This window comes from Balaenoptera physalus, assembly GCF_965194825.1.
Source record: "Balaenoptera physalus genome assembly, chromosome: 18".
NCBI lineage: Eukaryota > Metazoa > Chordata > Mammalia > Artiodactyla > Balaenopteridae > Balaenoptera > Balaenoptera physalus.
This window is the reverse complement of record NC_138899.1, coordinates 22,176,356-23,329,788: the sequence shown is the minus strand read 5'-3', so window position 1 is coordinate 23,329,788 and position 1,153,433 is coordinate 22,176,356. Positions and strand designations below refer to the sequence as shown.

Below are 1,153,433 nucleotides of genomic sequence, written 5' to 3'. Positions count from 1 at the left end.
TTGCTTTTACTACCTAGCTTTTTTTTTTCACTTTCTTCCCATCCACTGACTGTGAATATAACAAACACTTACCTTTTATTTTTTTCCTCCCAGTTAAGTAAATTGTTCTTTATTATTCATATTTGTATCTAAAACCATATGTAAACAATACCTCACTGAGGTGGGGAATAAAGGGAATTAATTATAGGTGAAATCATTTCCCCTGCTATGCTCTGAGTGCTACACTAACATGAACTTCTTACTTCTTATGTGAATTGAACTTAAGACTCACTTATGGCTATCCAGCAATATGTGACAGAGCTGTGCCTGAACCCAGGTAACGTGGCTCGAGAGACATCTTAACCACTGCATTATGCTACCTTGTTCTTTCTTTAAGCTAGCCTAGAATTTAAGAACATCTTAGAAGTAGTATTGGCAAAAGTTTCTTCTTTTCCTCTGCATACCATTGATCCTCCCTACAGGAAGAAGGGTGATTTGTTTTATTAATAGTGAACAAAATTGGACATGTGTTAGTCTCCCCTCCTCCTAAGTATGTTAGAGGTCACAAGCACATTTGGTTTGCTCCTTGTCCTTAGTCTATTTTGGCAGACCCAGATTGTCTGTGCAAGACCTCACTCTCCTCACAGGTGGACCATAATTTCCAGACCTGGAGGTAGAAGTGTCTTCAAGTTCAGGTCATGTTCTCTAACTCAGCCAGACTGAGAACAAAGCTAATATGTTGCTCATCAGTTTACATCTGTGCCTATTATTCAATTGGTTCAAAGCTAAGTTTTGACCACGATGTGATTAATTTCTAGCATTATTCCAACTATTAACACTCATTGAAAACTTACTCTGGATTTCTCAAGCATTTTTTTTGTAACTTCACTTCTTTGTCACTTCAATACAGCAAAACTATGATGCAGGTATTAGTATACCCATTTTACTCATGAAAAAACAGTTTCTGACAGTTTACCTATCTTGGCAAATTTATTTAACGTACTACATCTAGTGAATAATAGAGTTCTTTTCAAAGCCTCACACTCTTCATGTTTTGCTTGAATAGTAAATAGCTGATGGCCTATCAGAAGCTCACTGGAGTGTTTAATATGCCTCCCCCCAAATTATTAGAAGCTTGTATAAAATTGCATTGCAGAATTTTGCCCTCATTTCATTGTCTTCCAGGGTATAACATTATGTGAGGAAATTTCCAAAGACTAAACATCCTTGTAAAATATTGTCTTAGCTGGAGGAAAGTCAGATTAAATAAAGATAATGTAGAAAGTGATATAGTCAATGAAATCAAATTATTTAATTCTCTTTTTCTATTTTACAGTTGTCTTTAGTTACTGAAGGAGTTTTGCCAATGGTACCTTTCCTTTGTGTAATGTATACTATAAAAATAGAATTGTCTTTAAATCACAGTAGTGGAAGGGAAAATATAGAAAGTTTAACACATGCACCCCCCCCACACACACACACACATATACAGGACACAGACAAACGCACATGTTTACTGTTAAAACTGATTTATAAAAATATTTGTGGAATGTTTTAACTTTTTATATTGTTTTGGATTAATGATACACTTGCATATGTGGGTGTTCTAAAACATTCAAAATTGTAAATGTCAAAGGATTCTATAGTCATCTAATCTATGCAATTCATAGAAATTTTCTTTATGCAAAAAACAGTGTTTATTTAAAAAGGTATTATGAAAAACAAAGCTTTTTCTCTAAGATCAGGAAAAATATAAGGATGTCCAATCTCACCACATTTATTCAACATAGTATTGGAAGTCCTAGCCAGAGCAATAGGCAAGTAAAAGGAATAAAAAGCATCCAGATTGGAAAGAAGAAGTAAAACTGTCACTATTTGTAGATGGCATAATATCATATAGAAAACCCTAAAGACTCCACCAAAGACCTATTGAAATAAAATAATTCAGTCAAGCTGCAAGATACAAAATCAATAAAAATCTGTTGTATTTATATACACTAATAATAGATAAAGAAAAGATAAATAAATTATTAAAGAAAGAGAATCCATTTACAATGCTTGGTGTTAGTCTATTTATCTCTTGTAAAAACAAAATACAGTGTGTGTGTGTGTGTGTGTGTGTGTGTGTGTGTGTGTGTGTGTGAAAAAAAGAAAGAAATTTAAATAATCTCATTTACAGTTGCATCAAAAAGAAAAAAATACTTAAGAATAATTTTAACCAAGAAAGTGAAAGGCCTATACACTGAAAATTATAAGACACTGATAAAAGAAATAGCATACTCATAAAAGGGAAGGTAATCTATAGTCATTGACTGGAAGAATTAATATTGTTAAAGTGTCCATACTATCTAAAACAATTTACGTATTCAATGTAACCCCTATCACAATTCCAATGGTATTTTTCACAGAAATAGAACAATCCTAAAATTTGTATGAAACCACAGAAGACCCCAAGTAGCTAAAGTAATCTCGAGTAAAAAGAAGAAACCTGAAGTGCTTCCCTGGTGGCGCAGTGGTTGAGAGTCTGCCTGCCAATGCAGGGGATACGGGTTCGGGCCCTGGTCTGGGAGGATCCCACATGCCACGGAGCAACTAGGCCTGTGAGCCACAACTACTGAGCCTGAGCGTCTGGAGCCTGTGCTCCACAACGAGAGAGGCCACGATAGTGAGGGGCCTGCCCACTGCGATGAAGAGTGGTCCCCACTTGCCACAACTAGAGAAAGCCCTCACACAGAAATGAAGACCCAACACAGCCAAAAATAAATATAAAAAAAATAAATTAAAAAAAAAAAAAAAAAAAAAAAACCTGGAGGCATCATGCTCCCTGATTTCACACTAAATAACAAAATTATACTAATCAAAACTGTATGGTACTGGCATCAAAACAGACACATAGGTCAATGGAACAAAACAGAGAGCTCAGAAATAACCTATGCTTATATGGTCAATTACTGTACAACAAAGGAGGCAAGAATATATGAGGGGGAAAGGACAGTCTCTTCAATAAATGGTGTTGGGAAAACTGGACAGACACATGCAAAATAATAAACTGGACCACTGTCTTACACCATACACAACAATTAACTCAAAATGGATTAAAAATTTAAATGTAAGCCCAGAAACCATAAAACTACTAGAAAAAAACATAGGTGATAAGCTCCTTGACATTGGTCTTGGCAATTATTTTTTTAATATGAAACCAAAATCAAAAGTAAGAAAAGCAAAGATAAGTGAGACTAAATCAAATTAAAAAGCTCTACACAGCAAAGGAAACCATCAACAAAATGAAAAAGCAACCTACTGAATGGGAGAAAATATTTGCAAGTCATGTATCTTGCATACATGGGGGTTAATATAAAAATATAAATATAAAAAGAACTCATACAACTCAATAGCAAAAACATAAAAAAAAACCAAAAAAAAAAACAAAAAAAACTTAAGAAATGAGCAGAAGATCTGAAAAGACATTTTTCCAAACAAGATATCAGATGGCAAGGAAGTACATGTTAAGGTGTTGAACATCTCTAATCATCAGGGAAATGCAAATCAAAACTACAATGAAATATCACCTCACACCTGTTAGAAAGACTATTAACAAAAAGACAAGAGGTAAATGTTGGAGAGGGTGTGGAGCAAAGGGAATCCTTTGTGCACAGTTGGTGGAAATGTAAATTGGTGCAGCCGTTATGGAAAACAGTATAGAGGTTCCTCAAAAAAATTAAAAATAGAATTACCACATGATCCAGCAATTCCACTTCTGGATATTTATCCAAAGAAGATGGAAACACTAATTCAAAAAGACATATGCATCCTCATGTTTATTGGAGTGTTATTTATGACAGCCCAGATATAGAACAACTTAAGTGTCCATCAATGGATGCATGGATGGATAAAGAATGCAGTCTATAGTCACCATGGGATATTATTCAGCCATAAAAAAGAATGAAATTTGCTGTTTTTGACAATATAGATGGACCTTGAGGGCATTATGTTAATTGAAATAAGTCAAAGAAAGACAAATACCATTGATCTCACATATATGTGGTATCAAAAAAACAAACAAACAAAACAAGCTCATAATTACACAGAACACATTAGAGGTTGCCAGAGATGGGGGTAGGTGGGTGGGTAGAGGGTGTCAAAATGTACAAACTTCCAGCTATAAAATAAATTATTCATGGAGATGTAATATATATCACGGTGACTATAATTAATACTGTATTACATATTTAAATGTTACTAAGAGAGTAGATCTTAATATTTTTCATCACAAGAAAAAAATTCTAACTATGTAAAGTGACGGATGTTAACTAGACTCATCGTGTTAATACAAATATCAAATTATTACACTGAACATCTGCAACTAATATTATGTCATTTACACCTCAATTAATAAGAAACTTTACCAGAGAATTACATGATATTAAATTCCATTGAGGAATGTCTCAATGTCTTAAATGTCTTAAAGCTGAACTAAACTCCACTTTGATGTAGCTTATGCTTTCTCAGAGATTCATATCAAAATTTTGAGAAGCAAAATTCACTAAAATCTCCTGCTAAATAAAATAAAGCATTGACTTTTGAGTCACATAAATAAGAGTTGATTTTGACTCCGCTATTGAGCACCGATGTGGCCCTGAGCAATTTAAATAAACTTTAAGCTCTTTGTTCTTTTTATTAAAAGTGGGATAAAGATGTCTAGATATGTTCTGAGTATTAATTGAAATATACATAAAACACAGGTATATTTTAGGTGCTAAAAAATGTGGGTGGTAAATATTGCTTAAACTTTCACTATTTGTAAAATGATTCAGCTAACATAATAACAACATAAACTACAAAAGAATGGGATGCTTTACATATACAATTAAGGAACATATTCATTTGTCCAGAGAACCGTAGACTTATATGTATGGATCTAGAATGCCCACTTTCCACATGACAGTAGAAATGGCAGTTATGTCTCTTATTAGCAGAACTTTGCCAATATTTCTCATGCTGTATCAAGTTACATTGTTTTGAATATCAGTTTAGAAAAGGGAGTTCTGTGGTGAATCAATGCCATAGTAACTCATAATTCCTAAATTTGAATTCTACCATGCTCAAAGCATATCCTAACTATGCACCATCTCAGTAATATAAGAAATTAGCTGTCAGAGCAGACCTGAATATACTCTTAAAATACAAAGCCACTGTTTTCTATTTTTTAATCTCCATTAGAATGCAGTGTTTAAGAGTATGGAGCTTAGAGTCAAACAGCCTAGGCTTGCATTATTACTTTAATATTTTCTATCTCTTCAGTTTTAGAGAACTCAATTGACATGTCTCAACTTGAAAGACAGGGTGGTGACACCTACCTGGACATGTAATTTTAGGACATCATAGAAATCCAATTTTATTGAATGAATAAATGAATGTATTTTATGAATAATTCTGAAACCACTGTTCTTTATGGTTTTTCAGGCTTAGCTTCAAACATAGTCATAAGATGATTGTGTAGGCACTTATGTAATGTGACAGAATTTTCCATCTCATAGTGATATATGCAGGTGGCAACAGTATTGCAGAGAAATGTCTTTATGTTTCTAACCCCTAATAAACCGTTCAGTATGTGTCCCCCATTGTTCACTTTCAATATCTGTTTTCTTTCAATATCACAGTAGTTGCTAGCTCAATTACAAAAGTTTCTTTTTAATATAGCAAATATGTTTTATTTCCCTAGATATTGTAATATGGAGGCATAAATAATTTTGGCATTAATGCAAAACATTTATTGAGCCTCACTCTGGGCAATGCTTATATGTGACAGGTGCTTAACAGTGACGGATTTGATCCCAAGGAAGTTAATTTATTCAGCCACTGGGTTTCTATTTGGAAAGTTTCCCTAAAAGCTCTCTTGTAATAGCTAATTGTATTTCTATTTTATGTTACTTGAAAGCCAGGGCTGATATTTATTCTGTACCTGGTTTCCCACCACATGTATCACAATAATAATTCTTGTGACTTAGAGCAAATATATCTTTATAATTGCTTGTAGGATAAGACAGCATTCTTAGGAGAAGAGAAATCCATGTTTTTCAGAGAAACAAATTCAAGTTATTCCTGTATTAATAGTTTGGGAAGTAGAATAAGACGCCATAGATTTACCTAACAATTCGAAGTTACAAAGTAGATTTAACTTCTTCAGCAGGTCAAATGTGATACTAAAAAAATAAATACAGCTTTTCCCCTAGCTAACAAGAACGCTCACAGGAATCAGAATATTTTAGAGCTCAAATGTTTTTTATATTCTGGACTTACCTTCATTAAAATGAAGTCTCCTGTCCCATCGCACAATGGTGGCAATTCACTTGGATGTTACATAAATAGTGTAGAAAGCACTGAGACAAATTTCTAGGAAAGTAGGTACTTGGAGATATAAGTAGAGTTCTTCAATCAGTACCTATGACAGCTGCAGCACTAAATATTCACTTAGTACAGACACTCAACTATGTAAGTCAGGTACAGAATACTAAGTTTTGTACAGCTGCTTCCCTGTTCTCCCCCCTTTCAGCAAAAAGATGTTGACTGTTTTATATAATTTTTGTTTAAATTTAAAACCTATATGACACAGCATGCAAATTTATATTGATATTCACATTTTATTTTATTATGTTTATGTTAATCTTTTTTGAGTGTGAACTGAGTATGAAAATAAATACTTTCTCCACATGATACTAACTTTTAGCATTCACTACCCTTACAGCTATGATTTTGCTGTAATACAAAGGCTAAATTTCACTGGAGATAATTCTAACCATAGTTCTGAGGTACTCTCACTTTCTACAATGTTCTTTTAAATTGAAGGGGACATTCTGTTCCAACACAGTCAATCTATATTATACTCCTAACATACTCTTACCTCGCTCTTGATGGTGTTTTAGTTATCCACATTAACACTGTACTTCTCTTGAATTATGGAATTAAGAGCGGCAACTCTACTGAAATGACTTGTACAATGCTTTCCACATGAAATGGCTTATTCAATATTAAGTATTTTTTTAGTATAATCAGATAGCACCTCTACATTGACATCTACCTGGATTTCTTTATAGCTTCTAACCCAGAAATACACGAAATGGCAATTTTGATGTAGAAACATCCCTTCTGGGAACTTGGTCTTTTTATCGTCTATATTTATTTGTACCTCTCCTTTGGTGGCCTCATCCCATCTCCTGGAACTAAATGCAGGAATGAGCCCAGGTGGTAACATCACTTAAGTGTATACCATTAGTCCAGGTCCTGCTCCCCAAACCCAGACTCAAGTTGAAGCTTCATACTCACTGTTTGCTACGCAAATACCGAATAGTCGTCTCAAACTCTGTGTGCCCCATCTGAACTCCTGCTTTTCTTACTAAACTGCCCCCACTTTTAATCCCTTTTCAGTCTCACATCAGGCAGTAGCCATACTTCCAGTTGCTTGGTCTGAAATTGGTATCGTCTGTGCTCAACAGAGTTCTCTGTAACCAGGAATTGACCATTTTCAGCACTTCCACTGCTGCCACTAAGTTTGCTGTATAGATCACTGGAATAACCTTCAAAGGGGTTTCCCTGCTTCTACCATTACTCCTACCTTCTATTCTTTACAGGCCAGCCAAATGACTTTTTGAAATGCAAGTCATGGCATGTCACTCTTTTGCTCAAAATCCTGAAGTGGCTCCCCATTTAACTTCAGGTTTATTGTCTGCAAGGCTCTACGTAACAAAGTCCCTATTATCTTACCACCTGTCGAATCCCTCTCTTAGGTATACAGACAGCCTTCCTTGATATTCCTGGAACATGCCAGGCTTGCGCCTGCCTCAGGGACTTTGCCCTAATTGTTCCCTCTACATGGACCATTCTTTCCCCAGATATGCATATGGTCAACAGCTCCACCTCAGTCTTTAATCAACTGTCACTTTCTCAGGGACGCATACCCTGACCACCTTACTTCATAACGCCACATTCCCACACCTCCCTCCTCCATGTCTTCCCTCTTATTTAGTTATACATCCCTAACTTACCTGGCTGTTTTTATAGCACTTATCACCCTCCGATATTCTATATTATACCTGTTTTATTTTGTTAATTCTTTTTTGTCTATCTCCACTAAAATTGTACAACATAACATTAGATATCACCTTGTTTTGTTCTGATGTATCCAAGTGCCTAGTCAAGTGCTTGCAGGTATATAATGAGTAGTTTTTGAATGAATGAATAGATTTCTAATTTATCTCAAATCATGCAGCCCAAGTGTAGCCTGTAGCTAAATATTACGTTCAAATTTTTTCATGACATTCAGTTGCTATTTTAACAATCCCAATTTGTATAAAAATTAAGAATGCTTTAGATACTCTGGAAACTCAAGTCTTAAGTATGTCTTGTTACCTCATTCACATTGAATTGTCTTATTTTAATTCCCTTTTTGAAAAAGCGAGCACTCGTTTATCTCATATATTCATTGTGGTCACAAAGTTTATTCACAGCAGGATCTTTCTTGAGATGATTTCCCTTTTATCTCCAAGTCTTTTTTTATATTACCTCATATGCTACTTCTCCCTAATTGCTTCAGATAATGGCATGACTTATCCCTGCCTTAATATTTTTCTGCTTTAACTTTGTTTTCATTCCTTCTAGAATGTGAAAGAATCACTTATTTTCCTAAGTTTACTTACATAGCCATGTTAATTTGTGATTTAACATAAATAATAATCAGTTCATAAATGTGAATGGCTTCTTTCAATAAATTATTCTAGATTATGAGTGAGGAACCATCTGGTTAGAACTCAGTGGAATCAATTTTCAGCATCACGTTCCCAAAGTTATGGATGTGATTCCCTGACTCATTCTGTGTTAAAAAATATGCCCAAGTGTTGTTATGGAAGACAAAGTACTGGTGTCAGTGGTCTCCTTGCAGAATGTCATTATAAGCAGCAGCTATGCAACAATGAAAGTGTAGCTGGCAGTAAACCATGAGCCATACCAATTACATTTGAAAGTAAAATATTCCCAGTAATGAAATATATTAATTTACAGTGAAAGCTATTGAAATCTTTGGAAAATGAGATTTCCCTTACCTTGGTGCACCTCAGGGAATTTTGTATTCCTGCTAACCTATTTGCTTCATGTCTTAAATATTTTGCTCTCTAAAAATGATGGCTGTGCTGACAGTTCTCTCTTCCTTCTCTGTTTGAAGAATATCTCAGGTAATGGAGATGAGGTTCCTAACTAACATTTCACACTAACATTTCATTTGTGGACAAGTATCTGTCAGATATGACTCTAATAAGACGCTCAAATAGAGATGTGTCACAAGCAGTGACCAATACCTTCAGGTGGTAGAACTTTCACACAAGTCATGTCTATCTGAATCATCTAAAGATAACTTTTAACATCTTCACAAAATTGAAGGTTATATTATGCAAGAGAAAGAATTTCTTACCCTCAATAAATTTCTGTAATAGGAATCATTCAATGTGATAGTATGCTACAAAATTTGGTACTTTTTAGCTATAGCAATCTTGAACCAGCTTCATGCTGAGTAAGACCATACATTTCAAGTAGAACTTTTGATAGTGGACCACAAATAATCATTTATTTGTTAAAATTTTAAGCTAAATGAGTGCATTTTATTAACTTAATTACCTTATTAAAATATTTTTGTTAATGTCTATGTACTGAAGTGGGGAAGAATTTATTTATAATTAGGCCTGGTTTGAGGCAAAATTATGATATTGCTACCATTTGTTTGTCAATGCTGTGTTCTTCTGTGGCTTTCAATGTCTTTCTCCAAATGTGCCCAAACTTGTGACTCAAATCTTTACCCAAGCTATTCCTGCCTCATAGTGCATATGTAATGAATAGAGTTGTGTTGAAACAATAAACAAGTGCCTATCTTTATCTGTATCTATGAACAAGGTTTATCCATCACTTTCTTTATATCATCTTCTACACCAATAAATTATAACTCACAAGAAATGATCTGATATAAATAAATACATTTAGCAAACTAAAACTTTGATATAAAATATGGTTGAAATGATATCTAAATGATCAGTTTCTAAATGATTGAGTTTTCTTTCTTATTAAAATTACTGTAAGTTTACAAATTGTTATTATATAGAATTTGGCCAGGATGTACACACTGGAAACCCTACTCTCCCTATAGCTCCACGAGGGAATAATATTCACAGATAGTAAAGCAAGAAAAAACAGATTCAGCACTGTAGTCCTTTTGTTAGAAGTGGGCCCCATGGTCCAGTGTGGGATTTCTGAATGCAGGGTAGAATCAGGTAGTGTCTTATTTTTCTGTGCAAGAGAGTTCTAAGATTCCATGAACCAAAGCAGGCCCAGGGTAACACAGGCAAACCCACACAAAGTCTAGGGTTATACAAACCGCAGTCTGAAGAAAGAGCACATTTGTCAGATTCAGAGGAAAACGAGTGGTAGAGGAACAAAAAGCAGTGATTCCACAGAGTACGGGGCCAGCTCAGGCGTGGCAGCTGTCTGCCTGCTCCTCCACTCTGTGCTAGGATAAGAGAAAGCATCCAACAAGTGCAGGGGAAACTCTGGGAAGACTAAAGAAACATCAGCGCTCAAACCACTGAATTTGTATAATATCATGGATATTTTAACAAGACCAAACAATATTCTCAGCCTATCTTTTCTCTCTGCCATTTCTAAGCGCATATTCACAACATTTTTCAATAATATTAACTACAAAATCTTCATAATGGATTTCAAAGTGCCCCTCATCACCCTAAGATCAGAAAAAATTTTAGTCTAACTTTTGCTACTTTTTTCTCCCACCAAAGGCATTCATTTTTTTTGAAAATCTTGTTATATCTAAATGTTATAAAGAAAAAAATGCTCAAAATTTCAAATTTTTGGTATAGTTATGGTATTGTGCATATTTCTTTACTATTCTTTACCTATGTTTGCATAATTGATATCTGACTATATATAATTATGAACTATTTATTCTGTAGCTCTATGTTTATATTTGAAGATGTTGTTCTTAACACCAAGAATACAGCATTGATAAAACAAATTAACTGTTCTCATTTTTCCAGTGTAAGACAGGCAATAAACAAAAAAATGAATATACCAGAACAGAATGCAAAGAAAATGAAAGCATAGTAAGGGGAAGATAGCTGTGGGGAACGGGCTAGGATTTTCCACATCAGTGTTGCTGAAGAAGAGTTCTTGATAGTGTGACGTAAGTGCAGAGATGTAAATATTGGGAGCACTTTCCATATTCTTAAAATTCTAATGCCTATTTTAATGGTTTCACAGTATTCTTCTGTATTTATGTGCTATTATATTTAGTTAGACGCCTATTGTTTGAATTTCAGGTTAACTTTTTTATGATATAAATGGACTGCTGCCAACATATATGGTGTAAGACTTGCTCACACTTCTAATATTTTCCTTAGACATTTAAATGTAGATTTACTATGTCAAAGTTTAATATTTACAATGATCTAGTAACCAATGTTGGTCTGCTTTTCAGAATGCATGTAACATTATGTGTGGTTTCTAGAAGTATATAATATTGCTCAGCTCCTTATATGAAAGTCAATATTGTTGATTACCTTTTTCATTTTAACTAATTCAATAGAAAAAAAGGTAGGTTTTTTTTTGTCTTTGTTATTTCCCTGAATACTAGTGTAAGTGACCATGTGGAGCACAATTTTTCTTCCCTCTCATTTTGCAGTTTCTGTTCAGGTGTTCAAGTACCAATAGATCTATCAATTATTTTACTCTGACTCTTTACTGTTACCCTTATGCTTACTTACTCCCAGTAGCTTCTCATTATTGCACAGTAGTTTAGAAACTCTTTCTGTAGCAACAATAAATTCTGCAAACAAAATTTTATGCCTCAAATGAAAAATAAGTACAGAGACCCAGTGTATTCGAAGGGGCTCAGAGATAAGACATCCAACCTCTTGCCTGACTACCTGCTCCACAGTGGTCTCAAATGGGTTCCCCTAAACATTTTTTTTTTTTTATATTCCACAGGAAAAAGTATATAGTTCTTAAGATTCTCCATGGCTTTGCTAACTTTAAAACTCATTTCTATCTCTTGTCTCCAAAACTCTAGCCATAGACCTCAAATTGCAATTTCCCCATATATGTCATAGTCTCAGTTACTTTCTTGCCTTTTCCTTCTGGAGGGGATGCACTCTCCGCACATGGTCCACTTCAACTCCAAAACTACTATCAAATCTCAGTGCAGTAAGACTTGCTCTCAACTCCCTTCCAACCTAGGTCAGGCATCCTTGTTCCATTTTCATGATGGAGTGTATCACTCTCAGCATACTTCTATTATTATAACCATGTATTTACTTTTGGTCTCTTATGCCAAATTCCTTGGTGATGCAGATGATGTCATATGCATTATATTTGTTTTCAGCATTCAGTGGATAATCAAGAAATGATTCTTAAATAAATGGAAACAGGAAAGGTCTTTACCTTTCACTCATTCTGACATCTTCCTAGAATCCCCAACAACATTCAAACAATTCATCTCTCACATCAATGCCTGATTATTTTTAGAGAAAACTTCAATCATGACACTTAGTGCTAAAAAACATTCAATATTTTCCTCTTGCCCACCAAGCTAAATCAAAATGGCACAGCTTGATTTTAAAAGTCTTCTATACTACAGTCCCAGTCTGATATTTTAGCCTGTTATGGAGATGACCTGCCTGCAAAATCTGTGAACCTCTCAGCATTTTCTATTTCCCCAGCATCTGCCAGTAGTCATTGCATTATGAAGGACTTCCTCTTTATTCATAATGTCCATCTGCCTTAATCGTCTTCCCTGATACCTCCCAATTGGAGGAGAGCTCTACTTCCTCTGAACTGTTACATGACTTTCTAATTCTCTTATAGCACATTATTTTTGTTTTTGTTACATGCACTTGAAGATCCTTCATTTCTGTGTCCCACAAAATCATGCTTATATTTCTATTCACAGTAATACCATGTTAAAATGATGAGTTTCACAGATTTCTTATTTATTTGCAATACAATGTTTTAAATATAGTATGTGATCCATACATATTCATGGAACTTAATTAACAAATATTTGACCTAAGAATGAAAATATACCACCAAGTCATTACTGGCTTAGCTAAATAACTATTTTCTATTTTCACTCTCTCTGAATAAGTATTCTTCTACTACTTTACTTGATTCTCCTTGAATCTTTCATTACTTAACCTCATGGATGTTAACTGTATCTGGTTACCATTACACCTAAAGAAGATGAAACTTCCATTTTGTTAGGTCATATTCCTATATTGATAAAAAAACTAATATTGAATAGCTGTTCTCTTTTCCCTGTTGTATTTAGAAGATCAAAAACTACTTTAAAATACTAGATAAACCTGAAGTATTTAATGGTTCCAGGAAATGAGTGAAAAAAAAAAAAAAAAGATAGTAGCAGGTCAAAGAGAAACAAGAACCAACCTTAAGAAGTATTCTGCGGCCAAAACTGGTATGGTTTGAGCCCCAAAAAATTTTTAATGATAGTATTGGATTATAAAACATAAGATAAACATTCATAAGTATGTATAGATATGAATAATTCAATCAAATATAGGAAGAAGAAATAGCTCCTCATTAAAGAAAAATTTATATTAACATATGTAGGACTTTAGGAAACCCAAAATCGCTATTAAGCGAACACCACAGTAATGAATTTTCCAGACACAGTCAACCAAGGGATGCTAAAATCAGTGGGGATGAAAAAAGTCTAGCAGCCAATGTACAATATGATGACTACAGTTAATAATACTGCAGTGAATAGTGGAAATTTCCTGAGAGAAAAGAATTCAAGTATTATCATACACACAAAAAAGTTGGTAACTATGAAAGGAAAATATGTTAGTTAGACTAATAAGTATTTTACTGTGTATATGTATATGAAATCATGTTGTAAACCTTGAATATATAACATTTTTATTTAAAATTTTAAATTAAAAAAACAAAATCAGTGGGCAAAATTTGAATAGAAAGAAAATATTTGCATAAGCTCAATATTTATACCAAGATGTTTATCAATTACAAAGTAAATAAGTAACTTTACAGTCTGGCCATTAAGTTGGTTGGCCAAAGATAATATAAAATCAAATGCCTACATTTCTACTGTATCTGCAAAGTATTTACGTATGAATTCATTTTGCCCATTTATAATCTATTAAGAAGAAATGCATTGAGATTAAATTATATACAGAATTTAAAAATCATGTTTGACCATGTTTTATATCCAATATTTTTAAATATATACAAATCATATTGCTGAGAATTAATAAAAATCAGTAATTAGAAAATTATTCAGCATTTGAGGGGGTTATTCCAAATAACCAAGTATTTTCATCTTATGGACATATTAGTTGTTGCTTTTGTGTGGCACAGGACAAAAATCTGCTTGGCATATCTTATTGTTATTTATTAAACTAATAAACATGTCATCCGATGTATAGTAACCTTGTGCTACCATCTGTTTGTGAATAAACAGACCTTTTTCTAGCAAGATAAATGACTAAATCTTTCTTCATATTATAAGTAAAATAATGATCCATGGTGCAACAAGTGAGGTCAATCAGAATCTTAAAACTATAGCAATTCAGCAACCCTTTTTAGGTAACATGCCTGCAAAGAGAAACTCCCAAAGCTACTGGATGTTTATTAAATGCAACACTGCTGATTGTGCTGGGCAGACTCCTTCACAGATGGCACATGTTTAGCTACCATTTCTGCAATGTATTGCCCCAGGGCAGATGTCCTACAAACAATCTTATTCCTTAGTGATTTGCTACTTTATTTACAAGGGACAATTCAAAAACAGATAAAAGACAAAATGTCCTAATCTTTTCACCATACACTTTGGTCACCTGACCAATATTCCTGCCATAATTCTAAAAATTCCCCAATGTAAGGTATAAATGAAAACAGAAAACTACTTTATATCAGAACTAATATTACAGCCAGATTCCTTTAATCTCTAAGTCAACAATTTTTTAAAGTTTAAGTATACTGATTAAGTACAGATGTAAATTCATGATCATTTCATTAGTCAGTTATCCTCATTACTATTTACTATTTACAAAACAAATGATTTCCCTATTATGCCCTAACCTAAATAAAGTCCCTGTTCCTTTGCATATTTTAATATACTGACCTATTTTTTCCCAATAATTTTAGGAAAATAAACTGAAAACTATTATCAAAAAAGTTTAAACCCATCTGGTAAAGGAGATTTTACCCTGTCACTTTGGCAGATGTTTAACAGTGGAATTATGTCAGCATAATAATACATATCATTTGAGTTTACATGTGGGTGTGGAGGAAAAATAACTTTTTACATACATAATCTTTATTATATACAAGTTTATATTAATTTGTGTACCCCTTCCTGCCTCCTTGTGCTCTGCTCTCCTGTTACACGGTCGTGGTGATGGGGAGTAGAAACACGTTGGTATGCCTATGTATTGTACTTACATCTAGAGTCAGAAGATATGGAAGAATCATTTCTCCCAAGACTGGTTCCTCATGGGGTTCCCCACGGGGGCTGAGGGAGGAAAGGGTGTAAACCAGATACTAAGCCACATTGACTAAGGAGCATGTTACACTAAGATTCTATACTGGAAGGAATGGTTTGATTTTTCCTCCTTCATACAAAGTTAATTTATGTTTGATAAATGAATAAAGAATTACTCTATTGTCACCATATTTGATGTGTTTAGCTTATTCTTCTCTGATTTACAGTTAATAATACTGATGTGTTTAGCTTATTCGTCTCTGAAAGATGTGTTCTGATGTGTTTAGCTTATTTTTCTCTGAAAAACACGTTCTGATGTGTTTAGCTTCTGATGTGTTTAGCTTATTCTTCTCTGAAAAACACCTAAAGGGTAGCCTGTTAGAAACATTTGATATTCCTTTGCTTTGTAACCAAAACACAAGCACTCACCATCTCTGTACTATAATTCATAGAAAACACATTCACTCTCCATACCCCATCTGTCTCTTCAGAATCAAAAAACAGTAAAATTCTTCTGTCCGAATCTGTTGGCCAGATAACCACATTTTCACTCCGAATTCCATGGCAATTGATTTCAGAATATATGTTCAACACATTATCCTATATTCATAGAATTTTATGTTTGAGGGGCTTAGAGATACAAAATATACATCTGGTCACATTTGTATATCTCTAGTAAAAATTAGACAAAATTCTTAGCTGAAGATGTCTTTTACAGGATGATGAAGAAATACTTCAACTTTTCTGAAATTTTTTTTTTTTATTCTATTCATGTCAGGTCCGAGTCTAGAGCGGAAACTAATTTTGTTCAGTCTCCTCAGTGGAATCCAGGCTGTCCCTCAAGAGCTTCCTGGAAGTTCATTAAAGTATCCAAGCTTGAAAGCACAAATAAGGGTTAATTTTCAATTTTTAAAGATTTTAAAAAAGAAAGTGAAGGAGCTACTTCAAAGTTATTGATTATTATGAATATTACTGGGAGTCCAATCTGATTCATTTGTAACCCCATAACTTGTACATGATTCTCTTAGTTTTTAATGTGCTTTATATTCATAGTGATGACTCAAGCTGCAGAGTATAAAACAAAAAATTTCATTATGGAAAGTTTCAAATAGTTTATGTTTTTGTTTCAGGATTAGTGCACTTACCGATGAACTGACTAATCCCTAAGATCTGTACAACAATAATATATAGTTGAGTTTATGAACACTCATTGCAGGAAAAAGTTATCTCTTGACAGTCACATTTTATGAATCACCTTCTGCCCTCCATGTAAAAGTGTTCACAAGTGAAATACACTGAACTTGAACAGAGCCTATGAGTAACGATTAGAAATCCAAAGAAGAAAATTTCAAACGGATTGGGTGTAAACCATCCAGGAATGTTTGGAGACTCAAAGATTTTGTTGCCACTAAGGTAGGAAATATTATCAGTTTGGATAATATGTCAAACATGAAAATGTTGAAGGTATTGGAATTATTTAACCTAGGGAAGAGAAAATTAAGACTAGTTTTTATAACCATCTTTAAATACTTGAAAAACTGCTCTTTCAGTCAAGTCAGATAATGTTGCATGCAATCTACCTGAACAATCTCACTAGCTTGAAAACAACAACTTATTTTCCATGCTACAGGCAAGCTCAGGTAAGTGGCAGTACTCACTACAAGTCCTCTCTTAGGGACACAAGATGATAGATTTTCCACCATGTGTAATATTGCTGGGCATCATGACCATGGATAAAGAACATGGCACATGATGTACCAGCTATTCACAGTATCTTCCCAGATAGCTATGCCCTCTGAAATCTCTCATATTTCATTATACAAAGAAAGTCACAAGACCATATTTGGCTTAAAGGAGGTGTGGAATTGTAGTCCTACAATGTACCCAGAAAGGGAAGAGTCAGAAATGTTAAAAAACAGCACTAACTACCACAACTGCCATGCAGAAGATTATAGCCCCTCACTCCCTGTAAAACAGGCAAGTTGATGTATACATGGGTATAACACTCCCAAAAGTATATGCAGATTCTTATACCCCCCCAAATTATGCATAGAACTAAGATAGGTAACATTTATTTTAATTAAGTAAGTACTCTATAACTAGGTAATATATTTATAATTCAAAGGTAAATATTATACACAGAGTAATCTTCTTCCCCTCTGTCAGTCATCCTACTCTCCCACCTTGTATAAGCAACCATATTTCTTACTTTGTGGTTCCAGAGATTTTAATATTAATTCAAATATTTATTCTTAAATATCCTTAATAGAAAGGAAAATTCATAAAAGCATATTACAGTTATGTGTGTGATTAAGCCAATCATTTAAATACCCTTTGGCATAGATAAGATTTATATAATTTAAACATTCTTAAATGTGAGCTGTAATGGTGTCAGAGTTTCTCCCAGGAAATCACTGATACGAAGAGTGCAAGTTTAGAAGAATGATGTTGAGTTCTCTAATATGAAAAACTGTAAATGAATGGAATTTTTGTACTTCATTATAACAATTTCTAGCACAGTTCTACAAAGATTAAGATGTACCAGTATTTTATAACTTGAGATACTGATTTGAGATATTGAAAGTAGAGAGTGTATATATCTTCACAATTGATCCTAAGAAGCATCTTGAATTTTGATGATCGTTCCATCTGTCTATAACTTAAACAGTACATTTACACTTCCCTCAGAGGTCAATAAGAAAGATTTCCAAAACCATGACCTATACATGACAAACAATGAGAGCCCCTCATGTTTTTCTTATGGTTTAATAGTTAAGAGAGTAGATCTGTGATCAGACTGCTTCTGTTCATATCCCAACCTGGCCTCTTAGGAAATTTGTAAACCCCAGTGATATAGACTGTTTGTATACCCCAGTTCTTATGCTGAAGCCCAATCCCCAATGTGATAGTACTGGGAGGGGATTAGGTCATGAGAATGGAACCCTCATAAATGAGATTAGTCACCGGAGAGAGCTTTCTTGTCTTACCCACCATGTGAGAAGACCATTGTCTATGAACCAGGAAGCTTCCGTACCAGACACTGAATCTGCTGGTGCCTTGATCTTGCACTTCCCAGCCTCCAGAACTATGAGAAATAAATTTCTGTTGTTTATAAGCCAATCAGTCTATGGTATCTTGCTACAGTAGCATGAACAGACTAAGATGCCAGGCAGATTACTTAACCCTTGTAAACATAGGTTTTTCTTATCTCTAAAATGAAGAATAACTATTTTATCTTAATTTATACTTTTTTTGTGAGGATTAAAGGCAACCACAAGTACAAAACTGAATAGTGGAGGCATACAGTAATCACTCAAATGTAGGTAGTGTTATTATAGACACTTATGCCTTAACTTTTTATTTTCTCAGATTAAAATTTGATCATTTCCCCAGTTGTATACTCTTGCTTTCCAGTTCTGTCTATCAGCCTTAGCTATGATACTTGGTAGAGATTCTCATACACTAACTTCTCTGAGTAACTATTGCTAAAATGTGGCACCACAGATCACTGGGACCCACTGTTAGTCTGAGTGACTGTTGCCTTTTTACAGAACTTTTAAGGGCTTACAAGAAAAAAAGGTAAATGATTATAGCTGGTAAAAAGAAAAGGAACATGCTTGAAAGATAACAGAAAACGGGCTCCTAATAATCCCTATTCCAAGCCTGCATGTCTCCCCTGACTCCTCCTTCACTACTATGGCTAAGTACTATGTCTCACGTTTGCTTTCCTTCAAATGTTGCTCTCTCTAATCCCCCTTTAAAATTATTAAAATGTGCTGTTCTCAGCCCCTTTAGCAATCATTTATCGAGCCATTTCTATTCTGAGTCTGGACTCAGATTACCTTTCCATTTTTTCCTCCTCAGACTACCCAACTGTTTTACAAGTTGAAGCGTTGCTTCAACCCAACTGTTTTACAAGCTCCTCAACAATGATTTGAATTTCCTATTTTTGTGCCTCTCAACTTGTGAATCTCTAAAAATGTTTCCAGTTTCAGACAAAACCTTGGCTATTTTTAAGATACAAATTAAAATGCCATTTAAAAGCCTCACCTATTTGCCCTTAGCAAGTTTTCTTCTTTCTCTTAGTTGCAATACATGTTAAACTCTACCAGATATTTAGCACTTACAGAAGAGATTTTAAGCTGATTACTAAATTGATATTTAAGCTGATTACTAAATTGATATTAAGATATATTTAAGTTGATAGTCTTGCCACCTGTATTTCTTATACCTTACTTTATCCCTAGAGTTCCTAGACCAATGTTTTTTCATAAATAAATATTTTTGAGTAATCAATCTTTCATTCATTCTGAAATGAAGATTTTTCTCTCTGAATAGATACACATATGTGCACAAATGCACACCTGTGTGTGTCTGCGTTTGTGGATATATATCTGTTTATGTTCATGTGTGTGTATGAAAGACTGATCCAAATGAACACAGATACTATTCAAAGCTTTTTCATTTGCTCTTCAAGACAAGTGTAAATGGGAGAGTCATGGCCAAGTAAATATGTCCAATCACATGTTCCATGTTTTGGATGCAGAAAGTAAAGATGAAGTACACAAGCAAGTTAGCTCTGATTTTGGTGTATAACCATATCAGCGTGGAGTGCATAATGAGCACATGTTAAAGCACTTTGAGAACTGTTCATCACCATGCTTTATACGTTTAACTTGAGTATGTTTTTCAGACTTGCAGTTCCAGATCTGAATGATCATCATTATCTCTTGGGAAGGTTAATTTACAAATTCCCCAATCCCTGTATCATGGATTACTGAATCACTGTCAATAACCTTTGGAATCAGCATTTCTGGAATGCTGTCCAGGTGATCCTTTGGGAACCTTTGTTTCTAAGATACAGAAATTCTGCAGGCAAACATGAAAGAGTCATAAATGTGTATTTTTGCCACTAAGGGTAGGCTATGCTCCTGTCACTGAATATGTAAGCATTATTATATTTGGAATTTTTCTCACCAATCCTTAGTCACTTTCAAATTCTAGGAGCTTTGAGAATATTATAAATTTCCATGTATGTATTATATTCAAAATAAAAATATTCTTCAGAGTTGATGTGGATATATGCAAATGCATATTTCTGAAATGTATTTATACTTTACATTTAACAATTACAATACTAGCAATTCGGGAACTTTTCTAATTTTTCACATCTCTACTTAGGATAATATATTATACAAGCAGATGTACAGAATAAGAGATGCCTACTGGAAAAAACAAAAAATATGCACAAGCTAAAAGCTGAGAGTTATGTTTTATCTGGGTACCTTACTGAGGACAATAGCCCAGGAATCAGCCACTCAGATAGCTCTGAGGAGCTGTTCCAAAGACGCAAGGGAGGAGTATAGAGAAGTTTTTACTTGGAATAAACAAAAACAAAAACATGTAATTGAACATCAAAAGGTTACTGCTAATCACAGAAAACAGAGATCTCAAGTTAATGACTTTAGTGCTTTTCTAGTATGGGAAGATGCAAGAGTCTGGGCTTATTGAAATTATTCCTTAGATAAGCAGTTTAACTATCTAAGGCCAGTATCCTGTTTTTCTCCATCCTGAATTTCCCTCAGGGTGCACCATTAGGGGTGGCTTCAGTGGCTGAGGGCTTGATGGACGGCAACATTCTTTGTTTACTGGAATGGCAGGCGACATTTTTTTTTCTGTCTACAGAGGGCTAGCCTGGGCTGATGCTCAGTAAACTTACAATGAGCCATTGTTGAGTGAATACATGAAGGTCCACAGTTAGCATTTTGTTTTCTGGTTCCTAAAGTAATACTGGAATTGTTTTAAAAAAAATAAAGAGAACTCCTCTACGCTGTCTACAGACAGGTTCACTTTCAGTCAAAATTCTATCTCTGCATGCTGATGGGAGAAGTGAAGTCTCTTCAAGCGTTTCCTAACTGATGTTTCTGGATGGACCCAGATTAATGATGTGGAGTCAAGTGAGGACAGGTAGAAGGATGTCACCAAGATTACAACTTTATTTTACTGGGATTGTTACAGGAGAGAGAAAGGGCTTTTAAGAAACTTTGAAGACTAAACAGAGACCTCATGTATCACACAACACCTGTCAGTGAGGGTTTTCATAAGCGCATGAGGTAGTTGATCTGTAACTGTAATTCTAATAACCAAACTGTATGGTCAGGCTACTCAAGGCGGCCATTCTCTTGCTCTCTCTATACCCCCTGCTAGACCAGTGCCTGCTTCACCCACATCCTACTCACATGACTGACCTTCCTACATACTTGCCCCAGTGATTGTGATTGTGTGCTAGTGATTGTTCTTATCACAAGGGCATTGAGGGGTGTGCCCCTCTGCTAGTTTCCCTGGTAACCCATGAGCCATACAGATATCAATTCCCCCTACAACTGGCAATCTTCTCTTCCCCCAGGGAGGGGAGACTGCTGCCATGTCCTGCTCGCCTTCTGCGGCACAAGATTGGGGTGGTGCTCCAGGACTTTGCTCCACGACATGTAAGATCCCCCTATCCATTAAACCACTGGTGTGGCTGTCACTGACTCAGGGCTCTTTCTTCAGTCTTAAGGCTGGGCAAGTACAGCCTTTCTAGGCCTGCTGGGTGCAGCCCAACACAAACTTATATGTGTCTTTTAGCGCTTACAGGTCTATTGTATCTTCTTTGCATTTTTGAACTCAAGCAAGGATTATCCTTAGTAATTGATAAATACCAATGGAAGGAAAGGGAGTCACCAATATACAGTTGTTGGGGAGAAGTACATTTTCCTCTACCCTTCTAGATTCTTCTTGCTGGTCTAAGAATGAAATCGACATGAGCTAGGTTGACAGGAGAAAATCAAACAAAAGTTTAATAACATGTAGACATGGGAAAGACCCAGGAAAACTGAGTAATTCACCAAAATGGTTGAAGCCTTCACTTAAATACCATCTTCAGCTAAAGACTAAAGAGGATGTTGGAGATAATGGTTTGGGACTTCAAAGGAGAGGAAAGAAATTCACATGGAGATGGAAAAGCAAGTGTTTGGGTAAACAAACATTTATTGGGTCATGCAAAGACAATGGATACTGAGTAGCCTGATTTCTAGGCCCTGCTGAGTTTCCCCCACTATGAGTAGCCCCTATTCTCTGCAGATATCTCTGGTGATACCTCTAATCAGGGAGCTCTTTATTCTTTCAGGCAGCTAAGGGGAAGGTCACAGTTTCTTTCTGAGTCTTTTGGATCTAGATTGTTTTCAGCTTGAACCAATCGCATGCCAAAGAGACATTTAGGGGTGGCAAACTGTGCTCCCCTACACTGTCCAACCACCTCCCCAAAACAAAATTCAAAGCTTGGAGGAAACCTTGTGTTGACTGCTACAATGTGAAAATGCCTATCTGTGTTTTGAAATAAAGGAAATTTGTGTCAATGACATTAAAGTGATAGAACCGGTTAGGACACAAATGTAGGTAACTCCAAGGCAAATACCTGTTATTCACATTTTAAAAAGTAGGTCCAGGACTTCTATGAGTTGAAATTACTATTGAAGCAGTTTGCCTGTAATTATTACTTTGACAGAGATTTGCAAGGTTTAAAGAACCTGCTGTCAACTTCAGAACAACAAGGGGTGGGATAATGAGTGATATTTATAAAGAGAACCAATAGGATCTCTTTGATGATTTATTTACTTCCAGAAAAAATATAAAAGATGCTCTAAGATGGCATATAAAGTTCTTAACTTTTACTCTAAGTTTACTTAAATGTATTATAAAATAAGATATTAAGAAAATACAGATAAATTGAACTGAAGAACTGCTTTTCTGAGAAATTATAAATAGAAATATTTACTTTGTTTTGAAGAAGATATCTTCATAAAAAGGGACTCTGTGTTTTTTTCTTCACCTCACTACAAATAAGAATCTAGCACTTGTAAGTTGCTTACTACATGCCAGACACTGTTCAGAGTGTTTTACATATATTAACTCATTTAATACTCACAATAACTCTATCAGGTAGGGACTTACTACTTCATTTTACAGATATAGAAGCTGAGGAACAAAAAGGCTATGGGTGCTGTTCAAGATCACATAGTAAGGGATGGAGTGTGAGCCGGGCCTGAGCCATCGATGATGTTTGAGAAGGATGGTACCATGAGACAGCACATGAAAGGCTTAAGCACATGGATTCTAGGGCACAGACTACCTGGGATCAACTATTGTAATACCTGAAAAGGTTCTAAGATCTTTAACTTAAAATGTCCTTTTAGAATCCTCTTAAATATCACAATTAGGTTAATCAGCTTTTTAATATCACATAGCCAATAAATTTTGGAACTAGGAAGAGAAAATAGATGCTCTAAGTCCTAATCACAAGTGCTACTGTAGTAGAGAGCCTGACACCATTTTTGAGGTCTGACTGCTGACAGATTTTAGGTCGCTCCTCTGTCCCTTGCCCTCTAGACCCATATTTGGGTAAGATAGGAAAGCCCTACCTCCTCCCTTGATGCAGATGGAAATATAAATTGCTAAAGCCCTGACCGAAGAGCTGGAAACTTGCCCAGCTTCATCTGCTGACCACAATAAAAACTCCTAATCCAACCCCAACCTCTTTGCTCAAGACATTCCCGATCAGTTTGGGTACCAGTCTTGTCCTCCCCCCAAAATCTCTTCATGTGAGCAATAAACCTTTTCATATTCTTGATGTGTGTGTGGCATCATCAGACTTGACTTTCAAACCAGTTTTGGGTGAGGGGTTGGTCTAACCCTCTGCTGGGTCACCACAAACATCTAACCAATACCTACATTGTAAGAGCTAAGTATTAATCATTTTCACTGTATCATTATGAAATTAACAGATAATAGTTTTCTGAGCTTGGCCTCATGTAAATACATATTTGCCTTGAAAGGTTCACCTTTCTCTCCTTTTAACATATTAATATAGTTAAATTTGAAGCCTTAAACCATATACTCAAAATTTTATGAAAATAACTGATAATTATCCCAGGATAGAAAATGGGATCATTTTATTGTCAGTTATAGCAGGTACTCAAAAAATTGAGTTGAATTATTATATGATTGAGTAATTCCACTTCTGTGTATATACCCAAAAGAATTGAAATCAGGGACTAGGATAGCTAGCTATACACCCATTTTCATAGCAACATTATTAACAGTAGCCAAAAAGTAGAAACAACCTAAATGTCCATTGACAGATAAATGGATAAACAAAATGTGCTCTACACATACAATGGAATATTTTTCAGCCTTAAAAAGGATGAAATTCTGACATGTGCTACAACATGGATTAACCTTGAAGACAATTATGTTAAATAAAATAAGCTAGGCATAAAGGAACAAACTTAATGTTATATATAATTTTACCACAACAAAAATTAAAGTTTATAAAATTACCCCAGTGGCATCTTATGGCATTTCTGTCTTTTCTCATATATATATTCTTGAATTTGCAATGCCTTTTCACATGTTATGTGATCTAAACAAGACTTTTGTCCCAAATGAACATGGTGGATTGAGTGGCTTCCTGAGTTTTGATATTCTTTCCTCTAATAGGGAGGCTCCAATTCTAATAGGGTTTTTGAGTAAAGAATATTTCCTCCACATGAATTTATAGAATATTACTGCCAGTATTGACTTCAAAAAATTAAGGTAACCATAGTTACATTTTTCTTCCTTGCTTTCTCCCACTACATGGTTTAAAAAAAAAAAAAAAAAGACAAGTAATTACATATTATACATATTACACTTAGGAGTTAAATCCTATGAAAACTATGTTTCTACCTATACAGATTTTTAATATTTTCCAAAGAATATATCAAGTACCATGGGCATGATGAGCAAAATTCTTTCCCTGAATCTGATTTACTTTTTCCCTGATCTAATATAAGCAGTAGGGGAGTAATATATGCCGTCCCAAAATGTCTTTTTGGCATGCATACAAAAAAAATGTTGCCTGCCATTCCTGTAAACATAGAATGTCACCCTCCATCAAGCCATCAGCCACTGCAGTTGCCCCTGATGGTGCTCCCTGAGGGGAATTCAGGATGGAGAAAAAGAGGATACTGGACCTAGGTAGTTAAGATGCTTATCTAAGGAGTAATTTCAGTAAGTCCAAACTCTTGCACCTTCCCATATATAGAAAAACACTTAAATCATTAACTTGAGATGTCTGTTTTTTGTGGGATTAGCAGTAATCTTTTGATGTTCGAAGACATGTTTGTTTTGGTTTTGGTTTTTTCAGCAAAAATTCCTATATACCCTGGCTTCTCCCTTACCTCTTTGGAACAATTCCTCAGAGCTATCTGAGAGGCCGTCTCCCAGGCTATAGTCCCCAGTAAGGTTCCTGAATAAAACATAACTTGCAACTTTTAGGTTGTGTGTTTCTTCAGTCAACAGGTATGTGGATTATTTCACACTGAAACAATCAAGACCCAAAAGGAAGAAACTTTTACCTCCTCCTTAGGTGCCTAAAGAACTTAGATGGAGGGCCGGTTCCAAGAATAGAGCTCTCACCAGAGATCTCTGCAAAAAATATGGGCTAGGTGTAGTGGGGGTAACCGGGCCTAGAGATCAGAGTCCATTCTGTTTCACTGTCTCTGCATGGCCCAGTAAACATTTTTTTTTTTTTTTACCAAAAATTTGTTTTTTCATCTCCATGTGAATTTCATTCCTTCCTTTTGAAGTCCAAAACCACTACCCTCAATATCCTTTTTTGTCTTTAGCTGAAGATGGTATTTAAGATGAGGGCTCTGGACATTTTCCTGAGATACTCAGTTTTTCTAGATCTCTCCTGTGTATACATGTTATTAAACTCTTGTTTGATTTTCTCCTGTTAATCTGTCTCACGTCAATTTAATTCTTAGACCTGCCAGGAGAACCCAGAAGAGTAAAAGAAAATTTCCTCCTCCTCAACAATCAGTGTACATTAACAAAAAGAAAGAGAACTGCTTTCCATTTATATAGAGAAGATCAAATTTCATAAAGATCCACAGAACACACCAAAAAATTAGGTGAAAAGAAGAGATACCTTATTTTATACATGAACAAATGGGAGGTGATTCACCCCGCTCATCCAAAATATAAACCTAAATTATCAGAGGAAGACTAGGATGTAGGATATAAAATTGACTCATCATTATATTTTTATGGGATAAACATGAATCTTTATGCAGTTTCTTAAGTATGAGCAAAACTTGTAGTGGTATTGATTGAGTGGGCAGGGAAAACAGTAAATTCACTACTCTTTCCAGGGAAGACTTAGCCTCTACATAACAGTAAATTCTATTTATTTCTGCAGTCATCTCAAATCAGTAGAAGTGAGCATTTTAATGAGGAGTATTGAGGTCATCTTTGCAAACTAGGGCTTGCTCTGATTGCTTCCATGTCCTCATCCCAAATGCTTTAACATTAGAGGTGAAAACCCTCTAGTCATCTTAATTTTCTTCCACTTATTTCAGCAAACAGACTGCTTGCCAAGTGAAAATAAGACATTTATTATGTTATGAACTCCATCAGCATAATTAGTTATATTGTAGTCTGATACATTACAACAGGGCTTTAGGGTCTGTAGAATTACAATAAGGAGTAGAGCCTGAAGCCATGTCTTTTCTTAAACAGTACATTTGAAGAACACAAAAACTCTTATCATCTCTTCCAACAAATACTCAATTCAGTTTTCTGTGTTTCTATGCACTCTGAGAAGACTATTTTCTTCTTAGAAGGGGATTGGGGTGGGTATGGGTACCAGTGCATATTAAACAGCCAAACTATCCTAACATAAAATAACACACTTAAGTATTTGTTATAGGATTGTTACTCTAAGACACATGGATTTTTAGTATGCTACCATTCAGAGGGTATTTTACTCCCTTTTTGGAGCTTGCTCTAGATGATCTATCCCCTTTCTTTTTCTCTTTTTTTTTTTTTTTACATCCCTAGGCTTACTAAGAAATTATGCGTCATATTTTTAACACATTTCCTTTGCCATGAAGCAAGCCTCTGAAGGGATATACTTTGTGCATTATAGTTAATCATATTTTTATAATAGATACTATTTTATGTTATGCAAATTAAAATACATTGCAATTTTAAAAAGATAATTATGTAGAAAATCTTGCCATATAGGTTTTTGTATCTCATTCTTTTTGTTCAGTTTTTATAGCACCTATTCAAAGCAGGGATCTTAGAAATGGATGATTTGTTTTACTGTCTACTTAGTTTTAACACAGCATTAAGAGTGTAACCTAAAAATGTATATGATAAATTATGAGTACATGTGAACTGTTTCTTTTATCTAAATATTTAGAAGTATAGAAAAGAATTGGTACAAATTGTTTAACTTGCTTTTGCTAACTACAGATATATTAGTGTCTATGAAGAAAGTGATGAAATTTAGATCCCCTATACTAAGACTCAACTCCCTCACAATCAAAGTAAGTTATGGCATTATCATTTGCTAGCTTTTTATGATCTTAGATGTAATGTGGGCATTAAAGTTATTATAATCCTACTAGCATATGGTCACTAAGCATATTAATGGTCAAACTGAAATAGGAGAGAATGGGCAGGGCACCACCTTAAAAAGAATGACATAGCCCTTGAGGATAGTCATAAACTGGTTAGAACTAACTAGGTCCAAGATGGCAAAGATTTGACTTCCTGTAGACCTTGAGCCTTATTATATGCTCATTGTAATACATAAGCGTATGCTAAATGACACAGCACGGGCAACATGACAGTTTTGAGACTAACCATAAAAGGCTAAAAGGTGGATGGTGGCCCAGTTCCTGGAAATCTCTGTCCCTTCCCCCAAATAGTTGGAATACCCCTCCCACTTGTTAGCCTATGAAATTACTCAGCATATAAAAATTAACCACCCCACATTTAGGGTCCTCTCGCCTTCTGAGATGGCCCACACTCTGTGGAGCATGTTTCTCCCAGGGCCATTCTTGTTTTTTGAGATGGATCACATTCTATCTATGGAATGTTTGTCTCTCTAAATAAATCCACTTCTTACCTATCAGTTTGTCTCTCACTGAATTCTTTCTGTGAGGAGACATCAAGAACCTGCGCTTCATTAAGTCCTGAGACCAGGTGTGTGATATTAATTAAGAGACAGGGAATTCAAGTCCTAATCTGGGTTTCGGCTGGGTTCAAGTCCTGGCCCATGGGTTCAAATCTCAATCTGAGTTGTGTGGTTTTAGCACTGTGAAACTCAGTCATTGATTTGCTTTGGGGGGTTTTATATTACTATACTTATATAAATGCTTTTAACCTTTTATATATGTATTTGTTAGTAAGACAAATACGACTAAATAGGTGAATGACTAGTGTTTTAAACCCCTGCTATCCATATCTGAGATTCTACTCTGCTCTGTCTTAATCAGTTTTTAAAGATTCTCATCACCTCTTCCTTAAAACACCTCATGAAATGCTCTGAACATAAGGAAGGATGCCTTAAATGGATATCTATTCAATGCAATTGGTTTGAAAAGTGATTATTTTATTTTTAAACCTTATCATCCTTTATTCCTAGACATGTTTAGCCATGCAACACATTCATTTATATTAGAGCAAAGGGAAAAAAGTAATAAAGGAGTCAAGAGACAACTGGTTTTATAGAAAACAGTTAACTCTGAATAAAGACAGAAGTTACTGATCAAAAATAAAATTCCTAACCTGACCCAAGGCCACTATTTTCATGGCACAAGACCTGAAGAGAGAGAATGAACAGTTGCTAAGTGCTGTTGTTATTTGGAATCTGAGTACCTGAGGTCTTTTATTTACTTTTTCTCCACATGTTCACATAGTAACCATTAAAGGAGGCAGGCAGAGCACACATAACAAGATTGTAACTTTAGGAAGGGAATATGGAAGCACAGAATCAGCAACAATGAAGTAGGAAAGGGATCTAACGGTCTTCCAATGCAAATCCCTCATTGTTACAATGGGTAAAATAAAGCCAGATATTTTGACTTGCAAAAATGTGACCAAAACACTCTTAGTATTCAATACACTCTTAATAACTTCTCTTTTATTCTCATTTCAATTTTTGAATTTACTTCTGTTGTTAAAAAAAAAATCTTTCCAACCTTCTCTTCCCAAGCATGTTTTATTGAAGAATCCAGTTTAAAATAATCTGCACACAAAATGCCACAACCCCAAAATGTATGTGTTTTCTTTCACTTTAGATTTCTGTGGGCATGAGCCATGAACACAATCTCAAGATAAAAAGATTTGAGGCTAATACCTTTTATATGCTGTGTATGTACCTACGAAGTAGATGTGCTAGATTTTGTTGCTAAAGACTGATGCCTGTTTAGTCTTCAACTTAATGAAGTTTCCAAAGTGTATCACTTTAATATGTCCTGTGAACTTAAAAATATCAATTAATGATCACCCATTAAAAGGGAATCCAATCTTTGTTTATAATATTAAATAGTCCAGAATTTGTTTTATGACTTCTATATATGCATTGTTTTTTATGACATAAAACAGCAAGACTTTTTAAAATAGTATATGAATATAGTAGGTAAATATGGTTAAAAAACAAAATGTTTATCTTTATAGTTTATACATTAATAGTTCTTAATTGCTCGAATAAAAACAACACAGGAAATTTTAACCAAGCAGGACACTATGAGGCCTTCCCAGGACAGACCCTTCCTCCATAGCCTCTACTTTAGCTCCTCTCTGAAGTACCTAGATAATAGTATCTAATGCACATTCCTGAGTTGTTTTACAGATGCTAAAACCACCACCAAATGGAGGAAATTAACTACTTGATGACCATGAGCATGTAGCCTTCAGACCTACTGCCCCGTATGGATTGATAATGTTAACCCCTGTGACACTGCCCTGTTACCTCACCATCAATCAATTAGAGGATTGTGCATAGGGTGATCACATACCCTGGGACATCCCCTCCCTCACCTTGCCTTTAAAAATGCTTTCATGAAACCCATAGGGGAGTTTGGGTGTTTTGAGCACTAGCTGCCTGGACTCCTTACTTGGCACCCTGAAATAAATGCTTCACTTTCCTTCACCACAACCAGGTGTCAGTAGATTGACTTTACTGTGTGCAGCCAATAGGACCTAAGTATGGTTCATAATAAAATCACTATGTAAGCAACTTCTAAGAGTAACCTATGTATCAAAGGAAGATATACAATGATTTTTAAATCTCAATAGTAGTAATGCCAAATCTTACATAAGTTATTGCCACTGATTTTAATATATAAAATGAAATATATATTAATGCAAATATATGTCCATAATTTTGATGTTAATAGGTTAATTCTCACATGAAATGATGTTAAGTATTTATATATAAAGATATACTTAAAGAAATTGTCTCAGATAAGATGCTTTCCCTAAATTATACAGATGCTAATTGGGAAGCAAAATTAAATCCAACTTTTCTCTTTTTGCATGCATTGTTCTTTTTAGTACATTTGTTGGCTCATTACACCTCATCTACTTTACAATAAAATGAGGAATTTTATAGTATTTTTTAGTATCTAACAGGTATTTTCATATTAGCACAAAGTAGAATTTTGAGTACAACACAAGACAAAGCCAAATAACTTACATGCGTTAGTGACTAATATTCTTTAGCAATAACAGGACTATCCTCTTAGCCATGCCTGAGTCTCAAATGATTCCTTTACTCACACTGTTCATATTCAGTTTTTCCTTTCAATTATACCACCAGCACCAACTGAATTAGTTCCTACCTTTCAAATCCTATTGCTATCATTTTACACACACTGCTACTCTACACCAGAGCCTTAGCCTCTGCAGTGGGAATTCACACCAGGAGAGGCATCAAGAGGTATAAATAAATGTTACAGATGCATTTTGTTAGGTTAATGTGTATAGAGTTAGGTAAGTGTGTATCTATTAAGTTGAATGATGGCTTCCCATTAGCTTTAATGTGTTCAGATGTGTCCTGATAAGATAAATATCACCTGTGCCTTGAATAGGAGCAAAGCAAAAGTATGGAAAAGTTGAACCCTTCATTTGCCCTTAGTTCAAAAGCCTCTACGACTTGGAGGGCATCAAAGACTTTTACAACAAGAACATATCTTCCATGAGGTCCAGCTGCTATGTCATAAAATTAGTAAACTGGGGCACCATGTGGTCATATCCAAAACACTATTTTACATAAATGATGAAACTATGACATGTGCAGATCAACAGAGAATCAGTGTGTTACAAGCTTCAAATTTTTCTCCTTTGGGCCAATTTTTCTCCCTTTAGTGAACCCTACACACAGCTGATAATTGAGTTTATTTGTAGTCATTGGGCATGCACTGATAAACAAGACATGGTTGCTACTTTGAGAGAGAGAGAGATGAATGGAGAGTATACACATAAATAATCACAATGCAATGTGAGAACTACACACCAAGATACTTAACTGTGGCTAAATGATCTGATTTGTGTAAGGTTGTAGAAAAATAGACCATCGAAAAACATGGAAAGGTCAATTCTTCAACATCATCATCATTGTAACCATTATTACTTTACTAACAACACAATGCAGGTGTGGTGAAATATACTAAGAAGATGTAAAAAAAATATGTTAAAATTATGCAGTATTTAAAGTATGGCATGTTCAAGGAGATTAGAGGAGTTCAGTGTGCTTGGATATATAGAAAGAAAGAAAAAAGTATACAGAAAGCAAAGATGAGATCCTGAAAGAATACATTGCTATTGGTAGTGAAATATCATTGCAGATTAACGTTATGGAATATCATAAACAGTTGTTTTAAAAAGCAATACTGTCAGTGATAAAGAGAACACAAAGAGATGCGCAGAGATATTGAAAGTAAATGGCATAGGGGTCTCTAGGAACAGTTATGAGGTTAAATGTAGGGATGGAGAAAGGAAATTGATATGGCAATTTGGGGAATCATTGTGAGGATTGTGATACTGAGGACATGTGAGAGAAAGTATTATCCAGATAGTCAGGTTTCCAGATTGTTTTAATTGAGTATATGACAGTGACTTTGAAAGAGTTAATGTAAAAAAAAAAAAAAAAATGGAGGTTAGGAAAATAATTAAGGTCAATTTTAGAAATTACAGGTCGAAATAGTATAGTGAAAGAGAGAGCACACAAGCTGATTGGGAATGCATTTAAGAATAACAGAATATTAAAAAAGATTATGATATGTCATATCGGCATGCTGTAGGAGATAAGTAGAGAGACCTTTTTAAGGAAAGCATAAAGTCAAAATCAAATCATACTTAAGAACTGAAGAAGATGGGGGTGGGATGAGGGAGAAAGAGAATCAGTGAGATAAAGAACTAACTTTTCAAACATTTTGGAATAATGTTATATTTACAGAAAAGTCACAAGAATATCACAGAGAATTTCCATAAACTCTTTACTCAGCTTCTTCTAATATAAAGATCTTATATATGAGTTTCTAATTACTTTAGCAACAGATTACCACAAAATTAGTGGCTCAAACCAACACTAATTATCAACTTACAGTTTGGTGGTCAGAAGTTCAAAATGGGTCTCAAGGTGTCCTCAGAGCTTTTATCCTTTCTGAAGGCTCTAGGAGAGAATCCAGTTTCTTGTCTTGTCCAGCTTCTAGAGGAAGGACACCGGCATTCCTTGGTTTAGGGCTCCCTTCCATCTTCAAAGACAGCAACAACCAGCCGAATGTTCGGGCCCAGGGTAGGCGGCCCCAAAATTAATATGCCTCTATGGCATATTAATTATTTTGAACTAAAGTTACCTAAGAAACAGTCAATGCAAGAGGCACACTCTCTCTGACCCTCCTTTCTGTCTCCCTGAAAGCAAGAAGTAAATCTCTTCTGTGAAAGGTGCACTCCCTGAATCTGAAGGTAGAATGATACCTTTATCGCCAGAGAATAGGGAATTTGGAGGGAGAAGCATGTATAAGCAAATCTTGTTACTGCTTTAATTTTCTATCCAAGCCCAAACTCTCTTTAGATTCTTCACTAACTGAGCACCCAAAAACCTAAACCACAAGAGGGGTAGGGGGAAATTTTCCCTTGCCTGCCACGAACCTTTCTTAGGCTACAAACTGTGATACTAACTCTCCTCCCTTCCTTCTCCACATTTAAGAGACCTGTGATTACATTGGGTCCACCTGGTTAATCCAGGCCACTCCCCCTAATTTAAAGTCACTTTATTAGCAAATCCAAAGGCCAGCTGCTACCTTAATTCCCCTTTGCCATGTAATACCACATATTCACAGGTTCCAGAGATTAGAATGTAGACAGCTTTGGGAGAGGGGGCCATCATTCTGCCTACCATCATAACTATGGTTTCTTTGCCAAAACGAAAAACGTAATAACATAGGCATATTACTATTAACTAGTATCCAGAATCTATTTGCACTTCACCAGTGTTTCTACTATTGCTCTACGGCACTATTTTTTTGTATAATAGGGAAGCCAGAGTAGTAACCTGCTCAAAAATGTCTGGTTCAAAAGTTTGTGTAAAATGAATCCCAGGTCATAGGCATGGTCATTCGCAAGTCTCATCTCATACAAAGTATCCTTAAATGCAATATCCCAGCCACACTGAGGCTCATGATGACCTAGAAACATACACAAAATAGCAACCCAATATTCTCTTATTTTAAGATATAAAAATTTTGAACAAGTTAACTTGGAATTTTCTTTTTACTGTTCAACCTTTTGTTGCCCATAGGACCCACTTCTCATTATTTTCACTCTTGTACTCTAATAGATTATTTTTTGTCTGGATTACTCAATAGCTACCTAATAATTCTTCCTACTTCTGTTATTTCCCATCACAATATATATTCCACATAACAGTTCACGACATCTTCTTAAAATATCATGTTGCTATCATGCCCTGAAACTCTGAAGGCTTTCTTTCACACTAAGAATACAATTCCACCTCCCTATCCTGAACTAAAAGGCTGAACATGATCTATCTCACCCTCCAGACCTCATCTTCTATCACCATTCTTCTGGTTTATTCTGTTCTCAACTTTACCAAGCACATTCTGTCCTCACTGTTTCTACCTAATATTTCTTCTCCTTTGAATATTCTTCCTCTAAGTATGTGCAGGCTTGCTCTTTATTCCTTTCAGATCTCTGTTCAAATGTTGCCTTTTTATAAGGTGTTCAAAAAGAAATCTAAAATAAAAAGTCCAATAAAATGCCAGTCTTTTCTCTCTTTTTCACTTCTTTAATATAATATCATTTAGCACTACCTGTATATTACCTTTAAATATTAAAATAATTAAAGTTAAATCAAATTGCATACAATGAATATAACAGTTAATATTTCCAATTATTATTTGCATGGTTTCTAGATGCCAGGCATTGATCTAAGCATTTTAGATTAAATACTTTGCTCCCAACAACTCTCTGAGGTAGATAGCATAATTATCTTTCTTCTACAGATGAGAACACTGAGGCACAAATGAGTAGGCAACTTGCCTGAGGATACATGGCCGCTTAGAGGCAAAACAAAGCACCCAACCCTACTGGGCTGCTTCTGAATCACATGATGTTTACCACTGCCATGCTGTCTGTTAGGTAGGCATGAAAAAAAAAAAAACTTTAATAATTGTTAAAAAAATATTCAAAATAAGTTTTACTTTACCCATTTCTATCAAAAGATTTGGGTCAGTGAAATTTAGGATATTTCTAAGCACCATCTTCCTTCCTTTCAACAACTGAAACTTCAGCTTTATCCAATTACTTTTACTCAATTCAGGCCCTTTCAATTTATTCTCTTGATTAATGTATGTATAAAATAGTCTGAGAGCCTCTCATACGTCCCCCTTGATCTAATTTTCTAATTCTTATGTCTAATACAGGCAATTTATCTCTGCTCCATGGCTTTTGTCTTTCTCTTAAGGCTGCCACGTGCTTAACCAAATACACTACTTTCATTTTACAACTCTTCTTGTGTCCCGTAACTGAACTCTCCCATCTGAAAGGAAAGTTCTGTAGGTCCCATTGCATTGAATAGTTGGATAGTGGGTAGCTGGAAATCCAGGAGCCTAGATGAAGACATTCATGTATATATGGGTCAATGCTCTTATGAAATATCTGCTGCCTTTCGAGGTATCAAAAGTAAGATACACACCAACAGTAAAAGCCCACTTTCAACATAACAAAAATATTTTATATTGCCTACTAATATAAAAATAGGACATTCTATTAGTATAGGCAAGTGCATTTTTCTACCATCACCTGGCACAGTTCCTTGAATTCCCTTTACACTTTGGTACACACTTGGGAGAACTGGCTCACACAAGGTAGTCCTTGGTAACTTTAACCATCAAGTAACTGAAGTACTGCCAATTTGTAACTAGTCCCATCTCCTTCAGCCGTTACACTTAAACCCAGATTCTTATATATCTTGCTGATAATATATCGTGCAAGATGGTGCATAACAGGAAACAGCTATAATCTTATAAACATAGACTCTTGTGACTCATCAATAGTTTCCATTTCTCTAAATTCTTATCTCTGTAGAATTAAACCTCTAATTAATTTGTTTAAAAAGTTCCAGAAGAGCACATATTTTGTCTAGGATAGGCAGGAAAAAGTTCACTTCAGTTTGCTGAATGGATGTGTTGGCAGAAATGATGGTTAATGTAATGACCTGTGTTATAACTGTATAAGAACTAAATTGTAGACTACTTTGGGAGGATGCTAAAAATCCATGCAGGATTTGGAAAAAATCTAATGCAGGTTACAGTTTAAAAGGATCTATTTTGATTTTTCTCAAAGGAAATAATTATTTTCACTCAGACGTACAGTGTATGGTGCTTATTGGCTTAAAATTATTCTCTTAGTGACAAGATAATTCTTTTACTCATTAAACTGAAGTGTTCTTAGCACTTAATATCCAAGCTTATAATTCCTGCAAGCATTCTGTTTCAATAATATTAGATGTTTTGACAGCATCAGACAGGCCTTGCTAATGTAGCGTCAAAATACTTTACATAGCATGTGGTTCATTTTAAGGAGGTCTTTTATATTTGAAAGACACCTTACCTCCTGATGTGATAAAATGTACCACAATATTACTATAAAATATCTCAAATAGGAAATATATTTCTTGACACTTAGAAGAAATCTGTGACTTTTTTTCTCAAACTGCCCTTATGTGGCCAGTTGTATTCAAGTACTGTTTCAGTAAGATTCAGTATGGCAGTTTACCAAGGCCTCTATAAATAAGTGCTGGGGGAAAATCATCACAAAACCTCTCTAGAGTCTGAGCTGGCCTGATAAGAGATAACTCAACAAAAATATGGTTCAGACAAAGTATCTTTGCCTACTATGCCCGTTATATATTTGTACCCTTTCCCCTTATAGAATCCACATCTGTCCTCTATGTGCCCCCATCAAGCTCATTTCCTTTGTGTTGATAAAGGCGACTTGGAAACACAATAGTATTTCAGTTAGATTTGGAATATCTTCCCAAGCAGAATTTATGATGACGTCTGGGTTATAGGGAGAAATGATTAGTCCATTTTACCCTTCTCTTTAAGTCTGAGCTAAATATAGAAATGAAAATAGAACTGGAAAGGGAAGTGGCATTGCATTGGCAAGAGAAGCAGAGGCATCCACGCAGGAATTTGAGGAATTTCTCCTAGGTATAGTATAGCTACTAGTAGATTAAGGGGAAAGTCAATGGACCAACCACTACTCGTAATTGCTTGGGAGTTGGGTAGAAGATATCCACTCCAATACACCTTTACTAGTCCGGTTCTAACTCCAAGGATTGAGGATCAACAGCAAAGTTATGGAATATACCATCATCTCTGAAATTGTCTGTGGTAGCACCTGTTCCAGGCCTACATTTGATCTAGCTATACACACCAGGCAAAAATAAGAAACAAAGATAACTAATTCCACCATGAAAAATGGGGACACTGCCCTACTTCATTCTCAGTTACCATACCAAACATAATTCATATAAGATTACTGAGATAATCAAACCAATTTTTTTGACTGAATCTAATTACTGTCTTGACACTCCATTTATATTGGATTAATCTTACCTGTTCAAGTAAACCCATAAAATTTGGGAAAAAAACTTTGTTAAGACTCATGCTCTTCCTGTTATCTTTCTCTGGTTGAACATAAGGGTCAAGGGTTTGCATTTAGGCATTGAGACCTGAGATACTGTATTTCTAAGAAACTCAGCTGCCCATTATGCTGGTAGGCAGGACCAGACTTTGAGTAGCAAAAGACTAGATTAAAGTCTCAGTTATATATTCAACTATGGTGCCTTGAGATGTTTCATTGCACTTTACTTGCAGATATAGTAATCTTTCCCCACTAAATAATCTGTGTTCTCCACTTGTAGGTCTAGGGAGAGTGACCATATATCCTGGTTTCCTTGAGATAGTATATGCCTATTGAACCAGCTTAATTACTAATAGTACTTCTGATTTAGCCTAAAGTACCTTAGTTTGGTTGGTAAATAATATTACCATCTTAGATCTAGGTGACTTCTGCTACAGAGTCCCCTCATTACAACTTTGTGACTACTTTAGAACAATTGTTCCTCTCCTCAAAGCAATTCTGTTCCCTCTTCAGTATCCTGGGACATTCCGCTATTCGACTAAGCCATAGTGATACTGACTGAATTTCTTCTCAATTATCCAGAGGGGAAAAGAATATAGTTTGATGTGTCCTTGGCTTCTCAAATAGTCGTTGGCACCTATCATACTGCTTAAGAGTTAAACGTGACATTGGGGTGGTGGGCAGGAAGCAGAGCTACTTCACAAAAGCCCTAACCACTTCTAAATCTTGATTCATTTTCTAATATATCTTTTAGACCTCTTAAATTATCTACTCTATTGGTGGCAAGGCATGGGTGATGGGAGGAATGAAAATTCTGATCAATTACATTTTCAAAATTATATCCTACCTAAAATTTGCTTTAAAATTTCAAAGGACAGAATTTTATCCTTCTATTTATTTGTTTCTTGAAAACTCTATGGGGGCAATATCATCTCATGTAATCCAGTGAGGAAACAGAAATCTAAACATGATCTATGTTAAATGGTACTTAAACTCTTCAGGCCTCAGGACCTATTTCTTATGGCCACTGACTATAGACCTGTGTCTCACCCAGTTTCATAAAGGTTTCTAAAATTTTGGTGGAAAAACAAATATATAATTTATTTTATATATACATATGTATAATATATATATAAATAAATATCAAAGTTTAATAGCATTTGTGTGACCTAGGCATGCACTGGGAATAATAAACCCTAACATTAAGGATTTAGATCAAGTTAAATCATGGTACACAGTAAAAATAAACTATTCTGTGGGAATGAATACAGGAAAGGTACCAGATATATGCAATAATACTATATTTTTTGAAAAAGGAACTGTCAGGTATCAGACAACTTTTTTTTTTTAACATAGACAATTGTATCAACTAGTAATACATTTAGATTAAAATTTGACTAAAATATTTTATATAAAATTATTGTCATAAATCATATAGTATCTGAACTCAGGATAGAGATAAAAAATAGCAATGCCAAATTAAAAATTAGAATTGAGCCAATAATTTAGGTGTTTCATAATTAGAATCAGTAAAGGAAAATATAAAATATTCTCCAGAATTTATAGACTTGTGTAAAGAAAGGAGATGATAAAAGAACAAGTAATAAAAAATAGATATAAGCATACATATAAAAATATTTCAAAATTAGAAAGGAGATCTGAGAAATAAACAATGAACAAAGATATAACAAAAAGGAAGTCAACTATTCTTGAGCTGAAGATCTTTGAATAAGCACAACTGTAAAGGTTCATCAAGTATTACCAAAAATAAATTAACAATATTCTTAAACACATTTTGATGCAAATTTTGGATTTTAATGATAAGAAAAAAAATCTGTAGTACTACTACCTATATATGCTGAAAATAATTTAGCTCCAGAAATCAACTTTAAAATATTTAAGTAGAGAAAACAATGGAGCACCATTTATGTAGCTTGAAGAGAAAAGGTCCGTAAACTGATATTTTCATACTCAAACCATTTGCAAGGCCTGGTAAGAGATATTACCAGAAATGTAAGGATTAGAAGATAAACTACTGGAAAAGGAGATATTATAATTTGCAGTTGATATACTTGTTTACATGCAAAATCTAAAGAAATAAATTGAAGATTTTGGAGCTCAAAGCATAATTTTGCTGTCTTTGAAGATGTTATATTAATGTTAAAAGAGTTATTAAATTATTAATTTGGAAGTAAAAATAAAATGTGCAATAGAAACAAGAGTATAAAGTAGCTAAAAATACATTTAGCAAGAAATAAGCAGGATTCATAATAAGGAAATTATACACTTTTAAGAAATAAAATATTTGAATAAAAGAGATAGGATACAGATAAGATTTTTTTACTTTGTTTTCTAAACCACTTGAGAAGTTAAAATTTCTAAATATTCCCATTGGAAGTTTTAGAAATAATAATAAAAATATTTAAGCTTTGCATTAAAAAATGAATGAGAGTGTCAGCTTTTTAAAAATGAATAAAGAAAATACATAATAGAAAGGGAACAAATTTTGATCTGTAAGATTAGGTCTGAGGATCTAATGTAAAACATGGTGATTATAGTTGATAACACTGTGTTGTATAATTGAAATTTGCTAAGAGAGTAGAGAATTCTTACTAAAACAAAAACAACAAATAAAAAGTATAACACGTGAGGTGATGGATGTGTTAATTAATTAGATGCGGGAATCTTTTCACAATGTATACATATATAAAATCATCATGATATACACTTTAAATATCTTACTACTTTATTTGTCAATTAAATCTCAGTAAAGCTAAAAGAAAATAAATATAGAAAATATTCAAGGAAAATTGGAATAAAAACAAAATGAAACATTTATATTCCTGCCATCCTACTTATAAGAATTTTTACAATCAAATTATAAGACAAGTATTTTTAAAATATACATCATTGTTTATAAAGTCCACAGAAATGTCTTTCATATGGTCAAATTACATTTAATAATTTAAGCATTCATTCTCTGCCATACACCAGAGTAAACAGTAAATAATTGTTCACAATCAGGAACAAGGTAAATAAAAACCCTTCTGCCCCTATGTTGTAGTAAAAGAAGAGGCAAACAATTGTGCAAATTAAAAGACAAAACAAACAAACATAAAGCTAGATAGAATAATAGTAAATTGTATTAAGTGATAAGAAAACAAGTGCTACCAGGGAATCCAGAAAGTAATGGGGAGGTATCACATCACTGGGTTATTTAGGTTATGTCTGAAAGGTAAGAAGTTAATAGACCAAAATCTAGAAGGATACTCCAGGTAAAAGGAATGAATAGCCAGGGCAAGACCTTGGTGCTCGATATGGATTGGCATGTTGTAGGAACTGACAGAGAGTGTTGTGGCTGGAGCCCAGTGAGAAAGGGGAAGCCGCAAGAGATGAAGTTGGAGGAAGAAGGTTGAGCTGGGTCACTAGGTCATGTTAAGGAATTTGGATTGTATTCAAAATCTAATAGAAAGCTCTTACAAGATATTAAAAAGTTGACCGACATGATGTAAATTACAGTTTTTTGAAAATCACTCTGGTGAAGAATGTACGAGAAAGTCACTGGAGAAAGCAGTTAAGAGGCTATGGCAATGGTCCAATAATTGACTGTGGCTTGGACAAGAGTGTTACCAGGAGAGATGGAGAGAAGTAAAATGAATTAGAACATATTGCAGAGTCAGAAAGGACAGAATTGTCATTGAATTGGATGTGAGGGTCAGAGGGTGGAATAAAGCATGGCTTTTATTCCTAAGTTGGTATTTGGGTGGATTTGATTGCCCTTTAGTAAGGAAAAACTGGTGAGAGGCAAGTTCGGGGCAAAGAGGAGAACTTCATTTTGGAGATATTAAATTTGACATAGCTTAGAGACATCAAAGTAGAAGAATCAAGTAAACTTGGATTGTGACTTTGGAATTCACAGGATGGATCTAGCAGGAAGAGTGCCTTTGGGAGTTATAAGCATATAAGAACGTATACCGTGCACAGGGTGATGGGGAGGAGATGGGGAAAAGAGCAATGAGGCATCTTACTATTTAAGAATCAAGTAATATTCAGGAAAGTAAACAAAGAAATAGCCCCCTTTATTGTCTGAGAAAAAGCTGGATCATGTAACGTCACTGAAGCAGTGAAAATCGTGTTTTGACTGTCAATTATTTGAAATGTTCTGAGAATTCAAATTAAAGTAAGAATGGACAATGTCTGTTTCTGTTGTATCTGGTAATAAAAAGATCATTGTTGACATTGATAAGAAGCAATGATAAAACAATTACAAATTGGGATAAACTATTTTTGTTACAGAAGTTTTAACGAATATAAAAACAACATTTCATATCTAATTACCTGGTAATTCCTTCAAGGATATTATCATTAAGAAAAAAAATCAAGAAATGTTTAGAGAGCTTTGTATACAGGCATGTTTTTCAGTTATTTCTAATATACAAAAAGTGGCAGACTACCTAATATTCAATAACAGAGGATTGGTTTTAAAATGTACACTCATAAAATAAAGTGTTATAAAATTATTAAAATCATTTGTTAGAAGAACAATAACTGATTTCATTGAGGATGATTTTGGTATGTAGTTTTTAAACTGAAGGCCACAAAATGATATTAAAACTATGAATTTGTGTAAATATGTGTCTATACGCATCAATCCAGCTAGGCATCCTTTTCTTTTTGACTTAACTGTATTGCTTTATGTTCAGAAAACTTAGAAAGCAATGGTTTAATTCATTTGAAACATTAAAAGTTTCTTTGTGGCTTAGTATGTACTAATTTTATTGAGAATGTTCTAAGTGTGCTCAAAAAATGTTTCCTTCTCTTGGTTGTAAAGTCCTTGGATGTACTTCAAGGTGACTTTTATTAATTCAGCTATTAAATTTTTCAATATTTTTGTGTATTTCTACCTGATATTTTCTGAGGATTTGTTAAAATTCTCAACTACTATTTATCTGTTTCTATTATTATTTATCTTACAGCTCTGGCAGTTGTTGCCTTATATATTCTGAGATATGTGATGTGTGTGCATATGTGTGTGTGTGTGTGTGACTTCTTTTTTGGCTTTATAGTATATCTCATCAATTTATTGCAGCGATTGTGATATACCATATTCCCTCATATTTGCTTCTATATACAATATATTATTTTTGTCTCATTTTTTTCCTTTCCTGTCTTTCATTGGATGGGTTCACTATTCCGTTGCTATGAAAATCATGCATTCTGTTCTAATTTTTCTTGTGGTTCCCCTAACTTACTGAAAGTCATTCTTATGTTTATGTATCTCTAATGATTATTTATGAAATTAAATGTAGTTAAGTGGAACCACTACTCAAAAACACACTCACCTACCTCTCGTTTCCACATCTTCTGTCCACCATCGTTACTGCTGCATTACTATGGTCTGGAATTTCAGTTCTGGAATAAAATATAATGTTTAGGCACTCAGACTGTTGTAGAAAACAATATTTTACTAAGCTATTTACATATAATTTTTCCTCATATAGATTTTTATCTTGATTTTTCTCTCCTTGAAGGAGTGTGTATCCAGAAATAAGTCAATCTTTTGCCAGAGTTTACATGGGATAGACCTAGTTTACCCTTTGACCAGTAAAATTATAAATATTAATCGATTAATTAATAATTATTTATCACCTATTAAAAATTAATGCTAGGAAGTGTCCTAGTTTGGATGATAAATTATATGAGTACCCTCTATAAGAATTTTCAAAGAGGATAATGAATTAAACATTCTGATACCTTGTATTTCTCAGAATAATTTCCCCTTTCAATTAAATGAGACTTCTACTGGATCTAAAGTATAGGTTTGAGGTTTTGTTCATATGGCACTTTGAAGATTTTACTTCAAAGTGTTCCTCCACTTGTCATGGATGATGTTGAAGTCATTTGTCCATCTAAACTTATTTTTTGTAGGAGAACCACTCTTTCTTCAGAAATAATTTAGAAGTGTCTTTGTTTTATAGATTATAAAGTTTCAGTGAGATGTACTTAGCTGTGAGTTCATTCCTCATTTTTTAAACAGCCTTATTGAAATATAATTGTTACACAAAAACTGGACATATTTAATGTATACTATTTGATGGATTTGAAGATATACTCTCACCTGTCAATAAACCATCAGCACAATCAATATAATAAATATATCCATCACCTCCAAAACTCTCCTCCTGCCCATTTGTTTGTTCATTTGTCTGTTTGTGTGTGATTTGTGTGTGTGTGAAGACAACTTGAGATTCACCCTCTTAATACAAAATTTTGAATGTTCAGTACAGTATTAACTATTGGTACTATGTTGTACAATAGATCTCTAGAAATTATTTATCATGAATAACTGAAATTTTATAACTGTTGAACAACAAATCCCCATTTCCCCTTCTCCCCAGGCCCAGGTAACCATCATTCTATTCTCTCTTTATGTGAGTCTATTTTAGATAACTTATATAAGTAGGATCATGTAGTATTTGTCGTTCTGTGACTGGCTAAATTCACTTAGCATTATGTCCTCTAGGTTCATCCTGTTGTCCCATATGGCAAGATATTTTTTTTCTTTTTTTAAGGCTGAATAATATTCCATTTATTTATGTATCACATTTTCTTTATTCATTCATCCATCAATGAATATTTAGATTCTTTTCATTTTTGGCTTTTGCAAGTAACGCTGCAATGCACATAAGAATGCAGATATCTCTTTGAGGTTCAGATTTCAATTCTTTTGAATATATAACCAGAAGAAGGATTGCTAAATCTTATAGTAGTTCTATTTTTAATTTTTTGAAGAAGTTCCATACTGTTTTCCACAGTGGCTACACCATTTTACATTCTCACCAACAATGTACAAGAGTTACAATTTCTTCACATCCTCGAGAAGGAACACTTCCTTTTTCTTTTGTTTACTTTTTTTTTTTTTTTGATAGTAGCCATCCTAACAAATGTGAGGTAACATCTCATTGTGGTTTTACTTTTCATTTCCCTGATAATAGGTGATGTTGAGCATTTTTTCATATATCTGCTGGCAATTTGCATGTCTCCTTTGGAGAAGTGTCTATTCAGGTTCTTACCTCAATTTTAATTGGATTACTGGTATTTTTACTATTAAGTTGTAAGTGTACCTTACATATTTTTAGATCCAAACACCTTATCAGATATATGGTTCGTAAATATTTTCTCTCATTCTGTAGGTTGATTTCTCACTTTATTGCTTGCTTCCTTTCTTTTTTAGGTGGTGTAGTTACATTTGGAAGTATACCTTCCTCTTAAAGTTTTTGGAAGACTTTGAGAAGGATTGATGTTAGTTCTTCTTTAAATACTTGGTGAAATTCACTGGTAAAGATATCTAGTAGTGAGATTTTCGCTGGTAGGTTTTTCATTATTGATTCAATTCCTTACTCATTATTGGTCTGTTTAGACTTTCTTTATTATTCTGTCTATGTAGGTATGTTTCTAGAAGTTTATTCATTTTTTCCTAGTTTACTTAATTTGTTTGTGGCTAATTGGTCATAGTAATTTCTTATGATTTTTCTATTTATGTGTATCAGTTGTAATATTTCCTCTTTCATTTATAATTTTATTTATCTGCATTTCCTCTCTTTTTTCCTTGTTTTTCTTATTTTAGCTAAAGGTTTACCAATTTTGTTGATCTTTTCAAAAAGCAACTATTAGGTTTTTTTCTATTGTTTTTCTATTCTCTAATTATTTCTGCTGCAATCTTTATTATCTCCTTCTTCTATTAATTTGGGGGCTTAGTTTTTTTGTTTCCTTGAGGTATGAAGTCTTTCTACTTTTTAATGTAGATATTTAACACTATAAATTTCCCAAGTATTGTAAGTCATTTGTTAGAAATTGTGAATGTTGATGTTATTTCTCTAGCCTGAAAGTTGAGACTTTTGGAAGGTGATTAATTCATAAAGGTGCCTTTGTGATTGGAATTAATGCCCTTTTAAAAGAGATTCCTGAGAGCTAGCTTGTCTTTTCTACTATGTGAGACCATGGTGAAAAGAAGGCTGTCTATGAACCAGAAAGTTAGTTCTCAGCAGACACTAAATCTGCTGTCAGATTGATCTTGGACTCCCCAGACTTCAGTCTGTAAGAAATAAATTTCTGTTGTTAAACCACCTAATTTATGGCATTTTAAAATAGTGTCTTGCACAAAGACAATAGTTTATTCCTGTTTCCTAAGTTTTCCCCCAATGTGCTTATCCAGGATCTCATCCTGGAGGCAACATACACTCTATTGTCATGTTTTCTTAGGCTCCTCTTGCCTGTGACAGTGTCTCAGACTTTTCTTATTTTTATGATCTTGACAGTTTTGAGGAGTACTGGTCAGGTATTTTATAGGGTGCCCTATCGGAATTTGTCTAATGTTTAACTCATGATTGGATATGGATTTTGGGGAGGAAGACACCAGTTAAATTGCCATTTTCATCATATCATATCAAGGATATACACTATCAACATTACTTATAACTGATGAGGCTGATCTCAATCTTCTTGTTGAAATGCTGTTTGCCAGGTTTCTCCATTGTAAAATTTTCTGTATTTTATTCTTTTCCATACTGTGCTGTATCAAAGGAATTTACTGTGTAAGGCCCACAACTAATGACTGGGGAGTTATGTGCCTCCTCCTTGAAAGTAAAGAATCTATATAATTAAAAATACATTTTTCTGATGGTAGATTTGTCTTTCTTCCCCACATTTATTTTTATATCATTGATTTATATCTGTATGGAATCATGCTTATTTATTTTATACTTTGGGTTTTAACTCAACACTACTTATTTTGTTGAATGAGTTGCTTCAGTTTTGGCTACTGGGGGCTCTATCAGCTGGCGCCAATTTCTCTTTGACTTACCACCATTTTTGTATTGTTTTTGAGCACTCCTTTAGTTTCTGGACTACAAGATATTCTAAGCCCATCTTATATACTGCCTTATTCTATCCTACAATCAGCCATTTCTCCAAGGAGTTTTAGTTCCTTTTATTGGAGAACGATATGAGAAAGCAATATCTGGGAACTAGGTGTGCTCATTGCGAGTGGGATGTCTTTGCTTCTAAGCCTTTCTATCAATATCTGAGAGCAAGGAAATACATTAGTGTATACCAATCCATATACATATATGCCATCCATTTACTTAACTGTTTAATTCTAGTAAACATGTGTGGTGGTATCAGAATTGTTAACCCTGAATGGAAACAACTTTATCAACTAGAATACAGTGGTCATATAAAGTTCATTGGGCCTTTAATCTTACAATCTCCACTCATTTCCAAAGTTACTTAGATCATTATCTTTTCCTTGACTCCTTCAGTGTTGTTTCATACAATTATAATAGAGTTAAATTATCTTGTCACATTCGGCAAGAGGACCCCCCAGCCTCCTAAATAAGTTTTTTTAATTTGCATGTAGTAAGGTTTACATTTTTTCCTGTAATGTTCTATGGGTTTTGACAAATACATAGCATTATTTGTTCACTATTACTGTATTTACAGAAGAGTTTCATTGTACTAATTTTTTTTTTTTCTATGCATCATTGTTCAAATGATTTTTTTTTTTTTTGGTCTGGTTACCCTGAGCCAAACATAAGAGATAGTATGGAGTTCACTGTTCATTAGAAAAGAGGAATTGAACTTTCCAGTTTAGGGCAATACACACAAAAATATATAGGAACGCAAATGCATAAAATGTATTCAGGGAGGGGTTGATAGGCTAGACTTTGTGGAGCCCTTGGTTCATTTTACATAGAAGGATTATTGGAAATAATATTGATTAAATAGATTGTAGTCCAATTCCCTTGGAAAACCAACCAAATACCTTTTAGATTTTATTTGTATGGATTTGGGAGCTACTAAGGTTTTGGAAAATAAACTCTCTAGCCTAAAAACCTTTAACATATATTTAGTCTAAACTCCCCAAATATAAGAAGCTACTGACTCAAGAAGCTACTGTTCTCAAATAATTAAATACTGACAGGAATCTGGAATAGCATTTCTATCTAAAAATGATGACAATGAACCATTCTCCTGTGAATTTCAAACATTCTTAAATCAGTTAGGTAAATATCACATTTTTGTGATGTTTTCATTTACAACTCTGTCAATTAGCACTGCTCAGAAATGTACTAAATAGTCTCTAAGTGGCTTGGAAGAGTTAATGTCTCCCTAAATGCTTAATTTGTTACCCAGGATTGACAGAGGCACAGACACAAACAAACAGATACCAATAACATTTAGTAGCACTGAAATAAGGTGAAGAAGAATCTAAGCATTTTCCTTCATCTCTTCAGGGCATTATTTCTGTCTACTGCTCACCTGCTCTAATTATCCTGGCAGCTCACTTACATTACATTTTTTCTGCTACTAACAAGATGAGCCAGATTTTTCCCAGTGCCAAAGACACAGTATCATCAACAAAAACGTCTTGATGATACCGTAGTGACTCCAGAGTGTTAGTCCATCTCACTGGGTGCTTATCTAGGTTCCAAGGAATAGTATGCTCCAAGGGAGAATGTAGCTCAATGAGAGATGGCTTTAGTACACAAGTGATGGTACCACTCAATTTGCTTTTCTTATATTTACTTTAGGTAAACATTGGCAAAAAGACTTTGATTTTGAAGCAAACGTAGCACCACACCTGCTGCTCATGTTGGGCTGTTTTCAGGTCAATTAGTGCCTCCTAAATTCTTAAAGCAGGTGCTAATCTGGTACTTAAATTACTGAGACATTTGGCGTATTTTCTCTGTAAAGAGAAGTTGGAAGTACTTTGTATAAGAGTTTAAGAGGATAGATGAATAAACAAACATTACTTTCCCTTATTAACCTTGTGGTTTTTATTAAATGAGCAACATATTAAAAATTAAATCTTAGTTTAGAAGCAGCTTAAGCAGCTTTCCTCTTAAAGAATAGAAAACACATGACTAGCACATCTTGATTTGCTTCTCCACGTTAAAGTTTTAATTTCTAATTTAATCTCTAATTTGTTAACACCAGTGTATTAGGGAGTAAAAATCAGTATCTTCTTCAATATGGATTCTACTTTTCTTAATGAGAAGATTAAGAAGCATTATTATTTAAGAAGCATTTTAGAAGAAGAATTCTCCATGAACAGATGTGTGTTTCAGAGACAATTCTGACAGGAAAAAAGAAAAGAAAAACACTGCATGCATGTAGTCATTCACCAAATACCCATGGGAAATGTATTAAAGTCCTGGGTCTATTAGGGATTTGTTTAAAGAGAAGAATACAACATAGGCCCTGGACTTAAGTCACTCAAAGTCTAGGAGAGGAAATATAAACAAATTACAATACCCTATGAGAATCCCAGGCAGCTATAATAATATGCAGGAGTATCATAAGAGGGAGTGATCAATTCTATCACAGTTTATAGGACACTAGATGAGCTTTGGGAAAGAGATTATACCTGAGCTGGATTATGAAATATGAAATTTGAGTTTTTAAGAGTATAAAAGGGAAAAGAATGTCTGGGCAAAAGAAGAAACAAATTCAAAAACAGGAAGAGAGCATCATTCGCTTGGAGAAATAAAAACTGTACAGTACAGTTGGTATAAAATCAGTAGAGCAGATCAGCAATGTGGGAGTTGGGACTAGAAATTTAAGGGCTAAACAATGGTGTGACTCACAAAACATGTTAACCAGCTTAAATTTTTCCTGTGAGTCAGTAGTTCTCATAATTCAGCATGCAAACATAACCTTAGAGAGTTCGTTAAAAATGCAAATCCTGGAACTTACACTCCGAAGATTCTCATTTAGCCGGTCTGGTTAAAACTCAGGATTCTGAAATTTTACCAGGTCTGCAGGTTATCTTAAGCCATACCATTATTTGAGAAACAGGACAGTAGATGATGGGGGAGCTTATGAATGACATTAAGCAGGGAAGAGCCATAATTAGATTTGTGTTTTAGAAACTATTTGAGCAGTGACATTGATTACACAACGTAGGATGAAAGCAGAAGTGAGGGAGACCAATCAAACTTGTTAATTTGTTCACTTAAAATGTGTTGAACATCAAGTATGTGCCAAGACCTGTGCTGGTTATCATACATACATCACAAGTCTCCTGATGAGATCGGCAGATTTTTCCAAAGTCTGCACAGCTCAGTTTGCACAGTTTACACAGCTCTCACTGTGACCTATGAGCTCATGCGAAAACGCTTGCATAACTATTTTACTGATTCTCATGAAGAGCCAAAAAGTAGAGAGCTATGAAAGCAGTAGGATTTTGTACCTCTTTTGTGGGAAGGGAGAGTAAGAGAGTGGCTTAGAAGGTCCGTAAAGACTTTTGAGTGGGCTGGCAATCCACAATTCCACATAGGCTATACAGGAAGGATGTGTTTGACCAAATTAGGGATTTGGGGATAATCAAAAAGAGCAGTTTGGGGTTATTGTAGAGATCATATACGTGTAATCATTTGATTTTTATAATTAGGGAATAATATTCTTACCCTGAAAGGTTATAGGTATCAAATAATTGGGCACAGACCACATATTGCTAATGGCATTCATTGTTTTTTCCTCTAGATGAGAAAATATATCAGTTCCGTTTTTATTACTTTGAATGATTTCAGAAATGGTTATTTATAAGGAAACAGATCATAAACTTTAGAAAGCATCTTTCCATTTCATACTTCCCTGTCCACCTGAGTCTGACTGAGAACCCAGGGATGGGCTTGGTAAGGAGCAACCCTGCTGCAGCACTGCCCCAGCCCTTCCCCCACCCATCAACATGCCTCCCTATGTAGCCTGTGACCTCTCCTTGCCTTCACTGATAGTTATGAAGTACTCCTTTCCTTTTCTCGTACTTCAAATTTAGCAGACGAAATGTGAAGTTTCTCTAAGGAATCACTGGTAATACAATAGGGGCAATGATGAAATGAAGGTAATTTCAGGATATCAGGAATAACAAATTTAGGAGTCTGGGGTAAAGGTAGGCAGACAAGAGGAAAGAATTCCTGGACCTGAATGTAGAACACGGTCAATGAGAAGACTTGAAATTTTCAGGACATGTTTTTATGAACATCAACCTCTCAGTAAAACTGCAGACATTGTTTTTCTCATGGCTCACAAGGTTCTTTACAAGTAGTAGCTCTCAGGTTTTTCCTTGGTTGCTGAAAAGCTTAACACATTTGTAAAGAAAATTAAATATTTTACTGCCTTACTATTATTTTTTTTAGAATTCTATATTTGTTGCATAATTGAAATAGATCTAGATCTAGATATGGATATCAATATCCATATCTAGATCTAGATTAAAAATTTGCAAAAATGCCAAGTTTTAAATTATCACCTTATGGAGTTCCCAGCCTTCCAAGAATGTATGCACCCTCTATTTCCCTTGTGCTTTCCTCGTCAATTCGTGAGACTTTATATGTTTTATTTAAATACAAGTTACTCTGGCAGGGAAACTAGATATTTTTTGAGTTGGATAGAATGACAACAGCTTAATAGCAGTTAATATTTATTGAATATTTACTGTGAGTGAGATAAATGCTCTTATTTCTAAGTGATTGACATGCATTAGCTCACTTCCTTCAAAAAATAACATAAAGAAGTAGGTACTATTATCAACTCCCTGTTATAGTTGGAAACCTAGAGTAAAAAGGATGCTTTTCTTTGACATTGTTTTCTTCACTCTATTCATTTATCACTCCCCCAAATACTTTTTAATTTCCAAAGTCTTGTTGACATCTCTCATCTTCTGTTACTGTGTCATTCACTCTGTAGTTGTCTTAATTATTTGTCTTTAATCCAACTGCCGCCATCATAGAAGAAGCTCAGTAGAGAGCAGAGATAAATCCATGTATCCATCATGTTTAACCAGAAATCCACAAGTCATTTTCCACATGAGAAAAATGTATGTAATTTGTGTTTTATTTGATTGATGTCCAATGTAATATTGATGTTAACAGCACAAAGAAGAAGCCCAATGTGATAGTCCTGGTCTCCTAAGGAGCAGAGGTCAAGTGGGATTACACATTCAAGAGATATATTAGGAGAAAGGCTTGTGAGGCACAAGGAAGAAGGACCCTGGGACATCTGAGAGAGGTGCAAGTGCATAATGCAGGTCTGACCCTTCTGAAGGAGAGAGGGAAGGATGGTTAAGTGGGAGAATCCTACACTGCCATGCAATTCTAAAAAATGTTTGGCAAGGCTGATGAAGAGTTCTTGAGCCACAGTTGCCCTTCTGAGGGATTATTCGTCCCTTAGGAGTGGGCATGATTTAGTATCACTGCTGTGTCAAGGCACTGGCTGGAAGCAGCCCATGAGAGGCATTTCCCTGGTGCAAACATCATGATGAATTTCAGGGTGCAGCAGCTGCAATCACAGTCCCTGCAGGTAGACGTCTCTGTGGTACATTTTCATTGTCACTACAGCCAACAGTGATCGAGAATCTAGGTTAAATATTCATTTTCTGTATATACAAATCATGCACATAACTCATGAATCAAATAAGATGCTACAAGATGGAAAAACTTAATGCTTTTCTATTTCCTTTAGTCGTGGCTTTACAAGGAGACAATGAATGTGAATTTTTTAAAAGGATTTTGTACCAGGCTCCTTAGGAACTAGAGGTAACAAAAGTCTTGCTTGCCATCAACAGATGAATGGATAAAGAAGATGTGGCATATTTATACAATGGAGTATTATTTAGCCATAAAAAGAATGAAATAATGCCATTTACAGCAATATGGATGGACCTAGAGATTATCATACTAAATGAAATAAGACAAATGGAGAAAGAAAAATATCATAGGTTATTGTTTATATGTGGAATCTAAAAAAAAAGATGATACAAATGAACTTATATACAAAACATAAACAGACTCACAGACATAGAAAACAAACTTATGGTTACCAAGGGGAAAGGGGGGATGATAAATTGGGAATTAGGGATTAACATATACACACTATTATATATAAAATAGATAACCAACAAGGACCTACTGTATAGCACAGGGAACTGTACTCAATAATTTGTAATAATCTATAAGGAAAATGAATCTGAAAAAAATAGATATACATGTATGTATAACAGAATCATTTTGCTGTAAACCTGGAACTAACACAACATTGTAAATCAACTATACTCCAATACAAATTAATTAATTAATTATTTAAAAGTCTTGCTTCTAGCTGGCCTACTTCCTTAAGCCAAATATCTCCTAGATAAAGGAGGTTTTACTTCTACAAAAGGATGAAGATATTGATTAGATGGAGAAGTTTTGGGACAGAGATGATGAAGATAAATGTATTCAGGTAACAAAACATTGCTGGAAGATTTGGAGGGTTTGGATATAAAAATAAATTAGATTATTTTGAGAAAAATGGAAAAAATAAAGTAGGATGGGAGACTGACAATTCAAACAACTTTTATTTTAATTTAATTTTTTAAAAATTTATAAGATCACCTTGGAAGAAAGATGGAAAAAACTAAGTTAGGGAACATTGGGTAAGAAATAGTATATTACATTAGGTTAGCGCTTTTGCAGTGAAGTGTATGGATCTTGTACTCAAACCATCCTCTAATTAGAATTCACCCTAAGATTTTAAGGAGGCAGGTGTTAAAATAATTAGCAGTGTGTATAACTATTTAAAACTTGAAAAAAGAGAGATTAAAATCTAGAACATGCATACACATATTTGCTGGTCTTAAAGAGAAATTTTGCTATTTCCTCTACCTATTGGACTATAGATTATGATTTATCTTTGTATGGTAGCTTCTTTCTGAATCTGTAATATGCGAAGGATTAAGTGTATTAAATATAGCCTACTGGCCTAATATGACTGTTGACAATTACCATGCTTTGTCTGACTTCCCAGTTACTCTGGATCAATGCAGAATATTTTCACTCTATTCTTTCCCATCACCCTTTGCCACTTAAAGTTTAAATAAACTAATTTCATAGCAAGTTTGCTTGTTTTTCCTTCTCCTTTTTACTTTCCTGAATTGTTCTTGTGTTTTTTTTTTTTCTTTCAACTGTTTGAAAATTCTAAATATTATTTTGTTTTTCTTACTGGATAATTTTCATTTCTTATCAGTTTTGATATATCTATCACTATCTGAACTCTTTCTGATTAAGAATGATTACTTAACATTCCTTTATCCCAGAGCAACTTCCATGTTGCATTTTGCATTATTAATTCATTATTTTTTATTAAACTCTGTGCCAAGCTTTCTGATCAACAAATCAGACAAGGCCTCTGCTTTCATCTCATCTGGATTCTAACAGGAAAAAAGAGACTTTTTACATGCATCAAAATAAAGCATTGCAAATTGTTATGTCTAAGGAAAGAAATAAGTAGTGAGGTGTGATAAAGTAAGTAGGGTCACTAAATTTAGATAAGTTTTCCTAAATGTATTTACTGAAGTGTTAAAATTTGTTTTTTAGCACATTAGTTACCATTGGCATATAAATTCTATTCTTAACTCCTGTTCTAAGTATGTCATAAATCTGAGTTCTTCAAGCTAGTTCTTTTAGACTTATTTTGGTTTCACCTGGTATCTGCTTAATTAGGATGATTGGCACCATTAGTAAAAATAGATATCAACCCCCAAGGTTTGTTAACTATATTTAGCCTAAGGGATTACAACCCTTCGCACAGTGTTAAAGAATAATTCACCTTGCGTATATTTTGTCATATCAATGAGTAATTCCTGAATGCAGGGAAAACGGCTGTCCGTGCACTGGTGGGCCCATTCCCACTGGTGTCTGTTGTCAGCTGAAGCTCTCGCGTGTGCGTCCCAGCTAGGATGTGCTGTAGTGACTAAAATGACATTTGGCAGCAATGCACTCTGAGGCCTAACTGTTTTGGAGAAACTAGGTTTAAATGTCTATATTGCTCCTTTGTGCCCAGCAGGAAATAGCAGTGTTATCTCTTCAGGTTTAACCAAAGATCAGTACTACAGTACTATTCTATCAGTATTGATAGAATAATATAATTATTCTATCAGATAATGATTGAAATAACCAAAAGTCCGCCACCATTTACAACGTTAAATCACCTGTCTACTATAAATACAAATAAATATGAGTAGTAAAGGGGAAATAGTACAAAAAACACTAATCTGAAGCTTTTACCAAAGAGATTTTTTATTCCTCATAGGATAGAAATCTACTTTTTTTTTTTTAATGCAACAATTGGTAGCAAAATATGGAAAGAGCTAGGCTGGGAATTAAGGAGCATGGTTCAGATTATTAGTCTGCTACTTAGTAGCTGTGTAATAATGGGCAATTGACCTGAAGCTGTTTATCTATTTGTAAAATGTGGCTAAGAGTATCGACATCACAGAATTGTTTAAGGATGAAATATTATAACGCATATGAGGGCATCCACCATGAGATTTCTCACATGGTAGGTTTAGTTGCCTTTTTTTTTCTGGATCTCTTATTAAATAGTTATATGGCTTTGGGTGAAGGAGTTGAACTTTCTGGGTCTCAGTTTTCCCATTTAAAATAAGAGAATGAGTTGAACCATTCTTTGACCTTTCTACTTTAGAATTCTGAGTTGTGGTAAGGAAAAACTTCTGACAGAGTTGACTGTTAGTTAAGGGAACTGTTTCATGAAGTAGTCAATGCCCCGTCCTGTCACTGTGTCTATGGAGGATGACGTTTACAGTAGGGTTCCATTTAGAGAAGTTTTTAAACTGGTAGACAGCAGTTGTATTGAACTGGGACTGCACAGCTATTTCTTTTTTTTAAAAAGTAGGCAATAATTAATTCATGATTTCAAAATAAAAATAATGTTTTCTGGTTTCTCTTAAAAAACAGCAGCATGGAAACTGCTTGTTTTATTAAATTGAATGGCAACATTCAGCTGAAGTAGGGTCATTTGCCCCTTTAGAGCAGACCTACTGTAATTTTTCAGAAGTCCCATCAGTGTCTTCATTGTGTCTTCAAATCTCACTTTTATATGACCTGCCCAGATCCCATAGGTATTTGAATTTGTGTTTCCCAGTCTAGAGCTTTAGGGAAAAGAACTAAAGAATTCTTCTGACTCCAAATTTCCATTCTTAAGGACTTTAAAAATACAGTTTGTGACAATAGCACCAAATGACTATTTATTTGGGGGTGGGATTGACATGACAAATGATTAATCATTATAAAACATTAGAGTTCTTAAAACAACAACAGTGTGTGCTTATTTGTAACTTGATCATATTAAGATGATTTTATAAATTTTTTTCAGGACATAGAGTGTCAGCTGAGAGAACACTGACACCTGATAGCTAAATAATCCAATTGAAACTGGAAAAATTTTCTTCAAGTGTAGAACTTGAACATGCAAACATCAATTTCTGAACTGAAAGAAAACATACTGTATAGATTTTGAAGGTCCACATATCCACAAATGTACTTCACTACATTTCCCAGCTGAAATTTTAGAAACAAGGCTGTATCTTTTGACCTTCCACAGTAATGAAAGTTTCTATATCCAGGACTTTCAAACTCTGGGAATTCTTTTTTGAACCTCCATTATAAGTCAGATAGCTAGTCATTCATATAGAAATGTTCTAGAAAGTTTATACTTTTTTTTGTTGTTAAATTATACATGGTATATTTAATCAGTCTATTGAGATAAGGAATGCAAATGCTGTATTCCTATGGGTTAATTCTTCTGGATGAAAGAATTCTTACCTTTTGAGCAAATTTCTAGTGGGAAGACATTTAATGACCAAAAAAAACCCCAAAATATTTTAAAGAACAAGAATAATATGCAGGGAGGAGCTTCAAGATGGCGGAAGAATAAGATGCAGCGATCACTTTCCTCCCCACAAATACATCAGAAATACATCTACATGTGGAACAACCCCTACAGAGCACCTACTGAATGCTGACAGAAGACCTCAGACCTCCCAAAAGGCAAGAAACTCCCCACGTAGCTGGGTAGGCAAAAGAAAAAAGAAAAAACAGAGACAAAAGAATAGGGACGGGACCTGCACCAGTGGGAGGGAGCTGTGAAGGAGGAAAGGTTTCCATACACTAGGAACCCCTTCGCGGGCGGAGACTGCGGGTGGCGGAGGGGGGAAGCTTCGGAGCCGCGGAGGAGAGCGCAGCCACAGGGGTACGGAGGGCAAAGCGGAGAGGTTCCCGCACAGAGGAGCGGTGCTGAGCAGCACTCACCAGCCCCAGAGGCTTGTCTGCTCACCCGGCGGGGCGGGCGCGGGCTGGGAGCTGAGGCTTGGGCTTCGGAGGTCGGATCCCAGAGAGAGGACTGGGGTTGGCTGCGTGAACACAGCCTGAGGGGGGCTAGCGCATCACAGCTAGCCGGGAGAGAGTCCGGGAAAAAGTCTGGAGCTGCCCAAGAGGCAAGAGACATTTTCTTGCCTCTTTGTTTCCTGGTGCACAAGGAGAGGGGATTAAGAGTGCTGCTTAAAGGAGCTCCAGAGATGGGCACAAGCCGTGGCTATCAGCACGGACCCCAGAGACAGGCATGGGATGCTAAGGCTGCTGTTGCAGCCACCAAGAAGCCTGTGTGTGGGCACAGGTCACTCTCCACACCTACCCTCCCGGGAGCCTGTACAGCCCACCACTGCCAGGCTCCCGTGATCCAGGGACAACTTCCCCGGGAGAACGCACGGCACGCCTCAGGCTGCTGCAATGTCATACCGGCCTCTGCCGCCGCAGGCTCGCCCTGCACTCCGTACCCCTCTCTTCCCCCGGCCTGAGTGAGCCAGAGCCCCCAAATCAGCAGCTCCTTTAACCCCGTCCTGTCTGAGCGAAGAACAGATGCCCTCAGGGGACCCACACACAGAGGCGGGGCCAAATCCAAAGCTGAACCCCAGGAGCTGTGCGAACAAAGAAGAGAAAGGGAAGTCTCTCCCAGCAGCCTCAGGAGCAGTGGATTAAATCTCCACAATCAACTTGATGTACCCTGCATCTGTGGAATACCTGAATAGACAAACAAATCATCCCAAATTGAGGAGCTAGACATTGGGAGCAATGATATATATATATTTTTCCCTTTTCCTCTTTTTGTGAGTGTGTATGTGTATGCTTCTGTGTGTGATTTTGTCTGTATAGCTTTGCTTTTACCATTTGTCCTAGGGTTCTGTCTGTCCGTTTTGTTTTTGTTTTTGTTTTTAGTATAGTTTTTAGCACTTGTTAACATTGGTGAATTTGTTTTTTGGTTGGGTTGCTCTCTTCTTTCTTTCTTTCTTTTTTTTACTACTTAAAAAATTTTTTTCTTAATAATTATTTTTTATTTTAATAAATTTATTTTATTTTATTTTATCTACATCTTTCTTTCTCTCTTTTTTTTCTCCCTTTTATTCTGAGCCGTGTGGATAACAGGCTCTTGGTTCTGCAGCCAGGCATCAGGGCTGTGCCTCTGAGGTGGGAGAGCCAAGTTCAGGACACTGGTCCACAAGAGACCTCCCAGCTCTACGTAATATCAAATGGCAAAAATCTCCCAGAGAACTCCATCTCAATGCTGAGACCCACCTCCAGTCAATGACCAGCAAGCTATAGTGCTGGACACCCTATGCCAAACAACTAGCAAGACAGGAACACAACCCCATCCATTAGCAAAGAGGTTGCCTAAAATCATAGTAAGGCCACAGACACCCCAAAACACACCACCAGACGTGGACCTGCCCACCAGAAAGACAAGATCCAGCCTCTCCTACCAGAACACAGGCTCTAGTCCCCTCCACCAGGAAGCCTAAACAACCCACTGAACCAACCATAGCCACTGGGGACAGACACCAAAAACAATGAGAACTACGAACCTGCAGCTTGTGAAAAGTAGACCCCAAACACAGTAAGTTAAGCAAAATGAGAAGACAGAGAAACACAGCAGATGAAGGAGCAAGGTAAAAACCCACCAGACCTAACAAATGAAGAGGAAATAGGCAGTCTACCTGAAAAAGAATTCAGAATAATGATAGTAAAGATGATCCAAAATCTTGCAAATAGAATGGAGAAAATACAAGAGACGATTAACAAGGACCTAGAAGAACTAAACAACAAACAAACAGTGATGAACAACACAATAAATGAAATTAAAAACTCTCTAGAAGGGATCAATAGCAGAATAACTGAGGCAGAAGAATGGATAAGTGACCTGGAAGATAAAATAGTGGAAATAACTACTGCAGAGCTGAATAAAGAAAAAAGAATGAAAAAGATTGGAGACAGTCTCAGAGACTTCTGGGACAACATTAAACGCACCAACATTCAAATTATAGGGGTCCCAGAAGAAGAAGAGAAAAAGAAAGGGACTGAAAAAATATTTGAAGAGATTATAGTTGAAAACTTCCCTAATATGGGAAAGGAAATAGTTAATCAAGTCCAGGAAGCACAGAGGGTACCATACAGGATAAATCCAAGGAGAAACACGCCAAGACACATATTAATCAAACTATCAAAAATTAAATACAAAGAAAAAATATTAAAAGCAGCAAGGGAAAAACAACAAATAACATACAAGGGAATCCCCATAAGGTTAACAGCTGATCTTTCAGCAGAAACTCTGCAAGCCAGAAGGCAGCGGCAGGACATATTTAAAGCAATGAAGGAGAAAAACCTAAAACCAAGATTACTCTACCCAGCAAGGATCTCATTCAGATTCAATGGAGAAATTAAAACATTTACAGACAAACAAAAGCTAAGAGAATTCAGCACCACCAAACCAGCTTTACAACAAATGCTAAAGGAACCTCTCTAGGCAGGAAACACAAGAGAAGGAAAGACCCACAATAACAACTCCAAAACAATTAAGAAAATGGTAATAGGAACATACATATCAATAATTACCTTAAATGTAAATAGATTAAATGCTTCAACCAAAAGACATAGACTGGCTGAATGGATACAAAAACAAGATGAATATATATGCTGTCTCCAAGATACCCACTTCAGACTTAGAGACACATAGGGACTGAAAGTGAGGGGATGGAAAAAGATATTCCATGCAAATGGAAATCAAAACAAAGCTGGAGTAGCAATTCTCATATCAGACAAAATAGACTTTAAAACGAAGACTATTACAAGAGACAAAGAAGGACACTACATAATGATCAAGGGATCAATCCAAGAAGATATAACAATGGTAAATATTTATGCACCTGACATAGGAGCACCTCAGTACATAAGGCAAACACTAACAGCCATAAAATGGGAAATCGACAGTAATACAATCATAGTAGGGGACTTTAACACTTTCACCAATGGACAGATCATCCAAAGTGAAAATAAATAAGGAAACACAAGCTTTAAATAATACATTAAACAAGATGGACTTAATTGATATTTATAGGACATTCCATCCAAATACAACAGAATACACCTTCTTCTCAAGTGCTCATGGAACATCCACCAGGATAGATCATATCTTGGGTCACAAATCAAGCCTTGGTAAATTTAAGAAAATTGAAATCATATCAAGTGTCTTTTCAGACCACAACGCTATGAGACTAGATATCAATTGCAGGAAAAAATCTGTAAAAAATACAAACACATGGAGGCTAAACAATACACTACTTAATAACCAAGAGATCACTGAATAAATCAAAGAGGAAATCAAAACATACCTAGAAACAAATGGCAATGAAAACACAACGACCCAAAACCTATGGGATGCAGCAAAAGCAGTTCTAAGAGGGAAGTTTATAGCAATACAATCCTACCTCAAGAAACAAGAAACATCTCAAATAAACAACCTAACCTTACACCTAAAGCAATCAGAGAAAGAAGAACAAAAAAACCCCAAAGTTAGCAGAAGGAAAGATATCATAAACATCATATCACAAATAAATGAAAAAGAAATGAAGGAAACGATAGCAAAGATCAATAAAACTAAAAGCTGGTTCTTTGAGAAGATAAACAAAATTGATAAACCCTTAGCCAGACTCATCAAGAAAAAAAGGGAGAAGATTCAAATCAATAGAATCAGAAATAAAAAAGGAGAAGTAACAACTGACACTGCAGAAATACAAAGGATCATGAGAGATTACTACAAGCAACTATATGCCAATAAAATGGACAACCTGGAAGAAATGGACAAATTCTTAGAAATGCACAACTTTCCGAGACTGAACCAGGAAGAAATAGAAAATATGAACAGACAAATCACAAGCACTGAAATGGAAACTGTGATTAAAAATCTTCCAACAAACAAAAGCCCAAGACCAGATGGCTTCACAGGTCAATTCTATCAAACATTCAGAGAAGAGCTAACACCTATCCTTCTCAAACTCTTCCAAAATACTGCAGAGGAAGGAACACTCCCCAACTCATTCTACGAGGCCACCATCACCCTGAAACCAAAACCAGACAAAGATGTCACAAAGAAAGAAAACTACAGGCCAATATCACTGATGAACATAGATGCAAAAATCCTCAACAAAATACTAGCAAACAGAATCCAACAGCACATTAAAAGGATCATACACCATGATCAAGTGGGGTTTATCCCAGGAATGCAAGGATTCTTTAATATATGCAAATCAATAATCTGATACACCATATTAACAAGTTGAAGGAGAAAAACAATATGATCATCTCAACGGATGCAGAGAAAGCTTTCGACAAAATTCAACACTCATTTATGATAAAAACCCTCCAGAAAGTAGGCATAGAGGGAACTTTCCTCAACATAATAAAGGCCATATATGACAAACCCACAGCCAACATTGCTCTCAATGGTGAAAAATTGAAACCATTTCCACTAAGATCAGGAACAAGACAAGGTTGCCCACTCTCACCACTATTATTCAAAACAGTTTTGGAAGTTTTAGCCACTGCAATCAGAGAAGAAAAAGAAATAAAAGGAATCCAAAACAGAAAAGAAGAAGTAAAGCTGTCACTGTTTCCAGATGACATGATACTATACATAGAGAATCCTAAAGATGTTACCAGAAAACTACTAGAGCTAATCAATGAATTTGGTAAAGTAGCAGGATACAAAATTAATGCACAGAAATCTCTTGCATTCCTATACACTAATGATGAAAAATCTGAAAGAGAAATTAAGGAAACACTCCCATTTACCATTGCAACAAAAAGAATAAAATACCTAGGAATAAACCTAACTAAGGAGACAAAAGACCTGTATGCAGAAAATTATAAGACACTGCTGAAAGAAATTAAAGATGATACAAACAGATGGAGAGATATACCATGTTCTTGGATTGGAAGAATCAACATTGTGAAAATGACTCTACTACCCAAAGCAATCTACAGATTCAATGCAATCCCTATCAAACTACCAATGGCATTTTTCACAGAGCTAGAACAAAAAATTTCACAATTTGTATGGAAACACAAAAGACTCTGAATAGCCAAAGCAATCTTGAGGAAGAAAAACAGAGCTGGACAAATCAGGCTCCCAGACTTCAGACTATACTACAAAGCTACAGTAATCAAGACAGTATGGTACTGGCACAAAAACAGAAATATAGACCAATGGAACAGGATAGAAAGCCCAGAGATAAACCCACGCACATATGGTCACCTTATATTTGATAAAGGAGGCAAGAATATACAGTGGAGAAAAGACAGCCTTTTCAATAAGTGGTGCTGGGAAAACTGGACAGCTACAGGTAAAAGAATGATATTAGAATACTCCCTAACACCATACACAAAAATAAACTCAAAATGGATTAAAGACCTAAATGTAAGGCCAGACACTATTAAACTCTTAGAGGAAAACAGAGGCAGAACACTCTCTGACATAAATCACAGCAAGATCCTTTTTGACCCAGCTCCTAGAGAAATGGAAATAAAAACAAAAATAAACAAATGGGACCTAATGATACTTAAAAGCTTTTGCACAGCAAAGGAAACCATAAACAAGACCAAAAGACAACCCTCGGAATGGGAGAAAATATTTGCAAATGAAGCAACTGACAAAGGATTAATCTCCAAAATTTACAAGCAGCTCATGCAGCTCAGTATCAAAAAAACAAACAACCCAATCCAAAAATGGGCAGAAGACCTAAATAGACATTTCCCCAAAGAAGATATACAGATTGCCGGCAAACACATGAAAGAATGCTCAACATCATTAATCATTAGAGAAATGCAAATCAAAAATACAATGAGGTATCACCTCACACCGGTCAGAATGGCCATCATTAAAACACCTACAAACAATAAATGCTGGAGAGGGTGTGGAGAAAAGGGAACCCTCTTGCACTGTTGGTGGGAATGTAAATTGACACACCACTATGGAGAACAGTATGGAGGTTCCTTAAAAAACTAAAAATAGAACTACCATACGACCCAGCAATCCCACTACTGGGCATGTACCCTGAGATAACCATAATTCAAAAAGAGTCATGTACCAAAATGTTCATTGCAGCTCTATTTACAATAGCCAGGACATGTAAGCAACCTAAGTGTCCATCAACAGATGAATGGATAAAGAAGCTGTGGCACATATATACAATGGAATATTACTCAGCCATAAAAAGAAACAAAATTGAGTTATTTGTAGTGTGGTAGATGGACCTAGAGTCTGTCATACAGAGTGAAGTAAGTCAGAAGGAGAAAAACAAATACCGTATGCTAACACATACATATGAAATCTAAAAAAAAAAAAAAAAAGGTCATGAAGAACCTAGGGGGGAATAAAGACACAGACCTACTAGACAATGGACCTGAGGATACAGGGAGGGGGAAGGGTAAGCTGGGACAAAATGAGAGAGTGGCATGCACATATATACACTACCAAACGTAAAATAGATAGGTAATGGGAAGCAGCCGCATAGCACAGGGAGATCAGCTCGGTGCTTTGTGATCACCTAGAGAGGTGAGATAGGGAGGGTGGGAGGGAGGGGGACGCAAGAGGGAAGAGATATGTGGACATAAATATATGTATAACTGATTCACTTTGTTATAAAGCAGAAACTAACACACCATTGTAAAGCAATTATACTCCAATAAAGATGTTAAAAAAAAAGAATAATATGCAGTAAATACTAAGAAGTCCAGTAGATCAGTAAACATATGTAAAAGAAAATTATCCAGCTACTTTCAAGTTTTACCAGTTTTCCCAAATTTATCAGACTATCTCCTATTCACTATTTCATTTCATTAAACTTCATTTCCATATTTATTTAGAGAATTATTCAGGAACTATAGTTGCTGAGAAAGTAGCCAGGTATTTAGCAATCACCAGGAATCTTTGCTGATTCATCTCCATATTGTAACACTGTGGGATTTTCCTACTCAACTAATTGCAGTGCACATTCGATGATTCAACCACCAATTCCACAGGTACAGCTGAACTCTTTGAAGCTACAATTGCTGAGTTTTAAGCTGCACTATAGGTTGTACAGCTTGATTTTCTGATTAGGTTGCCAGCTTTAATAATTGAGCTCTAAATGCAGTACAATTTATTAATCAGGCCTTAGTCGTTATTGACAACAGTTGAATGTTTAACTCTAGATTTTTTTCATTTCCTAATCCCATTGCCTCACATATTAATCTGAATATAAATTTTAGAAGAAATTTTAAGTGCCAAATTCATGATATGACTCATATTGACAACTTTGTAAAATAGAATTATTTTTAATTATAAATGTAATATATAAATAAAATTACTTTGAAAAATGAGAATAAAATTATTTTATCATTATAAAATAAACAGGAATTTATTTAACTATATCTTTGCAATATTTAAAATTTTCTATTTTCTCACCCCCAAAATACATTTCTATAATTCTCAATAGATCATATAATGTATCTTGGCTATGGAAATTAAAAAGTAATTCATATATATATGTATATATGTATACACATTTATGTCTGTATATATCTATACACACATATGTGTGAATGTGAATACATATATATAAAATATTGATTTGTGACATATACTCAGTTATGAAATTGCAAAATATTATAGCAAAGTGTTTTTCCAAAAAAAAAAAAGAGAAATAAATCTGACTAATCCAATATTACACTCAATTTTGTTACTCATAAATTATTTTCCTGACAAGACTGCTCAGGGTATAAAGATTCAGTCGTGCATAACAAAAAATTGCCAGAGATCTGCCATATAACATTGTGCTTATACTTAAGAGTACTGTACTGAGCACTTACAAACCTATTAAGAGTAAAGAACTCATGTTATGTGTTTTTTGCCACGATAAAATATATAACATTTAAACAAGAAGAATAAACAACACCTAACTATAGCTATATTACAGTGGAGATAGTCAAACTCTCATTCACTCAGGTAATACTTTCGGGCATTTACAATGTACCAGAGATGTTCACACTGGCAAGAGTTATAGACAAAGAGAATAACAATCACATGAAAGTTTTATAAATGCCATGATCATAAATGCACACATTGCTTCAGGAACAGGGGTGTAAAGCAGGTTGAGAATTGACTGGAAGTCTTTCTAGTGGTAAAGGGGCATAAACGAAAGAATGATTGGAGTTTACAAAGGACCTTCCAAATAAAGGAAACAGCATGTGGGAAGGCAAGAATGCCAAGTACCATGGCAAATATGGCAACATCATGCTGCAGGCAAATCATTGCTTCCCTTAATTTTCTTAAGTTATACACTGACTCCTGAGAACATAGTAGGTTCTATTCCTCATTCTTAATGCACAGTTCCTCACTAAAAGTGTATTTTTATATTATGACATAAATCAATTGACTAGGAAATATATTCAAGATACCTTAAAATAATAGAGTGCTTCACGATTTTCAAAAAGCCTAAATTTGTTCTATTTCATGCCCCTTACAGAAATTGACTGAGATGTGATAGGCAAGTATTATCTTAATTTCAGAAATAGACATGGAGGTAAATAATGTGTTCAACCACACAAACCTAGTAAGTGACAGAGATTTGAATCTTTAAAAAGACTTTTTTAGTCTAGGGCATAAATGATGGACTAGAAACCAGAGGATTTGAATCTGGATGGTCAGATTATAGTCCAAGCTCCACTACTTACATGGTGTGTAGGTTTCAGCGACTTTATTTAAACATCTTTGAGTTTGCTATCTTATCTGTGAAATGTTGTCAGCTGCTGAGAGAATTAAGGAAAAAAATATTTTTGATAACTTGGCACATAGTAGAGAGCAAACTAATAGAATTTCCATCCTTCCAAGTCATATGTTCATGGCAATTACATTAATAAAAATCTCAGTTAAATTGTACTATACAAAAGAGTTAAAGTATTAGAACGTATATCTCCATTATACTAATATTAATCACAAAAGATATATTGCCAATGAGGTTTTGATTTTTTTTTATCTTGAAGCAATCAAGCACTTTTCACAAAATAAAAACACCAGAAAATCAAAACAACAGTCTTATTTTAAAGTGACCAATAATGTCACTCAAAGACAACAGAGCAAAATTTCATGTTAATGACAGATTAAGAGAAAAGTAACAAGTAAAATCTTCATGGCTGGGTTAATTTTAAGTCATGTGCTTTAAATCTCCTTAATAGAAGTAACTACTTAAACACTTTTTTTTTACTTAACAACATATACACTTGCACAATATTCAGGGCAATCAGTGTATATGCAAATTTAACTACTAATATATTCATTTCAATCAGTAAAGTATGCAATAACCTAACAGTTGAAGTATTCAGCTTAGGTAGTAAACAGTATGCAGCTGGTTCTATAAAAATAAAATATGACTATAACATAAAGGAAATCTACAAAATGTTTAGATCTCAAAACTGCTGTCCAAATTTTCATCAGCTGTATTATTTGATAAATATGTTAATCAGTAGCAAATCAGAGCAATTAACCGTTTGTTGGGTTTTTCTACTTTCAGTTTTAGTGACTTAGCCTTTATCAAATGAAGCAATGTATATTTGTAAAATCAAAGACAAAAACAGAAAAAAGGAAAAGAAAAAAATAATAAAACACTCTAAAATGTTGAATGTCAGGATATATTTCTCTTTCACATGTATAATCTTTTTGGGCACCAAACCTAATGCCTGTGAATAACGGTCATAAAACTGTTATTGGCTTTTCATAGCTCCCCTTCTCTGGGTAAAACCATGTAAATTTTGGTTGTTAATATCTGGCATGTAAAATAAATCATTTAAATATTTTCAGAGTTTACAAGACTTAAAACTAGATCATTTATTTAACCCAAGTTTATAAAAATTATAAATCTAGAGTTTGAATTTGTAATATATAGTTATAAAACCTTAACTGGCAATAAGCTGTCACAGGGGAGAAATCCTTTAACCTGGTGTATTTAGATAAGAAATCTATTTGCTACTCTTTCTGTCTTAAATACTTTATTTGAGTAAAAGACTTTATTTTCTTTTTTTAATTTGTAAATATAGATGTCCCAGTTTGACTTTAAAAACTACGTATTACTTTATATTAATTCATGAAATTGCATATCAATCTATTGGAATTTTTCTCCTTTCTATCTTAGCCATCTAAGCAGTTATTGGACATTGTCTATCTCTTGGAAAGCTTGACTGTGATAGATGAAGACTGTGGACTATCACACTCCAATGCCAGGCTCCTAGTGGCAAGAAAGAAGAAAGGTAAAAACTATATTTCATACTGTTTTTGTAATCAAGCTGTGGATATTTAGGAGGATGAGCTATTTAGGTTTTGTCAATCAGATGCACTCTCATGAAACTTGGATTCACTGTAAGTTATGCACTGAGAGGCACAGGGAGTGGAAAATCTATTTTGCTGTTATGGATTATGGCAGAGGTGATCTTGTTTAGAAGCCAGGAGCTAGATAGCAGCTTCTTGATTTTTGGAGAGGCACAGGATTTGGAAAGTGTATATGGTGACAAATTTAGTATTCTGCCTGATCTTGGCAAAGGCAGCAACTCCTTCTATGGCTGAGTCCTATGGATTATTCGGGGATTTGTTCTTAGAGCAACAGACAATTGTCTCTTGATTCAACCCTCCAGGTCACTCTAGGCATGTGGTTTAACCATGAATTCCCTTTTACTTAAATGAGCCAGAGTAAAATTGGCTGTCCTAAATAGAAAACACCAGTAAAGAGTACTTACTAGAGAGAAGTAGTGTTGCATGTGAATCTAAGCAAAGTGTAGTCCTGTCCTAGTAGTACTGGTATCAGCTGGGAGTTTGTTAGAAATGCCAGATCTCAAGCCCACACCAGACCTTCTGATTCAGAACCTGGGTTTTAACAGGCTCCCCAGATGGTCTGTATGCACGTTAAAAAGGTTAAAGTTGCAATCTCAAAAATAAGTGAGTAAACAAACAAACATAAATGTAAAAAAAAGGAATATTTTGGTTTGCTGGAGGTAAGCAAAAAGTGGGTGGCAAGGGCTCAGATACTGATGGCTGGAAAATATGGGATGCACAATATGAGGTGGGTGGCAAAAGAGTCAAATTGTTTCCTGCTGTAAGTTGGAAGGCAGACCATGTGCTTAGGCTGTTAGGGCGAAATAGAAGGAAAAATTAATAATATTGGCATATTTAGGTTGTTTCCTGCAGCTTTCAGAAACATTCCAAAGAAATGGATATTTCAAAAAACTAGAGGTATTTTGTCTTAAGCACAGATGGAAAAGTACATGGCTACAAAAAAGCCTGAGGATACAACCTAAGTTGCCCAAAAGTTACATGATTTGGAGCATTCTAAGGCTTAAAAGCCAATTGGAGCTATACTCCTGAAACCAAGCAGGCCCATGTAGGGGCCTTCCCAGTGACAGACCCCTCTGTGTCCCCGCTTGTTGTTGATTGGGAAAAGAGGCTATGGAAATACACTGTGACCTCCCTACGAGTGAATGCTTGAAGAAGTAAAGAAGGCAGAAACAAAGACAGGACAGCCAGGCAGGAGAATAACCATAACTTAAACAATAAATCAGTCTCAGGGACTCCCAGTTTTGTTTCAGAGGTAAAGATAAGTCTGACGTACAGCCCTAAGTTGTTTCACAGACACCAAAACCCCACCACCAGGTGGAGGAAGTTGACTGCATGCTGACCACCAGCAGGTAGCCCTCAGAAAATTGATGCTGAGGGCTACCTGAAACCAGAAAATTGATGCTATTGACTCCTGAAATGCCACCCTGTTCCCTCACCACCAACCAATCAGAAGGATGTCCAAGAGTTGATCCTGAACCCCACGACCCCTTCCCTCACACTGCCTTTAAAAACCCTTCCCCGAGGGCTTCCCTGGTGGCGCAGTGGTTGGGAGTCTGCCTCCCGGTGCAGGGGACATGGGTTCGAGCCGTGGTCTGGAAGGATCCTACATGCCGCGGAACGACTGGGCCCGTGAACCACAACTACTGAGCCTGCGCATCTGGAGCCTGTGCTCCGCAACAAGAGAGGTCACGATAGTGAGAGGCCCGCGCACCGCGATGAAGAGTGGCCCCCGCTTGCCACAACTGGGGAGGGCCCTCGCACAGAGACGAAGACACAACACAGCCATAAATAAATAAATTTAAAAAAAACAACAAAAAACTTGACCTTTAAAAAAAAAAACAAAAAACATTAGAATCTCTAAATGACATGTATACCTTGTTTAAAAAAAAAAAAAAACCCTTCCCCGAAAGCCGTCATGGAGTTCAGTCTTTTGAGCATGAGCTGCCTGTTCTCCTTGCTGTGCCCTGAGACAAATGCCATACTTACCTTCACCAACCTGGTATCAGTAGATTGGCTTTGTTGCATGGCAGGGCGAGTGGACTCTGGTTCGGTGTGGTAAAACTCCGAAGTACTGAAGCAGGAGTGAAAAGTGGCTGCAGAAGTACACCCAAGTAGAGATTAAGACCATAAGCTCAATTTTATTTTGCTTTTGGGCTTGTGCATGCTCTTCATTAAATGTTTGCTGGAAGACAATGGAATCTAGCACCCAGACTAAATCTGATTAAGTGTGCTGTCTTCTTGCCCAGGCCTTCTGAGAGTTGTTGAAGACAGAGAGGGTGAGCAGCACACAGAGACAGCATTTAAAAGACAGGAGCATTTAAGATTCCAGTCTTTGCAACATGTGTGGTAGTTTTCCAATGGAATTGATTCAAGATAGGAGAGAGGAACTCTTTTTGTGCTTTTGAGGTAGTGAGGTGACTATATTGCCAAAGGAACTTGTATGGAGTTTGCACAACTCACAAAGCAATCTCTCCACTGCCCAAAGCTGTATCTCCAGAAGCATGTACTTCCCAAAGTCCACCTCATGTTACATTATGCTATGTTGTATTTTCTTTTGTTATGAACATATCTGAAACCTAACTATATCATACAATTCTTAAGGATTCAAGACACACTCATCTTGATGATTGTCCTAAGCATACAAAGATAATTTTGCAAAAAATATTACATGTACAAATTTTCCAAAGAAATAGAGATGATGCTGATAAATTTTCCCACAGAAAGAATAATGAAAATGAGGTTGATCTGGAATAAAGACAGTTTCATTCATTCAAGAACATCTAATGAACTGCTACCATGGCCAAAGATTCTACTAGGTGGTCAGAATAACAAAATTCTCATTCCAAGAAGTGTCCAATTGATTGGTCTAGGACAGATATTAAAATAAATATTTTATAAATAATGTTAGAAAACTTACAAAGCAAATAAGAGCGAGTGACTACTTCCTCTTGAGGCCGAGGATGAGGCAAGGAATGTTTCTCAGGTGACAGAACTTGAGCTGAATGTTGAACTTTAAGTAGATGTGTACAAGGAGGAAGAATGGGGAAATCACAGTCTGGGTAGTGGGAAAGCATGAACAAAGACTGCAGGTCATGAAACTATATAATGAGCTAAGTAGTCAGTGAGACTGGATCATGTTGTTCTGGGGGTCAAGACACGGGCGAGAGTGATGTTCTGGGATTAGAAATGGTGGAATTTGAATGCCTTGTTAAAATGTTTTGACTTTATCCTCAAGGCAATAGGGAGAAACACATAATTTTAAGAAACGAAGTGGTATTTTTTATAAAGGTTATTTTAATAAAAGTGTGAAGAATAGAGTGAAATAGTGTCCTATTTAGCAGAGAGAAAGCAATTAGAAGATAATAATAATAAAATAAAATAAAATAAACAAGACCTAAGGATCCTCTTCTACCCCAAAACAGCAGGTATGAAAAGGAGGGGACATGTTCTAGAGTGGTTAAGAAGGTTAAATATCATGACTTGTTCATAAAGTGGATTTGGGAATACAGAGAAAAGCAGGCATCTAAGATACCTCAGTGTTCTGGTTGACTGTGGGTGGGTAATAGTGTCTTTTATTTAGTCTACTGAGAAGGATCAGGTTTACTTAAGGTAAGTTGCATTTGAAGTACATAAAAGGCATAATGGAAATAGTTTGTACTTCAGAAACACGGCTTGTATTCTGCTCTGGCTCTTACTAAATGGGAGGCCTAAGCAACTTAGTTTCATCTCTTATATTTTACATCTGTGTAAAATAGATGTGATAAAAAATTGTTGTGAGAATTGTACACACATGGTCCTTTACAAGTGATAGGTGATGAGGAAAACTATCACCGTCACCTTAAAGGAATATTCATGACACTTTAAAATACTTATTTGGATTTAGAAATGATTTCTGTGTTAGGGGGCATTTTGTAGCTTAGAAAAGATAACATCTTTGGGATCTGGAAATCTTAACTTCACTGCAACATATCCAAAGGTGATCAATGCTCAGCCACTTGTGAACATGAATGCAATAAAAATATGACTAAGTCATTAGAAGTGCCCTTAAAATAGCTCACCATTCTGTACAAGGAAAATAGAACTGACCTCAGCATCTTTTATTTAAACAAGTTTTAAAAGGAAAGAAAGCAGACAGCTATTCATCACTTTTTCTGGTCATTTATTTCTAGATTATCCAAATCTTCCCAAATTTGCCACTATGTTTTTTTGGTTTATTCCAATAATCGATTCAATTTGAGGTCCAAATCAGTTATTGGGGCAGTTGTGTTACACTTGCTTTTCAGATACACTTAAGTATTAACAATGTACTTCGAAATTATATTAGGAAAATATATCTCATTTTCAAGACAACATTGTACAGACCATATGAAAACACTTTCTGTATAAAGTTCATATTTAAAGCCAAAATGTTAAATGCAGGTGGGAAATTAATAAAATAAATGCATCAATTTATTTATCCAAAGAGCTGTATTTTCATAGGCCAGGTGGATTGAAGAAAGGTACAATCCAAAAGTGTAAGAGAGAGAACTCTTCCATCAGGAGATTGAAGTTTGGATGAATTTTCAATGGCATTTTAGCACTATCCCAGCACCATACAATTACTGTAAATTTTCTTCTCTCTCTTATCATCTATACCCAAGAAGATTGAACCCTCTTTAGTGGCTTTTCTATTCGCAGATGATTCACAAAGCTGTGTTTCCAGACCAGACTACTCCTGTGAGCTGCAGACATGCAGCGGATTGTAACTAGTTACCTCCACAGCTGTATGTATATCTAGGCACTTATTTATCCTCTAACCTGCATCTCCTAAATCACTCAGGTGGTATGTGGTACAACCTGTTTTCACCCACCAGAAACTTGGGGGTCCATCTTAGAATATTCCTCCTCTCTATAGGGAAATCATCACTCTTAGAATATTCCTCCTCTCTATAGGGAAATCATCACTTGTTGACCAAGTAGTTTTGGCTCTATTTCCACACCATTTAAAAAACATTTTTCATCCTTTCTATTTACCACTTTCACTGGAAAATTCCAGGTCCTTGTCTCTTATTCAGCCAAGTTTTTTTCCTGCCTCTATTGTCAGTCTTCCTTCATTCACCTCTCTGGAAATGTGTCTTCTATACTCAAGGCATAACTTTTTGAAAAGATAAATATTTATTATGTTATCTCCTACTTAAAAACACACCGAAGGCCCATAAACGCCTATAAGGATAGAGTCTTCAGTATATCCTATAGAAATTCCCTGATCTAGCTCCTGCCTGTGTCTACAGCTGCATATCTTGCCAAATGTCCATCCAATTTTGCTATTCCCAACTACATAAAGTTCCCCAATCACTTCAGATTCTGTCAAATCCTGTGATTTTTCTTACCTCTAAAATTTTCCTGATATCCTAACTTCTTACCCAGGTCCCTTCAGTAGAACTTCCCATTCCCTTACCTGTACCTCTCCTATATCCCACACATCCTTTTCCATAACAACATGTTGTACCATTATTTGCTAGTATACTTAACTTGCCCCATGAGGTTGAATACCTTTATGTTAATATGCTGATAAATGCACTCAGGTCCAGCATCTACTGGTAATAATAATTCCATCATTCAATACCACTTATTGACCACCTACAATGCATCAGGAAATGTTGAAGAACTGACTATATTAACTCATCACTCTGTTACACATAATTTATGAGACAAGAAGAGGCTGAATAAATTGCTTCAGTTCCCTCACTGAATGAGTATCTGTGCCAGAATTTGAACTGAGTCATACTGTCTCCAGAACCTGTAACTGTCTTTCTTGCTAAGATCTATTAAATGATTATTGACTAGATGACTGAAATATATAAACACCCATGATTTTGTGTGAGAGTTGATGGTTTTATTTTTACTTAAGGTACATTCAGGAAGCAGTGAATTGTCAGAAGTTCTAGCTTATTGTGATAATTGAGTTAATGCCTATGAATTACTTAGAACATGTACACAGTATGTAGGCAGTAAATGTGTTCTGCTATCACATCTGTTTTTTGAGACTTACCTATAAGCTGGGTACTTTAATGGCCACTTTACATAGATTTTCTATTTTCATCCTTTCAGCAACTTTGAAAGTTGACATTATTTTCTCCTATTCATCAGAGAGGAGACAGAAGATTAGAACTTAAGTAGTCCTCAAATGTCACACACATGGTAAGTGTTAGAAGTAAGATTTTAACATAGTTCTAGCCATCCCTAAAACTTAAGTTTCCTGTAGTTCAGATGATCCAGTAAAAATTTTGATTAAATGGTAATATATATGTATATTTCTTGTTCAAAATTTCTTTATATGGCCTTTGCTGTATCATTTAACTTTGAGACAAATTCTACCACTTTATTTATTGACTGCTGTTTTATATGCTTCAAGGCAAATAATTGTCAAATACATCAACATTTATCATAAAATAATTAATATAATCTTTCCCTTTAAAATAATTTTTTTCTTCATGTGTGACAATAACTGTTAAGGTACATTTCCAAGTAGAAAAAATAACTTGAAAAACAATCCGTTTGAGAGAGTGAGGCCTGTTTGCATAATTTGATTTTTTTGTTAACTAGATTATCTTTGAAATATTATTTTAAAACTCTGAAAGCTTATTAAACTGAACACATAGAGCTCCAGTTTCTATTTCCAGACTTAGATACCCCTCAACTGCTGTCATCATGCTGTTAATTGAATGTTTGTGTGAAAATGATGCGTTTTCAACAGCAAGAGCAAAAACATTGTTCTCAACTCTTTGATTTTGGTCTCTTTTTTTTTCGGATATATCTAAAGCTGGTTATAACTTTGTTTCTCAGTCTCTACTTAATCTTGGCTTTTGACTTTCTATCTGACAACTTCACTTTGGTGTGTCACTGCTTGTCACTCTGCTTTAATATGTTTTTCTTCAGTAACTTCAAACACTGTAGCAGGCTCTCTAGCATTATGAATAAGAGAATATTTTTAAAATATAAAGAAAAATGAACAGGGCAAATTAACTCTGAAGAACAGAATCCTCTTGATGTATATTCATCGTTTCAAAATGCTGATACCATGACAAAAAATAACTACAGTGTACCAGGGAGAGTCAAATCTGTAAGACGTGAAAAGACTTAAATGAATATAATAGAACAGAGGATTCTGCAAAGATAGCAGAGTAGGAAGCATTAAGAATACTTCTCTCCACCTCGATGACAATATGTCTGATGTAACAATATCAGAAATTGGAGTCTACTGATGGCATGCAACTTCCAGAGGAAGGCTTGGACATAAGTTGAGTTAATTTCAGTCAGTTTCATGACTGAACCCCTCAAAAAAACCCTGGACTACAAGACTCAGGTGCACTCACCTGCTTGGCATTACCTCATACATTTTGCCACACATAGACACTAGGAAAATTGAGCATATCTTTGTGACACCACTGGGAGAGGACACTGGAAAGATTGCCCCTGGTTTCTACTGGTCTTCACCCCATGCATCTTTTCCCTTTGCTGATTTTACTCTGTATTCTTTCACTGTAATAAACCAGAACCATGATTACAACAGCTTTTTTGAGTCTTAGATTTTGGGTGATTTATTAAGCTTATGGGTGATCTTAGGGCCAGCAGGATTTGCAAATTAATAAATTATTTTTCTATGGCACTATTAAAGTAACATAGGCTCCTCATTCAATTTTAAATGCATAATTATCCTCACATGATTTCTCTCCCTCTCTTGCTTTTTTTTTTTTTTTAGCCCATGTGGTGGGTGAATCTAGAAAATTCTAACTGGTGTAATATTTTTCCCTTTTCCTCGCTGTAGCCGGGTAGGTGAGCTGATCTGGATCTGCCTTGTCACAATGATAAATTTCCTATCTTTGACAAACTTATCCCTTAGGATTATATTTTGTATTGTGTATGAAGATAAAAGTCTTCCCTTAAGATTAAAGCATAAACCATACACAACAATCAGGATTTTACCGGAGCTGTGTAGAGGAAGATACAGGTCCTTGGAGAGGGACTAGAAAAGTTGCATTTGGATTCCTTTCTACTATTTTCCCTCATATGTATAGCTCATTGGGAACCCCAAGAAAATGAAGAGTAATTTGCAGGGGAATATTTTGTTCTGAGTTTCCAGGAAACTATATCTTCAAATAATACCAAACACTAATTTTCTAAATGACGAGGCTTCCAAAAATATCTTAAGCCTTGCAAAGTGGAATAATAGTGCTAATTAGTGCTAATTATTTGCAATAGATATGTCATACAGGGAAAGCACTCAGTAGTTCCCTTTTCATTTGCTGGCCATGAGAACCAGTGAGTTGGGTGATCACGGTCTTCTTTCCTCTCTAGCTCATGGCTTCATATGTCATTACACAATTAACCTCTTTGTACTTCAATTTTTCCATCTACTTGGTAATAATGTTGACTTCAAAGGAATGCTATGACAAATAGTTCTATATTTTAGGAAATTATTTCTTCCTATTAGTCTGGAGTTAATTGTTGCTTTTTATTCTGATGATAAGTTTCCTTAAAGGAAATAGGTAACAAACCCCAGAAGTAGTACGTATTAGTACTTTTTGTGGGGGGCTATTTCAATGTTGTTTTCTAGGTCTTTATGTTGAATAACAGGCCCAAATGGCCACATTAGTAGCAACAAACACAGTGGTTCATAAGTGGCAGTGCAGGGATGACTGTTTCCTCCATGTGATGCCATACTCTATCTAGAAGGCGCTAGTCTCAAAGCAATGATCAGCACAACGTTAATCCTACTTTTCTTAATAAGGAGAAATTATATCTAGAAAAGCAAAGCTAATGTCAATATCCCTCAACAACAAAAGATTATTTCCTACAAACTCTAACTCGCCACAGTGCTAATATAAATCTCTCCTAAATTCACAAAACCCAGTCAATCAACTATCTGTCCACATTTGGAGAGTTTATAGTAAGTTCATTTTTAGTTTCTTTAATGTCATTTTGATTAATTTACTGAGTTATTCACCAGGTAATTTTCCTAATTTACTTATTTTCAGATGTATGACAGACAATTCAAATACATGGAATGTGTTCCATAGTACTATTAGGCTTGCTTAACATCTTCCTCTCAAAAATCCCCAATTTCACCTTAGTTATATCTACCAAATTAGGCAACAGCATGCTCTAATAAAAAAAATTATTCCTTCACACTTTTATAGTATGTATACACTCAAGTAAAGTAGAATATTATAATTATGTAAGTAATATTATCAAATCAGAAAAATGTATTCGTTTTTTTAATCTTTATTGAGGTATAATTTATTACAAAAAATGGATGTATTTAATCTATACAGTTTATGGGTTTGGTAATCAGCATACACCTATGAAACCATCATGATAATCAATATCCAAACAAACATATCCATTATTCCAAATGTTTCCTCCTACTCTGTGTTTTATTTTTTGTTTATTTGTTTTGTTTTGTTTTTGTGGTAAGAATACTTAACAATGGAATTATTTTATCTATTATGCTTGCTTTAGCTATTTATAATAAACAGATTAATCTCTAGAATTTGAAAGACACTTCAACTAAGAAATCAAAGCCACTATATTTTGGTGGTCTATTGTGGTGATGCCTAACTTGTGGTTTTCATCATTAATGTATCAATAGTTGTAGTAATAGTGAGCATTTATTTTGACTTGGTATAAAAACATACTTTCTTAACAATAACATACGAAATAGTAACTGTTTATCCAGAGTTTACAGGTGGGAAAAGAGAGGTCAAGAACATACAATTAGCAAGTGACAGAAGTGGAATGTTTACCCCAAGTTACTCAATCCAGAAGTAGCACTCTGAACCACTTTCCCATGCTTTCTTCTGTTTATTGCTTTCATAAGAATGGTATTAAAAATAAAAATGTTCAATGTATTTTTAGATTAAAACCATATGTTATTCACATTTTATAAGACATTAATGCTACTATTCAACTTAGTTGACTATGCATTCATTATTTTTTTTTCATTATTTTTATACCTAACAAAGAATGTGTATCCAATACTGAGCAAAAGCCTAGCCTTGTCTATCTTGTCCTATTTATTAATCAAAAATTTTTTTTCAGCAACATAATGAAATAAAAACAGCAGTAAATGCTAAGAATTGAGTATCTATTATGTTCTAGGCACTGTTACTTGTATTAATTTATTTAATGCTATTAACAGCTCTATTGGTAGGTACTATTATTTGCCCCATTTCACAGATGAGAACAATGAAGAACAGAAAGTTTAAACAAATTACCAAGGGTCATTCAGTTAGCAAAACGAAGAGGAAAGTTTTGAATTCAGAAGAGTCCACCTTTTGTAGCTTTCTTAGTTACAAAATAAATAAGCCATGAGGATGTAATATTCAGCATAAGGAATATGGTTAATAATATTGTAATAATTTTGTATGAGCACAGCTCATTACTGGACTTACTGTGGTGATCATTTTGTAATATATGCAAATGTCAAATCACTATGTAATACATCTGAAACTAACAATATAGTACCTCAACTATATTTCAATTAAAAAAAAAATCAAGACACATAGAGAAGTCAAGGAACTGAATAAAACAAGAATATACTGAAAATGAATTTGAAAACATTTTATTTGAAAGATAAAGTACACAATAACAGGATACAGTCTTTTTAGATTACTAAAGAAATACTTGTGGTATCTTTGGGAAAACGTTTATTTTTTATTTGCTTAATCCTTATTTCAAAGTGATTTATTCTTTGGTCTAATAACTCATTGAAATATTAAAAAGTTTGTTTTCATGAAATAAGATACATGACAATTTTCAAAATAATTTATTATACAAATATCTTTTAAAATGCCTAATATGCATGAACAATTATCAAAATCTTTAAACCCAAAGCATCTGGGGTCTTTTCACATGTCTTGAATTATTTCTCAAAATTTTAATTATAGCTTTCAGTTAAACACTGTATTTATGAGCATCAACTTTCTTAGTATTCTTACAATTCTTCAATTTTGTAATGGATATATTAAATTCTAATACTTAAATTTGGGAATAATGGAACTAATTATCTAACACTGACAATTGATTTATCAATTGTGTTCCCTCTGTGTATTTTATTTGATAGTAGTGAGGAACAGGAGAAGCTAAGCAATAAAAAATGCTTCAAAGGAGTTGACACGTTCTAATTTAGTACTTACTGTCTGTCAGAGAATAGGTTATGATTTAAAATTTTGATCTCTCATTTGCATGATAAAGTGAAAATAAGTTCTTATTAGTTCTTTCATATTGCAATGATTTTTTCCTCTACCTAGATTTTTGACAAAGAAATCAGTAATTCTGAATGTTCTAGAGCTTCTTTTTAATGACACTACTGATAATAAGGAAAGAAAAGGCTAACTACTCATGTTTACAACTAAAGCTGCCTTGAATTATTATAGGAATTTATTCAAATGTTCCATGAATAATACATATGATTACAGGGTTAGTTAAGAAAAATACAAATACTTCTTTTTATTCAAGTAATAATATAAAAAAAAAAACTGATGAATTTTATATTAGTTATGCTATCTCAAACTGTAAGGATAAGAAGTTGGTAGGTCTACAGAGCTGGGAGTTTGTTGAATGTTTGTGTGTTAAGGAACTGCACACACATATACACAAATACACGTTAAGAGTGGTGTAGGTCTATTTAAACATCCACCCAAGCTCAGATGTACACGTTCATTTATTCACACGTTCATTCAAAAAGTATTTTGGTCTCTAACATGTGCTAACTCTCATGGTAAGTGCTGGAGGTATAGTGAACAACACAAACATATTCTATGTTCTATTTAGGAATGGGTGCAGAGAACATTGCACAGGTAAATGAAAAACTACAACTCTAATAAGTGCTATGTGTGGACATACACTTAGTCTCAGTAGTGGGTGTGGATTAAAAGCGCTTTTGAAAAAGTGACATTTGAAGCTGAGAGATTTCACTAAGTGAAGAGGAAGAAGAGTGCTCCAGAGTGAACACAAAAATATCCAGTGATTAAGGAGTTAGGACTATATTCTAAGAAAAATGGTAAACCATTGAAGGACTGGAATAGTGACAAGATCAAACTTATGTTTTGAAAATTAATGTCTACTGTTTGGAATGGGCATGTGTTGGAAGCAGGAGGTATGTTTCCCAGTGTGCTTTAATCACTTGCAATCATCTAAGAGAATGATGAGGGTAATTCTGATTAAAATGGTGTTAGTGAGGAAGGATAAAAATTGAAAGATTCTCGAGTTATCAAAAATGAAATTTGTTTAAATATCTTCTATGAGATGGAACATTTAGGGAGAGTCAAGTACGATATGCAGTTTTTAGATGGAAGAACTAGGTAAACAATGTGCCAATCACTAGCAGAAAGAACATGAGAAGACCAGGTAGGATGAATGGATGAAAAATCATGAGCCATACTATGTTTAGTTGAAGTATGCGTGGATGCAAGGGGCTATTAAAGTAGTTGGAAGCTGATTTATATAGGAATCTCTGGATGAGATTAATACCTTAATAAAGTAATGATAAATTATTCAACTTCTCTAAATAATATGCATTTACTTTGAAGCAATGTGCTGCAAATCAGATCAATCAAGTCAGCTGTTTAGGTGTATTTATTAAATTCTTTAATAAAATTGTGTACATGACTATTGTCTTCAACTACTAAAAATAACAGATGACTTAAGGAGACATTTATTAATGTATGATAGGTTTTCTTAGAAAGTAAATAAAAGTATATTGTAACTAATGATAATAATTTTTTAAATGTATTATTAGGAGCAGTAATCAATACTAATTTAAAAATAATTGTACACACTGCTGTATTTAAAATATTTAAAATAGATAACCAACAAGGACCTAATGTAAAAAAAAGTTACTATAGTAAAAAAAAAAAAATAAGAGCAAAGCAAATCCAAAGCAAAAGAAATAATAATTGGAATAAATATTCTATGCCCTAAATATAGGAAAAATAATTTACTTTTTAATTGCTTATAACACTTTTATCAAATTTGCAAAGTTGATCATATATTAAGTCACTAGGAAACATCAATGAAGACTGATATATTTTGTTAAAGTTAAGCTGCCCTTTTGGAGCAAAATTAATTTGTGATTACAAGTGGCTCTGAATTTTCCTAGTAAATGTGATGTACATAAAACATACTTTATTTTCTGAAGCACCATTTGATATATGAGAGTAATGTTAAAAAATGTGTGAATGCATTATGTTCTTTTATCATTTTATTGAAGCTTCAGAGAAATTTTCTTTGAAAATTTACTATAGATTATATTCTGACCTGTAGGTCCTAAACTTTGTTCTATCACAGTGGTGTCTATTTGTTTGATTTGAATCTCAAACAATATTTTACTCCAGAGAATCACCCTTCTTTGCTCTTTCCTTTTGTTGCCTCTCCTTTCCCCTAACTCACTCCCCAAAGGCCACCCTAAGTCTGACAAGACTTCCCCAGCCTCTCCCATTATTTCCTGTTTCTCACTAATCCCCATTTCCCAGCTGGAACAGATTTATCATTTATCAGTTTTAAAGGTGCTAGTTGGTTGAACAGGATTAAAGGCAAAGAAAGCAATGAAATAAAGAAAGGGCAATCCTTCAGGAGATTTTTATTATACATTTATTCCAATACTGTAAAAGTTCTGAAATAGAAATCACATATTCTGACACCAATACCAACAAGTCAATTATTCAACTTTTGCTGAAAATGCTTACTGAACATATTTTTTTCTAGACCTAGAGAGCCTTATGCTATTTCAAATTTTGTAAAAACTTTCTTTTATATATTTATAATTCTCAAGAGGGGAAGAAAACAATAAATAAGTCAAAGCTTCTATTTCAAGAATTCTTGGTGTAGTTCAAAGGCTTTCTGAGCAGGTAGAATATGAATATAATGACATTGAAATTGATACCAGTAATTTTTGCAATGGAATTGCCACCTATATAAAGGAATGTAAGAAGATAAAACATGGAACAATTTCTTTGAAACTAAAACTTCATTGACTACCAAAAATATTGCAGTTGCTGCAAAAAATAAAATAAAACAAGCAACTGCTAAAAAGATCTCAAAGTATCAATGGAAGAAGAGATTCTTTGAAGGTAGAGTCAGATAAAAATATTTGGGAAACCATAAACAAAACAAAAAGACAACCTATAGAATGGGAGAGAATATTCGCAAATGATGCAACTGACAAGGAATTAATCTCCAAAATATACAAACAGCTCATACAGCTCAATATCAAGAAAAAAAAACAACCCAATCAAAAAATGGGCAGAAGACCTAAATAGACATTTCTCCAAAGAAGACATACAGATGGCCAAAAGGCACATGAAAAGATGCTCAACATAGCTAATTATTAGAGAAATGCAAATCAAAACTGCAACAAGCTATCACCTCATACCAGTCTGAATGAACATCATCAAAAAGCCTACAAATAATAAATGCTGGAGAGGGTGTGGAAAAAAGGGAACCCTCCTACACTGTTGGTGGGAATGTAAATTGGTACAGCCACTATGAAGAATGGTATGGAGGATCCTTAAAAAACTAAAAATAGAGCTACCATATGATCCTGCAATCCCACTCCTTGGAATATGTCCGGTGAAAACCATAATTTGAAAAGATACATGCACCCCAGTGCTCATTGCAGCACTATTTACAATAGCCAAGACATGGAAGCAACCTAAAAGTCCATCGACAGATGAATGGATAAAGATGATGTGGTACATATATACAATAGAATACTACTCAGACATAAAATAGAACAAAATAATGCCATTTGCAGCAACATGGATGGACCTAGAGATTGTCATACTGAGTGAATTAAGTCAGATAGAGAAAGACAAATATCATATGATATCACTTACATGTGGAATCTAAAAAAATGATACAAATGAACATATTTACAAAGCAGAAATAGACTCACAGACATAGAAAACAAACATCGTTACCAAAGAGGAAAGGTGGTGGGGAAGGGATAAATTAGGAATTTGGGAGTAACATATACATACTACTATATACAAAATAGATTAACAACAAGCACCCACTGTATAGCACAGGGAACTATACTCAACCTTTTGTAATAACCCATATGGGAAAAAAATCTGAAAAAAAATATATGTATGTAAATATATATGAATATATATGTATATGTATATGTATAACTGAATCACTTTACTGTACACCTGAAACTAACACAACATTGTAAATCAACTATACTTCAATAAAAATCAATAAATTTAAATTAAAAAATCTGGGTTAGCTTATAGTTATCTCCTCACAAATCTTAAGAATAATATTGAATCAAACAAAGACTTTTCAACACAAAGCAGGGGAGAAAATACTTGCAACTCATATATCTGATAAGGGATTTTTAACCCTAATATATAAAAAGCTTACAACTGATTAATAAAAAGACAAATATTCCAATTTAAAAATAGGCAAAGAATCTGAATAGACCCTTGTTCAAAGTAGAAATAAAATGGCAAAGAAGCACATGAGAAGACATTCAATATAATTAGCCATCGGAGAATTTCAAATTAAAACCACAAAAAAAATATCCTTTTTACACTCACTAGGTTGGCTATAATCACAAAGACAGACAGTAACGAGGGTTGGGCACATGGAGAAATTGGAACCCTTGTACATTGCTGGAATATAATGTGCTGCAGTCACTTTGGCAAACACTTAAATATTTGAACATAGTTACCACATAACCCAGTAATTTCATTCCTGTGCATAGTTGAAGAGAATTGAAAAGATATGTTCATGCTAAAAATTATCCATGAATATTCATAGCAGCATTATTCATAATAGCCCAAAGTGGAAACAACTTATATGTCTATCAACTAAAGAATGGATTAAAATATGTGATATATCCATAAAATGGGATATTATTTGAAAATACAAGGGAATGGAGTACCGAAACATGCTATGACATGGAAAAGCTTTGAAAACACTACACTAAGTATAAGCAGTCAGTTACAACTGCATGCTAAGTGCAAGCAATAGGTTATATATATATTGTCTGATTATATTGATATGAAATGTCGATAATAGGCATATCTCTAGAGACAGAAAATAAATTAATGGTTGCCATGGGCTAGGGAAGCAGGAAGGGCAGTGACTGCCAACGGGCACAGTGTTACGTGTTAGGGTAATGAAAAAGTTCTAAAGCCACTGAATTGTACTCTTAAAGGGCAATATTTTAACGATAAGACTTTCGCTTTTGAATTGCATCATGCTAAAAATCACTAATTTCTCCTTTCCCATTATTACATAAATGTTTCTGGAGACATAAGAAAAGGCAAAATACAAAATTTTCTGTATTTCTTGTGGCAGTTAAATTTTATTTACAAAAGGAAAGAAAAAAATAAAAAATAAAATAAAATTATAATACACTTTTTGAAATAAATTGGCACCAACTTCCAAGTGGTAGTAAATGAGTTTGGCTTTCTTCACTATGTTTAGCTTAAGCATTTAGCATTTCCTTCCATCAGAGAATGGATTTACTCACTAGTCAACCATTAAAGTACCTCATTCCAATCCCGATAGGGTTTTGGCAGCGTCACTACCTGTCCTTATGTCTTTTGGAAACAAAGCAGAGTGTAGAAATGAATGGTTCAGAAGCACAACGTCTACAAGGGGACATCAGGAGAAAAATAATACAGGGTGGAAGAAAAAAATACTGAAATACAAAGAGAAGGAAATGTCACTCTGAAGTCTAAAAGAAAAATAAAACAATTGTCTATTATTTTCTAGAGAAAAATGAGGAAAAATTCACACAACTTTTAGCTTCATGTCCACGATACAATGTAAAAGTATCTGTCCTTTATGAATCATGGCAGGAAATTATAAAGAAAAACACTGTGATGTTATAAACCGATAGTTAGCACCGATAGCAGGACAATCACATCCAAATCAGACCCATAAGTTCCAGTATACACCCATATAAGTTTCAGATAGAGTAAAATTTAAATGTAAGAAAGAGACTATAAACTTTAATATAGATTATTTTAAATGTAAACTTGGAACAAGAAAAACATTTCTAAGTGTAATCCTGTAAAAGAAAGTTTGATATTTTCAAATATAATAAATAGAAATGTAAACTTTCACACATCAACTGAAATGATAGAGTAAACTGAAAAATAAACTATGAAGATAGTTGGAACATTTATGGTAATAATGATTGAATATCCTTAATTTATCAAATTATCTTATAAACCAAAGTGTCTGTTACACAGATTATTTGTGTAAATTTGAGGGCGGTTGGATTTTAAGAGGCTGTAAAACTGAGACTTCAAATACTACTCCTCAGAACCCAAGTCCAGTTTTTACCTCTGGATTGCCTCTGGGTGTTTTCCTCTTTCATTTTATATTTTCTACTTTACTTGACCACTGAAATAAATATTGATGGTACTCCTTTTGTGTGTACTTACTGTAATATATATCTGTTCTATTTTTAGAATAATCCCTGACCTTTTCAACTAAGGGCAATTCATCCTCTTTTGAGATTTTTCTTCCTTTTGTATATACAACAAGGGAGAATAGTCAGAATTAATGTTAATAGCCTGTCTTCACAATTTTTGTACACGTGTTTAAATTTTATTATTCAGGGTCAAAATATATTAGCATTTTTGTCTTATTTTTACTTATTTTTTCACTTTTGTTTCCTTTCTCTATTACTTTCTTTTTCCAATATAATATTTTTTCAACATTGAAGCTGAATATTTGAGGATAGTACTTTGATGATGCCATCTAACACCATTGTTTTGAAGTGTGATGCATTAATGTGAATTTTTTTCATTTTAGTCACTTTAATTATATGCTGTGAAGACTAAAGTGGAGTGAGGTTTTGTATGGTGTGATACTCAGAGTTAGAATGAGAATATGTTTCTCATCTTACTTGAAGATAAAAATGACTGACTGCAAATGGTTTGTGTTTTATGCTACATAATGATGTTGGCTTATAAAAGTGTTGAAGTGTCTTCTTAAAAAATAGCCCTACCACAAATTAATTGTTTTCAAAACAGGTACATCTCGATTACTCTGTGAAAATTTCAATGTCCAATGTCTTTTGTTCAGGCACTTTAAAAAAATCTTTGTTCCTCATACAATCTCCTGGACTTCCTGACCAAGGATGTGCAGAATGATGGTTTGGCTCTCAACTTCCATTCCACCTTGAAGATGAAGGAAAGCTGGAAATCCATACTTCCCATCCTTCATTGTTACCAGGGTTCTGGGAGTGAACTTGGTTGCATCTTTCAGGCCCTTTCATGAGATTCAGAAGGCTCTATCTTAGATTAATCAGCAGATTCTGGCAAAACAGAATGCTAGCAGTGGCTGAACTGCCTGGTCTCTAGTTTTGTGAGAGTGGTAGATACCATGGTTGCTTAATGATGATGATCAAAGCCCTAAATCTGGATTTCAGCTGCAGTGGTGTGACCTAGATGCAAAAAGCTTGTGACAGCCTCTTACCTCCCAGTCCTCTAGCCTTTCAATGATTTTTAAGCACTTGATTTTTATTATTATTATTTTTATTTTTACCTAAAATACTAACAGGGGTTTCTATTCTTCACACACTCCAGATTAAACAAGTCATAAAGATCTGTTCTTGAGAATGTGAGATATTTTGTGTTGGAGGAAAGCTTGTATGCATAAGAGACTATTTAGAGTTACTTGTGTTTTATTTACCACTTCACTGAAATCATAATTTTCAAAGGCCTACTATTCTTTCATTCTGGTTCTCTTATTTGTAAATAGATAATTTTATGTAAAATGAAACAATCACTATTGTTTGATCATCTCAAATTTAATAGAATACCATTAAACAATCAGCTATTTAGCTATATTTATATGTTTAATGCTTTTAATTTTATTTTCAATAACTTCAAGTGCTTGGCAAGGCATTGTAACAAACAAAACAAGCAAATCTTCAAAATACTTACAAAATTTCTTAGAAATAATACATTAAAGGGAATAAATTGATAGGAAAAATAATATTTGCCAACATTCCAATGCTCTGAAATGTCATAAACATTCTAAATAGCAACCATACAGAGATTGTTCTAAATATTATACAGAAGTGTCCATGTTTAAACTGGGTTTCCCTAATCATCTCTATATTTAATTTTAAGTCTGACCAGATTTGAAAAAACACTTTGCTCCTAAGAAACAGATTTACCGGTGGAAGTTAAGTTTAACTGATCAATTATTTATGATGATTTTATTGTTAGTTCCTGAGATTTCAGACAGGATAGAGGATGCAGAAGCCAAGGGTTATTATCTCCACAGGAGACTCTAGGTGTGCTAGAGATAGGCCCCCTATTCCCTTTTTCTTTCTTTCCCTTTCTTTCTTTCCTTCTTTCTTTCTTTTTGTTTTCTTTCTTTCTCCCTTTCTTTCTTTCCTTCTTTCTTTCTTTTTCTTTCTTTCTTTCTTCCTTCTTTCTTTCTCCCTTTCTTTCTTTCTCTTTCTCCCTTTCTTTCTTTCTTTCTTTCTTTCTTTCTTTCTTTCTTTCTTTCTTTCTTTCTTTCTTTCTTCTTTCTTCCTCTTCCTCCTCCTCTTCCTCTTCTTTTTTTCTTCTTTTTCTCCTTCCACCTCTTACCCCTTCTCCTTCTCCTTCTTCTTCTTCTTCTTCCATTTCAGGACGTCAGTTGTTTCCAAGACTGCATCCTTCAGATGGATTGGTTTCACAGCTCATGTCTTATGCATTTCAGTCTGTCTCTACTTGACTAGAGCCTACTATTTTTAGCCCTCTAAGGATATATAATGGTTCGTAGAGAATTTCACTACCTTTATCTTTTCCCAATGTGGGGGCCTCATCCAATCCACTGGGGACCTATATAGACAAAAAAGGATGAGTAAGGGAGAATTTACTCTCTTCCTGTCTTCAAGCTTGGGCATGGGTCTTCTGGGTGTGTCTGTAAGGCTGTTTCTGGATGAGATTAACTAAAGTTTGGACAACTACCTCTATTAAACGTTTGAATCAGAAGACTGACACACCCAGAATCACGTTTGATCAAATATCAGGGCACACTGTGATGCAGTCAAGTTGACAGATACAATTAACAAGTCCTAATAATACCTCTAGCAGTTAGTTAAGCATTTTCTCATTAACTCATTACTGTGCATTTCATAGAATATATTGATATCAACGTAATTCTACTCTGTCTCAATTCTCTTCCTTTATTGATGGGTAATATCCCCTTCTAACAATCAGATTCTTACAGTTAGAAATTTAAGCAAACACGGAAAATCTGTCATGGTTTGGCTCCTTTCTCCCTTTATTATTCACATCTTAAAACTTATGTGACCTCCAGATGGAGAATCCATTTCATTGCATTCAAATAGATTTCCATTGGGTTTGTGCTCTGTTTGTGTGGTCCCTTGTGTCTAAAAGAGGTGAATTACGCCTAGGACTGCCATGAAAGTATCATCTTTGATGTTACAAAGAGAAGTACTCTGGTCAAGCCTGTCAAACAGGCAAAGTTTATTTTGGAGGCACTGGCCATTCTATCTTCCAGACAGTATACATGTTTTAAAGCCAAAAGACTTGGCTTCAGATAGCAGCTTTTTCAGTTTTTAGCTTATTCAAGTAACTTAACCTCTCTGAACTGCATTTTTTCCTTCTAAAAACTCTTGCAGGGTTATTGTGAAATTAAATGTGTGACATGCCAAGTTATTCCAGCCTCATTCTCAAACAGAATCAAGTTGAATGGTGGTGAAACACATATTTAAAGAGAACAGTGTTGAATTGATTAAGGTAAGAAAATTTGCAATCTGTTTCTTCTCCTCTTTCCTTTTTTCCTTTCCAGAATTAATCTCTCTAATAATTCTCCTTCCTTAATTTTCCAATGTAAAATTTTTTGATACTGTTTTCTGGAATTCAGAAAATGACCACACACCTCTATGATTATACAGACTACATAAGTTATGTGTCAAGGACAGAGAGAAAAAATATTTTAAATGAAACATTGAAAATACAAATCTTAAAGTACTTCTATTTATCTTTCAATTTACAGTAAAATATTTATTTCTATAATGTTAAGAGAGAGCCGAACCAGGAAGGTATTAAAGAATCAGGCAATTCATAATATACAGCATTGTTATTATAATAGGATGTTAGAAACGTGGAATTTCACACCCAACCCAGATTTCTGAATCAGAATCTGTGTTTTAATAAGATCCCCTACGTGATTAATATTCACATTAGAGTGTGAGAAGCCCTACTGTATAAGATTTTATAAAGTATGAAGATTCTTATGTGGAAATTTCTTTCCCTTAGAATACTTTTCCCTGAGATGTGGCATTGCCTACCCCTCTAGTATCTAACATTATGAATTCAACAGAATATGTGGTGATTCTGTATTAGACTGGTTTGTCTTATGACTACTTAAAGACAGAGTTTTCTGAGGTAGTCACAGCTATAATGTAGAAATGAAGGGATCCTGGACCAATGACACCTCCCAGAGCAAGTGATTTCTTTGGACCTGTTGACCCTTTTCTCTTTCCCATCCACCATACTTTTGTTACAAATGTCCTGAAAACTTCCCCAGTGTTCTTGTTTCTGCTGCTTTTTCTGATAATATGTCTCTTACTGACAACTTGTAACAAATAAATTTAAGTTATGGGTTATTCTCATTTCATTGTTATAATTATTAATTGGATGATATGATTCTTCCTTAAAATAATACCACAATCAGTAAGCAGGTTTGGGAAATCTTCGAGAATTAGTCATATACTTCTATATCTAAAAAGACATCACATAGATTCTGTCAACTGTACCTACAATACAAAATACTTTATGCTCTGCTCCAAATGGAAGTGGTCACTAGACTATTGATAAATTTTAGTTTGATGATCAAGTACAAAGATTATTCCATATCTTGACCTCATTTTCTTGACTCTGCTTCTAGAATTAATTTCCACTGAAAGCAATTATCTGAGGCATGAGCATAGGTTACATGGACCTCTCCAGATGAATTCTGATTACTGTTTAGTTTAGAAATGCAGTGGTTTTAGGATGTTGTTTTTACATATTTTCTCTAGCTATCATTTTAAAAGAATTGAGGAATGGCAAAATGTAAATTAAAATAATAGCTAGGAATTTGGACTAGTACATGGTACAAAAAATAAATAAGGATGATTAAAATGATTATAATAAAATATTATATAACTTCTGGTATTCTTATTAGTTTGATTGGGTCCTTTTGTGATTTTCTATAAGATTATAACAATCTATCAATTTTCATTTTTATTGTATAAAATATATTCATATGTGTTTAAACTTATCTAGCAAAACTAGAGGATAAGTTATGCTATAAACTTGTGCATATTTTTCATGTAAATGCTTTTTTTATTGATACATTCTTTGGAAAATTACCAAAGTATAAGTATTTTTTCTTTCCTACTGGCAAAATGCTCATATTAAGACACAATCTATTTTATCTCATACATACATTACATTTGAAATCTGACAAGAGAAGGTGAAAAGTCACTTAAAGTTGTGTATGACACATTAATTAGAGTATTAATCTGCAAAGAAAGCTTTCCAACTTAGAAATTTGAAGAAACTTCTGAGCAAGACTTGATTATTGTAGATATTATTTCAGCCCATTATATCTAAGAGACTCTGGGTTATCAGAACTACTTATATTAGTGAATAGCTTAGTGGTAAAATAAGTAAACATGCAGTATTTAAAGCTATTTTTTCCTCTCAAAAATAACTTTAATTATGTAATAAATGTCTACAGAAGAATAAAGTTACCAGTTTCAAATTGTAATTAAAAGTGAATCTGATAATAACTCTTACCACATTATTGTATATCCTGTCTTTTTAATCTATTCAGTTATATATCTGCATATATAGAGAAATATGTAGAAAGGTTTATGGTTTTTAAACAATTCACACAAATGTTATCACACTGTTTGCATTATTTTGTATTTTATCATTATTATATAATTAATTCCTGCACATACACACACACACACACACACACACACACACACACACACACACAGACACGTGAACCTAAACAGTTTAAGTGGAAATTTCAGAATAAGAGTTAGTCTAAAACTCACTAACATGTTAAGTCTGAATCTTTCCCAAGTGTATATTTATATCACACATATTTAGAAAAAAGTTAATATTTTGGCTCAGAGCAATAAGGAATCACATAGTTAATAATTTAACATGAAGTCAATTAAATAGATATTTTGTTTTTAATATGTTATTTTTCATTTTATGCTGTCAGATAACCTTTTATTAATGGGCTATTTGAATGAACATTGTTTGCCCACAGGAAAATTAAACATAAAGTAGCATTCCTGATTCTTATTTTCCTTCACTATGTAACACTATCCACAGTAATTCTGTTGCTGCCTATTCTATATACACACATACCTCCTTTCCCCTTAGGACTTAAGCCATAATTTATAGGATTTAATTTTATTTTTACTATTATGGCACCCAGCAGGGATACTTTGGAATATTTTTATAGATTAATAAAAGCATTCTTCATCAAGCTACCATCTGCTAGCTTGTCAATTTCATCTTACCTATGCACAATGAAGTACTACAGGGCTTATAAAACCTTCTCAACAGCAGAGTCAGTTTTGGCATGCAATAATCGTGACTTTTTTTCTTCCTTTTTCTCATCGTTGTCTACAGAAGTGATAGTATTACTCCTAGGGACTTGAAAGAAACACACTCAAGGATGAGTGTTGACAGACCACAATCACAATACTTTCCCCTTCTTTTATGTGATCTGGAACTGTTCAAATTTCTCAGAAGTTTTTTATATAGATCTTTAGCATAGGTAATTCTGTATGGTATCTTAAGTTCCATAAGCAAATTTGGTTGCTCCTCTACTAAACTGAAAATCTACATTATATAATTTTTTTGGTTTAACATGCTAAACATTTCTGTTAACAAATATTTTATTTGACTGCCAGACATTTAAACATGTGTGAATATCGATGAATAAGCTTAACATAGTTTATCAGGTTTCTTTTTTTGTATAAATAGAACTTATAAAATAGTCATTAGCAAATTACAAAAATGAACAAAATTATTGAAAACAGAATTGCATACTGGAGGATTTTTGTTTTTGATTTAATGTTATCTTTGTTTTTGCTTGATATTTTTTCTTTTCATGTCTTGTTCTGAGAAATATCTAGGTTTTCTTCTTTTTTCTTTTAGCATAACTACATTTACTAAGTAAAATTTTTTTAGAGAAAAGTGAGTTACTTCTGTACATCAAGGCAGAAGTACAAACATTATCCAATTTAGATACAAAAAAAAGAAAGCACACTTTGTAAAGAATACATGTAAAGTGATGCTGGTTTCATAAACAAAATTATATTTACACACTAATATTTTAGCCTATTCATGAAATTCATAATCATGTTGTTTAGGATATTTCTTATAGTAACTTTAGCTTTAAATTTCAAAACACAGATATACATAGTAGTTTCTCTTCATTATTCAAAAATTACATAAAAATCATATTAAAACTTTAAATTTTACTATCTATCTGTTTTCTAATATATCTTTGGCAGTGTTCTGGCAGAATACTTTTAGATCATAACTCTGTTTTTATAGAAATATAGTCTTAATCAAAATATTTATGAATTTTATTAAAAATTGTCATATATTTATTATTTGGATGATGAAAAATATGTAATGCTTACAACCTGAAATAATACTTATTTGTCAAAAAGATGCCTATAATTCAATCACAAAGCAATAAATAGCTATAGTTTAAAATATAAAATGCTACTACATGTCTATGAGATTCAAAAAGGGAATAAAGGTTATGAAATAATTTTGTTATGCACTTGAAAATAAAACAATGCTATTGTTTTATAAAATTAGTTTTTTTGATTAATAGTTATCAAACATGATCTCTTAATTTATTATGTAAAAAATAATTGGAATAACATCTAATTGACTGCATCTTTTACTACAACAGACTGTACTTTGTAAAGACAGTCCATTCAAATAATTCCTATTTCAATTACCTATTTCAAATAATACACCATTATATATATATCCAGTTAACCTCCTTTTATTTCTACATTGTGTTATCTTTTGTATATTCTTAAAATTTTTTCCAAATATATCACAAACCTATGCTTGGAAGATACTGATTGTGTGAGCATACATTCTAAGCAAGTGGTATAGTGTTTTGTGGCAATGTTATTTTCACATTTATCTTCATTGCAAATAGGGGCCAGAGAGCAGATCACCTAGGATAAACAGGGAGGCACACCAAGGAGACCAACTTTCTAACTGCTAACCAATCCCAAAGGAACAGAATTTACAAAAAATGAGCACTGCTCATCTGGAGGTCATATTTAATATTAAATTGAGGGACTTTAATTTAGAGGTGGATAAGGAGCTGAGTATGGAGGTGAAGGTCAAGGAGTTTACTTCTCCTTTCCCACTCACCTGTTGAGAGGTAGTGTGGTATTATAGATATTATAATAGGTATTTTGGAATCATGAATTTAGGATTAAAACCAACTTGGCTTTAAATCACAGCTCTCTAATTATTAACTGTGGGATAACACTGCTCTAATTTTCATTTTTCTTATTACAAAAGTAGCACATTTTTTGTGTGCTGTAAATCAGATGGAGTATGTGAAACAATCTAATAGAAAATGCATTGAGTTCACTACTTCTGCTACATTTTCCTAAATTAATTCTTTGTAAGTCATAGCAAACATGTATTGGAATTTGTATCACAAATGCTTCACCAGAAGTTTGATATTTTTCTACATACTCATTTTACTCCATAATATATATGACTGACTTAAATTTAAATGCAATTCTAATTTCTCTCCTTAGAATGTTTCTTCTGGAAAACCTGTACATCCTTGGTGATAAACACAAAGTGTCTCATTTAATTTCCTCAATGTGTATAAGCTAAGTGCTGTTTTTATTCTGTTTTTTCCAATGAGGAAGCTGACACTAGAGATGAAACAACATGCCCAAGTTCACACAGGCAATAACTGATGGAGACTGGATCTGAAGTTAAGTGGAACACACTTTTTTCTGACTTCATATATGAGTACTCAACACGTGAAACTGAGAAAATATCCTTTCAGTTATTGTAGAATTACAAAATATCATGAGGATTTTCCATATCAACCTGCCAGAAAATTTTACTTCTTTTTGCCCCATCAAACTAGTCCTTCAAATTTTGTTTCCACTTGCCAATTACAGTCACCCATTCTTGTATTGTTCCTGGCTCTGTGATGGCCATACCAGGCTTTGGGCCAAAGAAAACTATGTCTGCTACTAATGTCCTCCTAGGCCAGAATAGATGGAGTTTCATCTATTCTGAATCTCTTTATTTTTACTGGAGACTTTGATGTCTTGATTATATGCCTTGTCAACCTGTCCCTGCTATTGCTATCTAGCTAATTCTTTTCTTACTTTTAATTATCAATATACTACTTGCTTTTGCCCTATGTGTACAACACACAAGTCAAACTGATCTGATGAATACAAAATTAAAATGAAAATCTACTGCGCACCACATCCCATTCCATTTCCCAGAAATAATTGCTGCTGTTCTTGTTTCTATAGTGATTACAGCCACTCTCTCCATGGGTAATACGTTTCTCTCGTTCTTGCTGACAATTAAAAAATTGAGCATAAAGTGTATGAAGTACTCTGCAGACAACTCTCATCTATTTCACGTGGCCATTTTCAATGACACCCCTAACCTCTAGCATCAGAATCCCTCAAAAGACGCCAAACTGCAAAAGAACCCAGAACTCTCTCATCTCCTTTTCTCACTCCCTCTCTCTCTCCATCTTGCAACATGCTGGTGATTGGCCTGATATATAGTTTTGAGGAACAGTGTTTGAGAAACAAGGAAAGAGATCAATGCTAATAGCTCAGCAATTGGTGTCAAAATACACAAGACAAAAGGAACCAGGTAGACAAAATACTAGAGGAAAAATTAAGATAAATGGCCAGACAAATGATCAGAATTCAAGCTTTCTTTTAAAAGTATAGACTGATATTTTTTTCTTTAAGTATGTGTCCATAAATTAAAAATGTTTAAATGGAGTACTGTCTAGTCCCCCTTCTTGAGTTTGTTGATGTAAAATTGCCATGAAAGAAAAAGGGGAGGGGGGAGGCAGGGAGAGGCAGGAGGAAAGAGATAGCTGAGCAGCATAGCTAGGTGGCAAACCAGAGATCAGCTTAGTTTCCCACTGAACTGAGTTTGATATGGCCATGTATTCCTTAATTTTTCCTCTCAACAGAGTAGACTGTGGAAGGTAATCAAGGCAAATAGATACACAAGACAAACTGATACTAGCAGCAGCTTTCCATGCTCCATAAGGTACTAAATATCTTGTCTGCTGATGACTCCTGTTTTCTGTTCTCCTTTCTATAGTAGGCTTACTCCATTGTTTTGTTTTGTTGTTTGCCCTTCTGGCTCTCCCATAGGTAAGATTTGGAGAGCAAAAGGAGAAACAGTATGTAGGCATCTATTATCTTGATGAGAGAGCCCGATTTCTGATTATTTCCTTGTGTTTTAATCATCCACCCTGTGTTGTTCTATAATATTCTTTTCTTGTGTCTTTAAATTGTTTTCCTACTGGTTGCTGAAACATCAGAATTACTCTTTGGTTGGTTTAACATGATTATAATTATTATGTTCTTGACTTTTTTTTTGCTGTTGATTGCTTTGCTGAGTTCTGTACCTCCAATTCTGTCTTAACTCCAACTTCTCAGTTCTTCCATGGTCCAAATGGTTGAATTTCTTAGATTTCTGTCAAGTATGTCTCTCATTTATTCTGATGACCTATCTTCCTGTCAAAACTATGCTAATTCTCATAATCCAAGGGCTGAAAAGCAGCACAACAAATAAAGAAACATAATAATTTGTGAGGTGAAAACAATTTAATTACTGCTCCAAATTGGTGAAAAATGAGTTTATATAACTTCCTTTTTAAAAATTCTCATATTATGGAGACATTTTGAATTAATATATAGCTTTAGTAATTTTCCAGTAACCAGGGTGTTTATGAACTGCCTGGTCACATGAAGAACTGTAAAGCACAGTCATTCAATAATTGAAGAAACTTACTACAAAGCATGACATACATGAATCACTTTCTTACAATGAGACTTGGAATACAGCCTGTAGTTAAAGGCACACTGAAACTTATTTTTAAAATCATACATTCCAATTACATTAATATATGGCTTCTTAAACCATTTAGCAGTGACCTGATCAGGATAAATAGGTCATTTTCTGGGAACTAATATTGTTCATTGAACACATTCTAAACTTCATTGGATTAAATGAAATAACACCAACATTTCACCCCTTAATATATTTGTAATTAAAGTTATATGTTCAAAACATACCACATAATTTAATAAATATTTTATTTTGAACCCACCCATGGGCCAAGCACTTCTCTAGGTACTAGCTGTGATAGAATGAAGGATAAAATATTGCCTTGTCCTCCAGGAAAGGGACTTAGAGTCTTGCAGGAGATAAACACACATAAGTGACTACAATATAACAGGTCATGATAAATAGTGCAATAGACTCCAGTATAAGAAATGATGGTTTTTTTCCCTAAAACACAGAGCAAGCAAGGAAGGAAAATTTATTTCAGTCTGTCATGAGACCCAAATTGCAGCCAGGAACAAAAGAAACTGCAGAGTTGGATTCTAGAAATGCAACTCAGGGAATATCTAAAGAGCATGTAATAGTTAACATTTTGCTGAATGTAAGTAACAAAGTTAGTTGGGCTAGTCTCAGTTTAAAGATGAATTTGTTGTAACATACTGAGGCATCTCACAGAGCTCAACAATAGGAATTCCACTAGATCTCAGAAAGTTGGAGTCAGGGATTCATCTGCCAACAGATTTCTCGTTCCCTCCATGGTCTCTGTTTGCCTTTGTAAGAATGCTCATTAATTTCCTTCTCTTTTCAAAACGTAGGTTTTTCTTTTATGTTTCACCTGGTCTAACCTGTATATTGACAGATTCTTGTTTTTATATGTAAGGGTTTCAGCTACCATGAGAGATACTGGACTTATTTTCTAGTTCTATTTTCCAACATTTCTAGGAAGAGACTGATTTACACAATTTGGCTATCACAGGTCCTGTGAACTGGAGTGGGGTTGTAGGTATTGTTCCAATACAGAAGAAGCTGCAATCAAGTAGGCAAAAAGAAGAGGGGCACTTTCTAGAGCTGGAATGCTTAGAAAGTAGGCATTCCTGTAAGTGTCCACTAGAAGATGGATAAGTCTGGTTAATACTTCTGGAAATGGTTTAGCTACGAGGTTTCTAATCAGGTGATTACCCAGGAGTCAGTCATTATGATATAGATTCATAGTCTATGAATATTAATAACCAAGAATATTCACTAGGTTGTGGGACAAAGGCTAATTTCCAGTGATAAGACCTGGCAAAAATAAATGAATACAGCAGGACCAAAACCACTGTATAATTTTCAGAGCTGCATTCAACTGTTGGAGGAGGAAATAGGGAACCTGGCAAAGGATGACTCCTGTGTTTTTGGCTTGAACAACTGAAGAGAGAGTGGTACTAATTTCAGAACAAAGAACACTGGCAGGTTAATAAACTTAGGTGGAGAAAATAATTTGTTCCATTGAAGTCATGTTCAATTGTAAATGACAAATAGAGATAAAATAGGCAGTTAAGAAGAGTTTTAAAGCCTGGAGGGCAAGTGGACTGTTTGGACTTGGAGGAGAGCTGGAATAATCCTCCCATTTACCAGGAGGGAAGACAAAGATCATAATTGCAGACTGAGGCTGGGTTTGAGATTTAGAGATAGCAATTTAAGAGAGTTCCTCCCCAAATACTTTTATTTTCTCAAGCAATCTGAGATGAAGACTTTAGCTAAGAGGGAAGAGGTATAGCAGCTGGATGCATATAGAGGAAAGAGCTAAAGGAATATAATCTTGTTGGTATAATTATCCTGGTGCTATTAAGAAATTGTTCTTCTCAGCAATGTGAGGAAGAGAAGCTTAGAAAATGTTTTACATTTCAGTAATACTATAAATAAAGCAAACATCAGAGTAGCCTAAACTCTTTTTCAAGCTTAATGCAAGTTCTATTTCCTGGACTGTGCTAATGTCAATTTGGTTAGGATGGAAACTATGTTTCCCAGACTTTCTTCCGCTCTATGATTCAAAGTTAGAAATGATCATAAAGAGACTTTGCATGAGATTTGGAAGGCAAAACTGAAGCAGTGTCCATTTTTCTACAAAGGTCATTGTGTTCAGATATCGTGAAAGGCACAAAGGTGGGCCCCAGCCATTCTCTGCTCTGCATTCAGGTTGTCTTCCCAGCTTCTGGTCCTGTTGACTAATAATGGCCTTGTCACCCCAACCCTGGGCTGTGAAGCTACAGAGGTATTAGCTGCACAGAGTCCCTCTTCATGAGCTTCCCCCTTCTTAGGAAGATGGATGTATTTTTTTTTCCATTATCTCTTCAAAGGTCCATATTGTCACCTGTCAGTCCTTCAAGTAGAATCTTTAGTGGCTCTGACTCAAACTTTCCGATTGCCCCTTCCACTTTTGTATAAGCACTTCCAGTTCCCAGTACTTCCTCTTCCCAGTACTTCCTCTTTTGTATAAGGTTTAATTCTTTTACTAAACCCCTTAATACTGAAGTACTCATCATGATTCTGGTTTTCTCACTAAACCAAATATATTATTTCTGATTACAGTGTTTCCCTTTAATATTCAAGGTTAAATTTCTGTGTTATACACTAGTGAAGACCTTAAATATTGATATGGGCCTCAAATTGTATGCAAAGAAGCTACCTTTAGGAGTTGAGATCGATGTTTCATCCAGGAGAACAAAGTGCTTGGTTTGCATGCAGCAGCTCTTTGGTTGAGGCTGATATTTGATTTTCAGGAAAAGATACATTAAAACAATTTTCATCTAAGACTTACTTCAAATCAGGAATGTGCAGAATTTATGGATTTGTGGTCATCAGTATGGAGAACACACTTATTTACCTGGATTTCAGATTGCAATATCATTTTAAATGTTCTAAGAGGGGGCAAACACTAGTTTATGGGTTTAATGTCCTTTAAAATGATAAGTCACAGGGCTTCCCTGGTGGTGCAGTGGTTGAGAATCTGCCTGCCAATGCAGGGGACACGGGTTCGAGCCCTGGTCTGGGAAGATCCCACGTGCCGCAGAGCAACTAGGTCCGTGAGCCGCAACTACTGAGCCTGTGCGTCTGGAGCCTGTGCTCCGCAACAGGAGAGGCCGCGACAGTGAGAGGCCCGCGCACTGCGACGAAGAGTGGCCCCCGCTCACCGCAACTAGAGAAAGCCCTCGCACAGAAAGGAAGACCCAACACAGCCAAAATTAAATAAATAAAAAATGATAAGTCAGATACAAGTTGGTAACCCTTGGATGGCTGCTTCATATTTTCTTCCTAAACTCATTTAAAACTGTTTCAGGTTTCAAAAATGAACTGACTCAGTGATGGCCACAGTTAACCATTTTAATTATTGTGTCTTGTCTTTGGGATTCTGGTCATATTCTTGGCCCTAGCATTACCACTTGACTTATTTCTGTATTTTCCATTGTATAGATTTTAAACAATGGTTGCAAGGTATCTGGGAACTCCACTGAGATCAAACAGAGTGAGACAGTTGATGTTATCAATGAACAGATAAAGATAATTTAAGCCAGTGCTTTTTACTTTTTTTTTCTTTTGGAATCAGTTAGCAATGTCCATTTTTAAAAAGAGGTTTGCAACCAGCAGGCCAAAAATAAACAAGGAAAATGGTAAAAAAAAATACATAAATAAAGGAAGGAGGGAAGATATGCTGAATAAAATGGATTCTCAGAGGCAAATCTAGTATTACATGAAAGTAAAATAGGGTCAAATATCTACCTAAGTAGGGTAGTTCTAGGGAATGTTTTCTTTAATTGTTATTGGGGTGGGAAAGGATCTTGGCCCTAAAAAGTGAACTAGAGAATTTTCAGAAAGTTAATGAGAATGTCCTGCCTAGGTGAAGCTAAGGTATACAAAATAGTTGCTCCTTAAAATCTGTAGACATGAATTTAATAATCTGCATAATTGGGTAATCATAACTTGATAAATAAGGGAGTAATTTCAGATGGTTAGTTAAATTTGGACATATTTGAAAGGTATGTATGAAAAACGTTTTTAAATCATTTAAGTAGCATCAGGTTTTAAACTGACAGTTATTTTGAAGTCGAAAACAATAATGGTTTTCACTACATGGTAAATGCCTGTGAAATAGGAGGAAGTTACTGAGAGACCCTGAGAGACTGATAGGTCAATTAAAAAGAACCATCACGGCCACAATAAATGGAATAAACTTATGGAAGAATTTGAAGGGCAGCAGTGGGGCCTGGAACCCATGCCATCCTGGTTCAGATTTAGGCAATTCGGATGGCATTGCCAGTCTCAGCTTGTCCCAGGCATCAGAATGGGACTTGAAAATTTTTGAGGAAAGCATTCCAAAGTTTGGGCCCACTGAGGCATGAAACCTGGGCAGGAGCCCATTTGCCAGGGTCTGAGGGAAGTTCTGCTCGTGATAACTTCCATTAACATCCATTTACTTGTGCAAATTCCTTTAGTAAAATCTCTTACAAGTTTTTTGTAACACTTTTCTTAGTTGCAATTTTGTATTTGTTGCTGTTATTCCCCGCCACCCCCCACCCCCCTTTGGCCATGCTGCTGAGCAGCTTGTGGGATCCTGGTTAATCCTAGTTCCCTGACCAGGGATCGAACCTGGGCCCTTGGCAGTGAAAGCATGGCGTCCTAACCACTGGACCACCAGGGAATTCCCTGTTGCTGTCATTATTAAATTAAGAACTTTCTGTGCTAATACACTATAAGTTTCATGATAGCACAGGTGATAACGTGTTTTGTCTTATTTCTTTATCATCTAGTTCAGACTAAGTCATCTTGCAATAACAAATCCAAATATCGTTAGCTTACAAAAACCAAAAATGTATTTCTCATTTATGTTAATGTCTTTTACAGGTCAACCTTGGCTGTGTTCCAACTCTTCTTCATTTCTGAATCCAAGATAAAGAAACAGCCTCTGCCTGTAATTATTCAGACTCACACACATGAGAAAACAGAGATAGCAGAATCTCGTGGTGGCTCTTAAAGCTTTTGCCCAGAAGTGGCACATGCCATCCACAGTTACATTTCATTGGTAAAAGCAAATCACATGACCAGCATGAGTTCAAGGGAAGTGTCAATATAGTCCTCCAACAAGAACAGGGTTGGTTCAAAGGAGAAGCAAATCCTCTTTGATAAGATCTAACAGAATCTGTCCTCTGGTTCAAACATTTAGTTTCCTCCTGTAAGCACACAAAGAAATTCTCTTCCTTCCCCTAGGTAGACCACTCAAAAGTCCCATTCAGTCATGGCATAGATTCAAAGTTCAGGATCTTGTGATGGTCCCCATATTTGATTTGAATGTGGTTCCTCTTGATCCAGATTTATTTATTTATATTGTTTACCTATATTTACATCTCAGCATGTTTGGTTTGTAGTAGTTGCACAATAAATGTCAACTAAGTGACTAAATAATTCACAAAACAAGGCAAAGAAGAGTATAAAGTGTTTATAATATAAGCATTATAGAAACTCAAATGATGAGATCAATTAAGATTGTTATTTCAGGGAAGCCTGGAAAAGTAGGGTATGAGATGGTAAGAAGGTGGCATTTCCAGAAAATGGAGATGAGGAAAGCCATCACAGAACATTATCTTTATGAGGCAAGCTTGATGAGGAATCTGAACGAAAATGGTGTCTTTTTATAAAAACAACTATGGTTTCTAACAGCTGATATATGAAAATCTATTTTTAAATATTTCTAATAAGTAGATTGAAATATTCTTTAGCTAATGCATATGATTTTTTTGTATAACTGAAACTAAGGTTGCTCATGTTTCCCTCAGAATCTTTGTTCTCTTATCAAACACACAGAAGAATATCCTCATTAAAAATGACACTGGCGGGGCTTCCCTGGTGGTGCAGTGGTTGAGAGTCTGCCTGCCGATGCGGGGGACACGGGTTCGAGCCCTGGTCTGGGAGGATCCCACATGCCACGGAACAACTGGGCCCATGAGCCACAACTGCTGAGCCTGTGTGTCCGGAGCCTGTGCTCCGCAGCAGGAGAGGCCGCGATAGTGAGGGGCCCACGCACCGCGATGAAGAGTGGCCCCCGCTTGCCGCAACTAGAGAAAGCCCTCGCACGAAACGAAGACCCAACACAGCTAATAAATAAATAAATAAATAAATAAATAAATAAATAAAGTAGCTATTAAAAAAAAAAAAATGACACTAGCAACAGCAAACTCACAAACAAAATATTCTGGCTTTACTCTCCTCACGGTGATTTATGATAATGTACTTAAAGTGTCTACCCAAAGCATTAAAATGATTGAGCGTCCCGAGATCACAAAATAATGCCACTGAGAAGTTAAATGAATGATAGAAGAATACTAAGAGGGCAGTAACGGAATTTTATTTTATGACTGCACTGACCTTCTCTAAATTTCTGCTCAATTCTTCCTTATCATTTCTGATATGTTAGTCTACATACCTAAATTAAACACCTGTCTGTAAACTAAATTCATTCACACAGGAGGAAAAAAAAAACTGTTGAATTCACCATATGCAAGTTTGTTCATAAGCTTTTAAACTTTAAATCTTGATGCCTCTCCTGTGAACAGTAATTAATCAGACATGATGAAGCAACTTAGTAAGTACTTAACTGACATGTCTTTGGTGTATTTCCTCTATCTCATTCAACATTCAACAAATACATATTAAGAACTGGCTATGAGTAATTCCTTGTGCTGGGTGCTGAGTTTTTTATTGAGGAATATGATAATGGAATAAAATTCATAATGCAGCACTTTGCCTCTGCGATGTAGTAGATATGAGACCTTAGGCAAGTTGTTTAACCCTTTCTGTGCTTCAGTTTCCTTATTTGAAATACTACGATGTTAACAAATTTCTCTCTCAGAGTTGTTATTAGGAAAAATGAATAAATGGATGTTTGCCTGGAATAGCACCCAAATGTTAGTTACCTTTTATTAATATTATTAGAAAATTACAATAACAGTGTGATTAACAGATATAATATTGATAGATATCAATCTCTATAGACTGTAAAGGAGGGCTTAACTCTCTTTTAGAATGAGGTTTCCTGGGAAAAGTAATTCTTGAGCTGACTATTGACGTCAGATTAAGAATTAACCTGATTGGTAGAGCAGAAGAAAGGCAGTCCAGGAAGAGAACAGTGTATGCTACAAAATAAACGTACAAGAGCATAACACATTTTGAAAATTGCAAATCATTGTGCATAGCTGGAACCAAAGTTTCAAGAGGAAAGCTTATGTAAATGGCGCTAGAAAATATTTCTCAGGGCCAGATCAGAAAATAACTATTTCAGGTTAAGCTTTTTACCACAGTTTTTGTTATTTTACCTATAAATATACAATAGCATATCACTTTTGGAAAAAGTTGTGTATGGTATGTGGAAAGTGGGTATCAAGGTTAAAAGTATTAAGATAATAATTTAGGATGTTATTATAAGACTCATATGATAATGATGAGGCCTTATACTAATATTGAAAAATACATTGGAAAGAAAGGAGGTTTCAGAAATGGGATTAGTGGCAGGGATAATTAGGGCAAAACACTGGCTTATCAAGGAATGGCAGAAGAGCAGACTTTTTTTTACCATCTCCAGAACATCCAAGGAACTAGAAAGGAGTGACATCATGCCAACAATGGACAGCAGAGAGTGTCAAGGAGGGAGTTATTAGCTGTGCGATATTCTATTGAGTGTCAAAGAAAAAGGATAGAGCAAATTGAAACTGCTCTGTAGAATCTTGAAAGTGTGACAATATTAATAACCTTTGTTAGAGCATTCCAGTGTGACAATCATAACCAAAATCATATTTCATTACTCTTAAGTATGAATGGGAGATAACATTAAAACACATAAACAAACATCAAAAATGCAGCTACTGAGAGCAAGAAAGACAGAGTGCTTTCCAGAGAGAAATTGGAGCAAGTAAATATTTCAATAAAAGGGGGATACACACATATATATATATATATATATATATATATATATATATATATTCCCATATTCTTCCTGGGTCACTAATAGAGTGGGACCCCAGAGGCCATAAAGAGAAATAGGATACTTCAGAATACTGAAGAAGGGAACACACTTCTACTGAGGAAAGTAAAAATAGAGCAAAGATGGGAAAAAATGTACATACATATATAGGTGAGTGTGAAGCAAGGCAGGTGATTAGATCTCTATTTCGCTATTTTTTTCTCTTTAAATATTAAGAGAAAAGTAATTAGCAGAAAGTAATGGAGGCAGATCAGTGTCACAGGGAAGGGTTCAGAACTTTAAGATGGTAGAAATGTTTGGCAATTGCTTAATATTAGCTAATCTAAGTCAACAGTCACCAGAAATAAACGTATATTCAGTTGGCACTTAAAATTCCAGAGATTCTTCAAAACCACAAATTAGAACTGGTTTCAAAGAGTTCGTTTATTGATTGTTAAAGTTCCTTTTCAGGCAGTATTTCATTGGGTAGGATAATGTGTAGAGGAGGAAAAGGAATGTGAGTTATATTGATCAGCAATTAGAGTTTTTACATCATACATGTCAAGGATAAGAAGAGATAAGGAGGGATAAGAAGTTAAGGATCTTGGACTTCCCTGGTGGAGCAGTGGTTAAGAATCCACCTGCCAATGCAGGGGACACAGGTTCGAGCCCTGGTCCGGGAAGATCCCACATGCTGCGGAGCAACTAAGCCGGTGCGCCACAACTACTGAGCCTGAGCTCTAGACCCTCTGAGCCCCAACTACTGAAGCCTGTGTGCCACAACTATTGAAGCCCACATGCCTAGAGCCTGTGCTCTGCAACAAGAGAAGCCACCACAATGAGAAGCCTGCACACTGCAACAAAGAGTAGCCCCCGCTCTCAGCAACTAGAGAAAACCTGGGTGCAAGCAAAGACACAATGCAGCCAAAAAAGAATTAAATAAAATGAATAAATAAATTTATGGAAAAAAAAAAAGAAGTTGAGGATGTTTTCAAGAATATCATGAGGTCTTTGGCCTCGGAATGGGAGTGATGGCAAGAGGCAACTGATAGCCCAGCACAAAAATAATTTGGTTACAAAATTAGAGATCTCAATGAGGACAGGGATCAATTTGTCATCATAAATAAAATGGGTTAAGAGTTCAGAAGATGGGATATTTGAGTTTACATTTTCAGAAGTGGATCAGCCTGAGGAATGACCAGATCCATGAAAATATCCATGGGAATAGGTTGTTGCAATGAAACGAAGGTGAAAGCCACTGATATAACATGGTGAATTAACTCTATTTGCCGTCTTCTCATTTTAACCAAGTTTTATTTCAATTAATTTCAGTTCACATGACCTTCTCTTGCAAAATCCTCCCAGAACCATAACAAAAGTAAATAAAAGAATAGTTTAACTTTAAAATCAGAATCAATTTAGAATAATGAGCATGTGAAATCTGACTCAACATATTAACCATACTTAGCAAGTCATTAACTTCTCTTATCCTCAGTTTTCTCTAACTGTAAAATTGTAGTAACAAATGTTTCATCAGATTAAGTTTTATAAGAGTAGTTATACATGTCAAAACACTATGTATCCTATATGAATGTTCACAAATATTAGGTATGATTTTATTTATCATCATCATCGGTATTAGTCAAATTCAAATTATCCGTACAAAATAAGCACAGATGTTCAAAATACAGACTGGGACTAATCAGCTATGATTGATCTCTTCTCCACCCAAGAAATATGAATTTGCTAAAAGTTGTTAACAGATTATTGTGGGACGAAACTTGAATTGCTTCCTTCTGAAATCAAACTGCATGCTAATGAATGCTTGCTTTTTCCTTATAAAAAACTAAAACAAATACATGTAAACTTTTATTCCTTCTAGAGAATAATGATTGACTATTGATCTTGTTCTTGATAACTAGAGTAAAAAGCAGCTAATTATCACAATTTAGAACAGTTTGGGACTGTGTTTAGCTTCATGTAATGGCAATGTGACCACCAGTGACTCCTCACATTAGGACACATGAAAAGGCAGGCAGCCCAAAGTTGGAGCAGAGGCTCCAGGGTACCAGGGCTGTTCCATTTCTACTTCACCATCTTTAGCAAATGGCATTTACTTTCACAGTCACCTTATCGTTGCAAGATAGTGCTCTACCTAGTGTTTCATTTTTGCAATCCATGCCAGAATAATTATAGTAATAAATAAACAACAAAAAAGAAATAAGTGATGCTTGTATCAAGAAAGCAAACTTTCCCAGATATCCCAGCAGAAAATTCATTGGCAATAACTCTGTCTCAAGACAGGACTAAATTGCAAAGGAGGCTGGGAAATGTAGTTTTTCAACTGGGAACTTTGTTACATTAGACAAAATGGAGACTTTGGTAATAAGAATGTAGAAGAGACTAGACATTAAGTAGGCAACCAACAGTCAGCCACATTCAGTGCATGCATTTTGAATTTATGACGATACCAAAAAAAGAAAGTTACATGAAATATTCTACATAATTATTGAATTACAAATTCATAATAGGAACATACATATGGACAACTACCTTAAATGTAAATGGATTAAATGTTCCCACCAAAAGACACAGACTGGTTAATGGATACAAAACAAGACCTGTATACAGGCTGTCTACAAGAGGCCCACTTCAGACATAGGGACACATACAGACTGAAAGTGAGGGGATGGAAAAAGAAATTCCATGCAAATGGAAATCAAAAGAAAGCTGGAGTAGCAATTCTCATATCAGAAAAATCAACTTTAAAATAAAGACTATTACAAGAGACAAAGAAGGACACTACATAATGATCAAGGGATCAATCCAAGAAGAAGATACAATAATTGTAAATATTTATGGACCCATCATAAGGGCACCTCAATACATAAGGCAAATGCTTACAGCCATAAAAGGGGAAATCAACAGTAACACAATCACAGTAGGGGACTTTAACATCCCACTTTCACCAATGGACAGATCATCCAAAGTGAAAATAAATAAGGCAACACAAGCTTTAAATGATACATTAAACAAGATGGACTTAATTGATATTTATAGGACATTCAATCCAGAAACAACAGAATACACATTTTTCTCAAGTGCTCATGGAACATTCTCCAGGATAGATCAAATCTTGGGTCACAAATTAAGCCTTGGTAAATTTAAGAAAATTGAAATCGTATCAAGTATCTTTTCTGACCACAACCCTATGAGACTAGATATCAAATACAGGAAAATATCTGTAAAAAAAACAAAAACATGGAGGCTAAACAATACACTACTAAATAACCAAGAGATCACTGAAGAAATCAAAGAGGAAATCAAAAAACACCTACAAACAAATGACAATGAAAAAACGACGACCCAAACCTATGGGATGCAGCAAAAGCAGCTCTAAGAGGGAAGTTTAGAGCAATACTATCCTACCTCAAGAAACAAGAAACATCTCAAATAAACAACCTAACCTTACACCTAAAGCAATTAGAGAAAGAAGAACAAAAAAACCCCAAAGGTAGCAGAAGGAAAGAAATCATAAAGATCAGATCACAAATAAATGAAAAAGAAATGAAGGAAACATTAGCAGAGATTAATAAAGCTAAAAGCTGGTTCTTTGAAAAGATAAACAAAATTGATAAACCATTAGCCAGACTCATCAAGAAGAAAAGGGAGGAGACTCAAATCAATAGATTTAGAAATGAAAAAGGAGAAGTAACAACTGACACTGCAGAAATAGAAAGGATCATGAGAGATTACTACAAGCAACTATATGCCAATAAAATGGACAACTTGGAAGAAATGGACAGATTCTTAGAAATGCACAACCTACCGAGACTGAACCAGGAAGAAATAGAAAATAAGAACAGACCAATCACAAGCACTGAAATGGAAACTGTGATTAAAAATCTTCAAAGAAACAAAAGCCCAGGACCAGCTGGATTCACAGGTGAATTCTATCAAACATTTAGCGAAGAGCTAACACCTATCCTTCTCAAACTCTTCCAAAATATAGCAGAGGGAAGAACACTGCCAAACTCATTCTACGAGGCCACCATCACCTTGATACCAAAACCAGACAAAGATGTCACAAAGAAAGAAAACTACAGGCCAATATCACTGATGAACATAGATGCAAAAATCCTCAACAAAATACTAGCAAACAGAATCCAACAGCACATTAATAGGACCATACACCAAGATCACATTGCATTTATCCCAGGAATGCAATATCCCAGGAATGCAATATATGAAAATCAATCAATGTGATAAACTATATTAAACAATTGAAGGAGAAAAACTGTATGATCATCGCAATAGATGCAGAAAAAGCTTTTGACAAAATTCAACACCTTTTTATGATAAAAACCTTCCAGAAAGTAGGCATAGAGGGAACTTACCTCAACATAATAAAGGCCGTATATGAAAAACCCACAGCCAACATCGTACTCAATGGTGAAAAACTGAAATCATTTCCTCTAAGATCAGGAACAAGACAAGGTTGTCCACTCTCACCACTATTATTCAACATAGTTTTGGAAGTTTTAGCCACAGCAATCAAGGAAGAAAAAGAAATCAAAGGAATCCAAATCGGAAAAGAAGAAGTAAAGCTGTCACTGTTTGCAGATGACATGATACTATACATAGAGAATCCTAAAGGTGCTACCAGAAAACTACTAGAGCTACTCAATGAATTTGGTAAAGTAGCAGGATATAAAATTAATGCACAGAAATCTCTTGCATTCCTATACACTAATGATGAAAAATCTGAAAGAGAAATTAAGGAAACACTCCCATTTACCATTGCAACAAAAAGAATAAAATACCTAGGGATAAACCTAACTAAGGAGACAAAAGACCTGTATGCAGAAAATTATAAGACACTGCTGAAAGAAATTAAAGATGATACAAACAGATGGAGAGATACACCATGTTCTTGGATTGGAAGAATCAACATTGTGAAAATGACTATACTACCCAAAGTAATCTACAGAGTCAATGCAATCCCTATCAAATTACCAATGGCATTTTTCACAGAAGTAGAACAAAAAGTTTCACAATTTGTATGCAAACACAAAAGACCCTGAACAGCCAAAGCAATGTTGAGTAAGAAAAACGGAGCTGGAGGAATCAGGCTCTCGGACTTCAGACTATACTACAAAGTTACAGTAATCAAGACAGTATGGTACTGGCACGAAAACAGAAATATAGACCAATGGAACAGGATAGAAAGCCCAGAGATAAACCTACGCACATATGGTCACCTTATCTTTGATAAAGGAGGCAAGAAAATACAATGGAGAAAAGACAGCCTTTCAATAAGTGATACTAGGAAAACTGGACAGCTACATGTAAAAGAATGAAATTAGAACACTCCCTAACACCATACACAAAATTAAACTCAAAGTGGATTAAAGACCTAAATGTAAGGCCAGACACTATAAAACTCTTAGAGGAAAACATAGGCAGAACACTCTCTGACATAAATCACAGCAAGATCCTTTTTGACCCAGCTCCTAGAGAAATGGAAATAAAAACAAAAATAAACAAATGGGACCTAATGAAACTTAAAAGCTTTTGCACAGCAAAGGAAACCATAAACAAGACCAAAAGACAACCCTCAGAATGGGAGAAAATATTTGCAAATGAAGCAACTGACAAAAGATTAATCTCCAAAATTTACAAGCAGCTCATGCAGTTCAATATGAAAAAAACGAATAACCCAATCCAAAAATGGGCAGAAGACCTAAAGAGACATTTCTCCCAAGAAGATATACAGATTGCCAACAAACACATGAAAGGATGCTCAACATCACTAATCATTAGAGAAATGCAAATCAAAACCACAACAAGGTATTACCTCACGCCGGTCAGAATGGCCATCATCAAAAAATCTACAAACAATAAATGCTGGAGAGGGTTTGGAGAAAAGAGAACCCTCTTGCACTGTTGGTGGGAATGTAAATTGATACAACCACTATGGAGAACAGTATGGAGGTTCCTTAAAAAACTCAAAACAGAACTGCCATATGACCCAGCAATCCCACTTCTGGGTATATACCCTGAGAAAACCATAATTCAAAAAGAGACATGCACCACAATGTTCATTGTAGCACTATTTACAATAGCCAGGACATGGAAGCAACCTAAATGTCCATCAACAGATGAATGGATGAAGAAGATGTGGCACATATATACAACGGAATATTACTCAGCCATAAAAAGAAACGAAATGGAGTTATTTGTAGTGAGGTGGATGGAGTTAGAGTCTGTCATACAGAGTGAAGTAAGTCAGAAAGAGAAAAACAAATACCGTATGCTAACACATATATATGGAATCTAAGGGGAAAAAAAAAAAAAGGTCATGAAGAACCTAGTGGCAAGATGGGAATACAGACACAGACCTACTAGAGAATGGACTTCAGGATATGGGGAGGGGGAAGGGTAAGATGTGACAAAGTGAGAGAGTGGCATGGACATATATACACTACCAAACACAAAGTAGATAGCTAGTGGGAAGCAACCGCATAGCACAGGGAGATCAGCTTTGTGCTTTGTGACCACCTAGAGGGGTGGGATAGGGAGGGTGGGAGGGAGGGAGATGCAAGAGGGAAGAGATATGGGAACATATGCATATGTATAACTGATTCACTTTGTTATAAAGCAGAAACTAACACACCATTGTAAAGCAATTATACTCCAATAAAGATGTAAAAATAAATAAATAAATAAATAAAAATTAAAAAATAAATAAAGTTTCAAAGCAAGTTATCTCCCAGGATATTCTATCATAGACGTGTGTTGATGATCATGGAATAGAATAAACTCTACTGTGTTGATTTCTAAAAAGCATGTATCTGAAAACTTTAAATTCAAGCAATTTACAGAATTTTACTCCAATGGTTTCCAAAGTTAGTTGCTTGTAACCAATAGGCATACAAGAATATCTATTGGCAGCAGAAAGAAACTATTCAACTTCTATTTATATGCAACTTTACCAAAAATAAGAGAATTGTTTTTCCCAACACTTAACATACAGATTTAATCTCCCTTGCTAAATGCCAGCTCCAATAAGTGAAGTATCCTGAGGGATTAGGGGACATTTTGCAATAAACAGGGATCGAAGACAGTGCCACTAGAATCTGTTCATTCACAGTGTACTGTACTATGGAAAGAGCATTGATGAATTGAAGGTTCGGAAATGTTGACATATTTATATGATTTTGTTACAGAAGTTATTGCCTGCGCAAACTCTCACATTACCTGCATGGGAAATTTAGAAACTTTTTTTTCTTGCTTGTTTCAAAGTTTTGAAATGAAAGTTTCAGTTGGTTTAAACCTATATCATAATTTTTTTTAATTAATTATTAATTATTTTATTTTATTTATTTTTTTATTTTTGGCTGTGTTGGGTCTTTGTTTTCTGCACGAGGGCTTTCTCTAGTTGCAGCGAGCGGGGGCCACTCCTCATCGCGGTGCGCGGGCCTCTCACTATCGTGACCTCTCTTGTTGCGGAGCACAGGCTCCAGACGCGCAGGCTCAGTAGTTGTGGCTCACGGGCCCAGTTGCTCCGCGGCATGTGGGATCTTCCCAGACCAGGGCTGAACCCGTGTCCCCTGCATTAGCAGGCAGATTCTCAACCACTGTGCCACCAGGGAAGCCCTATATCATAATTTTTAAATGATATCTTCCAATTAGTTTTAAGGAGAACGGCTACCCACAGGGAACTATATTCAATATCCTGTAGTAAATAATAATGGAAAAGAATATGTATATACACAAACGTATATATATGTATAGATATAATTGAATCACTTTGCTGTACACCAGAAACTAACACAACATTGTAAATCAACTATAGTTCAATAAAAACAAAACCAAACCAAAGAGAACACCTATCAAGGAGGGTGACAATTTTCTTTCCAGAGTTAATAAATTCATGCAACTTTTCTATTTTTCTGATTTCAATTTATTGATCTTCTTTTCCTCATAAGTGACACAACTTTCAGGTATGATGATCAAACCAGAAACAGAGGAGTATTTAAGACAAGAGTTATTTAGTACTGCCCTCTTATTTCCTTCCTCTACCACTGCAGACTAAGGCAAAATATTTTCCAAGACTAATTTGTAGCTTAGGGTTGACTTGTAACCGAGTTCTAACCATTAAAATACAAGCAGTGGCTGTGCTGGAAAAGAATATTAGAACATGCCTCGTCAGTCTTTTGACTTTTGTGCCCCCTTACCGTAAAATTTCACCTCTAGCCTGGATAACAAACATAATGGGAAAGATGCAGCAACCATTGTGTGAACATGAAGATGAAAGTCATATACTGGAAAGGACAGAATTGGAAGACAGAGGGACAGTAGTCCTTGAAAACAACCTTGAACAGATTCAGTAGCTCTGGATTTCCTATTTTTGTCGTTCTTAAAACAAGAGAAAATGAAACTCTTATTTGTTTAACTTATTTTAAAAGCATTATTGCTTAAAACCTAAACTATTTCTAAAAAATATTTTTAGAATTGATGTACATTAAATTAAGAACCAGACTTTTAAATAGTTTAGTTATCATTGATACTAAATATTTATAAATTATTATATAAATACTGTTGATGTCTAATTAATACTAACTAATGCAGAATTTATACTGTAAGTACTTTTACCTATTTTTCACTCCTTTTTATATTTTGCATATTTGAAAGGCACTGGATATATTGGTATAGTAGGAAATGTACTTTAAATTCTATATACATTCAAAAAGAATTATCACAATGTAAGAGTTTGTAGAGCACTAATTTAAACCATTCCTTTAGCCATTTTTTTTCAATACAGTATCTATTGAGAACTCATTGTATGCTAGGCCCTGTGGTGTGTGCTAGCAAGGTAATTTAGTCAAGTAGTTAAAATATGACTTATGTTGTTGGTTGAAAGGTGATAGGCGCAGTTATATGACTAGTATTATAAAAGTGTTTTAATCTTTCCTTTTCTAAACATGTAAAGCATTATACACACTAAGGAACTGTGTGACATATGTGGCTTCTTAGCATATAAAGACACAAAGTCATGCTTACTCTTAAATTCTTCCAACAACATGGAATTCGTATACAGCTCATTGCCTTTCATTATAGTTACCTCTTTACTCCAAAGGTATGTCTTCTCTACCATGATTTGAATTCTTCAGAACAATGAGTAACATTATCCATTCACCATGTATACCTGGGTCTATTACTATGCCTGGTAGGCAGTAGGTATTAAAAAAAAATCTGATGCATAGCTGAATACATTAATTCATTTATTTGTGTAAGAGGTAATTACTGAAAACACTTTGTGATAGAAGGGATTTCAGTGCAATTGGTGTAGCAAAGATGAGAAGAAACAGTTCTAGCCTCTGAGAGCATACAGTTTAGTTAGGAGGGCAAAAATTAGTACATGATGTATTGAGTAACATACAGATGTACTGACAAGTAAATTATAAGTAAAAATGAAGGAACTCTCATACCTTTTTGAGAGAGTCAGTACAGAGTGTTATTTGGACTGAACTTGATGAAAGAGTGGAAATTTGCCAAGTGGGCCAGATAAAACAATCCACCCCAGGAAGGGAGAAGAGTATGTGAAAATACAGAGGGCCTGACCCATGGTGGGTACTTAATAAAGGTTTGCTGCATTGAACTGAGTGATTCTTACCAGAGTAGACTTGTGGAGGCCAGGGGAAGAGGTGTGTTTTGCCAAAGTGTAAACCTAAAATTACATTGTGCCTATGTCAAGGTTTTAGGTTTGGGGATAGGTGTTTCAAAGTAGTTCATGGGAGTTTTGAGATTTTTACTAATCTAATTGAATATGCTCTTGGTGCTAGAGTATAAATATATCCTAAATTGAATTAAATGAAAAGGCACAGAGTTTCATGATACAAATGTTAGATCTTTTGGTATAGCACCTGAGTTTCTGTTCATTATTTTTTTTCCGCCTATTTTTTTCTCATTCATTCAGATGGGGTCATTTTTATAGTTCCATTTTAAAATTCCCTGATTATTTTCTCTGTCTCTTCCATTCTGCTGCTCATCCCATTCCCAGAGTTTTCTGTTGTTGTTGTTTTGTTTTGTTTTAATTTTAGCCATTGTATTATTTTCCATTTGTTTCATCTCCATGTCTTCTATTTCTTTGCTGGGTGTTTCTGTTTCTGCATGTTTCAAGTGCATTCATAATTGTGTACTGAAGCATTTTTGTCATGACTGCTTTAAACTATGTATCACATAATTCTAATATTTCTGCTAGCTCAGTAAATCTCAGTAATGACATCTATTGATTATATATATATATATATATATATATATATATTTTCATTTAGTTTGAGAACTTCCTTTTTCCTGGTATGACAAGGAGTTATTGATTGCAACCTGAGTATTTTTGTGTAATATGTTTTAGTATGACAAGAGGTTATTGATTGAAATCTGAATTTTTTGTGTGTTATATGAGTCTCCGGATCTTATTTAAACTTTTCCTTTTAACTCACTTTCTCTACACCACTCTGGCAAGGGAAGGGGTGGCACACTGTCTCATTACAGACAGGTGGAGGTAGAAGTCCAAGAAGTCCAAGTTTCCCTTGATACCTGAGATGGGGGTTGCTCTTATTTAATGCTGAGCAGTGGTGGGCATTCTAGCTTCGCATGTGGTTTCCAGTGACACTGCAGTGAGGGTGGACTTTCTGGCACAGAATATGGTAACAGTCCTGATTCCTCCCTTCTAACACCACCTCATGGTGGAGGGAGGCCATGCCTGTTGCTGCCAGTGAGGGGTGGTCCAGTCTCCCCATGTAGTCTCCTCTGACACCACAGGGTGTCAGGGATGAAAACCTGAGATCACCATTTGCCTACTTGGCCACCACCCTGGTGGGATGTTGGGAGACCTCATTACAGTCTAGGAAGTCTAGGTTCCCCGTTCAAACTTTGCTGGTGTAGCTGGGTGAGGAGACACAATTTTGCTCTTGTTTTTGTTCTTATTTTTTCTGTGGCTTTTGGCTGTGAGAGAGCAGTTATTTTCTAAAAGCTTTCTGTTTTGCTAAATTGCTCTTTTTCCTGGTCTTTTGTCTGGAGACAGTAGGCTTTGTTAGAGTTTTTATTGTGCCTACCCATTGGCATTTGTGGGTCATTCATTCCTTCATCTCTATGTCTGGAATGTATGAAGTAAAAAGAAATCAGAGAAATGCAACATACACAACTTGTTGCATTGAGGAAAAATATTTTTTCTCTCAGGAAAGGAAGAGGGAACATACTATCATGTCATTTCTTGGGTCCTAAGGTCACGAAATGCTCTACTTTCCTCTCTCCACCTTTCAGAATCTTCTTATGTTTTGCATACAATATTCAGGGATTTTAGTAGCCCTTAGGGCAAGGAATAGGGAAAAGTACATCTGTTTTCTCTGACACATGAATCATATATAAGTTTTAAGGATAAGTTTCTTTTCACTTAATATAGTAGTACTAATAAATGTTATCAAATACATTTTCTATATTTAATAAATCAAACAACTTTCTGGCTTTATTAGCTATCTCTGGAAAACTTTTGGGATAATAAAATAAGTCAAATTTAGGTTCTGCAATGGTTGAATTGTAATTAGTACTACTGTACAAATTTTTTCAATTATTTACAGTTGATTTATTAGCAGCCTTAGGAAGAGTGAAGATCAGAAAATTTATTTCCTAAATAAAATTGCTATGAAATAGAGTTAAATATATAATGCTTATTGCTGAGATTTTTAAGTGTAATTCACTATTATTAAATGTTATGTCTTCAAGGAAATACAGTTGTAGAGGGTCACCATTAAAAATTAATACAACTGCAACTTTCTTCCTCAAAAAAAAAAAAAAGAAAAGAAATAAAAGGAAGATTACTAATCCTTATTTTCCTATTCTTGTACTTTTTTTGTAGCTATAGAAATCAGGTCAAATCTTGAATACATTGGCACCACTGCAGTGATACTTCAACAGCCTACCTCTTTTCTGGACCTTGAATAGAAATGTTAATTGGAAACTTCCTTTTAGAGAAAGGCATGACTCAAAATTGTGATTTTCTTTATTTAATTGGGAGTATATCTAGAGATTTATAGCTCATTATTTTAGTGAAAATAAGAGAAATGCAACGTACACAACTGGTGCACTGAGAAAAAAAAATTTTTTCCCCTAAGGAAAGGAAGATATTTTCATTCTTTTAATTCCTAAATAATTAAGCATCTACTATTTAAGTTAATTGATAGTCATATAAAAATAGTTTGTCATGACAGAAACCTGAGCTGCAAGCACATTAGCTTGAAAGGGTTTTGCATCCATCACCTACTTTTATGTCAGGGCTTCAGAAGCATTGAAATAGAGGAAGGGAATTGCCTTCCAGGGTTGTCTTTACAGTTGTCAAACCTGGAAATAATATGTTAGAGTACGTATGTTAGGTGTTAGAGTACTCTCAGACATTGTGATTAATTGAAGGTTGGCTTACTGACAAAAGACTTCACAGAGTCATGTGTTGGGAATTCATGAAATAGCTTAGCTTCTCTTGTCTTTTGCACAACCTGCTAACACATTTCAAATTGTTCCTCAAAAGACAGATTAGAGAAAGAGAAACTCAGCCTTTGGCATAACTCTATTTTATAGCTTTATAAATCATATACATAATTATATAGTTACCTAGTGTATATATAGCTGTATATATGTGTACACACACACACACACACACACACACACCCCTCTAATAATATTTAGTTTCCCATGGTTAGAGTTCCAAAGAATGTCAAGCTTTCTTGTGACTCCAAAGGCTTTAATGATGTCCAAGTTGTAATTAATCAAACCAATAAATCCTAACAGATATCTGCTGGGATAAAGGATGTAAGAGAAAGCAGTTGAAGTATCTGTCTTCCAACACTATTATTATATAAATAAAGTTTAATCATATTGTAGTATTGGATGAGCAAAAAGGGGATTCATTTCTTTTAGAAATGTTTCTGTTAGTCCCTCAAACACCATCACATTGATTATAAAAATGACAAATGACAATCTACTAGGTTGGCCAAAAAGTTCGTTTGGGTTTTTCCGTAAGATGTTAAACCCGAATGAACTTTTTGGCCAACCCAATAGAAAGATGTGGGAAGTAAATCCCATTTGTGAAATGGAAGGAAATCTTGTGAATCAACTACAGAAATGAAGCTGCTAAAAGTAGGTCAGAAGGGTCCATCCTGCTTACTTCTCCCATTACCCAGACACCAAAAGCATTAATGAATTGTATGAATTTAAAGTAAACCCTGTCCATCCTATTTTCATCTGACAGAGTGTTTTTAATGTGTATACGTTACTGTATATATATATGTAAGTACATCAAGAACAATTATTAGTGTTTGAATACCTTTGGATTACCTAGATGCATCTCAAACTCCCATCCCAACATCACAAGATTGAAGTCAGGACTGAATCTCTTAAAAAAATTTTTTTTTCATCATGGATTTTTTGCATTAATGTAGATTTTTAAAATGTATCAAAATATAATTTATATTTGTTACTAAGTTTTTTGACCCCCCCCATCTTAAATTTGCACCTGAGATGACTGTATACATTTATACCTAGTCACCTCATACATGCCCAATATTTGAAGATGATGGGTGGAGTGTTTGACTCAGACACATCTTTTCTTTCTCCTTCAAGATGTCAACTGAAGAAAAACACACAACCTAAAAGTTGGAGTTATGTTTTATTTGGATACCTTACTGAGGACTATAACCTGGGAGACAGTCCCTCAGGTAGCTCTCAGGAAGCATTCCAAAGAGGTTAAGGGAGGAGCCAGGATATAAAAGAATTTTTGCTGAAAAATAAATGTAGTAGTTGAATATCAAAAGATTACTGCTAATCACAAAAAACAGACATCTCAAGTTAGTGACATTAGTGCTTTGCTATGTATGGGAAGATTCAAGAGTCTGGGCTTATATAAGTTATTCTTTAGATATGCATCTTAACTATCTAGGGCCAGTATCCTGTTTTTCTCTATCCTTTATTGCCCTCAGGGCACACCATCAGGGGTGGTTGCAATGGCTGATGGCTTGATGGCGGGCAACATTTGTTGTTTACTCGAATGGCAGGTGACATTCTTTGTTTACTCAAATGTCAGGCAACGTTTTTTGTCCACAAAGGCATGACTCCTTCAGTGCATTAGGGCAGGAAGGGGAGAGAGACTGGAGACAAATATACCCTCCCATCACTGACCTTTTGTATACTCCTCTTGACCTTGACTGTCAGAGCTCTCTGGTCAATATTGACTGTCCTCGGTATCACACACCTGATGCTGAATGTCATTTAGAATGTGTGTGTGTGCCTGTGTGTGTGTGTGTGTGTGTGTGTGTGTGTGTGTTTGTATGCATGAGCTTCTTAGAATTACATGGCACCTCAGCCACATACTCATGTTACGGGAGATCTCACTGTGGCTCAGCTTCTCAAATTCTCCTTTCCCCTCACATGATCTTGCCTCTTAAATCGTCCCCAGTGTATGTTTTCATTGGTGGTTCCCACATCAGCTCCCTTCCCTGGACACTTGAAAAACAAACATTCTCTAAATTTAAATATACACATATTATTTTGAGTTTTTAATATGCTGATGGTTTTACTAAGCATTTTTTAAAAGAAAACTTTCTAATTTAAAGCTGAGAACTGGAACCAATGAAAAGAAGAATGTGAAAGGAGGTTTAGATTGGTGGTGAAAAGGAATTTCAAAGAAATGTTTTTATATTTAATATTTTAAATTTAATATGTAAAATAACTATTTTTACTATCTGGCATAATATTCCCCTCTTTCCATTAAATAATTTGCTTACTCGTGCCGTTTATGAAAACGACCTCATCAATCCAAGTTTCTCATAACATTTTTACAAAATAAATTATCCTTTTCATTTTCTGGTTCCCAAAACACTGTATAGAAGTCCATAACACTTTTCAATTAGGATTGGCATCTTAGCAGTTGTTTTAAAAATAAAGAGAAAATTTAAATATACCATATGTTAATTGTACTCTATGATTGACACTTTTAAGGACAATATTCCCAATACATTTCACAACAATCTAATGAAGTAGTTATTATAATTGTTTTACAATACACTTGAAGTACTGAGAGGTGAAATGATTTTCTCAAAGTGACATAACTTTTAATGTCAAATTTCAAATCTTGGTCCTGATTCTTTGCCCAGAGTGCTTTTAATTGTAACAATCTATGAAGAATATTATGAGAGGAACCTTATAAAGACTAAATATTTTCAAATTGGTTTTCTATCTGTTTCTCTTTGAGGATGTTTGTAATTACTGGTGTGATATTTTATAACCTAAAATTTGCAGACAATAGCAAAATTATATGTGGAAGTGCATCTGAAGCAGAATATGCATGTCTAGGTCTCTGACACTACATTGTATTCTCAAGGTGACTAAATGGAAATGTGACTGCAGGAGGCCTATTTGAGTCATGCCAAGTACAGCATATTGTCTAGCCTTCTTTTCCCTGCTTATCTCCTGTGGGTGCTCAAGAAACTAAGTTTGGGGTTGAAGGATTAGCCTCAGCAGATCCACTTATTTGATTAGTGTCTTGCCTGCTCTGCTTTTACTCAGGTTCATTGATCAAGATGATTGCATTCTCTGTCCTTTGCTGGGCAAGTCAGGCAGAGGAAAGGGATCATTTGCTGAGATGTGAGTCCTTAGGGCAGGTCTACGTCTTTGAACACACACAGTCAATTGGCTAGTTCACTATGGTGTTCAGTAATAAAAATAATAAAACAAGTCAAATGGCCCCTCTGTTAGAAGGAAATTCCACTCTACTCTGATTCTCAGCCGGGAAAGTTGGACTTTCACATAGCTAGTGAAACTGTATTAGATGGTGGAATAGTCTCCCCAAAGAAGAGACAGATGATCCACAGCTTGGAGAATTTTAAAGTGAAAAGCACACAGCCTGACAAAGGAGAAAATAAGAAAAACTTGTGCTGTCTGAGGATAGCCAAATGTGAGTTTTCACTTGGCTTCTACTGTCTCTAATTTAACTCTGTTGCTTTTAAACTCTAAAGGGAAAACAATTTTGTATTTTTTTCAGGATTTGGAGGAAACATGTCAGCTTTGATGACAGTACAGTAGAATCATATAGGAAATTTTATATATCTCACACTGAAATATATTAGTCAAATTCTTATCAGGTTTAAATGTGTTGTTAAAATGAGGACTCAGTGCATTTGATAGAAAATGTTGAAATATGAGAGGTATTTTCCCAATGGAAACTAAAGGCATATTCTGAGTCTGTGGAGACATGTCAGTGCCTAAGGCACTGAGTACACAAGAATTTTTTGGCAGAGATTATGGGAGTTCAGAGCATAACAAAACAAATAAGTCATTACTAATTCATTTTGGTTGTTACAAGTGAAAGTTTGCATTTGATGGACCAGCTAATGAAATCAGTAAAAATTTAAATTAAGAAATACTGTATGCTAACAAGAATAATAATTAGTTCTAATTTATTAACTTTTCTTTTTCACATTTTTGTATTAAAATGTATCATCCAAAAAATATTCCTGAACCTGTAGCATTAACATCCCCTAGCAGACCTGATTTAAAATATCCTTAATATGTCTGCCTCAATCTTCTAGTTTATATGGTAAAAACTTATATATAATTAGAGCCACAAATGTATAATTCATGGTAATGTAATGAAGCTTATGTTTCACTATATAAATGCTTCCTTAGCACATTAACGGTATAAACAACAGTTCATATGGGATCTAATTTGAAAGAAAGCAGTATTTTTGAGGTCTTTATTGCATATGAACAAATACATTTTAACTACAAATATCCCTTTGTCTATTAATTCCAGTAGGATTTCTACTCGATTACATCTTATTTAGCAAATAGTTCAGGATGAAATTGAACTGCATTTATCTTTTTTTTTTTTAATTGCTTCATGCATTCTGTTATTTAAAATGGATTCCCCCCTCCTTGAATTCATTCACACTGGTCGTATTTTACGTATGTGTGAACATATTTCTTCTCTAAGAACATGTTGCTCTTCAAAATTATGAATTTAATTATTGTATATTTTACTAATATAGCCTACCAATGATACAGAAAGTCTTTAGAGCTAGCGATATGCCTCAGAATCTGCCTGTTTTCAGTGGACATATTAAGGTAATAGACTTTTGTATATGGGGCTTTTCTAATGTTTGTATGTATTTTATATTTTCCCAATCTGTCACTATGTTTTCTCAGTTTCCTACTAATTCCCAAACCTCAGTTCCCTCCCTGCAAAGGAGAGACTACTCTAGCCAACCTCTTCCTAAAAATGGATATGACAAGATACTTATTCTCTTTTAAGATTTTTCTTTTTTTCTATTATGCTTGAGAATTTAATTCAGATAGATTTTACTTAAAGTACTAAATGAGACATAGAGTTAAGGTTTTTTTTTTTTAAAGAGCAATTTTAGGTTCCCAGCAAAACTGAGAGGAAGGTACAGAGATTTGCCATATACTCCCTGTTCCGACACATACACAGCCTCTTCTCCCCCCATTATCAACATCTGCCACCAGAGTGGTACATTTGTTATAATTGATGAACTTGCACGGACGCATCATAATCATCCAAAGTCCATAGTTTAGATTAGTGTTCACTCTTGGTGTTGTACAATCTATTGGCTTGTAAAAATGTATAATGGCATGCATCCACCTTTGTAGTATCATACAGAGTATTTTCGCTTCCCTAAAAAATCCTCTGTATTCCAATTAGTCATCCTTCAGTTTTCCTTAACCCCTGGCAACCACTGGTCTTTTTATTGTCTCCATAGTTTTGCCTTCTTCAGAATATCATACAATTGGGATCATACATTATGTTGCCTTTTCAGATTGGCTTCTTTCATTTAGTATTATGCATTTAAGTTTCCTCCATATTATTTCATGGCTTGATAGATCATTCGGTTTTAGCACTGAGTAATATTCCATTGTCTGGATGTACCGCAGTTTATTTATTCATTCACCTGTTACAGAAGATCTTAGTTCCTTCCATGTTTTGGCAATAAAGCTGCTATTAATATCCATGAACTGGTTTTTGTGTGGTCATGTTTTCAACTCCTTTAGGCAAATACCAAGGAGCACAATGCTAGATTGTGAGGTCATAGTATGTTTAGTTTTGTAATAAACCATCTTCTACTGTCTTCCAAAATGACTGTACCATTTTTCAATTTCACTGCTGATGGGACTATTTTTAATATCCTCTTTGATGAAAAGCCTGTAAGGTCTAGTTATCTATTTTTATTGTCACTTGTGATTTTGGCATCTTATATAAGAGGCCATTGCCTAATGCAACATGTTTTCTTCTAAGAGTATTATAGTTTGAGTTCTTATATTTAGGTCGGTGATCCATTCTGATTTATGTATGCATGTATGTATGTACATGGTAGGAGATAGGGAATCAACCTCATTCTTTTGTGTGGCTATCCTGTTGTCTCCATACTACTTTGTTGAAATAACTATTCTTTCTCCTTTTAATTGTCTTGACACCCTTGTCAAAAATTAATTGACCATGAAGAGTTTATTTCTGAACTATCAATTCTACCCTATTGATCTATATTCCAATTTGTATGCTAGTACCATGCTGTGTTGATTACTATTGCTTTGTAGTAAGTTTTGAAATCAGAGAATGTGAGTCCTCCAATTGTATTCTTTCGCATATTGTTTTGGCTATTCTGTACCCTTTGGTTTTTCACATGAACTCCAGCTTCATTTTACCAACTTTTTTTTTTTTTATTTTTATTGGAGTATAGTTGTTTTACAATGTTGTGTTACTTTCTACTGTACAGCAAAGTGAATCAGCTATACGTATACACATATCCCCTCTTTTTTGGATTTTCTTCCCATTTAGGTCACCACAGAGCACTGAGTAGAGTTCCCTGTGCTACAAAATATAGGTTCTCGGGCTTCCCTGGTGGCACAGTGGTTGAGAGTCTGCCTGCCAATGCAGGGGACACGGGTTCGAGCCCTGGTCTGGGAAGATCCCACATGCCGCGGAGCAACTGGGCCCGTGAGCCACAGCTACTGAGCCTGAGCGTCTGGAGCCTCTGCTCCGCAACAAGAGAGGCCGCGATAGTGAGAGGCCCGCGCACCGCGATGAGGAGTGGCCCCCGCTCGCCGCAACTGGAGAAAGCCCTCACACAGAAACGAAGACCCAACACAGCCAAAAATAAACATAATAAATAAATAATAAATAAAAATTTTAAAAAAAAATATAGGTTCTCACTAGTCATCTATTTTATACATAGTATTAATAGTGTAGATATGTCAATCTTAATCTCCCAATTCATCCCACCCCCTCTTCCCCCTTGGTATCCATACATTTGTTCTCTATGTCTGTGTCTCTATCTCTGCTTTGTAAATAAGATCGTCTATACCAATTTTTTATATGTGTTAATATACGGTATTTTTCTTTCTGACTTACTTCACTCTGTATGACAGTCTCTAGGTCCATCCACATCTCTACAAATGACTCAATTTCATTCCCATTTTACCAACTTCTGCAAAAAAAAAAAAAAAAAAGCCATGTGGGATTATGATAAGGAATGCATTGAATCCATAGATCAATTTGAGTAGTGTGTCCTTGTAACAATATTAAATCTTTCAATCCATGACCTTCTCTTAACATTGATTTAGTTCTCTAATTTCATTCAGACATATTTTGTAATTTTTGTTGTATAAGTTGAAGGGAAACAAAATTTGCCATGCCAAAATGTCTCTTTGGCATGTAGATTATTTCAAGCTAAAAAGAATCAAGTCCCAAAACATTCAGGAAGAAACTTTGACCTTCCCCCTAACTACCTAAAACAATTTAGATAGAGGGTCTGTCCCCAAAATACACCTATCACCAGAGATCTCTGCAAAGAATATGAGCTAGATGTGGTGGAGGTAACAGGGCTTAGAGACCAGAGTCCACTCTGTACCACATTGTCTCTGCCTGATCCAGCAAACATTTATTGACCAGATATTTGCTTGTCCATCTCCTTGTGAGTTGCCTTCCTTCTCTTTGAAGTCCCAAACCACTATCCCAACATCCTCTTTTGTCTTTAGCTGAAGATGGGATTTAAGATGAGGGCTTCAGTCATTTTGGTGAGTTACTCAGTTTTCCTGGGTCTCTCCCATGTATATATGTTATTAAACTTTTGTTTGACTTTCTCCTATTAATCTGTCTCATGTCAATTTAATTCTTAGACCAGCCAGAAGAACCTAGAAGGGTAAAGGAAATTTTTTTCTTCCCCAACAGTGTCTTGCACCTCTTTTGTCAAGTTTATTAAGTATTGTTTTAATGTTTTTGATATTTATAATTGGAATTGTTGCCTTAATTTTATTTTCAGATTGTTTACTGTTATTATACAGAAATATACTTTATTTTTGTAAATCAATCTTTTATCTTACAATGTTACTGAACTGGTTTTATAAGTTCTAAGAGTTATTTTGTGGATTCCTTAGGACTTTCTGTATATCAGATCATGTCATCTACAAATAAAGATAGTTTCACTTCTTTATTTACAATCTGGATGCCTTTAATTTCTTCTTTTTGCCTAATTATTCAGAATAGAACTTCCAGCAAAATGTTGAATATGGGTAGTAAGGATGGATATTCTTGTTGTCCTGATTTGAGGAAAAAGCTTTCAGTCTTTCACCGTTAAATATGATGTTAGCTGCAGGTTTTTGTAGATGGTCTTTTTCATTTTGAGCAAATTCCATTCTATTTTTGTTCATTGACTGTTTTTTGTTATGAAAAGTTATTGGACTTTGCCAAGTACATTTTATGTGTTTATTGAGATGACCATATGAATTTTGCCCTCTATTCTGTTAATAATGATGTGTTCTATTCATTCATAAATTACAATTCTTGAGTGGCTTTTCTTTCTGACTCTCTGTGCTGGCTGGATTGTGCTATAGGCCAAGGTCCACTTTAAAGGTGGCTGATTCTAACTGTCACCTCTACAGTCTTCACATGCAGCTCATGGTGTCTATACTTATGGGGATGTAATATCAGTAAATTTGCAAATTTGGCCTCAGGTTCAAACCATGGTCTCAAATTTTTGGTTATTTGTAATAAACAGGATATTTTTAGCTCTTGCTGACTGTTCTGTTTCTTTTTTGCTTAAAATTTGAGGAGAGAAAAATGTGACTAATTGGTAATTTTTTAAATATTGTAAATTAGATATTTCCAATGGCTACTAACTAAGAATCTAAGGTATAACCTTATTTTTTCCAGTTTCAGAAATAATTGCATTGACTTACCATTTGGGTCAGAGTTAAATATTGCCACAACTTAAATAGAATCCTCAAATATGCCTACTTAAAATTGGCATTCAAGTAAGATTCACTGGACATAAATTTGATTAAGTTGAAGGATTGCTTATCCCGATCTAGCCAAAAATAAATCTTGAATTTATTCCATGCATTTCTATTTTGTGAGAACAAACATTTTCTGTGTAAAATGATTTCTCGTAAAATCAAAGTTAAAATACTTTAACACAGAACCAGATATTAACATGACACTATATTAAATGTAATCTTACTCCTATTAATTTTATAGTTTTTATTAAATAAACTTGTAGTAGTTTTAAGTTTCATAATACATTTATGCATAAGGTATTTTAAAGTGATATCCCATGTCTATAAATATTAGGTAGTAATCCAATTTAGAGTAAAACAATATGGAAGCTGTGCAAGATCTCTTTTTCTGTTTATGCTAGTTTTTTACTTTAGTCAAATTTGAGAATTTTTACTGTGAATAATCTAGACTGCTTGCATGTGCCTGGGCTGGTCTGACTCCTTAGTGTTTTTTACTATCTCTGTTATATCTTTCTGACTCACTGCCTGGTGAATTCCTAGCCCTCCTTTTGGGTACAACACAAAAGCAACAGTCATTGTCCAGCTTCCCATTAATTTTTACCATTAGCCAGCTGTGCATGCCCCTAGGTGTTCAGATGTACACACACACAAACACACACACACACACACCCCTTTGCTTTCTACTCTGTGTTCCTAGTGTATGTTTTAACTTCTATATCACTTTGCTCTCTTATTTATTCTGTTAACTTACTTCCATTCTTATGTTAAAATTTCTTTGAGAACAGGAACTACATCTCACTCTGCCCTATGTCTTCCTTTTCCAGCTTTCTACTTAGCTCAGAGTACCTTTCCTTGATTCTGAGTTGAACTGAGTAAACACACAACCTGTATTATCCAATTTTAAAATGAAGTAATGTAGACTAGCCTTCTGAGTTTATGCTTTTCATATGTTAAGAAATGTTTAGAAACTCCTCTTTTAAAAATATATGAAAGGCATATTCCTTTTTAGGACATTAACACATTTTATTTTAGATATTCAGGTTTCTAATAAGGAGTTAATGCCTTTTTATGTTAGAAAATGCAATGAGAAATAAATACGTACTTAAATTCTTTATACTATGCATTTTAATTTTGGAATGGTTTGCTATTAATACCCATTGTAATAACAGTAAATTCAATTCTTATTCTATAGATAACTTCATGATTCCAGTTTTCTCATTGCAATTCAGTGTATTTCCCAAGTGACAGAACACTATTTTAAAGTAAATTACTATTCCCACTAATAAAGCCAAGTCTATTCACACAATAATGTAATCAATAAATACATATTGATCTCCTATTATGTGTCAGGCAATAATTTGACTACCAGATACAAAATTAAAGATTTATGTTTGTGCCTCAGAAAGAAAAGAAAAATAAGTACCTGAAATACAGGATTATGGTGTACAAGAACCTGTCCAGGGAGTAAGAGCCATAGCTGAGTCCTGGCATGGCCTGAGCAAGGAGGATTTTGTTGTTGTTTTGGTTTGGTTTTTGTTTGTTTTAACCTGGATTAGGCTGAAGGATATGAAGGAATTAAGTAAATCATACTAAATGAAGTAAGCCAGACAGAGAAAGACAAATATATTATATCGCTTATATGTGGAATCTAAAAGAAAAGGAAAAAAAATACACAAATGAACTTATTTCCAAAACAGAAAGAGACTCACAGACACAGAAAACTAACTTATGCTTACCAAGGGGGAAAGGTGGGTGGGGGGAGGGATAAATTAGGAGGCTGGGATTAACATATATACACGACTATGCATAAAATAGATAACCAACAAGGACCTACAGTATAGCACAGGGAACTATACTGAAGGTAAAATAATCTGAAAAGGAATATATATATATATATATATATAACTGAATGATTGTGCTGTACACCTGAAATTTATACAATATTATAAATCAAATATACTTCAATAAAGAATTAAAAAAAAAATGATCTGTGGGGAAGAACACTGAAGACAGAAGGGAGAAAAATACAAAGAAGCTGAAGGGAGAGAGAGAATGGTGTGTTGGAAGAACTGTTAAGTATTCAATATTTCCCAGTCCATAGCTGAGCTGTAAGGTACTCTTGGTGAGAAAGCAGATACTGGCAAAGGAGAGTTAGTACAGCAGGTTTAATAATGACTCCCAAAAAAATATCCACGCCCTAGTCCTTGGAACCTATGAATGTTATCATCCATGGTCAAAAAAGTCTTTGCATGTGTGATTAAGTCAATAAGCTTTAGATGGGAAGACTTTACTAGATTATCTGGGTGTTCCCTAAATTTAATCACATATATCCTCATAAGAGGGAGGCAGAGGGAAATATGACACACACAGAGAAGAGGAGAAGGCAATGTGGCCACCAAGGCAGAGACTGAAGTGATACAGCCACAAGCCAAAGAATGACAGTAGCTACCAGAACCTGGAAGAGGCAAGGAATGGGTTCTATAGAGCTTCTGGTGGGAGCACAGCCCTGCCATCACTGATTTCAGCCAAGTGGTACTGATTTTGGATTTCTGGCTTCCAGAACTGTAATAAATTTCTGTTATTTTAAGCCGTGAAGTTTGTGCTAATTTGTTACAGCAGCCCCAGGAAATAAATAGTTCATGAGGGCCAATCCAGGAGGGTGGGAGCTTGCATGGTAAGCTAAGTAATTTGTACTCTGATTAATGAAGACATTTTTTAAAATAAGAAATTCATAATCATAAAAATTGAATAGGTAATGAAAAATACATCTTCAGTTACAATGCAAGTGTATAATCTTACCATGTATGTTTTTTTAAAAATAAGGGTTTTCTTTTATGTTGATCATTCTGTCTACATGTATATATATATAAATTATTTTTTATGTCTGCATGCTTTGTTTCACCGAAAAGGCTATGAATCTTAAAATTATCAAGTCATTTTTCCTTTTGACAATGTTATTGAATCTACCCATATGCCATAGGAAAATGTACAAACACATAAAATACTGCACACAAATGTATAGGCCTTACAAAATCTGCTGAAACAAAATCATCTACTCCATGGGAAGTCATAGAAACTTTGGATAGGACAGATTTTAAAACCATCGATTCCTGTTAAAACTTGCAAGTCAACTATTTGCCCTTTTCAGCATTTACTTTCCAATTCTTAGCAAGAGTGAACAAAGAGCAAGGAGAGAACTAGAATACTGTATCATTTGCTGATAATAAGTTAAAGTGAAAAGCAATTTGGTTTTACTCCCTCTCTAACCAGCAGCATGACTTTGGAGAAGTTACTTTAAGGTTTTCTGTTTCAAATTCCCATTTATACATTTCTGCAGCTACATAAGGTATTTCTGTAAGGCCTGTTCCAGTTGTTCTATTCTTCTATTTTTCTGACTACCATGTTCTACTTCTCTATGCTAGAGAAGTAAGACCAGATAATAACTTTAGAACAATTTAACTATTCAGGAAATGTTGACAAGGCGCAATGCAAAGTTAGAGAAGCCAAGAAAGAAGTGAATCGTGAAACAGTTGGCAATGCTGTTCTTTCCTATCAGTTCTGAGAAGACTGTTAGATCTTGACATGTAAACTTGCTTCCTAAGAGCATATAGGCCTTCTGGATCGTGCTATACACTATTTGATTCTTGCTAATCAGGCAGATGCCTAATTCCACCTTAGGGTGTGTTAGTTATTGAAAGTCTGTTTCATGCGCACAGTCTATACCACTGTGACAATGGTCAGTGCATCTTGAAAATAATCCCTCTCGAAAATAGAAATAAATGTACAAACATATCTGGCTGAAATGTGCACAGTCTTCAATACTATCTATCAGTCTATTTAATTAAAATAGCTCAGGAAATCAGTAACCTACAAATGGTATATCTGGGAATTCAAAAGAGAATGGCCTGCATTTAATATTGATTACATGTCTGCATTCTCACATTTTCCTATATGTTAGGATTACCTAACTATGAAGGATGAACTAGAAACTGTAGATTGTACTGACTATGTTTGTTCTGCACAGTGCTTAGCACATGGCAGTGGATAACAAGACACTTAGTATATGTTTTGATCAGATCTGATGACTGAATTATCCTTGTTTTTCTTCACATCATTTCATCTATAACAAAGCTAAAATTTAAATGGTCTTTATGAGTCTGGAATATTTATTTTGAAAGAGAATATTTCTATACCAAGAATAAAGATTTTAATATGGTTGTAAACTCAGTACACTTCATTAAATCTTATATTCCTCATGTAAACATTGGTGTTACTTAGTCTGTGGCAATCAACTACAGCACAATTTTACAATTATTTATAGAATTAAATAATTTTGCCATTATGCATATGATACTGTCCATATTTCATTTATGTATGCATATAAAGATTCTAGGGAATTATATACCATATCCGCTTAAAATAAAGCTTATTAGTAAAACTTCTATATTGCCTAACATTTCAATAAACTGTGCCAAAATTTATAAATTAAATTAATATAATATGCATATTATTTCTAAATATTAATGATGTAAGTGCCTATTTTAATAAAATAAGTTTTCATACTTTATACAAATTTAATTTTGTAAACCAGTTAATATCCTAACTGCACTAGCCAACACGATATCTAAGTAATAATATAGCTAGTTTGGGGGCTTCCCTGGTGGCGCAGTGGTTGAGAGTCTGCCTGCTAGTGCAGGGGACACGGGTTCGAGCCCTGGTCTGGGAAGATCCCACATGCCACGGAGCAGCTGGGCCCGTGAGCCACGGCTACTGAGCCTGCGCATCTGGAGCCTGTGCCCCGCAACGGGAGGGGCCGCAATGGTGAAAGGCCCGCGCACCGCGATGAAGAGCGGTCCCCGCACCGCGATGAAGAGTGGCCCCCACTTGCCGTAACTGGAGAAAGCCCTCGCACGAACCGAAGACCCAACACAGCCAAAAATAAAAAAAAAAAAAAAATTAATACATTACCTATAAAAAAAAAAAAAATAATAATAATATAGCTAGTTCGTGCAGTAAGCAGTAATCACCTTCCATTAATCATTTTGAGTGTCATTTTTATAAATCCAAATTTTCACTTTTGGAGTGACTACATTCAAACATACAACTATATAGCTATAATCAAATTATGAAATTATCATAAAAATGAATTAAATCATTAGATAAAATGGGTTGAGTCAAAATTCTGTGCCTGCCATTTTAAAGATAGTATTCTTTGGTATTAACATTATTACTTCACCCATTTGACAGATTGCAAATCCAGGTAAAGAGAAGTAATGTGATTTGCCCAACATATAAAGGAAACATTCTGATTCAACCATCACCAGCAATGCTTATTTCTGACCTCCCTTATTTACAGAACAAATGAACAATGTAGGAAGCAAATAAAAGAGACTTATTGTAACAGACATACACATATATGAATCAAGATGTCTGATACAAGTATATCCCAAAGCACTTAAAAGTTCGATCAAAATAACTTACTCAAGGGTATTGGCAATTCTGATTCTGTGGATAAGAATGGACTGCTTACACCGTAGACACCAGTCACCCCTTTGAACCAAGCGAGGATATAAATCAGCAAGCAAAGTTTTCTAAGCTTATTCCAAACAGAACTTTACACCCAACAAAGCTGTAACAAGCAAGAACATTACGTGGATCAGCCTACTGTGCTTCAAGCAGAGGAGGTAGCTTTGTTCAACCCAGGCTTTGAGCTGACCTGGGGCTTAATAGGCAGTCACAGCGCCAAGCTCTGCAAACTGCAGCACTGACCATGGATCAAAAAACAAACTCCTCCAGCATCCATGTCTTTTGCCAGAGCTGAACACATAGGCTATTAAAAATGACAGTGTTATATAGGTAAGAAGGACACATCATCTGGACATATGTGTATGCAAATATTTATGTAATTTCCAAACAATGATGGTATAGATATTAATTATAAATAATTACAAATTTATCTAATTTGTTACATTGTTATTTAAACTTTTTAAATAAATGTGAATTTTATGAAAAAGAACAGAATGTAGAAACTGGAATATTTCTCAAGGAAATAATATCCCATTTTTAGAATTTGGAAGCAATATTTCAAAGTAATAATTGACATTGACATAATGGCATTGCATGTATACATATAGCATGAATTTGAAGCTGGTTCACTCACTTAACACTTGCTCACAAGCATCCTAATAGAAATCATCTGTTAAGTCATATGTATATATATATATATGATGATTATTCAACAGACTGAAGACGCAGGAAAAAGGAGTAGGTGTCAGTTTGAGGTCGTATTAAACTTTGTGACAAAGTCTTTGGTTTTCAGACTAAAGTCAATTATAAGAAAGAGAAATTCACATATCAGAATTTGGTTTGGTGACAATATAACATGGCATTGTCTTTAATACTGGATCACAGAAATGGATATCTGTTCTTATGTTTTACAACCCCATAATTCCCCTTTATTAGAAAAATCTCTGCCTCACAAATATTTAAATTGATTCATTGTTTTTGACTATAGTCTCCCTACTGAAAACTATCAACTGAACTGCCAGATGAAAACTTATGTTAATCGAATTTGCCATATTTACAATTTTGATTACTAAAATAACATTACACTACATTTATATTCAAGGGATACTGCATCAAAACAAATAAATAACAGAGTATGATACAGATGTACTGTTAAAAGTTTCTAAATATAAAACAATGCTGATGATTTATTAAATTGTGAATCACAATTTGAAATGGTGGACCACAAAAATAGTTACTTTAAATTTTGCAGATATTATTTGGAACTTTAATACATGAGAGATAATCCTCACTCAGAGTATTGACTTCTACTGGAATGTTTGTGAGAAAATGTTAGATGAACTGGCTTCAAATTTGTTCTATATGTATACATGCAATGCTATTCACATAATAGCATTCAATTACTTGGAAATATTTCTTCCAGATTCTAAAAGTGAGCTATTGTTGCCTTCAGAAATATTCAGTTTCCAACATTGTTTTTTCATAAAATTCACATTTATTTTAAATGTTTAAAACAATGTAACAAATTAGATAAATTTGTAATTGTTTAAAATGAATTGATCAGCTTAAAGTTGGAATGATGCAGTAATCAAACTATTCCATCTGACAGATAAAAGCAGAATTTTAATTCTAGCAATAAAGTTATCTGTGACTTTTTTTTAAGACATTATTTACTCTCTCTGTAACTCAGAAAACAAAATAATCACATTCTACTCAATGATATCTAAAACATATAAAACATCTAAAATTTGACTTTGCCATTGTTTAAAATGTATTTACCAGAAGCACAACATTTTCACCCACTAGAATTGATTATACTAAACAATAAAAAGCTGCACTAAAGAGCTACACGGGTTGAGGTCAATTTTTCAAGTAAAATTGGCTCTTGGCCTTTCATAAACCTTTAGAGAATAGGAAATACAAGCTCATTTATGAGGAAAGATTTTCTTTACTTACCCAAATGTAGTAGAGAAACTACCCTTGAATGGCTTTGTTTATGCATTGTACTGAGTATTGAGATACTATTTTATGATACTCAGAAGCAGTATTACCTAAAGGTATGGAATTTTTTAGTATATAGATTATGCATGTGTGACTTTAGTTTTATGAAGAGCGATATCATGTGCTTAATTCTCATTATCAGTGGTAGTAAAAAAGAGAACACCTTTTAAATAAAATTATATTTAAATATTTTCCTCATTCTGTGAATAAAACTTTTCTTTAGTTAAATTTAATAATAGAATTTATGCAAAAATGGGGAATATTTATGATATGGAGAAAAAATAGTACTTAGGTGAAAGCCAGCTGTTTCATTTCACTATTGTGTGTGCCAGAAAAGCTAACTCTAAAGTAGATTAAAAACTTAAAGCATAATGTTAAACAATTTAATCAAGTTGATTGAAATATCTTCAGGAAATCATGGTAGCATGTTATTTCTTAGCAAGACTCAAAGAGCACAAAGCACAAAGTAAAATTAATTAGTTTGACCACATTAAAATAAATAAATTCTCTAAGAATTTAAACAAAGTTTAAAGACAAGCCACACATTGTGGAAAAAAAGTTATATACAATCCATATAACTGAACGATGTCTGTAAGGAACTCTTAAAAATTATAAGCTGTAAAAAAGATGCAGAACTTCTCTAATCATCAGGTAAATGTGAATTTAAAATAATTTGATGAAATTGTTCACCCAATATTTTTGCAAACATTTAAAAGTCTGAAAATAATTTTAATTTTACTGGAGCTTTTTGAAAAATCTATTTTACAAGGCAGTGACTTAATTTTGCTTATATTCAACTGTATATCCACTTATGCAGACAACATTTATTGATAATCACCATTTTGATTTTAATTAGTAATTACACCTCTGTCTATCCCTTGGTCTCTCTCACTCATACACACACAAGCACACACATGCATGCACACATGCACAGACATGCACACATGCACAGACATGCACTTACACACAGAGAAATATTTTTTCAGATTTTCTAATCCATTGGTACATGGTTGCTATTCTCTCAACTCTACCACTTGTCCATTTTGTACTTTTTTTTTTTTTTTTTTGGAATTTTTTATTTCTCACAGGGCCAGCTTTATAATCTTAAATTTTTTTCAAAATTTTATGCTTATGAAAGAATAGTAAAACCAAATTGTTAAGATTTGTGAGTGATCCTACAGGAAATGTGATGAAAACTGCATGGACATTGTTTCAGCATTTGCCTCGTTACCTGCAGCCTCACTAAGCTATAATTTAGCTACCTCAAAAATAAATAAAACCACACCAATAACGGAGTCCCCTTTAGCAATTAAGCTAATTCCCTTTATTTCTTTACTACAAAATCTTTGAAAGAGAAGTCCATGAATATTTTTTCTTCTGTTCTATTTCTCTCTGGAACCACTCCAATAACCTGGTTGTACGAAGAAGTCAATTGAATGATATCTTATCAAAGGTAACAATCACCTGGAAATTATTACCTCTCATGATTAATTCTTACTTTTTGTATAGTTTCACTTATGAGCAGTATTTGATATAGTTGATCACTCTTCCCTTCCTGAAACCATATGTTTTTTCTAAAAGTTTCCAGGACATCATACTCTTTTTCTATCCCACTGTTTACCTCTTCCCAGTTTCCTTTGTTAGATTCTCCTCATATCAGTGCCCTCAAAATACTAAGGTATCTTAGAGCACAGTTCTAGGATGTCTCCTTTTTGTCTATCTTATCCAATCTCAAGGCTTTAAACACCATCCATAAGTTAACATTCCTCACTTTATATTTCTTCTAAATTCTTTCGTTGAACTCCAGACTCATCTATCAAAGAGCCTACTAGAATCTGTATTTGAATGTCTAATAAGCATCTCAGCTTAAATCTCTTTAATTCCTGATACAATGCCCCCCTGTGCCCAGACAGATTCTCCTTCAATTTCATTCAACTCAAAAAATGGCAAATTCATATTTCTAGTTGCACAGATCTAGTCTATTTCTCTTCATCCTCATTGCAAATACTAACACTGAAAAGTTCATTTTTATGGTCAGTTGGTTTGTGTCAGATAGCAGAAGATACCAATCTTTGAAGTAGTGGAGGTCAGGAAATCTGATTATATTTTTATATTTGTTTTTCTTGAAGATTCTCATATCTCCAGGCATCTGGAACACTAATGATTTATTTAATATTTTCCCAATTATTTAAAATAACCAATGCTTTTTATCTTGTACTTTGCATTCAATTTTGTTGGTCTTTTCCCCTGATGTTGTAAATTAAAAAAAAAAAATCTCCTTATAAAAGGAAAGTACTTAGCCTTTTATAGTGTTCTTTTGTAAACCATGGAAGCCATTTTTAAACATATGGAGATTATTGGACACGGACATTTGTCATTTGTGTGCACTATAGAAATATAAAAATAAACAAGCAAATACTGATATCGGATTAATCACAAAGAGCTCTAATTGTTCTTTACAATACTTGTATAGTGAACATAAATAAAAGTTGAAATGGGAATGGAGATAGAATGGGAAGGGATGATTTCTGGCTTGTCTGTAGCTTTATGTCTCCTTTAAATACTGATGTGAGTTCTAAGAAATGAAGTTTCTCCCTGCTCTTAAGAAAGTATAAGGGAATTTTCATAAAACGTACACAAAGGAGTCAAGTCCGTATCAAAGAAAATCTTCATATGTTGACCACAGGTGATAATGTACATTAAAGTTAACCCTAACGCAACTCACAATAACTCTGGACATGTATTAAGAGAACATCACATAATGAAGTAGGGAAAACCCATCTATAAACTCCTGTAAGATTGTCTTGGTTGTTTGAAAGTTTAGTATTTCCCTCTATTGTGTGAATACAAAATATTTCCAAATAAACACATTGGTTATATCTTTGCGTATTTCTTGAAAAAAAAAAAAGGAATTTAGATTATAAAGTCTCTGAAACTTAAAAGACCTTCTATTTGCTTACAGAGATTAAAAAGCATTTAAGTAAATCTAAATAAAGGAATTCAACAATTTCCTACAATACATAAATTTAGCTCTAAATGCTATAAACAAGCTATCCCTTTAAAAAGTTTCAGACATTTACCTGAGCTGTAACCTTGAAAACAAATTTTTAAAAGTTTAGCAATGAGATAAAACCACTGTAATTCATAAAATAAGAAGCAAAGAAAGTCAGGTTAATAGCAAGCTGGCAAGGAGATGAGAAAACATAACATGATTCTAATATGTTTATGCTACATTTGAAGATTTTAAAGCTATATACTAATTTGCATATAAATACAAATAAATTACATAATAAGTTCAGGAAATATTTCTAATCAAGGCAAATCTCTGAGCAACTTTAATTTTTAATAATTTTTGTTTAAAAACAATTTTCTCTCTGATTTTATCACAGTATAAAAATTAAATGATTGTATAAGTCTGGGTCTACTTCTGCACTCTGTTACAATGATCTATTTTTTTTTTATTCTTATGCAAGTACCTCCTTGTCTTGATTATTGTAACTTTATACAGGTACTGGTGCTCCAACTTTGCTCTTTTTCGAGATTGCATTGGAAAATCTACATCTTTCTCACTTCTGTATAAATTTTATAATTTGTCCATCATTTTCTACAACAAAGCCAACTAGAATCACAATACAGTTCCATTCAATCTGTAGAACAATTTTGGAGAACTGTCATCTTAACAATTTAGTCTTATATTCATAAACATGTTTATTTTCTTTTTTATTTAGGTCTTTTAAAATTCTGCTTAGCAAAATTTTATAGATTTTAGTATACCATTATTATATATCTTCTGTTGAATTTATTCTTTTTTACATTTTCATGTTGTGGATAAACAAAATTAAGTGACACTCAGCAAATACCTTTTGGCTAAACTATTAAATATTTGCCAGGTTAATAATAGCCAGTATATGCTCCACTGCATGCCCTGGATGGGGCTCAGCACAGTCCTTACACTGCGTATATTTTTACTGCAGGCCTCAAGCTATCACCATTCTCACCCTCTGACACTATGAGAGCTCTTTTGCTGGTGGGTCATGCACCTCTCCCAGGAATAACCTTGCTTTGCTTATGCCTGAGTGAAAAATAAACATGTAACATTTTTATAAATGCTGCTTTGATGTGGTGTGTTTTGACATCCAGTACCTTATAAAGGGGAGGAGGTCGTGCTCTAAGCCACAGTCCCAGCAAAGAGCTGGGTGATACTGTAACCTACATTATTGTAAATAAAATTCTTCTTTTAAATTTCATTTTCCATTATTTCCATTTGTTTGTCAAGTGTATATAAAAAATGGAATTAACTTTTGTATGGAACACCTTAACTTTGCTAAATCACATAATGTTCTCGTTGTTTCGTAGATCTCTTAGGATTTTCTCTGTAAACAATCATGTCTCTTGGGAATAAAGACAGTTTTATTTCCTCCTTTCCAACATTTCAGAATTAGCAGCCTTTCAGATTGGTTTCTTTCATTTAGTAATATGCATTTAAGGTGTGTGTACGTCTTTTCATGGCTTGATAGCTCATTTCCTTTCAGCCTGAAAAATATTCTATTGTCTGGATGTATCATAATTTATTCAGTTTATTTATCCATTCAATAACTGAACGACATGTAGTAGAATTTTTATTATTCATATATATATTTTTGTGTGTGTGTTTTAACATCTTTATAGGAGTATAATTGTTTTACAATGTTGTGTTAGTTTCTGGTGTATAACAAAGTGAATCAACTTTGTATATATACATATATATGTATACATATATCCCCATATCCCCTCCTTCTTGCGTCTCCCCCCCACCCCCTCTATACCACCTCTCTAAGTGGTCACAAAGTACCGAGCTGATCTCCCTGTGTTATGCAGCTGTTTCCCACTAGCTATCTATTTTACATTTGGTAGTGTATATATATCCATACCACTCCCTCACTTCGTCCCAGCTTACCCCTCCCCTCCCTGTGTCCTCAACTCCGTTTATCATATCTGCGTCTTTATTCCTGTCCTGCCCCAAGGTTCATCAGAACTTTTTTTCTTTTTATATTTCATATATAGTGTTAGCATACAGTATTTGTTTTTCTCTTTCTGACTTACTTCACTCTGTAGGACAGACTCTAGGTCTATCCACCTCACTACAAATAACTCAATTTCGATTCTTTTTATGGCTGAATAATATTCCACTGCATACATGTGCCACATCTTCTTTAACCATTCATCTGTCGATGGACACTTAGGTTGCTTCCATGTCCTGGCTATCGTAAATAGAGCTGCAATGAATATTGTGGTACAAGACTCTTTTTGAATTATGGTTTTCTCAGGGTATATGCCCAGTAGTGAGATTGCTGGGTCATACGGTAGTTCTATTTTTAGTTTTTTAAGGAACCTCTATACTGTTCTTCATAGTGGCTGTATCAGTTTACATTCCCACTAACAGTGCAAGAGGGTTCCCTTTTCACCACACCCTCTCCAGCATTTATTGTTTGTAAATTTTTTGATGATGGCCATTCTAACCGGTGTGAGGTGATACCTATTGTGGTTTTGATTTTCATTTCTCTAATAATTACTGATGTTGAGCATCCTTTCATGTGTTTGTTGGCAATCTGTATATCTTCTTGGGAGAAATGTCTATTTAGGTCTTCTGCCCATTTTTGCATTGGGTTTTTTGTTTTTTTGATACTGAGTTGCATGAGCTGCTTGTATATTTTGGAGATTAATCCTTTGTCAGTTGCTTCATTTGCAAATATTTTCTCCCATTCTGAGGGTTGTCTTTTTGTCTTGATTATGGTTTCCTTTGCTGTGCAAAAGATTCTAAGTTTCATTAGGTTCCATTTGTTCATTTTTGTATTTATTTCCATTTCTCTAGGAGGTGGGTCAAAAAGGATATTGCTGTGATTTATGTCACAGCATAGGCAGAGTGTGCTGCCTATGTTTTCCTCTAAGAGTTTTATAGTGTCTGGCCTTACATTTAGGTCTTTAATCCATTTTGAGTTTATTTTTGTGTATGGTGTTAGGAAGTGTTGTAATTTTATTCTTTTACATGTAGCTGTCCAGTTTTCCAGCATCACTTATTGAAGAGACTGTCTTTTCTCCATTGTATATCCTTGCCTCCTTTGTCATAGATTAACTGACCATAGGTGCATGGGTTTATGTCTGGGCTTTCTATCCTCTTCCGTTGACCTATTATTTCTGTTTTTGTGCCAGTACCATATTGTCCTGATTACTGTAGCTTGGTAGTATAGTCTAAAGTCAGGGAGTCTGATTCCTCCAGCTCCTTTTTTCTTTCTCAAGATTGGCTATTCGGGGTGTTTTGTGTTTCCACACAAATTGTAAAATTTTTTGCTCTAGTTCTGTGAAAAATGTCATTGGTAATTTGATAGAGATTGCATTGAATCTGTAGATTGCTTTGGGTAGTATAGTCATTTTCACAATGTTGATTCTTCTAATCCAAGAACATGGTATATCTCTCCATCTCTTTGTATCACCTTTAATTTCTTTCATCAATGTCTTATAGTTCTCTGCATACAGGTCTTTTGACTCCTTAGGTAGGTTTATTCCTAGGTATTTTATTCTTTTTGTTGCAATGGTAAATGGAAGTGTTTCCTTCATTTCACTTTCAGATTTTTCATCATTAGTGTATAGGAATGCAAGAGATTTCTGTGCATTAATTTTGTATCCTGCTACTTTACCAAATTCATTCATTAGCTCTAGTAGTTTTCTGGTAGCATCTTTAGGATTCTCTATGTATAGTATCATGTCATCTGCAAACAGTGACAGTTTTACTTCTTCTTTTCCAATTTGGATTCCTTTTATTTCTTTTTCTCCTCTGATTGCTGTGGCTAAAACTTCCAAAACTATGTTGCATAATAGTGGTGAGAGTGTGCAACCTTCTCTTTTTCCTGATCTTAGAGGAAATGCTTTCAGTTTTTCACCATTGAGAACAATGTTGACTGTGGGTTTGTCATATATGGCCATTATTATGTTAAGGTAGGTTCCCTCTATGACTACTTTCTGGAGTGTTTTTATCATAAGTGGGTGTTGAATTTTGTCAAAAGATTTTTCTGCATCTATTGAGATGATCATATGGTTTTTATCCTTCATTTTGTTAATATGGTGTCTCACGTTGATTGATTTGCGTATACTGAAGAATCCTTGCATCCTGGAATAATTCCCACTTGATCATGGTGTATGATCCTTTTAATGTGTTGTTGGATTCTGTTTGCTAGTATTTTGTTAAAGATTTTTGCATCTATCTTCATCAGTGACATTGACCTGTAGTTTTTTTTGTGACATCTTTGTCTGGTTTTGGTATCAGGGTAATGGTGGTCTCGTAGAATGAGTTTGGGAGTGTTCCTCTATGTGCTATATTTTGGAAGACTTTGAGAAGTATAGGCGTTAGCTCTTCTCTAAATGTTTGATAGAGTTCACCTGTGAATCCAGCTGGTCCTGGACTTTTGTTTGTTGGAAGATTTTTAATCACAGTTTCAATTTCAGTGCTTGTGAATGGTCTGTTCATATTTTCTATTTCTTCCTGGTTCAGTTTTGGAAGGTGGTGCTTTTCTAAGAATTTGTCCATTTCTTCCAGGTTGTCCATTTTATTGGCACATAGTTGATTGTAGTAAACTCTCATGATCCTTTGTATTTCTGCAGTGTCAGTCATTACTTCTTTTTCTTTTCTAATTCTATTTATTGATTTGAGTCTTCTCCCTTTTTTCTTCGTGAGTCTAATGGTTTATCATTTTATTTATCTTCTCAAAGAACTAGCTTTTAGTTTTATTGATCTTTGCTATTGTTTCCTTCATTTCTTTTTCGTTTATTTCTGATCTGATCTTTATGATTTCTTTCCTTCTGCTAACTTTGAGGTTTTTTTGTTCTTCTTTCTCTAATTGCTTTAGGTGTAAGTTTAGGTTGTTTATTTGAGATGTTTCTTGTTTCTTGAGGTAGGATTATATTGCTATAAACTTCCCTCTTAGAACTGATTTTGCTGCATTCCATAGGTTTTGGGTCATCGTGTTTTCATTGTTATTTGTTTCTAGTTATTTTTTGATTTCCTCTTTGATTCCTTCAGTGATCTCTTGGTTATTTAGTAGTGTATAGTTTAGTCTCCATGTGTTTGTATTTTTTACAATTTTTTTCCTGTAGTTGATATCTTGTCTCATAGCTTTGTGGTCAGAAAAGATACTTGATAAGATTTCAATTTTCTTAAATTTACCAAGGCTTGATTTGTGACCCAAGATATGATCTATCCTGGAGAATGTTCCATGAGCACTTGAGAAGAAAGTGTATTCTGTAGTTTTTGGATGGAATGTCCTAAAAATAACAATTAAGTCCATCTTGTTTAATGTATCATTTAAAGCATGTGTTTCCTTATTTATTTTCATTTTGGATGATCTGCCCATTGGTGAAAGTGGGGTGTTAAAGTTCCCTACTATTATTGTGTTATGTCAATTTCCCCTTTTATGGCTGGTAGCATTTGCCTTATTTATTGAGGTGCTCCTATGTTGGGTGCATAAATATTTACATTTGTTATATCTTCTTCTTGGATTGATCCCTTGATCATTATGTAGTGTCCTTCTTTGTCTCTTGTAATAGTCTTTAAAGTCGATTTTGTCTGATATGAGAATTGCTACTCCAGCTTTCTTCTGATTTCCATTTGCATGGAAGATCTTTTTCCATCCCCTCACTTTCACTCTGTATGTGTCCCTAGGTATGAATTGGGTCTCTTGTAGACAGCATATATATGCGTCTTGTTTTTGTATCCATTCAGTGAGCCTGTTCCTTTTGGGTGGAGTCTTTAATCCATTTACATTTAAGGTAATGATCGATATGTATGTTCCTATTACCATTTTCTTAATTGTTTTGGGTTTGTTTTTGCAGGTCTTTTCCTTCTCTTGTGTTTCCTGCCTAAAGAAGTTCCTTTAGCATTTGTTGTAAAGCTGGTTGGGTGGTGCTGAATTCTCTTAACTTCTTCTTGTCTGTACAGGTTTTAATTTCTCTTTTTAATTTGATTGAGATCTTTGCTGGGTTGAGTAACCTTGGTTGTAGATTTTTCCCTTTCATCACTTTAAATATGTCCTGCCACTCCCATCTGCCTTGCACAGTTTCTGCTGAAAGATCAGCTGCTAACCTTATGGGGATTCCCTTGTATGTTATTTGTTGCTATTCTCTTGCTATTTTCACTCTTTTTTGTTTGTATTTTATTTTTTGATAGTCTGATTAATATGTGTCTTGGCATGTTTCTCCTTGGATTTGTCTTGTGTGGGACTCTCTGCACTCCTGGACTTGACTGACTATTTTCTTTCCCATGTTAGGGAAGTTTTCAACTATAATCTCTTCAAATATTTTCTCAGACCCTTTCTTTTTCTCTTCTTCTTCTGGGACTCCTATAATTCAAATGTTGGTGCATTTAATGTTGTCCCAGAGGTCTCTGAGACTGTCCTCAATTCTTTTCATTCTTTTTTCTTTATTCTGCTCTGCTGTAGTTATTTTCACTATTTTATCTTCCAGGTCACTTATCTGTTCTTCTGCCTCAGTTATTCTGCTACTGATTCCTTCTAGAGAATTTTTAATTTCATGTATTGTGTTGTTCATCATTGTTTGTTTGCTCTTTATTTCTTCTAGGTCCTTGTTAAACATTTCTTGTATTTTTTCCATCCTATTTCCAACATTTTGGATTATCTTTACTATCACTATTCTGAATTCTTTTCAGGTAGACTGACTATTTCCTTTTCATTTGTTTGGTCTGGTGGGTTTTTACCTTGCTCCTTCATCTGCTGCATATTTCTCTGTCTTCTCATTTTGTTTAACTTACTGAGTTTGAGGTCTCCTTTTTGCAGACTGCAGGTTCATAGTTCCTGTTGTTTTTGGTGTCTGCCCCCAGTGCATGAGTTGGTTCAGTGGCTTTTGTAGGCTTCATGTTGGAGGGGACTGGTGCCTGTGTTCTGGTGAGGGGGCTGGATCTTGTCTTTCTGTTAAGCAGGGCCGCATCTGGTGGTGTGTTTTGGAGTGTCTGTGAACTTATTATGACTTTAGGCAGCCTCTCTGCTAATGGCTGGGGTTGTGTTACTGTCTTGCTAGTTGTTTGGTATGGGGTGTCCAGCACTGGAGCTTGCTGGCCGTTGGGTGGAGCTGGGTCTTAGTGTTGAGATGGAGCTCTCTGGGAGAGTTCTCGCTGACTGATATTACGTGGGGCCAGGAGGTCTCTGGTGGTCCAATGTCCTTGACTCGGCTCTCCCACCTCAGAGGCTCAGGCCTGACACCCAGCCAGAGCACCGAGACCCTACCAGCCACACAGCTCAGAAGGAAAGGAAGAAAAAAAAAAGGAAAATAAAATAATGAAATAAAATAACAAAAATAATAATAAAAAATGAGAGCAACCAAACCCATAAACAAATCCACCACTGATAACAAGCACTAAAAACTAAACTAAGAGAAACATAAAAATCAGAGACAAATCAGTCGCAGACAGCAAACCCCAAGTGTACAGTTGCTCCCAAAGTCCACTGCCTCAATTCTGGGAATATTCGTTGTCTATTCAGGTATACCACAGGCGCAGGGTTCATCAAGTTAATTGTGGGAATTTAATTCGCTGCTCCTGAGGCTGCACGGAGAAATTTCCCTTTCTCTTTTTTGTTTGCACAGCTTCTGGGGTTCAGCTTTGGTTTTGGCCCTGCCTCTGCGTGTAGGTCACCCTCAGGCAACTGTTCCCCAGCCAGACAGGAGGAGGTTAATGCAGCAGCTGATTAGGGCCCTCCTGCTCACTCAGGCCAGGGAGACAGAGGGGTACGGTAGTCATAATTGGAATGTGGGTGAGCCTGCCGCAGCAGAGGTCAACATGACATTGCAACAGGCTGAGGCATGCCGTGTGTTCTCCCAGGGAAGTTGTCCCTGGATATTGGGTTCCTGACAGTGCCGTGCTGCATAGACTCCTGGGGTGGGGGGCAGGTGTGGGTAGTGACCTGTGCTTGCTCACAGGATTCTTGGTGGCAGTGGCAGCAGCAATAGCGTTTCATTCCCGTCTCTGGGGTCTGAGCTGATAGCCGTGGCTCACACCCATCTCTGGAGCTCCCTTAGGCAGTGTTCTGTCTTCTGTGGGCTCACAGGGAAGGAATCCCCTCTCTTCGCGCACCTTGAAACAATGGTCTTTTGCCTCTTTGGCAGGTCCAGACTTTTTCCCGGACTCCCTCCCAGCTAGCTCTGGCACACTAGCCCCCTTAAGGCTGTGTTCATGCAGCCAACCCCAGTCCTCTCCCTGGGATCCGACTTCCAAAGCCCGAGCCTCAGCTCCCAGCCCCCACCCACCCCAGCGGGTGAGCAGACAAGCCTCTCAGGCTGGTGAGTGCTGGTCGGCACCGATCCTCTGTGAGGGAATCTCTCTGCTTTGCCCTCTGCACCCCTGTTGCTGTGCTCTCCTCTGTGGTTCTAAAGCTTCCCCCCCTGCCCACCCCTCATCTCCACCAGTGAGGGGACTTCCTGGTGTGTGGAAACTTTTCCTCCTTCACAGCTCCTTCCCAGTGGTTCAGGTCTTGTTCCTATTCTTTTGTCTCTGTTTTTTCTTTTTTCTTTTGCCCTACCCAGGTACATGGGGATTTTCTTGCCTTTTGGGAAGTCTGAGGTCTCCCAGCATTCAGTAGGTGTTCTCTAGGAGTTGTTCCACATGTAGACGTATTTTTGATGTATTTGTGGGGAGGAAGGTGATCTCCACTTATTACTCCTCCACCATCTTGAAGGTCTCCCCATATATATTTTTAAAAACAGTCCCCATTTATCGTGTTTCTAACTTACAGATCTGTCCTAAAAACTGAAGGACATTTCTGAATTGTATAAATCTATTATTTTTTAAAGAAATTGGACCTACTTAAAAATACTATGAAACCTAATGATACTATGGTTTTATTTACAATATTATTATTCTTTCAAAAGTAAAATGTCAAAAGTAATGTTTTGAAATGATTTTCTTTTGAGAATAGCCAAATTCTAAGTGTGCAGCTAAGCAATTATATAATGTCATGACATATAGTTGTATTTTATCATTGGCAGGTAATTTTTTCATATTTTTTGGCTTTCTATAGAATATTATATGACTGTTTACCAAATATGAGTGACATTAGAATCTTCTACAAGCTTACTTCAAAAAAAATACTAAAAAGTTATGTCACTGTGTTCCCTTACATTTTAGATCTGCTGAGGGTAGGACATTTAATCTTCAGAAATAGCACTTGTTTTCACAAATGAGTATTACTGTATTTTGATTTATCTCTAATAAGAGTAAAAATTATAGACAAACATTTCATATATAGCTTGCTCACATGATATTATTATTACTAATATCATAATTGTCTACAGAGGCACTATTCTGAGAAGTATACACAATAAAAAGTTTAGAGTTCATCACTAAAGCTTTGTTACAGCTACACAATACTGTGTCAAATTCGTAGTTAACATTTTATTTTAGTTGTTTTGTTCCTTGTTGATCTAGAAACTGATATTTCAGCACTCTAGAGCAGGGTTACTTTACAGTTTATAACAAAATCTAATACTTATCAGATTATATATCTACATCATTTCTATCTTTACAAAAACAGTGTTTATTACTGAATAGTAAAGCTTTTCGAGTGTAGAGAATATCATGAGATTTGCTGGATAAATTAACTGCCTTGCAAATGGCATAAGAAATGTCACATTTTATGAATCAGAGTTAACAAGATCTACAAAATGGTATGCCACAATTTTCACAGTGCATTACAGGAATATTCTATCTGAGTATATTGCAGCCATTCATGATTAACTTTCAAAGCATCAGCAAAGAATCTTTCTCTAGCAAGTTTTAGAGGTGATTTCACCAAGATTACTCTAAATATTGTGAATATACAAGAGGTTTCTATATAATATGCATGAGTGAATACTGAGAAAATGTCAAGGAATGCATTTTGTCTGAAATATACCAATTTCTTAATTTTTATGACATTCTTATCTTTAGTTTCCCAATGAGGTATTTATTGTACATTGCTATTTATTTTAAAAGGCAGTGACATTTGCCTGAAGTGCTTTAAATATATTTCTGTATATTGAAAACTTTATGCATCTTCAATATTCCTTCCATAAATGTGAGTCACATAAAATCTATTAAAATGCTGTTTATACAAATTAGCATTTTGAAGGAGGTTTTTACATTGTTTTTGGTGATCTTATTTTTGAAAGACCATGTCTGAATGAAAAATGTATCATGCAATCTCACCATAAAATCATTTTTTCCTTTAGTTTTATTAATTTATTCAATCAAAGGAAATTAATAACAGGGACAAAACCTGTATTGTATGAAAACAGTTATTCCCTACATGATAAAAGTTAGTTTATATTAGAACTTAAGAGTTCTCATATAAAAATATGGGCCAAAACCCATAAACCATAATTATTTTTACAAAACCATCAATGTTTTTAGGAGAGAAAGAAGATAATAGAAGTAAGAAAGCAGCTAATAATATAAATTGATGTCAGAGGAGCTTAAGAAAAGAGTATAATTTATATAGTTAATATCTACCTTAGCTAATTAATTTGTTTTTTTCTCTCCCTGCACTGCTGTAGTTATCTTATAATGTATTCTAGATTATCGAGATCTTCATACTCCATTCTTGCTGAAGATAGAACAAGATAATAAAATCTGTGTATGCTTGGTAGCTAAGTTGTTACAATGATAAAAGTGCTACAGCGATAAAAATGATAAAAGTTAAGGAAATAATTATGATTATTACAGCATCCCATACACATGCAAAAGACTACCTTTATCTCTATATTTAAAAATCATGACCTGTTTCATTATAACATCTTAAAAATCTCCTTTAGAAATGGAAATGCATTGGCTCATTACTGAAGCTAAACAAAGCCCATATCTAATAAGCTAGTAAGTTAAAATAAGTCTTTATTCAAAATGGAAATCATTAAAGATTATTGCACTGTTTTTAGATGCTACCAGATAATGGTTATAAATGTTCACTAAGAAATTGTATACACTGATTAAATAATCTAGACTGTGAGGTGTCTATTCACAATTCCCTACATGAATAATTTAGGGGGCATTGTGAATGCTGCTTTTAACAATCTGTGGTATTTGTTTTAAGACCTCTCCTAATGTTTGTAATTTAGCTTCACCCATGCCTCTTCCTAGCAGAGGATGGAGAGTATTAATATTAAGGCAATTAACAAAATTTCCTAGATCTTATAGGACAGATTATAGAACAGCCAAGACACTACAAAATCTTACTGAGTTAGGTCTGGGAGCTTTTGTGGCATGTCTCATGTGCTGTGATCCATATCTCTTTCTTTAGCTGAACTCATCTCAGCCATGTGCTGTGTCACTGTTTATGAGTGTTTCAACAGGATTTGTGAACACCTTGATATAGATGTTGATAAATAAACAGTATTGATGCTTCAAAACCTGGAATTGTATACTGCGAATTAGGGAGATGAAAGCCCATTTTCCCCATCACTAAAAATCTTGGACCATGATAAAACTAGATTTCTAGTTTATGCTGTAGAATAAATTACAATATCAGGAAATACCCTAATAATTCGCAACTATCTTTCTTTTTATTTCTTTGTCGCTACTTCCCTTTTTTCTGTCTTTCCCTCCTCCCTCCCTCTCTCCCTCTCCCTTTTCTTCCTTCCTTCCTTTTTTCCTTCCTTCCTTCCTTCCTTTATTTTTATTTTTAAATATTGCTCTTTCTGTGTATGCTGTGATCAGAAAGTCATGCTCCCTCTGGCTTCAACCTTCCTCAATTTCCTTGTCTAAACTGAACAGATTTTCCCCAAAAGGCATATTTTGAATTAAATAGTTTATTATGTCACATTTTACTAACATCAGAGGATAGAATGTTGTCATGAAAACCACATCCTTTTATGTTAAGAACATAAGTCAAATTTTAAAAATGTTGAAGAAAAAAGATTCAGTAATCTAGTTGTCAGATAAAATGAGGGCTAAGAACTGACATTTCAGTTTAACAATGTTTAGATTATTAACAACACAATGTGTGTGTGTGTGTGTGTGTGTGTGTGTGTGTGTTTTAATATAAAAGAATAACTTCAGGAGGGAGAGAGAGAGAGAGATTTTGAAATTGAATTCTTAGAGGGATATGAATAGACAAGAGAGGATGGGCTAATCCAAAATGATAGGATGACCTTAAGCAAAAAGAGAGAGAGCTTATCCTTAATTACAGGAATAAAAGAATATGATTGGGTTTCCCTGGTGGCGCAGTGGTTGAGAATCTGCCTGCCAATGCAGGGAACACGGGTTCGAGCCCTGGTCTGGGAAGATCCCACATGCTGAAGAGTGACAAGGCCCGTGAGCCGCAACTACTGAGCCTGTGCGTCTGGAGTCTGTGCTCTGCAACAACAGAGGCCGCGATAGTGAGAGGCCCGCGCACCGCGATGAAGAGTGGCCCCCAGTTGTCGCAACTGGAGAGAGCCCTTGCACAGAAACGAAGATCAAACGCAGCCAAAAATAAAATAAATAAATTAAAAAAAAAAACAAAAACAGTAAAAAAAAAAAAAAAAAAAGAATATGATTAATGATACTGACAGATTAGTGGATTATTTTTTCTCAATAAAAAGAGAATGCTAGTCAGTAAAAGAGAAAATGTGACCAACCAAAGCAGTGAAGAATGTGGGAAGTATTTAACTAACTTGGGGAGAAAGGAGAAAGTATACATCTTCTAGAAGAATAGGGTAATAAATAGACTGTGAGACACTGATACGTTCTCTGGGCAGCATTTAGGCCCTACTTGAGATGAGTGGCATGGATTTGAAGTGAGATCAGTTAATTATTTTGTATCTTTTATCCCTATGCAGGGATATCCTGTAAATTATTTGGATATGTAAAGGGCATTGGAGAATGTGTTAAATGACTAGGTTATTCTGTGCAGAACAGACGAGATATGAAGACTACTAATTACATTTAAGTATGTGTGTCTAAAACTCATATCATTGCTCCAGCTGATGCGTTTAAGAAAGAAGACACAAAAGAAAACTATATAAAAATAGCCATTCTTAGATTCTTTATTGGTTCTGTATGTGCTTATAGAGGTCAGTGAAGTCTTCTTTCCTATGGAGTTAAGGATATTTCAGGTGTCTTTGAGCTTGTAGATGGACAGTGTATGAAATGATTATCTATATTTTTGCCTCCATGAAATGAGAAGATATGCGCTGTTTGTGATCGTTGCTTCTGTTACTATGAATTTTTAGTGAGACTTATACCTTACTAGCAACACTCTTTTTTGTATGTGTATTAGGATGTAGATGGCTGAAAAAATGCAAGGCTTAAAATGTACATACTTTTATTTAGCTATAAACTGTTATATTTTTATAATCTCATACTTCACACTTGAGATTGTCATCTCTTCTGCCCTCTGCTGATGGGATTTGCTCATATACATTTCAAAGCCTGCTCTCTTTTGTGTATCAGTTAAGTTAGGAAAGAATTTTTAGTTTACATTAAAGTTAAATCATGCAACTCTTTTTCATTTATCCATAATTATTTAGTTATTTTTACATAAAATTGAGGAGTCTAATGTGTCACAATTATAAAGAAAACCATAATTGGGTTAAATATATTTTCTACTCTCATATCTAGCAAATATCAAAATCACTATGAATGAATTTACACTGATGTTTTCAAATTATTTTCATAGTTTTGTTATCAGACATATGATTTAAAATCCGGATACAATAATAAAAAGAAAAGAATGGATTAAAGCAACAGTCTGTGTTTGTCATGTGGGCTGTATAAATTATAATTTATAGTCTATTGGCTTTCACATTCTTAACCTTGAACTGAGAGAAGAAGCAAAATGAAAAATGAAGTGTTTCATGCACACTACTTTTGTCCAGATAGCATACACCTTCAGTGATTTGTACAATAAGAGGTGTTCTGTTCTGTGTGTACTTTATGTTTGCTCTCTTGTTTTCAGTTATTTTTCAGTTCTGTATCTTCTTTAGGTCTCATTTTTTGTGGTAACTTGCTAGAGTTCTTTTTTTTTTTCTGCCATTAAAAAAGTAAAGAAATTTTTACTCCATAAAAAAAAATCACATTTTTCTTACAAGGAAAATGCGTCTGGCAATAAAATAAGTATATTTTGAAGCTGTTTTAAAAATTTTTGTTATGTTGAGGAGGCTTTGTTTCAGTATGCTCAAATGTTTTGAAGTTACGTAAATTTTCTCTAAAGTTGAAAATAAAACTAAATGTATAATAAATTCCTGTCAAGGTTACAGTAGTAGTCCTTTAACATGCAAATATGGTTTTAAATCCCAGCTCTGCAACAATCTAAGTCTTTATTCTTTGGCAAGTTATTTTTCTTCTCTGTCCCTCAACTTTCTCCATGATAAAACAGAGATGATAGTCTACCTCAGTGAGTTAACATAAAGATTTCATGAAATAATACAGGTAAATTACATGTGATAGATTGTGATACATTATGAACATTTAAAAAATATATTCACTGTAATAACAAAAAGAATAAATGCTAAACTAGATAATCTTAAGAAAGCAAGACATAATTAGCCATATAACATATGGCTTAAAATTTATACACATATCCATATTGCCAGTTCAATTATAGCTGAATGGGTTTTTATCTGAAATTAATTCTTTAGGAGACTATAACAAAAATTATACCAGCCAGAGTATTATCTTAATAAAATATTCAGCAAGTTCAGGATTAGCCTTTCCTTAAGCAGAGAGGTTGACTTTACAATCCAACTACCAAGAGAGATTATTTTCTGATGACATGGAAAAGTATGAAATGCCACAAATTTGTTTAGTTAACAGATACATTCAAGAAGTTATTAGGTGTTAGGCATGATGTTATATAGTGGATATATATCACTGAATGAAACAGTCTGTCCCCTCATAAAGTTTACTTTGATGGAACTCAAGATGGGAAGACAAATAAAAAGTAAATAAATCAACAAAAATGAATGTCATTAAAACTATTATAATTGCCTTGTTTTAAAATGGCAGATGCTGAGATGATAGAGATTAATAGGGTGGGAGAGAGCAGGGTTTCTTAAAGTAGTCAAAGTAGACAGAGGTCAGAGGAAAAATAATATATTAAATGGGAGTCAAAGAATGAGGAAAAGCCAGCCTTGTATAGAGAACATGGGAACAGTAAATGCAAAAGTCTAAAATGGATGAGTTTGGGTGCTTTGGGAACCAAAAGTAAACCAATTTTCTGCAGCATATTAAAGAAGACAGTCATTTGAAATGATGTTGGAAAAAAATGAGAGGAAATCATGGCATGCATTACAGACCATGTTAAGGAATTTGCATGTTATTTTCAGGGCTATGGAAAGTCATTGATTAGTTTTAATCAACAAATTAATAAGATTAGATTTATAATTTATAAGGATCCCTTTGTTATGTGGAGGACTGTTTTAAGGTCTGTACTATGCTTTGAAAATACTTTGATATTGACAAAGTGGTTTGTGTGAGAGAGAGAGAGAGAGTGTGTGTGTGTGTGTGTGTGTGTGTGTGTGTGTGTGTGTGTGTGTGTGTGAACTAACATTATACTACAAAACAAGGGGAAGGTATTTGTAAGTTTAACACTTATAGTGCCTAAATCAATAATTTCCACTCCTAAAGGGGCTAGTTAACATCTTAAGGACCCTGATCAGGAGTCTTCACTGTGGAAACTATTCTGCCTAGCCCTCTACATGAAGCTATTTAAGTCTACAGTGGGGTAGTTATTTTTAACATTCATTTTTTAACTTTTAAAGAAATTAAAAAAAAATAGTATACCACTTTGCTCATTTAAAAATTACATTTCAGATATTTTGTCAGAAATTTAAGTATTGACAAAGTAGTAATTTTTACTGTATTATGGTGGCATTTTAAAATTAAGCCATTGCCATTTCCAAATTAAACTACTTTAAAAAAATACTGCCAAGAGAATCTAAATATAAGTCATTTGATACTCTCCATCATCTACTTAAAAATACCTACAAAAACGTTCTTTGACAGAAATTTTAAAGATTTTTCTTTATCTATTATTCAATATTTCCATTTATTTTCCCACAGAATTCTATCTAAAAATGTACTGCATATTCTCACAGGGATAAAGGTGCTCTAATAGCATTTAGTGGGCAGAGCCTAGGGATGCTAAATGTCTTGAAATGATTGAAGCATCCTCAACAAAGAACTGTCTCACCCCAAAATTCCAGTAGCATTGTGAAATACAAATGGCATGCTGTGTTTTTAAGTAATTCTATCCCTAGTCTCCTGTAATAAGAGCTCCTCTCTCTCTTTATTGTAGTGACCCAAGGTTTCCACTAACTTTTCTGAGGGCTGCAACTATCCTTAATCACTTCAGGTACAATCATATAGAAGTCTAGGCTTTCCAACTGGATTTATTCAGTGTTAGAACTTTAGGAAGAATGGGTCCTATAGATTTAGCACTACACCAAGTACTATAATATAAGCATGATCAACACAGGGTCCTTGCTAGCAGGTTGCTCATATTATAGTGGAAACAACAGAGATTTGGTCCAGTAATGATACCAATGTGATAAGCACAACAAAACAGTTTATAATAAGTTTAAAACCTGATGGCCTTTATGCATTCCGCTCTAGACCTCATACATGTAAATGTAAGATCTACTCTAGACCTCAAGAAACAGGAAACCAGCAGGAGATGTGTGTCGATTGGTACTCAAGAGTTACCAATATTTCAAAATTGTAAGTACCACAAAAATATCTGGATATGTGTCTTCTTTTAAAAATAAAGCAAACACAGAGCAACAGCAAAACAGGTCCAGATTTATCTCTTGGCAACGGCTAACCAGAGATGAGTTTCAGATCCCTACTTTAGATAATATCTGAGCTTCCAGTTTGCCACAGACCTCCTAAATCCAGCTTCATTCACTTGTGTTACCTGCCTCACTCCTATAGGGGTTTGAATTTATACCTGATCTAGATCTTCAGCAATGACAAAAATTTTCTTTGATATCAATCAACACTTTTGATTGATATATTTCTCCATAATTGCAGATAATCTTTACATTTTAGATTGCTTTCATATTATTATTTCTATATTGTTATCATGTAATCATTTATTAAGCATTTACTTTATGCTATATATTATGTTTCATATACTGTAAATGATTTAATATATGTAAGCAATTCATTGTGAGGCAATACTACCTGCTTGATTTCATAGTTTTGAAAACTGAGACTTAAAGGAATTGGCCCATTTGTCTGAGGTCATCGAAGGTGTGATTGAGCAGATATTCTACTGCATATCTGTCTCACTACAAAACCTACATCTTACCAACCAACCTGCTTTAATTATAATATATGATTTATTATATAATATATAATATATGATTTATTTGTTTTTTAGATATTATAAACAACTTGCAAATCAAAACATCTTTAGGTGACTCAAGATGGCTAAAATTAATTTCTTGGTATAATAAAGAGCCCAAATCTCAATACTAAACTTCTTTATAAAAGTTATTCGATTTGTAATAATTTTAAACCTTTGTGTCCTTCAAAAGACAATAAATCTAGCATTTTATGATTTCCCCTTAGAGGAGAACAAAATTTGTCACTTCAAAATGTTTCTGGTATGCAGATAATTTCTAACTGAAAACAATTCAGACCCAAAAGACTCAGGAAGAAACTTTGACCTTCCCCCGACTGCCTGAACACTTAAGATAGAGGGCCTATTACAGGAGTAGATTTATCAACAAGGTATCAGCAGAGATAACTACAAAGAATATGGGCTAGGTGTGGTGGGGAGAATCTTAAAGATCAGAGTCCATTCTGTGTCCCATTGCCTCTGTATGGCCAAGCAAATATTTGTTTGCCAAACATTTGCTTTTACATCTCCATGTGAATTGCCTTCCTCCCATTTGAAGTCCCAAATCATTACCCTCAACATCCTCTTTTCACTTTAGCTGAAGACGGCATTTAAGGTGAGGGCGTCAGTTATTTTGGTGGTTTAGTTTTCTGTCCCATGTACACATATCATTAAACTTTTGCTTGATTTTCTCCTGTTAATCTGTCTCATGTCAATTCAATTCTTAGACCAGCCAGAAGAACCTAAGAGGGTAGAGGGAAATTTCTTTCTCCTTGACACCCTGTTAGACATAATGATACCACTTACTCCCTTTCTTCATTCAACAATTATTGAACCCCTACAGTTCATTAGGTACTGTAATAGGAGCTGGGGTAAGAGCATTGAACACAATTCCCAGAGAAATTAAGTTCCAGTTAAGGAAATAGAAAATGATGAAAAATACCACCTAAATACAGAATGAAATGCCAGGTTTCATAACAGCTATGAAGTAAGTAAAGGATGGTCGTGATGTGGTCTGTCTTAGAAAGTGTTGTTTGGGCAGAACTCTCAGATAAGATGACGTTTGAAAAGAGACCCAAATGAAACAAAGTCACAAATGGCATGAAATCCTAAGAAAAGGCATTTTAAGTAGTGGGAATAGACTTCTCTGAAATGGGAACATGTTTAAAACACTGGAACAAAAGTCAGAAGTTCAGCATGTTTCAGTGTGGCTGGAGGGGCAGAATAATAATAAGCAGTCAGATCAGCCAGGTTGCCTGTGGGAAAAATGTATGTTATTGGTTCAGGATGAGATATTTTCCACTCCCAATGTTTTCTCTTAAGAGAGATCCTGGTTCCCTACTGCCTTCTCTGTTCTGTGTCCCATGAGCCATAGAGGAGTTGGAGTTTTCTGATTTATTTCTTTAGAAGATGATTCCGTGCATGCACTAGTTATATCTCTCTCTCTGTCTTTTTCTTTCTTGGGAAAGAGTCTATCTTCAGTCAGCCTGACTTTTCCATTTCTCTGTTCCAGGAAACAAAGGGGAAGGTTCTGCTCAAGTGGGATGTGGATGGGGTAGGATGTTGTAGTCTTAGACAGCGAGATCAAATATCAGTGATAAGATTATGATTACCTTTTTAATGTATGTATGATGACAAATCAATGCAGGTTTCATTTTTAAGTGATCAGCTGAACCCAAACTATTGGAAGTCTAAAAAATTCCAAGAAAGGAACTCAGGAGTGTGCTAAGGTAAAAAGCCCCAAATGTGAAAAGATGGCTACACTTTGATCTAGCTACCACATAATATTTTGTTAAAGGATTTAAGAGGTACTTTTTTTTAGATAAGGCTATTACTACCTTTCTACCAGTGGGTTGGAGCGTTTGGCAGAAGCTCTGCTAAAACAAGTACAAGTGATGATTTTCTCTTCTTAAGAGCTATAAAGCAAGAGCTCTCTTTAGAGAAAGATACCAAAAATTCAGAGGCATAAAATACCCTCTTTATGCTATATAAGAGTCCATCTCTTTGAGTTACTTAAAAGAGAAGATACTGAACAAAGATCCAAACTGTGAAGGAGTTTATTATCACATGAACTTGACTCAATATAGCTTCACCACTGGTTCCATCTCAGCCAGCATTCTAAGCAAGAGGAAGATAAGTCTCTTGTCTATTATGTTTTCAACAATAAACCCAGAATCTAGTACTATGTCTGGAATATTTAACACATTGTTGCTAGATGAATCAATATTATTGTGTGTTTGTGTGAGAAGGAAATCTGGTCTAGCATCTGCTTCATTGTCCTAGTATGATGTATGTATAATGATCTGCATATGGAAATGAGTGGCTATTGTGCTTTGCTTCCTGAGTTTTATGTTTAACCTGTAAATTTTATATATAATATTAATATTTTACATATTTTAGACGGATCTGTGGGTATATTAATTTTTGACAAACAGCAATCTCCAAACACATTTAGAACATAAATTTTGGAAGAATGTCTCCCTTAGTGCTGCCTGAAGACATCTGACTTGTAAGCAATAGAAAGCTATTTCCCAAAGCACCTTTGACCCAGACTCCCTATCTAAAAACACAAAACCAGATATGTGTTAACAGTAATTCACAAAAAAGTCAATTAAAATGTTTTAGCAGAACAAGCAAATGAAATATCTTAGAATAAAAATATATGTAAATCAGGTTTGAAAGCAACAGACCATATTGCAAGTTGTAGTCTATTTCAGCCAGCCTTTTTATAGTAGCAAATTCACTACACCAATGCTATCCAATACTTTCAAATTTAATTTCTGCATGTTATCAATACATAAAACCTACTTTGGAGACCTAGAAGAAATGAAACTTCTTTCCTGCAGCTTTTCCTGCTTCCCCGTTTGTTCGTATCATTTTTTATGCTGCTTGCTTCTATCTATTTGTTCATGCTTTGTTTATTATATATTTAAAAAATTTAACCCACAATATAATGAATCATTTTTCTCCTTAAACCCTCTCCCCTTCCCATATGATACCGTAAGCTCGCACAGGTAATTGTCAGAGTCCTACTCACTACGCTATTCTTTTTCTTATCGTTCACAATCCCAGAACTTTTATAGAAGCCAAAATAAGTTGATTGGATTTAATGATCTGTGATAAAAGAAAACAGGAAAAAAATTAAATAATGCTAGTATTGATGCTAATAAAAATAATAACTGAACATTTACATGACTAATAAGAGTTGCAATCAGATTTGTAATATTAACAAATTCAAAATAATTAAATGCTCCATGTATTAGCCATAATACTGGGCATTTACATAATTATTTTAGATCAAAATATTCAATATAAATCTACCAGGGTTTTAATCAATCACAGTGTTTTACTGGCTTGGCAAAAGAAAGCTTTCAATACATTTACTGCAGTGATTTTGGTCCAGGTTCTGACACTATCATACAATTCTACGTTTTTTGGTCATGGTTTCTTTATCTATTGCCTCCTCTCATGTGTTCTCTTTACTTTATCCTCCTTCCACATCCTATCACTGAAAAATCTCAGGAAGAGTCAAATTACTGACTCTGATTTTTCATAGTAAAATATGAAGCCCACATTTCACTGCTTAAGGCACATATTACATTGATGTAAAAAACTGACTAATAAATATAATTTTTGACCAATCCCTGTTAATGATGATTTATCAGACTAGAAATTGGAATCTATTACATTTTTTAATAGGAGAGGTCATAATATATGAGTTAATCACTGGATACCTCAAAATACTCACAGAATTATATTTTGAGAATATTAAAATAATAAGGGTTATTTAATCCTGCCATTTTCTTAAAGAAGAAAGAGATACTGGAGACAGCTTTGCATTGTCAAATTATAGATTTTTAGAATTTAAACATTATATAGAATTTTAATATAATCCTTTTACTCTATAGAGAAGGAAACTGGAGTCTGGACTTGTTAAACATCTTGTACATTGTTCTTCAAGTAGTGTATGAGCTGGGCCTAGAAGCTTCAGTCTAGGCCCAGGTTCTTCTGGTTTCTGACCCTTCTTATTATAAAGAGGTTGTTCTGAGAACAATTCTTTTATTGTATTTTTTAAAAAGACAAATACATATTATAAAATATTTTCTCAAAAACAGAAAATATGTAGAATTCTCAAAAACTTTTCATTCATATATTACTTAGTCTGTGCTTAATATTTTTTCCAATGGTATTTTGTTTCAATAAGACAAACTACATTTTCCTGTCACTTGGGAGAGACAAATTTTTGGCACTTTCCTCAGGATGGGTCATCAGATACAAGAAACTTTCTATATTGACTTCTTTGAGTCTAGAATTCACATCTTGCTCTGTTTTACCCTGAATTTATGTTGGCACATCGGGCCAATCTCAGGCTGGCAGTAATGGAGATTTGCAGAATATGGAGTATTTGATGGTTGGTATGAAGCCATTAATTAAACCAGGAACACTCCATTTTAAGGAGGATTAACGTAAGTAGTTCTACAACAGATGATTCTTTTAAAAATTTTTATTCTTTTAAATGACCTAGCTTACATCATTAAAAGTAGTCTGTGTGCTTAGGTGAGATTTTTAAAATGTATTTATGTGTCCCAATTTTGGGGATATTAAACTTTAAACCCCTGCAAACAAGAACAAGCCTCAGACGTAAGGGCAAATATGCAAAGGGCTGCTCATATTTATAGTAATTCTAACATAAGATCGATGTTATACCCCACAAACATGGTCACATAAATTATTTGGAGGTGATGACATAAGCATAATAAATCATGCTATAAATCATCATTTTCCACACTGCATTTGAAATATTGTTACTGTGGAGGAAAATTCATGATATCTCTTGTCTCATGAATGATATCTAATGAATAAGGGAATGATTTAAAATGCTTGATCTTAAGAGTTTCTAAAATCAACACTTAATTTTCTTATATAAAGTTAAATCTTGTAGCATCTACAAAAACTTCAAAAAGTTCCTTAAATGTTTACTCAATGTAAAATGAATGGATGTCTAATTCCCCTACTGAGAGTATGGCATGCTATGCTATGATTTTTGGATAATCCCGCAAACTCTTAACAAGTAAATCTAATTTAAGGGGGATACACTCACTCAACAATTTTTTGGAACACCCACCTGAACCAGAAATTATGCTACGGCCACAGACATACTGGAAAACAATACAGAGTTTGCCTTTCCTGTCGTCATCGGAGTTTACTGCAGAGAAGGCTGTCTCAGTAGTATCTTAATAACTACCAACCTAGACCATCCCTGAAATGCTTCTTCTAATTAAATCCTCTATCTTTCTATAGTGTGATTATCTAAGCAGTTGAGCTTGATATATTTCTACTGTTAAATTTAGTAACATCTTTATAATGTTTGTTACTGTTCTTTGCATATCTCTAGGGAAATTTCTAAAACTCAAGTAGGCAGGGAGTCGATAAATTCCAAAAATTTTTATACAAGGTGATTTATAATAAAAGGGTGTTTTTAGTCCTTTGCAATAACAAAACAGAATACTGCTGGCACTCTAGAAATGGGGAAGCCAAACAACTACTAGGGTTGCTATAATGCAGGGAGAACAAGAAAGGAACAGTAGAAGGGGCACATTAAACCAAGGTGACATAAAGCCTCTTACATATGGGGTCCAGAGACCAGTTTCTATAAGATAAAAGGAAGGACTTTATGATCCCAGACAGTATTTAAACCCAGGTACAGAGATGGACATTTGTAATTGGCAAAAAGTAAAGGAAAAATATGGATTTTCTTTAGCCTAGTTGAAGAAATAGTGATTCAATAAACTAACACATCAATATGGTCTATAATTCTAAGACATATGCCATTAATAGAGTTGAAAGATACTAAGATGGATAGTTGAGACTTGATGGGAAATGTTTTAGATAAAAGAAAAGCTGGCAACAACAAAGCTTATCTCTGAGTCTCTTTTAATGTAAGTAAAACCTTTAACCCATAAACTCATGTGTTACTTCTAGGGACCATAGACAATGTCAGCCATCATAACTCAAGGTCTCTACATTCACTCTGTACCACTTGGCTACTAAGTTACTAAGAGGAATAGATGTATGAGAAAGCAAAGTGGCATTTGTTAACACAAACTGTTACTTGAGATTTATGCAAATAGAGAGGATATTAGGACCATTGTATTTAAATATCCTGAAAAAGATTGTTTACTAAAAAAGTTTAGGGCTTCCCCGGTGGCTCAGGGGTTAAGAATCCGCCTGCCAATGCAGGGGACATGGGTTCGAGCCCTGGTCCAGGAAGATCCCACATGCCGCAGAGCAACCAAGCCCGTGTGCCACACTACTGAGTCTGTGCTCTAGAGCCCGCAAGCCACAACTATTGAGCTCGCGTGCCATAACTACTAAAGCCCGTGTGCCTAGAGCCTGTGCTCTGCAACAAGAGAAGCCGCTGCAGTGAGAAGCCCGCGCACCGCAACGAAGAGTAGCCCCCGCTCGCCGCAACCAGAGAAAAGCCTGCGCGCAGCAACGAAGACCCAACGCAGCCAAAAATAAATAAATGAATAAATTTTTAAAAAATTATAAAAAAAAAGTTTAAATGAAAACTTACCCTGAAAGAAGCTTTCCTTCTTTTTCTTTCTCATTGTTTTTATTTTCCTTTTCAGTCCTATTCCAGTTTCCTGAAGGAAACGCAGAGAAAAGACTCAGATAGCACTGTTTCTCAGATACACATGCATCAACCATATAATTTTCTTATTAGATTATAAAATAAATACTAGGCAACATATATAGTATTTGGGGGAAATATTCTATGGCTTGAAATACACAAACAGAACTACAAAATTTTAAACCAATATAGCATAATAAACAGAATTAATGATTATAGAATAAATACTGCTTCAACCAGGTTCACTTAGGAAACATAAAGAGAATGGATTAGCATTTTGTTAATTTAATAGGATAATTAAATTGGTGAATTTTAATCACGTACTTTTTGTTTTATTTCAGTCTTTAGTAATTAACCATAATAATGAAGGAGAAATTGTGTAATTTAGGTTTTTCTCCCTCCTAAAATGATAGAAATTTAGGACACAAAGATCTATGGTCAAGAGCATAATATCTCCCCCAGTGGGACTGCCAGGTAAAATAAAGAACACTCAGCTGAATTTGAATTTCAGGTAAACAACAATGACTACTTTAGTATAAGTAAGTCCTAAATATTGTATGGAATACTTACAATAGAAAAACTATTTGACATTCACCTCAAATGTAAATTTAACTGGGCACCCTGTATTTTTATTTACTAAACTCTGGCATCCTTATCCTGTAATCTCTATGGCCTTATTTTATGTTTCAAATGCATGCTTTTCTATTTACATCAAGCTAAAATAAATATACTGGTTCAGAATTTACAAATGTCTTCATAGCTGAATCTTCCAATATTCCTAAATACCAAGTTAGAAATAAGAGGAGAAGGAATCAGAGGTTTTATCCTTAACATGCGAAAGGGGGTGAAATTATGCCTGAGGTGTGAGTATTGGGAATAATGGGAGTATAAACAATGTAGTGAACATCATCAGATAGAGAAATAAATGACAAGGTATGGCTTTGTACATAGACCCTATGACATCTTTTCTGCGACCTTAATCAACAGAAAAAAATAATTCCTGCACCCAGCCATTTTCTCTCAAAAGAATCACAAATTCTTTATTTATAATGAAACCACATTGGCCTCAAGCCCTAATACATGAAAATGAAAATGTGCATGCCATCAATGTGGCTATTAAGTAAAGGATTTTCCCCTCAGTGGAATTCATTTTTTTTGTTTGTTTGTTATGAATGAACAAATAGGTCTTTGTGAACTGAATTGGCACAGCCAGAGATTACTGCTAAACCTTTTTTTGTGTTTGCAGTACATCCATTGTGAAGACTAGAAGCTACAATTTGTTTGCGTGTCTTTTTCATTTTGATTTTCCCCCCCTTTTCAGGTTACTTTGCCACTAACAAGAACAATAATGCCAGAGGAAAAGATAACTTGAATGAGACTGCATGAATGCGTTTCCAACTAAAATGAGCAGAAAATGAAAACACTTTAAATGAAGTGCCTCAAATAAACATTTAATTTAGGATAAGATGGCAACCGCATATATACCACCATATCAAGTATTGAAAGAGCATTTATTGAATAGCTGAAAGACTCATTTGTGGGAAAATAGATGTAGCTCTAAAAGTGAGCTGCTGAGAGTAAATATGTAAAACCACATTTAAGCGGCATGCAATTAACATGAATTTATACTAAAAAATGAAAAATATGATGAGATTTTGGGGAATTACATATCTGAACAAGAAGCTGTTTCGTTTTTCATCAAACACGAGCCTAACTGTACACTGGATGCTCTTTAATGAGCTGTAGATTTCAAACAAACTAGATGGTTTTCCATTCATACATTAGGAAAAGTAGATGCACTATTTTCTCAATCCCTTCTACGTCTTTCTTTAAATATCCTTTCCTTATCTCCTCTACATGTTTAAATACCAGTCTCTCCGGCCCTAATGATTTTATCCTACTTTATTCTCTACTTTCTTCTTAATAATTCCTGCTTTTTATACTTTCTTCCCTCTAAGTTCTCAGGTTTTCTGGCATTAATATTTGCTCTGTCCCTTGTCCATTATTTTATAACAGTCTCTCTTCACTCATCCTTATATTTATTTCTAGCCACATAATTCGCTTTCACATAATATCTGGGCATTATAAATATTTGTGTAGCTACTAAAACTGTGACCCTAACAAGGAGATAGAAAATTTCATATTTTTAATACATACAGAAATGATATTGCTATTAGAGTACTTTGTAAATCATAAAATATTTAATAAAATTATAATACTTGTTTTTATTAGAAGTATTATTGGAATTGTTGATGTCATATCACACATGACTAGAATAATCATCTAACAGTTATACCATGTAATGAACTATATTTATATAACTATATATTATATAAAACTGTAACTATATGTAAAATTATTTTAATAATATAAGTATAGGTCAATCAAATTAAAATATATAACTGTTCCCAATAAAGTAAATAGCAAATGCACTGGTAAATGATAAGGATGTCAAAATGTTAAGCAATTTCTTTTTCTCTTAATATTGCTATTTTTATCAAATAGGGAGGAAGCAAGTCTCAATGGATATGTTTATAGAATAAAAATGGAAGCTGTTCTGATTGCTTCTAGAGCCAAAGACATTAACAGAATAGAAATTACAAGTGATTTGTATCTACCGCCAAATGTTTTGTTGGCTAATATCAGTTATATTATTTTCTGCTCATTCAGCATTCAGAAGATCAATTAAATTTAAAGAAATGAGATTAAAAGTGATAAAGTGGGGGAAGGGTAAGCTGGGATGAAGTGAGAGAGTAACATTGACATAGGTACACTACCAAATGTAAAACAGATAGCTAGTGGGAAGCAGGTGTATAGCACAGGGAGATCAGCTTGGTGCTTTGCGACCACCTAGAGGGGTGGGAAAAGGAGGGTGGGAGGGAGACACAAGAGGGAGGGGATATGGGGATATACGTAGGCATATAGCTGATTCACTTTGTTATAGAGCAGAAACTAACACAACACTGTAAAGCAATTATACTCCAATAAAGATGTTAAAAAAAAAAAAGTGATAAACTGGTTTTAGTTTTCTGATCCAATGTTAAAAAGAGAGGCCTTCAGTTACTTTACGCCTAGTTTAATCCTCAGTCAGGATACTATTTGTTTTATTCATGCATCTTCCTACATAAATTTTGAATATTTTGTATCTATTGATCACAGTTTCCAAATCTTTTAAATTTTCTTTAGACTTATGGTCTATTTTTCCAATGGTTTTTAATGGAATGTCAATTACACACTAAAATTTTTTCATTCCTGAAGATAAAATATAAAAAAACCTTTAAATATGAAGCCTAGATCAAAAGCCTATTCTGTCATTTAACTCACTGATTTAGTTTTCATTCCTTCTAAACTTTAATCATCTATATATCAAGCAATAAAAATATAAACAGGGTTCCAGGGAAGGCATCCTGCACCTCTCGAAGCCAAATCCCAAGACTAGAGGCTCTTGGCTCTATGAACCTCTCAACAATCCTCTTTCCTCCCATTTCCATGGCTGAGATCACTAATTGGTAAGAATATAGCTTCCTGTGATAACTCTTTATCTCCCCCATGTGTTTAAAATTTCTCTGATGGAAGATGGCAGAGTAGAAGGACATGCGCTCACTCCCTCTTGCAAGAGCACCAGAATCACAACTAACTTCTGAACAATCATCTACAGGAAGACACTGAAACTCACCAAAAGAGATACCCCACATCCAAAGACAAAGGAGAAGTCGCAATGAGATGGTAGGAGGGGCGCATCCAAAATAAAATCAAATCCCATAACTGCTGGGTGGGTGACTCACAAACTGGAGAACAATTATACTACAGAAATCCACCCACTGGAGTGAAGGTTCGGAGCCCCACATCAGGCTTCCCAACCTGGGGCTCCAGCAAGAGGAGGAGGAATTCCCAGAGAAACAGATTTTGAAGGCTAGCGGGATTTGATTGCAGGACTTCGACAGGACTGGGGGAAAGAGACACTCCACACTTGGAGGGCACACACAAAGTCGTGTGCACATCAGGACCCAGGGGGAAGGAACAGTGACCCCAGGGGAGACTGAACCAGACCTACCTGCTAGTGTTGGAGGGTCTCCTGCAGAGGTGGGGGCAGCTATGGCTCACCACAGGGACAAGGACACTGGCAGCACAAGTTCTGGGAAGTACTCCTTGGCTTGAGCCATCCTGGAGTCCGCCATTAGCCCCACCAAAGAGCCTGTACACTCCAGTGCTGGGTCGCCTCAGGCCAAAACAACCAATAGGGAGGGAACGCACAGCTCCACCCGTCAGCAGACAAGGGGATTAAAGTTTTACTGAGCTCTGCCCATCAGATCAACAGTCAGCTCTACCCACCACCAGTCCCTCCCATCAGGAAGCTTGTACAAACAATCCTCTTAGATAGCCTCATCCACCAGAGGGCAGACAGCAGAAGCAAGAACTACAATCCTGGAGCCTGTGGAACAGAAACCACATTCACAGAAAGACAGACAAGATGAAATGGCAGAGGGCTATGTACCAGATGAAAGAACAAAATAAAACCCCAGAAAAACAACTAAATGAAGTGGAGATAGGCAACCTTCCAATAAAGAATTCAGAATAATGATAGTGAAGATGATCCAAGACCTCAAAAAAGAATGGAGTCAAAGATCGAGAAGATGCAAGAAATGTTTATCAAAGACCTGGAAGAATTAAAGAACAAACAAACAGAGATGAACAGTACAATATTATTAGTAAAACCTCTATATTGCCTAACATTTCAATAAACTGTGCCAAAATTTATAAATTAAATTAATATAATATGCATATTATTTCTAAATATTAATGATGTAAGTGCCTATTTTAATAAAATAAGTTTTATACAAATTTAATTTTGTAAACCAGTTAATATCCTAACTGCACTAGCCAACATGATATCTAAATAATACTGTAGCTAGTTCATGCAGTAAGCAGTAATCACCTTAAAAGCTTTTGCAAAACAAAGGAAACCATAAACAAGATGAAAAGACAACCCTCAGAATGGGAGGAAACATTTGCAAATGAATCAATGGACAAAGGATCAATCTCCAAAATATATAAACAGCTCATGCAGCTCAATATTAAAGAAACAAACAACCCAATCCAAAAATGGGCAGAAGACCTAAATAGACATTTCTCCAAAGAAGACATACAGATGGCCAAGAAGCACATGAAAAGCTGCTCAACATCACTAATGATCAGAGAAATGAAACTACAAAACTACAATGAGGTATCACCTCACAACAGTTAGAATGGGCATCATCAGAAAATCTACAAACAACAAATGCTGGAGAGGGTGTGGAGAAAAGGGAACCTTCTTGCACTGTTGGTTGGAATGTAAATTGATGCAGCCACTATGGAGAACAGTATGGAGGTTCCTTAAAAAACTAAAAATAGAGTTACCATATGATCCAGCAATCCCACTACTGGGCATATACCCAGAGAAAACCATAATTCAAAAAGACACATGCACCCCAATGTTCATTGCAGCACTATTTACAATAGCCAGGTCATGGAAGCAACCTAAATGCCCATCGACAGACGAATGGATAAAGAAGATGTGGTACATATATACAATGGAATATTACTCAGCCATAAAAAGGAAAGAAATTGAGTCATTTGTTGAGACATGGATGGATCTAGAGACTGTCATACGGAGTGAAGTAAGTCAGAAAGAGAAAAACAAATATCGTATATTAACGCATGTATGTGGAACCTAGAAAAATGGTACAGATGAACTGGTTTGCAGGGCAGAAGTTGAGACAGAGATGTAGAGAACAAACATATGGACACCAATGGGGGAAAGCCACGGGGCGGGTGGAGATGGTGGTGTGCTGAACTGGGCGATTGGGATTGACATGTATACACTAATATGTATAAAATAGATAACTAATAAGATCCTGCTGTATAAAAAATATATATATAAACAAATATGATGGACTGAGGATGTATTAATGGTAATCAGATTATCAAAGTACCATGCTTTAAATTGCATGTCATTTCAAACCATTATGTGACCTTTCTAATCTAATTACTTAATTTTTGCCCAGATAAATTTTGTTATTGAGTTGGAGAAAATTTCTTTTCGTTTAAATCCATTAAAAAATCTCCTGGTTTATATAAAACCCCTGATAGCAGACAGAACATCCTTTTCCCTGTTACAAGTGTTTGGAAGCTGTGTTGGGGCTCCTTACATGTTTCCTTTTATTCCATTTGGACTTGTTTTAACAGCACATATAAACATATAACCACATCAACTTAAAAGGACAGATTTTCTTTGAAAGGCATGTTAATACATTAGAGACCTGCTCCCTGACTACCTTAATAACAAACCGCTGTAATCTTCAACAAATATTTAGTTACATTTAAGGGGAAAATCCACAGACTATATTAGGAAGATCATGCCACCGACTTCTAAAGTTGTAGTAAATCTATGTGAGAGATACCATAGTCATTTGATCTGATGATGTCAGAGTCTGGAGAGATAAATAATCAAAGATATACTTCAGTAGACCAGTCCTTAGTCTATCCAGATCTTCTGTCTATATCTAATAACATCAATAACCATTTTGTGGAAGGATTGTGATTGTTATGGTCTGAATGTTATGGTCTGAATGTGACCCCCCCAAAATTCATATGTTGAAATTCTAACTCCTAAAGATGGTGGCATTAGAAAGCAGGGTCTTTGGGGGGTGATTAGGTCATGAGGTTGGAGCCTTCATGAATAAGATTAGTCTTCTTAAATGGTGCAAATGAACCTATTTACAAAACAGAAGTTGAGTCACAGATGTAGAACCAAACTTGTGGTTATCAAGGGAGAAAGTGGGGGGGGGGATGAATTGGGAGATTGGGATTGACATACACACACTACTATTTATAGAATAAATAACTAATTAAGAACCTATACTGAATAGCACAGGGAACTCTATTCAATACTCTGTAATGACCAATATGGAAATAGAATCTAAAAAAGAGTGGATATATGTGTATGTATAACTGACTCACTTTGCTGTACATCAGAAACTAACACAACATTGTAAATCAAGTATACTCCAATAAAAAAATAAATTAAAAAAAGATTAGAAAAAAAAAAGATTAGTTTTCTAATAAAAGAGACCTCTTAGAGATCCCTCACCCCTTCCACCCTGTAAGGCACAGTGAGAAGGCACAGGCTGTGACCCAGGAAGAGGCCTCTCACTGGAATGAGACCATGCTGGCATCTTGATTTTGGACTTCAAGCTTCCAAAACTGTGAGAAATAAATATCTGTGTTTATAAGCTACTCAATGTGGTATATAGTTAATAGCAGCCACATGGACTAAGAGAGTGATCACGTCACACTTTTCATTTTGAAAATGCTTGCTCTGAAATAGAAAACTTGAAAATGCTCACTTCTCAAAGAGTACATATACACTCCATGGCTTTACTCTTCCTTGGCTGCTTCTGCATTTCCTAATACAGATACTCACAAAAGGTAAAATAGCTGACATCATCATTAATATAACTAAAAAAATAGTACTTTACAATATAAAATGGCAGATACGTTTCTAGCCTTGGGTCTTATTTTTCCAACCAGTATCTTCTATGCCAGGTTCTCTGGCCAGTTGGAAGACATGCCCCTGATGTACACATTCTCCTCTCTCCACTCCTGTGGTCAGTCTCTACATGCCTTTTGATGCTTCCTGTGGTGTTGGTACTCTCAATAGCACTTCCATTACCTGTGACACTGACAGGTGATCTGATCTAAATCAAGCTTTTCTGCTTATAGGCAGGTAAGAAAACAGCTCAGGCAAAAATCTTGGAGCGTAATAATCTGTAAATTGAAGCAGAAGATTTTGAGAGTCACAAGCTAAGTTCTATTCTCAGTGCTGTCTTGTTAAAAGAGATTCCTTAGCCTATGTTTCCCTTATGGATCAAGTGTTCAGAAATAAACAGCTGGGACCCAAGGCATCTGCATGGCAGGATGAAGCTTTTGTCTCTCACAGCAAAGAGCTTCCAGACCCCTGCCAGCCTGGCACAGCTCTCCAGACTAGAGGAAAGACTTTCCTTAAGCACTTACTCACAGAAATCATGCTTTGATATGTTATTTTATATGTTACTTTTTATCCAAAAAACCCCAGAAAATTATCCCTACATTTTTACACCTGAAAAAAGGATATTACAGTGAATTTTATTTTTTTTAGGGTACGAGTATGATACTGCAGTTGGCACAGATAATAATTAGAAACAAGATCTAAAACCTCACACGCTGGTTAAGTATGGGCTAACAGAATTAGCCTGTGCCCCTTCAGGACTGTGTACCTTCAATGAAAACCAAGTATCAGGACCAGGAATTAAACTTCCAGGAGCCTCTGGAAGGCAAAAATCTGTACTTCTCAGTGACCTCATAACTCTTAGGCTGTTCATGTCCAAACTGAGACATATACAGACATTCTTTTGGATGTGATGGCAAATCTCACCTAAGTCGACCTCAAAATCTGAGAGTAGAAATGGATTAGAAACCACTAGCATATAAAGAGATTAGACTCTAGTCAGTAGACTCTTACAGCTGCCGTAGGGCCATCATCAAACCAGATTGTAGCCAAAAGTGAGACTCTATCTAGGACTAAGATTCTCCAGGGATGGCTTCAGAGGGACTCTTGAGCCCAAATAAACAACGGGCCTTGATAGATCTCATTTTAAGGCACTTCGTCAACAGAATATATCATACCATTATCTACAGATGACTGGATATATTTCAAACCTTTAAGCTGTTATCACGTCTTAGGAAGAATAGAGCTGAATATATGAACTACTGACTGGACGAATAAGCAGCCATTTGACCTACTTTAAAGTTACATTTTCACTAGAGCACCAATGAATTCTAACGCATGAGATATGGTGAGCTAGTCTATGTTGAATTTACCCACGGCTTACTTTCATGGAAACATTTTTACTTTCCAGAGTATTTGGTTTTATAACTAGGTCTGTGACCTGCTAAAAGTTCTACTGCTTTTTGCATCAGGAGACAGTGATCATAATATAATAAATTTAAATCAACTGTGTATTTGTGTGCTAAATCACCTGCATACAAACCATCCATAATTCTTTTTGAATACTACCTTCAAAATATATTCAGGATCCCAATATTTACTACCACTTCCAGCGCTACCAGCCTCGTCAGAGACACAGTTGCCTCTTGCCTGTATTACTCTAATAGCCACCCAGCTGGTCTCTGGTTCCAATTTTGCCATCCTTCCTCTTCAATTCTCAACACAGCAACAATATTAATTCTTTTAAATCTTAAACCAGATTTCAAATGCTCTAATGATTCTCATTTTTACTTACAGTTTAAGCCTAGGAGTTTACAACTAATTGCCTATGCAGTTCTATGCAGTCTGGGTTTGGACTCATTTCCACTTCTTTAAATCTTTTTTTTTTTTTTTCCCTGCTCTAGCCACACTGTCTTCTTGCTGTTTTAAATATTCTCTCCTTAGATGCTTTGACCTCACAGTTCCCTTGCCTAGAACCTTCTTTCCTCAGATAGTTGTATGATTAACTGCCTAACTTCCATCAAATCTTGCCCAAATATTACTTTTTCTATGAGACATGATGATCTTCCTCTCTTTTTCATCCATTTTTATCCCTATTAAATTTCTCTATTCTTTTCCATAGAAGATTTCAATATCTAACACATTGTATATTAGCTTTTGATTTTGATCATTTATCACTTATTGTCTATATTCACCTACTATAATGTGAGCTACAACTAGGCAGAAATTTTCACCTCTTCTCTGATGAATTTTAAGAACTTAGAACAGTGTTTCATACATATTAGGCTTTCAAATAATTATCTGCTAAAATAATGAATAAATGTATGACATCAGATTCTACATTATTTACAGACATAAGAACAGACGCCATAAGAAACTTTTTGATTTACAACTTCAATAGTTGAGAAATCTCTCTCCATCATGTGTGTCTTTATGTGTGTGTGAGATATATTTACACTGCTAGGTCTGAATTGTGTCCCCCCCTCCATTCACATGTTGAAGCCCTAACCCCCAATGTGATTGTATTTGGAGATGGGGATTTTAGGAAGTAATTAAAATTAAATAAGGTACAAGAGTGGGCCTTAATCTGATAGGATCGGTGACCTTATAAGAAGAGGAAGATAAAGAGATATCTCTCCACCATGTGAGGACACAGCAAGAAGGCAGCCATCTGCAAGCTGTGAAGAGAGATCTCACTAAAAATCGAACTCTGCCAGACCTTGGCCTTAAATTTTCTAGCCTTCAGGACTGTGAGAAAATAATTTTCTGTTATTTAAACCATGCAATCTGTGTTATTTTGTTATGGCAGTCTGAGTACCTGCATTTCCTCACTTAAGGTACCAATACTATGTATTTGTGCTTCCTTACCTATTGAGAGTGATTGTCATAGAAACATCCTTACATTGCTTGACTCTTCTCTGGACCCACTCACAACTGCTACTTTAATTCTGGTTGGTAACTGTGGAACCAAATACAGAGGAAGGAAGAAATAAAGAGAAAACGCATGTTATTACTAATTTTCATTACATGCCTTGTCCACCCGCCCCTCCTACTCCAGCCTCTCATGCTAAATGTTGGAAACATCCACAAAAGGGAAAAGAAGAGAGAGTCCTGTTTTCATTTTCTTGTCTCTTCTTGCCTTACACCCATCCTGTTCCCTGTTTTGATCCTATCAACTCTCCTGAGTGCCAATTTTTAAAGAGGTAATGAGGGCAAAATGTAGAAACTGTGAAGTGTAAGAAAAGGAACAAAGAGCAGAGCAGAGCAGACTTCTTCCAGTCCTGGCCGTCAGTCAACACAATTCATATTCTCCTTGACCCCTAATATTAGCTCGGGCAATTCATGCAGGGCTTGTAATAAATGATTCAAAAATCTCAGTGGCTTAATTCAATGAAAGTTCATTTCTCACTCACACAAAGTTTATTTCAAATGTTTTTGGTTGGGGAACTCGTGGCTCTACTCCAAGGAGTGATTCAGGAATCCAGACTCCTTCCAACTGTTGATATCACCATCTTTGATATGTGAACCCCAGTGACTCAAAGGAAAGTGAAAGACTGTAAGGGAGGTATATGGTGACCCACATCATTTAACTTTATATTCTATTATCCTGAACTTGTCTCACGCGGATGTAAAGACACACTAACTGCCCATCAACACTCCATATGCAGGTCCACACGTCTTAGGTGTCCTACAGGTCATCTGTTTCTGCCACACACCCCATCAGTGATTAGGATTTCTCTTTATTTCAAGTGCCTGTCTATTTGTCCACTATGTTCCCAATCTCTTTCATCAACTTAGAATTTATACATAAGCTAATAGCGCCATGTAAATCAGTCCGTGATCGTGAATGTTTAAATTGCATTGAAGAGATATATTGGTAGAGCTCCATGTTAGGCTCTGAACACACTTCTTCAAAGAATTATTGTTGAGTAAAATGGCTTGGTTTTATGTTTTTATGAGGACAATAAAATACATCAGGGACATTATGGACCAAATAGGATTTCGTGGAATGGAATTAGAACTAAATCACCTCATGTAACAACAATTATGGAAAATGTTTCCAATGAAAATTTATATTTAATGTTAAATAAAGTATATAAATTGATGCCTGCACATAATAATATTCTGAAGGAGCATCTAAATAGAATTATGTAGGGACATGACAATTTTTTATTACAGAAGCAAAGTGATAGCTGTGAGGGCACAGAACTGCTGCATACACATATATTCTTTCATAGGATAATTTTTAAGATAACTTTTTGTTTATTAATTTCCTTTCGGAAGAACAGCATTGGATTTTTTTCCCTAGAGACTGTAGTATTTTATCTTGATGATCTCAGGTGATAGCACAGTGTTTGGCATTATCTGTGGAGTCCCAGTACGTGCTAATTTGAGTTCCCCACTTGGAAAGAGGATTTTGTTTCTTTCTGCTATGCAGAAAACAGCTAAGAGCTGCTGGAGAAAGCTCACTGATTTTCATAGGTATAATAGAGAAAGGCGTTCTGGATCCATTTCTCTGATGAGGCACACAAACTTAACACAGAAAACTAACTCTGCAACCATTAAAATGGCAACAAAGATTATTTTAAACAGGTTCTCTAAAGAAGCAAAGATAAATTTGGTGGAGTCATTTTTTTAAGGGAAAGTTCTAAATACAATTTTTTTGTTATGGTAATGTGGTAAAGGTACCATACTCATAAATAATAATTGAGAATTCATTAGCATAAATCTATGAGCTATACTGCTTTTCATTTTTTAAAAAGATATATTATGGCTTTGGTATTTTTATGTTTATCTCTTTTAATTTTTTCTGATTATTCAATGATAATTGTTATTTTTTGTTCCTTTTATAGAACGTATTTTATTTCATGCTAATCCATACTTTAAAAAATTTTTCTACATTCATTATTATACTAGATTTGCTTCTATTATATTGCTCATTATTTAGAGCTTGTTTTGTGCCAGGCATTGTAGACTGAAAGGAGAATGCACATGATTCCTGGCCTCAAGAATGTAGGGATCCATGACAGAGGGAAAACAAAAAAATAAGTAAAATATAAGGGCTTGAATATACATACAATAGTGGAATACACGAGTTATATTCCACATGAGGAAGACAAATAATTTTTGAAAGTGGGGGAAGAAGATGTTGTAAATGGAGAAAAACAACTGCAAAGAGACTATGTCATAATTTAGTTAAGTATGTTACATAGTACCTTTGTTTTTGTCATTGGTTAATTATTTGTCATCCTTAGCCAACTGAATTAATTGGGAGGTCAACAAAAGGACTTATTCATTTACAAAATCCTAGTGCAACAGTGTCTGATTTTGACTCATATTTGTTGGTCAGTAAAGGATTATGTGTCTGCTGAACTGGCAAAAAGAAACTACCTGATCTATGTTGATTTACCCCATGGTCTTCTAATGGATGTTTTTGGGACTATTGTGCATTGTGGTGATGACATATATTATAGAGAAGTCATATTTCTCTTTCTGAATTTATAGTTGTTGAGGACTTAACTATGAACCTAGTTTAATGCTTTTTATATTTAATTGTATTTAAACTTATAACCTGCACTTTGAGGTAGGTTCTATTGCTATCTAACTTTTAGAGATAAAACATTGAACCTTAAAGAAATTAAATGACCTGCTCAAGGTGACACACATCAAATTGGGGCATAAAAAAGAGATCAGATAACATATTCTGATCTCTTAACTACAACATTTCTACCCTTTACTTTTTCCCCTTTCTAAAATCATTTTTCATTATGGTAGTGTTTTTGTTAAGGTTTTACTGTGTCAAAATTAATTGTTCTCTCAATTTGATCTAATAATTACTTCTATGCTAGTAAGTATGGCATGACTAATGACTCAGATTTATTATATGACCTCAAATGTTTGGTCAGTTTTTACACAAACTAAAATAAATATTAATATATCTAGTTAGGTGTTTTTACATATATTATCCTATGTATTATGCCCAAGAAATGTATATATTCTTAATATTATACCTATATCATTATTAGGGAAATGGTAGAAAACTAGTTGTGACTTGCTTAATGGTAAAATAAGAAAATAATGTAGAGTAGCTATAGAAAATAAATAAATAAAAGGTATTGCTTACTGTGATATTTACTTTATAATGGGACCCATGAGTATGAATATAGCAAGAAATCTGAAAAAGATTAAGAAAAAGATTAACACCAAGAATTACAGAGCTACCAAGAGTACGTAGATATAAATATGGATATATCTATACCTATATTCATATCTATATACACAGTTTTCACTAAAATTTTTGTTGAAATTTTCCTAAGTTCTTCTCTCCAATGGACCAGTGTTTTCTTCCTGTCCATTCTTAATTGGGAAAATATCCTCGCCTTCTGTAGTACACGTATATTAGAGTTACTAGCATTTACAGAGCTTAACTTGCTTTCTGATAATCCCATTTCAAATTCTCAAATTTGATAGTCTCATGATTAGATCATATGTACTTTCCAAGAACATTCAGTTATCCAGTCATCAGAGAATAAAAGTCATGCAATACAAATACTGCTGCTGAGGAACCATCCCTCTACGTGGATGGAGCAGTTCCTGGAAAAACAGAACCTAGTCATAAAATAAGTTTTCATGACATTACATCCCTTGATTGCTCAGTGCATACATCTTTTTTCCCCTCAATATGAAATTCCACTGAAGAAAGATTTTATCAAAATATAATTATCTTCAGTAAAATCTCAAGAACATCTCCATTTTTGTGAGGCAGCTCAAATCTAACCAACTGGCTGCATTCACAAGCTATGATATGAAGCCACTCTTTTCTAAGTCCATGATACTAAGGTGACTTCCATATTTCTATTAGTGTACTCTCATTTTTATGCAAGTATTATGTTTTTATTCTGCAGAATATGGACACTTCCAATAATCCCAACATAATCATTAAAAATACTAAAATGTAGCTTCCATTTGGAATCAAAAATGTAAAAGAAATAAATTTCATATTGTAGATTGGTCAATGGTCTAAAATGTGTAATATTTCTTGTTTTAGATGGAAAACAATGTGCATGATAACATCAAGTATCAAGACCATCTATCTGACTTCCTTGGACTGTCATTTTGGCTGCCATAATATATTTCCCTGGCCCAAGGGTTTTTAAGACCACCTATGAGAAAATAATTGGGGATAAATTCTGTGTGTGTGTGTGTGTGTGTAGGGAGTATAGAGAGTGCGACATGATTACTGTCTTTATCTTGTTTTGAATCAGTGAATCAGGTGTCAGAGTGTTTTGAATTTTGTTGGTTTGATAGTAATTTGTTTTCATTCCTTTTGTTTAGTTGTTTTTTCCCATTCTTGGCTAACTAAAATTGTGTTTAATTACAAGCCAGTTTTATTTAGAGGTAGGGGGCAATTTGCTAAAAGCCAATAAAATTTCAACTACATATAAAGACTACTGTTAATCCACCCAATTTCCAAGTTGTTAGAGAACAGAATCTGATTGGCCTCAGGTCAGATGCCCATCATTTTTTTCCATCAGCTACTGTCAGGAAGGCAGGTTAGGCATCAGCATTGTGGTTGCTAGGGACCTACCCTGTGAACAAGTTGGATGCTTACCATTGAAGAATGGATAGGCAGAAATTTCAGTATATAAATTCACTCAAAATTCCAATACTGTATCCACCAAACCAGTATAACTATTGATTAAATGTGCAAGTAAAAGATGTAACCCTGTGCATTTCCAATGAAGAATTTAGCAAGAAAACTGCAACTCTTTATTTGATGTTACCATTTTCCACTTTTTCTTGCAAATAAGAAAAATCATTGGGAAGTTATTGAGCACTCTGAGATGTTACTGACAGTCTAACAAGGACTTTCAATATTCTTTGTGGAATCAAAATCAAATGCAGGCGGGGCTTCTCTGGTGGCGCAGTGATTGAGAGTCTGCCTGCTAATGCAGGGGACGCGGGTTCGAGCCCTGGTCTGGGAGGATCCCACATGCCGCGGAGGGGCTGGGCCCGTGAGCCACAGCTACTGAGCCTGCGCGTCTGGAGCCTGTGCTCCGCAACAGGAGAGGCCGTGATGGTGAGAGGCCCACGCACCGCGATGAAGGGTGGCCCCCACTTGCCGCAGCTAGAGAGGGCCCTCGAACAGAAAAGAAGACCCAACACAGCCAAAAAATAAATAAATAAAAAACCAACAGTAGGGACCACAGATTAATATGGGCACAACCAGAATGAAGGATCATGACGTTTAAAAAAAAAAAAAAAAAAATCAAATGGAGGAACCAAATTGATGGAGATGCTGACAATAAAACTGAATTGGAAAGAAATCATGGCTGTTTGGGGGATATCACAGGAGAAAAGGCGTGGTAGAAGATTCTGAGAAAACTATCAAAAATATCAGTGTGATGTATTCTGCATCCTTAGGACTTTTAAAGTTCAATCCTTGAAGTAAGCAAAACTATTTTTCTTCTTTCTTACTCTTTTATCCATCATTTTCTTTCCTCTATATTTTTTCTCTTTTCAATAAGAAGTACTTTTCTTTATTGACGATATAGAGTTTAAACTACCTGGACACAAAGTATCCATTGTGGAAAGCTTTACGTCTGACAGCTATATTTCAGCCAATGAAAGAACAACAAAATAATGGCTTCACTCTCCCTTTGTTCCTACTTTGAAGGCAATGCACACTACAGTTCAAGCAATAACCCAGTACACTTGCTATCAGTCTGTGCGGTTACTTTGTGCCATCTTTCACTATCCTTTGGCTATCTTTCCATTTATATATCAGGAAAATAATATTAATTATATGTAATCTCCTACTTAATAAATTATAATGATATAATGGAACTGTATAGGATTAGTAAAAATAATGAGAGGATTCTAGAGACACTAAAAAGAAAAAACATCCAGGATATACTGTCCAATGAGAAAAAAATTGTGTTGTAATTTTTGTTCACATACATTTATAGTGTTTTGCATATTAATATATATAGAATTATACATCATATTTAAACACTATGTCTCTGTGTGATAAGATGGCATGATACTTTTATAGATCTGTGTTATATGTGATTCTCTCTCTCTATTTATATGTAAATGAAGGCTTATATTGTTGTAGTTATTTTACTATGAGTGGGTTATACTTTTTGAATCCATAAAATAATTTTTAAAAACCTAATTGGTTATAGTTTTTGTAATAGTTGTGTAATCTTTTCTACAAAATACATTGATAAAAGTACAGAATGATATTCCTATGTATGGGCAAGGAAAAAATACAAATAAATAAAAAGTAGATTTTTTTTAGTGATTTGAAATTTTTATTATATTTTTATCTTCAAGTTTTAATATTACAGAATCACATATAACTCAATTTGAATGAAATTCTTAAAAACATAGCTACATAATTAATTTACCACCATATGCTGAATTGCAGTATAAAATGTTTTAAAAGATACTATGAATAAAATACAACTGTAAGAGTGTAAAATAATCATAAAAATCATCTCTATGTGAATTGTGCTCCATTAATATTTTGATTCATCTTTCCAGAATAATAAACACTTTAGGCTGTCTATTTAGCTATTTCTCATTTTCCTTAGTGAGAACCCTACAATTTCACCTATTACCTTGTTGCTTGGGAATATAGACTATGTCATTTGGAATAACACTGGTGATTTATCTAATCTGGCATTCTCTGTTCTAAAAATAAATTTTAAAGATCATTCTTCCCTCTGTGCTTACGAAGACAACATGGTTTAGAATTTACAAAAAAGAGTAGAGATTTATCTTAGGCAAGAGTATACCAATTGCATGTGACATTTATCCTCTCCAGCCAGATGGCAGTGGGATGGAATTTGGGTCTTTCTTTTTCCTTTATGTATTATTCACAAGCTAATTTAATGTTCAAATGATAAAACCAACAGCAAACCTGAGCAATTCCATTGTGTAATTAGACAGCTCTTTCGCTGAAAGGAAGAAAAGTTTCTAAGTTTCTAGTCAATATTATTGTTGCATTATATTTTGTTTAATAGTTTTAATAACATTAATAACCATAACTTAACAATAAATACATAATGCTCACTAGCAAATATTCCATGAGCTGTTATATAAAATTAATGTTTCACTAAGGCGCTTTGAATTTGCTGGTCAGTTCCCTTCCCTTCTGCCCCTATCCTGAAGAAAAAATAGCCTTTGACTTCTGGATGTTTAGAAGTGTTCCAGCAATGATGGGACAAATGGTAGAGGCAGTCCTAACTTGGTAGTAATATCACTGAGAATCGAAAAACACAGTTACGATAAGGAAGGTGGCATCCTTAAAACTGAATTTGGCCCAGAATATATTAAAACCAGTGTGAGATTAGTTGACTGTCAGTGTAATTTTCCTGGGAAATGTATATTTTTTCTTTAATTATTTAGACAACTCAAATGATTGGTTATTGTAAAATATCTGCTCAGAAAAAAAAAAACAAAAATAAAGCCAAAAAACACTGCAAATTCTTCTTTTAAAAAGTGGACATTTAGTAAAAATATAACACTTTAGAATAATGACAAATACCTATATAGATGTTAATATTGCCAGGAATATATTAAATTTTTCAACCTTCAGTAACTTTATGAAATAAATGCTGGAATTATCTTCCCATTTTAAAGGGATGAAGAGTTTAAAAACTTCCTCAGAGACACATATCTAGTTAGCTGAAGAGTCAGGTTTGAATCAAACATTCTGGGTCTAAAGCCTGTACTCTCACCAGTTTTGTCATCTAGCTTTTCAATGAAGAAAGAGTATTCCTTTAAAGGAAAATACATTTTCAGAGGTGAAGGCATTATCATTAATTCCATTAATTGGGCTTTTGAGGGAACAAGAGGACACTTGAGAGCTAAATCGACCCTTGGATGCTAATGAAAAGCATTAAGTTGTTTAGACTAGATCAAGTTCTGTTGATGCTGACAGGTAACATTGAGTCTATTGTGATATCTGGAATGCCAGAGCCATTTCAATACAAGCACATTCTAGAAAATTAGAAAGATACATTGGGGAAAGAGAAATAAGAGATAAATGAAGGTGAACATGATCTAATTTACTGTACTAGGAGAGGTTCTCAGACAGATTAGGGAATCTTCTGACTGTGATTCTCTGCCTATAGACAACTCAGCATTTTAGACTGGATACTTGGAAGAGGTCTTATTCCTTTGGGGAAGTAAGTAAGTCAAATGTTGGTATATTATGGAAAAAGAAATTCCATTCAAATTCCTTTTAAGCTATTTACTTGATTGAATACATTTTGGCCATGATAGGCCGTGATCAGGTCAGTGACGCTGAGCACCAGAGAAACTAGATGTATGCCTGTACTAAACCCATAACTTTTCAGGTTATGGGAAGTATACCTTTCCCTCCCTCGTTTCTTCACCCCACATAAAATGTCTATATCTTTTACCTCATCCTCTACACTCTACTGCCCCTGACCCTCCTAATTTTTTCCCTTAATTTCATTCCTTCCCAATTGCATCAGACTCCTAAGATGAGCAACCTAAGTATGTCTCAATTCTAATAATAGCTTCCTCCATGCCTTGGTACTCATTCCTATTGGGAAGGATTGAGGAAACTATTTACTGAGAAGAAAACCTCTTCAATTTCATTAATTGCCATGTTATGTCAGCCTTCCCCACATAATTTGTGAGTTTGTATCCCTTTGAAATCCTAAAAGCTCCTAGGTTAATTACAGACTATGTCTGTCATAGCCCTAGTTCCACTAGATCTCAATGTCTTATATAACATCTGGATTAGATGCTTAAAGATAATGAACAAAAATAGGGAATATAGTAGGATAAACATTAAAGAATGACTTTAATTTTAAATGTATCAAGATTGAGCTGTTTATGAGACATCTGTGCAGAGGGTGTCCCATAAGTACTTAGAGAAATGCAGTTAGAGCTCAGAAGAGAGAGAATGGCAAGAAAAATATAAGTCAGAATCATCAGCCTAAAGATTTTGTCTCAAGCTAGAGGCTTTACTTGATTATCTAAAGCTCACATTTTGTATTTCTTTCTTTTTTTTTGAGAGTCCAGTAAATTTCACTCCTTGTCCCTATTCAAGTTACAAACAAATTGAGAAATAAAACAGCAGGTTCAGCAGATGAAAGACCAAGAGATCATTTTGATGACTCATAAAGCTCGATTGGAAAACACAGCTTGATTTATGTATTAATGGGCCTGACGTCTCCCTAATTATACTAGAGTCTACACAGGATACCCCATTCAAGGGAAATGCAGAGTCTGCAAAAATATACCTCTATTTTTTTTTTTTTCTGTTGATTTAGTTTGAGTAAGAAGAAAAAAATGGACTGAATTCTCTGTGCCTAGGTATCTTCCTAAAATTAGCTCATTTCAGAAATATGGACCACTTGCTGTCATCCCATCTCCCAATATGGTAGTTAACTCCTTTATATTAGTTGGAAAAATGGATGGAGCAATGAACAAAGGAGAAAAACAGAAACCTGTGATAGACAATACAGATTTTAGAAACAGAAATCTCTGTAATCGGTCAGAAATGTGACCCAATTAATTGAATCTACTCCAAAATCACACATTACTCAAGATTGAAAGTTTCTCAAATTATTTGCAGTCAAATTGTCCAATATGGCCTATTATAAATTCTGCAATGAAATCAGGTGACACTGTGAGAAGTATTGAACTAAAAAAATGCCATTCACAGAGTCATGCTACATATTAAGACATTTCCTTGAGTAAAGATAAATGTCCAAAACCCAAACTGCCTTGCAGGTTAAAGCTCAAAAATATTAAATGACAAGTAGTCAAACCTGACCTAAATCTATCTTGCATTTGTCTGTCAAAAATCCAGAAATTTGAAATCATCCCTATTTCTTATACAGATTAGTTTCAGTTGAAAAGATTTTCAAATTTAGGTAGAGTTAGGGAATCATTCAGTAGCTTTTGCCTTTGTGTTTTCTCACCCAAGAGCTGTACTTCCTGTAGGAGCTCACAAATTGAATTAGTTTGGTGTTCTATCTTTTATTTCATTCACATCAAATAGTTCAAAGGGTTGATAGAATACACAAGAGTTTTTCCAGTGCTGGCTCCTCTAAATCATTTAAATCAGCCCCTAAATCATTTATTCCAGGCAAAATTATATCCTCAGATCGCAGTGTTACAAAAGACCTATTTCTTTTGGTTTCTAACTGAAAACTGGTCAGTTCTTTCCTGGGTCCATCTCTTTTGTGTAACTATTCAAAAGCAGTCAACACAGCCAACACACAACATTAGGTTTCACTTTTCTAACCACTTCCCCCAGAGCTTCTAGTTAAGCAGACATGTGATATGCATCCTCAGTTACTACAGGTGATAGTTTTACCAAAAATTTTGCCTCCCACTGCCAACTGTACTATTAAAATCTACAAGTTTGTTATTTCTATATCTTCCTGATCAACTGAAAATTTTGACAGGAAAATACTGACTCTATCTCTAGTAATGTCATTTTAAAGACTACTTTATTTATTATTAAATTACCTGTACCAACTTCCCTTTGGTTTGTATCAGTATTTTCGTGATATAATTCTTTTCTCTGTTTTTTACCATTTAACTCTCTGTGTCCTTATAATTTAAGTAGCTTTGCTATAGACAAAATATAACTTTGGTTTTGAATTCAACTGACATCATCTTTCATTTCAAGAATTTATTACATTTATATTGATTTACAAGTCTATGATTTTACTTTGTGTTTTCTATTTGTCCAAATTGTTCTGTCTCTTTTTTTCATGGTAGACCCAAATAACAAACTTTAAGAGGGGCTAATCTTATTCTAAAACTGTAACTAAAAAGGGCAGGAACTGAGAAAACAAAACAAAAAAGCATTAGCATCTGCCTGTTTTCAAGAGAGAATTGGCCTTACTCTAACAGAGAAGCTATAATGTTCTCCTCTTTGTTATAAACAATTTCAGAGAACAATGACAGTCTATAAAGTCACTGTGATTATGATGCATAGGACAAAAGACAACTTTATAATAATGTCTGAGCACATACAGAACTGAAAAGAAGAATTCCAGATGTCCTAACATCAAGTTTTTTGTTTCTTTAGGACTTAGAAAGTACTTGGCAAAATCCTTTCTCATCTTTAAAACCTTAGCATTTTTAAGATTCCACATGTAAGTGTTACAAGGAGATAGGGAGGTGGAGGAACAGGACAGATGCTGTTCAAGGGTACAAACTTGCAAAAAGTAGTAAAATAAGTCTTAGAGATCTAATGCACAGCATAGTGAATATAGACAACAATATTGTATTATAATAATCAAACTTGCTAAGAGTCTAGAACTTAATTATTCTAACCGCTAAAAAGAAATGATAATTGTGTTACATGATAGAGATGCTAATTATCACTATAACACTTATATTACAAAACATAAATGTATCAAATTAATATGTTATACAGCTTAAATTTACACCATGTTATATGTCAAATATATTTCAGTTTAAAAAAAACAGCATTTTTTGCTCAATGAATCACTGGCTTTAGATGGAAGCCTCTAGGCTACTCTTTTAGCTCGCTTTTGATATTTCTTTTACTTTTCCTTTCATCTTTTAATTAATTTTGAATTTATGTTTCTACTCTGCTCATGATTCCTCCAGAAATTTGAATACCCATGTGTTTAAAAGTCTAAATTTGATGCACATTTTGTCTTACAATTAGCATTTTATTAAATATATACTACTATAATTGTTCAGCATATTAGGGCTAATTTATTTTAATCTTATTTAGATATTTGTTGTCATGTTTTATGTATTCAATAATTAGATATACGTATTAGCGTAATTTTCTTTGTGTATTTATTGGGTTGGTCAAAAGTTTCATTCGGGTTTTTCCGTAACATCTTACGGAAACTTGTGGTCAACCCAGTACATCTCAGAGCTTCATTTGAAATTATAGTCCTTCTTTGTGAATCATAACTTTATGCTTCCTTTTAATGTGTAGCTTTTTGGTAGCAAATTCAGTTTTTATTAATTTCAAAGTATCTTAGTTTTACCCTTATTTTTGTTTATTTGGATATTAAACTGTAGGTTGAAAGTGATTTTATCTGCACAGATTTTTATCAAATATCTTCTGGCTTCCTCTGTTGTTTTTATAAAATCACCTATTAGTTTAATTGGTATTTCCTTCTAGGTAATCTGTTCTTTCTTTCTGAAGGCTTATATGATCTCCTAATTATCTTAGGTGTTCAGCAGATTTACATAAATGTGTCTAGGAGTTAACTTCTTTTTACTGATTCTGCTTGTTATTTGTTGTTCTTTCTGAATATGAGGGTGGGTCTTGTTTACCATTTGAGGAAAATTCTCATATATTATCTCTTTAAATCCTAACGCTCATCCATTCTCTTTATTTGTGCATTCTGGAACGCTAGCTAAACATATGCTAAAATTTTCACTTTATCTACTGGGGCCCTTATGCTTTTAATGTAAATATTTTTGCTTTTTTTTTTTCTAATGATCTATTTTCTACTTAATATTCTTTTCAGCAGTGTCTATTTTGCTTTTAATAATTTGCTATGCTGTTCATCTATAGTACTTTTTGGTTCTTTATTGATCAGTTTTGGTAATCTCTTATTATTTTGTCAAAATTTCAAATTCTTTTGACAGGGCTGATTCACCTTTTTGCTTGCCATTAATTTTAGGCTGGCTTGACTAGGACAGCTGTCACCTGAACTTCATGTAAACTTCCTGCACTGTAAGCTCATTGCTCCATCTCATGCCCAGTCCTCGGTCCTATGTACCAACCACACTCTTCCCTACTACTGCAGTATTTGACGCAGTTTGTTGTTGCACTGAGCCCCCCAGTGGCTTTTAGCATCCCGCCTGCCACCCACTCCCACCCTCAACTCTGTCAACAACTACCTTCTCAAGGTCTCAGCTTATAAAACCTTTGTTGACCAAGAGAGACGCATCATTACTGATGGATATTTTTTCCTTAAGCATTTAGTAGTTTTTAATAGTGAATATTATTTTCCTTGTAACATTATTTTAAAAATAATTTGAGACATGTTGTATGAAAATGAATTATGCTAGAGGGTTTTGATTTTAGGTTCCTTCTGCCTGTGCTCTGTGTGATCCAGCAACTTGAGACTTTAATTTTTTGAAATGGAATTTCTCAGGCAACACAAGAAGTGTGAATTTTGGCTTCCATCCCTTTAATAAATGATGACTTCTGGTTATTAATTCTCCAGAACATGAGTACACGTTCTCATAAGCTCTGCTCCATACAGAGCACAAAGTCAAACATACCAGTCTCTTTTGCTGCAGTTCTGCAGGACTTTTAAAAATTCCCTTCCTTTGAGAATATGGACTAACGGAGGTCCAGATTTTAGCTCTGAGTGACAACATGGCTCTTCACATTGCTAGGATTTGCTCCTGTCACCTAGATGGGGCCAAATGATATCTAGCTTCCAGGTCTTCAAAGATTGGCCATTACCATGCTGTAGGGTGTGTCTACTCTGCAACCTGTCTTACTTCACTAAAAGAGGAAACACGTTGTAAAATAATGTTTTAAAATGTATCAGAGTTTTTAGAGAGAGGTTGCTAAAGAAGTTTTCTCTATTTTCAAATAGATACACAAATCCAGAGTTGACTGAAATGAGGAAGTAAGTTATTTTCCTATATCTGCCTGATGCCCTCATCCTTTTAAGCCTATTACTAACTTTTTTGCATTAGAGGCTAGAATTTTTTATGACTAACGGTTATAGTTAGGTAGTTTTCAAAGAAGGAGGAAAAGTTATCAGAAGATCTCTTAATAATAATAGAGATAAACTTCCTGAATTTACCTCTCTTGCTTTGTGTTTAGGTATTCTGAGATTCACTAAGATTAAAACTATTTTAATGATATCTTCTGTAGGAAATTTTTTAAAAAAATCACACGGTATAAAAAGTGATAAGCTAAATTTTAGTTATATCTGATACAGTATGATTTCACCCCTTTGAACTTAAATTATTAGAGCTACAATATAACATATATAATTATCTAGTTTAGATATATTGGTTTTCTGCACTGAATCTTTTTTATAATATTATATATTCTTTTCATAGGAGAGGTTTTCAGATTGCAATGCCATCTCTTATACTGAAGGTCTGCTAATTTATGAAGATAAATAGAATTGTTTAACCTCTTCCAAAATCATGATCATGTGTGTGTGAATATATATAGTGATACATATGTCTCACCAATGTATATGAATGCATAAAGGCAATTCTTTTAGTTATTGAAAATATAGAAGTGACACTTAACAAAAGTCATGCTATCACACTACTGTTAACATATTTTACTGGATCATAATGCCTTTAAGCTGGTCAGAATGCTCATGGATAATTCATAAATGCAGATTATACTACGTAGAGCGTTTCCTATTTCATTTTAACTTCAAGTCTCTAAACAATTAATTGGGGAAAATGTGTGCAATAGATATTTTAAATTAAGCATTATTGCCTCTATTAATAAAGATTTCATACAAATTGACAAAAGAAACTGTAATCCTTTATGAGATAAACAAACAAAAAAGATCACATATCAAGTAAGCATAAGAACAATGTTCAACATTAATATAAACTGAATAAAGGCCAAATGTTAAAAAAAATTGAGAATGTTCACCTATCAAATTTTGGTCATTTTTTAATGAAAATATTCAGAGATAGCCAGGAAAACATTGTCTTACATTTCAGGAAAAGATATAAATTGCTGCAACATTTAAAAAATAAATTAGGTAGTTTCTATTCAAAACTATTAAAGATTTTGTTACCAAACCAGGTTCCCTTGCCCGACAAGCTGCAAGACAAATGCTGAGACCCCGAGGTTTGCAACAGAGAAAGGGTTTATTCACATGGCAGCCAAGGGAGGAAAGGGAGAACAAGTCTCAGATTCTCCTCCTTGAAGGCGAGGTGCTTGGAATATTTATGGGTGAAGCGTATAGGGTGGTTGGAGGTGCAGGGGAAGGTGACTGGTGGTAGGAAAAAAAGTGAAGTAATTCCCGCTCTGTGCAGCCATATTTGACTTAAATGCTTCTTCATGGGATGCATGTTCACAAGATGGTGGCATTAGTATGATCTGAGCATAAAGTTTTGGTCCTCTAATGACAAAAGGTCACCTATCAGACAAGCAAGTCTATCCTGCACAGACCCTAATAAGCCACGTTACTTCCATCCAGTTTCAGCACTTTTGCTGTGCTGCAAGGGAGGGGTTTTTAACTAGCTGTTCTCTTATCTGTTGCTCTATAAGACAAGCTCAAGAATTTCTGTTAATCACCAGTTTCTGTTAAGCCTATGGGGTGTGGTTTCAGGATTTTTTTTTAACCTTATGGGTCATGGTTTCAGTTTCACATACATTGACATAATTAAATGTTTATGTAATATTTTTTACAATGTTATTTTAAATTAAAAATTTAAAACTATTTAAACATCCAATAACATAATAAACCTTAAATAAGTCCATACATACATCTTTATTATGAAATATTATTGTTATATGTCCTTAAGCATGCATGATTATTGAGTAACAGTAATGGCCTTAAAAATTCATGGAAGATAGTATTAAATGAATAAATTGGGATAAACTATATATATGTTACAGGATTTAATTATATAATCATCACACACATACACATGTAACAGGTAAGCCTATGAGAAAATACAGCATTATATGCCATTATGGCTATTTTTAGGTGAAGTGCTAAAAAGTGCTCTTTTATTTTCAAAGAATTTTTCTAATTTATTATCTAGAATAATAAAAACATGCTGAAAACATGGACTGAAGTAAATAAAATAATTCTTGTCTGCGTCATGTACAATGACACTAGAATATAACCTTTTTTTTTCTACAATGCTGATAAAGTCATTAAATTATTAGGAAACATACTTAATTCATGGATCGAGATAGGTTTTGACTACAGAACAACCATGGAATTTTAAAAAATGCATGCCTCTGTACATAATATAATATGATATCAACAAGCTCAGACTAAGGCATAGTAAGAGGAAGATAACTGATTTTAGTAAGACAAATACTTATAAGATGCTTCGTTTGTATATGACATTGAATTGGGAATATAAAGTCATAGTCATCTCAGATATTATAATTAAGAATTGGGATTGGCCAAGCACAGAAATGAGTTTCCCACATGAAGTAAAAACACATGTATTCATAAAAGGGCAAAGGTAAATACAGGCATTCAAGTGAAAGAGATCCTATGTCACATTGGCGAAATCTAGATGGGATATAGTAATAATTAATTTAAACAATTTTTAAACAATTTTATTACTTCCTGTAATATTTTAAAAGCAATTAAGTAGAGAGAAATTAAAAATTGTCCAACTGTGACTAATGAATGCTCTTAGTGGTAGAGTTATGATTGAGCATCTATAGTTGGATTTCTGACTTCTAAAATTATTGCATATAACTTCATATCATTAATTATTTTTAAATCAAATTATGCCTAGTTAATCAACTAGTTTAAAAATTCCTCTGCTGTACTCCTTCCACTTCTTATTCTTGATCCTCAGAGGTACTTTTAATTCACTTATCTGTGTCTTTTATTTAGTTTTGAATTATTTACATTTTATTTATATGTCACATACAACTATTCATTGATTTCTGTTTTAATTCACATCACATTTTTTGACTAACTACATGGGAATAAGTGATTTAACTTTAAAATATCTACCCCCTCCACATCCATTCACATATACCTGAATAATTTTATAATATTGTGAGACAGACCAGTGGTTAGGGCTTACTATATTTGGAGTATAAAAATATAATCAATAGCTGAGCCATACTCTACTAATTACCTCTCTTTTCTTTGATAAACTATCTCTTATAGATAAAAATTGTTTATTTTTTAAAATGTGTTTGACTGGTTTCTTTGTGCTTATCAGTATTTTTTTTCCTCCAACTCTCTGCCAGAAGTGATATCACCTACTGAAATATTTTAATGCATTAGGTAAACAAAATGTGTGTGTGTGTGTGTGTGTGTGTGTGTGTGTGTACCTTCCCTCCTGGGCTATGCCTCACCCCACTACCTAGTTGGCTGATATTTAGGCAGAGCTGATATTCTGAGATATACCTTGAAATTTCCTTTGCCTCTCACCTGTGTTTGATCTTCACATTCCCAATCTTAATTCCTTCATTTCACTGGAACCTATATCCAGTGATTTTCTGATAAAATGGGCCAAATAAGAACAATTTTTTGATACTCAGACATCTAGAAAAGTCTTCCTTCTTCTCTATGACTTTTCTACATATCTGTTTCATACTTTATTCTCTCTCCTTAAATTTCCCTATCTCTACTCTCAGATGATAACCTTGATTCAAACATCACTAAGAAGACTGAAACAATCAGAAGGAAACTTCAGTCTATCAGCTTCTATCTATCAGCTTGAATCTCAGTTCATATACTGTTCATTCTCTCCTGTTAACTAAAGATGCATGTCCTTATTCCAAGCAAAGGTAAACTCTCCATAATTGCCTGATATGCCTTAGACCCTGTTCCATCTCAATTTCATAAAGATATTGCTCCATCAATTTTCCCATTTTTTTTCATCATCATCATTTCTCTCTCTCTCTTCTGGATCATTTTCATCAGCATACAACCATACTATTATCTCCCATCTAAAAGAAAAATTGGCCTGATCTCTCTCTTCTTTCAACTACTATCTCATTTTTCTTCTCTTTTTTACAGCAAAACTTTGTATTTTTTTAAAAGTTATTTATTTCAGCTTATTCTCTCTTAACCATCTCCAGTTAGGTTTCTGCCCCTATCACTTCAAATTTACCATTTGATAAGCTTCCTTTATCAAGTTAACAATGATTTCTTGTGAAATACAATGGACTTATTTCAGCCTTCCTTTATTGGCTATCAGTGGCATTTGATATACTGGATAACACTCTTGTTCTGAAACACTTTTTTCACTTGGCTTCTGTGACATTCTTGTAATCTAGTTTTCCTCGTACCTTTCTGGTCATTTCTTTAGCTGGTCAGTCTCTTTTAGCTGGTTCATCTCACCAATGTAAAAGTGTGCTTCTGGGCTTGGTTCTTCATTTTTTTTTTTTGTCGCCTTGCTCACTCCCTAGGCAATCTTATGTACTTCTCTCATCTTTAGCTACCATGTACATGATGACGGAGCAATATTTTTAAGAAATGAGGTGGAATGGGGTCCAAAGCATATTAGGCAATTATGCAGAGTTTAGTTTTTGCTTGGAACAAGGACAACACATCTTTTTTCTCTCTATGCTCACTACCTATGCAATCGTATATATATTTTCTTGTCTTTAACTACCATGTACATGATGATGATTCTAATCAGAACTTCTCTTCTGTGTTCCATATCTACAGTTATGATGACCTTGACATATCCTCTTCAACGTTAATCAGGCATTTCACATGTAACATTTCTTAAATGGAGATTGTGATAGCTCAACACACATGTGCAGCCTGTGATCTTTTCCATTACACTAAAGGGCAACTCTATTATTTCAGTTGTTCAAGTTAAAAATCTTGGCATTATTCTTAACAACTGTCTTGTTTTCATACTCTATATCCAGTCCATCAGCAAATTCCAAGAGCTTTACCTTCAACTAGCCAGAACTCACCCATTTCTCCTCACTCACATTGCCACCACTCAGTCCAATCCACCTTCTTCTCTTGCCTGGATCATTGCAGTAGCCTCTTAACTGATGTCCTTGACTCTGTCCTAGCCACAGTATGTGTGCCAAAATTTATGTCTAAAATGCTCAAACTCTTCTGCTGGCTTTCCATTTCACTCAGAGTTTACCCAAAGCTTCAATATGATCTTCAATATTGAACATAACCCCACTTCCACCCTTAGTTTTCTGATCTCTTGCCTTAATCCTCTCTTCTCTCAGAGATTAAAGCACACTGGCTTCTTCCTATATCTTGAATATGCTATGTTGTATGTGCAGTTCAAGTTCTAGACTTTTCTTTCCTGTAGGACTCCTTGGAATACACTTATCCAAGAAATTCTATTTCTAGATTACTCCCTATATTTCCTTACTCAGAAACCCACTTTCAATGAAGACTTTATTTGTTGTCCTCAGCACTTATCAAGATCTAAAATTCTCTATTTTTACTTATTTATTTTGTCTCTACTATTAAAATATAAACTACATTAAAGAAGGACTTGTTCTATTTTAGAACATATTTTCTCCTTAGTACTTATAACAATGCCTGAAGCATAATAGCTACTCAAAAATACTTGGACAATAGGATAAATAAATGAGTGAATTGGGTTGATACTCTATATAAACAATTGTAGATTGGGAAATTTGACCCATCAAAATTTTGAAGAAAGTGCTTCACTATCTTCTAACTTATGGTATTGGTGTGATGAAATAAAATGTGTCTTTTTTCCCCCTATTCTTTAGATGATATAAGGGCTTTCTCCTAAAATTTGAATGATTTTAGGGCTTTAATCCTAATGTTCTAATGTTTACATCAGTGTGGGCTTTTCTTTGTTTATCCACAGCTTGCCACTTAGTGGTGGCCAATTTCAAAAAAGAAACAATTATCTTTTAATTCTGGTAAGTAAAATGCAATCCCTTGAAAATGTCTTCCCTGGCACTTACTCTACTCCCTCTTTTTGGACCTCTTAATAACCACATAGTACAATTTCAGCACTGGTTCTCTAATTTTCATATCTTTTCTCTGCTATTTCCAATTTCTTGGTAGTTTTGTTCTCTAATATGATATATTTTTTCAACTTTATGTCCCAATACTTATCTTGATTCTTTTCATTACTGTCATCATATTTTTTTTTATTACCAAAGACGTCTTTACATGTTCTCAGAATATTTTGTTTTATACAGTTTTCAGAATAGATACATAGAATACCATTGTTTGTTTTTTTGTTTGTATTTTTGTTTGTTTTTGGATATTGAGTATAGCTTTTTTTAAAAAAAAAAGATCTTTTCTACTTTATACATTGTCTGTTTCTACATTGGTTCTTCACTGTGTTAATTAGTCTTTCATATCAGAAGATTTCCTCAGTTCAGTCTACTGATTCCTTGTTCTCTGTCCATAGTTGATAGTTAAGAACTCTAAAATTCACCAGAATCTGAGGGTAGCAGGGCTTTGGATGGGAAAATTTCCATAGACTAATCTGGCTGGGCCCCTGACTAAAAGTATCTGCAATTCATTATCTCTGATTAATTTCCTAAAGAGAAATCCTTCATTGTCCTTTCTGTGCTCAAGGATGAGGGTATCTAAACCTCCTAGGAGATGCAGAGCACACAGATGCTGGGCCTTCTCAACTTTCAGTGTTCAAGTTTCCACACTTTTCTCTGTTTTTCAGCATGTGTTTGGTGCCATCAGCTGCGTTTGGTGCCTCCAACATGATGCCTGTTCAAACTCTCCAGAGAGTAAACCTCTAGCCTGGATGCACCAAAGAGGGAAATTTTAGCTCCAGATATACCCACACTTTCAAGATTACCAGTGCCAAATTCCTGTGGATTTCTGGGATGCTGCCCTGCAGATGGGTTTGTTCCTAGGCATTTTTTCCTAGGATTTGTGTCTCAGCTTTTCCTTATCTGATAAATCTGTTGCCACTTGTGCATTTATCGCCAGCTTCCAGCATTTTGTGTATGTTGCTTTTCCTCATGTATCTTTGACCTTGTGAATTTTGTCTCCCCATCCCCTCCCCCCTCTGCTTTTCAATCTTCTTTTTCTTACACTATTGGAATTTCAGGAGGCAGTAGATAAAACCTATGTATTCATGGACTACATTTGTATCACTTATAATCGGGAGACAAAATGCTTCTTTCCTGCCCCCACACCCAAAAGAAAGCAGTGGTCATACAAAAGAAAGTTAGAGAAGTTGAAAGCTATATTTTAAAACTGAGTTTAAAGAATTAAAATTTCATATTAATATATAATGTTTATACTTGAACAAATTACCCTGTCCTCTCTTTCAGGCATTGTGGTAAATTTACATAAATGTTTTATACTATATTTAGTCAAGATAAAACAACAACAATAGCAACAAAATCAATAAAACAAACCAAAAAAAAAAAAAAAACAAACCCAAAAACCAATAGTGTGGGTTAGTGTTAATAATATACTATGAGGGGGGCTTCCCTGGTGGCGCAGTGGTTGAGAATCTGCCTGCCAATGCAGGGGACACAGGTTAAAGCCCTGGTCTGGGAAGATCCCACATGCCGCGGAGCAACTGGGCCCGTGAGCCACAACTACTGAGCCTGCGCGTCTGGAGCCTGTGCTCCACAACAAGAGAGGCCGCGATAGTGAGAGGCCTGCGCACCGCGATGAAGAGTGGCCCCCGCTTGCCACAACTAGAGAAAGCCCTCGCACAGAAACGAAGATCCAACACAGCCATAAATAAAAAAATTTAAAAATAAATAAATAAATAAATTTAAATAGCACTTGGCAAACAAAGAGAGGGAAGAAAAATATTAAAAAAAAGTCCTAAAAATGAAATATCCTTAAAAAAAAAAAAATAATAATAATATACTATGAAAAAACAGAAGCTGATAGTTTATAAAAAGAATTCTAGAAAATCTGTTATGGTATTACCTTAGATAGTGTGTCTTTCTGTAGATTGGCTTTAATTTTGGGAATCAATCCCATTAATGCATTAATGACTAGGCAGAATTCAAAATGTTAATTCAGTGCCAAATGTTCTGACTGTGTTAAATCTAAGTTGGCAAATTATTTTCTTTACATACTGGGAACAATTTCTAAAATTAAATATGAAGGTCCTTTGGTAACTGTGTAAGAGTTCTTACTCTAAACCAAATCTGAATGTCATTACCTATTGTAAGAACTTGCTTTTCAATGGCATCATCAGGAAACATTATGTTCTTTTATTTCCATATCATGTAGGTGCCAAATTGAATTTTCTGATGTAATAGTCCAGCTTATTATATGTGGCCTTATGCTACATTAATATCATTATGAGCAAATAAACCAGTGAAAGAAACAAAGAAAGAAGAAAGATGGTAAAGAAGGAACAAAGGAAAAAAGAAAAGTTCTAATTTAATATTTTCTATAGATTTTTACATGTCCTTATGACAGGACAGCTCATTTCAAAGTGCATTGGCATGACATCATTTTTATTTTGTCTCTAAACAAGACTCTATAGTTGGCAGAATAGACTATGTCCTAGTTTACATAAAGATATATAAGGAAAACATAATAATATATGAGGAAAACATGGCTAAATTTGTATTAGATACAAACTTTTTAAAAATTAATTAGTTCAAGGTTTTTTTCAGTAATGTGTGTACATCCCTTATTACATATTTTAATGTGGACATCCTGTAATTCTTAGACTTTAATATACAATGGATAAGATATGTTTTTAAAACCTTAAATATTTCCCAGTTTTCTAAATATCCACATTTACATGCTTAGCACTTTGGTTTTTAATTATATCAGCTTTAGTCACCAGCATATCAAACATTTAAAACAGGAGACGTTCTGATCCTTCAAAAAAGGTAGAATTTTAATTCAGTCATTTTTAAAATTTGATTGAACCATGTAGTGTAAGTTTCATTTTCCTCCTTAGATCATCTGCATTACTGTCATTCTAGGGTAGCTTAAAAGGCAAGGTGGAAACAATTTCCCACTGGTCTAGTGAAAGATTTGTTTGAATTCCTTTTTTATTTTTATTTGTTAATAACTATGGTAGCAGTGACATAGCCAGGCTCCAGCAGAGGCTGCTGCCTTGGGTCAGTCACATCTTTTGATGTGGAAACAGCCTCCTTAGGATCAAAAAGAAGCAGTGCAATCTTGGGTTCTGATTTCTGTGCATTTCTCCTGTTAAGAAGTCCCTTTATGAAATAGCTATGGTTCAGAAGGGATTTGGGGGAAATACAGAGCATTTGTTTTTAACACAAGCACTTAGCCTGACACACTTGACTAGCTCTGAGGGACTGAAGAGTCACCAGATGGAGGAACTTGGCAACGTGAGTTATTTAGGGCGGCTTAGAAAAGAACACTGAGGACAGAAACCATTTCGGCTTTACTGAAGTCCTGCTTAGTCCAAAATACTTTCTATCATCTGGGTGAAAAATAGCTCAGAGTGAGTCAAGGAGAGGATAGTAAATAAACAAACACGGAGTAAAAGGCTCAGGAAAGCATACCCAAGATAGGCTGAGATAGAATACCCAACCTGTGTGCCAATATGGCCCTCTGAGTCTGAAGTGAAAAAATGTTTAACTTAGGTCAGCAATTCCATCAGTAGTTTCTATTTTTCTCCAGCCAGAAGCTCCCTGACATAAATACAGTGGAGTCCATCAAAGATTCTTGAAAAGGTAAAACTTCAAAAGAGAACTGACAAAAATTTTATGAAACTTCATTTTGCAGGTGGATTTTAAAAGGCTGAACAGGGGTTGGAGGTAATCCTCCCAAGATGCATCAAAAAGCTTAAACAGGTGAAGGGAAAACACTTCAATCTGAGATTGAAAAGGAATCATTGCTGCTGTCTTGGTTATTTAATGTTTTCTCCAATATAAATCATTTAAACTAATTCACATTTGGTTACTCCTGAAATTCACTGCTTTGGAATAAAAAGAGAGAGAAAGACAGACTATCCACTGGCTTTGCTTTATTTCTGTCACTTTGTTCTTATTGTTGTTGTTTTTGTCATTCTTCATATATATGATATGTGAAATTGTTAGCTTTCAGTTTTCCAAAACTCCTCCTTCTTTTCCCACCATTTTTCTTATCTGAACAATACAAAATATTGAAGCCAGTCTTTGCATTGACTTAGTTAATTAAACCATTTACCTTCAATTTCCTTTTTTTTTTTTAAATGAAGGACTGAAATCAAGGATCAGTTAAAATAATCTTCATTCCTAATTTAAAAACTCTTATTGCCAAGGTTACAACCACAAATGTTTCTATCATAAATTTTTGCAACATCATATAATTAAATACCTATAAAATTCTCATTTATTGATGTAGCTTAATTCCAACACTCCTTATATCCTTGTTAAGGTAATATAATTTATATTTCAAAACCTCTTAAACTTTTGGGGTGTTTGTCCCAGATGAATAAAATATGCTGGGCTAGAATTATTATAAATGCCAGTTTTACTTCCTTTTGAAAGATTAGAAAATATAATTCACGTTTTTTAATCAATCAGTTATCCTCTGCTAACATGTGTCTATTTTTGTAATGCATTACAATGATGTCTTGGAAAAGCTCATTTCAAACATTTATTATTATCAGGAAAAATCTCAGAAGGACTTTCAGTCTCATCGTTCTTTAGCTATCATTAGATAAAAGGAAAAAAATGCTATATTTTCCCTTGGGTTTTTCCTTTCTTTTTGTTGCTATTGTTGATTGGGTATTTTTCTTTTTGTGGCTTTAGGCATGGACAACTTTGTTAATTTCAAAAAAAAAAGTACTGCTTGGTGAGTCAGGTGGCTCAAATGAAGTGACTCAAGGAAGTGAAAAATGTTCATGTTGTGTTTGATGCTTTTGAAATTTTCTATGTCAAGATGGTTTGCCCAAGGACATATTTTCCCACTTTCTGTAAGTTGTTTTGCCACACCTGCCAACTTATTCCTTAGACACATTTCTCTTTATGGTGCTTTTTCAAAATGCTTTGCCTAGTTTAGTTGAAGCTTGTAAACCTCTTACATTTTTTAAAGCTATCACCTTTAACTTGATTTTATTTTAGAGTAAAAAAGTGATATATCACTTGATATATTTCAGATGTTATTAAGCAAAAATTTTGTGCTTCCCTCATGACCATATGAGCTCACTCATCGAATCGTTGCATTTGGAAAAACAAATGATTATCATAGGATTTTTCTTTCTTCCCTTCTTCTTTTTTAAGAATTTACCCTTAAGAGATATAAGTCAATTATCTTTTAAGTTTTTAACCTTTAACAAAGTATACTTTATTTCCTGTGGTAAGACAGTGTTTTCTGTATTGTGCCTTTCATAGACATCATACATTTTTACTGTAGAGGAGAAAGTATAGCATTTATTTACTGCCTACTCTATGGCAGGCACCATGAATGATTTAAAATATATATTCTCATTAAATACTAAGGCCATCATATATTAAGTCTATTTAATAATTAGAAATCTAAGGTATTAAACATGTAAGCCAATTTTCCAAAGTCATAGAATTAGTATCAGGGACAAATCTTTATTTCAAGTGTACATAATTGCCAAAAGTATATTATTTTCTTGACTTTATATTATTACTGATGTGGTTCGACCTATATAATACTAAGCATGAAATGACTACGTAAGAAATTCTCCTGAACTCCAAGACTCAAAGGGAGTAGGTACTTAGTGGTGATACAGAGAAGTGATGTTGTGCTTTGGTGAAGTAACTTTCTCAGCTTAGACAAAAACAAGAAACTGATTCTTCTCATTAAAATCTTATTTAAACATTTTCTTCTTATACCAAATCACCACAAAGAAGACACACATAAATATCAAGAAGATGCAGAAAAGAAAGCATTTGAATAAAGCAGAATTCAATTTCTATGTAAATAGTCATTCTAGGGGCAATAAGTGAAACAAGTACAGTGGATCCTCACTTTCCATTGATTCTGTATTTGAGAATTTCCCTTTTCACTAAAATTTCTGCGTGACCCCGCCTTGCCAGATCAGTACTTGTGGGATTAACATATTGGGATTGGGATTGACATATACACACTACTATGTATAAAATAGATAACCAACAGGGATCTACTGTATAACACAGGGAACTATACTCAATTTTTTTTAATAACCTATAAGGGAAAAGAATTTGAAAAGGAATGTATATATATATATAACTGAATCACTGCACTGTACACCTGAAACTGACACAATATTGTAAATCAACTATACTCCAATTAAAAAAAATAAAAGTTAAAAACAGAAACAAAAACAACAACAACAACAAAATACTCATGGTGTTTTCTGGTCATTTGGAGACATTTACAGAATGGCAAAAGTTCAAATTACTCAACACATATTTACAGCTGATCTCAAACAAGATGATGGCTTACCTTCTTGCTTTAGCTCTCAAACTGTAAGCAAGTGTCCTTTTTGTGGTCTATTTAAGTGTCACAGTTCTTCTGTTTTTGTGCTTTTTGTTGATTACTTCACTTTTTTAATTGCTCCTAAGGGTAGTATCAAAGTGCTGTCCATCGTCACTAAGTGCAGGAAAGATCTGATGTACCTTCCGGAGAAAATACATGTCTTAGATGAGCTACATTCAGGCATGAGTTATGGTGCTATTGGCTGTGAGTTCAGTGTTAATAAATCAACACTATATTAAATAAGATGTCTTTAAAAGAAACGAACATAAAACAAATTTATGTGTTGATTTGTTGACAAAAATGTTAGGACTAGGAGCTTGCAGGAACCTAATTCTGTATTTCTCCTAGGAACAATGGTTCAGTATTCACTAATTCAGTTTTTGCAGAGACTTTATAGAACATAATTACTGGGAATAACAAAAATGTACTATAGTTGGCATTCTTCCAAAACATCAAGTGGGTAAATGTAGGTTTAAATGTACGATAATAAAGAACTAGAACTTTGAGATTATTCATCCTTTCAGTCCCCAAACAAGTACATTCTATAAGTTGTAATACAGTCTAAAAAGAGAAAATACTACACAAGTTAAAAAAAAAAAGGAAAATATAAATATCAGCAGAACTTGAAGGAGGAAAATTCCAAACCAGATCAGCAACTAAATAATGATATCATGACCTAATTACTCAGTGTCTTTTCCCTTCTATCTTCTTTTCCCCCTCCTCCTCTATCCTTTTCCCCATCTCACAGCATCAGTATATATCAGAACTTGTTGATTATTCCTTTATAATGTTCCTTTTTTTAATACTTTGTCCTACTGTATATAAGTTAGTCTTTATTATTTCACACGCATATTATTAAGATAGTTTCTTGCCTTAAATATTCAATTAAAAATCACCCTTTATCTCTTCTCAAATTATTTGTTTACTGTGGGTAAGAAACTTAAATACCTTGAACATGTTTTTTGAGGACATACACAAAAATCAAATATGTGCACATCTACATATTTATAAAATGCCATCTTGTATATGTTACTCATTTGATAAGAAATCTTAATGATGTACCAGTGCATGCAGAATGATCCCCAAATCAGTTGAATGTGTTTGTCAAGTGCAGAATAAATTGTGTCCTTGGTGATGATGAGCCAGATTCTCCAAATGGTTGCCTATGCTATATGGAAACTCCTGTGTGGTATCATTGTGGGATGTCAGGAAGCCACAATTACCGAGAGGGGAGCGCTATGCTGACAATAATAGAAACTAAACGAATGACAACTATGTTTTAAAATGAAAGACTAGAAACACTTGGGCAAAACCAAATTTAGTTTAGATAATCTGTTATGAAATATTAACTAGAATATCTGAGTCAAAATTGAAAATTCAGTCCTTCAGCAAGATATTTCATAATTTACTTCATATCTTCAAGTCCCTGCCTCCTGCAAATGGAAGCATTGCAAGAGAGAAACACATACTGTCATAAGATTCATACAAACCCCAAACTAAATTAAAGCTTAAGTGAAATATATTAGAAGTCCTGTTCCCATTGGCAGTAATTAGCCTGTTTGTCCATTTTTCCCAGGGAGAGACACTGAATTTTGTGATTATTTATGACAGTCACATCTTACATGAACTATTGCAATTTTTCCATTTAATCTTTAAAGTAACTCAGTTAAACTTATATTCATTTTAAAGATTTGGAAACTCAGGTTTAGAGGTGTTAAGTGACATAGCTGGTAAGAGGAAAATTAATGGTTAAATTCAGCTTAGTCGCTTCCACAGATCACAATTTACCAAACTTCTTTTCCAAAGTAGAAAGTAACATTTTTGAAGCCTAGTGGTATAGTGAAAAACCACATGACCCTAGATAATCCCACAGATGACACCATATTATGAAAAACATGTACTTGAATTTATTTCATCCTTTGCTTTCAGAAGCAGGAATTATCATAGATTAAAAATGTGACCTGTATTGAATACTAAAACCTATTTTTAGGTTTTAGTATTGTGTATTGAACACAAAATATCAGTGCAGAGTGTTTTGTATCTACATTTATGTTACGTACTTCTTAAGAAACTCTATAATCGTTCATAAATCCTGGAACATTATTTAACTGCTTGGTAAAATCAAGGTTACTATTTCCTTTCCATGCCTGATACAGTTTTCGCAGTTAAACATTGAGTAATTAGGATCCTGATTTTTTTAAATAGATATTTTTACGTAGTAAAACAAGCTCATGCTATCAAAATATAGGATGAAATAAACAGATATGATATTTTTCTGAGTATATTTTTAACATAAAATGTTTCTCAAAGATGTCTGTTTTACTACTTGTAAAAAAGGAATAAAAATAAGAAACATTTCTAATTATATTATCGGTTAGCATATGCACAATATAAAACAGTAATTAAAAGTCAGAGACAGAAAAATGTAAAAATATGACCATGACTATTGGTCTTACTTATTCAAAATATTTTAAATGTTAGTCTTTTGTTTCTTTCAAAATTATTTGTTTATATGTATATAAATGTTCTATTAATGTTTTATATTTCATACCATCTGAATTTCACATCAGGAATTTGTATTCATTTCATATTTTCTTATATTCAAGTTGACATTCTTTAAATATACATATTAATTTAACAGTGTGATTTGGTAATACATAACTATTTACACTGTCTCATTTATGAGACAATCTGATCTCTACTCCATATCCATATCTATTTTTCCCAAATAAAATTCCTCATTATTTTTATAAGATTGGTGCTCTATTCAACAGGTCATGGTTATAACAGTTGTTATTTACCATTAGGCTAAATGAACCTAACTTGTATATTACCTTTTATGATCTAGTCTCAAATCACATGGTGACTTAATCTTCTAGTAGAGGCCGTCACAAAGGCCCACTCAGATTCATGAGGAGAAGGCATAGATTCTTCACCTTGATAGGAAGGTGGTAAGTTTCTTGAAGTTCATGTGGAATATAGCCATCATCAGAAAGTACATTCTGCCGCAGCTGCCTTCCTACTAAATGGGATGACAGAGATCAGCCGTAATTGAATAAGGGTGTCTAAGTGTTGTTGTTTTCTTGTTTTCCTTTTTTTGTTTTTCTGGGTTTTTTTAGTGTGGTTCTTAGTTCCTAGCTGTTGGGCCATAGTATATTTTCTTCATTTGCTCTCTCCTAGCATTTTCGTTTTTGTAGGCCTGTGATTTTCAAACCTCCTGTATCCTAGTGAATTAATTAAATTACTACATATTTGAAAGTTCAATATGACTTTTAAAAATATTTTCAGAGTATAATTCCCACAATTTTACTGTTCCATGTGATTTAATCAATTTTCAAGGATTTTTCCATATTTAGTATAATCCATAATCCACTAAAAATTGTTTTCTTAAAATTGCTGTCTGTGGTTTGACAAATGTGTGTACATTATATACAAAAAGCATATGATTATTGATGGTAAATATATCTGAATGTATCATCTAACCAATCCCTTAAATCAACAGGTTATTAAAATAAAATATTAATATACTAAACTAGTTGCAAAATGTTGCCTAGCTAGTTAATAGAAGAAAAAGAAAGCATTAATTAAGCACCTATTTTTGTTACAGGGTCTGTGCTGCAAGCTGTGAACATAAATAACGCATAAATACTCTTTATTCCCTTCCTTCCTTCCTTCTTTCCTTCCTTCCTTCTGTCCTTCCTTTCTTCTTTCCTTCCTTCTTCCCTCCCTCCCTCTTTTCTCCTCTTTCTTTCTTTCTTTTCTTTCTTTTTCTTTCTTTCTTTTCTTTCTTTCTCTCGTTCCTTCTTTCTTCATTCATTCATTCATTCAACAAGTATTTCTCTACTGCGTACTATTTGCCAGGTGCTCTCCTAGACACTCAGAATATAGCAATGGATAATATACACAATATTCTCTGTTCAAATGGAGTGTATACATTTTAATAAATTAGAAAAAATACATATATACAGATTTTTTCATGATAAGTGCCATGAGGTAAATGGAGTAATATAAAACAGAAGATGATAAGGGGAAGCAATAGGGTGTGGGGGGACGATGGAGATTTTTATCCTTATGAACCTTATGTTCTTATGGGAACAAACACATGATAGATAATTTTTATGTAGTATGGTTGGTGTAGGTATATTTGGTTTGTCACAGAAGCATACGAGACACAAAGAGCTAATTATGCTGTTTTATATGTTAACTTTTATCAGCTTCAATGTATTTATCTGTAAAATAATATATCTATCCTAACTTTCCATAATAATATTCCATCTTAAATATATATGTGACTAATTATAAAATAATTATTTGTTATTTAAGTTCTTAAAATGCAAAGTCTTAAGTACCAATGTCTTTGATACCAGGGTTTTTTGCAAGGTAGCTTAAAATAATCAGCACTTTATAGTTTTTAAAAATGCTAGATTATATTTTATTTAGTAGCAAGGAATTGTATCACAATACAACATTTTTTATTGTTTACTAGAAATAAAGTCATTCTGAATTTCCAATTGCACTTAATGCTAACATCTAAAATCATTTCCTGAATATTAAACCAGTTCTTTTCTAAAGGCAGTAGTATACTACTGTACTAGAAAAAATGAATTTTTATTCTGTCACACCTCTTTGGAAGATTTTCTTATACTAGAAAAAACAAGCAATCATAAATATAATTTTCTATGAGCATAATGTAGGTGATAATTTATAAGCACCTTTGAAATTTTTCTTCAAATTTGTTGATTATACTCTCATTTGTATGACATTGCTGTGTGAAATTATTTTTATATATACTTTTATAATAATAAAACTATAAACAAAAGTAGTAAATTAACATAAGCACTGATATATAAAAAGGTAATTCTCAGTCTGTGCATACATGAGAAAAATTGTTTATTAATGCTTCCTTTGCAGATTATAGTTGAATAGAAAATAAAAATTAATAACATATTTCCTTCTAGTTCTGCTGGTGAAACAAAGTATTTATGACGAATCTACTGTGATGCATTAAATGTGCAGCACTAGTGCTATTTTAGATCAGTTAGCCTAGATCTATTTTGATAATTTATATTAACCATCTATTTATTCTCGGTTCTCTTCATTGTGTTATACATAATTGACTAAAGAGAAGGACTAGTTCACTGCTTGCAGAAGGATAAACTATTGTTTGGAAATTTCAATCATGAAAGGAAAAATATTTGGACAAACGATAAATGCGTATAGGGACTTTACACGATTCATTTATCTAATAATTCCATACATGCTTTTTTATTTATAAAAATTCCAAACCAATATATTTTGAGGCAAAGCCTTTTGAACAGTCACAAATAGTTGTTTCATGTTCTCTATGTTTAAGCCCTGAGGGAAATACAGAAAGATACATATTTTTTTCCTTTTAAGGTATGAATTCTCCAGTTGAGGTAAGGCATAGTACAATTATTAGCAAGACTTTTAAAGTTAGAGGGATCTGCAAAGAGTCAAGTTTTGGGAAAGTCACTTCACCTCTCTGAATTTTTGTTTTCTCATCTATAAAACGGGGATAATCATAACTATTTTACAGTGCTATGGGAAGTAAATTGATAATCACTATGCCTAATATTTAATAATTGCTTAAAAAGTGTTTTATATTATAAGCCATTATTGTTGTTATTAACACTGGATGTTCTACAATCCAAAACAAATTTAAATTTAGCATAACAATGCAATTTTTCTATAAGAGGCAGAGAAGATGGCTATCAAATATTGAGTGTTAACTGTGTTTTAAAATATAACCCGCTGAGAAGTCAATTGGAAATGTCATTTTACATTAAGCACAAGTATTTGCAGTGATGATGATTATGGTTATTTGGCCTAAGAATCAAACCAAAGATGGCTTTTAATCTAGAAAGAAATGAAACATTTTTGGAGATTATTCTCTTTATCCATTATTGTTCCTTGACCATATTGTATGTATTTGCATGTTGGAGGAGAAAAAGGAAAGAAAAAAGGTTGAAAAGGGACAGAGTAAAGATGATTGTTCTTACATATATTTAGAAACCACTGGTTCAGGAAGGAACAGACTCATATACAGAGATGTTAGTATGGACTCAATGACTTTTCACTTCAGGAAAATCAGTAGTTAAACCATTTTTTTTCTCTCTGTATGGAAAGGCGTTTTTCAACTTGTCTAATTGATTAACATCCTGAAAATAATGGAACTACATAAGCTCCAACTTTCTACTTCTGTAGAAAAGCTGGCTAAAGTTACTGCGGCATAAACATTTTTTGCCTGGCAGTTTATTGCACTCCATGGGCCGTTTGAAACAATGAAATGATGACAAAGATGTAAAATAATAGAAGGATAGTTTGTTCAGTTTATGAACCTATGTAAATTACATAAATAGCAATGCTTCTCAAACCTTGTATTTATGAATCAACTGGAGAGGATGCTCAAATGCAGTAGGGGTAAAATGTACTTCCCTGGTGGCGCAGTGGTTGAGACTCCACGCTCCCAATGTAGGGGGCCCAGGTTCGATCCCTGGTCTAGAGAACTAGATCCCACATGCATGCCACAACTAAGAGTTCTCATGCCACAACTAAGGAGCCCGTGAGCTGCAACTAAGGGGCCCACCTGCCACAACTAAGACCTGGCACAACCAAATAAATAAATATTAAAATAAATAAATAAATAAAATGCAGTAGGTATGGTTTGGGACCTGAAAAATGTGCATTTCTTACAAGTTCCCAGTTGGTGTGGATGCTGCAGGTCTGTGAACCAATATTTTGATCAGCAAAACTTAGAAGATAGCATCAAGAAGTAGAATCAGATTAGTCTGAGCCCAGTCTGAGCCCCAGTATTCTTTTCATGTTTAAATACTTAGAATAAATATATTCTTACTTTATTCTCATATTCTCTTTTTTTAATCATTTACATTGTTTTTTTTTTTTTTTTTAGTTTTTGTATTTCTTAATTAAAAAAAAAAAAGTAACCTAAAGTTGGTAACCTCCTGGGTTGCTAAAGATAATGGTAAGTGAACCACGTTACCAAGCACATTAACCAAGCACATCAACCAAGTGTATTTTAGAGTAAAAGTTATATGTAGCTGCCTCAAACACATTTTGGAATAAGCAGAACCTTATGTAATAAATAGAGTTACTTGCTGCATTTTTAAATAATTCAAATACACGTTTCTACTCTATTTTAAGAAAATCTGTGGTGGTGTTTTAAATCCTACTAATTGACAGAGTTTGGAAGAATCAATGATACAGCTGAGCTGGAATTTGAGGAAAGACCATAAAAATAAGCAGTTATGTCCCAGAAGAAGCTAATCTATAAAATGAATGCTTGGTCATGGTTTCCAGACATTTCAGTTCTAGGTCTTCTGCCAAATAGGCAATTGACAGTAGGGTTGTTTAGGTGGTATTTTTTCTTATTTTAGGACAAGGAAGCCTAGGCTTAAATACATTAAATTGTTTTTCCAAGTTCCCAAAGCTAGAAAGAACAAAGTTAGGATTCAAATCCAGGTTGCCTAATTCCAAGTCCCTCACTCTTTTGACAAATGTACCTGAGGTTATTAGAGAGACTTCCGATACACTGATGCATTGAATTAGGCATTGGTAGCTTCCAATCTGATTTCTGTGAATAATTTGGGGCCAAAGTTTGTGCTTGTTTTAGGTATATTTCCTAAAGTTCCACCTTCTGACACAACTCTTTATTTCTCTTAATATGTGACCATTTGAATAATATAATTTATTTTTTACCAAAGCATTTTAATTTTATAGCCCTTTTATTGCATCCCACATCAAATCTTGGTAAATTTAATATTGGTTAGTAAATATTTGTTTTCAATTTTGTCTTCACAAGCAATGTATATAATAATACATTTCCCTGAATTCTTGATCTCCTTTTGTACTATCCATAACAAATCAGTATTAACAAAGATAACTTTTAACTTCAAATGAAGTGAAAATTTAAAATAAATTCATTTTCTTTATATTTCATAATGCATCAGAACATTTTTGGAGTATTTAAAGACAATAACAATTCTAAGAATATTTTATCCCCCTTAGGTAATATATATGTATTTCATATATCTCAAAGTAACATAATAGTTTGCCTTCTCCTTTTATATCACATTAACAGTAATTGAATCAGAAATATGAATATTAAAATTCCACCCATTTATCAGTGTTCACAGTGGTGGATTTTCACCCTCCTCTCACAATGTAGAAACTTAGTGAAAAAGAAACTTTGCTGCAATGCAACAGAGCTCTACTTTTTTTTTCCCATTTGTTCAAAAGGGATTTTATTCAAAGATCTCATTCTCTAATGTGGAAAGGAAGAATATAATAGTCATTTCCCACATATCTGACCCAGAGAATTAAAAAGTTGATCTTTAGTGTGCAGTCAGGAAAAGAAAAAAAAATCTGTAGTCATTAGCAAACCCAAAACCATTCGGAATTCATGCGTTTTTACATTGTAATTGGAGTCGTGACCTTAGCAAAAAGTCAGAGATAAATTATTGACTTTCATCCATGGAAAATGTTGGCTTCTAATACAGAAATTTCTAAGTAAGTATCGGCTATCTTCAAATGCCCATTTTCTCTAGCAGCGGCATTAGACCTGCTAGAAGTGTTCCTTAATGTGGTCTAATTGACAGCCTGAATGTGAGGCCGAGAAACCTCATCGCCCCTTATGCTAACCATCAGGGCCGCTGTCCCTGGACAGAGAATAGTTGACGGTTTCAATTACACCAGGATCATAAGATCATTGGCTGGTTACTTTTCAAATGATCACGATCACGTTTCCAAACGTTCATTCTTGTCACTTTATATGGGAAGTCATCACTTACATATGAGAATAAGACAAGAAAGAACTTAGTCTTTTTATGAAGCTAAAAAATCTCTAGAGAAATTAAGAACTTGATGAACTTATATCATGTGAGAAAACAGGAATCACATAAATTATCATTGTCTATTTGGGGCAGCCCACAATTATATTTGATTAGGAAAACATATTTTAACCATAGTAAAATTTTCATTTTTACTGTATCCACCCTATTTGTATATCTACTTATGAATAAAAAATTAGTTTTTAAGAAGGCAGCTTTTTCAAAGGTAGTAATCTCTTTTTACAGAAATTAAGATACTTTAAAATTTTCTATATTATTGGATATATACATATAAATTAAACCCTAAAATTAAAAATTTAAACATAAGGTTTGAAAAATTTATGAGAAACATTTTAAAATAACCTTCACATTCTCTTTTTAGTTCAGTCTTTTTATCATATTATATTGGCAAAAATTTTTATATTGTTTTAATTAAGCATTGTAGGTTTTCTTAGTCATCACCAACAGGTAGTAGGGGAAATCTCACTTTGTATATGGGGAGAGAGGTCGATAATTTGTTTATTTCATATGATGAATTCTTTATGAATTTGTTTATTTCATATGATGAATTTCTTTATGAAACACAAGTAATGTACTTCTAGTTGAAAAAACATGTATCACAGTCTAAATTTAGAGTGCCATCTAGTGATGAATAAGAGTTCCATCAGCTATAGAATTTAGGAAATATTACTGCTTGTATAATGTTAACTTCAGTATAGATTTCTGTTTTAACCTGGGCAATATGACTTAGCATATTCAGTATTAATCTAGTGGACAACATGATAACTTAATGAACTCTAAATTGGGAGACATTTTAATTTAAAAATGATTTAAAATACATGCAGTATGTTTAAACTTAGCAACAGAGAAATTATTTTCATGTAGATTAAGAATGAAATAGATTGCACTGGCATTTACACTAAAATATTTGCAGTTAATTAACACTCACTGACCATACTCAAGGTTACTAAAGGTCCCCCCAAAATGTTTGTTGATGGATTAAATCAGAGAACAAATAAAGAATAAATGTTTCAAAACATATTATTTCAAATGTCTGTATAAAGCAGTAACAACGACAGTTTTAAAAATAAAACTCCTATTTTACAAAATTGGTCAGCTTTGAGTATTTTCTCCTTTTACTGAGTGATTGATTTTTTTTCTAGAGTATTAAGTCTTTGAAATTAAACATAATAATTTATGAAAAGGAAAGCAAGGAACACAAAAGTTGGCAAAGGAAAGGAAAGATAAGGAAAGGAAGAAAAGGGAAATGTGAATGAAATAAAGATTAAGGAAGAGAGAGCAGGAAAAGGCAGGGAAGGGAAGACAGCTTTATTGATGATCTGCTCTGTGACAGCTATTGTAACAGATGCTATAACACATATAACTCCATTTCTTTCCACCCTTTTTAGTAGGAGGGCAACTGAGACTTGGTTAGGTCAAGTAACCTACTCAACTGCTTCAAAATTTTATTTTTTATATTAATCTGATTATTTTTTGCAAGTGTTAAATATTGTTCACCTTCAAAATCTATACCATAAATGTTTTAACAAAGTAGTTGTAACAATGTTTTGCAAGTTTTACTTATTTAGAGATCTAGATTAGTTTCCAGAAGATCTACATTCAGATCATAAGCTTATTATTTATTTACTTTTCATGGGATTTTGGCAATTTACTAAAGCATGTGGGAAAAATAACAAAGGTGAGAATTTTCAATGACGTCTACTTCAGATCTAGTTTACTATATTAAATTAGTATTTAAGCTCATTCATTGTGGTATGGCTGGCCTCATGTTGCTTGCTTATGATATTTATCCACAAACAAAATGATTCTTTTGCTATAGATTAAAATCAATGGACCAACCAAAGAAACCAAAAAGCAGGTAAATCATCCCGAAAGAGTCAGGACTGGTTCGCCTTTAAGCTATAGGATCCTCCAGTAACCAGTGTCTTCCCTTTATAATCGCTCAAGTTATTATGGGGAAAAGAACAGCAGGTTTCAGAGGACTTCTATGGTTCTAAGGGACTCTGTGGCCCCTTGATCCCACTTGACCCAATAGCTGTGTTCTAAATCAGTATTCTGCCATAATCACTGATTTTAAGGCTCCCCAATTATACTCATTCATGGATTCTGTTCAATGTAGAAGGCATTTTTCTTAACCAAATTAACATTTTTTAAATAAATGACATGGATTCACATTATGTCCTAAATGAAAAAATAATCTTTTATTTTTAGAGATCCTTTATCTGACCAAGTTTCTGAAAGAATAATATAGTTGATGCTTTCAGGGCAGTTTCTTGAAGGGTACTGATATGGGATCTATTATATGCCAGAAAAATGGCTTCAACTCCTATCAAGCCAGATAGCATTGTTCTAATTTAGTATCAACTTCAATGTGATGATATTTCTCTGGAGATTTGCCAATAACCTGCTGTCATCATAGGAAGTGACTTTGGCTCAGGCATTTAGTCAGGGAGCAAGTCACAGGGGACATTTCAAAATGAGCAAGGCAGTCTCTGCCTTCAAGGATATGGAGACTTTTCTGTAGAATATTAGTTTGTTCGTTTCACCTTGAGTAAAGGAAAAAGGAAGGTCATGCTAAATATGTTGTCTTAGAATGCACTGTTTTCAGTAAATGAATCAGGGATAACTTGTAATTGTCAGTAAAAATTGGTCTTGAGCAAATTTTATTACCTAGCAATAGTTGATATTTGCTGTCTTTCAGTTCTCATTTCTAACTCTAATTTCCTTTTGGAAAATCACTGCTTCCCAATTTCTGTAACCTTGACAGAGTTGTAAATCTTGGTGCCTATCCTTACAGTGCAGAACCTTAGGGGAGTCCCCAGAAGGTTCTTCTATTGGATCAACTTTTTTCCAACCTTTTCCTCCACTTCCAGGAGATAATTAACACTTAGTCAATCAGATGCTCTAGCTAAGGATCCTAAACGTTTACCACGTAACTGTGAACAGAAAAAAGGAAATGGCTTTGAGTTCATTCTTTGCAAACAAGAAACTCTGAACAAGCTTTCCCTCTCAACTGCATGATCATGACTCCTTACTAATCACACAGTTGGGTTTTTTAAACTTAATTATTTATTTATTTTTGGCTGTGTTGGGTCTTCATTGCAGTGCACGGGCTTCTCATCGCGGTGGCTTCTCTTGTTGTGGAGCACTGGCTCTAGGCGCGTGGGCTTCAGTGGTTGTGGCTCGAAGGCTGTAGAGCACAGGCTCAGCAGTTGTGGCACATGGGCTTAGTTGCTCCACAGTATGTGGGATCTTCCCGAACCTGGGCTCGAACCTGTGTCCTCTGCATTGGCAGGCAGATTCTTAACCACTGCGCCACCAGAGAAGTCCCAGTAATCACACAGTTTTAACATGAGCACTGAGACTTGGGATGAATATTTAATCAGAAAATAACTCACTAGAACCCATGGAACCTCACTTTGAATAATTTGTAGAGTTCCTGGAAGCAGGCGATACACCTTCTAAGGGAAGGGAATGGATATTAACAAGAAAGCTATTTTCAGAGAGGTAGTTTTAACAATCGCCTGCTAAATATTTCTGATTTCCAGACTCCAGAAATATGGTTTTATTGTACTCCTTGGCCCCTTTAGAGTTGAGTGGAGCCTTGTGACTAAGTAAGACTGAGTGTGAGCAGAAGAGATCAGTGCCGTTTCTGGGCCACAGTATTTAATTGCTAATGCAAGATCCTCCAGGACATACTTTGCCTGTCACTTAGTAACCAGCAAAGCTAAAATGGTAGCTCTTCTGTCAATTCAGGTCCCTCAGGGACTGTGTTGAGCAGTGATCTGACACCCCATGAAGGATGTGTTAACTGGGTGAGGAGTCATCTTTTGTTGTTTTGGCTACTGAGATTTAAGGGTTGGTATTTCAATATAAAACATCATAACATAAAACAGCATATCCTGACAAAAACAATCAGCTATTTTCACTAATAACGTATGTCAGGGCCTCAGCCGAGCTGGAGAGAAAGACATGAGTTGTCAGCTGTCAATTAAAACAACAAGCCAAAATGAGACTAACAGTCAAGACTTTAATCACTTACTGTGATATTTTAAGCAGGAGGTTAAACCAAAGAAAGCACCAACTCCTCCTCTTCCATTTTCCCCCTGTTGAAGGTCTGTTGGATCAGCCCAGTCATGGGCATGATATCACCGATGAGGGAGCCTGGAACAAAAGGTTCCTATAGTTTTATGAACCCAGGGGCCAGGGGCGAGGGAGAGGGAATATCTAAGAGTGGGAAAGTACTGAGAACTGAGTCAGAATGGAGAAAAGTGTCTTCAAGTTTTCCCTCCCCCCTCCCCTTGTTAGAAGGCCTCAGCAGAGGCACCTGAGGAAGTTGTTGGCCAGAGGCCCCAGATAAAGAGGCTTCTGATTAATGCAACTGGGTTAGGAATGCAGATATGCATGAGAGTACGGCCCCCCAGGAGGTCTGAGTCCTTGACTGCAACTCCCTTCAGAGACTGCAGTGCACTGACTGTGCACCAAGCCAGTGTGGGGAGGGCAGCTTTCCTCTATGATGCTGCCAGGTGAAGACTTTGTAATGATCTATAGTTAGGTCTGAAAAATCACTCACAGGATTTTTGGCCAGGAGCCAAACTCTTCAATATATACTTACAAGACCAAGAATGTATCTGCTTTGATGTTAGAAGTAGGGAATTGATAATCATTATTATTTTTTAATGACCAGAAATTTTTTTTAACCAATCAACTTATTTCAGTTATCTATGGCTGTGTAACAAAGTGCCCCAAAACCTAGTGGCATAAACAGTCATTTTAATTTGCTCACAATTTGAGGTTAAGGAATTTGGAAAGGGCTAACCTGAGTAGTTTATCTGTGATCCTTTTGGTATCAGCTGGAGTAGTTGTGACAAGGATGATGCCCTTCCAAGATGGCTTCTCCATTCACATATCTGTTGCCTCAGTATTTGTTAGTTTCTCTTCTCTCTCTGTAAATTAAATCCCATAGTTATGATGTCTCATCTTCCAGGGTCTTTGTATATGCTTGGATTTCTAAGGTTTCTCACAACTTGGTGATCCCAGGGTAGTTACATTTCTTTTATGGTGGCTGGCTTCCAAGAGGGAGGAAGTAGAAGCTAACAGGTCAGTTAAGGAGGACACCTAGAACTAACACAGAATCACGCCTGCCCTTTCTTTTTTCTTTTTTTTTTTTTTTTTGTCAGTACAGTCACAGAACGCACCCAGTTCTAAGTGGTTAGAAAATTAAGCTCTACCTCTTGCTGGAGGAATGGCAAATCACATTGTAGCAGCACATATGGAATGGGAGATACTGTTGTGGTTACCTTTGGAAATCAAATCTGTCGTGCATCCCATGTTGGTGGGTTTAGGAAGACTGGAATACTAACTAGCTCAAAGAACATCTGAAGCAAAGCATTTATATTTCCTAAGAGCAAAAATATATACAAATTACCATAACACAACATATACATATAATATGTTGTGTAAGAAAAAATAGGATGAAATGTTTCTTTTAAGGGATAATGTTTATTTCAAAGGGAGGCTTTATTTTAGTTCTCTATTGCTTCTATAAGAAATTCCCACAAACTCAGGGACCAATAACATCTCCTATTTTTTATCTCACAGGTCTATAGCTCAGAAGTCCAGGTGGGTTTAGTTGGTTTCTCTGCTCCAGGTATTATAAAGCCAAAACCAAATTAACCACAGGTCGGGGTTTCCTACTAGAGGTTGAGGAAGGATCTGTTTCTAAGCTCATGCAGGTTTTTGACTGAATTCAGTTTTTTTGTAGTTGTCAGATTGAAGTCCCTGTTTCCTTGCAGGCTGTTATTTGGGACCAGTTTTTGCTCCTATAGGCCACACGTTCCTTATACTTTCTATGTGGATCCCTCCAGCAACAAGGAATTGAGTCATTGTGCTTTCAATCCCTCTGACTTATTCTTGTGCCATCTCCAATTCCAGGTGGAGACGTGCTTATCTTTTAAGGGCTCATGTTATCAAAGTGCACCCACCCAAATAATCCAGAATAATCTCACTATTTTAAGGTCTGTAAACATTAGGTGCATTTGTAAAACCCTTTTGCCATGCAGCATAACATATTCTTAGGTTGCAGGGATTAGGGCATGGATATATTGGGCTGGCCAAAAAGTTTGTTTGGGTTTTTCCATAACATCTTATGGAAAAGCCTGAATGAAATTTTTGGCCAACCCAATATTTAGGGGGATATTCTATCTATCACAGAAATAACAAAAACACATTTGATTGTGTTTTGACAGATGAAGAGGATATTTTAGTGCTATAGAAGTTGAAGATATGGTAGAATGTGGACTGTCTTGAATTTATGCAAGGAAGTTTGAACTAAATGTTTTTACTAGAGTTATAAGAATGGTATTGGAGCAGAAAATAATATGATCTTCTTTGTATTTTTCACAGATAAATTTACTGCAGATGTGGAAGAGTCTTTAGTTAGAGGAAACTGATTCAAGGTTTAAATATCAGGAAGAAATAATTATATATTGTGGCTTACTACTAAGATTGAGAACAGAAAAAGAGAACAATTTCAAGGGGTAGGAATGAAAGTATTTGGTGATCAACTTTTTCTTAGTTATAAAAGGATCTTGATTGACATATGTTTTGCAAGTTTACCTAAAAAGATGGGGAGGACATGGAAAAATTTGGTTTGAAATTTTTATAATATTATAATTTCAATTTGGTTGTAATTTTAATGATTTTGAGATGTGCTTAGGCTATCTTCAAAGAGATATCCTTGAGGTAACCAGATGTATTAATAGGTCATGAGTTCAAGAGAGAGATAAACTATGCAGAGGTACTCGTGGTCTTCTATTGCCTTTTAAATAATATAAATAATAATTATATTTATATTTAGAAGACCCATGTCTTCTAGAAGTTTACAAGGACACCTTGGAAAGCATTTTCCACCTTGTCTTAGTCCATTTGGGTTACTATAAGGAAATACCACAGACTGGGTAGCTTATAAAACACAGGAATTATTTTCTCACAGTTCTAGAGGCTGAATAATCCAAGATCAAGGTGGCAGACTGGCAGGGTGAGGGCCCCCTCTTCCTGGTTCACAGCCAGTACATTTCCACTGTGTCCTCACAAGGTGGAAGGGGCAAGGGAAATCTGTAGGATATTTTTATTTAAAGCACTAATCCCATTTATGAGAGCTCTACCCTCATGACCTAGTAGCCTCCCAAGGGCCTCACCTACAATTACCATCACCTTTAGGGGTTAGGATTTCAATGTATGAATTTTCAGGAGCCATGAATATTCAAACCATAGCACATCTTTCCCCATAACATACCCTCAGTGGCATATTATATACTTTTTCTTACTATAATAATTGTTTTTTCTTCCAATTGGCTGGTGTTAATAATGCTTGAGCAAAAGCACATCTTCAGGATTTATTTATTTATTTATTTATTTTTTATTTTTTATTTTTTTTGGGGGGGCTGTGTTGGGTCTTCGTTTCAGCGCAAGGGCTTCCTCTAGCTGCGGCAAGTGGGGGGCCACTCTTCATCGCGGTGCGCGGGCCTCTCACTATCGTGGCCTCTCATGTTGTGGAGCACAGGCTCCAGACGCGCAGGCTCAGCAGTTGTGGCTCACGGACCTAGTTGCTCCGCGGCATGTGGGATCTTCCCAGACCAGGGCTCGAACCCGTGTCCCCTGCATTAGCAGGCAGATTCTCAACCACTGCGTCACCAGGGAAGCCCTTCAGGTTTTTATAATTTATCTTTTTAGCATTTAAATCCTCTTCTTAACTGGCAACTAAGATTTAGGTTACCAAATCAACAAAGTCTCTAGATGTCTTACTTTGCAGCATAAATGGAACTTGTTGTCTATTGGAACTTATTCCAAAATGGAAATAGCACTGTTAAGTGGGATGAGGCTAGATCTGAAATAAATTTTGATATCTATACTTAGGAACACACACACACACACACACACACACACACACACACCTTACTTGAGTTTAAGATTGTGACGAGGTAGTAAAAAGAAGTCACAGAATTAATGAAAAGCCAAATATATTTATGTGGTCAATAGAATTTTGCAGAGGGGAAATTATTTTAACCCTTTTAGCCTACTCAAACTGTCCTCTGACATCAGGGTTATTCTGGCATAGATGCTCAAAAGGAAATGTCCTAAAGGAGGCTGCTGCACTTTTATAACTAATACCATTGTATCCATGTCCCGTTATTCTTCTTGCTTGTTTCCACATTTGTGGAGCAATTATTTTACGACTTTGTTAAACTTTTCCACAAGACTTTCTTTTTTTTTTTTAATTTTATTTATTTATTTATTTTTGGCTGTGTTGGGTCTTCGTTGCTGCACGCGGGCTTTCTCTAGTTGTGGTGAGCCGGGGCTACTCTTTGTTGCGGTGCGTGGGTTTCTCATTGCGGTGGCTTCTCTTCTTGTGGAGCACGGGCTCCAGGCGCCTGGGCCTCAGCAGTTGTGGCTCATGGGCTCTAGAGCGCAGGCTCAGTAGTTGTGGCACACAGGCTTAGCCGCTCTGTGGCATGTGGGATCTTTCCTGACCAGGGCTCGAACCCGTATCTCCTGCATTGGCAGGCGGATTCCCAGCCACTGCGCCACCAGGGAAGCCCAAGACTTTCTTTTTGAAAAGAGTATACTGAATAGGAAAATGGTCTATGTTCTAAGACCTGATATGTATATATATATATATATACATATCTACATAAATAAATATCTAAGCCATTATTGGACAGTTTTATGTCAGATAACAGATAAATTAAAGCATGGATTATTATGGTAATGAATTGTATAGTGGGCACATTTGATTTCTTTTTATCATTGTTTAGGTTTGGTGAATTCTAGTTTTATTTTGATTTGTTTTATTTCTGGTTTTTGTATGTTTTTGTTTTTGAGAATTACTATTTTGCAATGTGAAGAATTTCAGAAAGACTTATGAAGTTTATAAATAACAATAAATAACTTGAATTAATAAAGTTTATATTTATAAAATTGGGACTTAACAGATAAGGTCTCTAGGGGCCCAGAAAAAAAACAATGTGGGCATCATCTACTGATAAACCCATTATTGTTGACACTGCTATTTGCTAAATGTCTCCAAATCTTAGGGACACCTAGAACAGACCTTGGCCTTGGTATACACCCTGGTAATTGCATGAAAACTGTTGTAATATGCTTATATTGATTAATAACAATTATATAGCATAGAATAATATCAATTTTTGACACATTGCATGGCCTTCCTATTGGTTTTCACATAATGCCATCTAATTTTGACTGCAGATTTGCAATTATTGATCAAATGTTGATTGATTCTATATCCACCTCCAAAATCTTCTTACATTTTTTCTATAATAGTAGGGTCCATTTTTGCATTTTTGCTCCCATTTCCTTAAAAAAAAAAAAAAAAGGTTAAAAACCAGGTGCCTTATTTTTGTTAACCAGGTAATCCTGCTTCCTGTCCTCATTCTTTGAATGAACTCCATTTATTTAATGAAGTAGTTTCTTAATCTCCTGCAAAAAAGAAAGAACAGAGGCAGAACTTGACTTGCATTATATTGATGTATTAATGTCACACTTGACATATGACAGTTTATTTGGTTTACAAATGGATACAAACAATAACATCAAAATGCAGAGTAAAAAATATTGGCAATATTGGCTATTATTTATACTGAACAACAGTGTTATTTAGAAGTTATGAAAAAAATCAATATGTTACTTGGAATTCAGTAGAATGCATTAAATCTCTTTTTGTTTATTTTGGCAATGAAAGGTAGATTGCAGAAGAAAAAAAACCCTGCAGTCAAACACTAATCCACTTTCTATCTAAACTTATACATATGCATTTACATAGGCACACAAATCAGTCACACATGTAAGATATCTAATGATTTTCTGTTGCTTAAAAGCTAGAATCTTACTTATTTCAAAGAACATCAGAGCTGGGGGAACCTTAAACATTACATCACTGGAGCAGGTCTTTTCATTGCCAAGGTCATAGAGTGAAAGCGATTTAAAGTAGAGTCAATTCATCTTCCAAGCCCAGTTTCCATTTTATAAGGACAGTTTGTCCCATCTATCTAGAAAACTCAAAGAGTATAATAAAAGCACATTTCTAAAATCCCAAGATCATTTTAAGGGATAATGCCCTCTCCCACCTTCACGTTCCAGAAGCTTGTTATCCGATTTTTGATCCTCAACATATTAGAGGCTTTGCTAATGGCTCTTTCCGGTGCTGAATCATCCAACACAAGAAAGTTTCTCCCTTTAGTGTGTGAAGAACCTAGAATGAGTTTGGAAACTTAAATTCATTTGATGAAAGTGACAATTATTTTTTAAATATTTTTAGTATAGACGAATATATCTATATTTAATTTTAATTTAGAGGTATATGGTTAGAAGAAAAACGTCCTTATTTTCTATCTATATTCCTAGAATGGAAACCACCAATACAAATTGCTGATCATGTAGTACTATAGGAAAACAAATGATGAATGAACTCAGGCTCCATTTAAGAGTATTATACTTAAAACAAGTCTGATATAAGTCCACACTATTTTTAAATTCCTTCATAATATATTTTGAAGTTAAGAAACTTAATTTTGTCAGATGAGCTCTATTTTCAATCACTCTAGAATTTATTACTCCTTAATTTATTAGTTTATTCAACACATATCTTTTAGCGCCTTCTATGTGCCTGACACTTTTATAGGTTATTTTATCTATTGGACAGAACAAATAAACTCTTTCCCATTGAGGATTCTATTTCTATGTCTTGGAAACTCAAACCTACAGTCTTTGTAAACTGAGCAAGAGCTAGGTAAATGTGCAAATAAAATATCTTTTTAGTCAATTTACTTATCTTTTTTTTCCAAAAGAGTATTCTATCTGGTGTAGACAGGGAGTTAAATGAGTGTGATTTACAAGTCAACGTATAGTTGAGGGGATGCAGAGTGGATCAATTAGAAATGAAGACGCTGGGGACAGTCTGCTTGGGTTCAAATTCGAGGTCTGCCATTCCAGCTGTGGGCAAGAGATGATGTTGGGCATGAAGGAAGAGGCCATATGACTTAGAGTATTATAACTTTATAGAGTCATAAATTTATTTGACTATTACACAAATGAAGCACTTTAATTTGTAGCATTTCATAAATAGAACTGAATATTTGATCTAATATAACTGTGTGGAAACTGTTTTTTTTAGAGGGGAGCACATTTTAGGCAGAGAAATTAGTCAAGAGTTCCTAATAGCCTAAGATAAAAATTCATGAGACTTTGCATAAAAATTTTAAAAATTATAATTGGAAAACACCAACAATTTTTGAGCCAGTTTTACTAAAACTCTGTATGTATAGAGTCACTGAATCTACCCTATGAGCTATGAATTATTATTATTTCCCATTGTAAAAGAACAAAGTGCAGCTTGGAGACTGTATTAGTCAAGGTTCTCCAGAGAAACAGAACCAATAGGAGATTGTCTATCTGTCTATCTATCTATCACCTATCTTACTATCATATATCTAGCTATCTATCTAGCTATCTATAGAGTTTAAGAAATTAGTTCATGTGATTATGGACAAGTCCCAAGATCTTCAGGAGGTTGAAGACCCAGGAGAACAGATGGTATAGTTCCAGTGTGAAAGTCGGTAGGCTTGAGCGCCAATGATTCAGTTCAAGTTCAAAGGCAAGAAAAAAATGGTGTCTTCACTCAAAGCCAGTCAGGCAGACAGGCAGCAGAAATTCTCTTTTACTTGGCATTTTTGTTCTATTTGGGCCTTCAACTGTTTCGATGAAGCCCATCCACATTCTGGAGGGCAATCTGCTCTACTCAGTCTACTGATTCAAATGCTAATCTCATCCAGAAACACCCTTACAGACACACCCAGAATAATGTTTGGCCAAATATCTGGGCACACTATGGCCCAGTCAAGTTGACCCATAAAATTAACCATCACAGAGATGTTTAGGAGTGTGACTAATATCATATAGTCTCTAAATGATACAGCTCAATTTTATATCCAAGTCTACTTGACTTGATAACTAGCTTTCTCTGTCCTTATATTTACTAATTTCTATAAAATAAGAGTAGTAGATATTTATTGGGTTGATTTATGTGCTGATAAGAATGAAGATACAGTCAAAGATGAATTAGGGTTCTCCAGTCAATGGTAGTGGGATTAGGGGGGGAGGAACAGACTGAGTTAACCCAACATTGAAAGAGATAGTTGATTCACTTTGGCATATAGTAATTCTTTGCTAGGTAGCTAGGTACCTAAGAGCTAGGTAGCTCCTGGATGCCCACGAGAGGATGTCAAGAATATAGTTGAATACATATGTGTAAAGCACATGGTGAGGTGAGAATAAGAAATAGGGATTATGAATTTATGATGCACACAGAGTAAAAGCAGAAAAGAAAATGATACAAAATTGTCTAAGAGGCACCAGGATAATTTGGGCAAATAAAGGGAGTATAGCCCTCCAAGGGGCTAGAGCTCAGCAGCGTTGATGGCACCATAGAGTGATACAGTCTTACAAGGCCACAAATGATTTTCATTCAATTTAGTACCTTGGAGACTTTTAATTTCTTTAGAGAGAATATTTTTAATTCAGGAATGGAGGAATTGTTGGATTTAAAATGTCAGTAGCAAATGAGATCCAGGAAACTGGACTCATAAAATATAGAATATATTTTCTATAATTTGAATGAGAGGTAAAAGAGAAAGGCAGTTTGAGGGTCAGTAGCACAGAGAAATTTGTTCTATGTAGTTTTGGTTGTTATTGAAATGGATACATACACAAGAAATTGAAAGAGGATGAGTATCTAATAGAGATAGGATCCTTTTCCTGGAGCAAATCCATGAGGAGAGAGGTGGTAAGATTATCAAAAACACTCGCATCTGGAATAAGTAGTAGACTAAGGGGCCAATATCCCAAAGCAGGTAAATTCCTAAATTCTGGATCTGTTCTTTTCCATGCTTAACATAATTATCATTTCATAGATAAAATTCAATTCCCATCAGACTATAAATCCTTCAGATTTTCACTCTCCTTCTCATGACATTGAATGACTTGTCCAGAGCAGAGCCTTGCTTGTGTATTTAAATTCCACTTACCTTTTAAGAAAATACTGCCCTAACCTTCTAGGCAATTAAAAAAAAATTCTTTTACATAATCATAATTTCCCTATCTTAATATCATGCATTTTAAATAAATTTTCCTGTTTTATCTCTCTATAACAAAGGAAAAATAACTGGACATTATTCAATGCTCTAAATAAAAATATGAAAGTGATCTTAAGTCTTCTAAAGATGATAGGGGATAGAAATAGAACACAGTCTCACTGAAAGCATTTTTGAATCATTTCTAATAAACAAAAAGGCTAAGTATGCTCTCTCTGTCTTTCAATTAAAAAACAATTTCAGATGACAAACCATATGACAAGTCTGCAGTGTCCAAAGGATCAATCAGTCCAAGGACCTCTTCCTCTCTATCAACATTCATTTTAGTTAAGGTACTGCTACCTGCCTTAACAAGTAAATCTTGATTTCTCAGACATTTCACAAGAGATCTTGTTGGAGACTTGGAAGGTAAAAATAGAGTAGAGGCCATGTAGTAGCTCACACATATTGTCACTTATCTGCTGGCTTCATTGGCATGAGGCAGTGGATGGGCCTGCAATGCCTTCACTTTCCTCTGGATCCTTTCTTAGCTTCTCATAGTCCTGGGTTCAGTAGGAGTGTTTAACAGTACCACAAAGGACTCAATTTCTACACTCCTCCATCAAGGTCAGAGGCAACAAGAACTGACAACAAGTTTCAATCCATCTGCACGGGAATCCAGCTCATCCTTATGGGTTCCAGCTTGATCTTGCATGCTCTCCCCCACTGTACATGCAGCTTCCCTTCTTGACTTGCCTGTCCTGTTTACTTTTACTTCCAGCATCACACTTGATTAGAAGAGCCTTAAGGAGACTACTTAACTAGTTCCTAAATTGCTTAAAGTCAAATTCCCATAATCAAAAATAAACAAATGAATGAATGTGTTATGTGTATATATACAATATAAATTATGCTGATTGTTCTGCTTCTCTAATTAAACCTTGATAGATATACCCAGTTTTTATCTTTAGCATGAACTGTCCTCTGTAATCTTCACTGATATACAACCAGCCTACTCCAATCAACACTTTAAATTTATCATATTCAGGTCAAAACTTCTAAATTTCACTCCAAAACTATTGTTTCACATACATGCTCATGTCAATAAAGGGATATTTCAACCTCTTTAGTTTCTCAGGTCTGGGAACATCTTTGATTTTGCTCTTTATCTCACACTCACCATCCACCTATGACTTCTCTAACAAATAAAATTTTAAGCTCATCCATGTATTTATTTCACTTTATATACTAATGAAACAATAGATTAATTAATGTGCTCCACAATATTTCTTGACTACCAAAGGATCTTGCAAGTTTACATATATTTTTAAAACTATAGGATATATCTCTTCAGCAGCTTAAAATCTAATTGTGGAAGAAAAATATCCAAACAATAACAGCAGCAACAACTATAGATTTTGCAAGGCTGATTATGAGTAAGTTTAATTAAAGATGAAGGAGAGGGAGGAAGAGGAGGATGAGGAGGGGTAGAAAAGAAAAGAGGAAGAAAAGGAGAAGATTTCTGACACATAGTCAGCTATGTAAATAGAAACAGGCTGGAGTTTTAAAGGAGCATATTGTGGATTGTGAGCTAAACCTTGACCAACAAATATGGTTTGGGTGAAAAGAAAGACAGGGAAAAGGCATGCCAATCTGAAGCACTCAGGATAAAAGTGCAAGAATAGCAAGGACTGCCAAAGGACTGAACACATGGACAGTGTGCAAGGTTAAATGATCAAGTTATCATAATACAGTTAATATAATCATGGTGCTAACAAGTACTTCAGTTAAGGATGACCTTTACCTACCACCACATATACCATTAAGTTGATCTTATCTTAGAAGCAATTATATACTAAAGGTCATTTTATTCTTTATTTTAAATGAACTTCTAATGATCAGTATATCTTAGTTTTATTTCTAACAGCACTTCTTTTCAGCGTATTATGGAGTATGCTAGTACTCTTAAAATAATCCTTACCTTGGTCATTCCAGATAGAGTCAACATGCTTATTTTGCTGTTTTGATATATTTTAGAGGTTGGGGAATTGGATATTGAAACAAAATAGAAAGTTTATAAATGAATGCACTAGGCCTTTGTAATCATAGGGGGTGGGTTAAACTGATAAGTTTGCTGATAAAAAAAGTAGTTATATGTAAAGTTGATTTCCAGAATGTTCACAGAATTATTTTTAAGTATCATAATAAAAGTTCATGAACTTGTGCCTCTATAAATTAGAAAGCTGAATACAAACAGCAAGGTATTCAAACAAACTTCTTTCAAACATAGTTTCATTAACCCAACTTTCACTTCACAAGTTTACAAGATAAGTTTTCCCAAATCTTTTATTCAAAAAAATGAAAGCAATTACTTGGGACTGTTCCATTGGAGGAAAGAAATCCAATATAGAAAACTTCTGGGAAGTAGCCTGTGCTTCCTATGAGCAAATGTGAAATTTGTACTTTTACATTATTTTATGATTTTGGATTTCATTAAATGCTTCGTTTTCTGACCAGGGCTAGTAAAGATTCTGATTCTGTGTAAGGCTGTGTAAAGCTGATTTAGTGCACCTGGCTGGTGGTGTCCTAAGTTGGGCTAGCAAAATTGGCAGACTTTATGACTGAATATGCAGAGCCTTCTTGACTTGAGAAAGCTGGGCTTTCATAAAAATTATACTGTTAAGTATTTCTCAGGAATTATATTTTCTTTGTGTATACAGTTTTTGTGAGAAATATATTATCCATTCAAAATTTGATTTGTGAACTTCTGTTCAAGTGATCAGTAAAAATTTTTAATTCTTAAAAAAAGTTTTTTCTTCATCAATAAATGGATCTTTATAACAGAGATGAGGATGAGACAAGGAAGATGTATAAGTTAACATTAATTTATAATCAAATCAATTACAGTAAAGGAATTAGAGAAAGTCTCTTAATGATCCAAATAAAATACCAGACTACAGCTTTTCATGTTAGTAAATGGGGGATGGTGAGAAGGAAGAAAACAATAGTTGAGCTGTGACATAGAAAGAGAGAAGTCCTATACTTCTGAGTCCTTGATATGTGCCAGACACTTTACACATCATTTCTCATTATTTGTTACATTGATCTTAACTGTGTAAATAATTATAAAGTGGGAATTCTAAGTCATTATGACAAAAAGCCTAGATAAGAGTAGAGCTTTAAATCTACTTGTTTGATAATATTCTGAAGGATACTCAATGCACTGGAGGGTGCTTAAGAAAAAATGGAAACAGAAAATATATTCTCAACAAATTAGGAAAGCAGAATCAAAATCATAAAGGGAGAAGAAGAAAAGAACATCTCCTTTCATTCTGTCCTATGCAAAATATTGATCACACATGGACTGGGCTAAAAAACATTAAAATATCAAATATATGCCATATATAGATATACACATATAAAATGCTATGGATGCATGTGCACGTGTGTGTGCATGTGCCCGTGTGAGAATTTAGGCAGGATGGCTGATATGTTTAATATTTTTACATTTTCTAATCATTTGGAATCAACTTAACATTATGATATTTGCAAAGCATAAGCTGAATTCTTTAAACTAGTGATTAGCATGTTTTCTGTTTTACTAGGCAGCAGTATTTAAATGAGCAATTAATATAGTGTTGATATATAGCTAAACACATTATCTGGAATCGTTTCAACTAGGTACTTCATGCACAATAATGAAGGCTATAAGCCTGACTCAGTCACTTCAAACAGAAAATGCTTTGCCCCAAAACACAAAATAGTATTTTGTAAAATGAATTTCTCTCCCTTTTTTTTTTTTTTTCTGCAATATCTCCTGTGCTTTGACTGATATTTTGGGCTCACACATTTAAAACTGCACTTAAGCAATAGTGAAAGCTTTTGGAAAATTAGGAATTCAGTAATAGCCACTTGAAATATTTTCCACAGTATAAAAATATTTACAAAAATTTTACTAGTTCTACTTAAACTCTTTAAATACACACTTCTGGATTTTTTTTTTTTAAAGAAAGCTGCATTTTAAAAAAAATTAATTAATTAATTTATTTTTGGCTGTGTTGTGTCTTCGTTTCTGTGCGAGGGCTTTCTCTAGTTGCGGCAAGTGGGGGCCACTCTTCATCGCAGTGCGCGGACCTCTCACTATCGTGGCCTCTCTTGCTGCGGAGCACAGGCTCCAAACGCGCAGGCTCAGTAGTTGTGGCTCACGGGCCTAGTTGCTCCGTGGCATGTGGGATCTTCCCAGACCAGGGCTCGAACCCGTGTCCCCTGCATTGGCAGGCAGATTCTCAACCACTGCGCCGCAGGGAAGCCCCTGGATTTTTATATAACTTTTAAAAGAGGGGGAAAAGAAAATTGCACTTTGATACCTTTAGCTACAGTTAGATTTGGGGCATGATATAATCACTACAGAATTACTATCAGAAAAAACCTGACCAAAAATTTTGACTTAGACCTGAAGGTGTCTGTTAAGGGCACATATCAGAGAGATGCTGAGCCATGACAATATTAGCACATTTATTGAGTGTTTACTATGTTCTAGCTAGCTACCCACACACTCTACACATTTAACTTATATTACCTCGATTTTGGAAATACAGAAATGGAGGCAAAGATGAGTTTGTAACTTCTTCAAACCAAAGTCACAAAGCTAATAAATGTTGGAAACTGGGTTAAAATCCAATCTCCAACATATTACATATGCTGCAGTGGTTGCCTTTCAAAAGGGATGTGGGGACCACACATAGATACAGTTTTAGCCAGGCTGAAGATGATACTGTCTTCTTTGTATTTCTTTTCCCAGTCTCTGCTTCCTGTTTTTATCCTGTCTTCCCAATTCACTCTAGGTAGATCTGCAACTAAAAACACAGTGTAGGGATAGCATCTTCAGAGTTCTGTCTTCATAGTAACTAGAGTTGTGAAAGTTACCATTCCAATGAATACTTTAGTAGAAGTCAGGATGAAAAGAAATGAAAAACAGAAGTTCTGTAAAGATGTTAATTTCTCCCAATGAACATAAACTGTGGCAGGAAATAACAGGAGATTCCCATTCTCTATATTGTCAATATCTGAATGGGGAGGAGTTTAAGTAAAAACAAGGCCAGTCATTGTCAGACCTTCAATATGGCAAACTGCCAGTTCTTTTAGGATCTTAAAGTTCAGACATTTAACAACCTGCTCTCCATTTAGGCAATTTAGTCCTTGTGAAAGGAAGATTGGCAGGAAGGAAAGAAAGCAAAGCCTTCTGTTAATCCGAAGAAAAATACATCCTGGGCACTAAGTGCACAATCTTCTATCATGATATCCTGACAAGACACTTTTCTTTATACGTGGAAAGAATCATTTACAGGACAAAGGGTAATTGAGATATTGACCTTAACCACTCCTTGATCTTAGAAACCTGTCCACTTGCTATATAGTCCCCATGGCAGCTGTGCCTATTTATTATTCTTTCAAAAAAAAAAAAAAGATCCCTCTGGATTGTCAAAGATTGAGTGTCTACACAATATGAAATTCATAAATACATACTTGGGATAAATTCTCAACTAGTGTTGACAGGCTTTTAACACCTTTTGTAGGTGTTAGAAATAAGGTAAAAGCAACATGGAGTTGCTACTTGTGAAGAAGTTACTTAAATCATTATCAACTGATCCCTTACCGATCCTTTCACTCATGCTTTTGATCATAAGGTAACAAAGAAAGTGCAGTTCTAGTCCTATGTGGAAGTCCTTAAGAATAATTTAAAGACTGTGGGCCACTCTAAAGCCATATAACATTTCATTTTTAATCCTGAGTTGAAGGAGCAATACTCTCCAGTATTTAAAACGGATTTCTTCAATGTTAAGTATCCATTAAGTTAGAAGGAAAGAAAACATATGTATTTATTCTTTAAATATTAGCCAGCATGTCCATTTCTAAAAGAGATGTGGATTTAAGTTTGACCTAATAGCTTGAAAGCTTTCTTTAAAAAATCAGAAGATAAAGCTTTTTATAACAAAGACAGCAATCACAGACCTCAATTATTTGTGTAATGTTTTTTAAAAGATTAAATAATGTGTGTGTGTGTGTGTGTGTGTGTGTGTGTGTGCTTGGGTGGGACTGGAAAAATGGTTAATATACATGTAGTTGTGGTTACTATAAATGCAATGGCAAAGGAAAACTGTTGATTAAGTTTTTTACATCATGTGCTAAGAACTTGAATGGAATTTTACATAGTTTATTCTCATTAAATCCTCACAGAAGAACCTTGGGGTACTGTGTATTACCTGACTTTTATTAATGAGAAAAAAGAGACTGAATGATTAAATATATTTTTTTTGTTTGATTAGGTTATGTTTTCCTCATACAATGGGATAGTAGAGATTTATTAAAAACAGTGATATTTAGAAATATAGGGAAATGGTCATGCTAGAAGAAAGAGCATTTATTATACCTAATATGAGTTTAAAGCAGTAAAAACACCCTATTTTATATTGCTAATATAAAGTTAATGCCTACTGAGTGTTAAATAGTATTCTGAGGTTAATTTCATCCTCACAAATGAGTAACTAATCTTAGACATCTTCAAGCTTATGAGGTCACTATTGCTAATAAAGTGTTAATTAATTCTTTTAAGTCTCACATCAGCCCTATGAGGTCAGTACTATTTGATTCCCTTGGAGGCTGAATCAGAGAAAGCTTAATTACGTTGCTTTAGAATATACATTAAAGGCTGGCAGAGACAGGGTTTGAACCAGGCAATCAAGCTCCAGAGCCATTCATCTTAAGCCTTCTGCTCTATGCCTGAAACTATATGCATTATAATTTTTGGGGTTTCACCTCGTATGCTGAATTATAGTAATATTTATTTTTTATAACGAACATACATTACTTTCATAATAGGAAAACCAAAGCAATATTTTTAGAGAGTTCTTGAGAAATGCTTGCTTAAAAAAATAGGAAGTAAAAAAGAAAAAAAGGCATAAGGTAATATGAAGACCTTTGGGATAGAAGATGAATAGTTTGCCAAATGGATAACAACTGTCAAGGAATCACCATGGTTAGTAACATTATTAGAGTTTGAGGTTAACAGTGCTATAGTATCAGGGAGTATTGTGTCAAGGAACTTGAGTAAAAGGAGGAACCATTACTACTTTTGTGCGCTCTTATTTTGTGGTTAATGATTCAAGCTGTGGTTGACTCGACACTGTGTTCGCTCCATGTCTAATAAATGCCAACTAGCATATGAGTATGAATTTCAGGTAACAGGATCAAACTTAATATGTTGTTTGATTTTTTTGTTTTGTTTTGGGGTTTTTTTTGTTTTTTTGTTGTTTTATTTTAATGTAATTTTTAAAGTAAAGTGCATAATTCATTCATGGGTAAAAATATGAAAAGTGCCCTGCTGATTTTAAAAAAATAGAGAAAAAGTTGAGAAGTATATTTATTATGTCTGCTGAAATTTTATTTAATAATGGGGTTACAAGAATGCAAACCCGCACCACTGAGCGTTCTTAACACCCTCTGCATTCAATAAAAAAAGTCAAATTAAATGTTCTTTATATTTCCTTACAACCTTCAGTTCTCATTACGTTGTGCTAAACTTTAATTTTATAAAGATGCACCCCATATAAAGAATAAACAAATGTTCTATAAAAACGTTGCATATTCAAAAATTAGAAATCTATAGAATATGTATCAATGTTTGTGTTAACAATAAATTTATTTCAACACTGATATTTTTCAGTGAGTAATTTTGCAACTGAAATATCAGTGACTTGTTAATATTTACATACTTATTTTGAAATTGAAGTCCAACAAAAATACACTGTTTTTGGAAGTAAAATGCATATGATTAAAAAAATCATTGGTTCTGAAATTAGGATACTATTTATATTTATTTTAATTGACATACAATTATTTTAATAGAGGCTCTTTCCAAATGCAGTGTGTAGAACTGTCTTTATATTTTATAATAATTTAAGTGATTGTAAAAAGCAAAATTCTTTTTTATCTGTAACTTAAATAAATGTCTCAGAGTTGACATAGGTTATAACAGAGACAAGATATCCCATTGAGAAAGGCATTTTCAGATTTCACTTAATCATTTATATCTCTATATATATTTTAAGAGAGTTTATATATTTATATATACATACATATATATACACACACATATATATATATGAATGATGGAGTGAAACCTGAAACATATCTTGATACACATTCTTCAAAGTCCCTGAAAATGTTAGTTACTTCTACTCTCCAGTGCAATGAAAAGGAAGAAAAGCCATTCTCAGCTATTAAGTGACTACAAAGAGCACTTTGCCCACATCTCAGTGGGGAAGCGTGAAATTCTTTAATACCTGGTGTGCAACAGCAGAGCAGTATCAAATCTTGACAACAGTAACTGAGAACATAGAAAGAGAGTATCTTTGAACTCTAAAATTTATCACTTTCAAACAGAAAGATTGAAAATTAAAGGAGGCATTTTCATTCTTATGACGAGACACAGAATAATCTAGAACCAGTATAACAGAAATAAGCGGAATTTTGGAAGAAAAAGAAAGGAAAAAAATAGAGCTCTTTCCCACACCCATGTAGAGCTAAAATTTTTATTATGAGCTCATGTTAGAGGATTTGCATTGTGACTAAAATCATCACATTTTCTTAAATTTAAATTTTGCTGTAAATAGTCATGGTAAAAAAAAACTTCATAAATTAATACAACACGATTCCTTTATCCACTCATCACTTAAAATGTATTTAGTTGTTTATAGGCTGTTACAATGGTAAAAATTGCTTCTTTGAACATTCATGTATATTGATCCTAGTGAACAAGTGCAAGGTATGAACTTTTTGATCTCAGGATATCTTTATAATTAAAAAAAAATTTTAAAGCCCCCAAAGATTTTGTTTATGTGGTCTATAATAATCAATAATGACTCTATTAGTAATTAAAATTAAGATATTTCAAAATACTTGCTTTTAAGGATTAAAAATTAATATTGTTTTATAATTACTATAATCGTATGCCCATTATATGTTAATGCATTTTACTGAAAATAACACATTATTTAAAACAATTAGTGAGAAGAATACTATTGTTTTATACCTTAATAGAAAAGAGCTGGATTCTCATTTTCATTTCTGCATTCAATCTGTTGCAATAAGTTTTTCATTTTTTTCTGCTTGAAGAATATAAAGAAAAGCTAACTTTGTGCAGAAATGATGTTGAAAAAAATGAGAAATATTTTAGTAGCCTTTTTCAGATAATTGTGTCTATTTTTGATACTATACTCCAACTTGACAAGTGATCATTTCTTAAAGATTATTTATAATGTAGAAATATGAAACCATATCAATAAATCTTTCATACTTTAATATAGTAAAAAACCATTACTATCTTTGAATGGATCTTTTACCCATATATGATTTTGTATCATCATATATTGTTCATTTGGAAAATATTTCTTCAATGAATTATACAAATCTTCCTAATATTGACACATTTTATTATTTGTTTTAAAAATAATTAAAATAAAAAATTGTAATTGTTAATATCTCCATTATCTTATCAGAAAAACCCTAAAGTATTGGGAAGATATAAAGCTCATGGAGATGGATACAGGTTTCTACATTTCTAATACTTGCTTGAAGTAACATCTTTTTTTTTTTTTAACTGTAAGCATGTATGGTGAAGAAAAGTGACTATTGGTATAATTTGGAGTCTCTACCTTGATTTGTGCTGACACCAGAAGTTTTTCTCACTATTATTTTTGCACCAACAGTGCAAATGTCAGTACAATTATTCTGGGATAAAAAGTGACCATTCAAAAGGTTATTCAGCACTTTGTATATTTCAGCATTACTTGTGTTTATTGCCAAGCATTTCCATAAATTATCTTCTATGATGGCTAGTTTGCACTTATTCTGGACCAATGCAAGCAAACAAGTACAGTCACATTTGTGTATTAGTCCTTTCATAAGTCAAAAGTACAATCCTAAAGACAAAATGCTGACTCAGTCTTCATGTTTTAAATAAATTATTAATTTGAAGATTTACTCTGTCATTGAAAAGTACATTGACATGATTTCTTTACTAACTTTGCATCTGGCAGGCATTCACCAGTGTCAACTATTCAAGACTTTTTCAATCTCTCAGCTTTCATGTACAGTTATCCAGCCAGTGAAATATGAAAATTTACCCTGTAAGAGATGACATGACTTCTTCAAATGACTTTCATCTTTAAAAGAGCTCATCACATTTACCTTTTAAAACACTCAAGTATTTTTTTTTAATTAGCATGATTGGTTTCAAAATGGTGCCACATTTTAACTGACACATAATATTATTCAAAAAAATCTGTGGTATAAGACATGAATCATATGATTAACATCTTATAAAGCTGAGAGAAAGATGGTCTTTGTCATATTTTCTTTTCTTAGTTACAGTTGGCCCAGTTTATTTCGACTAGTTTCCTTTTTCCATGAGTCAGAATACTCACTGAAATGTCAAATGCATCTTTTTCAGTATCTGCAATCATAGATGGTAAACCTGTGGGTTGAGAAAACAGGCTGCTGAATCTCCTTTTCTGGGCCAGTGTTTCAGCATTAACTATAAGAAAAATATATTGTAAATAAACTTTATTTTACTTAGGAGACAAAATGTTTTTATTCTAAAATATCTATTTCAGATGAAATTTAAGCATTTGGAAAAGTTTTTGAGTAACATTTTAAAAAAGATAAATGCAAAGCAAGAACCCAAAGTATTCTTAGTTGTGTTTCCACATATTTACATTTACAAGTGATTACTTAAATATTTGGAGGAATTTCTAGCATCTTACTATTTGTATTCTCTGTTTTGTCCTTTTTCTGATTCTATTTTACTCCTTCTATGGTGCCTTTTTTTTTTTTTAAATGATTGAGATATTTTGCTGTTGTTTTATCTTCCCTCGCTTAATCAGTTTATTATTTACTCTTAGATGTTGCAAAGGTTTCTTTAGTTTAGATATTTGAGTAAACATGACTTCACAGAATACGCTCACATGAGGCTCTTATTTAAAGGCAAAATGGCTGTTGTGGCAGGAGGCATACAATGTAGGCAAGCATCCGAGGACTAAGTCTAGGAGGTGTAGACACTCCCAGGGAAGGCCATTTACTACTAGGCTTATTAAATCAGTTAGGCCAGGACCAAACCAGCAGTAATAAAACTGATCATCAGTGGATGTTTGGACTTTAAACAGCACATCATAGATCTGCGGTCCTTATCTTGGCCAATAGTTGAAAACTGTACACTCAGACATCCTCAGATATGAAGATGGAACTTCATCAGTCCATTTGCAAATCAACTCTATCTTTGCATATGCTTCGTTTTACTCTTTAATAGTTGGCCTACTTTATCCTTCCCATCTAATTTAATAATATCTAAACTTAATATCATTATTCTCCTCTTGAAAAAATATTTTTCTTTATATTCTAGCCTCTTTCCCCCCGCAATGGATAAGTCACTATTCTTGTTCTTTTAATTGGTCATAAGCATTATACTTTTATTTAATATAATATTAGTTAAATATTTCTACAGCATATTTTCCATTTTATGTTATGCAGTTAGCAGTTTCCAATAAATCATTCTTGTTGAAATTAATTATTCTTTTCTAAACTAAAAAAAAATTCTTCAGAAAATGCTGAAAATAGAACCTAAATAAGATGATCCCACACTGAGTTGCATTCAAGTTACTTTTATTATAAGAATAATATAATTTTTAAAAGTATTTCTAAAGAAGGATGCCTGAATATTTTCTACTCTACCATAGCATATATTATATTCATTATCTTTACTAAAGTGTGGATAAAAAAACTATAAGTGCCCTCTGACATTTCTTCTATGAGCATGTGTTGTTGGCTTCTGATTTGTAAAGAAAACTATTCACTGTTTGCTTGATATCAATGAGTATCATTAAACTGGCATTTTAAAACTGAAATTACTTTCTATTTTTCCTATTTGTTAGTTTACTTAAACATCTACATTTATTCTTGAAGCTTTTAAAATTCCAATTAATTATTTTCCCACCTTATTAACTTTCATTATGTTTCAGATTGATGTATAGCAGTTTAACATAAAATACTTCATTTCAGTTATCCATACATGCATGAAATTTGACTACATCTATTTACCTTAGTCAACTAGTTACAACTTATGTCTTCATACTGGTTACTCATTTGTCAGGTTATGGTATAACTAAAACCACTTAAAGATCTACAGGTGAAATTTTCTTTATCGTATAAAGATAAATAATTCAAAATTTATGATTTTCCAAGACCAGCCTTAGACATAGCAAACCATCAAAAGTCAGAAATATGTGTTATTTATGAAGTGCAAAAGAATAATGTTCACCTTATTTTTCTCTACATTATAATCAGACGTCAATAAACCATGGAGCATGATATTACCTAAAGCTATTTCTGTTGATAGTTTGACATGAGCAGCAGACACCTTGATGTGTAAGCTCTCCCCTTTCTTCTTTCTCAGGCAATTTTTAAGAGATAAATTGTGAAACTGTCAGGACGTATCTTGGATGGTTTCAATAGGCTTGAACATGAGATACTTTTCTAAAATGTTGTGCTCAGGTGAGTTAAATGTCAACCATTAATTTAGTAGAGAATTAAAACATCAGGATCATTCTATGATCAAGGTCATAAAATGAGTGGCTGCCAAAAACTCAGGAGAAAAAAAACACAGATTGGGTTGTAGATTACATAAAAGACAAGTGATTCTAAAATCTGGAAACTGTTTTCACCATTGAGAACGATGTTGGCTGTGGGTTTGTCATATATGGCCTTTATTATGTTGAGGTAGGTTCCCTCTATGCCTACTTTCTGGAGAGTTTTTATCATAAATAGGTGTTGAATTTTGTCGAAAGTTTTTTCTGCATCTATTGAGATGATCATATGGTTTTTATCCTTCAGTTTGTTAATATGGTGTATCACATTGATTGATTGCGTATATTGAAGAATCCTTGCATTCCTGGGATAAACCCCACTTGATCATGGTGTATGATCCTTTTAATGTGCTGTTGGATTCTGTTTGCTAGTATTTTGTTGAGGATTTTTGCATCTATGTTCATCAGTGGTATTGGCCTGTACTTTTCTTTTTTTGTGACATCTTTGTCTGGTTTTGGTATCAGGGTGATGGTGGCCTCATAGAATGAGTTTGGGAGTATTCCTCCCTCTGCTGTATTTTGGTTTATAGTTTGAGAAGGACAGGTGTTAGCTCTTCTCTAAATGTTTGACAGAATTCACCTGTGAAGCCATCTGGTCCTGGGCTTTTGTTTGTTGGAAGATTTTTAATCACAGTTTAAATTTCAGTGCTTGTGATTGGTCTGTTTACATTTTCTATTTCTTCATGGTTCAGTCTCAGAAGGTTGTACTTTTCTAAGAATTTGCCCATTTCTAACAGGTTGTCCATTTTATTGGCATATAGTTGCTTGTAGTAAACTCTCATGATCCTTTGTTTTACTGCAGTGTCAGTTACTTCTCCTTTTTCATTTCTAATACTGTTGATTTGAGTCTTCTCCTTTTTTTCTTGATGAGTCTGGCTAATGGTGAAAAACTGAAACCATTTCCTCTAAGATCAGGAACAAGACAAGGTTGCCCACTCTCACCACTATGATGCAACATAGTTTTGGAAGTTTTAGCCGCAACAATCAGAGAAGAAAAATAAATGAAAGGAATCCAAATTGGAAAAGAAGAAGTAAAACTGTCACTGTTTGCAGATGACATGATACTATATAGAGAGAATCCTAAAGATACTACCAGAAAACTACTAGAGCTAAGCAATGAATTTGGTAAAGTAGCACGATACAAAATTAATGCACAGAAATCTCTTGCATTCCTATACATTAATGATGAAAAATCTGAGAGAAATTAAGGAAACACTCCCATTTACCAATGCAACAAAAAGAATAAACCTACCTAAGGAGACAAAAGACCTGTACGCAGAAAATTATAATACACTGATGAAAGAAATTAAAGACCATACAAACAGATGGAGAGATATACCATGTTCTTGGATTGGAAGAAACAACATTGAGAAAATGACTATACTACCCAAAGCAATCTACAGATTCAAAGCAATCCCTATCAAACTACCAATGGCATTTTTCACAGAACTAGAATAAAAATCTCACAGTTTGTATGGAAACACAGAGACCCCGAAGAGCCAAAGGAATCTTGAGAAAGAAAAACAGAGCTGGAGGAATCAGGCTCCCGGACTTCAGACTATACTACAAAGCTATAGTAATCAAGACAGTATGGTACTGGCACAAAAACAGAAATATAAATCAATGGAACAGGATAGAAAGCTCAGAGATAAACCCACGCACATATGATCACCTTATCATTGATAAAGGAGGCAAGATAGGCAATGGAGAAAAGACAGCCTCTTCAATAAGTGGTGCTGGGAATACTGGACAGCTACATGTAAAAGAATGAAATTAGAACACTTCCTAACACCATACACAAAAATAAACTCAAAATGGATTAACGACCTACATGTAAGGCCAGACACTATAAAACTCTTAGAGGAAAACATAGGCAGAACACTCTATGACATAAATCACAGCAAGATCCTTTTTGACCTACCTCCTAGAGAAATGGAAATACAAACAAAAATAAACAAATGGGACCTAATGAAACTTAAAAGCTTTTGCACAGAAAAGGAAACCATAAATAAGATGAAAAGACAACCCTCAGAATGGGAGAAAATATTTGCAAACGAAGCAACTGACAAAGGATTAATCTCCAAAATATACAAGAAGATCATGCAGCTCAATATCACAAAAAAATGCAATCCAAAAATGGGCAGAAGACCTAAACAGACATTTCACCAAAGAAGTTATACAGATTGACAACAAACACATTAAAGTATGCTCAACATCACTGATCATTAGAGAAATGCAAATCAAAACTACAATGAGATATCATCTCACACCAGTCAGAATGGCCATCATCAAAATATCTACAAACAATAAATGCTGGAGAGGGTGTGGAGAAAAGGCAACCCTCTTGCACTGTTGGTGGGAATGTAAATTGATACAGCCACTATGGAGAACAGTATGGAGGTTTCTTAAAAAACTAAAAATAGAGTTACCATATAACCCATCAATCCCACTGCTGGGCATATACCCTGAGAAAACCATAATTCGAAAAGAGTCATGTACCACAGTGTTCATTGCAGCACTATTTACAATAGCCAGGACATGGAAGCAACCTAAATGTCCATTGGTAGATGAATGGATAAAGAAGATGTGGCACGTATATACAATGGAATATTACTCAGCCATAAAAAGAAATGAAATTGAGTTATTTGTAGTGAGGTGGATGGACCTAGAGTCTGTCATACAGAGTGCAGTAAGTCAGAAAGAGAAAAACAAATACTGTATGTTAACACATATATATGGAACCAAAAAAAAAGAAAAAAAAAGGTTGTGATGAACCTAGGGGCAGGACAGGAATAAAGACACAGATGTACAGAATGGACTTGAGGACACAGGGAGTGGTAAAGGTAAGCTGGGACGAAGTGAGAGAGTAGCATGGACATATATACACTACCAAATGTAAAATAGATAGCTAGTGCTAAGCAGCTGCCTAGCACAGGGAGATCAGCTCGGTGCTCTGTGACCACCTAGAGGGGTGTGATAGAGAGGGTGGGAGGGAGGCACAAGAGGGAGGGGATATGGGGATATATGTATACGTATAGCTGATTCACTTTGTTATACAGCAGAAACTAACACAATACTGTAAAGCAATTATACTCCAATAAAGATGTTAAAAATAAAAAAGAAGAAGAAAAAAATAAAATTTGGAAACTGGAGAGGACCTCTGATATCACCTCTGTGAAATGTATGAATGACAGTGGAGTAAGAATCTAGACTTAGTTCCTTTTAAAAAACATTGGACTCTATTAATCATAGGGCTTTTGGGCTTTTTCAGCTATAGGGGTCCACTGAGTATAAGATATTTAACAAATATTCATTATTTAGCTATGAGCCAGATAAAATTTCATAATTAAAACTAAATTGTGTAAAATTATAAATTTATTTTTCTAAAAAAAAAGGATATATTATCTCATGCTCTAACCTGTTGGACCTAGTAAGATAATATAATCATTAGAGATACTGTCAATCAATGAAATAATTTTTCAACCATACACTGTTTTATTATAACAAATAAAGACTTCTATCTATTTTGCACATATTATCTACCTCCTCATGACTTCTTAGTTCCAGGCAACAAATGTAACATCCAGATTTAGCATCCAGATTTGGGTGGGGAACAGGTAGTAGAAGGGAATAGGAAGTAGTAGAAATGTATCTGATCTATTTATCTGCAAGCATTTTCTGAAATACACTTCATCTCATATTATTTATCATAAGCTTCTACGTTTGTTGCATCTGATGAGAAGTCTTTAGTCCCACCAACCTTTTAGTTACCTAATTTAGATTATTTCAAGCACCAGGTCTTTTTCAGGTCTGCTTGCTCCTTTCAGACAATTCTTTACAAATATTCAGATGAAGGTAAGGAATAATGCAAACAGAAATTCTCTCCAAAATTCTTTCTTGGGTAGGTCCTGATACTTAGTGGTGGAAGGGTTCTTTGGCCTTATGCTGAGAACTATTTTTACCACCATTTCTGCATTAAATCTGCTTTACTGTTTTCAAATGGTGGATTTTTTGTGGGTTTCATTGAGCTTAACCCCATCAGAAAGGCACACACCATGAGTAATCTTTAACAAGACTGCAGGGGCAAGGAGGTGCCGATCTTCCCTGTTCTTGTTCCTATCTCTTCTGTATGGCAAACATATTTAGTTTGGCATCCTTCAAAGCTTAATTTTTGGTTCTTTAAAACAGCAGACTCTTGACAATGAAAAGCCTTTCATTTTGAGGTTATTGTCCCTGCTTGAAGTATAAAAATCTAATTTGGAACACAAAGCTAATCGTTCATTCTGTTCTTTCTGAATTCATTTCGGACTTCTCTTTTTTGCACGTTCTTGAAAGCAATGAATGTTCCTGATCCAGTTGCAGGAAGATGGAAGATGGAGAGGAAGAAATAGATGTGTGAGTAAAAATTTGGTTTATAGGTACAAATTTTATTACAACATACATCTATTTGCACAAACTTTCTTATTTTTTCAACTTAAGCATAACATATATGCAGAGAGCTTGGCATATTTTAAGTGTACATATACCATTCAAGTAAGGAAATGAAACATAACCAGTATGTCAGAAGCTGCCTGCATGCCAAAAGTTAACAACTATTATGATTTCAAACAGATTATTCCATATTGTGGTTTTGACTATGTTTGAAATTTATATAAATTAATTGTATGTAGTTTTTCAAGTTTTGCCTTTTTTGCTCAACATTATGCTTATGAGATTTATGCATGTTGCTGACTGTAGCTCTAGTTAAGCCGTTCTAATTTCCATACATTATTCCATTGAGTAGATATATTGCAATTGATAATTTGGGATTGATACTTCAATGTTCCAGTTTGGAACTTTTATAAATCATGTTGCCATCAGTACTGTTGTATGTATTTTTTGGTATGCATGTGCATACAATTTGGTTTGAAAAGTGTTTGTCTCCAACATCACTAGATAATGCCAAAGAATTTTCCAAAGGGTTATACAAATTGATTCCTCCTTAAGAAATGTATGAGCACTACATCCTTGCCAACATTTAGAACTGACAGATGTTTTGTTTGGTTTTATTTTGTTTTAAAAGGCATTCTTAGAAGGAAACTTCTTCAAACTGATACAAGACAACTATGAAAATCCCACAGCTAACATTATTTTTCACCTGAAATCAGGGAATAGGCAAGGATGTCGATCTACTAATTCTCTTCAACATTTTACTAGAAATTTTAGCCAGAATAATAAGAAAAGAAATGAAATAAAAGCCATTATAATCTACTGGGAAGAAGTACAACCACTTTATTTCCAAACAAGATAATTTTCTATCTTATCTTAGAACATGCTACAGAATTTACAACAAAAGCTACCTGAACTAATAAGTGAGTTTAGCAAGTTGGCAGGAAACACGGCAAAGACACAAAAATGCATAGGTGTTCACTTTCATTCTTTAAGAGGAATTTTACAGAGTACATAATTCTAAATTGACACATTTTTCAGCAATACTCTGAAACAGTGGGGAGAATCCAAATAATCAACCAAGGCAAGAAGGTATGTTTTACCATTGACAATATTTAGAAATTCCAGTGCATTATGATAATAGAGAGCAGAGTGGTTTCTATTCACTTTTATTATATATTTAAATTTATTATAGACAGTGAACCTACTTATTGCCTGTACTTGGGACAAAATACCCCCTCCTTGCACATAATATTCCATAACTATGAAGATATCGTTTAATCACACCCAGCTTCCAAAAGTTTTGCTTAAAAGCAACTGTTATTCTTAATTATAAAGTATAATTGTAGGTAAGATACAGCCCTTTCCCCTTGTTATTGGCTGCTTTATAGATCTCTCTTTGTGTTTGGTTTTAGCATGTGTAAATTTCATTTTATATTTGTATTTCTTCTCAGGTGTTTGTTATAGCAGCACTTTGATCTTTTTAGCAAAATCTATATTAGTTTCTTAGGGCCATTATAACAAAGTACAACAAACCTGGTGGCTTAAAGCAACAAAAATATATTGTCTCATAGTTTAGGAGGCCAAAAGTCTGTTATAACAAATACCTAAGAAAATGTGAAAGTGGATTTGGAATTAGGTAATGGGTAGAGGCTGGAATTTTTTTTTTTTTTTTAAACAATAACAATTTACTAGGTCACAATTTTAGCTGGGCTCAGCTGGGCAGTTCTTCTGCTGGTCTCACCTGGAGTTGCTCATGTGGCTGCAGTCACCTGGACCAGGATGGTCCAAGATGGCCTCACTCACATGTACGATGGTTAACTGGGGCTGTCGAGGCTGGAAAATTTTTGAGATTCCTGATAGAAGGAGCCAGATTGCTTGGAACCTGAGACCACTTTCCCTTCTATTTCAGTCTTATGGAATGAAAATGTCTATGCAATGAGTGTCCCAATATTGTATTTTATAAGCATATAACTTGTTTTCTAATTTCACAAGTCTGTAGATGACAAGAAATTTTGTCTCTAGATGGACCATACCCAGTGTCTCTCCTGTAACTGATTTAGATGAATTTGAGTTGATTATATTTAGATGAGGTTTTGGACATTGAGTTAAACTGGAATGTGTTAAAACTTTTGGGGATGTTGTGATGGAGTGAATGTATTTTGCACATGGGAAAGACATGAATTTCTTCATGGTAGAGGGTGGACTCTTATGGGTTGAATTGTGTCCACCCAAAAAGATATGTTGAAGTCCTCAGATTAAAATATAGTCACGTATAAGCAGAAAGGTGAGCATAATAGCATCTACAAAATGATTTTTGTTCTAAAATTCAATGTACATGACCATCAGGTACAATCAATAACAAGGTTTGGTTTTTACCATAAATAAAATTGCTATAGAGTTTTGTCCATAGCTATACTGTTTATAATATATTCTCACTTCCAGGGTAAATTCAATTAAAGTAATTTATTAACATAATTAATTAAATAATTTATTAACATAACTATTCAGTTTGATCACCATAGCAAAGATTAATTGGCTGACATATTAAAATCACGACAGCTAGGATAAATTTACTCAAAACTGCTTATGATGTTTCAGGCACTTGACCCATCTGCCAAAGTTATAATCCAGAACAACCTACAAAAGGTAAGTATAAGCAAGAACCAAAGTCTCAAAGTCTATTTTGAAATTTAAAAATGGAATTTTGCAATTGCCTCCTTCAAATGGACATGAATATATTTTTGCTATATATTTTCTGGATGGCCATAAGATTTTATTTGCCAAATGGCAACCACATTAACAACTAGAAAACAAAGGAGATAAAACAAAACAAACAAACAACAACAATCAGCCCCCTAGATTTTGTATTTTCAACTTGGTGCATTACTAACTTTTTTATCTAGAGATAGAAGTGCCTATTTTACAATAGCTGTACATGGTACCTCTCATCATCCAGAAACTCCATTGCCTTTATCATCCTCTATCAGTAGTGAAAGACAAAAGAACAAATAAAGCTTGGAAAATTATTTGAAGGATTAATTGCCATGACCTAAAGTATCATCCTTAACTTCCTTGGCTATCAAAAATTCACTGACTGGAAATCATAGGTCATTATTCTCTTAACTCTCACCTGGTGAGACTAGCAGTTAACATGTCCAATAACTGTCATTTTTTAAAGGTTTATTGCAATATACAAAAATTTATGACCACCAGGTCTAAGCAGCTTTACCAAAGGAAAACCTCAGAAACAATGTAAGCATGCTCTTGAACCTCTTTGGAAAAGATCATATCAGGTCTTACTAGCCCACCAATTATCTTTGAAAGCACAGATTCCTGGATTTACATTTCCAAACTCACAATGCATCACAATCCCATGACCCAGCTGTCCTCAGTGCTTGGAAACATAAAACTGACACTCTCGTGATTCTCTAAAAGCAGATGGCATCATAAAGAATTCAGCTTTTCCAAAAATTCTGGATCACATATCTGACATTTAGACTTAAGATTTTCAGACACAAACTCTGAATGCCAGGGGCTCCTGATTGTTGTCTCTTTCTACTTTTTTTTTTTTTTTTATAACTATTTTTAAACCATTTGTTGTAGTTTCAAGTTAAAAGTTTTTAATTATCAAGGATGGAAAATTTAAGATTTTTCCCTTTGTTTCTAAAACTTTTTTTTTTTTCCAGTAGCTAATCCTTGGTATTTGACAACATTTGACTGATAGAATAAAGAACTAAAGAGAAAGAAATGAAAACTTGGAAACCTGGCCACTGTGGCACTTACCAAATTGCGGAATTTAGATTTAGGTGTTTTGTGGTTTTTTTTTCTGGCTTGGACTAAGAAAAGTCCATGTTTCTAAAGGAAGCACTTCAAGTGTATTGATGATCCACTTCTTGTGTTCCTTAGCATTGCAATTCTATATTATATCTTGTCCAGAACCATAAGTGTTTTTACATAGCCACTATCTGATGAGTGAATTCACTAGAAAAAAAAAAAAATTACACTTGAAACTCAAACATTTCCTATGCTCATGGACTTCACTTGTTCTTCAGACTTAGAAACCTGGATAGAGGTGGGAATCTGGACTCTGACATTTCAGCATAAGGATGTTTTCCTTGAGGCAAATGCTGGTAAAGAAGAATAACTGTAAAAGTCTCTAAAAGACTAAAACTGATTAACTATGACCCTTGAAAAACTTGACTCCAACTATTCCTCCCCACTAGAATTTTGCTAAATTCAAGTTGATCAACCAATAGCTGATAAACTGCAACCACAGTTTTGCTGCTCTGCCCTCCTGTCCTGTAATTAATGTAATATAATTTTCCACAAATATTGAGAATTTCCATAGTGAACACTCTTAGAACAAAACTAAATTTTGACTGATCTTCTTCTATCTGTCATATAATATATTTAAGTATCTTGATTAACTCCCTAACATTCATGTCAAAGTTGATCTCATTTAGCAATATTTAGTATAAGTATAGCTTGAGCTAATTACTTGGCTTGTTCTTTCTCCTTCCACCATAGGTAATGGCCATTTGGGTTGGTCACCAGGAAAAAAAACTAGAAAAATGAACAAGAAACAAAGAATCTGAGTTATTCAGCAAGGCAAATGTTCCATTACCAATTCTCCAAAGTAGATAGCCTAAAGATAAGTCCAGAAAGTACATTCTATTTCTTCAATTTCAGCAAGAAAATCAAACAGAAATCCAGAGTATTCTGTGTGGTTTGGGGTTTATCATAGCTAACAGGCCAGGACATTGGGTTTTCTTGATGCAGTGTTGCAAAAATGTATATTAATTATTTACAGATCAAAACAAGGGAAGAATGTAATGGTGAATGAAATTTTTATCGTATATTTGTGTAGGGCTAAATCATAGAAAAAATATTGTGATATTAAGGATTATGAATTTTTTCTTATAAGCGATTTAAAACACTAAGCTATTTACAGAGATAAAACTTAACTAACTTCTGTTATACAGATGATTTTGGAAACAGTGAATGATTGTTTAGAAATATATTGGAAGAAGATAGTTTAGGGGAAGATGATGTACACATGCTCATGGTAGTGTTTCAATGAACTGACAACTTCCTGTACTCTAAATTTGAGAGCTAGCAAAGATCAGGAAAAAAGTATCCCAGAATCATGGCTGGGGATGGTCCCTTCTCTTTGCAAAGGGGCTTACCCTTTTTTGAGGAACAACAATGAGATCAAAGCAAACTAGTCCTCATTTTTCAGACAAGTGTTTGTTGGGATTCTGGGGTAAGCTGCAAATCCAGCTGTCATCCTTACATCATTCTGAGTGTGAGGAACTTCCACTCATTTGCTTCATTTATTCAAATTTAATAGCCTCAGGCAATGCCTATTTAGCCAATATCTGTTGCTTAGAGCTGTTTCAATTCCTCTTTTCTTCCCCTTGAAAATAAACCCTACTTGCTAACATTTTCTGTGTATCGTATATGATTTAAGATGGTATATCATATATCTGGGAAAATAATGTGGTTTATTTGTTAATGTACTCACTTTTAGGAAACACTTGGCCCTTAAATCAAAGCACTACCTCTTAATCATGTGTAAATTACGTAACAATCAACCTTAGATTTTATTCTAAGATTGTACTTACTAGCTTTGAGATCACAACCAGTGATTGGATAGTTTATCAAATCGGTTTCATCATTTATAATATGGGAATAATTTGATATGTATGTATGCATATATACGTATATACATAGCTGTTTATAAAAAATGTTGTGGTAATGGATGCTAAAGTAATGTTTAAATGGTCTATGTCTTTAAAATTTTTTTTGCATATACCTACTAGTCTCATTGCAATAAGCTTTTATAACAAAATAGAAAAATACTGTGGTCTCTAAGCTGAGAAAAATCCATATTTTCAGCTTTAAGGGTGTTCCATTATATACTACATCTAAAATTATGAATAACCAATTGATCATATTTAGAAAAAATAATTCTGTATATGTATTTGCTTGACCTACTCCTTAAATATAAACCTAAACTTTCATTTGGGTTTGTAGCTTTTTTATTAATTTAGAATATGTTTTATCTTTATATGCACAATTTTTAATAGTATCACTTTTATACATATGTATTCACATCTCTATTTTTCTCAGTTCTTAAAATATTACTGACATATGTCTCAAAGTCACTATCTTCACGACTACTTGGGAATTTAGGTCATGCTGCTTCTTTCTGCCTTTGGGTGTCGTTTTACACACAAAACTTTCACTGAAAAAAATTGGTCTCCGTGCACTGTGAAGGTCCTGTATAAATTTCATGCTGCGATATTCTTTTAAAATTATAGCTAAAACACATGATAAAAACACTGAAAGTAATGAGACATTTATTTCTTCAAGTATCAGTAATTAAAGAGAATAGGAAAAATAATAAAAAGAAAATATTAACCTGGATCACATTTTTTAATGATGTTTCATACACATAACAAAATAATGAAATATATTGTTTAATGAATAATCATAATGTGAACACCTATGTAAATGCCACCTTAGTCAAGAAATAATAAAATATCAACAGCAACTCATATTCCTCTCCCCTCATCTCATGATTTTTTCCAATCACAGACTTAGATATTCCCAGAAGTCACCATTATATTGACTCTTGTGATACTCATTTTCTTACTTGCCTCTATGGTTTTCCTATGTATACAACCTTAAAACTGTACAGTTTAATATTGCCTGTAGTTGAACATTTTACATATAGAACTCATACTCTAGGCAGTCATTTTTCTTTGTTCTTTCACCTGACAGTATGTTTTTTTAAACTCTTCCAGTTGTTTTATGTAACTAGTTTATTTTCATTGAAATACAGTCTTGCTTTCTTGTTTTTAATTATCTTGACATTTATGAATTAATCACAATTTATATATTCATTTTATTGACAATTTTTTCCTCTACTATTGAGAATAGTAGTACAATAATTATTCTTGTACATCCTACAATAATTACTCTTGTACATCCATCCTGGTACCCTTGATTATGCTAAGTTTATTATGAGGAGTGGAACAGCTTGGTCTTCGGGAATTCATATGCTCACCTTTCCTATATAAAGCCAAACCGTTTTCCAATGTTTCTACCATTAGTGCATACATATCAAAATATATCTACTTTCTACCACTCTTGGGCTTGTCAGTCTTTTTAAATTGTTCCACATCCACCAACACATATGAAAAGGAATCTTATGGTTTGGGCTTGAATTTTGTGTTTATTAATGTGGTTTAAGTACCTTTTCTGATATTTATTGGCAATTTGGACCTTTTTTATTTCTGAAATCCCTATTAAGCCTTCTGCCCATTTTCCTATTGGATTCACAGTGTTTTTCTTAAAGATCTATAGCAGTACTTTTTTTTATTATTATTTTATTTTTGTGGCAAAGTATGCATATTATAAAACACTTTTAAGTGCTCAGTTCCAGAGGTAGTAAGTATGTTCATATTTTTGTGTGACCATCACCACTATCCATATCCAGAACTCTTTCATCTTACAAAGCTGAATCTCTATACCCATTAAGCAATAACTCTCCATTCTCCCCTCCCCCTAGTCACTGGCAACCACCATTCTACTTTCTGTTTCTGATTCTGACTTTAAGTACCTCATGTTAAGTGGAACTATACAGTATTTGTCTTTTTGTGACTAGCTTAGTGTCATGTCCTCAACATTCACCCATATTGTAGCATTAGTCAGAATTTCCTTTCAAGACTGAATAATATTCCATTGTATCTATATACCACATTTTCACTTACAGATTCATCTCTCAATGGATACCTAGGTTGCTTTCACATTTTAGCTATTGTGAATGAACATAGGTGTACAAATACCTCTTAAATACCTTGCTTTCCTTTGCTTGAAGTTGACTACCCAGAAGTGAAGTTGCTGGATAATACGGTAGTTCTATTTTTAATTTTTTGAGGAGCTGCCATTCTGTTTTCCCCAGGGGCTGTGCCACTTTACATTCCCATCATAGTGCATAAAAGTTCTAATTTCTCCACATACTTGGCAATACTTGTTATTTAAAAAAATTTTTTTAAGCCATCTACTGTGTGTGAAGTGGTATATCATTGTAGTTTTGATTTAAATTTCCATAATGATTAGCGATGTTGAGCATCTTTTAATGTGCTTATTGACCATTCCTGTATCTTCTTTAGAGAAATGTCTATTCAAGTCCTTTGCCCATCTTTGAATTCGATGCTTTGTTTGTTTTCTTTTTGCTGAGTTTTAGGAGTCCTCTCTCTATATTTTATAGCAATTGCATTGAATCTGTATATCACGTTTTTGGTCAACAAAATTAAGTCTTCCTATCATTAACACAAGGTGTTTTTCCATTTATTTACATCTTATATTTCAGCAATTTTGTAGTTTTTATTGTACAAACGTTTCACCTTCTTGGTTAATTCCTAAGTATTTTATTCTTTTTGATGCAATTGTAAGTAGAATTGTTTTAATTTTCTTTAGGATTATTCATTGTTAAGTGTATAGAAATAGAACTAATTTTTGTGTTTTGACGTTGCATCCTGCTATTTTCTTGAATTTGTGAAATCTTTAGGGTTTTCTACATGCAAGAGCACATCACCTGTGAACTAAGATGATTTCACTTTTCCTTTACAAATTGGATGCCTTTTATTTCCTTCTTGCCTAATTGTTCTGGCTAAAACTTCCTATGTTGAACACAAGTGGCAAAAGCAGGTATCCTTTCCTTGTTCCTGATCTTAAAGGAAAATCTTTCAGTCTTTAACCATTGGGTATCATGTTCACTGTGGGTTTTTCGTGTATAGCTTTCATTATGTTGAGGTAGTTTTTTTTACTGTTTTTCTTTGTTTTTCTATTCCTAGTTTGTTGAGTGTTTTTATCATGAACAGTTGTTGAATTTTGTTGAATGCTTTTTCTGCATCAGTTGAGATGATCATGTGTTAATTTCTCCTTTATTATGTTAGTGTGGTACATTACATTGATCAATTTTCATATGTTGAATTGTCCTTGCATTCCTAGGAGAAACCTCATTTGGTCATGGCGTCTTATCCTTTTAATATACTAATGAATTGTATTGTTAGTATTTTGTTGAGGATTTTTGCATCAATGTTTATAAGGTATATTGGTCTGTAGTTTTCTATTTTTGTAGTGTGTTTGTCTGTCTTTGGAAACAGGGTAATAATGGCCTCAAATAATGAGTTAGAAAGCATTCTGTCCCAATTTTTTGAAAGCTTTGGGAATGATTGGTATTAGTTCTTTAAATATGTGGTAGAATTCACCATTGAAGCCATTAGGTCCAAAGCTTTTTTGTTGTTATTGGGGATTTTTAATTAATGATTGAATCCCCTTTCTAGTTATAGGTTCATTCAGATTTTACATGTGATCATGATTTGGTCTTAGTAGGTTTTGTGTTTCTAGGAATTTGTCCCTTTCATTTATCTATTGGATGACATACAACTATTACAGAATTATTATAGTTATAATAATTATAACTATAATTATTATAGTTGTATGTTATAATAATTGTATGTTATAATAATTATAACATACAATTATTATAGTTATCCTTATAATCCTTTTTTATTTCTGTAGAATTAATAATAATTATATTTATTTCTGATTTTAGTAAATTGAGTATTCTTTTTTTAATCCATCAAGCTATAGGTTTGGCAATTTTGTTAATCTTTTCAAATAATGAAGTTGTTTGCACTGATTTTCTCTATTGCTTTTCTATTTTCTATTTTATCTCTGCTCTAATCCTTATCATGTCCTTCCTTCTGATAATCCTGGGTTTAGTTTTCTCTTCTCCATCTAGTACTTTATGTTGCAAAACTAGGTTGTTGATGATCTTTCTTGTCTTTTAATGTGTTTATAGCTATAAATCTTCCCATTAGCACTACTTTAACTACATCCCATATGTTTCCGTATGTTGTTTTTGTTTTCATAGATTTCTAAGTATTTTTTAAATGGTCTTAAGATTTCCTCTTTGATCCATTGGTTCTTTAAGAGACGCTGTTTACTTTCTACGTATTTGTAGGGTTTTCAATTTTCATTCTGTTACTGATTTCTAATTTTATCCTATGTGATTGGAGTAGACACTCTGTATGATACCTAAACTTTTTAATCTATAGAGACTTAATTTGTGGCCTAACAGATGATCTATCCTAGAAAATGTCCCTTGTGCACTTGAGAAGAGTATATTTTATTGTTGTTGGGTAGAGTGTCCTGTATACATCTTTTAGATCTAGTTGTTTCATTGTATTGTTCAAGTTCTCTATTTCCTTACTTATCTTCTGTCTGGTTATTCTCTCCATTACCAAGAGTGGATTATTAAAAATCTTAAACTATTTTTGTAGAAATGTCTATTTTTCACTTCAATTCTATTTTTTGCTTTACATATTTTGATGATCTCTTATTAGGTATGTAAATATTTATAATTGTAATAGCTTCCTACTGTTGAACTTTTATTAATATATAATGTCCTTCTTTGTCTCTTCCAAACTTTTTTTAAAGCTATTATGTCTGATACTAGTATAGACACCCTTAATCTCTTTTGGTTGTTATCTGCATATATTTTTCCATCCCTTTACTTTTAACCTATTTGTGTCTTTGTATCTAAAGTTAGTTTCTTGTAGATAGCATATAGTTGGATCATGGTTTTTTTTGTTTGTTTGTTTTCCATGCTGCCAATTTTGTCTTTTGCTTGGTGAGTTTAATCCATTTACATTTAAGTAATTACTGATAAGGAGGAGCTTAGTTCTGTCATTTTGCTATTTCTTTTCAATAAGTCTCATAGCTTTTTGTCCCTTTTTCCCTTCATTATTGTCTCATTTTGTGTTTAACTAATTTTTTTTTTTTTAATTATTAGCACCTTTAATTATTATTTATTTATTTATTTTGGCTGTTTTGGGTCTTCATTTCTGTGCGAGGGCTTCATCTAGTTGTGGCAAGCGGGGGCCACTCTTCATCGTGGTGTGCGGGCCTCTCACCATCGCGGCCTCTCTTGTTGTGGAGCACAGGTTCCAGACACGCAGGCTCAGCAGTTGTGGCTCACGGGCCCAGTTGCTCCGCGGCATGTGGGATCCCCCCAGACCAGGGCTCGAACCCGTGTCCCCTGCATTGGCAGGCAGATTCTCAACCACTACGCCACCAGGGAAGCCCTAACTAATTTTTGATAGTGAAAGATTTTAATTTTCTTCTCATTTTCTCATGTATATAGCTATATATGTTGTGGTTATCACAAGAATTGCATTTAACATCCTAAAGCTATAAAATTCTACTTTGAATCTATACCAGCTTAACTTCAATTATATATAAGACTCTGCTCCTTCATAGCTCCTTACACTCCACTTTCAGTTACCAGTGCCACATCTTGGATTATTTTCCTTTAGTATTAACCAGCCAGTGATAAATGCCTCTCTTCTTAAAAGATAATTGTGTGTAGTATAGAAGTACAATTCAGCAATGATTTTCTTTCAATACACTAAATATATTATTCCACTCTCTTTTCTTCCTCTTTTACTGAAGAGAAGTCAATGTAGCTGGTACTCCTAAAATCTTTTTTCTTTTTTTTAATTCTTTGGCTTTAAGATTTTTTTTTTTTCTGTTCTGTTTTTGGGTTTTCAGACCACTTGCACTCTGAAAATTATATGCGATTTATTGGAAAAGTCATTCAACAATGAGCTGATAGTCAAGCTATTTGATGGAAATTCTATGCTTCCCACTATCAGCAGCCATCTGGTACTGTTAAGTGTTGGAATAGCTTCCTTACAAATTAACAGATTTCTACTTCAGTTCTTCCTAATCTACATCATTAGAGTAATTTGGTCATTGAATAGACCAAATGAATATGAATAGAGCTCTTTTCAGAAAGAGACCATCCAGTCTCAGCTAGAGATAGATGAGTGGATTCTACCCCATCCATTTCATTCCTGGAGATGATGCATCTTTCTTTCGCCTACCAGCAACCTCAGGCCAGCCTGGTTGACACACTACTCATGTGACAATATAGTGAAAAGAAAGCAAATGGGATTCAAAAAATTACTTCCAATTAAGTTTTATGAAAATGCATTGTCTTCTTCCACCTGAACCTTTTGTGTTAAAGGTTTAGCTGTGAGCAGTTCATTGGAAAAAAAATTAATTACAGATACTGAAATGTGACACACCGATGCTACCCAGCAGGTATCTTAGATAAATAGGACAGATTGGACTTAATGCCCTCAGGCAGTCCCTCCAAAAACAAGAACTAGGTTCAGTTATTCAAACTGAATAATTGGATATCATAAAGTTCATCAATTGGCTGGAAGGCTATGTTGAAGGCACCATCAACCTGTGCCCCGCAGCTGATTAAATTCCAACAAAAGCAAACTGTTTTTCGAGTACCATATGCACCTTTGAAATCATACTTCTTTGGGGGAAGCAAGCATTAATTTGCATCTCTTCCCAAAACACAATGAATTTCACCTTAGCGATGTCCTTAAGAGACCTCAAATATTTAAGAAAATGACACCAGTAGATAATTTATCCCTCAGTTGGCTGGAAAAATCTGTAGACAATATGACTTCACTTGGCTATTTGGGAAAACTTCCTGGAAGGATAACTGATTCATAATTTGTGTGCACCCTGTAGGCAGTTATTCCCTAAAATGGAGTCACCCAGTTAGAAAAGATGGTACAAAATCTTACTATAGCTTAAATGAACAATTACAAGAGTTGGGTGATTGAAGGCATTCAGGTCAACTTCAAATCATTGGCCAGGGTTCCGGTGAGTGATAGAATTGTCCTATACTTCCTCCTTGCAGGCCAAAGTGGAGTTTGTACAATCACAAATATGTTCTGCTGCATCTTAAGAAATAGCTCAGGCCAAGTGGAAAGATCAATACAGAAACTTAAGGAAAAAGATACCTGACTTTCTCAGGTAGATGCTGATGGTTTATGGGAGTTTAGCTGGCTGTGAGTTGTTATGCTTTTTTTTTTTAACATTTCTAAAGAATTCATAGTTATTATCTCTTCTAATATTGCCTCTGTCCCCTGTCTTTTTTCCTACAGCTCTCATTAAACAATATTAGACTTCACTCTGTCCTGCATGTTTTCATTACTGCTATCCCATACTTTTATTGTTCTGAGTCTGAGTGCTCTATCTAGATGATTTATTTTGACCTAACATCCAATATTTTTTTTTCAGTCTGCTGTCAAACTTATTCACTAAGTTTTGATTGGGTCACAGATTTTTTAAAAATACTTCCACAAGTTTTATTTGAATATTTTTCAAATCATCTAATTCATGTAACAATTTCTTGTTCTCTGCAGATATGTCCAAAGTTTGTCTGTTTTTTTACATTGTAAAAATTAATTTTTTTTTAATCTGTGTCTGATAGTTCCAGTAGGTATGATGACTTTGTGGATGTATTTTCACTATTTCTTTCTGTTCATTCATTTTTTGTTGTTATTTGCGTGATTTGTTATTTCTGACTTTATATTAGTCACTATCTTTGAAAAATAATTTTTGGGTTTCTGAGTAGCTGAGATGAATCGCCTCCTTTAGAGGAATTTTGTGTTTGCTTTTGCCAGGTTCCTATGGTACTATGATCTAGACACCTCCTTGACCACATTCAACAGTTGAATTCCCTTGGTTCTCCCAGAATGTGTCCTTAAGGTGTTAAATCATATGGCAGTCTGTATTTGTCTGTAAGTTTCTAAGGCTTGGGATGGGGTATATTTATTTCTCATTCAAGTTTACCCTAAGAATGCAGCTTTAATTTAGAGAATTTGCACTTGGATTAGTCACCTTACAAGGCTTTATGCTTATACTTCAATCTTCCTTGCCCTATTAGACTGTCAAAATTATTCAACCTTGGAGCTCAGTTACTCCAAGACTGGCATATGAGCTTAGGCTCTATGTACTACTTAAGAGTGAATTCTTGCTTTCTCTTATGTTTTTGCCTGATAATTCCCTATTATTTTATCATCTCTTTAATGTTTTCAGTAAGATTTGTAAAGGTATTTTATCCAACATCTTTAGTTGTTTTCAATGGAAGAGTTAGTCTGAATAATGTTGAGTGCCATTAGAAGAAGAGTTTGCTGGAAAATGTTTTATTTGTTTTGTTTTATTATTGGTTTTAGTTTACAGTTACGGGGCATTTATCACACACCAGACATTGTGTAAAATAGGTTTCTGTTTTTAATCCTTGCAAAAACTACGGTATACATTTTAAAAAGAGGGTTGCCCAATGTCGGTATATGCACAATGAAAAATATCTATGTTCAAGAAACACATTAGCATATGAAATATGAAAACATTCTTTATTTAGATTTCTCAGAGTTACCCAATTATCAAAAGGATACATACATATGTATGTATATATATACATATATATGTCCTTATATATAAAAGAACACTATTTAGAGTACACTTTTATGATGACTCCTTTCATTGGTCTGGAAAAAAATAATACTTGAAACTTTACCTATTACAACAAGTGAAATAGTATATTCACATATAATAGTGACGGAGGCAGTAAGAAACAGCAAAACGCAATATGCAGATAGAACGTGAAATTGGGAGTCACGTTGTACTAAATTGAATCCTAGCTCCATTGTATACTTAGCTATGGAGCTTCATTCACATTGCCTAACTTTTGTGTACCCATTTTGTCACCTATAAAAGGATAATAATAATACTGGTTTTAGGTATTATTATATAGATTAAATGTTCATATGGTGGACATAAATATAAAACAGATCTTGCCATATTATAGTCAATAATCTAGTCATTAATGTTGTTACAGTGCTACTTTATTATTTATGAAATAAGAATGAGTCCAGATTCATACACTTACAATTAATTTTGTCCCAAATAATGTAAATGTTTTGTTTCATAATGACTCTGTCTGGGGCGGGGGGCAGCGGGGGGACTCCCTTAATTAATTGCCACTGGCTTATTACTACTAAAAAATTCTTAAAAATCTGATACTCATGCTGAGGCAATCATAAACCAGCAAAACTTATAATTTACATAAACTGACCTGTATGAACAAGTATAACAGATGGCTTCTGTTGAAATGAAACTAACAGAAAAACTTCCTAAAATTTCAACTATCAAATGAATGCAATTCAAACACCAAACCACTTTGTACAACTGAAGAAACGTGATTTCATAAAAAAAAAAAAAAAAACCAATATAGACAATTTGAAAGAGAATGGTCACTACTATGAAATGAATTAGTGTTCCAGAAAAGCAAGAGGAAGAAATGGTTGTCAAAAGAATTAAACCAATAAACAATAATAACCACCACACAACCCTGAAGCATGAGATCAAAGAAATGGAAATCATGAGAAAAACAAACAAAAATCATTTAAAGGGTAGATCCAAGAGAGGAATCATGTGACTAAAAGGAATTTAACAAGACAGGTAGGTATAATTGGAGCAATACTCTACAGAAAAACTTAAATCTGCAACTTAATCTCTAGCAAAACTAATGACAATAAAATGGAGACACATACATATTTCCTTTTAAATTCCTAAATATACAGGTTAAAGTAGAAAAGCAAAAGTATTTCCTATTTTTTTTTTTTTAACTTTTGTATGGAAAGAAAATCAGCCTTTTCTACTCAGAATTCACATTGATAACCAGGGAAAAGGGAAATCAATGGAACAATGTTTAAAAATAAAGGTGACTGATTTTTAAGTTATTATTGTTCGTGTTAAATGATAAAATAAAATCTTGACAAAAATGCAAGAATTCATAGTATGGTTTAACGCTTATGTGCCTGATCCGAGGACAGTACTTGGCATGTTGTGCTAAACAAAGATCATTGAAAGAGAGTAGGCATTTTAAGACAGAGAAGATAAAAACTCCCTGGAGCAGGAGACAACAGTGAGTACTGACTGTGGATCATTTTTTAAATAAATGAGAACACATACACACATATACATACACATGGCATTCCTGACACACAGAAACATAAAAGAACTTTTTACTAACCTAAAATTAAGGCTTAAAAACTATGACAGCATAAGCTAGGGTTTAAACAGGGGTTAGAGTTGGAAAGTAAATGCAGTCTAGACTCTAGCCTAGCAACTGCCTCATAGAAGATGCCAAATAAATTACAGCTATAAAAAAAGCAACTGTAACAGAAAATTTCTGCGTGGCAGTAAGAGATACCATTCCCTGGATAAAGCAGGTGATTGGAGAACATATTGTAGGCAGAAGGACCTCTTTACTTTCTTTTACTTTATGAGCAGTGGTCTCTACTGCTATATGCTTGGTGTCTACCATTGAGAATGTCTGACTTTTTAGCTAATTTTGAAAGGGATCCTAAAATTTCTTTTAATATCAGTATTGAATTTGATGATATAAAGTTCTAACATCCATTTAGGGCAACAAGAGATGTATCAGTAGACAATGGGGAGTCTGGATTACAAAAATTCAATTTCAGGTTGATTTTGTGTGAATTCGCAAAGATATTTTAGTATGCTAAAGCTAGCTAAACATTGCATTGACCAATCCCATGCCATATATTATTTGTAAGATTTGTAAGATACATTTGCATGTATGTACACACACATATATCAGTTTTACCACACACACACAAACACCTATATGTATGGTTTACACACAATGTATAAATTATTTATCTAAGAAATATCTATACATAAATGTATTGACTTTAAATTTATATTTAATTATATGTAGTTTTACTTCCACAGTAAGAGTTTAGTTATTCTAAATTTAATTTTTTTCTATTTTTTAAGCTTGAAGATTAGAAGAATCCTGTTAGATACATCTATATGTTTATCATACGGACCCATGTCAAGATTACAGAGTTAAAGTTCTGATGCTCAGTGAGGGATTATTAGGTAAACAAATATCATCCTAAATAATAACTTATTCTCATTGGGTGTTTTACTTTTCAGAAAATAATGTAAGCAAACATTACTGGGTAAGTATAATGCAGAAGAAAAAGGCAGAAAATGAAGCCGACTTATGTATGATTCAATTCAGAGATAAAAATTCAGTAACAAATGATAAAACCTGTTATTTCCCAATAGCTGCAATTCAAACGCATTGTCACTAAATATATCTCAGCCCCGTCTTTATATTCTCATACCTAGAATTAAGCTAAAGTCTCATTTCCCGCTGTGGCCACTTGAGAGAAGGACAGAGGAATCTAGAAACATAGTAAGGATCTCTTGAAAAATCAGGATGTTTAATTAATTGATTTAATTTACTGTAGGATAACTCTGAATCCATTTTAATTTCTTTGAATGCAAAGAAATTATGATAGTAAGAGGATTCAGCTTTACTCCAGTCCAGAATCAGTTGAAAGAAGTTGACCATGAGATTAAACTTATTCACCATCCTGATTAAAGGTATTAATGAGTCCTTGATTTGGCAAAATTTTTAAATCAATGCCATTTATTTTTCTTTTTCTTTACCTTTAAATTTTAGAAGCGGTAAGAATTTGAAAGTAATGCAAATATTTATTTAAATGTTTCATATGAAACTAGTCTCAGCACTTGTAGTTTCGTCCCAAGTATGTTATTCCTCATTTCAACATGTCATATTTCAAATACTCAATCAAAACTTACTTTCAGAATGGATTTCCTAAGGAAAGCTCTATGGATTCCTACTCTTTTCTGTAACAATAGTACTGCCCAGCCATTGAAACTAAAAAGTAACCTACACCTGTGGGTTCCTACAATGTACCTATATTTTCTTTCTAGGACGTTATTTGTATGTACGTACATATGTATGTATGTATTTGCTCCAAATGATATATATCCAACCTCACAAACAAAACATTTTGAGGAAAAATTTTATAAATAAATTTTTTACTTGCATATCAAGTGACCCTTGATATATATCCTTCATATATCAAATTACCATATCAAGTGAAAGAAGTGTCTCCTGTTGACATATATTTAGCCTCTATTTGAAAAATTCGCCAACATTTCCTACCTAATGAACCCAGACCATGAAGAATATTTTAGGTTAAAGAGTGTCAACTTTAAATATTCAAACATTTTCTGGGAAAAATAGCTTTGGAATTATGATGATTCAGTTGAAAAAGTTACATTGTATTAAAATTCAGCCCAAAACATTACTTATCAAAAGGTTACTTAGTCAACAATTAGCACATCTGAGCAGTTTGGGAAAGAACTATTATTGAAAAATAATTTTGTATCAGAATTAGGAGTAAAGAGATTGCAAGTATGTCTTCATTGCTATCTGAGTATATTACCTAATCTCCCTTCCTTCCTCTCTCTCTCCCTCCCTCTCTCTCTCTCTTTCCCTTTCTTTCTTTTTTCTTTCTTTCTTCCTTCCTTCCTTTCTTTTTTGTGGTATACATCTGTGGTTTGGTTTCTGACAAATTTTTGCATTTTTAATAAGAAAGATGATTTGCCTATGGAAATCTTACATTATATTTTCATTCTATGTACAATATATATAACATTAAAAGCAAAATTATTTAAAAAAAATAGTCTTCACAATTGTTACTTATAAATATAAAACCTGGGTGGCACCAAGAAAATTGTATTGCAAGCATTATTATAAACATCCCTTATTCTTTTAGCAAAAGGATATAGAGTTCTCTGGTTTCTAAATCAGTCTCATCCCACCTGACCCTATTATAAACTCAGTGCAACAGATCTAAACATAAGGAACTGAAACATTTGCATTGGTTTGGAAAGAATATATACCCACATGGGGACAGAACAAGTGAGGTTTTTATAGTTCCAAATATGTTTTCTTATTGAATTTGCACCTGCTTAAAGCTCAGTCAAATTGTGCTACATGGGCCAGTTCTATTTTCCATTTTCTTTGTGAATTAAAAGTAAAATAAATGTGCAATTGAGCCTAGACAGCAGATGGTCCGCTATAGGTATAAACACATTGTACCATATGTCTGAATGGCACTTTCAGAAGTACTTGGAACTGCTAAAATATTTCATTGTCAATAGACATATGAATATACATACACTGCTACAATTAAAGATAAAGTGACTGATTCACGTCTTACCATTTGGGAGAAGAGTGGCTTAGGAATAGGTGTGTAGTCCAAGTGGGAAACAGCAGTTTCCTTTGTTGACCCCTGATGGGATAGAGAAAAACAAAGCCAACATAAGGTGGTAAGTTTGTGGAGAATTTTGTACATTTAATAGCCATGAACAAGTAAGTATATGCAAGTGAGGCTCCCTCTGGCTTCAGAACTGTCTCTGCGGTAGCTGGATATCCTGGGAAGAAAGCTGAAGGTACCTGAAGCCTTTCTTTTTATCTCATATGATTAACATTATCTTTATTCCATTCCCAGATACTTTCCTTTCTTCATTGCAAAATGGAAAAGTAAGCAACTTTTAAAGTGACAAAGTTTAGCTAGATATTTTTACAGAGGGGAAAAACTAAAGTTCAGAAATGTTACTTGCTTTGACTCATAGGACATATCATGGCAACCAACAGCTGATCCAGGTTTTGAAGCCCATATTCAGAATGTCACATATGCTGTGCCTGCACTTTCTAAAGATATATAATATATAGCTTACCTCTATATTAAGGAGTGTTTTATTTTTTCTTCTTTTAGATGATAAGTGAATGTATAGGTACGGATTTCTTCCTTCTTTTTTTTGTTTTTGTAATTTTACCCCTGGGTGAGTCTAACCAAGGAAATGGCTTCAGATGTCACCTCTATGTAATCATCACTCATTTAAGATCCAGACCCAAATCTACAACTAACAGTTATACATTCACGTATGAATGTTCCATCACGGATGTCCCTAAGCCAACAGGAAAACAGTGCACTTTACTACAACAGTATCCTGGTCAGCCTTATGCCAATCTAGGTTTCCGTGGTATAGATTTTGGCCCTAATATGTGCACAAATCATGAATAAAACTTTAGTCATCTTTGTCACTTACCTCTTTGCCAACTGCCTATTCAATTTATGGATAGTTTTGTCACAGGCAAAGCCCACTGGTGTCCCGGGAAAAAACATGATGTAATCCAGGTGATAAGCTCTAACCTCTTCCTTTGGGCTTAGTCTAGTTTCACTCACCTATAGTGGGTTGTGTGCTAAGGCCTTGCACCTAACACGCTGAGGTAGAGTTTCCAGTGCAGAACCGCTGTGCCTGACACACCAGCATCGTGTGCCCTGCGAAGCGCTGTGCACGACACCTCAATTCAACATGGCGATGTCGGGCCGTGTGCAAAGACGCTGCGCCCGGCACCTCAGTCTGGGGCGCAGTGAGCAGCACGCCTAAGCCCCACTGGCGAGAACTCCACCCCCTCCCCGCTGACAGAAACCCTGCAAAGCAGCCCTGCCCACAGCCTTTTGGGGAGTGCATGTGCTCTAGAGCAGGAGCTTGCACTTCTCCATTCTTTGATAAAGAATAAAGCTTCCCTTTGCCTCTGAACCAAACTCGGTCTCATTCTGTTGGCTCAAAGGACACCTGGCAGAAGCACCCTTGTTGGGGATCCACTCGAAAGGCTGGATAACAGTTCCTTCTGGTGTTATTGTAATGGCTATCTAATGTTCATTTTCCTTAGCACTTCCAGTCCTAGTTTGCGGCCTTGTCCTAAACTTTCTACTCTATCATATTAAATACCTAATTAATCCCCTAAATGTTTAATGCTATTTTTACATACTGTTTGTGTTTTTGCAATTGTGCTTTTGCTGATTTAAATTTTGTCTCCATATTACATAACACAAATTTTAAAATATACTTTAAAATGTGAAAAGTACAAGAGAATGTAAGTAAATGGCTACTGTATATTTCTTCAGACATTTTAAAAATATTTGGGGGGACTCCAGTTCAAGAGGGGTGACACAGGAAGATCCTGGGCTCCCCTCTTCCCAGGGACACACCAAATCTACAGCTAAATATGGAACAACTCCCTCTGGAAAAAAAAAAAAAAAACACTTAAAAATCATCTAAGCAACTCCTACATGAGGGACCAATAAGAGAAGGCCCCTTATCAAAGTGGGTAGGAGAGGCTGGTACACAATCTCTCCATAAACCCCATCCTTGGCACTGAGACCCACAATCAGGAGGGGACTCCAAACTCAAAGTTTGTCCCTGAGGAGTGAAAGCTCTGAACCCCACATCGGACACCCCAGCTTTTCAGACCTGTTTCTGAGAGATGAGCTCCCAAAAGGTAGCTTTGAAATGCAAAGGGGCGGGCTCAAGTCCACAAGACCACAGGCTGTAATAATCCGAGAAAGGGCTCTTAAAGGGCTTGCAGGGTCAGTCTCTACGGCTTTAGCGCTCAGCTTGGAGGCAATAGATGGAGAGGCTTATTTGGTAATCTTAAAACGTTGGCCTGAGAGGGAGGCAAATAATTTAATACACATTAGGAGGCTGGAAGGCAACACCTTCACGGTCTTCCTCTGCCTCACTACAGCTCTCTGATATCTCCCAGAAAGAAACTCATACACTCATCTGGAGTCCCAGTTTTTGCAACTGACACCTGGGCATCAACTTCAGACCTCCAAATTGCCTGGCTCTGGTGGCCAGCCTGGTTTATGCTTGTAGTTCCACAGGACTGTATATATTTGTACACTTTAAAAGCTGCTGCCTGAGCATCTGCTTCCAATCATGTTGAATCTAGGTACTGAATGAGATCTCTTCTGGAACACTGAAAGTTCTTGGCACACCCTCAACTACTGGGGTCCATTAAAAATAAAATAGGCTGCTGGTACAATCACAAAGGTTTGAGAGACAACCAAGAGCTAGGCCAGGGTTGAATGATAAAGTTCATCTCCTGTGTAAGGCCACTCCTTCAAGACTAAGAGAGGTGGCTCTTTTACCTAATATATAAAAAATAACATAGAGAGTCAAGCAAAGTGAAGAAACAAACAAATATGTTCTAAACAAAAGAATATAAAACCTTAAACTGGGGCTTCCCCGGTGGCACAGGGGTTGAGAATCTGCCTGCCAGTGCAGGGGACACGGGTTCGAGCCCTGGTCTGGGAGGATCCCACATGCCGCGGAGCAACTGGGCCCGTGAGCCACGATTACTGAGTCTTCGCGTCTGGAGTCTGTGCTCCGCAACAAGAGAGGCTGCGATAATGAGAGGCCCGCGCACCGCGATGAAGAGTGGCCCCCACTTGCCGCAACTAGAGAAAGCCCTCGCGTAGAAACGAAGACCCAACACAGCCACAGATAAATAAATTAAATAAATAAACCCAAAAAAAGTTAAAAAAAAAGATCCCGCGTGCTGCAACTAAGACCCAGCTCAGCCAAATAAATAAATAAATATTTAAAAAAAAATCCTTAAACTATTGTTTTTGTATCATGCAATAAATATATATTCTGTGACTACTTTAATTCAATTAAGATTATACCCTTAGAGATAATTATGTTACATAATATGACCCACATAACCTAGAAATACTGAAAAAATAAAGTTAGGTATGTCACAAATGCATAAAATGTATGTCAATGCCTTTCTATCCTTATATAAGCATACCATGAGTAATATTTAATATAAAATTAACAATGTGTTTTCTTACTGTCTTATAACTTTGCTTTCAAAGAATTACATTACCTTAGAATAGGTCTCTTAGAATAGTCTGAGAAACTGCATATCAGCCTATCATCACAGGTAAATGATTTTTTAAACAAATGTAACAATGTTCCCAATACTGTATTATGAATATGACTGTAATACTATATACCATAAAAATTTTATAATGATTCATTCATTAGTGTATAGGCTAGGCTACCATGAGGCAATCCTACAGATTACACTAGACTACCATAAAGAAATCATGTTGCTGCTTCTTCATTATCAATATATGAATTGTTTTACCTGTAAAAATATTTTTTCATGTTATCTTTTTTTAAAATTTTAATGTCTAGTAGTGATACATATATCATCTACAGTGTTTTGTATCATATAAAACAATATTGATATAGGTACTGACAGACAACTCATCTTATAAACAGATGATGTAAACTTACAGTATGCATAAATATAGTACAGTACTGTAAATTTTTTTCTTCCTTATGATTTGCTTAATAACATTTTTCTTTTCTTTACTTTATTGTAAGAATAAAATACAAAATATATGTTAACTGTTTATATTATAGGTAAGAATTCAAGTCAACAGTAGGCTATTAGTAGTTAAGTTTTTGGGGAGTCAAAAATTATACATGGATTTTTGACTGTGCAGGGGGAAAAGGTCAATGCCCCTAACCCCTGTGTTGTTCAAGTGTCAACCATACTTGAGAGATAATATAGTACTACTTTTTTTTCCATTGTGTAAAAAACACTTCACCAGTGGTGTCTTGGGCCATGGCTGGGCAGCTTCAACCAGACCACCCTTCTATAGATGTCTTCTATAACAAGTATACAAACATCCAAATCAGGAAATTAAACACCAATACACTTCTAGTGACAAACCACAAACTCCATTTAAGTTTCACCAGTTGTCCCAATCATGGTCTCTATAGCAAAGGATCCAATATTACATCACACATTTCTTTACTTGTCGACTCTTTCTAATCACATTCAATGGAATGCTTTTGTTGTCTTTTCATTACTTTCATGATCTTGATTTTTTTAAAGTACTATGCTACAGGTAGTTATTTTATTGAATGCTGCATCAGTTTTTTTTTTGACTGATATTCATCATGATTACTTTTTTTAGCTCTTTTAACAGGGATATTGAAGATAAAATGTATATTCTTTTTATTCCATCATGTCAGTTGGTACACTATAAAAAATTGCCCTATTGTGGGTCATGTTAACTTTGATCACCAAATTATAGCAATATCTGTCAGGTATCTTCATTCTCTTTGTCTTTTTAAATTATGAGTATTTTGTGAGGACATACTTTGTGACTAAAATTACACTTTGTATAAAATTGTGTAAATTTATACTTTGTGTGAAAATTTTTCTCTGTTTCACATTTTTACCCATTACTTTTCATATTCATTGATAGTTGTCTATACCAGCTTTTGCCAGGAGGGTTACCAAATGGTGATTTTCTAATTCCATAACTTCTTCTGCATTTGTTAATTGGCATTTAATTGTAAAGATGAGTTTTTTCTTCTCCATATTTACATATTTATTCATTTATTTATATTGGTATGGACTTATGAATTCTTATTTAATCAATGAGCAACAATCTGTTACAATCTTTTTGTGCATGTTTGCTTTTAGTTGTCTCATATTTGTCCAGTGGGAGCCTCTTAAAATTAGAACTCCTGACCTTTCAGGATGTCTCTCTCATTCTTTGAGAATTTGCTTATTTTCTTTTTTTTTTTCTTATTTTATTTTATTGAGGTTTTTTTTGAGTTTTTGAATTTTATTTTATTTATTTTTTATACAGCAGGTTCTCATTAGTTATCTATTTTATACATATTAGTGTATCCATGTCAATCCCAATCTCCCAATTCATCCCACCACCACCCCACCACCCCCAGCCACTTTCCCCTCTTAGTGTCCATACGTTTGTTCTCTATGTCTGTGTCTCTATTTCTGCCCTGCAAAATGGTTCATCTGTACCATTTTTCTAGGTTCCACATATATGTGTTAATATACGATATTTGTTTTTCTCTTTCTGACTTACTTCACTCTGTATGACAGTCTCTAGATACATCCACGTCTCTACAAATGACCCAATTTTGTTCCTTTTTATGGCTGAGTAATATTCCATTGTATATATGTACCACATCTTCTTTATCCATTCGTCTATCAATGGGCATTTAGGTTGCTTCCATGACCTGGCTATTGTAAATAATGCTGCAATGAACATTGGGGTGTATGTGTCTTTTTGAATTATGGGTTTTCTCTGGGTATATGCCCAGTAGTGGGATTGCTGGGTCATATGGTAATTCTATTTTTAGTTCTTTAAGGAACCTCCATACTGTTCTCCATAGTGGCTGTATCAATTTACATTCACACCAAAAGGGCAAGAGGGTTCCCTTTTCTCCACACCCTCCCCAGCATTTGTTGTTTGTAGATTTTCTGATGATGCTCATTCTAACTGGTGTGAGGTGATACCTCATTGTAGTTTTGATTTGCATTTCTCTAATAATTAGTGATGTTGAGCAGCTTTTCATGTGCTTCTTGGCCATCTGTATGTCTTCTTTAGAGAAATGTCTATTTAGGTCTTCTGCCCATTTTTGGATTGGGTTGTTTGTTTTTTTATTCAGGTTCATTTTATTCTTTGTTTTTTCCAGATTTGTATTGGTCATTTTTTCAAAGAATCTGTATTCCTTGCGGTGGAGAAAGATATTTGGAAATATTTCTAAATATTTAGGAATGCAAGATCTGAGTACTAGATTTGCTCATTGTACAGGGGTGTCACTGCCTCCAGGATTTTTCAGAGAATAGATCCCAAAATACATGAATGTTTATACATGCATAAACACACACGCACATACTCCACACAGGCACACATATGTTTCTTTCTATACCTATCTCTATATTGAAAATTATTAGTTTACACCAAAAACTCCTTTTTTATTCTGACACCAATTATTATAGTTCATGTTGCCTTTGACTCTTTCCCTCCTTATAACTCCCTTCTCTGACAGTGAGAAACCTCATTTCATTTTAGTTAAAAATCATTATGTTTTGGCTCAGTCCCTCCCTATATCACAATCCGCAAGGCTATTCTTTACTCATACCTAACAGTCATGCTTCTGTTTACTGGACTGTCTGTAACATTGCTGAGACCTCAAACATAGCTGGGCCACGGGCTTGCAGCTCTAAACCAGAAGGCCACCTTCAAAAAATACATTGTGAAACAAGTGCGGCTATAATGGCTTTTTGCTTCACTTTTTTTTTGTACCTATTACTTTTGCCCCTAATGTTTGCTTCATCTTTACTGTGATGGAGGTACTTGTATAGATGGAGATAGATAAATTGCTAACAAAGAAGGAAAGGGCCATCATCAGCAAGACATAGTATATGCTGTAGGATGTTGGGATATGTTCATTTATTTATTGAGCTAATATATATAATATTATAAATATATTTTATACATGAAATAATATAATATATAATTATATAAACATACATATGCCTGTCTATAAGCATATATTTATGTGTATGTATATATTTTATATAGAAACATATATATACATACACACACATAGAGCAAGAAAGAGAGAAAGAGAGTCAGAGAGACAGAGAGAGACATATGGACCATCTTCTATTTGCCAGGATCTATGTTAAGGCTTATAAAAGAATACATAACTTGCCTGCAATCAAAAAGCTAAAGAGCAGGGAAATGAATATGAAAAAGAATATATTGATATGTGTGTGTCTGTATAACTGAATCACTTTGTTGTGCACCTGAAACTAGCACAACATTGTAAATTAACAATACTTCAATGAAAAAAAAGAAAGTTGAAGATTATAAAAAAAAAGCAAATGTGTGCCTATTAAAATAGTTTTTTCAATCAAAAAAAAAGCTAATGAGCAATCTACTTAGATTCAATATAGATGTCATACTCAACACTACTCTATAAAGTTTGAAAATTTATATATTTATTATAATATTTTAATATTTATCTTATAATATTTTTCTCTAATAGTTTTATAATATTCATACAATATCATGTATATTATAATATTTATATCTTATTGTGCCTAAATTAATTTCAGGGATCACTTTAAAACTGCATACAAAATTACTTCACTATCCAAAATATATTTGATTTTTTATGTGTTTGGTAAAAAAGGGATAAATAGAGGAACAAAATTATTGTCTATTGTTGAGACAAAGTAAAATAATAATGATAATGGTAATGATGATGATAATAATAAAAACTTTATACAGGTTCTCTATAGAAATTAATTCAATTGACTGCAGTTATCTTGTGAAGAGATCTACTGAGCACCTTTGTGTAGGAACACATAAGAATAGCTTATTGCCTTCCTGATTGTTCATTTCCTCTTTGAATAGGCAGAAAATTGTTATCAATACAGAACTCTGTCTTTGAAGATAATTTTAATCACCAATCACACATATAGTTTGTAAATTATCCTGAAGTACAATTCCACAGTACGTAAGAATTTAATAGAACTCACAAAGGCAGGTCCTTAGTGTCAGCTAAAATACAATACTTTCAGATGAAATTACTTTCTAAGCCATAGTTGAGGAAAGGCTAAGCAATTTTCTACAAACAATTATTATTGACTACTCTGACAGTAGCATGATGTTAAAAAGAAATTTATTACTCTGTTTTAGGTTTCTGAATTTTCAGTTTATAGCCTAACATCATGTCTATATCTGATTTCTATTAAGCTGGGAGATGAAGGAGACTGTATGTTTTCAGAGGCATTAAATAGGAGTTTAGATTTTGTTGTTAATTCAGGCTTGACATATTACAATACGTATACTAAGAAAGGCAATTTATTTAGAATGCTTACTGTGTTTTTCTGTCTTGTTTTTTAATTTGGGGGGATTATGTTTTTTTATTATTGATCTGATGTAATTATGTAGTTCCCATGTTAATTAAACTATAATGCCATAAAATAACTAGATATTATAGTCTATCATGCTCACAGAATTTTGAAATTTTCAGATTGAAGACTGAACAGTGATCTAGAAATTTGTCACAGTTTATATGTTATCTTTTACAAATATAGCTTTTATTTGCAAGGTATGTAATAAAATGTAATAATAACCAGAAACAAATAGATGAGTAGCATTTGTTGATTGTTTATAATGTGTGAGGTACTGTTCTAGCCCTTTTCATAAACATTTTGCTCATTTTGTAGAAAAGGAATCTCAGGCTTATCTAAGGTCACATAAAGTGGGGCTGAGGTTCAGAAAGGATCTGTCAACATGATTAAACATTACTCAGTACCTAGTTGTTTAGCATAAGTAAAAGAATATTTTTATATAATATAGTTTTTGCTCAGGATAATGCTTTTATGTTTTATTTATGTTTTTCTAGTTAGAAATTAACTTTCTAATTTTCTTTATTCCACTTAGGAGGACTTATTTTGGTTAACTATCTGTATTAATTATCTGTTGCTGTTGTGAAATACTACCACAAACTTAGTGGCTTAAAAGAACTCAAATTTATTAATATTTTCTTTCATCTTTATCTTATAGTTCTGGAGGACAAAAATCTTAAATGGTTTTCACTGGGCTAAAATCTAGGACTTCCTTTGAAAGGCTCCAGGAGAGAGTCTGTTACCTTGCTTTTTCCAGGTTCTAGAGGCTGACTGTAATCCTTTGCTTGTGGTCACTTCTTCTATCTGCAAGCCAGCAGTTATGACATTTTGATCTCTGCTTCCTCTGCTTCCGTTGTTCCATCTTCTCTGACTTTGACCTTCCTGCTTCCATCTTATTAGGATCCTATAATTACACTGAACTTGCCTGAATGATTCAGTATAATTTCCCTATTTCAAGATCCTTAATTTATCTGTAAAGTTCTTCATTTGTAACAGCAGGAGGGCAACGTGATATCACTGCAATGTGTCAACTCAAAGTACATGATACAAATATCTACAATGGAGCGATATACTTTCTAAACGTTCAAAGATTACATTTAAAAATGTGAGTCAAACAAATAAATCATAATAAGTGTATTCTTTTCCAAAGAATCACAGAAAAATAACTTTCTTATCTTAGAATTTTTGTTTGTTCTTTTAGAACTTAGTAAAAAAATTTTCTTCTGAGGAAAAATTGAAGGTTTTGAGAATCACCACAGCCTATGCCAAATTCCCCAAAGAACACAGAACCAATGATTCAAGGAAGATTGTGAGGAGACGTAGTTGTTGAAGGATTATTTAAAAGAAGCCCTGCATTTTATGTTCTGTGTCCATCCCTATTCAGAGAATTAAGATGGCCGAAGATTTTTACTATTTTTGGTATTAAGTATGTATCTATTGAGGAGATGTGTGCATATAGCTAATCTACACACATAGGGCCCTATAATAAAACATAATTTCATGGAAAGAATAAATTAGATAAGGTTATCCTATATCCATAGTTATTACATTTCTCATTGTGAATAGTTAAACTTGAATTCTGGTTTATAGATAAATTATTTCTGAGGTTGCTGGTGTGAGGTCATGCATAGGTAATATAGTCATTCTCAATGTATCTTGAAATTAACTTTTTTAAGCCTACAACCCTTAAAGCTAGACTTTACAAATTTGTGAATTCATGATGTTAATACTTAGAATGTTAGCTAGAGATGACTTCTCCTAACATCATATTTATTTTACCAGATACCATTTATCAAAAATCTATAACCTTGCCCTTTGCTCAAGCTGGTCTCAGGAGTGGGCAAGCAACTAAGAAGATTGTCAACCAAGTATAGAACAGAAAAGATTTATCCCACAGCCAGTGGAGAAAAAAGAAGAAAATGTTAAAAAGAACAGATATAAGGACATACTGCCATTTGATCACAGCCAAGTTAAATTGACTTTAAAGACTCCTTCTCAAGATTCAGACTATATCAATGCAAATTATATTAAGGCTGTTTATAGGCCAAAAGCATATGTGGCAACCCAAGGACCTTTAGCAAATACAGTAATAGATTTTTGGAGGATGATATGGGAGTACAATGTTGTAATCATTGTAATGGCCTGTCGTGAATTTGAGATGGGAAGGAAAAAATGTGAGCACTATTGGCCTTTGTATGGAGAAGACCCTATAACATTTTGCACCATTTAAAATTTTTTATGAAGCTGAACAAACAAGAACATACTACTTCATTAGGACACTCTTACTTGAATTTCAAGATGAATCTCATAGGCTGTATCAGTTTCATTATGTGAACTGGCCAGACCATGATGTTCCCTCATCATTTAATTCTATTCTGGACTTGATAAGCGTAATGAGGAAATATCAAGAACATGAAGATGTGCCTATTTGTATTCATTGCAGTACATGCTGTGGAAGAACAGGTGCCATTTGTGCCATAGATTATATGTGGGATTTAATGTTTTTAACTTAATACAATGTTTAAAACATTTTTTAATGCCATTGACTGTGTCAATTTTTAACTGAAGTATGATTGACTTACAATATTATATTAGTTTCAGGTGTACAACATAGTGATCCAATATTTTTATACATTACAAAATTATCACCACGATAAGTCTAGTTACCATCTGTAATCATAGAAAGTTATTATAGTATTATTGAACTATATTTCCTGTGCTGTACATGACATCCCTGTGACTAATTTGTAACTGGAAGTTTGTACCTCTTAATTTCCACCTATTTCACTCATCCCCCCACCCCTGTTCCCTCTGGCAACAACCAGTTTGTTCTATGAATCTGTTTCTGTTTTGTTAGGTTTGTTCGTTTGTTTTGTTTTTTAGATTCCACATATAAGTGAAATCGTACAGTATTTGTTTTTCTCTGTCTGACTTAGCATAATACACTCTAGTTCCATTGATGTTGTTGCAAATGGCAAATTTTCATTCTTTTTCATGGCCAAGTAATATATATTCATCATATGTACACACCACATCTTCTTTATCCATTTGTCTATTAATGGGCACATAAACTAAAAAGAGACAATTTTGTGCTAAATAAGGAGGAAAGCAATAAAAATAATGCAATTCGCAATCTGAAGCTTTTGAGAGAAATTCAAGTGAAGAATGACATCTTAAGTATATTTAGTCTTAAATTGTGGTCTGATTATAATATTTTTGTTGAAGTACATTTTTGGTGGTCTTGATTGCAATCTGTGAAGTCATTCAATTTTAATCCTAAATATAGAATTAAATTTAATTAAATCACTGTTGTGCTAGTTTTGGAAAAGTTTTTGCTGTTTTTGTTTTCTTGCACAGATGTCTCCTAATTGCCTGCTTTTAGTGACGTTATTTTAGATATCAAAAATTCACATTCACATTTAACAGCTTTCTAAATAATCAGATGTGAATTAATTTCAGTTTTTTAATACTCTATTCTCCAATTTTGGATCTTTGTTACACAGCTCTTAAAGGCCAGAAGCTCATATTTTCAATTCTGGCAGATGGAGAATTTGCAAAAACTTTTAACAAAAATGTTGGCACATATCCATTCAATATATTATGCTAAAAGTAGCTCTAGTTTTGAATATAAACTGTATTTTCTTAACAGATTTGCTGTTTCCCCCACTCTTAGTCTTTAAGGTGCACAAACCTTGTATGATATGCAAATGACCAATTACATCGTGAACAATTTAATCAGTGAAAAGCAGCTATGCTTGGGTAGCTCAAGAAGATGTGTCTCAGTGTTTTAAACTACAGCAAATCTGGGTTTTGTTGAGTTAGTGGGTGAAGGGAATTCCAAAGATTCCAGCCATTTTTCCTGGCCTATGTACTATAATCATGATTTAATGTAATAATATTTGTTGCCTTATGTATTGCGTTGCTCCTATGTTGGGTGCATATATATTTATAACTGTTATATCTTCCTCTTGGATTGATCATTCTGTAGTGTCCTTCCTTGTCTCTTGTAACATTCTTTATTTTAAAGTCTATTTTATCTGATATGAGTATTGCTACTCCAGCTTTCTTTTGATTTCCTTTTGCATGGAAAATTTTCCATCTCCTCACTTTCAGTCTGTATGTGTCCATAGGTCTGAAGCGGGTCTCTTGTAGACAGCCTATATATGGGTCTTGTTTTTGTATCCTTTCAGCGAGCCTGTGTCTTTTGGTTGGAGCATTTAATCCATTCATATTTAAGGTAATTATCGATATGTAAGTTCCTATTACCATTTTCTTAATTGTTTTGGGTTTGTTTTTGGAGGTCCTTTTCTTCTTTTGTGTTTCTCACTTAGAGAAGTTCCTTTAGCATTTATTGTAGAGCTGGTTTGGCGGTGCTGAATTCTCTTAGCTTTTGCTTGTCTGTAAAGCTTTTGGTTTCTCTATCGAATCTGAATGAGATCCTTGCTGGGTAGAGTAATCTTGGTTGTAGTAGGTTCTTCCCTTTCATCACTTTAAATATATCATGCCACTCCCTTCTGGCTTGTAGAGTTTTTGTTGAGAAATCAGCTGTTAATCTTATGGGAGTTCCCTTGTATGTTATTTGTCATTTTTCTCTTGTTGCTTTTAATAATTTCTCTTTGTCTTTAATTTTTGCCAATTTGATTACTATGTGTCTTGATGTGTTTCTCCTTGGGTTTATCCTGCCTGGAACTCTCTGCGCTTCCTGGATTTTGGTGGCTATTTCCTTTCCCATGTTAGGGAAATTTTTGACTATAATTTCTTCAAGTATTTTCTTGGGTCCTTTCTCTCTTTCTTCTCCTTCTGGGACCTCTATAATGCAAATATTGGTGCATTTAATGTTGTTCCAGAGGTCTCTTAGGCTGTCTTCATTTCTTTTCATTCTTTTTTCTTTATTCTGTTCTGTGGCAGTGAATTCCACCATTCTGTCTTCCAGGTCACTTATCCGTTCTTCTGTCTCAGTTATTCTGCTATTGATTCCTTCTAGTGTAGTTTTCATTTCAGTTATTGTATTGTCCACCTCTGTTTGTTCTTTAATTCTTCTAGGTATTTGTTAAACATCTCTTGCATCTTCTTGATCTTTGACTCCATTCTTTTTCCGAAGTCCTGGATCATCATCACCATCACTATTCTGAATGCTTTTTCTGGAAGGTTTCCTATATCCACTTCATTTAGTTGTTTTTCTGGGGTTTTATCTTGTTCCTTCTTCTGGTACATAGTCCTCTGCCTTTTCATTTTGTCTATCTTTATGTGGATGTGCTTTTTGTTCCACAGGTTGCAGGATTTTAGTTCTTTGTGCTTCTGCTCTCTGTCCTCTGGTGGATGAGACTATCTAAGAGGATCGTTTGTGCAAGCTTCCTGATGGGAGGGACTGGTGGTGGTTAGAGCTGGGCGTTGCTCTGGTGGCCAAAGCTCAGTTTAACTTTAATCTGCTTGTCTGCTGATGGGTGAGGCTGCATTTCCTGCCTGTTGATTGTTTGGCCTGAGGTGACCCAGCACTGTATGGTTCTTTGGTGGGGCTAATGGCAGACTCCAGGAGGGCTCATTCCAAGGAGTACTTTCCAGAACTTCTGCTGACAGTGTCCTGTCCTTGTGGTGAGCCACAGCTGCCCTCTGCCTCTGCAGGAGACCCTCCAACACTAGCAGGTAGGTCTGGTTCAGTCTCCTATGGGGTCACTGCTCCTTCCCCCTGGGTCCTGATGTGCACACTCCTTTGTGTGTGCCCTCCAAGAATGGATTCTCTCTTTCCCACAGTCCTTTTGAAGTCCTGCAATCAAATCCTGCTGGCCTTCAAAGTCTGATTCTCTGGGAATTCCTCCACCCATTGCTGGACCCCTAGGTTGGGAAGCCTGATGTGGGGCTCAGAACCTTTACTCCAGTGGGTGGACTTCTGTAGTATAATTGTTCTCCAGTTTGTGAATCATCACCCAGCGGTTATGGGATTTGATTTTATTGTGATTGTGCCTCTCCTACCATCTCATTGAAGTTTCTCCTTTGTCTTTGGAAATGGGGTGTCATTTTTGGTGAGTTCCAATGTCTTCCTGTCAATGATTGTTCCACAGTTTGTTGTGATTCTGGTGCTCTCGTAAGAGGAAGTGAGCGCACGTCCTTCTACTCTGCCATCTTGAACCAAGAACTGTTTCAATTTTATATTTTCTGTTTTAATTTTTTGGGTGTTTTAGATCCAGTTCTTTTTATTAATAATATAAATTTCTATAATCTCTTGACATTACAGTAGCTTTACAATTAGTATCATTCTAGGCTATAAGTTACATGATAAAGGCACAACAATTGTCTTTTGTGCACCATTGTGTGCACCATAAGTGGATAAGAGCTGCTCAATTAGTAAGTGATTAATAATACTATATATATTATTCAGATATATATAATATACTAGGTATATATGTAATTAGGTATATATTTTATCTGATATATATTATATAAAATATATATATAAGGTTAATATTCCATGTCCATTTATTTGCTAATTCATACATCAATCATTCATTATCCATTCATTCATTCATTTATATATATAATATATGAATGAAAATGATTAAAAGAGAGAGTGTTTTCAATTGCAGACCATTTCTTAGGAGAAAACCATCCTTTGAGACAGATAGAGAATGCATCTGCAAATTTAGATCAATCTCTTATTCTCTGCATCTGTTCAAAATCCACCTAAGTCTTCAACTTTAGATTGCATATAAATTTAAGGCATTCATATTGATTTTAGAGGCTTCTGGGTTACATGTAAATATAAGGTGTGTATATTGATTTGAGGGTACTCAGTTCACTGTCATCAGCATTTGATTTCAAAGGCTAGGAGCAATTTTGCTTTGCACTTATCAAAATAAGAAATGGATTTCTTTTTAAGATTCTATTATGTGTCCTTGAACTAAAAGACTTCAAATTGTTTAGGCATCTACATTATTGATCAGTTCCACTTTCTTTATTACGATAATTTTAGGAAGTGTGCTCTGTAGCTTATTCTTTAGAACACTGGCATTTTTTGTGCAGTTTATTTGACAGCAAGGATTTCAACTTTATGATCAATTTTATCTCAAGTGGAAATCAACACACAGGAGTAATAAAACTAAATCAACACATTAAATTTTTTATGGTTTAGCAGCATTTATCAAAAAAAAATACTTAGTTGTGACAAGATGCTCCTGTGGTGTAAGGGATACTTGCATGTACTTGATTTCCATTTCCTTCTTATATAATGAACTCCACATCTGCTTATATCTTTGATTCTTGGATATATTCTTCATATCTCAAGTCAAGATTTTCCTGCAGTTTGGATGATTTAATATCTTATAGCTAAGCCTGATGCCTTGCCAGAATACTGCCTCCAAGTTGTCAATAAAGCTGGACACTTCTAGTACTCAGATATCACAGGTAATAGAACTCCATTTATTATGTTGTCCTCAGGGATAATGTTATTATAAAGTGATGTAATGATCTCTTTAAAATATGCGAGTTTTATATGTTTGTTTTTAAAATGCAATCATCAGTTTAACACAAAATTTATTCAGTGCCAGTAACATTAATTTTAATATTTATTTTATAATTTATTTATAATTACAGGTAAATTAAAAAGAATTAAAAACAATGGTTGATATATGCTTATAAAGAAAATTCTAAATTAATATTATTATTAAAATAAATGTCTTTAAATATTTCTGTAATTTGAAGCTTGATATAAAAATATTTGTCCTATACTTCCATAGTAACCTGATGTTCAAATATTTTATCATTCACCTAACAAATGGAAACTATTAAGGAACTAAATGGAAACTAAATAAACTATTAATGTTTCTCTGTTAAATCATGTTTAATGAGCAGACTTTATGGAATCTAAGAATGCTAGGGAAATCAGTTATGTTGGTAGCATGTACTAATATATTGCATTCCGGATATGCTCATCAGACTATATAATACTTACAAAGTAATGCAAAATACAACTGACAAAACACACTATAATGGCATACGTTAAGTTAATGTTTATGAGAAATTGTAATGCTTCACTTCCATCAGAATAAATATAATCATGAAGTTTAGGAACATTGATGTACTGACATTAATGTGCAACTTCCACATTTAGAGGAATAAATAATTTAGTAGTTCTAAAATTCATACAAACATAGGCAATCTGAAAATAGAATAGTAAAACATTTTAAGGAAACAAAAACTCCAAAGAATTACAATCATCTTAAAAAAACCGTAAGGTACTTAAAGATGTTATTATTTTGAAAACATTTAGAATATTTGAGAGAGTCATTGAAAGAAGACAAAAAAATTCTCAACATCTACTTGATCATGAGTCAATAAAGCACCAGGAAATCTAGCTTTATTGTATGCTGTTTCCCACTAACAAAAGCACTTTGTAGGCTGGGAATGAGTTGTGGTGCGTTGGCTGCCTAAACAAATTGCAGAGGCAATAATCCGAGGTTCACCTTTGAAGATATTGGTGCTTTTTCTGAAGTTAAATGCAGTGAAGCCTATTACATTTGTGTCTTATTAACCAGCTTCAAATAGAGCTATGAAGCACTTTGTCCTCACTTTACGGGAAGCCCTAGAGACATTCTTTTGCTGCTAAATGATTTGTCTTTGACACATTGTTTGGTAAATTTCCACTTACTACAATGAATGAAATAAGGGGGTTTTTGGCATGTGTTCAAAAGGAAAGAAAGCAATTGTACAGTGTGTTTTTTCCCCTAATTGGACAATGAGAAATGGCTTAAAACATAAATGTTATGTGTCTATTTGCCCCTGGGGATTTGGGGATTTAGAATGGAAAATTGGGGTTAAAAACTAAAACTCTGTGAATCAAATGCAATTTTTAAAATAATGAATTTGCTTCACATTTGGTAAACAAAAGCTGAAATATGAAATGGTCTATATAACTATGATAATTGTCTATAATACAATGTAGAGATAATAATATCTTTAAAATTGCACCATTTTAAAATAATATTTAATTGATTCTTTTGAATCAGGATTGAAAGCACCCATTCCACTACCCAAAAACAAAATACCTCATTGGAAGTGTTGACATTGATTCCTAAGAGAACTAGTAAACCAAAGTTTGGAAAACAAAAACCACCTTTTATCAGTTGTTTTAGGCTTCATGAGGTACCAATAAAGTGTTAAAAGCATCAGAGTAAATTCCTTTCCACAGGGGCACATTAATGTATTTAAGAAATTGGTGAATTTTTAGATCAGAATTATCTGGCAGAAACTTCAAAGTCAACAGCTTCTTAAACACAACGCAGAGTAAATTATTCACTTCTTTTAAGTTGCAGAAATTCTTATTGGTTAAATAGCCATGCTCCTTGTTTAGAGAGCTTCTAGAGGGTTGAGGTGTAAAGTACTACATTATATATTTCATTGCAACCTGTATCTCCAGAGAAGGCATTCAGGTACATCATTCTCCCCTTCTGTGCACTATAATGTATCTTCACTCATGATATTTCCAGAGTATTCCAAATTTGGGAGCCATGCTTTATTCATTTTTATATCCCTAATATTAACAAATATATTTTCTTTAATTATGTACTGAATGAACAAGTAAATGAATCCATTGAATGAATGATCAAAATTAAAATCTCTTTGATCTTAGAATACAATGTAAAACACCTCAGGAATAATTGGTACAGTAATTAGTACATTTACATTTGCTTCCCTTAATCCTTCAAACAACAGTAACAACAAAAATCCAACTGGGATCTGGTATCACAAAAAGTACATTTTGTGTTGAACATGTTTATATTTCTACAGGCATTCAGTAATACTTACTAACTTAAAAAAATACTGACACCCATTCTGTTACTTTTGTGTTCCAAAAAATGAAAACCACTGACTTAGACAAGCCTCCTTATTTAGTAGCTGAAGCTATTAGGATCAAGAGACATTAAATCCCTTTGATTTTTTCACATAGGTAATTAATGTCAGAGCCAGGAACTGGTCCCCAGTTTCCTAGAATCTAATCTGGTACATTATCTTTTAGAGTGCTCTACTTCCCTATTTGGACCATTCTTCTCAGTGAGAGCAAATACAAAGATGAAGAATGAATGGGACTTGGTGGGTTGGTTGTCAGAGTTTAGCAAATAACTCAGGGGTTCAAAGCTTTCAGAACAGTTCTGGTGAACATTCCCTGAGAGTTAATGACATGTTATTTTGTTCCCTTATGAATTCTTGAAATACCAGCATACAATAGTCAGCAGCTTAGTCACAAAAGCATAATGTAGACATAGTCATACTAAGGCAACACAATTATTACTAAGAGGGCTTAGTGTGACCAGCTTAAAAAGCAACACACAATAAAAGTGGTGATGTTGAGTTTGTATTTTTAAACTTCTGGGTATTATGAAAGGGGAAAAGAAACAATTTCAGATAAGGAAGGGGAAAGAAAATAAACATAACTTTGTAAGGAAAAGAGCATATTTCAAAGATCAAATAGTAAAAACAACAACAAAACAAGGAATTTTGATAGAATTTGTATTATTTACTGCAGCATAAAAAGCTAAATAAAAAGTTATTGATGTCCTTGGAAGCAACCTAAGTGTCCATCGACAGATGAATGGATAAAGAAGATGTGTCACATATATACAATGGAATATTACTCAGCCATAAAAAGAAACAAAATTGAGTTATTTGTAGTGAGGTGGATAGACCTAGAGTCTGTCATACAGAGTGAAGTAAGTCAGAAAGAGAAAAACAAATACCATATGCTAACACATATATATGGAATCTAAAAAAAAAAAAAAAATGGTTCTGAAGAACCTAGGGGCAGGACAGGAATAAAGATGTAGACATAGAGAATGGACTTGAGGACATGGGGAGGGGGCAGGGTAAGGTGAGATGAAGTGAGAGAGTGGCATTGACATATATACACTACCTAATGTAAAATAGATAGCTAGTGGGAAGCAGCCGCATAGCACAGGGAGATCAGCCCGTGCTTTGTGACCACCTAGAGGGTTGGGTTAGGAAGGGTGGGAGGGATATGCAAGAGGGAGGAGATATGGGGATATATGTATATGTATAGCTGATTCATTTTGTTATACAGCAGAAACTAACACAACATTGTAAAGCAATTATACTCCAATAAAGATGTTAAAAACAACAACAAAAGAGTAAAAAAATAAAAAGTTATTGATGTCCTCAACATGATTACTATTCAAAGGGGAGAATAAGTACATGATAACATGTCATATGTTTGGTAATGATCTAAGTGTTTTGTAAATATTATATCTTTTAATCCTTACAATAGCTCACTAAGGTAGCTGTTATTATTGTCCTCATTCTTTCTTGGGGAACCTGATGAAAAGACTTTAAATAAATTGTCTGTAGTATCATAGGTAATTACCAACCTTGATAAGGTTGATAATTGTGGTTATTCTGATTTCAGGTAAGTACTGTCTAAACATTATGCTCTACTGTCTCTGAACCACTATGCTATACTCTGTCAAGTTGTAAAGCTAGCATGATAGAAAATATGATGTAAACAAATAGAAATTAAATAGTAAAAGAACACAGGAAAGTGTCAGTTATTTTAAAATGGGAATAGTGAAAGTTTAACTAAATTAGTGACTTAAAATTGGCTTAGGAAGTCCATAGATAGAAAAGAGAAAAAAAAATGTTGTATGAACAAGTACACAAAAAAGTGATTATTCGTGAACTGCCTCAATCCACATTGTAGCTGCAATATTTTGCCACGGATTCTTTTCTAAACTTAACATTTGGATTTTTCACCTGCTAACTTTTCTTGTCTACCACACTCAAGATTCAGTATAACTACCTAATTTTTCATTTATACACTCAGCCCAAATATGGAGAATTTGTAATATGTTCCAAGTCCCTTTCCTAAGTGAATAGGAAACAGAAATCAAGATGTAGTCCTTACCAACACAGAGTATGCAGTACTGTGTGGGATGCAGAAAAATAAAAATGTATCTGTAATTTACATGTTATTTGGTAGAAGTAAGCCCAGGAGTTAAGAACAATCAAGCCAAGTCTACTAAGGTTCAGGGAAATATTCCTGTAGAAAAAGATGCTGAAGCAAGCACTGAAAGATAACTAAAAATAAGAATTGGAGTAAAATAACATTCTAGGTCAATGAACCAAATATGAAGAATTATGGAGGAGAGAAAGACATACACCATTCTCTAAACCATGTGATATATCACTCAAAACTTCCCTAACTCTATCTGTTTGTGAGACAAAGATTTTATAGCAGATAGGGTCAAGTGGTACTACTGCTAATTGGGTCTTTCACCTGCTAATTCTTATTATTTACAAACTGTAATAAGACTTGAACTCTGCAAGAAATATCAACATGCTCAGGAGAGACTGCCATACTCTATCTTTAAAATATTTAAGAACACGAAAAACTGCAAGTGAGGCACTGAAAAGGAACTGTGATCAAACCAGGGACTGAAATAAATGGGAATAAACGTACCTTGCATCATATACCTTTCTAAACAAAGAGGAACAAAATCAAAAGTGATATGGTTGCATACGAAGGACAGAATAGTCCCTGGGAGACCATGGGGTTGGCAATGATAACCCAGGTAACCTCGCCACCCAGTTAAATGTTGCAAGTTGCATATAGAATGTGGCTTAAAAGTAAAAATAAAAAATAAAAAGGTCCAGTGAAAAGTGAAGTGATATTGTGAAAAATAATTTGCTAAAATCTTAGTGTGTTCTCTTCTTACAAAGCTTTCTTCAATTTGTGCAGCCAGAGTAAATTACTCACATTTCCATGCTCCCTTAACATTCTGTACAAATGATGATTACAGCTCTTACCAAATTTTATCACACATTCCATATTTATTTCTTTTTGTTATACAATAAGTTTCCAATTATTCCAATGAATGATGTATGAATTAATTTTTTAACTAATTAACTGATGAGAAAACTGAACACATATTTTTGGAACCTGTTCATATATATAATTTGCTTTTATACATTATTATTTTGTGAATGACTAATTTAGAAGAGGAAAATCAGCTCAAACACTTGCTATAAAATATTTCAGATAAAGTATGTATAAATATTGAATAGAAGTTTAAAGGAAAGAAATAAGCTAGTGAAACTTCATCTGTGAGATCCAAAGTCTTTTTAATATTTTATTTTCAAATTAAATATTAGGCATTTGTATTTGCTTTTTTATATGAACTAAAGTATAATATAAAACATAATGCATGTAATCATATAGATATTAATTTAGTACATAAATATTATACCCTAATACATTTTTGTTGTGATTATTTTGATTTTATAAATTTTTTATCATATTCCAGTAAAATGATCTAAGGTGGTACATGCTAGTATATTTTATCACTTTACGTATGTATCAAGGCATTTTTCTATAACAATTTACTCAACAAATAAGTACTGAGGCCCTTCCACTGAGAGTCCAAAGATTCTGGGAACGTAATAAATTAGACTAGCAAAGCCTCACTATTACACAATGTATATTCTAGTTCGGAATTATATCAGTAATTAAGCTCTCGTCATTTAGCTTCCAATCAACCCCTTGATATTCTACTTTGCAATACTTGGACTAGGATTCTTCAAACCAATTTTTTTTTCTCATCAGCTGACTTCTTTTATCTTCTGCCAAATGAACACACTATAGGAAGGTAGGAAGGAAAAAGATGGGTGTACTTTTTCCTTTCTCTTTGGTTGCTGTTTCAGTTGGCATCTCTATGTCATTGGATCTTTGCCTTGGAAGTAACACCACTTTGATCCATTTTCCAACTTCCTTTAGCACTCACAACCAATCTTGTTATACTTTCTCAGAACTATCTGAGAAATTACTATTACTAGCCAGACAGTGACCCCTGCTCAGAGCCCAGATCTGTAGGCTTATCGCTCCTGAGGTATCAGCACCAGACAGGAAGTACCCCTCCTCAATGTCTGACCCCAGGTTGACAGGGACTCTTCCTTTGAGTGTCTATCCTTGGATAACCCAATATTATCTCTGTTTTACTTAAGTGTTTTCAGTTCATTTTTCCAGACATCCCAAAATTACATAACTAATATCCTATACTAAATTTTCTCTGTTGAAATACTTAATGTGGCTTCACTTTCCCTGACTGGGTTCTAATTGGTATTAGATTCAGTACTTGCTATTAGAAATGGTCCAAAGAAAACAGAACCATACACATGTGATTATGAAACTGCTTTGTTATGTTTTGTCTTAAGGCAGTAATGAATTCATTGACAATGAAAAATGGAATATTAGTGGATTTCCCTGATAATAAAATGTATTAAATTAATACGTGTTATTGACTGTGAAGTAATGACTGCTGAAGCAAGCGCACCGGGGAGCAAGAGGCTGTTGTACATGACCATTACGTTTCTAATGATGACTACAGGATCTGATCAGTGCAATCTCTGACTCTGAATGCACCAAAGAGTTTATGTAAAGAAAATCCAAGCTTACAACTTTGCATTCTCAGCTCACATAATTGAGAAGCAGAGAGCTTCCATGGAAGCCTCAAAAGAACCACCTAACAATCTTGTATTCCTTATAGTTTTAAGACAGAGCTCACAGAATACCAGAACCAAATTGTAATCGTATAGCTTTCAGAATCACAGCATATGTTGAATTCATAGATCTCTCCTCTCTCTCAGTGAAGTATTTATTTTGAAAGAATAACACTCTAAGATTATAGACATATAGATAGAATCAGATGAGCTGAGAATATTTAATACCCAAATCTCTCTGAGCCATTTTTGCTAGCAGAAGGATACCCACTCTAAAGAGATCTATGCTCTCCAATGTCTAGGGAGACAAGTTTTACTTGCTATTGCCTGACAGGTACAATAGTATACCTTCATGGTCTTTTTTCAAGGCTATATCAATTTTCCTGCTTTTTGCCATAATCTAGTCTGCAAGAACCTTGGTAGTATTAAAAAACCACAGAACAATTTACACTGTTCACCTATATTTATGAGACATTGCTTATTAAATATAATGGCAGGAAGTAGCAATGGCCATAAAATGCTTAGTAAGAAAAGTGTGAACCAAAGGTTGGAGTTAAACCCCACAAAAATGAGGGGTCTTGCTATCTCATTAAATGATGTGAGTATTCACTGAACTAGAGCATATAAATATAACCCCTCCTATGGCACTTTGCATCATCTACTTCAAAAACAGTATGTTATACATACTTTGTATAACAAATAAGACTGACAATGTTCAGTGAGTGAGGCCGAGGGCAAGAGAAAACTATTTAGAAAGTCCCATCTGCAATAAAAGTTATGATGTCATATGAACTTTTTGCAAAGCAGTTCCATTGTTATATAAAATATCTGTGGCAAAAAAAGGGCTGTTCTGTGAAATATTTAGCAAGGCCAATAGGGCATTGAGAACTTCTAGGACTGTTATGAAGCAACATCTTTCCCTCTTCTGCATATAACATTTTTTAATTTCCTTATGACAAATACTTTCTGGCTTGTTACTGGGCCCTGTATAAATTGAAAAATGATCACAAGACATCAAGAGATCATGCAGCTTGACCTAACAATTTGGTTGGGTGTCTTCTGGCTACCAAATCGTAAGACAGAACATTCACAGAAGCCATCAATCATCTTATGTAAATGATGCGTTAGAGATCAGGTTCCAGCAGGTAAATAAGATACAAAGAAGTTTAATGAGAAGCTGCCTCAGATTCCTTTAATATCTTCTCTCAAAACATTACCACTCCTCTTCTCATGGCCTCTTGCAGAGTTCCTTATGACAAACCGACTGAAGAGGAAAGAGGAAATATCTTAGGCCTTTTGTCCATATGGTGTATCTAACAATTAACAGACTACTGCAGCAATAGAACTTCGATCAGAAGTGTGTCCTTGAAAGGCAACGATAAATGGAAATCATCTCAGTTGGCAGAACATCAATCTACAATATTTTTGTAGATCCTTTGTCTGGATCAATCAATAAATAGATGTATAGATCTATATGCATTTGTATGTGGGCAGTAGTTAGTGGTTTGGCTGTATGATCAGAAATTTGGAAAATGAGTAGAAAACAGAATTGAACAATTAGTGACAATGGGTTCATAGGACTATATAAATACACCTATTGGAATGAGAAGAGTATGAAGCTATTTGTCTACCATTGAATGCTGACCTGACAAATGTTCATCTAATTCAGAGGAGGCTTTCAATAATCGGATGGACAACATGACCTCTCTTCTGGATATGTCTTTCTCCAACCAACTTGATACTTATTTATAAATTGGCCGTGGTAGAAAGGATAGCGGCTCTGCATGGGCTAAATAATGTGGAATTTCCTCTCTAAGACTCATTTTGCTGTCTCCACTGCTAAATACCTAACTTTGCAACATCAGAGAAAAAAATACCGAGGCCCTGATATGGCACCATTCCTTGGGATGATTTCATTGGATACCATCTCATGGGAAGGGCAGTGATTTGTCCTCACTGGTTTAGAAAGATACCTTATTTATGGATTTGCTTTTCCTGCACATAATGTTTAATAGCACCACCATCTATGGACTTATTACTTCTGAACAAAGGAATTATTTGCAGCAAATAAATGTGGAAATGGGCATGTGCCATAAAATTCAGGGTTTTTTTTCACATACTGTATCATCCCAAGAAGCTGCCTTCATAGAAAAGAGGAGTGACCTACTAAAGACTCAGTTATAGTGTCAGTTGAGAATTAATTCCATGAAAGTTTACTGTTCTATCTTACAGGTATGTGATCTATGCTTTAAGATAAGTATCGAAATATGGACAATATTTTTCCATTGCCAGAAAATATAGATCTTAGAATCATGGAGTGAAATGAGGGAGGATCAAATTACTATTGCTTTAGTTTTCTATTGCTGCCATAAAAAAGTCACAAACTGAAACATTCACTTAAAATAGCACAAATTTATTGTCTCAGAATTCTGTCAGTCAGAAGTCTGGTGGTCTTGGCTGGTTTCTTGGCTTAGCTTCTAAGAGGACTGAAATCTTGTGGTAGCAAGATTTTCTACCAATATTCTATGCAATCTTTTCTGGAGGTTCTGGAGACAAATCCACTTCAAAGCTCATGTAGAATTTTTTGGTCAGAATCCAGTTCAATTTGGTTGTAGGACTAAGGTCCCCATTTTCTTTCTGGCTGTCAGCCAGGGTTTCTTCTCATCTTCTCATCTCAGGTTACCCCCATACTCTATCTCATTGAATCTCTCCTCCGTCTCAAAACCAGCAATGAGTTGTATTCTTATTCATAAAATTTCAATCTATCTGACCTCCCCTTAAGCTTCATTTCTCCTCTGCACCTGTCTGAATGATGCTTCTGCCTTCATTTTCTGTTTTTAAGGATTCACATGAATACATTGAACCCACCTAGATAATCTAAGATAATGCCACGTTGAGGTCATCTGATTAGTAATCTTAATTCCATTACCACGTTGAGGTCATCTGATTAGTAATCTTAATTCCATTACCAAAGTCCTTTCACAGAACTACCAAGATTAATGTTTGTTGAATAACTAGAGGATGAGCATCTTGATAGGGGAAGACACTTTTATAATCCTGCCTGTCACACTATTGCACCTAATAATTCATTTAGAAAGCTTTCCCTGTACCAGAAATGTTTGTTGTGCTCTTACCACTAGGGCACAGAAAAAAGGCCCACTGAACTGGAGGTTAAAGTCATCACTTGGCCATTTTGATCTCCTCGTTCCACTGAATAGGCAAAGAACACGATAGTTATGGGGTGATGTTAATGATTGTGATACCTATGAGGTAAATACGTTACTGATACACATTAGGGATAAGGAGGAGTGTGCTTAGAACCCACAGATTTATCTGAGGTGTCACTTAGTACTTCCATGTTTAAAAGTAAACATTAATGAAAAACTACAGCAAACAATAAAAGCCAGAACAAAAAAATGTTAGATCTTTCAGAAATGAATTTTGAAATAAAAAATAAATGAATTTTGTGGTCACCCCATAAGTCAAAGAACTTGAACCTGACTAGAACAATGAATTGGTAGTTAAAAAAAAAGACTGAAAAAATATCAGCTTTGTCGATTATGGGCTTACGTTTAGAGAAAAAAAACAGGATTGTAGCAGGTATGCATATTCCCCCCTCTACTTGTTACACACACACACACACACACACACACACACACACTAGTGAATATACCACACAATTTTTTTGTTTCTACCTCCTATTTTTCTTTTATTATTGTGTAAATGGAACGTTGTCTGTTAGTTAACTTTTCGTGTAGCATTTAGATTTCAATATATTCATATGTGGGGGGACTGTAACACCATTAGTGGACTATTTAAAATAAATCAGAGGTGGATGATATGATATTCTCTGTGAGTTGAATAAAATGAGTCTTAGCATCTTGCCCCGTCTTTTGGAAAGAGGGTAATAACTTCTCTGTTTGCATGAAAAATAGTTACATCTTGTTAGGCAAAAGGATAAAGTTGTATTTGTTATTGGATGGAAGTTCATTATAATAAATGTATGTGTGGATACAGTGTACCAAAAAGATGAGATATACTGGTTGTTAAACGTTTTCTCTCTGTTGCATCATATCATTTGCTCCCCAGCTTCTTAACCACTAGCCAAATAGCATCCCATGCTTATCAGTCTAAGTCTCATTTCCATTGGGCCCATTTCTCCAAGTTCTTAAAGCACTACCAACAGCCAGTTTAGTGTCTTCCTTGGAGTTTGAGCCTTTCTTTGCAGGGCCCATTCTTTGAGTTCTTAGGTTCTCGTACTCTCTGTCTCTTTTTTTTTTAATTTTTAATGTCAGCTGTAGGGGTAGTAGTCTGATGCCTGCAGTTGCAATGTCTATGTTACTTCAGTGTTGTCTTTTTGCTTTTCCAGTTCTCCAATACCTATGAAATAATTCCTTATATTTAATTCTCTACTGAAATAACCAGTGTGGTTTCTGTTTTTTTCTTGAAAGTACCCCCTCAGAGAGAGGGAAAGTGTTAATAAGCAAGTAAAACAGTATAATATTAGTTAAACATGATGTTAGAGAAAGTGAACCAGAGACAAACAGAGGTAAAGACAGAGAAAAGAAGGCAGGAAGAAAATCAGAAGAAAGGAGGTAGGGAGGAAAGAGAAGAGAAGGAAGGAATTTCATATAGTAGAGTTACGAAGGAAATAAAGCAAGATAATAGGATGGAAGTTGACTGAGGTGAGTAGTGAAATTTCATACAGTATGACTGAGGAAAGACTCTAGGAATGGGACATTTGAGTGAACACCTAACATAACAGCCTGGTGTGATACTGATAAATGTTACAGTGATTTTCCCAACAGCTTAGTAAAGACATACGATTTTCAGCATGGAGCATAACACAGTGTAATGCATGCTGCAAAGCACAATCAGTATGAGGATTTGAGCAATGGGAGAGCTGTTATGGAAATGTTTAATTCCCCATTCAAAGTTTTGAGCCTAAATGTTGTTGAAATCCAGATGGCTGACTTAAAGCATACCACAAAGGAGAAGTGTGGAATGTCCCTAAAGTGTTGGAATGTAATTGAAGTATCATCTGACTTTTCATTTGCAAGGTAAGTAGTTTTTCATGGTTTCCTTTTTATATTTACATAAAAAGGATTTCTTAGTGAGACCAGAGGGCTTAGTAATGAAATAGAACTTCTGAAGCAATAGCAGTAAAGTTGAGAACTTGTTTTCCAGAAAAGACAAGAAGAACAAAATATAATAGATAGGAGGATGAAGACCTCCAGCAAAATAAACCAGTTTCTTCTACTTTGGAGGGAATTTGTTCAGTGAAGTTTAAGTCCCTGGTGAGTAGTAATCCATATAATTTTGCAGTGTGTATGACATACATGCTTCATTGTGTCGGTGCAACCATTGCATTTTTGAGAGATAAATTGAAAGTATTAGAGATTGATGATCCAATTAATGAGATTAGCAGCAGCAGAGGAGAGAGCAAAAATTTTAACTGAGAGGAGATAAAAGTTCTCTACCTGTTTTTACATCTATTGGTAGTATTACTTTCTGGGGAAGTTAACAGGTGAAGAAAATTGGAAATGCACCGAAAGTTTTGTATTTACAGGTAAGAAAAATAATGCCATTTTAACGGCTGTCTTTATTGTTTTATTTTCAGTATGAAAGTCATAGAAGCAATCATTATGACACTGGATATATCATATTGTTGCTATATAGCACCTTAAGACAATTACACATCCTAATTGATCTCTGAGATAATTGTGTTTGGTCCATCAAACCATTTTACGGATAGTATGAATAGAGAATATGCTACCAATCTATACCCCTCAAAATTTTTTCCTGGAAAATCATGAAACACATTTTTCCCAGAGAGAAGACAAGTTAGTCTCCATATAAAATTTCTTGTGTATATAACTTCATAATAAAAATTGATTCAAATTCCTTATCACATGAATCTCCAGTACGATTGAAATAATAACATTCCGCGTTGTTTATACCATTTTACAGTTTACAGTGTGCTCAGTTCAATTTAATTTAATGTTTCTCAACATATTTGGAGCGCCTACATTATGTTTTGTGTTATTTTAAGCATAAAGATACAATGATAGATCACCATTATCTTCAATTTGCTCACATTCCAGTGAGTCAGAAACCTAAAAATGTTATTATGGAGGGAGACCTTCAAGACGGCGGAGGAGTAAGATGTGGAGATCACCTTCCTCCCCACAAATACATCAGGAATACATCTACACGTGGAACAACTCCTACAGAACACTGACTGAACGCTGGCAGAAGACCTCAGACCTCCCAAAAGGCAAGAAACTCCCCATGTACCTGGGTAGGGCAAAGGAAAAACAGAGACAAAGAATAGGGATGGGACCTGCACCAAGGATCAGTGCCGACCAGCACTCACCAGCCCGAGAGGCTTGTCTGCTCACCGGCTGGGATGGGTGGGGGCTGGGAGCTGAGGCTCCGACTTTGGTAGAATCCCAGGGAGAGGACTGGGGTTGGCTGCGTGAACAAAGCCAGAAGGGGGCTACTGCACCATAGCTAGGAGGGAGGGAGTCCAGGAAAAAGTCTGGAACTGCCTAAGAGGCAAGATACCATTGTTTCAGGGTGCGCAAGGAGTGGGGATACAGAGCACCACTTAAACGAGCTCCAGAGATGGGCGGGAGCCACAGCTATCAGCGTGGACCCAAGAGATGGGCATGAGATGCTAAGGCTGCTGCTGCAGCCACCAAGAAGCCTGTGTGCAAGCACAGGTCACTATCCACACCTCCCCTCCCGGGAGCCAGTGCAGCCCACCACTGCCAGGGTCCCGTGATCCAGGGACAACTTCCCCGGGAGAACACATGGCACGCCTCAGGCTGGTGCAATGTCACGCTGGCCTCTGCCACCACAGGCTCGCCCCGCATTCTGTACCCCTCCATCCCCCTGGCCTGAGTGAGCCAGAGCCCCCTAATCAGCTGCTCTTTTAACCTCGTCCTGTCTGAGCGAAGAACAGATGCCCTCAGGTGACCTACACACAGAGGCGGGGCCAAATCCAAAGCTGAACCCCAGGAGCTGTGCGAACAAAGAAGAGAAAGGGAAATCTCTCCCAGCAGCCTCAGGAGCAGTGGATTAAATCTCCACAATCAACTTGATGTACCCTGCATCTCTGGAATACCTGAATAGACAACGAATCATCCCAAAATTGAGGTGGTGGACATTGTTTGATTTTGTCTGTATATATAACTGCTTTCACCATTTGTCCTAGGGTTCTGTCTGTCATTTGTTTTGTTTTTTTTTTTTTTTGGTATAGTTTGTAGCACTAGTTATTATTGGTGAATTTGTTTTTTGGTTTGGTTGCTCTCTTCCTTCTTTCTTTCTTCTATTTTTTTTTCTTTTTCTTATTCATTTTTTTATGACTTTTTAATTTTTCTATTTTTAATAATTTTATTTTTTATTTTAATAACTTTTTTTTAAATCTTTCTTTCGTTTTTCTCCCTTTTCTTCTGAGCCATGTGGTTGACAACGTCTTCGTGATCTGGCCCGGTGTCAGGCTTGTGCCTCTGAGGTGGGAGAGCCAGTTCAGGACATCGGTCCACAGAGACCTCTCAGCTCCACGTAATAACAAACGGCAAAAACTCCCCCAGAGATCTCCATCTCAATGCTAAGACCCAGCTCCACTCAACGACCAGCAAGATACAGTACTGGACACCTTATGCCAGCTGAACTCAACGACCAGCAAGCTACAGTGCTGGAGACCCTATGCCAAAAAAACAACTAGCAAGACAGGAAGACAACCCCACCCATTAGCAGAGAGGCTGCCTAAAATCATAATAAGTTCACAGACAAAACAAAACAAAGCACTGGACACAGTCCTGCCCACCAGAAAGACAAGATCCAGCCTCATCCTCCAGAACACAGGCACCAGTCCCCTTCACCAGGAAGCCTGCACAACCCACTGAACCAACCTTAGCCCCTGGGGGCAGACAGCAAAAACATTGGGAACTATGAACCTGCAGCCTGAGGAAAGGAGACCCCAAACACAGTAAGTTAAGCAAAATGAGAAGACAGAGAAACAAACACCAGATGAAGGAGAAAGGTAAAAACCTACCAGACCAAACAAATGAAGAGGAAATAGGCAGTCTACATGAAAAAGAATTCAGAGTAATGATAGTAAAGAGGATCCAAAATCTTGCAAATGAAATGGAGAAAATAAAAGAAACGTTTAACAAGGACCTAGAAGAAGGAAAGAGTAAACAAATAATGAACAACACAATAAATGAAATTAAAAATTTTCTAGAAGGAATCAATAGCAGAAAAACTGATGCAGAAGAACAGATAACTGACCTGGAAGATAAAATAGTGGAAATAACTACCACAGAGCAGAATAAAGAAAAAAGAATGAAAAGAACTGAGGACAGTCCCAGAGACCTCTGGGGCAACATTAAATGCACCAACATTCGTCTTATAGGAGTCCCAGAAGAAGAAGAGAAAAAGAAAGGGACTGAGAAAATATTTGAATAGATTATAGTTGAAAACTTACCTAATATGGGAAAGGAAATAGTCAATCAAGTCCAGGAAGCACAGAGAGTACCATACAGGATAAATCCAAGGAGAAACATGCCAAGACACATATTAATCAAACTATCAAAAATTAAATGCAAAGAAAAAATATTAAAACCAGCAAGGGAAAAACAAAAAATAACATACAAAGGAATCCCCATAAGGTTAACAGCTGATCTTTCAGCAGAAACTCTGCAAGCCAGAAGGGAGTGGCAGGACATATTTAAAGTGATGAAAGGGAAAAACCTACAGCCAAGATTACTCTACCTAGCAAGGATCTCATTCAGATTCAATGGAGAAATTAAAACCTTTACAGACAAGCAAAAGCTAAGAGAATTCAGCACCACCAAACCAGCTTTAAAACAAATGCTAAAGGAACTTCCCTAGGCAGGAAACACAAGAGAAGGAAAAGACCTACAATAACAAACCCAAAACAATTAAGAAAATCATAATAGGAACATACATATTGATAACTACCATAAATGTAAATGGATTAAAGACTCCAACCAAAAGACATAGACTGGACTGAATGGATACAAAAACAAGACCCTTATATATGCTGTCTACAAGAGACCCACTTCTGACCTAGGGACACATACAGACTGAAAGTGAGGGGATGGAAAAAGATCTTCCATGCAAATGGAAATCAAAAGAAAGCTGGAGTAGCAGTATTCATATCAGACAAAAATAGACTTTAAAATAAAGACTATTACAAGAGACAAAGAAGGACACTACAGAATGATCAAGGGATCAATCCAAGAAGAAGATATAACAATTGTAAATATTTATGCACGCAACACAAAAGCACCTCAATACACAAGGCAAATGCTAACAGCCATAAAAGGGGAAATCGACAGTAAAACAATCACAGTAGGGGACTTTAACACCCTACTTTCACCAGTGGACAGATCATCTAAAATGAAAATAAATAAGGAAACACAAGCTTTAAATGATACATTAAACAAAATGGACTTAATTGATATTCGTAGGACATTACATGCAAGAACAACAGAATACACTTTCTTCCCAAGTGCTCATGGAACATTCTCCAGGACAGATCGTAAATTGGGTCACAAATCAAGCTTTGGTAAATTTCAGAAAATTGAAATCATATCAAGTATCTTTTCCAACCACAATGCTATGAGACTAGATATCAATTACAGGAAACAAATTGTAAAAAATACAAACACATGGAGGCTAAACAATACAGTACTAAATAACCAAGAGATCACTGAAGAAATCAAAGAGGAAACCAAAAAATACCTAGAAACAAATGACAATGAAAACACAACAACCCAAAACCTATGGGATGCAGCAAAAGCAGTTCTAAGAGGGAAGTTTATAGCAATACAATCCTACCTCAAGAAACAAGAAACATCTCAAATAAACAACCTAACCTTACACTTAAAACAATTAGAGAAAGAAGAACAAAAAAAAACCCAAAGTTAGCAGAAGGAAAGAAATCATAAAGATCAGATCACAAATAAATGAAAAAGAAACGAAGGAAATGATAGCAAAGATCAATAATACTAAAAGCTGGTTCTTTGAGAAGATAAACAAAATTGATAAACCATTAGCCAGACTCATCAAGAAAAAAAAAAGGGAGAAGACTGAAATCAACAGAATTAGAAATGAAAAAGGAGAAGTAACAACTGACACTGAAGAAATACAAAGTATCTTGAGAGATTACTACAAGAAAGTAGATGCCTATAAAATGGAAGAAATGGACAAATTCTTAGAAAAGCACAACCCTCTGAGACTGCACCAGGAAGAAATAGAAAATATAAATAGACAAATCACAAGCACTGAAATTAAAACTGTGATTAAAATTCTTCCAACAAACAAAAGCTCAGGACCAGATGGCTTCAGAGGGGAATTCTGTCAAACATGTTCAGAAGAGCGAACACCTATCCTTCTCAAACTCTTCCAAAATATAGAAGAGGAAGGAACACTCTCAAACTCATTCCACAAGGCTACGATCACCCTGATACCAAAACCAGACAAAGATGTCACAAGAAAAGAAAACTACAGCTCAATATCTCTGATGAACATAGATGCAAAAATCCTCTACAGAATACTAGCAAACAGAATCCAACAGCACATTGAAAGGATCATACACGATGATCAGGTGGAGTTTATCCCAGGAATGCAAGGATTCTTCAATTCATGCAAATCAATCAATGTAATGCACCATATTAACAAATTGAAGGATAAAATCTATATGATAATCTCAATAGATGCAGAAAAATTTTTCGAAAAAATTCAACACCCATTTATGATAAAAACTCTACAGAAAGTAGGCATAGAGGGAACTTACCGCAACATAATAAAGGCCATATATGACAGACCCACAGTGAACATCGTTCTCAATGGTGAAAAACTGAAACCATTTCCTCTAAGATCAGGAAAAAGACAAGGTTGCCCACTCTCACCACTAGTATTCAACATAGTTTTGGAAGTTTTAGCCACAGCAATCAGAGAAGAAAGAAATAAAAGGAATCCAAATCAGAAAAGAAGAAGTAAAGCTGTCAGTGTTTTCAGATGACATACTATACATAGAGAATCCTAAAAACGCTACCAGAAAACTACTAGAGCTAATCAATGAATTTGGTAAAGTAGCAGGATACAAAATTAATGCACAGAAATCTCTTGCATTCCTACATATTGATGACAAAAACTGTGAAAGAGAAATTAAGGAAACACTCCCATTTACCACTGCAACAAAAAGAATAAAATACCTAGGAATAAACTTACCTAAGGAGACAAAAGACCTGTATGCAGAAAACTGTAAGACACTGATGAAAGATTTTAAAGATGATACAAACAGATGGAGAGATATACCACGTTCTTGGATTGGAAGAATCAACATTGTGAAAATGACTATATGACCCAAAGCAATCTACAGATTCAAGGTAATCCCTAACAAACTACCAATGGCATTTTTCACAGAACTAGGACAAAAAATTTCACAATTTGTATGGAAACACGGGAGACCCCGGATAGCCAGGGCAATCTTGGGAGGGAAGTGCGGAGCTGGAGGAATCAGGCTCCTGGACTTCAGAATATACTACAAAGCTACAGTAATCAAGACAGTATGGTACTGGCACAAAAACAGAAATATAGATCAATGGAACAGAACAGAAAACCCAGAGATAAACCCATGCACAAATGGTCACCTTATTTTTGATAATGGAGGCAAGAATATACAATGGAGAAAAGACAGCCTCTTCAATAAGTGGTGCTGGGAATACTGGACAGCTACATGTAAAAGAATGAAATTAGAACACTCCTTAACACCATACACAAAAATAAACTCAAAATAGAATAAAGACCTAAATATAAGGCCATACACTATAAAACTTTTAGAAGAAAACATAGGCAGAACACTCTAAGACATAAATTACAGCAAGATCCTTTTTGACCCACCTCCTAGAGAAATGGAAATAAAAACAAAAATAAACGAATGGGACCTAATGAAACTTAAAAGCTTTTGCATAGCAAAGAAAAACATAAACAAGATGAAAAGACAAACCTCAGAATGGGAGAAAATATTTGCAAATGAACCAATGACAAAAGATTAATCTCCAAAATATACAAACAGCTCATGCAGCTCAATATCACAAAAACAAACAACCGAATCAAAAAATGGGCAGAGGACCTAAATAGACATTTCTCCAAAGAAGATATACAGATTGAAACAAACACATGAAAGGATGCTCAACCTCACTAATCATTAGAGGAATGCAAATCAAAACCACAATGAGTTATCACCTCACACCAGTCAGAATGGCCATCATCAAAAAATCTACAAACAATAAATGCTGGAGAGGGTGTGAGAAAAGGAAACCCTCTTGCACTGTTGGTGGGAATGTAAATTGATACAGCCACTATGGAGAACAGTATGGAGGTCCCTTAAAAAACTAAAAATAGAACTACCATATGACCCAGCAATCCAACTACTGGGCATATACCCTGAGAAAACCATAATTCAAATAGAATCATGTACCACAATGTTCACTGCAGCTCTATTTACAAAGCCAGGACATGGAAGCAAGCTAAGTGTCCATCGACAGATGAATGGATAAAGAAGATGTGGCACATATATACAATGGAATATTACTCAGCCTTAAAAAGAAATGTAATTGAGTTATTTGTAGTGAGGTGGATCGACCTAGAGTCTGTTATACAGAGTGAAGTAAGTCAGAAAGAGAAAAACAAATACTGCATTCTAACACGTATATATGGAATCTAAAAAAAAAAATGGTTTTGAAGAACCTAGGGTCAGGACAGGAATAAAGATGTAGACATAGAGAATGGACTTGAGGACATGGGGAAGGGTAAGGGTAAGGTGAGACGAAGTGAGAGAGTGGCATTGACATATATAGGCTATCAAAGGTAAAATAGATAGCTAGTGGGAAGCAGCTGCATAGCAGAAGATCAGCTTGGTGCTTGTGACCACCTAGAAGGGTGGGATAGTGAGGATGGGAGGGAGACTCAAAAGGGAGGAGATATGGGGATATATATATATGTATAGCTGATTCACTTTGTTATAAAGCAGAAACTAACACACCATTGTAAAGCAATTATACTCCAATAAAGATGTTAAAAAAATGGTATTATGATATAAAATGAGAATATAGATAATAAAAGTCTATAGAAAGTGCCTCAGGAACATAGAGAACATAGAGAAACTTCTGTCTGATTTTATAACCTAGTATTTTTTTTTTCAATCTGCCTATTAAAATGGTGTTAAGCTAGAAAAAAAGTTGTATATAAGTATGATATATTATATTATATATATGAGATTATTTTTATATATGTTATTAAGTGGGAGGTAAAAAGAAATTCCAGATATTGTATAATTCAATTATGTAAAATCTATACAGTATATATGTGTGTGTGTTTATGTTTTTCAGGGAATCTGTGATTGAAAAAATTTTAGATTAGTTGCCAGGCATGTTCCCATGCTGCTGAGGAGGCTAATTCTTAGAAGGGCTCTAGAACTGCTGGAAGTGATCTCCATTATTCTGGGTCTAGTCAGGGAAACATAGACCACACATTATTTTAGCAGGGAAATGTGTTAGAAGAATCGGTTAAATAGACAGTGGAGAACTTCAAAAAAATAAAAATGAAAACTGACATAACAAAAATGTTAATGCAGAGAGCAGCCCTTCCCCTAGTGTTGAGGAAACAAAGAAGACTGGCCGTTATTGCCAGACCCCATAAACTTGGAGGAGGGGCCTACAAAGCTGGGACTTGGACCTCTGAGGAAGATTCCATCCAGCTAGTGTTGATATTGCAGAGACAATTTCATGAACCTAATTCTTTGAATGTGAGAATAAGCTAGAAACTAGAACCGATCACTGCAGGGTGAGGGTCCATGCTGGGACAATACTGTTAGGAACAGCAGTGTAAGAAAAAACAGAAAATTCCTTCTTCCATATCCTGCCACTTGCCATTTTCTCTGTAATACTCACTGTTGGCAGAACCTAACCAATAGAAAATCAGCTGGCCATGAAGAGATGTAGTTTGTAGAATTCTAGCCCTACCATGAAAGAGTAGAGAGGGGTGGATTTCTATTTGACTGAGAGACAAATTTCTAATAACTCATTGAATTCTTTAAATACTTACTCACTAAATATTTATATAGTATTAACTATTTGAACAATACAATGACAAGAGATGTATAGAAAGGGCATTTCATCTTTTAAAATATATATATATATATTTAGTCTTCTTAATATTGATATCTATAATTTTCTGGGGTTCCAAGAATTGCCACAGAATAAGAGGAAGCTGTTGATTTCCTAGATTGAGAACTTTCTTGCCATAAACTAATTTGTCTCATATTTAAAGTCATAGAGATTTTGTCATTATTTGTTTATCCTAATTCTCCCAAATTAACTTCATTGCTAGTTGCCAAAACTTTTCTCCTAAAGCAAGATCTAAGAAAAATTGGATAAGTGCTTTTAATGCATTTATTCACTCTTTATTTAGGGCATATTAGGGCAAGTTACTTTAAAAATGTTAAAAAAAAAAAAAGAAAGAAAGAAAGAAAAACAAGGTAGATGGAATAGTTTCCGTAGTGAAACTTGATCTAATAGAAATGACAGGAAAAATGATTTAAGAATACATCAAATCTTTAAAATTTTCTGTAATACTATTTACTGTAGTAGTAAGCTTTCAAGTTCTTTTTTCAAATGTTTTTTGTTTTTATTTTTTATTTTTTATACAGCAGGTACTTATTAGTTATCTATTTTATACATATATGTCAATCCCAATCTCCCAATTCATCCCACCATCACTACCCCCTCCCCCCCCAACAAACATTATTCTGTATGTTTCTGTGGCATGTTTTTGGATGAGATTTACATTTAATTTGGTGGACCCTGAGTAATGCAGATTGCCCTCCCTAGTATGGGTGGGTCTCATTCAGTCTGTTGAAGCCCTGAGTAGAATAAAAGACTGACTTCCCCTGAGAAAGAGGGAATTCTGCTAGCTGACTGCCTTCACATTTGACCTACAACATCAGCTCTTCCTGATTCTCCAGCAGACTGCCTTTGAACTTGAACTGCACCTATTTCCTAAGTCTCCAGTCTACCAGCCTCATCCAGATTTTGAACTTATCAAGCTTCCACAATTGCATGACACAATTCCTTTAAAAAATATATATATATACACATATGTATATATATTCATATGTATATATATGTATATGTATTTATATAAACACAAGCACACATATCATACTGGTTCTATTTCTCTGAGAATGTGACTAATAATCTTCTAAAGAATGAATCCCTTATTTGTCTTAGTTTCCAAGACTGGGGGAATTCTTATTCTTTTCCTTTTCTCCATTTTCACCATACAGTCTATTACAAAATCATGTCTTTTTTCCCCCTATTTCTCCTGAAAATCACAGCAAATAATTCAATTTTCTAAATCTCCTCTGCTTTTATCATTCATTCTCACAATTCTAAATCTTGGCATGTGCCTTTTCCCTTGTCAGGAATGCCCCTCACAATCTTATTTTCCTGGTTCACTGCTATTTATTCTTCAAGTACCAATTCAGGCCTGACTTTCTTGGATAAGCATCTCCTGATAATCAACAAAAAGTAAGTGATGCTTCTCTATCATTTTTTTTTAACCACTCCTCTTATTTCTCACTTTCACTTGTCTGATCACTTGTCTGTGTCTCAGCTCTTCTTCAAATTGTTAAAATGTTGGAATTCTGTCATGCATCTCTGAGCCTCAGGTTTAACCCAGGTCCTGGGACATATCAGGTTCTTACTCAAAGACTGTTTGATAATTGTATGGAAAGAAATAGGGGATAGTTCATGGATGGATGTTGAATAGAAAAATAATTGAGGAAGACCATCTATGTAATTTGGATATTATTTGAATTAAACTTGGTGCAATCTTGAATTTCATAGTAATTAACAGTGTGTCAACACAAATCTTATGGGTTCAAATCCCAGTTCCAGCACTGTTGATTTAGCTTCCTGTGTCTCAGTTCCCTTTATTGTATATTAAGGTAATAACAGTATGAAACTCAGGTTTTTATGAGAGACTTAAACTTGAAAATATTTCTACAGCACTTATCCAAAGGCTAGCATATTATAAATGGAAAAAAATACTTAAATTGAGCAAAGTGCATTCAATTTAAGCATTATTATAAAGGTCTGGGGTTTTCTTTTAGTACATTTTACTGCAAATATGATATAAAAATTGAATCTAGATGAATCCAGATATCTTACTACATTAGTTACATACCCTCTCCCCTAACCCTGTCTCTCCATCTTTCTGTGTTTAGCTATACTGGAAATATCATTTCTCTACTACATCATGGTATCTCTGCCTTAATGCATTTACCTACAGTTTTCGCTGAAGAGAACACTCTTCTCATTTTGATTTTCTCTTGGAAAACTTAACTTCTGCGGGAATGTCTTCCCTAAAGTCTAAACCAGTCAATGTCTTTCTACTTTGTTATAAATACTTGTTTAAAGTTTGTGATTCCTGCTAAAGTTTAGCTTTGTGAGGGCGAAGTCTGTGCATGTTTTTTAAAATATAGAAATCTAGCATTTCACACTCTATATTACACATAGTGTATATTAAATAAATATTTTAAAACAAATACATAAATATTTCACTCATCTGAACAATGATTTCTTGTCTATAAATGTTTGATGAATGTAAAAATTAAGTATTTTTCCCTCTTTTTATGATTGGAAAGCAATATAACTAAGATACTGGATAACTTTTATAGCTGAACTATCTTCATTCCTTAGATGAAAACAATTCTTATAGAATATAATTTGCTCAACTTTATTTGGAAAAATTTTATCTTGCCATTAAGAACATCTTATTTTAGGAAAAAAAAAAAAAAGATGATACTAGCCCACTGCACTAAGGCACCTAAAGGGTTAATTAGTTTAAAAAAAGAAAAAAAATTCTCATGATGTAATAAGAGAAATTAGATTCTTTTTACTAATATCAAAGATTAATATGTCTCATCATGAAATATCCATGCTCCACTGAAAGAAAGCAATTGTTACTTCACCCCTGACTGCTTTTCCAAATGTCCTAAGATCTTCAGCTGCCTTTTAGCAGTATATTCATCCAAGATTTACCTGCAGTTGTGAAGTCAGACACAAGTTCACTAGCCTCTACAAATCCTGTATTTATGTTTATCCTTCCAAAATATGTGTGATAATCAGTACCTCAATTTTGAGAAAACATTTATAACATTCCCATGATTTATCATATTAAAATATTCTTAAAAATTGTTTACAGTTTTCAATGACTCATTCTAGTAAAATTTTATGTACCTCAGAGAAATTTTATTTTTTTTAAATGGAATAAAATATTAGCACCAAACTAGGCTATAATTTTATGTAGCATGCAATTAAAATAATATAGTCTATTGAATATTTGTATATATGATCTGAATGTTGTGTATAAAAATGTAAAACAATAGATTTAAATGCTGTACCCTCCCACAGGTCTAAATATCATCACTCTTTTGTTTCTTTTACTTTCAGTTATTAAAAATAACACTGAATTAATAAGAAATGATAAAGTTCAAGAAATATGAAATGAGAGTTTGGTTTCAACATTACTAAATTGTAAATTTAAAGCATTAATTTTTATCTCATGGTAAGTACTCTAATTTTCATATGTATAAGCATTGTTTACAAAAGAGAAAATATATATGTATGTACAAACAGCCATGTATGTGCGTGTGTGTGTGTGTGTTCACCAAACAGGTTCCATACCCAGGAACATATGAACACTTGCTGATGTAAAAATGAGTAGGATTGAAGGAGAGAAAAAATATTATTGTGGATGTATACTGAAGTCCTCGAGTCATGTCAAGAGATGGGACATAAAAAATATAGTTAGGTGACTTCAGCTATCCAGCCAACTGCCTGAAGTCTGAATGAAGAAGAACAGAAAGTCCTCCAAGTATTTTAACGCAATTTATTCACAATGCTAAGTACCAAAGGATATAAATTATTATCTGCAATTCAAGTGGTATTCATATGATTGAAGGGTACATCTAGGAGTATGTATGATTTTTAGTGAGTTGGTTACAATTTCATCCATTTCCTTCATACTCAGGAAATGGTATTAGAATATGAATGAGTGCAAAAATGTTTTCTTATGGAATAACAGTAAATAAATGAATTCATTTTAAAAATAAATTTCACAATCTGACATCTTTTAAAATATAGAAATATAATTATAATTGATAGAAACATATCATGGTCTTTTCAGGGAAGATTAATAATGAAATAAACATCATCATTGTCATCTTTGTGGTCATCACCTCTGCAGCAGGATTTCTCAAACTTGGCTCTATTTGTGCTTTGGGCTGAATAATTCTTTTTACTGGGCAGTGTGGCTGGCTATCTTGAGCATTTTAGGATATTTAGCAGCATTTCTGCCCTTTACCTACTATATAGTAGTAGTAACAACCCTCACCCCCCAACAATTTTGACAACCTGAAAAGGTCAAATATTGTCAAAAGTTACCTGGGGCTACAAAATCAATCCTGGTAGAAAAACCTTGCTCTAGAGAGAGCTCCCTGGACATTTTTGAATCCATGCATCAAAACTGTCTGTGCCCGCCACTTCTAAATCTTAACCCAATTTCTATACCTTTGGTCCAGTACTTTTTCTGAGGAGATCTCTTGCCACAGCCTTTAAAAATATTGTTTCTCATGTTAAACATCCATGTTTTAATTTATCTTGAATTTATTACCATCATTATACCAGAAATTTTAAAAAGTTAACTCTCCACATATATTTTAAATTTCTACATTGATTTGAAATAAAATATTGTACTGGAGAATTTTAACCCAAGAAAACCATGTTCTGTAACCACAGTATAATATATTCTATATATTAAAACTTTTTATAAATTAACCTGATTTAATTAAGCTTATTATATCCACACATTTTAGGCGTGTGGGTGTATCCTATTAGTTTGTGCCACATTTGATTGGAAGAATTAATAGAACCATAAAGTTAATTCCACATTAGTTATCATAACAGAACAACATGGGAAGATTACAATCTTTGCATTTCTGCATAATGATATACACCGTCAATGACTAGGCACCTTCTGTATTACAAATCACAAGGGAGTCAAAGGAGATGCTCATCACTGATTTGGGAAGTGGACTAAGCAAAGATTTACCTCTGCTAAATGAGAGTATGCACAAGATGCTATGAGAGCAGATGGACTCTTCACTGATCTCTGTCTGAATGGGTCAGGAAAGATGTGATGGGGCTGATTTTGGAAGGATGAGTAGGATAACATCAGTGTCAGATTACTAGTGATCCATTCATTTACCTACATTACACAAAGTTTTACTGCCTAAGAACATAAACAACAGTTTCCTGAATTAATGAAATATACCTGGTAGGCACTGCACCAAAGAAGAGCAAGTAACCCGAATTCAAGTACTTTACTCAGATTCCGCAATATAAAAACATCTGAATTGATAAAACAATTAATGATCAAATCACATTAAAAAGCCTCTTTGCCAAACTCTGGCCACTTTCCATTGCCTTGGAAAACACACTGATTGAATTTTATACAAAGGTGAACTGCTGGCAGAAGTTTCCTCCAAAAAGTCTGAACACCTCTGCTTTCCCTTTTTTTCCCAGCTGAACAGAGTGCTTAAGGTTAGGTGTTTGTGCTTTCCCCTGTTTATGTTGTGCTTGTTTTTACAATAATTTAGATTAGTTAAATTTTTCATAAATAAGTTAAATATCCATAAGAAAGACAAATAATTTTGTCCATGAAAACTGTGGAAACACACAATAAAGGGGAACTGCTAAAGCATCTTTGTAGGTGTGAGTGAGTGAGTTGACTAAAAAAATTGGTAAAGTGTGAAAATCTAAAAGGATTCTAGGCTTGGATTGCTTTAAAATTGATCCATGTGTACTTTCAAATTTTTAAAATGAAAAATGAAATTTCTGAATATTGTTTATGCAAAATTTACCACTCAAGACTCCAACTCACGTATGAAGAGAAACCCATACATGAAGAAAAGTCTTTGGATCCACATTCAAAATCTGATATGTGAATGTACATTTACATGTTTTAAGCAAACAAAATAATGATTAAGTATAACTTTTTGAGTCCTAAGTATAACTATATATTTATTAGCCTACCAATTCTTAAATAATTAGATTAAAATGTTTCAACTCTGTAAACTATTGTGGTTTTGAAAGTTCAAGTGACAATTAATCAAATCGATTCTGATGCTGTAGAACTTCCTACAGTTATAAAAACTGAGAAATAGTCATTTAATTAACTTTCAGACTTGAATAGGTCATCTGAAGTGAAATTATAACCAGTAATTTAATGAATTCTATGGAGAGCTGTCCACCTCCTAAAAAGCCATTTTGTGTGTATAAATTAGTGACAATGAATTTTTTAAGATTTAGACAAAATACAAGCATATTAGTGTTTATATAAAATGCCCTATATATGTAAACAATAGCACAGTTCCTTTAAAAAATAGACTATAATGACTGCTACCCCCTACAAGAAAGATATAGATTTTCCTTTTTGTATATGAAAAACACATGAAGAATCATTTTTTATTCTGATGTCAGTGAACATTTTCAGTTATAAGCTGAGAATTATATTTTAATAATTCTTATTTACTTTTGTTACTACTTGAATTGTGTATCATCTGGAAAGCTAAATCTCAAGGAAGAACATAGCTTTTCCCCTGTAGTAGTTTGAATTAATGATGTGCTGTGAGTTGTTTAAACAGGTGTTTGCTTTTATAATTTAAATTTTCCTAAAGGGGGAATCACAGACAACCAACCATCAGAAAATAACAAGCTGTGATGGCTATACACAGCTGTATTTCTCACATTTCCATGGGCATTGGGAGTCATTGTTTTATTTCTGACCATCTGCAAACCCCACTTAAGGTCATAAGCAGGTGTTGTGTATCCTCTGGCATAATATTCTCCTTTCCAGAAACAAGAATACAGTTAGGATTAAGAAAATAGGAAGAACACAAAGTTAAATTGCCTTTACACCTACCTGATTTGTACAATGAGAAATTTTAGAAAAAACATGGTAAAAATATTCCCCAAGAATAAATTTCTGTGTTTGTTTTTTATTCTAGGTTAGTCAAATGTAATTACTGTAACAGCTTTTTTGTTTAAACTGAATTCTACCAGAAGTTGTCATGGAGATTGGAAATAGAGGGCTGCACAGTTGAAGGATGGAAAAGATCAATCTGTCTCCAATTTTCTATCATTTATGACTTGGCAAGGATGTAAAATTCAGTAGTCCTATCAGAAATGCGGATTTCATGTGTGTTGTGTAGTCTCTTTCACTGTTCATACGTTTGATACTGTTTCTTGGTTGCTCTCTTACCACACTGTTCATACTCTCTTTCCTAATTTTAACTAACTCACATTTTAAAAAATGCATTGCAATGCTCTTGTTGTATATTGCCTAATTTTGTAACCTAGTTTTTGAAAAGGTAGAGTGTTTTTTCTCTACATTTAATCTAATGCTGAACACACAAGCAGTAAATAGCTATTTAAAAATGATTCTTAAGGTTATTTAAATAAGATCAATATGAAGTCTACCCTACGACCTAAATTTCATTTTAGCCAATAACTCCAATCTTTACTGAAATCATATTTGAACTAAAAATACCTGCTGGTAGCAAGGGAAAAGCAACAAATAACATACAAGGGAATACCCATAAGGTTAACAGCTGATCTTTCAGCAGAAACTTTGCAAGCCAGAAGGGAGTGGCAGGACATATAAAAAGGGATGAAAGAGAAAAACCTACAACCAAGATTATTCTGCCCAGAAAGGATCTCATTCAGGTTTGATGGAGAGATTAAAACCTTTACAGACAAGCAAAAGTTAAGAGAATTCAGCACCACCAAACCAGCTTTAAAACAAATGCTAAAGGAACTTCTCTAGGCGGGAAACACAAGAGAAGAAGAAGACCTACAATGACAAAGGCAAAACAATTAAGAAAATGATAATAGGAACATACATATCAATAATTACCTTAAATGTAAATGGATTAAATGCTCCAACCAAAAGACACAGAAAGGCTGAATGGATACAAAAACAAGACCCGTATATATGTTGTCTGCAAGAGACCCACTTCAGACCTAGGGACACATAGACTGAAAGTGAGGGGATGGAAAAAGATTTCCATGCAAATGGAAATCTAAAGAAAACTGGAGTAGCAATTCTCATACCAGACAAAATAGACTTTAAAATAAAGACTATTACAAGAGACAAAGAAGGACACTACAGAATGATCAAGGGATCAATCCAAGAAGAAGATATAACAATTGTATATATTTATGCACCCAACATAGGAACACCTCAATATATAAGGCAAATGTTAAGAGCCATAACAAAGGAAATCAACAGTAACACAATCATAGTAGGGGACTTTAATATCCCAATTTCACCAATGACAGATCATCCAAAATGAAAATAAATAAGGAAACACAAGCTTTAAATGATGCATTAAACAAGATGGACTTAATTGATATTTATGGGACATTCCATGCAAAAACAACAGAATACACATTCTTCTCAAGTGCTCATGGAACATTCTCCAGGATAGATCGTATCTTAGGTCATAAATCAAGCCTTGGTAAATTTAAGAAAATTGAAATCGAATTAAGTATATTTTCCAACAACAGCACTATGAGACTAGAAATCAATTACAAGAAAAAATCTGTAAAAAATACAAACACATGGAGGCTAAACAATATGCTACTAAATAACCAAGAGATCACTGAAGAAATCAAAGAGGAAATCAAAAAATACCTAGGGAAAAAAAAAAATACCTAGAAACAAATGACAATGAAAACAAAACAACCCAAAACCTATCGCATGCAGCAAAAGCAGTTCTAAGAGGGAAGTTTATAGCAATACAATCCTACCTCAAGAAACAAGAAACATCTCCAATAAACAACCTAACCTTACACTTAAAGCAATTAGAGAAAGAAGAACAAAAAAACCCCAAAGTTAGCAGAAGGAAAGAAATCATAAAGATCAGACCAGAAATAAATGAAAAAGAAATGAAAGAAACAATAGCAAAGATCAATGAAATTAAAAGCTGGTTCTTTGAGAAGGTAAACAACATTGATAAACCATTAGCCAAACTCATTAAGGAAAAAAGGGAGAAGACTCAAATCAATAGAGTTAGAAATGAAAAAGAAGAAACAACTGACACTGCAGAAATACAAAGGATCATGAGAGATTACTACAAGCAAGTATATGCCAATAAAATGGAAGAAATGGACAAATTCTTAGAAAAGCACAACCTTCCAAGACTGAACCAGGAAGAAATAGAAAATATAAACACACCAATCACAAGCACTGAAATTAAAACTATGATTAAAAATCTTCAAAAAAACAAAAGCCCAGGACCAGATGGCTTCACAGGTGAATTCTGTCAAACAAGTAGAAAATAGCTAACACCTATCCTTCTCAAACTCTTCCAAAATATAGCAGAGGGAGGAACACTCCCAAACTCATTCTACAAGGCCACCATCACTCTGATACCAAACCAAAGATGTTGCAAAGAAAGAAAACTACAGGCCAATATCACTGATGAACATAGATGCAAAAATCCTCAACAAAATACTAGCAAACAGAATCCAACAGCACATTAAAAGGATCATAAACTATGATCAAGTGGGGTTTATCCCAGGAATGCAAGGATTCTTCATTATATGCAAATCAATCAGCGTGATACACCATATTAACAAACTGAAGGATAAAAACCATACGATCATCTCAACAGATGCAGAGAAAGCTTTTGACAAAATGCAACACCCGTTTATGATAAAGGCCGTCCAGAAAGTAGGCAGAGAGGGAACTTTCCTCAACATAATAAAGGCCATATATGACAAACCCACAGCCAACATCGTCCTCAATGGTGAAAAACTGAAAACATTTCCACTAAGATCAGGAACAAGACAAGGTTGCCCACTCTCACCACTGTTATTCAACATAGTTTTGGAAGTTTTAGCCACAGAAATCAGAGAAGAAAAGGAAATAAAAGGAATCCAAATTGGAAAAGAAGAAGTGGGCCTGTCACTGCTTGTAGATGACATGGTACTATACATAGATAATCCTGGGGATGCTACCGGAGAACTTCTAGAGCTAATCAATGAACTTGGTAAAGTAGCAGGATGCAAAATTAATGCACAGAAATCTGTTGCATTCCTCTACACTAATGATGAAAAATCTGAAAGTGAAATTAAGAAAACACTCCCATTTACCATTGCAACAAAAAGAATAAAATATCTAGGAATGAACCTACCAAAGGAGACAAAAGATCTGTATGCAGAAAATTACAAGACCCTGATGAAGGAGATTGAGGATGCTGCAGATAGATGGAGAGATATAACATGTTCTTAGATTGGAAGAATCAACATTGTGAAAATGACTCTAACGCCCAGGGCAATCTACAGATTCAATGCAATCCCTATCAAATTACCACTGGCATTTTTCACAGAACTAGAACAAAAAATTTCACAATTTCTATGGAAACACGGGAGACTGAGGATAGCCAGGGCAATCTTGGGAGGGAAGGGCAGAGCTGGAGGAATCAGGCTCCCTGACTTTGGACTATACTACAAATCTACAGTAATCAAGACAGTATGGTACTGGCACAGAAACAGAAATATAGATCAATGGAACAGGAAAGAAAGCCCAGAGATAAACCCATGCACATATGGTCATCTTATCTTTGATAAAGGAGGCAGGAGTGTACAGTGGAGAAAAGACGGACTCTTCGGTGGGTGGTGCTAGGAAGGCTGGACAGCTACATGTAGAAGAATGATGTTGGAACACTCCCTAACCCCATACACAAAAATAAACTCAAAATGGATTAGAGACCTAAATGTAAGGCCAGACACCATCAAACTCTTAGAGGAAAACATCAGCAGAACACTCTATGACATAAATCACAGCAAGATCCTTCTTGACCTACCTCCTAGAGAGATGGAAATAAGGACAGAAATGAACAAAGGGGACCTAATGAAGCTTAAAAGCTTTTGCACAGCAAGGAAACCATAAACAAGACGAGGAGACAACCCTCAGAATGGGAGAAAATATTTGCAAATGAAGCAACAGACAAAGGATTGATCTCCAAAATTTACAAGCAGCTCATGCAGCTCAATATCAAAAAAACAAACAACCCAATCCAAAAATGGGCACAAGACCTAAATAGACATTTCTCCAAAGAAGATATACAGATTGCCAACAGACATATGAAAGAATGTTCAACATTAATGGTTAGAGAAATGCAGATGAAAACTACAATGAGATATCATCTCACACCAGTCAGAATGGCCATCATCAAAAAATCTACAAACAATAAACGCTGGAGAGGGTGTGGAGAAAAAGGAACCCTCTTGCACTGCTGGTGGGAATGTAAATTGATACAGCCACTATGGAGAACAGTATGGAGGTTCCTTAAAAAACTAAAAATAGAACTACCCTACGACCCAGCAATCCCACTAGTGGGCATATACCCTGAGAAAAACCATAATTCAAAAATAGTCATGTACCAAAATGTTCATTGCAGCTCTATTTACAATAGCCAGGACATGGAAGCAACCTAAGTGACCATCGACAGATGAATGGGTAAAGAAGATGTGGCACATATACACAATGGAATATTACTCAGCCATAAAAAGGAATGGAACTGAGTTATTTGTAGTGAGGTGGATGGACCTAGAGACTGTCATACAGAGTGAAGTAAGTCAGAAAGAGAAAAACAAATGCTGTATGCTAACACATATATATGGAATCTAATAAAAAAAAATGGTCATGAAGAACCTATGAGCAAGACGGGAATAAAGATGCAGACCTACTAGAGAATGGACTTGGGGATACGGGAAGGGGGAAGGGTAGGCTGGGACAGAGTGAGCGAGTGGCATGGACATACATACAATACCAAATGTAAAATAGATAGCTAGTGGGAAGCAGCCGCATAGCACAGGGAGATCAACTCCGTGCTTTGTGACCACCTAGAGGGGTGGGATTGGGAGGGCGGGAAGGAGGGAGATGCAAGAGGGGGGAGATATGGGGATATATGTGTATGTATAGCTGATTCACTTTGTTGTAAGTGGAAACTAACACATCATTGTAAAGCAATTATACTCCAGTAAAGATGCTTAAAAAAAAAAAAGTATCATACAGCGTGATCAAGTGGGATTTATCCCAGGGCTGCAAGGATGCTTTAATATATGCAAATCAATCAATGTGATACACCATATTCACAAACTGAAGGATAAAATCCATATGATAATCTCAATAGATGCAGAAAAATCTTTTGACAAAATTCAACATCGATTTACGATAAAAACTCTCCAGAAAGTGGGCATAGAGGGAACCTACATCAACATAATAAAGGTCATAAATGACAAACCGACAGCCAACATAATTCTCAATGGTGAAAAACTGAAACCATCTCCCCTAAGATCAGGAAAATGACAAGGGTGCCCACTCTCACCACTATAATTCAACATAGTTTTGGAAGTTTTAGCCACGGCAATCAGAGAAGAAAAAGAAAAAAAAGGAATCCAAATCAGAGAAGAAAAAGTAAAATCGTCGTTGTTTGCAGATGACATTATACTACACATACAGAATCGTAAAGATGCCACCAGAAAACTACTAGAGCTAATCAATGAATTTGGTAAATTTACAGGATAGAAAATTAATGCACAGAAATCTCTTGCATTCCTATATACTAATGACGAAAAATCTGAAAGAGAAATTAAGGAAACACTACCATTTACCATTGCACAAAAAGAATAAAATACCTAGGAATAAACCAACCTAAGGAGACAAAAGACCTGTATGCAGAGAAGTATAGGACACTGATAAAAGAAATCAAAGATGATACAAACAGATGGAGAGATATACCATGTTCTTAGATTGGAAGAATCAACACTGTGAAAATGACTATACTACTCAAAGCAATCAACAGGTTCAATGCAATCCCTACCAAACTACCAATGGCATTTTTCAAAGAACTAGAGCAAAAAATTTCACAGTATGTATGGAAACACAAAAGACCCCGAATAGCCAAAGCAATTTTGAGAAAGAAAAACGGAGCTGGAGGAATCAGGCTCCCTGACTTCAGACTATACAACAAAGCTACAGTAATCAAGACAGTATGGTACTGACACAGAAACAGAAATATAAATCAATGGAACAAGATAGAAAGCCCAGAGATAAACTCACACACATATGGTCACCTTATCTTTGATAAAGGAGGCAAGAATATACCATGGAGAAAAGACAGCCTCTTCAATAAGTGATGCTCAGAAAACTGGACAGCTACATGTAAAAGAATGAAATTAGAACACTTCCTAACACTATACACAAAAATAAACTCAAAATGGATTAAAGACCTACATGTAAGGCCAGACACTATAAAACTCTTAGAGGAAAACATCAGCAGAACACTCTATGACATAAATCACAGCAAGATCCAATTGACCCACCTCCTAGAGAAATGGAAATAAAATCAAAAATAAACAAATAGGACCTAATGAAACTTAAAAGCTTTTGCACAGCAAGGGAAACCATAAATAAGATGAAAAGACAACACTCAGAATGGGAGAAAATATTTGCAAACGAAGCAAATGACATAGGATTAATCTCCAAAATATACAAGCAGCTCATGCAGCTAAACATCAAAAAAACAAACAACCCAATCCAAAAATGGGCACAAGACCTAAACAGACATTTCTCCAAAGAAGATACACAGAGTGCCAACAAACACATGAAAGGAGGCTCAACCTCACTAATCATCAGAGAAATACAAATCAAAACCACAGTGACATATCACCTCACACTGGTCAGAATGGCCATCATCAAAAAATCTACAAACAATAAATGCGGGAGAGGGTGTGGAGAAAAGGGAACCCTCTTGCACTGTTGGTGGGAAGGTAAATTGATACAGCCACTATGGAGAACAGTATGGAGGTTCCTTAAAAAACTAAAAATAGAACTACCCTACGACCCAGCAATCTCCCTACTGGGCATATATTCTGAGAAAACCATAATTCAAAAAGAGACATGTACCACAATATTCATTGCAGTGCTATTTATAATAGCCAGGAAATGGAAGCAACCTACATGTCCATCCACAGATGAATGGATAAAGAAGATGTGGCACATATATGCAATGGAATATTACTCAGCCATAAAAAGAAATGAAATTGAGTTATTTGTAGTGAGGTGGATGGACCTAGAGTCTGTCATACAGAGTGAAGTAAGTCAGAAAGAGTAAAACAAATACCGTATGCTAACACATATATATATGGAATCTAAAACAAATGGTTCTGATGAACCTAGGGGCAGGACAGTAATAAAGACCTAGAATGGATTTGAGGAGATGGGTGGGGGGGGGGAGGGTAAGCTGTGATGAAGTGAGAGAGTAGCAGTGACATATATGCACTACCAAATGTAAAATAGATAACTATTGGGGAGAAGCTGCATGGCACAGGGAGATCAGCTCAGTGCTTTGTGACCACCTAGAGGGGTGGGATAGGGAGGGTGGGAAGAAGATGCAAGAGGGAGGGGATATGGTAATATATGTATATGTATAGCTGATTAACTGTTATACAGCAGAAACTAACACAACATTGTAAAGCAATTATACTCCAATAAAGATGTAAAAAAATTAAAAAATAAATACATAATTTAAAAATTAAAAAAAAAAAAGCTGCTAGTAAATTCAAATTTCACCCTGGTTGCCTTTACGACCCCATTCTCTGTTAGGGATATGAATAAAAAAATAAACAATATTTTTAAATTGTATACAAAAGCTAAATCATGAGCCATACGATGAAGTTTACTTGAAGAAAAGTAACAAAATAAATATATTTTTATGCAATTATATAATTGCAAGAAATTAACCTCCGTTTAATTCCAGTGTTCATATCTTAATAAATCATCTGACCATTTTGCTGACCTCCACTTGAAATCTTTACTTTTTGTAATGGTCAGTTTCATATGTCAACTTGGAGAGTGTCTTGGGATGAGATTAATATTTAAAATAGTGAACTCTGAGTTAAGCAGATTGCTTTCCATAATGTGAGTGAGCCTCACACAATCAGCTTGAACAGAAGGAAATGACTGGCTTTCCTGAGCAAGAGGGAATTCTCCAGCAGATTACCTTCGGCTTGGAACTGGAACATTGGTTCTCCTCTACCTCAACCGTGTCAGCCCACACTACAGATTTGGAATCTCCTGGGGTCCATAATCATGTAAGCCAATTCCGTATAGTGAGTCATATATATATATATACATATGTATGTACCCTAATTCACCTTCCTTTTTAATTGAAATAGATATTTGAATCTGAACCATACTATGGTCATGCCAACTCCTTCAGTTATGCACTAGAAAGTAGAATGGAGTCAATTCACTGACTTTACCCAACATTGGAACTCTTGAAATCCCAGGTTAATTGGACACCAAAGTTCATTTTCTTTGCACTCTTAAAACACAATGTGGAAAAGTCTTTGCTTCCAAAATCTAGGCTACTGTCATTTTTTTTTTTTTGGCTGCACCATGTGACTTGTGGGATTTAGTTCCCCAACTAGCGATCAACCCAGGCCCATGGCAGTGAAAGCACCCAGTCCTAACCACTGGACCACCAGGGAATTCCTGAAGCTACAGTCATATTGATAGTGCTGATTACATTCCTGGTGTTTTCCAGATTACAGGAGCAGATATTGTACAGTAAGAAAATTACTGACTCTATTAGGAGATTTAACAGTGTACTTCACACAACTAGTTTACTTTTTTATCTCTTAACATTATTTTGCTCCATTTTGAAACTTTAAATCTATAGATATTGAATCTGATCCTTATCTTTGAAAAACTGCTAAGATTTAAATTAAAAGATCATATTCATTTAGTATATATATATATATGTAGTGTACAACTTAGTCTTTTGGAATAGTAAGACCCAAGAGCTGCTGTTGATGTGTAAAAGTTTTTATTTTTATACAGCTATATGAGAAAGCTAATGACAACATAATAAATTCTTCATGTACTTAAAGTGTTATAGTTTAGAAGGTTCTTACACTGAGATTATGACTTTCATATTCTTCAGTGGGAAATTTACATACTAGATTGTACAGTATATTTATCTGAGATGCAGCTCTTTGTTTTGCCCCCCATTTAACAATTTTGCTTCATAAAATATAAGAAATCGGAGTTCCTATTTTAGAGCTTCTTTTTTTCAGTTTTAATTTTTCTATTATATGAAGTTGAAAGTTTTGTGGAAACCCACTTGGGATACACTTTATGTTTATATTTAATATTAAACTTTGAAATACGCTTGAAAATAAAAATAATTCTTATCAAATAATGTGGCCAGCAATGTAAACACACAGTCACATAGAATAAGACAGATAATATAATAAGTATATGGATAAGATTTTTTAACTGCTTGCAGGAGCTGGTGCCATTATCTGCCATCTTGATACCAACTAGCAGTCTGAGAGAAGAATTTACTCTTTGTTTTCTTATTCCCTTATGCATAACTCTCTGTGGTGTGCATGTGTTGACTGTGATGTTTTTGAAGAAATTGTATACAAATATTTCTCTATATCAAGGAACAACATTTTGTTTAAAAAAGCTACTTTAAGTTAATGAATCTATAATTGCTTAGGGGATATAGGTCACAAAAATAATTTTTGAATGCAGGTTACATGTGGAGAAAGATAAAAGACCGAAGAAAGTAAACACAAATAGAAATTTAGGTATCTTTTTCATAGCTTTTCTTCCAATTAAGAGGGAGAAATTATCCTGGTATGTGCCAAGCAGCCAGCTGGCTAGTGGATTGCCATACGGCATACATTATCTACTGAACTTCAGCCTCAAAATGACCAAGATAAACAGATAATTTGAAATCACAAGGGGGTAACTTGCCCTACTGTAATGGAGCTAGGACATGACAAAGAAAAGATTCCAAGTTAGGACTACAAGGCCTCAAAAGCAATATTTCTAAAAGACACCATTCTTTAAAAGATTGAGTTTGCATCAGCAGCCTTTTCAAAAGTGGTTTAAAATCATCTGAATCTGAAAACATAAAGATATAAGATGTTTTAAAATTCCCCTATCTTTCCTTGTTAATACATTTATTAATTTTTAAAACAAATTGTAAATGCTTCTACTCTTGCTATCACTGCTTCTACTGCAATCACATAGAATACAAAGGGCAATGAGATCTGAAATATTTTGCTTATATTGCTTATGATTACATTTGAATTGAAGACACACATTGCCTATTTCTGGACTCATTTCACCTCTCAACATTTATAGAAACCAACATTCTCATAATCAGTGCTAGTATTGCTACAGGAACATCCCTTGGATTTTTCAGCTCTGCACTGTTTTCTACTTATTTCTCATTTTTATGGACAATATATTTACTTTTATATTCCAGTTCTTATTCTTCTGGCCTGTTGATTACTCCTGTTTTTCCCTACTTATATTTCTTTAACATGCTAGAATGGTGTTTAACAGCAATGATTTGACAGCAATGATTTGATAGTGTAATTGATATTTACAAGCTGCAGCCTTATCTCTATTCCTTAATAACTGTGATACTGGGAAAGATACTTAAACTATAAAGCACTCAATTTCCTCATCTGTAAGTGGGGAAAATTAAATTACTTTTTTCATAAGGCTGTTATAGAATTAAATTAGAAAACATATTAAAGGACTATCTCATTTTGTGGCACATTTCATTTAATATATATCTTAGTAATATTAAATGGTTATTGAATTGTGGCACTCAGTGCTCAATACATAGTATCAGTTTTTTTGGATCTTATGGTATTTTATACAACACCTCTTGCAAGACCATTACAGGACACTGTGCCTAGTAGAGCTGATGCACACAGCCACCTAGCCTATATAGTGTGAAACTCCAGGTAGCATCATTCACATAGATTACAATATATATGGCACCACATGAGGTAGTACAATGTATTACTCCCTGAACCTAGTCAGCTTGTAACAGAGTAAAACCAGAAACTCCCCAACTCAAAATCAGATCCTGTTTCCAAGACAATCATACCTAAAGTGACAGACACAGTTAACTGTCTATTCAGAAGCCATTATTTTCTTTTTATTTCTTGCTAAATAATTTAGATATAGTTTAGGAATGTGAAGGTGCTGTGTCTAGGAAAGATGGGCCCCTTCCTAGGCCCAGGGGATAACTGATGGTTGAACTAAACTGTGGCAATCTTATTCCCCCTTGCCAGAAATTGGTTTAAGGAGATTGGCAAGTTGACCCAGTTCTGGCCAAAGATATATTAGGGGTGTTAGGCTGTTTGGCCTATGGAAAAGGATTTCCACTATTACTGAAAAAATGTGTAGAGAGACATTCCCCTTTCTTTCTTTGGATGCAGTCATATAAGCAAGTGTGGACTACAGGTGAAGTAGCCATTTTTATCGTGATATAACAAGCCTGTGGATAACAGAAGAGATTCTAGGACTGGCAAAAAGGAAATACAGAAAGCCAAGAGGTCCTGAATGAAATTATTAAGAATTAGTAGCACCTACTTCCCATTTCATGTTACGTGCAGTTTTGGTTAGGATTTCTATTAATTGCAAGTAAAAACTTCCTGATACATTTAATTAATTTGACCTCTTTGTTTTTCTTTTATGCCAATGGATTTCACAAGGTGAATATTAACTCTCATTTTTCTATTTTCCCACAATCTGCTTGACTAGAGGTGACACATTCTTCACCTCTCTTCTTCTGATCCTCTCATTTTTTATTTATATATTTTCAATGTAGAAAGACAAATAACTGTTAAACAATTATACACATTTTTATTTCTACATTAGCTGTAATGTATGTCCTCATCTATGAAATGGGGATAGCATATGCTTCAGAGGGTTATCATGAAGACTGTGTAACATAATCACAGACATATTCTAGGCCTTTAGTAAATTGTGATCTCTTCTTGTTGGTGAAACATATATTACCTTAAAAAAGATTTTTAAAAATTTTATATACTCAAAAAATCTTGACTAAAGAAATTTTTAAAAATATAAGCACTTAGAGTAAACAAATCTCTTCTGTATAGTATTTGCTAAATGCCAACAATATCTTGACATATCAGTAGTAAATGTACAGTACATTATATGGATCGATCGTTTGTAAGGTAGAGAAATTCAAAGAAAATACATATTTACAAGTTCTGACAATATTGTGAGAGAAGTAACAAATTTCAATTATATATCTATACTAATAAAAATTTTATGGTACTTCCTCAGTTCAGGAAAATTTCATTGTTTGTCAGAAAATAACAAACTTAACCCAGTGTCTCCAGACAAATGAGGCATTTTATTCTGGGATTTACCTTGGGGTATATTGGCTGGTGAATGATTGTATCAGTGATAATATTTTCTGACATAAAGTTGATATCTCTCTCTCTCTCTGTTTTTGACTTTATGTATAAAATAAACAAAATTTATGAGTATTTTCTTATAGTGGAAAAATAATTTTTTGCTTATAGAAAAAAAGCATTTTCAATATTGGCAATAGAGTTATGTACTGAGAAAGCAATTCAAGTGGCTGTAAGAAGCCTGTTTCTTATTCCAGTCATTCTTTCTCATCCCTTCCACCCCTACCGCCAACAAGATGCAGTAAAGAATAAATGAGAGTGGATATGACATTTAATAGAGTGTCTGCTATGAGGCAGGCATTTTACTTGTTGTTCAGAGTAGCACAACTCATTGTAGCCCCACTCATCAACTCAACTGAATGAGTTGACATTATTTCACATTTACGGGTGGGGTTTGAGGTTCAGAGAGGCATAAAGAATGATAACATGAACATGTAGCACCATTTATTAAATCCAGTATTTGGCAATATGGAAATTCATTTTCTTTTCTTATTTTAAGCTCCTGACACTAATGCTTCCATTTCTCTACTTTTTCACAGCTATCTCATAAAATTCACAATATATTATAATTTAACTTTGAGTACCTAACTAGTAAATCAAACACTAGATTTTCAGATAACTCACTTTCAAATGCCCCTTGGTATTTGGTAAAAGTACATTGTGCTTGGAATGGACATTTCACTTTCACATGGCTCAGTTTATTTATTCCTTCAACTCATTATGATAGAAAAGTTATTATATATTTATTGAGCACATGTTCTGTGCCAGACTGTATGTAAAACTTTTTTTATGCCATTTAATCTTCACAGCAATTCTATGAGTTAGAGTTAACTCATTTAACTCCATTAAATATGAGTTAAATATTACTCTTATTCTCATTATTATTTTCAGTATTATGATCATCGATGAGGGTTGAGTCCCAAGAACCAATTAGTAGCAGAGCTTAGATTCAAGAATAGCATTTGAGTCTAGAATCTCCAAATGTATAAATATCCCAGTATTTTTTCACATTTTATCATCTGACAAGTATATTATCAACTGTTTAAAAGCGAATAAAATTGTTTTTAATATGTATGTTTGCAGTACATAGCCTATTGCTTACATATTGGTAGATTTTTTAAAATGTTTTAAAATAATCTGTAACTATGTATCTTAATAAGCTTTGCAATACATTGAAATTGAATGTGTAATTAAATTCAGCTATGACAAGAGTGTAAACTCTATGTGGTAGGAATTTTATTTGTCCTGTTTACTGTATCCCACAAGTTTGGAACAGTGCATCACATTTGGCAGTTATTTACTTCATAATTGTTGATTAGGTAGTTATATTTTACTATACTAGAGTGACTATAAGGAAGCAATACAGAGTGATATGGGAAGTACCATGCAGAAAGAGAAACCAGATCGGAGAAGGAAATTCAAAAGCTGGAGAAGAGAACAGAGAGGTACAAGCTGGAAACTACTCACTGTCAAGACTGAAGATGTTGGCCACCCCTGCTTCTCCTCTAGGTGAATTCCTGCTGCGTTCTATTTTGGAATCAGAGGTTTTCAAAAAGCACGAAGTCATGGGGTTTTAAGGTGGCACTCCAGTTGGCAGAAACCATGACAACAGAAGAGCGATCAAATGAGACTTTTTGCTGAAAGAAAATTAAAAAGTTTGTAGTAATTGTGAGTGCCAGGAATGGGTGTTGAGGTAATTTGGATTTTCAAATTTCTCATTGACTTTATAAAGTGCAATCTCTTTATATTTGGTATACATGCTGTGCGCATAATGTTTTCTTGATTTAAATTTCTCAATATAATTGTGTTACAAAATTACTTGAGGTTTTTTTCTGGAAACTTTGGAAATGATGGGAAAGATAGGTATGAACCACAGCAGAAATGAATTAACTAAAATACCTCATTTTTCTTGAAAAATGTTGAGCTACAGAAACGTGGACTGACACATATTTACTTCCGGGTAATGGAAACATATCAAACAGGACAAGATACCATTTCAAAGTATATATCAATAATTATCAAATTGGAATGTATCATTTTACCACATTTTGCTTCTGAAAAAATATAAACCCTCTTTGGTAAGAATTTTTCAAAAATACCAAAACAGATAGTGACACTAAAATTGTTTAATTTAGCTACTAATTACTATAAAGGACATTCTGCTTTAAAATTTAGGATATCTGTCATACAACGTGAATTGTTAAAACTGGACCACTAAAAAAGAATTCAAAATACAGGATGAATAAGATAGTTTTTTTAAAAAATTATATTAATTTGGACACTTTTATTGAAATTTAATAACATTTGAAAAAGGAGGAAAAATTCCCTGATCATAGTATCTTTTCACTTTCAGAACTTTGTTATAATTTTTTATCTATAGTCATACAGAGTAAAATACTGATTTAATGATAAAGCAATACTCGTTTGTTAATTGCTAAATTCAAATGATATGGTTTCATGTTTTGCATTATTCTTTTAATTGATTTAAAAAATATAATGATACCAATATAAATTTTTAAACATTGTAATATAATAGTAAAATGTAAAATTTAAAAAGCATGAGGTGATTAAAAAAAATCTAGGCTTACTCTAATACTCAGTTTCTTATCATCTTCCTATATTTGAACTGCTTTGGTTTATCTTATGACTAATAACTATTGTTAAATAAATTCACTTCAATTCAATTAATAAGTCACTGGAAATTCCAAAAATTAATGTAGCTTCTGCATAGAGACTCTGTAGAGTACTTAGACAGTCCTAATCATTAAAGATGATGGGGGGGGTCATATGTATTATCTCAGCTAGTGAAGCTAACCTTTTAACTACTTTTTTCTGAAAATAATCTAATGGAATCAAAACATTGTCAGGCATGTTTGAGACACATTTAGGCCATGGATATAAGTTGTAAGATGGTCATGTTTTTGGAACCCAGTATTTGAAACCCATAAATATGACATAACAGCTGACAAGGGGTCTGAAAATATGATGAAGTACTTGATACCTGGGAAGTTCTGAAAAATGCTGTCATTGACTGAATTTCTACCATATGCTTATTACTATATAAAAAGAAAACTCCTCTGAATGACTCAGTTCTTATAGATAAAGATCTTATAGTTCTTATAGATAAAGATCATAGTGGCAGGATATCACAAGACAAATTGCATTTTGATGAGTGTTCTAAAAAGTACAAGAAGTACACTGAGTCACAGATAAATTATCCAAGTTTTTGCAGAAAAATTTCAATCCTACTGAAGAAGTAATACAAATAAGAGGAATAATTACAAATCAAACATTCTTGGATAGGAAGGCACATGATCTATATCCATGCATGCAGGTTAGTTTAAAGAAGAATATTCAAAGCAATATTAAAATGATCAAATAAGTGTTTTTTTCCCCTCTCATTTTGTAATAGCTTTTAACAAATTTCATATATAGACTGAGTAGAGGCAAATGTGAATGCCCATCATTTTGAGTAAATCAATGACAGACACTGATATTGAGTTAACATATCAATCATTCACCAAAGGTAGAAAGAGTTCATTTTTTTAACATTTTGTTTTGTGTTAATTAAATAATTTAGTAAAGCATAAACTCTACAGAGATGAACAAAAACTGTACTATATTTTTAGTGGAGTTTAGCACAGTTTTATGTTAAATAATCCAATTGTCTGACTTCAATGGTAAAATCCAAAATGTGCCCAGTAAAGAAATTCTGTAAATTTTCCAAATAAAAAGCTATGACACTATGTTAAAAATTACATTATAGTCTTTTGAGCTAATTATGATTAGAGAGTCAAGTTTTTGGTTAGAGTTTAGTTCCCTCAAGCCAGAATCTAGTTTATATCTACAATGGAAAAAAAAAAATTTTGCAATCACTCATAGATGGTTAACTGTGTCATAATCACAAATTATCTGTGTGTTTCTGCAGTCATTGGTGAAACAATCCCAACATTACTATTGTATTAAATTTCTTAACGTGAAGATCTCTTGCTGTCATTATATCGTTACTGAAAATTTGTAGTTAATAACATATTGGATAAATATATGCATCGATATTTTATGTAGTGGAGAACTTAAAAACAAACAGAATGAAAAAGCAAGTTTTTAGAAGCTAATTGAGTGGATAGAAGAAATAATTGAACAATTGAAGAATTGGTAATTCAGGTGATTGAAGGAATGCATATGTACATATACCACGTACAAATACAATGCCTGTTTGGTTTCTGGTGCAATTCAAAGGATTATGAATAATGTCATGAGCATATAGAAAACCGATAAATGAAAGCTTTCTTTATCCTACATAATTCATTATGCTTGGAGACATGTACTTCCAAATATTATTTGAATTAATCTACTACATATCCAGAATCTAATGTTATGATTTTAGTTATTGCTTTTTGCATTTATGAAATGAGAATGTGATTAGAACTTTTTAATCCTTTGCATGAATACTAGAAAACATTGTGTTTTTGAGTCAGACCTAGGTTGGATTATTGGTACTGTTCATTAATACCCTCGTAAACTTGAGTTATTTAATCAACATTTTTCAGGTAATTAAATAAAAAATGGCAACATTTACATTTTATAATTATGAAAATTAAACTAGATAACATATGTAAGATTCCCTAGCTCAGAGTAGACAGGGATATGTTTTTCTTTCTTTTCCAAGAATAATACAATGGGAATTGTGATGAAAGGCATAGTTGTGAAAACTTTTTTTTTTTAAGTGAAGAAGCAATGTGGAAATTTAAAAGATAGTAATAGAAATAATTACATTTACTTCTACATACACAGTCTCTTAACAAATTCATATTATAGGTCAATGGAATAATCATGACATTTTGACATCATAGCAACTCAAGTTAAGCTACTGTCTCTACCTCTTAAGAATAATAGAACCTTGAGAAAATCACATACCCTCAATTGGAGTGTCTGAAAAATGCAGATAGCAACATATAATAATATAACTTATTTATTATATGTTATAAAATAATCACACGAAACTACTTACTAAATTTAAAAAGTTTAAAAAATGTAATATTGCTATCCATTTATAATTATCTAAAAATAATTGAATTAAAATGACTATTTTGGTAATTTTTAATTAACGATTTTATACCTATAACTATTAACGGGTATTTATAAATGTATCTATCAATATTGAAAACAATATCAATATAGGTATACTCCTTCATAGAAAAAACATTCACAGTTTAGTTCTTAAACATTTGTCATAATGTTAAAATGTATATTTAGGTTTATCATTGACTAGTAAATTTCTTGCTTAAAAATATATACTTTTATATATTTCCCTTTAAGATAGGACTCCCGAGATGCGTGGCATGTGTCAAATATTTTATAGATACCTTTATCAATACTCTAACTACAAGTTTATATTAAACTTTAGATTAAGAATTCTTTAAAAAATCTACAAAATACCAATATATGGTGGATGATTCAAGATATTTATAGAGATTTTGAAATAAATATCATTCCATGACAGTGAATGCCTTCAGTCCTATGCACATGGATTGTCTTTTTTCACCTGAAGAATTATTATCATAATGAATACTAGATAATGCACTTAGTAAAATAACTATGTATACAACCCTACACTCTAGATTTGTCATAATTAGACAGTTGAGGAGCAATTTTTGAAATATTTTGTTCCCTTTTTGTGTATTAAATTTAGAGAGAAATGCATCCTTCTTCAGAGCTATGGGGAAATAGCATGTAATAAGTTACAAGCTAAGATACTTATGTAAAAATATTTATAAACATTGGCTTATAAATGTCAGGATAATGAACCACCAAGTTAACTAAGATGTAGTTTAAAATCATGCCTATTATATTTCATTCTATTACATGAAGTAGCTCCCAAATCATTAAGGCAACATGCAACAAAACATTATTTAATTGCTCTCTATTATAATGTCATTCTGATAACAAAATTTCATTCAATAATTGAACAATAATTTTCAAGTGCAATACTCATAAAGAGTGCTGCAGGAAATACAAAGACAATACATGCTTCCTCAACTTCAAGGTGTTCATTAGTGAGACAGATTCTAACCAAACGTACTCCATTGCAAAGCAGAATTAAGTAAATGGTATGGGAAATACAAACTATCTCTACAGCAGCACAGAAATAGAAGCAATTAATTTCCCTTGGAGAGAAATCAGCCAGCCAGTTTCAAGACTGAAAGCTCAGTTATGAAATGAGTTAAAGAAAAACTGGGTAAATTTAGCTAACCTCATTAAAATTACAGTTCGTAGAGTATACTGTTAGAACATAATCCTGGTTATACAGTGTCTTTAACTTCATGAATGTTGTGACTATTTTTCTTTGTTTCCATTGGGATTTTGATGTAAACTTGAAGAAGCTCCAAGTACTACTAGTCTGATGTCATTTTAAATTAAAATTTGCTGGTATTTCATAAAAATATACAATAATGAAATTATATTCCCCCTTCCAGTTGACCATATATTTTCCATATTTCATCCAGCTGATAAAATGTTAAAATGGTATCAGATCAGAGCTATACTAGACCTAATGGTGAATCATTTCCCTTTCCCTGATCTGTGTATTTCCTGGGTTTTTTTAAGTAAAATTTTATAAATTTTATAAATTTTACAATTTGGATATTTTTGTTGTATGGCAATTCTGGTCAGTACTTTGAACTGAACTCCCACCTCCACCCTACACACACACACACACACACACAAATACATGGAGACGCTGGACTAAATGTGAGAAAAACATGTCTTAGATATTTATTTAACCAACCTTGAAACCAAAACAGGGAAATACATAACTGGAACAGAAAACAGTAAATTTAAATTGAGACAGAAGAGCAATAGTTATTGGGGGTGGTGCCAGGTCCTAACAAATGAGGCTGGCTGGGCTCTGAAACCTGCAGGAAGCAGAGTCAGGTTCCTAGTGTTGCTTTGTTTCATTTAGTGAAGGTGCCATCATTTTAGCCAGTCCATAAATAGCTTCCTGTCATGATTCTTTTACACACATCCTTTAGTTATCCACCATATTGCATCCCTACTACCAGACAAATGTTCCTGGATCCAACAGCCTCCTCTTCATCCATAAGGTTATTTTTATTTCTTCTTTTTTGTGTGTGTGATTTACTTATTTATTTATTTATTTATTTTTCAAATTTATGTTGGTTGAGTTGGAATTTTTTTTTTCTACATCTTTATTGGAGTATAATTGCTTTACAATGGTGTGTTAGTTACTGCTTTATAACAAAGTGAATCAGCCATACATATACATATATCCCCATATCTCCTCCCTTTTGCGTCTCCCTCCCACCCTCCCTATCCCACCCCTCTAGGTGGTCACAAAGCACCGAGCTGATCTCCCTGTGCTATGCGGCTTCCTACTAGCTATCTATTTTACTATCTATTTGGTAGTATTTATAAGTCCATGCCACCCTCTCACTTCGTCCCAGCTTACCCTTCCCCCTCCCCGTGTCCTCAAGTCCATTCTCTAGGTCTGTGTCTTTATTCCTGTCCTGCCCTTAGGTTCTTCAGAACCATTTTTCTTTTTCTTTTTTTTTTTCTTAGATTCCATATATATGTGATAGCACACAGCATTTGTTTTTCTCTTTCTAACTTACTTCACTCTGTATGACAGTCTCTAGGTCCATCCACCTCACTACAAATAATTCAATTTTGTTTCTTTATATGGCTGAGTAATATTCCATTGTATATACGTGTCACATCTTTATCCATTCATCTGTCGATGGACACTTAGCTTGTTTCCATGTCCAGGCTATTGTAAATAGAGCTGCAATGAATATTGTGGTACATGACTCTTTTTGAATTATGGTTTTCTCAGGGTATATGCCCAGTAGTGGGATTGCTGGGTCATATGGTAGTTCTATTTTTAGTTTTTTAAGGAACCTCTATACTGTTCTCCATAGTGGCTGTATCAGTTTACATTCCCACCAACAGTGCAAGAGGGTTCCCTTTTCTGCCCACCCTCTCCAGCATTTATGGTTTGTAGATTTTTTGATGATAGCCATTCTGACTGGTGTGAGGTGATACCTCATTGTAGTCTTGATTTGCATTTTTTTAATGATTAGCGATGTTGAGCATCCTTTCATGTGTTTGCTGGCAATCAGTATATCTTCTTTGGAGAAATGTCTATTTACGTCTTCTGCCCATTTTTCAACTGGGTTTTTTTTTGTTTTTTTTTTTTTTGATATTGAGTTGCATGAGCTGCTTGTAAATTTTGGAGGTTAATCCTTTGTCAGCTGCTTCATTTGCAAATATTTTCTCCCATTCTGAGGGTTGTCTTTTTGTCTTGTTTATGGTTTCCTTGCTGTGCAAAAGCTTTTAAGTTTCATTAGGTCCCATTTGTTTCTTTTTGTTTTTATTTTCATTTCTCTATGAGGTGGGTCAAATAGGATCTTGCTGTGATTTACGTCAGAGAGTGTTCTGCCTATGTTTTCCTCTAAGAGTTTTATAGTGTCTGGCCTTACATTTAGGTCTTTAATCCATTTTGAGTTTACTTTTGTGTGTGGTATTAGGGAATGTTCTAATTTCATTCTTTAACATGTAGCTGTCCAGTTGTCCCAGCACCACTTATTGAAGAGGCTGTCTTTTCTCCATTTTATATTATTGCCTCCTTTATCAAAAATAAGGTGACCATAAGTGCGTGTGTTTATCTCTGGGTTTTCTATCCTGTTCCATTGATCTATATTTCTGTTTTTGTGCCAGTACCATATTGTCTTGATTACTGCAGTTGTATAGTATAGTCTGAAGTGTGGGAGCCTGATTCCTCCAGCTCCGTTTTTCCTTCTCAAGATTGTTTTGGCTATTCGGGGTCTTTTGTGTTTCCATACAGACTGTGAAATTTTTTGTTCTACTTTTGGGAAAAATGCCATTGGTAGTTTGATAGGGATTGCAATGAATCTGTAGATTACTTTGGGTAGTATAGTCATTTTCACAATGTTGATTCTTCCAGCCCAAAAAAATGGTATATCTCTCCATCTGTTTGTATCATCTTTAATTTCTTTCATCAGTATCTTATAGTTTTCTGCATACAGGTCTTTTGTCTCCTTAGGTAGCTTTATTCCTAGGTATTTTATTCTTTTTGTTGCAGTGGTAAATGGGAGTGTTTCCTTAATTTCTCTTTCAGATTTTTCATCATTAGTGTACAGGAATGCAAGAGATTTCTGTGCATTAATTTTGTATCATGATACTTTACGAAATTCGTTGATTAGCTCTAGTAGTTTTCTGGTAGCATCTTTAGGATTCTTTATGTAAAGTAACATGTCATCTGCAAACAGTGACAGCTTTACTTTTCTTTTCTGATTTGGATTCCTATATTTCTTTTTCTTCCTTGATTGCTGTGGCTAAAACTTCCAAAACTATGTTGAATAATAGTGGTGAGAGTGGACAACCTTGCCTTGTTCCTGATCTTAGTGGAAATGGTTTCAATTTTTCAGCATTGAGAACGGTATTGGCTGTGGGTTTGTCATATATGGCCTTTATTATGTTGAGGTAAGTACCCTCTATGCCTACCTTCTGGAGGGTTTTTATCATGGATGGGTGTTGAAATTTGTTGAAAGCTTTTTCTGCATCTATTGAGATGATCACATGGTTTTTCTCTTTCAAATTGTTAATATGGTTTACCACAATGATTGATTTGTGTATATTGAAGAATCCTTGCATTCCTGGGATAAACCACACTTGATAATGGTGTATGATCTTTTTAATGTGCTCTTGGATTCTGTTTGCTAGTGTTTTGTTAGGGTTTTTGCATCTATATTCTTCATTGATATTGGCCTGTAGTTTTATTTCTTTGTGACATCTTTGTCTGGTTTTGGTATCAGGTTGGCGTGGCCTCATAGAATTAGTTTGGGAGTGTTCCTCTCTCTGCTATATTTTGGAAGAATTTGATAAGAATAAGTATTAGCTCTTCTCTAAATGTTTGATAGAATTCGCCTGTGAAGCCATCTGTTCCTGGACTTCTATTTGTTGGAAGATTTTTAATCACAGTCTCAATTTCAGTGCTTGTGTTTGGTGTGTTTATATTTTCTATTTCTTCCTCGTTCAGTCTCAGAAGGTTGTGCTTTTGTAAGCATTTCTCCATTTCTACCAGGTTGTCCATCTTATTGGCATACAGTTGCTTGTAGTAATCTCTCATGATCCTTTGTATTTCTGCAGTGTCAGTTGTTACTTCACCTTTTTCATTTCTAATTTTATTGAATTGAGTCTTCTCCCTTTTTTCTTGATGAGTCTGGCTAATGGTTTATCAATTTTGTTTATCTTCTAAAAGAACCAGCTTTTTGTTTTATTGATCTTTGTTATTGTTTCCTTCATTTCTTTTTCATTTATTTCTGATCTGATATTTATGATTTCTTTCCTTCTGCTAACTTTGAGGTTTTTTTGTTCTTCTTTCTCTAATTGCTTTAGGTGTAACGTCATGTTGTTTATTTGAGATGTTTCTTGTTTCTTGAGGTAGGATTGTATTGCTGTAAACTTCCCTCATAGAACTGCTTTTGCTGCATCCCACAGGTTTGGGGTCATCGTGTTTTCATTGTCATTTGTTTCTAGGTATTTTTTGATTTCCTCTTTGATTTCTTTCATTGTTATTGTAGGTCTTTTCCTTCTCTTGTGTTTCCTGCCTAGAGAATTTCCTTTACATTTGTTGTAAACCTTGTTTGGTGGTGCTGAATTCTCTCAGGTTTTGCTTGTCTGTAAAGATTTTAATTTGTCCATTGAATCTGAATGAGATCCTTGCTGGGTAGAGTAATCTTGTTTGTAGGTTTTCCCCTTTCATCACTTTAAATATGTCCTGCCACTCCCTTCTGGCTTGCAGAGCTTCTGCTGAAAGGTCAGCTGTTAACCTTATGGGGATTCCCTTGTATGTTATTTGGTGTTTTTCCCTTGCTTCTTTTAATACTTTTCTTTGTATTTAATTTTTGATAGTTTGATTAATATGTGTCTTGGTGTGTGTCTCCTTGGATTTATCCTGTATGGGACTCTCTGTGCTTCCTGGACTTGATTGACTATTTCTTTTCCCTTGTTAGGGAAGTTTTCAACTATAATCTACTCAGATATTTTCTCAGTCCCTTTCTTTTTCTCTTCTTCTTCTGGGACCCCTATAAGTTGAATGTTGGTGCATTTAATGTTCTCCCAGAAGTCTCTGAGACTGTCCTCAGCTCTTTTCATTCTTTTTTCTTTATTCTGCTCTGTGGTAGCTATTTCCACTATTTTATCTTCCAGGTCACTTATCTGTTCTTCTGCCTCAGTTATTCTGCTATTGATCCCTTCTAGAGAATTTTTAATTTCATTTATTGTGCTGTTCATCATTGTTTGTTTGCTCTTTAGTTCTTCTAGGTCCTTGTTAAACGTTTCTTGTATTTTCTCCATTCTATTTCCACAATTTTGGATCATCTTTACTATCATTATTCTGAATTCTTTTTCAGATAGACTGCCTATTTCCTCTTCATTTGTTTGGTCTGGTGGGTTTTTATCTTGCTTCTCCATCTGTTGTGTGTTTCTCTGTCTTCTCATTTTGCTTAAATTAGTGTGTTTGAGGTCTCCTTTTTGCAGGCTGCAGGTTTGTAGTTCCCGTTGTTTATGGTGTCTGCTCCCAGTGGCTAAGGTTGGTTCAGTGGGTTGTGTAGGCTTCCTGGTGGAGGAGACTAGTCCCTCTGTTCTGGTGGATGAGGCTGGATCTTGTCTTTCTGGTGGGCAGGACTGTGTCCAGTGGTGTGTTTTGGGGTGTCTGTGACCTTATTATGATTTTAGGCAGCCTCTCTGCTAATGTGTGGGGTTGTGTTCCTGTCTTGCTAGTTGTTTGGCATAGGGTGTCCAGCACTGTAGCTTGCTGGTCATTGAGTGGAGCTGGGTCTTAGCGTTGAGATGGAGATCTCTGGAAAAGCTTTCTCCATTTGATATTACATGGAGCCAAGAGGTCTCTCGTGGACCAATGTCCTGAACTCGGCTCTCCCACCTCAGAGGCACAGGTCTGACACTTGGCTGGAGCACCAAGACCCTGTCAGCCACACCACTCAGAAGAAAAGGGAGAAAAAAAGAAAGAAAGAAAGAAAAAAATAAAATAAAATAAAGTTATTAAAATTAAACAAATTAAAAATAAAAAATAGAAAAAAAAGAAATAAAGGAGAGAAACCATACCAAAAAAGAAGTCCACCAATGATAACAAGCACTAAAAGCTATACAAAAACAAACAAACAAACAAACAAACGGACAGACAGAACCCTAGGGCAAATGGTCAAAGCAAAGCTATACAGACAAAATCACACAAAGAAGCATACAGATACACACTCACAAAAAGAGAAAAAGGGAAAAAAATATATATATCTGTATATAAAAAAAAAAAGGAGGAAGAGAGCAACCAAATCAATAAACAAATGTACCAATGATAATAAACTCTAAATACTAAACTAAGATAAACATAAATCCAGGAACAAATTAAATGCAGAAAGCAAACCCCAAGTCTACAGTTGCTTCCAAAGTCCACCACCTCAATTTTGGGATGATGTGTTGTCTATTCAGGTATTCCAGAGATGCAGCGTACATCAAGTTGATTATGGAGATTTAATCTGCTGCTCCTGAGGCTGCTGGGAGAGATTTCCCTTTCTCTTCTTTGTTTGCACAGCTCCCAGGGTTCAGCTTTGGATTTGGACCCACCTCTGCATGTCGGTCACCTGAGGGCATCTGTTCGTCACTCAGACAGGACGGGGTTAAAGAAGCAGGTGATTCGGTGGCTCTGGCTCACTCAGGCGGGGGGGATGGAGGGGTACGGAATGTGGGGCGAGCCTGTGGCAGCAGAGTCCAGCGTGACGTTGCACCAGCCTGAGGTGCCCGTGCATTCTCCCGGGGAAGTTGTCCCTGGATCACGGGACCCTGGCAGTGGCGTGCTGCACAGGCTCCCAGGAGGGGAGGTGTGGATTGTGACCTGTGCTTGCACACAGGCTTCTTGGTGGCTGCAGCAGCTTTAGCGTCTCATGCCCGTCTCTGGGGTCCGTGCTGAGAGCCACAGCTTGCGCCCATCTCTGGAGCTCGTTTAGGAGGTGCTCTGAATCCGCTCTCCTCGCGCACCCCGAGACAATGGTCTCTTGCCTCTTAGGCAGGTCCAGACTTTTTCCCGGACTCCCTCCTGGCTAGCTGTGGTGTGCTAACCCCTTCGGGCTGTGTTCACGCCGCCTACCCCAGTCCTCTCCCTGGGATCCGACCTCCGAAGCCCGAGCCTCAGCTCCCAGCCCCCGTAAGCCCCAGCGGGTGAGCAGACAAGCCTCTTGGGCTGGTGAGTCCTGGTCAGCACCAATCCTGTGTGCAGGAATCTCTCCGCTTTACCCTCTGCACCCCTGTGGCTGTGCTCTCCTCCATGGTTCCAAAGCTTCCCCTCTGCCCACACCCTGTCTCCACCCGCGAAGGGGCTTCCTAGTGTGTGGAAACTTTTCCACCTTCACAGCTCCCTCCCCGAGGTGCAGGTCTCGTCCCTATTCTTTTGTCTCTGTTTTTTCTTTTTTCTTTTGCCCTACCCAGGTATGTGGGGAGTTTCTTGCCTTTTGGGAAGTCTGTCTTCTGCCAGTGTTCAATAGGTGTTCTGTAGGAGTTGGTCCACATGTAGATGTATTTCTGATGTATTGGTGGGGAGGAAGGTGGTCTCCACGTTTTACTCCTCCACCATCTTGAAGGTCTCCTTATTTTTTCTTTTATTCCATAATGTCTTAACTTGTCTTCTTCAGGTTTGATTCCTTCTGTAGGATTCTTTGTTTGGCCATCACAGTGATATTTATAAAACCTAAATCTGAGCAAAATTCAATGCTCTTCCTTTTTTCCTATTTCTGTATGGCTCTCCGTTATCCTTCAAATAAATCCCATACCTTTAACAGACACATAACATCATTCACAATCTCATCCCTTCTCACTTCTCCAGATTTCTTGCATTCTTCTTCCATTTTCCTCCCAGTTTTGTCCATACACTGTAGTTTCACAATTGTAATCTGCTTCCCTCTGTGTTCCACCCACATTTCTGTGCCTCCATTACCATGAGAATGCTCACTCTTGTATTTTTTACCTTGTGTACACCGGTCTCCTTGTATCTCAGGATTTCTCAAGCATTTCATATGCATTATAAGGCCTTCTCCCTCCCCATCCATTTCCCCCATACTGCCTCTGGAATGTATCTTCTGCTTGTTTCTCTGCTATTGTGCTCACACCACTATTAAAGAATTTCCAAAGTTGAATGAATCATAGCTGCCTAATTTCATAGTCTTCCTCACTCTATTACTGTATGTACTGATGCAGCATAGATACTCCCTTGATGTGCATTGAATTAGTAGATGAATTACTTTGCTGTGAGCTGTACTGGGAGGGAAAACTCTTTAAGACCTTCATCAATTCATTTATTCTCTCTGGACCTCAGTATACTAAACAGTTAGTTACAGAAGATTGAATGAACTTATGTTTAAGGCCCTTGTACAGTCCTTATAATGGCCTACAAACTCCTCCAAGATCTGATCCCATCACTTCTCTGACCTCATTCTCTATTCATTTCTCCAACTGTTTCAGCCACAGGTCTCTTTTTTGCTCACCAAATACGTCAGGCATGCATCTAACATAGGACAGTTGTACTGCCTATTTTTTCAGGCCTATGTGCTCTCTCTCATTATTCCCATGGGTAACTCTTCAGTTCCTTTAAGACCTTCTCATTGAGATCTACTGTAAAACCAACATATTATATAAATAATATAGAGACTAGAATAGAATATCTATAACAAAGGTTCTAGTTTTGCTTTCTTCTTTCACATATTACCTTTCTCTTTGTAACACAGCATTTCATTTACTATTTAGTATATTTACTGATTATTGTCTAACATCACCTGCTGGAATATCAACTCCTTGAGGGCAGAAATCTTTGTACAGGAGTGTATTTTAGGTGCCTAGAACATTTCTTATCATATCAGTAATTACATGTTGAATGCATGAATACAGGTAACATTTAGTTCTATGAGTTAAAAACCTTAGTTCAAAACCTTGGATTGCATTTCAAAAATTTTTATAATCCATTTGAAAGTGATCTTTTAGCCTTGTCTATACTATTTCTGTTTAAAAACACCTTCCCTCAGCATCCTCCAAGGAAATATAATCACTTCTTTTCAAATAATCTTTACTTGTTCTCACTCTTATGTCTGACTTTGCTCAACTTATCTACATAGAACTCTATTTCCTCTAAAATTTAAACATATCTTACTCAAATCATTAAGTCTGTAAAATCTGTCTCAAATCAAAATTAAAATGAGAAAATTTTCCTCATCTCCTTAGTTAGAAGTGTTTTCTCCCTTTACAAGTCAACTGAAGCATTTATTAGTATACTTTATTTGATTCTAATGATTAAAACTAATACAAATTGTTACTTTGGGCAACAGTGGCTCATTTTATCAACTAAATTGCAATTGTTCCATAAGCAATTTATACATACATATATATATATATAATTTATGTACACAAATATGTATATTGTATATAGTTTTCATTGTTTTTGTTCTCCATAATTAAAAATCACGAAGTAGACATTATATAAAAGTGACAATATATTTTGTAAAATACAGTAGACTACATCTACCACTTAATTAATCGACAAGGAATTATTCTTTTTCATTATTTTGTAGTTTTTCTAATTGCTAAATAAAAGTATGTAATTTTGGTTTCTCTCTGTGGGATGGAAGAAACAAGAAGATTATATCTTGAAATGAGTGAGATATAATTAGGATGTTGCTAATTATATTCTATTTTAATGGCTACCAATCAAGGATCCGCTAAACCTCAGTAAGTCGGTGTGGAAAGTTAACGGCTTGAAAAATTAATTCGATTTATTTCCTAATTCAAACTGAAAAGTCACAGAAAGTTTTCCTATCCTCTGTTGATTGAGGACCAAATGTTCTAGTAACAATTCTTATAGCATATTAATGCTACAATGAAGTGAGAACACTTTATTTTATCTCAAAACTTCATCTAGAAAGGTGTCATGTTTAACAATTATGATAATATTTTTTAAATTAATTCTAATCACACTTATGTAAAGCATTCTATTGAAACAGAGCACTCTTGTCTTAAAAGAGGTATGTGCCTAACATGTTGTCTACTTACTTTCCCAATAAAAAAAGACCAACATTCACCTCAGATCAAACCTCATATTCAAGGTGGATTTGAATTAGATGCTCTTTATCATTATTTCCCATGTCATAGTGTTATCCATTAAATGGTTAGACAAGTCTATATGTTTTAACTAAAGATGAGATCTTCTCCCCCAAATTACTGAGTTTTCTTTTTTACAAATTCAGCTTGGATGGGGTCTCATTTAGTTATTTGTTTTCAACAATCTATTCTTTGGAGAAAACACCTTCTCTACGATTTTCTGAGTATATTCTTTCCCTACTTGCATGGTCTCTCAACTTTTCTTTCTGGTCTTCGGATAGGTATCATCATACTGGAGAAGTCTTTCTTCACCTGCAGGAATTACAAACAATAAATAGTACTTGTGGCTTTGTTTCTCTTAACTCTAAAACTTCACGTCTTACACTGCTTTCCCAAGTGGTATATATAGTCTTCATTCTTAGCTTTCTGTAACTTCAAGAAATTGGCTCAAGGGTCATCAAATTTGTCACATATTGCAGGGTGTTCTTTTTAATAAAAAAATGAATAATATCCCATTGTCTTTATATACATCTTCTTTATCCATTCATCCTATTATGGACATTTAGGTTGTTTACAGGTCTTGGCTATTGTGAATAATGCTGCAAAAAACATGGGGGTGCATATATCTCTTTGAGATAGTGATTTCATTTTCTTTGGATATATAGCCAGAAGGGGGATTGTTGGATCATAAAGTTGTTTTATTTTTAAATTTTTTGCAGAGTCTTCATACAGTTTTTCATAGTGGCTGCACCAATTTACATTCCCAGCAAGAGTGTACAAGAATCTTCACCAACAGTTGTTATCACTTGTCTTTTTGGCAATACCCATTCTGACAGGTGTGAGGTGATATCTCATTTGGGTTTTGATTTTCCTGATAACTAGTAATGTTGAGCACCTTTTCATTGACAGTCAGGTTCCACGTTTACAGATTCAAGCAACCGTGTGTGGTGTACTATGTTTATGATCCATGGTTGGTTGAATCTGTGGATGCAGAACTCAAGGATGCTGAACAGAGGGCCAACTATGGGACTTGAGCATCCATCTATTTTAGTATTTCTGGTGGGTCCTGGAACTAATTTCCCACGGATACCAAGAAACAACTGTACTTGCTGGCCACTTGTATACCTTCTTTGATAGAAGGTATAGATAGAAAATATCTATTCAGGTCCTATGTCAATGTTTTAATCAGATTATTTGCGTTTGTTTTTGAATTGTATGACCTCCTTATATATTTTGGATATTAACTCCTTATCATTTATATGATTTGCAAATATTTTTTCGCATTTTGTCTTTTCATTTTGTTGATTGTTTCTTTTTCTGTGCATAAACTTTTTAGTTTCTTTCTAGTGTAGTCCCACTTATTGACTTTTGCTTTTGCTGTTCATGTTTTATGGTGTCAGGTACAAAAAAAAATTGCCAAGACCAACATCAAGGAGCATTTTCCCTATGTTTTCTTCTGGGGGCTTTATGGTTTCAGGTCTTACATTTAAGTCTTTAATCCATTTCAAGTTAATTATTGTGAGTGGGGTAAGATAGGGGTCCAGTTTCATTCTTTGCATATAGCTATCCAGCTTTCTAAACAACATTTATTGAAAAGACTATATTTTTTCCTATGAGTATTCTGGACTCCCTTGTCAAATATTAATTGGCTGTAGGTGCATGGGTTTATTTCTGCCCTGCATATTCTATTCCACTGGACTATGTGTTTGTTACTATGCCAGTAGCATACTCTTGATTTTTACAGCTCTATAGTATAGTTTGAAATCAGGAAGTATGATGTCTCCAGCTTTGTTCTTCATTCTCAAGATTGCTTGGCTATTTGTGGTCTGTTGTGGTTCCTTAAATTTTAGGATTATTTTTTCTATCCCTGTAAAAAATGTCATTGAAATCTTGAAAGGAATTTGATGGAATCTATAGATAGCTTTGTGTGGTATGGACATTTTAACAATATTAATTATTCTGATCCATAAATATAAAATATCTTTCCATTTATTTGTGTCTTCTTCAATTTCATTCATCATTGTCTTATGGTATTCTGTGTACAGAGCTTTCAGCTCCTTGGTTAAATTTATTCCCATTTTATTGTTTTTCATGCTATTGTAAATAAGATAGTTATCGTTATTTACTTTTCAGATATTTTGTTGTTAGTGTTTGGAAACACTATTATTGATGTTGATTTTGTATCCTGAAACTTTACTGAATTTATTAGTTCTTACAGATTTCTTTTTTTTGGGTGGGTAGAGTCTTCGGGGTTTTTTATAGATAAGATCACATAATCTGCAAATAGAGAAAATTTTACTTGTTCCTTTTGATTTGAATGCCTTTTATTTCTTATTTTTCCTGATTGCTCTTTTGGGGACTTCCAATCTCTGGGCTTGTCATATATGGCCTTTTTTATGTTGAGGTACATATTCCCAATACTCAATTTGTTGAGAGTTTTTATCATGAAAGTATACTGACTTTTGTCAAATACTTTTTTGCATATATAGAGATGATCATTGGAATTTTATTTTTTGTTCTATTAATGTGGTTTATCACATTTATTGATTTGTGTATGCTGAACCATCCTTGTATCCCAAGGATTGACCCCACTTGATCATGGTGTGTGATCTTTTTAATATGCTGTTGAATTTAGTTTGCTAGTATTTTGTTGAGAATTTTTGCATCTATATTCATCAGAGGTAATAGCCTGTAATTTTCTTGTGGTGTCTTTAACTGGATTTCATATCAGAGTAATGATGGCCTTGTAAAATGAGTTTGGAAGTGTTCCTTCCTCTTCAAGTTTTTGGAGGTGCTTCAGAAGGATTGGCATTAATTCTTCTTTAAATATCTTTGTTCAGGCTCCCTAGTCAGGTGAGGCCACAAGATACGCTCTTTGATTGGGCAGGGCCATTGGCTGGGCTCCCTGCTGGGGCAAAGCTATAGGATATGTTCAACAAATGAGCAGGGTCTTTTGCTGTGCTCTACCAGTGAGTGGGATTTTAGGCTGAGATCTGTGACAGGGAGGTAACATACGCTGGGTCCCAAGACTGCTCAGGTCGCTGTCCATCCTCCCTGGCTATATGGAGCTGAAGGTACGCTCAAGAGTTGGGCAGGGCTGCTGGCTTGGCCCCTGGCCAGAGTGAGCAATAGGATGTACTCTTGGGCTTCCAGGAATCTGTGGCAGTGCTTTTGGATGGGGCAGGACTGGAGTCTGTACTCAGCAATTGGGCAGCATGGAAAACTTGCTCTCCTGCTCTGGAGAGCTTGTAGAAATTGCTCCTTGGCCAGTGTGACCCGTTGACTGGGGATCCAAATCAGGAAGGAATGCCAGCTGAGCTCCCTAGCCCGATACAGCCGCTGGCTCAACTGCGCAGATGGGCAGCTCCATTGGCTGGGATATCTGCTCCAGCACCACAGAAAGTGGGAACACAGTCTGTCAAGATCTGGGCACTGGTTGTACAAGCCTCATCCCCCTTTTCTATTAGATCCCAGTGGTTGAGCTCTACATGTTCACACAGTGATCCTCAAGAGGTGAGACCCAAGTGGGCCTGCCCGGAAGCCTCATGCAATGCTGGAGAAGCTGGATGTCTACTTTGGGTTCTCTTTTTCCTACTGGAGAAACTGTAGGTCCAGGGGAGCCCTCTTGGTTGGGTGTTGTGCTAACCTCAGGGAAGGATGATATGGTCAAAGTGCAGCCACTCCTCTTACTCTTTTAATATCAACCTTCCTGGTCTCTGTTGTCCAAGGAACTGCTTAAGCCTCACCCCTGGGTTCTGGGATTTTCCCAATGGTGTCTCTTCTGTGGATAGTTGTTAGTTGGTCTTCTGAGGGGGAATGAAGTTGGAAACTACCTGTTTGCCATCTTGATGACATCAATCCCCGCTGCATCATACTAATTATAATATGTAATCAAATTCCTATCAATTCTGATTCAGAAACTGTCTTAATGAGTACTAAGTGTAGTTATTATTCACACTGCCATACAAGAAACCCCTGTTTAGGTGTGATAGATAAAAAGCATTTCGCATGAAGAAGATGAGAGAGAACATTTAGAAAGGAGTCAGGAAAACTTAAAAAAACAGTGGGGCAATAGAAGCCAAGGAAACAGGTGCCATGAGAATGATTAAGGAGCAACAAGGCTGAATGTTACAGAGATGTCAGTGAAGATGAAAACTAATTGAAAGTATACAATGAATTTATCTCTGAACAGGTGTTAAATTTGCAAATGCTAGGTGTAGGGAATGCTAAATGTATCAGCAAAAGTCATGTTATAGTAAGTCAAAATATGACAGTTAAAGTGCTTTAGGGAAAGAGAAAGAATATAGTTTTGAATGTACTAAACACATGGCAGTTGATAGTGCAAGGTCCTTGAAAAGTGATAAAAGTACAGAGATAATAATAAAATAGATTTATAACAAAATAGATTTTAGAACATGTGGTTAGATACACAACTAAAAGCAGCCATCAAATACTATATGAGAACATATATAGTCCTAAGAACTGGAGGCCACCATATTGACAAGAGTACCAGAGGTAAAAACAAGTTAGCCAAAGATTTTATACATTGTTTTTTAATTGGAGTATAGTTGATTTACAATGTTGTGTTAGTTTCAGGTGTACAGCACTGTGCATCAGTTATACATATATCCACTCTTTTTTTTTGTTGTTTAGATTCTTTTCCCATATAGGCCATTACAGAGTGTTGAGTAGAGTTCCTTGTGCTATACAGCAGGTTCTTATTAGTTATCTATTTTATATATGGTACTGTACTGACACTACTATATACAAGATTTTATATTTTTGAGGGTGGCTTCTATGTATAGAAAAAAGGTTTTGTTTGTGTATTATTTTGAAATACAAATTATACACACAATTATTTTTAGACACACACAAAATAGTAAACCTAAAGCTTTATATCACTAATCTAAATCTGACTGGTGTCAAAAGATGCTTCCTCACTAAGGAAAAAAATAATTAATGATGGTCTGACTCAAGCAAGCATTGGTGTCTATCCTGATGCACTGAAGTCACAAATCACTGAGTGGAAAGAGTCCTACCTCGGATGGAAATCTCTATTCGTACTCAAAACAATGATGGGATGCACTGAACCATGGAGCCCAATTTAAAATACCTATTGCAGGGATGCATTACTTTTATAAAAAGTGGTCTAGTCACATGCTCTACAGTTTTTAAAGCTATGAGCACTACCTACTTCTGAAGTCTCATTTGTTTCTATAACCCAAATACATGTTGCTGTACCATTTTATTGAATTCCACTAATATATTAACTGATTCATTTTATGTTCAGTTGTTTTCATTTACTTCCTAGTAGAGCCACACCTTTAAACAAATTCAAATGATATGTGCTTCTATTCTCCATATTTCAATGCTATGAATGACTCTAAGTTTTATATATTTTTAACAATAGGGAAATGTGAAATGAGATTTGTGAAAAATCAAACTATTACTAAAGTTAAGTGGCAATAGTATCACTTGTGGATTAAACTAATGTAATTATGATCCAGGAGCACATGCACAAATGTACAGTAGGCCAGATGTACCTGGTAGAGATTATTAAGAGATTTTTATACTTATTGGAAACAAAACATACAATTTTTAATTTTCTTGACTTAGGGCCAACAACAAAGTTTCTATAAAAACACTAAGCAGATATCTAGAAAATTCTTCTTGATGATTAAGGCTTTAGTAAAATTATATAACTGATAAAAAATTAAGATTAATAGAATATTTAATATATGTTTTTACTTTTGCTTTATCAGTATAAAGGAATGCTGAATTACACACATTTGCATTAACACCATAAACACAATTTCTAAATAAATTATACTTAGACAAAATTGTTTACAGTCAAAGGACACTTTAACATTTTGCTAATTTGAATACTAAAAACTAAAGACCTTGTAGAGATAAAAATGTAATAAACACTTAAGGTTTATAAAAACATTAAAATTACATCTATTAAATATTATTTTTCTGAGAAACTAGGCATGATGTTTCATTTATTTAGATTTCTAGACTCTAAATCAGTATTACGACATCTACTCTTGCTCTGCCTTTTTCTAGTCTCTGGTAATAGAGCAGTGAACAAAAATCTTTCCATCCTAGAGTTTCTATTTTAGTGGGGAAGACAGATGATAAATGATAACAAAAATAAATAATATATCAAATGGTGTTATTATAAAGAAAAATACAGCAGGAGGAGCAAGTACAAAATGATGAGTTTGAGGGACTACAATTTTAACTAGAGTTATAGGGGAAAGGCTCACAGATCATTTTGGAGCAAAGATCTTAAAAAGGGTGAGGCAATTCAATTGGCCATCTGTTATCTATGTATTCCACATGGAATACATATTGCAGAATGTGTTTTCTTTATATAAAATAAGAAAATCATTAATATTGTCAATAATTCGTGTCAATATAAATTGTTCCAAATTTAATATTCAATTGAAATATGTTATTTCTAGAAGATAACTATTTTCTTTTTGTTATCTGCTGTACTCCCAGTACATATAAGTGTATCTATCACATGAGGGACACTCAATAAATACTTGGTGAGTGAATAAATATTGTCTTAAATATTATGAGCCAAATTATTTGTCCAATGGAAATATTTTTCTTGGCATTGTTGGTTACTGTATTTGAGAACTACTATAAGCTACAAGTTACAAGACACCCAACTGTGAATGGCATTCACTGGGGAAAGGCTCTATAACATGCACAAGTTGTACTAGGGTATTTAGTTGGAGAGTTGGCTAGGCATTTCAGTGATTTTTATCAATAACTCAGGCTTTTGATTTATTTTCCCAGTGGGTCAGCATTGTCCTATCACTGTTTGCCAGATGGTTGCAGCATACCTGAGCATCTCCTAGTCATATAACAAAGTGCTAAGAGATGTACTCCATTTCCACCTTGCACTATTTATTAGTGAGTGAAATCATTACCACAAGTTCTCTAGGAAAACAATCTTGTCAGGAAGATAATCACATACTACTCACTCCTCCCTATCTACCAGCTATAATATAGCCCAGGAAAGTATGTATATCTCTTTTCCTGCCTCTGCCTTAAGAAGTAGGCACTGCCAATTTCGAAAAACTAAGAGGAGTAAGACTGTTATACACATTACCATCATCGACTGTCACAATATGACAGGACTGAGTTGGCCCACTATGATCCTTTGTATAAACTAATTAAATCTATGAGCAAATCATTTCATGTTGGCTGCTCATTTGCTTTTCCCATCCAAGAGTACTCTATATCTACTTAGCCCAAAATACCTACAGCTTCTCCTTATTAGTGGAGTGTATTTTACATGTGACTTGCTTTGGCCCACACAGTGGATGCTGAAATGATGTATTCATCTTCTGAGTAGATGCTTAAGAGCATTCCAGTATTCTCAGCAATTTTTGCTGTTTTCTCTCTTCCAGAAGAATATTAACTTCCAATTAAAGACTGGCCTCCGGGCTGGGTTCCCAAATAAGGAGATATTTAGAGCAAAAGCAAAGTCACTGCCGACCCACAGTACATTAATAACATGTAATCATAAACATTGAAGTGTTGGAATTATTTGTTAAACTGTGGCCTTACCTAAAAAAAAAAAAAAACTTACTAAAATATGTTTATAATTAAAATTCAGTGAAATTGAACCTCAGAACTTTTGTGAATTATTAAAGGTACATTGAAAATGGTTACTTTTTCAAAAACTATCTGAGTCAGCAAATAGTATGTAATAGAGCTATTTATTTAATTAGATTAAGTATTTGGACATAATGGACAGACACAATGAAATATGTTCTTTTGATCATAAATGTATCTACCAACATAACATCTTTTAAATCTTAGCTTATTCCATAATTCATTTTGCCTACATTGCTTCACCTTTATCCTGAAAATCCTAAAGAGTCATTAAATTGTATATAAAACTTCAACATATTTTGTTTTATTGTGCTTCACTTTATTACCCTTAACAGGTATTGTGTTTTTTACAAATTGAAGGTTTGTGGCAACGTTGCATCCAGCAAGTCTATTGGGGCTTTTTTTCCAACAGCATTTGTTCACTTTGTGTCTCTGTGTCACATTTTGGTAATTCTCACAATATTTCAAACTTTTTCATTACTATTAAATTTGTTATGATGATCTGTAGTCAGCGGTCTCTGATATTACTACTATGGCCCCAGGAAGGTCAGATGATGGCTAGCATTTTTTAGCAATAAAGTATGTTGTAATTAAGGTGTATACATTGTTTTTTAGATGTAATGCTATTGAACATTTAATAAACTACAGTATAGTGTAAGCATAAATTTATATGCACTAAGAGACCAAAAAATTTGTGTTTACTCACTTTACTGTGGTGGTCTGGAACTGAACCCTAATGTCTCCAAGGAGGTATATCTGTACTTCAAGTTGTTACAATACAAAAGGAGTAAATTTTTTAAAGTATTAATAACAAGATGGTTTCAGTAATTGAAGAAACTTAGAGAAGCTCCAGATGATTAGATTGAAGTCACCGTGTTTGGGGATTCCATAGATGGAAGGATTTTGGTATCACAGACATTGCAACATGCTTGCTATAAAATTGCTCTATTATCTTCTATATTGCACTTCACCAGAGACACTTATTAAAAGCAGTGATTCTATTTTTCTGGCACATTTCAAGCAAAATGATGGTGTGCCAACATTTTATAAAACAAATATGCAAGACAGAAGTAAAAGAGGAGAATTTATAAAACAACTATGTTATTGCCTATTAAGAAATAATTGAAAAAAGAAACGAGTTTTGTTTTGTTTTTTTACTTTTTTTTTTTTTTTTGAGTAGTTTAAGGTTCACAGAAAAATTGAAGGGAAAGTACAGAGATTTCCCATATTCCTCTGCCTCTACACATACATAGCCTCTCTGATTATCAACATCCCTCACCAGAGTGGTACATTTGTTACAACTGATGAACCTACATTGACATAATATTATCACCCAAAGTCTATAGTTTACATTTTGTTCCACTCTTGTTGTTGTACATTTTGAGTTTGGACAAAAGTATAATAACATGTATCAACTATTTAATATTCTACAGAGTATTAATCCCTCTTCCCTAGCCACAACCTCTGCAACCACTGATCTTTTTTGTCTCCATAGTTTTGCCTTTTCCAGAGTGCTATATTGTCAGAATCATACAGTATGTAGCCTTTTCAGATGGGCTTCTTTCACTTAAGATAAGTGGGTGGCTTATCTTATTCTCTTGGCATTAGCTTTTGCAGAGCAGAAGTTAATTTTAATGAAGTCCAGCATATCAATTATTTCTTTCAGGCTTCATATCTTTGGTATTGTATCTAAAAATTCATCACCATATCTAAGGTCATCTAGATTTTCTCTTATGTTATCTTCTAAAAATTTTCATCGTTGTGGGTTTTAGATTTAGGTCTGTGATCCATTTTGAGTTAATTTTTGTGAAGGGTGTAAATTCATTTTTTTCCATGTGGATATCCAACTGTTTCAGCACCATTTTGTTAAAAAAAACAAACAAACTATATTTGCTCCATTGTTTTGCCTTTGCTCCTTTGTCAAAGATCAGTTGACAGTATTTGAAATATTACCATGTCTTTAACTTTTGTCTCCAAGTCACCATCATTCCCTGGTGTATTTCTTACACCACTTGTCACTTTTTGCAATCTGATCCTTCATTCTTATCGCTGACATTTAATAATTTAGTGCTTCATGGCTTAGTTCTGATATCTCTTCTTCTTATCAAAACTTTTATCATTTTATACGTTCTCCAGCTTTAAATGTTGTCTAAAACCTAATGGCTCCTAAATTAGTACCTCAATCGGAACCTCTCCTCTTATCTTCAGTTCTGTAATGATGTAATCAACATCACCTCCTGATGTCTAATAGGCTTCACCACCTTAACATCCACAGTGGACTCCACATTCCCTATCACACTGAATAACCTGATTTGCAGTGAATGACTATGTCATTATTCCAGTTGCTTACAACAAAAACTTTTTCAGCATCAACCCCTCTCCTTCTCTTATATCCCACAGCGAGCCCATCAGTGTATATTGCTGGCACTACATTAAAAATATGTATCAAAACAGCCATCATTTCTGATCTGGGTTATTGCAATAGCCTCTTAACTAGTCTCATACCACTTCAGTACTTATATCCCTGGAGTTTTCCTCAGCCAGAGTTAGCTACTAATTCAAAACCTTAATCACATCATGACACTTAGCATTTCAAATCCTCACACTGCCTTTCCACCTCAGAGTAAATGTCAGTCTTTATAATGATGTACCTATCCTATCTTTCCTCTCCTGTTTATTCTCTGCTACTCTCCTGTTATTCTACCTTTTATTTTCTTTTCTAGAACACACTGGAATTCTTGTTTTTCCTTAAAAAAAAATTTTGGACAGCTCTATATTCAGGGTCTTTATCCAGGGCCTTCCTTCAAACACTGAGGCTTTCCCTCCAGATATCCACATGACTTGCTTACTTCTTACAGATTTTTAACTAAATGCCACCCTCGCTGTGACAACTCTTTCACCCTATTACTAGCCCTTTCCTTACTTTATGTTTCTCTATAGCACAACACCATCTGATGAAATACACACTTGACCCACTAATTTGTTTATTGTGTATCTCCCATTCCTGGAATATAATACACATGAGGTTTGGCATGTTTATGATTTTTTTTTCTTATGTGATTTCTTGACTTAAAGTGTCTGAAACAGAAAGGTACTCAAAAATGTTTCTTGGCTAAAACTGCCAGATATTGTCAAATTGTCAATTGTCTTCCAAAGAATTTGCTCAATATGTCAAACTGTCAATTGTCTTCCAAAGAATTTGCTCAATATGAATTTGCTCAATATGCAATTTGCTCAATATGCATAAACTCCCACGTTATGCAAGTTCTTGTTTTCACATCACTTTCATCTATGTTTTGAATTATGAAATTTTTTTAGGAAATTGGCTAGTAGAAACATTTATCTCAGTATTACTTTAAATTATATTTCATTAAATTATGAGGTATGTGTAGAATATTTCCATTTTGTCTCACTTTTGCTGTTGGCTACCTGTTTATTTCTTTTGCCCACTTTAGACCAACTTTTATTCCTTTTTTATTGATTTTTAAGAACTTTAAATACAGTTAGAAAATTGGTATTTTATCTGTGGGTTTTGTTGCCCATATTTTTCCACTTTTATTTATGTATTTTCTTTGTGCATTATTATGCTGTCAATTTCATGTATTTTATCATTTTCCTTATGATCCTATGAATTGTGTGACATACTGAAAAAGTAAAAATTCCTTAAATTCAAATTTTAAGCAAGAGAGGAAAAAGCTTATTTAAAAATAAACGCAAATGGATTGTACTGAAACCTACTCAGCACAGCTTCACAATTAAGGTAAACATAAGAACCAAAGGCAATTTGTAAAGAAGTGACTATACTATCTCTTCACTAGAGAATTGAGAGACCCATACATATAGGTCTAAGGAAACTCTATCTTGTTGCTTTTAAATTTTCTTTTTTCCCATTTTCCTGGATTCTAGTTAGTTTTCTAATAATTTGCTGCATTGTTCATACTGCTGTCTTCATTATATTCCTTTTATTGTGTGATTATGAGTAAAATAATTACAGAAAAAAAATCATTATGTGTGCATTTGTTGGAATATTATAGATTTAATAAAGTTATCAATAAATTTAAATCAGCTTAATATATCATTGGAATTTAAAATATGGATATTTAGGAAAATGATTACTTGCTTTTGTGTTTTGCAAGTATATGGACTGCTTGCCTACAGAGATAAGTGGAATCTTCTGTTCCACCCCACCTTTGGAGAACATCATGGATATTGAAGGGGGGAAAATCCTAAGCTGAACATCTCTATAAATTCATACATTTAATATCAGATACTTGTCCAAAAATTTGTGTTTGGTGATGAAAATATAAGCATTACATTTAATAGACGTTAATAAAAGGTTTTTAACTGATTCAGTGATGTATCCAAATTACAATGTTACACAGTTTTTAGGCAGTAAAGTAAGACTTGATCTGCTGCCACATAATTATTTTTTTCCAGTATTCCACGTTATTGGGGCTAAAATCCGTGAAAATACCCTGACCTTGTTCTAGTATTTGAAAGGGGATGGTAGATTCCTTTTCTTCCACCTACATCAGAATAAAATAACCTGAGACCTATAAGATCACAAGGCAGCAGCCATGCAAAACTGCATTTGCACTTTCCAAACAGAATGGAAGGAAAGACCATTAGATCTGAGAGAGAATGAATAGGACATAATGAAGCAAAAGAGGCAGTCCAGTGAGGCAGGAGAGGAGCGAATAGAGTTTAAAGGGGAGGGCTATTATAAGAGAACAGAGAAGTAGACAGAATTCAGATCTGGTAGTCGTTAATTTTTAGTTTATTTGCTTGCTTCTTTAGTTAATTAGTTTACAGCTATAGACACACTTGGTAATTTTATTTTCTTATGAGAACAGCAACAGTGCAAATCTAATAGAATCACCAAAGGTGGTAGTGAATAGACAGCCTATGAAAATATCTTTTAGCTGATCTTATTATTTGATTCGATGCAGTAATAAAGACAGATGAATTCTGTGTATTTGAAGAATATCTTCCTTAAATTCTGTCTCTATTATTACTTGGGATATAATATATGAGTAACTATCTATTTATTATTAAAAGCTGTTTGAGGACTTTAAAAATATTCATTCCATACAGCACTAGGAATGGATAATGATAATTTATAAAATAAAGAGGTTTTCTGGATATTAAACTGATAAATCTTATTGCTTTGCTGTAGCATTCTGAATTTTGTGATGAAAAAATACCAGACTTTTCTTATGAAAGACAAGTTACTATCACTTAGTGACTTTGTATAAGTTCTTAATTTCAGTGCTAAATTAAATGACTCCATTATCCTGGGGAGGGGGAAATAAATGTCACCTTGTTTCAAAATGTGAGTAAGTGTCATCTTGGATATTATTAGTCTCTGCATTGTGTTAGGCAAGCTGATTTTATGTGTTGGAGCAAAACCCACGGCTCATAAACTCAACAGAGGTGAGTGAGTTATGATAGTCCTGGAAATGCATTAATGAAATTCTGCAAACATCAGTACGGTACATTAGTCTTCATCACATTTGGCTTTATTAAACACACAGATAAATGAGAGGCTGTCATGTACACCAATTGTTTTGCTTTTTCAAAATGACCCAAGGAAATATAAAAGGTTTTCCTATTTTTCCAGCTATTTTAACATCATGTGTAAATGATAACATTTCATAGTTTGTTGATTTAAAGAATGAGATAGTTTAGGATTTTTCATCACCATGATTTAATATTCATCAAGAATCTATAATATGTTAGACACAAAAGGAAAAAAAAAAAGGACACCGCAAAGACACAGTTTCTGCCCTTAATTTATGTTTGCATATTTTCTCTAAAGACTAGAGAAAATATAATGTTTGCTTCAGAGTACATGTTTTGAAAGCTGAAGTTTTCCATCAAAACCAATGGGGCTTAAACCATAGTAAGGACTAGGTTGATTTGTTCATTTCAAGGCAAAGTAGATGTTAAGATGACAGTTATACCAACTAACAATAAAAATTTAAATGTTGGGCTCATTGAAGGAAAATTTTGCTCTATTGACCAATTACATGAATGTTTGGTTTTTAAATTCAAATTAAAAACATGACTTACAATCAGGATTTTTTTTTAAATTTGGGGTGATATATAATAAACTGTGTAATTAATTTAGATTTTGGAACAGGAAGATGGCAGCCACTTTAAAAATGTGATGTAATATATACCCTAAAATATTTTATTGTATGTATTCTTTATACATACTTTAGCCATGGGACATTCCTTTAATATATCCTTTATAATATCCTAAGAGTAAAGTATCTCAAATACCAAATTCATCTCTCTTTTCAAACATAGTTTCCACGTTTATCCAATGTATATTCTTTCCTAAAACCAAATTTTACTATGTGTATATATTTATCACTCTTTGTCTAATTTTCTTCTCTCATATTTGGCAAGGTAAATATTATGTCATACTACTGCTGCTTTTCTAATGGAGCATTACACAAGTTCCTCAGGGAAAAACTCTCTTTTGTTTTAGTTGCTGTTATTCAATTTTGATGATGATGATGATGGTTGTTATTTGACTTTTGATATCTCTTATTCCTGATCATAATGTATTACTGTATATTATCTAAGCACTCAGTGTTATTAGTTGGCTATATGAATACATACTATCTTTCTATCCATCTACACACACATACTTATATATATAAGTATATATATACATATATGAATATATGTATGCATGTATATCTGTATGCATATATGTGTATACATAAATTATGGATAGTGAGGAGTAGCATTTAAAATATATGTTTAAAATTTAAAAATCAAAAGAATGCATATGCATCAAGAGGATTTTAGATACAAGAAAACCAATAATTCAGTGCAAGGCTTATAGGATTCATGAAATTCATTTTATTAATTGCATAAAAACTGTAGAACTATTTAGAAACTTGTCAGTAGGATTCTAGTAATATTTTAATGTCCTTTAAACTTTCTACATTGCTTTAGGTGAGTGTAGATATTAGAATATGAGGTTTTTAAAAATAATTAATTAATTATTTTAAATTGAGGTAACATCGGTTTATAACATTTTTTTATCCATTTATAACCAAAATTTATCTTATCAATTATCAGTTAGTTGAACATTATTATTGTAAAGGAAAATTTGAATTTCACAATGATGTGGCAATATCATTTAAGAATCAAACATTTGGGAATAACTGTATTTCTAAATATATCTACTAGATTACTATATAAATATTAACAAAAGCCCTTTTTGAAAACAGAATATAAGAAATGGTTTCTTTAGCCAATTCCAGTCAGATTTCTGTGCATTCCACTGAAAGCAGTACATATCAAGGTAGATGATTAAAGTTATGCTTATCTGACAGCTGATGTCCAGTTAAGAGTATAAAATTTACTTCCATACTCAAATATTCATAGTATGTAATGGAAGATAATAATTAAAGACATTGGACTGACCACAATTATTTATTTGTTCTCTGACCAAAGGGATCAATAATGATAAAAAAGGAATAAAAATATTATGGAAAAAAATAATGAAGAAACCTAGTGTGGGTATCATTGAGGCTACTCAAGATAATTGAAAATAATTCCTACATTTTGAAAATTTCACAAATTGTTAGTTTAGACTTACTAGTATATGACCTGTAAATTCTTATTTCTAGTCTTCCTTACTACAGTGGAAACTTGTGATCTACATTATACCAACTGGATGTACCTCTTTAAGGCTTATTTTCTTATGCGTGAAATATGATGTCACAGAATTCAGGGAAAATGACTTTCTGGCAATCATGGTGGCAGAGTTGTTAGCTGTTCAGAAGCAGTTGTGTTATTTTCTGTTACTCAATAACTAGATGCTAAACATTAGGACAATGCATTTTTGTACATTGCTTGTTGCACTATGTAGCTTCAGAATTTGATTCCCTGGCTATCTGGAAGATTCTGTGAGTCACCTAATATTTATTAATAATTTTTTTTAACTACCAAGAAATGGATTTTACTACTTGCAAGGATGAGTTCTAGGCAAAAGTAATAACTTCAAGAAATGATTGCAATTAATAAATATTCAAGGATATGCTAAACTTGGATTTCCTATCTGACCTGGTCTGAATTCAATACTACAGGATAGAAAATTGGAAGTCAAGAGAATCCAGTAGTGCATATATTATTCAAATTCTTACTTTTACTCACATGGATCATAATGCCTGTGAAAAGCAATACTCTGACAAACTAAGGGCTATTTCATATTGCACCAATTATTTAATGATAAAATATGGCCTTCAGTTTTTAAATTCTTACCTCAAGACACAGTCATAGAAAATGCAGATTTTTATAATGCTTTACTTTCTTATTTCCTCCAGCATGGTGATGATGATACTGAAAATCAAATGTATGGTCTGAATCTGCAAATTTCTGAATTATAAGATAGGATGGATCTCTAGGCTTTACAGTCTCATGTGCGGAATTTTGGTAATTAATTAGAATTAAAGATGACCAGGAAATTGAGAAAATTTTGATAATGCCAAACACAAAACTTTTTTCACCAACCAAAGCAGCTCCTCTTCTGCTCACTGAAGCTTAAAGACCATGTAATTATCTTGCCTGAGAAAATCACCCAGTAATAGTAAGAGTATTCTCTTCAAACCCTACTGTAACTACCATGCATCTTCCACAAATCCAGAACCATATCATATTCCACAAGGCCAATTGCAAAATCTCATTTAAGGAGGCTTACAAGACAAAGAATGCAAGCTTTGCAATTACATCTATAAAGAAAACTTAGGTATATGTATAAAAATGTATGCCTGTGGTGCTAGACAAGGAAATGAGAAATATAATTTTCTATATGTTGCATTTATAAATATGAGTTCACTTACCAGAGATTTTGAATTAGATGTGCTCCCACAAAGTGGTAGTAATTGATTACTCAGTAAGGGTAGACAGTAACCTAATTCAATGGGGTTCTACACAAAATAAAGTTAAGAGGTCAGAAATTCCTTGCAAAATTGGAGAGGTAAGATTCCAAGTCTAATGAAGATACAAGTGTTGGAATAGATTTATATGGCCTGCTGTGCGCATCTATCATTTAGATATGCTCTGGGATGAGGTTAAAAAAAATAAATCATTTTAACAGGCATTGAGAAATTCTTCAGTGAGGGGGGAGCAAGCGTCTTATAAAAATATTCTTTTGGCTGTTTTCTAAAGAACAGAGATGTGGGTGTTAAATGCTGTTAATAAAATGTGTTGCTTGGTTTCAATGTGGGTAAGATGCTGATCTGGCAGAATTCTAGTACCAGTACTAAACCACCAGAGGTAACCTTCATAGCTACTAGGTCTTGTCTCTAATTAGAACAGAATGATCTGCAAGACTAGTTGATAGTAACTAATTAATCATTGGTTCCCGCAACAAATATAATTGGGTACAATTTGTATAATTATATTAGGATAGTATAATTGAAAAAAGAAAGCATCCTATAGGCCTGGAGAACAGTTCCCTAATATGAATCACTACAATACAAAATCTCTACCCTTGCCTCATATTTTAGTCTTAATCGATTCAGACCCAACATGGGCCCCTGGTGTGTCCTTGAGTAAGACCTCTACTGTGATACTACAAGCATCTGTTATATCATCATTCTAACATTTTCTAACAGACATGTGTCATTTACCAAGGTAACTCTCTACTTGTAAGTTAATGGCAATTTTCTTATATAATTGTATAATTTTCCTGAGTTATATTCATTAGAACTCAGAATGGCACTGTTGTCATGGCAGTATCTTATGGCTTTCAGGTTTCAAATATGTTTGATTATGTACAGCTTACTTATCAGCGCTTTATTAGGTAATAGAAGTCTATTTAGTATTGCACATATAATATTCCCTTTGGAGTTTTTACAAGACTCAGCAGCAGATTTTTCAGCACTGTCACTTGTGTGACTATAATAAGAGGTAAGACTAATTTAAAGTTGCCATAGAGGTCCTTTGGTTTAAAATCTTTCACTAGGTTAGGAAATAACTTCTCTGAGCCTATTACATTCTTTTGCAAGGTATTCAGTATGCATCAAAAGCATCAATCCATTCCACAATAATTACGGTTTTTGTTGTCCCATACTGACTATATATTGAATTAATTCCCCAAAGTTTCCTCCTCTTCCTTTATTTCAATTAACAATAGATATAATCTTAAGTTACTGTGATATGGCCACTGTCATTTAAAACATCATAATAAGCGAGTTTATTATTGTCTTAAGTCAGGTGGGAATCCAATTCTGAAATCCCATCCTGAGGGCCTGCTTCCTGAAACAGCCCCAACTGGCAATTTTCTGAGCCCAGATTCCAAAAAAACAAACCTCACACATGGACTAAATGTCAAGAATTTATTTGAAAGGTACAATCCTAGAGGAGTAAGAGTAAGACAATAGTGATGTGAGACAGGAGAAGATAGGAAGAAATGCATGATGAAACATCACCCTTCTGCCTACTGCTTCATGTGAAGCCCTAAGAAAAAACAAAAAAATACAAAGAAGAAACCACAGTTGTTTGTGAAGTGGATACTTCTGTAGAATCATAAGGACTAGCTCCATGGAAAAACTCCCTGGAGAAAGAAGAAGGAATTTACCTGCCTATTATTCTCTCATTTTACGTTTGATTTGATTCAGACCAGAATAGTTTCACTGCTGAGGCTGACCAGCCCCGTAGCTAGTGGCTCTGTTTCAAACAAGATTTTTTTGCAACATGTCTTGCCACACCACTGAGCAGAAATCTGAATTCTAGAGTGGCTGTATAATAAATCATCTAACACAAACATTAAGCGTACATTGGGTGTGTGGGGGGGTGGAGGGCAACTTCCTGCTTGTAGTTAGTATGGGGACATAAAAAAAATAATGCTGTTAAAACCCTTCATATGATCACAAGTAAAATTTGATCTCAACATCATACCACATACGAAATGATCTCTAGATAGTTTAGAAGTCAAAGTGTACAAGACATACTTAAAACATTTTTTAAGAAAATCCAGAATATGTTCATCTCCTTGGTAGAGAGGGTTACTACTTTAACAAAACATAGAAAGTTGAAATGGTAATAAAACATTGAAAATAAAATTTACTACATTAAATTTAAGAACATACATTGCTCAAAAGATACCATACAATGTGTATAATGAAAGCCACAAACTGGGAGAAGATATGTAGAACACATTTAAGTCACAAAATAACAGCAAGATACTACATATGGTACCCTGAAGAATAAAGAAAATAAAGACAAATATATGTGTAAATAGACAAAAGCATAACCCATAATTTGAAGGAATAAGAATCATGTTGACATATTAGTAACCGGTAGCAATCTATGTAATAATTAGTAAACAGCAATGATATATGATTTGACACTGATCGGATTGGCAAAAAAAAAAAAAAATATGAGTGTAAAATTACAAAATATCGACGGGGATGTTAAGCAAAAATCCTTTAGTAGATTAAGGATAGAAGAAAACATTCTTAACATGAAAAAACTTAGTAACACACCTACAAAAAATTTAAGTGATGGAGAAATGGTACCTTTATTCTCTAAAATGGAGATAAGACAGTGATGTTTAATAAATCTTTCATTGTTCACATGTCACTATGTATTCTAACCACAGCTATAACACAATAAAAAAGGAAGAAATGTTAAAATAGAAATGAAGGCAATAGGATTATTGTTACTTACAGGCAATATAAAAAGATTTGATCCCACCCTAATCTAAAAAGATTAGAAATAAGAAGATCAGTAATGTTCTGAGTATGAAAACTGATTCTCAGAAATAAATTGGACTTATTTTCAAGAGCAATAATCAACTAAAAAATTAGTAATACACAAGAATTTAAGATTTCAACAAAAACTATAAATTACACAGTAATATATTTAATGCACGTTAGCATCAAGGTAATGTTAAATCCTTTCTAAAAGTTATAAATGAAGGTCAGAATAAATGGAGATATAATGCACACTGTCGGATGGTGAAATAAATAATATGAGGATATCAATTAATTTCAAAATGATCTACAAAATTATTTCATATATGTTCATACGTATCTAAGTCATTTTAAAAGCAGAGCAAAGGGAAAAATTCAAAAGACATTTAGACCTATTAAGCCATTTTTTAAAAGGGCAAATCTACCAGTAGGAATGAATAGAAAGTTCAGGTATTTACTTACATCTATCTATTTACCTATCTATCTATCCTTCTATTTATCTAATAAAATTTATTGTAGGATAAATATGGTGAAAACAAATCAATATGTAAGTGACAATCTATTTACTTTACCATATCAAGCAAGTGGGCTCACTTCATAGAAGAAAGTAAAATGACATCTCTACAGCATCTACAAAGGTGGATTTCAGATTTTCCTGGCTTAAATGTGAGTAAATAAATCATTAAATAAATACAGGAAAATATAACTTGTATATGTTTGGTTTAGGAAAGGAATTTTTAAAATAGTATATCTAAAGCATATAAAATAGTATGAAGAATTGATGGATTTAATTATATACATATCATGTATGAAGTCTAGGAAAAGTCATATTTAAACTCAAAAACCTACAAGTGGTTAACATCTAAAATTAAAAAAAAAAAACTTCTGAAAATCACTAAGAAATAAAGTAGGAAACAACAGACATATGGAGAACATATATAAACAAACAATTTACAGAGGACAAAACTCAAATTCTATATAAGGTACACAAAATCTTAGCTAACTAGTAAATGAAAATAAAAATGTACTACATTATATTCATGACATGTTCAAAGATAAAATATTGGGTAAAACTTCTGGTGGAAATGATGTGAACTCTTCACTGCTGGTATAAATTTGACTGGTGCAGTAAATATGGTATGTAGCCTGATATACTCAGTCAAAATATATCCTATGATTCATCAATCCTCTGCCATCATATATGGCCCAGAGAAATTCTTACACACTTCTGTAAGAAAATGTGTCAGAAGCTCTTTTCAACACTCTTGTGGTATTGGTATTTGGAATCTGTTTAAATTTTTATTTCTGACAAAGGAGATAAATAGTAGTTACAGTCTATAGAATAAAACACAGCACTCAGAAGAAATAAACTAGTATATGTACACCTCATAAGTAAACAGATAACAGAAACATGTTTTATATTGCCAAGTCATTTATGCATTTTAAAATTATATATTCCCAAAATAAAATATATATAAAATTCAAGGATATATGTTAAACATATTGGAGTGCCTGTGAGGTGATGGGAATGAGACTGAGAAAGGGGAAGAAAAATGGAATGAATGAATGAAATAATAAATAAATGAATAAAACAAAACAGGGATGACGGATGAAGACTGTATACCTTAACTGAGATGTATGTTTAACCCAAGTCTGTAAACGTGCGTTAAAGAAAGAAAAACAGTACAATAGGTCAGGAAAGCTGGCATAACCATGTGATAGATGATTAAGGAAGTCACAACTCCAGCATACAATTGCTAATGACATGCACATTTCCTATTTAGTTTGGAGTACATAGACAGTGGCACTTGTCACGGTGTCTAGCTGATACTGGGATTGTATTCAGCAGTATTTTCTACTTCCAGGTTCACCTTTTCAAAATGTGATAATTCTGCTCTGTATTAGGTTTGGAGATTCAACTTTCAAACTCTTTATCCAATACTTAGAATCAACAAATAAATAAGGAAAAAATGCAAACCATAAACCCTCTCTAATGTGTTTTATTTAAAAGATTTAGATTGTCAGGTGAAAAGGAGAGTTGTTACTAACTCATCTAACTCATTTTTGAAAACATTTAATTGAAATAGTTTATATTTAACAATATATTGTAAAATAAGTGAACTTACTGAACAATTTTATTACAGAAAGAACACTTCAGTACAATTTTCTTGTCTATTCATCTTTAACTAAGATCACTGTGTTCAATAAAATCTTAGTTTTACCCCCAGATTTCTCAGAGAAAGAGCCTTATATCCCATATCTTTATTCTAGGAACAGGTCAAATACTTTACCGAGGATCAAAATCAGATTCCTCAATTAGCTGTCAGTTCAGAAAAACTACATTATTTTAAGAACTTGCATTTATAAATAAAATTTGTCTTAGAATGAATCTATGCATGTCTTATATAACTGTCAAATTTTTGGAGGTTTTGTTTATAAATTAAAAATGGAAGTACTTTATTCATAAACATGTTTTTCTGCAACAATTGTGGTGGAAGGTAGGTTATTAAACATGGGTCAAAAACGGTCTGTGAGAAAATGAATTAGGTTTTTCAGAGAACTCAGAAATTGGGAAGAAAAGAGTGATGAACTGGGAGCCAAGAGACTTGAGTTCAAGGTCTAATCTTGCTGGGAATATGTTGTGTGAATTTAGATACATCCTTTTCCCATCTAATTTTCTAGTTTCCCATGCTGAAAAAGACAAAGGAACTAGAAGCACACTTACACACAGTGCATTTCTAGTTATTCAATACATAAAGAGTCCATTCACTCAAGTAATCCTTTCTGAAAAGCGACTATGTGCAGACATTGTTCTGCATGATGGGGAAGCAATTAAAAAGAGTGAAGAGACGAAAAGTTGAGGGTTTATGCAAGGGAGTGGTGATAATAATGGTTCATGAAACTTAACCTATAAAGCAGGAAGGAAAAATCATCAGAGGGCTGAGGAATAAGCGGCTTTAAAAATGTAGCAACAAAGGATTTGAAGTCTAAATAGGATGAAAGCAGTTTGGAGTTGGAGAACTCAAGGATTAAACTGGATTGATAAGAGACTGGAGAGGAAAATGTTTGAAAGTGAGATAACGGAGGGGTTGCAGGTTTTGGTAACAAGAAGTTTTCAACTCTCCTTATTTCATAGCTGCAGCTTCTACACTGACTCCATCATCACCTATACTCTCCCTCATTATCACAACACTCCTCTCAAAAGGTACTGAGGCTTTATCCTTCCAGGTTGAAACTCAAAATTCTCAGCCATGTACCTGTATATTTGTGGGCAGTAGAATTTGAAACATGATTTTGTTGGGGCTGCTGGTAAACTCTATCACTAACATTTGAGAAGGAGATCTACCCAAATAAAAATTTATTCAAAACAGGAAAAACGTTAAATTCTCTTAGGAAATTCAATATATGAAAGTAGAATTGATGCTATAAAGTCAAATAGAAAATGACTATTAGAGTAGATCAGTGTGACTTTTGTGTTTTTGTTCCATATCTAGAGTTCTCCTTTCTAAAGATTATTTTCTCTCTCTAATATTTAAAGATTACGGTCTAAGATTGTGACCATATACAGGTATTTGTTATTCACATTGTGGCAATCCAATATACATTTCATTGGATGTTTCCATTGAGTATAAAAAATTCATGATCAAATGGTGATTTATCCTAATTTTTTAAAAAAGTTTTTGTGGTAAGAAAACTTGAGATCTACCCTCTTTACACATTTTTAAGTGTATAATTCAGTATCATTATCTACAGGTACATGTTGTACAGTAAATCTCTAGAACTTATCTTGCATAACAGAAATTGTATTCTTGTTTATTAGAAACTCTCCATTTTCCCTTCCCCCAGCCACTAACTAACATAATTCTATTCTTCCCTTCCATGAGTTTTACTACTTTGGGAACCTCATATAAGAAGAATCATGCTGTATTTGTCCTTCTGTGACTGGCTTATTTCACTTAGCATAATGTCTAGTTTCATTCATGTAGTTGCAAATTGCAGGATATCCTTTTATAAGGTTGAGTAATATCCCACTGTATGCAATACCACACTTTATCCATTCATTCATCCATGAACATTTAGGTTGCTTCTACCTCTTGGTTATTATAAATAATGCTGAAAGAAACATGGGAGTGTTAATATCTCTTCAAGACCTTGATTTTAATTTTTTGGATAAATGCCTAGAAGTGTTATTGCTGGATCATATGGTAGTTCTATTTTCAATTTTTGTTGGAACTGCCATAGTGTTCTCCATAGCGACAACATCATTTGCATTCCTGCTAATAGTATACAAAGGTTCCAATTTCTTCACATCCTCACCAACACTTAATGTCTATTTTTTTGATAATAGCCATCCTGACAGATGTGAGGTGATATCTCATTGTGATTTTGAGTTTCAATTCCCAGATGATTAGTGATGTTGAACATCTTTTCATACACCTGTTGGTCATTTGTATGTCTTAGTTGAAGAAATATTTATTCAAGTCCTTAGCCAATTTTTAACTGGGTTATTAGTTGTTGGTTTTTTGTTTTGTTTTGTTTTTGCTATTGATTACAGGAGTTCCTTTATAGTATGGAAATTAACTCCTTATCGTATATGTGGTTTGCAAATACTTTCTTCCATTCCATAGGTTTCCTTTTCACTCTATTATTTCCTTTATTGTGCATGAACTTTTTATTTTGTTGTAGTCCCATTTAGTTTGATGTTTTCTGTTTTTAATTTTTTTCTTTTGGCTTTCGCTTTTGGTGTCATATCCATGAAATCATTGTCAAGACCAATGTCATGAAGCTTTTCTCCTATTTTTTTTTTTCTAGGAGATTTGTTTCAGGTCTTATGTTTAATTTGTTAATCCATTTTGAATTAACTTTTGTGTATGGTGTAACACAAGTGTCCAATTTCATTCTTTTGCTTGTGGATGTCCGACTTTCCCAACACCATTTGTTGAAAAGAAAGAAAAGACATCCAATTGAAAAGGAAGAAGTAAAATTGTCCCTGTTTGTAGCTCACATGATCTTATACATAGAAAACCCTAAAGATTACACACACACACACACACTCACGCAAAACTGTTAAAGTTAATGAATTCAGTAATGCTGCATGATACAAAATCAACATATAAAACTCAGTTGTGTTTCTATACACTAATAATGAACTATCTGAAAAAATATTAGGAAAACAATTCAATTTACGATTATATCAAAAACATAAAATACTTATGAATAAATTTAACTAAGGAAGTAAAAAACTGTAGGCTGAAATCTACAAAACACTTATGAAAGAAATTAGAGAAAACACAAACAAATGGAAAGACATCCCATTTTGATGGATTGGAAGATTTAATATTGGTAATCCATACTACCCAAAGAAACCTACAGATTTAATGCAATCTCTATCGAAATCTCAATGGCATTGTTTTTTTTTTACATCTTTATTGGAGTATAATTGCTTTACAATGGTGTGTTAGTTTCTGCTTTATAACAAAGTGAATCAGTTATACATATACATATATCCCCATATCTCTTCCCTTTTGTGTCTCCCTCCCTCCCACTCTCCCTATCCCACCCCTCTAGTGGTGACAAAGCACCAAGCTGATCTCCCTGTGTTATGTGGCTGCTTCCCACTAGCTATAAATTTTATATTTGGTAGTGTATATATGTCCATGCCACTCTCTCACTTTGTCCCAGCTTACCCTTTCCCCTCCCTCCTCAAGTCCATTCTCTAGTAGGTCTGCGTCTTTATTCCTGTCTTGCCCCTAGGTTCTTCATGACCATTTTTTTTTTCCAATGGCATTTATTATAGAACTAGAAAAACAGTTCTAAAATTTATACGTAACCACGAAAGACCCCAAGTAGCTAAAGCAATCTTGAAAAAGAAAAAAGCTGGAGGCATCACACTTCCTAATTTCAAGTTAGGTAGCGTATTGTACACATGTGATTTGTTCTAAACCATCCTGACACCCTGAAACTATATAATTCATGTTGCCTTATATGACAAAAGGGACTTTGCAAATTCTGTTAAGTACCTGGAGATGAGGAATTATCTTCAAGTATCCAGATAGGTCAAACCTGATCACAGAGTCCATAAAAACAGAGAAGCTTCCCAGGCTGTGGTCAGAAAAAAACATATGACAATGAAAGAAGTTAAGTAAGATATAAATGTAAATTGGATATAAAGTTAAATACATTTGTATATAAATTTGAGATGAAGTTCTGAGTTTGAGAGACACATTTGTGAATTCTCAGTGTAAACATGGAGTTTAACAGCCTGGGATGGATGAAGGAAATGTGGGAGTGAATGCAGATAGACATGAAAATAGGATTAAGGACTGACTCTGATAAAATGTTTAAATATTGATAAGTCAGGGAACGGTCAAGGGAGACTGAGACAATGGCTAGAGATGGAGTACTGTGCTGGGAATCCAGTGAAGAATATGTTCACAGAGGGAGGTGGATAGACTAGCTACTCATAGATCAAGACTGAAGATTAACCTTTGAATTTGTCAAAGTGGATGTAGTCACTGACCTCAGTTACAAATCATTGTGTGGTGAGTTGTGGACAAAATTTTGATTGCAGTGGTAACAGGAAAAATAAAATATGAGAAATACTGAAATCCTGGTGATTTCAAATATAATAGCGTAATACAGTTGCTTTCTTTCTTTTTTTAAATGATGTCTTGACCTAGTTTTGTGGCACTGACTAGAGGTCCTTCAATTTTCCTTCTTGAGTAGCTGAGTAAATTTCACCCAACAACTTCCCTTATCTTGTTTTCACACTCTGAGACTACTATGCATCTACTGTAATCACCCTGAGGCCAGGTGCCAGAGAAGTAGAGACAGCCTCTATTCCTCAGAACCCACAGAATTATTTAAATTAGACAATCCACAGGGAACCCATGAAATGTAGCTAATCTCACCTCTTTTGCCATACATAAATTGCCCCTACGACTCCAGATTACTGGTACTCTGTCTCTGTCCTGGGGTTCTGTTTTTTGTGGCCCTGAGTGGCAGCTTTCTCTCCTTTAGAATTGCAAGTAACAAAGAGTTTTGTCTTCTATTTCTCCAAATGTAATTAGTGTCATTCTGCTGTGTCTTGCCATCAAAAGAATCTTTAAATCATAAAATTAATATCTCTTGAGAACTTTTGTTATCAGAGAAAGAATTGCGGTTATAGGAAGATTTGAGGGCAAGGGAAGGTTTTTTTCTCTTTTTATTACTTTTAGCAGCTATTGTAGCATATTTGGAAGCTGAGTAATTTAACAAGGAAGAAAGCACTGTTGATTTGGAGAAAAAGTGAGACTATTGTAGGACCAATGATTTTTGAACAAGGCATCCATACTGGTTAATAGAGGTGATGGTGAGAGCAAGGGAAATTCACAATAAAATTGCTACTTTTATAGCAGAAACAAAAAATGGATATTTGGTGACAGTAATATTAAGCTTATGCCATAATATCACTGTATGCTGGCTCCCAAGAGAATACACTTCAGCAAAACACAGTTAAAACTTCAAAACACTAATGTGTTGTGCTATGGATCAAGAAGTTTCCTTTGGAGTGTGAAAACTTGGCTTCTTTTCATTACATTAAAAAATATCATACTGGAAGAATTGCTGAGCTCCACATTTCTCCATGGAAATTAACCAATTTAAACAAACAAAAAGCAGTGAAATGTGATTCACTCACTTACAATTAAGACTAGCTCAGTATACTCAGCATCAACATACAATTTTTCTTTAGACTAGCCCTGTCCCCAGAGTGTTCAGTAGTAGTATAAAGGGTCAGGCTTATTAAATTATTAAATATCCTACTGGGAACCCATTGCATAGCCCATATAATTTCTGAGTAGTATTGCAGCAATGAGAAATGTGTGGGTGTTTGGTTTTACGCATATATTTGCAGCCTATCCAATTTTTAAGAACTTGGGTCAAAAAAATTGTGCCTGATATTTATTCACAGTAAATTTTTCTTTAGTTCAGTAAAGTACACTTAAATTGCCACCCTCATATTTTGACTTTGCATACTTTTCATGCCTTTATTTTAAGGTTTTCTTTTGCTGTGAAACTGGTGAATATGCTTTTGAACTCTTTGTAATCAATGACAATTCTATTTTCTTGTTATCTATTGTTAATATAAAAATACTCTAATAATAATTCTGGCTGATAAATATAGCTGATAAAAAGATTTGCAACAAAGAGTTCTGAGATAAAACATTATCATTTTGTTTTAATTTATTAACAGATATTTTTGAATGATACAAATATTATAATTCCCATTAAGAAGAAGATATTAAATGTTTCATGGATTTTCAAATATTTCGATATTCCAATTGGTTATATTTAGTAGTCATTTATATTTTCTTGAAAATATTATTTGTTAATAAACTGAATCATTATTTTGTCTTTCCAACAGTTGTATTATGAGCAAAATCAAAGAGATATAAATGAAATCCTGAAAAATAAGATTTTATTTAGTTGAGAATTACTTTTTGATATGAATATATACAATGCAAAGTAAAAATTATATGTTATGTATGTGAACATACCTTATATACTTACAATGTCAATGATTTGATTATAATGACAATAAGAAAAAAAGTATAATTTTGGGAAACTTTATGTTATAGGTGATTTCATTTTAGATATTATTATTGAAATGATTTTTCACTATAAAGTTTACTGTATTCTCTAAGTAATATATATCAGTGTATTTGCTTTATTAAATAGCTGAAATCCATATAAATAGAAAGTTACTTTTTTATCTTTTAGCATATAAACTCTCAGAGATTTCAATCTCTCGACTTAGTTATAGTAAAGGCTGGGAAATAAAAACTATAAAAATAAAATAAAATATTTAATCAGAATTTGGAAATATTCTGTTACATTTATTTTTTAGTTTTATTTGAAGACAGATTTTTAATTTAATGTTTACTTCTGAAAATATTTAAATAACCTCTAGAATAAATTGTTTATCTTTCAGCATATATTGGGAATGATTCCTAAGGTATAGATTTTTAGTTTAAAAAAAAAAAATGGAGTGTTGAATTGCAAAAGCTTTTTTTTTTTTTAATTGACTCTCTTAGAATTTAAATTAGATTAAATATTTAACTCTGTTCAAAAGGAGCTGATGACTCATCTATATACTCTAGGTGTAAGGAATGTTACATGCTACTGATTATTTTCTTTAAAAGAAGTCAATATGTTTCCATTAATAGAACACTGAGGATAATATTATATTTCTGTTGTAATCGAGTCGAGTGATGGATTGGCATAAACTTGGTGAAGAAAATATGAGCAAGGGATACTGTTTAAATGGAAGATTCAACCTGATTTGTTGGTAATGAGAGCCCAGTATTTTGACTGTTAGGATGCAACAAGCTACATGTTATAGACTCTGATTAGTTAGAATAAAAGCATTTAGTGTAAGTAAATATATGCTTTCTTAAATTAGATTTCCTTAATAAAACATATTCTCTGTAGAATAACAAGTATTCTCAACAAAGTCTTTGATGGTTTAGTGAGAATTTGGAATAAGATCTCACAGGGATTTTTGTTGTTTTTTTGGTTTGCTTATTTTTAGGTGGGAAAAAGAGAATGTGCATTTATACCTTATCTAGAATATTTATGTGTGTTATCCAAGCTGGTTCTTGTAATTTTTATATTCCTTTTACATGAAGGATACATGGCCCTAGTAGACATTGATACTGGATTAGAACCCAACTGACAGATAACAAACTACTCTTCCTAACATAGCCTGTTGCTCAGAATACTTCTTAGATATTACCTTATTTGGATGTGCCTTAAATTTGAGTTCTTAGAACTCAAAATCTTATTTAGAAATTTGGAGTAAGCATATTGATTCCCCTTTCACATCTCTTATGAAAAGCAACTTTACTAATATAAAATTATAAATAATTTGATAGAATTTGTATTTTGGAAAAAATAGTCAAACTAATGTTATTTCTATTTCCTGTTTAATCAGTATTTAAAATATATTTTATTTAATATCACGGATATTTCCCTATGCTTGTTTCATTTCTCTTTTTTGTCATATTAGTCATCATGTTAATCAAATGTCATACTACTATAATTCTTCTTTAACTCTAATATTACTAAATCTATACTCCTAGAAGATATAGAAGACATCAGAAAACCAAATGGTAAAAATCTGCACAGAGAAATGCTGCTCAAATTTATATTGAAATGAAAGAATTTGAATTTTTATAGATGAATTGATAAATAGATAAATTTCCAAAAATATGATTTTAGAGGATAGATGTATAATCAAGTTATTACAAACCTGTTGTTTTACATATGAATGGAGACAGTGTGGTTAAAAATTATCTGTGAGCCAGATAGAAAACCTTTTTGTGGAAACATCCATCCATCAGTGGAATATCATCTGAGATTTAGCTTATGGGCAACAAGATTTCTAAAATGCCAAATGCATAAAAACAAAGTTGATAAATGCATATGCAGATGGTTTAGGATTTTTTGCCTAAGTTCAGGAAGAAAGGACTAGAACAAGTTCCAGAGGTTCAGCTCCATTGTTATACTATTCTGATTTATGTTTCTTTGGCATATTTACTATTATTAATTTAGCAGCTCCTACTTTTCCTTTATCAGCTTAAAAAATGAATTCTGCTTTATAATCTAGTTAATAAACACAGCAAGGTCTAGAGATAGAGATCAGATTTTATATTTTCTCTAGGTAGCTGCTGAAAATTATTTCTCCTTAAAGTGCTTTTGATATCCTCTCTAATTCCTGACACATGACTTTGATTTATTCTTTGAGTGTAACATCACTTTTTTTCTCCCAATGTTCCTATAAAAACATGGTTGTACCCAGTGCAGTAGTAACTCACAAAGTTTCAAATCAAGGAGCTATCATGCCAAGGAATAAATGGGAATAAGATAAAGCTGGCCAGGCAGGTCATAGACTATTGAGGGGAAGGTTTGTTTCCAGGAAGAGATGACAGGTCTACTCAACTGTAAGCTTTGGGTCGGGCTCTACAGTGATTTAGTTCTAGAGCAGTGAGCTATAGAAGAAAAAGCCAAGCAAGTCTCATAAATCTTGACATGCACAATGATAAATGCTACAGCACTCAGGTAATGTACATTTTAGAATATGTGAAGTAAATTCGAAGTAGTAGCACCCCTGAAAAGAAATCCTGGTTGTGAATTGTGGTCACAGAAAGAAATATTTCACTTGTTTTATATTGCTTACTGAGAGTGGAGAGTTGAGATAGGCCAGACCACAAAGAACAAAGTGGGATAAAAATTTAATGAGAATGATGGCCCAGTTTAAGCTTTGAAAATGAGCAATGCAATGAATATATAAGAGAATTAACACAAGATCGGAACATAAGAGAGTAGAAGGTAATCTTAATTTCTTGTATTGGTTCAAAAAGGTATATCAGAATTTTTATGTTTCAATGCAACTCATGTGGAATGAGAAATTTATTCAGATTATAGGAGCTCAGTGCTGAACTCAGGCCATTAGTTTTGATATAGAGATGTGTTGGGGACACTTCAGCAACTGAAGTCTGATGATTTCAAATAAGAGATTCCTGGCTTTGTCGTACTTCCACACTATGTCATATTCTCCTTATGCATATAGATATAAATATAGTTACAGATATAGATATAACTAGAAGATAGATATATTTCATATACATAAATATCTCTGGGCTTATAGGAGATGTGGTGTTTGCTTGCCTTGTGACTTTGACTCCAACCGTATATTTAGTAGGAACTGATTCAGAAAGCTGTTACCACCAAGAGGTGCTTAGAAAACAAGAACTCACACTTTAAAAACCTAAAACTGGAAGGAATTAAAAATTATTCAAATTTATATAAATATGTACTTAGGTATAGACCATGGGAAACATTTTTTATTTATTTTTCATTAAACCTTATAGCAAATTTTTTAAGAACATTGACTGTGGATCTAGATTGGTTACATATCCTAGCTCCACTACTTACTAGCTTTATGATTGCATACAAGTTACTAAAACTTTGTGCTTGTTTCCCCATATGCAAAATGGAAATAAAAATCATTCCTATTCTATTGGGCTGTGATGAAGATTAAATAAATAAATAAATGTAAAGTTACATGATTGCATGATATAAAGTCTCCCATTTTTTTTTTTTAACTTCAGAGTTTCATTGTATTGCACTAAAGGAGCAGCAAGATGGCTATACAATGTTCAGTCTTGAAAATCTAAAGTACTTGCAAATTCTTAAGAATACCTTTACTGCCAGGTTAGAACAGTAAGTATAATAACGTATTCCTTAATTAGTAAAGTCTCACAAATTAAAACACATTTAAAATAGCTTTAAATGCATTCTCCACAAGTAAGTCAGCATATATTCTCTTTATATATACATACACACAAATATTTGTGTAAATATGTATATTCTAATTATTATATAGTATATAACAATATGTATAATATAATTTGGGTGAAAAAAGCATGGTTTAGAAAAGTATGCATACTCTCCTAACTATTGTGTTAAAAAGATGGAGACTATGAATGAATGCCTTTGTTTTCAAATAATAACAAAATGTGTGCCTAATCAGAGGAAATGAACATGGAGGAAGGACAGGAATAAAATCTAAACTTTTTAATAAATCTTATTTTACATATTAACCCTGAAATATATAAATGTTTCACATAGTTTAGAAACAAATTTTACAAACGTATTTGTTCATATTAAGTGTTCAATGTGCTACCACTAATCATGATGGTAACAAAGATGTCTGTACATACTAAATATTTTAATAAGTGTGGAAATATCATCAAGAAAAAACCAAAAGTTTCCTCCTTCATGAAGAGTGAGACGATGAGAAGCCAATATAGATGATACAAATATCAAAAACAGAGGACTGGGATAAAACATTTTAATCGTGATGATAACTTCATATGACTTCTGGTCAAACCTAGCATTTTAAACTTAAGGATTTAGTACATTCCTTCCTAAGGATACATGACAAGATCATATATAACTATTGGTATAATGCAAAGGGACAGGAGACAGCAGCATTGGAGAGTTTTAAATATATTTAGGAAAAACAAATATTTATAGAAGTGTTTAAACTGACATAACAGGGTAATAAACTGAGACTTAAGTGCTTAACAGTAAGAATGACAGATGGTAAGATACTTTCTGTTATAACATCACCATAAAGACTAAAATATTTTAGAGAATAGATACAATGAAATGAGGAAAAGTAATAAATTACATTTTTAACAGGGTGGAAGGTTTGATTGCAATCTTTGAAGGAAAACTTACAAACTAAGAGCGGGATCAGGGAAGGAAATAATAGATCATATACAAAAGATCAAAAATAGAGTGACACTGCAATTTTTAATAGAAAAATTAAAAGATAACAAAGCAAAACAATCCTCATTCTTGATAAAATGTTTCTTAACTTGGTATTTTAATCTAGAGAAATACTTATTCAAGTATGAGAATATGTTTTCTGATATGTAAAGTCTCCAAAACATATCTGTTGTTATCCCTTTTTCAGGAAGTTATTAGAAGATGTGTTCCAACAAAATGTGAAAGCAAGCCAAAAATATTGAGAACACGAGATCCAGGAAACATGATCTACAACATAGAGTTGAGTACAACTTCCAGGAAAACATATTATTTTTAAACTACAAAGGTAAATGTAAGAAATGAAGAATGAGATTACAGTTGAGCAGAGAGGGGACTGAAATTTTGAATTTTTAACATTTTAGTTTAATTTAGTTAATTTTGTTGAGCTTAAAATGTTTAAAATGAATTTTAAACATTTTTTCCAACCATACAGTTGTATTATCTTTGTGAAAATATAAATCTATGGAAAATAATTATGAGGATAAGTAAAATTTGGACAAGTAAAAAGTTTTAATATTCTCAAAAAATTTTTAAGACGTAAATAAATTTTAAAGTACCACACATACATTGGAACAAATAAAAGAACATTCAAATATAAAATAAAAAACAGTCACCATGAAGAACCTATTCTGTGGATTTTTATCCCAGAGAGTCATTTTTAAGATGTTGGTACATATCTTGTTCAGGTTGTAGAAAATTTTGCAAAAGAGAAAACATCCTAACTGGTTAAAGCAAAAAGAGACTTTCTTTTTAAAGGCTTAAGAAAATAACTTGAAACTGAGCTTAAGGAAGGGACTTCTAAAACCAAGCACAGATGATGGCCACTAATTTTGCCTCTGTGAGTACAACAATCAAGAAGCTGTAGTTTCAGGAAGCTGCTGCCATAGCTGCTGATTCTAGAACAAAGCCCTGGTCACATCCTAGTCAGGAGAAGAGAAGCCTGATCCTCAAACCACACAGATAGCTGCCAGCAAAATGGACACATTGGACTATGTCAGTTCTTTACCTCATCACAATCCAGTTCTAAATCAAAATAACACAAGCGTGCATCTGATTGGAAACATCTAAATTACCCCCAGGGGCCTGCCTAACTGCAAGGAAGTCTTAGAAAATGGTTTCTGTCCTCCCACTTGCACAGTAAAAAATATTAGAAACAGGTGGGAATAGGTGTTGAGCAAGTCAGTGACACATATACAAATTCCCCATAGTGAGAACAAGTATATACTGCTCTTTCACGTGACTTTTTCACTTTAAATAGTCTCACCTTTCCAGTGCACAACATATCTCATATATAGATTTAAAACAATTTGTGTAATGATTCTCCTATATAGACTTTAATATATCTAGGTTTCTTTTACTGCTATTTCGAACAATACTGCTGTCAATAAATTTGCATGCTTGTCATAGCAAGCATGCACTTGTTTTTCTAGGATACCTCCCCAGAATAGGATTGCTCTTTGGAAATTCACACCTTTAGCTCAAGTCAATTAGTCAATTTGACTTTCAAAATACTTGTTCAAAATACATTTCCCTCAAAAAGAAACAAACAAAAAACACTGTGAATATTGAAATCATTAAAAAATAAAGTACCAATCTTTAGTGTTTAATTTTAATTTGCCTTATGATTATTTGTAAGCATCAAACATCTTTTGATATGTTTATCTATAAAATGACCAATATTCTGATTTTTCCCAGGACATAGTGTTCATATCTGTAATGCTTGCTTAATTAATAATAACACTCCTTACCTATATCTGGTCTATTTTTCCATTAAACACCATGCCTGATTCTTATTTTTAGGTGCACTTTTATTTAGGATTCATCAAACAATTACTTGTTATATGTGTTACAAATATTCTCTCCCAGAGTTTAATTTTTACATTAAACTTTGATTTGAAGTGTCTTTATCCTATTCAAGCCTTTGTTTTGTACTTAGCCAATGCTGTTGATTTTATTATTTCTTTTTAGAGTTTCTGGGATATGTGTTATGGTTTAAAAGTCTTTCCTTACATCTTAAAATGAAGATTTGGACTTATATACAATACATAACACTAAAGAAACTATGTGCCTTACCGTAAATTCATCTCTCTCTCCAGGAAACTAGTTCCCTTTTAGCCAGTATGTTACACGATCATCTGAAAGTACAAACACTGGCCCAAGAGACAGTGTTAGCATGTTCTTGAGTTAAGAGGAAAAAGTGAAGAAGGACAGGGAGGGGAAGGGTAGGAAGATAAGGAGGGGAAGGAGGGAAAGGAGGAAGAGGGCAAGAAAAAAACTTGAAAGACAAAGCTTAGTTTCTTGGTAGATTATAAATTCAATGCTGTGTGATCGAAGGTTCTGCCAGGCATAGAAGCTTTCCAGAAACCTGGCAATCTTCTAGAGTGTCCTGGGTGCTACTGATATTAAAATTCAGATACTTTGAAGTATTTTGAATATCATTTGGACTGGTGGTTATTGTATATATTCTCTCTAAATATTAGCATCTGGAAGGAAGGAGAGGCGGTCATGGGCTTTCCAAATTTCCAATATCCTACCATATACGTTCCTTCCTCCTTTCAGTACATGAGGTCTCATTCTTGACCTGATCAAGGCACTGTCTCCATCCCAGATTGAACCAGCATCAAGGATGGGGAATGTTCTGGGTAAAGAGAAAGGAAGTTTGAGTATAGTGACGTACATGAACGTAAGACTTCAGAGAGAGGTATACTCTTTCAAATTCAAATGGGACATTTTGGCATTCCGTGCCAAGCAGAAATTGTGGATTTAGGTAAATGTGATCTTTCAGAAATTTTGGACTGAGAAAATCCCAGAATGCAAACCTAGTTAGGGGCTGATGAGCTGGTTCATATGTGAGCTTATTCTGAACAATTTTAGATGCCAGAACTGAAATTTAATCTTTTCCAACTACCCTAGTCCATAAATGCATTAGACTTAAAATATTCCCAAAGATTGGTTGCAACAAATGGTTGCTATGTACTCAGAGAAACTTGGTTCCTTTATTCAAGACCTTATTTTTCAAATATCCCTTTAATTCTGTGATGTACATGGTAACTTCCATTAATGTCTATTTTGCTTACACCAGACATGGTTATTTCTGTTGTTTAAAATCAATACACTATGGTTATACAACAATGGTTATAGTTATTAGTATCTGGAATTGAGGTGTTGATATGACAGCCACTGATAGATGAGGGGAAGTGGGTGAGTACACTGAAGTTTATTCATTCCTGGGCAATATTTATTAGGTGGTAACAAAGCATCTGGTGGTTGCCAGTTATATCCTTTCCCATTTTCTGTAGTTTTGAGAAAGTTTTCAATCAAGGAGCCCCTGCATTCCAGCAGGGATTTGAGATTATGATATAGGTTGTGAAGAATAGTATCCTATTCCCTGAACATGTTTGTTATTCAAGTAGTGAAACATGACCTACGTAGGCCCACAAATATTTTTAAAGAATTGATTTTGAGGGACTTCCCTGGCAGTCCAGTAGTTAATACTTCACCTTCCAATGCAGGAGGTATGGGTTCGATCCCTGGTCAGGGAGCTAAGACCCCACATGCCTCGGGGCCAAAAAAACATAAAACAGAAGCAATATTGTAACAAATTCAATAAAGACTTTAAAAATGGTCCACATTAAAAAATCTTAAATAAATAGAAAAAAAAGAGAATTGATTACGATAGTGAGAGAGAGAGACAATCAGGCATTCTTTATGATACTGTGAGCAGTTCTGGCCATCTACAAGTGAAGTGTCTGCAGTATATATTTCCTATATTATAGACAGAGATTTCTGGAGACCTAAAGAAGATCCAAGCAATGAAAAAGAATAACAGAGAGAGAGAGTCAGAATGTGACTTGAACATCTGGATCTACCTGTGTCTAAAGCCAGAATATTTTATTTCTTTTTATTTATATTAACCAGTACTTTTTCTCTTCTTTTTACTTTATTTTTTTTCCTTCCTTCATTCCTCACCACCTCCATATTTTGTCTTGAAGTAGTTTAAAGTGTGTTTCTGTAATAGGGAAGAAAAAATCTGACTCCATATTAGATCTGTTCCTTTTGCTTTAACCTTGTGCTTTGTTGCTTGTGTTTAGCCATGCTGGCTCTGCACCTTTCGTAAAAGAATGTTGCCTGTAGCCTGAAATATACAGGATAACCTATTCTCAGAGATCTGACCTTTAAGAGTCCATTCATATAGAGATAAAAATTGCAGAACAGAGAATAACATCTGTCTTGTTGGAGGTTTACAGGAACATCGTGATGTGACCTATGTGGACAGCAAAAGAACAAAGGATTTTGACACCAAGAAGTTTGCAACAACCAACCACACCCCTCCAGCTTGCCTTTAGAAGTGCTTTGCTGAAACCCTTCTGAGAGTTCAGGGGTTTTTGGGCCCGAGCCACCCATATCCTTGCATGGCCCTGCAGTAAACTTTTCTCTGCTCCAAATTCCGATGTTTTGGTTTGTTTGGCCTCACTGCGCATAGGGCACACGAACTTGTGTTCGGTAACATTTGGTTACTTAAAATTGAACAATAACTTCAAAAGAGTCCTAGTTAATAAATATCTAAAGAGAAACAGAATTCAGTCACCAAGTTGAGAGAGTCCTTTTCAGATACTCAGACATTTGTCTCCTGTAGTTGAGACAAATTCTCATCATTGAGTATGTTACTATGGCAAACTCATACTTGCTATGCACAAAACAAAGGACAGAGTTAAGTTGACCCTTGAACAATATGGGTTTGAACTGTATGGATCCACTTATACTCAGATATTTTTCAAGAGTAAATACTACAGTACTACACAGTCTGAGGTTGGTTGAATCCATGAATGTGGAGGAACCATGGATATGGAGGTCTGACTACAGTCAGATTAATGCCCCCATTGTTCAAGGGTCAACTGTACTTAGGACTTCCACCAGAAATCTGTGATTGGAGGTATTATACTAGGCTCTCCTCTGGTGTTGTCTTTTAGGAAGAGATCTTTACAAATAACATTTGTGAACTAATCAAGAATGGTAAGGTCTTACTTTTCCTACCCAAGAATATTCTTCCACTTTTAATGCAATCATCCCTATCAAAATGCTTCATCATGTATACCTGTATTCAAGTGCTTTCAATGACTCTCTCTCTGCAGGTATTCCCTCTTAAACATAATCATGCTCAGTTTTTTTGCATCTTAAATTATACAGCTATCTTTCAGACTTTCACTTTTGTCAGCCTGCTCCCTATACATTTGAGCTAAACATGAGGCTGAATTCAAATAACCACCCTGTAAAAAATATTGTAAATATATCTTCTTCAAAGTATTAAAGATCTTACAAGACAGAATGGACAAAGTAGACCAAAATGTGTGTGAAGATATAAAGTGAAGAAGTAAAAGTCACTTTTACCCTGACAGCATTGGCATTATCAGGCAAACTTCAGCTTTGTGTTTCTCTTGGGGTGTAGGGGACAGAAGACAAAGTTCAGAGTCCAAACAAGATGAAGACCTAAAAGGGTCAGTAGAAATTTGGCAAAAATTGTCAGAATTAACTTTTTCAGAACTCTTGAAAATAACCAAATGTTTGCAGCCATCCAGGAGTAGTTTTTTCAAAAAAAAAAAAAAATGCCTGAATCTCTGTAAGAACAAAAATAGCTTTTTGATGTTTTAAATTAACTTATTTCCATCCACCTCTCTCTGTATTTGTGGTTATCTTAAATCTCACAGCTGGAACTAAAGTAAAAACCAGCACCCTGGCAGCCGCTGAAGGTGCCCAAACTAGATTGGAGCTCTTTTTCACTCACTACCAGAGAAATGTCATTATTTGACCCGTCTAGTGGTTCCATGAAAAGGTCCAACTTCCACTAGAAAAACTGCCTTTATTTGATGTAACTCAACTCTCACCCATTGTGAAGAGTCCCCCTTCCCCCCACCCCAGGGATATTGATCAAAATTAAAGGCAACTATTTAACATTGCAGCTGCTTGAGGTAGTGGATAGCAGTTGGGGCTATAAACAAAAACACAGAAAGTAACAAGTATTGGCAAGAATGTAGAAAAATTGGAACACTAATACAATGCCGGTAGGAGTTTTAAATGGTAGAAATTTAAAATGCAGCCACTGCGGAAACAGTTCATCAGTTCCTTAAGAAGTAAAATAATTTGAACTTACAAGAGTATAAATTAATACAATGACTCAAAAATCTATTTTATATTATCTAATAATGTTGAAGATATTTTTATCTAAATCCATAACCCACAACAGTGATCTGCAACATTTGTACACGTATCTACTGAAAGGGTTTGCAAATTTTATATACTGAGACAGCCATTTTTAAGATGTCTTAAATTTTCAAATTAAGTATACATACTTTTAAAAGATAAAATGATTGTCATTTATACATATTGAAATTTTATAATAAAACCAAAGAAGGTTTTTAAGAATGGAGATTTTATTTTGTTTTGTTTGACTTTGAATTAGGCCTTTTTGACTTTGAATTAGGCCTTAATTAAATCACTCTGGCTGCCACATGGATTAACCTGAATCATATGGAGCAGTGTGAAGGCTCCTCCATTATATGTCCCCATTGTTTAACATCAGGAATATCCCTAATATAACTTCTAGTAAATGGCTTATTTTACATATACTAAGTATAGATACAAGATTCTTAAAAAGTACGTGATGGAATGATTTTGAAAATAGTTGCCATGAACATTGAAAAGGAAATGTCAAAGCAAATCACAGAAAAACATTTGTGGGTAACCCCAGATTTTGAAACTGTTCTATAATTGTGTCATTCCCTGTAAAATGTACTAAAGAATGAGGAGACTTCTGATTGATACTAAACTGACCAAATTCTGATGAATCTCAAGGTTCATTTCCTCCCAACTTTCCGTAGTTCAAGAAATTGGCTCAAGAGTCACCAAGGTTGTCACATATTGCAGGGTGTTCTTTTTTATAAAAGGCTGAATAATATTCCATTATGTATATATACCACATTTTCTTTATCCATTTTTCTGTTGATGGACATTTAAGTTGTTTTCACATCTTGGCTATTGTGAATAGTGCTACAATGAAAATGGGAGTGCTAATATCTCTTTGAGATCCTGATTTCAATTCTTTGGATATATATTGAGAAGTGGGATTATTAGATCATAAGTTAGTTCTGCTTTTAGCTTTTTGAAGAACCAATATACTGTTTCAGTAGTAGCTGCACTGCTTTGCATTCCTACCAACATTGTACAAGGGTTCCAATTTCTTCACATCCTCACCTACACTTGTCTTTTTTTTTTAAATAATAGCCATCCTAACAGGTAAGGTGATATCTCATTGTTATTTTGATTTACATTTCCCTCATGATTAGAGACATTGAGCATTTTTCATATCTCTTTTGGCCATTTATGTTTTCTTTGGAGAAATGTCTATTCAAGTCCTTAAACAAATTTTTAATTGGGTTATTAGTTCTTTGCTATTGAGTTGTAGGGGCTCCTTATATACTTCGGAAATTAACCTTTTATGCATTATTTGGTTTGAAAATATTTTCTTGTATTCCATATGTTGCCGTTTTACCCTGTTGATTGTTTCCTTTGCTATGCAAAAGTTTTTAGCTTCATAGAGTCCCTCTTCTCTAGTTTTATTTTTGTTGCTATGTTTTGGTGTTTTATCCAAAAATCATTGCCAAGACCATGTCATGAAAATTTCCCCCTATGTTTTTTCTTAGGAGTTTTATAGTTTCCAGTTTTACATTTAAGTTTTTAAACCAGTCTGAGTTGATTTTTGTGTATGGTGTAAGATAAGGGTCCAATTTCATTAGTTTTCCCAACATCATTTGTTAAAGTAACTATCCTTTCTTTATTGTGGATCTTGGCATCCTTGTCAAAAACAGATCACTTGACCATGTGTGTGGATTTATATCTGGACCCGCTATTCTATTCCACTGGCAATATAGCTGTCTTCATGTCATACTGTTATAATTACTATAGCTTTGTAATATATTTTGAAAACATGAAGTATGATGTTTCCAGCTTTGTACTTACTTTATGAGATTGTTTGTCTATTAAGGCTCCTTTGTGATTCAATATGAGTTTTGGAATTTTTTTTCTGTTTACACAAAAAATGCCATTGGGATTTTGATAGGGATTTCATTAAATCTGTAGATTGCTTTGGGTAGTATAGACATTTTAACAATATTAAGTCTCCCATTCCATGAACATGGGATGTCTTTCCATTTATTTCTGTCTTCTTTTATTTATTGATATTCTGTAGTTTTCAGTGTGTGTCTTTTACCTCTGCAGTTAAGTTTATTTCTAAGTATTTTATTCTTTTTAATACTATTGTAAATGAGATTGTTTTCCTAATTTCCTCTTGATGTAATTCATTGTTATTGTATAGAAATGCAACTAATTTTTGTATGCTGCTTTTGTATCGTGCTACTTTAACTCATTTTTTAATTCTAATAGTTTTTTTGTGTGGTGTCTTCAGGATTTTCTTTATAGAAATTCATGTGATCTGCAAACAGGGACAGTTTTAGTTCTTCCTTTCAGCCTGAATTCATTTTATTTCTTCTTCTTGCCTAATTGTCATGACCAGAACTTTCAGTGATATTTTGAATAGAAGTAATAAGAGTAAGCAACCTTGTCTTGTTCCTGATCTTAGAGGGAAAGCTTTTAGTTTTTCACTGTTGAGTATGATGTTAGCTGTGGGCTTTTCATATATGTTGTTTGTTAAGTTGATATAATTTCTCTCTATTCTTAGTTTATTGAGAGTTTTTAAAATGAAAATGTGTTGAATTTTATCAAACGCTTTTTCTATATCTATTGAGATGATCATAAGAGTTTTATCCTTCATTCTGTTAATGTGTGGTCCATCATATTAATTGATTTTTGTATGTTGAACTATCCTTGCAACCTGGGGATGAATCCCACTTGGACACAATGTATAATCCTTCTATTAGTCAGGGTTCCTCAAGGAAACAGAATCAATAGGTTGTCCTTCTTGCTTTTGATCTTTTTCCTTTCTTCCTTTCTTTGAGGAATTGGCTCACATGATTATGGAGACTGAGAAGTCTCAGGAAGTCTGCAAGCTGGAGAACCAGGAATGCCAGTGATGTAGTTAAATCAGAGTCAGAAGACCTATTAGCCTGTTGAGCCAAAGGTGTAAATCCCATTCCAGGGCAGGGGAAGATGGGATGAGATATCCCAGCTCAATCAAAGATGCAGAAAACATGGGTGTATTCCTCCTTCCTATGCCTTTTGTTCTAGTCAGACCTTCAATAGGTTAGATGATGGCACCCACACTGGGGAGTATACGTTTGTATGCTCCTAGCTACCAAAATGGCAAGAACAATTCAGTTAGAGAAGGGAGATAGGTACTGATTATTTTTTGAGAAATGGCACTGGTAACATATTATTATTTAGTACAACAAGACAAAGATGTAAGTCGGATATTTAATATAATAAAAAAATTATCACCTCTCCCTGTAGCAGTTAGGTTCCTTTAAGAATATGTCATTTTACAAAAAAAAAAGGATCAGCACAATGTTACTTTATTTTACTTACTATGTTTACTTTTGATTACAACAGTTATTGTTATTCTTCTCTTGGTATCATATTCTGGTAGGAAAATAATAAAACAGGAAAAAATGTGAAAAAAGATATAGAAACTGGGCATATTTTTAATAGACATCATTTTGCATGGGACTGTAACTCTGGAAAACCACATGGAAAACCTAGGGGGATACTGAGAAGAAATCTTGTAAAAGGGGGATCTAAATTTAGGAGAAAAGCAAAGAAATTAGCTTTAGTTATAGAAATTGATGCAGTTGACAACAAATACACAAGTTTCATTTCAGCCTGTTATTTTGAATAAGAAACATAAATAAAAAGACAGGAAATAAGAATGGTGAATGTTTTATATCTTAAACAAAAATTGATAATAGTAAATTTTAAATGTCCTGGTTACAGCTGTTCTCCATATACTCTACATCCAAATATCCTGATAACAAGACTCTTACCTTACCTCAAAGAAATTCTAAAGGTAATAAGACATGCAAATATGATAAACAGTAATTAGGAACTAGTATCAAGCCTGTATCCATTCCATAGGACAGTTCTGTGTGCTAAAACTTTTTTTTCTATGTCCCCCACACTGTACATGTAATCGCTGTGACTCATTTAATTTATAACTAAGGAAGGAACTTCCTTCTCACTCCTGAGAAGGTTAATTTATGGTCTAAGGAGAAGCTGGGGCCTAGTATGTTTCACAAATGTGATGTCATACAAGGTAAATCTATGATGTGTATAAAAGGGTTAATTTGAGCTGCCCTGATAGAAAAATAGCTCCCAGGTAAGAATGAACTGTTGCTTCTCCTTTGGCTTCAGTTGTAGGTAATAAATCCATTAGTTATCCTTTAGTTATCTATCTATGTCACCTTGACTTTACTCCAGCTGAATGCACAGTATAAAAGAAAAATATTCACTATTGTTAAATGATCATTCTCCTTATGCTGTATGCTGGGATTCAGAGCCATCTAGTAGCCTGTTGTTTGGATAGCTCTGTCTGCAAATCCATCATCTGCATGAATGCAGGAGTAAGAATGTATCGACATTTTAACTGAGACAACCAAGGTAAAGACTTATACATAGATATAATTCATAGATATATGAAACTATATAATTGCCCCATAGATAAAACACCTACTATTTGTATAAGTAAAACATGATATGGAAGAAATTTGAATGAATTGTTAGCATGGTTGAAATATGAGATGACATTGAAGGGAGCATACTAATTTTGATTTCTATGTCTCATTTACATTTTAAAACAGAGCACATGGTTTTATTTAATCTGATAACTTTTGGTGAGTCAATTGTAGTTAATATGAATTAGCCTTTTCCTTCTTGTTTTCAATTGCTGGAATGTGTGGCATAAAGTGAGGAATTAGCTATGGAAAAATTAATGGCTGGTACAGATTGATGAAGTAGGAATACTGATGAAAATATAGCAGAAAAATCAGATGAGTGACATGGTGATGAGTAACGTACTTCCTTGTTAAACAAACATTTCCTTAGATGCAGTTTTTGGTGACTGAACTCTCTCAAGTTTGAAAAATACAAATAACTTGATACAATTTTTATTTTCCAAGGAAGTGATTTAATCAGTACATAGTATTAATTTATTAAAAAATTATCTGATATAAACTTATACAGTCACAAATCATATGTTAATATGATAATAGAGTTTTCATCTAGAATAAGAATAAAATTTTTTCAGGAGTGGAAACTCCAAAGTGGAGTTATTTTGAATACCTGAGAAAAAAATTAAACTTTAAGCTACACTTCCCATTACTCTTCTTTCCTTCCTGCTCTAAGAATTGCTGGAGAAAAGCAGAATAGTGACCCTTTAAATTGACAGTATCTCACATTAATAAATTTTAAATCTTCTGCTTTTTAAAATTTCTTCTATTATTTTCCTGCATTAAAATTGTGAAATGAATTTGTTAGAAATATGTCCCTTAAAAGGTTAAAGATTGGCTTGAGAATGTCTAGTTTTTTATCTCTTTTATCAAAATGTAATCATATTAATATATTAGATATTAGTTTTTCTTCATTGTTTGTCATTTTCCTATCGAAATGTAATGCATTTCCTTTTAATCTCTACTGATACCTATTCAAAATCATGTACCACAGTGTTCTATTTTACAGTATTATGCAAAATCTTTTCTGGTTTTGGATTTTAATAGTTGACTACAAAACTAAAACAAGCAAAGTTAAGCTGGCCATACTTCCTAATGTTATCATATAATTATTTTTCACTGCTATTTCAGAATTAGAGTGCTTAGTATATGTAAAGTGCTTGACACACTGGCTGGTATGAAGTATAATAGATACTCAGTAACTAGTGTTTGTTCTATTTTATTAATGCTGTTTTCAAACTGGCTCAGTCACTCCTCCAATTATACAATTATATCTTTTATTCAGCACTATGATATTTTAAAATGTGTAATTAATATATTTCTATACAACTCTATATTTATTGAGAAATGATTATGAGTCAATCCTATGGTAGCTGATGAGTCTTCTGTAAACTTTATCTATCTACACTTAGTGTCTGCTACCATCTATTTTTAATTTCAGGGATTCTGCTGCCCTCTTTTTTATTTTAGTCATGAATAATACCAGCATTTCTTTGTGCTGTGTTTAGTTTGTTTGTAATCTACTCATAATTCTTTCATAAAAGATGCTTTCCACATCCCTTCATACGATATTATGCACTGTTGCCTTAGGGCTATGGAGTTCAGCAAAGACTCAAAGAATAAACATGGCAGCTTCAGTGACTACAACATTTTATAGTCTTTTATTTATTTTTAAGTTTTATCCACCTGCCTAACACATATTTATTACCTACTGTTTTAATATTATGAATTTTCATCAATAGAAAATACAATGTTATGCTTTGGTCATTTTGTGGTCTTTAAAAATTGTTTCATGCCTATCATTTTTTCCCTATAGCTTTCAGATAAACCATGGCAGTGAATGATTTGGATGTCTTTGAAGTGGTGTTAGCCTTTAGGGTATTATTGTGCAGGTTTTAGGGCTACAGAACAAAAAACCATAAAGTTTTCAATAAATCAAAACTTGATAAGAAAACAGTGGTTCTGTGACACATATACTGACCTGGGATGCCCAGATTTGTTAAATAATTTCCCTGATATCTTATTTTTAAATTAGTGGATAAATAAAATTAAAATTCTGGACTGATTCCAAAGTACACTATCAGCATACTGCTTGAATATCTTTTTGCTGGGCCAAGAAACTATTTCCTTATTGACCCATTCTTTCTATGCCTATTTTTGAATGACTTAGGATATTTTAAAATTTACCCTCAACTAATTTTTTAGCATAGCCATCAGGGAATGTAAACTCATTGGTCCTGAAATATTAATTGATAGTAACTTCAGTACGGATTTCAGTGGTAATAATTTGGTCTGGTAATTATCTAAAAAGCATAGTCTCCTTAGGGATTTGCATTAGAGACATTGGGCATAAACTACATAAATCTTTTCTAAACTAAATTTCACTCACGGTCTGCTATCTTTTTTTTTATTTCAGTGATGTCTCCTCTGCTTTTATACTTTAATGATGTATAGCATCAAAAAATCCATGTTATTTTTTAACGTTCAGATTGTTTGCAAGCTGCTCATGGTTCTTTCACATAAAATGCCTTCCCTATTCTTAGCAAAGCACAGAAATAGCACACATATATTTTTAAATTTAAACCACTGAACAAAAATTTACATTGCCACCAAAATTGCAGAAAAAATTGATTGTATTAAAATAATTCTTATTAAGAGAGACATACTTCCAGTTACAAAATAAATGAGTCATGGGGATGAAATGTACAGTGTGGGTAATGTAGTCTCTAATTAATTATGTAATATTTTTGTACGATAACAGATGGAAACTAGAATTATTGTGGTGATCATTTTGTAATGTATAAAAATATCTGGTCCCTATGTCATGCACCAGGACAAACACAGTGTTGTAGGTCAATTACACTTCAAAAAACAAATATACAAACACATAGAAAAAGAGATCAGATTTGTGGTTATGAGGTGAGAGACAGAGGGAGGAGGAATTGGATGTAGGTAGTCAGAAGGTACAAACTTCTAGTTATAAGGTAAATAAATACTAGAGATGTAATATACAATATGACTAATATAATTAACACTGCTATATGTTATCTACGAAAGTTGTTAAGAGACTAAATCCTAAATGTTCTCATCACAAGGAAAAAAATATTCACTGCTGAATTATTTGACATTTGCTTACATGAATTGTATTCCTTACTAAAATTTCAGTATACTGAGGACAACATTGCTTTCTACATGTTCTCATATCCTTAAAAGTATATGTATTAATTTGATAAATTAATTAAATGAATAGAAAATAAACCTTACTAATACTTGTTTGGAAATAAATTATTTCAAATTTAAGTAGCCTGTTGAGTATAAGCATATTGACTTAGAAGGAAATTTGCTTATATTCATGAATCCCAGGCAAACACTGAATTTTATTTCCATTCTTTACATTTCATTCCATTAATATCCTTTAGGTAGTGTTAGTCAAAGGAAGAAAAATTTTACTTTCTATGACTTAAAATTATTTACAGATGATTACCTCAATATATTATTATTGGAAGATATCTGTGAGGTTAATTTATGTTTAATTGTTATTATAGAATATATTACATCCTTAGTGTGTCTCAACCAAATAGCCACATAGGGGAGCTCTAACCTAACAAAAGAATAAATCACCTGCTAAACAGGACACAGTTAACAGTACTTTTCCTCTTTCCCAACAAAATCCAATGAGAGTTTTAGCCATTTGTACAGTATTCCAATTATATATCTTTTTGGCTTCTTGGAAATATGTTTGCCCGAAGATTATATAAGTCACATTCAAAACAAATTACAGCAAAAGGCAGGAAGTTTTTTTTTTTTTTTTTTTGGCCAACCAACCAGTTTAACATTCTGTATTACCTTGGAACCATATTATTATGGCTAGAGATTTTACTTCAAAGCAATTACACTTAATGAAAATGACTGTGAATTCTAGCAGTTGCTTTGATAGGCTGCAGTAACTGATGAAAGGAAGTGCCTGTAAATTAGGTAAAGATGAAAGTAACAGAGCATATCTTTAATAATTCATATTTAATTGCCTTGGTAAGACTTTTTAAAAAAATCTGTTCTATATGGAATATATAATTTAACATTTCCTGCTGGTGTGGTAATTTTAAGTGAACTACGACATTTGTTTGTTGTATTATAAAATGAAATACAAAGTGAGAGACTTAACATCATTACATACATTTATTTTAAATGATTAAAAATCATCTTTTAATAGCATAGAACTCTTAACAACTTAATATTTTTTACTTTCATTTCATTTCACAAGCTTTTCTAAATGATTTCAGCAAAAATTAGATAAAGCTATAGTGTTGGGGATTACTCTCTGAATGACAGTGTGAGAAATTCCACAGACCCCCCAATCAATGAAATCAAATATAAACTGATGGAAATTATTTTTTCAAAAAAACCAAAGGCTTTAAAAATTATCCTAAGAGCATACAGCAAAGGAATAAATGTTTACTCAACACAAATAGAATAAATCTTGATAAGAACAGTGAGAGTCTGTGGCTCTTAGGACAGTTCATCCCCTACTCTCAGATAAGCATGACTGAAACTCCACTCAGGCTGAATGTGGGTAAGAAAATATGGCTCCTTTTCCCTGCCTCAGCTCCTACTCAAGGGTTACAGTATCACAATGGACAGTGGAGTGACCACCCTGATTTCTTACAATCCCCAACACTTTGTTTCTGAGGCTAATCCCAGGTAAGTGCAGCCAAAGGGCTGGGGGCTTCCTTCTTCTACCCAGCTTGCACTTAAAGGGCTGAGACTTTACCTAAGGTGTGGCAGGCCAAAAATACTGGGGCCCCAATTTTCAGTGTCTCAGCTCACTTACACGGTGATGATTCAATGTGAAAAGAGACAAGCCAAGAAGACCAGAGGTACAAACAAACAAGTGAAAAACAACAAGCCCCAGAAAGAGGGGAGATCAGTATATATTTGATAGGTTATCTAACCTGTCCAGTTTTCAACAAAAAAATATTATGTGATGTGCAAAGATAAGGGAAAGTGAACGTGCACAAGCAAAAGCAGGCAAAAGAAACTCTGAGAGGGCTGATATATAGGACTTAGAAGACAATGACTTGAAAGCAATTATTATAAATATATTCAAAGAACTAAAGGAAATCATGCATAAAAAAGTAAAGGAAAGTATGGTGACAATATAACACCAAATATTGAATATCAATAAAGAGAATCATTTTTAAATGAAAGTGGTGATGTTTAATAGTACAACAAATGAAAAATTACTAGAAGGTGTCAAAAGTAGATTTGAAGGAGAAGAAAGAGTCTGTAAATTTGATGACAGTGATTAGGCATAACAAATAGACAAAAGAATGACAAAAATGTACAGGCCTTTATAGAAAAGAAGGATGTTGTTAACCACACCAACATATGAATAAAGTGAGTACCAGAGGAAGAAGAGAGAGAGAAAAGTGCAGAAAAAAATTTTTAAAAATTACAGAGAACTTCCCAAATTGGATGAATGGCATTAATCTAATCTTCCAAGAAGCTCAGTGATTTAAAAATCAGATAAATGCAAAGACATCCACACCCTAACATATTATAGTATACTAAAAATTATCAAGGGCAAAGATGAAAAGAAAATACTGAAGCAGCAAGAGAAAAGTGACTCATCACATACAATGGAACACTAGTAAGATAAATAGCTGACTTCTCATCAGAAAAAACAGGCCTGAAGGCAGTGTGATGACATATTCAAAGTGCTAAAAGGAGAAAAGAAACACACAAAAAACTGTCAACCATGAATCTTATATCCAGCAATATATCTTTCACAAAAGAAGATAAAAAGACAAAGACATTCACAGATAAAAAGATTATCTATTGCTAGCAGACTCACTTTACAAGAAATATGAAAATAAGTTCTTCCATTTGAAAATAAGTGACTCAAGATAGAAATCTGAAAACACATAACAAAGCAATCATAAAGAAAAATCTGTAATTGTAAAAGCCAATTCAAATTCATGTCTTTTCTCCTTTCTTCCGTTACCCAAGTCAAAAAGCAATTTTATTAACAACATTAATACAATTGAATTTTTGGTTCTATAACATATACAAATGTAACATCTTTGACAATAGAAAAAGAGGCACAAAGGAGGCAGGTGAGAACAAAGCTGATGTGGAATAAGGAAGTAATATTAGATAGTAACTCAAATCCACAGGAACAAATGTAGAGAAGTAGAAATGATAAATAGGAAAGTTAATATGTACATATTAAATATGTATATATATATGTAAATATATAAATATGTATATATTATCTATAAAATAGATATCCTCCATTTCTTCTTTCATTTTATCTAAAACACATGAAATTATATAAAGTAATAATTATAGCAATGTATTGGTGGATTTGTATTATATTTAGATATTCTTTAAATGCTCAAAAAATGATAGAGAATATAGCAATGTAAGCAATATTTATCTACTAGAATACAGTTAGCATACATCTGTAGTAGATCACGGTGAAGTTAAGAGGCTTTGGCAGGACCTAGAACAATGATTTAAGAAAATAACTTAGAAATACAGTGTAAATTTTTAAGAGAATTAAAATGTTAAACTAGAAAATACTCAATGCAAAAGAAAGTAGTCAAGCAGAGGACAAAAAGACATGAAGTATATAGAAAATAAAAGGAAAATTGAGAGACATAAATTCAACTATATTAACGATAAGATTCAATGTGAATGTATTAAATAAATGAATGAAACAATTGACAGAATTTTATTTTAAGTACCAGATATATGCTCTCTACTGGAGACAGGTTTTAAATTCAAAGAAACAAATAGTTTGAAAGTAAAAGGATGGAAAATATATACCATGCAAATAGTAACCATAATAAAACTGGAGTATCTATATTAATATTAGGCCAAAAAAGATTTTAAAACAAAAAATTTACTAGAGATAAAGAAACACAAATGATAAAAAAGAGTAAATTCATTAGAAAGACATAGCAATTATCTACACACGTGCACCTCAGAAGAGGGTCCACAAATATAGAAAACAACTAATGAAACAATTTTGCAGGTGAAAATTGGCAATTCTAAAGTAATAGTTGAGAAAAAAGTGGCAAAAGAATGACAAGAAAATAGATCAATACAACACTGAAAACCAATGAGAACTCACAGACATGTCTAAAATATGTCACTTGATAACAATAGAATACCAATTATCTGTTATACATTTAACATTCTTCAAAATAGACCACATGCTAGGATGATACAAAATAAGCTTTAATACATTTAAAAGGAGTGAAATCCTTTAAGAATTTTCTTTGATCATAATGGAAAGAAATTAGAATGCAATATCAGAAGGAAATTTGAGAATTTTACAAATAAGTGGAAATTCACAGAAACTGCTAAATAAACAATTGCTCAAAGAAGAAATCATGAGGAACCTAGAAAATATTTTGAAATGAATAAAAATGAAAAGATGACATACCAAAATTTAAGGGATATAACTAAATAAGTATCCAGAGAGAAATATATTTTAAATGTCCATATTAAAAAAAAAGAAAAAAGATGGTGATTACAGTTAATAATACTGTACTGTATACTTGAACTTGGCTAAGAGATAAACCTTAAGCATTCTCACAACATATATACACACAAAAAGACTACTATTTGAGGTAATAGGTGTATTAATTAACCTGATTGTAGTAATTTTTACACAATATATACATATATCATCACTTTGCACACTAAATATAGACAATTTTGTCAATTATACTTCAATAAAGCCGTGGGGGTGGGGAAGAAGATCTCAAATAAATAACCAACCTTCCACCAGAAGCAACTAGAAACAGTAGAGCAAAATAACTGAAGGAAAGCAGAGGAACAAAATAATAAAGATTAGTGCAGAATTTTAAATAATAGAAAATAAAGTCAGTAAAACCAGAAGTTGGTTCTATGAAAAAATAGAAGAAAAAATGACAAGGTTTTAGCTGTCTAGACCAAGTAAAAAAGAAAGCTAGAAGATTCAAATTATTGCAATCATATGATTCCACTTATATGAAATGTCCAAAATAGTAAAATTGTCAGCAAATATACAAAAACAAAGTCTATTATTTTGCGTAAAACCAGGTGGTGGTAGGGTTATCAGGATATGGAAAGTGATTGCTATTGGGTATGTGGGATTTGGGGAAGGACGATGATAATGTTCTAAAATTAACTGTGGTGATGGTTGTGCAACTCTGTGACTATACTAAAATAGTGTGCTTTAAATAGGCAAATTATATATCAAAGATGTTATATATATATAAAACGTATGTATATATGTATATATGTGTATATATGTATATATATAGTTTTTCAGTGGGAAACTATGTTACTCAGGTTGTGAAATTCCACTTATAAAATGCATTAAATAAATTGAATCTTATTTTTCTAAGAATATTTTTACTTTCATTCATTAAAAGTTTTTAAAAATCATTTTATAATTTTATTACTTTCATTCATTAAAAATCAACCATTTTCCAGTCTCTTTCAGAGATGTAAATACTTTTTGTAAGAAGTGAAACAAACCTCCATAGTCAAGAGAAGATACTTCTATGCTCTTCTTCCTCGTGGAGTCAAACCACATTTGTTGAAGACCTTTGTTCATTATAGGTACCACCAAACTCTATTCTCCTCATGTGAAGAAACTGAACATTGGGTTTGCAAAGGTACTTAATGTATCAAGGAAACCTTTTATCGACACTGTTCTATGAGTCACAGACTCCATCACTCTCACATAAGGACAGAAAATCATTGAAACAAAAATGCTTACTACCCTGCAATAGCAATAAAAAGTACATTTACCCAGAAACAATACATCCATTATCTCATAACCTTAGGGATGTAAGGAAGAGATAAAATTGAGACTACAAGACTCCTTAGCCTAAATTAATGGTTCAGTAATTTCCATTGGCATAATTTCAAATCAGCAAGAAGACAAAATTGAGATTTTAACTTTGTTATTCATCATTCTAGTATTGTTTTTCAAAATTTTCCTTATAAGACCAAATAAAATCATACGTGATATGGTATATACCATGTTGCTTAGCATGTATTATAATCTAAACATGAAGCATATTTTTTGAAAAATCTTTTTTCAATCTTAAGAGAAAATACAAATGTTTATTCAAAAGCAACTAATATTATTGGTATAATACACGACAATAACAGTTGAATAAGAATGAATGTAGTCTTCACAATAAGTTTAAATTAATGTTTTCTGACCACATTGTTAAATTTTAAGTCAGAGCATCATCATAGTGTTCTATAGACCAAGAATAGTTTGAATTTGTCTTAGGGTCAAATTCTGCTCTCAATTCAGCTCTTACTGCAGTCTGGGAATGAAAGTTCCTTTATATTTAATATTTTGAAATGCTATCAATTGACACATAGCTATATATCTATTATTTCAAGAAAAATTTGCAATAGTTAATGACCAAGAAAATTATTTTATGATTAAATATTTATGACTAAATATTAAGAACTTTTAAATAGCTAAATAAATAATAGATAAACTGTTACTATAATTACTAAGAGTAAAGCAATTATACTCCAATAAAGATGTTTAAAAAAAAAAAAAAAGAGTATAGCTAGCATATTACCTCTAAGAAAAAAAGTAACTTTTAATAGTTTTTTTCCCTGAAAGCAGAAAAGAGGCCAGAATTGGGTGCTGGTATTTGTATGGGTCATGATCCTGGGAAACAGGACTGAGTTTGCAAGAAGAAGGAGTTAGGTGAAGAAAAAAGTAATTCAAAGGTTGTTATTAAAGCTGCTGCTATATTAATGGTAGCTCACTTGTGACAGGTCTTCTGTCACTCTAAATTGTGCACCTGAAGGACGGTAGCCAAAGCATTAATCCTACCTCATATGTTGGATGTTTCCCTGCCTCCACTGATGTCAATTGCCTTTAATTCAGATAAGCATATCTAGCTGAGTATATTCCTGTGTTTTCAATGAAGGCTCTGAGATAGAAATTAGAAAGCTGTGTGACACGGATATATTGTGGAATACTGTTGGTTGAATCCGAACTGTATATTGTATGGAACTGTCCACTGAAGCCGAGGCTGAAGTCAGAGGGAGCCTCATGTGATACCACATGATCACCAAAAGTACCTACTACATTTTTATTCCTTTGAGCTAACAAATACTTATAACATTTAAATAATGGTGATTTTTAAATTAATGTTTCTTTATCTTTTTCCAACATTTTACTTTCAACCTACCTTATTTTTATATTTGTAGTAATTTTTTTGTAGATAATATAGAGTTGGATCATGTTTTTTTAATCAACTTTTCCAATTTCTTTCAAAAGAATGTTTAAATCATGCATATTTAGGATAATTATTGATAGACTATGGCTAAATGTCATTTTATTTTTTATTTTGTGTTATCTCTGGTTTTCATATCTTTGTTTTCTTTATTCTACATTAGTGTGGGTTATTTTAACATTTAAAAAAATTCCATTTTAATATGCTAATAGGTAATTTGCATGCATTACTTTAGTGGTTGCTCTAGAGATTACATTATACATATAAAACTCATCACAGTCTACTGATGTTCACATTTTACCAGTTTGAGAAAAGTGTAGAAGGTTTATCTCATTTTATATCTCTTTAATTTCTCACATTTATAATTGTCTTTAAAAACTTCCTCTCCATATATTTAAACCCATATCTGACAATGTTTTAATTTTGGTTTCAACCATGAAACATAACTGAGAAAACATATCAGGAGAAAGAAAATGGATTGTATTTAGTCATATTTTGTTTTTCCATTATTTTTTCTTCTTTACTGATGCTCTCAACTTTCTTCTTTTATCGTTTCCTTTATTTTCACAGAACTTTTTTTTGGCCATTATTTGTGGGTAGGTTGATTGTTGACAAATTCTTAGTTTTCCTTCATCTGTGAATGTATTGAGTTTCTCGTCATTCCTGATGGGTAAATTCACTGGGTATAAAATTTTCGGTTGAGTGTACTTTTTGGCCTCCATGGTGTCAGATGAGAAATTGACAGTTATTCGAATTGTTTTCCCCCCATTGCTAAAGTTCCATTTCTCTCTGTATGCTTTCAATATTTTTTGTTCATCTTTAGTTTTCAGAAGTTTGATTATGATATATATGGGTGTGGATTTCAAGTTTATCCTATATGGGAGATGTTCAGTTATTTCTATCTGTAGGTTTATGGTTTGAGTCAAAGTTAGGGAGAGGACTCATTCATTATTACTTCCAGTACTTTTCAGAACCACTCTTTTTATCCTCTCTTCTCAGGACTCTAAAAACATTGGTATTAGATCTTTGGGTTATAGTCCAAAAGGTCCCAGGGCCCTGCTCATATTTTTATCAGAATATTTTCTCTACACTGTTCAGATTTTATTATTTCTATTGTTTTATCTTCAAGTACACTGATTGTTTTCTATGTCGCCACCATTGTGTTGTTGAGCCCATTTATTGAGATTTTATTTTAGTTATTATTTTTTTTAATTCTAAAATTCCCATTTGTTCTTCAAGTGGGTTTATTCCAGGCATAACATAAAGGATCCTTGTGGGTTTGAAATGGTCTTTATCTTGACTGTATCAAAGCCCATATCTTCACTGAAATGTTATATTATAGTTTTTAAAGATGTAATTACTGAGCAAAAATGGGTAGAGGGTTTGTGGGAGTGCTCTGTGTTTTTTACAACTGCATGTGCATCTACAACCATCTCAAAAATAAAAAGTATAATAAAAATGTAAAGTAAAACAAAACAACCATCTGTCCTGACTACTCTAAACCTTTCTATGTAACAATATTCAAATCAGATTTTACACTTTCATGAAGCTGATTACTATTTGTTCTAATTAGTAATACTACCTTACAAATCACACAAAATTTAATAACTTTTGTAAAGGTAATAATTTATTGCATCTCAGAGTTTTTTGGGTCCATAGCTCAGGAAGGGCTCAGATTCACATTTCTTGCTTGGAGTCTTTCATAGATTTGTAATTAGATGACAGCTGGGACCACAGTTACTTGACGACCTGAATGGAGACTGGAGGGGTCACTCACATAGCTGGCCAACTGGTAATGATTGTTGGCTAGGGGTATTAGTTTCTCTCTGTTTGCACCTCTTCTTTGGGATCTTTATGTTTTTGTTTTAATTGTATGACGGTGAACTTTTTCCAAAGCAAGTCATCTAAGAGACCAACTTGGAAATGATAAAGCCTTTTATGACATAGCCTAAGAAGTCACACATTACCACTTCTTCAGCATTCTTTTCATCATATGGGAACAGTGTATGAGAAGATTATATAAGTGCATGACTATTAGGAGCCGAGAACCATTATGGCCATTGTGCTCCCTGGCTCAGTGGCAAACATGGTAATTTCATTAAAATATCAAATAATTCTATATCTATAATAATATACATTTTAAAGTTTAACTACAATAGTAAGTCTTTCTATTTAAAATTTAGATTTCAAAAATAATTGGTATAGATCTGGAGGATTCAGTTTATAAAATCATACTTCTGATGCCAACAATTATTTGAGCAGATATATATGACATAAGGTTTAGCTCACTCAACAGAGAGTCTCCTAGGTTTCTTAGCTTATATTTAGGAAATTTGTTAACAATAATGAATATACATAAATTCCAAATTTCAAAAACATATTTTTGAGTACCTAATGGGCTTAACACACTGAGTTACATTTTTTAGGTAAAAAAAAAAACAAAAAACGTTTTTACTTGTTAAAATTACCAATTATGAGCAAGTGTATCAAATTGTTAGCTGAAAATAGAATACCCACCCTACATCATTATTAATCCCATCTAAAATTTTATGTTGCTGATTAGAGAGTAAAAGGATTCAATTTCCCTGAAATTACCATATATTCATACGTACGAAAATGAAAAAGAAAAATAACATATGCAATGTTTAATTCCCCTTCAAAATTGATTAATTAAGGTTTAGACTGTTCTTTGAAAGTGATAACTTTTTTATCAAGTCTTTGAACATAATAGAGGTTATGTTTTTCAGAACATTTGGTCCCAGATGTCTCAAAACTCCACTGGGATATGGTTAGGAATCAGTAGTTCAGATCTTTATACTGTGTCCCTTGGTTTATCAAAAATGTTTATTCAAACTAGGTGTAGCCAAATATTATAATAGCACTTAGTTTAGAGATTTGAAAAATAGTCACAATACAATGTTTTCAATAAAATGGAAATATTATCTAATATCTAATTATAAAAAATGTGTATTCAAAGTTATAGGTGCACATACATAGCACATTTAAAGAGTAATGACTGTAGCAAAAAATCATAATTATGTAACTGGTGTATGAAGAAAATTTCATTCACTTCTTCCTTTAGCAATAATCTATGTGGAACCTCCTCTAGGGAGGACCAGCTTCTGTTCTGAAAGTTTAAGTTTAATTGTTAATTATAATATACAATCCTTTGTAATAATGCTAATTAGTTTCTAAGAAGCTGTACAACTATACTCAGAGCTGTCATCTTGCCAGTCGACAAGAAATATTGTGATACTTCAATGTTGTACGAGTACAATACAGCAGAAGACATAGTGAAAAGAAAGACTGTTGAATGGCAATTGGCAATTCTGAATCAGTCTTTTCCTTTCTGTTCTATTAAAATCCTCAATACAGTTTAATGAAGACTGTAATAAAAACTTTGGAAATACCTCCATAGAAAAGCATTCAGTACTCTATGATAATTTTGCATTACATTACAATTGATTTTTTAAACTGCTTTCTTTTCATATTTTTAAAAAGAGTGCATCTATTTTTCAAGAAATTTACCTTAGAAAAAAAGTCTACACCTAAATATTTTCATATTCTAATGTGCTTAACTGCTTGTCAATTAAAAACAGAATGCATAAAAAATTATGATAAAATATTTTGTAATTAATTTTAGATTAGATCACAGACATCATTTAAGAGCAAGTTATGTAATCAACTAAAATGATATAATTTTCAGATTTTTACATATTAATAGCAGTTTTATGCATTTAATAACTATAATTCATAAACATGATTATGATGATGATGAAGAATTGAATAAATGTCCACATGTCAGACTCTGCAGTAAGGATTAAATCGAAATCTAATTTATTTTTTCTCTGCTGGGGCCCATGTAAGGAGCTAGACATATGATAACCCCTTCGATCTGTAACATTAAATTTTTTCATATATCTTTATGTGCATGTTAGTAATTGATATATATGTCTGTATATTTATATCCAAATAATCTTGATTAAGTCATAAATTTTAAGATTTGCTTGGTATATTCATAGATGTACACACACGTGTAATATCCAATTTAAATTTTTCTATTTTATATTAAGACAGAGAAATCAAAAGACTTAATCGTCAGAATAATATTTACCTAGATGTGCCTAAATTGCTAGCTGGGAGGGAGTCCGGAAAAAACTCTGGACCTGCCTAAGAGGCAAGAGACCATTGTTTCGGGGTGCGAGAGGAGAGGGGATTCCTACCTTGTCTGCCCACAGGAGGCAGAGCACCACCTAAATGAGCTCCAGAAATGGGCGCAAGCTTGGACACCAGAGACGGCACAAAACGGCTATCAGCTTGGACACCAGAGACGGGCATGAAACGTTAATGCTGCTGCTGCAGCCACCAAGAATCCTGTGTGCAAGCAGAGGTCACTATCCACACACTCCCGGGAGCCTGTGCAGCCCGCCACTGCCAGGGTCCCATGACCCAGGGACAAATTCTCCGGGAGAACACATGGCGCGCCTAAGGCTGTTTTAATGTCATGCTGGACTCAGCCGCTGCAGGCTCGCCCCACGTTCCAATTATAACTACTGTACCCCTCCTTCCCCCCCGCATGAGTGAGCCAGAGCCCCCTAATCGGCCGCTGCTTTAACCCCATCATGTCTCGGTGGAACAGAAGCCTGAGGGCAACCTACACACAGAGGCAGGGCCAAAACTAAAGCTGAACCCCAGAAGTTGTGCGAACAAAGAAGAGAACGGGAAATTTCTCCATGCAGCTTCAGGAGCAGCAGATTAAATCCCCACAATCAATTCCACAACTTGCATCTGTGGAATACCTGAAGAGACAACGAATCAACCCAAAATTGAGGCGGTGGACTTTGGGAGCAACTGTACACTTGGGGTTTGCTGTCTGCAACTGACTTGTTTCTGATTATTATGTTTATCTTAGTATAGTTTTTAGCGCTTGTTACCATGGGGGATTTGTTTAATGGTTTGGCGCTCTCTCCTTTTTATTTTATTACATTTTAATTTTTAAGTTTTAATAATTTTTAAAATTTTAAATTTTAATAATTAAAAATTTTTAAATTTTAATTATCTTATTATTATTTATTTATTTATGCATTCTTTTTTTCTCCCGTTTCTTCTGAGCTGTGTGGCTGACAGGGTCTTGGTACTCCGGCCTAGTGTCAGGCCTGAGCATCTGAGGCGGGAGACCCGAGTTCAGGACACTGGACCACAAGAGACCTCCCGGCCCCACGTAATATCAATCAGCGAGAGCTCTCCCAGAGATCTCTGTCTCAACACTAAGACCCAGCTCCATGCAATGGCCAGCAATCTCCAGTGCTGGACGCCCCCTGCCAAACACCTAGCAAGACAGGAACACAATCCCACCCATTAGCAGAGAGGCTGCCTAAAATCATAATAAGTTCACAGACACCCCAAAAACACCATTGGATGCAGCCTTGCCCACCGGAAAGATAAGATCTAGCCTCATCCACCAGAAAACAGGCACCAGTCCCCACAACCAGGAAGCCTACACAAGCCACAGAACCAACATTACCCACCGGGGGCAGACACCAAAAACAATGGGAACTGTGAACATGCAGCCTGTGAAAAGGAGACCCCCAAAACAGTAAGTTAAGTAAAATGGGAAGACAGAAAATAATGCAGCAGATGAAGGAGCAAAGAAAAAACCCACCAGACCAAACAAATGAAGAGGAAATAGGCAGTCTACCTGAAAAAGAATTCAGAGTAATGAAAGTAAAGATGATCCAAAATTGTGGAAATAGAATAGAGAAAATACAAGAAACGTTTAACAAGGACCTAGAAGAATTAAAGAGGAAACAAAGAATGATGAAAACCGAATGAAATTAAAAATTCTCTAGAAGGAATCAATAGCAGAATAACTGAGGCAGAAGAACGGATAAGTGACCTGGAAAATAAAATAGTAGAAAGAACTACCACAGAGCAGGATAAAGAAAAAAGCATGAAAAGAATTGAGGGTAGTCTCAGAGACCTCTGGGACAACATTAAATGCACCAACATTAGAATTATAGGGGTCTGAGAAGAAGAGGAGAAAAAGAAAGGGTCTGAGAAAATATTTGAATAGATTATAGTTGAAAACTTCCCTAACATGGAAAAGGAAATAGTCAATCAAGTCCAGGAAGTGCAGAGAGGCCCATACAGGATAAATCCAAGGAGAAACACGCCAAGATATATATTAATCAAGCTATCAAAAATTAAATACAAAGAAATATATTAAAAGCAGCAAGGGAAAAGCAACAAATAACATACAAGGGAATCCTCATAATGTTAACAGCTGACCTTTCAGCAGAAACTCTGCAAGTCAGAAGGGAGTGGCAGGACCTACTTAAAGTGATGAAAGGGAAAAACCTACAAATAAGATTACTCTACCCAGTAAGATCTCAATCAGATTCGACAGAGAAATTAAAACTTTTACAGACAAGCAAAAGCCAAGAGAATTCAGCACCACCAAACCAGCTTTATAACAAATGCTAAAGGAACTTCTCTAGGCAGGAAACACAAGAGGAGGAAAAGACCTACAATAACAAGGCAAAAAATTAAGAAAATGGTAATAGGAACATACATATTGATAACTACCTTAAATGTAAACGGATTGAAAGCTCCAACCAAAAGACATAGACTGGCTGAATGGATACAAAAACAAGACCCATATATATGCTGTCTACAAGACACTCACTTCAGACCTAGGGACACATACAGACTGAAAGTAAGGGGATGGAAAAAGATATTCCATGTAAATGGAGATCAAAAGAAAGCTGGAGTAGCAATTCTCATATCAGACAAAATAGACTTTAAAGTAAAGACTATTAGAAGAGACAAAGAAGGACACTACAGAATGATCAAGGGTTCAACCCAAGAAGATATAACAATTGTAAATATTTATGCACCCAACATAGGAGCACCTCAATACACAAGGCAAATGCTAACAGCCATAAAAGGGGAAATCAACAGTAACACAATCACAGTAGGGGACTTTAACACCCCACTTTCACCAATGGACAGATCATCCAAAAGGAAAATAAATATGGAAACACAAGTTTTAAATGACACATTAAAGAGGATGGACTTAATTGATATTTATAGGACATTCCATCCAAAAACAACAGAATACAGTTTCTTCTCAAGTGTTCATGGAACATTCACTAGGATAGATCCTATCTTGGGTCACAAATCAAGCCTTGGTAAATTTAAGAAAACTGGAATCATATCAAGTACCTTTTCCAACCACAACGCTATGAGACTGGATATCAATTACAGGAAAAAAACTGTAAAAAATACAAACATATGGAGGCTAAACAATACACTACTAAATAACCAAGAGATCACTGAAGAAATCAAAGAGGAAATAAAAAAATACCTAGAAACAAATAACAATGAAAACATGACGACCCCAAACCTATGGGATGCAGCAAAAGCAGTTCTAAGAGGGAAGTTTATAGCAATACAATCCTACCTAAAGAAACAAGAAAAATCTCAAATAAAAAACGTAACCTTACACCTAAAGCAATTAGGGAAAAAAGAACAAAAAACCCCAAAGTTACGAGAAAGAAAGAAATCCTAAAGATCAGATCAGAAATAAATGAAAAAGAAATGAAGGAAACAATAGCAAAGATCAATTAAACTAAAAGCTGGTTCTTTGAGAAAATAAACAAAATTGATAAACCATTAGCCACACTCATCAAGAAAAAAAGGGAGAAGACTCAAATCAACAAAATTAGAAATGAAATAAGAGAAGTAACAACTGACACTGCAGAAATGCAAAGGATCATGAGAGATTGCTACAAGCAACTCTATGCGAATAAAATGGATGAAATTCTTAGAAAAGCACAACCTTTTGGAAGGTTGAAATGGACACATTCTTAGAGAACCACAACCTTCTAAGACTGAACCAGGAAGAAATAGAAAATATGAACAGACCAATCACAAGCACTGAAATTGAAACTGTGATTAAAAATCTTCCAACAAACAAAAGCCTAGGATCAGATGGCTTCACAGGCGAATTCTATCAAACATGTAGAGAAGAGGTAACACCTATCCTTCTCAAACTCTTCCAAAATATAGCAGAGGGAGGAACACTCCCAAACTCATTCTACAAGGCCACCATCATCCTGATACCAAAACCAGACAAAGATGTCACAAAAAAAGAAAACTGCAGACCAACGTCACTGATGAACATAGATGCAAAAATCCTCAACAAAATATTAGCAAACAGAATCCAACAGCACATTAAAAGGATCATACACCATGATCAAGTGGGGTTTATCTCAGGAATGCAAGGATTCTTCAATATATGCAAATCAATCAATGTGATACACCATATTAACAAACTGAAGGATAAAAACCATATGATCATCTCAATAGATGCAGAAAAATCTTTTGACAAAATTCAACACCCATTTATGATAAAAACACTCCAGAAAGTAGGCATAGAGGGAACTTCCCTCAACATAATAAAGACCATATATGACAAACCCACAGCCAACATCATTCTCAGTGGTGAAAAACTGACACTATTTCCTTAAAATCAGGAACAAGAGAAGGATGCCCACTCTCACCACTATTATTTAACATAGTTTTGGAACTTTTAGTCACAGCAATCAGAGAAGAAAAAGAAATAAAAGGAATCCAAATTGGAAAAGAAGTAAAACTGTCACTGTTTGCGGATGACATGATACTATACATAGAGAATCCTAAAGTTGCTACCAGAAAACTACTAGAGCTAATCAATGAATTTGGTAAAGTAGCAGATTACAAAATTAATGCACAGAAATCTGTTGCATTCCTATACACTAACGATGAAAAATATGAAAGAGAAATTAAGGAAACACTTCCCTTTACCATTGCAACAAAAAGAATAAAATACCTAGGAATAAACCTACCTAAGGAGACAAAAGACCTGTTTGCAGAAAACTATAAGACACTGATGAAAGAAATTAAAGATGATACAAACAGATGGAGAGATATACCATGTTTTTGGATTGGAAGAATCAACATTGTGAAAATGAGAATACTACTCAAAGCAATCTACAGATTCAATGCAATCCATATCAAACTACCAATGGCTTTTTTCACAGAACTAGAATAAAAATTTCACAATTTGCATGGAAATACAAAAGACCCCAAATAACCAAAGCAATCTTGAGAAAGAAAAACAGAGCTGGAGGAAACAGGCTCCCTGACTTTAGACTATACTACAAAGCTACAGTAATCAAGACTGTACAGGGGCTTCCCTGGTGGCACAGTGGTTGAGAATCTGCCTGCCATTGCAAGGGACACGTGTTCGAGCCCTGGTCTGGGAAGATCCCACATGTCGCGGAGCAACTAGGCCCATGAGCCACAATTACTGAGCCTGCGCATCTGGAGCCTGTGCTCCGCAACAAGAGAGGCCATGATAGTGAGAGGCCCGTGCACTGCGATGAAGAGTGGCCCCCACTTGCTGCAACTAGAGAAAGCCCTCACACAGAAACGAAGACCCAACACAGCCATAAATAAATAAATAAATAAATAAATAAATAAATAAATAAATAAAAAAGGACTGTAAGGTACTGGCACAAAAACAGAAATATACATCAATGTAACAGGATAGAAAGCCCAGAGATAAACCCACGCATATATGGTCACCTTATCTTTGATAAAGGAGGCAAGAATATACAATGGAGAAAAGACAGTATCTTCAATAGTGGTGCTGGGAAAACTGGACAGCTGCATGTAAAAGAATGAAATTAGGACACTTCCTAACACCATACACAAAAATAAACTCAAAATGGATTAAAGACCTGAATGTAAGGCCAGAAACTATAAAAGTCTTAGAGGAAAACTTAGGAAGAACACTCTTTGACACAAATCACAGCAAGATCCTTTTCGACCCACCTCCTGGAGAAGTGGAAATAAAAACAAAAATAAACCAATGGGACCTAATGAAACTTAAAAGCTTTTGCACAGCAAAGGAAACCATAAACAAGATGAAAAGACAACCCTCATATTGGGAGACAGTATTTGCAAACAAAGCAACTGACAAAGGAGTAATCTTCAAAATATACAAGCAACTCATGCAGCTCAATATCAGAAAAAACAAACAACCCAATCAAAAATGGGCAGAAGATCTAAATAGACATTTCTCCAAAGAAGATATACAGATTTTCAACAAACATATGAAAGGATGCTCAACATCAGTAATCATTAGAGAAATGCAAATCAACCCTACAATGAGGTGTCACCTCACACTGGTCACAATGGCCATCAACAAAAAACCTACAAACAATAAATGCTGGAGAGGGTGTGGCGAAAAGGGAACCCTCTTGCACTGCTGGTGGGAATGTAAATTGATACAGCCACTATGGAGAACAGTATGGAGGTTCCTTAAAAAACTAAAAATAGAACTACCCTATGACCCAGCAATCCCACTACTGGGCATATATCCTGAGAAAACCATAATTCAAAAAGAGTCATGTACCACAATCTTCATTGCAGCACTCTTTACAATAGCTAGGACATGGAATCAACCAAAGTGTCCATTGACAGATGAATGGATAAAGAAGATGTGGCACATATATACAATGGAATATTACTCAGCCATAAAAACAAACGAAATTGAGTTATTTATAGTAAGGTGGATGGACGTAGAGTCTGTTATACAGAGTGAAGTAAGTCAGAAAGAGAAAAACAAATACCGTATGCTAACACATATATATGGAATCTTAAAAAAAAAAAATGGTTCTGATGAACCTAGGAGCAGGACAGGAATAAAGATGCAGAAGTAGAGAATGGACTTGAGCACATGGGGAGGGGGAAGTGTACGCTGGGATGAAGTGAGAGTGTAGTATTGAAATATATACACTACCAAATGTAAAATAGATAGCTAGTGGGAAGCAGCTGCATCACACGGGGAGATCAGCTCAGTGCTTTGTGACCACCTAGAGGGGTGAAATAGGGAAGGTGGGAGGGAGATGCAAGAGGGAGTGGATATGGGGATATATGTATACATACAGCTGATTCACTTTGTTATCTAGCAGAAACTAACACAACGTTGTAAAGCAATTATAGTCCAATAAATATGTTAAAAAAAAGATAATGTTAGTGATCTGTTTTCCAATTGCGTAGTTCAACAATTCAAATACAGAATCTATAATATTTATGAGTCTAGAATCTTATCAAAAGAGGAAATGCAATATTTTTGCACATGATACCATTACTGAACTTATTCTAGTTTCTAAAAATTAATGCACTCTATCAAAAAGGATTTAAATGAGACTCTTTTAAACTTTTCTAAAATCTTGCTGAATGATAAGCATTATCTTTACTAATTCTTAATATCAGAAATCACATGATTTTGTTTTAAAATTGGAATAGCAGCTATTACTCTTTGCATCTCTATCCTTTTAAGCAAATATTAAAAAATTATTAGATAGTGTGTCAATATTATCTGCAATTACATTATCTAGTAGGAGTATTACCTGTAATGGAAGAAGTCCATGCATATATAACAGTCATGCATTTTATTTAATCTTGTTACCTCCTTTGCAATTGAATTGTTTCATAATATTACTTGTTTTACCATATCCAGGTCAATTATCATTCTTCTTGAGAACAAATAAATAATCAATATAAGCAATGCATAATTCCCTATCCTTAATGTTGTCTGCTAATATAATACCTTTTCTCAAAGAAGGTGATTTCTTTATTCAAAAATTTTTTTTCTATAAAAATATGTTTTTAACTAAAATTTTAGACTTTAGATGTAGGGAATTTAATTAATCTTACTCTTAAATTCATAGTATATTATATTCATTGAGTCATGTAAAACCCTTTGTGATTTTAATTTTTTCACTTAATACTGATTTCCACTCATTTTCTTTCCATCCCTCCAGCACTGCTATATAAACTTACTCTGATATTTTTGATAAAAGTCCTTAAATATTCATGCGCCTGCACAAAGTGCATAATTATGTTTTTGCTTAATAGTTTTACTTTTGCATAATTGAAATTGTTCTATGAAATTTAAACATTTCCATGTTTTTGTATGGAAGTACATGGTATTTTACTAGATGGTGATTATTCCTTATTGATGGTTACTAGTTTACCACCTTGCTGATAAAAATAATATGGGACATCTTATACTTACATCTTACATGTTTGGACTAAGTTTGGCTCATCAGGTCAAAGGGCATACCCATAATTAATTTAATTAAATATTACAAAATTGCCTTCCAGAATGACAGTTCCAATTTACTAACTTTCCAAGAGCTTGCTATCTTTCCAAAAATGCTCTTTCCAAATTGCCTATGTCCAAAACAACGCTTTGATAATTGAGGTCTAGGATTTTCTATACTTGGATGGATTTAGTTGTGTATATCATCACTGATGTAATTTGTATTCCATATTACAGTGATTTGGACCATCTCTTGCAGCCTTTCAGAGTTCACCTTCTGTGACTTGAATCTACATATTATCAAATACATATATATATCTCACTGGAGATATATATGTGTATACATATGATATACATATCCTACTGGTTTCCTTAATTATCCAATTGGATTTACATTTTTATATTCAGCTTATACACTGTATTATCATTTCCATGGTCAATATTTCATTTAGTACTTCTTCAATACTATTGTTCTTCCTTCTTGTTTCCAATTTTTAAACATCTTTTTGGATTTTAACTTTTCTGAGTTCTTAATTTTAATTCTTCTAATTTTTCCAATGTGAACAAATCTTGATTTGCTTGATATACTCCATACCTAGACTAGTTATATCTTCTTGTAGCGATAAATCGAAGTTATCCCCTAAAGTGAGTTCCCGCCATGAGCGGAGGACGGGTGTCCATTTGTGATTGCAGTGTGAGCCTCATCATTCCATGTGGACCCTGCCTCAGCTTATCTCCAAATCGCTGTATTACAGACCGTGCTCTTGCTTTTAAATGTAGCTTTCCTTTTAATTATTCCCTATTCCAAGGGTTAGGTAAAAGAGAGTTCAGAGTTCTGCAGTCCAGATACCCTCAAGTTCTTGGCTCCTCAACCTGGTAATAATAGTCTAGCATATTCTTAATATTACCCTACCTGTTGGTTCTACTGCTTTGCTGCCTTTTTGATATGAGTGGATCTGGCAAGATTCTGGGATTACAAGGTCTGGGCCAGAGGTGCATAATAATTAAATCATTTCTTACTTATGTCTTACGTTAGTTTAGAGGGTTTGTGGCAGCATGAAAACTCCTACTGGCTCGAAAGTGTGAACTGATGTTTGTGAGTACAACCTGGGTCATTTTCAACTTTGGCCTCATAATTATGTTGTCATACCTCTGGCTTCAGGCTCTCAGAGTCACAACATGAAGGGCAAGGGAAAAATTCTAGACTTCTTCCTCAGAATACTCCTACAATCTGATCCCCTAGTCCTCTCCAGCCATAAGCCTCCATTTCTCCCAACAGTTGTAAGCCAGCTACTGCCTAATTCTTCGGGGCTTTATCATATGTGTCCCATTATTTGGATTTAAATTTTATTGCATTGAAATATTTTTTCTTAAATTTCTACATTTTTACTCAACAACTGGAGCCACTAGCCAGTTCCTATTTGCTGTTCTTACTACACTAAACATTTCAATTCTGAGTCAATCAAGAAATAACTCAAAACTTTTGCCTTTATCAGCTCATGCTAAATCACAGTCTAAAAACCTATATCAAATATGACTGATGGACCATTATGTTTCTCATAAATTTTTTTTTTCTTCCACTCAAATTCAGTAACTGGTGGGTTTCCCTTGGAACTGTTACATATTGCCATGTCATGTTTAAGTTTTCTCAGAGACAAATTTCTCACATTTTTCTTCTCTCTTGACTAAATGGGTAGGACTGAACATTTTATCCTTACTCTTAATTTCTCTCTTATTACCCCTTATTGAAAATTGTATTGCACTTAGCACAAAGTGTTTTCCTCGAGTCAACTAGATTGATTCTTAGAGAATATGTTTATATTCTCCACTATGTGGAAGTTAAAAAATATGTCCCATACCTGTTTTATGGTTTACTTGGTTCAAAATTCTTTTTAGTTTTCCTCAACATCTTTGTCTTGCTTTTAGTCAAAGTTTGGATTCCTTTCTGGCTTTTCAGAATTGTTTGTTCATTAAAATAAATTTATGTTCCATTAAGTATTTGTTATGGATTATTGGATTAACGTTATACAAGTTTATGGATTTCAGGGAGCAAGGACAATGGACAGTAAGTTATATGTTTGAATCATGGTCCTAAAGTAATATGAGCATCTAGAATAACAGGCTGAATATAAGTTGATTGAAACAGTAGAAAAATGAAGTTTATACTTCAGTGAGTAAAACAACTAATATTTGCAATGGGTATTACCTGGCTTAACATTAACATGTGGAAAATATGCCCTTTGGTTAACAGAAGTTCTATCAGTGTGTTGCAACTCTCAAAAATGTATGCAATTTTTCATTTTTCACTCAATGTGTAGAAAGAGGAGGATTATGGCTCAGTTTTAGTCTGTTCCTTTCTGTGTACAGTGTTTTCCAACAAGATGAATGTGTCAAAGGTAGTGGACATCAAAAGCTCTGCCCAAAATTGGAAAATTTGAAGAAATAAGATTTATCACGCAATGCTTGTTTTCAAATATTATGAAACATTATTTGGTAACAATCACTTTTGCTTCTTCAGAGGAAATAATTAGCCTACTCTGTACAAGAGCGAATATAGAAAATAGACAGGCTTCTGGAAAAAACAGTAACAAAATCAAGAGTTCAATCCTCCAAAATGAGATAGCAAGGGATGGCATATTTATTTAGAAATCAGGCTCAGAAACCTCAGTCATGGAGTGAATCCATTGCCCAAATGCTACCTCTGATAAGGGCAAATAAAAAAAAACAAATTATCAATCTATTGGTCAGTCATGTGTTATTGTTTCCAGCAAGTTAAAATTTGAAAGGTTTAGATTTAATCTGTTTCATCACAAAGGAAAACTAATCTATGACATGTGGATCATGATTATAGGAAAACAGACTTAGATTAATGAAAATGATGCTTTTTTTTCTCCATTAGAGTGGTCAGAAAGCTACATGGATTGCCTTAGGTAAGCCTTAGGTAAGTCCATCATGCCTGGCTGGTGAAGAAGGAAAGGAGAACTAGAGTTTCAGCACTATTCTGCTTCGTGTCTACACTGCTTTAGAAACCAAGAAGGGACAGAACCTGCAGTAGGAGCTTCTGTGAATTCACTTCTTTGAATAAAAGAGGTAAGGGAAATGACAGGAAGCTGAAAACATGTATTGATTTTAAGGCTATTATTAAAAACACACCATAAAATTTCAACACCTTTGTAATAACGGTAATCTGATGATTCTACCACACTCATCGTTACTCTTCCAAATTAGTTTGGGCTCCTGAATGACACTCATTCCAATTGACTAACCTGCCATCATCCTTCATGATGTCAAGAGCTATTAAACCTGGTCTCATCAATCCTTAAACTCATCCACTGCTGCAATTTTCATTCCATTCCACTTTAACTTTATATCCCATTGCCACACCAATACATCATCATAATCAGAAATACACAGAAATACAGTCTCTGAACTCTTAAACTGAAATATTCTACTTAGAATAATATTAATCCTTTCTCATCTAAGTCTCCTAAATTTGTTCTCCCACTACACTTACTGTTTTAATGCTTTTAGTGAACTACACCATATATAAAAATATGTATAATATAAATGAACAATTTAAAGAGTAATAACAAGAGAACTCAAGCACACAAGAAATAGTGTATGTATGTATATCTCTAGTATTCTATATATACATATATGAAAGTATACATGTATGTGTCTTTTATATAAATTTATTTTATACATTTAATGTATATTGATATATAATGTGTAAATAATATGTATAAAATGTGTGTATATGTCCTCTGTGTGTGTGCATGTGTATATATTATTACACATGCACACACACACACATATGTGTATCTCCAGTGTTTTGGAAACAACCATATACTCTTGCCTTATCACATACCCTCCCCCAGTGATAGCTGTTAATTTGCACAGTATTTTCTATATTCCAAGCAATATTTTAGATCCAAAGAGAAAGAAAAAAATATCAGTAGAAAAACTGAAGAAATACTTTGCCTTTGTTAATCTTACATTCAAATATGTACCTTTCAGAGCATGGGAAAGCATACAACAATTACATGAAATATGTTGTTTTCTAAATGGTAATAAATACTATACAGAAAACAAAGCCAACAGTGTCATAAGGATTGTTGATTGGGAGGACTTGCAACTTTAAATGTGTCATTCAGGCAGACTTCACTGAGAAGGTACAACGTGTACTTTCACTCATGTTTCATTGGTCAGAGCAAAAAGTTGACCACCCCTAACTACACAATGATCCTTCCCTATGCACTAAATTGGAAAAGAACTGGATATTGGTGAATAATGACACTTTCACATCGAGTTAGTACTGCTGTGAGACATGATAACACGTTTAGCATTGCAGAGTAATTACAGATATACAGAAAAACTAAGAATAGTGTTAGTACCATGAATTATGCTGTATATAATAGGACATTATCAATTAACAAGACTGGGAAGAAAGGTATTTGCAATATAAGGTACTAGGCACTGGATGAAATAACATTTGAACAGATTCCTTCTCTATAAGGGATTAGAATTGAGACTGAAAGACTTACAAAGCAAAATCATTTGTTGTAAATGGAACCTTGACCCAACCAAATTTTCTTTTGTGCTCTGTTTATGCATACCATATTTAACTATCTGTTTACCAGTTTCTCTTATATAAGAGATTATAAACTTTTTTTAGGTACAGAATCTAGCATCATTCCTGAAACATAGAAAGCAATAAATAATAATTATTAAATTGATAAATAGATGAACAAATTTACATCAGTGATATCATAGAACCCAGGCTTTAAAGTATCATCTTTTTCACATTTTATTTTGAAATGATGAAACAATGAAAATTTATTCATTTTCAGTTATGTATATGTGTGAGAAGGAGAGAATGTCAAAACTATTTTTCATTTTGTCTCTAGACTTCAATTATGGAAAAAATTCTACTTCTTAGATATGTGTTATGTGAATTCTTAAATGAATTTTCCAGTAGTAGGGTAATAATTTTTGTTTAGAATTCATACTTTCTTGAACTATAGTCAAACACCTTTGAGTTTGCTGGGGCTAAGGTTTTAAGATGAAGATATTTGCGACAATTCACTACCAAAAAAAGAAAAGAAAATTTAAAAAAGAAAAAGAGGGTAACTGCCTAGTTTTGAGTTGTGAGCGGAAATTGCTCCGACCACTCAGTGACACGCAATGCAATTGCTGAAACATTAACAATAAGAAAGGCAGCCAAGAAAATTACTAGAGTGGACAGTCACAAAATGCTTTTCCAGTCCATTAGACCACAGCATATCCAGCTAGATTTTAACAGATGTTCTGAGATGCCTGTAAAATATTAAAACGCTCTTTAATTCAATCATAGGGTTTCAGCTGAAGAAACAGCCCGATTTATTGCACCTTTTTCAGCTAATACCAAAGGTCCATTGATAGAGCAGTGAAAGCACAAGGAAGCCTGGGACAGCTCAGCTTCTTTGGCTCCAGGCCAGGGCTCTCTAGCTAGCCACTGGGTGTTATTGCGATGCAAATGCCTGGAAGCCAGGCATCCACTGCATCTGAATTAATAGAGAAGGAAACAAAAGTAACAAAAAGCAAAAACACAAGCAGAATCATAGTTTAGAAAACAAATCTTGGCATGTTCAGTGGCATTTCGAGCCTCTAAATAAGAAATTTAAAGCAATTTATTCAGCAGGGCCAAGGAAAAACAACAGAGCATATCAAATCTACCTGAAGGGTTTTATGAGGTGGTGATGGCTTGACAAAATTGAAAAGAATGAAAAGAATCTTTATTTCCCTCTCATCCAAACAGCTTACCTTACAGACTTTTTAAAGTGTTTTTAAACTTTTTGTTTTAATTAAAAGTTTTAAAAAGTATATTGGTGAGATGCATTTCAAAATGAAAAAACTACGCAAATAAAAATCAGAATATATCAGTTATTCCAAAAGAAGCTTGATTACTATATTCTAGATAAAACAGATAATCTTACTATAAAAACTATACAATTAACCAGGATTAACTCCACATGTCAAAAGAGAATATATAATTATTCATTATTTTTTGTTCTAAGGACATGTGTTCTGAGCTTTATGATCTGTGAACAAAATGAAACCCCTACCAATTTGCAACTCCTGTATCTTCAACTGTTTGCTAAATATTCAAAATAATATAACAAAATTAAATATAAAAAAGCTCTATTCAAATATTTGCAATGTATTAACAAAAAATTATGCTGGGCAAGTTCTAAACTTCCTTTCATCCTTTATGGATAGATTGTCTTACTTTCCTTTGTGTTGTTGGTATACAGACATTGTGTTAGACATTAGTGCTGTTCACCAAAGATTTCTGGGCCATCTCTTTAAAGAAGCACATGATGTTTCTCTATGCCCTTGAAGTTAGGAATGGACCTGTGACTTGATTTGGCCAATGGAGTGGTAATTTAAGTGATAGGAGACATTTCTGGGCAGAAGTATTACAAGCCACACTATTTATATTGTTTCTTTCTACTGTCATGGTGATTTTGGAAGCAGAGTCAAAATGAAATGGAACTAATCTGTGTTTTCTAGTGAGGCTAATGTCAAGCCAACCAACTCATATTGGAAAAAGTGTAAGTAATAAAATTTTGTTTTACTAAGCCACTGGAATTTAAAAGCAGTTTGTTACTACCTCAGCATAGCTGACCCCATTCTGATATACATAGTCACAGAAGGAGATGCTGCTTTAACAAATAACTACAATGTATGGCACATTTTAAAAGTCCTGCAGTGAGCAGAAAATAGGAGAAACTCTTATTGCAGCACGGAAAAATAGTGATTCAGGAAATAGAGTGATAAAAAGAACTGGTAAACTGGCTACTTTTGATAATAACAAGACAGATCATGGATGTAATGACCTTATATCTTTTAGATAAAAAGTTGGAAACCAAATATTAGAAGTGTGTATGATTGGATATTGACTGCGAAAAAAGGTCAGATATTAATTTTCAGGTTTGATAAAACGAATGAAAAGAGATGAGTACAAAAACTTAGCAGTTTGAAAAAACAGCTGCTTCTCACATGCAATTTCTAAAATATATTTTTAAAAAAGAAAGTCTTGGACTACAAAAAACATTTAGAATTCACCATTACAATAATCATGAAACCAATCATATGTACATCATACTTACTGTTCAAAGCTCTGTTTAGATTAAGAAGTCTCAGATTAAAGGACTAATAGTGTGGTTTGCAGTAAATCCTGTTTCTTAATTGGACAAAATATTGTACTTCAGAGAAAAGAAGCTAATCATTTCTCCCAGTCTAGCACTGTGGGCTCACAGTACGTGAGACTAAATCATAAAGGGAGGCATAGGGATGGGAAAGCAAAGATGTATACAAATATAAGGAGTAGATTATGAAAATTATCATGAGTGTGATTATTGCCTCAGAGTAGTGTCCGTTACCAAAGAAATAAAAATAAAAGCCAATTAAATTAAGGAGAGTTATGTTTTCTACTCTACGTGAATCAAGAGGCTAAAAACTTCTGAGATTTAAAGCTTGCCTTGGTGCCCCTTCTACAAGCTGTTGAAAGGAAATAGGATGAAATGTTTTCAATCTATCAGGTTACTGATGCCAAAAACAATGGAAATGAAGGGATCTTCCAGAAAGTGAAAACAGGGTTTCTGGAGAATCATGAACATGGAAGATTCTTCCAGGGAGCAGAACTAAAGTCTCATCAAGTGTCCCCTTCCCTCAGGAAGACACAAAGCATCAACCAGAAATTCTGGACTCTGAGCTCAATCTCATAACTAGATTGAGATATAGGGATTTTGTCTCACTTGGGAACCTTGGGGGTATGTATAGTTTATGTAGAAATCAATCCTACTTCTGGGTATACATCCAAAGAAATTTAAAGCAGGATCTCAAAGAGATATTTGCATGCCCGTGTTCATAGCAACACTATTCACAATAACAAAGAGGGGGAAGCAACTCAAAGGTCCATGGACAAATGAATAGGTAAACAAAATGTGGTGCATACATGCAATGGGGTATTAGGCAGCCTTAAAAAGGAAGGAGATCCTGTCGCATGCTACAATATGAGGACATCATGTTAGGTGAAATAAACCCGTCACAAAAGGACAATTACTACGTGATTCCACTTATATGAAGTATCTAAAGTAGTCAGATTCATATACGTAGAAAGTAATGTCGTTACCAGCAGTTGGGGGAATGGGGCACAGGGGAGTTGTTTTTTTAATGGATATAGAGTTCCAGTTTTGCAAGATGAAAAAATATTGGAGATGAGTTTTACAACAATGTGAATATACCTAATGTTACTGAACTATACATTTAAAAATGGTTAAGACAATAAAATTTATGATGTGTTTTTTATTACAATTAAACAAAATTTAAATTATGCTCTTAGTAATGTTACATTACTGTTATTTTAGAGTTGCATTATTTTATTCCAGTAAATCTACAAATCTAGCCTATAATGTGATACCAAACAAATATTCTCTGGTTTTCTACTTAAGCAAAAAGAATAGGAAATATATATAGATTTCTACATGAACTGTTATTGTATGAAAGTGCTAATGACCAAAACACAAGCATAAAATATAACATTGGGCACACTGAATTGCCTTTCTAGTTCTACTCATTAATTAGGGTAACATTAATCAGGTAACAAAATTGCATTAGCTAGCCTGCTTTCTCTTGGACTTTGACTTTAGATCAGGGACAAAAGGAGTGCACAATACAGTAAACAAATAGTAACAATGTATCATGATAAAAGCATGCAAAAAGGCTATTGTGAGAAGGAGGGGTGCTGCTCCTGTTTCTAACAACAAAAATTAGCCAATCTCACAGTCTTCTTGCTAGAAAACACCTCCTACAGTTAAGAGGAAATGTGAAACCACAACATGTTAACACCAAAATAGAGAGACAGTTTAGCATTGGTAGACCCTCATTTTAAGAACCAGTAAAAGGAGTGCACGCAAAAAAAGAAAAGACTGCCTATACAACTACTAAGCAGTAAATGCTTTCCTTATAAAGTAACAGTTAAGGGGTGTATGAATAAAAGATAAGGTTAGTCAAGTGGAAAGAAACTGAGGAATAGAATAGGCATGAAAAGAAATGTATTTCAGACATATGAAAGGTCACCCTGAGGTGCAGGAATGGGATCAGAGGACAGACTCAGGATATATGTAGATTCAGTATCAAAAGCTATGTAACAGTCATATTACAACGTCTTACGTGCTATACCAGGAAGGTGTTCTATTATTAACCAGGCAATGGGGAGGGAGGTAAGGTCTTAAGTAGTTTGTTGACATTCAGATTGTGTTTCCAAAGCACAGATATTATAGCAGTTTTGTGGGTTGATTGTAATGGGAGGCCCATAAATATGCAAAAAAAAAAAAAAAAAATCGAGCAAATCCTAAAGAGGAGTAAGGGAAGTGTGAATGAAAATTTTATGAAGTTGGAAAAGCTTTTGTGAATGAATGTGTGAGAAAGGAGAAAGGGGAAAAAGAATTTACTTTTTTTTTTTGCTGAGTGTCTGGGAGGCTATTGATCACATTTATTGTGGTAAGAATTAACCAGAAGGGAAAAACATGGAATGATAAATAGGAATGGGGAAAATGTTTAACTGTTTTCAGGAGGGAGTACATAAGGAGGAACGAATGGTGCAATCCCAATGTTCTTATTAGAAACATTGAGAGCTCAAGGCTTCCTTTCCTGCCATACACACAATCTTGGCAAAATCTAAACATAGTTATGATATTTTCATGTTTTTCTTATTGAGCTTAACATTTTAACTATGGCAAAATACTAGGCAGAATAATATTCATTTTGAAAGAACACAATCAAATAATTAAAAATAATATTTTCCTCTATATAGTTGAGCCATGGGAAAAATAGATTTTTAAAATGTATTTTACTTAAGATTATTGCAAAGAATTCAAACACACAGAAACTACCAAGAGAGAACAACTTAGTGTTTTGGTGACTGTGTATGCACCTTGGTTACCATTTCTTTGTGAAGTTCAGAGGTACTAATTCCATGTCCTAGTTAGTGACAGCAGAAATGAAACTTATTAAATCTATCATCTTCCTAAGATGCAATCTATATTTGATATGCATTGAGATATGCTCAAGTGTTTCCAAATATCTTGTGATGGAGGTCTCCAGACCTTCTGGATTTAATTTTACAGGACTCACTCTTACTGAGGAATACTGACTGCTAAGCAAAAGATGGTTTTTTGGGGCCATATCTAAAATGAAAAAGCTCAGAGGCATCTCTCTGTAGGGAAACCTGGCCCAAAAAAGCTGTATAAGTGTCAGTTCTAAGAGTAGATGCTGCTATTTCCAATCCCTAGCCCCTTTCCTGGCCTACTTTCCATCCTCCAGCTCTGTTATTGTTGCCTGATAGCAGTTCAGGCTTCCCTCTTTTCTTAATTGAGCATGGTCAAATGGGAGCCACTCTACGCAGACCTTGCCTAATGCCTGACATGGGGATGCCAAAGGCCAGCCTTTTGTCTCAAGGTGAGAAAACTGTTCTAAGTTGTGCTCCAGGACTTGTCTGTGTTTCTAAAGCTAAGAATATATTCTTGCTTAACTTTATTTCTCTATCCCTTCTTGCTTTCTCAATTCCCCTTCTCCTGAAAGCATACCCCAAATAATACTTGAACAAGAATCCCCACCTCAGAATCTGCTCCTAGAGAATAACTGACCTAAGTCAGCTATTTTTTTTTTCAAAGTGAGCAGTCCCATTCAACATTATTACATTAAATTAGAAGTCCTTCCAGTCGAACAGGCCAGAAGCTTCTGGGTTAAAGCTATTTGGATCTTCTCACTCATCCCCTTGTATAGGAAGTTAGATTTCTCCAGATTGCTATTATTTTTATTTAGGGAAGAGTAGACATTGTTGCACAATGTTCAGAGCAATGGCAATGGCTGAGAGAGAGCAAGTATGTCTGGGAGGTAATATTATCCACATGCCAACTAAACTAACTCCAAATATATATATATAATATATATATATTATTCATTTGAGGCTAAAGAAGTCTTTTGGTATAGCTAGTGCAAATGGGAGACTGAGTGTGACCATCCCATTTTTTTGGTTGTTGAAAGAAAATTCTCTTAGGTTAGTTTTATGATAGAAATAGAATCCATTATGGATTAGAAAGCTTAATGTTAGTCAATGGTGTAGAAAATGCATTTGACAAAATCCAACACTTATTCATGACAAAAACTCTCAGTAAGCTCTTTCCTCAAGTTGATAAACAATATCTATAAATAACTTACAGCTAATATCAAACTTAGAAACTCAAAGTGAGAAATTCTCAGCTCTCCCACTAAAATCAGGAATAAAGCAAGGATTCACCCTCTCACCACTGCTTTTCAACATCATAACTAATGTATTAAGTAAAAAAAAGGAAGGAATAATTGGGAAGGAAGAAATAATAACTGTATTTGTCCCCAGAAAACATGATGGTCTGTGTGGAAAATCCAAAAGAATCTACAAAAAACATCCTGGAACTAATTGATTATAAAGAAGTTGCAGGATATAAGGTTAATATAAAAAAGTCAATCGCTCTCCTATATACCAGCAGTAAGCATATAAAATTTGAAATTAAAGACAAAATATTCTTTATATTTACACCCACCAAAATAAAGTATCTAAGTGTATAAATCTAACAAAATATGGACAGGCTCTATATGAAGAAAACTACAAAACTTTAGTACAATATAAGTGGAGAGATACTCCACATTCATGTATAGAAAGATTCAGTATTGTCAATATGTCAGTGGTTCCCAGTCGATCTATACATTCAATGCAAGCCTAATCAAAGTCCCAGCAATTTGTTTTGAGGATACAAAAAAAATTTTTTTAAGTTTATATTGGAGAGGCGAAAGTTCCAGAGTATCCAACACAATGCTTGAAGAATAAAGTTGGAGGACTAAGAGGACTAATACTGCTGCACTTCAAGACTTACTATAGATGTAAGTAATCAGGACTGTGTGGTGTTGGCAAGATAATAGACAAATAGATCAATGGAACATAATAGAGCACCCAGAAATAGACTCACAAAATATGGTCAACTGATCTTTGACAAAGGAACAAAGGTAATACAATAGAGCAAAGATAGTCTTTTCAACAAATGTCACTGGAATTACAGGACATCCACAGGCAAAAAATAAAACTAGACATAAACTTAATACCCTTCACAAAACTTAACTCCAAATGGACCACAGACCTAAATTAAAAACACAAAACTGTAAAATTTCTGGAAGATGATGTAGAAGTATGATGACGTGGGGTATGACGATGAGTTTTTAGATTCAAATTTAAAGACATGATCCATGAAGGAAAGAACTGAATAGCTGGACTTCATTAAAATTAAAACCTCTGCTCTGCAAAAGACAATGTCAAGAGAATGAGAAGACAAGCCCTTGACTGGAAGAAAATGTTTTCAAGAGACATATCTGATAAAGGATTGTTATTCAAAATATACAAATAATTCTTAAAACTCAACAGGAAAAAAACAACCTGATTAAAAAATGGGCCAAGACCTTAATAGGTACCTCACCAAAGAAGATATATATACGGTAAGTAAGCATATAAAAAGATGCTCCACATCGTATGTTGTCAGAGAAATAGAAATTAAAACAGCAATGAGATACCACTACATACCTAGTAGAACAGCAGAAATCTAGAACACGAATAACACCAAATGCTGGCAAGATGTGCAGCAATGTGAACTCTTATTCATTGCTAGTAGGAATGCAAAATAATACAACCACTTTGGAAGACTGTTTGGTGGTTTCTTACAAAACTAAACATACTCTTACTATGCGATCCAACAACTGAACTTCTTAAACATATTTACCCAAAGATGTTAAAAACTTATGCTCATGCAATTACCTGCACATGGATATTTATAGCAGCCTTATCCATTATTGCCAAAACTTGGAAGCAACCAAGGTGTTCTCTAGTAGGTGAGTGGATAAACTGTGGTATTCTAGACAATGGAGTATTTTTCACAACTACAAAGAAATGAGCTATCAAGCCATTAAATGACATGGAGGAACCATAAGTGCATATTAATAAGTGGGAGAAACCAATCTGAAAAGGCTAAAACTATATGATTCCAACTATGTGACATTCTGGAAAAGACAAAATTATGGAAATAGTAAAAAGATCAGTGAGTTCCAGGGATTGGGTGAGGATGAGTGGTGAATAGCTGGAACACAGAGGATTATTACAGGACTGAATATCCTCTATATGATACTAAAATGAAGGACATATTTCATCTCCATAAAAATTAAATGTACAAAACCAAGAGTGGATTTTGGGTGATATTGATGTCTCAGTATATATTTATCAATTATAACAAATGTTGATAATAGAGGAGTCTATGCATGTGTGGCGGCAGGACGTTTATGGGAAATCTTTGTACATTCCTCTTAATTTTGCTATGAACGTAAAACGCCTCTAAAAATGAAGTCTATTAAAACAAATAAGTAGGGAGAGAATACTTACAAAGAAGAGGCTCAAGTCTTCTTGAGTTATTATAGAGTACAGATTTTGGGGATACATAAAGGAAAAATATGTAATTTCTATCTCTATCTCTATCTATCTATCAATCTACCTACCTACTTACCTACCTACCTACCTAGAGAGAAAGGTTTTAAACGAACAGTGTAGTAAGTTGATATGCAAAATAAAGCGGTTATCACGGAAAACCAATCTATGTCAAATGCAGCTAATACGTTGAATGAATTGTAGAATGAAAATTGTCATTAGATCGGCATAGTGGAGATCATTGGGTTTCTTTCCTCTGTGTAGTGGGGACAAGGATCTGACTGGCCTGGATTCCAGAGAATTCAACAGGAGAGAATGGAGAATAATGTAAGTAGAACACTCCTTGATGATTTGCTACAAAACAGAAGCATGCACAGAGTGGTAAGTGGAGGAAGATGTTGGATAAGGTTGTTTGTTCATTTGTTTTGCAGTGAAAAATATTAAAGTGTTTCCTATTGTTGATAGGAATTATTCTTGAGGAAAAAAATAAAGGGAAACTTACAAATAGGAATTCTTTGTAGAGATACACCAGTGGGATTCAATGCACATGTGGAGATTTTGGCCTTGGATGGAAATATTTCTAAATCATTCATTGTAAAGGGGAAACAAAGAAAGTTTGATAATTTTTGCACTGGGTAGATATGGGAGATCTCTTTTGATTGCCTACATTAGCTCAGTGATGTAAGAAGCAAAACTAACTGAGGACCGAGAAGAAGGCATAGAGAATTAGTTGCATAGAAAAATAGGAAAAATGTATTGATATAAGTATAGGAGAACTCCCTTGAGGACTATACTGATTTATGGAAGGTGAGAATGTGCACACGCGTGCATGTTTGTGAGTGTGTCCCCAGCTATATTCACATGCTGCATTGCAGGCAGAATGTAAAATTAAAATGTGGTTTTAATCCACACCCCCCTTCCAATCTCAGGAATTTAATCAAGGGAGAGGGCAAACTTGAGGATATATGCAAGGAGATAATTATAAATGTGGACAACTGGTTCTGTATGCAGAGAATTCAGGCTGTGAGAGGTTGATGAAAAGTAAAAAAGGTCAGTAACTTGTAGGTTATAGAAATGACTATAAAAATTTAGAATCAAGTTATTTGAGTGATTGCCTTATGAAGATAGAAGGCGATAGAAAGATAAAAGATATTGAAATTCAGGAGGTGGTTCAATTATTGCTCATTGAAAACCTAGGTGTGGCAATTAGTATGTCTGAGGTCAGGTGGAAGAAAAATTCAATAGAGGAGAAAACGTCAAGAAACTATGGAGAATAGATAATATATTTACATTGAATGATCATGAATGATGAAATATATAACTGGTAATATACAAGGAAGCACATTAAAATCTTCACTGAATGAGGGGAATTACAGAAGGACATAGATGACTGCAAACAGGGAGGAATCACATTATAACAAGCAAATCAAAGTGCTGGTCTTTTAAGAGTCTAAATATTAAGGAATTTGGGGGTGGTTGACTAGTTTGTGGGGACTGAGATCACCTAGAATGAAAGGCATGATGAGTCTAGCTCTCATGCTAAATTAGGGAGTTATGATGACCACGGAAGTGTAGGTAGCTATGCCAATAACAGTGTCCTTTTATGGGACTGGACGCTTAGGCAGGATATTTGAGAGAGAAAGTAAAGTGGCTGTCTCAGTGGGAGCATAAGGAGTTCTCTAGGTCTTACTTCAACCCTGTTATCTTACTGTGTGTGGAAAATAGTCTTAACAGTTAATACTAGAACCTGGATGAAAGCAGTATTGAACCTGAGGGAAGACTCATGCCATCCTGCCAACTACTTAACAGAGCACAAATCTTCTTTCATAAACTAGTACAGTATATGTCATGCTATTGGCCAGTATATTATTTTGCTAATATTTTTGAATATTATAATAACCTTGAGGACTTACTGATGTATTATTTCAGGAATATCCTGATGGTTATAAACTTGTCTTCAGTGGTGGGAACCAGGCAACTAAAAATGCAAAACAAAAAATTACAGAATTACTGAAAATTCATACATGAAGAGCTGACCTTATAAAATATCTTTCAATGTTTAGGAAAGTTTTGTTTACAGTAACTTTTACTTTTAACTTTTCTCAATCACTTGGACAATTTTTAAAGCAAGCATATATTCTTTTTATTTCTTTGTTTACAGAAATCCAAAACTATTATGAAAATTATCATTGCTTTAGTGGAAATAAGTCAAAAATGTATTTTATCAAATAAAAAGTGAATTATTTTAAAAAAATCATTGAAAAATTTAGTCATTTAGCAAAAGAGAAATAGAGGTGAAAGGATGGCAAAAGGAAAAGTGATAGAAGTTTGACCAAAATCACGAGTTGTCTGAAAGTCATTCAGATGCCTTTCTGTACAAATAATTGAGTTGGAAATACTAGAACAGACTGTTCTTGCTAGAATAAAAAGTTACTACTTTGACCATGCTAGGAATGTGACAGCTTCATCTACTGATATTTTCACATAAAATAGCTCTTCCATTCCCAGTTTCTTTGGGAAACAGAAGAGCAGGGATGTGTAAAAAATTTACAAATTGTAAAATATAAGATAAAATAGAACTTCAAGGACATATGAGTCAAAATGAATTTTCAATGTAAGTGAAGTAATATTAAAGTCATCCTTTATTATATTAGCATCATAGATTTCGATGTGTAAAAAACTTAGTATAAAACAGGAAGATTTAACATGGCTGGCAAAAGATCATGCAACAAGTATCATATAAGCATGAGTCAATATTATAAGAATAATGAAGATAACCATGTTTGCCTGAATTAAAATATTTTCAATTGTATATCTTTTCACAAACACTGCAATATTGGGGTAGAGAAACCAAAACACACTCATCTTATCTTAATTCAGTTTGGGGGGTTCATTTCAGCTATTGAGTATAGGGAAGTTTATTGATCAGTAAGAGAAGTTGATTTTCAATCAGTATTATTTTACTCTTTTTTCAATAATGCATTATGACAAGCATGCATAATAATATTACTTTGTTCTACTATTAGAATAGTAAAGTATTCCAGAAATGAAAAAATAAAATCCTTGGTACTGCAAATTAATAAAATTAGGGTTATTAAGTTGTTTAAAAATCATTTCAGGAGCTGACCTCATATTTTAAGAAGGCCATGTACTGGGAATTTCAGAGACTCAAGAAGCTATTAAAACATACACACACACATTCAAACACATGCACACACAGACTTCTTGGGTAGGTTTTTATATTGTAAGCTCTTTGATTCTCATGCTTTCGGAAAGTTGTTTGCAAGGGTTCCCTTAGTATAAAACATACAGTTCCAAATTAAAACTTGGAGACTTGGGTCCTGTTTTTGGCTCTGCTAGTTACCAAATCTATCACCTTGGACAGATCATCACCCTCTGAATATCCTTTTCTGTAGCAGGAATAATAACTAGGCCTACATCACATGCATATTGTGCATGCATAATTTAAAAAGAGCTCGGGAATGGCCTACAGTATAAAAATATGAGAGAATATCTTAATAATTGTGAAAGGCAAGTGAAGTTCCAAAAATAGTTTTTTGCCTTCTCCTGAATTTCCTGATGCCTCTTGAAAGCTTTATTAAATGCCCACAAGATTTAGGCATTTAAGTTTTATGTAAGCTCCATGGAAACCACAAAACAATAACCTATAGGAGATACACAGGGTCTACGTGAAGTTGTTCTGGGTTCCCGTCCTAAATTAAAGGAAACTTTTATAATGTCTGAAGATACCGATATGCTACAAATAAAGGAGAAGGATGTCCTAAATTCCTTGAAGCAGGAATCCACTTAGGAGGCACCAACCTTGACTTCCACATGGAACAGTACTTCAACTAGAGGTAAAGTGATGGCATCTACATCATAAAAGTGAGGAGAACCTGAGGGAAGCTTTTGCCAGCAGCTCGTGCTATTGTTGTCATTGAAAACCTGAATGATGTAAGAGTCACATCCTCGAGGAATGCTGACCTGGGAGCTGTGCTGACGTTCGCTGCTATCACTGGAACTACTCCTATTGCCGCAGCTTCGCTCCTAAGCCTCCGGTTCACCAGATCCAGGAAGCCTTTCAGGAGCCGCGACTCCTGGTCACTGATCCTAGGGCTGCCCACCAGGTGTCACAGAGGTGTCTGGTATTAACCTGTCTACCAATGCTCTCGGTACCAGACCCTCCTCTGTGCTAAGCAGACGTCGTCATCTGAGCAACAACGGAACTCCCTCAGCGGGTCTCTCGCCATGCGAACTGGCCTGGCCTGGGAAGTTCTGCGCATGTGCGGCATCTTCTCGCGGGAAAATCCAGGGCGGTCGCTCGTGATCTCCACAGGTGCTGAAGAGATTGGAAAGGAAGCGCAGGGTCTGCAGAAAGGGCCGCAAATGAGTAGGAATTTCACGGTGAATGGACTGCTACAGCTCCTGAGGTTACTGCTCCTCAACCCGAGGCCGCAGACGGTGCTGAAAGAGCCCCAGTGCCCATCCTGCCACTCCCTGCTGAGGACCGACTAGGCCTCAGGCCTCTGCTGGAGTCAGGACTGCAGCTCCCACTGCTCAGGCCTCTGAACGGTAAGAACAACCACTGAGTGGTCTTATGTTGTTTTTCCACAGAGTCTTAGAAAATGGAATAAGGTTAACAGAAAATAAGTAGTTTCTAAGGGAAAAGAAAAAAAAAAAAAGAATCGCTTCTTTGTTTGCTGTAGTGTGGGACTCGTCAATAGCTTTCATTGCCACGGGCTTTCACGGCTTGGCGTTTTGGGACCTGCCCTTCCATTGGGAGTCTTACAAGTTTGGGCACTAGATGTGAGGTCCTAATCCTTCTCTCCTCAGGGAGAATCTGGGAGTTGGGGGTTCCCTCCTGATTGTAGGGTGCTGTGCGGGGCTGGGGTTTATGGCGGGAGTGTGTCTCAGCCGTTCCTGCTTTGATGTGGGTATTTTCTCATTAGCTCAGCGTATAGGATTCACTCAGTTTGTTTCTGCATTTCTCTGGGGGTAATTGCTCCATTTGTAGCTGTAAATGCCATACACCTGTGGGAGGAGGGAAGTAAAGCAGGCTTTTATGTCATTATCTTTCTCTCTCTCTCTGTCTCTCTCATAGATAATTCACCAATCCTGATTTTTATCTCCAAAATTTTAGACGTTTACTTATTTTTTTTTTAAATGTTATGCTGGCTAATCAAAAGACACCTGACAAACAGATCTCATTCTTAAATATCCTTAGATCTTCTAGAAAAACTGTTTGGAAAAGTAATAGCAAGTCTAAAGGTCACATGAATATTAAAAATTGTGTTAAAGTTTGTGGCCTGAACTTTTCCTAGGACTGTTATTACATTTTGGTGTTATACTCCATGCTTGATAAGGGATTCCTTAAAAGTTTATAGCTGTCTGTTTAGCAGTCTCTTATCTACAAATCAAATTATTTTAGACTACTCTGTTTTTATATAATTTCTAAGAATAAAAGATCAAAATAAAACCTAAGTAAGCATTTGAGCTACCAAGATAAGTTCTTAGATATAATTAAAGACATATTGCATATAAATTAATTATTCAAGTAGCAAACCACCTGCAAAATGATGTTTGAACTCACATGCCTCACTGATCCCCAGAAGTTCAAGGCAGCACATTTATTTTCATACTTCTTCCAATTTTTAAAAATACTTTTAATCATGGAATATATTATAAGTTGCTGTTTTAAGCTTCCACATAGGGGCCTGGGTGATGAAGGAATAAGAAAGACTCTGGTAATTTGAAATTTTCTCCAAATTACCTTATATATCTTAAATGCACTTAAAAGAAAATACGAGCATGCATCAAATTCTTTATTATACTGAAAAGGAGAACATAGAAGTAGAACTCCTTGAGAAAATAAGTAAACTTCCAAGACTTGCCAAGAACACCGAAATCTTAAGAAAAGAAAAAAGTGAAGACTGGGATGGTCTACTGGAAAGCAAAACAAAATGTACACATACGGATTTTAGAGCTAGGAAAACCCGTATTCAGATATCAACTTTGACTTAAGATAGGTGTATACTTCATTTTTTGAACCTTTGTTTTTCACTAGTGAATTGAAAGTAGCAATCAAAGCAAAGAATTATTATTTTAATTTATTTTAAATTTTGTTGTTGTTTTACATTATTGAAGCAATCATAGCTCTTTAGGGTAATTTATTTACTTGTAAAACTCTATTGTTTTACAAATCAATCTTCACTGAGAGCAGTTCGCCACTTGACATAATCTTACTGATTTTTAGAGCCTATTGAAGATAAACAAATTGTAATTATAAAGTTGTGTACCAGTTTTTTATTTAACTACAAGTTTGGAACTTAACATTGTTTACTTAGTATATAAATAGGTTGAATTATTTCATAATATATATCATTCATCTTCAAAACGATTACATTGCTACCAGACTAAGTATCATCTTCATTTTACAGAGGAGAAAACTATGGCTCTGAGAATTTAAGCTTAATATCCTGATTTTCATAAAGTCAAAATATCACCAAAACAAAACTCAAAGAACATTGGACTCCAAAACAAAACATGCAACACTGCATAACCATTACCTGTTCACAATTTAGACTTGAAAAGAAATGATGTGCCATCGAATCACCTTCATTTATCTAAGTATATGATTTAACTGCTTCATATTTAAAGAAATTAAGAAAATATAGGGTTTTTTTTTAATAAAGTATTTCAAAACCTTCATTGTTCACACTGCCTTGGTTTAAATATGATGTGAACTCTCTTGCCTTTTGTTAACTGAAGCATTTCCTATTAGTATTCTCATTACATCAACCACACATACTGGATCTGTTATTTTGCACTTATTATTTCCATGTAGACTTCTTTGAAAATTAGGATCTAACTTACATTATCTCAGAGGAGTTCCAGAACATGACATTGAGTACTTTAGAAATCAAAGTTGCTTGCTTTTTTGTGCTGTAACCGTATCGGATATATGTATGCCTCTTGTCTTTCAAGCCTGAAATTAATTTCCTGAAATGTGCATTTTAACTATAAGATGAGAATTGAGTCCCAAAAAAGTTTGCTTCAGTGAAGAATAACTAAGCCATAGACATTGCTTTCAGTCTTTAAGAGAATGCAGATTACCCATTAAAAAGCAAAACCTTCATTTCATAAATTGAATAGAAAGATGATTGGAAGTAATTATGACTGCTTAAAAGTAGGTCTCTTGGAAAAGTCAAATCTAAGAATCTCTTCTGAGGGCCTGTAGTGTTTTTATTTAATTTTGAATAGAAAATATTTTCATTTATTTTAAGCATCTAATGTTTTATTTTATTCCCTTAAAACTAGAATTGATTGGTATGAATAATTCAGCAGTAAGTATTCTTTTATTTAAAAATAAATTCTGAAATTTATATTCGTGTTAGGTAAAGAAGCACATCTTCAATATTCATTGAAACTAAAACCCTTACAGTAAACATTTATTCTGCTTTGCTATCAACTCAACCTTATAATAAGTGGTATGGTCTACTAATAATAACTTACTCTTGATATAAGATGAGTGTAGTAAAATATTTGAAATGTTCAAAGAAAGAAACAAAGGCTAACCTAAAATTCTATATCTAGTGAAATTATCCTTGAAAAATGAAGAAGAAATACTAAGACAAAAGTTGAGGAAATTTTTTGCCAGTAAGCCTATCTTGAAATAAATGTCATAAGAAGTTCTTCACAGAAAAGAAAAATAATATCGTTCAGAAACTTTGATACACATAAAGAAAGCAAGAACATTAGAGAAGGAATAACTATGGGTAAAATAAAATATTTTATTTTTTCACTCTCAAATTATCTAACAGATAAGATTTTGTTTCAAAATAATAATAGCAATGTATTGGGTTATTATAGCATGTGGATAAATGAAGTAAATGACAGCAATGTTTTAAGAGACAGGTGGGAGAAATTGGTAATATTGTGTTGTGAGGTGTGTGTATTATACATGAAATGGTATAGTGCTATTGGAAAAGAGATTCATATTAGTTGTAAATTATTTTACAAACTCTCGGGTAACCACTAATAAAAGAAATAAGGGAAGTATAGTTAATATGCTGAGAGGATAGACATTGGAATCATGAAATGTGATCAGTTAATTTCAGAGGAGGCAGAAAAGGAATGGAAGTAAAGAAATAAAGAACAAGGACAACAGATAGAAAAAAGTTCAGATATGGTAGATATTAATTCAACTATATGAATAATCACTTTAAACCTGAATGGTCTAGTACAACAAATAAAAAATAGAGATTGCTGGAGTGGATTTAAAAAAATCAAGATCCAACCATATAGGTTTCTATAAGAAACCCACTTTAAATTTAAGACCCAGATTAAAAGTAAAGAGCTGGAGGAAGATATATCATGTTACCAGTAATCAGAAGAAAGCTGGGGAAGTGTTAATAACCCTAGTGTGTCCTAGGGTTATCCTAACAAAGTACTAACAGACTGAGTGGCTTAATACACAGAAATTACTTTTCTTACAATTCTGAATGCTAGAAGTCTGATATCAGGGTATTGACAGGAACAGTTTCTTGTAAAGCCTCTAACCTTGGTTTATAGATGACCGTCTTCTTCCTAAGTCTTTACACGGTTTTCCCCCGTATGTGTATCTGTGACCGAATCTCCTCTTCTTTTAAGAACACAAGTAATATTGGATCATTTTAATAATCTTCATTTTAGCTTAATTACCTTTTCAAAAACTTAATCCAAATACAGTTACATTCTGAAGTACTAGGGCTTATGACTTAAACATGAATTTGGGGGGAACACAATTCAGTGCATAGCAGGTGGCCATATTAATTTTGGACAAACTAGACTTTAGAACAAAGAAAATTATCAGGGATATAGAGAAACATTATATGATGAAAAAGGGGTCAATTCTCCAAGATGGTATAATAATCCTTAATGTGTATATGTAAGGCAAAAACTGATAGAACTATGCAATGATATAGACAAAGCTACTATTATAGTTGGAGACATCAGTGCTCCCTATCAGTAACTAACAGATCCAGGAGGCAGAAAATCAGTAAGGGTATAATTGACTGAACAGCACTGTCGATCAACTGGATACCTGACATTTAAGGAATATTTTATCCCACAGCAGCAGACTATACATTCTTCTCAAGCTGGCATGGAACATTCATCAAGATAGACCACATTCTGGACAATAAAACACACCTTAACACATTTAAAAGAATAGAAAACAAAGTATGTTTTCAGGATAAAATAGAATAAAGTAGAAATCAGTAATAAATTCCAAGTATATGGAGGTTAAACAACACATTTCTAAATAACACATGGGTCAGAGAATAATTCTCAAAAAGAATTTATAAATATTTTGAACTACATGAAAGTATAGCTCATCAAAATTTGTGGGATGTAGCAAAAGAAGTGTTTAGAGGGTAATTATTAGCATTGATTGCATACATTACAAAAGAAGAAAGATCTAAAATCAATATTCTAATGTTCACATTCACTCACTAGGAAAGGAAAAATAAATAAATCCAAGGGAAGCAGAAAAGAATTAAAATTAGAGCAGAAATCAATACCATTGAAAACAAATCAGTAAAGGCAATTGATGAAACAAAAGTTTGTTCTCTGGAAAGATCAATAAAATTCACAAGTCTCCAACCAGGTTAGCAAAAAAAAAAAAAAAGAGAGGAGGCCCAAATTACTAATAAAGAAATGAGAGTGAGAGTGAGAGTCTCACAACTAATTCCATGGATATTAAAAAGATGATAAAGAAATGTTCTGTATGACACTCTATGCCCTGAAGTTTGATAACGCAGATAAATGAGCAATCTTTCTGAAAGACACAAACTGGCAAAATTCAAAAGGATAAATAGATAATCTGAAATAAGTTTATATGTATCAAAGAAAATGAATTAATAATAACCCTTGAAACAGAAAGCACCAGACCCATATGGGTTCACTAGTGAATTTCACCAAATATTTAAGGAAGAAATTATACCAATTCTCTGCAGTCCCTTCCAGAAAATGTAAATAGAGGGACTGCTTCCTAACTCATCCTGTAAGGCTAGATTTACCCTTTAGTACAGTACTAAAACCAGACAAAGACAAGAAAAGAGAAACTATAGACCAACATTTCTTGTGAACAAAGATGGAAAAATGCTCAGTAAAATTTTAACAAATCTAACTCAACAATGTATAAAAATAATTATATACTATAATCAATTAGGATTTATTTCAGGTATGCCAGATGGTTTGCCATTCAAATATCAAACAATGTAATCCATCATCTCAATAGGCTCAAGAAGAAATATCATAGGATCATATCAGTAGATGCATAAAAATTGTTATTTGTCATTAGAGGATTACAAATTAAAACAATGAGATAGCACTACATACCTATTAGAATGGCTAAAATCGAAAAGATTGGCACACCAAGTGCTGGCAAGGATGTGGAGCAACAGGAACTCTCATTCATTGCTGGTGGGAAAGTAGCCACTTTGGAAGATAATGTTAGTTTTTCTCAGCACACTCTTATGATAGTATCCACCATTCATGCTTCTTGATATTTACTCACATGAATTGAAGGCTTATGTCCACACAAAAGCTCACACAAATATTTATAACTTCTTTAGTCATAATTGCCAAAAATTGATGCAAAATGATGTTCTTTTTTAATTGAAAAAAATTAACAGACAAATAGATTAAACAAACTGTGGAATGAAATGGAATATTTTTGAGCAATAAAGAGAAGTGATCCATAAAAAGACATGGAGGGATCTCACATATTTCTAAGTGGAAAAAACCCATCTGAAAAGGCTACATACTCTATGTTTCCAACCATATGACATTCTGGTAAAGCCAAAACTAGAGAGAGAGTAAGAAGAGGAGTGGTTTTTAGAAGTTTGAAGGCAGGGTGGAGACATGAATAGGCAGAGCTCAGGGCATTGTTAGGGCAATGAAAGTTTTCTATATAAGACTGTAATGCTGGATATGTGACATCATGCACCTGTCAGAACCCATGAACTATACAACACAAGTGAACACCAATGAAAACTATGAATTTTAGTTAATAATAAAGTGTCAATATTGGTTCATCAATTGTAACAAATGTAGATAAAAAATAGGGAAAACTGTGTGCCAGGGGTTATGATAGAGGTAGATGAGAAATCTCTGCACTTTCAGCTGCTCATAATTTATTGTTTTCTGTTGTTTGCTTTGTTTTATATTGCTAGATCTCTTTGGGGTTTTCACCAAAGAAGGTCTGTGCCACCTGCAAATCAGGAGAATAAGGAGAGTTTTATCCTCTTTTTTTTTTTTTTAATCTGTGTGTGTTTTCTTTTTCTGGTCTTATTTGACTGGCTCAACCCACCAGTGCTTATGTTGAATAGAGGTGGTAAGGAAAAGGCATCCTTTATCTTATTCCCAGTTTTGGGAGCAAAGCATTTACTCCTTCATCATTAAATATGATGTCAGCCGTAGGTTTTCCATAGTAGTCCTTTAGCTGTTTGAGGAATTTCCATTCTATATGTAGTTTCCGGAATGCTTTTAACAGGAACAGATGTTGCATTTTGTCAAATGCTTCTCCTGCGCTTACACAGATAATCGTGTGTAAGTTTTTGGTTCCTTTGCTTGTATTGCTGTTGTTATTTGTTTGTCCTTTATTCTACAGTTATAGTGTGCTATGTTCATTGATTTTTGGATTTTACATTACCAAACTTTCCTTGGACAAACTTCACTTGGTTATTATGATGTATACAGATTTCTATATGTTGCTGGATTCCATTTGTTCATATTTTTAAGGAATTTCGTGTGTATGTTCACAATAGATATTGATTTGTGGTTTTGATTTCTTTTGATGTCTTTGTCTTGCATCCATGTTGAGGTAATACTGGCCTAATAAAATGAGTTGGAAAGTTTGTGTAGGATTGGGATATCTTTTCTACCTTTAAAGTTTGATAGAACCACCTCAGCTTCTTTTGTGATAAATTCTTAATTCAATTTTATTAGCTCATATAAGTTTACTTACAAATTCTATTTGTTCTTGATTTAATTTCAGTAATTTCTGTCTTTCTAGGAATTTGTCAGTTTCATCAAATTTGTCTTATTTGTTAGCATAAAGTTGTTCATAATATTTTCTTATAATTCTTTTAGTATTTGTAGGTTTTATAGAGGTGTTTCTCTTTAATTCCCATAAGTGGAATTTTAATAGTCATGTAGATTGACTATATGTCTCCCTCACTCTGTTACTAGAAAAACTCAGAATCAGTGCATTATATAAAAATAAGCTACTTTTAATATTATACATGACAGTAAAGTTCTTTATCTTCAAATATTTCAAGTAACATTTCCTCTATTTTTCACATTTTTATCCCTTTTTCTTTATTTATAAAGGAATATGAGTAATTATTTACTCAGTTACACTTACACTTTTATTCCACTGAAAATAAGCTAGTTGTATGATAAGGAAAAAATAAGAAAAAACAACGCTGACTTTAAAGAGTTTCTCACTACAGAAAGGATTCTCACAATTTTTAATGGCCGTCATGATTTTAATGACAATTCTCCATTCCTAACATCCTCCTACTCTCCCATATGATATATGTAATGCATAGTATATGACATACTAATATGTGATATAAGATAATGTTTCTCAAACTGCAGATTCTTAAGAACCTTGGGGTCCACACAGATTCTGAGTCAGTCCTTGCTCAGTAGTTTCTGGTGATTCTGATGCAGGAGGTCCTGAATACACTTAGAGAACACTGTTCTAAGAAGATCATATAACACTGATGTCTATGCAAGTCAACTCGGCGTTTCCTTTTATTACTGTCCTAAAGTAAAAACTGTCTGTTAACCCGTACTTTGCACTGTCAAGCAAACTTTTGATAAATACTGTTTGACAAAACATCAAAATTGGGTTGGATTTAATTTTTATCTTCATATGTTACGCAGTTTACTGCTGTATAATTTTTAAAAATAATACTGAAATAGAAACAGAGAAGTTTCCAGTGTAATCTGACCTTTAAAAGACTAGTAGTATAGTATAATTTTCAAGATAAAATGGCAAGCCTGGCTTGATATATTTATTTTCTTCACGTTTAAACTTTATTGACTGCCAGATGAACCTCATACACCTCAAAGCAGACTTTGATTCATTTAATCTTTGGACCATGTTGTACACAAATACATGTTTCAATTTTAAATTGTCATTTCTGTAAGTTGATGTTCAAAAATGATGTTTCGTTTTTGTGTATTTTTGGCTTGATCTTGGACCAGAAAATATAAATAAATTTCTCATCACATTTCTCGCCAAAATATAATTATGGAGGTAATGATTAAGACTCTAATGTGATGTCTGAGAAAATAATGACTCAGCATTTCAAGATTGTGAAATATATGCCAAAACAAAACTACTTTTTTTTTTTAAACTGCCAAGCCACTTGATGCCATTTGACAGATGTGGTAGTCAGAATAATGTTCCCAAATATGTCCGTGTTCTAATTCTCAGAGCTTGCGAATATGTTACCTTACATAGCAAAGGGCCTTTGCAGGTGTGATTAACTTAAGGGGATTATCTGGCTGTGCCCAGTTCAATCACGAGGATCCTTAGAAGTGGAAGAGATAGGCAAAGAGGAAGAGTGACTATGGAAGAATGAATGGTCAAAGAGATGCAATGCCATTGGCTTTGAAGATAGCAGGGCCACAAGTGAGGAATCAAGCAGCCTATGGAAGTTGGAAAAAGCAAGAAAATTGACTCTCCTCTAAAGCCTCCAGAGGCTTCCTGCAAAAACCTTGATTTTAACTCAGTAAGACTCACATTGGACTCTGGCCTATAAAACCGCAAGGTAGTAAGTTTGTGTTGTATTAAGCAACTGAGTTTGTGGTAATTTGTTATACCAGCAATCGAAAACTAATGTAACGTGAGTAAGTATGATAAACATGAACCACCAGTGATCTATAGACCAAATTTTGTGAAACACTTGACTAGATTTTAAATTTTGTTAGCAATCAGAGCCATTAGAAATGGCAATTTTAGTATGGTCAAATGGAATAGAAGTTGGAAAATTATTAAAATTCAAAAATACTTGAGTTAATCCACTCAGTTCTATAAAGATCAAGCTTGTATTTAGTCATCCCTATTATTGCAGTACAAGCAAAAGTAAGCACTACTTAAAAGCAGATTTTTGTATACTTATTAACACCTAATTCCTAAAAGTGATTTTTATTAGATTCATTCTAGTCAGAATATTAAAACATTATTTGACTTCATATGTATATATGTGTTCACCAAGAAAGCACATAATTATGGTGTTTATTTTATATTTTAAAAGCATTATTAAACATGTTAAAATGTTTTTATTATCCAAAAATACTATTGTGAGACTTTTTTTATGCTTTCTATGTCATATACAAGAGTACTGTGCAAGTACTTTTCAAGTACCAAATTTAATGTTTACAAAAAACCCTATGTTATAAATGATATGATTCCCATTTTAAGTACAAAGATCTGAGATAGAATGCTTTAGTGACTTTTACAAATTCACCTTCTAAGCTTCAGAGTTGTAATCAAATCTAAGTGAGTCCTACACCTATGTCCTAAATCAGTGTACTACATATAAACCTCAATTTCACTTTTCCATGTTGATCACTTTATTTCTTCTCCTGCACACTTGTTTTTGACTCCATTTAAACGCCCAGATGTGGTAAAGATTTTCTGATTTACTGAATATAAATATTTAATGACCTTCTATATTAATTCTTAGTTAAAATCAAATTTTAATTTCCTGAATGCATATGCTTTTACAAAAGAAATAAGACTGAAAAGTTGAATCATGGAGAGCACAGTGGATAAGAATACATAAAATAGATTTGATCACAATTAAAGAAAATACCAACATATATTGTTGGCACATGGCTTTGTACATTGCGATACTCTTTTTTTTTTAATTTATTTTATTTTATTTTATTTATTTATTTATGGCTGTGTTGGGTTTTCGTTTCTGTGCGAGGGCTTTCTCTAATTGCGGCAAGTGGGGGCCACTCTTCATCGCGGTGCGCGTGCCTCTCACTATCGCGGCCTCTCTTGTTGCGGAGCACAGGCTCCGGACGCGCAGGCTCAATAATTGTGGCTCACGGGCCTAGTTGCTCCGCGGCATGTGGGATCTTCCCAGACCAGGGCTCGAACCCGTGTCCCCTGCATTGGCAGGCAGATTCTCATCCACTGCGCCACCAGGGAATCCCCGCGATACTCTTTTAATAGAAAAATATCCTGAACATCACATGAGTTTTCTTATTCAGTGCAGTACACATCACTGTCATTCCATTATTTAAAACAGACAATTCCCCACATCTTCCAGCAGGTGGCAGCACAGTGTCACTATTTGAATCTCAGTTTGCACTTTTACAATAAATAGGCAAAACTAAATGGTAAAAACACAAGAGTACAGAATATTTTAGAAACATTTTTGGGGGCTGTAAAACATCTTTCTTTATGAAAAATATATATTAATTATAGCAAAACTTTATATTCATTTATGATTATGTTATATTTAAGTGTAAGGAAAGTAAAATTCAAAATAGTGGTTAGTTACCCTTCAAATTATTTCTTTTCCCAGATCATTTCCAGTACATTAAGTGAAGTTATCTTTGAGAGAATATTACTGTTTAATTAATTTAAAATAAAATAAAATATGCTTTAAAAATCTGTTTGCCATTAGTGAGATATATTATTTATTGTATATAATATTAAAAACTATATATTTAGTGAATTTAAAAAATAAAACATACCATTAGAAACTCTTTCTAGAATGCTTAATTCTGTACAGCGTAGGGCAAAAAAACATTCTCATTATCCAAACTAACTTTTGTCCTCTGTTCCCTATCTTAATGACGTCACTGTCCGACTGATTTTATCAATCCAGTAAACTCAATTTTTTCAAGCTGGCCATCTCCCTTTACCTTATACCACACATCAACTCTTGTTCTGTCTTACCAATTTTACCACTTAAAAATCTACGGGATCTGTGCAGTCCTTTTAATTCCCCTGTCACTTCACTGGTCTGAGCCACTGTATCACCTTGATAACCTTGCCAGCCTCATATCTACTGGCCTCAAGATTCCACTGTTACTATGTATCAGTGTGAGAGAAATTTCTAAAACACAAATTGTGTCCTACCGATTTCTTTTTAAAAATCCATTTAAAGGTTTCTCATTGCTTTTGGGATATATTTAACAACATTTACACAACAAATTAGGAGAATTTTGTTAGGTGTTTGAGATTTAAGTAATTAATAAAAGAGAAATTGGCCCCAACCATAGAGTTTAAATGTTTGAGATAAACATAAATAGAAACTAAATAGAACTATATTATGATTTGATAGTATTGGAGAAGTTCAGGATGTTATAGGAGCATAACATAAAGGGAGATGATCACAAAAATTTTCCCTGAGAAATAACATTTATGTTGAGGGAGATGACAAGATTGGGGAGAGAGAGAAGAAATGGGATAGAATATTTGGGGGCCATGGTACTGGCTAGGGGCGCTTATATTCTCCCATGCAATTTGAGTGGAACATTCAAGAGTCTCAAGAGTGTACTTGAAGTTTGTAGTCACTGAGGAATTGATGCATGAGGAAGTTCCTGATCAGATTTGTATTTTAGAAACTCAAATTGCATGAGAAGACTGATTTGTGACCCAGACTGAGGAGAATGAAAGAGAAAGCACAGAGATGAGTGAATAGTCTAATGATCAGAGAATGTAGTTTTTAAAGCTTGATAGCTTGATTTAATCTCCTTACGCGTTATTGGTCTGTTGAGATTTTCTATTTCATCAAGATTCCATCCTGATACGTTGTGTGTTTCTAGGAATTTGTCCATTTCTTCTAGTTTATACAATTTGTTGGCATATAATTGTTTGTAGTAGTCATTTATGTTTATGATCCTTTGTATTCCTGTGACATCAGTTGTAATGTGTCCTCTTTTATATTTTTTTTAATTTGAGTTTTCTTTATGCTTCATATAACAAAATGTGAAAGTTTCTGATACTTGCTATTCTAGCCTCCTTTCAATATACAGTATGGTCCATGATCTAGGCTTCACAAACACACCTACCATAGACTCAAATTAGTATCTAAGAATGTGAGGGATTAAGGACTACAGTGGGATAGCAGCAGCCATATGTCTAGTTCCTACAGCAACAGTTGTAGCTGTTTGAATGACAGCATCAGTGCCTTATGTTTTTGAATTCAGTAATGCAATTTTTGTTGTTTGTCCCAGTGGAAACAAAAAGGGAAATAATTTAAACCCAGGAGAACTCCTGGAAGTGTAAGAGAGTGTAGCATACACTGGCCCTGTTCCACCCATATTTTCTTGGACCTTTTATATATTCTACAGGTGATTTCCAACAGCCAGTATCTACATCCATTTTACCTTGGATTTTTGGAAAGGCTAGCTTTCTACCTAGCTTTGGCAGCAGGTTGAACATGCTAAGGAATTACAGTGTCCAGGAGAAGCCCTCAACCAATGATGCTTATCCCATGAATAGGCTAAAATGGAAATGTGCATTTGCACTCTTTCCCAGGGTTTCTCCAACAGATTCAGCTGATGAGCACTTTATGGTAGCTTTGTTAATATCACACCCATTATTGTAAGTTACTTCTTCCCTTATTAATCCTTTACTTATTTAATCTCATTTTATAACTAAAGAATTTCTCTTGAATTCTGGACTTCTTGGTTAATGCATATTAAGACATTCGATTTATACTGTGATGCTAAGTCAAATGGTATACCTTAAAGAAAAACACCACCACTTTACACAGGCAGAACCAACGAAGACTCAGATCCCTTAAGAACGAAGATATGTGTTACCTTACAGGAAAAATCTCTGAGCTGCTGGCTGAAGTTACAGGACATGTGATATGATTAGTGAAGTAGAAAAGTAATGAAAGCCAACTGTCATCTATTGACAAGTTGGAAAATGAGTACTATAGCAGCTACTCATATTTCTTTTTTGCTCTAGCATATGCATGTGCATATAGTATAATTAATTTCCCTCTTCTACACATTTATTGCATAAAGGGTATAAGTTATTTGTAATATCAAAATAAAAATTTTGACAAAATAACATTTTAATGTGCACGACTGAATGACTGTAGTCCAAAATTTGTATTCAGTGATTCATAGTAAGCTTTTCAATGGAAAGGTTAAATGTATTTGATTGTACAAAATATAATTATATGATGTTAGAAAAATAGTTAAGTTTTTGGTGTTTATTTTAGAAGTAAAAACGAGAATACAATGATATTGATATTACACAAAGGTGGTGATGCTAAATATTTTTTATTATTACCTTTTGCTCCTCAGTAAATTAATCTCTAGGGAATCTTCTCTGCTATGAAAAAGGCCCTGCTTCAAACAAGTGAATTAGAAAGTTTCATTCTCTTGCTTTCCAGGTCTGTGGCAGATAGTGTGTGTTTGGAAACTAGACCCCATTAATCCCATGCACTTATCCCAGACACTGAATTAGAACCAAATAAAATAAATGGCATTGGCCATGTGGGATTTATGGTGGAGCTGGTGGAATCAGTAGTATCCATGTTCAGTTTACAGGATTAGCAGTGGCAGCAGTTCACATGAGGGCATCCTGGGTCAAGAGCACGATGAGGTCAGTACAGTCCAGTGTCTGGGCTGTTTGATGGTAGCAGTGGGGTTTTCCCTAACCACTCCTGTACTTGACTGTGATCACTCTTTCTGGCTATAAAGTGTCCAAGCCAGCTTCTCTAGACTTCTTGGAGATTCTGTGAGCCAAACAATAACCCTTAAGTAATACCATTACTCATTTATATTGACCAGATCAGATTATGTTTCTTTTAACAAATAATCTGCACTGATGGGACAATGTTTCATTGTCATGAACTTACTCTGCATCACTCAAAGATAGTTCTATTTTAAAAGAAAGTAATTGAAAAATGTGGTTACATATAAAGTTGACAATGTATCCTGATTTCTAATGGAAACTTAACATTTGCTGATGTGGCAGATGGATTTGAGAAATATTTTCACTAGAGGTTGATTCTTAGTTCCTTCAAACCACATTATGCAGGCAGCGGTCTCCCATGGCTACTTATAAATAAGTGGTTTTATATGTACCCCAAATTTTTAACATTTATAGATAATGATTTTTTGTAGTGGTAAAGCCTTATCAAAAGTATTTGCACTCATTAGTCCTATAGATGAAATGTAAACTAAGAATCCACCCATTTTTTTTATTCTGTTACTTTCTATATGAAGCAGACCTGAAATAGCTGAAATGAATAATAGCCCAATTTTCAAAACTATCCCAACAACTGGAATTTTCAGTTGTTACACTGTGTGAAAAAGTTCAGATCTAAATATTGCAGTCAATTTGGTTTTGAGTTTAGAATAAGTTGACAAAGCCAGTTTTAGACTATGGATTCTCACCATCTATCAAATAGCAATAAAAATTCAAAAAGAAATAAGTAGGCCTTCATTATGATAATTTATTACTATAAGACAAGTGTATCTTTCTCTGGTTCCTTCTCTTTATCCCAGCAATCCCACGTCAAAATTATCTATCTGAAGTCAAAACAAGAGGGCCGATATGAAACTAACATACAGCATGCATAACATATATTTTTGTTGGATAGTTTTTTGAAACAGTTCAAATAAGAGGCAGGGGTTATAGATATACATATAGCTGATTCACTTCATTGTACAGCAGAAACTAACACAACATTGTAAAGCAATTTTACTCCAATAAAAAAAAAAACCAAATAGCCTGATCCATTAGTGAGCATTGTTTATCCATAATGAAAATGAATGTTATCAGCTATCAGCCTTTCCTCTTCTCTCCTCATCCCAAATAATGATGTTGATGGAATTAGTCTTTTAATGAATTTTAAAAAATTATACTACTTTCTCTGACTGGAAAGTGTGTGAAAATGGGCTGAGGATAACCAAGGTGAGAATAGATGTTTTCACTCAGTACAGGTATCCTTTAGACTCTGAGGCAGATTCTTGGCAACAAGCTAATGGCATCATAATAGGAAAAACAAAAAAAAAGTTTCTAATATGACATTTTTAAAGTCACTGCCCAAAAATGTATTCCACCTACTTACATGAGAATTGTTTTCAGTATGACTGGAGTATTTATCTTTCCTCAGCAGGGAAGGATCTCTGAGTTATTTATTATTAATAATTATATTTTCTGTGTTTTATGAGCATTTCTTATATGTATGTATTATATGGAACATTAATGTTTCCCATTTTCATTAGTTTCCAGTTCTGCTGTTGAAAATTTCTGTATCATTCTGATACTTGATCATTTATAGCTGTTCTTACCTATTTTTTCTCTTTCAAATGATTTAGAAACTTTTCTTTATCCTGGATAAAAAAAAAAATTTGTGGTGATGTTCCTTCATGGGAGTATTTTTTTCATTTTATCAGGCACTTAGTCTGAAAACTAAAGAGGAATCAAATTCATGTTAGTAGATGACCACAATCAAGAGAGATATTGTATGGTATAAAAATCTGAAGACATGAGATTCAAAATTGGGGGCATTTATGGAGGAAGAATTGAATTTATTTTGAAATCAGAAATAAGCAGGGGTAAGTGTCTCTACCATATTTCTGGGCCCATTTGTATAAGATCTGGGAGAAAAAAGCTGCCACAATAAAAATTTAGAAGTAGCATTGTCCGTGGAGCAGACTCAGGACTGTTCAGAGAAGAGGTTGATGATTTAGGAATTTTCTTGATGATGGATGTTGAGTTCTGTATTGTATATTGTAAGAGTTTTCAAAGTTAGGAAACATGAGATATGAGGAAATTAAATTTGTGCAGAGAAGTGTTAAATGTGTAGAAAATTATGACGAATAATTGTAAGTAGGAGTTGAGAAGGGACCTAGAATTCTGGGACCTTTCAGAGTGATTCGCATTAACAGGGATAAAGAACATAATATTAGTCCTGGTATCCTTAAGAATGATAATAGTGACAACATTTATTGCTGGTGTTGTTTTCTTTTGTTTTATAATTTTTGTTTCCATCAGTAAAAAATCATTCATTATAATGGAGAAAAAGTAGCTTTATTAAATTATTTTCTGTAATGCATAAAAATGTATAATTTTTTTCATAACATTTCCCTGCAAGATAAATGGTTGTACTAGGTGCTACTAGGTAGGCTCTGAGGCTTAAAAGTGAGTAAAATAATCTCTGCCCATTTTAACAGGCTTAGAATTTTATAAGGAAGACCAAAAACAAATAACTTTTTTTTTTAAAATTATTTATTTATTTATTTATGGCTGTGTTGGGTCTTCGTTTCTGTGCGAGGGCTTTCTCCAGTTGTGGCAAGTGGGGGCCACTCTTCATCGCGGTGCGCGGGCCTCTTATTATCGCGGCCTCTCTTGTTGCGGAGCACAGGCTCCAGACGCGCAGGCTCAGTAATTGTGGCGCACGGGCCCAGTTGCTCCGCGGCATGTGGGATCTTCCCAGACCAGGGCTCGAACCCGTGTGCCCTGCATTAGCAGGCAGATTCTCAACCACTGCGCCACCAGGGAAGCCAAAAAAACAAATAACTTTAAAGTGCAAAATTTGTCAGTAATTTGTCAGTAAGTGAGTAATGTGTCTTGTTTTATATCACAGACTGCATCAGTTTACTAGAGGAAAAAAAATATATAAAGCTTATTATTAAAAAAAAAAAAAAGCTTCCTAACTCAAGGATGTATTTAGTTAATGTCGAATGTCCAGAAATATATACTCAAGATATTTTTTTCTGCATTCATTTCCTAAGAAATAGACTCATAATTCAAAATACTAGTGGTATGGATATCATAGATTCCTTCTTTTGTGTTGCAATGAATGATCACACGATCACATACTTGACCTTTCTAGGGAAGTATATCTTGATCTACATTCCGAAGTGTGGTGGTAGGCTAAGGAAACAGCTGTTATATTGTGGTAAACACAGATTTCTCATTCTTTAGCTCACCTATGAGAACAACAAAATACACACTCATAATGTCCAAATGTCTAAATTACCATACAAATGAAAGGATTTTGGTGGGTGGTTCTTGGTACCCTCTCTAGTGATGAAAGTGGCAGGCAATAGATATGGGAATCATGATTTCTCTTGACTGTGACAAGACTTCTGTAGGTGTCCTCTATTTAAGTTTATGTTTATCTGCCCGAAGTTGCTAAAAAATATAATCAGCATTCTGGACATAAGCCAAATCAAAAAGATCCAATATGCCAGCTTGTGAAATAGAGGCTTTTTAGATGTATGGTTTTATCCACGTTAGTTTTCAGTGCAAGGAGATTGTTTCTACTTCATTATTCCCAAAAGAATAAAACCCCCAACATCAGCAGAGGGGACGCACTTTGGCAGTACCAACAAATGCCTCTATGTTGCTTAAATATTTCCTGAAAGTTGTTTGTCCATCTAAGTCATTCTCTGCTCTGCATCATCGCTAACCTCCTTTGTTCATTACTTCCTGAAGTCTCATACGTGACTTCTTCATGTTTCTAACTACGATAAATGGAGACACCATGGTCCTCTCTTAAGTTCCTAAATTATAGTGGTTATTAAGCTTGAGTGTTTAATAATAAAACAACAGAAGGAACACTCATTCTGTTCTTCCCTGTCTTCCCAGGCCTATCACCGTGTGGCAGAAAGAAAGCAGCCTACTTTCCACTGTAGGTGTACCACGTCCCACCTTGTGCAGGCCAGACTCCACTGCACCTAGAGAGATCCTCCTGTTCCCAGTGCCTTGTGTAGTTTAAAGTGTAGGCATTTTAACTAATTGTTTTCATTTTCCCAATTTCAGTAAGTAGGAACTTGCCTTATATACGTATGTTTAAACTGTTCACAAAAATGTACCATACCAGAGAAAATGCCATAAGTACACACTGTAATTTCTACCCTAAAAGTAACGGTTTTACAGCTTTACTAAATTTATTATCCAGATTTTTATGGGAATCCACTTACACTCATAAATATTTTGCAAAGAAATGAGGACAAGTTGTGTTAAAAAAAAACTGTCCAGATATTTCAACTTGATGCCCAGTACATAATATCCCATTTATTTACAAGGATCTAATTTTATTTCTGTGACCATGAGCAGTTTCTGAGCAGAGTCTCCTAATTTAAACTTATTTTGGGCTTCCTTCCATGCTGCTTTGAGCTGTGACTTGGGAAACTAATTTTCTTTTCTCTCTATTTGGACTATCCTATGCGCTGTAAAAAATGCTTGATTTCTCTCTGTGTTATACCTTATAGGATAAATTTTTTTTTTTAATTTTAGCTTTTTTAAAATGCAGGGAGAGTTTTAATTTAAAGATAGAAGGAATTTCTTCCTACTAAGTTACTGGTTGTGGATCAGCAAAAGCGACGAACTTGGTATACTTAGTAATTCCTAACATGGAGCATATCTAGGTGTCTCAAGCTGTATGACTTTGCATTATTATTAGGATTAAACATTTAAGGATGTTATTAGAGAAAAGGCCTGAGATTGCTCCCAAGAGGAAATAGCCTGGAGACTGGTAAAGCTGGAAGATCTGTCATGTTGCCATGCAAGTTTGATTCTAAGTGAAGGAGAGAGAATAGGAATTTATATGAAAGAGTCCTAGACTTTTCTTAGTCTAAGAAAAGTTCAACAGGGAGACTGGAGAGTTCTGGAACCAAAGCTGGCTGTCAGAGGAGTTCTGTGTCTTCCAAGAAAAGGCCAGCTCTAGTCTCCTTGCCAGTCTCAGTCATTAGCAGAGAGCAGTTAGCAAGAAACTTAACATCGTTACAAATGTGGTTGATGGATTTCAGAGCACAGCAGTTTGGGCCCTTGGTCAGTTATACTCCTGTTCCCAAGGCTAGCAGTTCTACTACTTGTGTTGTACAGACCAGCTCCTCCACACAGCTTCAGGCAACAGCTCTTCTGTGGTCCTCTGGGGCCCATTTTCTTGAGAAAAAACTTTAAAAAGTGATATTGCTTTGAACTTCAGTCCCAACTGATGCAATTGATCTTGAAGCTACAACTGATACTAACCTGTTCCCAACACCACTGTCCATTCTAAATCACTCCCAGTCTCAGTTATCTCTTCAGAGGTCATGCTGGCTTACTTAGTAGTGTGACCCAAAACTTCATTACTGATGGGTCTGATCCCTTGATAGTCATACCCTTCTTCTCAGTCCCAGGTTGCTACGTGTATCTATTCACAGTTAAAATAGAGCAAGGAAGTACTAATGGGACAGAGGCAACCCAAGTGGATCACCTGGGTTCTATGCATCAAATTTGCCCCATTGTCTAAGTACAGTTATTCTTTCTCCTACTGATCAAGGTAAATTATCTCTGACATTAAAATGACCCCTCTGCTTGCCTTCTGATCCCTGGGCATATGAATTCTGAAGTGACCTGTTGGTGGCCATAACTTGTAGTTAAATGGGACCCTTGCTCTCAGCTACTCAAATGCTACTCTGTGTGGGATTCCAAGCCTGTAGATCAAGCATTCTATAAGCTTCTGTGTGGGAGTGCTGGCTGAAGCTTTGTGTGCAACGAAAGCAAAACAGTGTCTGGAATAAGTATCTATCACTCTGAGGGAAAAATTTCTGGCCCTTCTAGGACCTCATTTCTGAATCCTCCAAGAAGTAGATGCCAAATGGGATTAAATGTGATTAAATGTGCAGACATTTTGTTAGGAAAAAATGCCCATGAGAAAAAAATTGGAGTGAGGTTAGGAAGTTGGAAGAATCTGGGAGAACCTTCAAATTGCAATGCAAGTCTGACCCCAGTGAAGGAGAGATGAAAGAAGGTGTTGGAAGCTTTCTAGACAGCAGCACAATCTAAGAAAAGTTCATCAAAGCTATGGAAGAGTTCTCAAGTCAAAGATTGCTGTCGGAAGACTATCATGCATCCCAGGAATGGGCCTGGTTTTGTATCCATGCCATACTTAGTCCTTGATTGGGAAGAAATTGTGGAAAGCATGGCCTTGAAATAAACATGAACATGGATATCAGAGCATAGCAACTAGGGCTTCCGGACAATAATGCTCTCATAGTTGGAAAGTCAATCAGTGTATTCTTATCACTGACACACTTCTTTCTTTGTTCATTAATATGATGGTTCATGAAAAGTGGTCAGTACTTAATTAATAAAAAATAAAATTTATTTAATTGACATTGTTACAAAGGTGTATTTGAACTTATCTCTTTAGAATTGCCTTGGAAGTCCAGTTAAGAAATACAAAATAAACCCACCATTTTGTTTTATAATGACATTCTTTTTACTCGGAAAATATTATCCAGCTTCTATATAACTTCGATTGCCAGGGTGGTTTTAAAACGTTGTTGTTGTCATTTATAAATAATTTATTCACAAAAGATGATACATTTTCAAAATTGATGTTTAAATTTTATAAAACATGTTTGTGCAGAAATATAAACTCTACACATAAACTATATTATAACAGCAAGAATAACGCAAGGAGTGAGGTATGCTGCTCACACAATTATATGTGTTATATATAATTTTAATATCACTGATACTTTAATATTTAATATTTTAAAACAAGCCAGGACATATTTTGTGGAACTAACACATTAAATTTATTATGACAGTTTTCATAAACATTCAGCCTCTATTTTGCATAAAGGGCCACCAAATAGTATTATAAATGTTATCAGGGACATTTTTGAATAAAAAATCTTTTGAGTTATTTTGTGGCTACCCACACATACTACACATACTACTTTCACATACTATGGTTGAATTGTTTTATGTTATATTTTCTTAATATCAACTAAACACCTGCTTAAATCATAAATATTTACTTATGATCACATGTTTTTGAAGAGAAAGATATCATTTTACTAATTGCATAAACATATTAATATGAAAAGCATATATTTTAAAAATGTGGTATATATATAAACATGTAACATTTTATTTATCCCTTGAGAAGTTTCTAGGAGAAATTTAAATGTATATTTATGCATAAGAACTAATTTCTAATTATTTGCAGAATTGTTCTGCATCATATTCAATATATTACACATTTCCCTCAAATTTCACTAGATGGTGCTATGTATTAAATATAATAAATTTAGTAATGGATAGTTCATTTTAATGAACTATCTCTTTTATCGTCATTTTATTATATTTATGACTATAAAACAGGAAACTGGCATTAGATGACTCTGTTTTTAACAGCATTTATGGGCCTCATTTATGGAGAGACACAGGTGATGAGAAGGCAAAATGGAAAAGTGCCGAAGACTTCCCCCTAACATGACTGCTGAGGCTGTTTAATGATGTGTGAGAGCTTATCCGATTTGTTATGGTTTATACTCACCTTCTGTGTTACCATATCTCTTCTTTGATGGCTAATTGAGTTATAATTTATAAATTCCATATAAATCTTCTTTTCTAGAATGTGCAATAATTACTGATACATACTAATTGACCGTTCAGAATGGATCTGATGAGCCATAAAAAAACGCAGGCACTTACTTTGAAATTACATATCACAGGTGTTATCAGGCAGAGTTTATTGAGATCTCTGTCAAAGAAGGTCAAATGAAACTCTTTGAAAATGATAAAAAGCATAATCATTACTTTCTAAAAATAATTAAGTCTATTTTAGGTCTATGTCAGCAAACCATTCTTTTCTGATAAATCCAAATTAGAAAAGTTTTAGGATTCTGGCTAATATGTCATTACATAGCAACAAGTTTAATTATTTTACTCAGTATTTAAAAAACATTAGTAACTGAGCTGCTATATCGCCTAAAAAATCAAGACCTATAATGTCTCTGGAAGAAAAGCGGGCCACTTGAATCAAAGAAGAACTTGCGTTTTTAAAATTTCCCTTAAGATTTAACTGTGGAAGCTATTTTTTAAAATAAAGTATGAAGGAAACTGGCTTTGCCCTTCATAATAGTATTTTATTATGATTCACTGACCATAAACCTTTCCCACTTTCCCAAGAAGGCCCTGTTCTCCCTGGATCTGCCAACCATCCATAACTAACCTGCAAGCACATTTCTATGTTTCCACTGATTTCACTACACATTGGCCCAATTGTGCATAGTTCTAGAATCACATAGTGTCATATATACTTTTTCTCATTTATAACAGTTATTCTGTCTGCTTAGGAATCTTTTCCCTCAGATGATCCCATAACTTTGCTATTTATTTGCCTTTTGTTGTCTGTCATGTCCTACTGAGATTTAAGCTCCAAAAGAGGAGGAGCCTTTTATGTCTTATCCAAGGACGTATTTCCTGAACCTGGGATATACAAAGAATGGAATAGTCATTTGTGGTTGAAAGAATCAATACATTAGCTGAAACCAAAGGAGCTTGGCACATAATGTATGTTTTAATTAGAGCAAGTGCATTCAAATGAGAAAATATTGTTGAAAAGTGCATTTTTGTCTAAGTATATGGAGTGCTGTTTTTCCCAAGTAGGTTTTTGAGAATAATTTTTTTTTTCCTATGTTGGAGCCAGTATATTTCAATATCCATCCTTTCATACTCAGCTGGGTTTCAATAGCATCCTTACTTTAATATCCTTTTTCTAGTTTTGTGTGTGTGTGTGTGTGTGTGAGAGAGAGAAGAAAATTTAAAAAAGTTTTCATTTCATATTTTTAAATATGAAATAATATCACAATCTTTTGTTGGTTTTTTGAGTCTGTGTGTTTTATTCCGTATTATCCCTAACTTTTCTAGCATGTTTAGTTCAAACCATGATGCCTACAAAAAGATATAATTTTTGAATTAAGTTATTTGAGCATTAGTACTGCTATTATTGATAGGGTAAAATGTGGGTTTTAAAAAGTATAAGTAGAAAAAGAATTGTGAAAATGCCAGGGCAAAATAAGACTTCTGAAAAGAATAAACAGACAAAGGATTATGAGAATGCCAGTATCTGAATAGATAATAGCACATTTCTTGGTCTACTGATTCACATGTGATTATAATTATGAATATAAATGCAGTCTAATTCAACTCTAACCTGATTAGATCTGCATAAACTTTCAAAAGTTAATCAATCAAGTAAAGTATGGGATAACTGCTTGTGCAGGTCATTACCCTTAGTAGCTTTTGGATATGAAGTATGATTGCACTTTTATTTTTTCCTAAAATAAAATTGTTAATGTGTGAGCTCTTTTCACTCCACTTATCAGTAAGTAGTTAGTTCCACTCAAGTGTCTGTTACATGTTATTCTGCAAATGGCATTGTTAAGTTGACCTCTGACTGGATTGTGTATCATATCCTGGTGGCCTTGCCAAATGATACCCTCTGACATTGGGAAGGTGCTCATTCTTCTCCATGCTTGCTGGTGAGAAAAGGTTTTGAAATCACTCTTTAGAATTGTTAAGTATTTATAATTTATGCCTTGATATTCAATTCTGAAATTCATGTTGATAGTAATGAGAATGTTGCTGATGTTACTGTTGCTAACATAAGGAAGTGATTTGGCGTTGCTGTTTCTTTACCTCTACTTTGCCATGAGAATTTATAGCATCTCCACTATTTATCGAAGCAATTATTCAAACCTCCCTACTTACCAGAATCTGGTTTCCAAAGAAAGAAGGAAATTCCTTCTTGTCAACAATATTTTCAGATTGGGCTTTTACTCGGATGTTTGAAAGTAGGAATGTCCACTTATATATGTATCCATTATATAATACATATATCCATTATATATATAATAGGTAGGTATAAGGTACATTATATAAGGTATAAAAAGCTAATCAAATAAGTAAAATTTATTGTAATTCACCCAACTTACAAAATATAGAAGAGTAGTTATTTGATCACCTGAATAGATTTAGAAAAGTCTTTGGTCAACATTTGATCATAATAAGAAACTCTCATAAATTAAAATAGAAGGTAAGTCCTTTAAACCTGATAATGCAGATTTTCAAAAAACCTTACATATAACATTATATTAAATAGTGAAAGACTAAATCGTTTCCCTGAAAGACTGAGTGTCCACTCTTGCCATTCCCATTGACCACTATTGTGAAGGACCTAGCCATTGCAATAAGAAAAGAAAAATATTTACAGTGTGGAAAGAAACATCATTTCTCTCATTAAAGGCAACGTGGTTGTTGATGTAAAAAATCCAGGGGGATCTACACAAAACCTTCTAGAAATAATGTGAGTTCAGCAAAGTTTCTGGATACCTGGTCAATATACAGATATCAAGTGTATTTCTAATGACTAGCAATGAACAATACTAAAATTTATGTTAATACAATGGAATATTACTCAGCTATAAAAAAGTGAAAATTTGCCATTTGTGACAACATGGGTGGACCTAGAGGGCATTATGATTGGTGAAATAAATCAGGCAGAGAAAGACAAATACTTTTTCACTTATATGTGGAACCAAAAAAATAAAATGAATGAATATAACAAAACAGAAACAGACTCAGAGATATAGAGAACAAACTAGTGGTTTCAAGTGAGGGGTTGGCTGGGGGAGGAGCAAGATATGGGAGGAGCTTAAGAGGTACAAACTATTAAGTATTAAATAAGATAAAAAGATGTAATGTACAGTACAGGGTATATAGTCAGTATATTGTAGCACCTTTTTTCGGAGTCTAGTCTATAAAAATATCTAATCACTATGTTGTATACCTGAAACTAATATAATATTATAAGTCAACTGTATGTCATTAAAAAAGCCAAAAAATTAAATTTATATACAAATTCAAAGGAACTAGAATATCAAAAATGGTTTTGAATAAGAAGAACAAAGTTCTCACTCTACCTGATTTTACGACTTACTATAAAGTTACAATAATCAAAACAGTGTAATATTAGTGAAAAAAATAGACAAAGAGGTCTGTGGATTATGAAATAAAGAGTTCTGAAATCAACACAAACAAATATGGTCATTGATCTTTGAAAAAGGTGCCAAGGTAGTTCAGTAAAGAAAAGGTAGACATTTTAATAAATGGTATTGGAAAAGTGAATATCTATATTAAAAAATGCCTGGGCTCATGCTTGATACCTTATACCAAAATTATATCAAAATGGTTAACAGATCTAAATGTAAACCTTAGAACAATAAAAAATTTTAGAAACAAAATTTAGAGGATTTTTTTTGTGAAACCATTTATTGGGTTGTAATATTTGGTTTATTTACCTATGGCAAGATATTTCAGGGTTTTTTTTGTTATTTTTTAAATCAGGGCTATTACATAAAATACTGCTTTTGAACATCCTTATACAACTTTTGGTGTGAACTTAGTTTCCTTTCTCTAGGATAAATGGCCAGGAGTACAGTTACCATGCAGTTAGAGAAGTGGATTTTAATTTTATATATCAAACTTTTCTCCGGAGTGGCTGCCTTATTTTACTTTTCCACCAACAAAGTATGAGAAATTAAGTTAGTTTGCAATAACTCTGGGGTTTCACATTTTAATTTTTTTAACTTAGCTGTTTAATAAGGTACATTGTGGTATCTTATTATGGTTTTAATTTATTTAATGGCTAATTAAATTTAACATCTTTCGAAGTATTTATTTGCCATCTTTATATCTTCTTTAATCGTGTCTGTTTAGATATGCCGATCATTTTGTAATTATATTGTTTTCTACTATTGATTTTATAGAGTAATTTATATATTAAGGACACATGACAAATATGAGATTTGCAAATAAATATTTTCTACAAGTCTATGTCTTGCATTTTTGTCTTCATCATAGAAACTTTCCCAGAGCAAAAGTTTTAATTTTGATAAATTTAAATTTATCAACTTTTTTTTTGGTGGACTGTTGCTTTTTTCATCATGTCTAAGAAATCTTTGTTAACCCTAGGTCATGAAATATTTTTCACATGTTCTCTTCTTAAATACGATATGTTTTTGAACATCATAAGCATCTCTATTTTTTTCATTTATTTTTGTCAGGACTTTATAGTTTTCAGCTTACAAAGCCTCTACATTTTTGCTGATTTATATCTAACTCAAATTTTTGGAGCCATTATTAACAGTATTTTAATGGTATTTATAAAAAAAATTAGTTCTCAATTTACATTGCCCTTATAAATAAATATAATTATTTGCATGCTGACTTTTTATCCTGTAACCTTATAAAGCACTTATTATTTAAAGAAAATTTTAGTTTAGTTTTCTTCAGATTTTCTCCATATGTAACTATGTAATCTGTGAATGGGGAAAGTTTTCCATTGATTCCTTTCTAATTGGCTGTCTCCCCCCCCCCACCCCCACCTTGGTCTATTGCACTGGCTTGGAACATCCAGTACAATGGGGAATAGGAGAGGAAAGAATGAAGATTTTTGCCATGTTACTGATGTTAGCAGGAAAGCAACCAGTTTTTCACCATTATGTATTATGACAGATTTAGGTTTTGTAATGTTCTTCATAAGATTGAGAAAGTTCCAATCTATTCCTAGTTTTCTGAGAGTTTTTATTAAGAATGAGTGTTGAATTTTGACAAATACTTATTACATCACTTACATGATAAACTGTTTTTTCTTCTTTATGGAAATCATTTTGCATTACTAGAATTAAATGATTTTAACCAGAAAATAGAGGAAGCTTGACTCCTAGTAACAAAAGTAAAGTTGAATGACATTTTCAATCATAAAGTGGATAATTGGTTTATGTTTTTATCTTGGAAACAGTGGAATCCTTCTGTTAAAAATGGTGGTATGTATACTACTTGGATCTTTAAAACATAAGAATGAAATCCCACGAAAAGGTTGAGAAATCATTAAATGTAATATTGGATTGTTTATTTTTAAAATCCTTATTGATTTCTGTCTCTTGTAATTTTACATATTTCATCTCAAAAGTTAGTTGAGGATACCAATTAATTTAAGCCTAATAAAAAAGATTTTTCCTGACCTTTGGCCAGTAATTACTAAAACAGTTTAAAAATGATTGCTTGCCTTTATATTTTGTTATTGTTATGACTTATTTTGAGAATGAATCTGAACTTAAAAATCTAAGTTTAATCTTACAACAAGTAACAAAGTACACATGGATATATTTATCATGGGAAAAACAGCATGTGAGGATTAAAAAAAATGCATATTTTTTTAAGATTTTGGAGTTCTCATCTCAAAGAAGATCAAGTAATCCAGGAGTAGAAGATACCTAGTTACTTATCAGTGTTGTCCCATGGATTTCTTTTACCTTACCTAAGAATATACATTGATTATATGGTGTGAAGTAGCAGGTTGTTACAAAAGTTATTTTATGGATTTTGAGTCATCCTTAGAAATAGAAGAATTTCTAGAGATCTGAGCAGTTCCTTACAATTTTAACGCATATTCTTTCTGAAGACAAAGCAGTAAAGCCTGAGCTAGTCCCTCATGAATCCAACACATACCACAAAATTACATATCATAGAACCCCAGGATCTAATAGTATCCTAGTTTCCAGTCCATAAGCCATAAATATAAATTGAAATGTTCAAAGGACAAGCAAAATAGTCAGTGTATATATTACAAATTCCATGGATTTAGTGTTTCCTGGTTTCTTTTTATACAGTCCTGAGCTAATGCATTGTTTATAAACATCTTGCAAATCTCTGAAAACATCCTGTTCTGTGTTTGCTATGCAAAAACTGCAAAAGCTGAATTTTTTCTTAATGGCTAGATATAAAGCTAATAGATGTATAGCAGAATTATTTTCAGAGCTCTCACAAAATTCCAGGGACTGTGGTAGAAATTAAGGATTTCTTCATTCGAATATGAATAATTGCCCTATAAGAATTTATTAATGATACTAATTTCTAATATTGATGTTGTTGCAAAATTCCCAGTCTCCAATCCAAGGGGCACTGAGGGTTAATGATATACTTTGAAATGTTCCATAATCCCATACCTAGATTTATGATAACATTTGACCCCTGAAAACAACAATTATTAATTTACTCATATATTTTTCTTTTTGGTTATAAGTTTCTTGAAACAGGAACTGTGTCTTTACATATTTGGGTCTCTAGCAGCTATCATATATCTTGCACATAACAGATATTTAATAAATAAGAAGAGCCATTTTAGGTAAACATTGACAACTTCAGTTGGGAAGTGAATAATTTCAAGAAAGTGTAACTGGCACATTATACCTAATTTAACTGAATGCAGTAACATAGACTTGATGGATTGACGTTCTTGTAGTTGTTCTGTCTGAGCATTTGACATTTTTGATGCTTATTTCCTTATTTGAATTAAAAGATTACCAAGCACAAATATACCAATTATGTAATGTTGGATTTATATTACCAGAGAAGAAAATGACTATTCTTAAAAGAGCAAAAGTGAACTTGATAATACAAGGGGGTTAAGGAGATTTGTCTATTACTCACAGAAATGTACTTGCCTTATTTTTTGTTTCTTCTGAAGTTTTAATTAAATTAGAGGTTTATGAAGATTGGCATAAAGCCATTTCTGACTTTTTATAGATAGCAGACTCATATTTTTCCTCCTCATCCTAGCATTGGTTCAAGATAATTCCCATCACTTTGATTAATCTCTAGTGACCTGATTCATAGTGACATGAATTCTAACATTTATGATAAGGGTTAAAAAGTAGCTGAAGAGTACGGAAGACAAGACCATTACAATTAATCAGTTGATACTTGCTGTGCCCTCTTCAATTTAATTTGTATGTTAATGGCTAAAATAGCTCTATGTATATGGAGCTAGATTTTTTACTATAAAATCTATAGTAAATGATTGAAATAAATTTAATGGCTTATATGTTGTTATTTGCAATCTTTTTATATTTTAGAAATCTATCACTTTTATTAGTCAAGATAATAATTAAAATAGCTGTTTCACATTAGAAAAATTAAAACACAGTCATTTTGATGATATTTTTTCCTCCAAGGTAGCCATCTTTACTGGGAAGTGCCAGTTCTAACAAATTTTAAAATTTGAGGTGCATATGTAAACAAGAGTGATTGAATCTGTGTGAGTTATTTGATGCCATATTATTAAGTTATCAGTACATCTAAATCAGAATTCCAACTTCAAATGGATTCTAAAATCTAGCCTTTTTTGCATAAACTGCTTAGTCCTCTTCAGTTTGCATTAATTTTGATCTGATCAAGGGTTTGGAGAATTGACCCATAGGATTGAAACCTTGATTTCAAATCTTCTCAACTCTAAAAAGGCCAAGATTAATCAGTGGTTATTATTATTTTTATTGTTTTCTACCACAGAAAATTGAAATTATAGGGTCTCTGATAAGCTTCATTATGGTAACAAAAATATAAACATAAATCCTGAGAAGACCAAATTATCTGAGAAGTGGAATGATTAATCAACTGTTTGATCCCACCCATTCAGATGTGAAGGGACACAAATGTCTGATAAACAGCTAAAGAGACACTCAGACAAGTGCTTTCCCCTGTTAATGTCAGTTACAAAACAAATAATCCACTTGTAATTGGTGAATTACAATTTTAGGAGTCCGATTTTTTTTTAAGTTTTTTGAAGTTTCTTGAAAATCTGGCATGTGAGTCACCACTTACATGATGTTATGGTTGAAGTTTCTGTAAACAGCAGCCTGAAAACATGCTTGTTCAGTGAATCATCAGTGGATAGTAGGACTGGCTCATAAATCTATCTCATTCACATTGCAGAAAGATAAATCACCCTGAAGTTTTTTAAGTTGTAAACTATTATATCACGTACTTCTTATTCTAAAAGCTTTTTGTTGACATCACTGTTAGGAAATATGCCATGTCAGCTATTCCCTTTTATCAGTTAGAGTTGGCCCGTTGCTTTTCTATGGAATTTACTTTTTAATAGAAATACCTTACATCTGGTTGCAATAGCAGTTACTATTTTTTTGTTAAACAAACAATTGATTTGTTCTTAAAATCTTGACAAAATAATACACTGCCTTGATGAGCTGGCAGCTTACTTTTTAATTATTTACCATTTAAACTGTACACTTTAACCTAAATTTGGATTAGTTTTGTAATCCTAATCCTCCTGAAGGTAATCCTTACCTTCATAAAAGGTAAGTAAAAGAAAGACAAAAGGGGTAATTGAAGGGCAGTAATGGCAGGGTCTAAAATGAGTAACAAAGCTTTTTAGAGATCAACTTGACAGACTTCAAAGATATTGTATTCTTAAGTACTTATTATGTAGATGACTGTAATTTGTGTGGAATTAAGTTTAAAGAAATTGAAAGTTACTGACATTGTTTATAGAATTTTCCAGCATTGGAGAAAGTGTTTAAGAAATTACAAATTTCTCCTTTCAATGCTTGCTTAGACTTGTTTATTGAAAAGGAAAAAAAAAATCCAGAAAGACAAAGAAAGCTCTGAGGTCACTTTCTCTTGATATATTCATCCCTTTATTTCATCTGTATACTGCTTAATGACCTGATTGAAATTGAAAGTGTCATCTAGTAATTAAAATAACCTTAAGCTGAAAGAAATAACATATTTATGTCCTGTTGATGGAGGTAGTAAAGGAAAAGGAACAAAGTACCTGCTTATTCTCCAAAAGTGAATTCAATGATTTAAGAAACTACTATAAGATCTCCATAGCCTAGGGTGAATAAGATCAAAATTATGTTGAAAATAAATAAGCAAAATGTGATTAAAAGACATATGCCAAAGTATGTATTTTATAATTAATATTGATATTATTAAAGCCATTTTATCTGAAGTTAACATAAAAATTGAAAATATTTATTATCAATAAAATTTGAATGAAAATCTATATAATCACTACTATTTTAATGAAAAATAAAAGAATCTCTTAATGTAGACATATAGTAATATGAAATAACATGGGAAGAAATCATTAAAAGTATACATATTATCATTAATGTCTTCAGAATAATAGAAGTATTAAATATATTTATGTTTGATCTTTTGTAAAGCCATCTTTTTAACCAACATGTTTATTGAGATAATTCATATATCGTAAAATTCACCCTTTAGAAATGAGCAGTTCAGTGATTTTTAGTATATTCCCAGAGTTGTGTAGGCATTACCACTGTCTAATTATAGAACCAAAAAAGAAATTGCCTACACGTTAGCAGTCATTCTCCATTCATTACCACTTCCCTTCCCAGCACCTGGCAACCCCTAATATACTTCTTATCGTTATGAATTTGATAATCTGTACATTTCATATAAATGGAATTATAAGATATGTGGCCTTGTATCTGGCTTCTGCCACTTAGCATAAGGTTTGTAATGTTTGTCCGTGTTGTAACATATATCAGTACTTCATTTTTCTTATTACCAAACAATATCTCATTATATAGATGAACAGCATTTTATTTATCCATTCATCTAATGATCCACATTTGAATTATTTCCACCTTTTGGCTATAAGGAATAAAGGTACTATGGTCATTTATGTACATGTTTTCATGGAGACATATGTTTTCATTTCTGTTAGGATAGAGTTATTTGATCATAAGATAATTCTGCTTAACATTTGGGGGAACTACCTAACAGTATTTCAAAGTAGCTAGTTACATAGCAAGTTTTGAAAAAAGGAGAAAATCAAATTTGGTCTTTTTTTCCTCAAGATTTGTTTTGGCTACTCTGGATACCTTGCATTTCTGTAGTAATTTTAGGAATATAATTTCAATTTCTGCAAAAATATTATACAGCGGAGTTTTTCATAGGGATTGTGTTGAATCTGTAGGTCATTTTGTGGAACGTTGATACCCTAACAATGTTAAATCTTCTGTTCCATGAAAACAGATGTCTTCCCATAGGAACAATAGAGTTCAAGTACTCTGGTTTAAACCTAAATACTCTCAGCCTTTTATTGAGGCTTCCTTACTTCTTTCATATAATTCAGAGTCACTAGGGGCATAATTTGGAAGTATTCAGAACTCCCTCAGGAATAATGTAGTTTGTTCAGCCCAGACTGCCCACAATTCCTTGTGTACCTTCTCTCACCATTTCTCCAAAATTCCATTGTTCATTTTAACCTGCCAACAGCACCAGATCTTGTTTGCTTATTCTCCCCAGTTGTTTTAAAACCACTAACTGTGTGAGCCCTTATGTCATAGCTGTTTTAGGCATCCATAGCTCTTTTCAAATCAAGTGGCCTCCAACTTCCATGGTAGCTATGCCTGGATTCATTCTAAGTGCCACACTCTCCTCTTGGAATCTCCAGAGTTTAACTCTTCATAACTCTTGGCTGCTAACCAATGGTGGATTTACTCCCAGCAGCACTGTTTTTCACTTTTCATTTAATTTCCATTATGTATTTCACCCAGAAGTCTACAGGACACGTTAATACTTCAGAACAGATAGTACGCTATGATTCATTTTATTTTAGGTGACTTTGCTTCTGTGACAGTAGTTGAAACTATTCCTGTCTGGATAAGGGGGAGATGGAGCTTGTCTAATTCCACATAACAGGCATATATGTATGCATGGCAGCTGTAGGTCAGCCTGCATACAAATACTTCAATATGCCTATGTTAAATAGTAGTGTTTTTAATTATGTTTAGAGTAATCAGAAGATACCAAAAAGGAAAAAAATTCAGAACTTTAATGTTCGTCTATATTTACTCTAAGAACATAGCAGAATTTATTTAATAACTCACCTTTTGAAATTTCATACTGCTTTTAACATTGCTATAGTAAAATAAATGGTTAAAATAAGAATATATATAAATATTAACATATAAAATTTAGAAAATGTATTAAATGTCCTTTGAATGGACTTTTACCAGTGGAGTTACTGGGTCCCAAATAGTCAAAGAGCTTTAAATAATGATGCACCTGAAGGCACCTTTCATCACATTCTTGCTAACATTTGATGAATGACAACCATGTGTAATTTTATTATATCATTTTACTGTTACCATTATATATTAATATTTTATTTTTTATTTATTGAGTATTACTTTTTCTTCTGTGATCCATCTTTTCTTCTCTTTGCACTTCCTACTAATCTCTTTATTCTCTCCCACTACGTTCTAGTAGAGTTTCTCATGTCTACATACTATAGATTTTTATTGCCTACAATATATGAATAAAATTATATTCTTCATCACTTCCAGCATAGATGTTAATTTTGGTATTATGACTAGAGTTCCAGAGTAGCTCTTCAAAATTACTTCCCTCTGCTTCTTCTCAACCTCATTCAGTAGTGTTTTCTGTCCCAGTTCCTTAGAGACACTGGCTTTTGTGTCCTACTGAAGATGGCAACTTATTTCTTGTCATTACACAATACAATATTCAGAGTCATCCTTTTGCTGTAATTATGCAAGATGATTATACATTTGCTTTTTTCTGAATTTTTTTTTAAATGATTGACTAAGTCTCTACGTTCATTATCCTGATAATGATATACAAGCCCAGTTGTTTAAATGTCATTTATGCTGTGATTTACTACATGTGTATTTCTAGTCTTGGTTTTTCTATTGATTTGGATGTTAGGTTAGATTCTGTAAAAGAGAGTCTGAGAAGTAGATCTACATTCAAGGAATTTACAATGGGAATGTTGCCATGGGTAATCTAAAATAGCCTGGGAAGACAATAGAAAGAGAAAGAAGCCCAGCAAAGACTTGCTTTCAGATAAGTCTAGCCCTAGGATGATGGTGTAAATTGAACCTGAGGGTTTGTCTCACATGGAGGAAAGACATTTGAGCATACCTCCGAGATGTTACGGGTTTGAGTCCAGACCACCACAATGAAGTGAATATCGCGATAAAGTGAGTCACACAAATTTTTTGGTTTCCCAGTGAATATAAAAGTTATGTCTACACTATAATGTAGTCTATTAAGTGTGCAATAGCATTATGTCTATTAAAACTATGTACATACCTTAATTTTAGAAAGCTTTATTGCTAAAATATGCTATCTGAGACTTCAAGTCATAATCTTTTTTTGCAATAGTAACATCAAAGACCACTGATCACAGGTCATCATAACAAATGTAATAATGATGGAAACATTTGAAATATTGTGAGAATTACCAAAGTTGACCCAGAGACACAAAATGAGCAAACGCTATTGGAAAAAGTGTGCCAATAGACTTGTTTCACACAGGGTTGCCACAAATTTTCAATTTGTAAAAAATGCAATACTTGCAAAGCTCAATAAAATGAGGCACAAGAAGAGGAAGTATGTCTGTATTGGTTTTTGCTCTTCATTCGCTATTGCCTTGAAATAAATTGGTTAATGTGAGGTGATGCCAATAGCCCAAGTGCAACATATGAGCAGGTGTGGGCAGCAGTGCAGCCAGTGCATGTGTCTGCTGGATGAGTGGTGGCTCCAAAGCAGTGAATGAGATCCTAGGGCACACCAACAGTATGCACTCCAATGTCAGACTCCCTACTTGGTATCTCCACTGTAATCTCCAGGAGTCACCTAACTAAAGCAGTTTTAAAGTAGAATCTTCTTCCTCCTGATCCAGTCCTCTAGTCTCTTGATTGTCCAGATTTTCCCAGCTCATAAGTGGCACAGTCTTTCACTCGGTTACTCAGACCAAAATCCTAGATGACCTCTTTTATTAATTTATTTTGCTCATATCCCATATTCCAGGTTATTGAAAGACCTGTCACTCTGTATTCAAAACTTTTCCTGATAGTCATAGTAGTATTTTATGACCTGAGGGAGAGTGGTGCTAAAAATATATAATTTTTCATCAATCCATGCAACTATATTGTCACCTGATTGTTATAATTATGTATTCTAATTATAGAGGCAATTAGACATGGGAAAAAAAACAGACGTTTCAAAGCAGAATGCTAAATTGAGAAGAAATGTTTGCTAGGTAGGCTAGCTTGTTGACTATATCTAGTCATTGTCATGTTCCTGCTTAAAAAATAGAATTCTCATTTGTATATCAAAGAAAAACACCAAGAGGAAAGTCTGGGCACTTAATGGATCAATTTAACTCTTATGAATTATGATAAATTAGCTCTGTCTATATTTTAGTGTCTCTGTTGCTTCTTTTTCCTAGTTGTATCATCTTTCAGAGGAATCTGACAAAGAGGAAAGGAAAGGTTTCCAATCAAAGTCTGTAGCTTTTGTTGATTTAGATCCTATGATTACATCATAATCAGTGCATTAAATTTTCAATCTTTAAAGTGCTTGAATGGATTTTCACCATTCTGCCTGTATTTGAGTGAAATTATGTAGCTCCCCTGACTTGTTCTAATTCTTTATCTGACTTTCATTGCTGGAACACCAAAGTAATACAAACATCTTATCCAATGAACCAAACACTACATAATAAAATAATGGGGTGTGTGCTTACACGTGTATGGAAATGTGAAAGAATCATAATCATGGCACAAATTTAGCCAATCATAAATTCAGATATACCATTTAGGAACTTATTAAATATGGTAACATATTGGCTCTTAAACATGTATTTTCATTTAAAGAGGACAAAAAAAGACATTAGCTGATCTTATCCTTGGCTGTGAGTCTTAACTTTCTTGGAAGTAGGACATTCATAACAATTTTTACTTCCTAGGACTTTTTCTCAGTTGGATGTTTCAAAGTAGCCTATTTATTTTTAATGATTTGATACTCTGTCTTCACTGCCTTTTACAAGGTTAAGTTACTTTTACTTTTATATCACGAAAAATACTGTTCAACCTAAAGTACTAAAGTCTCAAAAGTTGCACATATAGGCAGAATTAATGACTAGCCGACTGTGTTCTTCATTTAGTCTATCCAAAATGCAGAGTGCTGCTTTAGCTTTTAACTGTGTAACTGTTTATGTCATGGGGTCTTTGCACATATCTGCCACTTGGTAGATCTCAGCAGGATGATAAAATAAATATTCTTTGTTAGAAATCAAGATTTTTGAAGCCTTTAACACAAAGACCTAACGATGAACACTTTTTCCAGTGTCAGTAGTTGGTGAAATTCTGTTTTATAGAGAAAATATAAAAAGGCCAATATCGTGCAAGTAGAAAGTCTACTTCCAAGCTACATTTTGTTAAATAAACATAGAAAAGAATTGGTTATTCATGCTATTATTTCTACTTGAGACACCAACAATAGTACAAAAGTAATATCTTGACTTGCCTCATTTTATACATAGGGACCGCGTTTGAAAATTTAACTGAAAAATCAAATTGTCATTAAAATGGATGTTTCTCTATTTTCAGAAACAAAGTATTAGAAATTATTGCAAGAAACATATTTCCAAAAATCAAAAATAATGATAAATAATAGATTTTGTTTTTGATAGTTTTTGAAACCTAATATTGTAGGTATGGCTAAGCTTAGCTTTATTCAAGATCATAGGTCCATTTCCTTGGCTAAGTTCTAAAGGCTGTGTGTCTGACCTTATTCCTCTAATTTAATTTGATATACATGTCAAACATCCATTTACCATATAGAGCATTATGTGTGTATTTCATGTGAATTATGAAAAATTACATAACCTACATCTTCATTTTATTGTCTACTCATAACTGCATTTTATGATCTAATTTTATTTTCATTTAAATTTCAACTGCAAAGTTTTCACCTTTGTGAATAGATATCATATTTTAATGTCTTAATTATCCTATTGTGGACATATGCTTTGTTTCCAGTGTTTCTCCCATAACAGGCTGCCGCAATAAGCATTCAGGTCTAAGTGCCCTGTTGTATTTGTGCCACAAATGCAATAGGGTATTTAAGAATGGAACTGCTGGGCCTTAGCTTTGCACACTTCCAGTTTAATTAGATGCTGAAAAATTGCTCTCAAAATAGTAATATCAAATCACCCTCTCAGAATCATTTAAGAAAAATAATTTTATCTTTATTCATGCCAACATCTGTCTAACATACTTCTTTATTATTCCCAACACTGTGGTTTGAAATAATAGCTTTTAATTGCTTTAGTTAATATTTCTCTGGTAGCTTGTAAGATTGAGCTCCTTTTCATATCTTTAATTTCTGTAAAGACTTTCAGTTCTGTGAGTTCTTAATTTCTGTTCATGAACTTTGTTCTAAACAAAGGTTCTTAATCTTTAAGATTAATCTTAAGGTTCTTAATCTTTAATCTTTTTCTTAATTAGGTTTTTAATCTTCTTTATATATTTTAGATACTAAATATCTTCTATTATGTTGAATTCTCTCTATCAGTTGTTTGGATCTCTTCCTTCGATAAGAACATTATCAGAATCTAATATTCTAAAATCAATCATGGGAAGTGCTACTTAATTTTAAATAAATTAACTATAAAGACAAAACGTATGGTATGTTGCATTGGTATGGAAAAATATGTGACTTGGTTGATCATTTCTGTATTTATTGCTTCTTAGGGCAGTTTATTCAAATGCATTTTTAGAAAAGATAATGGTTTACATTTATCAGTTTTATGTATACCAAGGATATGTATTGTTCAGATAAAATAAACTATTGTTTATTTTACCTGCTCAAATATTTTGGGTTTTGTCTCGACTATTTATTAAAAACCCTAATTTTTATCCAGTGTAGGGATAAGAAGAGAGAACATATTGTAAGAAAGATAAAACAGTCATAGAGGAAAGGACTTATTATGAGGTAGAGTTTTCCAGATTATAATTTTCAAGCAAGACATACTTCATCTTACCACGTCCCTGTTTTTTTTTCAGAGGTATATACCCTTCTCATCAAACAGCAAATTTGCTCATATATTTTTGTTATAGTTTGATTTAGGTCTAAATTGTCTACACTAAAAGTCATAATTTTTAATGTATAGTTGTGTGAGATTCGAACAACACATAGAATCGTGTAAACACAACCACAGTCAAGATATAGTACCACATGCTTCAAATTCCCTCATACCTATTTGTAAACGACCTTTGCCCTCACTTGATCTCCTGGAAACCCGTGATCTGACTTCTGTCAGTATAACTTTTGTCTAACTCAGAAAGTCATTAAAATGGACTCTCACAATATGTAGACTCTTGGGTCTGTCTTTGTTCGCTTAGCATTATGAATGTGAGATTAATCCACATCAATGCCTGTGTCAGTAATTTGTTGTTTCTTTTAGTGGTCAGTAGTACCTCATTGTATGGATGTGCCTTTGATAGTTTATCAGTTCACCAGCTGAAGGACATTTGGGCTATTCCCAGATTTTGGCAGTTTTGAATAAGGTTGCTCTAAATATTCACAAGGGATATTTGAATGAATACAATACTCATACCTTTGAGTAAATACCTCAGATTTCTGATTCTTATGGTAAGTGTGCACTAGCTTTATAAGGAACAGTTGAACTGTTTTCCAAATTGACTGTACAAAATTTTCTCCCAGCAGAAATGTATGTGAGTTCCACTTCATTCCCTCATCAACACTTAATATTGACAAAATTGGGATCTTAGCCATTCTAAGAAGTGTTTAGTGGTATCTCACTGTGGTTTTAACTTGATTTTACTGAGGACTAATGATATTGAACTATATTTTTAAATGTTTAAAGATGTGCTGTCTCCAATGAGAAGAAAATTGGAAGTGTGACATGTACACAATAGAAATTAATCACGTTTAAAATTTTGACTAAATAAATTTTTATTCGCTAAGTATGACTTCATGCTCTTTATACCTGCTCCCATTTATACTTTTTCCTAATGTCATCATATTTTAAACAACAGGAAGTATATTTGTCATTTTTTAGAAGTAACAAGAATTATGAATATAGTAAAGTTCTTGATATAATTTATTTTAATTTTGGTAAAAAATAATCATACTAAGACTTCCATTTCTGAAGCAGGTATAGTGTACCCAAAGTAAAATTCTAGTGATCATCTGTTTATTTACTGTTTACATTTTCTTCATAGGCTTGTTAAATATGGGAATTGTAAATAATGTAAAACTGTGAGAAGTTGTGGATACACACTCTTAAAAGTAAGAGAAAAATTGTCAAGCTTGAGTACATGGATTTTAAAAGCAGGCTCACTTCTCAACAGGCAGTGAGATTAAAAAAAAAAAAAATTGTGGAAATATATTCCAATATACCATCTTAAATACCTAGTATAGAGCTGTAAGTGCTCTATTTCCTATTAAATTGAAAGGAAAATCTCAGTGCTTTCAGTGCTTTTGTCTGTAAGGGTAATGATGTCTGGATGTTAAAAATTCCACTCCTATTTCTAACCTAAGAACAAATATAAAATATCAAGAAATAAAAATGTTTTAAAGTTCCAAAGCATGATAAAAATAGATGCTGACTTAGAATTAGCCAATAGTCCTACCCATGTAAATAACCTATCTCTTTCATTTATGTGACATATGATGACCTAACTACATCTTTAATTTCTTTTCCAATTTACTGGTTACCAGGAACATTATAGTAATTTTATTAGTTATTTTATATTCAGCTGTCTGCACCTGTGTTAGTAATTATAAACAAATGATTAATGTGATAGAAGCAGCTCATTTCATCAGAGAATGGCATTTTCCCTTGCTCTGACACTTCATTGTGCCAGTCATCTCCAAACATAAGGTCACAGCTGTTCTGTGACATTTTTACACAATGGAAAATCAGCCTGTTCCATAGAGAAATGAAAAAGAAATTTAATAACCTGACATTTGAAAGTAGAAAAAAACATTTCAAATACAAGTAATTTTATGAGGATCTTATGTGAAAACAACATCAGTGTTAAAGAAATAAAAAGGAATATTTTCTTAGGTCAATTTTAATATGGAACTAACAAGGCCATCATTCCAAGTCATTTATCCAGTGAGCAGGACTGACAAGCTCATGAAACCTTTCCAGCAGCCTACATGCATGCAATGTAAAAACCTCTCCAGTTTTTACTGTACAGCATATGGAAAATCACTGTTCACTTATATTTTAATTGTGCTTTTATAACTTTATGTACATATTAAAATGACACATTTTAATTGGAAACGCTTCTGTCCTTTCTCTTCAGTCCGTGAATTTGTCTGTCTATTCTACTACCACTGTCATGCTGCTTTTTTTTTTTTAAATTTAATTTAATTTAGTTTTATTTATTTATTTATGGCTGTGGTGGGTCTTCGTTTCTGTGCGAGGGCTTTCTCTAATTGCGGCAAGTGGGGGCCACTCTTCATCGCGGTGCGCGGGCCTCTTACTATCGCGGCCTCTCTTGTTGCGGAGCACAAGCTCCAGACGCGCAGGTTCAGTAATTGTGGCTCACGGGCCTAGTTGCTCCGCGGCATGTGGGATCTTCCCAGACCAGGGCTCGAACCCGTGTCCCCTGCATTGGCAGGCAGATTCTCATCCACTGCGCCACCAGGGAAGCCCCATGCTGCTTTAATTATTTGAATTTTTATTCTCACTAAATTTCTATCTTATCTATAGTATACTTGCTAGATTTATGTTTATTATTATTGGCATTTTAAGAATTGCTTACTAAAGTGTAAGTCTGCATATTTAGACTTTTTACGTAGAGTATTGACATTGTTTCATCCTTTGAGAAAATATCTCTACCTTAAAAAGTATAGTTCTCATTATAGTAATGAAGTATTTGGGCTATTACTTTTGATAGAACTTGAACATCACCATTCATCTGTCAGGTATGACTTTCAATAAAGGAAATGTTAATGACCATTATTAATAATTAGAGTTCTGATTTTTAAAATTTTGCTTTTTAAGCGTATTTCACTACCTGTCCTGTAAAACGATTGAAAGCAGGGTGTCTTTCTACCATTTAGCTTTTTGTCTTGTGTTTTGGCCATGCCCCAAATTCCAAAATGTATATATCTACTAATATATTCTGTTCAGTGATTTCATCCAGCTCAATGTCTTTAAAAGGTTTATATATACTGATGATTTGAATTTGTAGCCCTATGCTTCACCACAATAGCCTATTATATACTTTCTATATATTTATATCTGTATTTGGATCTGTAATGTGTATCTCAAGTTTAAAACTAAGCCTATAAAAATTAAAATATATTTTTTAACCACACAAAATCCATGCCCTGCCATCCATGCTCCCACAACCAATCAGCAGCAATTTGTTCATCTCTACATGCAACATTCTGTTTAAATCCATCTTTCCTACTCTCCCCTAGTTTAAGCTATTTGCTCAGACTACTGTAATGTTCTCAATTGATTGATCTGCCTTTATTTTGTTCTTTCTTATCGTTCCTCTTCTAGATAGCAGCCTGGGGGCCATTTCTAGAGTATCAATCAAATAACATATAAAACAGTCCAATAGCCTCCCATTTCAATTGGATTAAAATTCTTATTTCTTACCATGATTTACTGGGTGCTACCTAATCTGGCCCAAATCTGCCACTCTAAATTCATCTCCCACAGCTCTCTATATCAGAGAGATTAGAGAGATTCAGAATTCCCTAGTCTTGTTTCTTTCCCTTGGACATATCAGGCTCATTTCAGTTTCAGAGCTTTTGCAGAAGCTTCAGCATCCAGTTAGAATTATAGTACTCCATATCTTCAAAGAGCTACGTCCTTTTTGTTGTATAGTTTTAAATTCAAATGTCACTTTATCAGAGAACCTGTCCCTGTCATTCCAGTCAAATGTCAGTTAATTTCTGTGGTATAGCAAGTTTATTTCCTTTATATTACTATTATCTAAAAATATTTTAATTACTTTTTTTACCTGTCTTTTCAATAAGATAGTATTTTCCTTGAGGTCAAGGATTCAAATTATTCAATATACAGTATCCTTAGAAACCAATATAATTCCTGGATTATAGCAGTCAACTCAATAAACATTTGTTGACTTACTGATATGTACTGAATGTTTGTATCCCCACAAAATTCGTATGTTGAAACCCTAATGTCTACTGTGATTATATTTGAATATAAGGCCTTTCAGAGGTAATTAGATCATGAAGGTGGAGACTCTGTGATGGGATTAGTGCCCATGTTAAAAAGATGAGACTGGAGAGAGGTTGTTCTCTCTCAGCCATATGAAGAAACCAGGAATAGGGCCCTTAGCATACAATTTCTAGCCTTCTGAGCTGTGAGAAATAAATGTTTGTTGTTTAAGCAACCCAATCTATGGTATTTGTTGTGGCAGTCAGAGAAGACTAAGACACTTACCAGGTTCTTTTGTAAGCAGAGGCAAGAATATTTTTCAGAACACATTTCAGGAGACATATAATTATCGTGGCATTCAACCTTTATCAAGTATTATACACATTTTTCTGATATGTTTGTCTTCTTACTTGCTTATTTATTTTTATTCTCATGGAATTTTTTTTTCTTATTAATAGATGTGTTTATTTTCTCTGGACTAGCAGAATTAGGGGATGAAATAACCACTGTGTCTTTGTCCATCTGTTCATTCATTCAGCATTGTTTATGAAGTGCCCACCACAAGCTAGGTACCCAGGGTGCTACCTTCAGAATCTACTGTTCTAATTAGGAGAGAATCTCAATCAATCAATCAATAAATAAGTGCTGTGGGGACAATTAAGCAAGATAAATAATGTGGTGTGTTCTAAGGAAATGTTTACATAGTGCATTTAGGGAAGTATTTGTTGATAAGATGAAATTTGAGTACTGACATCAGTGAACTGAGGCCATGACTCATAAGATATCTACAGAGAAAGCATTCATGACATAGAGAAAAACAAGAGAAAAGATAGTTGTTCTGCTTCAGGAAGAGAGTCCCCTGTTGCTGTGGTTGAGTGAGTAAAGGCAAGGACTAGTAGAGGTGAAAATGATGTAACTCAGGCTGAGTTGTATGATCCAAAGAAAAGACTTTGTTGTTGTTAGTAAGATGGGCAGCCACTTAGAGGGCTCCATGCAGAGAACTGATATAATCTGATATGTACTTTAAAAGGCCCACTTTCACTGCTTTTTGTACAGGACAGAAGCAGGAGCATCAGTTGGAAGATTTTGTAATTATCTAGGTGGGGGGTATTGTGTGGGCTTGGGAAAGGATGGATGGTAATAGTGAAAGTATTTAGTTGTGAGGTTTTTGTTTTGTTGTGATTTATTTTGTTTTGTCAGAGGTAGTTGGGAAACATTGGATTTCTTGTGTCAGTTTGAACGTTTATTAGCTATCCAACAGGAAACATTAAGTACATAGCTTTATATACAAGCGTGGAATTTAGAGGTTTGGGCAATGGGTATATGAATACAAATTGATGAAACTAGTTGAGACACTAAAGGCTTATATATAGAGAGCTAATAGAAAATATTCCAGTGGTGAGCACTGGGCCATGTTATAATTTAGAAGTGGTCAACTGTTAAGGAACCATGGAAAGAAACTTATATGTCCCAGTAAGTATAAAAAAAGGACCAGGAAATGACAGTGTTTAGGAAGCCAGGTTAAGAGGCGTTACATGACTTAAGGGTGTGGAAATAAGACTTTACTAACAAGATTCCAGGGTCCCTGGAAGCCAGTATTCAAGAATGGTGCATTACATAAAGTAGTATCATGAGTAATGATGTAGCCTGCAATACATAAAAGGTGTTATGAAGCAGCAGAGGCAAGAAGATCTGTATTGGTCAATGCATACTGGTCCTAAAGGGCCATGGCATTGGGTAATAACAGAGGTGCTACCATTCTTTTATGTTGGGAGATAATAAATCAGCCAGGGATAGCATTTTTGACAAATAAAAAGGTGAAGCGGTTTCCTAGACCTAACCAGGAAGAGATGGTACTTTGACACTATGAAGAATCTCCACATGCACTTTTTGGATAATAAGTAAATAAATAATAAATAAATAAGAAGAGTCTCTACCTGTAATTCTAAATCATCATTAAATCACTATATGAACCCATATTTTTTCTAATACATTTTAAAATAAATTGGGTATATAGGAAGGGGTACCATAAAAATATTTCCCTTGGGTCCTATACAACTTAAGGATGGCTCTGGTATCAATACTGTGTTCTGATTTTGAAATTGTACTGTTGTTATGTAAGAAAATTCTCTTTTTTAAGGAACATATTCAGGAAATATTTAGAGATAAAGGGCTCAGTGTCTGAAATTTACTTTTAAATGATCAGAAAAATATTATGCACCAACACATATATTCACTTTGTAATTTTTAAAATATTTCAGCTCTATTTTATTTGAATTTTTAGAGATATAAGGTAAACTGAAGAGCTACTTTTTTTTTTTTAAAGACTTTTTTTTTAAAGGAATTCCTTTATTTTTATTATTTATTTATTTATTTATTTATTTTTGGCTGTGTTGGGTCTTCGTTTCTGTGCAAGGGCTTTCTCTAGTTGCGGCAAGCGGGGGCCACTCTTCATCGCGGTGCGCGGGCCTCTCACTATCGCGGCCTCTCTTGTTGCGGAGCACAAGCTCCAGATGCGCAGGCTCAGTAGTTGTGGCTCACGGGCCCAGTTGCTCCTTGGCATGTGGGATCTTCCCAGACCAGGGCTCGAACCCGTGTCCCCTGCATTAGCAGGCAGATTCTCAACCACTGCGCCACCAGGGAAGCCCATGAAGAGCTACTTTTTGAAATTGTTAAAGTAATTTTGAATCTTAGATATGTGTACTGTTCTACCTTATGTTATTCTATTTTACTTTGGTATACTCAATTGTAACTTAATATTATTTCCCAAATATAGTGCTATTAATCAGGAAGATGTAGCAAATCCTGGCTCTGTGAAACCATAAATAGGTCCTATATCAATCAGGAGCATAATATAAAATCTAAATGTTCATGAATCAAATAATTTAAAGATGAGTTACCATCTTTTTTGATATATTTTATCATTATATGTTCTACTTTTTCAACTGCATCTTTTAAAGAAATTTATTTACCTCATATAAAAAGAAACCAATCTCTAGATATACTTGCTAAAAAAGTTGTTGGTGTAAAAGAATATAATGATTGTATATAAATTAAGTGGTGGTCTCTACTTATTTCAACATAATCTGATTTGTAAAAATACTAATATAATATGTATCTGTTAATTTTATTTATAGCTGTAGACTGATGATTATTCAGTCACTAAGAGGCAGTTTGGTACCTGGAATGGGATGGCACTAGAAATAATTTGTAGGACAGAGGTTTTATAATGAGATGAATCCGAGGCAAATGCAGGCTAAAAGACTGAGAGGAAGTGACCCCACTTCTGATCCTACTTTTCTGCAAATATCATATGATCATGGACATGAACAAAATATGTATTGAAATACTCAGAACTAAATAATTCAAATCCAAAAGAATTTTGACTTCTAAATTTCTAAATAACAAAATCATGTTTCTGATGATCTTGGCAAATGCTACTTAATCATTACTGGTAATAATGATGTCCACAGTGGATGTTATTCATCACAATGTCAAGACTTACACAACATTGTAAAATAACTATACCCCCCCCCAAAAAAAAATAGACTCATGGGTAGAAATAGAGAGCATTATGCTTAGCGAAATAAGTCAGACAGAGAAAGACAATACTCTGTGTTATCACTTGTATGTGGAATATAAAAAACAAAACAATTGAATGTATATAACAAAACAAAAACAGTCTCATAGATACAGAGAACAAACTAATGGTTGCCAGTGGGAAGAGGGAAGGGGAGAGGGGCAAAATAGGGGTATGGGATTAAGAGATATTAACTACTATGAATAAAATAGGTAAGCAAAAAGATATATTGTACAGCACAGAGAAATATAGCCATTTTTTGTGATAATTTTTAATGGAGTTAATCTATAAAAATATTGAATTACTATGTTGTACCCCTGAAACTAATATAATATTGTAAATCAACTATACTTAAATAAAAAATATATATATAGTAAAATTTTTAAAAAGACAATAGACTGCATAGTAACAAAGTAGTTCATTACATTTTTTCAAGTATTTCCTTGTGACTCCTTAAATTTACATGTCAGTAGCCACAAAACAAAGTAAAAAAATAGGAAATTAAAATGCACATACAATTTGCATTTGGAGTTTCTCCTTTTGCTTTTTCCTTTTTCTTCTTCTTATTGGACATAAGGAAATGTTCCCTAAGGTTAAAACGGACAGTTTGACCACACTGGTGCTTTTTCCTTGTAGGTAAGAGAAAAATCAGAGTTTTGACAAAGCCTAGTAATTTAAATTCTCTTTGGTCTTCGAAACTTTTCTGGATGGTCAGTTTTCAGGCAAGCCAAACTGAATCTGTCAAATCTGTATTTCAGAAAAATAGAGAAAAGGTGAATACCATTTATCTGTGACTCCACCATATTGTTCTTAAATATATTGAGATATTTGAATTTGGATTTTTTTAATCCATTTCCCATCTTAAAATATATATTTCTGAATTTATGAAAACTTTAGTAGTACTTTTATTTATCTTTGTTTCAGCTCTTCAGTCATTCTGGTGTTATCAGAGATAGAAGATTTCAGACCATGATCTTCGAACTCCAGAATTCTACCCATTCTTCCTCTCATGGTCCCACTGCCCAGGTTCAGGGTTCAATTCCTATTCATTAGATAAAAATTCAATAGATACATTATATTTCTTCAGTTTTAATGATGAAATGTATATTATATCTTAAAAATGATAACTCTCCCCTTACTTTCCATCTGTATGTGTCCCTAGGTCTGAAATGGGTCTCTTGTAGACGGCATATATACTGGTCTTGTTTTTGTATCCATTCAGCCAGTCTGTGTCTTTTGGTTGGAGCATTTAATCCATCTACATTTAAGGTAGTTAGCGATATGTATGTTTCTATTACCATTTTCTAAATTGTTTTGGGTTTGTTATTGTAGGTCTTTTCCTTCTCTTGTGTTTCCTGTATAGAGAAGTTCCTTTAACATTTGTTGTAGAGCTGGTTTGGTGGTGCTGAGTTCTCTTAGCTTTTGCTTGTCTGTAAAGGTTTTAATTTCTCTGTCGAATCTGAATGAGTTCCTCGCTGGGTAGAGTAATCTTGGTTGTAAGTTTTTCCCTTTCATCACTTTAAATATGTCCTGCCACTCCCTTCTGGCTTGCAGAGTTTCTGCTGAAAGATCAGCTGTTAACCTTATGGGGATTCCCTTGTATGTTATTTGTTGCTTTTCCCTTGCTTTAATATTTTTTCTTTGTATTTAATTTTTGATAGTTTGATTAATATGTGTCTTGGCATGTTTCTCCTTGGATTTATCCTGTATGGGACTCTACACTTCCTGGACTTGATTGACTATTTCCTTTCCATATTAGGGAAGTTTTCAACTATAATCTCTTCAAATATTTTCTCAATCCTTTTCTTTTTCTCTTTCTTTTCTGGGACCCCTGTAATTCGAATGTTGGTGCGTTTAATGTTGTCCCAGAGGTCTCTGAGACTGTCCTAAATTCTTTTCATTCTTTTCTCTTTATTCTGCTCTGGGGTAGTTATTTCCACTATTTTATCTTCCAGGTCACTTATCCTGAGGTTCTTCTGCCTCAGTTATTCTGCTATTGATTCCTTCTAGAGAATTTTTAATTTCATTTCTTGTGTTGTTCATCATTGTTTGTTTGCTCTTTAGTTCTTCTAGGTCCTTGTTAAAGGTTTCTTGTATTTTCTCCATTCTATTTCCAAGATTTTGGGTCATCTTTACTTTCATTACTCTTAATTCTTCTTCAGGTAGACTGCCTATTTCCTCTTCACTTGTTTGGTCTGGTGGGTTTTTACCTTGCTCCTTCATCTGCTGTGTGTTTTTCTGTCTTCTCATTTTGCTTAACTTACTGTGTTTGGGGTCTCCTTTTTCCAGGCTGCAGGTTTGTAGTTCCAGTTGCTTTTGGTGTCTGCCCCCAGTGGCTAAGGTTGGTTCAGTGCGTTGTGTAAGGTTCTTGGTGGAGGGGACTGCTGCCTGTGTTCTGGTGGATGAGGCTGGATCTTGTCTTTCTGGTGGGTAGGACCGTGTCCAGTGGTGTGTTTGCGGGTGTCTGTGCCTCGGTAAATCTAAGAAAATTGAAGTCATATCAGGTATCTTTTCCGACCACAACGCTATGACACTAGATATCAGTTAGAGGAAAAAATCTGTAAAAAATACAAACACATGGAGGCTAAACAATACGCTACTAAATAACCAAGAGATCACTGAAGAAATCAAAGAGGAAATCAAAAAATACCTAGAAACAAATGCCAATTTAAACACGATGACCCAACACCTAGGGGATGCAGCAAAAGCAGTTCTTAGAGGGAAGTTTATAGCAATTCAGTCCTACCTCAAGAAACAAGAAGCATCTCAAATAAACAACCTAACCTTACACCTAAAGCAATTAGAGCAACTAGATAAAGGAGGCAAAAATATACAGTGGAGAAAAGACAGCCTGTTCAATAAGTGGTGCTGGGAAAACTGCACAGCTACATGTAAAAGAATGAAATTAGAACACTCCCTAACACCATACACAAAAATAAACTCAAAATGGATTAAAGACCTAAATGTAAGGCCAGACATTATAAAACTCTTAGAGGAAAACATAGGCAAAACACTCTGACATAAATCACAGCAGGATCCTTTTTGACCCACCTCCTAGAGAAATGGAAATAAAACCAAAAATAAACAAATGGGACCTAATGAAACTTAAAAGCTTTTTGCACCACAAATGAAACCATAAACAAGACATAAAGACAACCCTCAGAATGGGAGAAAATATTTGCAGATGAAGCAACTGACAAAGTATTAGTCTCCAAAATTTACAAGCAGCTCATGCAGCTCAATATCAAAAAAACAACCCAGTCCAAAAATGGGCAGAAGACGTAAATAGACATTTTTCCAAAGAAGATATACAGATTGCCAACAAACACATGAAAGGATGCTCGACATCACTCATCATTAGAGAAATGCAAATCAAAACTACAATGAGGTATCACCTCACACCGGTCAGAATGGCCATCATCAAAAAATCTACAAACAGTAAATGCTGGAGAGGGAGTGAAGAAAAGGGAACCCTCTTGCACTGTTGTTAGAAATGTACATTGAGGGCTTCCCTGGTGGCGCAGTGGTTGAGAATCTGCCTGCCAATGCAGGGGACACGGGTTCGAGCCCTGGTCTGGGAGGATCCCACATGCTGCGGAGCAACTAGGCCCGTGAGCCCCAACTACTGAGCCTGCGCGTCTGGAGCCTGTGCTCCGCAACAAGAGAGGCCGCGATAGTGAGAGGCCCGCGCACCGTGATGAAGAGTGGCCCCCACTTGCCGCAACTAGAGAAAACCCTCGCACAGAAACGAAGACCCAACACAGCCAAAAATAAAATAAATAAATAAATAAATAATTAAATAATTAAAAAAAAAAATGTACATTGATACAGCCACTATGGAGAACAGTATGGAGGTTCCTTAAAGAACTAAAAATAGAGGTACCATTCCACCCAGCAATCCCACTTCTGGGCATATACCCTGAGAAAACCATAATTCAAATAGATTCATGTACCACAATGTTCATTGTAGCTCTATTTACAATAGCTAGGACATGGAAGCAACCTAAGTGTCCATTGACAGAAGAATGGATAAAGAAGATGTGGCACATATATACAATGGAATATTACTCAGCCATGAAAAGAAACGAAATTGAGTTATTTGTAGGGAGGTGGATGGACCTAGAGTCTGTCATACAGAGTGAAGTAAGTCAGAAAGAGAAAAACAAATACCGTATGCCAACACATATATATGGAATCTAAAAAAAAAAAACCACACAGTTCTGAAGAACTTAGAGGCAGGACAGGAATAATGACACAGACGTAGAGAATGGACTTGAGGACTTGGGGAGGGGGAAGGGTAAGCTGGGATGAAGTGAGAGAGTGGCATTAACATATATACACTACCAAATGTAAAATAGATAGCTAGTGGGAAGCAGCCACATAGCAGAGAAAGATCAGCTCGGTGCTTTGTGACCACCTGGAGGGGTGGGATAGGGAGGGTGGGAGGGAGACGCAAGAGGGCAGTGATACGGGGATATATGTATACATATAACTGACTCACTTTGTTATACAGCAGAAAGTAACACAACATTGTAAAGCAATTATACTCCAATAAATATGTGAAGAAAATAACTGTCTAGTAGTGTTTTATGGAGATTTTACACATTTTTAAATCAATACAGCTTTTTCTCATTTTTGTTCTACATCTTTTCTATTTATTTAATGGATCTAAGCTGTATCTTGAAAAATGAAGTCAGATCACAAATTCATCTTCACAAATGTTTTTTTTCTTCTTTCTACGGTGCCCTTCTCTTAGGCTTTTGTCCTGTTTCTAGCCTTTTCAGAATCTGACTTTTATAAAAAGAGTTCCTTTTCTTTGGTTATTAAGTTGCAATGATTTTGCTGTAGCTTAGCTTTTCAATTGCCACAGGCAGAATTTTTGTAAAAGTTAAATTTTATTCTTTATTTGGTATCATTATCTGTGTACCCTTATGCTATAATTTTGAATAATTCATTTGAAATAAAACTAGCTATTGGCTATAAAAGGGATTAAGCTTTAAATGAACATTCGTGCTCAAAGAGCACTTTTTCCTGCCACAGTTACTTAGAATAGAGTGATGTGGTAGACTTCCTCTAAACCCCAGCTTATACACAAAAGCACATACATAAATTTTTTTATTGAAAGGGAAAAGAGAAGAAATTCCAAAAATACCTATTTGAACTTGTCAGGTGGTCAGTTCTACATATTGGCTTGTATTTCTGCAGAGAGGCCATGGTTACAGAGAGAAATTTGGGACTCATCAGCATGTTATAATTGGTACTTAAAGCTATAAATTCTGGATGAGGTTGAATAGGGAAAACATAGATAATTAATAAAATGGAGCTTAGGATGATACCTATTGACAACAGATTTTAAAAGAGGAATAGAAGCAGAAAGGAGAAAAATTAATAAAAGATTATTATTTCAGCAAGCCAAGAGAAGTTGTTTCAAAGAAGAGGTGTCATGTAAATGACAAATCAGAGGAAGAGTGACTAAATAACTGAAAAATGATCACTGGATGTGGCAACACAAAGGCTATTTGTGACACTGATAAACAGCAGTTATAATGCATATTGAGATGAGAGTGTTCTTGAGAAGGGAGACTGGTTGGTAAGCAAGTGGAGACAGCTGATACAAATGAAGTGTTCCTGGATAGAGAGCAGAGAAACTAAGTATAGCTCATGGGGAAGTGATACTTAGATGGACATACTGGAGTATGAAGTGGCTCTGTTTTTTTATGAATCTGTCAGTCAACTTTGAATAACTATATTTTTCCTCTCTTTCTTTGAGATGGTCTCAACACTAACCGGTTCTAATCATGTCAGGAGTTTGTTTTTTGGTGTTTTTTTTTGTCAGTATATTTACAAGCTATATGAATATATGATTTCTTTGCTGAGTTATGTTAGCTTTCTGTATTTATTTGTACTATCATATGTTTTCTGTAATATATTATTTCCTATACCTCTTTCTACTTAATTTATTTGAATGTTATTTTTTCTGTCTTTTTTCTGAGGTACTATTTGAGAAGCTTTCTAGGTCATTTCCTTTCAGATTATTTTTAAAAGTAGTTTTATCAAACCTTCATTTTACAAAGTATGGTGATTTTCTGTGTATTTTTCAGCTGTTATCAGTGTGTAAATATTTTGTTCTTAGTAAGAGATCAGGCAATATAGAACTGGGAACAGTTGAACTTACTGGATTTTGTTTCACTAGCTTATGGTTGCTTCCTTGCTGTAGTGTTGCTGTCAAACATTAATTCTTCCAATTATATATACATCTACTTATCTATTTATCTATCTATGTATGGAACAAAACATGCATGTATTTGTTCTGCATGGCTGCTTTTAGATCACCTTCATCTCAACCTTTTCTTCCCAGCTTCCTTTTCCCCAACCTTCTCTGTTTGGTTTCATTGGTATTTTTATTCACAAGTATTACCTAGTTTTTTCTAGAGCTCTATATTAGAGAAGCAAAGACCAAGCCTTGATATTTTCTCCAGCTTTTGTTGAGCCTCTGTTTATCCAGTGGAACAGAAACAGCTTGTTTTTCAGACTCTAGAGTCATCAAAATCATATGGAGACTTTGATAAACACAAGTTTCCAGGACTCATTTAGCCCCAGATCTTCTGATTCAGTAGATCTGAAGTGGGACTTGATAACTTGCTTTTCTAACAAGTTACCCAGTGATGCTGCTGTTGCTTTTCTAGGGATCATAGTTTGAGAAACATTGTTTCAAAGATTGAACTACCTTCCCACATCACCATTATTAAGTAGAAATATTGCTTCTTTTCCATCAAAAGCATAGAAGAACATCTAGTGAAAGATCCTAGTCCCTCTGGTATTTGATGCACCTCATCTCAAAATTGTTTGGATCAAGGCTTCTCAGCATTAGTGATGCAAAACCCAGTTTAAAAACTTGTGAAGTCTGGCTATAACAACAGTATTACCATCCATTCCATGAGCTATTCAGGACCTAACTTCAGACTCCTGAATTACTTGGTGTACTTTCTCTTTTTTACATCGTATCTACAGCTTTCAATATCTCCTCAGGGAAACCTTGTGATCACATACCTGAGTGATATACCTCTTCTTTGCCAGACAAGTATTGATGTCTGCTTTTTCCAGAAACTTGTTTGTTGTGTTTTTTTTGGACCAACTGTATTAGTTTTACATACTGAAAATCTTAGCAACTTAAAACAATTCACATTGGTTGTCTCACAGTTACTATAGTCAGGAATTCAAGGGTGGATTAGATGGGTCATTGCTTAAGGTCTCACAAGGCTGAAATCAAGGTTTTTTACAGGGTTGGTTTATAATCTGGAGGCTCAGTCAGGGAAGAATTTGCTTCCCAGTTCACTTAGGGAAAAGAGATGACAGATTTCATCTTTTTACAGATGTAAGAATCCTGGCAGTTTGCTTCTATAAACCCAGCCATGCACAGGTAGAGAGTAGGGTGAGTAAGCTAGCAAAATAGAGTCATGCACAATGCAGTCACACGAGTGGTATACCTTTGCCATATTCTATTGCTTAGGAGTAAGTCACAGATCTTTCTCACAGTGGAGGGAAAGGGATTACATAAAAGCATAAACAACAAAAGGCTGGTATCATGAGGGCCACTTTCTGCTCTGTCCACCACACCATTTAATAGCTTTTAGTGTTAAGTAACAGTAACATTTCTTTGTTGATTTTGGGAAGCTTCTTTTAATTTTTCCTACTAAATAATGTTAAATCTTAAGATATGATGATGAAGTCACACTTCGTAGAATAGCTGTAGCTGAGGTATAACAACAACAATAACTATTATTGTTATTATTTATTATTTTAATCTTTATTTTTATGTTTATTATAATAAATCTATCTACTTCTGCTTTGGAAAGGAATGTACTTGGCTGTTTTTTCCTATGCTACAATTTCTTGAAATTCTTAACATGTTTACATTTCGTTATATCATAAGTACAAAAACAAAATTAATAGTTTATGGTGAAAACTTCAGCACAGGTATCATGTCATTTATCTTTCTAAAGTGGAAGTATAGAATTCCTCCTGCCTTCATAAAAAACTAGTTCAGTTATCAAAATTGTTACAAACAAAATCTTTAATCAATATCCTAAAAATATACATTCATTTTGGAATACTATACCTCACAGGCTATTGAATATGAAATGAAATGTTTTGAATGTTTTCTAATCTCTAATGTTCTACATTGTATGCTAATTTCAGTATTTGATGTAGGGTTTGAACAGTATATCTACATAAATTAGAAAGAGTTGTCAAAAGGTGCATACAGCTATTTTGTTTTTAAAATTTAACTGTTCATTGGTTTTCCATATATCTTTCGTATTTTTCAGAAATAATTTATTTTCTATACTACCCAAATATAACTAGACATAAAATAGCAGTGAAATTAGATTTCTCACCTATGATCATAATTTTGGGAAGGTATTTATATAGTTTCATTCTCTACAAAGCTCATAAATGCTGATACACTTATTAGTACTCTTTTATGTATTTATTTCAATTTAGCAAATATTTGAAAATTGAAGATCTTTCAGTATTGTAACTACCAAATAGGTTAACACACCCGTATGTCTCTATTAGGAAATAGGGAATCAGTCATTCTGTATCATGCAGTGATTACTGCTCCCATGTGTATCTAGCACATGGACTCCCAATTTCTTTGGTTAAGTTGGATTTTGGCAATTTCATATTTTTAATATTTCTCAAATAGTATTTCACCAAAGAAATTTTCCATTTTGTTTGTTTGATAGGACCAAAATTTAGCCTTCCAATTTACACCTAACGGAATGTGGATCTTGCTTTAATATTGTCTTGCAAATAAATTAAAGTGACTTTTATTTCACTTTTCAAAATATAAGATGTTCATTAAGGTGGCCAAATAATATATCACATATATTACTGCAGTAGTCTAAAAGACAGTTAAATTTAATATTCTTAACTAGATTGGAAGCCATAGCTTACTAGAATTATAAGGCAGAACAATTAATACTTGCCTTCTCTTTTTCTATAAAAATCTGATAAAGAGCTTTGCCTATAAAAGAAAAATAATGCAGTCCTAATGGTCTGAAAAGTACAAATGAGCCCCAACACTCCATCACATATATTTTAGGTTGTTTTATGTAAATGGTGATAATTTTCTTACTCCTAAAGTTTAACATATCCATTTCCAGACAAGCTAAAGAAAATAATGTTCAGTAATAAGTATAGCACTAGAAAATTTAAAAAATGGTTACAGACAGTGTGACTACTATTTATGAAATTAGAACAAGTCAAAGTAATTGCTTTTTGAGAGAAATACATTAGAGAGAAAAACATCTTTATAGAGATATGAATGATTATTAGCCTGTGGTATCTTATATAGCGGAAAGCAGGGATGAAATCAGAGTTTATTCGGGTACTGTCAAAAAAACAGGAGTCAACTTGAAGAGGCCTTCATTGTTTTAAAGACAAGGAAAAGAAAAAAAAAATCTAGCCTCAATAATAGTTGATTATACATAAAATATTTTTCAGTTCATTTTTAAATTTTAAGTAAAACCAAATATTTTTAGCAACAAAATCAAATGAATGCTACACAAATCCAGTTATATATAAATGGAAGCCAAAAATAAATTGCTGTAATACCATAAAACAGAAATTTAATTAAGCAGAAAAGTAGGAAATAATTTTTCATGACCCATGCCATTTACATGAGTTAATCACAGTAATGTGGATAAATGACCTTGACCTTATAGTAGCAAAAGAGGGCAAAACATTCAGTGCACAATACTTCAATACACATGAATATACAAAGTTGATCAAAATGCATTGTTTAAAGATAAAATCCATTTGTAATAAAGCTACACTTCAATATCTAAAGTAAGCCCTAAGCTCCAGTTAGAACATAGTTTATTGTTAGACCTGCCCATGACATTAAGTGTATCCATGAAAATAAATGCATAGGAAATATTTCTGTCATTTAAAAATAATGTCTTAAATCCAAAATATACCAGAACAAAAAACCAAATGACTGGCTTCCTGTTCAAACTGGCACCCTGCTGGTGTTGTCCCTTGGCTCTTCAAACCAGTCCATTTCATACTGCCCCAGAATGGAAAATGCATCAGTACATCACTATAACAGGATTGAATGTCAGCATTTTATCAAAATTTACTTTCAAACCAGTGACTTGTTAACATACACTACCGTAATCTAGATGCTAAACTAGTAAGTAACCAATAAAGCATATATTTCTTCTCTTTTTAAATTGTATCATATCATATAATATTGATACCATTACCAGCAATATGATTGCTTGACTCATTCTACGGATTTTTTTGTTTGTTTTTTACACATTTTTACCACAAAATTTCTTTTATTTATTTATTTATTTATTTTTGGCTGTGTTGGGTCTTCATTTCTGTGCGAGGGCTTTCTCTAGTTGTGGCAAGCGGGGGCCACTCTTCATCGCAGTGCGCGGGCCTCTCACTGTCGTGGCCTCTCTTGTTGCGGAGCACAGGCTCCAGACGCACAGGCTCAGTAGTTGTGGCTCACGGGCCCAGTAGCTCCGTGGCATGTGGGATCTTCCCGGTCCAGGGCTCGAACCCATGTCCCCTGCATTGGCAGGCAGACTCTCAACCACTGCGCCACCAGGGAAGCCCCACAAAATTTCTTTAAGCATGTACAGTCAAGTTTTCGTCTTTTAAAGAGAATTAAATATTTATTTTCTTCTCAGTTTTATATAAATAAATAAATAAAAGGGGGGAGAGAGAGAGAGAGAGACTATTCTATCTTCTAATTGTTTATACACATACACAATGGATTTTTCATCTTTAAATATTAATTTTATAACATATTACTTCACTTAATTCTTAAATTTTCCCATTGACTATTTTGGTTTCCCACATAGGTACAGTAACTCTCTCATAATGATTAAATAGAGTTTTATTTAATCCTTGCCAATTCTTATGCCTTTAATTTCTTTCATTTGTCTAATTGCATTAGCTAGTACCTCTAACTCAACGTTTAATAGCACTGAGGATTTAAGACGTTTTGGTGTTTTCCCTGACTTTAGTCAGGTAACGTGCTCTTGTGTGTCCTCATACACAGCAATAACTTTGGGATTTATATTACTTTAATAATGTAAGAGACTGTTCTTCAATCTATATTTTATTGAAGGTTTTTAACATGGATGGTTACTGAATTATGTTGGGTTCCTTTTCTTTATTCTTGTAGTTAATCATATAATTTTTCCTTAGTTACAGTAATGTGATGAATTATAATAATACAGAAAGGAATAAATCACATCTGGTCTTAAATGTGTCAAGTTTGAATAAAATTTTCTTGACTTTTTGCTATTATTTAAAGATTTTGCTTACATATACATACATAAGCATGTATGTGCGTGTTTTCTGTGTCTTAATTTTTGTGAGCGATTATTTATAGATTTGGGTATTGATGTTATATTTGATTCATAAATAAAATTGGTAAATTTTTAATCTTTTTTTTGATCTGAGATCGTTTAAATAACATTGAGATTATATTATCTTTAAACACATGTCCATGGATAATATCCATGAGATATGTGATATTTAGGCATTGGTAAAATTTCCTCCAGATACCATTTTGTGCTGGCACATTTGTGTGATATGGCTGTATATCTACATTTTTCATTTCTTGTGATGGATCTGATTAGAGTTTTTTCCTCAACTGCCATCGGATTTGGTCATTATATTTTTCTACACTCCGTCAGTTTCATGTATTTATTTTTACTCTGTTTTTACTGAGTTGTGCAAAGTAGTCTGAAAAGTTTTTAAAACTTTTATGTTTTGGTGATTATTTACTCTGAAATGCTGTATTTTAATTACCACTATTTTAAATAAATGCCGGCACCCCATTTTATATTTCTCCTTTGACCTAGGAATTAAAAATAGTTTATTTTATATGATAGGGCCTTTTCAATCTTGTTTTTAATTTCTAGCTGACTCTTCTCTATTATTTAGAATTAATTGAAGTGTCCTTTGGGGGCTTAAGATACAGTCAGTTTTCACGTGCCCTTGAGACGAAGTTATATTACTTATTATCTCAATTCAGAGTTTATTATTTATACAGTTTACTTTCTTGTTTATGTGTCTGAGTGTTTCTTATTCCTACTAGTTTTGCCCGATAGACTAATATTTATCGGGCAAAATATCAATATTTTATTATTGATGCATTTCTGTTTCTTTTTACAGTTCCCGAAGTCTCTTTTTTATCAAAATTGTTTCTGATGTATTTGAATCAATGGCATAATCAACTTACAGCCTGTTTGCGAGTTGTAGTCTTTAATATTATTAAAAGTTTTTTGCTATTAAGTGCTCTTCTGTGCCTCAGTCATACCTTGTCAAATACCAAGATTGAAAACCCTGTTTTCTTATTTTTTATTGCTTGTGTTCACCTGATATATTTTGGCCCATCTTTTTCTTTTTTTAAATTTTAACCTTTCTGAATTTCTTTAAGTGTTTCTTTTAATATAGTAGAGTTTTGGATTTTGCTTTGTTGGCATTTATATTCACTGATAGTGCTACTTCTAAGGATGATTCATTGTTATGATTTCTGCTTATCCCTATGTTTTTTTTGTTTTTTGTGCTAGGCTATATTTGACCTTGTTTTCAAGGTATTTTATCCATCTACTGTAAGCAAACCCAACTTCTCTCTCTCTTATTGATGACATCAGTTTGTTCTAACTTGTATCAGAATAACTTTGCCCAACCTCTCCGCTTACACGTGCACTCTTGACATTTCTCAGAATCATCATTTGTTGTGTTTTCAATTTGTAACCAAAATGATAACTTGCTTTTGGATCATGCTTTTTGTTTATTCAGAGCATGTGTGACAATGTTTTCTTAACCCCTAACTGGGAAAAATTGCAATCTTGAAAAACTAAAAATCATATTTCACAGGATATGCTTTATGGTTTGTGGTGATAGTCTTGGAGTAAAGTGGAAATGATTACAATATAGCCAATTGGTAGAAAGATAGTCACCGTAAATTTGGAGAATATATACCTGTTAGGAAAAAGATTGAGGTCTGGGTTATACAGATAATTGGGTCTATTGTTTAGGTTGAATTAACAATCTTAATTAATGGATACAATTTGTATTATCTTATGAACTGACCAGTGACAAATTTGACCTTATATGGATAGGAAAACAAGAATGTCTGTGGTCTGTTTTTCAAGGACATTGTTTTAGTAAGTGCAAATATCTGTAAATAATAGATTTTAGTTTCTGGTGTTAAAATTATATACTGGAAAAGAGCCAGTAAAGACTTTTTATAATTATACATTTTGATAAAATTCACTTTCTTTCACTTTAAAGAAAACAAAACAATTTCTAATATGCTATTTTGATCAAAATCTAGGATATAATTTCAAAAGTATTAAATATGCTTCATAATAATTAACTTGTTGGCATTCCTTAAAATTTAACACATTACTCATATATCTTGTCTAAGCCCATCTATATTATCTTCCTTAATTTGCATGCTAATAGTCATGGTAAGTGGGATAAATTATATTTCAAATAAAAAAGGAAATAAAAAGAGCTTTTTTTAACCATAAATCTGAAGAATTAAGAATTTTGATTTAATCAAATTAATCTGGATTAATCAATTTTCACATAGAGAAGCACAGTAGAATCTATATCTATGTTAAGATAGACTGTATTTGTGAATAACATCTGTTTTTTGTCCTGAATAATTTCATTTGCAACAGGCTAGGAAATTTTTTTTTTAATTTGATAATGTATTTTATTTACCTAATACATACAAAGTATCATTTTAACATGTAATCAACATAAAATACATTAAAAACATATTTTGCAGTTTTTAATGTACTGTCTTCAAAATCCAGTGTGTATTTGTGTATCCAGCATATTTCAGTTCAGGCTAACAATATATTTTATTATTTCAGCTTTATTGAGGTACAGTTGAAAAACAAAATTATATGTATTTAAGTTGTATAATTTGATGTTTTGGTATACATATATATTGTGAAATAATCACCATAATCAAGCTAATTAATATATCCATCACCTCCACATAGGTACCATTTTCTTTTTCTTTCTTTTTTTTTTTTGTAGTGAGGGTAATTAAGATTTACTCCTCTAGCAAATTTCAAGTATACAATGCAGTATTGTTAATTATAGTCACCATGTTGTACATAAAATCTCAATAACCTTTTCATCCTGCCTAACTACAACTTTGTACCTTTTGATCAGAATCTCTTCATTTCCCCTTTCCCTAGCCCCTAGCAATCATTTCTTCTTCTATGAATTTGACTATTTTAGCTTCCACATATAAGTGAGAACATGTAATATTTGTCCTTATGTGTCTGGATTATTTTACTTAGCCTAAGATCCTCCAAGTTCATCCATTTTGAAACAAATGGTAGAATTTCCTTATTTAAAAGGTTGAATAATATTCCATTATATATGCAATGGAACACTATATCCTTATATATGTATCACATTTTCTTTATCCATTCATCAGTTGAGACATTTAGGTTGTTTGCATATCTTTGCTACTGTTAATAATGCTGCCAGCAACAATGAACATGGGTTTGAAGATATCTCTTTGAGGAATTATGGTCTTTGGATATATATCCAGAAGTGAAATTGCTGGATCATAGACTAGGAGTTATTAGTTTATCTTGTTTTCTAGAGGAAAGCAAGGTAAAGACATAGGACTGCTGAAGTGAGCTACAATGAATATTCATTTCTATATGTTCTGTGTATGCATAAGTGTTTTGGGGGACTCATTCATTCTCTAATTATTAAGTAAACACATCTAAAACATATGAGGAATATTGTGAAACACAAAATATTGAGGTATATGAAGGTGAGTACATGGCCTTTAGGAAGTCCATTTTTGTATTCTCACTACCTGGACTGAAGATGGATGTTCATTGGTTGTGATGTGAATTTATCTGAATAATTGGATTACTCAATTAAGTTTGATCGCCTAAGATAAGAAGAAATGCTACTTTAAGGATAATACTGGCTCCAAATCCATTTTATTATTTTCTTTAGTCAGAATTCTTAATTCTTAGAATTAAAGGTTGAAAAATAACCTTGTTGATACTGCTCCAACAGTAAGATTTAGCCCATCAATCAAAGTCTATGAAATGAAAAAATTTCCACATTTTGGAGGAAGGAGTTAACACCTGATGTTTATGGCTGTGCAGTTTAAGCATTGTTAAAGATCTGCTTCCCAGAGCACCACAGAATATAATTTTATTTTTATCTTAATTTGGCAAGGAATTCTAGTACTGTAATTAAAATGGCAAATTACATGTAAAAGTGTTTTTTAAACTTTGAAGTCTATAGTAATGAAGGCTACAATTTTAATTCACTATGAAACATAGCTGTACCTGATTGTATTTTTCAAATTAGTATACTTGTTCCAAAAAAAAAAAAACCTGGAGTAGATGTTTTTTAAGTAACATTATTTCATTTGAAATAATTAATGTTATTATATTTTCTTGAATTAGTATGGGAAATAAGTAAAATATCTCATAAAAAGGAACAATTCACAGAATTTTTTGAATGCCATGTTTATAGAGATTTTTATTCACTAGAATTTCTTATGACAAAAGTAGAAAAAGAAATGGATTTCATTTCCAGCAGGATGTTCATGGAAGGAGGCAGCATCACATTAGAAGAGTGGACTTTCTTTGAAAGCAGCTTGTAGCCGGAACAGAAGAAAGAATAAGAGAAGAGTGATGTTAAAAGTGCTCTGTCGAATAAAAGAGGGGAACATATTTATATCAACTACCATGGCTGTGATACTCCAAGAAAAGAAGAGGGGGCTCGAGAGGAATGTTATGAAAGGGGACTAGACGATGATCTGTTTCTCACTATGCCTGCCATCCTTCAAAACTCAACACTCTAATAATCTACAATAGTTATCAAGGCTTTGGTGACAGGATTTTCTGTTTAATTGCATACAATGCTGAGGAAAGGAAGCTTCAAAAGAGTAACATTTGGGTGCATATCATCTTGAGCATTGGAATTAATGTGTTGTAATCACCTAGAGTTTTATCATTAAGCAGGACCTGAAGTGCCCAATATGTCAAGTACTAGTCACATGGTTATCGGGCATTTAAAAAGTAACTGGTCTAAATTGAAAAGTACTTAACTATAAAGCACACACTGGATTTCAAAGACAGGACAAAAAATAAGGAATGCAAACTGTCATTAATTATTTTATACTGATTGCATTTTGAAAGGATAATATTTTGGATAATGAGGTTAAATAAAATACATTAATTGATTTTACCTATTTCATTTTAGCTTTTTAATATGACTACTAGCAAAGTTAAAATTACATATTTGGATCAGTTATATTTCTCCTTGTTTGTACTGATCAAGAGTAGCCAGAAGTAATTTCCCCAGTGTGCTCTGACTATTGGATGCATAATATAAATGAGAGTTTATGATGAAATTTAAGATATTATCATTCATCCAATAACTTCTTAAACCAAAAAATGATAAAGCTTACTCTAAGATTAAAAGTGTAATTTAGTGAGCATAAGCAGTTGGAGACTGAATATAACAAACTGAGAAACCAATCAGTGCACTTTAAGCATTCACTGAAAACTGGAAGCCCAAGAAACAGCCAAATCAAATTGCTAATGGGAAAGTAATTAGTAAACTCACCTTCCATGGATAGCCATTTTCTTAAAAAAGTAAAGTCATTTACTGATAGACATGTTCAGTAGTATTTGGCCTTACTCAATTAGTAGTTATTAGATAACCTAGACTTGGTAGCTGCTGTTGTGAAGTGTACAATCCTGATGATTTTGGAACAATTATTGATGACTATTTGTTACCAGAAGCATGCTACTTACTGGTAAGATTGAGTCAAGGAATGTTATTGTTCTTTACTGTATGCCACTAACATGTTGCAAGATTAGTGATTTGAAACATGTCACCTATATGAGATTGTTGGTGGTGTCCTTCATATAAACTTAGAACCACGAGAACTTTTACCATCCTGCCTTTGTAACAGTTGAGGAAGTTTATGAGAATCTAATTCTCTGCACTCAAGAATTAAGACTCAATTGTCAAATATTGTGTTTTATAACTTTTGTAAAACAGCTCTCTTCCTTTTTCTTCACCAGTTTCTTTCATTCCCTAAGAAGCTGAAAGCAAAAATATAATTTCTTGAAGTAATGTTCTTTGGAGTAGAAAAGTTTACTTAATATTGGAAAAGTGCTTTTTCACTTAGTGTTTAAAAGCAAACTCAAAGGAAACTACCATACAGCAGAGAAATCATGAGGCTAAAAATCCAATGACTTAATTATGTTCTTGGCTTAACCACAAGCCAGCATGTGATTTTTTGGTACCAGACATATTTCTAAAAAACAATAAAAACAGAAAGCAAATACTATAAGGATAAATTTATTCTACCTGTATAGTAAAGGTAGAAAGGAGAAATATCTAGAAAAATATATAATCCTTTCAGACCAAAGTAACATAATGTATGAAGACCCAACCACTGAGCCAATTTCAAACAAGGGAATTTTAATTAAAAAAAAATACTGTATAGGATTGTGTATTCTCATAACTAATCATAATATTTTAGCAAACATGTAGTTTTAGAATGCACTTGACTGTAAATATTGAAATAATCTTTAAAAAAATCTAAAATAGAGGGAAAACAAAAGAAACAAAAATAAATGACAAAAAAATGACAATCAAAAATAAAGCAAAACAAAAACAAATGATTAAGAACTAAAAAGAATAAAGCAATAGCTTTCCTTGAAGGGTCTGAGTTAAAACAAGAAACAGAATTTATATTTCCAAGGATATACCAATCTAATTTCCTAAAGATTTAGGTAACAAGTTGACTAAAATGTGTATGTAACTTTCCCCATCATATAACCATATTCAAAACTTCATTGCACCATGAATATATTTTATTTGAATAATTTAACATCAGTACAAAAAAAAATGCATTATTGGAAATGACTTGAAGTAAGGAAATTAAATCAAGTTAAATTTTAGAGGACAGAACTGACTCTTGTTGCTGTGTTCATTGGTTATTTCTCAGATAGTATTCATTAAATGATATATTTAAAAACATAGGGACATTTACAGTTGAAAAGTCATTTAATATAATTTGTCCATTACCTAATTTTATAGATGAGACTAATGTCCATAAGGATAAATATTTTGCCTGAGGTTTTACAGTGTATTGCTGTTACAAAATATTAACATAATGCATTCCATATGTAGAATAATTTCCTCCCCAGTAATTCAAAATAGTCAAGATATGGAAACAATCTAAAGATTTTTCCATGGATGAGTGAGTAAAGAAAATTCAGTATACATATAATGGAATATTATTCAGCCTTATAAGAGGAGGTAATCCTTCTATTTGCAACAACATGAATGAACCTGGAGAATATTATGCTAAGTGAAATAAGTTAGACATAGAAGACAAATACTGAATGATCTCACTTTTATGTGGCATCTCAAATAGTCAAATTCATAGAAAAGAAAATAGAATGGTATGCAATGGGCTGGGGAGAGGAAATACTGTGATGCTGGTCAATAGTACAAAGTTTCATTTATGCAAGATGAATAAGTTCTTGAGATGTAATGCACAGCATGGTGACTCTACTTAACAATACTGTATTGTATACTTGAAATTTGCTAAGAAGGTAGAACTTAAATTGAGTCCTCTCACCACACACACACACACACACACACGGGTAACTATGTGGGAGTGATGGATATATTAATTAACTTGATTGCAGTGATCATTTTACACTGTTTATCAAAGTCTTAAACATACACAATGATTATATGTCAATTTACCTCCAACAAAGCTGTTTAAAAAAATAAATTCACCTTTTTTTTTTTAACATCTTTATTGGCGTATAATTGCTTTACAGTGGTGTGTTAGTTTCTGCTTTATAACAAAGTGAATCAGTTATACATATACGTATGTTCCCATATCTCTTCCCTCTTGCATCTCCCTCCCTCCCACCCTCCCTATCCCACCCCTCTAGGTGGTCACAAAGCACAGAGCTAATCTCCCTGTGCTATGCGGTTGGTTGCTTCCCACTGGCTATCTATTTTACGTTTGGTAGTGTATATATGTCCATGCCACTCTCTCACTTTGTCACATCTTACCCTTCCCCCTCCCCATATCCTCAAGTCCATTCTCTAGTATCACCTAACTATCTTAACAAAATGCTGCATCTCAAACAATTTAGCAAGAAGAAAAGATAATTTGCTCTAACCTGATGGATGATTTTACATGTAGCTCCAATGTCAAAAGTGAATTTAAAATTTGAATAACATTCATTAAATGTGAATACAGTGAGGAAAAGATCATTTCTTGGTTAACAGATTAACAAATATGAAACACATATAATGAATACTTAACCTATGTAATATTTTTTCCATCTTATCTACAACCCAAAATGATATATCTAAGTTGGACAAAAAAATTTGCGGGGCATCTTTTTGTTGGAAGATAAGGGATTGCCTGTTCTATTCAGTCACCTTATATTCAAACATATGTATTATTAAAACCATAAAAGTTGCTATGAGATGATTCTTTTTTCAAGAAAAGAACTACCCTAATTCATCTCAATAAAATGTGATTAAAAAATAGGGGAAAATAACCCCAAACTCCATCAATGTAAGTGACCTCATCTGGCTCTTTCATTTTATCAAAAAAGAAAGACACTGCTTATGTAATTCCAAATGGGTTCCTGGACGCAATTCCAATGTGAATGTGTGGAGGCTTCCTCACACCAACAAGCAATTCTTGGACACCAGTGGGGTGTTGAGAATTCAACCTGGAGATAGAATCAGATACTACAGGTCTTTAGAAGGCTCAGTCCCACGGAAAGAGCCATCCTTCACTTCAGTTGCCAGTCACAAGCCCAGGTTTTTACCTGTGTTTCTGACTAACCAACTATAAAGTGGAGGTTCCAATAACCCCCTCCTTGGGTTCCATTAATTTTCTAGAATGGCTCACAGAACTTAGAGAAACATTTTACTTACTGAATTACTAGTTCATTAAAAAAATGATATGATAAAGATATAAAGATGAGCATCCAGACGGAAGTGATGTATGTATTATGTCTTAATCTTTGTACACCTTCCATTTGTAAGTGCTTAAATGAGTACTATATTGCAATTAAAATATAGAGATATAATTAATCAACCATTAAAAATTTACTTCTACTGATTAAAAAAAATTGCATAGGGCAAGGTATGGGGAAAGGGCACAGAGCTTCCAAACTCTCTCTGAGCTTGCCACTCTCCCCAAATCTCCATGTGTTCACCAGTCCAGAAGCTCTCTGAACCCTGTCTTTTCGGGTTTTTATGAAGGCTTCATTATATAGCATGATTAATTGAATCATTAGCAACTGCTTCAACCTCCAGCCACTCTCTCCTCCCCAGAGGTCAAATGTGGGACTGAAAGTTTCAACCTTCTAATCACATGCTTGGTTCTCCTGGCAGCCAGCTCCTGGGACCCAAAAGTCACCTTTCCTGAAGTGTTTTTAGCAACCAAAGACTAGAGACCAAATATTATCCCACTGCTCTATTGCTCAGGAAATCTGAAGAGTTTTGGGAGCCGTAAGCCAGGAACTGTAGATGAAGACCAAATATATATATATTTTCCTATAAATCACAATATGACAGTAAATTTAATGGTTTTTAAGCAATAACTCTACAAATAATTTGTAAAATTTTATAGCATCACATTGATTGCTTTACTTTACCATTTTATTTAAAATCACAAAATAAAATATTTATTAAAATTAGGGCTTCCCTGGTGGCGCAGTGGTTGAGAATCTGCCCGCCAATGCAGGGCACACGGGTTCGAGCCCTGGTCTGGGAGGATCCCACATGCCGCGGAGCGACTGGGCCCGTGAGCCACAAGTGCTGAGCCTGCACGTCTGGAGCCTGTGCTCCGCAACAAGAGAGGCCGCGATGGCGAGAGGCCCGTGCACCGCGATGAAGAGTGGCCCCCGCTTGCCACAACTGGAGAAAGCCCTCGCACAGAAACGAAGACCCAACACAGCCATAAATAAACAAATAAATAAATTAAAAAAAGAAAAGAGCCTCTTATTCTAAAAAAAAAAAAAAAAAAAATTAATTTGAATTAAAAAATACTAAAAACATTTTATAATTTTATTGTTAAGCAAAATAATGTTTTGCTGCAGAGTAAATATTCAGTTATTTGAAGTCAATTATTATTAGTGCTACTGTAAGACCATTGGCTTGGCTTTGCATAATATCAGAGTTTTTAATAACATCTGGTCTAAAATCACAATGCTAATGTTTATTTATTTAGCCTGCAAATTCAACTACTGCAAAATGGGACAACATATATGTCTTCCTCCCAAAGTTGTTGTGAAGATTCAATGACTATATATATCTTTATACACATACACACACAAAATATGTATGTATATACATTTACATACACATATACCATGTATATACTGGTAAAGATTATAAAAAATATCAGGTTTATAAGTATTGCTCAATTAAAAAATCATTATTATTAATATTGGGTAGAAATATATTAAAAAGTTAAAAATATGAAGAAATACATGTGACCAAACACCCTTAAGTAGCTTTTCTAAACAATGCATGCAAATGTTGATGAGAAGCTTCATAAAGTAAAAAGTTTTGTAAACCATCTTAAGAAAATGATCTGTAGAGATTTGTGGATTTAAGGCATTTGTTTTCTTGTTTTTTTTTGGTGCTATAGACCAAATGTTTTTGTCTCCTCAGAATTCACATGTTGAGACCTAATCCTTAATGTGACGGTATTAGGAGGTGGGGCCTTTGGTAGGTTTTCAGGTCATAAGGGTGGAGCCTTCATGAATGGGATTAATGCAATTATAACTGTCACCACGGAGAGCTCCCTTGACTTCTCAGTGAGAACACATGTGAGGACATGGTGAAAAGACTGTGAACCAGGAAGCAGGCTCTCACCAGATATCAAAAGTGCCAATGCCTTTGTCTTCAACTTCCCAGCTTCCTGAACTGTGAAAAATACACTTCTGTTGTTTACAAATCACCCTGCCTACAGTATTTGGCTATAGCAGCCTGAGCGGACTAAGACTTTTTTTTTCTTTTTATCCTTAGGCTCTTTTCTTATTATTGTTCTCTAAGGGTGCTTATGAATCTTTAAATTTTCAGTGAAATGGCTACACAAATTTGAAAACTGCGGGGGGAACATAATTTAATAATATGTCTTTTCACATAGACTGAATTCAGTAGACATGGTGCATATGATAGAATAGAGTCTGGTTTGTACATTTTTGAAGCATTTCAAATAACAGTTTTACTGCTATTTTGAGTGTTCAGCTCATTATTTAGCATACTATATATATTGTCAACGTTTTAGATCATTTTGATGTATTCTAATTCAGGATATCTCAAGTAGGTTAAAACTCAGAGGCACCCACCTTACTGATGTTTAAACAAAGAGGCTTGTGCCCCTTTATATGAATGTTTAAGAATACCTTCAAAACCTATGGGAGGGTAAAAAATGAAGAACTAACTGTCAGCTTGACATTTCAGAAATCCATCATCTGACTACTGCAAAGTAACCTTATACAAGAGAGTGAACCAATTAGCCCTGTCACTCACAGACAGCTAAGTACAAAATGGATTTAAGGTTAGAGCTCTGAGATATCAGATTTAATGCATGACTTAAACAGTATGTCTTGTGGTGAAATGCTACATGAGTGGTTCTGGAATCTTTGGCACATTTCTGACAATGTGACTGATGATTGGCAATGAGATATAAGGGGAATTTTGGGCATGATAAAAATGGGTCAATGTTTAAGTTTGTTCTTCCACTCAAATAGAAAGAAACTCTAGAAAATTGTCAGAGCTTAATTTTAATTTATTTCTCTTTTATAACTAAGTCTTAGTTCAACCACATAGTAGCAGTTTGATACTGACAAGGCTGAAAGAATGTGGTATTCCAGGTAAAATATGAAGAAACAACTTTTCTTAGAAACTGTAATGAAACAAAACATTGAATAAGGTCAGAATACCTGAATCACAATCATAAATATGACACAAACTACCTGTGTGTTATAAAATGAGCAAGAGAATCATTTTGTTCCTTATTTACTGAAATAGAAAAAGAGGAAGATGACTAAATAACCTCAAAGTTTCTTCCAGTTAAACAAACAAAATAAAACAAAAACAACACAAAACTATTCATCATCTTAACCGCCTACTACAGCAACTCCCGTTGCTACATTACAGAGTGAACTTTCAACAAAATGGTTCCTTCAGTTCAGTTGTAATTTGAGTTTAAGCCCATGAGCTGATGAGAAGGGATTACAGAAACAATGAAAATACGGCAAATTAATGTGTTTGCTTTCCTCAAGAACATAATAACAAAGATTTTTTGTAGAAAATGAAGATAATTCATTGTAAGTTTACATGAACTATTGAATCTATAGTAATGTTTCACTTCTGAGAAATATTTTGAATTATAATGATAACTGTCCTTAAAAACATAAAGGCTAAAATATAGGGGTAGAATATGTTTGCTTTTCATTCACATAGAGTTTTACATAGATAATTGAATCTTCAAAAACAACATCATAATATGCCAAAACACTAATTCACTTTGAGTTAAAGTTTAATTGTTTTCTTTAACTACAAGGGGTCTGAATAGTTATTTATAAAACCTAATGGCTTGGAAATCTGTTTTAGATGAGGATGTTTAGATATTCTTTCCCCATAAAAATGAAAATTTTTTTTTGAAACTTAGGGCTTCAGATTTAATCAAGTTTTTAAATGAAGTGTGACATAAAAAAAGTATTGTAAAAATTGAAATAGAGTGGTATCATTTAGTTATGCTACATGATTGAGCAAAAAATATTACAATAATGATTAAATACAAAATCTATGTTATCGGCCAACAAGATACAACCTCTTGAGATAAATAATTTTTTACAGAGGATGATATAGTCAAATCTGTCTATCTAACTGAAAGTAATTCCCATATATTCAAATTAGGTGAAGATTAGAAGAGATGTTCAAGGGTAACATAGAGAAGGGTTACTGATAATACACTGATAAATGGAATATGTTCATTTTATTATTTTATTATAAATTAACCACTACTTAGATCTAAAGGGTTATCACTGTTCTGTCGATCTATCTATCTATCTGTCTTTCTGGATATTTTCAAGCCCTCTTAATCTATTCTGCTATCTGTCTTGTACATACTCAATTTTATTCCCTATGCCTTGAATTATCTTTATAACTGTAATCATTCAAAAGCAGAAATCACATTTTATTTTTTTGCTTAAAATTATTCAATTACCATTATATACAAAGTAAAAATCAAATGCTATTTTCTTGTTCATTATTAGGCCCCTATTTATTTCTTTAACCTTATCTCTTAACCATGTCACACTTTAAGATCCAACTATACTGAAATATTTTCAGTTCCCTGCCTGTTATATATCGCTATTCTGGGCACATAGTTACTTGCCTATGAGATTCTCAACCTTACACCTTTCTTCTCTAAGTTCTTCACTGTTGATCTTAATTTCTCTAGAAGTCCTTTCCAAATCTCCATTGTCTTTCTTCTATAAACGTTACAACCAGCTCTATCAACTCAGTTTTTACACTGAATGGAAATTGACTGTTTTTTAGATTGTCAATAATTTGTGAGCATGTTTGCCTCTCTTTTCCCATTATCTAGCCTAGTGCTTAAGTCATAACAGGTGCTAAATATCAATTGGATATATTTTAATGCTGGTCATTTACTACCTTCTGATATCAGTGTACTTCAGTGTCATCATGCATAAAATGAGAAGTTAATGCATAAGCAGTGATGGTAACAGAATAGATAACATATAATAAAAAGATTTTCTGTTATGGAGTAACATACACTTTGTTAGATTAATTGATCAAGATAAATAAACATATAAATATAGATACATGACACACAGACATTTGTGTGTGTATTTAGTATGTGAGATTCCTTACAGTCAAAGATGACTGAAACATGTCCATATTATATTCTAAATTCCTTCCCTAGGTGTTATCAAAATGAGGGTTCCTGATATTGGAACATTTTACAAGCCTTATTTTATTGAATCTATACCCTCACTTGTTTAAGTGTCCCATAGTTCCAGGACAAGAGACCATCCTAATTTATCATTTAATTCCCATAGTCACCAATTTGGACTAGCTAAATGGGTTGCACATAATAATTATGTTCATTCCAACATTTCTGTTTGCCTGAGCTTTCAGATTCCTTCCCATATGGTATGGCAGGGAAGTTCAGCATTTCAACTTTATTATCTCTAGACCATTACTGAGTCTCATTTACCAAGTTAGCAAACTGTTAATATTCCTCCCAGTCATATATTATATCTGGCTAAGTTCCCCTTTATCAGTACACTTATGCCAATCAAGTCTTATATTTCATCTTCCTTGATGTTAACATTCTCAGAATGTATTTGCATATCGTATACACCTTTGCTCACATAAATTGGTGATACCTTGCGAAATGTTCACTGTCAGGCTATGTCCTCCTGGATAAGGCCTTAAGTGTCTCCATCTGTGCTACGCTGGAATGTAACTATTGTTATATTTATGGAGGACATGAGGAGTGATCTGTTACAGGTTCTGAAGACACTCATTATTCCTTTGTCGTACATTTGGTGGAGTTATTCTAAAGAGTTTATACAGAGAAGGCAAGTCCCTTAAGTTGGGATGAGTGGCTGCCTCTGTTGGCAAAGAATCAGGATTTAGAGGTTTAAAATTCTCAAATTCATCCATAAGTGTGCAAAATTCTGCAAATATTCTGGATTTCATGTCTTACCCTCAAATGCCTTTACCTTACACTGAAACTCTGCATTCAATCATGTTCTGGGCTCAGTCTTCAACTTGTTTTTTTTCTATAAATATGAGGGACTTGCTTTAAAGTTGCCAAAAAGGATTTCTGATTTTCCAGTTGTGCTGTCTATTGGACATTTAAGCTCTTTAAATTAGTCTTTTGCTCTGTAAACACTGAAGATTTGTCAGAAGCAGTCTAGTGATCATATAAGCTTATAGTCACTATGGTTACCATAGCACTGATGTTCCACAGCTATGAGATACACCATGTCTTGCCCTAGACCTGCCCTTCATCCCTTGCATGAAGAACTGTACACTGATAACTTATTCTGTTTTCCTTAGAATTCCACTATCTCATTTCTTCCAACAAGAAAGCAATCTTTCTTTGCCTTAAGAGCCCAGAATCCCATGTTCAGGGGCTGTTTCTGGGGCTACATTATCAATTACTGTGGGGGTTTTTTTGTTTTGTTCTGTTTTGCTTTGGCTGGAAACAGGTGGCATAATCACATAAGGAGAGTTTAATGGAAAGACTATCTTGAAAATTGCATGGATGGTTAAGAATAATGTTGAAGCATCCTTGAGCTAGCCACATGGAGGGGCAAAGAGAAGGAACGTTTACTGGAACACAAAGAGAGTAATGGTATTTGCAAGAGACTGTTCCTGACAAGATCTATGGCTTTTAGTAGAAGGAGGCGACTAACTTGCAGAAACACAGAAGGGAGGGAGCTAGAGAAAAATTTTTTAAAAACCCAGAATTATTTTCCTCGTGTTTTCTAATTTCCAACTCGCATATGTAAACCCTTTAAGGCAATACGGACAAGTTAGACTACCAAAGGATATAGCAGATTACTAAAGCATAAAGAGGAACTATGGAATGAAAAGTGAAAAAGAATTACAGCATATTTGCTATCGTCTTCCATTACCAAATACTAGAACAGTACAAGACAGATATGCCATTTCTAGCTGATTAAGATAATCTGAATGTACAATAACATTGTAAATTTTTTTAGCAAATTTAGCCTGTAATTCAGTTTCAGTTATATAATTGTTAGCGTGTAAGCATGACTTCATTAATTTTAATGTATAAATGAACTAGAAAGGAAGTAGTGAATTTTGACTGATAATAAAAATAATTTATCATATATCTAATTAGGACATTTTTAGATTTTGACTTTTAAAGCTATAAAATTGTTTGCTATATTTAACATAACTTTTCTGGATTCAAAAATGCCTACCAGATGTGATCTGACACATAAGAGTCTCCAGCATGTTTAAGACTGTAAAAACGAATATCAAAGGATGTACAAATAGCTACAAAATAAGCATTATTAGCCAATTACTTTATTCTCATTACATTCATATTAATAGTAGGAGTAGTTTTTTGAAATTCAGACTACTTGTCTCCTAAATACACAAGTCAACATTATATCCTTTTAGTTCTAATTTGGGACAGAAAATGTTAATTACAGAAAATGTTAATTAAATAGTTATTACATTTTATATCTTACCCAATAACATGCTTCATACATTGTCTGCTTCTGATAATTTAATAAGAATTCCCAGTGATTTTCTCCTGCTGTACTTGTTTCTTTTATGCATTCATGAAATTTTGCTTGACCTTTAGATGTGTCAACTAAATAATTTTATGCCAAAATTTCAGGTAGATATTCTGACATATTTTATAAAGTCTAGCTTGGCTGTGTTTGTTCATGCTACCATGTTAGTCAACATGCCTCCAAATGTGCATTCCCACGATGTAAGAGAAGATGACATAGATATCATCAAGTTGAGTTATGACTGCAGAAAATGAAGGATTGCTCTCATGCTGTTAAGAAGTGACATCCAAAATATACAGTATTCATCCCTCACACTGAGCATATTTAATTATATATTTTGATTCAACATTTCAAATGGATTAAAGTGAAACACTCTTCCTTAAGTATGGGATTTAGCCCTGAAAATCCTGATGTGATGAACTCACTTCATTATATGTGAACACATACTTAATGCATAATCTCTAATTCTCCTGTTTAAAAAAGAAATGAAAAAGAGTCTAAAACAACCGTTTGAAAATCCACATAAATACATCTAAATATATTTGTTACCGTGGTAGTTAGTATGTAGGTTTGTGCTGTTTATATTGCCTTTTATCTTGAGCCAATAGGTGAAGAGCTGTATTTTCGTTACCGCTCTACAGTGTCTCATTGAATTTGATTTTACAACTTTGATACTTTAAATTGTTAAATATACCAGCATATTTAAAAATAGAAAACAGTTTCATTCTTCTTTCAAAATATGAGAGAAATATATTGGAAAGATTTTCTTTCTGAATAAACAGCATTATAGGAATCAGGGTTTTCTATGACTGTCCCAATTGAAGTCTCCTTCTCTTCTTGAAAACCATAATTTGAGTTTTTAAAAAAGTTAGCAAGAATGCACACAGTCTAACCAGATTTTTTTTTAAAGGTTTTTGCCTTTTATTTTCTCAGCCATAAAATGATGGATAGAACTAGGTGATACTGCAGATTTCTTTACAAATTTATAGTTATGATGTTATGTGTGTTTCTTTTTTTTTCAATTTTTGAATTTTCTTTTATTTATTTTTTTATACAGCAGGTTCTTATTAGTCATCAATTTTATACACATCAGTGTATACATGTCAATCCCAATCTCCCAGTTCATCCCACCACCACCACCCCCCCGCCACCACTTTCTCCCCTTGGTGTCCATATATTTGCTCTCTACATCTGTGTCTCTATTTCTGTCTTGCAAACTGGTTCACCTGTACCATTTTTCTAGATTCCACATATATGTGTTAATATATGATATTTGCTTTTCTCTTTCTGACTTCACTCTGTATGACAGTCTCTAGATCCATCCAAGTCTACAAATAACCCAATTCCTTTCCTTTTTATCGCTGAGTAATATTCCATTGTATATATGTACCACATTTCTTTATCCATTTGTCTGTTGGTGGGCATTTAGGTTGCTTCCATGACCTGGCTATTGTAAATAGTGCTGCAGTGAACATTGGGGTGCATGTGTCTTTTTGAATTATGGTTTTCTCTGGGTATATGCCCAGTAGTGGGATTGCTGGATCATATGGTAATTCTATTTTTACTTTTTAAAGGAACCTCCATACTGTTCTCCGTAGTGGCTGTATCAATATACATTCCCACCAACGGTGCAAGAGGGTTCCCTTTTTTCCACAGCCTCTCAAGCATTTGTTGTTTGTAGATTTTCTGATGCCCATTCTAACTGGTGTGAGGTGATATCTCATTGTAGTTTTGCATTGATTTACATTTCTCTAATAATTAGTGATGTTGAGCAGCGTTTCATGTGCTTCTTGGCCATCTGTATGTCTTCTTTGGAGAAATGTCTATTTAGGTCTTCTACCCATTTTTGGATTAGGTTGTTTGTTTTTTTAATATTGAGCTGCATGAGCTGTTTATATATTTTGCAGATTAATCCTTTGTCCGTTAATTTGTTTGCAAATATTTTCTCCCATTCTGAGGGTTGTCTTTTTGTCTTGTTTGTGGTTTCCTTTGCTGTGCAAAAGCTTTGAAGTTTCATTAGGTCCCATTTGTTTATTTTTGCTTTTATTTCCATTACTCTAGGAGGTGGATCAAAAAAGATCTTGCTGTGATTAATGTCAAAGAGTGTTCTGCCTATGTTTTCCTCTAAGAGTTTTATAGTGTCTGGTCTTACATTTAGGTCTCTAATCCATTTTGAGTTTATTTTTGTGTATGGTGTTAGGAAGTGTTCTAATTTCATTCTTTTACATGTAGCTGTCCAGTTTTCCCAGCACCACTTACTGAAGAGGCTGTCTTTTCTCCATTGTATATCCTTGCCTCCTTTGTCATAGATTAGTTGACCATAGGTGCGTGGGTTTATCTCTGGGCTTTCTATCTTGTTCCATTGATCTATGTTTCTGTTTTTGTGCCAGTACCATATTGTCTTGATTACTGTAGCTTTGTAGTATAGTCTGAAGTCAGGGAGTCTGATTCCTCCAGCTCCTTTTTTTTCCCCTCAAGACTGCTTTGGCTATTCAGGGTCTTTTGTGTCTCCACACAAATTTTAAGATTTTTTGTTCTAGTTCCGTAAAAAATGCCATTGGTAATTTGATAGGGATTACATTGAATCTGTAGATTGCTTTGGGTACTATAGTCATTTTCACAATATTGGTTCTTCCATTCCAAGACCATGGTATATCTCTCCATCTGTTTGTATCATCTTTAATTTCTTTCATCAGTGTCTTATAGTTTTCTGCATACAGGTCTTTTGTCTCCCTAGGTAGGTTTATTCCTAGGTATTTTATTCTTTTTGCTGCAGTGGTAAATGGGAATGTTTCCTTAATTTCTCTTTCAGATTTTTCATCATTAGTGTATAGGAATGCAAGAGATTTCTGTGCATTAATTTTGTATCCTGCAACTTTACCAAATTCATTGATTAGCTCTAGTAGTTTTCTGGTGGCATCTTTAGGATTCTCTATGTATAGTATCATGTCATCTGCAAACAGTGACAGTTTTACTTCTTTTCCAATTTGTATTCCTTTTGTTTTTCTTTTTCTTCTCTGATTACCATGGCTAGGACTTCCAAAACTATGTTGAATGATAGTGGTGAGAGTGGACATCCTTGTCTTGTTCCTGATCTTAGAGGAAATGCTTTCAGTTTTTCACCATTGAGAATGATGTTTACTGTGGGTTTGTCATATATGGCCTTTATTATGTTGAGGTATGTTCCCTCTATGCCCACTTTCTGGAGAGTTTTTATCATAAATGGGTGTTGAATTTTGTCAAAAGCTTTCTCTGCATCTATTGAGATGATCATATGGTTTTTATTCTTCAATTTGTTAATATGGTGTATCACATTGGTTGATTTGCATATATTGAAGCATCCTTGCATCCCTGGGCAAAATCCCACTTGATCATGGTGTATGATCCTTTTAATGTGTTGTTGGATTCTGTCTGCTAATATTTTGTTGAGGATTTTTGCATCTATATTCATCAGTGATATTGGTCTGTAATTTTCTTTTTTTTGTAGTATCTTTGTCTGGTTTTGGTATCAGGGTGATGGTGGCCTCAGAGAATGAGCTTGGGAGTGTTCCTTCCTCTGAAATTTTTTGGAAGACTTTGAGAAGGATGGATGTTAGCTCTTCTCTAAATGTTTGATACAATTCACCTGTGAAGCCATCTGGTTCTGGACTTTTGCTTGTTGGAAGATTTTAAATCACAATTTCAATTTCAGTGCTTGTGATTAGTCTGTTCATATTTTCTATTTCTTCCTGGTTCAGTCTTGGAAGGTTATACCTTTCTAAGAATTTGTCCATTTCTTCCAGGTTGTCCATTTTATTTGCATAGAGTTGCTTGTAGTAGTCTCTTAGGATGCTTTGTATTTCTGCAGTGTCTGTTGTACCTTCTCCTTTTTCATTTCTAATTTTATTGATTTGAGTCCTCTCCCTCTTTTTCTTGAGCAGTCTGTCTAAAGGGTTATCAATTTTGTTTATCTTCTCAAAGAACCAGCTTTTAGTTTTATTGATCTTTGCTATTGTTCTCTTTGTTTCTATTTCATTTATTTCTGCTCTAATCTTTATGATTTCTTTCCTTCTGCTAAGTTTGGGTTTTGTTTGTTCTTCTTTCTCTAGTTCCTTTAGGTGTAAGGTTAGATTGTTTATTTGAGATTTTTCTTGTTTCTTGAAGTAGGCTTGTATAACTATAAACTTGCCTCTTAGAACTGCTTTTGCTGCATCCCATAGGTTTTGGATCATCGTGTTTTCACTGTCATTTGTCTCTAGGTATTTTTTGATTTCCTCTTTGATTTTTTCAGTGATCTCTTGGTTATTTAGTAACGTAATGTTTAGCCTCCATATGTTTGTGTTTTTTACGTTTTTTTCCCTGTAATTCATTTCTAATCTCATAGCGTTGTGGTCAGAAAAGATGCTTGATATGATTTCAATTTTCTTAAATTTACTGAGGCTTGACTTGTGACCCAAGATGTGATCTATCCTGGAGAATGTTCCATGCGTACTTGAGAAGAACGTGTAATCTGCTGTTTTTGGATGGAATGTCCTATAAATATCAATTAAATCTATCTGGTCTATTGTGTCATTTAAAGCTTGTGTTTCCTTATTCATTTTCATTTTGGATGATCTGTCCATTGGTGTAAGTGAGGTGTTAAAGTCCCCCACTATTACTGTGTTACTGTCGATTTCCTCTTTTATAGCTGTTAGCAGTTGCTGTATGTATTAAGGTGCTCCTATGTTGGGTGCATATATATTTATAATTGTTATATCTTCTTCTTGGATTGATCCCTTGATCATTATGTAGTGTCCTTCCTTGTGTCTTGTAACATTCTTTATTTTAAAGTCTATTTTATCTGATATGAGTATTGCTACTCCAGCTTTCTTTTGATTTCCATTTGCATGGAAAATCCTTTTCCATGCCCTCACTTTCAGTCTGTATGTGTCCCTAGGTCTGAAGTGGGTCTCTTGTAGACAGCATATATATGGGTCTTGTTTTTGTATCCATTCAGCAAGCCTGTGTGTTTTGGTTGGAGCATTTAATCCATTCACATTTAAGGTAATTATAGATATGTATGTTCCTATGACCATTTTCTTAATTGTTTTGGGTTTTTTTTTGTAGGTCCTTTTCTTCTCTTGTGTTTCCCACGTAGAGAAGTTCCTTTAGCATTTATTGTAGAGCTGGTTTGGTGGTGCTGAATTCTCTTAGCTTTTGCTTGTCTGTAAAGCTTTTGATTTCTGCATCGAATCTGAATGAGATCCTTGCCAGGTAGAGTAATCTTGGTTGTAGGTTCTTTCCTTTCATCACTTTAAGTATATCATGCCACTCCCTTCTGGCTTGTAGAGTTTCTGCTTAGAAATCAGCTGTTAACCTTATGGGAGTTCCCTTGTATGTTATTTGTCGTTTTTCCCTTGCTGCTTTCAATAATTTTTCTTTGTCTTTAATTTTTGTCAGTTTGATTACTGTGTGTCACGGCATGTTTCTCCTTGTGTTTATGCTGCTTGAGACTCTCTACACTTCCTGGACTTGGGTGGCTACTTCCTTCCCCATGTTAGGGAAGTTTTTGACTATAATCTCTGCACATATTTTCTCGGGTCCTTTCTCTTTCTCTTCTCCTTCTGGGACCCCTATAATGCAAATGTTGTTGTGTTTAATGTTGTTCCAGAGGTCTCTTAGTCTGTCTTCATTTCTTTTCATTCTTTTTTCTTTATTCTGTTCCACAGCAGTGAATTCCACCATTCTGTCTTCCAGGTCACTTATCCGTTCTTCTGCCTCAGTTATTCTGCTGTTGATTCCTTCTAGTGTAGTTATCATTTCAGTTATTTTATTGTTCATCTCTGTTTGTTTGTTATTTAATTCTTCTAGGTCTTTGTTAAGCATTTCTTGCATCTTCTTGATCTTTGCCTCCATTGTTTTTCTGAGGTCCTGGATCATTTTCACTATCATTATTCTGAATTCTTTTTCTGGAAGGTTGCCTGTCTCCACTTCATTTAGTTGTTTTTCTGGGGTTTTATCTTGTTCCTTCATCTGGTACATAGCCCTCTGCCTTTTCATCTTGTCTGTCTTTCTGTGAATGTGTTTTTTGTTCCACAGGCTGCAGGATTGTCATTCTTCTTTCTTCTCTAACCAGATTTTATTCTTAAAAAAATCAGAAAAACTACCTGTAAATTTGGAATTCAGTTATTTGATTGATATATTTTAAAATAATACAAACCTTGATGTAGGCATGGAAACACAAACACAGCAGGAGACAAACACTCAAATATTTTTGTTTAAACAATTAACAGTTTTCCACTCAAATATAAATTCACATGGAAACTCCCTGAAGACGGACATACCACGATTCTTCATTATTAGAACTGTGTTTAAAAATATTGTTTCATCAATAACTTAGACCGTTTTTTTACACATTATGATTTTAATAATTTTCCTTACTGCATAATATGTATTTTTATTTTGTTGTATTACTGTTAATGTTATTTTTACTAATAATAGATGCATGCAGTTTTCTAGTCATTATATTTGTTTAATCTTTATAACATCCTCTTCATTATCATCAATATTTTAAGGACAAGACTGTAAATTTAGTGCCAGTTATGTTGCAAAATAGTTACAAAGTAAATGGGGTAATACATTCACATACACACATTTTCTTTGCATCATATATCGTGAATTATTGTAAGAAACTCTTAAAATAATTTTATAGATATACTTATTAATTGAAAGTACAGAATTTTCCATTACAACTTTAAAAATAATTTAAATATTTACTCATTGATTTAAAATACTTGTTTTCAGGAAAAAAAACCATTCAGGGTATTTCTTTAGCAATACAGTTCTTTTTAAAATTACATTACTTTTCTTTATGTTTTAAATCTTTCAAGATTTCCTACTCCCACACTTCCTTTTTGTAACCAATATTGTTGTAACAATGTTGACAGAAGCACAGTTAGTGGTACAGAGAATAAATCCCTAAGGAAGCATGATGCAGTTTCATGCATGAATGTTTACCTGAGAACTAACTTATTAAACAAAAATACATACTAAAAACGGTTCAAATGTTAAAACAATAATAATAATTCAAGGGAAAAGGTAAGATGAAAGGCAGTATCTTCTCCTTAATCAGGTTTTTGGTGACATGAATTAATCCCTTTGCCAAAATAATTTCAGTGACTGGAACTCTAAATATTTAAATGGGATAGATCCAGAATATCATTTTCTTTTTCTATATTTTCTAGTATTACATAATTAAGTTTTGACATTTGAATTTGCATATTGTTTGGTTTGCATTATTTTTTTGGTTGGTGGGTTGGCTAGCTTTGTACTTTGATAAGCTTTAATTACTTGTACCCCTCTGTTCATTGCAGTCATATCTGTCTGGGCAAAGCCTCTCATATTTCCCATCCCCTGGCAATTTTCCTTCTGATGGGCATACACATTTTTTGTGTGTTTTAACTAAGTCTTTGCATATGTATTTATTTTAAAGAATATGTTTATGTATGTTTTTAATTTGCATAAATATTTTATGTAAGATCTCATTCTGTTTCTTACTTTTACGTTAAGCACAATATATTGTAAGACATATCCAAGTTGTTATATGTATGTTTACTGCATTAATTCTGAATGGCACAAGTTATTCCAGTGTATGAGGTAGCCTTATTCCTTTTATCTATTCCCCTAGTGACAATACATAGATTGCCTCTAGCTCCCTGTCTTTGTAAGTATAACGTGAGAAGAATCTTTGTACACGTCTGCTTATGAACTTCACATGAGTTTCTCTGGGAATATATATCCAGAAATGGTTTTATAAATAAAGAAACAAGAGTTTTCACAAACCAGAAGATTATTTTTTAGAATTGTGATTACACCTTCCATTTGTCTTGAACTGTATTTAAAAATGTCATTTTCCCCACATACTTGCTTACCTTGGGCTTATTTTCACATATTTTAGATATTAATTGCTGTCTTTATGACATGGAATCAATCAATCCAGGATTGAAAATGTCTCTCAGTTTATTTATGACTTCTTTGACACAAATGCTTAAAACATTACAAATTTTACAAAAAGTATCTAGAACATTCAGTAATTGATTATTGATACTTTCTAGATTTTTACAGCATTGGCAAATAACTTTACTTAATATTATCTTCCTTAGTTTGTTATTGTTGCTAGAGGGGAGCTCCAACTTGCAAGTTGGTACTTCCTGCAGGTTAAGATCTGTGGAAACAGACACTTAGTAGGGAGATGCAAGATGTTTGCTCAGTATCAACACCCATGAAATGAAGAAGGAGAAAGTGGAACTGGGTAGGGGAAGAAGAAAATGTATGATCCAGGCCCCATAAAGCCTTAACCAACATGGTGGAAAGCCAAGTGTGTGTGCCCATGGCAGTTGTCAGAGTAGGGCCAAATATCTGGGACTTTATATCCCTGCCTCTCTCAGTCAGCAAACTTGGACTGTCCTGGGAAAGAAGTGATTCTGTACCAGTTTCCAAGCTCAGGACCTAAAAGAGCAGTAATAATTCTTGAAACACTCTGGGAGCCCTGAGCAACCATGTAAGAGATCCAACAACCTTGAGTGTACCATGCAGAAAATTCCATATGTAAGCCCTCTGATAGGAGAGTACTAATTCAGTTTTTGTGTCTTCTCTGCTAAGGTCTCAGACAGGTAAGGGGAGCAATTTTGAACTTACCAGGACAGTCCATCTCCCAGCTGATTACCAATGAATGTCTTTAGTCAGTGCCACATGGAGCAAAAGAATCCCACAGTTGACCACTGCTGAGTCTAGCCATAATAAGCATTATATATAATAAAATGGTTGCCCCTCTAAATTTGGGGGCAATTTATGTAACAATATATATGAGACCATATCCACTCTATTAAAACACACACACTGTTCATGTTTTCTGTTGCTATACTTAATGTTTCACTGTAAGTGCTACCTGTTCAACTTTAAGTCAGGTGCAAAGCTATTGTGCACATATTCTTGTGTATATGAGTGTCTTGCTAATACATTTTCAAGCACAAAATTCAGTTGTGTTTTATAGTAAGAGAAACATTGACAAGTAGAGTGCCATATAAAGTATAAAAGTATCCTGAATTTAAGGGAATTAAAAATAAAAATTGATGTTACTAGCATCTGAAAACATTAGGGATAATTAAAATTATACATTTAACTTTATTATTACTACTATTATATTTAAATAGATCACAAGTCACTTCATATATTGGGGAATTTTATGAAAAATAAATATTAGATTTATTTTGCGTGGTTCTAGAGTGAAGAGACTAGCACCAAAAATAGGTATATCAAAACATTTCTAACAAGTAAAACTGTGCCAAACAGATCATGTTGCTTTGGGACCAGGATATTTCTGACCAAAAGAGAAACGGATAGTTTATCAAGTTTGGTAGAGTTGTAACAGTGACATTATAGAGTTGTCTAATCTAACGCTAATATGCCTTGATAGTTTAAAAATAAATCTTCAGTTTTATTATATTACATATGGACTCTACAGAGATGTGCTCCACCACTGTGTGTGTGTGTGCACGTGCGTGTGCATGCAGTGATAGCACAGTGTAATATAAATGGGAAACTTTCTCTACTGTATGTTTCTTTTCCCCCAAACTAAGTAACTGAATACCATATAAAGGTTGTCACCAGTCTTTCCATTTTGAAAGAAAAAAAAATTGTGTCTCCTTATGTGTATGAATATCGTAAATTAACATACATGTGAAAATCTCATTGTAGTCTTCACTAATATAGATAGACATATGGATTGGTTGAGGACAAATCAAGCTGCCCTCCACTGGAGCATGACATTCTGCACTCTCACTTCCAGAATATGAACCTAGAATCAGGTTGGAAGGCAGATGGATAACAAAGATGAGACTGAGTGCTACTGTTTTAAGGCTATGATGTGTCTTCTCTGCTTATTCAAATGATATGCGATTATAGGTGTCTCCTTTCTTACCAAATAACAATAGGACAGAGAGAAGAAAGATCTTCATCTTCTTTTAGAATTATATGTGTGTGATTTTTCCATTTCCTCTTTTCCCATTTCCTCATTTCTCATTCTAACTGCTGGACCAGCCATATACATGTGTGCCTTGTAGCTTCAGGTAGTAATGATAAAGTGGCCTTTATAAAGTTGTGTCTTGTGGGTGTGATGTTTACACGTACTAACAAATTCATTTACTATACTAATGAAATTACAAAGTAAATTTATTTTATATAAAATTAACTCATACCTGTGATGAAAAATATTCAAATAGTAATACAATGCCTACAATTTAAATATTTATAACAATTTCTATTCAATACTAAATCTACACATGCAATACTTTTCTCTCTTCCTTCACTTTCTCTGTCCCTCGCCCAGCACCCCCACCCCCCACAGAATGTTAACACTCCTGAATAACACATGGTAAAATGCTTAATGAATTGGTGTTTTTCTCTATAACTTCTTTTTAAACTCTATTTAAAACCCTTGCAAACAATATACAGAGATCAGTGATCCTGTGCATAATGTCAAAATTTGAATGATGTAACTCACATGTAATAAGTAACTGGAAATTAGTCTAGTTGACTTTCGATTTGTAAGAAGCATAATATTTAAAATATGCTACCGTTAATGCAAACTGAAATACAAATCTGAGATACTTATTTACCAGCATGTGGCTCTTTTTGGGCTTTCAGTGAACATGCATATAATAATCTTAACATAACTAAGTACCACAAAACATGTCAGATTGGTTTGATGGTTACATTGATAAATTATATTTTAATAAACACACTCTAATTAGAGTAAAAGCTGTACTGAATGTGTTATAGATATTACATCTAATTAGTTAAATATGTTAAAATTTGTGATATAAGGAAACACGTATTTTTACATACAAAACAAAATTTAAAAAGAAATATATGCTTAGCCATTATTGTAATGACTATCATTTGTTATAGTGAAATAAATAAAAATAAATATGCTTTGTAATGACAATAATTTGATACATTCAAATCAAATTAAGCATGCATATGAGGCAGTTGAATATGGTAATACAAGGCACCGGAATTAGAATCAAGCAGAGTTTAGTTAAATGTAAGATCTAGAACCATACATGGGCTATGTGAGTTTGGGAAATGATGTTTTATATACATGTACTAGACAGGATTGAGGGTATAGGAAATGGCGTTCTAAAGTTCACACATAATTTACACTTCTTATTCAGTAAAATTACTTCTAAAAAAGTTTTTTTAATTCTTAAAATTTGCACCTACATTTTCCCCCATAGAATAAAAAAATATACTGTAGAACTTTAAAGAAACTCTCAGAAGGCTTCATGGAGGATTTCTATCTTTATATGTGCTCTGAGAGGCAAACAAAACCTTTCTTAGCAGGAAAATACTGCCTAATGCACAAAAATAATCCTGAACTTAGGCTGCATACCATAGTCTAATCAGTTTAGTGAAATAAAAATTATGACAAAGCTAATCCATCACATTCAAATCAATTGGTCAATTGTAAGGATTTTTCAAACTATTGGCTCTAACATTGTGAGTCACAACCTTTTGTTAATAGTTACACTTAAGTTTTGCAGAGTTAATACTTCTATTATCTGTAACAGTTACAGATGGGACTTATGTCCCATAAATGTAATGCTTTTTTGTAGATTTTCTGTGAATTTCCATTTAACTCAAATTATGAAAATTAGGTATAAAATTGGTATTTTAGAATTAGCCCACCCATTTAATGCAATTCTAATGTTTTCCTTGTCTGTCTAGGTATCATCACAGATTGTTTATATTCCTAAATGGAAAGTAAAATGTAGAATAATAAGCAGTTAAAGAAGTATAGTTAAAATAAAACTGATCTCCTAAGGAAGGGTATTATTTTGAATTTTTCATTGCAGTTTCCTTTTTTAAGCAATAAGAAACTCTACAGTGAACCCGCTCTGTTTTATGTACCTTCCAAATCTTTTTTTCTAAATATTTTGTCTGTCAGGCTATATTTGACTTTTATTGATTTTTTTACCCTCTTTCCAGTTGTTTGAGATCTGGAATAATTTTGGCAACATGTTTCATTTTCTGTATGATTTTGCACAGTAAAATTGTTGGAACACTGGCACACTTGTCCACCTGCTAAAGCTGAAAACTGTCACCTAAAATTGACATCCAGACAAGATTTTGCGAGTACTTATAGTATTGGGAAAGTTTTTAAATTATGAGTAATAATTTGGTAAGTTTCTCAGAATCAGCCCTGAATTCAGGACCTTTTATTCAGAACATTTTTTTTCTGTCAAAAATAGCTATTTAATAAGGTTTGAATGACAGTTATCCTTAAGTTTGTTCCTGAAACTACACTCACATTGCTGACTTCTACAGTCACAGCTATAACATCTATTTGGTAATATGAGTCCTTCTATAAACAATTTATGTTACAGTTATATTCTTTCTATATATAATTTTGTAGTTATTGAATAAATAATTATTAGTATTCTGTATACTTAAAGATGGATAAGACGTTTATTTTTCAAAATCCTAATAAGCTAATAAACTCCAGAAGAAAAAAAAAACTTTAATACTAATAATATCAGAATCTGTTAACTTTTCACTTTTTATAATCAAAGATTATGCTTATCAATCTGTATGCACTTAATAAATTTTGGTTGTAATAAACTAACAAAATGTAAGAAAATATTTTATGACATTTATTACTCTGTGTTTAAAGGCATATATTCATTATTAGAGTTAAAGTAAACTTAATTATAAAAAAAATATGTAAAAGTGAGTTTAAAATTAATTCTTGCTTTTAACTTAGCTGATGAATACAGAGTACCAAAATCAGTTAAAAAATAAATAGCAGAAAACAAAATGAAAATAGGAAAAAAATCATCTTCCATCTGATTTCGTCTATGTGGTGACCATTATCCTGATGTCTGAAATTCTGGACTCTTTCCCAATCATGTCTACATAACAGACAAGTACAAATAGTAGAGAAAAAGGATGTTTCAAATGCGTTTGTGTTTTGAAAAAGATCTTTGAAAATATGCAATGAGTTTGCAATATTAAAAAGGTAAAAACAATGTATTTCCTTTAGCTAGAGATATATTATTCATTTTTGTGTGATATTAATGAATGAATATAAGTTAATTATATATTAAAGATATGGTTCCAAAATCTAACTCATATACGTAAAATTGTTTACAGATTAAAGTACATTGTAAAATAAAACAAATAATAATTAAAAGGAGAATAAATATTTATATAAGATGCATAGGAAATATTAAATCTCAGGATTCATATTTCCAAAACAACACGTATACTTATCTCATCCTGAGGTTTCATCTTGATTCGAGGTTTAGAAGTTTCATCAAATCATTTACAGGAATAATTAAGAAGGTTAGTATGCCACATGATAATTAAAAAATATTTACTCAGCACTGATTTTGGGATTTAGCTCTCAGAATATGGTGTAATTCTGGCCTATCTCTAAAAATGAATGGAAACAGGGCAATTTGATTATCCCACATCATTATCAAGTCCATTTAATCCTGTAACTTTATGTCAAAATATTCCACTTCATTATATATTAAACAAATATTTATTTGTGCCAACATGTATAAATTACATGTTATATTCAGCAAATGCAAAAGGCCTGTGGTTCTATGGTAGAGGAGATAAGAAAAATAATTTATAGACCTGAGTGAGTGGCTGAGTATAACAAGTAATTTATCTGCAAATCTATAAATAAGGTCTAGAAACTTGTTATGCTTAAATTAAAAAAATTTTTTTCTACTATTTTCAATGACATTTGTACTATTTTATTTAACTGGACATTTTTAAAGCAATCAAAATTTAGAATTTATGATTATTTTTACATAATATAGGTAGACAGATTTTGAAATCATGCATGCAATGTAGGTTATTGCCAATGATCATTTTAGTCTGAAAAGCAAGTAGAAAATTTTACAGGAGGTTGGTCTTTCTTATTGCTCATTAAGGTAATAGAATTCTTAGCATTTTTTACGTATGGCATCTGAAATCTTAACCATCTATGGCATCTGAAATCTGAAACAATTTTAATGACATGTATTACTTAGTTTTTTGCACGACGGCTCAACACATATCTCTTTGCAACCAAAATTAGAAATCCAGACTCTAACATAAAACAATATACATAAGATTTCATTCTTAAATGCTAAAATTGCATTTTTTCACTTGAGTGTTACATACCAGCGTCAATTGATATAAATTGTAAACTTAAGAATCAGGAGGTGAGAGTTAAATCAACTTGCCTGGGTACATTAGCTCCTCCTCTGGGGAGGGGTTTGGAAAAAAAAATTACACCCAAATGTAATTACCTCGACTTTAAAATAAAGAATCAGAATCTGATTTAATATGACAGATAGTGGAAGAAAATAAAATAATGGTGACATCAATAGTGGAACGTTTTCGGTAACTTTCACAAGAAAGGGAAGAGAAAAACAACTATTTGTACCAAGAATAGAGATTTCTTATGGAGCGAACACAACCAGAAGTGGCCCTAAGTATCATTCTATAATTTTCAAAAAGAAGTAACAGGTTTATAAAGCAACAGACAATGGTGATATTTGTGGATAACATCTTAAAATGATTTTGTAATGTTTCTTACTTATGCCTCTTGAGTTGCCTTAGGGATATGGACAATACTCCTTTATATAGTTTGAAATTTTAATTTATTTGTCACATATTTTGAATACTTTATTATAATTGCATCTATCAAATCATATATCTTAAAGAAAATAAAATTCAATTTACCTGAATACAGATCACAATTACCAATTTAATGATAACTGTGTAAATGCTACAAAAATTCAAAGTGTCATTTCACCAAAATAAAACACTTTTGATTCTCCCTTATGGCATGGCAATGCTGGTTGAATGGAATTATACAAAGTTGAGTCCCTGGACAAAAGCTTGATTTGACAGCATGATTAACAGAAGAAAATTAAGTAGGTAAAATCAGAATACTAAGTCCTTTCCAACTAAGTGCATGCCAGAAGCCAAGTAAAAAGTCAATATGTTTCCAATTCCAAATGGCAGGACTGTGACAGGAAAAGTGAAATTCAAAGATCATATGGGCAGGTAAACAGTACAATAGTATTAGAAACCAGAAGCAGTCAGAGGGGACTATCCATGGATATTATAGTTAAAGGGATATCACAGCTAAGAGAGCTTATATGTAGGGGATTCTCTTTTAATTTCTGAGTGCTGTGTACTGCTTTATTAAATACCTCATATTAATGCATCGGCACAGAAACTGTAAGAACCAAACAAAAATTCTCAGTATTTTCATTGATATTGTTTTAGAAATTCTAGGAAGGCAATAGTACAAAAAGATCAAAATATATATAAAAACACAAATACATCCATATACTTTCACACACATGTACATGCACACACAAAAGGATAATATAGCATACATAGAACATTCCTGGGGAGAAACCCAGAAGTCTAATAAAAAAATGGGTTTTTATTTTGCTTCATAGAAATTACAATTTTGCTTCAAAATTGTAATTTCTATGAAGCAAAAATAACGCATTATAAGTATAATAAAACGACTGATTTATTATCGCAGGAAAAAATAATCAGTATAAACAGTATTTCTGTGATTAAGTAAGAGAAACACTTTTATTAGAAGATTTAAGAGTATAAACAAATGGAGAAACATGCACAGTTTCTTTTTCTTCATTAATTTATCAATTTATTTATCAAATATCTATTGAGCACATATGAACCATTCAGAGTTCCAAGGCAAGAGTATGATAGACAGCAGGTGTTTGCTTTATTTTTTTTAACTGAGATATAATTGACATAAAACATTATGTTAATTTCAGGTGTACAACATAATGCTTTGATATTAATATATATTGCAAAATGGTCACCAGCAATGTCTCATCTGTCATCATACATACTTACAAAATTTTTTCTAGAGTTTCTAAATGTAAAGATTAAGTGTTATAAAATAAAAGTGAGTTTATTGTAAATTAACTGATCGAATTTTTGAAATTCTAATTTAAATCTCATTGTGTGTGTGTGTGTGTGTGTGAGTGTGTGTGTTTTCTGGAGGACTCGGTAAAGCTACATTACAACTAAGAAGAAATAAGAGGAATTTTTTTAAAAAAGCAGGAAAGAATTAACATCACTACAGATTATCTCAGATTACAGAACTGTAGTTATTAAAATATTTTTGTACTCATGTGTGAAGAAAGAAATCATAGCAATAGTACAATAAATACTGCAGAAGCTAACTCCCATCTTCTGTTTAATGCCGAAGTATCAAGGAGGACTACCTTGAAGATCTTATATGAAAGCGAAGTCCTTCCTGCAGTTTATTTCTACTCTACTTTGTTTTACTTCACAATTTTAATTACTAATTGTCATATTACATATCATGTGTAGGTGTTTTTTCTCAGTGTCCTAAGAGAATAGAAACTCTTTGATAACAGAGACTTTTTTTTTTTTTTTCATTACTGCAGAGCTTGGGTCTGTAAGGGTACTGGGCCTAATAAGTATGTGATGATAGAATGTCTTATATACGAGGTAAAAAAAAAAAGGCACCCCAGAATAATAAGGAAGCAGAGATTATTCAAATAGTAGTAACGATTTGCTGTTTCAAATGTATAAAAATGTTCTGCCGAGGAGATTTGCAAAAAAAAGTCCAGTTCAAATAAGGAGTATATTAAAAATTTTAACAATGTAGAATAATTGTTTAGCTGACCTAGACAAACTAGAGACATTTCAAATACTTAAAATAAATAAGTTACTAAACAAAGGTCCAGAAAATTTAATTCATTATGTAGTTTTTAATTTCTTAACAAATCTAATGGATATATTTATATAGATTATGTTTTAATCCTAGAAGATGCTGAGTACTGGGGACCTGAATAATTTAATATTTGTTTGTTCATCTGGCTAGAGATGTACCTATAACATGTAGTCCACTCTTAATAATAATCAAATGATAATAATACCAAAAATAATAACTTTCATTTATATAGGGTTGTTTATAAACTATTTTACTAACATTGGGATTTTTACTTTGTTGTCAAGAAACTGATAATCAAGGAAGTTATGTGGTAATTTAAGATCCCATGGCTACTTGGAAGCAGTTATGGACTTGAGACAGGAGACAGATGGGCCCCCCACCCCGGGTAAACAGTTGGAGTTCCCTGTGGATAGATAGACGAGAATTGCAGGACAATTGAAAGAGGAGGCTGAGCCCTGCCCAGATAGAAGACAAGAGACCACATATTCCTCATTCTCGAAGTCAGGAGACCTACCCGACCACATGCGCAGAAAGGCTCCTTGGAGGTCAAAAGGGGAATGATGCTAAGTGATGCTAACTACCCACAGGCCTCTTCGGTGGAATCCATCTTGGCTAAGAGATGCGAGCACACACATGGGAAGATCCTGAGATATACCAAATATGGACTTTGAACCAAGCAAATCAAAATGATTGGCCAAAGGAAACCCAGAAGAAATGCCCCATATAAGTGATTTTAACTGCCACAAGTGTGCAGCTCTCTCTCTGAGCCCACTCATGTGTCTATCCGTACGTACTGTACTCTTTTTTTCTCCCAATAAATACTTTACTTGTTTCACTACTTTCCGTCTTTGCGGGAATTCTTTTTCTGCAAAGCCATAGGGCCAGGACCTTGTCACTGACCCCTGGTCTAGTGGCTAGGATTTGGTGCTCTCACTGCCGCGACCCGACTTTAATCACTGGTCAGGAATTGAAACCCTGCTTCAAGCCGCTGCAGGCCAAGGCCACCTGGGTTCAGACTGGTAATCCACTGGTCACATTGAAGAAGTAATTTGGGGGGAATTAGAACATTTATTATATGTATTATTAAGGGACATTCTATTATCCCACACAATCATAACCATATTTGGAAATATGGCCAATTGTGAATTAGAATTAGGTGAGTAATTTTGAGTAATTAAAAAGAAAGGATTCAAGTCCTTGGTGACTACACACAAACGGACAGGTGCATGCATTACTGATTTCTCTGATTCTTTGTAGCTGTGTTCTGTCCAGAACTTTTGCCTGGATCCTCACCCTCTTAATATGCTCCCAGAGTCAACAAATCCCATATGGGAAAAGGCCACTGCAGAATGTCAACTCATTCTTCTGTGGTGCCACTTTCTCCAGAATTTTGTCCTATTAAATTCAGGTTGCTTCAGTGGTTCTCTAATGGCAGGAAACAGTATATTTTCTGTCAAGCTTTCTTAGTTGTTTTCTGCAGTAGATAAAAATCTGCTTGATTCAAGCAAATTAAAAAAAAATATTTAGTACAGTGGTAAATTGAAATGCTAATGTAAAACTCTCAATGATTGCAGGAGAATTGCGGTGATGGGCTTTGTCTTCATAAGACAATGCAACTAGGAATATAAGGTTTAAATATAGAGAGAAGGTCAGTAAAGTTTAAGGTAAATACAAACATTACCAATGAGAATTTGGTGAATTCCACTTTTTTTAGGTATTCAACATTTTCTTTTAAAGGACACATTTATAAAAGAGCATCCTGTGTATGTGCCCAGACATACATTTCAACTTATTTTTATTTGTTAAAATTGTTTTAGGCCGTGCAGTGCGGCATGCGGGATCTTAGTTCCCCTACCAGGGGTCTAATCAGTGCCCCTGCATTGGGAGTGCGGAGTCTTAACCACTGGACCGCCAGGGAAGTCCCTCAACTTATTTTTAACTAAGACAATGTGACTATACAGTTCACGATGAATGAACAGTTTAACATCACTTATATAAAATGTTACATGAAGAATCTTTAAAAAATTGATTATGGTCCCTCTATCTAAATTTGAGGGCACTTTCCACATCTTTTGCATGACCCCAGCTGGGAAGACTGTGTTAACAAATAGGATAACTAGAGTTAGGAAATATTTAAAGCATTATTCTCCATCCTTCATTTTAATAACAAAGGGAGATTAGAACATTAAACAAATATCTCATTCAAAATATTTAGTGCTCCTCCTCATTTCTGTCTTTCTCCATCTCTGTCTCTGTCTTTGTTACTTGACTCACAATGAAACACAATCTGATAGAAGATATTTAATGATTAGTTTTACTAATAATAGTTTGTGAAAAAGTTCCCTAAGAATGCTTTTAAAAACTTAATATAGATGACTTCTGAATATCAAAATAAGTTTTTATTAACATTCAGGAGAATTATTTTTATTAAGTGTAAATTGTTTCCTTGATATACAAATAAAAATTAATTTATTATAATTAAGAAGAGTAGGACTCACATACTCTTCAATAGTATAAAATTTGTTTGTCCTGAGAAACATTTTTGGCTGATATAGCCTCTGAAATGGATACACATACCTATCCTTGTTCTCCGGAGATGAAACTGTGCTCCTTTTAAGCTAGCATTTTTTGGCAAAAAAAAGGACATAGTTTTGATGTGCTCAAGTTCAAATTTCTGGGTGGTTTTTTAATAGTTGAGCAATCCTAAAATGCACAGAACCCATGAGATCCAAATTTGTGACATAAACAAGAACTAAATTATTTAATGGAAACTAGTCGATTCTATTTAATATTAACAACAAGAAATTATGAGTTGCTTTTCTATGCATTTGAAAGGAAACTAAAGTTAAAAAAATGCCATTTTCAGAAAAAAAAAGTCATACTGTTTTAAAAGTGTAAGACAACTTGCTGTTCTCTATGTCTGGTTGAAATCATTTTTATGTTAAGAAGAAACTATGTACACAATGATTTAAAAGGGAATAGTTCAAAATCCACACTTTTCCTGGTGAAGTATGAGTCATACTTTAAGTTAACATTAAAAGAATTTGTATTTATGCCAATGCTATTTTAAAGAAGCTAGGAAGGATATGCTTAATACATTTCAAAAGGTAGCTAATAAAATAGTTTATTTTGTAATGTGGTTGGATTTGAATCTAATTAAATTCATTTATATTTTTGGGTATGAAGTCCAACCATTCATCTTTGAGGATGTTCTATTCCCTGTGTTGTTTTCAGCTACTGTTCATTTGCAGAACTTCTAAACTCTGTAAAACATTTAGGAGGAAGCACATGAATGAAGACATGCAAAGTCAAGCTTAATACCTATGATTTTTTTCCATTTATGTTGATTTTGTTACTTTAAAACATTTTAGGAAGTTTTCTTAATTCAAAAAATGAAAAGTAATTTAGCATACTTTTAAAATAGCAAGCCAATAGAAAGCTCCTCTTATTTTTAAAGAAAATAAAGTCTCTCTCCATTAGAGTCCAAAGAAATTAGGCGTTCAAATGTATTTTCCAAGGAAGCTCTATATTATACATTATCTTATTTGAAAAAAAAGAAAAAATAATCTAACATTCTGATAATCACAGAAGATAATTTAGGGACTAATAAAGATAAGGCTACATTTCATTTATTTCAAGTAAGTTATGCTGAAAATATTTCCTTAAATGCAGATAAATACTATATGCTCAACTATAGAAAAATATATTGTGTTTTTCCACATATATCACTACTCTAGCTGTTAAAATAATATGTATCCAGGATAGAATAGTGAGTTGTCTTATGTTATTGACACCATGGACAAGTAACAATCCTTTCTTTGCATCGTCTAACCTTCAGAAATGATAACACTGGTCACTAGCTCCCAGGGTTGGGTAAAGTAAGTGAAATAATGTATTTGGAATATCTCTCAAAAGATTTGGTATTTCTGGCTTTCTGGACAGAAATCATTTTATTTTTGTCTTTTTAATGCCAAAACTCTACAACATACAATTTTCTCGATAAATACTTGTTAAATTAAGGAATTTTTCAAAGACAGTACTTAAGGAGCGTAAAAAACAATTTTAAATAGTATTAAAATTATATATTTACATCCATTTGGGTGGATCTGGTTGGTGATTTTATCTCAATTTTGCTCACCAGAAGATTTTTATTATTATATAGCAAACATAACCTTACATTTTCTTGAAGGGAAAGTATGTCTGCTTTTGATTATAGCCACTTAAATCTAAGTCAAGTTTTGAAAAATCTAAATATTTCTGTAACTAATTACTTAGGTACAGTATTTGACAAATTTTTTCTTTACCTTACAGCCTAAAGCACTATTCAGATGACTGCATAACTGTGTGTAAGAAAGAATAATTCTGTTATTAGTAATATTTATTTTGCATCAATGCATATGCCCATTTGTTGGTATGATATTTTAGCATTTGTCAGCCATTAGTGAAATGTTAATAGAACATGGGTCTAAAGCAATGATAGTTATGCAGATTTGTATCCAAAATGCTATCTTCAGTCAAACACTTCTATTTTCTATTAAAATCAATTTAAAATTGTCTGCAGTATTCAGTTGAAATGCTTTAGTAAATCAGTAATCACTATGTTGTCAATTCCATATATTTTACATTCTCTCAATTTCATCATTTACTTAAGATAAATTAGTATTTTTCCAGGAACCACAAAATAAATATTTCTCCTTTAGAACCCTCTTGCACTGGTGATGGGAATGTAAATTGATACAGCTACGCTTCAGAACAGTATGGAGGTTCCTTAAAAAACTAAAAATAGAATTACCATATGACCCAGCAATCCCACTACTGGGCATATACCCAGAGAAAACCATAATTCAAGAAGGCACATGCACCCCAGTGTTCATTGCAGTACTATTTACAATAACCAGGTCATGGAAACAACCTAAATGCCCATCGACAGACGAATGCATAAAGAAGATGTGGTACATATATACAGTGGAATATTACTCAGCCATAAAAAGGAACGAAATTGGGTCATTTGTAGAGACGTGGATGGATCTAGAGACTGTCATACAGAGTGAAGTAAGTCAGAAAGAGAAAAACAAATATTGTATATTAATGCATATATGTGGAATCTAGAAAAATGGTACAGATGAACTGGTTTGTAAGGCAGAAATAGAGACACAGATGTAGAGAACAAATGTATGGACATGAAGGGGGGAAGCAGGGGTGGGGGGTGGTGGTGGTGGTATGAATTGGGAGATTGGGATTGACAGGTATACACTAATATGTATAAAATAGATAACTAATAAGAACCTGCTGTATAAAAAATAAATAAAATTCAAAAAAATTTCTCCTTTAAATAGTATGAATATTAAATAAATTTAGTTATTGCAATTATAAAGTATTAATGTATTTTATAAACACCAGTTATTTATAAATTTTGAGATGAACTCAATGTTATCCATAAAATAGTTCAGGATGGGGAAATGCATTGTTACAATCGCTCTTCTTTTAACCACCATATTTGATATAAGGAGAAAAGTTAGCCCTTTTTCTTTAAAAAAGAATATTAAGTTGTACTTTGCTGCTTATATTTGCCTAGACCATAGTTTCTCAGTCTCAGCACTGTTGAGCTTTTATGTCAGATAGTTCTTTGGTTGTGAGGTTGTTTTGTGCATTATTGGATATGGAGCAGTATCTCTGGCCCCAACCCACTATATGAAGTCGTAAGCCCTGTCATGACAACCAGAATGTCTCCAAACATTGTTTAGGTCCCCTGGGGACAAAATTTCCCCTTTAATTTAGAACCACTGGCTTAGCCTCTTCAGTTTACAAGTAAATACAGAACCTTGTTAATAAAAACACTCTAATGTAATTACCTCCTGCTATATCTTACCAGATTCTGTACATATTCAAAAACTCACTTGCTGCATGAATGTAAAATAATGTAAAACAGAGTCATTTTAATAAGCCACATAGGCAGAGTGTAGTCTGGGAATAGTCTGATTCTTTTCTTTACTCTAAAACATCCAAGTAAATGAAAAAATAAAAGGGAGGAAATTAAAGGTGGATATTTTCTTTCCTTTCCTGTGAATTTTTATACTGTGCTAAAAAATAAGGAGAGTTTCTATACTTTCTGAAGTCTGTTGTTTAGAATGATCTACATTTTCATGTAATATTAATTATACAGATTTCCCTACCCCCTAAATTGTGACTACTTTTGATTAGTTTAGCTTGGTAAGTCAGAGTAGTTGATGCTCCCAAATTCAGAAGACACTTTTCTGGTTAGAGTGTCAAATGCCTTTGAAGTTTTAAGAAGTTAACTGTTTGTCGTAATGTATTATTTATTCTCAATTCTTTTTGAAAGGTAGTAAAACATATTTGAATGGTCACTGTGATTACTGTAATTTGTTTAAGAGTGAGGATGGCTGGCAAATATGTTTGCCTATACTTTTTAGAATCTTGTTGTTCTGTACTTTCATCCACGTTATGGACAGACATGGAGAAGAGAGGAAATTGACAAAAAGAAGATAGGTCCTCCAAGGCTAAGAAAAGCCTTCAGTTACCTCCAAATTCAGATTTTTTTTTTTTCCGGAGAAATTGACCATATCTTATCCACCGTAGTTGACTCCTCTAGCCTAAGAGGTTTAAACTAGCAGTAGTTCTGTGGTCAATATAAAAGATTCATCCCATCTGCTCTCTACATATAGACAAACACACATATATACACATTTATATGTATATTTATGTACATATAATACCCTCGGATATATTAATATATGTTATGATATATTAATATATCCATATGTGTACATAAATACATATTTTATATATACATATATATTAATAGAATAAATCCATAATTGTGGATATGGTAATTATGAAGTCTCCACTAGGAATGACCTAAGTGCCTGAACACAAACAACTTTGAGGTCCTGTCTCTTGTTACCTATAGAACTCCTTCCTTTTGCATCTTTTATTTTAATGCCTAGAATTCTAACAAGAGATTTCAACATGATTAAGAAGAGGAATCTTATGAGAGCTTTAGCATTGGAATGTAATCTGTAAATTTAATATTTAAATCTCATATTTATGAACCAGAGTCATATTATCTCCATTTATTAAATTTCTCCAAAAATATTGTATTTGCAAGGGAAACTCAGACCATAAATCTTGCCTACTTTATTTGACAAATATTCTTCAGACTTCTTCAGAAATGAGGATGAGATATTACACTGAAAATAATATTTCTAAACTAATCACTCTAGGCAGTTCAGCAAAAGGGAATGACTGATTCTGCTGAAAGGCGTATAAAGAGCATATGTTCTAATGCTGAAAATATGTGTGTATGTATACACCCATTTTTTTAAAGTTAGATTATAGACAGCCACTGCAACTTTTACCAGAATATCTTATGTGGTACTTGTGTATATACACAAAGATTTCATATTTTTTTTTGAGTTGAAATTGTATGATTTGAATAGGGAATGGTTTCCCTGCTGAATATATATTTCTTTCTTTCTTCTTCTAAGCCTGTAGAAGGTAATGCCATTCAAACTTTAGGGTTTTGAATCAAGGAAATCCTATTAAAATACTGGTATACTGAAGGCATAATTAAATCCTTAAACCTTTTCACACATTGGGGTGAGGGCATTAAGATCAGGAGCACACCCCAGGAAGGCACCAGAGGTCTGGATATCAGTAGGAGACTCTGGTGATTGGGTGTGGCATGAGAGTAACAGATGCCTTTGATTGTGGTAATTCAGGGGAAGTTTATGAACAATATTGGAGAAAAGCCAATTCTTATAAAAAAATATAACTCGAGTTGGCTCTGCTGCAGAAACAAACACCACATGTAAAAAAGTAATAGTCGACTCTTCAAAACTCATTCCTGAAATACAAATTGGGTCCTCCGTTTTCAAATAAAAACCACATTCTGTAATCAGCAGATACTTGAAACTTAGTTAGAATACATTTTTAATGTAGTGAGAAAACAAAGTCGTGGTAAACAGCCAAAAATTCAGTGCAGAAAATTCTGTGTTTATGTGACTTCAATAGCATTGGTCTCATAGTCTGTGCTTTACAGAAGATCGCTTCTGGCACAATGTAAAAATCAAATTTTTTACATTGTGGTAAAAAATTTGTGTGGTAAAACCTTTAGTTTCTAACTAAAGTCTTATTTGGATGCATATTCCTGAAATACTCATCCCTCTTCCTTAAAATAGCAGCAAATTGTTATAAATTAAAATCATACTTTTAAAAAATTAGTGTAACAGGAGATCAGCTAGGTGCTTTGTGTCCACCTAGAGGAGTGGGATAGGGAGGGTGGGAGGGAGAGGCAAGAGGGAGGAGATATGGGGATGTATGTATATGTATAGCTGATTCACTTTGTTATACAGCAGAAACTAACACACCATTGTAAAGCAATTATACTCCATTAAAGATGTTAAAAAAAAATTAGTGTAAGGAAGATTATACATAATTTGTGTCAAGTAAGAAAAAGATAATATATATTAGAAAGCATTTCAGAAACATTATTCCCTTTGCAAATCTGGTACTCCCTGTATTACAAATAAGTGATGCATTACATTATGTAAACAAGTTAATAACCAGTACTGAAATAAATACGACCAATATATTTAGAATGTTATATAAGAATCAAAAGAAAAAATAATGCTTCAACCAGATATGTATCATTTGGATGTGTTTAAGCCAGTTAAAATATACATTCATTCACTGAATAAGTATCTTTGCGCATTACTATGTGCCATGTATTTTTCTAGGTACTGAACAAACAATAATAAAACGTACAAAAGAAATTACCCCATGAAGTTTGTATTCTAGTAGGAGAGGTAGTAATAAGTGCTAAGGGGAAGCCATAAGGCACAGAGCAGGGAAGGAGCATAGGAAATGTTGAAACTGGATGCTGAAAGTTTACATAAGATCGCCAGGGAGGGCCTCTCTGCCTGGCCACATTATGGGTTTGTGGGTTCTAGGCACGTTTGACTTAGGGACCCCTTTCTTCATTAAATAGACACACACATATGGGTATAGGTATGTATATAATTTTATTTTATGACCTTGATATAAAGACATAGTATTAATATTATATATTAAAACATTTTACTTGACATAAAAGTTTATTTCTTTTCTCTTAATTTTAAAATAAATTGAAATATTTTTGAGGAACCTTAAGAGTATTGTGTACTCTTAAGTATTGTACTAACTGAGCCTAGTGGATGCATTGGTCCTATCTCACTGAGAAGACATTTTCTGAAAAAAAAAAAGAAAAGTTAAACAAATAAACTAATTAGAGACGTATCTGGGGGATAGCATTCATAAGGGACAACCATTAAAATGTCTGCTTGTGGGACCTTGCTTGGCATATGCAAGGAACAGCAATGAGTCCAATATGACTGGAGTGGAGTGAGGAAAAGAAAATGTGAGGCCAAGTAAAAGATGCAGTGAGACAGTTGGTAGAGAATCTGTGTTGGTAGGGCCTTATAACTCATTCACTAAAGGCTGTGGGCTTCATTCTGAGCAAGAAGTGATGCCGCTGAGGGAGGTATTCAGCAGAGGAATGACATGACCAGACTTTGATTTTAGCAGAATCATTTGGGATGAAGGAGACAAGGGCAGGTCTTAGCCTCTTAAGACAGTATCCAGGGTGATGCTATTTAAGTGTAAAGAAGGATCTGGTAGTATTCTGGGAGAAAACTGATTGTGTCTGGGGCTGGGGTGATGACTGGAGGTGGTGATGTGGAGTCAAAGTGAAGCTAAAAGTATTTGCTGAAAGACCATAGGTGGGGTCGAGAGGGAAAAAAAAGCGGAACATAGGAATCTATAAGGATTTATTGCTGAGCAAATGAAATAAGAGCACTGGCATTTATTGAAATGAAGAAGACTACAGGAAGAGTAAATATTGGGGTGGATATCAATAACTCAGTTTTGCACGTGTTAAGTTTGCAACGACTATCATATACACAAATGGAAAAGTCATGTAAGCATAGGATATTTAGACCTGGAGGTCAAGAGAGAACTAGATTGAAGATGCAAATCCAGGAGCTAGCATTTATATGATATTTAAATCATCAGACTACATGAGATAGTTTAGACAGTGAGACTAGGTAATAAAAAATAATGTCAAATAGTCCAGGGTCACGACCACATTTAAGGCTGAGAGTGGTGTCCAAGAATTCAAGTGAAAGAAGTACTTCAAAAATAGAGTAATACTGGGCTTCCCTGGTGGCGCAGTGGTTGAGAATCTGCCTGCCAATGCAGGGGACACGGGTTCGAGCCCTGGTCTGGGAAGATCCCACATGCCGCGGAGCAACTAGGCCCGTGAGCCACAATTACTGAGCCTGCGCGTCTGGAGCCTGTGCTCCGCAACAAGAGAGGCCGCGATAGTGAGAGGCCCGCGCACCGCGATGAAGAGTGGCCCTCGCTTGCCACAATTGGAGGAAGCCCTCGCACAGAAACGAAGACCCAACACAGCCATAAATAAATAAATAAAAATAAAATTTAAAAAAAAAGAGTAATACTGTACGAAATGCTCCTAAATAGCTAAAGTAATATTACTACAATTTGATCATTGAAATCGCCAATGTGAAATTCATCGTTGACTTTGGAAAGAGGAACTTTAGTAGAGTTTGTGTACAAAAAGTAGTAGAAGGGACCAATATGAAGTCAGCAATTATATTCTACGCTTTCAAGAAGTTTTTCTGTAAAGAGGAGGTAAATAGTGCAGAAGCTAGAGAGGAAAATAGGATCAAGTCAGGTATTTTTTAAGATGGAAGAAATAGTTTATCTTTGTGATGGTGTGAATAATACAAAAGAGAATTGGTAGAAGAGGAGAGGGAGATTCAATGTAGCAATGTCATTGAGTATGTGTGAGGGAATGAAATGTAAAAGCAAGGAAAGGTGTCGGTCTTAGCTAGGAGCAAGGCAGTCCATCCATTGTTACTGTTTATGCATAAAGAGTAAATTAGTAAATAATAAATTATTTGATTTGCCCATAAGAATTCAATAAACAGAAGCTGAAAGAATTTTACTTTTTATATTCCTCATATCATACATATATATTTTATTCTGTGAGATCCTCTAAAAGTAAAACAACTCAAAGTGGCATGATAACATAATACACTGTGACACTGAAAGCTCGCACTCTGAACTTCCAACAAAGTGTCTATTTCTTTTTGGTTATAGGTGTGAATATGTGTGGTATAGCAAATTTTTTTGTATCTACCCACAAGATGCATACCAGTCTCTTTATTTTCTGACTCAATTATTTAGGAGCATAGGCATGACCATAAAATTTAGAATTTTTCTATTATGGCATGATTTTTTAAGTAAATGAATAAAACATCAATATATAATTTAGAAAAAATAAAACTATTACAATATCTGTCTCATTCAATATTTGAATATGTTACTAATACTGAATTCTATTCAAACAGATATAAACTGTTGGAAAGTTTTAAAGATCTGTAATCTAATGAAGAGCAATCAACTTTGTTTGGAAATATGTGTACACAAATGACAATAATACTTCAAACACTAAATTCAAAATAGATCAGTAGGTTACTGCTGACCCCTGCATGGAGTTTGATCATTTTTTTGCATTGCTATTAAAATCCAGCAAATTGTAAGCAAATATATTACTTGTGCCTGAGATACCACGTACACACACACGTATACATATGTATATGTACACAAACACAATATGTAAAATACATTTTAAACATAGGAAGGTATCCTCTATATGTAACTCATAGGATTCTAATCAATTTCCTTTGGCTAGTGTGTAAAGGAGGAAATATATAACTGTACTTGAGTTTTAATAAGGCATCAATAATGTATTGCTGTTCTTAGCAAAATAAATCTGTTCATGAATAATTATAGCCATATTTTGTCTGCACTTCTATGAATGCTCACTTATTTTGTGACATGAGTTTTGAGTGTGTGGATACAAAGACTAAGAATGTTCCTTTGGGATTAGGATACAGATTCTAAGAAAATGGGAGGAATACTAGTAGAGATCATTTGAAGATAGTATGGACATTGTTAGACGTTATAGTCTTGCACATAGCATTACATAAAGCCTCTTCCCCACCCACCCGCCCCCAGCAAAATGCAAGGAATAAGCAAATTATTTGAAAACACCCATGTGTGTTTCAGAATGGAAACAACTTAAGGACATGAACTCATCCATATAAGAGCTCAAAGATAAAAACAAAATTAAATGAAAAGATGTGATATAGAGGAAAATAGCATTATTAATGTTGAGTCAGTAGAAGTCAGAAAGAAATAGAATTTGAATTAATGACAGAAAAATAGTATAAGAAAACCGTAAGTCTGATCCCTTTGTCCTGTATTCACTCTTTAATTTGCAATTCCTCCCACTAAAAAGGCAAAGATCGTTTTCCTACTCCTTGATTCCTACACAGTTTTAAGCATGTTTTCACTTACTTTGCATATTTAAGGTGCCTTGTATGTTTCCACTTACCCTCTTGGGCTTCTTGCCATCACCAAGAGAAGAGAAGAACATGCTTCATGTCCCGCTAGTCTCAGAAGCAGGATAAGATTACTTAACCCAGATCAACCAGCAGCCAACTCACAAAATTATGACCTAAAATAAACACTGATTATATTCAATTAAGTTTTTACAGATCTTTTTAATGCAAAATAGGCAGTAAATACACATTCAAATGCTAAATAATATCAGAAAGATGATACTACATGTTAAGAAAAAATATGGTCAAGAACAAGAATAACTGGTATACCTGAATTAGATAACTGATAAATAGGAAATAATTTTCCAAGTTACAATATAAGAACATGATCTTGAAATGAAGTTTGTAACAATCCTAAAGATTGCATGTGTGGATGTATAAGATAATAATAATAGTGACAATAATAATGATAATAATAATAAAAAGGTGAGATGAAAGGATGAGGGAAGAAGTATGAGAACCCTATATCAGATTAACTATAAGTATCATATAAAGTATATGTGATATGGAATATTCAACAATGTGCCATTCATAGCTAAATTATTGGAATTCAAGAATGAAGAAAACACTGTTCAGGCATCCAGGGAATATCATGCAAATAGCTTGAGAAGAAGGGAAATTGACTGGCAGCACATTTCTTAAAAGTAACTTGAGTGCCAGAAACCACAGAGCAATGCTTATGAAGTGTTAAAGAACTGATTATTCAAAAATATAATATAAACCCTCTAGAATATCAGGCAGTATGTCTAGGGACAAACATAAGGAAACATTATTAAATATAGGGATGCATCACCCATAAGCACTTCTTGAAAAAAGTCTTTGTAAGATGATAGGTTATAAGGCAATGCCATTAATGTAAATAAATATTATTGGACAATTGTGGGCATTATGCTAATGGTACAGACATAAATGTTATAAAATCTTGTAGTATAATAATATATAATTTAAAATATTGAAAGTGAGAAGAGGGGACTTAGCGGAATTAGGAAGAAATGAGAGTATTAAAGACCTCATCTTTTATATCAGGTTTATATTTGAAGCTGTAACATTATTTATAAAATATAATGACTCTAATCCTAATGTTGTTATCTCTACTCTTAATCTGAGAGTGAGCTTTTAAAAAACGTTTCTAATTTTTAAAATACATTTTTAAAAATTTAGTAAATTTTTCACTAATATCATCCTATGAATCTTTTTTCATTGAGCTTAAGTAATATTTGCCCTAAATTACATTTCATAAAAAAGTATTTCTTGCTTTGTATATTCATCTTTGGCCATGGTTACATGGGAGTATATCTACATAAAATTTCTCTTAACTGTGTGTTTAAGATTTTGTACTTCATTTTGTGTAATATGTTTCCTCAATATAAGGGCTTTAAAAAGTTATTATATAATTAAAAATATTCATCCTAATTGCATGTTCATTAATATTTATGACTGAGTAAATTCTGAGTAGATAATTGTTAATTATGATTAGAGAGATTTAGGGGTTTATTTTATTTTTTGTTGTTTTCTGCATTGCCTATATTTTTAATAGTAAATGTAACTTTTACACAAGCTATAAAGTATTTTGCATCTCAAGTATAGACATAAATAAAGATAATAACTTGAACTGATAAGAAGACAATAAAATAATGGTCACAAGAGAAACATGAAGTATCAAACAAAAAATAAATGACCACAAGTCAATTAGGAAAGACTAAGCAGACAGTGATATTTGTAAGCAAATGGAGAAATGGTTAAGAATTTTATGAACAGGAATGTAAGGGAGAACATTTGAGTGAAGAGTTATACTATTTGTGAATTATTTAACATAATAAAAATAGATTTTTGGAGCATATCATGTTCAAAACTCTGTGATGAGTAAACAGAAATATAAAATGGCTTCTGCTCTGAAACTTTTTATAATGTAGTTAATAAAGACTTGGATATTTGGCTTAGAAATGAGAAGTCTAAGGGATTTTATTTAATTCCTGCTAACATATAAAAATACCTTCATATGCAGAAGGAAGCCTAGTGGTGGGCTGCCCAGATGTCCCCTTATTTTCCCAGCTTCTTGGAGTGTTGGTTTCTGAGAGCTTGCATGTGAATTTCCCTTGTGGACAGTCTATATCTAATAATAAAAGCCCAGCCCTTTTGCTTCAACACAGGATAACCCTCACAGGTGTAGGATCTGAGAATATTCCCCCAGTAAACCTCCTGCGTGTAACTATCTTTCCCATAGTATGTCTCCTGAGGGCACTGACCTATGAAAGTTGGTACCAGGAATCATCCTAGGAAGCTGACTCTAAAATGCAGTCTTGCAACTGGATAACCAGTTACCTAGGTGGCAAAGTGAACCATGCAATGTCAGTTCATGTACTCACAGCTTCTGGCATGCTGTCCTGGTTCAGCTGTTAAAATTTTTATGAGAAAAAGTATAAAAGTCTAACGATGATTAATCACAAACTAAAGGCAATAGGGAAAGCCTCCATGAGAATATAGTCATTTCCTGAAACCAGAGGGTAGAAACAGCTGAGCATCAGTCCCATGACTTAATTATAAGGTTAGCAGAGCTCCAGAAAAGATTGATGTTTTAACTCCAGCAAGTCTGTATACCAAGATCAGTGCCATGCTTGAGAAGGAGTAGGACCCTGAGATTTGGGATGGGGCATTTGAGTTGACACATTTGGAAAACCTGAATCCTGATACTTCCCTAAACCCTCTGGATCTGCAGAAGTGTCTACTCCTTTCTGTTAGAATTTAGAAAGCACCTCTCCTCTCATGCTTGAAAACAATGCAGAAGTCTTTACTTTATTGTCCTCCTGGACAATAGATTATATCACAACATAATCAAGCTTTGGAAGAGCTCACTCTTGTAAAAGGGGAAGTAACTACATGCCAAAGGAGCTGTGTGACTTATGAAACAAACGAACTTGCAAAGAGCCAAGGGAATGTATATCGACTGGATATTAAGGATTCTGGATCAAGGAGGACAGATCACAAAGTTGAATAAGAGAGTTTATACATATGGGAACATTCTCTACTGATACATGATTTAAAACCCTGGCAAGGTCCTAGGAGGCAGTACTAAACTTGAGTGGCTTTTGAAAGACTGAAAAAAGTCATGGCCCACACAAAGTAAAGTAGACAGGCCAGAATTTAAATGAAAAATATTGGAGAAAAAGATCATAAGCCTTGGAAAACTGGGAATGTTAGGATTATATACATTCAGAAAATCCACTTGCTAACTATATTTTTTGGGAAGGTTACATTTACCCAAAAAAGTATGGAATGTACCAATGCGGCATCTTTGAGAAGTTCAGAGGTGACTATCTTTTGTAGGTATGGAGTGATGGTTATCTTGGTAGTATTGGGGTTAAGGGGATTACAAAACATAGAAACCAAGTAGCATTTAGAAATCAGAATAAAAGTGTGTGTAATTATCATAATGGGCAGCAAGGTTGCCCTGATATCTGGAAGGGGTCTGAAGTGCCCCAAACCAAGAGATAGGACAGAGATGTGGGGTGCCACCAGGGTATTGCTTAATTTACACAATTAAAACAAAATCCATGATGAATGATGAAAAGGCTGAGAGAAGAAAAAGTGGCAATTTGCTGTCTGATTTCTAAATGTGAACCAGCTCTTAGATCTGGATTCCATATACTAAAGGAGAGGCTGGTATTCCAAGAAAGTATTAAAAGTAAAAATGTTTACTGTCAAAAAAAAAATTAAAAAGATGAATAGATACATATAGGTGAATGATTGTCCAACAAGTCTGTTACTTTATACCATGATTGTCCAGCAAGTCTGTTACTCTATACCAAGGGGATGAACGGGGTTCCTTTTAAGGAGTAATAGTATCACCCATGAGACCATGATTCTGTTAATATGTCTTAGTCCACTAGGACTGCTATAACAAAATACCACAGACTGGGTAGCTTATAAACAACAGAAATTTACTTATCACAGGTCTGGAGACTAGAATTCTGAGATCAGGGTGCCAGCATTGGTTGGGTGAAGGCCCTCTTTGTGGTCAAGGACTTTTTGTTGTATCCTCACATGGCAGAAGGGGCAAAAGAGCTCTCTTGGAGCCTCTTATAAGGGCATTAATCTTCTCCATGGAAGCTCTACTGTTATGACCTAATCACCTCCCAAAAGCCCTACCTTCTAATAATGTCTCGTTGGACCTTAGGATTTCAACATAAGAACTTGGGGAGACACAAACATTCACACTGCAACAATGTTCCTTTGAGGGCTCTACTCTCCATGACCAGGAGATATGTTTGCTTTACTAATGAAAGTAATAAAAATATCACAGAGAAACTTGATAGAAATTGCTAAAGAAATGGAACAAAAGAAATCCCGGGTGAAGCTGAACATGACATATTATTACACTGGGAACAAGGGAGATAAAAGAAAAGTTGAGGATTTGCCATGGTCTCAGAAGAGCAGCCTTAGCACAAACTTTTCATATCAAGAATTCTAAATTTCTGTTTGAGATACAGTGTTTACCGATAACTACAGAGTCACCGTGAATCCCAGTGGTAGACAGAAAACAAAAAAAGAAATTATGTAGAATAAAATCTCAACAATAGTTCTCGGATGAAGTAAGGCTTCATCAACCTTCTATGGGGAAAGACTGGTAGTTAGACAGTACTATGCATTTATGTGGTGAAGAAGGAGGTTTTAGTGTGAACAGACTGGGTTTTGAAATTCAGTGACATCAGTAAAGGGTGTGACCTTAAACATGATAGTCAGCCTCATTTATGAAATGTTACAGTAACCATATATATCTATAGAGGGCGGTTTTGAATGCCTAAATAGGATCCAGTCACTCTTACCACTTTTCTAACCAAACATCAGGTTGAGTCTTCAGAGACCATGGTCAATAAGGGCAACTTGCTCATTCCCACCCCCAAGGAGATACAGTTTATTGGTTTAGGGGTAATCTGATGATTTCCCTTGTTAGCATTAGTTGAAAATGGAGCATCTAATACAGTTTAAATGAAGAAATCAAGCTGAGAAGATTGTTGAATATTCCAGAGTAAGAAAGAACCTCCTGGAACTTCTTGGAAAACTCTCCACCAAATCTGTCTTTCCTCCTGTTGCTTTTAGGAGAGGTGATGCTGGGTTTACCTATAAACATTTTTATATCCAGCTGACATATGGAAAAGGACAAAATACATTCATCTGTAAATAGAGCTGAGAGCCTGGATTAAGCCAACTCTGAAATATCTGGACTTTCAGGTTTGTGAGGAAATCAATTTTCTTCTTGTTTAAGCCAGTTTGAGGTTTGTTTTTCTTTTCCTTTTTCCTATTGCCAGCAGCCAAAAATATCCTAATGTAGCTTACAGGGTTATGAGCACCAAATGTGTTAATTAATGTAAAAGAGTTAGTGCCAGACACATACTGGCACTCAATAATGGGAACAATGTGCATGTGTGTTCCATCTCAGCCCAGTCACTAAACATGATACTTGATTTTTACTTAACTCTAATTAAACTAGCTACATTCTTATTAAACATTCAGGGTTACTTTTATTCATGCTGCCTTCAACTATTTTATTTTTCTATTATTTTTGTATTGATATATAATTCTAATGTAGCTCACAGGGTTATGAGGATCAAATGGAGATCAAATATTATAATGAATTTAAAAGAATGTTAACAGTACTTGGCAGTTAATGAGCCTAGAAGAAATGGAACATTATATAAATTAATGGATATATCTTTTGATTTCCTCTCATAATCAAAATTATTTAGAACTTTAATTTTATTTTAAACTTTTATTTTGATAGGCATTTTATGGTTTTAATTTCTTTTTTAATATAAATTTATTTATTTATTTTTGGCTGCGTTAGGTCTTCGTTGTTGCGCGTGGTCTTCTCTAGTTGTGGTGAGCAGGGACTACTACTCTTCATTGCAGTGCGCAGTCTTCTCACTGTGGTGGCTTCTCTTGTTGCAGAGCACAGGCTCTAGGCACGTGGGCTTCAGTAGTTGCAACACATGGGCTCAGTAGTTGCAGCACATGGGCTTAGTTGCTCCACGACATGTGGGATCTTCCCGGACCAGGGATTGAACCCATGTCCCCTGCACTAGCAGGAGGGTTCTTAACCACTGTGCCACCAGGGAAGCCCCAATGGTTTTAATTTCTAAATAATAGATTTAAAATTAGGAAAATGATGTTTAGTAATATAATTATTTTTGTTGCAAATTTGGGAATTGCCTTGTGAAAAAGAAAAATGTCTCTTTTCATAACTGTTTCATTGGTTTTTGAAAAAGTGAGTATTTTTAAAAAGGTTATTAAGTTGTAATATATTTGTTGCCTCATTAAGCCTTAAATTATTTTTAATACTCATTTTATAGTTTCCATTCTGCATCTAGATTCCATAGTGTGAAAAGCTGTTGCTTGTTATGTTTCTCACTCTTATTTGTAGTAGCATGAGTTTTCTGATGCATTTTTAAATTTTGGCTAGCATCCTTAATCTCATTAAAAATTTCAGTTTGGGAACACTATGCAGCCTGATATTAGGGCACATTGCTCCATTTGAACACAGTATACATTTAGCACTCTTTGAGAATAAAGAGTGAATTGGCACTTGATTTTTGTCACAGAAGCACGTACAAGTGGACTAAAATAGGAAACTAGCTCCCAGGTAATGTAAAAAAACTGCCTTTTAGAGATGGTGTCACCAGAAAAAAAGATGCTGAATGGCTATTGGAGTGTGTCAGGAAACTCTAACAGTAGGAGTAGCTCATCTACCTACACCAAGAGAAGTGAGTTAAAAATAAGTGTCCTCAGATAAGTGAACTTCTCCTCTCTTTCTCCATTAACTTGCCATTTTATGATAAAAATATATCTGATTTTATATATATATACATATATACATTTGTATAAAGTGTACATTTATATAAAGTGTACAATTCAGTGGTTTGTATTATATTAGCATATTTGGGTAGCCATCATCGCCATCCAATTTTAGAATGTTTTCATCACTCAAAAAAAAGCCTGTACACATTAGCAGTCACTTTCAATTCCTATCTGTAGACCTCAGTAACCATGAATCTGCTTTCTGTCTCTATGGATTTGCTTATTCTGGAAATTTCATATAAATAGAATCATACAGTATGTATTTCAGTGACTTGATTCTTTCATTTATTACAACATTTCAAAGTTCATACATAATTCCAGAATTCATTAGCACTTTATTCCACGTTTAATTGCTGAATAATGTTCTCTTGTAAGGATATACCACATTTTGTTTATCTGTTCACCAATTGATAAACATTTGGGTTTTTGCCACTTTGGGGGTATTATGAATAATGCTGCCATAAATATTCGTGTGTAAGCTTTTGTGTAGATATATACTTTCAGTTATCTTGGGTGTATACTTCATATTGGAAGTGCTGGGTCATATGGTAACACAATATTTAACTTATTAATGAATTGCCAAAATGTTTTCTAAAGTGACTGCATCAATTTACATTTTCACCAGTAGTGTATGAGTGTTCAAATACTTGTATCATTTTTAATTTTTTTTTGTTTGTTTATTGTTGAGATGTAAGAGTTCTTTGTGTAGTCTGTATACAACTCCCTTATCAGACTTAGGACTTACAAATACTTTCTCCCTTTCTGTGGTTTGTCCTTTCACTTTTTTGATGGTGTCCTTTAAAATACAAAATAGTTTAATTTTGTTAAAGTCTAATTGATCTATTATATATATTTTCTCACTTGTACTTTTGATGTCCTATCTAAGAAAACATCATAAAACCTAAGATCATGAGAATTTATTTGTAAGTTTTCTTCTAAGCGTTTTAAAATTTTAGCTCTTACGTTAAAGTCTTTATTCCCTTTTAAGATAATTTTGGCATATGGTGTTAGGCAGAAATCCAATTTCATTCTTTTGATTGTGGATATCAAATTATCCCAGCACATTTTTTGAAAAGATTTACTTTCCCCAGTGAGTTGTCTTGGCATCCCTGATAAAATCAATTGATCATAAATGTAAAGTTCTATTTTTGAACTCTCAGTTCTATTCCACTGATCTATATGTCTATTTGTATGCCAATACTACACTCTTCTTGATCACTGTAGCTTTGTAGTATGTTTTGAAATAACAAAGTATAAGTCACCCAACATTGTGTTTTTGTTTTTTCAAGATTGTTTGGCAATTCTAGGTCCCTTGCATTTACATATAAATTTTAGGATTAGCTTGCCAATTTCTGCAAAATCAGCTACTGAGTTTTTGAAAGGAGTTGTGTTGATTCTGTAAATTTATTTGGGAAACATTGCACCCTTGGCAATGCTAAGTCTTTTGATCCACGAACATGGCCTCTTTCTCTTTGTTTAGTTTTGTAATTTCTTACAACAGTGATTTGACCTTTTCAGTGCGTAAGTCATATATCTTGTTAAATTTATTCCTAGCATTTTAACATGTTTGATGTTATTATAAATGGAAATGTTTTCTTAATTTTGTTTTCAACATATTTATTACCAATATATAGAAAACATTGATATTTATATATTGACCTTGTGACTGACTGTGGTGAACTTGTTTGCTAATTCTAAAAGTTTTCCAGTGGATTCCTTCCAGTTTTCTATGTACATGATTATGTCATCTAAAATTAGAGAGAGATTTACTTCTTCCTTTCTAATTTACATGGCTTTTATTCCTTTATCTTTCCCAATTGCTCTAGCTAGTACCTTAAGTACAACGTTGAGTAGAAGTGGCAAGAATAGATAATTCTTGGATTGTTTCTGATATTAAGGGGAAAGTTTTCAGTTCATCGCCATTAAGTAGATGTTAACTGTGGATTTTGAGTAGATAACTTTTACCAGGTTAATGAAAGTCCCTTATATTCCTAGTTTGTTGAATTATTTTCATAATAATACATTTGATATTGTCAGATGCTTTTCCTGCACGCATTGAAATGATCATGTGGTTGCTTTTATTCAGTTGACATGGTGTATTACATTAATTTTCATGTGTTAAATGAATCTTTCTTTCCTGGGATAGATACAGATTGCTCATGGTATATAATTGTTTTCATATGTTGCTGGATTTGCTTTGCTGGTAATTTATTAAGAACTGATTTTTTTTCATCTATTTATAAGTGATATTTTTTCTGAAGTTGTCTTTTCTTGTCATGTCGTTGTCTGGCTTTGGTGTCAAGGTAATGCTGGCCTCATAGGATGAGTTAGAAAATATTCTCTCCTGTATTTTGGAAAATTTTTTTAAAGGATTGGCAGTGTTTCCTTTTAAATCATCTTGTAGAATTTACCAATGATGCCATATAACCCTGGAATTTTCTTTTAGGAAGTTTTAATTATTCTTTCATCTTCTTCACTAGTTACAAGTCTATCCAAATGGTATATTACTTCTTGAGTCAGTTTCAGTAGTTTTTGTGCCTCTAGGAATTTGTTCATTAAATCTGGATTACCTCATTTACTGTTGTAAAATTATTCTTTTCCCTTGTAAAATTAGAATTAGACCACTTTGGAAATCAGATCCCCCTCAGGGCTTGCCATTTGTTATTACTTCTGTTGTTGTTATTATTGTTGCGGCTATTGCTCTTTGCTTAGTTAGTGACTTTTCAGGACTAATTCTGTAAAGTCTGTATTCTTTGTCATGTGTGGCTTGTAGTCTCTAACTCAGCTAATGATTGGTCGGAGATTTTCTTGAATGCTTTGAATCAAAAAGTCTCCCACCCTTTGCCAAGAGGCTCTGGGTGTATGTTGGAATAAACATCAGTGCTCTGCCAGTTTCCAAATCTGCTTTATTCCTTCACGTTCTGCTTGTACAGAACCTCAAGGTGTGTCAGAAATATGAAAATAGGGCCTCCTCAAGTTTTTCTGGACATGCACACAACTCACCACATGCTTGTGATCTTCTATGTTCCCAGGAATATTTCAGAGCTTTTCAAAGCTCCACGTGGACATATCATTCTCCAGATTTTCCTTTATTTTTATTTTTTTGTCTAGCCTCTTGAGCACCACAACTGGTAACACTGCCTCACACAGCTTCAATGCTTAACAATAGCTGCTTTTTATTTTATAAAAAGGGCCTGCAAACAGGGCTTTACCCACTGAGCAGACTGAGTCAGATTTAATAAAGAACAAACTGTTAATTGGGGTATTCCTGAGAGCCTCTAGGCAAGCAGAAAAAAAAACAACATTATTTGGAAAATTCAGTAAAAGTTCCAAACCCATTTTGGCTTCTCCAGTGGTCTTAGGTTGCTGCTTTTCAAGGATACCAAGGAACTTGGGTGAAAGTGGGTCGAAAGAGAGCAAGCTAAAGTATCACAAAGCTTGCTGCAACTACTGAGGATTACTGACATTGCTATTATTTTTAAGAATCAGGTGATGAAGATTAACCAAATTAATATTTATAAAGTGAAACTTTATAGTATAAAGGAACATGTAGCTCAGCAAACTTGTTGGAGACTGGTTTAGAAGAGAAATATATCAATTTCAAGGGCTGGCCAAGAGAGATTTAAGTAGAAAACATTTCTCTTATACTGCATTTGCTGCATATTTTCTTCTGATGGCTTTCAGACAGAGCTTGAATTATCAATAAACAAATTAAGCATATGCTTAGGTCATCATAATGAAATATAAAGCAATGGACTATTAATCATAATGAGTACTGATACTTTTTTATTATTTTGTATACCTATTTTATCATTTTGTAGTATTTTCAACTACAGATGGAGAGTTAGTGGAGTAATATAATTTTTCACTATGTAGGGCTCTGAATATCTTCTTCTAGGCCTGCTCAGATAACTTAATAGCTATTTATAATTTAGAGGTTAATCCTGAAAGGATGAGATAGACTTGATCCTGAGTTCATGAGCAGTTTTCTATATGCTTATATTCTCTATCAATGTCACCTGAAATAATCTGTTTTCGGATACGTATAAAACTAATGCCTTTGATCAGAGTGTTTTTCAATTTTAAAAATATAAAATGTATAAAATGTACATGTAAAAAATGAGCATTGTATATGTTTGTTCTAAAACTAGAGTTACAGTTGATTATTACATAAAGAAATAAATAGATAAATAAATTAGGTTAAAATGAAAAGGAAGGGAAAAAATAACAAGGTATTTTAGAAAACAACCCATAACATAATTCTGTCTTCCAGAGAAAGACACATTTCTGTCAAAAGCAGAAAATGCATATAGTTAGTAGGTACTCTAACATGGAACACAGCAAATCATTTTGTTATATGAATAAAGACTTGGAAGCAATATAAAATTTTCTAAAAGAAAAATAACTACTTCATTTTATAGCTCTACCAGATTCCATAAGCATGGACATACACAAAAATATTTTACAAAGATAGGCTTCTTTTAAAGCAATGAATACTCATGAAACGTTTTAAACATCAAATTACCCAAGTGGGACTTATCTTAATATTTTGCTAAGTATGTTGGTTTCTTTCTTCATAATGATTGTGACTTACTGCAATATGAAATGAAGAATTAGCAGTTTTTCTATTAATAGTATGTTATTTTCTTGATGTTTTTAAAAAATAATTCACGTGTTGCATTTAAAAAATAAAAACATGCTAATAAGAAAGCAAATATATATGAGTTTGTTGAAAGTATACTTATGAATGAGTAGGCATCTCCCTCTCTTGTCTGTGTTAAAGTATTTTCTGATCAATATTGGATTTATTTTTTGTTTCTTCCTATAATTAATATGTCTATACATATAATTTGTATCCTATGACTGTGACATTTTCACTGAAAATAAAATTTCAAACTCTGTTACATAAAACTAAATATTGAATAAATCAGGTTAAATGATTAAATTTCTATAAATTCAAGCATATAGTTATTATTTAAACAACCCTAAATCCGTCAGCTGAAAACAAAATTTCTGTCGAATATACTGAGTTTTCATCTGTCTTTATATGACAGAAACCATCTGGGATACCGACATAGTATGGATAAAGGTTCACATTTTCAGTTCTCATCCAGATGCTTGCAATAGTAAATGCACAACCTATGGGTGTTTGGCAAGTTATAGTTATAGAAATAGAGTTAACTTTGTTATAGTTTCCTGAATAAATTTACCCACCTTTTGTCCATTAACATAGTATTTCAGAATGTGTAAAATCATTAAAAATTGTTTTAAAGAAAGCTATAAACAAGCTAAACTTAAGTTCATATCTGCATAACACGTTTGATATTTTTATGGTTGTCAATTTCTACCGATAGAGATTAACATTCTAAAGTTGTAGTTTTATTGCAAATTTCCAATTTTCAGTTAATTTTCAGCGTGACAAACTGAGACATAGCTAGTCAGATCCCACTGGGCTCGTTATTCATTTTGTTCAGCAGCCCTGCAGTGCTGATCTGAACATAAAGATCACACTGGCTTTAAATAGAATTCCACGGAAGGCAAACCAAAGTGAAAGAAAAGAAAGAAAAGATCCTTGCACATTCTGTGTGTGGTGTTCAAAGGAAAAATTTTTTTTATGGTACCAAATAATTGTTTCTATTCCAATATCTTAAATAACAAAAACATTTCTGCAGGCTTAAAATTGACAACTGAATTTCTAAATTTGCAATTGCCCCAATTTTATGTAGTTTAACATCCAGTTTGGGGGGAAGGGATTTATACAAATAGATGAAAATTTTTTGATTATTTTTTTAGAAGATTAACTATTATGGAATAATTTTAGAATACTAGGAAGGACTTTAAAAATAAACTTATCCAATCTTGACATTTAGAAGAGGAGAAAAGTGTGATAACTCATATTTTAAATAACTTATTTTTTTAATGGAAACATTTTCACTAGATATTTCTTTTATGGTCCCTCTGAAACATGACGTTTTATATCACAGTTCTATGAATAATATTGTGTTCACTTTATATAGACATAAGAAAAAAATTTGACTAATCCATAATACATTTTAGTTTTTGGCCCTCTTTGCAAAACAGAGAACATTACCTATTTGAATTCCCTTATTATTTATCTGGTATTTTCCATTAGGAAAACAAAATCATTTCAGTATTGAGGTTGATCTATTACATAAGCAAGTTGGATGTAAAGATCTATTTCAAGGATTTCCAAGTAAAAATGAGAAAGAAAATTGGTTTACAAACCAAAGAAAATTGGTTTATACTGGTTTAGAAAAATAATTACTTCAGCCTAGTTTTCTATCTTTAATAGTAAAGTGTATAAAGGGAAAAGAATGTTTACATCAAACTTAAGTAAATAATCTAAAATAACACAAAATTGTTCCCTTTTCCTCAAATGTCCTATTGCAGTTCTTCCTACCGTCACTTTTTGATTCATGCTACCTTTCTTGGATTTTTTCTTTTTTTCATAATGTACTGTCACTGGTGTTTTTCCACTATTTTGCATTACTTTTTGCTTTTCTTCTTTATAATATGTATATGTAAAACTTTACTGTGAAAACATGTAATAAAGTTTGAGTATTTTAATCACACAATATAGGTTGATGGATTTCATATTAACTTGCAGGACCAGACAGGAAATGGATACTTACTGATGTTATAGATACAGCATTATACCTAGAAGTGTATAAATGCCTCCTCATCATAGACACACTCTGTGTTAGTAAGCTTGGACTGCCATAACAGGATACCAGAGACTGATGGCTTAGACAACAAAAACTTATTTTCTCACAGTCCTGGAGGATGGAAGCCCAAGATGAAAGTAATGACACTGGTGAGGGATCTCACTAGCTCGCAGAGACATCACCTTCTCACTGTGTTCTCACATGTCCTTTTCCTCTGTGTGAGTGTGCCCTTGGTGTCTCTTCCTTTTCTTGTAAGGACATTGGTCCTCTTAGATTATAGCTTCTCACTTATGACCTCATTTAACCTTAATTACCTCCTTAAAGATTCTGTTTCCAAATACAGGCACATTGGACATTAGAGCTTCAACATATAAATTTTAGGGGTACACAATTCAGTCTATAACACCTTCCCTCTAAAGAGGTATTAGTAATACTTTTCAAAGTAGAAGAAATTCAGAATTTTCTAAATGCATATGATTACCAGAGTGAAAGTAGGGCTAATATATATTTGAAACAGGTATAATTTTAACCAGAGTTTACACAGTTTCAAATTTATTCAACAAAAGCATCTTCATATATGATTAGGTGAATTCTAAAGAATGTAAAGGACATTGAGTCTAAATATATAATACAAAGGATGTAGAGAAGTTTTGGCTTTAGGCAATATTCTACATTGTCTTGATGTTTCATTATTTTGTACAGAGGTTTCATAAAATTCTCTTCATATTCCAAATTTAATATGTGGTGTTATTTTCTTAGAATTATTAAAAAATACTTGTATATATTCACTCAAACATTTCCTGGTTTTTCAAATATTTCCTTTGGTTTGTTTTACTGATTATGAACTTAAGAAACAATTTTTAGTTGAATATTAAATAACATGGAGTATCATCAACTTTTCAGAACCTGGGTCATTAAATAAAAACTAGTATATTAGAAAAAAATTTTTTGACATCAACACTGCTATATTAGTCACAGGACTAGACACAGCTCTGATATTTAAGACTGTAAAAAATAGTTCATTTTTATTTTCTTTTGTTTGTTAGTTTGAACGCTCTCTCTGAGTCAGTCAAAAATAAACTAAAAACTTGTTAAACATGGAAAACTCTTAAAGTTTTGAGTCACACACATATCAGTTAATCGCTATAAGTAACATTTTTTTCCCAACTATTTTGAAGTTATTTAACCATCTAAGACTTTACTTAGGTCTTTTAAGCTAATTAGTATTAATATATTTCAAACTTTAATCTATTTTTCATATTTATTCAACAGCTTAGGAAATTCTGGAGTATTATTAAAAGTTGCCTGTGAATGTGCCACTTACTACCTCTCTCCAAACTATCAATTATCAAAATCAACGCAGTAACAATAATTTTTTATCAAAACTGCTACTGACACTTCTAAAGACAAATATCTATTGTAATACTAAGAAATTCCACATTTATATTGATTAACTAGATTGTGTATGACAAGTAGGTAAAATCATCTATTTAATATCAGATAAATCTAGCTTATTTAGAGTAAGTGATTTAAGCTATGGCTGAAGGTTTATTTGTTATCAACCACAATGTGTGTATAATTTCTGAGTTCACAGAATAATCACTTTCCCATCGAAAATATATTCCTACATGATGCTTAAAGCATCACCTTAAAAAAAAAACCTGTCATTTTATATAGATAGATTTTTAAGAGCCCCACAAAAACATTAAATGGCATACAGAACTATTGTGAAAAAAAAAATCAGGTACTGCACAATTAAAAGAAAACTGCAAAAGTGAAAATTAATGATTGTAACTGAAAAAAAATTAGTGTGCCCTCAACATTTTAACACTAAATATAGATTTAATATTAGGTAATATTTTATATGGATGATGTAGTATGGAGTAGATTACTTAAATAGATGATAGGGAGCATGTTAAACACTATACCTATATACAAATCAGTGTGAATTGGTCTATCAATGTTTATTAATGCTAAGTAAAAGATTGTGACTAACTAAAAAGGAAATGGATATGCACTAAGGACACTGATACCTCAGAAGAAGAAAGTGTCAAACAATGATGAAACTACTGAAAAGGAAGCTAGGCCTGGAAGGAAGACAAAAAATCACAGCCTTGCCTAAGTCTAGAGCCAAATCTGGTGACAGTACATTCATTAAAATATCAATTATACTAAATCTATCAAAGGTTATATCTTCTCTAAAAAACTTAGCAAAGATGTGGTAGTTGTAGTTTTCAAAAGTTTTAAAATAAAAGTTGGAGATGAAAAAGGCCTTAACAACACAGAAATATTGTATTATGACGTATTTTGCCATCAGCCAGATGATTTAGACCATAGTATTAGATAATGTTAATAGGAAAAATAATATTTTCCAAAAATAAAGTGATTAACAGATTATGAAAAAAAATAATCCAAGTAATGTCTTTAGAAATAAAATACTATTTAGAATAAATATATACTTATTTGTATACTGAACATTGTGCTTCTTCAAAAGGGAAAAAACATTGGGTCCTATTATCAAAAAAACTAACTCAAATTATGGTGTTAGGACGCTTTCCTATTAAACTATTTAAAGAACTCCACAAACATGATATTACATTTCAAACATGAATTGCTATTGGATTACTTAATGAAGAGATTATTTTAGTGCTTTATTTTGTTATCAGGTGTGTTAGCAAGATAAATTATTGTAGTGGTTGTTTTAAGTCACTGAGTTGTATAGTAGTTTGTTGTGCATCAATACATAACCAAAAGAGAGAATTATTTTTTCCCATCTCTTTACTATTATTTTATCTTCTACCAAAGTGACTATGAAGTTAATTTAGTGAATCATGAAATATTACATATGCCGATGCTCCAAATATTTGACAATTATATTTACCATGAAAAAATGTTGAAATAACTTAAATAAACCCACAATTTTTCTTAATTTCTCTTACTTATATCTGTATTTATTTATAATCTCCTACTACCACTGACATACCTCTCAGTTTTCAATCTTTTTATTTTAATGGGTCAGAAAAAAATTTTTTAAATAATACAAAAATACAGAAAGGAGCAGTGGTTAGGAGATTTTCTGAAACATGTGGTCCTTGGAAGACCCAGTGTGAACATGAGGTGGAAGCAGATTTTATGGAAAGCAGTGTTGAAAATACAGTGATTGTAACTAGAAAAAAAAAATGTCTTCTCTCAAGGTGACTCTTTCTGCATGTGTGCCTTGGATGGTTTCCCAGAAAGGAGGAGCTGAAAATACCCCATACTGCTCCAACAGTGTTGCATTTACTGATGGTGGAAGTGCTAAATGTCCTGCACCAGCCATGAAACAGACTGTTTTTCTGAACATTTATGAAGTCCTTTATAGTGTAGACAATGAAGTCTAAACTCAAAAAGTTTTATAGTGAAAGCTTAGGAGTAAGGGGAATGAAATAGTGATACCAAATGAGGTGAATTTGTTTGGTATATTGAAAGTATTCAGACTCAATAAGCAGAAGAACCTCTTAATATATGATTTATGTTTTATATGGTATCTTATTTTTATGGAATATTAAAATGACGTTATAATAGTACACCTTGTTTTAGCTTATATATTCAATGAAAGACTGGGAATTGAATGTTGTACAAAGTAGAAGTAAAAAGTAACAGGAAAAGTAAAATATTTTTTTGAATAGCAAGTGATGCTTTTCAAAGAATTTTATGTAAAGGTTATTTTATCATCCACATTTCATATGGAGGAAATTGAGACTCAGAGAGAGAAAATTATTTGAATGCTGTAACTTTCTGTTTTCTTTATTGCTGTTCTTTGTTTACCTTATATTATGTGGAGAATACCCTATTCATTCAATCATTTTCTTTAATAAAGGTTAAGTAAACTTGATTAGAGTAGTTTTCCTCTTTATTTTACTTCACTTTTTTCTTTTACTTCTTTAAAATTCACTTACTATTTCCTCCTATTAAATAATTATCACACACTAATTTTTTTTAATAAATGAAAAGTGTGACAATTTCTTTTTGACATTTTGTCTTAACTATTTTGACCTCTACAGGTTGTTTTATTTTCTTTAAGCACTTTAAATTTCTCTCTAAACACTTTAACATGATTATATAAATGACTACTCTTTGAAATTTCCCAATATTTAGTTACTCAAAGACTTGTCATATACTTTCTAAATGTTAGACAAATAATAGTGTCCTTGACACAAAGAATAGAAGTTTTCACTTCTGATCTGACAGTGTGAAAGGAGGAAGTGTTGTTATAAAGATGGGTTTAAATCATAAGCAACAACCTTCATTTCTAGATTTTACTTTCTGTCTATGTCCTTGGGAAAATTACCCACCATCTTTTAGCTTTAATTTGCTCATCTTTAAGTGGCAAAAAAAAATAGTGCCTACCTCAAAGAAACTAGTAGGATTAAGAGAGAGTGAGTATTACCTGACTTAGAACAAAACACTCTTGCATATTGCTGAGTGGCAAAACTTAATATATATTACCCAGTTGAATCTGCAGATCCCACGAAGTTGGTTCTACTATTATATTTCTTTTGAAGATGATGAAATAACTATCTAGAAAGCTTAAGTACATTGTCCAAGATTATAGAAATAAGAGATTGCCAAAACAGGATTTGAACCCAGGCAATTCATATTCACAGTTCAAGCTCTTAATAATTTTATTGCTTCAATGACTAGATGCATTATTATTATTACTATACTTCTCAAAAAGACTATGGAAGAATATAATTATCAGTACCATGAAATTGATGCAGTGACTTCAGAGATTAGGTGAGAAAGAAATACTGAAGATTTCCCCTTTTCTACGGAAAAATGAAATTCAATTAGCTCTATTATCCAACTATAAATTGTGTAAGAATATGCTGTAATGATAGATTATATCATCTTGTTAACATTACTAGAATTCTGTCTCCTGCCTTCTCTTCTAAATTCTTCATCGCCTCATTTAAAAATGTGTATGATAATAAAATGGAGAACACCCACAAAGGAGACTCATGATGGCATATCAAGTAGTTTTACTCTGATATTTATTGTGTACCTTCTATGCCAAATGTAACTAGGTCAATTTTGGATATGTGATCCACCTTAGCATTAGAAATTAAGATAATCAACTAAGAAAATGAGGTCAGTGTGCATTCCTAAGCAGGATTGACAGAAGCTAAAATAGTTGTAAAGATCAAGAGATTATAGATTTAGACTTTAGCTTTTCTATGAAAATAGATGCATAGATTGCAACTATAATTTCTCTGTGATTTAGACATAACTTTTACTTCATAAATCAGTTTGGCAACATTTTTCTTTTAATATAAATTGAGGAGGAAATCTCAGATCTTCAGCTTTATGTGCTAGATAAGATTAAATAATACATAGAAAATGCATTGCTTGTTTACTAACTGGCAACAGTAAAGAAATGTTATTGGACCAAGAAAGCGATTATTTATTAAAAAAAGAAGAAAAAAGATTTTAATTGTAAGATAAATATTATTTAATATATTTAAAATAACTGAAGAATATATTTTATTATAGGAAGCTTTAATACGTTTTTTTCTAACTACCAAAACACTGTTCTAAAGAAACCAACTTTATTCAGATGTTGTAAGTGTTAATCCTTATCCTTGCCTAATCCTTAAGCAAGGAAAGCTAATCTGGATTTATGTCTTCTGAATAATGCCCTATATTCAAACATGATGTAATCTCTTATTCCTTCTACTTGAAATTCCTATTTCCTTTTTCCTTTGCTTGCATCTGTCTTCTTTTGTGTTTCTATAAATTCCATTAACTGGAGCCAAATAACCAGAAAATCAGGGAAAGAGGTTAAAAAAACAGCAGCATAGCAAATGAAATCATAGTGGTTTCATCACTGAACATTCATCAGAAAGGCCCTCTTATTGAATTTTTACAGCCTTATTTCTGAATTTTATTGTATCTAAGAAACCACTGAAGCATAATACAGTAAATACTTTCTTCTTTTAGCTGTAACAAATAGAAATTAAAAAACACAAAATCATCTTGAATAGTATTAAACAATACCATGTTTTTTAGTCACTATTTTGCACAAATTCTGAGCTATGCATTTTCATAGGGTTTAGCTATTTAGCCATTGGTGGGAAGGGAGGATGAACTTTTGAGAAGTTATTATTATGATTACTAACTTGGCTTAAATTGAATAGAGCTATAAAGAGACATCTTAGTATGATATGTTAAGACTGCTTCTTATTAAAATTTCCCATATTTTCTGATCCCCATTTAATGCCAGACGTGGGAATACTTTCTACTTCCTTCTAAACACTATGCAATTCTCTCATCAAATTTTCTTCATTTGAAAATTTCTCAGCTTATAATTCCAAATCACTCTTATTTTTTATCACCTTCCTATAACCCCTTGTACAGAGTATAACAAATTTAGAACATGTCAAATGTGTGTATAAGATATGCTTAAATGCATATGATTGGAGTAATAATGTTAAATAATTATTCAAATGTGCTACTGGTACCTTAAGTATATTTTTTTTCTTTTTATGCTGTTTTATTAACTAAAATGTGTATTTATTTTCTTATTTTCTGAAAGTATACATTGGTATACACATTATACTATATAATAAATCCAGCTTTTTATAAAATTCTGAAGTCTTAACTTGGTGGATACAATAAGGTTTTTGTTGATATCGGGAGGCTAATAATACTACTTTATAATCAACACTCCTATGGTATTTTTTCAAAAGATTCCATAGAAGGGTTGGTGTCTGGGTCACTACAGTGGCCTATTACAAAATGTGCTGTCAATTTAGATAAAGTCAAAGAGGTCAGTGTTCTCTCTGGTTAACTATGAATTGTACTTCATTCCTTTTGAGTGAATATATTTTATTTTAAACATTCTGTATATCCTGATTTTCTGGGTATGGAAAGGGCAAATTACCTTTGAAAATTATATAATCTCAATTTTTTTTCCTATAAGAGTTGTCATCTAGTACTCATGCAGTAGAAAAATATTTTCATGCTTTCATCACATAATTATTGTAATCTACCTTCTTTTTGTGAGGGGGATAGTAGTAAATGTCATGGTCTAGGAGTTTCCATTGTCTGTTGGGAGACACTCATAATAGGACCTTAAGTGTTAGAAGCCACCAATGAAGCCAAGTAAAGGACATAATTAAAATAAAACAGAACAAAATTGTCTCCAGTAAATTGTTTCACCCAACATACATTGAACATATTGAGTAGTAACTCATCAAGGTGCATATATCAAATATGTGCAATTTTTGGTATGTAAGTTGTATCTACACTAATTTAAAAAAATAAAAATAGAATAGAATAAAATAAAATCTACATTGCCATTGAATATTTTTAAAAATCACATTGAGCAATAAGTAAATTTTCCCTTTCTATATTTTGATTTAGTAATACACCCCATTTTCCTCAATTAAATTTGAGAGATGTTTGTTCTCATTTTCTGAGAAAGTTTTCCTCAGTCTCAAGGGAGAAGGACAAAAAGCATAGATCTATCTACCTCCAGAATTGAACAATGAAGCTTGTATCTTAATAGCTATTAAAAACATTGAATTATAAACATGAAATTAATGTACTATATAACTAAATTAAACCAATGAAGGACAGAGGAAAGAAATCTGACGAATCTTGTTTCCTTCTAAGGTCAATGATGTTCTTAATTAATCTTAGTGGTTTTTGTTTGTTTTTTGAAGAGTGAGTATTAAAAGTCTTATTCTAGGTGTTTCCATCGTCTATGGGAGCTACTCACATTAGCACCTAAGGTATTGGAAGCCACAAAAGAAACTGAGTATGGTCCAACTCAAGGGTATAATTAAACAAAATAGAACATAATAAAAATATATATTTTTTAAAAAATCCAGCTTCATATGATCAGTTTCCTCATGACACAGTGCCAGTAGTATTTCATAGGGGAAAAAAAAAATTTAAATAAAATTCTCTATAGTTTCACAAAGTGGTGAGAAGAACTAAAAAATTAGTAATTGCTTTAATAATAATAAGAAGGAATTATCAAATACGATGTGTACAGTGCTTAGGTTTAATTTTACTTATATTTGTTTTATAAGTTAATATGTTACGAACTTATATTTAGAAATTATTGGCTATTAAAAGTCTCTAAAGGAAAGGTCTTGTAGAAATTGTTGCAAAAACTTAGAAAATAATTTGCCATGTTCTTGTAAATGTATATGAGGATATTATTCACACTTTAAGTTTTTTCCAGGTGTCTGGTATGACAAGTAGTTTAAGGAAGATATCAAAGATGAGGAAGGACATAAAGCTGGCACACATAGAGAAAACAATACTGTATTAAGTACAAATACATAGATGATTTAAGTACAATACAAAAATATGAACACAAGGACAAATTTAGATACCTCATAATTTAAAAGTGAAGGTTGTCCAAATTTGCAGACTAGTTATAGTGTACAAAAATGTCAGTCACATAATCTGCTTTAAAATGGGACATGCCACAAGTGGAAAAGTACATTGGCTGGAAGTAAGTTCAATTAGATGGATTTATAAGTGGGGAAAAGATAATATCCTATGAGTACTGACAAAATGAATATCCAAACACTAACAATATTATATTGTTTTCAATTTCCTACTTTTTTTTTTTTTTTAAAGATATACAATTTTTATTTATTTATTTATTTATTTATTTATGGCTGTGTTGGGTCTTCGCCTCTGTGCGAGGGCTTTCTCTAGTTGCGGCAAGTGGGGGCCACTCTTCATCACGGTGCGCGGGCCTCTCACTACTGCAGCCTCTCTTGTTGCGGAGCACAGGCTCCAGACGCGCAGGCTCAGTAATTGCGGCTCACGGGCCTAGTTGCTCCGTGGCATGTGGGATCTTCCCAGACCAGGGCTCGAACCCATGTCCTCTGCATTGGCAGGCAGATTCTCAACCGCTGCGCCACCAGGGAAGCCCCTCCTACTGTTTTTATTGGCTTTTAATCTTTCCATTTATGTCTTTGGACTTCTGGAAATCTATAGCTTGCTCAAGTTCCTATAGTAAATACTTTTCTATATTCTAATACACCTTTAGCCTGGTAAAATATTGTTCAGCTCATGGAAGTTAACTTTATACTGCATCAGCACATATTTGTACACAGTAAGTCCCCTACATATGAACGAGTTCCATTCTGAGAGTGCATTTGTAAGTACAATTTGTTCATAAGTCCAACGAAGTTAGCCTAGGTACCCAACTAACACAAACTTATACTTAAATATGTGTATTTTTTAAAGTGAAAATTTTCATAATGCAGTTTTCTAAAATTTGAAAACATGCAAGGAAATTTCCATTTTTAACAACAGAAAAAAAAGTCAGTTTTGGTTATACAGTTTGTTCTTTACAAATATGAAATTAATCTTTGTCATATATACTCTTAATAACACATTACATTTCATTGTACTGGTTCTATTGTATATTTATTTTTATTTAAGTCAGCATGTTGACTCCAGGCAGGTAAATTCCTAAAATTTCAAGTAAAACATCCATGTTGTTTTTGTTTTTGAATGCCTCTGTGTTTGAAAATTTCTCATCTTCTATAATACACAGTCTCTTGCACTCAGAATATTTTATCATACATGACAAAGAATTCTGTTAGAACCACTTTAGTCTACATTTTTCCTAAATTGAACATAAATTATTTATTTAGATCAATTTTTATAAGAATAGAAAAATTACTGTCCTATTTATAGTAATTCTTCATAAGAGCTAAAGACATCTCTTTGCTTTATCTTAGCTAATTTTGCAAAATCCTTAATGCTTCTCTGAAATCTTGTTTGCCTTTTCTACTCTTTTGAAATAATGATTTGTAACTTTTTAAACCTCTGGCCCACGTAGAAATGACTTAAGTTGTGTTTTTAGGGAATTCCCTGTGAAAATTAATAAAATGGAGACCTAATCAGGCCCCCTGGCTTCAGACAATACTACAAAGCTACAGTAATCAAGACAGTATGGTACTGGCACAAAAACAGAAATACAGATCATGGGACAGGATAGAAATCCCAGAGATAAACCTATGCACCTATGGTCACCTAATCTAGGACAAAGGAAGCAAGAATATACACTGGAGAAAAGACAGTCTCTTCAATAAGTGGTTCTGGGAAAACTGGACAGTTACATGAAAAAGGATGAAATTAGAACACTCCCTAACACCATACACAAAAATAAACTCAAAATGGATTAAACACCTAAATGTAAGGCCAGACACTATAAAACTCTTAGAGGAAAACATAGGAAGAACACTCTTTGACATAAATCGCAGCAAGATCTTTTTTGACCCACATCCTAGAGAAATGAAAATAAAAACAAAAATAAGCAAATGGGACCTAACAAAACTTAAAAACCTTTTCACAGCAAAGGAAACCATAAACAAGACAAAAAGACAACCCTTAGATTGGGAGAAAATATTTGCAGATGAAGCAACTGACAAAGGATTAATTACTAAAATATACAAACAGTTCATGCGGCTCAATATCAAAAAACAACCCAATTAAAAAATGGGCAGAAGACCTAAATAGACATTTCTCCAAAGAAGACATACAGATGCCCAAGAAACACATGAAAAGCTTCTCAACATCACTAATTATTAGAGAAATGCAAATCAAAACTACAATGAGGTATCACCTCACATCAGTCAGATTGGCCATCATCAAAAAACCTACAAACAATAAATGCTGGAGAGGGTGTGGAGAAAAGGGAACCCCCTTACACTGTTGGTGGGAATGTAAATTGATACAGCCACTATGGAGAACAGTATGGAGGTTCCTTAAAAAACCAAAAATAGAACTACCATATGACCCAGCAATCCCACTCCTGAGCATATATCTGAAGAAAAACATAATTCAAAAAGATACATGCACCCCAATGTTCATTGCAACAATATTTACTATAGACACGACGTAGAAGCAACCTAAATGTCCATTGACAGAGGAATGGATAAAGAAGATGTGGTACATACATACAATGGAATATTACTCAGCCATAAAAAGGAATGAAATTGTGTCATTTGCAGAGATGTGGATGGACTTAGAGACTGTCATACAGGGTAAAGTAAGTCAGAAAGAGCAAAACAAATATAATATATTAATGCATATATGTGGAATCTAGAAAAATGGTATAGATGATCTTAGTTGCCAGAAATAGAGACACAGAGGTAGAGAACAAATATATGGATACAAGGGGGGAAGGTGAGGGTGGGATGAATTGGGAGATTGGGATTGATATATATACACTACTATGTATAAAATAGATAACTAATGAAAACCTGCTGTATAGCACAGGGAACTCGACTCAGTGCTCTGTGGTGACTTAAATGGGAAAGAAATCCAAAAAAAGAGGGAATATATGTGTATGTATGGCTGACTCACTTTGCTGTACAGCAGAAACTAACACAACATTGTAAAGCAATTGTACTCCAATAACAATATATAAAAAAAAGAAAATGTCTCTTAAGTGGCCTCTGAATCTAAATTATGTTAGAATAATTTAGAAAATTGACATAACTGCTTGATTATGTGGCCATTAAAAACTGTTAAGAAGAATGTTAAAAAAAAAAAAAAAAAGGAAACCTCAACAAATTGGACTTGGGAAGGCCTGTAGAGGGAGCTCTCATGCCCTACCACTCATGGTCACTTACCCCGAACAGGAAAATGTCAATTATCTCAACAGGAAGACATAAGTTACTGACCCCAACAGGAAGAGATGTACCTCATGCTCCCAAACAGGAAGTACAACTACTTTTCTACCCCAGCAGGAGGAAAGAAGACTTCCTTCTTGCCCATCAACAAGCCCAGCCAATGTAAAACAACACAGCTCAGCTAAAGAGAAGCCATTGTCACCTGAACTTTTACTTTCCTTCAGTAAGTGTTCACTTTCTCTTTCCTGATGACTTTCCCTGTCCTGCCCTCCTTACTATAAAAGCCTTCCATGTTGTGTAAAGCCTCAGAGTATCAGTTTGCCAGATGCGATACCGCTCAATTCATGAATTGTTTAATAAAGCCAATTAGATCTTCAAATTTACTCAGTTAAATTTTAACAGCCCTTACTAAAAGATACACACACACACACAATGAGTTTAGACAAAAATGAACTGTCCAAAACACTGAGATAAGTTAAAAGTGGTAAACTCCATTATAGAAATTTTCAAATGTATCATTAAGTAACACAAAATTGTAAGTTGACACATTTTACAACTTCCTATTATGACATATTAATCTGCTAATATTTGCATTTTTTTGTGTTGTTATTACACCAATGTTTACCTAAACTCATAAAAATATAGACTGTGCATCCAACTAAAGAAGAAACTGCAAGGTAAGGACAGAGTACCTTTACTTTAAACAAACACATCATTAATGATGAACAGAAATGGAAGAGTTTAAAAATACATGAATCAATCTCAAGTCTTTTTGATGGAAATCCCTGTGGGGTGTTTGTGTGTGTGTGTGTGTGTGTGTGTGTGTGTTTTCTGCAGAATGAATATTTCTTCTGATATTACTCTTGGAAGTAAGGTTTGTCACATAAAATTTTATCAGAAAGATTTGGCAAATACAAACAAGGGAAGTCATATTCTGTTCCATTTTTGTCACGTGTTCAGCATCCTGGTATATCACAAAAGATAGATTTGACAAATTTTTTCTACATATCTATCTGCTTTTTAATATGCTATTTTTGCTGATGTTATTTCAAAAGCTATCCATAAAGTTAGTTACATTCCATATAGTTTACAGCTGAATAATTAATATGCTTATACAGTTGTTTTAAAAGTTTATGCATTCCAATTCATATCCTTTGGTATTATTACCATAAAAATATATTTTGTTAACTAAAACCTCCTCTGTGTTCGGAACATTGGCAAAATGTTTTCTGGATCACATTTGTGTTTTAAAAAACTTTAATGATGTATTAAATTTTCTTCAAGAACGTTTTTGCTTTTACCTCTCTGTGTATCATCTCTAATTGATTCCATTATTAAGTTCCATATGACTAATTTAGAACACATTTGTCTTCTTCCTGATAAACATATTAAGGAAGAAATTATTGTTAAAATATATTAATTTGCCTGTATTAAAATATCACTATTATATTTCAGACACAAATTTATGTTCATGGATACTGTAACACAAAAATGTATCTAAAATAGTTTGAATTTCTTACCCTGTTCTGGCGTTAGGAATAATCAACAATGTTGTTGCAAAAATTACTGTTTATTTTGGATCCCCTTCCAAATACTCTGTTTCTTATTTTATGTCACTAGCATTAGGTTACAGTTTGCAGCAAGCAAATTTGATTACAATATTTTACCAAAGTCACAAGTACTGTCTAGAAAAGAGGGTTACAAACCTGGTCAACCTGGTTCTAGAGTATGTGTCCATAATAACTGTGTACTTTCTATTGCCTCAATTTATATGTATATGTTTTTGCCTGACAGGAGAGAAGTTAGAGTGAATTGTCTCTGTTCAGTCATTTTAATGTCATGAAATTAAGATGTAAATATTAACACTACTGTATTCAAGTTTATTGGCCATAAAGCTCTAACCATCTTTATGGACTGATAAACTATGGCTCTGTTGGCCGAATCCTGCCTGCAACCAATTTTGGTACAGAAAAAAAGGAGGGGTGGGTGGGAGTCACATCCATTTATTTATTATTATTTACTAGTCTTTATGTCTGCTTTCATGCTTCAGTGGCAGATTTGAGTGGTGTCCAAAAAAGATCATATAGCCCTCAAAACTTAACTTATTTACTATCTGGTCCTTTACTACAAAAGTTCACAAACCTCTGCGTTGTAAATTAATTTATTTCCTTTTTTTTTTTTAAAGCAATATACTAGGTTATTGAGGAAATGTCCGTTCTCATTCCAGCCATAAATGGATTTTTGTTTATACCTTGAATTCTTTGGTTAATTATGTTATTTATCAAAGTTTAATTGGTATTGTTGACCTAAAACAAATAGACTGCCAGTTATTTCTCCAGAAAAGTTTGGTTTATTTGGGATCAGCAGAGAATTGTGATTCATTGTTTGCAACCATGATGGGCCACATGCAAGCCCCTGCACAGCAAGGGAAGGAGAACTCTTTTACAGAGGGGAAAAGGAAATTGCGAGGGCTATAGTAAACTAAGAATCCATGGTTTTTCATTGGCTGAGTTGTGCCAGGAGAGGAGTCTTCTTCATTTTGGGCTCTGCTGTCATCACAAGGCATGAGAACTTTTTCTGGTCTCCTGAATCTATTTAATTGAGGTTTCTTTTCATTATTATTATTATTTTACATTTTCATCTTTTGAGTAAGATCTTTTTCTGAAAGCACTGCTGATCAATAATCATATTTTCAAGTTTCAGTGGTTTTTGTCCCTCAATGCCAGGAAGGACCTTTCTTGGGTGTAGTGTCTCACATCAGAGGGAAAGTGCAGAGATTGAAAGCCTATTGAGGTCACATGTAATTAAGTAGGAGGGTGAACACTCAAGCACTTTTTGTCTAAAGTTCATATGTTATCAAGATCAAAGACATTGGAGATCATCTGAAGTGTTATGTCATCATCAGAATTTTGTTGACAAACTTCCAGCAGGTCTGGTCCAGATATCTTGGCAATTTATCTCATCAGATGTTACATGCTTCAATTCTGGGAAATCTTTACTTTTAGGTCAACAAATGATATGCAGTTTCAGTCAGAATTCAGTGCTTCTCTAGATCTGTCACATGAATCCAAGAGTCTCTTCCTTGGAATTTGGTGGCAGAAGGATTGGCTAGTAATACCTGATTCAGGCCTTTCCTTTGAAGCTGAAGAGAGTTCTTCTGAAAGGGATCTTTTTCCAATAGACAAAATCTCTAGGTTGCAAGATGTGATGCTTAAGGTCTTGGTATCCTGAGAGCACATGATGAAAAGATTACCAAAACAAGATTATTTTTAATAGAAAAAACCAGGCCTTTGCCATATTGGAGTATCTCTCTTTTTATCAGTTGTGGGTCAAAATAGTCAGGAACCAAGTGCATTGGGCATCTTGTGACTATCTCAAAGCATAAAAGTTTATGAGTTCCAAAAAGAGTGGATCTGAGATTTAGAAGAACCCACACTAATGATTTTGGCCAAGGTGTTTAGAGGGCCTCTACAGATCTCATCAGTTGAGTCTTGATGATACCATGAGTGTGTTTGACTAAATCAGTGAATTGAGAGTGGTAAGCATAGTGAAAGTGTTGTAAAACCAGCCAAACAGCACAGGCTTGTTGAAGTACCTGGCCAGTAAAATGGGCTCTTCAATCATTAAGTTCAGAAGAATTTCCTCAGGTAGAGATAATCTTTTCCAAAAGGACTTTAGCCACAAAAGAGACAGTAACTTGTCTGCAGTGGAAGGCTTCAGTCCAGTGTGAAAACATGCAGACCATGACTAAAACATATTTATATCCATGAGACAGAGGAAGTTGTGTGAAATCCATTTGCCAGACCTCAAATGATCCATTAGGCAGTTTAAAATTCCCACGAGCGGTGCAAACAAGCTTCCCTGGGCTGTACTTCTGACAAGCAGGACAAGTGAGGTAGGCACTTTTTGTGACCTTGTTAATGCTTCCCTACCAATGCTGGTTCATGAATGGCATAATTTTGTTAGTAGACCAGTGGTTTTAATGCATGTACAGTGGTGAGGAGTATGAATTTTAGAGTCTGCAGTAGGACTGGATTGTTATTTGGTTCGAACTAGGGCGTTCTCTTTTTATCAAACCAATTAACCGTTGAATTTCCAATCTTGTTTTTTTTTCTTTTTCTGAGGCCAATTGTTATGCTTCTCTAGCCAGTTTTTCTTTTAAATATGCAGTCACAAGCCACATGTGGCCACTGCATTCTTTTTTTTTTTTTTAATTTATTTATTTATTTATTTTGGGCTGTGTTGGGTCTTCGTTTCTGTGCGAGGGATTTCTCTAGTTGTGGCGAGCAGGGGCCACTTTTCATCGCGGTGTGCGGGCCTCTCACTGTCGCGGCCTCTCCCGTTGCGGAGCACAGGCTCCAGACGCGCAGGCTCAGTAATTGTGGCTCACGGGCGCGGTTGCTCCGCGGCATGGGGGATCTTCCCAGACCAGGGCTCGAACCCGTGTCCCCTGCATTGGCAGGCAGATTCTCAACCACTGCGCCACCAGGGAAGCCCTCTAGCCAGTTTTTCTAATGTTCATTTGGGGAGATATCCCTTTGGACCATGACAGAGGTTTGGCTGCTACTGGTTCCTTTAAGGGCAGCATTTCTTGTGGAAATGTCAGCAAAGTGATTTCCCTTAGCTTCCAAAGAGTCAAGTTTAGAATGCCTCAGAATCTTAATGATAGTTAAAGTGGCATGTATTAATAAAAGTATTGCTGCCAACAATTCCTGAACATACAGGCCATTTTTAATTTCACTGGAGGTAAGGAAGCCATGTTTCCATAATATTCCAAAATCATGAGCTTTTCCAAAAGCGTATCTACTATCAGTATAAATATTGGCAGCTTTGCCCTTGGCTAAAGCCTAAGCCCTTTTAAGAGTATATGTTTCAGTCTGTTGGGCTGAAGTAGCCATAGGTAAAGATGCTGCCTCAGCAACATCAAAACGAGTTGCAGTAGCATACCCAGCACAATATTTGCCATTGTCCGCTTTTAAATAAGAATTGTCAGTGAACCTTGAGAAGTCAGCCTTACCCAGTGGCATTTCCTGTAGATCATCATGAGGAGTCAAGAAGTGGTCTGTCAGTGTAAGCCAGTCTTGAGGGACTTCATTAGCGACAGAGGGGAGAAGAGTAGCAGGGTCAAGGTTACTGCAACATAGAAGAGTTATGTGAGAAGCAGTTAAGAAGACTTCATAGGAATGAGGTGGCTGACTGAGAAATGTTGACTGTGATGAGAATTCAGGAGAGCTTCTACTGCATGAGGTACAAAAAATTGTTGAAGGGGATCCCACAACAAATTCTCTGTGGCTTTATCCAAAAAGGCAGTGGCTGTAATGGCTCTAAGGCAAGGGGTATATCCCTGTGCCATAGGGTCCAGTTGCTGCCTATAATACCCTGTCAGTTGATAGTGTTCCCTGTGGTTTTGATGAGTACTCCAAGGCATTCCCTTCCTTTTCAAATACAGAAAGGAAAAGAGGAATGTGATCATTGTGATGCCCAAGGGTATTTGAGTTCATCAAAATCTCCTTTAAGGCCTTGAAGGCTATGTTATCTGATTCTTCCCATAACCTTGGGCTAGGGGGTGTTATTGTTCAGTAAAACATAAAGAGGTTTGGTCATAAGAGAGAAATTTGGAATCCAATTTTGTCAATAACCAACTAACTTATTAAATCTCATAGCTGGCACTTAGTTTTGAGTTTTGGGGAAATTGAGACACCTTGAAGTCTATCGAGATCCAGGTGTAACCCTTGTTCTGATATCAGATGTCCTAAATATTAAACCTGGATTTGGGCAAACTGCAATTTTTCTTTGGCAACTTTATATCTCTTTAAGGTCAAAAGCTTTAGCAAGTGAATGCTGTCTTCCTGTGAGGAGTCTTGAGAAGGAGAGAGAAGGAGCAAATCAACCACGTATTGAAAAAAAGTAGACCCTCTAGGGGGAACTTTACATCATCCAAATCAGCCTTCAGAATTTGTGAGAAATAAAAAGGACTCTTAGTAAAACCCTGCGACATTACTGTCCAGGTAGATTATTTTCCTTCCCAAGTGAAGGCATAAAGGTATTGGCTAACTTCATCAACTGGAATACTAAAGAGTGCACTGCATAAATCAATTACAGTAAAAATTTTGCTTCTAGTGGGAATGGATGTTAGTAAGTATGAGGGTTAGGATCAATAGTGTGTCAAGGAATAACAATGTTGTTTATTGCTTGGAGGTCCTGGACAAATCTCCACCCTTGGTCTTTATGTTTTCTCACCAGTAAAATGGGAGTGTTACAAGGGCTAGTACAAGGGATAATTAGGTCCTGAGCTTTGTGATCTTTTATTATTGGCTTTATGCCTTGAAGGGCTTCTTTACTTATGGGATATTGATTAATTCTGGGAAGAGGTTTGTGAGGTTTATTTGAACCTTGATGAGAGGCCGGCTGTGAAAGTTGCCAATATTCGTTGGGGGTTTTGCCCATAATGAGGGTTGTAGCTGATTTAATAGAAACAAATGATCAGTGTTTCCAGAATTAACTCTGGTACCATCAGAGATGAAACAAATAAGAGATGTCAAAGGGTCATTTAATTCATTTGAGTCCTTGCTTTAATGACTACTGTCAAATTGTAGAATTATTTCCCCCTTTGGGGATAAAGAAATTCTGGCATGATACTTCTCAAAGAAGTCTCAGCCTAATAAGTGGGTAAGGGTAAAGGAACTAAGGAGAAAAGGGTGGCTATCTCTTTAGAACTCCGAGGCAGGGGCTGCTTTATAGTAGTTGCATTGATCACCAAGAGTGTTGCTCTGGTGTCAATTAGGCCTGGAAGTGATTTATCCCCAATGTGGAGAAATGTTCCTCCAAGCTAATTAAGAAGGAGAATTGAGAAGAGCCCCGTAGATTTCTCAGAGTCCCATAATTGAGAATTGGGAGACATTGGAAAGGCTGGTTGGAAGGCGAAGGCACCTAAGTGCTTAAATTTATAACAAACTCTTTTCCAATGTCCTGGCTTTTTGCAATAATAGCAGAAATTAGGAGGGTTTTGTTTTTGTTTAGGGGCCTTCATTTGCTGGATTTGCTGAAGATTAAGAATTTTTGTAGTCTTCGTTTTAGGTGACTCATCTAGAAGTGTGAGGCAGCTGGGGTGCCAGATTAAATCTGGAGTGGACATAGTTTCTCATTCTTTTCTGGTCCTTTTTACTAGAAGGGAAGGTCCCTGTTCAGCCCATTAATAAACACGGATTTAAAAGTTACCTGGGTGGATACAACATCTAAAGAAAGACAAACATTTTCTTTAAAAGTAATCAGAAGCTGATTGTAATAGTCATGAACAGATTCAACAGATTCTTGTGTGCAAGCCTGAATTTTGTTCCTATCAATGGGCTTTGGAAAAGTCCTAGTAATTGCTGAATGAAGTAGCCTAGTGATTGCCTGAACCTGATCATATAGTAATTTAGCAGGCTGCTCTCCTGGTTGTAATTCTAGAGAAACTTCAGAATTTTTCTAATTAACATTTATCCAATTCTGGGCCTGGCCTTCTCTGATGAGCATATGAACTAGCTGATATAAGTCAGAGAAACCAGGTTGATAAGTTTGAATGACTATATTAAATTCCTCAGCAAATCTGTGAGCATCTCCTGTTACTTTGGGAAAATCTTTGACTATGGCTTGCAGTTCAGCTTTAGTCCAGGGAATATAAGAAATTAAGGGTTTATTTTTTTTTTTAACTTTATTTTTTTATTGGAGTATAGTTACTTTATAATGTGTTAGTTTCTGCTGTACAACGAAGTAAATCAACTTCAATATACATATGTATATCAATATACATATGTATATGTATATATCAATATACATATGTATATGTATATATACATATATCCCCTCCCTCTTGGACCTCCCTCCCCCCGTATCCCACCCATCTAGGTCATCACAGAGCACCAAGCTGAGCTCCCTGTGCTATACAGCAGGTTCCCTTTGGCTATCTGTTTTACACATGGTAGTGTATATATGTCAATTCTAATCTCCCAATTCGTCACACCCTCCTCTTCCCCCTCTGTGTCCACATGTCTGTTCTCTACGTCTTAGTCTCTATTACTGTCCTGCAAATATTTTCATCTGTACCATTTTATTCCCTGCATCCTCAAAAAGTTTAATTTTAAAGGAACAGGTTCTGGTAAGTTCAGAGGAAAAGGGAGTAGGGAAAATATCCTGGAAAAACGCAAGCTCAGAGAGAGAATTAGTATGGAGGATTTGAGGGTATAGAGGAGGCATAGGTGGCATAGAAAGAAGGGAGAAAGATGGTGGCAAAGTGGAGTCTGACGATAAGGAGCTGAGGGAGAACAACAGGATGGGGCCAGAGGCAGAGCCTGAGATAAAGAAGCCAAGGAAGAAAAGCCTGAGGCTTCGGGAGCCATTTTATCTTTCTTTAATCATTTGTTTGCCTCAGTTGATCTTAAAATCTTATTTTGCAGAGCAGCAGTATTAGGCTCCTGATAATTTGGAAACCTCAAAATACCAATCAAAATAGGCATTCCATTCAGTTCTGGAAATTTTGGAGCTATTATAGTCCACATTTATTTATTTATTTATTTATTTTTTATTTTATTTATTTTATTTTTTGCTGCATTGGGTCTTTGTTGCCGCGCGCAGGCTTTTCTCTGGTTGCGGCGAGCGGGGTCTACTCTTCGTTGCGGTGCGCAGGCTTCTCATTGCGGTGGCTTCTCTTGTTATGGAGCACGGGCTCTAGGCATGTGGGCTTCGTAGTTGTGGCACACGGGCTCAGTAGTTGTGGCGCATGGGCTTAGTTGGTCCGCAGCATATGGGATCTTCCTGGACCAGGGCTTGAACCAGTGTCCCCTGCATTGGCAGGTGGATTCTTAACCACTGCGCCACCAGGGAAGCCCCCACATTGGTTTTAAGAAAATTAAGTTTAGGGATTTAAAAATTTCCTCATACTGGCCATTGATATTCTAAATTGCTTTTGGTCAGGTCAGTCCTTTTATTTAGATATGCACATGAGGAAAGACAGAAATTTTTAAACATACTATTGGCCAGATTTCCGTGGAGGGAAATGCCCTCAAAATATTTAGATAACTGGGATCCCATTTCTCAGAGGTTTCCTCTAGATCAAAATAAGAGTTTTCAAACAGCTGAAACAGCTTACAGCTCAAACAGCTCAATTCAGACTGCTTGCAACTCAAACAGACTGCAGGCCTAATACCAGCCAGTGGAACAGCTCAGTCCTGGAGGAGCCAAACTGGTTTCTCAGCCAGTTCCTATACCATGGTCCCTATTCCAAAGGAATGGGCTGAAGCCTTCTCAGCCAGTTTCAGTTGAAACAGCCTGATCTCATAATCAGACCAAAGTGCCAAATGAGTACTTGTATATGGAACAGAGCCTTAATTAGAAATGACAAAACCTTAAAATAGATCCTGAATAAAGCCTGGAGAGCTTCAAAGGCATAGGGCAGAGACCTGGATCCAGGAGAAAGATGTATCTTCCAACTCCAGGGTCAGGGAGAAAAGCAGTGAGCAACAGTGGGCTGGCTCAACTGTGGGTATCTCACCTCTTTGCTCACCAGCCCTGCAGCCATAGGGGGAGTCTTCTTTGGTTCCCATATGGGCCACCAAAATGTTGACCTGAAACAAATAGACTGGTAGTTATTTCTCCAGCAAAAAAATGAGTTTATTCAAGATTAGCAGAGAACTGCAATTTAAGGTCTGCAACCATGGCAAGCCATGTGCAAGTCCCTGCATAGCAAGGGAAGGAGAACTCTTATATAGAAGGGCAAAGGAAATTGGGAAGACTATAGTAAACAAAGAGTAAATGGCTTTTCATTAGCTGAGATACTGCCAGGCAAAAACAGTCTTTCTTCTTCTTGGGCTCTACTCTGGTCATAGGATGTGAGAGCTCCCCCTTCTGGTCTCCTGATTCTGTTTAATTGACATTTCTGTTTATTAATTTTTTACAGCATAAATTTCCCCCCAAATATAGGATTTTCCTTGACTTTAAAAATTACAGTTAGTTAATATTTCAGTAGTTGCTTTTTTACTCACCCATTATTTTCCATTTTTTTTTCATTTTGATAACAGTGATTTTTATTATAGTTAATATGTATATATACTTTGACTTGCATTGTGGGTTTGTATTTCCAAAAAAAAAATAATGAATTAAATGGATGTCATTTTCATGGGTATTTTCAGCACTTTTCCAGACAGTTCAAAAACTGCACAAAAGTAGTTGTCTTTTAAGCATTTAATTTAGACCAGCTTAAAAAAATGACAATGAGAAAATATATACAAAGTTTAACATGCCATAAAATAAGTGTACATTAACTTCTTCTATAGGGACACACACACACACACACACCCGCATACAGGATGGCCTGTGAGAATCCTTTGAGAATATCCTACTGTTGGAGTTATCACTTTGCCCAACTAGAACAAATATGTGATTTTTGGAAAACCTTTGGCCACTCAGCAATAACGTACACTTTACTCATGTTCACAGTCCCCAATATTAGCATCATTCAACTATCTAACATATAGTGTTTAATTCTCTCACTTCTTTCACAGCTGATGATTGCCTATCAAAAAGGGATAGATCCAGTTTATTTAGGAAAATTCAAGGGGAATAAAATGTTTGGCAGGAATATGAAAGTTAATTTTGGGAGTGTCTGGTTTTTACAGTAAACATCCAAGTAAAGACGTTCTTTTGTTGGATATTAGGGTTGAGATTTTTCAAGAAAGATCATGGGTGACAATATTTTTATAAATCATCAATTGATATAAAATTTCTGCTAAAGGATTAGGTTTTCAAAAAAATAATAACATGGATAAGGTAAAGAAGAAAGCCAAGGGTTAATGTTTAGCATACTTTTAATTTATTTTACCGAAATGTCAGTAGCCTAAATTATGTTTACATGAATTACATGAATTTACATAATTTATATGAATTATAGGTAGTGATGTTTGTAAAATACATTAATATTTCACTTGGGTATATAGTTTAGAAAGGAGCCACCAGTTTCTCACTGCCCTGTGAGAGGTTACCCTCAGGACCCTTTAATATTCTACAGTCATATGTATGATACTTGTGAATCCTAACACTCAGCTTCATTTAGTCAAGATAACAAAAGATAACACAAACAAATCTACTGAATTACCAGGTCACAGAATTTAAAACCATCAGTCATTTCCATGATCACTATGATTACAATAATATGGCCTATGATAATTTGTTTAGGAAAGTTGTAACTCTAACAAAGAAAAAAGTGTAATTTTTGAATTTGTAAATAAGTGACATAGTAACGAGAATTAAGAATATATATATTTCTATTTCTGTAATCTGATAATCATTCAGAATGCCTTTCATGTGTCTGATCAGATCTCAATTTATCTTGAGGATGAAAATTAATATTTAATAAAATTATTCTATTCTTTAAAAAAATCTAAAAAGAGCATTAACTTTTTAAAAGTTATTTTGCAACACACTCATGGGTTGAAGAGTACACTGAAATTGCGTAGGCTCATTATATTTTTCAGAGAATCATGGACTCATTTTGAAGTTGCAAGTTTTTCTAGACTGTGGCCTTCTGGCATCTGTTTAATGGCATGCTTGACTGTCTGACCAAACCAAACTCTTCTGTAGCTGTTTCATGCACACATTTTTCAGTAGTTCCCTCAATTTTTTTTTTTTAACATCTTTATTGGAGTATAATTGCTTTACAATGTTGTGTTAGTTTCTGCTGTATAACAAAATGAATCAGCTATACATATACATATATCCCCATATCCCCTCCCTCTTGCATCTCCCTCCCACCCTCCCTATCCCACCCCTCTAGGTGGTCACAAAGCACCGAGCTGATCTCCCTGTGCTATGCAGCTGCTTCCTACTAGCTATCTATTTTATATTTGGTAGTATATATATGTCCATGCCACTCTCTCACTTCGTCCCAGCTTGTATTGAGAGAGACAGAGGCAGAGAAGGAGAAAGATGCAATTCTTTTTAAAGGAAAGGAAAAAAGCAACTATATAAAATAAAAAATGACAAAAAATAATTACATGGTATGAGAAAACTGGTCTTTCAATAGTCATCTCCTTGGCACTGACTTATTGCATAATGAGAGAAACTAGTGTTTATTTAGAGCATTCTGCTCTTAGAACTTTTCAGTTCAGTTTAATTGCAGCTTTAGTTATTGTAACATACAAGAAATTAAGTTGTTTACTAAATTTATTAGAATAATTACACAGATTTATGTTACATGCTTTAAAGCTAAATGCCTGTGTCCCATCCTACTTCTTTTAAATTACTGTAGCTCCAAACTACTTTTCTCCTTCATAAGCTTTAGTTCAGTTCAGGACATGCAGCCTTTTTCTGAATTCATAAAAGCAACATAAAAGGAAATCACTTTTTATTAAAACCCTTACAATGAATTTATATATATGGTTAACTTAATTTAGGTAAAAAAATTAAAGTTCTTCAGTTGGCTTATTGCTAATTGCAATTGCTTTTGCATAATGAAAATTAAGTTATCATAATAGGAACATATTATTAGAGATGATTATGCAGTTTTCCAGAATTCAATGGTTAAAAGCTTTTCAATACCAAAAACATGTAGCTGACAAACAAATACTGGAAAATCTAATACAGTATTATCACACTTGTGGATTTTTTTTTTTTTTTTTTTTTTTTTTAAAGTCTCTTTATTCTTTTTTTTTTTAATTAATTAATTAATTTATGGTTGTGTTGGGTCTTCGTTTCTGTGCGAGGGCTTCCTCTAGTTGTGGCAAGTGGGGTCCACTCTTCATCGCGGTGCGCGGGCCTCTCACTATCGCGGTCTCTCTTGTTGGGGAGCACAGGCTCCAGACGCGCAGGCTCAGCAATTGTGGCTCACGGGCCTAGTCGCTCCACGGCATGTGGGATCTTCCCAGACCAGGGCTCGAACCCGTGTCCCCTGCATTGGCAGGCAGATTCTCAACCACTGCGCCACCAGGGAAGCCCACACTTGTGGATTTTTAATTTAATAATAATGTTGTCTATTGTTATTTGGTAAAAAAAAAAAAAAAAAAGAAAGAATAGTATTAAATGTTGTTTTATTTTGAATGAGTAGATAGATTGTTTGGATTTGAATGGTTAAATTCATAACAAAAATGAAACAATGATAAAAAAGAAGATTTCTTTTACTAAACTTGATACTCCGTCACTTAAATAATTTAAACATCATGACATGACATATATGCGTAAATGATTTACACTGAAATTCTAGTAAGTTTTAAAAACTGATATTTTAAATTTTAAAGCAATTATAATATAAATTAACATTGCAAAATTAGAATAGTTTATTATGCACAATAGTTATTTTACATTATCTTTAAAGCAGTTGTTTCTTTTAAATGTTCCTATTTTTATGATATTTGATCATGGCCTGGATGATGACTCTTTGTAACAGTTTAAGATGTCTAGACACCATCTGGATTGCATTTCAAATGGTGTGTTTGTGGGTCTTGCATAGATTGTTTGGATAGTAGAATAGCTGGAATCATAAACAAATATGGCATGTAGAGTGTACCATTCAGGAAAAGCTGGTTGTTATTCCCAGAATATGCTTATTAGCTCCTTCAAGCTACTTACTGTCATTAAATTTACTTTATTATATAAGTATATAAAATGTTGCAGCTAACACAGTTATATTATGAAATAAAAGCCAATCAAAGTTCTAGAGAAGTAATGAGTCAATTTACATAAGGAGCCTGGGGACCCTTTGGGAGCTCTAGTATATCCCTCAGAGAGGCTATGACCAAGATCCAAAAGCAGGAGAAAATAATAAAAATATCAAAGGGAAACTCATAGGAAAGGAGTGAATCTGGGAAGGTAACACAAGCTGCAGAAAAAGACCAAGAGGGATCAGGAAGAGTTCTAGTTCCTGCCATATGAGAAGCTACATGTGAGTCTTCATTCTAGGCAACTTGGAGGAACTGAGATCAATCTGGCTTAATTTGTTACCTTCCTCCAAGAGTTTACAGATCAGTACAGGAGAACAGTGTGCACATGATTCCTGGATGAAGTAGAATGAAGTGTCGTAAGTAACATGTAGATAAAGGGCGCTGTAAATTCAATTTGAGTTTATCTGAAAGGCCATCATGGAAGAGGCAGCACTAAAGGATGGATAAGATTTAAAAATGCATGGATGTGGTTTAAAGTTATAATACTCAGGTTTTACAATGGAAAACATGGTCACAAGCTGCCAAGATAAAAGACAATATTTCTAGATCTTATAAGAAGTGATTACTTGTATCTTTTCAAACATCACTTTAAATCTGTTAGGACTTTTCTTCCCTGTAACTATTTTTCCCATTTAATAATTTATTATATAATTTTTATTTTCTTTTAAAATTTGCTTTTAGGACCACATTTTAAATAATTTTTTAGAATGGGCTTATCTCATTTGGATTATTCTTTTGGAAATTTTTATCCAGATATCATGAATAGAATTTTCTTTATTGTGGTTTACTTTAATATTACTTCCTCATTCTCTGACCTACATAATAAAGCCAATGATGAGGATGAACATTACTGACCTCCCAATCTATCCCAATCACTTTATTCGATTTTTCACATTATCTAGAATTAAATTCCACAAAAAGGTTGTATGAATTCTTAACACCATTCAACAGATAAGATCAGTGAGATTCAAAAAGTTTAAATACTTTTACAGATGTTTGAGCTAAGTCTCCCTGATGCCAAAATCCTTGGCTTCTCCATGGCCAGGTACTATGTACATCTCCAGCAGATCCAGCAAACCTGTATTTTGAGACTATGGTTTAATTTTCTGGCCTTTCCAAGGTATGTATGTCTGACAGCATCTTAAAGCTGCAGATACAGTATATATTGAATAAATGGAGGAAGAAAGGAATCTCTTTTTACATATTATTCCATGAACATCGGAAGATCAATCTGCCAAAGTATTATTTTTATAAAATAAACAATGAGCTAAGCTATTTAAATAAACACTTTGCTCTGGAGAGGTCAGAATACTGAAATTGATGACCCAGCAGGCAATCTCTCTTCTTTTTTTCTTCCCCAAAGCACTTAGTGTTGTAATATATGTCCTTGGAGAAACTATGTGTTTAATACTTAGTCTATTTAATATTTTAACTCTGGGCTATTGTTCACTGAGGCAGAAATTTGGAGACTGAAGTCATGCAGCTAAATCCTATTAGAAGGCTGAAGAATCTACTTAAAATTTCAGAATGTTGATCTGGGCCATTTGCAGTAGATTGCAATGAAGCAGAAAATACATTTTAGACTTTGCTGTATTAGAGATAATGGAACAACTTTGCTCAAGAAGAGATAATTTAAACATATATTTTTTTGTTTCATATATAATCTCACTGTATGTTTTAGAGTGACTTGTATTATACAGTGCTTTTCTCTGCAGTTTTAATGTGACTATGACATTTCATTAGCTTCAAATGCTTATTCCCCAGATTTATTATTATACCCCCCCCCCATTTCTAAGGAACTAGATTTCCTTTTTGTTGTTGTTTTTCTAACTTCTGCCTGCAAGACAGTTCTTGATCGCTCACTGATGTGTCACTGCTCTGCTGAGACAGCTGTCACATATTTACAGCTCTGCTTTGAATGCTTTGTTTATGCAATATCTCTTTACCTCACTCTTTTCTGTATTTTTGACAGCATTATCTCAGCTTAATCCATTGGCAATGTGAATCAAATTAGTTCTACACATATGTGAAAGGACAAGTGAAAGGAAAAGACAGGATAATCCAACAATGAGAGAGATTTGGAGAATTATTGGTTGTGGATTTCCAAAGTAAAAATTTGGTAGTTTTTTCAGACCTGTTTTGATGGGATTTTTATATACCAGTTATAGCGCCATTTAGCTTTGTCATACATCCAGTCTCAAGGATAGCGCTATTGATCTGAAACAAATATACTGCCAGATATTTGTCCAGCAAAGATGGATTTATTCAGGATCAGCAGGTTACTGAAATTTGGGGTCTGCAACCACGATGAGTGGAGAGCAAGTCCCTGCGGGGCAAGAGAAGGAGAATGCTTTTATAGGGAGGAAAAAAGAAGTTGTGAGGGCCATAGTAAACAGAGAGTCCAGGGCTTTTCATTGGTGGAGTCCTTGCCAGAAAAGAAGAGGAGTCTTTCTTCCTCCTGTTGGGATTGGCTGTTGTCAGAGGGCCTGAGAGCTTCCCCTCTGGTCTCCAAGCTCTATTTAATTTAGGCTTCTGTTTACTAATTTTTTACAGCAAAATAGTTTACCTATAAATTACAATTTGATTTTGAAGAATTTATAAATAATAATACAACTAGGGTTTCAATACCATAAGGTGAAGAATTTATTGTTCTTATTTTATAAACAGAAAACCTGAGAAGAATCCAAAATGCATTCTAAGACATTTTCTAAAATGGGCATTTGAAGTTTGTCTTGCAGCTTTTATGTCATCCAGTCAATCAATAAGTTATTATGGAACTCACCTCATGATGATTTACATGGACAATCTGTAGTTAACCTCTGCTCCTGCAGTCTACTCTGTCACCAAGTGCATCTCACAGTCCCATGAAGTAAACTAAGATTTGTTTATTCAAATGTGTTTATAATATGTGTATATATATGTATGAGCTAAATGCAGTGAGTTATCAAGGTTAACAAAAAAACCTCTGGCCTCAAGGATTCTATAATTTAGTGGAATGTTTTGATAGAATTTTTCTCAGTAGATTTTGTTTCTACATTACTTGATGGTGGTTCTCAGAAATACACGTATATTTATTATAGTCTGTGTTTCTGTATTTTAACCTTCAGTTTTCCAAACTCTTTTCTCTCTTTTTATCATTTAAACTGAAACTAGGTACTTCACCCAGCCTACCTCTACCATTAATATGATTTACTCTCTAGCTGTTCTTACATATGCCATCCTGCTATCTTCATCAACATGATTTATGACTTTACTATTCTTGTAACTCTTGTCCAGGTAGATAAAAATTGCTCATTTTATTACTCATTTCAGGAACTTCCCAAACCTCATTTAAATAAATAAGCATCAAGATGTTCAACTTTTCCATACATAGTATCACATAATTAACTCTAAAACTGTTCAAAGCTTATCAAGTTGTTTAAGTATTATTTTTTGAAAACCATGATTTAGCAATCTTGGAGGCCCACAGAGAACCAATCAAGCTGTCTTTATCCTTAAAGCCCAAGACCTTTAACAGGGAAACAGCACTTCTCTTTGCAAGCCCTTGGGCATCTGGCTTGAGTGCCTCTCACAACATTATGATTATAGTTAATTACTTTTGTTGGGTCCAAGTTTCAATTCTTTTTGTAGCAGATCTCTTCAAATGCTGAGTAAGTTTTATGTCCTTGGGTTTAAACAAACAAACAAACATTTATAAAAACAGGATTGAGTTAAAAAAAAAAAACCTTTAAAAAATCCTTTGATTATCAAATCAGATGAGAAAACTCCTTTATGTAAAGGGCACTCTTATTGTTTCTCTCTGCCCTTGTACTTTTTATTATTTGTCTATAAAAGGAAACTACATAGGAAAGAAGACAGACAAACTCCAATAAACCCACTCCTCAAGCCACATCTGGTGAATGAAAAATCTTATACCAGCATTCCTCAGTCCAGCTACCTCAGGTCACTTAGCAAAAATTTATAGACTTTCCATAGTCATGTTTTGTTTTGTCTGTGAATATCTGAATCTGAGAAAGATCTCTCTTCAACAATACTTTCTGACACAAAGTGAAAATTAGTTGGGTGAGCAGTTGAAAATACAAGTAAGATGAGGGTCTCAAGACAACTTTTAGCGATGGTTTAAATGTGCCTATTTCAGTCTAAATTTTAGTCTGTGCGTCTTCTAGGACCAACTACTAGTTTATATATGTATTTCTACTTTAATCCATATTTGTATACTTATTTAAATAGCATAAGTTCACTGTTGACAATTTAAAATTATAATGGCCAACTTGAGAAATTTCATAGAAACAAACTTTATTGCTTGAAGGGTCCCTTAGAATTGAAAAAGAGCAAACTTTCAAATATTAAATATCTGTTTATTTTTTTCAGATAATGGTCTTCATTATTTGAAATGAAAGTGTACATTTTTTAATTAAATTCACAGAATTGTAAAACCATCACCACAACATAAGTCTAGAATATTTTCATCAGCCCTCCAAAAACTTCATATGCAGTAGCTCACATTCCTTTTCTCCTCCCTCCCTCCACCCCACCACTGACTCTCCCAGCCTTTAGGCAAACACTAATCTACTTTTTTTTTTTTTTAAATGTGTGTTTTTATTTATTTATTTATTTATTTATGGCTCTGTTGGGTCTTCGTTTCTGTGCGAGGGCTTTCTCTGGTTGTGGCAAGCGGGGGCCACTCTTCATCGCGGTGCGCGGGCCTCTCACTATCGTGGCCTCTCTTGTTGCGGAGCACAGGCTCCAGACGCGCAGGCTCAGTGATTGTGGCTCACGGGCCCAGCTGCTCTGCGGCATGTGGGATCTTCCCAGACCAGGGCTCGAACCCGTGTCCCCTGCATTGACAGGCAGATTCTCAACCACTGTGCCACCAGGGAAGCCCCTACTAATCTACTTTCTATCTCAATAGAGTTGCATATTTTGGACATTTCATAAAAAAGGAATCATATAAAGTGCAGTCTTTTGTTACTATTTGCTCTCACATAGTATGTTTTCAAGATTCATTTGTGTTGTAGCATGTATCAGTAGTTCATTTCTTTTTGCTGAATAATATTTCATTGTATGGGCAACCACAGTGTGTTTATACATTCACCGGTTTGGTGTTACTTCCACTTTTAGTCTATTAATAAAATTTTGCTATGAATATTGTGTACAATTATTTATGTAGACATATGTTTTAATTTCTCTTGGGTTTACACTTAAAAGAGTGAATTTGCTGGGTCTTATGGTAACACTATCTTTACCATTTTGAAGAACTGAAAAACTGTTTTCCAAAGTGGTTGAAGCCTTCTACATCTCCAGTAATAGTGCACGAGCATTGCCGTTTCTCCACACTCTCAATAACACTTGTATGGTTTGTCCTTTTTATTATATCCATCTAACTGTGTGTGAAATGTCATTTCGTTGTGGCACAGTTTGCATTCTCCTAATGATTAATAATCATGAACATCTTTTTATGTCTTTGCCTTTCATATAATTACTTATGTGCAAAACTATTCATTTGCCCGTTTTTAATGAGGTTATACATATTTAGTATTATTGAATTGTAAGAGTTCTTTATAAGGGACCACTTAAGGGAACCATTTTAGAACCTGTATTTCTTCCTTATAGTTTTATACTCAGACCTAGAACTACATATTTTGCAAATGCAGATCTGCTTTCTGTAGTGTTCCTTTGTATCAAAAAGCTATATCCATTTGCTCTTTCCTCAACTGGGACCACCAGGACCTTAGACTTCCATATGATTCTACTCTTATCCAGCAGGTGGATGATCTTTGTTATATTTTAATAGTGAGGTGAGGTCTAAGACTGATTCCATTTATCAACTTAACATTTTAGCACCCATAGGGCATATGATTTTCAAAAAAAGCTATAATTTTGTCAGAGTAGATTGGATTACCTAGGACAAGATTTATCCTAGGAAGTTAAACTCCTACTGTGAAAGACCATGAGCTGTTTAAAACTTCCCCAGGCCTGTAACTAAAAGATGATTAAGAGGATTCTGTGTCTTAATGACTATTGCAGGCAATGAATTGCCAAGTGATATTAAATGATCATACCGCTGTATGAATTAACCATGTTCTTAGCAACTCCACCTCTTCCCAGAGAACCCCCAATACAAATAGGCTTTTAAAAGTTAAAATCAGCTCTTCAATTACTTTCCTCTCTCCTTACCATGAACATTATGTAATAACATCAGAAATAGATCCCCTGATCCCAAATTTTATCTTAACCTTCTTTCTAGCTAATGTATGTGCAATGGTTAATTATTTTAGTCACTCACAATACCCTGATCTCACCTGCTCCTCATTTCATTGTCCTCTGTGATAAAAATACAAACATGGGTGAACACACTCTTCTGTTTTTTCCCTGCTTACATTCAAGCAGCTGAGTTCTGTTGGAGTAAATCATAATGCATGACAAACAGGTGCTACTATTAATTCATCAGCAGCAACATCAAAATGGTAAAAGGTCAAAGAATGTCACCTGCCATTTCAGTAAGTTGCCACCATCTAGCCATCAGCCACTGCAGCTGCCCCCTAAGGTGCACCCTGAGGGAATTAAGGATGGAGAAAGATAGGATACTGGCCCTGGATAGTTAAGTTAAGGTGCATAGCAAAGTAATAATTTCAATAAGCCCAGACTCTTGCTTCTTCTCATATATAGAAAAGCACTAAAATCATTAACTTGAGATGTCTGGGTTTTTGTTTGTTTGTTTGTTTTGTGACTAGCAGTAATCTTTTGATGTTCAACTATCTGGGCTTTTTTGCAAAAACTTCTATATCTCCTGGCTCCCCCCTTACCTCTTGGGAACAGTCCCTCAGAGCTGTCTAAGGCTCCCTTCCCAGTCTATAGTCCTCAATAAGGCTACGTAATAAAACATAACTCCCAACTTTTAGGTTATGAACTTTTTTCTGTTGACAGCCTTCATGAATTTTTACTTTTATACTCCACAGTAGAATTGTGAATAACCAGAAAATCTCTCACACATCTTTAAGTTGATGACTAAAATTTTTCTACATTTATAAAATTGCAAAGATGTAATTTCTGGCATATTGTATATTATATATAAGCATTAAATACATTTTAATTAAAAATTTAGAGCAGCATATTTATTTTGTTCAATGTACAGAAAATGTCCACCGTATAAACTGTGGAGGCAAGGACAGCCTCCATAATCAAATGAATCATTTAAATCATACTTACTTTCTGTCAGAAAGTAGCTTACTTCATTTTTCAATTCAAATAGAAATTTTAATACGAGCCTGAATGACAAGCACATTACTTCTGAATTCTGATTATAATATTAGCTATCCACTAGCTAATGCATAGTCTTGCGTGATTTTGTCATTTTTATGAAATCAATTACTATCCCCCTCAATATTTCTTTACTGTAATGGGAATCTTATTTAGAAACAAATTGGTTTTTTTGTGTCCTAGAAGTCTCCAGAAATGCATCACATTAAGTTTGATAATGAGTATGTTGTGTTTTTTGCTTGTTTTTCTTTTGTTTTGGTTTTTGTAGAAAAAGAAGGATGGTTGTGAAAAAGATGTTGGGAAATAAGAATTGAAAAAGGCAACACTCAGACAGATTTCTTTTACAACAAAATACATATGGAAAAGTTGAGTGCTAAAAATTGATTCACTTGAAATGATCTCTGGCAAACTACTGCCATAAAAATCTTGGATTTGTCTTGATATCTATGCTTTGAAGATCACAGCAATCCTACTACATTCCTTTGTTAGCAGTTTTGCTGATCCACCAACAGTAATTTTTTCTATCCTTTACTATCTTTAAATCTCTACCACAAATGGTGACTCTTTTCTATATGTTTTATATTAATTTCTTTTTGATGCACTTATTTTTAATATAACATGTTCAATGGAATATTTTTCTTGGATAGAAGTTAGTCTTGGAAAATTATCTTTGAATATTTCTCCTCTTGTTATACATTATTTTGCAATTCAACACCTAGAATAAATCTTTATTTCTGATTTATAAATTTTGGAGAATTATATATCACCCTTACCAGTATAAAAATCAAAATACTATTTTATTGCATTTTACACTTTTCAAAATAACTAGGAGAACACCGTCTTCCTCTCAGGAAGTTATACCAAGAAATCCTTGCATTACCTTGTTTCGTTAAAAAAAATTTTTTTTGAGATATAAGATATTAAGTGACATATTAAACCATGTTTGCAGTGAAGGTGAAACTAAATGCACACAGATCAGACTCCTCTGTCTGCTGCAGCACATTCAAGATTTTCATCCTGTAACAAAAGAGGAATTTTCATAGTACATTTTCCAAATTTAATTAGTGGAATTAAAGAGTGAGTGAAATTTGGGGCTTCCCTGGTGGCGCAGTGGTTAGGAATCCGCCTGCCAATGCAGGGGACATGGGTTCGAGCCCTGGTCCGGGAAGATCCCACATGCCGTGGAGCAACTAAGCCCATGCGCCACAACTACTGAGCCTACACTCTAGAGCCCGCGAGCCACAAATACTGAGCCTGCATGCCACAACTACTGAAGCCCACGTGCCTAGAGCCCATGCTCCGCAACAAGAGAAGCCACTGCAATGAGAAGCCTGCGCACCACAACGAAGAGTAGCCCCCGCTCGCCACAGCTAGAGAAAAGCCTGCGCGCAGCAACGAAGACCCAACACAGCCAAAAGTAAATAAATAAATTAATTAATTAACTTTTAAAAAAAAGAATGAGTGAAATTTATTGGCTAGAGTTGAAATTTTATTGACCTACTGAATTGAGTTGATGAATTAGGAAACACCAAGACTATTAAAACATAGAATATTTAATAGAGCACATTAAGAAAATTCTGAGAAAAGTTTACATGAGCAAAAGAACAACTTTGGTACTCTAGTGATCCATTATAGACATACAAAGATTTCAGTAAAGCCAAGCTTGGAGCGATCTTAATTTCTTCAAGGGAAATATGTAATAAAATGTATAGCTGTAATTTTATTGTTAAATTCCAAATGTTGTAATTGGAAATGGGTAAATTAGGATATGATATCAGCTGAGTGTGATAGAGACCCAACCTGAGAAATTTAAAAAAAGGAAAATAAATTCTCTGACACATAAAAGTATGAGCTAGTAAGACAGTCAGCTTCGTGAAGTCATCTGGAGTCCAGCTCCCTCTGTGGCTTCACAATCTCTATGGAATGTCTCACATTCACATAGTACAAGACGGCTGACCACCTTGTTTTTATAGCAGCCAGCGGGAAGGCAAAAAGAGAAAAAGCAGAGTCCTACCTACTAAGGAAACAACCAGGAAATTGTACACATTAATTCCACTTAACATCCTTTGCCAGAATATGGACATTGCTTACTACAAAACAAAAAGACAAGAGGCACATGTTGTGTATTCTGAATAGGTTATGTGCACAATAAATGCTGTACTATGGAAAAGGGGGAAAACAGATTTGGGGATAAGACTGGCAGATTCTACAATTTGAAGGGTATGAGATTAACTCTAGCTGACAAATCTAACAAGTCAGAAAAGTCATACATTGAATATTTCTAAGTATCATTTCATATGTTTATATACTTTTGTATTTCTAAAGGATCAGTGCTGTTTCCTAAAAGTTTTCTGAATATATACTATACCAAATATTCAGAAGCAAGAATGCTTTAAACACATTAAAATTTTTCTTATGGATATCTGTTTTATTTTCTTTAAAGTCAGATAAAACTCTAATCAATTATATAGGGCCTCTAATGTATGACCAAAAAAAAAAGACAAGAACATTTTTACAGGATTTTTAAATTGATATTTATGGATTGTACAAATGGTCACAAGACTTTGAAAAATATTTTAGAAAAATAGTTTGGAATTGCAATGTTACCTAAGAAATTAAATGAAATCAGTGTAACATTTTCCTTTTATTGAATAAATTATTAAATGTATATTTGTACTCTATAAAACTGATGTATAGTGGCAAAATATTCAACATTTTTCCACTATTACATATTTATTAAGTGCTACAATGTGTCATGTATATTGAGATATATTAGTAATTAGAAAAATAATTGTTCCTTTCATAAAATTGCATTCTGTTAGAAGGCCCTTCAATGTAAATATACACCAATCATGTTAGTAAACACATCATTACAATTTAAGTTTGCACTATTAAGTTATGGAAACTATACATACAGATGCACAGACAAAATCTTAATTAGGGTAAGGATCAGAGCATTTCTTGAAAGGCTATTCTCTTATTATTTTTTAAGCTGTATCATGTCATCTGCAAATAGTGACAGTTTTACTTCTTTTCCAATTTGGATGCCTTTTATTTCTTTTCCTTGTCTGAGTGCTGTGGCTTCGACTTCCAATACTATGTTAAAGAGAATTGGCAAGTTTGGGCATCCGTGTCTTGTTCCTGTTTTTAGAGAAAGGCTTTCAGCTTTTCATGAGTTGATGTTAGCTGTGGATTTGTCATAAATGGCCATTATTATGGGGAAATATGTTCCTATATACCAACTTTGATGAGAGTTTTTGTCATGAACAGATGTTGAATTTTGTCAGATGCATCTATTGAGATGATCGTATGATTTTTATCCTTCCTTTTGTTAATGTGGTGTATCACATTGATTGATTTGTGAATATTGAACTATCCTTGCATCCCTGGAATAAACCCCACTTGATCATGGTTTATGAAACCTTTTTATATATTGTTGAATTCAGTTTGCTAAGTTTTGTTGAGAATTTTTGCATTTATATTCAGAAAGGCTATTCTTTGGAAGTGATTTTTAATCCTAGATTTGAAAGAGAGAGGAATAGAAATAATCAATTTAAAATGGCTTTGAGAAGAATGCAATGGGACAAAGGAAGAGTATGCTCATCTACGGGGGTTGGGATGGAATGTGAGAGATTTGAGAAAACAAAAGACCCACCAAATGTAGAAATTAATGGAGGGTACTGTGTGAGATGAAGAAGGTCTTGACAGGATCACTCTGGGCTCTGAAGCCCATGACAATTATACCAAATCTGCATTTGTTATACCAAATGCAGATTTCATATTGATGCCCCTTAGCTTTTCCTATAAAAATATTTCTAACCAGTTAGTTCTTTTTTTTTTTTTTTTTTTTAACTAGTTAGTTCTTACCACACAGAGTTTGTGTGGTAGGCAAAATAATGGTATCCCAAATATATTCATGTCCTAATCTACAGAATTTCTGACAATGTTGTATCATATGGCAGAGGGGGATTAAGGTTGCAGATGGAATTAAATTTGCTAATCTGCTGATTTTTAAAATAGGATTATCCTGGATTATCCCAATGGACTTGGTGTAAGCACAAGGGTTCTTAAATTTGGAAAGAGGCAGAATAGTCAGAATCAGAGAGAAGGCAGAAAAAAGAACTTAGAGAAAATGACTCAGCCTGATCTTGCTGGTACTGAAGATTGAGGGATGGGGCAACAGCCAAGGAATGCAGGTATCCTGTAGATGCTGAAAAAGACAAGTTAACAAATTCTTCCCTAGAGCCTACTGAAATAGTCATATAGACACCTATAGATTTTATAGACACATATAGATTTTATATCAGTGAGATCCAGTTTGGACTTCTGACATAAGATTTGTAAGAAAATAAATTTGTATTATTTTAAACTGCTGTGTCTGTGGTCATCTGATATAGCAGAAATAGGAAGCTAATACATATGCATAGGTTATTCAATCTTAAAATAATTTCTAAATAGTAAATAAATTTAATAAATATTAAGTTGTAATATGAGCATGTTGACACCATTGAATTTTATTTCAATAATTCTGAAGAAAAAAAGTGTGAATTTAACCCGTCAATAAAACGTATGCTGATACTTACATTCAAGATGGTACAGTGAATTCACGCTCTGGTAAAAACCCCTTCTGCTTCAACACGTGACATTAATTATACAATGAAGTAAAATCCCTAAGACAACTGAGCTATAGAAAAATGAACATATCTGGAGAAACACCTCCCCCCCCCCCCACACACACGCAAAAGGCAGAGATGATGTTTGAAGCAAACAGATCACTGATCTGGGATTGTGCAGTGGTGGCCGTGGCTTGCCTTCCAGGGCAGAAAAAGCACTGGAGCCAGGCCCACTGCTTGAAGCCTGGGTTTGATGGGGACCCCCCCCAAAAACCTATATCATGAAAAGAAGCTGAGAAAACTCCTGCCACACACCCTTCTTTTCAAGTATCATCATATGCTATGGTGAGCTGTAGGCCTAATGAAGAAGGAAGACACAGACACAAGCTTTTAAAATCCAAACCCTTCAACTGCTCTGGGGGTAGATATGCATTTTATCAATCTCATGTTGGAGTAGTAAACCTAAATATCAAGTATATGACCTCTTTCTGAATCTGAAGTGTGGATTACTAAATGGAGGTAACAACAACAGTTTCAACAGGCAAATAAAACCTCACAAAGGAAGAGATGAACACGGTGGGGAGAGAGAGAGAGAGAAATAATAAAATAAAAATAAAAAGTCCTCTTCAAATAACCCTGCAAACCAAAATTTTAGATCACTGGGGAACACATAATTCTATGAAAACAATCAAGAAAAGCAAGGGTTGGAACAGAAATTCACTTTAAAATACCAATTTTTAAAAATCTAAAATATATATATCAAGGATGTTCAAAGAAAAAGTGGAGTAACATTATCTATTAAATTAAAAAATACTATAAATTATGAATAAAAAATTTCAGGGTATTTTATGCCCTTGCTTCCTCTTTTCAGGATGTTCTATGAATTTACTGAGTTTACCATGCAAGTTTGGCAAACAATGTCTCACTTTCAATCGGGTGAACCCATTCATACACCTCTAACCAGGTGCCAGTAACTGCTCCCTTCCTTGTCCTCGTGGAAGCAATGATGCCCTGCTCTTTCTGTGCTTAGGATACTGCAGAATCCCTACATGGATCTTCTAAATCCTGCTCAAACCTTTGTAAGTATTTTCTTTTTTAAACTTTCTCGTACTGGTTCAGTTTGAGTTTGCTGTGTGTTTCATACTGCGAAACTTACCAGTTCAAGAATTGGTATTGAAATGGGCCCAGTAATTGGCCCTTAAAGTAAAGAGATTCTGAGTTCAGTTGCTTATATATTTGTGGTGTAAATGAGTAAACATCTTGATGGGGTAGAACAGGGCACTGTTAATCCTGTAACCAAAAAATAGTCCATGAGAAAAGAAGAAATTGATAACTACAAATATCCAACTTACAAGTAAAATTTAAAAAAGCTTTGATGGTTGCTTTATCTCCTGTATTTAAAGGCCAGATAAAGTAAGAACCAACCCTAGGGCCTTTTGAGGGTTTCTGCATTGTAACATCAATAATATGCTCAGTTCCATCAGGGCTGTTATGCTAATATAAGGCAGTGGCAAGGAAGGAGGGCTGCTTTGAGACATGGAATGGGAACTATTGGAAAGAATCAGATGAGATTGTGAAACTTAAGCCCCCCAAAACCTGAAATTCCCTTGCCAGAGAAACTACTTTGCTTCACTCTTTGAAGGAACTAGCCTTCTCTGGATAACAGTTTCCAAGGACTGCACATGGGGTCGTTGCCCCACAAGCCAATGCTCTTCAAGATCCAAATCGTGACCTTTCATTACCTCCAAGCCTGTAGTGAGAGAGATCCCAACCTATCCCAATTGTAGAAATATAAAAAATTGTATTGAAGATAGCCTTTAAATTAAGACAACTCCCACAGAAAAGGTGTTTGCTTTCACCAATTTGTATAAGCAGGGGTAAGTTTCTCAGAAGGAAACAGGTGACAAACTCAGACTGAAGAATTTGGAGATAATTTAATAAAGTGAATATTTATAAAGGCTTTCAAGCTTCCTTGAAAAGATGCACAGTTATCTCTGTGGTGACTGACTTTGTAGGCCATAGATAATGTGGGCCAATGATGCAATGAATTGTTTCCTGTGATCAGTAGAAATAATGGGATTCCAGAGTAGCTGAGGCAGGGTGATAGCTGCTAATCCTCGAAGGCAAAGATGAGTGCAATTATCAAAATAAGCCATGGTTACAGACACATGAGTTTAAGCCATCAGGCATCTGTGAACAAGGCTAATTGGTCACAGGGTCAAGGGATATGTAAGAAATGGAAAATCTTACTAAGTTGTTGCCTCACATATAAATTGGCATATAATAACAATAATAATTATTATAATTAGAGGAACTTTGAAGAAGTGCTCTGTAACACAACCTCTGCTGCACACCACAGATTTGTCCTGCAGCCATATATGTGGGTGACTATACGCTAGAGAAAGGAAATGCACAAACTGTTGGAGGTTATTAGATGCTGACTCTGAATTGACACTAATCTTTAGAAATAAGTGGACTACTAATCAGAAGGGAGATTTGTGAAGTTTAGATGACAGATGAAGTCCTGTCTTGAGGACTGGTGGTGGTGGGACTACAAATTGTCCCTGTGATTAATTATCCAGCCTCAGATCATATAACATAATCAGATATATTTTGTATGTGGCAGATTCCCATATTGATTTCTGACCTAGAAAGCATATTTATCATTATAGAGTGTAGTTATGTGGCAGACAAGTAATGAATGAAACCCTATGCCCAGCCACATCAGAGTAGGTATATTGGATCTACAGAACACAGCCCCCAGATTCATATTAGAATAAACAAACCAGATAATTCATACAATGCCATGGTTTGGATATTCTGTAGATTAAGAACTAATACAGTGAGAATGGCTAAGTGGAAGCTTCTGAAATGGATTCCCTCCCCTGATCAATATATTAAATCAAAACAATAAAACTTGCCGGAAGGAATGGCAGAAATTGATTCCACCCTTAAATGCTAAAGGATGCAAGAGTGGTGGAATCCATGATATCTTCATTTAATTTGCCAGTCTTGAACCCTGCAAAAACCAGAACGATCCTGAAGGATGAAGTGCATTGCTCTATGCTCAAACAAATAACAAGCTATAATTGCAGACCCTATGCCCAATGCAGTAACTTTGCTATAGCTGATAAAAAAAGTCTGAGGTACATGGTATGTGCCTACTGACTGAAAAATATGTGTCTACCCCTATTGCAAAAGAAATTGAGAAATAATTCTCATTCTCTTGGAATAAATAGCAATTTACAGGTGCACTCTTGACCTAGGGTGCTATTAAATCTTTCCCTCTATGTCATAATGTGATAAAGACCTGGATCATCTGCACATCCTGAAGAAGAGAGCACTGGTCCCTCACATTACTGTCGTTTTGCTAATCAGAACGGATGAACAATATTTGTGTAGCATGTTAGAGGTAAGACCCTGGCTTAGCAGAGGATGGAGATAAACTCCATGAAGATCCAAGAATTCTTCCATCAGTAGATTTTAAGGGTCAGGTTAGCTAGAGTATGTGCTCTGGGGAAACTCTCACCCATGTGTACAATGAGAAATGAGAAAAAATAGTTTTGGCACAATTTTTAATAGTGAAAAACAGGAAACAAATGCTGATTTGCAAGAAAATGCATAAGTTACAGTACTTTCATACAATATTCTAATGGACATTAATTATCTAGAGTACATTTAATATTAATATGGATAAATTCAAAGCATAAATTTGAATGAAAAATCCTTCAAAATGATATATCCATAACCATATTTTATATTTAAATATAAAACTTGAAAAAAGTTTTTATGGAAACAAAGATGCTAAATTATAAAGAACATACAATAAAATGATACATCTGAAATTGTGATAGTGGTTACTTCCGGAATAAATGGGAGATATATCAGAAAGGGTATAGGCACATGAGGAACTTCAAATATATCCATAAAATTTTATTTATTTAAAACTAAATCTTAAATACTTATGACATAATGCTAATATTTTATTATGGCAGATTGTTGGTATACAAATGTTTGTTTCATTATTTTCCATTTTTATGTATTCGAAATATGTAATCATGGAAATAATAAAAATAAAATATTTTATATTAAAAAACATGTTTAAATCAACTGCGTGAAGCTCAATATCAGGGCGCAAAGCAAGCCAGTTTTCAATTCTTAATTCTTCAGCCTTCAAGTATACTCTTTGTCCTCTTATTTCTAGGGACTTTTCCTCAGCCTTTACCAGTTCATGTCATTATTAGACTGCTGCCACAATTCTCTGATATTCTTTGACCTCCTGCATTCTCAGAGCATCATAAGATTCTAGAATTGAAATAGACTATCCCATCATATTAACTAAATTATGCGGAAGTGGAAATATTTTCAATAATAGTTTAGATTATTCATTTTATGTCAAATGCCACAGGATAATGGTAAATTAAATTATTATTTTCACTACATACTTTCTGATCCTTTCAAACTAGTTTTTTTAAACTGTCCAAATAAATCTGCTTTGTTTTTAATTTTTATTGTTTTGGTTTTAATTATAGGTAGCTTTAACACCTTTTAGATTAGGAGGAAAGAAAGATAGATAGATAGATAGATAGATAGATAGATAGATAGATAGATAGATAAATTCTGGTCTCTGTGAAATACTTTCATAAATCAACCTACTTATTTTCCTGTTCCAGATTTCTAGATTCAATTTTAAGCGTGACAGATTTAAATATATGAGAAAACTTATGTTCCTTATAGAGTTAGAGTCTATTTATGAAATGAAGCTAAGCTAGTGTGTAAGGTGCTCATCTCTCAGAGTTAATTAACATGCAGACACTATATATGTGAAATACCCTTCATGTGAGTCTGGTCACAAGGTTGCTGTATTATATAATGATATTTATGTATACAAGAGTAAAAAGGAAATGATTATAGTACAAAAATTTATATTCAATCAATAAAATTAGGAAACTATAATGTCGTATATGTAAGGTGTAGTAGATGTTTTTAAAAATTATTTATTCATTTCATGCAAGTTATTTTTATCTCAGGTGTTCATTTGAAAGTAGATGGAAAGATCATTTCCTGGAGCTGAAAGTAGTACTAGGATGATAATATGAAGGCATTTCATTTTCTAATATGCAGTCATTGATTCTCAAAGCATTGACTGATATGACTTAGTTATGCTGCTCCAGCCTTACAGATATTCTGTTTCTGATACCTTTAAACCTGCTTCCTTGTTTGATTTTTTCCTCCACCATTTTCCTAATATTTGTCTGCCTCTGCCTATTCTAAGTCTTCTAATTGATGCCCAATAAAACATGCCATTCCAGGAAGTGATATACATCTTAAAGCTTCTTTACAACTTCAGAAAGTATCTGCTTTCGGTACTATTTTCTCATTGTTATAGGTGACCTAATAGTACTGCTAAAAATTATGAAATATTGAAGTACTCCTGAAGGAGCTGTTTGAATTTCCTTACTCTATAAACCATAATCTTGAAAGTCATAGTCCAACAGGATTTGTCCAATTGAGAGAGAATAATAATAGGAGAGATCCTTCATCCAGGTCCTTTACTATGTATATTAGTAAAATATTGTTGTAGGTGATAGAACATACTGTGAAACGGAAACACTATGCATTTTTCTAAAAATTTAAAACAAACTGTAAATATTTATTGTTCTGTTACTGTCCACGGAATTGGAAAAAGATCTCAATTGAGTGTAATTTATGGAAATAATCATTATTTTTAATTGATTGTGAATGATGCATTATATATGTTCTTCTCTTCCTATCTCTGAAAACCACAGTCTGCTTATCTTAGGTCAGTCTCTAATGTCATTTTATTGCATCTGAGCCCTTACTTTAGAAAAACATTTATTCTTCATATTTACATTTACTTAAATTTGACTTTAACTACAAATGTCATATATGTCCTTGTTATGGGAAGTGTATACTAAAACACACTAACCAAGGCACAAGTACCTCTATTCACAAAGGCTAAAAATCCCATGACTTACTGGGAATCTGTTTTTCTTTCCACAATTTCTACAATCATTACCACTGTAAGAATCTATCCAATTGTTCCATAAACATATACTGAATACCAATCAGTTTCCAGGCACATCGCTGTTCTGGGGATATAAGTATCAATAAAGAGACACAGTTGTTTCTCCCTGTAACTCAAAGTTTAGCTGGTTGGGTTCTGTGTGTGTGTGTGTGTGTGTGTGTGTGTGTGCGTGCGTGCGTGTGTGTGTTTAGTAATAAACATTCCTTTTTTTTGGGGGGGGGGCTTTAAACCATGTATTTTTAAATAGTAGGCTTCAAAGTTAAGTTCCTGATCCTCAAAACACAACTACTTAATTTATGATGCAATTATGAGTTATCATTTCCTGAGCTTAACTATAATGCAACAGATAACTTTCATTCATTTTAAATCCTTTGTTCATAGGAATTTAGAGACTATTTTCAAACCAGTACAAATATTTTATAAGTAATATCTAGCAGTTTATTAACCAATGGAGTATACTGCACAACAAACTACTTCACATCTTTCAGGAAGAAAAACCACTAAATTTGAAAAGTAAAAAAGATGTCACCCACTGAATTCGGACACAATTAAAATGTGTTTTAAATGTTTGTTTGGGGAAGGGGGTCACACACTTCTATTCAGTTAAGGGAAACATTTATACAATCCATGTCTTTTATTTTCTTTACACCCATCATGCCATGAATTCATAGGGAATGGGCTCCAACAGTTCAGGCTCCTTTCCATTGGTTCTCACGAAGTGTGCTTCTCTGGGTGGAGCAGGCTGGTGCTTCAGTTGAACCCAAGTACCTTTCTCTTTGGCTTCCTTCTTTTTCTGATCATTTTCCTTCACCCGTTTCAGGAAGCTATCTCGGCTCTTAGAGTGCTTAATATGCTCGATACGCACATTAATTCTCTTGGCAAGAATCTTGCCATTAACTTGTTTGTTTACAATGATGCCAACAGCATGCTGGGTAACACTGTAGACTCTCCCAGTTTTGCCATGGTAACATTTGTGGGGCATTCCTTTTTGAACAGTGCCCATTCCCTTGATATCTACAACATCACCTTTCTTGTAGATTCGCATGTATGTGGCCAAAGGAACAACTCCATGTTTTCTAAAAGGCCTAGAGAAGATGTAGCGAGTGCCCCTCCTCTTTCCCTTTGTGTTGGTCATTTTGGCGAATTACTGGAAGATGGCGGTTCTGGCCGATAAAGCCCATTTCTTAAGTTCTTACTATGGGTGGTGCTAAGAACTTTAAAATGTATACATATATATTCTCATTTAATTTTTACAAAAAATTATAAATTTGGTTTTATTATCTGCATTTCACAAGTCAGGAAATGTATAACACAGTGAGATTAAGTACACTAAATAACTCTTGTTTTACTGATTACCTTAATCAAAACTAGAATTAATTTGGTCAGAGATGGTTTATTTCTGTCTCTTGAGTGAAGTCCTCCTGGGTTTTATATTCAGCAGCTAGAGGTGTTTTGACTCTTCATCCATGAAAGACTTAAAGAGCTCTCATTTTTCTCTTTGGAGGTTTTGAGTTCAGCTCTTACGTTCCTGCCTCGGGAACTGCCCACTCAGTTTGGGGCACTTTGTCATGGCAGCCCAAGGAAATTAATACAGAGTCAGGAGAGTTAGAGAGGAAATACAGGGAGGGGTAAGCATGTAGATTCTGGAACCATAGTGAATTTCCTCTCCTCTACTTACTAATTGTATGATCTTGGACAAGTGACTAGCTTCTCTATTACTTGCTTCATTCTTTGTTAAACAGAATGATGTAATAAAGAGTCTGACTCCATTTTTTGACCCCATTTTTTTATGTTTGTTGACATCTTTTAAACCTCTCCTGTCACTCTTCGCCTTGTGCGTTACATCTGGGCAAGTTTATAAGAAAGCCTGGATGCGCTGTCCTTTGGTGCTGGTGGGAGATTCTAACCATGCGAGCCCATGCACATGCATGGGAACCCTCACACTGGCCCTACTCCCTCAATTACAATAAAAACTCTGTCTTCCTTACCCTACAGTATTTGCTATTAGAGAAGGCAGTTTCTGGGCTGTCCTGAAAATCAAGGCTCTCATAGGCTGTGAACTGTTCATGATGCCGTGGGTCACGGAAGCAGCGATTCACAGATCTGGCACTGCCAAATGGAGCCAACCCTGTGCCCTCATCCTGTAGTATATTCATCCTACAGAAAGAGATTGGCCTACCCTCTTCTTTGTTCCTTGCCAGATCCCACGGTATGGAGGGGTAACTGTCTCCCAGACTCCTTGGTTACCTCGGGAGTCCCTGAGGATCCACAGAGTGAACGCAATAGGAGTTCATACACTTAACGACCAGCAGTGACACCAGGCCTGTGAGGAAGCTCAGGGCAGTGTTTCTGCTTTTCTTCCCTTACCCAGGATTTATCTAATAAGAGACAAGACCCAAGGGAGACAACTGGCCAAATTTAACACTAGATGCCCTGACCAACAATTGGCCCTATCTGCACATTTTTCAACTCTTTTCCCTTGTGCCGCACATGGACACAAGCTGATAAGAAAGACAATATTTTCCATCCTTTGGCAGTAGTGGAAGGCTCAAACCACGCCAGCCCCTGCCCATGTAGGGGAACTCTTACCCTCAGCCCTACCTCCTAGCTTTAATAAAAACGCTGAGGCAGTCTCCTTTCCTCACTCTCTGAGGCCACTTTGGATCTGCGTGAGAGACTTGCCCTGCTCTCCCCAGAGACTTCAATTACAGTTTTAATAAAGCTTTTCATATCCTTATGATATGTGTGTAATGTCAACAGTCTCAACATCTGAACCACATTTTGGTTGTGTGGGAGGTCCATCCTGCTCTCCAGGATGGTCACTTCAGGATAATAACAGAATGAGATGCATATTAGCGAGTTAAAAATATGTGAAGTATTTAGGACAGTGTCTGGCCCATAGTGAATATTCACCATGTTAACTATTAGTAAATGCTTTGTACCACTTCTTCGCCCAGTGTGCTGACATCTGAAAGATTATGCTAAGGTGAATATGATATTTAGCCAAAAGTGTAAGGATTTTTAAAATTATTTCTTGAACTTAGAGGCAGATAATCACTCCTGAGAGAATATCAAGATATATGGTGGTGACTGCAGTAGCAGCACTAAGAACATACCTTTCATGTAGTATCCTAACACTCATTTAAAAAGCATTAACATGGTTTGTGCCTATGTGCAGACTTGTGTCTCATTTGGAAAAGTCACATCTCTTGCTTCCAGTTTTCCCAGTGTGTGCCAGCAGGCCTGATCATCATATACATTACAGGAATAGGTCATTTATCCCTTCAAGCATAAAAAATAAAATATAGAACTCTTCCTTCCGCCTACTGTGAGAATGTCCTTCTTCCACATTCTTCAGTCCCTAAGCAGGGCTGTGACAATGGAGAAGCTCCCTTTGATGTGGTGCTGGCAAGTCAGACTGAACCATTTGTAAACCAGACTCAATCTGCCGTTTTCTTTTAATTTTTTCTATTTTCTTTTTCCTTTAGTGACTAGATGAAGCAGTTCATTTAGATTGTTTTGCTCAGGATTCCTTTAAACTCCCATCCAGCGTGCTACGATCTGGATATAATTTATTTTCTGTGGAGGAGGTTCATTGGTATGTGAAGTGGATTTGTAACTGACTCATGGAGGGGGTGAGGGAAGGCAAAAGGCATCAGTTTTGTTGATGTGAATCAGGTCACTGAAGATATGATTCTGAGTCCAGCAGCTATAGTGGCATTTTCTGATCTCAACAGGTAGCTTTTATTTTTGCCACCTTCTTACTCAAGGCAGGCTCCTCTGACTCTCAGCTCTTCTGCAGTTTGGCAATGGAAGAAGTTCCTGCACGTTCAATTTAGGGTCTGTACCTCTACCTAGATCTCTGAATATTAGATTAAGTATTAAACACATAATACAAATTATTTGCTCCTTCAGTTGACTACCATGGAATCTTTAATCAGTACTGAACCACCCCTGATAGTGTAATTGTACAGAGCTACTGCAAGCAACAGACACTCAAGGAAGCAATAATCTGGAATTGTTTTTCAGAGCTGGGTGATTTTGAAAACAGCAAGAATCTTAACATTGGCAGACAACTATTGCTAGTCATTGCTATGTGCTGATATGTTAGCTACTTAAGTACTTACATTTTCACCTGTGGTCACCTGATACAAAATGTGTAATAAAGCCAATAAAGCCAACACTTTGATAAATTGTGCAGCTTCTGCAATAAACCTTTCCTTCAAGAAAAGAAGGGATATGAGGTCTGTAGGGTGGGCTGTGATTTATAACACACACAGGAGCTTAAAGCGAGAAAATTACAAACTCATGATTTTAAATTTTCAGTTCAAGAATGGTCACTTAATCACAAAGCCTCTCTGACTTCCTTTGATGGTTTAGCCATAAGGCTCACATAGCAAAAAATCAGATACAGAAGCTATTCCTTCAGGTTGCTGAATTAAAGCCTAGATTGATTTTGCAGCTTCACCATAACTGTTACGCAGACATTAAAGTATTAAGCGGGAGATCATGATACATTGAGGATTAGAATGGGGTTGTCAGGGTAAATTAGGAAGGCCGTGAACAGTGCAAACCCCCAAATCTCTCTGAGCCTTTTTTTGCCAGCAGAAGCAGATCTGTTTCCCTTGTCTGATGTACCAGTTGTCTTATTTTAAAGGCCTAATAATGTCTTTATCCAAGACATTCTGACACGGTCAGAATGTCCATCATCAAAAAATCTACAAACAATAAATGCTGGATAGGGTGTGGAGAAAAGGGAACCCTTCTACACTGTTGGTGGGAATGTTAATTGGTACAGACACTATGGAGAACAGTATGAAGGTTCCTTAAAAAACTAAAAATAGACCTACCATACGACCCAGCAATCCAACTACTGGGCATATACCCTGAGAAAACCATAACTCAAAAAGAGTCATGTACCACAATGTTCATTGCAGCACTATTTACAATAGCCAGGACATGGAAGCAACTTAAGTGTCCATCCACAGATGAACGGATAAAGAAGATGTGGCTCATATATACAATGGAATATTACTCAGCCATAGAAAGAAACAAAATTGAGTTATTTGTAGTGAGGTGGATAGACTTAGAGTCTGTCATACAGAGTGAAGTAAGTCAGAAAGAGAAAAACAAATACCATATGCTAACACATATATGGAATCTCAAAAAAAAAAAATGGTTCTTATGAACCTAGAGGCAGGACAGGAATAAAGATGCAGATGTAGAGAATGGACTTGAGGACACAGAAACGGGGAAGGGTAAGCTGGGATGAAGTGAGAGAGTAGCACTGACATGTATACACTACCAAATGTCAAATAGATAGCTAGTGGGAAGCAGCAGCATAGCACAGGGAGATCAGCTTAGTGCTTTGCGACAACCTAGAAGGGTGGGAGGGAGGCTCAAGAGGAAGGGGATTTGGGGACGTGTATGCATATGGCTGATTCACTTTGTTGTACAACAGAAACTAATACAGTATTGTGAAGCAATTATACTCCAATAAAGATCTAGAATAAAAAAATCATAGTACCTAATACTAAATTCAACTGATTATGAAGTCTCATTTATTAGCTGCTTAAAAGCTATTTTGACACTCACCTCTCTTACATTTTTCCCTTTAACAATTTCCTTCTTGAGCTTATTTTAACAAGATGGATGGCATATTGTGATCTCTTTCCAACCCTAAGCTCCAGCAGGAAGCTGGCTTGCAGCTGGAATGCGTAATGTGGTGATGCGTCCCAGGACTTTCTTTAGTTACATGTGGCACTTCAAAGACTGTTCAAAGGGACCAACAGAGAGAACTCTGGGACAGCCTCAGAATGGCAAAGGGATCAACATGTGAGGTGCTGTCTTTGAAGAACCACATGTAGCAGTAGACGTCAGGGCTTTGGTACATGTGGTACATTTTACTTGAGGAGCCATCTTAATGTACAAAAGGAACCTGGGAAGAATTATGGCCTGCTTCACTTAGATGGAAAATAACCTTCTTTGTTATTTAAAGTTACAGAAGAACTCAGTATGACATTTAAATGTAGGATATACAGCAGAGAAAGAAGGAAAAAAAAGAGAAGAAAATTCTGGAAAAATAACTGTGAGCATATACTGTTCATTTACTGATTTTTAGGCTAAAACAAAATAGTGCATGTAATTCCAAGAGTAGCTTTATTATTTATGTAAAAATATTATATCATAGTCTTTATTCTCTGTTGCGCCTACATTATTTCCTGGTAATTATTTAATTGGGAAAAAGATGCATTAATTCTTTCAGGTCATTAACCAGCATCCCACCTATAAAGTCTAAATGTTGTTTACACGTTTGCATCTCGTTGCCTGATACCTGTTAATTATGTCTGCAGAACAACGTAATAACCAATACCCTGAAGAAGAGATGCTCTCAAACTTGTTGCTGGGCTCTGAGACCTGTTGCTGGGCTTTAGAGTAAATGTTAAATTGTGGTAAGCAGAAGGAGCACGACTTGAAATAACAAAACTTAATTTCTTTCAATGGTCTCTGGAAATGTATTTAAAATTATCAGAAGACGCTATTTATCCAAATAAAAAGAATTAAAAAATAACACTTTTATGAATAAATATATCATGATTGCAAAGCTATGTGATGATGAAAATAATGATGTCACAGATGAAATGCCAACAAAGAAAGAAAAGCCTCAAGACCAAAGAAATCCCTGGGCTTCTCAGCACCTTAAAAGCCTTGGGCATCGTTGGAGAAATGCCTGTGGCAGTGTTCCACATTTAGTACTCTGCTTAGGTCAGGCTCAGCTCCTTTGCTGACCATATCAAAACCTTTACTTTTTTCAGTTTTTAAGAAATTTGAAATATATAACATAGGCATATATATCAATATATATTGTATTTGAGCCCTTATACCTCTCCAAATTGAACTATATTCTCTCTTCGAATCTGATTGCTCTATTTTTTCATACTCTACTTCTTTCTTCTCTATTTTAATTATTTAATAAAATTATATATATTTTGGTGTACAACATGATTGATCATATATATGTGTATATAGTGAAATTATTACTATAGTCAAGCTGATTAACATATCCATCTCCTCACATAGTTACTTTTTTTTTTTTTTAATACTGAGAGCACCTGAAATCTACTCCCTGAGCAAACTTCTGGTATTATTAACTATATTCACCTTGCTGTGCATTGTATCTCTAGATCTTTTCATCCCACACAACTGTAACTTTGTACCCTCCAACCAAGATCTCCCCATTTCCCTCACCTCTCCACCCCTAGTAACCACTTGTCTATTCTCTGTTTCAATATTTTTGGATTCCCCATGGAAGTGAGATCATGCAGTATTTTCTCTCTCTCTGGCTTATTTCACTTGGTGTAATGTCCTCTAGGTTCATTCATGTTGTTGTAAATGGTAAGACCACCTTTTTATAAGGCTCAATAATATTCAATTGTATACATATACCACAATTTCTTTATCCTTTCATCTTTTGACAAAAACTTAAGTCGTTTCCATGTCTTGGATATTGTGAATAATGCTACAATGAACATGGGAACACAGATACCTCTTCAAGGTACTAATTTTATTTTCCTCAGTGGACAAAGGACATGAATAGCCTTTTTTTCCAAGTGTGACACACAAATGGCCAACAGGTGTATGAAAAGGTGCTCCAGACTACTAATTGTCAGGAAAACGCAAATCAAAGCTACAATGATATATCACCTCACACCTGTTAAGATGACTCTTATCAAAAAGATAAAAGGTGACAAAACTTGGTGAGGATATGGAGAAAAGGGAATCCTTGTGCACTGTTGGTGGGAATGTAAATTAGTACAGCCATTATGGAAAACAGTATGGAGGTTCCTCAAAAAACTAAAAATATATCTCTCTACTATTTAATCTCCTTGAACTATACAAGTTTATGTAATTTGACTTCCAATCCCTTAAGATATATATGTGTACACATATATATATACATATATAAAACACACATATATAAATAACATACATATAAACATACATATATGTGTAATATGAATGTATGTATATGTGTATATACCACAGTTATTCTTACAATTATCCTAATATATTTTTACATTTTGAATGAAATTAATATGCTCACAAATCCCCAATGAACACCCAAACTTTTGTTTCAGACTTCTACTATACTTTTTACATTTAACATTTCCACACTTACTGATCATTTGCACTAGCTCTCCCTTCTATCTGTAATGTTCTTCTCTTCACTCATTTCATGACTGGATATGTGGCATCTCTCATTTTTAAATTGTGTGTCATTTTCTCAGAGATGCATTCCCTGATCACCTTAAGAAGTATCTGTGGTCATACAGAGCGCTCTATCAAATATCCATTATACACTAATATTATTTGCACTTTTGGTGTTTGGTTTTTGTTAATGTTTTTATGTTATTCCCATGAGTTCAGGAAATGTCTGTCTTGTGTAATATTGCATCTCTTTGGCATATTCCTAGCAGAAAATGGATGTTTCATAAGTGTTTGTTAAATGATAAATATTTGTTGAAGAAACATATCAGTATCAACAGGACAATTTAGTATCTTCATATTTAATGAAATACTTCAGAAATATTTTTTTTTATAAACTCTTGAAATATATTCCACTTAAAACAATGTATTTTGTTCATTGGGGTTTTTTAATACATTGAATATTTGTAAACATTTTTTTTAATTGTGGGACTCTAAAAAATTAATTTCTCTTAGGTAATACCCTCATTGCTGTCATAAAATTTAAGTGCTTTATGACCATCTAGAGGGGTGGGATAGGGAGGGTGGGAGGAAGATGCAAGAGGGAGAGGATATGGGGATATATGTAAATGTACAGCTGATTCACTATGTTATAAAGCAGAAACTAACACACCATTGTAAAGCAATTATACTCCACTAAAGATGTTTAAAAAAAAGTAAATTTAGAAGTCTACTGTAATATTTTGTTATATAAAATTTACCTTTTATCACTAGATTTCCTCACTTGCTATTTTAAAAATCACATAATTAATTTCATGAAATTATCACAATTAGATTTAATAGCTAATTGCAACATCATATCTTTTCACATTTGCCTAGTTAATTGGAGATAACAATCTTCTACTTAAGCCTTCAGAGTGATCATATATATTATATACATGTGTAATATACATATATAGTATACATACAAAACATGTACACACACATCTGATTGTATTTGTAAACAAAATAACACTAAATCTGGCATTTTTTTAGGAAAAAAGTTCTAATTTGACTGAAATATTCATTCAGATAGAATTAGAGTATTTATGTCAAAGGAAATGGAGAATAGAGTCTTTCCCAGTTACTCTGCATTCCAGAGAAAAGAGGGCATATCAGTATCATCAGTGTATTACAGATTTATGAACTCTGTGTTTTCTCCACAAATGCTTTCTTACCTTGATTTTTATTGAAGACTGACAAAAGGACTGTGCAAAGATAGAGTAACCTAAAAGGAAAAATAATTCTTTTCTAAGCTTTACTACGAAAGGAGCTATTTTTTAGATTTACTTGTAGTACTGCTCTGCATGGGATCCCTGAATGAAACTATCAAGTCAAATTAAATTCTGCGTGTATATGCAGAGAGAAAGAGCGAGAAAGAATGAGTGTGTGTGTATTAGTGTTTCTGTGTGTGTATGTGTGTGTGTGAAGAAAAATACTCTGGTTAGATCATGCTGCAATCAAATGACAAGCCACAGTTCCTTGGGACAGTGGTCTGAGGGGTTTAAACTCAATTCTGTGTGTAAACCAAGTACTCTAGATAGGCCTGTATTTACAGAGTGGTCAAATTTGCTTACTACATTGCTTGCAAGATGTTTTCTTAAAATTAGCATTCCTCTGTGAAGTTTCTCAAACATTTGTCATGGATGTATCCCAAATAGTTAGGGGAAAGAAAACTTAGGGACAGTTCAATATGGTCCACTTCATCTGCCTCCAGTGCAAAGTCAAAGCATACTTAAATAATCATGTTATTCTTTGTTTTTTTTTTAACATCTTCATTGAAGTATAATTGCTTTACAGTATTGTGTTAGTTTCTGCTGTATCACAAAATGAATCAGCTATACGTATACATATATCCCATATCCCCTCCTTCTTTCATCTCCCTCCTACCTTCCCTATCCCACCCCTCTAGGTGGTCACAAAGCACCGAGCTGATCTCCCTGCGCTATGCGGCTGCTTGCCACTAGCTATATATTTTACATTTGGTAATGTATATATGTCCATGCCACTCTCTCACTTCGTCCCAGCGTACCCTCCCCCCTCCTCGTGTCCTCAGATCCATTCTCTACATCTGTGTCTTTATTCCCGTCCTGGCTCTAGGTACTTCATGACAATCTTTTTTTTTTAATTCCATATGTATGTCTTAGCATGCGGTATTTATTTTTCTCTTTCTGACTTACTTCATTCTGTATGACAGACTCTAGGTCCATCCACCTCACTACAAATAACTCAATTTCATTTCTTTTTATGACTGAGTAATATTCCATTGTATATATGTGCCGCATCTTCTTTATCCATTCATCTGTTGAGGGACACTTAGGTTGCTTCATATCCTGGCTATTGTAAATAGTGCTGCAATGAACATTGTGGTACATGACTCTTTTGGAATTCTGGTTTTCTCAGTGTATATGCCCAGTAGTGGGATTGCTATGTCGTATGGTAGTTCTATTTTTAGTTTCTGAAGGAACCTCCATACTGTTCTCCATAGTGGTGTATCAATTTACATTCCCACCAACAGTGCAATAGGGTTCCCTTTTCTCCACATCCTCTCCAGCATTTATTGTTTGTAGACTTTTTGAAGATGGCCATTCTGACCAGAGTGAGGTGATACCTCATTGTAGTGTTGATTTGCATTTCTCTAATGATTAGTGATGTTGAGCATACTTTCATGTGTTTGTTGGCAATCTGTATATCTTCTTTGGAGAAATGTCTATTTAGGTCTTCGGCCCATTTTTGGATTTGTTTGTTTTTTTTGATATTGAGCTGCATGAACCGTTTGTATATTTTGGAGATTAATCCTTTGTCAGTTGCTTCATTTGCAAATATTTTCTCCCACTCTGAGGGTTGGCTTTGCATCTTGTTTATGGTTTCCTTTGCTGTGTAAAAGCTTTTAAGTTTCATTAGGTCCCATTTGTTTATTTTTGTTTTTATTTCCATTTCTCTAGGAGGTGGGTCAAGAAGGATCATGCTGTGATTTATGTCATAGAGTGTTCTGCCTATGTTTTCCTCTAAGAGTTTGATAGTGACTGGCCTTACATTTAGGTCTTTAATCCATTTTGAGTGTATTTTTGTGTATGGTGTTAAGGAGTGTTCTAATTTCATTCTTTTACATGTAGCTGTCCAGTTTTCTCAGCACCACTTATTGAAGTGGCTGTCTTTTCTCCATTGTATATTCTTGCCTCCTTTATCAAAGATAAGGTGACCATATGTGTGTGGAATTATCTCTGGGCTTTCTATCCTATTCCATTGATCTATATTTCTGTTTTTGTGCCAGTACCATACTGTCTTGATTACTATAGCTTTGTAGTATAGTCTGAAGTCCGGGAGCCTGATTCCTCCAGCTCCATTTTTCTTTCTCAAGATTGCTTTGGCTATTCGGGGTCTTTTGTGTTTCCATACAAATTGTGAAATTTTTTTGTTCTAGTTCTGTGAAAAATGCCAGTGGTAGTTTGATAGGGATTGCATTGAATCTGTAGATTGCTTTGGGTAGTATGGTCATTTTCACAATGTTGATTCTTCCAATCCAAGCACATGGTATATCTCTCCATCTGTTTGTATCATCTTTAATTTCTTTCATCAGTGTCTTATAATTTTCTGCATACAAGTCTTTTGTCTCCTTAGGTAGGTTTATTACTAGGTATTTTATTCCTTTTGTTGCAATGGTAAATGGGAGTGCTTTCTTAATTTCTCTTTCAGATTTTTCCTCATTAGTATATAGGAAGGCAAGAGATTTCTGTGCATTAATTTTGTATCCTACTACTGTATGAAATTCATTGATTAGCTCTAGTAGTTTTCTGCTAGCATCTTTTGAATTCTCTATGTATAGTATCATGTCATCTGCAGACAGTGACAGTTTTACTTATTCTTTTCCGATTTGGATTCCTTATAGTTCTTTTTCTTCTCTGATTGCTATGGCTAAAACTTCCAAAACTGTGTTGAATAATAGTGGTGAGAGTGGGAAACATTGTCTTTTTCCTGATCATAGAGGAAATGGTTTCAGCTTTTTACCATTGAGTATGATGTTGGCTGTGGGTTTGTCATATATGACTTTTATGATGTTGACGTAAGTTCCCTCTATGCCTGCTTTCTGTAGAGTTTTTATCATAAATGGGTGTTGAATTTTGTCAAAAGCTTTTTCTGCATCTATTGAGATTATCATATGGTTTTTATCCTTCAATTTGTTAATATGGTCTATCATATTGATTGATTTGCATATATTGAAGAATCCTTGCATTCCTGGAATAAACCCCACTTGATCATGGTGTATGATATGTTTAATGTGCTGCTGGATTCTGTTTGCTAGTATTTTGTCGAGGATTTTTGCATCTGTGTTCATCAATGATATTCACCTGTAGTTTTCTTTGTGGTATCTTTGTCTGGTTTTGGTTTCAGGGTGATGGTGGCCTCAAAGAATGAGTTTGGGAGTGTTCCTTCCTCTGCTATATTTTGGAAGAGTTTGAGAAGGATAGGTGTTAACTCTTCTCTAAATGTTTGATAGAATTCACCTGTGGAGCCATGTGGTCCTGGGCTTTGTTTGTTGGAAGATTTTTAATCCCAGTTTCAATTTCAGTGCTTGTGGTTGGTCTGTTTATGTTTTCTATTTCTTCCTGGTTCAGTCTCGGAACGTTGCGCTTTTCTAAGAATTCGTCCATTTCTTCCAGGTTGTGCATTTTATTGGCATAGAGTTGCTTGTATTAATCCTCATGATTCTTTGTATTTCTTCAGTGTCCATTGTTACTTCTCCTTTTTCATTTCTGTTGCTTTGAGTCTTCTCCCTTTTTTTCTTGATGAGTCTGGCTAGTGGTTTATCAATTTTGTTTATCTTCTCAAAGAACCAGCTTTTAGTTTAATTGATCTTTGCTATTGTTTCCTTCATTTCTTTTTCATTTATTTCTGATCTGATCCTTATGATTTCTTCGGCTAACTTTGTTTCGTTTTTTTTTCTTTCTTCTTTCTCTAATTGCTTTAGGTGTATGGTTAGGTTGTTTATTTGAGGGTTTTCTTGTTTCTTGAGATAGGATTGTATTGTTATAAACGTCCCCCTTAGAACTGCTTTGCTGCATCCCATAGGTTTTGGTCATCGTGTTTTCATTGTCATTTGTTTCTAGGTATTTTTTGACTTCCTCTTTCATTTCTTCATTGATCTCTTGGTTATTTAGTAGCGTATTGTTTAGGCTCCATGTATTCTGTTGTTTTTGGATGGAATGTCCGATAAATATCAATTAAGTCCATCTTTTCTAATGTGTCATTTAAAGCTTGTGGTTCCTTATTCTTTTTCAGTTTGGATGACCTGTCCTTTGGTGAAAGTGGGGTCTTAAAGTCCCCTATTATTATTGTGTTACTGTCAATTTCCCCTTTTATGGCTGTTAGGATTTGCCTTATGTATTGTGGTGCTCCTATGTTGGGTGCATAAATATTTACAATCGTTATATCTTCTTCTTGGATTGATCCCTTGATCATTATTTAGTGTCCTTCTTTGTCTCTTGTAATAGTCTTCGTTTTAAAGTCTATTTTGTCTGATATGAGAATTGCTACTCCATCTTTCTTTTGATTTATATTTGCATGGAATATCTTTTTCCATCCCCTCACTTTCAGTCTGTATGTGTCCCTAGGTCTGAAGTGGGTCTCTTGTAGACAGCATATATACTCGTCTTGTTTTTGTATCCATTTAGCCAGTCTGTGTCTTTTGGTTGGAGCATTTTATCCATTTACATTTAAGGTAATTATCGATATGTATGTTCCTGTTACTATTTTCTTAATTGTTTGGGTTTGTTATTGTAGGTCTTTTCCTTCTCTTGTGTTTCCTGCTTAGGGAAGTTCCTTTAGCAATTGTTGTAAAGCTAGTTTGGTGGTGCTGAATTCTCTTAGCTTTTGCTTGTCTCTAAAGGTTTTAATTTCTCTGTCAAATCTGAATGAGATCCTTGCTGGGTAGAGTAATCTTGGTTGTAGGTTTTTCCCTTTCATCACTTTAAATATGTCCTGCCATTCCCTTCTGGCTTGCAGAGTTTCTGCTGAAAGATCAGCTGTTAACCTTATATGTATTCCCTCATGTTATTTGTTGCTTTTCTCTTGCTGATTTTAATATTTTTTCTTTGAATTTAATTTTTGTTAGTTCGATTAATATGTCTTGGCATGTTTCTCCTTGGATTTATCCTTTATGGGACTATCTGTGCTTCCTGGACTTGACTGAGTATTTTCTTTCCCATGTTAAGGAAGTTTTCAACTATAATCTCTTCAAATATTTTCTCAGACCTTTTGCTTTTCTCTTCTTCTTCTGAGACCCCTCTAATTTGAATGTTGGTGCATTCAGTGTTGTCCCAGAGGTCTCTGAGGCTGTCCTAATTTCCATTCATTCTCTTTTTCTTTATTCTGCTCTGTGGTAGTTATTTCCCCTCTTTTATCTTCCAGGTCACTTATCCGTTCTTCTGCCTCAGTTATTCTGCTATTGATTCCTTCTAGGGAATTTTTATTTTCATTTATTGTGTTGTTCATCATTGTTTGTTTGCTCTTTACTTCTTCTAGGTCCTTGTTAAACGTTTCTTGTATTTTCTGCATTCTATTTCCAAAATTTTGGATCATCTTTACTATCATTACTCTGAATTCTTTGTCAGGTAGACTGCCTATTTCCTCTCCATTTGTTTGTTCTGGTGGGTTTTTTTCCTTTCTCCTTCTTCTGCTGCATATTTCTCTGTCTTCTCATTTTGTTTATCTTACTGTGTTTGTGGTCTCCTTTTTGTAGGCTGTAGGTTTGTAGTTCCCATTGTTCTTGGTGGCTGCCCCCAATGAGTGTGGTTGGTCAGTGGCTTGTGTAGGCTTCCTGGTGGAGGGGACTGGTGCCTGTGTTCTGGTGGGTGGGGCTGGATCTTGTCTTTCTGGTGGGCAGGGCCATGTCTGGTGGTGTGTTTTGAGGTTTCTGTGATCTTATTATGAATTTAGGCAGCCTCTCTGCTAATGGGTGGGGTAGTGTCCTTGTCTTGCTAGTTGTTTGGCATGGTGCATCTGACACTGGAGCTTGCTGGCTGTTGGGTGGACTTGGGTCTTAGCGTTGAGACGGAGATCTCTGGGAGAGCTCTCGCCTTGATATTACATGGGGCCAGGAGGTCTCTCGTTGCCCAATGTCCTGAACTCGGCTCTCCCACCTCAGAGGCTGAGGCCTGACACCAGGCCGGAGCACCAAGACCCTGTCAGCCACACAGCTTAGAAGAAAAGGGGGGAAAAAGAGAAAGAAAAAAATTTTTTTAATAAATAAATAAATAAAAATTATTTAAATAAATAATAAAAAAATAGAAGAGAGCAACCAAACCAATAAACAAATCCACCAATGATAACAAGCACTAAAAACTATACCAAGATAAACATAAAAATCAGAAACAAATCAGTCGCAGACAGGTAACCCCAAGTCTACAGGTGCTCCCAAAGTCTACTGCCTCAATTTTGGGATGATTCGTTGTCTATTCAGGTATTGCACAGATGCAGGGTACATCAAGTCGATTGTGGAGATTTAATCCACTGCTCCTGAGGCTGCTGGGAGAATTTCCCTTTCTCTTTTTTGTTCGCACAGCTCCTGGGGTTCAGCTTTGGTTTTGGCCCCACCTCTTCATGTAGGTCACCCCCTGGTGTCTGTTTTTCGCCCAAACAGGAAGCGGTTCAAGAAGCGGCTGATGAGGGGGCTCTGGCTCACTCAGGCTGTGGGGAGGGAGGGGTGCAGAATGCGGGGCAAGCCTGCTTGCACATAGGATTCTTGGTGGCTGCAGTAGCAGTGTTAGCGATTCATGCTGGTCTCTGGGGTCCGAGCTGATAGCCGCAGCTTGCGCTGGTCTCTGCAGCTTGCTTAAGTGGTGCTCTGCTTTCTGTGGCAGACAGGGAAGGAATCCCCTCTCCTCGCGCACCCTGAAACAATGGTCTCTTGCCTCTTAGTTCCAGACTTTTTCCCGGACTCCCTCCTGGCTAGCTATGGCACACTAACCCCTTTCAGGCTGTGTTCAGGCAGCCAACCCCAGTCCTCTCCCTGGGATCCGACCTCTGAAGCCCGAGCCTCAGCTCCCAGCCCACACCCATCCCAGCAGGTGAGCAGACAAGCCTCTCAGGCTGGTGAGTGCTGGTTGGCACCTATCCCCTGTGCAGGAATCTCTCCACTTTGCCCCCTGCACTCCTGTTGCTGCACTCTCCTCCATGGCTCTGAAGCTTCCCCCCTGCCCATCCCCATCTCTGCCAGTGAAGGGGCTTCCTAGTGTGTGGAAACTTTTCCTCCGTCACAGCTCCCTCCCAGACAGGCAGGTCCCATCCCTCTTCTTTTGTCTGTTTTTTTACTTTTTTCTTTTGCCCTACCCAGGTATGTGGGAATTTTCTTGCCTTTTGGGAAGTCTGAGATCTTCTGCCAGTGTTCAGTAGGTGTTCTGTAGGAGTTGTTCCACATGTAGATGTGTTTTTGATGTATTTGTGGGGAGGAAGCTGATCTCCATGTCTTACTTCTCTGCCATCTTGAAGATTCCCCCCATAAGTTAGTCTTAAAATTTATGCCAATTGTACACTCCATACCTTATCTTTCTTTATTTTAATATTCAATGTTTGTCCCCAAAATCTTTAAGTAAACTTGATGTTCTGAAATACTGTGTGACAATATTTTGATATAATCCCAATGTGATATTATTTATCTTCAGCAACATTTACAAGTGGCTCTGTAAACATTACAATGAAACATATTTCAATAAAATCTGAAATGCTGACAGATTTTGTAATAGTTGCTTAAGATAGATGATTCCTTCCCCTACATAGTAAAGTAAAAAGCACCACACATTAGTGTTAGCAATCCCTTATTATCTTTTAAATGAAATAATGCACATATCTTTAAGTGCTGTGGTCTGAATGTTTGTGTCTCTCCAAACTTCATGTTGGAATTCTAATATCCAAGATGATGACATTAGGAGATGGGGGCTTTTGGAGGTGATTAGGTCATGAAGGCAGAGTCCACATGATAGGAATTAGTGCCCTTATAAAAGTGTCTCCACAGAGCTCCCTAGCCCCTACTATCATGTGGAGACACAGTAAGAAGTAGGCAGTCTGCAACCCAGAAAAGGACCTTCACCGGAATCTGATCATTTTGTCACCCTGGTCTTCAAACTCCAGCCTCCAGAACTGTGAGAAAGAAATATCTGTTGTGTATAAGCCACCCAGCCTGTGGTGTTTTGTTTATAGAAGCCTAAATGGAGTGGTACGGGCAGGTAGCTGCTTCTGTGTTGTAATTAATTTTGTCATTATTTAGCATAAGGTACAAAAATTTTGAGGCAGCTTAAAATAGTACTCATGTTTTATGTCCCCAGTGCCTTTGTTAACCATTAGCTTTAATGTAGAACATTTACATGCACTCTAGCACCAAGTGGTGCAGATTGCCTAAGCAAAGATAGAGGAGTGATCTGGGTACAAGGGAGTGCTGGTCACAATGAGTGCTAATGTACAGAGATCATCACTCTCTGTGCAGCTATTACGTGAACTTATCTTTTAGCAGAGTGGATTTTCACCCTGCCCAGATTCATTTGACATGGAAAATATCTATTTTTTAAAAGCACTAAATAAGTCACTGGGAATTTACCCAATTAAATCAAAAACAAACAAAAGAAAACATAAACCCAAAGAATCTGAATTACCTTTTAAAAAAAAAAAAAAAAAAAAAAAAAAAATCTCTGTTTTCGTTCAGCTGTAATCACTTAGGATGTAAATTGCTTCCCAGTGTGTTTTGTCATTTCAAGAACACACTTTTATGCCTTCCACCAGTAATATTTAAAATGCTACTATTATGACCTGAAAATGTTGAGAAGCATGCAAATTAACTCATAAACATCTGTAGGGAAACCAAAAAATTCAGGTATAGGAATTATGGTATTGTATCCTGATTTTACCTTCTCTTATACATACACATATACACAGATATACACACTCACTATACACCCAATTCTTAATAGTAAGAATAAATAAGGTCATGAATATATATTTAAAGGGAGATTAATAAATTCACATTGCTCCACATTTGTGTACAAATGACAACAAAAATAAGCACAATGCAATTGAAGAATTGAGGAATGTAAGTAAAGGGCACTGCCTAATTTATATGATCAGATTTGTATATTTAAAATATCATTCTGGCTTCGAAGGTAAAATGGACTGGAGAAGATTACCAATCAAATTAATGTGCTGTTGAGATGTTTATGTAGTAGTTAAGCCAAAAACAAGAACTGTGGCAGTAAGAATGGAGAAAAACTTATTTGAGACCATTTTTGAGTCAGGACATGTAATTTTTCTCTTCATTTGTCATGAGATTCTGACATAGACCAAATCTTGGATGATAGAATAAGGCATTTTGTAGAATGTACGATTGAATGTGGGGGACACAGATCATTAAATACATAGATTTTTAAACTAGAAGCCATGAACTCTCATGAAATCCATGGATAAAATTGAGTATCTGTAATTTTGATATTAAATAAAGCACTGACTTCAAACTGAAATTCAGCATTTCATTCATTATGTAGATAGGAAACTCACCACATTAGTTTTAGCCATACCTGTGAATTTGTCAGCTATATAAATTATGTATATTTTTATATTACATTGTGGTTATTACAGCTTTGTCCAAATATTATTTAATCTCTTCTAATACTTCTACTACTTTGGAATTACAGTACTTATTAGATGTGCCATTAGATCTTTTTTGTCTGTAATGAAGCATATACCTTGTCATATCATAAATGTTTAATATTCATAACTGCACTGTAATATATTTAGCTCCTTTGCGATCTTAGGTATTTTATTTTATGTATTGGAAAAACAATTTCCATGGCTTTCCACAGGCCAATGAAATTTTGAGAAACTCTGTTTACAATAGTACAACTATGCATATTATTCTCGCTAGCAGAGGCTAACCTTGACAATAAGAAAGACCTGCTTCTGTATTAGATAGTTCACCAAAAGCTGACACTGATTATTGGGTCTCTTCCCACCTTCACAATTCCACTTCACAGTATGGAATTCCTAGGTAGCAAAACGTAGCAAAATTGTACGTCAGAATCAGAGGCATAACCCTGAATTGAAGGAAAGTCCAACAAAAGAACTTAAGTAGGTAGAGAAAACATGAAAGATGGATAGAATGTCTATAGAGAGTATATTCTTAATGAAGGAAGAGACACAGCTCTGTGAAACAGTTCAAGAATCGAGACCAAAATCTCTGATCCCATGGCTGGTGACGGAAGGGAATGTTGCCAAGAATAAAATGAAAACTCTAATTGTCAGAATTTCTCCTGATAGCAATAGGTTTGAATGCATCACTGAACTTGAAATTCTCTTTGTATATATTTCTAGATTTCTTGCTTGGACACACCCTGTATATCCAGAACAAGAATCACTACCTTGTTGTTATCTTTCTGGTGGAAAAAAAAATCTTGGACTCTTAATCTTTGACACAGTGTCTGCCTATACTTGAATCATAAAATTGAGTCAAGAAATGCTCCATACCATGGCATCAAAACTGTTGCCAGAATTTGTCCTAGTTCCCATAGTGATCCAAACACTAATGATGGTGGGTGTAGGTTGGTAGTAATCTCAATCATTTTGACATTGGAAGCTCTGAATGTGTGTAATGTTCAGGAAAGTATATGTACAGATACTTGGGGATAACATATCAGTGAAAGAATTAGGCATGTTTATGACAGGGGAGGAGATTTAAAATGTATTTGATTCTAAAAATTTTCTAATGTCACAAATAAAAAAATAGTTGTGAATGAATGAGGCAAGAGAATATTATCACTTCTTTTTCTTTAGAACTCTTGATATCCCTTTGGTTATAGGCAAGGGCTGACCATAAAAATAGATTGCCTTTTGTTCAAAGAATTAGCAAATTTTATTTAGAGGACCTTGGTACACATGATAATGCTGACGGTAACCTGTAGTTAGTTGCCTTAAGCCTACTGAGTCAACTGGAAGTCACCTAGTAAGCTTCTGAATCAGGGAGATCATGATTACTGCTTGTTCTTTCTAATGTCAGTCTCCATTTAACCCCGTGAGAGGGAAGTCTAAAATCTGTTTAATGATAAAGAAAAGGCTGCTCTTTAATGACAAAGAGATATTTTCTTTCTTTTTTCCCATCAAGAAAAAAAAAAAAAAAAAACATATGGAGAGCTTCCAAGATCCATGGGTTTGTCTTTTATTTTGGCTTCCATTTGATGCAATTAGTTTCTTATTGTGCTGACAAGACTTCCCTGAAAACGGATTCTGTCATCCATTAGAAAGAATAGTGATAATGTCTGTGATCAATTCTAGGGAAATTATTAGCAAATAGACAGCAGCATTAGCCAAGGGGTGGGTGAACTCCAGCGGGACCCATTTATGCTTCACTGCTGTACCTCTGGCAGTAGGAGTGGTGGCCTGAACTTGTGTCCCACAATGGACTCACCTAGTTGTTCTAGTCCTAGATTTTATCATGATTCATCTGAGCATCAACTAGCTGGGAGGGGCTACACAGATGAGATAAGTCATCAAATGTGAAAAGAGAAAGACAAGACAAAACACTGACTAGAGTTTTCAAATGGAAACCCTTCATCTAGGATTTTATTTGCTGTGGTTCATGGAGAGATGGCCTCTTGCCATAAAGAACCTGACAGCTATATTTTGATGGAATTATCAAGAAGGGCTATTGGGATGTTCAATTGCAAAAGGAAATAAACACTTGACTTTAAAAAAAATGATACTTCTCTCCCCCAGAATTTCTTTACAACTGTAATCTGTTTTATAAACACGGGAAACCATTGCTAAACAGCAAAATATGGACAAATCTAAATACAACAAAACTTTCAAAAGTTTGTGGAATGTGTGTTTTAGAGAGAAAAATAAAATCATTATGTGGGAGATAAGAAGATGATAAATTATTAGAAGGTAAAGAAGTGAAAGTCAGGAGTTGTGTTTTCTTGATTGTCAATCAGCATGACTAATGGTTATTGAGTAAATTGTTTATTCTTCACTTTGCTCTTTTTTTTTCCCCACTCTAACTAAAGATACGACATATCATATATAAAAATACTTTATAGCATCTCAAAACAGTTTTAATTCTAATTAAAATCCACAGTAATCTAATTATTATTATTTGTGTTTTAAAAATGAAGACACTGAGGCTATCACTCTTTCTAGGCCCCACAATTAGTTAAGGGAAAACCTGGCTTTGAATCCAGGTCAGCATGCTTAAAGACTAGTTTATTTTCCCTTGAGAAGGAAAAAAGTAACCAGACATTTTAATCACCCACTCACTCATTCATTCATACAACAAGTATTTATTGAGCCCCTAGTATGAGCCAGACATAGTCCTGGTCATTTGGGGAAGACATTAGTAAACAAAATGATTGAAGATTGCTGCCTTCTAGAGTTTATATTCTAATGTGAGAGACATAAATAACAAAGATAAAACATAAGTGATGTGTTTAGTGAAGTAGTTTCAGTTGAGGAGGGATGAAAAAAGGAAAGAGAATAAGGGATGCACAGAGCATTATGGAGCTGGCACTGCAGTAGAGGTGGGGGTTTCTTTGGTACCTGATATAACCTGCAACAAAAAACATCAGTGAGTCCCAGTAACTTTCACTCTGATAGTAGTGGCAAGGCTTTGTGTTTTGGGAAGTAGAGAAGATTGTTTCTTGGGACTCTTTCTACTCATTTGATGATGGAGACAGAAGATCTAGTAAAGGCCATATCTCAATACACAAGCTGGCTCTTGATCCTGTGATGGTGGAAGGCCTAGAATTTTTGTTTTATACTCAGAGCAATGCTCATACTCATGTTTTGACTCCATTAGGGAGAAAAGTGACTTTAAATTGAGTGTTTGTGCTTTATTTTGACCACTTTTGATGGGTTACAGGAATTCTGTTGAAATAGTATGTTATACCAAGAGCAAGGGTCCCACCTTCACCTGAGTTCAACTTCATTAATAAAGCCTAACAGTGTCCAGAATACATTTTATTATCTACCATGATATCTGGGGGTAGGTGGAGGACCGTAATTAGACTATCATCTTGATAACTCAGACTTGTATAAGTCATTTGCCTCTATTATAGAACCTAGCAGAATATGGCTACTTTCTTTCTTGGAAAATATTCTTAGCCCCTAAAATCATGAGGTATTGTATTGGATTCCTAAGGGTGCTATGTATAACAAGTCACCACAAATATGACATTTTAAAGCAAAAACAATCATTTTCTTACAGTTCTGGAGGCCAGGTGTCCAAAATCCAGCATGCGCACGCTCTCTCTGGGGCCTCTTTTTAGTGAATGTCCTGGAATTCTTGGTTTTGTAGAATCATCTCTCCAATCTCATCCTCCATTTTCACAATGGCTTTTCTTCTGTGTGTCTGTGTGAAATCTCCCTTTGCATCTCTATTAAAAGCACACTTGTCATGCCATTTGTGGCTCACCTGGATAATCCAGGATAAACTCTTTCTCTCAAGATTCTTAACCTAATCACATCTTTTAGCATGTAAGATAATGTTCACAGGTTCTAAGGATTTGACAGTGTGAAGGAACTTCAATCTAAAATTGAAGTGGAGGATGTAAAATCAAAAATCTCACACATGTGCCCTCAGAAAAACAAAACTTAAGGACTGAGAGACTGATTTCCCATAAATGGCTGATTTACAGAAAACCAATGTTGTTGGAATTTTCTTAAATAATGGTGAGTTGGTAAGGGGTTGCCCTTGTATCAGCCTTGGAAATTTTGCTTACAGTTTTCAGAGACTTGAGAAAGAAATGACCTAGGTCAGGGTGTTCTTGCAAAGCAAGCTGAATTGAGCTTTGTTTGTCTGCTTGGGGAATTTTCAAAGTTGATCTCCATTTGTTTTGATTTTAACAGGCTCTTTCTCCCCTTTACATTCCCTGCCCATAAATACAGCCTACCCCAAACCCTCGGTGTACTCATCTGTAGCTTGCCTCAGTTTGCACATTCCAAATTGCAATTTCTCTGCTATTCCTGAATAAATTCATCTCTTTACGTTTGCCTCAGTTTACCACTTTATTTAGGTCAACAACATGGATATCTTTTAGAAGCCATTTTTCTACCTACCAGGCATATAATAAGACAAAACTACTTACTGGATGAAACTTAGGAGATTTTATTGAAAGCATAGTGACTACCCTGAAAAGAAAGAAGAAATTGTCTTGAAATCTCTGACTTACCAAAACTCATTGTAGCCCTAAATTACTCCCTATACCTTCTCCCTATTCTAGGTTCCTCCTGGCATAGCACAAGGGGTATTGAGGAACTACGCAGCAAAGAAGCTACCACTGTTCCCTTGTCATTTGTATTGAGTCTGTTATTTTTTCTTTACCAACTTTTGGAATTTTATATATATGTACATATATATAAATATGTATAAACACATATATAAGTGAATACTTTGTGTGTGTGTGTGTGCGCGCACACGTGTGTGTGTTTGTGGAGAGCGAGAGATTATGAGAAAGATTAAAGGCTTGTAAAGGCTGGCAAATTGAGCCTGTAGAACAAAATCTGGCAGGCTTGATACTGTCAGTCAGCTGTTGATGTTGCAAAATTTCTTCTTCTTCAGGGAAACCTCAGTTTTGTTCTTAAAACCTTTTAACTGATTGGATATCACACTATCCAGGCAATCTCCTTTACTTAAAGTCAACTGATTGTAGATGTTAAACATATCTAAAAATATCTCACAGCAACAGCTGGATTAGTGTTTGATTGAATAAATGGATACTGTAGTCTCACCAGGTTGACACATTCAAGTAACCACCATACCCGTTTTTCTTTACATGAAGGAAATAAATTAGGCACTTAAAATTATGTGCTTCTTCTAGCATGGTATTCTCCATCGCACCTTTCCTACTCACTAAAAAAAAAAAAAAAAATGGTGGAATACTTGTATCAATTAGTATCAGTATTCCTTTTCTATTTCATGCTAAACTTTTCTGACTTTTTAAATGTCATTTCTTCTCTTTCATGTCTTAAGAGCAATGTCTTACAAATCAAAGCTTGCTTGCTTCTGTGAAAAGAACTAAGCAGCAGCAATCCTTTTGTGATTCTTTAAAAAAATGGCAAGGATCTGAGAATTTTCAAAGCAACGTATTGCATCTTGTTCTTGTGTCTTTATTTTTTCTCCTTAGATTAAACATAATTGGGATTTTGTTGCTTTAAAACATGCTTTTGTAGTCTTATAACATCCAGGACTTGCCTGCTGTCTTTGTTCAGCAAGCTTTAAACATGCAAAGATATGAGACGTGATCAGGTTCCATAATGAATAATTTTAACAATGAACAGTAGGAGGGTTAAATATACTCATAAGCGTGCCATTATATATAATCAGTAACAGTGGGTACAGTAAGAGCATGGCAAATAGCTGGAGCATAGGTTTATTATAAGCGTCGTGGCTTGAGCAAAGCAGAGGAAAGAATGTAATATTTTGACTGATGGATTCTCTTTTTAAAACGCCTATGAAGGGGAAAAAATGCTGAATTAGTTTCAACCTTGTCTACATCTTTAGTTATACATGCACGTAGCCTTAGGGTTTGCCACAATAGAAAACAGAAGAAGAAGCAACTTTCTAAATGTTATGAGTGAAGTTGTTTATTTGCAAGGCAAATAAGCTATTAATGTCTTTGAAGCAGCCACATCTGAATAATATTCACAACCAAGAATAATCATTTTCAGCTTATATTCATCTTAAGTTACTTTGAGTTGTCTTTTCATTTGCCTCATAAGGATTAGATTCTCTTTAAATCTTTCTTAGAAAAATAATTGACTAACATTTCTGAAATGTTTAAGCATTCATAGTAAGTTTTACTTTTTTTTTTTCCCTCAGAAAAAGAAATTGCAAAACTTAAATAACCTCCAAACTTAAGGTTATATGACTGAAGGAATAAATCCTTGTGGATTTCCCTCACCCACTGTCAACAGACCCATAGATGATTCTGATGCTCCACACATGTTCCCTTTCTTCTGCTTAGTCCTTCAAAACTCAATGAAAGCAAGGGAGAAAGCTGTGTGATTTCCAGTTCACCTCCCACATCTACTGAATAGTGTCTTTCCCCTTAAATAGATTTTTGTCCTAAAATTATGCTTTTAGGAATTCAGACTGTCTAACTTGGTATTCTGCCTTCAACATCTCCTAGTCATGTGACCTGGAGGAAATTATTTAAACACCCTCTGCCTCAATGTCATCACCTATAAAATGTGAGAACTTATAAACTCTCTTCAGTTTCTCCAAGGGTCATGTTCTTCTTGCCTTAAAATTATTCTATTGTAAGTTCGTTTAGGGCATAAAATATGTTTGTTCTTTAAAGCAATCCTAAATTCCTAGGAAAGTTGATAAATCTTAAGTCATTTTTTAGGTCCAGTGGAATAGATGGCTTACTTAAGATTAGCTCTTTACAAATTTGTGGATTAGGCCATTTTAATTAGAGTCCTTTCAGATTTTTTTTTTCTGTAGCCATGATAACTCTTCTTTTTCACCATATTGTTAAAATAATAGCTGTTGTTTTCTGACACTTAGTATGTGGTATGCACTATTCTAAGAATTTATTTGATAATTACCTCATAATTACCATATGAGTAAATACCACTATTATGCCTGTTTTACAGATGAACAAACTAATGCTGATATGATATTTCTCTGAAGTCACATAGCTACAGAGTGGAAGTAACAGAATTTTGTCCCAGCCAATCATGCTTCTCAACCTATTGTTTTACCTCTATGCTAAGAAGATCCTGTGGCAGTCTTGGTTTACCACAGTATACATTTCCTCTTCTTTAAAAATAAAATCCTTGATTTTTAAAATCTGAGTTAATGGTCATCTAAAATAAGATAACCGTCTCCCTTCCACCTTGTACATTGTAAGGGCCAAGTGACTCATTCTGCCCAGTTAAAGGAAAGCAAATGTAGCATGCAGTACTTCTCAAATTTCTCTATAGAGAAGTGTTAAAATCTACTTACCTTTCTCTGACTATCTGGAACTGCATGCAATAGCTGGAGCTTTAGTTCTCATCCTGGGCCATGAGTAAGAGCCACTTCTTAGGAATGTCAAAGTAAAAAAGATAAAAGGAGACAATTATATGGAACCGAATGTCATCCCTTAACTGCCTATGTGAAGATTCTCTTTTTGTGAAAGAATTAAAATATAAATTAATTTACTAATAATTTCATTTACCCATTACGTACCATTTAATACAATCTTAACTGGTAGAATATTTTAGATTTGTCTGAATGAAATTAGATCTGATAAATTATATATGAACTGCAAACATGCTTTGCTTGGCCCATCTGCTCTTTTTAAAATCAGGTCATTTAACACAAAGTTTTGCATTTTAAGTTTGTCTTGGAAAATTATATCTGGTAACATTGAGATAAGCATGCATTCTATTGTTTATCCCTGTACCCTAGCTCCCAGTGTCTTTCACTCACTTGCCTTATTGTTATGCTTTGAGTGTGTCGACTGAACATAGCTGTGTAGAGACTCCCTCCTTGGTGTAACTTGCTTTAACTACTTTTGACTAGTACTTTAAAAAAATAGCACTACCTAAAAATAATCTCCCAGCTTCATTATTGATTTTAAAATGAATAGGGTAGATTTGTTTGTTTAAGAAGTTCTAAAACAGATAAAATATTACTCAAGGGTGGAAAGCCATGAGAAACAATTGCAGGGACAGTATCTCCATTTTGAGAAAAGTAAATAGTCCTAGGTGCTATGCCTACGTTTTGGACTAATAAAAGGCCAGTAGGAGTTTTGTCTAATATAGTTTTTTTTTCATGCATAAAATATATAAAATGATCTGTGCCATAAGACATGTCCCACTAGCTTGTTACTGTGCTGTAGAAAGACAATCATTTATTTAAAAAAGAGAATCTAAACTGATACTTATAAGTACTGTAATATCTTAGTTCTAAAAAAGACAAAGGGTAGCGGTGAATCCTAAAATAAAATTAAATATGATTAACTACTTCAGGATACATGCATAGTTTTATCTGTTCTGTGTGTTTCCAGATATTCTTTAAGATATATGTTAATTATCTCCTTATTTTGTCATTTAACTATTCTTCATATTAGTTGTTACTAATTTGACAATAGGACCTCCAAGTCTGTGCAAACCATTTCCATACATTGTTTTACCTAATAGGAAAATGAACTGTATAGACTTTTAAAATGTGCGAAGTGCTTTACAACCATTATTGTCTTTAGTTAGGGTGAAAATAATGAGTGATTGGAAGGCTATTTATTTCTCATGATAAGGAAGTAGTCCCTTAAACATATTTCTTTCTCAGCTGGCTTTGCTTTACTCATCTACATGCTAGACAAAAATTTCCTTCAAAAATCATTATCATATAGCTCCCTACTTAAAGTACTTCAGTATAATTGCATCTCAAGAGTGAAGGGCTTTTAGTGATTTCTGTTTGCAAGTTAACTCTGGGAAAATTTTTCTTATTTAAATACGTATTAAAGCTAGAAAATATCTCCTTCCTTTGTAGCCTGGCAGACTTTCCTGCAACCAATTAATGAGGCACATTTTCATAAAAACTACATCAATCTTTAGTATAGTTAATCGTGATCTTAGAGGTTAAGATCAAAAGAAATAAAGGACTTCAACCAGCTTCAATGTTATTGTTAAGTCCTAAATTTAAGAATATGTATACTGTCATAAATAAGAATAAGGGAAATAACATCATATTAATTAAAGATGTTGAATTCCCATGAAATAAGAACTCAACATTGAGATGTTAATAACATAAATAAGTAGAGATATCTTATTCACAATTGAAGTTTGAAATCTACATGGTATAAGTTTTATCGACAAATAAGATGAAAATATCCTGGCCCAGTATTTTGGAGACTAGGTAACCAAAGCCATTATCATCACTTGCAGTAAGTAGTAGACATTAGATTGTTGTGATAAATCCAGTCTTCCAGGAAGGAAAAAAAAAACCATAAAATAAATTGAGAGACCATAAAAATTGAAAGGATAGTTGAAACTTAACAAAAAAAAGGAGAGAAAAGAAAAATACTGAGAATATATATGGTAGTTTTTGAGCAAGGGTCAGAAATTCATTGAAAAGAGAGCCAATGATGATGGAACTATGTTGCCAGCTCATAATTTTTTAAAGTTTTTAAACTGCCAAATTCAGAAAATGTATGTGTCCAGTGTGGAATGTAAATAAAATTAAAGGCATGAAGATATTTTCAAAAGCAGTGATTATTATAAGTAGAATAAAAAATAGTACATTTCCATCCATTTAATAGTCAATTTAGTTAATTAAAGCTGTGTACTCTTACTCTTGTATTTACTGTTTTCGAACATCTGTAAAACACTAAATAGTCTTAATTAAATTTGACATGTTTTATAAATAGCTATGCTTGTAAGTTTACAGATAATTTCTGTAATTCTAGTAAAGAGTGCTTACTGATTGTACATAAACTATGGAAATACCTGGGAGAAATCGGAGTAATTTGCTCTCAGTTTAGTTCTTTTTCTACACTTTGTTAATCTTAACAACTTTGTAATGGTCATTATTATAATTAGATATTTGTGCACATGCATTTTTATTTCTTTAGATTAAAGAAATGTTAGGTCAGATTATAATAAAACATTGTTTTATACATTATACTCATATTGGCATTCTGCAAGTTTTACTACTTTTTACTTTCTCACTGTGCCATGCAGGACTGTGTCCAACCAAAAACTGCTCATAATTTTGTGTGGTATTATCATGAACTTTGTTCTTCCTAAATATGATGTTGTGATACACGGCTTCTAAGATGGCCCCTTGTGATCCTTCCACCTGGTATTCAGGCAGTTGGATCACCCATTTCCCTTGAGTGTGTGTGTGTGTGTCTGTAATTACAAACTAAAATAACATGAGAAACAACTACACACCTATTAGAGTGGATCAAATGCAAAAAAAAAACAAACCCAAAAAGCAAAACCTGACTATGAATTGCTGGTAAGGTTGCAGATCAACAGGAACTCTCATTCTTTGCTGGTGGGAATGCACAGCAGTATGGGCATTTTGGAAGACTATGTGGCAATTCTTACATAGCTAATCATTACCTTTCCTTATGAGCCAGGAATTGTTTCCCTAGGTGTTTACTCAACTGATATGAAAATTTTTGTTCACAAACAAAAAACAAACAAACAAAAAGCTGCACATGAATGTTTATAGCAGCTCTGTGTTCTGCTATTCAATTGTGAATGTTCATAATTGTTAAATTTGGAAGCAACCAAGATGAATGGATAAACTAGCTGAGGTATATCCATGCAATGGACTATTACTCAGCAATAAAAAGAAATGAGCTAAAGATATGGATCAATGTTAAATAAATATTGATAAGTGAAATAATCCAGTCTGAAAAGGTACATAATGAATCATTCCAAGTATATGAAATTTGAGAAAAGACAAAAGAAAAAGATCATAAAAAGATCAGAGGTTGCCTGGAGTTAGGACTTTGTAAGGTAAAGTTGAATATGTGATACTTAGGGTTATTTTAAAGACAGTGAAACTATTCTGTATGATACTGTAATGGTGGATACATAACACTATTCATTGGACAAAACCCATAGAAATTTACAGCACACAGAATAAGCTTCAATGCATATAAACTAAAAAGAAAAATCCTAGGATGGAATGTAGAATGAGACAAAGCAATAAAGCTGTATTATAAATGTAGTAAAAAACCTCATTGAAAAGTGTGTGGGAAAATACACAAGTGAATTGTGAAATCAGTGGTGTCTGTAAGACTAAATGCAAAAGAAACTGTAGAAAAACACTGTGCTCTAGTTGGTAAGGTTGTTTCCCACAGGGGTAAGGGGTTAACAATTCTGATAATGCTTTCCATGTATATTGGAATTGAACATTTAAGTAATGGATGGAGGATGGTGGGAACCAAGTTTCTTACTGTTGAAATAGGAGGTTATAGACAGGCAGGAAGAAAAGGCTAGAATGATCCATGCAATAATGAATGGAGTTATCAATATGAACTAATGTTTAACTTAATATATAAATACAGACAGTAACATGTAGAAGTATATTCTCCATTCATAATAGTGGATTTGTCTATTTTTCTTTGTAGTTATATCATTTTTCTTCATGCATTTTGATGCACTATTGCTTATATAGGATTGTCAGGTCTTCTTGAAGAATTGAATCCTTTATCATTATGTAATTCTGCATTTCATGATACAGCTGTCTGTGTCCCTCAGTTTTAACCTACCTGTGTCTTTATATATAAAGTGGGTTCCTTATAGACAACATAGAGTTTTGTTTTTGTTTTTTATCCAGCGTAAAAATCTTTGTTTTTTAACTGGTACATTTAGACCATTCACATTTAAATGTTATTTTTATAGTTATGGGTTCATATCTATCATGTTTGTAACTGTTTTATATTCATTGCATTAGTTTTTTGTTTCTTTTTTGTTTATCTTTTTTCTGCCTTCTCCTATTTTAATTTAGCATTTTATATGATTCCATTTTATGTCCCGTCTGCTGATAAGCCCATAAAAAGCCTTCTTCATTTTTCTTATAGTGTTTTTAATGTTTAATCTTTCATTGATTCTTTCTTAGGGTTTTAATCTTTTTGCTTACACTACTCATTTTTTCTTGCATGTCTGCTTTTTATATTTGGGCTCAACATATTATTTTAAATTATCTTTCTAATGATTTCAACATCCGTGTCATATCTGAGTCTGGTTTTGATGCTTGCTTTGTCTCTTCAGACTGTGCTTTCACTTGAATTTTGTTCTTCCTTGTATCTTCACCCCAAGAACATGGTGGGGTTCCTGGAAGTAAATCCCCCCAAAATGTTGGGCTCCCCCTAAGAGTGAGGCCCCCTGTAGTTTCTCACTCCCCGATTATTATTCTCACTCTCCCACAATTCAATAACATTACCCTTTAAGATACCAATTTATATCTCCAGCTGCTTCTGTTCCAAGTAAGCAGAGTTTTTGGCTGTGACTCTCTGGAATCACCTGTCTCTCCAGAATTCATAGTGGGGATTTGTCCCACAACCTCAGTTCTCTGATGCAACCAAGAAAAATCATCCATTTTCAGTTTTTGCAGCATTTTCTTGTTGTAAGAATGGGAATGGTGACTTCCAAACAATTTTTTTTCATGTTGGGGCTGAAAGCATAAGTCATACTGGTCTATTTTCATACTTTTGTATAGAAAACTTAGATAATAAAGAAAAATATGAAAAGCATAAAATATACAGAATCAAATTTTGTACAGATACTATCATGTTATTCCAATACAATTATCAAAAAAGGAGAATGTGAGATTATAGATAGATAGATAGATAAACACTTGGAAAAATAAACTACTCGAATTGTGACAACAGGAGAAACGTGGACTGCAAACCTGAAGTTTTATCTCAAACAGTGCATGAAAACTATATAAAAAACAAGGATTATTTTAGTACTTTAAAGAATGGCTATGTTAAAGCCACAACTACAGGTTTCTCTCCAGCTTGCCATCCACGAATATGTATTTCTTTTCACAACAGTCCAGGTAATCAATGTTTTAAAGGGTATTTTCTGTGGATTTTATTTTTATTTCTGTAACCCTAACGATATGTTTTGTAAAATAATCTGGGTGACTCTTTTGCCAGTGCAAATCATATAAGGTTATAGACAAGAAAATTGTCAGAAAGTATGTAAATTAAATGAATCAAGAATTATCCCCTGACTTAACATATACATAGAGAAACCTGTCAAACAGTATAGCTTTTTTAGAATATATTCTGCTTTCTGAGTCCTAGAGTTCAACAGTGGGACTGTTTGTCCTCTTTCCTGGGATTTTATTTAGTGCATATTATTTAAAGCAACTCAAACTCTCTGTTCAAAACTTGGGTGCTATCTATCTCCTATTTTTGGTATATCTTCATGTCATAATGTATTTTGCTACTGCTGGTACCTTTCTTTTCTCTATTCTGTTGTTGATATATAGAAGAGAAGAGAATATATTTATATGTATTAATATATTCATAGGTATATTTTATATCATTTTTCTATTGCAAAAATCTATCAAAATTCCTAGCAATTGGTCAACACTCTCTTTAAAGTTAAACCAGAACTTCTACATTTCTTCTGTAGTAAAAGTTTTATTAAAAAAAAAACATGTAAATATTCACTGTGAAATATTCAAATAGTAAATGAAATGGCCGGTGGATGGCGGGGGGGAATCTCTAACAATCCAAAGATCCTTTTATTTAGATAAAATCATGCATGGCCTATCTATTTCAGTGCAAAATGAGCTTCTTTACAAAATGAGAAAATTAATCAAGTACCAGTTTTTTTTTATGTTTACCCAGATTCATGTTCTAAAGTCTCTAGAAAATTTATGGTCAACTTTATAAATCAATTTACTTTCTTCCATATAATTTAGCAAAGGTTAAAAAAAAAAAGCTTTACTTAATTTGCCATGATATAAATTTCAAATTTATTTATTAAATAATAGGAAATGTTACTCAGAGTTAATAGGGGATTTAAATGTAATCTGTACAAAATGTTTATGCTTTACCTAGTTCACTGAAAGAGGCAGTTCAAAGATGTGTAACTGTTACTGAAAGTGTCAAGGTAACAACACATTTTTCTAGGTTTCTGGTCTGTGTAACTTGGGTTTCTCTTCTCTCCCTCACACACACACACACACACACACACACACACACAAAACACATCGTATATGTTAACAACAAATGATGCCTACTCAATTAAATATTACTTTCTTTATTAATTAGCATGCATTTTTGACCAATATCAAGTATGAAGTTCTTTTGAATTTGTTGCTCCCTATTCCTTTAATATCTTGTGTCTCTAACTCTATTCTGTATTGAGTTCAATGTCATATTACACTATGATCCTTCTACAACCAGTACAGGTAGAAATACGTATCTTTTCTCCATGCCCCTATACCACCTATAGTCCATGTGAATTATAACACACATCATTAAACATTGCATAAGGATCTTTGATTTTTAGCTCTGTAACTGCATTACATTTAACCTAGCACCTTTTATTCATGAATAAAATTCATGACTATTTTTGTTTCTATTTCTATAAATGATTTGAGCCAATGCCATTTTTTTAAATCTTTAAAAATCCCATCTAACTATACATGGTGTTTTACTTTTTAAAAATATGTACCTAACTGTTGATAATTGTTCAGCTGGTGTTCTTTCCCCTCTTATGGCTTTCTATTGCTACAGATCTCACATGGGGGCATATTGCATGGGTATTTGAGTGCTGCAGTTCCCTGAGATAGGGTCATTGTACTGAAAACCTTGCTTATGAACTGAAGACTTTATGCTGAAATTTCATGCACACATTTTATTGGGACTCTTTAAATATTAGATGATCTATAAACGTTTGAAATAGTAGGTAAATCACTGTGTATAATATGTGAATGGCCACTTGGCCATAAAAGTGGCTAAATTATTTTAGATAAAATATTTTTCTTAATTCAAAGTGCAATTTCTATTTCATAGTGGAACTCCTGAGAGCTTGTCTCACCTTGAATTTGGTTCAGACAAGTCCACTTGCAAAATAATTATGTAAGTTTGAGGGGGCATGCCTCTTTTTTCCTTAGTATAACAGCAGAATAGTCTGTTTCCATTTGGGCCCACAAATGGGCTAGACATTTATATTTAACAGTTGGAAAGGAAGTTCTTTAATATCAGAGCTCAGTGTGCCTCTGGGTATCAGGGTTTCCAATCCCAATAGGATTTTCTCACCAAAGATTCAATTTAGATGTGAAATTGGTCATAGATATTTTTAATTCCATGGGGTCTTGAGAAGGTAGAATTTTTCATGTGAAGGCTTTTTTATTGCTACGTTTACTGCTTTTATGCTTTACTTATTTAAAGGTTCCCACTCAGTTTTGGCTGTTTGTCTAATGATTTGGGACAGTGGCCAGAGGAAAACTCCCAGATGTAAGATATTCAATATCTATAAAAGCCAATCAGCATTGAGAATTCTTTATTGTACTTGATAAATGCAGATCAAAATTTGTTCTTAATAAGCTGTGAAATGTCTTTGTATGTTGCAGGATACATAGATCTCAAGATAGGCCTGGAGAGGCAAAGGCATTCACAGTGTCCCCATTCTAGTTCCATTGGGTAATTAACAAAGTAATATACAGGACTTCCCTGGTGGTCCAGTGGTTAAAACTCCGTGCTTCCACTGCAGGGAGCACGGGTTTGATCCCTGGTTGGGGAACTAAGATCCTGCGTGCTGTAAGGCACGGCCAAAAAATTTAAAAAATGTAATCACAGGCAAGTTGTTTTTTTTTTTCAGAGCAAACTCTTAGCAAACTATCATTATTGTAAATAAAATATTTGCATGTTATCAACAGTTCACATTAAGTTGCAATTAGTTCAACCCACAGATGAGTATCTTTTGCATATTCAGGAGAATAAAAGCACACTGCATGCTTTGCCTGAGAGAGATAATAAAGGTGGTATTCGCATTATCCAAGACTGCATTCAAATCTAATATGGGAGTAATTTATTTCAATACAGTTATGAAGTTAGGCATTTTTGAAACATTATTGGCCTTTTTCATGTTAAAACCACAATGGTCTACATTAGTCTAAGACTCTAAGCACATGTTGCTTCCACAGGAAAGACTGGGTTATTAAATTTGAGGATACTATGGTATAGCACCCTGTAGTGTATTAAAAAAAAAACAAAAACAAAAAACTTATGAAGTGACCAAGCAATGTTCCTTCCTCTGTTCTACAAATGAGTTTCAATTTTCCAATCTTGAAAAAATTTAGGAATATAAGTATTTGCGGCCATATATTTGGCTGACCTTTATATAGGCCAAAATCAGAGGTGCCAAAGTATTGTTCGTATCTCCATTTACATTTGATCTATTAAATAATAAAACAAAGGTATTTAATATATACATATATATGGCGATATATCTTACATATGCATATATGCTATAAATTATGTGTATTTGAGGCTATATTATTAGGTGGGTAAATTTTATATTTGTTGTATATATCTGCTGAGTTAGGTAGTTTATTACTTTGCAATGATCTTCTTTCCTCTAAAACTTTAATATTGAAATAGTTACATTCATTTAATGTGCTTAGTGCTACGAATTTTCCTGAGCCCTTTGACCTTTATGTATTTATTTTTTGATGTCCCTTTAAAATAACTAGATTATATGAAGTTCTTTTTTAAAAAGTTCTACATGATATTTAGTTCATCCTGTATTACTAGTCCACTTATATTTATTTAAATTACTGATATTTTTAGTTAACAACCATTTTATCTTTTGCTTCTTATTTGGCACTTATTTTGTTTGTTTTTTTCCCTCCTTCCTTATCCTTTCTTCTTTTGAGTTGGTTTATTTTCTTTCAAATAAATTTTGTGTGATTTCTTTTAACTACATGAAAAACTATTTGTATTATTTTATTAGTTAACCCAGAAATTTCAGTATGGGTAATTAAATTATCAAAATGTGTAATGCAGTAATTAAGTTCGCTCTCTTCCCAAACAATCTAAAAACCTTAGGATACTTTTTCCACAAACTTCTTCTCAAATTTGATATTGTTATTGTTACTTATTTGCATTCTATCTTATCTTGATCACACACTAGATCATCGTTATAATGTAAACAGTTAATGCTTTTCCATGTGCTGAGAAAAGTGTGAAGCTAAAGAAAGCCAAACATCAGGTTTCTTACTAATTTATTAATGTGAAAAAAAGTTCCAAGTCTCACAATAAAACTGCAATCCCATTTATCATTTTCATCCCAAGAAGGATTAACTGAAAATCACAAGTGTAGAAAATGACATTGCTATTGTTGTAAGAGCAACAGTTTCAGTTATTGCACATCCAGATGCTTCTCAAATTATAATGTGCATTGGAGTCACTGCACATCTTGTTAAAATGTAGATTCTGAATCAGTTGGTCTGAGATGGGGCATGGCATTTTGCATTTCACGGAAATGAGTATATGATGCTGGTGGTCATGGTCTATGAATCTCACTTTAATACAAAGTGTATGACCCATTTAAGTACTGTAATAAGAACATATTCCATACAGAGGATGAAATGGAACCTACTACCACTTTCTCCACTTAAAAAAATGTTGACAAATCTTTATCTATTTTTGTTTAAATGTCTAAGTAGAACATAGTCTCATGATTGTTAAATCTAATAAATATGAATTTATCCAATGACTATTAATACACTTCAAAAATAATATGAAATGAAAACACAGACTATTTCTCTTCTCCTGATTACTCATTTGACATACGGATGTCATCAATAAACAGATTAAAATATTCTGTTTTGATGTATGCTTTTTGCAATGAATAATCAACAGTCCAAGTAACTTAATTGCTTGTCATAAAAATAAACTTATTAAAAACATGTAAACATTTGCAGTGCTTTCTGTTATACTAAATATTTTTTAATTTATGTTTTATATTCTCTGTGGTAGTTTTCAAGAAAATTTGTCACAGAGAATGTTGGTAAAACAAGAATAACAAAATCAGTGTTATGCCGTTAGTAACTTACTTCTGAAATTAAAACACTTCACAAATAATAAATACCTATTTATGTATTAGCTATATAATTGTATCTTTATATCCAATGTCTTTAAACAATAAATTAATCTGTTGTTTTTGGTTGTTTATTTTTCCGAAATAGAATTGACTATCAGTTTGGCTACATATCAGTTATGAGATATTATATACTAGCTATTTTCCAAATTAAAAAAATACAGCACTTTAGATATCTTTTCAATTAATCTTTCCCATTTGGTTAGCAACTGTTATATTCTAAAATCATTTAATTCAGAAGAAAATTAAACTTTCGTGTATCCTAAATTATCTAAAATTCTGCTTTGTTTTGTTTTGATTTAATATCTTTATTATTTGTACTGCTCTACTGGTTTCTATGCTCACAAAATCTATGCTCACAAATCTCAAATGTATACCTTCTTAATTTATTGATTATTCTCAATATTTACCCAAAGCTAGAGGACATTTATTTAAATTATGTCCTAAATATGCCATTTACGTTTCTTAATTGTTAACTTTATTTTTTGAAGAAAATATATCTTATATATAATCTTTGCTTATAGACAACCTTGTCTACAAAAAAGAGAGGGCACGAAAAAAGATGCTTAAATTCATATGCGATATTTGGTTTCAAGAGAGATCAGGTTGAGTTTCAAAATGTGTTGATGCATAAGTAATCTTAACTCATTATTACCTTTGATTACTTCTTATTCGGCATGGTCTAACGTCCAATTTACTTCTGCACTATTATAAGAAAACAAATAGGAAGTAACTGGACTCAACCAGAATATATTACAGAATAATAAGATCATGTGTAGCAGCAGTATACCAGCAATGTATGCCCAATATATGGTATTTTTTTCTTCAAAAACATAGTTTTACTTATATGTATATAACTAAGGATTTCTGTTTTAAAATATTTAAAATAATCTTTATCATCATAATCCCTATCCCTACTGTCTGGCCTGAACTAGAAATAAATTAAGCCTCGCTAATGAAGATCATATCAGTGCCTAGTGCTAGATTAGAAATTCATATTTTTTATTTTATTTTTATTAGGAAAAAACCTAAAGGCAATTTTATAGTGATTACATTACAAATTAGAAAGGTTTTCTTCGTTATTTACTGATTTATAGGTTTAATTATAAGCCTGTCTGTTTGCATTAAGCTGTCTTTATATGTAAACTGCCATAATTGATGTTAAGCACATCCATATTTAGAGCACAAAGTCATGTTATCTAAGGTCTATATTGATTAGAGGAAAGATATGGGATTTTAATGAACTAATGAATAGATTTGTATGTTAGAGCCTACTATCTTGTTCGTTATTCTTTTGCTATTTTCTTTTTTTGTGTAATTTTAATGTGTATTTCAAGGTAAATAAGGTAAAACACTTATCTGGTAAAATAAGTGTTTGCATTGTTATATCAGCCAAATAAATAATAATAACTAGAACAAATAATTCTAAAATTTGTGTGGAAACATAAAAGTCCCTGAACAGCTAATACAATCTTGAGAAAGAAGAACAAAGCCAGAGATATCATGCTCCCTGATTTCAAGTTATACTACAAAGCTACAGTAATCAACACAATACGCTATTAGCACAAAAACAGACACATAGACCAGATAAACAGAATGGAGAGCCCAGAAATGAACCCACACTTATATGGTCAATTATTCTACAACAAAGGAGGCAAGAATACACAATGGAGAAAAGACAACTTCTTCGATAAATGATGTTTAGGAAACTGGATAGCTATATCCAGTGGACCACTTTCTCACAGCATATCCAAAAATAAACTCAAAATGGATTAAAGACTCGTTTGTAAGGCTTAAAACAATAAAACTCCTATAAGAAAACATAAGCAGTGAGCTCTTTGATATTGGTCTTAGCAATATTTCTTTTAGGCAGTGAGATCTTTGACATTGGTCTTAGCAATATTTTTTGGATATGTCTGCTCACAAAAGAGAAATAAAAGCAAAAATAAACAAAAGGGACTATATCAAACTAAAAAGCTTTGGCACAATGAAGAAAATGATCAACAAAACAAAAAGGCTGCCTAGCGAATGGGAGAAGATATTTGCTAAGGGTATATCAAGTAAGGAGTTAATATCTAAGATATAAAAAGAATTTATACAACTCAACATCAAAAAACAAACAAACAAGAAAACAACCCGGATAAAAAAATGAGCAGAGAACCTGATTAGACATTTTTTCAAAGAAGACATACAGATGGCCAACAGGCACATGTAAAGACGCTCAACATCACTAATCATCAGGGAAATGCAAATCAAAACCACAATAAGATATCACCTCACACCTGTCAGAATGGCTGTTATCCAAAAGACAACAAACAATAAGTGTTGGTGAAGATATGGAGAAAAAAGAATCCTTGTGCACTGTTGGTGGGAATGTAAATTGGTTCAGCCACTATGGAAAACCATACGAGGTTCCTCAAAAATTAAAAATAGAACTACTATATGATCCAGCAATTCCACTCCTGGATATTTATGTAAAGAAAACAATAGCACTAGTGGATATACGCACCTCTATGTTCATTGCAGCATTATTTATAATAGCTAAGACGTGGAAGCAACCTAAGTACCCATCAATAGATGAATGGATAACTATGTAGTATATACATGCAATGGAATATTAGTCATAAAAAACAGTGAAATCTTGCCATTTGTGACAATATGGATGGACCTAGAGGGTGATATGCTAAGTGAAATAAGTCAGAAAGATAAAGACAAATACTGTATGATTTCACTTATATGTGGGATCCAAAAAACATAACTAACAAACATAAAACAGAAACAGAGTCATAAATACAGAGAACAAACAGGTGGTTGCCAGAAGGGAGAGGGGTGGGGGGATGAGAGAAATAGATGGGAGAGATTAAGAGGTACAACTTCCAGTTATAAAGTAAATGCGTCAAGGGTATAAAATGTACAGTGTGGGGAATATAGCCAATAATAACATAATATCTTTGTATGGTGACAGAAAAATGTGAAAAACCCTTGGAATAAGAACAGACATTGTATTGGGCAAGAATAATAACAACCAATATTTTAGTATCACTATGTGTTTATTCTAAGTACTTTCTGTAGATTAGCTCCTTTATCCCTCACAAATCTGCTATTCATATAAGGAAATGGAGGAACAGAGAGATTGTATAATTTGCTTAAGTTCACTGAAATGTTAAGTGGAAGAAGTGAAATTCCAACTTGGGCAATACCATGGATTGAAATATGTCCTGCCAAAAATGTGTGTTGAAGTCCTAACTGCAGTTCCTCAAAATGTGACCTTATTTGGAATTAGAGTCTTTATTTGCACATTTAACCAGGTTAAGATAAGGTCATTAGGTGAGCCCTAATCCAATATGAATAGTGTACTTATAAAATGGGGAAATTTGGACACAGTCACACCCAGAGGGAAGATGATATGAAGACACAGGAAAACCATATAACTAGGGAAGACTGGAGTGATGTATCTACAAGCAAAGGAATGCCTGAAGCCACCAGAAACATAGAACAATTTCTTTCCTGGTTCCTTTAGAGGGAGGGTGGTCCTGCTGACACTTTTCAGACAATAAATTTTTGTTATCATTCATCCAGTGTTTGGTATTTTTTTATGGCAGCACTAGGAAACTAACAGAGGCAATTTAGTATAAAAATCAATGCATTATCTCAAGGCTTTGATCTTTGCACACAATTTCACGTTTTAAATTTAAATTTTAAAATCACATAGTAACATTGACTCCATATGAGGCACATAGCCTTGTTTGAGGTTGATAAAAGAAAATTACAGTAAACGTTTTAGATAAAATTAATATATGTTAAAAGATAAATGACAGGAAACCAAGAAACAACACAATAAAAAACCTTTTGGTTTTATTGGTTCTAAAATTAATGTCATTTAATATGTTACCTTGTAATATATTTAAATATACTGTTATTAAAAATAGAAGGTTTAATCTGATAATATAAATTTACAAAGGAAAGATTGTACTGTTTTCCAAGCATACACAAAAGGGCTTCTACTAAAGTCAATTGAAAAACTAATACATAAATCACTGAACCAGAAACATTGAAACTTGCTATCTGCTGCTGCGTTGTAATCTCTTATATTTAACTGTTGTTATCCTGTCATATTAAAAATAAATTTTATGTAGTTTATCAGTAATTAGTTCTTGCTTTGAAGTAAAATCTGTTACTTTGCCATCCAAATGTTTTTTTCGAATGCATGTGGTTCAAGAGTAAACCTTTGTATTATAGGCTTTCAAGACAAATGGCTTGAGATTGTCATTACGTTAGAGTTAACCAATAAATACCCCTGGTTTGTATTCTGAATGCTAGCAAGAATCTTCCTTCTACTGATTACACAGTCTGTGGCATCTGCCCATTTTCTGTTTTATTGTGCTCTGTCAAAAACAGTCATTTTATTTTCAAAAGTTTCATTGCCAATGTGAAGCATACTGAGGCTACAGTTCATTCACACTACTGGAATGTCTGTCAGCCTTAGAAAATGTGAACATACCATGAATTTCTGACACTAATTGTAGCAGTACACGATGGGATTGCACATTTCATTTCAAGAAAATAATGTGTAAAGATTAATACACTAAGGTTGTGCTTTACTGAATGGCATTTACTTTTATCAAGTGGAACCATCTCAATTAGTTCTTATAGTCTAAGAATTTTACTGTTTTGTTAAATTCTTACACTAGTTTTCAAAATGGCATGCATCAGCAAGACACATGAAAAGTCATAAGGCCCTGTTGCTTTGAAATGCTTGTATTTTAAATGTAAACAATAAAAAAAATAAGAAAAGCTTTATCAAGGTATCTGTGTCTAACTTAATTTTTTTTAAATGTTTAGGCACAAGATCAAAGCAAGATTTTGGACCAGGCTGAGTTGACTAAAAATAGAACAGAAGATAGAATTAATTTGAAGCAGGGGCAAAAACTTGGCTGAACATAAAATTGCAGATTAGTCTTAACGATGGCTAGGCCAAACAGAGTAAGAATATGTGCAGAGGAGGTTTAAAGATAACAGAAGTTTGTAGAAGATTAAAGATAACAAAATTACATTGGATGAATATGATTAACAGAGAGCTATGGCTGTGAATGTTTGGAGCCAATATTGTCAAGTTGCATAACAGATATCCAAATATTTGAAAAAAATTCAAATAAGTATATTACTTATTGAGAGGGTTTAGACTGCTGTTTACTGAACGCCTATGTGCCACACACTATTCAAAGTGCGTGGGCTACACTGACGAACAAAACAGACCTGTTGCCATACTGCTTATCCACCAGAGGATAGAGATAGTGGATAATAAAAACAATGATATTAGACTATGGGAGCAGAAGTAAGAAGTGATGAAAGAAAAGAGACCTGTTCTGAAGCTGATGCTGTAATACAGGAAAGAGATGACAGTGACTTGACAACTAAATGTAATGTGATATCCTGGATAGCATCCGGGAACAGAAAAAGAACACTAAGTAAAAACTAAGGAAATTTGAATAAAGTGAGGGCTTTAGTTAATAACAATGTATCAATATAGGCTAATAAATTGCACAAATGTACCCTACTAATGTAAGATGTCAGTAATAGAGGAAAGGGTTGAGGTATATTTTAACTCTGATCAATTTTTCTGTAACTCCTAAACTGCTCAAAAAAATAGGCTATTATTAATAAAAATAATAAAATATAATGATAATATAATAATAATAGCAATAAAAAGATACTTAGTCTTATCTTTGCTTGTCCTCTGTATGTTTCTTCTTTTCCAGTCTTTACTTTGCTAGTCAGAGGTCCGTTGGCCTCTGGTTATCTTTTTCTTTGGGTCACTTTTTTTTTCTAACCCCACACTAGAAACTGTTGTACTCAGGCCTTCTGAAATTTCACGAGACTGTGTTACTATGCTTCCTTTTTTTTTAAGTCAGTACATCTCAGTGGGCTCTTATAATGTGACAGTAACTGTCTATGTTTTATTCAGGAACATTTTTTCCTATTACTTATTCAATTCTTTTCCTCCCACCTACCCCCCATCTATTGAGTCTGCTTATTTTGGCACTCCTATATGAGGGGAATTTTCCTTTTGTTATTTATTCTCCAGTGCTTTTTGCTTTAAATAGTTATGTCTACCTTCTATCTTTATCATTTCCTTTTATGTTAAAAGATTTCATTTACTTCATAATATTAAAAAAAAACTTAAAACATTCATGCGTAGCTTGTTTTGAGTCTACCCATTGCAAATTGTTAAGGCAGTAATCATACTTTAATTTTCTATTGATTTCTGCTATCATCCTAGTTAAATGCAAATTGCCACCCACTCTACACTTTACAAGAGCTGCTGAATTAGGGAAAGGCCCATATCAATTTAAATGTTTGACTACAAACATCAAGTGTATTCTTGGCCCTGTCTGGAAATCTACTACATATCTCTAATTATGTCTTTGCCTCTTAACATATTTTTCACACATCCTTTTTTTTTTTTTTTAACTTGTATGACCATCTGCTTTATTGTATCAAAAGGAGTCCTATATTTAAATCAATGCTGTGCTACATACATCAGTTCATGTAACGTGGCCATTTTCAAAATATAATCATTTATATATTTGATTCTGCTTTAGAAACATGATAAAAAGATGGTTTTGAAAGGCAACAAGTAGTATATGTAGTGTGCTTACCAAATAGAATTCTCTGCATAAGGGGGAGAAAAAACTTCAAAGACAAATTATTGCTTTCGCACACAGCCGTTCATTCTTTTTTTTTTTTTAACATCTTTATTGGAGTATAATTTCCTTACAGTGGTGTGTTAGTTTGTGCTATATAACAAGGTGAATGAGATATAAGTATACATATATCACCATATCCCCTCCCTCTTGCGTTTCCCTCACACCCTCCCTATCCCACCCCTCTAGGTGGACACAAAGCACCAAGCTGATCTCCCTGTGATATGCGGCTGCTTCCCACTAGCTATCTATTTTACATTTGGTAGTGTATATATGTCCATGCCACTCCCATTTTGTCCCAGCTTACCCTCCCCCATCCCCGTGTCCTCACGTCCATTCTCTATGTCTGCGTCTCTATTCCAGTCCTGCCCCAGGTTCTTCAGAACAACTTTTTTTTAAGATTCCATATATATGTGTTAGCATACGGTATTTGTTTTTCTCTTTCTGACTTACTTCACTCTGTATGACAGTCTCTAGGTCCATCCACATCACTACAAATAACTCAATTTCATTTCTTTTTATGGATGAGTAATATTCCATTGTATATATGAGCCACATCTTCTTTATCCATTCATCCGATGATGGACACTTAGGTTGCTTCCATGTCCTGGCTATTGTAAATAGAGCTGCAATGAATATTGTGGTCCATGACTCTTTTTGAATTATGGTTTTCTCCGGGTATATGCCCAAGAGTGGGATTGCTGGATCGTACGGTAGTTCTATTTTTAGTTTTTTAAGGAACCTCCATACTGTTCTCCATAGTGGCTGTATCAATTTACATTCCCACCAGCAGTGCCGGAGGGTTCCCTTTTCTCCACATCCTCTCCAGCATTGATTGTCTAGACTTTTTGATGATGGCTATTCTGACTGGTGTGAGGTGATACCACATTGTACTTTTGATTTGCATTTCTCCAATGATTAGTTAGGTTGAGCATCCTTTCATGTGTTTGCTGGCAATCTGTATATCTTCTTTGGAGAAATGTCAGTTTAGGTCTTCTGCCCATTTTTGGATTGGGTTGTTTGTTTTTTTGATATTGAGCTGCATGAGCTGCTTCTATATTTTGGAGATTAATCTTTTTTCAGTTGCTTCGTTTGCAAATATATTCTCCCATTCTTTGGGTTGTCTTTTTTTCTTGTTTACGGTTTCCTTTGCTGTGCAAACGCTTTTAAGTTTCATTAGGTCCCATTTGTTTATTTTTGTTTTTATTTCCCTTTCTCTAGGAGGTGGGTCAAAAAGGATCATGCTGTGATTTATGTCATAGTGTGTTCTGCCTGTGTTTTCCTCTAAGAGATTTATAGGCCTTATATTTAGATCATTAAACCATTTTGAGGTCTTTAATCCATTTTGAGCTTATTTTTGTACACGGTGTCAGGGAGTGTTCTGATTTCATTCTTTTACATTTAGCTGTCCAGTTTTCCCAGCACCACTTATTGAAGAGGCTGTCTTTTCTCCATTGTATATTCTTGCCTCCTCTTTCAAAGATAAGGTGACCATATGTGTGTGGGTTTACCTCTGGGTTTATTATCCTGTTCCATTGATCTATATTTCTGTTTTTGTGCCAGTACCATACTGTCTTGATTACTGTAGCTTTGTAGTATAGTCTGAAGTCAGGGAGCCTGATACCTCCAGCTGCATTTTTCTTTCTCAAGATTGCTTTGGCTATTTGGGGTCTTTTTTGTTTCCACACAAATGGTGAAATTTTTTGTTCTAGTTCTGTGAAAAATGCCATTGGTAGTTTGGTAGACATTGCATTGAATCAGTAGATTGCTTTGGGTAGTATAGTCATTTTCACAATGTTGATTCTTCCAATCTAAGAGCATGGTATATCTCTCCATCTGTTTGTATCATTTTTAATTTCTTTCATCAGTGTCTTATAGTTTTCTGCATACAGGTCTTTTGTCTCCTTACGTAGGTTTATTTCTAGGTATTTTATTCTTTTTGTTGCAGTGGTAAATGGGAGTGTTTCCTTAATTTCTCCTTCAGATTTTTCATCATTAGTGTATAGGAATGCAAGAGATTTCTGTGCATTAATTTTGTATCCTGCAACTTTATCAAATTCATTGATTAGCTCTAGCAGTTTTCTGGTGGCATCTTTAGGATTCTCTATGTATAGTATCATGTCATCTGCAAACAGTGACAGTTTAACTTCTTCTTTTCTGATTTGGATTCCTTTTATTTCTTTTTCTTCTCTGGTTGCCATGGCTAGGACTTCCAAAACTATGTTGAATAATAGTGGTGAGAGTGGACATCCTTGTCTTGTTCCTGATCTTAGAGGAAATGCTTTCAGTTTTTCATCACTGAGAATGACGTTTGCTGTGGGTTTGTCATATATGGCCTTTATTATGTTGAGGTATGTTCCCTCTGTGCCCACTTTCTGGAGAGTTTTTATCATAAATGGGTGTTGAATTTTGTCAAAAGCTTTCTCTGCATCTGTTGAGATGATCATATGGTTTTTCTCCTTCAGTTTGTTAATATGGTGTATCACATTGATTGATTTGCGTATATTGAAGAATCCTTGCATTCCTGGGATAAATCCCACTTGAACATGGTGTATGATCCTTTTAACGTGTTGTTGGATTCTGTTTGCTAGTATTTTGTTGAGGATTTTTGCATCTATTTTCATCAGTGATATTGGCCTATAGTTTTCTTTTTTTTAATGAAATCTTTGTCTGGTTTTTGTATCAGGGTGTTGGTGGCCTCTTAGAATGAGTTTGGGAGTGTTCCTCCCTCTGCTATATTTTGGAAGAGTTTGAGAAGGATAGGTGTTAGCTCTTCTCTAAATGTTTGATGGAATTCACCTGTGAAGCCATCTGGTCCTGAGCTTTTGTTTGTTGGAAGATTTTAAATCACAGTTTCAATTTCAGTGCTTGTGATTGGTCTGTTTCTATTTTCCATTTCTTCTTGGTTCAGTCTCGGAAGTCTTCTTTTCTAAGAATTTGTCCATTTCTTCCAAGCTCTCCATTTTATTGGCATATAGATGCTTGTAGTAATCTCTCATGATCCTTTGTATTTCTGCAGTGTCAGTTGTTACTTCTCCTTTTTCATTTCTAATTCTGTTGATTTGAGTCTTTTCCCTTTTTTTCTTGATGAGTCTGGCTAATCGTTTATCAATTTTGTTTATCTTCTCAAAGAACCAGCTTTTAGTTTTATTGATCTTTGCTATCATTTCTTTTATTTCTTTTTCATTGACTTCTGATCTGATGTTTATGATTTCTTTCCTTCTGCTAACTTTGTGGTTTTTTTGTTCTTCTTTCTCTAAGTGCTTTAGGTGTAAGGTTAGGTTGTTTATTTGAGATGTTTCTTGTTTCTTGAGGTAAAATTGTATTGCTATAAACTTCTCTCTTAGAACTGCTTTTGCTGCATCCCATAGGTTTGGGGTCATTGTGTTTTCATTGTCATTTGTTTCTAAGGTATTTTTTTATTTCCTCTTTGATTTCTTCAGTGATCTCTTGGTTATTTAGTAGTGTATTGTTTAGCCTCCATGTGTTTGTATTTTTTACAGGTTTTTCCTGTAATTGATATCTAGTCTCATAACGTTGTGGTCAGAAAAGATACTTGATACGAATTCAGTTTTCTTAAATTTACCAAGGCTTGATTTGTGACCCAAGATATGATCTCTTCTGGAGAATGTTCCATGAGCACTTGAGAAGAAAGTTTATTCTGGTTTTTTTGGATGGAATGTCCTATAAATATCAATTAAGTCCGTCTTGTTTATTGTGTCATTTAAAGCTTGTGTTTCCTTATTTATTTTCATTTTGGATGATCTGTCCATTGGTGTAAGTGAGGTGTTAAAGTCCCCTACTATTGTTGTGTTACTGTCAATTTCCCCTTTTTTGGCTGTTAGCATTTGCCTTATGTGTTGAGATGCTCCTATGTTGCGTGCATGAATACTTACAATTGTTATATCTTCTTCTTGGATTGATCCCTTGATCAATATGTAGTGTCCTTGTTTGTCTCTTGTAATAGTCTTTATTTTAAAGTCTATTTTGCCTGTTATGAGAATTGCTACTCCAGCTTTCTTTTGATTTCCATTTGCATGGAATATCTTTTTCCATCTCCCCTCACTTTGAGTCTGTATGTGTCCCTAGGTCTGAAGTGGGTCTCTTGTAGACAGCATATATACGGGTCTTGTTTTGTATCCATTCAGCCAGTCTATGTTTTTTGGTTGGAGCATTAATTCATTTACATTTAAGATAATTATCGATATGTATGTTCCTGTTACTATTTTCTTAATTGTTTTGGGTTTGTTATTTTAGGTCTTTTTCTTCTCTTGTGTTTCCTGACTAGGGAAGTTCCTTTAGCATTTGTTGTAAAGCTGGTTTGGTGGTGCTGAATTCTCTTAGCATTTGCTTGTCTGTAAAGGTTTTAATTTCTCCGTCAAATCTGAATGAGATCCTTTTGGGTAGAGTAAGCTTGGTTGTAGGTTTTTCCCTTTCATCATTTTAAATATGTCCTGCTATTCCCCTCTGGCTTGCAGTGTTTCTGCTGCAAGATCAGCTGTTAACCTTATGGGGAGTCCCTCGTATGTTATTTGTTGCTTTTCCCTTGCTGCTTTTAATATTTTTTCTTTGAATTTCATTTTTGTTAGTTTGATTAATATGTGTCCTGGCATGCTTCTCCTTGGATTTATCCTGTATGGGACTGTCTGTGCTTCCTAGACTTGATTGACTCTTTTCTTTCCCATATTAGGGAAGTTTTCAACTATAATCTCTGCAAATATTTTCTCAGACCCTTTGCTTTTCTCTTCTTCTTCTGGGACCCCTATAATTTGAATGTTGGTGAGTTTAATGTTGTCCCAGAGGTCTCTGAGGCTGTCCTAATTTCTATTCATCCTTTTTTCTTTATTCTGCTCTGTGGTAGTTATTTCTACTATTTTATATTCCAAGTCACTTATCCATTCTTCTGCCTCAGTTATTCTGCTATGGATTCCTTCTAGAGAACTTTTAATTTCATTTACTGTGTTGTTCATCATTGTTTGTTTGCTCTTTACTCCTTCTAGGTCCTTGTTAAACGTTTCTTGTATTTTCTCTATTCTACTTCCAAAATTTTGGATCATCTTTACTATCATTTCTCTGAATTCTTTTTCAGGTATACTACCTATTTCCTCTTCATTTGTTTGGTCTGGTGGGTTTTTACCTTGCTCCTTCTGCTGCATATTTCTCTGTCTTCTCGTTTTGTTTAACTTACTCTATTTGGGGTCTCCTTTTCATAGGCTGCAGGTTTGTAGTTCTCATTGTTTTTGGTGACTGCCCCCAGTTAGTGAGGTTGGTTCATTGGCTTGTGTAGGCTTCCTGGTGGAGGGGTCTGGTACCTGTGTTCTGGTGAGTGGGGCTGGATCTTGTCTTTCTGGTGGGCAGGGCCACGTCTGGTTGTGTGTTTTTGGGTGTCTGTGATCTTATTATGAATTTAGGCAGCCTCTCTGCTAATGGGTAGCATTGTGTTCCTGTCTTGCTAGTTGTTTGGCATGGGGCGTCCAGCACTGGAGCTTGCTGGCCATTGGGTGGAGCTGTGGTTTAGCCTTGAGGTGGACATCTCTGAGAGAGCTCTTGCCGATTCATATTACGTGGGGCTGGGAGGTCTCTGGTGGACCGATGTGCTGAACTTGGCTCTCCCACCTCAGAGGCTCAGGCCTGACCCCCGTCTGGAGCACCAAGACCCTGTCAGCCACACGGCTCAGAAGAAAAGGGAGAGAAAAACAAGAAAGAAAAAAAATAAATTAAATAAAGTTATTAAAATAAAAAATAAAAATAAATGATTAAATCAAAAAATAAAAAAGTAATAAAAAAAAGAAAAGAGAGAAGTGAGCAACCAAACCAATAAACAAATCCACCAATGATAACAAATGCTAAAAACTATAGTAAAAAAAAAAAAAAAGAAACGAACAGAGAGAACCCTAGGACAAATGGTAAAAGCAAACCTATACAGACAAAATCACACAAAGAAGCACAAATATACACACAAAAAGAGAAAAAGGAAAAAAAAAAATATATATATATAAAATAAATAGAGCAACCAAATCAATAAACAACTCTACCAATGATAATAAGCTCTAAATACTAAACTGAGATAAACATAAAACCAGAAACAAATTAGATGCAGAAGGCAAACCCCATGTCTACAGTTGTTCCCATAGTCCACCGCCTCAATTTTGGGATGATTCGTTGTCTATTCAGGTATTCCACAGGTGCAGGGTACATCAAGTTGATTGTGGAGATTTAATCCACTGCTCCTGAGGCTTCCCAGAGAAATTTCCCTTTCTCTTCTTTGTTTGCACAGCTCCTGGGGTTCAGCTTTGGTTTTGGCCCCACCTCTGCATGTAAGTCACCCTCTGGCATCTGTTCTTCGCCCAGACAGGAGGGGATTAAAGGAGAGGCTGATTAGGAGGCTCTTGCTCACTCAGGCCAGGGGGTGGGAGGGGTATGGAATGCTGAGTGAGCCTGCAGTGTCAGCAGCTGGTGTGACATTGCAACAGACTGAGTTGCACCTTGTGTTCTCCAGGGGAAGTTGTCCCTGGATCATGGGACCCTGGCAGTGGTGGGTTTCACAGGCTCCCGGGAGGGGAGATGTGGATAGTGACCTGTGCTTGCACGCAGGATTCTTCGTGGCTTCAGTAGCAGCCTTAGGGTTTCATGCCCGTCTCTGGTGTCTGCACTGATAGCCATGGCTCATGCCCGTTTCTGGAGCTCCTTTAGGCGGTACTCTGAATCCCCTCTCCTTGTGCACCCCAAAACAATGGTCTTTTGCCTCTTAGGCAGTTCCAGACTTTTTCCCAGACTTCCTTCCAGCTAGCTGTGGCACACTAGCCCCCTTCAGGCTGTGTTCACGCAGCCAACCCCAGTCCTCTCCCTGGGATCCGACCTCCGAAGCCTGAGCCTCAGCTCCCAGCCCACACCCTCCCGGTGGGTAAGCAGATAAGCCTCTCAGGCTGGTGAGTGCTGGTCTGCACCAATCCTCTGTGTGGGAATCTCTCCGCTTTGCCCTCTGCACCCCTGTTGCTGCGCTCTCCTCCATAGCTCTGAAGCTTCCCCCCCTGCCCATCCCCTGTCTCCACCAGTGAAGGGGCTTCCCAGTGTGTGGAAACTTTTCCTCCTTCACAGCTCCCTCTCAGAGGTGCATGTCCCACTCCTATTCTTTTGTCTCTGTTTTTTCTTTTTTCTTTTGCCCTATCGAGTTACATGGGGAATTTCTTACCTTTTGGGAAATCTGAGGTCTTCTGCCAGCATTCAGTAGGTGTTCTGTAGGAGTTGTTCCACATGTATATGTATTTTTGATGTACTTGTGGAGAGGAAGGTGATCTCCACGTCTTACTCCTCCGCCATCTTGAAGGTCCCACACACATCCTTTTTTAAAACAATATTCACCACCTCCTCACTCTCTGCTTATGAGCATGATTCTTCTTTCACTAAAAATAAAAAATCAGGACAGAATTTTCTAATCCTACTATAACAAATCTACCTCCATCTTTGCCCCCTTTTAATATGATAGCATTCTCTCCAATTTAACATCAGCTATCCCACCTCTGTGCAGATTCCATCATGTCTTGCTTCCTTAGGGAGCAAGTTTCTCAAATGTCTCAAGTTATTTCCTCTCCTCCTGATTAAAATATAATCTGTCCTCAGTACATTTATGCAGTAAAATTAGATAAAAGTCTTCTTTCATTTTATATCAGTCTCTAATGGCCATTTCTTTGTTCCCCATTTTAGCCAGTGCCATCAAAAGAGTATTGTCAACTCACCGATCCACTTCAATGTTGTTAGCAATCCAGTTAAACAAGGTTATTATTCCCAGCATTTATTTTAGTATTTCAGTTCTCAGCTTCGTGTTCCCTCACCTTCCTTGTGGTTAGCTGATTAACTACCTATTCTTGAAGTACTCATTTTACCATGTTTTCACTATTTTCCTGCTTTTCCTTCTACTTAGCTGGTTCCTTCTTTAAGATATCCTGTTGTTAAATCTTCTCTATCTTCTAAAGTACTGGATGTTGGAAATGTTGGCAGAAGCTCTAAGGCTTTTTTGTAAGAGTGATTCATAATTCTGTAAGTAAAGAGAAGGGCTTTGGGAATGTGGAAAGATAGAGGAAAGAAAAAGAACAGAGTTATGAAAGTGGGAGACACTTCCTTAGTTTGCAAATAATTTGATTCTGAATAATAGAGTTAAAGGGATTGAAAGTAAGTAAATAATTTGCCTAACAACCTCCCTCAGTTTCATTCACTTCAATTTATGTTGATATCCAGTAAACAGGTAATACCTCCTCTACACTCCCATACCATTTTACATATGTCAAGATTAATTTTTCTTTAAGTTCTTAGAGTTCTCATTCTCTCCCCTTAGTCCCTGCAAAATATTAAAGCTAATTGTCAGAATTAAGTTAACCTATTTCCCATAAACTCTTCCTGTGAATATAAGAAGATTGAATATGTGACTTGCATTTTTGAGGACCTGGTCCTGAATATAAAGAAGGCAAAGCTCTCCAGGATGTGCTCATTTTCAGAACCTGTCTGAGGGAAACATTGGAATGGAAATGCAGTTTTACTTCTTCCACATTCCGTTTTCTTTACTAGTTAACAATGGAATTATTTAATAATAAGGTCTACCAGTCCTCTATTCCATTCTCTTGAACTTGTGACTGAACAACATTTATATACTTCTATTATAGAGTTCAACTGATTATTTTATAATGCCTGTTTATGTGATTTTTTTCTTCTCATTTAAAAGCATTTTGAGGGACGTGTAAGTGCTTCCTAGAATAGATTCTCTTATGATTCTTTTTAATAACAATGCAATAGAAAGTTCTAGAAACTGAAGAGGAACAAACTTAAGTATTCCATTGTTTTCTTTAAGGTATTATTAACACTGTTTCCAGTCCTCTGTCTCAAGGTGAGATTTTAAATCACTTTAATATTCCAGCACAGAAGTAGTGCTGATCATTCAATAATTTGATATACGACAAGAGAGAGTTTGTCTGCTCCCACAAAGCAGTCTCTGCAGATTATACATGACTGGTGTCCTAGAGAAAGAGAAAGGGTCCACTCAATGTTTTACTAGTCTCTGTGGGCAGAAATTTGGGGTCCATTGTGAAATTCAGTTACAACTGCTTTTTGCTTTATGTTAGTTAAAAAGGTATCAAAATTATTACTTGACTATATGCCAGAAATTCTCGGCCTTATTTGGAGATTGCTGACAGTTTTTTCTATAACCAGCAGGAATTGAAATCAATCATCTTTTCTGTATCTGTTGCTAAATATAGCATGCAGACATAGGCATTAACAAATATTTTGTTGATTGAATAAATAAATGGCTAACAATTACCTATTACAAACTGGACAATGGCCACGGTTATATAACTTTCTCTTGCAAAGTAATTTGTGATATTTTACATGTATTTATGTATGCATATTTAAGATTATGGTCATGCTTAATAAAACAGAAGATAGGTGATAGGTAGATAGATAGATAGATAAACTATAGATAATAAAAAACAAACTCACTACCAATCACAGTGAAAGCTACTAAATTTTATTAAGCATATTTGAAATTCAGTGTTTTTTCAGCAAAAATTAAAATATTAACTCAAACTTCAATCATAAAATTTTTATTAAATAGTTCAAATTATGAATCATTCTAATTCACAAGATTTTATTTTATTTTGTACAGTTTTGGAATTTTAAATTAGAGAGTGAAATTCCAGGAAATAGTGACAAATTCATAGCTTCAAAATGGACTTTATGAAAGTATATTTTAAAATGGAATTCTACTATTATTTGATTTATCACAAGGTTCAATTTTTTTTTTTTTTTTTTTTTTTAATGAATAGCCCAGTTTGCTTTTTTTTTTTTTTAAAGAAATTCACGTTCTTTTATTTATTTATTTATGACTGTGTTGAGTCTTCATTTCCGTGTGAGGGCTTTCTCTAGTTGCGGTAAGTGGGGACCACTCTTCATCGCGGTGCGCGGGCCTCTCACCATTGCGGCCTCTCTTGTTGCGGAGCACAGGCTCCAGACGCGCAGGCTCAGTAATTGTGGCTCATGGGCCCAGTTGCTCTGTGGCATGTGGGATCTTCCCAGACCAGGGCTCGAACCCGTGTCCGCTGCATTGGCAGGCAGATTCTCAACCACTGCGCCACCAGGGAAGCCCACAAGGTTCAATTTTAAATATATATATTTATATGATCTCTATCTTCAATGACTGCTGTTCTGGCTAATTGAGGGACTGGTTGATGTCTAAGAAATAGCACTGAATTGGAAGCTAAACTTAGAATACAACAGGCATATATTCTCCTAGTTTGTAACTTTGTGAAAGAAATTTGACCGTTCTGGGATTACATGTATTAACCATATGTTATAGGCAGATATATAAATATTAAGGTTTTTTTCATTTCCGTCACAATATAATTGTTTTTTTTCATATCTTATACTGCCAAAGTAATAGAAAAATAGGAAGATATTTTATATAATATAAAACTGGTCTCTAATTTTTCAAAATTTCACTTGTATATTGTAGCGTCGAGAATAGCTAACTCTTTATTTTTTTATTTATTTTTAAATTAATATTATTGGAGTTTAGTTGCCTTACAATTTTGTGTTAGCTTCTACTCCAGAGCAAAATGAACCAGCCATACATATACATATATCCCCTCCCTTTTATATTTCCCCCTATTTAGGGTACCACAGTGCATTAAGTACTTCCCTGTGCTATACGGTATGTTCCCCCAGTAGTCTATTTTATACATAGTATCAATAATGTATATGTGTCAATCCCAATCTCCCAATTCCTCCCACACCACCCCTTTCCCCCTTGGTATCCATACATTTGTTCTCTAAGTCTGTGTCTCTATTTCTCCTTTGCAAATAAGGTCATCTATACCAGTTTTCTTGATTCCACATATATGCATTAATATGTGATATTTGTTTTTCTCTTTCTGACTTACTTCACTCTGTATGACACTCTCTAGGTCCATCCACATCTCTACAAATGACCCAGTTTTATTCCTTGTTATGGCTGAGTAATGTTCCATTGTGTATATGTACCACATCTTCTTGCTAACTCATTTTTAAAAGTTATTTTTTAAACAATTTAAATTTAATGAGTTGCATCCAAATTGAACAAAATATATCTGCTTTTTCATTTTCTAAAAAGTTTTATCATTTATTTAAATTATACTGGACTTTACCTTATACATTATCATTTGTTGTTAAACTTTCTTTTGCTTTGTTTTCATATAAAACAACATTTATTTCAGGAATATGGATTATCTTTCATATGTACAGAAGTCATCTATCTGATTTATTAGTGGGGGGACCAGAATGAATCTGATTGTTTAGCTTATCAACTAGAATCCTAATGATTATTAGAATCACAAAATATCAAGAGGGACTGTTCACTTGATTAAATTGTGAAAATTGTCAATTCAATGTAAGTACTCTAATTTTTACTCATTTCCTTTTTTTTTTTGATTATTCAAACTAAGCCATTTTTCGCCTTTTGCAGCTGCTATGAAAAATAGCAACATAGTGCTAGGACATATTTGCTATAATGTAATTTGCATTTTCACTCTAACTGAGAAAATATTCTTTCATGTTTTTCTTCTTAACAAGCTATTGGCTATTTGATAGGTTGGTGCTACCTAATGACTCATCTCTGAGAAAGTAATAAATTTCTCATTTATAGATGTATTTCTCAATTTTTTTAGTTAAACAGCATAAAAACTTCTTAAAACTTTTCTGTATGCAACATTTAGCTGTGATTCATTTTAGTTTTAAACTTTTCCACAGTTTACATTATTTCCAGTTTATAATTTACTAATAGTAACTTAAGATAATAAATATTTGTTAAAATTTTAAACAATCATTTAATGCAAATCTTAAATATTAAGTCTTTTTCATCTCCTTCAAATATTTGTCCTTTATACTTTTGGTTAATACCCAATAGTTATAATAACAACATACATTTAAGGTAAATATTTATTTTTAATACATTTGCTAAATATAAAAAGCTACATCGGTTTTTATACTTCTGTGATGCACATTTACTTGGGTGAGATACATGAATGGTGCTTAGCTCTTAGAAATGTTTCAAAATGAAGATTCTTTAAGGCACCTTTTCCCTTGTTCTTAAAACCCAGTTCAAATTTCTTTTGTGAAAATATATTACAGTCTTAAGTAACTTTAGCGACTACATCATAAACAATTTAAGTAAGGTATGCTACACCTCTGAAGTAAATCTTTCTTTGTAGTTGACATAATAATAACTAACACTTTCATAGCCCTTACTGTGCACCAAATATTTCTAAGTGCTTTAAATATATTACCACACTCTTCTTAATGACTATATGAGTTAGTGACCATTTTGAAGTTGAGGAAACCAAAGGACAAAGAAGTTAAGTAACTCAGTATTACAGAGTGAGTTTGTAAGGGGAAAAACCACTAAAACCATTCTAACCCAAGTATTTTGGCTCTTTCTTACAGCTTGCTCTTAGTTGGTAACTATGCTACTATTTTTCTTTTTCTGTCTCATCATATTTTTTGTATCTCATCATATTTTAATCTATTATCTCCCTGGGATAGAGAAAAGCAAAGAAATCTACCATACAGGTTTTTAGTTTTAGATAAGGAAAACAATATTTCCATGCTACTAATGACAGAATTGAAAATTTTCGATGATGAGGTTAAGACTAAAGATCAAGGACAAATGCTTACCAAGAATTTAAACTCTGTAGGAAAAAAGGATTTAAAAACATGAAAGTGCCAAAGTCAGAAAGAATTTTACTGATAGTGATGAATTTTGGAGATACTGTGGGTTGATATGTTTTAAGGAATGGAAAAACTTAATTTCAGCAAACAAGTGAACCATAAAAATTATGTGCTTCAAAATTTTGAGGGAAATCAATCAATACAGTATTTAATGGCAAATTCTATAAAGAGAATAATAAGCTTATGTATGCAATAATGTGCATATTTTATTGAAATAATTATCACCATACACATATATGTGTCATATATACAACAAACATTCTTCATCCAACAGTATAATAAAATTTTTATGTGATCAGAGTGGATGTATTCATCTGGATAAATTCTTATCAAAAAATCCTGAAATTAATTATTTAAGTAAATGTATTCTGTTCAACTTCCTGAAAACTTCTGTATTTTATCTACTAGTGTTTTACATTAAACTTTAATATACAATCCCTTTTAGAACCAAGATATCATAAGGGAACTTGGATACAGCAAAAACAAGTGAGTAGTTAGTCCTTGATAAAATGCTATAATTCATATAAAATAATTTTCCCTTAAAATATCAATATATCCAGATATGAGTAAACTCTTCAGAAGCAGTTTGAGATATTTCATTAGATTTTTTTCCCAATTATTAGCTTAGTCAGTTTCCATTTGTCTCAAAATATTTATTTTCTATGTGTATTATTGTGTTCAAAGTGCAGGCAAAAACCACAGCAGCCATTTTAACTTAGAAAATTTAGTATTAACAGTGCTTAATTTGATATTAATGTTTTAGTTAGGTAACTGTAAAAGTAAATAAAAAAGACTACGGTGTTCCTTAGGAAAGGGGGGACAAAGGGAAGAGTTTGGGATTCTTAAAATTTTGAAGCTTGGAAGGGGGACCTTAAAGAACTGAAGCTCAGATCTGTGAGGTGCTGTGTCTGTGCTTTGAGAAGGGGCTCCATGGCCCTGAGTCTGAGACTTCTTGGATGCTCTTCCAAGAGAGAGGTGAGATCTGTGTCCCCTTTCTTTGAATCATTATTGTACTAGTAACCAAGAAAATGCATCAGAAGTGATGCTGTGTAATTTTTAAGGCTAAGTCTGAGAATCTTACTTCCCTTGTTTCTCATGGAACAGTTGTGGGGCAGTCATCTGCCATGCAAAAAGTCTGTCTACCCTGACACTGTCATGGTATAGAGACCACTTGTATGTATTGTAGTAAGTAGCCCAGCTGAGCTTCCAGCTGACAGCCAGCATCATTTGCTAGGAATAGAAATGAGTCATCATGGATGAAGGACCGATGATGCCAAGTGATGATTGCTTGATTGAAGCTTTAGCAAATAGCTGACTGCAATTGCACAGGGGACCCCAAGTCAAGCCCATACTGAGTCCCTGACCTACTAGTCTATTATATTTAAAAAAATGGGAATTCTATGCCTACACTACAACTACATTTTGGGGGTTGTTTGTTATGCAGCAGTAAAAAACTAGAGCAGAAGTAACAGTAAGCAACTAAAATATAATATAAAATAAAGTAACAGTAAACATACAGAAAGGCAGAAGCCCCTTCTTCCTCCTCCAACCTTGCAGCCTCCTTCAGGTGCCCCCTGTTGGCAATGCCTGGTTGGGTGGTAGCTGGTAAAGCAGAAATGTGTTTTGTAAGATTTTAGTTTCTGCATCACAAAGCAGAATATAAAATAGCAGATTCAGAGCTGAGAGACAATAGGTGGTGCTGGATATTTATATAAAGGATGAAAATGATTTCAGGCTAAAGCTAAAATTTTAATTACATTTAATAATATTTACAGTGTAAATTTTGTAGGTATTAGAAATGATGCCAAAATAGAAAACTAGGATATGGGTTTGAGAAATGGCATATAGATTAATATTAAGTGAAACTAATCTGCTTAATTGAATCAGCATACATTGAGACTTAGCCATCTCTAGAATTAAACTCCATCTCTGTTACCACTGTCATGAATAATAGTTAACTCATTATTAGAACAGCTTTCAGATAATCTCATATTGTCAGTAAAAGGAATAACACATTTAGCCTGCCTCTTGTCACTCTTGATAATCAAACCATGTTAACAATATAACTACTTGAGTTAAAAAGAAAAAATAACAAAAATAAGAATCAAGACAGATTACATATTTCCATTTTGCTATTCCCTCCTTAGACAGGGCTTATAATAGTGTGTTTGCTCCTATGAATATTATTGCTATCAAATTGCCAATAGCATTTTCACAGAACTAGAACAAAAATATTCTGAAATTTGTATGGAAACACAAAAGACCGTGAATAGCCAAAGCAAACCTGAGACAGAAAAACGAAGCTGGAGGAATCAGATTCCCTGACTTCACTACTATACTACAAGGCTACAATAATCAAAACAGTACAGTACTGGCACAAAAAACATAAATATAGATCAATGGAACAGGATAGAAAGCCCAGAAATAAACTCACCACCTATGGTCAACTAATCTATGACAAAGGAGGCAAGAATATACAATGGAGAGAAGACAGTCTCTTCAATACATGGTGCTGGGAAAACCAGACAACTACATGTAAGAAAATGAAATTAGAACACTCTAACACCATACACAAAAATAAACTCGAAATGGATCAAAGATTGAATTTCAATATAGGAGTTCAAAAATTTACCTCCTCCACATCTTTGTTACAATTATTGATAAACAGAAAGTTTATGTCATTAAAATCTATGAAAAAGAAAGAATTGCAAGTTAATAAGAATGCACTTTGGTTGCATCTTCTAGATTGAAACATCACTAATATAAACAACACTCTGCATTTTGGATTTATCTGGAAAAAGAGGAGCCAGTTAAAAAGGCAATTTGATTTTGGAAGCATATATATCAAGAAAACAACTATTGGACAGTTGTATCTGATTAACACAAAATATGAGTTCTGGGATATTAATATTATTAGTAGCCTTGGTTAAAACAGTATTAGCTATTAAATATCAGTAAAATTAGATAGTATTATGTGGCCATGTTTATCATCAAAATATTTTCTTTTTTTCTTTTTGTTATTATTCTAAATGGAAAAAACAATGCAATAGTTTGAGTAAAAAATATTTTTCTCCTTATATTCAGTTCTCTGGATTTCTCCAGAGATATCCAACCATGTGTGACTTCTTTTTCTTGGCAAGAGAATAAGCAAAGTTGTTGTATGTTTTAAGGTAAAGTTTTGTGTTGGTAAAAATCCACATTTTGGTGTGGTTCCAGACATTTCAAATTAAACATCTTTTAAACAACAACAACAACAACATCCAGTATAATAAAAACAAAAGCAACAAAAATCCATATGGTCCAGAATGGAGCAATAAAACATTTCCTTCCAGCTTTGTTTGCTTTATGCATCCATTAGCTAAATTCTTACCACACAAGAAGCACAATGCCTTTTTCATCCCTTTGTGCTGAGCAATGAGAGTAAAACTGAAAGATACACAATATTCACCCTACATTCTTTCTTTGACATTTTCTGCATTAAGCTGAGATGAATATAAACAAAGACAGATGACCATAATCATAATGTCAAGGTATGTTTTCATTAATTCTTCTCAAAGGGAAATAATGTTGCACATTGTAGTGCGTGGGTGATGAAAATTATACACTCCTTGAACATGTCATGTAAAGCCCCATGGGCTCCAACATTTTTTGAAATGAAGCATTATCTTAACAACATGACTTCCTATAAATAGTTAGACATAGGAACTTTTAAAAGTAAGTGATGATATAATTGTTTTAAATAAAGTTTTGATTTAATCATTGACTCTGCTGGCAATTTAAGAATCTTAAAGATCTCTGGGTAAAGGTCATGTAACAATACAAATTCTTTTCAATAAAGTCATCTGTGGCATATAGTCATTTTGCATTCCCACTGTAAAGACTTTCAGATCTGTGACTCTGCCTTATGTCTTTGACTACTTCACATATTTCTGTGAATAAAGTTCTAGTGACAAACATGGTATTTTGTAATTTTGTAGTTGATGATGTTATTGTAGCTATTATGTTTCAGCAAAAAATGGGAAAGTGGGAGACCTAATGTTTAATGAATATCTATTATCTACTATAATCTCCACCTTGCTTATAATATTTTCCAAATTATTGTAATTAATTGTTTTATTAGTTATAGAATATTGCCAAGAGTGACCCAGATATCACTGATATTCATATCAATGATTAATTATAAACTGTTAGTTCCCACCTGTTTTCTATTTAACCTTGGTGAGCTTAGTTATTCTGGAGTCTATGGAAAAAGTACTCCCATAATTCCAATTCTCATGCTCGCTTCAGCAGCACACATATACTAAAATTGGAACAATACAGAAAAGATTAGCATGGCCCCTGTGCAAGGATGACATGCAAATTCATGAAGCGTTCCATATTTGGGGGCATATATCCAGACAAAACTAAATTCAAAAAGATACATGCACCCCTATGTTCATAGTGGCACTATTCACAATAGCCAAGACATGGAAACAACTTAAATGCCACCTACAGATGAGTGGACAAAGAAGGTGTGGCACATATATACAATGGAATACTACTCAGCTGTAAAAAAGAATGAAATAATGCCATTTGCAGTAATATGGATGGACCTAGAGATTATCGTATTGAGTGAGGTAAGTCAGGAAGAGAAAGACAAATACCATATGATATCATTTATATGTGAAATCTAAAATATGAAACAAATGAACCTAACTATGAAACAGAAAGAGACTCACAGACATAGAGAACAGATTTGTGGTTGCCAAAGGGGAGGTGGGAGGGGGAGAGATGGATGGGAGTTTGGGATTAGCTGATGTAAACTATTATGTATAGAATGGATAAACAACAATGTCCTACTGTATAGCACAGGGAACTATATTCAATATCCTGTGATAAACCATAATGGAAAAGAATTTTATAAAGAATGTATATAGATGTATAAGTGAATTGCTTTTCTGTAAAGCAGAAATTAACACAACATTGTAAATCAACTACAATTAAAAAAAATAATAATTCCAATTCTTTCTCTTCATCTCATTGCTACACCATGACCTTTGTTGCCAGTACTCTCTTTGACAACATACCTTTACCAGATGTTGTTATACTCCACTAGTGTCACCAAAGTTCCACACCTCTGTCAGTGGTGAAAGGTTATCTGCAGAACTCTGTCACACATGGCCACCTGTGACCTAAGCAGCAATGTTTATTCCAGGACCAGCAACCTGAAACCAATTAGCAAAGAAGATGAGACACTGGAAAGAGCACGGGAGGATAGGAATGGAGCTGCAATACAGTTACAAATCATTAGATTATACCATTTATCTATTTATATCCATTTACTATATAAGGGAATCATGAATTAGAAGTATAAAATGAAGATGCAATGTTTAATTATGAAAATAACACTTGTTCAAAATGTGCATGTTAACTTTGAGGCAATAAATTATTGTTACCTATATCAACTTACCCATTTAAATAGAATTGTCTTAATGAAATTAAGACAATTTTTCTTTCCAAATTGATGCATTCCCATTATGTTTAGCCATCATAATAAAGAATTCCTCTGTCTCTTCTAGAATTTTTCCTCCATGTCTTGCTTCTCCTAAGCTCCAAAGGAAAAATGAATATAATTTTCTAAAATATTTCTCAGAATCAAGTGGTAATGAAGACAAAAATCAAACTCTCCTTTGAAATTTGAGAATACTTTTCTTTCTACTTAAGGCACTATTTTCTTTTTGCTTCTTAACAAAACAAGTATGCAATGATTTTAATTAAAGAGCATAGCTCTGTGAACCATCAATTTAGATACTCAGAGTTTCTTGTCAAAGAGTGTGGATAATAAAGTATCCATGAGCCTCATTTTCAAACAACTTTCAGACTAGCAGAGTGTGGTGATGGTGATGATGGCAGCAATGGTGATGGCAGCAGTGATGGTGGTGATTGTGATGGCAGTGTTAGTGGTGTGGTGATGTAACTTTGATGTACGCCATCAGACAAAGTAGATTTCTCTGCTCATGAAGAACCTGTTTGGCTCACTTCAGATTGTAGAATAGCTATTGAAGATTCCATAACCCTTTAGAAAAAGATTGAAAATAAATGAACAGTTGCCTCCTGATTTCTACTAGACAAATGAATATGCAGTATTAAAACATCTTAGAAAATACTTGTGAATGAGGTGTCCAGAAATATGGACGTTTGTGTGATTAGAAGTTTGTCCTAAAATTAGAATCTCTAAATTAAAAAACAATTGCACCATTTACCTGCTTTATGACTCCTGACCAAGACACTTAATGAAGACAAACTTAAATTTCACCATCTCTAAAAAGTGGGTGATAATAATATCTGTAACATTGATTTAACGATATAATTAGATAAAACAGGCTGCGTAAAAGGGCCTAATCCAGTTCCAAAATATATTAATATTCAATAGCTATTATTGTAATTCTTGGTAGCATTAATACTGTATTATTGTTATTGTTGTTGTTATTATTTAATCTTAAGAACTAGTTATGATGTTGAAAGCCCAAAAGAATATATAGGTACTAGTCTCTTATTGGGAAGAATTTCTAATAGATGTAAAATGTTTGAAAGATATTCATTATCTCCTAAGACATGAGCAGAGACACCTGAAAATGTGAAAATTTCAAAATATTTATTATAGTTCAGTTAGAGCATAGACTATGGAAGTGGCATTGCTATATGAATACAGTGAAATAATGATAGAATGAGGACATTAGAATATGTTTGTGGCTGCCCTTTGTTTACAAAAGACTTCAGGGGAAAAATGTGGATAAAGAAAAAGAAAAATAGTAATATATTCATGACAGGTTTAGTAACAAAATACATCATAAGAATTAGTGAAGTGTACATAGTGTAGAGCAAACTAGTAGATCGAATTCCCTACAGTGGAAATGTGATTTACCAAATAAAAAAAATATGTAAGAAGCTTTACAGAGCTATTCAATTTAAGTTAGCCCGTTTATTTTTCATTAAAGAATGTGCCAGTAGGAAAATAAAGATTTTAATGCCCTAATTGTAAAAGTGTATCTTTTCTTTTTTTTTCAAATTTCACAGATAAATTGTTATCACAAGTATTATACCTGGGCAAGAAATGGCCCTGCCAAGACTATATATAATAGCAAATTACTGTAGATAAAACATTTTATAATGTAAATGCAACCACAGCATGATATGGCACTTAAAGTTACATTTCATAGGGAGCGGAAGAAGCTATAGCCTAATAAAATTGTATGTTTACTGTCTGAAGACAATTTTAGCAAATATTTAAGGAAGAAATAATACCAATTCTCTATGATTTCTTCCAGAATATAGAAACAGAAGGAATACTCCCTAATTCATTCTATGGGGAAAACATTACGATAATACCAAAACCAAAGATATTACAAGAAAGAAAAACTACAGACCAATATTTTCCATGAACATAGATGCAAAGACCTTTAGCAAGATATTAATAAATTGAGTCCAAAAATGTATAAAAAGAATTAACATCACTGTCAAGTAGGTTTCTTTCCAGTTACGCATTTCTGATTCAGAATTCAAAAATCAGTTGATGAAGTCCATCACATCAATAGGGTCCTGAAGAAAAATCATATGATTAAATCAATATATGCAGAAAAAGGATTTGACAAAATCCAAACACATGCATAATAAAAGTTCTCATCAAACTAGGAGTAGAGGAGAGCTTTGGCAGTGTTGCTTGCCACTTCTTCAATTTGTTAACAACATCTACAGAAAAACATATAGCTAACATCATATTTAATTGTAAGAAACTTGAAGCTTTCTAATGAAGATCAGAAACAATGCAAAGATATTCACCCTCAACAAGTTTTTAATATCGTACTGGATATCCTAGCTAATGCTATTAGACAAGAAAAGGAAATAAAATCTATACAGACTGGGAAAGAAGAAATAAAACTATCTTTGTCCATAGATGACATAAATGTCTATGTAGAAGATCCCAAAGGATAAATGACAACAACAACAACTAAAACCCTGGAACTAATAAGAAGTTAAAGCAAAATTGCAGAATACGAAGTATATATTTAAAAAGTCAATTGCTTTCTTATATGTCATCAACAAATAAGTTGAATTTGATATTCAAAACACAGTATACTCACATTCTCACAAAAAATGAAATAGGCATAAATCTAACAAAACGTACAAAATATTTATGAGGAAGTCTTCAAAGCTCTGATAAAAGTAATCAAAAAAGCTCACAAAAATTTAAAAAAATAAGATAAAGCAAGCAGCCTATGTATTTAGTTTCCTCATGGGATAAATATTGTATGAAAAAATAAAATGAAAAATATGACTCCTTTTCAGTATTATATTTTAGAAAGAAAGAAAACCCTTACTTTATGTGAGGTATGTTAATATGCCTTTCATTATCACTACAATTTTCAATTTAATGTGTTCATATATTTACTTTTTACTATAGAAATTAGCATTAGGAATCCACTTTTCTTTAATTACTAAGTAATGCTTCAGTTAAAAAGAATTACATTTCCAGTGGTAAGAGTTCAATGGGGAGAAGAAAACGTTTATGCTCATAATAGTTTAAGTTTTCAATTCATAGTGATCTCATAGTTGGGAGAAAACATTTTAAGCTTTCAGCAAAAGGATGAATCATCAACTAAATATTAGAACTATAATTAATTGCATTTATAGCAAAATATGTATTTGAATAATCAACTTGTTTCTTTTCTCACAAGTATTTATACTCACTTTTCTTCTTCTATATTTTTTCCCAAAGCTTAAAAATCAAATCCACTGAAACAGTCAATCTTAAAGACTATGTTTCTGATATTATTTATAGGGGAATAACTCAAAAGCTCATGGCTATAACTGATTTTTGTGAGATATTGAGATATTGCAGTAAAGAACCACCATCTGAATGTTGCCTCAGGCCAGTCTTAAACAAAATTTCCAAAATAACCTCAGTATAGTAGGAAAAGGCAATACTAAAAGAAAATTTATTTAGACTCCATAGCATAGTATTCAAAATATACTTCTCACACACTAAATGCTTTTTGAATTGAATAATAGATTATCAAGCAGATTGGCCGGGGTAATAACAGGCTATTCAATGTTATTTTTCTGTAAACTAAAGTGATCTTTCAAAGCATGATGGGAACTGCTGATGAATGTTTAGAGCAGATGCCACTGGGGAAGGGGGCAAACAGAAACAAACAAAACAAAACAAAAAATTAGTTTCTCTAGGTAATGGTTTTCTTTTTCACTGAAGCATTCTATAAGTAATCATCACTTGGTGATTTCATTTGCAGAAGAAACAGGCCCCATTTTTCCCATAACAATATATTTGATTATGTTACAAGCATGATGCTGAATGCTGGAGATACACAGACTGATAAAGACCAATAACAAAATTCCCTACATGCAAAGAACTAAAGTGGGGCATAGTCACATGTATACAGTAAGAAGTGAGGTAATGGAAGCAATGTGTCATATTGTTCAGGAAGATTGGATATTGCACCAAATGGCTGAATTGGAGTCTCTGCTACTTCTTAGTTATGTGTCTTTGGACTAGTTTACAACCTTTCTAGGCCTTGATTTCCTCATCACAATAATGGAAATAACTATTATTTCATAGAGATGGTGTGAGTTAATGGATCAACATTATAAGTTTTAAGAATAGTTCATGCAACATTTAGTGTTTATATTTTACGATGCTGTGGTCTGAATATGACTGAAAATCCATTAAGGCAAAAGAGATAATACAGAGGTAAAATGGACTTCAAAATTGATTGAACCAATAATTCAATGATGAAACAAAAGTTTTATTTTTTTTCTCTCTTTTCTCTCTCCAATGTGATTATAGTCCTACTCACCCTAGAACTGGCAAAGGCAAGAGGAATGGGGAGCTATAATTATCTGGAACTGAGAATTGCACTGCTGATAGATAATGGGGGTAAAAAGTATATGATGATGATGATAATAATAATAGGCATTCAACCACAATGCCCATTATAGGAGATAAGTAAAGAATACTACAAATACATCAAGAAGGGGAAAACATTGCACTAGTGGTTTGGGAGTGAATTGGAAAAGTTTTCTCAGACTCAGAATAAAACCTGAACTTCGAAGGAAGGTCTGAGGATTTCAAAAGGGTGGAACAAGGGAAAGATATTCTATTTAAAAACCTTAAGGGGACTTCCCTGGTGGTCCAGTGGTAAAGAATCCCCCTTACAATGCAGGGGACACGGTTCCATCCTTGGTCAGGGAAATAAGATCCTACTTGCCACAGGGCAACTAAGCCTGCGCGCCGCAAGTACTGAACTCGCACACCTAAACTAGAGAGCCTGCGTGTCACAAACTACAGAGCCCACGTGCCCGTGTGCTGCAACGAAGAGTCCGTGCACCACAACAAAAGATCCCACATACCTCAACGAAGATCCTGTGTGCCGCAACTAAGACCCGATGCAGTCAAAAATAAAATTAAATAATAAATGAGTTTTTAAAAATAAATAAAAACCTTAAGATATGCAAAACCATGTAGACTTGTAAGGCAAGTATATCTTATCTTTAAGTGATAAATCAGGTACTTGAAAGAAATGAAAGCTTAGGCACAAAGGTGTGGCTAATAATTTCCTTTTTCACCTCGTCCTAAATAACAATTAGAATCAAACGGCTTTCCCATTAGATTTTCTTGAAGCTCCAAGATTGTGCAGTGTCAAATTTCTCTCACTTTGTTCATCATGTAGCCCCACTCTTCTGTTTAGTCAAGTAGGGCATAATCACATTTTCAAGGTAATTTTAGCTAGCTAATGGAAATTTTTATCTTATGGACAAGGTACAGATAAGTTGTGATTTCCCCCACTCTTCTGTCTTCTTCATTGTTCTAATTTTTCCTAGACCTTCTATTCTATTATGTCAAAAAAGGAAAAAAATATAAATCATCATGGCATTGGTGAGACCTAAATATTTAGATTATTTTTTCATTAATGTATCTAATCAATTTATTTTAACCAATATTAAGTTAATTTTAGTCACATTTAAGCACAGATTGATTAATTTTTCTCTAAGTAATGATATTTATAGCAAAATATTTTAGCATAACATCCTAATCTAAAATTTGATTTTGAATTATTGGTTTGCAACTTGTAAGTTGAATGTTAAGCAAGTGATTTGATCTTTCTGGGTTGGTTTGTTAATATGTCTATATATATAATAAAATTTTCATAACTACCTTGCAGGATAACAGTGAAGATTAAATAAATTAAATAATATTAAAGTGATTTTATTACATCCTGGAATAATAATTATGATTCAGAGTAATCCAAATAATGCAATTCCAGAAGTTTAAACAAATATGAATGCATATTTCTTTTCTACATGGAAAATAAGTAACTCAGAAATTCTCAAGAAAGTAATTAGAAGAAAGTACTGATCTGTTTCCATGCATGGATACAGATATCTGTGCCTATAAGAAGCTGGGCTTTCTGTGTGAACTGCAGCTTCATTGCTCTGTGACAGATTCCTGCTGAATGCAACACAGCTAAATCTAGAGCAAATTAAATAAGTATGTATTCATTTTCAAGTACATTAGTCATTTATTTTGCTGTCAGGAAATGTTTTTATTTGTTGTCATTGAGTTTCACATCTCTAATAATTTTATTGCATGTTTAAGCAAGAAATCATTAGACACTCTTCTATATGGTTGAGTGCTTTGACAAACTCAAACTTAGAAATCATGTCATATTCTCTGAATTATATATCTAAATAATCCCTAACCAAAGATATCCAAAAGAGGATTCACAAAATTTGTTTAATATAATGGTTTATCTTTTAACCTAAATAATGTGGAAGTTCTAGTTCTCTATCATTCTTTTTACTTCATAAATAAATAATATAGTAAGAAATCTCAAAACATATGAAGAAGATTTGTGTGGAATTTGTTTCACACTGTAAAGATATGAATTTGTAAACTTTACAGAAAGTTAAGTTTGTATTAAGAGACCTGTGAATCCATCGTTCCTTTTTTTCTTTCCATGGTTCTTCCCTGGAATGCACCATACTTTATCTCCTGGCTGTTACTTGCTCTCACCTCAGCCTACTACCTCAGGGCCTTTCAAAGTATATGCTAGCATAAAATCAAAACCTTTAAGGTGAGAGGAATATCAAACAGCTTGGTCATGTCCACTTACAACAGATCTCCCGGTGCTTAAAGTGACAGTGCTACTCACTGTCCTTTTGCACAAAAACAGGACTCTCATACACACAAAATTTTCATGGTTGATACTGGCAGGCTTCATCCAATTTGACTTTTCTGTTATCTAAGGCACTGTTGCTGCCATGAGCTCTTGCAACACTTTATTTTCCTCTGCTTATGAAAATGAACTCTTGTTATGTTTCTTATACCTATTCTTACATAATTTCTGTATTCAGGTGGTATGATGGTTACTTTTATGGATCAACTTGACTGGGCTAAGGGATGCCCGGATAACTGGTAAAAGATTATTTCTGGATTTGTCTGTAAGGGAGATTAACATTTGAATTAGTAGACTGAGTAAAGAGGTCCACACTCACCAATGGTGGGGGGCATCACCCAATCCTTTGAGGACCCAGATAGAACAAAAAGGTGGAGAAAGGGCCAGTTCTCTCTCTCTCGTCTTGAGCTCAGACATCCGTATTCTCCTGCCCACTGACACAGGAGCTCCTAGTTCTTGGCTATTTGGATTCCCTTATACTTTGGATTTACACTAGTGCTCACCCCCCTCCCAAATTCTCAGCCCTTTGGACTTGGACTGAATTATACCACCAGCTTTCCTGATTCTGCAGCTTTCAGAGGGCGGATAGTGGGATTTCTCAGCCTCCTTAATCACATGAGTCAGCTTCCATAATAAATCTCCTCTTATGCATCTCTATATATCCTATTGGTTCTTTTCCTCTGAAGAGCCCTGACTAATACAGTGTTGTTCTCAGGTACCATGTACCTTTGCTTATATCCCCTGGCTTCAAATACTTCTTGTGTATAACTTAATGACAACAGATTCTCTGTTACAACCGTTTTCCTAAAGATTGGCATTTTATTTTACATTCCCTCTTTGAGAGTTGTGACCTTTAGGGTTCAGTTGCAGAGAACATAACCTACTCTAGTTAGTTTAAGTGGAGTGAGATTTCCCAATTGTTGAAAAGATAAAAGACTCCTTCATCCCTCAATATCTCTCAGTTAATAAAACTTTACTATTTTATTTTTAAATGCTTTTCATATATTTTTACTCAAATAAGTTGCCCTCATCCTAATCCTTAAAATGCATTCTCAGACTGTTAAAACACTTGTCAAATTGAACACTAGTTTTATCTAACTTCAAAGCATCCTTCATACTTCACATTTTATCTATGACTATTATATTCCTGCTAGAAACATATGCACAGAAAAGAATCTCTTTTATACCCATGATTATATTCATTCCCTACTTCAGGTATATATTAATTTCATTTAAGTCACAAGGAACACAACATATGTAAATTACTTCAATTAGTGGAGGTTCCTTGTAAGAATTTTGAAGTGAAGGTGATTCACTCAGTAGCCAGAAAACTAGTCTCAAGGCACACATTCACATGAGCTCAGACTTGTACACAGAATTGCTTAAATTTTCATAATTTATTCAAAAGTTGAAATTTCTGTTTCCTTCCTTTGCAGCAGCCCAAACCCCTGCTTCTTCCTTGTCATAGTAAATGGCACTGCCAGGTATAAAACATGTGTCAGGCTAGAATCACAGGAGTTATTCTTGACATCTTCCTCTTCCAGACCCCTCATATCACTCACAGCATGCTCCTGTAAATTCTACCTGAAAACTCAAGTACGTGAGCAATCAATGTACAGTCTATCTTCCATTGAACAATCTATCATAAAATGGACTAAAGACAGAAGACAACTGAGAAACAGGAACAGATCTGAATGGCTTTAAATAATAGAGTATGGGTAAGACCCAAATATATATATATGGTGATAAAATATATTTACAAACTTTTAAAAATTAGCAGAGAATCAAACACTTAGAAAACAGACCTGAAAAGGATCCCAGGAGAACTAATAGAAATGAAAATATCATCTTTGGAATTAAAAAATGCTGAGGATGATTTCAACAGAAAATTAGGTAAAGCTGAATAATTAATTAAGAAGATAGAGGAAATTATCCAGAATACATGAAGCACAGTGAAGTTAAGAGATGAAATATGCAAAGGTTTTTCCCAAGTGCCCATCTCTGCTTCTCCATTATTTGTTAAAGTCTATCAAACTTTTAGTTATGTATGTGATACTTACCTGACACAGCCTAGTTCTCAACTTTGTTCAGAATGACCCACTTGGTCTGTAATGATAGGAATGATGGTAACAGAAAAAATGGCATGGTAAAGTATTCAGGAACACACCAGCCTTCAAAAACACTCTCACTAACACTGAAAGGCAGTCACATATGCTGTCTACATTAAGACCAAATCAAATTGATCATCTTGAACCATGTTTAACTTAAATATTTATAGTTTTTAATTAGAATTTAAAATTCTAGGCTTCTTTAGGTTTATTCTGTTGATTGAAAATGAAAACCATTTTTGAAAGCTATTTTAATTATGCATGAAAAATGTAACATATCTCAAAATGAAAGTAAGATATTGCAAGCTCAAATTCAAAGTATTGTTTGTTAGTATCTTTTAAAAAATTTGTGATGATTTACAAATATTCCCATATTAGCTTGGTATCTAATTTTCTTAGAGCTTCTAGAAACTAAGTACTATCAGTATTTGTTAGTGTGTATACTTTTAACCATTTATGAAAAGTGAGAATTGAGTTAATTTTATATATTTTTTCCTTCTTCAGACAGTGGTAAATGGTAGAGTTGAAGTTCATTTAGAAGTTGTTTTGTTTTTTTTTTTTTAAATAGCCTAGCATGTACCCATATATCAACTAAATATCAAAAAATGTCTTAGAAAAAAATGTATATTTCTCATAGTTTTAGAAAGAAATGATTTTATAGTATTTTTGCTTAATTTTCTTTCAGAGAAACACATGTAAAAGCAGAATTAAAGAGCAGGAAATGTTTTGTTAGTTCTAACTTTCTTAGATCTGCCAAAATATGTTAGGTTTGCCCTATAATTGCCAACTCAGTTCCTGAAATAGCAGAGCTTTAGATTTTTCATTATCAGCAACATGTAGAGTCCAGAAAATTGCTATTTTTGTTCTAGATTAAACTTATAAGCCATTGTCAGTTGGATGCTCATGATAAAAACCTATGTTCCTTCGCTACTTTGCATCACTTTTACGACATGGCTTTTGCTTTGCTTTCCTGATTAGCAATCTGTGTCCTTGTATAGCTTGGAAAATTGCTTTAAACTCATGTCCACTTGGTTAAGTCTTTGACATGAGGATTTATTTAGTCAGTTCCTTCCCTGGAAACTTATTTTGCCAATTTTTTCCTTTCTCCTTCTCATACAGACAGCTGATTGGGCCTCTGCTGGAATTATTTCCTGGAACCACATCAACACAACCCCACTTGCTATGTATTCCCAAAACTTAAACACGTTTTCATGTCCAACCTCTTAAACTAGATCTCTTTGCATAGTTTTCCAACTGGAAATTGAATGTTTAGTGTGCCATAAAAGTTTTGGACACAATATACTGGACTACCGATATTTCCTTGAGGCCAACTCTGTAAAAAGTTTTGTTCATTTTTAGTCTTGGATACATCTAGTAGCCATATGTGATATCTGTACTGGGCCCAATGAATGTTTTCAATAAGTGAAGAAAATGGACACAGTTTAGAGAAAGCTGTCTAAAATAAGAGATGGGAACGCTAGAATGGATATATTATGTAAGACCAATAACCTACCCTCCAATTATGTTCTCTTTAAGTGTCTAAACATTCTTTTTATTTAAGGCAGTAAGAAATCCACTGAAAAAGGAGACACCAACATCTCTGAGAATCTTGATGGTGGCTGTTCTCTGCATGGTGTGGTTGTCAGTAGGAGGATAATGTACTACTTAATAATCAATGGTATAGTGAGATTTTGAGGTGACAGAGACTAGGTGGCAGCAAAACTAGTATAGTGTGTAGCATGACCTCAGCGTCTATCAGAATAACTTGATCTTCTGGACTCTGTGACGATGACTAAATAGACCATGGTTTTCCTAGAAGAGAGATAGAGCCAACTATGGTGTATCTTGATTTGTATAATTAAAAGGTCAAGAGCTGGTAAGCAGCTATGGCAATGGAAAACTGTGGTCCTTCCTCCAGTCTCCAGATCTAATATAGTTCTTAAATCTAGGTCAGTTCACAGATCCATAGCCTATTTTTTGCAGTTGAGGTCAGGTCCCTTTGGGGAAGAATCATTGAATACAAGGGGGCATGCAGGCATTTTCCAGCATAAATTGATATAGAAAAAGAAAAATGCCAAGGCTTTCAGTTACATGTTTGATAGTTTTTGCTGACACTGGTATCAGGGAACAAGAACACCATTATAGATCTCCAGTTAGAGTGGGAGCTTAAGGAGGACACATGATAAAGATTTTACCTTATTTATTTTTATAGTTGGAGCAAAGGGGTCACTAATACAACTTTGGTTATTTCTTCTGGGCTGAAATTTAATAAATTGGAATTTATATTTTTGCAACTTCTAAAACCCTACCAGTCCCCTGTTCTGTATAGTAAAACATATTAGGGTAAGAAAGACTACATAAAAGCCTAAGAAACTTCTCTTTGCTTCATCAACATAGTAAATCAGCAGCAATAACAATCCATGAGGACTTACAGTGATTAGTAACACTAACAAAAATTTGAAGGTTGCTAATGTAGCTGTGCCCACCATACCTCCCGTTGAATTGCCTCTCTGGTCTCTGCACAAGCCAGCGGGATAAAAGGTAGATATCTCTCAACCTAATCAAATATTAGCTCCAACTGCAGCTGCTATTTTAGGTATGGTAACTTTTACTGGAACAGAACAACGAAACTTCTGGCACTGGTATGTTAGTAGTGAATTAGTGAATAATTACTTCTTGATATTCATCAGTAGGTAGAATCAAAAGCAATTAATGGTTACCTGGAATGGGCAGTAATACACATTCATTTTTCTTGTCTCCAGGTTGTTAATTCCTTTATTCTCTATTACAGCTTAGTCTGCAGGGAGTTTGATCATCTTGACATTTCACAGGATTTTTCGTTAGTCTAATATATTGATCACATCATGTTAATTGAATGCAGTGAATGGGAAGTGTCAAATACCCTAAGTTATCTAGATGAATGTATGTCAGAGGTTGGCAGATGAACTTAGCAGAGATTTAATGGCTATTCACAATGATGAAGTCTTTAGGAGTCCAGTAGTCTGTGATGTTCTGGAAAATGCTCTTTATGATAAAGGACAAGTTTTTCCACCTCTCAGCTCCAGTGTACAAGAAAGAGGCACAATACTTGCTGAAGCCCTTTGGAGTTTGGAGATAGCACATACCACATTTGTGATTATAATTAAGACTCATTTATTGGGTGACTCTAAATGTTGTTGTTTTGAGTAAGACTCAGAATATCTACAGCATGTCAAGGCTGTAGGGAAAGCACACTTGTCACTTGGTCCAAATGGCCCAGTGTATTTTATGGTGCCTGAAGTATGCATAATGGATAAGGATGCAGTGTAGTGCCATTGGAAAGGCCTGAAAGGAGAGTCACATGAAATCTTAGGGTTCTAGAGCAGGAAAATGACTTTTATAGCCAAGAATTATTCTCTTTGATAAACCTCCTGATATGCTACTAGGTTGTAGTAAAGACAGTAAGTGACTGAAACCAAGCTGCACATTTACTAATTCACAAAGTCTTGCAGACCAGCTGTGATGCATTGTATGATTGAAGTGTCTATGAGAGCTCAGGCTCAAAAATATTCTGAAGTCATAGTAAATGATATGAATACATATAGCTGGGACTCCCATGTCACTTTCCTCTGTTCCTCTTCTTCAACTGAAATCCTGGGCCTCATTGAGGATTTCCTATTACCAACAGGCAGAGTTAAAAAAAAAAGGCCCTGGCCTTGGTTAAGGGATAGATTAATGCAATAAGTGGGCATTAGCTAAAAAGAAGTGTGGCCATTTTGTAACTCCTCTCCTGGGTGGCACTAAAGAACAGTGGTAAACAGAGATTCTTCTACTGAACAGAGCTAGGAGTAGTGAACTTGCTCATCAAATTAGTATAAGGGGGGAGATAGCTTAAAGTACAGATATATTGACTGTCAGGCAGTGACCAGTAGCTTGGCCAGTTTGCTTAGGAGCCAGTAGAGAAAAATACTGAGAGATTTGATCAAAAAAGTTCTGAGGAAGAGTTAGGTGGGTGGACATATGGGAGTGGGTGTAAAGTGTACATACCATTTCGTCTAACATCAATGCCAACAGAGAACATTCACTCTAACAGAAAATCTCGGAAACCATGTGGACAGGAACAGGGCCAAGCTCTTCATGATGTGATATCCATATAGCCACACCTGCCCCGCGTTCAGAAGGGTCCGCACTTGGTTTAATGCTCTTCTGGTACTATCTTGAAATTCATAGCAATTTTTGAATAGGGGTTCTAAGTTTTCATTTTGTACTAGGCCCACAAATTATGTCACCAGTCTCAGACAGGATGACCTGCCCCAGAGATGACAACTAGCCTCTCTCGTATGCGACTCCAGTGTTTATCCCATGGGCCTCATTAATAAAGTGCCCATTCTGGCAGTGATAGGCACTATTAATGGTTTCCAGTGCTCTATTAATGGCCAGTACTCTGCCACCAGTGCTGATCTTACTACAGGCACTTTAGGATATCCAATCATACAGCAGCTAGAGTTGCCACATAAATATAGGAGGGTGATTTACATTTGAATTTTAGATAAACAACAGTTTTTTTAGTATAAGTATATTCCAGATATTGCACTGGATATATTTATACTAAAAAATACATAGTGTATGTCTGCAATTCAAATCTGACTGGGTATTCTACATTTTGATGTGTTAAATCTGTCAACCCCACCAGCATCACAGACAAACACTAAGTACTCAATTTAGCACAGTCTTTTGGTGATACCATCCAGCTTCCTAGTGTCAGGTTTATTAAATTAACCACTTCCACATTGGAAGTGAAAACAATATATTCTTATAGAAATCAACGCATATTCCAGATACAGAATTTTTCTTCCTTATTTGAAATGTTTCTATCAGTATCATTATTATTTACAGAATGCCTGATGTATGGATATTTTATGCAGCAGATACACTCAGATAAGTCACTGATTATATTTCAAAGTCAGTAAGACAGTGGGCTGTTGACCACAGAATTCACTGACCTTACTATGTTCCCCCAATACAAAGAGGCAAATGGCCTGATAGAATGGTATGATAGCTCGTTGAAGGCTCAGCTAAGATGCCAGCTAGAGAGATCTATGCTTTGGGACTCGAGTGCTGTCTTCTAGGACGTGGCATATGGATCAAGCTAAGGATCATCATGTCACACTGTATCCTTAGTAGCTAGAATATATTATCTAAAAACAATGGCGGAGGATGGAAATAATCCCTTTTACCATCACTTACGTGAGTCACCTGTATAATCTGTGCTTTCTGTCCCCACCAACTTAGGCTCTTCTTGAGTTGAAGACCTTCATTTCCAGAAGGTCATTCCATTTACCAAGGGACACAATAAAGATTCCACTGAACTGGAGGGTTATACTACTGTCTAATCACTTTGAATTTATTCTGTTAGCTGATATAGTTAATTCTGATGATCAAGAAGAAATGTCACTTTTATGCCATAAGGTTCTTGGAGAATTATGTCTACAACCAAGAGGATTCACTCAGGCATTTTTTTGTTTGTTTGTTTGTGTACTCTAACAAACAAACAACAAAAGATGATTTCAGCAACAACTTTCAGTATCCAAGGCCTCTGACTTTACAGGAACAAAGACCTTGGAATATTCCTCCAGCAGGCCTGAAAGTATGGAGGATGGATTTTGACAAATTAGAGACTGGGACTTACAAGGTACCGACAAATATATTGTTTACTCCTCTTCTCCTAGGTGTACTACTTTAAGGCATTAGTTTTGAATGATCTTCAAGGAGACACCCAGCATGGCCAAGCAATCAGCTATGTTGTTGGAAAGCTATGGCTGGGATTACAGCAACAGTTCCCATTTTCCTTTCCTTTTATTTCCCTGGAACTATACCCTTCAAGAAAGTTTTAGCTCCAATTTTGACCTAGGATCTGTTATAAAGAAAACTTCATAAATAGAGCTGCTCCTACTTTTTGCTGATTTGGGACTTTTCCTGAATTATTTTATTTCTGAGATTAAATTTTCACCCTCATTTCACTATAAGTGGTCCCCAAACAGAGATTTCATTTACTTATATATAACAATTATATGCCAGTGGTAGAATTTCAACACAACATTGCTTCAATGGCCAAGTGCACTATTTCTTCTCCTACAACTCACTCATATAATTATTATTAGGCTTTATTATTAGCCCAACATAAAACTATTAGAATTAACTGTTATGAAAAAACTCATCTTTGTGTTTACATTATACTTTAACATTTTATGATTTTATTTTTGTTAAAGCTTACGTTTGTACTTTTTTAGAATTATGGATTTCCAGATTAACTATTTCAAATCCAAAATACTTTTTCTGTAATATATCTTTGGAGAACCAAAGTCTTACTTTGCAGGCTGCAGAGCTGCCATGCCAGTTAAATGCTAAGTCTCATAGACCTTGAGACACAGGATGTTGATATTTGGGCAGATGTTGAAGAAGCTGAATTTCTAAATCCCAAGCCCATCCTTTCCTCAATAAAGACTTTAACGATTTTATCATGGTCAGTTTACTTGCAAGAAGAATCCTGTTCTTTTCAAGAACAACTTTTCCTACTCATCACTGGGTCCATGTAGTTTTTAATATGAGTTAAGCTCCAACATGATCTAGAGAGAGAATTTTAAGTTTGGCTCCCAAAGAAGATATATCTACACTAAAGGATCTGATAGATCTTTCTAATTTGTATTAGCTGACTTTGGGAAGCAAAAATAGAAATAGATTCTAAAAGGATTATACAGAGACAGACAATATATGGTTGGAGAGGGTTGAATCAATTAAATTGATTTGGAATTTAATATGTAAGCATGAGTTTTTGGATCAAACAAATGGCTTCATTGGTTAATTGAAATCTAGACTCAACACAGGCCTATGGTCAGTGAGGTTGAGGAGCTATACCAGTGCAGAATGAGTCTGAAGGATTAGAGAAACCATACATTGAAATGGTTTTATTATATACAACATGCTCAGTCACTCTAACTACACCCCTTTGGATGGTGTAGATGAAATCCAATTTCAAATAAATAAGTACCTGAACAGAGAAAATTCTAAATACAATTAAGTGAAATGAAAGGACTATAGTTTCTTCATTTATACCTGAGTTCTTATGTTCCACTTGTTGTAAATCTCCTCACATCACAGCAGCCATGCAGATCTTATATTGCGTATCTTATATTGATTATTATTTCACTACTTTATTCCCCCTCTCCCTCCAGTTCTCTCTCTTTTGGTATGAAGCGTTCTGGAGCTGGCTAATTTTATATTTTGTATTTTAGCGGTGGCCTTCTGACTTAATTGACATCATCCCATGGTGATATAATAACACTAAAATTATGCTTACATTCTATTAAATATGTTTCCTAATTTGAGAAAAGGAATACAATAAAAGCCTACATGGCAAAAGGCACCATTATGTCTTTTTCTTTTGCACTCTTCCACATTTATTCTCCACCCTTCTTTGTGCCCATGAGGCCAACCTCTATGACTGCATCACTCATGCTCCCATATGGACTGGCTTCCAGGTAGTTGGGGTAACATGAGGCCACAGGAAGGATCAGAGGGAAGGAGGAGGGACAGCTCTTGTCCACCCTCCTTGCTGTGGGCAGCACTCTCTTGTTGTGGCTGTGTCCACTTACCTGTATAGCATCTCTTGGGTGACTCTTCTTCTCTGGCTCTAACTCTCACTGGGCTTCAGTAGCATTCAGTAGGTTTACTCCTGTAGGGTTTTTTGTTGTTGTTTTTGTTTCTGTTTTTTCCTGGTGTAAGGCCAGTAAAGGCATATCAGTATCTGAGGCCCTCAATACCCCTTGTTGTTATTTCCCCTAACCCTACCCTTAACTTCTGTAAACATTTCTTTTGTTACAGACTTGAAAAATCTGAGTGGAAATCTATTTCCTGGTGGGACCTTGACTGATAACTGCACCTACCATTTTCAATAAGGTGTTTTTGGAATTGTACAGAAAAATGAGAGGCTGACAAGAATATAGAGATTTCATGTTTTATACTTTGTAACCTTAACCCTGACCATGGGAGAGGTTTCTCATACTTTGAGCTCTTCAAAAGAATCTATATAAATCCAAGGTTTCTCCTTATAATTCTTGTTTTCTTTGAACTTGCTAAAGTTTAAATCCCTGCAGCAGTGCCAAGCAGGGGGGCTCCAAACAGACCTCTGCTGTCTTAATAAAAGGAACAGAAAAAGGAGAGAAAAAATAATGAAGTAAAAGGTCCTGAGAAGTGACTCAATTGTGAGATTCTGGGATGCTTGCAGGGAAAAAAAAAAAAAAGTAATAATAGTCACTGAAAGCTTATATTTCATTTAAAATACAATTTTTTAGATGTTATTTGTTTGCAATATTTATGGAAAATTAGACCTATAGGTATATTTTTTGTTTATTTTTAAGAATTTATATCTCAGATTTTATAATGGGGATAATAACACTGTGCTTTAAACTTGCACAATGACAACTGTGAAATACAAGTGTTCTGATCTCTGTAGGAAATCACAAGAGCTGTAGGAGAATCGTGTCATTATATAAAGTAATAGAAATCCTGGACTTATTATTTTTAAAACTTTGATCTATCTAGCCAAATAGGTTAATAAAATAAGGGACTAAGGGTGGATATCTCTTCTAGTGAAAAGTCTAAAAACAGAGTACAGATGTACAATTCTGAACCATTATAGGTTTAAAGAGCCATCTGCAGCTTAAAGGCAAGTTTTATCCACATAAAGACCCAACAGGGTGCTGATGGATGCCTGGCTTGCCATGTTACTTACATTTCTTGAAGTAAAGGATTATGATTAGAATATCTTGGTTGGATACTGTTGGGAAAGTGAAGTTTCTGATAGTTTTGTTCACAAGAGCAAAGCTAATAATGTCTCATCAAAATTAACCAATGTAAAAAGCCGCCTATAGAATGCACCTGCAAGTGGATTTCAGCCTCATTTTTGTGATGATTTGTCTACACATTAGATACTGTTCAAACATAATGGTAGAAAAGGCCTACCCAAACTTGGATTAAAGAATTAGAATTAGTCATGCAATATGACATCCTATCATAAAACTTTAATCTCAACTTCTGGCTTTTCTATGTTGTTCTGTATAATGAAAGTCATGACTTTGGGAAAGAATTTTTTTCTACACATCCATAATTTCAAAAGCATGAGGAAGAATTACCATGTGACATCAGGTTAATGATAGAGCACTTGTCAACTAATATTGTGATCTAAGGTAAAAGATATCTTTAATGCAATTTATTCTATACCTGATGCTATATTTTTAATTGCTTTATAAATCTTTACCTGATTTGTGTTATTTAAAAAATTTTTATCAACATATATAAAAATTAGAATAATAAGGTGATAACCATTCTTAACTACTCTTCATGTTTTAAATTGTAACATATATTGGGGGTTCTAAGATTACAGTACCTTCTTCATTATATTTAGTTTACTGAAATATAGGTAGCAAGAGATTTTCTTATCAAACTATAATCTTTATTTTTGGAAAGATCTTCTTTCTGAGTCCATTTTCTTTACAATAATGAACAGAATAGGACAATCTAAAAGAACACCTGAAGCTTCTCTCTCTCACATTCCTGAACTTAAATGCAAAGGTATCACATTATGCTTCACACCTCTGGACCCTACCTTCAAATGTTTATCTCTTTATTGATTTAGGATGTGGAACAATTCAACATCATGTTCGTCAAGTATAAAATACAGAAAATAATAGTGTTAAACTCATTAAGAGAAGGATAAATGATATAATGCTTATAGAATGTTTAACATATTGGCTGAAACATATTGTCACTGTTTAAATCAGTGGCAAAATTTAAGAAGAATCCTGTGTTTCCCAGAGTAAGTGAAATCCCAGGAATTTCCTAAATTTTCAAAAGGCTACAGGCCAAATATCTCCACTCATCATCTCATGGGATCTTCCAGCTATCTGAATTCTTTCATAGTTTTACTCCTGATAATGTCCTTGAGCTCAACCCTTGCTCTTTATGCACTTACCATGCTGGAATGCCAGTCCCTGAAGATGAGTGATGGTAGTGACAGGAACATCTTCATTACTATACTCATGGCAGAGTATATCTACCATATCTACCTCTACCTTATTCAGACAGGAAGAAATGTAGATTATTAATCTGAGGCAGACAATTAACTTGAAATATGAAAGGGCCTGTTGCCTTTTCCTTTTATATGACACCCTAAACTTGAAGGGTGAGGGAAGCCTTATCAAATTCTAAAGTAATTATTTAGGGGACATAGCATCAAGTGTAAAAGAAAAAGGACTAAGACATATTTTCAAATCACAGAATCTATTTTTCTTCCCAATGTCTGAGGTGAGTTAAAGTTTATGGAAAAGGGGGGATAAAAGTAGAAAGGTAGGTAAGAAGAGAATTTTCTTTTCTTTTCCTTTTTCTTTCTTTTTTTTTTTTAAGTGAGGAAAGGCAACAAGTAAAGTACAGTGTAGGATGTCCTTCCACTGAATCTCAGTTCTCTGCTGCCACATGCATGTGCATGAAGACCAAAATTTCCTGCAGGGGTTCAATACCAGTTCATCAGAATACACTTGGAGAAGAAAACTGGAGCTGGTGGTGGAGCTAAGGCAGAAAGCTGAGGCAGGGTTACACCTATGCAAAGCTGGCTACCACAGCAATGTCTATAATAAAAGGTGGGCCATGCAGACAAATGGGAGAGGGACATAAGAGATGTGTGATACATTCATCATGCTTCAGCTTCCCTGGACATTTCTTAGTTTCTCAGTGGTGCTGAGCCACTTCCACAATTTTGGTCTCTGCAATGGCTGGCCCTTGTGCTTGGAATGCTTCCCTTGAATGCTAGATGAGTAGATTCTCATTAATATTCAAATTTCAGTTTAAGAAAGTATCCTCTTGCCTCTCAATATAAGTATCCACCCTATCTGTATGAAATCATTGCTTTTATTACTCAGTATAGCACTCGTCAGCTTTGTACTTGTACATTAATATAGTTTTGCTTATTTTCTCTCTCCCTTAATTTAATGCTACATATAGTGCCCTCACTTGTGTTCCTTACTACATCCCAGTCCTGAAGCAATACAAGACATAAAATATTCTCTCAATGAATATTTTGCAAATCAAATGCATAGATGTATATTTTTCTAAACAGTAAGGAGACATATCTACCTTGCCAATATATTAACCTGGAAAGAGAGTGATGAGCTCTGGTGATGAGCAGCACCTTTAAGATCTGAGGGGAGTTAGGAATCCCATGAAGGTACACAGGTCTCACCCAGTCCTCTTATTCATGTTTTGCCCATGGTGAAAGGTTTGAAGAGTTTCCATGTCAACATCAGGAGCCAGCAGGGAAGCAGAGAGGAAACACTGGACCAATATGTAGTCTCCTCTTCTCCCACAAAAAATAGGTGGCTATTCATGAATAGCTTGTCAACTCCCTCCTGGTGCACTGATACACAGAATTGTATTCTCTAGTTGTTTAAAAATGGGACCTGGAGAAGCTTAAGGAAAGACTAAGGGACAACGTTTGACCTGTACTGGGACTGATTTATTTATCCAGAGTAAATCATTTTGAAATCGTTTTCAAAATGCCTGGATTGGTTGAATTTACATTTTAAAAAGTCAGGTGCTGTTGAATAAAATCTTCAAAGAATCCATAAATTAATTTAAAATATTGGCAACATTTAGAATCTAATTTTATGTAATTCATCGATTATTTATAGGTTCATATTCAGTTTATTCAAGTAGGACATTATGGTTGTTTTCTCTTTATATATATAAAAAAACACAACTTCTAAGATCTTCTTACTACAGATCTTAACTCTATTTGTGGGGGCAGAAAGAAACAGCTTTATTTTTGCAACAGATGTTTTGTTTTAATGCTAGGGCTGTGAGTCTATCTTTAGTGTCTGACATATAGTGCAGGAAACAATTATCTGAAAATTGTTCAGACTACAGGAAAACAACGTAAAGTGGGGGCAGGTTGGCTTGAGTCAAATGTTCAAACAGGATTGAATGACTGAGGACACTGATCCCTCTGGATTTAGTAAAATCACTTTATTTACCTGATATACCACAGCTTCTCTTCACTGTCTAAACAATACTTGGTTTCTGATCTTGGCCTCTGCTTACCTTCCTCAGCCTCGTGGAGGCCCTCCTCCAGATGCCCCTGCAGTCCCCAGTCATCCTCTTCAGCTTAATGGCATCTCATTTTAGATTTCAAAAGTTTGTAAGAGTGTTCTCCTGTTTAGAATATAGAATGGCAGCATAGATTGGGCAAGCTACTAACATGTCTTGTTTAAATTCTATCAGTTTTAACTTTGACAAATTTTGAAACCTCACTATAAATCACTTACCTATTTTCTTTAAAGGATGAAAGGAACATGATGATGTTTTTTACCTGAATAAATTTAAAATTTTTAAAGATCCAGTAAAATTCACAAATTAGTATGTTCTAATCTATAGAATATTTCTTCTGATTATTTGTGAATACTATACAGAAAACCGCTGGAGTTTAATATTTGATGAAAAGTTTGAATTTACTCAGTCTGTATTACATATTCTGAATGCCAACACTCTAGCAAAGAGCCAAGCATTCAGCTTTCTCAATAGAATAAACAAGAAAATGGGACATGAGTTTCTGTAACAGAAATTAGCCAGAACAATTACTGAAGTAGATTTTCATAAACCAATAGCTACAAGGCATGGCTACAAGGCTGTGTTTGATTCACTTTTATTATCCCCAGAAACATTATTATTATGTATAAGTAAATGTTTTTTGTACCGTTCCTTCTTGCTTCTTTCCCTTATCAGGTATAAGGCTTAATAAAAAATGTAAAATTTAAAAAATATTTATCCTAGAAAATGTTTTATTGTCATTTATATTGCTATTTGCTTTGTTCATGTGTCTTAGTAACAGTGATATTTTGTAAAATGAACATATTTCCAGAAGACATTTGGACATTTTCTAGCCACACTCTCAATATTGGGTAACACTCAACTCGATCATGTATATAGCTTTTTTATGGAAGTAATAATACTTTTAGTGATGTAACAACAAATCCTTTTCTTTGGTTTAGATGTTAGCACACAGCTAGGTATAAATAAATCTAGACATTTTGGATGAGGAAATCCTTATACAATCTTGACTTAAGAAAAACATTCCTTATAAGAGATATGCACTATATCCTACAGTATAACATGGATTATAAAGAGTGTATACAAAAATCATGTGTATAACTTTAGCCACTCATGCCATTATCTGAAGCATTGGATTCTCTAATTATGTATTTCCAGTCTCAGGAGTTACTCTGTATTCTACATTGTGATTTTATAAAGCATTTTGAGTTTGTAAAACCTTAAAGAATCAAATTTGCGTGCCAAGATTTTTTAACCTATTAATTACTGAAGACATATTGAATGCATACAAACCATGTTTTTAAAATGAAAAAAAAACAGGAAATATTTTGAGATATTAAAAGTAAATCCTAAGCTATATGCCAATGACACATAAATTAGAACAGATGTTTAATTGTCATTCCTGTAAAGCTGATATTAGAATATGAGGTATGTTGATCTTAAGTTTATCCCATGTTACTTATGTTTGTTTGTGTCTGTGTTCTCCATCACATTCCAATAGTAAACTGAGAGGAACCTGATGGTGATAGTGAGAAAGGTGAGATGGAATTTCATAAAGGCAAGGATGGTGAAAAATTCAAAAAATAATATTTAAAGCCATGGAAATTCATACATTGCCAAAGTAGAGTGCAAAGTCAGTAGAGAAGTGTCCAAGGAGATGTCCTTCAGAGCACCGAGCATGGTTAGGACAGAGGGCATGGTGGAAGAGGGCAAAGAAACTGAAAGTATCAGTCACAGAGGCAGGAAGTAAAATTTTATGTTTTCCATCATGGAAGTCAGAGGAGACAGTTTGAACATGTTGAGAAAATGGAAAAAACTCAAATTGTTTCACATACATGAGGATTCGAGTAGATATTTGAATTTCTTTCATTGCTTTATTTTTCGAAGGATAAATATAATCTATGACAGAAAAAACTACCTGCAATGCCAGCTTTAAAAGGCAATAAGAAAGGAAAGTATGTGTGTATGCATATATGAAGGTATTTATATATGTGTCTATTTGATATATCCATACAAATTTCACCCAGACATCTAGAACATCCTCTTCAATGATGACATTTTTACAGTTATGATTAATTCCAATTGTTTTCCTATTAACTTTCTCATTTATATCAACTTTTGGAAACAGAACTCAGAGTACATACATGTTAGGATGATAAAGTTTTTCTCTTCATTGAATTAACCTTTCCTGCTCTCTGACTCAAATCTAAATCAAGTTTTGCACATTATCAAAAAAGAAAAAGAAAACTACTATTTGTTCCAGAGAGTACACAGTCTAAGATAATGGCACAAAGAGTATGAACTGCATCTTTTACAACAACCTTCAATTAAGAGTTCACATACCAAATCATCAGATTTCACTTAAAAATTATTTGGCAAAATTTAACATTGAATTTTTTAGGTCTTTGTTGTTATGTGCAAACTCAGAGGATATACTGTATATGGTGTTCCTTCTTCTGTTCTCAATGATAGACACTCCTAGCGCATTCAGGACATCAACAAAGTGATGCCTACTTCTCACCTATAACTCCCAATTCTTTCATTTTCTGTGATTGGTATGGAGAAAACTCATCATGCGCTAGTCAGTCTTTAGTTTATTTTTCAAAGTTATTCATTAATCAAGGAAAAACTCGCTAAAATTTCTTTAATTGAAAACATAAACTGTACTTTAGGAAATAATTTTATTTAACTTATATTTTTGGTAGCACGATAGTAAAGGTGGTATTGTCCATTTTCCTACATTTACTACATCATCCATTTTACTAAAATTCATTTTTCAACAATTATTTATTGATTAGCTATTATATGACTTTATAGGAGCTAAGTACTAAAAATAACACTGCTAATAAGAGATTTGTTCTCTGTCTGTGACTCAATTTCATCTAAAAATTGTAGGTAATATATTACCAGTATCTCAAAGAAAGTCTATAAATTAGTTTTCTTTTTTGTTGTTTTATCATAAGTCTTATAAAACATTTTCCAGACTTCATGTAAACACCGATATCACATTAACATGATTAGTAAGAGAGTAAGGAACCATATTAAATTAATTAGGCTAATGTAGCCTAATTAGGCTAACGTAGGTGGCCAAAGTAATCAATTTTAAACCTGGTCAAGATCCAGTAATTTTCAAGTTTTCAGCGAAGTGATTCAGTTTTATGTTTATATATATGTATATTTTTTTCAGATTCTTTTCCGTTATAGGTTTGTACGAGATACTGAGTATAGTTCCTTGTGCTATAAGCAGGTCTTTGTTGTTTATCTATTTTATATACAGTAGTGTGTACATGTAAATCCCAGACTCCTAATGTACCTCCCCCCCACCCACACTATCCCCTTTAATAACCAGAAGTTTGTTTTCTATGTCTTTTGAGAGTGTTTCTGTTTTGTAAATAAGTTCATTTGTATCCTTTTTTTACATTCCACATAAAAGTGATATCATATGATATTTGTCTTTCTCTGTGTGACTTACTTCACTTAATACGATAATCTCTAGGTCCATCCATGTTGCTGCAAATGGCATTATTTCATTCTCTTTATGGCTGAGTAGTATTCCATTGTATATGTACCACATCTTCTTTATTCATTCATACGTCAATGGACATTTAGGTTGCTTCCATGTCTTGGCTATTGTAAATAGTGCTGCAATGAACACTGAGGTACATGTATCTTTACGAATTTTAATTCTGTCCAGTTATATGCCCAGGAGTGGATTGCAGGATTAGATCATATGGTAACTCTATTTTTAGTTTTTTAAGGAACTTCCATAGTATTCTAACACAACATTGTAAATTAACTATACTTCAATTTTTAAAAGGTTAAAAAATAAAGAAAAAATCCAGTAAATTTCAAGTAACTAAACTAATCATTTCCTTAAGTTACTTATATTTCACTGTTCCTAAAACAGAATCTTGGTAGATCCTCAGGATACAATTACTATTTCTAGCCCATCACTATACAATAAGGACTTAGGATATAGTTATTTCATTTACCATCTATCTATATTTGTACAGATTTTTCAATACTTTAGCATTCTTGTTTCCATTCTTGAACATATTTCACCCCATACTAATTTCAAGCATCATCTTCTTCTATTGTGATTGTGGAAGGGAAGCAATAAGAGAAAAATGTCAATCATTTTCAGGAAGAAAATGTTTTAAAATATATGTAGAATATGTATCATCTATCACTAGCACTTACAAAGAAAAGCGTCATATAATTTAAGCCCACAAAGAATGACAAAATTCAGTAAAGGCCTTTAAGTTTACACTATGGCACATAACTTTACAAGGTTTTTTCATGATTATATGTAAAATAATTCTAAAATAGTAACAAAGAAATAATAAAATAGTTATCATTCTTAAACAAGAATACAGCTAATGGATGAAAAAAAAAAAAAACTCACGTAAAACTGTATTTAATGTTAACCTGTCTATCTCTACATGTACAGAACCAAAAAATAAATCAACCAACATTTCAAATTTTATTAAGAATAATAGAAAAAAAACTTCTCAAATAAGCACCTCACAAAAAATCTATTTTATATCAATAGAAAAATAGCAATAAGAGAAGAATTTAAGACAGGCATTACAACTTTTTTCTCAGATACATACAAGCATCAAGCATAGTGCTTGTTGTTGCTGCTCTTGCTATTATTGCCATTGTCACTGTTTTCATTGCTTATTAAAAAAAAATACCATAGAAACCTATTCACACCTTTGGGAAGCAACAAAAGGACAAAAACTACCATCTGTAGAATCCTGACTATGTGTCATGTATTGGGTTTTAGTTGATTTACACGCACTCTCTCCATGTTACCTCATTACTAATGGCAAAAATAATAATAATGACAATGATAATAATAAGAGAAATTTTGAATAACCCAGGTTGAAGAGTTATTCTAGGTTATATTGCTGATACTTTTAATTTCCCCTTTATTTTCAAAGAATATTCATTGTGCTATTACCTGACAGGGTTTAACTTATTTTATCAATATTGCTACAACTGATAAAATGTTCCTATTCTTCTCCAGCAATCTAATCTTTATTTAGTCTTTCTGATTTTGTTCCTTTTGTTTCTTCTATCCTCATCATTTTACCTATGCTACCAGGTTTCTATTACATAAAGGTTGAAAATTTGCAGATATTGTCAGCCAGGAGAAAGGCCTGTTTGCCAGCAGAAATACCAGAAGAACATTCCTTTTTCTTCTCCCCTCTGTATTCACAACTTCTCAAAAGAAAAGTAAACAATCCATTACTTATGGTTCTTTTCTGTTTTCTAGACTTCTCTGATTCCAATAAACAGTTGATCTTCAAACCTCAGATGCTATCTCCAGACTCTTACTGTTAACTTTATTCCTTATGTACTTTTAGTTCTCATATACACAAATCTGCCCTTAGTGAACATTTTGTAATAATAACACACACTAATTAAGAACCCCTCTGCTAAGAATTTATTATATTATTTTGAGCATAATAATATTTTAACATAGGTACAGAAAGAATCAGCAGCTATGTCCCTTTCTTCTCTCTTTTCCTCTTTCTTTCCTTCCTTCCTCCTTCCCTCCCTCTCTCTACCTCCCTTCTGCTCTTATATCCTTTCTCTTTGATATAAATATCTTTTAAAATATAGAATAGGGGCTTCCCTGGTGGCGCAGTGGTTGAGAGTCTGCCTGCTAATGCAGGGGACACGGGTTCGAACCCTGGTCTGGGAGGATCCCACATGCCGCGGAGCAGTTAGGCCCGTGAGCCACAATTACTGAGCCTGCGCGTCTGGAGCCTGTGCTCCGCAACAAGAGAGGCCGCGATAGTGAGAGGCCCGCGCACCGCGATGAGAAGTGGCCCCCGCTTGCCACAACTGGGGAGAGCCCTGGCACAGAAACGAAGACCCAACATAGCAATCAATCAATCAATTAATCAATAAAATAAATCTTTTAAAAAAAATATGATAGAATAATGTTTAGCTTTTATTCGGGAAATATCTCCTTTCTCTTCTCTGTTTTACATTAAAGGGATATATAAAGGAGAACAGAAAGAAATGATTTGAGACTCAATCTACTTTCCATATCTGAAAATCAGGGGTGTAGGGTTTTAAATGGAATTGATTTCTGCCTCCTGCCCCATTAAAACACTGATAAATACCCGAATCTGAAACAGATAAAAACTTTTTGTAGAATTTTCTTTGGTTTATTACAAAAGAAGGAATTGCATGTCCTTCCAAAGAATATTTTAGAAGGTAATGAATATCAAAACAAGAAAGAAAGCACTTGTGTGCTAAGAAGCACATATTTTATAAAAATTTATATTTTGTAAAATACTTCCACTGCTTCCCAATCCTATAGTAAACAATGGATTTATATCCTGGGATTTTTTTTTATGACTAAGATAAACATTGAAAGCCACATTATTCTGTAAACATCTGAAAATACTTGCACTGGTGGCAATAAATTTGTGTTTGTGCCTATGAAATGAGTACCAAGCAAAGCAATCATTTTTAAAATTTCTTTTTTTGTACAATAGCAGGTTACTACAAACAGAAGTATTTATTTTAGTTAGTCTTTACTTTTACATGCTATATGGAAAATTATTTAAAATGTATATCAAAGAATTGAGAAGTTTCTTTTGAGCTTTTGAAGGAAAAATATTTTGTATTTTTTGCCATCTAAAAAGCCTCTTCAGAAACTTTTAATGGGTGTTTTTCATTTTTGTTGCTGAAAGACCACAGGTTTATGAACTTTGCTAAAAATTTTTAGAAAAGTGTTCTGTTTTCTTGAACTAAAAATCAAGTAATTTGGCCCATTCCAATTCATATAGCTATAGTACAACTTTCTTTAAATAATCTTTACAGTTATGAAATAAACTTTATCCCCTACTTCACAAACAAGATCAATTCTCAATTATTTTTACTTTCAATAACAGCCCAGTTAAAAACTCAGCTGTATGTTGTAAGTCTCCCTAACCTGGATTCTGCCTATATCTATCTCTTATCTTATCCTTCATAATAATTTAAGCATGCATCTTGATAAATTATTTGTAGTTCCTGGAGCACTACTTTTACCCTATCTGCCTTTGAGTTTTGAAAATGTTTTGCCCTCTATCTGGGATAGTCAGTTCCCCAGTGTTTGTGTGAAAGATTAATACCTCCCATTCTAATTCACCCTTGGATTTCATGTCCTCTCTGAAGTCTTCTTACAGTCTCTTTGGAAAACATCATTGTTGTTTTACTTTCTGCCTCTTATATGCTATTATCATATAACCTACCACCTCAGTTTACAACCATGATTTAAAAACTATTATAAATAGCATAATATTTTCCCTTGCAATATTGGATAACATGAGAATATCATATTTTTCTCTAAATTCACAATTTCTAGAATAAGGTCCTCCAGACATGAGGTGTTCAATATATGCATGTGAAAATGTACTGAATCTATTGAAATGCAGAAAATTCTGCTATGAAACAAGAGGTGTATAAAAATGAATAATGCTTTAGGTCATTTCTTGATTTTCATTGAACTAGCAATCATGGTAGGATGCTCACATATTTTTGAACAACTAAGGAAAATTTCTTCCATATACTCCCAAATAATATAATAATTTTAATGTCCTATTTGTGGGAGTTGCCTACTCATTTTATTATAATACTGCACCTCTTCTCTTCATAATATCTCTTTCTTGGGCCCCCTTTAATATGCCATGGTCAGAAAAATTTTCCTGACGTTTCCAGTGCAGACAGATTTCTTCTTCTTTATGCTTCTCCTGTCAATTATCTTCACAGAAAAACAACCATGATCTCCTTTGTATTGGTTTCTTATTAAATTGCCTTACTGTAAGAACTGTAGGTTTCTACATAACTTAAAAATTCCCTCAAATGTCTAACAAAAGTGAGGTATGTAAAGATCCCAATAACCCTTCCTGGTTAGCTAAGTATATACAGAGAGAATAGAAGATGGACATTCTTTGTTTTTCCTCAAGAAGGGTGGCTGTTTATCTTTTCCATTTCCTATCTTGTAGATAATTTTACAACTCAAGAGAGTAATAATTTGCCTTGTCCCTTCTGTTTCTACACAACCATAGGTGAAGCTATTTCTGTAGCATAGTTCCCTGAGAAAATTACATCTGCTGCAATCCTGAGACAACTGTTTCCAAGTTTGCAGGTCTCAAGGTGAGTGATTCCCAATAAGGATGAAGTGGTAAACTTCATGTATTGTGAAAGGCCTTAAAAACCTCTTCCCAATCCAATGCCCTTCATCTCCTGACTGCTAGAATATTTAAAAGGAAATAGTCAAAATCAAGCTCAATGTATACATAAAACAAATTAAAGACAGGAAAACCGAATTTCATATCTTCTCTTCTTGTTTATTTTTAATATATCCTTGCTGGTGTAGATGTTTCACTATAACTTCTAATTCTGATGCTTAAAAGGACATTTCCATGGGATGTAACTTTATGGAAACATTACTAATCCTTTCCTTACTCAAAACCCTCCTTCAGTATTTCCAAGGTCATCAACCTCCTTCTGTGTTTCAAGGTAACTGAATAATGAAATATCCTTCCTCCTCCCCTCAAATGTATTGAAATTCTTGAATTAAATCTTTCATTTCTCACAAGCCTTCGGTAAATCCAATGAAGAGAAAAATCATGTCTAATGTCTATATTGATGTAGTAGTAATTCTACTATTATGAAATAGCATGGTATTGCTTCTTGGAATCTGTTCCATCACACAAGGTCGTAATTCTAGTGTCTGGCTACTCCTATTACCCTAAAGCAAGAGCACTATTTATATACATAGCATGTCAGTGAGGAGTTTTCAACTGCTTCATCAGGCTAATTAGATGATATAATCAGGCTAGTTCTTTTACTTGAATTTTGCTCTATCAAATATCATAGTACGTAAATTTACTTGGGTACTTAATAAATGTCTATACAAATTTGTTTAACAATACAGACTTTCTGAATTGTATTTGGGTAATGTATTTTTTTTCCAGTTTTAACACTGAATATATGGTAATGTTGATCACTAATTTTACAACATTGAAAATCAAAGGAATATATTTCTGTGACATAATGGATAGGTATAAATATCAACACTTGGATGATAGATACTCAATACACTTTCCACTTTATATTTTAACTTTCATACAAAGGAAAATGGAAAGGGATATTTTTGTGTAATTTCTATATAAAATCATAAAAATAGTTAAGTTTTGATAGTCTACTTTGATAATCAGTTCCAAATATCACCCACATCAAGTCCTGCCATTTTACATAGCAGCAAAAGTCACCCCCTTGAAAAAAGTTGGTCTTGTACTTCTTTTGATAAAAATGTATCAATGGCTACCATTTATATTTTGAATAGAATGTAAACTACTTTCTGTGGCCTACAAGGTTCTGCATGTTCCACACTCTGCCCAACTGACAAAAACTCTCCTTGACCAAATTTCAGTGTAGTTCCTCTGAGCCCTCTTCTGTACTAGGCTGGGACCCTGAACCTCTTCTCGAGACCCCACCCGCCCCCGATCCTGTCTTTCATCCATCTAGCTTAGTTTTAGCAATAATTCTGCTCAGTGACTTTAGTGAAAAAGCCCCTTACCCTTATCTGATCATTTTTCTTATTGTGCACCCTTGATGTACATCTTTTTGGCCTTTTATAGCAAGAATCTTGTTAGCTGAGTTTAGCAAGAATTCTCCTACCCTTGATTTGTCCTCTTAATAATTTTCCATCCACTGACTCCCTCACTCTGATCCTTGGCTATAAATCCCCAGTTATCTTTACCATATTCAGAGTTGAGTCCAATCTCTCTCAGAGGTATCTGCAATACCTCTATTGCAGTAGTGTTGAATAAAGTCTTCCTTACCATTTTTAGGAAATGAGAGAATTATTTTTTCTTTAACACCATCCACCCATTCAATGCTTCGCCCACTTTATTTCCTTCTTGTTCATTATGTTCTATCTAGACTGCTACCTGTAAGTTTCTGTAACATACAACAGTGTTGCCATTTGAGATACTGAATGTAATAATTCCTTTTGTGTTGCTCTCAATCCACTCTTCAGAAGACAAGGTTCTTCTTATAATTCATCTTTTACCTTCCAAGTGTGTTTCTTAGAGAGTCATTCCTGAAAATCTTTCACAAGCTCCCATCCCCACATATGCTCTTGTTTTCTGTCTCAGATTTTTGCTTGCTTCATTCATAGCATTAATAACATATTTTTAATGGGTCTTTTTTTTCTTACTCACCATACTGGACTGTGATATTCATAATATATTCATAACGTATTTTCTCCAGTATTTAACGTATTTTATGTTAAACAGCAAGTGCTTACTAGATATTTTCAAGAATTTGTGACAGGTCTGAGATATTTTTTTCTGCCTAAAACTAAACAAGTTAACTTGCCACAGGTTCATGGACGCTGGTAGAAGACGGAAACACCTGAAGTAGAAAGAAAGGATTATTATAGCCCAGCCAGCAACATGAATTTCATATTCACATCAGTTTCCCTTGTCCTCCGAGTCCCATGGCGGAAACATAGATGGGCCCAAATTTCATATACAGTAGGTTGCTCTCAAGTAGAGGAACACTGATCTTTGAGAACTCAAATCTTCTGGGATGAACATTTGTCCAATGCACTTGGATAGAATATTTTGAAGATAGATATTGTGCTTCTGTTTTGTTCCATGAATGAGGTTTTAGCTAGAAAATGACATTATATTAGGAGAATTGTCAGAATCTCTAAAAATTTATGTTGAAGAGCAATCTTGGGTTTTCCTCATCTTTTTAAATCTAGGGTTTTCCTCATCTTTTTAAATCTTAGAAGCCTGGACACATAATGAGATAAAATCAGAAGCTAAGTCTAATGGTCAAGATTTCATATAAATAGAGATCATAAACAAAAATTAATTAGAGTTATCAAATTACTTGCAATCAGTATGTATTTAAAAATTCTAAAAATGATTATTTTTAAGTATCTGATTTCATAATTAAACTTTTCTTGAAGACTAAAAGGAACCAGATCTCTAACATTTTTCCATCTCTAATATGTAGTTATATCATGACCATGTCTGTTTGCATTCAATTACTGAACCTCTTTCATTTCTTCAAAAAAAAGCACACATTTTATTTTGAATCATAAACTATTTTAAAAGTTGATGAGCTCTTATCTCTAATAACAGCAAAATATTATTAAATACGGCTACAATTTTGAAATATTGACAGCAGTGTGCAATTCATTTTTTTAAAGTAGGTGCTCTATGGAGGAGAAAATCTCATGATAAAAGCAACATTTTTGACATGTTGTTTTATCTCTTCTCTATTTTTAGTAAAATAAAACCCTAAAAGGAATGTTGTTATTTTTGAAAAAGCAACATTTTAATCGTATTTTGGGCAAAATAAAAGAAGGCAAGACATGATATAGTAAAGTTTTGTTTTTTTGCCTGTTTTTCAGATTAGTTAAATGCATAAAAGTCCACTTACAGTGGAAATGCTGCTATCTAATTTTATAAACACGGATGTCCAAGAAATAATTTATATCAATTTTTTTCATTATTTACAGAATAAAAACAGCAGCAGCAATAAAATCTACACCAAGAATAGTAACAGTAGCAAAAGAGCAACTTTCCCCCTCACTGTGATGTCAGCCTGATAAACATCATCTATAGGTTCTGAGTGGAAGGATAAGACTTGAGATTGTGTAAAGTTCACTGAAAAATTATCTTAAAGTAGAGGATATGCTCGAAGTCAGTACATTGTAGATACAGCATACCACTTACCATCATCTTACTGTCAAAATCAAGCTGTTAGTAATTTGACGGTCTTAGAGGTCAAATTCAGCAACTTTTAAAGGACAGCAGTATAATTAAGACTTCTTGCAATATATCAGCCCTATTACACAGCATAAATTAAACAACAAGTAGACATCCATAGGAGAAAAATATGATATATATATGTATATGTTTAAAAGTAAGTGGAAAAAACCTCACTATGAGTCAACTTTAGGAAATAGCACACAAGATCATCATAACATCTTTTGTCAATATACTCGTGAACTTAAAGCAAAGGATTGACCTAGAGTGAAAATATGGAAATTCATAGTAGAGAAATAGAAACCTAATATAAATTAGAGAACTCAACATATAATATCTGATATAAAAATTTCACAAAGTAAAAATAAACACAATTGGGAGATTGCATAGGAAATAGTGTCCTTGAACAGACAGTGAGATGAATAACCCACACTAAAGAAAAAAGTGGGAAAAAAAACAGATTTAAAAAAAAATTATAATAATAAATAGATTAATGACCTGTAGGGAAATTATCAAGAGGGGTAAGAAATGTGTAATTGGAGTCCCCAAAAGAGAGAATGATATGTGTGTGTAATTTGAATATATGTATGTATGAATGATTAATAAGTGGGATGTCACAAATTTAATGAAAAACATAGACTGTAACCATATAGATGCAAGCAGAATTTGTATAAATAATACCATATCTAGAAACATTATTAACAAACTTTAAAAATATAAAATATAAAGAGTAAAATCCTAGACCCAAGCAGGGAAAATAAGACAAATTACTTAGAAGGATATAATACATGGGATGACTGACTTCTGATTAGAAACAACAGAGGTCAAAAAGGGTAATGGGTGGTAAAAGACACTTTAATATTATATGTTTCTTAAATTTTAAGTTGGTATAATAATGACCTTAATCTGATAATTAAAGCATGTATATTTTAATACACAGAACAACCACTATAAAAAAACAAAAGTTCTAGTAAAAAACATAAAAAAGCAAACAGTTGCATGTGAGGGTTTTAATAATGTAAATGTAATGTAGATAGTATATATTACCCAGAAATAATCTTTTTACGAAAACATTTTCTCCTTTCAGTTAATGTACATTCTCTTCAATTAGTTGTTTTTGAACAAATGTATAACTATTCAGAGAAATACTCTGTCCACCCAAAGGAATGTCACACATCAGTAACCAGGTGAGGAGGTTGTAAGAGGTATATTTGATAAATCCTGTTAATTTTATGACATCACTGAATCCTACCATTCAAGGAACTAGTGATTTTGTTAAATCATAAAGGAAAACAGTAAAAGACTTGAGGGATTAGAGTGAATTGATCTTGGACCTTGGGTAGCAAAAAGTAAAAAAAAAAAAAAAAAAAAAAAAAAGCAAATTTAATATATCCTTTACTATTTGAGAAATGAATATGATATAAAAGAAAAAAACAATTCTCATTCTCATTTTTCCCAGTTACTTTGTGTTTATGTTTTCTTCCAGCAAGTGGAAACCAACCTACTCTGGGTTCTTATTTATTTGGTTACCAGTACCTGCAGGGTATATATTTGTCTATGAGGTGTTCTGAATTGCTTATCTAGTGTTAATTAAAACTCATGAGGAATTAGACTTTTTATTTGGTAAAACAATTTGGAAAAAAATAATGAATGGAAAACAATAGCCCCAATTTCATGTTATATTTACAATTTCCTAAAGCACATGCTTTAGTTTTCTAGAGTTTTCATTTATCACAAAACTAATCAACATTAATTTAAAAGCTCACATTCATTCTTTTTTCAAAAATATAAATTATGCTGTAAAAATAGAAGAATGTTTACACACAACTTGAGTAGAATCTAGATGAAGTTTGTGTTAACTACACAACAAACATTTTAAAAAAATAATGAATTTACTATATAATTCAGTAAAAAAGTCTTAAACTTGAACTTTGTAAATAACTTCTTCAATTCTCTACTTCACTGGGAATATGTAAACAAATTCGTAGAGAAAAGAAAGATATACAAACTCATTCTGCAATGTATATATACATTCATAGATTTAAGAAATTTTTTTTAACAAACATGAACCATTTGATATTTTATTTCACGTGCTAGCAAAATATAACTTCCTGGTTTTAATAAAATGGCTTATAAAGAGGTCCAGAAATTCTGTGGACATCAAATACCTCTAAAACATAGTACTTTTATGAGCTTTGTGTAAATGAATCAAAACCATATGGGAATCATTTCCTTTAAATGAAATGCACATGGTGAAAACACAAAAGAAGAAAGTCCTGAGCCGAATTCATGTAAATGTAGCCTCTAGATTTTTAAAGTTGATGTTGTCTTTTCCTGGTGCTGAAAAAATATGGACAAACACAAAGGACTACTGCCATTCTTCTTACCTTTAAGATCTGTTTGCTTAAGACTGGTAGAGCAATGGATGTACTTTTTTTGGTATTTCCATTTAATCAAGGAACTTTTCTTTATAGATTCTGCCTCTATAAAACAAGTGTTTCTAGTCATTTTCTTCCTCTATAGTATAGCTACAATTAGGACATGAAAAGAATGCATGGTGTGAGCATGATTTGGTGTGAGAAAGACACTTAGAGTAGGAAATGTCCTCAGTAGTACAAGATACAACATTTGGAAGAAAATGCTATTATAAAATTCTTCCTGTGGTAAAATTTTTTTCCATTTTGTGAGGTGGCTGTCTCTACACACACCTCCTCATTTATTCTCTCCTAAAATGAATGTTTCTGAAAGAGTTATTGTAAAATCAAAATTTGCATAAGTTTTGAATTTTCTGGAATACATTGTATCTGTGATCTCCTATTTGAGAAAATATTATATTAAAAGCTCTTTGCTAAAGGATGGGCCTACAAATACATGATTTTATACATAACAAAAATAAATGTACTGCTTGTTGTAGGACACAGAATGGGAATAAAAACTGATGTATTCCATGATAAGTGATAAATAAATGGACAAAGACAAAGTGACCCAAGAACTTAGAAAGGAGACAACTGTGTACCAGATTTATCAATAGAAGTTTCATAGAGGTCCAGGGACTTAACACTAGCATTGTTTAGAAAGTAAATAAGTCAGTGAGTGGAGAGAATGGAACCTAGTTTTCCAGAGATAGGAAACTATATGCGTAAAAGTGAACAGTAGAATGAACATGGAATTTCTGGACAGGATGGGTGAATAACTCATATATATTTAAAGGAGGATATTGGTCAGCAGTAACAGGGAACTAATTCAGCACATATGCAGGAGTCTTGTTAGACTAATTGCCATAGGGATTGTTTTTTACGGAATTTGAAACTTTAAATATTATAAGAAGAGTGATATAGTTGTACTATTCAAGAGTGCTGTTTTTAAAAAGTAATGCAATAACTGGTAAAAGATGATATCTAGACTTAACATGGTGATCATTTTGAAATGTATAGAAATATATCAAATCACTACGTTGTGTAACGGGAACTAATATAGTGTAGGTCAATTATACTTCAAAAACAAACTCATAGAAAAGAGATGAGATTTGTGGCTACCAGAGCAGGGGTGGGGGAGGGGAAATTGAACGAAGGCAATCAAAAGGTACAAACTTCCAATTGCAAAATAAACAATTAAAAAGAAAAAGTAATGCTTTTGGGAGGAGGGTGTAGAAGAGAAAGTACAGTGGAAAAACTAGACACTGCAGCAGTTTTTCTATGGGAAAAAGTCTAATGAAATGGAAAACTTAGAATGACCTGTTGAGTAAAGCTATGACTTGAACTATGACAAGAAGAGAGGATACAAAATAGGAAAGAAAATTGACAGTGACAGTGGTTAACAGAACGTTATTAGCCAGAGGTTTGGGGAAATTATTAGCCTGAATGACTAGAAAAGTGTGATAGAGTTATCTGAAGTAGGATACTCAGAATGGTAAATTAGACCCCATTCTCTCCATCCCATCTTTAGCTTCTCCAGCTCACTTGGAATTCAAAGTGATAACATTGTAAGGCACAAGTCGATAGGGAATGCTAAGGGTGGAAGCACTCATGAATAAATTCCCTCAGAAGTGAAGTTGTGCATTATGGGATAAGTAAATGGGAATAGAAATCTATGCTATGGCCCCAGAGCAGTGAAACATGGCAAGCAAAGTAAAAGGAGAATGAGAAAGATATGTAGAGATTATGAGGCAGCCTCTGGTGTTGGATTGACTGGTTTCCAATTTGGACTCCACACCTCTTTAGAATATGGCCTTGTACAAATCATTCAACATTTTTGCATCAGTTTCATCATCTCTAAAATGGGGATACTATTAGTAACTATCTCATGGAGTTGAAATGAAGCTAAAATGCTTTAATACATATATAGCACTCAGAACAGAGCCATGCTCATAAAAAAGGCTCAAGAAATCTCTAATACATGGAAATAGTATAAGAATTTCAAAAAGGGAGGTGTATGCAATAAATTTGGCAGTGAGGGAAAAAATATTCTTTCAAAATCATTATGTGACATTTCAGTCTTTTTCATTAACCATCAAAAATAACCACACATTTTTCCTCCTTTTGGAAAAAAAGCATAAAGAAGCCACATAATTGGGCTTCCCTGGTGGCACAGTGGTTGAGAATCTGCCTGCCAATGCAGGGAACACGGGTTCGAGCCCTGGTCTGGGAAGATCCCACATGCCACGGAGCAACTGGGCCCGTGAGCCACAATTACTGAGCCTGCGCGTCTGGAGCCTGTGCTCCGCAACAAGAGAGGCCGCGATGGTGGGAGGCCCGCGCACCGCGATGAAGAGTGGTCCCCACTTGCCGCAACTAGAGAAAGCCCTCGCACGGAGACGAAGACTCAACACAGTCATAAATAAATAAATAAAAGAACGTGTATTTCTTTAAAAAAAAAAAAAGAAGCCACATAATTAGCAATGGCAACTAATGATGGGAGGGCAGGTTTGGATAGTAATTTCAGTGTATAAGATAGTAAGGAACAACTTTCACAAAGATCTTTTTCTGTGTGTTTCCATAGCACTGTATTCTCAGCCCTACTGTATTTAACATGGGGTGCTGTTATTGTTCATTTATTAGTTGGTGCTACTCTAAATATTGTACCACTAAATTTCCTGGTTTCAGTTTAGTGAATCAACTGATCAAACTAGATATATATTGACCTGATAAATACAGTTGAGATTCGAAATGTAAAAAAATGATCCATCCTTCCCCTCCTGCTTATGGCAATTGATTCATGTTTTAAAATTCAGCAGTCATCTCTCTCACAAAAATATCAAACCAATAACCAGTTCTTGCATAAACACCATGGATGATATATTGAACAATTGTTCTAAAACAGAAAGAGAATTTTGCATTCAATCATTGCCAAGAATGTATATTCCTATGGGGAAGATAAAATAAACCACATACGTATGAAATAAACAAAAACATTTGACATAAAGCTTGACAACAATGATACATTTTCAAACATATACATGATTTATAAATAAATGGTTAAATAATGGAAAAGAAGAAAGAAATATTTAATGTTCTGAAGTGTGTTTAGTATACTTTTGACAGAACAGTTGGGTCTAGTTTGGCTTCTTGAGGTAAAATTGGATGTGATTGGACAGTGAGAAGAAAGGGAGATGGTCCAGTTGATAATCTAACACAAGGATGATTGTTAGTCATGTATTTTTCAGAGGAACATTTTGCCAAGAATTGTCTTATCTCATTACAAAAATACCCATATATACTTTAAAATGAGCACTGCCTCCACTCTTCATCAAAGATCAAAGTGAGGGCATTTCATGATGCCTTTAATTTGTCTACAATTATTATTAAATCAAAATCAAATACCTGTAAATACAGATAGAGGGACATTCATTTGTCTGCAAAGTGCCAAAAAGTTAAAATAAAAAGATATTTTAATGTATTGATTATTTAAACCTAGTTACAGCCAAATTTCCACTTCACATGATCCTGAGAAAACCTAGCTTTTATCACTTCACAGTGACAATAATAATAGAATAGTCTTATCATTCACAAATAAGATGAGTTGCTGCTGAACTCATTTGAATTTTTAAACTCATTATCAACTAGCACTGGAAAAACTGTTTCTATTGTAATTTAAACCTAATGGAACATAAACTCATTTAGTACTGTCAAAGTCTCATTATTTGTCTTGTCAGAGAAGAAGCTGGTGATTACCAGGGAACATATTTGTATATTTTACTTGCTGTTTATCTCAAAGGTTTCAACTGGGTAGAGTAACAAAAGAAAGCAATTAAAGTATCAAGGGAGGTTGGTAGAGCAGAGTAGATAGCTACTGTCAGCAATAAACTATCAAACACAGTAATAGGAAAATGTGTCATGGTCCAGTAATCATGCCAGAGGAAGGAAGGAGTAATAACTTTCCCTATGAACTAAGACTGCAGAGAAATTTTAATACGGTTTTCAATTTGTATTGTATGCAACATGCAAACTCATATATATATGTGTGTACACATGCACATACATAAATATTGGTATGTATTTAAATATGGTGGCCTCTTAATATTTTTAGGCAGCTCATTTGAGACACTCACTATTTTATAATAGAAAATTTGCACAAATCTCAGAAAAAATTCCTAAACTCCTTCACTTTCTGGCTAATTTTTCAAAGAGACTGTGTATGTGGTGTAGCATGACAGGATTAGAAAGCCTGTCTCCATAAGAGTATCTCTTGATTTTTGACTCACATCTAATTTATTGGCATAAATTACCAGAGGTAAGATTTCTGAGCCCCTTGGGGAACTGAAACCGTGTTGACAGTTTCATTTAGTTTTTTTTTAATTTATTGGAGTGCAGTTGCTTTACACTGTTGTGTTAGTTTCTGCTATACAACAGAGTGAATCAGCCATGCATATACATATATCCCACCTTTTTTGGATTTCCTTCCCATTTAGGTCACCTCAGAGCACACAATAGAGTTCCCTGTGCTACACAGTATATTCTCATTTTCTATTTTATCTATTTTATACATAGTATAGTTATCTATTTTATACATAGTATCAATAGTGTATATCTATCAATCCCAATCTCCCAACTCCTCCAATCCCCCCTTCACCCCTGGTATCCAAACTTTGTTCTGTACGTCTGTGTCTCTATTTCTGCTTTGCAAATAGGATCATCTATACCATTTTTCTAGATTCCACATACATGCATTAATATATGATATTTCTTTTTCTCTTTCTGATTTACTTCAATCTGTATGACAGTCTCTTTGTCCATCCACATCTCTACAAATGTCCCAGTTTCATTCTTTTTTATGGCTGAGTAACATTCCATTCTATATGTGTACCACATCTACTTTATCCATTCCTCTGCTTCTATGTCCTGGCTACTGTAAATAGTGCTGCTATGAATATTAGGGTGCATGTACCTTTTTGAATTATGGTTTTCTCTGGGTATATGCCCAGTAGTGGGATTGCTGGGTCATATGCTAGTTCTATTTTTAGTTTTGCAAGGAACATCCATACTGTTTTCCATAGTGACTATATCAATTTACACTCCCACCAGCAGTGCATGAGGTTTCCCTTTTCTCCATGCCCTCTCTAGCATTTTATTGTTTGTAGATTTTTTGATGATAGCCATCCTGACCAGTGTGAGGTGATACCTCATTGTAGTTCTGATTTGCATTTCTCTAATAATTAGTGATGTTGAGCATCTTTTCATGTGTTTGTTGGCCATCTGTATGTCTTCTTTGAAGAAATGTCTATTTAGGTCTTCTGCCCATTTTTGGATTGGGTTTTTTGGGTTTTTTTGATATTGAGCTGCATGAGCTGTTTATATATTTTGGAGATTAATCCCTTGTCAGTTGCTTCGTTTGCAAATATTTTCTCCCATTCTGAGGGTTGTCTTTTCATCTTGTTTATGGTTTCCTTTGCTGTGCAAAAGTTTTTAAGTTTAATTAGGTCCCATTTGTTTATTTTTTGTTTTTATTTCTATTACTCTAGGAGGTGGGTCAAAAAAGATCTTGCTGTGATTTATGTCAGAGTGTTTTGCCGATGTTTTCCTCTAAGAGATTTATAGTGTCTGGCCTTACATTTAGGTCTTTAATCCATTTTGAGTTTATTTTTGTGTATGGTGTTAGTGAGTGTTCTTATTTCATTCCTTTATATGTAGCTGTCCAGTTTTCCCAGCACCACTTATCAAAGAGACGGTCTTTCTCCATTGTATATTCTTGCTTCCTTTGTCATAGATTAGGTGACCATAGGTGTGTGGGTTTATCTCTGGGCTTTCTATCCTATTCCATTGATCTATATTTCTGTTTTTATGCCAGTACCATACTGTCTTGATTACTGTAGCTTTGTAGTATAGTCTGAAGTCAAGGAGCCTGATTCCTCCAGCTCCATTTTTCTCTTTCAAGATTGCTTTGGCTATTCTGGGTCTTCTGTGTTTCCATACAAATTGTAAAAGTTTTTGTTCTAATTCTGTGAAAAATGCCCTTGGTAATTTGACAGGGATTGCACTGAATCTGTAGATTGCTTGGGTAGTATAGTCATTTTCACAATATTGATTCTTCCCGTTGAAGAACATGGTATATCTCTCCATCTGTTTGTGTCATCTTTGAGTTCTTTCATCAGTATCTTGTAGTTTTCTGAGTACAGGTCTTTTGCCTCCTTAGGTAGGTTTATTTCTAAGTATTTTATTCTTTTTGTTGCAGTGGTAAATGGGACTGTTTCCTTAATTTCTCTTTCTAATCTTTCGTTGTTAGTATATAGGAATGCAAAAGATTTCTCGGTATTAACTTTGTATCCTGCAACTTTACTAAATTCATTGATTAGCTGTAGTAGTTTTCTGGTGGCATCTTTAGGATTTTCTATGTATAGTATCATGCCATCTGCAAACAGTGATGGTTTTACTTCTTCTTTTCCAGTGTGGATTCCTTTTATTTCTTTTTCTTCTCTGATTGTTGTGGCTAGGACTTCCAAAACTATGTTGAATAATAGTGGTGAAAGTGGACACCCTTGTCTCGTTCCTGATCTTAGAGGAAATGCTTTCAGTTTTTCACCATTGAGAATGATGTTTGCTGTGGGTTTGTCATATATGGCCTTTATTATGTTGAGGTAGCTTCCCTCTGTACCCACTTTCTGGAGAGTTTTTATCATAAATGGGTTTTGAATCTTGTCAAAAGCTTTTTTTGCATCTATTGACATGATCATATGGTTTTTATTCTTCACTTTGTTAATATGGTATATCACATTGATTGATTTGCATATATTGAAGAATCCTTTCATCCCTGGGATAAATCCCACTTGATCATGGTGTGTGGTCCTTTTAATGTGTTGTTGGATTCAGTTTTCCAGTATTTTGTTGAGGATTTTTGCATCTATGTTCATCAGTGACTTTGGCCTGTAATTTTCTCTTTTTTGTGATATGTTTGTCTGGTTTTGTATCAGGGTGATGGTGGCCTCCTACAATGAGCTTGGGAGTGTTCCTCACTCTTCTGTTTTTTGGAAGATTTTGAGAAGGATAGGTGTTAGATCTTCTCTAAATGTTTGATGGAATTCGCCTGTGAAGCCATCTGGTCCTGAGCTTTTGTTTGTTGGAAGATTTTTAATCACAGTCTCAATTTCAGTGCTTGTGATTGGTCTGTTTATATTTTCTATTTCTTCCTGGTTCAGTCTTGGAAGGTTGTGCTTTTCTAAGAATTTGTCCATTTCTTCCAGGTTGTCCATTTTATTGGCATATAGTTGCTTGTAGTAATCTCTCATGTTCCTTTGTATTTCTGCAGTGTCAGTTGTTACTTCTCCTTTTACATTTCTAATTCTATTGATTTGAGTCTTCTCCCACAGTTTGACTTGAGTAATTAATCACAAGCCCCAGAGATGGGAAAATATTGTTTATAAGTACCTGCCTTCTCAGGAGCCTAGCCTAATCTGTAAGTAATTGGCACTAAATCAACCTTTCTGTTACAAAAAGTATTGGAAACAAAATAACATCACAATATAAAACTGTTTAATTTCTCTTGTTAGAAAAGTAAAATAAACAAACAAAAAACCCTTATGTCCCTGGGATAGCAATTAGATGAACTAATTTATATTATCAGGATTTAACACTTCTTATCCTTAAAATAACGTATATTTTCAGACAGAGATGTTATAAAGTCTCTACTGATACTAGTATTTAATATCGGTCTTATTTTTTAAGTATAAATGCTTTTATTATGGAAGACCTGACGTGATTGAGGGTTGAGGAAAAGATTTCTCTTCTCTACCAGCCCAGTATGTATACATCTCATTGCATCTCATTTTGACGTGAGACTTTAAATCTTGAGACACAGAATCAACATTACATGCTTAATTTGGTTTAAAAAATTAGTTATATAAATTCCCAGGCTTTTTTTTTCTCCTGGAACATTAGAGGTCCAATACTCTTTTAGTCCTGCCCTCTCTAACTGTATCCTCTCTTGCTAACAAGTGTGTAATTAATTTTTATGTGTCAGATGATCACTTTAGAGACAGCTTAAATTTTAAAGTTCTATAACCAGAGTATGTATTAAGTTATTATTAATAAAATTTGCATTTAGAGGAGAGGTCTTAAAAAATAACTTTTCAACTTGGGAAAACAAGGTTCCCTGTTGAAAATTTGAAAATAAAAATTAATTATTAATGTTGGGTTGAAGAGTGCATACTGTGCTCTTTTTAGTTTAAAATAGTGACTAATGCTGTTCTGGGACCTTTTATACCACAACTCGATTTATTTGTCTCATCACCTCCTGGAATAGAGTCAGTAGTTCTCCCCATTTGAATGACTTGCCCAGATCTTGAGGTTGAGGGGTGATGAAGGAAGGAATGGTCATGTGGCACCATTCCAGATGCCCCCCTCTGTACAGCCAGTTTGCAAGTATTGATGTATAAAGCTAACAATTTCTACCTTTTAAATTTCAAGGTAACTCCTATTTAGTAAAATTAAAGTTATAAGCAACATTTTAAACTAATTACCCTATTTTCCAACAAAATAACTTTTCTCTCTTTTACATAAAAATGTAAAACAGAAATGCATTTTTCATTTGAACAATTTTCATGTCCCTGAGCTGTGACTAACCAGAGCTGAATAAACAATAGGTTTTCTTTTCTTTTCTTTTTTCTTTACTTCCTTTTTTTTTTTTTTTTTTTTGGTTTTCCTTTTTAAAACTCTCCTTTCTTCAAGCCTGAATTTTCAGTCTAGAGATAAGGGTCACAAAATTTCTTAAATAAAAAGTAACTTTAAGGTTTTACAGTTGTATATTGCAAATGCTTTCTACTAAAAGGAAATTTTATTCAAGAGCTTTAAAACCAAGAATTAGAGAGTTACAGTATTACATAAGACTGTATAATATCAAAATAATTGAATTTTAATCCAAAATTCACTTAATGCTTCTAGTTAAATTCCTCAGCAAATTGAATCTTTATAATGGGCTCTAGTTTAAACATGACTATATATTTTATTGCTATTGCAATAGTACAGTTAATATAGAACAAAATGGGTAATAAGCATGGCATTTAATTTATGCAGACATTTGGATTTAGCACAAATGCTAAAATGGGTAAAGCTTTTAAAAAGAGCATATATTTCCTTTGTAGACCAGGTAAGTTGTTATCTAAACTCATATTTGGGAAAAAGATAAATGTGTTTTTATAATTGTTGTAATTTAAATAATACTTTATAAATAAGTTCTTGCAAAACATAGATAATACTGAAAATTATGTAGACTTTTATAATTGTTCTATTTAAACAATTAAATATTCTGGATCTCCCTCTCCATATATAAATATATTTATATTTAATTTCTAATATTTGATATATTTTAATATAATATTTTTTTACACTTCATTTTAATAGTGATCTGAATATATTTTCTGAAAATCTAATTGTGTTTAAGAAATTTGGAAAAATACAGTACCAAGATAATTCATGCTAACTGAGGTGAGGACTCTGGAAAAGATAAAATATGTATTTTTCCAATTCACAGTAAAAAAAGTTATGTAGTTAACAGTAATAAATGTGTATATGTTAATACTTAATATGTATACAGATATGTATTAATATGTATTCATATGTGGATATGAATATTGTAGGTAACCAGATATCTAATTTTAGACAATGGACAAAAGAGTATTAGAAACAAAACTACATCAATCAATATAAAACCATTTAATTCCTCTAGTTGGAAAAAAATTAATTATCTATTTTCTCTTTTTAATCAATGATGATACAAGTTAAAGTAAAATAAAACTGTAACAAACTTGTTTTTAATGTAATTTAGAGTATCACCTGTTTATTAATCAAGTCACCTAATTTTCTGAGTTGTAATTTTCAACAAAAGATTTATTAAATTCAAGAAGTAAGAAAGATTTAATTTAGAAACAGATCTTTGAATCACTATGTTAAATAGTAGTTAATCAGCAGTTATAAAACTTTTATGTGTACAAATTTATTACTCTCACTATAATAATATAACATCATAACTATAGAAATACTGGTTACTGCCATTAATAAATAAAATAAAATAAATATTTAAAATTTACTTTTATATTTATCTCATTCTTTTAAATTTTTATTTTTGTATGTTTTATCTTATATATGTATATCAAGGAACACAGTTTTAATAAATGTGCACTGTTTGCATAATTATATACGAGCACTAATGAAAGCATTTAAAATAATTTAAGCTTTTCACTTATTAGCAAAATTTTCTTATTCCTCGGGAACTACAGTTTTATATACAGCTCAAGAAGAGCAGGAGCTATTGCATGATTAGTTCTCTGATATATCCTAAATATCTAGAAGACTGTTTGGCATGTTATAATAGTAACTCAAAGTTTATGTTGAAAAAATAAATAAAATTGTATTTAGTGTTTAAGAGATTCATGATGACTTCATATAAGTTTTATATAAAATGTTATCTCAGTAATGCCCTATGCTTTGGTTTGTCCTTTTTAGGAATCTCTGTGGAAAGAAACAAACTAGTTAAAAAAAAAATAGAAAGGTAGGCACTGATTGCCATGACTTTAAGGTCAATAGAAATTATTTCTTTGCCGTCATACCATCTGACAGAAGAGATAAATCACTTTCCCCCTACATGGCAGCTCAAGCGGAGCTCAAGAGATTATTTCTGCTTTACAGGGTTAATCATCACATGTGAGAGACTTTTGCTCTTTAACATATTTCTTCTCAAATTCTGATTTAGTTATATGAATCCAGAAACCCATGCACATAACTGAAGATCAGACTAATCTGAAAGTAAAAGTAGTTCTTTTTAAAAGATAGATAAGCAGATAGATATTAGATATAAATGTATGATTAGCTATCCAATTTTTGGGAACTACTATTTGAAAATAAAAAAGTAAAATTCCCTTTATAAATTCTATTGCTAATTAGAATTTTTAGATTTTTAAACATTTGTTTCAATTATAGGCATATTGATAATATAAAGTTATAAGACAATCAATTACATTCTAGATATTTGAAAGAAGAGCAAAAAGTAGGCTGGATATATGCATTAACATGTACCCATTCAGAACTACCAGTAATATACCTCTGATAGAATAGTGGGTTTTACAAGTAATATTTCTTCTAATTCTACTTCCCAAATGTTAACTACTGTAATGGTTTTGTTTAATACAGATTAATAATATCTAATATTCATAAGTTTATTAAGATATGAAATATAACAATGTAGTGAAAATAAAATTAAATATTAAAAATAATCAGATGAGGGCAGAGATCATTAGGGAGCAAAATTATTGGTCTAAACTTTGAGGCAAAGTGGGACTTTAGTGTTCTTGCTGGGGGGGGGGGGGAGACATTACTATGATGTTTCACAGAGAATTTCTTGGGTGATTGTTCCACTGCCTGAGGTTCTGACTTTTACTAAGCAAGATATCTCAGTAATAGAAACTATACAACTGAGAAGGAGAGACGAATTTTAGTCAGTTGTTGCATGAGAATTGGCAGATCCACAAGACAAATAAGCATGTAGAAATTAATGAGAAAGTGATAAGAACTTTTTTAACATATGTCAAAAACGGGGATAAACACAATAGAGATTAAGAATATATGTATTATTAATTGCAAAAAAAGAAAAAAAAAAGTATTATTCCCTATTTGAGCGAGAGCCTTCCATTTTTTAAATATATGTTTAATATATGTTATGGGATAAACATTAGAAAGCAATGGAGAGTGTTACAAAGAAGAAAAGAAAAGAATAATGTGAGCCAAGAGCAGTATAATGATGCTCTAACTTCAGTTTCCTTTTGACAGTTATTCTGTAACTTCAAATTGAGTTGAATTTATCGTATTTCAGTTTTCAAAATACAGGTTGGTCCTATTAAAGATTTCAGTGCCCTTGACAATTTAGGAATAATATCTATACCTATATCTATATCTACTTCTACAGCTTCATCTATCTATATCAGTATGTATCCCCCAAAGTATATATGAAATAGCTACAGAAATGAAACTTTTGCAATTACAAAAATGTACTTTTTCAGAGATAAGCAATTTATTAACAAGTAAGTGTGTAGGATGTACACCAAAAATACCACATAATCATTCATACTTTTTAATATGAAGAAATCATAATGTATTATTTTACTGAAACTATATTTTAATTCTTTGCCCTAACATTTCCTACAAAAGTTTAATCCAAATGGCTTTCATTATTTGAGAAAATCAAATACATTTAAAGTGAAAACTTTAAAATACTTCTAAACTTTCTCAGACTTAACTGTGGCTACTTCTAAGGAGATTAAATTCCACAATAAAGCATATACTTTTGGCAATTTACGTTTTTGTTTTTGTTTTTGTTTTGTTTTTTTGCCTCCCCACTGGCTTGCGGGATCTTAGCTCCCCGACCAAGGACTGAACTGGGGCCCTCGGCAGTGAAAGTGCAAAGTCCTAACCACTGCTCTGCCAGGGAATTCCCAGCAATTTACATTTTTGATGGATGGATAAAAGTAATTGCACATAATATCATGTGTCAGACAGACTGGAAGGTGGCCCTCCATCACCCCACCTCTGGTTATTCATGCTTTTGTGTGATCCCTTCTACTTGACTATTCAGGATCTGCAGCTTGCTTCTAGCCAATAGAATATGGCAAAGGTAACAAGATGTCATTTTCATAATTACATCACGTACAACACTCCATCTTGTTAGTGGACTCACGCTAATGACTTTCCTTGATGGCTTGATTAAGTGGCCGTATTGTGAATGCCATGTGGCAAGTAACTGAGGACATCACTAGGAACTGAGGATGTCCTACAGCAAGAAGCCTGGACATTCAGTCCCACAAAAGCAAGGACATAAATTCAGCCAACCACCTGAGTGATCACTGAAGCAAGGCTCCAGATAAATATGGGGCCCAGCCCACTCTTTGATTACAGCCTTGTGAGATCTTAGACAGATAACCCAGCTAAGCCATGCCTAGACTCCTGAGCCAGAAACTGAAATAATAAGTGTTACTTTAAACTGCTAAGTCTGTGGTGATTTTTTACAGCAATGTAAAACTGACACATATCCCAATGGAGACATTTTCAAATCTATTCATTGAACAAACATGTTTTATGTGTTTATTCTATGTGAATCAAGAACCCAGGTAGATGGGAATGCAACAGCAATGACTAAAATATAATCCGTGAACTTGAGGTGACAGACCAATCCCTTCATTACAAAATTTCTCTTAAACTTCTATCTTATCATTTCATCTATTGATAATTTTTCTTTGAATCATTTATTCCATTAGTTGCAAATGATGATATTCATGGTTGCATGATTTCATGGTTGCAAATGATGGTATTCAAATTCTCACATTATTTCTGCGTTTATCAGTTTAATTTCTTTTGTAAAGCAAACTTTCTCTCACCAGCCGTTCAATTACTTTGAGATACAACATATATAAGAAAAGCAGAATACTTGCTTTATTTTCCCCTGGCATGGCTCAGTTTTAGAATAAAAAGCTAATGCTTCAATGGTGACCATCAAGTTTTTGTTTGTGTCATTTTGTTCTCTTGTTAGAATATTATAAACATCATGGATTTTATATGTATTCAACTTATGTCATATATTATTCATAGTCATTATTTTTTGTGTTAAAATTGTCCCATCTGGGGCCAACTGGGTCCTTCACATTGATGCCTCTCTCCTTCAACATGCTTCCTTGCTCTGGCAGCTTCCTCACCTTTTGACACAAGTTATCCTAAGTTCATCATTCTTCTAAAGAGCCCTGTATCCCTTTTGTGGGAAATCAGAGTCCACAGCTTGGGACCTAGTGGTTGGTGTTAATTGCAATTGAACAATTGATTATTGCTTCCTGTCCTTCTGAGTGGGCAGAAGTAAAAAATACATATTTTCAAAAAACAAATTATGATATTTCAATTTTGACATTTCATGGATTTTACTTAATTTCTTGTCCCTTATTTTGAAAAACTTTTTTTATAACTCCTTGTTAAAATACAGACTGAAATATATTAAAATGTTTGAGTTATTGGAGCAAAAATTGATTGGAATCAGGCAGCGCCAAACCCAGAAGTGGTTAGGCATGCTTCATAGACAGAAGCTAAGGGGAAGACTTATACAGAGAAAGTGCAGAAGCAAAGAAAGGAAATTACTTCATTTGCTGTAGCTTAAAGCCTAGATGGTTGTGATTGGTTGTCCTTAGCATTTTGATTTCATAATTTTGAGGCATTTATAGGCTTAGATTTTGGTTTGCTTACTTGTCTACCATGGCATTAGAACCACATCAGTCCAATGGACTTTTTGTTTAATTAACACCCTTTAAAATACTTATTTCTACTTAGTGATATATATTGGTACAATTATATATACAATAGTATATCATAATTTCAAGATAATATCACTTTTACAATCACTGGAAAAATAAAGATTTCAGTTTAAGCTGTTTTTTTCTTTGAAAATATCTCACTATGCATATACAATCAAAATGCTCTGTTTTAAATCACTTAAAATAATATTTTATCTTTGTAATGTTATTACCAACTTGAAATACCTGTTCATTCATTTCATGTTATTTTCAATTGTTAGAAGTTTTTAAAAATTTTTTTAATTTAACTTTATATATTAAATATACAAAATATTTTGCATGGTACCAAAGTCCAATTATAAGATATAATCAGAGGTGTCGCATTCACATCCCTGTCTCTTCCACTCTGATTCCTATCATTCAGCTGATCCTAATCCGAATACATCCATCTGGTGTGGGTTGTCCCCAAACCTCACATGTCACACTCATCATCTCTTTTAGACAAACATAAACCAAAAAAAAAACTTTCCACTTTTAAACATAGTTGGTGTCATTTCTTTATTTTTTATTATTTTTATTACTATGTTCTATGTTTTTCTGTTCAGCATTTTGAGGTTCTTAGAAGGGTTTCTTTTTTCCTTCTTCATGGTTATTAACATATGAAATGTCTAGGATAATTATTAGGGATAATGATCTTTATTGAATATTTTCAGGAAAGGCAATTATTGCAAACTAGCAAAATCTCTACTTAAAATATACCTTTTTAAGGAAACTTGACAATTCTGTATTCTGATTTTACCACCATAATACCTAGTAGAGTTTCAAAGATCAAGGAATTATTTTGTATTCTGCAACTTTACCAAATTCATTGATGAGCTCTAGTAGTTTTCTGGTAGCATCTTTAGGATTTTCTATGTATAGTATCATGTCTGTATGGCTATTATACAAAAGAAAAGAAACAGCAAGTGTTGGAGAAGATGCAGAGAAAAAGGAATCCATGTGCACCGTTGGTGCAAATGTAAATTGATGCAGCCACTATGGAAAACAATGTGCAGATTTCGTAAAAAACTAAAAATATAGCTACCACATGATTCAGTAATTCTACTTCTGGGTATTTATCCAAAGAAAACAAAAACACTACTTCGAAAAGATAAATGTAACCTTATGTTCATTACAGCACTATTTACAATAAGCAAGATATGGAAGCAGCCTAAATGTCCATCAATAGATAAATGAATAAAGAAGATGTGGTATATATCTATGTGTGTGTGTGTGTGTGTGTGTACATGTGTGTGTGTATTATATATATATATATATGTATATATATATATATAAAATGGAATATTATTTAGCCATAAGAAAAAATGAAATCTTGCCACTTGCAGCAACATGGATGACCTGGAAGGTATTATGCTAAGTGAAATAAGTCAGACAGAAAAAAAGCAAATACCATATGATTTCACTTATATGTGGAATCTAAAAAAAACAAAACAAAAGAACAAAACAGACTCATAGATACAAAGAACAAACTGGTAGTTGCCAGAGGGAAGTGGAGTAGGTGGACAGATGAAATAGGTGAAGAGGATTAATGGGTACTAACCTCCAGTTATAAAATAAATAAGTCATGGGATGTAATGTACAGCACAGGGAATACAGCATAGTGAATAATACTGTAATAACTTCATATGGTGGCGGATGGTAACTGGACTTATTGTGGTGATCATTTCATAATGTGTAAAAATATTGAATCACTATGTCGTACACCTGAAACTAATATAATACTGTATGTTAATTACAACTCAGTTCTGAAAAATGTTAAAAATAATATTTTCATTATTTTGAAGATCTTGTGTATTCTTTACCTATTCTATCCTATTCCTTCTCTCCTTGAGTTTTATCAGGCTTTTCTTTGATTTGCCATATAGTTTTTAATCCATAAATCATATGTTGATTAGTTCTGCATGCTTTTAAATACTGTATAAAAGAAATCATGGTGCTCATGTCTTTCTCTCTTTTTGCCTCTGATAGAAACATTACCATGTCTGGTGCTTCTTACATAGATATGTGTATATTAAATATGTAGGTGAAACATATTCCTATTTCATATGCCTATACTGTATGGCCATAGCATAATGAGTCCATTATTGGACATATCTCAGGGCTAACTTTCCTCCCATTTTAGTTTGAATGGAAGCAAAACGCCTCTTCACCTTGGAAGGAGAGAGATGGGTTGACATATTCTCTTTACTAAATTCCAAGGTAGACAGCTGTACCTGATCATGAATATCTCAAGTTCTTTCTTCACCTTCCTGATGTTAGACTGTAGAGAAAATTAACAGCATCCTGATATGTGTGCCTAGTGAAAGGTTCAAAGAGTTATGTACATCTAAATTTCTCATTTAACACTCATGTTTAACCAAAAATGCCAAGGCATCTTACTATACTCTCTGCCATAGCCTTTCTGTGGAAGGCAAAACTACCTCTATTCTCAGTGAAATATACTTGCATGGCATGCCAATCCACGTTTACTGGCCATTACGGAGTGGACCCTCAAAGGGGTGATACATTTATTTTAAAAATTAATTTGATAATTAAATTGTTACCCAGAAACTTCCATATAACCAGAATCTTTTTGAGATGCTACAAAGTCTTTCAAAGTGATGAATCAGAAAACAGCTGGTATAATATTTTGTCTTAGTAATGTTTAGATTGCAAGTGACAACAAATTTACCTCCAAGTAACAGAAAAAAATGAATAAAGTTTCATCACTGGACCAATCCTTTGATCCAGAGGTATTCATTACTATAAACACCTAAATCATGTTCTCATACTTGTGACCAAAGGCAGGGCACTGAATTTAAAATCGCCCATTGCAACAATGTCATTGGAATTGGGAAACAGTTCCTAAAAGAAGGGGAAATTCTTCTGGATTGCTGGATTGTCTGGGCTTAGAGACTCAGGATCCAGGCTGTCACTTAAGATTACAGTACTGTCCTTATCCTATAGCCTAACTCAAAGATGGAAAATATTTGTTCCAATTCGATAAGGAATGTGAGGCCATTTAGCTGAATGTTCTCAGTTTACATTGTTTTGTAAGTTTTGCTTTGTCAGTCTCTAGCAACAACCTTCTTTTGAATCAATTCCCAGTTGCGAGTGCTCTGGTCACCCCTGTGAACATGAAGACAGTGTGGGACTTTCTTTTTAAATGTTCTCGCTTTCTCTTCCTGTTACTGATTATCCTGGACTATTGCCCCTTGGATTCTCTATGATAAAGGTTTTATTGGTAGAAATCCATTCCTAGATGCCATGTAGAGACAGGGGAATTAACCTAAGCAATTTAATGTTAAGGAAATTCAATTTTAAAAAGACATTTTCAAATCCTTTAAGCCAATATGACTGACAACTCTTAGTTCATAGGTCCCAGTGTGATGGCACTGCAGGTAAACACACCAGGGAAAGGAGTGGGAGCTATTTTCCCACCTGAGAATGAAGAAAATATTACTTTTCCCTCTTCTTCCATGCCTATGGAATGTTGTCTTATACCAATGCAGCCTTATAAAGTGAGAAACAGTCTCATAGACAAATGATTTAATGCTGTCTGCTTATTGTTAATTAGCTTGGGGAAATGGAATCTGTTGACATCGTTTTTGATGACCTTTAAAATGGTTTTGCAGTCACTGGTCTGTTTAAATCAAGGTCTCTTCACTGGCTCAGTGTCTGATCTTCCCACAGACTGTTAATAACTAGGTAGTATTTATGACTTATGTCTAATATCCTTCCACAATTTAACTAATGTCCAGCAATTATAATTATTCATACCTTTTTAGTGTTATCCTTAAATTTTCTTGCAGATTTCATTATATTCTTTAATATCAATAGAAGTATTGCAACATTCTCTGCATTCTTTAGTAAAATATTAGAAATATATTTAGACAAAACCTTGTTGAACTCTCTCCATATATGCAAGTGTGCGCACATGCGCACACACACACAAACACACACTGGGATTTCAAAATGTATGTTTCATTCATTAAGGAAACTTTCAACAACTCAGGATTTTCTATGTAAAGAATATAGTCTTAAATATAACGGGCTTTCTTCTTCCAGTAATTAGTGGCTTTAGGCTTATTTTCTACCTCCCTTAATGCATTTTTGTTGCTTTGTTCTTAAAGTAATGAGCTAGTCAAGTTTATTCCCTTATTGTTCTTTACTCTAAAAATACTCTGAAGGATTTGCCATTTTATCCTTTCAATGTGAAGCTTAAATTAGGTGGAGACAATGCTCCTGTTTTCATATGTTATATAACCTAGTTTCTGTTCCTCTATTTTAAAAAATGCACTCACATGCATGCTTTTAATTACCTGTTACCGTACATTGTTTTTCTTGAAGGGATAGGCTCACTTTATTATTGAGAAACTTGCAAATACCCAAGTCACATTTTGTCAGTTGTCCATTCCAGTAAAAATGATGTTTCATGAAAATGCTGCTGTTCGACTCACAATTCAAACAATCATACAAGTTCTTTTCTTGTGAGTGAAAAGCTTTATCCAGACTTCTCATTTTTACACCAAGAATATTAAAACAATGTTTACTCAGGGACTGGGAATTAATGAAATTAAATAAATAATAATAGTTAACAAGTTTTCTGCTTAATAGATTTTCACCAAGACCTCTCTTCAGTGAAACTGGCATTTTCCCTCTGGACTGCTTAGGAGAAAACAATACAATGGCTAATATAAGTGTATGGTTTCATGGCCTTAATACCTGCTAAGGTGCCTGGCAGCAGTTTTACCTACCAGTATTTATACATAGTCAGTATAAAGGTAAACAGTGGAAACAAAAATATTGTCTGACTATTGTAAGGAAAATAGTTTTGACCTCATACCCCCTTGAGTGCCCAGTTGACAATCAGGGATTTGCGGACCACATGTTAGGAATTACTGGTCTAGGGAACTTGGCTCTATCTCTTCTTCTGCAGACTTACAATATTTGAATATTGAGTAGCTTTTGTCCCTGAAGTGTTCTTTTCTTGGAACTATCTTGGCATAATAAAACAGAAGTTTATTTCTTGCTGAATCCCAGTGTCTTATGAGATGGGTGAAACTTCAGGGTCATTGTCCTCTATTTGGCAGCAATTCTGGCTCGCTTGTTCATGTAGCATCTCCTTTCCACACATACTTCCAGGAGTCACTGGAAATGTAATGTTTGCAATGCCCAGACAGCAGGGAGAATCAGATAAGAGGACTAAAAGACTCTATTACACCTCATTGTATGTTCTTTTGTTAAATGTTTTTGGAGTTCCAGTAGGCACCAGGAATTTTGCTGGGTATTTTTGATAAGAGATTAAAAACAGTAATACTTGGGCTTGCTCCAGGGAAATGGATATGAATAGATAATATAATAAAAAGTGATATATATTCTAGTCGGGTAAAATATATGCAGTGTTTCACGTGCTAGTGAGATGTGGTGTAAAAAGAGCACAGACATACCCACTGGCTGCAACTACCTGGAGAGATGTTAACCTACACATGAGCAATTTCTGTGGAGCCATGGTGATTAAATCTGGTTCTAATGAAATAAATAATTTGAGAAAGTTATAAGGAAGAGATACCTGTAGAGTAACTTTAAATGAATTGGAGGGAAAACTTGAAGAATTGCCTCAAAGGAAATGAGGGATCTGTGTGTTTAGTAAAGTAAGAAAGCAGGAATGGCAGAAAGTAATTAAAGTGGGGCCAAAATTAGCCTGCTTTTTGCGTTGTTGGAAACTGACAGCACAGTTTTTGGTGAAATGCCAATTTCCAGATGCTAATCAAATTATTTCTTCAGAATTAAAGGTTTTTTTCCTTTTCCTTTTCAATATCAGCTATGGATGCTGAACATGAACTTGAATGCCGAACCCCTGCTTTACTTTGATCATGGATGAGGCATTGTTTGGCAAAGAGACTTGAAGTTTAAACTCTCAACAGAGGCTTTCTGCTGAAAGAGGAGATGTATGCTCCTCTGTCAGGCAAACAACAGAAGGGGTTTTGTGTAAGGCCACATAAGCATAAAAATGGCAGATGCCCTTACTTTCAGCAGCTTAAAGTGTTCAGTCTGAACAAAGCATTCATCATTGGGTGTACAATGAAGACTTCTAGATGTCAAAGGAAGAGATGTTTGGATGATTAGGATGCCATTTCATCAAACGATAGAGTAGTTTGATTCACTTTCAGTATAATTGTCCTTTTTTCCTTAAATTTCATGACACTATCTCTTCACTTTTAACAAAACAAAGAACAAAGCCTTTGATTGTAAGCACTATTATTAATCACTGTCCAAACAGGAAAAAAATAAGTTAATAATTAGTTAAGTAAAATGTTATCAATAAATAAAGTTTGCCTTACTATTCAAGTGAATTTTAAAAAAGAATGTCATTATCGTTCTAAGAAATATGTGTAAACAAAATTGCCTGATGTTATCAAAGTTTATGTCTCTACAATTTTGGAAATATGTTGGAATTTAAGATAAACACAGAATAAAACTGTAATGGTTATATTATAATGTCATCATACCTGAATTCTGTGAGTATGAGACATTTATTTTCATGTGTGTCTATATGGTTGTGTGTGTGTTTATAGGTTTTTACTTATATAGAATAATAATTTCTTTATTTTTGTGATCTCCTGATGAATACCCTGCTAAACATGATGGAAGACTAAAATTTCCCTATTTCAGGAAAATATTAACTAATAATCTGTTATCACTTCAGTAATTTCTCTAGTTAACGTTTATATCAAAGACTCAACTCATTCTTTATTTCAATTCTTCAGTCTTAAACTTTTACATATTTAACAAGTAATTTTTCTTCTGCCAGCAAATGGTGTTCTTTTTCATCTCCTGATACATCAACATATGTCCATATGTCTGTGTGCAATTTTTAAGTAAAATAGCTGACAATTTGGTTCATCAAGTCGTTCTTACAGAACATGTTCCTCTGTTACTACATCAGTTGCCATTGGTGTTGTTTTCACTAACTCCAACACATTGAAAAGACTGAAAATCTTGGAATTGGACAGACTTGTGTTTATCCTGTACTTACTAACTCTAACCTTGCATAAGTTACTTAACTCTGATATATAAAGTGACATAATTTCTACTTGGCTGACGACAAAGATTACTCTATGAATGGCATATAAAATATTTTAAAAAGAAGAGACATAAGCATTCAATGAATCATAGTTACTATTTTTCCTATTAGTATTGTCTTTGAACCTGAAAAACAGGTTTATCTAGGATAAGACAATGAAAATGTAAAGATATATAAAGGGAGTGCTTCCGAAATTTAGAATATAACATATTTGTGTGAATGTGAGCATTTACCATGTTTCCTCTTCAAGCATTACAACATGATAGGAAAATAATAATAATAATAATATAAAGCATACTCACAGGGGAAATAAAATAGGAAAGAAAAAAAAATGGCAGGTAGAAGCACGGTAAGTGATTTAGTAAAGAAGATAAAAATGAAAGCTCAGTGCTTTCACAGAACAATAATAATCAGAAGCAAGGCAATTCTGTGAAATCCCAAAAAGAGATACCGGAAATTGTAAAGATTGTGATGAATTTGAAATTATGTATGTGAAGAAATTAGACTTGTGAATTACCTTTCTAATCAATACAGCTAATCCACTCTTCCCAAATCCACAGGAGACCTGATACTTAATCTCAGGAATATGTCAACTTGAGAGATGCTGGATTTCAGTACAAGTAATAAAAATGGAGAAGTTAATGTTATAAACTGAAATCTGCTCCGCAACAGCAAGAAACATTAGCAGTCTTCCCAAATTCCAGTACCAGAACGTTGGCAGTAATTGTATACAGCTAAAAAAATGACATAATTTTTTTCTAAAAAACCTGAAGTTTTCCAGAGAAGTAAATAACCTGGAAATTTAGAGATCTTATAATGAGGGGGAAAAAATTAACCCAATCACTCTGGAGCACAGACCTCAAACATATAGCTAATAATAGTTTATTAAATTCTTTTAAGTACATAATCAGAAAACCTAAGCTTACTAAGCATTCAGGAAATGCCATCAAAGTGAAGACAGACACTAAACATAAAAAATAAGAATATTTAAAGTTTACAGAGACCATGTGAAAAGTACAACTAAAATTAAACAAAAATAAGTCCTCAGTGAAATAATAAACAATATCAAATTTGAATCTCTCAGGAGAGACTGGGTAACACTGTTGTAGGCAAAACAAACAAATAAGCAAAAACTTCTGTGGCTTAAGAAAGTGAAAATGTATTATTTACTTTATTATTATTATTATTATTTAGTATTGCTGTGGTGCTGGTAGTAATAGTAGTAGTAGTAGTAGTAGTAATAGTAGTAGTAGTATTGCTTGAAAACTCAGTCTGGGTAAGGATGACTATCAGGGCCACAGAGTACCCAAGTTGATTGAGACTCCAGCATCCTATAACTGCACCACCTGTACACACATGATTTTTCATCAGCTGGGTAGGAAACGACAGTACTGAGAAGTTCTTCATCAGTAACTAAGTGCTCAGAAGCAAAGGGAAAACACATCAGCACTCACCACAACCCACGGGACAGATCTAGTGATGTGGTGTTAGGCATCTTCAAAGGAAATGAGAAAGTAGAATCTTTCCAATGACTTGGAAAGTAAAGAAAACAGAATATGGTTAAGCATTTAAAGTTTCTAATATAGAATTTTAAATATGAATATGATATGAGCAACTAAGATATATCAAAAAACAAGATACAGTGCTTGTATTATTGTGACAGAAGAAAACAAATTCAACTGTGAGAATGGAAAGTAAAGATGTGGAAATCTCCCAGATTGCCAAAAAATACTAAATAGATTGCTATAATAAAAGATAAATAAGAAGTTAGAAATTTCAGAAAAAACAATACAAAGAGATGGAGTCATCAAAGAAATAACAAATAGAAATATCATTTCTATTTTGAACAGGTTCGTTCTCATTAATGAATGAGGACTAGAAAGACATACTCTAAGATATTTCATTCTGAAAAGGTAGAACAGTTTTCTTGGAAAAAAATCTTTTTTCAAAATAATTGGAATGAAAATGAAGTGTCATTAGTATTCTCAAATGCAGCATTGGATTATAGAAGATAACTGAGTAGTTTGTCAAATTTCTGAGAAAAAAACATTTTGAAATTATTAAACTACTATCAATCAATCTCCTTTGAAAGTATAATAAAGACATTTATAGAACGAAGGAAAAGAAGTAGAAATTGTCCACCCATCCCTTTTTCCTAGGGAGCAACTACAATTTGAACCTTAACAGTGTAGGGAATTAATTTTTGTGAAAAGAGAGATACATGTTCAAGAAAGAAAAGAAAATCTGTAGGGTAAAAAGGAAGTCTCACAGTGAAATTCAATGCACAGATTAGAGTAAAACCAATCTGGTTGAGAGCAGGAGACTAGTTGCTGGAGAAGGAAAAGCCTCAGCATTAAAACAATAACAACAGAAAAGAAGAGCAACAAAACATTGAGAGGAAAAACACAGAGGAATTGATATAGAATATTTAAAACTATAGAAGACCATTCAGGAAAAAACAAATATTGAAAACAAATGAATGGACTGTATATATAATATAAACATCAAATATCTATTAAAATATTATATATATCTATAATATAACAAAAATTGTTACAAACATATAGAATAGGATATGGAAAGGGTAAGCCATGTGAAGAATTTAAAATAGCTAAGTATTAAAACACCACAAAGAAAGTAAATAGATCACAAAGTTATTAATGAAATTATATCAGTATAAACAAATTATTTAGAAATGTAGAAGCAAAATAACAGAGAAATAGCTAAAAGAGTTGAACATAAATGGATCACAGTTGTGGAACTATGAAACAGGAAACTGCTATATTCTGTTATAGTTTTAAAACATTTAGATATAGAGCTTGATATGAGTTTGATAGAAACATGTTTATTAAAAAGACAAAAACTATATAGAGTTAAAAATTATTTTTTGAGAATTTTTTTCCATGACTCCCCAAAACATAAGCTGCTTTCTTTTTATGTTTATATGGTGAATCACAAATAAAATGGTGATGATATTCTAAATTAAATGGTGTTTGGGGGTAATATTCTGCAAAAGATAAGGAATTTGGTAATTGCTTATGCTGAATCTTGGGTAACTAGGTAGACCGGAGAATCAGGACTAGTAATTGAGTTTTAGTAAAAGGTGGACTATCCTTGACTTTCTGCAGTTTTTAAAAAAAATACATAGAAGAAATTTTTAGGAAGAGGGTATAATTGTCAATTGAAACAAACCCAATTTAGTAATGAAAATCCCTGAGTTATTATTTCCTAATCAATAGATTAATACAGGATTTGGCAAAATACGGCCACAGGCCAAATATGTCTCCTAATTTTTTTGCAAATAAAGTATTGTTGAAACAAAGCCATGGCCATTTATAATACATTGGCTATGGCTGTTTTCATACTACAAGGACTGGCCCATAGATCCTAAAGTATTACACTCTCCTGTGCTTTACAGAAAAAGTTAACCCATCTCTGAACTGGCTGGCACATCAATGATTACTTTTGCTCTGGTTTGTTTAGTTTGCTGCATTTTCAGAGCCATATGAAATAGGTTATCTGAAAAAGAGATTGCTGTAGTTACCCTTACCACTTCAGTCAAAGAGCATGTTTATTTTAATTTGTATATTGGTGACTAGAATGAATAATTTTTACTAAATCTATCAAAATAGCAGTTAAAAAGTGATAGTGTTTTGCAAAGGAGGTGTTAATATTTTTTTGTCTTTGTCTTGAGCTCATTTCTTCAGGAGCTGAATGAAAAAATAAAAGCTAATCTGTTAAACTTGAACAAAGAAAATCAGCACTGTCATTTCAAAATCAATTGTATAAATTCCTCCAAAAAGTTAAAAAGATTGATAATATGAAGAGAAGAAAGAAAATATATCTTTACTGAGTATCTATATATCAGTAAAGATGAATTCTAACTATATATAAAGTGCCCCCAGTGGACTTTTCTTGAAAATATTCTAGTTCTATGTACAGGGCCAGCCAACATGCCAAATTGCAAATTCTAAATATAACGATGACCTTTAAATTCTTTAAGTTGTACATTTTTTGCAAATCTAAACTTTCTCATCTGTAAGTAACCGTATTGAAGTGTTCAATTCACCTTCTTATACCATCAAGGTTATAGTTACCCTGGTTTGCACAGTAAAATGTAAATGTTCAGGAAAAAAATGTATAATTGATTTTAACTGGTTGTCTGTGTACTTGTCTAGTCACTGTCAAACTTCTCAACTACAGAGAGAACTGGTGCAACTATTCCATGTTATAGAGAAGCAAAATCTAAAATATACTTATTCTCATTAAAAATGATAACCATTGCAATAATTTGCAAAATCAGTCCCCAAACTACATCAACATTCCAAATATTTCAGAGAATTATGCGCCTATTGGATTTCTTCCATTTGTGTGGAAACACAGTATAATTGAATGGGATTTTAGGAAAGATGACATAATGACATTTCCTAGGTACAGATTCCACTAAGCCTAACTGGAGAGGTACCACTGTTAGCCATGGCCTTGCTGAGATACACTCATCCTGTACACCACAGAACCCACTGCTTTTAGCTTCATTGTCATTTTCAATTAACATGTTATTGTCTACCACTCTGTGTTCATCAATTCATTTTTCAAAAACACTTTAATTATACCAGACATATCTGCCTTTTATAGAAGCCAGAAAGCTACTATCTATGCCTGAAAATCTGTTGGTGTAAACTACTATTGCTGAGTGTGTCCAAGTCTTTAACATAATATGATTTTAGTATATTAAGTAAGTTACACTGATGGCAAAGCAAACAAATAGTAATAATAAAAGGCTATCTTTTAATTTTAATTATCCGCTTAATTGATAAAATCAAACAAAATGCATATAAACATAAGAATGGGTATGCAAAACTTGTGTTCTACTTTTATCCCAAAAGAACAGATTTGGAAGTGAAGAAAAAGTAAAAAAATTAAAATGTTTTCGCTTTGAATTTCCAATTCAACAAGGTAGAAGTAATCCAACCTGAGAAATTAGAGATTGGGTGCTATACAAAAAAACATTAATTACTGTGTAATATACTATAAAGATTTGCATCATATTCAAAGAGTATTGGATAATTGCTTCATTGGACCTTAAAATAAACTCAACTCATTTGGCTCACATTCTCCAAATAAGTTAACAATTATTTGAGAAACAAGCATTGAGAAGAAATCTGTTCTATTTTCATTATTTTCACCAAAGCAATTAAACCTGGCTCCTGAAAAACAGATAAGTATTTTTAGAATTTAGATGTGATTAGTTTGATTTAAAAAAGATGAAATGAAAGAGATTTGTTTATTCAGGGAAGAAAATGGAAAGGAACGCCATTCCATTTTTTGGAAATGTTATTGTACTTTTAAAGTACCCTAACTGCTTAAATATATTGTATATATTATAATTACAAAAGCGATGTAAGTGCTGAATTTTGCAATAAAAACAAATTATTGCTTACATAAAATTTCTAACAACATTTCTATAAATGACAAACTTTCACAGTCTGAACAATCTGATCTTAAATTTCTAATCATTTAGGAAGAGATTTATTACATACTAAGGAGGGGTGTCTTTGACCTGCAATCCTCCTACTTCAATTCCACATGGCATCATCTTATGGAAATAAATTACAGTGTTTTTTCAGGAAGTTATTGTGGTATTGATCCATATCAAACTCTGCTTCCCTAATTCTCTTTTCCTGATACAGCTCAGACTTGTTTTTGATAAAAAGTGATGATCAAATGCTGAGACTATAATAGTGTCCTATTATCTCAGTCATCAGGAAGAAAAAATCCTTTCAGAAATATAATGAGACAGTATTTCTTATATTCTGGCTAGATTCATTTTTGAAGAAAATTGCCCCACTCTATTTTTACAGTGTAAAACCTTGTGATGTAAAATTTCTCGCTAAACTCCATAGGTCTGTAAAATACCCTCTATTATAAGGCTCCAGCATCTCTAGAAACATAAATAGTTAAGACTACTGATTTTAAGTCGAAAGATTGTACTTTTTTAACCAAACAATGACAAACAAATATAAACAGGAAAAATATGACTACTATATATAAGTGTAAATATTTGTAAAGATATTATAACTAAATGTGATCTATCAGCCATTTTGAAACATACAGGATAAATATGTCCTTCAATAAAATGGATATTAACTGAATGTAAGATGTCATAAATAATCTTCCTATAAATGGTTTTAAAACTGCTAATCCATTAGTAGCTTTCACTGGGTTTATGTAACATACTTACATGAAGTTTAGGGCCCTGTTGAAAACATGCTATGGAAGGCAGCATGCTCTGCCTGGCCATTTGTTTGTATATCATTTTAAATCCATTATAATAGCCATCCTGCTGCACTTGAAGTTTGGAACTGTTTATTTCTACAATCCAAGCAGAGTACAATAAGCAGGTTATAATCATAATATTATATAAAGAAAACAGAAGGGTCAGTAGTTGTTACTAGAACAGATGCCTTTCAATACAAAAAGTATCCATTTTAAAGAACACAAACTTGGAATAAGTGACTTTTCTTGGCCGCAGGATAGCCCTAAACAAAATTGTTTTATGTCAACATTTTCTACTGTACATTTATCTGAAGCTTAGAGGAGGTAAAAACAAATTTCAAATATTTGACCAGGTGGAATTTAATGTCAAATTGGACATACCTTATGAAATGTATGATAATTTGCTTGGTTTTATCAACAGAGAGTCTTCCATTACTCCATTTCCCAGTTTGTGATAAACTCACATTTTCTATCTTTCAAATTGCAGCCGCTGCTTTTCCTTATTTGTTTATATTTGTACTTAATTTTTTTAAGGAATTATAGTTTATGATTGGGAATCGTAATCACATTATGGGAGAACTGGAACTTCTCAATTCATCATTACAAGTTGCAGCCATAATTCTTATTTACGTTCAACAGTGGTTTGAACTCACAAACCACTGTTGAATGTAATTCAACAAAGGTTCACAAACCTTTTGAACTCACAAAAGGAAACATGGATAGTTGTTTGCTTTTCATCTCTAAACCTGAAGATACACGCCTAAATTAGTGCAACTCTAAAATAGCCAGATTTTACCACCATCTCCAAGACCAAGCTTTCACCAAAACTCTCTGGGTATTTCCAAAACAATAACGAAAAAAACTTAGGTATTTAGTAATTAATTGTTAATGAGATATTAATTTGAAAATCTATTGAGTCTAAGCAGATTTTAGTAACTTTCAAAAAAGTAACACTTAAAATGAAATGTATATATATAAATATAGGGTAGCAATGTCACCATTTTTTCAGAGGATATGAAAATATTTCGTATTTTGTCCTTTCTCTTCTTAAACATCTATTTTTGCAACAAGATGTGTTTATTCATTTATCTGTACATCAGTTTAGTTTACATATAAAAACAAAGATGTATTTTAATTTTTAAAAGCAAGTTGCAGAAAACAGCTATAATGCATTCCATATATGTAAAACACATTATGAAACATCTTTTATGTTTCTATATATGTGTTTATATGAATATTATCATGCATGAAATAGCTTGGTAGCAGTAATTGGCCATAAAATTCAAATTACTCCTGGAATGAAAAGTATGCTTTAAAAAAAAGTCATTAAGAGGATAATTTGTTTGTCCATACTGATTAAAAATTGTAAGAATATATCTATATATTCAATGTAAAACATTTTTAGAAAACAGATAATAAATTAATATAATTCATCCTAATAATTTATTATTGAGAAGTCAATTTAAAAATCATAGCTATATAATCAGAATTAATAGTTTTCTAAAATTTTAATGCATTCATGTTACAAGTAAACATATAGAACTCTTAGAATAATCAGCTTTGCAACTTTGCTTAACCATCTTCCAACCCAATTTGATTTTATGGGGTTCATTCATTGAAGCCAATTTTATTTCAAGCTATACCCAAGAATGTTTTTTATTAAATTCCAAGAAATTATTGTGCTAAAATTAGATAAATTACATGTTACATTAATCCTGAAGTCTCGTTGCATGTCAAATGAGATCACACAGTCCTTTTGGGATAACTGAATTTGCTATAAAATACTGATTCTGAAAGTTCACATCAGTTCAGAGTCAATTATCCATTCTTTCCCATGATGAGAACTCTTTTTGAATAATATATAGTTCATTGTTAATTGTGAGAAATTGCTTTCTGAAATATTTTTAATACTCATTGGCTTATTATTAAATAATTTAAATAGGGTTTAAAATCATAAATATATTTGTCATTTGATCATATTATATATTCTAGTTTACTAAATATGACAAGTATAATATTTTGTCAAAACAAAGATTATTTTATTCTAAGTTTAAATATTTGTAGGAACAGAAAGAAGAAATAGATATTCTGTGAATTTTTGTCACACATTTGTCTTTGTGCTCTATAGTCTAGTCATTTATGTATGTGTTTTTTTTAACTACTGTAAGCTTTAAATCAAGTCTTCTAGGTGTAGTTAGTATAATAACTAAATTAAAAAAAAAAATTCCTGATACAGTTATGGCTGAACACCTGATAAAGAAATTATGTGTTTATGCACAAGGAAGAAAATATACTAAAGAATATTTTTAGTTGAACAATTCAACCTTCAAAAGAATATATGTGCCGTTAATAATGAAAAGACTACAAGAACAGTGAAATTCCAGGGGAAAAAGAAACAAAAAACATCTAAATTAGATGACTTTGATAATTTTCTGCTGAGTCATCCTTCTCACTTTGTTACATTGGAAGCAAATGAATGGAGAGAGGTTCGTTGAGGTGCAAAAAAGGGTGGTGGAAAATATAAAGTTGTAAAGTTGTATTTATTTAAAATACAGAACTTCCAAACAATGAAAACTGTTACACAATGGTTTGAGATTCTCTGTTGTTAGTACCTGAACCTCTTGGTGTACTGGAAGTACACAGTCTGAAGCTCTGTGAAAAGGTAAATTTGCGGAGAGACTTCTTGTGCCAGGCAGACATTTTTCATAGTTGACCTCAAACAACCATCCAACATGAAAGACACTGTGTCTAGGTGCAGTTGGGGAATCTCTACCATCAAGAAGAGTTATATGGACGATTGATTTATAACAATGGAATCAAGAACATACAATGGAGAAAGGACTGTCTCTTCAATTAATGGTGTTGGGAAAACTGGACAGCCACACGCAAAATAATAAAATTAGACCACTGTCTTACACCAATCACAAAAGTCAACTCAAAATGGATTAAAGACTTGAATGTAGGACTCAAAACCATAATGTTCGTAGAAGAAAAGATAGGCAGTGAGCTCCCTGACGTTTGAAAGCTGAACTTGAATCTTGGGTAGGAGAACAGGAGATGGCCTAAGAAAGAGCTTGTGGTGATATCAGTTTGAGTATTGAGAGACAATGAAAAGATCAGCTTCGCTGAAACAGAAGATTTTTGTAAGAGAAAGTGGATGATAAATTAAAATTAATTTTTGTGCAATTCTATTGTTGAGAATATTAAATGCTCAAGTTAAGGAGTGTTATCTGGAGTCATTGAAGATTTCAGAACAGTGTTTCGGCATTCTCTTCCTGAGGCAGATCCATCTGGTAAACCAAATCATATTCATAAGATCCCTTGGAAAGCTGTCAATGTGCCTTTTAATTCTGGTTTGGGCTTAACCAACCTTGTCAAGACCTCACAGACCCTTGGTTGGAGCCATGTAGAAACACATTGTACATGTAGTACTCCATTTAAGGAATTACCACATATCACATGTACTGAGGAGCCACCTTAATTGTTTTTCCACTTGCACCCTCCTTCAACAGCACCTAGTAAATCACCTTTTGCAATCCAGGAAAAACAATGTACATATATCTTTTCAAGCACTGCATCCTTGCCAAGACTGACTGTAGGTGATGCTCTCTTCCTTAGCTAAGGACACTAAGACACTGAGACTGAGTGGAACATTTAGTGGCCCGATGGCATGAAAGAAAAATTTCTGAGCACCTGTATTTGAATGGGGCTAAACAAAACCAGCTCACACTGCAATCTCTCCACCACAGGATGTCACACAACATGACCCCTATTCTAATTACTGAACACTCAGCACTGGCTCTTATCGTTAAATGTACATAAAAACCACCCAGAGAGTTTCTTTAAACATTTATATTCTCATCCCACACTCAAGAGTTCTGATTCAGGAAGTTTGGACTGAGGCCCCAGATTACTGCAATCCAGTTTGCCTATAAAATGAATTTTGGAGGGAAAAAACAATAGTGTATCCTAAATAAAGTACTAATTACTTTAAATTTTGTGTAATTTGCTCTGAAAACCACTATGTCTTCCAAATGTCTGAGTCTGGGATTTGTTCAGTAATTCAGCAATTAAATGACCAGATTAAGAAAAGGTTACTGCACATATACATAAGGCAAGGTTAAGGAAAAACAGAAAACAAATCCTTTGAGATAATTCAAGTTACATTTTGTAAAATATGGCTTGCTTTATAAGTAAACTATTAAATTCACATCATACTACCTTCCTGGTATTTCCATGGTAAATTCTAGTTTTAAAATTTGACTTCAAGAAACTGACAAAGAAGCCAAGAGCCGAAAGCCAAGTGCAGCTTCATGAATACTGAAATAGTAGATGTAAGTACATTTAATCAGAAAATCATTCAAAAGCATTACTATAACAGTCATTCTTACCTTTGCTCAGAGATTTGGAATATCAATTGCAGGGCCCAATTACACTGTGTGCATGGTATCAGGGATATATTTTTTCAAAATTCTCTTTCCTTCACTATTATTTATTAGGCATCATCTCTTGGACAAATGTGCATCTCCATTTTAATTTTAAAAAGATAACAAAAGTATCTCAATCATTTAAGAAAAGAGTAAAACTTAACTTCACAGTAATGTGTGTTCAAGGTTATTGTTTCCAAAACTATTTTATTAATTGCATCTCTCCATTTTTAGCTCTTGTTTTTGCATATTGTTTAATGAACTAAAAGAGAAAACTAATCACATAGAGGAGTTTGGGTATGCTTTTTTTTTTTTTTTTTTATGATTCACTTATAAATGTCTACTTTAATCTTTCAAGCAGATTTTTCACAAGCCTTAAGAGGCTCAGGCAAGCCAAAAGCGCACCATTGCAGTAAGTAGGAGAGCTCAGAAAAGTAGAGAGACAAAAAGAAAGCCTAGAGATGGGAAAAAATTACTAAAAGAAAGTATTATATATCTATCTTTTCTATATATCTATATCTATACCTATATACATCTAGCTAGAATTGCACATATCTATCAATATATTTTTCTATATGTGTGGATAGATAGACATAGACATAGATACAGATATGTATCATTTATATACATATGAGTTTTATATGATGAAAAACAGTTATATTTTTGGATTTGACAATAAACCTGACTTTAGTCTCCAGCACCTCCAGAGGGCAAGGTAACACTACATGGTCCAAAGCCCCCACCTTAATCACATGATTAGCATAGAGCATTCAGTTTGCCCCCAAACTCTATGGTTAACAAAGACAATCATCAGACTGGACAGTCTACTGCTGTAGAGGTCACCTCCTAGGAGGTGAGGGGAAAAGCTAGACCTCTCCTTGGCAAGATTAACACTTTACTGCACAGAATCTTAAACTTAGGGGATCACATTTTCTATATGTAGCTTGGAGAGCAATATAAAAAAATGCACTTACAAGTTTTTATTTAAACCAAGAGCATCATTATTTTTCCCTAGCAGTGCTAAATAAGAAAATCTGTAGAGAATATCACCACTGTCTCATTAATTCTACTTCTTCCTCATCAGTTTATACATAGATAACTATAAAGAAAATAAATGGACTAGTACACATTAAATTTTTATGTCTCAACGTATAGAGAAAATGACATAAAGAAGAGCCAAATAAGAAAAATACAACTTTAATTTTAAAATTCTGCTGTAAGAATTAGGAGATTGGAAGTCTTATCCTGGCTTTGTGACTAATTTGTTGTATGATTTGGGCAAATAGCTTAACCTTTCTAGAACTCAATTTGTTCCTCTGTAATTAGTGGGTGGATTGAACTAGATTGATTTTAAATCCCTTCATTACCTTCAAAATTCCACATATTTATACTTCTCACAAAAGAGTAAGAGGCCTATATAAGACTTAACCCAAAACAAAGATAAAATAAAGTCATTAAAAGCAACACTCTTCATGTATTAAAAGGACTCAGAGAAATATCAGTAATTTGAGTCATTTTAATATTCTCATCACGATTGTTGAATTAATTTTTACTAAAAACTCTCCCTGATACATCCTAGAGAAATAAATTAAAACATAAGCATTTGAGACAAATTCTAATCAAATTCAATCAGATAAAGAAACACGTTTAAGCATTCAGAATCAAAATATAGCCCTTTGCTCAATATGCTTGAAGGTTGTTGATTTTGCCTTAACTTTTAGCTTATTTATATGATTTTCAACTTCTTTTATAGCTAAGGTCAACAAGCTAAAATAGTGTAGTAGAAACACACTCATTCTTTTATTATTCAAATGAACTTTCCCGCAGTTTAAATATGCTGCTAAAATGTCAATCATAAGATAAATTATATCGAAAGGTAAATGAATAATGTGTACTAATTCTCCATTCTTTATATGTTTTATGTTCTGTCTACAAGAACGTTTTTTCTTGAAATGGCATATTTACACTGGCAAAAATTTCTCAAGTAAAATATTTATTTCTGCTAAGGAGATGTTTTATTTGAGTATTTCCTAATAGCCCCAATGTTAGTTTCAGTAGCAAACATTTGTTCTTCCAGAAAATGTTTCCAAAATGGGCTATTACTTTCAAGGTTTTGGCAACTGTGTAGGAGGCAGTAGGCTTAGCCAACTGTTTTTTCCATCTGCTACTCCCGCTTCCCTTCAATTTTTTCTCAATTAGCCAGGAACACTTTAGAGACCTCAGTGGCTTCCTGGAAGAAAGGCATATTTAAACATTTGTTCCACTAAGGTAAATCAGACATTTACAACAATCCACACTTAGTATAACCTTACAAAGAAATATTACCCATTACTTGAATGATTTTGAAGTTAGTGAACTTTCTGCAACGTTTCCTTTTCAAGTGAATATATAGCCTTAAAAATAATTTTTTAGAACAATAATTAAAGAGAAAATTAGTTCTACATATATCTAATACTAAATTAGAAATATAGAATTTCAAAGCTAAAAACCTCGTGACTGAATTTCCTAGTAAAAATCTAAAGTAGTTTGTATTTACTAACAAAATTAATTTATATATTCACAAATATAAATATTTACCCAGATTTTCAAAATTAAAGAATAGGAAATAAAAGCAGCAAGTTATTTCTAAGATTGCTTTATTTCTCAACCATTTCTGAAATAAGAAAAAATAAAATTACAAATTAAGTATTCCTGAAAAATATTATTTTATGTTTGTTTTTTTACGTAATTTTATTTGGATGTCTGATTTGACTAGGTTTATGTACAAATTAATAGAAAATTATTTTAACAAATTTATTCAATGAATTAATGAGGACTTAATAATTATATAAATAAGGGTTAGGAAAAGGATACTTAAAGTATATTAATTTGTATGTTCATCATAGAAAGAGGATGACAAGTGCTGAATGGAATTGGATTTGGTGCCCACTTATTTTCCTGGTCCTTTAAAACATACCTCTTAAAGCAGTTTTGGCTATTGAACTTTTCCCAAGCATGTCAACAATTCTAATCTCCTTCTGAACCTCTATCACATTGCCCCCTCCTTCATTGGCTTCATATTTGTGTAGTACAAATCCACTTTGGCCTTCTTTATTATCTAATCTCTCCTCTGTGACTTACTGAATTCAAAGCTCACTGTACAGGCTCCAAAGCATAACTTGGTATGATCTCTTGATTCTCAAGTGCCTGAAGTTACCTGAAGTGTCTTTACCAATAAAGAGACTTTTTTTTCTTTTTTTCCCCTCTGTCTATCTATCTGTCTGGTATATAATCACTATATGGAAGGATTGGTAGTATAAATGTTTTACAGATATTTATTTTAGATGGCTTATATATTGACATGGAGATGCCATTTCCTTGTTCAAGAGTATGAAATATTCTCTCATTAGGATTTTAAGGACTCAATTAATACCATAACTCTTCCTCATTTGGATTCTTAGTCAACTGAGAAATAAAAGCATGGAATCAGTTAATGGAACATAAAACATAGACTAGAACATAGTTATCATAGACTAACTCCTATCCCCCTTCAATTAAGATCTGGAAGAGAAAATCCAGGAAAATTCTGTTTCTGTAGAGTAGATGCCCTTACCTCTTTTTGGTTCAGTGGAGAAGAAGAGACGAGTCCTCACATTCATGATTTTTAAAAGATAAGCTCCTTCCAACTGATAAAGGAAATGGATTATATCCATTTACTAATCAGAGAATTTGAGGGGGAGTAAAAAGTTTAGACAACATGCCAGGAATTTAAAGCAAATCCCTCTTTGTTTGTAAATGAGCACTGGGAAAAACATATTCCTAGTATTTCTTTTATCTCCCTGAACTGAGCCTTTAAATCTACAGTCAATTATGAGTGTGGCTGTCTGCCTCACAGTTGAAAAATGGCCATTCATGAGGGCAGTCCTGCTCCCACATTAATGAATAACTCCTTTGAGCTTTGACCTGGGACTGCTAGTAAAGAATTGCTAGGGAAGATCTTCCTCAAAAGCTCTGAAATGGGTTAGAAGAATGCGTAAATAAATTTGATAAATGAAATTGATTCAAGAACATCTTCTTTACTCCCTAATTGTCTTAGTATCTATTTGTGTGAATAAAGTTTCCAAAGCTTGCATCCCAACACCCTGAACATTCACAAATTCTAGACATGGTAAGAATTCATGTTTACTTCTGTTTGGTCCTTAATACTAATGTCCCAGAACTCCTTTTGTAAATGGCCACAAGTTTCATTTCTGCTATTTTAATGGCTATTTGCTTAGGAAGGATAAACCAAGTGATAAAATAGTCCAGGATATTGATGATATCTTGCTTATGTCCACCTCACAGGAGAATAGATTAGTCAAAACACAAGCATTAAAGTAAGCTGCACACATTGGGAATTTTGCCTATGAGTTAATTTCTGTAATCAAACACTCTTGGAAAACATACTAGCCAAAACTCATTTGCTTCATCTACTACTGCAAAATTTCCTCCCAAATATACCCCTGAAGTAAATCCTGATCAAATGTGCTGAATTAGATCCCCTCCTACAATGCAGATAACTAATATTACCACAATGAAGAGACCCTGAACTTCATTTTCTTCTTATTCTCATTTTTCTTAACCAGTTTTATAGCCTCTAATCTCTTATTAGATTCATTTATGTTACATTGATAGCAGACAATAGGTTGGAAAAATTCATAACTTTATAACTTGGACAATGCCAGTCATATGTTCTTCAAACAAGTGCTTTATCTCATTAAGGCGTCATCAGTTGACTTCCATTTCCTGAGGCCTCTAAAATTTCATCAACCTTATTCTCTCTATGAATGTACACAAGGTTTTATCTCCCTCTTCTCCTTCTTCTTCTTCCTCCTCCTCTTCTTCTTCTTCTTCTCCTTCATCTTCTTCTTCTTCTTCTTCCTCTTCTTCCTCCTCTTCTTCTTCCTCCTCCTCCTCCTCCTCCCCCTCCTTCCCCTCCTCCTCCTCCTCCTCCTCCTCCTCTTCTTCTTCCCTCTGTTCTATATGTCTGTTTCTCAAAATCTTGGGCATCAAGTCGTTCTCTTTTTGTCTTTGTTTATGGATTAATACATTTGTCTATCAAGTCCTCCAAATAAATGTGTAGTTTAGATGATTGTAAGAAATATAACTTCTTAGATTCTGGGTCATTCAGGAGTAACCACTGCTTAGAATTCCCAACTAATTTCCCACTTAGAATAGTCTAATTTCATTGAGTTTTTCTTTCTTCAGTTCATTGTCTATAATCTTGGATTATACCTACTGTGGCCCTCCTATTTCTCCTATGGCTTGAGTCATTCTGCTTGTGTCTTCCTCTAGTTTCCTAATTTCCCAAACTTCAGAAACACATTTCCTCAATACCTGCATCTCTGTCCACAGTAACATAGTTACCTTTGAGATCACTCAGTGAAGTCTTGAGTATTTATGGCTGATCATATTCCCATCCCTTTCATATCTATGCACATCTTATGTAACCATTTGCTATAGTTTTCCCAGTTTTTAAGAATGGCTTGCCTAGTGACTTTTACTTTGGAATCCATCTCATTTTGAGAGGAACTTTCTCTATGGTTTCCTGGATCCCAGTTCCCTCTGAAACTGAGTTGTTGAGTTCTGCTTCCTTAGATCTCTCCATTTCTTTCCCTAGTGTTTCCATTGGCTACTGGTTCTTTTCTAGAGCTAATAACCCACAAAACCTCTTTTTAAAAAAATCTTTAACAGCAGTCAATTTGAACATATTTTAATTTTCTCTCACTCCATTTCTATAATTATCTAGTTTGGCTCATGCAAGCTTCAGATTCTTTGAGGTAATCCTGCTTCTCCTGCATCACCAGGTACTTCTCCAAATCATCATTTAACTATCATTCATCTTCTGTCACTTGTAGAGCTAAGACTATATTATTTAAACTACCATCTTATGCTCAGCAAAATAATAGTATCTGGTGCCTAAAATGTCTGCACTCCTTCTGGAAGATTGAGACATTCCAAGCACAAGTTTTTCTTAAAACTCTTATATTGCCATATTTTTATCAGAGTATGCATTATATATATCTATAAATCTATATGAATATGTATATAATATAGTATATCATATGTTTTTCATTATTTTTATCTAAGTGTTAGTCATAGTTCCATGGTAGGGATATCCATTTTTAATATATTTGTAAAATTTATAATATCCATTACATATCTGTGAAAGTAATTGTTCTCTGCTTTCCCAAGAATTATAAATATATTTAGCACATGCTGGGGAAGTATGCTGTCAGAGGAAATGGGAAAAAGATAAGCCACATTGATTTCTTTATAAGATCTACTTGGGCCTCCTATGCCCTCTATGCTTTAGACCCAAGGCCAAATATCCTCTAATGGTTTAGAGATTAGTGTGACAAACGGAGCATAAAGTGTAAAACTAATAAATCCACCAAGTTATCTTTAGATGTACTCAGAGGCTATTTTACAAGAGACTTTAACAAAATCAAAGAAAATCCTCAAGGCCAAAGAACCCACATACTCTGGCTTCACTAAAAACTTATCCATGTGTTCTTTCCTGCTACACCTTGCAGAAGTTGTGAGTTTAAAAAGCTGATTAAGAGCACTGCTCTTTCCTGCCTTAGTTTTGAAGCAATTAGGAAATAAAACCTCCAAAGCAGATTTGCAGCACCTTTTATTACGAATAAAGTTAGATTGGAGAACACCTTTTTGTGTGTGTGTGCTGTTTTCTTCTAACTGCCTATACCCTAGGTTTTTTTCCTTGGACTAGGACACCTGAGGGAGAATTAGAGCTGCAGAGCAGATATACTGACCCAGCTCAAACAGGTGGTAGAAGATAGAGAAGAGGAACTCAACCTCCCATGCCCAAGACTTTTGATAGATTAGTCTCACTCAGTTGAGCTTGTGAAATAAAACCCCAACAAGGAAATGCACTCTGTGTTTGCAGGGAAGAGTAAGTAGCAGAGCGGTGCAAGTACTGAAGAATGTGCAGGAGAAACCCATTCATATGGATTCATATGGATTATGGCTCTGCCTGTCTCTTTCAGATCCTGCCTGGAGCCCAGCAGAGAAATAGGAAAAAACTAGTCCCATTGTGAGACTTTATTCTCTGAAGTATCCACCAGCAGATTCTCCATTATGTGGGGAAAAGCTCTGTATTCCCTCCAACAGCAGGTTAGTGGTATGAATGGGTAAAATAGAGTATGCCTGCTATGTGAGATGCTGTCAAGGAGTGGGAATGAATCAAGTAAGCTTGTGTTTCAGAAATTCTAAAAACAAAATAAACTAACAAACCAAATCAAACAAAAACAAACATGTAGATACAGAGAACAGAGTAGTGGTTACCTGAGTGGAAAGGGTAGGAAGAGGTTGAAATAAGCAGAGAGGATCAACTATATGGAGATGGACTGAAACTAAATTTTTGGTGGTGAGCATGTTGTAATGTATACAGAAGTAAAAATATAACTTATGCATGAAACATATAAAGTTATAAGCCAATTACCTCAAAAAATAAAATAAAAAAAATTCTGCTAGTAGGAGCTAAAATAAAAAGTAGTTTTCATTGTTTCATCTTCCTTGAGATTCTATCCCTGGACAGGTTTACTACAACATTATCTTTGAAAACTCTGGATTAACGGGAGAAAAAGAAACAAATAGGTGTAGTTTTAAGTTATGTAAACCAGGAAACTTTAGATACTTATTTTCTACTCCTTAAAAAACTAAGTTCTCCAATTTCAAAAGTGGCCAAACATTTCCTGCTGTTAATTACAACACAGTAATTATATGCGATGAAAACAGATTTTATTTGAGAAGATTTTGTTCATTAAAAAAGTAAGATCCGTATAGGAAAAACTTTTTCAGTATTTTTTTTTAACTCATGTAACCCACTGTCTAAAGTAGTTCCTGAATCATAGTAGGAAATCTTTGTTAAATAAAAAGAACTGGAGATACACTTAATGGGGTATTGTGATTTTCAGTTATCACATTGACCTAATTAAACTTTTCATCTTTGTATCTTCTACTGTGGGAACTTAGATATGTGATATTGAGAAGGTGGATACTTCAGGAAATGTGTTTGTGTGATCACTTGTGACTCTATCCTATGTGAGTATATATGTATATACACAAGCATATATATAATATATACACATAATTTTTGGGTAAATTAAATGGGATGAATATATCACTGATTTTTTTTTTTTTTTTTTTTTTTTTGCTAAATGTTTTAGTCAGGGTTCTCCAGAGAAAAAGAATCAATAGGATAGATAGATAGATAGATAAAAGGAGATTTATTCTGAAATTTGGTTCACGTGATTACGGAGGCTAAGAAGTCCCATGATATACTGTCTACAGGCTAGAGAACCAGGAAAGCCAGTGGCGCAATTCAGTCTGAGTCTGAGGGCCCAAGAACAAGAATCTCTGATTGCCGAGGGCAGGAGAATATGGATGTCCCAACTAAAGGGGAGAGAGAGAGAGAGAGAGAGAGAGAATCTACCTTTCATCTATAATTTTGTTCTGTTGGGGACCTCAGTGGATTGAATGATCCCCACCCACACTGGTGAGAACTGATCTCTTCACTCAGTCTATTGATTCAAATGCTAATCTCTTCCAGAAACACCCTCAGAGACACACCCAGAAATAATGTTAAGCCAGCTATCTGGGAATCCCTTAGCCTAGTCAATTTAACATGCAAAATTAACCATCACACCAGGAGATTTTTTTCAGCCAAGAGAAACTTTAAAAGAACCAGCAGAGAGCAAATAGGGTTTTCATGAGCAATTTTCACTGAATACAAGGAAAAAACCCACCCGTTTCTCTAAATGGTGCCAGACCTCCTTCTCCTATAATCTTAAACTTACATAACTCTTTTTCTACTTTCTCCTGGAAACCCCACGATCCTCTTCACATGAAGATTCTCTTGGACAATCTTTCCCTATTCCTAGGACTTTTCCCCTCAATTTATAATTCATGTGAAGCATCATTTTCATCTTTTTGTAAAAAGTTGGAAATAACTTTTCATACCAGTTAAGGTAGGTGTTACTCGTAACTTATAAAATTCTTGCTATCATTTGTTAATAAAGTGGATATTAAAATGTGACTTAAGTTTACATTTTAAATCTTGAATATTCTCCATCTTCTAAGAATCATTTTTTGCTTCATTTATATGCTAACTTTATTTGAGGACCAAAGGTACAAAGTATAACTGAATAATTATGAACTGTCTTTGACATCTGCTAGAAGTAATACTTAAATTCTTAACCTCTGGGCTTACTGATATGCAAATTGTCATCTTCACTCTATTTTCTTCTTGATATAAAATGTTGAGGTAGTTTGGACCTTGTCTGGAGTCTCTTTGGAATAATAAACATACTTCAGCTGATTTTGGCCATTATTCTACTGCAAGTTGGAAAATAAAATTGTGAAGAAGAAAAAGAATTACTGCTTATTTTGCCTTTACCCACATATGTGTACTAAGAGGATCCAAAAGAAAATAAATAGCACATACATACTGAGCCTTTTCAATTTGTTTTCCAAGCATTTTGTTTTTCATAATATCTGTTTTTTTACTATGTGATGGATAATGTAATTCCTATAATGGCTCTTTAAGAGAAGGTAGACAGACATTTAATTATGCATTCTTCATGGGATAACGTCTTATGTACTTATCTATATATGACATCATTTTTTTAAGTTTAGGTATAATTGGCATAGAACATTATATTACTTTCAGGTGTACAGTATAATGATTTGATATTTGTAAAATGATCACAATAATTCTAGTTAACATTACCATACATAGTTACATTTTTTTTCTTGTGATAAGAATTTTTAATAACTACTCTCTTAGCAACTTTCAAATATACAATACAGTATTATTAACCATAATCACCATACTTCACATTATATCCTCATGACTTATTTATTTTATAACTGGAAGTTTATATCTTTTGACCCCTTTCACCGATTTTAACCACCTCCCACCTCCCATGCTTGATTAAGTCTAGGAAGGCATGGAGCTCTGAAGGCCTGCTTTATAATATGCTTTCAGTGGTATTATGTCTGTGTGATGTGAAGAGTTGTGTGTCCCTCCTGAAATTCTAGGCTGGGATAGAGAAGGTGAGGTCATAACAAGGGAACACAGATCACTGGGATGACATAGAGCTCTGTGTAATCACAGAGAGATCCTTTCTATTCTCCAGTAGCAATGGTATAGCAGGGAAAGCGTGGAGTCATATTAGAACATGAAGCTCTGTGTGTAACTTTCTGAATCTTGCACCTGACAAGTAATATTTATTTTCTACCTCTGAAAGTAGTAAATGTGTGCTGCATGCTCTCATTATTTGGTTCCCGTGTCTTAATTTCTCACATATATATGTATGTATATATAATATGTGTTAATTTTAGATAATTCCTAAGATTTATCTTCTAGTTTCCTAATTCTTTCCTCAATTGTATGTAATCTGCAATTTTAAGTCATCCTTGGTAAAATTTTCCCAGTTAGAAAGATATGCTCAGGAGTTAGTGTTAAAGTGAGAAAACAAAGAAAATAGGCAGTTTGCCCAGTGTAAGAACAATTTTCCATTTAAAAGATTCCAAGAGAGCTACATTGTATCTTATGGATGACACATGATATATTTCACCCCTCCAGAGCTTAGTCAAAACCCAGTTACCAATCAGTGTCGGGAAAAAATGAAAGTAAACTAGTTCTCATGGACCCAAAAACGAGATGTAGGATAAAGTCCTAAGAAAGTTTTTAAATGGGAATGCTGGACAAAATTTGTCTTAAAAATGTCATTCTGAGAAGAAAACTCCTGAACTTATCTGTCCTTGGGACCAGGTCAGTGACTGACTTTATCAGTCCTTTCTCCGTCAATTTTTCTCTTATAGTCAAAAAATATTTCTGTTATTAGACAAGCAGACAATATAGTAGATGTAGAGGTTTGATGCTAGAAAACAATTTCACCAAATATAATACAAATCAGGTTAAACAAAAATCACAAAATGGATTGTATTCTTAGGAAAACAAAATAAACACAATGCTTAAGGGATTCAACTAATTACCATAGCTCCATTCTGTGTATAGAACATTAGGACTCCTCCGTGAGTAGAAACACAAGGGGTCTCAGATGTGCACAACTGCTATGAATTGAGGTCCTAGTTAAAGGTGGTAAGGTTCTCAACTGATTCTTGATTTGATGAATCTTCATTTCTGCCAATGTCCTTCAAAACTGACAAACCTGAAGAAAAACCCCTCAGCCAACTTCTCAGAAGTGTGAGCTAGAAAAATAATTTCTAACATAAATCACTGAGATCTGGGAGTTTCTTTCTATATAACATTATTGCAACAATAGCTGATTGATACAGCTAATAAAAATAGAAATATATTTTGTTGCATCAGTGAAGCCCAGAAACTCTTGAGTAAACATAGTTTATAACTGAAAGTAGAAAGAAAACACGTTTGAAGTACAGATATAAAGTATGCATACTATTTACTATATATACAGAATATATATTGTCTGTATCCACATGACATTTTTCTTATACCCAGTCTCCCAAACTGAGTTCTACAGAACACATTCCATTCAGTGTTCATAATTTAAACAGAAATTCTGTTTCTAAATCATTTTTGGAAATGCTGTATAAAGGGAAAAAAAGGCATTATAAGTCCAGGGGCTTCTTGGATTCCTTATTTATTTGTGTGATTTTGCTCATATTTTCTTAGTCTTATTAACTTTTTTCTAGGCTATTATTCTGCCTATTCGTTTAACATAAGTATCTGGTGAACAAAATGATCAAACTACCATAGTGATTTGGAATTTTTTAGGACTTTCCATTTATTTTATTTTTGGTACTTCACTGTTATGGATTGAATTCTGTCCCTTCACATTCATATGTTGAAGCCCTAACCCTCAGTGTGACTCTGGAAAAGGGATTTTTAAGGAGTCAGTGAAGGTTAAATGAGGTCATGAGGGTGGGGCCATAACCTGATGAGACTGATGTCCGTCAGATTTTGATCACCCCTTCTTCCCAGGAAATTAAAACAACATCTACTCAGTGGCAAAAAAATATGTTAACTTATAGTTAAATAATCTATTTCTTTTATGCTCCTCCCCATATTCAACTCAAGTTCAGCTTAATTTATAGTAAGTCCCTTCTTATTGTCAATATACCCCAAATCCACCGATGTCTATTCTTCTTGATATCAATCTACTCCAAATCACCCTTACGTCTCATCAAGACTACTGCAATAGCTTCCGCAATGATTTCCCTCATTCTACTCATAACCTATTACAAATCTGACCTCCATAGAGTAATCAGTGTAGTACTTGGAAAATATAAACCACACCAAGTCACAGTGCAGTTAAAACCCCTGCAATGACTTCCCATTGGTAAAAGCTTCCCCAACCTCATTTTCTACTTCTGTTTACCCTTGTTCTCCACACTCAGTCACTAGGGTCTTGATTTGATGAATATCCAATTCATCAAATAACTTACCAGATCTCTTCTGAAAATGGAGTTTTTGTACCAGCTCTGTTCTTTTCCTGCATTGTTCTTTTTCCTGATCTTCATGTCCCAGCTCGAATGTCACCTTCTCAGAGAGGACTTAATATCCCTCCTATCTAAAGATTTTCCTCATCCTCAATGACTATGTAACTTTCTATCATGTTTCTGTGTATGTTCTTTTTAACACTTAACATCATCTGAAATTATCTTCTTTCTTTGCTTAGAGTCAGTAGGTTTTTCAATAAACATTTATTGATAAATGGATGAAAGAATATCCTGCAAGTAATGACAAAGTTGCAGGACTGGAAGAATATGTGGGTTATGGACATAAAACAAATAACACACAAAGAGACACACAGAAACACAAACAGGTACACACACATATATGGTATTTTTGAGGCTAAGAGAGAAAACCTGCCAAAATTAGGATTATTTTGGTTCCAAATTAACAAGCAAAAACAAAAGAGAAATTTATTGAAAGAATATTGGGATACTGAATAAATCGTGGTACAAACAATCTTAAAAAACAACAAAAGAAGTTGAGCTTCAGGGTCAATTGTAAGTAAAGACTTGAATACAGCTAGTGCCCACTTTCCCTTCTGCTCTTTCTCTCCTTCCTTTGCTTCTCATTTGTTTCAGCATGTTAGTTTAGTTTTCTTTCTGAGAACAGAGGTAGTCGAAACTATTGTCACCTTAGAAGTTTCATATCTCAGAGCTTTTCCTCAATTCCAGTTTGAGAATGCTGAGGGACTGTTCTAAGTGACTGTGTTAGTGCCAGTGACTTATTCATATACCAACACTGTAGCCAGAAAAGAGGAGTCATGTAAGAAAGTGGGATCTGCATTAACGCTGTGTAGACATACAGATATATGGGAAGGTGGGAGGATACCACCATTTCTAGAAGGGATTGACACTAGGAATACCTTACCATTAAAATTCTCTCCGGGCTTCCCTGGTGGCGCAGTGGTTGAGAGTCTGCCTGCTAATGCAGGGGACACGGGTTCGCGCCCTGGTCTGGGAAGATCCCACATGCCGCGGAGCAACTAGGCCCGTGAGCCAAAACTGCTGAGCCTGCGCGTCTGGAGCCTGTGCTCCTCAACAAGAGAGGCCACGAGAGTGAGAGGCCCGCGCACCGCGATGAAGAGTGGCCCCCGCTTGCCGCAACTACAGAAAGCCCTGGCACAGAAACGAAGACCCAACATAGCAATCAATCAATCAATCAATAAATAAATCTTTAAAAAAAAAAAAAAAAATTCTCTCCAATAAATTTACAAAAATAGTTATTTGCCAAGATGATCTCTAACAGAAGTCTAAGTTATGTGGTTTTTCTAAGCTACCATGCTGTACTTCACCCCCACTCCCTTTATTTGGCACAAACCAGGAGACTTGAGTTAGCCGAATATTTGATCTTTAAACTATTCTCTGATATTTATTCTAATATTATTCAGAAAAAACTGTATTGTCTTTGTCCATTCAGGCTTTGATAACAGAATTAGCATAGACTGGGTGGCTTATAAACAACAGGAATGTATCTCTTACAGTTCTGGAAGCTGAGAAGTCTAATATCAAGTCACTGGCAGGTTTGGTGTCTGGTGATGGCCTCCTCCAGGTTCATAGACAGCTGGCCGTCTTTTCACTGTGTCCTCACACATCAGAAGCGTTGAGGAAGGTCTCTGGGGTCTCTTATAAGGACGCTAATCTGTTCACGAGGGCTCCACCTCATGACCTAATCACCCCCAAAGCCCCCACCTCCTAATATCATCATATTGGACATACGGATTTCAACGTATGAATTTTGGGGGGACACGAATATTCAGTCTATGGCATGTATGTTTCTTATTTGGGTATTATTTTTATAAAGGATTATAAGACACCACATTAAAATACCAATGCATTGTTACAACATGATATCTATTTTAGAAGTAATAACAAAAGTTTCAGAGTAACCTATCAATAAAGTTTGATTGTTTTAAACAAATACATATTATCTTTTAAAATGAAAGAAGATGACAATCATCACTCTTTGTCCTACATAAAATTATTTAGTTATGTGATGGAAGCTACTAGCATTAGGCTTAATTCTATAATGTGATTCTGGGAAGAGCCTAGGTGACTTAACATATTTTGTAACTAATTTATCTTCCTTTTAAACCTGCTTTTTACTTTGTGATTTGAGAGCAGTACCTCTCCTATATTCCATTGTTTTAATGTAAAAATGGATCATAAAATGATTGTGTGATGGAAAATAGCATATACTGTTACTTTCCTGCCCAAGTGGAACTTTGCTTTAATATAGTTTTATCTCTTGATTAATGTTCTGTCAAGGTGGAAGTCACAGTGTTTGTGATTTCTGTGCTTGATAACATAAATCATGTTCATAGGAAACATAAACTTTCAAAACAATGTCTATTTGTTATGCTCAGCTAGGTAAGGGACACTAAAGTATTTAACTGTGACTTGAAACTTTTCTCTAGTTAGTACAAACCTAACTTGAACTAAAGCTGTGATGATAATAATAGTTGATGGAAGAATATAAATAGTATGATTTACCTGACCAGTGATTTAGATGCCTTTCTTTCAAGAACAGTATTTATTTAAAAATATAAACATTGTCTAAAATCCTCCGTGTTTCCAGTACTTTTTTCAGAGCTTTTTTAATAAGCTAACCTAAAACACTCTATATTAACTTGGATTTTAAGATTATATTTCTTTTGATTTTTTTCTACACATAAAAGATAATTATACCTCTTAATAGGGTTGTGTTATATACTATTTCTAGGGAAGAAATAGGAAAATGGAGGGAAAAAACTGTCAGATTATCACACTCATGACTAAAAATACTTTGTTCTATTTTCTATTCTATTCCTGAAAAACATTTTTTTATATTTACACATGGACATTTTTATGAATTTGGAAAATTTCTTGGTAAAATTTTGACTTGAACTGTTAAGCTGACATGATTAGAAAAGCTGATCTTTTAATATCCCTACTTCAATATCTACTGCTTTAGGATAAATACTAACCAAAGTCCAGAATGTTCCAGCCCTCACCAATCTCACCATCGTAGCTCTAGGCAATTCCATCTTTTATACTTTAGTTATATTGTTTAACTCCTTTTTTTTTTCTAATAAAAATTTTAATATTTAACATAAAACAATTTACATGGAGGTAATAACTATTTTTTTAACATCTTTATTGGAGTATAATTGCTTTACAATGGTGTGTTAGTTTCTGCTTTAAAACAAAGTGAATCAGTTATATATATACATATGTCCCCATATCTCTTCCCTCTTGCATCTCCTTCCCTCCCACCCTCCCTATCCCAACACATCATGTGATAGTCTCTGAAGCCCTTCTTTGCTGTAATTAGTTTTACCTCAATATATAAGACATCTACCAATTTCCCAAATACACGATGATAAATTTATTTTAACTCTGCTTCGTCTTACTCATCTTTCCAAAGGATAATGCAGGGGGAAGATGAGAGGGTTTTGAGCATTGGGTAGAAGAAAGACATAGCATGAGTTCAAAACGATGTAACAATAATAACTGAAAAATTATTGTGATAAAAATATTTTATGACTGACTATAAATCTTCGTTTTGTTAAAATACATACTATAAATCTGATTTGAAGCAGAGCTAATACTTTGGTAACAGTTTTTCCTACTTTACAACTTTTTTTTTTTAACATCTTTATTGGAGTATAATTGCTTTATAATGGTGTGTTAGTTTCTGCTTTATAACAAAGTGAATCAGTTATACATATACATATATCCCCATATCTCTTCCCTCTTGTGTCTTCCTCCCTCCCTCCCCTCCCTATCCCACCCCTCTAGGTGGTCACAAAGCACCGAGCTGATCTCCCTGTGCAATGCAGCTGCTTCCCACTAGCTATCTATTTTACATTTGGTAGTGTATATATGTCCATGCCACTCTCTCACTTTGTCCCAGCTTACCCTTCCCCCTCCCCATATCCTCAAGTCCATTCTCTAGTAGGTCTGCGTTAAGTGCTTCTTAATTGCAATTTTTTATGCTTTCCCGCTACCACATGTTCATATGGCCTGTTCATATTGTTTAACCACCATCTTTGCCAGTTCACCTAAATCCAGCTTTTCCTTACTATTAATTTAGAGTCCTTTATCAGGGTTCCATACTTCAGATAATTCCACCACTTTAATTAATTCCACTTATCCAGGTAAGGTCAAGTCTACCATACATATTTTAAACACTATGTGCTTCTCTAACCTATGTCTTATAGAAAACAATTCAAATAGTTAAAGGCTATTTATTTTTCTAATGTCGATCTCCCACACTTCAGTAGGCAGATTTCTACATTTCTAAGATTCTAAAATGGCCCCAAATTTCTCACAGTAGTTTCTCAATTAGGTTACATGATATGACTCAGTTGACCTTTACATCAGTAGATTATATAGGTGGGCCAAACCTAATCATAGGAGTCTTTTAAAAGGAGAGAGTTTTCTCTGACTGGTGGCAGAAAGACAAATCAAAAATAAAGTCTGAGAGGGAATTGAAGCAAGAGAGCTTCTTTTCTGTGGGAGAATTCGAGGAGGACATGTGGAAGGAACCTTAGGGCCTCCTCTAGAAGCCAAGAGAGACCAACAAGTACAAGAAAGTAGGATCTCAGTTCTACATCTGCAAGGAATATCCTATGCCTCTTTCATTTTGTCCTTCCCTCCATCTTTTCCCAACTTTGAGGGTGCAAGAAGAAAGAAGGAGGGCCAGATTCCTTTTTCAATACAGTAGGTGCCAAGCATCAAAGTGGCTTGGTCTAGCCTAGTGCCCATATTTAAGTAAAACAAAAACAAAGCAACAACTCAGAACATTTTTGATGATACAAGAAGAAGAAAATAATTGGCCGGCTCTAAATCTGTGTGGAGTAATACATCTACCTGCTTACTTAATGTGTACTTTGAACAGAGCCCCTATATATCACCTCATATATTATAAACTGCAGGAGTCCATGAATGGCACCCTTGGATCTGTGTAATGCACAGCTTGTACAAATACACATAAATACAGAGAACATGTCTTGTTGTGCTATCAAGAAAAATATTAATTTACTCTTTTTGCGTTTCCTTTCAGAGTGTGATAATGGCCTGGATCCCCTTCCCTTGACAAGAAAATTGACTTATCACTATGAATGTTGGATTGCTATACTTGGGTTAGGACTGTTTCTGAAAAAATGTCAAAGAAAGTCACATACTCAAATGATCTTCTGAGTGCATGGTCACTCTGAATCTGATACAAATCAGGAGACAGAAAACATAATTCCTGTACCCTCAGACTTCCTGTTCTTCACCATTCTCCTTCTTCATTTGCCTCTCTCTCTTTGGGTATCACTATACAAAGACCCCACTCTAAGCTATTTATTAAAAATTACTCTTCAATATGAATCTGATAATATTCTTCATATTAAGGGATAAAGTGAGGTGTTATTGTGCTACTTAGGGGCAAAGCATCAGTATTGGTAAAAAGAGGGGACATATCTTGTGTAGGAAGATGTTCATATCATACCTAAAATCACATATAAATCTTGGAATAAAAAAACAAATATTTAGTTTAAAAGATATAAATCAATGATACTAGATAAATACCATAGTTAAATTAAAACAAATAATCCAGAGGGTCAAGGGATTTGTTATATAGAGGTTAAATGAGCTTAAATTATGAACTTCTAGGAAAACAATGCTACTTACATTTGCAATTGCACAACTTAGGGAATGTCTTACTTTTTTTTCCTGTTCATATGATATGGTATTATTTCGTGTGGATCATTTCCTTTAGAATATTATGTATATCTCAATCATTGTAGTAGCAACATATGTTAAGGTTATTTAAGGGAAACATTTCAGTCACAACTAAATTCTAACTTACATTTCTGGAGGATTTTATTTCCCCATCCATAATTTGAAGATATACACTATTTTAGTAAAATAAAAATGAACATGATGATCTAGTTCTCTAAACATTATTTTATTTCTCTACGTTTCTTAACAAATTATAATCATAAAGAATACATGGATTTTAGTACTGCCTATGCCACATTTTAGCTATGTGACCCTGTAGAAGTAACTGATATTGTCAAGAGATTTCTAAACTTCTCTTTAATCCTTCAAGATAATATGAGTTTTTATTAAAGTATTTTAAAATTATCAAGACCAGATATACCATAATATGATATATAAAATATAGATTTGTATTTCAAAATAATCATTTTAAGTGTAACATTTATTGCTTAAGCATGAATTTATTGAGCAGAAAATGTACACCATAACACCATAGTTGTGATAAAATATAAAATATTTACATGGAAATGTTTACAGAATTTAACTGTATGGGATGTTTTTAAGCTCTCTTCTTTCTAAATATGGACTATGAATTGCAGAGAAATTTGACTTTTCATGCAAATTTTAACTATGGAAAAGGTGAAAACTTTATGTCAAAATTTTTAGAATTGCCATGCCTAGTAGAAAAATGGATTCAATTAACATCAACACAAACATTTCTGTTTTATAAGCCAAGAAATAGTAGACATAACAGACTGAATATGTCAGCTATACCTCCTTTAAAAACATCCTTATATTTTACAAGACGAAAAGACAACCCTCAGAATGGGAGAAAATATTTGCAAATGAAGCAACTGACAAAGGATTAATCTCCAAAATATACAAGCAGCTCATGCAACTCAATATCAAAAAAACAAACAACCCAATCCAAAAATGGGCAGAAGACCTAAATAGACATTTCTCCAAAGAAGATATACAGATTGCCAACAAACACATGAAAGGATGCTCAACATCACTAATCATTAGAGAAAGGCAAATCAAAAGTACAATGAGGTATCACCTCACACCGGTCAGAATGGCCATCATCAAAAGGACTACAGACAATAAACGCTGGAGAAGGTGTGGAGAAAAGGGAACCCTCTTGCACTGTTGGTGGGAATGTAAATTGATACAGCCACTATGGAGAACAGTATGGAGGTCCCTTAAAAAACTAAAAATAGAACCACCATATGACCCAGCAATCCCACTACTGGCATATACCCTGAGAAAACCATAATTCCAAAAGAGTCATGTACCACAATGTTCATTGCAGCTCTATTTACAATAGCCAGGACATGGAAGCAACCTAAGTGTCCATCGACAGATGAATGGATAAAGAAGATGTGGCACATATATACAATGGAATATTACTCAACCATAAAAAGAAACAAAATTGAGTTATTTGTAGTGAGGTGGATGGACTTAGAGACTGTCATACAGAGTGAAGCAAGTCAGAAAGAGAAAAACAAATACCATATGCTAACACATATATATGGAATCTAAAAAAAAAAGTTCTGAACCTAGGGGCAGAACAGGAATAAAGACACAGATGTAGAGAATGGACTTGAGGACACGGGGAGGGGGAAGGGTAAGCTGGGACGAAGTGAGATAGTGGCATGGACATATATACACTACCAAATGTAAAATAGATAGCTAGTGGGAAGCAGCCGCATAGCACAGGGAGATCAGCTCGGTTCTCTGTGTCCACCTAGAGAAGTGGGATAGGGAGGGTGGGAGGGAGACACAAGATGGAGGAGATATGGGGATATATGTATACATACAGCAGAAACTAACATACCATTGTAAATCAATTATACTCCAATAAAGATGTTAAAATTTTTGATGTAGAAATAAGATATACATTTAAAAATGCAAAAAAATCCTTATAATTTATTGAATAATTATATGATTTATTGAGTGTTAGTGAAAGAAAACTTAATATTCAATGCTATTGGGATTTGTGCTAACCTGATTAAAAATCTAAGAATAATAAAACCAGAGTTTGAAGTTATATTTCCCTCTAGACTATTGTCAACTTTGAAGGAAACCATCCATCACAAAGATAAAGAAATGTTCTCTGAAGATTTAATTTAAGGAAAATATGTATCATATTGTAATGACCCTAAGGAGCTGATAGGAAGGATAAAACTTCCATATGGAAATAGTACATGAAGCTCTTCTAGGTTTCCTTTTTATTTTCCAAATATTTTTTACATACTTACTTGGTAGTAAATGAAGGTGTAACTCCGAACTCATGCATCTAGTTTGGGACATTGGAGATGAGGGTAATGATATTGTCATGTTTTAAAGAAATCACTGTTCTTTGTAAACATATAATATTTAAATTGGGTTTTTCTTGGTCATATGAAATAGAAAATGTAGACAGAGCTATTTGGGTGAACGTTCAGGGTTTTATAGACGATGATGTACTGTGGTCATCCTCACATAGGTATTTATCAGCCAACATTTTCTGTACATTCTTTTCAATGTTGTATTCATGTCTATATTGAGAGAGGCAATTGCTATGCAGTCACTCTTGGACTTGGATCACTGGCTTTAATAGAACAAACTTTGTTCTGAGAGTCAGTGTGTGTGGGTTGTAGTACTGCCTATGCCACATTCTAGCTATGTGACCTTGAGGAAGTGACTAAAATTGAGAAACAGAATCCTAATTTAAAAATGTGTAATAATATATACAACTACAAAGAAATATTACTGCAATCACCAGATTTTAATAGTATATAAGGTTCATAAGGGCAAGTTGCTTTTTACATTTATTTTTTATCTTACTTTAGGATACTGGGCCCTCAAAGCACAGTTTTTAAAAACAGCTTTATTGAGGTATAATTGACATACAATAACTGTGCATATTACAAATGTACAAATTGATAGGTTTGACATACATAAATGTGCATATACTCATGAGACCATCACCACAATCAAGATCATGGATATATCCACCATTCCAAATTTTTTTCTTGTGATTCTTTATAATCCCTCCCTCTCATTCCTAAACACCAACCTCATTCCTAAGCAACCCTTGGTTTGCTCTGTCACTATAGATTAGTTTGCACTTTCTAGAATTTTATAAAAATTGAATCATATAGTACACACTCTTTTTGTCTGGCTTCTTTCACATAACATATTTGTATTGAGATTCAGACATGTTCTATGTATTTTGTTGCTGAAGAGTATTTCATTGTATGGCTATAATGCAATATATTTATCCATTCACCTGTTGGTGGGCATTTGTGTTGTTTCCAGGGTGTGGTTATAATAGATAAAGATCTTATGATCTTAGCCATTTTAGTACGGATGTAGTAATATCTCATTGTGGTTTTCATTTACATTTCCCTAATGACCAATGATGTTGCACATATCTTCATGTGCCCATTTCCCATCTGTATATATTCTTGTGAAAGGCTGCTTTTTATTATCATTGTACATCCTGAAGACCTATCATAGAGGCTTGAACATAGTAAACACAGGCAAAATATTTAAGGTAAATTATGATAGGTTTTGAACAATAATGTGTTTTTCATATATTGCCTTTTATTAAATAAAATTTTATTTTAGAACAGTTTTAGATTTACAAAAAAATTGAGCAGATAGTGCTGAGATTTCCCACGTATCAACACCCACTTTTCACTATTATCAACTTCTTACATCAGAATGGTACATTTACCACAGTACATGAATGAATGTTGATACATGAAGTCCTTATTTTATTCAGATCATCTCAGTTTTTACCTAATGCCCTTTTTCACCTTCAGGAATCACAGAATACCATCTTACACTTAGTTTTCATGTATCCACAGGCTCCTCTTGGCTGTGATGGTATCTCCAAATTTTCTTGTTTTTCATCTTCACCGTTTTGAGGAGTGCTTGCCAATTATTTTCTCTAATATTCTTCAATTAAGATTTCTTTGATTTTTTTTCTCAGATTTCTTTCTCAAGAAGAAGACCACAAAGATGAAGTACCATGTTCATTGCATTATACATATCAAGAGTATGTACTATCAACATGAATTATCACCATTGTCGTGATGATTTTTAGAGGTTATAATAAGTGAAAGATGTGTTTAGAGACAAGTACTTCTTTTTGTCAACGTATATAATTTAAACATATTTTCTCACAAGTTTAAGTTTAAAAGAAAACTAGTAGTCTCATTAAAATTGGCAACTTTTGAAACCAAAACTAGTATAGCTGTCTCACCAGAAGGTAAAGATACATGAGTGACATGTAATTACCTCTTATAACCAAGAAATTATCTGATCGAATGCCTACTTATATCTGCCCAATTCATGTTCTATTTCAAATGATTAGTTTAACTTTTAAAATGCAAGTTGATAAATTGTTCATCAACACGCGAAAATAGAGTAGAAATTTCTTATGTCTTAAATAACAACTTATTTTTGTTATCCTTATCATGAGGAAAATGGCTAAATTTCATTACTGTAATGAAAATTTGAAATTAGTTCAAAATGTCCCATGGGGTACAAATTGTTATAGGTTGTAATGCAAGATAATGTGGTATAATATAATGCTTCATGGTGTGATGGAAAGGGCACACACTAGAAAACAAAAAGTCCTAGGTTTGAGTCCCAGAAAAATACCAACAAGTTAGCTGATCATTAGAAAGGCTTTTAACTCCTTTGGGTTCTGTTTATTCATAAAATTGTTTTGTAATGATTATGATGAGTTGATTTATAACTTTTTTTTCCATTCTCATATCCTGTAGAAGCATACTCAGGTATCACAAAGGTAATCTGTTCCAACCCAATTCAGGGTGCAATGCAGGTAACAATATTACCTATAATTACATTTGTTCACCTCCCCTCTACTTGAACGCCTTTAGAGACAGAAACTCAGAATATTTAATCTACTTGCATATCATCATCTAAATGCCATTTATATATGACAACTTTAAATTTATCAACTGCCTATTCACATGGCTACTTGTATTTTTAATAGATACCTCAGACTTAACATGGATAAAACTGGATCCTAAGGTTTCCCACCAAACCGACTTAATTTGCATTCTTAGCCACCTGAGTTGATGGCAATTCCATCCTTGTAGTTGCTCATGTCAGTTCATTGTCAATTACATTATTTCACTAACTCACTAATAGCACAAAATCCATCAGCTAGTCATGCTTGCTCTATCTTCAGAATATATCAGGCACTTAACCTTTTCTCTCCAACTCCAATTCACAACAATATAATTCTAACCTCCTACTACCAGCCTTCCCTGCCTCCACCTTACTCATTTCAGCATGTTCTTGAGTAGATATAGTAATCATTTTAATAAGTCTAATCATGCCTCTTGTCAACTCAAAACCCTCCAAGTTTCCTCCATTTCAAAGTTAAAGCCAAATGGTGTACAAGTTTACAAAATCCTACAGTAATCTGGCCTTTTATTCCTTCTCTGACCTTGTCTCCTATTATTTGCACCCGCACTCATAAATGTCAACTACACTAGTATTCTTGCTATTCTTGAAAAGTACCCGGACAAACAAAATTTGGGAGTTTTGCACTGTACCCATAGATACCACTTGACTCTCCTACCTCATTTTTTTCATTGCTCAAAAGAAACTTAAAAGAGATATACCATCCTAGTTCATTCACAATCCACCACTTCCTCCTTCCCTGCACTCTCAACTCCTTACCATGTTTTATTGAAAGTTTTTGTTGAAGTAGAATCAATAACCAAAAACACAGGATAATAATAATAAATACTACTAATAATAGCTGCAATATATATATATAATTTATTGAAATCTTACATGTGTCATATATGCTGTACTGGACACTTTAAGTATATTACCTCCAGTTCTCCTAACAATTGCTGAATCAGTTTTATTAGTACAACTATTTGGAATATATGCCTCAGAGAGTTTAAAAGTTGTCCAATATCAGACATGAGTGCTGTGGCTCAAAATAAGATTATGATATATTTGAATATGTGGATTATGCTTCTTCTACTTCACAATGCTTTTATTTATTCTTATGTCATAAAGTCTACAAAATTTTTTGTTCTTCTCCATTTATATAACTGTTTTCCTCTATTGAATTTTAAGTTCTTTGAACACAAGAAAATTAAGTTCCAAGATGATAGTAACTAACATTCTCATCATGACATTCTTTATTGTAGCACTGTGCCTGGCATACTCAATAAACATTATTAGAGTAAATAAGTAATAAGAAATAGATTCATCATTGCTTTTATAAGTGCTTAGGTCTATATATTCAAATATGTATCCATGTACTTTGTAGCCATGTGGCTATTTTCCAGCAATTTTGTTCTAGGTATAGTTCTGTATGTAAATATGTAGTACAAATATATAGTATAAATATATATGATATATACTGTATATCATGTGATATAAATATATATTTACAATATATTTATAGTATATATTTATTACATATAGCATGTACCATATGCATATACATATGGTGTTATATATATGCATATAGATCATCATAGTTTTACAAAAGACTTTTTATAGGTCTTCCATTTTTTCAAATATTTATATTTCCTTTAAGTATATTTCATTGTGAGATATCAACCAAGTCTTTCTAAATAAGTAAGAAAGAATTATTTGATCATGCCTTGGAATATTAAAGAACTTTTATCTTTATAATATTTAAATTATATGAAAAATTGGTTTCCCTGCATAAATATAAATATAAAATGATAAACATCAATCCCCACTATTTTTCCTAATTTGAAAGCAAAATCCATAATGCTGTTATTTCTGCTACTTCTAAAATGCTCAGTCTTTCCCTTTCAAATATTTTAGATTATACTTCCTTAAAATAGTCATTTTATAACGTTCTTTGCTTATGTCTTAAAGTTGTATCACATTATGTTGTCTTACATAACCTCTATGAATATAAACACACATATGTGTATGCACATATATATTTGTGAAATATCATATAATTTTAAGAGTTGTGGTCTTATCCCAACCCAGAAGAATTTTGAATAATATATTTGTTATAGTTATTATCTTACTTCCTCCCTCTTTTATGCTTCTGTTTTTCTGAAATTTTTTTTTTTTAAACATCTTTATTGAAGTATAATTGCCTTACAATGGTGTGTTAGCTTCTGCTTTATAACAAAGTGAATCAGTTATACATATACAATATGTTCCCATTGCTCTTCCCTCTTGCATCTCCCTCCCTCCCACACTCCCCATCTCACCCCTCTAGGTGGTCACAAAGCACCGAGCTGATCTCCCTGTGCTATGCGGCTGCTTCCCACTAGTTATCTATTTTACATTTGGTAGTGTATATATGTCCATGACACTCTCTTACCCTGTCACATCTCACCCCACCCCCTCCCCATATCCTCAAGTCCATTCTCTAGTAGGTCTGTGTCTTTATTCCGTCTTGCCACTAGGTTCTTCATGGCCTTTTTTTTTTTTTTTTTTTTTTCCCTTAGATTCCGTATATATGTGTTAGCATACTGTATTTGTTTTTCTCTTTCTGACTTACTTCACTCTGTATGACAGACTCTAACTCCATCCACCTCATTACAAATACCTCCATTTCATTTCTTTTTATGGCTGAGTAATATTCCATTGTATATATGTGCCACATCTTCTTTATCCATTCATCTGTCGATGGACATTTAGGTTGCTTCCATGTCCTGGCTATTGTAAATAGAGCTGCAATGAACATTTTGGTACATGACTCTTTTTGACCTATGGTTTTCTCAGGGTATATGCCCAGTATTGGGATTGCTGGGTTGTATGGTAGTTCTATTTGTAGTTTTTTAAGGAACCTCCATACTGTTCTCCATAGTGGCTGTATCAATTTACATTCCCACCAACAGTGCAAGAGTGTTCCCTTTTCTCCACATCCTCTCCAGCATTTATTGTTTCTAGATTTTTTGATGATGGCCATTCTGACTGGTGTGAGATGATATCTCATTGTAGTTTTGATTTGCATTTCTCTAATGATTAATGATGTTGAGCATTCTTTCATGTGTCTGTAGGCCATCTGTATATCTTCTTTGGAGAAATGTCTATTTAGGTCTTCTGCCCATTTTTGGATTGGGTTGTTCGTTTTTTTGTTATTGAGCTGCATGAGCTGCTTGTAAATCTTGGAGATTAATCCTTTGTCAGTTGCTTCATTTGCAAATATTTTCTCCCATTCTGATGGTTGTCTTTTGGTCTTGTTTATGGTTTCCTTTGCTGTGCAAAAGCTTTTAAGTTTCATTAGGTCCCATTTGTTTATTTGTGTTCTTATTTCCATTTCTCTGGGAGCTGGGTCAAAAAGAATCTTGCTGTGATGTATGTCATAGAGTGTTCTGCCTATGTTTTCCTCTAAGAGTTTGATAGTGTCTGCCCTTACACTTAGGTCTTTAATCCATTTTGAGTTTATTTTTGTGCATGGTGTCAGGGAGTGTTCTAATTTCATACTTTTACATGTACCTGTCCAATTTTCCCAGCACCACTTATTGAAGAGGCTGTCTTTTCTCCACTGTATATTCTTGCCTCCTTTATCAAAGATAAGGTGACCATATGTGTGTGGGTTTATCTCTGGGCTTTCTATCCTGTTCCATTGATCTATATTTCTGTTTTTGTGCCAGTACCAAACTGTCTTGATTACTGAGGCTTTGTAATATAGTCTGAAGTCAGGGAGCCTGATTCCCCCAGCTCCATTTTTCGTTCTCAAGATTGCTTTGGCTATTCGGGGTCTTTTGTGTTTCCATACAAACTGTGCAATTTTTTGTTCTAGTTCTGTGAAAAATGCCAGTGGTAGTTTGATAGGGATTGCATTGAATCTGTAGATTGCTTTGGGTAGTAGAGTCATTTTCACAATGTTGATTCTTCCAATCCAGGAACATGGTATATCTCTCCATCTATTTGTATCATCTTTAATTTCTTTCATCACTGTCCTATAATTTTCTGCATACAGGTCTTTCATCTCCTTAGGTAGGTTTATTCCTAGATATTTTATTCTTTTTGTTGCGATGGTAAATGGGAGTGTTTTCTTAATTTCACTTTCAGATTTTTCGTCATTAGTGTATAGAAATGCAAGAGATTTCTGTGCATTAATTTTGTATCCTGCTACTTTACCAAATTCATTGATTAGCTCTAGGAGTTTTCTGGTAGCATCTTTAGGATTCTCTATGTATAGTATCATGTCATCTGCAAATAGTGACAGCTTTTACTTCTTCTTTTCCGATTTGGATTCCTTTTATTTCTTTGTCTTCTCTGATTGCTGTGGCTAACACTTCCAAAACTATGTTGAATAATAGTGGTGAGAGTGGGCAACCTTGTCTTGTTCCTGATCTTAGTGGAAATGGTTACAGTTTTTCACCATTGAGGACAATGTTGGCTGTGGGTTTGTCATATATGGCCTTTATTATGTTGAGGAAAGTTCCCTCTATGCCTACTTTCTGCAGGGCTTTTATCATAAATGGGTGTTGAATTTTGTCGAAAGCTTTCTCTGCATCTATTGAGATGATCATATGGTTTTTCTCCTTCAATTTGTTAATATGGTGTATCACATTGATTGATTTGCGTATATTGAAGAATCCTTGCATTCCTGGGTTGAACCCCACTTGATCATGGTGTATGATCCTTTTAATGTGCTGTTGGATTCTGTTTGCTAGTATTTTGTTGAGGATTTTTGCATCTATGTTCATCAGTGATATTGGCCTGTAGTTTTCTTTCTTTGTGACATCTTTGTCTGGTTTTGGTATCAGGGTGATGGTGGCCTCGTAGAATGAGTTTGGGAGTGTTCCTCCCTCTGCAATATTTTGGAAGAGTTTGAGAAGGATAGGTGTTAGCTCTTCTCTAAATGTTTGATAGAATTCACCTGTGAAGCCATCTGGTCCTGGGCTTTTGTTTGTTGGAAGGTTTTTAATCACAGTTTCAATTTCAGTGCTTGTGATTGGTCTGTTCATATTTTCTATTTCTTCCTGGTTCAGTCTCGGCAGTTTGTGCATTTCTAAGAATCTGTCCATTTCTTCCAGGTTGTCCATTTTATTGGCATAGAGTTGCTTGTAGTAATCTCTCATGATCTTTTGTATTTCTGCAGTGTCAGTGGTTACTTCTCCTTTTTCATTTCTAATTCTATTGATCTGAGTCTTCTCCCTTTTTCTCTTGATGAGTCTGGCTAATGGTTTATCAATTTTGTTTATCTTCTCAAAGAACCAGCTTTTAGTTTCATTGATTTTTGCTATTGTTTCCTTCATTTCTTTTTCATTTATTTCTGACCTGATCTTTATAATTTCTTTCCTTCTGCTGGCTTTGGGGTTTTTTTGTTCTTCTTTCTCTAATTGCTTTAGGTGCAAGGTTAGGTTGTTTATTCGAGATGTTTCCTGTTTCTTGAGGTAGGCTTGTATTGCTATAAACTTCCCTCTTAGCACTGCTTTTGCTGCGTCCCATAGGTTTTGGGTCGTCGTATCTCCATTGTCATTTGTTTCTAGGTATTTTTTGATTTCCCCTTTGATTTCTTCAGTAATCACTTCGTTATTAAGTAATGTATTGTGTAGCCTCCATTTGTTTGTATTTTTTACAGATCTTTTCCTGTAATTGATATCTAGTCTCATAGCGTTGTGGTCAGAAAACATACTTGATACGATTTCAATTTTCTTAAATTTACCAAGGCTTGATTTGTGACCCAAGATGTGATCTATCCTGGAGAATGTTCCATGAGCACTTGAGAAAAATGTGTATTCTGTTGTTTTTGGGTGGAATGTCCTATAAATATCAATTAAGTCCATCTTGTTTAATGTATCATTTAAAGCTTGTGTTTCCTTATTTATTTTCATTTTGGATGATCTGTCCATTGGTGAAAGTGGGGTGTTAAAGTCCCCTACTATGATTGTGTTGCTGTCGATTTCCCCTTTTATGGCTGTTAGTATTTGCCTTATGTGTTGAGGTGCTCCTATGTTGGGTGCATAAATATTTACAATTGTTATACCTTCCTCTTGGATCGATCCCTTGATCATTATATAGTGTCCTTCTTTGTCTCTTGTAATAGTCTTTATTTTAAAGTCTATTTTGTCTGATATGAGAATTGCTACTCCAGCTTTCTTTTGATTTCCATTTGCATGGAATATCTTTTTCCATCCCCTCACTTTCAGTCTGTATGTGTCTCTAGGTCTGAAGTGGGTCTCTTGTAGACAGCATATATATGGGTCTTGTTTTTGTATCCATTCAGCCAGCCTGTGTCTTTTGGTGGGAGCATTTAATCCATTTACATTCAAGGTAATTATCGATATGTATGTTCCTATTCCCATTTTCTTAAATGTTTTGGGTTTGTTATTGTAGGTGTTTTCCTTCTCTTGTGTTTCTTGCCTAGAGAAGTTCCTTTAGCATTTGTTGTAAAGCTGGTTTGGTGGTGCTGAACTCTCTCAGCTTTTGCTTGTCTGTAAAGGTTTTAATTTCTCCATCGAATCTGAATGAGATCCTTGCTGGGTAGAGTAATCTTGGTTGTAGGTTTTTCTCCTTCATCACTTTAAGTATATCCTGCCACTCCCTTCTGGCTTGCAGAGTTTCTGCTGAAAGATCAGATGTTAACCTTATGCGGATTTCCTTGTGTGTTATTTGTTTTTTTTCCCTTGCTGCCTTTAATATGTTTTCCTTATATTTAATTTTTGACAGTTTGATTAATATGTGTCTTGGCGTGTTTCTCCTTGGGTTTATCCTGTATGGGACTCTCTGTGCTTCCAGGACTTGATTAACTATTTCCTTTCCCATATTAGGGAAGTTTTCAACTATAATCTCTTCAAATATTTTCTCAGTCCCTTTCTTTTTCTCTTCTTCTTCTGGGACCCCTATAATTCGAATGTTGGTGCGTTTAATGTTGTCCCAGAGGTCTCTGAGACTGTCCTCAGTTCTTTTCATTCTTTTTTCTTTATCCTGCTCTGTAGTAGTTATTTCCACCATTTTATCTTCCAAGTCACTTATCCTTTCTTCTGCCTCAGTTATTCTGCTATTGATCCCATCTAGAGTATTTTTAATTTCATTTATTGTGGTTTTCATCATTGCTTGGTTCCTCTTTAGTTCTTCTACGTCCTTGTTAAATGTTTCTTGCATTTTGTCTATTCTATTTCCAAGATTTTGGATCATCCTTACTATCATTATTCTGAATTCTTTTTCAGGTAGACTACCTATTTCCTCTTCATTTGTTAAGTCTGGTGTATTTTGACCCTGCTCCTTCATCTGCTGTGTGTTTTTCTGTCGTCTCATTTTGCTTATCTTACTGTGTTTGGGGTCTCCTTTTCACAGGCTGCAGGTTTGTAGTTCCTGTTGTTTTTGGTATCTGTCCCCAGTGGCTAAGGTTGGTTCAGTGGGTTGTGTAGGCTTCCTGGTGGAGGGAACTAGTGCCTGAGCTCTGGTGGATGAGGCTGGATCTTGTCTTTCTGGTGGCCACGTCCACGTCTGGTGGTGTATTTTGGGGTGTCTGTGGCCTTATTATGATTTTAGGCAGCCTCTCTGCTAATGGATGGGGCTGTTTTCCTGTCTTGCTAGTTGTTTGGCATAGGGTGTCCAGCACTGTAGCTTGCTGGTCGTTGAGTGAAGCTGGGTCTTGATGTTGAGATGGAGATCTCTGAGAGATTTTGGCCGTTTGGTATTACGTGGAGCTGGGAGGTCTCTTGTGGACCAGTGTCCTGAAGTTGGCTCTCCCACCTCAGAGGCACGGCCCTGATGCCTGGCTGGAGCTCCAAGAGCCTTTCGTCCACACGGCTCAGAGTAAAAGGGAGAAAAAATAGAAAGAAAGAAAGAGGCTATAATATAGTGAAGTAAAATAAAGCTATTGTAAAGCAAAGCTATACAGACAAAATCTCACCCAGAAGCATATACATATACACTCACAAAAAAAAGGAAAAGGGGAAAAATTAATATATCCTGCTCCCAAAGTCCACCTCCTGAATTTGGGATGATTCGTTGTCTATTCAGGTATTCAACAGATGCAGGCACATCAAGTTGTTTGTGGAGTTTTAATCTGCTGCTTCTGAGGCTGCTGGGAGAGATTTCCCCTTCTCTTCCCTGTTCGCACAGCTCCTGGGGTTCAGCTTTGGATTTGGACCCGCCTCTGCGTGTAGGTCACCTGAGGGCGTCTATTCCCCGCCCAGACAGGACAGGATTAAAGGAGCAGCTGCTTCGGGGGCTCTGGCTGACTCAGGCCGCGGGGAGGGAGGGGTACAGAGGAGGCGGGGCGAGCCTGTGGCGGCAGAGGCCGGCGTGACGTTGCACCAGCCTGAGGCGCGCAGTGTGTTCTCCCGGGGAAGTTGTCCCCGGAACACGGGAGCCTGGCAGTGGCGGGCTGCACAGGCTCCCGGGAGGGGCGGTGTGGAGAGTGACCTGTGCTCGCACACAGGATTTTTGGAGGCGGCAGCAGCAGCCCCAGCATCTCACGCCCGTCTCTGGGGTCCGCGCTGATAGCCGCAGCTCGCGCCCTTCTCTGGAGTTCGTTTAGGCGGCGCTCTGAATCCCCTCTTCTTGCGCGCCGCAAAACAAAGAGGCAAGAAAAAGTCTCTTGCCTCTTCGGCAGCTGCAGACCTTTTCCCGGTCTCCCTCCCGGCCAGCTGTGGCGCACTAGCCCCTTCAGGCTGTGTTCACGCCGCCAACCCCAGTCCTCTCCCTGCGATCCGACCAAAGCCGAGCCTCAGCTCCCAGCCCCGCCCGCCCCGGCGGGTGAGCAGACAAGCCTCTCGGGCTGGTGAGCGCTGCTCGGCGCCGCTCCTCCGTGCGGGAGTCTCTCCGCTTTGCCCTCCGCGCTCCTGTTGCTGCGCTCTCCTCCGTGGCTCCGAAGCTTCCCCCCTCTGCCACCCGCAGTGTCTGCCCGCGAAGGGGCTTCCTAGTGCGTGGAAATCTTTCCTCCTTCACAGCTCCCTCCCACTGGTGCAGGTGCAGTCCCTATTCTTTTGTCTCTGTTATTTCTTTTTTCTTTTGCCCTACCCAAGTACGTGGGGATTTTCTTGCCTTTTGGGAGGTCGGACGTTTTCTGCCAGCGTTCAGTGGGTGTTCTGTAGGAGCAGTTCCACGTGTAGATGTATTTCTACTGTATCTGTGGGAAGGAAGGTGATCTCCGCGTCTTACTCTTCCGCCATCTTCTCCTAAGCCTGAAAATTTTATGTCATTCTGATTTTCTTCCATAAAATAATCTGGATAGTGTAAAAGTTTTTTTTTTTTTTTCAATATGCCAAGTTCAGCAAACCTAAGTTTAAGGATTAAGAATCTTAATTACTCATGGATATTTGTTGAAATCTGATTAATCAAAAGATTTAGCAAATATGCCTCATTTTCTTAATTAAAAGCAGTCAAATACTCAAAGTTTGCTGAATGACCTAAGGAAAAAAAGGGGATATTCAAAATAAGACCAGGTTTCCAATTGGAAACAGAGTAGAGCGTGTAACAGCTTCATTAAAATATTGTTATAAACCACTTTTAGCCACAACAGAAAAAATCAACATGCCCAACAAATATGAATCATGAGAAAAATGCCACTGGATAACTTTGTTGTTCTTTTCCTTCCTCTGGCTAAATAAATAACATCACTCAAATTCCTTACTTTATAGTTAAATACTTGCATGTAATCAACAAGATGTTTAGAAAATATCTCTCATTTTAAGTAAGTACTATGAGTTTTGAAATGGTATTAATTTCCTTTTATGAAAAGAGAAAGGATATATTAAACTTGCTTGTGAAATAATTTTGATTAGGATAAGAATCAATTATACTTTTGCTGCTATGCAAGTTTTGAATGAAATTTATATATCAGACAATGGTGATATAACTGTAAAAATCCAAAATTTCCTTTTGAATCATCTATTGAGAGAGTTTCAGAAAGGTCGAGGTAGGAGTTTAGCAATGTTAAAGGCTTTTCAATTCTGCCATCTTCATTTTTATAAATTTATTGTTATTTTAATTGAATTATTGTTTGTTTGTTTCCCAGTACTGACATAAATTTTAAAATGGAACATTATAACATATAGTTTTATCAGATGTTTATTTGTATTTGTAAGGTATTTGACATTTAAATGGAACTAAAATATTTTCAAGAGAATTTATATGAGAATTTTTAGCAGATATTTACATGAACTGAGCCTATAATTTTTTTATTAAATTGATAATACAGAGTGGAAAATCTACTCAATAGAAATAATGAGGCAATTTAGAATAGAGAAAGAATCAAAAGGCGAAGCCAATGATGGCACAAAAACAAAAAAGGAATTCAGAACATGATGGCTGAGGATGACCTAATCCTTACCCGGTTTCCTTCTGTTGTTTCTGTTGCATGCCAGAACGCTCATATTTAATCTTGAAATAAACAAAGAAAAATGAGAACACCCAACAGGCTAAATTTATTTTCTAAGTATGCATTTCCTTCACAAAATTATAGCATTTCATGATTATTTCTAGTATATTTTATAAACATTTATAATGCATCCACTGACATGTACATGTCATTCTTTGTAATGTCTATCATATTTAAACAATTTTTCACAACTCAATTTGATATTTTTATCATTCTTTTTAATTATGAAAGATATACTTAAGCTTCCTGTTGTACATGATTCATATATATAAGAATGTTTATGAATATATACATGAGTAAAATATATATGTATATCTGCACAGACAGTACCTTTGTGTATTTAAATTATAGCAAGACATTTAAATCAATTAAACAATTAATCAATTAACAGTACTATCAGCTTAGCAGATGTCTGATACACCAGTGAACTCTCCAATACATCAAGAAAGAATGTAATTTAATTTCTTTATTGTGCTTCTTCCTCTTTCAACTGTGTCTATAAACATACACCCTTTTTATTTCTTTCTTAAGTGGTGTATTTACTGTCTCCAAGTGTATAAAGCTCCTGTATTTCCAAAGCACATTTGAAAAAAAAATTAGCCCAAACAATTTCAAATCCAAATATTGCTGATCTTCATTTAAACACACACATTCTACTTCTATATTGTTTTATGTAAAGATCTAAATAATAAATGGAAATTTTAGATTTGTAGGCTTGAACAGATGATAAATACAATTATGGTATGATATGGTATGGCATGGTATATAATCTCTCTATGAGAGATGATAAATTTCCTATCACTTGAGGTCAACTGAATATTTCACACTCCATTTATGAATTGAATGGGTAGCCTACAAGGTTTGTAGTAAACTGATGAAGCATTTCTCTCTTTTTGCAAACATTCCATGTGGGATTCCCCATAACATGATAATCTCAAGATACTTAGAATTCTTACATAGTGACCTGCTTTCCCCAAAGCCAAGATTCTAAGAGATTAAGGTAGAAGCAACAAGGTTTTTTATAATCTTATCATCAGAAAGATCAAAGCCACTTTTGCTGAACTATATAAAAGGACATTAATTTAAATTTAAAAGAGCTAATCTTTTAAAAATTATTTGATATTAGAAAAAACAGTCCAACAAAATTTAAATGATTTTATTAAAATCATTTAATAAATGATAGCATTTACCAACACTCCAGTGTGTATTAAACTCGTCTGAAAAGTTTATTCATTGATCTACTCATTTTGCCATTAACTCATCCTGCTGGATGCACAGCGTTGCTATTAAGATATTTCTCAGTAGCCACAATAAATCTGTTTTACAGTTAAGACAACTAGGTGATGATTTCCAGCTCTTTATCTACCATAAGACAGAGAACACTGAGACATCAGTCAGTCATACACCAAGAGAATTTAAAATGTGCAAAGCTATGTTCTCTGAAAAAATGATGACTCTGCCTATGAAAATTCCTATGGACTCCTTATGAGGTGCAGGAAAATCTTCTATTTGGGTAAGCTTATTTAGATTTCAACACAAACAGTGTCTTATTTTCAATATTTACTGTTCTTTTTTCAATTAATAATTCAAAATCATTGTATTCCAGGCATTCTCGAGATCATTCAATCTAGATTTTAGCATTAACTACCTCCTGCCGTTATGATGATTCTAAAACCTGATGATTAGGGGAACTTTGTAAAAGAAATAATAACTATACTCAAACTATTTCCCCATTGATAGTGTTAAAGAAAAAAAAAACAATGAAACTTATTAAAATTAGTAAAGCCAGCTTCATTCAGGACCATTATGATAGGTATAGGGAACAGTACAATGGAATTTTACAGTGGGATTGAGAAAGATTAGGTTCAAGTTTGAATAGCTAAGCAACAGGGTGGGGATCAGTGGGTGGAAAATTATTAAGAAGAAACATCAGAGGTAAGGGAGAATTCTGGCGAAACTGACCTAACAGGATTCTTTCTTTTTTTTCTTTTTTTTTTTTAACATCTTTATTGGAGTATAATTGCTTTACAGTGGTGTGTTAGTTTTTGCTTTATAACAAAGTGAATCAGCTATACATATACATATATCCCCATATCTCTTCCCTCTTGCGTCTCCCTCCTTCCCACCCTCCCTATCCCACCCGTCTAGGTGGTCACAAAGCACCGAGCTGATCTCCCTGTGCTATGCTGCTGCTTCCCACTAGCTATCTATTTTACATTTGGTAGTGTATCTATGTCAATGCTACTCTCACTTCGCCCCAGCTTCCCCTCCCTGCCCCATGTCCTCAAGTCCATTCTCTATGTCTGCGCCTTTATTTCTGCCCTGCCACTAGGTTCATCAGTACAATTTTTTTAGATTCCATATATATGTGTTAGCATATGGTATTTGTTTTTCTCTTTCTGACTTACTTCACTCTGTATGACAGTCTCTAGATCCATCCACGTCTCTACAAATGACCCAATTTCATTCCTTTTTATGGCTGAGTAATATTCCATTGTATATACATACCACATCTTCTTTATCCCTTCATCTGTCGATGGACATTTAGGTTGCTTCCATGTCCTGGCTATTGTAAATAGAGCTGCAATGAACATTGTGGTACATGACTCTTTTTGAATTATGGTTTTCTCAGGGTATATGCCCAGTAGTGGGATTGCTGGGTCATATGGTGGTTCTATTTTTAGTTTTTTAAGGAACCTCCATACTGTTCTTTCTTTTCTCACACAGGCTCAATCCTTTTCCTCTCTCTGTGTCTGGCCTGAAATTGTTTATTTTTCCAGGAATAACCTAAGTCCCTCAGCTGCTTGCCAAATTCTATTCATATTCAATCCTTACTTCAGAAATGAAGGCCAGTTCAAGTGCTCACTGCCTTATGACATTGTTACTAATCTGTTTTTTCCAGAACGTCCATAGCACTGTATCTGTACTCATCCTGAGGGACAGATCCATTTCTGTCCTTTCCTTTTTTATACTGATGGATTTTTTTCTCCTTTTTAATATGGAAAGTTTCATGGGACTATAATCTTTAATTTTTTTTTTTTTTAACCTGGATTATTGATGGTAGACATAGTCAGAGCTCGGGGAGGATGCAAAATCCTAGGAGAGGCTCTGCATTTAGCTCTGCGTGGCAGCCTACATTCTGGCACAGCAGAAATTGCATAGCATTGTCTGACCAAATCATATGAGGGTACTCTCCAGAGTCCCCATCGTCAAGGCATGGTATAGAGGGGTCCATAAATTTACACAAGCCCCAGCGATGAGACAAATGGCTCCTGAAAAACTGGCCAAACAACAGAGGGATAGGATGTTAGAAGGGTTAAATAATTCAAAAACTTTAAGAGAATACTGGGATCCACACACCCAGCCAGCACAATAGATTCAATGGCTCAATTGAACCAGTGGCATGCCTGTGCTAACGCTTAGATCTGACCATGTCACCTACAGCAGACCTCAAGAATAGCACAAGAACCTGTACACGTGTATCTAAAGTAAACCTCACCCATTTCCACCAGGTATCTTTAGGCAATCTTCAAACATGCACCAGGTATGTTGTTGTGGTCAGGATAGCAGGAGAGGAAATCTGAAAAACTGAGCATGGATACAAGAAAAACTGGTCATTCAAAACTAAGTCCCTAATCAAAAGAATCTGAAAGTGATGTTAATTCACAATGATATGTCCCCCTGAACCTGATAAATTAGATCAATGTTAGAATTTGAAAATAAATGTTTTATTACGTTTGAGTTGTGCCATGACTAAATCTATCTGTTGCCCTGCTATACTAGCAAAGATAATTTAATATCATTATTGAACAAAGATATGTGTTTTAATAAGATTAAGAAAAGTTGGCAAAAAGATCACTTGAATGGGAAATATAAATTATTTTGTGATTCACAATTAAATCTGTGAAAAATGACAACAGCTGTCTTCTCTATTACAGATTTTTTTGTGAAAGTTAAAAATCCATATTCACTGTCTGGTAACTCAAAATAAAGTAGTAAATAAAGAATGAGGGTAGTTTCTATAAATCTGTCTTATATCTATAATGACATTTTGATGAATTGTTTGTACTTTCAGAATCATTAACCAGAGACTTTGTAGTGTATTAATGAGGGAATACAGCATTTAATATCTACCACCTACTCCAATGAAAGTATTTAAAAATATATTTTAAAAAACTTGCAAAAACACAGAGTTTTATTCCTCTGTGGCTTTGAATTGTAGTGGTCAGTCTCTTTCCTCCCACTGCTCTTGAGACAATGGGAGGAAAGATATTACCTTTTGACGTTCACACTTTAAAACATACATTTTTGCTAGTTTTCTGTTATCATTCCTGTTCTTCTCATCCTATTCATTTTTGTCAGTGAGCTTCTATGATTTAACTTTGCATCTTTATGTGGTGAATTTCTAGTCAATTTCCCAGACCAAACCTCTTCCCAATCTCCAGAATGATATGTGTAATTGATTGTTGGCCATTTTCACTTGGTTATTTTACACAGATATCTCAAACTCCGTGCTAACTCTGTGAGCATTATTTATTAGGCAGACTGTCTCTTCTCTACAACCTGCTTTGTTATATATATCTACAGAGCTCACTCTTAGATCTTCCTCTCGTTAGACTCTCACATCCATTAATAACCAATGGATAACTATAACTTATGACTATGCCATATGCAAAGCTATACATAATGGCTCCTAAATAACTCTATATTATATCCTCACTTATCCATCTCCACTATCTTCTCATTAACTTGGTACCTGATATTACTGATTATGATAACTGATGATGATGATGATGATTATAACCATAATCTTGTTCCTTTCAAACATTCAGTTTGCCTCTTCTCCTTTTCCTGATTGGATAATCCCTACCTTACATTCAAAACCAAGTTAAATGTGAATTTTTAGCAACATTAAGGATGATTGATGTATTTGAAATTAACTCATTTGTTCAACAGAGTAAATGTATTGGGCCATAACTCTGTGCCTGGAACTGTAGTAGGGGATTGGGGACACAACTGTGAGAAATCCCTGTCCTCCCAGCGTTTACAGTCTAACAGTTTCATGCTATTTTTCAGTGTTTAAGATATAAACGATATTGTAGTAAGTTCTTTAAATGCATCATTTAACCTTTCAGACAAGCCTATGAAAGAGGTACAATCATTAACAATTATTATCCCTATTTTACAGGTTAAAAAACTGAGGCACACAGACAGTAAGTGACAAATTACACAAATTCTGAACTCTAACTAAATGCTCCCCTTTTAATCATTAAGTATAACTATTCAATAAGAGCATTACAAATATAATTGATCACCACAAGTAAGTCAAACCTTAAGATGAAAATGTTTAGAGGTGACCTTTACAAATGACTGTGAAGAATTTTTGGAGATTGATTTTAAAATATATTGGTATGTGAGAGATCATGAGGAAATCCCTGATTTCATATTATTCAATAAATTAAATATCAATGAGTATCAAAGATCTGGAGCTTTTTTACTCAAAGAAGCCCATAGCCTAGTAAGGGAGAAATACAAATGGAGAAAGAAGCAAACAAATAAATTGCAATGTAATAGTGACTACACTATTGCTCCTAACAATGTATCATGGAAACAAAAAAGAAGGTAAAATAAATTCTCACTAATAGATCAGGAAACAATTTACAGAACAAGCATCTTTAGATGCTGTTCTGGAAAGTAAATGAGAATGGCACAGAGCAGTTAAAAAACATTTCGCAGAGGTAAACATGGAAATGTAAAAATGGAAACTGTAGGTTCAGAAATAACAAGTAGACAAGTATATTTAGCATAAAATGAGGATGGTGGTAGTGTGTTATGAAGCTGAAAAGTTTGTCTGGAACTCAGCGGCGAAGGTCCTTGTGTGCTAGGATAAGAAATTTGAATTTCATTCTGAAAGCACTAGGTGGTTTCTTGACATTATGTCAGGAAATGGCATGTTTCCCAAATGTACTTAAATATATCCCTGACCAACCTGGAGGTCCCGAAGAGAAAAATCATGCACTGGTTGAGGATCCTACCAGATTAACTGATGGAACCCTGCATATTGCCTGCACTTCAGGTAGCACATAGGTAGTTCATTAAATTCTGCCTCAAGGGTTGTTGAAATTGTGTCTAAAGATGTTAAAGCAACAAGCAAGCCAAAGCAAATGATGAATTCAGTTTTATACGATGCAGTTAACATTTTCAAAATGTCAAAATACTATTAAATTCAATGAAAAAAGTACAATTGTATAAGAAGAAATTATACTAAATTAATATGATGATGATGATGATAAGGATAAACAAATTATATATGTAGGCATGGATATTTAATTCTATCTTCTTTTCCCTGTGTAAACTTGGGCAAATTCTCAACTTCTGGAAGCCATCTATAAAATGGGTGGAATTTTTTTGTACTTCCCTTAAAATGTTGTTTTTAATCATTAAATGGATTACAGTATACAAAGGACTTACTACAGTGTTACGCACAAAGTATTATTGTATTAATTATAGTGAAAGTAAGCACAGTTAGTACTATAGAAATGAGTATTATAAATTTACCCTGTGGAATAGATTTAATCGATTTTTTAAAAATTATTTATTTATTTATTTTTTGTTTGTGTTGGGTCTTCGTTTCTGTGTGAGGGCTTTCTCCAGTTGCGGCGCGCGGTGGCCACTCTTCATCGCGGTGCGCGGGCCTCTCCCTATCGCGGCCTCTCTTGTTGCGGAGCACGGGCTCCAGATGCGCAGGCTCAGTAATTGTGGCTCACGGACCTAGTTGCTTTGTGGCATGTGGGATCTTCCCAGACCAGGGCTCGAACCCGTGTCCCCTGCATTGGCAGGCAGATTCTCAACCACTGCGCCACCAGGGAAGCCCTAATCAATTATTTTTAATTGATGTTTATAATAGTTTTTTCTCTTTGAGAAAGAAGAATGAGTAAGGTGGGGTGGGGTGGCTGGAGCTGGGAAATTAGGGCCTGAGTGAAAAAGTGCTGTTTTAAGGTTTGGGGGAAAAGAGCTAAGATAAATTAATGACTGCAATCAATACAAAATCATGTTATTTAGAGTCTGAAAAGTCTGCACATACAGAGTAAAAATTCCTTATGAACTATTTTCTTTTCAAAGTTATACATTTCTTGATATTTTAGCTTCCTGTGTACTGTGTTGCAAAGGTAGTGTGTAAACTTTAATTTCAGAACTACTGAAAGAGCAATCAACAAAAAGAGAACAACTTAATTACTTTCAGTTCGTGAGCATGCATAAACTCAAAGTATAATTTCTGCATTGTAATCTAAAACTATGTTTTCTAGTTCAAAATAACTAAAACTAAAGTTTGCTTTGATTGAACAAAATCCAAATGTCTTTCTTCTCTAGCAACTGCTGTATAAATAAGGACATATATTCTGAAATAACATTACAGAAAAGTGTGGAGTATTGTTAAAACTCTGAGGTTCCCTTCATCCTTCATGTCAGAAGCACTTTACTTTCTCTTAATGATTACTAAGCCAATAGTTTAGGAAGTTTTCCTTGGACTCATTTTCATGTTACATGCTAATGTCAGATACAATCCATTCATCCAGGATCCATTTTCCCCATAAAAGCCTGCTTAGTGCTGTATGGCCGTGAGGGATTGTGAGTTACTGAGTAAACTATGTATTTCCTGAAAAAGAGCTTAACAGCTAATGCTATGTCTTAGAAACAACACAAAATGTTTTCCAGTTATGCACAGCTAAATTAAAACAGTGTTGTTGGAACGTAACTTACTGTTGTAACTTCAGGCATAGATGGGTGAGGTATTCCTGTGGACTTCAGTTCTTCATAAGGCATTTTCTGCCCTACTTACCAGTTAGAAAACACTTGCCTTTTTGCAGAAGGTGTGTCACAAGCACGGTTAGTACCACATTTTCCGAGGTGCCTCACATCATACCTGCCACAGGGGCCCATCTGCTACCTTCTTTGTGGCTGACTGCTACTCTGCACTGTACCTGAGCTGTCTAACTGGGGAGCGTGCTTACTCCATGGTCGCCCAAATCCACGCTTCCCAATGCTTCCTCGGCCCACACACTCTTTATACATAGCCCACTTCCATCAGTAACATTTCTCATTACACTGCCATCAAAAATTAGAGATGGCATTACTGTGCCTCCTTCAGAAAGAAGGGAGAAAGGGAAGGGATGCATGTGTGTAATTTGAAAAAGACTTTGGAGATTCTGCTACACTGGATGGCAAGTCAGCTCCTCATGACAATTATACTATTTCTAACATAACAACCATCAGTATTTTGACACAAGAAAACCTTCAAAATATTTACCGTGAACAGAAGATTTTCAAGAGAAATAAAAGCAATAAATGGTGTAAAATATTTAGAAAGTATAAGCATAATGATATCAAAGAAGTTGTGAAATAAGCATACATAAAAAGAAGAATACTGGGAAAATAATGTACTTTGACTTTTTTCTCCCTTTGTTTCACTTTTAAATTATGAAGACTACCATTTCTAAAATCATGCACTCCCAGAAGGACGGATTAATGGAGCTTGACAGAAGCTTAGGAAATGGTCTCTGCAGCACCCTGCCCTTGGGCAGTACACGTCCAAACCATCTAGGATGCAGACACAGAACCAACAGTGGGACTTTCACACCCTGACTGCCCAGAATTTTTTCAGTCATCCAACAGAAATCTGTTAGGTACTAACAGTATTCACAGAATTTTAACCTACTCTTTCTCTGTTTTGAGTTTTTAAACCTGCAAAAGCACACATACACACACACACAGTTGTTCGGTGTGATTTAGTAGGAAGTATTGAACATTTCCAAAAGAGAATTAATTATTCAGGTAACTAGGATACATTTAAAAATTGGATAGCAGAATTTGAGATCTTCTTCTATATGCTTGGTGTCTTAATATCGTAAACTGTCTCTTTAAATATCCTGGAATTGGCCTTGTTTGAATTATTTAGAGTCTTTGAACAGCATGGTCTTTGTATATATTCTTAATACAATTTGGTGGACCTGTTTTTAAACATCTTATTGGAAATAAAGCATTTCATTGAACATCGTTAGGAAAATATAACTGCAATCAGCTGTAGAATAAATTTTTTGCATATATTCTATTCTTTGATAAAATTCCATGAGATTAGTTGGAATCCTTTGGTTTTTCTATTAACTTATTGAATGATAACACTAGTTTTTGTTTTTGAAAAATAGATATTCTTGGTAAGGTTATTTCTTTGGCAAAAATGCAGCGGACAAACAAGAGATTCACTGTTCAGCCATACCTTTGCTTTGGCAAACTATGTACTTTGCTTCTAATCTGCAAAAGGGCCCTGAATTGTCCATCTAGTAGCATATCTACTATGCTAAAATGAAATGATAGTAACCCAAAGTATATCTTTTGTTTTCCACTCTGCTGTTTATTTCCCACTTTTTAGAGGTCAGCTCTGGCTATGACAATCATGTATAATTGGGACTAAAGGCATCTTTTATAATGACAGCAGCTGTCGTTTAAAGAAATTGTCTCAGAGAATGGCAATGGCATTGAATCAGCCTTCCAAATAACTACCAAAAATGTACCAGTCTCCAAAAGTTTAGTCCTTTCCCTTCTAAAGAGAAAGAAGACTGTAGAATAAAAAGCATCCACATTTGCAAACAAATAGACCAGTATAAATTATTTTGTGGATAGACTTCCAAGACAATGTCAAAATAAATTTTATTATAGAATTTATAAAAAATTATTTTAGAGGTTAATAATCTGAGTAACAGTATAATAACGTCCTTTTCTGAAGTGAGAGTTTAGTATATACCCATGGTGAACAGCAAGTTTCTATCTTCTCTGGTTATAAAATCATAGAAATAAAAAAAAAATTCAGTTTCAGTGTGATAAGCTTAGATTAAAAATGAGGTTAAATTTCCTGACAACACTTGTTAAAATAATATGGTTCCCCGGAAAACTGTTAAATTGCCTTTGAAGATATTTTAAGTTAAGATTTCTGGTGCATGTGACTTCACACATGTGTTCCTCTGATCTGTAAAATGTCTCCTGCTATTTTTCTTTCTGTAATAAATGCTTAAAGCTTCTTTACAAAGACACATTTTCACATGCTCTTTCCATCTCTGTTACTGTTTGAAAGCCAAAGAGAGATATACAAAGTAGGACAATGTAGTAGTGCTTTCTGCATAGAGTCATCACCTAGAACAACAAAAAACAACAGCAACAACCACAAACCATAGGAATGCTTATCCTGTCATTGAACATTCATTCTAAACTTTTAATACTCTTAATGCCATACAGAGGCATGTGACCTCATCATTACTATATCATTTGTAAAATGATACTAACTATTCAGAATAGGATTTAATGCAAATATTACTATGTGAATTTGTTTTCAGATTTACTTATCAGAAGGATGGACTATTAGATATAAAAGGGACTGAAAGATCATCTAAGTTAGTGCTTCTTAATGTGTGCTCCATGAACCATGTATATCAGAATGACCTTTTATGCTTGTTTTTTTTTTTAAATAACACTATTTTTTTTTTAATTTTATTTATTTATTTATTTATTTATTTATTTATTTATTTATTTATTTATTTATGGCTGTGTTGGGTCTTCGTTTCTGTGCGAGGGCTTTCTCTAGTTGTGGCAAGCGGGGGCCGCTCTTCATCGCGGTGCACGGGCCTCTCACTATCGTGGCCTCTCTTGTTGCGGAGTACAGGCTCCAGACGCGCAGGCTCAGTAGTTGTGGCTCACGGGCCCAGTTGCTCCGTGGCAAGTGGGATCTTCCCAGACCGGGGCACGAACCCGTGTCCCCTGCATTGGCAGGCAGATTCTCAACCACTGCACCACCAGGGAAGCCCTATGCTTGTTTTAAAAAGCCTAAACAGACATGACTAAGTAGCAACTTTGGAGGTAGATCTGATGAATATATATTTCTGGAAAAAAGCACTTCAGCTGAATTAAATCCTTGTGAATGATCACCGACACATTGCTGAGAGTCTAGATGCCACACACACAGTAGGTTTTCAGGATGCAGAGATTAATAAGGCACCCAATGGATAAAAAATTTGCATTGTGTTAAGCAAATGTAATAATAGAGATATGAAAACAAAAATAAAATGAAATGTTTCTAACAAATTTTGTATTGAGTATGGGGACACCAGAAAATACATCAAAGTAAATTTTCTTGGAAGAATTGATGCCAGTTCAAAGTGGAAGCAGCATAGGAAAATCATGAGGGAAGATGAACAGGACAAGGAAACGCATTAACATAAGAGGCCACAGGATGTGCGGGGGAAATGAAAAGACAATATTATATTGTTGAATCATAAATTGTGAGACATATAAGTGATACGGATAGGGAGTTATGCAGAAACAAGATGAAGAGGCAAAAATTCTTGTTACAGTATATGGACTTTTCTAGAGGTAATAGAGAATACTCAAAGAATTTAAGCAATGGGAGTGACATTGTCAGATGTGTATTCAAGATAGATTCTTCTGGAAGCTCTGTAAGGAAAGATTTTTTTTTTTTGTCTTTTTCATTAAAAAAAAAAAAAAAAAAAAGACTTGTTGAAAAGTGAACTGAGGCACATTTAAAATCTCCAAGAGTTTATCTGAGCATACATTGATTTGAATCTGGCAGCACCAAAGCAAAGGTGGTTAAGAGAGCTCTACCACAGGAACTAGTGGAGGGGTTTTTATAGACAAGATGTGGAAGCAAAGGAAGGACATTATCTGATTGGGTATAGCTCAAGCAGTTGACTTATCTGGAAAGACCAGTTGGCTATTTGGGATTGGTTGTTCTGAAGTTTCATTTTCTTGAATTTGAGTGCACTGACTCTTGCTTAGGTTCTGGTTTGCCTGTGAAAACTACCTCTTTGTTTAATTACTTTGCAAGACTAGAGGTTTGGAAACATATTAGGATATAGTTGCAGTAATTCAAATGAGAAATGGTGAGGTCATAAGTTGACAGAATAGAAATTAAAGGATGAAATTGAATACAGTAAAGCCATAAAACACCAGAATTTATAATTCCAGAATGTGTAAGATGAAATAGAGGGAGGCATTCTGAATGACTTACATGTTGAAATATATATCAATCTATTGAGAATATAATAAGTTTAACTTACAACTCTGCCATATTGTCAATATGACCGTAGAAATATAGCTAAAACTCTCAAAGCCCTCTTTCCTTAACTGTTATTTTTCTTCACAAAACTAAACATGATGCAAATAGTCACTGAATGCCATTTGCAGAAAAGTTTAAGTCAACATTTGTTGAGAGCCAATAAGTACAGCTGATTCTTGTTACTCACAGTAGTTCTATTAAATCATATGTACTATAAATTAGCTAATACAGGAACATTTCTCCTAGGGGAAATGCAGGGTTAGGTTCCTGGGAGCTCTGGTTACAATATTTCATCAACTGATCAACACATAACCTTGTTTTATATTAGTTTCTATTTAAACACCTTAAAACATATATATATATATATATATATATATATATTTGATTTGATATATATCTGTATATTTGATCCATTAACATTGAACCCATGTCCACCAGCACTATAACTATGCTTATCTAACACACATATTTTCTTCATAGGCATGTCATAGCCTTCTTGGGCTTAGGAACAAAAACAGCACTTCCATAGTAAACTTTGTGGCCATTTTAATTAGCAAAACCACACACCCACACACACAAATATCTGGCACTAAATAGGTCTTGAAGACACTTTTAAGATCTGAAACAAGAAGGCATAGCCTTGCATCGTTTGACCTCAGCTGGGAACGTGCATGTCCATGAGTGGCCACAAAAGACTTTGGGTTACAAATAAAGTTTAGCAAATAGGAGAATTCACAATTGGAGAATTCATAAATAAAGATGATTAAGGACTTCCCTGGTGGTGCAATGGTTAAGAATCCACCTGCCAATGCAGGAGACACTGGTTTGATCCCTGGTCCGGGAAGATCCCACATGCTGCAGAACAACTAAGTCCGTGCACCACAACTACTGAACCTGTGCTCTAGAGCCCATGAGCCACAACTACTGAACCCACGTGCCACAACTACTGAAGCCCACGTGCTCTAGGCCCACATACCGCAATTACTGAGCCCATGTGCTGCAACTACTGAACCCCACGTGCCTAGACCCCGTGCTCCACAACAAGAGAAGCCACTGCAATGAGAAGTCCACACACTGCAACTAGAGAAAGCCTGCTCACAGCAATGAAGAGCTAGTGCAACCAAAATATAAATAAATAAATAAATAAATATGATTTATTGCACTATGCAAAACTCTTGGGTGATATAAAGTAAAAGCCTTGAACTGAGCTGATGATTTAAAAGATGGACTGATGTCTTCTGAACTGAAATTAAGTAATGAGAGTATCAAAATTCAATGTTGTTTGATTCTTACATTCCTGCATAGGTTAATAAAAAATGTGAAATAGAAATTAATCATTGAAAATATAAAATTTACTTGGTGATCTTAATTTTATATATGTCAGCTCTTAGACTAAGTTGAACTTACTAAATATAAATTGAAATTAAAAATATTTAACACTATTTCACTTACTAAAAAAATTAAAAATTAGTATTTTATGTATTATTAATATAGTGTATTAAAATGAACTAATTTAGCCATACAAAAATAAAAACTTAATTTGAGGATATATATGTATATTGGGGGGGTTACAATATATGGGTAGTCTTTAGAAGTTTTCATTAATGCTATTTAGGTTTTTAATATATTTTATTAGAATTTTATTTTTTATAAAAATAATATTCTGATTCTATATAGTAAAAGAAATGGGATAACATGTACTAATAAATGTATAAAATTTTCCCTTCTCTTTGCTTTCTTTGTTACAGAAATAGATTAATAACATTTTCAAATCCTTTTTACAATTTGTTATCAGGTTGAAAGATTATATCTTTAAATAGCCAATATAGCAAAAATGAGCACAGTATGATAGTGAGCTTTTTATAGTCTAAATTTGCTTTTCTCAGGATTACTTACATATGACATGAAAAGATAGCTTGGGACTTCATGAAGTCATAGAATGTGATCAAGGAAAGAAAGCTACTGGGAAATGGAATCATCTTACATGAAACACAACTGAGAAAGGAAGCAACTACAAAATATCAATGGACAGAAGTGGAAAGCTGTAACCATCTACTTATGGCTCTTTACAGAAAAAATTATTTCTCATAATGTAATCAGTAGTCCATGTGTGCTTTCTTAACCATCTCACTGATGCTCACTGATAAAAATTTTAAAAATTATATTAATGGTAACCCCTCCAAGTTCTTTCAGGACACAAGTCAAATGTCACCAACACCATAAAGCTTGTCCTGACTTCCCAGGTCAGTGTCAGGTCCTCCCTCCTCAAGGCTTCCACAGCGCTTGGCTCTGTGTGTTTTCCATTTGAGAGCTTATCATCACTAGGTATCCAACTGTCCATTTACACACCAGTCTCCCACACCAGACTAGGAGCTCAGTGAAGGCTCATTTCTATCTGCCACAGTGTGTAATAGGAACTCAATAATTTTAATGAAGAAGAAGATATTTATTTTTTTAAAAAGGTCAGGGGGAGAATAGTGCAGCCGAAAGACCTGGGTTGCAACCCACTCAATTTCTGAGGCATTGAGTGAATCACTTAATGTCACTAAATGCTAAAACAAAACCAGACAAATGAAACAAACAAACAAGCAAAACCCCTCCCAAATGAGAGGGTGAAGGTGAACGTATTTTGAAACTTGTCAGTGTTGTATAAAAGCTAAGCACTGTTACGATAATTAGCGATAATTAGTCTTGCCCTCATCCTCATTTCTTCTCCAAGATCTCTTATTTCAATCTTTATTCTAAGTTATTTAAGGAGGAAACCTCTAGCTTTTCTCTGTAAATTTACAGACTAGAATGATCTATACTAGTGCTCGGTTTTCCATTAGCAGAAACGATTGAAGTTCCTTTAACTCTTCTAAGGGACAAGTTATTTCATTATAATGAAATGGAATAATGTGCACCCCCAAGATTAAGCTAAGATGTTTGGTAAGCAGAAAACTGTGTTTCAAGCCTCTTAAATCACTTTTGTATTTAAAAAAAAGTAAATATATTTGGGGTAAAAAAAAAGTAATTGAATTTAAGCAAAAATATTCGTGGTACAGTTTCTCTCTTACAAATGTAGCATGTTACTTCCATTTATGTCCATAGCTGTTCCACAGCATTTAGTCCTGTTTTTCATTCAACACACTATTACTAAGTATCCAAAATATACCAGATGCTTTTCTCAGCCTTGACATAGATCAATACAAGACAAATCCTTTCAGCAAGGAAAGTTAAAATTGCACATAAAATATATCATGATTTCAGAGAATTATTGTGCAATAAAGAAAAGTAAGAAAGGGCAAGGGCTTAGGAAGTGATGGTGTTGTGAGCAGGAGGACACTTTTTATTTAGCAGGCAAGTAAGGTTTCTCTGAGTATGTGACATTTGCAGAGAGACCTGAATGAAGTGAGAAACATTCATAGATTTAAGTAAGATAATTTCTAACCAAAAAAACCAAAACCAAAACAAAACAATTTGCAAATGCCCTGATACAGAAAAATTGTGGTATGCTGGAAGAGCCCTTAAAGGAAGAAAGTATATAGAATAAACCTAGGGCATCTATTAAAACATATTTAAAGGTAACGTAGTATAATTACTAAATTACTGGTGACTAGCTTTACTTTGCTATTTTATATATATAATATATATATATATTTAACAAAGTAAAGCTAGTGTGTGTGTATGTACACAAAGTAAAGCTAGTGTGTATGGGGTATATATATATATATATATATATATATAGCAAAAATAGCAAAGTAAATCTACTGTATATATATATATATGGGATATATATATATATCCCCACACACATTATACGTTGTTGTGCAATGATGTGCTTTCAGATAGTGCTGATATTGTTCAAAGTCATTTTATAAGCAATTAAATTATGCTGGTGTGAGAGAAATATCATCACTTCTCTCCCTCAGTCTCTCTCTACTCTGCAACTGGATTTCAAAAGAGTTGATAAAGAAAGAACAAAACATACAGAGATAAAAATGTCAACTTAATTATTCACAAGAACTTGAGCTAAAGACTATAACATAACTGTGGACAGGTGAGTTAATGACACCTCGAAATTAGGCAGATTTATCCTTCTGATCACTAGCAAAGGAGAAAAATTCCAAGTAGCTTCTACCATGGACAGAGGGCAGGCCGTGGTATATGTGCTCACTACAGATTTGCCTATGACCAAATAAGGCCCAGAAGAGTTTCACGTGCAGAAGAATCTCACTCACCTTCGCCTTCCATCCATTGAAGACCAAGACTGTTACTAGAGGAAAATCCTCCAAAAAGATAACAGGAAGAGTAGAATAAAGTGAAGGTGACTTTATATCATAGCCTGTGACAGACCCAGTCAGCACTGGTTATTCTAGCAAAACTGTTAATAGTGTCCACTTGCACTATCTAAACTGCCTAGGTGACCCTGGGAACACATGTCTCCTCCTAGTATAGTAAAATTTTTTCTCTTTGTCTTTGAAAGATTTTTTGATTCCATTTTTTCTCACATGTATAAATATTTAAACTAATTAGGAAATTGTATATTTTCAATACACATTTGATTAACGGGAGAGAGTGATTTCAGTATCAATTTAAAATATGAGTAGTGCAATCTTTTTAAAATGTTTTCAATTTTTATAAAAAATAGAGGCCAATTACAATTCTGGAGTAAAAATTCTGAATGCAGAGAAGAATTTGTAAAACACTAGTGAGTATTGAGAGTCATCACTCACTATTATTTTAATTAGGTGTGTGTATCCCTCTTGTGTGTATTTTTTCACTGCCTGCTCACCTCTACTCTATAAATTTTCTTTTCTTTTCTTATTTGTATCATGGGTTATATCCCCAACATCTCTTGTTCTAGATTCTATAAAACTGCCTAAATCCCACAATTCAGCATTATATTTCATCACTTTTCTTCCTTTATTGTATATTAAAGTTTATTATGGTAAAACTCAACTTATGAGAAATTACAATGTTGTTTATAAAATTGGCTGCATTAAATTCAAATTCCCTATTTGATCTCCTCACTTCAGCAGAATTAAGTATTTTGTATGAATTATTTGAGTTGACTTGTTATTTAAATTTCCTAGACTCAGTTGTTAAATTGTTTACATAGAAATATTTCTTTTTAGTTGTAAAATTAACCTTTTTTAAGACAGGAAGATATTTTTTTCATATGTGTGCATAGTTATAAGGTCCTACAAAAAACGTTTTGCTAAATTGCAGAGAAGTTCTGACAAACAGGCCTTAATTTCCTTTCAGACTAACTCCTTTACTATATATATATAGTCATGTGTCTCAAGTCTTCATTTTTAATTGAAGTATAGTTGATTTACAATGTTGTGTTAGTTTCAGGTATACAGCAGTGACTCTTTTCAGATTACATATTCTTTTTCAGATTATTTTCCATAATAGCTTATTACAAGATATTGAATATCATTTCTGTGGTATACAGTAGGTCCTTATTGCTTATCTATTTTATATATAGTAGTGTGTATCTGTTAATCCCAAACTCCTAGTTTATCCTTTCCACTGTGTCTCTTAATTCTTGATTGATGATACATTTTATATTTACTATTCTCTCTCTTTCAATCATTTATATTGTATGGAATTTGATCAAATTCATTCAAATGGTGAATTATATGAGAGGTTTCTTTGAGAAAACAGGATAGTTTAGGGTTTGTAGCATTTGAAAAATATTCATCATCTCAAAGACACACACATTTTCAAAAATATAAATTTTATGAAGACACAATACAATGATCAAAAGGAGACATAATTCTTTAGTGTTTGCAATAATATAATGATTTCCTAGAAAAAGTATTACATCTCTGAATTATATATAAAAAGAAAACTGAAAATAACTACTCATTAAATTATATTTACCTATTGAATATTTTATGATTAAGTAGAAATGACATTGTTTCATAAAACACTTAACACATAAAATAACCATGCCCAGATCTCTTAGTGACCATACGAAAAATAGAATTAGTATTTGTTTTATAGCTGAATTTTTAAATGCAAAATCACTGTGACACAGAATATTAACTGTTTCCCCATATTGACTTTTCTTTTCTCCATTAGTTTTAGAACCTTCAAGTTTTAGCTTATCTCCAGAATAAATAATACATTTTACACTCTCCCAGAAGAATAGTCATAGGACTAAGTCCTGACCAATGAGTATGACTGAAGAGATATTGACATTCCAGAGTCTCGTCTTTGAAGGGAATAGATATGCTCTCTACTTTCCTTTAATTAGAACACAGATGTCATGCGGGAGCTAAACAGCCATCTTAAATCAAAATGTAGAAGCCAGTTTTGAAGATATTCATATTCACTGTCTACTGTGTGTCGGGCACTGTTCTAGGTAGAGGTGATAGATTTGTGAACAAAATAGACAAAAATTTCAGGACCCATGTTGCATTCATTCAAGCAGATATATTAAAACAACTAACAAACACCAAGAAAACTCCCATAAGAAATACATGGAACACCAATCTTCATATTCTCAATCATCTCTTAAAAATGTACTGTTTATTCAAAGGGGAGGAAATCCTCACCATGTGGGTCAGCCTCATACAATAGTATCTCAATTTCCTTTTTTTCTCTTCCTTCTCTAGGGACAAATTTCTTTCTTCCCAGTTTGTGGACTAAATTAGGAGGAACAGCTATGTGGTGTGTTGACTAACCTCTACTATAAAGTTCGAATCATATAGTATTTCTATTTTCCATCCTTCCAGGAAACAAATTTATCCTCTAAAAATCTCAGACCTTAATCAATCACCACATAATGCAAACTGAGAATTGATGCGTAGTGTGCAGAGCCTTGAAAATGAACAACAAAATGGGAGTTATAGTCTGACACCAGTCTAGATTCTGTTGTAACACAATTGTACTGAGAACACTCAGAACATTATGAGAGATAGAAATTACCTTTTTAAATTCATTGTTTTGGCCTGTATTACAGCAGCCAAACAACAACAAAGCAATACAATGAGAGTAAATATCAAATAAGTTTCCAAGTTTGCACCTGTTATTTGTGAAAACATTATACATTCACTTATATAATTTATTTGTATATGCATTTATCCTTATATTCTAATGTTACAGGATAGTGATAATCTTACTATAGGAAGTTGTTCTATCTAAAATATAGCAATAAAAGTAATATGAATACACATGTTTAGAGGTAAATTTCAGGGTAGCAACATAATTTTTTATGAATATGTCCATTCATTCTAAGAAACTTTCATTAGTGAATAGATACCATGTGTTATAACTAACTAGTATTATGAATGTTATATTGTATTTATCCAGCCTGGAATATATATTTCCCAAAATAACTAAAACTGTGGGGTTTGTTTGCATACACTTGCCATTATCAGTCTAATTCTGTGTTGTGTGTGTGTGTGTGTGTTAAAGTATATGTGCATACATTTTTAAAGTTGAAAAAATAACATTAAAAAATCAGGTCTTAAGTTATACTATGTCCAATTCTGAATGACAGAGTTTTATTTATCTTTTCTTTATTATTTTTTCTTAACACTTTAAATTTATTCTATGTTTACCACAACTACTGAGCTGGCATGCCACAACTACTGAAACCCACATGCCTAGATCCCATGTTCCACAACAAGAGAAGCCACCGCAATGAGAAGCCTGCACACCGCAACGAAGTGTAGCCCCCGTTTGCGGCAACTAGAGAAAGCCCGCGGGCAGCAACGAAGACCCAACACAGCCAAAAATAAATATATAAATTAATTAATTAATTTTTAAAAATACAATACTGTAAATCAACTATAATTCAATTTTAAAAAACTAAAAATAAATCAAAAAAGCATTTAAAAAATGTTTATGCTATGTTTTACATTTTGTGAAAACCACACATAAGAAAGACATGGTCAGGAGGGGTTGAACAGTCAGGAAGAAAAAAATGCACCATATCTCTTTTCAGGCACCACTTTGTTCCCTTAGTTTTCCTTTGAACTTCATTGTGGATAAAACATACAAGCCTGAGGGATATAAAACTCCACATATTCTCTACAGATGAAGCAGTTCTTTAGCTCTCAAAACATTGTTGAAATAACGTAATAAATAGGAAAATTTTGCTTGAATTCTATTTTGAAGTACAACACATTTATGCCTCAATCAAATAAACATAATCACAATAATAATAACAATTTATTATCTAAGTGCTTTACTTGGAACATCTTATTTAATTTAGCCAACAACATGGATGAAGAACTTTTATTATGCCCCTGTTTTCACACAGAAAACCTGGCACAAACATTTACAGGTTTCCTAAAGCCATTCATGCATTCAAATCTCAAGCAGTCAGACCCTATGACCATCATTGTTCAATAATGAATTATGTTAACATCCAAAATATTAGCATTTGGTTTTGCAAGATGAATTAGTTAAGGAGTTATTATTTATATCATAATTACTTTGTTTTTTAAAACCATTGGCATCAAATTTCAATTAAATAGGGTTATCTTTAAGCTAATGTGATGTTAAAGCACTTTCCAAAATGCCTCCACAATCAGCCTTCAAACAATTCCATACATTGCCACTGATTTTACATCAAAAATATATGCCTCATTGATATATTATAATTATCCCATCATCAGAGGAACCTAATGTTAAAAATTTGACATATTGTCCACCAGATTTTTTCTTTGTAGATACTAAAAAAGAAAACAACATTAAATCACATTAAAAGCATAGCTTTTTGAAAAATAAGTATATGCCTGATCTTGCTGTTATTCTCTTCATACTAAGTATTATTTAGTCTTTAACTTGACATTGGTCCTAAATGATCTGGACTGAAATTCCCTTCCAGTCCTATGTACTCAATGCCCCCAGGCCAAGGCACACACATCAGCAGCATGCATCCTATGTGCCATTCGCACTGCATTGCATCTGCTTCTCTAAATATATTACGTAATAGGGGCAGCAAAGTCTTGTCTATAAAGAACCGTATAGTAAATATTTGTGGCTTTGCAGGTCAGTGGTGTAGTGCTGAAGTAGCCATAGGCAATAGGTAAACAATAAGCAGTCAGATGAGTATGGTTCTGTTCCCCTTTACCTGTATATACAAAAACGTGTAGCAGTCCAGATTTGGTCAATAGGTCAGTGTTTGTTGACCCCTGTTCCTACATTTCATGCCTTAAATGCCATTCATATTCATGTATTCTTATTAACATGTCTTGGTCATATTTAATTTCCAAAACCAATCCACTTCTCCATGAGGCCTCTCCTGATCTTCTCTCTGTCTGCTCTGCCGTATCAGTCTCTACTGTGGCCCTATGTAAATGTGTTTTTTCTAAATTACAAATCACAGTAGGCCACTAATTTTAGTTATTTGTGCTTGTGTGTGATTACTTTTTATTTTCAATTATGGTTATTCAGCATGATATCCCCTTTAGTACTGAACATACTGTATTATTCATTTTAAATAATGCAGTTAAATGTAATATATGTGTGTGTGTTATTTTTCTAATGTATCTACCATTGTGCTGATCTGGGAAGCTTGCACAGGAAGTTACATGCTGAGGTTGTATCTACACAATACCAAAACATCTAGATTAAAAATAAAACATTCAGTCAACCGTGATGTTGTTTCCAAGTATCTACATACTTGGCAGTGGAAAAGGAAAATGTTTAGATGATGGATGTTGCTTTTCATTTTCCATCTGGCTGTTTTGGCTTCATGTAGACAGAGCCTCTGACAGCACTGATGACAAAACAATTTCAGGTTTTAGATTTGGTTTTAAGCCCGCCCACATGGAGGTAAACAGATTAGTTCAAAGAAGAGAAACTTGAATGTCTAATCACATCTATGCTTTCAGCCAAGAGAAATCTCTGAGGCATGATGATCTGCATTTACATCTCCCCAGACTGTAATACTACCCTGTTTCATAGAAGAGTGTTTGCTTGGAAAGATCCCCAGCTCAATTACCCAGATATTTCAGGAATCTCCAGTAAGACTCATGCCAGTATGGAGCCCCACATCTCCTGTGGTCAAAACCAAGAATTAACTGGCTGGAATTCTCTGCATTTTTTTTAATTAAAGGATTTAGGATTTAATTGGGAGGAACACGGCAATGATGGAATTTAAGTAGATATGTTTTTAGTTCATTTTAAAAGAGCTTTGAATTCTGCTTTGTGTAGAAGCCAATGGAGATAAGAAGTAAAATACCAAGGGTACAACATATTTATTATAAAACAAATCCCCTTAAAATCTTTATAAAACTATGAAAAACAGTTTGTTTATGCTTCAGAGTGACTATACAGCAAAGAATCATCGAGGTTCTCATCTCTTTGAACTGTCAGTCAATTATAAGGTATTTTTAAAGTTATATGAAATACTCCCCCACCCATACTCACTTAACCCCCCCCCAACACACATACACACACATACACACATCACACAAGAGTATGCACACATACTGGAATATTTGTATATACACAAACAAAAACTTATATACTCACATAGACCTAAATACCACAATCAGCTATTTTAAATGAGAGAAAATGTCATCCTCTCTGTTAATATTTGTTTGCTTATAGTCTTATTTTATTTATCAAATACAGAACCTTTTTTGGCAGGATACTAATCTTAAAATCTCATTTATCTTTAAACAATAATTTAACAGTAAAATATTCTGGAATTAGTGATTTGATCATTTGTTAAGGGTATTGAAAACAAGCAATTTTCATCCCTGCTGATACAAATATGGGAGTCAGCTATTTTTAGCCTTCCTAACAGTCTTAATCTTTTGTCTCATGCCTCCAGAGAGTCATAAACAAGAAACTCTTATCTTGATTTATGTAGTCAAGCTATATTATTGCATAATGGATGTGGTTGAACTGACATTGTAACAGTGCTAATAATATCTTACAGGTAAAACATGTGTAATTGGCACTGATAAAGAGTAGTAAATTATTCATTTTAAAGTCGGTGACTGTGGAATTTGGACTATGCAAAGATCAGTGAATGTAATTTAAGAGTTCCTCTAAAAGTTCATTTATTTGCTATCTTATTCACAGGCAGATAGATATAAAAAGGTAGATAGATATAAAAAGATGGCTAGATATAAAAAGATGGCTAGGGCTTCCCTGGTGGTGCAGTGGTTGAGAATCTGCCTGCCAATGCAGGGCACACGGGTTCGAGCCCTGGTCTGGGAAGATCCCACATGCCGCGGAGCAACTAGGCCCGTGAGCCACAATTACTGAGCCTGCGCGTCTGGAGCCTGTGCTCTGCAACAAGAGGGGCCGCGATAGTGAGAGGCCCGCGCGCTGCGATGAAGAGTGGCCCCCGCTTGCCACAACTAGAGAAAGCCCTCGCGTGGAAACGAAGACCCAACAGAGCCATAAATAAATAAATAAAATAAAAATTCAAAAAAAAAAAAAAAAAAAAAGATGGCTAGATAGATGGATAGATGGTTAGATAGATACATAGATAGATAGTAGATATGAGGCTGTACTTCATATTTGTATATCATAAATGATAAGGTTACTCAAAAAACATGAATACTTAGAACTATTTTAAAATTCAGGGTTGGCTCTAAACTTTATCATCAGTTGTAGATATGATATCTACATGGTTTATGAACAACATTAAACCACTTGGTTTTTAAGGTAACCTAAGTCTAAGCTTTTATTGTTCTTAATCCATTCAATAGTTTACCTGTACTCAGTTATCAGTTTTGCATGGGATAGCTCTGGATGTCATATTTTCTTCATATTAGTGTGCTTGTGGTAGCAAATAACATAGAAAACAACTATGAGTGATGTAACTTTAATGAGGATTTATTATCTCATATAAGAAGATTTGAGATAGGATAACAGATTAAACCAGCAGCTTGAAGATACATTCAAGGACCTAGGTTTCTATAGGCTCCTCATGTCTTTTTGTTACCTGTTCTCCTGGTGGGTTAGCTCCTCTTATGAGCTACAGATTCTAGATTTCACTTCTCACATATCAATACCCAGAGGTTTTGAGGGTTCTGCAAGATTAGACAGCAACAAGGCCCCCTATGTTGGACTTTGATCTGGAAAGCATAGTTACCTCAGCCACGCTGTTATCCATGTCTTTGGAGGCAGTGTGCTCTGAAAGATGATCACAGAATCATGGAATCCTTGAAGCTTCTTGTAGGTGCCTTGAAAAGTTGAGTCTTTCTATAGTTCAATCCCTTTGTCTGAAAGGGCAACAAAATAAATACATACATCACAGAGTTCTTCTGAATATGGAATCAATTATGTAAAACAACACTGTACAAAGTAGAACATACTTATAATAGGCAGTTTTATCTTTAATAAAACAAAAAAACTAATAAATTTTAAATAAAATTTTATTTACTTGTTTGTTTAATAAATTAATAGTTTAATAAAAGTGATTCTAGATAAGCCCAGACTCCATGTTTCCTGGGATTTTACTAACTCCCATAATGTCCAAAGTCCATATAAAGGCATCTTTATCAGGGTTAGTTTTTCATTCTTCCCAAAGCTTGACCTCATTTTCTGCACACATCAGTTATAGGAATCCAGTAGAAAATCTACCCAGTCTTCCTCAGCAAAGCTGCTCTTTCAGTACTACATTGTGGGAATACCCAGGCCATATAAATTGGCTGTGCTTCTCTTTTCTTTCTCTAAGGTTTCACACTGTTGAAATATTTTTTTTCCATTTCCCCAGAGATAACATTAAGATGAGTGACAAATAGTTCATTTATGTCATTACTGTCTGGACAATCTCTGCGCTAACCCACAAAGAGACAAAGTGACACGTTACTACTCTGTTGTGTTTCCAGACTGGCCAGTATTTCCACGTAACAGATACACATCTCTTTTCCTCATTGTTACTCCACCAATCCTAATACTGAGTGTTATAATTATCAGTTTGGTCAAGCACAAATACCCTCATTTAGTTCTTCTGAACTAATACAATCCTGGGGGAAAAAAGCCTCACTCATACATGGCTTTAAAAAATAAATAAATAAAAATTAAAAAAAAAAAAATTCAGGGTGTTTCATGACCTTGGATTCCAAAGAGCTTCATCACCTCATTTTACCTTAGAGATGTAACATTATACAATATGCTTCAAATATCTTCAAAATTAATCTTTTTATTAATTTCAGTGAGAAATATAGCACATCTATAGGACATAGGTATTTTCATATTGACATATGTTTAATGCAGAGTTTGTTTTACCTGCCCTGGGAGAGTGTTTAGTTCAGTTTTGTTTCATTTTAGTCTTTATCAGATTACCCTGGAGTATGTATAGTAGGAAAGTGTAAAACAAAGCGTGCATACATTAAAGTACCCAAATTATGCTGAGTATAATCAGTTTAAACTGATAAATAGGTACTTTCTGGAAATGGATTATACCTTTAAGTCTTTCCACCTATTAACAGGCAATTCGCATTTCTCCTAATGAAACCCCTCTTGGATTCTCTCTTCTCTTCCAGATGACTGAAATGTGTACAAGATAATTAGAAAGAAAGTGTCTAAAATTAAATACCTGCCAGGACATTTAGGTAACCCACATGAGTTACATATGCCAAGTGGAGATTGCTTGAATCAGAGAATACCTTCCTCTGCTAAAAGGGGGATGCAATATTCAGCTCCAGATGAGTTTTGCCTTTTGAAAATGCAATACAGAGGGTGCCAAATATTTTAGATTTTCAAAGGAAACCTGAAATCTGGAGTGACCTATATGCTTCTTTATACTGCTCAATACTGTCAAAGTAACTCACTACTTGAAATAAAATATATGGCGTTTGTGGCACTCCTTTCTCTCCATAATGGCCTTTTTGATGAGCTTAAGTGCTTTATATTCTATCCAAATAAATTGGGTTAAAAATTTGCATGTTCTAAAATAGTACAGAACTCTCTTACCTATTCCATTTAGTCCCTTTGGAACCTCTCTAACTGCAAATTTCACAAACAGTATTTTCATATTGTATAACATCGTCTTAGTGTATACGTCCTTTGCCGAAACTGAGGCCAACTTAAAGACACATGCATTTATTCAATGTGCATACATTATCCTTATGTTCCCCAAATATGTCTGATCATGAGAGTCACATGTAGCTTATTAAAAATCTTTATTCAAAGGGCCCCCGGATTGATTCAGTTGGTCTAGAAGAGCCTTGGCAAACTACAGCTTTCCAGCTAAATCCAGACCACAACCTGTTTTTGTAGATAAAGTTTTATTGAAACACAACCACTTTTATCTTCCCTATTGTCTGTGGTTGCTTTTCTGTTACAATGGCAACGTGAAGAATTTGCAAAATAAATCATGTGGCCCACAGTGTAGACGATGTTTATTATCTGGCACTTTACAGAAAATGTTTGCTGACCCCTGGTCTAGAGCAAAATCTAGGAACCTGTGTATCTTATGAAGGCTCTTTTTAAGTGACTCTTATAATGGAACTAGTTTGGCTCTTCCTATTTATTTTGTATGCCAAGTCATTTATCCCAGTGCTTTGCAAACACTAAGTTGCTGTTGAATAATATGAGATAGATCAAATTTCAAAACGTTTATCCAATCAGTGACTCCTTTTTAAGAAACTGGTCCCCACCCCATGAACTTCTAAGAGAATTCTATTAAAATGTTCTAGAATCCGTACATTTAGTCATATCATTCACATGAAATAAAAACTTTATTATTTAATTATCTAGTTTTATTTATTTTCTATTTATACCAAGTTTTTATTATATGAGGAACAATGGTAGGGCATGGACAACTGCCCTATATATATAAATGCAAAAAGGCACAATGGCAAATTTTTATACATAGCTCCAAGTTTCAGTCATAGGCTTTAAAGTAACTTTTTGTTGTTGTTGTCACACAAGAAAACAAGTGATTGTAGGGCAGGATAAGTGCCCTACACTTATCCTGCCCTACAGGATAAGTAAGCAAAAGGTGGATAAGTAAGTAAAAGGTGTATAAGTAAGCATATTCAAATTCCGAAAGAATATATTTTAAAATCATCATACTCTTTAATTATAAATAAAAATATAGAGTATAAAATTGAGACAACCTCTTAGTATTCATTTTAAACTCCCATTCAGTAAAAGGCATAGTATCTATTATCTTTAGTTTTTAATTATTTTGTAATTGATTTGTCAATATCTTTATTAAAGTATGATTTCAGAAACATTTGTATCAGTTTCATTCAACTTTCCTTCCACACAGCAACAAAATAATAATAATTGCTAGCATGTATAAAGTCCATACTATGTGCCTGGCACTTTTATAAATTTTTCTCTTGAAACAGTACATTTATTATTAAGAATATGCCTACTAGATAGATTTTGTTATTATTCCCATTTTACACATATGGTAATTGAGGCTTAGAAAAATTATATTACTTGCCCAGAGTCTCAGCAATTAAGTTTGAATTAAGGAAATTTGACTTCAGAATGTGAGTTCTATAAGTTTTCCCTGAATGATAAACCTCCTGTTGAATCACTCTGTATCTTTAATCAGACTACAACCTAGATCTGCTCTTAATAGTATCTATAAATTCTATTTTCTAGACTGTCTTTATTGTTGCCCCTACGTGCAGAGTTAAAATGACTGATTCTTGAGTAGGCTTCACTAGAACACTAGTGTCTAAGTCCCCCAGATCTTTATGAACTTAGCAGAGGAAGCTAATTTCCATAGAGTCCATAATTAAATGATTAAGAGAAATTATTTTATACATGCAATTACAAGAAGTTAATGGCTATTATAGGTATCTGCATATCTGTAGAAGATTTTTATGGTATTTACGTTCAACATCTCCGCACTAACCTTAGTTTGGGAACCCTTCATCCAGACACATAACACAGGAAAAGCCATCATTATGACATGATTTGGGTCCTCAGGCTACAATTAATTAGTTTAGATGTGAATGTCAGACAAAAGCTATACCATTTAAACTTCTACTACATTTATGATTTGGAATCTCAATAACTGAATAAGAATCTTTCTCTTAGTTAAAGCCTTCATATATAAAATGTGGTTGCTGATGGTGGCCACATTTTCTTATATGAAGAGAGAGTATAAAATGCATCGTTGGTGAGGGAGACAAAGTGAAAGAGGGAGAGAGAGAGAGAGAGAGAGGGTGGGAGAGACAGAAAGAGGGAGAGGGAGAGAGAGAGGGAGAGAGATAGAGGGGGGGAGAGAGAGAGGTAGAGGGAGAGAGAGAGAGGGAGAGGGAGAGAAAAGGAGGGGGGAGGGAGAGAGAGGGAGAGAGAGAGGGGAGAGAGAGAGAGAGGTAGAGGGAGAAAGAGGGAGACGGAAAGAGAGAGAGGGAGAGGGAGAGAGAAGGAGGGAGAGAGGGGGAGAGAGGGGGAGGGAGAGAGGGAGAAAGAGAGGGAGAGGGACAGAGAGAGAGAGAGAGGGTGAGGGAGAGAGAGAGAAAGGGAGAGGGACAGAGGGAGAGAGAGAGGGAGTGGGGTAGAGAGAGGGAGAGAGAGATTGAGAGAGTGGGAGAGAGAGAGGGAGAGGTAGAGAGAGGGAGAGGGAGAGAGAGAGAGGGAGAGAGAGAGAGAGAGGAAGAGAAGGAGAGGGGAGGGGAGGGGAGAGGATCTAGCTATCTCTAAGGGCACGCAGGTTTGTGGTTTGTTTGTGTTGAGGCCCTTTACAATGTGCAACTTAATTATTCCTTGAGTTATCCAACTTCCTTACAAAGAATCCCAATGAATATAATAGTAGACTAACAATTAGAATTCAAGTTTCTATCTTTTACTCCCTGAAAGGAACCATCTCCTTGAAAGAAACAATAAAGAATTCTGTTGGTGGAGATTTGAAGAAAGAGTTCCTCTGAGCATTAGTCTTTAGTCCTCTGTCCAAGCAAGACAGAGTCCTTCTTGCTCCATAACTTCCCCTCCTAACCAGGGGGAAAGAGTGGATGGGAGGAATAGAGTGGGAGTTTGGGACTGACATGTACACACTGCTATATTTAAAATAAATAGCCAACAAGGACATACTCTATAGTACAGGGAACTCTGCTCAATACTCTGTAATAACCTTAATTGGAAAAGAATTTGAAAAATAATAGGTACATGTATATGTACAACTGAATCACTTTGCTGTATACCTGAAACTAACACAACATTGTTAATCACCTATACTCCAATGTAAACTAAAAATTAAAAAAAATAGGGCTTCCCTGGTGGCGCGGTGGTTGAGCATCCGCCTGCCAATGCAGGGCACACGGGTTCGAGCCCTGGTCTGGGAGGATCCCACATGCCGCGGAGCGACTGGGCCCGTGAGCCACGACTGCTGAGCCTGCGCGTCTGGAGCCTGTGCTCCGCAACGAGAGAGGCCACGATAGTGAGAGGCCCGCGCACTGCGATGAAGAGTGGCCCCCACTTGCCACAACTGGAGGGAGCCCTCGCACGGAGGCGAGGACCCAACACAGCCAAGAAAAATAAAATAATTAATTAATTAAAAAAAAAAATTAAAAAAAATACATTGTACATCTGCTTTAATTATTAAAGAGAAGGGTGCACTGACCGGGAGTAAAGAATGTCCATGTTAAAAATAAAGATTAAATGCCTCCCTTCCTGAGATGCCAGTGCTAGTATTCCTTTGACAGTAAGACTCCCTTTCCAAGTGCCAAGGCCATGCTGACTCACTGTGTACATGCTGATTTGCGTTTTGGGGTTTTCTGGAAACTTGAAGGAATGTATCCCTAACTAGTTTGATGTTCTTTGTTCTGACAAGACATAAAACTGTGCTGAAAACCATGCTCTTGCAGAGCAGTTCTTCAGTTATCTGAGAGGCTATCCCCTGAGCTATAGTCCTCAGTTTGACTCAAGTAACACTTTTCTATTCATATATATATATGAATTTCAATAAAGAAAAGAGAAAGCTGAGAATGGGTTTGGTCACAGATTTTTTGTTTTACTGTTAATCTAGTCAAATCTAAATGAACGGAAGAAGGAAAAGAAAAAGAAATTATATCTGGGTTAGAGAAAATAATACTAGCATATAACAATGCTGTTTTTATTTTTATGCCATGTACACAGAGTTCAAGTAGTTTTAAGAAAGAGGTATTAAAATCTAAAAGCATCTCATTCATTCTAGAACTGAAGGATCATGTTTTACTTGTTTTTAGTTCATCCCTCCCCGACTTGGTACCTCCAATTAACGCAACAAGGTATTTACAGATTTTATCATTTTATGTTTTTATGTTGTAACACTTTAACGTATCTTTTTTTTTTCTGTTTTTTTTTTTTTAAACATCTTTATTGGAGTATAATTGCTTTACAATGGTGTGTTAGTTTCTGCTTTATAACAAAGTGAATCAGTTATACATATACATATGTTCCCATATCTCTTCCCTCTTGCATCTCCCTCCCTACCACCTTCCCTATCCCACCCCTCTAGGTGGTCACATAGCACCGAGCTGATCTCCCTGTGCTATGCGGCTGCTTCCCACTAGCTATCTATTTTACATTTGGTAGTGTATATATGTCCATGCCACTCTCTCACCCTGTCACATCTCACCCCTCTCCCTCCCCATATCCTCAAGCCCATTCTCTAGTAGGTCTGTGTCTTTATTCCTGTCTTGCCACTAGCTTCTTCATGACCTTTTTTTTTTCCCTTAGATTCCATATATATGTGTTAGCATACTGTATTTGTTTTTCTCTTTCTGACTTACTTCACTCTGTATGACAGACTCTAACTCCATCCACCTCACTACAAATACCTCCATTTCATTTCTTTTTATGGCTGAGTAATATTCCATTGTATATATGTGCCACATCTTCTTTATCCATTCATCCAATGATGGACACTTAGGTTGCTTCCATGTCCTGGCTATTGTAAATAGAGCTGAAGTGAACATTTTGGTACATGACTCTTTTTGAATTATGGTTTTCTCAGGGTATATGCCCAGTAGTGGGATTGCTGGGTCGTATGGTAGTTCTATTTTTAGTTTTTTAAGGAACCTCCATACTGTTCTCCATAGTGGCTGTATCAATTTACATTCCCACCAACAGTGCAAGAGTGTTCCCTTTTCTCCACACCCTCTCCAGCATTTATTGTTTCTAGATTTTTTGATGATGGCCATTCTGACCGGTGTGAGATGATATCTCATTGTAGTTTTGATTTGCATTTCTCTAATGATTAGTGATGTTGAGCATCCTTTCATGTGTCTGTTGGCAACCTGTATATCTTCGTTGGAGAAATGTCTGTTTAGGTTTTCTGCCCATTTTTGGATTGGGTTGTTTGTTTTTTTGTTATTGAGCTGCATGAGCTGCTTATAAATCTTGGAGATTAATCCTTTGTCAGTTGCTTCATTTGCAAATATTTTCTCCCATTCTGATGGTTGTCTTTTGGTCTTGTTTATGGTTTCCTTTGCTGTGCAAAAGCTTTTAAGTTTCATTAGGTCCCATTTGTTTATTTTTGTTTTTATTTCCATTTCTCTAGGAGCTGGGTCAAAAAGGATCTTGCTGTGATTTATGTCATAGAGTGTTCTGCCTACGTTTTCCTCTAAGAGTTTGATAGTGTCTGCCCTTACACTTAGGTCTTTAATCCATTTTGAGTTTATTTTTGTGCATGGTGTCAGGGAGTGTTCTAATTTCATACTTTTACATGTACCTGTCCAATTTTCCCAGCACCACTTATTGAAGAGGCTGTCTTTTCTCCACTGTATATGCTTGCCTCCTTTATCAAAGATAAGGTGACCCTATGTACGTGGGTTTATCTCTGGGCTTTCTATCCTGTTCCATTGATCTATATTTCTGTTTTTGTGCCAGTACCAAACTGTCTTGATTACTGTAGCTTTGTAATATAGTCTGAAGTCAGGGAGCCTGATTCCTCCAGCTCCATTTTTTGTTCTCAAGATTGCTTTGGCTATTCGGGGTCTTTTGTGTTTCCATACAAATTGTGAAATTTTTTGTTCTAGTTCTGTGAAAAATGCCAGTGGTAGTTTGATAGGGATTGCATTGAATCTGTAGATTGCTTTGGGTAGTAGAGTCATTTTCACAATGTTGATTCTTCCAATCCAAGAACATGGTATATCTCTCCATCTATTTGTATCATCTTTAATTTCTTTCATCAGTGTCCTATAATTTTCTGCATACAGGTCTTTCATCTCCTTAGGTAGGTTTATTCCTAGATATTTTATTCTTTTTGTTGCAATGGTAAATGGGAGTGTTTTCTTAATTTCACTTTCAGATTTTTCATCATTAGTATATAGGAATGCAAGAGATTTCTGTGCATTAATTTTGTATCCTGCTACTTTACCAAATTCATTGATTAGCTCTAGTAGTTTTCTAGTAGCATCTTTAGGATTCTCTATGTATATTATCATGTCATCTGCAAATAGTGACAGCTTTACTTCTTCTTTTCCGATTTGGATTCCTTTTATTTCTTTTTCTTCTCTGATTGCTGTGGCTAACACTTCCAAAATTATGTTGAATAATAGTGGTGAGAGTGGGCAACCTTGTCTTTTTCCTGATCTTAGTGGAAATGGTTTCAGTTTTTCACCATTGAGGACAATGTTGGCTGTGGGTTTGTCATATATGGCCTTTATTATGTTGAGGTAAGTTCCCTCTATGCCTACTTTCTGCAGGGCTTTTATTATAAACGGGTGTTGAATTTTGTTGAAAGCTTTCTCTGCATCTGTTGAGATGATCATATGGTTTTTCTCCTTCAATTTGTTAATATGGTGTATCACATTGATTGATTCGCATATATTGAAGAATCCTTGCATTCCTGGGATAAACCCCACTTGATCATAGTGTATGATCCTTTTAATGTGCTGTTGGATTCTGTTTGGTAGTATTTTGTTGAGGATTTTTTCATCTATGTTCATCAGTGATATTGGCCTGTAGTTTTCTTTCTTTGTGACATCTTTTTTGGTTTTGGTATCAGAGTGATGATGGCCTTGTAGAATGAGTTTGGGAGTGTTCCTCCCACTGCTATACTTTGGAAGAGTTTGAGAAGGATAGGTGTTAGCTCTTCTCTAAATGTTTGATAGAATTCGCCTGTGAAGCCATCTGGTCCTGGGATTTTGTTTGTTGGAAAATTTTTTTTATCACAGTTTCAATTTCAGTGCTTGTGATTGGTCTGTTTATATTTTCTATTTCTTCCTGGTTCAGTCTTGGAAGGTTGTGCTTTTCTAAGAATTTGTCCATTTCTTCCAGGTTGTCCATTTTATTGGCATATAGTTGCTTGTAGTAATCTCTCATGATTGTTTGTATTTCTGCAGTGTCAGTTGTTCCTTCTCCTTTTTCGTTTCTAATTCTATTGATTTGAGTCTTCTCCCTTTTTTTCTTGATGAGTCTGGCTAATGGTTTATCAATTTTGTTTATCTTCTCAAAGAACCAGCTTTTAGTTTTATTGATCTTTGCTATCGTTTCCTTCATTTCTTTTTCATTTATTTCTGATCTGATCTTTATGATTTCTTTCCTTCTGCTAGCTTTGGGGTTCTTTTGTTTTTCTTTGTCTAATTGCTTTAGGTGTAAGGTTAGGTTGTTTATTTGAGATGTTTCTTGTTTCTTAAGGTAGGCTTCTATTGCTATAAACTTCCCTCTTAGAACTGCTTTTGCTGCATCCCATAGGTTTTGGGTCGTCGTGTTTTCATTGTCATTTGTTTCTAGGTATTTTTTGATTTCCTCTTTGATTTCTTCAGTGATCTCTTGGTTATTAAGTAGTGTGTTGTTTGGCCTCCATGTGTTTGTATTTTTTACAGATTTTTTCCTTTAATTGATATCTAGTCTCATAGCATTGTGGTAGGAAAAGATACTTGATACAATTTCAATTTTCTTAAATTTACCAAGGCTTGATTTGTGACCCAAGATATGATCTATCCTGGAGAATGTTCCATGAATACTTGAGAAGAATGTGTATTCTGTTGTTTTTGAATGGAATGTCCTATAAATATCAATTAAATCCATCTTGTTTAATGTATCATTTAAAGCTTGTGTTTCCTTATTTATTTTCATTTTGGATGATCTGTCCATTGGTGAAAGTGGGGTGTTAAAGTCCCCTACTATGATTGTGTTACTGTCGATTTCCCCCTTTATGACTGTTAGCATTTGCCTTATGTATTGAGGTGCTCCTATGTTGGGTGCATAAATATTTACAATTGCTATGTCTTCTTCTTGGATTGATCCCTTGATCATTATATAGTGTCCTTCTTTGTCTCTTGTAATAGTCTTTGTTTTGTTTTTTTTTTCCACAGGAGGTTATCTAGAATTTGCTTTTAATATCCCCTAGTCCTTACACTCCCCCCATCCCCAGGCTAAAGAGGGCAAGGCCCATAGACACATAGGTATTGGCCCATCATTTTCACAGTGGGTACCAATATTACATCAAAGAAGCTAAACAACAGACCAGTTTATGGAAGAATGATTATGGACACATTTTCTGTGACTATCCAAAAACAGTAATGGTAATAGTCTTTGTTTTAAAGTCTATTTTTTCTGATATGAGAATTGCTACTCCAGCTTTCTTTTGATCTCCATTTGCGTGGAATATCTTTTTCCATCCCCTCACTTTCAGTCTGTATCTGTCCCTAGGTCTGAAGTGGGTCTCCTGTAGACAGCATATATATGGATCTTGTTTTTGTATCCATTCAGCCAGTCTATGTCTTTTGGTTGGAGCATTTAATCCATTCACATTTAAGGTAACTATAGTTATGTATGTTCCTATTACCATTTTCTTAATTATTTTGTGTTTGTTATTGTAGGTCTTTTCCTTCTCTTGTGTTTCCTGCCTAGAGAAGTTCCTTTAGCATTTGTTGTAAAGCTGGTTTGGTGGTGCTGAATTCTCTTAACTTTTGCTTGTCTGTAAAAGTTTTAATTTCTCCATCAAATCTGAATGAGATCCTTGCTGGGTAGAGTAATCTTGGTTGTAGGGTTTTCTCCTTCATCACTTTAAATATGTCCTGCCACTGCCTTGTGGCTTGCAGAGTTTCTGCTGAAAGATCAGCTGTTAACCTTATGGGGATTCCCTTATGTGTTACTTATTGTTTTTCCCTTGCTGCTTTTAATATTTGTCCTTTGTATTTAATTTTTGATAGTTTGATTAATATGTGTCTTGTCGTGTTTCTCCTTGGATTTATCTTGTATGGGACTCTCTGTGCTTCCTGGACTTGATTAACTATTTCCTTTCCCATATTAGGGAACTTTTCAACTATAATCTCTTCAAATATTTTCTCAGCCCCTTCTTTTTCTCTTCTTCTTCTGGGACCCCTATTATTTGAATGTTGGTGCGTTTAATGTTGTCCCAGATGTCTCTGAGACTGTCCTCAATTTTTTCATTCTTTTTCCTTTATTCTGCTCTGTGGTAGTTATTTCCACTCTTTTATCTTCCAGGTCACTTATCTGTTCTTCTGCCTCAGTTATTCTGCTATTGATCCCTTCTAGAGAATTTTTAATTTCATTTATTCTTTTGTTCATCACTGTTTGTTTGCTCTTTAGTTCGTGTACGTCCTCGTTAAACTTTTTTTGTATTTTCTCCATTCTATTTCCAAGATTTTGGATCATCTTTACTATCATTATTCTGAATTCTTTTCCAGGTACTCTGCCTATTTCCTCTTCATTTGTTAGGTCTGGTGTGTTTTGACCCTGCTCCTTCATCTGCTTTGTGTTTCTCTGTCTTCTCATTTTGCTTAACTTACTGTGTTTGGGGTCTCCTTTTCACAGGCTGCAGGTTCGTAGTTCCCGTTATTTTTGGTGTCTGTCCCCAGTGGCTAAGGTTGGTTCAGTGGGTTGTGTAGGCTTCCTAGTGGAGGGGACTAGTGCCTGTGTTCTGGTAGATGAGTCTGGATCTTGTCTTTCTGGTGGGCAGGTCCACATCTGGTGGTGTGTTTTGGGGTGTCTGTAGCCTTATTTTGATTTTAGGCAGCCTCTCTGCTAATGGATGGGGCTGTGTTCCTGTCTTGCTAGTTGTTTGGCATAGGGTGTCCTGCACTGTTGCTTGCTTGTCGTTGAGTGGAGCTGGGTCTTGGCATTGAGATGGAGATCTCTGGGAGATTTATGCCGTTTGATATTACGTGGAGCTGGGAGGTCTCTTGTGGACCAGTGTCCTGAACTTGGCTCTCCCACCTCAGTGGCACAGCCCTGATGCCTGGTTGGAGCACCAAGAGCCTTTCATCCACACAGCTCAGAATAAAAGGGAGAAAAAAAAGAAAGAAAGAAGAAGATAAAATAAAATAAAATAATGTAAAATAAAATAAAGTTATTAAAATAAAAAATAATTTTTAAGAAAAAAAAATTTTTTAAGTAAAAAAAAAACAACACGGACAAACAATCCTAGGACAAATGGTAAAAGCAAAGTTATACAGACAAAATCACACACAGAAGCATACACATACACACTCACAAGAAGAGAGAAAGGGAAAAAATATCTATATATTGTTGCTCCCGAAGTCCACCTCCTCAATTTGGGATGATTCGTTGTCTATTCAGGTATTCCACAGATGCAGGGTACATCAAGGTGATGGTGGAGCTTTAATCCGCTGCTCCTGAGGCTGCTGGGAGAGATTTCCCTTTCTCTTCTTTGTTCGCACAGCTCCCGGGGTTCAGCTTTGGATTTGGACCCGCCTCTGCGTGTAGGTCACCTGAGGACGTCTGTTCCTGCCCAGACAGGAGGGGGTTAAAGAAGCAGCAGCTTTGGGGGCTCTGGCTCACTCAGGCCGGGGGGGAGGGAGGGGTATGGAGGAGGCGGGGCAAGCCTGAGGCAGCAGAGGCCGGCGTGACGTTGCACCAGCCTGAGGCGCACCGTGCGTTCTCCCGGGTAAGTTGTCCCCGGATCACGGGACCCTGGCAGTGGCCGGCTGCACAGGCTCCCAGGAGGGGAGGTGTGGAGAGTGACCTGTGCTTGCACACAGGCTTCTTGTGGCTGCAGCAGCAGCCTTAGCGTCCCATGCCTGTTTCTGGGGTCCGCGCTGATAGCCGCGGCTCGTGCCCATCTCTGGAGCTCCTTTAAGCGGAGCTCTTAATCTTCTCTCCTCGCGCACCAGGAAACAAAGAGGCAAGAAAAAGTCTCTTGCCTGTTCAGCAGCTCCAGATCTTTTCCCGGTCTCCCTCCCGGCCAGCTGTGGCGCACTAGCCCCTTCAGGCTGTGTTCACGCAGCCGACCCCAGTCCTCTCCCTGGGATCCGACCGAAGCCTGAGCCTCAGCTCCCAGCCCCGCCCGCCCCGGCGGGTGAGCAGACAAGCCTCTCGGGCTGGTGAGTGCTGCTTGGCGCCGAGCCTCTGTGCGGGAATCTCTCTGCTTTATCCTCCACACCCCTGTTGCTGCGCTCTCCTCCGTGGCTCCGAAGCTTCCCCCCTCCGCCACCCGCAGTCTCCGCCCGCGAAGGGGCTTCTTAGTGTGTGGAAACTTTTCTCCTTCACAGCTCCCTCCCAGAGGTGCAGGTCCCATCCCTATTCTTTTGTCTGTTATTTCTTTTTTCTTTTGCCCTACCCAGGTATGTGGGGAATTTCTTGCCTTTTAGGAGGTCTGAGGTCTTCTGCCAGCGTTCAGTGCGTGTTCTGTAGGAGTTGTTCCACATGTAGATGTATTTTTGATGTACTTGTGGGGAGGAAGGTGATCTCCGCGTCTTACTCTTCCGCCATCTTGAAGCTCCTCCTCCTGTCCACTCAATTTTTAAGGCACTTCTTTTTTCAAAAACTACTGATAATCAACTCCTATTGTTATCCCAGGGCAGCATATTTTAGGTGGCAATCTCTCCCTCAGTGGAATGGATTCCAAGAACAAATGTCTAACACTTAGTTAGCACTTACTATATGCCAAGAAGTGTACTATGCTATTACTGTCTTTAATTCCTTACTTGTTTGGCCTCAACTCCTCAAACTTTTCACCTTGTTTATCTCTAGTGCAAAACATTGGAATTCTTGTGAATTCTAGAATGCACAGTCTGCTTGTGGCCTTGGCACTTCTGTTCTCTCTACTGGAAGTTCTTACATCAGATTTCAGTCCATATATCACTGTATAAAATGATGCCCCCTCCAACTGTACATACTTCCCCCACAATTACCTTGCTTTATGTTTCAGCTTAATGTTAATTACATATAGTAATGTATTATAAATGCAATTTCGTTTGTTTATTATCAAGCTCATTATTTCACTCACTTGAATGGAAACACCAAGAAAGAAGGGATAGGTTTACAAATCTCTTCTAAGTCCCTAACCAAGAAAAGAAACTTGAGACATACTAAGCATTCTTAAATAATATTGAATGAATAAACTAACACTTCTTTGAGATGACCATAGTTGCAGTAACCACTGCACAGATGAGGAAATTGTGCTATTGAGGAGAGGTTATTTTTCCAAGTTCATGTAGCAAGTGAGTGGCAGAACTGGTCCGACACTTACAAAGTTCCTATTTGTAATTACTCCTTACTCTTGGCTGTGGGTTTACCCATTACCCTAAGGCAATAAACAGAGTTTGAATGGGCCAGGAAGATGTTTTTTACACTTGTAGAGAAATGTGTGAGAGAAGGACATTGCTTACTCCCATGTTGTCATCCTATTTTCCCTAGTATCATAATTTGTTAAATTGTCTTTAATGTATCTTCTAGTTCTTAGACTATTAATTTACTTTAAAATATTCCAGCATGTATTGATATGACGTATAATTACGTGTGTGCTTTTCAGGTTAAACTATAACCCAGATGCTGATGACAGTCTAATCCAGGATGCATAATCAGTGGTGGACTGCTGGCAATATATTTAAATGTTCACATTCCAGAGGCAGCCACTATAAGAGGCTCTGTAACTGGTGTCTCTGTCAGCATCTATTTACTAAGTCAAAACATGTTTTTATAGGGGAAAATAGCAGCCTTTATCTAGTATGATGGATATTATAGATATGATTGGGAACATTAAAAGTATCTAAAGATGTGGATGGGCTAATATATATATTTTTAATATTCATTTATTTATTTATTTTGTTGCACCGGGTCTTAGTTGTGGCATGTGAACTCTTAGTTGTGTCATGCATGTGAGGTCTAATTCCCTGAACAGGGATCAAACCCCGGCCCCCTGCATTGGGAGCATGGAGTCTTAAGCCCTGCACCACCAGGGAAGTTCCTGGCTAATATATTTTAAAGATTCTCCCCCAGGTCACCCCTAGGGATGACCCCCCCAGGCTAAATTCCTGACAGTTCCTTGACCACTATGGACTTGAAGCTTTTGGTCCTGATGCTGGCTATAATGATTACACAATCCAACCTCTGGCCTATTGTGTACTGTGACCTTGGTTAAACTTTCCAGTAAAGGTAGAGGTGGAAAGAGACATGGAAGTGACTCAAGCCTATAGACTAGGTAGTGTAATGTTTTTATTTGCATGCTAATAAATGTTCAGTGAATATCTCTATCGTGACAGAATTTGTTCTGAGACTAGCTTTTATTATAAGTTCATAGGAAAGCTATGGGCCTAGTAGCAAAGTCTCATCAAACACAAAATGTTTTCAGTGGCCACAATTATCTACCCCAAAAACTCAAAGAGTTCCACATGACATAAATGGTTTACATTAGTTCAATATGACATAACATCCTCAATGCAACATTAATTTCAAGTGATGCTCCAAATCCTAAACAATTTGCACTTATTTCTGAGGTCTTAGAAATTAAAGGGATATTAAAGGGATCAGGAAACTTAGCCCAAATTATGTCATTATATCTACTCATTGCTTTTCTGCTTATCTTTAGTGTCTGATAATTTTTCAGATTTTGAAAATCATTTCAGAACAGGTCATCCATAAATAAGACTACTAATAATGTGAAAATCTTATACTTAATCAGTATCTTCACTAGGGTAATATGCTATTACTGAATTTTCTGGATTCTTGAAAATTACTCTGTTGATACCCTCAAGTTTTTGCACTACATACTTGCAAAGAAAAGGTTAATTGTAACTGAAAATTCAACTTTCTTTTAACAACATAGTATTCAAAACTATAAAATTTAACAAATTTAGAATAACTATACTTATATTTAGAGTAATTTATTTATGTATTTATTTAATTGAAGTTGATGTACACTATTATATTATTACAGGTTACAATATAGTGAGTCACAACTTTTAAAGGTTATATTTAATTTTAACTACTCAGTTACTCAAAATTAAACTTTTACATTTGTGTAAATTAAACTATTTACAATTTATCTTCCAAAGATAACTGGAAATGACAAGACATTTGAAACTACACAAGCAAGGAGATTAGTACATTTTTGCTGCATTATCATCTACAAGGCCCTCATCAAGCTTGTTTTTAACTCTTTAACCAAAGAAAGTTAAGAAATAACAATAAAGACACAATCTTAGATGGATTCTTAACATTTCCCTATTTTATGAATGCTACTTTCTCTGATAAAAATTGGGCTATTGTTTCCTAAATAACAAAATGTATGAGATTTGATACCACATTAGTTTAATTTGGGACTTTATTCTTTTCTTCAAATGATAAATTAATATTTTCTTACCTAATGAAATTTACTGCAAAGTTCTTGTATGACTGTATTTGCACATACATATGACTACTCAGAGTTTCTAGATTTTTTTTTTACAAATTCCAAAATGTCAGGATTTCTTGATCACATAGTTGGAATAAAATTGTTGTGTAAATTGTAAAATGTAAGCAAATATTTATATACTAAAGAAAAAATTATCAAGCTCTTTCATTTTCTCAGTACCCAAATAGACTGTCAGACAAAACAGTAAGAATACAAGAAACTAGTACAACTGCATTTCTTCTCTCCGGTACTAAAAATAAACTGCATATTATAGTACCATACTATCATGCTTAATGTATAGTTAAGCCCAAGATAAAACAGAAACACATAAGAAGGCTCTTGTAGTCTACACTTCGATTGGAAAAAATTTTTAAAGGGAAAAACAAACTAAACAAACCTTACACACCCTTTTAAGTGTAGACATAGACAAACCCAAGTTTACTTGCAAAACAACATGTATAAATTTTGAATTTAGAGGAAAAGTTATCTTCTTGACTCATCTGCATAATTTTTTAAAGCAAAAAAGATGATGGGGGTGGCAATACATTGAAAGTTTTTTTCTGTCTTTTTCAACTTAACTGTTCATCAAAGGATATTACTTAGGACATCCAGAAATATTACCCAAGGAAATAAATATCTCAAATGTGTTTGCTTAGGCTCCTCAGGGTATGACAGTTAATAAAAGTTGTGATTGCCAGAGCTCAGTGTTTTATTATATAAAAGCCTCTTTACCCATTCCTTTGGGTCAGCTTTATAATGATGAACTGAGTTTTTTCTTAGAAGCTAGATTGTCAAGTGGAGTTGGGTTAATTTAGATTATATGAAAAGAAGCAGGTACTAGTAAATGGGATATAAAATGCTTAATGGATTCCAGAAATGAAGTCAGGCTATAGAAGGAAAAGAAGTGAGATTGAGAAGAACAAGAATTAAAGTAGACTGCAGGTGATTTATCCAGCCTTTTGGGTCAAGGTGGCCTGCATTCAGGTAAATTATGTCAATGCATAGCACAAGATGTACCTCTGATATGTGCTTCTTCTTAATACTTCTGCATCTTAAAGATTATTTTAAAGTATTATTTAAAGATGACGCAAAGCAAACCAGAAACATGACACCTTATATTATTGTTATATCTAAGGTGGAGATGAAGATCCTGAGGAATAAATTTAATCATCAAAGCAACATCAACTGTATATTTCAAGGTATGTTGGGGCAGTTTTGATCAGGCTGTTAGGTTTTCTTCCTTCTTTTAGTTTTCTCAAAAATAAATGAGTTCAAAGGCAACACTACAGATTAGCATACTTTTGATAGAATTAGACTGTGGTTAACTTGAGTCTAACATAAAAGGTATGCCTGTTTAGATATTAGAGTCAAATGGTGGAGTAAAGCAACATTTAGATCGTCAGTGACAGCAGTTTAAATTATGCAAATGACTACAACCTGGCAGCCGACAGAAAAAAAAGGAGATAATGTAATATCTGGACACAAACTTGCAGCTGAGAATAAACCTACTCAGTTCAGGTTAATGGGCTCTGGGACCTGCATCCACATGTTTCTTTGCCAGCTCTTAGAAGTTCTTCAGCATGCCTGTAGTGTGAATGGAAATCTGAAGACCCATAAAGTAAACAATAGCTCTTCTGCTTAGAACACAATTGTGAAAGTGGTAAGGAATAGTATGTCAAAATATTTACAGGCTTGAAACTACCTAAGGGAGCATGTGGTCCTATCCTTTTAGAGAGAAATTCAGCAAGGTTAAATGACTTAACCAAGGTCACACACCTAGTTTGTGGCTCCATATGAATAAGAAGAGTGTCTTCATTCTTTTGCCTTTATCATGATGCTAATAGATATGGTGACCATATGTCATATTTATTAGCAACTTGAAGATGTAGCCATGATGATGACGTAGGAACTGGAGGGAGGAAAAAGAAGCATTATTTAATTTTTTTCTGTAACACAGAAATAGAAAAACTGAAATAATGCTGATTCTGTGTATATATTAATTTGTTTACAGATTCTAAGAATGTATTGTAGGAACTAGGACCATTTATACACATAAAAGATGATTAAATTTACCTGTAAAAATAATTGAAGTCAAATTGCAACAATATTTTTTTAAACAAATCTGTGGAATTGTTGAAATTACTCAGTAAAGGTATATAAAGAGGATCCAGGAGGGGCATCAATTTTAAAATAAATGAGAATAAATAAGAAAAAAATGAAAAGAAAATTAAGTTGTGCATGTGAGCAGAAAGATAAACAATTACAGAGGAGTGCAAGGGAGTGGAAACTAAAGGAGAATGGTATTTCAAGGAAGAGAGAGTAGTCAGCATTTTCAGATGAGATACAAAAATGTAGTGAGAATCATAAAGTGTAATGCAATTAATAGCAAAAGAATTGTGCTGTGTTTTTTATTATAATGGTTATTGGAGAAATTAAGATGATTGGAACCAGATTTGATTTGTTGAGGAATATTTGTGTGGAGGAATTATGATAACAGAGTAAAATTAGTTTCAAAAGATTCACTCATGAAGTGGAGGGGAGACAAGTGACCTAGGTCAAGGAAAGCATGGGTCTGAAGAAATGCATGGCTCCAGAGAGATTTTTCCTGAGTTTGCTCCAGGATAGGTAAACTTGAACACATTTAAATGCTGCCTGAAAGAAAGTGGTAGATAGAAATTAGAGACATTATAGGAATAATGTAGGAATAAGGTAGGAATAATTAGGTAGGAATAATTGATAAATCATTGATCCTTTTTGAGATAGTGAATATTTCTTTCAAAAGGATAGCAATCATATGTCAGAAATTGGTCTTGACCAACAGGAACTCACTCCCATTGTGGAGTGTGTACAAATAAGGAAATTATTTGTGTGGACTACAAAAGATACAGTGGTTTAATGGTGGAAATGTCAGGCCATTAATGTTAAACAGGCTATATTTTCTCTGTGAAGTAGAAAAGGATGTTAAGGTTGGGAGTGGTGGGATGATCCCTAGGAAGTCTAAAATTAAAGCAGAAGGGCTTTAAATATCCACTGTACAGGAAGCAGAATGAGTTGACTATGATATATTGAAGGAAAGACAGAAGGCTGGAGAATAAGAATAATGTCACTGAGGGGAAGAACTACACTGTTTTCTGTAGTGGTTCTTAGCAATTAGGGGGATGAGCTAAAAAAGGCAAATGTTTGAACTGATTCCAGATGGGTTTTTCCATGTGCATACAACAGAAAAATTATGGTACAAGGAGTTGAAAATATTAACAAGAAATGGGGTAAAAATTGTGGACCATGAACTGAACAGGGAGATAAATGACTGAGAGGGGCCTAAGATGCTTTAATGTTCTCATCATGAAAAAAAATCAACTCCCAAACATAATACCAGCAGTAATTCCTCAAAGAAATTTGTTTGCTCTGTATAGGAAGGATCATGTTGCCTGCATCAGCTTAATTTTAGCCACAGTCTCTCTCACTTCTAGCCTTTTGATATGTAGTTCTGTTGTTCTGAAGACTCTTATTTCTGTATTAGCATAGCTAAATTTTACTCATCCTTACAAACCCCAACTTTAACATCATTTCTCAGGAACAATTTCCATCACCAAATGAATTAGCTAGAATCCTCTTATTTTGTTCAATCTCTGTATTCTTTTAAGTTCATTAATAATATTTAAATTCCTAATGAACCCTTTGACATTTTTCCTTATTGATAAATCAGTAAATGGATTTCTTTGCTGAGATACTCTTACTACAGTCTTCCAGGTTAGAGTAAGATGTATATGTTGCAGTAGTTTATTTTATTTTATTTTTTAATTAATTTTTATTGGAGTATATTTGATTTACAATGTTGTGTTAGTTTCTGCTGCAGTAAGATTAATCAGTTATACATATATACACTCTTTTTTAGATTCTATTCCCATATAGGTCATTTTAACTTGAAAAATTCTTCAGTTAATAACAGACAGCTTTACCCCATTAAAGGAAATAATTTACTAACAGCCAATGTTTTCTAATATTCACTTGAGTATCTTTAGTATAATTTATTAACCCTCAGTATATTCATAATATTTTTCAACATTTTTTTTTTTTAATATAAATCATAAGTTCTGTCAAGACAAGGATCTCATCTAGCTTATATACCAGTTTTGAAAATTGAACCTTTTTACAATGATCTGGAATTCCACTATACCCAGGCTTTTGTTGATAGACTTAAGATTTCCGCTTACTACAAACTTTTTATTCCTTGAGTCAGAGATAAATTTTTAAATGTGAACTTCCCTAAATAACCAAGTTAAAGCACAGATAATAACATTCCTTCAAAAATTTCTTGTTGAAAAACTTGACAAAAGAAAGTGGCAAGCAAAAGGGATATGGAGACCAGCAGATGGCTGAGGACATTATGTTAAGTTTTACTATAAAATGAGCATGAGAAATGAGAACTTGTTTTATTAGTATGGTTCAGTAAAGAAAATTATGAAGCACTCTAGCAACTCAAAAAAGCAAAACAAATATGTACTGAATCATTTTCTTATTGTTCACGAAGTTGGGGACAGCTGCTAATCCTAACTCATGTAGTAGAAATGAGTAACATAAAATATATATTCAAATAGAATTAATGTTTACTTATAAATTTCTGTGGTAGTAAACATTTTGCCAGATAGTCAATTAAACCATGTAAGAAATTATTTTATGTTACCAGAGGACATTGCTTCTATTTTTATACTATGACATTCAAAGCAGATACTGTTATTGGAGAATTTTTTTTAAAGGCAGTTTAAGAGTTTATTATAGTTTGACCCATTGCTGCTGTGCCTTCAAAATGAAAAGCACTGAGACTTTTTTTAGGTCATTTCTGATATTAGAAAATGGAAATCATGAGTTGTCCCATTTCTAGTCCAATTTTTATAAGAAAATAAGTTACAGCTATAGATAAGAATTTGAGCTTTTAGAAATGTAAGAGATTTACATCTTACATGTAGATGTAAGAGATTTCTTTCATTTTTTGGACTCTGGAGTCAAAATACATTTTTACTGGACTTTTAGATCCACAAAAAGAGATTTTTGCCAACCCACTATGTACTTATGAAAAATAAAATTTAAACTCGTTTATCCAAGCCTTGGAATTACTTTGTTGGCAATTTTTGTAAATATGCAAGTTCTCTTATTAACCTTTTATAAACACAGTTTTTAATAAAAACAGATTTGGTCCCATATTTGGCCCTGGATATTTGTTTCTTATTAATAAGCCAGTAACTATCAGTCTTTCCTAGGCTACTTTTACTACCAACTTCAATATCAGAGTAGAATTTATATTTTATTATATTTCATTTTAACCTGAGAAAGTTCTTCAATTAACAGTAGAAAGCTAAAATCAGTTTAAGAAAATCAATTATTAACATCACATATTCTAAAAGTATTTTAAGGAGAGAGTTTAGTGCTGAAATAAAACATTATGTAAAACATGAAATCTTATGGCTAGAAAAAATTGTGAAAAAGAAGAAATTTCAATACTGACAATGGAGGAACTTTTAGATACAGATCTGATATGAAGGTTTTAGGGGTAGGAATGGGTCTAAGATCAATCATCCTAAGTAGCTTCTCCTGAGCTTTTGGTAGTACTTAATATTTTTTTAAAAAGTATTGCTCCAATAGACACACAACTTTTTTCCTGGGAAGATAGGACTTATTGAAAAATAATGTTTCTATTTAACTTTCCAGTAGATACTAGTAAGCTTTTAGCTCTCATTTATACTTACTTATTATATCCCATAATGAGAACTAAGCTTAGTGATTCTTACTTGCAAAAAAAAGGCTACTTGTTTTGCATTTACAGTATCAAAAATTCAGACCAACTGTCTATTTGCTCCCCATGCTCTGGCTTTAGCTGCTCTGAATTTTCTTTCCCCTCTGAGTTGTCAAGGCCTTAAAAGCTCCTGTAGGTTCATTCCTAACTTCTGCCTTGCCTGAGATCCACTTCACTTCCACTTTTCATTCTGAATTAGAGCAGCTTCAAAACATATGCTGTGGGTTTTAACTCCATCTGTGTATTATTTCCCACTCACTGCTCGTGTCAGGCTTGACCAGGCCCATCACTCATGTTATTTACTCTGTCAATGACAGCAGGATTTGTGGGCCTCCCTCTTCCTCCTCATGTCAATCTCTTAGAAGCATCTCTAAGAATCATCCTAAAGACATTTCCTCTAATAGATCCTCCTTAGATGATGATGATGATACTGATAACAATATGACATATGAAACGGACATATTACTAAACTTTCATTTTATAATGATATGCTTTGCTGGAAATGCTGACATATAAATCGAATTAGATAAATTCATATAAAGCTCGTAGACGCTAGAAGTTAGAACAAAATATGTGTAATGACTACACCAAACAAACAAACAAAAACAAAAACATCACTTCTCTTTCCCTTTGGAAATGTTAATGATTTAATCCAATAGATCAAATATGTTTGAAACAGACAATATTAAATGAATAGTAATTCATTTTAATGTGTGAAAGGGGAAGTCTTTGAACTTTCATTTGGGAGGTAGCGTTCTACAATTAAGCACCCTCCCAAAGAACAATGCTGTGTGTTTTCAACTGCTTAGTCCTTGGTTGTCCAGGAGTGATTTCTGGTGGTAGTAAAATGTGACCAACTTCCTAGACAATTGCCTGATCCTTTTGCTGCAGAGAACCAAAGAATGTAATTATGAACAAAGTCTCTCTCTCTCTCTCTCTCTCTCTCTGTCTTTCTTTCTCTCACTTATCACCTCATCCATAGTTTAACTATCCATCTCTGTTCATGGATAACTAATCGTATATACATTCACATATATTTATATATCACTGAACATATATATATATATATATATATATATATATATATATATAATATATTTAATTTTAGGATAAAATGAGAGTTTTGTTCTATGAGAAAATATTCAAAATCCAATTCAAAGTCATTTTCTGTCTTGAGAAAACCAATAATTAAATTTATACCATTACATTAAAGAAGAAATTTGGTTTCTTAGATCCAGTGCCACATTATGATAAAATATATTGGAGTCTCTAAAAGTTGTTTTTAAGATAGCTTATAACGCTGTTTTCTGTGGAACTGAAAATAGTTTCCTCTTGGTTTAATTTTTTTCAAAAGAGGTGAATTGCTACCCAGAGCCAAAAAATCTACATGCATTCGATATCTACAGTGGGCTCGGCACCTTGTTACATACTCTTACTACCCTTGAAGAGCTTAGAGTTTCTTTGAAAAAGAAGATTGACATACATAAAATAAGGGAAGAAGAATAAATGGGAAGAAACTAAATTTGAATCTTTTGTTGTGATTTATAACATCAACTCTGTTGATAATTGGCCATGGGATTCTGTGCAAGATAATTCACATGCCTGAGACTCAATTTCCCCAATTACAGCACTGAGGATATCAGTTATTCCAAAGTATATGTTAATGCTGAAATTCTGATTCTGAAGAAAGGAGAGTAAAATACAGTGTATTATCAACAGCTGGGTCAAATGGGCACAGATTATGAGAGCTGTTAAAATTTGGAGAACAGAAAGTTTGACATGAATTGTAGAGATGGATTCAGTTGCAGAAATGAAAATGGAAAAGGAATCATTTAGTTAGCAGTTCTAATATTTCTTAAAACCCAGATATTGAATATAATGGGCACATATTTTATTATAGAATGAATCTATTCTCAGCCAGAGTAAACTAAAAATTTTTCTTCTACTTTTTGAGTCTAATAAGAAATAAGATAAAACAGATTGGCACAGACCTAAGCTTCTGGTGTAACTTCTACTAGTGAAAGTAGTAGAATTAAACAATTCTAAATAAGAAGATAATCTAACAAGAGATATTTACACTGTACACATAGATTCATAAGCTTTAAGACTATGCACTAACTTCTTGCTCTTTAAATATACATGTATAGATTTATAGACAGAGAAGACTATTGACACAGCAAAATAAGAATACAAAAACATTTTAATGATTAATTCCCCTGATTAGGGAAAATTCACATAGTTCATTACGTTTTTGTAGTGTAATAATAATTTTAGACGAAGTATTTTTTTTGTTAATTAATTAATTAATTTATTTATTTGTGGCTGTGTTGGGCCTTCATCTCTGTGCGAGGGCTTTCTCCAGTTGCGGCGAGCGGGGGCCATTCTTCATCGCGGTGCGCAGGCCTTTCACTGTCGCGGCCTCTCCCGTTGCAGGGCACAGGCTTCAGACGCGCAGGCTCAGTAGTTGTGGCTCACGGGCCTAGTTGCTCCGCGGCCTGTGGGATCTTCCCAGACCAGGGCTCGAACCCGTGTCCCCTGCATTGGCAGGCAGATTCTCAACCACTGCGCCACCAGGGAAGCCCCAAAGTATTTTTTTTAATTGATATGACTCCCCTTTTGATCACCAGTTCTTTTGTCAGTTCTTCCTATTGTGGTTTTCTTGCATTCATTTTTCAGTCAAATACCTCTGAATATTTTCTAAGTTAACTGCCAGCCCTCTTGCATGGAAAGCCCAGAATTAACCACAATATTACTTCTTAAAATGTCGTATTCTCACATGAAGTAAAATTATATTCGGCTCATAGAATATTCCCTCCCATCTGGATTTATAGTGACATTGACATTTGGTTAATCCAAAATAGTACATATTATTACAGGAACTATTAGGCTATATTTCCATTAACCTGTTTTTCTTTGATTGAATTTTTAATTAGAATTTAGAAACATTATTTTACATCTATTATTATCGAATATTATTGTTTTCATTTCAGACATCTATTCAGGCCTACTGAGATTATTTTCAAATAAAACTTAAAAAATCTCTCATGCTTGCTCTTCTATATTTGTGTCTTTAAAATATGTGGGTCGTTATTCAATCATTTAAAACAATAAGACTAGTAAAAGAGAAAGGCTAAGGAGAAAGTTCATATTGACACAGACCATCAAAATTATTTATATTTATTTGCTAGCTGACTCTTAATCCTTTTTGAAATCCTATCACTGAGTCCACAATATAGAATGGCATAGTTATTTTATCAAATGTTTTGTAGAAACCAAACTCAATTATATCTGTAGCATGGCCCTCATCTTGGAACTTAGTAACTCAAGAAAAAATAATTCAAGGGGGGAAAAAAAGAGAAAGAAATTGGCAAAATTTGGCATGACTTGAATTATTTTGGCTTTGAACCATTTCTCCAATTGCCTATACAACAGATTTTTTGAATATTGTTGAAAATTATTATTATCATTATTATTAATCCATATTATTTACAGAGTTTAAAATCAACTTTTTGAACTTTTGAAAATACCTGCTACTAGTGTTTTGACAATCTTCTAGTCCCTTAATTCCCATCAATAAAAAACAGGCTCCAAGTTCATTTGGGGATGTACTTCATTGGGGCCTCTATATTAAAATTCTTTTAAATGCCTGGAAAATCTTGAATTCAATTACTAATTCTGCCCCTGCTGGCATCCACCCTTCTTTGCTCACTTCTCCAACCTCACTAAAATGCCATTTCATATTTGAAGTTTTTTGACTCTGAACCTCATTTGAAAGTGATCACCTTATCCTCAGCATACTTTAGCTAAAATTATTTGTATAGATTCCAATTTCTCTATGAAATTTTGTTTTTATTTATTCCTTCCACATTTCTTATATTAAATATCAAAACAACAGTTTATTTAAAGTTCTTTTCAGTCAATTACATTTGTTTCATCACTATCAGTCTGTTTCTATTATCCATTTTTCTCTTGATTATTGGCCTTGTCGTCTTTTCTTCTGCATGCCTAATAATTTTTTTATGGAATTCCCAAAAAAATATATGTCAGTCAGTAATTTTGCTGAGTCAAGCCTGGGTTGCAAACCTGGTAAGGTTAGGTCAATCTCCCTTTCGTTTCTGTAACTTTGGAACTTTGAACAAAAAAGAGAAATCCTGAAATATTTATTGCACTGGAGCATCCTGAATTTCTAATCTCTGTTCCTTCTTAAGACTGTCAAATAGTCCTCAGTTTATTTCTTCAGGTTCTTAGCCCCACCAGTTCTCATTGCCTCAACAGCTCTCTGATACCTTCAAGCATGTAATTCCTGTATATAATCCAGAATTTGTAATGGTTTTTGATGTGGCATAGCTAAACTACCCTATCCAAATCAGAAGCAGAAGTTCCTGGACTAAATGATTTTTTATATATTTCTTCCTGACATATTTACATTCTCTCTCTCTGTCTCATCCCTATCTCTGTGTAGATCTATAGATCTAGATATATATATATGCCATACAGCACTCCATGGAACACTTAATTTTGAGATATATCTAGTTAAAGTCTGAAAGATAATCTTATTGATTTTTATATTAATAATGCTTTCTATGCCTTTGAAACTTAGAAATGAACTAATCAATCAAGGCCATGGGAAGATAATTCTTTGGTGGGATATCTGAAATTACCTTCCATAAATTAGCTCATTTCAGTCAAGGTAAAATTGTGTGATTTCTTTTCATCTCTTACCATGTTGTTTCACTTATTCAGAATTTTTAGAGCATTATATTGTCTTTGTATTTTACTCATAATATTGAATTACTTCTTCCAAACTCTTATAAGGAGCAGTTCTTATAAACTCTTCCTGGTAACTGTCAAATGAAATATCTATTTCTGATTGGCTTACAGATCTGGGCAACTAACTGCTAGTCTATTCATCAATGCTAGTACTTGGAAAGTAGCTGATACCAATTCCACTCACAACATCAACAAAACCTAACTGGATTCTTGTCAAGAACATTTTTACCAAGAATCTCCTAGATGAGTGAAAAATAAAAATGAAAATTTTAATATTTTACAGTTGACCTTTGAACAACCTTTTTTTTTTTTCAAACAAGAACAATGCTCCTACCTTTATTATATAACTCAAGAAAGTGCTTCAAATTATGGATGTATATCAGACCAGGTAGAAAGGAAGGACCCACCATGGCAGGCTATTGAAGAAATATTTTGAAGTAGGTTGGGCTTTGCACTGCCCTTCCCATCAATTTTTTTTTTTTTTTTTTTGAGTATAGTTGATTTACAAGGTTGTTAGTATCTGCTGTACAGCAAAGTGAGTCAGTTATACATACACATATACTCACCCTTTTTTAGATTCTATTCCCATATAGGTCATTACAGAGTATTGAATAGAGTTCCCTGTGCTATTCAGTAGGTTCTTATTAGTTATCTACTCTATATATAGTAGTGTGTATATGTCAAACACAATCTCCCAATTTATCCCTCCCCTCCCTTCCCCCCTAGTAACCACAAGTTTGTTTTCTACATCTGTGACTCAAGTTCTGTTTTGTAAATAGGTTCTTTTGCACCATTTCTTTAGCTTTCACATATAAGCGATATTTGCGAATGAAGTGATTGGTGGGACTTCCCTAGTGGTCCAGTGGGCTCCACGCTCCCAATGCAGGGGGCTCGGGGTTTGATCCCTGGTCGGGAAACTAGATCCCACATGCCGCAACTAAGAGTTCCCATGCCACAACAAAAAGATCCCGAATGCCACAACGAAGAGCCCACACGCAGCAAAAGAAGATCCTGCGCGCCCCAACTAAGACCTGACACAGCCAAATAAATAAATAAATAAATAAAGCGATCGGCAAAGGATTAATCACCAAAATATACAAACAGCTCATGCAGCTCAATATCAAAAAAACAAACAACCCAATCCAAAAATGGGCAGAAGACCTAAATAGACATTTCTCCAAAGAAGACATACAGATGGCCAAGAGGCACATGAAAAGATGCTCAACATCACTAATTATTAGAGAAATGCAAATCAAAACTACAATGAGGTATCACCTTACACCAGCCAGAATGGCCATCATCAAAAAATCTACAAACAGTAAAATGCTGGAGAGGGTATGAAGAAAAGGGAACCCTCCTAGAGTGTTGATGGGAATGTAAATTGGAGCCACTATGGAGAACAATATGGAGCTTCCTTAAAAAACTAAAAATAGAGTTACCAAATGATCCAGCAATCCCACTTCTGGGCATATATCTGGAGAAAGCCATAACTAGAAAGGCTACGTGCACCCCAGTGTTCATTGCAGCACTATTTACAATAGCCAGGACATGGAAGCAAGCTAAATATCCACTGATGGAAGAATGGATAAAGAAGATGTTGTACATGTATACAATGGAATATTACTCAGCCATAAAAAAATGAAATAATGCCATTTGCAGCAATATGGATGGACCTAGAGATTGTCATACTGAGTGAAATAAGTCAGACAGAGAAAGACAAATATCATATCCTATGATATCACTTATATGTGGAATCTAAAGAAATTGTACAAATGAACAACCTTTAAATATGGGTTTAAACTGTGCAGGTCCACTTTTACACAGATTTTTTTCAATAAATATATTGGAAAAAATTTTGGAGACTTGCAACAATTTGAAAACAACTCACAGATGAACTGCGTAGCCTAGAAATATCAAAAAAACTTAAGAAAAAGTTAATTATGTCACGAATGCATAAAATATATGAGGATATACCTATAACTTACAAAATATGTTTTAATCGACTATTATCTGGAAGGCCTTCAGTCAATAGTAGGCTATGAGTAGTTAAGTTTTGGGGCAGTCAAAATTACATGGGACCCCATGTTGTTTAAGTGATAACTGTACCTACCTCTTTCTAACTTTGCTTTTGTTGTTTCATAGGCACAAAAGGACTAGTGTGCTGGAACTTTTTGTTCCAAAACACACAACTCATGATTTTCCCTTTATATTTAAAATGCCAGCTTAAACTCCAACCATCACATATATAATACAACCAGCAGACATTTTTTTTAAGGAAAGGACATTTCCATTAAGTAGGGCACATTAATTTTATTTCCCATATTCTAGAATTTACACTTATAAATTACTGAGGCTTATATGTTAGCTTAGTCAATCAAGTGTCAGCTAGAATTCACTGATACTGTTTCAAAGAAGAACACATGACAGATTAAGCAATAGGGGATATTTGCCATAATTACACATTTGAAGAGAGTCTCAATTTTCTTGAATTTTTTATTTCAATGCTAATTTTAGTTTTATTGTCACTGACTATATCCAGGCCTAATATAATGGCTTTTTAAAAAACATTACATTTTACAGCTTCTTAAATAGAGAAAATTGATGGTTTCAGTGGTCAAATGCTATGTGCTCCATTTTATGATAGTATTATTTAGTAAATTACAGCATTAGTTCACTTTATTAAGCAGAATCCCGCTACCCTTAAAACAGCCTGGCCTCACTTCAGATGACATAATTTGACTCAAGAGAATCACCTCTTGCCATGTTGCCTAGCTTCTCTGCCATTAGGAAAGTGTATGATGAATGAAAGTATCAATTTGTCAAATGCAGTCTTAAAAAGAAGATGAATAAGTTTAGTGACCAATCATTATAACTGCTTTTCAGTTTAACTACAATGAAATATTTTAGCAAATCATAGTAGAAAATTTAAACTAAAAGTCTCTTTAGCATTACTTCAGACACTGTCACTTACTAAAATGTGTTTTAGTGAAATGGCTCTGCCTAGGATGTCAGTCACATGAATAGTAAAGCAGCTATTTAAATATTTTTTTAATATTTAGAATTATTTATTGTTTGTTAAAATGTTCCTTATTCTAAAAGATTCAGGCAGTTACCTTGAATGACTCACTAGGTGACTAATTGAACAAACAACTATGAGGTGCATATATCCCGATTCTTCAGATTTTACTCAGTTATAGCCCTGGAAATAAATGGCCTTTTATGATATTTAGAATCTCTGCTTTATATATTGCTAGAAAAGGAAATTTTTTTAAATTTAGTGCAGGAAAGGTATATTGTTTCAAATACATTATAGACAAGAAAGTGGGTTGTTATTGCCACATTAGAAACTATTGATATAATCGTAATGGTTTTTTTATTCTTATGATTAGTATATAATGATATAACGGTTTAAAAGACATTCTTAGGAAAAAAGTGCATATCATTGCACAATGAAATTTCAAGTCCTGACAATTCAAATGCATGCAAGTGAATCTGTTTCCTTACCACTTAATAATCACAATACTAGTTGAATGAGTTGATAGGCTGTCATTCCAGAGCTAGCAGGAAAGAGAAGTGGTTAAAAGTATGTTTCTTAAATACAATGTGTAGACTTGATGTGTGTGTGTGACTTCTAATAGTCCTTATGCTTCCAAATATTTGTTTTCAAACAAGAAGAGCGCAAAATTTGTGAGAATAAGCTAGATAATATTTTCTATGATTGTAATAATTAGTGATGAGGTAGTAAAATTTTTCAGCCCGATATCTTTTTTCTCTCTCTGGTATTGTAAAAGAAAGCTCAAATAAAACTTGGGAAAGTCAGTCTGAATTTATACATCCAAGAATTTATAGCCCTATCCTTCAGTTTTTTGACGGTGTTCTACTTAGGCAGACTTACCCAGGAGTTTGAAGTAACAAGTCACTTTATCTTCAGGGTTTGGATTAATTCCGTATGAAACTGGTCTGTAAAAATGTCAAAAATCAGTCGCTATGATTAATGAAAAAAAGTGTTTGAACTGGGCATAATATTTTTAAATGAAATTTATTTCAGAATATTTAAATACATCAATTATTCTTTCTTCTTTTTGCAGTTTTTCATATTATCTCTATCTATTAACATGTGTACATTCTCAGAATTATATATACATATTTATAAGAATTTAAATATATGTAGCTGTCACAGTGGCAGCAGGAAATAGATAACATATGCAAAAGGGGTAATTAAAGATTTTTCAATAAGGAGAATATTTACAAAAGTGTAAACAAGATAAATAGAAATCAACTGAGAAGAGTAAGTTACCCTGATGTAGCAAAAGGAAATAGCCATTATCACCTCTAGCCCTGAAGATGTAAGATGTCAGTGGTTACCAGACACTGTGATTAACCTGTCTCTCATTATCTGCAATGTATTTATTATTTTGTCAATTCTATAATACAAATTATATTAATTAAGAATTACCAACCCAAATAATCATGTAAAATAAACGTACTGAAGTTCAGCATTTGTTTATAGCTCTTCTTGTACGAAGTCTGATGATATAGAAAACATATTTTGTTGAAGAGTATTTCCCACTAATTAAATATGGTTATTCTATTGATTTTAATTACAATTAGGTCCATTTGTTTTTTTTTAAATTCCATTTTCAGTATTTTTACGTCCTTGTTGTGTGTGTGTGTGTGTGTGTGTGTGTTTGAGTAGTGAAACATACTATGGTTTTCAAAGTCAAAACTATTGAAAAGATTGTACTCAGAAAAGTATCATTACCCCCTACCTTCTACCTCTTCCCATCCCTCATATATCCATGGCACTCCACTCACCTGTTTCCAACCAAACTCATCAATTTCTTATTGATGATTTCTTATCATCCTTGTGTTATATTTTTTACAGAAATGTGCAGATGCATGTATGCTTCTTGCTCCTCATTGTCTCCTACACAAAAGGTTTCATACTACACTCTTTTTCCGTTAAATTAATTTTTATTGGAGTGTAGTTGCTTTACAGTGTTAGTTTCTACTGTACAGCAAAGTGAATCAGCTATACGTATACATATATCCCCTCTTTTTTGGATTTCCTTCCCATTTAGGTCACCACAGAGCACTGAATAGAGTTCCCTGAGCTAACAAGAGCAGTAGGTTCTTGTTAGTTATCTATTTTATACATAGTATCAATAGTGTATATATGCCAATCGCAATCTCCCAATTCATCCCACCCCCCTACCCCCTTGGTGTCCATACGTTTGTTCTCTACATCTGTGTCTCTATTTCTGTTTTGCAAATAGACCATCTATACCATTTTTCTAGATTCTACATATATGCGTTAATATACGATATTTGTTTTTCTTTTTCTGACTTACTTCACTCTGTATGACAGTCTCTAAGTCCAACCATGTCTATACAAATGACCCAGTTTCGTTCCTTTTGTACTCCTTTTTTATAACTTAACACTATATTTTGAAAATCACTCCAGTTCATATAATTATGTAATTATTGCTCATTTTTGTTCATTTGCTTAAAGCTGCATAATATTTAAACTTCTCCTGTTTTTACTTGTAATAACATTTCTATAGATTCTTCTTTTTTATTGAGTAAACAATTAAATCTTCTGTAAATAGTGAACTCTCACTATCAAATCATTTTCCTGCCCTAGAGTGCCCTATATAGCTTGCAGTAAAATAGTGCATAAAGATGGTGAATGAGAGCACATTTGTCATGTTCAGAATTGGTCACCCTTTCATCAATATTGAGTCATGGTGTTTTTGACCAGACGGAGAGGTGCCTAGGTGCCTATAGAAGGTCATAGTGGCAGAGAAAAACATTCCCAGTTCTGTGTGCCTGGTGGTCCATTTTCATTCTATATCACACTTTATTCTGGCTTCTACCCCATGTTATAACAAAACTGCTCTTGCTAAGATAACTGAGGAACATGTTTCATTCATGCTACTCTACCTCTAAGAAGCATTTAGTGCTTCCATGACACCCACTCACCTGATTTCCTTCCTCTCTGTCCAACTGCCCCTTCTATGTTGCAGTCCTTGCTCTTTGGCCTGACCTCTAGCTGTGGCTGTGCCTCTTCGGTCAGTCATGGATGCTCTTCTGTTCTTACGCTTTACCATCTTTCTAGTGAGCTCATTGGCTCCAATGGTTTGTATATATTTTATTTGTGTATTCCACTCAAATGCATAAATCAAGTCTTGTGCTCATCTCTGACGTCTATATTTCTATACCCAACTTTCTACTTTATACCTCAACTCAGATATTTCACTGACAGCTTTAAACATCATTTATAAATTTAATTAATGTTAGTTATAAATCTAACTGATTAATCTAAACCTACTTCTACTCCACCCTATGCTCCATACCTGAATTTCCTCCAATATTTGTATATTATTAAATGATAAATGTATTGGCCTTGTTAGCTATATATCTGGCTATATTTTTTCCTCACCCCATATCAAAGATCTGCTAATTCTAATCCAAAATTTAATTGAATGTGTCAACCTTTTATGCTTTCCACTCCTCCCATCCAAACTACCATCATCTCTTGCCAAGTCCATAATAAGTCCTCCTGACTTCTTCCATGGGCTCATTCTTATCACCCTCCAATTATTCTCCACCTAGATGATCTTTAAAAAAAATAATCATATCATGGATCTACTCAGCACTGTTCAGGTGTTTCCTGTTCCAAATGAAAAAACACCAAAAACAAACCTAAAAGCCAAAAGGCCTTAGGAACTTAGGACTTTGTATTTGCTCTCAAACTGTATCTCTAAACTTATAATCTAAGTCCTTCCTCATTAAACCTTAGCTCTTTTTAAGATGTTTTTATCTTCTTCCCTTAATGTCTTCAAAAGTGATGATTTGTTCTTTTCCCTCCTGAAATAGTCTTCCTAGCTGTTCTTCATATGCTAAGTTCCTATTCATGCATCAATTCTCACCTCAACTGTCACATTCTCAGAGAGGGTTTTCCTTTTCCAATATATTAATTTGATCTGAACTTCTTATCATCTTTCACAGAGCACAGTGATTTTTAAAGACTTTGAGCCTAATATATATGCTCTTATGAGCATGAGAACGTGTGTATGTATTCATATACATATATTTAGGCAAATGTTTTATTCTATTTTAATAAATACAGAGTAAAATTATTTTTAAGCATCAATTCTATGTTGAGAATGATATCTGCTAATTTACTTAGCATTTTATGTATGACCATCCATAGAAATAATAAATGACATTGTCTTTCTCTTGAATGCCATCTTTAAAATCTGTGGCTTGGAAGGAGACTATCAAGAGACAATAGCAACAGTCTTGAAACCTCTCTTAAGATTCTCTATCTTTATGCCTAAATTTCTCACATACAGAGGATAAGAATAGCAGCATCAGCCACTTCTCTTTGGTCTAAATTGTTATGCTCCTATTTGGCACCACTGTCACCACTGAAGTAAGACACCTTAGTGAATATCTAGGTTGCCTCACATGCACATGATAACCATATTTTTAATTAAACTTACTTTAAAACTTTCAGATAATTGTACATACATATGCAGTTGTAAGCTAATGCAGAGTTTGCATGTACATCATGTAAATCTATGGTGTAATATTACAATCAGTATATTAATAGTGATACAATCAAAATACAGAATAGTCCCATCACCACAAGAACCCCCCCATATTCCTCTTTTATAGTCACATGCACTTCTTCCTTCAGCTTCCCAATATTTTTAAAACAACATACCGTACTAATACATGTTTTGGCAAAAATAAATGTCTTCACAGTGTCAATCCATTTGTATCAGGACTCGAGAAATGTAGGATTTTCATGTGTGATGTGTTATGTTTTTCAGTGTAATTTGTGCATGAATGCTGTTAACTAAGCATTTTCACTGGTATTTTATATCCATGATCTCTCTCAACCCTTATACAATATTCAGAAGATAAACATTATTATCTCCATTTTGTGGATAAAAAACCTGATGCTCCAGATTAATCTGTACAAGGCCCTACAGCTGGAATCAGTATCAGGTCTGTACCTCTCCAGACTCCATGCTTTCCACATTAAGTGGAATGACGACTTTATACAGCATCACAGAAAAAGAAAAAGATCAGGAACATCTACTTGCAATTTTAAAATTTTAAAATGTATCTGTAGTCTCTCTGAAGGAAATATCTGCTGGAAGGGAGTACAGACTGGTTTATTGTATTTTAACAATATGTGGTTTAAAATATAACTTTGTTGTCTCTCAGATTCAAATCATAGGATCGACTTTAAAACTGGCTGTGCCTATGCTGTGCCTATGCTGTAAATTTAGGGGATTTGAGGCAGAAGACCACAAAGTATGTTGGACACATGCCAATACTCTTTGTAGCTAAAATGTTTTATTGCCTGAAGAGTACCATATTAGTATATTCCTATTTCTAGGATGGATCACTTCAAATAATCATGTTTCTATCTCGTTTTAGAACTCTACTTAAAATCATGACAGGTATTTAGAAGTATAGATGAGTCAAAGACAAAATCCTTTTATGAAGGACAATTTGGCACAGTGGAATGTTCATGTGTTTTAGATGAGAGAGTTAGTCACTCACCCTACTCCTTTTTAGCAGTGAGAAGATTAGTTAACCTCTCAAATAATGACAAAATATACATAGGCATTCAATAAATAATCTTGGAAATAACAAATTAATACTTAAAGACATGTAGGATGAAGATTGACATCAGTAGGTAATCTGTGAAGTGTAATACTAAAATATGAAAAATAAGCAATATTGAACTTTTTTTTTTCATGTTTCAGACATTTTCAAGGAACCATTACTTACTGAAAAAATGCTATGGTTTGCCTGACCTGACTTGCTGAGATAAGAAACTTTCCTCTCAAACCAATTTTATTTCTTATGACTGCATTTATGTTCCAAGACAATTAGGTTTTGAAAATTCTTTTAAATCCTGGAAGTTAGTCCTTCTTTCAGACTCTTTTCTAGCCAAGTGTTGTTGGCTTAGGGAAAAAGGCTTCCAACTACTAAGAATGGATTTCTTTTATTATTTTTAAAACATCATTTGAATCTTGATGCTTTCTACATATTTATTCTGTAAATTATCATTGCTTTTAAAAGGCAAATTGATACCACAAGGGAAAAAACTTCCAAAGTGTATTAGTAAGTTTTCTGGACTTTTATAAGTGCTTTAAGATTAATCAAAAATGTATGCATCAAGGTGAAATTCCTTTAAATACCATACTGTACTGAAGAATATTTAAAAAGGGAGAGGGTCATATTTTATAGTCAACTATTAAAATATGAAGTCTTTTTCTGCATATTTGTTGGGATTTTGGACTCTAACAGATAATAGTCTACAGAATAAGTATACAGTTAAAAAGAGAAAAGCTTGTGATTACTTAAAATTAAGGGATTCATTAAGGGCGACTGATAATGAAATTTAGCTTTTATAAGAGTGAAATAGAGAAAGTTCTTGGCTTAACAAAGTTAGATGGTAATTAATTCTAATCAGGTAACGAGAAGACTTCATTTTAGATTTCTTTGAGTAGCTTCAAATGTTGTCATTTTAGCAGACACACTGGGTAAATAAGCAATACAAAAAATATGTCCATTTGGGGAAAAGTCCTATCATAGTTTTTTTTTTTTTAATTTCATTTATTTTTTGATACAGCAGATTCTTATTAGTCATCCATTTTATACACATCAGTGAATACATGTCAATCCCAATCACCCAATTCATCCCACCACCACCCCCACCCCCCACCACTTTCCCCCCTTGGTGTCCATATGTTTGTTCCTTACATCTGTGTCTCAATTTCTGCCCTGCAAACCGTTTCATCTGTACCATTTTTCTAGGTTCCACATATATGCGTTAATATACGATATTTGTTTTTCTCTTTCTGACTCACTTCACTCTATATGACAGTCTCTAGATGCATCCACGTCTCTACAAATGACCCAATTTAGTTCCTTTTTCTGGCTGAGTAATATTCCATTGTATATATGCACCACAACTTCTTTATCCATTAGTCTGTCGGTGGGCATTTAGGTTGCTTCCATGACCTGGCTATTGTAAATAGTGCTGCAATGAACATTGGGGTACATGTGTCTTTTTGAATTATGGTTTTCTCTGGGTATATGCCCAGTAGTGGGATTGTTGGGTCATATGGTAATTCTATTTTTAGTTTTTCAACGAACCTCCATACTGTTCTCCATAGTGGCTATATCAATTTACATTCCCACTAGGAGTGCAAGAGGGTTCCCTTTTCTCCACACCCTCTCCAGCATTTGTTGTTTGTAGATTTTCTGATGATGCCCATTCTAACTGGTGTGAGGTGATACCTCATTGTAGTTTTGATTTGCATTTCTCTAATAATTAGTGATGTTGAGCAGCTTTTCATGTGTTTCTTGGCCATCTGTATGTCTTCTTCAGAGAAATGTCTATTTAGGACTTCTGCCCATTTTTGGATTGGGTTGTTTGTTTTTTTAATATTGAGCTACATGAGCTGTTTATATACTTTGGAGATCAATCCTTTGTCCATTGATTCAGTTACAAATATTTTCTCCCATTCTGAGGGTTGTCTTTTCATTTTGTTTATGGTTTCCTTTGCTGTGCAAAAGCTTCGAAGTTTCATTAGATCCCATTTGTTTATTTTTGTTTTTATTTCCATTACTCCAGGAGGTGGATCAAAAAAGATCTTGCTGTGATTTATGTCAAAGAGTGTTCTTCCTATGTTTTCCTCTAAGAGTTTTATAGTGTCCAGTCTTACATTTAGGTCTCGAATCCATTTTGAGTTTATTTTTGTGTATGATGTTAGGGAGTGTTCTAATTTCATTCTTTTACATGTAGCTGTCCAGTTTTCCCAACACCACTTATTGAAAAGACTGTCTTTTCTCCATTGTATATCCTTGTCTCCTTTGTCATAGACTAGTTGACCATAGGTGCTTGGGTTTATCTCTGGGTTTTCTATCTTGTTCCACTGATCTATATTTCTGTTTCTGTGCCAGTACCATATTGTCTTAATGACTGTAGCTTTGTAGTATAGTCTGAAGTCAGGGAGTCTGATTCCATCAGTTCTGCTTTTCTCCCTCAAGACTGCTTTAGCTATTCGGGGTCTTTTGTGTCTCCATACAAATTTTAAGATTTTTGGTTCTAGTTCTGTAAAAAATGCCATTGGTAATTTGATAGGGATTGCATGGAATCTGTAGATTGCTTTGGGTAGCATAGTCATTTTCACAATAATGATTCTTCCAGTCCAAGAACATGGTATATCTCTCCATCTGTTGGTACCATCTTTCATTTCTTTCATCAGTGTCTTATAGTTCTCTGCATACAAAAGACAAAGGTCTTCGGTCTCCCTAAGTAGGTCTATTCCTAGGTATTTAATTCTTTTTGTTGCTATCGTAAATGGGAGTGTTTCTTAATTTCTCCTGCAGATTTTTCATCATTAGTATACAGGAATGCAAGAGATTTCTGTGCATTAATTTTGTATCCTGCAACTTTACCAAATTCACTGATTAGCTCTAGTATTTTTCTGGTGGCATCTTTAGAATTCTCTATTTATAGTATCATGTCATCTGCAAACAGTGACAGTTTTACTTCTTCTTTTCCAATTTGTATTCCTTTTATTTCTTTTTTTTCTTCTCTGATTGCCATGGTTAGGACTTCCAAAACTATGTTGAATAATAGTGGTGAGAGTGGATATCGTTGTCTTGTTCCTGATCTTAGAGGAAATGCTTTCAGTTTTTCACCATTGAGAATGATGTTTGCTGTGGGTTTGTCGTATATGGCCTTTATTATATTGAGGTAGGTTCCTTCTATGCCCACTTTCTGGAGAGTTGTTATCATAAATGGGTGTTGAATTTTGTCAAACACTTTTTCTGCATCTATTGAGATGATCCTATGGTTTTTCTTCTTCAATTTGTTAATATATTGTATCACATTGATTGATTTGCATATATTGAAGAATCCTTGCATCACTGGGATAAATCCCACTTGACCATTGTGTAAGACCCTTTTAATGTATTGTTGGATTCTGTTTGCTAGTATTGTGTTGAGGATTTTTGCATCTATATTCATCAGTGATATTGGTCTCTAATTTTCTTTTTTTGTAGTATCTTTGTCTAGTTTTGTTATCAGGGTGATGGTGGCCTCATAGAATGAGTATGGGAGTGTTCCTTCCTCTGCAATTTTTTGGAAGAGTTTGAGAAGGATGGGTGTTAGCTCTTCTCTAAATGTTTGATAGAATTCACCTGTGAAGCCATCTGGTCCTGGACATTTTTTTGTTGGAAGATTTTTAATCACAGTTTCAATTTCATTACTTGTGATTGGTCTGTTCATATTATCTATTTCTTCCTGATTCAGTATTGGCAGGTTATACCTTTCTAAGAATTTATCCATTTCTTCCAGGTTGTCCATTTTATTGGCATAGAGTTGCTTGTAGTAGTTTCTTAGGATGCTTTGTATTTCTGTGGTGTCCGTTTTAACTCCTCCTTTTTCATTTCTAATTTTATTGATTTGAGTCCTCTCCCTCTTTTTCTTTATGAGTCTAGCTAATGGTTTATCAATTTTGTTTATCTTCTCAAAAAACCAGCTTTTAGTTTTATTGATCTTCGCTATTCTTTTCCTTGTTTCTATTTCATTTATTTCTGCTCTGATCTTGATGATTTCTTTCCTTCTGCTAACTTTGGGTTTTGCTGTTCTTCTTTCTCTAGTTCCTTTAGGTGTAAGGTTAGATTGTTTATTTGAGATTTTTCTTGTTTCTTGAGGTAGGCTTGTATGGCTATAAACTTCCCTCTTAGAACTGCTTTTGCTGCATCCCATAGGTTTTGGATCATCCTGTTTTCATTGTCATTTGTCTCTAGGTATTTTTTGATTTCCTCTTTGATTTCTTCAGTGATTTCTTGGTTATTTAGTAACGTATTGTTTAGCCTCCATGCGTTTGTGTTTTTTACATTTTTTTCCCTGTAATTCATTTCTAATCTCATAGCGTTGTGGTCAGAAAAGATGCTTGATATGATTTCAATTTTCTTAAATTTACTGAGGCTTGATTTGTGATCCAAGATGTGATCTACCCTGGAGAATGTTCTGTGCACACTTGAGAAGAAAGTGTAATCTGCTGTTTCTGGGTGGAATGTCCTATAAATATCAATTAAATCTATCCGGTCTATTGTGTCATTTAAAGCTTGTGTTTCCTTATTTATTTTCATTTTGGATGATCTGTCCATTGGTGTAAGTGAGGTGTTAAAGTCCCCCACTATTATAGCTGTTAGCAGTTGCCTTATGTATTGTGGTGCTCCTATGTTGGGTGCATATGTATTTATAATTGTTACGTCTTCTTCTTGGATTGATCCCTTGATCATTATGTAGTGTCCTTCCTTGTCTCTTGTAACATTCTTTATTTTAAAGTCTATTTTATCTGATATGAGTATTGCTACTCCAGCTTTCTTTTGATTTCCATTTGCATGGAATATCTTTTTCTATCCCCTCACTTTCAGTCTGTATGTGTCCCTAGGTCTGAAGTGGGTCTCTTGTAGACAGCATATATATATATGTCTTGTTTTTGAATCCATTTAGCAAGCCTGTGTCTTTTGGTTGGAGCATTTAATCTATTCATGTTTAAGGTAATTATCAATATGTATATTCCTATGACCATTTTCTTAATTGTTTTGGGTTTGTTTTTGTAGGTCCTTTTCTTTTCTTTTGTTTCCCACTTAGAGAAGTTCCTTTAGCGTTTGTTGTAGAGTTGGTTTGGTGGTTCTGAATTCTCTTAGCTTTTGCTTGTCTGTAAAGCTTTTGATTTCTCCATGGAATCTGAATGAGATCCTTGCTGGGTAGAGGAATCTTGGTTGTAGGTTCTTCCCTTTCATCACTTTAAGTATGTCATGCCACTCCTTTCTGGCTTGTAGAGTTTCTGCTGAGAAATCAGCTGTTAACCTTATGGGAGTTCCCTTGTATGTTATTTGTCATTTTTCCCTTGCTGTTTTCAATAATTTTTCTTTGTCTTTAATTTTTGCCAATTTGATTACTATGTGTCTCGGCATGTTTCTCCTTGGGTTTATCCTGTATGGGACTCTCTGTGCTTCCTGGACTTGGGTGGATATTTCCTTTCCCATTTTAGGGAAGTTTTTGACTATAATCTCTTCAAATATTTTCTTGGGTCCTTTCTCTCTCTCTTCTTCTTCTGGGACCCCTATAATGTGAATGTTGTTGCGTTTAATGTTGTCCCAGAGGTCTCTTAGGCTGTCTTCATTTCTTTTCATTCTTTTTTCTTTATTGTGTTCCACAGCAGTGAATTCCACCATTATGTCTTCCAGGTCACTTCTCCATTCTTCTATCTCAGTTATTCTGCTATTGATTCCTTCTAGTGTAGTTTTCATTTCAGTTATTGTATTGTTCATTTCTGTTTGTTTATTCTCTAATTCTTCTAGGTCTTTGTTAAACATTTCTTGCATCTTCTCGATCTTTGCCTGCATTCTTTTCCTGAGGTCCTGGATCATCTTCACTATCATTATTCTGAATTCTTTTTCTGGAAGGTTGCCTATCTCCACTTCATTTAGTTGTTTTTCTGGGGTTTTATCTTGTTCCTTCATCTGGTGTATAGCCCTCTGCCTTTTCATCTTGTCTGTCTTTCTGTGAATGTGTTTTTTTTCCACAGGCTGCAGGATTGTAGTTCTTCTTGCTTCTGCTGTCTGCCCTCTGGTGGATGAGGCTATCTAAGAGGCTTGTGCAAGCTTCCTGATGGGAGGGACTGGTGGTGGGTAGAGCTGGGTGTTGCTCTGGTGGGCAGAGCTCAGTAAAACTTTAATCCACTTGACTGCTTATGGGTGGGGCTGGGTTCCCTCCTTGTTGGTTGTTTGGCCTGAGGCTTCCCAACACTGGAGCCTACCTGGGCTCTTTGTGGGGCTAATGGCTGACTCTGGGAGGGCTCATGCCAAGGAGTACTTCCCAGAACTTCTGTTGCCAGTGTCCTTGTACTCACAGTGAGACACAGCCACCCCCCGCCTCTGCAGGAGACCCTCCAACACTAGCAGGTAGGTCTGGTTCAGTCTCCTATGGGATCACTGCTCCTTCCCCTGGGTCCCAATTCACACACTACTTTGTGTGTGCCCTCCAAGAGTGGAATCTCTGTTTCCCCCAGTCCTGTCGAAGTCCTGCAATCAAATCCTGCTAGCCTTCAAAGTCTGATTCTCTAGGAATTCCTCCTCCTGTTGCCGGACCCCCAGGTTGGGAAGCCTTACGTGGGGCTCAGAAACTTCACTCCAGTGGGTGGACTTCTGTGGTATAAATGTTCTCCAGTTTGTAAGTCACCCACCCAGCAGTTACGGGATTTGATTTTATTGTGATTCCCCCTCCTACCATCTCATTGTGGCTTCTCCTTTGTCTTTGGATGTGGGGTATCTTTTTTGGTGAGTTCCAGTGTCTTCTTGTTGATGATTGTTCAGCAGTTAGTTGTGATTCTGGTGTTCTTGCAGGAGGGATTGAGAGCATGTCCTTCTACTCTGCCATCTTGTACCAGTCTCTAAAAGGGCCTACCATAGTTTTAAAATAGAAATGAAAACAGAAGTTTAAAACAAGCTATTTCCATCCCAAAATAAAATAGAACAATGTAAAGACAGAAAGACAAAAATAATTTTTCAGAACCTCTCTACTTTTATCTTCTTTTATAAAAACTGTTACTCTTGTGATATTAATCAATTCAAATAAAAAGAAATGCATAAATATATTAAAAAAATTTTTCCATTTCAATTTAACCCTTAAGGGTTAAAGAGGGATTCAATAATTTTTCAGAAAATAGAACCTGTCACAACAAATGTACTTCAGTGAAGATCTCCCCAGAGGAAGAGAGGCAAAGTAGTGGTGGAACTTTTCTCTTTCATTTTGGTGACAGTCCCATAGGTGATGTTCTGAGGGTTTGTTGTGTTTTTGTACAGTGTGGGCTTGCCAGATTTAGCAACTAAAAAAGCACAATGCCCAGTTAAATTTGGGTTTAAGATAAGCCGTGAGTTCATATTTAGGATAAGTATGTACCATGCAATATGGGGACATACTTATACTAAAAACATACTCATTTATCTGAAATTCAAATTTAATCATTTTTTTAGTTTATTTGGCAACATGAGTCCAGTCATTCTACATTCTGTCTGTTAAGATCTTTTCTAGTTTTCAGGGGATGCTTTTAAAATTTTTACTGACTTTCCAAGGTAGATAAGCCAAAGCCTTTAAAAGCAAATAAACAAAAATACTGGAGTATGTTTAGATGGCAGTAAATACAATTAAGTCACTTGGCCCGTGTTTTGGTTCTTGCTCTACTTTTCTCATTATATCACATCATATTTAGGGCACATAATATTCTACACTGACTTACAGTGTTTATCATTTAAGCTTGATGTTTTTCCTTAGAGAGAAGAAAGTCTGAAGTTGGAAAACAATTTCTTTCATATTTACCTTAACTTCTAATTTTATGTTTTGTCTTTTATTAGTGTCTTTTATTAGAAATAGAAATATATAAATAAAAGGAACAATAAAATATAGTGTTAGGCTTTAAGGCATGTGTAAATTGCATAGTACTTTTCCGTTTGTTTTTTATCATTCCGCCTTTTTACCTATTTTATTTAATCAGGAGCCTAAGAACACAATATTTTTTTTACTGGGCAAAACAAGTAAATAATGGATATTTATTGCTTTTTGTTTAATTTCTGGTGCAAGAAGAAAAAATTTTTCTTCAGTGTTTTCATTGACATTACGGTGCTTCATTCACCTTTGCTGAAGTTCGTAAAAGACCAAATTGCTAGTTAGGAGGGAGGAACTCCTGAAAGTGAGTCATGACATCTGTCACGTTCTCTTTTTTCTTCCTCAAAAAGAGGATACCTTCACTTATTCTACAAATATTTGTTGTCTATTGTGTGCAAAGTGTTATGTTTTTATATATTGCTGAAAGAGGTGATTCTGTAAGACATTATTTTTATTGCAAGAGGAAATTGTCTGAGAATTAGGCTGGAAACTTACCATCAATTGCCAGGGCAAAGAGCCCTAAGCCTTCTTTTAGTAGGAGAAAATAAAACCAGATTCTATTTTATACAAGGTTCATAGCTTTCTCCCTCCACCCAGGAGTCTGTAACATCCCATATACTTAAGAACCCCAGCTACGAAATATCTCCAGATTCGAGGACTACCATTCCCACATAACTTTAGAAGTGCTGACATCCGTATCCTGACTGCCAGGCACCAAATAGCCTGTGTATTTATGCATTGGCAATGCCATTTTCTCCTGTTGCCTCATTGGAGGAAGAAGCATAGAAAGGAGGGTTCCCTCTACCACTAAACTCACCCGTACCCTGATCTGAAACACATTTCCGTGGGGTGATGGGGAGCATGGGAACTCAATGGATTTCTACACTGATAAGCTTCATTTTTCCCTTTCTCCAATAAAACCTATTTCTTTATCTATTTTGATTTTGTGAAATCTATTTAAATTAATATGTGCCAGTGTCAGCCCTGAAAGCATCTACCTGTCATGAGAGGCTTTTGATGGAATATTCTTATTTCACTTATTTAAATATTCAGTATATAATTAAACTACCTTTAGATTGTAGATATGCTACTTAAAACAACTTGCTTTTGATTTGATCTTTTATATTGATCTTTTTATTAAGGCTAATAAAATCTAAATCTTTCTAAAATAATAAAAGGCAAGATAATGTAAACATAAATATTGACAGAAACTAAGTTTATTGAATCACAATTGAACATATTTCATTATTCTACATATAGTTTTCAAACTTTTTGTTGAAGTACAGTGCACATATATAAAAGTGTACAAATATAAATTACAGGTCAAACTTTCATAACCTATTAGTTTATTAATAAATAGTGTGCTAAAATTTTAAAAAATGAATGGATACTGAATATTTCAAATGTTTTATGTTTATAAATATAAACATGATGTTTCTTCTTTATACTGTTAATGTCATGAATGAAATTGAGACTTGAGTTTAAACTGTGATCACATTCCTTTTCGATGGATTCTGTTTACTTAAATTATAAAAGATTATATAACATTGGTGTCATTTCTTAATCAAATATTTGGTAGGATTCACTAGTGAAGTCGTTTGATCTTGGAATTTTCTTTGTGGAACGAAAGCATTGTTGAGTTTTAAGATTTCTTTTCATATTCTGGATGCATGGCTATAATTAATGGAAGTTATAAAAGAGGTCCTGATCTTATACTACTTAATAGAAAATGGGAGAAAAATAAATTTACTACCACAAAAGTAAATTAACTAAGTATTTTTTAGAATTATAAATCTTCTAAAGATCAAAAGCCTAGGTAAAATTTAGTTCAAGGTAGATTTTCTGAAAATAATTTGATATCAATAATTAATATAATTGATGGAATATAATGAGACATACTATAACAAGTTATAATTTCCAGCTGTGTATCATTAACACTGAGTGTAACATCTGTTTCCACTCATAACTAAAAATAAACCTCATTCATAAAGAGCAAAAGAAAATAATGTAGAAGTGAAAAACTATGTACTTTCTAAAAGAGATATAAAATACTTGCCAGCATTTATATTTAAGACTTAGTAATAAAATGGTGGTTACACGTTAAAAATGGGCCAACAAATTTATTCTGTGCATTTATTAAAAACAGTACAATGCATTTTACGCTCTTTGACATAAAACTGCTGTCTCCAAGAAGTGTGCACTATGCCGGAGCAAAACAAAATTCATAATAGCATACAATTATTAAGTCTCATCTATGCCAGTGAACTGAAAATATATAGGTATCTATGCTAATATTTGATCCTGAAATTTTATTCTTTATCCCCATTTTATAGTTGAAGACAGTTATTCAGAGAAAATTTTAAGCACACCTGGCTATTCATTGGCTGAACCATCATCACTGCATTGTATTAGTGTATCTGACCCTAAATTTAATGCTTTTCATTTAATTGTCTACCGTGAAATAATGTGACGAGAACTTAAGAAAATCCAGCTTATTAGTTTACTTTGAAGTTTTACGTAAGAGAAAGAGCTTCAAAGTCAAGCTGACCTAGGAAACCTGGATGATGTGAATCTTTTAGTGCTATTATAACCAAAAAAAAACCAGAAAAATTGGCCATAAAATAAGTATTCAAAAAAATTCTGGTCTCCATTACCCCTGTCTCAACCCCAAGTAAATACTAAGGAAAATTACCATTATATTTATATAAATGCATTGTGTCTGTAGTGGTTTTTCTCTGATGTATTTTAAAGAGCACTATAAAGATTCTTTACATTTCAAAAATCTTGACAAAAGTTTTTTGCTCTTTAAAGCTTCTTAATATAATAATGTATCCTAGAATATTGATTTATCTGATTATCTATTTGACAAGACACCTATTTTTTCTTATGTTTCTTTTATTTTACAAATTAAATTAACTTGTATGTATTGACTTTAATATTCATGTATCTGTATCAAAACTATTAGATTAACTATTTTAGCAAGGAGCATATACTGCATTGTGTTTCTTCTCCTAACTGGATAGCTGTTTCAGAAACAGCACCTCCAAGAATTACTTTTGTTTTATTCCTCCTGATAGTGGAATATTTACTTTTTCTTTTCACCAAAATATTAAACAAAAACATTAAGAATTTAGACAACGATATAACATATAAAATTGTGTTGTCTGCAGACTTTCATCTGAGAGGAAAATGTTATTTTATAGATTAATTTTCTTCATTTATTGCAGAGTTAGTTCCATATTCAACTGAATATATATGACCAAGAAATGAGCAACTATACTTGAGAATACAGAAATAAAAGTCTTAGGATCCACAGAAAAATGAGTAAACACCAGAAAATTTAGCACTATCTCTGCATCGCAGAACTTCTAATCTCAATATCATTTAAAAAATTTTGAAACAATATAAATATCAATTTTCATTTCATGGCAATTATGCTAACATTTTTCTTAATTATCAAGGTTTATGAACAGAAAATTTATTAAAATAAATATTCAATTTTAAAAAACATACCAAAAAGTGGAATCCAAAACAATGTGGAGAAACTATTCAAACTGAGTAAAGCCACACATATATAGTTGAAATGGCAGTACCATAAAGTAGAAATTGTTTTAAAGATGATTGATAAAATCATTAATGTCATTTTCCTTGTCTTGGGATTTCAGAATTGCCTTAAACACTGAAGTCTGTATCTTCCATCAGTTTTTTTCTCCTAATGAAAAGAGAAGCTTTGACCCTATTTTACCATTGTATATTTGGTATACAAGTTTGAAGGAGAGGATAAGAAAAGTAATTTTAGTCTATATCTCTGTATTCCAAAGGAAGCCCCAAGACCTGCTAAGGAAGATAGATTTTGAGCTGGATGAAGTGATAGGATGGGACTCTTTGTCTCCCTGAGGGAGCATTAAGTGTGTTCTATATTTGGGTAGGAAGATAAAATTACATTAGGTAAGGAGAAGGCAGTCTGTGACAGAGGGAACAAGGATAAAAGAAATTCATATGTTATGCAACAATTTATGAGAGTATCTTTTTTCTCAAATCCCTACCAAGAATTCAAGCTCTGAGTCACCTGACAATGCAGGTATCTGATCAAGGAAGGGCAGGGTTTCTAAAATACCAAGAACTCTGAGACTGAGACTTTTGTTGAGTAACTGATATCATGGGGACCCTAAGTAAAGAAAGATAAACCACGGCTATTATAGGAATAAGCAACATGGTATTTTTCCAAAAAAGACAGTAAAACACCACCAGCAACAGAAAATGATAGTAGGCCCCTGTATCATAATCAGTGTAAACATAAATCAAATGCAGAGGGAGTCTTCTGCAGTCAATTGCTTAGGACAAACATAAACCAAAAGAAAGAGTATAGAGTAAGACATCTGGCAAACTTTATTGATTCACATGAAGAATAGTTTACTAATTCCTCAGTAAAATGGAGAAGTGTTTGAGTACAATCCTTTCACTGTCTTGTAATTAGTCATATGTGGAAGCTAACTATCAAACAATGGGAGATAAATGATATGGTATTACATGATTATGTCATGAGAGACAAACGCTTGATATTATGAATTCAAAGGAAAGAGACATCTTTATAAGTTTTTAAGCATCAAAGAGAACTCAAGTTAAAAAAAAAAAAGAATCGTGGATACATGAACAAAAAGTATGTATTACAAGTATAAAATACTTTTAGGAAACAATGATTAGGTTTTTCTTAATAGCTATCAAGATTTAATATAATGACTCAGCAAAGATATTTCTTTTGACTTGTCTCTAGCACACAAAGAGTTTAGTATGGGCCTTTTTGGTTCTCAGAATCAAAAAGACTGGATACAGACTGTTGTGAGTCTTAATAGAATTGACACTGGATACTTGGGTCTAATCAAAGGATCCTATTTCCAAAAGGATAGAATAGGGCTGGGTTGGTGTTTCAGTGTCAGCAATTTAGTAGTCTGACAGACTAACCTACGGAAAGAGTGGCTGAAGAAAGTGAATGCTTTAATGAAGTTCTTTACATGAAGACCTTTTATTTTAGCTTTCCGGGATAAACACTTTCTTGTTTTATAAGGCCTCTGTGGACTCCATCTAGAAGAGTAAAAACTAGTCATTCAGCCTTAAGCATTTAATGTCAAATTCTACCTCAAGAGCAGCATATGCTGCTGGGAATGCCCACTCAGCTAGGAACTATTGACCTAAAATTAGCCTTGACCTAAATAAAATATATGAGTCACTATTAAGAAACTGTGGGAAATTTCAATTCAGCCTTATTAAATTCATAAAATTTTCCCTATCAAGCTGCTACCCCCACTCAAAGATGGAAATAATCTACTGATTTTCTGTTTTTTCAGAGTCAATGGATATACTATGAGATCTAACATAAAACAAAATCTCAACTTGATTCAGACTTCCTCTGCTCCGCTACTGTATGATATTCATTTATTTAGTACTCATTACAATAATGAATTCCTACTAGAAAAAATAATTGTTTACTGAGTGTCAGCACTGTGAAGTGGGTAAGGATGCAGTGATTTCATGATCTGTTCTAGCAGTATTTATTAAGTACCCACTCTAAACTCAGAACTGTTCAAGACCACGGTGATAATGCCATTTATTGACAAAACAGTCTTTCCTTATGTAATTTATGTTCTCTGTTCATCAAGAACAGAAATTAGAAATTAGTGGCATATTAAGGAGAAGTGACTGATAAAAATTAATACAAAGTAAAAATCCATAAAAGAAGTATTGCATATGTCCAAAAAATAAGACATGAGACTACAAAACAGTTCTCTCTTTAACACATAAGAAAAGGCAACAAAAATGTTTTTCCTATCCTGAAAAAAAAGTAGATAAATGCATACTTTTAATACACGATTAATCCATTTATTACATGAACACACTTTAAATAGTACTATATAAAATAATATTTTACTATAAAGTTATGGTTTTTTTCTACTCATTTTATGAAGCAATTTTCTTAAACCTTTTATGTGAATCCGAGACATCACTGTCTAGTCATCATGGCAGCTGCTTTATGAGGCAACCAGCACAGTTTTCTAAAGCACATCATCTTCACTTCTGCCTATTTTCTGAAATACGGCATTTAAAAAAACCTTGTGTGATGCTGTCACTGGAAATTTTATCCCAAGTCATCACATTCAAAGGACCATTTTCTCTCTCATGCTTTTTTTCAAATTTTCTTGCATTGTGTGTTTTACCTGTATACTATTTTATTTATGACTTTTCAAAAGTGATATTTAAATGGGTTATTTTTGTTCGTATCCAACACCAGTAATAGTAAGGTCCTAAATTTATGAATAACTACTTATCTATCATAAAGTGACTTTTTATTCTTTTTTTTAATGAATGCTATTATGTGACCTATTAAAGCATCCAGAGTCAGAAATGATGAAAATTGTTTCAAAGAAATGTTTCTTCCTCAAATTTTTGTTCCCAAAAATAGCAATTGAATAAATAGTAAACTGGAAAAGTATGCTGTGGTATAATAAATTCAAATATAAGATGATTCCTTTTCTCCAAGGCATATTTTGGAGAAAAGTTTTACCATACTTTTACAATCTGTATGGTACATGGTGATCAATCATCTCAGAAATAACTCTCAGTCTGACATGCTTTATAGAGGAGGTGATGCTTGACTTGGGTAGTGAAAAATTAATATGGAAATCCAAGCTGAGGAAAAATGAGCTTAGAGACATGATTGTGCACAATCAGACCACAAACTACAAATCGCTTTGTAAGGAGGGCGCATCAGGTTTCAGGGCAGGGGCTGCAGGGGAGAAGTGGAATGGAACAGGAGGGGGCAACTCAAAGAGGGCTTAATGTGTCCTGCAATGTAGCTTTCTCTTCATCCTCGCACAATAGGGAATCCCTGAAGGATTTTATCCCAAGAAGTAACATGACCTGACTGATGTGTGGGAAGGAGAAAGGAGATATTTAAAACTGGAGGCAGAGAATTAACTAGGAGTAGTCCAAGCAAAAGATTATAAGGGGGTGAAATCAGTGTTTGACAGTAGATATAGGCAAGGGAGATGAGAGACTATGGATATTTGAAGGTATTCCATGGATATGGAGTAATATGCTGTGTATCTGAGTAGGGGATATTGAAGTAAAACTCGAAGGAGTATCTTAACCTCTACTAACTTCGGGGTTTTTTGGTTGTTGTTGTTTTTGTGTTTTCCTTTGTCATCTGTAAAATGGTAATACTAAGTTTGACTTCACAATGTTTAGGGAAAATCAAATAAAACTGAGTCTGTGTATGTTGAAAATTGAACAAAAGTCCTGACACAAGGTAGTTATTCAATGAATGTTAACTTCCAAAAACATTTTACCTTTATTAAGGCCCTTTTTCTATTCTACTTTGTATCACTCTCATTTGACAAAATATTTCTCTCTATTCTGTTGTATACATGTTTAGAGGTTCACACTGACTCACTCAGTGCTTTGCAGGGTAAATATGCTAATATTGAATTGATGGATGCATTATGGGTTAATGTGCAATGAGATGTGTTGGAGCAAGAACAATTTATGTAAAGGAAATTACAACTGATGAAGTACAATAATAATTTCCCAGTTTACCCTGATCAAACTTCAGGTTGGGGATGAGGTGTTATTAAGAAAAATGTGTAAGTGGACATAGCTTATTATGTGCTACATCTGCATGGAAGATGAAAATTGTGTTAAATATTTTTCCAAAATAGAAAAAAAGGTGTGAAAATATCTAGATACCATATTAAAATACTGTCTGTGATGTAGTTTCTCATATATATATATACCCATACATGTAGATACATGGTTTAAAATATAGGTGCATGCAGTCATAATTCTAGGCCAGTGCACAATACTAAAAGTTTTCTTAGTTATCGAAAATATCATTTCTACTTTCCCCTTCTAAAGTCTTTATTGTAAGTCTGACTATTACACTTTGTCATACTCTATTAGTAAACATGTTTGAACTACCAAAGTATTACCACTTTAGAAACCTGAAAGATAACAGAATTTATATTCATTATCTTACTGGAAGTGTTTCCCCTTTTATTTCTAAAACTACTACATTCATTTTTTTCTTCAGTAAACATTTATTGAACACCTATTTTATGCCAGTTGCTTTTTTTGCAAAATAGTGTATGCAATAAGTACTTTATAAACATTTTCTCATCTGACTCCAAAACAGCATTATGGGATTCATGGTGTCTTTGCTAACACATGAGGAAGCTAAGAGAGAGTGATAAAAAAAAAAACCATGAATAAAAGTCACAAAACTGCTATGAGGAGAAGCCCCACTAAGGCTACCTGTTGCACAGAGCCCTGCATGAGTCTAATCCATCTACCTGAATCCAAAGTCTGCATTCTTTTTTTAACTTTTTAATTTTTTTTAATTTATTTTTTTAACATCTTTATTGGAGCATAATTGCTTTACAATGTTGTGTTAGTTGCTGCTGTATAACAAAGTGAATCAACTATATGTATACATATATCCCCATATCCCCTCCCTCTTGCATTTCCCTCCCTCTTGCATTTCCCTCCAACCCTTCATATCCCACCCCTCTAGGTGGTCACACAGCACTGAGCTGATCTCCTTGTGCGATGCAGCTGCTTCCTCCTAGTTATCTGTTTTATGTTTGATAGTGTATATATGTCAATGCCACTCTCTCACTTCATCCCAGCTTATCCTTCCCCTTCCCCGTGTCCTCAAGTCCATTCTCTACATCTGCGTCTTTATTCCTGTCCTGCCCCCAGGTTCTTCAGACCATTTTTTTTTTAGAATCCATATATATGTGTTAGCATGCGGTATTTATTTTTCTCTTTCTGACTTACTTTGCTCTGTATGGCAGACTCTAGGTCCATCCACCTCCCTACAAATAACTCAATTTTGTTTCTTTTTATGGCTGAGTAATATTCCATTGTATATATGTGCCACATCTTCTTTATCCATTCATCTGTCAATGGACACTTAGGTTGATTCCATGTCTTGGCTATTGTAAATAGAGCTGCAATGAACACTGTGGTACATGACTGTTTTTGAATTATGGTTTTCTCAGGGTATAGGCCCAGTAGTGGGATTGCTGAGTTGTATGGTAGTTCTATTTTTAGTTTTTTAAGGAACCTCCATACTGTTCTCCATAGTGGCTGTATCAATTTACATTCCCACCAGCAGTGCAAGAGGGTTCCCTTTTCTCCACAAGCTCTCCAGCATTTATTGTTTGTAGATTTTTTGATGATGACCATTCTGACTTGTGTGAGGTGATACCTCATTGTAGTTTTGATTCACATTTCTCTAATGATTAGTGATGTTGAGCATCCTTTCATGTGTTTGTTGGCAATCTGTATATCTTCTTTGGAGAAATGTCTAAGTCTTCTGCCCATTTTTTGATTGGGTTGTTTGTTTTATTGATATTGAGCTGCATGAGCTGCTTGTACATTTTGGAGATTAACCCTTTGTCAGTTGCTTCATTTGCAAATATTTTCTCCCATTCTGAGGGTTGTCTTTTGGTCTTGTTTATGGTTTCCTTTGCTGTGCAAAAGCTTTTAAATTTCATTAGGTCCCATTTGTTTATTTTTGTTTTTATTTCCATTTCTCTAGGAGGTGGGTCAAAAAGGATCTTGCTGTGATTTATGTCATAGAGTGTTCTGCTTATGTTTTCCTTTAAGAGTTTTATAGTGTCTGGCTTTACATTTAGGTCTTTAATCCATTTTGAGTTTATTTTTGTGTATGGTGTTAGGGAGTGTTCTAATTTCATTCTTTTACATGTAGCTGTCCAGTTTTCCCGACTGCATTCTTAAAGAGCAATAAATAATATATTAATCCACACCCTCAAAAATGTAGTAGTAATTGTTGTCTATTTAACAATGATTAATATAGAATTAGCTTTTGTAATCTCTTTTATTGTAAGGAAAGTTGAAAATGAAGTACCATAGTTGTGTCAGAAAGGGGAAAAGTTTTTTCCCACTTTCCTTTCTTTGATTCTTTTGGCTGATTGAGTAATTAAAATGGCATGAAACAGATTAATAGGAGAATATCAAATTTTAATTCATATGTACGAGAACCCCACATCTACGAGAGAGCCAAGGACTCCACACACATGAGAGGTTCAGACACGGAAAGGTAAAGTGAGGTAAATATGCATCCCTGAGCTAAGGAATGGCATAGGGGCCTGACGCTTCTAAGGACAGGAAGGTCCTTCATAGGACTATAGGCAGCCGATGTATAGCAGCTGTTTGGTAGTTAGATATTTGACCTGCCGTATAGATGGTGCTACTTAGATTAAATTTTTCTCTAGTGATAACTCTTTTTTCAGGAAAAATCTTCAATTTAAATTCTTCTAGGTAGTTAAGGGTGGGACAGTTTTTTCTCTTGAGCCCATAGGGTCTCAATTGCCTTCAGCTCAAAATAATCCACATGTCAAAGGGGCACGCACATCTTGGGGAGATGTATTCTGAATCCCTATAGTTATTTGCAAGTTAACTAATAAGTTCCCCTTTCCCATTTTTTAAATTAAACCACACTATTTCATTTGAAACTATGTGGAATTATAAATCTAAATAATTCATCATGATTTAACAATCTGTAAACTTTTAATGTCTTCTCATTTGAAATTTTAAAAGTTTATATGACTGAACTAAGGATTTTTTGTTTTGTTTTACCAATTTATGTTTTTTAACAGAGTCAGTTATTGTCTACGATCATTTGCTGACTTAAAAGAAATCCTTGTTTCAAAACTGCAGGAACACTGATTGTCACAATTAATATTTGTCCTACACTTTATCTTTGCATCTGTCCCCACTTTCTATACTACTGGAAGCAGATGTCAAAAACAAAGAAAACTGGTGGCAATCAAAGTTCTACCAATGTTCTATGCTTGACATCAAATGCCTGACATCTCTGAACATGACCTTGTCATCTATTCAACCACTTTAATTTTACCTCACCCAGAATTATAAAAGTTGTAGTAGGAGCAATGTAGCTGAACCAAGATTACTTTATCTTCTGTTAGCTGGGTCAAATTTATTATTAAATATAGCTAAATTATATTAGAATAATATTTAACTGTCTTCACCTCTCTAACTTTAAAATGAGGTTCCTTATAAGAGCCTTTATTGTAAGATAATTGAGAAACCTTTTAAAATTTATTATAAGAGTTGATGATTTTACATTATATAGTGTTCTCCAAAATGTAATGGCATTGCCAGAGAAGTGTAGTTTGTAAACTGGAGAACGGTATTAGGCATAATCTATGCATTTAGAAATATTTCTTAATTACTTAATGTTTATCAAACTCTAGTAAATGATAAGATATAGTGCCAATCTTATTGTTATTTTTATTTATATATTTTTCTATTTATTGTCTGTATCCTCCACTCTATTATGCACTCCTTGAAGTCAGGGTCACTTTGGTTAATTAGTGTATTATCAAAGCCAAGAACTTACTATGTCTGGGCCATAATAGGTATTCAGTATTGTTAAATGTTTGATTTTTTTGAAGAATAGGATTCAAAATGGCTGTGTCATCATGGTTTATCCTTCTTTACCACTGTATCAGAACTAAAGCTTTGTATAACTTAATATTTTGTATCACAATAAAATGACTACAATGGGGTAATAAGAGTTGTTCACTAATAGAAAATGGACAATTGCTAGCCTTCAGGCTTTAAAAATACTAATTACATTTGCTATATAAGTAAGTACTGTTTCAAGTAGTTAAGTGTGAATGTTAATGTAAGGCAGAGAACTGAAAGTGTTGGAAAAAATTAAAAGGAGTTCTCAAAATACTGATCCTAATTCCAAATTTATTAGTCAGTCTCTGAGAGTATGTAGCAAACTATGAAACCTGTGCATTCAAAATTGGGTCAATAACTATTTTGGTGTTTAATAAAGGCTGATGTTTGCTTTGAAGCATTATAACTGTAATGTGATACAATGTATAAAAATAGCAATGAGGTGTCTGAAATTTGGAAAAGAGAAATTAAAAGCAAAACAGCTTTTGAAAGCAAGAAAACAGCTATTCCATTTGTTAGGTAATAATTAAATTTGTGTATATCATTGAGTAGAGAAAGTTATTGGCATTATACTGAAATCAGCATATTTAATTTCCAACTCTAATCAAAGACATACAAAGACTGTAAATTCATAACACCCAGTAAGTGAAACTACTCTCATAGAAGTATTGGAGGGTTTTTTTTTTTGAGCCTTTTGTTCCCAAATTGAGGATTTTCCTAAATCTAATAACTAGTTACTTTCTAAATTTAAATTTCTTTAGAGAATTTTGAAAAAAGTAGAAATATGACCTATGAATAAGTAAATTTGATCATTCCCCTGATTACAAGTCTCAAAATTTCTCCATGTTCTACCAAGATATTGAGCAGCAATTCCACTACATGATTACTCATGTTTTAACATAATCTCCAAAAATATTAAGCTTGCTATTTTCATACCATACTGCTACACTATTTGCACATGTTCTTCTCCCCCACCTCCTTTTTGGGGGGAGGGAATTTCATCAACTACTTATTTGAATTTTGAATGCCTATGTAACAGTTTCACCCCACTGCTATGCAGTAGGAAAAGCTTGCCTGAAATTCTACGTTGATGGAGCCCTCATCCTTCTCATGTGTTCACATTGCTCTTTGCAAATAGCTCTACTCTATGAGCTCATGGGACAAATGTGTGCTATGAATGCCTTTAATTGCCCCATCCTCACAGCCCCTTCTAAGAGATTGTCTACAGACAAGCCTTTTGAGGATTATGATTGTACTAGGTAATTGATCCTGGTGGATCAGTGGACTCAAGGAACCACTGACATATAATCTTACCTCTATCAGGAATATGGGTTTCAGTTACTTTATTACAGAGAAGAATATGAACATCATGTTAATGAGGCTAGATCTAACCAATTGCAATTTAAAGTAATAAGACAGCAAAGAAACCATGATAAAGGAGAGGAGACAATCTACAAAGATTTGAAAGAAAAGAGCACACCTTTGGAGAGCAAAGTTAAATGTGCTTGTAGCATGATATGTCTCCAGCTAAACTGGTAAATTCATGAAGACTATATCTTCATATATTTGCATTTTACCATTTAATATTGAGCCTGGATGAATACTAAATTCCCATTATATTTTAACATATATCTGGACTAAAAATCAAGGATGAAACTTTGATATAACTACGATCAATAATTCCCATTTACATATTGTAATAAATTAATTTTGTAAAATTCAAAATGATGTGGATCCTATTAATTTAATCTTTATCAGATAATTTGATCATACACAAAAGATCCACTTAAAGAAATTTCAAGAAAAACAATGTAAGCTTACAATAGCTTAAATCATAGTGTCACTGCAAGGAAAAATGTTGAAGTCTGAGTGCCACTGGAAATTTCCTTTCAAGATATTCAAACTAACAGTCTTTGTTAGTATGAATTTTTGTATGCTTTGCTTTCTAATGCAAAAAAGGAAAGCTGCCAACACATTTTTTTCTCAGAAAGAAAACATCAGTGATTCTCTGAAATGTTAGGAAGCAAGCCCAAAGCTACTTGGCTTTACAATATTTTTCATACTTTTACATTTTGGTTTCAGGAAAATTGTCAGAAAGCATATTACAAGTACAGAACAAACAAACAGAAACAAAAAAAAACCCTGCATTCAAACAAGACAAACATCATAGTAGCAGAATAATTAAAATCAGAAAACCATGAAGGAAGAAAAATAGCAGTTTAAAATGTCAGCAACATATTGAAGATGAAAAGACATTCATTGAATCATAACTGACATAGCATCTACCAGTTGGGAGTTCGATGCCAATTAGAATGAACCAATTTCAATTACAGAAATCCAGAAAGATTAGGCAATTTCACACCTATTACCCTGAATTCAAAGGTATGGGACAGACTGAAAATATGTGTGTTTTTTGATAGTTTATGTAAGGAGAAAAATTGTTTTCCCTCAGGCTTTAGAATCAGATGTTTACTTTCCTTGCTTTGAAAGAACTTTGAATAGTAATTGGTATCAAGGCTGCAAAGAACAAAGAGCTGAATTTGGGGTCTTAGGATATGCAATTTGGGAGACACAGATTTGGGAAAAACTGGAAGAATGTTCTGGAGAAGAGAAAGAGTCAGGGGCTTATAAGGACGAATGCTAAAGGTTGTTAAAGTTATCTGGCAGAAACTGTGATTGACTCTGATGCAAGTCAGGAAATATTGTTCTTAAGGAATCACAAGTTATTTTAGAATAGGATGGGATAAGTATCTGGAGTTTCTGGAGCATTGGGCAGATGCTTTGAATGCCTGTGTTAAGATAATCAGTGGTCAAAAGGTCAGATTCCATTTAGGCTGAGGTGTGCGTTAAGCCCCACTTCCTCAATGGCCTCTTCGGGTCCATTTTAGAGAGCTACTTAGCAATGCTGACTCCATTTTGTTTTTTCTTTCCCCGAACAAAAGCAAAACAAAAGAGGTTTTTGTTTGGCAAAACAAAACAATGGCACCAGGTAGAGATGATGATGCAAGTGAATGTCATTAACAAAAATAGTGAAAATAGGTAAATAGGGGAGGAAAAATAATTTTCCCTCTGCCTAGGTTCTTGGCTGAGACCCCTCTGTAATAAAAGACAGATTAACAGAAGGAAAACAAACAGAAGTTTAATAACACATATAACTCCTGTATATGTGAGAGATACCCACGAAAACTGAGTAACTTCCCAAAATAGCCCAGGCTACCTTAAATCCCATCTCCAGTTAAAGGGAAAAGAAGATGTTGGCTGGTGCGGGGGGAAGCCAGTTATGGGAAGCTATCAGGAAAATCAGAAGGATAAGGTTGTTAGGCAGATTTAGGTCATAGCCTTCATTGATAAGAATTTCTAGAGACTTGGTCATTCTTCTCTTCTTGGTACAGGGAGAGAGATGCTCACAAATGCAGATTTCCCTTAAAAATGTGAATGTCTCTTGCAAAAGGGTAATTCATGCTCAGCTTTCAGAGCTTTTTGTCTGCTGTTTCTTAAAAATAATCAGTTTAAAATAATCATATTTTGGGGTGGCAAATTCAGTCGATAAAAATCGACATATTGAATTGCAATATCCAAAGCTGCTTTCTTCTGCACAGATCATGGATAATTACCACAATTATTATGATCTTACAATAATAGAGAAAAATTATTCTCTAAAAAACAGCTGCCCAAGAAGTGAGAAACTGTGGGCTCATGAAAGCAGGTGACCTGACATAAAAGACAATGCTGTTTACTAGTTGAGGCTGGCTTTAAGTTTGTACAATCAATGCAATTGCAAAAGGCCCTGAGCTCAAAGAGGTACTGTACTTGGTTACTGCACCATCTTGAAATTCTTGATAATTTTATTTTTTAACTTGTGTTTTGGAAGTGAAATCCAATGGGCCAATGCACAAGTGTACGCACAGAGGAGATAGGCCCTATATTCATATCTGATGTTCTTTCAACCTGTTTATATATAGCATTTTTGATGCTCCAAGAACACTAAATTCCAGAGGTCCCACAATGCACAGTAATTCAGCAAGATATCTAGTGTGTACAAAATAGGCATGCTACATCTATGACTGAAAAAATGGACATGGGTAGCTCTCCAAGAGGTATATGTTCTGTTAAAACCAAAACTTGCTTCAGATGCAGAAAGAAAGCAATTGCATTCTAAGAAACACAAATCCACCAAGACTTTTCTTAGTCATGTTACTTCCCATGACAACCACTTAAACTGAAAATGCTTCTCACAGAAAGAGGCAAAGATAGGGCAACTCATATTCTTTTTCCTTTCAGTTCCTCTTTACTAATCAGTAAGCCAAAGTTACAGTGTTGGTAGAATGCACACATATGAATAAATTAAATAAAATGATTGAGTTAGTTTTTGCACAGTGCTTTCACTGTTTGTCTAAGAAAGAAATACATATGCGTGTACAAAGTATGAAATACAAGTTGTGTAATTTCAGTGATTCTGCAGATGAGTTAAATTCTCTTATATTTACATTTAAAATTGGCATGATATAAAGATGAACAGTAAACAAATTATTAAATTTAAAATGTTATTTTTTCTTTATTTAGAAGAAAATTAGATAGCAAATAAAAAACCTCATGACAAGTCAAGAGAGAGACTCCAGAAGAATAGAAAAACTTTATATTATATTACTCTTACAGCATTTTAAATGCTTTACTGTCAAGGGAACCAACATTTTCATTTTTTCCTGGGAGCTGGAAATTTTGTAGCTGACACTTGCTGGAAAGTATTGTTGGGGAGGAAGAAATATTTCTTCTACACTTCTTGGTTCTTCTGGCTGGCTTAAGAATTAAATTGACATGAAATAGATTAACAGGAGAAAATCAAATTTAATTCTGTACATACAGGAATCCCATATAAATGAGAAGTTCAGAGACATAAAGGTAAAATTAGGTATATAAACCATCCTGAGCTAAGGAATGGGATAGAGGCCTGGGGTTTTCAAGGACAGGAAGGTCATTCACAGTCTCTAAGAAGAAGAGCGGATGTCTGGCAATTAGATGTTTACCCTGTCATATAGATAAGGACACGTGGATAAAATTTATCTTTGGTAATAACTTTTCTGAAAAAAATTCCCCAATTTAAATTCTTTTAAGTAGTTAAGGAAGAGGCAGTAGTTTTTCTTCAACCCACAGTGTCTCGATTGCCTTTAGCTCAAAATAATCTTCATTAAAAGTGGCACACTTTATTCTGAACCTCTGCAGTACAGTTGGATAAAGCAGTAGTAGAATTCTTAGTGTTTCCATTATATTCTTTGAGCCAATGGACCCTTCCTTTAGTAACTTTCCTATAATTACAAAAGTATGCATTAACTTGAAATACTAAGAAATAATAAATGAGTATCTTGTGAAAAAAGAGATGTTCAGTGTATCCTTCCTAAAACATCACCTGATGTTACCAGTATTTTATATTATTTTAGTTTTGACTTCATGGATATAGATATCTTCCTACAAATTATAAAATGTTTGCTAAAGACAAATGTATAATTCTGTTACTCAAGCATCGTGAAGATCCAGAGAAAGAGGTGCAATTTACTAAAGAACGAGGAATGCCATTGAACTCATGAAGAACTCATGAAGGTTGTTTAAAAATGTTATGAATATATGTTTAAAATGAATGTTCAAAATTAATCATTTTTAGAACTAATGCTCTTTTTCTATCCCCCTCTTCTTATCCCATGTAACCAGTCACATTCAGAAACACATGAATAGTTAAAAAAAATTGGCCTTTATATACCAGAAATCACGTATACTTGGACACCCTTTTATTATATATGGAAAGTTACTCAGGGTTTTGCATAACTCTTTTTAAAAAAATGGGTGTTCACTCATGAGCAAGTTGTGTCTAGCATTAAATTCCTTTAGGAATGAATAAAATAAATTGGAAAAAATGGCAGCAGAAAAGAATGTGAACATGTTGCAAAAAATACAATAGGAGTGTCTCCATGAAGAAAAACAAAATAGTAAGAGGTATCTTTTTATGTATCCTTGTGATCCAGGCCAAAGGAAAGGCCAATTGATTTCATTAAAATAAAAATTCCCATTGGAAATATGTGATCCCATTAGAGAAGAAATGAATGGCTTCTATTCTCACTCTCCTGAAGGATCTTAGCAACGGCTTATGCTTCACTACTGGAACATCTTTAATTTTAAAAGGGCTTGGTTTAGAATAAAGTCATAATCTTATAGCATAACTTAGATTTCTGATAATATTTAATAAAAAGAAGAAACATAAAAATATGTAAAAAGTTCCATGAAGATTATAAAGTATATGACAAAGATCTATATACTCTTCCTTAAAAAAGTTTTTTTTTTTTTTTCTTGCTTCCAAGTTTCCAGGATTTAATTCAAAGCTAAAGTAAAATATAGTCCAGCCTCGCTGGAACATGAAAAATGCTATTAGCCAAGAGATACAGAAAGAAATATTGCTATTAAGTTTATGCAGGATAAAACTAGTCAGGTGATTATGCTTATAACAGATAAATTGTGTCTCACTCTTTCTGCAAAATATTTAGGAAATCCAAGGAAAGAAAAAATATATATATCTGTGTGTGTGTGATAGATCTCTATTTTTTATAAAATTATGTTTAAAGTTTAAAAAAGTGATTTTTGAAATAGTTTAAAATAGAACTTGACAGTAAGCAAATTTGTTTTTGTCAAACTGATATATGAGACACGTTTCTAAGTAAAGTCAACTAAGCTAATATCAAGGTGCCATATCTAGTAAAGTTAATAAGGTTTGACTCTCCCAATGAGCTATATAAGATTTAGCAATTTCTAACTGAAAAGAAATAATCCTAATATATGTTTATAAATTCCCCCTGATAAAGTTTATCTTCTATAAATAGAAAAGAGTCACAAACTATTGACAATATACTCAGAAAATTTAGTAACAGACATGTCTCTTTATTAAATGCACAAATTCAAATACTCTTTCACAAACCCTTTTATATAATTACTCTATATATATTCTAGACATTTAACATTTAAACTTATTTTATTTATTTTTTACTACAATTTCACATTTTAGCTCTTTTATATCTAAACTAATAATCTTTCTAAAGCAGTGGATATGTGGATTTTAAATGGCAGAAGTTTGTATATTTAAGGGTACAGCACTCTTGTTTTCATAATTCCGTTCTGAGAGGAGTTATGGTCTACATGGAGGCATCTGGAATAGGGAAAGAAAAGTGTTAAGTAGGGACATCCAGAAAGTTTTCCAACTCTGACATAGTTATTGCCTTATATTGTTATTTACTTTTAAAATAATTGGAATCTATTGACTATTAGATGTTTCAATACTAAGTGCAAAAAATAATGATTTGGTACCACTTTGAAAATCTCATACCACTTTTTTAATCAATATTCTGGGTAACTGAGAACTTGCTTTGGCTTATAGGAGTTCAGAAACTTAAGACTTGTAGGTAAATAAAAATCAATGTTCAGAACAATTTTATATGAAGAGATTTTAGTAATAAAAATGGATGTGTGTCTAATACTGTAGTATATTCAGAAAATAACCTTAGTTATAAGAATTATTTAGGAAATAACTAAATAATAAAATAATACCTCATGAACATTCTTAGGTTTACCATCAGTATTTAATTAACATTAAACTTAACATAATAATTAAATAGAGAAAATTATTTGCATCATTTACAAAAATATGCCCAATCAAAATTGCATTACTCTTTGAAGTTGTGAGAGAAGTACAAATAACTAAATTGACTACTGTGAATTTAGAAGTTACTACAGTTTTAAACATTTATTTAGTCAACGATGTGAATTCTGAAACTAATCATAACAAAGTATGCACCTTTACTGGGAAATAACCAAATGAGCTAAGAAAATTAGAAAACATTAATGAAAATATAATTTAAGTACTGGGATCTGGAAACCTGATTTTCATACCTTTCCTTCATAGTTTATGTAAAGTAACAGAACCTAATTTGTTTTTCAAAAACATCTATTATATAAGGTGAGACAGGAAAATGACATTTTCCAGGTGTCTTGCAAAAAAAAAAAAAAGTTTAAAATCACTAACTAGAAAAAGATTTACTAGAGGATGAATATCTAACCAGTTTTTCTGAGACAGACACACACACACACACACACACACACACACACACACACACAGACTATGATAAAATATAAGAACTTTGTAGATTGTGATAAAGCCCACATATAAGGTTGACATCATACTCCTCTATTTCATTATTTTACATGTTTTAAAGATTTGTGTGTGGGGAAGAGGCGAGGGAGTTATGTATTTGTAGGAAGCCACTCAAGCAAAATAATCAGGCTAACAAAAAGCAGGAACTTCACTTGGACCTGAACCAGAAATTTCTCTGGAACTCAAAGTTTTTTGAGCTCCTTAGCTTCCAGTGACTGTTTTGATTTCTTATCAAACAGACATAAGCCTTTCAAAATATTTTGTTCTGAATGGAGTTTGCTATGGGATTCCAAAACCTTTGTTCAATTTAGTTCATTAAAATTAATTTTTAAAACTTCCATTAATGCCTATAAAAATCATATTACTGTTGTTGCTGGTAAACTTCAGCAACATACTTCAACACTAGGATAGACTGAAAACATGAGTTAAGGAAGGTTCAGAAAATGCACAGAGCAGATTAAATATCCACTTAGGTTGACTGTCCCTCAGATGCTAAATTCCTGCATGCAAATTCTCTGACACAGTTATTGGACTGTAGTATTACTGACTTGACCACATATAGTAGGCCAGTCAATAATAAAATTAGTGCACATAATCTCATGTCAACTCTCTGTTAATTTGAATTGAAACTAAATGTACATTGGAAATGTTATTCAACTGTAAATATATGAAATAGCTACGGTCATACAGTCACAGGGAGTGGTTTAAAAAAGCTACTGATGCCCGATTTTAGACTTGACATAATAGAAATGATGATGATGTATCATAACACACTAAATTTAATAAGATATTATGAGCACATAGTGAGTTTTAAGGGTAAGAGAGAGGGAGGAGAAGAAACAAAAACAAAAGTTCATATTTAGAAAACAACTGCTGGCTAATAAATGTAGAAAATGTTGAATTAGAAAATCACCGTTTTGAAATCCCTTGCAATAAATTTAATTTTAGCCAGAATCATCAGTAGATGCTAAAACCTTTGGAAGAAATGTTGGAGGGAACGTTATTTACATGATTTTAAGTGTTTCACTCAAGAGATTACTTAGTAATACACAGGGGGAAAAAATGAACCTTCAGAATGAAGAGAAACCTGTTATTCAACCTCTCATGATAAATTAGGTTGATGATAAATTCAACCAAATTTATCATCACCAATAATGATAAAACCTGCCATTGGTGCCTGATGAATTGTCCTTGCCACACAAAACTCTTCAACTTGTATCTAGTCATGAGGAAACAATCTGACAAATCCTGACTATGGGATATACTTCAAGATACTTGGTCTGACTTTTGAATAAATTAGTGCTATTTAGAAATAGAAGGCTAGGGGAGTAATCTAGATCAAAAGACATTAAAGATGAATAACAGTGAATACAATGAACATATCTTGTTTGGCTTATGCGTTAGAAAAGTAGGATGAGGAAGAAGTGGGGGAAGAGGAGGTGGAGAAGCAGCACTTGTTGCTATAAAAGGCATATTAAAGCTGCTTTGAATATATACTCTAAATTATTAATATATTCTAGTATCATTGTTAATTTTTTATAGAATTCCAGATAATTTTCTCAAATATGGTAATGCTACTGTACCTCTGCAGGAAGATAATCTTGTGGTTAGAAAATTCATACTGAGATATTTATGGTTTAAGTGTTATGAATTCTACAACTTCCTTTTAAATTATATATATGTACATAAATACATATATAGGTAGTAGCTAAATTTTCAGAAAGTAACGGGTGTGTGTGTACAAAGACTATAATAAAATATTAAAATTTGGTAAATTTTGTTAAAACATATATATAAGGATGTTGTCATACTGTTCTTTTTAATTATTTGAATGTATGAAATATAAAGTTGATAAAATTTAAAAATATAATTATAATAAAAATAAAATAAATTATAATAAAATATAATTATTTAATTATATGTATTTGAAATTGAGAACAAAATGTAACCATTGTTTTTTAATCCATTCAACAGTTAGTTACATATCAGCAACTTTGCTACCAGAGTATTTAAAAGTTATACATCAGCAACTTTGCTACCAGAGTATTTAATCTCTGCTTCCTCTATATTTTGTGATATACTAACAAATATATAAAGTCCAATAATTGAGCACTTATATCCCTTTTTAAGTACATTTACTGTGTAACATTTCTGTAGACTTCTTTTAAACAAAGATTTAAAAGAGTTGAAGTAGTATATGTTAATCAGAGTTTTTGTATTTTTATAGTATTTAGTTAAACATGTAGTTATTTAATATTGTAGATAGCTGGTTCGACTTTCTTAATGACCATGTTTCTTTCTCTTCATCATTGAAAAGTAAAGAAAAAAAGTTGTTAAAATAATAGAGAAAGTAATAAAAGATGAAAATCAAAGAATATAGAAAAGAGTCTACAGACTCTTGACTATGTAGGGTAATATACACATTTTATTTATTATCATAATTGAATAGTGATATAGTCAAAGCCCCAAAAGAATGTAAAAAGCTAAGATATGAAAAGGCATTCAAGTGAATGGAATAAGTTATCAGTCAATAATGACAGATACATGTAGCTATTTCATTGTTTATATACCATCTCTATGCCAAGGAAACAAACACATTTTAACACATTAACTTCTGAAGCTTTATAGTTTAAAACTATATTACGTGATATCCTGTGTATTTGTATTTGAAAAAAATATATATATAATACTCACTGCAGACAGCAAATCTTGTGTTTTTTCTTGTATGTAACAAAGTCTACTTGCATTTCTTTTTTTGCTTCTTTATATTTTCCTTTAATACTTTATAAAGTACAAAAAAAAGTTTAAATGCCATTAGTCAATAAATTATCTTTACTTTAAAAACACTAGAAACTCACTACATCATTTTAGTAAAGAAACTTTAATAAATCCTTTAAAATTTACATAAAAAGGATAAAATGTGTAACAGAATGAATTCTAAAACATTTACCAATTATATTTTCTGAATGTTTTTCATCTTATGCAGTTACTTAGCATATTTAATGCAAAGAATATGTTATTTTATATCCTAGAAGCAGATGTATATTTTTGAAAAGGAAAATATAACTTATATTAATAGCAGTAGTGAGCTAGTCATTTGAGAAAGAATGCCTTATTATGCTTAAAGCAGATAAAGTCACTTTCTTTCATAAAGTCAATGCCTTTGGAAGGTGGCCAAGAGTATGACAGCTCTAGAAATGAATATTTGAACCTCTGACAGACTCCATAGTGTCTCAGTTCGCTAAATAGAACTTCCTGCCCCGAAATGTTTGAACTAGGAGACATTGATACCCAAAGATAGCTCGTATGTAGATGTATGCTCACTAAAGTTTAGAATAACTGACAAAACAGAAGAGATTAGTTGTTCCACTGAACACAGGTACTTTATAATTAGGCACAAGAGATGACTATAGTTCTAAACCTTAGACTCCCAAAATAAGATGGACCAACATTCAAATTGCCTTTGACTTGTTAAAGGAAAAATGTCCTTCCCAAGATGAAAGATAAAAGAAAGTTCTCATCTATAATATCAGTGGACACTGCTTTAAAAAACTGATTTTCAAACACAGTCTTTATTCAGAGTATCATGTCAACTAATATAAAATTAACTTATTAGGTCCTATAGAAGAGATTATTGACTTTTTAATTATTGACATTTTAAACTTTTTCTTTACAAATTCATTTCTTTACAAATTCATTTGGAGGTATGTTTATTCAGGAGATTCTTTCCAGAAAGGTAAATACATTCCTGGTACAGATGCATCACTGAATGTATGTTCTCTTACTGCCGAGTCCCTCTAGATTATGGCTTCATTTCCTGTCTTGCTCCCCTTATCAGTAAAGCCCTGTGGACCACTGCAATAAAACGTCTTCACAAAAATGGCTAATCTCTAATTGAGACTGATTTCTTGCATTAGTCTAAAAGTTTGAGCAGAAAATAAATGATAGCTGTGAAAGGCTTTTTAAATTCTGTAATCTAGAAAATGCAAGATTAGTGAAGCACGAGGGTTAACTTATCCTAAAAAGGGTCACTGATTCGTTTTTATGTCTTATATACTTGCTTTTGGAGGTAATACAGTCTCTCAATAAATAATAAAGTTAATAATTTAGTAAGAACCCGCCATTTGCACTAGGAGAAAAAATCCAATTCATTCCAGAGTGAAGCCACATTTAGGAAAGGTCAGCTCAGAAGACAGGTAAAGCACCTTCCTCATTCCTTGGTTCTTATACTGGATTAGTCTGCTGCCTCCAAGGCAATATATAAAATGCTACTGGACCAGTTTTCTTCAATATCTTTCTATTTGTGCTAATAATTTCAACTTTTATCTGTATTCTAATACATGCTATCACTGGTGCATCTCTCTTTCTCCTTCTGGAGTTGCAGTCATAGCAATTCTTGGAATATAAGTAACATGTCATAAATACGTTTGCCTAGCCCACTCACATATTGCTGACATTTTAAAAATTCATATATAAATGATTATTTAAATGTTTAGTATAAGTATATTCTGTTATAATAGTTAATATTTTTTTAGTCGCAAATAGCCAAAAACTACTTCAAAGAGGCTAAAGCATTTTATAGAAATTATAAGATTTTCTTTCTAGACATAGAAGCGGGGCATGCATCAGACACTGGAACATAGAACAGGAGAGTCAACGGGAATACAGAATTCTGACTCATTTCCTATACCTCTATCTCTCATTTTCTCTGTCCTTATTTCCTTTCTTTCATTCTTTCTATCCTCCGTTTCTTCTCCTTATGAAACAGTCCTCTAAACATAAGGTTCTAATGTATTAAGAATGTATGATCAAGAACAAAATTTTAACTGAGATAGTGTAAAATTGGAGACAAATTTTAAGCCAGAAACCTATAGGAATATATATTACTTCATATAAACATTAAAACAAGTTATTTTCTTAATCACAGAAAATTTCATTTAGAGATAGTTATTTCTTTTCAGTTATTTCTTTTGCAGAAGTCATATTTTTGTTGATTTTATGTAATGTATAAAACTGACATCTAAAAGTTCTACTTTATCACTCATCAATTCTGTTTCTTAATGTCTAAAAATCAGAAATTGCCTAGTGTAGGTCAGTTGACTAGAGTAATGACGGAATGTGTGCTTTTCTCGTAATAAAAGCATGGTTTTGATATCTTCATGGACCTTTTAGCTCCTGATACAATACCAAAAAAAGATAATGCTATATTTCTTTATCATGGGGGACATTAAACTAAGAAAATTTGCATGGGGCCACACTATAAAGTAAAACTTAAAACATTTTTATAAATTAGATTAGTACATTTTTTATATGTAACATATTGGAAAACCTGTTTTATATTAGCCATCTAACATATTATAGGAAACAAATTATCCAGTTGTGAGTAATTAGCACTTTCATTTGGATACAGCTTGAAAAATGCATAATATTCTTTTCTCATAATGAGCTAAATCTTAGACATTTTCATGAGTGCCACCAATGTGGCAAGTTTTCATGAGAAAGTCAATGATCTGAAGTGTCAATTCTCTAAAAATATGGCTAAAACAAAATAACACGTCAGCCAGCCATTGATTAATATAAATCATTTAAAAGAACAGAAGAAACAAGTACATCACAGTTAAATTCTAAATTAGCAAAAATGTTCCTTCCTGATTTATACATTTTTAACTATTGTTAATTTTCATATAGAATTTCTCTCTTTGCTACATTTATTGAGAAGTGCCTAAGCTTAAAACTAAAGTTATAAAAGTTTAAAAAAAAAAAGTTTATTCTCTCATTAAAACCCTAAAAATATTTTCTTTGTATTCCAATGAAAGTATTTCACATAGGAGGTTAAGGAATCGATAGTGCATCTACAGTGGAAGATGTTCCTGGTAAGTGATTGAAAATTGGAAAACCAAAAGCCAAAGTGAAATCCAACACATATTTTTAATAAAGGCACTGTTTTTATGCAAACCCTATCACTCAGGATCTTACTGTGTTCTCACTGATACACACAAATAGCCAACAGGTAAATGGTGATCAAACACAACTTTCTTATTGGGCCAGGCAATTGTGCAATAAATGGGAATTCTTAAAGCTAAAGTGGGCAATACAGTATGCTGTCTTTCTAACCACAGCTGATTGAAAACAACTAAGTAGCTCTACAGAAAGGACAGCATCCTTCATGGCCCTGCAAAAAGTGAGTCCTGCCGGATTTGCTTCTTGCAAAGATGAGTCCCAGACACTTAGGTAAAGAGATAACTGAGGAAAGCAAAAAAGACTCTGCAATGCATAAACAATTTCATTTAACACAGTACCATACCCACTGGGAAACGTGTGAATGTTTGTTGGAAATGATGACTCAGGATTTTGCTCATCACATTGGCTTTTTCCTTAAGGAGCAGTCAGGCTCAGAAGGAGTTGCAAGTCCCTCCCCAGCACTTTCATAGAAAGCGGAATGCCTGTACATCCCACCTCTATAAGTGGAGTCAAAGAATCCCTTTTACACACATTTTTTAAAATTCCTATAAGCTATCCTTAACTCTTACTTTTTTTTCATAAAATATAGTGCCTTAATTACTACATATGACGCTGTATAGAGAGAAACTATTATCTTAAGTACAATCCCCCCCACCAAAAAAAAAAAAACCTGTTAGAAGAAGAGAAACTTCTACAGACCTGCCTAGAAGGCACTGATATGTCTACTGGAAAGCACAATCATTAGAGTTGTTGCCTTTTGCTGAAGTTAGTCCTAGAACTTGAGGTGTGCTGCTGTTGCCATCAGTGAGTGTCCTCATCATGACATTTTCCTCTTGGTGGCAGTTACTGACTATGAAAGTGGTGGTAGGATTATGGATCTGGCAGCAAAAGTAGCAGCAACACTCTTGGCAACCTGGTTGTGCACCCTTGTGTTTAATTCTTTGTTTTGTTTTATATTTTGAATCAACCCTGAAAGGTCAAAGTAGCACTCATTTTCAACCTTCTAGATTATTCTGAAAGTCAATTTCTAGAATAAAATTCCTTTGTACTTTGTTTAGTTAAAATAAATCAATAAAAATGAGCACCCAGCATAGTTACAGGAGATAACTATTGATAAACTGGGAACCTAATGTTGATTATGTGGTCTGCTTGGATGTGAAGTTTTGATAATCTAATCAGAATTAGAAAATGGGACACTAGGATCCCATGGAATGTGTGGTGATGCACTTTTAGGTGTGCTGCTGGAACCTATTACTGAATAAGATGTAAGACTGCCAAAAGCCTCCTAGCTTTCAATCAACAGTAGATGAGGTTCTCTAGTTGGTCTCTGCTGCAGGGCAAGGAGCATTGCAACTTTGCCTTTGTGACTGCTGGGATTATCTTCCCACAGACCAAGATAATATATGGGGAATGTGTCAGCACCAATAGGAGAAAAGCAGTGCACGCACCTAGGTTTTTGGAGCAAATCCATATACACTTCAGACAACAATTCCCACAGAAATAGATCTTGGCTTGCTAACGAGACCTAACAGAGTTTGAATACTTGAACTTGGGACATTCAATGACTATGGCTACTAAAATATTTGTCATAAATTGGGTGTTATCTCATTTACCTGTTCATAGTTTTTCTGGGGCAGCAACACTTATCAAGTGAAAGTTGGAAAAGTGAAGATCAATGTCAACAGGCTCTGAATGAATAAATAATTGTATGAGCGGGTGACTCATCTCCCAATGTATCTCCTCTTGGCTGAACCGCCACCTTTTCCTCTACTCACATGAATGGCCTGTGGGTTATTCACCATATCCAGAGTATTGAATAGCAAAACATTTAGCCTGACTTAAAGGTAATTCTGCATGCTATATTGACACTAGGCAGTAATGGGCTATAGATTGTGGTGCAAGGCAGGGTGGCCAAGGCCCTGAGAATGAGCTTCTATGCCTGATATGCCATCCATATAATAATAGTGGATATTCAGTTACGTTGGACTGTGTCCATAATGGTGTATATGACAATTTACCTTCCCCGAAATAAACACTTATCCTGGGGATGGATTTACTCTCTGCCCACTGTACCTTTGTCAGTAGTACCATTCATGAAATTCCAGAATATCTTCTTAATTACCATCACATGCCATACAATCTTGTTTCTGAACAATAAACTCATTTTACAGAAAAGGAAACCAGACAATGGGATGATCTCATGGGATTATTTGATTTTATCATGCTTCTCATGGTAAAGTAGCAACAAGTCTGCAAATGAATGGATGGACTCTGGAAGACTCAGGGAGCCAGCTGGGGGTTAAACCTTGCAACTTTGAGATGCTATACCATGAAATTTGGTATATGCATTGATATAATAAGCATTGCTTAGTGCTGTTTCTCCCATTTCCAGAATATACAGGTCCAGAAACTATAGAGTAAAAGGGAGAGTGTTATCTCCCATAACTACAAACTTGCAAAATCTTTACTTTCATCCTCTTCATCTTTAGCCTCTGCTAATTTATACTCAATTTCTAAAGGAGAAATGTCTCTACTTGGGGACTTACCCACATTTCCAATAAACTGGACATTTCCAGACTACAACCTGGCCATTTTTGGGCTTCTTGAAACCCAGAACACACAAGAAATTAAAAAATATATATATTGCGTGAACTGGATGATGATTATAAAAGGAAAAAAGGGATGCTGCAACACAATGTTGGCAAAAAGGTATATGTGTGCACTGACCCTCGGGACAGTTGTCACAGTGATAGGACTGGAACAACATAGGACTGGAGGAAGGACATGGTGGTTCAGATATTTCAGGAAAAAGGTCGGTGTCATACCTTAGTAAAGAACCTCATCCAGAGGAGGTGCTGAATATGAGCAAAGAAGACATGAAATGGATAATGAGAATGAAAAATACAGCTATAATACATGCAAAGTGATAATAACAAAACTAAAAATAATCAAATTATGAATCATAGTAGATGACTTTAACACACCTCTATTTCAACAGCCAAAGAACAAGTATATGAAAATCAGTCTATAGTTGATATGCATTAATAAATTAACAAATTGACATACATGAAACATTATACTCAACAATTGCAGAGTACATGTTCTTTTCAAGAACACATGCAATATTTATAAAATTCCAGGTCATACATCATCTCAAACAATTTCAAAAAGATTGAAATTTTTGAGCATATTCTCTGACCATAGTAACATTAACACTGAATAAATAATAAAAAATAAAACTAGAATAATGCCAATAATTTGAAAATTAACACACTTCTAAACAACCCAGTGTTTGAGAGAAGATTATACTAGAAACAAGAAAATATTTTAACTGAGAGGTAAGGAAGATTTGATATATCAAGTCTTGTCAGATATAGTTAAAGCAATGTTTAGGAAAAAAATGTGTAACCTTAAATGAACATATTAAAAGGAAGACTGACTAAATTTCAATGATTTAAGCTTCCATCATTACAAGCAAGAAAATGAAAAGCAAATCAAACCTAAGGATGTTAAAGAAGAAATATAATAAGGATAACAGAATAATCCAATGATATGGAGAACATGTGCAATAAAGAAAGCCAAATTTAAATGTTGCTATTTTGAAAGATTAACAACTAGATGCTGGGAAAAAAAAAGAGAAAAAACACAAATAACCATTATTAGACAAGAATACATCAATATAGACCATACAGGCATCAAAAGTGTTAGTGAGAGAATACTGTAAAATTGTATTAAACCAGTAAATTTGATATGTTGTATAAAATAAACCAATGCTTAAAATTATACGTGTCTTCATATTCATATTCATCGGTTCTTTCCTTGGTTGTGTCAAGTCTACTGCTGAGCTTACGGAAAGCATTCAAGTCTACTGCTGAGCTTACAGAAAGCATTCTTCTTTTTTGTCACTGTGTTCTTATTTTGAAAAATTAGTTTCTTAAATTCTTTCTTAAACTTTCCATCTCTCTCTTTGCATCACTTATCTACTCTTGCACACTGTCTACATTTTCCATCAGAGCCCTGAATTACAGTAATCATAGCTGTTTAAACTTCTCTAATAATTCTAACATCTTTGTCATGTCTGAGTGTTTCTGATAATTTGTGCTTTCAAACTGTGTGTTTTGTTTTTATTTATTTATTTATTTTTTCTTTTTGTGACATTATAATTTTTGTTGTAAGATAGACATGTTGTATTGACTACAAGGAATTAAGGTAAATATGCTTTTGGTGTGAGGATTTATATTAATCTGGATGGGAGTTCAACTGTGTTTAATGTTTTTCTCTCTGCTCTTGACTTTGGACTTCTCATAATTACTTTTCCTTAGAAGATGGCTGTCTTGAAACTCAGCTATAAACCATTGTTCTTATACTGGTGCCCTGTTGGTGTGGGGGAAATGTTGGAGGGAATGGAGCAGTCTATAATCTTCCAATTAAATTTTATAACTGACAATATATTATACTAAATAAACCACATTATTATTATTATTTTGTTGGAAAAAGATGCACAAAATTTAACCATTAAAATAGGGCAGTTTTCAAAACTCACATGTTTCTCTAGCCTAGACAAGCACTGTTGAATTTTTGAAAAGAAGTGCTCATGGTAGTCGGGAAGAATCAGGCAAGACTTTCCAGTGTTACAGGATTTGAAGGATGAACTAATGTAAAACAAGTAAAAGGAGGGTATTCTGCATGGTCTGGAAAGGAAATGTGTAAGGAATATTGGTTGAACTGTATCTAGTGGGTTCATCTTGGTATATAGGACTCATAAAGGAGAAAACATAAATGCTCTTTAAAAATATGACATTGGCCAGTTGGTGGGAGGTTCAAACACAGGTTAAAGAAATCACACTCTATTTTTCAGGAAGTACTTATCTTTGAAAATATTTGGGTAAGTGAGTGCCAACATGAAAGGTGTGTGTAAAGCAAAATGAACATGTTTGCTTCAAAAGATGTGTTTCTTTGATATTTTCAGACAAGAATACTGGCCTCAGGAAAATCTCATCATGGCAATCGATCTGAAAATGTTAACACATGAAATCTCCCTCAGAAATTTTTAGTTTGCTGTTTGACACACAGGCCTGTTCTTCCTCTCTGTAAGCTTTGCATTTTAGTTTTTTGGTTAAAAATACATGACCAGCTGTTCCACATTTTCTTTCACAGACCTCTACTTTGATATACCATCTAGTGGGGGTCCCCAGATTTTTTTCTTGTCCCAAATTTTATTATTCTGATTGCTTAAAGCTTTTACATTCTCCCACACAAGAACTGCCTTGGTTTCATTCCTCCTCCCATTGTATTGCTCAAGTCCCGTAACTAATTCCTGTTTCCTTCTCTCTACATTCATTAAGGACTCCCCACTCCAGATCTTTTCCGTAATTATAAGGCAGCATAGTTGACAAACTATTTTCTGACTCGGTGATTGTATCACATTGTTTCTTTAGCTTTCCAGGAACTGCGCTGTGATTATATCTTAAAGGCAATTTCACAAAAATTTCAGTAAGTTTTATTACATTTCTCTCCTTGACCATCTAACACTATATTGGTAGGTAAAAAGTACAGTTGGCTGGAGGTTTACAATCGGAAAAATATGTGACTTCTAATTGGAGAAATATCTATGTATCTATTATTATTATTCTATCACCAACCCAAGAGCACATAGTGGAGTAAACTCTTTGGTAATATACTGTTTAGAAATTTCTATATTTTTAGACAGTAAAAGAGTAGAAAAACAAACAAAACAAAACAACAACAAAACACTTCCTTTTTGTGAGGACTTACATACAGCATAAAATTGGTATTTAAACAGATACATTGTTTGTGAAATAGTAGGTTTTAATTAAAGCTTCCTAGTAAGTAATGTCACAGCACAGTATAAAAATTTGTCTTCCAAGGTTAAATTAACTTGTTTTATAAACCTTGCATGATTTCTGCAATACTAATTAAAGTATAATGAAGTAACATCATCAAAATATGACCAATGTTCTCATTGTAAAAACAACTTACAGAAGTTCCATTTCATGAATGGCATTAGCAAATTATTGTCTGTAGAATTAACGTAGTATATACGCATTAGGACTTAATGAGAAATATTTACATGAAATTTAAACATTGCTTTTTGTTAAAATCATATTTAAATTCTGAATCAATTTGGACTATGGCTGTTATCTATTTTTTCCCTAAAAATAGCTGCAATGAGAGAACAGTTTTTTTGATCTCCTAGGGAATCAGTTTACATCCACTTATATAAAATACTGAATTCTGTGCAAAGATCCAATCATTACTCACCTACTCTGCTTGAGGGGAAGGAAGCTGCATTAAGCTAGCTGACTCCAGATTCGAAAACACTGAGCTATAATTTTAAAATTGAAAAAAAAAAAGATAAATGACCCATGATTCTGGAATAAAATATAAAGCATCTAATCTTTTAAGTGTTACTAGTAGAGTTTGTTTCTTTTTTCATTATGTTTTTGTCCACCAAAATATCAAGAGTAACCTCATTGCTCAAAAAAAACTACTCTCCCACAGTTAGTAAATGTTGCCATTATTATTTCCTTCCAAGATACTCACGTTTTCTTTAAAAGCTTGATAAATTGTATCTATCTTTTAAAAAAGAAAAAAAATAAGCTGGTGTCAGTTTTTTTAGTTGTGATGAGCTTTAGTATAGTTCACTCTTGTGAGACTCATTTAAAGCAGGGGTCCCCAATCCCTGGGCCGAGGACGGGTGCTGGTCTCGGCCTGTTAGGAACCAGGCTGCACAGCAGGAGGTGAGTGGCAGGCAAGCCAGCGAAGCTTCATCTGCTGCTGAACTCCCCACCACTAGCACTACTGCCTGAACGATCCCTCCACCCCCATGGAAAAATTGTCTTCCACGAAACCAGTACCTGGTGCCAAAAAGGTTGGAAGTATTTAAGCTGGGAGTGATCACAATTCCATATAACATGTACATTTAATTAAGTAAGGAAAATGCACATGTGTGGCATGCAGATTTACTATATAATTTGAAATGGAATCTTTCTGTTCCATATATGTATTAATTAGCTAAAGAAAACAGAATCAGAAACATCTTTTCTAAAGTGTATCTCATGAAAAAGTTCCAAAAGTTGCTTTTCAAAACAAGGTTCATGGATCATTATCTTGAGAAATGTTATACTTCATTATCCTCTGTGAGAGTCAGAGTCACTTTAGAACACATAAGACTTTGGAAAATGTTCTTTAGCTTTTTAACTATGAATTTTTCAAATTTTTTCACCATGAAATAAGTTTCACAAAATATCTCAAACATCTTAGGCACTGTTGCTCGCACGGAGATCTACTCTGTGGCCATAGTGTCTAATGAATGTGTAGTAATGTCAGGGTAGCAATAGAATTCCCTTATTATACGTATGAGAAAAAAATAACTACCAAAAATTAAAATGGCTTGTTTGAGCTTAGACGCATAATCACCACAAAGATTCTGCTTCTGGTTCAAATTCCACTGCTAGTTCAGGAAAATGAGTTTTATATTACTTGTTTAAAATGATAGTGAAAATCACTCTACCTATTTTGCATTCATTTGCTCAACTAATTTGCTACTTTATAGATTATGTTATTAATGAGTACTTAGGCATGATCCTTACACATTCTGTAGATATCTAACTTATTTTTAAACAACAAAAAAGCAAATATGTAAATTTAATATTGAAAGATAGAGATAACTTGATACAGACTTTTTACAAATCTTTGTTTAGCCTCAGAATGAACATGATGGCATTCTCATGTTAAGTGTTTAACAAACGTTGACTAGGTCACCAAATGGATTTTTAACTCATTCTACCTTAATACATTATCATTTTGACTCAGTACTGCATACCTCAACCACCCAGAAATTCTTAAAACAAGGCTCATAACTTCAAAGCATGATTTTGTTTAGATTTCTGGATCCTATCTGGAGAGAGAATGCTCTGAAATTCAGTTTTATGCATTTTAATGCAGGGATAATAATATCTCCCTTGCAGTTTGTAATGAAGCTTAAATCAAGTAATGTATGTGAAACACTAGGTTTATGCACCAGAAATGGTGTCTATTATCATAATAATGAAATTTCAGAACTAAAATACTTTTATTGCCACCTAATTCAGTCCTTTCATTTTACAGATGTGGAAACCGTATTAAGAAGCCAGGGTGGTTAAGATTGCAAAGCAAATGCATGATTTGCTTTCCTGATTTTCAGTTCTTTGTGATTTCTGCGCGGTTGTGCCATTTGTTTGCTCATAGTTCTTAATCCTCCTTCCACATACCCTTTGAATCTCTATGGAAAACTCATGGAGATCAAATAAGAGAAAGATCTCAAATGATGGAATTGTAGATACAACAAGATATATATTTGGCTATCCCATAACTCTCTAAACATCTCAAAATTAAAAATTGCGTGAGCTATTCAAAAGTTCAGCAGTGCAAATATATAATTACTTTCTATAAACTGGAATAATCTAATTAAGCATTCTCCATTATCTTTCTACAACAACACACCCATGATACAAAGTCTTTTAAGGTAGTGATTTGTGTGTGTGTGTCGGGGTGGGGGAGGGAATGGGGAACAATGATGTTTGGGATAATGGAAGAAAGAAAGAGTATATGCTTATTGCTCTATCAGGTTCAGAGGAGACGAAAGCATGCAGTTTTAATTAGTCATATGGGGCTCTGCCTACTTTCCCTCTTGGATATGGTGATAGTTGTTTTGCTTTTTTATAATTAGGTCAAGGGAATCATTATATCAATGAACATGCATGATGCTAAGAAGAGAAAAAAAATTCTTAACTTATACTTTCTTTAGGTGACCCCTGCTAGTCTTTAAATAATTTTATAAATTAATTTAAATTTACCTATGGATATTTAGCTATACCACTTTGTATTATTTTAGTGGTTGCTCAAGAAATTACAATATACATTCTTAACTTTTCCCAATCTATAATACTTATAGCTATTTTATACTACTTTACATAAAATGCAGAAAACCTGCAATCATTTTAAGTCCATTAAACTGCTACCTTTATGCTACAGTTGTCATTTTGAATTTTATTATTATTAACCTACAAAACATTACCTTTTCTTTTAAATGGTCATATATATTTTAACAAAATTAAATGTAAGACAAAATAGTCTTTGCCTAAATATTTACCACTTATCACCTGTTCAATTTTTCTTTAAAATCTAAATTTTCATCTGCTATCATTCAGCTTGATAAAGCTTTATTCAACATATTTTATAGTGTAGGTCTACTGATGACAGATTATCTTACGGTTTTTTGTTTTGTTTGCTTTTTGTTTGTTTGTTTGTTTTAGCTGAAAAGACTTTATTTACCTTGTATTTTTTAGGATGTTTTTACTGTATATAGCATTCAGGGTTAACAGTAGGTTTTTACCTTCAGGACTTTAAAAGTGTTTCAAGTTTTCTGGCTGCCAAAGTTTCTGATGAGAAATCCATGGTAATAAAAATCACTGTTCTTCTGTTGAAAACACCAAGTTTTTTAATCACTTTCGGGATAATCTCATTATTTTCTTTTTAGCAATTTGCCTATAGTGTTCCTAACCATGTTTTATTTTGTATTTTTTCTGTTAGAAATTAACTGAAATTCTTAAATCTGTAAAATTTTCTTATGCCATGTTGGGGGATGTTCAGCTATTATTTCTTTTAATTTTTTCTTTGTCCTTGTTTACCCTTAACTCTCTCTGGATTTCCAATTACATATATATTAGATTTTTGCTATTGTTAAAATGTCCCTAAGTCTCAGACCCATTTTTTTTTCAATCTTTTTTTTTCTGTTATTCACATTGAGTAATTTCTCTTGAGTTATCTCAAGTTCACTGACACTTTCATCTTTCATCATCATTCTGCTATGAAGCCATCTGATAATTAAATATGTGTTTTTTTGTTCTAGATTTTTCATCTTTTTGTTTTTTTAGATTTGCGCTATCAGATATAATATGAGATATATTTAATATCAAATATATATAATATTTGATATTTCTTCTTTTAGATATTAGATTTCTATTTGTTCTTCCTTATGGGTGTAGTTCCGTTTACCCCACTGTGCTTGGTTATAATAACTGCTTTAAAGTCCAAATTTAATAATTCTGACATCTAGGTCACATTGTGGTTGTCTTATATTGATTGTCTTTTCATTTGAGAATGGGCCACTGTTTTTTTTTCTCATATTTTGTATGCTGAGTAATTTTTGTTTGCATTCTAAACATTGTAATTGTTCTGTTGTAGAGGATATGGGTTCTGTATTACTCCTCTAAATGTTCTTGATGTTTTTATGTGCTGATTGCAAATTTCAGAAGTCTAAGAATTTATGAGGAGTTTGAGGTATGAGCAGCTTGGGGTTCTATTTTTATTCTGATTACCTTAGCTTTAAAGTGCATTTTTGAGGCTGAGTTTGATATGGAGATTAACCTGGCATTTTTATTCTGGACTATAAGATAATTTACCTGCTTTGTGATTGAAAAATATAAAATTTTCAATTTATTCAATTTTGAGCCGATTTCTTTAGCAAGCAAGATATTATATATCTCTAACATGCAATGAGGATTCGATAAATTTTCTCTTCATCATCAATTTTTATTCCCTAGGAGAAAAGCCTAAGTTATTTTAACAGAAAGTTATGTAGTCTTAATTAGAGTATACTCAGTGCTGCTTATGTTTCATAGCAGGGCTAGGTAGATCCTGGAAATATAAAGCATGTTAGGATACATTCACTGACAACCAGGGAGTTTAGAAGAGACACATGAAAATTCATTAAAGCTATTCAGTTGAACGGGCTACAACAGACAAGTGGGAGGCTGTGACTAAACTATATTCATGACCAGTACACTTTGTTTTCACTCAATAAAATAAGTATTACTTATTTGGGCAGTAAAGATATCTAATGTCTGGTAAACGTATCTTTAGTCATATCCCTTACGCTCTTGGTGAAAATTAAGTCATATCACAGGTAGTAGTATATCAGTGGAGAAAGGCTTGAGCTTCTGTCAGAATATCAAGATTCTAATCCTTTCTTACCTGAATTTTGGCTTTATGATTTGGGGAAAGCTACTTGATATTTCTGTGCTTCTGCTATTCTCATTAACACTACTTAGGATAATAAAGTACGACTAGTTTGCCATCTAACGTTCCTGGAAAAAAGTTCTTCAGTATACATTAACTATTAATATGTATATTCATAGCTTGATTTTGTGAAGTACTCATTTAGTTTAGTGTACCTCTTATGAAAAACTAAAGTTTAATAATAATGGAAGTTTATTAATATTGTTCTACAGTTTCTTTGAATTTTGCAATGTATTATAAAGGTAAATTGAAAATGATTTTACAAGGTTTTCAATAACAACATCAATATTTAAGTGTATCCTCCTATATTTTGACCCTTTTTACTTCTTTCATTTGTAAATTTAGAAAGTATTGATTAATAGAAAGTATTGCTTAAAATTACAAGATCTAGATTATGTCCCTTTACTCTATTGAGTGTACAATGAATATGAAATAATTGTTATGAAAATGTCCATCATAGTAACCATACAAAAATATTATTTTAATTGTTGGATTTTTTAAAAGAAACATATACATAGATGACATGTATGGTAATGTTTTAAAGACAATGATATTTTGCTTTTTGTCTAAATTTGTATTTTTTATGTGTCTATGGTGTGAGTATCTTTCAATAATTTATTATTGCCTAGGCAATTCAGCTGCATGTGAAAATGGATCAGATATATGAATTTTCTAAAATTTAAGTTTGGTCTTTTTTCCCTTCAAATGTGTTTCTTATAATGCAGATTTAATCAAAGTATACAAATGCCTTCGTACCCAATTTTAAAGAAAATAGATTTGGGGCTAATGGGTTATAGTAAAATTTCAACAATATGTCCTAACGAGATGAAATATAAATAAAATATAAAATCCACCCAAATTGGTTTCTCTGCCTCTCTTTACTATTCTAAATAATTTCAGTGACAACTGGTCAGCCAAACTCGTAATCTTGCTAACCACTTTTAAATTTTCCTTTCTCTTCACTTCCCACAATAAGTCCTATAATTCTACTTCAAAAAAATAGTTCATATATTCAAATAGGATATACATAAACAAATTATTGCAGTAGACTCTCTTAGGTATTATAACTTAAATACGTGTTTGTAGGTATATATAATATACATAATGTTATATATATATATTACATATATATCTTATATATACCTACACAAACATATAAAGATATAGTGACACACTATGGTTGATGTAAAGATACAATAATAAGCAAAGGTAAAATGATCAATTAGAAATGGAAGTATGATCAAAGATGGCAGAACAGAGGGATGATTAGTAGAGGCATCCTAGATATAGAAGTTCATTCCAGTTTGAGGGGATACCAGCATGTTAAAAGGCCTGGGGTCATGAAATACCATGTTTCCTTTAGTTACTTCTATACAGTTTGCTATGACAAGCAGAAGGGATAACAACAGGCTAGGATTTTGAAATGATAGGAAGGAGAAAGTCCTATTGGTCCTGTAAAGGTGTATGAGATAAAGAGTTACTGAAAGGTCAGGACAATTAAGTAATATGCTTCTATCAGATTCTTAAATTATAATGATCAGAGAGTATATGGCAGGATAGAAGGAATTTTTTTATAATAGCAAGAAGACAGGTTAGAAGAGACTGTTGCTTTAGCCTGAATGGGAAAAGATGTATTTACACAGTAACAGTGTCGATTCAGAAAAGGTAACAAGTGTGAGAACAATTAGGTTGTAGCATTGACAGAATATAATCAGTAAATTAAACGCAGTGTGGAAGTTAAGTGAAAGGCCATGTTTAACATTAGGATTCTTTTCACTGTGTTATTAATAAAAAGTATAGGAGAATAACAAGATGGTGTTGAGGAAAACATGAGTGTATATTTTTTATTAGATTGAATTGAGGAGCTATGTCAGTCAGTATAGTGTAAGTGTAAAGTGCAGAGTTTATGGTAAGATAGCTATTGGATTGATTTTAAAAAGTCAAAAATCTTCCACTGTGTCCTTTTGGACAAGTTACTGGATTTTTTCTCTGTGCCAAAGTTCCAACCAATGTAAAATGGGACAATAATATTACCTACTAATTAAATGGTTGTGAGGGTTAATCATATATTATAAAAAAGGTGGTATTTAGAATAGCACTAGGCCCATAGGAAACATTGTTCAGTGTTGAATATTATTATTCTCTGTCAAAGGTAAATTCTAATAACCACCTCACTGGGTGCATAATGTTTTGAAGCTGCCATATTCCCCAACATATATTTTGTACAAATGGTATCTGTAATTCATTACTATTAGTGGCAAAATAATTAGATGGAGATGTAGTTTTCTATGCATCTGTAAGAAGATCCATGCCGGAGTACAGATTTGATATCCTATAGGTGGTTGTTAGAGAGGAATGTGCCTGGATTAAATCACTCTGAATAAGAAAAGATGTAGATCAAAGGTAGAGTCCTGAATAAACACCAAATTTTCAAAGAAAACACAGAGCGAATGTATTTGGTGAAGATAACTAGCTATTGGAAAGTTTGCGTAGTACATATCCGATATGTTTCTTATGCTGTGGGGCTGGGGCATGGACATTTTGCAGTGAAATACAGGGCTGGACCCTGGTATGGGGGAGGGGAGGACAACTCACAACAGCTCACACAGTTTTTTATGATTACGGTTGTCACAAACTAGCAATTTCAGAGCTTATTGAATTTTAGATTTGTGGAGAAAAGGTTGAAAACTTGATACTACACTTAGGATGGAATTGCTATAAACATGGTGGGAAAACTGATACAAATTTTGCCCACTTATAAGTCAATTAAAAATGTTTGGATGATACCCAGAAAAACAGATCAAGACCACAGTGAAAAGGGTGTATTTAGGGAAACTTTGGTAGAAGAAAGCTTGTTGAAGAAGAAAGTATTTTGACTGTGGTGGCAGAAAGCATGAGTAGAGACAAAGACTGAGTCTTGTACAGGGAAGTGAAGATGGAGCTGTAACAGACTGGTGCTAGAGATTGTTCTAAATTTACAAAAATAATGGTTAATAAAAAATAGCTAAAAACCATACCCTGAAACCACTCTTCTAGATAAAAGAGAAAAAAATACAGTGTTCTTAAAAGGATCATAAGAAAGAATATCAGAAAAAAGCACTTGGCTCTGAGAGGCTAGCTTTCTGTCTTCCTCTTTACTTTGAATCGCATAATCCTGTAGTAGTAAATTTGAAAGCCAGAACTTTTTTTTCAAAGTACTATCAGTAGGAAATGTCTGTATTCAAAATGTCAAGGTTAAAAAGTGAAACTTTTATAACCTTTGATTTTGTAACAGCTTAAGAATTGTTCAGTGTCTGTTTATTTTCAGGAAAGACAGGGAGGTGTAGCTGAGATCTTACTTCATTTAATCCTTGGTTCCAAATAGTCATTTGACTGCCAAGAAAATGAGCTCATTTTTCTTCCTCATGACTTGTGCTGCTTTCCTCTACTTTTCTCTGGGAACATTCTAAAGGAAGGAACTTTTTTTTTTTTTTTTTTTTTTTGCTAATAGGAATCGGTGCATATTTTGCCTGTACCAATAAAGCAAATGTTAAGAGAGAAAACTTTGAGTTTAGTAGTAATAGAAAATAATTACTAAAAATTTCTAGAGGTTTTCTGTGGAGTCACAGAAAGTCCTTTCTTATGGAGACTTTGGCAGTTTATATAGGATCAGCACTTTTTATTTATTTATTTGATATGAAGTGGTTGCCATGTACAGTTATAATTGCAAAGCAAAACAGAAATCATTCCTCTGAACATCCAAATAAGACAGATAATGAGTAAACAAAAGATGATTCACAGGATTTCACTCCATCTTATAGAAATAGTGTTTATTTTAGGCAAAGATTATAGAAATTAAATTTAGTATAAATTTGAGGAAAATATTTAGAGCTTAGGTTAGAATAAAAATCATGTGCCCAAGATTTAGGTCCATATTATCTCAGGGTACACAAAGATGATAAAAATTATTTACTTACTATTCCAGTGCATGTGTCCTAATACTTTCCCTCTAATTTTGAAGATAATTTTTAAACACTATATTTAATATATTTGATTTTGTTGCTCAGTGTATCTTCCACTTGTGAATGTATGTGTGTGTGTATAATGTACTCTCTTTTTTTTTAAAGATTAACAAAACGGTAATAATTCTTAAGAAATGGTTTATTTGGAGGTTGGTTTTTATTTTTTATTTGTTTTAAATTTTGAAGCTATGCACATTTACATCAGGGAATATCCCATTGATGATTTTTCTGAAGGAAGCTACATTGCGATACAAATTAGGTCCAATATTTCATGTTATTGAACGAAAATCCTGGATGGATGTATACCTGGAATGATTGCCATGAAAAATGTTAGAAATTAAGTGACTACTCATTGAAGGTTTTTATTTTCAAAATTATGCAGTTTTCTGAATGGATCTTTATATTCTCAGAATATGACTATCACTATAATTAGTTATATGGAACAACAAACATTATGAAAAGCCTAACTGTCACACCATTTATAAAGCAAACATGAAAGCGATGTGAGGTATGTCAACATACAAAGAACAGATGGTGACTGAGTGCCAAAATTTGAACTGATCCTTTTCAGTTGATTATGCATAATTTAATACATCAGTCAATGGAGGCCTTCAATAGAAAATAGAAAACTTGTGGGAGGTAATTGGAAACGAACCTTTTAGAGCCAATATTTACAATAAGTTGACTACAGCACATTAGGCAAAAAATACTATGGAATGGCTTTTCTGTATTTTGATTTACAGTTTGAAATTCTGAATTTTTTTTTCTTTTCCAAAGTGACCTAGAATTCAAAGAATATTAGATGATTTTTATTCCTTTTGATGAAAGTTAGCTTTTTGAGATTAAAGTATTTCTATAGTAATCAAATACATAGATATACATTTTAAACAGTCAAAAGCATAACTGAGGTTTTCAAAAAGGATACAGAATCTTTATTGGTGAAAATATTGATAGGTATGTTTGAAGTGAAAACTTGGGGGAAGCTGTAGACACGAATGATCATTTCTTTATGAATAATTATTTTTTGTTTCAAGTAATGCAGTGCAAATGATTTTAAAGTTAAGTAAGTGAGATCTGTGGATATTATAGCAAATGTAGTGGTTTTTTAAAGATCGAATTTAGAAAAGTACTTTAGATTTTTTAAAATTAAACTTATCCGCTCTATTTATTGCTTTGTCATACTGGTAGATATTTGCTACATAGCTTTAATCCTTTAACTAGGTTAATTCTACTATAAAGATAGTGTGATAAAATAGTGATATATAAGTTTATCACTTATCAACTGCTTTTGAAGATTTTTTTGTGCATTCTTTTTTTATTGTATAAGATACAGGTACACAGCGTTATAGTTCAACCCATGTATACAATGCAGAGTGCTCATCTGTTTTTGAAGATTTTGAAACAGGAAAGAACAAGAGACTGCAATTTGAGCACTTCACTTAGTAAGCCAGTTAAGCAGTTATCCCATAATTACTTTAAAATATTGAATTAAAAATTTAAAACTATTGAAAAATGCTCTATTAGCCCTATTAGATGAAGCAATCAGCTAAACGCAGCACAACGTTGCAGTGTGAGGAGCTTGCATATATGCAGGAAAAACCTAGAAAGAAGAAACTATTGAAAGCAGGGAACATTTGAATCCCTCCCCCATCCCAGATCTCCTCTAAGTGTTTGTAGCTGGTGCCCCAGAATGTGATAGCTCTGTCATTGCTCAAGAGTATCTGGAAACCTCACTGAATATCAAAGGGTTGTAAATAACAGTACAAAACAATGATAAATTTCCTTTGCTGTGGCCCATGCCTGTTTTATCTGCTCGTCATCTTTCTAATGTCTACTATGTTAATTAAAGGAAAGACCTTCCATTAGTGCCTATAACATGTAAATAAAAATGATTAGCCTCCTCTGCTCCCTCAAATCCATACAGATGCTAAATATAAAAATGGACAACAGTAATGAAGAGTATGAGTTCACATGGACAACCTTTAGAAGTGGGAGATATTGAAATTTGGGGATTCATTGTAGAAAATGATTTGAACCATATGAAATTCAGATGCAAACACTGCACACGATATATTAAGGTTTTACCCTTATTTCAACAAAAACATAAAATAAAATACGTCATTTCATATTTATTGTAAACCATTACATTAAAAGATTCAAAAGTGATAAAGTCAAATCAGAGATTGAAAAGCCAGAGACAAAGAGTATGGGACTTTCACCATCTTATATATTCTTTCCACTTTTCTGTAGCTTCAGAACTGCTGTTAGAAAAGAGAACAAATGCTAGGCTAGCTAAGCAGAGAGAACGGCAGAGGATAGCAAAGAATTAGCCTGCCTTCCTCTTCTTTCCTGTTTTCATGTTTTCCTATTTTGTCACTAAGCCAGAAGAAAAGCCAGAACAGAAGGCTCAGTGTGGGTTGTGCTTTGGAAATTTTGATGGAAAACATATAAAGTACATGTTCTTATGAGTTTTCAGAAAAATTAATCCTTTATTATAGTCATCTAAGGGTGGCACAAATAATTAAAACAAACTGACAACACTGAGTCTTCTAGGGTGTATTTGAAATCATGGACAATCAACATTTAAAAAACATCTTAATCTCTTTGGAGTAGCATAGTACATATTTTCCTATTTAAGGTTAAATATATCATATGATAGAAAATAATTTACTGGTGATATATGTTTAGTTAAATATGTATTGACTATCTATATATCCTCTTAAAAATTCAAAACTGTCCTATAAAAATTGCTGAGAAAACCTTATAATTAAGAAAATTGCTTAAATGTGTTTTAGTTATTGATTCACATATATCCCAGACTATTTTTCTTTCTTCACTCAGTTAGCTAGTACAGTCTCAGGAAGATTCAGTTGTGAATTTCAAGTAAAAATATTTATGATTAGTTTGCTTTTGTAGATGTATAATTTGGTTGTGACATATTGTTGTACTAACTGTATGTCTGTGTGGACCCCTTGTTCCAGGAGATTGAAAGGTGTTATAAGAAAGCTCTACACTCTCAATAATTTTTTTTCTGCTCTCCAATATTAAAGGGAAAATGTTTAAAAATAATAAAAATTTGACTGTAATTATTTCTGTTGAATAATAAGTATCACAGGATGATAGTACTAGGATAATAATTGGGTGGGAATGTTTTCTCAATGAGATGATTCTCTTCAGTGAGTACACAAGCCACATATCCTTGTTATATCAAAAGGTATTTATATCATACTTGCCTTGATTATATATATTTTCTCAAACTTAAAATGCCTGATTAAAGGAAGCTTGCTATTGCAAACATTAAAGTCACATAAAATCTGGCTTCTCCCTTAGGGGAAGCTGTTTAGTACTTGGTATTGCAATTTCCATGGCTGCCTTGTCTGCTCTTTCTGTGGACCACACCTATAAGGGAAAGGTATGTCTTAACCATAGGTCACATTTTGTGTGTGACATATATCCTAGGCTCCCTAAAAACCTCAAAAATGTATTCCACAAATCGCACCGCTTTTTGATAATTGCTATTAATCTGTCTTTTAAGAAGTTACTAAAATTATTGCCATTTTTCATAGGGGGAAACTGAGGTTTAGAAGTCAAATAATTTGTCAGGTGATACACAACTAGCAAGCTGTTCACTTCGAATTTGAATCAGACTTCTAAATTCAGAGCCTTTTTTCATTATATTAATATATTGTTTCATTATGTCATATCTTATTAAGACTATTTTGTTAGTTAGAAAATTAGAGAATTAAATGAGAAAAACCTAATAGAAAATAAGGTTTCTACTTGAGTAAGTGATAAAAAAGATGTTTGAAATGATAATACATTTTTTGAGCCGAGGAGAATTTTGAGATAATAAGATTCAATTTTTTTGATTAAGAAAGAGAAACTTATAACAAGAGAGTATGTATGACTTTCTCACAATCACACAATAACACATGTACTAGAACTGATAAATAAATTAGAACTGATATCAACTGACCTCTATCAGCCATGGAATAAAGAGGAACTATTCTCTTCTTAGATGTATAGCCACTCAGTATTTTACCTTCTCTGTTGGAGCATTGGTAACGCTTGTTGTGAAAATACCATAAACACTGCTTTGAATCTGGCTTCTAATAATGTATTATAAAGATATTTAATAAAAGTGAAAGGGTACAAGAGGATAAGAATCAAGAATGACACAATATATGCAGATAGAGACCCAAAGACCAACTTCTTCTCCTCCATAATTTTATGGCAAGCTTGGTATGTTGTAGAATATGGTCACACCGCCTAATGGTCCATAGATTTATTTGTATGTACTTCTCATTGTGACTGGTTTCTTCGTTGGAAAGTGAAAGTAGAGCTGACACTCATTTCCTAATGAAGCCCTTTCTGTATCCTTCATATGCAGAGGAGTACATTAAAATGAATTCCTCATATTTTACAAAATAAGAATTGGACATGGCAAATGATCAAATGAAAAATAAAGTCCTTCAAATGTGAGAAAATAATTTAGGATAGAGATTGGTAAGTTTTATCAGCAGAAACACATTATTTTTAAGATCTTATACAAGAAGGGATCAATCAGATCAAAAAAGAATATAGGAGAGAACATGCTTAGCTAGTGATGGATTCTAGATTAAGTTTACACATTCTGTGTTTTCACTTAGGAGAATTAAAGAACCTTCTCAGAATGGTGTAGAGCAGTGTAAGTCCCTTATACCATTCTTCAGGCTCTCTCTTCCTCTTAAGTAACAAACTGGAGGCTGCATGGTGGCTGGTGAAGCTTTCTGGAGTCACTGATTTTCTGTATGCATCAGAATAGCTCTTAAATATTGCAGGATCCTTGGACAGATGTACATAAGCAAGAAGCAGACTTCTGTGGTGTTAAGTGGATAAGAACAGGGTTCTTTGTTACTACGTCATTGTTTACCACATGCTAACACGGTGAACTTAGCCAAACCTTTTAACTGCCTAACAAAAGTTAATGAAAATCAATAAGATGCTAACCTAGACATGAACAAATGTCTATAGTGTCTTTCAGAGGGGGTTAGCTTCATGGTTGAAAATAGGAGTAAACTCAAGCACTGCATAGGTTTACTGCTGCCTTACCTGGTACTAGATTATACTTCCCGTGTAGGCCAAAGCAGAAACTGAGTTTCATTGATGTTGCAACACTCTGAATAGAGTAACAGAGCTCTGAGTCCAATTCCCAATACCCAGAAGGAGCTGATCTTAAGCTGATCCCTGTATCTTCCAGTGAAAATCGAAATCACTGCCTAGATTAAGAAGGATACCCAGAAGATCCACAGTTAATTACTTAAGGCAGGATTTTACCGAAACATTCCAAGAAAAAAAAATATTCTGTAAGATGCCTCCAATAATACATTTATGGGGAAATACATATGGAAGACCCTGCATGGTATCATAGATATTCAGGAAGTACATTAGCACATTAAAGACTCTTAGAAGTTCTGAATTTAAGAAACCTGTGTAACTCTGCTAAATATGACAGGGGTTTTTTTTTTCCCCTAAACTTATTTGTTCATTAAATTCTTTGTTCCTTTAATCCTAGTTAATGAGTTTCTGGCATTTTCAGAACAACTTTTAGGAATAAAACTGAAAAAAAAAAAAAAAAAGAGAAATCCCTGAGTGATGCAATTGTAACCATGGCTGAAGAACAACATTGTGAAAAAGGAAATATATCAAAAAGAACAGGGAATTCCCTGGCGGTCCAGTAGTTTGGACTTGGCGCTTTCAGTGCCTTGGGCCCAGGTTCAGTCCCTGGTCGGGGAACTAAGATCCCGTAAACTGCGAGGCCTGGCCAAAAAATAAATAAATAAAAGTAAAAATAAAAAATAAAATAAAATAAAAAAAAGAACAGAAGCCAGAACAGCAGAGTTATGTCGTACCAATCACCAAGTTGTATGAGCCCAGCACAGACAATTGACCTAACTCTGGCAACAGTGACAATTTAAGTAGTCAATGTTCGATCTCATCATGGCCTAAATACCAGTATTCTACCTTCAGACACAGCAAATGACATGAAATCTCTGGTCATTGCAAGACTTTGGGTCACTTTTAGAATTTAAGTTTTTTATTTTGTCTAATATGAATATCTCATGCTGATTTCTTTGTCTTTTATTAAAACTTCCATTTGAAATATTGAGGTCAACTTGCTTTCAAGTAGGAAATAGGCATGAACCATTTTGACAATGCACAGGTTATTTATGGGGTCTCAAGACAATAGCAAGATAAACTTCCTGAAAGGTAATATGGATATTTAGCGGCATGAGGAGTCTTCAAATAAAGATTAAAATGTATATGCCAAAAAGGGAGAAAAACAGTGCAGTAAGAGAACTAATCATAAGTCCCTCTAGGTTTAGTTGCTGATTGTGTTTCCAAAAAATGTTATTCTTTCTAAGAGGACAACATGCATCTAAACTTCAAATGCTACAAGGTGTTTTCTGAGTTATTTATAGACAATGAAATGCTTTCTCAAAAAGGAGAGGCCTACAGCATAGACAAGATACTTGGGAAGGCTCAGAGGAAAATGATGATATAGTCTTTCTGCCAATAATAATGATAGCAGCAGTTATCATTATTAAAGATAACTATTAAAATATAAAAAAGGTTATTTTCTATTTTAATCACCCAAATAGATAGTGATAAAAAAGGTTGGAATAAAATGCCAAAATATAAATAATGATTGTCAGAAAGAAAATTTTGAGTGATTTATTATCTGAATTTTTGCATTCTCTTTTATCCCCCTTTTTTATAGGTATGCATTTATTATTTTACCAATCATGTAAAGTAGAACAAAAGTTTTTATAAAATTAATTTAAAGAAAAAAAGACACTAGGACTGTAAAAATACAAAGTGCTTTGACAAGATTAGACACCAATAATGTCAGAACAGATGGATCTAGACAATGTCATCATGTTATTTATTGTTTGGGAATAAACACATGTTATTTATCATCTGGGAATAAACGGTGAGATATACAGCTATGCCTGTGGAATCAGACCTTGACAATCTGTACTCATTTACCTTCCCCTTCATTTGTCTGTTTATTTTCAGGTTACCAAATAATCAGTTTCAAACTTAGTCACTACTGATGACCAGGCCACCCGCTATGTCCTTGACTAGTTTATAATGCTTTCAGTGCTTTATAAACCTCTTTCCTTGAGCTGCCTATGTTATTGCCAAATTCCTAAGACATTTCCTCAAGAATTCCCGTGCAGTGATGTGCAGTAGTAAACGCACAACCTTAGGAATGCTTTACGTTAGCAGTCTGCCTTGAAGGTATTCTAGGTCATGTATTATCCACTATCAGGAAGATCCAGTCAAGATGGGGAGCTGAAAATTCTCAGCTAAAATTGATCATGAAAGTGTATTAGTTGAGCAAAATGCCAATCAAATGATGTGCTCAGAGATGAAGCAGAGAGGCTAATGAGGCAAATGAGCACATCTTTGGCACGCTAACAAACAGCATATTGTCCCGTGGCTTCCAGCTAATATTTTCTACTTAAAATCAAATTCTCAAACAATTCTTCAGTTGTGATACACTGAGAGCCCAGTGGCAGCGGAGTCACACTCATTACAATCCAGCTTTATGGGGCTAGTCTGCAAGACAGGGTGACTGACGGGAAGCCAAACCACATACCGGCTGATGAGTTGAAGCAGGGTGATCACAAACAAGTCAGGTAGAGAAAGCATCACAAGACCCCATTATTTGGCAAGTTGAAGCACTGTGAAACATTGCTGATGGCTGAGAAGTGACAGCAGGGAAAGAGAAACAAACCGAAAAAAACTACAGTAGCACATAAGGTACTGAATAGGGAAAGCTCGATTTGTGCAAAAGTGTCATGTAGTCCTTGGGGCAGAAGCAAAACTCTGCACAATGACAGGTCCTGCAAGCAGTGGTCATAGCTGGAGACTAACAAACAGTTCATAAATATTCTCCATGGATTGCAGTGCAAGTAAGAAGTTTGCTTTCATCCAAGCACTTGGGGAACCACTGACATTGAATCTTTTGAAAGATAGCCCTCCAATAATGTTATTATCTTTTGCTGAGGCACATAGCTTAGCAGTGAATTACAGAGTAATCACTTAATTGTAAATTACAGTTTATTTAGTATAATAACTAAATTGCAATTACACACAATTAGTGAGATTTAACACCTTTAATTGTTGAAATATGTAAATAGAATTCATTCATTTTCTGTCCAGGTGTACTGCTATGAGACTTCTCAGAACATAAAATTTCATAGCTGTAAAATTGTTGAAAGTAAAATGAAAAAAGGAGAAAAGAACCTTTCACATACCTGTGGTGACACCACTCCTCTGTTTTTCCTTCACTGAGATCCACACACAGATTCAGAAACAACACATCTCTGTCCCTGGAAACATTTTAACTATCTTCTCCAAGTTGCTGCAATGGCCAGGAGGACACCCTTGATTCACTGACACATTTAGGAAGCAGAATGGACAGGGCTTACTATATAGCAGGAGCTAGGGCAGGGAGAAAAGGAAGAGTTTAGAAAAACTTTAAGATTTGGTGCTTGGGCAGATGTTTAGATGGTGAATCCACATATAGGTGCAGGGTGACTGTAATATACCATTTCAAACCGACCGTAACAGTAGTCTCTTCCTCCCCAACCCTAGCCTGCTACTGCCTTGAACATGAATACTGCATATTCAAAACAATATTTGCTAGAACTCTGTAGGACCTGTAACGGCTATAGGATGCTACTATGTGTTGCATAAAAATCTCTTTCAGCAGTCTGAAATGATCGTGAAAATCCAGGTTATACAAATTTAAGTACTTTATATAGGATATCTCAAAGACTTTCTATGTTAATGTGCACTATGTATTGCCACGGAATGAATATGGGATACAACACCTTGATGTGTCCAAAACTTATTTGATTGCAGAACTCTCCTATGGTACTTTTTACAAACTAAAATTTCAGTGAAACAGGCTTCAATCAATCACTTCCTGTTTTATAATTTAGAATTTGCACAGATCTGAATATGTGTGTCTCTCTTTTTCTAGACTACATGTTCTTTGAGGAGATGAGTGGGATATTGCCCATGTTTATATTACTGGGGTATAGCACAATTCTTCCTCATAGCAGGAACTCAGTAAATGTTTATCAAATGATGATAATTGTGTTGCAGTAATTCTAAAGCTACTGTCAAATATTACAGAATAGATGTAATGCTAATTTTTGCCAGTCTCTGTTGATTCGGGCATAATTTGATAAACCTTGGAAACAATAGCATCAGAGGCAATTAGTAGAAGGTTATATACCTCCTAGAAGCCTTGATTATTGTGCTTTCCTCTACACACACCACTTAAGAAAATGTGTCTAGATTTGCTATCTCTAAATATGGTTGATCATACATTGTCAAAAGACACATGCTCTCCTGCATAGGGTTGCTAAATAAATCACAGAATGTCCAGTGTGGTAGATACCCATGGAGTGACCTCAAATGAGACAAATTCTTATGTAATCCCCTCCTCTTGAATGTGGACCAAACCTGTGACATGTTTCTACCCAATAGAATATGGTGAAGGTGATGGGCTATCATTCTGTTACACTATAGGACTTGTGACCTAAAGAAGTTATAGGATGATATATGAATATTTTTTAAGATGCTAAATGTGTGATAGTTTGCTACATAGCATGGAAAATTGATATACCCATTTAAATTTAAGTTTCAGAAAAAGTGAATTTAAAAAAAATTGTAAGTATGCCCACATAATATTTGGGAGATACTTATATTAAAATAAATATTTGTTTCTTTGAAATTTTAATTCACTGGGTTTGCTAAATCTATTTATTTATTTATTGCTAAATCTGACAACCCTACTCCTTGGAAGTTTTTCTCACAATCTTTACCTGTTCCCTAAACCTCTAGGTGAGTCACTAGTACTTTCCGTATAAAAGTTTAGCTTGAAAAGTGTGGTAAGTCTCACAAAAATGATTCTGAGAGGAAAATTGGGGCCACAAAATAAGGAATGTTTAAATTTGTATAGCGTAGAAAGCCTGTTTTGCTTAATAACTTCTATCATAGCCTCACTCACACATACAAATAATTCAAAGAATGTTGTCACCTTTAAGCACACACACACAGGCACATGCACTGACAACCAATAAAACATATTCCTGAAGCCACATGCTATTCAATAGCTTAGTTTTATCTGTTTAAAGAATGGTTTATTTACTTTCCTTTTAACCAAAACCAGAACAATCAAAATATTTTAAAAGTCTATTTATGTTTAATTTCTAGATTTCTCTTCACCTCACAAGAATCTAGATAAACTAGTTGTAATCAACACCAGATTTTTGGATGTAATCCTAACTTCTCTAAATATACCGTTTCAGATCTTTAGAAGTTGTTAGAATTTTCCTAAATTGAGGCTATTGTGTTTAAATTTAGATGGCCTTTAAATAATATAGTTTTAAATGAAAAGAGCCTAGGTTTTGATGTAAGCAAGATTCTGGTTTTAATCTCCATTTGACCATTTATTAACTCTTTGCCTCTGGGTAAGACATTCAGCATTTCTGAGATCTCAAATTTCTCATCTGACATGGACCTGACAGGGTTAAATTATACTTAGTGACAATTATAATTTAATTATAAGCATCTTAAACATATTGATTTATTTTTTACATCAACCGCTTTTTACAAATGAGGAAAATGAGTCTCCATGTTATTAATTAACTTACACAAAATCATACAATAAATATGTCCACATCTGGGTTACAATTCAATCTCATGTCCTACAGCTTTTGCTAAATAAAGTTTACTTTCCATATATTCACTTCAAGAGTTTACATCAGCTGTCTTTCAGTAAAACTCTCATTATTAGAAAGAAAGAACCAAATGGAGCAAAGCATGGTAGCCATGAAAAATGTTCATGATCTTGTATTCTGTGTCATACGCTTTCACCTGTATCATCTATTCTTACTTTCACAAAATGCTGAGTCAAGTGGGGAAGATATTATTAGCTTTATTTTCAGAAGAAATTGAAACTTGGAAAGGTTAAGTAACGTGTGAGTTCAACTGGTTCTTAAACCTACAGCCCTATACAAATTCTTCTTTCTGCTTTATTTCATCTCAATTACATATGTTTAAAGCATCTCAATTGAGGGACCTTATCATTATAAATTTCCTTTCTTTGTATGCGGCAACTTAAGAGGAAGAAAGTAAAGACAAAGATTACACACACAAATTCTGGTCCATAAAGTTTTACTGATTAATAATTCATGGACAGAGTAGAAAGGGCTAGCTTTGCTTCTCTGCATCCTTACCCCAAATAACACAGCAACTATCATTTTTCCTCTTCTCCTCTGCATTCAAGCATTGAGAGGGGAAGGAGCTTCAAGAAAAAAGTAGCTTATCTCCTGTACTTCACCAGGGAATGAGTTCTGATCTTGGTTTGTTTTGTTCTTTCCTTCTTTGTAGCATGACTAAGAGATCTTAGATATCCGCTGTCACAGAGGAAGTGAAAAGGGAGCCAGGGAAGGACTTTCATTTTAGGAACATCAAGTCATCATCTCAATGTGAAGGTTTGACTCCAAAGAAGCAGTACCTTTTTTGTTTTCAGGTATGTGAGAGCAAATCTTTATCCATATTCGGATTCCCGTTCATATCCCACACTTACTATTTTCAAAAAGTATGATAAAATTAGCTTATTCTTACAGACAGAGTTTGCTTATTTTCCAGATCAGACTACAGTTCACATCAGTTTAGAGGATTGGATCACCTCTTCCTTAATAAGGGTTTATTGAAAATCTCTAATCTATTTGGGTAGCTCACTCTTTGATGTGTAAATTGTTCCGAAGTTACTAAGACTGAAAAGAGGTTTGCTTTACCAAGTGTAACCTTTCCATTCATACACAGTAATGAATGCACATGGACTCTCATTTAAATGTCATTGTCACTCGGATGTTCCCATGAGATAGGCAAAAGTAGCTCACAATAAGTGAAACCACTTCAGCCAATAAATAACTGTAAAGCCATGTTACTTTGGAAAGTGAGTTTTTGCTTGGCTTTTGTTTTTGTTTTTATGCTTCGGGATTTTTTGTTTGTTTGTTTGTATTATATCCTTTAATCATATACATCTGAAAAAAAGGAGGTATAGATTTCAAATGTCATAAAATTAATTTAAAATGCAAAACAACAAAACTTCTGCCCAAATCGTTATTGTGATTAATTTAAACATAAGAATTGCTTCATTTAAATTTTGGTTAATTCAATACAATAGTTTATCAGACGTGTCTTGATTTTGGACCTGCCCAGAAATAATTAGAAAGGATTTTTAAATGGTTAACAAAGCTGAATATAAAAATATTAACAAATTTTTTATTATGAGTCATTACATTTCAACATTCAGCTTTTTAAAAATGTCATTAATAATCATTAGTTTCTGGAGAGATGACCTAAACTGGGCAACACGAAATTTACTGGCTTTTAGTTCACATGAGTTTCAATGTCTTTTTTATTTTTAATATCCATCTTCATTGAGTTTTAAGTCATATTTCCTTTAGTACTTAAGACTTCCTTCAAACTTTTATATAATTCAATTACAAGGAGTAATGATATTATATTCCACAGTGGGACAAACAACCATGTTTAAAGGTTATTTATTTTTTTTCATAAGGAGCAAGGGTACTATAGAATGGGAGTTTATTATTAATATAATTGCTTAAATAAATTATTCCTCAGGTCAAGTTATTCTGTTTTACAAGTGGAATGTAAACCTTGCATGATAATCACGTATTTTGCCAGTGCAAGAGTCAGAGTCATCTTCCAATCACAATGGCTATGAATATTTCAATTTTTTTAATTGTGAAGATTTGTCAAATATAGGTAGTTTAACTTTTTTATTTCGGATTTTATTAAAAATATGATTTAAAAATTCTACTAAAAGTTTAAGTCAAGCATAATTCAGCTCACTTACTTCTCTAGGAAATAAGCAAGTGACCCTAAATCTTCCGAGAAAAGCTGTTTCCCTTTATTTTAGTCCTTTTTGAAAAGGACATGTTGTTTTGTTACATGCTGCTTATTATGAGCCAGTAATTTTAGAAATATTAACATGTTTAATCCAAGTAACAATGCTGAGTAGGTACCATGAGTAACCTATCTTGCAACTATGGAAATTGCATCACAGAAAGATTAGATGACTTGCCCTCAAGAGATGAACATGAAACTTTAAGACAGAGCCCGATGGGGTGTTAATTGGGAATGGAGATTAAAGAAGTTTATTCTCTAGAATATTCTACTCCAGTATTTCTGAAATTTCATTCTAGATCTATTACTAAGAGGTTACAACATGCATGTGTGAGTACATGCACACACACACACACACCCCCTTTGATTTAATCATTTGGAAAACACTCTTTGGGGTATGTCCCTATTATTTGACCAGGGCTCTATTTCTTTCACATAACACCAAGTAATGTTTAAGGAGACACTGATATTCACGTCAGTGGAGTGTAGCTGAGGCAATACCACTTAGCACCATTGTCCTAGTATCCCTGTAGCATACAGTGGTCTTCCAGTTTGTAAATGGGAACCCAAGTGTCAGGCTACATCTGGACTTATGGATAGCAAATTTATACTAGGTGGGATTAAAACTTCTTTCCCTGCTTCTGAAACGACCTTGCTTAGCACCCTTCTATGGGGAATTAAGCTGATCCCATTCTAAATATACTCTCAGCAATTTTCTGCAGCTGTACCATTGGATTTTCAGTTTGTCCAAATAAACAGAATCAAAATATTACTTTTTGAAATTTAATTTGTTCTTCAATCAGCAAAGATACAGAAATGTCAAAAGGGGTCATTTAAAAATAAAAAATTCTGTTTATTCTGGAACACATCTGTAAAACACAACGATACTATCAGGGATGAAGGGCTTCCCCAGAACAGAGGCAATTGCCTTATATGGTACAGAAGTGAGTGTCAGCCTGAGTTCTATAATTGGACTACCTTTCATCATATTTTGATAATGTGCCCAAAACTCTCTTCACTTATGCTGCATATGTTTTGTCTACTAAGTATAAAATATTGTTCACCAGTCAAGAGTAAATAAAGTTTCAGTATTTTCTTTGTGTGTAATGGAGATGTTTGCTTCAGAATTTATCATGTGATATTTACATATAAGAGATGACTTTGCAAGACTAGCAGAATTTGTCATAAAACCATCGTAACCGTCACAACAGCAATAATGCAGAATTGCATTTTTGTAACTAACTAGCCTGAATGTGGGTAGCACACTACATTTTATTAGTGATGACACTCCTTAACAGTTCATTTTATCTAATGAGACCATCTGCCAATTCCTTGCTAAGCACTCACTACTGCACTAAGTGTTAAAAAATAGTACTTAAAATGCCATTTCCTTTCTGCTGTGCATAGCTTGTTCCATTAAAGCTAGGGAATTTCAGAGGTTTGACCTATTTCAGAAAATTATTCTCTATCTTAAGCTCTTTGATTGTACCCCTCTTTAGATTCACATCAGACTGATTCTGGATAGAGTTTAGTGATCTTTGACATCAACAGAATAATCTTTGGTGTGATGAAATAAAGTTCTATTGACTAAATTACAGGCAATTATATTTAGACCTTTGACCTAATTAATGACCTTGAGATCAAGCAAGGCAATCAAGTCAATAGAACTTCCTTTTGATCATATCATGCATTTCTCTATGAACTGAAAATTTTACAGTGGACTAATTGGTGGTATATTGACTTATTCCCAAAATTGAGACATAAAAGTACATTAAAATATTTTACAAATATTTTATCATTAAAAAGAACAGAATAAAAAGTGCAACATATAAGTTATATGAGATGAATTTTATGTAAAGTCATTAAAATAACCACATATCTTTGTATTAGGAGGTGAGTGAATTTAGTTTGCTGTTTTCATCTTTGTTAGGTTTCAAATTCCTTCTAACTCCTGGCTAATTTATGTCCTTAAACAAGACAAGAAATTTTAATATGTATTATAGAAATCATACTTTCTCTAAAGTTGTCATTATTTTAGAGTAAATTTTATAAGTCATTTGCAGAAGGTTTGGAGCAAAACTTGTTTTTTTCCTCAGTGCTATTCTCCTTTTTTACCAACTCGAGACGAGAGGACAAAATTAGAGTTTAGGTCAAAGTAACAGATTACCAAACAAAAAACATCTTATTTACCATAGGAGAAAAACCAAGCTAAAATAAAACAGGCCAATAATTTGAAATGAAGCTATCATTGTGAATGTGAAGATATTAGCACCACATTAATGTACATTTTTTAAATGTTTGTCTGTTTTTTGGTATGGTGAAAAGTCTTTTCTATACCAGAATAGAATTTCTGTCCAACTCTTTATTTGTTCCATTCATGGTAATTACTACTGAAAAGTATTTCATTCATTCAAGCAACCAAATCTGTAAGCAGTGAGCAATAAAGGTTGCCAAGGATTTTAGGCTAAGATCCAATATATATTTAACTGGAATTTTTAGAAACTCCTGGAAACTAGGCCATTCTCATGTCATGTATATTAACAATTGTTTCCCATTGAGGATCCTAGAATAAGATTGTTCCCATGAGTTACACTTAAAAATGTTTCCCACATGCAAGGTTTATATAACTTTTCAAACAATAACAACAAAAGAAGAAAAGTAACAAAAATAGCATCATTCTGAAAGGAACTTTGATAAATGTGGATGTGTTGATGATTGTGTCATTTCTGATACAGGCAACTTAGATAAAAAACTTAGAAATATTAGCAATAAGATTTGGAATCAGAGTCTCTTAGTAATCTATTTTTCACAAAAGAGTTTGCAAGTAACCACAATCATGTAATATTTAATATATTGACTCTATAGCTCTTTAGGAACAGTCTTTGCTAGTTTAGCTTCACTATAGATTTATCTAAATTGTTTCTTACTATTGTCCAACATAAAATTGGTTAGTATAGTTTCTATTGTTATATTATTTTTATATTTAACTATATATTTTGTTTATATTTACATACATAGTTATTATTTTATTAGTCTTATAATTTTATTTTTATAAGGTCTATGGTTTTGTGCAATTTAGATCTCCTTTTAAAAATGTTTTCTTTTTTGTGTGTGTTTATGTTTCTACTTTTTAAGTTAGAGCTTTAATTTAACTCCTCCAATTTCTGTATCACATACATCTATATCAATATCTATGCTATCTGGAGACTATCATGTAATTTATTTATTTTACCTGTTAACTAAAACATTGTATTTTTATCTAAGTCTTTCTTACATATGTGATGCTTTTAAACCCAAAGAATTAACTCAAGTACAAAGTCAATTACCAAAAAAAAAAAATTTAAGACTTCAGATTTGTGAGAATGGGACTTTTTGAAAACATTAATATTTATAAATAATTATGTGCTGGGCACTATATAATTATTGCTATTTATTGTTAATTAATTTTTCAAAAATAATTATTGAGTCCCCTCATTTTTTGAATAGTAAGTATACTTAGCAGTACACAAATATACAAAACCTATGGGCTCATAGGATTCAAATGAGGAATTTTGAAAAATCACTTACACTCACTAAGCCTCCGTTTCCAAACTTTAAGATAACAATTCATATCAGTTCACGGGGTTGTACTATATATACACGTGTATAATATATACACGCCTTTTTTTTAATGTTTGTTTTCATGCAACAGATTTTATTGAACACATACAATTTGCATGGCACTCTTGTAGGTGCTAGCAATAGAACAGTAAGAGAAACACAATGATAGGTGCTATAATAGAAGGAAAGATTCATTAAAAGGAGGGCAAAGAGCAGGAACAACTAATTTCATCCCATCTGAAGGATGGGATGCAGGTAATGCCGTGGGAGCTTTTCCACAAGAGTTGATATCTGAACTGACAGCTGAAACATGACTAATAGGAGTCAGCCAGGTAAGTGAGATGAGGTAAAGAAGGAGGCAGCTTCCAGGTAGTTACCTCATTTACGGTGAAAAATAGCCCAATGATTTTTAGGTTAATTTCTCTCTTTGTTATCAGACCACATTTTGTCGTGTGAGAAATCTAAAGCTCAAAGAATATAAAATACATACTGGTTCACCTAGCTATTGAGAGAGCCTGAATTGAACCTGCTCTGACTCTAAAGTGGAAAATATTCCTTCCATTATGCCACCGTGATGGAACGTATAATAGAGACTAAATACATATTCGATATTTTACTTGAAAAACTTAGAATAATGAACCAACTCTAGAACACTGAAACTTCTTAGACATATTTAATTTAAAATGTTGTGCATGACAATCAAATTAATATTTCTATATGTGAAGTGATAGACAGGACTATTTAAAGGTTTATGTATTTTACAGTATTCACCCAGAAACAGCATATCACTTAATCCTATCTGATCAATGAAATTATATAAATATGAGGTCCATGCAGACATACAGCAGGCCAGCTAACTAAGCAAATGCATACAGATTTCTCCAAGAAGAAACCATTTTTGTTGCTATTTTTTCTACCCTAGAAGAAACCTTTAGCTTTCTTGTCTTTGAAAAGTTAAGACCCATAAAAGAATTATAATATGACCGATGATCAGGAATGCCTCCAAAATCCACAGAATATGTCAATACATGTCAATACAAACAATATACCAGTGCAATTTTCAAAGAAGAAGGTTTCTGTTTTGCCTTAAGCTGTTGTTCTATGATAACAGAGAAAGTAAACAAAAATGTTAGTAAAATATCAAGTAGTAAAACCTTATTCTGAATATAGTAATGCTGAACTTTTTTATTGGACATTCAGCTTTAGTCTTTGAAAATATTTTATTAAATGTTTTATTATTATTTTATTTAAATGTTTGTCTTTAAAATATATGCTTGTAATCCATAATATATTAAACTGCAAGATTACATGGAACAATTTTCGTATAAATAAATTAATGGCTAAATTAAACTTTGCCTTAGGCCTGAAATAAACTTTTCATTACACCACATGTAAAAAAAAAAAAAGAAAGAAAAAGAGAGAGAAAGGAAAACACCACTCCTTATTTTTTTCCAAGAGCATTTGTTTTTGCTCTCTTTGTTTATTTTGCTGTTGATAAAGGGACCACATCTGATTATTAAGATAGATCATCTGAAAGGACTTTTAAAATTTTTGCTGTAAAGGATACCAGTTTTCGAATGAGTATGATAAATTTTAACGTCTCCTCTATTTCCCAGCAATATCTAATTCACTTCTTATTTCTCTACAATTCTACGATTGTAATCCCTAGCCAGAATGTCTGTGTTAGACTACAAAATATGGTTATGCAGAATAAGAACAGAAAAGACTATAGAACTCCAATTCTAATTAATATTAAAAATCATATATACATTTTTCATGAAATAATTTGTCTGCGTGTGGGTTAGGGTACTTGAACATATTATTCTACATGGAAAGATTGATTTAAAGTAGTCATAGAATAACATGACTCTGCGGAGTGAGAATAGTAAATAATTATCAGCAATTATGTTCCTAAAATGTCACCAATTTCCAGATCACCTAAATTCTATTGTGATGGGCAGAATTCTAAGGTGGACCCCAAGATTCCTGCCTTTTGGTATACTACTGACCCTGTATAATCCTTCCTCTTTAGTGTGAGTAGGACATATGAGTATGATGGGATGCCACTCTTTTTTTTTTTTTTATTTCAAAATTTTTTAAATATCACAATTCTAATAATTAAAGATTAAAAATGACAAAATTAAATAGGAAATTATTTTGAATCTTAAATAGTAGTCTACATTTACATAGAGGAGGATGAGGAGGTAGTTTGAATTTTTTTTTCCCACCCCCCCACGGCTTTCCCCACTTGGTGTTCATACGTTTGTTCTCTACATCTGTGTCTCAACTTCTACCCTGCAAACCGGTTCACCTGTACCATTTTTCTAGGTTCCACATACATGCGTTAATATACAATATTTGTTTTTCTCTTTCTAACTTACTTCACTCTTTATGACAGTCTCTAGATCCATCCACATCACAACAAATGACCCAATTTCATTCCTTTTTATGGCTGAGTAAAATTCCATTGTATATATGTACATCTTCTTTATCTAGTCATCTGTCGACGGGCATTTAGGTTACTTCCATGACCTGGCTATTGTAAACAGTGCTGCAGTGAACATTGGGGTGCATGTGTCTTTTTGAATGATGGTTTTCTCTGGGTATATGCCCAGTAGTGGGATTGCTGGGTCATATGGTAATTCTATTTTTAGTTTTTTAAGGAATCTCCATACTGTTCTCCACAGTGGCTGTATCAATTTACATTCTCACCAACAGTGCAAGAGGGTTCCCTTTTCTCCACACCCTCTCCAGCATTTATTGTTTGTAGATTTTCTGATGATGCCCATTCTAACTGGTGTGAGGTGGTACCTCATTGTAGTTTTGATTTGCATTTCTCTAATAATTAGTGATGTTGGGCATCTTTTCATGTGCTTCTTGGCCATCTGTATGTCTTCTTTGGAGAAATGTCTATTTAGGTCTTCTGCCCATTTTTGGATTGGGTTGTTTGTTTTTTATGATATTGAGCTGCATGAGCTGTTTATATATTTTGGAGATTAATCTTTTGTCTGTTGATTCGTTTGCAAATATTTTCTCCCATTCTGAGGGTTGTCTTTTCATCTTGTTTATGGTTTCCTTTGCTTTGCAAAAGCTTTTAAGTTTCATTAGGTCCCATTTGTTTATTTTTGTTTTTATTTCCATTAATCTAGGAGGTGGATCAAAAAAGATCTTGCTGTGATTTATGTCAAAGAGTGTTCTTCCTATGTTTTCCTCTAAGAGTTTTATAGTGTCCAGTCTTACATTTAGGTCTTGAATCCATTTTGAGTTTATTTTTGTGTATGGTGTTAGGGAGTGTTCTAATTTCATTCTTTTACATGTAGCTGTCCAGTTTTCCCAGCACCACTTATTGAAGAGACTGTCTTTTCTCCATTGTTTATCCTTGCCTCCTTTGTCATAGATTAGTTGACCATAGGTGTGTGGGTTTATCTCTGGGCTTTCTATCTTGTTCCATTGATCTAGGTTTCTGTTTTTGTTCCAGTACCATATTGTCTTGATTACTGTAGCTTTGTAGTATAGTCTGAAGTCAAGGAGTCTGATTCCGCCAGCTCTGTTTTTTTCCCTCAAGACTGCTTTTGCTATTTGGGGTCTTTTGTGTCTCCATACAAATTTTAAGATTTTTTGTTCTAGTTCTGTAAAAAATGCCATTGGTAATTTGATAGGGAATGCATTGAATCTGTAGATTGCTTTGGGTAGTATAGTCATTTGCACAATATTGATTCTTCCAATCCAAGAACACGGTATCTCTCTCCATCTGTTGGTATCATCTTTCATTTCTTTCATCAGTGTCTTATAGTTTTCTGCATACAGGTCTTTTGTCTCCCTAGGTAGGTTTATTCCTAGGTATTTTATTCTTTTTGTTGCAATGGTAAATGGGAGTGTTTCCTTATTTTCTCTTTCAGATTTTTCACCATTAGTGTATAAGAATGCAAGAGATTTCTGTGCATTAATTTTGTATCCTGCAACTTTACCAAATTCATTGATTAGCTCTAGTAGTTTTCTGGTGGCATCTTTAGGATTCTCTATGTATAGTATCATGTCATATGCAAACAGTGACAGTTTTACTTATTCTTTTCCAATTTGTATTCCTTTTATTTCTTTTTCTTCTCTGATTGCCATGGCTAGGGCTCCCAAAATGTTGAATAATAATGGTGAGAGTGGACATCCTTGTCTTGTTCCTGATCTTACAGGAAATGCTTTCGGTTTTTCACCATTGAGAATGATGTTTGCTGTGGGTTTGTCATATGTGGCCTTTATTATGTTGAGGTAGGTTCCCTCTATGCCCACTTTCTGGAGAGTTTTTATCATAAGTGGTTGTTGAATTTTGTCAAAAGCTTTTTCTGCATCTATTGAGATGATCATATGGTTTTTCTTCTTCAATTTGTTAATATGGTTTATCACACTGATTGATTTACGTATATTGAAGAATCCTTGCATCCCTGAGTAAATCCCACTTGATCATGGTGTATGATCCTTTTAATGTGTTGTTGGATTCTGTTTGCTAGTATTGTGTTGAGGATTTTTGCATCTATATTCATCAGTGATATTGGTCTGTAATTTTTTATTTTTTGTAGTATCTTTGTCTGGTTTTGGTATCAGGGTAATGGTGGTTTCATAGAATGAGTTTGGGAGTGTTCCTTTCTCTGCAATTTTTTGGAAGAGTTTAAGGATGGGTGTTAGCTCTTCTCTAAATGTTTGATAGAATTCACCTGTGAAGCCATCTGCTCCTGGACTTTTGTTTGTTGGAAGATTTTTAATCACAGTTTGAATTTCATTACTTGTGATTGGTCTGTTCATATTTTCTGTTTCTTCCTGGTTCAGTCTTGGAAGGTTATACCTTTCTAAGAATTTGTCCATTTCTTCCAGGTTGTCCATTTTATTGGCATAGAGTTGCTTGTAGTAGTCTCTTAGGATGCTTTGTATTTCTGCAGTGTCTGTTGTAACTTCTTTGTTTTCATTTCTAATTTTATTTTATTTTATTTTTTTAATTATTATTTATTTATTTATTTGGCTGTGTTGGGTCTTCGTTTCTGTGCGGGGGCTTCCTCTAGCTGCGGCAAGCGGGGGCCACTCTTCATCGCGGTGCGCGGGCCTCTCACTATCGCGGCCTCTCTGGCTGTGGAGCACAGGCTCCAGACGCGCGGGCTCAGTAATTGTGGCTCACGGGCCCAGTCGCTCCGCGGCATGTGGGATCCTCCCAGACCAGGGCTCGAACCCGTGTCCCCTGCATTGGCAGGCAGATTCTCAACCACTGCGCCACCAGGGAAGCCCTCTAATTTTATTGATTTGAGTCCTCTCCCTCTTCTTCTTGATGAGTCTGGCTAAGCGTTTATCAATTTTGTTTATCTTCTCAAAGAACCAGCTTTTAGTTTTATTGATCTTTGCTATTGTTTTCTTTGTTTCTATTTCATTTATTTCTGCTCTGATCTATATGATTTCTTTCCTTCTGCTAACTTTGGGTTTTGTTTGTTCTTCTTTCTCTAATTCCTTTAGGTGTAAGGTTAGATTGTTTATTTGAGATTTTTCTTGTTTCTTGAGGTAGGCTTGTATGGCTATAAACTTCCCTCTTAGAAGTGCTTTTGCTACATACCATAGGTTTTGGATCGTCGTGTTTTCATTGTCATTTGTCTCTAGGTATTTTTTTATTTCCTCTTTGATTTCTTCAGTGATCACTTAGTTATTTACTAATGTATTGTTTAGCCTCCATGTGTTTGTGTTTTTTACATTTTTTTCCCTGTAATTCATTTCTAATCTCAGCGTTGGTTAGAAAAGATGCTTGATACAATTTCAATTTTCTTTAATTTACTGAGGCTTGATTTGTGACCTAAGATGTGATCTACCCTGGAGAATGTTCCGTGCACACTTGGGAAGAAAGTGTAATCTGCTGTTTTTGGATGGAATGTCCTATAAATATCAATTAAATCTATCTGGTCTATTGTGTCATTTAAAGCTTGTGTTCCCTTATTTATTTTCATTTTGGATGATCTGTCCATTGGTGTAAGTGAGGTGTTAAAGTCCCCCACTATTTTTGTGTTCCTGTCGATTTCCTCTTTTATAGCTGTTAGCAGTTGCTTTATGTATTGTGTTGCTCCTATGTTGGGTGCATATGTATTTATAATTGTTATATCTTCTTCTTGGATTGATCCCTTGATCATTATGTAGTGCCTTCCTTGTGTCTTGTAACATTCTTTATTTTAAAGTCTATTGTATCTTACATGAGTATTGCTACTTCAGCTTTCTTTTGATTTCCATTTGCCTGGAATATCTTTTTCCATCCCCTCACTTTCAGTCTGTTTGTGTCCCTAGGTCTGAAGTGGTCTCTTGTAGACAGCATATATATGGGTCTTGTTTTTGTATCCATTCAGCAAGCCTGTGTCATTTGGTTGGAGCATTTAATCCATTCACGTTTAAGGTAATTATCGATATGTATGTTCCTATACCATTTACTTAACTGTTTTGGGTTTGTTTTTGAAGGTCCTTTTCTTCTCTTGTGTTTCCCACTTAGAGAAGTTCCTTTAGCATTTGTTGTAGAGCTGGTTTGGTGGTGCTGAATTCTCTTAGCTTTTGCTTGTCTGTAAAGCTTTTGATTTCTCCATGGAATCTGAATGAGATCCTTGCCGGGTAGAGTAATCTTGGTTGTAGGTTCTTCCCTTTCATCACTTTAAGTATATCATGCCACTCCCTTCTGGCTTGTAGAGTTTCTGCTGAGAAATCAGCTGTTAACCTTATGGGACTTCCCTTGTATGTTATTTGTCGTTTTTCCCTTGCTGCTTTCAATAATTTTTCTTTGTCTTTAATTTTTGCCAGTTTGATGACTATGTGTCTCGACGTGTTTCTCCTTGGGTTTATCCTGTATGGGACTCTCTGCACTTCCTGGACTTAGATGGCTATTTCCTTTCTCATGTTAGGGAAGTTTTCGACTATAATCTCTTCAAATATTTTCTCGGGTCCTTTCTCTCTCTCTTCTCCTTCTGGGACCCCTATAATGCGAATGTTGTTGCGTTCAATGTTGTCCCAGAGGTCTCTTAGGCTGTCTTCATTTCTTTTCATTCTTTTTTCTTTATTGTGTTCTGCATCAGTGAATTCCACCATTCTGTCTTCCAGGTCACTTATCTGTTCTTCTGCCTCAGTTATTCTGCTATTGATTCCTTCTAGTGTAGTTTTCATTTCAGTTATTGTATTGTTCATCTCTGTTTGTTTCTTCTTTAATTCTTCTAGGTCTTTGTTGAATATTTCTTGCATCTTCTCGATCTTTGCCTCCATTCTTGTTCCAAGGTCCTGGATCATCTTCACTATCATTATTCTGAATTCTTTTTTTGGAAGGTTGCCTATCTCCACTTCATTTAGTTGTTTTTCTGGGGTTTTTTCTTGTTCCTTCATCTGGTACATAGCCCTGTGCCTTTTCATCTTGTCTATCTTTCTGTGAATGTGGTTTTTGTTCCACAGGCTGCAGGATTGTAGTTCTTCTTGCTTCTGCTTGTGATGCCACTCTTATGTTAATGTTGCAAAGCAAAGGTGAAGGCACTTTGTAGATATAATTTATGTCCCTACCAATTAACTTTGAATTAAGAAAGGGAGGTTAGACTGAGTGAGCCCAGTGAAGGAGGAAGAGAGTTAAAAGAAGTCAGAGGGGCTTCATGTGAAAGGGATTTTTCTGTTGGCTTTGTGAATTGCCCATAGAGGTGGCCACATGACAAGAACATGAAGGCAGCCTCTAAGATTTAAGAGTGATATCCTGCTCACAGCCAGAAAGGAAACAGTGACCTGAGTCCTACAACTACAACAACATAGAACTAAAATCCATAATGTCTAGGTCTATCCAAGTTGCTGCAAATAGCATTATTTCATTCTTTTTTATGGCTGAGTAATATCCCATTGTAATACCATATCTTCTTTATTCATTCATCTGTCGATGGACACTTAGGTTGTTTCCATGTCTTGGCCATTATAAATAATGCTGCTATGAACATTGGGGTGCAGGTGTCTTTTCAAATTATGGTTTTCTCTGGATATATGCCCAGGAGTGGGGTTGTAGGATCATGTGGTAGCTCTATTTTTACTTTTTTAAGTAACCCCCATACTATTCTCCATAGTGGCTGTACCAATTTACACTCCCACCAGCAGTGTAGGAGGGTTCCTTTTTCTCTACACCCTCTCCAGCATTTATTAGTTGTAGACTTTTCAATGATGGCCATTCTGACCAGTGTGAGGTGACACCTCATTGTAGTTTTGATTTGCATTTCTCTAGTAATTAGCAATGTTGAGCATCTTTTCATGTGCTTTTTGGCCATCTATATGTCTTCTTTGGAGAGATGTCTATTTAGATCTTCTGTCCATATTTTGATTAGGTTGTTTGGGTTTTTTTTTTGATATTGAGCTGTATGAGCTGTTTGTATATTTTGGAGATTAATCCCTTGTCAGTCGCATCATTTGCAAATATTTTCTCCCATTCTGTAGGTTATATTTTTTGTTGTTTTAAGCAGTCACCTTTGTGGTACTTTGTTATACAGCAGTAGGAAACTGATATATCCATTATGGAATATCAGCTACATTATACATATTGTGGTTCCCATCAAAAGAGTGAACGTTAAACTTAAAACAATTACCTAAAATGTCATTATCAAAATTAACTCCTAGGGATAAATCTGAAATTTTATAAGAAAAAAATTCATTTCCAATCTCATGATAAAATAATTAAATATACATAAATTAACTTTTCTTTTCTGCCTTGATACATTTATTTACTCTAGAAAGTCTTCTGTATCAGTCAGTTTTCAAGGTGAAAAAACCCCAGAAACCTCTCTAGGTTTTTCAAGCAGAAAGCTATTGATTTCAGGGAATTAAGTGCTTACCCAAATCATCAGGAGGGCTGTGGGAGAACAAGTGAAGTGGCCTCACCATGTTTTAAAATTAGCCAGCAAGATTCAGTTGGTAATGAGATCTATTTATGTGCATTTTGGATCAGAAGAGGAAGAGTAGAAGAAGAAAATTAGCCAGATTAGTTTTTCTGATTCTCTCAAGCCTAGCTGTGTATTTCCATGACATTTATCTCTAGGTTTCTGTGTTTTCCCTAGCATAACACTTATGATCCTATATTGTAGTAACTTACTACTTTCTAAAATTTTATTTGTTTATATTTTTGTTTCAGCATTTCTTTGTAATTCTTGTTAATACAATTGCTAAATAGGCAAACAATTTATTTCAGTAATAACCAACCCAAAAGCTTCAGATTATTCTTTAATATCTGTTAAGTATATCATGAAGTTTGATTATCCTTCCTAGATTTTCTTTTAAGGAATTGAGAAGTGCAAGATTATTTCTAAAGGAATGTCATATGTATTAAAATTCAAGTATTAGGTAGCAGTATGGCTCATGTTTTAATTGTGTATGTATGTGTGTGGTCTCATAGAACGTAAGTTATATCTTTTATTTCTTGCATTTGGTAAGTGTATTGCAAGGATTTAAATACAGATCAATGCAACTTCAATGCTACTATAATGCATTGTTTCTTATCTCTTCAAAAACACCAGAAAAAAAACCAGGCATTACTCCTCATAATTTATCAAATTAATGACTTTGAACATATAACTAGTTAAGACATTGTCACAAACTTAATCAACAGCATTTATTTTGGGAGTCTGGTCTATGTGTGTTTGATTTCTGTTATTTCTTTAGAAATATTATTTGTTGGTCACGTCTCCATCAAGCCACATTTTTAGAAGGAATTTTCTGTTTTATAATTTGTTTTAACTAACTGGATGAAGTCTCAATGTCCTGTAGAACACTAGAGGCTTCTTTAGAGATAGCAAACACACGAATATTGGTTTTCTAATATATCTTTGGAGCCTCTAAGTCCTCAAATTTTAGCATTTGGAGCATATAGATTTAAAATGTATTTTTGAGAATTTATATACGTAGCACTAATCTAAAGCATAATTCATACTCACTTATTCATGCTTATATACAAGGCCAATATTTAGCCAGTATGCTTCAGTGCCCTCACAGCTGATGATAAACTCTTTAAATATTTTTTGTGCTGATACCTTTCTCCTTCTACCCTGGTCATACCAGCCTTTGCTAGGAAATTCCCTCTATCTCTTTGTGTTCTAGCAACTAAAGGGTTAATAGCTGGCCTAGGAGGAAGCCCACAGGACCCTGCCAAAAATGGCCCCAGTACTACCTGGCTGTCCTGACTGTAAAGTACCTCTGATTATGCTCATTTTGCAGTGTGGAAACTGAGGTACTGAGAGATTAGGCGACTTGCCCAAGAACAGCTGGAATTTACACCCAAGCAAGTTGACCAAGAATTAAACTCTGTAAGCAATACTATATGGTCCTAGGTATTATAGTAAGTTAGAAAGGAAGGTGGTACATTTATACTCATATTTTGATAAACAAAATTCGAGGGAACCGTAATGAACTGATCCAGACTCATTATATTTGTATTACGTTCTATACTTACACATATATATCTGTATAAGTATTCATATAATATATATTGTTTATATTTCATTTAAAAATAAGAGCTTTCTTTTAACCATATATGCATTTATGTATTATATAGACTTATTGAAGGGATAAAAAATACAGAGCTATATATTGTAAATCAAGAAGATATCAGGAGAAAAAATTGTTTGACTTCCACATGCACAGCTAAGTCAATTTCAGCAGCAATGGTGCTTTGAATTTGTTTTCCATGGGAAAACTACAGTGAGGTCAAGGCCCCAGCCTGCTACTCGGTTGGCTTGGTCATTTGTGTATTTGGGGCCTGAGATCTTTGTGTAGCTGCAGGTTAATGATCATTGAGCTAATATAGTAGGACTGTTGCAGAGGTGACCTTTTCAGTCTCCTACAATTTATGTCATTTGCCGGCAATTGGGAAAGCGGCTACAATAACATCAGCTGCCTGAGAGGCTAGTCACTCTGCCAGACCTCCTGGCCAGACCACAGACATGTCTGGAGATCCTGTGCGAAGAAAAAGCATGCAAGTAGATATGGAAAGGGGTAAAAACAAAACGTCCTGGAAAAGCTCTTACCTGTATAATCAAAAGTAAAAGGACTCTTCAAATCTGTTGGCATAAGGCATTACATAAGGTAATATATTTACATGAGGTTCAGCCAAAAATAGGGAACTAGGAAAAAAACAAAACAAAACATTGGAACAGGGATTCCTTTTTCTTCTTTATTTCAAAATTTGTGTAAACAACACTAAAAAGCGTTTGTTCCTGTGCCAGAAAAACAAGGGCATGAATGAATCGGTTGGTCAATATCACCTTGTACAAAATAAGGTGCCTTTCTCTGAACAAAATCTCTTAACTAAATAGGCATTGCCTTTGTGATTGACCTCTCCTTCTGAGAGTAAAATTGATAAGCTTATTTTATCGATTTTAATAAAATGGTGCTTTAAAGGAAGTGCTCTTTAAATACTGAGGTCTTTGTCCTTTCACTTAGTAATTTTGTATAAGAATAAAAAATAATGTTATACAACAAAGTTTCAACATGGCATCTATCATAAAAAATATAAGGCAACCCTGAATATAAGAAAATCTCCCATGTCCTTTATGAGAGAACCTTGAAGTATTTGGTCAAATCTCTATTTGCTTTTAATATAGTATTCAATAATACAGCTTTAAAATTAACTGTTACAGGCAATAATATATTTTATTTTTAGAAGTAGAGCTATTTTCTATTGTTACATTTTATGAAAAAAAAGTCATCCAAATTAGTGACATATATATTTTGTTTCATCATCTTCATCATGAATGAGGCTACTTCATGAATTATTTAACAATTTTTCTGGAGCACATCAGTTCACTTTTATCTAAGTTGTCAGAAGTAAAATACCTGTTTAAAATCCATGTGTATGATTTCTGTCACTGGCAACTTCATCCCGTGCAACAGGTGCCCATTTTCATAATTATAACTATCTATTGTGCATCTGTGAACAGCACTTTCCAAGGTGCTTTATAAAATGATATTCAAGAGTTTTGTTTACCATGGCATCCAATACAACCATGAAGACTTACCCTCAGGAATTATTAACCTTGTGTCAAATATCTTTGCCTTCTGTTTACTCACTTCATTCAGTGACCTCTATCATTCTCCAAAACTAGCACTGACTGAGATTAATTTCTGTCGTACAGGGACAATACCGTGTGGCCCAAAATAAAGCAGTGGAATGGGTGTCCCATTATGTATCAGCAGTAAGCCCACCTAAGAAGGGTCACTAACTGAGTATTGGCAAAACTCTAAATTGTCAAAGACTTCTATTTTATAGATCTAGCCCATGCTAAGTTTAGTGAGATGTATCATTTAAGTGAAGAATAAAAATTGATGTGTACACATATATACATGTATACACACAGTTACACATTACTAATTGTATTATTTAATAATATCATTTCATTTCACACTTTCACAGAACCAGTAAATTATGATGAAGGCCACAAAAATGTGATTAAGGTCAACAGTTTGGATTCAGTTTTGACTTCCAAACATTGGCTCTGCTTTCTAACTCTGTTCCTTTAGACAAGTTGCTTAAGTACCCTAATTCTTACTTCACTTACCTCTAAATTAGGGCTAATAATGGTGCTGACATGCTAGGACTGATATAGGGTTTTAAGAACTTGACAATATGTTTGTTAGTGATATTATTAGTATCAGAAAAACATTTGGCAACCAATTTCAAAGCAAGTGGACATAATATTTTTATTTTTAATATTCTGTCTATAAAAAACAGAATTGGAACTTTACAAGTGAAAATGAACAGAATAAACCAATAAAAATTGTATAAAGTGTTAAATTCTGGATCTGAATATATATTTATATACACATATTTATAAATATTTCTTATTTATATACAAATACAAATCTATATACAAATCTATGTTTTTAAATATGTTTTTATATACATTATATATGTATATAAATATGTATATATGATATTCCAATCTTCTCCCTTCATTTCTTATATATATATGAAATATAGATAAATAAGATTTATAGTTTTAGACACTTCCTATGTAAAGATTTCCTATTTATATATATGAAAAAAAAGGGAAACACCATATGCATATGTATAGGATGGACTTACTTTTGCTATCATTGAGCTTTCAATTTGACTGTAATTATCCACACAAAGTGAAAATGCCAAGAATAATTATTTGGTGTCCTATGTACTTATGTACTTCCATGGCACACATAAATAGCATGGTTCATATTCTTAAAGATCTTATAGTTTATTTGTATATTTTAGAAATACTTAGGCAAATTTCAATTGCCCATACCTTATGTCTAATACTATGTTTTCCATGTAGAAAACTGCTAAGCTGCTAAAGAGATCCTCTGCCTTTTCCTGTGGTAGAAAATTATTAGTAACACGTGAGTAATAACAAATTTAGTTTTTCAGCATTAGCAAACACCAGCAACACTTTGTGGGGAGTCTGGCTCCAGGCCAAAATCCTAGGTGTGATCCTTCAGGCCAGACCACAGACAACTACAAAGGCTCTGTCTGGAGGTCCCACACCAGGCTTGGTGCACAGCCAATACACGGACCCCCTGGCTGGCTATGTTTTCATGCATATCCGCATTCTAACTTAGACACCCCTGTTTGGTGGCCTCTCTTAAGCATCTCTGCCAAGACCCCTCCTTATGGGTGGGCCTTGGAGACACTTTTCTCCACTCTGACTCAGACTCAGTACTTTTGCACTCCTAACCCTCCCCCCACCCCCTTCCCTTGGCCCCTGAGTCAAAAAAATGGCAAGAACCTGTTGTTTGGGGCTCCTTCAGCAATGAGAAAATACCCACACCTGCCCTGATCCATCAGATTCTCACCCAATGCCATTCCCTAGGGAAAAATGGAACATTGAGGGGCTAGTACTTTTCCTATTTATACTGCTTATATTTCACAATAAGTGATTAAAGGCTTGACTGTTACCTTCATTTTGACTTAATAGACCACTTGACATCTGGCAGCTCAGCACTCTCCCACTCAGCTGAGCTGTTGACAATCGGTGAGGATAGAGGATGAGAAAGAGTTGCTATTCAAAGGTGACAGATCAAAGAATGAGAGAGATTGAATGCAATTTCTTAAAACAAATAACTCAGAAGAAATACAGTATCTCTGATACCCAAGACTATTTTCTTAATTTAACTCTGTACATACAAGGAACCTGGGTCTGGAATTTCAGAGATATTTCCTATATTTGGTTACCATGGAATTATGCAGAGTGATGGTTTGGTTCCAGTATGCTTGTATTTCAGTTAAACAGGGATCAGTGCAAAGCAAAGAATGCTTACATCGTCTGTGTCATTTTAGGGCTCATTAGATAGGAAAACATTAACAGGAAAAATAATAGAAAAAATAAAGATTCAAGCAGTAGTATGGTTAGTGCTTGTTTTTCTATAACTGACTCTGCATCGAATCCTTTAAGCACAGCAGACCCTACATGTGGCAGTACCAAAATTTGCTGCACTTAAGTAATAAGATCTCTCCAGTGAGTGAAGGCATAGTTTTAGCACAACTCTACAGAATATGTGAAGTAGATGATGGAAGCCAGAAGATAGGCATTATTAGTCTTTTAATTCCTTGGTTACATTCACCAAAGCTGATGGCATTAGACACAGTAAATAGGGAGTAAGAGCTTTGACCCCTCAAGGTTCTTTTAAATCCAGAAGGCATTCCACAACTTTGATGGGCTTGGATTCACAGCAATTTGACAACATGTTCCTTCTCTGATTAAAATTGCTGTAGTTAGCTTGAGAACAGCAGAGAAAGCTGTCAAATTAATAAGCAGGAAAATGCTGCTTAAAGCAAGATTTTAGAGGCTGCTTCTCACCTCATTTGCCAGCACTACCTCAGAGACCACTTACTTGAACAGTTTTTACATTGAAATACTGTACCTTCCTTGTGTTAATTTTAATTATGAACAGCCCTTAACACTAGGCTGAATTCCCAGTATTCATCATGATACCTATCACAGCTTCAAGTTGTTTCTGCTACCTCAAATACAAGGCAAACCTACTGCTTATTTGATAGACTAAGATATTTTAAAACCAAATCACCCCCACATCCCACTCCAAAGAATAGCTTTCATTAACTATTTCATGATTTGAGATTTTTTTTGGAAATAAATATGTCGATTCCACTTTAAAGTATGAAACTAAATAAACCCACCCAATGCAGTAACTGAGAAAACTAAAACACCTAATGTCTACATCCAAATGGATTCATTACAGTATGGATATAAGAATAATTAGTTAAACCTGAGTGAGATTCAATAGTAATATAAAATGTCCAAAGTCCAATAACAAATACATTCTTTTAGCAAATGATTTGAAAGGTATTGAATTAGTATTTGTTGAACAGTTCTTAAATAGCCACCACCATCAATGATAGATATGTCACCTCAGAACCAACAGAGATAATTTAATGAATGCAGATGCATGAACTAAAGTCCTGAGATGCTCAACAACTTCACCCAGGTCACACATTCCACCATGTACCTTCTCTTCAATCAGAACCCGGCTGGCTTCCTCAGCTCATCTGCTCTATTGATCACGGGTATGGCCCCCTGATGTTTGCTGAGCATGTGCAAAGTTACACTTTGTACTGGAAGACTGAAGAAAGTACTCAGGATGAGTTTCCATATTTGTGAAAATTACCAAATGCAGTTAGAATAAGATAAAACGACAAGGTATTATGTTAAAAAGGAAGGAATGGAGAGAGGGAGGGAGGGAGGGAGAGAGGAAATGGCAAGATGTAAAGATTTTTTTTTTTAACATCTTTATTGGAGTATAATTGCTTTACTATGGTGTGTTAGTTTCTGCTTTATAACAAAGTGAATCAGTTATACATATACATATGTCCCCATATCTCTTCCCTCTTGGATCTCCCTCCCTCCCACCCTCCCTATCCCACCCCTCTTGACGGTCACAAAGCACTGAGCTGATCTCCCTATGCTATGGGACTGCTTCCCACTAGCTATCTATTTAACGTTTGGTAGTGTATATATGTCCATGCCACTCTCTCACTTTATCCCAGCTTACCCTTCCCCCTCCCCGTATCCTCAAGTCCATTCTCTAGTAGGTCTGTGTCTTTATTCCCATCTTGCCCCTAGGTTCTTCATGACCATTTTTTTTTGTTTCTTTGTTTTTTTTTTTTAGATTCCATATATATGTGTTAGCATACGGTATTTGTTTTTCACTTTCTGACTTACTTCACTTTGTATGACAGATTCTAGGTCCATCCACCTTACTACAAATAACTCAATTTCGTTTCTTTTTATGGCTGAGTAATATTCCATTGTATATATGTGCCACATCTTCTTTATCCATTCATCTGTCAATGGACACTTAGGTTGATTCCATGTCCTGGTTATTGTAAATAGAGCTGCAATGAACATTTTGGTACATGACTCTTTTTGAATTATGGTTTTCTCAGGGTATATGCCCAGTAGTGGGATTGCTGGGTCGTATGGTAGATCTACTTTTAGTTTTTTAAGGAACCTCCATACTGTTCTCCATAGTGGCTGTATCAATTTACATTCCCACCAACAGTGCAAGAGGGTACCCTTTTCTCCACACCCTTTCCAGCATTTATTGTTTGTAGATTTTTAAATAATAGCCATTCTGATGGGTGTGAGATGATCTCATTGTAGTTTTGATTTGCATTTCTCTAATGATTAATGATGTTAGCATTCTTTCATGTGTTTGTTGGCAATCTGTATATCTTCTCTGGAGAAATGTCTGTTTAGGTTTTCTGCCAATTTTTGGATTGGGTTGTTTGTTATTTTGATATTGAGCTGCATGAGCTGCTTATAAATTTTGGAGATTAATCCTTTGTCAGTTGCTTCATTTGCAAATATTTTCTCCCATTCTGAGGGTTGTCTTTTCGTATTGTTTATGGTTTCCTTTGCTGTGCAAAAGCTTTTAAGTTTCATTAGGTCCCATTTGTTTATTTTTGTTTTTATTTCCATTTCTCTAGGAGGTGGGTCAACAAGGATCTTCCTGTGATTTATGTCATAGAATGTTCTGCCTATGTATTCCTCTAAGAGTTTGATAGTGTCTGGCCTTACATTTAGGTCTTTAATCCATTTTGAGTTTATTTTTGTGTATGGTGTTAGGGAGTGTTCTAATTTCATTCTTTTACATGGAGCTGTCCAGTTTTCCCAGCACCACTTATTGAAGAGGCTGTCTTTTCTCCACTGTATATTCTTGCCTCCTTTATCAAAGATAAGGTGACCCTATGTGCGTGGGTTTATCTCTGGGCTTTCTATCCTGTTCCATTGATCTATATTTCTGTTTTTGTGCCACTACCATACTGTCTTGATTACTGTAGCTTTGTAGTATAGTCTGAAGTCAGGGAGCCTGATTCCTCCAGCTCCGTTTTTCTTTCTCAAGATTGCTTTGGCTATTCGGGGTCTTTTGTGTTTTCATACATATTGTGAAATATTTGTTCTAGTTCTGTGTGAAAAATGCCATTGGTAGTTTGATAGGGATTGCATTGAATCTGTAGATTGCTTTGGGTAGTAGAGTCATTTTCACAATGTTGATTCTTCCAAACCAAGAACATGGTATATCTCTCCCTCTATTTGTATCATCTTTAATTTCTTTCATCAGTGTCTTATAATTTTCTGCATACAGGTCTTTTCTCTCCTTAGGTAGGTTTATTCCTAGATATTTTATTCTTTTTCTTGCAGTGGTAAATGGGAGTGTTTTCTTAATTTCACTTTCAGATTTTTCACCATTAGTGTATAGGAATGCAAAAGATTTCTGTGCATTAATTTTGTATCTTGCTACTTTACCAAATTCATTGATTAGCTCTAGTAGTTTTCTAGTAGCATCTTTAGGATTCTCTATGTATATTATCATGTCATCTGCAAACAGTGACAGCTTTACTTCTTCTTTTCTGAATTGTATTCCTTTTACTTCTTTTTCTTATCTGATTGCTGCGGCTAAAGCTTCAAAAACTCTGTTGAATAACAGCGGTGAGAGTGGGCAACCTTGTGTTGTTCCTGATCTTAGTGGAAATGGTTTCAGTTTTTCACCATTGAGCATGATGTTGCCTGTGGGTTTGTCATATATGGCCTTTATTATGTTGAGGAAAGTTCCCTCTATGCCTACTTTCTAGAGGGTTTTTATCATAAATGGGTGTTGAATTTTGTTGAAAGCTTTCTCTGCATCTATTGAGATGATCATATGGTTTTTCTCCTTCAGTTGGTTAATGTGGTGTATCACATTGATTGATTTGCGTATATTGAAGTATACTTGCAATCCTGGGATAAACCCCACTTGATCATGGTGTATAATCCTTTTAATGTGCTGTTGGATTCTGTTTGCTAGTATTTTGTTGAGGATTTTAGCATCTATGTTCATCAGTGATATTGGCCTGTAGTTTTCTTTCTTTGTGACATCTTTTTTGGTTTTGGTATCAGAGTGATGGTGGCCTCATAGAATGAGTTTGGGAGTGTTCCTCCCTCTGCTGTATTTTGGAAGAGTTTGAGAAGGATAGGTGTTAGCTCTTCTCTAAATGTTTGGTAGAATTCGCCTGTGAACCCATCTGGTCTTGAGCTTTTGTTTGTTGGAAGATTTTTTATCACAGTTTCAATTTCAGTGCTTGTGATTGGTCTGTTCATATATTCTATTTCTTCCTGGTTCAGTCTTGGAAGGTTGTGCATTTCTAAGAATTTGTCCATTTCTTCCAGGTTGCCCATTTTATTGGCATAGAGTTGCTTGTAGTAGTCTCTCACGATCCTTTGTATTTCTGCAGTGTCACTTGTTACTTCTTTTTCATATCTAATTCTGTTGATTTGAGTCTTCTCCCTTTTTTTCTTGATGAGTGTGACTAATGGTTTATTAATTTTGTTTATCTTCTCAAAGAACCAGATTTTAGTTTTATTGATCTTTGCTATCGTTTCCTTCATTTCTTTTTCATTTATTTCTGATCTAATCTTTATGATTTCTTTCCTTCTGCTAACTTTGGGGTTTTTTTGTTCTTCTCTCTCTAATTGCTTTAGGTGTAACGTTAGGTTGTTTATTTGAGATGTTTCTTGTTTCTTAAGGTAGGATTGTATTGCTATAAACTTCCCTCTTAGAACTGCTTTTGATGCATCCCATAGGTTTTCGGTCCTCATGTTTTCATTGTCATTTGTTTCTAGGTATTTTTTGATTTCCTCTTTGATTTCTTCAGTGATCTCTTGGTTATTAAGTAGTGTATTGTTTAGCCTCCATGTGTTTGTATTTTTTACACAGTTTTTCCTGTAATTTATATCTAGTCTCATAGTGTTGTGGTCAGAAAAGATACTTGATACGATTTCAATTTTCTTAAATTTGCCAAGCCTTGATTTGTGACCCAAGATATGATCTATCCAGGAGAATGTTCCATGAGCACTTGAGAAGAAATTGTATTCTGTTGTTTTTGGATGGAATGTGCTATAAAATATCAATTAAGTCCATCTTGTTTAATGTATCATTTAAAGTTTGTGTTTCCTTATTTATTTTCATTTTGGATGATCTGTCCGTTGGTGATAGTAGGGTGTTAAAGTCCCCTACTATGATTGTGTTACTGTTGATTTCCCCTTTTTGGCTGTATTTGCCTTATGTATTGATGTGCTCTTATGTTGGGTGCATAAATATTTACAATTGTTATATCTTCTTCTTGGATTGATCCCTTGATCATTATGTAGTGTCCTTCTTTGCCTCTTGTAATAGTCTTTGTTTTAAAGTCTATTTTGTCTGATATGAGAATTGCTACTCCAGATTTCTTTTGATTTCCATTTGCATGGAATATCTTATTTCCATCCCCTCACTTTCAGTCTGTATGTGTCCCTAGTTCTGAACTGGGTCTCTTGTAGACAGCATATATACGGGCCTTGTTTTTGTATCCATTCAGCCAGTCTATGTCTTTTGGTTGGAGCATTTAACCATTTACATTTAAGGTAATTATCGATATGTATGTTCCTATTATCATTTTCTTAATTTTTTTGGGTTTGTTATTGTAGGTCTTTTCCTTCTCTTGTGTTCCCTGCCTAGATAAGTTCCTTTAGCATTTGTTGTAAAGGTGGTTTGGTGGTGCTGAATTCTCTCAGATTTTGCTTGTCTCTAAAGGTTTAAATTTCTCCATCAAATCTGAATGAGATCCTTGCTGAGTAGAGTAATCTTGGCTATAGGTTTTTCTCCATCATCACTTTAAATATGTCCTGCCACTCCCTTCTGGCTTGCAGAGTTTCTGCTGAAAGATCAGCTGTTAACTTGATGGGGATTCCCTTGTGTGTTATTTTTTGTTTTTCCCTTCCTACTTTTAATATTTTTTCTTTGTATTTAATTTTTGAGAGTTTGATTAATACGTGTCTTGGCATGTTTCTCCTTGGATTTATCCTGTATGGACTCTCTGTGCTTCCTGGACTTGATTAACTATTTCCTTTCCCATATTAGGGAACTTTTCAACTATAATCTCTTCAAATATTTTCTCAGTCCCTTTCTTTTTCTCTTCTTCTTCTTGGACCCCTATAATTCGAATGCTGGTGTGTTTAATGTTGTCCCAGTGGTCTCTGAGACTGTCCTTAATTCTTTTCATTCTTTTTCCTTTATTCTGCTCTGCAGTAGTTATTTCCACTATTTTATCTTCCAGGTCACTTATCCGTTCTTCTGCCTCAGTTATTCTGCTATTGATTCCTTCTAGAGAATTTTTAATTTCATTTATTGTGTTGTTCATCACTGTTTGCTCTTTAGTTCTTCTAGGTCCTTTTTAAACGTTTCTTGTATTTTCTCCATTCTATTTCCAAGATTTTGGATCATCTTTACTATCATTATTCTGAATTCTTTTTCAGGTAGACTGCCTGTTTCCTCTTCATTTGTTAGGTCTGGTGCGTTTTTGCCTTGCTCCTTCATGTGCTGTGTGTTTCTCTGTATTCTCATTTTGCTTAATTTACTGTGTTCGGGGTCTCCTTTTCTCAGGCTGCAGGTTTGTAGTTCTCATTGTTTTTGGTGTCTGTCCCCAGTGGCTAAGGTTGGTTCAGTGGGTTGTGTAGGCTTCCTTGTGGAGGGGACTAGTGCCTGTGTTCTGGTAGATGAGGCTGGATCTTGTCATTCTGTTGGGCAGGTACCCATCTGGTGGTGTGTTTGGGGGTGTCTGTGGCCTTATTATGATCTTAGGCAGCCTGTTTGCTAATGAATGGGGTTGTGTTCCTGTCTTGCTAGTTGTTTGGCATAGGGTGTCCAGCACTGTAGCTTGCTGGTCGTTGAGTGGAGCTGGGTCTTGGTGTTGAGATGGAGATCTCTGGGAGATTTTCATCGTTTGATATTATGTGGAGCTGGGAGGTCTCTTGTGGACCAGTGTCCTGAACTTGGTTCTCCCACCTCAGAGGTACAGCCCTGATGCCTGGCTGGAGCACCAAGAGCCTGTCATCCACATGGCTCAGAATAAAAGGGAGATAAAAAAGAAAGAAAGAAAGAAAGAAGAAGATAAAATAAAATAAAGTAAGGTAAAATAAAGTTATAAAAATGAAAAAAATTAGTAAAAAAATTTTTTTAAAAAGTAATAAAAAAAAAGGAAGAGGGCAACCAAACCAAAAGAGAAATCCACCAATGAAAATAAGTGCTAAAAAACTATAGTAAAAAAAAACCACCAAAAGACAAAAAAAACCTGATAGAACCCTAGGACAAGTGGTAAAATCCTAGCTATATAAACAAATCACACACAGAAGCATACACACACACCCTCACAAAAAGAGAAAAAGGGGGAAAATATATATATCATTGCTCCCAAAGCCCACCTCCTCAATTTGGGATGATTCGTTTTCTATTCAGGTATTCCAGAGATGCAGGGTACATCAAGTTGATTGTGGAGATTTAATCCGCTGCTTCTGAGGCTGCAGGGAGACATTTCCCTTTCTCTTCTTTGTTCACACATCTCCCGGGGTTCAGCTTTGGATTTGGACCCACCTCTGCATGTAGGTCGCCTGAGGGCGTCTGTTCCCGCCCAGACAGGAGTGGGTTAAAGGAGCAGCTGATTCGGAGGCTCTGGCTGACTCAGCCCGCGGGGAGGGAGCGGTACGGAGGAGGCGGGGCGAGCCTGCAGCGGCAGTGGCCGGCGTGACGTTGCAGCAGCCTGAGGCGCCGTGCGTTCTCCCAGGGACGTTGTCCCTGGATCACGGGACCCTGACAGTGGCGGGCTGCACAGGCTCCCGGGAGGGCAGGTGAGGAGAGTGACCTGGGCTTGCACACAGGCTTCTTGGTGGTGGCAGTAGCAGCCTTCGCATTTCATGCCCGTCTCTGGTTTCCGCGCTGGTCGCCGCGGCGTGCGCACGTCTCTGGAGCTCCTTTAAGAGGCGCTGTTAATCCCCTCTCCTCGCGCACCAGGAAACAAAGAGGAAAGAAAAAGTCTCTCATCTCTGCAGCCGCTCCAGACCTTTTCCCGGACTCCCTCCCAGCTAGCTGTGGCGCACTAACCCCTTCAGGCTGTGTTTACGCCGCCAACCCCAGTCCTCTCCCTGGGATCCGAATGAAGGCCGAGCCTCAGCTCCCAGCCCCCGCCCGCCCCGGCGGGTGAGCAGACAAGCCTCTCGGGCTGGTGAGTGCTGCTCGGCGCCGAGCCTCTGTGCGGGAATCTCTCCACTTTACCCTCCGCACCCCTGTGGCTGCGCTCTCCTCCGTGGCTCCGAAGCTTCCCCCCTCCGCCACCCGCCGTCTCCGCCCACAAAGGGGCTTCCTAGTGAGTGGAAACCTTTCCTCCTTCACAGCTCCCTCCCAGAGGTGCAGGTCCCGTCCCTATTCTTTTGTCTCTGTTTTTTCTTCTTTCTTTTGCCCTACCCAGCTACGTGGGGAGTTTCTTGCCTTTTGGGAGGTCTGAGGTCTTCTGGCAGCGTTCAGTAGGTGTTATATAAGAGTTGTTCCACATGTAGATGTATTTCTGATGTATTTGTGGGGAGGAAGGTGATCTCCGCGTCTTACTCTTCCGCCATCTTGAAGCTCCTCCGGTTTTTTTGTTTTTTTTCTGTTTCGTTGTTGCTTTTGGGTGGCCTTGGTAAGTTACTTACACTTACTCTTTCAATTTACAAATCTGAAAATGGCATTTTGAATAGAACCTCCTTTGTTGGCTGTTGCAAGACGAGGAAAGAAGATCGTTATAAAGCATGTAACAGAAATTTACAGAATATAAGCTTAATATATGCTAACTCTTATCACTATTAGGCAAGGAAACATAAATCTTACATTCTAAAAAGCATAGTAACAACCACAGTAACAATGGTAATAACAATGACGGTAGCACTAATCACTTCAGGTTACATGAATTAATTAATCACCTCAAGTATCTTGGCATATTCTTATCCACATTTAACGGTAGAGAACATTACAATACAGAGAGATTAAATAACTTGTTAACAAGTCTCCAGCACTAAGTGACAGAGAGCCAAAAGGCTGGTCCTTGTGGGTCATTTGACCTGTGCATATACTGCGCACTTACTAACCGTGTTCCTGCAGCTGTAATATGAGTACACGTGCGCTGCTTAGTCACTGTGCCTTTTCCATAGGTAGCGTGACACGATCTTTCTATTGTGACATTAAAAACTAACCAGAGCACAGATGTTATGTCCAGGTGAAGTGGCTTGCTAAAAAGATAGTTTTTACTTTTACAGAAAGTAATTGGGTTGGGAGTTCTCAGGGATATGCTTAGAGCTCCCTGTAGCCTAGCCGTATCTCCCCTAGACACGACTAATGCCGTTGGCACGCAATACCGGCGCTTCCAGCATGAGTAAGCACTGGGGCTTGCTGACTGCCCACTCCCAGCCTGGCACACTCTGCCCTGACATTGCTTCCTTTCAGCTTATTGTAAAAAAATTCCCCACATAAGAAGCAGAGGGCTCATTTTTCACCAGCATCTGTCCCTGTGCTCTACTTTATTGGACACAAAACATAAGCGTTAGTAGAAATGACCTCCTGCCTTAAGTTTTAAAAGGCTGATGGGGAATAAGCCTTCTCTCTACAGTATGGCTGGCAATCCACTGCACCTGTTCGCTGCCGAGCATGGGGTCCTGTGAGTCCCCAGTCTGCAGTCTGACGGGGAGCAGGTCTAGGGGAGCTTGCACCAGCCAGGAAGCACAAGATACAGGAATGGAGGGGACTTCTTGGAAGAAATATGTTACCTTTTATTTCCATTCACTTGGCAGGTGGGGGCAGAGATAACTTAATTGAAAGCAGAAGGAGAGAAGCTGCCTGAGGCAGCTTGCACATTCTGAAAGCACTTGGAATCATAGCAGAGCAAGACTTGATTGATTTAATTACTACTCAAGTGTAAAGAGTTTGGAGCCCACAGGCATACTCCAAGCATGCACACGTTCCTCCTGTTAGATGAAATTTATGCTATTGAGAAAGAACAAATCTGGATGGGTGAGAGAATCTGGAGATGAGTGTCCCCTGAAGAGGAAATCCCTATTTTTCTAGTCCTATCTATCTATGAAAATACTGAATGCTATGGTGGTAACAGAGCTTGTTTATTTTCTTCCTTTTCACTACCAGAGGATGGGCCAAGGCATTTCGTCAAGCAGCAGATGCCTGGTGACTGTGTTTTCCCAGATAATCGTAAGTAATGGTTCACACAGTATGGTATTTACTCTGTCCCAGACACTGTTCTAAAATGCAAACTAACCCTTACTACAGCCCCAAAGTTAAGGTGGGTACTATTTTGATCCATATTTTTGAGAATTACATATATCTGGAGAGTAGTAGGTCCAGGATTGGACCCCAGGAAGAGGCTTTAAAGGTCATGCTCCTGGCTACTTGGATGATATACTGCCCCTAAATTGTAACATGACTAGTAATGAAGAAAAACGGAGTGTGTTAAATAATAATGAGGTAGTACATCTTCAAAAAGCTCTATTTCACTGTAGATGTCTCTAGAATGACAACAATTAAGAACAATATTTTCAAACCTAATAAATGGTGGGTCACAACTGATTTGACTCAGTGAAGTTGAATTCTACCAGATTGTATCTCTGGCAGAATTAGTCCTCAGCCTGTCTGAATGGCAGGTTGGGGCTTACAAAATATGGTTGAATAAGGAAGTACCCTCTGCCCTTGCTATAAAGTATAAGAGTCCCAGGGTAGAAATAACCATCATTAAATAATGATGTCTGAGAAAATATGTAATCCAGATGGATTTGCTACGAGATGGGGTGCCATCTCTTGAGAGGAGAGTTCACATTTTCTAGTTTCGGATGTTTTTAGAAGTAAACAGTTAACTTAATGAGGATTTATTATTGGTAGAGGCTCCACCTCATTGGAAAGTCCTGATAGACATATAGTATGGAAACTGCAGCCACCATGACATAGTGAGTTAACATCATATTAAATATTGCTACCTGGGTGAGAGAGGCAAGTTGGTTGCAAGGGGAGAAATATCAATGTAGCTCAAAAATAGGTCAATAATGCCTAAATGGACAGAGAATTTTACCAATGATGGCTATAGGTATGGTTAGAAAGTATGGGGAAGAAATAATAGCTGATGTCATATGTTGGTGAGACTGTTTCATTAATAATGAAGAGGTGGACAAAGCTTAGAGGCTTACTAGATACTAGAAAACAAACTGATATTAATACTGGTTAGTATTAGTCAATATTAACTAATTTTTTGGTGAAAAAAATCCCAAATGGGTAAAGCAAGAAACATCTGTGACAGATTGTGTTCCCTAGGAAGAAGACTCTGAGTGGAGATTAGTGTGTAGGAATTTTATTGGGAAGGAAGCCGATCTGGGGAGGGGAAATGTTGGGCTGTGGCAAGGTCATAGTAAGGATCCCACTGGGATTCACATGGGTAGTTGTGAAATTGGCATGACCCTTCAGAGTTGTCCCACACTGAGGAGAGGCAAATGGGGCTTTGAAGCCTTATATAGTGATATAGTAATAATGATCTATTTCTGGGTGTGAGCTGCCCTAGGAAGGAGACATGCCATTAAGTGAAGTAACTCTCAGAAACTGAGGCAGTTCCCTTCAGTTCCCAGCAGACATCTGAACAACATAGCACAGCATCCATAGCAACATCGTAGTTTTGAACGAATCATGACAGGAGTGCAAGTCAAGGCTCAAATATATATAGTTGGGGCCCTTCACTGGCATCCAGGTTGTGAAGGCTGATCAGTCTCTGCATGAGTGTTTGTGTGTGTTAAAAATAAATGTGCTTCAATGAAAGGGAAGACAGGTACCAGGTAAGCATGTTTCAACCTTTGGGAAAGACCCAGTGGAGTCTCCTGGAGCTGCCAAGTTCTGACAGATAGTTTCAAGCAGTATCATATACTAGATGTGTGTTAAAGAGACTTAAACTTTACCAAAATAAATGTCCTATAATAAATCTTTATATAATAATCTCTGGATGACACATGGTGAATTATTATCATTAAAGCAGTTGCTCCCATCATCAATTCAGTGCTAGACCTGACCAACAATGGTAGTCAAAAGTTCCCAACCTCTTGTGAGCTGTATGGAGTAACTGAGCTAGAGAATCAGCATTCTCTCAGTAAATGTATATTGCAGGAACAATTTGCACAGACCAAGGAAAGATCACAGTATACCTCACCATGTCTCTCCAAGAGTGCCTCAAGTTGCCTTAGTATTACTGTAAAATTGTGTGTGTGTATGTTGGATGAGAGAGGTACTGAGAGAATGCCACAGTGCCTCATCGCCTCCAGTATTTCATTGCAATGGTGACATTCTGCTGTGGGTCTCACTAAAGACGAAGATGTGCAACAAGCCTTAGTCTATAGCATGGGGTTCTCCAAAGCAGGAATAGTGCTGAATATTGAAGGAACTATCTCTGCAACCTTGTGATAGAAAAAGTAAAACTAAGAAGCAAGTTCTGGGTGTGGTAGAAACCCATCCTGGCAGCATTGTGATGGGGAAGTCAATATTGAGAAAATTCAGAGCCTCCTCGAAAATGGTGAAATGTATTTACTGAGGCAAAATTTGTTGAAATCATCTTATCAGCATGGAGCAAAAGAATCAAACATTTCATCAGTCCATAATAGAGCTCATATTCTTCATATCGGGACATTCCTGTTGAACCTCTATGAAGTTATTTTAAATGCAACAAAGGAACCACAGAAAGCCAAGATCCTAGAGTGCACTAAAGAAGCCTGGGAAGTATAATACTTAAGAACTGATAGTATCATTGTCCTAGCTAGTCCCATCCAAACTGAAAAGAGCCTGTGCAGACTTTAATTAGGGGAGCCAACACTAGCCTCTTTTGGTTCTAATCCATATTCTTTTATACTCACCAGTGATATAGAATATTTGAGGGAAAAAAAGCAAAACTGTTTACATGCTATTGTGTCTTGGAGGCCACTGAAATACACATGAGGGAACATTATCTCATATAGAAGCCAGAAATACACACATAAGCATACCTCAGAGGTATTGAGAATTCAGTTCCAGACTGCTGCAAACAAAACAAATATTACAATAAGGCGAGCTACACACATTTTTCGGTTTCTCAGTGCACATAGACATTATGTTTATACTATACTGGAATTCCAAAAAGCAGGTGGAGAACTGTCCTTTGGTGAGTGAATCTATTTAATAGGTTAGGAGATTTATTCTATTTCTATCCAAAGCTCCTGGCTTCACAATACAGATTCATAAATGAATCACTTTTCATAATATTTATTTATTTATTTATTTTTGGCTGCGTTGGGTCTTAATTGTGGAACATGGGCTCAGTAGTTGCAGTGCTCAGGCTTAGTTGCCCCGAGGCATGTGGGATCTTAGTTCCCCAACCAGGGATCGAACCCACATCCCCCGCATTGGAAGGTGGATTCTTAACCACTGGACTGCCAGGGAAGTCCCCATAAGTGCATCACTTTTTGATGGACCATTCTTCCAAGCCCATTACAATTCCCATGAGCAAAATGATTTATAAGCAATATATAGAATGACCCATAACACAAATGATTACCAGCGACCAAGGAAATCATTTTATAGCCAAAGTCGTGGGGGGCTAGGCAGAATTAAGCAATGAGTCTTGGACTTCTCATTTACCTAATCAGCACTGAAACATGAACTAGATGCCCATACCTATCCTCATTATATATCTAGCTAAAAGAGTCAACATAGCCAACCAATCTAAAATAATCTAGAAGAGGAAGAATGTGTATCTAATGTTTCCTCAGTGATGGCCGTAAGGATGCAGGAATCAGCAGGGTGTTTACTGCACGCACACTCTCTGGAGCACAAGCAGAATGCCCTCATTCCTGTAGTCGCCACAGTGTAGGGAATAGATTAGAAGCTGTCTCATGCTACAGATGTCCTCAATTCATGAATACCAGTAATTTCCCCTACTAAAGTGATATTACTGAATATTGGTAGTATGACAGTAGGTTTATCAAATATTCCCTTTTATTGGAAAAAGGATGTCAGCAGTGGCACTTGTTCTGCCCCCCATCCTTCCACAGGACGTATCTCAGTAACTCATCAGAAATGACTAGAGCTACTGAACCAGTTGGGATCCACATAGTGTAGGGTACTATGTCCAAAAATTATTATGCGCTAGCTCTCTGGAAATAAGAGAATGGAAAATGAAAAGTCTGATTTTTAATATTTTCACCACCACAAAAATTATTGGTAGCATCGTCACAAGAAATCAGATAGCTCTTCAACAGGAAGTTGATAGAATTTCTGAAATACATCATGTTCTGTGTCTATTAATCCGTCTGTGAAATACATCATGTTCTGTGTCCATTAATCAGTCAGGGGGTTTGCAAAAAGTACTTTAACAGTGCCGGGTTCTTTTAGTCTCAGTCCCTTAAAATAGGGCAATTGGAATTGGAGGTGGCTCAAAAATAGTTCCAATTGGTGTTTAAAGATGAAAGCAGTACACTGTTTACACTATCTGGCAGTAGTTATTAAGTTGTAGTAGCATGTTTTTTAACTAGGTCGAAAGAACTACTACCTGTATCATCTTGTTCTTGGTTATTAAGTTTGGTCAGAAAACAGGAGATCACCACTGAAGTCCACAACCAGTGTTTGGAATGTGACAAGCCCTGGACAGCCCGGCCAGGCTCCATATGTCCCAGGTCTTGTAACTGCATATCCACATACAGATTATAATTTTATATTTGAATTGTACCCGTGCATGCATGATACTTAGTCTTCATTATAAAACATGAGAACAATGCAGTAAATTGAAGCTGATAAGACAAAGGAAGGAATTTTACCCAAAACCTGGATTGAGGTGGTAAGGCTTGCTAATGGTAGATGCACCATGACATAAATGGGGCAGAAGAGATTCTGTAATACCCTACTTAGGGTTTGGGCTGCAGAATACCAATGTCACTTGCCTGAGGCTCTTAAGAGAATGTAGGGAGATTCAGAGCGATCCTCTCACTGAATAACCCCGGCAAGGTGTATAGTGGATTCCTTTGCTAATAATATATCTTTTTAGCTATTGAAACAAAATTTTACTTTTATAAGATTTACGTGTCCAAGAAACTCATTCTCTCCAAGCCTGCAGACAGAGATTTGTGTGTCTATTTTAAGAAGTTAAAAGCCTTGTCACATTTATATTGTAGACTCCAAAGCATTATAATGCATATATTTCTTTCTCTAAAGCCTGAGCTTTCAACCATTATAGTTTACTGCTACAAGCACCTCAAATTAAATATATCACAATTACATTACTTAAATAGTCACAAAACATGTTTCTTCCAATGCATTTCTTACAATTTTAAATGATGCCACTTTTTACCAAAGCCATTAGTAAACTGAATGCATTTCAGTGTTGATCATGTCCTCTGTCTCTTCACCACATTAATTAAGGACTGTATCCCATTAATTATACCTCATAATAATACTTGAATCTGTTTTTCTTTTTATATTCCACCTCTACTACTAATTTAATCGCATCCTACTTTGACTGGGGGACTTATATAAATAATTTCCCCGTCTATAGCATTGCCCTCTAAAATTAATCCTTGGCACTGTGATCATAAAGTCTTTCTAGATCATTACTATGATCAAGTTACTTTCCCTTATAGTGGTTTCTCACAGCTGAAATGATAATCGACAGATACTTTAATTAGTACACAAGATCTTTTATGGGTTCTTCTTTACTTTTCAAAATTATGTCCAATGACTATCCATATCATGCTCCTTCCCAGGTAGTACCACCTATTTACAATTGCCAACATTAGTCACACTATTTTATTCTTTTTTGACTTTGCTATTATTCCCTCAACCTGGACTGTTTCCCTGCTTAGTAACATATACTTATCTTTCAAAACATTCTACACTTTCCGCCTACATTGACTTCCAGTGATCATTCTTTTTGATTAAGCACTGCAATCTCAGGAACAAACATAATGACTGTTTTTTAGTAGCAACTCAATAAATACTTATGGAGTAAATAAACAAATAGAAGGATGGATGATGAAACTTATCCATATTTAACTCAGGCACCATATATAGCCCTATGTTGGGGGCAGCTGCTAATTTGGCTCCAATGAGACCCCCACCTTCTGCTGTTCATGAATAGAATATGGAAGGAATGGCTATGTCACCTCTAATATTGTTTCAAAATGACTGGGACATCTGCCTTGGGTGCTGTCTTTTGCTGTCTTTGGGATCACCTGATCCTAGGGAAGCCATTGCCATGTCTTGAAGCAGCCCTATGGACACATAGCTTGTACAGCAAGCCACGCCAATGACCACACAAGCTGAGCCTTTGATGAGACCATAGGTTTGGCTGATGTTGTGGTGCAACTTTATGAGAGATCTTAAATCAGAGACATGCAGTTAAGTTGCAACTGGATTCCTAATCCACAGAAACTGGAAGATAATAAAAGTTTGTTGTTTTAAGATGCTACAATTTAGGATCATTCAGTATATAGCAGTCAATAAATAACATGTTATACTTCAGATATATGTGCTAAATATACTTTAGATGTTAAAACAAATGGAAAAAACTCACTGAAGAATATTAGTGAACTAATATTTTGTTGTTAATTTTTTTAAACTTAAAATGTTCATGAAGTTAAACCACGTAGACTTGTGATTTTAGTTTTTACATTAAAGAGTTTTAATATTAGAAAAGAATAGGGAAATCTCATATATGAACAACCTAAATATGTGTAGAGTTGTGAAGAAGGAGACGATGCATGTAAAATAATGTTGCTTTTAAAATTTTCTTGATGTTTTCACGGTCTAAGTAGATGATTGTGAACTTGAAGCCTACTATCTAAATTTAGATCTCAAATTTATTTTAGTAAACTGGCTCTATCTTTAAAAAAAATAGAACTGCTGAATTTATATGCCTCTTGGTTCTTCAGACACTATCTGGTTTTCAACAGGTCCTACCATTTATTTAACCACATGCCATTGTTTCTAGAATGAACATTCTGTCACATTATAATAATTCTGAGATGTGATGCGTCTTAAGATTGATGGCGTTGTTCTGATGCTGTTGGGCAGCAGCCATTTTGACATGGCTGCACAGATTGGTCAGAATCCCAAGAGGCCTCATGGGACAAAGGCAACTCCTCAATGTTTCACTCAACAAAACTGATTCAGGATACTTGAGGAAATAGTAGGAGTGGTTGTCGTGTGAAAACCTGCTTAAACTATCTAGAAAAGTCAAAGATGTGATGGCATCAAGATTTGTAGAATGGGTGGCAGTGGCTTGAATGAAAATCTCAGAGACCAGTGTCTCAGAGACCAGTGTCACCATTTTAAGAAATGCTCCATTACCAATATTCTTAATATATAGAAGATATCGTGCAAAAAATTGTAGACATGGGCAACTCCAAGCTGAGAATAAATGGAAAGACCCTAAGTGGGAAGATGTTTTAGGAATCGTTATCTACTATGTATTATTTATTAATATTTTTTTGCATACCTCGGAGATATTGTTGGTTTGGTTAGAGACCACCACAATAAAGTGAATATTACAATAATGCAAGCCACACAACTATTTTGGTTTCCTAATACATGTAAAAGTTATGTTTACTCTATATTAAGTGTGCAATAGCATTATGTCTAACAAATAATATACATTAGCTTAATTAAAAATGCTTTATTGATAAAAGATGCTAAGAATTATCTGAAACCTAAAGTGAATTGTAACCTTTTATTGGTGGAGGGTCTTGCCTTGATGCTGATGGCTGCTGACTGATCAGGGCGGTGGCTGCTGAAGGTTGGGTGGTTGTAGCGAATTCTTAAAATAAGACAACAGTGAAGTTTGCTGCATCGATTGACTCTTCCTTTCATGAAAGATTTCTGTGTAGCATGCCATACTGTCTGATAGCATTTTACCTGTAGTAGAACTTCTTTCAGAACTGAAGTCAATCTTCTCAAGTCCTTCTGCTGCTGTAACAACTAAGTTTATGTCATATTCTAAATCTTTTGTGGTTATTTCAACAATCTTCACAGCACCTTCACCAGCAATAGAAACCACTCAAGAAACCACTTTTATTGGTCATACATAAGAAGCAACTCCTCATCTGTGCAAGTTTTATCATGGGATTTGCAGTAATTCAGTCACATCTTCAGGCTCCACTTCTAATTCTAGTACTCTTGCTATTTTCACCACAACTGCAGTTACTTGCTTCACTGAAGTCTTAAACCCTTCAAAGTCACCCATGAGGACTGGAATAAATTTCTTCCAGTCTCCTGTGAATGTTGATATTTTGACATCTTCCCATGAACGAGGAATATTCTTAGTGGCATGTAGAGTGGTGAATCCTTTCCAGAAGGTTTTCAATTGACTTTGCCCAGATCCATCAGAGAAATCACTATCTATAGCAGCTATAGCTTTACAAAATGTATTTCCTAAATAATGACTTGAAATTACTCTTTGATCTAGGGGCTACAGAATGGGTGCTATGTTAGCAGGCATGAAAACATTAATCTTGTTGTACATTTCTGTCAGAGCTCTTGGGTGGTGAGGTGCATTGTCAATGAGTGGTATTATGCAAGGAATCTCTTTTTCCTGAGAATTAGGTCTCAACGATGGGCTTAAAATATTCAGTAATTGTTTTACAAATTCTTTGTAAACAAAATGTACTGTCATCAAGATTTTGTTGTTCTGTTTATAGAGCAAGGGCAGAGTAGATTTAGCATATTTCTTAATGGATTTTCTAAATGGTAAATAAGCACTGGCTTCAACTTCAAGTCACCAGCTGCATTAGCCCCTAATAAGAGAGCCATCCTGTCTTTTGAAACTTTGAAGCCAGGCATTGTCTTCTCCTCTCTAGTTATGAAAGTCCTAGATGGCACCTTCTTCCAATAAAAGGCTGTTTTGTCTACATTGAAAATCTGTTGTTTAGTGTAGGCACCTTCATTAATGATCTTACCTAGATCTTCTGGATAACTTGCTGCAGCTTCTACATCAGCATTTTCTGCTTTACTTTGTACTTTTATGTTATGGAGATTGTTTCTTTCGTTAAACCTCATAACCCATCCTCTACTAGCTTCAAACTCTTCTTCTGTAGCTCCCTCACTTCTCTCAGACTTCACAGAATTGAAGAGAGTTAGGCCCTTGCTCTGAATTAGGCTTTGGATTAAGGGAATGTAGTGGCTGGTTTGATCTTCTATCCAGACCGCCAAAACTTTCTCCATATCAGCAATAAAGCTGTTTCTCTTTCTTATCATTTGTGTGTTCACTGAAGTAACACTTTTAATTTCCTTCAAAAATTTTATTTTGCATTCACAACTTGGTTAATTTTTTTGTGCAAGAGGCCTAGCTTTTGGCCTACCTTGGCTTTTGACATGCTTTCCTCACTAAGCTTAATTATTTCTAGCTTTTGGTTTAAAGTGAGAGACATGAGCTCTTCCTTTCATTTGAACAATTAGAAGCCATTGTAGGATTATTAATTGGCCTAATTTCTATATTGTTACGTGTCTCAGGAAATAGGGAGGCCTGAGGAGGGGAGGACAAGGCCTTGACCAGTTGATGGAGCAGGCTGCACATGCACAGCATTTGTCTATTAAGTTCCTCATTTTTTATGGGTACAGTTTGCGTCCCCAAAACAATTGCAATAGTAACATCAAAGATCACTGATCACAGATCACCATAACAAATATAATAATAATGATAAAGTGATGTAATATTGTGAGAATGAACCAAATGTGACACAGAGAACATGAAGTGAGCAAACACTCTTAGAAAACTGGTGCCAATAGAATTGATCAAGGCAGGGTTGCCACAAAACTTTAATTTGTAGAAAATGCCATATCTATGATGCACAATAAAAAGAAGTGCAATAAGACAAGGTATGCCTATATATGAACAATATTTTTAATAAAGATCTGTTTAAATTTGGCTTAAGAGTTTTTTTAAAATGAGTGTAATGTAAGTACAGCCGGCCTTTTGTATCCGTGGGGGATTGGGTACAGGAAATTGGAACCGAAATCTGTGGATGCTCAGGTCCCTTAGAGTTGGCCCTCGGCGTCCTCAGGTTTTGCATCCATGGATATGGAGGGCCAGCTGTATATGTATTGAAAAAAAATCTGAGTACAAGTGAACTTGCACAGTTCATATCCATGTTGTTCAAGGATCAACTGTATTCTAGAATCAGTGGTCCCCAACCTTTTTGGCACCAGGGACCGGTTTTGTGGAAGACAATTTTTCCACAGACGGGTTGTGGGGGGATGGCTCAGGCGGTAATGCAAGCGATGGGGAGTGATGGGGAGCGGCAGATGAAGCTTTGCTGGCTCTCCCACCGCTCAGCTCCTGCTGTGAGGCCCGGTTCCGAACAGGCCATGGACCGGGCTGGGAAAGCCTGTTCTAAATGGTATAAGTATTTTATTACAGTTTAATTAGCAGCATATCTTTTCCATACAAAGAATTTGTAAAAAAAACAATTACTGAATATTTTAAACCCACTGTTGAGACCTACTTCCATAGTGTAACATAAAATAATGATGTGTTTTATAGCAAGAGAGACATATATGATGAAGTATAGTTTATAAATTGACACTTCACAGATTGATATTTTCTTGCATGTCTTGAAGGTATTTGTGTTTGGTCTAAATTGTATATATATTAACAAAACAAAATAACAAATCATCTAAGAGCCATATATGCATTTAAAAATTACTTAGCAAAATTATGTATGTATCTTTAACAATGGTGTAAAATCAAAATAAATATTAAAAGTTTCCTTGTAAGATTTATCTTCTGAAGTCTTCTCCAGAAGACTTCTTTAAGTCTGTTTAATGTAGGTAGCATGGATGGGTTTTCCCTGACTGGCAAAGAAAACATTTTGAATATTCCTGAGAGTTCAGCCAATGGAAAATTATACACTTCATGTTTACTCATGAACAAACCACTCTGTTAATAGCCTAAGAAGAGTGAATTTAAACTAGGGTACAAATAAATGCTTGCTGAATAAAATGAAATTAAGAAAAAAATAAAATGAGATCCCGTAGCTGCAGTGAGGTTGGTAGATGGAGGAAATTGAACACCAGTGTTTGGCGTTTGGGTTTGAACAAGAAGCTGTGGTTGTATTTCAGGGTTGTGGTCTTTTTTGAACTTCTGACTTATAAAATTCCCAGAAGACACATGATATTAGTCAATAACCAGGAAACACAAATAATTTAGAACTTACTGTTTTGGAACAGTATGGAGGTTCCTTAAAAAATGAAAAATAGAATTACCATATGACACAGCAATCCCACTACTGGGCATATACCCAGAGAAAACCATAATTCAAAAAGACACATGCACCCCAGTGTTCATTGCAGCACTATTTACAATAGCCAGGACATGGAAGCAACCTAAATGCCCATCGACAGATGAATGGATAAAGAAGATGTGGTACATACATACAATGGAATATTACTTAGCCGTAAAAAGGAATGAAACTGGGTCACTTGTAGAGATGTGGACGGACCTAGAGACTGTCATACAGAGTGAAGTTAAGTCAGAAAAAGAAAAACAAATATCGTATATTAATGCATATATGTGGAATCTAGAAAAATGGTACAGATGAACAGGTTTGCAGGACAGAAACTGAGACACAGATGTAGAGAACAAACGTATGGACACCAAGGGGGGAAAGTGGGGGAGGGGGTGGGATGAATTGGGAGATTGGGATTAACATGTATACACTGATGTGTATAAAATAGGTAACTAATAAGAACCTGCTGTATAAAATAAGTTAAATTAAAAATATAAAAAGAACTTGTTTTGAAGTTCACTTTCTGAGGTTTCCCACATTGGGAAAGATAAAAAAAGTTATTTTAAATTACTTTTGTGTGTGTGTGCTCCCCAGTACATCTGTTTTGCTATAAAAAATCCTAAGTTCTTCTGGAAACTATTGAAAAATGTAAAATATAGTTTTGGAATTTGCTTGGGAAAAGTATAGAACTCAGCACTAATAAACATAAAATATTACCATGACTTTCTTTAGAACAGCAGGGATTTTTGTAACCATTATAGCTTCTGCTACTGTTTTGACCTCCAAGGACTGAAGATCCAAATACTAACTGTTAGTGAACTCTGTCAGTTCTGGAGAGAACTTTGGAGAAAGAAAAGAGGTTCACAACCATGGGAGGAGGGTAGAAGGAGGGGGTGGAGGGTGGAAGGGGGGAACATTGGATGTGATTTGCTGCCTTTTATGGAGGCTTAACTACTAACTCCAGAGGTTAGCTGATATTCTAGGCTGTCATTAATGACTGGACAGAAAAAAATAAGAAAGCAGAATTGTGTAAAGCACTGTGGCTGGTTAGGATGTAAATATAACAATGAAATGCTCACCTACCATCAGTCGAAATTTAAAAATAGAATATTTACTATTAATTGATTTTTAAACCTTGTTATTTATCATAGTAATAGATGAACTCAGTATCATATCAAAAGCATAGAACCCCTTACACTGAACTTCTTAGGTTGTCTCCTGTTTCTTTCTTCTCCATCCTTAATCCCTCTCCTACATGTTATTTTTTCAAAGTTTTTATTTCTATTTTTTTTGATATTTAGCTTTATTAATCTAGACATTATGCTTCTGGTTCTACTCTTGGATTAACAAATACAGATAATTTTGATTACCCAATATGAAATGTGCAAATTTAGCTGGATTGTACTATCTTCTCTTCCATGTCTCCTCTCCCACTATCTGATATTTATATTGTTTTGAGGTCTTTCATTGACTGGTTCTCTAACTTGACTTAACATACTTAAACCTCAATTAAGTTTTCCATCTTTTTAGTCTCTAATATGTAAGATGATGATATTAACTTCCCTATTTTTTCAATTTTTCTTCCCATTCCATGCCTTTCAATTTTTCTCCCCATTCCATTCCTCCTTCTGGCTCTATCTTTAACAGTTACTGACATTTAGCTATATTATTAATAGTTATATTCTACTATACAACAAAATCTTCTGTACTTTGTTTATAGTTTTAATTTAAAAGTTAAAAAAATAAACTGTCTTTGTGTTATTATGACCATATAAATGTTTTTTAATACTGAGCTAAGTTTTGTGTCATATTATTAATTTCCTTCTCTGTAAGTCTAACATAGGATATCTTGGTTTATACTGAGCACTAAAGTTTAATTATTTCCCTTACAGCCATTCACTCACTTAATTTTATTTTATGTTTTAAAATACTGACATACTTTCATTCACTTCATAGCTTGATCATACCACTCTTGTTCTTTTTTTTTTTTTTCCTGCATTTTCTGATGTCATTTGTTCTGTTATATCCTGCATCCTCCTTTTCCCATACCTTCATTTATACTTTCTTTCCTATCAAGTCTCTTTCCTTCCTGGAAAAATCCTTCCCTCAATCCTTTCTGCAAAGGCTGGATTTCCATCTGTTACTCCTCTGGATTCAATAACAGTTTTCCAGTTTTCTTAGATCTCCTACCTTCTCTTCCCCACTTTCCTGATTATGTAAAGAAATTTCTTAAGAGAATTCTATAGGGGGTAAACATTCTGAAACATGCCTGTCTGAGCAGTCTTTATTCTGCAGGCACACAGTAACATTTACTGCAGTCTACTTTGTTCTAAGTCATTTTCCTCAAAACATCCAAGGAGGTGCTCAATTGTCTCTTGCTTCTATGATTTCTGACATCAAGTCCAATGTCAGTCTAATTCTTATTCTTTTGTATTTTTTTCAATTTCTAGAAGCATTCAAGTAGTTATATCTCTAGGTAGGTCATTTTTCATCAGTTTCTGTCACTGAACAATTTTAAGAAGATTCCATTTTTTTCCCATTCTAGAAAATTACCAACATTGTTTCTTTCATTATTTTCTATGTTCCACATTTTTACCTCTCTTTTGGACTTGTATTAGATAAATCCTAGAGCTCTTCAATTATTTTTTACATGTCTTTTCCCTCATTTTTTCTCTTTTTATCATTTTGTTCCATAATCTTATAGATTTCTTGATTTTCATTGTACAAAATTTCATTTTGTTGTTATTATATTTAAACATACTTAATGCTTTAACATTTAAGAGTTCAGTCTTGATCCCTGATTATTCTATTTCTGTAACATTTTTCTTTGCTTACTAGCTAAAGTATCTTCACACATTTCTCTAGGTATATCAATTATAGAGATTTCTTTTAATCTTGTGTTTTTTAGTTAAACATATTACAATTAGCTTGTTATCCTCCTGGTCCTTTTTCTTTCTTTTCTTTTTGGTTACTTTTTCCCCAAGTTGCTGGCTCCCTGTAAATTCTTGGTGGTCCTTGATTTACTTAGGACACATAATAGGTAGTGCCTGAGACACATAATGTCTGCAGCTTGGATGGGTTTCATCTGATGATAGGGAGGACTGTTTTATCAGTGGGAAATTTGACTACAGGCTTTTTGGGAACAAGAGAGAGAGATCTGGCAGTGAGGTCGTCTGTTTTAAAATCTGTGGCAGAATCATCCAGAGGAAAAGTAGTTCTCTCTGAATAGTGTATCTATGTTCCCTAGAAGAGAATAATATGAATTATGTCTTGAGGGTAAATAATAGCTGACAGCTTCTCTGGCACAGATGGACTGGAGGTGACCAACCAAGGCTTTATTTCATTTTTGTGTTTTGCTCTGTTTTGTTTTTAACAGCTGCAATAAGGTATAATTGACACGTCATATGTGGTACATATTTAAAGTTAATATGTGCTATTTGGTAGGTTTTTACACATGTATACACCAGTGTAAAAAACACCACAATCAAGATACTGAATGTATTCCTCACTCCTGACAGTTTTCTGCAAAAATTACCTTATGACAGTCTGTGTAATCCCTCCTGCCCCTCCCTACCAAGCAACCACTGACTTGTTTTCTGTCACTATATTTTGAGTTTTCTACAGTTTTACGTATTGGAATCACACTGTGCTTTTTTTTTTTTTTTTGGTTGGGTTTCTTTCACTCAAAAGTAATTACTTTGAGAGTTCTGCATAGGCTATGTCTTTTATCAGACATGTGATTTGCCAAAATATTCTCCTGGTCAGTGGCTTAATGTCCTTGAAACTTAATTATCATTTTTTAAAATTTATGATTAATTTTTTGCAAACCAATGTTTGTAAACAACCTCCCCACCTTTTGAACTTCAGGTTTTAGCTTTGTCCTTGGCAATACCTGCTGTCAAGGAAGGCTGGACACTTCCAATCCCAATTAATAGATCAGTTTCTGTCTTTTGTTCAGCTTTCTCTAAATATATTAGAGGGCTATGGCTTGTTCATAATCAAGCTACTTCCATACTTTTCAAATTTCTGAAATTTGTTGAAACATTCTATTTACTGGTATAAGCTCCCTTTTTTCCCCATCCCCACCCCATATATTTGCTTTTAAGAAAGTGTATTGTTTTGTTCTCCTATAACTTACACTTCCTTTGTATTCCTTTGCATTTGTAGTTCATTTTCTACTCCTATATTAATAATATCTCAGAGGTATAAAAGGAATGCCTTTAAGATAACTGAACTTTTATATAACATTGAAAATACGTGTATGTGCCCAAATTTATTGTAAATTTATTCTCCAGGCCTTGACTAACACATTCTATGTGAACCATTCACAGTAAAGCCCTTTGAAAATGTTTGTGTTTTCATACCATCAGTTTCCAGCAAAATTATTAGTCCTAATATCTTTTATTGAAAAGAGATGCCTATCATGAACATTACTTACAACTCATCTAAAACTGAAGAACTGTTAGTATTTAAATGAACAAACAAATGAACAGATAACACTATATACAACATACCACCATTACTTGGCTATATAAATAATATTTCTACTGTGCCTTAATTATTTATAACTGATATTAAATATGACATTTTGTTATGTTCTATAACAATAGTTTGATATCAATTCGACACATATTCAGTGAAAACTTCCTAGATCCCAGGGACTAGTCTACACCCTAGAGTATAGTAGAGGACTAATCCCTGTTCTTCTGGAGTTTACACTCTACCGAACATGGGAAAGAAAAGGGAATTTTAAAGTAGATAATGGGTGTCATTTAAAATAGCTATAAGAGTTAGGAAAACATAAAACATATGGAAAGTGAGGGGATCTGGAGTTATCAGACTTTACAAAGTGGGTAGGACCCAGGCTCCTGTGGTGTTGAGTTTGGTGTTTGGGGAGTTAAAATAATACCAGGAAGAGTTCAGCCTAAGAGGACAGAGTAGAGAAGTTGGTATTAGATAAAGTTGAAAGTAGGAAGGGCCAGATTATCTAAAGTTTTGTAAACAGCTCAGCAATTTAGTTTATAAATGGAAAGTAAGTGTAGGGTATCAAGCAGCAAGTAATTAGACATGATATATATATATATCATATATATATATATATACACACACACACACATATACATATACATATATATATATGATTATATATATATCTGCTTTTCAGAGAATTGATTTTATAGAGGCAAATGTAGAAGCTGGGAAACCAATCGAGGATGCTACTGAAATAGTTTAGAAGAAAAAAATAGCTGGAAATAAGTTGGTAGAGGTGAAAATGGGGAGAAATTTTGTTAAGTTAGAATTGAGAAGATCTGATGATTGTTGGATGTGGGTAGTAATAAAAGATGACTCCTAGCTTTTTGGCTTGAACAACTTGGTGCATATGATTTTCTTATGTGAGGGAGAGTAGGAGTTGGGAGCAAGTTTTGGGATTTTATTGGTGGGAAATCAAGAGTTCTGTTTTTCACATGTGGGTGATGAAATCAGTACCTCAGGAGAGAACTGGGGCAATTCAGTTTGTTTTCAGTCTAGATGACAAGAAATAGAGACAGTGTTAAACTATCCCTGATTGCTAAGTTTCATGTCAACACATAAACAGATGTAGACCCACAAGAGATACAGATAGTTGCACAGAAACATCAAAACATGCAAGTACTCTTCTTTATCTTTTATTCATGGTCACATGTCAGATAATCTTGAATTGATTAGAAAAAGAAAATTAGGCGTCTACATTTGCAATTTCAATAGGATTTAATTTGGTTAGTTATTGACTAATTTTAATTTAGAAAGGCACATGAAGAATTTCCTTTTCCATATTTCCGTATGATCCTCAGATGAATGGGTGGTACTTCCTAAGTGCTTGGGTGGTACTTCCTAAGTGCTTGGCTAGTTACATCCTACAGTGTAAATTTTCCTTATTTGTAAATTGATTCAAGCATAAAATATTTTTCTTCCTTTTAAAATAAATGTTTCTATTTCTGTATTTCTCTCCTGGATCCCACCACTTTTCTGAATTTACCTAATTACAAAACAATGGGGCAGCTTGAAACTTTTCTCTGCTAATGTAATGGAATCCAGCTCCTTCCACCTTTCATGCATGTTGTATTATATGATCTAGAACTACAAGGCAAATGTCTTTGACTATTTATTGTTATCTTTTACATTTTAAGATTTTGCTGTTTTTTAAATTTATTTTAATGAAATTACTCACAGAACGATGCTATTGGGAAGTGATGATGGGGATTCAGGAAAAGATTTTAAAGAGTACAAAAAAATGCCAACATCATAAATCTTAATAATTTAAGTCAAGAGAAATTTTAAGATACTAACATATTTCTGTAAAGTATTTAATATATGAATTACATCTCACTTTATCTTCTGTAAAGAATTTCATATTTGTGTTTGTATATATGTGGATATATTATATATATGTAGATATATGTGTGTGTGTATGTGTATATATAGACAGAGAGAGAGAGATTAAGTAATCATCATTATTGTCATTATTCATGAATTCTGTATTTGCATCTTACAAAGAATATATTTGTGTTCAGGCATGAGTTACAGTGCTCTTGGCTATGAGTTCAATGTTAATGAGTCAACAATATATACATTAAATAAGGTGTCTTTTAACAGAAATACACATAAAACAAGGTTATTTATGGATCAGTTAACCTAAGTATGTGTCTAGAGGCTAACAGGAACCTAAATCTGTTTTTTTCTCCTAAGAGCAATGTGTTCTCTAATTCAGCATCCATAGTGATTTTATAGAATGTAAGGACTGCAGAGAATGTGAAACATAAACACACACACACACACAAGAACCTTGTGTGATTATAAGGGTGTGGTAAACAGAATAAGAATAATGCCTCCCCAAAGAAGTCCACATCTCACTGCCTGGAACCAGTGAATGTTAACCTATAAGGCAAAAGGGACTTTGCTGATGCAATTAAGTGAAGGACCTTGAGATGGAGACATTATCCTGGATTAACTGGGTAAATCCAATGTAATCACAAGGGTCTTAAATTGGAAGAGGGAAGCAGAGAAAAGAGTCAGAGAGAGAATCCGAGAGAGATTATAACTACAGAAGAACAATGTGAGAGACGCAAAGTTCCTGGCTTTGGAATTGGAGGAAGGGAGCCATTAGCCAAGGATCGTGGAGAGCCTCTAGAAGCTGGACAAAGCAACAAAACAGATTTCCCCCAAAAGCCTCCAGAAAGGAGTGCAACTTTACCAACGCTCTGATACTAGCTCAGTTGGACCTGTGTGAGATTTCTAACTTACAGAACTGCAAGATAATCAGTTTGTGTTGTTTTACACCACTTCATTTGTGATGATTTGTTACAGCAGCAGTTGAAAATGAATGCAACCTTGTTATATGGCCTGATTGTCCTCAATCTCTATTTCTCTGACTCCACAACTCTATTATATTTCAACTCTAGATTTTTCTTGTATTTTCTACCTAATCCTTAAATGGATAACTTAAAAAAAATTTCTGGTAACCTGGTACATTCCAGCATATGAATTCTCTACTACCTGACTTAAAAACAACAAATGCAGCTGTGATCAAGGAGACATTCAGCTGCTTATATGGTTTTAGTTCCCATGATTTCTCTCCTAGGAGACTCCTGTCTGGCCCCACTTGAGCAACAATGTGGACTGTACCGTATTTGACACCTTGAACTGTATATTTCTTATATTTCTCTACTTCCTTAATTTCTGTAACATTGGACTGTCCTGATTTTCTGAAAATGTCCTCCTAGTTTCCCTGCTCTCTTCCTTTTCTGTCCTCTTGCTTAATAAAACTCCAAGATTTACACTTTTTTCTTGAAGCTCTTATTCATTAGTCCCCTCCTTGAATGACCTAATTTCTCTCTTTTAATTATTGTAGTTATGCTGAAGAATCTCTGTCTTTTTCAGACATACCTCAAAATCAGTATGATGTCTACACACATTTCCTGGCTGCTAATCAGCTGTTACTCTATTTTCGTTATTAGCGCCATCATGTAGCCCGTTGCCAATAAAGCTGATAGTCATTCCTGGTCTCTTCACCTGCATTACTTAAGCAAATCTCACTGCTTGAACTTCCTGAAAAATTCTCAAACATTTACCTTCTACACTTTTACAGCCTCTTCAATTATTATGGTTACTATCATTTCTAGCTAGGAAAACTGCTAGAGACTCAGTTTTTCTTTAGTCTTTTTCAAATCTATCTTCCACTATGTTGCTAGAATAGTCAGCCTAAAATTCGACTTTCACATTTACATTACCTTGCTTCCAACTCTTCAGTGGCATGACACTACTGTTTCAGTAGAACACAAGGTTCTCAATGGGACATGCAAAGTTTTCTCTGATCTGATCCCTGCCTACCTCCCAGTGCCTTTAATTCATACTCCTTAATTCATACTTTGTATGCCTCAGCACTAACTGCTTACATTTCTCTGTACCCTGTGGACTCTGTCACCTTATTGATTTTGCTTATGGTGTCCCTTGGCTTGGAATATCTTTTTCCCAAAACTGTTTATGGAAAAGGCCAACCCAGTTGCACTATCTTTTTTAATAATGTATTTGTCTCCTTTTTGTAGGACCCTTTCCTTGACCCTTCCCCACTTCCCACGAGGTTCACCTGGGAGCTACCCTGTGTGTTCTCATCTGCTCATAAAAATCATGAGCACTGCAGCTGCCACACCACCATATAAATTTCTGTCACATATGCCTCAGTGATTAAATTATGAGCTTTGTAAAAGTAAGGACCCTAAATGTCTTGTGCTAGCACAACAGGAGCTTAATGCATGAGGGAACAAATATATAACCATTCTGGGGGGACATATTCCATCTGTTTGCAGCAGTGTGTTTGATATGCCCTGTGCAAATGAGTGGAGATTTTACTTGTCTTTTCTGGCTGCTGTATGCTCTACCTCATAATAATCAAATCAATAAAAAAATGAGGGAATGCATTTAATTAAATAATACATTCCTTTACTGGACATTCATTATAATGACTTTTACCTGTGCAAATTCAAAAATAAGTACTTCATGTACATCATGAAATGGAAATACACGGGGCATATGATAGAAGCTTTGTGTCTGGATCCCCATTTTTAAAATCATGGGGATTGAGTTATCTGTAGTTCAGCCTTGGTCATCAAGGAATTTCTCAGGAGTATGACTATAAAAAATATTGACCAAAAGTCTCGGGAAAATAGGTCGTTGTAACTGTAAACATGTGTTTTAGTTTAAAAAAATTTTTCACAATGTAGGAAAACTAATTGGATTAACAAAAATATGCTATAAAATTTCTCAGGAAAATGAGAAAGAATTCACATGTGACATAGAGACCAGCAGTATTACCCATATTTAGACATTCCAGTTCGTTCCATATCAACAAAAAATATTAGTTTATAACATACAAACATATCAAAGTCACCCTTTAAAAATTAAAATACATGTGGATAAGCTTTTCATTTGCTGATTTAAAGTTCTCATGATGTTTTTACTCATTTTATACATATTGTTTATGTTGTCATTATTAAATCTAGAAAAATGAGGTTATGCCCTCAGAATGGGAGAAAATATTTATATGGGAAATGTCTCTAACAGGTATGTTTATTTTCTTTGATGAGCATTTGGAATCTGTAGAGAACAGAGAGGATGTTTCTGATCACATTTCAACTGGGAATCATGAAGTTCTGAATTTTGTTTTCCATACCAGTATTTCAGGCTTTCTAGTACAGAAATAACTATGCATTTTGATAAGATAAATTCAGATGAATAAGCTTGTTTCATTTTATTTAGTTTAAGCTAATCTAAAAGCTTTTTCTGAATTTTAGTAACATTTAATTTTCAAACATTTGTCACAATCATAAAACCAAAACCCAAGATAAATAATGACTATTTAGGCTATATATATTTTGGGTAGAGTGTACCTATTGAATTTCCCCTTCGGTATACTCACATATATTTATGAAAGAAGGGGACCGTGAAGATATTTATGAATTAATCAGAGAAACGAAGTATACTCCAGGCTAATATTATTTATCTTTGTTTGGAGGCCAGTTGTTTGATCCAAATATACATTATTAGTTATGCAAATGCTTTCCCTGGTTCTACTCAACTGAACACTTTTGTAAAAATAGCAAGAACATTGGGCTGGTTCCAGATGTTAAGTTGAAAGATTCAATGTTATGGAATTGAAAAATGTAAGCGAAAAAATATGTTGTTTATATATAAAGGTTTACACATGTGATGTCAAACTAATCAAGATGTGCCCAAAAGGAGGATAAAGGTTATAATCAATTTAAAGTTTAGCTTTCTAAAATGAGTCCTATTCTGGCAATCAGGAGCTTTTGTCAGGAGACAGAAGAGCTATTGGATTTTGGTGGTTTTAAGGTTATTTTTTTGTTTCTTTCTTAGGTTGTCTTCTTTTGGTGGTGGTGTTTGATTTTCTTATGTACTATTACCTACCTCTCTTTGCATACCATCTGGTGGATCTGATAATCAAAGTACACTTCCCTTCATGGTATTTGAACAATAAACACAGTGATGAAAGGACAAGAGTAAAAATATATGTGTATATATATTTATTCAGTTTCACAACAACAATGGAATGAGACTCTTGAGAATTCGTCTCTAAAAAGAAATCCTGAAACTATGTGGTTTCTATTCTTTCTGAACCAACTTTCTCTTCTTCCGCATAGGTCCTGTAAGTTCCAATATATTCTTCTTTTCTTTAAGTTAGTTAAAGGAAAGCTAAGGCTTTCAAACAAAGAACAAAACTCATACAGTAATTGGTTTCAAAACTTGTTTATACATAGCAGATCTGAAAGGAATTTAATAAGAAATTTGGTATATTTGGAATTGATATCTAGGGAATAAGAATCAGAAGGCAATACAATTCATTGCTCACTTGCTGGAACTAGAACCTATAAACCTTGTTACCTGTTGATAAAGGAGCAAATTAAGGTGTTGCTTTTGGTCCTATGAAACAACGTTCTCCTTGAGGGCATAGCTATGTGGAGCCAGGTAGTTCTGTCATAAAAACTCAGGCTGTAAGGAAGAATGGCTTATTCTGAAGGCATTCTATAATTAAAGCAAGACAAAATCTAGACTAATTGCCCAAATCTCACCTCAAAGTAAAAATTAAAAATCCAGGTTTTTCAATGACTTTGATGAAGTAAACTCTCTCTTTTAATTGAAAGAGTAGTATTTCCAGAAACCAATTCTGCTGTGATAAGAATTGAATTAAAATGTAGTGAAATTTTTAGCCTTATCGGGTCTTATTTGACAACTTTGTCATTGATAGAAAAAGGATAGTTCTTGACTGTGAAATGTGGCTCCACATAGGACTGAGGTCTTAGAATCTTAGTTCATTTTGAAGCACTTTCCACTTCAAATGCTAGCTTAAGAAAGAATTACCCATTCTTAGTCTAAAGAAGCTGGTTTTCCCTGGCCTGAGGCAGCTGTCTGCCTTTGTAATATCAATACATAATTTTCCTCATGCCACACCTCACTTGGTTTCACTGCCCTTCTTTGGAATGCAAATCTAAGAATTAGAGAAGTAAATTTAAATAGTCAAATATCAGAGAACATTTGTGAAAACAGATTTTGAGCATGTTTAACCAAGGTATGCAAACATAATTACAGTGCCTTCTAAATTTTTTGATGTGGGTTATATTTTCTCTAAACTCAGCCATATATGCTGCATATTCTTGAAATCTCTGCTTGGATGTATAATAGTCATCTCAAACTTATCATGTCCAAACATGATTTCTTGAACACAGCAGACTATATTTCTCAAAGCTGGAGATATATATATATATATATATATATATATATATATATATATATATATATATATATATATATAATCCATTTCACACACTCTTCTTCTCTTCTTACAAAGTAATACCTACTTCCCACCATCACCTCACACCGGTCAGAATGACCATCATCAAAAAATCTACAAACAATTAATGCTGGAGAGGGTGTGGAGAAAAGGGGACCCTCCTGCACTGTTGGTGGGAAAGTAAATTGATACAGCCACTATGGAGAACAGTATGGAGGTTCCTTAAAAAACTAAAAATAGAAGTACCATACAACCCAGCAATCCCACTACTGGGCATATACCCTGAGAAAACCATAATTCAAAAAGAGTCATGTACCACAATGTTCATTGCAGCACTCTTTACAATAGCTAGGACATGGAATCAACCTAAGTGTCCATTGACAGATGAATGGATAAAGAAGATGTGGCACATATATACAATGGAATATTACTCAGCCATAAAAAGGAATGAAATTGAGTTATTTGTAATGAGGTGGATGCACCTAGAATCTGTTATACAGAGTGAAGTAAGTCAGAAAGAGAAAAGCAAATACCAGACGCTAACACACGTACATGGAATCTAAAAAAATGGTACTGATGAACCTAGGGGCAGGGCAGGAATAAAGACGCAGACATAGAGAATGGACTTGAGGACACAGGGGGGAAAGGGGAAGCTGGGAAGAAGTGAGAGAGTAGTACTGACATATATACACTACCAAATGTAAAATGGATGGCTAGTGGGAAGTTGCTGCATAGCACAGGGAGATCAGCTCAGTGCTTTGTGACCACCTAGAGGGGTGGGATATGGAGGGTGGGAGGGAGATACAAGAGGGAGGAGATACGGGGATATATGTATATGTATAGCTGATTCACTTTGTTGTATAGCAGAAACTAACAGAACATTGTAAAGCAATTATACTCCAGTAAAGGTATTAAAAAAAAACAGAGTTGGAGACTTGGGTTATTTATTTTTCTACTTGAATCTCCATAGAACTTTGTGATAGCCAAAGTGGTAAAATGTGCCAAAAGTGACAATGCTAGATTATAATCAAAATTAAAACTAGATTATAACAGGTAACATGGCTCCTGCATGTCCTTCTCTTGGCACATCAATCTTCAAGACCTCACCACCATGTTGAGAGGAAGCACAAGACATGTTGAGGCTCCATGTATAGGTATACAACCTGGCAATCCCAGCTAAAGTCTTATCCAATAGTAACAAATACTAGGTTATGAATTAGATTTCAAATGATTCTAGTCCCTACCTTTAAGCCCTTCAGGTGACACCAAATCTAACAGATAATAACAATTCCTACTGTATCCTGCCTGAATGCAGTTTCATGAAAATTTTTTGTTTGTTTTGTTTGAAATCACTAATTTTAGGGTAATTTGTTACACGGCTATAACAATTCAAAGCTGCTATCTCCTCAAAAGCAGGTTTTTTTTCCATTGTTCCCTGTATCAGTTAATGGCATTCATTCTTCCATTTGTTGAAGCTAAAAATAGGGATTTATTTCCCAATTCCTCTTTTTTTTTAACATGACATCATTATTAAATCCTATTAACTCAAATTTCAAAATAAATCTAAAATGCTTTCAATTCTCACCTCCCTTCCTCTATTGCCAGTACCATTTTCCAAGTCACACTTATATCTTTCTGTATCATTGAAAACCCCTATAACTGTTCATTTTCCTAGTTATGCTTTTTCCCTCCCACCTATCTTACGTCAAACTTCATAGAACTAGAGGCTGAAACATTAACTCTTGTACAAGTTATTTATCAACAGAATGCACTCAGGAGAAAGTTGTAAGGAAGCAAGGAAGCACGATAGTGTAGAGAAGAAAATAAGGCAAAAATGTGGTGTTAGAGAAGCCTAGCCACAATCGGATTTCCTAAGGTTGTCCTCAGGAAAAGTCCATTATCTCATCATTTATCAGTGACTGGGGGAGAGGAGTTCATCACTCCCAGGCCTATGATGTTGGAGTGTTCCTATTAGCCAAGGGCAGTCTTATGGTCAAGGATGTAAATTGCCAGCACTTACCACTAACACATGTGGTAGCTGGAGGAAGATGCTGCTGAGAGGTGACTAATCATGTCAAGGGGATCTGGGCAGAATCTGCAATACCATCGTATTAAAATTTTAATCACTTTTCTTATTTCATATCCTCCTTCATTACTTTAGTTATGTTTCCTCTGTAGAGATTATTTTTAACATTGTATATAGGTTATTGACATTTTCTAATTATTTATTAATTCATTTTTTCTTCTATTTCCATTTGAATAAAGCTCTACTATGCAGGGTTTTTTAAATTGTGTGTGTGTCTGTGTGTGTGTTTTCCACTACTGTAACCCTAGAAGCTAGAATAATGCCTTGAATTCAATAACTATTAGTTGAATGAACAAAAGATTGAAAAACTTAATATATAGTGACTAAGACAGGGTTGACACTCAATAAATGTTAGTTCTCAGTGCTGGGGCAAACCAAACTGTTGATGAGAACTGAAATCATCTATACCATGGGTCACAAACTTTTTGTGTAAAAGGCCAGTTTCTAAATACTTTATAATTTGGGGGCCAGAGAGTCTCTGTTGCAACTACTCAACTCTACTTTTGCAGCACAAAAATAGCCAAAGATAATAAGAAATGAATAGGTGTGCCTGTGGTCTAATAAAACTTTATTTACAAAAACAAGGGGAGGCAATTTTTTTTTGTCCAGGAACTTTCCAGAAGACCCATGAACTCTTAAATAGCAAGTATTGTAGGATATATTGAATCCTAAGGTTCAATGAGCCTCTTGTATCAAACATAGCCTTACTGTGTCTCTAAATCTCAAACTATTAAATCATGATATACTGTAATCCCAACCAAGCATTGAAAACCACACTTAAAACTCACATCCAAATCTCATAGATATCTTAATGTTGACCTCTCCTGCTGGAACAGTATTAATACAAGGAAATATTTTTCCTTACTGCTGAAAACAATAAATTCAGTTTGGTCTTATAAACAGAAAGTTTCGAGATTATTATGAGAAGCAAGCATTAGATGTTTGCTTTCTGCTAGCTTATCCCTTACTTCTCTTATGCTTGCTTCCTTTTCTTCTGGAGTACACGTCTGCCCTATCTCTTTGTGATACCATAGGTCCTTCAAGATGTCATTCAAATCCTCTCTTCACCATGGGTCTGTCCCTTCTACTGCTTGGTGAAAAGTCATTTCTCTAAGACTTGGGATACCCATGATTAAATATATATATATATGTATATGATCTCATATAAGTTCCATGGGGAAGAAAAGATACGTGGAATTTAAAGTCAGGAAGATCTGGATTTGAATGTTGGCCCCACCACCTATGAATGCTTTTTACCTTCCTTCAGCCACTTTTCTTCTTTTATAAAACTACATCATTACAATCCACTTTATATGATTGCTTTAAGAGCTAAAAGATATAGTGAAGTTAACTAAATTTTGTTTTTTACATATAGTGTTTCAACTGTTGTGACAGCAGATTTTGAGATAATTTGTTTGCATCCCTAAAGTTTACCTTTCTACAGGTGCTAAACACATATGGGATATTTCTCAACAAAATTTATTGTATTTAATCCTTTCTAATTTACTGGATTATTATATTTAATTTTGGATCCCCTAGTTGTCATTACATGCTTCATATACTAGTGTTATTCCCAGAACCAACTTTGTGTTATGCACATCCTCTATTCTGTATAATAATCCCTCGAAACAGGAAGGTATCTTAATTATTTAACAAGTATGTGAATGTATTTTCCTAAGCTGCCTAATAGCAAAATTCAGTTAGATCATTTTTCTAAGCCTAGAAAGTAACTGATGACAAAAATATAAGCATGTACAAAGCACAAAGGTTCACCATTTGAAACTCTTCGATGCCTCGTGCATTTGCAAACTTAAAATCTTATGTCTGCCAAAGGGACAGAAATAAGGTATTTTCTGAACCATAGTAAGAAAGCCTTTATATGGTTAAGTCTTTCTGAAAACCAACTAGAGATATAAAAGTTGATATCCAGAAAAACAAAAAAACTAATTGCAAGCATATTTAGATTTGCCATGTTCTTTTGCTATAGACTTTAATGCTAATAATATCAAACAGACATTTGCAGTGGGACACAGCAACTTGCTTTCAAATCTTTTAGTTGGCAATGTATTTGTGTCATCATTGAATTTGTTCACTTTATCTGTTTGCAGTGCTTGAATCAAATATTATCATGGCTCAAGCACATAAACAGTGATAGTGTTTAGCTGAAGAGGGTAACCTCTCAACTAGTCCATCTAAAGTTCTAGAAGTTAATAGATGGATTCTCAAGAGACAAGAAGAAAAATAGAACAGATTATAAATTATAAGGGCCAAAACTTGTGTGCACATTCTTATGGGAATTTAATTTCTCTGAGAGCAGATTGGAAATTTCTTTCAAATTACCATTTCTGTAACAAATATCATTTTTACCAGGGAAAAGAAATGTTTAGTTCTGATGACCATGAAAACAACACACATACTAATTTCAAGTTCAGATAGCAGAGTAAAAGGGTGAGATTCAAGTGTAGAAGTCAAGTCTATTTCTGTGCTTAAGTCATAATAGTACTCAGGAGATGGAGTTCTTTAGACAAACAACACTTTCCTTTATGATACAATAAAGAGACTTGTTTTGTTTTAATAAGTTAGACTTTCTATTTAGTATTTCAAAATAACTATTTTTCTGTGCAGTTGTTTCCCCAGCTCTGCTTCTTCTCGAGGCTAATGATGTTGTTACAGAACACCATACCCTAGGATCATTTTACTTTTTAACATTCACCTTTCAAGTGTTTATGTCCTTCATAAGAAGTGTGATTCCTCTTCTCCCATTATTAAAAAAACCATTGAATCTGAAGTTAAATCTAAAAGATAAACTTATCATATGAAGTTACATGTGTTTATATCCTTTATACTGTAGCCCCTACCTTTCCATCAAGGAAGAAGAGGGGTACAGTATGATGTAGTTGAAGAATTATAGACTTAAGAAACTTGATATTTAAAATTATAATGGGCATTGACCAAGAGATTCTTAATGTTCCCTCCTCCTGGAGAGGTAAAAGAGGGGGAGGGGATTCGAGCGAGGGAGAAGGAAAGAGAGAGAGAGAGAGAGCTGTTTTGTAAAATGAAATCAGTGAAAACACATTATAAATTACATAAATTTTAAACTTGCTTTCTCTCCCTATGCTGAATGTCTTGTATCTCCCAGTGCCTGTGTTTGATAAACCGCCTTGATTTGGATATATATTTTTGAGTGAATGGAGAGATAGGCACAGATTATTGAATCAGGGAACCTGACTGGAGAGACAAGATTGGCAGAGAGAAATGGGGAAAAGAGATTGGGCTTTCAACCTGGGAATTATTTGCCTCTGTAAGATTCCTAAGTAAAAAAAAATGTTATAAGTAAAATATTAATATTTTCTTGAGTACTTTCACAAGTGGCCCTACATCTTTTAGCTGTGTCTTAAACACCATGGGTAAAAATCACCATCAACATCATCATCATCATCGGATATGCTTTTTACTCTAGCCTAAGAAAAAACTGATTTTAGAAATTGTAGGTTAAAAATTTAAATATATTTAGAGTTAAACTAATTTTCTTTTTTGAAATGTGCATTTATACAGTAGCTTTTTAAGACATAAGGTTTGATAGTCATTCTCCTCTCCTGGTGAGTCAGAATATTATAAAATAGGAAGCTAGGCTAATCAAACTGTCAAACAAAATGAGACACCAAGACAAGAATGGACAAGAGAGGTGGTTCCTTGCTCAATAGCAAGCTAAAACTAGCAGAAGCCTGCTCTTTAACTAAGAAAACAATTGGAAAAAATCTTCCCTAAGGGTAGGATATAAAACAATGCAGCTCAGAAATAAGTACTAAAAGTTTTGAAAATTGGAAGGTTCTTATTAGTGACTGCAATTGTTTGGTTTGTTTATTCATCCATGAATTCCATTATTTTGTTGCAAAAAAAGAGTGAAAGTTGGAGAGAGATTGGATGAAATTTTCTCTTTTCTGTATAAAATATCTCTAAAGATTAACTTTTGGGATTTTAATTTATGTTGCTTACTTTAATACAACACACATTTATAGATCTGTGTATTTTATGTTAATTGAAATTCAAGGAATTAAGCAGAGAGTGCCTCACGTCATGGAATTCAGGGCTTTCGATCTAAGCTGCCACCATTATTTATATACTGAAAGATGTTTTTCATTTATTATAATATTACATAGGGAGGGAAAATATTATGTATATATTAAGCACTATATGTTCTTCCATCTTAAAGGAGTGTTGAGAAACCAGCTTCTGTAGAGATTGACAGCTGGCTGTTGAATACTGAACAATTAACGACATTGTTCTTGCATTTAAAGTGATCCCTTTCCCTTTAGCAGCAAGGAAGAAGTAGAAAGGAACCTTACATTTCAAAATTTGAACTTTTAAAATGCTGTTCTCCATAGATCTAGCTAATCAAAACTTGTGAACTACCACTTAAAAATAAAAAGTTAGACATACATCACAGCAAGATTCTTTTTGACCCAGCTCCCAGAGAAATGGAAATAAGAACACAAATAAACAAATGGGACCTAATGAAACTTAAAAGCTTTTGCACAGCAAAGGAAACCATAAACAAGACCAAAAGACAACCATCAGAATGGGAGAAAATATTTGCAAATGAAGCAACTGACAAAGGATTAATCTCCAAGATTTACAAGCAGCTCATGCAGCTCAATAACAAAAAAACGAACAACCCAATCCAAAAATGGGCAGAAGACCTAAATAGACATTTCTCCAAAGAAGATATACAGATGGCCTACAGACACATGAAAGAATGCTCAACATCATTAATCATTAGAGAAATGCAAATCAAAACTACAATGAGATATCATCTCACACCGGTCAGAATGGCCATCATCAAAAAATCTAGAAACAATAAATGCTGGAGAGGGTGTGGAGGAAAGGGAACACTCTTGCACTGTTGGTGGGAATGTAAATTGATACAGCCACTATGGAGAACAGTATGGAGGTTCCTTAAAAAACTACAAATAGAACTACCATACGACCCAGCAATCCCACTACTGGGCATATACCCTGAGAAAACCATAGGTCAAAAAGAGTCATGTACCAAAATGTTCATTGCAGCTCTATTTACAATAGCCAGGACATGGAAGCAATCTAAATGTCCATCGACAGATGAATGGATAAAGAAGATGTGGCACATATATACAATGGAATATTACTCAGCCATAAAAAGAAATGAAATGGAGGTATTTGTAATGAGGTGGATGGAGTTAGAGTCTGTCATACAGAGTGAAGTAAGTCAGAAAGAGAAAAACAAATACAGTATACTAACACATATATACGGAATCTAAGGGGAAAAAAAAAAAAAAAAAAGGCCATGAAGAACCTAGTGGCAAGACGGGAATAAAGACACAGACCTACTAGAGAATGGACTTGAGGATATGGGGAGGGGGTGGGGTGAGATGTGACAGGGTAAGAGAGTGTCATGGACATATATACACTACCAAATGTAAAATAGATAACTAGTGGGAAGCAGCCGCATAGCACAGGGAGATCAGCTCGGTGCTTTGTGACCACCTAGAGGGATGGGATGGGGAGGGTGGGAGGGAGGGAGATGCAAGAGGGAAGAGAAATGGGAACATATTGTATATGTATAACTGATTCACTTTGTTATAAAGCAGAAGCTAACACACCATTGTAAGGCAATTATACTTCAATAAAGATGTTAAAAAAATAAAATAAAATAAAAAATAAAAAAAAAATAAATAAAAAGTTATAATAAAAATAAATTATGAGAGTTTTGAAAAAAGACATAAAATTTAAAATAGCTTTAATACTAATTGACGTAAGAGGGAAAGTTTGGGTGAAATGATACGCTAAAATAAATTTAATCATTTTTCGTAGTAAGATTTACTTAATTAAAAAACCACATTAAAATGTGTCACTGTGTGAAAAAGTTGCATATTTTTCCCTATAACACAGTTTTTCATATAATTAACTTAATAATATTGTACCTAAGCCTAATAAGAAACTAAAACAAAAATAGATGAGTCTAGGAATTTCTTTTTGCTTTGTTAATCTTTTTTTTTTTTAATCAGTCATAAATTTTATACACATCAGTGTATACATGTCAATCCCAATCGCCCAATTCAGCACACCACCATCCCCACCCCACTGCAGTTTTCCTCCCTTGGTGTCCATACGTTTGTTCTCTACATCTGTGTCTCAACTTCTGCCCTGCAAACCGGTTCATCTGTACCATTTTTCTAGGTTCCACATACATGCGTTAATATACGATATTTGTTTTTCTCTTTCTGACTTACTTCACTCTGTATGAGTCTCTAGATCCATCCACGTCTCAACAAATGACTCAATTTCGTTCCTTTTTATGGCTGAGTAATATTCCATTGTATATAGGTACCACATCTTCTTTATCCATTAGTCTGTCAATGGGCATTTAGGTTGCTTCCATGACCTGGCTATTGTAAATAGTGCTGCAATGAACATTGGGGTGCATGTGTCTTTTTGAATTATGGTTTTCTCTGGGTATATGCCCAGTAGTGGGATTGCTGGGTCATATGGTAATTCTATTTTTAGTTTTTTAAGGAATCTCCATACTGTTCTCCACAGTGGCTGTATCAATTTACATTCCCACCAACAGTGCAAGAGGGTTGCCTTTTCTCCACACCCTCTCCAGCATTTGTTGTTTGTAGATTTTCTGATGATGCCCTTTCTAACTGGTGTGAGGTGATACCTCATTGAAGTTTTGATTTGCATTTCTCTAATAATTAGTGATGTTGAGCATCTTTTCATGTGCTTCTTGGCCATCTGTATGTCTTCTCTGGAGAAATGTCTATTTAGGTCTTCTGCCCATTTTTGGATTGGGTTGTTTGTTTCTTTAATATTGAGCTGAATGAGCTGTTTATATATTTTGGAGATCAATCCTTTGTCCGTTGATTCATTTGCAAATATTTTCTCCCATTCTGAGGGTTCTGAGGGTTGTCTTTTCGTATTGTTTATGGTTTCCTTTGCTGTGCAAAAGCTTTGAAGTTTCATTAGGTCCCATTTGTTTATTTTTGTTTATTTTTATTTCCATTACTCTAGGAGTTGGATCAAAAAAGATCTTGCTGTGATTGATGGCAAAGAGTGTTCTTCCTATGTTTTCCTCTAAGAGTTTTATAGTGTCCGGTCTTACATTTAGGTCTCGAATCCATTTTGAGTTTATTTTTGTGTATGGTGTTAGAGAATATTCTAATTTCATTCTTTTACATGTAGCTGTCCAGTTTTCCCAGCACCACTTATTGAAGAGACTGTCTTTTCTCCATTGTATATCTTTGCCTCCTTTGTTGTTAATTTCTTTTTAAACTACATTTTGCTCATGTGTTGAATTGACTCACTTCACAATTACCAAGACTGGGATATCAAAACTCTTTGCTTGATATCTTCAGGAACACAGTACTTTTGAGAATATCACATAGATTAAGTAAAGCAGACACGCTTTCTACTCTGAGAATGTTAATTAGCAAATTACCTACTTAGTCAGTCTTCCCTTAATATCAGATACTAGTCTTTTATTTACCTATAAAAGTGTACTGTAGCATATTCTTTAAACCTTTGAAGGAATAAAAAAAAATATTTCAATAGTTCTGATGTTTTTTCCAGTACAATATGAGCTCAGCTCTGATTTGCATATCTCTGTGAGCATCAGCTAACAGATAAGTTTTAAAGACCTTTAAGAAGTTTATTTTTGATTATTTGACTCAATTCCTTCATTTCTTTAAAGGCATATCCGAAAAAGTTGGAAATAAAGGAACTTATTAAGACAGAGTACCAAAATAGTAAATGATATAAGACATAACTTGCGTTAATTTATGTATTATGGACCAGTCCTTTGGAGACCTTTAATGTGCATATAAATCACCTGGGATTCTTGTTAAAATACAGTTTTTGAATCAGGAAGTCTGGGATAAGGCCTGAGATTGTGTGTTTCTAGCATTCTCCCGAATGATGCTATAATGCTACTGCTGCTGGCCTTTGAGCACACTTGAGATATTAAGGGAATCTACCACAAGTGTTGTAAATGCTATAGCTACCTTTTTAAAAGAAGGGAAGAAAGTCAGAAGTAAGTCCTCAGTGTTGGGAAAAATGGTAAAAGACTTTGAAATGAGCACATACAGAAGTAGATTACTGGATATTCTGCTTAGCTCAATAGCCTGGGTTATCTGATTCCACAGGGTATGCAGTGTTCACTGTCTTCGAGATATATTACAAGACTGCAAGTCATAGAGAATTGACAACAATACACATAACTCCTAATGAAGGAAATTGACTTTGTCTTTATTTTGCAATTGATTATTGCCTTTTGAATTTATATTTGTATTAATGAATTCATTTTAGCATATCTGATTGCGTTTATGTATTTGCTCTTTGAATTCTACTTTAAAATAGGTGTACATCTCATTGGTTCCTACATTACATAATAAGTATATAAAATCTTTTGCTCTGTAGTCATTTTATATTTAAATGAGAGTCATAATCTTTCCTTTTAAAAATTGTCTTTGAATTTAATGACAGGCTTCATTTAAGTGTTAGAATTCAAACTGAGCCCGATTATATAGGTAAGAAACATTTAGGTCAAAAGGATGTTAGGAAGAATGTATTCTAGGAGAAGGGAAAACATGAGAGAAATGATGGGAAATGATATGATGCATTTATGAGCAGGAAGGTAAGTTTGGTTGGTAGTGGGGGCTAGTGTGTGTGAAGAGCTAGGTATTCAAGCGGGCACTTCACCTGAATGCAGTATTTAAAGAGAATTCGTCAGACATATAAATTAGAGGTTAAAAGAGGAGATTAAAATGAGGTTAAAAAAATCAGAAATTCCTAGTAATTGTAATAATTTGTGGCATAATGATGGACATTTTAACCCAAAGTTGACAATATCTAATGAATGACTATAGAAAAGAATAAGAGGAAAACCAGCCCAAACGACCATAGCTATTTTTAGAACTTTTTTACGTTAAAATCATTTCAAACTTATGGAAATGCAGCAAGATTAGTACAGAGAGCTCTCACGTGACCAGACTCACCATTTTTATTTTATATTTTCCCACATTTGGTTTTTTTCCCTCTTTCTCCCCCTCTTTATGTGTGTTTGTGCCTGTGTGTGTTTGCGTGTGTGTGTGTGTTTATCTATTATCTCTCAGTGTCCTTTTCTCTCTCTCTCATGTATTTTCTTAATCTCTTTAGAGTTGGTCTGAGTGTCATAATTCTTACAGTTTTGAAGTAGACTTTTTAAAGTCAGCTATTCTCTAAGAAAAAATTATAAATCTTTTAAAAATTAAATTGAAAAGACTAAACGATCGTAAGAGAAGCTGTTTTCATCAATGGCGGTTTTAGTTAACAAATACAACATAGTATTTAACTTGAAATTAATCCTTTACACCATGATATGTCACCTGAATTTTTGGACAAAACACTGGTGAGACACCTTTTTTCTTTCCTGGATACTATAACAGCTGTATATTTTTCTAAGTGCGTTAATTTAGGATTCCCAGCATCAAAACACAGATTGCTTTGCCCACAAAGTTTCCCTCATTTTTTATTGAAGGTCAGATGTCACCAAACTGGCTCAAGGGACATATCTGGCTTGTTGTCTCTTTTTGTAAAATCACACCAGTGAATGAAGAATGGCATCTCTATTTTTAAAATCATCGAAAAATTAAAGAATAGTATTTCGTGACATGTGAAAAATATATACAGTTCAAATGTCAATGTCCATAAATAAATTTTTATTGGAAACCAGCCATAACATCCACTTGTGTACCACCTGTGGCTGCTTGGCACTACAGTGGCACAGCTGAGTAGTTGTCACAGAGGTTTTTCCCACAAAGCCTAAAATACTTAGTATCTATCCTTTTAAAGAAAAAAGATGGTCAACACCTACTCAAGACCACATGAGGTGATCTGCCTCTTTCTTTAACTGTGAAGTGGTTGACAGTGGTGATGGTGGTGCCCAAATATGTTTGCTCTAGTTTCAGGTTCTGTGAGGCTGCTTCCCTCTAGTCTCTCAGTGCAGCATCACATGTTGTATGACAAATGATGAAGTGTGGAAAAGAACTGCTCCTCACAACATTTCTCCCCCATCCTTTAGGAATTGAATGGCCTATGCCTTCTATACAGTTCTGTCCCAATTATATTTTTTTCAAGTCCAAATTTTCCCAGATGAACAAAAAATACTCAGATGGAAAATGGCCAAAATATCTTAACTGTGAGACTGGGTTCTCCGAGGGTCACATGGCCCATTTCACCCTGCAGATTATTCATTCATTGGGAACAGATGGGCACAATCCTTTGTAAAGAAGTTCTCAGCCCTCCTAGAGATATTTAGAAATGTTTGGAGGCATTAAATTTTGTTTTCTTAAAAACTGAAAACCAGCTACCAATTTAATGGGTAGATAACAGGGGTGTGAAACATCATGCAATGCATATGTGACAGTGAAAAATTATCCTTTCAAAGACTTCAGCACACACTCACTGAGAAATACTGCTTTGAAGCATTAAAAAAAAAAACACAAAAAAAACTTTCATTGTCTGTCTTTCAAAATACAGTCGAAAAGGATTTGGTGCCCATCTGGCTTGGCAACAACATACCACTAATGAAATAACAACACTCAACCAGATGAAGACAAGGGGCCAAGGCTTCCAGGCATGTGCAGTTTTACTGCTGCCATTTAGAGAGAAGTCTTAGATGGCTTACTATTTTTTTTCATAAGTAAGTTTAATTTCACTTAAAAATTTACATACTCTCCTTCATGTAATATTTTAGAAAAGATCTCCAGACAAAATTGCTTCATTTTAATTTAATACAGATTAAAATGATTTCCATGCCATATCACAGTTGAAAACCATGTCCTTTTAGGTTTTACTCCATATTCTATATACTCTTTCTGGGATGAACCATTTTTTCTTTAGCCAGTGGTTAGAAGGTTCATAGCTTCAGAGATTTTAGCCCTCACAAGGTACTGATAATACTGTTAGTGGACTTAATTATATTTATAGACATAATTGTTTTTATTCAACATTAGAATTGACCAATCACTTTTTATTCTTGGCACAGGAGTCCAAAGTTAGATCTACTGATCCACTAAAGTCAGACACTTTAATAGAATATATAATGAAAAAATATCAGTATTCTTAAGCTGAATTGTTAAAAGAAACCCATAATAGATTAGGGGTAGTCATGATTTTTGTACAGTTGATAATCTTCCTATTTTGCTCTATAAAATATTACCATAGAAGTGGAGACACAATTTTGGTCTTGAATCTCTAATTCATACCTATTACTAATTTGTCCTGCATATTCATGTGACTTATATTTCATGATTCAGTTTGAAATATCACTTTTCAGTTTCCTAAACCTGTAAAAGCAAGTTTCATTATTCCTGCGGGTTTTATTTATTTATTTATTTTACCCAAAACAGAATTGCAGTCAGATTGTGGGAAAGCCTGACCAAGTAGAAAAGCAAAATCTTGATTCGTTTAGGCATCTTGAGTCAGAGTGGAAGGGTTGCAGATGGAGTCTCAGGGTGCCTGATTTACCCCTGGGGCAGAGTTGACTGTTTCCCACAGGAACTTATACTTGAGCCATCCAATCCATGTCAATATATATCTTTATGATATAACGTTATTGTTTGGTTGGCTTCCAAGAAATTTATTCATACTTTATGCAAAAAACAAATTCTGTTAAAAATATAAATTTTGTCCTGATGATTAAGGTGTGGCTGAAGATCTTTTACCTACTTGTGGAGAGGAGGTCAAATCCTTTAAGCATGGAAGGTAAAATCTACTCCCAATCATTTGGCTTTGAGAATTCAATGGGATTTCAGAGAACCATGCACACTTTAAGGCAGACTTCCCTCACAATCACTAACCAGTTTATTTACCCATTTCCTGCCTCTTTGGTTTCCGCCATCTGCCTTGAGGGGACATCTACAGCATTTTCTGTTATGAATATTTACCTGAGATATGATGTGTATTTTCAGAGATCATTAGGATTTTCATTTTAATTTGTCAGACATTTGTTATACCAGGAAATTGGGCTGTACAAACTTTGACTTGAGGCTCTAATCATTAGGACAGCAGTGGCCAGACCGGTACGTAACTATTTTTAGTGCTGGACCCCTGAAAAATGTCAAGTACATGTACCTTTAATTGCCTTTGATTCTGCACAGTGAGATTAGGTCCCTTAATCCTCTTTTGTAAAGATTCATCTGAGGCCATGTATGGATCAGTTGAAACCGACTATTGCCTTTGACAGTAAAAGTTGAAAAGCCAATCTGTAAATCACTCACAGGTCTAATGTCTAAAGACAGTACCACCTAAGAGATGAACTTCCAGGATTTTCTTAGTGCCCTTATCTGTTAGTGAGGAACTGCTATTTTCCCTAGACTTTCTCTAGTAAAGCAGCCAGAGTTTCATAAATAAAACTGTCGTGATGTTGGTCTTTGCCTTAATCTATCCATGCCACTTCCATTAAAGGGAATCTTGTGTGTTCATTCACCTTATGGCAATAAAAGAACTTGTTTCGAAGAAGTCTAAGCATCAGAGCTGACATTTAAATGTAGTATTCCATTGTGAAACACAAGGACCAAGATTCCACAGAGACCTGCCAAAGGCTATATGCAGCTATATTGGCAAAAAGAGGCACCTGTGGAATATCATTTTGATCTGGGCAATAAAGTACCAGGAAAAATTCAGGAATAAAGCCTTGTCTCTGTGACTCTTCTGACACTGAGATTGTGGGGTCCCTTGCAAATTCATATGCATTTTAGTTATCTGATGAAAGTACTGCAACATAATACCCAGGTACATGATATGCAGTCTTCAGAAAGAAACCATGCTCAGTTTTTCATTTTTTCTATATTTGCCTCTGAAGAATAATTGCATTTCCAAGGAGTATTTTTTGAGAGAACTCCTGATTTTTGTTTTCCTATTGAATGACCTATTCGTTTCCAAGTATTAAATCAGTAAGGGAGATTAGAGCTTCAATTACACTTATTTGTTTAAATCTTCCTGTTTATCATGCCATCTAGGCCATAGGTTACATTAACTTGGGATTATGTTAGGCCGTATTACATTAAGTCCTGACATTAAGATTTTGATAAAATAATTAAGAATTTAAGTATCCCTGTAGCAGAACAAAACACATAAATGGCTGTCTCGAATAAGTGAGGTTAAACTCTATTGATGGTTAAAAAATAGTGTCCTAAAAATCATTAAAGTCAGTGATGGCAAAACAATGAAGGGGAGTGATTTATAAAGTGCTATCAATATTAAACAAATGAACAAAAACCAGCACTGAATTAATAGCACTAATACCATCTCACTTCATTTTCTAAAATAATCAGGTAATGGTCAGAACCACTTTTCTTTTTCACAGTCTATGACATGGAGTTAAAAGAGAAAATATTAGGACATGGTATTCCCAGTTCCTCTGCTCTGCAGTCATGGTTGTGACTTGGCGTGGTCTTGTTTCAAAGAAAATAGGTTCAAATAAAGGGTTTTTTGGAGCAGGAGCTCCTGAGGTTCCTTCTGTTTGTGTGGTCTTGTCAGTTCATTTATGTTCTTCTCATGGAAGGAGGATTTTCTGTCCCCAAGATTAACAAAAAATCAGTTTGAAAGACACATGGGAAATTAAAATTAACTGTGGACATTTCCTTATTCTCTGAGTTAAAGTTGTAATATTAGTACAATTTAGCTGTCTCCTGAATTTTCCATGTGCTACAAGCATGAAGCTTATATGATAGGCACCAACATGGGATTATTGTCCCTTCTGTCAGCTACCAAATAAGGGCAGGGAGAAGGGGAGGGTATATAATCTGTGTGCTCCCCATCAGTGACTGTTTCCAGCCAAAATAAATGCGAGGAGAAGGAGAAGGTGTACCTTCCAAGACTTTACCCTCACAACTGCAATAAGCCATCGGGAGAAGAAATTCAAATGTCTTCTGCAAGGAAATGGAGTAGAGTGAAAGAAATAGGTAGAGAAAGGGAGAATTCCTAAGCTTTTTTCCATGCTACTTTTCTAATCTAAACTCTACAGTTTTTCTGGGAATTTGAGTTATAGTAGCTTAGACATATGCTATGGAAGAAAGTTTGGGGATTCTTCCCATCACTCACTAGAGTATTATGGGGTCATAATACAATGATTGAATTTCTAATTTGTTCTGTTTATACCATATTCTCATCACCATATTGTATTACACATTTGTCAAAATTAGTGTTCTAGAATCATATATATATATATATATATATTTGTATAAAATTAGATTTAGAGCTCAGAGTATTATCTCCTGATCCTTTATTCTATTACACAATATTCAGAAATAAACCATAGGAATTTTAACCCTCTGTCTGAGAGAAGAGTTACTCTTTTATACATATATATAGGTCTGATGATTTGGGAGAAGCAAATGAAGATAGTTTTGTCCAGAACTAGGCTTTTACTAAGTGAGAAGATTATCTGCTCTATTATATATCTTCTATTGGAGAAGATATGATTGTTAGTGGTTATATAAAATCTTAACGTCATTATATCGTTTGAGGGAGTTTTAATTGGTGGGTGGGTCCTTTCTATGTGTAGAACCAATATTGGCTAGAATAATTGCCTCTGTCCATTAGACTCAGAAGCAGATGCTGAGATGGAGTTAGGACTCTGGGAGGTTTCCTGAGGAATAATACCTGAGAAAGATGAAGAATGACATGTGATTGGGCAGGGGTTGCTGTCAGACTGCTATAGAGACCTAACAAAATCTTGTGATATGAAGGAAGAGTTCCTACTAGAGGAGCACCAAAGAAGGTAGAAATAGCTAAGTAATCCTACCACTGCCTTCTCAGTCATTGGCTGGAATATACCCCAAGAAGAACATGACTGGCTTAAAATCCAAGGTGGACTCTGAAAGATACAATAGCTACGTTCTTTGAAGATGGACATCAAGTTCTCTGTTGTAAAAGGATTTGGGCTGAGCATCTACATGTCTGACAGTAAACTTCTAAGAGTGGGGTTAATGAAAAGAACAGTCCCATCTTTGCATTTGGTCTCAGGGCCACAAATTAAACTCATCATACCCTTATCCAATCTCCCTTCTAAATCCTCCTCACCTTAGCTCTCATCTCTGCCAGTCTCTGTAGATACCTGGTGGTATTATCAGACCTCCCTTATATCTGGGGGATCTGAATCATTGATAGTCTTTCTCTAGCTTGGCACAAATGCTCAATAAACATTTGTTAAAAGAATGAATTATATTCTTTAGCAGAGAAAAATATGTAGAATAAAATCTATGCATGGACAAGCTTGTAAATATTTCTGTGTCTTTAAAATCCACAATGACAAATGAGCAATGTTTAGGCACTATTTATTACTTATACCGATAGGTGATAGTGTTTTAAAATGTGCTTCTTAGTCTAATGAATGTATCCTCAAGATCAAAAATTATATTTTAAGACATAGAGAGAAAGCACAATGATTCTAATTCAGATTAAGTGCCAAACCATGGGTGCTTGAGTAAATGTGAAGCTTGCGTGTTTATTTGTATCATGCAATAGTGAGGGTGTTAAGTAAATAAATGGTAGAAAGCATCCTGAAGTTAAAAAATTATTTATGAAGATTATATTATAACACATCATATTTTTAATGTGATAACTAATACTTTGTAAGGAAATTGCCATATCAAAATAAATTTTGAAAGAGAACAAACTATACTAAGGCAAATAGTTGTGATTGCAGGTTATAGTTTTACTTTATGTAACACAGCAAGTGACTACAAATAAAACCTCTGCTTATTTATCATTCAGAAATTCCTTTTGTGTTTAAAAAGCTTTAGCACTAGAGATTTCTATTTACGCAAACAATAAGTTATGCAACGTATTTCAATATAGAATGATCGTGTAAATGTGGGTTATTTGAATAAGAAGTAAATACATACCGTCCCTGGACATTCTTCCCACACCCTCAATAAATGGGGAAGGAAAGTTCTTAAGGCATGACCTAAATCAATTTCTATAAGTTTATTTCCTATGTGATCTTTGAGTGGTATTCAGATAGTAGCAAGCAATGTTAAAACTACTGGAAATGGACCTTTCTGTAATGCTTAATACGGATCGCTCCACACAAATTCAAAAGCTCATTTCACCATAAATAAATGGATTTATTAACATAAAATACACTGATTAAATTGTATTCCCTAGAATCCAATTTCTTGGTTGAAATATTAGTTCCAACATTCATTACTTGTGTGTTTTGCCAAATTATTAAATATCTGTGTGCCACAGTTGCCTCACTTTCAAAGTGGGTGAAATGATAAATACCATATGAAAAGAATAACTTTATATTTAAAAAAATATGCATATACATGATTATAAAACAGAGACAAAGAAAAAGACTAGGAGGGAACATTTATCATGTTCCAGGTATCACTTTACATACTTAAAACTTTTCTATCATTCATTCAGCAAATGTATATCATGTGCCAATTATGGTCCACATTTTTTGTTATGCACAGATTATGCAAAGATGAACATCCTATCTTATAATCGTCCCTTTTTCAAAAAAGATGCAAGAAGTGTTTATAGAAAATTTAGGCAAAACAAACACTATTCATATAATTTGTTGGTTTGTCAAGGATATGCTAATTTTAAAATACAATAGTCTATTCAATATCCTTGACCGATATTATTGAGATTTTTAATTCATATTGCCCTTTATACAATACATTTTCTACATCACCTTTGTTTTAACTTTGGGAGTAAGGTACCATTAGTCTTTCCTTAAAAAGGGAACAATGAGGGAATTCCAGACTGTGACTTACTGTTGTACAAGAACCTGTCCTGTGGAATGTGTGACCATTTAGTAGAAATGGCTTTACTAGAAATCCACAACACCTCTTTGTCCTTCCTAGCTCTCTCACTCACCATCCCCACTCCACCTCTACAGTTTGTGAAAGGAATAAGAGGTGCCCAAGTTTTCCAATCTCACTTCCTCAAAAGAACATTTTCCACCTTCCTCACAAGGTACATACAGGCTCTGTCTCTCCCTGTCACAGACAGACAGACAGACAGACAGACAGACAGACAGACAGACAGACACACACACACACACACACACACACACACACACACACACACACACACACACACACACACACACACACACACACACACACACCTTCCCTTTTTCTGGGCAAGGGAGAAGAAGCTTAAGTGTCCCAAAACAAAGTGATGGAAAAAAGAGCTCCATTATGAAGTTAAAATAATAATGTTCTCTTGTTCCACATTTCTTCTTTTAAAGAATATGTTTCTCTACCATGTTCTAATTGATAAGTTTAAAACCATGATTAATTCTACCCATAATGGGATGACAGTCCTCATTACTAAGTCTTGACTAAGCATCTATGTATGCATATGATTTCAGGGGTAGCTGAACAAACAACTCTTCTTCCTCAGTAGATCTCCCAAGGATCTTCATCTGTGTCTAAAATTAATTTTTAAAAAAATCACATTTTGGATTTAAGTGTCATCTGCTTTTAAAGTCTAAATACCTCTGGGATAGGTAACAACTTTGTCACGACATCTGGACTGACAAATTGACAACAGCACTATCCTATTTTTGATAACAGCACTATCCTATTTTGACAAATTGATAACAGCACTATCCTGTAGAAAACCCTGAAAAAAGAGGAATCAAGATAGTTATGTTTTAATGGGTATTCTAAGTTTATATAGGTGTAGTTATTTGTATACAACATATTTTAAGTATAATTACTTGAACACTTTCTATGCTCAGACACTAAGACACTTGGTTGACCCTCAGAGTAATCTTGTAAAATAGGTACCACTATTATCACCATTACATATATGAGGGTTTAGAAAAGTCAATAGGTCCAAAGTCATATAGCCAGTAAAAATTAGAACTGGGATTAAAATCCAGGACTACCGTGTCTGAGTTTTTAAGTACAAGTAGAAGCATGTAAAATAATTCCAGAATCCTGGATATTGCTTTGAAAGAGCAGGCCCCACTAGGATAACAGAGAAATCAAGAACCAGCCTAATGTACTCACTAGTAGTAGATTTTATGAAATCACTAAGTTGGAGGAAGGTAAAAAAGACAAATTTAATTTACTTCACAGTTTTGCTTAGGTTGAATTTATTAAACTGCTGCTACCTCAAATTCTGTAAGTTTTGCAGTTTCTCATATTTGAAATCAATTGTTAAACCACGTCTTATCTTGCATCATCTACCACCTCCCCACTGTTCTGTGTTTATTAAACTTTCCACATAGGCCTTTGTTTCTTCTTAGTTCTACCATTATTTATTAGGTGGCTATTGTTTTCCAACCACTGTGATATATGGATGAAACATTACATAAAGAGCCAATATGAGAAGGGATAAGGCTGATGATAGAAATATGCATAGATTGCTCTGAGGTATTTGGTCCTTACCCACCATGACACTGGGATTAAGTCAGGAAATTGACACTGCTTTACTCTTTCACATTGCTTTATTAATCATGAGTGTCATAGACAATTGAAGTTTTATGTACTATACCCAATGGCTTAAAATCCAAAACTCTCAGATTATGCATGAGGTAAAAAATCAGTTTCACGAAACAGCTTAAATGGATACACATTGAGCTTATTGAAAAATAGGTTCTACTTTTTGCAAAATTAGGTGATCAAACTGAGTTTGTATTATAGTTTTTCAGTTTTAGAACCGTTGCTAAATACACATTTTCCGCTGTCAATCAAATTGTATGTTATTTCATTTAAAGAGAGTCTTTGGAAGTATAATGCTTCTAGTGAAGGTCTTTTATTCACGGAATCTCAAATTTATGGAGTAAACAAGTGACAGGCATTGGTTAGCATTGTCATCATGCTTTGTGCATAGGCTCTGGAATTATAGTTAGTTGGTTAGATTGAGAAGACTTCAAATGTCAGAAAGAAAAAATGAGGGAATAACAACTGGAGAGAGGCTAGACCACAAATTAAGGCTTATGTAGTTTGCTGTAGGGTGTAATTGAGGGCATCTGGTCTGTGAAAAATGGTAACTTTCTAAAACTAGAATTAGTAGTCTACGTAGTGACATATTTGAAACAGCAAAACACAGCACAGTGTCAAAAGAACAAATAAATTTCTGTCTCAAGCTATTTGGCTATAATTTTTTTCCTGGTAAAGAACCTGGCATTTATCTATTCATCCATTGACAGACACTAAGGTTGTTTCCATAGCTTGGCTATTCTGAATAATGTTGCAATAAACATGAGAATGCAGATATCACTTTGGGGTACTGACTTTGTTTCCCTTGGATATATACTCAGAAGAGGGATTGCTGGATCATATGGTAATTTTTTTTTTTTTTTTAAGAACCCTCCACACTATATTTCATAATGCCTGTACCAATTTACATTTCCACCAACAGTGCACAAGGGTTCAACATGGATGAACCTAGAGGAATTTATGCTAAGTGAAGTAAGCCAGACACAGAATAAAAATACTACATGATCTCATTTATATGTGGAATCTAAAAAGTCAAATTCATAATAGCAGATTGTAGACTGGTTATCAAGGGTGAGAAGGTAGGGGATATGGGGAAATGTTCATCAAAGAGTACAGAGTTTCACTTATATAGGATGAATAAATCTAGATATCTAGGTACAGCATGGTTACTTTACTTAATATACTGTACAGTATACTAGAGATTTGTAAGAGAGTGGATCTTAGGTGCTCTCACCACCTCCCAGAAGAGGTAACCATGTGAGGAGATGGAGATGTTAATTAGTTTAACTGTAGTAATCTTTTCACTATGTATATGTAATTAAAACATCATATTGTACAACTAAAGTATATACAAATTTTAGTTAAAAATAAAATAAACATTAAGTAAAATAAATAATCTGCAATTTAAATTTCTACTTCTGCATTTGACTATATCTCTCTCCATTAGCAGTCTGCAATTTTATGTTTCCATGTCATTAAATACAGTGCCTGATTCCCTGTTTCTCAATGTCTCTCTAACAAACTAAGAACTGCTAATTTTGGGGGATTTTTTTTTTTTTAGGTTTTTTTTTTTTAAATTTTGGGGGATCTTTTGAAATAGTGACACTCTTAATAGATAAAATGGTCTAAAACAAAGTTTAACTTGCTGTTTTCCTAAGATAGAATTTTAGAATTAAATGGTACATTTAAATTTGTCATGTTTAACACTGTGGTCCCTGTAAAACTGTCAATTTTACTAGTCTTAAACTAAAGAAACAAATGACTAATATTCCAAGGACCATCCATCTTTACTGTTGAATTGTTTACCTGAGAGATGGGCAGAGGTCCTATACAAGCCATTTTATCTAAACTCTTTCTGTGACATCTTGATATTTCAATATTTAACATTAATATTGGCTCAAAAAGATCATTAAAGAGCTCAAATTGCCTGTTTTTTTACACCCACTACACTCCTCTTGTTGTGGTTGATAAATTTGTTGAATTAGAATCTGAAGCATATTCTTTTAAAGCATTCTTCTATCCAACTTTAAATACAAAATGAGGTCATTGTAAAGTGTGGCATTCACTATAATATCTACATTATAGTTGATACTATTTTCAGAATTAGAACCATAAGCTTATGTCTTTATCTATAGAAAGTTTTTTTTCTGTAGAAAAACTAAAAAGCTAAAATTTCTAATATACTATTTTCCTCTATTACATCATATTAATTCACCAAATACTTCTTACCACCTAGTTCAGGGGTTAGCTAACTTCTTTTAATCAGCCAAATAGTAAATATTTTAGGTTTGCGGGACACAGTCTCTGTTGCAACTACTTAAAAATCTGCTATTGTAGCATGAAAGCAGCTCTAGGCAATATATAAACTACTGGGTGCAGCTGTGTTCCAAGAAAAGTTTATTTACCAAAACAGGTGAGGTGTCATTTTCTTTCCATACTAGAAACCATGTAATAAATCACATAGGTGCTGATCTTGGAAAGAAAATGTCCCTGATTTTGTTAAACTTGTATTCTAAAGAAAAGATATAAAAAGTAAGCAAGTTTATATATATATATACACACACACACACACACACACACACACACACACACAAATGTTGCCTTTTATGTATATATGTATTATACTTCAGCAAAATAATTTAAACATAAACAAACAAGAAAAATATTTACGCAGAAAATGAAAAGGGTGCAATATATTAAACGGCACCAGGAAGACAATTTTAGGATTGATCTTCATGAAAGGTATCTCTAAGGATGTGTTCTTTAACTTAGATCTGAATGAATAGAAGCAACTACATGTGAGAAGACCGGGGAAAGGCTCTGGAAAAATGCTTGTGCAAAGACCCCAAGGCAGCAGTAGTTTGGGCAAGTTCAAGGAACCAAAAGTAGGTCAATGTGTCTGAGGCATCGGTACATGAGCCACCTCCTTTCTTGCCATTTTAATCTTTTATCAATTTCCTCTTTGTTCAATGCCTCAAGGAGGAAAACATATGAGATTAAAAATAGCAAGGTAGGTAGGAGGTGGGACAGGTATAGCTTTATGAGTCAGAATTTTGTTTTATCTTGCTGTAAGTGGAAGCCATAGTGTGTTTGAATTAGAGAGATTGATGTGGTCTTAGTTAGGATTCAATCGTTTATTTTGGCTGCTGGGAGGAAATCACCTACCTGAAAAGCAATTAAGGACTACTGCATTGTCCAAACAAAGAATGATGGTATTTGAACTAGGGTGTTAGGAGTGGCAGTGGAAAAGGTGGACAAAGTTGGATACATTTTAGAGAGTCAACAGGATTCACTGAGGAATTGAATGTCAACAGTATGGAAATAAAAGAATCACAGATAACCATTAGATTTGGTTTGACCCACTCAGTGTTTACTCATGTCTGTACTAAGATGAGAACTGGAGGGAAACATTTTTGGGTGGTGGGGCAGGGATTAGTTGACAGGAGTTCTGTTTTGAACAAGTTATATGTAAAATACTAGTTATATATTCACATGGAACTGTCAAATAGAAAATAGAATATGCATGTGTGCAGTTCCAGGGAAATGTCTGGACTGAAGATACAGACTTGGGAGTCATGCACTTATTAATTATACTAGAAGCTATGAAATAGGATGAGGTCATCTATAGAGGATATTTCTATGGCAAAGAGAAGGATGTTCACATCAGAGCCTTAGGACTCTTTAACACTTTAAAACTTGATCAGAGAAGTTTGAGCCAGTGTTGATGAGTAAAAAGAGATGGCTTGCAAAGTGGGAGAAAAGCCAAGAGAATGTGGAGTCCCCGTAGTTTGCTGTCTCAAGTAAGAGAGAATGGTCAGTTATGTCAAACGTTGCTGAGAGGTCAAGTAAGAGGAGAGCCAAGGAGTGACAGCTGGATCTAACTATGTGGCATCTACAGTCACCTTTACAAGAAAATCTCCATGGAGTGGTGGGGATGGAAGCCTTATGGAAATCAATTGAGAAGAGAATATGAGATGGTGGTTTGGGAACAAGAACTTATGAACAGTTATATCCAGAAGTTTTGTTATGAAATGGAAACAGAAAAATAAAGTTGTTAATTAGAGAACTTTCAGAGTCCAGGGAAGTTTTCTTCTTTAAAAGAGGCAATACAGGATTAAGATTGTGCACTTGGGGAAATGATGCATATAGGGAGGGGATAATTAATGATGCTGGGGAGAGGGATAGTTATAGAAACCATAAGGTGAGAGAGATGGGGATCCAGAGCATGCCTGAGATTTTGGTAATTGACAGGACAGGCTCACGTCATCCATAGTAAGAGGAGGGAAGGCACTAAGTATATCGGTAGATGAGGATGGACAACCAACTTATTGGTGGAAAGCTGAGGAGAATCCCATCCACATGCAAGTTTGATATAAAGTCAGTAGTTTTAGAGTTGGCGAGCAAGTGGGAAGCTCAAGGAAGCAGAATAAAGTAGAATATAGTTAAGTTAGAGAGGTAAAAGTGAATATACAGAGGAATTACACTAACATTTTCAGGCATTGTTGAGCATCCTTTTGAAATTTGGGCTCCAGGTTTTAATTGAGGCCAATCAGCACAGCAACATTCAGTTGCTAGGTCTAGGTATGAATTCACTGGGCTGTAATGTCTAATTAAGGTTGTGATTTGTCAGTTGACACTGGCATTAAGATTTAAGTGAAGAGATTTAAAAAATTTGGCACATATTTTATCAACTGGAGGTATAAGTATCACAAAAATAGTAGGGAAAGAACACTGGATCAGAGGAGCTCAATTTTAAGACTATTTCACAAGATTGAAGAGAAATCCTAAATGTTATTAACATGTTTCAGTATTTTATTAATTGTGCTTTTTATACCTAGTGATCTCTCTGTCTCTTAAACACATTAAAACTATTTAAAGCTATCTTTTGTCCAGTTTTATTGAGAAATAATTGATATGCATCACTATATAAATTTAAGGCATACAGCATGATGGTTTAATTTTTTTCATATATAGTGAAACGTGAAATCACAATAGATTCAGCTAACATCCATCTTCTAATATAGATACAGTAAAAAGAAAAGAAAGAAAAAAAGAAAAAAATATTTTCCTTGTGGTGAGAACACCTAGGATTTAGTCTCTTAATAACTTTCCTATATATCATAAGACAGTGTCATTTATATTTGTCGTATCATACTTATTTATCTTATAACAAAGTTTGTGCCTTTTGACCACTTTCTTCCAATATTTCTTCCAATATTCCATCCCCCCCCACCCTCTGCCTCTGGTAACCACAAGTCTGATTTCTTTTTCTATGAGTTTGTGTTTTCTGTGTGTGATTTTTGTTTGTTTTATTTTTTAAATTCTCTGTATAAGTGAGGTCACACAATATTTGTCTCTTTTTTTCAGTTAGCATAATACCTTCAAGGTCCATCCATATTGTGGCAAATGGTAGGACTCCCCCTTTTAAATGGCTGAATAATATTTCATTGTATGTATATCTCACAACTTTGGAAAGCTATCTTTTACATCAAATCATGAGAAATGGATCTACAGTAATGTTTAAGACCTAGGGTAATGGGTGAAACAGACGTGGGTTTGAATTGTGGTACCACTTATTAGTTATGTTCTCTTGGACAAATTTACATCTTTATATAACCTACCAGGCTACATAATAATTGAATAATATCACAAATATAATATCCTACATTTGGCATAAAAAGGTTTTAGTAAATATTTACAATGTTGCTATTATTGCTGTCATTTTTGGTGTTTTTGTCATTGTCGATAATTATGTGAAGTAGTTACCAGGTTATCTTTAAGCCTGATTCAGCATGTTGCCTTCCCTAAAACCTCATAGAAAAAAAATGAGGCTGTCAGTTGTGTACTTACATGAGATTCCCTTTTTATACCTATAAAACTATATCAAGATAAAATCTACAGTTGTGAATTTCCTACATGCTTCCCATTCTCTGTTTTTTCCTCAGTCCAGAATTTTCCCCCAATGATTTCACTGAAAATGCTATCAGTTATTTTAGAGATTGCAAATCCCTTAGCCTATGTGTAATTCTCACAATTCTTGGATTCTCTAAAAATATAATATTTTTTACCTTTTTCATTCTTGAAATTTTTGACATTCTTATTTTCCAAGTGCTTTTTCTCCCAATTGATTTTTCTTCCCAGTCTCGTGACTGCTCATTATTCAATCACCCACTTAAATACTGGTGTTTTGAAGAGTACTGATCTCTTTTTTGTTTGTTTGTTTTTCTCTACTCAGTAAACCTTAACATTTGCTGAAAACATTATCCTCTATAAAGTTTTTCATATGACTTGCTTGACCCTCATTCTGAGAGATGTTTTATTTATTAACTCTTGAATGGGGCTTCAGGAAGTGTAGTTGCAAAAGCTCCAGAAAATGGACATGCAACCAAAGTTAAGAACCACTGTCCATACATTTTCTATGGGCTGTCTCATCCAATCCCAGTTCCTACATATTTAACTCCATTTATAGCTTCTATGTAACCTTCTTAACAAGAAAGTTTTTTTTTTTTTTCTAATAGTTGAAACATAGAAAGCACCTAGTGAACATGTGATGAATGGAAGAAGGGGTAAATGATTCCCCTGTAATAATTTAGGATGATAATAAACTATTTTCCTGACATTATCATTGCCAACTTAATTTCAAATTATCATGAAATAGGAAAAAGGAAATAGTAAAGACTAAATAGAAAATGTTCTTCGATGTAATCATATCAACTTGCTGTTCGCTACTTATGAAAACTCTGAAACAGCAAGCTTCTGGCTTTGTTTTTTTTTTTTTTTTTTGAAATTGACAGCAAGATTATTAAATAAACCAGTAAAATATGATTTCATGCTATTGTGTTTACTAAATTGCAGATAACCAGTTTTTTTGTGAAACCCAGAGAATGTCAAAGTGCTGCTGTATGTCACAAACTCTGGCGCTCAAGATGTTTAATTTTCAAATGTACTCTTAGTAAACAAAAGGAGTTGAGAAACTTGGCATAAAGATAAACTGCCTACAGATGCAAGCAATCATTTTCTAAAAGCCTTTAGTAGTGTTGATTCTTCTTTGGCTTCAATGTGACACAGAGTCTGTCTTGTTAGTTTACGGATCTATAGTCTTCATGTATAATAGTTTTCCTGTTTGTACAAGTGTGCATTGAATCGGTTTAAAAGTAAATAATATTATAAATGCATTTTACCAAATTTGTTATAATCATTGTCAGGATGACTGTTATTTTAATAAATTTTCATTTACTGAAATACAACTTTATCTTTTAAATAACTCATTTAATATAAGTAAATTATATATATTCTGCAAAAGAAAATTTTCTTTGCCATTAACACATACTGTGTATCAAATATAGAAAAGTAGATGTATTGTGAAATCTGAAAGGATTTCTCCTGTTTACTAGCCATGTCATCTTGGGCAATTACTTAACTTGCAGTGTCTTCTTGAGTATTAGTTTATGTAAAATGTACCTAATGGAGTAGTTGACACATAGAAGATAATAATTAATGGAAACAATTATTATGAAAGGACTTAGGTTGCAGAATGATGCTATATTATTAGCTTAGTTTGTAGGTGAAGTACTAAATGACTGTGGTATATATAAACCATTTAGCCAGTCTTCTGTGATCCAAAGTAGATAGAGCAAATTATAAGATATAAATTTGGATATAAAATGTAGTAATTACTTCTATAACGATTATACATTTTAGTGTGTAAATGAGACATAAATATGTATAATGTAAAGTGAAACTATAGAAATACATTTAAGAGAAATAAAGTTAAGCTGCATGAGCCAGTAATATATGTATACCTTTCTGTTAATCAGCAGATCTCCTCAGTAGGTAAGGAGGTTGGAAGACATTAGAAGTTTGGAGAAAGTGACTTTTACCCTCTATCTTCACCCCAATCTACTCCTTTATTTCTATTAAAACCTTATTTGAAAATTCTTGAAAAATTAGAATTGTAATTGCAGGGAGTAACTCTACATGAACACAGATCATGATAAAGTTGCAATTCACATATTCAACATTGCATATCCTTTGACTTTGACCCAACATAGTTTAGAGAACATTCTATGTATTTAAGCAAAAAGATAACTTCATCTAAGCTTTATCCTGCTTCTTAACATCTTGTATTATTCATATATATGCTAGGTTATTTATTGTTAAGATACTTTCTGTGTATATATAATAGATTATATGTTTGCTGAGGAAAAGGCTCCTCAATATTTTTACTTGTTTTCACTGCAAAATACATTGATTAGAATATGTACAGTAGACAGTAATTTTTAATAAAACAGTTTCAAAACTTATCAAAAACAGTATTATAGTTTTGATAAAGTATATATATTACCTTTTTTCTTAACTAGAAACAACTCACTGGGCATTTGCGTTAGATATTTTCATAAGTGTTTCACACATTTTTCATATTAATTTTATAATTTTACTTTTTTATTAGTGATTTTTAGTGTTATTTTTATATTTTTGCACTTCACTAGTTCTTGGGACTACTTATATTTGAATATTCAAAAAACACACATAATAAGCTACATGTCTACAGATACCTACTAAAATATTTGAGATAATCATCCCTTGTCTCAAAAATTTTATGGAAATCTTTTTTAGAGAAAAATGTGCCAACTGATTTTCAGTACATCAATTTCTTCAAGATTTATACCCTAAAAATCTTCTCTTTACTTGGAAGTATGTCATATTCCAGTCCTAATTGATTTTTAAAGCTTTATCCCCATGTTGATAGACCAAATAAAGTGATTAAATAGTGAGACACATATAGGGTATTTGTTAAAAATAGTACTTCATTTGGAAGCATTGGCTTTTGTAAACATCTTGGAAGAAATAATAAAACACTTCTATGACATTTCCACTGTTTAATGTTGAGGCTGTAGACAGTTTTTATTTGTTTGTTTGTTTATCAGCTCAGTATTATTTAAGGTTAACTTATTCTTTTGCTTTTTTAGAATTTATAATAGTTATTTATGGAAAAGTAATATACTGTATGCATTTGTTACTAATATATATGAAAGTAAAATTATTTGAAAAGTATAGCAGTGGTGAGAACTACTAATGACATATAATCTTTAATATGCTGAATTTGTCAATTATGCTTGTTTATAATTCAAATGAATTCAAAAAGGGTCAATTATATGGGTTCAGTCTACAGATCTATTTATTTTTTAAGCAAATAATATAATTTTTCTTTAAGTTGTATATTTAATTGTTATTTTAAATATGTTTTTGTACCAAAAATTATTCTAAGGGATTAATAAAAGACTTAGGTATCTGAAAGTAATAAAGGATTGCAAAGTAATCTGCAAATAGAATTTAAAACAAACCTATATCTATTAAAATAAAATAATCTGAAATAGTATCAATTTAACTGTTTAGATCATTATAAGATGTTATAGTACCACTTATTGTTTGAAGACAGACTATTGATTCAAGCAAAAGTGGATTCAAATTCTAGTCCATTATCTCCAAGCTATGTAATCTTCAATGTGTATTTCAACATCTATATGCTTGTGTATTCTCAATGATAAAATAGAGAAAGTAGTATTTTATCTCATATAAGATTTTTTTTGAGAATAATTTTGATTGTCTATAAACCTATCTATCATCTATCTATCTTTCTCTAAGCACAATGTGGCAAAAACTGGTAGCCTTCTCCAATATCTGTTCCTTCCTTTTCCCATGGTAATGAAAATTCCAGTCTCTAGCTGGGCATATTTATCTAGGATAGAGATAGATTTTCCATAATCCCATTCAACTAGGTATGGCCATATGACTGGGTTCTGAATAATGGAATGTAAATAGAGTGCCACGTGGGAATTTCTGCACAAGTTTTGTCTCTTTTACTCTTTAGTCCTTACTCTATCCTGTTGCCTGCAACGTGGATGTCATAGTGGAACCTGTTTCACTATTGTGCGCCAGGCTATTTAAAACCATACCATAGGATTGGTGGGACAATCTAGAAGAGTCTACATCTCTGAGGATTTATAGAACATAATGAAACACAATCCCTGGATTTTCTACTTCTGGATTTTTATGTGAAGTAGAGAAAAATGTCTATTTATGTAAGACTCTGTTATACTGGGTCAATATGATTTCCTGATAGATATAGTGATATTCCAGAGCTTAAATAGACACATGAGTGCTTTCTGCAAAAGCACTAAACCAAGGGAAAAAGTCTTGAAATGGGAACTAAGCATTTTTTTCATTTCATACAATGCGGAGATGAGTGGTCAGCTGGAAGGACCAGGAAGATATGAACCAAGTTTTGGATTTAAGGTTCAGTATACTGTCTTTTATTTTCTGGCATTGCATCTGTCATTTTTAAATAATTATTTCTGTCATATTTGAAAACTGAAAAATAAAAAGTCAAGAATGATGGGGTTAGAGATTATTGAGGTTGCTTTATAGGGCAGAGGTATTGAATTGAACTTACCATTAAGGAACGTGGTTGCATAGAGTTGGTCAATTGATATACAAAGATAATTAAAACAGGGTCCACCCTCCCCCTACTAAAAAAAAAAAAAAAAAAGAAAAAAGAAAACAGGGTGACTTGTGAAAACATTTATATTTTAAGGTTCTTGGTAAATTCTTCTGAAGTTCTTAAAAAAATAAAAGTCAACAGCTGTGTATCTAGTTTTTGGTTTTGTATATGTAACCCTTGTGTTAATAATGTATTATAACCATGGTTGCATACTCTGTAGATAAAAGTGGTAGGCTAGAGTGAAGCGTGTAATAAGGATTTGTTTGCCCAGTGACCTAGGGTGGATGGTATCTTGATTTTCTATTGTTGCCATAAGAAATTACTACAGATTTAGTGGTGTAAAACAATACAGATGTATTGTTTTACAGCTCTGGATGTCAGGAGTCTGACAGGTCTCCTGTCAGACTAAAATCAAAGGGTCAGCATGGCTGCACTTATTTCTGGAAGTTTTAGGGGAGAATTTATTTCCTTGCTCTATCCACCTTCTAGAGGATACCTACATTTCTTTGCTCATGACTCCCTTCTGCCACCTCCAAAGCCTATGAGTCATTCAAGATAATTTCCCCAATTCAAGGTCCTTAGCATAATCCCATTTCTGGAGTCTTGTTGCCATGTAAAGTAACATATACACAGGTTACCAGGATTAGGAAATAAATATCTTTAAAGAGGGTCATTATTCACCTACCATAGATGGTTGCTAAAGAGATTCACAAAACATTGCATTATTATCTTTAGGTTTCTTTTTGTGCATGTATATTCTCTGATTCACTTAATCTGTATAATGCTGACTCAGGGACTATTAAGTTTTGGATGATTGTATATTTTCACTGCTCATCTTGAGAGCTATTTTTGATACCAGGGAAATACAGATATTCTTATAAAGTTAACTAAAAACTGACTTTAACTAAAGAAGTCTTAAACACTGAGTGGCAATTCTGGAGATAATAAAAATAACTCTCAGAGAAAAGGGGGGCCCTTGTCTAGCAAGGAGGGTGATGTATAAATTATGGAGCTCTAAGAATTAGAATATGCCTATACATTATATTCCACTTTTATTTTTATAACATTGAATATAAACACATACACACGTACTAATATATAAGGTTATATATATGAGTATATATGTGTATATTTATCACAGTTAATTTCTTTTTGGAATTAACATTTCATTACAAAATATTTGAAAATATGGTAAATTTATGTTTTTAAAATTTAGGATTTTAACTTCTGTGGTTTATGTGCTAGAGGCATATTTGGGATTGTTATTATTAGCATAAACATTTGATTATATTTTAGAACATTTTACTCATCTGTGACAAGACAATTAGAATTATATAATAGAAATGGTATCAACAAAAAATAAACCTTTTATAGTTTTGCCACTTATAGTCACTAATGCAATACAATCTGATAGCAGCTGTTTTTTTTTTTTTAACTTCTTGTATAATTTGATCAAGAAATCAGTTGGTAGTCACTATACAATTAACAAAGATTCTAAAAGAAAGAAAAAGAAAGTCATATGGTTCCATATGTCTGTGGGTTCAAATGTTCACTTTTGTACACATTTCACAGCGATCCTATATTTATTGTCCTTGGGTTCACTCTCTGGTTCCTCATACTTATCTTTTTACCAAATGTTATAAACATTTTCAAATTGTTTTTGCTATCATCTCAAACTTTGTATATGTGATTTATTTTGATGAGACAAGTAAAAGAATGGAAAATATACACAATGTTTATATTTTTTCAGTATAATTCAAAATATCTTTCTTAGGTCAACTAAAAAGAGTCTATCCATTCCTAGGAATTGCACCCACAGCTGTGCATGGCCTTTTGCCCATTTTGGTGATCACTTTGTTTATGCAAAACTCTAATCTAATCAAACAAACCCCACCAGTCTCTCCATTAGAACTAAATTTTGTTATTGTATAACCCACAAAGCTATTTTGCTAAACAATGCATGAATAGTCTTAAGGGTTGTGTCTGAATATGTATAGGCTTGTGTTATTTATTTATTTATTTATTTTGCACAGAAACTATCACAGAGACTCTTCAGTGATAATCTTCCTAATGTTCCCATTTCTGTTTCTGGATTTGATATGATTTATCTTTGCTAAAAGAATGGTTGAAATATATTAATGTTAATTTTCACCGCATTTGGCCATTCATCGTAAATAATATGGTCTTGATAAATTTTTCAAAAACTGTTAGTTTTATAATACAGCATCAAATTTTACCCTTTCCACATAAGATGTAGCTATTTACATACGGACTGTATAAATCAGTATGCTTCTCATGTAGGTTTAGATATATGAACTTTATTTTTCATGTTATAAAAATATCCATGAAAGGTAAATTACTAAATATCATCTACTGACTAATTGACCTGTGTTTATCTTTTAAAATATATAACCAGAAGAGAATTGTTCTTCCTTCCAATTTGTCAATTAGAGGTTTCTGCTTATTAAAATATGGGTTTTATATAGGGAGGCTGGAAGGAAGATTTCTTTCGGAGAGAGGTACGTTCTTGGTTGCTGGATCATGTTTAGCCACTTTACATTTTTTTAAAATCCACTTATTTTCACAAGAAACAGTGAAAATGTTATTTCTGACACTAGTTGCCTTCTGTACTCACTGCATGGTTTCCATACCTTTCTAGCATGTTTGAAGAGATAGTTGTAAAACCCTTATGTTATAGTTCTCAGGAACAAATTACTTCCAAAGCAGGGGTCTGCATATGTTTAAGTACACACAATTAGCAGATGTGAATAGTCCACCAATCTTGAGAAAAGAGGTGTAATAACATGCTCCCTGTGTTTCAGGTGTGCATTATGAACTGGTATGCTAATAAATCTTAAAATATCAAGAAAGGCAACAGTATCAAGATGGTAGGTTCAGAAATAGCACATTATTTGACTACTGGAAGACAGCTGAAAACCAATATTATTTCTGTATGTATTTATGCATGTATGTATGTTTGCATATTTATTTTTGCCTTATGTACTTTTTTGATTCACCTTATGTTTCAACCACTGTCTTTGGAGAAATTTATTATACATTCTGTTACCTGGTGGAACAGTTTATCATGTTTTTTTGATTCTTGAGCCTTAGAAATGGGCCAATCATATCCCTTTGACCATAGAGCTCCATTTAAATGGTGGATTTAATTCAATCAGTAGGAACATGATTCAGGCAAAGCCAAACAGAGCATTTTCTGATATTTTACTAGTTGAAGATGGAAATATAACTCTCTCTTGCTTTTAAAATTGAAATTATAAGAATTTTATGTTTTATTGACAAATGGATAGTCTGTATCATAATAGAGTGAAAGCAATGTGCAGAGAGAAGAAAAGACAAGCAAAGAAGAGAAATAGACAAAGTGCAAAGAGAACCCTAGTGCCATTGTTTGGGATCTTCCCATGTTTTTTTGTCAAATAGCCAATGTATTTCCCTTTTAAAAATTAAATATAGTTGTGTGCTGTCATCAGAAGCCCAACAGACCTTTAGTAATATAGAACTTTCTATTAGGATTGAGATTTTTAATTGCTACACTATAAATTGTGGCATTGGCTGAATTAAATTAGGATGCACTGTAAGGGTTACACTGTCCCTTGCTGAGAAGTTGAAATTATTGCAAAGCAGCTGGGTAAACTATTAATCCGTTGCGCTTGTGAATTTGGACTGCATGCCTACCAAATGTGGGGCTCCAGACATCCAGTAGAAAAAATGTCAAGATGCTAAATTTTGTTGGCTATGTCTAAGAACCTTCAGTAAGTTCAAACAAGTATAAGAAAAAAATTAGATTCACATTGGTCCATCTGAAGCAAAAAACATAATGTATATAATTTTGTTTTGAGAGGTCATTACCTTTTATAGCCAGCATGTCAACAGCTAAGGTACCGTGTGCATTGTTGAGTGATTAAAAACTTAGTAGTCTGTTTTAAGTTGGAGAAGGTCTGTTCTCAAGAATCTAAGGTAAAATTGGGACTCAAGCCTTTTCAGGGTAATAAAAAATATTTTTTCACCTGAGAACACATATGAAACACTTTGCTTTCTCCCTGAAGGAAGAAATAAATATAAACTCTATTGTAAATTGTAACTCAATGGGATGCATCTTTGTCTCATGAGGAAGGTTAGCTTTACTTTAGAGCCACCCAAGGCAAAGATGGGAGCCTTGAAAGATTAGAAGCTCCAGAGAGGACAGAACACCAAAGACTGTTGGTCAGAGACATAAACCACAAGGACGGGCTCCAGTTTAAACGGTTATTAATTGTAAGAAATCTCTTGTGTTGTTACTACCCGATGAAGTGCCCAGGAGTTAAAAACACTAGCAGTTATCTTGGGTTTTAATAGGTGTTAATGATTAGTTAAATCCCCAAACCAGCAGTTGAGGTCCCATGATTTTTAAAATTTTAAGGAAAATCAAATGGCCTCCATTTCTGCGGCAGTAGGTAGGTATTGGATACTTAAAGTATCACCTTGCTCTAAAGAGAAATTTCTCTCTACATCCCATTCAGATAGGTCCATAGTGGGTAGAGAGATCCTTCTAGAGGAAGTACAGTTAGAAGCAACAGCTTGTGATTGTCTCAAGCTCCAGTCACATAATCATGAACTATTGTTCCTGACAATCCTACACTTCCACTGCGACTAAAAGAGAGAAGTAAGAATGACATGTTTCACAGCCTCATGAGGATGACGTGGAGTTTTTAAAAACAAGGATTCCACTACCAAAATAAGAGCAGTGGAAAACAATGCTAGCAAAACCAAAAAAAACAATAAATCCCCTGCCTTCTTTATCTTGGTTATTTCGTATATATATGTCAACTGAAAAAAAGTGCACAACCTAAAAGTTGAGAATTATATATATATATTTTTTTAATTAATTTATTAATTTATTTATTTTTGACTGTGTTGGGTCTTCGTTTCTGTGCCAGGGCTTTCTCTAGTTGCGGCGAGCGGGGGCCACTCTTCATTGCGGTGCGCGGACCTCTCACTATCGCGGCCTCTCTTGTTGTGGAGCACAGGCTCCAGACGCGCAGGCTCAGTAATTGTGGCTCACGGGCCCAGTTGCTCTGCGGCATGTGGGATCTTCCCAGACCAGGGCTCGAACCCGTGTCCGCTGTATTGGCAGGCGGATTCTCAACCACTGCACCACCAGGGAAGCCCGAGAATTATATTTTATTAGGCTGATTTTCTGAGGACTTCAAGCCCGGGAGACAGATCTGAGATAGCTCTGAGGGATTGCTCTGGAGAGATAAGGTAGAAGCCAGGATACATAGGGGTTTTTGTAACAAAGTCCAGGTAGTTGGAACATCAAAAGGTTACCATTAATTAAAGAAAACCAGATATCTCAAGTTAATGAATTTAGCACTTTTCTATATATGGGAAGATACTAGAGTCTGGGCTCATTGAAATCATTCCTTAGATATGCACCTTAGCTCTCTAGGGCCAGCATCCTGTTCTTCTCCATCCTGGGTCTCCTCAGGGTGTACTGTTGGGGGTGGCTTCAATGGCTGAGGGCTGCAACATCCTTTGTTTACTGGTATGGCAGGCAATATTTTTCATTAATATATATAATTCATTAATGTATGTATATATATATCCTTATTTCTAATTTCAATAAATACATTTTGATCAGTTCCCTTTGATACAGAAAATCAAACTAGCAATGGTTTAGAATATGAAATCTTTTAGTTTGTTTTGTTTTTACCACATAAGAAGAATTTTGATGATAAAGAAGTGCTGGCAGATTTTCAGCAGGTTTATGATAGCAGGTCTAGCACATATAATTTTATCACTGTTGGCCATTTTTTAACACTACAAACTCAGCGGATACTGAGGCAAATTGGAATAAAAAGATTATCTAAGTTTAAAAAAGTATAATCAGGAAAAATATATTCTAAAAAACTGTGTTTTAACTCATGTCAAGTATCTCAGTTTATTTTACATTTAATCTTTTTAACAAACTATATATATACTTGAATAGTGAGAATAAATAAGGAGATATAAACTAACAATCTCTTTGAACTGTTGACCTTACTTCAAATAATCATATTTCTTCCATAACTAATAAGTAAAATATATCATCAAGACATACTTTCTGTATTCTCTATTCTTGTTACTTTTCAACAGACATCAGATAGCACGAGTAGATCAATAATAAAGAACTAAGGCCATTATGTCAAAGGCCTAATAAGTTACTTCTCAAATTCAAATTTACACTTGCCTAAGCTTATATATTACTGAGGCTGATCAAAATCAACATTCTTTTCTTTTATAATTAACATACCTTAGAAACTTGTTTATTTTCCAGTTAATTTAGGGCTTTTTCCCCAAAACCATTTTTTTTAAATTTTTAATTCACTTCTTAAAAAATTTTTGGAGAATTGTAGGAGGCAGTTGTAAGTTTTGAGGAAATATATTTTAAAAAGAAAATCTTCTCCCAAACCAGAAAACATCTCCACAAAGGTAGCCAAAAAAAGAAAGCAATTTTAACATTGTATAAGCATTAAACCAGAATGTGATGTGCATTACAGGCAATCAGGTAAGAGATTGTAGAGACAGGAAGAAATCTCTTCCTTTTGAATAGCCAAGCAGATGCAACCCATTGCATATGTTCTCAGGATAAACAATGACTAGTCCTCAAGTAAAAGGTCTTGACATCATCATTTGTCACACAAAGTTTATCCCACATTCACTTGGTAGTTGGATTGACCTTTGTTAGCTGACTGCATTTATCCAGAGGAAAAACAAACTTTCTCATACCTTTACAACAGAAGGTAGTTCTGCAACTTGGAGCAAGAAACCCTCCAGAGTTAGGCTCTTACCTTCCCCCAGAAATTGGCAGTTTACCAACAGAGAGACTTAAGCCTTTTATTTTTTATTTGTATTTGTTCTTACATAATAAATAATACAGATAGATCTGATGTACCATTTACCTAATTTCTCCCGATGGTAATATCTTATAAAGGTAGTACATTTACACAACGAGAATAATATCATAGCCAGAACACTGATATCGATAAAATCAAGATACTAAAGCTATTATGTGTATTTGTTGATATTTGTTTTGTATTATAGTTGTAGTGTGCAAGAAGAATAGGGGAAATATAACCACTCCATCCTCCTGAAAGTGAAAGTTCGATCCTTATCATTTTTAAGCCTTCTTTTTAATAACCAACCAATAGTCAATGACTGGGGTCTATGGTTTATTTATAGCCAGTACCTCTAAATATACTACAAAATAAAATTTAAATTATTTAAGTTTTACTCATTATTTTAATTAGTATACCGCTGCTCTCCTTTGTAAATGCTAGATGGGAATGGATAATACTAGTATGTTAGTGTTTTACAGGTTTTTGCTGTATAAATCATTAAAATTTGAAGATAAATATTAGAGTTTACCAATATAGCCTTGCCATCCTCTTATCAAAAAGTATGAAATATAGATCAATGGAACAGGATAGAAAGCCCTGAGGTAAACCCACGCACATCGGGTCACCTTATCTTTGATAAAGGAGGCAAGAATAGACAATGGAGAAAAGAGAGCTTCTTCAATAAGTGGTGCTGGGAAAACTTGACAGCTACGTGTAAAAGAATGAAATTAGAACACACCCTAACACCTTATACAAAAATAAACTCAAAATCGATTAAAGACCTAAATGTAAGGCTAGACACTATAAATCTCTTAGAGGAAAACATAGGCAAAACACTCTATGACATAAATCACAGCAAGATCCTTTTTGACCCACCTCCTAGAGAAATGGAAATAAAAACAAAAATAAACAAATGGGACCTAATGAAACTTAAAAGCGTTTGCACAGCAGAGGAAAACATAAACAAGACGAAAAGACAACCCTCAGAATGCGAGAAAATATTTGCAAACGAAGCAACTGGCAAAGGATTAATCTCCAAAACTTACAAGCAGTTCATGCAGCTCAATATCAAAAAAACAAAAAACCCTATCGAAAAATGGGCAGAAGACCTGAATAGACATTTCTCCAAAGAAGATATACAGATTGCCAACAAACACATGAAAGGATGCTCAACATCACTAATCATTAGAGAAATGCAAATCAAAACCACAATGAGCTATCCCCTCACACCAGTCAGAATGGCCATCATCAAAAAATCGACAAACAATAAATGCTGGAGAGGGTGTGGAGAAAAGGGAACCCTCTTGCACTGTTGGTGGGAATGTAAATTGATACAGCCACTATGGAGAACAGTATGGAGATTCCTTAAAAAACTAAAACTAGAACTACCATACGACCCAGCAATCCCACTACTGGGCATGTACCCTGAGAAAACCATAATTCAAAAAGAGTCATGTACCTAAATGTTCATTGCAGCTCTATTTACAATAGCCAGGACATGGAAGGAACCTAAGTATCCATCGACAGATGAATGGATAAAGAAGATGTGGCACATATATACAATGGAATATACAATGGAATATTACTCAGCCATAAAAAGAAACAAAATTGAGTTATTTGTAGTGAGGTGGATGGACCTAGAGACTGTCATACAGAATGAAGTAAGTCAGAAAGAGAAAAATAAATACCGGATGCTAACGCACATATATGGAATCTAAAAAAATAAAAAATAAAAAAGTCATGAAGAACCTAGGGGCAGGATGGGAATAAAGATGCAGACCTACTAGAGAATGGACTTGAGGATATGTGGAGGGGGAAGGGTAAGCTGGGACAAAGTGAGAGAGTGGCATGTACATATATACACTACCAAATGTAAAATAGACAGCTAGTGGGAAGCAGCTACATAGCACAGGCAGATCAACTTGGTGCTTTGTGACCACCTAGAGGGGTGGGATAGGGAGGGTGGGAGGGAGGGAGACGCAAGAGGGAAGAGATATGGGGACATATGTATATGTATAACTGATTCACTTTGTTATAAAGCAGAAACTAACACACCATTGTAAAGTAATTATACTCCAATAAAGATGTTAGAAAAAAAGTATGAAATAACAAGATTAAGGTTAACATCTCTTCTCTATCAAAATAACTTATTTCTAAATAAAAAACATTTGTTTTATCCCCAAAATGTATATAGTCTATATATATTCATAATAAATAACTGATATTCATGATTTAGGACATTTAAAAACTTCATGCAGACAAAATATTCCTTATATGTGATCATTTAAGGTTTTAAACAAAGAAAAATCACAACGTAAAAGTTTATGATAGTATATTGAAAAACCACGGCATAAAATTTTTTTTTGATGGCTCATTGATATAGTAGCTATCTTGACCCAAGTTGTTAAATATGGTGATCTGTTTATTACAATGCAACATAAATAGAGCACAATGTCCAACTTGTTTGTATACTCCACTTTTATGGGCATTATAAAAATTTAATTTTATATAGAAAAATTGGATGTGCTCTTCTGAAATTTATTTCATCAATTCAGAATATTCTAAGAAAACTGAGATAATGTAAGATTCAATACTCCCCAGGCTACGCATGCCACCAATTGATGACACTGAGCCAGATGTCTAGCTAGTGAGGGCTTGGATGAGGGAATTCAGTGTGTAGTCTAACAGGTGGTAACTTACACTTTGGCTGGAAACACAGGGCTGTGACTGCTTCATAGGATCAGTTAAGAATTTAGCTGAAAGTTGGATCATGGAGCTGTGAAAGTTGCCCTAAAAATGAGTATTGATTCATAATATTGAGCAGAATGCCCTGTGCTGTATGGTAGGTCCTTGTTGGTTATCCATTTTAAATATAGCAGTATGTACATGTATAACTGAATCACTTTGCTGTACACCTGAAACTAACACAACATTGTTAATCAACTATACTCCAATATAAAATAAAAAGTTTAAAAAATAAATTTAAAAAATGAGTATTGATTCAAGAATGTGCAGTAGTGAATCACTGGCTAAATGGAAGGCTAGACCTAGTTCAAGTGCATTTGATCTGTTAGTTTCCTTCTATCTGGGGGTGGAGGTGAAGTGAGGGAGGTAGCAAATGATCTTTGGAGATTTGGAATCTAGGCTCTCAAGGTAATTTAGGATGTTAAATTTTCCCAGCAGCAGAACATTTGACATCCCCATGAATGGACAAATCAATATTCTAAGGACCGAAGTAATTACACCTTTAGGAAAAAAGAAATACCTAGATAACAAATGGTAGTAGAACTTCTGAAGAATTATATAAAGAGGAGGTTGCAATTGAAAAGGTAGTAAATAGAAAAAAGGTGACAAAACAACAAGGGAACCTTAGAAAAATTATAAATAGACTGTTTCAGGGTTATTTCTTTCTTTAAAATAATAAGTCTTTTTAAATCACAAAATTACCATATTCGTTATAGAAGTTTAGGGAAATCTGGAAAAATGTACAGGAGAAAAATATTAAATCATCCACAATTTTCTAACCTAAAGATAACTTCTGTGAAAAGGTTTTTGTTTTTGTTTTCATTTTAGGAGAGTAATATGAAATGAAACTTGGAGATTCTTAGATTTCTTTCATACAAAAGGCATCTGCTAGCCCAGGACTCATACACCTAAGAGAAAAAGAGTTTGGGCCAGGTTGGACAGGCAAGAAGTGGTGACATATAAATCAGAAATGAGAAATAAAAGAGACTGGCATATAATAGAACCTGAAGTATGTTGGACTGTTATTCAATTAAACATAATTCTTTTGGGAGATGTGCTCACACTTTATCAAACACTGTTGTGAAAATGTTCATCTGTGAAGCAGATGATATGTTAAAATGCCATGAATTTTAGGGATGCAATCTTAGGGGATAAAATTGTCTTGATTATTGTGGTCATCCTTGTAGTGATAATAGAGGTACCCAAGAGGTGTGTTTAGGAATTTCCCTGGGCAGTTCCCCTTTTTTTCGTTGCAATATAACACAGGAAAATAATTTAGTCACTTATAAGTAATTTTAAATGTATTATTATCAGTGCCCTTGGGCCCTCAGAATATCATGAGGAATTCATTCTCCTGGTAAAATGTTTACCCTTTATCACATCTAGTGGTGCATATAATCTTCAACTGAACCAAATTAATCATTTGTGTTCTGAAAAAAATTTGTTTTTATAGATGTGGTTATTTTCAAATTCCTGGTATATCTTATATTTGACAAGGTACTTTCAATGAAATTAATATAGCAACATAACATGATTATTTTCTATTAGAATGTGATGGTAATATAAACATGATTGTTACATATTAAACATAAAATTTTTATTTTGTAAAGAACAGTATCACAAGTTTTCAAGAACTGGGTAATGATATTTTTATGCAGCCGCCAGATAATTTATAAAAGATGTAATGTTAAGTAAGCCCCTGTTAACAGTGGAGTCTAAATAAGTATGTAGATACAAAAATATCATTGTCCTGGAGGTTTTCTCACTGTAGACCACAGTAATGAACACAGTGCTTACCACTTTAGCTCTGAATTTTTCTGAGCCTGATAATAGAACAATAGTGAATATACAAGACTGGATAGAGCTATTTGGATTTCAGGCACTTCTTGGCTATTGTGGGAAAAGTATAAGGAGACAATTAGCACTGACATTTTCCTCCAGACTTTACTAATTACTTTGAAATATCACACTGATGTAAAAGAATGATCAGAAATCATGAATAAAATTATTTATTGAAATACATTGATATTCCCCAAATTTCATAACTAATTTCCAGGTTAGTTCAATATAGTAGCCACCATTTTTCAACTGGGGCTAATAACCAGTCCCCAGACCAAAGAATTCATCCTTTACATACGAGTAATGCCTGTAAATAAATAAATGAGCACAGAAAAGGGTGCTACGTGTGAATTAGAAGTCTGGAAAGAGTATTATAAGAGCAGAAATTAGGCTGATAAAATTCATGGCAATAGAGGTTAAGATATCCAAGGTTATGAACTCAAATTCTCTGTCCTTAGCAGGAGATTTTCTCATAACTTCTAACCAGTGATTTATTTCTTTTCCTGAAATTTCTATCCAACTTAATGTTCATAATATATATTTTTACTTAATCATATACTTTGTTAAACTATAGGGCATTTTATCTCGCAAAATTAATTGTAAGCACTCCTGAGAACAGGAGTCGTTTTATATACTTTTTTTGCTTCTACTCTCAATCACCACAAATGTTTAACAGGAATTTCTCAATAATTTTTAAAGGGTGAATTAATCAAACAGTAAATAGATGTGACAGTATAAATAAACTATACAAGTATTTTTATGAAATGGTATTAAGAAATATATTTTGCTAAACTTTGATTTTAATATTAACTATTTACCTAAATTATCTTGTCTTCCATCACATCTGAATCTTTGTTAAAGTAATACGAAAAATGAATTTATCAAATTAGATTTTTTTCACTTTCATTACAATTGCTATCAACATTCTTCATTTCTTTTATTGTCACACTCATAAATGTTGTTTCATTATATAGTATATATCATGTCTGTATATATGTATACACACATATGTATATATATGTATATCTACATATACATATATGCCTATATACATGCATGTATGTATATATTTCTTAAAATTCTAGCAGCTGCTGCTAGTTTCTCTAAAATGACATACTAAAGAGAAACTTTTTTTTTTTTCCAATAATGCTTTTCCCAAATGCTATGCAAAATCATTGGTTTGGGGACCCTGAGACACTTCATGTGTGAGTGTATTGCTCAGTTTTGCAGTAGAACTGACAATGTGACAAATGTCATGGGCATAGAGCAGCAGACCTTTTTCTCATTCATGAAATTATATATTGGCTGGGGGGCCTGCTTCATGTCTCAGGACTGCCTTTACCCTTCTCTCATTTTGATCCAGTGACTCTCTTCCTAAGACAGGCTGAAGAAGTACAAAAGCCCAACACAAATTTGTCTTGTTTAAGCTCTCTGCTTGCACTACACAAACTAACATTCCAATGGCAAAAAGAAGTCTCATGGCTAGAGTGAATATCAATAGAACAGGGACATATATTCATGGGAACTACTAAACAGTTTCAAAATAAAGGATGTTTATGCATAAATGAAAGCAAGAGGGACAGAAGAGTAAGCAACAATTATTATATCTACCATAGTAAACTACAAACACTCCTTATTTAAAAATAAAGCTACAATCAACCCCCTCTCATCCCCTGACTTATTTTTAAATCACAAATCCCATCAGTCACACACACACACACACACACACAAAAAGCATCACTATTGACTCTTAGTTGAGGAAATTGGTTTGTATTCTATCAAATGCTGAACATCATTAATCTAGTCAGCCCTGTGTTTAATACTTTTGCCCCAAGTCAGAAACTTGCCTGATTGTTGACAATTTCTAATTTCCTAAATCTTCTTGCTAACTTCCAAAGTTTGTAAATTACCCCATCACCACCTTCCGCTGTGCTATTGTTGTAGTGTAGGCACTGACCATATTCCCTCCTGGGTTACTAAGACACTGAACTGCTCTTCTCTGGTCCTTCATAATCCTGACAGAGTGATTATTCAATAAATCAAGTGCAAACATTCCACATTTGCATACAATTCAGAACATTGTGCACAATACTCAAAGCTCTTCATTGTCTGATCCTTGCTTTTTTCTCCAACTTCATTTCTCACATCTCCTGATGCATATGATAATTTATAACTGGTTAGAACTATCGGAATTTTCTTCTCTAAGTTTTCTCAAACCCTCACATATATAATTTATTTTTGACCTATCTGCCTAGAATTCCATTATTCTTATTCTTAACTAAATCCTATTTATCCTTCATTTCTTTCAAGTCCTAGCTCAGGTGTTATTCTTTCTAGGAAGCATTTCTAACTACTGCATGCAAATCCAACTATTGCACTATAATTTTTAAAAACTTATCTATTTCTTTCATTTGTTTGAAATCCTGCTGACCAAAATTTTGTCCTCTAACTTGATTCCTGGAATATGGCACATAATAAATATTAATAGAATAAATCAATGTTAAGTTTTATAATACTTTGATCCCCTATTTTTATATATACCTAATTTTTCCTAAAAGTAATTAATGAGTTATCACAAAAGTTGAAGTCCACACTGGTCCATACTGAGAAGTTACTATTTTCTGGAAGTTAGGCAGAAATTATTTACCCAAAATGAAAATAATTAATATGAATATGGATCTATTTTTTCTTGATTTCTAAAAATAAGTTGGCTTACTGAAGAAGGCAAATTTATTTTTTTAAGTTACAGGTACCCTGCTTGATCTACAGAAAGTGCAATGTAGAAATGAGGAGTAAACAGTTCTTTATGCACAATGTTCAGAGCAGGTGTGAAGGAAACCTCATAGGACTACAGACCTAAAATAAAGTCAACTGGTATAAAATCACATGATTAATGAAAATCTTAGGGATTGTATAAAAACCCTTTCTGTTTTAGGATAAGATTGAACACTAGCTACATTCTCCTTCATATAATTTGCTAGATGTACAGATACAAAATAAAAAATAAATTCCTGAAATCTCTTTTGTAATTAGCATTGTGAAATTAGTAAAATAAACTGACTGTTTCAGGAAATTACATACAGAATATTTTTACCTTCTAAATCATATTGAATATTTTCAAACTTAAGATAATTTGTATATTTTGGCTTAAGTTTTGCCATGTATAGCATTGTCTTTGTCAGCATTACCTAGCTTAAAGAAAGATTTAATTTATTCAAAACTTGCTAAGATAAACTGTGAAGCCATTTTTAAATAGAAAAATAGACATTCCTCTGTCCAAGATTTAGGAACCAATATTCCAATAAAAGATAAAGTCCTAATCCTGATGAAACAAATTTGAGAGAAGAGAAAATGATTAAGATTTAGTCATGGTCTTTGTTTCAGGAGCCTGGGTTGAGTGGGAGGCTATGACCCTGCTCCATGTTGGACCAGCTTCTCCAAATCCAATCTTGCCATTTTTCCAGGTGCCTTGGCAGGAGGAAAGTCCAGCTGGATCATAATCTTGAAAGAGTCATTAAAGAGCCATAATCTAGAAAGATGCATTACACTGCATCTGCCACGAGCTACTTCCAATCTCAGGGAAAAAGGCTCTTGTAAAACTACCCTGTAGCCCCAAGTAGGCAAATGGAAGACTGCAGAGTTGACACCTGATACTGCATTTTATTGTTATTGTTCATCATATTCACAAAGGGAGTGCTCGCTCTCTCTCTGCCTAGTTAAAAAAAAAAAGGTGAAATTTTATTCAACCTTAGCAGACTATAAAGAAGTGATTACTATCCTTAAATTTTGCAACAAGAACAAAAACCATTCTGCAATGTACATATATACACAAAGACAGTAATTAATTCTCTCTTTATTGTGATTATCAACACCTGTATTTTTTTACTTCTCCAGTTTAAACATTGTAAGGAAAATGTGGAAACATTTCTTAATACATCAAAATCATCTTAAAGGAACAGGAAAAAGTTATAACCTAGACATCTCACAAAATCCTATAAACTAAATATACTTAAGCCAAGTAAAAATATATCCACGATGAAGAGAATTAAATTAAAATAGTAGATAGTGGAAAAAAGAAAAACAGTGGGAGAAAGGACACTCAAAATGTCTTTTGCAGACAAATCAGATAATCAAAATGATAAATTAACTTTTTATATCATATTCATTTAGTGGCCTGAAAATGTAAATGAAAGATTGCTGGAAAATTCAACTGTTTTCACAACAAGCATAAACCGTTGTTGTATAGAAGTAGATGTGAGGTTTACTAAATAGAGTGAGTATTTAATGTTTAATAATTTACTTTTCTCCTCAGGAAACAGTTTTTGATTGTTTACAAAGATATTGCATTTTACTCAATAAAGTATCATTTCAGTTAAAAAATGAATATTTATCTTTTACATTAACCTAACAAGTTTGGTTTAAAATGTTTAGCTCAGAATTTAAAGATGTATTAAATTAATCTAGGTATTTTCATAAAACACATCATACTTTTCCTAAGGTTAGTTTTTTGTTATTGTATTTAGAAATGTTAAAATCTCAGGGATTCCCTGGAGGTCCAGTGGTTAGGACTTGACACCTTCACTGCCAGGACCTGAATTCTATCCCTGGTTAGGGAACAAAGATCCTGCAAGAGGCATGGTGAGGCAAAAAAATAAATAAATTAAGTTAAAATCGCTAAAGTTCAGCAAAGTTTTACACACCATTATTTAATACACATTTCAAATATACTGTTTCAAATAAACAGTGTAACAGTATAATATACTGTTTCAAATAAAACTGAAAACACCTGACTGCCTTTATCTGACTTTTCTACAGGGAATTCATTAGAAAAATGTCCAGAAAATATCATAACATCAGAAATGTATATTTCTGTTATAATAATGAACTCCACAAAATGAGAATAGAGTAATGATGAAAAGCAGTTTTTTATGAAAGCCAGTGTGCAAGGTAAAAATGCTCAGGAAGTCTTCAAGTCAAGGACAGTAGTACTTTCTCCTCCACATGAATTTTAAAACAACGATATAAATTGCTCATGTCAAAGTATACAGAAAAACCTCAACATGTGGTCATTGATTTTCTTTGTCATAAAGGAATTGACAAATGAAAAACACTTTTGGATTTCTCCTTACTAGCTTGAGACTTTCCAATTTCAATAGATTTAATAAATGCTGAACACAGAGGGAGATGCTGAAGTTAAATCACTAAACCTTTTAAAACTCATCTATCACTAAGGAGCCTTAAAGATATGTCCCAGATAGTTTCTCCTGCCACAGATTTTATTAAATGTACTGGGTAATTCAAAACCAAATGTCAATTTTGAAGACAGTCTGAATTTTGCGTTTGGTAAATAATAATTTTTATTATACTATGAAGTCAAATACTTGTGCTTTACCTTCTTAACATATTAATTATGTTTTCTAAATAACTGAACCAAAAATTTTACTTATGATTAACCCCTGCACATTGACTGTAATCTGGTTTTAATTCTTCAAGTATTATCTGTTGTTTAATCTATATCCGCATAGGGCGTACATAAATTGAAACTACACTGGAATTCTATTTCTCACATATCAGATCAGCAAAAATCCTAAATTTGGCAACATACAATAAAGAACCCTGACTAATGTAATTTTGAAACAAAATTGTGAATAACTCTGTATCATTTGACTATGATGTTTCAAACATTTTCAAAAACTCTGATAGTTGAAGAGTCTAGACTTTGTAACTATGCTCCAGTTATCTCCTGCTAGTAGAAGCATTGGTGATTATACTAAACTGATATTAGAGTCAAGACATAAAATTTCAAATATCTAACCTTTTTTCCAGGCTGATTTCTGCCCAGCCCATTCCCTGGTATGGGGCGGGGGGGGGGGGGAGAGTAGAGAAACAGATGCATCATATACAACATGTTTCATACAAATCCGTGGAAAGATGACTAGTTTAAAAAATTATGTACGATTTAGTTCAAAAAACATATTGCTGTCAAATGGAATGTTTTCAAATACAGTAGAATAATAAAGTGTAAATGTGTATTTTGGGCAGAAAATGATTCAGCAAGTTTATAAAATTTGCTTAGAGGTACATTTTATTGAGGACTATGAGAATAAAATAATAAGAATAATCATTCTTGATGAATTTGGCCAAAATTATGCATCTCATCAGAGGATCTGGGTCTAGAAAGCAGACACAAGAAAAAATAAAAGGACAGCAGATTTAATGGGGAAAACACTTATAAAAAGATAAAAATGAGAGCAGGAGTAAGTTGGGAAAGCCTTCATAAATCATGCAAGTCTGTTACGTTTGCAATGAAAGGGCAAGGAAGGAGAAATTGGGTAGCTGAGCGTATGACCATCAGACTAAAACACAGCTCTGAGAAAGTATCAGCCAGACCAACTGGGATGCAGTTGCAAAATTTGCCTGTGGAAGAATCACAAATTGAGCAGAAATGGTCAGTCACAGACTGGGGGTACCTTGGAAAGCTTGGCCTCTGATCAAATGTGTTGGGAAATCCTGAAGACACTGCAGCTGGATAGCTGTTGTATATATGTAGTCTTCATAGTTTGTTGGCAATTTCTTACAGAGAACTGAATTGCATGCTACCACGACTGCCCATGTGTCATTTACTCATTGACATGTAGAAACATAAAACATTTGGCAGAGATGCGTAATGAGTACCACGTCTCACCTTGACTTCAGCTGAGCTGGTTAAAAATTTTATAGCTGTTTGGTTTTCTCACATTCCTGTTATACAGAGCAAGGGTTCTCAAGTTTTTTGTTTGTTTTTTTTTTGTTTCTTTGTTTTTAATTTTATAGACCACATTTGAGAGGTAATTGATTCCATGAACAAACCACAGATGTATTTATTTTTACAATATCAATCACAAGACAACAATCTTTTAATTTTAACACTTCAAGAAATGCCTTTTGTGAGGAGACAGCTAATTGAGTATGGTCTATTTTATATTAAATATCTGAAATGTATTATTAACTCCTTTTAGACTGAAATATGAAAAACTCATGGGTAAAGCATTAATATAAGTTTGCAAATCATCTTGTGAATCCTTGTCTTGGCAATTGTTATCTTGCTTACTTAGATATGATCATCATTGTCCCTAAAGAAATGTTACATTTTTTTAATTTAAGAGAAAATACCTAAATAAGGACTAGTATTATGGTCATCATGTGATCACTGTAGATTTTCCAAATGCTTAGTATTTGGCCAATGAATATTTGTAATGTATTTTCAAGCATTAAGTTTTACCATAATTTTATTTTTTAAAATAAGGGTCAGAATACAGAATAACAGAACTATTACATTTTGCCTGTTTGAAAGGTTAAGAGTTCCTTTTGACCTAATGTAGATAATCAGTTTAGCTCAGATTGTTCAGATTTGCTTAATTCTGAACTATTTTTTCTTGAAATTTAAGTTTGTATTCTGTAATTCTATAGATCAAAAACAAGTAGATGTTTTTAGAATGTAAAATATTAAAATCATCTTATTTTTCTTTTAAAAAATTACCCTTTTAAGAATAAATGGGACTTTCCTTAAGTCACTTTCCATACTTTTGATACTTCCTAACATCCTCTTTGGTTTATTAAGTTTTAAAATCTAATTAATAGCATTTTATTTTTTATACTTAATTATTCACAAATAGTATTTTTATCAGTTGTGTGACTAATAATTAAAATGTTAACTCAATCCAGTAGAAATTTGATTGAACACCTTATGGTCACAGTGGATAAAAACTAATTACATATATGTATAATTAGTATTAGCGTATATTATAATATTATAATAATTATTACTGGTATAATATATGTATATATTAATTCCATATACATATATGTATCCAAGGTGTGTATATATATATATATATATATATATATATATACACTTTATTTTATTTTTAAATAAAAACTGTATGTATTTAAGGTGTACAACATTGAGCTTTTGATATACATGTACATAATGAAATGATTACTATAGTTCAGCTAATTGACATGTCATCTCCTCACATAGTTACTATCGTGATCAGAGAACCAAAAATCTACTCTCTTAGCAAATGTCCAGTATACCATACAGTACTATTAACTGTAGTCTTCATGTCTTACCTTATGTCTTTAGACTCACTTATCCTGCATAACTGCAACTTTGCACCCTTTGACCGACATCTCCCCATTTCCCCCACCTTCCCACCACTGGTAACCACCATTCTACACTCTGCTTCTATGTATTCGACTTTTTAAGATTCCACAGATGAGTGAGATTATGGGGGTTTTTTTTCTTTCTTGTCTGGCTTATTTCACTTCACATAATGTCCTCCAGGTTGTTTCGACAAACATGTTCTTTCCTAATTTCTGGATGTAATTATTAAACAAATTGCCTTTAAAGTTTCATAAAACTTAACTTTATTAGACATATAAATTGATATGTCTAATATGAACATATTATGAACTCTCATATAAGATATGAACTCCTCTGATGGGACCACCTTTGCTTTGTGTGTATATATTTAGGGTAATGCTAACATATATTTAGGATAATACTAACCAAATCAAAATTGACATTGTCAAATTAAGTAGGCAAGCCCTGACCACACATTTTATCCACTTCTATAAAATAAGTTATTTTTAATACAAGGAAGAAGAAACATTGTATGCCCAATGGGAACAGTGTAGAGTTAAAATATTTGTCAATTGGCAATTTTAAAATTTTATCTTTAGTGTATTATATATGAGTCATTAATAATAATGTCATTTTTCCCCCCAAAAGAAACTGTCTCTGCACTTTCTTTCACATCATAAAGTTATGAATGTTACTTGGAAAGAATATTAGTATTCCTTAGGAGGTGACCTTACACACACAAAAAAAACACTTGCCTTTCTTTCAGAATTAAATACTCCATGTTGTCACTTTTTTGTGTGGGGATGGGGAAAAGGGGGGTATTGCCTTTAGCAATGCGCATGAGGTCTTAGTCAGAATGTAAATCATGTAGACCGTTGTACGTTGATGCTGTAAAACTGAGAGTTCTGAGTTTAGTAATAAAATCTGTTCATGGAGGAAAAAACAAAATATGGACACTTTATTATTAGGCATTCATTCTGGCATAGTCCAAGCTTTGTTTTTATCTTGTTGATAGATTTGAAAACATCACAGGCTGCAAAAACAATAGGACTAACATTTTCATCATGCATATTATATTAGCCACATTGTTTAAAATAGCAAAAAGTATTGCTGGGAGGCCAATTATGGAGATCAAAAGCCATACAAGCTGACTAATTGCAGCATCCTCTTTAGATCTCAATATATCCAGAAATAATAAAAATGCTGAGAGCAAAATAGAAAATGTAAATGATCAAAAGAAAGAAATAAAAACAATACCCCAAATCCTCATCACACATAAAAAATTTTCTCCTAGAAACATGTAGTTTCTATTTAATTGTATATCCAAAACCAAATAACCAAAAGTGATTAGAAATGTGTTCTTTTGCTTTTAATGCCAACATATAAGGTGGCCATGCCAAAACTCATTTTCTTCACTGTATTGCTTGACCTTCTATATTCTTCACTTTTATTACTAAGAATTTTACTGACTGCTTTTATGTTCATTTTTGGAGTATTTCAAACATATGGGGTTAGTTTGGGTGTTTATTAGTGTTTAAAAACAGTGAATTATCTGTTAATATTCTAGAAGTATTAATTTCAACCTTTGGAAAAGGATTTCTGTCCAATGTATTTTTCATAGTTGAAAGTAAATATTAAGTAGGCCAATCATTTCAGGGTAGATGTTTCATTGCATATTAAACAAATTGCATTTGTGTGTACTGAATTTTTATCAACTAGTGGGCACTTTCTGAGGCTCCTTGTACTGGCCATGTGGCCTTACCCATCTGATCTTTCTTTTGTCTGAAATCTCTACCAGGCCACTGTTCTCACCCCTATCCTCATCTTCAAATAACACTCCATTTTCCCCTTTCTCATGTAAACTCCGGTTTATCCTGTGAGACTCATTGGTAATATCTGGTTACTGAAAATTTTTCATCATTCTTGGATCTACTCAACTGCTGTTTCTTTTATATAATCACTGAGATATGTACATTCTTCAATTTTATCATTATCACACTGTATGTGTATTTGATCTGCTTTTCCTAGGAACATCGAAATTTCTTAAGTGCAAGAATCAGATATTATTATTCTAAAATCTCAGGGCTTAGCACAATTTAGTCCCTGAGTACAAGAAACTGAATAATAGAACATATCAATAAATAGAACTTTTACAAAGCTTCAAAGTGATTGTCTTGTAAATAATATCAAAAAGAGTTTCCAAGATTAGCCATAGAGATGACGTTTCCCACCAGCATCATTGCAGGAACAGTATCTCATTGTGGATGAAACTTTTATTTCTAACCACACATGATGGTCAATAACCAATGACAGTGAAAGTGCCCCTTGTCATTTGGGGGAATCAGTCCCAGCACAGTGGGAAGCAGTCCCAATCTCTGCTTGGTCAGAAGCATGTCCTTGATCTTGGGTAGGCGCTCCTCCAATTTTTCTTTGAGCCATGTTTAAATAGAGAGAGTAGGAAATACTTACCTTTTCATATCAAGGATTAAACTATCCCTATGGCACAGTTCAAATATTCTACAAATCTATAACCTTATAAAGGCCTCCACTCAGTCACCCTGATACTACCCCATTATTGCATTTTGTTTTAATGTATAACAAAACAAGTGATACTGGATCACTTACATATGGAGAAATACTCTGACCTTTCTAAGAATGCTTTTTTCCGATATTTTTACTGTTTGAGTGATAGGTTAACTAAAGAATGTTAGATTCAGACCGAACTTTAGAGGACAGAACTTTAGAGGTAATTATAAAATAGTCAAATCCCTTCATACTCAATTTGGAAAAAGAGGTGAAATAGATTATTCCATTTGTTTTCTATGCCAGAAAAGTGACACAGAAATTTAGGACTGATAAAAAAGACATTTCTCAAAGAAAGTGAGTTTTATGCTGGGATGGAAGTCACTATGGCAAGTGTATGTCTTGTTCTAATTATCACTTGTTTACATATAACATATACCTCCAAAAACCAGAATTTTTAATGTAGAAAACATAAACTAATAATGGTCACCTAAAATAAACTCTAATAGATATAATGTATTTTAGTCAAAATAATGGCTAACATATCATTGCACACTAGTATGGGTCAGGCATAACCATTTTAGATAGATTATCACAATTAAAGTGACAAGGATACAATGCACTGGATTTTAATTTTATTTCCACTGTGTTTAAGGCCATTATATCACTTTTCACTTCCATAAGCAGAATTATAACGTTACCCTCATTCAGTTCTTCCCTTAGAATAATATAGATAATATCATTTATTAAATATTTTCTAATGTGATTGATGCAAATGCTAAAATAGATTTCTTTGGAGAATTAAAAATAATTCAATACACTGCACACTCTGTATTTCATAGTCTTTCTATCATCTTGGAGCTGTTTTGCAAGAGGAACACCATGGGGAAAGCAGCATTTAGGTTGATGGTCAAAACAGAATTGGAACTGTTTGCAAAGGGAAAATCCCAGAGTATTTAGGGTGCTTGATACCATTAATATTAATAATAATATTATTTAAAATATATTAATGATAACCTATATTAATAACAAGTAATTTTTTGAAATTGGTTCAAATTATTTCAGTTATTAGAGGGGAATTAAAATTTAGAGAGTGTGAAGTCAGGAGTGAGTCACATTTTCTTACTACTTAGACATTTTGGCATATCTGGAATGGCTATTGGGAGAGTATTGACCCCTCCGGAGATACTTTGATTCATATTCCCACTTTATTACAACTGATACACAACATTTAATCAGATAATAAACTACCCTTCTTCACCCTGCCAACCCAGTTTTGTTCTTATTTACAGAATTTGGAATTCTCTGGAATTATTTCATTGTAAGTTTTTGTTTGTTGTTGATCTTTCCACAGAGATATGTAAAGTACATAAGCATTAGAACTATCCTGCTCTTGTTTACTACTGTACCCTTGGTGTCGTGGCCTGACATGTACTAGTCGTTCAATATTGAGATGTTAGGAACGTGTTCAGTGTCACACAGCTGGTCCATGGCTGAGCCAGGATTGTAATGGCAGATCTTCACTTAGGTTTATTGGATAATTGGTTCAGGACACTAATGTGTATCACATACTATGTTGAGAGAGTTTGAGGATATGTCACATCTTATAATTTTGGCTTAATTATTTTCTAACGTCTCTCATTTTGAAATTTATTTTCTTTTTCTTCTTTCTTTCTCTCTCATTCCACTTTTCTTCACATTTCACTGAGCTCCTCAAAGGATTCGAGGCAGCTATGTCTACATTTTCCAGTTCTGGCAAGGTTATACTCTAATGTGTCTATCACATGCTTCTAACAAGTACTCTATTATCCATTCATGAAATTGGGTGACAATGTATTTACTTGAGTCTAGACAGGGTTGCTACTCAGTTTTGAGTTATTGTTGTTTTCCCAAAGGGTGTTTCTAAGTGCAGTTTGATTTGAATGCAGAGCAAGTAGCAGATATTAAACAATCTTCAATTCTAATATGTAAAATAAATACATAAAACTTGGTAACTGATTTATTTGAATTCATGTTTATAGAGAAAATACAATACACTTAAAGACACAATTTTTATGTTAGGCCATGTTTATGTGATCTCCAAAGCATCCCACTTCAAAGAGTCAAAGAGTTCTTTGTAAGTAGTGGCAGGCAAATCATCTCATTATCAGGCTATTACATCAACACATCAGGATTCCTTCTGAATGCAGACTGTTGATATCCTTCTGTCTCCTTTCCAGCTGGCAGTTTTGGACACTCCACTGAATTTTTCAGTTTTTCATCACCTCAACAATACAGTCTACTTACTGTCTCACATTTTTGAAATCTTTCCTGTATTACAGGCTCAAATGGCATACATATAGACAAATTCTCTCAATTTTATACTCCAATAATATTGTTGGCTTTTCATTAAAGACAATTAAACATGTTGTATTATCATTGTAACATCATTGTACCATTGTACATTCTAGCAAAATGGCATTTTCTCTCTCAGGTAAAGAAAATGGATTATTGTTAACGTTTAGTTTGATACACTGACAAGGTAACACGGAGGATATTTCCTCTTTTACAATAGATATATTATCTGTGAAAGAAATAAGGTTATTATTATATCAGATATGATAATAAAGAAAATTATATATGTTTCAGGTGTATTTAATGCTTTATTACAAAGTAAAAAAGCATTGGAAAGACAACTAAGAAAAATGGTGTTTTAAGCCTCTATTTTGGATGATATAATAAGATTCTATATTTTTGTTTTGTCTTGCCATGTTTCCTTTTTGTTTATCTTGCTTGGAAAAGGAAAGAGAATTCTTACTAGAAGTCAGATGTCAAAACATATTATAATGTATCTCAATGAAACCAAAAAGTTACACATCACCTACAGATGTAATAGCAAAGAGGTGTCAAGTAAGGGTCAATAAGTAGTCTGAATTTAGTGTAGACTACAGTTAATTGACTTTCTGAATGCCATTCCTAAAGTATTTTTATTGAAAAAATGGAAATTATGTTGTGAACAAAATTACTAGAGATGTTTTTAAAATGTCAATAATTAGAAAGTATCATATAAAACATCTTTTAAGTGTTCAAGTAATATATTTTCTCATGTAATATAGAAAAACTATCTTTGTCCTTTCAAAATCACATTACTCTCTTCAAGGAAAAACAAAACTGAATAACACTATTCAGTGGTAAAATCTGGAGAATCCTTTATGACTTTATGTTAAGAGAAACTCTCCTGAAAGGTAAACTTCAGTGGACACACTGTTCCTAAATACTTAACTGACTTAAAGAAATATTTGAATGTTAATCTTAGGACTGAGGTTTTTTAAAATCCCATTCTTTATTAATTATCAGTATTTTAACATCATCAATTATTAATTAATTAAATATTACTGTAATAATTTACAGCATTTTCTGTAAAATTAAGTAAGACATTTTGGCCAATCCAGTAATTAAAACATGGTTGCTTCTCATTCTTGTTTACATACCCTCATCCTTACCACAACCTACCATATTGAGTGTTCTTCTATTTACTTACTTATCCGTTTATTTATATTATAATTCATTTAGTATTTTTGATAAAAATCACCCATATCTCTCCCAGGAATTCATTAGAAAGAGTAGTAGAAAAGCCACACATATATCTCCGTGTTTTGTTAACACAACTATCATTTTCCTATGGGTAAAGCCTATTGTTTTATGATCACAACACATTGTTAATGTTCAATATATATTTGTGCATTTGAATTTATATAAAATTAGCTATGTTTAGATTACATCTAGATGTGGTAGGTAATTGTAATCTATGGCTATGTAAAGAGGGATTAATGAGAGCTGTTGTCTATTCTTTTTCTATAAAGAAAAAGAATATTAGAAATGACATTGTTATTCTCAGAGAATAGGACCAATTTGGTAAGAATGGTCATTTCTTTGTTTTTCTGGGAGTAGGGACAGTGGGGTAGGGATATCCAGTTTCTTCCCTACATGGTTCTGCTTTTCTTTTATACAGTGTCATCAGTAATTTAGTTTCTGAAAATTTCTCCAAGGTTCTGTCATGGGAATATTGGTCAGCAGTCTCGGTGCCCAGGATTACTACATCTTTCCATTTCTTTCTGTGATTCTAAAGTATTTTCAGTGAAAGAGAAGGAATCAGAGATGCTAACTTGCTGGCACCTAAGATGAGAAGTTCCATTATTTTATAAAATATCCTCTCAATTGTCTAATTCTAAACAAGCTGTACTGCAATTAAGTGTTTATATAATGCTGAACATACCCCAACATCATATGTAAATATCAATTTTCTAAGTCAATATTTATCAAAATCAGTACTTAAATCTGTAGTCCAAAAATGGCAATAAATATACAGTTTGCATAAAACTATTTGCCTTAGAGATAAAATGAAATTATTTTTATGTTGAATAAATAAGAAGGTCCAATACAAAAACAATATATAATTCAATTTTTCACTCCGAGTTTGAATAATACCAGAGTGCGTACTTCATGTAGAGAGTAATATGTTAAAGTTTGATGTCTTTGAGTTCAAAACCATGCTCTTGAACCATTAAGTGCAGCAGTGTTACATGAATATAGATATATTTAATACAAAAAATACAATGGTTAAGGGTGATTTTTCTCTTTTCCAATAGAATAGTTGCAACTCTTTTGATAGCTTCACTCTCAATTTTCCTTTTTTCACCAATTCATTCAGGTATGTCTTAGTATATACCTTACTGCAATGTTGTATTAGTTTTTGGTTGTATAGTAGTGAAACACAAATATCCTGCCCACATTGAACTAGCATTCCTTCATTGAACAGTGATTGCAGAGACACTATTTAATGGGACTTCTAATCAGATATGTTTGGAGTTAATAACAGTCATGATTACTGAAATGTATTTTACTGCTCTAAACTCATATGACATTAAATAAACCCTCAGGTATACGTACGGGTTTGAAGCTCAGACTTTAGATTATGTGTAGCTGGTACTTTTAATAACAGTTTCTGAATATGAATTTCATGAATGTGTAAAATGGAGAAACTAATTAGGAATAGTACTCTAAAGCTCAGACCTACAGTAAACATTTGAACCATTGCAGAATACATTATTTGAGGTTAAATTCTAGTAGTACTTACTTCAATCTGTCTATTTCTTGGAAGATAGAATATTTATAAATATATTAAACATAATCTTATTGTTTCCATTTAGAATTTCTTGAGTCTCATAGCCCTGAGATTTTAACACTTTCTCTGACCAGTGAGCTTAATTTATAAGTGATATCTAATAATGAGTCATTTTCCTGGTAATCTGTGCCCTCAGATATTGACTCTGTCCATTGTAACAACTGAATTCATAACTACTGTCAAGTTGTTTAATATTAGATGATTTATTAATATATTTTCCCTTCTTTTTAAACAGTGCTATATCTATCTGCTTATGGAGAGCAAGAAAAGTCAATTGACACATGTTCTAAACAAACTTATCTTAAATAAGCTAAAACTCTTGAAAGTTTTTATCATCTGAATGAAAATGGACTAAAAAATAGTTTTAAACAAGATGATATCTATTATTTTATCAAAGTATCAAGAAAATATATATGGATTGAAAGTTGTACAAACACCTCACATGTTATCAGAAAGTTTCAGCATATAAAAGTTAAGACTAAAATTGGGAATTCAATAACATTCCTAAGAATGGCATGTAAACTAAATCTAATTTAAGGTTTGAAAGTTCCACTGATAAATACATGCCAGATTAAAACTGAGAAAAGATGTTGGGACAAAAGATCCAAACTAAATCAACTCCATGTGCATTTAATAATACTTCAAGAATCTGAATAAATATGATAAGACAAAAATTTTTAGTTGAAATTAAAGTTATCCAAATTAAATCTAAGGGGTAAGCTAATGTAGTTTTGAGTAAAAATAATATAAAATTGATAATTATGTTCAAAATTAATTTATTAGTTGATCAAACCACCCATTCTTTGCTAAGTGCATGTTGTACAAATAAGCTGAGTGCAATAATTTCTAGGATGGATGTTGTTGGAGATGCTAAGAAGAACAGGCAGTGTTTATATCATCCACAGTCTTAAAACATGAACTGGTAAATAAAGCAGATTCAAACACTAACTCCAATGCCGCATTGAAGACTCACCATCCTCTTGGTCTCTGGGTTTCATGGGATCTTTTTCCTTCCCTTTCACATACACCTCAATACTTGCCATAATTGAATTATCTAAATAGTAAATTTTGGTGGTGTCCATTATAATGCCCTTTTCCTCTTTTGAGAATCTTTCTACCGTCAAGGTGTACAAGCTTTCCCTCCTTGCTCTTATAAAGGCCATCAACACTTATAGGGCTAGGGTAAGCCTGTGATTGTTCTACTCTGCCCATTAATGGGTGGGTAATTTTAATTCAGAGTCTGGAGTTAGGAAGGGGGAAAAGAGATAACTCTCAGTGAGAAACAGGGTAGGTTAAGAAGTGAAGCCATATGAGATGTGGAATGCCACCTCCAAAGTACATGTCCAAAGTGGGAAAAGGTATGTGAAACCCAAAGAAAATAGTAGAGTCAAATTCACAGCCTGGTGTATAAGGCAGGATGGCAACATTTGAGAGAGATATAACTAAGGTAGATACTACACATGTAAAATTCATTAATAGAGGTAGTGTATGTATTTCTGCATTTTATTTCTTAGTGAATCATATATCCTCCAAGGCTGTAAGCAAATCTGTCCTTCACTCTGAAAGGAGACACTATATCTTCCAAGGCTGTTCACTATACAGTGAACAGCAAAAGTAGTTTTGCTACTACTTGCGAAAGTAGTCTAGAACAAAATCACTTTGTGCCACTGTCACAAGTTGCAAAGAGACATGAAAAGCCCATGGAGAATTGTCTCCCAATAGATGGTAGAGTCAGGGCAGCCATGGTAGGTAGGATGACCAGGGAGACTTCATTAGGAAGGAGGTATTTTAGTAAAGACCTGTAGAGAGTGGAAGCAGGAACAGGAACCATGTAAAATCTAGAGCATACCAAGATGGAGTCAAAAGTATATACAAAGATGTTGATGTGGGAATGGGCTTAGCACATTTGTGGGACAAGAGGGAGGCAAATATGACTGGAAAAGAATGGGGGAGGAGAAAAATAATGCTAGATGAGCTCAAGGAAAAGAGTTTTGAATATTGATCTCTTACTACCTTGTTAAACTTTTCTACTGTTTCTCATAGCTTATTTTGACCTATTTAGGTAAACAATCTTCAAATTATGAGTTTTTTTCACTTTCTAGCCTCTTTTCTCTTAATTTATTGCACTTATTTTATTATCCAGCATGTTAAATGGACTTGGTGATTATGAATTTATTTTCCTTTTTCCTGATTTTGAGGAGAATGAGTCCATCATTTTATCGTTTTGGATGATGTTTTTAGTAGGTCTATTTTTGTTGCCATTTATTGGGTAAAGAAAATTCTTTTTAATTCTTAAATTATAAAGAGTTTTTGTCATGCAATTATGTTGAATGCTATCAAATATTCTATCTGTATCTGTTGAGATAATATGACTTTTTTCTTAAAGAAGTGAATGACAATATTTTTTGTAATTTATTGAGTTATCTTTTATTGACAAGAAAAAACCTAACATTGTATGCTTGCATTTGGTTCTCTAATATGCCTTTAGCCTTTATAGTCATATTAATAAGCAACATAGAATTTAATTTTCCTTTCTTATATTACTCTTGCTTGTTTTAGGATCAAACTTATCCTGTCTTTAGTGAATGAGATAGACAGTATTCCTTATTTTCCTATTAGAAATTTTTTTAGAAAATATTTCTGGAAAAGTTTCTATAAGATAGGAATAGTATGGTTCTTGACATTTAGGTAGAACTTGCATAGATAATCAAATGGTGTCAAAATTTTCTTTGGGAAAAAATTGTAACAACTGCTTAATTGCATTAATGTATTGGTTTAAGGGAGTAATTATGCTTTTTCTTTCTGTTTGAGCCAAATTTGGTAGGTTTTTTTAGGATTTTCTAATTTACTGGCATTACCTTTACAGTATTTTGTTTTAAAGTCTCTTCTTTATATGTAACTATATTAACTTTTCATTCTTAACATTATTTCTGCCCTTTCTTCTCTTCTTGTTAAGGCTAATCAGAAATATATTTTTTGGTTAGATCTTTCTAAGAATAACTTTATCTTTGTACACCCTTTCTGTTATATTTTGTTTCCCAAATTCACTGATTTCAGATTTTGTTTTTATTAACTCCTCTTAACACGTTCTTTGGGTTTATTTTGCTATTTTTTAAATCTTCTTAAGTAGGATAATTAGCTTTAAATTTTAAGTCATTGTTTTTCTCAAATTACTCTTTAGAAAGCTATACATTTCTGCTCTAATTTCATCCCAACTTGTATACACATGCTAAAGAAACTAGTTTACACAATTGCCCAAATAATATTAAACACAAAATATCTCACATATTGAATTTGTTTGATATCAAGACCAATTAATATACATTTCTTGTCCTGATACTGGTCTATCTAAGGAGATGGGTGGTTAAGAAGTGAATTCAATATATTGCGTAAGTATTATGGCAGAAATAAGCAAATAATACAGTTAAACTGGAAATACACGTGGACATTTCTTGACTCAAATTAGAAAGCTTGTAGGCTTCCTAGACAAGTCAAATCTGAACAGCATTTTGCACCAATAAATGTTTAACAAATAAACAAGATGAGGAAGAAGAGAAATCCCAGGAAGACAGACAACAAATTACATCACGAGCAGAATGGAGAGGTCAAGCATTGACAATATTAGGAAGTGTAAATAATTCAGTGCTTGTAGATCATGGATACTAGGTTACTGGTGTAATATCAAGACAAAACTTAATGAATTGAGTAGACTTGGGCCAATTTATAAAGTGTCTTACATGTCAAGTTGATCACTTAGATTTATCCTGAAACTAATGGACATATTAACAAAATATTTTAAGCCAATGAGTGGCACATTTATAATTGTTGTTTAAGAAAATTCTGGTAGATGTGTGGAATATGTTGGATGTGAAGAAGTTTAATAATCTAGTCTAAATTTATTTATAAATAAACTGCAACAGAGAGAAGACAAAGGGCACAAATTCTTCAGATATTGTAGACATAGCATTGATGATACTCAGAAAATGAGTATATATGAGGAATTACAGGAGAGAAGGAGAAAAGTAAAGGTCGATTCAAAACCTTATGTGAGTTCATGGTAAATGAATTGTGACATAAAGACAATCATGAGAGGGTCAGATTTTATTATTAAAATTGTGAGATGCATTACTTTGGAAATCAAGTGTCCCAGAATATTTAATTGATCATTTATATCACTGAACCTAATGGAGAAAAGAGTTTCATAAAAGAGCAACATAATATAATGTCTAATATTAGGTGACATAATATAATATTAGGTCACTTTTTTTTACATGTATGCTATTATTAGTAGCTTGGACAAAGTGCATTTTATAGCATGTTGACTGGAAGCCATGCTGCTGTGGATTAAGGAGTGAATAGCAGTGAGAAAAACACCAGCAGCACTTTCCAGAAAATTGGCTCTACCTTTTGACTAATACCAAGTTTTAGTTTTGCAAGATGAGTAAGTCCTAGAGGTCTGCTGCACAGCATAGTTCCTAAAGTTCACATTACGGTATTGTATACTTAAAAAACATCTCTAAGAGGATAGATCTTACGTGAAGTGTTCTTATCACAAAATAATAATAAGTAAAGAGGGTGTGAGGAAACTTTTGGAAGTGATGGACATGTTTATGGCATAGATTGTGGTGATGGTTTCGTTTATCTCCAAACTCATCAAGTTGTACACATTGAATATGTACAACTTTCTGTATGTCAGTCATACTTAATAAAGAGGTTAAAACAATTGGCTCTAAAGGAATGAAAAAAGGGTGCGTAAGAATGAGGAAGATGCTTTGGATTTCTGTAGTTACTTTGAAAATGGTAGAATATGTTTGTATGATGTTGGAATAGTAAGCAAAAATTAAGACAAAAACATCTTAATGTTAGATAATTCAAATAAAGTGATAAGGACTGGGTTCTATAAATCACTATGGTAGATTAATTCATGGATGAGAAAATTTAGAACTTTTGAAGTTCTGAGATTTTAGAAAGTCCTGAAAATACCATATTTTGGTTCACAAAAAGAGGTCAAATAATCTCACACATAAAGTCCAGAGCACACTAATGATTATGTATGTAAAGAGATGAATAAAGCTGAATAAGTCTCAGAGCTGTATAGCTTATATTTGAGTAATTATTTTCAGCATAGTGCAATAATTGGTAGCAAAAATTTTATTGTGAGCAAAATTGGGACATTAGTTATTTCTCTGGAGTCATATTTGGCTTTTAATCCCACTCTTTAACTATTTTATATTGGGCAAGTTACTTAATTTTATTATTTACTTTCTCCCCTTTAAAATGCAAATAATAATTGTGCCTACTTTGCAGATCATTGTAAAAGGTAAATGACATAGGACATTGTAAGATCTCAATATATGTTAGCAGTTTGTTATTACATAGTTTACTAGACCTGTTTCAATCCTTATTCTTCTTTACATGGTTCTAAAAATTGTCTTTATTGGTTCTCATAAAATGACTATTGTCTTCTTAAACAGACTCTATATTTCCAGTGCTTCTATTGCTACGTATGTGAGAAAATTACATTTTAAAGTTTTATTATGCTACCAAATAATTTATTATGTTAGGCTTTTTGATGGGGTGTTGCAAAGCTTTTATTCTCTTCTCTCTTTCTTCCTGAGTTCACAAATGATAAGAAATGCCACTTGCTTACTGTGGGATATTTAGCCTCCCTCTCAAGGATGTTGGTGCCAAAGACAGTAGGAACACAAACCATGAACTAATACCACAAAGAAACTTCCAGCTATACCAGCTTTGAGCATCTCAGCTATTCATCCTAAACTTCTAATAATTAGATTTTAGAACTGATATTTCACTCTATTCCACTCTCGGGGTTACAACTTCATAGTCTTGATGCTAGGTATTCGGAAGATTTGGCTCTATGTTTGTTTTTTTAAATTAATTTTCTAGAGCAATGCTGTCCAATGCAACTGTTTGTGATGATGGAAATGTTCTATACCTCTGCTTTCCTATATGTAGCCACTAGTTACATGTAAATATTGAACAGTTGAAATGTGACTAGTGTGACAGAGGAATTAAGTTTTTAATTTTATTTAAAAGATAAGTCTAAACAGACACCCATAGCTAGTGGCTACTGGATTGGACTTAAAAGTTCTTGAGTTATTGTTTTCAACTTTTAAAATGGTACTTCTAACAGTCATATCATTTTTTAAGCTTGTCTGAAATGGAGGATTATTCTCTAATTTGAGAATCTTTAAACTTTCTACTTGAAGTCATGGTTACTGATTTTATACAAAATAACTGATATAATTGTTAACCTTTTTCCACCCCAAGTAAAGTCTTGGAATTTTATTGATGATCTTAACTCGGCACATGAGCCCATCTGCATCATAAGAGGCTCTCAATTTCTATGTCTATGCTTGATATGTTTTGAATGATCTTAGCCATTGTGTGTGTGTGTGTGTGTGTGTGTGTGTGTGTGTGTGTGTGTGTGTGTTTTCAAGGCATATTGGGGGGCTGGTGATGCTGAAGATCCAGGAACAGAGCTAATGTTAAAACTGAATTTACCTGCAGAGATTTCACAGACTATCAAGGAGAGGCGCTGAGGAAATTGACAAGGAAATGATCACTATTATCCAGGCTATGAGAACATCAATTTCATGTGCTTTTCACATTTCAGTGCTTATTTAGTAATGCCTTTGTTCTTTGCTAGATCAAAGTAAAGTTTGTGAACATTTCTGAGGGATAGTAAATAATAGAGCTTGTTAAAGTTAGCTTTTATTATAAATATCTTCGTATTTGTTTTTTGTTTTGTTTTGTTTTTTAGAAATGTGAAATGTATTTATATGTTAACTTTCTAAGAGTAAAACAATCAAAAGAGGATGTTTTGCCTGTTCTTAAATCATTTCCTCTATTGCAATTGCTATTGCCTGTACCTCTTTAATCTGTAGCCAACTTCTCACATGTATCACACATTGCAGAGAAAGGCATATTGAATCCTACAGCTAAGGATGGTAGATCTACATGATTTGTGAGAGAACTGCCTATAGTCAGCATGGAGAAAAACAGTAACAGTGGAAACCCTGGTACTTTGCTCTTTAAGATCAATTTAGATAATATTAGCATGAACCAGCCTGATCTATTTAGGGGGTGGCCCAACCTAGCTTCTCTCCAAGGCATTGAGTCCATAATTATTGCATCTTATTTAGAATCATTTTGGAAAGTCAGCAGTTAAAGCAAGCTAGACAGCCACTTGGCCTGTTAACTGAGAATCTGGACAGTAAAAATCAATTTAGAAGGAATTAGTTAAGGTAATTCCTCCAAGGAGACCTTTGCCGTGTCTTTGGCTTATAGAACTGGAGTTCATAGAATGATGGTAGTAAAACATAAGTGATTAAAGCATCAGATGCAAATTGATGAGTGTTGCATAGAATAAAATAGGTTCATGAATGGAGAGGTTCCAAATTACTGATTTCCTGCAACCCTGATGATGAAACCATAACTAATGTGGACGCTTGTCAGAATCTAGATTAGCTTTTAGAATAATTTTGTATTTATATTTACATTTTACATTTCCAACATTTAGTAGACCATAGTAGCAAATGCTGAATAATAAAGAAAATAGGAACAAAGCACTGAGTACAGTATTTTTGTAGGTAACCAGAATATGTCAAATATAAGTGGAATTAGATTTAGGAGCACCAATACATGGTGTACTGAGATATGTTTTATATGGTCCTGTAGAGTGATAGATCCTCATCAAGGGATAGAGGCTAATTTATTCAATATTATGTGCTTGCAGGAAGCATACATTAAACAAATATTGAATCTGCCTGAATAAAGATGAGTAGATTTGCCTCTTTCAAGAAATGATAGACAGGCTTCTTTCTTTTTCTTTGGTCTATTTCAACATGGTTGCATTTAGGCAACAGAATATATTTTAAATAAACTTCTGATATTCTTAGGTATGTTCATTCACAGATATTCCATAGATACTCACAGCAAATGTAAAATATGCCAAAGAAATTGCATCAACTTAGCATTTTGTCTTTTATGCTCCACCTATCTTCACCCTTCTCATTTCAAGCCCAATTTTTATCTGTTACAATTCTCCATATCATAGAATTATATAAAAAGACTGTAAAGAGTGTTATTCTTATATAGTGCTTAATTCTTTATGTACATTTGGAATATTTCATAATATACAGGAAAGAAATAAAATACAGTATGCTCTTTGCAACCATAAAAGGAAATCAGGAAGGATATTATCCATCCTGTTCCACGTGTATGGTAACAGGATCACGCCTTTTACACAGGGTTGTCTGATAATTATTCTTTCAGAGATGCTCTCGCTCTTTCTCCTTATTGTGCTAAACTTGAAATGTGAGCACGTTTCTCCCAGGAACAAGTTGCCAAGTAAAGAAGAATATTTACATTTGAAAACCCTTTTAAACTTTTTAAAAAGTTGCTGAAATTTAGGAAACTCTGAAGCCTGTAAGTAGCAGCAGGAGGTGAACCAATTAGGATTAACACATCGAGTGATGCCTAATTCAGACATATTTCTAAGGCCCATACTTTTCTCTGATGTGTCAAACCAATTATTTCAGGCATATTTCAGGGATCTTTTTCTTTACAAATGTCTTTAGTAGCCAAAATAAAATGTTAACTGACACCTATAATGAATGTTTTAATTCTCTGTGTGCAGTTGGAGTATAGAACCCATAAGAAAACATTAAGAAGAAAGTTATCTAACAGAAAAGCACTTTGCAGTTTCTCATTTGACTGTGAATTATGCCCATTGATCTGGAATATTTCTACACAAGGAAGTGTAAGATATGTAAAATAGCGACTGACTTTTCATAGAGGGAAATGATAGTAAAAGAATTTTATGATACCATTAGTCTGGTCTTGAACATTTAAGTTACCGTATAATATAATCTCATATGCTTTCCCTTTCTCCTCTACACGTATTCAAAGCTTTAGACAGTGTAGACACTCTAAGAGAATAAAACGAAGGTCACTTTAACTTGAGGATTCCTTTTTTGATTTCTCCTACTCTTCCCCCTCAGCTCTACCCACCTATTCAATTTCATAGTTTTAGTGCTATGGGTAACATCCTCCCACAGTCTCAACTCTCCAAATACAGTAGGAAAGTTAAAAGAGACAAAATGAAGCACATAGACATACATGAGTCTCCCTATCATAATCTGTTTTAGCTCTTCTTTAAAAACCAAAATTAATAAATATAAATATTTATATTCACATCACTTTGTAAAGAGTTAAGGGATAAAAATAATTAAAAGTCTACATCACATACTGCCCATTCGGACAGAAATAAACCTTGTTAAAATTGGATTCTGGGGGTGAGGACATGAGGGTTTGATTACCTGTTTACTGCCACTGTGGATATTGAAATATGGGCTGTAATGCTGAGTTATGATACACATCTTACAGGCATCTGTGTATTACAGTACCTACAAAAACACCTTTAATTCAGGAAAATATTTGTCATCAATGATAAATATTTGTCATCAATAGTCTAAATATTATGTAGGTATTACTATATACATATACAATATATATACAACATTATATAGTATAGCAAACACCGTATTATAATATAATAACTTAATGTAATATATAATATATAAATTATATATGTTATAATAAGGAAAAATAATGAATAAAGTTTCAAAAAAAATACCCCATGAAACAAAATCATTAACACTGACATAATGAATGTTGTCTAAAGGGCCAAGAGATCTGATGGACTGGGAAACAGGCAGGAGACTCCAGCTGTCACTGGCCCCCAGCCTGGGAATATATGACATAGATAGTCCTCTTCCCTCAGCCCTGGCTGGGCCACCCTGCCACACACACATTATCCTCTCAAAGTACATAATATATATTTTTAAAAACCTCAATACAACTAAGCATCCTGGAGGGCCCTGGGGTAGCAAGAGTTTGGCCCACTGGAGCTGAGGAAGGAACTACGGGACAGGAGAGCCACTTTGTGTCTTGCCCAGCTGAGTTGTCTCTCTGCTTATGGAGAGTGGTGGGGGGAGGGTTGAGGTACCATGTTCCCGTGATCAGGAGCTAACTCCCCCATCTTCCAAGATGGTAAAGGAGAGGTCAGTTTGGAAGTGTGCTGCATGCATGTCCAGAGCTCTTGGGGTGGGGTGGGGGGGGTTTCTGTTCCAGGGTATGAGGACGCTGGGAATGTGGCTGTGCCTGTCAAGTGCTTAGTTACTTGCCCTTGGTAGGGAAGAGCCCCCCCTATCCCCCCAACAACCACTGCCCAGCATTTCCTCAGTTCAAACCAAGATGTTGTCCAAGACACATCCAGTAGAGGTCTCATGACAGCATCAGTAAGGGACAACTAGAAAAAAAAAAAAAATGTAACCGTGTTTGGTGATGGATGTTAACTAGACTTGTGGTGATCATTTCATAATATATACAAATATTAAATCATTGCTATACACCTGAAATATAATATGTCAATTAAACCTCAAAAAAGAGAGACATTACAATCTAAAATTAATAATAAGAAGAAATACAAAACATGTAATAAGAACATTTGTTATAAATTGCTTCTTAAAAAGGAAACAGGGTAAACCTCTTAATCGGAGTGACTACAAAAAATATTCTTATTTAGCCTAGAATCTCCTGTATGCTTTCCAAATTACTGTTGTTGCTTCTTCTGTTATAATCTGTGGTGGGTTTTTAGTGTGATAACTTTTCTGGACCAAACTACATTTCCCAGAATTCCCTTCTCTGCATGTTTTTGTTGGAATGGTCCACCAGAGAGATTCCTGTGGGAGATTTGAAAGGCAGAAGTGAAGCAAGACCTATTTAGTAGCCTACACACATTGTCCATTATATGCTGGCAGCAGCTAGGCCTGCAACTACTCCAACTTCCCTGAGATCATCTTCAACTTTGGATGAAGTTGAACCAAGTGTATGTTCCTAGCTCTGTGACAAAGGGCCTGGGCTTCTGAGACCACCAATGTTAGAGGCACTAAGAACTAATGTAAGTTTGAGTCCTTCCTCATGGGTTCCAGCTTGGAAGGAACCCATGCTTAATCTCTCCCATTTTACAGCCGTTTTCCCTTCCAAAGTGACTGCTCTGAGGACTTCAAACTCTAGCAAACATCAAACTGAAGATGACAGTCTTATTAGACAGCTTAACAAGTTCCCACAATTGCAGAAGGTCAAAAAAGATTGTAGTAACCAGCCTCCAAGAGGATCCCTGTTGTTCCCTGACTCTTGGTATTTACACCTTTGAGTGGTCCCCTCCCCCATTGTACCAGGAATGTCTGTGTGATCAATAGAAATGAGATAAATAATGTATATCCCTCCAGATTAGGTTATAAAGAACTGCAGTTTTTCTCTTGGACAAGTTGGTGTTCTCTCTTTCTATTGGATAATTCACTCTGGGGAAACAAGCTGCTATGTTATGAGCAGCCATATGGAGAACTCCATATATCAAGGAACTGAAGTTTCCAGCTAATAGCCATCAAGGAACTGAGAACTGCCATCAGTGACATGACTCATCTTGTAAGAATATCCTTCCCATTTGTGCCTTCAGATAGGACTACAGTCCTGACCAAGAACCTGACTACAATCTCATGAGAAACTCTGGGCCAGAACTACCCAGCTAAGTTGCTCCCAACTCACAGAAAGTGAGGGAAAATAAATGTTTGTTATTTTAAACCACTAAATTTTGGGGTAATTTGTAACGCAGAAATAACTAATATAGAAATATTTATCAAATCATACCCTCCATGAACAAATAGACTAAAAGTGTAACTTTTATGAATTGATTTCTATAGAAGACTTTGATTTTCTCCTGAGTAATATGTTTAGATTGTTAGTATGAGGTGACAGCTTTCTCTCTGATGTTAACAGTTTTATATCTGTATTATCTTTGTTAAATATACTCTCTTTATTGTGTCTGGTATTTTTTTCCTCTGTGCATCGTGGCACTAGGGAACATGGTTTAAAAATCAATTACTAATTAGAATATAAGGTGAAAACAGTCTGAGCATTTGGGAAATACAATAATGGGAGGTTCAGCTTGTCTCTTACCCAAGTTTGTTCTTTCCCATCACTTTATCCTGTCTCACAACATCATCTATAAATTATCTTTCCCTGATATATTCCTTGATTTCTTCCATTTCTTGATTATCAGATTTGTACAGTAAGCTCTATTTTAAATCTCCAAAGGGTATCAAATAGTCACCGCAAATTTAACATGTTCCAAATATTCCATATTTCATTGCACTTGACAACCACATGGTGCTAATAGTCTGCGTTGATTCCTACAACTTCATGTGATCATTTTTTTTCTAGTTGGGAAAGTGAAAAGCTGGAGATTGTTAGGTGCCTGAGTACAAAACAATTTTTGATAATTCAGGCCATTTTTTACTCCTTTGTTTGCTGTTTCTGTTTCCACTGAGGGTTATTAAAACATATTATTCTTGCCTGCAATATGCTCTTCTTCATCTTCATTAGCGTGGAATACTGTGGGAAGGTCAGCAACACTGGCGATGGCTTCTCCGTCTGGCTTCCTAATCACTGCTTTGCATCTAAGGATGTCCATTCTCCAGCTTCCTTGGTATCTAGACGTGGTCGTGCTGGTTGAAATAGAGGCAGGATTTTTATTCCACTGATTCTTGAGAAAAGAATATTTCCTAACAGCAACTTTATTTAGGTAATCTCCCGGTGGTTTTAGGAGTTATTCCTAGAGGCTCAATCTAGCACTTACTGTTTAATCCCTTCCGATATACTTACCCACTGTCCTATTTAGTCCCTTTCTGCCTAACGTTCTATAGCATAATTTCCATGTGCTACACTGACTTAAACCTACGCTTTCACTTCCTCAACCCACCCTTCAACGTAATGTTCTCTAGCTCAGGCAATTCCATTGTTTCAGTTGCTGAGGCATAAGTCTTGGAGTCATATTTGACTCCTTCTTTTGTCTCTTCCTCATATACAACACAGCTGCCCATCATGTTGGCTAACATCCCTTTAAAATTAATCCAGAATCCCACCATTTTTTGCCCTCTCTACCTCCACCTCCAGGGTTAAAGCCAAACTCACCTCTTTCCTTCATTATTGTAATGACTTTCTAATTGGTTTCCTTGCTTCTAATCATGCCTCCCTAAAATCTCCCCTCCGTTTAGCACATAGAGTGGTGCAACAATATCTGTCATATCCCACAATCATACATAAACAGCAAGAACCTCTCACCATAGAATTAACTCCCTAGCCACTTGATCTTGTCTTATTTTTCTCCATAACATGTATCACTTTAGTATATAAGAGATGTTTACTCGGCATTGGTCTATTGGCTATCTAATTTTTGCACCCCATCCAGAAAACTACAAGCCATATGAAGTAAATAACGTTTTTCTGTGTTTCTGATTTATCGCCAGCATCTAGAACAGCAGCTGATGCACATTAGGATGCTTGATAAATATTTGTTGAAGAAATGAATGGCAGACTTCCACTAAATTCTTCTAATGACTCCTCATCTCACTAAGAATGAAGTACCTGGTGTTTTTCCTCCCTACAATGCTCCGGGCTTCTCCTAACACTCTGACCTGATTTCTACATTGTTAACTCTGCTCCAGCCATATCAGCCTCAATATTTGTCTTTTAATATGTGTGTAATGGTCACCTCTGCCTATAATGCTGTTCTTCTAGGTACCCATGTACCCTATTCCTGCACTTCTCAGTTTTTAATATTTCCTGTTTATAGAAGACAGTATTTTAATATGTTATTTGAATCCTTAAGAATTAGGGAAAATGTATTCTGATTTTAAATATATTTTAAATAGAAGCATATGGAATATTGTATATTATGCTCATCCTATGTAAGCATATGGAAACCCTCAGATAGGCTGAGAATTAGTGTCTAGGGCAATATTTTCTGCAAAAATACAGACAATATATCAAATGGATTTTTAACTTTGTAAAATGCCAAAGGAAGAGCTGAGACATTTGATAATTGCCAGAACCTTTCTCTGAAAGCTCACCAGGACCATGAGTCATTGTTTAGGTGACAAGATGTCAGGATGTGACGAGATATTCCTGTTATATAACATGACAAGGAGTTTAACCCAGTTCTAATGCTGAAAAATACAAGTCAAAGTAAAAATAAAAATGAAATAGGTCTTCTTTCATTTCTTTGATGAAAAGATATCAAAGGACTTTATAAAGTACTTCTATTTTCAAAATGCACAAACTCAGAACCTGAGCCAAAAAGTAGGAGTCTTTTATGCATGGAGATTCAAGTGTTCTTTCAGTAGTCTAAGAGCAATCTTAAGACAAACCTGGAAAAAGAACATACCTCTGTCAGAGTGCCACATTAACCATGAGGAAATTGTTTTTATTAAAAACAGAAAGATTTTGTTGAATAAAAATGAAAAATTTAGAAATATCACATCTTTAATAGATTTCCTGAATTTCTTTGGATTTATTTAAAACTATGTTACTATGGAGAGGAGTACTTTCCTAAAGAAAACAGAGCATTTTTATATACATTTAAGCATACAGATTTTGAATGTTCACATTTTTCAAAATATAAATTTTATTATGAAAAACTTCAATGAAGATGGATAAGCTTGTTAGTGAGATGAATTACATGATTTGTTGATTTTGGTAAATCAACTCATGTTAAAGATAAGAATTTCAATTGCTACTATTAGCTTCATGACTTAATAAGAATACACATAGCTTACTAAATCATTATTTTGCAGTAATTATGAGTTGAAAGGCATTTTCTAACCATTAAACACCTGCTTCCCTTATAATTATCACCATTACCTAGTGAAGTAATTGAATAATTTACATTATACACTGAAACTTTCTCTGTTTTTGTTAGGATAATTCCAGATATTTATAGGAAAAAAAACCCTTAAGAATATGATAGTAATCCATGTGAAAACAAAAATGATCAATTAGATGAGTGTTTGAAAATTTTAGAAAACTAAAAGGTTTCTGTCTGTGTATTCTGCATATACCCAGTCTTCTAGATTCAAGCTTGTTTTCTGAAATACAACAATGTCTTCAACTTTTTGGAGTTCAGTGCTCATTGTGACATTTTTCCAATCTTTTAGCATTCGTGGATAATTTGGTATCAACCACCTCACCATCATCACAAGTATGGTCTTATGTGAATGTTACGGGGCAGGTTCCTCATCCCCAAACGTGGCCTTTCAAGGGCTTTATCCTTCAGTCCCTAAAGATTTTATTTATTGCTTCAGTCAATAAATATTTTATTTTTTATTTACGTTAAAGTTTTAATTTTTTTTCCTTCAAGACATTTCTAGAGTCTCCAAGGAAAGTAATACCTGTTTGATTAGGTAATACCTTAAACATTTTTCAACTGACACTTTATTCTGAATTAGTTTACAACTGAATGAGAGAAGGAAGAAAAAAAAAAAAGAGGGAAGGAAGGAAGGATAGTAAATTGTCTGCTTTTTCAATTCATTCATTCAGCAAAGATAACTCATGATCACCATAAGCCTGCCCCTATGCTAGGAGCTGGTGATAAAAAGCTAAATGATTCATGAAACCTGCCCTCAGGTTCTGAGGAGACAGGTGTTACATGAATGTATATACAAATGTTGGGTAGTCATACATTATCTTAAGTGTTCTCTCAATCTCCTTTTCTCTTGTAGGATGGTCTCTTTATCCCTGTATAACCTAGTTTTACTCTGTGTTTTAATGCTTTTTACTAGCCTCTCAAAAGCTTTTACTTCCATGCTACAGCTAGCCCACTCAAAATCCTTGCTATTCCAAACCCACTCAGAACCCCATTCCCATTTAACTGCTCTGGTTTAAATATTAGAAGAAGAGCATGTGATAAAATCTATGAAGAAAATATGAATACCTGCAAAAGTGCCTTAAAGTGTTTTATTTTCCATATTTGTTTATCTATGAAAGGAGTCGCTTGTTCCAACACAATGATGATGAAATTTCACGAGATTTATCTGAAAGTGGATATTTTTACACCTTGATAGTTATAGTACAGAGGCCTGCTTCCCATATCATTTTCATTTCCATCACAAAATTATTGACACAAATCAACCAGAACAGTGAGTTCCATACCTGAAAATTCAGTTCTCTAAAGAACTGAGTGTCTAAATCCTTCATTTCTAAATATACTTAGCACTGGAAACAGTATAAATAAAAATGGTTTAAGTAAAACACAGATTATTTATGTAAGCTAATAATAGTGTGAATGCTCTTTAAAAGTAAATCATTATACTAAATATAAGGTGAATAGCTAAACAATTCATCTATCTTATTGAAACAATCCAAATAGGGAATATGAATTTAAATCACTCAGGGTCCAACAGAAAACAAACAAAAATAAGACAACAAAATCAACACAGATAATTCAATAGAGTGAATTTAATAGGAGAAAGGAATTACAACAGTTGCAAAAAGATGAAAGGGCAAAGATAGTGAGACATAGAAATTAGTAACAGTCTAAGGTCCTGCACTCACAGAGCTCAAGGTGTGGGTATTACCAGAACTCAGAATCTCTAGCTGTCCAGTAGATTCCAGATCCATACAAAGTCTTCTCAGAGGGAAGGTGCATCACTGCCAGAGATGCCACCTGAAGTGGAGGGGGAGAGAGAGCCTTGGCTTCCCCTCATATTCTGTCCTCAAATCTCCTGCCAGAGTCTTCCAGAGGTAGATTTTTAACTGAAAGCTAGTTCACAAGGGAACCAGGAAATATAGTTTGCAAGGGTCAGCCTTTGAAACAGAACAGAACAGAGGGAAAATGTGGTTTTAAAGCAAAAAACAAGTGATTAGCAAATTATGATTTTAAAAAATGGTGACATTTTTCTTCTAATTTCCTAAAATTCTTCAGGACATTGATTTAGTTTTTTGTTAATACTATTATAAATGAGTTAACCCATATTCTGAAATGAATCGTGTCCTTTTTTTTAATGAAAAATCTTTTTGTCAGCTTCATGACTCTATTAGCTGGTTAGTGACCAAATACTCAAATTATTACAAACAGTAGTCCATGTTGTTTGCCTGCTTAAAACTCAAAACTTCTCAGTGAACTCAGAATAAAATAGAAAGTTGGTGCTTTGTTCACTAGGCCTCCATGGCTCTTGCCTGCCCTTAGGAAATCGTCTTGTTACTCTCCTATGCATCAGTCCCTGGATTGCTCTTGCCCTGGCTGTCTTTCTCTTTCTAAAACTCAACAGACTTCTTCACTGTAACACATTTAAACCTGATTTTCACTCTGGAATATTTTCTCGTTATTCTTGGCTTAGGACTGAGGCCTTAACTGAACCTCCACACCCTCAGAGTAGGCTACATATCTGTCCTTCTCGAAGAAATATGCTGCTCAGTCTTTCACCCCAGCAAATCATTTTCTACATAGCAAGAACCAATTCCTGGTATCTTCTCATTTTGTCATATTTTGTTGTCCTTGCTAGAGTTGCAAAATTCCCTAAAAGGGAAACTGTCTCGCTCTTGGCTTCCAAGGAATCCATCCTTAGTACTTAAGAAGTACTCAGCACGTAAGGAGGTGCCATAAAGATTTATTTAATGAAAAAATAAGTGGATAAATGAATAGCCTATTGTTGGGTTTTAAGGTCCTACATTATTTCCCACATCTGGTCCAGCTCTGCCTGCTCCCTTAAAGGCCTACCACCTCCTGCAAGGAAAGACATGTTTTTTTTTTCATAATTTTTTTAAAAAATTTATTTATTTATGGGCTGTGCTGGGTCTTCGAAAGCGAGGGCTTTCTCTAGTTGCGGCAAGTGGGGGCCACTCTTAATCGCGGTGCGCGGGCCTCTCACTATCGCGGCCTCTTTTGTTGCGGAGCATGGGCTCCAGACGCACAGGCTCAGTAATTGTGGCTCACGGGCCCAGTTGCTCCGCGGCATGTGGGATCTTCCCAGACCAGGGGTCGAACCCGTGTCCCCTGCATTGGCAGGCAGATTCTCAACAACTGCGCCACCAGGGAAGCCCAGACATGTTTTGAATTGATTGTTTTGCTAGTAGGCCACTGTCTGGACCACATTTACCTGGATCAGTTGAGGATACTTCATAAAGTCAGTTATCTAGATTTCACCCTCTCCTTTTGCTTCTGAAATGGGTAAGGTCAACTGATTCTTCACATCCTACTCACCCAGATTTTCAAGGAAAGTTCTGTGGATCTTTTCCATAGAACCGGTAACTTAGGTTCATGCAAGTATCATGGACTCAGTCAATTTTCAGATCAAACTTTCTCCAAACATGAGACAAGTATTTAAGTGCTTGCTAAATGTTTATAAATGGTTACTTGGCTTCTCCTTTGGCTTTTCATCCACGTGTGTCTAACTTCTGAGGCAAGGACTCTCCACATGAGAAAGCATGAGTGGTAAGATCAAAAAACTCCATTCTTTTTCACTAGAAATGATTATCCATTGAGCTGTCATCCAGTACATTTTTACATTTGACTGCAGTTATATTACAGATTTAAAGACATGATCCAAATTGTTAAAAGTGTTTTCTCTCCAAAAAAAAAAAATAATAATAATAATGGAAAGATAGTCAGGAAATCATGCTAATATTATGGGGAATAAAGCTCTGATGAATGAACTGTGGGCCTTTCCTCTACTTTTAGCTACTGCATGCCTAGTTTATATACTATAGAAAAGTTTGTCTTTTTAAATTATATTTTGTGATATGTATCTTTAAGTTCTACTTATTGGAAAAATGGAACTCCTACAGATTGTGTAGTAGTAGCTTGTTGTTTTCCCACCCGTTTCCATTCTGTAGTCTCTAATGCCACATGTGGGTCCCATCTCTCTTCCCTTCCCATTTCTCTGAAACTTCCATTTTACTATCTTCATAATAGGCTTGGCTCATGTCCACTCTTCTTTCAGCTCTGGCTTGTGTGTTGCTTTCCTCCTGGCTCTAAGCCCTGTTCCCACCATCTCAGCCACCCCGACTTCAGTTCCTACAATAATCCTCCGTACACTTCACCTCTAACTCCAAATTTACATTCTCTTCTGGCAAATAGCTACACAATTCTCTGCCCAACCCCATCTGTCTAATATATAGTATCATTTAAATCTCAGAAATTGATCTCTAATACTTTCAACTCTACAAGAGAATAATCCTCTCCAAATTATCTTTATTACTAAAACTGTTCTTAATAACGCTTTGACTTCCAAATACACAGTTCTTTGGGCAACACACCCCATAACCTCAGAGACTAAATCCCATATTTTCCCCACTTCTTTCCCATACCTTTCCTTCTTTTAAAAGCTTCATTCTTTCCTTGGCCCAGAGACTTTTAATCACTTCCAATATTAAACTTTAAAACTTCTCAGGCATATGTCCTATCACAATTATTATGTAAAATTGAACTCTTCCCAGCGCTTATCTAGTCCAAATAGTAGCTTGTTCCTTTCTATTTTCAAGTTCCCAAGTCCTAATAACAGATTTCCCCCTCTCACAAATTCCATTCTTCTTCCCACAGGCATTCTCTGGAACCTGGTATCTTGTTTCCTGCTATTCTGATTATGTTTTACTTGCACTGTCCAACAAAAGCAGCCAGTTATACTCTTTCCTTGGTTTCACAGAAAAGCTGTGGTTTTTTTCTCCTGCTCATTTATTCCTGTGCTCTTAATCTGACATCCCATGACCTGTGGGTTCAGTTCCACTCACACAGCCTTCTCCAAAAAGCCCATATGCTTAATGGCTACCAAAGTTGCAAAAATGTTTTATATGGGCTCCCAAAGGGGAAAAAAAGTCCTGTGTTTGGGAGTTTGTGATATGCAGTGTTCTCTAAAGAGTGGAGCCTTGCAAGACACTCATCTTGCTTAGATCTAAGAACAAGGAGCAAAGCTCCTCATTTCAGAACAAACAAAAGACTTTGCCTAAGGTCATTCTCTGGATGAAAGAAAGGATGTGTCTGGTCCTCATTGGGGCTGGCTGGAGTTGCTGGGGAATTACCACATGGGAATGCTGACAGCATGAACTTGATAGATACCTCAGATGACACGGGACGGCATTAAGCTGGCTTCTATGTGCATTTCTCAAAGGCAATCCCCAGTGAGACGGGGCATCAGTTACCAGCAGCAGTTAACTTTCCCAAAGTGGTGTACTGTATTGCCCTCTTCTTTTTTTCTCACTTTTCCACTTTTTTCCTTCTGCTTCTTGATTCAAACTAAATTGTCTACACTGAAATCTGCTTCTGAAGCCAAAGTAAGAGTGCAACTGCCATTCCATTCGTATGTTAGCCATTATTCTGTGGCTCCATCCAAGCCAGCAGTGAAAGGTTGGCTTAGTCCAAAAAAAAAAAAAATCAGATGGAGTTAGAGACCCATAATTTTACTAGTAAACAAACAAACAAATGAGTATTACTATTTTTTTCCTTATGGCTTAAAAACTCTACTACATCTATTATGTTCATCATTCTAAATTGCTTAAATGCATTGTTATTGTTATTTGTGGCCATATTTATATTCAGCTGTCTTTTTATGTAAGCACTGATGGCCATGTTTGTCATATTTAAATGAAGATTTGGTGTGTGTATGGATTTTGTTAATATAGATTTTCTCATTAAATAGACACTTTGAGTACCTGATATGTATCAGTCATCATTCTAAGGACTTTGTGCATATTTGCACGTTTGAGCGTTAAAACAATCCTTTGAGATAGATATTATCATTATCTTGATTTTGCAAATGAGTAAACTGAGACCAAGAGATAATGAACAGCATGGTCAAGGGATGACAGCAAACAGCATAGCCATGAATCAGTGTCCCCCTTTTCCACCCAACTAACACTCTCTCCTTAGTACAATGTGCTTAACCATGATGATGTACACTTATACATTTTCCAATCAAAATCTAAGATATCCAGGGGCAGAAGTCATCCAAATAAAGAGATTGTTTTGTAGCATATTGAACAAAAAACACCAACAAAAATTTCTAGTTTTCATATATTCTCTCATCTATGTGTTTTGCACCACACTGCATAGCATTTTGTCCTTAATTGGTTTCCTTAAGAAATCCCAACCTTGCAAGCATCTTCTAATTTCTTTCTTCTCACTGACATTTTTTGAGGTTACAGGGAAATGTCACATTGCACAGTGCACAGAATTTATCTGGAAAAAATATTCCATATTCAACACCTCTGAAACTACCTTCATATATATATGAAACTAATATTTTGTATATATATATGAGATAGGAGGAATCACTTGGATTCCACCTATTTCAGCCCATTCCATCATGCAGGACCCATCCCTAAGGGGTCTCCTTGACAAAACCCTTGCAGCCTCCTATTCTTCCCATAGAACTTACCAAGTAATAAATTGAAACAGTGATTCTTCCAAAGGAGTTTGGTTAAAAAATAAATAAATTATATACAAAAACAAAGCAAAATAGCAACAAAAACAATAAAATTCTTCAAATTAAAAAAGGGGAAATATATATAGAGAGATAGATATAGATATAGATAGTACCTACTGTGTGCCATACAATGTGCTATAATTTTACAGATGTTACCTTCCTCGATACTAATAAAGTCCCTTTCAGTTAAGCAGCATTACTTCCGTCTTCCAAAAAAGAAAATTGAAAAATCTGAAAGATTTGCCATGGCATCTGCCTCTTTCCACTCTCCTACAGGGGAACATAATAACTCATTGATAACCATAGTGTAATGTGCATAATAATTCTCAACTAACCAACTAATTTTGGACTATTGCCTATGGTCAAGCAGTTTCACAAAAGCAAGTAGTGTACCCAGTTATTCTCACTTTTATTCTAGTGCTTTTCCACTACATCACAATGCCTTATCCCCTCTTACATGATTATTTATAAAATAATTTTTGAAAATTAATATTCAATAGAAAGTCAAGGAAATGACAGTTGAAATAGCAAGTAATCAATTCATTGATGTAAAATTAGCTATAGCAAATTAATTTGACCTACTTAATAAAATATCATATTTTATTATGAATAGCTAAGGGGAATAATTAATGCTCACAGACATTCATCCATGGCAATATAAAAGCTTTCTATTTTTTTTTCTATCTTTTTCTTTCTGTCTTTCTACTATTTCTTTAGACATACTCTATAATGGTAAGGAGTGAATATACCTGAAAAATAATATATCAGGTCATGCATAGTCCATCCTGAGTAGAATTAGGATTCAGCATACATTTTCTAAATTAAAGTAGTTAGGAAGAAACATAATTATGTCCAAAATAAGAGAAGTGCAGTATAGGGAGCAGGGTAAAGGGAGAAATATATAAGCTTTACAATTATGTGATAGGTATGTTCAGATTGGCACTAAAGACCCAAAGTGTCAGAGTGAAAGAGAAAAGTAGCAGAGCAGTCAATCAAAGACTGTTGCTTAAAAAGGAAAAGTAAATGTTACGGTCAAATCTTAATTATATTCTTGTAGCCTACATTTTGTGCTGAATCTTGAAGCAAGATGGTCTTTCCTTGGCAAGTTCTTCACTGCATTACTATTTAGATGTAGATGTGACTGTCGGCAGACCGATGACGTAGAAAGAGCTTATACACATAGCATTACATCAACAGATCATACTTTACTCTATTTAGAGAGCTCAAGGACTGGTTTTATTGTTTGATAGAATAGAAAGACTTTATATCATAGAATGGTTCAATATGTATCAAAATGTAAAGTATGTGTCCTGTATATATATATATATATATATATATGTACATAGTCATAATTTTAGAATATTTAATTATTATTGATGATTACATCCCCACAATAGTAATTCTAAGTATGTGAACAGAAAACATACTTTTTGTTTTATCTGAGAACCTATGGATGGTTATAGCAAACATAAGAACTTTATATTCACATTTATTTCTTAGGAATTGTTTAAAAATATAGGTAACTTTTTTGCCCACAAATTGGTTATTGCTTTAAGATATTTTAGTTATAGTGCAAAAATAAAAATTTAAACAACCTTAGCCTGAATAAAATATAAAGGATTTGTGTAAAAAATTTTTACATTTGTCTTCAATGAGAAGGTCCAGGCTGAGGGTAGTATTTATTTTTTAAATTTTTTAATAGCTCTTCATTGCAGTATAATTGCTTCACAATACTGTGTTCATTTCTGTTGTACAGCAAAGTGAATCAGCCATATGCATACACATGTCCCCATATCCCCTCCCTCTTGAGCCTCCCTCCCATCCTCCCTATACCACCCCTCTAGGTGATCACAAAGCACCGAGCTGACCTCCCTGTGCTATGCTCCTGCTTCCCACCAGCCAACTGTTTTACATTTGGTAGTGTGTATATGTCAATGCTACTCTCACTTCGCCCCAGCTTTGCCCTCCCACCCCATGTCCTCAAGTCATTCTCTATGGTTACCTCTTTATTACTGCCCTGCAACTAGATTTATGAGTACCTTTTTTTTTTTTTTAGGTACCATATATATGCGTTAGCATACAGTATTCATTTTTCTCTTTCTGACTTACTTCACTCTGTATGACAGACTCTAGTTCCATCCACCTCACTACAAATAACTCAATTTCGTTTCTTTTTATGGCTGAGTAATATTCCATTGTATATATGTGCCACATCTTTATCCATTCATCTGTTGATGGATATTTTTGTTGCTTCCATGTCCTGGCTATTGTAAAAAGAGCTGCAGTGAACATTGTTGTGCATGTCCATTTGTGAATTATGGTTTTCTCAGGGTATATGCCCAGTAGTGGGATTGCTGGGTCATATGGTAGTTCTATTTTTAGTTTTTTAAGGAACCTCCATACTGGTTGCCATAGTGGTTGTATCAATTTACATTCCCACCAGCAGTGTAGGAGGGTTCCCTTTTAACCACACCCTTTTCAGCATTTATTGTTTCTAGCTTTTTTGATAATGGCCATTTTGACAGGTGTGAGACGATACCTCATTGTAGTTTTCATTTGCATTTCTCAGATAATTAGTGATGTTGAGCATCTTTTCATGTGCCTCTTGGCCATCTCTATGTCCTCCTTTGTGAAATGTCTATTTAGGTCTTCTGCCCATTTTTTAACTGGATTGTTTGTTTTTCTGATATTGAGCTGCATGAGCTGTTTGTATATTTTGGAGATTAATCCTTTGTTGTTTCATTTGCAAATAATTCTCCCATTCTGAGGGTTCTCTTTTTCTCTTCTTTATGGTTTCCTTTGCTGTGCAAAAGCTTTTAAGTTTAAGTAAGTCCCATTTCTTTATTTTTGTTTTTATTTCCATTACTTTAGGAGGTGGGTCAAAAAAGATCTTGCTGTGGTTTATGTCAAAGGGTGTTTTTCCTATGTTTTCCTCTAAAAGTTTTACAGTGTCTGGTCTTACATTTAAGTCTTTAACCCATTTGGAGTTTTTTTTATGTGTATGGTGTTAGGTAGTATTCTAATTTCATTCTTTTACATGTAGCCGTCCAGTTTTCCCGGCACCATTTATTGAAGAGGCTGTCTCTCCTCCATTGTATGTTTTTGCCTCCTTTGTCGTAAATTCGGTGCCCATATGTGCGTGGGTTTATCTCTGGGCATTCTATTCTGTACCATTGATCTATATTTCTGCTTTTGTGCCAGTACCATAATGTCTTGATTACTGTAGGTTTGTGGTATAGTTTGAAGTCGGGGAGTCTGATTCCTCCAACTCTGTTTTTCTTTCTCAAGATTGCTTTGGCTATTCGGGATCTTTTGTGTTTCCATATGAATTGTAAGATTTTTTTTGTTCTAATTCTGTGAAGAATGCCATTGGTAGTTTGATAGGGATTGTTCTGAATCTGTAGATTGCTTTGGGTGTATAGTCATTTTCACAATACTGATTCTTCTAATTCAAGAACATACTATATTTCTCCAAATGTTTATGTTATCTTTGATTTCTTTCATCAGTGTTTTATAGTTTTCTGAGTACAAGTCTTTCGCCTCCTTAGGCAGGCTTATTCCTAGATATTTTATTCTTTTTTTTTTTTTGCAGTGGTAAATGGGAGTGTTTCCTTAATTTCTCCTTCTGTTGTTTCATTGTTGGTGTATGGGAATGCCAGAGATTTCTGTGCATTAATTTTGTATCCTGCAACTTTACCAAATTCATTGATTAGTTCTAGTAGTTTTCTGGTGGCATCTTTAGGTTTCTCTATGTATAGTATCATGTCATCGGCAGTGACAGTTTTATTTCTTCTTTTCCAATTTTATTCCTTTTATTTCTTTCTCTTCTCTGATTGCTATGGCTAGGAATTCCAAAACTATGTTGAATAAGTGTGGCGAGAGTTGACATCCTTGTCTTGTTTCTGATCTTAGTGGAAATGCTTTCAGCTTTTCACCATTGAGTAGGATGCTTGCTGTGGGTTTGTCATATATGGTCTTTATTATGTTGAGGTAGGTTCCCTCTATGCCCATTTTCTGGAGAGTTTTTTTCGTAAATGGGTGTTGAATTTTGTCAAAAGATTTTTATGCATCTATTGAGATGATCATATGGTTTTTATTCCTTAATTTGTTAATGTTGTGTATCACATTGATTGATTTGCATATATTGAAGAATCCTTTCATCCCTGGGATAAATCACACTTGATCATGGTGTATGATCCTTTTAATGTGCTTTTGGATTCTATTTGCTAGTTGTTTGTTGGAGATTTTAAATTACGGTTTCAATTTCATTACTTGTGATAGGTCTGTTTATATTTTCTAATTCTTCCTGGTTCAGTCTTGGAAAATTGTACCTTTTCAAGAATTTGTCCATTTCTTCGTGTTTGTCCATTTTATTGACTATAGTTGTTTGTAGTAGTCTCTTGTAATCCTTTGTATTTCTTCAGTGTCAGTTGTGATTTCTCCTGTTTCATTTCTAATTTTATTGTTTTGGGTCCTCTCCCTTTTTTTCTTGATGAGTCTGGCTAAGGGTTTATCAATTTTGTGTATCTTCTCAAAGAACCAGCTTTTAGTTTTATTGATCTTTGCTATTGTTTTCTTCATTTCTATTTCATTTATTTCTGCTCTGATCTTTATGATTTCTTTCCTTCTACTGACTTTGGGGTTTCTTTGTTCTTCTTTCTCTAGTTGTTTTAAGTGTAAGGTTAGATTGTTTATTTGAGATTTTTCTTGTTTCTTGAGGTGAGATTGAATTGCTATAAACTTCCCTCTTAGAACTGCTTTTGCTGCATCCCATAGGTTTTGGGTCATCGTGTTTTCATTGTCATTTGTTTCTATGTATGTTTTAATTTCTTCTTTGATTTCTTCAGTGATCTCTTGGTTATTTAGTAGTGCATTGTTTAACCTCCATGTATTTGTGGTTTTTACAGCTTTTTTTCCTGTAATTGATTGCCAGTCTCATAGCGTTTTGGTCAGAAAAGATGCTTGATATATTTTCAATTTTCTTAAATTTTTCGAGGCTTGATTTGTGACCCAAGATGTGATCTATCCTGGAGAATGTTCCATGTGCACTTGAGAAGAAAGTGTATTCTGCTACTTTTGGGTGGAATGTTCTATAAATATGTTAGATCCATCTTGTGTATTGTGTCATTTAAAGCTTGAGTTTCCTTATTTATTTTCGTTTTGGATGATCTGTCCATTGGTGTAAGTGGGGTGTGAAAGTCCCCTAATATTATTGTATTACTGTCTATTCCTTCTTTCATGGTTGTTAGCATTTGCCTTATGTACTGAGGTTCTCCTATGTTGGGTGCATAAACATTTATAATTGTTATATCTTCTTCTTGGATTGACCCTTTGATCATTATGTAGTGTCCCTCCTTATCTCTTGTAACAGTCTTTATTTTAAAGTCTATTTTATCTGATACGAGTATTGCTACTCCAGCTTATTTTTGATTTCCATTTGCATGGAACATCTTTTACATCCCTTCATTTTCAGTCTGTATGTGTCCCTAGGTCTGAAGTGGGTCTCTTGTAGACAGCATATATATGGGTCTTATTTTTGTATCCATTCAGCAAGTCTGTGTCTTTTGGCTGCAGCATTTAATCCATTTACATTCAAGGTTATTATCAATATGTATGTCCCTATTACCGTTTTCTTAATTGTTTTGGATTTGTTTTTGTGGGTCTTTTTCTTCTCTTGTGTTTCCCACTTAGAGAAGTTTCTTTAGCATTTGTTGTAAAGCTGGTTTGGTGGTGCTGAATTCTCTTAACTTTTGCTTGTCTGAAAAGCTTTTGACTTCTCCATTGAATCTGAATGAGATCCTTGCTGGGCAGAGTAATCTTGGTTGTAGGTTTTTCTCTTTCATCATTTTAAGTATATTGTTCCACTCCCTTCTGGCCTGCAGAGTTTCCACTGAAAAATCATCTGATAACCTTATGGAGATTCCTTTGTATGTTATTTTTTGTTTTTCCCTTGCTGCTTTTAATATTTTTTCTTTGAATTTAATTTTTGTTAGCTTGATTAATATGTGTTTTGATGTGTTTTTCCTAGGGTTTATCCTGTATGGAACCCTCTGTGCTTCCTGGACTTGGGTTACTATTTCCTTTCCCATGTTAGGGAAGTTTTCAACTATAATCTCTTCAAATATTTTCTCAGACCCTTTCTTTTTCTCTTCTTCTTCTGGGACCCCTATAATTCAAATGTTGGTGCATTTAGTGTTGTCCCAGAGGTCTCTGAGATTGTCCTCAATTCTTTTCATTCTTTTTTCTTTATTCTGCTCCTTGGCAGTTATTTCCACCATTTTGTTTTCCAGCTCACTTATTCGTTCTTCTGCCTCAGTTATTCTATTCTTGATCTCTTGTAGTGTACTTTTCATTTCAGTTATTGTGTTGTTCATCTCTGTTTGTTCTTTAGTTCTTCTAGATCTTTGTTAAACTTTTCTTGTATTTTCTCAATCCATGCTTCCATTCTATTTCCGAGATTCTGGATCATCTTTACTATCATTACTCTGAATTCTTTTTCAGGTAGATTGCCTATTTCTTTTTCATGTATTTGGTCTTGTAGATTTTTACCTTGCTCCTTCATCTGTGACATATTTTTTTGCCATCTCTCTTTTTTTTTTTTTTTTTTTTTGAGTGAGATTGTGCTCCTGTTTTACTGGTTGTTTGGCCTGAGGCTTCCAACACTGGAGTTTGTAAGCTATTGGGTAGAGCTGAGATGGGTCTTGGTGTTGAGATGAGGACCTTTATGAGACCTCACTCCTATGAATATTCCCTGGGATCTGAGGTTCTCTGTTAGTCCTGTGGTTCGGACTCGGAGCTCCCACCACAGGAGCTACCACCCAACCCCGGGCTTTTGAACCAAGATCCCACAAGCCTCGTGGGGTGGCAAAAAAAAAATACAAACAAAAAAAAAAACAAAGTAAAAAATAAAATTAGACCAGGAGACTAACAGATATGTTAGAAAGAATGTAAAAATTAAAAAATAGATGAATCAACAACTGGAAGGTACATCAGCTCCACAAAATTAAAAAAGATGAGGGAAAAGAAAAAAAAAAGGGGGCATGGGGGAAAGACCTTGGTTGTGGTGGGCGAGGCCTAAGCAAGGGTGAGGTTTGGGTGGTGGGTGGGGCCAATGCTCAGGGCCCATAGGGCTGGAAAAAGCCCTGGGAGCTGTGGGGGGTGGAGCTTAGGCTCAAGGAACAGAAGGGGCCCAGGCGTGCACCTCACCCCTGGTCTCAGAGGGCAGGGGACCTCATCTGGGAGCCCAGCAGGCTTCCTGGGCTTGAGTGGGTGGGACAAACGCCCTCCTCTCCTCTCCTGCTCCTCTGGTCTGGGATCTGAGAGGGCCCCTCCTTCCTGCCTCTCCTGATCCTCCAGGCCCAGGACCCATGCAGCCTGGAGGGGGCTTTGGAGTGGGGAGAACCGGCTTGGGAGCTCAGCAGGCTCCCTGGGCCCCAGTGGGCCAGGCAAGCGCCCTCTGCTCCTCTTCTGCTCTTCCCGGAGAGTCCCTCCCACCAGCCTCTCCTGATCTCCCTGGCCTCAGGGGCCCTGACCCTGTCTGGCCTTCACTTCTCCCTCCTCAGTCCCCCTACATCCTACCGGTTCACTCTGGGGTTCCTCCCATCTCCTTGGGCATTAGAGTCCCCAACCAGCAGCCGGCAGGCACCCTAGTTGTGGGGAAAGGCTAACTCTGCACCTTCCCACACTGCCATCTTGACTCCGCCTCTGAGGGTAGTATTTAAATTGAAGTGTTGCAACCTGGTTGATCCAGCAGACACTTTCACCAGATGAGTCCCCTGTGGTGTCGCAGTGAAGGAAGGAGAGTCAGAGTCATTACAGAGACCATTGTGTGGAGTCTTAAATCATAAGGAAAAGTGAGAACAAGCAGCAAGATTAAAGCTAGAAGGCCCAGAACAAGGGTTGAGTCCATTTTGGTGACCCAAAAAGGCTATGGATGGCAAGAGTCCCAGAGCTCTTTTTATGAGAAGTCTAGTGTTTCTCCATCGAAAAGTAATAAATCAGACCAAACATACATGATGAAAGAATTTCCTCAAGGATGGGCACTTTATTATTTATGTGACATGGTTCTGAATTGTTGGAATAGCCTCACATACAGTTTCAGATTAATAAACCATTTTTCCTACAAATCATGAAACTGCGCACCCATTTAGATTTTGCCTCCTAGTTGGACTATGTCTAGTAACATATACTGACCACCTATTTAATATTTGTGACCACAAATGAATAAACATGTATTTTTTTCTATAAATAATTTTGATCTTTTTCCCGAACCTTCTAGAACTTTAGGGTAAAAGTTCAAGAATTTTCAAAAGTTTCCTGAACTTCAAATAAAATTGATGCTCCAGGAAAATGTACCTTAACCTTTATCTTGACTAGGCATTTCAGTTGGCACAGTATCGTAGAGTTGAGATGTGTTTGCACCTTACTTTGACGAGCACAGCTGGATGTGCATGATAGTTACCAGAGGGAGAGGTTGTGCTCACTCAGGTTGGTGTCCCACTGAACTATTATGACAGATAACTGGGTTTTTGATATTTCAAAATGTTTTTGTCATGTATCAAAATATGTAAAATATGGGATACCATTTGTCCACACTTAACTTTTGATTATATCTATATAACTTTGCTTATCCTCAATAACATTTCAGTACTTCAGGCTTGCATCATCTCATGCTTCTACTTCTTCATATTTTTAGTCTATACTCTATATTTTTTTCATTAGATGTGCTTGATGCATATATCCTACAATACAGATTCCTAGGTTCCATTCCTTGAATGATTCCCCTTTCCCTCATCAGGATTAATCCTATTCTGTTTTGCAGGACCATGGTATTCCAAAGAGATGCTTAGGGGCATTCAAGTTCACACTCAACATCTACATAACTCACCAACATACAAACACACTCACAGACATACCTGAAAATATACACTCCTACACATGACACATCAACCATATGCATACTCACGATGTATAACCTTGCAGATGCACACACTTACATGTGCCCAGTCTCACAGTCATACATATGCTCACCATCATTGTCTAACACATATTCTCTTGTACATACCCATTGCACACATGCACCTACAAGTGCCTGCAGTCCATGAACAGATACACACCCACACACAAACACACACACATATAAACAGTACACGTGTCCAAACAGTAAAGGTTTGAGTAGATTTCTTGGAACATTTTTTTTTTTCTATCATACATAGTAGGGATCCATGTAATATTTTTCCTTGACCAGTGTACTAATAATTTAAAAACTTTGAATTAGTAGGACAGATTCAAGTTCTTTATTGTAATAATGCAAGTATTACCAATTTACCTTTTCTATCATATCTTTTCGCATCTCTTCTCTTTTACGACCCTAATCCCAAGATAAACTATAGGACTGTCTATTATTCAGTTTGACAACAGATGAGTGATTTACTTATTCTTTTTCCTCTGTTGACTTTTACACACATTTTTTTATTGAATTAACACTTATTTTTCAAGGCTTAGTTTAAATGTCATTTCTGTGAAGCTTTTACTAACCTTCCTAGATACAATTCATTGATTTATCCCTTGTGTTGAAGAGAACTTGTTAATTCTTCTCTTACTATTGTGATGTTGAATTTCAGTTAATTTTATATATTTCTTTCCCTTGCTAGATTTTAAACATCTTGAGAACAAAAATAAGCATTCTTGTAGCTGCTGTAGTTTAGAAGAATATTTTAAAAGGCATTTAATGAATATTTCTTTAAATAATGGAACATTTCACAGTTTTCTGTTTAAACTCCATGTGGGTTTATTTGTTACAGAAAAACATATCTCCTTTTCCAGAAGATACTGTATTGAGTAAAGAGACATTGTATTTGTTCTCTCACTTTAGTAAATAAGTCCCAATCTAAACATGTCTCCTTATGTCAATTATATAAGTATAAAGTTTCCTCACAGGTGTCAGGTTTACACTGGGACTTAGATACTAAGTTATAGAACAAAGAGTGTGTCTCTATACTTGAAAACAAAAAGAGTCAAAATTAGGGTGAAAAATAGAATGTGTTAAAAATGTGAACATCTGCGGTTCAGGAGATAGTTTTACAAGTAAAGTTGATATTTTTATCACTCACAGAAAGCCACCTTTAAAATCTGTTCATTACATGGTAGTTCTCAATTTTTGCCTTGATGTTTACTAAGAAAGAATAGAATTAGTGACATTAACATTAAAATGATATAAAGCTTAGAAACAATAATGATATAGTAGAATAGAAAGGGACAAAAGTGGAATTATGTTCTTAATAAAGATTCCCTTAACACATTTCTACAATAGGAGCAATAGCATCTTCCCTCTAATATGCTCTCGGAATCAACAACAAATTATCAGATACTTTATCCGTATTTGATAGCCCTGTAACATTTTCTGACACAATTTTTATTCAGCTAAAATAAGTTTCAAGAACTTGAATAGACGTTAACTGCAGTCTAAGTTATATTTTTAAAAATTGAATTAGATTACTATATAATTCTACTGAAAACCGTAGAGGCTTATGAACGTGTTCTTGTGTGTGAAAGCCGTTTGGAGCCCTTGATTCACTGTTAATTATCTGGCACACAGTATTTATATTCTGTAGTCAATACTTTATGGCTTTTCTGCCCTGTAAAAAATGTGCTTGCAAAATGGAGTTGCTGATGTTACAAAGAGCCTTCATATCTTAATCTTTTTTATGTCATTTTGTGAATAGTAATTAAAATCTTCCCTTCAGTGCAGACACAGTCCTCCAGAACATCTTTATGATTTTTTAAACTTCTAGGAGGCTTAAGTTTTTTTTTCCTGGTGGAAAATATTCAGTTAGTTGACTTACATTCTAACTGAGGTATGGCTAGAGTAATAACCGGTGACTCCCTGCACGTTTCTTCTGCTCCTTGTGCATCAGTTATTTTTAGGTAAAGTACTTCAGGGACAGCTGCCCAAGACTTAACCCCACAGCTTAATAATACAGGAAAAAATCTCATTGAACTGCATAGCTCACACCTCAATAAATGAACATTTCCTTCGTGTTTCTTCCTGGCTTCAGCATAAAATAAAGGACAATTATGTCTAAGCATATGATTTTCTGCATAGGATTGAATCAATTAATTATCACTAAATAAGAATCGATTCTAAGCATTTTTCTCTTTGCCACTCACCGATTATTATCCATCTTTAAAATGAAAATTGTTTTTCTTCAAAATAAGTAATTCTGAAAAATGTAAATTATAGATTTTGAAGTGATACAGAGGGGGTTTGTATGTGAACTCTACCATTTATGCTCGGTAATAAGTTTAATTTGGGGAAAATTACTTCTTAAATCTCAGCTTTCTCACTTATAAAATATGGCTGTTAATGAATACTCCATAGTAAAGTGAGGATGTAATAATTATGGTGTATCGAGTATATTTCAGAGTGTCTGGAACTTAGAAAAATCTCAGTTATGTTACAAATTGTATTTTTATAAACATTGAATAGAGATACTTATAATAATATTATCTTTTAAAAAAGCAAACCACATTTAAGTAATATGTAATATTTAATAATATGGTATAGTCTTCTTAAACACTTCTTATTTATTGTTAGGAAAGAAATAGTCAATGTTTAAAGATTATGACCTGGAAATTACACAATGAGGTCCACTACCACCTCACTGACCAGAGCTCAGTCACTTGTCAGTATAATCAAAAAAGACAACTGGGAAAATCAGTGTTTAGGTGGGAGATCATTTGACCAACTGTAACTCATATTCAATTACTGAAGGCCAATGCTTAGCCTGGGTGTGAGGGATAAGTAGAAGTCTCTCCCAAAACCTCTTTACATTTATGATATAAGTGTATAATTTTATTTTTTATCCTGTTTTATATTTATTCATGTTACAATGTGTTCCTTTTTCTTACCCTTACATGCACGGACTTGATAAAATTCTCTTCTTTTTCACTACCATTACACTCCAGGTAATCTGGATGTACTTGGCTGTCCCTAGCAACAGTCATTCTCGCCTTCATTCTTCCTTGTCACACTGAATGTGAACATGCAGTCTGCCCCATGTCCACTGCAACCCCATTTCTCTGTGCAGACATCTTCTCTTTAGATATGTACAGAGGTACTTCAGAAAGTTCACCTAGAGTTTTCTTGGAGGGTCTGTGTTGATTTTAGAAAATCTTGTGTCACATGTCACAATGTGCCCACTAATAGCTCATGTCATAAAACCTACATAAAAAAAAATTCAGCAGAAAGAAAAATCTCTTTACCACTAGAGACTGCACAACTTCAGATCTTGTCCCCCATTGGCTTATCTTGGATTACACATTGGCAAACCAGTCAATGAGCGTTGAACCGCAGACTGTGGGATTACATAGACATTCCCCCTATCCGCACACAAGAACTCATCTCCAGGCAGTCTTTCTATCTGTATGTTTATGTATCAGCTTATTTAAGTGCATACGCATAGGTTTAATTTTGTTTTATCTCAGGTAGAGAGTGTTGAGGAATTTTTTCCCTGAAGTTCATACTTCTGTTTGTATTTTCTCTGTTTTTCCTTAATGTCTTTTCTTTTTGCTCATGAAACCTTATTACATTATGTAGATGTGTCTTTAGTCTCTTCTTTGTTGTCACAGTTTCTCAGATTTTCCTTGTTTCTGATGATGCTATGAATTTGTCAAATGAACACTTGTTAAGTGGATTACAGGGTGTTGAATGGTGAACATGGTTCAACAACAGACTACAAGGGAAATTGAAATAGAGAAGTTTATTACTCACAGGTCCTGGAGGGTGTACCTGGCATGCCTTGAGGGGCTGTGTGGGGAGTCAAGGCAGAGTTCAAACAGAGAGAGAGAGAGCGACAAGACCTGGGGCACATGCCTTTATTAGGGTCCCTGAGTAGAGTGCTTTGGGTTCCTGGGCGAAGGCTGGATTGGTCAATTCAAACCTAAAGAGTGAAGTTTCGGTAGCCCCAAGGGAGTCTTACCTAAGGGTCACAAAAGGAGAAGGCATCTGGAGGCAGAGTAGACTCTTGATCACAAGGGCTGTTGGAGAGTTGCTATCAGGGACTTACATTTGCTTGTGACTCTGCAAGCTTCTGTATAGGGCACCTCATGCATGAGTAGCTGAGTGTCAATTTAAAGCACCTTATATTCAGCGTGGCCAAACAAACTGTATGCTCAAGCAGCAACACCATGGAGTAGCATAGCTAAACTCTCAACAAATGAGCTTTATGGTTTTAAAGATTACTAGTCAGGTATTTTATAGAATCCCCCTCAGTCTAGGGTTGAAATTTAATTCTCTTCAGTTTAATTTATATTTCCATTCCCCTTTCAATCCTTTGTCTCCTAAAAGTGGCAATTCTGATGTACCCAATGCATATTTTTGCTGTTTGGATGTGTTTGTTCTTGGAAAGTGTATAAATGCTGAACATTTCATATTTGATTAAAGCATCTTTTTCCTTTTTTACTTTAGCTTGGATAATGTCTACTAACCTATTTTCCAGTATGGTTTTCAACTGCTTTTCTGTGTTAAATTTTTGTTAAACACATCTTTTGTGTTTTTTATACTAGTTGTTGGATTTTTTTCCAGCTTTATTGAGGTATAATTGACAAATACATATTGTATATATTTAAGATAACCAGTGTGATGATTTGATATAAGTATATATAGAGAAATGATTACCACAATCAATTTAATTAATATCCATCACCTCACATAGTTACCAGTTTTTGGTGTGTGGCGAAAACACTGAAGATCTACTCTCTTAGCAATTTCAGGTATGCAATACTCTATTATAAGCTATAGTCACTATGCTGTACATTAGAGCTGCAGAACTTATTCATCTTATAACTGAAACTTTGTACATTTTGATTAACATCTCCCCATTTCCCCCACCCCTGGTCTTTGGAAACTACCACTCTAGTCTCTACTTCTAAAAGTCTGACTTTTTTAGATTCTACATATAAGTGGGATCATACAGTATTTGTCTTTATCTGACTCACTTTACTTAACATAATTTCCTCAATATTCATGTTGCCACAAATGGCTAGATTTCCTTCTTTTTATAGCTGAATAACATTGCAATATATATACATTGTATATGTATAACATTTTCTTTATCTACTCCTCCATCAACGTAAGTGTTTCCATGCCTTGGCTACCGTGAATAATGATGCAATGAACATGAGAGTGGAGGTATCTCTTTGAGATACTGATTTCATTTCCTTCAAATATATGCCCAGAAGTGGGGTTGCTAGACCATATGGTAGTTCTATTTTCAGTTGTTATTCTAGAATATTTATTCAAAAATTTTCCTTCTAGATTCCACTTCTACGAACATTCTATAATGTGCTCTCTATTTTCTTGAACATGTTAATCACAAATATTTTAAAGTCCATGACTAAGTCCAATAATAGTAACATAGGTTTGTTTCTATTTTTAAAATATTTATCTTGATTCTTTATGTATTATTTTTATTGAACTTAGATAGTTTAAAAAAACAACTTGTAGTTCATAATGTTTTTATATTTCACCAAAGATGATTTTTGTTGTTGTTTCTGATATGCAGAAAGGACATACTACCTTTATCTAGACAAAAGTTGAGCAATTTTGAGGTTATATTTCAGTTTTTGTAAGGTCTTCTTCATCCTTATACCAAGAGTAGAGCAATTCAGTTGGTCCAGTTGAGGTCTGAGGTATTCGCCAATGCCTCTCACCTCTTGGCCAGCACTTTCTACAAGACTTCCTACCTCTAACCCAGTGTTGAATACAGATCAGCATATGCCTCAAGGTGAAAAGTAAGGCAGAATATTGGGCTCACCTCAGACGCCCCTTTTCTTTAGCACGTGAAGTCCCAATGCCTTACTGACCATGTACTCCAATATTTGTCTCCCTTGAATCCATGAGACTGTTGGAAGTTCTGCTTACATAGTGCTTTGTACACAACTCTCTACTCATTAACTTTTTGCACAGCATTACTGCCTAATTGAAAAATGCCTGGAAGAAAAAGGGTAGAGTAGCAGATTAGACTCACCTCAGTGTTCTGTCTCCAGAGATATGGTCCATCAAGTTCCGGCTGCATTCGTAGTAAAACATCTTACCCTGTTGTTTTTAGACAAGAGTTAATCTTTTGTAACCAAATCATGTCTTCTGGAAGAGGAAGTCCTTTCCCTCACATTACTATTTGTCCTCAAACCATTATACATACTGTCCCTTCTATCTGGAATACCCTGTCCAAGTTATTCATCTAGCTAATATTTTCTAGACTATCAGACAATTGTTAAAGTGTCATCACTTGGAATTTTCATTGTCTTCAATTATGAATAAGTGCCCTATCCATATGCTATCACAAAATATTGCATAAATAATTCTTCGTATATATGACTGTAATTATGTATTACCTTTTTCTTGAGAGCAAGATAATATATAAATATAATATACATATACACAAATATATACATAATTATATCAATATTTCCTTGTCTGCAGGAATACATATAATTATGTATTATAAATAATTTATTTCTACATAGTTATTTTATAGATTTATATATAATCTTACACTTGAGGAAAAGATAATGAATACAGTTACATATGTCATATATATTATATAACATAATATATAAATATAGTACATATAAATATATATATCTTTATTTTAATTATGCTATCACATTGCCTAAAATAAGGTGTGATTTAAAACAATGTCTTTGAATGTGTGATTTTTTTGATAGATTAGAACCATTGTGAAAACAGAAAAATGAACATAGATATCATTCATAATTTTTAAATAATTAGTATAACTGTTTGGCAAAAGTAAATTGATTTCCACAGAGGCTTCATTTATCATCAGGGAACATTTTAGGACTGACAGATTAGGATATTAATAGTCATAGACATAATCTGTTGTTCATTAAACATTGCACCTGAACAGATATTTCAGATCACCTGTAGAACATAAGACCAATCATTCTAAAATTTTCAAGCAACCCAAGGAGAAGTTACAGCAGGAGCTAATCAGCTTGTAGAAAATTATTCTAATGAGCTTCAGAAGTACTGTTTTCATCTCTTTTGTGGCTTGAATATATTTCATCTATTACTTGTATCTAAAATATTATCCGTCTAACAAGTTTTTGTTCTTTACGTTTTATGATCTCACGTTCTAGTTCCTGGGGATATAAGAGTAAACAAACTGTAATAGACAAAATATATGTATAAAGAGTATAACATCATACAAAATGATATGGATTTGGGAAAAATTAAGCAAGGAAGGAGGATAAGGAGTTGAAAAATGGTATTTTAAAATACTGTGAGGTGGGGGAAACGTCACTGAAAAAAACAACAGTTGAATAAATACTTGAAGAAGGCAAGGAAGTGAGTGATATGGTTATAGGAGGGAAGAGCTTTCCAGGCAGTGGGAACATAGTAATATACTTTTCATTGAGTGGCTCTATCCTCCTCTAGAAACTCTGATCCCTTACTATTCAGATAACAGGTGGGGGAAAATAACATGCAGAAGGCACTTCTGCTTCTTAACATTTTATGAACTAAAATGACACATCATTTCTGCTCACATTTCTTTGGTGATAACTAGGCACACGGTCTCTTATACAGCTAGAGATGCAGGGAAATGTACAGTAAGTCCCCTACACATAAATGAGTTCCGTTCCGAGAGCACGTTTATAAGTCCAGTTTGTTCGTAAGTCCAACAAAGTGAGCCTAGATACCCAACTAACACAATCAGCTATATAGTACTGTACTGTAATAGGTTTATAATACTTTTCACACACATAATACATAAAAAACAAACAAATGCAAAAAATAAAGAAAACATTTTAAATCCTACAGTACAGTACCTTGAAAAGTACGGTAGTACAGTACAACAGCTGGTGTACAGGGGCTGGTATGGAGTGAACAAGCAAGAAGAGTTACTGACCAGAGGAGGGAGAGGAGGTGGGAGACAGTAGAACTGAAGGATCGTCAGGAATAGGAGACGGAGGGCAAGCTGCAATTTCACTCACACCTGACATTTATGGAATGCACGTTCACATTCTTGAAAGTTCGCAACTTGAAGTTTCATATGTAGGGGAATTACTGTACTCCAGATGTGTGCCTGGAGGCTGCTGGAGTGGGGCTAGGAGCTTGGTGTAGTAGCAATGGTCTCCTCTGCATTGAGAAAGGTGTTGTTGTTAATTTAATACAATTTATTGTTTTCATTTTTAAACGTTAGAAGAGTTTTTGATTTAGGAAAAAAATTGCAAAGATAGCAGAGACACTCATGTAACCCACATCCGGTTTCCTCATTTTTAATATCTTAATATACCTCACTATGGTATATTTGTCACCATTAATAAACAGTCATTAATAAATTATTATTAACTAAAGTCCATATTTTATCTGATTTCCTAAGTTTTTTACTTACTGTCTTTTTTCTGTTGCAAGGTACCATATTATATTTTGTTGTCATGTCTCCTTAAGCTCCTCTTGGCTGAAATTCTCAAATTTTCCTTGTTTTTGATGACCTTGGTAGTTTTCAAGAGTCTTGGATAGGTATTTTGTAGAATGTCTGTTGATTGGGATTTGTCTACTGTTTTTCTCATGATTTAATTGGGTTTCTAAGTTTTGAGAGAAAGACCACAGAGATAAAATGTCATTCTCATCCCTTCATACCAAGTGTACACACTATCCACGTGGCTTATTATTGTTTATGTGAACTTTGATTATCTGCCTGATTAACCTTCATCACCGGGCTGATTTTTTGAACAAGATAAATACTGGCATATGTGCAAGCTTTTTGGGAAAATAGAGAAGAAAGTTGAAAATGGCAGATGTAAGAGAATTAGGGAAGATGATATTAACCTTGTCCACATATTAAAATTGTGGTGTTTGTAAGAAGCAAGGACAGGTCTTTCTTAGCAACTAGAGGAAAGGGAGAGTATGGGACACATTGCTTCTCTTTCCTTAGGGAAATGGGAACAAAGTCATCAGCTGAGTGTGTGGATGGGCTAGCATATGCTGAATGTTTCCAGACAAGTAAGAAAGCATATGGAATTTGAAGTTATCTGTCTTTATTTATGAAAGGGCATATCAATATCTGTGTGTCTTGTATTTATCTGTCACACATGGACATGGTCATATATGCCAAACTGAAAGCCAAAGTGAATCACAAATATATTTATTCCATGTATTATTTTTTAACTGTATTGGTGCCTATGTACACAAAGAGTGTGTTTGTGTGTGCATCTGTGTTTATATATATTCATGTGATCTAATGGCAGTTACTCAGAATTTCACCTGTTCACCTGATTGAAAATGATTCTTTGACTCATTCCATGAGGGTTCACATCTACAGGAGAAACAAAATATTTTGTAATAAAGAAGATAAACCGATTCCTACATTACTACACAGATACCAAAATCCAAGTACAATGAAGAAAATATCTTTTTTATTGTTGTTGTGTGCATATAACCCATGTCATCTTGTGTATCATTTATGTAAATATATATGTGCACATTAATATTATATCAGAGAATTAGTTTGTGGTAAACCTTTTAATGGTGATATATCAAATGATCTTGAAATTTATATCTAATCCTAATTCATAGCTTTAATTTAAATATACTTTCACTTTTGAAGAGAAAACTTTTATCTGATATTAAAATGAAAACAGATGGTTATTACAACTTATGGAAACCCTTGCTGTTTCATATGGAACATCTGTTTACAAATGAGCCTTCTGTTTCCATACTTACGGTAGTTTTCCTCTTTTATATGAGAGAAACTGTGAGTAATGTGAGTTTTTTGAAATGGAGGTGAATCAAACAACCATAAAATGTACTTGAATTTGTACAATCAAAATAGATTTCAAGGACATGACAGCTTTGCTTCAGGCCACTTGACTACTAGAACATTAATTTCACTTTTATATCTTGAATCGTTGACAGACAAGTGAATTTTCTCGAAGGTTATATATAGTTTTTGGTTGTTGTTATCCGTGTAACACCTTTATTCCAAGGAAGTAAAAGTTTCTTGTGAGGCCTAACTCATATAACTCTCTTTGAAACATAGCCGTATCATTTCAGATTATTTATCTAGATAAGTATTTTTCATTGTTAATAGACTTACTAATTCAAAAGGATCAACAAATCTACCTAAAATTGTTTATTTTGCATTTTTACTTTAAAATTTTTTTTTTCAAAAAGTAAATTGCTGACATCATACATAAGAATATAATTCTTCTGCATTAAAGGAAAGAAACAGAACGTTTAATTTACAAGAAGAGACAATAGTATGAATTAGTACTTTGCTTCCAAGAAAGAAAAAGTTTGCCCCAATTACACAGATATGTCACACAAAGAATATTGTGATTAATATTTTAGGAACACTTAAAAATTTGTATCCCTCTTATATTAATGTTGTTCAATGAGACAATTACAATTGCTCTTGTGCATTTGAAATATACATTCTACTACACGCTACTTGAAACCAACCATATGCATACAATTCTATCTTTAATACAACCTTGGCTATCACATTTTAAAAATAAGATATTTAGAAACTTTTTTAAAAGCACGATATTTGGGCATATTCTTAGAAATGTTGTCAGAATTCTTAAAGACAAAAATGCTTCAATAGACATTATGTAGTCTATATTTTCTCTTCCTTTCTTTCTTTCTTTCTTTCTTTCTTTCTTTCTCTCTCTCTCTTTTTCTTTCTTTCTTTCTCTTTCTTTCTTTCTTTCTTTCTTTCTTTCTTTCTTTCTTTCTTTCTTTCTTTCTTTCTTTCTTTCTTTCTTTCTTTCTTTCTTTCCTTCCTTCCTTCCTTCCTTCCTTCTTTCCTTCCTTCCTTCCTTCCTTCCTTCCTTCCTTCCTTCCTTCCTTCCTTCCTTCCTTCCTTCCTTCCTTTTCTTTCCTCCCTCTCTCCCTCCTTTCCTCCCTCCCTCCGTCCCTCCCTTCCTTCCTTCCTTCCTTCCTTCCCAGTTTAACACATAAACTGAGGCCCTAGAAGTATACACTGTGTAAAATCAGACATGTTATCTTGACCGTTTCAGGCATATTCCCAATAATCAAGCCCAAAACACCGTATTTAAAGAGACAAACTACTTAACGTTTGCATTCTACAATGGAAAACTGAGAAAGTTTGAGTGACCTCAAATATCACATGCCATATATCATGGTTGAACCAGCTCTATCAATTTGTTTCATCAAATTATAACCATTGAACCCCAATAAAAATAAGAACATGAAGGTCTTCTTTTTCCTTTTTCACAGAAATTTTGTGAATTTTTTGTAGTCCTTCTTTATATCCTCCAGAAGGACCCTGCTTCCTCCTTACCTTCAAATCCAAGCCCCTTTCCATTTTCCTTAGGGATTTGATTTAAACAGGGAATTTTATTATTCTTTAAATAGTATCAGTGTAAGACAGGCCTACTCTGCCACTCTTTGAAATAAGGTGTATATTTATACTCTACACGGAGTAGATGACTAAGCTAAAGATGGGAGATACTTTCAATTCTGATATGGCAGAGAACAATTTCTCCCTATCCTTGGAATCCTCAACATGAAACTACCTTTTTTATGTTGCCACAGGGTGTGGTTCATTTTACTACTCTGCTTACAGGAGTGGGGAAAAGTGAGAGAAAGTGGAATAAAAAGAAACTGGAATCCGTTATGATCTTCTGGGTCCCAAGTACTATGCTAGCTGCATAACATGACACATTTTATACAATTTGAGAAAGTATTAGGTTCACACATGGTAGTTATTTTCCCCAGATGACACAAGTATTAATTAACCAGACCCAGGGGTCAAATCCAGGTCTTACTGGATCTGCAACCCTTGTTTTCCATTACATCACCCTTCAGAAGGTGAAGCATAGCCAGAGCATGGTGATGGTGAGTATTGCTGTCCAAAACCATGCTTCCTAAAGTTGTATGTCTTCAACAATTTCATATATGTATCAATATGTATATGAAATTTCATATATATGTTAATATATAAAATTTTGTATATGTTATATTTAACAATTTTATTTAACAATTTCACATATATATGTTATGTTTATACATGTGCATGATATCAGTTATGGACATAGTAAATATTTGAGGAATATTTGAGGAAATATTGTGATAGCAGTCTATGAGAAATTTAGAGAGACAGGCAACTGTTAACAAATTATTTTCATGCCCTTACCTCCACAGAGCACTTGTGAAGGCTCTAGCGGCAAAGGGCACCACACCCTGGAACAGATACTCAACCTAGTTATTCCTGTGAAGGGGAAGGGAGATGAATACTTCTACCTGGTATGTATATCACACTTACTTGTTCTTAAGGTAGAAAATTGACCTTAATATGTGCAAAACCTGTAGCCTTTTCATGTTGGTTTCTTTCACTAAGTAATATGCATTTAAGTTTCCTCTGTCTTTTCAAGGCCTGATGGCTTATTTCTTTTTAGAGCTGAATAATATTCCTTTGTCTGGGTGTACCACGGTTTATCTGTTCATCTACTGAAAGACATCTTGGTTGCTTCTAAGTTTGGGAGACTATGAATAAAGCTGCTATAAACATTTATGTGGAGGTTTTGCATGGACATGTTTTGAACTCCTCTGGGTAAATACCAAGGAGTGTGATTGCTCGATTGTGTGGTAAGAGTATGTTTAGTTTGTAAGAACTATGAAATTGTCTTCCGAAGTAGCAAAATGTACCGTTTTGCATTCCCACCAGCAATGAATGAGAGTTTGTATTGCTCTGTCTACTTGTCAGCATTTGGTGCTGTCAGTGTTCTGGATTTTGGCCATTCTAATAGGTTTATGATGGTATCTCATTGTTGTTCTAATTTGTATTTTCCTGATTATATCTGAGGTGGAACATCTTCTCATATACTTATTTGCCATCTTTAAAAAAACCTATTTTTTTAAATCAATTTTTTATTGGAGTATGGTTGATTTACAATATTGTGTTAGTTTCTACTATACAGCAAAGTTAATCACTTATACATATATCCACTCTTTTTTAGATTCTTTTTCCATATAGGTCAATGCAGAGTATTGAGTTGAGTTCCCTGTGCTGCGCAGTAGGTTCTTATTAGTTAACAATTTTATATATAGTAGTGTGTATATGTCAATCCCAATCTCCCAATTTATCCCTCCTCCCCTTCCCCCTTGTTTTCTACATCTGTGACCCTATTTTTGTTTTGTAAATAAGTTCATTTGTACCATTAAAAAGAAAAACTTTTGAAAAGTAAAAAAAAAAAAAAATGTGCAAAACCGAAAGTTCTCCTGAAAGCGATGGTGTACTCCATTTAAAAAGATTAATGAGGTAATTTGTACAATTTAGTGATTTACTCCTTAAAAATACAAATCTAAAACTATATATTGATACATTTTTCCTAGTTTGTTTTGATTATCTCCTATAGTTACTCAAATGCACTGATTAAATTACTGATGTTTCATTAATTTCTCCAAGTACGTAACTGGATAACACAACACACACACAAACATACACACACATACACAAATCCAAAAAAAAAGAAGCTTAAGGCAATGTTGAAGAAAGTATATCTTCATGCCAATGGGAGTACTTGTCAGCAATCACCACAAAACAATACTGAGTGTTTTGCTGGTGTGAACCACAGAAGATGAGGTCCCAAAGTTATCTTCTAGGAGAAAGTGAAAGATTTTCCAAGATCATCTTTTCCTAGTTTTTGGTATTATTAAATATGATAAATGTAATGGTAGATATTTCATCATGATTTCAGTGGACAATGTAATTTCCAATTCTTGTCCTACTTTGTTATATAAGGCCATTGATTTATTTTCTAAAAATAATTTAGACAAATTTGGAAGGTCAGATGGTACGTGAATTAATTCATTCAGTAAATACTTACTGAGAAAGTAATAAATGCCAGGCAATTTTCTAAGGACTGGGATACAAACTCTCTCGTTCTTGAGCTTATATTATAGTTGGTGTGATAGAGAATAGACAAATGTATGATATATGCTGTGTGATTAATGCTATAAATAATTATGAAAACAGATGGGTATGAGGTTGGAAAAAGGGTGTAAGGATGTCTTATAGTCAAGGGTAACTCCTCAGAGAAAATATTTTGAGCAAATGCCTCAATGGAGTAAGTGAGCTATGAACCTCCCTGGAAGAGGAAGGTGAATACGTTGTCTCCCTTGTCTTTCTTTTCATGGTTAGAGAGAGTAAAAGATTCTAGTGGTTATACTGTAAAGTCTGTCTGTGTTGTCCTGAAGAAGATTATTAGACAGTATTATGGAATGTCATATCATATTAGCCATTTTTAATTTTTCCTCTTACATTAATTTCTTATACCCTTATACAGCACTTAAATACTTAAAACACTAATGGAGCATTAAATTCCTTTTCCTCTGTTCTCAGAGCACTCTGTATTTCCTAACATTATAGTTTGTATTGTTGTCATGGCCATGTGTGCATCTCCCAGCAAACCCAGAGCTTCCCAAGCAGGGAGCACAGTGCATTTTATAGGTGCTTAATATATAAACACTATCTATTTGTTGAATGATTCAAAGGCCCTCTTTGAAATTTTCTGGGACAAAATTATTTCTTCCTAGATGTAATTTATGAGAACCCTGCATGTGTTCCTACTTGAGCAGATCCAAGTGTCCTTCCTGAAGACAAATTTTGCTTCATTCTGAAGCTACTACGTCGGGGAAAGAAGGGGTGGGTAGTTTTCCACTCAGTTGAGAATCCTGGGTAGGCTTCTAACACCGACATTACAGTTTGCCCATCTGGTTTCCAAAGCAACCCGCGTTGTGCCCTTACAACAATGCAAAGTATCGGCACTCCAGGCATTAACTGGAACTACTGGTTATCCTATTGCTAACCAAACCAGGATAAGAGACTTGATACTCTTTTAGAGACTGAAAGTTATCTAAGAGACACACAGTATTTACATTTTATGCTTGGATCAAGTTTGACCACTTTCATTTAATTCATCACAATTTCACCTTGATTAAAATGTGTTTTATTATTTTCTTAGCTTTTGTTAAGGGGTTTCACAATACACAGTGACACGATATTCAGCACTCCAGTTACTGTAAAGCTATTTTTGAAGATATTATTTATTACATCAGTCAGAGTTCAAAATATAAAAACTTTGTGACATTTTTACTTTACAGTATTTTTTAGTTCTTAAAAAAGTTTATATTCTCTAAAGCACTAGTGTGCTTCCTCCTTTATGATCAAATGAACTGTATAAATAATAAACTTTCTTTTTACTTTCCTTTCCCTTGAAGAAGAGCAAAGCCAAATGTGAACTTCAGGCACAGTAACTTTTCCCTTTCTCCTGATTTACTACTTTTAGTTATTTTTTGTTACTTAATTGAACCTTCTTTTGCTTTAAGCTGTCTCAAAAGTATTGCATAAAGAATTCAGATATTGTATGCATACATAATAAACAAATTAACCATTTCCATTTGCTCTTGAACAAAGCAACTAAATTCTGAGCCTTATTTTTCTCATTAACATATATGTTTTTAATTTACTTTTCAAAATATTGTGAAGGACCTATGAATATATATTTAGCATAGCACCTGTTGTCCATATGAAAGTTTATTCAGAAATTGATATAAATAGACATTATAAAATGCTTTAACATAACTTGGGGTGATAAGTTGAAAGCTATTTCATTCAAGTATTTATTAAATAACCATGAACAAATAAAGGTAATATTCCCTTGTTATTAATTAAATAAATTTATTTGATTTTTAAAATTTAGATAGTACTAGTTTTAAAGTATTAAAAATCCAATTAAATCTAAAATAGCATGTTTGTGAGACTCAAAAAGTACAGATGTTTGGATTTAACATTCTATTGTTATGGTGTAGAAAATGAGGAATTGAAAATTAAAATTAAAATGAAATCCATTACAGAGTTGTATATGGTATTTCTTTGTCAGCAGAATGGTCACTATTCATGAGTAACTTCAGTTAATTTTGTCATATATATATATATATATGTGTGTGTGTGTGTATATATATATATATTATATGTGTGTGTGTGTGTGTGTGTATATATATATATATACTGCATTGTATAAATTAGGTCAATCAGTGGATATTGTGGCTAAGAACATGGACTTCAGAGTCTGGAAGTTCTGGGTCTGAACCCAGGCTCTGCCACCTTTTAGCTGTATGACAGGTAATTTATTCAGTTTCCTCATCTGTATAATAGGGACAGCAATGCTAAATTTATAGGTTGTTTTATAGATTACATGGGATACTTTACATCTATTAGTTGTAGGGGCCTCCAAACAAGTTCTACAGAAGGTAGATAATATTAGATTTTAGTGTCAAAATAAAAAGTCTGCAATACTGCCACTCCCCATCAGCTACTCAAAGAACAATAAAGTGAATTTTTTGGATTCCTTGAAAGGTACCTTAGATTTCTCACATGCCCACATTTTGTGAAGCTTCATCAAATGGCATCAGTCTTGTTCACCCTCTTCTACACTTACCCCTACAGTTGACATCTGTTCCACAGCAGCTACTTATAGGTGCCAATGATAATGCCCATAGTTGGATGCAGGTCAGCCCAAGGAGAGATATAAAATGTAACTTGAAATCTAAATATGTGACATCAAGAAACCCTATATTCCGTATAGTTCCAATCCTAACTAAAAATATTCAAGTAATATTTTAATAGCATAATTTCTTTCTTTCTCTTTTTAGGAGGGGCAATATATTTTTATTTGTGCTCAAAGCCATAAAAAAAAGTAATATTTCAGGTACCTGATGCATCATGAGTACATTTATACACAACTGATTTTCACAGGAAACCATATTTGTGTTTGTTTTAGAACATTACCCTCCCTTGTTACATTTTTATAGTAATGTTTTATTATCTATTATGATAAGCTAGATGAAAAAAATCATATAATATTTGCCAAGACAAATAATTAGCCCTATTGAGAATAGTGTTCTGATGAATAAACTCAATTGGTGAATTACAGATTATCAATTTCCCATGACTAGTCCTTTCTTAATAATATTTAAAATCTAATTTGTAACTTCTCAGAAGTTGATAATCAGAGAAAAAAGGTTTGGTTTTGTTTCTTAGGTTGTTTGTTTGACACAAGTTAGAATTTGACTTTTTTTTTTTTTTCTTTCTTTCAGTACTTTGAATATATTGTGCCACTCCCTTCTGGTCTACAAAATTTCTGTTAAAATTTTTGCTGATAGTCTTGTTTTTCTCTTGCTGTGTTTAACATTCTCTATGTGTCTTTAACTTTGAGTATTTAGTTATAATGTGGCTTGGTGTGGGTTTCTTTGGGTTTATCTTTTTTGGAACTTTCTGGGCTTTCTGAATCTGCATGTCTGTTTCCTTCCCCAGGTTAGGGAAGCTTTCTAGCCATTATTTGTTCAAACACTATTTCTGCTTCTTTTATCTCTCTTCTTCATCTGGGACACCTATAATGAGAATGCTAGTTCATTTGATGTTGTCCCATAGACCCCTTAAGCTATCTTCATTTTTTAAAATTATTTTTTCTTTGTCCTGTTTTGATTGGATGACTTCTACTGCCTTGTCTTTGAGTTAACTGATCCTTTCTTCTGCTTCATCAAGCCTGCTGCTGAACCCCTCTAATGCAATTTTCAGTTCAGTTATTGGATTCTTCAGCTCTGTGACTTCTATTTGGCACTTTCTTATATTTTTTCTCTCTCTGTTGAAGTTCTCACTGTGTTCATCCATTCTTTTCCCCTGAAGTTCAGTTAGCATCTTTATGACTATTATTTTGAACTCTTTCTCAGGTAAATTACTTACCTCCATTTCATTAAGATGTTTTTCCTGAGGTTTTATCTTGTTCTTTTATTTGGAACATATTCCTCTTTTTCTTCATTTTGCTTGACTCTCTGTGTTGGTTTCTATACAGTAGATGAAACAACCACCTCTCCCCGTCTTGAAGGAGTGACCTTGTGTAGGAGATGAAACTTGTCGTTTGACCTTGCGTCAGCTCTTTGTTGTTTCTCAAGTTTTTGTGCTTTTTCAAGCAGCCTATTATATTTTTAATAGCTACCAGTAGTTGAGGGTGTGCCAAAACTTGTCAGTATTCCTAAGGGGAGTATGTCAGCACCTAGATCCAGGCCATTTAGAAGCCAGACCCTCAGGCAGCAGCTTTTACAAGTATGTAAATAGATAGTCCTGTGGGACTGCAAACATAAGCCCTGCTGGCCAGGTGATCTGGCAGTGTCCCCTGTGTGGCAGTCACAAAAATTGGGGCTCTGGATAAGCGTATAAGCTCTTTTCTGGGAGATGCTGGTAAGCTGGAGTAAGGCAGAGGGAGAGCACCACAGCCTAAAATCCTTGAAAGTAATTTTGTCTTCCAATAGATGTGTGTCAAATTGAAGGCTGCCCTTCAGGCTAAAGCTCCAGGACAAGCAAAGAGGTCTTCTTCACAGAAAGACTGGGGAGTGTGTCTCAGTCTGCTGTGTGCACAGTGCCCTGGAGGGGGCAGCCTGCCAAGAACTGTCTCTCCAATTGCCACAATCCCAGGGGACCCAGGAATGCAAGCCCACCAGCCACCAAAGCCAGGTGAGCTAGAGGCATCCTCTGGGTGGCAGCTGCAAAAACAAGACACCAGACATAAAAAAATCAGGGCACCAGCCATGTGTAAAGCTCCCCTACAAGAGACACTGGCACTCTAGGGCACCACATAGGGAGAGTGCAAAGATAGTGCCTGCCATCCAAGTTCTCTGAAAAGTATTACAATCAGCCCCTAGATGTGTGTTTAATTAGAAAGCTGATGATTAACTAACAGACGTCCTTCACAGAAAGACTGAGCTCCTGAGCAGGTTGCCTCTTGCTGTGCCCTGGAGGTGGTAGCTGTTTAAGAACTCTGTCTCTGGTGGTCACAGTCCTGTGGGACCACAAGTGTAAGCCCCACTAGCTGCCAGAGACGGGTGATGTAAAGGTGTCCCCTGGCAGCAGCAGCAAAAATTGGGGTGTGAGTCAAGGGTATGAGCTCCTTTCTGGGTGACATCAATTGTTACAGACCTATGGGGCCAGGAATACAAGCTTCCCTGACCTCCAGAGCCAGATGGTCAACAGGCATCCCCTGGGCAACAACCACAGATATTGGGGCACCAGATGCATGTTAAAGCTCCCTCCCTGGAGATGCTGGTACTCTGGAAAAAGGGAGAGCATGAAGATGGCACCTGCCAGTCTCAATCCCCAGAGAGTTTTCCAGCAGGTTTGTAAATGTATGTGTTAAATTAGATGCCTGCTCCTCAGGTCGACACCTGAATGTGTTTATTAAAAAAATCCCTGATTTGTAGGGTTTGTCAATTACTATGGTGTAAATACTCCCACAATGGCCAATGTCAAGTTACTGACATGATGTCCTGAAAGCTGAGTTGGAAAGAAATATGCAGAAACAGTTCTCATGAACTGATGCAAGTGGTCTCTAGGACACCAGTGGATCTAACATTAAAAATACGTATGCATCCCTAGTATAAAATATTCCATTTTCATGTTTTTGAAAATGAATATATTAGTGTTATACTATGAATTTTTAAGAGAATATTTATAGAGTAGTTCATATAAAACTCTGAATCGGATATCCAAAATTTCAATGGAAAGTTGTTGTGCTTTTTTTAAGCATAAATATTTTAGAAACCCAGGATTATAGGTCTTTTTATATTTTTCAGGTGTCTTTTATATTTATTAATTACTATGTAATACCTGTCTGATTTTATCTCAGATCTCTGCACATATCTCTAAGGCACACATGACTGAGTCCATTCCTTATATGAGCATAGTAAGAACAAGGTCACAGATTGGCAAAACTTAACTTGGTATTCAGGTTTATCTGGCACGTTTATCAGCCATGCACTTTGCTTTACTCCATTCTAGTTAAACAAGCTCAGATAGAAAATGCTATCTTAACCTTAGTTCCCTGAAGGAGTGCATGAGAGCTTTTCTTGCCAGTAGATTATTTAGGAAGAAATTTCAGTGAGTTAGGGTCTAGGAGAGAAAACAGGAAACAAGAAGTCAGTACTAAGATGCACTATTTAGTTGACCACAAAAAGGATGACTGATGCTGGATCCTTAGGGAATTTCTGAGGAATTTATAAAATGTACCTTAGAACAGGCTGCCTAGAATGGAAAGGAAAGAACTTATCATTGTCTCCTCTTCACTTTTTCAAGGATGACCTTACAAAATTAATTGCTGGGTCACTTCTAAGTTGCATCAGAGTGAGTGTAAAATATTTCACTTTTCAAGGATGACCCTACAAAATTAATTGCTGGGTCACTTCTAAGTTGCATCAGAGTGAGTGTGGAATATTCCTCACAATATCTACATGTCAGCATCAGACAAGTCCCAAGGCACTGTCAGCTTTAGGTGGGGTGCTGCCTAATTTTGTCTGTAAAGTCTGAGTGAAGCCGATGCCTTTATCAGTGGCTGGAGCAAAAGGTAAGGCCAAAAGGGTTTGAAGTGGTGCACGAAAAATATTTGGCACAAGTACCTATTCCATTCAAAATGTGTTTATTAAACAGAAAGATAGTCTATAATACAATTGCTTGTGTTTTTTTATTTTTTATTTTTTTAACATCTTTATTGGAGTATAATTGCTTTACAATGGTGTGTTAGTTTCTGCTTTATAACAAAGTGAATCAGCTATACATATACATACATCCCCATATCTCCTCCCTCTTGCTTCTCCCTCCCACCCTCCCTATCCTACCCTTGTAAGTGGTCACAAAGCACCGAGCTGATCTCCCTGTGCTATGTGGCTGCTTCCCACTAGCTATCTATTTTACGTTTGGTAGTGTATATATGTCCATGCCACTCTCTCACCTCGTCCCAGCTTACGCTTCCCACTCCCCATGTCCTCAAGTCCATTCTCTATGTCTGCGTCTTTATTCCTGTCCTGCCTCTAGGTTATTCAGAACCAGTTTTTGTTTCTTTATTGGACTCCACACATATGTGTTAGCATACGGTATCTGTTTTTCTCTTTCTGACTTACTTCACTCTGTATGAGTCTCTAGGTCCATCCACCTCGCTACAAATAACTCAATTTCGTTTCTTTTTATGGTTGAGTAATATTCCATTGTATATATGTGCCACATCTTCCTTATCCATTCATCTGACGATGGACACTTAGGTTGCTTCCATGTCCTGGCTATTGTAGATAGTGCTGCAATGAATATTGTGGTACTTTTGAATTATGGTTTTCTTAAGGTATATGGCCAGGAGTGGGATTGCTGGGTCATATGGTTGTTCTGTTTTTAGATTTTTAGGGAACCTCCATACTGTTCTCCATAGTGGCTGTATCAATTTACATTTCCACCAACTGTACAAGAGGGTTTCCTTTTCTCCACACCCTCTCCAGCATTTATTGTTTCTAGACTTTTTGATGATGGCCATTCTGACCAGAGTGAGGTGATACCACATTGTGGTTTTGATTTGCATTTCTCTAATGATTAGTGATGTTGAGCATCCTTTCATGTGTTTGTTGGCAATCTGTATATCTTCTTTGGAGAAATGTCTATTTAGGTCTTCTGCCCATTTCTGGATTGGGTTGTTTGTTTTTTTATTATAGAGCTGCATGAGCTGCTTGTAAATTATGGAGATTAATCTTTTGTCAGTTGCTTCATTTGCAAATATTTTCTCCCATTCTAAGGGTTGTCTTTTCGTCTTGTTTATGGTTTCCTTTGCTGTGCAAAAGCTTTTAAGTTTCATTAGGTCTCATTTGTTTATTTTTGTTTTTATTTCCATTTCTCTAGGAGGTGGGTCAAAAAGGATCTTGCTTTGATTTATGTCACAGAGAGTTCTGCCCATGTTTTCCTCTAAGAGTTTTATAGTGTCTGTCCTTATATTTAGGTCTTTAATCCATTTGGAGTTTATTTTTGTGTGTGGTGTTAGGGAGTGTTCTAATTTCATTCTTTTACATGGAGCTGTCCAGTTTTCCCAGCACCACTTATTGAAGAGGCTATCTTTTCTCCATTGTATATTCTTGCCTCCTTTATCAAAGATAAGGTGACCATAGGTGCGTGGGTTAATCTCTGGGCTCTCTATCCTGTTCCATTGATCTATATTTCTGTTTTTGTGTCAGTACCATACTGTCATGATTACTGTAGCTTTGTAGTATAGTCTGAAGTCTGGGAGCCTGATTCCTCCAGCTCCGTTTTTCTTTCTCAAGATTGCTTTGACTATTCGGGGTCTTTTGTGTTTCCATACAAATTGTAAAATTTTTTGTTCTAGTTCTGTGAAAAATGTCATTGTAATTTGATAAGGGTTGCATTGAATCTGTAGATTGCTTTGGGTAGTATAGTCATTTTCACAATGTTGATTCTTCCAATCCAAGAACATGGTATATCTCTCCATCTATTTGTATCATCTTTAATTTCTTTCATCAGTGTCTTATAGTTTTCTGCATACAGGTCTTTTGTCTCCTCAGGTAGGTTTATTCCTATGTATTTTATTCTTTTTATTGCAACGGTAAATGGGAGTGTTTCCTTAATTTCTCTTTCAGATTTTTCATCATTAGTGTATAGGAATGCAAGAGATTTCTGTGCATTAATTTTGTATCCTGCTACTTTACCAAATTCATTGATTAGATCTAGGAGTTTTCTGGTAGCATCTTTAGGATTCTCTATGCATAGTATCATGTCATTTGCAAAGAGTGACAGTTTTACTTCTTCTTTTCTGATTTGGATTCCTTTTATTTCTTTTTCTTCTCTGATTGCTGTGGCTAAAACGTCCAAAAATATGTTGAATAATAGAGGTGAGTGTGGGCAACCTTGTCTTGTTCCTGATCGTAGTGGAAATGGTTTCAGTTTTTCACCATTGAGAATGATGCTGGCTGTTGGTTTGTCATATATGGCCTTTATTCTGTTGAGGTAAGTTCCCTCTATGCCTATTTTCTGGAGGGTTTTTATCATAAATGGGTGTTGGATTTTGTCAAAAGCCATTTCTGCATCTCTTGAGATGATTATGTGGTTTTTCTCCTTCAACTTTTTAATATGGTTTATCACATCGATTTGCGTATATTGAAGAATCCTTGCATTCCTGCGATAAACCCCACTTGATCATGGTGTATGATCCTTTCAATGTGCTGTTGGATTCTGTTTGCTAGTATTTTGTTGAGGATTTTTGCATCTATGTTCATCAGTGATATTGGCCTGTAGTTTTCTTTCTTTGTGACATCTTTGTCAGGTTTTGGTATCAGGGTGATGGTGGCCTCGTAGAATGAGTTTGGGAGTGTTCCTCCCTCTGCTATATTTTGGAAGTGTTTGAGAAGGATAGGTGTTAAATCTTCTCCAAATGTTTGATAGATTTCGCCTGTGAAGTCATCTGGTCCTGGCCTTTGTTTGTTGGAGGATTTTAAATCACAGTTTCAATTTCAGTGCTTGTGATTGGTCTATTTACATTTTCTTTTTTTCCTGGTTCAGTCTCAGAAGGTTATGTTTTTCTAAGAATTTGTCCATCTCTTTCTGGTTGTCCAATTTATTGGCATATAGTTGCTTGTAGTAATCTCTCATGCGTCTTTGTATTTCTGCTGTGTCAGTTGTTACTTCAATTCTTTTCATTCCTTTTTCTTTATTTTGCTCTGCAGTAGTTATTTTCACTATTTTATCTTCCAGGTCACTTATCCATTCTTCTACCTCAGTTATTCTGCTCTTGATTCCTTCTAGACAATTTTTAATTTCGTTTACTGTGCTGTTCATCATTGTTTGTTTGCTCTTTAGTTCTTCTAGGTCTGTGTTAAACATTTCTTTTATTTTCTCAATTCTATTTCCAAGATTTTGGATCATCTTTACTATCATTACTCTGAATTCTTTTGCAAGTAGATGCTTATTTCCTCTTCATTTGTTTGGTCTGGTAGGTTTTTATCTTGCTCCTTCATCTGTTGTGTATTTCTCTGTCTTCTCATTTTGCTTAACGTACTGTGTTTGGGGTCTCCATTTTCCACACTGCAGGTTCGTGGTTCCTGCTGTTTTTGGTGTCTGCTCCCAGTGGGTAAGGTTAGTTCAGTGGGTTGTGTAGACTTCCTGGTGGAGGGGACTGGTGCCTGTGTTCTGGTGGATGAGGCTAGATCTTGTCTTTCTGGTGGTCAGGTCCATGTCCGATGGTGTGTTTTGGGGTGTCCTTGACCTTATTTTGATTTTTAGGCAGCCTCTCTGCTAATGGATGGGGTCGTGTTTCTGTCTTGCTAGTTGTCTGGCATAGGTTGTCCAGCACTGTAGCTTGCTGGTCGTTGAGTGGAGCTGGGTCTTAGCGTTGAGATGGAGATCTCTGGGAGAGCTTTTGCCGTTTGTTAATACATGGGGCTTGGAGGTCTCTGGTGGACCAATGTCCTGAACTCAGCTCTCCCACCTCTGAGGCTCAGGCCTGACACCCGGCCAGAGCTTCAAGACCCTGTCAGCCACACGGCTCAGAAGAAAAGGGAGAAAAAGAAAGAAAGAAAACATAACATAAATTAAAATAAAGTTATTAAAATAGAAAATAATTATTAAAAGTAAAAAAATAAAAAAGTAATAAAAAAAAAGAAAGAGAGAAAGAAAGTAGAGAGAAACCAAACAAAAAACAAATCCACTAATAGTAGCAATTGCCAAAAAGTATACTAAAAAAACAAACCAAAACAAAAAATGGACAGTCAGAACTCTAGGACAGATGGCAAAAGCAAAGCTATACAGACAAAATCACACAAAGAAGCATACACATACACACTCACAAACAGAGAAAATATATATATATATATAAAAGAGTGGAAGAGAGCAGCCAAATAAATAAACAAATCTACCAATGATAATAAGCTCTAAATACTAAACTAACATAAACATAAAACCAGAAACAAATTAGATGCAGAAAGCCAACTCCAAGTCTACAGTTGCTCCCAAAGTCCACCGCCTCAGTTTTGGGATGATTCATTGTCTATTCAAGTATTCCACAGATGCAGGGTACATCAAGTTGATGGTGGAGATTTAATCCACTGCTCCTGAGACTGCTGGGAGAAATTTCCCTTTCTCTTCTTTGTTCACACAGCTCCTGGGGTTCAGCTTTGGATTTGGCCCTGCCTCTGTATGTAGTTCACCTGAGGGCATCTCTTCCCCACCCAGTCAGGACAGGGTTAAAGGAGTGGCTGATTAGGGGGCTCTGGCTCACTCAGGCCGGGAGGAGGAAGTGGTACAGAATGTGGGGTGAGCCTGCAGTGGCAGAGGCCGGCGTGATGTTGCAACAGCCTGAGGTGCACCGTGTGTTCTCCTGGGGAATTTGTCCCTTGGTCATGGGACCCTGGCAGTGGTGGGCTGCACAGGCTCCTGGGAGGGGAGGTGTGGATAGTGACCTGTGCTTGCACACATGATTCTTGGTGGCTGCAGCAGCAGCCTTAGCGTTTCATGCCCATCTCTGAGGTCAGTGCTGATAGCTGCGGCGTGCGCCCGTCTCTGGAGCTTGTTTAGCCAGTGCTCTGAATCCCCTCTCCTCGCGCACCCTGAAACAATGGTGTCTTGCCTCTTAGGCAGATCCAGACTTTTTCCGGACTCCCTCCCAGCTAGCTGTGGCACACTAGCCCCCTTCAGGCTGTGTTCATGCAGCCAACCCCAGTCCTCTCCCTGGGATCCGACCTCTGAAGCCCGAGTCTCAGCTCCCAGCCCCCACCTGCTCCAGCGGGTGAGCAGACAAGCCTCTCAGGCTGGTGAGTGCTGGTCAGCACTGATCCTCTGTGTGGGAATCTCTCCCCTTTGCTCTCTGCACCCCTGTTGTTGCACTCTTCTCTGTGGCTCCAGAGCTTCCCCTCAGCCCACCCCCGTCTCTGCCAGTGAAGGTGCTTTCTAGTGTGTGGGAACTTTTTCTCCTTCACAGCTCCCTCCCAGAGGTGCAGGTCCCGTCCCTCTTCTTTTGTCTTTGTTTTTTCTTTTTTCTTTTGCCCTACCCAGGTACATGGGAATTTTCTTGCCTTTTGGGAAGTCTGAGGTCTTCTACCAGCGTTCAGTAAGTGTTCTGTAGGAGCTGTTCCGCATGTAGATCTATTTCTGATGTATTTGCGGAGAGGAAGGTGATTTCCACGTCTTACTCCTCCACCATCTTGAAGACACCCTACTCCTGTCTTGCTTATGTTTTAATGCACTTTTCTTCAAATCAAAATATCTGATATTCCATTTCCATATTTTTGAAAATGACTATATCAGCATTTAATTATGAATTTTTAAGAGGATATTTATAGAGTAGTTCATATAGGACTCTGAATCAGGTATCTGAAGTCTTAATGGCAAGTTGTTTTGCTTTTTTCTTTAAGAATAAATAGCTTAGAAACCCAGAATTATAGGGATTTTTAAAAATATTTTTTGTGTCATTTATATTTATTAATTACCACGTATTATCTGTCTGGTTTCTTGTCAGGTCTCTGCACATATCTCTAAGGCACATGTGACTGAAACCATTCCATATATGAGCATATTAGGACATATTAGACTTATTATATGATATATGAGTGGTCACATATAATGCACATGTGATTCAAAATTTTAAAAACAAAATCGTGCGAGTTCATGACACGAAACCACTAACATATAGACAAATGTTGCCTCACCTTCCACATTCAAATCAATTTGCATCAGCCTAAAAGGCCTAAAAACCAGAGTATAATTGGATTGGAACTGACCTAACAGAGTGGTATATAGATGAGAAGGCAAATGTAGAGGATTATTGGAGAGGGCTTTGCTCATCAGTAGTAGCAAATATCTCACATTTTTTGACACTTTATTTCTTGATTGAGGGTTTGGGTTAACAGTTGCAGCTCGATTATTTATGCAATTACTAAATACCTTGGCTCAGAAATTCCACTTCCTTTCTCAAAACAGGCTGAATCAATTAAATCATTTCCTCAAGCTCATGTGGTTTTTTATTATAAATCTATTGTCAGATCCGTATGATCCCAGTTTTTTTTCCAAAATGATTCTAATAGGCCAAGTTACAAATAGAGAAACAGGTCCTACAATGTCCTATGGAAGCTCACACCAGGGTTTAATAGCTGACATCAGTGGTGGATTTCACACACTTGTTTCCACTGTATAGACTAATGTAAACAGAACATGTATGTAACTGTTTTTTAATCTTTAAAAATATAACATGTCCCTTATAAAAGTCATTCTTGCAAGTTAATCTGTAAATTTATTTTTATTTTCCATTTGCTGTGTGATTTTTCTCAACAAGTATAAGAGTGTGGTTTTATCTTTTTTTTCTTTCTTCTTTATACCTGAACTTTCCTTTAGATAGTGCAGCTCTGGCTTTCATACATAGAGAGAAGATTGACCAAAAGTAGCATTTTGGACCCACTTAAATTATCAGAAAATTAATTTGACTAGGTTTTCTAGTCAGAATGATTTAAAACAAATAGCTTCAGTCAACATAAGCAAATTGTATTTTAATTATTTGCATGAGGTAAATTTAACTAACTTAAAGAAATAAACTGAATTAATGTGTATTTATTCTGCAAGTGTATGTATGCAAGTTTTATATCACTGGATTTTTTAGAGAATATTTCTGTCCTTTTTGTCATTTTCCCATCCAAATATTACTTTTTTAAGAATTTAAAGTCATATTTATAAGATCTTGCTGCCTCTGCTTATAGGGCAATCCATCCTAAAATCTCTAAAAAATGTATCCCTTGTGTTATACAGAAAAAAATAGTTTCTCAAAGATGTCCACGTTCTGATTTGAGAAATCTGTTAATATCTATCTTATTTGGCAAAAAAAGATTTTGCAGATGTGGTTAAGAATCTTGAGATGGTGAACTTCTTCTGGCTTATCTAGGGGCCCAAATTAATCACAAGGATCCTTATAACTGAAAGAGGAGGGCAAGAGAGAGTCTGAGTTAGAGAAGGAAAAGTGAGGATGGAAGTAGAGGTCTGTGTAGTGAAGGTATTAGAGCCAAAGAATGTGAGCAGGCTCCAGAAACCAGAGAAGACAAGGAATGGATTCTCCCTGAGAGCCTCCAGAAGGACTAGAGTGTGGCCAATCCAGTTTAGACTTCTGACCTCCAGAACTGTAAGATAATAGATGGCTGTTGTTTTAAGCTACCAAGTTTGTGGTAATTCCTTAAAGTACTAATTGGAAACAAATACATCTCCACTCCAAGAATTTCTGGAATTTCCCAGTGGTACTTTGGTGCTTACAGACATGGTTCTCATTTTTGGTTTCCCCAGCCCACCCTTTTTCAATATCAGTTGAATCTGTTTGGTACCAGTGACACTCTTCTATTGTATAAAATAATGTCTACTGACCAACAGTGCTGCTTGGGTTCATTATCACTGTCATTTGAATATTAAAACATCTGTTTAACATCACAGAGTTGCCCTGACACTGCTAGTACTTTCTTTATGTCCCACTGAGTATTACTCCTTCTTGCTATTGGGTATATTACTACACTTTTAAAAAATTTTCCTTCTCCTAAGCACAAATAAACAGATAAATAGAGTCTTTTTATTTGCTCATAGAATTACTGTACTCCTCCAATGGACAAAGCTGAGCTCAAGATAAGACTGATCAGAAGATATCCTACCCTGAACTTTGACTCATTTGGACATTTATCTGGTACCACACAGAACACAAATACAACTCATCTTCCATCATACTTGATGATATGAATTCAAGCCCTCACATCACCACAGTTACTCTCATGGAGCATGCTTTACTTTATTATCACTCTTTTGCAAGTGGGACAATTACAAGACAACACAGGTAGAGTCTGAACCACACAAAACAGAAAAGTGCTTTCATCTCCACTGTTCTGAACTATATAATCCTGCTAATATTGCAAGGTTGCACATTAACTTACGTGGGTAATGAATTTAAATCATTAATCAAAGGGATTTGAAGTGATCCTTAATATCTTTTATAAATATTCAGATTTTACTAGTTCTGTGTTTTAGAAATTTGTGTGTTTTGTCCTTATCCTGATATTTAAAAGTGTTGTATATATTAAGAAAATACTTGATATTTTCTTTTTCGTTGAGGAGAAAATACCTTAATTTTTATCCTCCCAACTTCCTTCTCTCTCACATAATCAATTAATTAAATGTAGAATTGTTAATTATTAATGAAAAAGGGTTATTATCAAGATGATTGCCAGTTCACCTTTTGCCTTGCCAATTAAATCAAATATAATTTAATTAACTAATTAAATGAATTAAATTGTTTCTTAGAACAAGAGATTATTGAATAGAAAGGATTAAGAAAAACCCTGATTAACAGGAATACTTGAAACAGAAATTTTTATAATTGAATTGTGTATTTAAGTTACTGAGTTAAATACTGTCAAATATTGAAAATATTTGACCAATACATTAAAAAAATTTACATAAGTGTGAATTTATTGAAAACAATAAGATTATTTAAGATATTATTACAAAATTCACATTTTTACATTTATTTTTTCAATTATTTTGTAAATGCGAAAATTAAATTAGATTTAATTGCTTTTTTCATAGTCTATATAAATATATGTTTAATATTTTATACCTTATAGAGCTTAGAGAAGAAGACTTCTCTGGTATGAATATCCACATATTATGGATGAGGAATTTGAAGTTCAGGTGAATTAAATGCCTTTCTCAAATAACACTACCAGGACAAGGACCCAGAGCTTTTGATTTTTATACCTTTGTTATTTGAACAACATGTTATTGACTTTCATTATTAAGCTAAGCTTCTAACATAGTTATCTTCTTGCTTCATTTTCTTTTCTCTTAAGTGAGAGGTATAACAAATTTCTAAGTAATGAGAGATTTTTATAATTAGAAGTTAATATTAATCTAATAATTAGATTTTTTTAAATTGAAGTTTTATGTAATTAATGGTATTCAATGATATGTTGGTTAAGATTTTTTGGTTTTTTTTTTGGCTGCACCATGTGGCTTGGGGGATCTTAGTAGTTCCCAGACCAAGGATGGAACCCAGGCACCCTGCAGAGGAAGTGCAGAGTCCTAACCACTGGACCACCAGGGAATTCCCTAAGATTTACTTTTAATGCAATTTTACAAATAGTATTTTTGTTGAGAAGACAAATGCATAACAACTAATTTTGTTTTTCTGCAAGGCTGGCTATCTAATAGCTGTAAAATATCTAAATATTTTAGATATTTAGATATTTAGATATAGATAAAATATCTATAGATATTTGATATTTAGATATTTAGATATTTAGATATAGATAAAATATCTAAATGTCTAAGTATCAAAGCTGTAATATCTAGTACTTTACATTCCTATGGCTTATGAAGAAAATTGAAATGAAAAATTGTACACAATGTATTGCAAAAGTAGTGCCAATGGCAATTTTATTTAAAAAGATAGTAGTAAATAAGCCCTGTATTAAATGACTGTCAAATTGCCTTTCATATTTAGGTTCAAATAAGATATAACTGCATATTTTATGCCATTTATTATTTCCCACTTTAAAAACAGGATTTTGATCAGCCAAGTAAGACTGACTCTCAATTATTTTATATAAGGATACTTCTGTTGTATCTAAAACATGCAGGAAAACTCCACATCTGGTTCTTACATAAATAATTAACAAGTATTTCCTTTTCTGAACAACAGTATAGTATAAATCTGAGAATTAGAGAGTAGCCATACATTTCAGATGCCAGAATGGAACAGAAATGAGGCCTACCTATCTCATTTTTAATGTATGCATGAATGCTGAATTTAATTGATCTGTTGCTTTTAAATAGGGGACAAAATAATAAAAAAAAACCTGAGATAGTCCATAACTTACTCTTTCATAAACAGTTTGGTTAGAGTTTCTAATTATTAGAATTTATCTTTTAAAATTGTGCCTTTCTTTTTATTTACACTTAGTTCCAGCTTATTCTTACTCTGATTTGCCCCTCCTTTTCCTTCTTTCTTCTCAGTAGATTGGTGTTATTTTTTAGTTATTCTTCTTCTGGTTAGACAAATATAGCAATTCTAGGTGTTAAAACCACCAATGATCATCTCCAGAGGTAAAGAAATAAAAGAAAGAAAAAGAAGTAACATATTTTGTCTACTTTTTAAAGTGTGAGATAACCACATATTTCGCTCACCCCAATACCCTGTCTCTGCAACATATATCTTGTCACATTTATTTGGCCAAAAAAGTCACCATAGTATCCCAATCCCATCATTGCCCAGGGAAGTGGGAATGGCATGATTGATTTAGACTAATTTGAATTTACCCATTTATTAGAGATAAGGATATCTTTGGTGAACTATGGCTACCTAAGGAAATATACTGGCTGATGGCAAGAAAAAGGGCCTGAATGTTTTGTGTATAGACACTAAATAATGTGTATTAAAATCGAGGACCCAACCTACTATTTAAAATCTTAAATGATTTAATTGAATCCAAACTCAATTAACATTGAAGTGATATAGATTCTACACAGGATAATTTTAGCTGAAGGAAAAGGAGTGTTCTGAAGAGATTATACAAGAAAACATTCACCAGTCCAAACAAGAGTCAGAATTGCAGAAGTTTAGAGAACGAGATAGGATGATATTTGACAGGGAGTTCTACTGGGAAAACAGATAATACATATTCAAAAAAACTGCTCAGCAGGTAACATCAGGAAAGGATAGATCTTAGCACAGTTTTCAAGACTCCTGTGATTTAACAGAGGACAAATCAGCATAAAATAGCAAATAGTTCCAGATAGACAAGGAATCTTGAGGTTGATACTAAAACCTGGAAGTAGGAAAAGGAGAACATGCTAGAAAGTTAAATGTTTGACTGTTGGTAATGAAAAAAGGATTAACTTTTCAATTTTATGGCAAAGACAAAGATCAAGGAACAATCAGTACGGTGGATATGCTACTGAGATCTAAGCAAATTATCTGAGATATTTAAGTGATAGCCAATATGTAGATCATTGTTATCTCTGATAATGGACACAAAAAACTGCAGAACCTGGGTTAGGAATGAAGCTAAAACTTGAGGTTATTATTTATATTACCATGACTGTGAGAGGAAATGACTTACAGAAAAGCAGATAGTACCTGAGCATCCGGGAGGTAGTCCCTGAGATGGTGAGAGAAATTAATAGGCATGGGCTGGAGAAGAAGTTTATTAAAGTATTGCAAAGACTTTTGACATACAGTAGAGTTTATAAACAAATTTTAAATGACCACCATCCGTTTTTTACAATATTGGAAAGTATATTAATGCGTTATATATTATATGTGTGTCTTATAGACAGAATTTAACATCCATAAAAAAGACTTGAATAGAGTTTATATATATATATATATATATTTTTTTTTTTTTTTTTGGGGGCTGTGTTGGGTCTTCGTTTCTGTGCGAGGGCTTTCTCTAGTTGCGGCAAGTGGGGGCCACTCTTCATCGCGGTGCGCGGGCCTCTCACTATCGCGGCCTCTCTTTGTTGCGGAGCACAGGATCCAGACGCGCAGGCTCAGTAGTTGTGGCTCACGGGCCTAGTTGCTCCGTGGCATGTGGGATCTTCCCAGACCAGGGCTCGAACCCGTGTCCCCTGCATTGGCAGGCAGATTCTCAACCACTGCGCCACCAGGGAAGCCCTTAATATTTTTAATATTTCTACAATGGATGAAATGAGTCAAAGATATCCATATAAAATAAAAATACCTAAAATAAATACTCTTCCAGAAAATATTTACTGGACACCAAATGTGTGCAAAAATCTGAGATAGCTTCTTTGTTCAAGGATTTGTTAAGTCTCACTCTAGAATTACATTCTGGGGGCAAAAATGCAACCTCAAATGCTTACAGTGTCAATCATGTGCTCATGATTGCCAAGCACTTGAGTGTGGGGTGCAGGTCAAATTAGAATAGGTTCTTAGGCAAGTCATTGATTTTGGAACCAGAACTCCTGAGGAGAACCAAGGCAAAAATAAAACACATTTTTGACAGCTCCTATTTTTAATATTGTTCCAACATTAGAATATAGCTTTGAACCCTTTCTTATAGTGAGCATTTTTTTATTGACTAGTTTTCCCAGAGCTAATTATTTTTTCAGATTTGAGATACTGGCACTGAAGGACTGAATCCCAACACCAGAAAGGTATTTCATACATTAATTTTGTTTTAACTTGAAGCACTTTTTGTTAATCACATTTTTTTCTTGTAATTTTCTGAGACAGTAGAAAAAAGGATATTAAAATTTGAGGAATTAGCTAATTAGTGTTTTTCTCTGCCTACCCTCTTAATTGATAATTTAACCTACATTGATAATTTAGATAAATTGATGTTATCTTAATCGATAATTTAGATTTCAATATTAAATATCATATTTCTTCAGAACTTTGAGGGCAAGGGTCCATTCTTTCTAATTTCTCAGGTGTCTGGTTAAGAAGCATTATTATTCCAGATTCTTTGTACATTATTCACCTCCTTCCCCCTACCCAAGACTTTTTGGGTTTTTCTTTATTTTCAGTGACCTGAAATTTCACAGTAATATACCCTAGTGAGTGACCACTTTTGTTTCTATTGCTAAATGCTCAGTAGGGACTCTGAAACCTATTTCCTTTAGTTTGAAGAATTTTTTGCTCCCTCCCTTATAGCTGTTCTTTGTGAAATTAATATCATTTAGATTTTATACTTCTTAAATTTTAATTTAAAATCATCTTCATTTCTCCGTTCCCTTTCTTTGTCTTTGGGTTCTTCTCTCAGGAGTACTTCTTCAACTTCAACTTAGTTTGACATTTAACTCTCTGCATTGATTCTGTTCTGTACAAGTTCCTTTTTTAGGCTTATTTGTTTTCAGATTCATTTTTTATGTTGGAGGGTTTCCTCAAATAATTGGTGACCATTGGCATGTTACTACATAGGAGTAAGACATCAGAAGTTGAAATAAAGCTCTTCTGTCTTTACAGGGCTGTTGATTAGTGGGTTTTTATAAATGATTAATGTGCAGGCACACTGGTATTTCTGTGAGGGATCTGCAAATGTTCGTATTTGTAGATCATCTTTTTGGGTGGTCATTTCTCCAGATAATAATCTTCTAATTACCAGTCTGGAAGGTATAATCCTGGTGGTTGTTGCCCTGGGAACCTGGGGGAAGTAGGGGGACAATGGTCCTATCTCGAATTAACTGACTTTCAAAAAGGTGACTTACCATGACCCTCAACTGGGCCTGGTGCCCCAAATCTGTTTGTTTCAAGCTCTAAACCATAAGTCTCCGGTGCTAGACTGGGAAGGTAAGAACTTGTGGCCTGAGGTAAGAAGTGTGCAAAGACATGTCTGGGCTCTTTTAAAGGCTTAGCACCAGTTATCCCTGTTGGCAGCACTCTCCATTCACGCATGCGTGATAAGTCCTGTGTCTCCAGTTACTGAGACTTTATGAGGAGAGGTTCTAAAAAGGACATTACTTGCCTCTTGTTAACTTCTTTTACTCCAGGTTTAGAAATTTAGCTTTATGTTAAGTTAATTTCAATAACCCATAGTGTATTGATTTATTAAAAAAATTTTTTTTCCTTTGTTTTCTTATTGGACTGAGCAAAGATAAACATTTGTGACCATTATGCCCTGTTTTCCATGCCCTGTTACATTTATTAATTTATACTATTTTGAGACAAGTTTTAAGGCATGTACACTTCTAACATTATCTCCATATCCACTGCTTGGTCTTGTGCTATATTTTTAAATCTCCTGCTTGCACAGGTCTCTAGAATTGACTTGTTTTTATTTTTAATATTTCAATGATCTTATTCCCTAGTTTAATAGGTCATGCACAGTTGAGTATTATTTTATTCTTTCAATAAATTTGATTTGCTATAGGCATGAAAAATGTAATATATATCTTTGAAAATGTTTCATATGTCTAAATTCAAAACTCAGAACTAAATCCTTTAGAGATGATTTTAATAATTTCATTTTAGAGGTCTTAAAAATGTGTTCATTTAATTTTAACTCCTTCCCCAGGCCCTCTGCGAAGTCACACAAGATTTCATTGAATCCTTATTTAAAACTGGTAGAAGTGAACTGAATCTTTGAAAAGACTCACCCCATTCTCAAGTTCCAACTGAAGTAGCCACACCAAGTATGTCTAAACATACTGATGTTAACAAAGTCACTATGTTTGATGGAAGTCAATTTCATAATTAAACAGCTCTAACTGCTGAAATACATTTTTTATTTATTAAGAAGTGGTATAAATCAAGTCTGGAGGCAGGGAAATCAATAAGATTTTTACTATTGCATTGTCTAGTAAAAGTTGATAGGGTCTGGAGCAGGGATTTGCAAACTATATGCCATGGGTCAAATCCTGTTGGTCTCCTGTTTTTGTAAATAAAGTTTTATTGGAACATGCCCAAGCTTATTTGTTTTGTTATGTGAATCATAAGTGTTTTATGACATTATAATAATTGTCATATTAAAATTAATTGCCAGGGAATGCTAACAGTAATTATTAAGTTTGTTTAGCTTTTGGATTGAAGAGCAGGATATGCTTAACTGAAAGTTGTTCCAGATAAATTGAGGGAGATAATTCAAACCCAGTGTGGCTGATTTTTAAAAGAATGGTTTGTGGTAAAAGAGAAAAGTGAGACAAGATGGTTTTAGTAGCTACTATAAAGGACATCTTGTGGGAATTCCCTGGTTGTCCAGTGGTTAGTACTCTGTGCTTTCACTGCCAAGGGCGTGAGTTCAATCCTTGGTCAGGGAACTAAGATTCCCACAAGCCATGCAGTGCAGCCTATAAAACTTCTTATGGAAAGAGCGAAATAAGATGGTTAAAAGAAAATTTCGAATGTTTGCTGCATTATGTAATCCCACTATCTAAATTCATCCTTTACATTATGCAATACTTTAAGGATTGATACTTTCTTGTAAAATTCATGCATTTTTATGTTAAAGACTATCAGAACGGAAAATACGAGCAAACAGACATTGATTTTATTGCAATACTATTTCCAGCATTAGGGAAGAAAGCATAGACCAAGTTGGATACTCAGCTCTGTGGGAGAGTTTAAGAGCTGGAATGGGGGGACTGTAGACCATATGTGTTTGCTAACTGGCTTTACCCAAAGGAAAAATAAATTCTTTCCTGTCTTCATGACAGGAGATAGTTTTACATCTTAGAGCATGGTACTCAAGGAAGTTAGGCTTTTACTCTTCCCACAGATATTGGAAGATGGAAAGCTATCTTCCCTGATAATTACATCCATGGATTCCATTATGCACAGAGAAAAAGAGTGGAGTTCACTAAAGATGATAAAAGTAGTAACATCCATCACTATTGGCAGATGAGTCAGTCCATGTGGAAAAACTATATAGAATAATTAATGAGTCATTCTACTTGGGTGCAGACTCAAGTCCCAATACTTGTAGGATCTGTGACCCTTGGAAAGTGAAACAATTTATCTTTCTCACAGCTTCCTTTTCTGTGAAATGTGAATAATGGTGCCTAGGTAATAGTCTCTTTTGAGAATTTATTTATAGGAAACTTATTTAGTGACTTCTATGTGTCCACATCATTCAAAAACTCATTTAATCTGTACAATAACCCAGAGAAGTAGTATACATATTATCCCTATTTTATAGGTAAGAAAATGGAGACCTATAGAAGTTAAGTAACACATAAAAGACACATGGAGATTGAGTATGGCTCTGTAGCTGTGCTGTCCAATATGTGGACACTAGCACATGTGAGTATATAAATTTAAATTAATGAAAATTAAATAAAATTAAATATTCAATTTATTAGTCAAACTACTCACATTCCAAGTACTCCATAGCACATGTGGCTAGTGACTGCCACAATTACAAACTTTCTGAGTTTTTTTTTTCCTCTGAAAGTTTTAGTGGACAGCACTGCCAGGGCCAATAACCGTAGCAAAATTCTCTCTCTCCACAAGGAAAATAGTCAAGTGTCCAGCACATAGCAACTGTTCATAAAGGTTAAATCTCCTTCTGTTCTTCAGGGAAAAAGGAATCTTTTATCAATGAAATCCTTCAATAAAAAAAGGTATGTACTTCCTCAGCCCCCAGAATTTTATTGAGAAAGAAAACTCAAGTTTCTCAAAATCAAGTTTACAAAACTTTCCTGAGAAGGCAAAACTACAGTTTATTTACTTGTATGAGAATCAACAGCTAATAAGAAGCAGTGAATTTTAATCCAGTCCTCCTTACTCTGGCTGCTGGAATGAGATGAATTTGTGTTAAGTATTTCATTCAAAGGTACTATAATTTCATCAAGAAACATCTGCCAGACATTACTCTCTCTACTGTTATTACAACTTGCAGAAAATGAAATTCCTACTATCTGTCTCATCTTATTTAATTTTTGGATTTCAGGAAATTGTGTTTGTTCAGCTATTTGCTATCAGTGCTAAATATAATTTTGCTTTAAAACTGAATGCAGGATAGTTTTTTTTTTTTCAAGTATGAAATTCTGACCTATAAAAGCCAAATGAGGAATATTTTAGGTCAAATTCTACTGTATAGCTAAGGTCTATCTCTCTGGCTCAGCAGTTTCTTACCAAAGTCAATAAATTCAAATTTTCAGTACACTGAAATAATTTCTCCTTATACCTACATTTTTCATTCTTTTCAAATTTTTGACTGCCATTACCCTAATTTTGTAAACTGAAATAATTTCCTAAAATATCAATTATGAGATGAAATTTGGGCAGTCAATAAAACTATTAGTATATTAAACAATTTTAACATAACTGGACCTTTGGTTAAGCAAATAACTTTGATATCTGTCTAATTGTGCTTCTAAGAAGTCACACTTAATTTGCTTCTACAAGGGAGAATGAGAATATTATTATTAGTTCCTGCCTTTTAAAAAAAAATTAGACTGAGCAATAAAAGAAATTAGTTACAAATTTGAATATAAATTGGCATGATTATACCAAGCCATAAAATCATACATTATACCAAGTAATAAAATCATACCATACATACTGAGGTAACATCAATTCCAAAATTGTTGAGTGGTTGCAAGGCATTAAAGAAAAGTGTCAGTGAATCGGACTCTGGAAAGAAAATTCAGATGAAGCAAAATTTGTTGTAAGGTAAATATTAAAAAAAAAAAAACTGTGTTATATCAGCAATTTTTAATTTCCATGACAACTTTAAAGAAATTACTAACAGGACATCTACATGTGTGATACACTATGTAAAAATAATTTTTTTAATTGGAAGATGTCACTCATCCTTTTTGAATTTAAATAAAAAACAAAGTCAATTCTTGAATGGTGTTTTTACCTATTGAGAGTTGTTTGAAAAGTACAACCATAACAATAAAGACAGTGTTCTTTTCTTTACTTTGCCTTTGTGTTTCACTGTGTCAAACAGGTCAGATTAAAAAACTGAGTTGCAGATGTGTTGGGCTTCTTATAATATTTCAAATACCTCTAAACATCTTATCTTTATCAATTAATTATGGAAGTTAATTAATTTAGTAATAACCTATTAAAACATAGGCACAAAGTCAAATTTGTTGCAAAAACAGAATATATTACGTTCCAAACCAAGAACAGAACTATGTTCCACAACTCTTAACTAACACAGATCATTTAGATCAGATTTTACATTCAAGTGTCAAGTTTTCTCTATATGAAGATATCTATTTTTCATCATCTTATATATTTTCTTTAACATTTTTAATAAAAAGGGAAACATATACGCATTTGTAAGGAAATATTTAATTTCCTGCTTGAATAGCCTCAAATGGGAATATCAAAGCAGTAAGGATGCTTAAATCAATAGTTTTAATATCTTGAACTATGTAAAGAAAATAGAGGAGCTTATTGGTAGAAGTTTTCTTTTCCTCAGTCTTAAATGACTGAAGGTATGAATTTTATTGCTGAAAGGGAGTCTTTCAGGTTCTATAGGCCAATACTCTCCTTTTACAAATAAAAATGTTGAAGCCCTGATGCTTTTTTTTTTTAACATCTTTATTGGAGTATAATTGCTTTACAATGGTGTGTTACTTTCTGCTTTATAACAAATAACAAAGTGAATCAGCTGTACATATACATATATCCCCATATCTCCTCCCTCTTACATCTCCCTCCCACCCTCCCTATCCCACCGTTCTAGGTGGTCACAAAGCACTGAGCTGATCTCCCTGTGCTATGCAGCTGCTTCCCACTAGTTATCTATTCTACATTTGGTAGTATATGTAAGTCCATGCACTTTCTCACTTCATCCCAGCTTACCCTTCCCCCTCCCCGTGTCCTCAAGTCTATTCTCTACGTCTGAGTCTTTATTCCTGTCCTGCCCCTAGGTTCTTCAGAACCATTTTTTTTTTCTTTTTTTTTTTTTAGATTCCATATATATGTGTTAGCATACAGTGTTTGTTTTTCTCTTTCTGACTTACTTCACTCTGTATGACAGACTCTAGGTCCATCCACCTCACTACAAATAACTCAATTTCGTTTCTTTTTATGACTGGGTAATATTCCCTTGTATACATGTGCCACATCTTCTTTATCCATTCATCTGTCGATGGACACTTAGGTTGCTTCCATGTCCTGGCTATTGTAAACAGTGCTGCAATGAACATTGTGGTACATGACTCTTTTTGAATTATGGTTTTCTCAGGGTATATGCCCAGTAGTGGGATTGCTGGGTCATATGGTAGTTCTATTTTTATTTTTTTAAGGAACCTCCATACTGTTCTCCATAGTGGCTGTATCAGTTTACATTCCCACCAACAGTGCAAGAGGGTTCCCTTTTCTCCACACCCTCTCTAGCATTTATTGTTTCTAGACTTTTTGATGATGGCCATTCTGAACAGTGTGAAGTGATACCTCATTTTGGTTTTGATTTGCATTTCTCTAATGATTAGTGATGTTGAGCATCTTTTCATGTGTTTGTTGGCAATCTGTATATCTTATTTGGAGAAATGTCTATTTAGGTTTTCTGCCCATTTTTGGATTGGGTTGTTTGTTTTTTTGATATTGAGCTGCATGAGTTGCTTGTAAACTTTGGAGATTAATCCTTTGTCAGTTGCTTCATTTGCAAATATTTTCTCCCATTCTGAGGGTTGTCTTTCTGTCTTGTTTATGGTTCCCTTTGCTCCTGATGCTTAAAAATATAAATGCCTCTGATTTTTCAATCGTGCCTATTTGGAAGAGGGTACACATCTGCAGAAACATATATCCCCTAAAGTCTCATGTCCAGGAAAATAGAGTACATGTTGAAATAATATGATACTCTGTCTATAAAGTTAATTCTCTAAGAAAGCTCTTAATACATTTTTTGGGTGGGGATGGGCATGGGGAGAAGGAACTATCTATAATTTCTGAAATGAATCTTGGCAACAACCATCCGTCTCATCCACAGTATCATTTGGGCAGAGTCTGGAGGATGGTCAACCAGATATTTCTTTTTCCCTAGTGTAGCCATCCTAGCAAAACCTAGCATATTTTTCAGTTCAAAGGAATTGTGTGTCCTCTCAAGGTTCATATTCGTATGAAATTCTCAATTAGGATATAATTTTATTTTCTACTTTGTCACACTACTTTAAAAAAAAAGGCTTGTTCAATGTCAGAGAGAGGATAACACTTGAATACACATTTATGCATCAGTCATTCAAGTTGTTTAGATGTTCTTTTATTCATCTTTTGACAAATGTTTTTTAATTCCTTTAATATGTTCAATAATTTCTAGGATCTTTGAAAACAAACAAGAAGACATATTATCTTGTGTTTAAGTATTTCACAGCAAAGAGTGGGAAGAGACACCAATTCTGCCCAGATATTAGATAAAAGATAAAATAAATGTAGTTTTTATAGCTTTTAATATAAAGAATATGGACCATGGAAATTACGCAGTTTTTTAAGGGGATAGTGAAAAAAGGCCCACTTATACTGAAAAAAATTGCCTAGAGTGGTCCCTCAGAATCATAGGACTATGAAAACATCAGTTATTAGGGAATACAGTACAAAGGAGAAATGGAGTATAAGGAAGCTTGATATGAGCCACACAAGAGATTGAGAAGATTTAAATCAGAGGAGGAAAAATGGCCAATAATAGCAGTCAACTTACAGAGACCATTAGTGACAGTTCCTTCCTTTATTTTTTTTTAGCCTTTTGGTTAACTAAAAGTAAACAGGAAAAGTTATAAATTCTCCCTGAATACAAATGCATAGATTATTATTAAAATGTGGGTTTTTTAAATATCATAAGCACATTATTTTAACCAGTAGCTTTACCAGAACAAAATGATTTGTTTCTCTTTAAAATAGCATCACTTTTTAAATAGAGAATTTCAAGTACACAAAGAATATATATTCACACAATATTGTTGGGTAATCTTCGTGTGTCTTTTCTCTAAAATCAATGGAAATTTTTCCCTAGATTTTTGAACCTCTCATAAATCACTATATTATGTTTAAAGGTATTTTATTTTTAATGCCATTCAAAAAAGTTTATTTGTACTCAGAAAAAAAGATTAAACTAGATAAATTTAACAATTTGACTATTGTATGCTAAACATACACACTGAAAATTTATGGCAAATTAGTTTGAGCATAACATTTAAGTTTCAAACCAACTCACTATTTTGAATATAAGAGAATTATAAAATAGTTGTTTCTTATTTCTAATTTGTTAATAAGATTATCTATAGGAATTTAGTATTTTACTCAGTTTACTTCCATTTTTATTTTTTTAAAGAACTTTGAAGTAAAATGCCTACAGTTAGTGCTTTTAACCATGTTTATTTTTCCAAGTAAAGAAGCAACAATGCATACTCAGGGTAATACTTACAAGGAATATAAAAATAGAAAAACAATAAATATTCTGTAACATTTTACTACAGATGAAGAACATTTTTGTATCTAGCATTTTGGTATGTTTCTTTCCAGAGATAGATTCAAAAAGGATAAGCCAACCATAATTTTTAACTATTTCTCCTTTACTTAAGAATATATTATGGATTTCTCCTGTGTCATTAAGTGTTCTTGGTAATCCTGTTTTAGTCAAACTGTTTTCAAAATATAGGGACTTGAAAACCTATACCAAAAAAAACAGGGATTATTTTAATGAACCTATTGTACTCATTACCCAGCTTCAGCAGTTAATCAAATACGTGACTAAGCTTGTTTCCTCTATGTTTCTACCCACTCACCTGTCATAATTATTTTGAAGTTAGTTCTGAACCTCATATCATTAGAGCTTTGTTTTTGATGACTGCTAACTAATATATTTCTTCAATTTACCACAATTCTTTTATCACTTTTTTTTATTGGATATCTTAGGCAATGTCAATATCTGTTATATTTAGGTATTACTATTTTAAAATCCTCTTTGAATTTAATGATGGAAAGGCAGAAGTGTCTAGTGAAAAGTGCACATGTGTTGGAGTGAGACTAATATCAATTTGAATATGAAATGGTAGGACTGTGACACTAGAGAGTTTATCTCTCTAAGCCTCAGTTCCTCTTCTGTGAAATGGGAATTAAAACACTGTACTTGTCTAATAGAATTGTTGTAATAAATAAGACACATACATAGTTCCTGACATAAATTGGTGACCTTGTCTATTGAATAATTTTATCTTAGACTCTCTAACTATATTCGTGGAGGAAAACAGTGAATCTGGTAAGAAAACGTTTACTTCTCAGGCTTAAAAAAATGAAATAAGTCTTGTAAGTATATCTATGACTTTACAGTGTGAATAAACAGAAATAAAGTTATCTTTATTTAAAAACTTTAAAAATATTTTTGGTTTTCAAATTTAGCTTTAAAGATAACTGCAAATTATGCTTTAGAGAGTATTGAATATAGAATTGCTTTATATGCAAGTGCATGTATTATACTTGAAAGAATATTTTAGTAATTTATATTTTTATTTGATGCTGTTGGAGAATAAGGGCAGACTAGAACATATTGCTTTAGATTATTTTGAATTTCATTTCAGTCTATTACCAGAATTCTTAAATTCAGGGAAAATATTACTCTATAGCTATTTCAGTAAAAATATTTTATGACATATGAAATAGTCATTTGGAAGTTTTACAAATTGTAAAATAGACTTTTATGTATGGAAACAGTCTCTAATATGATAGAATTGGTAATTTGGAGAGCTCTTTTTTATAAATGTAAATGTGCCAATGATTCTTTTCTTAACAGTAATAAAATGAAATTTTGGTAAATTGACTTGAAGCAACACTTCTAAAGGAACAAAGAGTAATATCACTGAACTTAATTGCCAAATATCTTTTTGTCCATTGAAGAATGTGTTGTTATAATAGCTTGTAAGTAGTTTGAAATATTTATATTATAGAGAAAGTGACTAAAGTACATTTAGATTTGGTGGATATATCAAGTAGAGCCCTTTGGCTATAGACTAGAATACTGGTTCAGCCCAGACTAATAGCAAGCCTGTAAATAAATCATTTATACTATCTCACTGTCATTTATCTATAAAAGAATGGAGTCATTGAAATGCTCTTTTAAGTCCTTTCAACTACAAAAATTGAAAAGTTTTGGAAATTACTTTTCCAGGCCCAAACCATTCTGTTATAGGTTTTCCACGAAATACATATAAAACTTCAATAGACCTGATTTTTAAGTCTCAAGAAAGATTGATAAAGGAGAATGACTCAGGTAGTTCCTACTGATATCGCATTGATAGTTAAGCTCAAATCAGTGTATAATCCATGCTTATGTCTACCAAAATAACTCCCCAAATCTTCCCTTTCTTAATCTTTTGTTTCTTAGAAGGGGGTCCCTGGCTTGCAGCAAAGATACCTCATAGAGTCAATATGAAAACATCCCTGACCCAGTCCCCATACTGGGAATTAAAGAGGATGCTGTGGGAACACTTTGATGGAAAGTGAAATCATCTCTGTCCCCAAGGGCCATCTGTGGTAGTAGCAGGGTATAATGTGCCTTCTTTTGCTGGATGTATCTCTGTTATTGAAGATCTAAATGAGGTGATTAATGGCCCAGAAAGGAGGATGCATGAAGACAACTTTGTTCCTGTCTAGATCCTGTCTTGCTTAATGGGAGATGGCCATTAAGCTATTTACATTTGTATCTCTATTCATCTGGGGTAAAAAAATCAAGAAAGACTGGTTTATACATCCAAAATTCAGACATCGATTACATATTTGCCTGGAGAATGCATCATGGGCCATCTCTTCCAAATCAGAGGAAGGTCCAAGTTATCTAAACAATAATAAAAATAAAGATAAGCAGTGTTCCATAGAGCATGTCCAACAATAGAAAAATAACAACAAGACTGTCAGTTCAGTTTAAAAGCTGAACTTAGAAGCATAAGGGGAGTGTTGTTGATAGAATTACCAGACAGTAGGATCGGCCACTTAAGAAGTGTAACTCAAAGGTAAATTATTTCATAGCAGTTTAAGTTCCTATAATGTGTCCAAGGGGACTGGTCACCATCAAACAGAAAAAAATGTCGGAGGGCTATGATTAACTGGTCACATTCATGCAGGGTTTATCCTGTCCATGCTCAACTCAGTTATTTCTCCCAAAGGATCCAGGAAGGAATTTGATACCAGATAGTGAGGCTGTACATAGCTTCACAGTTCAAAACAAAACTGGGTGATAATTTTGATTGTGTTGATATTAGTGCTAAAAATTATACAAAGCTATTGTTACTGTTTATGCTGTTTGTGTAAAGCATTTCTGTAAAGGTCTGGTTTATGACAGTTTAATCTTATGTAATATAATTCTTCTTCTACAGGGTCAGCTGTACAGGCAGCTGAAATAAAAGTGCAAGGCATGTTAGAATCATAAAATAAATGATTCAAACACTCAGTCAGCAGTAATGAACTCAGAAACAGATACTGTTATGAGGTTTACTTTGTGCTTAAAGACCAAATTTTCCTTTTCTTGATTTGGACAGTTGTATCATATTGTGTCAACTCTGGGCATCTCCAAGTGGGTAGACAAGCCAGATAGGTTGTTTACTACAAAAAGTTTTGGCAGAGCTAAAAATGAAAACACTTAGAATAATGTAGTATGTAATATTAGCTTATAATATAATTTCTAAAAACATTATTAGAACCTTATGCTTCTGATAATAGTTTATTATATAGTTCTTTCAAATTTACTACAGTAAATGTGATGTTAGCGTATGATGTAATTCCTGGAAATACAATGTTAATGAATTGACTCATTTAAAAATACCAGATTCAAATTTTCCAAGCTATTTTGGATTTGTTATTAGAGTAGGAAAGGGATTGTCTTTTTTGAAATTCAGTAAAGGGGAGCCCACACTCCATAGAAATGCGAGTAAATGCACATTTACTAAGAATGATATACTTTACTATGTGAGCCGCAAAAGCAAAAACTAGAAACCGTGCCCTAGGCTGTGATGGTGTGCCTTAAAACCTTATACAAACAAGCTACAAAACAACAAACGGAGGATATATATATTTTTTTTGGTTTACTATGTGTCTGGCCCCTCAATCCTTGTTGCGAGAACCATATCCCCAAGAAAGATGTGTGGATAGATACACAAGGAGAAGGCATGCTACTTATATTGTTTATCTCAATGTGACTATAAGCTCACACAATTATGTGTTCTCTTATAATGCTCGAGGTACAGACCAGCTTTTAGTTGCAGAGAATAAAATATGGTCTACCTAGTTTTATGGTAAAGGGATGTAATAAATATCATAAAATATATTTACTGTATTGTTGGGAGATCTGAAGAGAGAGATGCTAGCCTGGACTTCCGGAAGTGATTCCCAGTGTCAGTATCAACCAGGATGCCGAAGAAGCTGTTACCTGCTAAGACCAAAAGAATTGCCAGGACTCAGGAACTTGCTTCTTCAGCATCTAGCTCTAGAATCCTGCCTTTTCTTTCTTGGCTGACCAGCATAATGGATATATTTATTTCACCCCATCTCTCTCCAAAATAAGCTCAGTTTTAATTCAAGTTTCTAGTGAAGGAATTGCTTTGCTAGAATTTAAATTAGATGTACGTTTCAAGGCCCTCTGAGAAATGAATTTTTAGTGTTGCAATCGCTGCACTATAGAAATGCAAACGAGAAGTTTTAAATAAGATTGTCTTTAAATAAGACTGTCCGTATGTCCTCCATAATAAAATAACCTGAATTAACTATAAGGTGGGAAGAGTCATTTGGCTCTATACACAAATCCAGACTACATCCTTATGTCAGTCCTCAAATTCCTACTGAGTTGATGTAGAAGATTAATACAGACTAATTTTTCCCCCTCTCCTCTCCTCAGTGCCGCTATTCCTCCCCCACCCCATGTTCCTCAAAACGGGAGCAGACGCCCCAGCTCGCAATGGCCCTGGTGTTTAAAAGGTGGTACGGTTTTCACACAACATGACTCTCAACTCACACCAATCACTCACCTTCCCCTACACCTGCCAACTGTCTAGTTCTAGACGAATTTTTTTAAATAACAATGGAAAAAATCATTTTTCCCCCCAGAGATAAAAGAAGCATGTCAAAGATAGCTGTCATTCAGTTCCTCCATGATTTTTTTTTCCATAAATTTATTTACTTATTTATTTATTTTTATTTTTGGCTGCACTGGGTCTTTGTTGCTGTGCACGGGCTTTCTCTAGTTGTGGCGAGAGGTGGCTACTCTTCGTTGCGGTGAGTGGGCTTCTCATTATGGTGGCTTCTCTTGTTGCAGAGCAGGGGCTCTAGGTGTGTGGGCTTCAGTAGTTGTGGCACGTGAGCTCAGAAGTTGTGGCGCACGGGCTTAGTTGCTCCGCGGCATGTGGGATCTTCCCGGACCAGGGCTCGAACCCGTGTCCCCTGCATTGGCAGGCGGATTCTTAACCACTGTGCCACCAGGGAAGTCCCTATTGCGTAGACTATTAAGAAAAGAGTGATCCAACTTAGAAAGGATTCAAGAACAAGAATGGAAAGGTGCGTCACTGAGCCATAAGAAGAGCTACCAATCTGTTTATATTTTTTAATCACTCACTTATTTCTCTAGGAATCCCATCCTCCTGGATAATGTCATTTGTCATTTACCTATAGAGGACAACTCATCTTCCAGGTGGATAGAATGAGGTGAATAAAAGAGAAAACCTTAAACCTTCCATAAAGATTAGAGTGCTTAACAAGCAAAAGAGTCAGTAAAGGAAAAAGTAACATGGAGCTATTATATTTTATTAAATAAATATTAGATAACTTTGAGAAATTATTAGCGTGTGAGATAAATTTCAAATATAAAATATTGCTTTAGAGCCACATATATTTTATAAAATTAGGGTGGTTACATTGTTATTTGTTTATTAAATACCTGTTAAGCTTTATATAGCAGGCTCTACATACACATAAAACACATGGAACAAACAATCTAGCAGAAGGCAGATTTTCAAATTATTAAATATGAAAAAATTAAATGTATTAACATGGAAGTCATATAGAATCACAGAGAAGTGACTGATCATTTCAGATTTTTATTTTTATTTTTTAATTTTAAAATTTTATTTATTTTTTTATACAGCAGATTCTTATTAGTCATCAATTTTATACACATTAGTGTATACATGTCAATCCCAATCGCCCAATTCATCACACCACCACCCCCACCCCCCCGCTGCTTTCCCCCCTTGGTGTCCATACGTTTGTTCTCTACATCTGTGTCTCAGTTTCTGCCCTGCAAACTGGTTCACCTCTACCATTTTTCTAGGTACCACATAAATGCGTTAATATACAATATTTGTTTTTCTCTTTCTGACTTACTTCACTCTGTATGACAGTCTCTAGATCCATCCACGTCTCTACAAATGACCCAATTTCATTCCTTTTTATGGCTGAGTAATATTCCATTGTATATATGTACCACATCTTCTTTATCCATTCATCTGTCGATGGGCATTTAGGTTGCTTCCATGACCTGGCTATTGTAAATAGTGCTGAAATGAACATTGGGGCGCATGTGTCTTTTTGAATTATAGTTTTCTCTAGATATATGCCCAGTAGTGGGATTGCTGGGTCGTATGATAGTTCTATTTTTAATTTTTTAAGGAACCTCCATCCTGTTCTCCATAGTGGCTGTATCAATTTACATTGCCACCAACAGTGCAAGAGGGTTCCCTTTTCTCCACACCCTCTCTAGCATTTGTTGTTTGTAGATTTTCTGATGATGTCCATTCTAACTGTTGTGAGGTGATACCTCATTGTAGTTTTGATTTGCATTTCTCTAATAATTAGTGATGTTGAGCAGCTTTTCATGTGCTTCTTGGCCGTCTGTATGTCTTCTTTGGAGAAATGTCTATTTAGGTCTTCTGCCCATTTTTGGATTAGGTTGTTTGTTTTTTTAATATTGACCTGCATGAGCTGTTTATATATTTTGGAGATTAATCCTTTGTCCATTGATTCATTTGCAAATATTTTCTCCCATTCTGAGGGTTGTCTTTTCATCTTCTTTATGGTTTCCTTTGCTGTTTCATTAGGTCCCATTTGTTTATTTTTGTTTTTATTTCCATTACTCTAGGAGGTGGATCTAAAAAGATGTTGCTGTGATTTATGTCAAAGAGTGTTCTTCCTATGTTTTCCTCTAAGAGATTTATAGTGTCCAGTCTTACATTTAGGTCTCGAATCCATTTTGAGTTTATTTTTGTTTATGCTGTTAGGGAGTGTTCTAATTTCATTCTTTTACATGTAGCTGTCCAGTTTTCCCAGCACCACTTATTGAAGAGGCTATCTTTTTTCCATTGTATATCCTTGCCTCCTTTGTCATGGATTAGTTGACCATAGGTGCGTGGCTTTATCTCTGGGCTTTCTATCTTGTTCCATTGACCTATTATTTCTGTTTCTGTGCCAGTATCATATTGTCTTGATTACTGTAGCTTTGTAGTATAGTCTGAGGTCAGGGAATCTGATTCCTCCAGCTCCGTTTTTTTCCCTCAAGACTGCTTTGGCTATTCGGGGTCTTTTGTGTCTCCATACAAATTTTAGGATTTTTTGTTCTAGTTCTGTGAAAAATGCCATTGGTAATTTGATAGGGATTGCATTGAATCTGTAGATTGCTTTGGGTAGTATAGTCATTTTCACAATGTTGATTCTTCCAATCCAAGAACATGGTATATCTCTCCATCTGTTGGTATCATCTTTAATTTCTTTCATCAGTGTCTTATAGCTTTCTGGATACAGGTCTTTTGTCTCCCTAGGTAGGTTTATTCCTAGGTATTTTATTCTTTTTGTTGCAATGGTAAATGGGAGTGTTTCCTTAATTTCTCTTTCAGATTTTTCATCATTAGTGTATAGGAATGCAAGAGATTTCTGTGCATTAATTTTGTATCCTGCAACTTTACCAAATTCATTGATTAGCTCTAGTAGTTTTCTCGTGGCATCTTTAGGATTCTCTATGTATAGTATCATGTCATCTGCAAACAGTGACAGTTTTACTTCTTCTTTTCCGATTTGGATTCCTTTTATTTCTCTTTCTTCTCTGATTGCCATGGCTAGGACTTCCAAAACTATGTTGAATAGTACTGGTGAGAGTGGACATCCTTGTCTTGTTCCTGGTCTTAGAGGAAATGCTTTCAGTTTTTCACCATTGAGAATGATGTTTGCTGTGGGTTTGTCTTTTTTTTTTTTTTTTTTTTTTTTTGGTAAAAGATTTGATGAAAGTTCATAATAATGCAGTTGACAAGAAAATTAGTTATTTCTGAGATATACATTTTAAAGTAATAACTAGGATTATTACTTATAACATTATACCAGAACATATAAGGTTTTTAGAAATTTCATGTAATGTCTGAAACATTTATATTAACATATTTCCATACATATTTCCATACAAATACAAATATAAGATTTTTAGAAATTTCATGTAATGTCTGAAACATTTATATTAACATATTTCCATACAAATACAAATACAAGATTTTTAGGAATTTCATGTAATGTCTGAAACATTTATATTAACATATTTCCATACAAATAACCCAATGAAAGTTTAGTATTAGTTGTTTTGTTTGTTTTTTTATACTGCAGGTTCTTATTAGGCATCAATTTTATACACATCAGTGTATACATGTCAGCACACCACCATCCCCACCTCACTGCAGTTTTCCCCCCTTGGTGTCCATATGTCCATTCTCTACATCTGTGTCTCAACTTCTGCCCTGCAAACTGGCTCATCTGTACCATTTTTCTAGGTTCCACATACATGCATTAATATATGATATTTGTTTTTCTCTTTCTGACTTACTTCACTCTGTATGACAGTCTCTAGATCCATCCACATCTCAACAAATGACTCAATTTCGTTCCTTTTTATGGCTGAGTAATATTCCATTGTATATATGTACCACATCTTCTTTATCCATTCGTCTGTTGATGGGCATTTAGGTTGCTTCCATGACCTGGCTACTGTAAATAGTGCTGCAATGAACATTCAGGTGCATGTGTCTTTTTGAATTACGGTTTTCTCTGGGTATATGCCCAGTAGTGGGATTGCTGGGTCATATGGTAATTCTATTTTTAGTTTTTTAAGGAACCTCCATATTGTTCTCCATAGTGGCTGTATCAATTTACATTCCCACCAACAGTGCAAGAGGGTTCCCTTTTCTCCACACCCTCTCCAGCATTTGTTGTTTGTAGATTTTCTGATGATGCCCATTCTAACAGGAGTGAGGTGATACCTCATTGTAGTTTTGATTTGCATTTCTCTAATAATTAGTGATGTTGAGCAGCTTTTCATGTGCTTCGTGGCCGTCTGTATGTCTTCTTTGGAGAAATGTCTCTTTAGGTCTTCTGCCCATTTTTGGATTGGGGTGTTTGTTTCTTTGATATTGAGCTGAATGAGCTGTTTATATATTTTGGAGATTAATCCTTTGTCCATTGATTCATTTGCAAATATTTTCTCCCATTCTGAGGGTTGTCTTTTCGTCTTGTTTATGGTTTCCTTTGCTGTGCAAAAGCTTTGAAGTTTCATTAGGTCCCACTTGTTTATTTTTGTTTTTATTTCCATTACTCTAGGAGGTGGATCAAAAAAGATGTTGCTGTGATTTATGTCAAAGAGTGTTCTTCCTATGTTTTCCTCTAAGAGTTTTATAGTGTCCAGTCTTATATTTAGGTCTCTAATCCATTTTGAGTTTATTTTTGTGTATGGTGTTAGGGAGTGTTCTAATTTCATTCTTTTACATGTAGCTGTCCAGTTTTCCCAGCACCACTTATTGAAGAGACTGTCTTTTCTCCATTGTATATCTTTGCCTCCTTTGTCATAGATTAGTTGACCATAGGTGCGTGGGTTTATCTCTGGGCTTTCTATCTTGTTCCATTGATCTATGTTTCTGTTTTTGTGCCAGTACCATATTGTCTTGATTACTGTAGCTTTGTAGTATAGTCTGAAGTCAGGGAGTCTGATTCCTCCAGCTCCATTTTTTTGCCTCAAGACTGCTTTGGCTATTCGGGGTCTTTTGTGTCTCCATACAAATTTTAAGATGATTTGTTCTAGCTCCGTAAAAAATGCCATTGGTAATTTGATAGGGATTGCATTGAATCTGTAGATTGCTTTGGGTAGTATACTCATTTTCACAATGTTGATTCTTCCAATCCAAGAACATGGTATATCTCTCCATCTGTTGGTATCATCTTTAATTTCTTTCATCAGTGTCTTATAGTTTTCTGCATACAGGTCTTTTGTCTCCCTAGGTAGGTTTATTCCTAGGTATTTTATTCTTTTTGTTGCAATGGTAAATGGGAGTGTTTCCATAACTTCTCTGTCAGATTTTTCATCATTAGTGTATAGGAATGCAAGAGATTTCTGTGCATTAATTTTGTATCCTGCAACTTTACCATATTCATTAATTAGCTCTAGCAGTTTTCTGGTGGCAGTTTTAGGATTCTCTATGTATAGTATCATGTCATCCGCAAACAGTGACAGTTTTACTTCCTCTTTTCCAATTTGTATTCCTTTTATGTCCTTTTCTTCTCTGATTGCCGTGGCTAGGACTTCCAGAACTATGTTGAATAATAGTGGTGAGAGTGGACATCCTTGTCTCGTTCCTGATCTTAGAGGAAATGCTTTCAGTTTTTCACCATTGAGAATGATGTTTGCTGTGGGTTTGTCTTATATGGCCTTTATTATGTTGAAGTAGGTTCCCTCTATGCCCACTTTCTGGAGAATTTTTATCATAAATGGGTGTTGAATTTTGTCAAAAGCTTTTTCTGCATCTGTTGAGATGATCATATGGTTTTTATTCTTCAATTTGTTAATATGGTGTATCACATTGATTGATTTGCGTATATTGAAGAATCCTTGCATCTCTGGGATAAATCCCACTTGACCATGGTGTATGATCCTTTTAATGTGTTGTTCAATTCTGTTTGCTAGTATTTTGTTGAGGATTTTTGCATTTATATTCATCAGTGATATTGGTCTGTAATTTTCTTTTTTTGTAGTATCTTTATCTGGTTTTGGTATCAGGGTGATGGTGGCCTCAGAGAATGAGTTTGGGAGTGTTTCTTCCTCTGCAACTTTTTGGAAGCCTTTGAGGAGGATGGATGTTAGCTCTTCTCTAAATGTTTGATAGAATTCACCTGTGAAGCCATCTGGGCCTGGACTTTTGTTTGTTGGAAGATTTTTAATCACTGTTTCAATTTCAGTGCTTGTGATTGGTCTGTTCATATTTTCTATTTCTTCCTGGTTCAGTCTTGCAAGGTTATACCTTTCTAAGAACTTGTCCATTTCTTCCAGGTTGCCCATTTTATTGGCATAGAGTTGCTTGTAGTAGTCTCTTAGGTTGCTTTGTATTTCTGCGGTATCTGTTGTAACTTCTCCTTTTTTATTTCTAATTTTATTGATTTGAGTCCTCTCCCTCTTATTCTTGATGAGTCTGACTAATGGTTTATCAATTTTGTTTATCTTCTCAAACAACCAGCTTTTAGTTCTATTGATCTTTGCTATTGTTTTCTTTGTTTCTATTTCATTTATTTCTTCTCTGATCTTGATGATTTCTTTCCTTCTGCTAACATTGGGGTTTTTTTGTTCTTCTTTCTCTAGTTCTTTAAGTGTAAGGTTAGATTGTTTATTTGAGATTTTTCTTGTTTCTTGAGGTAGGCTTGTATAGCTATAAATTTCCCTCTTAGAACTGCTTTTGCTGCATCCCATAGGTTTTGGATCATCCTGTTTTCATTGTCATTTTTCTCTAGGTATTTTTTTGTTTCCCCTTTGATTTCTTCAGTGTTCTCTTGGTTATTTAGTAATGTATGGTTTAGCCTCCATGTGTTTTTGTTTTTTACGTCTTTTCCATGTAATTCATTTCTAATCTCATAGCGCTGTGGTCAGAAAAGATGCTTGATATGATTTCTATTTTCTTAAATTTACTGAGGCTTGATCTGTGACCCAAGATGTGATCTATCTTGGGAAATGTTCTGTGCACACTTGAGCAGAAAGTGTAATCCGCTGTTTTGGGATGGAATGTCCTATAAATATCAATTAAATTTATCCGGTCTATTGTGTCATTTAAAGCTTCTGTTTCCTTATTTATTTTTATTTTGGATGATTTGTCCATTGGTGTAAGTGAGGTGTTAAAGTCCCCCACTATTATTGTGTTACCGTCAATTTTCTCTCTCATAGCTGTTAGCAGTTGCCTTATGTATTGAGGTGCTCCTATGTTGGGTGCATAAATATTTATAATTGTTATATCTTCTTCTTCTTGGATTGATCCCTTGATCATTATGTACTGTCCTTCCTTGTCTCTTGTAACATTCTTTATTTTAAAGTCTATTTTATCTGATATGAGTATTGCTACTCCAGCTTTCTTTTGATTTCCATTTGCGTGGAATATCTTTTTCCATCCCCTCACTTTCAGTCTGTTTGTGTCCCTAGGTCTGAATTGGGTCTCTTGTAGACAGCATATAGATAGGTCTTGTTTTTGTATCCATTCAGCATGCCTGTGTCTTTTGGTTGGAGCATTTAATCCATTTACGTTTAAGGTAATTATCGATAGGTATGTTCCTATGACAATGTACTTAACTCTTCTGGGTTTGTTTTTGTAGGTCCTTTTCTTCTCTTGATTTTCCCACTTAGAGAAGTTCCTTTAGCATTTGTTGTAGAGCTGGTTTGGTGGTGCTGAATTCTCTTAGCTTTTGCTTGTCTGTAAAGCTTTTGATTTCTCCATTGAATCTAAATGAGATCCTTGCCGGGTAGAGTAATCTTGGTTGTAGGTTCTTCCCTTTCATCACTTTAAGTATATCATGCCACTCCCTTCTGGCTTGTAGAATTTCTGCTGAGAAATCAGCTGTTAACCTTATGGGACTTCCCTTGTATGTTATTTGTCATTTTGCCCTTGCTGCTTTCAATACTTTTTCTTTGTCTTTAATTTTTGCCAGTTTGATGATTATGTGTCTCGGCGTGTTTCTCCTTGGGTTTATCCTGTATGGGACTCTCTGCGCTTCCTGGACTTGGGTGGCTATTTCCTTTCCCATATTAGGGAAGTTTTTGACTATAATCTCTTCATATATTTTCTCATGTCCTTTCTCTCTCTCCTCCTTCTGGGACCCCTATAATGCGAATGTTGTTGCGTTTAATGTTGTCCCAGAGGTCTCTTAGGCTGTCTTCATTTCTTTTCATTCTTTTTTCTTTATTCTGTTTCACAGCAGTGAATTCCACCATTCTGTCTTCCAGGTCATTTATCCGTTCTTCTGCCTCAGTTATTCTGTTATTGATTCCTTCTAGTGTAGTTTTCATTTCAGTTATTGTATTGTTCATCTCTGTTTGTTTGTTCTTTAATTCTTCTAGGTCTTTGTTAATCATTTCTTGCATCTTCTCAATCTTTGCCTCCATTCTTTTTCCGAGGTCCTGGATCATCTTCACTGTCATTATTCTGAATTCTTTTTCTGGAAGGTTGCCTATCTCCACTTCATTTAGTTGTTTTTCTGGGGTTTTATCTTGTTCCTTCATGTGGTACATAGCCCTCTTCCTTTTCATCTTGTCTATCTTTCTGTGAATGTGGTTTTTATTCCACAGCCACTGCCCACCTCTGCAGGAGACCCTGCAACACTACAGGTAGGTCTGGTTCAATCTCCCCTGGGGTCACTTCTCCTTCCCCTGTGTCCCGTTGCACACACTACTTTGTGTGTGCCCTCAAAGAGTGTAGTCTCTGTTTCCCTTAGTCCTGTCAAAGTCCTGCAATCAAATCCCGCTAGCCTTCCAAGTCTGATTCTCTAGGAATTCCTCTTCCCGTTGCTGGACCCCCAGGTTGGCAACCTGACATGGGGCTCAGAGCCTTCACTCCAGTAGGTGGACTTCTGTGGTATAAGTGTTCTCCAGTCTGTGAGTCACCCACCTAGCTGTTATGGGATTTGATTTTACTGTGATTGCGCCCCACCTACCATCTCATTGTGGCTTCTCCTTTGTCTTTGGATGTGGGGTATCTTTTTTGGTGAGTTCCAGTGTCTTCCTGTCAATGATTGTCCAGCAGCTAGTTGTGATTCTGGTCTTTTCTCAAGAGGGAGTGAGAGCATGTCCTTCTACTCTGCCATCTTGGTTCCTAATCCCAATCATTTCAGATTTAAAATACACTTAAAATTTTCCTAATATGTGCCTGCTATGTAATGGGTGCTTAGTAGATATTTGCTAAATAAATCAATGGAAAATAGAAAATATGAAACTCCTAGAATTCATTTATATATATTAGAATATAACATATGAAAGCATGTACAACATAACAAAATAAGTATTAAATCATCATTACATACATATTTGTAACATAAGTCTACACTGCAAGATGTAGAGAATTCAGTTGTGTGGCTTTCACAGTTGGAAGTGCAAACAGGGTGATACTATAATAGAGAGGGGATAAATAAATTTCTAGATCCCGGATAACTACTATTGATATTAAACTACTTAGAGGTTTGTGTAATGCATGAAAATTAAAGAATATTTGAGTTGCATTGGTAAAGTATTTTAGGTTTGTCCACTCTTCATACCTTTCAGTGTTTTTAATCCGAAGGAGCCTCTTGGAAATTTGCCACATCTGCACAACTGAAAATGGTTAGAATTTCTGTTAGTTAGCCTGTTCCATTGTCTCTCTAATCCTCTATTCACATTTAAAAGGTTTCACCAAAATGTCCATGAAACTGTAGTTTCTTTTTTTTTTCTTTTTTCTTTCTGTTTTTCTTCAGGATTCCCATCTGTCCCATGGAGTTCTCTGTTACATCCTTAGGTAATCTGGGAACCAACCTATTTTCCAACACAAAGGCTAAGACTCATTCACTATTATTATGCAGAACTCTGATGTGTAATTTAAGCCTTTTCTTGTGAATCCCCCTAGGTATTTTCTCACCGTCCTCACTGAGGTAACTTGTTTTGTGTCCAATTCATTGAAATTCCCCAGACCCAGATAGTTTGATAGCCTGATATTTTAGAATTTTGCCCTTACTTACTTTCATCCATCAAGTATAGCTAGTATATTTTTCTCCCATCTCTTTTACAGGAATCATGAGTGTTAAACTGTGACAATAACTGCTTAGTGTGTAGAATACCTTAGAGAAATATTATTTTGACAATTCTTGTTAATATCATGAAGTTTAATAAATTTTAATGTTGGGGAAAAAAAAGACTCCATAAATTGTTTGTCCCTTTGTGTATCTTCCATTAATTAGAAGGAATCATTGGATTTCACAGTAAAAATTTGAAAGCATATGCCCTCAAATCAAAGGCATGACTACTTAACACCAGCATGTATTTGTTTACAGTGTGGGTTATGGGCTATATGTGTAAATAGTAGGGGGGTACTACTTCAGTACCATATTAATTCAGTACTAATAGTAGTACTGAATTTCATACCATGATTTCTTTCTCTCAAAATTATGCCATAATTTTCTTCTCTCAACCTCAAAAATTCTCTATCATCAATCTCAGCATTTTCTTTATCAAAATAAGAATAAAAAGTTCCTTTTTATTTATGAAATCAATCCTTTCCCAGTATTTTTCTTTTTTGACATTAAGTCCATTATTAATATTTAATTTTATGGAATCTATGATTAATTTCTAATATAATTGGTTATAATTATATAATTTTTATTAATTGTAAATCCTAGTGAACTATTAGCAACTCAGTGAATAATAACATTTAATAAAGGTATATTTGTAAAGACATTTACATAAAAATTTAATTTCATATCATAAAATTGAAGCATATTACCTTAAAGAAAACCTTATCTTGTGAGAACATGTAGTATCATAATTTAGTGATAAGGTTTTGGATTTTGCTGTAACTGAGCAACTGACAACTGTGTTTAATTTTGGCCCCTCCTGTTTCGTTTTTTTTCTTTTTTGTTTGCTCTGTGACTTCAAACTCATTTTCTCATTTCTTTATCATCTCTAAAGTGGCTGTCATGACAGAATCCATATCCCAGTTTGCTGTCAGGATTAAATTCAATATTATAAGTGAGTACTTTAAACATGTATTGTATACATAAATTGCTCGATAATTGTTAGATACTATAAACATTTCATTATTAAGGTCCCCTAGGTTCACTATTTACTGTTAGTGTCATAAGGAGTGCTGTCTCCAGTGATTATAACTTAACATATTTTGTAGGACAGAGATGACAGCTCGCGTGTATCACTTTCCAGCTGCAGTGTTTCTATTGGCTCATCCTGCCTGGGCACTTGCTTTGCAGGTGTGATTGCACTTTTATATCTTATCACTGGACAGGTACAGTAGCTCATAGCACAGGGCGTAGCATCCTAGGTAAAATATTTGTAAACAAGTCACAGCACGAAATCAAGAATTTTTGTTATTTCTGTCAGGACCTGGAAGTTAAAATAGTGAATGGTGTGCTTCAAAACTGGATATGAGTCCACGCTCATTGGAATCAGTGTGGATCAGTTTATTCATATCCCATTCTTTCCTTGTCTAACTCAGCTGTACTGGGATGTCCAATCCTTGCTTCAAGGCTTTTCTCCCTAAAAAGCACAAATGCCATAATTTTCTTTGCACCTGCACAAAGTACGTTGAGTACTGGTTCTTTATCAGTTGTCTTCTATGGATTCTTTGTTTGCCTCCAACTTGCTTTACAAATTTCTGGCTAGCCACCTTACTTTTTAAACACATTTACCTCTTCTTCCAACGTAATAGCTCTATGTGAAAATGTTCTCTACCTGTAAATCATGTTCTCTTGGCTGCAATCAGTTTTCCTGGTTCTGTGTACTGAGGCTCCTTGAGAGGTATTTTTTAGCAAAAATGGTAAAGTTGTGAAGTGAAAAAAGGAGTCTTCCATCTCAGGGCACCATGGCATTTAATATATAATCTGAGTAAATATCTGTGTACCTCTACTCCTAAATCAGCTTGATCAATTTGTTACTATCTAATCACTTTACAACCAAAATTGCAAGGTTAGTCATACATTAATCTAATCCCCATTCACCAGGTTTGGAAACCAACTATCTCTCTGACTTTTCTACTGTTGTTAATATGACCACAGCTGTTCTTCATCAGCAAGATTTAAATATCTGAGACTGCTTTAGGATTTCTAATAACTTTGAACCAGTATCTTTTAATTTCACACACCCGATGAGGCTTTCTTTTTGATATTCATACCTTAATTTCCATTGACACAGAAGCACATTAGCACAGGCCCTTGCTATCTTGCACCTTTGCCCTTCATGAGTGTTACAGCTTTCTAATTAGCTTCTGTATCAACAATCTTTCTTGTATTGTGGCATCAAATTATTTTTTCTAAAATATTACTTGAATTGTGGTTTTAGCATCAGTTTTTTAAACTTTTTATTTTTAACATCTTTACTGGAGTATAATTGCTTTACAATGTTGTGTTAGTTTCTGCTGTATAACAAAGTAAATCAACTATACATATACATATATCCCCATATCTCCTCCCTCTTGCATCTCCCTCTCACCCTCCCCTATCCCACCCCTCTAGGTGGTCACAAAACACTGAGCTGATCTCCCTGTGCTATGCGGCTGCTTCCCACTAGCTATCTGTTTTACATTTGGTAGTATATATAAGTCCATGCCACTCTCTCACTTTGTCCCAGCTTACCCTTCCCCTTCCCCGTGTCCTCAAGTCCATTCTCTACGTCTGAGTCTTTATTCTTGTCCTGTCCCTAGGTTCTTCAGAGCCTTTTTTTTTTTTTTTAGATTCCATATATATGTGTTAGTATATGGTATTTCTTTTTCTCTTTCTGGCTTACTTCACTCTGTATGACAGACTCTATGTCCATCCACCTCACTACAGATAACTCAATTTCATTTCTTTTTATGGCTGAGTAATATTCCATCGTATATATGTACCACATCTTTATCCATTCATCTCTCGATGGACACTTAGGTTGCTTCCATGTCCTGGCTATTGTAAATAGAGCTGCAATGAACATTGTGGTACATGTCTCTTTTTGAATTATGGTTTTCTCAGGGTATATGCCCAGAAGTGGCATTGCTGGGTCCTATGGTATTTCTATTTTTAGTTTCGTAAGGAACCTCCATACTGTTCTCCATAGTGGCTGTATCAATTTACATTCCCACCAACAGTGCAAGAGGGTTCCCTTTTCTCCGCACCCTCTCCAGCATTTATTGTTTGTAGATTTTTATGATGGCCATTCTGACTGGTGTGAGGTGATACCTCCTTGTAGTTTTGATTTGCATTTCTCTAATGATTAGTGATGTTGAGCATTCTTTCATGTGTTTCTTGGCAATCTGTATATCTTCTTTGGAGAAATGTCTATTTAGGTCTTCTGTACATTTTTGGATTGGGTTGTTTGTTTTTTTGATATTGAGTTGCATGAGCTGCTTTTAAATGTTGGGGGTTAATCCTTTGTCAGTTGCTTCATTTGCAAATACTTTCTCCCTTTCTGAGGGTTGTCTTTTTGTCTTGTTTATGGTTTCCTCTGCTGTGCAAAAGTTTTAAGTTTCATTCAGTCCCACTTGTTTATTTTTGTTTTTATTTCCATTTCTCTAGGAGATGGGTCAAAAAGGATCTTGCTGTGATTTATGTCATAGAGTGTTCTGCCTATGTTTTCCTCTAAGAGTTTTATAGTCTCTGGACTTACATTTCGGTCTTTAATCCACTTTGAGTTTATTTTTGTATACGTTGTTAGGGAGTGTTCTAATTTCACTCTCTTACATGTAGCTGCCCCACTTTCCCAGCACCACTTATTGAAGAGGGTGTCTTTTCTCCATTGTATATTCTTGCCTTCTTTATCAAAGATAAGGTGACCATATGTGTATGGATTTATCTCTGGGCTTTCTATCCTGTTCCATTGATCTATATTTCTGTTTTTGTGCCACTGCCATACTGTCTTGATTACTGTAGCTTAGTAGTATAGTCTGAAGTCCAGGAGCCTGATTCCTCCAGCTCCGTTTTTCTTTCTCAAGATTACTTGGGCTATTTGGGGTGTTTTGTGTTTCCATACAGATTGTGAAATTTTTTGTTCTAGTTCTGTGAAAAATGCCATTGGTAGTTTGATAGGGATTGCACTGAATCTGTAGATTGCTTTGGGTAGTAGAGTCATTTTCACAATGTTGATTCTTCCAGTCCTAGAACATGGTATATCTCTCCATCTGTTTGTCTCATCTTATTTACCATTGCATCAAAAAGAATAAAATACCTAGGAATAAACCTACCTAAGGAGACAAAAGACCTGTATGCAGAAAACTAGCATCAATTTCTAAATGTAGTATTAGAATGCTTAGATATTCAATACTTCAAGAAGCTCTTTAAAAAATCATGTTTTTCAAAAGATAAAATTTAACAAACCACCCATTGATTTGTTTTGTCCTTCTGTAATGTTTACCTTCTGTTCCAAATAATTTTTAATTAAATATTCCATTTACCTTGAATATGCTCTATTTTCAACTTAAAATTATGCCATTAATGGCTATCTATATGTCTCAAGTATAGTGTTTGCTATCATCAACATGAATATCATAGATATTTATGACACATAGTTTTTGCCAAAATTTATTAAATTAAATGAATGAATCAATTAGTTAGCATGCTGAGATTTACTCCAAATATTTTGTCATTATAACAATAGAGAAGGGGAAATTTTTCAAAGTAGTATGAATATATTGGAGCTATATTCATAAGAAAATATTGTCTTATGTGCAGACTTAAATACACAGCTAACACCATTCATTAAATATTATGAGATGGTGAATAATAATTGTAGCCCAAAAGACAAATACTGTGTAAATATAATTTTTTTTAAAAAAGTTGTTACTTACAGATTGTGGAACTATCACATTTTAGTATACTACTTCAAAATATATAGTTACTCTTGGTCAGTTTTTTTAAGAGCAAAAATATTACAGAAAGGTTTGCAGAGCAGCTTTTCTCTTTATGGTTTCAATATACATTTAGAGATAAGAATAAATTACATTTCACTAAAAGGTGTGCTTTTTACCATTGTCAGCTTGAGGTAGATGTCTACAAACATACAACATCTTGTGGTTGACAGCAAGTTTTTATTGCTCTCGTCTGTACTTTTACAGCAGAAATGAAACCAGCTAAAGAGGCACATCAACCTCTGGACAAAAAACACCTGCTTTAACTTTTCTCCTTCTACTGAAAAATTTATTTTGAAACAAATGATGAATCCTAGGTTTCTGAGATAGGGTAAGATCTTAAGTAGGTTCTATTAAAGACAAAAATATGCCAAATGTTACTCACACCAGCAGTAAAAGGAGAGACCACTTTTTAAATTCCAATCTCAGCCTAGGAAGTATATATCTAAAAAACAGATGAAAATTACAGTTTTCCAGGCACCGAATGGAGGGCTCTTAATTTTCCACATTGATAACTTTGCTTATTGCTGGGTGGATGGGAATTTGACTGAAACATATGATTTGCTAGCAGATAGAAATGTTGGGAGATGTAGCTCAAGAATAAATTCTCATAGTCTGAAAAGGAACTGGATATTAATATTTTTAAAATACCTACATTATGTCAAATATGACATGTACTTTCACATATTCTGTCTTCTGTTACCATAAAAAACAGTGAACTAAAACACAAAATTAACATTTACCTGCCTTTTCATACATATTGTTTATTCAGTAGTTACTATGAACCAGCAATTCACAGATATTGTTTATTAAGTAATTACTGTGAACCATGCATTTTATATACTTTATCTTAATAGTCAAAACTACCCTTCAAAGTTTGCATCAAAACATCCACTTTGCGGTGAAATGAACAGAGGATCCATTAGATTAATTAACTCACTTCATTTAATATGGCAGGTAAATGCTGTCAGGAATGAAAACTTTCATCTTCTGCTTCCGAAGCATAAGTTTCTTTTTCAATATTTAGCTACTTTTCAAAGAAGACTATTGTATTGGGAAAATAGATAAAATAAAATCTTCTGTCGTATAATTATTTTAGCTGAGTGCTATGAACTAAAGTATGGAAAATTGATGACACTATTGAAGAAATAGTAATTAAGAACCAAAAATAAATGGGTTTCTCAATGCCAACAATATAGTCTAAGCCACTATCATTAATTGCGTGAACATCTAAAATACTAGTATACTCCTATACACTCTTTCTCTACTTTACATTACAGACTTTTTATTGTAATTGTTAAATTTGTCATTTTAATCTCTTTTTAAAAATATTTAAGCCGTATTCCAGTAATCATGTCCTACTCACCATAGCAGCATCTGCAATTAGCATGTGTTAGTTGATAAATAAATATTTGTTCAGTTTATTAGTTAATAAATATAATATTGACCAAATAAATATCTCAGTAGAAAAGTCTGTTGCCATGTCATTATAAAGTGATTTTTCTTCTAATATTTTTTGCTCCTTGACCTCTTTGTATTTTATGTCTCGGGGATTTTCCCTATCAGAATAATTAGTCTAGGATACCTTGAACCAGAACCTGAGAAAAAGTCTTGTGTACAAGTGGCTTACTTGGAAATGTGATCCTAAGAAGAAGGCAGAAAGTGGTTCTTGGGGACGGAGTGTCAAAGGATACAGCATACAAGGGCGCTCTGTCCAACTGGCTACTGCTTCAGGTGCCTGGAGCTCAATCACACAGAACCTTTGAGATGCCTTAAGAAATGTGCCAGGGTACTGTTTACCTGGGGAGGGAAAGAGTGAAGCATTTTTTCATCAACTTTTTTCTTCACTTCCATCTTTCCCTCAACTAGGACAACACATTGCACATGAAGTTGCCCTCACTTCCAAGTTCCCCAAGTGCAAGTGCCAAGTAGGTTTATCACGGTGGCCACATTTTCGTGTTATGTTAGCCTGGGAGAAAAACTGAGGTGAGGTGTTGTCAATTTGCACCTGTAAAGAGCTGGCTGATGTATGCACCAAACTGACTCATCAAGAGTAATACGTAAGATAGAGAAAATTTGAAGTGATGCCCTTGAGAAGGGAGACCCCACCCTTGTATCACTTCCATCCACTTAGTCATTAAATTCTTCATTCATCGCAAGGTCCCAGTCAAGGTGGTGACTTTCCAAATCTCTAAAAAGACCAAATGGGACAAGCTAAAGACCTCTGCTGGCTGCAGCTTATTCTGAGGCCTTGACTGAGAGCAATCATCTCAAGTAATTATTGGTCATTAAGCCTCCCTTTCCTCAGCCTGCTCTTTAGGTGGTCCAGGTTGCTTGCCTTATTGGGTGACCCAGACCTTCACTCCCAAAATACTTTTTTAATTGAAGATTAGCTGATTTACAATATTGTGTTAGTTTCAGGTATACAACAAAGTGATTCAGCTATACATATATATTTTTTTCAGATTATTTTCCATTATAAATTATTACAAGATATTGAATATAGTTCCCTGTGCTTATCTGTTTTATGTATAGTAGTTTATGTCTGTTAATCCCATACTCCTAATTTATCCTACCCTTCCCTCCTTTTCCCCTTTGGTAACCATAAATTTGTTTTCTATATCTGTGAGTCTGTTTCTGTTTTGTATATAGATTCATTTGTATTATCTTTTAGATTCCACAAATAAATGATATCATATAACATTCGTCTTTCTCTGACTTACTTGACTTAGTACTATATTCTCTAGGTCCATTCCTGTTGCTGCAAATAGCAATATTTCATTCTTTTTTATGGCTGAGTAATATTCCTTTATATATATATATATGTATGCATGTGTATATATATACATATATATATATGTATATATATACACATCTTCTTAAACCAATTGTGAGTTGATGGACACTTACACTCAGGTTGCTTCCATGTCTTGGCTATTGTAAATAGTGCTGCTATGAACATTCGGGTGCATGGTTCTTTTTCAGTTAGTTTTTTTCTGGATATATACCCAGGAATGGAAGTGCTGGATCATATGGTAGTTCTAATTTTAGTTTTTTAAGGAACTTCTATACTGTTTTACATACATTCCCACCAACGGTGTACAAGTCATCCCCAAAATGTCTTAAACCTTAGTTTCCCTATCTGTGTCACGTCTGAGGGGTTGCAATTTCTGTTCACAATTACCATTTGTCATGAAATATCAAAATGCTCCAGTGAATGCCCTTCATTTCAGGCATGCCACAAATAAATAAATGCTCTTATTGTATAGAAACAACTCTAGAATGCCATTGAAATCAGGATTACTTTTGCCATCATTGTAGTAACTCCTACATTTACCTACTAGTCTACAGGCGGAAGACCGAAGTGGTGAGGCAGTGGTTGCTTCTTCCAGTTCAGTGGAACCTTTACTATTTCTCCATAGAAGTGTTCTTTCCTCGAAGAACAGAACTTCTGATATGAGCTCCTAAGGCTGTGAAGATGGGATGCATATATTCTGCAAATGGGTCTCAGGGAGTGATCTGGAGATGTGCTAATCCTACTTACAACTTTTGTCTCCTGAATCTGGCCCTATATGTCAGTTTGATTTGGCGTATCTATTACATTTGGAGAACAGTGCTCAAGGGACACAGGGTGGCACAGGTGCCATCATAACATGGTGGCAGCATATTTACAGCTAGCATCAGCAACATATTGCTCAGCCCCTTCTGTGAACCGGGTTTGACATTTTCTTCCTGATTATGCAGTTAAAGGTAATTTCCACATAATCCATATGTCTGAAAGAGAGGTATTTGTCCAACAGGAATATTTGTCAAGGAATCAGTGCCAAATGTTCATGTAATTTATTTGTGCTTTTTGGAGTTGATTGTGCCCGATCCTCTTTTTGACATTTCCATCATACAGTGGATTACTGCTGCACCTGGATAACTTATGATTCAGTGGGTTTTATGTTAATCAGCTCATGATAGGAAGGTTTGATTGCACAGTCACTTGGTGTCCACAGGCCAGTGTTATTCTCTTCCAAAGACTGGTATTATGCCAGGGACTTCATTTTCAAACTGAGCCCAATTCTCTGCTCCAGAAGGCATGGACATGCTTTTATAACTTAAGGATCTACATAGCAGTTCTCCTACTGAGGCTTCACAGATACACCAAACAGCACATTCATCCATCACAGATACCTCTGACATCACTAGATCACAGAGAAGAATGCTTGTATCCTGGAGCTGCTGCAGAGCTCTCACTTGCTCTGTACCCTAGAAAAGTAGAGTAAATGTATGATTTGTTTTATAACATGACTCATTCTGTTTTTTAAATAGTAATACATTAATAGAGAGAAGATGTAATGGGGACTAACATCTCAGCATCTTTTAAGTCTTCGATGTTGTTGCTCATTATTGCAATGTCTGCTACGGTACTATACTGCTTCTGATTTGCGATATTGACTAGGGAGCAGAAATTAGCCACTAGGAAGTTCCCTTCATGGCTTTTAGTCCACAGGTCATGAGACCAATAAGAGCGGGTGGGCAACTACTGAGCATATCAACCCTAGTTACACACTAAGGGGGGAAACTGTACTTGAATTGATCTCCAAACACCTTTCAGACACAGTGTGAGATGTACGTGAAATAGAACACTATTTTGTATCTAGCCTTTGTAATTCCTCTCTCTAATTGGGGACAATAATATTTTCTAGATTTCCTCTTATTAATGTCTATTCAGATATCATATCCAGTGGTACTCAAATTTTCTGGGTATTTTCTTTTGCCTAATGAACATTAACCTGGTAAATGGCTCCAGCTTTTTTTAAGGAGAGGATCAGAAGAATGTATACACACACATGGCAGGATTGCCTGGTCCTTCTCAAAAAGTTCCAATACCTGCTCAACTTTCTATGCCACTGGCTGATATCAGGCTCTATCTTGAAAGCTATTATTATATTTATTATGTACTAATAAAAATATTTTATACAAGTCAGGTAACATCCTCGTCATTGTCCATCTTTTTCACCACTTGGAGCTACATTATTTGTTAGTTGTAACTGATACATTGAGGAATCCTCAATTCACTGCAACCATTAATGCACTTTTTTTTTTTTTAACTTTAGTTCTATTTATTTATTTATTTATGGCTGTGTTGGGTCTTCGTTTCTGTGTGAGGGCTTTCTCTAGTTGCGGCAAGTGGGGGTCACTCTTCATCGCTGTGCGCGGGCCTCTCACTATCGTGGCCTCTCTTGTTGCGGAGCACAGGCTCCAGACGCGCAGGCTCAGTAATTGTGGCTCACGGGTGTAGTCGCTCCGCGGCATGTGGGATCCTCCCAGACCAGGGCTCGAACCCGCGTCCCCTGCATTGGCAGGCAGATTCTCAACCACTGCGCCACCAGGGAAGCCCTAATGCACTTTTTAATATAAAGTATAGACTCATTTAAAATATTTTCTTAGCATATAATTTTTAATGGATTATATTATTTTTGACTGACCATGGCATTTCCTACTGTATACTATATGTACCTAGAGAGACTTTCTTAGATAAGAAAAGAATCATAATTATCCAGCATTGAAAACAAGCCAGTGAATATTTCTACCTTTAACTCGCTCCCTATTGGCCAATAGTCTGAATCTACTATAAGTAGGCACATGGATTTTATTATTTACCTCATGTTCATCATAGTTTTACCCGTACAGTAAATTATAACATTAAATCATCCAATTTACTTTTAATGCAATTACCTATTTAAGTTTACTTCCTGTTACTTTAAAATAGTCTCTTTTTTGAAAATCCTTGCTTCAAGGAGCTAAAAGTTCATGTAGTCTGTACCTTGGTTTCTCTGGATATCATTAGGCTAAGTGGAATAACATCTACATATGGTTACATTTGTCAGGAGTGATTTATGCCTTTAGCAAGTACAAGTATTATAAACATCCTGTAGTCTTTTAAAAAATCACACACCATGAATCTTGTTTTAGAAGTATCTACGTTCACAAAAAATGTTTATAAAAAGTGATTTCAAATTTTACATCTCCAAATGCATGCCCTCAATTACATAATGCACTTTACTTCAAATCAGTCTTTTAAAAAATTAAATACTCTAGTTTCCTCTTTATATCCTGGGCCATGTACCCTAGTCACACAAAAGTGAGTAATTCAAAATGTATAGAACAGTGTACCTCTATTTTTCTCCACCAGATATGGAAAATTGCTTCTGAAACTGAAAATAACATTATGATATGTTTTTGCTGGAGATCGTGTATAACTGTTTCATTGTATATCTTTTGGTGAACTACGGTTAGATTTTAAAACGAATTATTCTTATTGGTGTTGAAATTCCAAATTCTAAATGGGTAATTTATAATTAAATTTCTAAAAGTATACTTGTCTGTATTGTTTAATATCTATTGAAAGTACTTAATATAAAATATTATTATATTAATTTTTTAATTAAATATTAAATGAAATATTTAATAAGAATGTTGAAAATATTCAATATGAAAGTTGACAGCTGACAGCAGTTTGTAGCTGTATATGATTAACTGACTTGTCATTCTGAGACAATAGGAACAAAGTTGACTCTAGGAAACATGATTTATTATAATGGATAATGCTTTTTGTAATCCCACTTATTTCATCAGATTAAAAATTTCTTTGCTTTTCTTTAAGTTTTTGTTTAATGTGTTAAATAAACACAGTTTTAGATTTAGTGTCCTTAGTTAGTGGAAATTGGAATTGTGATTGCATTTTTCCCAGAAATTAATTTGATCCTTTTTTAAAAAACATTATCAGTGAAACTATAGTTGGTAACTTATCAATAACTTTTTACCTTTGTGTAAAACGATGGTTATTTTTTGATTTAGATAACTGTGTTAAAAGAAGTGTGACTTCTTTTGATATCATTGATAAAACAATTTGTTAAATATTAAACTGTCAATATGATCTACATATAGAGAAAGGGAGATTAACATAAATTTGTAATTTAGCATAGGGTCTGTATGTTATTCAAATAATATCATATATGAGAACATATCAATTATTCAACACATCTAAAGATTTAGATACTGGATAATATTCAAGCACAAGTCAACTAAAAATCATAGTTTAAAAAAAATCAACTCTGAAATTTGTATGAAGCATAACTGATGATTTACTAAAATTATTTGGTGTGATTTATCTGACGATTTGAGACTCATTTATACAGTGTAACTGAGAAGACCCAAATGCAATTAGCTGTTGACTTAAAAATACTTTATAAAAATATTACCAGTACTTTTTAAATTTAATTGCACCTAAGTCTGATCACATAACACTTTGGACATATTCTAGATATATTTAAATTATGACTATGTCATCATCTTCACCATGGCCATCACATACTCTTGCTATAAATAAAAGGATAAATTGCAGGATAAGATGTGGTGACCTGCTTTATGCTCTTCTATATGTGTTCCAATGTGTCTCTTTGGGGCATACATAAAAGTATTCTATGACACATATATGCATATCTATATACATATATACATGCACATCTATATACAGATATCTATCTATGCTGGCAGTTATAGTTTTTATGTTGATCATTTGCAGATTAATATAAACATAACCAGAGTAGACTGTTTTGATACATATTCAAGTATTTTAATCAATTTCAGCCTTAAATGTCTAATATGTGTTACTCTTATTTTTTGAGAATTTAAAATATATGTTCTTATTATTTTAAGGTTGTTTTTAACAAATATCTTGCAATCTTATTTAAATTTTTATATATGCTTAACTGAATTGAAGGTACTTTTCTCTTTAACTGACTTTTCTCTATTGACGTAATATCTTTAACTGAGATGACTGGTAACTCAGAATACATTCTAATGAAGGTTGTTCTCAAATCTATCTTCCTATTAAAATGTGCAAATATGTCAGCTTACAGCAAGAGCAGTAGCCAGAGCACCATCTTTTCAACTGATCTCCAAATCCCAATTCCCACAAGACAACATAAAAAGAACAGATGACAGCCGTTTACAGTGGGTTGAATTACAAGAGATGAAGCTTGAGCTTATCGAAGCTGAACCTTTTATAACGGGCAGTATACAAGCCTTCCCTCTGCTTAGAGGAAGACACTATCTCTACTTTGCAACGCTATTTGCTATAAAAATATCCTTGAATAGAACCTCTGGAACAAATGGCAATCAGTCTCTCCTTAGCAAAATGCAAGAGACCAATGGAGAATTGTCTTACAATTCTTTACTACTCTAAAGTTAATTTGCAGTGTAGTTCTTCAAAAGCTCAGTTCTAAAATTTAGTGGATTACAAGTGACAAGGCAAAAAAGAATACCAGCTGAAGTACTTTTAAATATTCAAAATTATTAAAAAGTTTTGTGATTCACTTATTCTGTTTACATATAAAATTATCTATACTTTTCAGGCAATTTCTGCTTCTATTAAACTGGTAAGATTGTGCATCTTGTTTGAGCACAATTTTGTGTGTATACCGAAACAAATTCCAAGTATATATTTGTCCCATACATGCGTTTAGTAAGAATACTGTTTTTAGAAAAATAACGTGGTCTTCTAAAACTCATATTTGCCTTATCAACCTCAAAGAAATAATTGTATTTTCCACGTTGGACTTTTAACTATATTTACAATGACACTCATAATATTATGAGATTGTATTTACAATAGAGTGAACTTTTGAAAGCTTTATTTTCACTCCATGAATTAGATGAGAAAAATGAAATCCTCATCAGGAAGAAAAACAACTCTGATTTTCCATTTGAATATTCTGATGACATTGATGTAAACCTTGTATAATTTAACTCTTTGAAGTGTTCTTCTGGTAACACAGCTAGCACATTAACATCTATTTTTTTAATACCTGCACACACACACACACACACACACACACACAAACAAGCAAATAAATGAATAAACAAATCTTTTAATTGCGAATTGAAAATAAGTGAGCTCATTTGATCTACATGAAAAACCATGCTTCACATGGTGATATATAAATGCACTCTCTTCAAGTTCACATGTTAAATTATTGTGCTCTGCACAGCCTTTTTACTATAAGTGATAAATTGTGAGGTAAATGTTGAAGCAACTTCAGCAGATGTCTGTTTTTCACGTGGTCTGTGATATTCTGATATCTGTATGATGTAGGCTACATGGCATCAACTTTCAGAAATAGAAATTCGAATGGCAGTTTTTTATTAAACATGCTATCCCCTTTCATTTCTTTTTCAGTTTATTGCTGTGCTGTCAAAAATATTTTATTACAAAATTTTAAAAGTTACTATAAAAATAGATATAGATTAACACCATATAATAAATGATTAAATCACCATACAAGACATTGAGACTTCCCCCTGTATACTCAACAACTGAACTACTCAGCTTCTATTTCCCACACACATTTTATATACAGCAAATCTATACTTTATCCTGTTTCCCAACTAACCATTTACTGTGGCCTGATAACTTCATGCAACTCACAGACTGCAGCGTGGGTCCATGCATAATGGGCTGATACATCAAGTGATGGGTAGAGGCAGCTATGTTTAAAACCTGCTCCCACTCACATTATAGACCAGAATGAGTTAATGCTTTTTAACTGAACTCATCTAAGAAGCTTTCTCTTAATAGCATCGTGAAAACTGTCTTTAAAGGGGAGGTTCTCAAATCCAGGTGGATTATATTAATGCAACTTAATAATAACACCTCATTAAAAACTGAAAAATTTTGTACAAAGTTTCAGCTGAACAAAACACAAAAGTACAACAGGCATAAAAAGGGACTGTCTTCAACTAACTGGGATATATATTCACCCTATTATTGGCTTATAATTGATAGTAGCCACAGACTTAATATTCATTATTATACATATGGTTAGTTAGTGGTTTTTCACTTACATTATCTTAACTTATATTATTATCATACTTTATATGGGCATTTTCCTTTGTGTATTTCATCTTGTTTCTAATTTTCATACACTATATTTCATATGCTTCCTGAATTCCAAACATCTGTGAATCACCACCATTATCACTTAAATTTTAGTGCTTTGCTCATTCATCAGGCCTAGAGAAATATTACTCTAAATGAACTACAGTTTCCCAATAAAGTGAAAATAGCAAGTTCAAGAGTCATCAGAAATACTAGAGTATAAAAATGTGATCTGGGTGAGAGAAGAAATGATGATTTAGAGGAGGTATTCTATAGCAACAGGTGATTAAGAAAACAGGAAATTATCTGTTTTCTGAACATTATTCATGTCTAATCAAAGTCCAATTTCCTTTTTTTAAAACTTACTAAATGTCTCACGAGAGGTATTTCAGATGAAGAGATAGATTTGCTTTTAAATTTCGGTTCTAACATTGATTAGCTTTTCACCTACAAATATTAGTTTATTTATTTATAAAATAAGATTACTGATGCCTGCTATGTAAAATTGCTTAGAGAGTAAATGAGATGAAGTATGTAACCCATTTAATTTAGTACTTGACTTGGCTTTTATTAAACTATAAATGCATAGATAGATAAAATTGTGATTTTAATCACCATTTGCAATAACTGGATATATTAATTAACTCTTATGTACACTACACTCTTTCTAGATTATGGGAATAAAAATCCACACTATTTTCTATTCCCTTTTTTTATTGCTACTGTCATTGAACTAATTCGATTTTTCATATTTTGCCTGGATTTTTGCTATAACCTCCAGTTTGATTTTTCTGCCTTGCTCTCTTTATTGAGTCAGACTTCAGTTTCTTGGCAACTACCTCCCAAATCACCCAGGTAAGATTAACTCATATCATTAATCACAATGATTCTTTATTACTTTTTAGGAGTAAGTTAAACACCCAGAAAATATCCTCTGTGTGACTTTAGCAGCCACTTCCATAGTTATTTATTCATTCTGGCATTGATTTAAAATTTAATGAGGACTCTGTATGTGCCGGATTGTGTTTTGCAGATTAAGCATGGAGAAATGATTTCGGTATGGTATCTACTTTAGAAAAGTTAGTAAGAAGATCCCCTCATTGAGTTATATAATAGAAGCACGATGATGAGGCTGTGGGCTATCAGGAAAGAGTAACTCACTCTGTGTAGAGAAGGTGGTATTTAATACCATCCCTGAGAAAGAGATTATAGTTGCCAGAAGATACAGTATGTGAAAAACTCAGGAAAATGAAAACATATACCTATTCAAGGACAGTGTGATTGGAAGTAGCTGGAGATAAGATTATAAAAGTTGGTTGGAGACACATATGATGGCAGGTACTTCTGACAATTTTATTATGTTAGAGAAAAGAATGTGAACAAAATATTAGACATAAATGATGAGCATTAAGAAAATTGTCATAGTGTTAAAAGGAAAGAGTGAAAAAGTAAGCAACATGTGAGTGACTGCCTATTCCAGGTAAATACTCTAAATTACTAGCCGTGGCAATCAAGGAGACCTGAGTTTCTAAACCTGTGAAAAATAATATCTCATTGGAAAAGTTAGAGAAAGATTTGCAAGTGACATTTACGTCAGTGAAAAGAGTGGGACTTTGCAACAAGGACCTCAGATACCCTACAGGCCATAAAATATCGAGATGGAATTAAATACAAATCTTGCAGGAATGATAGAAGGGTATACAACATTTTAATGTGCTTGTTAATGTATTACTTTTTAGACATTGAAGCAAAATCGTGTAAGAAGTTATGTTTAAAGAATACTCAAATAACAAGTCTTCAATTAATCTCATGGCTGGATGCTTAAGACAAGTTGAAATCATCCAAACTATTAACCTCATTTTTTTTCTTTTTGTAATTATAGTATTTTAAATCATATAAAACCAAAATAACAGAATAAAATCTTTCTGCCCCACTCTCCTACATAGCCATATCTTGATCTTGCATAAAAACAAAATCAGCTGTCCTGTAAGAGTTTCTGAATTTGGGGCATTACATATTGCTCTGAGAATCTAACAAAAGTAACTTTTTCCATCTTGTATCTTCACCACATATAAGACGTTTCTGCCTAAACCCACAGAAAGTTTATACAGTATACCAACTTATAAGTAACTTTAAATTTCTTGAAGCCCTACCATAGTTCTCTTTGAGTTCATAAAATAAATGTTAAGAATACTATTTTTAGAGATATTTAGAGATTTAATTATCTTTTACAAATGAATAAATTGGAGAAAAAATTTTTTAAATTATCAATCAATATGGGACTTAGCCCTGTGTTAATTAAGCAACCTAACCAGCTACCTCTTAGGTTGTCAATTATATTTGCTCAATAACAAGTGTAATAAAATTCATGGAAAATTTCAAACCATAAGCAACTGCCCACCATTCACTGACTAAAGAATCTACTTCAAGGATTATCCTGGCTTTTCCTACTGAGTCTTTCAGGCACTTCCATAAGCACTTCAGTAAGAAAATGAATAATAAAGATAAGAGAGCTCCAATTAAAATCATTTGGCAGTAATTGATGGCAAATAACAAAAATAAAATGTGGAGATCATTTATGTATTTCATCTATATATATGATTCCTGTTTAATTGAGAGTTGGCTCAAAAGTCCTGTGATTGATTATAATTTGATTATTTATATTTCATACTCAGACTCTAAAAATAATTTTATTTTACAGTCTGTTAGTCAATGGATTACAGAATCAGTATGTTCTGTAATTTAGGGACATGCAACTGTTGTTTTCTACTTTCACCTAGTATTGGCAATTAGGTTTCCACTCACTAAAGCAATGACTCTCACCTGGGGGCAATTTTGATTCCCCCAACCCTGCCCAGGGGACATCTGGCAATGTCTGAAAATATTTGAGACATTTTTGGTTGTCACCACCTGGGGAGGGATGCTACTGGCCTTCAGAGAGTTGAAGCTAAGGATGATGTGGAACAAATTATAAAGCATAACACAGCCCACCACAACCAAGAGTTATGAGGCTCAAAAGTCTCTAATGCCAACTTTGATAAACCTTGAAGTAGAGAGAATGCAACAGAAATACTAATGCAATGATTTCTCCTCTTCCCATCCTCTTCTTGACTGACATCCAATAACTAGAGAATAGGGGTGATTCTATCTTCCAAACCTCTTTGGCATGCTGTATCTTTAAAAACTTGTCAGATATTATTAAGCCTGTAGTTCCTTGGTCATACAGTAGTGGCTAATTGGCTGCATGCCCAAATAATACTAATGCTGAATCTAGAACACTGGATTAACATGTGATTTGCCTTACTAAGACAATATATTTGAGAAAATATTAATTATTATGAGTACCTGAAATAAGCTCTATTACCCAGTTTATCTCTAAAACTTCCATCTCATCATTTAAAAGTATATAATTTTATTGCTATTTCCAAATGATTCTTTCTACAGTTTTATACCCAGAAAGGAAATCTGTAACTACCAGCTCTGTCTTTTGTTTGGGAAAAATAAATAAATAAGTAAATAGATCTGGCTATGTGATTCATCCCACAGAGATTTTGAGAAGTAATTTCCCTTTTTTCTGTCTTTTTCATTTCTTTTCTTCTTTAATTGTCTACTGATGAATTATCAAAGGCAATTAAAAAAAGTGTTTACTCTCAAGAAGGAGCAGTTGAGCATTTGCATACTAGAAGTCAGGGAACAGAAAAGCTCTGCTTGATCAGCAAGTTAGTAGACTTGTCAATAATTTAGATGCAGCCTAAAGGCTATAGATGGATATTTGTTATGAACTGCTGACTTGAAAAAGAAATGCATTCTATTCTGAAATGCTTGCAAGACTTCAGCTTTCAAGTCAGGGAATGCTGCAGATAGCTGGAAGCAGCTATAACAATCTCCACACTCCCTTCCCTTCCCCTTCCATACTAGGAAGCACCACATGCTTCCACACTTGAGGGGAGCTTTTCTTTGACCTTTAGTTTTAAGATTTCAGTTTTTTCATTTCTCAAACAAAACAAAACAAAACAAAAAACCCAAAATTTCCTATGTCCTTATTGGTCCTAAAGACAAGAGAATGCAATCATGGTGAGGTGACCTAGGCTATACCCATGTTTGATTTCAAAGTTCTAAATGCTGAATGACAGTTATGTAGAAAAGTTACATTTGAGGCATTTTTAGAGAAACCATTATGTTCTATAGCAGAATTCAAAGAGTAAATCTACATCTTTTTTTTTTTTTGTCTCCAAGATTATTTATACAAATGATATTCTTCCAAAGTTTATAAAGCCAACATTCTTTCCCTCAGGTTTGTCTGACTAGAAGAGGCTACAGCATTTGAGATACAGCACAGCTTGCATGTAGGGGCTGTGAGCTGCAAAGTCCTCGTATCTTGACCCTTAACATATTAAATGACTTGGGTTTAGTTTTAAGAAAACATAAGTTAAAATATGTGAAATTAAGCACCATCAATCTTAAATCTCATCTAATAAATGGTAAGGAATGCAACATAAACAATTGAACTAATTATTTTTGAATATTTTTGAATATTTTTGAACTAATTATTTTGAATGCCATACTACAGTGTGGTGGACTAGGGTGTGTTATTTGTTATCAACCATTTCCAAAGAACAGTTTTCCTTATATGTCAGTCTCTAGTATTCCATCCACTTGGGGATCTCTGTTCTTTAATGGTGTAAAAATAAGACTTCAGAATCTACCCCAACTTGATTAATATAATTTTGGACACGCAGGACAAATTATCTTAAAATTGACTCTTATTAATTCACTTTCACTGGGGCTTTCATATCTGGAAAAATGTTCCTGGAATAGCAAACACTTACGTGTCAATAACTGGAAAGGTATAAACAATATTGTACATTAGTAAACTTTTATTCTTCTTTATAAATTAATGTTTCATCAAAAATATCAATAAAATTTTCAGAAATTAATTGGATTCTGAAAATACACTGGCATTCTTACTATTTGGATGGTCCCTAGATAAATGACAACTTCAAAACAGGAGAGACTAATACTTAAATATATTGGCTTTTGAACTTTGTTCACATTTGTACACTTTTGTTGGGTAGACAATGGCTCTAATAACAAGGAACAGAGATGTCTGGAGAGTGGCTCTGCATCTTTGGGAAGAAAGAGTTCTAAACAACAATTACAGGAAAATCTGCTGACACTCAGAAGAAACTATATTACAAGGCTAAATTCATTGAAAAGGAAAACTGAACATTTGTCATTATCAAGAACCTGAGAAGCCCAACTTCCAGGACACTTGTATGAAGAATTAGTTTGATCTTGATTTTTTTTCATTTCAAATTTCTAAAGGTTTTGATCCTTGAGAAGGAGAGAATGTGAAAGCTGGCTAATTGTCAATCAACGTGACCAGAATGATGGCTATTCTTAGTTTTTCTTCTGCTGCTATAACAGAATGCAATAGACCAGGTGGCTCATGAACAACTGAAATTTATTTCTCACAGTTCTGAAGACTGGGGAATCCAAGATCAAAGCACTAGCAGATTCAGCATCTGGTGAGAGCCCGTTTCCTGGTTTATAGACTGTTGTCCTCATATGGAGGAAGCAGCAAAAGAGCTTTCTAGAATCTCTTGTAATGGTACAAATCCCATTCATCAGGGCTCCATCTCCTGGACTAATCATCTACCAAAGGCCCCACCTCCAAATACCATCACATTGGGAACTAGGTTTCAACATACACATTTTGGAGGAACAAACACTTTCAGTCTATAGTAGTAGAGAATAATTTTTCTTCTTTAAAATCTTGTAATGTTCATTATCTTTGCAATGTTTACTTCAGTTTCCTTCAGCATGACCAACATAAATGATTTTAGTGTACTTTGTACTTTAACTATCAGTCTAAAACTCTATTTTGTCTGCTTTAATTTAGCATTCATTTTCTACAAAAAAGTCAATTTGATATTATGAAACAATATGTAACACTAAATTAAAAATTACAGCAATGAAGACAATAATCAGTTATATGGTTACTTAGTAGTTCATTTATCAAGTATGATTTAGCTGTTTTATTTTATAATGCTATATGATTTACATTTAGTTGTCACACTATTTTTTCATGAAGGATCAGTTTAATGTAATTTCACTGCCTCAGTTGGAACTGAGGCTTACAGAGATGACCTTTCCAGTGTCACACTCCTACTATTTAGTATTCAAATTGATGTTAGTCTCACTCTAATGCATGTGCACTTTTCACTAGACGCTTCAGCCTTTCCATCTTTAAGTTCAAAAAGGACTTTTTAAAAGTTTCCATTTTTTAGACAGGCAACTTAAATAAGAATTCTGAACTTTCTTATTATAAGCCAAAATATATAGAAATATTAATTCTTTACTAAGAAAAAAACATTTTGAATTGTAAGATATGAAATGTTGTTTTACATAGACTAGTAGCAACAAAATAAATCTTAGTTGAATAATTACAACCTATTAGATCATATTATCAAGAGAAAAATTTATATAATGCACAAAAAGATGAAGCACTTTCAGAATCTGTGTTCTTACAAGTGTTTACATATTTATTCATGGCTTTCTCAATGAAATATTTATGTGGAAGATCTTTTGCCCACAATGCTAATAAGTTATTTCATATTTATACTTAAAAGGAAAATCTACTTAAAATTTTTCTAAATTGTATAGAGTGATCCCTAGGAGACATTAAGTATTATTAGTTTATAAGATCTGATGTTCTTGACAAACAAAATAAAACAAAATCAAATTCATAGGTACAGAGAACAGATTAGCAGTTACCAGAGGGCTGGGGGTTGGGGTGTGGGCAAAGTGGGTGAAGGGGGTCAACTCTGTGGTGATGGATGGTAACTAGACTTGTGGTGGTGATTACTCTGTAGTGTATACAGATGTTGAACTATTGTGCTGTACACCTGAAACTGTTTTAAATTTTAAAAGATCAGACATTCTTAAAATTTTAAGATCATGGCAGACGATAATCTAGGAAAACATAAAAAGTAAACCCATGCAACATAATCTAGAATTCTCTGGTGGTAAGATGTGAGGCCATGTTGTATAATTCACAGTCATTGTTCTCATCATCTACATCAGTTCTGAAAGCAGGATATGGATTCAATATAGCCATCTTTATTACTTGTTTTATAACACTTATATTGCTTTACTTTGTTTCAAAACAATTAGATTTGTGTATGTGGTACTCATTAGACAATGAGTTTGAAATGTTCCCCCAGAGATTTAGATCTTGAAGAGGTTCAGAGCATGCTGCCCCCAAAATATGACACCTTGGCATATTGAGTATTTAAGCTGAAGGAATTAGAGAAAAAAAGCAAGTTCAAGGATGACTCTCTGACCTTCTCCCACTCTACTCTCAGGAAGGAGGTCATAAGACCATCATGTGAGAGGTGCTTTATACCCAGAGGACAAGAACTTTCTTATCTCCAAGACCAAAGGGATACCAACAGGAATCTGAATGAACAGGTCTTGCTACATTTCTCCTGGTTTACTACACTTAGCTCATACCCCTTTTCGTCCTATTGCATTTTCCCACTACTTGCCACTCTTCATCAAACCTAGCCTAAAACCCATCAGGTTTAACTACTTAGGAGGTCCTCATTTCCTCATGAAGTTTCCTGTGTCACATAGCACTTATTTTAAATAAATCTGTGTGCTTTTCACTTGTTAATATGTCTTTTCTTACAGGGTGCCCAAGGGTAAACTTAGAAGTGTAGAAGTAAAAGATATTTTTCCTCCCTTACAAATTCCAGGAGCAGTCGAATTCAGAAAGTTGGGAAGGCACAAAAGGAGGGAAAACAGTTGTATTTTTTTCTCCATCAAAATGGAAGGGAAATTTTTGTCCTCACCTTCATTTAACTCTAGATAAGTGACGGGGGAAGCTTCATGCTTCATTCACCCTCTCAGATCCTTGGAATGTTAATATTCTTATGAGTAAATTAAGTGGCTTATCTTATGTGCAGGTTTTGTGAACAGAGGAGGGTATCTCAAAAATTCTTCTCTCCCATCTTTTAAATGTTGCAGGCACTGTGAGAGTGTCTTACGGTCCTTACTCAGTGGGAGGACGCACATTGCCTGAGCCACTCTGGCAACCTGCCTGAGCGAGCATCAGTACCTCCCCACCAACCTAATAAAGCACATCCGTGCTTGTGTCTAAGGATCTTGACAGTTGTAGACATTTGATACCTAAAATTGTGAGAACCGGTTGGGTTTTCCATATCTTTGCAAATTACTTCATGACTTGTTCCGAGACAAGAAAAATATTTCAAGTATTCTTCCATAATCACATGCAATGCAAAGTAATTAGTTTGAGATCAAAGTTAATTATGGATGCTCTGAAAAAACAGATTTGTGGATTTATCGGATCAACTTCCAATTGTAGTTTTGTAAATGTATAACCTAATACCAGAGTCACAGGAAGAACCTGTACATAAAAATCTAAATATGTAATTCAGTTATAGACTATCAACCTCCATAGCGTATGGCTCATTACAAACAATTTAATTATTGTTACAAAACGCTGCCTTATGTGTATACTTGTATCAGGTATAAAACTATACTTAGCAAATCCTTGCAAGTTTTTAGCCAAGATTCTTCCATAGTTGGCTTTGAATCTAGAAGTATGATCTTTTATTTTCTTGTCTGTAAAATAAAAAAAAATTAAAGTTATAACTAATTGCTCAATATTTAAGCATTATGCATTACATTTTCTGTATCTTAATCTGTTTGATTTTTAGTTGACAATGTGTTGAAACACATCAGCTTTTAGTTTCTTTCTACAATTTGTAAATAAAGACCTAAAATGCTATTGTTGCTTTTACTTTTCCTTTCTTTAAACATTAGGAATCCTGATGGATCTGCTTCCAAGAAAGTTGATATACAGAAATTACTGATTCCATTTAATAAAGTAAAATACATAAGATAGTAGAGTACTTCTCCCCAAATTGTTTTGTTGTTACTGCTATTGTTATTGTTGTTTTGGTTTGATTACTTTTCCTCCAAGTAAACCGACCTACCTCTACTATGAAGTTTCCTGGAATATCTCAACAAATATTGGGACTACATAAATGTGTATGACATACACAAAAGTCCATGAGTGTGTGAATCTGCATCTGTGGCTTTGCCAAGAAGCCCTTAGGGAAAGAATTTAGTATGTATAGGACTCAGTTTTTACAGACATACAGGCCTGGGTCTGCGTCCTGGCTTTTCTTGCAAATCAGAGAAAGTTTAATTATCCAGATTCTTGGTTGGTTAACTACTCTGATAGTGAGAGTAATGATCTCTGGCAGTGGTAGACCTATTAAATTGTAAAAGAAAGAGAAAGTCCTCAGCACAGTGCCCTGGACACTCAGTAAACTTGAATTATGTCCCTAACATCTGGATTTCAGATTTCTGGTTCCTTTGAAAAGACTTCCAGAATTAGGATTCTCTTGACTACTCATTTAGATTTAGTCATTGTTCCAGCTCCATTAATTTATTTGTTTTTCTTGATTTCTCATATATTGTGCAATATAACAATGATTTAGAATTCTGAATTCTGGGCATAAATTAATGCTTCTTTGACAATCACTAATAGTTAAGAAATGCTTTGGATCAAAAGTCACCTTTCACAATAATTGATGTGTTTTCATCTATCACTAAACATGTTTAAATTATAATTAAGTTTCTTGTCTACCATGAAATGTCCTTGGTTGTAATATCATTTTGTGTGTCTGTGGAACATTAAAAATGATAATTACTACAAATTTTGCTTATATTATTTGTTAATTTTATAACAATATAACAACTTTTGACTCTAATAGCAAAAAGATTTCTTCAACTTTCTCTTAAATTTATTTAACTATTATAAAACATGAAATAATTACATATTGTTAACATCGTCAGTCTGATTAGTTTATAATAAACTGGTACATTTGATGAACTAAGATAATTAAAAGTGATCACAAATGAGTATTCTGTTATCTCTTATCTTTTTCATGTTCAATTAAGCTTTAAATATTAAACTTTTATCTAGGTGGTATTAGTTATATTGAAAAATATGAGTTTCTATTCTAATGTTGGAATATATATGAACATGTAGAATATGTATGAAATGTACAAAGATTCAGAAATTTAAAAAAGCCCATGCAATTCATTATCGATAGAAAATGGTGTCTTGTTTCACCTGAGGTTGGGTGAGAGGTACAATTTAATCAGCAGCTGACTTCTGTAACCACTCTAAGTTTAGTTTAAAAATATGTAAATAAAATGAGGAAGAAAGATATCTATCTATCTCTCTCTCTCTCTCTCTCTCTCTCTCTCTATATATATATATATATATAGAGAGAGAGAGAGAGAGAGAGAGAGAAATAAACTTTATTTCCACATATTAATCTTGCTATAGTTTGATATATATTTACTATTTTCCAGGTAGTTTTTCTAGTTCTCTTTTTCTCATTCAGATATTTTCAAACATTGTGCATCTAAATGTGACATGCAACATTTATTTATTTATTTATTTTTATTGAAGTATAGTTAGTTTACAATGTTGTTAGTTTCAAGTGCACAGCAAAGTGATTCAGATATATATATGTTCTTTTTCAGATTCTTTTCCATTATAGGTTATTACAAGATATTGAGTATAGTTCTCTACACTACGCAGTAGGTCCTTGTTGCTTACCTATTTCATGTATAGTAGTGCGTATATGTTAATCCCAAATTCTTTTTTTTTTTTAATTAATTAATTTATTTAATTTATCTTTGGCTTCGTTGGGTCTTCGTTGCTGTGTGCAGGCTTTCTCTAGTTGCAGCGAGTGGGCGCTACTCTTTATTGCAGTGCGTGGGCTTCTCATTGTGGTGGCTTCTCATTGCAGAGCATGGGCTCTAGGCGCATGGGCTTTGGTAGGTGTGCCACACAGGCTCAGTAGTTGTGGCTCACAGGCTCTAGAGCGCAGACTCAGTAGTTGTGGCGCCTGGGCTTAGTTGCTCTGCGACATGTGGGATCTTCCCGGACCAGGGCTCGAACCTGTGTCCCCTGCATTGGCAGGCGGGTTCTTAACCACTGCGCCACCAGGGAAGTCCCCCAATTCTTAATGTATCACCCCCTCCACCCCACTATCCCTTTTAGTAATCATAAATTTGTTTTCTATGTCTGTGAGTCTATTCCTACTTTGTGAGTCTATTCCTGTTTTGTAAATAAGTTAATTTGTATCATTTTTTTATATTCCACAAGTCTATCCACAGATGAATGGATAATGATGTGGTATATATGTATACAATGGAATATTACTCAGCCATAAAAATAATGAAATAATGCCATTTGCAACATTGCCATAGATGGACCTAGAGATTATCGTCTAAGTGAAGTAAGTCAGACAGAGAAAGACAAATATCATATGATATCACTTACATATGCAACATTTATTTTCATACTAATGAAATAGCATTTCTTTTCCAAATAGAGGAAATACTAGGAACCAGTTATTCAATAATAATAATAATGATAATAATAATAATATAGCCTCAAAAGGAAAAAAAAGTATGACCCTGATATATTGTTTTCTAAACTTCATCAATTTTCTTTGCTACTGTAATTTAACTATCTTTCCATTTTATGTTTGTTTAGAACTGAAAGCTGTTGAAAAATAAGGAGATATAGATGCAGGTACCAATATAGATATACATGATATAGGAGAGAAAAGAATGATTCACATTATGTTTAATTTTATTTAAATCGATGAAACTTTAAAAGTGAAATATATGTTTAGCAAGAAGAAAATAATTAATTCAGCTTCTTTAAACTTATTTAAGGCAATACAGTAGGAGAATTTTATTTCTCTGTTAGTTGTGCCCATTGATATACATTTTTAGGTTGCAAACGATACTTTTAAATGTAGGCTTTCAAGAACTTTCACCTATGCAGTGCTATTTAAAATATATTAAACAGCTGTTAGTTATATTCTAATTTGTTTGCCAAACTCAAAATTATTTGGTGCTCATAATTAAAGCAAAATACGCAGAGATCAACATAAAGGCAAATCAGAATGTGCTACATAGACGAATAAAGGAAACTTACTTAAAGGTTCTGTTCTAGGAAATTGATAATACCCACAACTGAAGGAGCCGAGGAACTACTGGCTGGTAGAGCCCTCAGTGGGCTGATAATATTCTTAAGTATCTTCAGATGTCATACACCATGAAACTTTCATAGCACTTTGAGGCTCTGCTGGGAAAATTATTATATGTTTTTCAAAAGTTAACAAGCTCTACTTTATTGCCCTCAGCTGTGCAAAGCTTTTGTCCCATGTTCCTTCCTTCACGTCTCCAATATCATATATACACATAAAATTCCTTTGATGTTATGGTCCTGGAATTTACAGAAGCCCACCAAGAGAGAGTTCAGTGGAAAAACCTCTGGATTAGGGATTTGGGACATTCTCTTTCTTTGTGTGTGTGTGTGTGTGTGTGTGTGTGTGTGTGTGTGTATAATTTCTGAAAAGAATACATTTTCCAAAGAAAAATGAAGCAGCATCAGAATATGGAGAGAGATGAGGTATTGGATTTGAGGGTGTGTTTTTGGAAGACTTTTAGACAGGGTGCTTGGGAAATACTTTTTCAGAATGAGATTTTTGAACAGAGACTTAAAAATGCATAGGAAAAAGCAATAAGAAAATTGGAGGAAGAGTATTCTAGTCAAATAAATAGTATGTTCAAGAACTTAGAGGTAGAAATTTGCATAATGTACTCAAGAAACTGACTGGGCATGGGTGACCATGGTAGAAAAATTAGTTGAAGAGGTAAGCAGGGGCCAGAACATATAGGTTTTTGTAGTCAATGGTAAGGAGGTTTGGTTTTATTCTAGTTGTAAAGCAAGTTGTTGTAGGATTCTGCTTAGTTGAACGTATGATATGATTTATATAAGCAGAGACCACACTGGATGCTAGGATAAAATCCATTCTCATGGTCTAGGAACCAAAGATAATGTTGGCTCAGATTTCCATACAAAGGAAGAAGAGGTAAGAAGAAGAGGCAAAAATTAGGCCAGTTTGGAGTATAGTTTGGCCATCAAAAGAACAAATGAGGTTGAAAATACAAATGAAGTCTAAAGAAAGAAGACAACACTATTTTTAGTCCTAAACAACTAGATGAATGGAGGTGCTGCTTATGTATATGAAGATACTGAGGAGGGACAGGATCAATAATTTATGGTTGACACATCTATTTTACATCAAAATGGAGAAATATAGATGTAGTTCCTTATAAACTGGATATGTGATACAGACACAGGTGGGCTCCAGAGATATGTATATGGAAAGATAACATTTAAACTTAAAGAACTAATGAGATCACCTCTTAAGTGAATACAGATAGTGAGTAGGCACAGACTAATGCCAGGGAACTCAAATATTTAAGGATGAGAAAGAAGAGGAAGAAGAAGCAAAGAGATGGAAAATGGACACTCAGTGGAGCAATCAAGCGGATTGGAGTTTCCTGAAACATGAGTTTACCCATTATGAGAAGTGACTGTAGGAATTTGAAGTAGTTTATGTCAAATTGTCCCTATATTTCTGGAAATAAGAAAAGTCATCAGGTGAAAATGTGGAGATGGGGAGGGCAGTAGTTTTACAAGGAGAGGTGGAGATGTAGCCAGCTTTTTCAGAGAATGGAAGATAAAGTTGAAAAAGACATGTAATATATTAGATGGTTAGTTTTAGGACCTATTTGAGATTTAAGTTTACAAAGTGGGGTATGCATTTTTTCAGTATCAAAAGTGAATATATTTAACCATACTCTACTTACAACAAAGTAAATGGGTGAGCGGAATAATAATTCATGCTATAGCATGTTTAGTCAATTGGCCACAGAAAAAGTCAGTTGTAGGACGGCAGAGAATTTTGTCTTATAAGAATTAGAACCAAGGGGTTCTGTAATCATCTGGTATCCACTCAGTGTTTTACCTCAGGTTAAAATGTACATGATGGGAACTCCAGGGATCTTCCAGATTCTTTGTTTATTGTCACGGTCAACTGTGGCCACAGTGTAACACTTGTCCTGAGTTACACTCTGTACTGAACAGTCATCTGCATAAGTTCCTTTGTGTGTGCTTCATAATCATTCAAATCTTTGATCCTGAGCAATACTTAGAGCCACTTGATACTTCTGCCATTACACAAGCAATTATCCAAGGGATACACTTGGCACACAGACAGTCCATCATTGACTGCACTGAGTTTAGTTTGACATTAATGGAAATGTTGATAAAGTTGGTATGAACCAGGATGTGGTAAAGTGGCCCCAGCGGTGTGTTATAATGGAAGAATAAGCAGGAAAAGTGACGGGAGCCAGGCACAAAGGCTGTGTGTATTTCTTTAAACTTCATGCAATACTGGGGTACATGTAAGCAGAGCAGATAGAGGTTTTTCTAAGGGAGTGACAAGAAAAAGGAGAGATCTACAAAAGTGTTATACTAGAATTGGCTAGATTATGCTGCAGAAGCATACAATTCCAAAATCACAGACTTAACACAAAATTATGTACTTTTCAATTATGTTACAACATATGAATCATCATTTAGCTACTCAAGATAACAGGGCTTCATCCATTATCCTTTGACTATACCATCTGGGGATACAGCCTTTCTGTCACCACAGCAAGGAAGAAGAGCTGCTAGGGAATCCCACACTGGCATGAAATGTTTCAACAGGGAAATGATTCATGTCACTTCTATTTACAAACCACTGACCAGAACAATTAATTTGTCCAGACCACACTCAAAAGACCACTGGGAAGTGCAGTGGTTGATGTGCTAACAAAGAGAGGAAAACCAGGTATTGGTGAGCACAAGTAACCACAAGAGCTGAGCATGTATACACAAGAGAGGATCTCATAAGGAAAGAATTAAGGACAGGATGACAATCATGGACAATGAAAAAATGACATGTTCAATATGTTGGTATTTTTCAAAGGAATAGAATAATGACTGTAGCAGTGAACTAGCCAATCGACATGAAAAAGAACATATATGGAACATTTAAATTCCATTCATTGGAGTTGGGGCAATTATGGTAACAACAGGCCTAGGAATTGACTTTTTTCAAAAAATGTCTCTCTCATTTACTAGCTTTATGGCCTTAGCCAAATTATTTAACAATTTTACATGGGTCCATCGATCCATAAATTGATGAAAATTCAGGAAACTTCTCTCATATGGCTGTTGTGATGATCAGATGTAATAACAAACACAAAAAGCTGTATATTTTATTATGTAGCACATAGTCAAAGTAAAATTCCTTATTATTAATAGAGATGAAATGGTAAAAACCTTAAATGCACATGAGTAAGCTTTTTCTAAAAACGAAGCTGGAAACCTAAAGAAACTGGCTTAGAATATCCCTTTAAAAATAGTGAATTTATTTTGAGATGAAGTCAATAAAAATTTGAGGAATGACTGTTCTGTGGTTGGATATCTACAGTGCACTTCGAATATAGAATATTTTAATTTGCTGCTATCAGCTTTCCTTAAAGCATAGCTTAAATCATTTTTAAATTACATTCTTTAAACACTTTTTTTTGTTCCCAATGCAAGTGTTTAGAAATGTGTATCTTTTTCATTTATCTCACCAGCTGACTTGGAATTGGAATAGTTTGTGATAGAACACGGAACATTTTATCATTTAGAAGAAAAAAGGAAAGGACATCATTTGTGCAAGTGACTATTTTCTGATCTTTCTATTTATCAGGGATTTTATTACTCTTTAGCCATTGAGTTTATTGTTCTATGTAAACAAATATGTGCATGCTTGTGTGTATATGTGTTGGTCTGTGTGCATGTGTACATATGCTGACAAGAGCATACATGCTTGTATTTTCATAAAATGTGTGGCAATGTCTTCTTCCAGTTAGTTCTATTTTGTTTGAACCTTTCCCAAACACACAGCATTCTATAGATAGCAAAGGAATCTACACAAAGGTCTCAAACAAAATCAGATAAAGACATTAAAGGACAACATCAAATCTATTTCACAACTATATTATATCATTATATCATATTATTGAAAAAATATATAGAGAGAGTCAGATTCAGAAAATAAAGCATGAGAAAAAATAAGCAATGCTATTTAGAGATCAGCATTGTTGATTACTTATTTTTGAGATATGTTTAGTCTGGTATTCTCCTATGCTTTACATGAACATTCTGGCCTTACTTTCTTATTCAACTCCAATTTTTCTCCATAAATTATACCCAGGCACTGAAACTCTCTCTTTGGAGCTAAACTGTTTACATGCCAGTAATTAAACAAGTTTTTTAATCTAAATTCTACTCTGTTAATTTTTTGATATACATACAAAAGTATATCATTCCTCAAATCAAGGAACTAAAAATATGATTTAGGATGGTTTAAAAGAGGGTTAAATATGTCAACCTTTATATAATTGAATGAATAACAAAGACAAAACCAGTCAAATTGATTTTTTATGAAATCTAAAATTCATTCTGGGCTGACATGGTCTGTGAAGGACTTTTTCTGGAGAAAAGATTTGAGGTGATATCTGAAAAATTAGCAGAGTTGAATGAGTGAAAATGACATAAAATATGAGTTAATATTCAAATTATTCTTTCTTCTACTTTCAATCCTGCTTTCCACTCCTGGCTCTTTATTGTTTTAAGAGATGTCTTGGTTGCTATTTCCTTCCCATGCACCGCCCTACACCTGCTTTTTTCTTTTCCAGTCACAGCCCTCTTTTTTCTTCATCTCCTGGTTTAATACTGAGCAGTAACCATGTTCCCTTTGGTAAATACTTATCAGAATGATGGCACTCTAAATGCTGCTGGGCACAAGCGAACAGGTGTGTAGGTACTTAATGGAAACATTAAGTAAATTGTTAACTAGAATTCTTCAAAGGCTCAGTTAGAGAACGTATATTCTAAAAGATAATTCTCCTAATCTTTATTTTATCACTCAGATACAACTTTGGTACTTCTTTTTTTAGATCGCAGTTGCTTCCTAACTCCTCATTTAACTAGCTCTTCTTGAAACCTGAAATAAAGTATTCCTCTATATTTTATATTGAACTGTTGTAAAAAAAAAAAAAGTATCTGAAACTTGAACGTAGACAAAAAGTCAGGCCAACGTCTTTCAATATTTGTGGGAGTTGAGATCTCCCTAGGATTATCCAGATTCCAGGGGAATATTTTTAGTTCTATTCCCTACTTACTGTTGATTAAAGAGCTCAGACTTAGAGGGCCCACAGGTTCACTTGTGGATTTTTCTCCAGTAGAGATGCAAATAATTTGTGTCCGTTGGAGCAAATAACCCTAGAGGTAGCAGTTTATAGGCCTATTGGACATTAAGCGGCTATTTTTTTTTAATCTAACCCACCAATTTTGCCATTTTATAAGAATTTTAGCTTCTTGCATGCTCTTTGAACCAGAAATTAATATGTTAAAATACTTGCTATGTGTTCGATTTATATATATGTTACAGTTATAATCTGATCTTGACAATTATGTGAATTATATTTTAACACATTTCAACATCTGTGTCTTCCCTACATTGATTTTTCAGGATCCTTGGTTCCTTTTTTTGTACTCTATAATTTTAAAACTATTATAATAGTTTGTATTACAAAGGTCACAATGCTTCTTCGCATAGATTTAATTTAGGATGTGAGGAAGTACCTGGAGGGACAGTGGATGCTGTCCCATAACCCTTAATCCAGCAGATGGGGCTCCAGTTATAAAGCACATCTATTGTTTCTGAAAATTTTCAGTTGATCAGAAGAGTGGCGATGAGACAAAAACCCAAGGATTCTTCATGTAAGAAACTTCATATTTCTGACAATGCAAACCTCCTGGGGATATTGAGTATGTTGAGAGGCTTCATAGCGATTCACCGACTCCCTCTGAACCTGGGGGGTTGACCTCCTTTCCCTCCATTGCCAGCAGTCTTTCTCCTCCCCAGGCCCAAACACATACAAAAATATAATAATATCCCACACTTTCCACCTTCCTTGCCTATGCCTACGGCAAGCATACAACCTTTTTTGTGGTTTTCTGACTTATCTATTATAGCTGATTATTTGGGAAAGAGCCAGGAAGGGAGAAAAAATGAATATAAAGTAAAAAAAGAATCTCATAGAAAAAACTGTCTTGGTTTCACCGAATCCTACAGGTACAGGCCCTGCCGCTTCTTTGTTCCTATCAGTGTCCCTTCAATTCTCTTTCTTCCCAGGAATCATGGCCACAGTTCATCCGGACAGGTAACCTTGCACGTCTTCACTGGGACGCTTTCCCCTCTCTGGCGGATGTCATGATGCAGTGCTCAGATCTCTTTTCAGGACTGAAGAACTTGTTGCTTCAGCTCCTGAGAATGTTGTCATAAAACTACCTTTAATTTTCAGTTCTTTTCTGAAATGCCTCAGCTACAAAGGCGATCCCTATCAGGTCCACTTTCCTGGAGTGGCCCACATCCAGTGGTTGACAATGGGGAGTTATAGAGGCCAAGCCATCTAGATCAAACTCATGACAGTTCTGAAGGGTCCCTCCATTTCCAGAGTACCCTGAGAGGTCAGCCATAGTCATGGTTGGGATTGTTTCACAGATCAACTCCCTCTACCCAGGCTCTTCCTCTTCCCTCCCTTCACAGGTGTTGATTCCAGGGGTAAATCCTAGTAAACCTTCTGCAGTCATGCTTCTTAGTAATCTTTACCTCTGGGCTTTTAGCAGAACCCAGCCTGGGACTGCAACCCAGAGACAGTATGTCTAAAATAACAGTTGTGCAGGTAATCGTGATTGGTGTTTTTAAATACAAAGAACTAAATTAAGACTCATTTGCATTTCAAAAAGCTATCCAAATTCCCCTCCTTTTCCTCCTCCTTAAAATGATGGCTCAACTGGGCATTTTACCACAGAAATTGCATGAGAATTCTGAGGAAAGGACAAAAATAGAGTATTCAGAGAAGGAATAGGAGGAAGAGAAGGAAGTGTAGGTGAGAAGAAAGCTGCGGGTAAAGCCCAGTGTTGACAGGAGATAATAGAGTAATGGGAATTTAATTTTCTTTTCATCTTATTTATCTCTCCTCATTGCAGTCCATGGTATTTCAGCAGTTACTCCTCACATCAGTGTTAAAAAAAGTTGAAATAGATTTTCCATCATTAAGATGGAACTTTGGACATGGGGTATAGAGGAGAAAGATTCTCAAGCAGTAGGAGAAGAACCATTAGAAGCAAGAAAATAAACAGAATTCCTCTGGTCATCATCCTAAGGGAAGCAGCGAAGGAGATTTGTCCAGTTGAGACGTATCAGTTGGAAAGATAGGAGTAGTCTAGACTTATACTTGCAAGAACGGCAGTATTGTGTCATCTATCCATAGATAAAGTGACAAGCTTAGAGGGCAGCATTTTGTGTGTGTATCTATTAAAAAGAAATGAGTGTTCACATGAAATAACCTCTGAACTTTGATAGGTTACATACTTTTGAGATCAGACTACTACTAAATAGATTCACCAAATCAGACAGCATTCACTGGCTTGAAGGTCTGGGAAAAGGTAACAATGTGTGGATACCCCTCTTTGTGATGGAGTAGTTGTTTTGCACAGATGTTACTTCACCCCCCTTTTTTTTCATAACAACTCACCATATGATTAATTTCAGCATGTAGTGGGCTCATTAGTTGCAATTTGATTTGTGCTAGCCTGTCATACTGGGATTTTCCATTTTGAGATTAAATCATTCCCCTATTCAAGAGACTCCAAAGGCTTAGAATAAAATCAAAACATCTAACTGTGGCTGCAGGCCAATTCTACTGGCCTCTGCATATCTCTCCAAACCTAGATCCTGTAATTTTCCTCTTTACTACTTTCTTCAGTCACATCAGCCTTCTTATTCCCCAAAAGTCCCAGCCTTCTTTTTTTTTTCCCTACATTTGCCTCTTTCTACAACCGTTTTTCTACATCTGCCCTTGTCTCAGCCCGTGAAGCCTTCCTCCTATATTCACACATTATATATAACTCTCACTTTATTCATAACTCTGGTATCACCCAACAGAGTTTCTCTAACCATAATGTAAGTTAGACCTCATTCCAATTCAACTAATTCTCTCAACCCCCTTACTTTCTTAAAATGTATTTTATAGCACTTATCATGACCTGAAATGCTTATTGATGGGGTGAGGCCCACACACATTATGAAGGATATCTATTTTACTTAAAATCTACTAATTTAAAAATTATTCATATCTAAAAAACCACCTTCACAGCAAGATCTAGACAAATGTTTGAGCAAACAACTGGGCACCATAGCCTATCCCATTTAACATGTAAAATTAACTATCACAATGAGTATTTTTTTATGTATTTAATTTTAATTCCAATTTATTAATTTATTATTAAGCAATCATTTCATCCCATGTGGTCTATTTTCAAGTCAGAGTTTCAGATAATACAGTTAGCATCAACATTCAGGTCCAAGGTGGAGATTTAAAACTATAAATACTATCCCATATCCAAGTGTCTGTTTATCATATTGATTGATTGTGAACTTTAATAGTAAGTAAACAGGAACCAGAAATTAAATCCATACTTAGACTTAACCTCAATATATTATGTCAAGAATCCTTCTCATTATCAATAACATTATTTATGACTTGATAATGTTTTCCACTTCACAGTAGAGAACATTTAGTTCAATGTTTTATAGCTCTTAACTGACCTGAATATAGGCAAGTGAAACAAAATTGTTTGTATAATATATGGATGTGAGATATATATCTTAATATTGAACATTTTCACAATGATCTTACCTGGACTTCCTTTGAGGTATAATATGGAGCTTCTTTGTATAAAAGTTGACCAAGAAAGTATACAATTATGATATTAAAGAGTAGATTTTCTAAGAATTTTTCTAATTTTACTGTTGAGAATAAATACCTTAACTTCCTTTTATGTGCTCATACCTCAATAAATACATATTGTTTTCTAATTATTTACTTAATACTTACTATCACCTCATTTACTGTAAGTTAAAAGATATTGTGAAAACAAGCTTTCTAATACTTGTTTTCTATATGAAATGAGCCTCTCACTATGTATTCACTCAATGATATTTTATTTTTAATTTTTATTACATAAAATGAGTGTGTATGTTCATACACCCTTATTTTCAGTCACAATTACTACATTATGAACTGAAAGTAGAATGTTTTATATCATTTGTAACATAACTATCTTCATCTCCTGACCTTAGTGATCCTCTAGAAAGTGCATTCTTATTTTTAAATGTTACCATGTGCAAATAAAATTCTAGTGCAAGGTTTCTAGTTCACCTCATCCCTATACTCAGGTATGTTACTAGATGTACATCTGATGAACTTCAAAATGACTTATTCCATAAAATAGTATTTTCTGGAAACTCAACATGTGTCACTTTTCTATGAACTGAGTATACAGCAGTGAATAAATAGAAAAACAAAACAAAACACTTTCTTGTCCTTATTGAGCTTTCAATCTATGGAGGGGATGCAGACAGTGAGAAAAGAAATACACACATATAAGATAGAGATAAGTAATATGGAGAAAAATTACCAGAATTAGGGTGTAATGAGACCTGGGGAATGGGTTGCCTCAATGGGGCAACTGACATTTGAGCAAAAATATGAAGGAGTTGAGGAAATGACCTACTTAGCAATCCAGGGGAAAACATTCCAGGTAGAAAAGCGAATGCAAATAGCAAGGAGACTAGTATGATTGGAAGTTAGTGTGACTGTAATACATGATGGGGAAATAAATTGGAGAGGAGGGCTGAGAGTTAAAAGAGAGATCATGTAAGTCCTGGGAAGCCGCCATAGATAGTTAAGCTTTTACTCTAAGAAGGGGAAGCAAGTGGGGTACGTGGAACAAGGAAGTAGCATCTCCACTCAGATGATGTGAGAGTAGTCTTATAAAGAGGGAAAAGGACAAATTAGGAGAGTATTATAATACTACAGATGAGAGATTAAAGAAATGAAGTTGGTGAAATGTGGTTAGATTCTAAAAGAAGAGGTAGTTTGTGGTTTGGTAATAGACTGTGAACGAAAAGACAGAAATGCTCCAAGTTTTGGGGCTAAGAACGTAGAAGAACACGCTTGCCCATTTACTGAGATGGGTAATATTGATATAGGTGCTGATTTGATTGAAGGGAGGGAGGAGAAGCTGACTTTTGGATCTGCTAAGACATTTAGTTGTTTATTAGACATCCTAATGGGGATTTTGAGTAGGCAAATTGCATATGTGACTATAAATAAAAAGATGAAATATTTCAAGCTCAGATATTAATAGTCCATGTTAAGTTTAAGAATAAGTTTAGTAATCATTTGGATAATATGTGAATTATGTAAATTACCTATAATTACATGAGAATCTTGCATTTTAGATACAATTATGAACTAGTTTAGTGATTTCAAAGTCAAGATGGTTAGTTATTTCAAATTTTGGTTAAAAAATTAAAAAAATTGGTGATTCAGTATTGCATTGAGAATTAATTAAGGTAATTTGATATTCTATGCTTGCAAATTTCATAGATAATATTACTTCTTATTTATCGTTTAAGGGAATATAATACTAATCTTGAGTTTACGAACTTTGGAGGAACAAGCAACACTGAATGTTTTAATTTTTTCAATACTATTAGAATGATAAATACACTTGGGTAATGGCATTACTTGGTGATTATACATGAAAATGTAAGCGTTTCTTAAGTTCAAATTAAGGACTATTAACATGAGGTTTAAGTTTGGATATAGACTAAAATGAAAATAGATAATATATTGAAATATATGTCATATATATAATATGTAATGCATATAACCATACATTGACGTTCATAGTAGAGCTTGAGGGTATATCAAGATCATTTCGGTTAAGTATGCTTTAAAATTGATATAGTTATTAAAAGCTTGTATTTTTTGTCCATTTATATCATGTACATTCTGATGTCAACTTTTGAACATTCACTTTATCTAAAATTACATATTTAATCAGTCATGATTAAATATGTATGTATACTTATCTATACATAGATAAGTATATTTTGCAAATATAAATACAGATTTTTGAGATGAAAACAACCAACAAGAGAAAAAAACACAATTAAATAAGAAATAATATAGATAGTATGTGAGTGCACCAAAAAAGTACTTGATATGTCACTACGAAGTATCCTCAGAAAGAAAAACCAAACCAAAAGGTAAAGAGTTCATGGCTATCGTTTGTCAAGAAAAAATAGTGGCAAAAATATACAATTGCTTTTCCAAATAAGGATATATAATGCTAGGAAACTAATATTTTTTCTTTCGTGCAAGTCAAAATATAAACACTTGTATAAACATTTGGCTTGTGTGAAAGTGGAAAATGAAACTGAGTGAGGATACTGATTTGCTCTGTGATGTGTTAGGTAACCTGAGTGAAATGGTTATAATGAAAACAGTTATTCAAACTTATCATGCTATAAAAATGCTTCATAATCACTTTATGAAATATCCAGGTTAAAAAAAAAACTGTAATTTAAAACTCTTCAATTTAAGGCTATGAATGAAAAGACCAAATGAATTTATCTGATGTAAAAATGTAAATTACTGTAAGAAGTAGGATTACAGTTCTCAAGATTGCTCAACATCTCCTGAATCTGAGGCTATGATTTGAAAAAAAAAAAAAAGGAAACATACTAACGGGCTTTCCTACAATCCTACAAGTAAATTAATAATATCAAATGTCACCTTATCTCCTAATGAATGCCAACAGAATAAAATGAATTCACACAGTAAATAAACACATTTAAGTCCTTTAAGATGTTTTATTCTCATAAATAAACATTCATATATTGTGGGGTCTTCTCTCCCATCATCATACCATTGCTAAGGTAAAGCACAACCTTGGCTTTACTCTCCAAAATGAATTTTCATGTAAAGAAGTGATGAGTACTTTGCACTTTAACACCCATTCTGACCTAGCTAATAGCAATTCTTGTTGACATTTATATAGTTATATATGACATTTATATAGTTACCTGGCAACTTCAAAGTAGAAATGGGGTGGAGTTGAATTACAGTTGGTTCTTTTCAGTTAAGATTCTGTGTGGATTCCATAAGCAAAGCCACATAGAAGTGTACACCATAATAGTATAAGAGTAATCTGGTAAAATATAATAATAATAAGCCATTCTTTTAAGTTCATAATAATGCATGTTCTACATAAGTGTAAAAAGGAAGTCCAATCTCCACCACATTTTTCTTGCTCTGCCTCATGTAAAACACACCTCAAAATCATTATTAAGCTTAACAACTTGTATTCTTCTAGATATTTTTCCATATAATTGTATATAGATGTATACAGATGTGTGTATGCATGTATACATACATACACTTACACTTTTTATTTATAGTTTTTATTTATATTTTACTATATTGTTTAGCAACATGCTATTTTAGCCAAAGATGTATCATAGATACTTATGACAATCCATACAGACTTTTATTCTTTAACAAGTTCAGAGTAACTGCATATTATGCATGTCCAATGATTTATATTATCATTCTTCTAGTAATGGGATACTTAGGTTGGCTCCAATTGTTTACTAGCACAAATAGCATTGTAATAAGCATAGTAGATTTTATTTTTTGGTTTGTTTCCTTGGGATGTGTGTGTGTGTGTGCCTGTGTGTGTCTACAGAAATAAACCTCAAGAAAACAAATCCTGGTTCTGCCAATTATAAGCTATTTGACATCAGGCAAGTCCTATCCTGTCATTGCCACGATTTACCCATCTGTGAAGTGGGGATAATACTATCTCCCTCATAAGGTATTATTGTGAGGATTAAATGGGATAATACAATTACAGTATAGTTTCTGGCCTATAGTGATCAGAGATAGATGTCTTTTGTGAATGTACTTTTTTTCAGACTTCGAATAAAGCTGAGAATTTTTTCATGTTAATTATGCATTTGGATTTATTTTTCTATTCAGTTCATTTTTTTCTGTTGAGTTTTTTTTTTTATCCTGATGATTTGCTAGTGGACTTTAATGATATTGTCTAATTGTTATGTCATTTGTTTGCTATTATCAACATTAAAAAGCATGGGCAACAAAGCAAGGCTAACTAGGGAGATGCCTTATGTGGCACATCCAGATAATGAGGACATGTTGACTTAAGTAAATTAAGTTGTTGAACAATGAACTCAAAGTTTATGTTTCTTTATTCTTCATCTTGAGTATTTTTCTGTAAGTTAAAATAGGAAAGCAAAATATATCTCACAAAAGAATGCTGCCAAAATCAAATTGTGCTTTTATTGTCTTTGATACAGTTAGTATCTACCTGGCTCAATAAGGGCTCTAGAGTCTAACCTACAAGAAAGGAGCAATTCAGTCATTTCTGAATTGGTGCTGTGGCGCCCAAAAAGACTTTTATGTTTAGGAAGATGACAAATGATTCAATGTGTTGTGTCCTGTAACTCACCCATCCAATCCCCTTCCATAACAGGAGAAGTGGCACTCCACTGGCTGAAATAATTATCTTGTAATATAACCTTATCTTAAACAAAAGATCATCAATGTTCTATTCTTCTATATAAACTTAATTCTACTTACAACCTATCTACATTTTAGGAAAAACGGATACTTGGGATTTTAGATTGCTGACTTTAAATTTTATATTGCCAGGTTTTTGAAATATATGAGTGCTTTCTAATCATTCCGAAACTTTTTCCTTAAGTTAAATCATCTTGATTGACAGCCTTAGAGAGAAAAATTCACTATTACTATTAAAGAGCTGAAAGCTTGATACATGTAATTTAGGAATTGCTGCACCTCTCATAACTGTTAGATTTTATTTAGAAGTTAACAGAAAGGAAACATTAGTTAAACTAATGATTAACAGGGTGTAATATTTTAAACTAGAATTTTTTTTTTTTTAATTTATTTACTTATTTATTTATTTTTGGCTGTGTTGGGTCTTCGTTTCTGTGCGAGGGCTTTCTCTAGTTGCGGCAAGAGGGGGCCACTCTTCATCGCGGTGCGCGGGCCTCTCACTATCGCGGCCTCTCTTGTTGCGGAGCACAGGCTCCAGACGCGCAGGCTCAGTAGTTGTGGCTCACGGGCCCAGTTGCTCCGCGGCATGTGGGACCTTCCCAGACCAGAGCTCGAACCTGTGTCCCCTGAATTGGCAGGCAGATTCTCAACCACTCCGCCACCAGGGAAGCCCCTAAACTAGAATTTTTAAACCACTCTAAATATTTACCATTTCTTAGCTAATGTTATAATTGTATCATATTACTTATGCTAAATATCAGCCTTCAAAGAATTATCACTGTTGCAAAACATTACTAAATTTTTCAAACTCATGGTATCATTTTTTGAAATCTCCAATTTTAATAAAAGGAATTGTTTTCAGGTCCTACTTCTAATCTCAAATCCTGTTCTAACTATCTGATAAATGAATTACACATACATTTATAAAAAACAAACATCCATATTTATCATTCTTTTTAAATGCAGAGCAATAGTATCTTATTGAATGAATGATTACTTTTAGTTTTTTTTTTTTTTAATTTCATTTTTTCTTGTAACCCACAGTGTGGAATTCATTATTTTGGGAATTTGAATGTCAAACTTAAAAAGAAGTCCTACCAGGAATACTTGGATACTGCAGTAAAGAAAGCACAATTAAATTTTGGTTCATTTCACTAGGAGCAGATAAAACACAACAACAGAAACAAAAAACAAAAATAATATTTGTTAATGTAACTGTGCACTCATAACCTGCCAATCAGTGTGTTGAGGGATTTACTTGTATTCACTCCTGTAATCCTCACAACTCTGAGATATTTCCCATTTTATAAATAAGAAATAGAGGTAGGAAGAAAAGTTTAGTGATCTGCTAAGGTTACACAAGTAGTAAAGGCAAAATCTAGATTCAACCCGTGTCAACTCCACAGTCTTAAAAACTACACTACAGTGTGTTAATCTGAATGAGAATTGTAACTCATCATGTTTACAGGCAAAATCTGTTGATACAGAATTGCACCATATAGTACCAAATGGGAAGAAATTATACTCTAATTTCTATTTTAGGCTGGTCTCATAAACTAAATTAAAATTATCCATTTCTGATTGCTATTTCTTTCTTTTCTTAACTCATCAGAGCAACCTTAATGGGCATTTGTACTCATGATTGTGCACGAGGTGCATTATGTATGAAGTAAAAAAAAAACTTAACTGTTGGTAACATTTTAAATGCCTCACATTTATTTATTTCCTCTTCTATTCATAATGAATAAATTCTTATTAAGTATAGTTTAGAAAATATAGGAAATTAAATAAAACAGAAAAATACTTGCAATTTTACTATGCATAGTTATTTTTATAATTTCGGTTTATAATTTGCCAGATATACTTTAGAAATAATAATTTTAAAATGATAATCATAATGGATAGTTTGGTTTGTGAGCAGCTTTTTCACTTGTTATTATAGCATCTTTTAAATGGCATGAATATGCTTATACAACAAGTTTTAATGAATGCAGAGCTAAGTATTTCTTAAAACATTTTGGATGTTTTGGGAGCAATATCTGCCTTACTGCCCCTATCAAAACCTTGTTGAAGTAACTAATTTCATCACGTCTGTGTTTGTGGAAACCTGGTGCTCATTTGTCTTGTACCTGTGTTGACAAGAATTTTGAAGTAGCTTTAATAACACACACACTCCCTCTATCTTCATGTCAGAGAGAAAATATGCAAGATGCAAGCATGCAATTTAGATAAAGAATACCTGGATTTTCAAAATGAAATTAAATTTTTATTAGAAAATTCTCATTTCCACACAAAATTCAGGGATGAGTCCTTATAATAGTGACAGGTGGTAATAATTTATGAGAAAAGATAGGGATATTTCCTGTGACTTGCATTTTGTGAAGAAACTAATAGAAGTCACGATGCAGATTAACACTTGGGAGATTATTATTTATTAAGATTTATTATTCTTTGCTTTATATACAAAAATCAACAGCTCTAAAGGTTTTAAATAATGAGATTCAATTGTCTAGGATGTAGAAAATATTTCTCATGTATTATCATTGATGGCAAAGTTACAAATAGAGAAAACTTTAAAGCACATCTGGCTTTCTTGTCAGAATATGAGTAAAACAACATTTCTAACAGTTTTTTATTAATACAGGGTTTGTGGTTTTATCTTGATTCAGAAAGGATTATTTTTGAAATGAAAACCAATTATAAACCTTAATTTAATAATCATGATGTTAAACATGTACCATTTTTCTCCATGAAAATTGTACACTATTTTAATCTAGTTTTAAGTAGTTTTAAGCTAAATAAGCCCAAGTGGATTCTCATTTCTAATTACCACTCATATTCCACTGGCACTCCATGTATAGAGAAATAATAGTGGATTCATATATAATTGTATACTTTATGGTCTCAATGATATTTTCTTAAACTTTGTTTTTATGGAAGAATTTTAAATAGACCAACTTGTACATATTTCTTGTATATCATCTGGTCAGTGGTCCTGAAAAACTAAACCAAACAAAAACAAACTACTATGATCTTGGCAAGTAAACATGTTCTGGAAAATTTCAGGTGTACTTAATTTGGTTCTCCATTGTCCTTTTGTACATTGGTTATTTCATGACATCTTGAATAAGCTGACTGTTTCTCTGTAATACTAGAGCCTATGCAACATTCTAATAACATCACTTTATTTATCACTTTAAGGACTCCATTCTTCAAGAATGTCTTAGTTCCATCCACAGGCCCTTGCTTAGTTCACTTCATTCTCTGTTTATGCACCAGCATCTTCATGCACCCTGCTTCATTAATTGGAAAAGTATATGGACCTGACTTAAATCTGCATCATATTTGCACTCCAGATTTTTATCAGATAATATAACCCTAAACTCTGTGCTGTCTAACTCTTTTTTTTTTTTTTTTTAATTAATTAATTTATTTATTTTTGGCTGTGTTGGGTCTTCGTTTCTGTGCGAGGGCTTCCTCTAGCTGCGGCAAGTGGGGGCCACTCTTCATCGCGGTGCGCGGGCCTCACTATCATGGTCTTTCGTTGCGGAGCACAGGCTCCAGACGCGCAGGCTCAGTAGTTGTGGCTCACGGGCCTAGTTGCTCTGCGGCATGTGGGATCTTCCCACACCAGGACTCGAACCCGTGTCCCCTGCATTAGCAGGCAGATTCTCAACCACTGCGCCACCAGGGAAGCCCCTAATTCTTTATTTAAAGTTTTATTGCAAGAATCAGTCATCTTGAAGAGTCTCCTGAAGCATGTACAGTGGCACCATTACTCTCAGTTACGTACATAATGACCTATGATCATCTGGAACTAAGACAGTAGTGTAACTACCCTGTTTTGGCTGCTTTTAGAGTTGCTTTGATGAAATTTGGTTATGCCATTGGCCTTTGATGAGAGACATTATAGGAAATATTCATACAAAAAATGTTACTCTATTTATATTATGTTAGCAAAGCCATATGTCCACAAGATTACATCATGTCCTCTTTTATCAGGATTGATGAGTCATATTTTTCTGATATCTCTTTGTAAAGTTTCTCTTGAGGAACTGGTTTGGTTGTATTTCATGAAAACTTTTGTTTCTGTTTCCTATTTTGTTTTGTTTCTTAGACGCTACTTCACCAAATGTGCAACTACTTCCAAAGACTTTTCAGGATGCCATTTAAAGTATTTCATGTGATTAACGTCAGGAGAGTCATTATTTACTTTAGGTTGAATATTTTTTAAATATTGTAAAAATAGGTCTTCAAAACTTTATCCATTTTGGTTTTCAGTCTCCACAGAGAATGCCTAAGAGCTAATCTAATTTTAATATTAAGTAAAGTAAAATGACAAATTGAGAGATTTCTGATGTATATGTTGCTTCATGTCCTGTATATTCATATTTACATTAACTTGTGTAATTAATGGTAAGTTTATAAAGTTGTAATTGAGTTTATTGGTTAAATTGCTGTGTTTAAATAGGTTGTCTTCAACATAAATCAGATATAATTGATTAAAAATAAATGCAAGAGTTTTTTTTGTTTTAATGTTGTATTACTGGTACACACATGGTGAGTTCTAATGCTGCATTCTGTCATATACAGAAAAAATAAGTGATTATTGTAAAATGGTAGGGGAAAAAATGATTCATTGCCAATTGAACTAGCCCAAACAGTCTGATAACATAAAGTTATCTTAAATTTATACTATTAAATATTCATTATATATGTAAATTATTCTTTACTTCACATCAGATGAATTGGCTAATTTAGAAAATGTGCAATCTCAGAAACAGCAGATAATGAGCATCTTTTGCAGTGAAATTATTTAATGCTATAAATGTCAAATACTCTCCTTCTTGGCAGGCAATTCTAGAAAGCTACTGAAACTTGCAGTTTTCTTGAAATGAATTTGGAATAAAAATATCCATTCAAGTTTTTTAAGGTGTAATGAGCTCCATGTATCCTGGAACTAGTAAAATACTGTCTGCTTGGTCTTTTCCAGCTAATAAAAATTTAAGAATTTCAGCAAGAAACATTTTAAAAACATAATTCTTTTGATTATTTTTTACAGCTTATTTTATAATGATTTGCTATCTTCAAAAGAGAACAATGACCATAATTTGTGTTTTATGATTACTTGAAGTCATCATTATAAAAACCCAAATACAGTGTAATTAAGTAATATCTTTGAGGTTTTTACTGATGGTTGATATTCTAAAACTAGATTCAGACTTCTATGCTTTCTGAATTTTTTCTGCTTCCTTTAAACTTTTTAGTCTTCTACTTTGTTTCAGCTGCTAACCTGAAATTTCTTTCTGTTTTTATTTAGCCTTCTTAGTCTGGTTCTTCTAAAATACTGAGGTACTGGTAATTGATTTATTAAAATTTTCTGTACGTTTAAAACATAAATTTCCCATGATTGTGAACTTGTCAAGTATGACAAACTTGTGACAATTGGCTTTTAGGACATGGGGAACTCAAATGAGAGTCACAGATAAGATCATGGAGGGAACTGTATTATTGCTTTATGCTTATTGAAGTAACATATGCTGCTACCTAACTTTGGATAGTGGATCACATACATTATCTTTATTAGAAGTAAAAACTACAATAGAAACAGAGATGTACACACTCCAATATGCTTGCTTTAACCATTTAAGAAATATGCTATTTTGTGTGTGTCCTGTCAAGGAGGTTTCATAATTGTAGTGATAGACTGTTGATTGAAGCATAGTCTCCAAAGTTTACTTTTCAAAGAATATGTTTCAGCATATCTTCTGTTGCTATAAAACTGAGAATGATTTCTTTAGCACAGAATTTATTTAGACACAGTAATTACAAGTAATCCACTAAAACTCTTGCCTGACTTTCAGTTGCTTTCATTATAAGTCCAAAATCTTTAACACGGCCTGTTATTAGTACTGTTCAAACATTTGGGGTCACATATTTACTAAATACCTAACTTTAATCCATAGTATTTTCTTGACCATTTTTTAGGTTGTGTTTATAATATTTAAAAATTTTAAGTTTAATTAATATAAAATGATGAAATGACAAAATTGCAACAGTAAATATATTGCTAAATTTGTCAAATAAATCCATGACATTCTTTTAAAAATTATGAGCAACAGAATTCCAAAGCTAACACAGGTTATACCCATAAATGCTGCAATATCCTTTTGAAAACAACATGAACAAGACTTGTAAAATAGGAAAAATATATATATATACTTGCATCTTATATTTTAACTCACATTTCCATTCTATTTTTCCCAGAGATTGCTATCCTAATATAGTATTATTTTAATATGCTAGTCTTATATTTATGACCATGTTATACACACCTGAAAAATATCTGTATGCAGATTAAAAAGAAAGTTTCACTGACTAATTTCCCATAATCAGTTCATTGGAAATGTATCTCAAGGTAAAATAGATGGAGTTTGTGAGTCTCAGTCATTCAGTGGATGATTTAATTCCGTTAGCTTCAAAAAAAGATTTCTATTTTTATTTATTTTTTTAAGATTTAAGCAGTGTGAAATATTATTGTATTAATAAGAATTTGCAAAGTCACTCAGTTCTCTGCACGCATTCTGGGTTATACGCCAATTATTAAGTAATCAGTTGGAAAAATTATCCCAAGCTTGGACATAAAGCAGGAAAGTTGGAGGCACACCTTTTCAGTGCCTTATGGGGGCAAAATCTTCAGAAGGATTATCAGGGTAAGGTACTGAGTTTCTCTCACAGTTTACTGTTTATTAAAGGATTCAGATTGAGTGAAGTTACTTCATTAATTTGATTTACTAGTAATGTAAATAATTTCTGCCCAATGGTACAGATAACCCAAAGTTAATGACCCTACAGGGAATTTATCAGTTTTATATCTAACCTGGAATTATTATCCTAACTTGTTTTTTGTTAAATGGCCTATAAATATACTAGCTTCTTAGTTCCTCTTGGAGTTGGTCATAGCATCTTAACCAGTTTCCTCTTTACTGAGTTAAATAAATTCTTGATACAAGTTCATTTTATGTTTGTCTGATGGTTAAGAATTTACATTTTAGAAATCGTACTTTAACATTACCCATAACAAAAATATTTATAGTAATCTATCAGCTGAGACCTCAATTAAGCTTTCCTTCACATTTAAAACAAAATTGCAAAGAATTTATTGCCTAGTCATTAGAATAGTTCACTGGCTTGATTTCTCAGAAGTGTATCAGGGAGGATTTACTGACATAAAATTACTTTTATTATGGATTATACTCTTTTTCTTAAATATATCTTGTTTATGGAACCAAAGTTAGATGAGTATTGAGTAAAAATAAAGCCTCACAGAATTGGACTTTTTGTATTTTAGGATGTTATCAATTGGCTGTGAACAAAGATTTATATATATTTGGTAACTACATACAGAGAGGTACATATCCACATTTAATAGTTGAACATAAGTAATAGTTTAATTATGCATTTTAGTGGATTAGTAAAACAGAGCAATATCAAAAACAGTAGAATTAACTCTAATTAAATGCAACTGAAGTTTTGAAGTTCAAGACATTAAACACAAGATTGCATTTTGCTTTTAATGGTTGCATAAATACTCCCTCCTCCCCAAGATTGAAGTATAAAATCTCTTGTGGAAAATAGCATCCACAACATCAACAAAAGAGAAACATTTAAGGGATACTGGAAAATATAGGGCTTTGGAAAACTATATTAATGATTTTGTTACTGCATTTTTTTTCATAGAAACTACAACCTCCAGTTTGTTTAACATATGATAAGTAAATTTTATGAATGAATAAACTAGTAGAAATGTGGTTTGCTACCAGTGATAATCAGTAGCCTTGCAATAGTAAAACACTGTATATTGATTACCAGTATACAAATATTTGAAGAAAATATTAATAAAAGTATTTTTTGTTAAGGGTCTGATTTATTGTTTAAGAAAATATAAAACAATATTTTCAATATATGTTTTTTTTTCAAAATATAAGGTTGATTTGTCAAAAGTAAACATATTTTCACCCTCTTCTTCCTTGCAATTATGCAAAATATACAACTAAGACACAGAGTGTAATATGAATGAATTAGATTACTAAGCCCTTTAAAAAACACTGACAAAGAGAAAAATTCAGAGAGCATAATCTTCATATCCCATTAATATCTTCCAGCATGCTTTTTTACAAGGATTGAGTATTTAAATTTTAATTTAGACAGATAGACAAAGGTAAAGACAGAGACATGAGAAAGAGAGAGAAAGAGATAGATATATAAAAAACATGAAGCCTTGCTATGGGTTTATGGATTAAAAAAAATATTTTGGGCTTTTCCATATTTATGCCTATCAATGCCCTTGCTTTACTCTCAAGAGACTCTCCATGAAGAACAATAAATTCTTTGATAATTTTTAAGAATAAAAATGTGATTTCCTTAAATAAAACTTGTCAACAATTTTGCTTCTAAATCATTAATATATTTGAATTCACAACATTCCAAGGTATCCTAAAATAGCCAATTTATAACATGACTCTTGACTCTTAATTCATACATCAGGGAAAGATATAAACTCTATCATAAGTTAATGGTCCCTTGGTTAAAAAAGGGTTTAGTAACACCAAGAATGGATTACCTTTTTGCTTGGCACACAAGAATTTTTTTTCCGTTTTTTAAAATGTTACCTTTCATTAATATAGAAATGTGCTTTGTTCTTAATAGGAGCTTAACAAATATTTGTGGAAGAATGACAAATATGGTGAAAAGTCTCTAGGCTCAATTCTTTGTAACTTAAGTAATCTAAAATATCATCCCATTTTTCTCTGTAAAACAGCTTCCCATCCTTGATTTCTCCCTTTTTCTTAATTCCTACTTCCTGGCATCTGTTCCCCAGTGACCCAGTTAGCAGTACCTACTTGAGAGCATAGACTTTTAGATTATTGGTCCGTCACTCCTTGCAGAGGGTTGGAGGAACTGCATTTGGTATCAAATATTGTTTTGGTCACTACATTGAGAGGCATTGAAGAAATTTCACTAGTTTTTCTTAATGCCTTATGACTTTTCAACCACCGTGATTCAAAATTCAAAACACATGCTGGTCTGTAAATCAAGTGTCTACTCCAATACTTCCTACAGAATGAATTGTTAAAAGATAAACTATGGCATTTTAAACCAATGTTTCCTCAATAAAAAAATAAATGAAAAAAAAGGCAAGCTAAGGCATATTAAAAATTTTCAAGAGTTGATTTGAGCAAATATCAGTTCAAATCAGGCAGCCCCAAACTGGAAGTATTTAGGGACACTACACAGACAGGAGCTCTGGGAGAGACTTTTATAGAGAAAAGCAGAAGGCAAATTAAGAAAATTATTGAGTAGCTATAGCTTAAGCCTCGTTGGCTGTTTGTGACTGGTTATCATTAGGTTTCAGTTTCTTAACCTTGAGGCATTTACAGGCTTACATTTTGGTTTCCTTATGTAGGCTGTCATGGCATTAGAGGTTCCTCAGTTTAATGGCTTCTTTGTCTAATTAATTTAACAATGTTAATACTAAGCAAATCTGGGAGAATTGTTCTCACACAGCATAGAAATCACAGGAGAGAAAATGCTGAAATTTATTTGAAAAATTTGAGATTTATTTGTTTGAAGAATTCAAAGTTATAGAAGTAAAGTGAGGATAGAATTTATAGAGTAGATTGATTTTGTGTAGTGAAGATCGAATCTCCATCAGTAATATCAATTTTCAGGATAACTAGAAGTCAACTTGATTTTCTGGAACTTTATCTTCAGAAAAATGGAATAATATGATGTTATTTCCTTGTTAGACATTAGGATGATTTGACTATAGAGACTCTTTTTTAGTGTTTTCACGAAGTATGCGCATGGTATCTTTTGGAAAACTTGAGTTACTCATTCTATATAGTGTTATTAAGTGTTTTCATAATGGGAGACTAGTTTTTTAAGTTTTTAAATAATTTCCTTGAAAATTTTAATAATAACATAATCATCACTATTTTGGTATACTTCTCTGCCACATCTATTTTATGATCATTAAAATCAGTGAGTAACATGTTTTATTTCTTTTAATGTCTGAACTTAATTATTAGATGTTAATCAAGATAGTTTTCTATCTCTTGATTATATATCCTGCTGGTAGGGAAGAAAGTCTGTTACTTCAGTGATTCATTATTAACAGAGGCAGACTTGATTTTATACCACTTCACAATTTACATTGAACTTTATCAGCAAGGCTTGCATTAAGTCTTATTGACACTTGTCATAAGTTAGTGATTATTTTATGAAACCTATTTATGCAATAATTTAACATTTAGTGATTAGACATTTGCTGATGTGAACATAGCCAGAAAAAGACATTAAAATTTGATTTGGCACTGTATTTGTTTTCCTTAATAAGAAAAGAGCTATTACAAACCTTTTTTAAAAGCTCCTTTGCAGAAGGTTTTATTTTGAAATCTAAGATTGAAAACATGGTTAGAGATTAAGACATATTTTGAGTGCCCTCTGCTAATAAAACCCACAGTAAAACAGGTGAGGCTTGTTTGACTTTTATTTTGTAAATCTTTTATCTTTTTCTTATTCCTATTTTGTTTGTTTGCTATTCTGTAGCTTATAATTCACCTCTTCTATCTCATAATAAGAACTCATAATAATGGAATGTTACAAAAAGGAAAACTGTACTAAGTAAATCTTAAGTAATTTGAGATGTTATACAGACTTTGACCAACATGCTCAGCTTCCAAAGACTATTATGTTAACATAATAAAAGGCACTGTCTTCATTTCACAAGTATTGTATTCAGTGGACCTGAGGTAGAAGGAAAATGAAAGTTCTTAATTTGATCCTGGGTCATATGTGCTTTATTTTACAAATTAAAATTTAAGGAATGAAGTGGTTGAGGAACGTTTCTATCATAGACTCAGAAGCAAGACAGAAATTAGAAATTAGAACTAATAATCCTTTAGAACATGCGTAGTATATATAATGGTAATACAATTCTTGCAATATGTATAGGGTTTGGATAAGGTCAGATGCGGATTTAGAATTTTGATAGAGGTATATCCCTGAAATAAGTAAAGGGAAGTCTGGATAGTAATTAAAAACATTCATTCAGCAAATTCAATAAATAATAACTACTGAACTGTGTATTGAGAACTCTTAGATATTTGTATCAAAGATTCTAGAGGGCATGACTCAATTTGGATTCCATTCTTATTTACTATGATTTCAAAAAGAGAATGGCCCCAGTGTCTCAAGACTGTTCTTCACCAAGAGCTATTTAAAGAGCCTTAGCATATGTGGACGATTTCTCAAACAAGGAGCTTAGCCTGTTTGACGTCATGATTGTAAGAAAAAAATATTCAGTTTCACCACATTCAGCCTATTACGTGCCTTTTTGTTTGTATTTTATTCAGAGTACTCCTGTTTCCTCAAATATTCCTTTTAATTCATGTTGTTCTCCAATAAAAGGGTAGAATTTTATGTATCAAATATTATAAGTTAATATATAGGAGTGAATTACATTAATATATTATTTATCTATCAGGGCTATAGAAGAAGAAAAAGATGATGCAAGCATTGATAGAGTGAGAGAAGAAAAAGGGATCATTTAGAAGCATGACCAAGGCAGGCTTGAATTTGAACACTTGTCTTTTAATTTCTGGGCTGTTACTCCTAATTAAGTTACATCTTAACTTTTGTGAGCTTCAATTGTACCATTTAAAAGAGGAATTAATGCTTGTTAGTGATTAATGTATTTTAACATCTTGACACTATATAGACTCAAAAGTTAAAAGTGTTTTTTAAAAATTTTGATTCTTATGGGAATGCCATTGAAAATTAAGACAATGAAGACAATTTTGGAGCAAAAGAAAGAGGAAAGTGAGTATTTCCAGAAGTTTGGGTTAGAAGAGAGGTTGAAAGAGGACAAAGTATAAAAAAGCAACAGGGGACTCTACTACAAGTTCACTTCTTTTGACATGTCTTACACTGTTCATAATACAAAAAAAAATATTGTATTCATGCTACAAGTAATGTCATAGTCTTCTCTTTTAATATTTGCAATATTATGCTGTGTGCTTGATCTCCCAGTGCCTCTCACCAGACTCTTGCTAGGCTATTATCATTGCTAAAATATGATCCCATGTCATCTGAATTCTCTACTTTTCCTTTCATTCTCCTGCAAGTGATAAAAATCCTAAAAGGAGAGCAGAGTAAGGTTTCCATCCTATTTTGAAATATTTACACTGTTAATCTGCTGGCTTTGTGCTTTAAGTCTTCCTCTGAATCCATCCACAGCTGTGACTGACTGTTTAACCTGAACCCTTCTGTGGAACACAGAGGTTTTCCTGATCAAGTCCAGTGCAGATTTTGTTCCTGGGCAATGGGAAGGTGGCTGCTTTTAGTGTTATGTAGATACTGATTTCAGATTAACCATAAGTATTTGTTCTTTTAGATGTTTAGTCAAATAAATCCGTTAATAAACAATGGAACCTTTTGAAACATTTATTTTTCCTTGATTTCTGTTTTATTTTTCCAAATTGACATTCATATCTTTGATGTGGTATTTATAAGTTTGGGTCCTATAAACATGACTTTCTTTTTTCTTTTCATAATGTTTAACTTCTCCCATTTTGTCTGTGTCTTTGTTATTTCCAGGTGATATTCTGAAGATTGCATTGTGTTTATTACTTTAAAGTTTGTATGTCTTATCATCTAAACAAACGTGATTTTTTTGAAGTTGATTTGCAATTTGGTTCTTGCTCTAACTCTTTCTCCAGATATTCTTTTATCTTTGTACTGTACTTCACAGGTGCTTGCTTATCTTCCTCTTAAGGATGATAGAATTAAATACATTAACTCAGTGAATTCTATATATTACAGTAAGAACAAACAGATGTTCTTCTGTCAACATACACTCCCAATGATGTTATTAACCCAGAATTGGGTAATATTCTACTTATTTAATATTTTATTTTCTTTTTTCTGTTCTATAAAACTAATAGATCTCAAAAGAAAGTCAAATGTTTTCATATAGCATTAAAATATTTTAATAATTTAATAAATTCCCACAATATTTCCCTGTAATTAACATGACTACACTTTGATAATTGGTAAATTTTAAGTGATAAACATATCTATAGTCCATAAAAATGGCTGTATTCTTAGAACTAGAATACTTTTTCCAAGGTTACATAGGAAGTCTTAAAGAACTTTAATGTTTCCATGGCTCTGTACATCACAATTTCCTTCTAACTAAAAGTATATTGGCAATGAAGCAAACATGAAAAAAAGAGGATAAATCATGAAATCAAGCCTGCTTTGTAATTATTATTCAGGACCTCAATTTGTAGGGAGTAGGGGTTGTTATTAAAAAACAGTATTGTCTATTTTTGTGTTTGGTGTTAAGGAGTGTTCTAATTTCATTCTTTTATATGTGGCTCTCTAGTTTTCCCAGAACCACTTATTGAAGAGACTGTCTTTTCTCCATTGTATATTCTTGCCTCCTTTGTCATAGATTAGGTGACCATAGGTGCGTGGGTTTATCTCTGGGCTTTCTATCCTGTTCCATTGATCTATATTTCTGTTTTTGTGCCAGTACCATACTGTCTTGATTACTGTAGCTTTGTAGTATATCCGAAGTCATGGAGCCTGATTCCTCCAGCTCCGTTTTTCTTCCTCAAGATAGTTTTGGCTATTTGGGGTCTTTTTTGTTTCTATACAAATTGTAAAAATTTTTTGTTCTAATTCTGTGGAAAATGCCATTGGTAATTTGATAGGGATTGCATTGAATCTGTAGATTGCTTTGGGCAGTACAGTCATTTTCACAATATTGATTCTTCCAATCCAAGAACATGGTATGTCTCTCCATATGTTTGTGTCATCTTTGATTTCTTTCATTAGAACACTCTCTAACACCATACACAAAAATAAACTCAAAATGGATTAAAGACCAAAATGTAAGGCCGGACACTATAAAACTCTTAGAGGAAAACATAGGCAGAACACACTTTGACGTTAATCGCAGCAAGATCTTTTTTGACCCACCTCCTAGAGTAATGAAAATAAAAACAAAAATAAACAAATGGGACCTAATGAAACTTAAAAGCTTTTGCACAGCAAAGGAAACCATAAACAAAATGAAAAGACAGCCCTCAGAATGGGAGAAAATATTTACAAATGAAGCAACTGACAAGGGATTAATCTCCAAAATATACAAACAGCTCACACAGCTCAATATCAAAAAAACAAACAACCCAATGAAAAAAATGGGTGGAAGACCTAAATAGACATTTCTCCAGTGAAGACATACAGATGGCCAACAAACACATGAAAAGATGCTCAACATCACTAATTATTAGAGGAATGCAAATCAAAAGTACAATGAGGTATCACCTCGCACCAGAAAGAATGGCCCTCATCAAAATATCTACAAACAATAAATGCTGGAGAGGATGTGGAGAAAAAGCTACCCTCCTACACCATTGGTGGGAATGTAAACTGGTACAGCCACTATAGAGAACAGTATGGAGGGTTCTCAAAAAACTAAAAATAGAACTACCGTGTGACCCAGCAATCCCACTCCTGGGCATATACCTGGAGAAAACCATAATTTGAAAAAGGTACATGCACCCCAATGTTAATTGCAGCAATATTTACAATAGCCAGGACATGGAAGCAACCTAAATATCCATTAACAGAGGAATGGATAAAGAAGTTGTGGTACATATATACAATGGAATATTACTCAGCCATAAAAGGAATGAAATAATGCCATTTGCAGAGACATGGATAGACCTAGAGATTGTCATACAGAGTGAAGTAAGTCAGAAAGAGAAAAACAAATATTGTATAATATTGCTTATATGTGGAACCTAGAAAAGTGGTACAGATGAACATATTTGCAAAGCAGAAATAGAGACACAGATGTAGAGAACAAACATATAGATACCAAGGGGATGGGGGTGTGGGATGAACTGGGAGATTGGGATTGACATATATACACTACTATGTATAAAATAGATATCTAATGAGAACCTATTGTATAGCACAGGGAACTCTACTCAGTGCTCTGTGGTGACCTAAATGAGAAGGAAATCTTAAAAAGAGGGGATATATGTATATCTATAACTGATTCACTTTGCTGTACAGCAGAAACTAACACAACATTGTAAAGTGACTATACTCCAATAAAAATTAATTTAAAAAATATTTTCTATGGGAGATATAATTACCCCCTCCACACTCTCTTCATTGTGAAGGATTTGAAAAATTTGAATCAGGAAATGCAGAAAGAAATGTTTATCCAGAAATGACCCTGAAATATGAAGTTTCAAAATGAATTAGCAACTTCATGATCCTGAGTGAAGAGTGGAATGAGTGTAACCTCAGCGGATCATGAGACATTTGTTAGAACGGACTGAAACATACATCTATTAATCAATATTTAGAAATTTCCTCTTGTATGTCAAGCACTGGGGTTGGCTATTAGGAGTGAATGGATGAATAATGTTATTGTTTATGTTCAATAACATCACTGAAGATATTCAATAATAATGTTCAACAACATTATTGAACATAAACCATAATGTTATTGAACATAAACTATATATTTTAATATATTTATGTAATATAAATATGATTTTCAGAATGTCCTGCTTTAAGTCTAACCAATTAAATTATTTACTAATGGAAATAGTGGGCTCCTCCTATTTTGTACCTCTTTATACCTTGCAATGAAAAATGTGAATATACACTCAATAAATTATCGTTTATCTTTTAGGCTGTATATATAAATTTTGATTGTGCTCTTTCAGATGAAAATGACACATCTTTTTTCAGGCGTTATATGTGTCTATTGCAGTGTGGTTTAGGGTTTTTATACTTTTATAAAGAGTTAAAATGATAAATATAATGTCAATAAAAATAGAATCCAAGGCAATAGTTTAAAATCAAATTGGATTTAAAAAAAAATCTCTGATGAAGCCCAAAACCTTACCTCTGGAAGTTGATGTGTAAATAATTAGCTCAGAATGTCTCAGAATGTCTTACATTTCTAAGGAAAAATAGATATCTTCTATTTTATTTTTATAATAATATCCTACAAATATAATTATATGGTTTTAATAGTGAGAGTAATAAAAATGTGTTTTTAATAGACTATTAATAGACTATTTATTAGACTATTTGTTTGAGCAGTTTCAAGTTTACAGAAAAATTGGGCAGAAAGAACAGAGCATTCTCATATCCTTGCTTCTCTTTCTCCACATCATTTCCACTATTATTTACATCTTGCATTAGTGTGGTACATTTATGGGAATTGATGAGCCAATATTAATGCATGACTTTAATTAAAGTTCAGAGTTGATATTAGGATTTACTCTTGATGTTGTAATGTTTTGGTTTGGCCAATTCATTACACCATGCATCTACCATTACAGTATAATACTGTTCTAAAAAATGTCCTGTTCTCCACCGACTCATCCCTTCCCCTTCATCTGAACCACTGGTGATCACTGTTTTTTTACTGTCTTTATAGTCTTGCCTTTTCTAGAATGTCATATAGTTGGAATCACTCTGTATGTAGCCTTTTCAGACTGCCTTCTTTCACTTAGCAATATGCACTTGAAGTTCCTTCATGTCTTTTTGTGACTTGATAATTCATTTCTCTTTATTGCTGAATAACATTTGATGGGACTCAGAGCAGGCCACCCCCAAATTTGTCAAAGTAGCATATTGATTATCTTAAGTTAAAATTACTTGGGAAATGGCTTATGCAAGTAGGACACTCTGACCCTCCTCTCTGTGCCCCTGAAAGCAGGAAATAAATCTCACATGTGAAAAGTACCCTCCCTGTGCCAGGAGGAAGAGAGACCTCCTTATGGCCAAAGAGAAGGAATTCAAGGCCTAAAAGACTGTAGAAATAAACTGTTTAGTTTCTTCACTAATTGTTACCCAAGCCTAAGTTTCTTTGTCTTGTCAGATATTCACCAATTTATTGTTTCTTTGTCTAAAAGGTATATAAACAGACTGCTTTTATCACATCTTAGGTTCCATGTCTATGGGCTCTCCGTATGTACAAAATTAAATTTGTTTGTTTGTTTTCTCCTGTTAACTTGCCTTGTGCCCATTTAATTATTAGAGCAGCCAAAAGAACCAAGAGAAGTAGGGGGAAATCCCCCCAAACATATTCCATTGTATGCATGTACCACAGTGCGTTTATCCCCTTATTTAAGGACATCTTGGTTACTTCTAATTTTTGTGAAGTCAGCAATGGAGAGAGTTGGTTCTTCTTGCTTTATACCTCTTACAACAAAAAATACAAATAAATGCTCAATATATCATTGTTTATATTTTAAGTTCTTTATCTGTTGTTTTGGTTATGCTCTTCCAGATGGAAGAGACATTTATCTTTTTTCAGAAGCTGTGTGTGTGTATTGTGGATAAAGCTCCTATAAATATTTAGGTGCAGGTTCATGTGTGGACATAAATTGTCACCTCACTTGAGCAAATATCAAGGAGTATTATTTCTGGATTGTAGAGTAAACTTATGTTTAGCTTTCTATGAAACTGTCAAACTATTTTCCAAAGTAGCTGGACCATCCTGCCTTCCCATCTGCAGTGAATGAGAGTACCTTTGTTCCACATCCTCACCAAGATTTAGGGTCATTGTTTTAGATTTCAGCCATTCTAATAGGTTTATAGTAGTATCTCAATGTTGTTTCAATTTGAAAATCCCTAATAATATACGATGGTAAACATTTTTTCGCATGCTTATTGCCATCTGTATATCTTCTTTGCTGAAATGTTTGTTCTGAACTTTGCCCATTTTAATGTTTTTCTTATTGTTCAGTTTTAAGAGTTACTTGCATATTTTGAATAACAGTATTTATCAAATATGTGTTTTGCAAAGATTTTCTCCCTGTCTGTGACTTCCCTTTTCATTCTCTTAACAGTGTCCTGAAGAGCAGTTTTTTTTAAATTTTAATGAAGTCCGAAGTATCAATTTTTTCTTTCATAGACTGAGCTTTTTAGGTTTTGTCTCTCTAAAAAATTATCACCAAAAGCAAGCTCACTGAGATTTGCTTCTATGTTATCTTCTAGAAATTCTACAGTTTTGCATTTTACATTTATGTCTATGATCCATTTTGAGTTCATTTTCATGAAAGCTGTAAGGTCTGTATCTAAAGTCACTGTTTTACATTTGGATGTCTAGGTGTTCCAGTACCATTTGTTGAAAAGATGATTCTTTCATTATAAAATTTCTTTTACTCATCTATCAAAAAGCAATTGACTATATGTGTGTGGATCTGTTTCTGGCTTCTTTATTATCTTTCATTTATCTGTATGTTCATTCTCACCAATTCCACACTGTCTTAATTATTGTAGCCTATTATTAAATCTTGAAGATAGGTAGTGTCCAATCTCTGCTTTTTTCTCTTTAGCATTTTGGTGGCCATTTGGGATCTTTTTTATTTTCTCTATATTGTAGAATCAGTTGATAATTCACAAGATAACCTACTGGAATTTTAATTGAGATTGCATCAGATCTATAGATCAGGTATGGAATAACTGGCATCTTAATATTGAATCTTTCCATGCACGAACCTGTAATAGCTGTGCACTTATTTAGATCATCTTTGATTTTTTTCATCAGAGTTTTCCATTTTCCTCTTATAGACCTTGCACATAATTTATTAAATTTATACCTAGGTCTTTCTTCCTCCCTCCCTCCCTCCCCCTTTCTCTCTCTCTTTCTTTCCTTCCTTCCTTCTTTCTCCCTCCCTCTTTCTCTTTCTTTCTTTCTTTCTTTCTTTCTTTCTTTCTTTCTTTCTTTCTTTCTTTCTTTCTTTCTTTCTTTTTTTCTTTCTTCCTTCCTTCCTTCCTTCCTTCCTTCCTTCCTTCCTTCCTTCCTTCCTTCCTTCCTTCCTTCCTTTCCATCATTTCTACTAATGTAAACGATGTTGTGTTTTTTAAATTTTAAATCCTACTGTTCATTGCTTGTCTTTATACAGGGCTATTAGCTCTTGTATATTATCTTTATAACCTGCAACACTGAAATAATTACTTATTAGTTCCAGGAGGATTTTGTGTGTTTTTTGTTTTCTATTATTTGGGATTTTCTAAATAGAAAATCATATAGTCTGTGAAAAAGGCAGTTTTACTTATTCCTTCTTCTAGTTTTTCACCATTAAGTTTGATGTTAGTTATAGATTTTTTAGTTGTTCTTTATCAAGTTGGGGAAGTTCTCCCTTTTCCTAGTTTTCTGAGATTGTTTATCATGAATGGAATTTGAATTTTTTCAAATGATGTTTTTTGCATCTATTCATACGACCATATGATGTTTTTTCTTCTTTACCCATTTCATTTGATGGATTACCTTAATTGATTTCTGAATGTTTAACCAGCTGTGTGTAGCTGAAAAAAAATCCCACTTGTAGAGATTGTTTTTAAAAAGTAATAAATAATATTATGATTTCTCTATTTTATTATTAGCTTGTTGTTTTTTAATATTTAAAATGTCTTAACTTTTAGCCACCAAATAAATGTGCATGCATGTGTGTATCCTCTCAACAAATTTCTTACACTCTTAAATAAAAAAGGAAGTAGCTAGAAATTAATCTGTAGTTATGTTAAGTGGAAAGCCAAGGCTTTCAGGCTTCCTCTTTTTTTAACGAAAAAGTTATTTTTTAAATGTTGAAAACACTTTAAGGAATTACATATGTAGCAGCTCTTTAAAAATGAAAGTTGAAAGTGATAGAGTTAATATATCACTGTCTTATAAGAATATTTCCTTATGTAAGGAAGTTATTACAAAAGCAAAAATCTGGGAGGCCTCCTGGGATGTAATGCTACATGCTTTCCCTCTTACTTATTTGTCAGTCATTTACTTGCCTTTGTGCTTTGCTCTCTTGAAACTGTGTTCCCTCTCTTCATGTGCTTCTTGTAATCACAGAGGACCTGCCACCTAAGTGAATAAATAGACCTCTCTTCCAGTTGATTAATGGAAAGCCATAATTCCTCTTAGCCACTGATGAATAGTAACAGATGCTTCACATCTTGTGGCATCAGAGCATTAGAGCAGACCTCTAGATCAAAGAAACTTGACCATTTAACAAATACGCCTGCACCCAGAAGCATGCACTCTAATATTTATGGATCCTAAAGAGATGCCTAACTCTGAGATATATACTGTTACTCGGCAAAGGTTCTGTATTGATGAAATGCCTCTGAAGAAAATTGCATAGAGAAAGTCAATAAGAATACATGCAAGCCACATTTTTTTCCCTAGAAATGGAAGACCTGTAATTCAAGCAGTTGTATTCAAAGCTGCACTACTTCAGATCAACATGGGGATGAATACCCTGGTACACATGATGATGATCGTTTAGGTGAGATTTTTTGAGGCTTCTTGACCAACCGAAATTTTAAGTGTTTGCTGTCGTCACATTCAGGCTGTTTCTTAGGAAGAAATGAAATCAATTTGAATTTTAGCTTTCTGAAATAATGAGGGAAAAGAAGGAAACAAACAAAAAATACCAAGAATCTAGCTAGCTAGGCTGGTTGGAAGCTGGCAATCTCATTCACTATTATTCTTATCCTGTACTTGCAGCACATTTATTTCTAAACCAATTAGAATAAAATGTGTTCTTAGTGGAAGATGTTAATCTACCCTTAGATTCAACTGGTAATTGGCCTGAGTGAGTTAGGAAGGGTCACATGCTGTAACTCTCCACAGACATCTTTCAATAGTCCAGTATGTGAACACGTTGAATTGTATGGAATACAAAGCATGAATCCCCTTCACTACCTTATATTATCAAGTTCAGTTATATGGATGGTAGTTGATAATACATAATTAGTTCATCTGAGAATGGCAAGCTGTTGAGTGCATTTTCTTTTCATAAAAAGGAAGTGAAAATGTTTATTTTATAACTTTGAAGATAATTCTCAGTGGACTGTGGAGAATGGAATGGAATATTGATAAATTAAGACTACCAAATATAAGTACAAATAAACACATCATTTATCCTGCTGTTAATGTTAAAATAACCCGTAGAATCTCATTTCATAAGGTAATTTTAGTAGAATGCAATTCAGAATCTCCAAAATTATATCACTAATTGCATTTTATTATAACTATAACTGCTAAATGATCGAAGACTGTGGTGACTCCCATTGATTACTGCTTCAGAATACTGACACCATTCTCTGTTCTCCTCCCATATTACCTAGGACTGACTTATGGAACTGCTAGGGCATTGAGGAAATAGCAGTGTGTGGTTTCCAAGGTGAGGTTATAGAAGACATTGTGGTGTACACTTTTCTCTCTTGTATCACTTGTTCTGGGGAAGCCAGCTGGTGTGAGGACCCTTCAGTAGACCACGAAGAAGGACACATTGCAAAGAACTGAGGCATCCTGTCAGCATCCACAAGGGTGAGCTGTGTAGAGTGAGCTATGTAGGAAGCAGGCCCTCCAGTCACAGTCAGACCCTCAAAGGACAGCACCCCAGTCAATATCTCGAGGTCACCTAATGAGAGACCCAGAGCCAAAGCTGCTTATGATTTCCTGACCCACAGAAACAGTGAATAATTAATGCCTTCTGTATTCAGCTTCTAACTTGGGGGATAACTTGTTGAGCAATAATAGAAAACTAATACCAGACCTTTAGTGAATAGTTCCATGAAAATGATAGTAAACTGGGACTTCACTCTCTATTTCATGTGAACCAGCTAATTATTGGTTTGTTAAATTCTGTTGACATTTTTCTAATACGTTTATGCTAACCACGTTTCTGTGATAACGTGAGGAGCATTTGGTCCACGCTTAGTGCTTCATCACAGTTGTACTTGGCTTAACATGGCATAATGATGCTGGGGCTCAACCCACTTAACAATATCGATTTCTGTTGCTCATAATTTCTCTCTAAGATACGCTTGTTTTCCTACTATGTGAAACATTTTGGCACTTTTCAGTACACGAACAATACTGTTTTACTCTTTTAGAGGAAGCCGTATGTGTTATTTATTCATTGTATTCTTTGCTGACTCTCCATGATTAATAGATACTTTTTTTCTTTTCCCAAAGAAATGAGGTTATACTGTATTTTTTATAATCTCATTACTATTTAACTTTTCATTAAATCATAGCTTCCTCATTAAAGTCAAAGGCAGGCGCTCATTATTATCCATATAACATAGTAGCTAACTCATATTGACATTTGATGAGCATTGATGAAAATGTTAATAGATTATGTCTATTAAGTTCTATACAGCAGACATGATGTTAAATATTTACATACATTGTTCATTTAACACGCATAATAGCCTCCTACTCAGCACTGAGTGTGTTTTTTTATTCCAATTTTAGAAATAAGGAAGCTAGAGTTTCCACCTAGTGACACATTGACCAGAATTACTCAATCAGCACACAGGAGACATGAATTCATCTTAGCCGTAAATTATGTTCCAAAGCTGTCTTTCCAGTAATATGAAAATTGTGGGTTTTAAAATTTCTGTATTTTGGATATAATTTTTTGCCAGGTTTCTGTGCCTAATGAAACCTACTTTCTGAAAATTTTTAATTTCATTTGTTCCTTCATTCTTCACACATTCATCCAGTGTCTGTTAAATGTTGTATCTTGCATTGGCTTCTGGAAATAAAATAGTGAGCAAGAAAAGAAACTATATGACTTTCTGGAGCTCACAGTCTACTAGCGAAAAAGAGGTTTTAATCAAGCAAATACACAAATAAGTATAAAAGTATAAGTGTTATTAGAGCTTGAAAAGTGGTATTTAGTCTTAAGTGAGTGTATACACCCAAGGATTTTGTCCAGGATGGAACTTCAGGCAAGTCTGAGGTTAGAACTAATAACTGAGGTAGCATTGTCCATTCAAAGCAAAGAGAGAAGTATTTTCTGGCAGAGAGAGAGTCAAGTGTAAAAAGTCTGAAGATCAGATCTGATCAGACTGGGGAAGGAGGAGGGCCTTTGTTTATTTTGATTTATTACATCTTGAAAAAAAAAAACAATTAACCTTTGGAACCACAGTTGTCCAAGGACATTTTTTAAAAGTTCATTGTAAATGTTGTGTGTAATAGCAGTGATGTAGACAGAACAATCGGCGGGCCAATGTCACAGTACAGAAAAAAAAGGTGAGAGTAGAGAACACCAGAAATAACATTTTTTTTTTTTTTTTTTTTTAATTAATTTATTTATTTATGGCTGTGTTGGGTCTTCGTTTCTGTGTGAGGGCTTTCTCTAGTTGTGGCGAGCGGGGCCCACTCTTCATCGCCGTGCACATGCCTCTCACTGTCGCGGACTCTCTTGTTGCGGAGCACAAGCTGCAGACGTGCAGGCTCAGTAGTTGTGGCTCACGGGCCTAGCTGCTCCGCGGCATGTGGGATCTTCCCAGACCAGGGCTCGAACCCGTGTCCCCTGCATTGGCAGGCAGATTCTCAACCACTGCGCCACCAGGGAAGCCCAGAAATAACATTTTTTGAAAAAAAAATCTAACTCCAGAAATTTCTCCTGGAGAATGTTTAACAGATTGTGGCCAACTACCAAAGATGCCTTATTTTTAAAGAATTATCGTGTTAAAAAATAAAAGGATAATACATTTAATTATTAAGGTGTTTTATTTTAATACCTATAATAACGTTTTTAAAAACCTTTTTTGGCAAATATATTTTAAAGGCATAGAAAAAGTATAGATTTTAGAGTCTTTTAACTGAGACATTTAAAATTATACTGACTCTAAACCTCCAGTTAGATCCAAGTACTGGGAGATCAGCTCGGTGCTTTTTGACCACCTAGAGGGGTAGGATAAGGAGGGTGGGAGGAAGACGCAAGAGGGAGGAGATATGGAGATATATGTATATGCATAACTGATTCACTTTTTTATAAAGCAGAAACTAACACACCATTGTAAAGCAATCATATTCCAATAAAGATGTTTAAAAAATAATAATAATAATTTGGAAATGTCACATATTGTATTTAATAGTTTTGTTAACTGCTTCCAGCATCTCAGGTATATTTGACCTATTTAAATCATAAATGATCACTCATGAACAGTGCCTCTTAACTGTACTAGTAGGGCTAGACATGAATTGTCAGTTAGCAAGAAAACTAGAAAACATAAAAAGTCAAGAAAATGAAATGTAAATCAACTTAGAATAAAGTCAAATAAATCTTGAAAATAGACCTCCTACAAGAAGAACACAATTTACAGACAAGGAGCTGCTACTATAAAAATTTAATTTAAAAACCAAAACGTATCTCTGCTTCTCTTTAGATCCATTATCACCCATCAAGAGTGTTAATGATATCCTGAGATCCATGTCAGCATGGATCATAAGCATAACTTATGATGACATGATGAATACAAGGAACGTTTCAATTTATAATAGCAAGAATGTTCAGCAGATATGGTGCTTTTATTATGGGATATTTAAATAAAAGAAGGACATTGAAACAACTTTAGTAGGAAACAGAAATCAATTGCAGAAAAAGAGGCATCATGCTCAGTGAGTCCAAAATAATCATAATATTTATTCATTGCAATTATTTCTAGCATCTTTCTGCATTCACTGACTGGCACTTTGTTTCTTGTTGTTGTTTTTTTTTGTTTTTTTTTTGTTTTAACATCTTTATTGGAGTATAATTGCTTTACAATGGTGTGTCAGTTTCTGCTTTATAACAAAGTGAATCAGTTATACATATACATATGTCCCCATATCTCTTCCCTCTTGCATCTCCTTCCCACCCTCCCTATTCCACCCCTCTAGGTGGTTACAAAGCACCGAGCTGATCTCCCTGTGCTATGTGGCTGCTTCCCACTAGCTATCTATTTTACGTTTGGTAGTGTATATATGTCCATGCCACTCTCTCACTTTGTCCCAGCTTACACTTCCCCCTCCCCGTATCCTCAAGTCCATTCTCTAGTAAGTCTGCATATTTATTCCCGTCTTGCCCCTAGGTTCTTCTGACCATTTTTTTTTTTTTTGGGCAGTCTTTCAAATATGTATTTTAACCCAGGTGACTTTATCAAGTGACTTTATCAAGATTTTGTATTTTTTTTCTGAGAACATATCACATTATTTATGAGGCGTCTCTAAATAATCAAATGATTACTAAAAACTTGAAAAAAATCAAAGTAAACAAATAAAAATAAACCCCATTGTATTCTGCAAAAAAAAAAATCGTGAACAAAAATGTCTTAAGTGCCTATTATAATTTATCACTTAGAAATATGCAAAATATTTGGACCCAGTTAGAAAGTTAAAATATTTCAAAATATTCTCAAGGCAAATCAATCCAAAAAAAACTTAAAATTAAGACTTTACACACTAAGAAGACAAATTATAACAAATTTAATAGACATATATGAAAATCTTCTCATATCATGGTTTTTAGAAATTTAATGTTCTTCAAGTACAGAATAACTATATAATAAAGTAAGAAACAAAGATATTTATATTCCAGTGTTTTTATGATTTAATAGCAAGCTAATTCAATACAGTATTAATATTATATAATATATTAGGATACAGTAAATTTCTTTTGTTTTACATGTAGGCTTAACTATTTGTGGCTGAAAGTTATTTATCAGATTTTCTATTTACTGCTTTTAGATAACCTGAAAAAATACCTTTCCTACATTTGCTTCAATCTCTTCCAACTCATTGTTATTTCTCAGCTTTTGATTCCAAATATTTTGTCAATAACCTTATGACCTCTCACTAATACTGATCCTAACACATCAGTGACTAGTAGCTTTAACAATTTCTGGAATTATTTTTCATTTTTCTTATGTTTTATACCTTTCCCTGGAAGGCAGGTATGTCATCAACAATTCCAGAATGCATTAAAGCATAGAACTATTTACACTGCATTTGTCCATTGACATCTTTGTTCAATTTGGCAAATTTGAATCAAATATTTTAAAAGAACTTCAATTAAAACACTCTCTCACAAGTTTTTTCTTCCTTGCTGTGTATCCTTATTTTGTAAATTCTCCAAAACTAGTTTATAAATAAAACACAATCCTTGATGTGACTACTGTCTTCAAAAATACTTTCTTGCTATGATCTTTAACAATCTATAATAATCTGAAGGTAATATGCTAATAAATTAAAACCTTTAGTGTTTTAACATGAGAAGATAGATGCTATAATATGACCGGAATATAACAGAATAAACTGGTTTTCTCAATTTCTTTAAAAACCAATCTATTGCAACACCCGCATTCTTAATCAATTGACCAAATAGACAATTCTAAGTTGCAAGACAATAAGTCACCATCCTCACACAATATAAGAATTTTAGGAAAAAAGAGTAAAATTATAGGTAACTTTATCTTCTGCTATTGTCTTAAATCACCATCACCAAGATGTTAAAATTTCTCAGTAAAATATAGTTTTCTTTTCTATAAATGTCTGCACCTTTTGAATTCCCATCAATAGTGGATGTGTTTCAATTTCTCAACATCTTCATCAACACTTGTGACCTTTTGGTTTTGTTTTCTTAATGATAGCTATCTTAAAAAATTTGAGGTGATATCTCATAGTGGTTTGTAAGTTGCATTTCTCTGATGATTAGTGATTTTGAGCACATTTTCATATACATGTTGGCCATTTGTATGTCTTCTTTGGAGAAATGTCTATCGAAGTACTTAGCCCAGTTTTTAATCGAGTTATTAGCTATTTTTGCTATTGAGTTGTAGGTGTTCCTTGTATATTTTTGGAAATTAACCCCTCATCAGATGTACGGTTTACAAATATTTTCTCCCATTCTATAGGTTGTCTTTTCATTTGTTTGATTGTTTCTTTTGCTTTGCAGAAGCATTCTAGTTTGATAAAAATCCAACTTGTCTATTTTTGCTTTTGCTGCCTGTGATTTTGGTATCACAACTATGAAATCATTGCCAAGACCAGTGCATATAGCTTTTATCTTATGTGTTCTTCTAGGAGTGCTACAGTTCCAGGGACTTACCTTAATGTCTTTAATCTGTTATACATTGATTTTCTTGTATGATGTAAGATAAGTGTTCAATTTAATTTTTTTGCATGTGGATATACAGTTTTCCCACCACTAATATGCAGGTTTCTCAAAAACTAAAAATAGAGCTACCACATGATTCAGAAATCCCACTTTTGGGTATTTATCGAGAAGAATTGGAATCAAGATTTTTGAAAAAACATTAGCGCCTCCATGTTCATTGAAGCACTATTCATAATAGTCAAGGTGTGGAAACAACCTAACTGTCCATGACAGATGAAAGGATAAAGGAAATATGATATATACACACAATGAAATATTGTTCAGCCTTTGAAAAAGAAAATCCTGCAGTATGCTACAACATGCACGTATCTTGAGTATGTTATGCTAAGAAATAAGACAGTCACAGAAGGACAAATTCTGCATGATTCCATTTATATGAGGTATTTAAAATAGTCAAACTAATAGAAGAAAAGCAGAGAGCAAAATGGTGGTTGCTAGGGGCTGGAAGGAGGAGGAAATGGGGAGATGCTAATCAAGAGGTATCAAGTTTCAGTTATGCAAGATGGATAAGTTCTGCTGTACAATATTTTGCTTATAGTTAACAATGTTATGTTATATACTTAAAATCTGTGAAGAGGGTAAATTTCATCTTAAGTGTTCTCATTATAATAATTTTTTAATGAACTATCAAACATTCCCAGAGAATATTTATAATTTTCTTGTCCAATAATTAGATTTTGGAATATAGAATATACATGTTAAGAGGAACAAATTCCTATTCCTTTCATTTCTTAGAAGATGACAGTGGTAGTATTAAATTAATATTTCCTAGTGAATTAGTACACATGGGTTCAGTGATTAAAGAATATTTCGAATACAGATTTTCAACAATGATGATATTCCAAAGAAAAAACATTTTTCTCAAACAGTTGATGGAGTTTGACAAAGAACAAAAATTACCTATTACATAATTATGGATATATGTTTGAGTTCCTGCCATGTATATACTCCTCAGCTAAATGTGGGAACACAAGGAAGTATAAAATATACCTCCTGACATCAAAGGCTTTGTAATCTAGACACAGAGATTAGATAATAACAAGAAAGATAACTATATAAGGCAATATATTCTAGTGTCTAATGAAAATTTTTGAGGCTATTAAGGCAAGACTCATTGAGAAGGGAAGTCATGGGCTGAGCCTTTTAGAAACAGAAGGAATAGCATACATCAAAGATATAATATAGGAATATGTGCAAAATGCTCAGAAAAAATCTATAGGTCTTTTGGCTAAAGAAGAGTCAGTTTTTGAGTTTCTGAATACAGTGCAAAATAAATTATTCATTAATCTGTGTTTAAATTTTGAGAAATGTGGAAAAGACTTGGATTAGCTGCTGAAACATATATAATCTAATTTTCAATTTTCTATTAATGATCAAAAAGTGGTTGGGGAATTTTGTAATACTGAAGTTTGAAAGACACTTGCATAGAGTAAATTGCTCATACAAAATTAATCATAGCTAGTTATGTATTTTGGATGGGGTGCTAAGTCTCTCTTATAAAATGAAAAGCTATTGGAAGAATAAAACTGGTTATTTTTTAAAACATTTTATACTCTATAGTGCTTCAGCCTATAATTTGCACTCAATAAGGTGAGTAGGACTTATTGAACTAATATACTTCAATTACATTTTAAAATCAAACTTCCATACCCTTGGATATACTTAAATGTCAGTAAATGCCTACATAAAAATAAATTCTGTTTCATAAAAACTCTTCTAATTTCCAGGTATTTCCTAGCTAATATGTTCTATGATCAACTGGCCTTACTGCTATGTAAAGACATGTTCCTTTTGGAGCAAACTATTGCATTGCATTTATTTTCTCAGTTTAGTCATGATCTAAGGACATATTAGAAGGATCCTAGGTTCTTAATAGAATTCAGGTCATTCAAGGTTAAAGGGAATTACTTGAATGGAAGCTGATGTTGAAATCCAGGTCAGAAAGCCCAACTCTTGCTGCGATGGTGACCCTGCCATGAACAAGTCTTCCCAGCAGCCTCACTGAGGCTTCCTTTTCACCCACGTTGTATGCATAAAGTTCTAAGTACCCAGGAGAGAACAGCTTCAATATATGTGTGAGGAATATCTCAAAAAGTGAGTAAATGCAGTCATCTACTCATACTATTGCCAGCAGTGGTGCTAACCATTTGACACCATCCAAAGTCCACATTCTTAAGTGCTCATTACTTCAGTCACTGTGGACCAAGCACCATCTTTAATAGTGAAACAGAAATGAAAAAACCTGTCCAGACAAATGCAATAGCAATGTAGTAGTGAGAAAAGTACTGCTTAAATGAAATGTAAATGAGATAGTTTGCATTTGACATGCATATTACTTAAGAGTTTGGCTTTGATTTCAAAATTAAAAAGAATAAAATAAAGAGGCATTAAATCTTGTTTATCACAGCAGTGGGTATAGTCAAAATGACAATTTCTTTATTAGCTCCTCTCCAATTAAGAAGTATGATAATTTTAATTTTTCTTTAATATTAGATTAGAATATCTTTTGTTATTTTATAAAAAATTATAATATTTCCAAAGTTATTAAAACAGTATAAATAATCATTTTGGATTTTATAGAGGTACAATGTGTTTCTTGTCTTTTACAAATATTAATTCTCCTTGGATAGTATATACACTTTCCATTTTACCACTCAGTATATCTAGATATTGTTTTCTTAAACTAACCAGATATCTTGACAAAACTGTTTAGAAAAAGGATGATTCATTTGAAAGCCTTCACAGGCTAATTATCTGTATGTTTATACTTTCTTTCTTGCCAACCTCCTTTTATCTGTATAGCATATTCAACTCTGGATAAGAGGAGATCAAACGTAAAACAGTCAATGACAGTTTTATTAGCAGCTAAGATTTTGTCTTTGTTTATAAAGTTGACGCTATGAACTAAAATTAAGTTTGAGGGAATAGATTCACTTAATCCAACAATATTTCTCATAAAAATAATGAAAGATTGGAAATTCCTTTATTCTGCAGATCACTTGCGATCAATTTGTGAGACTCCTTTTATTACCACAATTTAAACATCCAGTGAATTAAAGTCTGGCTCCAAATAATGACAATGAAAAAATCACTAAAATTTCATAGAATTGATTGCAGGTAATTCTGACTCTCATTATCATATTTCCTGAAACTTTCTGTGTAATTTAAACAATAAACTTTATTGTTCTTTTGCTTTTTATTTTAGATTTTTTAAAAGTTCTCATCTTTAATTAGCCTAGTCACAATGACTGACAAATGAAGTATCCTTCAGAATCTGCCACCTCTGTGAATTACATACATATATTTCTTCCCAGCCAAAACGCTGCATTATATTCATCTAATCTTTCTAAACAATAATTGTTCTCTAAACAAGATCTACAAATAAGATCCTCACATATCTTCACATATAAGTTAATAACCTCTCTTCTTGTAATTGAGACACAGAAGGTTGAGTCATCAACAATTTTTGAGAGCTTCAACAGTTAAATGCTTTTTTAAAATTCTATTTGAAGTTTTATTGCTGTGACTATGTGTGACTCATACACTAGCGAAAAGGGTAACAAAAATGTGCTTTTGAAAGGAATAAATATCCCAGGATGAAACACTAGTCCTAGATCAATTCATCTTTCCTTTGAACTTAATACTAATTACAAAATTACGCGTCATTGCATTATTATTTTACTGAAGTCCAAAGCAAAAGGACTGATTATCAGAGAAGTTAATTTTCAAGTGAAAAGGTCAAGGTCATTTGTAATTATTTTCCTTTAGAATTCTATTCCTCTAGGGTTAAAAAAAATGTATTGCAGAGGGAAAAAAATCAGCTAAAGAAACTCAAATATAATGTACCCCTTTAATCTGGAATTTTTCAGAGAAGGGTAGTAGCAATACAGAAAAGGCAGTATTAACTTTGACAAAGGCAACAGGAAATTGTTTGGTGAACTATGACCCTATAGTAAAACTGAAATCTAATCACATCCGGATATGTAATGTGATATGGATTTGGACATTACCTCATCTTGAATCATTTAGGCATCACTGGTAATGTGTTTTTGGACCTGTGAACTGCATAAATATAATTTTGAAAATTTATTTTGAGATGATTTTACATGTCTTTATACATTAACACATATATGCATGTGCATTATTGCTAGCTGCTTCATTTTTTAATGTCTTCCCTAGAAGTGCTGAGACTAACATTTTTACCCAATACTGGCACTATGAATCATTACATTCCTATTTTGATGGATTCTTTTCCCATGATTATTTAACTCAGTATAAGAGCTGGGAAGAAAATAATTTTCTGTGATTTAGAGATCAGTTATTTCCAGGCTTTTTGGTATTATATGCAGCAGTGGCATACAGCTCTTAAGCATCAATAGTGCAGGCACTCTTTCTAGCGGAGAGCAAACACTTTCCTAATTCACTAAATGTAGCATTCCTGAGGAGTGACATTTTTTCTCATATTACTCTCATGTATTTCTCATATTCCTTCCAAATTGTGAATATTTTGCCTGGTTTCCATCCGAATATATACAAAAGAGATGAATCATAAAGAAACATACTTGCCATATGATTCCAGCTGAAACAAAAAGGTACAAAATTGTACTAAAAAACTCCTGGGTATAATACAAACCTTATAAAGGACACTGCTAAGAAGAGTCCTGCTAAGCTCACTGTTTTACATTCACATTCAACACTGTGGCTTCAGGAAATTCAGACCCAATGATCCTAATCTTTATAACTTGACATTTTTCTCTCTTATATGTTACGCCTTGTCAGATATAATATGTAGTGTTAATGGCACTCAAGGATTAAATATAGAGACTACAGATGTAGAAAACAAGTTATGGTTACCAGTGGGTACGGTGGGGGAATATACTGAGAGTTTGGGATTGACACATACACACTACTATATATAAAATAGTTAACTAATAAGGACCTACTGTATAGCACAAGGGACTCTACTCAATACTCTGTAATGGCCTATATGAGAAAAGAATCTAAAAAAGAGTGATATATGTATATGTATAACTGATTTACTTTGCTATACAGCAGAAACTAATACAACATTGTAAATCACCTATACTCCAATAAAAATTTTTAAAAAATAAATAAATAATTACAAATATAGAGACTAAAATAAATTATATTGTAAAAAATGAAACAATCCATTTTAAATTGCATGTGATTTTAAAAACCCAACATATTGTTATTTCAACAAATGGGCATTCACATGCCAAAAAAAAAAAAAAAAGAATCTGAATTCAAACCTTACATCTTTCATGGAAATTCACTCAAAATGGAAATGGATCATGGACCTAAATATAATGCACAAAACCAAAAACCTCTTAGAAAATAACATGGGAGAAAATCTAGGTGACCTTGAATATGGTAATGACTTTATAGATACCACAAGAGGCATTATCCATAAAATAAATAATTGATAAGCTGGATTTCATTAAAATTAAAAATGTCTGCTCTGTGACATACACTGTCAAGAGAGTGAGAAGACAAGCCACAGACTAGGAAATATATTTACAAAAGACATCTGATAAAGATGCATTATCCAAAATACACAGAAAACTCTTAAAATTCAACAACAACAAAAGAAACCACCTTATTTTAAAAATGGGCTGAAGAGCTTAACAGACACCCCATCAAGGAAGATATACAGATGGCAAAACAGCACACGAAAAGATGGTCCAAATCATTTGACATCAGGCAAAGGCAAATTAAAACAATGAGATACCACTACAAAGCTATTAGAATTCCTAAAATCTGGAACACTAACAACACCAAATGCTGGTGAGCATGTGGAGCAACAGGAATTCCCATTCACTGCTGGAGGGGCTCCAAATTGGCACAGCCGCTTTGGAAGACAGTTCGGTGTTTTCTTACAAAGCTACACATACTCTTATCTTATGATCTGAGATTTATGCTCTTTGGTATTACCCAAATGAGTCAAAGACTTATGTCCACATGAAAACCTTCAAACGGATGTTTATAGCATTTTTATTCAAAATTTCCAAAATTTGGAAGCAACCGTAATGTCCTTCAGTAGGTGAATGGATAAGTAAACTGTGGCACATCCAGGCAATTGAGTGTTATTCAGCGCTATAACAAAATGAGGAATCAAGCCACAAAAACATATGAAAGAATTGTAAATGCTTATTACTAAGTGAAAGAAGTCAATCTGAAAAGTCTGCATAGTGTATGATTTCAACTATATGACATTCTGGAAAAGGCAAAACTGTGGAAGCAGTTCAAAGATCAGTGGTTGCCAGGGAGGGATGAACAGACAACGCACAGTGGATTTATGGGGGAGTGAAAATATGCAGTATGATACCATTATAGTGAACACATATCACTATGCATTTGTCAAAACCTATAGAATGTACAGCATCTACAGTGAATCCTAATGTAAGCTAATGAGTTTGGGTGATAAAAATGTATTAATGTAGATTAATCAATTATAAAAACTGTACCACTCTGGTATAAAATGTTTACATTGGGGATGGCTTGGCTTTTGTGGGACCAGCAGGTATATGGGAACTCTGCATTTTCTGATCAATTTTGCTGTGAACCTAAAATTGCTCTAAAATAAAATTTACTAACAAAGAAAAATATAATCCTTAGTGTTATAAAGCTGTCTTTCTAGTATTCCAATGATAAATTCATTGAAATAATTATCTTTATTTTAACTTACAAGCACTACCACGTAGATGTAGTCCCTTCAGGCAGAGATCTTAGAAAATGGAATAGTGAAAATACCAATATCCGATACCATAATCTCTATATGTATCATAATTCTAACAACACTTATATTACATATTGTGTGTATGTGAAGTTTTAAATCAATGAAATATCATGAGAACTATACCCATTGTATTTTTTGTCTATGCTTGATTCTAAGAAATATGACAGAAATTACATTCTTAAAAAATTGTGTTTGGAAAATATAAGAATATTGATAAATAGTAATTCTGAATTTATAAAAAACTGCATAATAAGTTTCTGTATGCCACATGTGTGTGTTGTCCTAATTCACTAACTCATTGAGCACTCTTCTAGCTGTATCTAAAATGTGCTTTTATACCATTTTGAATAATTTAGAATTATGTAACCTATGTCTAAAGTTACTCAAACATCTATTTTTTCTTCCATGAAATGTTGAGTGTCCTACCTAAACACAGAAGCAAAGTATGTGCAAGGGTAAGACATACATTTTCTATGATTCTATATGGCCTGTAAATATTAATTGTCATGACAGGCAGTCTGGTGAAGACCAGTGCCCTGAGAATGAAACAAAACAAAGTAAACAACAACAATAAGAAAGCATTCCAATTCTGGCCTTCTTACTCTTACTAGTTATGTAATGTAAGGCAAACTCCTTTATTTGTAAAATGAGAAAATTAGAATAAACTCTAGAAGTTTATGATGTGCTGATATCTCAGAATTGTGTCTCCTGCATCATAATACAATGTCTTCAGATATATATTTTCTAAGCCAAAATACTTCAGAATGCTAGGAATAGGCCCAAAACATGTCCCTGAAAGCCTTAATTGATGAAATCATATGTAGCACTTAAACTGAAATTATTCTTCCAGAATCATGACTCCTCTGAACTTTATTGTTCCTTTTCTTATTCTACCATGTATCAGTATATTAACTTAACAACAGTATGAGTCATGAAAACAAAGTAATGGGGACTTATATATCTTTAGACTGCTCATAACACCAAATAAAGGGATGGAAATACATTTAACATCCATTCACTAATGATAATTTCATCATTGATAACACCACGAATTTAAAATTGAACATGTTCATCTTGGCAACAAAATGATTCGTTTTGTGTGTAGCATCTGTTCAAGAACTTTATAACACCAAATATGATGACAAGACAATGAAACGCCTGGAGATTTACACAGGCAACTCAAAATACCTTACCATTTACAGATAATCGATTTTCTCACTGGTAGAGCCTTAGAGATGTAAGAGGCAATAATTATTTGTGGAAGGTCAGGTCTTCTGCTTTCCATATTTCACATTTCTGAAATAATTCTCTATTTTAAAATTGTGCAATTTTAAATCATTTTAATTGGAAATACATGAATGATTCTGTGTATGTGTGTACAATTTGTTGTTTTGAATTGTTTCCATTCTTTATTCACTAATCTGTTGAAAGACATTCACTAACAGAAGAGTATTTGTCTAATTGTTTATACTTTCAAAGCAGCTAGGAAAGGATTCTACATCTGGCAGTCTCCTCTATGTTCCATATACATAAGAATAGATGTGTGTATAATAAATATAAATTCAACTTAAAAAAACTAGATGGGTTCTAGAAAATAGATAATGGAGTTTATTTCCATATAAGACAGAAAGTTGTTAAAGAATATAATTTTAATAATATAATCATCTTATAATTCAATGATAAACAACTATTATGTCCTATAATTTATTATAGTTATAAGTCTCAGGGAATATTTGGACAAATATCTATGTTTCAGCATGTATGGAATTGAAAAGTCACAAAGAAACATTGTATTTTTAATCACATGTGTGCTCCTCATCAAAGAGATCATTCTTGATTTGGCTGCCCAGATATATAGGACCACTCCTCCTTGTAACTGTCTCCTTTCCTATTATAAAAGATTGTGCTTGTATGATATCCCATCTTCTCAGGAAGAAAACTGCAGCCATTCATGCTTGAACCAACAAAGTGTTCAGGGAAAAGAAATAGAGAAGAAACCTCAAATTCATTGTAAAACCATTTTCCAATTACCAGGAGATCCAAACTTCTCTAAATAGTCAGGATTTTCTGAACATGGATACCCCTTTTCACGTAGAGATCAGCCTCCTCCAAAGATAATTATGTAGAATGTCTTATATATAACAAATATTGTGATCTTCCCTTAGATATATATTTGTTTGATTGTGTTAAAAAAAATACCAGATTATTGCCCAACAATTCTGCAAGTTATTAGTATTCTTCTTCTTTTAAAAGTACCTTTGATTATACCTCTATTAGTTATCATAGAATAATAAATAATACAAATAAATTACACATATGAGACTATCTATCATTATCTATTTCATCTTTAGTAGTTCTCCAAAAAATATATATATGTAGTCATATATATTTATACATATAATTATGTATGTATTGCCAAAAATTTCATTCAGGTTTTTCTCTCACATCTTAAAGAAAAACCCAAATGAACTTTTTGGCCAACCCAATATATGTAAAGATATAAACCACTATATTAAAAATTTGCTTTTTAATGACAAGGGGATAGTCATATCACTTTTTTCAATCCTAGATTAAAGTTTAAACGTTTTAAAGTAATTGAATCAAAGCATGAAGGCAGCTTAGATGATACTGATACTTCCATTTACTTACTATTAGAGCAACAAGGAAAAACTTTCCTCTGTGATATGAGATTGATTCAAGAGGGAGAATCAGCATTATTGATATAATCCATTTTTATATAGATTGTAAAATTATCATCCCAGTATGGAGATCAATGGAAGATATCTGAAGAACACTGATAAATTTCCAATAAGTATTTTCATGGTTATTTAGTGAAAATAATTTGTTAAATACACATTAATACAATGTGTGTCTAACAGATTGACAGAATTGAAAGGGTTTCATCCAGTATGATTATACACTACTATCACAGTACTACAAACATTCAAGATTCAGACATGAATCAGAGCTTGCCCTGTTATGCAGTGAACAAAATGTAACTTCTGTTTAAATTTTAAGAAAAAAGAACCCTTGGATAATGAAAAGTCTAATTTTTTTTGAATGCCCAGGTACAATGTAAATAATGCTGAGGATAGTGAATTAGGATTTAAGACTCTGAATCTGACAATTAGTTGCAGAAAGAGACCACCTTGGCCTTGTAAGTAAATAATCAAACAGGGAATATAATAAAAAATATTCCGTAGTGGGAGGGAGAAGACATATGAAACACAGGTAAAATAACCAAAGTTCTGAGTGATTATCACAGGTCACAAGACCCATTAAGAGGTAAAGACCATCACTAGAGTTCCCAACTCTCAACTACTTGTAGTAGGGAAACAAATTACATAAGAAAAGTTTCATCATGAATTAAACAGTTAAGCCCTTAAAATCCCTTACTCTTTGGAAACCATAACTATTCCTACATCATTGCAAGTAATATCCAGACTCTTATAGGGTTTCAGTATTGGGGTTGAACCTAATTTGGAGGATATTTTTACATGACTCCATAAGCAACTTTGTTCTGTCTTTGATTTTAAGTTGAAAAGTGAATATTATATATACAATGAACGAAGATTTTTACAAAATCTTTCCGTCACTCAAAAGAGAAGAATGTTCCTGAGGACATGTGTCTGTCTGCATTCATGGATCCATTCCAAAGATCCTGCAGGCACGGGGATTTCTTAAGTCTCTCTAATACCTCTATGCACTTGATTAGGATCAGGAAATATTGGCAGATACTCTACTGAGCAATAACATGAATTCTGCTCTTGATTTGTTCTTTTCTTTAGAATGTAACATTTAAATTTATGCCTTGGAGGGTTTACTACTCATTATTGCGCTGAATATTTTTTAGTGGATAAACATGTAAAGCATTACATATGCACCCAGATTTCCTTTTAGTAAGTGTTAATTTAAAAAAGAATTCCCATCTTTGTCCTTTCCAACCTTAAAAGTTAATGGAGAAATTTAGGTTTTCAATGGACCTTTTAATATATAATATTTTATTGCTTTATATTAATATATGCAATGATTTTTTAAAAACTTAGTGATATGATGTCATAATGGACTCATAACTGTTCTTCATACCATGCCACACAGGCTCCTACTGTTTTTAACAGGGAAGTCTTCTCGTTCAAAATCAAATCAACAATGTATATTTAGCTAGTAGTGCAGAAAGTTGAGTGTTGAAGACCAACACATTTACTAGAATATTCATGAATCACTAAAATAGGGTAAAGTAAATGAAAAAATCCTTCCTCATAGGAAATATGTTCCTTCCTAACCTTGTGCATGGATCTGAGTGGTGTTCAGGAAACAGAACTAAATTACCTTAATTCCATTTTGCCTTGTGAAAATCTGCTGTATGATTGATTCTATAATCAGAAAGAAGAAAATAAAATCATTTCTGTTTGTATTGAGTGGGAAAATGATTTGCCAGAGAGGGAAAACCACGGGTCAGACTTAAAGTTTGGCTCCATGTCAATCACATTGAGACACTTAATGGCCTTTTTGCACGTGGTGAAGAAACTGCTTCTGTGTGGGTGACAACAAACAGAAATCTTGTTTGTGCTTGTTTGTGCTTGTGTGCCTGCGTGCATGTGTATGCGTTAATCCTGACTTGACTGAATTACAGATTAGACTAACTGAAGAAAGCACATTTAAAAAGAGGGTTTTCATTTTAGCTTTATTGTAGTGAGCAGTATTTTTAATTTTCTTGAAAGGCACCCAAGAATAATTACCTTTGTGAACCAAAAATATACAAAACTGTACAGAATAAATAGATCATAAAAATCTAGCTATACTTTCTTGTAAAATAAAGCTGCATTGTCCCAGTCTTGAGACAACTTAAACCACTTACCCTTTATATGTGCCTTTTGCTACTAATGTATGGCAACTACCAGTTTACATCAATAAAAATAAAATAATATTTCCTATTTGCTTTACACCTGCAAATTCTTACTTGCCACAAGAAACATATTTCTACTGTGGTATTCAAATTTACAAAGGATTAATGCTATGAAAGAAACCAAACGTAATAGATGCACTAATCATATTTACAGTTGAATATCAGTAGCATTTAAAAAATATCTCAAGAATAAGAATTAAACTTTGAGCACAAATGACGTACCTTAATTCACAGCAGCATTAACAAGATTGTCCACACAAAATGTGCAGAAAAACCAAAAAGTTTTCTTATTCATTCCACCTGAACTGTTAATCATTTTTATTTTTAAATTCAGAAAGCATAGCAGTGACATTTTTTAATCATCAAAGGTTCAAAGTTATGAGCCACTCAGCCTATATAATTCAACCTTCCATTTTTTCTTTACTGTTACTATTTGTAATTTTAAAGTTCCAGTTCCTTTTGCCTTTATTGCAAGAAAACTAGGTGTGTCTAACAATTTACATTTTTGTAGTATATATACTGGTTTTATAAACAATATATTTCTTACATATTATAATTACATATACAGGTATACTTTTTAAATGACAAAATCCAATTCTATTTAATCCATGGGTAATATAACTCAAGAAAATAAGGGTTGCTTAAATTTTGAACCCTTTTAGATGTGCAAGAGGACTTCTATGAAACACTTTATGTATATGGGAAAATATTACTATAATCCTTGAATGATTTACATGTAAGGATTTATTTTATTGGGGATAGATAAAATTGCCTGAAGACAATGCAATGGCTTCTCCCAGTGATCCCTGAGTTTCTTTTTCTTCTTTTTTTCCCATAGGATTACTGCTGTGCTTAAGTTCTGATTAATGATACACTCATATAAGGCACTTATTTACAAGGTCTGGACTTAAGACAGAATCACAGCGTTTTTGCAAAAGCTTTCAAACTCTCTATGTTTGTTGCTCCAGGACTTCTAAGTAGTCAGGTTCAGCATGTAAGTTAGCTTTCAGCTCAAAATACTCATTTTTAGTCTGTTCCACTAATACCTTCCTTGGCCTTGAGTACATTAATGTCTCCATCAACTTTAACTCTTCATGGGCTCCTGGATAATGTACATCCATATCAGGCTGAAGTTGAGCAATGTTTTTCCTTAGGTATTCTGTGATTCCCAGTTGCTGAAGTTCTCTTTCTTTCTCTAAAATGTTCCTATATAATGAACTGGCATCCTGGAAGGATAAAAATTCAGTGGATTGGTCTGTGACTTTGTACTTCATATTTGATCCTGTGAGTGGGGAATGATTTTCTCGTTCTAAGAGACTTCTTTGGAGATGTTTTGCATCACTTCCCTCTTTCTCATTCCTTTCTTCTTCTTCTTCCAGATGCTTCGAGCCAAAGGATGGGCTTCTATAGACATGAACCACGGGGCTCACCATGTGCTGCTCATAGAGTGATGCTGTGGGTCTTTCAGTAGTGTGGTGAGTTGTTTTATGGCCGTACATGCTATATTGGAGATGCACAGGACTGTTGTCTCTCATCTGTTCATCAGCTTGTTTCTTTTTGTATCTTCTCCTACGGTGAAGAACAAGAACCACTATCCCTGCAGCACAGAATACGATAGTTATGAATACAATCAGCAGTCCTAGTATTAAAACAGATAGTGGTACAGCATCGGTAAGTGATTTAAAAATAGTGTCCGCTGTAGTTGTGGTTGTAGGAGTATTGACTATTACGTAACTAGTCTGAGTTGGCAGGGATGGGTTATTGACCAAACCTGGGCAAAGAAGTTCACTGTTGAGTGCTTTCAATTCCTTTTTGTCTAGGTGCTCTGGAGAGGTGCAGAGTATTTCATTTGTCACTGTGTTCTTACTTAATTTTTGTATCCATTGCTGCAATCCAACCAGGTCACAGGAACAATCCCAGGGGTTGTCCTCAAGGTCAATCTGGGTCAGTAAATCAAGGTCATCCAAGATATTACTTACAGGTAGATGGGTAAATTGGTTTGTTTTAAGGTTTACCCTCATTAGAGGAACCCCTGAAAAAATATGTGGTGGTAAAACTTGCAGGAGGTTGTTGTTTAAATAGAGGACTTTAAGTTTAGGCATTGGGTTGAAGCTACCAGGTAATATTTCCTTAACGCCATTGTATTCAAGATATAAATACTCAAGATTGTGGAGACCAAGGAACATACCTCCACTTAACTTAGTCAGATGGTTACCATTCAGATAGAGCTTTTGTAATCTTGTTAAATTCATAAACGATCCCTCTTCGAGAACCTCAATACGATTGTTTCCCAAGTGAAGCATTTCCAAAGTGAAGTATTCCACTAGATCAGACTTCATTAAGGTGTGAATAATATTCCCTGCAAGAATAAGCTTTCTAGGATTTTGTGGAGGAGGTTTTAGATCTGATAAGCTTTCAATATTGCGCTCTTGACAGTGTATTAGAAGTCCTGATGGGGAGAGTACTTTGCAGTTACAAGGAATAGGACAGTAGAGTCCTGGAAGTTGAGTGAATGGCTTTGTAATATAAGGTATTAAACCTGGTGCTTTGGTGGGTGGTTTTAAAAGAGACATGGTCTTGGTTGACATGCGACTATCACTTATTGAAGATGTTACTGCCAGATGCAATGATCCTGAAGGATCCTCGTGTTCTTCATACACTGGCGGAGTGGGGCAAATTGATTCCTTTTTCAGCCGGCTTAGTATGCTTCCTTTGAAAAATGGAGGGCTGTTGCACACAATATCACCAATTATAGACTGAGGGGGCATGTTTTCCAACCAAAGTTTTAGCTGTAATAAGTCACAATTGCAGGCCCATTTATTGTCCTCCAACTGGAGATCCAATATTCTGCCAATGTGTTCTAAAAAACCAACATAAGGCAATGTTTGCAACTGATTTCCACGAAGATCTAGATGGGTTAAAGGAACAAATCGAAATATGTTTGGAGGAAGACTCTCAATAGCATTGTCATTTAAAATTAACACTTTAAGTCTGTTGAGCTTGCTAAAGGCACTTGGTTCAATCACTGTAATAAAATTGTTATCTGCTTGTAGGAATTCCAGGTTTTCCAGTCCATGGAAGGTATCCTCTTTAAGAATTTCTAAAGAATTGTGATTGATATGAAGTTGCTTAAGATGGCCAAGGCCATTAAATGCACCAGTCTCAATATCTGCAATATTGTTAAATCCAAGGTGTATTGAGATAGCATTGGTAAGCTCAGAAAAGTCATTTGTGTGAAGCATTGTCAAACCATTCTTTAATAAACTTAAGTGGAAAGGTCGTGATGGTGGCACGCTTATTTGGGATAACTTCTTGATACCTTTCTCTTCACAATTTATTAGCATCGTGCTGTCTTTTTCCTCACAATTGCAAAGAGAGTCACAAGAACCTCTGGCTGAGGCAGAGGACATTGGTGATTGGGACTGTGAAGATATACAGGCAAGGAGAGATGAATACAAGAGATGAATCCAAAGCTTCATGTTGTCCTGTGATGGGTCTGATTCTGTAAGATAAAATGCAATAGCAATGGGCTTTAGTGGCCAGGAGCAGGGAGGAGATGAATCTGACATTTTCAAAATGATAGGTTTTCCTCTAAAAGGCAAAATATTGTTATTCTGAATATATAAATACATTGCTGAGTCCACATTTTCTTTTACAAATATTTTTACAAATATTATGACTGGCAGGTTTATTTTACTTTTAACTTGCATTGTGATAAAAATCTAAAATTTAGGTCAGGGAGAATTTAAAATATTAAATCAATTGTCTTCACATCTACCAAATAATCTGCATTTTAATAGACGTGAGGGGAGCTGGCTAAATGGACCATTGATACTTTGATATGATGCAAAAATGTATACTTGAGAAGACCCTGGCTTTTTTATTTTTTAGCTCAAACTAGATGAATCTAAGGCTGAAGGATTACAATAAAACACAAATATGTAGGTATTAGCTAGAAGCAGAGAGACCTGTAGGGAATTCAAAGATGATCGGTAGAAAGAATGTATGTTTGCATGCATTATGCACTTCCTTTAGTTTTATTTTTGAACTGGATATCACAATATAACATCTAATAACTCTGTGTTTAACCTGCTTTGATTTTGGCTTACGATACTTATTAATTCCATTATTTATTTTAAAACTTTGAGAAAAAATATGTCTCTATGTAGTAAAGCTGAACTTTATGAAAGATTTTGTTTTAACTATGTTGTCTAGGGCAGTTTGTATAAGCCTTGTAGTATCAGATATATATGCTTAAAGGCGTCCATTCAAATTTCACTTCAGTCACACTTTATATTGAATTTCTAGAGGTGGAATATTCACTGCTACTTTTAAATTCTACTATGAATAAGGTTAATATCATAAAAACTAAAGAAGAAAAATTGATCTTTAACACATATTTCAGGCTATTATAAAAGAACAAACAATGCCTCATATAAACTTCTAGCAAATGACTCCCTAATGAGGTCTTGAACCAGGCTTTAGGGCACTGAATGTCATCACATAATTAAGCAGTTGATCTTTATTATAAGGCTTAATTTGCAAACAATGAACTCTAAAGCAAGCTTCACTATATTAAAATATTTGAGGATATCTCTAATTTAGGAAATAAAAAATGACAGTTCAAGATAACAATATCACATATTCCAACTCCTTAAAAATTTAATGCCTGCACCTGACATAGAAGTTAAAAAAAAAAATTCTAACTCTAAAATGACAGCAGTGGTGTGGTAAATACTTTGAAGTCTAATGGTATCTAATTTTATTCCCTTATTTTAAATATTGCACTTTAAATTTATATAGACTAAATCAAAAGGTAAAGAAACACCACATCTTATAACTATTCAATTTTTGGAAATGATAACTGCTTTCATGTTTCTGGATGGAATGTGAACTTTGAATCTAATTAAAAATTACAATTAGATAATACATCCCAGAATCCAATCAATAATCCTGAAAATAAACTTTCATTCCATGAAAATACATTGTCTTATTGAAAACATGTATAGTATGAAGTTTCTGAAAGGTAAAAGGCAACCAAAGACATCAAACAATAGAGTCCCTTTCTATACAAAGGGAAAGTTAGCAGGCTGAATGTTTCCATAGGGAAATAGTTTGATTTTAAACAGCTCTGAGGGCTATGCTTAGAATCAAGCAGCTTGAAGTTGAAGTCTTCAACTTGTGGATTAGCTTCCACAAACACTGAAACTACTTTTCCATAGATTACCAAGAAAGAATACTATGCATTTCACCAGGCACAGTATCTTAAGAAAAGAGTAAATAACTTCCAGATGAGACTCTCTCCTCTCATTATTATTGTTTAATCTTATATGCATTTTCTGCTCTTCAAAATGCCCTAGGGAACAGTTTCTAATCTTTTCAGAAATACACACAAATGTGAAAAGTGATTCTACATTGACAATCTGATACAGTGTTAAAGAGGTCAAAAAATCTCTATTTACATATTTTCAAGTCAGGAAAAAATAAAAGTGGTATACAAAATACAAATAATCTTTTCATATTGTGCTTGTATTTCAAATACAACAATGGTGTTTGGAAGTAATCTTCCCTTCAAAAAGCACAAATAATTCAGTTTCCAATAACAAACTGCATGCTGTAAAAGAAATAGTAGCATATTATTTTACTTGTTCTTCTCTACAGCCAGCTGTTGGACTAAATGTCTGCTGCTCACAGAAAACAGGCATCTGCTAGAGCATTAGTTGTGCCAGTGAGCAAGAATGAAACTGGATATCCTTTAATGCAAAGTTATTTTTTTTTTAAGAGGCAAACAGAAATTCAATCACTTTGGGATAATGCAAAAATAGGTATAAGGAAAGCCTGGAAACATTCATCTTACCTGTAAAGCAAAGACTTCCTGACGTTATCTGTAATGCACAGCTGGAAGAGATGTTCAAAGTAAATTCAGTTTCTTTATTAAAAAAGAAAACACCGACCACCACGTACTTTCTTCTCAAATATCACTTTTTGGCAAGTCCCATCGCTTTATAAAGTTAAAACCTCTGGTCAAAGACAAAATGCTGAGCATTTCATTGAAAATATTTCAAGCAGAGTGCATACTAGATCATCCTGAAGCCGTTGTCCTTTTATTCCCCAATTAAAATTCACGGCATACTTCACAGCTATGCTGACTTTTTTTGCATATAGTTAACCATTTGCAAGCTGCTGAGTGCAGTAAATAAACAAGATGTGTAACAGAGCTGGGATTGATCACTCTTGCTTTCTTAGGCTGTAGATCCAAGCTGCAGCAATGTTCTCTTTCCTCCCTTTCTAGTCTTTCTTGTTAGTTCAGTTTGTTATTAGTCAGATTGCCAAGGGCTGGGAGGTAGGCGTAAATAAAGAGACTTCTTGGCTTTTGACTCAGCCGTTAAGCCCTTCCCCATCAGAGCGTTTTAATAGGCCAGTGTCATTTAACACAAGAGACAGCTCCACCTTGGGACTCAACTCCTCCTCCTGCAAATGGTTTTTCCTCTCCCTTTAAATACCAAATACAGTGCAAGTGAATTTTGATGCAAATAATTACATGTTTCTTTAAATGTTTAATAATATTGTGTGTTATACAGCAGGCTAAATAATACACTATATTAAATTCTCATCTAGCACAGTACTGTACTGTTTGCACATGTGTGCAGAAAAACTGCAAGTATGCTACCAATAGAATAGTTGCTTCAGTTTTATTGTTTTTAACTGGTATTTATGGTCGAAATTGTGCACTATTTAAATCTTAAAATGTTAACGTGAACTGCTTTCCTGAAACATTTGTATTTTTGTATTCACCATTTGAAAAAAAAAATCTTTAAAGCCTCATGTCTGAGACTCTAAGTTTTATACTTCTTTTCTTTCCCTACAGCTAACGTTCAACAATGAGACTAGAAATGAGGTTCTTTTTTCAGGTAGATAGTATTTATTTGGAATGGAAATATGATCAGTTAAAAATACCTTCAAGAATCTTCATTACAAATGGTTGTCTCTAGTTGAAAACAGCCTATCACTTTCAAAAATATGAAATTATGTCTTTCCAGATAAAATGAAACAAGTTAAATGAATATGTAAAAATTACAATAACCTGATTTTTATGGTACTAGTGTAGGGAGCATTTTTTTCCTATAAAGATTATATTTAAAAAGTTACTTGTCTCTTCAACTCTTAAAAGTTTCTGAATCATCACAAATAAAACTCTAAACTGTCAGATTCTTTATTTCCCCAAATACCTATGTTTTAAAACTCACTCCTCTTTACCTACATTCCAAGGACCTGGACTTTTTCACAGCCAAAATGAATATACTAGATGTTATCATTTATTCATTTTGAAACAGTCTGTGTTTAGAAACACTCTTCCCTATAGGTTCTAGAGGTTACCTATATTATATTAGGTCTCATTTCAGAAAAAGTATTTTTTAAGAGGTTTTATGCAGCTTACATCATCGAAACAGGAAGATATCAGATTAGATTATTATCCGCAGTTATGCACTCAAATTCACAGAGTTTTCATATCCTTAATGTGGAATAGTTGTTTTAAAAGCTAAGGATTTTGAGGCAATTTCTAATATTCTCACCTTTTCTTTATTTTACAGCTTCTAAGTTCCTCATTTATTTTAATAGCACTGTGTGCTTTGATAGAATAGAGATTATAATACAGATGAGGGTGTGGAGAAAGAGAATAAAGATAAGGAATAAGATAATAAAGAGAATAAGAGAGAATAAAGGAAATGAATTACTTTTAGGCACAGTCTGCTGCTAACTGAGAGCCAAGTTAACTTAAATCAGTCTAATGATTTAGACAGGTGGTGAGAAAACAGAGTTAGAATCAGTGAGAAAACAAGGAACTAGAAAAATCTTTCTTCTAACACTGTAGACATAATTCTCCAAATGCATTCATTTAGGTTTTGGAGGCAAAATCACAGGAGAAATGCTCTGGAAGTATAGTCTGTGGTGGAAAAGTTGTTCAAATAGCCATATGGGACAAATGGAAATAAATTCCTTATAAATTGATATATCTCCTCCAGCTTGAGGATGTGTTGATTTTATTCATAATATATACCTAGTATATATTTGATGTAATTTTTCTTGAATCCTTTGCCTATATATAACATGTTATCTTTTTCATGCATGAATTACTGGTTAACTACACAATAGTCAGGGATAAAAGGAGTGACTAACAAGCCTTTGAAAAAATTCTCTACAATTTTCATAAGTTTTGGGTGGGAACATAAAGAAAGGTTAAGTAAAGAATTATTGTTTGAGAAACATTCTGTAGCTTTTAACTTAATTCAAAGGAGTAATATTGATAATGAATTACTTAGCATTACCTCAAAATTAATAGTAAAGTACATAACAGCACATTTGAAATGATTATAGCTAAATCCACCAAGCTCTATGTTTTGTTAACTACAGCTCCTCAGTTGTTTCACTAAGTCAATAATGCAGTCATTCTTTCCAAAATGCTCATGGCAGAATGTGTTAATTATTGTTGGACAACATTTATTTTAGCAACATTTTTAATTTCCAATGATTACCTGGAAAAGTATTTTCCAGTGTAGCTTGCTCCAAGTTTTAATAATAAATATCTTAAGTGATCATAATAAATACTCAATTTTATTACTCTTTTCACATAATTTACCCCAGTGACTCCACATCGGAAAATACTAAAAAGTAATCGTTTTTAATCATATCTTCTAAGTTATGCTTTTTAGACTGTGCATCTTCAATAGCAAACGTGAAAGTGTTCTTGTCACATTGAAGAGTACCAAGCAGTCAAAAGAAATAAACGTATCTGTGTTAGTCTCCTTAGAGCAGCAGCATATGTAAGGCAGCACAGTAGTTTCGATATCAGGACTTAGGAGAAGGCCTCTCCTTCCCTGCTTATCCAATGCGACACAGACCAGATGGAAGAATATTTTATGAAATTTATTGGACCAATAGTTTATCTGGAACAAAGAGAATAAAAAGAACAAGATTGTTCACTGGAAAGAGGGAAGAAAATTAACAGTGAAAGAGATTTATTAATTCTGTATAGGTCTAGTTCTACTTCAGAACACCTGCCCACCTTCTTCAGTGCCACATTTAAGTGGTCAAGTGAAGATGTATAGCAGATTGATTCCAACTCAAGAAAATGGAAGGTTTGAGGTCTTTGCACCATGTGCGGTGTAGAATGAGACATATTTAAATACTCTGAAGGTAGAATGTATCATACTTGGTGACTCTTTGGGGATGGTAATACTACGGATGGTCTTTCAATATTCATTGGTGATTTCATTCTTTTAAGAAAGAACTTAAAGAAATAAGTCTAAATAAATGTCACTTTTTAAGTAAATACTTGTATCATTATTGTAAAAGAAAAATACAGCACACATACTTGAGAAACAGATATTATTGTGGGCTCTGTCCGCTCTGTACTCTCAGGGAATTACAGTGAAATTCATGATAATGCTATGAAGACTGAATATTACAAATATCTGCAAATAATATCTAAATTTATAGATCTGTAGAGATCTTGTACACTGGTTTTATAAACATTAATAAAGACATTTTGTTTTTTCTTATTTCGAAGTAAAAGTTTTCTTTAAAATAATAATGCAGTAAAGTCTACTTGAAAAAATAATTTGACTTATATACATAAATCCTATTCACAGAAAATAATAATAAAAGAATATTGCCTATCTTTCACAATGCCATGCTATACAGTAACCTTTGAATTTGATTCCCAAATATTGAACTTAGGATTCTCTTTCATATTTCACTGAAAGAGAAGCCCAAAACTCTTTACTATAATTACTTACTTTTTTGGTTCTGTTAGAGTCAGAACATAATCATTATGGATACCTTCACTTCTGACAATAACACGCAATTTAACTAAAGGAATGTGACATTTTATGAGGAAGAATAGAAGATCTTCTCACCTTTCACCAAAAACCTCTTGGTATATGAGGACATTTGCACACATTCATCAAGAATAATGTCATCTCAGTGAAAAGTCTATGTATCTTAGAAAAATTTATATGATTGATATATTTTATAAAGTGACACATGAATGGGTATTTAGGAAACTTGCCTTTTGCATTGAACATTTAATAAAAAGTTTAATTTGTTACTTAAATCTTAAGTTTCCTTCATGATCAATTTGATCTGAGAACAAAAGTATAAAACTAATAATGGAATTGCCTTATTCTAAGAGAGGTCTTACAATAAAACTTCCTGTTTTGATTTGAAATCTGCTGACACAAAGGAACTCTGATATCATTGATTAACCTGGAAAAACTGAAAACAAAACAAAAAATTCCTCCCGGAAGCTTGGACTGTAAGTTTTCTTGTCTTCATAACAACAACAACAACAAAATTCCCTACTTCAAATGGATGACTAAGAAGACTTTTTTCTGAAGAAAAAAAGAAAAAAAAGTTGCAAAAAAACAACTAAAAAATGTTGATGGATGTTTCCATGATGAATAATGAGCAGTGTTCAAGAGAAACAGGTCCAGTGGAATAATGGTAGACTGTGGATTATATGATTGTAAAGACTCATTGAGGGAAGGCTAGTGTCTACTTCATATTTTTTTTCCCAAGAGTTGCACATAGAAAACAAATTAGTTATTCAAGTTCAATAGTTTCTTTGTACGTTCTCATTATCATGTAATCTTAGGACATTTACTTACTTTTTCTCAGGAACATATAAAGATTTATTTTTTAATTTTTGTCCACATTACAAAACCTAATGATGAAAATAAAAAATAAAAAAATTGATCCCATGGATCTTTCCAAATGTTGTCATATGGCAGATATTATAACACAATCTGTGTAACTATATTACTTTGTATTCAGATGATTCACAGTAATCATAGGTAAATACCACTGAATCAAATATGCATGATAGGCTTCGTGGACCACCTACAGAGGATTTTAAATTTCTGGATGTCTTCCTATTGCCCATCACAATTCAGACCTCACTGCCTCTCCCTATCACATATTGCTGTGTCACTGAAGGCTGCAAACTTACTTTAAGAGTTTTAATCTTGTAATTGTGATATTCAACCATTTTTTATAAAATATGTCAGTTTCATTTTGTTCAACATATTATTTCAATAAGATAAAGCTGTAAATATCATGAGCTTGAATATAATGTATATATAGAGAGAAATAAATTTCTTTGTTACAACTGGATCTATGTTCTGTAAAGAAAGAAAATAATTGGCAAGGTACACATGTTTGTTGAGAAATATATGTACATAGTTCAACAGATGATTCAGTATTTTTTAATTTTGCGTTTTTAATTTGATAACGGTAGAGTTAATATAAAAAGACATTTACTGAACTATTAATGTCATCACTGGAGTATTAATATTAACCAAGAAAGTGAATGAATTATCAGTGACAGATTCCACTGAATAATGTTGACTTTTTTTGTTAACAGAAATCTTGCCAAAAAACTCCAAACAAAATAAGAAATATTACATTTCGATATATAATATTTTTAAAAGTGTTACATAACTTAGAGAATAAACTTTTGAGTTGTAAATAATTCACTCAGATACCCAGGGAAAGATAGTCCTTCAGAATCAATCTCTATTCAACATGCCAAAAATGCATTTATAACTTACCTACACACCTACATGAAGATAAATATAAATCTTTTTGTTAATATAATTATCTTTTTGATGCTTTTATTGTATACATGTTACTTTATTAATATCCAATATATCTTCTGAAATAATTGAGGTTTTCTTATGACATATTTTGAAAGTATATACATTCTAGGTATATATATTCTATATATCATTACTATGTATATTGTAGGTTCAAGAAAATAAGTCCAGTATTGTTTATAATTTTCATGTTCCCCTACATTGAAATAGTACATAAATTATTATGATATATGATAAATAACAAATACCAATAAAGTATTAAGACTAATAAATTCTAATAAAAATTAAGACCTAGTAATCAGGCAACCATAATAAGTTAGACTTGTTTAAATTGACAGACATCCTTTGTTGTTTTTTGGGAGGGAAAGGACAGAGGGAACAAGTTAGTTTTTGATATATCATACCAGATTTTCTGGGGAAATAAAAAATAAAATCTAACCCTCATAAAACACTCTTTTGAACTAAGAAGGACTTTCAATTCCTTTAGCCTCAAATAGTATTAAATTTGAAGTCACATGACTACAGTAAAACAAATACTCCTTGAAATATTTTGTTGCCTTTTCTTTGGCTAATTATAATCAGAGAGGAATTTCTAAAAAGTAGTTTTATTTGTAACTGCAACCTACTAAATCTTAGCAAACACTAATTTTTAGAAATTTCACAGCTTTAAACAATTATTTAGCCTTAAAACAATTTTTAAAGCACAGCTTCTCCAGCTTAAGAACTGAAACAATTCAAAATAGCACTTACCTGCTCTTCCTTCCTATATGTAGAAACACACGCTTTCAACAAAAAATTACAAATCTTTGAAACTAGTAGAAATCCTCGATTTGGTAGGGGGGAGGAAAAATGAAAATAAGGATTTTTCAGTCGAAAACCAACCTTGAATATTTGTATGATATTGGTAAGAATTAAGAGAATCATTCCTAACAACTCCCTTGGTTTAAAGCTTTTTTTCTCTTTCAGCACCCTCTAGTGGATATTTATAAAAATTCTTGACAACTGAAAAAAGTGGCAAGCATGCTAACTTGTTCAAATTTTACTCTATAAACATGTAGTTTTTTAAAAAACTTAGTTGTTTAATATTAGTAATAATAAGTAATATTTTATACAACTGTGATCACTCCCCATGTTTTTAACTACTATGATCACTCTATACATAGTAACAAAGCTATTCTTAGAACAAAGCTATTCCATAATTACTATTACAGTGGGAAATTGGAGCACGAATGTAATATATATAATGTTACAGAACTGGTAAGGGCAAAAATCTAGATTTTAACCTATCCAGTTCACTCTGGCTTCAGAATTCGTTTATTCAGCAGATAACATTGCCACTCAGGACAAATATTTTAATGAGTGAACATAATTTATAACAAGATCAGGTGTAAGTCCTCTACATAAGAGGAACAAATTTAAAAAGAACACTTGTTTGTCCTTTTGAATAAAAAAATTGTTTTCTAAAACATATTTCATTCAATGTGTAAACTTTACGGACAACTGTGGGCAAATCATTGCATCAGTTGAAAACACAAAGATGAATCATTTATATTTATACATGCATATATGTATATATGGTTAGTACATATTTAGATGTATCTGAAAGACTGTATAAGAGTGATGAGATGTGTGTATAAATAGCAGTTTCCACATGACACTACAGTATGCTAACCATCTATATTTTCTTGTCCTTCTCTCTCTAAGTCAAAGAGAACTAAGACTGGCTATAAGACTGGCATCAAAACGAAACCAGTTTATATCAGGTCTACATTTCTTACTCTAGGTATGCCTGAGGGAAGAGCCTCTTGTGCATTACACAATCAGAAGGCCTTTGGATCAGATTCATCTTACATGTTCTACATCTCAGGAGCACTGTACTCTCTCTGACCTACAGTGGACCCCACATATTTTATAAGATTCCCCAAGTAGATATATAATCTTCCCTTTAAAATATTCATCTCTCCCTCCAACCCCACCAACACCACCCCAGCCCATAATAGATACAGGTGTATCTTAGTAATTGAAGGGGTGGACATGTGCTAATGATGTCAGTGGGCATCCAACAGACCGGTGGATTTTCTGAAGAACAAATGCAAGCAGGAGTGAGATTTGAGGAAACAGTCCACCAGGTACAAGGTGCTGAGGTGTTGTCTGTTTCTGATCACCTAGTTCTTTAACAAATATAATAATTAATATAATACAGCTTCTCATCCTCCTAAGGATTTAATTTTGCTGTTCTGTTGTTTGTTAAAGTCCTAAAATATTAAAATCCATATTTTTCTTGGTAGCTCAGTGTCATCTTTGTGAATATTAGTTATTTTACTCTGCCCTAAAATGGTAAATAAACCACCTGAATTATGGTGGTTATGTTGTTATTCTTTCACTAAATAACATTAGTGAAAGAATAACGACATTCATATTGTAACATATTGTGGACCATTGTGATTCACAGAATCACAAGAATGTGATTATTCTTGTGATAATTATGTCATTATTCTTTCACTAAATGACCTTAAACCACAGCAAAACCTTGCCCACACTATCAATTTTTACTGACTGCTCTCAAGTAACTCATTTCTATCATCTCCCTTTAAAACAAATAAACAAGCTTTTTAAATGTACGTACAATTTGAGAAAATAAGTTTACAATGGTATGACGTGTAACTTTACTTAAATGTGATATTTAGCTTAATCTTGTATTGAGATCATTTTTAAAATTTTTAATTTGTTATGTTTGTACCTCTTCTAGATAGATAAAGTAGTTTTACAGCTGAGGAACTTACAAAGATTTATGGAAAAAACAAAAATTCATTATCACAACAATAATATAAATTCAGAATACTTACATAACTTTGATAAATGTTAGATAATATACTTGTATATAGAAAAATTTTGAACCTCACAGTCTTAAAGTTCATAAAAGAACTGATTTAAATGTGAAAGAGTTGTAGAGATTACTTAACTCACAATAATATTTTAGGTACAGTTAAATTTCAGGAAAAGTGTGAAAAGAATTGTTCAAAATTATCTAACAGCTTAGTAAAAGAGTTAGGTTTGACAGGTCCTTTGATTTCAGGGTTGATGTTTTTGTTGTTGTTTTTGTTGCATGTACATACACACTCAAGAATATATATGTATATATTCTTAATTCACTATTATGTAAATTGTGGTTACTTACTTTTTCTTGGAATTCCAAAATTAGTAGTACTGCCACAACAATTTTTGTGAACACACTTAAATATTTAGAAAGTTGCATGGCTGATGTTCAGAGTGTTTCCTGCTTGTGTTATATTTATTAAGGCTGATTTGATAGATTTTTTTTGCAAACTGGTATATAAAATAGCACATTGACCCTTGAACAACATGTGGGTTCTGGGTGCCAACCCATGCTGTAGGAAATCCAATATAACTTTACAGCCAACCCTCTCTACCTATGGTTCCACAGCCACAAAATCAACCAACGTAGAGGACCTTCAAGATGGCGGAGGAGTAAGACGTGGAGATCACCTTCCTCCCCACAAATACATCAAAAATACATCTACATGTGGAACAACTCCTACAGAATACTTACTGAACACTGGCAGAAGACCTCAGACTTCCCAAAAGGCAAGAAAATCCCCATGTGCCTGGGTAGAGCAAAAGAAAAAAGAAAAAAACAGAGACAAAAGAATAGGGACGGAACCTGCACCTGTGGGAGGGAGCTGTGAAGGAGGAAAAGTTTCCATGCACTAGAAAGCCCCTTCACTGGTGGAGATGGGGGTGTGGAGAGAGGAAGCTTCTGAGCCATGGAGGAGAGGGCAGCAACAGGGGTGCAGAGGGCAAAGCAGAGAGATTCCCACACAGAGGATTGGTGCCAACCAGAACTCACCAACCTGAGAGGCTTGTCTGCTCACCCGCCAGGGCGGGTGGGGGCTGGGAACTGAAGCTCGGGCTTTGGAGATCAGATCCCAAGGAGAGGACTGGGGTTGACTGCGTGAACACAGCCTGAAGGGGGCTAGTGCGTCACAGCTAGCCAGGAGGGAGTCTGGGAAAACGTCTGGACCTGCCTAAGAGGCAAGAGACCATTGTTTCGGGGTGCGCAAGGAGAGGCGATTCAGAGCACCGCTTAAACGAGCTCCAAAGATGGATGCAAGCCACAGCTTTCAGCATGGACACCAGAGATGTGCATGAAAAGCTAATGCTGCTGCTGCAGCCACCAAGAAGCCTGTGTGCAAGCACAGGTCACTATCCACACCTCCTCTCCCGGGAGCCTGTGCAGCCCACCACTGACAGGGTCCCGTGGTCCAGGGACAACTTCCCCAGGAGAACACACAGTGAACTTCAGGCTGTTACAATGTCACGCTGGCCTCTGTTGTCTCAGGCTTGCCCCATATTCCCTACCCCTCCCTCCCCCAAGCCTGAGTGAGCCAGAGCCCCAGAATCAGCTGCTCCTTTAACTCCCTCCTGTCTGGGCAAAGGACAGACGCCCTCAGGCGACCTACATGCAGAGGTGGGGCCAAATCCAAAGCTGAACCCTGGGAGCTGTGCGAACAAAGAAGAGAAAGGGAAATCTCTCCCATCAGCCTCAGGAGCAGTGGATTAAATCTCCACCATCAACTTGATGTACCCTGCATCTGTGGAATACCTGAAGAGACAAGAAATCATCCCAAAACTGAGGTGGACATTGGGAGCAACTGTAGACTTGGGGTTTTCTTTCTACGTCTAATTTGTTTCTAGTTTTATGTTTATCGTAGCTTCGTATTTAGAGCTTACTATCACTGGTAGATTGTTTATTGATTTGGTTGCTTTCTTCCTTTTCTTTTTATATATATATACATATATATATATTTTTTTTCCATTTTCTCTTTTTGTGAGTGTGTATGTGTATGCTTCTTTGTGTGATTTTGTCTGTAGAGGTTTCCTTTTACCATTTGTCCTAGGGTTGTGTCTGTCTGGGTTTTTTTAAATATAGTTTTTAATGCTTGTTATCATTGTGGATTTGTTTATTGGTTCCGTTGCTCTCTTTTTCTTTCTTCTTTAATTACTTTTTTATTTTAATAATTTTTTAAAATTTTTATTTAAATAACTTTAGAAAAACAATTTTTTCTCATCTCACTTTTCTTATGAGCCATGTGGCTGCCAGGGTCTTGTTCCTCCGACCAGGTGTCAGGCCTGAGAATTTGAGGTGGGAGAGCTGAGTTCAGGACATTGGTCCACCAGAGACCGCCCGGCCCCTTGTGATATCAATCGGTGAGAGCTCCCCCAGAGATCTCCATCTTAACGCTAAGAACCAGCTCCACTCAACGACCAGCAAGCTCCAGTGCTGGACACCCCATGCCAAACAACTAGCAAGACAGGAACACAACCCCACCCATTAGCAGAGAGTCTGCCTAAAATCAAAAAAAGTTCACAGACACCCCGAAACACACCACCGGACATGGTTCTGCCCACCAGAAAGACAAGATACAGCCTCATCCTCCAGAACACAGGCACCAGTCGCCTCTACCAGGAAGCCTACAAAAGCCACTGAACCAACCATACCCACTGGGCGCAGACCAAAAACAACGGGAACTATGAACCAGCAGCCTATGAAAAGGAGACAACAAAAACAGTAAGTTAAGCAAAATGAAAAGACAGAGAAATGCACAGCAGATGAAGGAGCAAGGTAAAAACCCACTAGACCAAACAAATGAAGAGGAAATACGCAGTCAACCTGAAAAAGAATTCAGTGTAATGAGAGTAAAAATGATCCAAAAACTTGCAAATAGAATGGAGAAAATACAAGAAATGTTTAACAAAGACCTAGAAGAACTAAAGAGCAAACAAACAATGATGAACAACACAATAAATGAAATTAAAAATTCTCTAGAAGGAATCAATTGCAGAATAACTGAGGCAGAAGAAGAGATAGGTGACCTGGATAGGATAAAATAGTGGAAATAACTACTGCAGATCAGAATAAAGAAAAGGGAATGAAGAGAATTGATGACAGTCTCAGAGACCTCTGGGACAACAGTAAACACACCAACATTCGAATTATAGGGGTCCCAGAAGAAGAAGAGAAAAAGCAAGGGTCTGAGAAAATATTTGAAGAGATTATAGTTGAGAATTTCCTAATATTTGAAGAGATTATAGTTGAATTTCCCTAAGGAAATAATCAAGTTCAGCAAGCACAGAGACTTCCATACGGGATAAATCCAAGGAGAAACACGCCAAGACACATATTAATCAAACTATCAAAAATTAAATACAAAGAAAAAATATTAAAAGCAGCAAGGGAAAAACAACAAATAACATACAAGGGAATCCCCATAAGGTTCACAGCTGATCTTTCAGCAGAAACTCTGCAAGCCAGAGGGAGTGACAGGACCTGTTTAAAGTGATGTCAGGGAAAAACCTACAACAAAGAGTACTCTACCCAGCAAGGATCTCATTCAGATTTGAAGAAGAAATTAAAACCTTTACATTACATAATGATCAAGGGATGAATCCAAGAAGAAGATATAACAATTGTAAATATTTATGCACCCAACATAGGAGCACCTCAATACATAAGGCAAATGCTAACAGCCATAAAAGGGGAAATCGACAGTAACACAATCACAGTAGGGAACTCTAACACACTACTTTCACCAATGGGCAGATCATCCAAAATGAAAAAAAATAAGTAAACACCACCGTTAAATGACACATTAAACAAGATGGACTTAATTGATATTTATAGGACAGTCCATCCAAAACACAACAGAATACACTTTCTTCTCAAGTGCTCATGGAACATTCTCCAGGATAGATCATACCCTGGGTAAAATATCAAGCCTTGGTAAAATTAAGAAAATTGAAATTGTATCAAGTATCTTTTCCAACCACAATGCTGAGACTAGATATCAATTACAGGAAAAAAACGTAAAAAATACAAACACATGGAGGCTAAACAATACACTACTTAATAACCAAGAGATCACTGAAGAAATCAAAGAGGAAATCAAAAAATACCTAGAAACAAATGACAATGAAAAAACGATGACCCAAAAACTTATGGGATGCAGCAAAAGCAGTTCTGAGGGAAGTTTATAGCAATACAATCCTACCTCAAGAAATAAGAAAAATCTCAACAAAAAACCTAACCTTACACCTAAAGCAATTAGAGAAAAAGAACAAAAAACCCCCAAAGTTAGCAGAAGGAACGAAATCATAAAGATCAGATCAGAATTAAATGAGAAAGAAATGAAGGAAAGGATAGCAAAGATCAATAAAACTAAAAGCTGGATCTTTAAGAAGAAAAACAAATTGATAAACCATTAGCCAGGCTCATCAAGAAAAAAAGGGAAAACACTCAAGTCAACACAATTAGAAATGAAAAAGGAGAAGTAACAACTGACACTGCAGAAATACAAAGGATGATGAGAGACTACTACAAGCATCTATATGCCAGTAAAATGGACATCCTGGAAGAAATGGACAAATTCTTAGAAAAGCACAACCTTCTGGGACTGAACCAGGAAGAAATAGAAAATATAAACAAAAAAATCACAAGCACTGAAATTGAAACACTGATTAAAAACCTTCCAACAAACAAAAGCCCAGGACCAGATTGCTTCACAGGCAAACTCTATCAAGTATTTACAGAAGAGCTAAGACCTATCCTTCTCAAACTCTTCCAAAATCAGCAGAGGGAGGAACACTCTAAAACTAATTCTACAAGGCCACCATCACCCTGATATTAAAACCAGACAAAGATGTCACAAAAAAAGAAAACTACAAGCCAATATCACTGATGAACATAGATGCAAAACTCCTCAACAAAATACTAGCAAACAGAATCCAACAGCACATTAAAAGCATCATACACCATGATCAAGTGGGGTATATTCCAGGAATACAAAGATTCTTCAATATACGCAAATCAATGTATGTGATACACCGTATTAACAAATTGAAGGAGAAAAACCATATGATCATCTCAATAGATGCAGAGAAAGCTTTTGAACAAAATTCAACACCCATTTATGATAAAAACCCTCCAGAAAGTAGGCATAGAGGGAACATACCTCAAAATAATAAAGGCCACATATGACAAAACCACAGCCAACATCGTTCTTAATGGTGAAAAAATGAAACCATTTCCACTAAGATCAGGAACAAGACAAGGTTGTCCACTCTCACCACTGTTATTCAACATAGTTTTTGAAACTTTAGCCACAGCAATCAGATAAGAAAAAGAAATAAAAGGAATACAATTCAGAAAAGAAGAAGTAAAGCTGTCACTGTTTGCAGATGACATGATACTATACATAGAGAATCCTAAAGATGCCACCAGAAAACTACTAGAGCTAATCAATGAATTTGGTAAAGTAGCAAGATATAAAATTAATGCACAGAAATCCTTTGCATTCCTATACACTAATGATGAAAAACCTGAAAGAGAATTTAAGGAAACACTCTCATTTACCATTCCAATAAAAAGAATAAAATACCTAGGAATAAACCTACCTAAGGAGACAAAAGACCTGTATGCAGAAAACTATAGGCCACTGATGAAAGAAATTAAAGAGGATACAAACAGATGGAGAGATATACTGTGTTCTTGGACTGGAAGAATCAACATTATGAAAACGGCTATACTACCCAAAGCAATCTACAGATTCAATGCAATCCCTATCAAACTACCAATGGTATTTTTCACAGAACTAGAACAAAAAATTTCACAATTTGTATGGAAACACAAAGGACCCTGAATAGCCAAAGCAATCTTGAGAAAGAAAAACGGAGCTGGAGGAATCAGGCTCCCTGACTTCATAGTATACTACAAAGCTACAGTAATCAAGACAGTATGGTACTGGCACAAAAACAGAAATACAGATCAATGGAACAGGATAGAAAGCCCAGAGATAAACCCACACACCTATGGTTACCTTATCTTTGATAATAGAGGCAAGCATACACAACAGAGAAAAGACAGCCTCTTCAATAAGTGGTGCTGGGAAAACTGGACAGCTACATGTAAAAGAATGAAATTAGAACACTCCCTAACACCATACACAAAAATAAACTCAAAATAGATTAAAAACCTAAATGTAGGGCTAGACACTATCAAACTCTTAGAGGAAAACATAGGCAGAACACTCTATGACATATATCACAGCAAGATCCTTTTTGACCCACCTCCTAGAAAAATGGAAATAAAAACAAAAATAAACACATGGGACCTAATGAAACTGAAAAGCTTTTGCACAGCTAAGGAAAACATAAACAAGATGAAAAGGTAACCCTTAGAATGGGAGAAAATATTTGCAAATGAAGCAACTGACAAAGGATTAATCTCCAAAATACACCAGCAGCTCATGCAGCTCAATATCAAAAAACAAACAACCCAATCCCATAATGGGCAGAAGACCTAAATAGACATTTCTCCAAAGAAGATATACAGATTGCCAACAATCACATGAAAGGATGCTCAATATCACTAATCATTAGAGAAATGCAAATCAAAACTACAATGAAGTATCACCTCACACCAGTCAGAATGGCCATCATTTAAAAATCTACAAACAATAAATGCTGGAGAGGGTTTGGAGAAAAGGGAACCGTCTTGCACTGTTGGTGGCATTGTAAATTGATACAGCCACTATGGAGAACGGTATGGATATTCCTTAAAAAACTAAAAATAGAAATGCCATACGACCCAGCAATCCCACTACTAGGCATATACCCTGAGTAAACCATAATTCAAAAAGAGTCATGTACCAAAATGTTCATTGCAACACTATTTACAATAGCCAGGACATGGAAGCAACCTAAGTGACCATCGACAGATAAATGGATAAAGAAGATGTGGCACATATATACAATGGAATATTACTCAGCCATACAAAGAAACAAAATTAAGTTATTTGTAGTGAGGTGGATGGGCCTAGAATCTGTCATACAGAGTGAAGTAAGTCCGAAAGAGAAAAACAAATACCGTATGCTAACACATATATATGGAATCTAAAAAAAAAAAAAAAAAAAAAAAAAGGTTCTGAAGAACTTAGGGGCAGGACAGGATTAAAGACACAGACATAGAGAATGGACTTGAGGACACGGGGATGGGGAAGGGCAAGCTGGGATGAAGTGAGAGAGTAGCATTGCCATATATACACTACCAAATGTAGAATAGATAGCTAATGGGAAGCATCCGTATAGCACAGGGAGATCAGCTCAGTGGTTTGTGACCACTTAGAGGGCTGGGATTGGGAGGGTGGGAGGGAGACACAAGAGGGAGTGGATATGGGGATATATGTTTACATATAGCTGATTCACTTTGTTATAAAGCAGAAACTAACACACCATTGTAAAGCAATTATAGTCCAATAAAGATCTTAAAATAAAAATCAATCAAAGTCAGCTCCTGTAGTACTGTTGTACATATTTATTGAAAAAAAAAAACGCCTATAAGTTGACCTGTGCATTTCAAACTTATGTTGTTCAAGGGCCAACTGTATAAAAATAGCTATGTTAAGTGGTAGTATTAAATGATAACAGTTTATCCTCACTAGTCACCAATTCTGTATTTTCGAGTTCATTTGCCAGATAATATTTATCTGTAACCCCAACATCAATACTCACTGCACTTTGCTGACATGTACATGCTCAGAGAGGTAGAAAATTTGAATTGCCAGCTGTGCACGTTCTTAGCTGAAGTAAAAGGAATTGATACTCTGCCTTTTTCTTTGAGCACTCATACTGTAAAAGAGTGTCCCGTTCAGAGTATATTTAGTGCCACATTTTTTGCATTTTTGCACTTTGTTGTTGATTTTGCTGATTAAATTGGTCCCCAACATAGTGCTATTTGCTATTCCTAAGCACAAGAAGGTTATGATGTGTTTATGGAGAAAATATTTAGCAAAGCTTCATTCAGAGATGAATTGTAACGAGGCTGACCATGAGTTCAATGTTAATGAGTCAACAGTATATAGTAATGAAGGGTCTTTATACTAAAACACACATAAGAATGGTTAGGGATTGATCAGTTGTTGAAATAATTGTGATCAGAGGCTGACAGTTACCTAGCCCTGTATTCCTCTTGGGAGCAATGGTTCAGTATTCATTAATTCAGTATTTGTGGTGACTTTATGAGACAGAACTGCTGTGAACTGTGAATCACAAGAATTCACAATATGTTATAATATGAATGTACTGGTTCAATTAAATTTTCATAGAATGTTACAAATACCATTCATGCACAGGCTTGCTCTTTCTGCATAGCTTGTTTGATAAATGGGGATTGAAGATTTTAAAACCTTAGAAAATATGTTGAGAGCTGGAATTAGACTGATATAATTGTGGTTTATTCATTAGAAATTTTTAAGAAAAATAAAACACTATGAAACACATCATTGGTTTTATGAGCTATTATTTATTGAGACTCTAAGTCGTGAACACATATAGTCCAGAAGTATCTCTGGAGTCAGCAAGGGGGCGAAGGAATTGTTCAGGTGCTTCAGCCAATGGCCTCCAAAAGTTGAGGCAGCTCAGGAGGTATGTGGGACTCTCATACTGCCCAGAGCAGCCCAGTATGGGGTATGTTGGAGCAATGATGGGCATTGGGCACTGCCTGAAGCACGTCAGAGACACAGGCTGCTGAGTTTAGACCATGTGGGAAGGGCAGGTACTTAGGGCATGTCTCCTGCAACAACTCTTGAGCAGTGGACTCATCTGTCCCTTGGCTGTACCGTAAGCCCTCTTGCTGGGAGGCACGACGACCAAATTAACAGGGAATTTGTCAAAAGTGTTTGATTTCATTCATTATTTCAAATCCTAGTTAAGAAAAGGTCATATTCTTATTAATGAGTATTGCATCCTAAACATATTTTAAAAATTAAAAAAATAGGAAATTATTGGAACATATAATGGACTTTAATCAGTTAGTGGGTCTAGCTCTGTGATAAAAGACCTTGGCTTCTTCTGAAGGACACTATTCTTACAAACGTCAGAGTGAACACAAACGGATTTGAATTTCAGTTTGGTATCATGGGGTTCCAGCTCACAATCTGGATTTCCAGCCTGTGAGTTTCCATTCCTGACTACCTGCTTTGTGGACTTCAAGCTCCAGCACTGGATGCAGAGAAAACAGCCTTACAGCAACTGCTTAACCAGCTCCCATGATTGTGTAGGATCACTTTCCTTTAACAAATTTATCAGTCTCCATATCTCGTAGAGTTCTCTGGTTGAATCCTGGCTGATACACTTGATAAGACATTGGATGGCCTATAGATTGTAGGTTTTAGATTTTTTTTTTAGATTCCATATATATGTGTTAGCATATGGTATTTGTTTTTCTCTTTCTGACTTACTTCACTCTGTATGACAGACTCCAGGTCCATCCACCTCACTACAAATAACTCACTTTCATTTCCTTTTATGGCTGAGTAATATTCCATTGTATATATGTGCCACATCTTCTTAATCCATTCATCTGTCAGTGGACACTTAGGTTGCTTCCATGTCCTGGTTATTGTAAATAGAGCTGCAATGAACATTGTGGTACATGACTCTTTTTGAGTTCTGGTTTTCTCAGGGTATATGTACAGTAGTGGGATTGCTGGGTCATATGGCAGTTTTATTTTTAGTTTTTTATGAAACCTCCATACTGTTCTCCACAGTGGCTGTATCAGTTTACATTCCCACCAACAGTGCAAGAGGGTTCCCTTTTCTCCACACCCTCTCCAGCATTAATTATTTGTAGATTGTTTGATGATGGCCATTCGGACCGATGTGACGTGGTATCTCGTTGTA

The 1,153,433-nt window shown here is 34.2% G+C and overlaps 1 protein-coding gene, 1 long non-coding RNA gene and 1 pseudogene across 4 annotated transcripts; 1 reads left to right on the top strand and 2 right to left on the bottom strand.

The window, feature by feature from the left end:
• Positions 1 to 259,248: 259,248 nt before the first annotated feature.
• On the bottom strand, positions 259,249 to 1,140,842 carry SLITRK6 (SLIT and NTRK like family member 6). Of its 2 annotated transcripts, XM_082434619.1 has the most exons (3): positions 1,134,881 to 1,140,842; positions 1,113,478 to 1,132,525; positions 259,249 to 265,655 (listed from the first exon to the last, which is right to left on the bottom strand). In XM_082434619.1, exon 2 carries the CDS (start codon positions 1,132,500 to 1,132,502, stop codon positions 1,129,974 to 1,129,976), a length of 2,529 nt encoding a protein of 842 aa, XP_082290745.1. In that variant the 5' UTR covers positions 1,132,503 to 1,132,525; positions 1,134,881 to 1,140,842; the 3' UTR covers positions 259,249 to 265,655; positions 1,113,478 to 1,129,973. The 2 variants fall into 2 exon arrangements, with proteins under 2 accessions (XP_082290745.1, XP_082290744.1); XM_082434618.1 differs by having other exon boundaries at positions 1,113,478 to 1,140,842.
• Positions 570,216 to 570,853, bottom strand: LOC309647391 (large ribosomal subunit protein eL21 pseudogene; annotated as a pseudogene). Its single transcript has one exon. The product of its transcript is annotated as a large ribosomal subunit protein eL21 pseudogene (transcript).
• Positions 936,088 to 949,204, top strand: LOC309647426. Its single transcript, XR_014256044.1, has 2 exons — positions 936,088 to 940,878; positions 941,193 to 949,204. It is a non-coding gene; the product is annotated as an uncharacterized lncRNA (long non-coding RNA).
• Positions 1,140,843 to 1,153,433: the final 12,591 nt, after the last annotated feature.

What these genes read in the sequence shown, in the direction of transcription:
- SLITRK6 (XM_082434618.1), bottom strand. Translation starts at nt 1,132,733, where the DNA reads ATGCAAGTTAAAAGTAAAATAAACCTGCCAGTCATAATATTTGTAAAA.